The sequence below is a fragment of the Manis pentadactyla genome, chromosome 3 (assembly GCF_030020395.1).
Source record: "Manis pentadactyla isolate mManPen7 chromosome 3, mManPen7.hap1, whole genome shotgun sequence".
In the NCBI taxonomy this organism is placed as follows: Eukaryota; Metazoa; Chordata; class Mammalia; order Pholidota; family Manidae; genus Manis; species Manis pentadactyla.
Window position 1 is genome coordinate 204,202,693 of NC_080021.1, and position 1,153,433 is coordinate 205,356,125.

Genomic DNA, 1,153,433 nt, shown 5'->3' on the forward strand with positions numbered 1-1,153,433 from the left:
GCTTGTTAAAGGTTCTGGGCCCCACCCCAGGGCTTTTGATTCAGTAGTCCTTGGTGTAGGGCCCACGAATTGGCATTTCTAAAAATTTCCCATGTGATGTTAGGGCAGGGGACAATCACAAGACATGGGGCTGGAGAAGAACCCAGGGGCTTCTCAGAGGAGGCAGCACTTGAGATAAGCTTTGAAGAATAAGTAGGGATTTAGAAGAGGGAAGAATGGGTAGTTGGCTGAGTAAACCGTAGGTCTACCTGATTTTAGGACTCTATATAGTCTCTCATTTCCTCTTGCTCCTTCACATGCATAAGGGGGCACGGCATTATACACGTGGTGTCCTTTGATGAGAGTTTGTCTAGGAGGTGAGGTCCCCCACCTATGGCTCCTACCAGGATCCTGTCTAGGCTTTGCATGAAAAGGAGCATGATATCCTTGTGCATACAGACAGAACACATTCCTTTCCAGAATTAAAACCACGTCAAAGTAACACAGACCACATGTAGGAAGGGAAGTGACCAGACATCCCATATTCTCCAATCACTGAAACACAGACACGATGTATCTCCATCCATGCACCTGCACGCACACAGTGCGCACGCGCGCACACACACACACACACACACATTCACACTGTCTGCTGGCACAGGCCAAGGAGGCACAATTCCCAAGGACCAATTTCAAAATCCTTTGGTTGCCAAGGAGCCAAAAAGAGAACTTAGTTTCCAGATATTTGGTGCACCATCCAAGACCTAAACCCAAACCTTGATAGATATTTCCCTTCCACTAGGGGAATGCCTTTCTGTTGAATTGTTACAAATTTTCCCCTGTGTTGATATTTTTTTAATGTTTTTCACAAAGCTCCCTGCCACATGCTTTCATCTCAGACATCTGCAGTTCTCCTGGAACTCACGTTAATGCAGACAAAGCATCAGTTGTTGGAACGCCACTCACCTGTAAGTGTAGGTTGTCTTCAGAGCCAGAGATTTGTAAATAAATTCACTTCTCAAGACTACAGCTACTCAAAGTTTTAACTCCTAAAACCCTTCACTGTAGGTCCTGCCTGCCTTGCTAGATTTACCTTTTGTGACCATCCTTAATACCCCCTAACAACCCCTCAATTTGCACTCCCACCACACTGAACTTCCTTTAGTCCCCTTAACATACCATGTTCTCTTAGTTCTGACCTTTGGATTCAGGCTCTGCACTTTACCAGGAACACACCCTCCCTGGAGTAAGAATAGGTCACTCCTATAAGAAAAATATATTCCGTAGATCTCAGCTTAGGTAAAGGTATTAATAATTATTATTGCAGCTTATACTGATTTCAGGTTTACTATGATACAAAATTAAGTACTTGTAGTCACTTATTTAATAGACATAATAATCCCCTGATATAGATACAATTATGAATATTATCATTTTATAAATAAGGAAATTGATGCAAGAAATTTTAATGAACTTCCCCAAGGTCATATGGGAAGTAAGAGGTAAAATCTGATTTTGAACCCAGGTAGTCTGATTCTGAACACCCCCCACCCTACCCCCCCCAAGCCTAACAATGCCTGATGCTGCTCCTTGAAGCCTTCTCCCAAGCTCCGCCAAGCTGGCAGGCCTGTGAGTCCCCACCAGCCCTGATTTCCTCCAAAACTGTCTTAACCATACTACACTAATTGTTCATTTACTTCCTCCATTCCTAAAAAACACAAATAAGTTGCTTCTTGTTCAAGCTGTCTCCCCTGGCTTATAGTAGGTCTTCTGTGATTGAGGAAGATAAAAATAAATTTGGGTTTAAGTACCTGAGTTAAGTACCACTCATGAAGAAAATATGTACTAATCCTATTAGTGATACAAACTCCAGGCTACAACTAAACCAATTAAAAAAACAAAGTTTTCCAGCACTTTGGTACTGCCTGCTAACACGAAAATCATGTCAATTACCCATCTTTTGCATTTGTTCCTTAAAGTAGGTGTCCCAAAGACTTCCAATTGCTAAGGCTGTCCAATATGAGAGTGATTAGAGAGAGAAAATTTGATTTAAAAAAACGATCAGTCATTCCAACATGGTACCTCTCAATCAACTGTGTTTGGATAACACCATTAAATGTGGCTAGAAGTCTGGCAATTGAGTAGAAAGCTATGTTTAAAATGGTGATGCCAGGTGGGAAATTGGGCAAACAAAAGAACATTTGAGCACCTGAGAAGGGGTTGGTATGACCAAGACCTCAGTCCACCAACCCAGCAGGTCTAGTGAGTTTCATGTGGAAGATGAGTCTCGGCCTTCATAGGCTCAGACATGGGGGGTTTCCAAACCCTCTGCCTCAGGTCAGGAGGGGTTCTACAGTGTGAACTTCCAGGTGGTGGCAAAGACAATGAAGTGGTGTCCTGGCTTGGGCTGCCCTCCCTCTCCTGACACCCCCAGGTTCTGAATGAACGGGTTCCTGGTTACCCATTAGCTCACAGACCTGATGATTCACCAGACCCCTAGGCTTAGACTTCACTGTGTGACCATCATCACCCCGACATGTGACCTCTCCACCAGCACCTGTCTAGGTCAGTCAAGAGTCTGGTTCCATTACTTTCAATTTTCACAGGTTTCCTGGTAAAGCCACACACTTTCCTTCTCTTTCCCACCTGAAGTTAGCCACTCTCCCTTCTCCCTTTCTTCTGCTTTTTGCTTTTCTTCTTTGAGCTTCTCACCCCAATGCAATGGGCCAGCAGTAAACCACAAACTTAAAGAGAACAGATTATCCTGCTACCAGAATGACCCATAAAAGTCCCATTGCACTTATGCTAAGGCCCAGACTCCATCGATGGCCCACGTGGCTCCAAATGATCTGGCCTGGCCCTTTCCAACTCAGCAGCCGCTAGACACATGTGGCTATTTAGCAACCGAAACACAGGCAGTCTGAACTGAGACGTGCTCTAAGTGGACAGTCCACATTGGAATTTAGACTTTGAACCAAGAAAAACATGTAAAATTTCATTAGCAATTGTTTATATTGAAGATATGTTGAGAGAGTAGTTTGGATATTTTGGGTCAAATTAAATATATTATTAAATTTCCTTTCATTCATTCCTTCTTAATGTTTTAAGCATGGCTCCTAGAAAATTTGAAATTCCATGTGACTCACACTGTATTTCTACTGGGCAGACAATTACTTCTTTGGAATATTGTGGTATACGTTCAGCCCTCCAAATTTGGGTTAGGGGCTCTCTCATGACCTCACGGTCCCCTTCTGTTTCCATCCATTCAAAGCCCTTGCCAGGCTGCTGTAATGGACTCTTTCTGCTCCTCTGGACTATAAGCAGCGAGACTAAAGGAATTGCTACTATACATGGCACACAGTAAGTGTTCAATAAATACTTAGGAAGGAAGGAACCTCACTGATTGTACTCTGTTAGTGGCACCCAAAGCCCTACAACAGGGGATCAGCAAACTTCAGTCCATAGCCCAAATCTGTTGCACCATGTTTTTTTGGAAATAGAATTTCATTAGATCACACCTATGCTCATTCATTTATAATATCACCTCTGGGTGCTTTTGTGAAGCAGAAGTGAATAGTTATGACAGAGACCATATGGCCCACAAAGCCTAAAATATTTACTCTATGACTCTTCAAAGAAAACACTTGCTGACCCCTGCCCTATAAGCTAATGTCCAGCACTTCGGGATATGTGGCTGCTTACCTGTCCAGCCTTATCTGATGGTACTACACCGATAATAACCTGTCTCGGGTGTGTTGAACTATTAGCGGTGTTAAGAAAACCTCCCACAAGCATGCTCATCCACCCCATCTCCAGACCACACTGTAGCTCTCAACACTCTGTTATATGTACTATGTAATGATAATTAGATAAGATGTGATAGAATATATAGCCACGTATAAGCCTTTCTCCTGTAAACTGTGAACTGCTCAAGAGCAGGGACAATGCGTTCATTCAACACACGTTCCTTAAGTGCCCCAAATGTGTCATGTACTGTTTCTGGAGCCGGAGGCAGAACGGTTACTGTGCTCACAGCACTTGAAACCAAGTGGGATGGGGTGGTCAGGCCATCTCCCTCAATGTTGCGTACCCCCTGCCCAGCCCGGAGCATGTCTAAGTGAATGAACATCTCCTACCAGAACCACACATTCACCCTTGCGTATTAGTGGCCAAGTGGGATTAGGAGTCAAATCTGTCTCAGTTCCCAGGTGTGACAGGCAGGCAGGTGTGGAACAAGGGCTGAGAACATAGGTCCTGGAGGCAAACCGCTGGGCTTGGCTCCCGGCTCCGCTGCTGGCCCTCTGTGTGATTCTGTGCTCACCACTATCATCATCACCGCTCTTGTTAACACTGCCTAAGGGTGTGATGATGTCAGGGGCCTCATTTGTCAAATGGGGCTGGTGGCTCTGTTCTACCCATGTTACTGGAGGACTCCGGTTTGAGATATCCCAGCAGACCCTGTGAAGTGCCCTCCAGACGTGAGGCACGGGTGATGATTACCTCCCAGATGTGTGGCCCGGACCTGGCTGACACATCTGCAGGAGCAAATATGTGGAGGCCTGGCCTCCAGTCACCTCAACCTCTGCTGCCCCCTTTCGCCTCCTGCTCTAGTCTTCCCTCACAAAGCCCCTTTTCCCACTCGGGGCGGCTCACCAGTTCCAGGGCCGGAGCAAGAGGAATAACATTATCTTGCTCTCTTTCCAGTGTGGAAAAGGAATATTATCTTGCTCTCTTTCCAGTGTGGAAATTCCATCATGTCAGAGCTGCCGCGAGGGTCTGTGATGGCTTCTTGTGGAAAGGGAGAAGGGTGTGGGGAGAGAGGGCATGGGAATCCCTTTCACTGGGCTTTTACTAGCGCCCCTCAATGAAATCTTTCCATCCAGTCACCAAAGAACTCACTGGGTCATGGCTCCTGCATTTTCAAATGCAATTTTTTTTTCTTAAATAGGCCAACAGCAGAAGAATACTTCACTGAATCGAAACGCTCAACCATTGCAATTTTTTTCCCCCAACCATTTTTCCTCTTTGCATTCCCAAACACAACACTGCCTGAATTAGTTCATAAGACGGTTTTGGATTTAAGGCTGAGACTGCTTTATAAGGAGTTCCCAAAAGTAACTCAATGCCATTTCAACACACATCAGGCAGGTGCCAGGCTCCATGGTGAAGGGAGCATGGCAGTGTTGTTGGAGGTCACACAGCCTGTGGGGGACACAGTCACAAAACCCAGAGCTTTCTGACATGCTACAGTAGGACTGATGCAGCCACAGTGCCTGGCACTCAGGGACCCGAGAGCAGGGGACAGGTACCCAGCTTTTGTGATGCCTGACCCCAGTCCAGAACTGAGCCCACACTAAGTCTTCTATGGGAATATCATGAATAAACACACCCTATGCCTGAGAGTTCAAGGAAGGTGTCCCAAAGAAAATGCTCTTGGACCACAGCTGAATATATGAGCCAGTGTTCAAAAGTTGCAAGGGGACAGCGACAGAACTGGACACAAAGAATTTATTGCAAGCATTTGGGAGAACTGGGTCCAGAGGTTTCCACCTGGGAGGGAAGGCTGGGGAACAAGACGTGAAAGAGCTGAAAAGCCAGGCCGTTTCAGGGGCTCAGGAGCAAGAAGAGCTCAAAAATTTCAATCAAGCTCTACAGACAACAAACTCCAACTGCTCCTTTCATGCATCACTGTGCTCAAGATGCAGACCTGGTCCAGGGAGCGAGACATTGGTTGGCACATGCAGGGTTACACGGGGGATCATCTGCAGTGGGAGATTATAATACTTGAAGTTCCACCAAGACCACACTGAATGGGGCAGAGGGGATTCCCACCCTCGCCCTCTAAAAAAACCCTCGGGTGTTGCTGAGAAAGAGTAATTGTTGCTGAACAGTCAAAAAAGACATTACACCTGTCTAGGAGAGTTAGGCAGAAGAAGGAAGATGGCAAAAGTATGCATGTTCATGGAAGCAGGATAAGCAAAGCAAAAGATAGAGGTCTAGAAAAATAAGGAATGGGCAGGGAATTCCATGCAACTTGGCATTACTTGAGGATAAGGCGTGAGATAAAAAGTAACTGAATGGGAGCACAATGTGATATTGCTTGAAGTGGAGGAGGCCACGGAACCCAGTGTTCCCCTTGCCTGGGTCACTGCTGCTTGGAAATGTCTTGTTGTTCTTGCCCAGTGTCAAGGGCTGCAGCGTGTTCTGGGGCTGTCATATCCCCCTGATCCTGGGACAAATAGATTAACCAAGTCCAAATTCCGTTAACCCAATTACAGATGTGCCAAGTGGCCTCTCAGTTTGGCCCATCCCCAACTGGAAGTTGCACTTGAAGACTTAAAAAGAACAAAGACAACAAAATGCTCATCTGTGGCCCATGCCCTGTGCCCCCAGCCAACCATGGAAACCTCTGCTGCCCAATAATCATCCTTTGTTCTATGTTTATTTGTTTGTTTCATTTTCAGCACAAGGCCTAATGTCTTACATAACAGAACATGTGGTTGGGTGTGAGGCTTTCTCCCTGAAGTTAGGTTTTCCTGGAACTAAGTGGTATCAGAGGAATGGACATGTGAAAACTGAAGAAAAGGGGAGCCACCGGCTTTTGTTGAGCACCATTGCCCTATGCCAGGCCCTTTCTTATTTCTTTATAATGTTTTCTCTACAATGTCCAAGTGAGGTTGATAAATCTGGTGATGCCTGTTTTTCTGGTAAGAAAATGGAGTTCCAGGTCTGTAAATTTCCCATGTTTGGGGCAGCTGGGATTGCAACCCAACTTTGCCTGACTCTAAACACCAATACTCATTTCTCAGAATTGCTCTGTCTCTTACCAGTTCTTTCTGAAAAGCTGTTTTGTTCCTTGCCACTGGGACCTGAACTTGAACTTGCTTGAGTCTCAGTTTATACCTCTCTAGTGATGGAAAGCTCACCACCTCACACAAAAAGCGGCCCTTTATGTGGACACAAAACCAGCCTCCCTGGGCAAACACTTCGTCTCCATTCTACTGTCCTGGACACCAGCAAAGTTGTCCTACTATTTCATACCTACTATTATAATATCCGAAGATGAGATTGGGCCCCAGCATATTCTCCATGTAAACTCACAAACTCTCTGTGCTCTGATTGGAAAGATTCTTGGAAGTCATCTAGACCTATGGTTCTTAAACATGGAGTGCATGCAAGTCCCTCTAGGAAACTTGCAAAAGTACAGATTCCCTGGTTTCCCCCATGACTTGCTCACTTAAAATCTCAGAGAGTGGGGCCCATAAATCTGTATTTCCCCCAAGCTCCGAGGTCATTCGGATCTTTCTACCCAATTCCCCAAATGATATTACATTGGAGATTAAGATCCAAAGAGGGGAAGAAATTTGCTCAAGGTCACATAGCCAATTGGACATTTTTTATTTTCTGGTAAGGCAAGGCCAGCCTCGCTGATTCCCACAGGCTGCCCCTCCAAACACATGCCTCTTGCTCTGCCCTGGAAGGCTGTTCCTTGACTGTGGAGTGGCTCAGCTTGCAAGTGAGTAAAGAAACTACGTCACCCCTGATCATAAAACCTAGCAAACCATAACCAGGCTGGTATTTGTACAACAAAACCTCCTGGGCAGGCTGGCCTGACTTGGCACCGGCCTCATTTCCTGAGCAGAGGTAAGGCTTTTTTACCTGCCCCTCCCTACCTGACATCTGGGGCTGCTGAGGGGTCAGGAAGGCACTGGAGATAAAAACCAGGAAATCATCCACTCTTGGTCCTGCTACCTGCATGACTTTAGACAGATGCTTCTTTCTTTCTAGCCCTCGGTCTTCCCATTTCTAAAATGGGAGCATTTGTATAAATGCTCTGACATGGTTATGAGAACAGTGCTGTGGAGTCACTGTGTCTTAAGGTAGAGCTGCATCCCAGCCCCTTGCTGATGGTATGACTCCAGGCACTGTGCCTACCTGCCTTGTGCCCCAGGACCTGTTCTGTAAGAGGGGCTGTTAACAGTGGGGTGTCAGGTGTGAGTGATAGCTAAGTAAGATACTACAACTAATGTGTTTGGCACAGACCCTGGCCATGGAATATGCTCAACAAATGGTAATTATTGCTTTTGTTCTTACTGACATCTGTCATTCTCATCTGCATCTCCAAGAGCCCAGGTGCTCTGACCAAGGAAGAGAGTGCTAGAGCCTTATATTTGAACAGACTTGGCCAATTCCTATACAAACGGTCTGTTCAGCTCCCTAGCGGATCCCCAGCAACCCATGGGTGGACCTCCTGGCATACCACAAAGGGGGTTTCTCAGGGTTCAGAAGAAGAAAGCCCAAAGGCCTGCTCTGGCCTGGAGACCCTAGGTGAACACAAATCCTGCCTCAGTTTCCTCATTTACAAAGTACAAAGCCTGCCCAGGACAGGCTGCATGAGGCGTCGGCCAGCACACACTATCTCAGCATCTACCATATGTTCTGACCTGTCCTGGGTACAGGAGATGTAAAACACGGCCCTTCCAAGGAGTCCAAGTCTGAGGGCAAAACCTAATGGGGTGATGAGTACTCAGCAGGTTAAGTAGAAGGGCCACAAGTATGGGGATTGTGAGAACCAAAAGGAGGAGCACCTACCCTGGATTTGGGGGTTAGGGACAGTGCAACTTTCTGGAATAAGTAGCACTTCTCCTTGGGAGCTTGCTTTGTAAACATCAATGTTCTCTACAAATATATAGGATTGTTTACTCCTGCATTTCCAGTTGTGGGGCCTGAGGGCTTGAGCACTGTGGTGTAGGACAGCTGAGACTTCTTAGTGAAGTTCTAGTCCTGCTAATGTGTTTATTAGAAGACACTGAGGGCAGACTGGGGACATGCTGGCCCAGGGCCCCTCAGGCTGTTGGTGTCAGAGCCGGGTCCGGCATCTGAATGCTTAACTTCCCATTTCAGGCATTCACTGCTTTCAGACCTGACACCTCCTCCCCAGCTTCCTCGACCCTCTTACACATGCACACACACGCACACACGTGCATGCACACATGAGCGCCTGCTTGCCCAGCAGAGCACACCTGTGGCCTCTCACCCTCCCCTGTTGCCAACTCCTGTAAAACAGGAAAACAGAGCAGCTTGGCTTCAGCTGTAATGTGTACAAACACATGGGGAAAAGTTTCCAAAGAGAGACAGACAGTGAGGGCCTTTCAGGGTCTGGCAGTTTTATGGGCAGAGGCCAATTAAAAAGCACACCCCCACACAAAGCCCATGGATTTTGTTTGGCTGGAGCCTCCTCTCCAGGCCCCTCATATGCTGCACTGATGGCACAAATTGGAAGGGATGCTGTTCTCGAGAGATCTTGGGCACTTCTGTGCTCCCCAGGGATCCCCCTCAAACCCCTCATTCTAGACATCAAGCTCAGTTTTGCTGGATGCCAGCTCTGAGCTAGGTCTCCTGCAGGCTCCAGGTGCAGAGAGGATCCTACCCTGCCCATGCCCTTGTGTTGCTCATACTCCTGTGGGGAACAAGGACATTGAGGAAAATGCTGGAATGGAGGCAGGGAGTCCCCACTATAGGACCCCACAGGAGAAAGGCACTAATTCCTTCTAGGAGAGGCAGAAGGAGCTGGTGCAAGTGAAAGACATTTTAGCTGGATCTGCCCAAGCTGGAAGGGCATTCCCAGCAAGGGGAGAAGCACCTACACAAGCTGGGAGGGAAGGTGTGGGGGGCATTTTTTGAGATTTTTCAATGTGGCTGCAGAGCAGAGTGTTGCATATAAGACTGACAACAACCAGCACTTTACAGTACTTATTACATGCCAGGCACTATTCTAAGTGCCTGACATATGTCGACCCATTAAACCCTCACTAAAACCTGATGAGCTGTGGTATTATTTACCCCAATTGGCAGAGGAGAAAGACCAAGGCATGGAGAGGTTGTCATTTGCCCAAGGCTGCTGGAACCTTACAGCCATTGGCTTGTATGACCATGAGCCAGATGGGGGCTGTCTCTAGAGCAGTAGAGTTGGCTGGGGATCCAGGGACCTTAACCCTCTCTAGACTGGCCAAACGGAACCATTCATCCTGCCATCATCGATCTCAAAGGGACACAGTGAAAATAAAAAGGGGGAGAGAGGTGAAAAATGTTTTGTATACCAGTTATCATCTGATAGAATCCCTCACGTCACGGCACATGCATCTTTCCCAGGGTAGTGGGGGCATATGGAGAACCCAAGGCCCACAGAGAGCAACTGGCTTGCTCAAGGCCACTCAGCCACTCTACTGCAGAAGCAAAACTGGGCTGAAGAAAGAGGAAGAGAAGGAAGAAGTGGGGGACGCAGAGGGGGAGAGGAGATGGCAATGAAGAATCCAGGATTCTTTTCATAAGTGCAGTACCTCACTCTTGCATAACATTCTACGCTGGCTCTACATAGCCTCTCACCATGGTTTATATACTTGCATTTGGAAGATATACCAATCCATGCATATTTGTACACAGATCCATGCATAGTTTCCATATAAAGCTAAAAAATATTCTTGGCTCTCTGGTGTTCCAATTACTGTTATCTGCACGATGCAAATCATGCCTCATCCATACACTGTCCTTTGAGCCCATGTGGGCTGATCATTCACTTCATGCCCCTTATTCTGCCCAGAGACCCAACCTCCTGGGTCTCTTAGTTAACAAGTTCTGTTGAGTCAACCTTAATCCCGCTCAGATCCAGCCCCACTATTGCAGTGACCCCAGCTCAGGCATCCTCATCTCTGTCCTCATTTCTCCTTGGAGCTCTTGCTATTGAGTTAAGTTCCACCTTCTCAACCACTTTTCCTTCAGTTAAACTTTTGATACTATTTACAATTTACATGTCTCACAGGGTGCTAGTCATTAATTCCTCCTCTTAATCAGAATTCTCTAGGCCTTTCTCATACAAAGCTTCCCAGTCATCACTCCAAATTCATAGCATTATGCATATTGTCTGTTAGGAGGAAAAAAATGACCCTCCTATATGTAGTACTGAGTACTTTACAGTTACTATCTCATTCAAGCCTCATAATAATCCCATGAGGTAGGACTGCTTTTAACCCCATTTGCTGATGAAGAAACTGAGGTTCAGAAGTCAAATTACTTACCCAAGGTAACAGCTGGTAAATGGCAGCACGTCAGATTCAAAGTGAATCAGGCTCAGACCACAACCCCAGCACACCACAGAGTTCAATTTTCTGCAACTGTTGAGCTAAATTTTTCCTCTGGTTGGGTCAAGACAATGGAAAGCTATAACAATGGGGTGACTGGGTGAAGGCCTGGGACCTAGGGTTCAGGAAAGGATATACGTGAGAGGAATTTAGAACAGGGCTTGGCAGGTGGCCATGCTACAGACTGAATGTGTGTGCCCAACCCCTAAATTCATGTGTTGAAACCTAATCCCCAATGTGATAGTATATGGAGGTGGGGCCTTCGTGAGGTGATTCAGTCATGAGGGTGAAGCCCTTGTGAATGGGATCAGTGCCCTTATGAAAGCGACCCCAGGTGCTCCATCACCCCTTCCACCATGTGAGAACACAGCCAGAAGATAGCTCCCTAGGAACAAGGTCGCTCTCACCAGCCACCGAATCTGCCAATGTCTTCGTCTTGGACTTCCAGCCTCCAGAACTATAAGAGACAAATCTGTGTTGATTATAAGACACCCAGTCTATTGTTTTCCATTATACCATAACTAAGACAGGCAACTGACAAAGACAGGTGAGTACTCAGTGAAAGGAACTATTACTTTTCATCTTCTGGTTGTAAGATGTGTGTTCCTCTCTAAACATACGATCCCTAGGAGGAGAAGGGTTGCCAACACTCTAGGAGGGATTTATTCATCTAAACTCCACCTACATACTTGCAGAAATTCAAATCCAATAGTAACAAAACTTGGTGAAACAGCATCTTTGCACTCATATTTCTGGAAGTTGAAGAGCTCTCTAGGTACTTGAGTTATTTGGAAGAATGTCCTTTGCTTTGTTTCCCCACTGGTATTAGAGTCCTGGGTGGAGGATGGGTTGGGGGCTCCGCATGGAAAGGGGTTGTTGATCTATCTCATCAGCACTCATCAAAATGCAGAAGTAGGCATATTTTTAACTGCTTATATTTTATTGATATTCATGATCTCTCCCTCTCTTCTTTGTAATACGTGTCATCCTCGCATTATGAAATACCTGACCTGCATCCCGCTTCTAGCAGGCTCACTTCTCTGTGCTATTGCCAGGATGTTAAGAACCTACAGTGCTTCACTGTACTCATCACCCTCCCAAGTGACATCCTGGAAGCGGTACAGCTATAGCATTTAAGATGAGACTCTAGTGGCATAATGTCAACCCAAGGCCTCAGGATCCAAACTGGAAAACGACAACAGTTACCCTCTTTGGGGCTTTCTCTGGTTCAACCCCCATCCTGTAGCTGGAACGGTTTTTCCTAAAGAGCAAGTTGACTGTTTCCCTCTTGATGTTCTGCGGGAGCCCCCCGTTACTTCGCAAGTGGTCAAACTTCTTGTCCAAGGCTCTCAACACTCTGCCAGGTCCCCAGCCTTACCTCTTCTATGACCCACTTAGATTCTCATGGAAAGTGCTTTCAGCCCTTGAATGAGTAATGTTTTTCTCTTACTATCTCTGGGCTTTAAATCCCGATGTCCTGTCTGTCTAGATCAAGCCTCAACCTTCCTTGTCTGTCTGCTTGACTCCCCCTCATCCTTGGGGCTTAGGCCTTACTTTCCCAAGGAAGCATTTCTGAACCCCTCCTGTTTGCCTCACGACCCAACAATGGGTACAGAGAAGCTCCATCCTTTCCCTACCACAGCCTGAAATCACCAGATTGCTTCTCTGTAATTCCCAATGGACACCAAGTTCCCTGAGAGCAAGCAGCTTCTCAGTCCTTCACTGCATGCCCATTGCCTGGCATATGGTCGGTAACCAAGAAATACTAGTTGAGTGAACAAACAGAGGTCCCCCAGTGGTAAGAAACACTATCCAAGCAGAAAGAGAGACAATAGGAATTTTTAATGCATGGAAAGTCCCGCAGGGACTCTGGGCAGACCCACAGGTAGCAGGAAGAGGCAGGGGTCCTGCAAACTCGGTAACGTCTGAAAAAAAAAGTCATAAAGACCCAAGCTTCCTCACTGCCACAGTCCTTGGGGCCTCCTTCCTGACGCTGAGGAGGTCCCGTTGTCCCTCCAGAGGGCCCCTCCAGGGGTCCGTGGCAGAAGGAAGCTGCGTGTGGCAGGCGGAAGGAAGAAGAACAAAGGCCGCTTGATCTCCACCTGACAGGTCCTGCCTCGGGACTGACCGCCATCCATAAGAAAACGTTTAAAAAGGGGAGACTTTGCTAGCGTCAAATAATATCTTAGAAAAAAATAAAAGATAGAGAAAAATGGACAATTCCAGTGGTTACAAAGTTCTCTGTTGGCTATCCACAAGAGAAAAGAGTTTGCTTTGGCTCGCTGGCGAGCCTCATCTGCCGGGCCCCTCCTCGGCTGACCCCCAGCCCACCCAGGCCCCAGGGTCCACGTGAGTACTGCTCCCCCTCCCACGGAGGGTCTCTGTGCTCACGGAGGGCGGCGCCCTCCCTCACCGGCCCTTGGACTCCCCATACGTGTTTCGGGCCATGGACACCATCTTCTCCTCGCATGTGATTTTGGTGTCCTTAAGGATGCTGTACCACACCATACCCGCAGGCCGGACTTCCTCACTGCGGCAGAAAAGGTAGGGCACGGTGTCCACACGGCTCTGGATGTGGGCGCTGCGCAGGAGGCCGGAGCAGTGGCTGCTCACCCTCTCTAGCCGTCGTAGGATCAGGTGGGCCTTCCTGAAAGGCAGGAGGAGACGGTGATGGAGGAAGCAAGCTAAGCCTTTGAGAGGTGAATAAACGTCAGTAGACAAACGAGCACTTCTTGTCCCAGCAATTTCCTATCCATTCCTGACCTCAGTATGGCACTTTAAGCACCTATCCCAAAGTCACCTTAGAACCTGTCTTGTTCAATTGTGCAATGTGTAAAACATGAGAGTGGTGTAATCTCTGATCTGGAGAATCCTGGGACTTATATGGTCACCAGCCTTGAGACTCTGACCAAGCAGAGATTATAATAATAATGATCAACAACAACAACTAAAATTTATTGCCACTTTCCGTGTGCTAGACACTGGATAAATACTTTACATACATTCCAAAGCTTTATTTAATCTTCACAACAACACTGTTCTTTCTACTCACATACTTCAAGGGCACAAACTCCAAGTTGTAGAGAAATGACATTACTTGACCAAGGTCAAATATCAAGTTGACCATTGCAGGTGGACATGCAGATGCCGGCCTGAACACCTACCGAGTCCCCCTCCAAATGTCTGCCTTCTTGCTTTTCTAAATGCTCATACTCTTTTCTCAGTCAGGAAATTGGGAAATCGTTCATCAGAGCCTTAATATATATGTCCCCCAATCCAAACTTCGCTGTATCTCATTTTTCTCACCTCTAAAATAGTGAGGGTGGCCTCACATTCCCAAGTTGGCTGGGAGAATAACTATGAGAAATGTCCACAGCAGAGTGAACTCCCGATACATGGCCACTGCTATTACAAAGAATCGCTATGATGATGGCATCAAGGTCATGCTGAACTAGTCTAAGCAAAAGTCACCCGGTCCTGTGAGGATTATCATTAATAACTTATCTAGAGCCCTTTATCCAGCACCAGACAGAGGATCCCTGAGAGATCCGTTGGCTGCCCAGAGAATTAAAGTTGGCAAGAATCATTGACATCCTCGGGTTTCTCATTGGTGATACTACTGGCATCGGATCCAGATAGTTCTTGGTTGCGGGGCCTGTCTTGTAGGAAGTTTAGCAGCCCCCACCCCAGTTATGGCAATACAGTTGTCTCTAGACATTTGCATTCTGGGGGTGCAAAAACTACCCCAACTGAGACAACTGACCTAGTCTGACCTACTCATTAAAGATGTGAAAACTGAGGCTTAGGGAGCGGAATGTGCTCTCCCCAGGACACACCATATGTACACTTCACCATCAAGATGTGTCTCCATGTGGAATCCACTTTCCTCTACAACCTGGTAATTTCAAGATGCCCTGGAATCCTGAGGGGCTAAATGAGAGGTTCTCTCTTGCTGTCCCCTCTGTGCCCCTCCGAGACCCCAGGAGGGAGGGTGCTTTATGACAACACACTCCATAAATGGGAGACTGTGTGAGGCACGTGCGTGGTGGCTAGAAAAGGGCTGGGCTTACATGTGAACATTTTGTGGGCACAATTTATGAGGTGCCTTTCAAAAAGTCCTCTTTGTATAGTTCACCACTTGGGTGGAATATTTCCCAAGGTGCCAAAAATTCATAGCTTCATAATCACACTCAGGTTGCCACTCTGCCCACAGCCCTTTCTCCCCTCTGGCAGGTGCCTCCCCAGAGGAATCCAAGGAGTTCATTTCTCACCCCTCCTTGTTTGAGTTCTTACTCTGTTCCTTAGCAGCTCAGTGTCCTTGGGGAATTTACTTTACGTCTCCAAACCTGTTTCTTCACTTGAAAAATGGGGCTTTTGTGAAGTTAAAGGAGATGAAGTCATTGGTTGTTCATTTATTGAGCATTTATTATATGCAGAGCTGCCCATTCAGTGAGAAAGAAACACAAATGGAAAACTGCAACATAGGTGGCAAGAGCAATGATACAAGGAGGTATGGGAGCTGTGGGAAAATGGAAAGGTGCCTAGGCGAGATTGTAGCTATCCAAGAGGCTTCCCAGTAGAAGGGGCACTTGTTGAGTCTCACAGATGAGTAGGGGTGAGGTAAAGAAGAGGACAAAGGCATGACAATCAAGAGGCGTAGGTGAAGGCACAGAGCCATGGGATTATACACAGAAGTTCTGGGAATGTATGGCTGGAATACAGCAAGCAAGGGGGGACACAGGGAGTGGGGAAACCAGCGAAGTGACAGGAGCCTGGCCACAGGAGCTTAGAAACTGGGGCATTAGTTGTATGGCATAATAGTGCCCCATACGTTCTGGAGCTAACTGCTCAGGTTCAAATCCCTGCTCAATTACCTTCTAGCTCTGTGATATTGAGGGGTTTGCTTAACTGCTTGTGTCTCAGTTTCCTTACCCATACAATGGGAATAATTGTATCTACCACAAAGGGTTGTTTTAAGAATTCTTACAAAAACATTAATGAATCTATAGCAAGCCCTGACTACTGTCAGGAGGGTTGATGGGGAGATTTGCAGGGACTCAAGCAACGGAGGACCAGGAGCAAGACTCGAGTGCTGGAAAACATTTCTGGGGGCCTTGAGAAGAATCGGGTTGGGGGAGGGCAAGACTGGTGGCAAGAAAGCAGGTAGGACACACACCCAGGTGTGAAGTGTTCCCCATCACTGTATGGAGGGGTACGGGTTTGTTTTCTCTGTGATTTTCAAAAGCCACTTACTCTTTTTGTTTCCTTGTTTATAAAAAGGGAGTAACATTTGCTGACCTCGTAGAGTGAGGATTAAGGAAGTTAACACATGTAAAACTTTTAGAACCAAGTGTTTGGTGCACAGTAAGGCCCTGACATGTAGAAAGTGTCACCACCATCACCACCACCACCACCACCACCACCACCACCATTATTTGTGTACTGGTTTCAGCCTTGAGCACCTTTATAAGTCAGTGGCAGGAGACAGACAGACAGGAGTAGTAACAGCATCTAATTTAGGGGCAGAATTCTGGGTTCAAGAACATGCTGGGTGCTATGGGAATACATAAAGCGGACACCTAATCATTAGTTTGGGGGCTCAGAGAAATCCTCCCAGGGGATGTACCATCTGAGCTAGGGCTTCAGTGATGAAACATATTTTTCAGGGAGATGGGGAAGCAGAGGAAATAGCCCATGTAAAATCTGACTGGAGCGATCATAAACCACCAGTTGTTTGAAATGGTCAGTGTAAAGAATGAGTGAGGGGCCACCTTGACAGACATTAGCCCACCCAGGGTCTTCTGAGTCATGAAGCATTTTATTTTGAGGGCAATGGAGAGTGATTTTCTGACTCAGTCACAAAAATAAGCCACATATACAAAATGAGGTTAGAGAAGGCAATTCCTCCAATGCACCCAAATGCTGTGCCTCCAAAGGTCCAGTCATTTCCTCAGAGAACCTTGGAACTTAACTGGACCAAGTTTCCCTTTGTATGATGGGGAAACTGGGGTTTGATGTGAGAAAATAATTTTCCTAAAGAAACACCTTAAGTTAGTAATAAAGGCAAAGCCAGAACCGGGGCTCCTGATTTGTATAGAGCTGAGATGAAACACTTGCCTCTGGAGTTCCAGATTCACAACGAGCTCTGTACTTTCACAGCTGTGTGGATCATGCATTACTAAGTTATTCAATGCCAGTAACTCTTAGTTACCACATCAATGGGAATAACAACAGTGTTTTGAGGAGGACATGATAACCTGGGTGATTTGTTTAGCTCTCAGTAACCTAGCCAAGATACAAAGTAGCATTTTGTAGTAAAAAGGACATAGGCTTTAGAGCCCATTATGGCAAGTCTTGTCTCTATGAGCCTCAGTTTGCTCATTTGTACAATGAGAATAGAGATGCTTATTGTATGGGGCTCTTGTTAGGCTGTAATGACTGCCACAGGCATCCAGCACAGGAGTCTGTACGTAATAGACACTAAACCAACATCAGTTCACTTAACTGTCCCCTCTTCTTTCTCCACCATGCACAGTGCCTCAGCCTCGCAGCTTGAATTTAAGCAACAAAGACAGGGAAACTGAGAAGGTGAAGCCGTGGAGAGAAGGGTTGGAGGTGCTCAAAGACTGGAGGGGAGGAGGGTGAGTGGGAGACCAAAGGCGAGAGTGCTGGGTAATAAATTGCATGCAATGCAGATGCATAAATCAAAAGCCAGGCATGTTCTAAACTTTCCCTGGAGGGGGAAATTGTAGGTCAGAGTGACCACTTTTCTCAAATACCGGAAATGAAATCTTCCTCACTGGAGACAGGACCCAGACTCCCTGGGATAGGAAGCCAGAGGTGAAGGAGGGACCCCACACATTAATTTAGGGTTGCATTAGCAGGCGAGATTGAGACAGGGATGGCTTGTGAAGGAGTCAAGGTCTGGGCTGGGATGCCACTTCTCCGGGAATTATAGAACCTTTGACTGACCATTCTATTCCCAGCACCGTTACCCAATCAGCTGCTGACACAATTATGGGACAGAGACCTAAATTCTAAGGGGGTCTTGGAATGGAGAAAAGGAGGACAGACTGTAAGGAAATGTTCGGGTTGGCCTCTCTCCCTCCTCCCTGCCTCCTTGAGTTGAGCTGAAATGTCTCTGGGTTAGCTAACCTCAAGCTTAATGAGAGTCGAGGGCATGATGTAGTTGCAAAACACTGCAACACAGCCTCCAGAAGTAGAGAGGGCAGATTAAGGGAAGTAATGACTTCATTCATGCTGCCCTGGTCAGGCCACGTCTGGAGAAGGCCAGTCACTTCTGGTAAGAGGGACATATGCAGACTGCAGCCAGCTCATGGTGCTGAAGGGCGTCTCAAAGGCAAATCTTCTAAGGAAGTGCTGAAAGCAGAAATGGCATGCATCCACTGAAGGGGGACTTCAAGCAAATGGATATATTGTTCTAGTAACTGAAGACAAGTCTGGGGAAAAACTGCAAGTCAGGGATGATCACTATAACTGATGAAACACCTACTATGTGCCAGAAGCCTACTCAATGTCATCTTCAACATAATTCTCACAACAATTCTAGAGTTTGTACTTTAGTTCCAGTCCTCAGGTGGTAAAGTGAGTCTCAGGCTGGTCATAAGTTTGGACAGGGTTAACAGAGTGTAAGAACAGCATCTCAGATCTTTGCTACAAGGCACCCCAGTGTTACTGATGAAGACACCCTAAGATTACAGAAGGCAAATTTTGACTCAATATAGCAAAAACTTCCAAAACCTTGAAACTATAGTCCTCTAACGTAGTACGGGTTCCCTTTTACTGGAGATGATCAAACTGACTGTGCTTTAGAAAAGAGTCTATCTAAGTCTGTTTGGGCTGTTATAACAAAATACCACTGAATGGGTAGCTTTAAACAATAGAAAGTTATTTCTCACAGTTCTGAAGGCTGGGAAGTCCAGGATCACGGCACCGGCAGATTCAGTGTGATGGCGGGTGAGGGCCCGTTCCCTGGTTCATAGACGGCACCTCCTCACTGTGTCTTCAGGCGGTAGAAGGGGCAGAGGAGCTCTCTGGGGCCTCTTTAGTGACACGGCTAATCCCATTCATGAGCGCTCCACCCTCATGTCTTAATACCATCTCTTCGGGCATTAGATTTTTCAACCCATGAATTTTGAAGGGATACAAACATTCAGACCATAGCAGGGTCTACCGGTAGTGCAAGTTGGAGTTGATTTTTGTTGCTTTTGTTGGTCTGTTTTTAATCGGAAAGGAGTTATGGGCTTGATGCACAGAGAAATACCATCTGATGGGCATGTGATGACCACTACACAACAATTACCAAATCACTGAGTTCCCGAGATGAGAGAACCACATTCACCGAGGTTCTGTTCACACTTCAAAGTCACGCTGTAGTTTCTTCTCCAGAAAGCCGTCCAGATCTCCCCAGCTACCACAAGTCATGCTTTTCCCTTTGCTGCTGAAGCATTCTATTTCTCCGTTGAGATTCCTATTACATCCTCCCTTGGTTGTGCACCTGTCTTGGGGTATGTGTTATATCCCAAGATGCATTATGGTGGACAAGGCATTGGTTTGACATCAGAAAACAGTATTTTGAATTTGGGCTCTGACACTTATTAGCTGTGTAACCTTGAAGGATTACTTAACTCCACTGATTATCTGTTATTTCATCTTCAAAACTGATTTGCTCAGGAGATGAGATATAAACAACTGGGCACAAATAGGCACTCAACTAATATTTCCCACCTACTTCTTAGACAGTGTATAGTTCCCCTGGTGTCTAGGTCTCGACTATGTGAGAAGTAGGGAATAATAAGGATAAACTGACTTGAACTGAGAAACTTCTCAGTCCTCAGTTTTTGAAAGCCAGAAATCTCTAGCAGAATGAAACGGAGCAAGCACGTTCTGCAGACCTAAGGAAATAAGCAGGAAATTGGGCAAAATGCTTATACAGAGTTGTTTATAATACCGAAGAATTCGGAAGAAACCTAGTTCATCTTTAATAGAGGGAAAAAATTAATGTGTGATGCATTAATGTAATTGCATGGCTAAAGGGACCTTCAGTGAGACAACATATTTACATATGCATCCATGGAAAAGACTTGTACTTGTATTGTTAATACAAGGCAGATAACAGGACATAGCATATATATTTGTTAAACATAGCAGAACTGATGGAAATGGACCTGTGGTTATAAATGTAGACATATCCTAAAGCCTGTATTGGTTTCCCTGTCTACATGCATATCCATGTCGTGTCCACGTCTATATCTAAAGGTATGTGCACACTGTTAAGGATTTTATCTCTGGGTTAGGATTATGTGGTTCTGAGTTTCAGAATTTTCACTTTCTATTTTACATACATCTATATTATTTGGATGTTATAGAATAAGCAAGAATTACTTTGACAACAAAATATAATAAAGGTATTTCCATGTTGAAAACATGTACATACACATATATTTTATAGCTGGCATGAATCTGATGAACCAAACCATGGCTTCCTAATTGGGGTTACTTTCAGAATAAATCCACAACAAATTTAGCCTCAGACCATTCCCACTAACCAGAAAACCAGAAGCTCAGGTACTGACACCTGGATATATATCCTCAACAAGTTAGAAATGTTATTTGTAAGGCAAATAGTGAAAATATTTACATTTTGCTTGATCTCCTCCTTGTTTTTTCATAAGAAACTATGAGACCATCCCAGGAATTCATTCCTAAACTGAGGGTGAAAATGACAGAGTCTCAAGTAACCCAAAATGATTCAGTTTGGAACTGATAGAACTTCAAGATAGTAACCAAACTTGCTTTAGTATCAGTAGGGAAACTGACCCATAGGATACTTGTTCAATGTCATAGTGTATTTAATTTGTGTTTATCCACTTTAAGACATCTTCAATTATAAGGGCTGTTATTGATTTAATAACAGCCTTTCAAGAAAAGAAGAAGTAATAAAACACATAATTTGCCCATCCATTTTGCACAATCCATCCTGAATTCAGAAATGTCAAAATATGCAGGGGAAAAAAATAGTGCCCCCAAGATTAAAGGAATATGGCCCTAGAAGCCTGTTTGTTTTTGTTTCCAATATCCTAGAAATTCTGAGATAATAAAAATGATAGCTAAGGAAGGAGCTAATATAATCTTGAACTGGAAGAATGTACAGTGACATCCCAGGCTTGCTTATTTTCACTAAGGGTTTAGCAACTATGGTTCACTCACAGGATGTGCCAACTATTTTCAGATGCTAAAGGCTTCTTCTCTTGCTGTGTTGAGAAAAATCCCAGGCTGAATCAAGCCTGTGATGATTTCTACAATCTATTAGTAATGTCTGCCATGGAAGCAAGAGGGGCTAATGTCATAAATATAGCATTCCTAGACTAGACAGACCAGTTCCACAAAACAAGATCTCTTTGAGTACTTGTTCTCTCTTCTCTACCATATCATTTTAGCTAAACATAAGTGAGAGGATTGAGAAGTCCAAGAGTGGTCAAGTATGTTCTTACTAGAGTAAATTCTGGGCCCTGGACACCTACGTGCTCACTTTTTCAAGTCTCCTAATAGGAAACGTATGGCTAGGACAGCTGGGTGTCAGCGAGTCTTCTCTGAGCAGCTGTTTGCAGTAACCTGTGGCGGTTGTCGGAACCAGGCTCTGCAGGACACTGGCCTGATAGATTTATTAGGCAGAGGTAAGAGATGCCCTTTTGTCACTAAACTTTACGGGGGTATGTGACCACAGAGCCAGGGGGAAATAGAGAACATTTTGGCGTTTGGTAATTGTAGGCCAAGAGGATCCTTACACAGCTCATCCCACCATATCAGCCCTCAGGGTGCTCCTGAGAAGAGCTCTTATCACCCTAGGCTAAGAAAGGACACACTGGGCCAGAGGTGAAAGGAAACTCATGTTGTGCCTATTCTCTGGTCTCTACAACCTTCAGGGCTTGCTGGTTGCTTGGCCTCCTGGCTGGAAAGAACTCTGAAGTCCAGCCTTTGTATGCTACATATGAGGCCCAGGATGGGGGTGACATTTGCCCAAGGTCACACAGCAAGTGGGTGGCAAAGCTAGGACATGAACGCAAGGCTCCTGATGCAGGGCAATGTCTTGCTCTCTCCTTTACACTTTGATATTCTGAACACTTGCTAATCCTCGAAAGGCATGGCACATTTATCCAAATACCCCTCTATTTGAAACCTTTACCTGGCTTTTTGGGGGAAAGAACAAACTCCTGAACAGGGCTCACCATAGATATCATGATCTGACCTCTGATCAACTCTCTAGCCTTGCTTCTTCCTTATTCCCTCTCACCTTGAACTCTCTGCCCCAGTGAGATTTATCCTTCTTGACTGAAGTATATTCTCTTCCCCAGCCTGCTCTTTTTTTTTTGCAGTGGATGGTCCTGATGAGAACAGCTTCCCCCTTCCACCTGCAGGACTCTGTTCGTCCTTTGATGCTAGGCATCAACTTCATTTCCTTCTCCAGGGATCCTTCCTCGAGCTCCAGGTCTGAGTTAGCTGGACCAGCTATCCACATCCGGAAACCGTGTTACTCCAGTGTGCTTTTGGGACCAGCAACATTAGCATCACCTGAGAGCTTGTTAGAATGCAGAAGCCGAGGCCCATCCCAGACCCCCAAGTTAGTTTGAATTTTAACAAGGCTCCGTGGTTCTCAGGCACAGTAAAGTTTGAGAAGCACTGCTGTAAAACATTCTTCCTGCCTTCCTTTTACAGCATGCTTCTTGTGACATATTTCCTGCAACTGCCTGCTGGCCGGCCTTTTCCTCACTAGGTGTTGGGTCTGCTGCTTTACTCATATGTTTCCAGGTGCAGCACAGAGCCTAGCACATAATAAGCACATTAGATGAATCAATGAATCAACAAGTTAACAAGATGAAGTCTCCTCAAGTTTCTTAATATTTGCAAGGACAATGCATTTTGGGGGGGATGCTTTTTTTGAGCTAGAAAGACCTTAGAGTTTGTGGAATTCATTTGTTTCCAGCTGTGATCTATAGATACCTGATAGCTCAGAGAAACCTGAGACCCTTGAGATTGGGGGGGGGTTTGAAATGGACACCAGCAGAGGGGGCTCCAGGCCACCCACTCTAGCTTCTACTAGAACAACTCTGTAACCCTCTGACCCACACATTCACTCATCTCACTATCTAATTATTCAACAAGTAATTATTTAGCACCTACCTACAAGAGTGAATAGGATATAAACAATGACTAACTATACATAAACTGCAATTGTAATGGGGAAAGGAGGTAGTACAAAAATAAACATATAAGAACTGTAAGACACTAAAACTAGTAGGTATGATGTAGAAAACTAAGGCATGAGAGTGTGATAGAGTGAACAGGTAGGAATTTTAGAGGATTCCCTGGAGAGGTGGCATTATAGTTAAGATCTGGGGTTCTGTGTAAGATTTACTTAAGAAAAACAAAATTACCAATGCTAAAAAGAACCACTGCACAGTGCTTCCTGGTCAATCTATAGATGAAGAAATTGAGGGTCAGAGAGAGCCAGAGCCTAAGCTTCGCAGTGAATTCCTTAATAATGCTAAGATAGATTAGGATGCAGTTGTCTAGATTCCTGCTGTCATGCCGGCGTGGGATGTTGGAAGAGTCTAAGATTCCCCTCCAGAGACTAGAAAGACCAAAGAAGGACGAAGCTGGGTGACATGGGTGGGGGTTGGCAGACAGTGGCTGGTGACTGGTTGGCTAGAGGTTAGCAGGTTATCACAGTCCATTACCAAGTGAGGTGTCCTGCCTCTGTGGGCGGCCAGGCAGCCTTTCCAGAAGATTTATGTGCTGGAGGGTCATAAAAGATCCCAGAAGGTTGTAAAGACAAAGTCAGGAGTGGAGCTCTGGTTTAGATCCCACCCAAACTCCCTGAGCTCTGTGGGAAAGCCCAATAAAGCGAGATGCCTCTCCCTGTCCGCGGGCAAGATGGCGGCCCAGATGACTCACGCAGCATTCATCTGGGGCTCTGTGCTTCTGCTTGTCTGTCTGTCCTCTTTTAGCTTTTATCTAAAGAACCATCCTTTCATGTGAAAGGGAGAAAGTTACAGTCCAGGACCCAGCAGAACAGATAAGACCCGCCCCAGGGAGATCCCTTTTATCCCTTGACCAAGCTCTCATGTGTTCCCTTGAGGGCCTCAAATTCTTGGAGGGCTGAGGGTGACAGCTCAGGGCAGGACCAGCCTCTATGCTAAAATCTTTGCAACTCCAGGAAGCTCATTCAACATCATGGGCCCTCCAGTTCCTATCATCAATAAAACAGGGAGGATACAGGGCATCCAGGGTACAGGGCAAACTGAAAGCTTTTTAAAGCACACAGTGCTGCCAACTCAGTATCTCAGGATGTCATGCATTTCTCTCCAATGCCACTGGTGCTACCTTGCCCCAGAACACCATACTATCCCTTCTGAATTGTTATTACAACAGCCTCTAGGGCCTCACTGCCTCCCTTTGGTTTTGACCTTCCTAGTCCTTACTTCCAACTGCAGTTAGAGGGATCTTTCTCCCTTAAAGAGCTGATAATATCACCCCCCCTGTCAAAAACACTCGAAAAGCTTCCCATTACCCTCGGGAGATAATCTAAACTCTTTAACCCTACTTACAGGGCATTCAGGACTGGCTCCTGCTAGCCTCTCCCTTCTAATCTCTTACCACTCCTGCTGTCACACACTTTGCTGGACTGTAGGGAAATTCTTTAGTTCCTCTACACACAGTGCTCACCAAAGTGTAGAATCAGTTCCCCTGGGGCGGGGGAAAGGGGTTTAGGTGGTACTCAGGGGGATCACAGACCCAGTGTTAAACAACAATAAATCACGCTGGGAAAAGCGGTGAGATTCCCTTTTTTCATTTGCTTCCCCTCCTCCAGATTATTTTAAAAAAAGAAAGTCTGGGTTTGCGACTGTGTCTTTAGTACTTTTCTAACACTTGCTAATCTCCCTTTTTAAAGGGAGAGCTTAGGCTCTGCTATATTGAACAACACTGGTTTCTGTTGCCTTCCATTGTATTTGCACGTTTAGGCTGAATTTTCTGTTAAGGGTAGATGGTGCTCATTTCTTCTTTGCAAAATGATACAGTGTTTTCAAATATATTTTCAATAAGCAATGAATCTAAGAAAGAAATGTCCAAGACATAGAGTGCATATTATATGGTGATATGGTAAATATCACAAAGGTAGCAGGCAAAAGATCACACTTTGACAGGAGAACCCTGTTCTAAAGTAACATTATCTCCTCTGAGCATTTCCAGCCTAATCCCTTTGTCCCAAACCTTCCAATTCTCCTTTCCCTTCACTTGCCTGACCCCTACTCACAGTTTAGATCTCAGAGTCTCGGCTTGCGGGACGCCTTCACGGGGTCACCTAGACCAAATGTCTATGGCTTGCTTCCCCAGACGGCCTATTCTTCACTATCCTGACACTCATTATCCCCATTCTTTGCAACTGCTTGTTTAATTACCTACTATAGTAAGCTATGTGTACGTAGAGACTGCTCCTACCTCCGCGACTGCATGGTCAACAACCGTCTGTAAGAGGTGCTACTAAGTAAGTGCTGAGTAAATGGAAGGATGAATGAATGTTGCTAGGTGCAAGCCACGAAATGCAGTCCCCACTTCATATCCTACTTTACAAAGCTTTAGAAGATAGCGACTGCATCTGAGTTTTGTTGAGCCCTCCATGGCACCTAAAATAGTGCTTTGGCATAGTTACTACTGATGGACAAAAATCATGACTTAGTATATACTGAATTTATGAATGTACTTAGTCATGATTACTAATATACTTTATTCCAGAAAAAATGCAGGTTTCTTGTGGAAGAATGAGAAGAGCTCCAGATTAGGAGCCATGACCCTGTATTATTTGCATCTACAGCCTTGGTTTAGGACACACAGGCCTTCATCTCTAAAACTGAAGTTGGAAGGTGGGCAAGGAGAGTGGCTGATGGAAAGAGCACTGGTGTCTCTCCCTTATCTGACATTCCAGGAGTCCAAGAAGCTAAAATTCCATTCATGCCTCCTGCCCGTTTTCCCATCACTAACTCTGACACGGCTAAGGTAACCACCACCCTTACTGATTTGATAAAGCCCATTTTCACCTTATGGAAGAAAGGGTCCAGTCAAGTCAAGTAGAGGCAAGAAGAATTCACCACTCTACTCATGCTTGCACACCCATACCTGGGCCCCAGTTCATCCTCACTCCTCCAGACAAAGTCGCCAAACTTCTCATAGTGAGAGTTGTAGTGATGCTGGACTCGGAACAGCATTGAGGCTGAGACCTCCATCAGCGTGTTGTAGGCGGTCTGCTGCTCCTTTCCACTTGTGTACCCATTGTACAGATTGTAGATCTTGTCAGCTATTTCTGAAGGGGAAGAAGGGCAGGGCACAGATCACTGGACAGTAAGAAAAGATGAGGATGGAAACATGCCTTGCAATAAGAAAGGCATATTCACACAGAAGTTCACGTGTGTGTCTTCGGGTACAGACAAACTTAACCCTATCTTCCATATGTCATTGACTAGTTGTGTACAGTTTCCTCATCTATCAACTGGAGATAACAAGATCTACTCTGGAGGTACACTGGAAGGACTAAATTAAAAAGCAGATGTAACACACTCAACACAGGGCCTGGCACAAAAGTGAGTGCTCATAGTTTGTAAGCTTAATTATCAACCTATTCTTGGTGCCCCTGATTTAACAGAAAATGCCAAATAAGTGCAGAGGCTTCAATAAACTATCCTGGGTTCATCTCAACAGTCTACTTTATTTCCCCCTGTAATATTCCCAACACATTTCTGGGATCAGGTCTTATAGGTCTCTAGTCAAAAATCTTTCAGAGAAAATCCAGACTATTCTGCTTGCTATTCATGACAATTTCTACTTCTTCAATCACTCCAACCAGCTGATGTAACTTAAATTCATCATGAGCCTCTCTCTTGAATAGAAGACACATTTTTCATGTTTGATGACTGATCAAAATTTATGTATGTTTCCAAGTCATTGCTAACAATGGTTGCCTCTAGGAGAATCTGGGGGACTTGGGCTCAGAATGGGAGGATCACTTACTTTGCAGTATTTTCTACTCTGATGTTTATTTTTCTTATGTTTTTAACCATGTGCATGTGTTATTTTAAAATAATAATAATAAAAAATTACCAGGAAACCATCTCAAACCCCTCACCCTTGACAGTTAATAGCTCACTACCTCCTCTGATCCAGTAGCACACAACACATTTATTATCAAGCCTATTATTGAGCCATTTGCAGAAATCTCTCTCTCTCCCACTAGAACGTGAATTCCTAAAAGGTGAAGAACATGCCTCTTCTGTACTCCTTGTACCAAGGCTCTTCGAAAATATTTGCTGAACTTGAATCAAACCACCAGGACTCCTGAGCTACCATCACATTATTGTCAGTCCTGATGCAGAAACAGTGTTTATACACTGCCCAAGAAATGAGCATATGGTGGATCTGATGGATTGGTTCTATTTTTTCAGGTGCTTTGCCTGATGTTTCCAACTTCATGGGCCAGGAGTAGCAAAAAGGTTGAATCATACATGCTAAGTCAGACTGATAGTCACTGAAGACAGCTGAGGATTCTGAGGCCGCCCCTCAGCTAGATGGGAACGTGAGCTGTGGTCAGCTACTGATATCTGGCGCTGGCCCAGCAGGGTGAAGTGGTCTCCAAGGTGCCACCAAGTGCCAGCTCTGGCATAGACGGAGACGGAAGTCAGTGACTGGCTAAAGGGCAGGCTGTGACCACGGTACTTTGACTCTCCACCCTTCCTTGCTTTTAGTCAGGACATAGACAAATTCTATAAAAGAGGAGCAAATCCTTCCAGTGGCAAAGACATTGCTGGTTAACCTCAATTTCCTTTGTATTCTGATTTGATTGTTTCTCCTGTTCCTTTAGTTCCTTCACTTCTTCCGCCTGCACCAACACACATGTGCGGTGGGAAAGCGGCAGTGGTTAATGACTATTGGGTGCAGAACTTGGAGGAAATGTGCGAGTTACCTGGGAAGTGAAGACATGCATCACCTACCTTCGGCCTTGTTGTCATCCACCAGTGGGCAGGCCGTCCTCAGGGTCACCGTGCTGAGCTCCGAGTGCCTCCCTCGTGTATCCACAGCATACAGAGTGAACCTGGGGCACAGCAAGGAAACAGAGCACCAGGCTGTGACTTCAGAGAAAGCCCTGGATGTTGCATGGAGGAACACAAATCAAAGCACAGGAATAATGGTTAAAATAACTCAGGGATGTTTATGGTGCAGGAGAAATGATTTGGAAGAAGAGTATACAGGATTTATTGGGCACCAACTGCCTGCTGGGCACTTTGCACTTTATCTCTTAACTTGTAAGTAAAGAAGCCTAGAAGGTGAGGGTTATTATGACCTGCATTTCAACAGTGAGGAAACTGAGACTTAGATTATGAGTCTTTCTGTGGTCTCACAGTTACAGGGGACAGAGCAGCCTGAGTCCACAGCTTAAAAAGAGAACCCCAGTGCTATCTTGTATGACTAGATATACTCATTTGCATATTCCTTCCTTCATTCGTTCAACAAATACTTATAAACATTAAGTATATTCCAGGAATTATTTTAGGTGCTAAGATTATGAAGAGGACCAAGAGAGTCAAGGCCCTTACCTGCATAAAGCTAATCAAAAAGTAAAGAAGACATCAGATAATGGTGAATGTGAGAGAGTCTATAACAATAATGTGGAAAAAGACAAATGTGGAGGGGAATGTGGGTACTTCAGGCAGCTTTATCCACAAAGGTCTGCCTGTAGAGAGGTTTGAGCTGAGAAGGAACTAGCTAATGGGAGGAAGACCTGGGGGAAGAACATTCCAGGCAGGAGAGCAAAATGTGCAAAGGCCCAGAGGAAAAAAGGATCCCAGATTGTTGGAGGAATAGGCAGCTGGTGCGGCTGTAGCAAAGTGAGATGAGGTAGAAGATTGGCGTGGACTGAGGGGGCCATGCTGGGAGGTCTGGGAGGTCCTTTAGGCATAAGGCAGGGCCCTGCCTTTCCCTGTTGTCACTTGAGGCTCTACGCTGTACTGGGAGGAGCAGACAACCTGTGTGGCAGTAGAAGTGGAGAACTGGGATACTACAGACCTGATGGATTCTGGTCCCACCTGAGGCTCACAATGTTTTCTGAGCTCAGTCAAGTACTGAGCTAAAGCCCTCTGCTTCTTAAGAAGGCCCTCTGACCTTCACACCTCCAGATTTAAGTTCTGTGGTTTAAATGAAGTCTATGTAGCAGAGAAGACTTTCAAGAGGAGGTGAGCCTTGGAGGCCAGTAACAAACTGAATAGAAGTGTGAGACATCGAGTGTCCTGTCTCGGTCAAGCAGCCTCCTTCAGTAGCCTTCAGAGTAGAGGCAGCAGAGTGGAGGCGGGAGAGGGCTTGCTGGGTCAAGTAGGAGAACTGAGGTCCAGGGCCCCTCTTTCCTTTCCTCCTTCCCCAACCCTTCACCTTAGCTCATGTTATAAAATGGATGTAACACTATGATTGACAAGTTGCAGAATGGTAAGCCTGGATTATCTGCACATATTAGTCACTTAACGAATAGAAGTTGGTTGTACAAAATTAATTACTATGTGCTAAGACCTTAATAGGTGTCACTGAGCTAAAGCAGGTTGACTTTCATTACCACTATTAATTCCCCCAAATGATCCTACAAAGATAGCTACAGTTACTCTCTTTATTTCATACATGAGGCTCAGAGAGACGAAGCAGCTTGCCTAGGACTCCATAGTAATTACTGGGCCTGGCAAGTTAAGCCTAGGTTTGTCTAACTCCAAAGCCCATACATTTAACCCACGAGCTACCGTCTTCTGGCCAAGGGTCTGTGGATATCAACTCTGTACAAATATAATTCCACTAGGTACACTTGACAAACTCCAAGTATGTTGAGATGATGACATCTCCTATGCTTTTCTAATTTTATGAAAACCTGCTAAAATAATCACCTTCATCATCTCCATCTGTCAGTAGAAGAAACTGAAGATAAAAAAAACAAAATTAGGCAATTTGTCCAAAGTCACCGAGTTAGAGAATGAAAGAGCCAAGACTCATACATACTTTGCCTTCCTCTAAAGCCTGTGCTTTGCTCTCAGCTGTCATCTTGTTGCTCCAGCAATACCACTCAGTAGCCTAGAGGGTCTGAACTTGGTAATCTACACAGGCTTGGTACCTCATGACTTCCCAGCTTTCATACCTCATGACCTCACGCCCCAAAGATTGTCTTTACAAAAGGTACCATGGGTCAGAACGTCTTGGTAAACGGGTCACAGTAAGAAGCTAGTATCTTTCTGGAGAAAAGGTCATTTGTTGTCTTTTGTGTGAAAATCTTCTTAAAAACAACTCAGTGTCACTTTTAAAGGACTGAGAAAAGTACTCATGTCATCCCAAGAATGTGTTCCTAGCATATTCCTTGGTATTGATTCTGAGTTTCATTGTAATGAAGACAGTGCATTGGTTCCATCCTGTCTTTTCTTCCCCAGTTGGAATAATAAGCAATTGGAAGTCAGCATTCTTGGTGTGCAAAATAATTCATCAACCAGCTGTGCCAGGCCTGTGTTTACAACGCCATGAACCAAGCTGGCAGCAAGCCCCAGAGCCATATACATTCTGCATTCTTTGCTGCTATGGGACACTGCCACTGGGCCCATGACAGGCACATGGAGATACCTCCTAGCACTACTGTTAGGGTGCTTGGGTGAGGGGCCATGGAGGGATCAAGCCACCCAGAGCCCTTGTGGCATGATGTGAGGAAGCAGAGGGAGCAAGGAGCCTTGTAGCCAGTGGGCATCCATTCAAATCCTGACTCTAGTGCACACTAGCTGTATGGCCTCAGGCTGTACAGAATTTGATCTTTAGTCTCCTCATATGTGAAACAGGAGAAATAAGTCTCCCCTTGCAAAAGTCAGTTCAAGTGCAGGGAGTCCTGCACACTGGCATGGTCATCATCTAATGAGTGCCCATAGGTACTGGGTCCTTTAGATGCATTATTCCAGTCACTCATACTGTATGAGTTGGGTACCAGGGTTGTTTGCATTTTACCAATAAGGGCATTGGTTCCAAAAAAGGTCAACTAATAGACCTGTTATTACAAATCAAGTAAATAGCAACAGGAGACCAGGTCTGCTTGAATCCAAAGATTGTGTCCTTAACCACATTGCACTATACTATCTTATCAAGCCTGTCTCAGCCTTTTATCTTTCATTACTGGCTTGGAGTGCTGGTAAGGGTAAAGGAATGTGGGCCTGTGTCTAAAATACAGGTCTTAAGAGGCCTACACATGGTGTATTTTGGTCTCATTTTCAGACAGTCCATTCATCTGCTTTCTGGGGCTTTTGGCTTCCACCTTTGGTGTGAGAATGACAGCACTGTGAAGTGGGCATTCTCTCTCTCTCCTGTCATATCTCAGCACTGTGAGTGGAGCTCAGTTCTAGCACTGACTGCATCCAGTACTGTTTTGGTCAAGGGAAGCAGTGAGTAACAGAGGAAGGGGCCTGGTCTTGGAGGTGGCCAGGCCTGGGTCCACACTCTGTTCTTCGGCCTTTCTCTGTGACCTCAGTCAAGTCACTTCACCTCTCTGTGCTTATTTCGCCTCTCTGCTTCGAGTATCTGTGAGAGGCAGGCAGCTTCCCACTTCACAGGTTGGTGTGGATGAATGTGAAATATACATGCTATACCAGGTGAGCTGTGACTGGGAAGCCTTGCAGAGGGGCTTGGAAGCAAGATCAGAAAGAACATCCAGGATGTGAGAATAAGCAAGGAGCAGAGTAGGGAGGTAAGGACAGAACGGGGTAGCATTGGGTGAGCACTTCCTACCTAAACAACAGCCCACTTAGGAAGTGGCAGAGGCAGGATGCAACCCTAGCCTGCAGCCCCCAGAGCGGGCCTGCTGCAGCCGGGCTCCCTGGCACTTAACAGTGTTAGGTATATGGTAGGCACTCAGCAAACACCTGAGTAAAGGAACGAACTTGAGCATATCACATCTCATTTTCCAATTTCAATTTCTGCATCAACAAAATGGAGATAATTGCAGAGACAGAACATGGCTGGCTCAAGGATTACATGGCGTGATACATGAGAAGTGGCTTGCAAGTTGCAGATTTTTATAAAAACCATATAAAGAGCAAGGGAACAATTTAAAAAATGCTTTCTTGGAGCAGAAGAGGAGGAGATACATTTCAACTGAGGGAAACTGGAAGGCTGTAGTGACTGAGATATGTGAATGAGCCTCAAAACATGAGGAGTTGGAAAAAATTTTTAACACTGCTTTCCCATTGGCCACTTATGTGCCCATGGTGCTTCTGCTACATTTCCTCCACCAAGGGCTTTGGGGGTCACCCCTCTGCTTAGCCAAGTCAGCATGAATAACAGCATGCTTGGAAGAAATAGTCTCAGGTTTTCAAGTTTAAAAAGCAGGGTAGAATCCTTGCTTTCCCCAGTTGCTGGCTGAGCTGTCTTTGGGAAGTCATTTCATCTCCTCTGAGCCTCACTCTCTGTACCTGTAAAATAGGCTGAAATTATCCATCTCTCACAAGTTGGCTCTCAGAACGCAATGATATATGATTGCAACAGGACTGGTCCAATCACTGCTCAATGAAAGTAGCTTCTATTTGTGTTATTAAAATAACTGAATATGTCAGGGGAGGCCTCAGGATGGAGGCTTCAGGCCACCCTGCCAGAGGGGGCAGACGGGTGGAGAAAGAGGAAGATGTCAACCTCACAGACCTGGGTCAAAAGTCACGAGGCCATGCGCTTTCTGCCTGTCTCAGCTGTAATTGTAGAACTGTTCCAGAGACACATCTGAAAGCTGTTAGGGGAATAGGCAGGGCCTGGAGGGGCTCTTTGTGAGGGGAAGAAAGTGGCGGCCCCTGATGTGGAGAAGGAGGCGAGAAAGAGAAGGAGACTGAGAAGCAGGCACGTGTGCACACCCACACAGCGTGAAAGGCAGGAGGGAGACGGAGGCAGCACAGCCAGGACTCGGTGTTTCTTAGGGGATCAAGAGGGTTGCCAGCTGCCCTCAGCTCAGCTCTTTCACCTTCTCTCTGCCTGTGAAGGCAGGCTGAGATCCACTGGTAATTTGAACTAGAACTGAGCCATCACCAAACTCCATATCCTCATGTGACACGTGGGGAAACTGAGGCTCAGAGAGGAAAGGCACCTGCACAAGGACCCACTAACAATGAGTCTAAAGTAAGGACACTGGCTTTCCTGGCTCCTCCTGCATTGCTCCTCCTGCATTGCTCCTCCTATGCACTATCCTGATTCTTGTACAACTGGTTGTCATAGGCCCAACTGCAGCTATGAGAGACCTTTATCATAAGAGGTGGCTCGGAGGATGAAGCACCATGAGATATTTAAGAACCTGGAGTTCCAGGCTCAAACCCTTGTCATTCCTTCCTTGGACCTTGTTTTTTGGGGGGAAGAACACTGGCCATTGTGGCTGAGAACCTGCATTCTTGTCCCAGTTTTTTCACAGACTGGGCTGTGAGATCTTGGATGACTAAAGCAATATGGTCTTAGTGTACTGGGACTTCAATGTATGGGTTAGTGTCTTGGGGCTGACTACGCAAAAGCAAAGTATTTTTCAATGTTTCTTCATCATCCTTATGACAAAGTCCAAACTCCTTATCATGGGCTCTCAGTGTAATGCCGTGGTGCTCATTTGATTGACAGCACTCTATCACTGAGACTCAATGTCTGGCCACAGATCCAGCCTTGTTTACCGATCTTTGCCTCCTCCTTTGTATTGCAGTAGAATCAAATTCAACTACTGATGGTTCTAGAACATGGATCCCACCACCTTGCCTTTGCACAGGCTGCACCCTCTATCTGGGTCACCCTCCCCCTTCTCCACTTGACCCTTCCCACCTTGCCCTTGGAGCATCAATCAAACCTCATGTCCTCTGGGAAGCCTTTCTCCCTGCAGGGTGTCCTGTCACAGCACATGTTGCATGAATAGGTCAGTGACCACACATTTCTCTCTTGCCCACATGACTATCTGAGTGCCTTCAGGACCAGAATATGGCTCAGCCCATCTCTATGCACCTACATCTGAGGCTCAGACATCTAAGTCACATGGGGCTTAGCAAATACTTTCCAGCAGGAATGACAGTCTGAATGAATGACCTGACTATGACGTGGTAGTTCCCTTGTCTGAAAATCAGCTTCCCCATCTGTAAAATGAACAAAAGGTGATTAGGTTGAAAGGAGATTGGATAACAGAATGGGCAGAAGCATGGCTTTGCCATCAGGCAATTTGCTGCTAAGTTCTGGCTCCCCATTTTTTGCCTGTGTGAGGCCTTGCCTCAATTTACTCACTTTGTAGAATGGGAATCATGACATTAAAACCCATGGCACTGGGTGGTAGAATAAAATGAGATGGGGCACGGAGGTGCTCACCATGCCTCCTGGCATGCGCTAGCACGCTCGAGAGAGAGCTGTGGATATTATCATCAACAGTATTAGTTTTATGCCACTGTCCAAGGCTCAGTCTTGCCCCCACCCCGAGCAAGTTGTCCTAGTGGAAATTAGAGGAGAGTTGGGTGGAGAGGAAGCTGCTGTTGGTCCCATCCAAGGCCCCCAGACCCCCCTCGCAGCAGGGGCGAGAGAATGAAACTGAGAAGTTAATTGGCGGTGAGAGCTTCTCACGGATCTGACAGGGGGTAAGCGCAGGGACAGAGCCCCAGAGGCCGCATCAGTACCAGGTCCCCGAGAGAGCACCGGAGAATGCGTTTGAAGTCTCCAGGCCAACGCCTGCTCTTCCCCGGCCGCCACATGATTTAGGCATTCTGGGGAGGCAAAAGTCTCCTCGCTGATTTGAAGGGAAACAGATGTTTCCAGGCCAGAGGCCCTGGTCTTGTAAAATGCTCCTTCCCCCGACACAGCTTTGGCAAACAACTTCCCGTCAGTTCAAACTGCCCCCTACCCCCATCACTCTCCTCCCTGCTATTCCCAGCACAGTGTGGCAGTCAGGGGTGGTGGGAAAAACACCAAGCCCCGGGCCAGCTCTGGGTCTGAGGAGTTGGATGGCCAGGGGCACTGCACTGCCCTTCTCTGGTCTCAGTCTCCTTGGCTCTGCAATAAACTCTGAGAGGGAGGCTAGATCTGACCTTCTAGGGACTGAGGGTTTTTTTCCTCTGATAGAATTGGTCTGAATTCCAGATCTTCCTCCATTGGAGTCTATGGCAAAGAGCACGGGCTTGCATGTCATACTGCTCTGGGTTTGAATCTAGACTCTATCAGCTCCTGGGCAAGTAGCAACTTAACCACTGGGCCTTGGTTGCCTTATCTGTAAAATGGGGACCAAAGTTCCATCTCAAAGTGGCCTTGTAGGAATTAAATCAGAATCCAATCCCTTCTACCTATATTTTAGTTTTTTTATGATTAAAATAGTACCGTACCTCTTCCCTTGGACAACCTACGATGCACACAATATTCTGGACTCAGAGTAGATGTGAAACAATGTTTGTAATTTCTTGCTGGCAGGGAGAGTGCTAGGCACCTGGCAATCCAAAAACTCAGGTTCTTAATCCAGCTCTGCTTCGGTAGTAGAAAGAGCATTGTTGTTTTTAAAATCACAATGAAGCAGGGTGTGTCATGGTTAGAATAGACTTTGGAGCCTGACTACTGAGTTCAAATGTTGGTTCTACAACCTGCTATCTTCATGACTTTGGGCAAGTTAATTAACCTCTCTGTTCTTCACTGTCTCTTGTCATTAAAGTGTGGATGATAATATTATCTCCTTCAAAGGGTTGTTGGTGAAATAAAGTACTCAAAACCATGCCTGGCATATGGTAAGTGCTAAGTAAGCATTCACTATTATTCAATATGTGTATGTGTTTGAATTACTAATCATTTCTATAACAGTTTTAAAACAAGCCATCCCTAATTCTTTGACATTGGTCCCATTGAGAGGTTGGGGGTGGTTCTATGCCCTTCACCTTGAATGCCAATGGGTTCATAAGTGTTTACTAACAGAGCACAGCAGAAGGGGCACTGTGTGACTTTTGAGTGTGGATCATAAAAGGCCATACAACTTCTGCTTTGGTTGCTGAAACATTCTCACTGGAGCCCTGAGCCTCCATGCAAGACATCTAACTGCCCTGAGACCATCCTGGTGGGAGGAAGCCAGGCCACATGGAGAAGCTACCTCAGGCACCTAGCAGGCCTGGTATTCAGGTCCTCCCAGCCCAGATCCTGGCAGCACAAGGAAAGGAACCTTCAGGTAATTTAGGCCCGAGCACTTGAGTCATCCCCAGCTTTTGAATCCTTGCAGCTGAAGCCTCAGACTTCATAGAGCAAAGACAGCCCAAGTTGAGGTGCCCTTCCTGAATGCCCAACTCACAGAATCCATTAGCATAATGAAACGGTCATTTTAAGCCACTAAATTTTGGGGTCATTTGTTATGTCATCAGTAATAACAACTTCTAAACATCTAGAAAGGGGTCAGCAAACTATGGGCTAAATATGGTCTGCTGTCTGTTTTTATAAATAAAGTTTTAATGGAACATAGCCACACTTATTTTCTTAAAACGTATTTTCTGTGGATGCTTTCACACTAGAGTGGCACAGTTTAGTAACTGCAACTGAGACCATGTAGCCCCCAAAGCCTCAAATATTTACTATCTGAACCTCTAGAGAAAAGTTTGCTGACCCCTGATCTAGAGCTTTGACAGTACTTAACATAATATTGTTTGCTTACATGATTTCATAGGATCCCAGGGTTAGAAATCATTCCTGTTGTACAGACAGGCTCAATGAGTTCAGGTGACTTACTCAAGCTTATGCAGCTCTCCTGACCCCAGGCCTAATGCCACAACTGCCTGCTGGAGATCTGGAACTCCAGTTAGAGTTGAGACACTGAATGAGCAGTGTAGCCCTGGCCAAGTTCTACCATGTTCCACTCTTGGTTTCCCAGCCTGGGAAATGAGGGCATTCAGCAACATGGTGTGAACTGGCTGCCAGAATTCGGATGTCCAAAGTTTTCCTGAGCTGGGTGCTGGGTCCAGGCAAAGTATCTTTTTTCTCCTTTAGACCAGGAGTATCAAAATGAGGTTTGAGAATGAACAGCCTGGAGCTGCTATGGATGCCTGCTCTGTTCCACATGGAGCCCACCTATTCTCCAGCACCAAACACTAACCATTCTTATCTCCCAACTTGGGTTGACAACTCTTGCTTTCTACCAACACAGCTACTTAATTCCAGTACCCAGCATAGAGAGACTATAATGGTATTAAGCACCGAGTCCTGGATCCTATTTTCAAAACAACCCAGTCTGATGACGATTGGGAGGCCCTGCCTGGGACAAAGGTGAGACAGTCTGTGGTTGGACTCCAAACATCAGCACCCTCAGTTTGCACTCCCTTCAATCCCTCCAGCTGTATGAGCGAATCGGGAAAGGAATCAGGGAAGTGGGGAGCCAGCAGAGAGGGCTCTGGGGCAAGACCAAGCCTGGAAACCAGTGTTGGTGCTGAGCTCAGGCAGAGGCACCAACAATCTAGAATCAGAACTGGACATTCCTGCTCTGTGGGCCAAGACCCCACATTCACTGGGACGTGAGCATTACCTAAAAATCATAGTGCGAAGAACACCAGAACTCAGAAATGATTATGCGATTTACATTTAAAATTAAATAAATGTAAGTTGATTTACAATCAAAAGCATGTTGAGCATATTTCCAATACCCAACTGAGGAATGAGTGATTGTCAAGGATACCTCCAGTCTCTGGGAGCCTGCCACCAGTGGCACTCCACTAAGCAGAGGAGACGCGCTCATGGAGAAGAGAGCGTGGTCCTTGTTTTTAAGGAGTTCACAGATGAGCAAGAAATGTGAACAAGAGTGAACAAGCTCACTTCATTAGAAATGTGTTCTTGCCCCTGTTTGCTTTGGGTGTGTCCATTCTTCACAACAGTGCACTAAGCGTTGGATATGCATTCAAAGGCCATCAGATCCCCGTCAGCTGCAACCTGTAGGGACTGTTAACTACCTACAAGAATCCCATTTTCTACAACAACAAAAAAATGGTGACAATCCTTACTGTCCCCATCCAGAAAGCCTTAGAGGAGTGAATGCACCAAGGGATTTTAACACACAAACATTACGCCAATGGTCTGTCTGAGCTCATTCATTTACCTGGCAAGTGTGACCTGACCCCTCTGCCAAGAAAAATTCAGGTTGGCACCCAACTTGGCTAAAGCAGTTGTTCTTACCCATCTTCCTTTTCTTCTTCTCCCTTGTCCCTCCACCTTCCCCCCACCCCCACCCCCTTCTTCTCTTCTTTCAGGGAGAAGACGGCATGATAACACACAGTTGGAGTGACCACAGTTCTCAGTTGGAAGATGTTCATCCTTTAACAGGTTGTTTTAGGGTAAAGCAGACATAGACTAATTTTATGGTTCCAAGTCAAGGAATAAATTGAGTATGAGATGCCTGATCACTCCACTTCCACTCATGTTCCTGGGTCTTTAAAGCAAATTGTGGCCTTTTTCTTAAATCTTCATTATATACCGGACAGCCTCTCTGAAACCCAGACAAAAACAACATTGTTTAAGTGACTTTGGTTATATACATTTTTTTTTCTGGAAAGCATAACTTGGAACCAGGTTTCCTTGAGAGATAGAGGGCATGATTTGTAGGTTTAGCCTAGGTGTTGACTAGCTATGGGGCTTTGGTCAGAAGGTTGGACATCTCTGAGTCTCTGATACCTATCGATAACCCCACAGGGAGGCTGTGAACACCAGATGGTCATTATGGAAGTGAAATTGCCTTAGAGATTCCACATACATATCAGACACAGTGTTGGGGGAGCTTTTACACACTTGTGTTCTGCTCTCTTTACAACTAAGGGTTTTGTATCATTAAGTCCACTTCACAAGGAGACAAGCGAGCCAGAGAAATTTGAATTGGCTTTCCCAAAGCTGCACAGATAGCAGTTAAGTCAGGCCCTGGCCTAAAGCTCCTAACTCAAAGTCCAGTATTGTTTCCAAATAGAATTATTAGATATTCGTCGGTCTCAACTGTGTCTTGAGTCATAGATCAGAGGAGGTTACAGTTTATTAGGAGGATGAACTCCACGTCCCCAACTTTAGACAAAGAAGAGATCTTAGTACAGAAACACCACTGCCCCTCACCCCCTTTCAGCACTGACATGGATCCCCCTCCCACAGCTGACCCTAAAGTCTTTCTCTCCATCCATGAAGCCTTTTGAGACTGTATTTAGCCAAAGCCAAGCTCACAGGAAAGGAGGCCAAGCAGAGGTCACCATCTTGGATCTACTCTTGGACATTAAGTCAGGGCACACTATAGGCAGGACGGCTCTTACCTACTTCAAGCTGAGCTCAGTCTCCACCTGATGGGAGCTGTGCTTTCCTGTAGGCGGAGGGATGGGTGTGGAGAGAAGGCATAAGTCTACACTTGGAATCTGAAGGACTGACTTTGTATCTAGCTCTATTTCCTGATCCTATCATCTCTGAGAGCCTCAGTTCCATATCTGTACACTGGAGTCAGCAATATCTGCCCCCCAAGTTTGTTGTAAGAACAAAATAACATGGAAGATACCTAGAACAGTGGTTGGGAGAGTAAATCTTGCCTTGCTTATCTTGCTTATTCATGATACTCAAGTGAGATAAAGTGGGAACAGTGCTTCCTGAAAATCAAACCCCTGGGCAGAGGCAATCATCTTGGAGGGTATTGTAAGCAATAAGCCCTTGCTTTTCATAAGGTTTGCCAGGAGTTCCAGCTCAGCCACTGAATATTCAGGCAAGTTGCACCACACCACATCTCTGAGCCTCAGTTTCCTCACTGGTTACACAGGAACAATGATACCTGCTCTCAATAGCAGTGTGAGAACTGGAGACAAGGCTCACAGTGAGCTACTGGCTAATCTGGGTCCAAATGCGCTGGCATTGCCCCTGGGCAATAGAGTGCCCTTGGGGGAAATCCTTCCCTGTGGGCCTTGCTTTTTTTTTCCTGTAAAACAAGGGGTCACCAAGTGTCTTCACTGGTGAATTCTACCCAAATGCTAACATCAATCAACACCAATCCTTTACAAACTCTTCCCCATGAAAAGGAGGGGAGAACACTGCCAATGAATTGTATGAAGCTTGTATTACTCTGATACCAAACCAGACAAAGACACCACAAGGAAAGAAAACTACAGTCCAATATCCATTCTAAACACAGACACAACAAAATACTCCTATAAATACAAATCCAGTAATGCATCAGAAGGAGTATACACCATGACCAAGTGGGATTTATCTTGTGAAAGTAAGATTGATTCAGCATATGAAAGTCATTCAATGTAATACATCTTATTATTTAGACTACAGGTCAAAAATTACACGATCAGAGGAGGAGCCAAGATGGCAGCATGAGTAGGGCAGTGGAAATCTCCTCCCAAAACCATATATATTTTTGAAAATACAATAAATACAACTATGCCTAACAGAGAGACCAGAAAATACAGTACAACAGTCAGGCTACATCTACAACTGCAAGAACTCAGCATCTCACAAAGGGGGTAAGATATAAGCCGCAACCCGGCAGGACCCAAGCACTCCCCCCACCCCAGATCACCACCAGGAGGAAAAGAATCAGGGTGGGGAGGGAGTGGAAGCCCAGGACTGCTAGATAACCAGCCATAGTAATCTGCACCAGGAGCACAGACACACATTGCATGGCGCACTGGATATTAGAGAGATGGAAAAGTAAAATCTGTGAGCGGGACCCCGCAGCTGGCTCCCCTGGGACAAAAGAAAAGTGGGTGCTTTTTGAAAGTCTTAAAGGGACAGGGGCCTCACAACTGGAAAAAACCATCCGGGACAAAACCATTCAAGCACCCCTGCCCCCTGGGCAGCAACGCAGCTCTGAAGACCCTCACAGCAATAAGCAGCCTGCCATTCATTCCCCCCAGCTGGCGCGGCCCCACAACAGAGGCAGAACAGCTGGAGACTGGCTCCGCCCACAGCAGCCACCCAGAGTCTCCTCTCAGCACGCAGCAGCCCCGGCCGGACCCAGAGGCTGCTGCCGGTGCACAGCTACCTGGCGCAGGCAGAGGAAGTTGGGGCAGGGCATGAAGGGGTGCCATTCTTGCAGGAGAGCACACCCGGCATGCCTGCCACTCCCTGCAGGGCTCTGGGCTGCCCCGACAGCTGCCCTGCCCATGGCGGCTCAGAGGATTAACCCGGAGACTGCTCTGGGTGTGCGGGTGACTGACACCGGCAGCAGAGAAGGGCAAGGCAACCAGCAAGCAGGAAGGGACTTTGTTCTCCCAGCTGACACACATGCCACCTGCCTAAGACTACCTCTATGACCATGAAAAGGCAGAAGAATCTGGTCCAGTCAAGAATGCCCAGACAACCCCTGAGAGAGGGCCTGGGGAGATAGATATAACCAATCTTCCTGAAAAAGAATTCAAAATAAAGGTCATAACCATGCTGATGGACGTACAGAGAAATATGCAAGAGCTAAGGGATGAAGTCAGGAGGGAGAATACAGAAATGAAACAATCTCTGGAAGCACTTAAGAGCAGACTGGATGAGGTGCAAGAGACTGTCAATGGAATAGAAATCAGAGAACAGGAATATAGAGAAGATGAGACAGAGAGAGATAAAAGGATCTCCAGGAATGAAAGAATATTAAGAGAACTGTGTGATCAATCCAAACAGAACAATATTCACATTATAGGGGTACCAGAAGAAGAAGAGTAAGAAAAAGGGATAGAAAGTGTCTTTGAGGAAATAATTGCTGAAAACTTCCCCAAACTGGGGGAGGAAATAGTCTCTCAGACCATGGAAGCCCACAGATCTCCCAACAGAAGGGACCCAAGGAGGACAACACCAAGACATATAATAATTAAAATGGCAAAGATCAAAGACAAGGACAGAGTAGGAAAGGCAGCCAGAGAGAGAAAAAAGATCACCTACAAAGGAAAACCCACCAGACTATCATCAGACTTCTCAACAGAAACCCTACAGGCCAGAAGAGAATGGCATGATAGATTCAATGCAATGAAACAGAAGGGCCTTGAACCAAGAATACTGTATCCAGCACCATTATCATTTAAATATGAAGAAGGGATTAAACAATTCCCAGACAAGCAAAAGTTGAGGGAATTTGCCTCCCACAAATCACCTCCATATGATATTTTAAAGAGACTGCTCTAAATGGAAGCACTCCTAAGGCAAAATAGATGTCAACAGAGAAAATAAAATCACAGCAAAGAAAGCAGACCAACCAAATACTAACTAAAGGCAAAAAATGAGATCAACTATTTACAAAAGCAGTCAAAGGAAACACAAAAGAGTACAGAATAAACACCTAACATATAAAGAATGGAGGAGGAGGAGTAAGAAGGGAGAGAAATAAAGAATCATCACACTGTGTTTGTAATAGCTTAATAAGTGAGTTAAGTTAGACATTAGATAGTAAAGAAGCTACCCTTGAACCTTTGGTAACCATGAATCTAAAGCCTCCAATGGCAATAAGTACATATCTTTCAATAATCACCCTAAATGTAAATGGCTGAATGCACCAATCAAAAGACACAGAGTAATAGAACAGATAAAAGAGCAAGGCCTGTCTATATGTTGCTTACAAGAGACTCACCTCAAACCCAAAGACATACACAGACTAAAAGTGAAGGGATGGAAAAAGATATTTCATGCAAACAATAGGGAGAAAAAAGCAGGTGTTGTAGTACTTGTATCAGACAGAATAGAACCTCAAAACAAAGAAAGCAACAGGAGATAAAGAAGGACATTACATAATGATAAAGGGCTCAGTCCAACAATAGGATATAACCATTATAAATATATATGCACCCAATACAGGAGGACCGACATATGTGAAACAAATACTACCAGAATTAAAGGAGGAAACAGAATGCAATGCATTTGTTCTAGAAGAATTCAACACACTACTCACTCCAAAGGACAGATCCACCAGACAGAAAATAAGTAAGGACACAGAGGCACTGAACAACACACTAGAACAGGTGGACCTAACAGACATCTACAGAACTCTACACCCAAGAGGAGCAGGATACACATTCTTCTCAAGTGCACATGGAACATTTTCCAGAATAGATCACATACTAGGCCACAAAAAGGGCCTCAGTAAATTCAAAAAGATTGAAATTCTACCAACCAACTTCTCAAACCACAAAGGTATAAAACTAGAAATAAATTGTACAAAGAAAAAAAAGGCTCACAAACACATGGAGGCTTAACAACATGCTCCTAAATAATCAATGGATCAGTGACCACATTAAAATAGAGATCAAGCAATACATGGAGGCAAATGACTACAAAGGCAGAAAGCCCCAACTTCTGTAGGACACAGCAAAGGCAGTTCTAAGAGGAAAGTATATAGCAATTCAGGCATATTTAAAGAAGGAAGAACAATCCCAAATGAATAGTCTAAAGTCACAATTATTGAAACTGGAAAAAGAAGAACAAATGAGGCCCAAAGTCAGCAGAAAGAGGGACATAATGAAGATCAGAGAATAAATAAATAAAATCGAGAAGAATAAAACAATAGAAAAAATCAATGAAACCAAGAGCTGGTTCTTTGAGAAAATAAACAAAATAGATAAGCCCCTAGCCAGACTTAATAAGAGAAAAAGAGAATCTACACACATCAACAGAATCAGAAATGAGAAAGGAAAAATCATGATGGACCCCACAGAAATACGAAGAATTATTAGAGAATACTACAAAAAACTGTATGCTAACAAGCTGGAAAACCTAGAAGAAATGGAAAACTTCCTAGAAAAATACAACCTTCCAAGACTGGCCAAGGAAGAAACAGAAAACCTAAGCAGACCAATTACCAGCAATGAACTTGAATCGGTAATCAAAAAACTACCCAAGAACAAAACCCTCGGGCCAGATGGATTCACTGCTGAATTTTATCAGACATATAGAGAAGACATAATACCCATTCTCCTTAAAGTTTTCCAAAAAATAGAAGAGGAGGGAATACTTCCAAATTCATTCTATGAAGCCAACATCACTCTAATACCAAAATCAGGCAACGACCCCACCAAAAAGAAAATTGCAGACCAATATCCCTGATGAACAATATCCCTGATCAACAAAATATTAGCAAACCGAATTCAAAAATACATCAACAGGATCATAAACCATGATCAAGTCAGATTCATCTCAGGGATGCAAGGATGGTACAACATTCGAAAAAATCCATCAACATCATCCACCACATCAAAAAAAAGAAGTACAAAAAACCCACACGATCATCTCCATAGATGCTTAAAAAGCATTTGACAAAATTCAACATCAATTCATGATAAAAACTCTCAACAAAATGGGTATAGAGGGCAAGTACCTCAACATAATAAAGGCCATATATGGCCAAACCACAGCCAATATCATACTTAACAGTGAGAAGCTGAAAGCTTTTCCTCTAAGATCGGGAACAAGACAGGGATGCCCACTCTCCCCACTGTTATTGAATATAGTACTGGAGGTCCTAGCCACGGCAGTCACACAAAACAAAGAAATACAAGACATCCAGACTGGTAAAGAAGTTAAATCGTCACTATTTGCAGATGACATGATATTGTACATAAAAAACCCTAAAGACTCCACTCCAAAACTACTAGAACTAATATTGGAATTTGGCAAAATTGTAGGATACAAAATTAATACACAGAAATCTGTTAATTTCCTATACACTAACAATGAACTAGCAGAAAGAGAAATCAGGAAAACAATTCCATTCACAATTGTATCAAAAAGAATAAAATACCTAGGAATAAACCTAAAGGAAGTGAAAGACCTATACCCTGAACTATAACGCACCCTTAAGAGAAATTAAAGAGGACGCTAACAAATGGAAACTCCTCCCATGCTCTTGGCTAGGAAGAATTAATATTTTCAAAATGGCCATCCTGCCTAAAGCAATCTACAGATTCAATGCAATCCCTATCAAAATACCAACAGCATTCTTCAAGGAACTGGAACAAATAGTTTTAAAATTCATATGGAACCACAAAATACCCTGAATAGCCAAAGCAATCCTGAAAAGGAAGAATAAAGCAGGGGGGATCTCACTTCCCAACTTCAAGTTCTACTACAAAGCCACAGTAATCAAGATAATTTGGTACTGGCACAAGAACAGAGCCACAAACCAGTGGAACAGAATAGAGAGTCCAGATATTAACCCAAACATATGTGGTCAATTAATACACAATAAATGAGCCATGGATATACAATGGGGAAATGACAGCCTCTTCAACAGCTGGTGTTGGCAAAACTGGACAGCTACGTGTAAGAGAATGAAACTGGATCATTGTCTAACCCCATACACAAAAGTAAATTTGAAATGGATCAAAGACCTGTATGTAAGTCATGAAACCATAAAATTCTTAGAAAAAAACATAGGCAAAAATCTCATGGACATAAACATGTGCAACTTCTTCATGAACATATCTCCCCAGGCAAGGGAAACAAAAGCAAAAATGAACAAGTGGGACTATATCAAGCTGAAAAGCTTCTGTACAGCAAAGGACACCACCAATAGAACAAAAAGACATCCTACAGTATAGGAGAATATATTCATAAATGACAGATCCAATTAAGGGTTGGCATCCAAAATATATAAAGAGCTCACGCACCTCAACAAACAAAATGCAAATAATCCAATTAAAAAATGGGCAGAGGAGCTGAACAGACAGTTCTCCAAAGAAGAAATTCAGATGGCCCACAGACATATGAAAGATGCCCCCCATTGCTAATTATCAGAGAAATGCAAATTAAAACCACAATGAGCTATCACCTCACACCAGTAAGGGTCGCCACCATCCAAAAGACAAACAACAACAAATGTTGGCAAGGTTGTGGAGAAAGGGGAACCCTCCTACGCTGCTGGTGGGAATGTAAATTAGTTCAAGCATCGTGGAAAGCAGTATGGAGGTTCCTCAAAAAACTAAAACCAGAAATACCATTTGACCCAGGAATTGCACTCCTAGGAATTTACCCTAAGAATGCAGCAGCCCAGTTTGAAAAAGATGTATGCACCCCTATGTTTATCGCAGCACTATTTACAATAGCCAAGAAATGGAAGCAACCTAAGTGTCCATCAGTAGATGAATGGATAAAGAAGATGTGGTACACATACACAATGGAATATTATTCAGCCATAAGAACAAAACAAATCCTACCATTTGCAACAACATGGATGGAGCTAGAGGGTATTATGCTCAGTGAAATAAGCCAGGTGGAAAAAGACAAGTATCAGATGATTTCACTCATCTGTGGAGTATAAGAATAAAGAGAAAAAATGAAGGAACAAAACAGCAGCAGACTCACAGAACCCAAGAATGGACTAACAGTTGTCAAAAGGAAAGGGACTGGGGAGGATGGGTGGGAAGGGAGGGACAAGAGGGGAAAAAGGGGCATTACGATTAGCAGACTTAATGTGGGGGATGGGCACGGAGAGGGCTGTACAACACAGAGAAGACAAGTAGTGATTCTATAGCATCTTACTATGCTGATGGACAGTGACTGTAATGGGGTGTGGGGTGTGGGACTTGGTGATAGGGGAGTCTAGTAAATATAATGTTCCTCATGTAATTGTAGATTAATGATACCAAAAAAAAAATTACACAATCAGTTCAATAGACAACAGAAAAATCTTTCACAAAACCCAATACCCTGTTAAATAGAAAACCACAGGCCCAACATGGTGTCACTTCTCCTAGGCCAAGTCACCAAACCAGGGCTTAATAACTAACCAAATTGCAGTTTCAACCTCCCCCAGAAATCTAGTCAGTCAGGAATTTTCTGGTCAGCAGCAGTGAGGTAATCTATCACATGTACACTCTCTGTCCCTCAAAGGAAGGTGACCTTACCCCAAATAGTCTTTTTTTCTGTTTATGGTCTCCCTGTCCTGCCTTTAAAAACCTCTCCCTTCCTGCAGCCCTTTGGAGCATCTCTCTGCTTGCTAGATGGAATGCTGCCTGATTCATGAATTATTTAATAAAGCCAATTAGATCTTCAAATTTACTTGGTTGAATTTTTTTTTTAACATCTCTTTAATTATACTTTCAAAACACTCAATAAACTATGAATAGAAGGGTACTTTCCCAATCTGATAAACGGCATCTAGAAAACACACAGCTATACCATACTTAATGGTAAAGACCGAAAGCTTTCTCCATTAGGTCAGAAACAAGACAAAGATGTCCATTTTCATTATTTCTATTCAACGCTGTACTGAAGGTTCTTAACAGGACAACTAAGCAAGGAAAAGAAATAAAAATCATCTAGATAGTAACTGAAGAAGTTAAACTATCTCTGTTCGCAGATGACATGATCTTGTATATTGTAAAACAGAAGAATTCACAAAAAAAGCTAAAAAAAAAACCCACAAAGTTCAGTAAGTTAAAGATTAATATACAAAAAGTTGCATTTCTATATATTAGCAATGAATAATCAGAGAATGAACTTAAGAAACAATTACATTTACAGTAGCATCGAAAAGAATAAAACACTAAAGAATAAATTTAATGAAAGGAGTGTGAAACATCTACTGAAAACTATACAACCTCATTGAAAGAAATTAAAGACGACCTAAATCAATGGAAAGACATCTAGTGTTCATGGATTGGAAGACTTAATGTTGTTAAGGTGGAAATTTATCTATAGACTCAACACAATTCCTAAAAAAATCACAGCTGATTTTTTTTCCAGAAAATGACAAGCTACTCCTAAAATTCATATGGAAATAATAGGTACCCAGAATAACAAAAATAATTTTGAAAAAGAAAATGAAATTGGAAGGCTCATACATCCCAATTTTACAAGTTACTACAAAATTACAGTAATCAAGGCTTTCTAGTACTGGCATAAGCATAGGTATAGATCAATTAAGTAAAATTGAGGGTCCAGAAATAAACTCAGACATTTATGGTCATTTAATTTTCAACAAGAGTGCTAAGACAATTCAATGAGGGAAGAATCATCTATCAATAGTCTCTCTAGTAGCTGATGTTGGGACAATTGGATGTCCACAGGCAATAGAATGAAACTGGACCCCTATCTCACACCATATAAAAAAATTTCACTAAAAAAAAATCAAAGACCTAAATGTAAAAGTAAAAACTGTAAAACTCTCAGAAAAAAACAAAACAAAACACAGAAAGAAATCTTCATGACCTAAGATTAGGTTATCGTTCCTTAGATATGATACCAAAAGTACAAACAATGAAAGGGAAAAAAATACATAAATTGGACTTCATCGAAATTAAAAACTTCTGTGCTTGAAAGGACATTATCAAGAAAGTGAAAAGACAACCCACAGAATAGGAGGAAAATATTTGAAATCATATGTCTGATAAAGGTCTAATATTCAGAACATCTAAAGAAGTAGTACAACTCAACAATAAAAAGAAAATTCCCCAATTTAAAAATGGGCAGAGAATTTGAATAGACATTTCTCCAGAGAAGATATATAATGACCAAGAAGCATGCAGACATGTTCAACACCACTGGCTATTAGGGAAATGCAAATAAAAACCATAATGAGATACCACTTCTTACCCATTAAGATGGCTATTGTGAAGAGAAAAGAAAGAAATGTTGGTAAGGATGGGAGGAATTGGAATGCTCATATACTGCTGGTGGGAATGTAAATTGGAAAGCAGTTTAGCAGTTCATCTCAAAGTTAAACATACAGTTTACACATGACCCAACAATTCTATGCCTGGGAATATACACAAGAGAACTGAAATCATATGTCCATAGAAAAGCTTGCATACAAATTTTCATAGCTGCATTATTCTTAATAGCCTAAAAGTGGAAAACAACTCAAATATCCATCAACTGATGAATGGATAAACAAAATATTTCATATCCATACAATTGAATATTATTCAACCATAAAAAGGAATGAAGTCCTTATTCACGCTACAATATCCCTGAACCTTGAAAACGTTATGCTAAGTGGAAGAATCAAGACTGAAAAGGCCATATATTGTATGGTTCCATTTATATGAAATGTCTACGACAGGCAAATTCTTAGAGACAGTAAACGTAGATTAGTGGTTGCCAGGGCTGGGAGGCGGGAGCAATATGAATGAATGCTAATGGGCATGGAGTTTCTTGTTCAGATGGTTAAAATGTTCTGGAATTAGTTGTGATGGTTGCACAATTTTATGAATATCCTAAAATCCACTGACTTGCATACTTGAAAAGGGTGAATTTCACAGTACATGAATTAGGTGTCACTAACAAGTTGATAAAAAAGCCAATAAAACCAAGAGTGTCCATCTGAAAGGATTCTGACTCCATTATGGAGACCATGGCAGGAATTTGGGGACTGGGTGTCTTCTATCTGAGCTTCCTGATCTCTGAGTTTGACTAAGCACCTCTTGCCCCAACCCTTATCCCATATCTGCTCATGTGTAAAAATATCATCTCTGCTGCTTCTAGGCTATGTGACACAGGACGAGTCATTTACCTCCTCTGGCCTCTGTTTTCTTGTCAATAACATCAATACCATTCTGCTCTCCTCGCAGGGCAGTTGGGAAGATTCCTCAGTGCAGGTAAGATGCCCTTAGCCAAATTCTTGGCAGATGGTTAACAGCTCAATACAGTTAGAATGACTATTTTTAGTGATCCTCACCTGCATGTTCTATTTCTTTGATGAACAAAAGTCAACAACTGTTTCCAATCCCGTGGGGCTTCTCTGAATCTCTGGCACACTCCCAACAACCTGCACTGGCTGCTCTCTGCCCAGGATGTCCTTTTCCCTGTTTCTTTCCTCACCTCCTTTGAATCTTTAAGCCAATAACCCCTTTTCCATGAGGCTCCCTTTCAAATTTCAACTATATCCTAACTGCTACATTTAGACATATATTAGAATGCCATTTACCCCACTCAATTTTTTCTTCATGTTGAAGATCATGTTGATGATCTTCTAACACATTATATCATTTCCTTGTTGGCTATGCCTATTGATTTTGTTTGTCAACCCCCCTCCCTTGAATATAAAAGTCACAAAAACCAAGGATTTAGTCTGTTTTATCCACTGATCTATCCTGTGTCGAAAACTGCTAGATCACAGGTAGGCCTTCATAAATGTTTGTCAAATAAATGAATATGCATATGTGTGTGTTTAGATATAAATGTCCACGTGTCTGTGCATGTGTGTGTGGTGTGTGTGCATGGACTGGGCATAGAATGTGAGAATCACATGTGCATTGCTCAGGGCAAGGGCGGATCCTTTCCCACACTCAGCACTGGAAAAGCTGGAGGACAAAGTTGCTGGGTAGAGAAGATGGGATTCCAGTTTGCACAAGCTCAAAGAATTAGGAAGGCTGGTCCCTCTGTGGCTGTTGAAACAGCTGTTTGCTCACTTCACAGTATTTCTAGAAACTTTTGTGCATCCATGTGCCTTGGCTGCAGCTATTATAAAAGCAGATGCAGCCCAGAAATCCTGTGCACCAGTGGACATTATGTGAGAAGAGATTAAAAAGACATAAAAACACAGTCCCTGCCCTTCATGGGGCTTCTGATTTACTTCACTAGGCAAGATATACATGTCTCATATATACACATGGTCTTTGCCAGTCATTGGCTGTGAGGTATCCGATTTGCTCCTAACAGCGACCTTAAGTATTAGCTCACATTATCTGTATCTATATTTACAGATGAAGAAACACAGAGTCTCAGAGATGAAATGAGATTCCCGAATCACATGGATAGTCATTTCCAGAGCAGGGTCCAATTCCAGTTGACCCCAAATCTGCGATCTTCATATTACGTGGTACTCCCACCATGAATGAACACTTCAGTCCTAATCCAAAAGGCACTTACAGTCTTTCATGTCCACATGAACCAGCGGTGAATAAGACAGGATAGAAAATTAGACACTGGTAAAACGAGTCAGGTTTTTTGGAAGGGGGTTGGCAAAAACCTTTCTTAGGTGATTGCTGGGAGCTGTCACCCTCACCAGCTGAGGAAGGCCAAAGCAACAGAGGGTAAAGTTAGGTGGTTGCAAGTAGTGACTTAAAGATCAGCTACCCAACCCAGGCTGCCATAAGAAGGATAAAGATGATAAAAGCACATTGGACTTGGACTTGTGACATCTCAGTAAGATTCCCAACAGAGGTGGGAACTGCAGAGAAGGTGAAAACAGTTGCTTGGAAAGCCCTAAGGGAAACTTGGTCTATGTCAGTCCTGAGTTTCTCAAGAAAACTCAGAGCTTTCTCACAGGCTGAGAGATGGTTAGCACCCAGATACAATCTTGTCAAAGAGCTCATTCAACCCATTTGTTTAACAGGAGTCAGAGAGGGCAATCAATGTGTCCCAGGTCACACAGTGAGCTCAAAGCAAATCTAGCATTTGAACCCAGATCCCCTGCCTCCAAGCCAGGATGCCATATAGACACTTAGCACGGTGAGCAGACTCACAGTGAGGACTAAGAACAGTGCTGAGAGTGAGCTGTCCTTCCCAGAGGCATCACCCTGCCTCCGGTGTACATAGCACAAGCTCGAAGTAGGGCCTCAGGGAGCTTTTATATTGGGAAATCTGCTCTGTTTTGATTTTCTTTTTTCCTCCTCTTACTCTGATGTTTGGTGTCTGGGCCACACTGCCCTGTTCTCTGCTTGCCCACAGAGCCCAGCTTACCACTCCTTCCCCTCTGACAGTATGTCTGGTAAGTGAGTGTCAGGCACTACAGTGCTAGATGCCTTATGCCTGTCTTCCCAGGAAACTTGCAAGGGCGGTGCTTCTCCCTTGCCCATGTACAGACTGGAAACAGGCTCCCTGCGGCACTGTGACTCTGGAAAGACACCTGCCTGAGATGTGGCAGAATACAGGACTCAGACCCAGGTCTATGTGTCTCCACCACCAGGGCTGTGAACTCCCTGCCATGCTGCCTTGCTTTGCTCCAGCAAGCAGGGCTGATCACTGCTGTGAACTCAGGCAACCTCACATAGCCTTCGTCTACTATCTCAGGGCCCTCGCTGCCATCGGGCTCCCTTTGTCCCATGAAGATAAGCCTCTGGTCAACTGGACACATCAGCCTTAGAAACCGTGCGCTTCCAGAATAAGGGCAACGGGCTGGCTGGGCACGGTTGGGGCATCCGGCCCTGATAAGACCTCGCCACGCCTGGGCAAGCTCTCAGAGACGTAAGGCTTTGCGTAAGCACAAGATTAGAAGAATACATTATTAAAATACTTATTTATTTTCTTACAGCTATTGACATAAAAAGGAAAAAAAAGAGTTATTCAGGAGAGATAAGACTCAGCGAGACTTTCTGTGCCTTGGTTTTGAATATTTGGTTGTTACAGAAGTTGAATTAATATTAATAATATATAACAAAGGCTGCAAGTGTCAGCTGGAAGCAACTGTAGGTTCAATTTGCTAACATAGGAAATGGGGTTGATGGTGGAAATTAAAAGCGAAAAAGCAAGCAAAGAAATAAACAAAACATAAGCTCATTTTGCTCTTTGGACTAGACTGATAAAAATTTAGGACAGTGATTGTGTCCTAGGAGGGAAGGAGACAGCATCAGACTGGTGTCAGGAAGAAAGAGTCGTCTCTATGTGTCTTTATTTTAGGAGAGAAGAATGAGCTCAGAGTCCTGATATGTATTAATCCTGCACGGCAGGCATGTGGCAGTTTATTGTACCGTCTCCGTACTCTGCATTTTATTTTTGTTTTCATAATGGAAGCAAACAAATGAACACATCCCTGACACCTATCAATTTACACTTTGCAAAGCTCATTACGCAAATAACCTTGAAAGCAAGACAAAGCAGGGTTTTTTGCCCCACGTGTTACATTCAGAGAATTCGATGACTGACTGCAGGGAGGGTGTGGAGGGGGCTTTCTAATCAAGGGCAGACACAGCGTGGCACAGTGATATAGCTGGCACTTAACCAGCTGCTGGTTGAGGGCTCCCTGTGCTGCATTCACCTTGACTTAGAAGACAAAACTGTTCCCTTTTGCAGAAAAATCTCCATGAGGTTTGGATCAGTCCAAGGACTAAGGTGGCACCGAGACACTTAGAACTCCTGCGTCTGCACCGGTCCCCCCATTGTCCCATCATTCCACTTGCCAACAACCAGCCTTGATGTCACTAGCTCAGCAAAGGTTTCCTGAAGCCTGGAGATGAGGCTGGGCCTTCCAGGGAGTCCCCTGCAGTACCCTGTTTCCCATCACACCAGCCCATTCTCTCTGTGACCCTCCTCTCCTGTTCCCTGTTGTGGCTTTGGTTGCTGCACCTGAGTGGGGTTTCCCACCATCCCACCCTCCTCAGAACACTGAGTGTGCATTGAGGCAAGGCAGCACAGTGGTTAAGGATCCTGGGTGTTGGTGATAGAAAGACCTACATGGGGACCATGCTCTGCATTTCACCCCTGTGGGCTTCTATTTCCTCATCTGTGCAATGGAGATGATGAAACTCTGAGGACAACAATTTTTGTTTTTAATTTTTATTTGTTTCCCTTACTCAGTCTTTCTTAACCAGTTTTCTGGAAGCATGGTGCCTGTGTCCATTTAAAAACAATTCTTCCACCTCTAAATGTGATTTGGGTAGAACTGCCCATTTCATGTGTCTGCCTTCTACCAAACAAGTGGAGGCCTCACCCAAGCAAGGCAGCCAGAGTCCTCTCCTGGGGCCTGCAAGACTGGCTGGAAAGGGGCATGTCTCTCTCTTTCTGGGCTGATGGGCATGAAGGACCACCAAAGCCTGTAGCTTCTGGGGTCCATCTCCATCCTTCATAGGGAAAACCCACCTCAGAATGCAGCCAACCTAGAGCGAAGTTGAGACAGAGATAAAGAGTCCATCTTATATCATCTGAACTCCCGGATCCTGCTGGGATGGAAGTCAGCACATCTATTGGGTTTTCCAGTTAGATAAGAGGATAGGTTCCATTCTTTCCATAAGCAACTTGGATCTGAGTTTCTGTCACTTGCATCCAAGAGTCTAGATTCTCAGACACCCCTCTGAAATATCCGTTAGGAAGTTAGTGTGAAGGGTAAGCGCAATAATGTTCAATCACCCATCTGACATAGTACCTGGTTCATTTCTAAGTGCTTAAGCAGTGGTGGGGGCAGATAGCTGTTATCATTAATAGGACTGTAGTGCACCCTTGTCCCAGAAGGTAGACTGCCCCTCTGCTCAGCGCTGCAGCTCAGTCTAGCGACTGGCAAAGAAAACCTCTAGTCAGTGACCTCGTTCAGTTCTCCCACCTGGCTCAGAACTAAATTCCCTGGCTCTGGGAAAGACCCAGACCTGTTTAGATGGGGCTAATTATTTCTTCTTCTGAGTGTCTTAATACCTGGGACCTGAGGCCATGAGTGACACTGTCCTCATCTCTCCATTATTTGCTGTCATCTCCACTGGCATGTGAGCTCTCTGGGAGAAAGAAACCACATCTCACTCTCATTTCAACCCCATCAGCTCCTCACATGGTAGTGGTGCCCTGTTAGAATTTCTTGCTGTTTCGAATACAGATGCGAGCCAGGTACTCTTAAAAATAAAACAATAAAATAATGGGGACTTTTGCCAGCTCACATGGGCTTGCTTGTTTTTGATCTTCCTGAGAACAGTTATTGCCCGTAGGAGGTGCCTGTGCTTGGCAAATGCTTTCTGGTTTTCGCCAGCAATTGCTCCACTCTGGGCCACCCTAAAGGCAAGGGATCGAAGTAGAGTTCTTAACAAGGGTCATCAGGCAAAGTAAGTGCGTACATGCTGACGAGCTGCCTACGGCACACCCCTCACTCTCACCCTGCTCACCTGATGCTGTAGACTGCAACCACCCACCTTTCTTCAAATGCTGGCCTATCCTAGACCTCACTGCTTTTCATCCAGGCCTCGAGAACAGCCTCCTTATTTGCCTCCTACAGTTCTCTCCCACCTCCAACCAATTACCAGTATATTAGCCAGAGTAATATTCCTGAAATACAAATGTGACAATGTCTACTGAGCAACTGGCTTAACACCCTTAGTGGCTCAAGATAAAGTACAATCCTTAGCCTGGCAATAAAGTCCATTCATGATTCGAGTCCCATCAACCTCTTCAGTCTCATCTTTCAAATTTGCCCCAATGCCCTAGGATAACTTGAGTAGGGTTTGTAAATTGTTATGTTGCCTTGTTCTTCAATAACTTGGCACATATGGATTCCCTCTCCCTGGAAACCCATTTTCTCTTCTCTATCTACATCTTACTGATCCTTTTCATCTTTTAAAACTCAACTGAAAAGTTACTCTTTCTGGCAGCTTTCATTGGACTGAGAGGCATTCTCTCCTCTGAGCTCTCACACCAGGGGCCACACTATATCATGAGCTCCATGGCAGTAGGGGGAATGCATTGTTTCCTGGTCCACAGAATGTAGCACAGAACCCTAGAGAGAAGCAGAGACTCCAAAACAAAGTGAATGAATGCTATAGCTAATAGGGAATAGGGAGAGTGACATATCTGAATATTCTCATAGGGAGTAAGAGTGCGCTGGGTAAGTAAACAAAGGTTAGAGGAGGTCATTCCTCTTTTTCCCAACACCCTGTTTTCCCCACCTTTTGGCCATAGCTCATGATCTGTGTGATGTTTTAGAACCAATTCATCAATTTTAATGTGGCTTGTGGCATGGTGGTTTGTATACATACCTGGCTCCTCACAGTAGAATAAGGAGCTCTTTAGGACAGACACTGTCTCATTCCTCTGTGTGTCTCTTATAGGGCTTTGCAGGAGGGAAGTGGTTCAGGGCAGGGTCTCTGAGGTCAGAAAAGACCTGCTTTCAAATTCTGGTACTGTCATTTATTCCCTCAGTGACTGTGCTCAGTTTATTGAGTCTCTCTCAGCCTCCGTAGGAGAAGTATCTGCCTCATAGGATTACAGCTATGATTAAATGTAATATTACATGTATTCATTTACTTATCTAATAACTATTTATTGAGTGCCTTCTGCACGTGTGTGGTTGAGTGTTTGGAGATAAATGAAACAGGTACCATCTGGACCCTCAGAGTCAAGCAAGTCTAATAGGGGACAGACATTAACACACACAGAAATGTGTCATTGCAAAGTTTAAGAATTGCAATAAAGGGAAGGGATAGGGAACGTAACATAGATTGTGGGTCCTGGGGATGCCATTCTGAGGAAGCAACATGTAGGCTGAGAATGGAGGGTGAATAAGAGATATAGCGTGCGCCGAGGCCCTGTGATGTGTGGGAGTGCCTGATCTGCTGTGTGGTAGGCTCGTTAAGTGCGAGTGTGACTTCTGGGGTGGCTGGACTAGTTAATGATTAGGAACTTGGCTCTGGATCCAGCCTGTCTCAATTTAAATCCTGGCTCTACCACTAACTAGTATATGGCTTCAGGCGAATTTCTTAACCTCTCCAGGCTTTGGTTTCCTCGTCTGTGAAATGGTGATAATAAAATGCTGTCCTCATGGGGTTATTGAGATGATTGGATTAGTTAATTTTACAGCCATCACGTCACTGAGTCTTTTATTTTTCCTTTTCTTATTTTTACATGGGGACTATTATGAAAGAGGAGGCCAAGGTCTTGCCTGAAGAAGACATGTCCAGGCTAGGACCTGAAAAATAATAATGGGAAATTATGGGAGGTTGTCCAGTGAAATACTAGGGACTCAGTCTGCCTCTCTGTAAATGGCATAAGCCTTGCTCCAGGGTCAGCACACTTCATGGTGCCAGTGGCACTCCTGAGACCCTTTCAGGGGACTCCCGTTGCCCTGCCATTGCTCATCTAGATTTGGACATTACTGAGATTCCTGGAGGAAAGTGTAACTCTAAGGCAGCATATTGTTACAAAATTCACAGGATTAAAGCAAAAAACCGACCAAAAAAAACCCTCCAGGGATTACCTCTGCGTTTTTAAAAGATGCTCTTGCTGATTTAATATCCATCTAGAAGCCAGCAACATTGCTGTTTATTTATCCTGTAGCTTCTGAGTGTCTTCCTTGACCCTTTGCTCTCTGTTGCAGGCCATAGATACAATTAAGAAAGATCTATTTATGGGCTTAAGTTACTACACATGCCGAAGGGGAGATTTCCGGGGACAGGCCTGTGGTAAGGATGAGAGGAGCTGGATGCAGTCACAGGAGTCAGGCAGGCAGCTCCCCCACCTACTGTCCTCTGCACGAGTGAGACAGCTCCCTGGCCTGCCTTGCTTGTTTGAGTCTGTGAAGGTTTCCCAGAAAGAAATAGTAACTTCTCCTTTTTCTGGCAGGGAGGCCTGATGAAACTCCCTGAAAACAGGGCCTCTCCCTCCCCTTCAGGCTGGCCTCACACAAGCTAATGCAAATGAGTCCTGACCCAGCCAGAGGTCTGAGGGAAGGCTGCCAGCAGCTTTAGAAAAAACATGCAAAGAATGTTATTTCATTTCTGGCATCCTGGGGAAAGAGGGACAGAGAGAGGGAAGCTGGGCAGGAAGAGGGTGGAGGGAGAGAGAATGAATATGAATGCTTACTGCAATAAAACTGAAGCAAAGAGAGAGGATGGGAGGAAATCAGTATGAATGATGGGCCTACTAGGTGCCAGAAACTGACATATAGAGTGACTTTTTAAATATTGCACATACACATTTTTGAAGTAGAATTTATGACTCCCACATTCTGGATGCAGGAAAAGGCTTGGTCTCAATTGTTAGGCAGTTTTTCAAAGGTTACCCAAGTATGAAAAGGTTAGAGTCAGGATTTGAACCCAGATTTTTAAAATTTCAAATGCCATGCTATATCTACTTAATGAGGCAGGCTTATTGGTTGTTCTTTGACAGATTCACAAGGACAGCTATAAGTACAGACACCCCACATCCTAGGCCTCTCTTCACCCACATCCTCCTGTCCATCCCCGACGGCCACTGTTCTGATTCCAGATTCATTATCTCTTACCAGGACTTGCCTAAGAGCCACGCCAAGCTCCAACCCATATTCCACAGAGATCGTTCTAAAACCCAGATGAGGTCTTCCCACTGCTGCTCAGAAGGAATCAACAGTTCCTTAGTCTGCATTACAAGGCCTTGCAAGTCTGGCCTAGCCAACCTCATCTATCATGCATTTCAACTGCCTGAACTGTTCGCTGTTCCTTCTGCTGCCCCTGTGTGTGCCTTCAATTTTGTACCTCCCTGTCTTTATTTCAGCTCTTTCCTCTGCCTGTGCTGCAGTAACTTCCCTCATTCTAAATGGCCAATGCTATCCATTTTCCAGACCCAAGTCAAGTGTACCTCCCCTCCAGGTATACTGGTTGTTAGAGATCACAGCCTCCTGGGAATTCCTATTCCTTTATTATGGGGTGAATCACCCTTTACCCCAGGAAAATTAGCTGCTTACAAGTTTGCCCCAAACATTGGGCAGAGCTCTTTTAATCTGAGACATAGATTTCAAATTTCAGCTGCACCACTGCCTATGAAAGGAATGCCTAAGATTATCCAAGTGTGGCCTCTGGAGCCAGACAGCCTGTGTTACTAGACTCATGGTTGTGCCATTTCCTAATGAGGTGACTTTGAACAAGGCATTTAACCTTTCTTAGTTTCTTTGTAAAGAAAATGGGGATACTATACTACCCACCTTAGATGGTACCATATTGCGGAGGTTCAAAGAGTTCAGTGGACCTTAACACCATCAGTGGTTGGTGCTGAGAACTGGATAACTGGTTGAAGGGGAGAGTGATGGGCAGGCAGGGGCCATGGCACTGTTATGTCCTTGGCTAATCGCTACAGATGAACCTCCATATATTTATATAGAAGGGCTGACTCCGTCCATTCAACTTGCAGTATCTATTGCTGACCTTTGGTATTTACCAAATTAAGTACCCACTAAATGCCAGGTCATATGTTAGGGATTCACAGAGTCCTAAAACATGATTTCTAAAATCTGTCCCGCTCTTGTATCACTGACAATCTTAGTTCTGGATGATCGTGAGAACTGCATTAGGACAGGTTCAAGGAACACTAGCAGAAAAACAAACAAACAAACAAACAAAAACACAAGAGGGAAGGCACCTCCTGTTATGTCAGATATTTGGGGAAAACAATCCCAAATTTAACATATCTCATGTCCAAAGGTCTGCTGGGAACTTGGAGAGAGGACAGAGATGTGAGCGACTTCACGGTGGATGGGGAAATTAGCCAATCCTGAGATCCACTTTATGGGCATCCCTGATGAAGACCTACTGAAGAAACGTCTTGTTTGTATTTGGTATGTACTTGATACTGAGCACCTACTGTGTGCTGGGCATGCTATGCTTGGGAGGGAGCTCTGCATGCACTAAATACTCTGTATTTGCTTCACAACAAAACTCTAATGTAAGAAGTAGGAATACTCTTCTCTTACAGATGTGGAAATCGAGGGCCAAGGCAAACAGGTATGTTGGACAGCCCAGAAAGTGTCTGAGATTTGAATCGACCGTAGGGTGTTCTGACTCCTTATGCCAGGCTGTTAGCCTCTCAGACACTAAAGTGGGTTGGGGGCACATGTACTCTTGGACCGAGGATGAGAGAACAGTAGGTGGGCTCTAGTGTAGAGTCAAGAGCCCTGGTCCAGCCTAGCTCTGACCGAAAGCAGGCCCTGTGACCTCTCTGAGCTTCGGTTTCTCCTATAAAGAGAAAAGGTCTGGTCAGGGATGTCTGAGACCTCAGGCTTTTTCCTGCTGTGATCTGAATGTGAAAGCAGAATGGGGTTGTTGGTACATGGGGGAGTTTGTCCTTGGGGAAAAGGAGAACACAGAAGAAAGAAAGATGCCAGAAATCTGGATTCTGTCTTGCCTTTCAGTTGCTACACATCATTCATGGTGTTCCCCTGCAGTCTGCTAACACCTCTCCAGGATGACCTAAGACTGCTCACAGCAACAGTTCTTTCACAGATGGAGGTGAGACTAGGGGTGGGGGTGCTGGGCAGCCCCTCTGCATGCTGGGACAGGCCCACAGCCGGCACAATGTGAGCAGGGAAGTTAGGGTGCCTGGCTTCTGGCTTGGATCCATTCCTATTTTCAGGAGTTCCTAGAGTCCTAGAAAGTCAGAGAAAGAAGGAACATCTCCATCCAATCTCCTCATCAATCCCTCTCCGAACAAAGAAGAAACTGAAGTTCAGAAAGAGGAAGAAGACCTTTGTTCAAGGCCCCTGATAGATGGTTGGCAAAGCTGGGAACAAAGACGAGTGTGGCTCATCACCCCCCCCCTGGGAGCCCATGCTGAGCTGGCTCTGTGCTCTCCCCTAACAAGGTAACCCTAAGGTAGAAGGTGTGGGTCAAGGCTTGCTGGTAAGAGCTGTGTCAGGACCTCCATGTGCTAATCCTGGCTCTGCTGTGACTATGAAATCTCTGGGTCTCTTGAGGCTTCAGCTTCCCCATCTGTACCCCGAGACAGGAGACCTAGATTAGAGATTCCAAATTAATGACCTGCAGGCTAACTGGGACCAACAAAATTAGTTTATGTGACTGGTTTTAAGTTGGTCACCTGCAACTACTAATTAAGAGATTTCACCTCAACATCTACAGTTATGGCTCAGAAGATTTTTTTCAACATCGGGTCTCCACTCTCACACTGCAGTGGTTAGCTGGAGCTAAGCACTCTCCACTCTGTTCCTAATTTACTGCAGTCCCCACTGCTCCCTATGACACGCATTTGGCTATGCTGACCCGCTGCTGTCGGCAAAGCCTGGCTGAGAGTTCGCCCCCACCTCCCTCAGCTCTGTGCTGCCCTGAGCACTGGGCTCTCATTAGCCCCTCAGAGTCCCACCCTACTGAGGGCCAGCACTGCCATGTTCCCTGATAGGGACCTAAAATCTACTTCCCTCATAGCCTTTCACCCCACCCTGCCCTCTGGGGTTAGAGTGAACGCATCTGTGCCCTCTGACACCCACACTGCTCTACGAAGCGTTGAAGACAGTGGGCCATTCTCCTGTGTCTTCTCTTAGCTTGAATAAATAGTCTGATTACTCAAATGTTCTTCAGGGGCATGACATCTAGGCTTTAGGTTACCTGCTTTCTCTCCTATGGATGCTGTTCAGATGCTTGGCCTTCTTGCAGAGCAACCCTTCCCGGCAGCCATGAAGCCATCCATGCCATTGTCCCTTGTATCCTTCCCACGCTCCTCCTGGGGCCGGCCCTCTGCAGCTCCAGCTCTCCTACCCACTCCTTGCTCCCCACATCCAGCTACACTCGCTGTTGCATCAGCCGTCTCTGCCTCCCAGGCTTCTCTTAATCCGGCCTCTGCCTGAAGCTCTCCTCACCCCTGTATTGGTTTCCTACAGCTGCCGTCATAAATGACCATGAATGTGGTGGCTTAAAACAACAGAAATGGATTCTCTCACAGTTCCGGAGGCCAGAAGGCTGAAATCAAGGTGTCAGCAGGGCCATGTCCTCTCTGAAGGCTCTTGGGAAAACTCCTTCCTTGTCTCCTCTAGCTTCTGATGGCTCCAGACATTCCTTAGCTCATCAGCAAAACTCCAATCTCTGTCTTTACCTTTACAGGGCCTTCTTCTCTCTGTGTGACTTCCTGAGTCCTTTCCTCTTTTTAAAGTGACACTGGTCACTATATTGAATTTAGGGATGAACCTAATCTAGTATGATCTCATTTTGATCCTTAATTAATTACATTGGCAAAGATTCTGTTTCCAAATAAGGTCATATTCTGAGGTTTCAGGAAGATGTGAATTTTGTGGGGTGGCGCTACTCAATCCAGGGCAGCACCCCCTCTCCCTTCCTCAGGAAGACTTCGCAGTAGGTCTGCAAAGCTGAACTGAAGGAGACATGACTGGGTCAGGAGCCCTTCCTTGGTGTTTCCTCGGCCGCTAGGCTTTCCCATCAGTACCTGAAGTGAAGCACCGTGTAACTGCCTGTCCCCTTCTGGTTCCCTACCAGGACCGCGAGCTCTGAGAGAGCAGAGGCCTGCTTTGGCTTGGTTAGTTCCCCATCCCAAGCTCCTGGCTTTGTGTGAGGCTCACTGCAGATGCCCAACAAAGATGTCCTTTTCCTAAGCACTCTGCACTACAGTCAGTTACTGAGAATAGGAAAGGCTGTTTCCTGACATTTCCACACTGAGCTGAGCCCATGCTGTTCCCCTTTGGCCCAGCACGTGCCCCAGGGCACCACTCCCTGGATCCCCACATGTGTGAGGACCCATCCTTCCCCTCCCCCGCACTGAACAGCCTCCCTGATTCTCCACTCAACCCAGCCTATTCTCCACACCATGGTCAGAGCGGTCGCCACAAAACACAGGTTTAAATATAGCCTTCCCTGGCTCCCCATTGCCTTCAGGATAAAGTCCAGCTCCTCTGCCCGCATTCAAGGCCTCGCTTTCCAGCACGACTTCGGCTCCCATCCCTCCACCCTCTGCGAGTTCACACGAGCAGCCTGTACCCTGTCCCTCCAGAACCCTGGCTGGTGTCCCATTCCTGGATGAAATCCTGACGCAGTTTGAGGAAAGAAACAGCCTGCCTGAGAGTCCCCAGCAGGTTTTAGGAGCCTCACAGTCTGTCGGCTGAAAAACAGCTTTATTTTTCCTCTACGAATCTCTCTTGGCTGGGGACACATGGCTGTATATGCTTCTGGCTTGAGGACAGTTCTTCCCCTCTCTGGGGCCCCAACTGTGCACTTCGGAGAGGTCAGCATGACCCGACGCTAGATGGAATTGAGTCTTGAGTTATCCAGTTATCTGCCTCCTTCACCCTACCTCCTGACCCACAGGACAGGGCACCACCTAGCCATGGCGCCCCTGCTGAGCTCTGGGACCCCTGGCCACATCCAACTGGCTTTTTAGCCCAGAGCCATCGAGTAGGCCCAGACCCTTGTATTTAGGCCAGGGTGGGAAGGAAGAGGGGAAAGACACACGATGGAAGAAGAGAGGTCCTGGTACCAAGCAAGACAGAGACTGAGAAGTGATAAGAAAAGGAGGAAGAGATAGGACATACAGATGCAGAGGGATCCGGTAAAGACAAGTGAACATAGACACAAAAAGACAGAGACTGACGGGTAGGAAGTCAGTGACACCGAGAATGAGAGAGAGAGAGGCAGCATTCTTGACCTAGACAGAGAGAGAACAAGAAAGCAAAGCGGAAGGAGGGAAGGGGAGAGACGAAAGAGGAAGTCAGGAATAATAGAGAAACGGACAAAGCCGGGAGGGAAAGGAGAGATGTTAGCAAAACAGGAGAGGATGCAGGGAGAAAGGCAAGAAAGGAAGAGGACGGAAGGCAGGCAGGATGGAAGGAGGTGGGGGGGGGGGGATGAAGAGGCAAAAAAGAAAGACTGCGCAAAGTTCACAGTGGGAAGGAAAAGCCAGTGAGGGGCAGGGTGGGAATTGTCAGGCCCGCCTGGCTTCCTCCCCCGCTGCGTCCTGGATCAGCCTTGGGCTTCAGCGTCAGCTCGCATGGGTGCAGAGGCTGCGGCCCAGGCCCCTGGTCAGTGTGCAAGGCTTGCTCCGTGCCTGTCTCCTTTCTCCTGGGAGCTGAGAGGCCCCTCAGAGGCGAGCCCAGTCGTGTCGAGGACTTGGCTTGGGAGGCCCACTGAACAGACTGGGTCCTGAAACTGAGAGAGGGGACAGTTATCCAGCCCAGGTTGAAGGGAGCTCTTCCGCCGGCCTCAGACTCTTCCCTCGTCAATTGCCAGGGGCTTGAGTCTGTCTCCCCGCCTTTATTATCTCTTAAGATGCACAGGCTTCGAAGTCATGAAACTGTCCTTTGGGATGGCCCCACTCAATCTTTTGTCTAAAGATGCAGAAACAGAGGCCTCCAAAGGGGAAACTCTGTGCCCAAGACTCATAGCTGCCGAGGGCCTGGGGCAAGATGGCCCTCAGGTCTCTCGCCTCCCATTATCTGGGCAAGCACTTTTGGAAGTCAGCCCTGGATAACTCCTGATGACTTCCATGCTGTTTCCAGTAAATTCTGTACTGATTCTTGGCATGAAGAGAGGAAATGAAGAGGGTAGGGTAGGAATGTAAATAAAGGAAAATTTGGGGATTTCATCTAATATATAATTATAATATCCATGGCAGTGTCCCTGGCTGCTTCCGTAACGTGCTGCCCAGGCAGAAGCAGGAGTGACCTGGGGGTTATCCAGAGCACAGCAATGCTTCATCCAAGTCTCCAAGCCCCCTGGGCTTTTCCATCTTTGGGCCTGGAGCCTGGACTTGTTTGCAGCAACATGTGGGAAACAACGAATCAGATAAGAGCTGGTGATCCTGGGCACTGGGAGTCTATCACGAGGAGGATCGGAGGTCTTTGTAGAGACTCATGGTTCAGCTGTTTGTGTGTCCCTGCCAGGACTGCAGAGGCAGGACAAAGCTCAGAGTTCAGTGGCAGCCATGTAGATTTTGGTGTCGAGACTGAAAATCTGTTTTCCATATTGTTTCCAACTTACCTGGGCATGGACATTTGCACAAAAGATCCCTTTAAACAGCTTCGCCTGCCAGACCCCCAGAGTTTCTACACGTCCAACTCTTCTCAGAATCTAGTGTAGTAATTTCAAGTTCAGGTTCTAGAAATAAATTGTCTGAGTTCAAACCTGGGTTTCTCCACTTACTAGCTTGAGCTGTGGTCAAGTTATCTAAACTCTCAGTGCCTTAGTACCCTGATCTATTGGAAAAGAATGATAGTAACTGCCTTACAGAGTTGTTTTGATGATTATTTTAGATAAGATTGATGATAGATACATAGATAGATAAACAGAGAGACAGACATAGAAACCCAGAGATACAGAGAGAGAGATATGGTAGTAGCCCACAGCCTGACACAGAGTAGACGAGTCCTGAATGCTTGAGAAAATGAGTTAGAGGTTGTAAGTGAGCAAAGGAGATAAGTCAGTGTCTGCAGATTTTTGCATGGACTTGGAAATTCATTCTAATTGTTCAACAACTGTTCATTGGATTCTTTACTGGGCATTAAGCACTGTTCTAGGCACCAGGGATATAGGATGAAAAAGGCAGGCACAGACCCTGCTCTAGGCAGCTGACATTCTAGTGAGACAAGACAGACAGCGAACAAGTCAACAGATGCTACATCATTACAACTTTAGCAAGTACTGTGGCTTTGTGTGTGGCAGGTGGGATCTACCATAGAGGATGTGGATGAGGAGGGCCTCTCTAAGGAGATGCCACTTAATCAAGGACCTGAAGGAAAACAAGGAAGCAGTCATGGGCAGAGCTGGGAGAATGTCATTCTGGAGAAAGGGAAGAGTAGAAGCAAACGAAGGAGAAGGAAGGGGCTGGCACCTATAGCAAGTGTGCCTGGGGAGTGATGAGCAACGGGGCCAGTGTCAGAGATGAAGACTTAACTTGGCCCTCACGCAGGAAAGGTGTGGACACAACGGTGCTGACGGTGGCGACCCCAGGCACAAGTGCTTAGGGAACAGTCACAACGGTGGGCACTCATCCTCCCACCCCTCGGGAAGTACTGACAGCTAGATGCTCCCTTGTGCTCTTTACATGTCAGTTCACTGAATCCTCACAATGTTATGGAACTGGTCCTCTTATGATCCCATTTCACAGATGAAAAAACTGAAATTCAGAGAGGTTAAGAAGTTTGTCACAGGCCACACAGTGGGTAGTGTAGGGGCAATGGCAAAGCTCACCTCTGTCTGATTTAAAAATATGTATATGTGGTGGAGGGTGGAAAGGAGAATGTGGATTCACAATGTCTACTGCCTCCTGTTGCCCTTCCCAGTTCTGCTCTCTGCTCTTTGACAAACAGAACGATCACGATTGCCCTCCTTCATGTGCGGACCACCGTGTGAAAAATCCGAAGCACCTTCTCCTCTGCCATCCAGTTTAGTCTTTGCAACAACCTGCAGAGGTATAAATAATTATCTCCATTTTATGGATGAGATGAATTAGCTCCATTTTACAGAGGAGAATGATGAGGTGTGAAGTATATTCCCTGGGGTCTGCAGGCTGCAGACCTGGGCCTGTCTTCCCGTCTGTGTTCTTTCCTTGGAAGTGGACGAGAACAGAGCCATAATGTGGGGTACAGGGGAGGGTGGGCAGAGCCAGTTTGGGTATGGATCTCAGCTCCAGCTCCTCCTGTCATGTGACTTTAGGCCAAAAGTTGGCTCCTTTAAGTCTCAGTTCTCCCATCTGTGAAACAGGAAATGATGATGATGGCATCAGGTCCGCAGGGTTATGGTGAAGATTAAATAAAATAGCACACGTGACATCCTTAGCATGGTTCCTGGCACACAGCAGATGCTCAATAAACCATCATTATCACTACTACTTCCATTATCCGGGAAGAACTGGGGGCGCTGAGAATCAGGACTTTGAGAGGAGTCTCCATCGACACCCAGTAAGCAAGTCTTACAGCACCAAGATTAACCTTTCCATTTCACAGATGAGAACATCAAGGCCAGAGGAGGGGCATGAACTGGCCCCAGGTCTCGCTGGGAGCACGTGTGGGAATGGCTGACTGCTGAGACCTCAGGCTCTTTCTTCCAGTGCTTCTCCTTCTGCAGAACCATGGTGTTCTTTTCCTTCCTCTCCTCCACCTCCACCCACCCCTGCATTCCCCGTCCCCGCCCCTCGCCTCCCTCACCAGTCTCCGGGCCCACCGTGGATGTTGGCACGTGGTTGTAGTACCCAGGCTCCCTGGCATTCCTTTCACAGAGCTGAGGCCAGGGAGGTGAAGGTGGGCCTGAGGCAAGCCTCTGAGTGTGTGGGAATGAGCCCCCCACCCCAGGAATCGGGCCTGGCTGCTGCTGCTTGTTTGCTCAGGACCCTTTGGCAGTCGTCCACGATCAGAGAGAGGTAAGGCAGCCAAGACAAGACAGAGGCTAATTACCTTGGGTTGTAGGAAATTGGGGAGTGGCAATAAGAAGGGTGTCTAGGCCTGTGGCCAGGCATGGGCAGGGACTGCGGATGCCCAGCGTGGCCTGACTCAGCCACTCTGAGTAGTATTCCTGCTCAGGGTCAGCTCCAGGCTCCAGCAACCCAAGGGGATGGGAGCTGCTGCACTGGCAGACCTTTCGGGGACCCCCTCTCTGCTGCTCTTTGTTTGTTTTCATTCAAAGGCAAAACAAATGAAGCAAACAAGGAAATTAAATTTAAACAGGGCTCAAGAGCTGATGTTTCTGTTTTGTTACACCGGGGTGATCTTAGGACACACTGTTGACTTTCACTCCTTCAACTGGTCTCAGCCGTGTGGTGCTGTATAAAATTACATGGATGGAGGGCCTGCCTTCCTAGGTGGGGTAGGGAGAGGAAGTCGGGGTACAGGGGGGTTCAGATTCAGAGGTGGGAACCAAAAGTCAAGAAAGAGGACAGAGAAACTGAGCTACATACACAGAAAAGAGTCGAACAGATTATCAAAGAAAAAGGCAAATAAGGAATGCTTAGCAGAATGGCAGACAGAGAAACACAGCGAACCATGCTGAAAATACTTACATAGAGAAAGACTAAAAGGCAAGGAGAGATGGACAGAGACACAGAGAGGCACGGTAGGGCAAAATGAAAAGTGAGAGAGGCACAGTAGTCGGAAGGGCACAAGCCCAGGAGGAAGAGGAGAAAAAGGATGAGAAGCAATCCCGTGGCAAAAGTCTGCATCCCCAGAACTCTCATCTAATGCACCTTCATTTTGAAAATACTGAAATTGCAGAGAAAGGAAAGAACATGAAAGTTTAACCCAAGAGGTGGGATGTAACCCTGGACTTCCTGCCTGAGAGATTGGTCCCCCACACCTGTGTCACCCGAATCCTCCCACCTCACCTTCTGGCAGCATGGATGGGGGTTTAGTGCCTGACTGTGCTTCATTAAACCTTGGGGGGTCTACACCATGCTCTTTTTTCATCCTATTTCTCCCCAGAGGATCCTGGATGGTCATTCTTTCCAGGGCTAGTAGGATCTCAACCTGCCTCACAGGCTATAGCTCCTCTAGGCTTGTCCCTGGGAGAAAGAGACACTGATAACTGGCAATTGAGTCAAGGAAAATGAAGCAGGAAGAAGAAGAAAGTAACTAACATTTCCTGCAGGCCTCCTAAATACCAGGCCTTCTGGTAGACCGTGTGCATGGAGTTTCTCACTTAACGTTCTTCCCTATAGTGTAATGAGACAGGCACGGTTGCCAGTCTTCTTTTTCCAGAGGAAGAAAGTGTTACATAGGGCAGTGACAAAAGAAAAATTTTCCGCAGTCAGGTTTTGAATATGGGGCAGATCCACGATTTGCACCCAGCTCAGCATGTTCCTAAAGCCTGTGCTCTTTCCATTGCCACACACTGTCTTTTTGGCCCAAGAGGAAGAAAACTAATTTTGGTAAGGCATGAACAAGCAGAAAATGAGAAACTCCAAGAACTGACACTGGAACTATTTTAAAACTTAGACCTTGTCGGTCAGTCTTCAGGAGAGGAGAGCCGCCAATGGGCTATGAGGCTGGTCCAAACAACACCCTGGCTCCTTGTCAGAGCATCCCAGAGCCCAGGGCCACTGACAGAACCGATTTCAAAAGTAAAAATACAGACGTGTTCAGAGTCAGGGATGATAGTGCATTTTCAGCACAGAAGAAGAAAGGATACTCCTACCTCAAGAGAAGGCAAGGAGGTAGTGGGTGCCAGGCAGGGAGGAAAAGAAGAGGCGAGGGGAAATGATGTCACTGCTAAAGGATGTCAGTTGATTTGTCAGCTCTCAGTGTTCATTGCTTTGGGGTTCCATAAAACAGGTCATTGCTCTCTACATAACAGGCCTGTTGGGTTCCAGCCTGGCTAATGCCAAGCCCCCAGTACGTCACCCAGTGACAGAATTGCTAGCTGTGTCTCAATAAATAGGAACCACCTGCCAGGGCTCTTGCCCCTCTCTACTAGATGCTCTCTCTCCCAACAGTTGGAGAATGGAGGGGAGAAGTTGAAATTAATTATTACAACAAGAGCAAGAGTGTTAACAGCTAATACTTCCAATGCGCCTTCTGGGAGCTCACCAGAAGGTGGGGAGCTTTTGTGCATCAGCTCATCAAATCTTCTTGGGGTCCCAGTGGGCTGGGCACTGGTATTATTTGTGTATTCACAGAGGAGGAAATGGAGGCCCAGAAAGTTGAAAAGCTCACTTAATTGACGCAGCTGATAAGTCTGGAGAAGAGATCTGAACTCAGATCTGTCTGCCTCCAGTCTATGCCCTGAAAGAGGGACAGAGAAACCAGAAGCAGTCATCAGGAAATATTTTTAAAACGGTGTTTTCTTCATGTAATCATAGTTTTTAGACTTGGAGAGGACCTTATCGCTCTTAATCTAATCACATACTTGCATTTCATAGATGCAGTGACCCTAAAGCCCAGGGGGTGGGTGTCAGCGCTTAATGATTAAGAGGCTGTAGAGTCATGCTATCAAGATCTAGATCCCAGGTCACCACTTAAGGCCTGAGGCAAATGCTAGGTCTCCCATGAAGTTAGTCCCGATGTCTCACTGGAAGAGAGCTGATAGCCTGTTGTACTCTGGGAATTCCATTCCTACAGCTTTCGCTATTCCCAGTTGATTATATTCTGTATAAAATAAAATATGGGCCTCAACATCTAAGAGGCAGTGGGTGGCAAAGCTGGGGTCAGATGGCCCGATTTCCCGCTTACAGTGATATTCCTGAGGTCGGTGCACAAACTCACTGGGTGTTACCTATGAGTCTGAATATGTCAGATGTTCAAAAGAGCACAGTGGTCCTTAGGAGAGTCGTGGTCTTCTAGAGGAAGTGGGGATGGGATGCATCTTGGAGGTGAGGGAGACTCACAGACTGTGGAGGGACAAATATTTATTGAGTATATACTTAGATACTGTGCTAGGGTGTTTCTTGTTTAATTCTCATGTAACTCGGCAACCTAGGTTTTATTATTTCTGTTTTACTGATACTTACAGAAGTAAAGAAACTTACCTAAGGTCACTTAACTAAAAATATCAAAGCCAGATTTGAATCCATGGTCTGTGACCTTTCATGCCACCAATAGGTTGTAAGTTACTTGAGGGTGGAAACTCCGTCTTAGTCACATTCATACCTGCATTTCCTAGCACAGCCCTGAGACCTAGGAGATCCTCAGAGAACATCTTCTGAATAAGTAAATGAGTTATGAATGAGTAAATATATATATGGGTGAATGAAAGAACTGATGAATAAATAAGTGAATGAATGATGGAGTATAAGTGGATGAATAGATAGGTGGATGAATGAGATGGATGGATGGAAGTATGGATAGAAAGAAGGGATGGGGGATGGTTGAGTAATTGGGTAGATAGATGGATAACTGAAGAATCTTTGAGTGAATGAGTAAAAGAAATAAAAAAACAATGAGCTGAGTAATTGGTGCATAATGTTCACCTTGTTAACTGCTGCAAATTTCTAGGTTGGTAAGGGAGGTGGCCTATAGTTTCGTAATTAGGCTACATGAAGAGAGTTGGTATCAAGAACTCTGTGTTATAGCTTATGATTGTTGCATCCCAATGTGGCCACATTCTTTGAGAGGGCAAACAAAAGAAAAATGAGTGTCTTTTCCCACTGAGATTAATAGATGGAGTTTCAGAATGCTTTCTTTTGCATATCCAGAAGTTTGGATGCAATGGCTGTATTTTATGAAGGAATGATAATGAAACTATTTCTAAGGGACTGGCTGGATCTGTTAATAAAAATTTATATGTATATATATATCACATATATACCTTGTATGTATAGATACTTCAGATGTGCTAAGGTAATATTTTTCAGAGGAGGTATCACAGAATTGAGCAAAGAGCACCAGGCAGGGACTCCTGTCCCAGCCTTCCTTGTTAACTTGCCACTTCATCCATAGGAGAAATGGTTTTGAGTTTCTGGCCCCCCTGGGCCCTTCAGCACTAATCTTGTATGACTGTGACTCACTGTGGCTACACTTCTCCAATAGACACTCCTAAATCTTAGCAACCCAAGGTGCACACACAGGCTAGCCCATAAAACATTTGGCTGGCCTGGACAGATTACTCATGTCTTGCCTCCCAGACTTAAACTTGGCTTGTCTGCTTCACGCTCCCCACGCACCCAGCATGTCTTACTTGTAGAGGCCGTCGGGCTCCAGACACTTGAAGATGACGGAGTAGATACTGACTTCTGGAACCTCTCCATGGCTTCGACCAGCTGCTACACAAGATGTGCCCAGGCCAGAGAGTAAGTCATCAGCAAAGCTCAGGAACTCTCCTGGAGGGAGACAAAGAAAGATGAGCTCCCCTACTCAGGCCTTGGTGAGCAGACATTCTTGCTGTTGTCCAAACCCACCAGATGTCTGGATACCATTATCAGGAGGACTAGTGGACAGAACAAGCACAGGGTATGAAAATGGCACAGATTAGTATCTAGGCCTGCTGACTCTTTAAATGTATGCTTGAATTTTCTCAACTGTTAAGTGGGGGCACTAACACCTACTTTACAAGATTGTAGCAAGGCTCAAATGAGGTAAATTATTGTGTGATAAAAATGCATGAAAAACAACTAGGGGACAATGCTTTCTGTCCAGAATAACACTGTTCTGGCCTTTTAACTGCCATTAACTTCCTCTTGACCTCTTAAGCAAGGAACTTCCTTCTTGGAATTGCATATTCTTGCCTTACATGATGAAGGAGTTGGACTAGGGATGTAAAATAGGTTTCATGTCACATGGTTGCTCTTATGTGCTGGTACTAGATCCACGGAGTGTTCTGTTGAGATGGACAAAGACTTGTTCCATCTAAGTGGGAAAGAGAGTTCCATGACTGATTAGTGATGAAGGTCATGGGCAGGAAGGAACAGTGGAAGAATAAGTACTCTGAACTTCATGATCTCTAAAGTCAATCCAGCCATCGGGTTTTAGGAAGCAGCTGAAGTTCACTGGAAATAGGACGAGCAGGAAGACCAGACAAAATGACTGAACATTTGGAATCTTGGGATCTAGCCTTAGCTCTGTTAAGAATTTGCTAGATAGTTTTGGAGAACTAAATTCCCACCTATGTGCCTTGGTTTTTTCCTATGTAAAGTGAAGGTGCTCAAATCACATGTGCACAAATATTAAGTCATGAGAATAAACATTACAGTACTATTTAAACTAGCAATAATTTAGAATGATTAAATGTTCAATGACATAGAAATAGCAATATCAATTATAATTTAATGTTGCCAAGGAATATTTTCTAACCATTTAAATAATATTGTGGAAGAATATGCAGTTATATGAAAGGATATGCATGACTTAGTAAGTTTAAACACAGGTTACCCTATTACAGAATAATCTAATTTGTGGTGGAAATTTCACAAATATATCTAGTTTTACAAGTATATCTAAGGAGTAGGAAGAAAATATAGCAAATGTGTAATAGTGACTTTATAAGGAAAATGAGATAATGGGTATTTTTCTCTCTTATTTTTGCTTATCTCTATTTTTTAAATTATCTACAATGAATATTTGTTGCTTTTGTAACAAGGGAAAAAAATCAATGAAATTTATTTAAAAATAGATAAAGTAAATGAGCCAGACTAAATAGCCTCTAAATTCCCTTCCAATTCTAAAATTGGATGACTGAGGAGCAAATAGGCAATGAGGTATATTTTATACACAATATGAAATTATATGAGGCTTCCCATCTGTTGTTTCCTTGTTCTCCTTCATGCCTGATACGGAGTGCCTCACACTCTACTCGCTTATATTCTCAGTAATAAACAAGAGGAGGACATTTGTTCAACAATATCCTCTCTATTTGGGATTAAGGACAACTCAGTATAGCAGAACCAGCATAGAACAGTAATGTTGGCCGAGTATCTGAGAAGACTGAGACCCAGAGAAGCCTCATGGCACTTCTCTACCATTCATCGCAAGTGAATCACGTAACACTTGTCTGATCTGAACTGTCTGGATGGTCCCGATGACCTCAGTTCTCTAAGTGCATGTGTCCCTACGGTCCAATACAGCAGAGCTGATGAATAGTGTGTTTTGTTTTCCACTTTTTATAAAGACAACATACACACTTCATAGACTTGATATAGGGATGCCAGAGCAAGTGTCTGAATCGGGTTAATGTCAGTGGCAAGCGAGTCAGTGGCTACTGCCAGACAGACTTGGGACTGAAGTTTCCACCATCTATGCAAGTGCCGTAGCCTCTCAGGGTCTCAGTTTTTCTCTCTGTAGAGAGGGGTCAAGAACTCCTTTATGAGTTTGGAGTCTAGAAAGAAAGGCTGAGTCTAGGAAGAAATTCTTTGTCGAGAACCAGAGGTTCTGCTGCAAAACGACTAGGAATGAAGCCTTGTTAGCACCGTAGGTTTTGGTATCCAGTTCTTCTGTGGGCCTCTGAAGTCAGCTTCCTCCACAGTAAAACCATAAACCAATAATGCATCTCTTCCAATCGGTACCAAAGTGAAGCAATGTATGGGGGAAAATGGAGAAAAGGGGAGAAAACATGCGCGTATTTGCTGGATGCAGCGAGGGCTTTGTTCCTCTTGGCTTCCCAGGATTCCGAGTCTGGCTGCTCACATTTGTTTTCTTTGAACTTGGATCCATGTCTGTCTGCTTTTCAATTTGTTTCCAGATAGCCATTGAAAGAGTTGGCTCTTCATGAGGGAATTCAGTATGCCTGCAGCCTGTATTAATTGACTGTCTTCAAGCCAAAAGATGGTTGACATTTATCTTCAAATGAGCATAGCCTTCCAGATATTTCCATGCATTTCAGAATAATTTAGACCATGGATAAAAGCCCCATAAACACATCAGGTAGGTAAGGTTGGCACAGAGTTCTGAGGTGTATAGTTTAGTTCAGGTGAAGTAATTGGGTAACATGGCCTATATAACTAGTTATATAAAGGACATGAGAAGGATATTTAGTGCCCAGTTCTACTTGGGACTATATATACACGATGACCTTCAAATGAAAAGGATTGAAAAGAAGGAAACCTACATTTAGGACTAACTTTTCTCTTTTCCACTTAATCCTCACAATGTTCAATCCTAATGAGGTAAATGTTAGTGTCTCTGTTGTAAAACTCAGGTTAAGCTCACAAATATAGCAAGAACAGAGCTGAGATTTGAACCCATATCCTAACTCCAAAGCCATACCTTTCCTCTTATACTATGCTGCCTCCTAGAGAAAATTTTAAAGTGATAGTGTTAGAAAGTGAGCTTTCTCAATTATGCTCAATTTGTGATTGAATTTATACCAATCTCTTAGCTCTATGGGTTTGGGGAATAAAACAATAAAAGCAATGGTCCCTGACCTTCTACAGTTTGTAATCTGACAACAGGGAGGTTAGTTTAGGACAAGAACAGATCAGTAAGGTCAATTGTAAGATTGCTTTTCTTGGTACTCTCTTCCAGAAGGTTTAAATGCATCCTAGATGGAGACAGATGACTGAGGTGACCCCTCACTGTCTCTCACCTAATAGAGGTGACTAATAAAAGTCGGGGGGGAACTCTATGCACAAAGTGCAACACATGTACTGTGGTTCTGCAATGCCAAACTCCACACCTGGTGGAGGTACAATTAAGCAGACAGTAATACAATGCAGTGGTTCAGCGTTTGGGCTCTGAATTTACAGTGCCTAGGATTAAATCCTGCACACCCCCACTTACAGCTTGCCTTGGACAGGTTCCTTGACTCTCCACATCTATGTTCTTATATGTGAAATGGGTATAATAATAGTATGTAACTTGCAGTGTTGTGACTATCATATTAAATATTGTGTGTACAGCTTACAAACCAGTTAGCACAATGTCTAGTATACAGTAAGAGCTCAAAAAGTCTATCTTTATTATTATTGTTATTACTGTCATAACAAAGAAGGACCCTTAGAGATTATTTTTTATCCAAATGCTCCTTTTTTGCAGGTGACAAAACTGAAGCCCAGGTGAGGGAAGTGGCATGGCCATGGCCATTGCCATACACAAAGTGGGAAGTAGGCTTGAGGCAAAAACTTGACCTCTTGACCCCTTTAGCTTATGAGAAAATTCGTATCAGCCAGCCGATGAGATAAAACCACGGAGACTTGAAGAGTTCCCAAAGCTGTCTATCCCAGGAGCCCTTGCTCCTCCATTTCTGACCACGAATATGAGCTGTATTTACTGGGCATTTACTATGGGCCTGGCACTGGGCTAGGCACGAGTCCCATCCTGCCATCTTGTTAAGCCTGGGATCTCTGAGAAAGCTGGGAAGCCCAGCAGAGACAGGAGAAGTTCAATAGGTTTCCAATACTCAATACAGTCTAACAGTGGTTTGCAAATTAGAGTACTTGGAAGTCCAGGAGTAAGAAGCAAGGGCGAACGTGGTGGGCGCTGACGTTTATACCCTCTGTACCCACACAGAACTGCAGTCAGGGCAACGCCAGCGTGATCTGTTTTAGGTACGGATGGTCCATGTTTCATTTAGGTTGAAAAAAAAAAAAACCTTTGGCTTAAAATGTGTTTGAATCCTAAATCCCTGGCCTATCCCCTGACAGACATACAGAAGCCCAGGAATGTCGCCCCCCATTCAAGGGTTCACAGCCACTCTGGTGCAGAGTCCAGAATCAAACCGAGCTCTTCGGCCTCTGCGCTGCATGTGCCTTCTGCTAGGACACTCCCCCAGGACCACCTCTGTCCCCTCCTCCATGCGACACTGTCATGGCCACGTGGCAGAACCCTCCCAGCCCCAGGCTGCCGCCGCCGTGCCTGTGCCTGTCCAAGACTCGAACATTCTTTCTCTGTTTTTCTTTCCTTGAAAACAGATAGGGAGTTGGGAGCCGCTGTACAGGAATGTGCCTGTTCCCCATTATGGCTCTTCTGGGGCTGTAACCCGAGTGGGCTCGGCCCAGACCCCCACACATTTCTTTATTCACTCAGTCTCCAGCCCTTGCTCTCATTACAATGTGCAGAAAAGGTCGATCTCGGTTCTGCTGAAGCCTCAGAACCAACACAACAAAGCACAGAACCAACCCAACAGAGCGACTGTTCTGGAGGCCCCTCCCCGACCCGGTTCTCTCCCCCTCCTCTTTCGTCGCCCTCGGTGATCCCCTTCCTCCTCAGGTTCCCTCTACCTCGCTCTCTCCCTCACCCTCTTGCTTCGGATTGAGTCGAGGTCACAGTCAAAGTCGGCCACATGAGCAAATTGGAAACAGGTTGGGAGAAAAGCAGCAGAGAAATTCCAAAATGGAAAGGGCAGGAGCAGCGAGTTATTATTTAGCCCAGGTGGGGAGAAGGGTCCCTGCTCAGGACCCCACACTCTTCAGGAAACACCCAGGGGACTTAGAGGCCCCTCATTCCTGGCCCCTCTCTAACCTGCAGACGCTCCGTGTGGTGGTTTGCGGGGAAGAGCAAGGCTCTGTGTGCCCCCACCTTTTCTTTACTTGGGCAAATGCAGACATGCACTGTGAGACCTTGTCAGGGACCAAGTGCATGGATGAGGACCTCTTACCTGTCTGCTGCAGTTGTTTCATTCCATCCAAAACAGGATGCTGTTTTGAATCTGACAGTCCATTGTGTGATAGTTCTCACTGTCATTACAACAGCAGTATGAGGTAGGGGAAAGAGAGTAAGTCTGGGGCAGATGAGACCTGGTTTTGAAGCCAGGCTCCACCATCTCTGAACTGTATCACCTAGGGATGGATGGTCAAACTTCCAGAGACTGCTTCTTCATCCAGAAAGTAGGTGATCCTCCGAGGACTGGGCTAGAGTGAATGAGACATGCGGTATGCCTGTTCTATGGCTGGTTTACAGTGTCTGCACTTCCCCACCCTTGCTACCTCACCCCCAGCAGGTGTCACTGACTTGTCTGGTGGCAAGATTTTACTGGTGAAAATCAGCCACTCTTAGATACATTACATAATACCTAACTTCCTAGAACCTTCCCTTTTTTTTTTTTTTTTGCAAAAGAAAGTACTTTTAAAAAGAAAGAAGGAAGGCAAGGAGGCAAAGAGGGAAATGAAATGTTTATTTAGCTCTTATTATATGACATCAAAAGTGCAGGATATTTTTACTTATATTGTCTTGATAAGGCATTCAAAACAACCCTGTCTTGATTAATATTCAAAATGAGCTAATGAGTCAGGTTAACTGTGCTTTTACCAATGAGGGGACGGTTCAAGGAAGGGTAAATGACTTGCCTAAAAAGAGCCACCTAGGAGTGGTGGGGTAAAGGCTGGAAGAGGGCAACTGGGATTCAAAGTCTGCGCTTTTCCTAGTACACATCTGCCTACAGACTGTGAGGTGTTTCCTGCGGAAGTGCATTTTGGTCGCCTCTCTGTAACCAGTACCCAGCATAGGGCTGGCCGCGCAGATATTTGTGGAATTCTGTGAAACCAAACTTCGGTGTTTGAAGCTGGATCTACCCCCATCTTTCCAACACCAGCATCAGAAAGAACATGTTTTGGGGGCAGCCAGGCTGCCTCCAACGTGACCTCCTTCAGGCATGTATAGGACCCCATGGTACAGGAGAGAAGGGGCTGCCAAAAAAATAAGCGTTCCAAAAAAGGCAATGGTGGTCTAGCAAGCATCTGCTGAGGGCTCCTATATGTCAGGCACTCTGTGAAGGGACTTCGGGCTCAGCCTCACACCCATCCTCAGGTGGACATTTGTGGGCTTGACCTGCTCTAAACCCATGCATCCTTCTACTAATAGCACCCTAGTTTTACACTGGGAAACCAGTTCTCCTCCAGTTTCAATCTATATGATTTAGGTGGAGCTCAGGTCTCCTGCCTCCGCTAGAGATGGGCATGTGTTCAATGGCCTGATATTCCAATGTCAGAGGCCAAAAAGGGATGAATAAGTGATCCAGGCCCCTCAATCAGACTAACTCCTGGGACAATGACGGAGTCCTGATGACATCAACTGAAGCCCTGGATCATTTGTGTCTGAAGCTAGCTGTACCCTTGGATATTTCAAATAGATGAGTCAGTATTTTCCCTTTGCTACCGAAGTAGTTTCCATTTGGTTTCTGTAACTTGCAAGCGGGAGTCCTACCAGATACAAATCCTATGAGGTAGGTTTTATGATTGCCATTTTACGAATGAAAAAAAAAAGGGTTCACAGGTCTTAAGCAAGATGTCTAAGGCCACACTCCATCTAAACAACAATGCTGGACTTCAAATATAGAAGTGTTGGATTCCAAAACCTGAACCTTTCCCATTATAAAACACTGCCTAGAGTGAGGGATACAAAAATTCTATTATTCAACAAAACACTGAGTATTTCTAAGTCCTGCTTCCTCTAGCCTTGTCTTCTGACCGTATTGCTTGTGCTTCTTCCTCACTCACTCACTCACTCCAGCCTGGCTGGCATTCTTACTCCTCATCTAATACTCCAACATGTTCCTACCACAGGGACTTTGCACCTGTGGTCTCCACAAATCTTTGCATGGCTTACTGCCTCTCATTACCAGATTGCTGCTTAAATGTCACTTCCTCAGAAAGACCTTCTCCAGCTACTCAATCTAACCTAATCACTCTCCTCTCTCCCTTTTTGCTACTCTATTTCTTTTCATAAAATTTATTGATCTCTCTCATATATGGATGAATTACTGTATTGTGAATATCCCACTGTAAGCTCCGCGGAGAAGGAGTTTGTTTACTTAGCACAGTGCCTGTACACAGCAGGTCCTCCATAAATATTTGTCTAGGGAGTGAATATATTTACTGTGTACAGTAAACTGAGCTGATGTCTGGAAACAGAACATGAAGAAGAATGTCTTACTTTGCATTTCCTGGAAAGCAGAGCCTGAGAGAAGGGATTGGGCACAGATGGTTTATTTGGGAGGAGATTCCAAGAAGCAGGCATCGGGTAAAGGAAAGAATGAGATAGGGAAGAGGAAAAGTCAATATAGAGGGGCGGCACCAAGTTTGCTGCCATGGGCGATGGGGTGTTATTTTACAGGGACCTTCTAAGAAGTGAATGGTATGTCTCCCAGAATTGTTTGGCTCAAAGTTGGGGAGCTGGAGAACATATTCCCCGGGTTCTGATGACCACTGGTTGAGAGCATCCCTTGGGAGTGTGAATTTCCCCATACACTTGTTTTGGCTGTGCTCGCCCTGGGCCTAGGAAACCTCATCAGTCTTGCCCAAAGTCACGGGGCAGAAAGTGGAAGCATGTGTTTGAAGTCATTGGCAGCACAAGGTGAGCCTGGGTGTGGACAGAACTGCCGCTACAGCTGCTGCCGAAATAGCCATGGGCCAGACGATTCTGCCTGGTCCCTGAGGTGTCTGCTACAAAAGACCCAATCTCTGCCTCTGAGGAATTTATAGAAAGAGCCACTGCTGTGCCTTCCTCACTGAGGCCTAGGACAGGCCTCCTGTGAGCCCCACTGTTGAAACTGTTCACAAACAGTTTCTGAACACCCACTGGGGACCAGGAAAAGGACTACTTAGAGCAGACACAGTGCTGAGCTGCGTGGGCAAGGCCCCTTTCCTGCCATGCTCACAGCTTAGCAAGGCAGAATTGCAACAGTTGTTGCTTTTATGAGTGACCCACCAAAGAGCCTTGCAACTTATTATCAATAATAATATTAACCTCAGCACTAATATGCACTTGGCTAATAAAGCTTGCCCTTTTCTACAGTCGTACAAGTTAAGGCCATAAGAGCCCTCGTCATCCCCACCGTCTTGAGGACAAATGATGCTAATACATTTGGCTGGAGTGGGTATTGCTAACATGTGTGGGGAGAGCCGGTCTGGAGATGGGACTGCAGAGGATGCAGCAGGTGGAGGGAAAGCCAGGGCCACTCTGCCGTTTTTCTTTAAGGACAACAGTGTGTGTTTACTGCTGTCTCAGCCTCATCCACAGAGGTTTTCTTTTCTTTTTTAAATTGCATGTCTGAATGTTACACTACTGTGAAGTGGAAAGAATCAACTGCACAAAATGTGCTTCTCATCAGTCTCCATTCCTCCAGCACTTCCAGCGTTCTCTGGGCTGAACGCTTCATTCAGCGTCTCCCTCTCTGTGCAGAGGGGCAGAACCCTTATGTGCTGATGGGGGGGGAGCCCTAAAAGCCCATCTGACTACAACTGTGATGAAACAGCACATCATCTGGCAGCGCTGGGGTTATTATTCTCCTTTTGTCAAAAAGAGAAGAGCGGCTCAGAGAGTTAGGGCAAGCTTCCCAACCACACAGCTACTACACGGGGGGCCGAGGACTTGAACCCAGGTTGATCCACTTCCAGAGCCTGTGGTTTCTCCACAACAACATGCACTTCCTCATTGTTCTGTCTCTGTGGGCCTCAGTCTCCTTGCCTTGGAAATGAGGATGTTATTCTGTGTCTGCTCTGCAAGGGAGTCATGAGGAGCAAATTAAATTAAGCCCATAAAATAGATATAAAAGTGCTTTATAATCCACAAGACTTAATGCACATGTCAGGGATTGCTGTTGTGGGGAATCTGCAGAGTGCCAGGTAAGATGATGAAAATGTCAGAGGGGTGCTTCTGGAGTTAGAAGGAGGGAGAGGAGGCCATCCTTTGGGAGGGATGGAGGTATGTCAGTATTCAGCTCTGAGAACATACCATTTGATTACTAAGATGTGAGCTCCGTGAGCTCAGGAGCAGACTGGGGGGCAGTCTGGGGGACACAGTCGCCATTCATTCAGGATCCACTGAACACGTTGGGGAGGGGGGAGGCTGGAGGGGAAAGCAACTAATGACTCAGCCAAGGATTTGTAAACATGTTGAGACAACTCACGCTCAGCCTTTAAGTTTTTGCTCATACTCAGTATCTTTCCAGAAGCTCTCCTTGGCCAGCAATCCATTCAACAGGGGCTTGCAATCCCTCCTCTGGGCTTACAATACCCTGTTTCCCTCAGTGTGGTCTTAGCCCGTTGTCTTGCCGTCACCTACTCAGTGTCTCCCTTCCCTGTGGACTTGGGGTCTTCCAAAAAGGGATCTGGGCTGTCTTATGCGCCATCTCTGTCCTTTGTCTGGGTGTATGGAGTGAGCAAGTCCATGAACGAGCACGGCTTCCTTCTCGACTGGAAGGAGATTCATGAGGGGAGGGGTGGGCTGGGGTTTCCTTGTGCACCGACCTTTGGATTGTGTCAGAAGGAGCAATTCCAGGAGGCCAGCAGATCTTGTGTAAAGGAGCCCTGAACTAGAGTCAGGGGCCATGAGCTGTGTCCTTGCCTCCCTGTGAGACTCACAAACCAGGTTACCTCTCTCTGCTGAAGCAAATGGCCATGATAGAAAGAAAGTGCAGCAAGTACTCTCCTAGCCTCACTTGACTGTACGGAACTCAACCCTCTTTGTTTTCCTCTCTCTTTACCTGTCACGTTGCCTCTTCAGTCTTAGCCTCCCTGGGTTCTCTGTGTGGCTGCCAGACCCCCACGTCCCAGGAATGGGAATGCCCCTCGTTGACATGATTGCTTCTGGATCTCTGCCCAACCCTGGCACTTCTGCCAGCCAAACCCTCTGCTGTACCAGCTCAGCATCCACATTGGCTGCCCTTGACTCTTGTCTCTCTGCCGTGAGGACTGCCTTTCTCTTTCGGCAGCCCTCTCCATCCCTAAAGCCCTTTACAGGCGGGAGTGCACACCCCCATCTCCTCGTCACTCTGTGAGGTGGGCAAGACTAGCTGCAAGTGAACACTCCCATTTTATAGAAGGGAAAACTGAAGCCCAGGAAGAAATGTGTCTGCCGGAAGACACACTGGGGATGAATCAGGCGTTTCCTGACTCCTGATCGAGTGCTTCAGCAGCTGTACCACATGCTCCTGGCTCCTCACCCAGACTGCGAGCCCAGCCACAACGAGTACAGCCTCACAGCCACACCCCAAAGTGCCTACACGCTCCCTGACTGAGCTCTGCACACTTTCGCTGATTTAGACAATTGCATCTACTAAGACATCAGTATGAAATCCCCTCTGGGGAGGGAAACAGCAGAAAAGGCAATATTGTGCTCAGTTCTGGGCTTAAATCCTGGCTTTACTAAATGATTTCTCTAAGCAACTACTTCATCTCTCTAAGTCACATTTTCTTCACCTGTAAAATGAATGTGAAAATGCCTCTACCTCAACGGAGTCAGTGGAATCATACTAAGAACTAATTTAGACAAATGCATGCAAAACACTTAGCACAGTGCCTGGCACATGATAAACATCCAATAGGTGGCAGCTTCACTGTTGTTATTATTTCATAATGAAAAATATCAATTTGTGAAACATTTCATAAGGAATAAATTGGAGAAACTCAACAACCCAGGGAAAGTGCATTTCCTCAGGAGTTTAGCACCTCTTGCTCCTTGAAAACCAGAACTGTCCAAACTATGTGCCAGAGATTAAAAACTGCTGGATGAACAAGCTTCCCTTTTCTAAATATGACCTCAAAGCCTTCGGTAGGCAGAAAGCTGCTTTATCTTCAAAGATAAGGAGGACTCTGTCTTTCTTCTTCCCTCCTAGGGTGGGACCAAGCTTGAAATCCAAATCTGATCAGGACCCTTCAAAAGTAGCCTCTAGAGACCCCATCCCCATCAAGGCACCAGGAAGGACAGAACGGGACCCTGAAGCCATTCCTTCCCCCAGTTACCGCTGGCACAGAAATGCACATGTGCGTGCACACACACACACACACACACACACACACACACACACACACACACACAAATGCACAGCCCCTCCACAGCCCATCCCTGTGCCCAGGCCCCACAGCAGAGAGCATCCAGGAGGGTGGGGAGAGGGCCGGCAAAGATGAGTCAGGTTTCTAGTCGTGCTAGCAACACCATTCCACAGGGCCGAGGTGAATCACTGGGAAGAGGTGGGACCTGAGAGGTGGCACAGACAAGCAGATTTCCACAGGAGCGACAGACAGAGAGAGAAGGAAATAGGAAGAAATAGAGAAAGCCAGTCAGAGAGAGGGCCACAGCCAGGAAATACTCAGGCACAGAGACTGAAGTAGAAGACGCCAAAGGGAGGAAGAGAGAGAGAAACAGAGTCATGCACAGATGGAGAGACAGAGAGCCAGACAGTCAGAGACAGGAGAGATCAAAGCAGAGAAATGGAGACAGGAGACCAAGATTGAGAGAAACAGGGAGGAAGGAAGGAAGGAAGGAAGGAAGAAAGGAAGGAAGGAAGGAAGGAAGGAAGGAAGGAAGGAAGGGAGGGAGGGAGGGAGGGAGGGAGGGAGGAAGGAAGGGAGGGAGGGAGGGAGGGAGGGAGGGAGGGAGGGAGGGAGGAAGGAAGGGAGGGAGGGAGGGAGGGAGGGAGGGAAGGAGGAAAGGAGGGAGGGAGGGAGGGAGGGAAAGAGGGACAGAGGAAGCTATTCAAAAAGAAAGTGATAATATCAAGATAAAAAAGGAAACAGGAGTGGCAGAGGCAGAGAAGGTGTAGAGGGCAAGGGAGCAGGAGGCTGAGATCCGCCCTCTGAGATGAAGCGCAGAGGACGCCGCCTCTTCTGGCTTTTTCGGGCACCGCCTGGCCCTCCCCAGAGGGGCTAGTGCTCCTCCGTGTCCCATTCTCCATGGCCTCACCCAGTGCCCTTCGCAGAGGAGACAGACACAGGACCCAAGGGTAGATTCTTCTCCCTTCCCTCCTTAACTTTCGACCAAAACTCAACCAGCCAAAGACCCTATCTTCCCCACAGCCTGGTTGGAGGAGGGCCTTGGGGTCTCACTGAAACCCACAGGGAGAGGGGACTTGCTGGAGATGCTTGGAGGCCAGAAGGGCCTCCATCAGGGGTGGTCACCGTTGAGCATTTGGCCAGAGCAATTTTAGTGACCTATGGTCCCACCTATCCCAGGGGAAATGACCCTGGAGGTACAGAGGGAGCGTGAGTAGGTGACAGCTATTTTCATTCTAATCTCGTCATCGATCCCTCCCATACTAGTTTGGGATTTTTTCACTGTCTATTAAAATGAGCCCCTTGCTTTCCTATTTATATTAAAATTTTCCTTTAAATAGAGAAGGGAAACAAGTTCTCTCTTCAACCCACAATGAAAACTATAAAAGGGTTTCTAAGCTTGGAAAATTGGGCTGGTCAGTTTTTCCTACTGTTTAATACATGCCTTAGGTTACACTGAATGAGTAAACAAGGTTTATAAGCTTCTAATTCATACCTATCCCTGTGAGTTTATAGCCCTGTGAGTTTTAGAGTATGCGTGTCTCTGTGTGTGTGTGTGTGTGTACATACATATAAAATGCATATATGGCATTTATATATATAGTATATATACATACTATATATGTATATATACACACAAATATATATGTTTACATATACACACCTATACACACATAAATGCACTTGTGTGTATAAGTAATCCCTCCAATTTGTACAGCTCATGAGGATTTACAAAACACTCCCTTTCTCTTGTTTGATCCTCACAATAACACTGGGAGGTAGGCAGGGCAGGATTATCACCCTGGTTTACTTGGATTCCTACGGTTAAGGCAGAGGCTCCAGGGACCCACAGGTCTCTAAGGGGTCACACATCCCCTCTCCAAGTCGCACGGATTGAGTTCATGAGCACAGGTCAGGCAGTGCTCACTTGTGGACCTGCAAGGACCCAAAGCCAAGGGCAGTGTGAAGCATGCCATCTGTCCCAGGGTTTCATTTTATAGTCTGGAAGACTAAGGCACAAGGAGTCGCTGCTTGCCTATATGGTGCCTCTGTGCAAAACAGCAGGGAAAAAAAAATCCCTTCCTTAGACACTTTCTTCCTATGTATCTGAAAATGATCTAACATTCTGATTGATTAAAACAAGAGACACAATCAATGATTAACACTCACATGTGATGTCTACTATTGGAAGGGTGAGCATTTGGATATGGTAGCATTCTGCTCTGTGACACCTGTACCACTGTACATGGCACCCCTGGGAGGGAGCTCAGCCAAAGTCAGGGCAGACAGAACAGGACAGAGGGTAGGGAAGGTCAGATGAGAGAGGGGACAACCTGGACTGCTGGAGCCTATGAAGACCCATGCCACTTCACTTCAACCGTAATGAGAAAAGTGGTAACTGTTTTTTATCAAGCACTTAATCATGCCTGATGTCTACAGTAACCCTTGAGAGTGAGACATACCTCTAACTACTGCTTGCATTTCTCAACTAATAATAATAATAATAACAATAACAATAATAATTATTATTTGAGCATTCACAATCTATTAGGTACTACGCTTAGTATTTCATGCACTTCATCTCATTCCAGTGCTATTTACTCAAATTTACAAATGAAGATACCAGGACTAACGGAAGTGTGATAAGTTGTCCAAGGTCCCCAGCAAACTGTGTGACTGAAATTTGAGTTTTGTGAGGAAAAGGTACAGGTCGGATTCCATCACATTCTCTGAAGAGGAGTGAAATGCTCTATACACTCAATCACTACTGACTTTCCTAGCGCACACGACCCTACATGTATATAGGGGACCAGAATCCAGCAAGGGGAAGTGATTTGCCTGAAGTCACATCACATGAAGTACCAGCCAGGAATGAAAGCTACTCTCTGACTCCTCATTCTGTGTGTTTCCCAGTGTCCCACAATCTACTCATTCCTTTCATCACATTGAGGCTGTCGATGAATGGAGCCACCTGGAGGATGTATTCATGGAGTCTGTGCCCTAGGGACATAGTGGGGGCTCAGGCCCAGCTTTTCCCTGGCACCCAGCTTGTGTCCTTGTCTCTACCTCTCCCTCAATGGCCACCCAATGGATGCAAATGGATATGGAGAGTCATCAGAAATTAAAACCAAAACCAAGATCAAAATCAAAGCCAGGAGTCTGCCACAACAGGCACAGCACTGTCTTTGGACACCAGGAGAACTGGGCTTCCACCTTCAGTATCCTCTTGAGTAAAAGGGAAAAAGTACTCCCACTTTGATGGAATGTTTTAAGGATTTAATGTGATGTAAATGTCTGGCCCAGCACATCTACTATTTCATCATCACGCCCTACCTCCAGGAGCTGAAACATAATTTCTATAGTAGGAGGCATTTTGTTTTGCTCAGTGCTATATCCTCAGCTTCTAGAAGAATATTTGGTGCATAGTAGGTGCTCAGTAAGTGTGTAATGAATGACTCAACTCGTTCCTCAGAAAAACACACCAAGAGACTATAGCCAGGCTGGCATTCTGATTCCTGTCTTACACATGAGTAAACTGAAACTTGGGGAGGTGAAGAAACGTCTCTAAACTTCAGCAGAAAAGTGACAGTGGTGAGACTGGGAAGCTGAGTGGTCAGGCTCAAATCTACTTTTTCTCTCCATCAAGTTGTATTGCCAATAACCATTCTCCTTCACCTCCAAGTATACACTGGGGAGTGGGCAGTATTTGGGAGTCTGTTACTGAAGTGAGAAGCCACAGGAGCTGGAGGCGTTAAGTGTGATTTCTCCATGGGTTCTCCACCCAGACACAGGCCTTTCAGGCAGGCCATCCTGTCAACTGACCAGAGCACGGGTTCCTGGTGGGGGGCAGGCAGCAGAATACCCATGCTCTGGGCCAGCCAGCAGCCAAAAGGAGGAACAGCTTGGGCTCAAGTGGGGAGAATGGCGAAGAGGGCAGCAGAGGTGACTCTCTGAGAGTCACCTCCAGGGATCCAGAGGGAAAGAAACAAGAAGTTCAATTTCCCTTGCAGAGCAATTTCCGCTCTGTGAAGAGGTGATGACTTACTTCATGGCCCCAAGGTTTCCACTTTCCTCCTGGGGATGGCCAAGTCCTGCAGGGGAGGGAGGGACTCACCAGCTCTTGGGTTCTCTGGAGAGGAAAGGCCTTGGCTGGGATTTGGGCTGTGCTCTAAAACTTCCTTTGTGACTCACCTAACCTCACTGGATGTTGGTTTCTTGCTATTAAAAGAATTTTGGGGCTTAATAAACCCACACATATATGGTCAATTAACATATGACACAGGAGACAAGAATATACAGTGGCGAAAAGACAGTCTCTTCAATAAATGGTGTTGGGAAAACTGGACAGCTACATGCAAAAGAATGAAACTGGCTCACTATTACCATACACTAAAGTAAACTCGAAGTGGATTAAAGAACTGAATATAAGACCTGAAACCATAAAGCTCCTAGAAGAAAACACAGACATAGGCAGGGATCTCTTGAACATCATCATGAGTAATTTTTTTCTGGATACATCTTCGCAGGCAAGGGAAACACAAGCAAAAATAAACAAGTGAGACTACGTCATACTAAAAATCTTCTGCACAGCAAAGAACACCATCAACAAAACAAAAATGCAACACACTGCATGAGATAATACATTTGCAAATGATATACTGGATAAGGGGCTAATACCCAAAATATATAAAGAACTCATACAACTCATCACCAGAAAAATCCAAATAAAAAATGGACAGAGGACTTGAATAAACTTTGTTCCAAAGAAGATATGTAGATAGCCAACAGACACATGAGAAGATTCTCAACATCACTAATTATGAGGGAAATGCAACAAAACCACAGTGAGGTATCACCTCACACCACTCAGAATGGCCACTATCCAAAAGACAGGAAATAACAAGTTGTTGGCAAAGATGTGGAGAAAAGGGAACCCTCCGACACCGTTGGTAGGAATGTAAATTGGTCCAGCCACCATGGAAAGCAGTATGGAGGTTCCTCAAAAAACTAAACATAGAAATGTCATATGACCCAGTAATTCCACTTCTGGGAATTTGCCCAAAGAAAACAAAATCACTGATTCAAAAAGATATATGCATGCCTATGTTTATTGGCACATTATACAATAGCAAAAATTTAGAAGCAAAAGTGTCTATCAATAGATGGGTAAAGAAGAATTGGTACATATACAATGGAATATTACTCAGCTATTAAAAAAAAAGAAATCTTGCCATTTGCAACAACATGGATGGATCTAGGGGGGAAATAAATCAGGCAAAGAAAGACAAATACTATATGATCTATATGTGGAATCTATAAAAAAAACAAAACAAATGGACAAACCAGAAATAGACTCTAGACCCTGAGAAGTGACTGGTGATTACCATTGGGAAGGGGTGGTTGTAGGTGGGTGAAATAGGTGAGGGGGATAAAGAGGCACAAAAGCTCAATTATCATATAAATTAATAAAAGGGATGAATATAGAGAATATAGTCAATAATACTGTAATATCTATGTTGATGGATAGTAACTACACTACTTGGGGTGAACATTTAATAATGTAGATAACTGTCAAATTGCTATGTTGTATACTTGAAACCAATATGATATTGTGTAACTACTATACCTCAAAACAAACAAAGAATTCGATTAAAGATCATGTCCAAACTCACACAGACGTTGAACAACAGTGTGGGATCAGAACCAAGAGCTATCCAGGCCCTTAATAATTTGTTCTTTCAAGGGCCAGAGGCAGGGTATTTTCATCTGACACCCTCAGAGTCAGATCCAAGGCCCTTAGCACCCACTGAAGGTAATCTTCTGTTTCTAAGATGGAGAACCAGGCACAGAAAGGCAAGTGACTTGCTTGAGGTCATACAGCCGAATGAAAACAGGGTCTAATTAGAACCAAGCCCCTTCTACTAAACTAAGGAGGAAACAACCATGTCATTGTTAGTCCACATTTCATCACATGGGCCAGATGAGAAGAAGGTGGGCAGCCTGTAGGCCTAAGGGATAAGAATTCCTAGGAAAATTCCTCCGAGCTTCTCTCTGGACAATATTTCCAAGGCCTCCCATCATAGTGGTGCTTAGAGGATATTCAAGATATTTTTGAATGAATGAATGAATGAATGAATGCAAGAATGAATGAACTCCTAGGCCAGAGTCACTACTCTCATCTTATTACTCTTGCCACCTTCCCAGAGTGGCATTGTTATTCACACTTATCTACTTGTCTGATACGTTCTTTTTATCCTGCAAACTCAATCTTCAGGCCCCAGATTAAGGCTTACTCCTATCTGCACCTTCCCATTCCACATTCCTCTTCAGTTCATAGGAACCTTGCTTGTGTATACACCAGGCAGGCTTCATAGCTTTTCTGAGCCCCAGTTTTCTCACCTACAGAATGGGGATGGTCGCAGAGTCTCCAGCGAGCTGCTACGAGGATCCATGGCATCAGGTGAGCTCCATGAGGCCTGCATTCCACTCTTGTTCCATGGGTGGTACTGCCGTGGTCATCATCCTCACATCTCACTCCATTCTACAGCCTGTAGCAGTTTCCATATGCTCCCCTCACCCTTTTAGAGCCCCAGTTCCCTTTGAATGGGTCCTTTGAACAGGGCCTGTGAGGTAAGAGTGTGTATGTGTAGGCTAAAGACCCCTACTGGGAAGCCCTAGCCCTTGAAGGCATCATTGACACCCTTGCCCACATGCATGGCACCTTACAGTTTACAGGCATTTTCCTTTTCTTTCTTGCTTTGATCCTTTTGAGCAGATGATGTCACTTTCATGTTATTAATGAATTAAGGTGAGGATCAGAAAAGGCGGTTGACTTGCCACAGCAGTTAGTGAGAGATAGAGGATTAGTGAGAAGGATCTAGGACCTGGGCCCAGCTCTGCTAACTCCCTATTAAGAGACTTTCTTCAGTATCTCCATATACAACATAAGGGGATAATCAGAGAAGAAAGAAGGAAGGGCTTCCACAGAAGGATGCTCTGGGAAAAGAGCAAAAGGCAAAGTGATGCCCTCTGAGGTTCTGAGCACCCCACCCAGTTCAGCCGCCTCCTGGCCCAACAACCAACTGAACGGAACTGAACTAGATATTCTGTGATATGGTCAGGAAACCATGGAAGGGCCACTGATGGGTAAAAGAGAGTTCTTAACCCTTTGAACTCAGGATTCCTGAGCTCAGGGGCTTCCAGCCTTTTTACCACTAAGATCTCTTTCAGTTATTTTCCCCCAAAGCTATGCAAGATTTGCATACAACATAAAACTGTATTTTATACTAAAAAAATAGGCAAGACAATGTTACAAGAGGACCTGAGCAGGGCAGAGCTCAACCCAGGGCTCAGCCTGGGGCAGTGAGGGTGTGGGGCTCAGCCTCCGCAGCATCATTTCCATCCTGTACCTTTCCTCTCTCTAAATTTTTAAACAAACTCCCTGGTTAGGTGAATTTTGTAAACAGTTCTCATTTGGTTATCAGTGTGAACCTTGATTTCCCCTCTATTTTTCTGATCACGAAACCCTGATTGGGTTAGGGGTCAACCACTGAGAAAACAACAAAGCCTGCATTGCAAGCCAGTGACTGTTTGGAAATGGTTGCCTTAGTGGTGGGCACATGAGCCACATGCAGGGAGTGTGCTGAAGGGCTCCCGAGGAAGGTCTCCTCTGTCTCCTAAGACGGAAACACAAGGGAGTCCATTCCCCCTTCTGAGAATGTCTGAATATAAATGCTTAGAAGGCTTATGGTTACCTCGTGATCAGCCCCCGGCAGCCACCTTGCTACCAGCTAAGGAAGGAAGGACCCAGCGCGCAGCTGGGGGCAGAGGAGGGGCATTGTGGGAAACCAGAGCTGGATCTTGGACACACCACACTGGGGCCATCCTACCTCTGTGCTTCTGGTCACCTGAGATAATTCGTTTCCTTATGTTTATATCAATTTGAGTCAGAGTTCCTGATCCTTGAGGCCAAAAGCCACCCAAGTCCTCCTGGTGGCTCCTCTGTGCAGCCTGCTTTGTGACCCAGGGCGGTTCTCACCAACAGTATTATGACCTCCTGAGTCTAATACTCAGAAATGATTGGTCACAAATAATGAAGGCAAAATATTTAAGAATGTTTGGCCCTTTAGATAATCTGGACCAAGGTACTCAAACTTTATCACGTACCAGAACCACCTAGTGAGAGGTTCTCGTTAAAACACAAATTGCTGGGCCCCCACCCCAGAGTTACTAATTCTGTAAGTCTAGTGGGGCTTGAGAATTTAAATTTCTAACAAGTTTCCAGACATTGCTGTTGCTGCTGGTCTTAAGACCATGTTTTGAGGACAAGTGATTCAGATAATTTCTAATAATGCCCCTCACACTTACTTGCATATCATACAAATATGATTTCTTGGGCAAAAGAAAAAGTTACTGGAACCACAGCTAGTCATCATAGACCTGGAAATATCTAGGGGCATGCGTCTTCCAGGGACTATAGCCTTCATGGGCATCATGGAGAAATAAGGGTTGAAATCCAAGGCTCTGCATGCCTATTTCTTTAAACTCAGTGAGCCTAGCCCATAGGTATAATGACCGAGTGATAAAAGAATGAGGCTATGGCCTTCATCTCCTGCCTGCTCACATATATGTGACATCAAAAAGGTCACTGCCAATCCCCTCACTGTCATCGCTTGGACTTTATTAATTCTTTCCACTTCCATCATCTCATTTAATCTCTGTAACAACACTGTAAAAGAGATCATTATGATTATAAATAGGATGAGGAGGAAGAGGGGGAGAGGAAAAAGAGAAGGAGGTAGATGGCAAGGGGAATGAAAAGGGTGGCCCCCACTGTACAGATGTGGAAACTGAGGCTGAATGATTTGCCCCTGTGATACAGCAAGTAAATTCCTGAGCTAAGACTAAACCCCAGGTCTGTCGGCCATTCAATTCTGTACTCTCTGTATTAAAGCATAATTTGTGGAGAGTTAACACAAATATTAACTCTGGATAAGAAAAATAAATTTCAGGAAACTTAGGGCTATCTCACTTTCCAAAAGAAGGCTAACTTCTTGCTTCTGAAACACGCAGAGCAGACTCAGGCTATTGGGATGGCTTGGTACTTAAACGAGAACACAGTGATCTAGCGTGGGTGACCAGTGCTCTGTGGACGTCCATCTCTTCAACTTTAAAATTCAAGGTCATAATGCCTTCCTTGCAGGACTGTGAAGACTGGCAATATTATATAGAAAGATCCTAACAGTCTTTGGCCCAAAGTGGACCCTAAATAATAGGGGTTTCTTGTGATTTTGATAATGATGATTATTCGGGGAGGTTCTAGGAATGAACACACATGAGGCCATGGGCAAGGAAGAGGCTCAAATGGAATGGCAAGCAAGTGTGACTTTAGTAGACATGGGCACTTCCTGTTTAATCAGGCCTTAGACGCCAGCTTTTCATTTTCTTAAAGTCATAATTTGGTAAACCAAGCAGCTTGCAGGCCTTACTTCACAAATTACTTCTTGACCATTTCAAAACCCTCCCATAACTGCAATCAGCTCTCCATGAGGCAGAGGCAGAGATGATTTCCAGGAAGAAAGCATTGTCTCAGGGGCTGCAGATGCATGGAACATATTTTTTGGCCAGGGCTAGTTGGAATTTTAGCAAGGAAAGAAAGGCCAAATTAAAAAAAAAAAAGTCACATCACTTAGATTCTTTAGATTTGGACTGAGGTCTATCTTACTGTAAAACTCTGCCCATAATGGAGGCTACATCCCAGTGTCATTGACAGGGATGTCTAACATAGGTTGGACATCCTGGTGAAAGGAAAAGTGATTCTTAGTGGGAGAAAAACTGAAGCTCCTATTCTTTAACAGCTTCAGCAAATGTCTGCATTCTTCACCAGAGTAGAAGAAAAAAAATCTTTTCAACTTTTGTTATCATCTTACCTAATAGGTGCTGTGCGAAATATAACTAAATCAACTTGAAGGCAAGTCAGTTGCTGGGGCAGTGCTTTTACTCTTTGAGCCATAGATCTTAACCACCCGGGTAAAAAGGTTTCCACGGGAAAATGTGGTCAGAATTCCCTTCCGTGCTGTGGTGCCAGAAACACCTTTCCCTTGCAGCCTTTCACTGATGTCTGTGGGGCAGCCTGATGTCATGGGAAGAACTCTATATTTACAGCAAGATGACATGAGTTCCAGTTCCAGTTTTCCTGCTCTATTAGTTGAATGACCCTTGGACCCTCTGAGTCTCGGTTTCTTTATCTGTCAAGCAGGTTTGAAAACTCCCACTTCATTGGGGTTTTCTGAGCTTAAAGGAAAATAATGTTTGCAGAATCACTTTGAAAACTATGAAACCCCTGTACAATGTTGAAGAGCTGTTAGTAACTCTCCAGCCTGTTAGGATGTGAGCCCCCCTGTACGACTTCTACATGAAAGCAGGCATTCACTTCTCAGGGCTCCACAGCCAAGGTCCCAGTCCTCTCTGTGCGGGTGAGCCTACTTCTGTCTCTGAGCTGCCCAGGTATCTCTGCTCCAAAAGCTTCAACTTCCAAAACTCACAAGCTCCAAGATAAAGAGAATTAAAAGAAAGCAATGATTGTAACACATGTGGACAGTATGTGGTGCACATTATGCCCTTGCATGGGGCCTGGCTGACAGAGCCTGGGGTGGAGGGTAGGAGGTGTGGTACAGGAGGGAGCACCAAAGTACGGGGGGCAGGTGACTTCCCAGCTTTGGCGGTGGGCTTTCCTCCCTCCTCTATGCTCCTCCAGCCTGAGAGCCCAAGTACCACGAATGGCTTCTGCTCTCTCAGGCCACTATAACATGTTAATAAATCAAGCATCAGGATAAAACCTGTATCCAAAAGCCATTCATTTCATCTCTAACACTGGTTCTTGGGTTTGAGTGACAATTTAGCCCAGAGCAGTAAGCCCCGGATATTTATCACAACGAGCCACCTGAAGTCAACAGCAGTGACAGAGTAAGTGCTCAGAATGCCGATGTGCCAAGGAACCTTCTCACTCCTTTATCCTGCAGCTGCCAGACCTAAGGAAAGCTCTTACCAACCTGGTCCATGTTGAAAGGTCCTTAATTATTCATCACAGGCCTTCAAAGAAGGTCAAAGCTCTTTAGTGTCTCCCTAAACAATACAGTCCTAACCACCATTCCTTCCAGGCCACACTCTGTCCACAAACCATCCCTTCCAGATTCATTCCCAAATGGCTCACAATTCCCTACCTCCGTGCTTTTGCACTGGCTGTTCCCTCAACTTGTAGACCACCTCACCCTAACCCCTTGCCTTTCAGCATCACTTCTCTTATTGAAATCCTGCTCATCTCCAAGGCCCAGCACAAATGCCATCTTCTTCAAAAGTCACTCTAGATTAAAAACCCCTTCTGCAGCCCTCTCCATTCCTCTTCTCTAATCCACAGTTATCTATTATATGGTGCTAATATCATCCACACAAAGGACAAGACATTAGAAAGCTCAGGTTTGCATACATGCTCCAGCATCTCCTACATGCACATGTGCCATGTCATGCGAACCTCTAAGAGCCTCTCTTTCCTTATCTGCAATATGGGGATGATCATAATTATCTGCTTCATGGCATGGGTACAAATAGCGAATGTGACAAGAGCTATGAAATTTGTCCTTGTGATTTTTAGTGTGCCTCCCTAGCAGGTTTTTCAATTCCTGGTGAGTGCAGTCTGATATCTGTATCCCAGAGGCTCAGATCCAATTCTGACCCAGAGCAAATGATTAGAAATGTCTGATGAAAGAATTAAAAAAAAAAAAGAATGACTCAACAAGAGTCAGGAAACAGGACAGAAGATTTCTTTTGACATGAGAAGGACCCCTTCCCCATCAGCTACATTAAGGTTCTCCTGATATGCCTTTTCATAACACCTAACTGCTCCCTTTATGGAACCTATCACAATGTGAGTTGTCCCTATATGTCTGTTTCATTAGTTTGTTTAATTATTTAATTGGTTTCAGCCACATTCGGCAGCCCACCCTCCCCAACGGTGGAGACCATTTCTCTTTTGTCCACTGAATACCCAGCACCTAGGACAGTGCATGACATGCAAGAGCACTAAATATGTATATGTTAAATGAATGAATACATGGGTATTTTTATTTACAAAAGCGGAAAATCATGCCCCGATGAAAGGTGAAGTCAAAGTATAGCCCTTTATTTAGTGTCTATTTATTAATAAAAGCAGACACCTTCTTGCTCCCATACCATCCCCTAGTCTGGGTTAGAGGCACAGTGTTTGTTCCCATTGCCGTGTCCGCTGCCCCCACAGGAAGACCTGCCATGCTGCATTGCATTTGTTCGTATCTTTGTCTGTTTCCTATGAGACCATGACCTCCAAAAGAGAACCACCTTTCTTTGGTCTTTACGTCCCAAGTGCACAGCAGTGGCTGCTGAAACATCATCAGAGGGCACAACTGCAATTGTGAAGTTGTTTGATGTGTGGTTCAACGTCCCTTCGCTTGCTGATGTTTTTCTTTTAATTGGCCTCTCTGTTCACCAAAATTTCTCCATGCTTACACAAGGATGGAACAAACAGAACTGAAATTTTGGCCTCACCATTTCCACTGATAGCTTCCTGTTCATTTGACAATTCTATCCTATTTCTGACCATTGCACATTTTCTCTGTCTTGAACTCACAGACAGCATATGAGATGGAGAGGCCTGTGTGACATGCACGTGTGGTGGGGATGACGGGAGTGCAGATACACAGGAAGCCCTGGGAGGTGAATGACTGAACCTTGATGGAAGGTAACTGCCCTTGAGTTTCCAAAGCCAGAAAACCCAGCAGAGTCTCTTGGGGGAAGAGCCTTAAAGATAACTCAGGCTTTGAAAAGACTGTTACTGCAAATGGGTGAAATCAGAGAACTCCAGTGACCAGTCACAGAATCGGAAGAGCTGGGACAGCAGCCACGCGGGGAAGAGAACAGTAGCATGGGATCAAAAATAAAACGCCAAGTCATAGGTACTGAGGGAGAGTGGCAAGGGTCCAAGCCATAGAAGACCTGAGCCAGGGCAGCTGGGACTGCAAGGATCATCTGTGAGCAGGAGGCACGCTCCGTGTGTGGTTTTGCACAGCTGCCACAGCAGCACTTCTGGGCTGTGACTGTGTTACAGAGGATGGCACCAAGGCTCGGAGAGGCTTAACAGTTTGCCCAGAGTCACACTGCTCCTGAGGAGCCATCTCAGGTTTGGAAACCAGATGTGTAGGCTCCAAATTCACTACTGATACCAGTCTTACAACAATGTCTGCTGGCTGATGCTCAGGCTGCCTCTGGCTGACCTGTCAAGAATAAGCTGGAGCTGTGGTTCCCGGACCTGGATTAGCTTCTACCAAAGAGGAAGGAAAGGAGGGAGGGAGGGGGAGAGAGAGAAAGAAAGGGTGAGAGGGAGTAAGCAAGAGAAAGGGAGGGAAAGAGAGAAAGAAAAGTGAGAGACGAGGGTGGAGGGAAAGAGAGAAAGATAGAAAAGGAGGGAGGGAGGGAGGGGACTCCTGCTCTGGCCCTGGTGTTTCGACTTGTGATTTCTAATGTCCCTTCAAGTTTCTGGGCTGTGTGTCCGAAGTTTGTGGTGCTCAGAGTGAAACCCCTTCATAGAGCCCTAAGGGAAAAAAGTACTAAACGTGCATTCCATGCTTTATTAATTCCAACGTCACACTTTTTTTTGTCTTTTGATATATCTGAAATTGAGATGCGTCCTGCAAGTAACGATGACGTACAAGCACTCTGTCGGCCGGGCAGCAGATGTCACTGCGTGCGCCTGTGTGTATTTGGCTGTCATTCCTCTTGGTACAATTGACTACAGACAACCCTGGACATTTCAAGCCACAAACGGCTTAAGAACCGACTGTGAAAGGAACACGAGTTCCAACTGCGGTCTGACAGCCTTCATGGACAACTGCTGGCCACAGCAGGAAAGGACCAGCACTGAAATTTGCAGGAAAATCCCAGTGATAATAAGGGAAGCTTTTTCTCAGAAATGAAGTTATAAAAATGAGTGATGCACTCACACATGCTGTGACATGGATGGACCTTGAAAACATTATGCTCAGAGACAGAAGGAAGTCACAAAAGACCATGTGTAAGATTCCACTTGGATGAAATATTCAGAATAGGCAAATCCACAGGGACAGAAGAGTATTAGTGCTTGGGTAGCACTGGGTAAAGGAGAAACAGGGCATGGATGCTAATGGCTAACAGAGTTGATTTTGGGGGTGTTGAAAAATGTCCTAAAATCAATCATGGTGACAGTCAGAACTCAGTGAATGTACTAAAAATGATTAAATTCTTTATTTCAAATAGGCAAATTTTTTGGTATGCAAGATATACCTCAAGAATCTTAAAACAAAAACTATAAGGAGAAATAAAACAAAATGTAGCATGACCAAGTCTCTGGTTGGCAAGGAGGAGGATAATTTGTGGAAAACAGCCAGAATTCAATGGCCCTGAGTCAAAAGTGATTCAGAAAAGTTAGAAGCTGAATGAGAAGTTTTATGACTCTGAACATTTCTTTTCCTTTTATACCATAAGACTGATATATTATAAAAATATAATCAGAATAACTGAGCTCTTTCAATAAGTCTAAAAACTTAATTGATAAGAAAGCATTGGGTTCAACTGGCAGCGCTTTTCTTTCTTAATGGCACCTAAAATAAAGCGGCTCTTAAATCCAATGGCATCTCAGCATGATGAAATGTAGTTGTTTGAGTTTCAGCTACTTGAGGCCAGTTTTTTCTAGTCAGTAACTGGCTGTGAAATACTGGATATATTCCTAAGCTTTCATATCTCTATGGTGGATTTCTTCCTAACTATCCTCTTGGCTGTGAACTGTTCTCATTCTAATTTAAATTTCTACTCATGTCAGAGGGGAAATTCACCGTTCGTTAGATCCTGCACCAGATCACAGGCTTGAAAAAGAAGGAAAAGAGGAAAATACCACATCCGCCTGAATTTATCTCATACTGAAAGGGATATGCTGGCAGAGAAAGGGAAAATGATTTCCTGTACTTTTTCCCTTGATAATCTGTACCATTTCATTTCTTCATCCTCTCGGAATCCCAGATCCCCGAGATCTGATGGTGAATGGAATAGCACATTTACAGGGAAACACTGGGCCTGTGGTCAAAATGTGTTCATCACAGCAGCCAACTCTTGGAGGATGGCTGCTTTGGCCCCTGGACGAGTTCTCCTTGGTATATGACTGTCCAGCCTCTAGGTGGCATCCTGATGATCCCTGTGCAGGGCATCAACCAGGACATTGAAGCACTAACCCCAGAGGGAATTCACACAGAGACAGGACTTTCAGAACGAGAAGGGACACAATGGAAGAAAGAATTCTTGTCAGCTCCATGAGAGAAGTGACTTTTTTTTAGTAGATTCGAGAACTATTTTTGTATGCTCCAAATTCACTACTGACCCCACTCTATAACAGACTTCATACAAGATTATTTTCGTCTAAAATGCAAAGGCCCGTGTTTATTTTAACAGTCTTTAAAATAACTGAGAAACTGGAAATACCAAAATGTCCAATACTGGAGCAATAGCAAATAAAATCTGGAATATCCTTTTTATTAAACAGTATACAGACACTAAAATGTTTGCAAAAGGTTTTTGATACTATGAAGAAATGTTTATATTCCACCATGTAATGAAAAAAAAGTAGGAAAAAAATTAAAGTATTATGATTTCCACTATATAAAGAATATGCCTTGACTGGGAAGGAAATGTGCCAAAATTCTGGTCTCAAACTGGTACAGTTCTGAGTGATTTGTCCCCACTGCTATGTTCCCATTCTATAATGAATGTGCAATACCCTTTTCCACCACGAAAATTAATTTGATAGAATCCTAAAAATTTTATTATAAAAAATAAACTATGTTCATTCTAGAACATTTAAGGGAAAAGGAATATATAAATCCTCCAACCTAACATAAAGAAGACAACTTATAAAATGATAGCATTTTGGTATATACACTTACAGCCATTGTTGCTTAACTGCACACATCACACACACACACACACACACACACACACACACACACACACACACACACACAAGATCACAAGTAGTGTGAGTCACTCTGAGGTTTACCCAGCCTGTAACTCTGCTGTCTGAGAACTGTCCTCAACACACAGAGCGTTGGGCTGTTTTAGCCATGGTTTTCCTAAGTAATCCGATCCCTTTAATGATACCTGATTACATCATTAATAAAAACTTAATCCAAGGTATCCCAATCATATTTTTTTTATCCAGGAAATTAACGCTGGTAATACCAAGGTATTAGAAAGATAGGAAGGTGGCCTAAACTCTGGACTGGGGCAGTGATTGTATTCCAAAAGCTGAGGCAACAGGTGATGGGTGTCCGAAAGATTGCAAGACCAGCATCTGTGGTTCCTAATAACTTGCCAGGTCCTGTGTCTTTTTGAGTTACAAGGTTTCCCCCTCAGCCCTCAGTAAAGACACTCACACCTCTGTGGCCAGAAGTGCTATAATTAAGACATCACATATACTATTTTATTTGGCTTTCTTCAATATCAATATTTAATTATTTTCTCTTTTTTTCTTTTATAGTTCACCTTGTGAACATCCTTCCATGACAACCTTTCATGAACAATTTTTCCTACAATAAGTTGTCTTTAGGTACATATCGATAATTGTCTTTAAGAAGATTTTATTAATTTGCATGGTAATCGACAGACTTGTGATATGATTTTTAATGAAACAGAAAGTCTTATAAGATCCACTGTCTCTAAGGGGCCTAATAAATCCTGTCACTTCAGTTGAATAAATTGTTTTAAAATCAGATCAATTCAAGTTGAGATGTTTATTATTTTTTGGTCAAGATCATTGAAAGGGCATCTGAAAAATGTAAGTTCACTGTGAACTTTAAAAATAACTTACAAAAATCTGAACAAAGCCAAATTATATATTCTGGGGAAAACAGATAACATTTTGGAGTTATTAAAGACCAACACCAGTCCCATTCATCAAAGTGTTGTTTTAAGAGTGTTATTTTTGGGATAACCTTGCTGTTCATCTTTTGAATCACCCAGTCCAAAAAAAAAAAAGTCATACAATATCTATGTTGGACAGTAATGTAGCCTTTTTGGAACTATTTTAAATGGAATATTAACTCTACTAAATATTAGCATTCTAGGACCATCTGGCAAGTTTTCTGACAGAAAAGATCTGAAGGAAATGAGGGAGTTCTTCGCACTCATGAGTCTCAGAATGACAGCATAACAGAAGATGGACACTTTGTTTTGTTGACATGATACAATTTTGAAATAGATTGTCATAAAGGAAATAAAGCTTATATGAACATAGGAGTATTAATATGTCTTCAAGATCTTCATTCCAATTTTTTTGGATATATACCCAGACTGGGATTTCTGGTTCATATGGTAAATCTGATTTTAATTTTGAGGAAGCTCCATACTGTTTTCCATGGTGGGTGCACCATTTACATTGCTGACAGTAGCATGTAGGTTCCAATTTTTCTATATCCTCACCAACTTTTGCGCTCTTTTGGCAATAGCCATCCTAACAGGTGTGAGGTGACATCTCATTGTGGTTTTTATTCACAACCGCCAAGATGCACAGATAACCTAAATGCCCATCACCAGATGAAAAGATAAAGAAATTGTGGAATATACATGCAATGGGATAGCATTCAGTCTTAAAAAAGAAGGAAATTTTGCCATATGCGACAGCATGGATGAGACTTGAGGACATTACACAAGGTGAAATAAGTACTCACAGGACAAATACTGCATGATTCCACTTATATGACATCTAAAATTGCCAAACTCATAGAATGAGAGGATAGAACAGTGATTCCCAGGGGTTAGGGGGTAGGGGGAAGTGGGGAGTTGTTAACCAATGGGCCTAATGTTTTAATTTTGTAAGATGAGTATGTTCTAGAGATCTGCTTTACACTGTGTACATATAGTTAACAATGTTGTATTGTACACTTAAAGATTTGCTGAAGGTAGAGCTCATGTTCAGTATTCTTACCACCATGAAATAAAAAGTTTAAAAAAAAGCTTAAAATTGCTTAAAAGTCAGAAGCTTCATAAGGTAGGATAACATACTGCTGTGCCATATCCTGTGATGCTTAGTTGAGCCAGCGATCCCTTTAAAATCACATCTCCTTAAGTCAGGTCTTCATTTTCTTTATCCCCTTTTCCAGCGGCCTCTCTTAAAAAATCATCCTCATTCACAGATGGTCAACATTATGATCAAATTTTGTTTTCCTCTCTTGTGAGTTTAGAGCTGACAGAGGCTCCTCAGCTCCTTGCTTGGACCTGTTGAACTAACTCACACGGGTCCCAGAACTATTTGTGACATCGAGATGATGCTCCTCAGCTTTCTGTTGGTGCCTTCTGCTAAGCCACCGGGCTCACGGACATGCTCTGATGAGGACTTCTAGTTCAGACTTTGTCACTGCCCCTCACAGAGGCAATGTGACCTGGAGTGGATGACTGAACCCTCCAGTATTCTTTCCCCCATGACAACATGACAGGGTATTTCTAACAGAGAGAAGAGGGACCATGTTAGCAACATCAAATTCCCTGCGGGCCCTCTTGCCGACTAAAGGGGTTGCTCTCCAAACTCTCTAAGGGCACTTTACGGCTGACATTCTTGTATTTGATGATAGATCAACCCTGAAACTTGCACTGAGGCAGTCATACTAAGGAATATGCGGTGTCTGGAGAGGAGTAAGCTATCTGCATGAAAAATGAAGTGTCCCCAGACAATTAGGGGGAGGAGACTGGGGGGCAACCCAGAAACCCTTGTGTCTAATCAAGCAACTTATAACAGCATTCCTTCCCCAACCCCTCACCAAAAAAAAAGTTTATCATCACCACTTGTCATTGACAAAGGGCACAGCTATCTTAGACATGATAGTGGTAGGTCCTTCTCTGTAACGATTCACCTTTTCCCCCGTTTTATGGCTAATTTGCTATATTTACACCTCCCAGAAAAAAAGGAAAGGATGACTTGGGCTCCTCTGTAACCCAGATTTGGTGTGCTTTTGACAGTTCTATCACATTTCTGACAGTTACATTTTTCTTCCTGCAATGTTTAGTTGACTCATTTTTAGGGGTATCAGAAGTTCGCACAGAAACACAGTTAAGAGCACACAGACCTTATACTTTTGACACCAAAGTTCACACTTTGGATTAGGTGCTGGGGCCAGGCTTCTAGACCACAGGAGCAAACATAACAGCAGTTTTCCGGGAGCCAAATCAGTGGGAAACACAGCAAAGAAGATGAAGCTGGAGATATTTTTGTGGCTGCCTTAAGGACATAAAAAGTCGTGAAGCATAAAAAGGCCTCAGAGGGATTCCCCCATCTTTCTTCCCAGCTGCAGAAACATTCTCCTAGCTTGTTTTGGAATCTGAGACAGAAGACCCTTGGTGAGAATGCCAACAGCCTGCTCCTGGCCCAGCTACCTGTTGCCTGAATACTGGAGTCAACAGGATGGGCCCTCTCCTCTGCAGCCCCTGGGACAGTTCCTCCCAGCTTCCCAGCGATGTTCTTGGACTGCGCGAGCAGCTCCTGGCCCAGAGTTAGGCCAAGCTCCCAGATGTGCCAGTTGCAGCCAGGGATGCCAGACTTGGCAAAGGGGGCCACCTGCCTGGAGCCAGGCTATACTCAAGAAATCAGAGAGTCTGAGAGGGCTGGCAGTTTGGGTCCGTAGCTGAGGCTAGATGCCAGGGGGTTTCTGTACCTCTTAAACATGGTCTTGTGCAAGTGCCCAAAAGATTTATATAGAAAGTGTTGCTCCCAATATTGGAGAGTCAAGTGTGGATTGGTGTCTTCACATCAGCAGACTTGGGTTTCTCTCTCCACTCCTCTAATGAGAGACTATGTATCTTCAGGCAAATTAATTGACCTCTCTGGGCCTCAATTTCCTCCTCTGTAAATTCAGTGCCTAACTGAGGATATTCTGATTCCTTGTTATACCTTACAGCATTCATTTTTCACACATTTCAAAGCAACAGAATCCACTTCCCAAAAGACCTTACTTGAATATGAAAACAGGGTCATCAGATCATATCTAATACCTCCCCCAAACTATTCCATTGCTTGTTGTCCCCTTAAGTCTAGCCACAGATCTTTTAAGCTCTGAGAAACATATTTGAAAATCATGGTTTAAGTATTTTTATAGACAATGTAAATCTTTCTTAAAATCACATTTCAAAATTGCCAGTTATTAGCAAGAAAAGTATTTTTTATTTTATTTTTATTTTTGCAGAAAATTTTACATGTGCAATTAATTAAAAATTTACAATTTTAATACTTGTCTTTCCAACTTTGGCTAAATTAGGTTACGTGACTTCTTCCCAACAAATACAACCACTCTCAATTTACCACCCTAAGCCCCAGTTGGCTCTCTCCATACCCCGAGATACCTGCCCCCAAATCCAGTAAGTAGCCTGGAAAAGAAATCTACTATTGGAGACTATAGGGCAGAGCCTCTTTTCTTCAAACCCTGGAAGTGTGCTACATAATGGATGCTGCCTTAAAAGTGATGCCTTCAAGATCCAGTTGAAGAGGCACTTGTGTTAAATTTGTCCTGTTCCTTCATTTGATTCATGATTTTTCTTAAGTACATATTAATCATGTCACCACTCTGTTTAAGATTCTTCAATGACTTCTCACTAGAATTCTGTATTCTGAAAGAATTCTTCAAAAGTGAAGGAAAATTAAATACTTTCTCACACAAACAAAATTTGAGGGAATTAGTTGCCTGTAGACCTATCTGCAGAGAATTAAAAGAATTTCTTTAAAAAGAAGGAAATTGTCTTGCTAGTGGGTTTCAGCCCCTGGCAAGTTCACTATGGATTCAGAGTGAAAAAAGAAATGACAGTGTAACATTCTTGGGGCGAAAGAGTTTATCACCCAGCTTGTTCTCTCTGTGGTAGGTGGAGCAGCAAGAAAAGTATTTTTAAGCAAATTCACGTGTACTCAGTGTCAGAACACATTTAACAAACATTTTCCGAATACAGGGTACAAGCCAGGCACTGTGCTAGGCAGTGGGGATGAAGAGATAAATAAGACACGATTCTAACACCAAACAGACCTTTCTGCTGAGTGGCCTTGAGGAGTCACTTGCATCTCTGACTCCCTGTGGCTATATATCTTTGTGAAGTAAAAGTGCTAACAACTTGAGTGCTGATGATTATTGTCATCTGGAATCTCTTCAGTTGCCTTAAGAAGTTGAGTTCGAGAAGAATAGGATATCAGACTAAAGGCCCAGACTCAACCTCCGGTCTCTGGGCCTCTAAATGAGCAGTGTTGTAGACCCTGTGGCTGTAGGGTATGGGAGAAGTCAGTGAGGAGGTAATGATGGGGATGGCTTAGGGATATCAGGGGCAGTGGGGATGTCTGAGCTCTCCACCCAAGGGTGAAGTGCTGAAGACACTATGTCTTAGATCTTGGTGTGAATGGACACCATGGGTAGGGTGTCCAGAGCCTGGCAGAAATTATTCTATTCAATGAAATATATTGTCTAATAGACAATGCTTTCCTGCTATAAGTAACATCCCCGGCTACTTCCAAATGTTTACAGTTTACAGAGCATATTCACTGGTAGTATAATAGTGTATCCTCCTAGCAAGGACTTGGATGTGTAGGAAGGATATTATGTAGGAAGGATCATTTCAGAGATGGAGAAACTGAGTCTGGAGATGTGAATGGACTTATCCAAGGTCACACAACCGACAAATAGCAGAGCAGATATCTCAATGAGTCAAGAGTCCTGAGCCCCACAATTTCTGTTCCAGGTGAGTAATATTTTGAGTTAGAAATAGGCATGGGTCTGAAGTTTGCTGTGAAGATGGAGAGACTTTGAGAGAATTAAAGAAGAAAGGGAGTCAAAAACTATTGAGTATACACCGTCACTAAGACAAGACGCACTTACTACCTTAGGCAACTTTATAGTAGAAGGAGGAAGACCAGCATGCCAAGGGGCACACCATTCCTAGTGTGATGAGTCCTGTGGCAGACATACAGAGAGAGAAGCTTGTGTAATTGCTGTAGCAACCAGTAATTGTTGTTTTATTCCCAACTCTCTGATGAGGAAACTGAGGCTCACAGAGGCTAAGGAACCAGCCTCAACTCATACAGTCAGTATGGGGAAGGGGCTGGAGTTAAACTCCACTCACTCTGATTCCAAAGCCCTTGCTCTTGGGACATCACCCAGCTGCCCTCAGCTTCAGTGACAGCATCTGCAGGCATGCTGGCTGGAGGGGGTAGGAATAATATTATTTCACTTATGTTTTATTTATGTGGTGCTGTGATATTTATCCAGAAGCTTTCATCTGAGAGATGTGAAGTATTTTATAAACAAGCTCTTATTATTACCTCTCTTCCCTTCCACTCCTCCACCTGAGTCCTTGGGAATCAAAGAAGTTGCCAGGATGGCCAAGGTCACAAGTGTGCACAGGTGTATGTGTGATGGTGGTTCCCTGAATGTGGACACAGCTGTGTTTGGTGATAACTCCGATAAGCTTTTATTTTGTGTACCTCTCTGCTATTTACCAACCTCTTCCATGTCCAACTTTCACTTGATCCTCACATCAGTCATGTGAAATAGGCAGAGCAAGCATCAGTTTACAGAGGAGGAACCTGAGGCCCAGAGAGGTCAATTAATTTGCCTAAAGACACATAGCCTCTCATTAGAGGAGTGGAGAGAGAAACCCAAGTCTGCTGATTTATACAAAAGTGGTGCTGCATAGTGGCTAAGAGGCTGAGCTTTGGAATCAGACAGACCTGCGCCTGAGTTCTGCATCTGCTGTGTGCCTTCAGGGCTGTGTGTCTGGATGGTGGACTTCATCTCTCCCATCCTGTTTCTTCATCCTTGGAGTGGGCAAACTAGCCATTCCTGTCACAGTGAGCCGAGAAGGATCCACGTGAGAATTATACACAAAGAACAAAGAAATGATCATAATGCCTGGTACACAGGGAGCTCTCAATGAACACCAGCTCTAACGGAGATCCCAAACCAGATCTCCTTCCGCTAGAACCACTGTCTGGGAGGAAGGAGTGGAGCTTGCATGTGCCTGAGAGGGTCTGCTTAGAGTCAGGTCAAAGTGTGGGGTTTACGTGCAGCTGCCGCCCACGCTGAGGTTCTGAGCCTTCGCTCCCTCCACCCTCGGGCATCAGCCCCTGCATGGGGTGCTTCTTAGGCAGCCTGCTGGCAGCTGTGGGAGGTGTGCAAGTCTCGCACCCACAAGTGTGCCTGCCCACCTGTCTCCCGTCCTCCTGTCTGGCAGCCCCACTTGGCCTGGGAGAAGAGCAGCCAACCTGCGTCCTCAGGTGCTCCCCTCCGCGCTCCTCCACCAGGGGAAGCAGCCAAAGAAAACCAAAGCACTCCGTTTGTTTTCTAAGCTGGAGCCAGGAGCAGTTCCCGTAAGGCATGCCTGGCTTACTGGGGCTGTGTCTGGCCTCACCTCGAAGCCGGGCTCTGGCAGAGTCCGGAGGCCGCTCGCCTGCCTGGCCCCACTGCAGGCTGTGGCATTTGCTTAAGGTGAGTCAAAGTGGAGGCCAAGGGGGCGTAGATGGTGAGAGGCTTGTGGTTCTGGTTCTGTCAGCGCTGACCCACCATGTGACCCTGGAAATGTCCCTTTCCCTGCTCTGGGCCCCCGTGTCTCCACCTTTACTAAAGGGAGGGTCTTCTAAATCAGGAATTCTCCACCTTGCTTGCACAGGAGAATCACCTGGGGAGCTTTAAAAAAACGAATGCCTGAGCACCACCCCCGTACATTCTCACCGAGCTGATCTGGTCTAGGGTCTGGGCAAAACTGAGTTTTAGAAGCTCAGTAGGAGGTTCCAGTAGGCAGCTAGGGTTTAAGTCCATGGCCCTAAATGGAGGGAGTCTCAGAGCCCTGTGAACTCTGTAATTTAATGATTCTATGAGAGAGGAGAGTGGGTAAAAGCAGACAATTCTAGAAGGACAAATCCTGAGGGATCCCTGCCATTCTTAAACCATCATCTCATCAAATTGCCTCACTGGACAGACAGGCCAGTTGAGGCCCAGAGAGAAGGGATGAGTCTAAGGCCTTCTAGTGAGTCACTGGTAGCCTGGTCTAAACTGGGGTCTCCTGAGTCACATTACACATAACAAAATATTGATAATAAAAGGCTTCAAAGGAGGGAGGAGAAGAAGCTGGAAGTAAAGCAGGAAGGAAAGGCAGAGGAGGGCCAACTCAAAAAGGACGAAGAAGAGAAGGAACTTAAAGGAGGGCAAAGGAAGAGAAAGTGAGGTGTGCAGAGGAGGAGGAACAAGAGAGTAGCCATGGTCGGGCCGGGCCGCTAGGAGGGCGCCCAGGGGGTCGGGCAGCTCTGAGACGCACTCGCCTGCACAGCGGATGTTCGGCAAATGCAACCGGGGCGGGCTCTCCAATCCCAGCTGGGGCCCCAGGCCCAGGCTGGAGGCTGCGTGGGGCGGTCTGGCTCACAGCTGCTGCTCACTCCCCTGCTTCTGGCTTCTTGCTCAATCCAGGCAGCAGGAGGGACGGATGCTCTTTGGCAAGGTGATCCCAGCAGAGAGGTCCATGCAACTTTTAGGAAGGGATTCTGCCTAGGGGTGGGGACCAGATGAGCAGGAAGCCCTGTGCTCCTGCCATGCTGAACACCAAGGTGACTCCTAAAAAGGCCTGCCCTTTCCTGCCTCCAGGCCCTTCTTTGATGCCCACCTCCACTGGACCATCCTTTGCTGCAGACACGCTCCCTAGCATGGCATCCAAGCACCCCCCGCAACATCCGGTCCTGTAATATCTTCTTACTCATCATTCCCCTCCATGCTTTTTACTCTACCTGTATGACCAGTTACTTCCCCGAATGGGAGTAGAAATCTCCTCCCCTCTGTACCTTTGCTTATGATGTGCTCGCTCTGTCATCCTGTTGAACCCATAGGCTTCCTTCAAAACCCCACTTAAAAAACATCCCACACGAAATCTCCCTGTCTAATTCCACTCCTCCCAAATGGCCCTCCCAGATCTCCACAGTCAGAAGCATCCTCTCCACCTTCTGTAATTCCACATCAAGTGTCTTGCTCCTCTGCAATACCTAGGACCCTGGGAATCAGACCACAGAAGTGAAGTTCCTCCGTGACTGGATTTATGTCCATACATCGTCTCTGGGCATTGGTGTTGGACCAATCTAGGCTTCAGTCTAGGTCCCACCAGCTACTATGTGTAAGTTTTGAGGCACAGCACCCTTGCTGCAAGATAAGGATGTCAGTTCTTACCCCCTGGAGTAGTTGTGGACATCACCACAGGCAGTGTGGGTGAAGAGGAGGGCAGGGCGGGTGGGGAGGGAAGGAGAGAAGACAAGAATGAAACCTGCAAGGCGACAGCTCCAAGGAGGCTGTTAGGTGCTATTCCCAATGACAGCACTGAGGCTGGCATTTCTGCAGCATCTTTCCGCCCAAGGCCTTGTTCCCTCCTTGGAATAACCCTGAGACATAGGCAGGAGCCCCTGTCCCTCCGTGGAGAAAGACACTACCCAAAGTCGGGACGCTTGGAACACAGCCAAGGCCAGATTAGAATTTGGACCCTCCTGACCTCTAAGATACCTGGCCTTGCTCTGCGGCTCTGCTGCCTGCCAGGAAGAGAAGCATGCTTGACCCCACTGTCAGCAAATGTCAGCGTTTGACCACAGTGGGACTTAACTGTGGGCCTAAAGGAAGGACATGTCAGGGAAACCCTGCCTGCTTGCCTTTCAGGGAAGCCAGGAAGTGGAGTATGCAGAGAAGGGGCATTCCAAGGGCCGCAGAATCCTTTGGGAAAACATTCATTGGATTTCATCATCCCAAGGAGCTTCTCAATCATGGTGACTCTCAAACATTAGTAGACATGGAATCACTTGGGAAGCTTGTGAAAAATAAAGATTCCCAGAAATTCTGATTCAGTAGCTTTGGGGTCGGCTCAGTAATTTGTATTATTAACATGTTCTCCCTGGTGATTCTGATATAAATGGACCACACATTGCAAAACACTTTAGCCCACTGCCTGGCCTAATCTCTCTTTTCCCGGCCCAGCTTACGCCTCCCTCAGAATTGTCTTTTCCTGAGAACAGTGACTAAATCAATGTGTATGTTCCCTCCCCATTCTTCTGCCCCCAGCCACCATCCCCCCTGCTCTGCTCCTCTGGGCCCTAGGCTGGGGGAGACATATCTGATGGGGCAATAGCTCCTAGCATCCTTCTGCTCGAGAAGGCCAGGCCTGCCCATGGGCTGCGGTTCCCTGAAGGCCCCTTTCTTGACTCTCTTGGGACTTAGTTCTATCAGTTACTGTAATTCCTTTCCTCCACATTGCTTCTTCCCCTGTGTTCCTTTCTTTCTGGGCCACTGGCCCCAACAGCCACATAGTCCTGGCTCAATGCCCAGCCTCTATATCCACTCTGCCCATTTAGTCTTTTCTTACAGCAATCCTCGCCAAAACACACACACACACACGCACGCACGCACGCACGCACACATATCCACCACACATGTCCACACACATACATATCCACACAGCATGCATACCACACACATATTCACACTACACACATACACATACAATACATACAGCACTTACATACATCACATGTGCACACATGACACAGCCCCCCCCACATACACACACCACTGCCACCTCCATGGTCCTCTGGTCTCCACCTCTCAGCATCCCTCTCCACCTCCACCCTCACTGCCGTCTCTCTAGTTTAGTCTTCATTTCTCCCTGGAGCGCTGTAGTTCAGTGAAACTGGGGAGCAGAGTGTAAGGGGCAAGAACTCAGGCTGCGGAGCAAGGCGGCAGGAACTTCCAGCCTCAGCTCCTCAGGAACTAGAAGAGCCGTGGAGTCGGGGGGAGTCAGAGAAAGGGAAGATGGTGTCTGGCCAAGTTTGCAGCTCTATCCACAAAGATATGGCCAGCAGATCTTATAATAGCCTGCCATATATACATACACACGCATACATACATATATACATGGGTATACACACACACACATACATATATGTGCGTAAATACACATGCATGCGTATGTCCTTGATTGTAATACATTTCAGAGACACAAACACATCCATGAAGACTTCCTGGTCTCAGCAGTTCCCAGAGGCCGAAGTTGGCCCACAAGATACTCATAACACCAAAGATTCTAAGATTCTTCCCTCATGCAATGTATCAAAATGGGGGTGAGTGAACAAAGCATTTTCTTAGCCAACTTCCTTCTCACCTTTCAGTTAACCTGTCCTCTATAATAGGCATATCATTAGGAAAATAATGTTTTGTTTGTGTCCATTTATTTTCTCTGGGGGTATTTTGTATGTGTGTGTGTGTGCGCGCGCGTGCGCATGTGTGTGTGTGTAAAGCAGTGGGTGCTTGCGTAGCTAAACGTGAATTTAGAAAATTAGTGTTTTTCAAGTTATTAAACAGATAACAAATGGATTTCTCACAAAATCTTCTTATTCCTAACATACTTATTCCTAATATAATAGGAAAACCCAATAGGTAAGGCTAATAGCAGGAGGTGAGTGGGTGCAAGCTCCTGTCTAATTTGCCTTCCTCAGTGGCCAGTTGCTTCAAAGAATCCACCTTGGGTTCTGGTAACGTGGTGTTGGAAGCCACTGATGTCATCTGAACACCTTATTTTGAGGAGGAGAGAGAGAGGGAGACCCGCCGGAGCTCGCGCAGCAGGTTGCGGCAGGACTGGAATGTGGAGCCTTGATTCTCAACTCCTGCACCAGTGTTCCTCCAGCTAAGTGGCTCTGCCATGTGTGCTGGGGCAATAAACCCAACTCAGGGGTCGAAGGAAAGATGGAGAGCCAAGACCTGGTGCCCTGAAACCTGGCATCCCCTGGCACTAGGTCTGGGTTCGGCCCCTCTGGTCCAAGCCACCGTGGGCACAGCAAACGAGCATACCCGACCTCCGGAGGACAGTCAAGGGCTTTCAGTGGGATGCTAGAGTTTCCTTTGGAAATACGTGAAATTACCTGGGTCGTGAAGAGAATGGGAAAGGTTCTGGGGGCAGGGGCAGTAGGGCTGAAAGTGAGAGGCCCGGTGTAGAAAAGACTGAGGCCATGTCAAAGGACGGGTCTGAAGAGACAGAGCTAAGGACTTTCCGGGGCCGGGAGTCTTTAAGAAATGTCTGAGCCTGGCGCAGGCAAACCCTCTCATGAAGGGCAAGTTTTGCCTCCCTCCCTTTGCTTTTTTGTTTCATTTTCCTTTCTTTTTTTAAGTGTTCTGCTGGTTTGAGGAAGATTCTGTCAATCTGCAGACATGCCAGGGAAGATGCCAGAGAGTCTACATTTGATTCTAAAACAAGACTGATCAATAACCAGCCTCTTACCTCACTTCATTTTAGTTCCCAAATTGAAAATAAATAAAAGAGATGCAACTTTAGATACATATAGCATTCATTTCCAAGGAGCCCTCTGTGAGGTAATGAAGTCCAGGGAGCCTTGAGCCAGGGATCAGTGTTTATTTTCCTTCACCTGTCTCTTCTGGATGTCAATTTCCCCCATCTACTACATCACCATTATCCTCAGCAGATATTTACTGAGTTAACAACTATGTATAGGGCCCAGTGGTGAGCCCTGTGAGAAAGCGTATGTGAGAAAAATTGTCTTTTCTCAAAATGCTTGTAAGTATGTCGCTTGAAATGCAGTAGAAGAGTGCTGGCTTTGGAATTAGACTTGAACTCAGGTCAAATTCTATGTGCCCAGACTGGTGAGACTTGGACAAAGTGCTTCAGCTGGATTGCTGCTGTTCCATGCCTGAGGCTGGGATAGCAGCACCTACCCAGCATAGCCCTGTGCACATTGTCGGTATTCAGCAAACATTACAGCCTCTCTTTCTGCTTTTAGAAACTATGGGGAAATTAAACCTGGAGGTGAACTTGTCTCTTGACTCTCTGACCTTGAGCAAAAGTTGAAGCTTAAAAAATTGCCATGGAAGAACAGGATATCAGCCTGCTCCAAAGGGTCTTCTAATAGCCAGACAGCTGGATATATCTAAAGGTGTACGCTGCTCAATAAATGAACGAGTGAGTGATTAAACTATTAATAGTCAAAGTTCAGCATGCTTGTGACTGATTTACTCTCTCATTTTTATAATTTAGCACAAATTACCATGTAACTAAAATAGTCACTTAATAATTTCAATGTACTTCTTAAGTAAGATAGGAAAATACAAAGTGCTAGCTAGAATGCTGAAAACCTAATATCTTAACAATACCACCTTCAGACTTCTGGGGTGGAAAAAAAATGATATAACCTTTTTCTTGATAAACCCTTACCCAGTGAGACCCTACTCCTGAAAGTGAATTGCTCCCTTTAAAGAGGCCGTTTTGGTGTGTGTTTAGTGGGCAGGGAAACCTGCTCTGGAGTCCAGGGTCACAGATTCACTGTGCTACTGGGAGCCAGGCCCTTCCCTGGTAAAAAAGAAAAATACTCTATTAGGTTATGTGGTGTTTATACCACAGTGTGTGATGCATCAAAATTAAATCATTTGTAAAAAGACTTCTAATTTTCATTCTGCCCTTCAAATTCAGTAATGGTGAATGGTTTTGGTTCAGTGCTGATTTGCTCTTGATAATTCTGAAACATGTGCCAACCTCCCTTCTTTAAAAAAGACAGAACAAGGTTCCCACTTTCCAGAACCTTCCAGAAGCAACAGCATCTGTCTAGAATTATATAAAATTGTTTTGTTTTCATTGTATTGATTTTTAGAGTTATTTTCTATTTGTGGCAAGTAATCCTGATTTTCCATTTACGGGTAGTGATATAAATTTCTATTTTGAAATCATTGATTTAACCAACAATAAAATAATAAAAAACGTACGAGTCAATCTGAAGAACACATTAAGTTAATAATATCCCAGATTCGACAAAATAACGAAGGTGATGCTCAAATGCAGCACAGGAGAAGTTGTGCTTGCTAATTTTCCAGTTCCCTTTCTGTGGGGGGAACTCTGAGGTTATCTGTGTTCTTTACACCCTGAAACTGCCAGCCAGGATTCCAAAGGGAATCCAATGAACTTTGGTTTTCACGGGAAGCAAATTTTCATTTCCAGGAAAACTAATTTGTATGAAGTGAAACCTGGATGTTCAGGAGCATGTATTCTCTTCAGCCCATTGCCCATAAAGGAGAAGAGAAGCAGGTCTACAGAGGCCCTGGGAAAAGTATAGAGCCCTTTAACTTTAGAGGCCACAGGAAATGGCCCACAGCTGCCCACAGGCCACCCCAGCAAGAGGCCGAGGCCCTCGGATTTCTCTGAGTTCCCTGGCCTGGGCCTCTCTGCTCCCCAGCCAAGGAGAGCGGCAAGGCCAGCTGCAGAGGCCAGCCCCCCAATGCGCAACTGGAATCTCTGAGCCAAAGCAGTGAGGGCCCTTCTCCCGCACCCTCCTGCACCCCACGCCAGGTTGAACCACAGCAGAGCAGGAGGGTGAAACCAGGACAACCCCAAACTTCAGAGAATGGGTTTAAGTGGGATGGGGTTGGCTTTCTCCTCCCCATTCAGTACACTTCACCTCCCCTCCCTCCCACCCCGTCCCCCGGGCCATCAGAGCTCACCAAGCCCTCTAGCTGAAGCTGACCTCAGGGAAAGCTAGTGGACAGTGCTGTGAAGACACCGGGGAGGAGGAGGTGGCGGTCCCCAGCTCTGGAGGGGCAAGAGAATTTCTTCACGGATTTAACATTCCCTGAATTAAAAATAGGGTCAGCTGAATTTTTCTTCTTTACTTCCCAACCCTGGACCTGACAGCTGAATGACAGGAGCTGCAGGCTGTGGAATGAGGAAAGGTCTCAGAGTGTAGGGGCATAGGGAGGGAGGGGTTATTATTCAGGATGATTAGCATCTCAAGTTGGAGGCTACTAGTTCTGTCAGTATACTGACCCATTCTGTGAATGCATCATAAAGTCACAGCACAACAGTACTAGACTGGGCAGAAAGGATCTACTGCATTCACCCAAGGGATCATCCATTCAGCAATATTGTATTCAATGCCTACCAGGTGTGCGGCTCTGAGCTAGGTAGGGAGATACAATGGAGAAGAGCGCAGATATTCCATCTGCTCTCCAAGTACTTTACGTTCCAGCAGAAAGAATAGAAGAATTGAGCAAATAATTGCTATAAAGTGTGAAGAGAGTTCTTAGGTGAGTGAGCACTTTCCCATTTCATGTCTGCAGGAAGCTGCTGAGAGACTTGGAGAATAGTCTTCATATGCCTGGTCTTGAGTCCCCTCCTTGGTGGCAAGCATGGGGACCTAGAGCCATGGTGTTTCAGTCCCAGGGCTCTGCACGGGTCCCCAGGGGCCTGAGAAGGAGGCTTCAGCCTAGATCCTTAAGCCACCTGCTTTTATTTTGTTTCTTATGTTTTAAAATTGTTGAGCCTTCTAAATTATTTTGAATGAAAGTTTCTGCTCATATTAAAAGGAGGAGGAAAAAAAGAAGGGAAAAAGGAGCTGAGGGAGAAAAGGAGAGAAAGAGAGCGAGCGAGAGAGAACATTCCAGAAATCAAGGAAGAAATCAAGAAGGAAGTTGATAACTAGGTGATCACCAAGATTTCCTCTAGTGCTGGTTTTCTAGGACTGTACTGACACAAATATCCCCAAATTAACCCAGTAATTCTGGGTCACAGTAAGATAAGTATCTATGACCATATTTACATGTTGAAGTAATTTTCTACCCATTTTATCCATTTGTTTTCCTATAAGCACTTAGAAGACTGAAGTCATTAGTGTATATGTACACACACATATGTACATATGCATATTACAGTTGTAGTGTATGCATACTATATATATATATATATATACACACACACACACACACAAATGTGGATGAAGAGAGATGCAAATATGTGCACCACTGGGTCCTACTATCTGTTCAATTCAGTGGCACAGTGGTTGAAAGCAGTGTTTTGAGTCTAAATAACTTCTGTTTCCTGGATCTGTGATTTGGAGAACTGACTTGACCTCTCTCAGTCTTAGTTTCTTTTTCTGTGAAATGGGGAGAATAACATCTAGTCTCTTCTACTACTCATGCAGTATTCACAGATGGGTTAAATAAGAAAGTATAATTACAGCACTCCACATGGTAGGTAGCAAGTAACAGAAGCCCACAAATGATACTTTCTTTCTTTTTCTGCCTTTTCCTAAATGTCTAGACATGGATGGCCAGCACTTTTTTTTCTTTGTGCCTTTCTTGCTCTCAGTTCAGACAGAGGCATCAACACTTGGAAATTGCCCTTAAAGAAACCACAGGTAGGACGGAAGTGAAAGAGCTATAATTTGGAGGATCTTAGGTTGAGTCCCTTCATGTTCCTACATAAATCGTGTAAGCCATGCATGGTCCTCCACTGGAATAGTAGAAAGTATAGATAAGCAAAGAGAAAAAGAAGAATTACCTGCAATAATTCCATTTCAAAATAACCACTGTTGGCATCTCAGTGTGTATTTCCGATACTTTTTTCTAAGTATATATAAACACATGTAATATTTTCTATGTCTCTGAGCAATTATAAACCCTCAGGATAAAAGAGGTATAGTAATACAGACAAATAAAACACTACAACACACACACCTCTCATTTTGTTCTTTGATTCCTTAAACAGCTCTGAACTTGCATTTGCTTCAAGCACCTTCCATGTTCTAAGAGACTGTGATTGAATACACATTGTTGGCATTTTGTTTTTGCCAAAGTCCCTTTGTGGAGGGATAAGCATAGAGATGCAATGATCTTGTCCATCCTACTGTTGATCAGTCTTTCAGCAAATGAGTCCTGAACTCTCTCTCAGAGCCACATCCTATGTGACAGGGACCGAGGTAAAGGGCACTGTATCCACCCTCCCAGGACTCTCAGACTACTATCAGCACACAGCCCCCAGACACTTGGGTCCCAGATTCAGCTGGTGATAGGTAAACCAGCTGGAGACCTTCATCTTAAATAATACAAACAGCAGCAGCAAGGGCAGCTGCCATCTGGGAGGCTTATGACCACAACAGAAACTATTCAGACTCGACATTCACTGCCTCCGGTTCTCTCTGCACCTCTCAGGGGAAATGTGGTCACCCACCCTTTTTACGTGTACTGAAGAGAAAAGCAAAACATGACTTGCCTAAGGTCATGCAGTCAGTGTGAGGTTGAGCCAGAACAAGCCGAGAAAGAGCGCTTACGGAAGGATCGGAGCTCACAGTCACAAGCCAGAGACTTGGCATCACTTTGACCCAGGATGCCCAGTTTACGGCACTGGACCCAAAGAGCCAGGATTATTAGGTCTGAAGAAGTCATACCTGCTTGACTCAGTAGAGCCAAGGGTTCTGATTAGGCTGGACTCTCTCAGACCTCCCAGCTCAGCCTACATCTCAATCTTGAGCCCAGTGCCCCACCTTGGTCCACGCAGACAGGAGGTACCTGACAGATACCAGGTTAGACTCTTTCACAAAGTACCTGGTACGGCAGGACACCGGGAATGAGCCAGGGCTGAGGCCGAGATGTGGCTCCTGATGACATGAGCTTGTCTGAGCTTTAGTTTCACCAAATGTAAAACAGAACTGAGAATCTTACTACATAAGACTGATATGAGGATTGAAGACATTATGTAAAATTGCCTGGCACATGGCAGGTACTTAATAAATGCTCTTTCTTACTCATTTTTTTCATTCATTCAGTACATATGTATTAACTATCTACTAAGAGCCAGTCATTCTTGTAGGCACTTAGAACAGACCAGTCAACAAAAAAAGAAAAATGAACAAACAAAACAAAACAAACAGTAGATCGTTGCTTTTGTGGAGGTGATACGTGGGGAAGAGGAGAAGCAGTTCTCACCCCACCCTCCCTACCTTTTCTCTTGCCGGCCAGTGGCAAAGGAACGTTCCTCCTGTGGAAGGCCCAGGTCCTGTGGGGCTGGAGATCTCCACTCCTCTACCTCAAGTATAAAATGCTGCACTCAGATGTCCCCTTGGGAGCTCCACGCGGGGCCTTTGTTCCAGCGTAAGTCCTTTGCCCTGCCTTTACTCCATCCCACAGACAAATGCAGACAGCTGAGATCTTGGGAATCTCATCGAACCAAATGGACAAGACCATAATTTAGGGAGGACACACTCAACAGACACACACTGAATACACAATACACTTTTATGCTAGACCTGTGCTACTTATGTTGAAAGCCAAAAACAGAGCATGTGCCCAGTTTTTTCACAACTTATTTAGAGGCAAATTCTGATCTGAATTAATTGTGAGCTATGTTTTTTTTCTCTTTTTCTTTAATTCCATTTAACATGCTTGTGTAACTATATGTATGCACAGCTGCAAAGAAGTTTGATTATGGGGGTGCTGTCCAAGAACCTGGTGAGAATGTTACAAAATATATGGTGTACACACCAAATGACCTCTGTAAAAATTCCAGAAACATTCTAACCCAGAAACCCACCACCTCATACCTAGAATTTTGGATAAGGCACTGGGGACTGATAGTACTGTTTCCTCTATTTTACATGTAGGGAAGCTACAGGCAGCCAAGAACCTGCCCAAGGTGACACAGCTAGTAACAGAATCGGGATTGGAGCCTTGGAAGCCTGACTTAAACTGTATGATTGGCCTTTATGCTAGTCTATCTTTCTTACTTCCTCAACTATTTATGTGTGCCAGGCACTTCATAATCCTTTTTTTTTTCATTTAATCCTCCCAACAAACAAGCAGTTTACTACAATTGTTCCTTTTGTTGATAAAGAAACAAGTGCTGACTACATCAAACTGAAAAGCTTTTGCACAGCAAAGGAAACCATCAACAAAACGAAAAGGCGACCTACTAAATGGGAGAAGATATTTGCAAATAATGTATCAGATAAGGGGCTAATATCCAAAACAGATTAAGAACTCATACAACTCAGCACAAAAGAATCAATCCAATTAAAAAATGGGCAGAGAACCTGAACATTTTTCCAAAGAAGACATACAGATGGTCAACAAACACATGAAAAGATGCTCCACATCATTAATCATCAGAGGAATGCAAATCAAAACCACAGTGAGGTATCACCTCACACCAGTTAGAATGGCTAGTATCACAAGGACAAGAAATAACAAGTGCTGGTGAGGACATGGAGAAAAGGGAACCCTTGTGCACTGTTGGTGGGAATGTACATTGACACAGCCACTCTGGAAAACAGTACAGAAGTTTCTTAAAATATTAACAATGAAAATAACATATGATCCAGCAATTACACTTCTAGGCATTTACCTGAAGAAAATGGAAGGACTAATTTGAAAAGATATATGTACTCTGAGGTCTATTACAACATTTTTTATTATAGTTAAGATATGGAAGCAGCCTAAGTGCCCACTGACAGATGAATTAATAAAGAAGATGTGGTATGTATAAACAGTGGAATATTACTCAGCCATAAAAAAGAATGGACTCTTGTCATTCACAACAATATGGATGGACCTAGAAGGTATTACACTAAGTGAAATAAGTCAGACAGAGAAAGACAAATGCCATGATTTCTCTTGCAGATGGAATCTAAAAAAAAGCAGATGAACAAACAACAACAAAAAAGAGAAACAGATTCATAAATATAGAGAACAAACTTGTGGTTGCCAGAAGGGAGGGAGATAGAAGGATTAAAAAAAAAAAGAAGAAAGAAAGAATGAATCCATTGCTGAGATCAACATATTTAAGGTCATGCTGCTTAACTGGACCAGATGCCAGGACTGAAATCTGAATCCAAGTTTGTCTTATTCCAATGCTCTTAATCACAGTACTGTATACCACCACAGCACAGTGTGGTCCCAAATGGGCTACAATTACACGTGACTTACGTCTTTCTTTGGTGTACATACATCCCTCTCTTGCCTCCTTGCATTTTATTGTCCACATAATACTGCAGTGATGTTTGTAAAATAAAATCTGACTATAACACTAACTCATTACCTCATTCATTCATTCACTACATATTTTATTAGGCACCTTCATGCCAGGCATGTCTCTGGTCACCCAGAAGACACTGATAAATAAAAAGAAATCTAGCCCTCTATGGAATGTCAAACTCTTCTCCATATTTTCACTACATTTAAAATAAAATCCAAAAGCTTTAACATTAGACCCAGGTGATCTGAGCCTCCCAACTTTCTTCCCCCTTTCTTCATCTTTCCCCTCATTGTCTCCTCTACTTACAGTACCCATCAGGGAGTTCATCCATCATTCCAGCTTCCAGCCTCAAGTTCTTAGCACATGAGGGTTCTTTTTTCAGGAGTGTCTTTTTATACATTCATTAGTTTTATAATTTAATTAATGTGTTTGTCTCCCACTAAACTGTAAGTGCGATGTAGGCAGGGCTCTGTATTTTTTTGTGGACATATGTATCTCTAATCTCTAGCAAAAGATGGCTTTGGAATCTGGGGGCACTTTTTCAATAAGTGAAGGTATACATACCATGCTAGAGGCACAGTTTTTTCTAATGCTTAACCAAGTAGTGTACTATTATGAGATTTTCTTGTACAACATTTTCAGTTTCTTGGGCATAGTTACCGATTTTTTCTTTTTTCTCCCAGCTTTTTCAATATATTATTTACATAAAACATATATAAGTATAAGGTATACAATGTGATGGTTTGATACATGTATGTATCGTGGAATGATTTCCACAAAAAGATTAGTGAACACCTCCACCTCCTCTCATTAACTACCTTTTGGTGTGTGTGATGATAACATTTAAGATCTACTCCCTTAATCAGCTCTCCAGCAAATAATACAGTATTGGTAGTTACAGTTGCCACACTGAACATTAGATCCCCAGAACTTATTCATCTTACAACTGGATGTTTATACCCTTTGACCAATATCTCCTTATTTCCCCTACCCACCAGCCCCTGGCAACCACCATTCTATTCTCTAATTCTTTTGAGTTCAGCTTTTTTTAGATTCCACATACAAGTGAGAACTACAGTATTTGTCTTTCTCTGACTTGTTTCACTGAGCGGAGTGCCCTCAAGGTCTATCCGTGTTGCTGCAAAAGGCAAGAGTTCCTTCCTTTTTATGGCCGAATAATATTTATACATATCTTTATCCATCCATCCATTGATGGGAACTTCAGTAGTTTTAGAGGCACAGAACTTCAGTATTAATATTTGTACCTGGATGGAAAGCAGAGAAAGATGATAGTAAGAAAGCTTCTCAGAGAAAGTATAAGTCACTTCAACTAGGTATCCTGACTGGTGCCTGACAGGCAAAGGGGCAGGGAAAGCACCAGGGAACAAAGAAGAATGTGTGCACATGCAAGGAAGGTGGAACATAGGATGTCTAGATGAACCTGGGATTGTTTGCAAAAATGAAGCTGAGAAGGTTTGGGAGAAATAAGTCTGGGGACATCACACATGATGAAAACTGATGCGAGAGAGAGAGACAGACTGACTCTTCTGTCTGAGCACAGATCCTGCAAGCCTCCCACCTGGTCCCCTCCCGCCTTACACCTTCTGATCCAAGTGCATCATTATCACCTGTCTATGTCACCTCCCCTCCTAGGCTGGGAAGTTCTTGTAAACAATGGCTATGAGTGCTTCATCTCTAGTTTTCCCAATGCCTGTTATAGGAGGCCTGACAGACGTTCAAGAAATGTTTATTGACTTAAAGTGAATTAAAGTGAAGTAACATAAGTTGAGGCAAAGGCATTTGTATTTTTCTCATCTCGCCTCCACCTTCCTCAAGCTGAGCTGGGTCATCAGGTCCCAGATCAGAATACGTCATTCCAACCTTAGGAGACAAAGGAGACTACCAAAGAGAAAACCAGAAACAGAGAACAACTTTGAGAAAGACTCAGACAAAATGAGGCGGGAGAAACAAAAGACTCCTTGTCAAAATCTGGAGGGGAGTGAAGGCATCCCCCATGAGCCCCAGAGAGCAAAGATAAAGATCCCATCCCTGTGGCTATCAAGTGCATCCGTTATATGCTGCCACTAATTTAATTTTTACGGTGTGAACTGATTTAACAAGCTTTTGTTGTTGCGACTACTTGAGGAGGTAGCTATGGAGGGTAAGAAGGAAAAAGCCATGCCTTCTTCTTCCATAGGCCTGGGTAGCAGGTGTCCCCTTCTTATTCCCTTGGCTCCCTCCCAATTGTCATAACTGTGAATCTTTATATTTCATTAGGGATACCCTACTGGCCAGGAACATGTTATAGTCTTAGGTCATTTCTCCTTCCTGAGCAGCCTTTCTTCTTAGCAGGCAAGCTGGAGGTAGAAACCAAAAGCAAGGTGGCTACTCTGAGCCATGAAGCAAGAGTGATGGAGGTCAGCTGAGGTTAAACCAAAGAACATTCTAAAAATTTGGAGAATCCCAACCAAGTTTCAACCCAGTATTTTTCAGAGTGGGTTACTAAAGATTGCTCTTTTGAGAAAAGGCACAGCATAGTCAAATATACTTTGGAAACATTCCCTAATGATTCCTCTCTTTGATATTCACAATGTCCATTACCATAGTAAAGTCTCTGAGAAGTTGCTGAATAAAGGAACCCACTTAGAGTTGATTAACCAGCAGTATTCCAAATGAATTGATCCCACAATTCTTCTTATGTTCCATAGCTCACTAATTAGAATCCCAGAAGATTAATGTTCTCCTGTGCATCCTGTGGAGTTCAAGTCAAGGAGAGGTGAACCTGACATTGACGATGTGAAGACTTCTTGGGGAATGCAAGGCTTACGTAGGACCTTGAAGGATGAATGAAGTATGAGGGGGCACTGATGAGGCCAAAGTGAGAGGGAAGGTTCCAAAGGCTCATATGTTCCTCTAACAACACATCCGGTAAATGTTCATTCAGTGCCTGCTCTGAGCCAGAGAGTATTCTTGGTGTTGAACACAGAGATGATCAACAGAGACATGAACCTTGATCTCATGGAACCTGGACTCTGCAGTGGGAGTAAAGATTTAAGCAGACTACCATGAGCAATTCCTCATGGATATTTATCTAAATATATTTATCATACCAAAGATAGTTATCCATACCCCAATGGCCAAGCAAAAGGAGCTAGGGCCTGAAGGTTAATTAAGAATGCTCCCAGATGAGTGGCAGGGGAAAAAAAAAATTGAAATAGAGCAGCATGAAGAATGGTTCCCTTGCCAGCCCTCAAACACAATAGGCACTCTCCCATCTCAGGGCCTTTGCACTTGCTCTTCCTTCTACCAGGGACTCTCTTTATCCAGGTCCTTCATCTCCTTCAGGTCTTTCTTCAAATGTTTTCCTTTTCTGACCACCTGATTAAAAATTATGAGTCCCTCCCTTCTTCTGTATCACTTATCAACATATGATAAACTCTTTTTTTTAAACTCTGTCTTCCTCTCCTTCTAGAGAGCTATGTAAGGCTATTCCCAGAGTTATCTAATACTGTGATACCCACCCCCTACTCCAGACTGTTGGCTGTATGAAGACAAGTTTTGTCTCTTTGGTTTATTGCTGTATCCCTAGAACACAGCACCTAATACACAGGGAGCATTCAACAGGTGTCTGTTGAAAGAAAAAGAAAAAAAGAAAGAGAGAGAGAGAGAGAGAGAGAAAGAAAAAAAGAAAGAAGGAAAGAAGGAAGGAAAGAAGGAAAGAATACAAAGTGTGCAGACACCAAAGGGCACAGAAGGGAGGGAGAGAACACTTATTTAGCATAAGTTCTTTGCAAAGTGTGTAGGTGACAGAAATACTATAAGATATAAATACTATATTATATCCACTTTATAATTGAGTAAACAGAAGCTCAGAAAAGTAAAGTGACATACCCAGTGCCACATAGCAAATGAGCAGAGAAACCTGGATTTGAGCCTAGATCGAATTTCCAATAATTAAAGTGGCTTAGGCTTAGTAAACTTTGAGTCACCCCTGGCGGTTCTTTGGGTTCTTGCTCTTCACCTTAATACACTTCTCCCCTGAACTAAATGTGCAGCTTTTGGAGGTGGTCCAGATTGCATGGATCTGGTTGGCTCCTAGTCATGTGACTGACGAATAATGGCACGGCAGCCCTCCGGGCTGGAGATGAGTCAGCTGGCCAGAGCTGGGGCAGAGATCCCATCTCTCCCCACCCCAAACACCTCATTCATTCTGTGATGCCAGGCGCCTGACTGCCCCCATGCCGGGCCTGCTAATAGCTCACCCTATAAACGGGCACGTAGCAAAGTCTACTGCAAGTCCGTCATCACTCAGTCAAGTGGGGCTGTTCTCTGTGCGGGCCACATGATGCATTTGAACTGGCTGTAGTCCTCTTCCTAAGATCATTCAGAAAAACCCTTCACTTCTTGGCTGGGAATCTACAGGCTCACAGTGTTTGTGAGGGGTTTTGAGAGTTTCCTTCCTGTCTCTCAAATTCCCCCACTTTACCTTTCTCTCCTTCCTTTATTAATGTTTTATATATAGTTGCATATTCATCTGATCATTCATTCATTTACTCATGTATTGCTATTGCATTAATTTATAATCTGTATCCATTCACAAAGGCATTCATTGTTCCACTCATTCTTTTAATCAAACCAGGCATTGTAAAGGATATTATGAGAATTAATCTGATCTTGGAGAAATCACGTAACTTCTCCAAGGATGATTCTCTAACTGAAAGAGGTAGAGCTGGGGCCCTTGATGGCACAAAACTTCTATATGGGTCACAACCAAAGGCTGCCTCCAGTTAAATGATTCCTTCAGTTTGAGCTGTGTAAGAAACAACCCCTGCCCCTACAAGATTTCATAGCATAGAAAGGAGCCTTCCAAACTTTTTTTGACTGTGATTCATATAATTTACATCTCATCTAATACACACATACATGTATATATGACTGCATCAAAGCTTTGTGAAATAATACCCTTGTTGCATGCAATATAATCTGATACATTTCTCTTTTTTTTTAATGTTGTCATTATCCAGTAAATTGATTTCATGACCCACTACTAGGTTATAACCTGAAGTTTAGAAGCTAAGGCCTAGAAGATCTAGAGAGAGAGACTTGGTTACAAGTACATATAAAACTGTCTGGTATTCAGACAGCATCATAGACACTCAACTCTCAGAATCCTTCAAATACAGCAGCCATCTGTCTGCTGCTGTGGGCTGCACCTCTAGAATGCCTCTTGATGGGCTTCCCTTCTCTACACTCACTGCTCCCGTCACCTTCTGCCCACATGGACCTAGCTTCCCGGCAGGACTTTCTGCCTCCTTTCTTACCCCTCCAGTCCATCTGTAGCCAGTGATTAGGCTAAAATATGCATACTCCTCACTTATCGGGAGCCTACCAGATAAATAAATGTATCCAATTCCTTAGCTTTGTCTGACCTTGATTCTTTCTCCAGGGTCATTTTTTCACTAATTCTATTCTTGTGCCTTATGCTGAATCCACGTTTAGTTGCTCACTCACAAGTCCTTGAATCTTCCAAGCTTTTTCAAGTCTCTGGGCATTTGCTTTTGAAGAGTTTTCTGTCCGGAAATCCCTTTCCACACAATGCTAGGCTTGTTCAAGGATCATGAAATGATGTATTTTTCTACACAGACTTTACCGGCAGCTCCCACCCCCACCCCACCATCCCGTTACTTTTCACCCTATCCTGAATGTGTCTGTTTACTTGTTAACCTCCCCTGTACAGGTCCACAAAGGTCAAAGACTATGTTTCAAGCCTGTCTTTACACAGTGACCCAGTCAGTAATAGCTTATTGCCCATGGGTTGTGGAAGCAGTAGCCCAGCAGCAGGCCAGTTACATCATCAAATAGTTTAGGTTCAGGTGAGGATCCTGGCCATAGGAACCTTCACTTTGCCCACAGGGAGGTTCAGCAGGGTGCTGGTAAGTGCTTAACCACAGGTTCTGTGGAGGAAAAAAGGCACTTGGCAGCACTGGCTGATATCCATGGTGTAATACTTCCACCACAGCCAGTGTCACACGGCCAATGTGACGTCACTGAACGTGGAGCTGGGAAGAGTTGTGCACAGCTGTCCTCAGGACCCAGGGCAAAACGGCTCCAATACACACCTCTGTGAGGCTGCAAGCCTAGGCTAGGTTTCTGTCTCTGTGCTGGGCACCTTTTGATAGGCCTCCCCAGTTCTGTTCCCTCCTGAGTGCTTGGCTCACAAGGGGCCCTGGGAGTCTCTGTCAGGTCGCTGGACTGACAACTTGTGTGCCTGCATTGTCTCTGTGGGGCCAGGAGGCTGGGGAATCTCACGTTCCTAGAAAGCTAGGTTCTGCTAGGTGGGAATAGTTACTGCTGTGTCCTTACAGAAGGCCTGTGACACCAAAATGGCCTTGGATGGCCTTTCTGGCTGCGACGTGGAAGATGGATTGAGAAAGGGAAGGAAGAAGTCAGCATGCCCAGTAAGAGGTGGCTTAGAGAAGACGGGTAAAGCCTGAATGCTGCACAAAGGAAATCAAGGAAGGAAGGGAGGAGAGGAGGACAGAAGGGGAGGAGGAGGAAGGGAGGGAGGGAATGAGACCACAGTTCCTACTTCCTGAGCCTCTGCTGTCTGACAAGCTCTCTTCTAACCCCTTTCTTATTTCACACCCCTGCCCCTGAATGTCAAGGTGCGAATTCTTGTCTCCATGTTACAGGTGTGGACACCGAACCTCAGAGAGCCTTGCCTTGAATGATAACAATAATGAAAGAAGTAGCAAAAATCATAGCTAGCATTCACTGGGCCTCTACTGTGTACAATACTGCCCAGCAACCTTACGAGGTATTGTTACCATCCCATTTTAAGGATGTGATTGGACTACTAACAAATGGTGGAGCTGAAACTATAGTCCAGGTATTTTATCTCCTAACCATGATCTAAGTATCCTTTTGTATATGGCATTAATAATTTAGATTATGTCCTCAAAGGCGGAAAACTCTCTCTTTCATTTCCACTTCCTGAATAAGGACAGAGGCTAGGAAATGCACAACGTGAAAAGGAATGGTTCTGAGACACATCTTGCAGATGGAAAACCTGGGGAGCCTTCCTACTGGGACAAGGATGCTTGGGACTTCAGCCCAGGACTGTACCAGTGGATCAGCCCATAGTGAACTAACTCATTGCATGGAACGAGTTGTGGAGATGCTTTATACTAACTAGACTAAAGACCAAGAGTAGCTAGGGAGAGAATGAAATATATTTGAGAACAAATGCAGCCACTGACCTCTCTACCCTGGGAATCTGAGTCTGCAGCCAAATCTCGGCAGAATCCCCTTGCTGATGAAGAGACAGATCCCGCCACAAGAAAACAGCATTTGAACACTCTACCAGCCATTCCTCCATTCAATACATAGAGCCTTTGTGGGGAGACTCTGGGCCAGTCATTTCCCCAGCCTGGATCTGGTCCTTCTCAAAGTCCAGGCCCAACTGCCACAAAGCACTTGCACATGGGCAGGGCCTAGCCTGAAATGCACAGCTGATGCCATCTAAGAGGGAACAGGAGCTTAACCAACCCAAGCTAGGTGGATTCAAGCGGTCAAGGGGTAGAGGGTCCCCACCCCAAAGGATCCAACTGGAAGAAAATTAGCGACTGGGTGTCCTGTGAAAGAGCCCCAGGACAGGGAGAATGATGACACTTTTTAGTATTACAAAAGGACTCTTTCTAAACAAGATGAGGCCTTTTTGGACACTGACATCAACTGGTTTACCAACCAAGGAAGACAAGTGATAGGGCCAAGCTTGGTCCAGGGAGCAGTAGGAAGGCAAGCAGAGAAGAGGTCAGGGCCTCTAGGTCTTCATAACAGGCTCTGTGATCTTGAACAAGATACTCTTCTTTTCTGCCTGACTTATCTTCTCTCTAAATTGGAAGGTCACTGCCCTGCTATGTGTCTGGGTTGGTTGAGGAGGCTACAGGCCAGAGCACTTGGGAGTTATTACTAAGAGTCTGTCCTGGTTTGCTTCTCAATGCTGTCATTGGCCAGCTGTGCAGCCCATGGCAAACCACCGCATGTCTCTGAGCTTGGTTTGCTTGTGTGTGAAAATGACAAATATAGTGCCTGCCTTATAGGAGCCCTGTGAACTTTTGATGAGTCAGCATATGCAAAAGGCTTAGTGTAGATCAATATTAAGTACTGGAACAATATTAAATACTTAATAGATAGTTGCTAATATGGTTATCAATCAAAACACATCACTAATAAATTAAGGCATGTCATTGGAGCTCAGCTTTCCTGCCTGTAAAGTGACTAGATGATTCCAAACGTCCCTTCCACCTCTGCTGATAACCCACAACAGACACTTAGTGATACAGAGTAGAAAGACGTTCTCCAGACCATGTGAACTGGAGACCAGAGTTAAGATCTCTTCAATCCACCTATGGGCCCACCAGTTTCCCTGATGTTTCTTCTTTTCTTGACCTGTAGACAACTAGGGAAACCCAAGAAACTCAGATCCATCCTTGACACCGATTCACCCCATGGGCAGTGTGATGAGCCGAGAGTTGAACCTCACCGAGACAGAGAGCAGATCTGGGAACTTTGGCAGGTAGCCTGTCAGTGCACCTGAAGCCAGGCCTAGAAACTGGAGGGCATACGACCTTGGGGAATTCACAGCCCACGGTTTCCTCTTACTGGTGGGAGAGCCCAGAGTACGCCCTCAGGCCGTCTAGCTCGAGTCCCTTTGCCGTGACTGTCTCCCCTTTCTGTTCGCTCTTGCTCAAGAGCTGAAAAGCCAGAGGAAATACTTAATTACTACCATGTAGTGGAAAAGACAGGGGGCTTTGAAGTCTGGATGCTTGATTTGAATCTGGACTTCCTAACTGCTGCCTTGGACAGGTGGCTTCATATTTTAAGCCTTGGTTTCTTCCTCTGTAGCATGGAACTGTTAATCCCTATTTTCCAAAGTTTGTTTTATGAGATTTAACCAAGATAATGTATATGCAGTGCCTAGCACAGTACATGTAGTAGGCTTTTGGTGAACATTCACTGCCCTGGCCCCCTTTTTCCTTATCAATATAAAAAGAAGCAAAATCAATTTATTTACTTAACTCCTTGCCCCCTGTTTAATAAGCTTTGCATTTTATGTTCCTATCCCCATTAGACTGTACAGTTTGGAAGGTGGGTTTTGAGTCTTTAGTTTCTATATCCCACCACCTGGCACTGGTCTGGACTAGAATGGTTGACTGTAAAGGTTTGCTAATCTGAATCTGTTTCACTGGACACCCTGTGATTCCAAGAATGATGTTGTGTTTGCTCAGTTACATAAGAAGCGAGCTTTGCAGAGTCCTTTACCATCCTGACCTGCTCTGTCTGCTCTGAAGGTACAACCTCTCTTAGAATTGCTCGAGCTTTCCCTTTTAATTTTTAAAAAGTATCCTTTAGAAAGGGAGACTGGAATATACCTTGAAAGTTTGAGTAATAGCTTCTTTGCCATACTGCTGCCTGAGGAAAGTCAGACTGCAGACCTGGCAACACACAGACCTGGATTAAAGGGGATGTAGGGGCCGGGGCAGGGCTTCCTGGAGGTGGACTAGAGCTGCAGGGACCCAGGGAGACGGAGCCATGGCTGGTGCCCCGGTCCCCACTGAGAATGAGGCCCTAGCCCTGTTCCAGGCTGGTGGCTCACTCTCCCCGGGGCACCATTGCCTCTGCTGCAGCCACCAAGTCTGTGTGGCCTCCCCAGGGGCACCACCCGAAACCAGCCTGCTCTTTGCCACAGCGACCTGAGCAGAGGGGGGAAGAGGCCGAGCTGAACTCCAGATCTGTCTCCCGCCCCCCCCACCCTGGGTCTGCTCCTCTCTCCACCTTTTTTCCTGTCCTCTTCTCCATCTTTCTCAACCCTCTTTCTCTTCTCTCCCTGCATTTGTAGCCTCCCTTTCTTCTCTCTTACAGGAACATTTACTGAATTTCAAGTGCCTCTGATGCATGTGGGTTTGTGCCCACAGAGTGCGAGGGGATGCCATTTGTGTGTTGTGCGCCTGTTTGTGTTGGGTGCAGCCACATGGCATATGGTCTACAGCATGTGTCTTTACAGCATGTCTGTGGAGCTGGCTGTGTTTATCTTCTGTGCTTCTGTTGCTCTTCTGTGGAATGACTGGGGGGGGTGGCGGGTTGTTGTGTGTGGCGTGCTATCCTCATGCCGTGTGTGCTGTGGGTCCACTGCGTAAGCCTGCATGCTTACCATGCGTGTCTTTGTTAGCTGCCTTTTGCATATTTTACACGGCCTGAATGTCCCTGTGGGATGATGCGTTTACATATGTGTGCGCCCGTCTGCTGTCTTTGTTGTTGGGCAAGATGACGGATGGCGTCACATGTATCTGTGTTTGATGGGTCGCATTCATGCTGTGGTTCTGCATCCTGTGAGATTTTCTAAGGCTCTCTCGGTTGTACGCTGTGTCCATATGGGGCGTATTGCATTTGTTTGTAGGTACAATGTGTTTCCCTGTGTCCCTGTCTCTGTGAAATGTGTCTGTGTTTCCCCTGCCAGCTTTTCCTCCCTTTCGGGTGCCCCAGCCTCCCTCCCTCCCCTCTCCTCCCCAGGCTGTGGCCGTTCTCAGCTGACACCTCCGCTGCTCTGGCAACTGGAAAACAGCCTGGAGAAAGGTCAGCTGGCCACCTTTTCTCCCCGGGCCCTTCTCCGGGGCCGCTGATCCCCAGGCTCCAGTGTTGTGTGGTGTGGGAGCGCCCTCTGTTGGCCGTGTGGACCATGACCGGCCCTCACAGCCCGGGCTCCCTCTTTCCTTTCCAGATCACTCCTGGAACTTCCAGCCTCATTAATGGAGGGCCTTAGAAGGGGGCATGCCCTTATGATTCCTTGTTCAAAGTCAGATGCTTTTAAGAATGGAAGGGGGTAAGGCGGTATTATTAAGTGCACTGGGACAGTAGGTACACACCAGAGGCATCCAAAGAGGATGGTAAGGAAGACTTCCCTGACCACGTACGTACTCAGGTCACAGCCCCACTGAAATGAGTCTGAAAAATGTGTGCTCGCCCTCACTGCTGAAAGTAGCAGCTACTCCCAATTTACATTCCAGCAAGTTGGAATCTCAAACCCACGCTTATCTAATGACTTCATGCTCCGCCAACACCCCCAACAAAGGAATAACTTCCCAAGGCCTCAATTTCCCCTTTCCAGCAGTACCCAAATGTTCCAGTTCCAGAAAAAGGGAGGGGTCGACTGTGGAAGATGAACGCTGGAAAGTTTCTAGTGGATTGAACACAGAAGGTCAAAGGCATGCTTGTGATGCACACAGGACTTGCAATACCCTAGGTATGTGACTTCACCCCCCCCCACACACACCACACGCATGTGCACACACATGGCAGAATTCTCAAACAGCCCTTGTGGCAAATACCCCTGGGGCTTGGGTGGCATGCATATTTACTACTTCTTAACTTACAGAACAAACAGACCTACAGGACATTATTTGATGCAAAAATGTGGATGGATTGTCATTGCATTCCTTCTGGAGGTGATAAAAGAGGATGCTGATAAGCAGCTCCTATAAACTCAGTGTGACAGAATTGCAGGGGGACCCAAGAACCAGCCTGCCCAACTGGTCTAAAGTAGGTTTTTCAGAACATTACCTCTCAGGAGACATGAATAGTTATTTCGAGGTGGGTGGCCAAATAAATTTGAAAAATACAAGGTTGAATAAAGTTAAATAGATCTCTTTCCCACGGGATATCTCAGAGCCTTTAATATGATATGTCTTTTGAATTTCCAAGAAAGAGGGAGAGAGTGCACTCAGTGGTTCTCAAAGTACACTGGATAACAGAATTCTTTTTTCTCTCCCAAAAATTTATGGGAGAAAATTTAACTTTACACGTTGGCAAAAGCAAGTTCCCAAGTAACCTTAAGTCAATTAGTCTTAAATTCCCACTTACTACAAGTTTTTGCTTTTGTTTGTTGCTTTTGTCATTTTTTTATTTGTTTTATCTCTTTGGATCTTGTAATAACCTAGATAGGTAGGTGCTGTGTTATCATGCTAAACTGCAGATCAGAAGTTAAGGAAGATGAGGCGACTTGTCCCAAGTCATGACACCGTTCAGTGACAGAGAGACAACTTGACACTGCGCATGTCTCTAAAACACGTACTTCTGCTTTGCTATCTGCTGCTGAGCATTACTTGACAGAAAGCTTAACATGGGGCCTCTGCACATAAGAGCTGTACCTGGACTTAAAGAGAACCTTTTAAAAACTATGTTACTAAAAATGAATGGATAGAAAGGATGTCTCATTTTGGAGGTAAGAACACTCAATGAGAAGTGGGAAGAAGATCAAGGAAAGCTTCCTGGAGAAGGTGAAATTAAACTCTGCTTGGAAGGATGGAGAAGGTTTTATTTAGATAGAGTGTCAGGGGGCTTTTTAATGTAAAGGGCCAGACAGTAAATATGTTCTGCACGTGAGCCCCACAGCGGCTGTTGCCAGTGCTTGTCATTACCGTCACAGTGTGAAAACAGCTGTATACAATGTGTAAGTGAATGGATATGGTTGTGTTTCCAATAAAACTTTATTTGCAAAATAGGCAACCAGTCCACCCTGAGTCAGGTGGAGGGAAGAGGGGAATGAAGGGATTCTCTGGGCTAGGAGCATCTCTTTCACAATTGCAATCAGCAGTGCACTCCAAGGCCTGCGCCAGGCCCCAGGCCTGCTTTTAACTGTTGCCTTTCTGTCTTCTACTCCAGCCCAAGCCCACCTCAGTTGTGTTCTAAGCCCTGAGGGTGAGCTTACTGCAGCTATGCAAAAAGAACACTGCCCTCATTTGACATAAACTGAACAAAAAGCCTCCCAATCCCAGTGGAAGGTGAAGTGAACCTGGAGTTAGTCCACTGGGAAGGCAGAGAGATAAAACAAACCTAGTTCCCTCTTGGAAAAAGGACTGGTCTTTTCTCCTTCCAGTAGTTCAAGACCAATGCTAACACGCTTGCCTGTTTCTATACACCGGGTGAGGACCCCCTGCCCCCTTTGTGGACAGCCAAGCCAATACGCGGAAGTCCCAGTGTTCATCAAAGGTGGTTTGTCAGAACACCATCATCTCTGTTCTTCTATCTCTAGTAGAGTCCCAGTGCTGCTACCCTTTGCACATTAAACTTCAGTAGTTCTCCACTTGGTATGGGATCAAAATCAAGTGTCCCAGCCTGGCATTCAAGGCACTGTACATCTGACCTCAATCTAAGACTCAAGCCTTATTCTCTTCAGCATCCAATGTGGCTAAACTTTGTTCGTCTCTGTGTTACTGGGTATGATTTGCAAGTTCCAACCTCTAGGCCTTTACCCTTGCACTTGGAATGCCCTCCTTCCTCCCTTCCATCCAAGCCCTGTCTTGCTCTTCAAGGCTCTGCTCTTAATTCCCCCTGCTTGATGAAGACACCCCATTTCCCCCTCCCGATTGCTACAACCTAGAGACTGCTTCCTAGAAGCGGTATCACTTTCCTTGGCTAGGCTTTTCTTTGTTTTCCAAAATGAAAGTAACTTTTTTGTGATTATGAAAACAATACAAATTGCTGTTTAAAAGATCCAAGCATTCTGGAAATTATAATGCAAAAAAAAAAAAAAAGAGAACCTCAGAAGGGTGTTGAAGTCTGAAAAGATGAGAAGGAGTAATATGGCCCAGATTTTCAGGGAATGCACATACTTTGGTGCAGCTGAGTAAGGAGTTTCCTACTTAGGAGTAACAAGAGATAAGGCTGGGTGATGGCAGGGGCCAGAGCATCCCAAATTCTATAGGTTTTATTCAGTGTTGATTTATAGATTGCCAGAGAAAAGCAAGAAAATAGATGCCATGTCTCCTCTGAGTGCCTAGCTTTCCATGTAGTAGGTGATCAATAAGTGTTTGTTAGAGTATTATAAAGTCTGGAGGTCTTAGGCAGAGAAAAGCCCTCTAACTGGATTTCCTCACATTCACATGCAGGGAGGGCCTGGAGTGGGAAAGAGCCTGCAGTACGAAGCCCAGGGGGAATGGCTCCTGCAGATGGTCTTATAAAAGAATTCCTTAATAATTTCCCCCTCAGAACACTGACTGAGTGCTTCCCCATCCACCAGAATGTGCGCTCGGCTCAGCAGGAGCATTTGACTGGGGAAATGCCACAGTGAGCTGCTGAGGGAAAGCAGGGAGACACATGATGGGGAGTGACCCACACACAGGGCAGTCCCCTGGCGCTGGGCTCGGAGAGAAGCTCAGGGCACAGGGGAAGAGAGCGGAAGGGAGGGGAGTACGGGAGCCCCCTCGTCTGCACACTGACCTTCTCAAGCTGGGAAGTATTTCACAGAGCAGTAGAATCATAACGTTTGGAAGCACCCAAAAGGTTACCAAGCTCCAACCCTCTGTTAACAGTCGGGCGCCACTGGGCCCCACCTTGCAGACTCTCAGTTACAGGAAACGACTTCATCCTATGTCCAGGAGGCTGGCACAGAGCAGCATCCAGGAGGCAAGTACAGACAGTGGAAAGAAGGATGGGGACTAATCCCCTAGGAAGCATTAACACATGCCTGGCGCTGACTTGGTATTCTACCTGCATTGTTTCATGGAACCCTTGTGACAACCTCGTGAATGGGGATTAGTATTCCTGTTTTACAGTCAAGGAAATGGGCTCAGGGAGAGTGAGTCATTGGACCTAATTACAAACCTGGCAAGTAGGGAAGCTGGGTTCAGATTCAGGATGGTCAACCACCTGGCCCATGGTATTTTAGCTGAACGGGTTCTAATCAGATCCCCCCAAAAAGGCAAGATGATTTAGGTAACCTCCATGAGGGGCCAGGGTAGGAGAGGACGACCCTACTGGTTGGCATGACTTCAGGGGGAGCGTGGGAGGATGTGAGGCTGGGGCGGGAAGGCAGGAAACGCTTCAGGACAGGATTACGGCACACTGACAAGGGTGGCCCTGCCGGGGCCTCACGTGTTTTTGGTTCTCTGTGTGCCTGTGCCTGCCCCGAGCTCTCCCCTTCTCAAGTCTTAAACAAAAGAGGGAGAGAGTAGGGCTCAGGGGAACAGGAGTGCCCTGGCCTGATCCCATAATCACACAAAGCAGGCCCCACCCTGGATCTGTGACCAAGTCTCCTTTGAAAACCATCAGAAAACTCATGGCACACTCATCCTTGCGTTTAAAGAGCTTTCAACCTTTCAACAACCTTTGTATCCTCTTTGGGCCAGGCACAGGGATACAGAAATGACGACAACAATAGCAAACACTTACCAAGTTCTCTCTATGGGCCAGGAGCCCTGCTAGGTGCTTTGGGTGTATCTTCTCATTTACTCCCAATAACCACCTTGTGAGATGTGCTCACTGCTCCCATTTCCAGCTGAGATACTGAGGCTCTGACTGACTCACCTGAAGTCACACTCGGTGACGGAATTGGGACTTGGAATCAGAACCCAAGCACAGACCCACAGAGACTAACTCACAGCCCAGTGGGAGAAGAAGACACTGGGAAGGGCTGTGTCCTGTGTGAACACGGAGTCTGGGTTTGAAGTGGTGTCCAGGGGTAAGCGATGAGCAGGGAAAGAGGGAGGCCTCACCTGAGAGAAGCGCTCAGGGCACGCCGGGCACTGACCACGGCTAGTTATGCTAGCTATCTCACTTCACTCCTCCTCCAAGCCCGTGGAGAGGAGATTCACATCCCCGTTCTACAGACGAGCAAGGTGGCGCTCGGACAGGTCGAGTCCCGTGACCTGAGTTGTAAGTCCAACAATTAGGGGATTTTTAGGTAAAGCTCCTCAGACAGTCTCAAGCTGAGGTTGGGCTCTGGAGAAAAGGTAGGTATGTGTGCAAGGCATTTCAGCAGAGGGCTTACAATGTGCAGGGGCCAGGGGTAAGGCAGGACCAGGGGAGGGGAGGAGAGACAAGAAGGGGTGAGAAGATTGTGGAGAACCTTATAAACCACACTAAGAAATGAGGACTTTATTCTGCAGGCAAAAGAGAATGATGATGGGTTTTAGAATCCTCCCACTGACTGCAAAGTGAAAATCAGGACAATGTTGGGAAGGGTGGATGAAGACGGATGAGCTAGGAAAACATTACGATGACTCAGGAGAGCAATGAGGAAGACAGGGGCCAGGTCCAAGGGGCAGTGTGCTCAGAGATGACGGCAATATGATAGCTTTATTACTGAGAAACTGAGGCTCAGAAAGATAAGTCCCAGTTACTGCTAGACCTGGGGCTCGCACTCTGGTCTTCTGACCCTGGGGGCTCCTTCTGGAACAGTGTACATCCTTTCTTCTAGAATTCCCTCTCTCGCTCAGTTCTACTATGTAACAGTACATTTTTAGTTCTCCAGATAGGACTTTTATGATTCTCATTTTGAAATTATGAAAAACAATTGTGTCCAAGATCATATACATAGGGGGTACTGGAGTCAGGATTTGAAACCAGTGCCTATGTTTTTCCCACTCTGTCGCGCCAATCCCTGAGACAACACCACTCCTGCTGCTTCTCCACACCTACTTCCTCACTAACATTTCTTTCTTAAGTTGGGGTTTTCAAATTAAAAAAAAAAAGAAAATACCAAGCAAGGAAACACAGTATGCAATTCATTCTTGGATAAAGTTATTTTTGTTCACAGCACTTTCTCCCCGTCAAAAGAATTACAGAAGGTTCAGATCAGCAGAAAAGCAGCCTGGAAATTCCGTGCTTTAACAAGGTCCAAATATGTTTGTATTGTTATTTACTTATTTTTTAGGAAGTAAATTCCACTACTTGGAGAGAGAAGAGGCCAAGAAGTGGTCACATACACAGGTTTTGATTCACTCTCAACAGGGAAGACACCTGGAAAAGCCACAGCCTCTGATTAGTGATCCCCTCCTATGGGTCTGTTAGATCCACTAGCTCATTTTGTGGTCCTGACAATCCCAGCAGAGTGGTACTATTATTCTTATTTTATAAATGGGGTAGCTGATGCCTAGAAAGGTGAAGTCACTTTTCCATTGTCAGCCAGATGCAAATGGAAGGAGCAAAGGTCTGAATACAGGATCCATCTGTCACAAAGGTTTTTCTCTTCCTACCGCAATTTACCACATCCACCTCGATAGTTAATCTAGTTTATCTCCTTCTTTTCCTAAGACTGACTTTATGAGAAGGTATTGGATGCAAGCACTGTCAGGGTATAACACGAGGAGCCGAGCACACTATTCCTCTAAGCTGACAACTTTTTCACCCGCCACCTTGCTGTCTCAAGTTGCAGTGTTAGAATCATCTTTCTGAAGGAGTGGAAAGGGCCCTGGACTGAAACAGTCTAACCCTAGCTCTGTTTGGGTCCATGGGTGAACCATTCCCCCTAAGTGTCACCATCTACAACATGAGGACATTAGAAAGGCAATGAGGGGCCCTTTGTGGTTCCACATTCTAGGATATGAACACCTCAAAGAAGTGGAAGGGGTCACTTCTCAGAGCACAGGTGCACATACAAGGGACAAAAGAGGCAGAGATGGCAGGAGGGGAGAGGGGGCAAAGCAACTGAAACAGGCAGGAGGTCTTTATCAGAGGGAGCTAGAGGGAGCCCTAGGTGACAAGGCTGCACTCTTTAGAGACTCATTTTAGAGTTTCATCCCAGATCAAGGACTCATGGTTCTGGAATGACCATCAGTTGAGTCTTGCTTGGTACCTGGGACAGGGAAAGGTGAGCAGAAGACAGCCTGTGGCTCATCTTCCATTCAGTCTGGATGTCCTGCGAGACTGCGCTGTGTTCTAAATCTGCTCTTTGCTGCAGGACAGCTGCCTTGGTGCTACACGCGGGTCAGACATAATTGCAGAGCCAGTCTGGTCTTCCCTCTCTTTTTTCCTCCTGGTTGCCATTTTCACATGAAAACCATAAAAGATCCCAGAAATGGGAGGTGCACTTAATGGGTTTTTTTGGCACCAAGAAATTAATCTTTCTTAAACCAAGGGGATATTTTTTTTCTTTCCTAAAGATCTTTGGCAAACAGAAGCGAAATTGCTTCCAGACCTCATGAAAGGTATTTTGTGCAAACGAGGTGTGATTTACACTTCCTTTAATTAGTCTGAACCCTGGAAAAATAGAGAAATAATAGAAAACAAGAGCTATGTAGAAAACAAGTCCAAACAGCTCTAAAATAACAGTTTTATAAAAGCATCAGTTGAGGGTGTTAGAAGGAGACCAATAACAAAAAAAAAAAAGGAAAAGAAAAAAAGAAGAAAAAATCCTCCTAATTCAGGGAGTGGAGCAATTACAAGTGAATTGAAGTTTTGTTGGACTCCTTTCCCTGGGGATGGGGGTGGGGAGAAAGTTTGGCAGAAAGGGGCCTTAGTGTTCTCACAGTGAGTTTTACGTTCTGGTTGACCTTCCTTCTGTTCAGCCTTGGTCATTTCTGAGGGCATTTGGGGTCTAGGGAGCCAGAGATTAGGGAGGGAAGGGACAGTTCTGCTTGTAATCATGGACATTTCACCATCCAGTCTGTCTCACAGCTGGGACTCAGTGCAGCATTTTGGAAGGGGCATGGCTTTGGGAATTACAGAACTGCATTCAAGTTTTGGCTCTGCCATTTACCACCACAGTGACTCAGGACAGCTTGAGACTGTGATCTGTTGACCACGCTCTTACTCCCTGAAGCTCTCTTTTCCTGGTTGATTAATCTCTCCTGCAGGTTGCTCCGTAGTCTCTTTTGCAGGCTTAGGCCCTTCTACCTAGAAGTGTCTTGCTGGGGCTGTTTAAGGTCCAATCCCAAACCCACTTCCTCTCCCAGTCAACTGACTTTATCAGGACAGTGCATCCACATGCAATGTCTCACCTTTCACATGATTAGTTCTCCAAGTTCTATTGCCCAGCCATACCTTCTCCCTTGGCTCCTCTGCTGCTCATATCTAACTGCACTGCTACATCTTGATTTGAATATTTCCAAGAACCTCAATACAATATATCCAAGATGGAACTCAGGATCTTCCACCTTAATCAGGTCCACTTTCCAGAGAGGAACATCCCATTTATGCACTTAGTATCCTTAATCCTCATTTGCCTTCACCTTCTATATCTCATGTAACCCTGAGGGCAGGTGATTTTATCTTTGCTCCAACATCCTATGATCTGAGCTGATCTTGCCCCATCTCCATGCACAATGGGGAAGTTGAGTGAGATGGTTTTGGAGCATGACTTTGCTCAGACCTTGTGCAAGGAAGTAGTGGTGATCACTTTCCTTCACCCACTGTCCTTTTCTTATTCTCTTACTCAGCTCACTTATAGTGTATTGCAATCTCTGGGTCCATCCACAGCCTGGGATCAGGAGCTCTCGGAGAAGATGAAGTTTATTGAGACAATACAGGACCTAGCAAGAACAGCCTCTGGTATGAATCTTGTCTTTATCATCACTAATGCCATCCCTTCTGACTATTCATCTCCCTCGGGAAAATAAAGACATAACAACAAAACAATCAGAATACATTTTGGATAAAAAGAATGGAATGGCTGACAAGATGTATTACACACAAGCTAAAAGAACAATTTCATTGGACCTTGAGAGTGTTTAAAAGCCTAGGGCTCCATTCTACATCTAGAATACTGGAATTCTTAAAGCTAGTTTCATTGATAATTGCACTGTCCGTTCACAATGCATAATGAACCAGAGGACCTGGCCTTAAGTCCTGGCTCTGCTTTTAACTCACTGCAGGGCTTGGGATCACCCCTTCCACTCTCCAGGGCTTGATCCTACCATCTGTACAATGAAGGGGTTGTGCTGGGAGATGTACACGGGCTCTGGTAGCTCAAAGTTCTGAGGACTTTTGTTATAAGCTACACACAGAATGAGAAAGTTGTCCAGATAGTCTCCTTTGAGCTTTCCTAGAAAATCATTCATCTTCCCCATGAGAAGAAGAATATAAATATCAATGGCTGAGATTTATTGAGCACCCATTATGCATTACACATGAATGTCCACAGGTAAAGAAATAAACTAAGAGAAGAGGGACAAAGTTGTTCATTGTACCCAGTCGTTGCATGTTATAAGTAAATGTTATGACTGTGATTTCAAATTTCATGCAGACTGATTCCAAGCCTGTGTCGCACATTCTCCATCTATCCAGCCATTACTGTCGTGCCTTTGTTTATCCTTGCACTCATTCATGCTGCAAAGTTCCCAAGTACTTTCTGTGTGCATAAACCTGTGTTAAACACAAGGAAGCATGAGAAAAGAGCCACCAGGAAGCTCACAGATGCGCTAAAAAAATAAGGAACCATAATCATGACATTTAGAAAAGCTATCTTTCTTTCCAAAGTACCGCTCTGATCTTGTTTACAATCCTTCTCAAACAGCTTCCAAGGCTCCCCTTTGCCTACAGGATGAAGTCCAAACAGCTTATCCTGTTTTCTAATCCCTCTGTGATCTGGCTCCTGTCTCATCAGCTCTCAACCGCATTCATTCAACATTTGTTAAGTATTAACCATGTGCCAGACACTGTACTGAGTACTGGAATGCAATGTTGAGTGACAAAGACTTAGGTCCTGCTCTCCTGGAGCTTATAGATATTAACCAAATTATCACATTAATATGGAATTAGACATTCCCCACTAGAAGCAAGGTCCCCATCCCATTAGATGCTTCCAGCCCAGTCAGCCTACAATGATGCGGTTCTCCTTGGACATTCGATGATCCCTTGACTTTTTAATAGTGTGATTTCTCCTACTAATCATGCAGAAAGAACTCCTTCTAAAGAGACAATATTTTTGTGTCTGCAATAAGTTTTTATTTGACATCAAAATAGTTTTTAGCCATGGTTCTTGCTATATCCTGCCAAAGAATTCATGCTCCCCTCCATCGGAGTCACTGTGCCTAAAGTCAACTGCTTATTGTCTATCTCCCCTATTCAACTCTAAATCTCAGAAAGGCAGAGTTCTTGCCTATTCTTGTTCACCAATGAATTCCCAGCACTTAGCCCAGTGCTTGGCACACTGTTGGCATTCAGAACATATGTTGGTTATATTGAATCATCTTTAATCATTCCTAAAACCTTGATTCAAAAGGAGACTGTGGCAGACACAGATTCTTAACTCCTTTTTGTTTTGTTTTGTTTTGTTTCATACGGGGAAACAAAGCCTGAAAAGAGAAGTAACTTCCCAAAGGCTGCAGAGAAAGTTAGTAGCTTAATTTAAGTCAGAACCAAAGAGAACCTGATGTCCAGAACTCCTGCTATACCACACCCATTCATAAACCTGGAGTTTGAAATGGCCTGGAAGATGTGGCCTCAGGGGAGAAAAGAGTACATAACTGGAGACAGACACAATCTCCCAGCCTTTGCTGTGCATGCATTTATCTCAGAGAGAGAGTCACTGAGTGGGCTGCTATTCCAGAGCTGTAGGAGCCCATCTGTGTGTGAAAAACTCCAGCCTGCTCCCACACAAGGCCTCCGACTGAGAAAGATCCAATCACTCCCTTTAACCCAAACTCTCCGAAACACTATTTCCTATTATGTCTCAATAACCAAATTTAACCCACCCGCATCTCAAGATTAGATCTGTGAGCTCACAAAGGCTCAATCACTCAATTAAGAAGAGGGAAAATCTTATCCTTTCCAAACAAAGCGAAATGTGACATAACCCAGTTGCTAGGATTATGTCTCACTCAGGAAGGAGAGGAGCAGGAAGAAAATGGGTGGGTCATTCATTACAGGGAATTTTCCAGGGAAATCTGAGTAGTGTATCCCTCCAAATTTCAATGCTCCCGTCCCCAAAACAATACTGAAGGCAAGTTCCTGGCTTTAGGAGAGCCATGAGGTGACTCCCTCTTTGCCCTGAATCCCTGCATAATCTTCAGGTGCATTCAATTCCTCCCTGGATGACTGGCATGGTATCAATGATGAGCTTTATACCCTGGCCCAGAGAATCCTAGGGGCAAGTGTCAGTCTCAAAAACTGACTTGATTAGGCTAATGCAGAATATGAGAAAATCCCCCTTAATGAATAATCCCATTCCTTCTTGGGCCTTAGTTGCATGGCTCAGCCCTCAGTGACTTCTTCAAATGGATAGATAATACCTTAAGTTCCTCCCACCATATATAGTCTACAGTTCAGCTGTTGGAAGACAATTTGGCATGCAAAAAGGCACAAGGACTCTGAGAGACCTTGTTCAAATCCCCGTTCTGTACTGGACAAGTGGTCTCTCCTGACTGAGCACCGGTTTTCTCTTCTTTAAAAGGAAATAACAATGTGTAGCTCACAGAATTGCTGCAAAGATTTGAAAAAGTATTTCTAATGTCCTTAGCACAGTGTGTGGCATACAGACGCATGTGGTCAATGATAGTGATTGCTCTGAGAAGGTCTTGGACTTCAGCTAATTAATGACTGATTTCAAGAATGAAGCTTTGATGGATAAAATCTTGACCGAGAGTTTGAGTTTAGAAAGGAGCCACGCTCTCAAGTCAAAGATTCTGCTAATTCACCAGCAACTGCTTATCTACCAGAGGCCACTACTTCACAGCTGGTGAAACCTGCTTTCGTAAAATCAACTGGCCATGTTAAGAAGCAATGCAGTTACAGAACACTCAGATCTCAGGACAGTTTTGGAGGGAACCATTCTTTCTGTGGGGAGGGTTACAAAGAGGGTCCCGGTATGGACTCAAGTTTAAACAATCTGGGATAACTGCCTCTGGGGACTGAGCCATGCAATTAATTTGGGGCCACCCATATCATCCTCCCCAGGTTTCAGTTTTCCCACTTTATAGTAGGGATGGTGATAGAGGCATCTCGGAGCTGCTGAAAGGATCAACTGTGATGATCCCAGTACTTGTAGCGTGACTGGTTGGCAACAAGTGCTAGAGCCCTTAGTACTTCTTACCAGCTGTGTGTCCTTGGTTAAAACACTTTTCCTCTTTGAGTCTTCATTTTCATATTTAGAAAATATACTCAAGGAGTTGAAGGACACGCCACATGATGGGACTGCTGTAGGCAATCGATGAGACAGTGTGTGAAAAGGGTTACATTAAGCAGAGGCATCGCTCAAAGGAGATGTTAATGTCTGCACCCCAGCCCTTTTAAAGGAATATTCCAGCATCTCCCTCTTATTATTCTTATCTTAAAGTGACTGTACTTTCATGTAGATAAGAATTTGAAGGTCTCATTTCCATCTCTGCCCTGTGAAAAGGTTACCAGTATTTTTTCTTGTTATTTAGAATGACCTGGGGGGAAATTGGCCAGACTGTTGTCTTAGGTCCAGAGTCTTACTACAAAACTGAATCTCCACCCAGAAACCTGAGTCAACTGGAGAATGAGGCACTGGGCATAAACCATGCCAAAAATATCCACCCTCTGCTTTCCAGGATCCCAAATGACAGTGGTCATTGAAAAACCCATCCCTCTAATCCAGAGGGAAAATTCAGCTCTGCTTAAGATGAATTTAATGCCCAGTATTAGTGTTCAAAACCCAAAAGGGCCTTTCCAAAACTGTGACCTTCTGTTCAAAGACTTGCTTTTGTTTGGTTGTATCTTGTAAAATACTTTAGCAGTAAATTTAGGACTTACAAAATAGCACCAATTGACAGCCTTGGGAACTGAAAGTCTCTGTTTACTCACTGAGCAGAGACAGTGGGGGCGGTAGCAACAGACGAGATGGTGCCTATGCCAGGGTTTCTGGAGCAGAGGTATCTCAGAACACAAAAGTAATGGGTCCTAGAATGGAAATCAGGAGAGGCTTCATGGAGAAGGTAGAGCCAGCCACAACTGCAGGCTCTGGAATGACAAAGGGTTAAAACTGGACACCAGTGGACCTTGCATATCTTCCTTAGCATCTCAGAATATTAGTGTCTTCATCAGTGAAATGGGATGATACACTTTCTACTTCATTATTACTACTGAATATTATTATGCCTAAGGGCTCAATAAATAGTAGTTTTCTTCTCTGACATCTCACACTGATTTTTTTAAATTGAGGAATATTGTTTACGTGCAATAAAATGTATAAGATCTCGAATACATAGTTCATAACCTCAGTGTTTTGAAAAATGGCTGGGTTCTCCATTTTTAATGGATGGCTGACCCATGTCATGGCGACTTAGGCAATGTAAGTGAAAAAAGGTTATCCCTCTGAAATCTAGGAAACACAGACCTACAAGGAAACCTATAAATGAACTGGTACAGCAATTTTCTCTTCTTCTTTCAAGAGGAAGACTGAAGTCTAGAGAACTGATTCGGGGAGGTGTATGTGGCAGAGGTCATATAATTCCGCTGCAAAGGAAGTGATCCCAATAATCAGCAAATACCCATTCAGAGCTCAGTATGTCCCAGGAAGATAACTCTCCCCACTAAACTCTTCACCATCAAATTGAAAGGGGTGCAGCCACAAGGAGCCTTCTCAACCATAGGTTAACATACTGGTTACATTAAGATAGGAGTAATGAAAGAATGTTGAGGGAGAAACAGATTGCATTTGAATATGTATTACTTCTAAAAGTGCCAAGCACATTGAATAGACAGCAGAAACTGTCATTGTTAAATGAACAAATGAATGAGTGTATGATCTGAAGACACCTTCATCATCTTGAGCCACAAATACTTCCTTTAATTTTTGGAATAATTGCTCTCTTAGCTCTACACGTACACATTGCTGAGAAGTGTTCTTTTGAGACTAACCCCTCTCCATGCCAAGGTAGCTGTGCATACTGTGGCTTTGAACTGGATACCCCATTCAAACTTTTTCCTCCCTCATGCTAGATCCCCTACTTGCTGGGATAACCTTAGCCCCTCTATACTTAATAAGGGAAGGTAATCAAGATTTTCTACCATTTATTTTCAACAGTTCCTTGATTTAAAATCAAATTTTCACAGCTGCTCCCCCAAGAGTCACCAATGGTTACCTACTGGCCTTACCTTTATGTATCTAAGAGAGTCCATTCGTAAGATCTTCCTCAAGCAAAAAGCTCAGCGCCAAGCTAACTTGCTACCTATAGTTGTAAAAATTGCTGCCACCTTTTTAAATGGCAGCTTCCCTTGAGAGCAACAGAAATAATGATAATAATAATATAGTACAACTCTAACAATATGAATGAACATTACAGCTGGTGAGCAAAAGAACCCAGACACAACAGGATGCATACTGTACATTTTTCTTTTCTTTTTTTACATATAGCTCGAAAACAGGCACAATTAATTTATGTTAATTAAGGAGTCAGGAGAGTGATTTACCCTGGAGGAAGTATCAATGGGATACCTGAATGGGAGTACAGGGTGGGCTTCTGGTAGGCTGGAAATATCCTGAATCTTGATCGGAGTACTGGTTACAGGGCTGTGTTCACTTTGTGAAAATTCATCAAGATGTACACTTATGATTAGTGTTCTTTGTGTATTAATGTTACACTTCCACAGAAATTCCAAAAACTAAAAAATAAATAAAGGCACCCTGCCAAAAATGAATGAAAGAGGAGGGGATAGTATATGGATTTAATGCCCTAGACGCTTGAAATCATAACATATTTGAGACAGAAAGACCTCAGAAATGATCAGTTTCAACCACCTCATTTCAGAGATAATGAAAATAAGGCCAGAGATGAGAGTCCCAAAATCACACAGGGACTCGGTGTCAGATCAGGTCTCCTGCAATCCAGACCTTCATAATCACTTTCTTTCTTCAGATGATGAAAGGGAGATGTGGATAAAGTCTAAAGATAAGCCATGAATCAGTAATTGAGGTATGAAATTTTTCAGATGCTAGTTAATATCTGCCTTGCAAGTGGCATCAGCCTCTGAAACGAGGCAGATGTAGCCACACAAACGCGTTGCCCATGACACATGGGTTGGAAGATTGAGGCAGGGGAAGGCAGCTTTAAAGAAACAAAAGGAGAGCTTGTCTGCCAGGAATGCAGTGGCAATGAGGGTTCCAAAGAGGTCATCCAGGGAGAGGCTGTGCCTGAACCCTGGAGCGGGCTGGGTACATCTACTGACATTCCAAACATCTGTGCTTTTGCAAGACAGAGAAAAGAGAATCTGCCTCCCTGCCTTGAGGCATGATATATGGGCTTCCCAGGCACTGGGTGTGGGCTGCTGTTGAAGGTATGATGCAGTCTTGATAGATGAAGGCTAAGGAAACTCACTAGGCCATACATTAATAAAAATTATCAAACTGTCCCGGTTGGTGGAATAGAATGCTCACACCATTCTCCACATGGATGTAAAAGGCCGAGAATGTCTGGAGGGAGCTAACCTGCTTTATATCTTTACCTTGATCCCACTTGTCCAAGTCTTGAGCCTCTGTTCTATTGCCAAGACCCTATGTAAGCCAAGACTGGTGGGGCCCACTCTACACTACAACCACCTGTGAAACCTCAGCTGCATTTAGCCATCCTTAACTAAGAATGAGAGGGTGTATTCTAATCACAACTTAGGCCCAGTAGCTGGCACTACCCTGAGCACAAAATGACATGTGCCCATAATTGTTTGTCAGCTAGAAGTGAATTAAACAATATAAGCTGCTATATCAACTTAGCAAACAGAGAAAAGCCCCAGTTATAATCTACATAATCATCAAGGCAGTTGTCCATGCAGCTCATTCCAGTTGAGAAATGTTAAAAGAATCCAGTCTCACTGACATTTGATTTTGCTCTACTGCCTTAGGTTCAGCCAGCTGAGTGTACTCAGTGGATCTCAGTTTCATCACCCCTTGCCTCCTTATGCTGTAGGCCCAACACTCCCCTGAGAGCCTCAGCTGCTGGACAAGAGCCAGATCTGATCCTCCTAAGGTGTGATTCCTCATGTACATGAGGACAGCCCATCTGTGCCCAATGCACGAAACATGGAGACCTGCAGCCCCTGGCCCAGGGTATGACCCAAGAGGCTCGGAGCTTAAGTTTCCCCATGATTTCTGCCTTCAAAATAATATCTAACCCTCCCCACACTCCCAATCAAAAACACACCCATATGATTTTATTTCTTTTTCATTATATATTCCCTCTCCTTTCTTTCATTTAAAATATATATATTTGTAGTTATTCCCCCTTTAGGGATTCTTTGGAAGATATCAAGAGTAGGGATAAAGAGCATGGACTTCTAAGTGAGAAAGAATTGGGTTCAAATCCTAGCTCTGTCACTTAATAAGTATGTGCCCCTTGGCAAGGGACTCTCCCTCTCTGAACCTCAATTTTCCCATCTGTGAAATAAAGATAGCAATAACTACTTTTCAGGATAATTCTGATGATTAAATATAATACAGAAGTACCTAGTATATAAATGCTCAATACACACTGGTTCTCTTCCCCTTCCCTTTAATGAACTTTATACTTCCTATAATACTTACAAAGTCCCCGGTATGGAACAGTTACTTAACAAATGTTACTCTTGCTTCACTCTCGCTTTGGCCTTCTTTATACCTTTCCACTTGTTCACTTGTAGTTTGACCTCCTGCTTTCTTCATTTCTGATGAGAGCATTACATTACCTCTCCCTGTAGGAGGGACATAGTATGGAATGAGACGGTCAAGGTCCTCAATCTCACAGAGCTTACATTCCAGAGCAGGGGAACCAAAAATCAATAGGCTAAAACATAAATAAATAGGATCACTTCTGAGAATGACAAACGATGGGAGGGCAGTGAAACTGGGGGGTATGACAGGAGTGAAAGAGGAGCAACCTTAAATTTAGGTGGTCAGGAAGCCTCTAAGAGAAGACAGTAAGGAAATGAAGAAACCAAATGCTATGGAGGAGCGAACAATGCAAACAGTGGAGGACAGAACACTCTAGAGAGAGGGAAGTAATTGGCTTTGTGTGCCTGAGGATGAGAAAGACAACTAGTGTTGTTACTGGCCTTACACTTTAAGTTAGTCAACAGCTTCCTGAGAGCCAGCTCAAGAATGGAAAGAGTTTGGGTTTTTTTCAACTATAAAGGAAATATCTCTGAAGGAAGGCTATATAAAGGAACTTATTTTTGTGCCTACTAGAATGCATAGCTTCCACATTTTCTGGCCTTTGCAAATGGTATGCTTCTTTCTTAGAGGTTATTCTCCCCAGAAGTCAGACTCAAAGGATGACTGTTGCCCAGTAGTCTGAAACAGTAAGTGGGTAAACCTGAATCCATAAGTATTATACCCAGCTCTTTGGTACTTGGATGGTCAGTGTGGAGGGAAGGAATTATTCCAGGACTCTTGATATGGCTTCTAGGACCTATAGGATTATATTCATGAACTTTGAATAACCTCAGTCAAGTCACTTCTCTTCCTCTGAATCTTATTCCTTATCTATATGATTGAGTGAGAATGTGGGGTAGGTGGAGGCCATTGGGTAGAGGTTTATCTGTGATCACTATGATTCCTTCCAGATTTCCTATGGTTCTAAAAGGCCTTTTGGGATTATGGAGTGAATACTTTCCGGGAATTCTCACGTGTCAGAAAGCTTACCTACATCACTGATGTCAGCTTTGCCTGAGGCTTCTAAATGGGTCAACAGTCTCCAAAGATGAGCTGGAGAGAAGCCTGGCAACTACAGATTACACGGCTATTACAGCAGGGCATGAAATTGCTCTGTTATAAGCCCATCTTCATTGTTGGTTAATAACCAAATTCCCTCTTTTCAGTGTACTCAGCCCTCACCTTTTCCCACTGGGGTAGGTGAGGCCGGATCAGGGCAGGGTAACTGAGTTCTCCCTGGGGCGTTTGGGATTGAGTGAACACTGCTTGATCTCATCTCACACGGCTCCAGGGATGTACCCAGACTCTCTCCCTTGGGAGGCAGGGCAGGATGATTCAGCAAGAGGGCTGTCAACCGCAGGCAGTTTATGAAGACTGGGAATGGCATTGGTGGGCACATCCGAGGCGGTATACTCCAAAGGGCATGTGGTATGGGAATCAATACTGGGCTGGGAACCAGGATATCTTGCCTAAATGCTTGTCTGAATTTACCAGGAGATTGAGGGGAACTTCCTTGCCATCTGGGATTCCATTTCTTCATTAGAATTGAGGGGATTGGCTGAGCTGATTTGTAAGGACCTTGTAAGTATATTTTAGGATTCTAGAAACACGTGACCCAGTGGGCAACTTCTGAGCCTCAATTTCTGCTTCTGTGAAAATGAGATTCACAGTGGTGACTCCATCATAGACTTACTGTGAGGATTAAATGAGTTTACCCCAGCATCCCCCCTTGGTTCATTCAGTGTCTTCCTTTACTGGTTACCCATTAGGCTTCTACTGTAAACCATACTCTGTGCCAGGAGAGGATGAGCAGCAAATGAATACAGTGATGAGCCAGACAGATACCCTGATACCAGAAATCTTGTGGGACACACAGTAAACACTAAAAAATGGAAGCAATTTTAATAAGACATTTCTGTTATTATTCAATGGTCAGCTCAACTTCCCCTGCCCATGTTATGGGCAAACAGCAACAAGGATATTCCAAGACATGGTGAATGTAAAACTCTTAAGGGAAGATGTTCTTTGTTCCTGGTCTAAGTGAGAGATGATGCATTCAAATATCTGCAGTGGTGAAGCAAATGCTACGAATTAATGTGGAGGGTTGGATGTCAGAGAACCTAGAAGAGGGGGACTGTGGCAAACTAGAGCTGACTCACAATCTCAGAAGTGGGCAGCTGATACTCAGCTCTCCTGTCTACTGCTGCCATGTGGAAATGTGAGCCAAAACACAAGAACCTACTCTTTTTTCAGCAGAAGCTGGGAATTCTTATTTTCATGTAAATATCTTCTAGATTTTAAATGATGGCATCTTATTCAAATATTTAAAAAAATAGACACTACATAGACACTGGTTTGCTGCCTCTAGGTTAAGGCCAATTATTGCAGATAAATAAGAGCATCTTATATATTTTCAAAGATGATGTAAGGACAAAGAAAGAGGATGGGTGATTATTGTATATTCTTTATGCACCATACAGTTCACATACATCATATGTAATCCCCTTTGTCCCACAATGCTGAGAACTACTGGCGTTCAGTTCTGAATTTTTTCTTTAATATATTCACATATGGGGAATGTATTTGGGGACACCCTGGGATAGACCAATAAGACTCTAGCAACATGAGGAAGGTATAGGGGCAAGACTCGTGGCAGGGAAGCCTGGTGAAGAAGTTGTATTGGAAGTATCTAGAGAGGCCTTAGTGGGGAAGAAAACAAGGACATATTCAAGGTATAAAGGAGGAGGAACTAAGATTTTTAAAAGTCAGTCAATAATGACTCAGAGGGAAATTCTATTTCCCTCCTACCACTCCATGTCTGATGAAGAAGGAAGCGACCTTACAGCAGTAACCATTCTTATCTCCTCTCTTCACCATCAGGCTGTTTGCTGTCTCTGCTCAGTCACATGTCAGCCATCCCTCCATCCAGGTGGGCAACAGAACTTGAGTCCCACGGACTGGGTCACCTAGTCCACCCCTCAGTGCCACACTGAATCCTTTCTTAAGGCAATGAAGTTCTGTAGAAAGACCACTCAGTCATTTTTCTAGATCTCCAGATCCAGGGGCCTCTTGCCTCTGGCTGGAATTAATTATACTGGCAGTGAGAAAAGGAACAACATGTTGATTAAATAGTCAGGACACCCAAATTCAATTCTGAGCCCCAATCTTTTTAGAACTTTCAACTTCACAAGCCTGATCTTCAACTCCCTCATGTGTAAATAGAGACAATAATTCCCTCCAACTTAGAAGGATTAATTTGTGGATAAAATGAGATAACGGATTCAAAGGTCCTTCAGTTCATCTTCCATAGAGCAGCCAGGGTGACAAAATTTTCACTCTTTAGCATGGCTTAAACAACTTGCCATAATCTCACCCCTTCTATAGTCTCTTCTCTTTTAATTACACCACTCAAAATTTGTACTCCAGCCACACCACCCTTTTATTCCTGAAGGCTTCTGCATGCATTTTATCTCTGTCTGGTATACTCTCCATCGTCATCCACCCCTAACACTTCACTTCCTCTCACTATGTCCTGCTCACACTTGCACTGGCTACCTACGATATGCCTTACATTTTACTAGGCACTGAGGACAGAGTAATGAAAGAGATGAACACAACTCCAACTTGAAGCAGCTAATATTCCAGTAAGAAAGATAAATGCTAATTCCCTCTCCCCCCACGATCAAAATGCATTCACTATAATTGGAATAAGTGCTACCAAGGGAGTATTAAGATGCTAAAAGTTTACATAATCAGTGAGAGGACCTAATATAATCTCAGGATTCAGGTAAGTGACATTTAAGATGAAGCCTGAATGTACAGACCCAAGTGGGAAAGAAAATTGTGGTATCAAGAATAGATGGGAGACTGGAGACAGAGGCAAGAGTAATTATTCATAACTTGTAAGCAAGTCAAAAATGGTTTTCTTCAGGTAGAAGAGTTATGGAAAGCTCCTAAAAGGTTTACATCAGGAGAGTGATACTTATAAATCCGATTATCTATTCAAATATTTACTGAGTGTCTGTGGCATAGCAGGAACTGTGCCAGACACTGGATACGATCAAACGTTGTATTTTGAAGGGTACCTCTGGCTTTATAATTGAGAAGTAAGAGGGATAAAACTGGTTAAAATGAAGACTTTTTAAAAAGTGACTGCAAGAGATGTCAGATGGCTTAAATTAAGCAATGAGAATAGAAAGAAGGGAGAAGAGATTATGTTGTATGTCAATTACATCTCAATCAAGAAGATGAAGGCTGGATTCCGTTTGACTTTATGTTTGGGGGAATGATGGAGTTTCATGGACCTCAGGGAGGATGGATTTAGTCTTGACAAAGTCTGGCTGGAAGGGAGGCACCTACTTACTGTAATTCTACCCTGCCTGGAAGGGTGTTCTGCAGAGTACAGAGGGAAAGGTGACTTTTCTCAGCATCCATGATGGCTACTAAAGTCAAGCATGACAGCACGTGGCAGCAGGGAGGGCGTGACACCTGCAGAACAGTGTTTTCAGCCAGAGCGTGAGCTCTACATGGGGGGCTGGTAGCCTTGAGTATGAGGGGTTGATCAGTGTGATTAATTACTAGGGCCAGAATCTCAAAGAATTGCCTCCCTTCCTCTAGGTAGTCTTTACTCATCATATTGACCTGAGTTAGAAGCTCCTATTCTGTGCTCTTAAAGCATCTGAATTACTTCAACACTCATCATGCAACAGGGAAATTCCTTGCTAAGTCGTGTTTCTCTTCTAGTAGATTGTAAGCTTCATGAGTCCAGGAATCATGCCTGTCTTGTTACTATTCCTGCCCGGTATGTTCTGCAGTGTCTGGACCATAAGAAGAGCCCCATATACATTAATGGGATGGATGAGTGTGCTTTGTGAACTATAAAAACTCTGTGATATAGAGAGCAGGTGGGGTGGCATGGGGGAATGGAGAGAATTAGGTCCCTCCAAGTACCTCATCCCTTTGGACGCCCTTGACTTTAGAAGCCTTTCACTTAAAGAGCAGTTGGAGTGACAGTAACAATTTCTGAGGAACTAATATCAGTTCCAGATGTTTGCAGTCATGGCAGTTTATACCTCAGCCTGTAAAACATATTTCCCTCCGCTACCCCCTCCACTTGAGCTGAGGGGAGGCCCAGTCTCCAGTGACATCACCTCCCTCAAGCAGGTCCAGGGCAGGCAGAAGGCAGGCTGGTGAAGGCCCCTCTAGTTTCTCAGACAAAGAGTATGGCTCAGCCATGGCCCACACTGCTTGAGGAGCTATGAGTAATTTCCACAGTATTTCATAATCAGCTCCAGCGTCCTTGTCCCATCGCAGCCACTGCTGCCACTGGCCTCTCAGCTACCAGCAGAAGTGGGACTGGGCTGTGTCTTGCCTTGAGTTATGCATCTGCACAGCTGCCCCTCTGCACTTGAGAAAGTCTTCAGTCTAAGATCTAAGATGGGATGATGTGACTGGAGGTGTCTTTTCAGTTGTAGATTAGACAAAATGGAAACGGGGAGGGAGAGGATATAGACTAGGGTTGGGATGGAAAGATATCTTCTGCTCCTTCTTGACATTATTCTTGACCCAGATCTAGAGGAATTCAGATGAGCAGCTTATACCTGACCCAACCCAGAGACACAAAGTTAAGGAAAGATAGACAGAAACATAGGCAGAAGGTGATGTAAAGTGAAAAAGACAAAAGAAGAGGCAGAGAGAAAGCGAGAGTCAGAAAAGGAGAGAGAAAGGGAGAAACCGAGAGGACAGTTGAGAGTTGGCGGGAAGGGGGCCTGATGCTGATCAGCTGGGGAGCAGCCCACCAGGCTTCCAGATGCCAGGACCAAAGGGGCACTGACCAGCTCCAGATGTTGCTGCCTCTCGTGAGGCGGTGTGGGGGGATGGTGGAGAGGGCCTCTCTGTGGGGGCCCACAGAGCCAGCTGGCCCTCCAGCCATGAACCAAACAAGCTGAAGCTGGGAATTCCATAGTGAGACAGAAGAGTGTCAGATATTTTAAAGATGAAAAAAACCCAGCAGATGACCAAAGAAAATGCAAGGGGGTGCGATGGGAGATTACGACCAGGGGCGAGACCCTCCCCCTTCTCGCCTTCACTCTGCAGATCTGCACAGTGAAGGAGTTGGACTCGATGCTTAAGACCCTTCCTCTCTGAACTTCTGGGATTATCAGAAGCTGGTATATATGAAAGCAGACAGAGAAGCAACGAATACGAAGGGCTACATTCTTTATAAGGTCGGAGCCCTCCAGCTGCCATCAGGTGCCTAGATACCCCATCCTGCCCAGACACACAGATGCCCAAATCCCCTAATTTCCATCTGCCTCTCGGTTCATTTGCAACAAGAGCATCAGAGTAATATGGACTGGTGGGAAGATGTTTGGACTTGGCAGGGAAAGCAGGTAAAGAAATCAGAGCCCCCATGTTAGCTCTGACTCCACCACTAACTCATCACGTGTGGGACCTCCAGACAAGCCCCTCCCCTTCCCCAGCCTTTTTCTCCAAAAGTCAAACAAGGGATTTAGATTCATTAAATCTGCTTGAGCCTCAGCCCCCTCCTTCCTATTTCCATCCCCCTTTGTCTACCTCTGCCCAAGAGGCTGAAACCCATGCCAATTGCTCTGATGAGGCCACGCGGGAGAAACAGACGTCTGTTTTTAATATCGATGACAGATTAGTGTGTGGGGAATTCAGCCACCCCCCAAAACAAGCCCCGTTTCTGCTCAAAACAACTGGAACAGGAGGCTACTTATGCTTGGCTTTCCCAATAGAATCCCAGAACCAACAGAGCAATGGCTTCTCTGAAGGAAACAAAGACAGTGCCAAACCCAGAGGTGGGGGCTGCATGGGAAGGAGACAGGGAGGGAGAGTGACATTTCAACAGCTAGTTCAAAAGGGTGTCGAACAGATGGCAGTAATAAAGTGTGCGTATGTTTGTGCATGCGTGCGTGTATGAGACAGACACAGACAGAGAACGTGTGTATGCACATATATCTGTGCACGCACGCACGCACGCACACACGTGAACTTGTGAATAAACAAACAATTCCAGCACTGGACTCAGCTGCCAGCAAAAATCCAGAGAGATCAAAGGAGAAAGCCCTCATTTCCCTATTCTGGCCTCACCTGGCCAAATGTGTGAGTAATCCTAGCTCTCTATCCAGACCAAGTCTTAAACTTTATTTTGTTGTTTTCTTCCTAACATTTAATTTCCCATTTCTTTTTTTTTTTTTTCAATTCATGGAAATGAGAAGCAACTAAAATATATTAGTACCAAAGAACTGTGCTGCATTTGACCTCAAAGTAGCTTGTGAAGTAGGCGCTATTTTTTCTCACTCTACAAACAGGGAAACTGAGATCTAGAAAAGATGTTGACCAGCCCTAAACTTCTCAGTGAGAAGAGGTGGGAACTGAAAGCAGAAGCCAAGTTTTCCAAAGCCCATACTATTTTTCATCAGACTTATATCCTCTAAGATAAAACTCAATCAGGTGAGCTAACATCTTCAAATTTGGCCAAGTTCACTTTCCAGATGGTTGAGATGCAGCAGAGGTGGCATGGAGGCAATGAGTTGAGGCTTTTGCTTCAGATATTCATCCCTGATCGTCCACAGCATCAATTGATCATGACACATTTTAGGAGGCCTACTATGTACTCAGCTAGTCTCTAGTACTACATAAGATCACACAACACTCAAGGAGTTAAGGCCAGAGTTGAAAAGTTAGGACATGTATATGTGATTCAATTCGGTGAACATTGAACATCTGTGTATGTCAGGCACTGTAAAGGATCCCAAATCATAAAGATACAGAGTCACTGTCTTCATTCTTTAGAGACAATTGCCTACAGAATAATCTAAGAATTGGATAGTGGGGAGAATGAAAGTCAAGTGTTACAAGAAAGTTTGGAAAAACCTGTAAATATGGAGGCAGATATGTCATTATCTTCAAACTTGTGAATGGCAACCAGAAAAAGTGGCAATATCTATGTGGGTGACCCCAGGCTTTGTAAGTAAAAAAAAAGAAAGTTTTACTCTATCAGAAAAGGAACTTTCAAATCAGAGCACTGGTTCCTGAACAACCAAGAGGAAGAATCTTGGATTTCCATTTCTGCACAAGACAGAAAAACAGGAATTAGATTTATTTCCCTAAATGCTTGAAACATTAAGAATTTTTTTAAGGAAAAAATGGAAATCAGGCAACAAAGAACAGAGATCCTTAAAGATGGAAAACAAATTATGTGACTGCTAAAATTTCCCCAGCTTATTGCCTTTAGAGGGAGTCCAGGTCACTATGCAAAGAGAAAAGTACCTGGAAGATTCCCTAAATTGAGGAGACGGAGTTCTCATTCTGGGGAGACCAAAGTGATTAGAGTTTATAGAATAATGGAGAAGAGAGAGCTGTGCAGAGAGAAAAGTGAAGAGATCTGCAGAGGGTCCCTTTTCAGTATTCAACAGAGCAGTGATTGATGAATGCATGCGAGGAACCTACCAACCCAAGAGGATTAGAAGAACAGAGCCCGCTGTTCATGCAGGGGACAGAAATGGTGCCTGTTCCTACCAGCACACTAAAAAATCTTGTAATTCATCGACCATTGTGTAAAGCACATAGAAGGGACTTGCCTCAGTCATAGGGAATAGTTAGGCCTAAACTAAACTCTGCTCTGGTTCCACCTAACAAATAAGCAAGACCCAAAAGAATCAAACTGTTTCCAAGTAACTTAACTCTGTCCCAAGATAGAGTTCAAAATATTTATAGGAAAACAAAAATATCCAGCACCCAACAAGGCAAAAATTACAATGTTTGGCATTCAATCAAAAATTGCCTGGCATGCAAAGTAGACAGAAAATGCAACCCATAATCAGGAGAGAAATCAATTCATTTAAACTGACATAGAGTTGACGCAGATGTTAGACTTAGCAAACAAGGGCATTATAACAGTTACTATAACTCTATTCTATAAGTCAAAAGACTTAAGATATGCAATATATTAACAAGACCCAAACTGAACTTCTAAAGATAACTACAATTTCTGAGATGAAAAAAGCACTGGATGGGATTATCAATAGATTAGACTGTGCAGAAGGTATTGATAACACAGCATTAGGAACTATCTGAAATGAAACAGAGATGTTTTGTTTTTTTTTTAATGAAAAGAGCATCAGGGTGATGAAGGACAACTTCAAGTGGCCAAATACACATGTCATTAGAGTCACTAAAGAAGAATAAAGATGGGCAGAGAGAAAAACTACCTAAAAAAAATAATGGCCCCATGTTTTCCAAATGTGAAAAGACTGTAAACCCACAGACTCAAGAACCTTGATGAACCTCAAGTACAGTAAATAATAAAACTGATCAAAACCAGTTGTAAAGAGAAAAACTTAGATACAGCCAGAAAGCAAAATGAAGTGCGTATACAGGGGAACAAAGATAGGTATTGAGACAGATTTCTCATTGCAAACATTGCAAGAAAGAAAGAGGAGCAACACCTTTAAATTATTAAAAGAAAAATCTGTCAATACAGAATTATGTACCCTGCAATAATAGTTTATGAAAGCTAAAGCAGAAAGAATTAATCACTAACAGACCTGAATATAAGTAACAGTAACACCCTTCAGGCAGGAAAACAATGACACTATATGAAGGAATGAACAACAACAACAACAACAAAATGGTAACTACATCGGTAAATATATAAAATTACTTTTCTTATTATTTAAATATATTTAAAAGATAATTTACTACTTAAAATGATTAAAGTCATAAAAAGTGTGCTCTCTGAAACAGTGGAATCAAATTTGATAACAGAAAGCTATCTGATAAATCCCCAGTATCTGGAAACTAAGTAACATATTTCTAAGGAATCCATGGGTTAAAGAAGAATACAAAAGGGAAAATTACGAAGTATTTTGGACTGAATGAAAACACAACTTACCAAACTTGGGAAAAGCAATTAAACCAGCAGTTAGGAGAAATACTCATAAGAAAAAGTTCAAATCAACAACCTTAGTCACCACCTTAAAAATTCAGGGAAGAGCAAACTAAATCCAAAGTAAGCCAAAGAAAAAAATAACGAAGACTAGAATAGTAATCAGTGAAGTAGAAAACAACAATGAAAATACATAAAACCAAAACTGATTCTTTGAGAAGAAATATGTTACTTACCCCTCTAGCCAGATGGATCAGAAAAAAAGAGAGATGAGATGAACTACCAATATCAAGAGGATGTAATATCATTATAAGTTCCATAGATATTAAAATAATAAAAGAATACCATGAACAGCTTTTGCCAGTAAGTTTTATAATTTACATGAAACAAATTCCTTGCAACACATAAGCTACCAAAGATCACTCAAGAAGAAATAGATAACCTGAATAACCCTGTATCTATTAAAGATAGTGGTAATTCATCTCATTTCTCTTTTTTTCTGATCCATCTGGCTAGAAGGGTATGTAACATATTTCTTCTCAAAGAATTAGTGTTGGTTTTACATATTTTCATTGTTTTTTTCTACTTCACTGATTACTATTCTGGTCTTTGTTATTTTTTTCTTTGGCTTACTTTGGATTTAGTTTGCTGTTTTCTGAATTTTTAAGGTGACTAAAGTTGTTGATTTGAACTTTTTCTTTTAAAGATATAGGGTGATTCTGTCTATTAAAATTAGTAGCTAAACATTCTTATAAGAAAGTTCTAAGCACAGATTATTTCACTGGCAAATTCTGCCAAATAATTAAGGAAGAAATATTATTAAATCTATCTAAACTCTTTAAGAAATCAGAAAAGGACAAAACATTCTGCAATTTTATGAAGCCAGAATTATTCTGATAGCAAAACAGACAAAAGCATTATAAGAAAGCTAGAGATCAAAATCTCCCATGACCACAGATGCAAAGATTCTAAAATAAAACAAAATTTTAGCACATCAAATCCAATGATAAAAAGATATTGCATTATGACCATATGGGATTTATTTATTTCAGAAATGCAAGCTTGTTTTATCATCTGGAAATCCATTAATGTAATTTACCATATTAATGAACTAAGAAATATAAACTATATGATCATTACAACAGACACAGAAAATTCAACATCCATTTCTAATTAAAACCAAACAAAACAGAAATCTCTCAGCAAACTAGCATTCAGTCTTTCACCATTAAGTATGATGTTACATAAAGAATGAGCACTATGTTGGGAGAAAAATGGATCTGGTTTTCAAGCCTGGTTGTACCATATTGTGGGACTTTTAGGAAAGTCAATACCCCTCTAGGATTCACTTATTTGATCTGTAAAAAAAAGTTGGTAACCATTCAGAGACTGATATTACCAAAATGGCTGCATAGGAATTTCTATTATTTGTTCTCTGCTTCCCCAAAAATCAAATTGAACAACTATCCATGCTCAAATACACCTTCACGAGAACTAAGAGTTCTAGGTGAGAGATTATAGCACCTGGATGATGCAAAATACAAAATAAGAAAAGATTCATTGAGAGGGTAGAAAAGATAGATTCTTCCCATGATCCTTCCCTGAAGCCTGGGTAGGTCAGAGATAATATATTTACAGACCAAGCAGTACAGAGAGAGAAACCCTCCTTGTGGAAGAAGGAGAGGGAAATGGGTGTCTGACTTCACCTTGGCGCCCTAAAGCAGCCCTACCCCAGCACCAGGCCAACTCCCATAGCTGTAGGTGGCTTTTAGCACACTCCTGAGAACCCTGGGCTAACCTCAGCCACGGCTGGTTCCAGGGGCCCAGCAATGCTCAAGTCCCCAGAAGCTGCCATGGCACTAGGCTCCCTGTGGGCTCCCATGAACCCAACCCACTCTGACACCTGCCAACTCCCATGGCTCCAGGTGGCCCCTGTGGCCCAGGCTCCCAATCAGACCCTGTGAAACCAGGCTCCCAGCTAGGCACAGCTTAGGCTGACTACCACAGACCCAGGCTTTTGACCTACCCCAGTACCTGGTTGGCTCCCATGGCTCCAGGCCCCTGACATCCCAACATCAGGCCTGTCCCCATGGCCTTAGCCTCAAGGCAGGCTTCCACAGATGCAGGTTCCAGGCCTGCCTTACAGCCAGACTGGCCCCTACAGACCCAGCCTCTGGGATGGCCCAGCTTCTTGGCCGTGTTAGACATTTAGAACTCAGTGAGAGTGCTCTGAGTTACTACCAAATGTAGCACTCTTAATAGCCTCTTTTCTGATTTCCTACTTGCCTGAATCATTTCCAGATCCTTCTTCCCCAGAATTAAAGACAACTATCTCAGTATATCTCACTAGAAAAGGCAACTCCTTGAATTTCCTTATCTCAGTCTCAGAGATAATATATTCAAAGACCAGGGACTTTAAACATATAACCTGTAGGCCTTCCCAAGTAGAAAAGACCAAAGAGTCTTCTGATTAAATGAATCCTTTCATATATGACTTTGAGGATCCAACTCAAATCAGAAAGTCTTTCCAACTACTATTTGCTATCTTTCCCTGCTGAAAATTATACCCCAAAAAAGTACAGAGGTGTGGGTCCCAGGTGGCAATCACTAAACAGCGAAACCTCCCCATGCCTTCCCAGGTCCGATGACACCAAGTCTCCAAAGGCAGTTAGAAGATCTCAGTTTCCCTCCTCTGTCACACTGTCCCAACAAAATGGCAAGCCACAGTCTGTCTTACCTGTGTAGAGGTCTGTATCTGTGTATTCATCCACTTTCTTGTGCTGCAGAATATAGTCAGAGACCTTGGTGCCAATAGCCGGCTGAACATCCACCCACTCCAAGGAGACCACAGTGCTAGAAGGTTCCACTGTTGGGGACAGCCGCAGCCTAGAGGGGTGACAGGGAAGGTTGTTTGCATGCCAGCCAGCATTTTTTGGGCTCCCAAAGAGGATGCGTGTGCCAGGTTATAAAAAGCAGGACTCAACCCACCACGAACCCCTTGTTTGGACTTAGACAATTTATTGTATCTCTTTCTACTATTTGCTTTTCCATAAAAAGGGGATAAGAAGAACTATCTTTCAGGATCAATGTGGGATTCTGTAAATTAATCTAAGCATGCAATATGTGGTCACAGAAAGCTGATTAGCTTTCCATTTGTTTTAAACCATATTCTCAGTAGTGCTTCACCGTCAGAAAATTGGCAATGCTTTCAAATACAGCAGCTTTCAACCTTCCCGCCATTCTCTTCAAACCCCCAACACATCAGCATATTGACATAGTCAACTCTTTAATATCCTTTTAATATTCTTAAATCAATACTCCCTCACAGAGGGCAGGAGTCCTGGGGAATCCTTTCTATAAAGCAAGAAATAGCAGAATGATTGGAGGTTACAATGGATCCTTGGAGATAGGAAGTGCAATCCCCTCATTTCACAGATGAGAAGAAAATGATTTGCACAAAGTCCCACAGCAAGTTAGGGACAGAACCATAACCCTGCTTGTCCCTAAGTCCAGATTCCTTCTCTTTCCACTAATCATGCCATCCCTTAAGGACTACCCTATAAGTGATTCCTCCCCGCCCCCACCACAGAGGGGTGTTAAAGGGACTCTCATGGACCACACCACTCTCCCTGTTAATCACACTCCTCTCGTCAAGGTGACCTTCCTGCACTCCCTCAAATGGTGATTTTCATGTGTCAGCCTTTCTCACACACTCTTCCTTTTGCCCAACACATGATTGTTACCATTTGTCCCCCGAAATCTACTCTAATTCAGGTCTTTTCAGAGAGGCTTCCCTGATTCCCTCCCTTCCAAGAAAAGCTTTCCTCCATTATTCTCTCCATTAGCCCCTCTTGGTTTTTCTTTCATATTTTTATTATTTAAAGTTTAAGACTGCACCCTATTTCCTGTTCTGGCTTTGACACCTGCCTCCTCATGAAACGGTCAGCTCCCTAAGGACACAAACTGTGCCTGTCTTCTTCAGTGATATAATTCCCCAGTGTGTGACCCACAGCAGGTGTTCAAAAATAATTTGCTGAATAAATGAATAAAATGAAGTTCCTTAGAAAAGGTTCCACACTTTCTTTATCTCAGGAAGCCCTGATGTCCAAAGCAGAAACTGACAAAGCAGGAGTCAGTGCCCAGTGCCCAGTAAACTTTTACCAAATGGATGAGTGAAGGACATCATGATGAACCAAGGGGCATCGTTTAAAAAAGCACATGGTACGATATCAGTGCCAGCCCCTGGGCCAGTGTCTGTTGTCCTGCCAAAGCTCCCTGCTTGCTGGGAGAGAGAGGCAGGCCCCAGAGACTTCACGGATCTGATGAGAAACCCTGGGTACAGAAGCGAGCCATGGTATGGGCTAGCAGGACAGGAGAGTGAGTCCATGAAGGGGGCTGCAAATGGGAGAGGGGCCATACATACGTACACTGGCTGTGGGAGGGGGCTGCAGTTGGGGAGCCCACTGGCATCAAAGGCGTTGAGGTCACACCTGCACCAGTCATCGATCACGTCCCCTTTCCCTGAGCACCAGTAGGAGCTCATCAGAGCGCTCTTGAAGGCCTGGAACACAGCATGACAGAAGAGATGATGATGACAATGGTGGGGACATTGAGAGTGAAGGTCGCAGTGACCGTAATGGTAGCTGTCCCAAGCCTCAGAGCTGCCCTCCCAGGCACAGGACGCCGTCACTTGCCGAAAGCGCTCATATGCTACCACCAGGTTCTCGCATTCTGAGCCGTTCTCTACCCAGCAGCCAGAATGACCATCAAGACGGGATAGTAAAAGCATCCATTCGGAACCTCCTGTGGGCCTGACATTCTACCTATATTAACTTATACCATCTTTACCACTGTACATGATAAATACTATAGTAACTATTCTTATTATTTCCCATTTTACAAATTGGAAAACTGAGGTGCACAGAAGGTAAGTAATATGCCTGAAGTCCATAGTAAGTGATGGAGTTGGGATCTGTTTCAAGGCAGTCTGGCTCCAGACCCTGCTCTCTTCAACACCCTGCTGCTCTGCTCTTGTAGAAGTCTGACCATCTCAACAACATGCTTCCAAACCTTCAGAGGCTCCCCCAGCCCTCAGGATAAAATCTAAACTCTTTGCTCTAGCTCTGAACCACCTCCCCAGTATCACTTCTCCCCACTCTTCTCATTTTCCTCTGCATGCTACCATCCACCCTCATATGCAACCACTAGTATTCCCATCAACAGTGAATCCCGGCTAATGAAAAATGTGCTCCAAATCAGGAGACGGCCAGTTGCTTCTGTAAGGGACTAGATAGTAAATAGTTTTGGCTTTGTGCCCAGGCAGTGTCTGCCACAGTTTAACTCTTCCTTTATAGCATGGAAGGGACATGGATGATACTCTACATGAACATGCATGATTATGTTCTGGTAAGACGTTATTTACAAAGGTAGGCAGCAGGCTAAATTTAGTCTGAGGGCCATAGTTTTCTGCCCTCTTCTCCAAACGATGATCAACATTCTATATAACTGCACTGTGCTTCAATTCAATGAGAATTTTTCTTTTTTTTTCCTCTCTGCTGGACTATTTCCCTCCCTGGTATTTCAATTTACTCTTTTGGTCTCAAATGCAACATTCCTTCCTCTGGGAACCCCACCTTGCCTTTCCTAAGCCTGGAATCATGTGCACCTCTTCTGGATGCTATTAAACACTAGACCACACCTCCCACCACATCCCTTGCCTGTCTCACCTAACACATGCTGATCCCACCCAGGGTAGGCCAGGTCTTGTTCACTTGAGCATTCTCCCAGGACTGAGCACAGTCCTTCAGTCAATATTTACTGAATAAATGAACGGACACTGAAAAACCGACCATTAGGCTCAGGCTGAGGCTCTGATGTACTTTATGCTTCAGTCTCTCCATTTACACTGACATTTCAAGGCACTGGGGATTCAGACTGTGTGACAACTCTTTTTTAAACTTAGGGATTCCAGAGAGTGTTGATCTCTTATTCATTTGCCAGATAAAAGACTCTATGTGCTTTCTTTCCTTTTCTTTCATGTTTTCTACTTTCTATGTACTTTTTAAAAAAAGAAAGATTTCTAGTGCCTATAACCAAGGATACGTGATTACTAGGTATCGTGTTTTTCCACCCTACACTGTCCAAGAGATTCATGCTCGGCATGTTTGTGTAAAGTGGCTCCAGGGTCTGCCTTCTAGCTATGCAGAATACGGATCCCGAAGAAGGTGTGTGTCAAGAATGCTATTGTGTAAGCCTTCCTGCATTTCTCTCAGGGCCTCTGAAGAGGCGGTTCCATTTATTCTTGACATACCTTCTTATCCATATTTTCTCCTAGGGGATGAACAAATTACTAATTTCTCCTGAATTAAAAGTAATAAATAAATAAGTAAATAAAATAAAAAAGAATTACAGTAAATGCTAATGTTCACGAAGCACCTAATCATACAACATGAGGTACTTTAAGGGCATTAAAAATATCCTGGTAACAGTCCAGAGATACAGATATTATGATTCTTATTTACAGGCACAAGAACTAGGAATAAGAGTGGTAAGGCAATTTTTCCAAAGATCACACAGTGAGGAAGTGGTCGAAGCAGAATCCCAATCCAATCTTTTGTGAGCCCCAAGCACAGGTCTTTATTCTGTTTAACAGTGCAGGGCAGAGGGGTTAACCCCAAGCAGGGTTGTTCGATTCACGAAATAAAAATGCAGGATGCTCAGTTAAATTCAAATTTTAGATAAACAACAACTGTTTTGAAAATTATAGGTATATCCCTCTCAGTGTTTGCACATAAAGTATGTTGTCAAGGGTCTGGCGCATAGCAATATCACTGCTCCTGTACGAGTCAAAACCTAAGTTGGGACAAACGTCTGTTCTCCTACCAGGAGCAGAGGGGAGACTCTCATGGGGACAGAAACCAGATGGGACAGCATGAGGTCACTCTGATTGAAAGATCTTTTTCTCCTGCCCTTTGCAAGTTTCTCCTTACTGAAATTAATGTGCACAACTGCTCATGGCTTAGGCTTCTGTAACATCTCCAGCCAGCACTAAGGGCTTAATTACCATAATGGTGAAATCCAAGGCCATGGGTGAAAGTGACACAGATGGTTAAGAGAGTGCCTTGGACTCTAGCAAGGGGAGGAGAGAGAACATCCTGTTTTGTTTGTGTGTGTTTTTGTTTTTGCATGTGCGTATGTGTGTGCACGCACCCGCATGTGTGTGTTTTGTAATCAATAGTCACTTGAGCTTGTGGAAAACAAAACAGGAAGTCTCTCTGGACTTTGTGAGTTTCACCATCCAAGCAACTCTTGGGAAGAAATCCTGCCTGTGCGTCTCCACATCCACTGGCTCTTTCCCAAACCCTCAGGAACAGAATGGGGACTGGTGCAATGGCCAGGCAAACCCTGGATAGAGTACAAACATACCCTGATAAAAAGCTTGCATCAAACAGGGAGCCCTTGAAAAACAGCAGAAGCCAGCATTGTGTCATGGCAGAATCACTCTTGCCTATGTCTTCATCCTTCAACACCCCATTTTTAATGCAGTGAGATCCCAGAGGAGAAGAATCATAGAATGTTCCAGCTTCAAGGGACTCTGTAAACCATCTAATCTAATCCATTGTACAGATGCAAATACAGTGTCTCAGAAAGGCTAGCTGGCTGGTCCAAGGTGATAGAAAAACTTTGTGATGTAACTACTCTATTCCTGCATTTAATCCTAAAATTACCCTTTGAGATGGGTGTCCTCTCTGCATTCACAAATGAGCATGGAGAGGTAGGGACTTGAACTGAAGTCCATCTGAATCCTGGCACCCTTGACTTTCCTGGGTCACAAAGGAACAATAAATGCCAGACTTCATCCAAAACATCCTTTTCAGCTGCTCTGCTTGGATCACGTGTTTCTGTGTTGTGTGCATGTGTGTGTGCGTGTGTGTGTTTGTATTGAGTGTGTGTGTGCTCTCAGAGGGAAATGAAACCTTACACTGGAGGCATTGTTGACTCCTGGCTTTCAAGCGAAGGGATTTAAGAAACAACTCCTGTACTTAATACAAGGGGTAAGGGCTACATTTGCACGGCCATTGGTTTTCATAACAAAGAAGGTTTGCATTTCCACTACTTGTAAATGCTTCCAACTTCTGGCTAATTAGCTAACAAACCAAGCTGGGCAGGAGGAGAAAACAGCCACAAAAATGTTAAGCAATCAAAATAAACTAGGATTTATTCCTGACTCTATTGTTACTTTCCTATTTGAGCTTGCATGGTTCAAATTACTGAGTTATTCCTCACTTTAAGCCTCAATTTCTCCTTCTGTAAAATGAAAATGTGGAAGATACATTTTTGAAGGTTTAATTAAGTTCAATAAACATTCCCTGAACTTTCTGCCACATACCACATGCTGTCTAGATGCTAAGAAAGGAGATGAACAGGACCCAGTTGCTAACTTCAAAGGACTCACAGTTTAATGGTGAAGACACACACAATTACAATTAATGTGGTTCAAATGCTATTAAGTAATACACACAGGAGGCTGTGGGAATACAAAGGAAGGAGCCCTTCCAGCTTTAAAACTTCTGAAAGTGTCTTAGGAATCTTAAACTTTAAGTAAACACTCCGTATTTGATTAAGATGCTTGGGGCCACCTGTACAGAATGTCACTGAGGTCATAAATTTCATACTTTCTACTTACAATGACTGTATTTTTTACACTAAAAATTATACTCAGGGGCTGACATCAAGTCTGTTATTTTTGATATTGAGATGGTTCTGGTCGGTATGACCAAAAAAATACCAAAACCCCTTCCTCAAAGTTTAACTGATTTTATTATCTTCACAGTACTAATAAGATTGGTCTTTTGGTTGTCCTTTTCCAGGCAACTGTCATAGTGTCTGCGAGGGCCTTCGAGCTCCAAGGCACCTTTTCCAGCACAAAGAACATCAAACGTCCCAGCTTTCTAAAACATCACTGTTTATTCCACCCCCTTGCTCAGACCCCTTCAAAAGTTGCACCACCTTCTGGTTAAAGCCTCTTCTTAACCTGACTTCCAAAGCCCTTTGCTGTCCAGGCTGTGACCCTTCTACTGTCTTCCTGTCTTCTCCCTACTGCTCCCACTCTATGACCCAGTATATATCAAGACTGTTGCCATGCTGTGTGCCTTTGGTCTAAAACACCCTTCCCCACTTACTTCCCCTTGCTGAACTCCAGGAAATTTTTGTCCACCAGAGCCCCGCCACACTTACAGCGTTGTGTCTTTACCACTTCCCATTCAATGCACATTTCACATTTCATTGTCATTTGCTTGTTTATCTGTCCTTCTTGCTTATTAGACTGTGAACCCCTCCAGATCAAGATAATACATTTGATTCATCACTGTGTCCCCTGCTCCAAGCAAAAGAGTCAAAACATAGTCAAGTGCCAAAAATATGTGTTAAATTTCATGGATATGTAATGGGATGCTCTGCTAGGGATTAAACTTGTATATTTGCTGTTGTTTTCTTTCCTACCAAAAGAGATTGCAGAAATGCAGTTAGTCACCATAAAGAAACTAAATTTCCTTGAAGCCACTGAGAGTGGGTTGGATGGGGTATGAAGGTAGAATCCCTTTTGGAGATACTTGAGATTATTCCTCAGAGGAGAGTGTGTTGGTAGTTTTTTGCTCAGGAAATGGTTGGGTCTCAAATAAGAAACTCCTAGGTCCTTAGAGAGGGAGGGAGAAAGGGAAATTGTTGACATCCTAGCTTTGTAGAGAGACTAATTCCTGAGCCCATGCTGGCCTCTGGGATAGGACCCACCTGGGCCATCTGCCATTCAGTCATACACCCTCCAGGTGTGACTACAGGAGATGCCCAATACTCATTTCTCTGGTAGTTACAGAAGTTGGAGACCAGGGGCTGGTGCCCCCATTCTCTGGCTAGAATAAGAAATATGGCTATGCCCTGAGAGTGGGGAGATCAACAGGTCATCTTGTTACAAATCAGTGGCTGCAAACTAGGCAGCATGTTAGAACACATTTGGGGAGAGAAGAGGGTAATGTGAGTTGACTTAAGTCTTCTTATACCCAAACAGAGCAGGAGGTCAGGTGTGCTGACTTCAAAATGTGACCCCAGATGTCTTTGACATTCCCTTCCTCATGAAGTGGGATCTGGGTTCTCTCCCCACTGAGTTGGGGCTCTACCTGCTTGCCCAAAAGAAGTACTGCTGCTGTAATTTCTGGGCCCAGACCTGGAGAAACTGGCAGCCTCTCATCATGTCTCTTGGGTGCTCATACTTGGCACCCAGCCATCATGCTGTGAGGAAGCCCAGACCACTTCTAGGCCATGTGTAGGTATTTGAGCCAATGGGCCCAGCTGAGGTCCCAGCCAAAGGCCAGGGTCATACGCTGGACATGAGAGTGTGGACGCCTTCAAGATCACTCCAGCATAGCAACCAGCCTGCTGCAGCGACACAAGAGCCAAGAGAGAACTGCCCAGCTCAGCCCCGTCAACTCCCAGAAACACTGGAGAGAATAATATGATCTGTGTTGTTTTAAGCCACCAATTTGGGGCATTACATAGCAATAAATAACTGAAACAGCAGGTAATTCACTTCCAAACAATCTTTAAGGATTGCTTGGAGGAGGTGGCAACTTGGGAACGGCTGAGCACAGGGAAGTAGAAACCTTGAGCTGCATGCATATCCTGGGGCTAAGACGGCTCGGAAGTGCTTGCATCCACACTCATCATCCCAGATCCGAGGCATTTCAGATCTACAAGAGTCCTGAGAGGTGATACTGGCCCTCATAACTTTGCTGACTAAGAGGGCCAAAGAGGGGGAGAGCTTTGTCCAAGTTTACACCACAAGAATCTGGCAAAAATAACCCAAGTTTTCCATCTCGACTAACATTCACTACAGGAGGCGAGGCGATCTACCCTTGGACTTGGGTTCAAGCCACTAATCTGCTATGCTGTCAGACAGAAAACTAACATAGTAACATTTACTGAAAGTGTGCTAAGCACCTTAATACACATTATCTCATTTAATCTTGTTCATAGGCTTATGAGACAGATTCTATTTTCCTACTCATTGCTCCTATTTTATAGATAAAGACAATGAACTTTGAAGGGTAAAACAGGCTGTTCAAAGCCCCCAGCTAAAAAGTGGTAGAACAAGGTCTTGCATTCAGGTCATTTGACCCTAAAGCCCATTTCTCTCAGTCACTACCATCAGGAGCAATATTCTCACTAACTGGAGGATATCCGTAATAGTGCTTAATATTTTTGAGTGCTTACTACATGCCAAGCACTCTTCTAAATGCTTTACGTGTATTACTCCTCCCAACGACACTAAACAGTTTAGATGAATTAACTCATTTAATTTTTCCAACAACCTGGGAGGCACGTATGATTATTATGTTCCATTTTATATTTGGGACCAAGGTCATAGAGCTAGTAAGTGGCACAGCCAGGATTTGAACCCAGGAAGGCTGGCTCTTTAGCCTATGCTCTGAAATATAAAGGTTCCAAATACATACTCTGATGAAGACAATCCATTTTTTAATGTTACTGACACCCCTCCTACCCTCCACCTTTAGCATATATTGAGATTTTTCACTTTATCAACAGGAATGGACCAATGAAAATGCTGTATGTGATTGGCATTTTTAAGTCAAATGTCAGCAATTTCATATGGTTCAATGTAACAGAAGCCACAGAGTGAATAAAATCCCACAGAAAGAGGATATAGAACATGAAAAGGATAGAGTGCCTAAAATAGGAGTCCCAGAGAACTCTAACGTTTTCTAACTCACTTTCTGTGTGACCTCAGTTAAGTCGTTTATTTACCCTCTCTGGGTCTCAATGTCACCTGTAATTTCTTTGACTTGGACATACAGTTCATGGCATTACTGGTTCTGAACATTCTCTGATTTGTTTCCTGGATTTTTCTTTTTCTCAAAGCTGCTCACCATTTTCCCATGCCTTCTGAAACTTCCTATCCTAGATACACAGCCTGGGATCCTTTATAAGTTCCTGAAAGCAAGCAAAACTCTAGGGACGGTAGAAGAAGTAGTGGTTGGCAGGGGCTCTGGGGAAGGGAGGGATGAACAGGTAGAATGCACAGAATTTTAGGGCAGTGACACTCTTCTGGATGACACTCTCAGAGCAGCTATGGGTCAGTACTCACGGATTAAAACTCACGGAGTGCACACGAGTGAGCCCCCATGTAAACATGGACTCTGGGTGATGCTGTGTGTCAGTACAGGGTTCATCCATTGTAACAGGTGCACAACTGTGGTGCAGGAGGGTGACAGTCAGGAAGACTGCATATGGGGGGGAAAGTAGGTATACAGGAACTCTTTGTACTGTATACTCAATTTTGCAGGTAACCTAAAACTACTTGACAAAGTAAACTGTGGTTGAAAACTCCTGTCAGCTAACATCCTCTCTGTAGAAGAGGTCACATATATGAGGAACATGCCATGAATGGTTTTTCCAGAAAGGGAGGAGTAGATGAAGAGAAGAGGCACCAATTAAGCATTTCCTTTTTCTGCGCCTGCCACTAGGGCATCTGTCTGTTAGCTCCCACATGCCTCTCAGCAACTTGGGGAGGCAGCAACTCTTACTGTCCCCAGTAATCTTTACTGTGGGCTCAGAGAAGTGAAGATAGCAGACCAGGTCTCCCAGCGAGAACAGAGCAGAGCAGAGTGACTCTAACTCCAAATCCCAAGCTTTGCCCTTGACCTCCCTTGCCCTGCCCCTCACTTGCAGTCTCTGAGTCAGATCCCTCCACTCACAAGGCCATGCAGCGAAGAACGCTAACTGGCAAGGACTTGTTTCCTCTATGAGAAATGGTGCAGCTCAATCTAGGGCTCTGTACATCACAGAAATGACACCTAATTTCCCCCGTCAGGATAAACTTCTCTTTTCAAGCCAATCTCCCCTGAATGATGAGAGCCCGACAGAACAGCTTGTTAATCTGGGTGACAGGGGGAAGACATTTAGAGCCAACCAAAGCCCCCTCCTGCCACACTTACTTCTGCTAATGAAAAAATATTAGAGAAATAAATATACAACCCACTGAGACACTCCTGCATGGGGCACTGTCAGCTGTCTGCTTCCCAAGATGTAAGATGATAGGGTTATATGATCCTCGGGCAAGAAGCTGTTTGTCTTGTCAGTTCACCCCATGTTTCAGCTCCCATCTATTTCATGTAGAGGATGAAGTGCTAGGTTTTAATGCATTAAAAATAATGTATTTTTGAGCACATCTACATGCCGTACAAGTATTTAGTGCTTGCCGTGGAGAGGGTCATTTCATTTGCAAAGCAACATCATGAACTGGGTACTTTCATTACTTCCACTATATAGAGGATGAGACTGAAGTCCCAGGGAGTCTGGATTCCTTTTCTATGTTACACAGCCAGCATTTGGTGGAGCAAAATTCAAACTCAAGTTCCTCAAATTCCAAAACCTAATTGTTTTTACCACTCTGAACTAATTTAATTCCCATAATAACCCCATATATTAGGTTTCACTGTCTCCATGCAATCTTTGAAAAAGCTGAAACTTCAAGAAGTTTGGGGCTCATGTGATTAGGTGACTTGAACAATATCACAAATCTAGGATGATTTGGTTAAGAAGCAGACACCAGGCTGATTCCAAAGACTGAATCCTCTTCCCTCCCCCAGCCATTTTTCCTAAATACTGAGGACAGGTAGGGGCTGAGGTGGATGATATCATCTCAGGAGGACACACTATGATGGTTAACCTCATTCTGGTCAGATCCAAGGCCTCACTGGCCAGAACAGCCCTCCGAAGTATGTTTTCAGAGACACAAGTTCAATGGGATATTAAACTTGATTCTGAGTTAAGAAAAAATTGGGGGTGGGGGAAAGATTATCTCAGTGGTCAAATACATTTGGAAAAGACTAGATCAAACAAAACCCTATAGATTGTTCTACATAGAACTTTTCACATGCTTCCCAGAGCTATTCATATACTAACAGTCACTGAGAAGCCCCAAGAAGGTAACACATAAAATGCAGCATTTCCCACAAACATATCTGTCCATGGCTTCTGAGGATCTGGCATGCAGCAGTCTTCTCCAGGCTGCATGAATGTAGATTCCAGGCTGGACACAAAGCCCTCTGCCAGCCAAGAGCTACTCAGGAAAGAGCTCGTCCTAGCTCTGTCAGTAACTGTACTACTTTGGCCAAGTTGGTCTCCCTCTCTGGGACTTGGTTATCTCATCGATAAGGTGAGGGTATTAGATGGTCTTATTCTGGAGCTCGTGACCTTTTGGCAGCACCATGAATGAAAACAGTGTGAGTAGCTCCTACTCATGCTGCTGAATCTTCCCAGGCATCCAGCTCAGGGGCTGTCCTAGCTTCCGACCCATCAGGTGCAGGGCCGCTCTGATGACCTGAGCCACCATGGTTTGCCTCCCTGGCCACACAGATTCTGCCACATCTCACTTAATGGCTGTGAGTCATTTGGATACCTCTGTGCCGATGTCAGTCCCCCCAAATCCCCGCTTCTCCCTGCAGCAACACCTTTCACCAACACCCCTTTATTCTCTGTTTTCCAGCCCTGCTTCCTCCCCTCTAGCCTTTTACATGCTATTTCCCCTCCTTGGAACACTCTTCCCCCATCCCATCATTTCCCCCACTGACTAATCCATCAGTTTCAGCGTGGAGACAACCTCTTGCAGGCAACATTTCCTGACCCCCTTAAACTGGGATAGACCCCTTCTTTTGTAACACATCTTCCCCTATCATAACATTTATTTTATTGAGTTATATTTTATTGTCTATTTCATTGCTTGTGTTTCTACTAATAGACTGTGTACAAATTGAAGTTGGAGCCTCGTCTGCTTTACTACTTAATCCCTAGTGCCTGACATAGCGCAGGGGCTCAGTCATTGATTAGACAATTGGTCTATCATAAATTAATTAATGTTAAGAACCTAATCCTGTTGCATCTCTCTGGACCTTCAGCCCCACTGGCCTTAGATTGGAAGATTTCTCCTCTGGGACCTCAGCATAATTCTGTAAATTCAATAAATCTCTTAACCTCTGCCATGCTCCTATCAGATGCTAACTGGACTCCTGAGACCAGCCCAGGAGTTAAAAACTTTCCACATCCTCCAGTAAAACATGGAAGAGTTTTTTGAGCTTTCTGTATAAGGCATCTTGGATATCAGAAGGGACAAGTGCAGAATTCCTTTGAAGTCCCTTAAATATTTATGCAAATTATATATTCTACTCCACAACAGGCTTGGGTTGATTTTTAAAACAATGGAGTTTTTCCCACAGTGTTTCTCACAGTGTGATCCCTAGACCTCTTGCCTTGTAAATGACTTGAAGCACTTGCTACAAATTCAGATTCCCAGGCAAAACACAAACCCGCTGTCTAGGAATCCTGGGAGAAGTGCTTAACACATTATGACTTTATATACTATTCAGTTCCAGAATCTTTGATCTCTTTATCCTGTGGCTGTGGCATATCATAGTGCACCCGCCTGGGTTAGGGTACTCCAGTTAGAGAATAAAAATCTACAGGATTTCATTTTAAACAGGGGCTTCTGTTTCTTACCAGTAAAAGAGCTCTTTGACTAAGACAAACCTAAATATTCTGTTTCTTAGTCTAGCACAAGGGCCCTTCACACAGCGGGGCACTCTAGCCTCATATCCTGCTGTCCTAGTCTGCCCTGGACCTACGTATCAGCTGCCCTGAACCACCTGTTGTGGACCAGGCAGGCAGCAAACTTCTATGCCACTGTACCTTTGCACGTGGTTTCCCTCAGCCTAGAATGCTTTCTTCCATTCTGCCTTTGATCAAATCACACACTCATTCATTAGGACACAGTGTAACTGCAATCTTTTTTGGAAACCCTTTCTGATTTCCCAGCAGAACTGAAGGCTCCCTTTGCACCTTGGACAAATGCCATCCCACAAGTAAGCATACAATATGGAATTCAAATCTAGATACGGTTAACTCCAAAACCTAGGCCCTCTCAATGGCATCTCACTAAAACTCCTAAAATCCTGAAGTCTGTTTCCCTAGACTATAACTAATAACCAACCTCCTGAATATAAGAAGTAAATATATTTAAATAGATTTACTTTTTATCTATTATCTATCTAAATATACATAAATCTATATCTCAACATAGCTTGAAAAATAAAGTTAGTGAACTATAATATTTTTATAGACTGATTTCTTTGTATATTTTTTCTTTCCACTGGACTTTGAGTTTCTTCCCTTATCTTATCTGAAACTCCTTGCACAAAGCCTGGCCCTAAGTAGGCACTCTGTGAATGTTTGTTGCATGAATAAGTGTTGCATGAATGAGTGGTAAGCTGAGGAATAGAAGACTGAGAGCTCTCTGGATGTCTAATCTATACCATCTTAATAGACCTGCTCGGTCATCAGGACAATAGAATGTGCTCACATTGTTCCAAACTATCTTCAGACCATTTGTCCTGCCTGTCACTGAGCTGATAGCAATTGTGAAAGTGATGAATAGCAGACCAATTATGAGCAATAGGAAACATCAGTTGTAACTCCAGGGAGAAGACACAGCCATATCAGTAGCCTCATCCCTCTAATCATGAGTCATCTTCCCAAGGCATCTTGCCCTGTGACCTTGAACTGCCAAGGGCTTCTTAGTCTTTTACAAATCCAAGTCCTCTGGAGGATGGCTCCTCCTCTCAGCCTGTCTCCTTCAAGGCGTTGCTCCTGGCCCGCTCTGTGCTAGCAGGGAAACCTGGATGAAACTCACACGCTTTTCCTAAGGGAAGCTTTTAGCCAAGGATCCCAGCCACACCCAATAGACAAGACCTGTCTTCTAAGTCCTGCTGTCTTTTGACAGCCACTAACTCTTCTCCCCTGTGGTGAGAACATCTGGAGATGAGAGGTGGGTGGGAAGGTTTCAAGTGGAGACTTGGTCCAAGACTGTGGAGTTTATATAGCTGAATTCTAGCTTAAGTTAATGGTGAGTTCCTGAGCAAAGGACTGCACAATTTCCCTTCTGTGGCCACTGGTGACCTCATTTTTCCAGTACACCCGTTTCCCCTTAGGAGGCATCTGAGCGAGGCGGTCTCTCCAGCTGGTGGGACTTTGATGGTTGGGCCTGTGGGTGGGGGTAGGGAAAGAAAGGTCAGAGGACAGGAGGGGACATGCGTAGTCTAGACCCATCCTGAGCTTATCTGGCCTTTGAAAAGGAGCCTTATAAATTTGGCAGAGGAGGTTATGAAAAGGGGTATTTCTATTAGGTTGTTTGTAGCCACATTTCCATCATGGAAAGTTGGACTCTGAGAAGTCTAGATCCCTTAACCCAGCAAAGGGTATTCCAGATGCTGGAGGGACATCAGAACATGGAGGTTAAAGTAGAGTCTTTGGAACTTAACCCCTGGGATGGAATCTTAGGGTTATCACAAGCCAACTGATAGAAGTGACTTCTTCCTTGTATGCCTCACTTTTCACATGCATAAAATGGGAATCTACTAATACCTATGTGAATGAGGAATATTATAAGGATCATTTATAAAGTGCCTAAAATAAAGCAAGAGCCACGTATATGTCCACACAGGTGCATATATATTTCATAATCAAGTGAACATTGACAAAGCCCTGACGTTGGATATTCTCTAAATGGAAGCAACATAATTTTTATGAATTATTATTTATTTGGAACATGATAGTGTTGTTAAGTTGTTATTTATAACTATTTACAGACAAAAAATGATCCTAGGCTCATCTATGCTCAGAATTATTTTTATTCTTTTTAATATTTTTCTGATGGGGGAAAATATGTCACTAGAACCAACTGCCAAAGACACACTGAGATTATCTTTACCTTTGCCTCCCCTAGTTTCTATGAACTGACAACTCTTTTGGTGTTTTAATCAGTGAATGCCGAGGGTAAAGCAATTACTATTTATTATACACCTACTCTGTGCTGGATGTTTCTACCAAAAGCAAGAACAGTAGCAGAAGAGAGTAGGAGGAAAAGAAAGGAGAGGGAAATTGAAGAAGACAAGGAGAAAAGAAGTGCAACTAATATTGATCAAGTTTTTAATCGTACTAGACATTGCTAAGTGTTCTATATACATAATCTTATCTAACCTAACAACAGCTCTATGAGTTAAATCATCCTTGTATCACCCTTGCTGAGATTCTGAGTAATTAAGTTATGCTCCATATATGTGGTCAAATGAGAATGTAAGCCTAGTCCCATTCTTGTACCTCCTTTTCTTTACATCTGTCATCTTATATAATATCCAGAAACATCCTAGGAAGCACGTCTTCTTATTATCCCCACATTAAAGATAAGAAAGTAGAGCTCAGGTGGGCTATGTCACCTGTGCAGTGCCATTCAACAAGTGAGCATAAAACCTGGAATTCAAATCTCAATTTGGTTAACTCCAAAACTTGGGATGCTCTCAATGACATCTCATTAAAACTCCTAAAATCCCAAAGTCTGTTTACCTAGAATGTAACTAATAGCCTCCTAAACATAAAAAAGTAAGTAAATTTAAGTAGATTTACTTTTTATCTATCATTATCTATCGAAATATACATAAGTATATATCTATACCAACATAGCTACCTATAGGTATATATCTTTATCTATATTTTCTGCAGCCTCATTCAAAATGGATATCTGCACATTTGAGGAACAACACAATGGGAGAAGCAGTATGGAGGGATGGACAGAGCCTCACCAAGTATACTCCCCCAGCCTGAAGCAGCTACCATACTTGTTTTCCTGGTATTCCCTCTGATTTTTTGAAGGGAAGTAATGATATCTAGTACAGATTCAGGTTAGGCACAAGCTAAAGTTGAAGGAGCCAATCCCTAGCTCTTTTAAGAGTAGATTGTTTCTTCTAAAAAACCTGTTGAGAAATCCAGGTTTTAGATGGAGTTAACAGAAGGTCTTTGTTAAATCACCTCCTACCTGTTAGAATGGCTAGTATCAAAAAGATAAGAAATAAGTGTTGGTGAGGATGTGACAAAAAAGAATCCTTGTACACTGTTGGTGGGAATGAAAACTAGTGCAGCTACTATGGAAAACAATGTGGAAGCTCCTCAAACAATTAAAAATAAAACTATATGAGCCAGTTATTCCACTTTCAGGTATTTATTCAAAAAATAAAAATACTAACTAGAAAAGATATATGCACCCCTAGGTTCATTGCAGCATTATTTACAATAGCCAAGATATAGAAACAACCTAAGTTCCCATCAATAGATGAATGGATGAAGAAGATGTGGTATAGATATAAAATGGAATATTATTTAGCCATAAAAAGAATGAAATCTTGCCATTTGAGACAACATGGATGGATCTTGAAGGTGTTATGATAAATGAAATAAGTCAGAGAAAGGCAAATCCTGTATGATCTCACATGTGAAATCTTTAAAAAAAGAAGCTTATAGATACAGACACACATATAGAGCAGACTGGCTGTCGCCAGAGGCAGGGGGTAAGCAACATGGGCAAAGGGGGTCAGAAGGTACAAACTCCAGTTATAAAATAAGTAAATCATGGCAATATAAGGTGCAGCCTGGTGACTATAGCTAATACTACTGAATTGTATATTTGAAAGTTGCTAAGAGGGTAGATCAAAGTTCTCATCACAAGAAAAAAATAACTTTGTGTGGCGACAGATGCTAACCAGACTTACTGTGGTAATCATTTCACAATGTATACAATTATCAAATCATTATGCTATGCACCTGAAACAATATAATGTTATATGTCATTTGTACTTCAAAAAAAAAAGAAGAAGAAGATCTTTGTTGAGTTTTGAGACAAGAACTTCAATTAGATGTTGGAATAGCTTCCAGGGGGCTGAGAGGTGACTAACACATAAGAGCAAAGCAAGAAGTTTTACCATCACAGAAATGTGAAGACAAATATAGTGACAGGAGGGATTCTAGAATCCAAGAAAGGTTACTTGATGAAAGAATAGGCTTGCCCACGTCAAATAGCAGAGGAAGGAGCCAATGATGAGGTAGTGTCTATAGTGTACATGCTGGGGCCACAGGCTCTGGAACCAGACAAATGTGCTTAAATCCTGGTTCCCAAACTACGGGCTTTGTGACATTGATAAGAGATTTTTGCCTTCTGAGCTTCATTTTCCTTTAGCCACTCAAAAGTTATGTTTTGAATACCTACTATGAGCATGACACTAAAGATAGAAGCTATTGTGACCCAGGACAAATATAACAATCTGAAAGCAAGAGACTTGGATTCTACCCTTCATTCTGTAGGCAACTGAAGCAATCTCTGTGTGTTGTGACTTATTTCTTCATAAACCAGACATCATTAAAAAGGACATGTAAATACTGGAGTTCTTTCAGCAGCAAATAATCAGGATGGTTGAAATAAGACTAAGTCTGAGGTAAGAATCAGACTCGTATGATGAAAAACTATTGAAGGAACTGGGAGTGTTTACCGGAAGAGAAGAAAAGTCCAACTGAGACCTAAGATATCTTCAAATACCTGAAAGACTGTCAAAACCAGGAGAGAGGACAAACTTACTGAGCTATTTCTATATGCCAGAATTGTTAACTATCCTACATGGATTATCTTAACTTGCAAATCAGTTCTATAAGGTAGATATTATCAATCCCATTTTACTGATGGGAAAACAGCTTAAACACTTAAGTAACACACCCGAAAGCACAAAGAAATTTTATAGCCAAGCTGATATTTGAACCCTTGTTTTTATGATTCCAAAGCATGTGTTCTGTCTGGTAAATCAACAGATAAGCTTATTTCAGTATAGTGTGGATGTATGGAATTAGAAACAACAAGGATAGCGAATGTAGAGGAAAATACATTGACTCAATAGAGAGAAGGATGTTCTAGCAGTGAGAAAACAGACTGCTTAGGGGTCACTGAGCAAGCTTTTACTGGGAGAAATCAAATACAGGCACTTGCACAGTATGGTAGAAGAGCACCAAGCACTAGACTAGGGTTGGACTAGATGTTAGGATAATCCCTCCCATTTCTGAGTTTGTCTGCTCTTCCTTTCTTATATGCACCGTTTTCATCATAAAATAATGAAATGTAGAGAACAAGAAGAAGGGGCAAGAGGAAGAACAAGAAGGGAAGAGAAGACAAGTAAGAACTTGTCTCTACTGAGCACTTATCATGTACCAGGCAAAAGGCACACATGTTATATGCCCATCTCATTTAACACAATGGCCTCAGAAATTTGGTAGTATTGTTATTAACTCCACATCACATCTGAAATAACTAAGAAGAATCCCTTGCCAAAAGTCACACAGGAGAAAGGAAACAGCCAGGGCTGATGACAGATAATGACCAGCATCCAAGACAAACTCTAAACTACTAGAGTAGAGAGCTCAAGTTGTCTTATTAGATCACATTGGTCTACAGGTCTATCAACACTGGCTGCGATGGATGCCAAAAACTCAAGGCTGGTCAAGCCTGTAGACTGAATTACCAAGTTACAAAAAAATACAGAAGCAGAGGAACACGTTAAATGATACCATGGAAATGCAATGTGCAAAATTCAGGCTGTGGGGAACCCTACTGGAAAAACAGCCCAACTTTCTCAATAAAATATCACAAGGAATAAAAAGAGAGAGGTAGAAGAGGGAACCTATAGATTAAAAGAGACTTACTTCTCAGCCAATCACAATGGTTGGATCTTATTTGAAGAAAGGAACTGGTACCAAAAATATAAGACTATCTGGTAAACATGATCAATGACTGTGTATTTGATGACAAAGGGGAACTGTTCATTTGGAGAGCCTGGTAATGGCATTGAAGCTATTTGTGAGTCCTTCTCTCTTAGAAATATGGACTTCAACATTTACATGTAGACTTGCATAAAGTTTGAGATGAAAGAGCAGGTGTGCAAACTTGGTATGAGTTGATCGTTGTTGAAACTAGAAGGTGAAATGTGCATGGAGGTTCACTATGCTACTCTCTACCATTGTGTATGTTACACTTCTCTCAACTAAATTGGTTTGAGGTTGAGTAGCAGAAGATCCAGGGATTTAACAGTGCTCCCCAAAATGGGAAAAATCTGAAGATGGAGATTAAAAATAAAAGAAACACATGGCCCAAGGAGAAGCCACATTCTTTGAGGGTTTCTTCCTTCCAGGATTTGAATTATGGCCTGGGACTCTCCTGCTCAGAAAAGCTAGGAATGACCAGATGACTCTGGTGAACAGAGCAGGCACTGCACAGACTGTCTGCCTGTGTAAGTGTACAAACTCATGCTGCTTTCAACTGCCTCTGCCTGGTGAATTGTGAGGCACATCTGGAATGACATTTTTCTTCTTAGATTAGAGGGAAATAGAGTTGAGTTGTTTGTGAATTCTCTCTGGGCCCTTAGTATCACTGCTGACTGAAGTTGCCTAATGACCCAAGAAGAGCCCCCTGTGAACAAGGCTTACTCTGCCAGGGATGGGGCTGGCAGCTTGTCTATTCCTGGCTGGGGCAGTCTTTGCGTGACCCTCTCAGATAAATGATGGTTGTGTGATGAATGAGTGGTTGTGGGACAGCTGGGAAAGGGATTCTAGCCCTGACATTCATTAGCCCCGTGGGGCTTCTGAGGGTTGTACCTACCTCTTTTAAGCCTCGGTTTCCTTATCTGTAAAATAAAAATAAACACTGCTACTTTCATAGGCCTATCTAGAGGATTAAGGGAGTCAGTGTATGTGAGAGCACCTTGCAAGCATACCAATGCAAGTTGGTAACATTCATTTCTCACTCATTCATTCATTCATTCATTCATTTGCATGAAAAATGTATTTGTTGAATTTCTACTCTAAGTCAGGTATTATACTAGAAACTACTGTAATGCTGAGCAAAAGTCTGGTCAGACCCTGGTCTCATGGTATTTACCCTCTAATGTACAGAAAAACTTCTGACTCAATATTAGGAAGGGTGTTCCAGAAGTGAGGAAAACAGGACGCTTAGGGATCACTAAGTAAGCTGTTACTAGGACGGTTCAAACACAGGTTCCCTAACACGTGCAGGGTGTGGTGGAAAGGAATCAAGAAGTAGACGAGGGTCGGACTAGAGGCCTGTGAAATGCCTTCCTTCCTGATAGTCACTGCTATCGTAAAACCAAATAATAAAATGTGGAGGAGGAAATATAGACATTGAACAAACAATTATAGAATGTAAAAGTGTAATTAGAAACTGCTAATAATATGATCACATGATAATTGTAATGGAAGAAAGATAAAAAGACTCAAGAAAGCAAGTAAACAAATAAACAAGGAAATCTTATCCAATCTAGAATGTGGCTGATGAGCAGCAGTTAACGCAGTGGAAAGAAGAAAAGGAGGGTAAGATACATTTCAGATAATGGAAACAGTATATGCAAGGCCTCTTTGACATGAATGTGTTTCCACAGACTGAAAGATCACTGTGACTACAACATGGAAAACAAGAAAGTAGGGATACAAGATGAGTTTTAAGAAGTTGGAAGGGCCAGGCCAAGCCGCCCTTTGTAGGCTATGGTAGGTGTACCGGTCCTGATGCTAAGAGCAACTGGAAGGCAATTAAGGGTTTTAGTTGGGAAAGTGATGTGAGTTTTAGTTTTGAAAATATCACTCTGGCTACAAAGAAGAAAACAGATTAAAGGGGGCAAGGGTCATTATTAGCCAATTAGGAGGCTACTGCCATAGTCTAGGCAAGACTTGGACCAAACAGGGTAAAAGCAAATATATTTGAAAAATTCTTAAGAAAAATCTCTAGGATTTCTTAGATTTCAATGGGTTGTAGTTTGAGGGAATGGCTGCAGGCAGGAAAGAAAGAGAGGTGATAAAGGATGTCTAACTGGTTTCAGGATTATAAGAACTAAGAGAGAAAACATTACCAAGAAAAAGGCTAGCTTGTTTAAGGCAAACGAAGTGTCTTCAAGACTTACAAATGAGGAGAAGCCACTCAATTTCCACTGGATGGAGGGAGCCAACCCTGGAATGAATGGGGGTGAATCAGTAGACAGCAGAAATAGTCTGTTTTCAAAAATGTTGGCCAGTAAGTAAAGTGAAGACCCAATAGCTGGAGAAGGTAATATAATGCAGTGAGAGTGTCTTTCGTACACATTAGACCTCCACTGATTACACTTTATTTTAAAAGTTGAAAAAAGTAGGTGGCAGAGGATAGTAAAATGAGAAAAAAGCTCAGGTGCTCAGGTCAAACTCTGGCTCCACAAGTTCCTATCTGTAAGGCCTTGGGGTAAGTACTGTACCTTCTCCAAGCCTCAGTTTTCATGATGGGGAGAAAAAAAAAAGATAATACCACCATGTGGATTGATGAGAGCATTCTGGGAGCTAAGTACATAAAGTGTTTGAGTTGAGCTCCTGGCACTAATTGAAGTGCTCAGTAAATGGTGGTTATTAAAAGCACAAGGGAAAGACACTATGCTATTCTCTTTTTTTTATTACATTCACTAACTGAATTCAATGTCTCATGGGTGTGGGGTGGTGTAAAACAATGCTCTAATCTCTGACATGCCAAAATATTTGCATTTGTTAAGTCTATATGTCTTGTTTATCTTATCGACTCTGGTGGTTTTCTGGTCCCATGAAATTGCTACTTTTTCCAGTTTTGCAAGTAGGCAAGCCAAGCATTAAGTTCCTCTTTTGTAATTGACCATGAGCATGTTGAGTAATATGTGGATTATTTCCCCCTATTTTCTTTGATCTTCCCTCTTGCCAAGGACTGCCTGACAGTCTGGTCCCTGGCCAGTTCACCTCCTCCTCGGAATGCATGGAGATGGAGAGGAAGTGGCCCACAAGAACAGAGAAGATTTAGCCAGATTATAAATACTTGACTTTCTTAATCCCTAAACAAGGAATCCCCTGAAGGAATTTCAGAATGAGAAAGACGTATGAACCATGGTTTTGGGTAGTGGTTCTCAAGCTCACTGTGCATCAGAATCATCCAGGAAGCTTGTGAAAATGAAGATTCCCAACCTTATGCCCCAGGGGAACCCCCCAGAATCAGTAGGAGGAAGCCAGGAACCTTGAGTTTTAACAAATGGTTCCCCCATCTGTATCCCAAGTGAGTCTGATAGATCTCCACACTCCACTAGGCCCTCCTGACCTCATTTAATCTGCTTTACTTTTTCTTCCCTGCTTCACCTTCTAATATACTATATTATTTACTATTCTGATTGTTTGTTTTATGTCTCACACACACACTCCAGTAGAAATTAAGTCTCCAGATGGTCGAAATATATGCATGTTTTGCTCTCTGATGTATCCCAAATGCCCAGAACAGTGCTTGACCCCAAGGAGACCCATAGTAAATAATTGTTAAGATTATTTGAATTGAGCACCCACGCTTCCAGCCATTTCATATATGGACTTCTGCAGTGGAAATCCCAACTAACTGGTCCTCTTATTTTAGTGTTCAAGAACATTTAGAAAATGTGCTGATGCCATGTACCTCTCTTCCAGGAAAAAAAAATTACAAGAATGTATAATTTGGCATACATTTTCTGGGAATAGAGAGCCAAAGACCTTTTAAAATCAGAGATCAGCAGACCCCAAATGAATAACCATTGCCATAAAACTGTCCTTAGTCCCTTTAATTCACCCTTCAACTTTTACTATAGTTATCTGCTTGAAACTCACATCTAGTTATGTCTTTCCTTTGACCCAAAATCTTAAAGGCACCCTACAGCTTACAAGGTGCCCAAATCCCTCAATATAGCCTTTAAAGTTGCCCAGAACTCAGCCTTCTGCGTATCACTTTCCCAGTTTTCTCTGTCCTAGATCTAGCCACCTGTTACAAGAATGACTGATTAAACACATAAGCTTTGGACACAGACATTCTCTATTTGAATTCTGACCCCTCAAGTCCCTAGCTGTGTGTGCTTAAGCTTCTCTAAAGCCTCAGGAGTTTGTTTTTGTTTCTTACTTTATGAATTGGGCATAATAGGGCATGTGTCAAATATGTCAGGGAATAAACCGAATGTATAATACACATAAAACACTGTGAACATGCCAGGCATATAGTTGGCACTCAACAACAGTTGGGTTTTAGTCTTCTGTTCTATGTATCTAACACATAGTATTTGACCTTTTTCTCCCCTTCCATTCCAACAGCCCTTAGTCTAGACTAAGGTTAAAGGACTGGAAGTAAACATTTTTGGCTTTGTGCACCATACCATTTTCTGTGGCTACTACTCAACTCTGCTGTTGACACAGGAAAGCAGCCATAGATGATATATAAGCAAAGGCATGGCTGTGTTTCATAAATTTTATTTATAAAAACAGGCAGGCTGGATCTCATCCATGGACTATAGTTTTCTGACTCTGGCCTGAACTAGCTTTGGAATTTTACGGAACTGGGTTCAAGCTTCTCTGAGCCTCAGTCTCCTCATCCATAACATAGCGATAATAATACTTTCCTCATAAGCTGTTGGGTGATTAAATGACACAGACCATGTAAAGCCCTTGGCACAGTTTCGGCATATAATATACATCTCATAGGTAGTATTATCTTCCTCATCCACAGACTTGTCTCAAGCTGTCCTACTGTCTGCCTGTATCCACCCTTCCTCAACCCAAGAATCTCTTCCAGACTATCCCTCTTAGAGTTTCTTTCTCCCTCTTTTCTAACACTGTTGGAATGTCTTTTGTATTATCTGGAAATAAATCATGCATGAATGTAACATATGCAAGTAATTATAGTTACTTATGTGGCTCTTCTGCCTCCTCCACTAGACTGTGAGCTCCTTGAAGGCACAGTCTGTATCTCAGTCCCTTCCATAACCTCTCTCCTAGCGCACTACCTGGCCCACGCTAAGCGCCCAGTGGGAGGTGATGGTGGTACAGGTACAGGGGTGGTGATGATGGTAGTGGTCATGGCTGTGGCCAAAGTGGGGGTGTCAGTAATGGTGGGGGGTGTGATCTTGGCCGTTAATTTCTTTTCAAAGAGCACTCATTTGGAATTATTTTCTTAGTGTGAGCCAAGAAATGTAAACAGAGCAAACAGGTCTTTCTGGCAGAGGGAGAGAGGGGCTCTGCTGGAAGGTCAGACAACCACAAGACAAAAGTCATACATGGCTCTTCCTGCAGCAGCATGAAAAGATAAAAAAAAATCTCACATTATTGGAAATCAAGGGACCCAAGCAGTAGAAAAGAGTAATTCAGATCTACAAAGCTTTTATAGTCTTCAAAACACCAGCAGTCTCCTAATTTTTCTATGTGAGAGCATTGTGGGGAAAGTTACCACTCCCATTTTACAGATGAGGAGACTGAGTCTCAGTGAGATGAAAGACATTTCTGACGTCAGAAGCCATGCCTGACTACTCTGAATTCAGACTTGTCTATGTCTGACCTACAGCAAGTCATTTCTCATCTCTAGGTTTCAGTTCTATTATTTGTAAAATAAAGAAATTGATCTGTAAAATAAATAGGATATGATTTTAATATCTTTCTCTACTCATAAATGCTACCTTGTTGAGGTAGAGTACAAGGTATACATATCTTTCTCTTCCCAATATTAATTTATGGAGTAAAACTGGTAATATATCTGGATGGGAAATAAATTGCAGATCACAGGATGCCTCTTCTAACCTCAAAATATTTCCTCTCTTTTCAGGGTAAACATTAGATTTGACTGTGTCACAGCACTGGAGGGGACCATGGATAAAATTAGCCTATACATCTCATTATACAAATAAAGAAACAAAAAACAAAACTGTGGAAGTATTAATGTCCAGTGCCCTATAACCATCAATGACAGAACTAATTCAGATTCCAAGTGTTGCAATTCTCTAGTTCTTCCAAAGAAAACTCCGAAACCCAAAATGGAGATGGATTATGCCTACTGTACAAATGGGTAAAAGATAGTCAGTGGCAGAGATGGGATTCATTTCCAGCTCTGTCTGGCTCTTCACCATAACACTATTCTCTCTGCCCCACTTGGAGCCTCCTCTTCTCCACCCAAAGGATAAATCAACAGCCACACAGTCTTGTACATTAAGTACTAGTTGTGCTCAGCCAAGGTCTGTGGCTTTGGGTTGCTGTAAGGATCATTTAACAAGTGGAGGGAGCAGTTTACCTATTAACCAGACTCTCCACCATGAAAACTTTTCCTTCTTTGCTTATCTGAAGTGTAACGAAGGGCTTCTTTCTAGCCAAAGCCGAAAGGCATCATCGTTTCCCATGTGTTCATGGAGACGGAGCTATGGAGACTCCAACCTCAAAGGAGCTGGTGTCCAACAGTTCCCTCAGCGGTCCAGAGCACACCCTGACCCTGGTCCAGAGTCAGAGGCCAGAACTGCCCCACAGACCTCAGGCCAGTCACACTCCCTCTTCAATCCTTCCTGACTGTGCCACACAGCGGGACTCAGGAGTGGGCTTAGCACCTCAAGTAACTCAAGAGTCAGGAGTTCTAACATAGAAGAATGGTCCCTCTATGGTCCCCCTGTGGTATCCCTCACCTACAGAGCATGAATTCTAGCAATGTTTATAAAGTGAGGAAATGCACCTAAAACCCTGCCATTTGTGATCTGCACTTTTGGGTTAACCAATGACCCTGCCCATACAAAATACAGCTCCTACTGTAAAACGTCATGTCTCTAGCACTTTGGGCTCCTGCAAAGTTATTGGGTACTACCTAGAGGAGGACATACCATAGGAAGCATAAAAAAGGAAGGGGCAAGTTTAGACAATCATTATTTTTACCATTATCATAGAAAACATTTGTCCATTATATGCTATGTGCCAGGCACTATGCATTCATTATCTCATTTGATCCCTATAAAGATCACCCTTTATAGATAAAGCAGCTGAGGTTGAGAGAGCTCACTCGGCATCACACGGGATGGGAGACTGAGGCCGGAGAGCAACCCAGTCCGGGTGGAGCCCAGAGCGTGCATTCTGATTCCACTTAGACCAAGTCTCTTCAGGAAACTCAGAAAGAAACTCAGCCTCTCTCTATTTGCTATTTGTTTTTTGTTTTTTTTATTCTTTAGGTGGGAAAAGAAAGGCCCAGAAAGGAAAAGGACTTGCCCAGCCTTGCTACAACTCAGTGTCAGAGCCCAGGCCGAGGCACTTCTGTTTCTTATCCATGTGGCGTCTGACTCTGGCTGCAGAGAAAGGCAGAGAGATGGAGTAGCCAGGGGAAACGAGCTATAGGGGTTTGGAGAGGAGGATGGAAACCAGCTGATGGACACAATGTGAGTGGCTGCTTTCTTTTCACTCCAGCATCATTCAGTGGCCACACTGCCTCCTCCACGATCATTTCCAGACCTACAGTGGGCCAGTGCTACCTACTCCTACCACAGCCTGCTCCTTCGGATATGCCTAGCACACTGCAGCCCTAAGCTGCTGTGAAGCTTTAAAAGGGCCGGTGATGGGGTCTGGAGACAGGGTGAAGAAACTGGAGACTCGGAGGAAACCAGCTCTAATGCCTTTGGGCAGGGATGACTAGGAGAAGAGCTTGCAGCAGAGAAGACAGCACCCCTCCCTGTTGGCCCTCTCCTCTCTGGCACCCCCCACCAGGGACCACATTCCTCACCATCACAGCCTCCATGGCACCACCTGGCCTGGCCCTGTCACCTCTCCTCAGCATTGCCCATGGAACTGCCACTTAATTTCAGCCCCTGCCACACTAGTTCTCACTCATTCCTCAGGAAAATGGGCTACGCTTGCTCATTCTTCCAGCCTTTGGAGGAGCTGGGCCTTCACCTGACATGTGTTCTGTCTCACTCCCCTCCCCGAATCCCAGTCCTTCACATTCACTTTATGCACCAGATCCCCGAGGATTCAATTCAAATGTCACTTCTTCCTCAGGGAAGCCTTCCCTGACTCCACAAGGCTCCCTGTCCCACTTTCAACCCACTGGCCCACTCTTCTCTTAGTACTTTGCACAGTGTGTCATTACTTATTTGTGTGATTTTTTTCCTTAGTATCCATCTTGTCCACAAGTCTGTAAACTCCATAAAGATAAAGACCATGTCCACTTGTCATATTCTTCACTTCTCAGGGCATGAATGGAGCACTTGGCACACAGTAGTTGCCCAGAATTACTTAATGAATGAGTGAATGACTAGCGATTCAAGAGCTCCAGGGCTCCTGAAAGGAGAGCAGTGCCATCTACTGGCGCTTGCACACTCTTGGGCTTCTCCGATAACATCCCAGCACTGGCCTCAGAAAGGCCTCGCTGGATTTCCAAAGAATTAACTATTTTGATGCTGCTGAGGGAAGCTGGCATAGAATGCAGACCTGGGGGAATCTGACTCCTAAGCAGAGAGGAAAAGAACCATCAGTCCTCTTGTTACCACATGTGACAAGAATGCATCACAAGTCCTGTGACTTAGCTAGCATCGTGCCACACGACAGATGAGGAGAGTGTGGCCCGGAAGGACAGTCAGTCCTTGGAGCAAGTTCACAGAGCAGCAAATGGCCTTACTCACCAAGTCCTGGGGAGCTCAGCCCTAAAGAGCTGTCTGTGCTGCTTATGCGTCCCCACTGACATGACACTGGTCGGACCACCCTTGGCATTCCACAGAAGCCACAACAGCCTCTTCACAGGTGTTCTTGCTTCCGTGATTATGCTTCCACAGCGGACTCTCATCCTGAGGCCAGACGTGCAGATATACATATACCTACTTGGATTTTGTTGTTGTTTGTTTGACCTCTGATGCACAGAATTAGGCTATTTGTGGTGCTTGTTCATGTCCCAACTAGCTAACTAACACTAACTAGCTCACTGTTGCCCCAGTCATGTTTGGGCTTTATGTATTCATCCAGTTAGTGTTAGTTAGCTAGTTTTTATGCTTTCATAAACTCCCACAAATTGGCCACCCCAAATGCCAGCTGGGAACTTGATACCTACATGTAACAGATGTTCCCTCATGCCATCCCAGTGCCTCCTCTGACTCCAGATTACCACTTCCTGAATCCTAGGAACATCATTTCCATGATTCCCTTTTTTAAATAGCTTACTGCACCTGTATTTATTCCTAAGAGGTAATGTGTTCGGTATGTTGTGTGTGCCTGTTTTAACAAGTAGGGGGAAGGGTACCTTCTACATAAAATGTATCTTTGGGACTTGTTTTCCTCATTTAGTATTATGCTCATTCATCTCACAGTAACTGTCACTATAGTTCATTCATTTTGTCTAGTGTAGAGTATTCCATCGTACACTTATTTAACTGCTCTCTCACTGATGGTCATCTGGGTTGTTTCCAGAGAGCTCCTATTGCACCCCAAATATAATCCTATCAGCCTCCTGCTAAGCATGTATCTTAAGCATCTCACTGCCATCCAGATAGGGTCCAAACTCCATGGCCCACTTTCCAATACCCTGTATGATCAGGCTCCTTCTGACTCCTCTGGTCTCACCTGTGCTTTCCCTCTACCTACTCATCTAAGTCGTGGGGAATTTCTTTCAGTGTTTGTATAGATCATACCCTTCCCTGCCTCAGGTTGTCTCTCTGACACACTCCCCACATCCTTACTCTCATTCCCTGTCTGTGCTCTGTGAAACCCTACGTGACCGCTCATCACCCTCCACTCAGTACAACAGGATGCAGTGGGAGCATAATCCACAGCATCCTGATGGTCTTGGTCAGGGGTCTAACAGATTATCTTCTTTGGAGGCCCGGGGCTGTCTGGGAGTTGCTGCAGAGGAAAGACTGGGGACCAAGTAGAGATGCTTTATCTACCATCCTCTTCCTAACTGAAGGAGTGGCATCACTATTCCTGGTTTTATGGGTTGGGGTTCCTGAAAGAATGCATCTGGAAAAAGGGTTTTCATGAATACAAGTTTGCAAACCATACATTGAATTATTTATATTGTCCCCCAAAGCCCTGACATGCTGCAATTAAAAATGGTAGATACCGAAAGAGGAAAAAGAGATATAATTTCAAGATTAAGCATGTAGGCTCTGCAGCAGACCAAGTTTGAGCAAATCACTAAACATCTTCAAGGTTCCCTCACTTGTAAAGTGGGCATGACACTAGGGGGAACCATTTTGATAAATAAAAAATGATCAAATGTTAGCAATTTCATATGAACAAAACCAATATTTACAAATAGATCATAGATCTAGAGGGCAGATTAAAGAGGTGATCCAAGTACTGGGGCAGAGACTCTTATACCCACATCTTCTCCTAGGCAAACAGAGAGACACATTTCCTTGTCTCCATTTGCAGATGTGTGCGCCCAATGGTTGAGTTCTAGCCAATGGAATGGAAGCTAAAATGAGATCTGCCACTTTCAGGCTTGGCCCATTTTCACTTCTCCATGTGCCTTCTTCTTCCACAGCAACCGTGCAAGCATCAGGTTGATGCAGCACAAGATGGAACTATCTGGGTCTCTGAATCACTTCTCAGAGTAAAGCCACCCATCAATCAAAAACATTTATTTGGGACTCGGACTCAAGCCATGACATCTATTGTACTGAATTACTGCGATTTGAAGATCTATTGGTTATAGCAACATTTTGTGTACTTAAAACATGGTAAGGTATCAATAAATGCTAGTTGTCACTGTGATGATGATAATGATAACATCCTGATAGACTTCAGGTTCTCAAGAGCAGGAGGTAGGAGGGTTGGCATTTAGATTTGACTTAGTGGTCATGTCAGAGGAGCTCACCTCTTTGGTGCCATTGTCTTGGATGAGGGTGTAAAGCGGTACCACACGGTTGATTTCCAGCAGCACTGGTGTGGGGCTCAGCTGCTCCTTGCCTGGCCGGCGGCAAAGGTGGCAGGTAGAGGGACAGCGGCCTTTCTCTTCACAGCGGATCTCCACACCTGAGATGAGCTGGTCATCCGACAGCATCTGGGCTGTCAGCAGACCTGAGAGGTAGGTGATGAAGGGCATAGACTTGAGTTCCTTCTTGCTGCCCAGCTCTGTGGTCTCTGGAGAGGGAGAGAAAAATTCAGTATTGTTCAAAAGGTCAGATTCTTGAACCGGTAAATTGTCCAATGTGCCAAGGAGGTGGTTATTCCTTTTGCAGTGGAAAGGATAAAAGACAGCAGAGTGGGGTGTTCCTCATGCCTTGGAAAGAGCACTATCCCGAGGATTCAGACACCAGAGTGAGGTCTCGTTTTACTATATACATTAAATAGCCCCTTGCTTTTTTCTGTGCCTCGCTTCCTCCATCCTTAAAGTTGGCAGATTGGACTGGAGGAGCCTCCAAGGATCCCTGCAAGATGTAAATATTCAAGGATAGTTTTCCCAACAGGAAATGTCTCCTGTCTACTGTCAATTTACACAAATTCTATATGTCTTTTAAAAAGTTGCTCCAGTCTTATAGTTTCCATAAAGTCCCACATAATGGGGGAAACAAATTTTGGAGTCAGGTTAATTTCAGTTTAAATCTTAATTCTGCTTGATAATAGCTATGCAACCTTAGGAAACTCTCTTATGTCAAAGAGTCTATAGTGATGAATCCTGTAAAAATGGACCTAATAATTCTAACAGAAATACTTATGAGTGGTAAATAAGATAGAAGGAGGTGGACCTGTCTGGAAAAGCAATTATTCCCCCTTGCTTTCCATGCTCATCTGCATCCTTATTCAAACTTTTTTTCTTGCCTTTTTCTTCATACGCACACTGATTGACTTATGTGTGCTCCATTCTGTATGATCTCTCATGATCCATAAAACTAGCATTTCCTATCTTTCTGCCTTTGCTCACCTGTCCTATTTGTCCCCTCCTCTGCCTCTCTAAATCTTTACCACCCAACAATTCTCCATTCCATTGTGTCCCTCTTCAGGAAGTCTTTCCTCCTTGCTTTAGCCCTTCTCTGAATAAACATGTCTACTTATAAGACTTTATCTTGTTAAGCTCATTTTCTTGTTGCATTTTCTGCTGACCTCTTCAACCATGCAAGCAGCTCTTGAAGATGAGGGGCTGCATCTCCCACTCTGCACCCCTGCCCTTCAGCACCTGGCATGGTGCTAGGGATGCATTTGAGACTTAATTAAAGAACTCTAAATGGTTAGAAAGACATTCATGATCTAGGCTAGAGCTGCCAGAATTCTTCTGAGGAATTCTAGAGATCTCAAGAACCATCTCAGTAGCTGCTTGCAGAGAGCAAGAGGAAAACCAAGCAGACAGACTCTAAACCTGCATCTCAGCTTCATATAGAGCAGTTTCACTTGTACCTTTTTTATTGGCTGGCCTTCTATATAATATTTCATAAGTAGAGGGGCCTAAAACTATGTCCAAAGCTTGAAGAAACAAGGCATTTTGTAACCCAGAAGGTTCCATTGATATCACAGAGCATATGAATGGTGTCCTCAAAGTTGCGCAATGTACTGTCTGAGTAGCAAAACAGGGGATCCCTGTAGTAAGGGGCAGAGCACTGTCTAGACAGCAGCTTCTTCTAAGCCTGATGAAGTCAAGGAAAGCTCCTGCCTCAGTAGAAACAGGATTCCTGAGCAGAAGGCCTGGGAGAAAAAGAAGGGCTGCTTTTTGCTCTTGTGATAGGCTTGCAATGACATGCAGCTGATCTGGAAATGTGCTTGCCAATTCCAAATACAAATAACTGCAGCCTTCATTCATCCCTCTCTGGGCCCTCAAGCCTGGGATCTGGGCTCCACCTTTTCTGTCTGGCTGTCAGCAAATGCTTATGAGCATCAGATCAAAGGCTCTGGGTGAAGAAGACAAGGCGAATTCCAGCTAACCAATCCTTCAGAGGGATTAAAGAAGGGTAGTTACTAAGATAAACAAAACAAAACTGTGAAGAAGGCATTACAGCAGCTGAGGACACTGAGACAGTCTTATATACAGACACATTGAAAGAAGATGAGGATAATTTTTGGAAATGCAGGCCAGAAGGATAGTTTTGGAGAAGGGTGACTTCAAACTTGGGAGAGAAGAACCGTTCAGGGGAGGAAGTCGGGGAGAATCAGAGCTGCAGGGCATTAGGGAGCAGTTAGCCTACACGCTGGCCAAGAGGTCAGTAAACTATGGGTCCATGGGTGAAATGGGTCCCTCTGCCCATTTCATAAATAGTGTTTTATTGGAACACAGCCACCCTCCTTCATTTATGTATCATGTACAGGTACAATGGCAGAACTGAGTAGTTGCAACAAAGATCCAATGGCCCACAAAGCCTAAAATATTTATTATATGATCCTTTACAGAAAAAGTTTGGAAACCTTTATCCTAATTCCATTACAGATGGGGAAACTGAGTCTTAGAGAGAAGATTCACATATAATCACACAGGAAGGTGGCAGTATGATGGATTAGTTGACATGAAAACTTTGGAGTCAATTAGGCCATTGATACACTTGGATAGTGCATTTCCAAGAAGAAAAAAATAGAGTTGGCCATCTTTTCTCTACAAAACATCTTTCAAAAACTATTGAAAAAGTACACTTTCAAAATGCTAATATGGTACAACCCTCCCATTTTAAGCAAGGGGAAATTGTGTCCCAAAGAAGGAAAATTACTTGCTAAGATCACACAGTGACACATAGTTATCCTTTCAGCATAGGACTCGTTCTTCTGTTAACCAATTAATCATTAAACTACTATTTTTATCTCATATTTTAAAACATAATTGTCCTGCCCCTCATAGCACCTTGCCACCTATACATAATTTAGTTGGGAAGGAATGTAACATGGTGATGGGAATAAAAATTCCCTCAATCAAACAAACAAACATTCCTAGCCGTTGGGTTAAAGATACCAGTAGCCATTTAACAATAAAACAAACTATAGATCTTTGCTGGTTGGCTTTCATCCAATAAATGTTTTTTTTCAGTCTATCAGTCCAAAAAGCAGGGTTAAGAGTTCATGGTCTGGGCTGAAAAGTGCACTGCAGTGGCAGTATAGAATCCACACTTGAACTTAATGGCTGGTTTTGCAAAAGGAGGGCAGCTGGGTATCATCTGGCTCAACCCTACCACTTAACAAGTGAGGAGCCCAAGGACCAAATGGAGACTTACTCTAAGTCCCAGGCACGTTTATTAACAATGATTCTTTTCATATCAGTTGTGTCATACCCAAGTTTTGATCTGGATGAGAGTTAAAACAGGGAGGACCATTAGTTGTGCCATTAATTATTCCTCTGTAGACATCACAACTGTGAAAGCTAATTGCTTCTGATCCAGCCTCACTCTGCTGCTCAAGACATCTTTTTGAAAGGCAGACCCTATATTCTTACTCCTGCTTAAAACCCCTCCATGGCATTTCACTGCTCTTGGGAAAAAGACCGAAACCCTTAAGATGGCACATAGATAATGTGGGATCTAGACAGCCCATCTGCCTCTTCATTCTGATCTCTTAACCTTTCCTCCTAATTTTTTAACTTTCAGCTACATTGGCCCTTAGGTCCCTGCATGCATCCTGTGCCTTTTGCTTGTCTTTGCATCTGCTCTTCTCTCTGTGCAGAATGTTTTCCCCATCCCACCTCTGGCCCTGCCTTCTCCTGGCTAACTCCTACTTCCTCTTCAGATCTTAGTTCAAGTACCAGTTGCTCAAAAAAGTCATCCCGGAACTCCATCCCCATACCTCCAATCTATATTAGGGTTGCATGTTAAAGACCCTTGTAGCATCCTGTTCTTTGTATCACCTGGTAATATCTAGAGACTGTAAGCTCCATGAGGACAAAGACACTATTAGGTTTGCTGATTCCCACGTGTACTTTACATAGTATCTGGAATACAGAAGACTTTTGGTAATGTTTTTAATAAATATTTGTTGAATACATATTTATATATCCTGATCATTGTGCTATATTATCAAAGCAGTGATGAGTCTAAGAGCCAAGATTTGAGGATTTCAAGACTTTTTTTTTATTTGATGGCTTGTAATCAAGTGACCGCTTCTTCTCTAAGGAAAATTAGCTCTCTCAATTGAAAGGTTAAGAGATGAATAGCTGATCAATTTGCCAGTTGGTCTGACCTCCTCCAGGTTTTCACAGAGATTCTTGCCATTGAGGGGATGGGAGAGTTCAGTTAAAACAGGCTGCCTTTAACGGGCAAGGATAAAGAGCATTTTTGAAGAGACTTATCCTCTGTTCACATTTCCCATCCCTCTGAACAATGCTTCCAAAATAGGATCATGTCTGGTTTCAAGCCCAATTCAGTCCCAATGACACTACAACCCATTCATTTGAGAACCTGCCAACTGAACTCTCTTTTTTCTCCTCCCAAATTCCCGCTGGGTATTATTTCATTGCCACCAAAAAAAAAAAAGAAGCCTGAGTTGAAGTGACAACTCCTTGTTGGGAGGGCAGCCAGGGCTTTCCGGCAGGAGGTGATGGCACCGCTTGCCCTCAGCCAGAAAACAAAACAAAGGCATCAGACTAAGGGCTTCTGGGAGAGCCAGAGCTGTGCGAATGTTTGTTCAATATTCGGCAGCGGCACAGGGTGCCGCCTCCGAGTCAGATGGGCCTGCTTTGGCAATAGGCTTGCACTTGAAGCATTTAAAGGCTCCACAGGGACCAGAGGGGCTCAAATTAGAAACGTTAAGGGTGGGGGGGGAAGAGGGTGAGACTTTTATATCATAAAGAATGGCCTTTATTACAGCAATGGCCTCCCAGGAATTGCTGAAATGGGAATCATTTCTTAGGCGGAGTTAGTTACTGTCTCCTGTGGAGGAAGGCAATTGCTCTGAGGCCTGACTCCAGGACCCACACCAATATCCTTGACAAAGGGCAAGGAGCCAGCTGAAATGCCATCAGCAGGGCCTGCGCTTGTGCGTTGTGCAATCTGGACTTCTCGGCCGAACAGGCAAGGGCCAGCACCATCAGCGCGCCCTTTATAAATAACAGCACGAACCTGAATCAGAGCTTGTGAGGATGAAGGAGGTTAAGCACTCAGTCAGTGTTGACTGTTAGTGTTTTATTACTGCTGAGGTTGTTATAATTATTATTGCTGTTGTTGTCACAGGACGTTAAGACAGAAATTTCTATCGAGACACCACAACAGAATAGAAGTGAAATCCCAAAGCCAGACCCCCGTATGCAGAATATACAAAGGAGATGAATCCTTAACTAGTTTCATAACTCTTGAAGTCTCAGCCAGAACAAGGAAATAAAACAAGGCCAGAGAGTTAGACAGGAAGGATTTAGAGGAGATTTGTTTTGGAGAGAGCTATTACCTGATGTGTAGAGTTTCCAGCGCCCCAGGCAGGACATGTAGAGCACGCTACCCTCTAATCCCAAGGGGTCTCAAGAGTTCCTCTTGGATTATCTGCTCTGTGTTCTTGGCAACTGGGAAAGTAGTGGACTCAGGTCTTAGTCTACCTTCAAAAGCTCTAGTGGCCTGTGGTGGCAGACCAGGAAGGACCGCACAGGGAATAGCCCCAAATCCCAGGGGTTTTCAGTGGTGAAAAATGCTTATATCCCCTGGGCCGGATATAGGTCACACAGGAGAAAGAGCTGGCTTGCAACTGTGTTGAGTCCCACCCAAGACAAATTCTAACAGCGTCTGAGGGGTCCCCACAGTGAGAATCTCCATGAGGTGGGTGGCCAGAGAAACTGAATGTGGTGGGGGCGGTGGGGGGGGGGGATGATTGGCAGCAGCCAACCAAAGAGAAACTACTCTGTCCTGGGTCCTGGGAGAAGCCCCTAGCAATGGGGATTGCTGAGAAGCCCCTGAAAAACCTCCCAAGAGCCAGGTACAAGGGTGACAGGGCAAGAAGGACCTTCCTAATCCTACCACTCTCCTTCTTTCTGTTTTAACCACGGAGAGACAGGAAGTGCCAGGTGGAGAACAAGCACGAGGCCCAGCCCTGCCCCTCCTCTGGGTGAAGGGGTGTCCCTGGGGAAGGCAAGGAGAGCTGATCTGCAGATTTCAAGATCTGATTAAAATCTTGGGCTGTACATCTTAATTTCTCATTTAAAACTGCATTAGCTGCTTAAAATAGGCCTCTCCATTCTATAAAAGTGATAGGTTAGATGTACCCTGCTAAAATTCTCATCTAGGAGCAGAGGAAGACTATCCCAGTGAATAATTAAAAGGACTGTGGGAACCAACTCACATCTCTACTTTTGAACATACATATATTCATAAACTATATTTTGCTTATTCTCAATTTTTATTCTCAGCTGAACCATTTATATCATCATCGCCATTGTAGCGCTTGTCATGTTTGTAATTTTAGTTACTGTGCTAGTTAAATTAATGTGCCTTCCCAACTAATCTGTGAGCTCCAGGGTGTCAGGGACATGGCCAGTTTTAATGACCATTTTCATCCCCAGCACTGAGTTCACTGATGTAGTACAGACAATTTGCAGGTAAATATCTGAATAAATAAATAGATGAATGTGTGGTCGGACCCTTTTTTCTTTAATCTTTTCCATTCATGGAACTTACCAGATGTCAAACCCATTATCTCAATTTATTACCATCCTCACCCAAAGGCAAAGGTCTTAACCTTCCTTTATTGATCCACAAATAGCAGTTCAGAGAGAGAAATTTTCCCAAGGCCACACCATTAATAACTAGTGCAGCTTTTGTACCTCCTTCCATTGTCCATGTTTTCCATTCCAAAATTTGGAGTGCACTTCTCAACCCTGCACAGTGAGTCACCTCTGGTGCAGGAGTGAGAAGGGCCTTCCCTGTTCCTGTCACCCCCAGACAGCACCACCAGGTTCACCCACCCTTTTACATGGGATAAAGGATTTCATGGATAAAGGTATTTTAAAGGGTCACCTCATCAAAAAATCCCATCAGATATCTCATTCACCACCAAATCATCCTCCAGCTTCTTTCTGGACACTTCCAGTGCTGTAGAACACATTACCTTTCTAGGCTTCCAGTTCTAACTTGGGGCTGCTCTGTTGAACCTACATAGCTTCCCAGGCAGGAACTGCATTTCTCAACCTAAGCATCAGACCCAGAGTTATGCACTTTATTCTGCTGGAAATCTCAAGGCTACCCCCGACTTGGGGGTCATGATAAGACTAATTAACTAACAAGGTGGATGAACTGTGGATCCCAGGAACTGTGCGGCGTCCCTGAGTGGCTTCTGATGAGGTATATACATCTGACTCTACATGTGTGTATGTGTGTGATGGGCATATTTGAAGAATGGAACGGGAAGCAACAATGGAGACGCTAAAAAGAAGACAGGTCTTCAAAACCGCCAAGTCCCAGGAAAGAATCCTAGTGCAGCAACTGATCTCCTAATCTAATCTAATTTGTATCTTCTTTCCTAAATACACAAGTAATAAACCCAATTGCAGAGGGGAAGCTTTGGTTTGATAGAACAGTGACTAGGTTGGGTTCGATTTCCTGCTCTTACATTTCCAGCTGGATGACCTTGGATAAGTCACTTAATCTCTCTGAGCCTCTCTCTTCTCATAGGTAAAATGTCAATAACGTTAATACCCAAATCTTGGCCTATTTGGAGGATCCATGAGAAACAGAACACAATGAGGAATTTACAAATTCTACAGTGTCAAGAGCACCATCAGAGGTCATTTGTTCCAGCCCTTGGCCTTTACCAAGGTGAGAAGTACACTGCAAATTTTGGAAGAGCATCATTCAATTCTTGTATATGTATGGATCTGCATATCTTCCTTTTTAAGCTGCTGGTCTTTAATCACACTGGCAAGAATTTCTTCTGAAACTATATGCTTCCTACCCAGTGGAACACAGTAGATGACAGTAGAATTGACCATTTAAGTCCAAAACTATTGCGTCACACTACCTGATTTCAGATTCTGGACCAAGTCACTTCATCTCCCCAACCTTAGCTTCCTCATTTGTAAAACAAGTATACTGAGTCTCCACTAAACTGCTCTGAACATCAAGTGAGAGATGCAGCCCTGACTGATTTACACCTATGATCTTATGTGGTCCTCACTACCATCCTGAAAAGTAGGGATTGCTGCCCCCTTTTACAGATGAAAGAACTGAGACTCAGAGTGACATAGCATATCCTATAAGAGGACACTTGTTTCAAGTGAAAGCAGTAAATCTCTGAGGAAATTTTAAATCTCTAAGGAAGGTCATTTTCTCCGGGGCAGAGATAGAGACCCCTAGACGCTGCTCTGTAGTGCAGTAGCGGCTAATGTCTTTTCTTTGCTTACAAATTAGAATTGTTTTAATAGATTCTTTTTCTTAACTACTAACATACCCACCAGGTGCTGCTGTGTTATTTGTCCTAAAGAAAGTAAGGGGCAGCATAAAGCATCCTCATGCAGCTCAAGGGCCCTAAAGTGACCTTCCCACAGACTAAAGTGTGCTTAGGCTCCCTCCCCACTTGCAGACTTTTAGCATAGCACCCTTGCCGTTGAGGGAGCAGCCCCAAGCGCCTGCCTTTTGAAATAAGGTGGGCTGTGTCTGTAATAGAAACCTGGGAAAAGACTGTATGTGATCTCCTGCTGCCCTCTAGTGTCTGCTTAAGATGATTGCTCTTGGGAAAAAACTTCTTCCATGTCTAGGAGTGATTACCCTGGGCAAGGCAACTAACTCACTAGGCCCTGAGGACAGCAGGGAACACAGTAAAGGCCTGGCTATGATACAAGGAAGCTGAGGGTAATGCCCCCAGGGCTCTGAAGAAGCATCTGTTTAGAAGTCCTATTCAGTGCCAGGTTTGGAGCTAGGCACTGGGATGAAATGATGAATAATGGTTTGATCTAATCCTAGTGATACCCAAATGCAGAGATTTGATTGGGTGTTTCAGCTAGGAATTAAAAATCAGAGGAGAGGAGAGGGGAAAGACTGGAGATAGGGCAGAGAGAAGAGATAATTGATGGAGCAGGATCCTGATGGAACTAGAAAGAGAGGAACTCCAAGGTAGCTGTGGAAAATGTGGTCTGAGTATCAGACAGATCTGGGTTTGAATATCTGTGCATGTGACCAGGGCCTCTGGGTACAGTTACGCAAGTTGTGTACTGCACTAGGGTGATAAGGCAAGGGGCTAAATAGGGTCTGAATCCAGCCTCTGCCCCACCATGCCTGTGCTCATGGGATTGAATCCAAGCGGAGGAGCACCATTTCCTACTTCATACAAAGGTGACTTATGAGCTAGCTAAGGCCTTGTGTGTAATGATGGGCAAGCTTAAGAGACTTTCTCTCTCAGAACCTCTGCTCTTTAATGTATAAAATAAGCCTAATATCACTCACAATACAGAGTTATTGTTAGAATTTGAGAATACGTATGCCCTGTGACACCCAATAAACTTCAGTTCTTACTGCTACTAGTATTATAATTAACTCATTTTATTTTCAAGATGTGGTAGGATAATCAAAAAACTAAAAGTAGAAATACTATCTGACCCAGTAATCCCACTCCTAGGAATTTACCTGAAGAAAACAAAACTATGATTCAAAAAGATACAGGCACTCCTATGTTTATTACTGTCTGCAAGAGCCAAGATATGGAAGCAACCTAAGTGTCCATCAATAGATGAATGGATCAAGAAGATGTGGTACATATACACAATGGAATATTATTCAGCCATAAAAAGAAAAAAATACTGCCATTTGCAACAACATGGATGGAGCTAGAGGGTATTATGCTCATTGAAATAAGCCTGGTGGAGGAAGACAAGTACCATATGATTTCACTTATTTGTGGAATATAAAATAATGCAAAACAGAAGGAACAGAACAGCATTAGACTCATAGACACTGAGAAATGACTAGTGGTTACTAAGGGGGAGGGTAGTAGGCTGGGGCAGGGGCAGGGGAAGGAGAGGGGGACTGTTGAACCACTGTGATGTACATTTCATTATAATTTTTTTTAATGTGATAGGGTAAGTCCTTGACAAAGGGAGAGGATAGAGAGAAAATTCACATTTCCTGGCTTCTATTCTCCTTCGGCAAACACAAGATATTATGGATCTCAATAACCTTAGTAACAGTGCTTTGGACTAGGAACATTACAGTTTTTACAACCATATCATACAACTGAGGAAACAGGTCCAACAGGTGACAGACTATATCCAAAGGCCATTAGGCAACCAGCTTCTGATTCCAAAGCCCTTTTCCTGCCCAATTGAGTGAAGAAGCATCATTAATAGGCGACCTGCTTTCCATTCCTCCTCTTGCTCAAAACTTATACCCTAGAGGAAGGATTCCACGATTAGATCTTCAGTTCTTTCCTCCTCCTTCCAGTAGCTTCTTAGGTTAGGAGTTGAGGAGGAAATGCCCAGAAGGAATCATTCCTGGACAGGGTTTGTAGAACTGGAGGCCTCTGAGATGCTAATGACCTGCTTTAGACAGAGACTCCCAGATTGGCTTGCTTGGACAGGACCTTGAGGCAGGCCACAAGGCAGACTGGGCCACCCTGGGGCCAGGGGGAGGTTGCCAGGTTCAGACAGGGAGAGGGGTGTGAACCTGGGGTGGGGTCAGATAGAAGCTGTAGTATGAAGAGCTATCAGCAAACAAACTGCCTCCCTCTGCTCTGACCACTTTCCTAGGAGGACACAGTCTTGCTGTCACACCTCTCACCCTTGATTTTCACCAGAATCTTAATAACACACAGGTTGAAAGATCACCTTTAAACATACTGACAGGTAATACTTTTGAAGAACATATTCAAGGTGTCTTACTTCTCCCATTAGGTTTCCTCTGCCCTGCAGCTATGCTGCTAAGGACAGAGAGAGGGCCTAATGAGCCCACCTATCAAAAAATAACATAAAATAAAAACAAAAGGCTAAGACACACAAGAGATTCTCTGTCTTATCACTGAGAAAATCGATAAAGTTAATAATAGCCATGTTTTTACAGGCAGATCTTCCAGGATTTGCTTTGCATGCATTGTCTCATTTGATCTGTGTAAACCCTCACAACAGCAAGAGGTCAGCTTCATTACCGCTTTTTAAAGATGAAGGAATGGAAGCTCATAGAGGTGAAATCAGGCACTGGGGTGAACTGGACTTCCACTTTGACCAGTCTTACCTCTGAGCACTTTTCCACTATCTTAAGCTACCTCCGACCTGTTATACTACTAGTGATTCAGGTCTAGGCAGTTAGAAATTCTAGAAATTGAATGTGTAACTTCGGTTACTTCTGCCCATTACATCATAGTGATTAGGAATAAAACCCTTAAATTAAGAATCTACGGACAGTCAATAGGGAACTGGTTGAAAACTATGGTGCATCCACACAGTGAAGTCCATGTACTTAAAAAGGAGTTAGGACAATTTTTATATATGATATGGAGTAGTCACAAATAAAACAAATGTTTTATTAAATGGAAATAGGAAAGTGCAGAGCAGTGTTTTTACTGCTTTCTTTGTATAAGAAAGGAGTATAAATTCACATACATTTAAGTATAAATGAGATTTATATATACATAATATGTATTATATACATGTATATATACTATACAATATATTATGTATTATGTATATATATACACATATACACATATACATATATGTGTGTGTATATATATATATATATATATATATATACACACAATACACACAGCAGATAGATGACAGCAGATAAATGGTTATAGTTTTTCACTAAGAGACACTGAAACAACCAAAAATTTTTCAGAAAGGTTACCCACAGGGGGAGCAAAGAAATGAGGTCAAATGGACAAGAATAGATACCACAATTTTCTGAGTGTATCTTGTTAGAAAACAAGACCACAAAAAATAATTTTTACATATATATGCATATATATATATGCATATATATGTACACATATGCATTTTTAATCAAAAAATAAAGACAAAAACAATCTACAAATTATAGGCAAACTGAAAAAATAACCCTGACTATATATCAAAGTATTGGCATAACCACCTGGAGAAAATAATTATTTAGAGTGGCTTTAAAATGCAGTATTTTGACTTTACATGTTTGGTGAGAAATATTCCAAATTAGAAATGACCTTCAAATCAATCTTAAACTAGATGTTATGGACTTCCTGCTAGTTATAATATTTGTATTATTATTTGGAAACTATTATGTGTATATGGTGGGTAATAACAAACAATTAAGATTATTGGCATGAGGCAACCAAACCATGCAGAAAGCCAAAGCTGAGAAAAATTCTGTACACTGAAATTTCAACTGGAAATTATATAAACTTGCTTGTTTTTTCTCTTTAAAAAATAAACATTTCATAGCTCTGTCCGCTGAAAAGGCCTAGAAGTAAGAGCACCCTTATAGCAATAAATACCATCGAACCCCAACTCTTGTTTTTAAATATCATTTCCAACTTACAGGGGCTCACACTGGCCTAAGGTTGGACAAATTAAACATCAAAGTGAATAATGACTGCAGTTGATTGAACTAGATCAAATAAATAAATTTCCTACAATTCATAATGTTCCTCAGAACAAAACCAATCAACAAAGCTCATTGGTCACCATTGGGGATGAAGACCAGCTCATTATGTGTAAAATTGATGAGAATCAAGTATTAATCAAGCTTTTATCACATGAACTGGATTTCAAGGTGACCACATTTTTCTTTATAGATAAGTGCAGGAAGAATGCCAGAATTACAAAATTACCATTTTGTAATCTCTAATAAAATAATAGATCTAGACAGCTATTTTCAATGAATCCTAAAACCACTAGGAGAAAGGATTATGGGGAAATTTCTGATCAATGGATCAGACTCATAGCACTTGATCCGCAGAACAATTTTAATATCACTAAAAGTAGTAAACCAGACATTAAGAGCCTTTGATAAGATTCCACAGTAATTACAAGGCACAGCACATATATTTTAGCTGGTGCTCCTTGAGCCCATGTATAGGGGAAAAAATACATCTTTATTTTTAGTATCTTCTAAATGCAATGTAGCATTTCCTTAAATTATGAATGTAGGCAACAAACTATAGCAGTGTAGCTTCTGTAACTTCCAGAACTCTGACACAATCAAATTCACATATATTTCTATCATGTTACAGTTGTTACAAATATTTCTAAAGGTTTACCTTCAACATTATTTAGAAATTATGACAGTTACTAGACTCTCCACCAGAACCTGTCATTAATATAGAAGCACCTATATATATTATAGTTTTTTAAAAGATTATGATTATATCTTGATATAATTTTTCTTGTGTAGTTTCCATGTACTTAATTTTATACATTTAAAAACATTATTCCATTAAAGGGGCCTATAGTCTTCATCTTCCTACAAAAGGGGTCCATGAGACAAAAAAACACCCAAAAAACAAAAGCAAAAAACCAAAGTGATGAATCCCTATGAGAGAGGAACAAGTTAAAAACTATCAAGAAGCAGCAACGAGTGAAATCTGCAAAGCGGGTGCTTCTAAAGAAAAAGTGAGTCAATGTCTTCAACAAACAAGGTCATTGGCAAAATGACAGATGTAACTATTCCAGATTGAAGGAGACTTAGTACAACAGGTAGATAGTTTGATCCTTATTTAAACATTACTATTATAAAAAGATATTTTGAAGCACTTAAGGAAATTTAAATATGAGCTGCTAGATATGATAATGATGTTGAGATTGTTCCGAATACATAATTACCTATTAGAGATCTATACTGAGGTATTTATAGGAGGAATAAGAGGATATCTGGGATTTGCAATAAAAGACTCCAGGAGCAACAGCAAAAACTAAATTAGGGGTGAGGGAGAGCAGCAACTAAATTGGCAAAGTATTGACAATTATCACAGGGTGATGAGCACACAGGGATTTGCTCTGCGGTTTTCTCTCCTTGCAGGTGTACTTTTCTCCAAAGAACACTGAGAAAAGGGCTGCAGGAAGGATTACACAGAATCAGTACAGACAGTTACTTCTGGAGAGTAGAATGATGAGGGATCTTTCACATCTACATTCCATACTGTTTGGATGCCTTCTTCTAAATGCATTTTCACTTGTACTATGTTTAAAAAACAACAATAAATGTTTCCCACTTTTAGAAAAATAAATGAGAATAATGGATAGCAGCGACATGAGAAGAATATGTGGGGCAAGGGGTTGGGGGCTTGGGGAATGGAGACTGTCTCTTTGCTGTCAGCCAGTCTTAGAGATACCAACTGATGCAAAGAGTAATGGTAGCCACCATAAAAGGAAAGCTGGCTGAAATCCTGGAGCCCAGAGGACAGGAAGTCTAGACTGGGGTTGATACATAGGGCTTAGCAGAACTACATCCCGTGGAAATTTTCCAGCGGTCCTTGCTTAGCATTGAGTTGAGTTGAGGACAATGATACTACCCAGGGAATGTTCTCTGAGCCTTCGATGCTACTAACATTTATCAAGCAGCTCCTCCGTCAGTGGGTGATTACTGCTGACCTTTGATTATCTTTACTAGTTCAAACCACTACAGATTGGGTCTGGCCACTGCACATAAACATGTATGATATTAAAATAAAGTTGAAAAATTATGAACAAACTGCTTCAATCTCATCTAAAGAAAATTTAACAAAAAAAAGGACACAGGAACATTTATGTAGCCTTATTTGTGATGGTTAAATGTTCAAAGATGGGCTTGTCAAGTTTGACTCTTATGTAATTCTTAGGTAGCCAGTTTGACAACTATGAAGGCCAGAACAAAAATGATGTCAAACATGTCCCCACATTAATTAAGATATAAAGATATTTTTATTAGAAATAACACTTTTTGGATACCAAAAATGGTCATAAGTATGTATGAATAGATTAAAGGGAAACTTTATAAATGTTTATATTTATATATATATAAAACCAATGTAATGGTTATATTCAAGTGATAGGTAAAGTTAACTCTTTTTAAATGCTCCTTTAGGCTGTAAATTTAAACTGAATTCAAACATTTATTGAGCACTTACCATTTACCAAATATAGGCTAGACTGTGAAACACATAGGGATTGAGTATGGCATATAGAGATTAGAGTAGAAGTTTCATCAAAAAGTAGACTAATGACAGACATATGGATGGATGTCTAGATAGATAAACAGAATAAGAGACTGAGGGAACAAAAAAGAAAAGAAAGGGAGGGAGGAAGGAGAAAAGGAATAGGGAAGAAGAGGTGGGTGGGAGCAATGGAGCATCTAAAATGGCTTACAGTGATCTCACCTCCTGACACTCACTGCTTGATAAAATCTCTTCCACTCGAGTAACTTACTTTTAACCAGCAGAATACGGCAACATTGAGGGGATGTCACTTCTGTGATTAGGTTATAAAAGTTGTGACTTCTGTCTTGCTCACAGAATTTCTCTTGCTGGTTTGATGAAACAAACATCATGGAGTGGCTAGAGTGGCAAGGGACAGTGGGCAGTACCCAGCCAAAAGCCAGCAAGTAACTGAGGTCCCCAGTCTAACAATCTTTAAAGAACTGTATTAGTGATCTTGGAGATAGATCCTTCCCCAAGCAAACCTTCAGATGAGATCACAGCCCTGGCTGATAACAGCATTTCAGCCTTGTGACAGACTGTGAAGGAGAGGATCTAGTTTGGCTGTATCAAATTCCTGACTCACAGAAACTGAAATAAGAAATGTGTGCTGTTTTAAGCCACAAAGTTTGGGGCCGATTTATTATTCAGTGATAGGTTAAGTAATAAAGATAGGCATAATAGATATAATTTTATATTACAATCAAAGTTGTAGCAATTATAAACCTCTAGACTCAGACAAATTTCATTAAGATGCATTAGAATTTTAACTGCTTACATTCTCTCCACTACAATCTATAAGCAATAAATTCCTCTTCCTCCTCAGATTTCAGTTGCTAATAAGGGAAGAAAGGGGGAACATTTTGTAGAGAATAGTAATAACAACAATAATAGTAAAACTATTCATAGAGCACTTAGAAGTCATTTCGCATTTATAGCATTCCTATGGGTAGATAACTACTATTATCACCAGTTTGCAGAAGTAAGAAGTAAAGCACAGAGAGGCTAAGTAAGTTGTCTAAGGTAACATAGCTTCTCAGTTATGAAAAGTTACCAAGCATTACTTCAAATAGTCTTTCTCACCTATTCTCCAAAATAACCTTCCAGGTGAGTGGACCTGGGGTTCTGACAGATGTCTAACTCCAAAGCCTTCACTCTTCCAACCACACAATGATCTTAATATGCACACTTATGTATAATCATAATAAATGCAATAAATGAACATCACTGCATGTTAGGCAACATGCTCATATGTAAGTGCTTAACATCCATTTTCTCATTTTTTTCCCAACAATCCTGTGAATTAGTTGTTTACTGTTATCCCCATTTTAAAGAGAAAGAAACAGAGGTTAAACCAGAAATCTCTGTAAATGGAGAAAATAACACTTAGTTCATAGGGTGATGCTATTACGTGAAATGTGTCCCCCCAAAACATACGTTGAAAGCCTAACCCGGTAGTCAGAATGTGACTTTATTTGGAAATAGGGTTGTAGATGTAGTTAGTTAAGATGAAGTCATACTGCAGTTTTAATTAGAAGATGGAGGTCACACTTAATCTGACTGGCATCCCTATAAGAAGACACAGACACACAGAAAGGGGAATGCCGTGTAAAGGCAAAGACACACAGGGAGAAAACCAGCACAGAAAGATGGAGATGCCGTTATGGTAACACCACCCAAAGAACACCTGGGGACACTGAACACTGGAGAGGCAAGAGAAAAGCCTCCCTTTCACACTTTCGAGAAAGCACAGCCCCCTGGACACCTTGAATTCAGATTTCTAGCCTCCAGAACTGTGAGAATAAATGTCTCTTTATTTTAAGCACCCCCCCCCGTTTGTGATATTTCATCATGACAGCCCTAAGAAATTTGATAAAGGTGGTATCAGTGTTAAGTGAAAAAGAAAAAGTTACATGAAAATGCTGAATAAAGAGTATTTAAAGTGCTCTGCAAAGAGTATTTTAAAAACGTCTCTAGTATGAGGAATGTTAATATGGTGCCAGGGTATGCAAAGCCACAGGATTAAAGTGACTGCATTTTCCAGGGAGTTTATTTTACTCTGAGATTCTGTGGGAAGTGTGGTAATTAATTTAACTGGTAAGTAATTTAAACAAACAAAAACAAACAAAGGCAGTCAAACAAACACAGGTTTTTTTGTTTTAAGAGAAAAGAAAGGGTCTGTTACTGTTTTTTTTTAAGGCATGTTTGCACTATATCTCCAGGCTGTCAGGAGCACCATTAGCCCCTCTCTGTAGTTGGGGAAACATCAGCAAAAAAACTATGGTAAGTCCTGAATGGAGACTTTGGGCTGCTAACTGGTTTACAGCATATGGGCTTCTCATGCCACACCCGGTCTGAGGAAAGTGTCTAATTGAGGTCTCAAGGCTGGGAAGAAACTATTTGACAACTCTCCATCCCCCCCACCTGCCACACAGGGGCTGCTAGAAGTACCCCCAAGCTCCTGCCCAGAGAGCCAAGCTCCTTGCCATTCTGGTGAAATAGGTCACTCTGAGTCTCCCACATGGGAAGCTCAGGGTGGAAGGCAATCCTTGCTCTTCTCTGGCAATGCTGCTCAGAACACGTCATCTGAGAGTCTTTACACTCTGTGGTCATGATGACAACCATGATTTCCCCTGCATTCCTTGATTTCCTAAGCGTCATCATCTCTCCTCCTCTCTTTGAGTCTTAGAAACAAATCTTATCAATAAAATAGGAAGATAGCTGGTGTCACAAATGTGGGTAGTCTTGGATCTTGGATGGTGATTCAGTACTAACCACTTCTCAGGCTGTGACTGTAGGCAAGCTATCTGACCTTAATGAGCGTTGGTTGCCCCTTTTGTAAGATGGAGCTATTGATACCTACCTGAGTCATTGTTGAGGGGATCAACTGTGACATGTGACAATATCTATGGAATGCCTGCTATATTGCTGGTGTTCAAAAAATGGTCCAGTCTTATCTGACTGAGCCCACTGAATTACACTGCAGTTAGAATAACTCTAGGCAGACAGGGAGTGACATTTGCCTAAGGTCACATTTTTGAGTCTGACTCTTACTCAGCAACTCTTATGTGCTGGGCACGGTGCTCACAGATGGGACAACAAACGGGCATTGTCCTTCAGCTCACTGACAAAGATCACAGGGAAGTGGATAATTAAAGTCCAGCCTGGTATTTGTCTTGTGAGAAATCATCAGATTACAAGTCCTGGTACTTGCTGAGCATGCAGCGAGCACCATGGAATTTCCAGGAGCCCAGGAAGGGTGTGAAGAAAGCATACCACCTCACCTGGCCCCGAAAGGTTCTGTTTGCACCCACACACTGCCTGTTTTGAGTAAAACCTGCTCTAGGGGCCTTCAACCCCCAACTCTTGCTTTAGCCCACTCCTGATTCAACCTATTCCTGGCCTTCCAGACAAACCCGGGCTGGCCCTGGACTGCAAGTATACACTTGAGGCCTCAGATAGCCCCAGAGCTCTGTGCCAATCCATGTAACTAGCACCCCCCTGATGCCTGCTCAAAGGATGCCAGAAGTATACCACCCCAGCCTCCTGTTGTCCACCATATTGAAAGTGTTGGGAGCTGGGCCTTCTGGAATGAGCAGTCTAGAGAATATAAGATCTAATTATAATAATAATGATGATGATAAAAAAAGTTACCATTAATTAAGTGCAAACCACTACATATTCATAATCTTGGTTAATCCTCGTAGCAAACCTCATATCCATTTAGAGACAAATAATTGGGCAGAGAAATTTAAAAAGTTTCTTTCATAGAATTGGGTTCCAATCTGGGCTTTATACTTATGAATATGCGGCCTTGCTGTTCAACCACTTGGGCATTAGTTGCTGCTTATTTAATAAGATCATATGAAGGTCAAGTGAACTCTATATATGTGAAGTGTTTAGCTGCAGCCAGACACCAAGTGCACAAAGATGTTAGCTTTGTTCCTTGTTTTATCATCATGCAGGGTCACACACCTAAGTGGGATTTCAAGCCCAAGCCCATCCTGCTTTAAACCATTTCCTGCTCCTAAGTTATGCTATATGGCCACCTGCAAGAGCCAGTAATTGGGCCCACACCATCTAAGGGACCACAGGTCCTTGTCTGCCAGTACTCCAAACCACCTCCCTCCTGGAAGATTCTACCCTTTCCTGGCTCCCCCAAAAGCCGACTTGCTTTTGTGTTTTTTTGCATAGCTTCAGTCAGCAGGGACAGGAGCTGCAGAGATGTTCCCATATCTACTTCTGCTGCTGGCCTCCCAGATGACCAGGTAAAAGACTCCTTCACAAGAGCAAATTTGTTCATCAGAGATACCTGTTTCCAGGACGCGGTGTGTTACTGGGAGAAATATGGGGCCTGAAGAACTATCTTTCTAAGCGAGTCCAAGTTCCCTGCTTGTCCCAGAGTAAAGGTTGAGTTCCTGCAGTTCTCAGATGGGGAAGCTGAGGTTGAGAGGGGCTCTTGGGCGAGGTGCAGCCTTTGTTGAGGACTGCGGGAGGTCACGGTTTAGCGCAGGGATCCGGACACATTGGAATCAGACACGAGTGCTGATTTAGCTGCAGACTCACTCTCTGAGTAAATCTGAGCAGGCCTCCTTCGCCTCAGTTTCTGTACAACGGGCCTCAATTTGTCTGTACAATGGGGACAGAGAGCCAAATCACGTGCTCCCAAAGCCCGCAGTTCTCAGGTAAGTGCTCGGTCCTACCGGGCCGCTGGGCCACGAGCGCCAGCGCTCGCGGGACTCCAAGCCCCAGCATGCCTCGGGGGCGGGGCGCAGTGACGGACAGGCCGTCCTGCAAATTGGCGGTCGCCAGGGGCGCGCTGCAGCGCGTGCGCAGAGAGAGGCGGGCGGGTGGGCTGGCGGACGCCGGACGCGTCGGAGCCGCGGGCGGTCAGGTAAGGGGCGGGATGGAGGGTCGGGGATGAGGGACTGCGGCCGCAGTCGCAGGCCGTGGCTGAGCGGCGGGACGGGGGCTGTGATGGCGTGCAGCGGCTGGCTCACGCCCGAATGGCGGGGTCTGGGGACTGGATCTGAGGGACAGTACGGAGTGGGGGTGGGGCTGTGGGGAGCAGGCTGGGGAGGGATTCGATGCGGTCAGGGGCCCCGAGGAGATGCATTTCCGGGAGGGCAGCGAGGGGCTATGAGAAAATTCGCTGTGTGGCATCTCTGGAGGTATGAGGTAATATGGGGGCCCTGAGGAAAGGGGGTGCAGCATCAGGGGTAATAGGGCGGGATCTGAAGGCCCTGGAGGCACCAGGGGTACAGAATTAAGGAAATAATGAAGGAATGGGAAGCCCCTGATGAGATTTGGGACCCTCAGGAGATTTCAGGAAATCTGGGGGCTCTAGCCATTTAAGGGGCTAAAATCTGAAGTCAGAGGCAGCAGTATTTGGAGCTGTCCTAATTGCGTTTTCTTTATGGGCTCTGGGGAAAATTGAGTTCTTGAAAGCAGTGGGAAGCAGTATCTAATTAGCGAGAAGAGACCTGGTTAAGGCAACACATGACAGGGTGGGTAAAAGAGGAAGAAGCTCTCTCTCACTTACCAACTTCACATCTCCCTGTATGGCCCCGGAAGATGACTGGTTAGCCAGAGACGGGTAAGATTCCTCAAGGGAGGAACAACCTAAGACAGGCACAGTCGCAGGGGGGCCATCAGGTGACAAATTGGGGATCAACAGAGGTGAGGCTTAGAACCTCACCCCTCCTGTTTTGAGAGAAATCTTATGCATCCGTGGATGTTTTGTTGCCCTTGTCTAGCTTGGATTAACACATAGTCTACAGGCACACACCTGATCATCTACATTTGCCCTCTTACAGCACTAAACTATGTCTTCTACCTTTATCTTGCATCTACCTACCACTTCAGCATTTTATTAAAAATAATAATAATAATAATGGAGAAATGTGGGATTCACATATAAATCAAGTATAAAAATCAAATGAATATTCATATTTGACCTGATTGTTTATAGTTCATGATGCGTGATCAAAACCGAAAGTTTCTGTGATGACTGCCCTTGCACTGTTCACCATGTAAGAACTTATTCACTATGTAAGAATTTGTTCACCATGTAAGAACTTGTTCGTTATGCTTCAGAAGATTGGAGACTGTTGAGAATTAGGCTTGGGGTTGATTAATGATTGTGCATTGAGTCCCCTATACAGAATTTTATTGTAGTTAACAACCGTTTGATCAATAAATATGAGAGATGCCCTCTCAAAAAAAAAAAAAGAGGAAGAAGCTGGGTTTGAGGGGGAGCACAGTGCCTGATGGATGGTGGGAGTTGGGGGGCTCAGATTGAGCGAGGGCAGAAATTTGAGGAGTGGAATTGGAATGGTAAACTGGAATGCAAGGATGTAGGATGCAGAGATTTGCAAACAGGTTAAAGGATGTCTGCCAGAGGGATTTGGGGCACGAGTGAAGAATTGGTGAGGATTGCAACACAGAGCCCAAAATGCTGGAGTTCTGTATTGAAAGAGGGTTGGGAACAGGATTTAGGGAGGGTTAAATGGTGGGGTGGAGACATACTAACTGGTCTATAAAATTAAAGGACTTGAGTAGCTCTGTGAACTGGTGGTGTCCTGGGCTGCTAGTGGAATTTTCCTGAAGTCTCTGCATGGATGGGAAGCAAAGGGAGTTCTGGAGACCTGCGGACCCAGAACTAATACATGAGACTGTATATGAATGTATGGGTGTAGCAGAGCTCAGGGGTTCAGCACTAAAGTCAGAAGTCTTCAGAGATCAGGACTGCTGAAAGAACCTGGCATTCCCTCTGAGGGACAGAATGTCCCTCACTGATTAACCAAAGGTCCCTTACAATGAGGCAGCCATGGTAGTACCAGTAACTCCACCCTGAACTGTAGGCCCACTGAAAGTGCTAAGCTTCCAGGGAGAAGAGAGTAGTTAAAGGGGACCTAAGGCTAGAAGCTATACAAGGTCATCTGCCTAAGTTCCTCTTTGCCTGTGCAGTCAGGCCATGGTAGCAAATAGTGTGTGAGACCTCCAGGGGATGAATGGAACATGGTCTCAGGCCTTATTTTCTTCTAAGTAGATTGAATTAATCCTATACAAGGCCATTATGGCTCTAAGAGTCAGTGGCTCTGCAAATAAGCTGTTTGGATTGGGAGAGAGACAGGATTCCTAATGGGGCATGGTTTTGTCCTACGGGGGACATTTGGCAATGTCTGAAGACATTTTTGGTTCTCACAATTGGGGTATGGGGTACTACTGGCCTTCAGTAGGTAGACACCACAGATCAGACAGACATCCTACCGTAAACATCCTACAGTGCACTGAACAGCTCCCACAATAAAGAATATCTGGCTCAAAATGTCAAAGAGTACCAACATTGAGTAACCTTGCTCTAGACTCTGCTATCCTGTATTCAAATCCTGGCTTTTTCTTCCTGACTTTGTGATCTTGAATGAGTTCCTTGACCTCCCTAGTTTTGGCTTTTTATCTGTAAAGTGGGATTAATAACAGGCCTATATCAGAGATAATTGTGAATATTCAGTTAAGTATATCAGAGTGCTCAGTATCTGGTACATAGTAAGTGCTCAGAAGTTAGGAATATAAAATTTTCACGTCTGCTTTCTTAATCCACTTTCACAGTAGTTCTACTACATTGGTTTTGCTATATCCAGTTTTACACATAAGGAAACTAAGGCTTAGGAAGTGACTTGTTTCAGGTTCCATAACTAGGCATTGCAGAGCTCGGCATACATTTCAGATCTCTGTAACCCTGTGTATTCTCTCTTTCCTTGTTTTTTCCTTGCTGGGGCCTTATTGCTCCAAACCCAAATACTTACAGTCTTATTCTCTCAGCCCATTTTCCTCTAAAGAAAGGATTGCCCTATGAATATCCTGGGATAGCAAATTGAAATCTAAATGGAATATGATTAGGTAGGGAGTAGCCCTGGACTTTGTTTTTGATTTGCTTGTTGACCAGGACCAGTGGGTAGATAATAGGAAGAGCTTGAGGTTAGCAGATAGGATGAGGTGCAAGAGACTTGGGGGTGAGGCATTATCCTGAAAAACCACTTCATAGCAGGGACTGAGGCTGAAGTTGCCCTACTCTGGAGAATACCTCCTGTTCTGATTATCTCTTTTGGGCCTCTTTCCCCTAGGACAGAATAATAGCATTTGCATTGTCAGCTTCGGAATGAACTATAGCATTGCTGAAGCCAGTTCAGAAACAGCAGGACTGTGTCATAAGGCAAGACACTTAGCTGCAATATTCACATACCCTTAAGGAAAATATGTAATGGGACTCGAACACAGCCTGGAAATCAGAGCTTGGAGTTCAAAATCCTTCCTCTGTTGCTACTTTACTAGGTGATCTTGGACAAGCACTTGGCCCTTATCAGCCTCAATCTGTTAAAAGTACAAATAGCTACCACTTAACCAGTGCTTCTTATGTGCATTATCTCAGTTAATCCTGTCAATGATCCTGCCCACAATCTAGGTGTTATTCCATATTTTACAGGTTAAAAAAAAACCAAACAACTAATAGGCTAAATGATTTACCAAAGGCTGTATAGCAAATGGCAAAGCAGGGGTGTGAGCCAAGTTCTCTCTGACTTGTAAGTTACGTAGTTTTAACTAGTTTTATTAGAAGGGCTTTTCCAGCATCGAAGAAGACATTTGTGTCTGGAGAATGGCAGGTACTCAAGTTGACAAGGCCTGTGAAGGGGATTGTTGTCCATAACACTGATATGCTGCCTCTGTGATACTCCTGCCATTATGTCCTTATAAAACCATCAGCTCTATAAATCTTTAGGTGCCTTTACTAGCAGCTCCGTCAGACTGCCTAGTGGTAACGGTAGGCCCATCAGCCAGAACACCATAACACATCTTTTGAGCCAGTGTGGTTTTATGGCTGGCAGTTGACACATTGGATTGAATTCACGTCCTACTGCCTGCAGCTGTGAGACCTCAGACAGGTTGCTTTTCGCAGAGCCTTGGTTTCCTTATTTAGAGAGAGGAATGACACATACTTTCCACAGTTACTATGGAATAGGAGGGGATGTATAAAAGGTGCCTGGCATTCAGTAAATGGTAGTCTGTTGAGAGGTAGCAATTATGAGAGGAAGATGATGTCAGGGAACTAAGTGTTGGCTTTGCCAACTCTCACTGACCCTAAGCAGCCCCTGCCAGTCTCCCCCATATTCTCTTCCTCTCCCATACATCTCCTAGCACCTGCTTCCTTATCCTTTAATCAAAATCTCATCATTAAATGAATTTGTATTGAATGCAGAGAAAGGAACTGAGAGGGAGCTGAGTGGGTTGACATGAGTTGGAGGTCCCCTGAGAAAAGACTTGACTTTTCCCTTGTCCTGTATTATTTGAGTCATGTTGACACGTTGGTATTCCTCACATGTTTGTGGAAGACGCAAGGGAAACTTTCTAGGTCCTGTCTTCCTCTGGAGGAAGACAGAGAACAGACAAGTGTGTTCTAGCAAACTCTATGACTGATTTAACTTGCCCTTGATATATTTTAGCTAAAGATTCCTCTCCCCTACAGACATTTCTTTCTGGGTTGTCTTACACATCCCAGACTGGTACAGCTTTGGGATCATGCTTGTGTTTTCTCCGTAAGCCCCTACTTGTTGAGTTTATCTTTGCTGTTTGCAGGTACCTTAAATTTCCTGAGTAATCTAAACTTCAAAATCCTCTCCTAAATACAGGACTGGGTGAATGTCAGGAGGTGACCTCACTAACTTCCTTGAAATCAGTCTTGCTGGCCACTCCCAGAGAGTGGCTACTGGTGGCTTGGGGATGGTTATGCACTTAATCGACACGGCACTCAAATACAAGAGGAATAAATACAGTTTAGAAAGCTCTCAAGAAAAGAAATGTGATAAGCCTTGCAAAAACCCAAAACAGGAGAATGTGTGATGGAAGGAAATGTACTATTTCCTTATTTTCTAGTTTTTAGGTGAAGAGCTCTGTTCATGTCTGGTTTTGCTTAAAATTATATCTCCAGTGTCTCCATGAGGCCTGACTCAGTAGGTGCTCAGTAAAGACTTGTTTAGTTAACTGTTTAAAGTTCTCCAGTTTTGCTTATGGCCTAAGCCCTCAAGGAGCTTAGAGAAGTATAAGAAATAGACACACCTAGAGAAGTTCCCCATGGTGGGGATTCAAACACTGGATGGAGATTCGAAACCTCAGGTCATCTCTGATCCTTTGATTCTGAGTTCAGGTAAAACAATCTCCAGGTAAGGCTCAGAATTTTTATTTTTTGAAATGTGTGTAATGTTATCTTGGGTACAGTCTGCCTATTGAAAAGTGCCACTGCTCCTGCTAAAAACTATTTACTGCACAGTTAATTGCTTGGTACTATACTAAGTGCTTTATACACATAATCTAATCTCTACAACAACCTGTGAGGAAGATACTATTCTAAAGTCCTTTTCTTAGATAAACTGAGAACTGGAGAGGTTAGGTTCCTTGCACAAGCCTGTGTGGTTAAGTGGTGGAGTGGGCCTCAGAAGCCTGAGTCCTGAACCCACTTTCTTGGTCTGTATAATACTGTCCAACCCTCGTTCCTGCCTTTTAGCCCTAGCTCTGCCATGTGATTAATGAGACCTTGATTAGTCTCTACTGATCTCATTTTACTCATCTACATGACCCTTTGGGATCACTGCTAATTCTAGCATTCCATACTTAGTTTTTGCTAGAAGGAGCTGCTGGAACTTACTTTCTGGGCACGAGAGTTGTGGACTCCTTGCCCTTCAGTTTCTAGCATGAGTTCATACTGAGTTTCCACCTGACTCATTTTCAGTATTAACGATAGTCAGATCATTTCAAAGCTGGCCAGTCCTTTCATTAATCTGTATGTGCCTGCATATGCTGTGAAAGGAAAGATTCTCCATCCTTTCAAAATGCAGTTTTTAAATGGAATGGTTTAATACGGGTACTAGTTGTTACTATTATTAATACTATTCCTGATTATTACTAAAACTGTGATAAATAGTAATCTTTCATTGCATACCTACCAGTCTCTAGGCTAAAAACTTTGTATTATGCATTATCCCTAGTTATTACAACTTTTATAAACTAAGAAAACAGGTTTAGTGAAGTTAAAAACTTATTGACTGTCCCACAACTTGTAAACTGTAAATCAAAAGTGCTGATTGGATCACAGTTCTGACTTCAGGATCAATGGGTTTTTGTTTGTTTTCTGCTATGACAGTTACTTATATCACTGACTGGGGAACGCCTGGTGGTGCCAGAACCTGCCAGATCAGGCTAGGGTTTAATTACAGAATTTTACCCAAAGACCTGAGTCTTAGGGCAGCTAGAGCACATACAGCTTAAGAGGTAGATTCTCATCTGGAGCTAAAGAGCTGGGCTGGTATGAGAGTGGATGTGCATTGTTAATCACAAGATCAAAGGAGTGAAGGGGGTGGGTAAACTGAGGTGACATGAGATAAGGGGTCAAGAGTTGGCAGTACAAAGTGCACAACAGGGAACATGTTCAAGGTGTCATGGAGGCAGCCAAAATCATAACTAACATGTTAGGGAGCCATTCTGATTGGTTTCAGACCTTATAGCTGGCAGAAAAAGGGCAGCTCACTTAAAGACTTGGGGTAGAAAGACAATTCCTTTCACCCATCTATTCTTTTCAGCGAGTCACCCATCTATTCTTTTCAGCGAGTTCAAATTGACTTTCCACCTCAATCATTCTCAGTATTAACAGTAATGACCAGATGTATCCTTTCAGAGAAGGGCTGTGTCTGCCTGTCACATAGCTCCATATCAGGTTAAGATTCTGCTGAAAGCAGTTTCCAGGTCATAGAAATGGGGGAGACATGGTTGAGACTTTTTCCAGGTCTGAGGCAATCTCCATGCCTGATGCTTTCCCAGTAGGAATTCTTGTTTTCGTTCCTGGGCAAAGTGTGGCAGCTTTGGGGAAGGTATCTGTGACAATTTCCCCTGCCTCAGAGAGACTAGTGAAATTGCAGACAGTTAAAGATAATTTGGGGTATGGATGTGGGCATAGTTAATTCATTTTTTTTTAAGTGGATGGCTTAGGGAGGCAGGAAGCATTTTAATTGAAGGAGGTGGTATGATTTTCCAGAAAGCTGGGGGAAGAATTTGCTGGTATTTCTACAAGTTGGCAGACTTGTTTAATTAGCTGATCTGCAGTGCCAGCTCTGGGAAGAACAGATGTCCCTGTGAATTGTAAGGTAACATATTCTGGATCCAAACACCAAATGTTATCCTCAGTCTGTTGTCCCAGATGATGGAAGAGAGAACTGAAGCCTCAGTTTAGAATTGAGGTTTGCATGGATTCCTGAGTTGAGGTTTCTATCAGTATTTTTCTATTATTGCCCCCACATCCATGGCATTTAAGAATTCAGTTCATGGTTTCAGATATTCACATGAGACATTATAGGTTCATAATATATTATGATGTGTTATTTTGTTGAGGCATGGATTTGGGTCAAAATGAGTTGCAAGGCTGGTGTGTGGGAGTGAGTCACTTAGCTAATAAATCAATTTAACCCACTCTAGTAGCTAGATCTCCTAACTGTATTATTGTTCTGTATTGTGGAGAAAATTACATGCTATAAGCCAGTATTTCCCATAATATGGACTAGAGAACACTTGTTAATAAGTGTTAAGTGACAGTTTAAAAAAAAAAAGAGCTTAAAATAATGTTCGATTAAACAAAATTAAAGATATCTGTACTTTGGGGTTCATGTTCAAAACCATGTTTGAATTATGTGACCTTGAGCCAGTTTTTCTAAGTCTTAGTTTCCTCATCTGTAAAATAGGATAATAAAAATAGTGCCTACTTCATAGGGTCATTAAGAGGATTAAATGAGATTAAGTATTTGAAGCATCTAGGATGGCAACAAGCACATAGTAGGTACTGAGTATATGCTGTTTCCCCTCCAGTAGAAGGGGTGTGGGATTTCAGGAAGGTGGGGTTGACTTTAGATAAATTGTGCATGTCTGTTATTGAATATTTGTCAAATTTAGATGCCAAACTGAATATGGGGGGTAATCTTTACTGCGTATATGCAATGACTCCCTTCTTCTGTATGCATGAAGAAAGTTGATAACGTTTGCAAAGCTTTCCTCAGCTTGCTACATTGTCCTTAAAACCAAGCTAACATGCCCTCCTCCTCCTCTGTGGTTGACCATCTGCAGATCACGAGACTGTACAGGTGCAGCTGTAGGAATTCCATTTAAGAAGGGCTGAATTTATCCATATGCCTCACCCTGCTAGATCTGTTCATTCTAATTTGGGGCATAAATTGACAATGACATAAGGCCGCAGAGCAGTGAGATCTCTGTGGTTCTATTTTATGAGCATCTGTGGATCAAGGAGGGTGGGAGTATTCAGGTCATATACTTTGTGAAGCAGGGGGTGTTCCAGGCCAAAAATAAACTGTCTTGAAAGGCAATACCATTTTAAAAATCACCTGGGCTTCACTCACTGGCTATCTTAGTTCCACCACTTCCCTACCCTAATCCACTGAGTTTACAAATATTAGTGTTTGTACTTCTGGAATATTGCTAAAATGCATCTTCTTTCCATTTCTACCACCAGCACCCTAGTTCATCCTCCTTTATCTCCCTCTGGCAATTTTGCACTAGCTTTCAAACTAGTTTCTTTTCCTTTCTGTCTACTCCATTCAAGCTTTGATCATACCAGTTCCCTGCTCCAAAATGCACATTGCATCGCTATGCCCATCAAAATGAAGTTCAAAGGACTCATTCTGGCTCTGAAGACTTGTTATAATTATTCCCCAGTTTACCTTTCCAAACCAGTTACACTAATCTCCCTATATTCTCCTACAATTTTAACCTAAGGATGAGATAAAAAACAACAACAAAAATTAAGACTCTTGGTGCTGAGGGCAAATCTTAGCATTGTATACAGTATATGCATTACCTCATTTAATCCCTGAATTAACCTCATGAAGGCAGTATTATTCTCATTTTACAGATGAGGAAACAACCCAGAGCCTATGTAGTCTCTGTTCTTTTTCTAATACTCTGAAGTTTTTGTCTTGTCCTTTGCTTTCTAACCTTTGTGAAGACTCTGCCCTTTGCCTGGTACTCCCTTTCCCCATCTGCACATATCTGTGCATCTTCTAGGACCCTATCAAATGCCAGAAAATTGTTTCCCTTCAAGTTAGAGTGAATACCTCTTAACCTCCAACAAACTCAGTTTATACCTCATTTATGATACTACTTTCTGCCTTGGTTATTATTTACCTACATGTCTTGTCTCCTTTTCTAAAGTCTAAGCGTCTGAAGGGCAGGATTTGTGTCCTGAGAAGCTTAGTGTCTGTCTAGTGTAGTACTTGGTACCTAGTCTTAGATGGGTGAATTGGTGAACAGATAGAGGAGGCTAGATGAATGAAAAATACATGTATTTTCTGACCTAATATTTTGCTGAACACCTAAAGCTTATCATTTAATCAGCATAACCTACTACTCTGTATGATTCCTAGGATCCTCAACATGACATGGTAAACTATATAACACAACAGAAAGCCTCCATGCTTTTGCTCACAGTTTTCTTTCCTTAAAATGCCTTTCCCCATCTACACATATCTGTGCATCTTCTAGGACCATTTCTTGGAAGCCTTCCCCAGTTCTTCTAGGTAGAATCTGTTACTCCATCTACTGGGCTCCTGCAAAAGTTAGTATATGATCCTTTCCTGTACTTAATTTTTCTGTTTTTCTCCTAATATAAATGATGAGTTGTAGACATAAGAAAATACAAAAATCACCACTGACACTTATCAAGCATACTACTTTCCAGCACTATACTAAGTGCATCATGTTCAGCATATTATTTAAGCTTACTCTGCCAGAAACCAGAAAAAGTAGACATCATGATTATTTCAATTTTTTAGATGGGTGTTGGGGACACTGAGCTTTGGGAAGTTTAGGTTACTTCATTAAGATCACACATCAAAGCCTCAGACTCCGGAACCTGAGTCCTTATCCCTTGGGCAGTGTTTTGTCCAGTTTGTTGTGTATCACCCTCAGCTACCAGAGGGTAGACCTCAGTAAATACTTCTTAAATAAGACAGTGACTGAATGAGTGGTGGTAGCTATTTTCTGTTTCTTGAGTGGATTACCTCACATAGGCAATGGAGTAACAGCTGCTTCTTCTCTTCAGGAGGATCTGACCCTCTGGAACATGCACACTAGGCTCTGCAGTTCTGGGCTGTGCCAGTGGATCCTTTAAAGGAAGAGCCATGGCCGCTGCAGCAGCTTCTCACCTGAACCTGGATGCCCTCCGGGAAGTGCTGGAATGCCCTATCTGCATGGAGTCCTTCACAGAGGAGCAGCTGCGGCCCAAGCTCCTGCACTGTGGCCATACCATCTGTCGCCAGTGCCTGGAGAAGCTGCTAGCCAGTAGCATCAATGGTGTCCGCTGTCCCTTCTGCAGCAAGATCACCCGCATAACCAGCCTGACCCAGCTGACAGACAACCTGACGGTGCTGAAGATCATTGACACAGCTGGGCTCAGCGAGGCCGTGGGTCTGCTCATGTGCCGGGCCTGTGGGCGGCGGCTCCCCCGGCAGTTCTGCCGGAGCTGTGGCGTGGTGTTATGTGAGCCCTGCCGGGAGGCGGACCACCAGCCCCCTGGCCACTGCACCCTCCTCGTCAAAGAGGCGGCTGAGGAGCGGCGCCAGGACTTCGGAGAGAAGTTGGCCCGCCTGCGGGAGCTTACGGGGGAGCTGCAGCGGCGGAAGGTGGCCTTGGAAGGCGTGTCCAAGGACCTCCAGGCAAGGTATAAGGCAGTTCTCCAGGAGTACGGGCATGAGGAGCGCCGGGTCCAGGAGGAGCTGGCTCGCTCGCGGAGGTTCTTCACAGGCTCGTTGGCGGAGGTCGAGAAGTCCAATGGTCAGGTGATAGAGGAGCAGAGCTACCTGCTTAACATTGCGGAGGTGCAGGCCGTGTCTCGCTGTGACTACTTCCTGGCCAAGATCAAGCAGGCAGATGTAGCCCTGCTGGAGGAGACAGCTGATGAGGAGGAGCCGGAGCTCACCGCCAGCCTGCCACGGGAGCTGACCCTACAGGACGTGGAGCTCCTTAAGGTCGGCCATGTCGGTCCCCTCCAAATTGGGCAGGCTGTCAAGAAGCCCCGGACGGTCAACGTGGAAGATTCCTGGGACGTGGAGGCTGCAGCCTCAGCTGCCTCTACCTCTGTTACTTTTAGAGAGATGGACCTGAGCCCTGAGGAAGTGGTCGCCAGCCCTAAGGCCTCTCCAGCTAAGCTGCGGGGCTCTGACATGGCTGCCAACATCCAGCAGTGTCTCTTTCTTAAGAAGATGGGGGCCAAAGGCAGCACGCCAGGCATGTTCAACCTTCCTGTCAGTCTCTATGTGACCAGTCAAGGCGAGGTCCTGGTTGCTGACCGTGGCAACTACCGTATACAAGTCTTCACGCGCAAAGGCTTTCTGAAGGAGATCCGTCGCAGCCCCAGTGGCATTGATAGCTTTGTGCTGAGCTTCCTTGGGGCTGATCTGCCCAACCTCACTCCCCTCTCAGTGGCCATGAACTGCCACGGGCTGATTGGAGTGACTGACAGCTATGACAACTCCCTCAAGGTATACACCTTGGATGGCCACTGCGTGGCCTGTCACAGGAGCCAGCTCAGCAAACCCTGGGGCATCACAGCCCTTCCATCTGGCCAGTTCGTGGTGACTGATGTGGAAGGCGGGAAGCTCTGGTGCTTCACCGTTGACCGAGGGGCAGGGGTGGTCAAATACAGCTGCCTCTGTAGTGCCGTGCGGCCCAAGTTTGTCACCTGTGATGCTGAGGGCACTGTCTACTTCACCCAGGGCTTGGGCCTTAATCTGGAGAATCGGCAGAATGAGCACCACCTGGAGGGGGGCTTCTCCATTGGCTCTGTGGGCCCTGATGGGCAGCTGGGTCGCCAGATTAGCCACTTCTTCTCCGAGAACGAGGACTTCCGCTGCATCGCTGGCATGTGTGTGGACGCCCGTGGTGATCTCATCGTGGCCGATAGCAGTCGCAAGGAAATTCTCCACTTCCCTAAGGGTGGGGGCTACAGTGTCCTCATTCGAGAGGGGCTTACCTGTCCAGTGGGCATCGCCCTCACTCCTAAGGGGCAGCTGCTGGTCTTGGACTGTTGGGATCATTGCATCAAGATTTACAGCTATCATCTGAGACGATATTCTACTCCTTAGGGGGTGAGGAGATCAGTTTCTGCTTCTCAGCCAGTTTCTCTTTTCCTTACTCCTTGGTAGTTGGCAGTAGTGTAGCATAGACTTGGCTTATGTCCTCATTGCAGCTGGCTAGTCGTGGAATTTTTGATGCCCTGTCTTTAGTGTTTCTTATTTGCATTATTTCCCCTGCTAAATTTAGAGCCAAGTAGGACACGTGCTGTGGGGTTAGCTGAACTTTGGTTAGAACTTAGGCACTTCCAGGCTTCAGCAGAGAGCCTTCTGCCCCTGTATTTGAAATTTGCCTTTGTTGATTCTCCTCTTTTGACTCTGATAATCCTTGTCCATTATTTCCTTCCTGTTAGAATATTCATCATGTGTGGCACTTTCTCCTCAACTCTGCTGCATTTAGTCTGCATGCTCCAGGGGGATCTCCTCCCCCTCCTGGTGATATTTCAGATATCGTATCCCGGTGGCATGATGTCCCGACCCTGGTCACCTTTACCAGTGTGAAAGCTCATTCATTGCCACCAAAGGAGATAAACAATCCCTTTGAGAGGCATTGCCTCTTGGCTCTAGAGGTTTTGTGCCAGTGACAGAATGGATTGATCCTGGTTGGTTGGTCAAGGACTTTAGCCTAGGATTGCTTGCCTTTGAAAGGACCATATGGATTGGAATTATGCCAACGTGTAGGAAGATGGGAATAAACAAATGAAATGCTAATACAGTCAGTAAACACCCCTGGATAGTCTCTACAGCTCACTGTTTTTCATACTCACTCTCTCCACTGACCTGTGCTAGCAGTTGCCTGTGGAATTGTACCACACAGGCCAAGGCCAGCGAAGTGGAGGGTGGGGAGACAAATCCCATTCATGACTAAAAACAGACTTCCGGGTCTTTACTCTGTTATTTTCCCCAGGTGATTGCATAACATTTGGTTTCAAGATATTTCCATTCCTCTATCAAGTATTAAATAATTGATAACTGTTCTTCATCACTGGTGTTCATCTCTTTTAATTAAACATGGAATTTGGGAGGTCAGGAGAAGGATAAGTTATACCAGGCTGTTTTGCCTCCATATTGGACACTGCATTCTTTGAGAACATGAAGAATTTACCTAGTCAGCCAAAAGCACCATTATATAAAGATAACCCAGATCTTAGAGCCACATGCATGTGTACAGAATCAGCCCCCAAGGTCTAGAGTCACCAACTCTGTTTTAAATTGAGCCTCTTACCATCTGTGTTATCCTTACAGTTACAGTTCAAAAAGGAAGAATCTTTGTGTTTTTAAGAAAACCAGAAGTAGGTGAGCAAATCTGTGACAAGAGTTCCTCAGGTTTTGATGTTTACTAAGCAACATATCTTGCTCTTTAAGAGCGGATGGCAAGCCAAAGAGCTGTTGCTGTGCTTTCGTGGAAATTCTGCTAAGCTGAACTACCTACAAAAAAAAGTCTTTTTTTTTTTCTCAGTGGCATTTTCTTGGCTTCTGTCAAGATAGCTGCCAAAGGATAGGAAAGAAGATAATTGAAGTGATGTCGAACTAGTCCACCTTGTGCTTTTCACCTAGAGAAAGCCCCATGTTCTGATTGTGAAACTGCATCTAATTTTCAAAGACTATAATTGAGAGGAAATTGATCCAATTAAAAGTGCATCACAAATTACTCCCCTCGTTGTTATAGCCACTCTATCTGTGGCAGCAGCTGGCAGCAGGAGATCCGTCTTAGGTGTCAGTGGGGGACTTGCTGAGGCAATACAGAGGCTGAGGCCTTTGGCACACAGTTTGCAGCAATGTGATATTGCCGGCTGGCATGGTGTGCCCAAGGCCAGCAATCCTCCAGCTGCCAGTGCTAGGGGAAGAAAGTGCGATTACTGTTGGCATCAGCATATAGGCCTGCCCCATCCTGAACCATACTCATGCCTTGGCCCTCAAGTACACCAGATTATGTGCTGGCTCAAAATGGAAATGTGTGGTCTGAATGTTTTTGTTTCTTTGATGTGAATAATTTAGGCTGTGCTTAGCACAATGTTCAACTATCTACCATTCTGACTAAATTGCACAGGATAGCCCCAAGAACTATTCTCCTCAATCACAGCAGTTTTTTGTTTTTGAAGCCGCAGTACCCTTATTCAAAGAAAGTCTTACATACAAGCCTACCGTGTAAAAAGGATCAAGGAGAGGGGGGTGAAGATTTAATAATATGGTCAACTGTTGAACCACTGTGTTGTATATTTGAAACCAACATAAGATTGTATATCAGTGATACGTCAATAAAGAAAAAGATCAAGGAACAGCTGCTCTGGTTGAAGGAGGTTTGTGGGCTGGGAGAACAGCCTTTTTGACCTCACCTAACCTCCTATGTACCATTATAAAACTTGTGAATTTGCAGAAGACATTCTGAAAACCACTGAACTACAACACTGCTTATCATCCAGTTCCATCATACTGGCCACATGGTCCTGGGCCAGTCATTTAACCCTTCCTCTTCTGGAGGTGACCTGATGAAAATGGCTCTTGCCTCCAGCCAGGGTATAAGATGTGAGACAACAGATGTGAAAATACCTGGAAAGGTTATTGCATACCCAACAAGTGAGAGTGATCATTGTAGTCTTTTACTGAATGTCTCAAAAGAGTGGAGTGAGGTGGTCCAGCCACTCCCAAACAATGCCTTCCCCTTTTCCTATTTTGCAGGCTCCTATTTCCCAACCAAAATCTTCAAGCATTTCCTCCCCCTAGCCACAAGGCTTCCAATAAATCTGGTCACCTGTTCCTTTTTACTACTTATCTACCTATATCCTGTTTCCATTACCATGTATATCACTGTGTTGCAATTATTTGCACATATACTTGAGTTTTATTAAGGTCTAACTAATCTCTCCCTATGAGCACATAATATGGTGCCTAATTCAGAGTATGTCCTTAGTTATGGCTGTTTTAACTTGATGATAGGCCCAATCTTCCTAACATATCCTTCACATTGGATAAAAAGGTAATCTCAGGCAAGCCCTTTTATAAGGTACCGAAAAAAATGAAAGACAAATGATTTACAGATTGGTTAGCCTGTGCTTTCCTTTATCATTTTGAGTAATTATATAGAACTTAAGGTTTCAGAGCAATGACCCCTTGAATATTTATTGAATACCTACTGTGGGTCAGGCACTATACCAGGTGTTCAGAAGAGAAAACTGTAATGATAAATGACATTAGTATGTCTACTTTCTTATAAATTATTTCACTCTTTCCTATGGGAAGTATTTGAAATCTCATTTTCCATTGCCCTGGACTTCCTCCAAGGCCAGGCATAGGTACTGTCCAAATGATGCTGAGGGTCAAGTCCAGTGTTCACTCCAGCCTGAGACAGCCCATGGGGCATTCCATTATTCCAATCAGTAGGATAAACTTGGCTTGAGTCTTACAGTGTTTTTGTGGGTTAGGCAAGTAATGCTGAAGTAGTTGTCCTTTTATTCCAGCACTAATTAATGGCCTCTTAAAGTGAAGTGTTGCCCTGCTCTCTAGGAGGGAGATGGAAGGCAGAGCTCGGTATGAAACTCGGCTCTGCCTTGCACCTGGCTAGGCTGCTGATTTGCTCTCAAGACGAGCAGCCTCTCAAGGGATCTCAAAACATTATAGATATGAAACAGCAGATGCTTTTTATAAGCAGGGCAATGGTGAGGTAGAAATCTGTTTAGCAAAATAAACACTCATACTCCAGACCTTTGGCCATATCTTGTCAATATCATTCATATTCATGGTGCCCTGGCTAAGCCTGAAGTTAGAGAGGCAGTGCTAGGACTGGCAATGTATTCTAGTGGGAAAGTCAATGGACTTGGTGTGTGCCTGAAGCACAGCTCTGCCTCTTAACTAGCTGTGTGGCCTCAGGTGATCACCGTACCTCTGCCTCAGTTCCCCTATCTTATAAAATAAGGTGGTTAGACTAGGTCACTAAAATCCCTTCTAGCCCTATGATTTTAATTACTTTTTGACCAACTGAAATGGTTGAATTTTCACCCAATGATTTTGCATAATTCTTGTTATAATTGTGCTTACATCAGAGAGTAGTAGAAGGAACCTGCATTTTCTAATCAATCCCCCCTTAACCCAATTGCTTACTGTACCCCAAGTATTCCTCCTCTGGTACAAGGAAGTGTCAATTTATGGTTTAAAGGGCTGCTATGAGAATTAAAAAGGGATAGTATATGTAAAAGTGATGAATTCAGAATATATGACTTCCATTGTTAGAGTGCAAAGGCTTCCTTTCTTTGTCTACTTTTCTTATAAATTATTTCACTCTTTTCCTGTGAGAAGTATTTGAAATCTTGTTTTCCATTGCCCTGGACTTCCTCCAAGGAAGAATGAACTGATGAAGAACCTTGATGAACTGATGAAGAATTTTCAGGTTAATAATACTGGGGGAGATTCCAGACCTGCATTGGTGATGCACCAGCACTGCTCAGCTTTTTAATTAAAAAGCCTATTGGAGCACGGGGAAGGCAGTATAGCACAGAGAAGACAAGTAGTGACTCTATAGCATCTTACTATGCTGATGGACAGTGACTGCAAAGGGGTGTGTGGTGGGGACTTGATAATGTGGGGATCTAGTAACCACAATGTTGCTCATGTGATTGGATATTGATATCCTCCCCCCCAAAAAAAGCCTATTGGAAGAAGAGTGGGATTGTGGGAGGAGCAGAGGCAAAACTCTTTCACAGGAATGTATCCTGTCAGGAAAGCTGCATATAAAACCTAAAGGCTAATTACTTGATGAAAGTAATTAGGATGGCATCTTGACTCTTTTTGAAACGTTAAATGAGTCAAGATTTTATATTTTGTGTGTGTGTGTGTGTGTGTGTGCAGGCATACCTCAGAGATATTGTGGGTTCAGTTCCAGACCACTGCAAGAAAGTGAATATTGCAATAAAGTAAATCAAATCAAGTTTCTAATTTCCCAGCACATAGAAAAGTTATATTTATAATATATTGTAGCCTATTAAGTGTGCAATAGCATTATTTCTAAATATATATAACTTAAATAAAAATATTTTACGCTAAAAAATGCTAACCACCATCTGAGCTTTTAGAAAGTTTAATTACAGATCACAATATCAATATCAACTATAATAATGAAAAAGTTTGAAATATTGCAAGAATTACCAAAATGTGACACAGTGACATAAGGTGAGCAAATAGTATGAGAAAAATAGAGCTGATAGACTTACTCGACACAGCATTGCCACAAACCTTCAATTTGTTAAAAAAAACTCTCTGTGAGGCACAATAAGGTGCATAACATGAGGTATGCCTGTATATATGTATGTGTATGTATATATATATGTATGAGTATATATATATTTTAAACAAACATGGGTGCTTAGCTAGTCCTGTAGATATTTTCTTCCATGTCAACATTAAGTCAAATAATTTTAAAAAATGAAAATAAGCCTAAATCTGTTAGTTGGAGTTAATATAACATATTGTAGTTAAAACTTGGGCTTTGTAAGCATGGAAGCCTGGATTCAGTCCTGGTTTCCCCACTTGGTTCTGTGACTACTGAGTTATTTAGCCTCTCGGCCTCAGTTTCCTCATTAGTAATAAAATTATACTGTTTAGTATGTTATTATGTAGAAAACATGGATGTAAGCTTAGACTTCCAGACATTCCATAAACCTTCAGTAGTGATAAATATTTTTAAATTACAGTAAAATAATATCTGAAGGTTACCCTCATTTTTGTGATTGAAGGATTATGTAAAACCAGTAAGGAAAATGCCTGTTTCCCTCAAAGGAAAATTATTTAGTAACTCACTGAGATTCTTGATTGAAACATGTAGAGTTTGGGTGAGTGTGTGTGAAAATCAAATGCATGTCTTCCCTATATAAATAAAACTAGGGTTTTCTTTTGGTAATTTGCTCAGTTAATCTGGTTATAACCATAATGCCATTGTATATTTTCACAGATTATTAAGATCTTAGATTCCATTCATTCATTTATTCATTCACTCAAACACATCTAAGACATTTACTGTTTTTATTATTAGTGGTAATTATATGAGTAATTAATGCCAGAGGAACCAGTGATGAATTATGCAGCTAGGTAGCTTGTGGTCTGGCTGGACATATAACTTAGGCAAAAGAATAACACAAATATACTCAAGAATAAGATAATGGTGTAAGACAGAAATGGAGTGGCAATTGTTTGAGGCAAGACTATATAGTTGAGAGGATATGGCTGCTGAAGGGCCTTTCAAGTAGAGAGACATCGTGAACAAAGGTACAACATTACAGGGAAGTGTAAGAAGGTATTACCAGCAGGACGGTCAAAACACACAAGATTGGAGGGGTATTAAAGAAATTCAAAGGTCTAATGTGATCCGTTGGTCCATTCCCTTCCTTGTTAAGTAGCAGTACAAGTGGTTCTCTTCTTCCTGACCTAAGTCATATCACTTACTCCTATCAGTAACCGTGGCTCAATGAGGCTTAAATTCTATAGAGATGGTAGGGTGGATTAGCATCTCCTGGAGTGGGGGCTGAGGAAGAGGGAGAAGAAAGACAACGTTGTTTGAAAACACACCCCTCCTCATCCCCAATATTCTAATCAATCTCCTTACTGGGAATCTCTGATGACAATGTTTCAGAAATAAATTTTCTGCTTTTTAAAAATCTTGAAATAATACCAATTTGCTCCCTCTCACAAGCCTAAGATAAATGGGTCTTGCAATCTTGATAGAACTTTGTAATAGAGTTTTACTCCCTTTTTGATGTTTGATGTTGACAGTGTTCAATTCTACCACTCCTCTTTCATCTTCCACCCCATGTCTGAACAAACTGATAAGGAATCTCAAGTACCCCCACCTTTGGTGCCAATGGGGAGTTCAAAACGTACAAGCCGTAGTCCATGCATGGGAACCCTCATCCTGACTCTACCTTCAAGCTGCCGTGAAAGCCGACTTAGTTTTTTCCTGTTCTCTCAAGCCATTTTTGGATCTGCTTGGTCGCTCATGCTGCTCTCTCTAGAAAGTCTCATGTGAGCTATAAACCTTTTCATACCCACTTGTTACATAGGTAGTGCCATCAGTCTCAACATCCCTCCATTAAGGCTAATTAACATAGTTAAATGAGATATGCAAATGATGGAGCAAAAACCCCTCAAAGTCTGTGTTCTTCCCTCCTACTCTGGTGACTATGGCCACGTATGCTTGCTTTTCTCCTCATGAGATGGGGATATTAACTTAATAAGTGCTAGGACTGTTCTTCAATGTCCCATAACATTTTGTGCAAGTTAAAGCTGGCCCAAAATGAGCAGGATGGGCAGACACCCTGAACGAAATAAATGAAATTTATTATTTCATTCAGAAATGTCAAAAACAATACTGAGTATGGCAGGGGAAAAGTAGCTCCCTAAGGAAACAAGGTGCAAAAAGGGAAATTCGTTTTTTTGCTGGGAGGTACTGTCCTCTCCTATGACTTCATTTATCTATGTAATTGGGTCCCAAGCTTGCATTTTTCAGGTCTTACCTTCTTTTTCTTTACTAGACTGGTGTACCAGTTGCCAATTGGTGCGCCAACTGTGGGCTGGTGTATTTGATGAAGATATCCCTTAGAATTCTTAGACTCAGAAATCTTAAACTCAGACCCAGTATTCAAAACTGAACTCAGCTCTCTAATATCAGCTGTTCTTCTTTTGTTCCACTTAAGGAACACTTAGGAGTGGCAGCATTGACTCAGGCACTTCAGCCAGAAACCTTGACACTATTTCTAATCATTTCCTCCACTTCCCACCTCCCACCATTCAATAATAAAGTATTCATCACACTAGCAACTTAGTATTTTTTCCTGTCCATATTCCCTTTTTTTTAATCCTCATGACTACTAAATTTTAAGTAGCTACTATTTTTCTCCTGAAGCATCGCTACAACTTCCCAACTGATCTTCCCAACTCTAATCTAGCATCCCATATACACTTCCTTTTATCCAAAGTCAAGCCCTGTCTCACACCAGCAGAATCAAATTTTAAAATGCAAATGCTAATAATAATGCATAAAATCTTTAAAGGGTCTTCAGTTGTTCCCAGTTAAGGGACAAATTTCTTGACATAGTCCACACATCCAGTAGGATTTGGTTCCCACCTCCCTATCATCCTAGATCTATCTCACCATGCTTCTATCCATCCCTAACAATCTGCCCCATCCACATTTTTTCCCCTATCTTCGGGCCTTTTTTGTACATGTTTTTATTGCTACCTGATACATTTTCATTCCCACCTAGGTTACCTAAATCTTACCTCCTCTAGGTCTTGTGGGGCCCCTTTCTGAACCACCACACCGTTTCAGTCAGGTGTCCATGCCACAATTTGTGTTTCTTTCCTTCTAACATTTACATATTGCATTATGATTTCCTCATTACCTATTGCTCTCCAACACACCAGAATGAGCTCTGAAGGCAAAGCAACATTTAATTTACTGCTGCATCTATAGCACAAAGCACAGTACCCAAAACACAGGCAGTAAAATTGTCACTGGATGAAACCAGGGTAAGGGGGCAGCTTAGTGCATATGTTGATATATATGAACACTTTGGGTCACATTTAGCACCATCTGTTTATGCCACCTGCTGCCCCTCCTACCGGCTGCCTCGCTGACTGTAACTGCAAGAGAAAATGGGATGTGGTTGAAAGGTGGAAGGAACAATTCCCTCACATTCCATTTTCCTTAAAGAATATTTTTTTCAATTATGAAATAATGAAAAGTTGTGTTCTTTCTGGAAATTCTACTCAAACTTCGAATAGGGCAAAGTCACCACTGGAAGAGACGTCTCAAAAAGATACCTTCGATTATATGGTATGTAAACTATGTCTCAAAAAGCTGATACAATAAAAACAAATGAGATACTTTTGGACACACAGTCTCTTGAATAGCCTGTCAACACACTTGCTTGGATGGAGAAAGGAGAAGAGGGAGCTGGTTTGAGTCCTCGTCCTGGCACTAATTTATAGTTCCCTTTGAGTAAATTGTTTATTCTCCATTTCATCCTCTGTATTAATGGATTTATTAAATTAAGGATCTTTCCAGTTATAAATTCCAACAACTGTGGTGCTGCATAAAACCAGGGTAAGGGGGCAGCTTAGTTTGTATTTTTGTATGTAAGAACACAGGGACTTCTTGGACCAAGATCTGTAAAAGGAGTCCTCCACCTCCCTGGACAGCTGTGGAATTGAAGGGACCAGAAGTATAGACCCCAAAGATCCTAAGGAGGAACCCTCGGGGTTCAGGGTTGGGGAGATGAAGACAATCAAGGCCAGCTCCAACCCAGTGGATCAATAGTCAAGTCAATCTCTAAGGCCGGGCTCACAGCCTGAACTCTGACCCATGGCAAAGGTGTTACCAGGAAACAAGAATCTGGAGGCAGTTGCTCGACATCATGAAGGAGGGAATCATGCTGGTTTGTCTGCCTCTTTGATCATTTTTCCTGACCAAGTACTTCTAAGTGTTTCAGTGGAGTAGACAAATGCCTCTCAGAGAGAATATACTCTTGGGAGTGCCCACCATGGTTAAGTAACAGCAAAATGTAAATGGTGAAAGGACTGAAACAGGAAAAGATGGAAGAAAAAGAAGGCAAGGGAGCATACTGGTTAGCAGCTGCGTGCCTTTGGATTATGTGTCTTAGCCCCTGGGTCTCAAGTTGCCCAGGCATAAAGATACTAGTTTTAGAAGGGTGTTGTGAGGATTAACTGAGATCATATATGTGAGGTGCCCAGTGTTCCTCTTGCCATACGGTGGTTCTCCATTACTTGGCATCTGTTCTTACAGGGAGGCTGTCGGGCATGTGGACTCTGAAGTCAGACAGTCCTGGGATAGAGTCCTGCCTTTACCTATTCACAGCCATGTGACCCTAAGCAGATGCTTTCTCATTTGGAAGAGAATACTCTGGACCTCACAAGTTGTTATGGAGACAATGTGAGATCATGTAATTAGTGCATAGTAGGAACTCAATACAACTCAGTTGTTGCTCACGCCTCTGCCGCCCCCTCCACCAATGAACACACACCCCTGCATTCTTCTTGACCACTGTAAGCTTGGTATTGAGCTGTATAAACACCCTCTCCTGTGCCCCACTGCCGGGCTCCAGGCTGTGCTTCCTGATAGCTCTGCCTTCTATTCCCACCTTTGGGCAGGACTGAAATTCACAGGTTGGCAGATCAGCCAGGGAAAAACAGCCATGACTTTATGCTATATCTTAGGCAGCTATAGTCAGGTCTAGAAAGAGGCACACTGTTATATCTTTGTTTTGGAAGACTTAACTGTGTCTCACAATAAATTATAGTAATAATATGTACCATTTCCTGAGCATTTCTTCTATCCCATAATCCCCTTACAAAACATGATTTCATTTAATTTTCATGAAAGTACTGCAAAGCAAGTATAATTACACCCACTTTAAAGGTAAAGAAATCAAAGCTCAGAAAACAAAAATGCCTTTGCCTAAGTCACACATCTGGCAAATCGATCAGACGACCACACAGAGGTTGATATACACATTGTTGACGGTTGAAAGGTATACTGTTGGTAAGGAGCAGACTGATGTGTGTTGAGGTCCTACCATGGGCCAATTAACCATATGATTTCCTATCACCTCCAAAAGGTTCAGATGTTTTTCCAACTATTCCCCTGTCACATCCAAACTCAACTCTTGCTTTCCCTTAATTTCAGGCATTTGGAGATTCATCCTCTCAAGAGTTCTCAATTGTGAACAAGAGGCAATGGCAGTTTCTCTTACTGCTTGGAAGACTGAAGCACAAAGATGGAGGTCTAACAAAGAAGCCAGTGGCATCCCTCAGGAGCACCTGCAGGGACTCAGGCACCACTGCTCTCAGATGGTTGGAGGGAATTTGGCATTCACCTGGCTTTTTCACACACCCGAGTTTGCATCTTGTTCCCTGCAATCCCTGTCTACTCTGCAGGGGCCAAATCCCCACTCACCCTGCAGGGCTCTCAGATAGTTTCTCCTCCAGGGAAATTCCCAGCCCAGTCTAGGTGGTTAGGGGCTCACCTCCCAGCCTCACCTCCTCTACACCCAACCCTACTCCTATCCCCCACCCACACCCACACACACCTTGTTCTTGCCTCCGTCAAAGCATTTATCAAAAGGATCATATTTTCTGTTCACCTGTTAATCTTTCCCATTTGACCATGAGGTCCTCGAGAGCAGGGAGTGTGTTTCACTCATCTTGGCATCCTCAGTACCTGGTAAAGGGCCTGGCCTACAGCAAGGGCTTGAAGCATTACAGGGGAATGATGGAGGAGTAGGAAGGGATGAAGAAGGGCCATGAGAGATGGAGAGGGGAACGTGCCCTTGCGGATGCTTTCTGGGAGTGAGGCTGGGTGCTAGGGTCAGCTGCTGACAAAGCCCTGGGGAAGGCAATAGCTTATAGCTGTGCATCGGTGTTCCCTCCGGACCATTTTGTTCTCACTACAGGGTTGAAGGCAGAGACAAAACAAGGGCCCCATATGCATCTCCAGTGAAAGTACCCGTTCTAAATGCAAGACCACTGAGGAAGAAGGGTCCTGTCAGACAGTTCTGCTCCCTCACTCCATGCCTTCCCTTCCTGGGAGAGGAACTGTGACAGGGGAGCAGGTGTGGCCTGGCCCCTGTCTGAATGGCATCAGAGTAGCTAGTTTACAACAGTGTCAATCTCTTATTGCTTCCCCTAAGTAGAAGGACACTGGGGAAAGTCTCCAGTGCTTCAGATAACGGGTGTGTGTGTGTGTGTGTGTGTGTGTGTGTGTGTGTGTGTATACCTAAGTCTGCCAACCAATGTCTCTATCATCTATGAGTAAGTGTGCAGCTCTGGCAACCAGGAGTCTGAATTTGCTCTGAGTTTCCAAGAAGAGGAAGACCAAAAAATGCCTTCTAGCTGGTTATTAAATTTCCCCCTTAAAAATTGTAGGTTCTAATTGATTGCATAAGCCAACCTCAACTTTTCAATCTGTAGAATGGGAATAACTGGCCTAGATAGGCATGAAAAACACCTTACACAGGTGTTTTCTATTTCTTACTTTCATACCTTCGATAGATATTGCTAAGTGATCCCTGTGTTCTTTCCACCGAGCCTGATCCTAACCCACAATCTCCTTCAATATAGTCTCCCGGGCAGCTGCTGCCTTTTGATCATAACTGGAACATTTAAAGAGAAACTCAGGCCTGGCTGGATGACGGCTAAGGCTTCTTCTAGTTCTGACATTTTAGGGTCTGGCTTCATCTCATGATGTTGCCCCAAAGTTAGGACAGAGAAGGGAGTTGTACAGAGGGGCACCAGTGAGCAAAAGCATTTCCACTCCCACCCAAGCTGAGGGCCTAAACTCCGAATCTTTCCTCAGTTCTTTTAATGGTGGACAAGAAAAACAGAACAGGAGTGCAGATGGCTCCCTTGGGTCTGATGCCTGAATCTTTCTCTGGGGCTGCAATGGTATAGTTGGACAATCAGGGTTTTGGTGATTAAAGCAGCCTGGGTTCAAATCCCTGTTCTGCTAAGCTCCCTTCTGGGAACTGCAGCAGGTCATCTTACCCATCTGAGCCTCATCTCCTCAAGCGTGAAATGCAGATAACAAAGCTTACTTCCCAGGCTTGTTGCAAGGAGTAAATTGGATGAAATAATGAACGTCAAAGCACTTTGCGAGATGCACTGCACTGAGCACATGTGAAGGATTATTATTCTTGGTACGCACTGATAGAAAAAAGACGAGGGTGTTCTGTTCCAGATGGACTCAATCTAAACTGGGGAACAAATGCTTTTTTTGGTAATTTCATCTGGTGGAAACGGCAGTCTCGTGGGCCTACTTGTGTTTAATGAACCACATCCTGTATGGTCTTTTTGCATGGTTCTGAAGAGAAATACGTCGGTTCTCTCCTCTGGTGTGCAGCAGGCTAGAGAGGGTCCAAGCCCATATCTTACCTTCTCTGGCTTCCCTGCTCTCCAAGAAAAAACACTACCCCAGAGCAAGACAGAGCCTACAAATAGCTGCATAGAAGGGTGTGAGGAGAGGGGAAAGGGTATGCAGCCACCTCGCAGTACCACGCTGGGGTCCTGGCACAGACGAAAGTAGCCAGGACCCCTGTTAACAGTTAGTGGGTATGAGGCTCCATATGACTTAACAGCAGAGAGTATGGGGTAGATGGGGCTGACGAGGCTGGCTAGGGATGCATCAGATCTGAAAGGGTCCTGAGACCACAGGGAAGAGTTTGGAAGTTAGCCTCAGGGCAATGGCAAGACACCCGGGAGTTTTCATCCACGGAGTGGTCCAATGGGATCTGTGTTAGAAACAGCCCAGGATGGTTGATTTTATGTGTAAATGTGACTGGGCCATGGGGGTTACAGGTATTCGGTCAAGTATTATTCTGGATGTGTGTGTGAGGGTGCTAGTGACAGTGTGTGGGACAAGACAGTCAGTGTACTAAGGAAAGCAGACTGCCCTCCCTAGGGTGGGCCTGCCTCATCCAGGCAGCTGAAGGCCTGAACGGAACAAAAAGGCTGCCCTTCCTAGAGTAAGGAAGAGCTCCTGCCCATTTGAGCTGCGATGTCAGTCCCTTCCTGCCTCTGGACTCAAATGAAGTATTGGCTCTTCTTGGGTCTCAAGCCTGCCAGCTCTGGAACTGGAACTTAGGCCACCAGCCGTCCTGAGTATCCGGTTTGCTGAGCAGACCTTGGCTTGGAACTTCTCAGCCTCCCTAATCACATGAGCCAGTTCCCACAGTACATCTCTTTATATATACGCGTTTATCAGGACACACACACACACATGCGTGCGCGTATCCAGAGGCATCTATCTATCTATCTATCTATCTATCATCTATCTATCTATCTATCTATCTATCTATCTATCTATCTATCTATCTATCTATCTATCTATCTATCTATCTATCTATCTATCTATATACCCACCCAGCCATCCACCCACCCACCCACCGACCCATCCATCTACCCACCCACCCAGCCAGCCATCCATCCATCCACCCATCCATCCATCCATCTGCCTCTCTGCAGAACCCTGGATGATCCATGTCCTCAGGGCTGCTGTGTGGCTGGATTAACGGGGGACAAGAGTAGATGCAGGAGGGCCAGGTAGGACACAAATGCTGGAGTCCAGGCAAGCCATGGTGGCAGCCCGGGACAGCGAAGCAGTGGTAAGATGAAAGAAGTGGGCAAATTCTAAAGCTCTATGGGAATTAAAATTGATTAAGATGTGAGCTGGTTTGGAAATGGGGGAGTGAGGGAGATGTTGAGGACTCCTAGGTTTCTGGTTCTGCCACTAAACAGATAATGGGGTTTTTACTAGAAAACTGGAAAAGTCTTAGGTTGTGTGGGACAGTTTGGGTAGGCAAGGGAGCTAGCATGAGAGCAAATATCAGAAAAACATGTGGAGGGGGAGTTATTAAGTGGGAGTAATGCTGGTAGCGGCGGTGACAGCCTGGCTGAGATCCCCCCAGAGACAACGGCAGTCCGGGAGAAGGGGCCCATAGGTCCTGTGAACCTACACCGACTGGTCTGGCAAGGAGGCTGGGCCTGCACAGGAGACAAAGGAGCAGGCAGGAAAGGAGGGGGGTAGCCAGGAAGATCTGGTACCATGGAAGCCAACTTACAAAGTATCTCAAGCAGGAAGGGGCTAACTCTGTCAAATGCTAATGAAGGTCAAGCAAAAAAATTGCCCCCAAACCATTAAATCACTAGGGAAGTAAACTGGTACCCAAGTGGGTCTCAGCTCTGAAAAGGACTCCTTTTATCTCTGGTGTCTGTCTTTGAAGCAAGTTTCCTCAGGAAACTGAAGCCCCAGGAGAGTTCTTCGGCTCACATTAGCCTCTTGGCCACACCTGTCCTCACAAACGGAGGTGGCATTTGATTATCTTTTCCTTCTCCTCCTCCTATTTCAACCCGTAGGCTGCCTTTCAAATAGCCAGTCGCTCTTTTAAAGAGTAGTCTAGGAATGTTTCAGCTGACATTCAAAAGTGCATTGTAATTCAAATGGAAATGCAGAAATTCATTCCCTCGGACAGTCTTGGAAAGTTATAATAGAGATAAAACATCTTTTAAAGGTGGCAACAGACATTTATCTTTGGGGACATCTCTATATTATGGACTGTCCCCATCTAAACTCAAGAGCAGTGCAACCTTCACATGGAGAGAGTCCTTTCACCAGAGTCACTGAGTCTCTAAACTGAGAAAGACCTATTAATCGAAGATGTTTTCTCTTGTATACTTTATTTGTCTCTCCATGTCTCCTGTAGTCTGCTTTTGTCTCTCTCTCTGTTTTTCAGTCTCCTCTACCTCCCTCAGTTGATCTCTGTCTCTTTCTCTCATACACACACACATACACATGTACATACACACACACACACAAAATAAACAATTCATTCACATACACATACTCTTCACCTTCCATAGTCACTTTCTCCATGAAAAAGAAGGTAACTGAAAACTCAAGAAATCTATCAGACAGGAAGTTTCTGCATCCATCACTATCCTTCTAGAGAATGACAGGGGGGGATAAAAGCACAGGTCACAGAGCTCTTTGACATTTCCCTAGTGTAGCCCCACAGTTCTCTCATTCCTTTTCCAAGCCTCTCTATCACTGGCCAGTCTACCCCTGTCTTTGGTCTTCAGTCAACTAACAAGGAATGGAGCAAATCAGCAGCCGTATTTCCCCACCCTCCAATATACACATGTGTACACCTACTCACACATACACCCCTAGGGAAATGATTATCTGAGTGGATGGGGCAGCCATGGACGGAGGGGATGGGCTGGGTCAAGATAACAGTTAGGTGCCCAGCTCAGTACTAGATAAGTCCATCCCTGACCTGCCTATTCTACTTTGCATATGGGGAAATTGAAAATTGATCTGAGAGAGTGAGTCATTTTGCCCCAGATTGCACAGCAGGTAAGAGGCAGAGCTGAGGTTTGAACCAGAGTCCATGTGACCACAAAACCTGTGCTTTACCTTCAAATGAGAAAGTCTTTATTCAAAGCAGCAGAGAGCAGCTTAATCATGACATAAGACTCACGTATCAAGGCCACAGCTAGGGAGAGCGTATGACTGTCAAGTCAAAGAGTGAAATGGAACTCTGGTTGGGAGAAAGGGAGCTTTTCTTACACAGGTGTATCAAGAACACAGCAGCATGTAGTCAAAATATTAAACTGGGCAAGGGACTCCAAACTTCATGAGGTGCTGAGGGCCCAGCCTCAGAGCAAGTTGGTGATGGTTAAGGGAACCTGACAGGCTGGACAGCTTCCACACAGATAATGCTAGGCCCTGGGGTGTCCGGGGATGACTTAGGCTACTCTAGTTACCTTCGAAGGCCCTGCTTTCCTCCTCCTGTCAGGTGCCATCTAACTGACCTGCCCAGTGTTCTGGTTGGCTCCAGACTGATAGAATGCCAAGGATACCCACCTGGTGGTAGCAAATGCCACCTCCCCACCTAGATCTTTGTAATCCTTCTTGGCATGCCAAGTGCCCTTTGGGAATTGACATCATTAACTGGGTATGTTATTCTAGCTTTCATTGCCCTGCTGAAGGCAAAACAATACATAGACCACCACTCTTGCTTTCTGCATCCAGAGCAGACATTGCTAATTGATCATGGCTTTCTTCCCCAGTGACCACAATGTCTTCCATTTGGTGGTCTAGACAAGCCACTTCCCAATTGATCAGAACTGGCAGGGTCAAAGAAAGCTACGGGCCATCGTATGATGGCGACTGGGTTCCCTACCATGTGCCAGCCCCCTCCCTCTTTCCAGCTGTCTACCAGTGGATGAAATTCTGCAACAAAAATGATGCAATGTTGGCAGTCTAAGACAGATGGGAAATGAGCAACATGGGGGCGGCACGCACGTCTTACCTGCTGTGGTGCCCCAGCACCTGGCCCAAGGTCTGCACGGAGGAAAGGCTTAGGAAATACCAGTGAACTAAAGACTTAGTAAATGATAAATGTGACTTTTTACCCCTATGGAATGCACACTGAGAGCCCTTAGGGAGATGAGAGGAAAATAAAGCTCTTATGGGAGACATTTTCATTAGGCACATGCACCCCAATTTGGCTTTCCAGTGATTTCCAGTGGCTGCCCCAGATCACACAGAATCATAGCCGGAGCCCCATCACCAATAAACCTGGGAAGGCTGGGGTGTTTGCTTTTAATGCCTGGGGTCACTAGATCTAGGAAGCACTGGGCTCAGGCTGGAGCTCAAATACCGTTTCAGGCACCAGCACAGTGTGTGACCCTGGCAGCCCCTTGCCTTCCCTAAGCTTAGGTCTCCCTTCTCTAAGATGAGGAGTGAGGCCTTCTTGCCTCCTTTGCCTCAAAGGGTAGGTGGGAGGACCCGGGGAAAGCCATCTATAGACCGTAAAGGGCTGGACAAATGTCTGTGGTTGGTACCCATGCCCGGGCTGGTATCTTCTCCCGAACTCCTCTGCCAGCCTCAGCCAGTCGAGGGGAAGCCACTGTCTGGGGCTTGGCTCGGATTTCAGAGAACCCTGGAACCTTCAGCCACCACCCTCGCTGGGTTCTGAGCATGTCTGCAGGTACTGTCCTTTAGCAGTGACAGAGGTGTTTCACAGGGAGAAATAAGAGCTGAGGCCACACGTTAGCAAAAGCTGTGGCCAGGACTAGAATCATTAGCTGATGCCCACAGGTTTTGCTTTATTGTAAACTACCAGTTTTCATGCACTCATTGTAAGTCAAGCATTTTACTTGTATTACCTCACTTCATTCTCTCAAAAGCTATGTGATAGAATCACTACCCTTCATTAAACACACGAGGAAACAGACACTTAGAAGTTGCTTTGCCCAAGGTTACCTGGCAGGGATGTCAGGTGAAGCGACGGGACTGGAAATCCTGTCTGTCCTACTGCAACATTCCTCTACCTCTCCTCTCCCCACAAGCTCTCCCCCCAGGGTGATCAGCCTTCCAGCCCAGATTCATCCTGACCTGGCTCCCACTGGGCCCTTGCTCAGCACAGGCCAAGGACACAGTTGGTGGCTGGGGGAGAGAAGGATCCCCTAGCGTTCCTGGGTCCAGAGTTCTTTCATTCTTCAGGGAACAATTCCCAGCTTCTTGCCCTCCTAAGCCCAACCTTCACTCCCATATTTAAAAAGTAAACCCATAGTGTTTGATGTGCTGTCCAGGTCATAGAAAGATAGGAAGAAACACACCCAGAATGGTTAAATTAGCCTCAGTGTATCCCCATGTGCTTCCTGGGAATGAACACGGATGATGGAAGAGAGAAAAGAACCTTTACAAGAAGCCCGGAGAGCAAAGCTAGCAGGCCAAGTTCACCCAGCAGGTTCAAGGCAAACCTGGCTCTCTGGGACTTGACGAGGCCCTGGCTGCTGTGTCAGCCTTCTTGCTGCCCCCTCCCTCTCTTACTTGCAACAGATGGCATGCATCCACCGTGTAAGGAATGGGGTGTTCTGCAGTGAAAAGGTCCAAGGCCTGGAAGCAGCCAAGAATGGAGACGGGGTGGGATTTGGCACTGCAATAGATTCCCAGGCCCCAAATGCGGATGAGGCAAATGAGTTCAGTGGCCACAGTGAGCAAAGGTTTTTATAAACATAACCTAATTGTATTACTTCAAAGTCCTGAAGCTTATTGCCCTGCTTAATGATGTGTCACATTATTTATAGGGTAGCACGAGGAGACTTCTATTGATTTAATGCACTTCCTTAAAGACCGTCATTGTCACCGCCATAAAACAGAGCTCTTCCCAGACAACTCAATTATGTCCCCTGCGCCTATAAACCACCCGGTGCCCCACACAGCTGTGCACAGGAGGCAGGGAGGGGCGAGTCCACGATCGGGGAAACCACAGGGAGGGTTCTGGAGATGGCAAAGGCAGGTAGGCTGGGCCTCATCTAGGCAGGGCAGAGGGGTGGTTTGGAAAGTCCTCGACGCAGAGTATGGAGCACCCCAGCCCTGTGCTGGCCCTGCCTGAGGTGCTGCGGGGCTGAGCAACCTCCCTCCTCCCTTGGGGCCTTGGTTTTCCCAGGTGCATAATTGGAATGCTGGGCCCAGTGAGACCAGTAAGGTCCCTTTTGGCTCCCACATCCTGTGGTTTTATGAATTATGGTCAATTTGGCTCTTGGAGATAAGGTGGCTGAGTCATGTGAAGGAGGGGCAGGCGTGTGTTTGACGTCAGTCCTCAGCCATTCCATCAATCAAGAGGCTTTCTTTTTAAGTCAATTGATAATAATAATAATGAAAACGGGAAGCAATCCTAACCCTGTTACTCATTAGCTGTGTGTCTATGGACTCTTGACATATCCGAGGCTCATTTTCTCATCCGTGAAATGGGGATATGAACACACGAACCCATTAAAACACATAATGTATGTATACAACATCTCTACCTTTCTCAAAATGCTTTCACATAAACCACTTCCCTTCAGTGTGGGAGGTAGAGGAAAACAGCTGCTTAAGTGCCCATTTCACAAGAAGGGAAAATAGAGGTAGGGGAGGAAGGAATTTCCCAAGTTGAATGGCAGAGCCTGGTTTCCTGCCTCTGGTCTGGGGAATCCCAATTGTGATAATGGCTGCGGATCGCAGAGAAATGGTGACCCTCACTGAGAATAAAAGCCTTTCCACGGGAGGCACATGAAACTGTTGCCTCAGGCATGAGGTGACTGCTCCCCAAGGGCCTGGCGCTCTTCCTGTGTGCTTCCAAGAAGCTGGGAGAGAAGAAGGTGTCCAGAAGACACCACTTCCCCATCCCAACCCTGTTTCAATGTGAGGAAGTTTAAAAGAGGAGCGTGCAGGAGAAGCCAGAGTTCTGGAGCCCAGACCACCACGGCCTTGGTGTCCAGAAACGCCTGAACGAATCCCCAGGAATCATCACATGGGCCCCTCATTCTGTCCCTGGTGGGACTGAAGCCCAGATCGGGCAGCGGCCTGCCTGAAGCCATACCGTTCATCTGTGGTTGGGCCAGGATTTAGCGCCGAGGGAGCCCAGCTGTCTCCCCCGCAGCATTACCTCCACGCCCCACCTGGCCTGCAGCTTAGACAAGGGCTCCCGGCTTACCTTTCTGGTACTGGAGCCACAGCTGCTGCTGGACCTTCTTGCTGGGGAAGTGGATGACGCAGGTGAGCTCGGAGCCGTAGAGCGCCTCTGCGATGTAGTGGGAGCCGTAGTGCTGGAGGAAGGACAGCAGCTCCTCCCGACTGCTCTCCTGGGTCAGGATCTTAAGGACGTTGGTGAAGCCTGGACGGAGGAGGAGCATGCAGCGGAGGTCAGCCCTGGGAGGCGGATGGCCACCAAATTAAGTGGCAGAGGTCTCTCCCAGCCTGGATTTGGTGCCTTATCCCTTACCACGGTGGCAGCACTAGTCCAAATGTGTACAGCCTTCCCTCATTTACCAGGCAAAGGCTGCTCTCTATGGTGGACCCATGAGACAGAGTGACCGAGACAGTCCAGAGAAAGGCCAGAAGCTTGGTGACCTTCATCACGGGGACTTGAAAGTCACAATCATGACACCAAAGCTGATGTCTATTGAGCAACCAATGTGCACCAGGTACACCATTAGATGCCTGGCCCACTTGGTCTAATTGAGCCTTTTTTCAACACTGTAACCCCCATTGTGCAGATGAGCAAGTCAAAGCCCAGAGACTGTGAGTGATTTGCCTTGGGCCTCCACACAGAGGAACCAGGATCCAGCCTGTTTCTGCTCTCACCCCAGAGCATAGGTATGTTCCACTGTACCCAATAGTCCAGGGCTTGGAGCATCCATGGCTGGAGCCCTGGGGCTGCACTGGCCCAGGGTCAGCAGATTCTGTGTCCTGAGACATGATGTGGCTTAGCTTCCCACATTGCCTGCCTTTCTGCCTCTGCCTTCCTAAAATAGTGTTATGCTTTGTCTCCTGACACTGTCAAGAGCCTCATTGCTGCTCTATTACCTTAGTCTTATGTCACCCAGTCCTCAGTGCCTAGTGCAGGGCCTGCTCTGGGATCACTCAGGAACTGCTGCTCTCTCTCTGCCCATCCTCCAATAGCAGGTCGCCACCAAGCTACTCTTCCAGGAGCCTTAAATCCTCTGGGATCCTCCCTGCTGGTGGATAGAGCCCACCAATGATATCTAAGTATTTCAGGGCTTCAAGATCATCTCCCAGGAGCCACCTACACCAGGCTTTACTCCCAGCAAATCAGTTTTCTTACTTCTCCTGAAGGTGACCTCAGGCTTCCACCATCCTTTGTTCATTTACTGATGCCACTGCAACACATGCACACACACCCCCCCCACTGTTGATCCGAAATGGCCTCCCCACTTCCTCCCTAAGCCACACCCATCCTGCAAGGCCCTGGGAAGTCACCCCTCCTCACCCAAGAAGCTTTTGCAGCATCCTGGCCAGGGGCACCTAACTCTTTGCACCTGCAACAGGCCCCACCTTGAAAGGAAAAGCTCTGCCTATTTCTCTGAGTTGGCACCAGCAGCCCTCCCCACCGCCAGCAGGTACACGCTTGGGGGGCACCGTTCCCGGACCATGGCAGACCCACTGACCACTGTTATTGTAAGAACAACTGATTCTGTGCCACATCAGAGTGAAATGTAGGAGAGCAAACTTCTTCCACATTAAAAATGAGCTCCAATTTGCCAACATTTCATTTGCAAGGGGGTTCTCAGGAGCGCCATTATTGATTAATTAAAGCAGATACACCTTTGTAGTTCTAATAGGGACATCACAGCCTGTTCACAAGGGCAGTATGAGGGTGTGAGTGGTGAGGAAAACAGAAGCAGAACTCAAAGAATGGGCTCTTGATTAGAATAACCCCTCTCCATCAACATGTTAACTCATGAACCTGTATAATTAAAGCAGCAGTGTTAATGATGAGACTGTTTCTGTCAAGTCGTAAGTAACAACACCGTGGAGATGCCCTGTGGCTCTTTACTCAGGCAGACAAAACTGCCACTGCTTTGCTTCTGTTCTGCCATTTACTAGCTGTGTAACCTTGGACAAGTTACTTCTCCTCTCTGACCCTCAGTTTCTTTATCTGAAAAAAAAAAAGGGATAAATAATGCTTCCTTACAGAACTGATACAGATCCTAAGATTTAAAACACCATAAAGTGCTTGGATGATGTCAGCAATAATTACTATTTGTACTTCCTAGAGGATGAAGCCCTCCGATTCCCAGGCTGAAAGAGTTCCATGTTGCTCATGAACAAAATGATACTGAAACACAAAAGAGCTGGCAGATAATTAGGAGACACTTGGACACTACCCCATGGCAGCGTTATGGGTAAGAGTCAGGCCAGGCCCTATTTTTCCACATTCCTTATTTTTCAGTTTTCATTTTTTAAAAATTCCATCAGCAAACATGAGCACCAACAATGTGCCAATTCTCTGCCAGTTAGAGAGAATACAGGAACATAGGACACAGGGATAAACAGGACCCAAGCCCTCCCTGCAGTTCTCAGGTCAGTAGAGAGACAGACAGGGCTTAGCATCAGGCAGTTGTAAGTGCTTTGACATATGCAGTTGTTCCCAAGAAATTCCCTGAATTATTCTGACGGGGATGAAGAATGCAGGAGGCATCTCCGAGTATTGCAGGAGGTATTCCCTGGGGAAGGAGATGCAGGCAGAGGGAACAGCATGTGCAAAGTAATGAAGGCATGGAAGAACATGCCCCACTTTGATAACTACAAACTGTCCCCATGACCTGAAGCACAGAGGTCATGCAGATAAAGTGTGGGTGATGTATATGTATGTGTGTTGGAGGGGTGGCTGTTACTGTTGTTCAGGACATGGGTAGGAAAAGAGATTGGCCAGGAGAGGCCAGAGGAACCAGCACCTAGGAAGAACCCAGAAGCCTAAAATACTGAGACCATAAATGTGACTTAGGTGGTTATTGGCCCCCCTCTCCCGTTCATCTTTCCATGGCTGCTCAGACACCCCTTCCTCCGGAAGCCCCTCTGACTCCTCAGCATAGAGCGCCCCCTCTTCTGTGCTCCTGCGGCCCCGTTGTTGCCTTGACCCTACTGCAGTGTGTTTATGTCACCGTCACCCTGCCCATCTGCCCTCCCTGTGGGCTCCTTGACGGTGGGGAGGGCACAGCCTCATCCCTCAGCATCCCCAGTGCCGGCACAGGACCTGGCAGACCCTCTGTGCTTGGGAGCCAATGCTCAGTTACACCAAGGCCTCAGGCTCCCCGGGGGCTGTCCTCACCTGCTGAGAGGGTGATGGTGCTGAGCTTCACACGGTAGAGGTTGCTCCGGACCCGCCACTGCTGCACCATGGGGTAACCCATGGCCTCGTCGTACCTGATGTCTCCTGGGGGAGGGAATAAGCAGGTCATGTGAGCCCAGCATTTAGACGCCTCTCACCACAACCCGCCCTACACCGCTGGGCTCTGGTCAACGGCCACCTCTTCTAAGTAGGCAGAGGCTCAGCCTCCAAGTGCTGACTCTCACTAGGACCCTTGACTTTATCTGGGCCCCACCCCCAGGCCTCTTCCTAGCCTCTGCTCTCAGTCCCATCCCTGCTTTTTCTCTGCCCAACAGCTTGCAAGGTGCCTTTACCCTACAAGCAAGAGTAGAGTCATGGTTCTACCGAACCCTGTTGGCAGCTTATCATGGGCATTAGATGTCCTGGTGCCTCAATTTCCCCACCTGATACTATGGCTAATGCTGATCTTATTTCATAGGTACATTGTGAGTCTCAAGTAAGGTCACAGAAGCAGAAATCCTTTGGTAACCTGGAAATGCTATAAGTAGACTAGGGCCAGCCACCCACAGCCCATCCATCACGAATTGCCTATGACAACAGATGACAACAGTCACAGCAGAGACCAGCTGCAAAGCCTAATGCATTTATTATCTGACCCTTTATGTTTGCTGACCCCTGTGTAGACCATTGTTGCCTAACATCACATAAAATACAAATGCATGTACATAAAAGTTTCCCATTTCAAGCAAGACAGAGAAATACTGGCTAAACAAAACTAGACAAGATTAAAAAAAAATCCTGTATGATTTCTTAGCATCTTAAATAGATTAATTTGCATTTTAAGGCTCCATCAAAGTATTTCCCAAACTTCTTTGAACAAAGAACCTTGTCTTTTACAGAAGGTCCCCTGGAACTCATGTTCCACAGAATGCATTTTAGGAAGTATAAGTAGAGACACAAAATAAAGGAAAAAAAACACAACAAAATGTTAGCAAGAGGTTAACTTTGGGTGGTAGGTGTTTTCTGATTCATGTTCATCTCCATTTTCTAAATTTTCTGCTCTAAGCATGGTAAACTCCTTTTTATAATCAGGAAAAAAAAATACATGAAAAAGAAATGCTAGTCACATCATCAGTCATCATTATTATTGTTGTTATGTATCCTCTGCAAATGACAGGCACATTTTCTATCCTTTTTTCTTGTCCCCTGGTGAGGAGGCACTTAAAGAGATACTTGATACCAAGATTAAAATGAGAATCTCATTGGAACAAATGATTTCTTCCTGGACGTTACTACAGTATTAAAGTTGTCCATTACTGTCAACATTTTTTTTTCCCTCCTTAGCCTTTGCAGCAATAATATAATTTTTTAAGAGGCTCTCACTTTAATGTAAAATATTCATGATCCCCAAATATATGTCTACTGGAGCGTGGTCGTTTGGTCATAAAAAGTCCTCTCTGTTTATCTGCTCAGCCTGTCCTGTCCTTCCTTTGCAGAGGCTGGGGAGAGAAGAACGGGTCGGGAGGAGGCAGTGGACTATGTTTTGAGTCAGAGCGGAAAGACAGTCTGCACGGGAAGGCAGCCTCTGCCGCCATCTATCCATGATCATCCTAATTCAGAGCAGGTGTGGAGGGGTATCAGCAGTTGGGGCCCCTCCCCAAGAGTAGGAGGCAGAACATTTTGATGCAGGCTGTTGAGGTACAGCTCATTAACTTGGTAGCATGACGTCCAAAAGGAAAGGAAAGAATATGGTCTGTTCTGATGCTCAAGACATGGATAAAAACATCTTCTCTACCCCTCATCCCGCCCCCAGTCCTCGCCTGTGGTGGTCTTCACTCCATCCTGCACTTTCCCCATTCCAGGTCCTTCCTGGATCCCACCCTGGTATACAGACTCCTTCAGGAGAAGTCAGCTTCTTGAGGTCAAGGCCATGGTCTGTATTGCCCCTACTCCTACTGAGCCTAGAATGGAGCCTGCACATAGTGGGCTCTTTATAAATACCTATTTGCTGGCTTACTTAGTTGCTTGCATCACATTCCTGATCATAAATGCATCCCTGATTCTTACTCTAGCCATGACCCCCATCTCACCCAGCTCTCTCCTAGATCCCCACCCAAGGATTAGGAGTAAAATGAAATTCTGAGATGGGGGGAGGGATTTTTTTTTGGAAATTAAAGAAACAACATTTAAAAAACTCTTAAGATATAACAATTCCCTTATTGAGATGACTCCAAAGATTTCCCAAACCAAAACAAATAATCCTAACAATTTGTACCGCTAATGCAGAAGCATCCCATGCCAAGCATTTTACATCCACGATCTCCAACTGTCACCACAATCCTGAGGAATAATTGTTATAGCCCGTTTTTTTCAGGAGAAGAAACTGAAGCTCCGAGAAGGAAACTGCCTGAGGACATACAATGATCAGTGACAGACCCAGGTTCCTTTCCACTAAAACACAGCACCTCCCCATGGAATATGGCAATATCTGCTTTGATAGGTAGTGAGCTCCCCATCACTGGGGGAATCCAAGAAAGATGATCACTCAGTGAGGATACTATAGACCTGATCTCATCAGTAAGGAGGATTAGACTAGATGCCCTTGACAGTCCATGTCAACTCTGAAATTCTATGAACTTATGAAAAACGAAAATTAAGGAAGGCATGCCACTTTTCACACACATTTTAAAAAGCATTTTTATATCTGTGTTTTCATTTATCTACATCTGGGCCCCTCTTTGAACTAGGACAGGTCACAAGGTGATGTAGGATAGTGGATACAGCATCAGCTTTGGGGTCAATTCCTGATTCAACTACAGAATAGCCAGGTGGCCCTAGGCTCAATTATTTATTTATCCAGTTTAAAAGGGGGCACAATAATGTCTTTGCAGGGTTACATGGATTGAGACATGCACAGTGCCTGGCCCCCAGGAGACCTGTGACATACGGGGACTCCCCCTGCTGTGCCACTTTGCAGGACAGGCTCATGGAGATTGGAGGGCTTGAGGGAGGCTTCCAAGAGCTCACAAGTGAAAGAGGGGGTGGGAAACCGAAGTCGGCCACGCACCACGCAGCAGGGTCCTCCTAGGGGCCAATTTCTCACTCGGCGAGATGACTCAAGCATCCATCAGGGTGTCCATTCTCCCCAGGGCAGTGTCGTTGAGCTATCCCATTACTGTACCGCAAGGCAGACCCAGGGTCCCTACATGCGGGGAGAGTCCCCAAGAAAAGGGTAGAAGAGGAATAGGGAGAAGAGGAGCCAGAGCAGGAAGGGCATCCTGGGTGAGCGGAAGCCCAGAGCCTCAGGACACTCTGCAGGACAGCTTCTCAGGAGAGGGGACAGGGAGGGTGGGGCCAGGCAGCTGCAGAGGGAGGGAAAAGCGCAGGAGCCCGCAGCACCTGGTTCTCCTTCTGGCAGATGTGCTGTGTGACCTGGAGCTGGTCCCTTCCCTCCTTTGAGTCTAGATTCTGCATCTATGAAACGGGAAAAATAGCCACCCTACAGGGTGGCTCAGCACCCAGGTTCAAAAACAACCTGTGTAACTCAAGTGTTTTCAAGTGACAGAGGCTTCTGGTTGAGGAGGTCTACTGATTTTCCTTTAGAATTGATTTAAAAATAAACCTAGCGAGGTAAGTCAGACACAGAAAGGCAAATACTACATGATCTCCCTTTGATGTGGAATCGAAAAGAGGTGAAGTCATAAAAGCAGAGTAGAATGGGTGGGGGTGTGGGGGACATGGGGGGATGCTGGTCAAAGGATGCAAAGGGGGATCGGATGTAGGGCTTGGTGGGCATAGTTAATAATACTGTACTGTGTACTTCAAATATGCTGAGAGAGTAAATCTGGGCTTGGCTCAGAGTCTGGGGTCTCAGGAAGCCCCTAGTTCCACAGAGCCCACAGCAGGATTGCAAGCAGGTCCCTTTCATGGCCTGTCTCTCATGAAGAAGGTGGCCTGGCAGCACTTGGGTGTGCTGAGGACTGATATGTACCCAGAGACCAGGCGTGTGGCCAGGGAGGCTGGAGAGCGGTCCAGCATGTGCATCTTACCGGTGAGCAGCTGGAGGTCCGGGAGGGGCTCGGAGAGGACCCCCCGGCACTGCTCCTCCACCGGCAGCGGGATCACCAACAGCCCGTCGGCCAGCTGAGGAAAGTCCTTGATGAAGTTGTTCTCCCTGTGGAGAGGAGCAGAGACACTACCGAGTGGAGGAAGTGGAGGCAGCTGGGGGCTGCAGGGCGGGAGGGCAGGGGGCTTGTGGTCAGAAGAGAGACTCTCGATGGGCGGGTGGGTAGCTTTGCTCCGAGGCCTCTGGCTCCCTGAATCCCAGCTCTGAGAATATGGTGCTAATGATAAGCTCTAGAATTTGGCAGGCTAGGGGCCAAATCCTGGCCCACCACTTACTAGCTGCATATCTCGGGCAAGCCACTGGTCCACTCTGAACCTCAGTTTCCTCATCTGTAAAGTGAAATCTCAGAGTAGTTGTAAACATTCAATGGGTTGAAGCTGACAACTGCTTAAGCCACAGTCTCCTGTTCTATAAACTGTATGTTTGGCTGCTAAACATCCTCTTGCATGAGCAGTGACAGTGGTGAGAAGAGTACGAGGGAACTGTGAACAGCATGGAGTACTTGAAGAAAGAAAGAGTACAGAACAAAGAGTACTTGAAGAAACAGAGGACAAGGTTAAGTTGGAGAAAGGGAAGGCTTGAAAGAATGGGTGTGTGTTTCTTAAAGTAGGAGGACCCTAAGAGATATTTTGAATCAGATTCCTTTTATGGATGGGGAAACTGAGGCCTGGAGAAGGGGAGTGACTTGCTCAATGTCAACCACTGGGTTAGATTCACACCCAGGTCTCTCAGCTCCCTGGCTAATGCTTTCTCCTGCCCTAACTTCTGCAGGTACCTCTATCTCTTCCCAGTAGGACCATGCCAGGAAATAGAAGACAGACCTCTGGGTGACCTCAGAGGATGCAACCCTGAACACAGGGAGTCCTAGGGTGGGTAGGGTGGCGATAGTGCATTATAGGGAGGCAGGCTTCAGTCTTCTGGACAATAGACCTGCCTGAAAACAGAGTAGCCTGATAAGACAGGTGGTAAGCTTCCTGTTACTGGGAGCAAACAAGCAGGGAACTTGACAGCTACCTGGCACAGATGGTATCGTGGGCATTTCTGCATTAAAATCTGAATTTTGAGGTCTTTTCATATTCAAAGATGCTCAGAGTTAGAGATACCCATTACAATCTGGAGAGAAGGAAGTGGAGGGGCAGAAGAACAAAGGGAGGAGACATTTATCACTTCATTTGGCCACTTGGAATGGGCAACTTTGAAATAAAAATCAGAACAAAGAAAAAACAAAAATAGGTGGTGCTGAAGTGAAGCCTTTGGGGCCTGGGTCTCAATCAGTTCTAAAGCACCTGCACGAGTGTCCAGGGGCCTGGGTCACCTTCCTGCCTGTACACCATGTCCCCATGCTCCCCACGAGGGCGTCAGCGACGCTCGCCATCGGTTCATTCATGTGGCGAACACCTCCCCCGAGTCTGACCCCTGAGTAGCTCAGAGTCCAGAGGAGGAGACATTAGGCCCACCTTCATCAGCACCAGCATTGGCACCGTCATCTCTGACAAGTCACTGCATCTTTATAATTTGCTAGGATCTGGCTAAGCTCTTCACAGACATTTTATAATGAATCTCCACAGCAACCCCACACGATAGCTTTATTATCTTCAATTCACAGATGAGGAGAAAAGGAGGTTCAGGGTTAAGAGGCAGTAGATAGAATTGGGACTGGACCTCAGGCCTGTTTGATGCAAACCTGGTGAGGTAAGCAGCTGGGCCTCGGACTGCCTGCCAGGCATAGGCGTGCATGACGGTGAGTTTCTAGGTCCACACTTGTGCGTGTAAGAGTGTTATTTTGTGTGCCTGTGTGTGTGTGCCCACCTGGCCTGTGGAGCTGTTCTTGTTTGTGCCTGTGATCGTGGCTTCTGCCTGGGGGTTTGTGGCTGGCCTGTGATTTGTCTGCCAAACTGGGCACGTGCTACAGCCCTGTGAATAGAAAAAGACAGCCTGTCAGGGGCGGTGGCTGTATCCCCAAGTAGCCTGTAACATTTCCCAGGGTCTAAAGGGCCATGTTTCCTCCTGTCTCCCTTGTGAGGCGGCCTCTGGCGATTCAGCTCTTCCCACACAGATACTGCAGGGTGGCGGACTGCCCCCATACCCTAGTTATTCAGCATGCATTGAGCACACACTTGGGATGGAACCCTGAGCTGGGGCTAGGGACCCAGAGACAGACTGGATTTGCCTCTTGTCCTCGAGATCTTCCCAGACTAGCTGGGGAAACGACACATTAGCCACGCAAAACAGTCAGTGGGGCCCACCATCAGGAATTCGGGGTGGGCTGGGTGCTTCTGGGACCCTTCACCCATGAGACCCAAGCACTCATTCTATGGGTGGGAGAGGGCAAGAGTGAGAAGGTGGCTCAGAGCGAGATGGCTCTGAAGGCCCTGCCCTACACATGTCCTAGCTGTGTAACCTGGGCAAGCCCCTCAGACCTCCATCAGACCACCTTAGGGAACTGGAAATAATGATGACACCAGCCCTTCAGCAGTAGGCGACTGCACCAGGCTCTATACTTTACATTAGTCCTCACGCAACCCTAGGACATAGGTGCCGTGAAGACCCTGCTCAGAGGCTGAAGAGCTGAAGCACAATGCAGTTGGAGATCTTGGGTGGTTTGCCCCCAAAGCTCACATTCGTCACCTCTGCTCTGTGACCTGTGCAGGCTGCCAGGATGACGAACCAGAGCACCCACGGGTGTGCTGAGCCCACACAGGCCACGGCCGAGAGAAGGGCCCTGATTGTTCCCATCTGCCCCCTCCACCCCCCTGCCCATGCTCTGCCCTCCAGGTGACCTCACCAATGCCGTGAGATGCCCACCCCCCATCCAGCCAGTAAGGAAACAGGGCTCCCAGAGGTGACGTGGCTTCCTGGGACTTACACACCAGGCGCCTTTGGGAAGAGCAATCTGAAGGCAGACTTACCTTTTTTCACCTTCCCACCCAGGGGTCTCCTTTTCAAATATTCTCTAGCAGTGCGTTTATAATTGCAGAGGAATTGGGCAGAGAGCCACCCTGTCTGTCCCCACATCCCTCTCCTCCAAACCCTCTGCTTTCTGGGTAAGCCAGGATTGACTCTGTGGGCAAATCTGACCCTGAACTGAAGGGACAATGGGGGGGGCAGCACAGTGGGCGACCTCAGCACAGCCAAGGCCTGGCACGACACCCCTTCTCCTTGGAGGAAGGTTCTGCCACCGGGCTTCCAGGAAGCAAGAGGATCTTAAGGATGCACATGAGAAGGGAGACAATGGAGGGCTGGGAGTTCACAGGCCAGTGTGGAGGGGAGGGAGGGACGGAGGCGTGGACCAAGCGGGGAATGAAGAGCAAAGACCTCGGACTGCCCCTCAGGACCGGACCCTCGGCTGCCGCCTGGGGCCTGCCAGGCATCCTGCATGGCCTCTGCCAGCAGAGGGCGCCCAGGACCTTCGCATCAATCAGCTCTCTTGGGAGGAAAATCCCGGGAACAGCAGCCGCTGGGAAAGTTCCGAGGGGCCGAGCATCCCAGAGGGAACCCTGGCAGCTGCTTCAGGATCCACCCACCTGGGAAAGGTGATGGGAGGCTGGAGGGGTGCTGGCTCCGACTCAGTTGTCACAAACCGAATTCAGATTCTCAGAGCTTGTGGGTACATGTGTGTAGTAAACACCACCAGGCAACTAACTAATCCTAATACTAGGAAGACCAGAGGAAGAATGAGTAACATTTATTTATTGATCAGATTCGCTGGCCATCAGCTGTGTTCCAAGTAGTGTGTGTGTCTGTGTGGTTTTAACTGCATGCCAACTCTATGAGACAACTATTATTATTATTCCATTTTGCAGACGAAGAGGTGAATGCTCAGAAAGGTTAAGGAACTTGCCCCACTGAGCTCCACAGTTGTAAGTAGTAGTGCACAAGACCACTGGTAGCTGATCAGGCTCCTGGCTTAATGTCCTGCCCTCAGTAAGCAGACATTCGGTGGACAAGTCTAACGCCGTGCCGTAGGTCACGCGGATCACCTGGGACCAGGCACTTGGGCTGCTCACCCCCAGAGCGGCGTGTGCTGGTGTGCATGTGTCTGTGTGCACAAGTGGCTGTTGTGTTGCAGGTAATGGCAGGACCACTGTTTCCTTAAGCAAACATCTCCCCCCAAATATCTATGACATTGGTTGGCATTATATGGAAACAAGCGATCAAATTTTTCAAATAGTCGATTCTGGGCCCCGGGGACCCAGGGCAACTCTGGGAGTGTGAGGTCTCATTCATCCCACGGACATTTATTAGGGTCTCCCGTGTTCCACAGGCTGTGCTGCCACTGGAGGTACAGCTGCAATCAGAGGAGGTGCTGTAGGTCATGAAGACCGGGAGAGAATGCAAACCTGTATGAAGGTCCGCAAGGCCTTCAAAACCCGGCCCCTGCCTCCCTCTCTTGCCTCATTTTATGAGCCCCTGTCCCGGGGTCCACTTCTCTCCAACTGTACTGACTTTCCCTAAGTTCCTCTTCCGGGGCATCCTTGCCTCCTGCAAGGGGCTCACTGAGGATCTGCCCTCTCTCAGGAAAGCTCTTTCCCCACCCTCACACCTGGCCCACTCCGACTTGTCATTCAGAGCAGACGATATTTCATTGCCTTTGAGAGATCTTCCCAGGATCAGTTCTCCTGCTACACTCTCTCAGGGCATCTTGCTCTTTTTGTCCACAAAGAACTTCCAGTTTCTAACCATAGGTGTGCTCGTGGTGACCTTGTTTGATACCTATATCTCCCACCAGATGGTGAGTCCAGGGGGGACAAGACTGTGCCCGCCCAGCGCAGTGCAAATTGTGTACATTGTGGGCACTCAGTGAACACATGTTAAAGAGGCAGAGGAAGGATACCCAGAAACAAAAGAACTGTGTGTGCAACCTGCATTTTTTGATAGAGTCCTTCCTCATGTTTGTCACAGGGTTCCAGCATGTTTTAGGATCTAAGAGATATTGGAGATTTAAGTCTAAAATGCCAGCTCTTCCTTATGTAAGGGGCTTCAAAACTCTATTATCTTCTTCTGATTTCCTATGGGCCCAGGAACCTGGGCTCCTATGGAGCTCAGACAGGGTCTAGGTCCCCACGAGCTGGTGGTGACCAGATGGGAAAGGTGATCTCTCTAAGTAGGGGCTGGTTATATCTCCCACTCTCGGTGGGCATGTGTGTGCGTTCACACTGGGGTGGAGGTGTGGGGAGCGGGGTGGACTAAGGAATGCCAGCAGCAGACAAGAGGCCCAGTTTAAGAAAAAAAAAAAAACACGTCTTCTTTGAAACCATTTCAATTTTCCCCAGTTAGAATAAATCTTTCCTAACACTTTTCCCTCATGCATCTTGCTTGTGAATAGATTCCAGATGTGGCCTTAGGGACTGGTGGTGGAAAGGGCGTGGGTTCAGAGGTCATACAGACAGGGATCCAAATGCTGGCAGTGTGTCCTTGGGGAGGTCACTTACGTTTTATGAGCCTTCATGACTTCTTCTGTAAAATGGGAATAATGACTTGAACTTCAAGAGGTTTAGAAGAGGGTTTATGTAGAGTTACCTTTAGTACTGGTTCCTTTTCCTGAACCTCACACTAGATTCTGAATGTCTTTGAGAGCCTCAGAGACCCCAGAACAGTGCCTGCTCACAGAACAAACCCCCAAAGCATCCGTTCAAAGGTGTGCAGAGGTGAAGGCAGCCTCGTCCCCCCCACGCCTCCTGTGCATGACCTCTAAGTGATGCAAACGTGCAGAGCGTTTCCACGGAGGGTGCACCTTGTCGGGCTTCCCTCTCATCAGCCACGCTGACAATGACAAGCAAGGGAAGCCGGCTCCTTAGCCACCCTCCCCCACTGGTCCACAGGTCTTCCCTCCCTCCTGCCCCCATTTAAGAGTATGTGTGAGTGTTTTGGATACATGAATACACAGCCACCAGCAGGCAAGAGCCAATCACCCCTCAGTTCTGGGGAAATTAGCATTTAAATTGAGGTATTTCAGGAAAGTAAATCATCCAAGAGCCAGCCAGCACTGCAGCCTTTTCTGAGTGGAGGGAAGGCTCAGAGCCTTGGCCTGCAGGCTGCTGGGTTTGCAGGGGGGGCGGTTCACTCTCTCCGGATCTCCCTCAACTACCCAGAGCTTTCTAGAAGGGAGCCACCAAACTGCCAACACCAGTGGGGACGTCTCTTTTTTAACCAGGCCCCATCCCTTGCCTCCAACTACACTGGGCCTCTCTGCCAAGTGAGAAGTGACTTTGGTTGAGCCATAGTTTCCTCTGTGGTCAGGAGCGAAGAGACCTGGTCCTCCTCTTAGCTCTGTCACTGCCTGCGGGACAGTTTGGGAAGCTGCTCCCTACCTGAAGAACTGGGAGGAGTGGGCAGCTGGTATGTTTGTTTCTCTGAACCCCAGATCGAAAGGCACTGGGCTAGATTTTGTATGCATTTTGTAGGTGCTGGAGTCAGAGGGTCTGGTGATCCTTGAACTGATTCTAATGCTTGTTTACATGGCCCCAGCCCCCCAGGCTCTGGCCTTCATGGGGAGCAGCTGGTCGCTTTGTCCTCCTGTGGTCTGCTTCCTAATTATGGGTCTTCATTTCAGTTTCATTTAAGCTCATGTACTACCAACTTAATCATTCTTTCAGTGAACCTTTCATTCACTCAAGAAATCTTTACTGTTTTGTACCAGACATTGGGGAATTCAATGACAAAATGGGCATTCTCTGTCCTCCAGTGGCCCCCAGCCTGGAAGGAGACACGTGTGCACAAATCCTTCCTACATATGTGTGCAACTGTGTGGCAAGGTGAAGAGCGGTTTTGAAAATGTTAAAATGAAGCATTTTTCACTCCCCATAAATCATACTTGTCGATGGTACCACACCAGCTAAATCAAAGGCATGCATCCCTTAGATAGAAGAGCAGATGCCATCTAGAAAAGAAAGGAGGCCATCACTCAGCTTTGCATCTTAAAGCTGACTGTAGCGTGTTGGGTCAGACAAAAGTTTGGAAAGCCAGCCTATGCTGGAAATGAAGCTTTCCTTATATATCAAAGCCAGGCCTGCCTGACTCAGGTCGCCGTGTCTCATTCTGATATACAAGATGGTGCAGGCTAGGGTCTCAGGCGAGTTCTCACCAGCCGGGAAAAGGAAGGCCAAAACTTTTCTTTCTGCCACTAGTGCTGAGAAGGATGGCTGAGGAGAGAAATCCAGGAGGCCAAGACTTCAGACCCCAGAGCCAACAATCCTCTCTCTGGTCTGGAAGTCAACACCTGCCTCCCCATTCAGCCCAACCTCCAGGATGGTGTCAAAAAACACTTAAGATACTAATAAGGGTTTGGGAAAAATCCCAGGGCAGATGAGCAGGAGCAATGGGGTTGGAGTTTTCTCCTCCAGACCCAGGCACATTCTGGGGAGTCTGTGAACCCCTCTATCCAACAAGCCAACATGGGTTCCTGTGAGAGGGTAGTAGGAGGCTGGCAGAAGTTGGCCTCTGAGCCCTGCACCCCCAGGGCAGAGAAACTAAAGCGGGCAAGACTTCTTGGCATAATCCCCCTGCTCTCATGGAGGCAGGGATGGTGAAGGAGACCTGAGATTAGAACAAGGGGCTTCAGAGTGTGGGGACCCTGTGAGTTTGGACTTTGGCAGTGGATTCTGACAAACAGCCCCTCTCAAAAGACTGCTTAGGACCATGCCTATCACAGGGGATGCCAGTATAAGGGGTCAGAGCCAAGCTCAAACAGGAAATCACATGGTGACAACCAGCCATGATCCAGCAGACCGTGTTTGTACTAAAGTGCTATCAGCACCCACCTGCAGCCTGTGGCCAGGTGGCGGTGGGCAGAGACTGCTGAGTAGGGGACTCACAGGACTGGCTGGCGGGGAGTTCAACCTTGAATGGGCCAATACCCCTAACAAGGATGTTCTGTATCTTTACTGGTGAGTGGAAATACTTTTTTGCTATCAGTGGAATGGAAAGATTGAGGGGAAGATTCTATCAGCTTTAGAAAATTAAGAAGACTGTAGTGTTTTGCATAACTCAGTTGTAGTCAAAAAAGGCTTGAACTCTTATGGTTATAGGTTAGAGTGATAAAGTTTAAGTTTCATAGAGGAGGTTCAGAGATCAAGGAAGTACAGAGGAGGAACACTTAACAGACTGCAGAAGTCAGGAAGGCTTCTTGGAGGAGGTGATTCTTGACTGAATAGGAGGGACTATTCAGGGAGAGAGCAGTGAAGGGGGGTTCAGGTAGGGTCCAGGCAGAAAGGAGAGCATGTGTAAAAGTTCAAAGGTGTGTGTGTGTGTGTGTGTGAGAGAGAGAGAGAGAGAGAGAGGTGGGGAGGGAGGAAGAAGACAGAACACTCACATGGCACATTCGAGAAATTGAAAGAAGCTAAGATTCAAGATGTAAATGCACTGAGTAAAAAGAAAAGATGGGCTGGAGAGAGGCAGGTAGGGAGCAGATCTTACAAGTCTTCAAAGTGGTACTAAGGAATGTGGGCTTTATTCTGAGGGTGAGGAGACCCACGTAAGGTTTTAAGCAGAAGAGTGATACCATCTGACTAGAGATTTAGCAAGACTGCCTGCTAACATGGTGGACGATGGACTGCAAACAGGGAACAAGGCTGGACGGCGGGAGACCAGTTATGAGGCTCTGCAGCAGCCCACACAAGATGTGCTGGAGGAGCCAAATGACAGAACATCAGTCAAGGAGAGGCACAGATTTGGGAGGCACTCCGGAGGCAGCACGGGCTGCTCGGCATCCGCTGCGTGTGGTGGGCAGTGGCAGAGGGCGTCCTGGGGTATGTCCGGCAGTGTTGACTCCATCTCCCCGAGGTGCCCTTACTACTGAGAACCAGAAGCTCCGGACACCTCTCTCCTCCTTGACCAAGGCCAGGGAGCAGCCAGTGCGTTCTGGCCCATCGCAGAAGCCTCCTTTCCACTTCTGCCAGCTGCCAGCCCACCTCAGCCCAGCTGCTATGTGTGAGACCAGATCTTGAGTAAAACCGCAGCATTTCATACAAACTTGGCCACCTCCAGATGGAGGCTCCCAGGGCTGCCTTCCTTCCAGGCTGCTTGAAGGCTCATGGATGCAAAGTCACTTGACGGGCTACCCGGTGGCCCACATATGGGGCCACGCTTATCTCCCCGCTGCTCACAGAGATGATGAGAGAGGAGATGGAGGCATGGCAGAGAAGTGACTTACTTAAAGGCTCCTGGGTTTGCATGGCTTGAACTGGCTACCCATCCATATTCTTGATTTCCAACCCAGAGCTGCTCCCACTTACATAGTCTCAGATGTTAATAAAAGTGACCACTTTTTTGCCTGATTTCTCTAAACTGTGGGCTCCTTCAAAGCAGGGGCTACATCTGTTTCTTCTTTGCAACCCCTTCTGAGCCTTCTTGGGAGTCTCCCAGACAGACCGCATGGTGCCACCTCCTTCAGGAAGTCATCCCTGAGCCCCTTCTTTGGAGCTTCTGTTTCCACAACACTTGACTTTGGCTTTGATCTCAAGATATGCAGCTCTGCCAGGCATAGCTGTCCCTGCATGTGTGTTTCCTGCTCCAGGCTCTGAGCTCCTGGCTGCAGGGATCTAATCAGCTGATTCCCCTCTCAGACCCCCTCATCTACACACCCCAACTGCTGGGTCTGGTGCGAATACAGCACATACCAGCTGCCTGCTCCAGTTTAGGCCGCATCGCCTCTCCCAGGGTCTACCACAACAGCCTGTTACCTGCGCTCTCAGCATTCAGCTTGCCCTGCAATTCATTTACCATCACGCAGCCAGAATGATTTCCTAAAATGACAGTCCTAACTGAAATATATCACTGGCTCCATTTATTACTGTTCTGTGGTTGTGACAAATCACCACAAACTTAGCAGCTTAAAACAACATACAATTGTCACCCTATAGTAGGGTAGGTCAGATGTCTGACATGGGTTTCTGGGCTAAAATCAAGGTGTTGGCAGGGTTGCACACTTTCTGGAGGTTCTACGGGACAACCTTCCCTTGCCTTTTCCAGCTTTCTGAGACTGCCCACATTCCTCAGCTCCAGGCCCCCTTCCACCACCCTTAAAGCTGGTTAAGGCAAGGCAAATTCTTCTTGAATCACAGCACTCAGACTTCCTCTCTTGCCTCCTTTCTCCACTCTAAGGACACTTGGGGATTACACTGGACCTACCTGGGTAACCCAAGATAATCTCTCTATCTCAAGATCAGTTGATTAGTAACCTTATTTGCACTGGCACCCTGAATCCCCCTTTCCCATGCAAGGTAACTTACTTAACAGGGTCCAAGGATTAAAACATGAATGTCTTGGGGGCCACTGTTCTGCCTCTCACGCCCCAGTTTTTGTTGTTTGTTTCCAGGAGAGCTTTGCCGATGCCTCCCCCTTCATTTGGGGGGCTCAATGTCCCTCCTCTGGGTTTCCACAGTACCCATCCTTCCTTACCCTAGCATTTTCACAATGAACTGTTGTTCCTGGCCACTCACTGTCTCCCTCACTGGACCAAGGGCACTTGAGGGCTAGGACCATGCCTGTGTTATTCATTGCTGTGCATCCAGCCCCCACCCAGTGGCTTAAGCCCACACTAGGGGCTCAGTAAGTGCTTATTCAGTGAATGAATGAATGCCTCCTCCCTGAACAGAAATGTCGAGGAGACAATCTGTTCAACTGCTGTACTGCAATCTCCTTCCTGTGGGGCCAGAGTCATCACCTTATTCAACCCCACCTCCCCACTCACCTCAGCCTTTCTTCCCTAGAAATCTAGTATCAGAACAGCAAGCATTATTTTATAAGCTAATATCTAGTGATTTTTGACAAAGTGCTAGAAATTATCCTAAGGACTGGCATGCATCTCATACTCAGAGCAACCCTGTGAGGTAAGTACTATTATTCTATTTTTTTTTAATGCAGGAGCAGAAATATAAAGAGATTAAGTGCACAAAGCTAGTAAGCTGGACTTTGAATAGTCTAACTCCATATTCTTAAAAACTATGCAAAAATATGCTAGTAGTGTTTAATTTTGCCCCTAAATGACATGCTGAAAAGTAAAGGTTGACTCATTGAAGATCCAGTGCTGACTGAATGCACCAGATGAATGCCCACATTAATAATGATAAGTGCCCTTTATTGAAAGCATACTATGTGTTAGGTGCTCCACAGGATTTGTTTCCAACCTTCTTGTTACAGACTGAATGTGTGTACCCTCCCAAAATTCTTAACTTGAAATCTAATCCCAAGTGTGATGGTATGAGGAGATGGGGCCTTTGAGAGGTGCTTGGTCATGAGGGTGGGGCCCTCATGAGTAGGATTAGTGCCTTATAAAAAAGGCCCAGAGAGCTCTTTGTCCTGAGGTGCTATCTATGAACCAGAAAGCAAATCCTGATTCTTACCAGCCACTGACTCAACCAGTGCCTTGATCTTGGACTTCCCTGCCTCCAGAACCTTGAGAAATAAATGTTTGTTCTTTAAGCCACCCAGTATGTGACATTTTGATGTAACAGCCTAGAGAGACTAAGGCCCTTCTAACAATCTTGCAAAGTAGGTATTATTTTTGATAATGGAGTTAAGGAAACTGGGGTTCAGTGACATGAAATCACTTTCCTAGAGTTGCATGCAATTGAATCAGTGCTGTCAGTCAGCTCCATTCTACCATCCATGCTCCAGCCATGCTCACTGCTGTCTTTCTCTCTTCTGCGCCACCCTCAGGCATACACAGGTATGTATACACATGTGCATGCCACACACACATACACATGCATACAGTGTGATGCCTGAGTTATACACTGCACAGGCCTTCATGCTCTAAATGCAAAACCATTTCTACCAGTGGCACCAAACTCACTTAGGCATTCCAGGCATGGCCATTACTAACTCCTGCTCGGGTAATCGCAATCCCTGAAACTGACAGAAACTGCAGGCTAGAGAAACATTATCTTCTCCTCAGCCACTTCACCCTCCATCTCCTTGGCTGTGTGTGTCAGCACTGGGATTCCTGGTCCTGTCGTAACACGGGGAATGTGCTGAGTTGCTGTCACTGGGTCCTCCGAAGCAGCTTCCTGAACTTTTCCTTTAGCTCTCGAGGAAATGAACCAAAGCCCCTGATACCATGACATAAAACTTTCAGCTGGGGATGGAGAAAGTTCAACATCACTAGGTCCAACCTTTGCATTTTTTGCACCAAGCACTATCATTATCTCTGTTTTTCAGATGCTATAAATGAGATTTGAAGAGGAGAATTAGCCTTGCCTCAGATCATGTAGCCTTGATGAGGCTGAATGAGATTCAAGCCCAAAACCTGTTTCCATGCACAAATCTGCAGGGTCTGAGAGAAGATCCCCTGGGCCTCGGTGGCAGCTGAGCCTTGGATGGGGGCACCTGGCTTAGCCTAGACACCTGTCTCCAGCCCCGTCCCTGTACTGCATGCTCCAGTTGGCCTCCTTCAATCCCTAAAGGCTCTCGCTGCTTATTTTATCGCGGTCAAGGGCAGAAGCCAATATACTCGCGCCTTTAAAAATGTTTCAATCCAATGAGGGTCTTCTTATTCAGGTGTTCAAGTCATTCTCTGTTCCCAGGATTCCTTCCCCCCGATACCATCACTCATGTGTTTCAAGGGTCTAGCAGAAGAGCAGACACAGAGTGTGTGCATAAATGCATTTGCCAAATGTGTTCAAAGACTGAGGCTATTGGCTCTCCCTGAACCCCACAGCATGTTCCCACCACGCATCATGCACCCTCAATCCTCCCCTGGGAAGGGAGCCAGTTCTGTGAAGCTGTGTCACTAACTTGCTGTGTGGCCTTAAGCAAGTCGCTTCCCATCTCTGGGGGTCTTTTCAGCCCTGGGGTCATTTCTTTGACTAATACAGGTGTACCCACATGACCCTAGCCCACAGGGCTGAGAAGAAGTTCCCAATATGGAGAGCTCTGCTCCCATGGGGTACTTTGTGTCTTCTTTTCTAGTTTTTTTGGAGGCACACCTGGATTTGCATCCTAGTTTCAACTCCCATCCCCTGTGTGGCTCTGGTTGGACAGAACACTGAACCTTTTCTAGGCCTCTGTTTGCTCATCAGAAAAAATGGGAATGATAATATCCTTGCCCCACATACTTTCTATAAAGACTAAAAGAGCCCATAATGTTCACCGCTTAGCAGAAGGCTTGAGAATAGTAGGCTTCAACAAATGGTAGCTATTGTTGCTGCAGAGAGCACCGCTCTAGCTCAGTTTTTTAAAAAACACTCTCAAAAAGTCTGCCTTGATTAGGAATAAGAAAGATGCATATTTTAAAGCTAGAATGGACCTCAAATTCTTTTCTTCCTTTCCAAGAGCAAACACAGCTTGCCCAAGTCATGTGATAGAACCGAAGTATGATGAGAGTGCAGGACAAGTGGCTACTAATTGTACTAATCTGGAGTTATTTTCTTTATATTGTGGGATGTTTTTTGTGTGCAGGATTTTTTTTTTTTTGCTGATGGATTTGATTCTTTCCTAACTTCATACCCTACTCCTGCCCTCTGTGAGAGTTGTTAATCATAAAGGTACTGCCGCTAGCACCGTATGAGAAACACCTCTCCTCCTACCACAGCATGCACTGAAATTGTTATGGGTATGTCTATTTCCCTCACATTGGGAGCAGAGACTAACTAGGTCTTCTCTCTCCTTCTTCAGCTCCCAACGAAGCCTTAGCTACAGAGAAGACTCTCAAAAATGGTTGTGAAGTTGACCCTCCAATAGGTTGGCCTCCAAATTAAAGGAAAAAGATACTCCAACACTCACAACAGATAGTATAAATTAAAGCCACATTTTAACCAACCACATAACATCAATGCATTTAAAATAACTTCATTCCTGGTAGCAGTTAGAGAGAAAACTTTATCTTTTACGTTAACATTTAAAACCAACCATGAGATGCACTTTAGAATCAGAACACATGGCCTACAGACAGCTGGACTGGGTGTGAGTTTGTGGCTGGGGTCACATCTCTGAAAGTTTCTTCTTCGCGTTTGTCTTTCCTGTTCTCCCTGGGGCACCTTGGAAGTCTTCCCATATAGCCACCTTTAATGAGCTTTGCCAAATGAGAAACCGGCTGCAGTAGAAGAAAATCTAATCGCAATTGCTTTCTTGTTTGCTCACTCCGCTCCTCTTTCTCTCTCTTTTTTTATTAGTCATTAGCAATGGAGAAAGAAAACACCCAAAGGCAATAGAAAGGCAGCATTACTTGCATGTGCTTTCTGCAACGCTGCGCTAATGAGGAGTCCTGACCATCTCTCACATCCCTTCTTTTTCAATTCCAACAGAACTCACATCAGTGGCAGCCAAACCTGAAACCTGGCTGGTGTGGACATTAGCCAGTTTACATCATAACCAAGGTGAAGTGTGCATAATACTGTTACAGGACAATTAGAAATGATTTTTAAGTGCTCCTTAAAACAAATGGATATCAAGACTCAAAAAAGAGACATAGGAAAAGAAAAATCCAATTAATGAATGTCATTTTTGGTCTTTTCAAAATTTGATGACAAAATGCAATTCCATTCAGTTTCTAAGACCCTGGATATAGCTTCCAGACTTGAAAATTACTGATCATGCTGTCATATGCAATCACATGGTCAGGCTGAGCCTCAGTTTGTCTAGAATAACCCTATTCACATGCACTGAGAATGGGTCTTAAACTCCATTTTTTACCAGGTTTGTGATCCTGAGCAAGTTACTTAATTTCAGAAGACTCACTTACTACATTTGTAAAATGAGGATCATAATAGTACATACTTTTATAGACTCAATTATGAAGATCAGAAGGGGAAATGAATATAAACAGCATGATATATATTTAACTATGGTGGTGGTTACCGTTACTATGGTTATTTCCTAGTAAGATTTAAGTTATGTCTCTTTTCCAACTTTGGATAAATCATCATACACCTTACTAAATTTCAGATTCCTCATTTATTATAGGGACTTAATAACAGTACTAATGATTCTAAGTTGTTGTCAAATTAAATGAGGTGATGCACACAGAAGGGCACCTGGCATATCATACCATGTATTTCAGAATGTTAACTACCATTATTATTATTGTCATTGTTCTTATTACTAGGAATGTGATTTGAGTTCTTAAAAAATAACATATAGTTGAAAATCCCAAAGAATCAACAGCAACAGCAAAAAACCTCCTGGAATTAACAAGGGACTGTGGCAAAGTTACAAGATATAAGGTTAATATATGAAAATCAATTTCTTTCCTATATGCCAGAAATGAATAATTGCAATTTGAAATAAAAAAAAACACACCACCATTGACATTGGCATCAAAAAAAAAAAAAAAAAGAGATAGATAAATAATCTAACAAAATGTACAAGATGCATATGAGGAAAACTACAAAACTGTGATAAAAGAAATCAAATATCTAAATCAGAAGAAAGATATTGCATGTTCATGTTCAGTGTTGTTAAATTGTCAGTTCTTCCCAAGTTGATCTAGATTCTATGTAGTATCAACTAAAATCCCATTAAGTTATTTTGTCTAGATCAACAAACTAATTCTAAAGTTTGTATGGAAAGGCTAAAGAGAGCCCCAAAATAGATCCATATAAATCTGGTCAACTAATCTTTGATAAAGGAACAAACATAATTCAAAGGAGAAAGGATAGTCTTCTCAAAAACCAGTACTGAAACAAATAGACATCCATTAAAAACAAAAATGAGACATTCTAGACATAGAGCCTACACTTCTCACAAAAACAGAACCAGAATAAACACCTAAATGTAAAACACAAAATTATAAAACTTATGGAATAAAACATAAGAAAAAATCTTGATGATCTTATATTTGATGATGTGTCTTAAACAACATCAAAGGCACAATCCATTAAAGAAAAAAGAAAGATAAGTTGGGTTTTATTAAAATTAAAAAATTCTGCTTTATGAAAGATACTTCTAAGAAAATGACAAGACAAGGCAGAGACTGAAGGAAAATATTTGTAAAACACATGTCTAATAAAAGACTTGTATCTACACTAAATAGAAAACATTTAAAATTCCACAAAAATAAACCCTACAAAAAGAGAAAATTACAGACCAATACCCCGCTGAGCATAGATGCAAAAATCCTAAACAAAATATTAGCAAACAAAATTAGAAAATACATCAAAAGGATCATCTGTCACAGCCAAAGGATTCATTCAAAGGATGGTACAATATTCATAAATCAATGCGATGCACCACATTTACAAAAGGAATGACAAAAACCATATGATCATCTCAATAGATGCTGAAAAAACATTTGACATACTTCAACATCCATTCTAAAGACTCTCAACAAAGTGGGTACAGAGGGAACATACCTCAAGATAATAAAGGCCATACATGACAAACCCACAGCTAACATACTCAATGGTGAAAAGCTGAAAGCTCATCCTGTAATATCAGGAACAAGACAAGGATGCCCACTCTCACCACTTTTGCTCAACTTAATGGTGGAAGTCCTAGCCATGGCAATCAGACAAGAATAAGATATAAAAGGCATCCAAATCGGTAAGGAAGAAGTAAAATTGTCACTATTTGCAGATGGCATGATACTATAAATAGAAAACCCTAAAGACTCCACCAAAAAATTATTAGAACTAATAAACAGATTCAGTAAGTTGCAGGATACAAAATTAATATACAGAACTGTGTTGCATTCCTATATACCAATAATAAGCTAGCAGAAAGAGAAATCAAGAAAATAATTCCATTTATAACTGTATCAAAAAGAATAAATTACCTAGCAATAAACCCAACCAAGGAGGTGAAAGACCTGTATTCTGAAAACTCCAAGACAATGATGAAAGAAATTGAAGAAGATACAAATAAATGGAAACCTATCCCATGTTCATGGATAGGAAGAATTAATATTGTTAAAACAGTCATCCAGCCCAAAGCAATTTATAGATTCAATGCAATCCCTATCAAAATATCAATGGCATTTTTCAATGAACTAGAGTGAATAATCTTAAAATTTCTACAGAACCACAAAAGACCCCCAATAGCCAAAGCAATCTTGAGAAAGAAGAAAAAAGCTGGGGGTATCATGCTCCCTGATTTCAAGCTATATTACAAAGCTATAGTGATTGAAATTGTATGGTACTGGCACAAAAACAGACCCATACATCAGAATAAAAAATGGAACAGAATAGAGAGCCCAGAAATAAACCCACTGGCATATGGTCAATTAATATATAACAAAGGAGCCATGAATATGAAGTGAGGAAAAGACAGTCTCATCAATAAATGGTGTTTGGAAAACTGGACAGCTACATCCAAGAGAATGAAATCGAATCACTGTCTAACACTATACACAAAAGTAAACTCAAAATGGAGTACAGACCTAATATAAGACATGAAACCATAAAACTCAAAGAAAACATAGGCCGGAATCTCCTGAACATCAGCATGAGTAATTCTTTTCTGGATATGCCTATTTGGGCAAGGGAAACAAAAGCAAAAACAAGTGGAATTATATCAAACTAAAAATCTTCTGCACAACAAAGAAAACCATAAACAGAACAAAAAGGCAACTTACCACACGGGAGAATATATTTGCAAAATGACATATCCAATAAGGGAATAATATCCAAAATTATATAAAGAAATCATATGACTCAACACCACAAAAATAACTCAATTAAAAAATGGGCAGAGGATCTGAATAGACATTTTACTAAAGAAGACATACAGATGACCAGAAAGCACATGAAAAGATGTCCTTCATCACTAATCATCAGGGAATTGCAAATCAATACAACAATGAGATATTACCTCACACTAGTCAGAATGGCTGCTATGAAAAAGACAAGAAAAAACAACTGTTGGTGAGTATATGGAGAAAAGTGAACCATCCTACACCATTGGTGGTCTGGCCATTGTGAAAGCAGCATGGAGATTCCTCAAAAAACTAAAAATAGAACCACCATTTGACTCAGTAATTCCACTTCTGGGTATATACCCAAAGAAAACAAAATCACTGATTTGAAAAGATATATGCCCTCTTATGTTTATGTGTTTACAATAGCCAAGATATGGAAACAACCAAAGTGTCCACCAACAGATGAATGGTTAAAGAAGAAATGGTACATATATATGATGGCATATTCACCCATAAAAAAGAAAGAAATCTTGCCATTTGCAACAACATGAATGGACCTAGAGGGTATTATGCAAAGTGAAATAAGCTGGGCAGAGAAATACTATATTATTACACTTGTATGTGGAAAGTAACAAAATAAAACAAATGAACAAGACAGAACTAGATTCACAGAAACTGCGAAGGGACTGGTGGTTATCACAGTGGGGTAGAGGTGGGTGTGTGAAATAGGTGAAGGGGATAAAGAGGCACAAAATCTCAATCATAATATAAATTAGTCACAAGGATGAAAGAACAATGTAGAGAATATAATCAATAGTTCTGTAACATCTTTCATATTGACAGATAGTAGCTACACTAGTTGGGGGCAGCATTTACAATGTAGTTAGCTACTGAATCATTCTGTTGTATGCTTGAAACCAATATAATATTGTATATCAATGATACTTCAAGATCATTTTAAGAAACCCAACCAGATTCAGAAAGGGGCAAAAGAGCTGAGCAGACACCTCACCACTGATGTACAGATAGGGAAGAGGCATGGCAACAGATGCGCAATACATGCCATCCTGGAACCGTAAACTCTGGAAGGCAGTTCAACTGTTTCTTACAAAGCTAAACATAGTCTTACTGAACAATTCAACAGTTGTGTGCCTTGATATGTACCCAGAGGAATGGAAAACTTACGTCTACACAAAACCTTGCACATGAATGTTTATGTGAGCTTATTCATAGTTGCCAAAATTTGAAAGCACCCCAGTTATCCTTTAATAACTGATTTGAGAAACTGTGGTATATCCATACAATGGGCTAGTTTTCAGCAATAAAAAAATGAACTATCAAGCCACAAAAACACATGGAAGAACTTTAAATGCATATCACTGAGTGAAAGGAGCAGGTCTGAAAAGGATACATACTGTATGATTCCAAATATATGACATTCTGGAGAAGGTAGAGCTATGAAGACAGTGAAAAGATAAGTAGTTACCAGGAATTTAGGCAGAGATGGAGGGCTGCACAGGGCAGCATAGGGATTTTTAGGACAGTGAAATAGCACTGTCCTATCATATTTTGTATGATACTGTAATAGTAGAGACATGACATTATGCACTTGTCAAAACTCTTCAAACTGTACAATATAAAGCTATGGACTTTAGTTAATAATATTGCATCAATACTGGCTCATCAGTTGGAACAAATATACCATGCTAATGCATGACAATAATAAGAGGAGAAACTGTATGGTAGGGGATATTGAGGATAATGGGCACTCTGTACTTTCTCCTGAAATTTTCTGTAAATCCAAAACAATGCTAAAAATTGTCTATTAGTAATCATAATAATATGCACAGGTAAGATAGTTGTATTAAATGTTACTGTTATAGAGTAACAATGGCAAACTGTAATTTTCAGCAAACTATTGCCCTCTAGTCTATCCACTCCCCGCTTATTTCAGTAACGTTTAGCTGGAACACAGCCCCACCCATTTAGTTATATATTGTTTGACTGCTTTCATATTACAATGGCAGAGTTGAGGGGTTGTTCTGGAGCTTGTATGGCCCACAAAGCTGAAAATATTTTCTCTCTGGCTCTTCACAGAAAAAGTTTGCTGATCCCTGTTTAGAGTATAGACTTCTAGGCTGGGAAGTGCATTTAGAAATTGTACAAGTCAATTCCCAATAAATTCTGGGATCCTTACTACTGCGACATCCTAGGAGGAATAGTTTCCTAGTCTAACATCTCCAGCTCGTGTGAACTTCTGCACATCCACCTTGACATGAGAGATCAGCCTCTCTTCTTCCTTTTGCTATTCCTTTGATTCACCAAGCCCACTGATCCCGGTCTAGAAGTAGTAGGTCAGAGTAGAGCTTGGGCGCACACCCACCACTCACAGCCATCATTATGAACCGTTATTCTTGACCTAGTCTCATCCTGCTTCCAAACTTCCTGGTTATTATGCCTACTGTTCCTCCTCCCTGGGCCCCTGGCCCCTGCTTTTGATTTTGGTTACCACCACACCCAGCTATGGCTTTGCCTCCATTTAAACTGAAAAGTACTGTGGTGGGCAAATAATGGCCCTGTAACCTGGAAATATTACCTTATGTCATGGACTGAATTGTGTCTCCCCAAGAAATCCATGTATCAACGTCTTCACATTATCCCCCAGCACCTCAGAATATGTCTGTATTAGAGATAGGACCTTTAAAGAGGTGACAGAATGATAATGGGGTCACTAGGGTGGGCCCTAATCCGATCTGACTGGTGTTCTCAGAAGAGAATTCTGGACATACAGAGACACCAGGGAGGTGAGCAGAAGGCCATCAGAGGACATAGCGAAAAGGTAGCCATCGAACCCAGGGAGACAGGCCCCAGGGAAACCAGCCGGACAACCCCTTGGTCTCAGATTTCCAGCCTCCAGAACTCCGAGAAAATGATTATCTACTGTTTAAGCCACACAGTCTGTGGTATTTTGTGACGGCAGCCCAAGTAGCCTAACACACCTTATATGGCAAAAGGGACTTTTCAGAGAAACAGACCCTAGTCTAACCTCTCCATCCACATCAAACTAAGGAACTCAAAATGGGAGATTATTCTAGATTTTCTAGGTGGGCCGTAAGTATCATCCCACGTGTCCCTAACGTGGGGCAGACGCTAATGTAAAGATGGGAGGAGAGATCGGAGTGGGGGCCACACACCAAGGAAGGCCAGCAGCGGCTGGGAGACACAAACAACAGATTCTCCCCGGAAGCCTCTAGAAGGACGTCCTACTAACACCTTGATTTTAGTCCCATAAGAGTTGGTTTGGACTTATGGCCCCCAGAAGGATGCAAGAATAAACATACAGTGTTTGAACCACTAAGTTTGTGGTAATTCATTACAGCAGCCATATGAAACCAATATGCACCTTATCTCAGATAAATACCGTTTTTGGTTTAGTTTGGTCTCCAGGCCCTCCTCCTCCTCCATGGGCAGCAAACTCTCAAGCAGGGGCCAGACCACCACTTAACCACTGCTCTGTTCAAAGAGCAGCATCTTCATACAACCTACATTTCTAGGAACCCCGAGGAGCCCTGGCTTTGGCTTCAGCCAGGACCACGTTTGAATCCCCTCTGCAAACGCATTTGTCTATACGTGATCTTGGCCATATTACTTTACCCATCTAAACCTCAATTCCCTAATCAAATTATCAACCCTCTAGGGTTGTTGTGAGGATTTTTAATGACACAGGTAAAATGAAGAACACGTTTCCTGGAATAAAGTAGCTTTTTAATGTTCTTGATAAGTAATTGTAAGCATTGCTATCATTAACTGTGTTAAGTTCTCCAATAATTCTGAGTCCACCTGATTTCCTTTTCTCAAAGCCAATAAGGGACTGTGTAAATCATGGTTTGGGGCTTAGCTCTGGCACCAATTTGATTAATTTGTACCAGCTTCTTCCTTTCTCATTCACTGGTATGTCTGGCTATCTCTGAGATGCTTAGAATAAAAAAACCACGGTCATCACTGACACCAGTTCTGCTATATGCCACTTACTGGAGATGGAGTGGCTGAACTTCAGAGAGGCTAAGTGACTGGCCCAAGGCCACACAGCTTATAGGTGACAACACTGGGATTTAAGTCCAGGTTCCAGTGTGCTGCCCACTATGCCACACTGTGCCTCCCCTCCTGGGCCTGCCTTTCCAAATTCTAAACTCAAAAACAGAGTGCTGCCACCGACAGCATCTCCTGAACTGAGTTCTGTGTTTCCTGTCCATAGGCCAGATTCCCTCCTTCTGTCTTTTGGGGACTTCCTTCTCCAGGGCAGCTCCGAGTGAGGAGACAGATGGGAGGACCTCAGGCAGGTGGTGGGAAGCCCTGAGTCTCTGTGCCCTGTCCTGGAGAATGTGGTGACACACCTGACAGTCGTCCCTCCTGGGAAACCAGGAACCCAGCACTTACCCAGAATGCCTTCCTGCCCTGTCAGCACTCCAGACCATATGGCTGATTAGCTAAAATTTACGACCACATCTGGGATGTTGTTTCCCTTGTTGGCATGTGTGAGCTTAATTACTGAAGCCATGGGAAGCTCTGGCCCACCAGGAGTGGGGGGTGGGGGCATGGGAATGGGATGCGTGGGTGGTTGAGGGTCTGAGAAAGGGAGAATGGAAAGAGCATTTGACCAGCTGAGGGTGGGCTTTTTATAATGGCTGCATGGAGGCTGGGACACAATGTCAGCAGTGCCCCATCAGTATGTTGGCAAGCATCCTCAGGGGCCAATCTCCCTGCATGGTAGGACCCAGGCTTCCTTCTCTGGCCATCCATTGTCCTTCAGTCCTAACGTTACTCAGTCACCTTACACGATATGTCTCCCAGCACACGACATTGTCTCCCCAGAACTCAGGTCTGGGCCTATCACATAGAAGGTGTCCAGTAGGAAAGGCCGACCCGTCCACTGAATGAACACACCCTTCCGAGCCTTTGTTTCCTCATCTGTAGAATGAATCATAAAAGTATATTCCACAATTTTGTTAAGATTAAATGAAATAAAATACATACAGCATCTATACAGGCCCTGATGTAAAAAGAATTCAATAATAATTCATTGAATGAATGGACGGCAGAATCAGAGCTACTGAATGCCAGTACTAAAAGGTTAAGAGATCAGAATCTAGTCCAGTCCTCCCACTGTGCCTCAGTTCCTTCATATGTAAAATGGGGACAATAAAATGACATACTTTATAGTTGCTTGAGAATTAAAGGACACAGCATATGTAGATAATTTAGGAGAGTGCCTGGAACACAGTAAGCACTCAATAAACACTCTTGCTGATGTTGTGAATAATAAGGAAATGGAGGAACTTACTGCTCCCAAGGGAGAGTGCCTTGCCCCAAACAACAGCCACATGGGGTACATCCTGGACTGTAACTTGGGGATTTTCCTGGGCAGCACAGGCTGACACCATGCTAGGGGCTCATAGGACATACATAAGCCAGCTCTCAGGGTCGCTGGTGTCATGAGGGAGACGGGCCTCCCTGTTGGGGGACACTTGGACTAAGAAGTCAGAGTCCAGGGGTGCTCTGACCATTGCTGACAGATTTCTTGTCCACTGGGGGCTCTCCACGGACCCCACATATGGGCAGATTGTGCCACTGCCAGGAGAGCAAACAGGTGTGAAATCCAGCTTTGCTCCATTAGTCAAACTGGATGTGCACGCAGGGCTGTGTCTGCCCAGAGAAGCCCCTTTGTGTGATTCATGCACCGGGTTCTACTGGCAGCTATGGCCTAGGTGCTTTCTCTGGGGTCAGTGGACAGCTTGCGGGCAGGAGAACCTGAAGCCTCAGAACACTGGGGTAGTGTTCCTAACAGCAGGCCCAGCGTCTGTCTTACTCATCTCTCTTGCCCTAGAGCCTAGTGCGGAGCCTGGACTAGTGCACACTCAAGCAAATACTTCTTGAATTAATGAACCACTGTATTCTTAATACCCATCATAGACCCTACTGTGTTGTACGACTCAGTGCATGCTGGGTAAATGTGACTGAAATAGTGAGGAGGAGCGTGTGTGATTTCCTAGACTTTTAGCCCTAGGTAGCAATAGGAACTAATTTATGGTGCTCTTTTATAATATATATTATGCTTGACACCATCCAGGCATAATATAAAGAGCTGTATATACATTCTCCCCTCAAATCCCACAACAGCCTTGGAAGGAAGGTACCATGACTGTTTGCAATATACATCTGAGGGTGCTGAGTCTTCATAAGGGATTTGCCTGTGGCCACATGGCTAGGAAGCAATGGTGACATTAGAACTAGCGCCCTATTTAGCCACCATGCTCTTTTCTACTGGGTCGCTGAGTGCCTAGTGAGATATCAGGAATCCTACCACTCCGTCTGTCTGTCCTGCTATTTCCTCTACACACACAGTGCTCACCCTCCCACTTCACTCAGGCCCACTTTACTGTCACCTCCTCCAAGAAGCCTGCTGCGATCACCTTGCATAAAGTAAAACTTTCCAATTCCTTACCCTCCCTAATCTTAATTCATGTCCCTTACTACCACCAGAAACACATGTAGAATTTTCTCCTGGCTGCCTCCACATGACTATCCCTTCCCAGAAGGTTAGGTCCATGAGGGCAAGGACCTTATCTGTCTAGCTAACTGCTGTCGACCCAACACCCAGAACAGTACCTGACACATTAAAGTGCTCAACATGTGTTTATGAGGTGACTGGAAGGATGGCTGGGTGATCTTGGGTCTGTTACTTCAATGTCCATAGAATGTATGGCATTTTCTTTCTCATTCTACAGTTCTGGTTTCTTCATCAGTCAGACAAGATGCAGATACCAGACCTGATACTCCCTGAATGTATGAGAAGGGCTATTGGGATAAGTTTAGGAGCTTGCCAGAATAGAAGATTTTATTATGAAATACGTGGGCACACACACTTTGTGGACACAGGTCTTATTCCCTGTCCAAGTGTAAAAGCCCTGGTTATGGCCAAAGGCCCCCTGCCCTGCCGGCATTGGGACGCACAGTGCAACCTCAAAGCCCCAGCTCTGTCAGGCCCAGGACAAGGGCCCCCACTGATGTAAGTCACTGTAAGGCCGTGTTAAGACTGTTTTGAACAGGGAAGCAGGGGGCAGCTTTCCTGACATCACTATTTAGTGGCAACGTAACACTGGGTAAGTCATTCCAGCTCAGTGGCTTCTTACACAAAACCAAATAATGACACCACCAGTCTTAGAGGACACTTGCTAGAATGGAAGGAGCCAATGATTTTGAAACCAGTTTGTGTGGGATAAAGCTTAACACAGATGTAAATCCCTAACCTTAGGAGGGAAAAGCCGGGCCGGGCCGTTCAGACCTGATTGAGAGGTGGGAGTCATGCGGGGATTTGGAGCAGGGAAGAAAACACGCTAAGAAATCATCTTTATGGAGTGAGTTTGGCAGGTATATAGATCCTGGGCCTCTAAGCTTCCTTTTTCCATTCTAGATTGCGCCTGGGCAAGGAAGAGGGGAGAGAGGTAGAGTCTGCAGACTGGGGGCTCCCCATTCCGTGGGGGCGAAGGGAGTGGGGGTGGTGGGGAACAGGCCCAGTGGCAGGCACCACTAGTGCCACCCTGATTATCTGGGGAAATGCAAATCCGCACTTCCTTCCCCGCTGTAGCTAACAAGATAATGAATATTTTCATCAGCTGCAGAGAATACAAACATCTGTAGGAACACCAAACCTACTCTCAGGGGTGGGGGGAGGAGGGGAGGACGCGGAGGTGGAGAAACGCAGCTCCACAGCAGTTTTAGGGAAGAGGAGATGTGCTGAGATGCTGAAAGGGTGGCTGGGGACCAGGGGCCCTGGTGGTGACTACTGTCCAGGGCACGGTGGGAAATCGATGACCACCCACTGCAACCTCTGTCTGCTGCTCACTCAGAGCTGGTGCACAGTCCTGGGAGGACTTTGCTCATCTCTCATTCATCTGTCTGCCAGGACCTGAATCCATTCCCCCTGCCCATCCACTTAATCTAGACAACAAACATCTACTGAATCCTACTGTGTGCCAGGCATGGACTGAGGCTCTTGGAGCACAAAGGTAAATAAGGTATCCCTTGCCATCAAGAAGCTCATTCATGTATTTATTTAAGAATTAAATGACAATTCACGAAGTGCCTACTGTGTGTTGGGCACTCACAATCTAGCTGGAGAGACAAACATGAGAACTGGCCTATCAAGAGAGGGCTCTGATAGAGAAGACAGAGGAGAAGAGCCACCTCACACTTCTGGAGGAGAGGTGTTCCAGGAAGACTCCTAGAGGAGGTGACAGACCCCTGCTGTAAATCAAGGATGAACTGAGTATTTTAGCTGGAGAATCCCAGAAAGAGGGAACAGCATGTGCAAAGTCAAGGAGGCAAGAGGAACTCCAGAGAACTCAGGGAACCACTGGTTAGAAATGGACAATACCAGGCAAGGTGAGGGCCAGGAGCAGGGACCGAGGTCGCCTGGAAGGTGGGCTTGAACCCAGCTATGTGGAGCCTCCTCCACCGAGCAAAGGAGGCTGGACTTTATCCTGGGCACATGGGGAACTGCTGGCGATTTCGGAGCAGAGGAGTGATGTGATCAGATCTGCATTTTAGGAGGATCACTCTGGCTATAGCATGGAGAACAGATTCAGAAGGAAGAGAGGTAGGTAAGTAAGGGGGCTGTTGAAGATTCCAGTTCGAGGAAACCTGGCTCTTATGCATTATTCAGAAGGGCTTATTCTCTGAGGCTGCCAAATACCTGCACATACAGACATGCGCTTTGCTATTTAGCCGGCTCTGTGACTGCAGAGCATCAGGAACTAGTAATAATACCCCCTTCGTGGAGTTTCAGTGAAGAACAAATGAGATAATGTGTGTCAAAGTGACCTCCAAGGTCTAAGGCATTGTAGAAATATTACTTATCACTTATTTAATTATAGCAGTATTATTGGGTCTAATCATTACTTTGCTGTCTTTCCCTCCCATTACTGATACCCAGAAGCAGAACATGGTACAGAGGTAGAAACTCCAGGTTCCAGCTTTGCCCCTCCTGTCTATGAACTTTGAAAGTCCCCTGAATCTCTATGCTTCAGTTTCTGCAGCTCTGAAATGGGAATAATATTTTTCTCTTTGCCTAGTTTTTTGGGGCTCCCAGGAGGGCTACTCTGGATGGCTGACATTCAAGTGCTCTGAAAAATATAAATCGTTAGCCATCTGAATGGAAAGTGGGCGTGAACTCAGCTCCACTGGACACCTTCACGGCCTCCCTATTTCCAATTAGTGGTTGTCACACTACCAACCACAAGTCAAAGGTAGCTTTCTGCCTGCTTTTCATACAGACCCTGAGCTAAGAATTGTTTTTACATTCTTAAGTGGCTGGAAAACAAATGAAAAAGAGAATAATATTTTGTGTGGCATGTCAAAGTTACGTGAAGTTCAGAACTTGTGCCTATAAATAAGGTTTTATTGAACACTCCCATAGCACACCAGCTGGATGGGTGGAGGGTCGGACCCTCTCGCGTGGAGTCTGTGGCTGCCCTCCCACTGCGCCGGCAGAGCTGGTATTTGTAACAGAGCACATGGCTGCAAAGCTTACGGTATTTACTGTCTGGCCCTTTAGAAAAGGTTTTCTGACCCCTTTTCTAGATATCGACTTCTTTGATTATAACAACCCTGTGAGGTAGGGATTTTTTTTCTTTCTATTTATAGATGAGGAAACTGAGGCTCAGAGATGTTGAATCACTTACCCAAGAAGCACAAAGTGAAAAGTGCCTCAATTCTGTGCCTTTATTTCTAAGTCCATCCCCTTTTTTACCTCATCCTGATTCTCCCATAAGGGGTCAATTTTCCTTCTCTGAAGACACTCAATAATCAGGGGTTCAGTGACTTTCTTCTCTACTAGACTATAAACCAAGTGAGGGTGAAGACTGAGACTGACTTGCTCCCCACTCCACAGTGTCCACCATGGCGCCTGGTACACACTAGGTGCTCGGTTAATCACTGTTCCCACTTCGGACACCCAAGGCTGTGGGCAGCCATTTGACCATATCACTCCCTCCCCCCCACCTAGCATACTTAATCATTGGCCATAACTTTGTACCACATACTCATTTTTTTCCTTTTCCTTTTTGGAAATGAGTGTCAATCTGCCCCCGAATGCAGCAATTTGGAGATCTTCAAGCACCCTCTGTTCACAGCTCCTCGGCAGAAAGCCAGCAGTCAGCGCCTTCTGTGTTTTATTGTGCACAGTTCCTGTGATCAATACTGACCTGCCTCTTCCTCCAGCTGCATGGTGGCTCAGAGTCCCTGAAGGCCACCTTCAAATATCCCAAATTTCTACTTCTTCCAGTAACTCTCATCACTCAGACTTGCTGAAACAAGCAAGAGAATGCCCACTGAGGGAGGCAGAAACACTGCCTGTGTTGTTTGGGGGTGTACAGTCAAGCAAGTGGGCCCAGATTCTCACTGCATCCCAACACAAGCAATGATTTGCTGTGTGACCTAAGGCAAGATCCTTCACCTCTCTTTATTTCAGTTTCCTTACAGGTAGTGAGGTTGCTAAAGCCAGGCTCTTAGGATGTTAGAGAGGGACTGAAGAGGACATGACAGGTGGAGAACGTGCCTAACAGCATCTGGCTCACAGCTGACACTCGGTAACCTGTGCTATATTTCGCTCTTCTACAACATACAAGCACCGTATGAGGCCCTTGGGAGTGGGGACCTGCAGCAGGGTGAGGGAGAGAGACAACCAGATGACTATAGGCATTAGGCAAGGTATGAGGGCTGCAGGGGAGCCCAGAGGATGGGAAACAAGCATGCAACTTTCACTGAGCATCCCTTGGGCTGAATGTGGCTGGGCACATTACTTACAGAACTTCTCAGCCATTCCAGCATTCCTGTTGTCTGAGGGAGTATTCTCTTAACTGCATGGATAAGAAAGCTGACCAGGAAAATTACATGATGGGTTCAAGGACATATGGCAGGTGTGGCAGCCAGTGTGATAATCCACCCAGCTTCCTCTTCAGACAAGGACTTGTCCCAACCCTTGGCATGCTGCTAGTGTGCAGCTTTCAGCTGTCAGCCCCTTCAGGGAATGCCTCAGCCACAGAAAGCCACCTTGTCCACATTCCTGCCCCAGCCCAGGGAGGCATGAATGCTCACTGCAGGGGCATTAAGGCCTAGACAACTTGGCCCAGCTCAGGCCAATGCTGAAGGGCCATTTCAGCCCAGAGCTTCCCAAGGGGTCAGCTGAGCCTGTGGTGAGCCCATTGGGTGGCACCACTTCTCCCTAGTCCTGCTTCCCCATGTGTTAATCCCACAGTCACTCCCTAATAAATATCCTGCTTAGTGAACTCGGGTTCTGCTTCCTTAGCAAACCCAGATTGCAATGACAGCTAGTGAGTGATGGAGCTAACACATGAGCCATCTCTATTTGTTCTCAGAGGTAACCTCTTTCTGTGGGTGGGTCATTCATTCTTTCATTTCTCCAGCTATTCAACTATTTCTAGAATTGGGGTCCCCTTCTTTATTCCTGCCCTCAAGGAGCTTGGAGTACAATGCGCTTACATTTACTGTTTCTGGTATCATTATCTCTCCACCTTTAATTTTTAACTGCCCCCTGTTATTTTAATTTGAAGCAGAGGGCAGTGTAAATTTCAAAATAATCATCATAATCACAGTGGCCTAATGCAGGCATCAATATGATCTTCATTTCCTTTGATAGGCATCCTCTGTACCTTCGTATCTGCATGCATTTGCAAACTTAGCCCCACCCATTCAGCTTCCTCTGCCCTTTCCCCCTCGTTTAGTTCTGTAACAGTGTTCTTTATCTTTGAGAGGCACTGTGTGAAAGGCAGATGCTTTTACAGCATGCTTGCTAATGACGAATTTGAGGACCAAGACAGCATGGGGCTGAATTAGGGTAATTCAGCACAGGAGAGTTCCTTTTGAGTGGAGGCCAAGTTCTACCTGAGAGCACTGTGGGATGTGGCAGAGCAGCCTAATGAACCTTTCCTTGCAGACAAAGCCCCCTTCTCCCAGCCCTGCATTTGTCTTCCAGGATCCCTGCAGTGGAACCTCTAGGTGGCTCCTGGTCCTAAGTCCTGGACCAGCCAACGTCCTGAGGCCATGCCAACACCCCTCCCCACAACAGTGTTGGAATTAAATCAGCACCGCGGACAGCATCAGCTGCATTCCCCGCTGGCTAGCTCAGTACCTTGCTAAGCCATTATTACATCAGGGACTTGAAGTGTAAACTTGACGGACCTTTCTTGAGGCTATGTGGCACTGGGTACCAACAGTTAACTGTGAAACTTCTTGCCTCAGAGGTTTCGCTTCCTGGATTTATCCTGAGGAGATAAGCAATCCAATGTGCACAGCTGGATTTACAAAGATGCTTATCACAACATAGCTTATGATAGTGAAAAGCTGGAAAGTATCTAAATGTCTATCAATAAGGGACTGACTAAATTAATTTTAAGTCTGGATAATGGAATGCTATGTAGGCATTGAAAAACAGAGCTGATCTTCATAAATTAGAGGAGAAAGATCTCTAGAGGATATTTTTTAAGTAAACAGATGAAAAGCATATACTACACTGCCCTTATTACATACATTTTTCAATAATAATGTGACTATAAGCACTGGGGAACACTTGGAAGGAGGTTCACTAATATGTGAACTCAGATAAGACTTCAGGTAATTTTTAACTTCTTATTTTTAAAAACATTGCTTGAATTTTCTACAGAGATATATATATTAGCTTTATAGGGGTGAATAACAAAGGCTGTGTTGCCTTGGGCAAATAATTTCCCCTTTCAATCCTTAGTGAAAAGGGGGCTTGTAGCAACTATAATTAAGACTGCTAAATAGTAAATAAAAAATGTATCTAAGTCACTTAAAGCAGAGCCTAAGACATGGCAAGCCTCAAAAAATGGTTACTACTAACATTTTTTATAAAGAAACAGGGAAAGGCAGACATCCTGGACTTCTTAGGGTTATGACAAAGAGATGTCAGTCCAACTGGACCAAACTCCATCCCTCCTGCTCCCACAGGCACACACTCCCATACACACAGAAATACACCCTCACATGCACAGAAACACACAAGCACACTCACACACACTTCAACACAGATATTCACACTCACACTTCAACACACATAAATACAAAGATTCACATACTCATAGGTAAGAAGACATTTTCCATCCATTTTAAACTCCTGAAATCTAATCTCCTGCCTCCCTTTTTAGCAAAATTCCCCCCTGAAGAGGAGTCACCATACTGACTCCAGTATCTCGCTTCTCATCTCACTCAGCCCATTCCAATTAGCCTTTTGTCCCATTCATTTCACACATCCCACCCTTACTATAGTCACACACACATTCACACTCACACAACTCTTAGGCACACAGAGGCATACACATATACACACAAATGCCCTCACACACACTCATATACAAATACACACAAGCAGTGCACATGGCTGGGCGGCGGAGACCCATGCCTGCAGAACTGACCGGCTGGCACCCGCCCCTCCCTGCCTGCCAGCCCGCTCACGCCCGTGTCCCCGCTGCACAGACTCGGCGGCTCTGTGTTGGCTCCCACAGCATGTCTGCCTGCGAGGAGAGGGAGGGGTGGCTTGGGAGAGGCGAGGGTGATTGCTCGGGTTTAATTAAGCATGATGCCCAGAGACAGGCGTGGAGGATGCACGGTAAGAGACATTCTGCTGAACTCGGGGCCCCTGTTCTCTAGGCGTACGTGGCCTGACAAAACATTGCAAAGCAGAGAAGAGCATTAGGAACGAGGAGCTGACAGCTCCTAATAGCACAGTCACAAGGAGACGCTAGTAAAGAGTTTGTCTGTGAGCTGAGCAGCTCTGGAGACAGAGGCTACGAGACTTCTTCCACAGCATGTGGACAGTGCATGGGCATTTCTTCCAGCGTCTTCTACCCCCCATCACTCTAGAGGGACTTGAGCTCAGAACCCCCTGTGTGAGCAGGGGTCCCTGCAGCCAGCACTGTCAGGTGTGCCCTCTAGAGCCCTCTGAGGGCTGGGGGGTCATGGCACTGTGGAGTCAGCAGTAAAGGAAGGAAGAAAAGGTGGGCAGGAGGGAGGGGGTGCAGAGGGAGGGAGAGGAAGAAAAGCCTCTGTTTGCTGACTGTAGAACCACAGTAAAAGAGAGCTCATTACCTCCATGAACAACCTGCACAAATATTGATGGGTCCCAGTTCTCTAAGACACAAGCTCGTGAACACCTACTTTGTGTCAGACAACGCATCGAAGATGAGAACAAAACAAAACAAAACAAAACAATGACCCTGTCTTCAAGCACTCAGCAGCCTGGTAGGGGAGTCATACAGGTGAAAAGACGATTTCGATGCATCTTAAACTCCTGAAACCGAATCTTCTGTCTCCCTTGTTAGCAAAATTCCTCCTTGAAGATGGGTCCCCGTACTGACTCTTGCCTCTGATCCTCACTCAGCCCATTCCCATCAGCCTTTTGTCCCACTCACCTGGCACATCCCACCCTTACCACAGGTACCGACAGACTCCCATCTGCCAACCCCACCAGTATCTCGTCACCTCAGGTGACCTCTGGGCGGCCTGTGACACAGGTGGCCCGTCTCTCTTCATGAAGAGTGTTCTGGAGACGCCTCCACATCCCAGCCTCTGGTGATTCTGCCTCCTCTTCCTCTCCAGTCACCCTTTCTCTGTCCCCTGGGCTGGCTCCTTCCCTTGTCCTCACCCCTAAATAATCCGTCTCAGTTCTTTTCACTCTCTGTACTCAATCCAGACACCCTCAACTAAAATGACTTTTTAAACATTATCTGCATGCTGGTGACTCCCAAAAGGGTTCATTTCGAACTTAACTCTGAGGTGTATTTGCTTATCTAGGAGGGGCCATACTTGGTGGTTGGGTATAGGGGACTTAAGTTCTGAAGAAAGACCCAGGCTGGGGGTACAGATCTGGAAGATAGCCCGCATGGGGAGCGTGGAGGGACAGGGGCCGGAAGTCTGAGGACGGGGCCACAAGAAGGCCGGGAAGAGTCTCCGGAGGCAAGGAGGGTGCTGTACACAGACGTCAGGGAAGAAGTGCTCAACAGCGAGTGGGCCTAAAGAGGCTGGCATGAGGCGAAAAGTGAAGTGTGTGTACTGGGGGAAGCAGTTTCTGTGGGTGAGAGGTGCAGCAGCAGGGCTGTGGTGGGTGGGGAGCGAGTGGGATGTGAGGAAGCAGAGACCATTTGTGCAGCCTTCTCTTTCTAGAAAGCTGGCTGTGAATGGAAGACATACGGTGCAGCTGAAGGCAACTCAGAGTGTGGGGAGGGGATGAGTGGGGAGAAATGAGCGCATGACATGCTGAGGGGAAGTGTCAAGGGAGAGAGAGACATTTAAGAAAAAGGGGTGGTTACTGATAACACCAGGTCTCTTGAAAGAGTGGAGGGAATGAGATCAGTATCAGGACACATACGAAACATGTCTTCCCCTAAGAGAGGAGCAAGTGTACATGGAGGTATGTGTGCAGGAAGTTGGGAAGGTCTGCCCTGTCTTGCCTGATGGTCTCACAGCTTCTCTTTAAAATTACAGAAGAAAGAGGAAGGTGTGTGGAGGTCATGCTGGAGGCTTAAAGGAGGCTGCGAAGGTTTAGCAAAGCCACTGCCAGGAGGGGGAGCAGGAGAGCAGGAAGAGAACTGCCTACCAGTGCTGAGGACCAGCTGATAATGAGACCTTGGTGGGCAGTGGCGCCAATCTCAGGGCTGCGTGGATGCTGCAAACTCCATGCGGTTGTCCCTGGGCTGGACGGACGGAGCTCACTGGGTTGACTCAGGCCTGGGGATCTATGTAAGGCCTGTGCTTCCCTCCCCTACGGGATACCCATCATAGCAAAGGCAGCTACCGCTTTGTCAAGCGTGGGCTACATGCCAGGTGCCTTACAGACAGTATTTCTAATGCTCACGATGTTGCCACGAAACCACCAAGAATCCCCCCTTTCACCCTGAGGAACTCAAGTCCTGGAGAGGTGATGTAATATTCTCAAGACTTCACAAGCCTGTCTGACTCCCAAACCCAGGCTCTTTCCCTGCCCAAACCTTTGAGACTTGACTTCAGCTCCCACATTCCCCCTGAGTGTTCGCTTCTCTAGGATAAACAACCCCAGGCTTTGAACACTTCCTGCGGGACCTTGTCTCCAGCCCCCTCACTCTCCTGTCTTTCCCTCCAGGTTGTTAGTTTCCTGTTCCCAAATACATGTGTACTCGCATATGTTTTTTTACATGGTGATAATGAGTTCCCTATGGAGAAGTCAAGACTCCTCAGTAAAAAGTTCTTGAGAAGAACTCTCTGCAGGGTTTTCCCCAAGGACACTTCATATCCTTCAATTTAGTTTTCTTCCTAAACCAATTTTCCAACTAACATGCCCTTCAAGGAGCCAAAGGGTACGCAGCCCAGCATTCCATGGCCTTGGCCACCCCTCTCTAGCCCCGTGTTCCAGAAAGACCAAACTATTTGGAGGCTTAGGTGCATTCTTCTCAAGTTTTGTGCTTCCTCATGGGCTGGCCCCTCTGCTTAAAATATCCATTCCTCTCTTCTTCCCTAACAACCACTCCCATTTCAAGATTCAACTCAGGCATCTCTTTTTAAAAACATTCTCAGGCTGCCTGGTCACATCAGGTACCCATTAGTGTTTGTGCCCAATAGTTTTTCTTCCATAACACAGAACAAGCAGAGGACAATGATTAAGCAAGTGGGCTACTGGGCTTATGAGCCAGACAAGCCCTGGCTTAAGCCAATTAACCTCCTGGTGTCTGCATTTTCTCAGCTGGAGAATGGGGAGAGTGGGTACCTACCTCAAAGGGTTGTTGTGAAGAAGAAATAAGCTAATCCATTTAAAGCAGTTGGCATAGTGCTCAGCACATAATAAATGGTAGTCTTTGCTGTAACACTTGTCAAACACCAGTAAATTTAGTTTATTCTCAGGTCTTACCCACCAGCCCACAAGTACTAAGAGGGCATGGATAGCATCTGATCCATGTTTCCATCTCTAGCACCTTGCTTAGCGTCCAGTACACAGTAGAGGCACATGAATAAATGAACAGATGAATCTAAGTTGCCTCAGTGTATAATGTCCTTGTAATCACATTCTCTGAAATTACCTATTACGCTTCTGTATGTTTTGAGAGAAGATGAAAGATAAGATATATCTTCTTCATTTGAAGGGCAGGAGGCCTTGCTAAAAACTGACTGGATGATGGGGAGGTGGGATGAGTGTCAGCCTCCATGCAGCACCATGGACAGCAATAGTGGCTCTATACAACCAAGAGGAAGTCACATCCATTTAGAAGAGGTAAAGACCAGAAGTCAGGCAGCCATGAGTACAGGCAGGCCAAGGAAGATCTAAGTCAGATGGAGAGGTGGGGCTCTGCATCAGGGCTAACATTCCACTGGTACTCATGCATGCAATCTTTCTTATTGTTTATGGCTGACAGTCAAACATTTGGTAGCTCCAGGGTTCATTCTGATTATCTGGTATTCATGCCATTGCATTTACAAAATATATTAAATATTACTCTTTCTCTGGAACATTGGGTTCCCAGCAGGGCTGGAGAAAGTGATGAAGAACACAATTACAGGATTGCAAAAGCAAAGACTAGATTTCGGGTAGCCAACAAGCTAAAAGCAAAGAAGTAGAGTTCAGGTCAGGCAAAGGCCAGTCATCCAGCCGAGTCGATGAATCAGCAATCTGAGACCTGCCATGTGTGCTCCCCCTCAAGATTCCATCAGCCAGAGGTTCACTCTGGATTAAAATGATCAGCCCCATTCCCAGGACTGCTTTCCCCTTCAATCACCAGCTCTCTTCTCCCTGCACCAGAGCCATACGACTCCAGCCAACAGCCTCATGTTGGCTCCAGTCACCAGGACCTGCTTCCAGGCAAAGCCAATTTATGAGCCTCTAGGTCAGAGTGCAGGGGACTTAGCTTCAGGTTGGCACTTGATACTCATGTCTGTTAAGCATGCACCAAGTAATACAGTCGTTATTTCTTTATCAATGTGTCTCTCTCTTGCTAGCCTGAGGCTTTCCTAGAAGCAGTAGTATTAAAAAAGAGAGAGAGAGAAATAAATAAAGGAATGGAAGGGGAAGAAATTAGGCTGGCTTCTGGTTTTATTCTCATTTTAGGAAACAGTTTTGGGTACTGGGCCTCTATCACCTTTTCCTGATACCTGTCTCGATAAGCTATCCAGTGAGCTATGTTCTTTTGATCCTGATGCTTTCTTTCTGGGAGCTAGAACTCTATCCTTAAACTTTTGCCCCATATCTGGGGCATTTAGTCTTTGAAACACACATAGTTCCCACTGCCAAGTTCTGGTCTCCAACTCTGAGCCGACATATACTTGCACTGCCCAAGGGGGCCTGCCTTGGACTTTCCCACCTGCTACAGTAAAGTGGCTTCCTTGCTCAAAGTCTCCTACCAAGGCTTTTCCCCAGAGATCTGTGGATTTGAGGGAGGAAATGCTGTAGCCTTGCGGGCATGTCACAAAGAACAAGGGCCACAGAGAAGATAGTGAACGACTAGGAAGGTAGGTAGGACCATGTCTCCTTCAGCCCGGAGTGCTTCACTTAAAGATAGGACTTGAAGTGTAGGAATAAACTCAGAATTCAGGCGGGGAAGAGGGCAAGAGAAAGCATGCACTGAGTGTATACCATGTGCTGTAAGATTACATATCTCACTTAAGGTCCCCATCATTCCTTGCAGTAGAAGCCACTGCTCCCATTTACAGATGAGAAAACTCAAGTTCAGAGAGGCTCAGAATCTTGCTCAATATCAGCAAGCAAATTAGGGGCAGAGCTCAGAATTGAATCAGCTCTGTCTGGCTGTAAAGCCACTTGTCCTTCCTGCAGAACCAGATCTATAGCCTAGCTGGACAGACTCAGAATACCCCCATGCTTTTAAGACATGCCTTGTCCCCAGACTAGCTCAACGTCCCCAGGGTAACTATTTTGCATATTTTAAGAGTATGGTCACTGACCATCTGCTTGTCTGGCTGCTTCCATGAAGAAGTTGTAGAAGCATGGGCTATTAAAACAATAAGCACATTACTGATCTGCTGGAGCAATGGTTTTCAAATTTCTTTTTTTATAGCAGAATCTGTATTTGGAATTCCCCAAAATGCAACAGAGATGAGGTAAGACTACCCTTCAGCCTGCGCCCCCAACCCCTTCCCCAACCCTGGCAAGGGACTCCTGAGGCTCTTAGGATTATCCCATGCCCCTCCAAGAAATATAGTCTGACCTACCTGGATCCCTCATTTGTGGGTGAAGAGGCTGGGGATCAAAGTCAGGAAGTAGCTCATTCAAGGTTATTCAACAACCTGGAGGCAGAACCGGGACAGGAATCTACATCCCTTGTTTCTAGTGTTCTCTGTTCTATGGAATGGCCAAGTCATACCCTGGGAGTGGAGGAGAAAGTGCTCTAGGATTATGCAAGCAGGCTGTGTGGGAGATGGAAATAGAAACTTCCTTCTGTCAGGGAGCCGTAATCATTACTAATAGTGGCCAACGTTAACTGAGCACCTTTTAGGGTACTAGGCGCGGGGCAAAGAGCTCTGGTTGCATTATTCCATTTGATCCCCTCAGCAGATTATGCCCCCCTCCGTGATGGAGATAAGGAAGCGGAATCCTTATTCCTCGGCACTAGAGGACCCAGCCATTAAACAGACACGGTAAGATCTGATCCCAAGCCATCCCCATCCAGGGCCCGGCTCTTAACCAGTCTGCTGCACCGTCTTCCTGGGGAAGGCTAGACTCGTTCAAATTTACCAACATATTCTTCCTTCCCTCCCCTCCTGCCAGTCTTCCAGCAAACGCTGCGCACGATCAGACATCTCATTTTCCTCACCGTGCCCGCCAACAGGCAGGGCCTCGGGTATAAATGTGCACCCCCCAACCCTGCCTCCGACAAACCCACAGGCGCCGGTACACACGCGCGGAAGCGCACTCATGCATAATGCATGTCGCCGCGGTCCCAAATCCTGCTAAATTGAGATTCAGCCGGCTGTTGGGTCTGGACACCTCAGTGCCTGCGTCATTAGCTGAGCTCTGAAAGCCATCATTACTGCAGTCACTGTGGCTGAGTCACTGAGACCGCGAGCAGGTAATAGAATCACAGGGACACATAATAAAAGGGAATGGAATGGGACTCGGGCCGGAAAGGTGGGCTATCTGTTAGCCGGTTCTGAAGGGTGATATGCAAACAAGGAGCTCCAGGCCCCTGAGACACTGGTTCCGCCAGGTCCCTCTGCAGAGGATAATAAACGGCCCAATTATAACCTCCACACTCTGAGATCTCAAAGAAGAGGTAGAAAACAAAAAATCAATGAAATTAATTTAATGTGGATCTATTCTTTATGTTTGTTTTGCCACAGCAGTTGTATGAGATACCTCTATAGACCTGCTCATCTTTCCTCCACCCACACGAGCAAAGAAAAGTAAATTTAAAAAGCCAGAATTTCAGGCATATTTGTCTCTGACATCTCAAAGAAGGGGGACAGATCAGAGAATATGAGGGCCGGAAGAGGCTTTAAACTCACATCCTTCATAGTATAGAGGAAGATGCAGGGTCTCTACATACCTGTGTGCAGGTTGTGCACTGTACAAGGGTGCCCTGTTGAGGGTTGAATGCAGACTGAAATCTGCCCATGTTGTACTGGACAAACTGATCTTTGCATGGGGTCGCCTCCACCTATATGTAATTAACAGGGAGGGGCCAGAGGTAGATGTAGGTAGTTACAATGAGTAAGGACTCAGAGGTGTGCCTTCTGTGGGGTTCATGATCTGTGTGCTCTTCTGTGTGTCTCCTTCCTAGATACAGTCCCTTCTTTGTAAAGAGAGGGTGTTAGGTAAGGTGCAGGGGAAGGGACTGCTATTAACAAGGCACCAATTTCCGAGCAGGCACAGTGTGGAGAACACAAAGCATTTGTCTCATTTAATCCTTTCAGTAATCCCCCTTGAGGTTTACTTAGTCCCATTTTACAGTCAGGGGAAAAAAGAAAAGCAAAGTCCAAAGAGAGATGGTCACCTGCCCCAGGTCACAAAGCACTTGAGTGGAGAAGCCAGGTTTGCAATCCAAGTGTGTCTCAGCCCTCCCACAACATGCCTCCTCTTTAAGGCTGTTTCCACCTCTCATTTTCTGTGATCCTATATGTAAAATGGCCTTGGGGCTATTGGAGAGTCAGGGGTGGGTGGGGGGATGAGGGAGTATTATTGCTGTCCAAATGAAACCGGGGGTGGGGGGGATGCATCACGTGGCAGGAGGTGATGGGTCTGTGTAGGAAGAGGCAGGAGGTCGGGGAGTGGTGGCAGGGAAACTGACCAAATGCAGAACCGGTCTTCCAAGGAGGTTAATGAGAGGTAATCCTGAAAATCACTGTCCAGTAAGCCTGGTGTCAATATTTAGTAAAATAATTGGACAAATGTGCTCAGAGAAAATCTGCAAGCATTCGAGAGATAATGGAATAGTGAGCGATAAGGAGCACTGGAGGTTCATGCAGAACAAATCATCTTGGACAACTTGATAGCTTTTCCTGACAAAATTACAAAATTAGTGGCTGAAGGAGATGCAGTTAGGTTATGGATCCGAGCTCTAGCAAAATATTGAATAGTGCCACATGTGATGTTCAACTTGCCAAATTAATTCAAATTGCCTCTGATTCAAGCTGTGTTACATGGATTAGTGCTATTACTGAATCTGGTTGAAGTACAGAGCCATCAGGAGCTGACACAAAGTGCTGCACAAAGAACTGGGTCCAGAGACCTTCTCACCCTGATCTGTGGTCTGGAAGGCAGTGCCACAGGGGCCACTGGGGCGTCAGGAGGAAAGGCATATCTTAGAGATGATTCGATATCGCAAGATCCCTATGGGGCAGGTGTCATTACCATCCTCCTCATCATCATAATTTTGCTTATAAAGAACTGAGGGTCAGAGAGGGAGTGGATGACCACATAGGCAGGGAGTGGAGGCTCCTGGGATTCCAAATCCAACATGACCAATTCTGATGACTGGCGTACTTTCCTCTATGCCCAGCAGTTCTCAAACTTTGCATACATTGAAATCACCAGGAACAGGGGTGGGAATGGAGGTTGTTAAGGCACAGGAGGCTGGGCTCACTCCCGGAGTTTCTGATTCAGTAGGTCTGGAGTGGGGCCTGAGAATTTGCATTTCCACCAAGTTCCCAGGTGATGCTGATATGGCTAGTCTGAGGACCTCACTTCAAAAACCATTGCTCTCTATTCCTGTTCTTCTGCAATACTGACGGGCATATGACTCACCCGGAGATCTTGTTCAAATGCAGATTTTGACTCAGTGAATCTTCTAGGAATGGGGGATCCTGCATGTCTAGTAAGCTCCCAGGTGAGGCCCATGCTACTGCATGAAACCACACCTGGAACAGCAAATACTGAAACCATGGTGTTGGGAAATGGAGAGATCTAGAAAGACAGCACCACAATCTAAGACTCTACCCTGGAATCCAACAACATAGAGGCAATAGGTCTTAAAACAGAGAACAATGAGCCGTAGAAAAGACATGATTTGGAAGATCTGAGTTCAAAATGTGGCCATAACTTCCTTTATTGGCTTCATGGTTGGAGGAATTTTTTCAACTTCTTCAGGCAATAGTCTGCCTATTTTCAAAGTAATACTTAGTATTCTTCTTGCAATGATAAGTATTCCTTAACACCAGGACTTTTATGGCTAGTCAATTAAAAAGAAAAAGTCCATAGAGAAAATACCTGAGGACTCAAACGATAGCTGAAGCCATGCCCCATGGCATTGCTCAACATTCCAGTGTGGGGAGCCAGGGATAAAACTGTTCTCAAGTTGGGGTGCTCTCTCCCTGATGACTGACTATCCCTCTTTCTACAGGCGAGTAGAACCCAGAATACCCCTCTTTGTCAAAACTTTCCCTGGACCCACTTATGGTGATGTTATTAGAGTTCTAGAATCACCCCCTTAAGCAAATTTAAAATAAAATATACCTCTCTGCTTTGAATACCTCTATATGTGTATGCAATTTTTTTTTGCCACTTATCTAAAGTCCTTTAGGAGAGCAGAAAAGTCCTACATCTAAACTATTGATTAAGTGAATGCAAACGGAAGGAGTGAGGGCTCCTGCCCAGCCTTCTCTTGAGGCATTTGGGAAACTCAACAGAGAGATCAAAGAGAAATCAGAGTAGACAGGTAGAGTAGGAATGAGATGGCTAATTATTGTTGCGATTGCTATTATTATACACTAAATAAACAGTTACACTTTACATGTGATATTTAAGGACCTTGTAACAAATGGAACTCAACCCCACATGAATTCCCAGCCTCAGTAATTCCTACCAGCCCACCCATACCTCTGTGTGGTTTCCCACCTACTTCTCCTGTTTCCTCTGGCATTTCTTGACCACAGTGCCTAGCACAACAGCAGATTCTAAATAGATTTATTTTTTAATGTTCCTCAAACTCCAAGAAAGATATCACTAATTTTGCTCATCTCCAAGACTCTATTTTCCCCCATTTTCCCAGAGTAACACACATTTCCCCCAAAGCTATATGCCTTTTAAAGCCCTCCTAGGCTACTATCAACTCCAGGATCTTCCCATGCCCACCTAGGTCAATAATTAATTTATTCATTTATTTACCTTTTCATTCAGTCATTTTTTCATTTCCTCAATGACATTCCTGCCCTCAGCCATTTCCTCGTTTATTCCACCACTCACTCATCACTTCACCAATCTATCTGTATGTTCATTGATTAACACATATTCTCACGTATATGCATCCATATATTAATCATATATGAATATACATTCATAACTCTTTCTATATATATTTGCTCACTAAGTACACCATCCCATTTTTCATTCACACCAATTCTCTCATTCATACCTTCATTCATTCACTTACTCATTCATTTAATACCCACAACGCTTACTGGGTGCTCATTGGGTCAAGATCTGCCGTTGACACTGATTTGTAGAAGGCATGAGAAATTCACAAGCCAGTCGAGAAGACAAAGACACGAACATCCAATTGCAACGCTGTGTGGTCAGGGGGAAGCAGAGTAGGGCAGGAAGATGAAAAGACATGTGAGTGATAACTGCAGGCCCACGTGTCCCCAGCACTTTACATGCCTTCTCTAATTTAAATGCTTCCTTCCTTTTAACAGCTGCTAAAACCAAATTTACTCAGTAAATAGACTCAGTTGAGATCTGAGCCCAGGCATTCTCTTTCCACTCCCCAAGCTCCTAACCACTCTGCTCTCTTCACTGGTAATGTTATCCGTGATGACCTTAGTTTAGATGAGCATTTCGAGGGAGTGATATGGGAGAAATCCAATTAGAAAGGTGTGAGAAGTAATTGGAAAGTGAGGAAGTGGAAACTATAAGTTTCTCTCAAGGAGTGTGTCCTTCAGGGGAGGAGAGAGAAAGTCATAACTGAAGAGGAGCTTAGGACCAAGTCCTAGACAGGGCATCAGAAGACGCATGAGTAAGGACAAGCACACGCATCCTCATTGTTGGGTTCTTCCATTCTCTTCCCTTAGTTGTGTTCTTTCCTGTCATCCCCCCACCACAACTGTGAGCTATTTCATTTACTTCTATAAATAACAGGACTTAGCACAGAGCCTGCCGTAACATAGTTGCTTAGTTAATAACTACAGAATGAATGCCAAATGCTCTACAGTGGATTCACACACTGCCCAGATGTGCACTTTGTAGAGAGGAGGGAAGGGTTGGTCTGCTGAGCAGGGCTGCCCACCATGCAGTTAGTGGAACCAGTTGGGACTTGGGAGGCTGGTGATAAAGAGGGGGAGTGACTGTGATAGCCAGAAAAACAGCCAGGTCAAAGTTAATGAGGAAAATGTAGATTCAAACACAGAGTAAAGTTGAATTCATGCATAAGCAGGGGATGGGATCCAAGATGAAGCCTTGAGTAGGCAGGCAGGATTGCCTTAGAGTAGACAGGCCACTGACCATAGAAAACAGACCCAGGGAGCAAATGTCACATGCCTATATTGTTCGAATGTTTGCACACTTTCCTGGTGATCTGCACTGATTAGGAACTCCAGCAGAGAAGACAGTCTTACAGGTGTGCAGAAAATGAAGATTTTAGCTTCAGTGGGATGAGTTTTATTAAGACTGTTACTAGTCTATTGTACAAAAAGCTGATTAGGACTCACTGGGGCTGTCAGAGGTGTTGCACATTTGCTATAATTACATTCCTTCTGGTTTTCTCCATGGGTTTCTTGATGCTGTCTGAGCAGTGGATCAATTAAAGCTATGTAGGGAGGCATAGCTTGTGGCTCACCTGTCATTTGAGTCCAGGGCCATATACCTGCAGTTCATGTCCTACATAATGTGGAAAGGAAGAGAGGGACCTGGCAGGTGGTGAATTGCAGCAGGTGCTTTGATGTGTATTATTTTATATCACAACGGCCACAGGAACCAGAGGATCAGAGACCTCAAGTGGCTTTCACAAGGTCACACAGGTAGTGTGAGGCAGAATCAGCATTCCAACCCCAGTTAGTCTAATGCAAAGTCTACACCCTTTCCAGAGCCCCAGGCTCTCCCCAACAATGGGGCCTCTTTTGTAAGAGGAGGGATTCCTCACTTCAGGCTGGCAACCTAGGATTTGGGGAAAGGAGAAAAGGGGGGGGCAAGAGGAGAAAGGGAGGGGAGAAAATCATTTCATGCCATTTTCAGACTCAAAGATCACTCTCCAGCTGTCAGCTGAGCCCACAATCACTGTGGAGTTTTATTAAGGAGCAGGAATCGTAGAAGAGTGAAGTGACAGATTTAAAATTAACTTGCCAAACTCCCCATCAATATTGTGACAGTCCCCAAGTACCAGTTCAGCGACCCAGTGCACCAACTTGACAATATTAACATAACTTTGTTGGAACAAAAGCTTCCCCTCTATCTTTTCAAGAGAAACTAATTTTGGGGAGAACAGGCATTCTTCTCTTTGTCATTTTTGGTGCCTGTCCCTTTGGGCCAACCCAAGAGTGAATGTTTCATCAACTGCCATTCTTCCTCCATCTCCCAGGGAACTACCACCCACAGAAGGCTGGCAAAATCAGCCAGAGAGGGGCTGCTCCCCTGTAGGAACCTACTGGGTGAATGAAGACCAGGAGAGAGAGACCCCTACATACTGGCCACTTTAGTCTTTGTGTTTGGAACAATATGCTCTCTGCCAACTCCTATCAGCTTACCACAGCCTGTTTGTTCTCTTCTCTCCCTTCACATAAAAACCTTTTTTGTCTGTCTGTTTTCATTTTTCCATTTTTTTATTGAAGTATCATTGACATACAATCTTATATTGGTTTCAAATACACAACACAGCAGTTCAACAGTTACCCGTTTACACCTGATAACCTTTTACACACCCTTCACATCTCAGCTTAGACATTATTCCCTGAGCAGCACCTAAACCCCATATGTCTCCCCCTCTCAAACATGAGGTTTGCTCATAGAGCGCCTGGACTCCCACATGTCACACTGCATAGCTCCGTGATGGAGCTGCACTTAATTAGGCATCTTTCATTACCTATGAGTTCAGTAGGCAGAGTGACTAGGTTAGTTATCATCTAATGAGGTGACTTTAATCTGAGATGAATGCTAAAGTAGACAGGACTCTGGGACAATTGGCATAAGCTAGAACTGTCCCAGTCAAACTGGGATGTGTGGTCATGCTACCAATCAGGGCAGACACTGAGACTGTTTGGCTCTGTTCGTATCTCCATCACTTTGTACAGTGATTACAATTTAGTGGGTTCAGAAAACTTGTTCCATGAATGAATGAAATGGTTTCTTTTCCTTTAGCAAGTCCTAAGGAAGCTCACAGAACCTTTACTGACTTCCTTCCCCCCTTCTCTACTTCCTTGCTCTCTGCAATGTGATTTTGATCATTTATCCACACAGCATCAGTTTCCTTATCCATGAAAATAACAATAAAAAAGAGCCTATCTCTAGTCCTCATACTATTTTTCCTCTGAAATTCTAGTAAAAACCTTAATTATATTTGTGTGATTCTTTATTTAATGTCTACCTTTCTATGGGCATGAAATCTGAGACCATTTTTGATGGCTCATCATTGTAAATCCCCAATCCTAGTAAAGTGTCTCCTCAACTGAGGTCTCAACAAATGGTAGCTGTTATGTTAGAAGTTGATATTTTTTAAGTTTATATAAATTCTGTTCCCCCTTCCTTCCTTTACATTCTTTCTGCCTTCCAATTTATTAGTTATATTCTGGTCACCAAGCCCTGTTTATTTTTGTCACTGGCCAAATAAGCATAGTTTCTCTCTTGAGGGTGAGAAGGGAAAATAAGTAGAATATATTGAGCATCTATCATGGCTCAGTTGATTTAAACACTAGGTATTATTCTCATACCTGAACCATGAGGTAGTTGATACATCCACCTTATACAAGTGAGGACAATGAAATTCAGAGAAGCTGGGTGATTCGACCAAGGTCACACAGCTATAGTAGCAGACGTTGAATTTACTTCCAGGTCTGCCTGGATCCAAAGCTGTGGTTCAATCATTAAATTATGCTCCTACCAGAGCATCTTAGGGGAAACTAATATACAAAGCATTATGACTGAGGGAGGCTCCCAATCTGGGGATGGGCATAAAAGCTTCTATGACCTGCATATCTCATACACTTTATACATAAACAAACAAACAAACAAACAAAAAAGCAACTTCTAACTTACAGCTACCATTTGCCAGGACCTTAGTTGTGTAGAGAGTTTGCTATGACTTGGGGGATTTACAATGACAAACAGTCAAAGACAGTCTCAGGTTTCATGTTTGTACGGAAGGAAGATACTAAATGAAGAATCATATAAATATCAATTTAATTTAGGTTTTCACAAAAATTTCAGAGGAAAAATAGTATGATAATCAGATATTGGATTTTTTTTTTTAGATTGTCATTTTCATGGATGAGGAAACTGATGCTGGGTGGATAAACGATCAAGAGCTCATTGCAGTCATAAAGAACTCATGCAACTCAACACCAAAAAGAAACCCCCACATGATCGAATGAAAATGTGGGAAGAGGATCTGAAGAAACATTTTTCCAAAGCCGACATAGAGATGGTCAACAGGGACATGAAAAGATGCTCAACACCATCAGGAAATGCAAATCAAAACCAAAATGAGACAACACCTCACACCAGTCAGAATGGCTACTATCCAAAAGACAAGAAATGACAAGTGTTGGTGAGGATGTGGAGAAAAAGGAACCCTCCGACACTGCTGGGGGGATTGCAGATTGGTGAAGCCCTAAGGCAAGCAGCGTGGAGCTTTCTCAAAAATCTAAAAATAGAAATACCATATGACCCAGCAATTCCACTTCTGGGAATCTACGTGAAGAAAATGAAATCATTACTTTGAAAGATATATGAACCCCTACACTTGCTGCAGCATTATTTACAATGGCCAATATATAGAAGCAACCAAAGAGTCTATCAGTAGATGAATGGATAAAGAGACATAGTATACATACACAATGGAATATTATTCAGCCATAAAAAAGAAAAGAAATCTCACCTTTTGTGACAGCATAGATGGACCTTGAGGGTATTATACCAAGTGAAATAAGCCAGTCAGAGAAAGATGAACACCATAGGGTTTCACTTATATGTGGAATCCAACAAACAAAACAAATGAACAAACAAAGCAGAGGTAGACTAATAAAAAGAACAAATAGTTGGTTACCATGGGGGTGAAAGAGGAATAGGTGAAACAGGTGAAGGGGAGAAAAAAGTCTGAATTTCAAATTATAAAATAATTTAGTCATAGGGATTGAAGTGTAGCATAGGGAATGTAGACAATATCATTGTTAAATCTTTGTATGATGACAGATAGTAACTACACTTATCATGGTGAGCATTTAATAATGTATATAATTAATGAATCATTAAACTGTTAGTCTGAAACCAGTATGATACTGTATATAAAGTATATTTCAGTTAAAAAAATCTAAAAAATAAAATGGAAATACTTTATTGCTAAAAAAGAAAAATCATCACATTGCAGAGAGCTGGGATTTGAGCTAACATCTACTTGACCTCAAAGCCTATGTTGTTCTTCCTTCCTCCTTTCCTTCTGAACAATTTGATCATAAAACCATTAGCAGAACAGAGTAAATCCCTTGTCACCACTTTCTAAGCTCTGTGACCACAATGTCTTTATGTGCAAAATGGATAAAACATTGTTCATCTCTTAAGTCTGTTGTGAGGCTTGAAGGAGATACAACATTTGAAGGACTTTGCAGAGTGCCTGATCCATTGTTAATATTATTAGGCTGCACTGAATTATTGACTAAGATAATTTGGTGGTCCATCACACACACAGTGCCCTGCGTAGTTAGTTAACTTTTAACGTGGGCATATTTTTATAACATTCTCCCACTCCCCTACTGTCACATCCCTCAAGTCCCTCAGCCAAGCAGAATGTGTGACTGTGTGGTGGAAGAGTGGGGAGGAATGGATATCTGAGTATGAATTTGGAGCCAGATCGCCTACATTCCAGTCCTGGCTCCACCATTTACGAGCTGAATGGCATTGAGAAAAATAGCATCATGTTTCTACACCACACTGTTCTGTTCTAAGAACTGAACTGGTCTAAGCTGGTGAAGTTCCTCCCTGGGTTCAACTTTTACATCCCTGGGAGCTTGTTCTCATTCTCTTTTGCTGGTGTCTATTCTCTCTGACCTATGAGTATGGGAGCTCCTGGGCTCTGGCTTGGACTCTCCTGTTCTCTACTTCCTGGTGAGTTTTTCTCCCCTCTTTTATTTTCAATAATCTATATACTAAATCTAAGATTTGCATTTCAAGTCTGGTCTCTCTTCTGGATTGGGATATACAGCTGGCTTCCTGACATCTCCATGAGGATAGATATTAGACATGACCAGGCGACAGTTACTGGAGCAGAATGATGACAACTGGAGTTGTATTACACTATGTCTACTTTTATAAAGGGCTAGAATTTTCCACAAACAAGTTCATGTGTTAATATGGTCAACCCTGCATTTCTACTTCTATGACCCTCCCTTATGCCTGCTTCTCCATGGTCTTTTCTGTCTCTGCCATTGGCACTTCCATCGATGCAGTTGTTCAGGCCAGAAGCAGGAGCCACCTCTGCCTCCCCACCTCCTCCCCCTCGTCACTAAATCCCCACTAAATCCCGTTGCCCTGCCCTGACAATACAGCCAGGAGACACCCACCTCCTGCCGTGCTGAATCCTATGATCAGGCTCCATCTTCTTTCACCTGAACCACTGCAAAAGCCTTGCGACGGCTCTTTCTGCATCCACCCTTTCCACCAAAATCTCTTCTTCACTCCCCAAATACAGTGGTCTTTTTAAAATTTGAGTGAGATCATAACTCTCTTCTGCTCACATTATGCACTGCTGCCTTTATCTTCTCAGTGTAAAACCAAAGTACTGTACTTGTATGACTCACAGGACGCTACACAACTGCCACACTGCCCCACTCAATATCCACTGCTTTTTAATTTAACCGTGTCTTCTACAACTCATCCCCTTTTTCACTGTATTCCATCCACCTGGGCCCTTTTTGTTCATGAAACATGCCAGTGGTCTGTGAACTTGTTCTCCCCTCTGCCTGGAAGCTTTTCCCTAGATATCTGCAAGGTTTACTATCTTACTGTTGGGTAAGTGGAAGTTTACACCCAGAATTTCCCACCCTATTTGCATATCAATAGGCCATGGAAATGCCACAGCTGGGCCAAGGGGTGAAGAGAAAACAGCCATTCTCTCCTCCTCTCCATTCCTGGTATGTAGTTGGTTTGGTGCTTGCCAGTCACCAGGGACCCACCCATGGAGTTCCTCCTGGAAGGGGTGAAGGGGTGGGAGGCATGAGGGGAGCACGCACGGTGACTGTAGGGGACAGCTGGAGCAAGGGCTGGCTAATGAGACAGAGCGAGCTGTGAGCAATAAGCCCTTTCTCCCAACCTGCACTTTCCCTTATCTTACTTTGGTTTCATCAGAGTCACAGGACACTTGCCCCAGTTGGGGAACCCCCTTACTCCTGGAGCTATGCTCATGTGTTAAGATCTTTGCACATATGTCACCTTATCAAAGAAGTCTTCCCTGCCTACCACACCCTAGCTCTCTTATCCTGCTTTCCTCCACAGTATATACAGTTGACATAGGATATATTTATTTGATTGTCTCCCACACTAGAACGTAAGTCACAAGGGCAGAGTTTTTAGGAGTTTTGCTCACTGCTGTATTCCCAGTATCCTAGAACAGTGAGAGGGGTATAATAGTTACTCAATAAATGTTTTTGATTGAATGAAGACACAGTGGTACATGGTGCTGTAGGTTTCTCAATGATATTGTTACTATTGTTGCTACTATTAGTGCTGGTAACTTTTTCTGGATCTAGACACCTTACATTTCTTATCTTAGGTGTCTCACAGCAACACAACTGAGATTTATTGTACATATAAAGAGATGAGGATGAGAAACATGGAATCACCTGTGTGAGGCCCAACAATTCAAGAGGTCCAAAACCCAGTTCTCCCCACCAACCCAGGGCTCCTACTTTTTCCTTGGTTGCATGGGATTCACCAGTGGTTTCCCTGTATTAGAATGTTCTCTGTGTCATGGTTAAGAAGTTTATCATACTAAGAAGTAGAGAGGTAGGGGGAGGGGAGAGGGATGGAAGGAAACAGGGAAAGGAGTAATACTGTCATTGGATGTCCTTTTACTGATTTTGTTTTTGAGCTTTGTGAATTTAATACCTAGAAAAAAGTAAACCTACCAAACTTTCACAGCAAAGAGGAGTCTAAGGAGACAGACAACTGAAAGTCAGGTGGTAAGGTAACCAAGCTGTTCTTAAAACTCCTACATCTTGATCAAACTTCAGACAGGTTTTCTGACTCTAGGACTTACCTTTCCCTTTCTTAGAGCACTCATTTTAGACAATGTGTTATTGTAAATTCATTCTCCGCCTCTTTAACATGCTAATCTTTTTAAAAGCCCCTTGCCAATTTTACAACCTAGGAATATCTTTCCCAAGGACCTGGGAGCCATCTCTTTGAAATGTAGTCAAGGAAGATAGAAGAGACATACATTTGCAAATTCAGAATAACAGTGTGCTGGACAGATCCCACTGCTCAACCTCCCCTGAAGTCCTCCAGTGCAACTGTCCACGGTAATTTTTGCTTTCACAGTCCTGGCATCAGATGAAATCCTGAATCAGAAAAAAAGAAGCAGTGGGGGAATTTGTCAAAAATAAAGGTAACCTGAATAACTGACTTTATTCAAGGGCATTGCAATAGGGGAGAGAGGTCTGCCCTCAATTGCACTGAAACAAAGGGCAGGATGGGTTTTAAGGCTGGATTGAGCAAGTGGTGGGAAGGTACCAAAGGACTTCAGTTGGAGGCTGAAGAATGGGACATTTTCAGTACACTGAGTTATTCTGTGAATTTATGAATATATTTCTCTGCTATCTTCACTGATGACTACAGTTCAGAGATGGATCACAGGTCCTTGAGAAAGAACAAAGTTAAGAAGATAGACTTAGATAATACCAAAAAGAATTATCTTCTTTTCCCCTTTACACCAGTGTTTGAGACTTGGTCAGCTTGCATCTCCAGAACCTGGCACGTACAAAGTACTGAATGTATACTTATGGGCTGAACACAGGCTGAAGGACAATTTTAATTATTGCAATTGAGTTTAATTTCAAGCTAGGATTCCACCTCCTTTGCAAACACAGCTGCAGGAACCCTATATGGCCTCTAGGTTTATATATTGCCATTGGCTGGGGTCTCACTAACTCCTTAGAAGTAGGCCGGGAATTAATAAACTTGGAGGCATGTAACTTTAGTTCTATGAACTATGAGATGGCAAGGAAAACTAATTTCTTTATCTTGTTCTTCCAACTCAAGAAAATATCCAAAACAACCTGAAGCAACTTCAAGGTCACAGCAAGCACCAGAACCTTAAGGAGAAGAGAGAGATGGCCCACTGATTTGGGGGTTTAAAGTTGTGTCAGAGTGGTAAGGGATACACTGAATTAACCAGGACTGGGCTACCCGAGTACCTGCACCTTCAGCTTCTGGCTTGTGGCTGCTAATTAATTGCCCACTTACTGGGCTCCTCTGAAGATCTTATGAGACATAAAAATAAATGCTAATTTTGGACTCTTAAAAGCCACCTTTAAGGTATTCCACTAGATTATCATTAATAGTAATTATTCAGTAGTGATGTTACATAAAACCCCAGCCACTGCCCTAGGAGTTTTTGTATTAACTCACATCCAATAAACTGTGATCATATCTTTCATTAGAATTGTTACTAAATACATTTCTATTCAGGGCATCTCCCTGAAATGGAAATATTTCCCTAAAATTTAATTTTCTTTCTACACATGCATAGGCTTATTCATGTAAGCTTAGATAGATTTACTTCTTCATTTCTCTGGAAGGAAGACAAAGTAATGCTGGTGAATTTGCATCTCCCATGATCTCAACTGTGCCAGGATGGGCAGTCCAGCACAAATCCCCGAGTCAGTGGTGTCTCACAGATCCTCAGATTCATGTTAGGAAAATATCACTAACATTTGCACATGACTTTACACTTTACAAAGCATTTTAACCTGACTTTTCTCATCACCTCTCCCTCCCCACCATAATTCTCCCAGGAGGTTGGTATTATTATGTTCCCTGATTTAGTAGTGAGCAAACTGAGCTCAGAAAGGTTGTAAGGCTGTGCAGAGTCTTTCAGCCCGTAATGGTCCCACCACTGTGATGCTTAAATAACCCTTTCCGATCCAATGCCCCTCCTTTACCACGGTTTATCCTTACAATCCCGTTTGCTCACCCTCCGCATGATCCACTGGATGGTCGGATCTGCAGAGGCTCTGTGCTCTTATTTGCCTGGAGCACTGTCCCACTGAACTACCTGTTAGTCATGCCCCCCAGGTTTCAGCCAGCATCTCTTTTAGGAAGTCTTCCCTGCTGCTCACCCACACCAAGGTTAGGCCAGTGGTCCGTCTGGGTAAAAGTGGGGACCTGTCTCCTTCCTCTTTTCACCCCCATGCTTAAGACATACATCACAGGTGTGCACCAGAAACATGCTAAATAACAAATGAGAGCAAGTATTAAGGCCAGGACTGGAATCTCTGACCTCAAGTGCAAGCCTTTGGCTTCATCCCATGCTCCTGTAATTAACAAAACAACAGTAACAGTAACAAATGACTTCTGAGGAAGGATTTCTTCAGAGAGTAATATACCAATGTTGCCTTAGCATAATGCAAATTTAGTAAAATTTCAGTGCTGTGGACACCATTAATTAAGGATGCATAATACTTGGCCAGGGGCTGGGCTGGCTTATACCTTTGGAGTGTTTATTTATAAAAGAGATTGCTAAGCACATTAGTACGTTAGCAGTGTAAACAAGATCACCCAGGAAAATGGCAGAAGATACTTAAGAGAACAAACTGCCTGAAGTCATTTTGGAAGCACCCATTATGAACAAACAATCACTGTGCTAATTACAATTGCTCTGCTAATTACAATTACTGTGCTAATTACAATCTATCCTTATCTTTTCCATAGGTTCCCTATGGACTTCTTCTTCTGAGCACTTAGACCAGCCTGAGTTACTGCCTGCATTTGAGTGCAATGAAATTGCAGTTCCTTAAAAATGGTCTCTGCTTCAGAGGGCTCAATGGTTCCGATAGGCTTCCCCCTCCTAGAAAAAGAATGCAGTCAGGGATTTTGAAGCCAGAAAATTAAGAACAAAACCAAAAACTTGAGGGAGGAGCACTGGGAAGAGAAGGAAATGGACCTGGTTGCTTTTGTTGTCTTAGCACCTTTTGCAGTCAAGAGACACACTTTCAGGTTCGTTGGAGAGCATTGAAAATATGCTGTGCATGCTTTGTTTTCCTTTTAAAAAATGACCGTGTTTGGTATATTTAGAAATGTGACCATTGAGAGTAATTTTTTTTAAAGAATTAACAGGTCTATTTTTCTTCTCTTATTATAATTAGGGAGAAAGATTAGAGAGGTCTTAAACAGATTGCAATTCTCTCCTCCTCACACACAAAAATAAAAGGCATCTTTCATGAGGTCTTAATTTTTCTACTTTCTTTTTGTCCCCAGTTAAACTAATGAGTATGGATGGTGTGAGCTTTTTGTCTCAGTGCTTAACAATCATAAAGCTTTAGTCAGGCCCATGTCACCACCCAAATTGGTTTCTCGCTACTTTTCCAGGAGTTTGTCTTCCATCTTTGACCTGGAGCTGACTGCAGCCCAGGTCTTCCCTGGAAAGTACTTTCTGCTGCACCTAATGGCTGCTGAGAGCTGAAACTGCAGCAGGAGCACATAGAGGAGGCTCTGACCTGGGCACCAGGCAGGGCTTTGGGACACGAGTCTGGATAGTTAATGCCTCCCCCACTGGCCCTGATGCTCACAGTGTCTGTACCCATCAGTAAGAGAGCAGACAGATGGATGGATGCACAGAATATACATTATACACTTACACAGCTACATTATGAACTTGGGGCCTGTGGATTAAAGGGCAGGACTGTCTGCCCTGGCTATTGCAAATCCAAAGCACCATCTCTTCACTGGTCACTTTGGAGCACAATTCCTTTGGGACACCAGTCTTCTAGTGCCAGTGGTCTTGGGGCTTGGTTTCTGCTTTCAAACAGGAAAATGAAGGAACAACAGTCCTTCTCCAGTCTCAGGCATAACCCAGGCTCACATCTAACATAAGGTGGATTTAACACCTTGCTCTTCAAAGCTGGCCCTCAGACCCAGAAGCTCATTTGAAATGCAGAGTCTCGGGCCTTTATATGCAGCCCACTGAACCAGAGCCTGTATTTTAGCAGGATCCCTTGGCAATTTGTATGCATATTAGAGTTTGAAAAGCACTGGGGTATTTCATGTGTATTGTGTTCCTGCTATAAACAGACATATGGACACTTCCTACCTTCAGGTAGGGTTTTTGTGTACTATTATTTGCATTGTTGCTCTTTGAGCATCATCCTCTTTGAGACCATATGCACACATGTGTGTACACATTATCTGTGTGCTATATAAAGTGGGGAAGGGGGCAGGCCTTGACTCCTGGCTCTAGCATGTGCCAGCTGTCTGCCCCTAAATGCCATTTCTCATGTCTGAGCTTCAGCCTTCACATGTCAATAGTATGATAGTCAACCTACTCTGCCCACATGTGTCATGGGAGAAACGTCTATCTATGCCTTTCAAAGACAGGTTTTGAAAAGTAAAGAAAAATGATTTTATAATAGCAATCATGGGTAAGAATATTAGCAAATTCACCAGAGGATGTGATGAATTAATAAGAGGGGAAGGGAATCCAGAAAAGGTAGGAGGTGAGCATGACTGACGTGCAGACCAATTACTGGTTAACCTTCATTCTGTTTGACAAACATCTGTTCCTATTGACCAGTAATACTTGTAAACAAATTGTTAAATATTTTTAATATCACCATAGAAGTGGGAGATTAATACCCTTCTGGAACTTTTGGACAAGGGCCCAGGCCTATTATCAAATTCCACAGAGCACACCTGAGCATCTAAATGCCACATTCTTAATCACATGTACCACTGACCCTTGAGCAATGCAGGTTTGAACTGAGTCCACTTACATGCAGACTTTTTTCAATAAATATATTGGATTTTTTTTTTTTTTTAGATTTGTGACAATTTTACAAAAACATTTTCCTTTCTCTAGCTTACTTTATTGTAAGAATATAGTATATAACACATACAAATTATGTGTTAACTTATTGGTAAGGCTTCTGGCCAACAGTAGAATGTTAGTAGTTACCTTTTTGGGGTGTTAAAAGTTATATACATATTTTCAGCTGCACAAGGGGTCAGCACTCTTATGCCTCACATCATTCAAAGGTCAACTGTACTTCACTGAAGGCCAAGAAACAAAGGAGCTACGGATAGGACACAAGTGCTGCAACCCCTCGATGACATTACTTTACCAAAGGCCATAAGAAGGTGGCCCGGGGCTGCAGCACATCCCACACTGACGGCTGAGCTGTCCAGCTCCCACAGACCCTCAGAGCATGAAGGGCTGCCTTTCTTCTGCCACCCTGGGTATTTTAACAAAGCAATATATTCACCAAAACATACATTGGTTAGAGGAGTTTGGGAGGAAGACCATAGCCCTTTGAGGATATTTTGAGGATACAGTTGAAGATCTTGAGGTTCACAGTGGCAAAGAGATTTGTCCAAACCCACACAGCTAGGAAATGTCAGATGTGGGATTTGGACCTCATCTCTTCTCATGGTGACACCCTGACCCCTGTGTTCAGTTCAGTCCCAGCCAGAAATAGGATTAAGTTCCTGCAGAATCATGCCCATAAGGATGGCCTTTTCCCCATGGTTCTTCCTCATTTACTGATTTGGCAGCCCCCACGGCACCTGAGTTCTCCCTGTTGCTGAGAACAGAAATGGAACAAACACCAGTCTCATTTAATCATCACAACACCAACAGGGAGTGGCTATTGCTATTATTATTCCTAATTTAGAGATGAGGAAACTAAGTCTTAATGAAAGTGTGCCCAAAGTCACACAGCTGACAAGTGGCAAGCTAGGACTCAGACTCTAGGGCCTGACATCTTGGACACGAGTCAATACACCAGCCGCCGCCTCCCCCAAATTGCTGATAATGTGAACCACCTGGGAACATGGTGATAGTTCTTCACCTTCCCAGGCTCCGTATCTGGGAAACAGTGACTGGTAGGTCTTGGTGTAGCCTTAGGTGATTTTTCTGATCAGGTGAGTAGGGAACCCCTGGCTATGGGGGTTCATTAGAAAGAGGCTGTATTCTGGGTCAGAAGTCTTCAGTCTTCCTCTGAACTCTGCCCTAAATTTAATTTCAGATTAGGCAACAGAAGTAGGCATTCAGAAAAGGCAGCAGAAACCAAAGGGGCGAATGGCAGCAAGCGGCCGAACAGGAACGGAAACTTGGCTTTTTTGATTCTAGGGGGTATGGTGCATGGGACACACTGACCCTGACTTCTGCAGATGTCCAGAAACCTTGGAAAAATGGAGACACAGAAGATTCTTTTGCAGCCAGCCCAGGAAAAATCACCCCTTAACTCGTGTGATCCAGCTTCCCATTTCTATCCTCAGTCCCCTTCCAAGATCTCGCCAACCGATCCCTCGGAGATGGTAGCATATAGCTGTGTCTCCAAGTGGAGGATTTTGCTAAGAGCTGGAATAGTACTGCACAGAGAGGCTGGGAAGTGGCCTTGAAAATCAGAAGCTAATGCCTCTTCTAAATGGGAATTTCTCCACTGCCAGCCTCCTTTGCTCTATCTTGTTACAATAAGGTCATGGTATAATACCAAATATCCAGGCCTGAGAATGTACAAAAACAGCTTCCAGGCCCAGCTCTGCCTTCATTCTTTACAGAACCCTGACCTTGGTGTTACCATCTGTATAGCGTGGGGGTTGGACTCTGCATCTCCTAGCCTTCAGGGTGGAGACAGTGCAGCCCAGTAGACTGAGGGTTGGAAGCCTGGATTATTCTTTTTTACTGATTATATGATTTTAGATAATCCACTTAAATACAGTGAGCCTCTAGCATCAGCATCTCATCTACAAAATAGGGGAGTGTACAAACTGTTCCGAGGTTCCCTCATCTATAAGATCTATGGTTCTTCGGGAATTGAATGAAGGAGATTGACGAGAACAGAAGGTTTTATTGCAGTTCTCAGAGGTGGAGATGACATAGGAGAATCCTGGGAGGCACCCTGGTAAGTGGGCTTTGTTGCTGGGCCCACGTGCTCCCAGCTTTTAGCTGTACGACTGCTAGGCTAGTTGGGCTGACAGCTCTGTGCCCCCATGTAGTGAACAGGATCTCAGCTTCTCAGCACGTGACAGGAGGGTACATCTCTGCTCCACCCTCTGCAGGGTGCTCTAACCTTGGGACTTAATTTGACCAAAGGAATGTGAGCAGAGGGTCCCCTCCGGGAGGAAACCGTAAGAAACAAGTTTCTTTCCCACTAGTAAGGTGTTCACAGAAGCACATGAAGATGATGCTTCTCTGTCAGCCCAGATTCCCAAATACCAGAATGAGCAGGACGCCTGTGATTCTGAGTGGTGCATGTGCAATGAGCAGCACATACATACCTTCTGGCCAAGCCACTGAGATTTTAAAGCTGTTTTCAAGGCACAAACCTAATGCACTCTGGTTAATACATGTATTTCCCTTTTTATAAAATCAACTTATTAAGGACTATTTTGAAACAGGCATTGAGAAGATTGAATGAGAAATTATATAAAGTATGTAGTACAGGACCTGGCAAATAAAACAAATACACATGTGGTTAAAGAGGGAGAAAAGAGAATGAGGGGGAAGAGAAGGAAGGGAAGGTTCCGGAAGCAGCATGTATAATTTACCATCTTCCAGGAAAAAACTACGGCTTGCGAGGCCACTTAATAAGATCTGACTCAGGACCCTCAGCAGGGGAATAAGTGGGGGCCACTAATGAAAGCTGGATTTCCTCATATCCTTAAAGAAAGTTCTCATGTCTCTCCTGGCGTGGGTTGGTAGCGCCTCATCCTGAAATCCCACATCTTACGCAAAACTGTCCCCTTATGCTATACAATATGCACATCTGATAAGCAGACCAGATTGAAAAGTGGTTTCCTAGCAAATCTCTCATGAGCTCCTCACACTCTTTGTAGGTCATTTTTTAAGGCCTATGAGCAAATGTCGGCTGCTGGCAGAACCGGCTTATTTTTGATGAGGCTTTTGCGAAATCTGCCATTGCAATTCGCTCAGCACCGTACCCAAGCAACTTCTCACTGCAATTTCTGAGACTTCAGGCTCAAAAGTAGTTCTTGACTGATGTTCATCTAAGTCCCTGCAATCTGTAACCAACAACGACCTTTCTTCCTTACAGGACTGAGGTAGGGTGGATGAGGATGGGAGACGGAGGGAAATAAAAGACAAACGAAACATGAAATACCACCAACCATTGGTAAGTCTAGTTCACTCCACCGGTCTTTGCCAATTCCCTCATTGGTCAAGAGTTGAGGGGAGGGGATTTTAATAGTGACCCTGCATGAGCCACTAAGCCCGACATGGTCTAAACCCAGCGGGCTCAGAGCCAGAGAGCTTGGCATCACTTTCTGGGTTTCGGGGCAACTTGGATGTGAGATCTTTGACTCTTCATGTTTCAACAGAACCTGAAAGTTTACCCAAGTATCATGTCCATTCATGCCCACCAGACTCCTAACACAGAGCTCTCTCCAGGCACCACCTAGTCCCTTAAAACAACCCCAGTTCCCTCCTGGGAATGAAAGCCATTGGGAGTTTAGGATGAACTCTGCCCTTCTTTCCTTGTCCCGTTAGGTCTCCCTCCAACCCTTCCACCTGCTACTCCTCCCCGGCTCCCTGACCCCTCACCATCTGTCTCCTGGCTTCTTTAGCCCTTGTTGCTGCCCCACTCCTCCAGTTCTTTCTGTGCTTGTCATTCCCTGCTCTGTCACGTAGACACTCATGGTCTGTCCCTTCTTGGTCCTCCTCCTCCGTGGCCATGATTGCTTTTCTTGAAGCTCCCGCCCTGTCTCTAACCTTCTGTGGGGCTCTCAGAGTGTGTGCCACACTTCATCTTCACACACGGTGGGTGCCTCCTGGCCTTGTCTGGGTCCTAAATATCTCTACGTGCTCATCTCTCAGAGACAGGCTGCAGCCTGCGTGTGACAACTTGAAGAGGTGGCCAGGCATGGGATCAACTTCCTGCGGAATCATGCACTTGGGGGTGGCCTTTGCCTAAGGTCCCTTTTCAGTTATGGAATCAGCATTCCCCTATGAGCCCTGAGTCCCCCCTCTATGCTGACAGCAGGGAGGGAACAGGTGGCTCCTCTCACCACATGCTATCCCAGGCTATCAAGAAGTTACATACGTCCCCTACAGCAGAACCAGAATCCAGGGGGACACCGGTTTGGGAGTCACACACTCTTTCAGCCTCAGAGAAGCCCCATATCACAGTAAGCACTGAGCAAGTTCCATCCTTTGATGGGCTGTTCGTCTTTGGGTACAACAAAGGGTTAGGTCTGAACTGCTTAATCTTTTAAGTGTTGTGTCCTGTTTGGAGACTTGAAATGTGAGGGTCTGTGTAAAGCAGAAATCCAGGCTGCACCTTCAGAGCTGTGAGAGAAGAAATCAGAATGCAGACCTCCCTTCCACCAGCAGCTTCTAGGTGTGGGGATCTGGGAGGGGGCAGGGAGGAGAACAAAGCAGGGTCCTGGAGCTGTCACACAGGGGACACTCAACTAGGAGAGGGTTTGAAATTCCAGGCCAGGAAGTTGTCAGGAAATGAGGCATATGGCAGGATGGCTGGTGGGGTGCCTTCTGGCTACTCTGGGGGACTGGACCGGAGATTACTTGAGGAGGGAGAGAAGGAAAGGGGGGGAGGCGAGAAATGACAACTGCCTTTGATGCTGAAAAATTTGCAGGCCTGCCTTCTGGAGCTTGGAGGACAAAAGAGACGCGGCCTCCCCTCATCTGGGGCTTGGAAAGGGAGACTTGAAAGAGATAAATTTAGACTCAAGTGAGGCCACTGGCTTCCCACGGTGAGAAGTCAACTGTCTTAGCATGTGCTTCCAAGAGGTGATACGGTCTAGGGATGGAAATAGAGTTTAACTGAAGGCAAGGATGAGAGAGCTTAAGTGAAATGGGCCACTCGAACATAATGGCAGTCTGCAGGATTCCCTAAATCTTGAGCCTGTTGTCAAAAGAGAAAGCATGGTGTGTTCACAATACCCACTCTATGAGCACAGCATGGGCAGACACTGGCTATTCGGATATGACTCAAGATTGAAGAGTTGGGAACAATGAACAGTGTCTGAGGCAGAAGGAGGATGCCTGATGGGGCTAAAATTCTGTCTGAGCCAGGAGACTCCCAGACCAGCTTTTAAGGCTCTCCCTTACTGACCCATGTTTTCTTACTGACCACTTTGATGGTTGTGGGAAAGCAAGGTGCTGGGCAATCAGGAGATCTGAGATCATGTGCTTTTAGCCAAGTCCTTTCCCCATGTATAAATGAGATCCTGGGAGTCCATGGAACCCCTGTAGGATCTAGCATCATGCTATCTGATTTGGATCCTTCTTTTTGGACCACACTAATCTTCACACAAGAAAATGGGAGCCAGTACATTTGATCATTTCTCACACGCTAGCCATTCTGTCTCTGCTTGAAACCTTTTCCAATGCTAACAGCCACTCATCTTCCAGGTATTAATTGCTGTGAGAAATCAAACTACATGAAACATGAAAGGTGCCTATTACAGAGGCTGGCATCTGATCGTACAGCCCATTTTAAAGAAGAGGCAGTAAGACTGTGCTTGTCATGGGTGGGGACAGGATTTGGACTGTGTCTATCTGGAGCCTTCCCACTCCTGCTTACCCATATGCCTGGGCTTCTGCACGCTCCTTCCTAGACAGGAAAATGCTGTTATATTCTTCCCAAGAGGCACTGTTCTTTGCTACTTCTTCAAAATCTAGTTCACAAGCCTCATCCTCTTAGAAGCCCTTTTATCATCCCTTCTAATTCCTCTCCAAAGGTTTAACATGGGAACTCTTTAGAAACCATTCACATTCCTTGGACCACTGCTTTGCAAAGTAAATGTTCATATATCTTTTCAATTGTGTGTGTCATCTTGCAAGCTTGTAAATTCCTTTCTTGAAGGCAAGGGAAAATTTCTTAATTTTTTCCTTTTGGATTTCACTCAGAATTATTCTGTTCATCATGATGCTCAAGATAGTTTCATGGACTATTAAAACTACAGAAAGCTGGCATTGTAGAATCTCAACATTGTGTAGTTCATCCAGAGTGTCCTTAAATTTCTCCCAGAGTTCTTCCAACGAAGTAGCATGCAGCTAATACTTGAACATCTGAGTAGTAGGAAGAACCTTTACTGGGAATTAGAAGACTCAATTCTGCCACTGAATTGTAACCCTTGAATCCTCCCTCAACCTTATCCTTAAAGGTTATATCCTTAAAGGCCTATAACTGCTAAATGGCCCTTGTCCATTATAATTCCCAACTATCTCCCACTATCCCTTTTTCTTTCTAAATTGTTCCCAGCATCCTGGTTGAAGCCACCAATACTCTCACATAGCTTCCAAGGTAAACACTTAAATGACTCCCATTCTACACCCTCATGACAATCTACTTCCCACACAGCCACCACGGGGTTGAAAAATACCACGCAGTCCTGACATCCTCCCCTCCTTTAACTACTTAGAGTTCTCTCATTTGCTATTAGAATGACCACTTGGATTGCAAGGTCCTCACGTTTGGCCACTACTTCCTGTGCTGGCTTCACCTCACCCCTCACCATTTTCCCCTTACTACTCAGCTTCAACCGCACCAGACTTCTTCTTTTCCTAAAGACAACTGCATTCATTTCCTCCTCACAACATTTGTCTCTGCTTGAAACCTTTTCCAATGCTAACACCCACTCATCTTTCAGGTTATTACTTAAATAACACTTCGTCTGAAAAGTAGGCCTTAAAGCCTCATTATTGCTTTCTAATCCAATAGACACTCCTCGACCACTCTGCTCCAACTAAATTAGCCCCCACTGTTAATCGCTTTCCTGGAACACAATAGGTTTACCTCATAGTACCCACCACAAATTACATAAGCACATAAGATCAGACATACACATACGCACACACACTATACTTAAGCACCACAGGTCTGGTGCCACTTTTATCTCATTTTCCATTGTATCCCAAGTAACCAGCATGGTGCCTGGAACGTACTAGGTGCTCTAAAAGTATCTTATAACTACAGATGAATGATTTTAGGGAATTCATATTCCATTCTAGTTCTATTGAATGGGAAATGATGAGGTATATTGGATTAGAAAACAAAAAGCAAGGTTTTGTAATCAGCCTAATTTACACCCGAATCTTCACTCTCCCTCTGAACTAGATGGTGACCTTGGGAAAGTAAATTTACCTTTCTGGTGTTAATTTTTTGATTGTAAAATGGGGGCCATTGTGCCTCCAAGGGTTTTAATAAAAATGCTAAAATGGCATTATCCTGGTTCTCTCCCTTCCTAGAAGGGGAATTTGGGGAAAACACTTAATACTTCCATTTCTCCTGTGTTTAAAAGGGATGCTAATAACCCCTGCTGCACAGGGCAATTGTAGAGATGACATAAATTAATGGATGTAAAGTGCTTAGAAGTCCTGACATGTACTCAGTTAATATCAGCATTTGTGGTCGTTACTATTAATATTAAAAATACTTAGTAAAGACTTGATATAGAGTAATTCTTTAATAAAATAATGGTTATTATCACTTCACACAGTCACTACTATTATAAATTAAATGATGGGATGGGGATGATGATGATTATAATGGAGATGTCTTATCAGTTCTGACCTTCATTAGCATGACTTCAAATGGTAGGGAGAATCCTGCCTTGTGATAATATCCTATTATACTTTCACGCAAAATTGTTTACAAATACAGGTTTTTTAGATAATATTTCTTGTATATGGAATAATTTTTCTCACTCTACCATTTTAGGATTCTCCAGATTTTGAGCATGAATAAATCCACCCAGGTCTCTCTTCTCCAGACCAAACAGCCTCAGTGTCCTCAACTCTCCCAGGAAGCCCTTCACAATTAGAGGCATGTCTCATCTTCGTATGATATGGCCAACCCAGTTCCCATTTTGTTCGATCTTATGTGAATGTAGATTCATCTTTTAATTCCTCCCATACCTCTATATTTACTAAAAGGGAAAGGTTAAATTTGGCCATATTTTGAGCAAAAAAAAAAAAAAGGAATTTCTAAATAGTTTTACTGAGTTTTGGGGTGTGTGTGTGTGTGCACGCATGTGTGTGCAGATAGAGAGGGAAAAAGGTGTTTTAAGAATGTTCAGAAAAATGTAAATTTGGTGTATTTTTGGGTGATGGGGATTTTATTTTCTACTTCATTAAATGTCTTTATTTTTGAACAGCCTGAATAGCCTGCATAGAATATTTATTTATTAATAGGCTGATAGATCAATTAAAACATTTTTAAATTCCATTAACTGTACTTATAGGGTAATTCAAGATTGGATTAAAATATGTGGATAAAATTAGAAAAATGGAAGGGCGGGATAAATAAGGGCTAGGTCGTGGGAAAGGAACCTCATGGAATGAACTTGGCTGACTTCTAACGCCTCGTGGATAGGCGTCAATAAGCTTGGGGAGGTGCTGGCCAGTCACACAGGACTGTGGTCCATGGATGCCCATGGCTTCCTCCCGTGCCCAGATCTGGGACAGTAACTCAACCACTGAAGCGCACGTGTCTGCCCCATACCTAAAGGTCATCTGGAAGACCTGGCCTTGGTTCACGTGCTGCGTCCGGTTGTTGTACCCATGTAGCATCTCTCCAAAGAGGGTGTCGTTGAATTTGGATTCGGGTTTGAGGCACTTGGGGCCCTCGCAGACGTCTGAGAGCATGAGGCAGGATTTTCCATCCGGAGCCAGCTTGTACTCCTCCACACAACTGTGTGATAAAACAGAGCCGACAGTTAGCTCCACATGCTGGGTGCCCCCATGGGGGGTGACCTAAAACCAAGGCCTCCTTTGCCTGCAAAACAGGTCAGAGTCTAGGACTGGAGACAGCGATTCTGGCTGGAATCTATCTAGGGCACAGGTGTCTAGAGAGAAGCACATTAATCCTGCAAATTGGTAAATGCAAAGAAAGTCATTTGTGACATTTTGAAGGAAGCGAGGGGAAAACCAGAGTGTGTATCCACACGCAAAGCAAATTTGAAAACTGTTTTCTGTGAACACACAGACTTTAAAAAGCATGACAGACCAATTCACAGGGAATTATCAACAAGTGTCCCAAATCAGAATCTATTCCCACTGTATAGAAGTTTGACCCAGGTTGAAGACTGTAACAAAATCAAGGTTTTTATTGCCCTTGTAGCTTAGAGATGATTGTTTCAGGACTACGGACGGCACACAGACCAGGAACCACTGCTACTATTCAATTAGCAATGTTAGTGGCCTCTGTTGGCCTCTAACTACCCAATCCCGACAGCAGAAGGGCCCTTGACATGCCTTTGAGGCAGGGGCAGGCTCCTCTATGACCAAAGAGGCATCTGAATGGAGTGTGGAAATAATATTTGCAATTTGGGGATATTTGAAATGGGAAGAGAAATTTCTTAGCAAGGCATGAGAGGAGGGGAGGAAGTAGAAGCCTCAGCCCCTGAAAAATCAATCCAGAAACTAGAATCCTTTGAGTATCTACATGTTCGTGGCCCTTTGCTAGGCACTGGGGATGGGTGTTCATAATAAACAAGACACACAAGAAGACAGGCAGAACGACTAAAGACACCGGTACGTCATCTTTGCTCCTTCGGACCTATGTGAACACCAGCAAGTCATTTAACATCTTTGATCTCCAGTTTCCTTGTATGTAAGATGGGTAGACTCTCCTGTCCCACCTTAATACACTAGGCTGTTATGAGGCCTTGTGAAACATAGACCACAAAAACAGGAATTGTAGGGTACTTAAAAAATAATTCAGTAATGGTAGAAATGGCAGCAATGGTGGTGTTTCTACTTAGTAAGCATGTATTACCTGCTGGGCATTTTGTATATTTATTTTCTAACCATCATCATTTCTGCTTTACAGAGAGCAAAACGAGGAGCCAAGAAATAAAGCATTCATGCTGTAAGTTGCAAAGCTGACATTCAAATTAAGGTCTGTTTAGTAACAAAAGCCTCTTTTTCTATTCTTGTCTTCTCCAGATCCCATTGTTTCTGTTTGCATGACATGACCCTAGCTAGGCTGTGCCAGTTGAAATAGTAGCAAGAAGGCAGTCTCTTATTTGCCTTTCCTCCACGGAGCAGAGTGAAAATGTATTGAATCCGACTGCAAAGAGACTCAGGAACTCAAGTGGAAGATGAGAGAGATGGTCTCATCTGTGAGATGGTTTGGGGAGAAAACATTCCCCGGTTGCAGGAAACAGTAGCTGATGCTACAGACATAGAGCCCAAATGAAGGTCAGAAAGCATAAAAGGCAGAGCTGATAAACTTGACCCAAGGTCACTCCGGTGAAAAGCCAGGAATGCTGCACCTATGAAGCAAGCTGTCCTCTTTCCTTGATCTCCTCTAAACACCAGTGTATTGCGTGGACGCGGCTAATGTTTCCATGCTCCTGCCCAGAGTGCAGTGGGAAGTCCTTGGAAGGCCTATCCTGGTGCCTTGGTCAGGTTTACCCCCCCTTCTTTTTGCATCTGTAAATGTAAGTAACTCCCCTTATAAAGCTGCAGTACAGATACAGTGAGCTGTACGGCTGTGCACCAGTATACACTAAGTGCTTGAGGAAGTTTAGTGCCATCCATTTGTCCCTGAAGGTTCCCAACAAATATGAGAAATGGTTTATCAACTAGTTCTCTCTCCACACATGCACACACACCAGTGAACAAATACGCTTTTGTTGTGAATGATTAAACATTATCAAAATCTATAGACTAAAATGTAGAATTGCTTCATTTCCCACTGCACACATATTCTTTCTCCCTTTCCAGTGGTCATCACTGTTAACTAATATGTATTCTTCTAGAGTTGTTTCAAGGTATTTGGGTATACACTTCACACACACACACACACACACACACACACACACATACTATACACAATGTATATCTACACACACACACACATACTATACACAATGTATATCTACACTTTATACATTCCATCCCAGACTGGAATAATGAACATGAAAGATGTGGGGAAATGGGCTCTCTCACTCGTCAGTGATAGAATTGTAAACTGGTAGAGCTTCTACAGACAGCCTTTTAGTAGATCCATCAAAATTTTGAAATTCATAAAACACTGACCCAGCAATTCCTCTTTTAAGAATCTCTTTTATAGAAACACACACAAGTGCAAAGTGATACAAATACAAAGATCTTCATCACGGCACTGCTTGTAATACAGTGTGTGTGTTTGTGTGTATGTATATATATAAAGTGTGCATATTCCATATAACACATATATATGTATATATTATGTGTAGATATATACATATGATTTTTTTCATAATAAACCAATAAACAGAATTATGTTATATTTTGTTGTGAGATAGATAGGTATTTGTACCTAATACTATTTCTTGGAGATCTTTTCAAATCAGTATTCATATAGATCTATCTTTTTAACGGTTATTTGGCATTGCACAGTATAAATGTACCATAATGCTTTTACCTAATCTTTACTGATGGGCATTTTGGTTGTTTATCACCGTTTGTTATTACAAATAGTGCCATAATGAAGATCTCTGTGTATATATCACTATGCACATGTATGTGTTTCTATAAAAGAGATTTGTAAAAGAGGAATTGCTGGGTCACTGTTTTAGGAGTTTAAAAATTCTGATGGATCTACTAGAAGGCGTCTGTACAAGCTCTGCCAGTTTATAACACTAACACTGATGAACAAGTGAGCCTGTTTCCCCACATCTTTCATGTTCATTATTCCAGTCTGCGATGGGAAAAAAAATTACTCATTTTTGCCTCATTTTCCTTTTGCCTGATGGCTGGTGAGGTCTACCACCTTTTCATGTTGCAGTCATGTTTCCGTGTCCTTCTGTAGGTTGTCCATCCATGTGCTTTGGCCATTTTCCTATTACGGCGCTTCATCCCTTATTGGCTTACACAGGCCTTGTATATTTTCTAGATAGTTATCCTTCACATTCCATATATATTGAAATTTTCTTCCAGTCTGAACTTGCATTTCAATCTCACTTTTGATGTCTTATAACCTCTATATTATAGTCCTTTATTGCTTTTGAATTTTGTGCAATGCTTAGGAAGCCACAAAATGATACATTTTTTGCAGATTCTTCTAGTATTTATACAAATTTTTCACCTTTATTTACTCTGTATGGAATTTTATTTTTGCATGGTGGGAGTAGTAACTTATTTTTTTAATGAATGGCTAATACCTAAGAAGTCCATCCTTTCACTGATTTTAAACACTATTTTATCATACACTAAATCCCAAAGCATACCATGCATACATGGTTGGATTTTTTCCCTATTTTATTATCTGTATATTCCTGCAAGATTTCTATACTACTTTAAATTACCATAGCCTTACAGTGTGGTTTGGATACAGTAAAATATAACTAGCTTTCCATTCCAAAATTTCCTCACTATTCTTATTCATTTTTCCTTTCCGATGAATTTTGCAGGTGGTTTGCAAATTCCATGTAAAATCCTAGTGGAATTCTTGGTGGTATGGCATTGAACTTTTAGGTTAAATTGGGGGGTGGGTATTTTTTTCCTTAAGAAATATGTATTGAGAGTTGACTCTGTGCTGGGCACTGCTGCTAACTGGGTATTGACCACACTGGACACGCACTGGAGACTAGAGATCTAAGCTTCCCTTGCAGTTTGGAAGGAGGGACTATGTAACAGGATTCTGAATAATGGAATCTGTGCTGATAGAAGTTATGGCCAGACCCAGCCCTTCTGGTCATCCTGTGTGATCCTCAAGCCCTGTCCTCTTTCAGTGGCAAGTTTGAAGACCACATGTTCCAGCTACACACTGCAGGATGGAAGAGGGCTGCCTCAGTCACAGTGGACTTTCCATGAACAAAAAAGAAACTCATGTGCAAACTTTTGGTTTGTTGTAGCAATGTGGTGTACCTTATCCTAACTGATTGATACTGGATCTTTACAGTTGTGAGTCTTCTAATTCAGAGACATCATTTGCATCTCCACTTATTAAGTGTTCCTTTAAAAACCTTCACTGCACTGAAGTTTTAGATTTTTGGTCATAAAAAATTTGGGTGTCTCTTGTGAGAGCCTATTCATAGGTACTTATACAATGCACATGCTCTAGAGGTTACAAACATGCATTTGGGATCCAGACCACCAGAGTCCAAAACCTGATTCCATCACTTAATGGCTGTGTGACCTTGGGCAAAATGCTTAAGCTCTCTGTACTTCTTTTGCTTATATATAAAGGAGTTCCCACCTCATAGGGCCACTGTGAGGATTAAATGATTTATGTCTGGAATGCAGTGTGTCCAAACATAAAGTGATACCTTCTCTTATTACACTCTTTTCCACATTGGGAATAAGATCATTTTTTCACTTATGTTTCCCCCTTATATTTTTGAATTTATTGCTGATACTGAGGAGAGATATTACTGATTTTTTAAGTTGATTTTTCACCGTACCACATAAAGAGCTTATCAGTTCTAATGTGTCTACCAGATATACGTAGATGGATGAGCATATATTTGCCCAGTTTGGGTATTAGGATTATGCTAGGGTTTTAGAATAAATTAGAAAAACATCCTTTTATTATTTTCTCTGGATCAGTTTACATAAGACAGAGGTTATCTATTTCTTGGTGATTTGGTAGGACCTGCTTATAAATCCCCTGGGTTAGATGTCTTCTTTTCAATTGTATATTTAGCTCTCTTATCATTTTATTTTATGTTGTCTGTGTATTTAGATTTTCTACAGCATCATGATTAAAACTTGGTAATTTATATTTTCTAAGAAAAAATGCATTTTGTTAAGCCTTCCAAATGTATTAGTATAAAGTTGTACACAGGGTTCTCATTAAACTTTTTATCTTCTGTGCTTCTGTGGTTATGTCCCTCACTCACTCCTGATGGGTTTATTTGTGCACGCTCTCTCTCCTTTGACCAGGCTTTTGCATTTTATAGATGAAGCTCCTTTTTTTTTTTTTTCCTATTTCATGTATTTCAATGTTTATTTGTATTAATTCCTTCCCACTGCTTTCTTTGACTTTCTAATTCCTTTTCCTGGCTTCTTGGGTTGAATGCTTCATTTTTTTACTTTCAATCTTTCTTGCTTCTTAATAAATGCTGGGAGGCTTCTGACTACTGCTCTGCTTGTATTCCACAAGTTTGACAGACAGCCTTCCTGTTCCTGTTCCTTTTGAAGAGGTGGTAATTTGCGTTGGTTTTTTTTTTCCTTACCCAACGTTTACTGAGAAGGATGTTTTTATTTTGTCATTCCCAAGCAAACAGAGTCATTCGCTAGCTAGATTGTTGTTCATATCTAATGTTATTGTATTCTAGTCTGAGAATGAGGCATGTGTAATTTCTATTTTGGCAAATTTATTGAGATCCCATGTCCCCTTGCTTAAGGGAGACATAAGGTGTCATGTTCAGATTTTTGGACCTAATTAAACCTGAGTTCAAATAAAAGCTGTGCCACCTACCAGATATATGACCCTAATCAAGTCTATCAACATCCCTAGGTCTTGGTGTCACCATCTACTAAATGGAAGTAATAACAAGGCTCATCACAGAGCTGATGTGAGAATTAGAAATAAAGCATAAAATACTATCTATCACATAGTAGCCAATTAATGCATCATATTGTGATGATTATTAATATTGTGACTATATTATTATTATCTATGATCGCTATTTGATCTATCACCCATTTACACTTTCCAGGAAATATAAATTTATTTCCAGTGGTTCTCAGACACTAGCTGCTGCTGTCTCTCTAGATCCATATTTCTTAAAGCCAACAGAGTTGCTCTTGACCCTTTTCTCCTTTTTTTTAAATTCAAACTACATAATCAGGAACTTCTTCTATATTCATTGGAAACAAAGAGTACACACACACACATACACTTATACATTTATACATGTATAATTATTACACATAAGCTAGATACATACATTCTATACACATTATACACATATACACACATGCACACATTTATGCAAAGGTCAGCCTTGCATTCAAGATTCCATGGTCTAGTCAAATATTTTTTTATATATGATCTGTTCCTACGACAATCTGTAGTAGGTAGAATAATGGTACCCCGAAAATGTCCATGTCTTAATCCCCAGAACCTATAATTCTGTTACCTTACATGGCAAAAGGAACTTTGTAATTGTGATTAAGAATTTTGAGATGGGAAGATTATTCTGGATTATCTGGGTGGGCTCCATGTAATCATAATGGGCCTTAAAAGAGCCTGAGAGGTAGACAAGGGTGTTCAGTGTCAGCAGAAGTCCAACTTTGAAGACCAGCAGAGGAGATGCTGAGAGAGAGGGAGGGAGGGAGAGACAGACAGACAGACACAGAGAGAGACGGAGGAAGAGAGAGAGACGGAGGAAGAGAGAGAGGGAGGGAGAGAGAGACAGACACAGAGAGAGGGAGGGAGACAGACAGACACAGAGAGAGGGAGGGAGAGAGACAGACAGACACAGAGAGGGAGGGAGACAGACAGACATAGAGAGGGAGGGAGTGAGACAGACAGACACAGAGAGGGAGGGAGAGAGACAGACAGACCCAGGGAGGGAGACAGACAGAAAGGCTTTGTTCTGGCCTTGAAGTCTTACAGATGCCTAGATTCTGACTTCCACAATCATAAAAGAATAAATCGGTGTTGTTTTAAGCCACTAGGTTTGTGGTACTTCATTTCAGAAGCATTAGGAAACTAATACCTAACCTTCACAAGGAGGAAATGGTCCCATTTTCAGATAAGAAAACAGGTTTAGAGAAGTTAGGTGACTTGCCTGTGGAGATAAATCTTGTGAACAGTGGTGCTAGGAGTAAACCCAGAAATTCACATTTCAAGGGGTGTGTATAGAGTGTATATGTGAGCATGGATGTGTGTGTGATTTTAGCCATACTACAATTGTAGGTTTAAGGTCATTTTTTTTTGCCTGGGGTAGGAAAGGATTGTGGCTCAGCAGGAGAAGAAGGACAAGGATAAAAGGCCTGGAGTAGCTTAGTAAGACCCTCAGAGATGCAGGAAGTAAAAAAAAAAAGGAACTCATAAAGGCAAATGGTCCTTTGAGTTTTGAAAGATAAGCAACTCTCTCCCCCAAGCCACCTCAGGGCACAGGATGGATGATTTATGCAAAGGTCTGTTTAGTTGTTGGCTTTTTTAAATTTTATATTATTTTTGTACCATGCAACATAATTATACAGCTCCTTTAGAACATTTTGTCGTCTGGGAGATTTTCTTATAGAAATTCTAGTGTGTAGGCTCACAGGAAACCAGCCAAGATCTGCATGAAACTATATTTATATATATGCCAAAATCAAAAACATAAAATAAGTACAAAGATACAAACTGGGCATTATAGCTGAAGGCAACGAATGTGTTACCCTTAACACACCCATCACATTACAGAGAATACTAGACCTAGATGGGACCTGAGAGATTGCGCCATAATCTTATATATGTTTAGCCGAGAGCAGGTTTTGTTTAATCCTTACAGCAATATCGTGAGATGGGGACTTGCATCCCAACATTGCCACTAAGGACCCTGAGGCTTGGCACTTGAAATTCCTTGACCAAGGAACTTGGCGCCTTGGAAAAGCCAGGACCCTGGCTCTGGTCTTCCTGCTCTAAATCTAGTGCTTGTTCTCTTCTGCACAAATGCTTTATTCCAACCTGTGTGCTTTTCAAAGAGGAAACTAGGACCTTATAGAGAAGTGGCATTTACACAAATTCTCAAAGCAGAGTATTTCTTTATTCACATATTCAATTGCTCAGTCATTCATTCATTCCTGAGGGGTTTATGGAATCAATAAAAATACATATTGAAACATATGGACTAGATACCATTGTTTATGACAGGGAAAGGAATCAAATCTGGGAGAAAAAGTAGGAACAAAGAAAAGGTAAGGCTAAGCAGCATTCAAGGAGCTGCACGTCACGTAGGCTTGGACCAACGTCAGGGATGGATCTAAGCATCTCACACCAAGGCAGGTGAGAAGCAGGTGCTCTTTTAGTGGTACTGATCCTGACACCTGTGAGAAATCCCACCCGGGGGTCCATCAGGGCCAGGACCCTCTGCGATCTGGCCTCTAAGGTCAACCAATGAATGCCTCTAACCAATGTCACAGAGGTCTTTCCCATGCAGGCCCTTCAGATGGTCCCACCATTAATCAAAATGAAGGTTACTAAAACTGTTCTCAGGGTGGTTTCCATCTGAAGGTTTCACTAAAGGGAAACATGTAGTATTTCTAGAAAAGCCATTTTGAAAATAATGTACTCAAGGGTATTTTTTAGAAAAGAAGAGAAAGGAAAGAAAGCAGAATTCCATGGGGAACTCTGGGCTAAATAGTATAATAAGGCATCTACTCTAAGACCTTCAACCTTGTAAGGATACTAGCATTTCACTTAATATTAAGAGAAAAAAATTAAAGTCTATCAAACCACTGATAGTAAAGTGCATCCTCATTTTAGAGGTGTTAAAAATGTAGAATATATGAGAATTTTAGTATCAATGAAATCTTATGTGTTTCACTGCTGCAGGATTTGTCAGAGCTTTTACTGTCCCCTTTACTCTGCCTTCACTGTGCACACTGCACTTCAAGAGGAGGTTGCAGGGGGGCAGAATTTCTCTTGTGGGCCTGAACACTGAGCTTCCACTTTTATCTTTGAGCTGCCCAGGGAACTAATGTCCCACAGAACCCACCCTGGAAAGCAACTCTGAATGAATGAATGGACCTCATGTGCTTCCATCAACTGTCCAGGAATATGTCTCATGTCTGAGCTTTGGCACATATTCCAAAGAGCAGACACTTGTAAGGTTGTAATGTTTGACAAGAACCTGGCAAGCTGATGTTCTGTGTCAGCCTTGAGAGGTAAAATCCAAGCCCTTCAGGCAGAAGTCAGAGGGGAGAAAGCTCCCATCCTAGGGCTAAAAACTGGAAATCACAACAAAACAAGTGCCTGAATAAAACCCCCACCCCCGCCCCCTGCAATTAGTTACTGACAAGCACATTTACAATTGCTGTCTCCATTCTCTAGGTCAGTGTTTTCTGCTATTGGAGCTTGGACCATGAAGATAAGCAGCTTCCAGTAAACGATGGATATTAAACACACGTATTTATCTCCTCTTCCTCCTGAAATCACATGAAAGTGGCATTACACTGAGGGGCTAGCAAGGATGATTTAAGGCTGGACATGCTCTTTGAGCCCAGGTTGTTAAATCCATTTTCATTATATTTCAAATGAAAAGACATTTAAATAATTTAAACATACTCAGATTAGAGAAGCCAATATCTCTCAGCGGAGAGAAGCTTGGGATATCTTCTCTCCCAATTTTACCTCCTAACTGCCCATGAGACCCTTCCGGGCCTCAGTTTCCTCCTTGAAATGATCTGGGAAATAATGAAACTTCAAAACTGTTGATGACACTGATCACGATTTCTTACTGGGGAATACATAGAGAACATCTCTCTTAGCAAATGATACCAGTAAAAGGTGTCTAACCCTTGCAAAAAACAGAACACAAAATAAGACCACAAAAAAATGCAACCAACCTTTTGTCAAGTAAGGACACCTACACAATCCACCACGTTTATTTTCTGTTTAGTTTGGTTGCCAAGAAGCACACGGAGCTAAATTTATCTCATGGTGACTAACTCTCCTATTTCAGGCTCCTGAAACCATTTTCTCCCTTTCCCTTTATCTTCTTACAAATGTCTCTGATCAGCCTTACCTCTGTATCATCCATTTGTTTATAGGTTGGGCTATAACTAGTGGATAATACTAAGTTCTCTTGGAAGAGTGTACCATATGCGTTGTAAACACATGCACACAAATGATACAAACCTGGTTGCTAGGTAACTCATCAAGGCTTCCAGGGAGGTAATGCTCTCTTAGCTCTGAGATTCATTCTGAATGCTTCAGCTTAGTTTCCAGTGACCTTCTCCTCCTCTTTCAGATTTACCTGATTCTCTTTACTGTACTGTTACCCACGCTCTGGCAACATCCTTCAGGACCAAGTGAGGCTCAGTCACCAGTCCTCAGTGTCCCCTTTGTCCCTGGTGGGCAAGGACTTGGAGTCAATGCTTCTTTGCATTCTCAGCATCCCAAGAAAGACCAAGCACAGGGGAGGTGCAGCAAATCTCAGGCAGATGAATTCCTATCATGGTTTTGAAGAAGTCCTTGGGGTAAGCAGTGGGGGATGACAATGGGGACACACAGGCGACTAGGAGCCAGTGCCTGATCATGAGGAATTTACAGTGTGATGGGCTTCAGACAGCAAAGCAGGTAAGTCCACAAAGTAATGGGGCCACCACAGAGAGCAGCCCAGGGTGCTGTGTGATCCAGAGGAAGATACTTTCCTCCATTTGGGGGAACTTGGCCTGACTAGGGGCTGACAAGCAGAGCAGCCAGCAAGAGGTCCAGCCTGCAAGAGGCGGCAAGACTTCACTGGGGTCAATCAGAATTCCGGGCTCCCCACAGCTGGCTCTCTCTCTTGTAAGAGGTTCTTGTGGGTAGAAATGGAAAAATACAAGCCAAAATACGACAAGAAAACAAGTCCTTCCTTTGCATGCCCTGACCCCACCTGATAAATGCTGAGCTGATATTTAAGTAGCAGCACTTGAAAGGACGAAGTATTGTTTACACCCAGCCTCAGGGTCACTGCACATCTGTGGGGCTCGGAGAAGGGGACACCACCAGGTCTTGAAGATGAAACAGAGCTGTCTAAGCTAATGTGCCAAGAGCATGTGGGAGAGCAGAGGCGGTACAGGGGAGGAGGAGGGGAGAGGAGAGGAGAGGGAACAATGTGGTGAAAACTCCTGAAGCTGAAGCCAACAGACTCCATTCAGGGACAGGGGAATAACTGAAAATGTAGCTGGAAAGACTGGATGGGGAACAACTTCCTTGGCCACGTTCATTGAGGCACTTCATCTAACATTTACAAATTGAGCGCTATGTCCCAGGCACTGTGATAGACCCTGGAGATAGAATGATAAGCAGGCACACAATTCAGTCATCGAAGTTAAGTGACATGGCGTTCTACCTCTTAGACAAGTTATAACTACCAGTTACTGAGGCCCTAGGTTTGCCAGCCCCTGTGCATGTATAATTTCATGTAATCCTTACAATGGTGCTATGATCACATCAATCCTACATGAACGGAGAGGCTCAGAGAATTTTAGTGACTTGCCCAAGACCATGCGGCTAGAAGTGGCCAGAGGCCAGGAGTGACATCAGATCTGTCTTGATTGAGACTGGAGGCACAAGGCCTGGGTTTGAACCCTGATGCCCCGACCCCATTTACTAGCTGTATGACCTTGCACAAGTCACTGAGCCACTCTTTGCCTGACTTTCCTGATGGTAAGTAGAGATCACAACAGTACCTTCCTTATAGAGTTGTTAGAAGAATTAAACGGGCTAATCTAATCAAAGCACTTAGCACAAGTGAGCACATGTAGGAAGCGCTGAGTACGTATTAGGTGCTATTGCCAACCTGGCTGCAAAAAGGTTTATTAAACCTACGCCTACCCAGGAAATACTTAGGAAGGCCACAAAGCTTTGAGCAAGTTGAGAAGGTCCCCTGGCGTGAGGATTTGTTTTCCTTGCTCATTCAATAGCCTGCCACTTCTTTCAACCAACTTTCACACAAGTACCTGCTAATAGCTTCCATTGTTTTGTTTATAGTGCTTCTAACAAGTGTGGGTAACTTTTCATTTGCATCCTTAATAGCCAATTTTCAAAGCTCCTGACACTGCAGTTGCATGGGTTTTATTTCCTCTTTTTGTGTGTTCTATCAGCCTTTGTATGGGCTGTCTCAACTCACCACACACTCCCGCCCATTCATTCTTACTTAAAACTTTCAGAGGCCTTTCCTGGTGGGAGAGGCCAGCTCTGCCTGTCTCACAGACCAAGAACCAAGAGGTTGAGCATGTCAGGTCACAGAGCAAGGGGGGGAAGGGCACTATTGTCATTACATCATTCACTCAAGTTGTTTTATTTCATACGTACACATAGTGGTAACTCTCCACAGGGCATCATTCCAAAGCACATTACAAATACTAATGTAAATTATGATGTAAATAATGTAATGGATTTCATCCTCGTAACAATTCCATAGAGAGGTATTATTATTATCTCTGTTACAGATGAAGAAACTGAGGCACAGGGAAGTTAAGTACCTCGCTCAAGGTCACACAAGGAGGCAGTGAGCTACATCACTAGCCACGTGACCTTGGGCCCATCGCCTTACCTTAATGGAGTAACAAGCATTAAGTACTTTGCACTCAGCACCACCACCATTAGATTGAGGTAGATATTAAGATTTGAGAGATGAGAAAACTGAAGATCGGGGATCCTGGCAGGCTAGCCCTAGGTCTAAAAGAGACTAAGAAGCAGGGGTAGGGCTAGAGTCCAAGTGTGTCGATCCCACTAGACTGCTGCACTGTGCTATGGATGGAAGGTGGGAACAGTTCCTGTGCCAAAGTCCATTGCTGCTGTCTCTCTGCTGTTATTTGCAACAGAGGACCACCCCCAGCCCTCACCCCAAGTACATCCAGAGAAAAATAACAATGATAAGAACAGAGCTGATTCTGTATTCAAGCCTCAGATTTAAACCCATGCATAATTTATTCAACACTGCCCTGCAGTCACTTAAGCTGAGGAGAAACCACTATAAATTCAGGTCTGCATACGCTAATTTATTTCTTATTTATTTTACTGATGCACATCTAGGGCCTCCAGTGAGTCGCTCCAATACCTGCTCAAAGGCGCCTGCAGCCCCCAGTGTAACTGGGGCTGAGAGGGAGACCCTGAAATAGGCTCCAGAAGGGAAACCAGACTCCTTGGACTAGACCCATGCAGGCAAAATTAATTTTCTGTTAAACTGAGACTCAACACATAAGCAGTCTCCCTCCCCTTTTCATAGTACCTAGGACAGAAGAAGTTGTTAAATGCTTTATTCTGCTTTTCTAAGTAAAACACTCACTATGTGTCCATGACCAACAGTCTTCATGAGCACAGGATGATGTTTGAGTCACATAGTGTCAAAGGATGAGCATATTTTTCAATATGGAGACATCATCAAAAAGGAAGAAAGAAAAAAGGAAAACGTCTGCTGTTTCCGTGAGTGATCCCTGAGAAACACCATGCTAGGTGCTGTACGGAGAGCCGTAGCTCCTACTGCGGTCCCGGTGTGGGAAACAGGGTAGACGGGAATGTCAGGCAGCCTCGTCCACAGATCTCATTTCACAAGTGGCCAGCCTGGGGCCCAGAGAGGGGAAGTGGTTTGACCCAGGCCACTCAGCAAGTTAGTTCCAATGTGCCCCTTCTTTCAGTCTCAGACTAATTTTAAAACCCCTTTCTGTTCTTAGCCTTTGCCTGCATGACTTCCTTTCCACCTCCCCTCTGCAGTTCATTACCCTACAGACAAGAGGCTAAACTCTAAACCTGCACTGCTGAATTCCTGCAGAAACAGAGTTGAAAGCTTGGGCTCAGCCTGTGTTCTTAAGAACCACACCTGCTCGTTTCTGAGGGACACCGTCAGGATGCCTGCTCTTGTCTCCAAACTCCACTGACCAAGGATGCAATCATCAGGAGGGGCGGGAGGCTTCATCAGAAAAACAATCTGACCCGAGGATGTAGCCTGAGCAGGGATTCCACTTACTGTGATTAGTAACCAATTCTGTCTTTTTTCTTCTTCCTCTTCCCAAAACCCAACAGAAGCTCATACTGTTGATTTTAGCCTCTGGGGCTGGAAAAGCAGACAGAGAAAGACCATTTTGCTAAAGGTCAGCTCTGGCCTGGCTGGATTATATCTCCTGATCTTTTCCCTGCATTCCCTGCTGCTGGGAAGGGGCGGCTGGACCTCGAGGGCGGACACTCACCCACAGAACATGAAGATGGCACTGGAGGTGGCGTCATCGGGCAAAGGCAGCGTCTGCTGCAGGCACAGCTGCTCGCAGCCGCCGTTGAAGCCATCAGAGCAGTCGATGCCTTTGGAGTGGTCATAGCAGCCGGAGCCATCCTTCATGGGCCTCAGCTCCTCGGGGCACTGCTCAGAGAGAGAGCAAGGGGCAGTTAGGGCTGAGGAGGTGTGGGTCCCCTCGCGCCCTCTCCTCCCACCTTCTGGACATGGGCAGTGCTGGGTACCACAGAGATGGTTTCCAAGTCTTGTTGGGCCAATTAATAAGAACCTTATTTTACTGATGAACATCTAGGGCCTCCAGTGAGTCGCTCCAACACCTGCTCAAAGGTGCCTGCAGCCCCCAGTGTAACTGGGGCTGAGAGGGAGACCCTGAAATAGGCTCCAGAAGGGAAACCAGACCCCATGGACCAGACCCATGCGGCAAGCCCACCTGTACAATGGGACTTCTGTCAGAACCTTTCTAGGGCACTTGTGAAGATCAAAGGACATGTGTCTGCAGAGTGCTTAGAACACTGCAGCTTTTATGGCAGCCAGACAGCAAACATTAGCTGCTATTAATCTTGACATTGCTGGGCTCATTGTCACCATGTGTTTATATTGACTGTCCAATAGGCTCTGCTGCAATAAAGGTCACTTTGGAGAGCAGTCAGATATATTTTAGAGAACTCCTACCAATACAAGTTTAAATTCCCGTTTTTCCTCTTTTTACATTGTGATCCAGGACAAGTTACTCACCCTCTCTGAGCCTCAGCTTCCTTATCTGTTAGACGTGCACAGCTCCTACCCCTATGGATTTGTTGTGATGCTTTAACTGGACGATGGGAGCTTATCCCATACTCCAGAATCCAGCACACAATTTGGTACTTATCAAATGTGACATTTTTTTCCTTCATGTCTTAAATTGGTCTCTTCTCTGTTCTTGTGCCTGGAGTATTAAGGAGACTCCTGCACACCCACAGCAGGAGCCTACAGAGGCCTCCTTGCCAGTCCCCTGTCCTCTACAGCATCCTCCTCAGGACCAGCAGGGTGCTGTTTCCAAATCCTCACTCCTCAGCTTAAGGAAACACATGCATTTTCAACAATAGCTGCTTGAATCTCCCTTAAGCTGACTGTTAAGGTCCTCTGTGGATGATTTCTGTTCCTCTGCCCAGCCATGTGCATATCCCTCCAGGAACCAAATGGCTGCCCTCCTGTCCCTACAAAACCCCAACAATTCCCATCTCGAGTGACCTCAGCAAAATGCTCTTGTTAGAGCTCTGGCACCTCTTCATGCTCCAGGAATGGAAGATCTTACACTGTAGGGACAACTGGCTATGGAACTTCATTTTCCATCATGTGATGAGGCTGGGCTCATCTTTTCCAGTCCAGCAGATGGAGAAGCAGTTCTAACTCTCCAGTATTCAGGAGAGAAAATGAGGTACTAGGTTTTAATTTCAGTCACCCTGCTGGCATTTCCTGTCCACAAAGATGAACACCCAGGGTTCAGCCCTCCTCATCCGTCACTGGACGTCACTGATTAAAACTGCATTCCCTCCTCCCCCCACCAGCTCCACAGTCCCTTCCCCAGCACATCACCTTGAACGACATCAATAACAAAACACACACACAAAAATTAATTTACAAAACCAAAATAACAAAAAAAGGTCAATCCTCTTGGAAATTGAATTTTGCCTAAGTGGAATTCATAATCACAGCAAATGCATGAGAGAGTTCTTCTAGACATTTGGGACTGGCGCTAGGAAGGGTGACAGAGAAAATAGGTTATAAATGGCCTTTGTCAAGCCACAGAAAGGTTATAAAGCTGGCTACATTTTGTGCTTAAACAGAAAAATCAATTTCCCATGTGAGTGAAGTACTGTACATATTAATACAAGCTCAGAGGAAGCCCCTGCTTGTCTCTGAGCATTCACTGTCAGACAGGAGGGCACCTGGTTACGGGTCGTTTAGGAGACAGGAGCTGGTGTTGGGGGCTGGGCTGTCTGTCTGCAGAGACTCCGGGAGGAGCGCTGGAGAGAACAGCTGATTTCCTACCAGGTAACAGGAGGTATCTGGGCAGGGCATTATCGTGGCTCTTCTCATCCCCCACTGATTCGCTACCACTTTTGTCCTTTAAAAAAAAAAGTAGGTTCTATCAACCAGGCATACGACAGGCACTTCACCTGCTTTTAGTTAGTTAACTGTTATAGCAAACCAATGAGACAGTGTGGTAGGCTGACAGTTGCTCCCAAAGATAGGTCCTGTCCCAAGCCCTGGAACCTCTGTCACCATCCGCAATCAAGTTGTTGCAGGTGTGAATAAACTGCAGTTCTTGAGATGAGACTACCTTGATTATCTGGTAGGTCTAAAGGCAGTCGCGAATGTCCTTATTAGAGAGGCACAGAGGGATTGCACACACAGTGGAGAAAGCTGCATAGAGGCAGAGCAGAGACTGCAGAGATGTGGCCACTACCCAACAAATGTTGGAGCCCCCAGAAGCTGGAAGAGGCAAGGAAGGATCCTCCCCTAGAGCCCTTGGAGGGAGCCTGGCCCTGCTGACGGTTAGCTTGAATTCAGAACTTCAGGCCTCCAACATTTCTGTTATCTTAAGCCACCTGGTTTGTTGCAATTCGGTAAAGCAGCCCCAGGAAACTAATACAGGTAGGTAGCCTCAGTACACCCATTTTACAGAAAAGGAAACTGAGGAAACGGGGCAGAAGCAGGGCTTCTCATGCTTTCTGGCGCTGTAGCTCTTAACTGACTCCTAGGCAAGGGACTTCACTCCCTGCCGCTTGCTGACTGATGGCTTTCCAGTTAGGAAGGCGGAGCCAACAGGGATTTAGAGCTGACCTAACTTCCTTACTTTGCACCTGAGGCCCAGAGAATGGAAGGGCGTCCATCCCCCTAGCCCCTCAGCAGCCCCTCATCCGTGTGGTGCTCTGCCCGGTACACTCACTACCCCATGTGTTCAAGCATCTTCTAGCTGACAACAAACAGATCCCTTAGTCTCTCTCCCCAAGATGACTGACAGATGGGAAACAGGCTCAGAAAGGGGAGGGACTAGATTAACATAACACAGCAAACTAGAACCAAACCTGCATTCGTTCTGTGAACAAGGGGGAGGTGCTCTGAGTAAGTGGAGTGCATTCACCAGTGAGCCCCACATGGTCATTTCTTCACCCAGCATGGACTTCCCGCTCTGAGACCTTGGGGGAGAGGCGGCCCAGGTGAGCCCTAGCATTGCCTTGATTTGAGGTTACTTGCATAGCATATTATTTCAGTTATTTCATTGTTCATCATCTACCTCCCCTACTAAAGCATAAACTTTATAATGGACTTTACTATGGACCCTCATGGCCTGTCCTCAGCTGTATCCCACACCTAGAATAGTTTCTGGCACATAGTAGCTGTTTGCTAGGTTTTGAATGAACCATCTGGGTGCCAGACAGGACGTTTAATGGGACTAAGTGTTAAATGAGGGTTTGAACGCAAACTATACCTTTTATAAGCTGTGTAACCTTTGGTCAGTGATGAAACTTTACCTGTCTTCATATGAGTACTGTGAAGGGTAAACAGTGTGGTATCCAGCATCAGAGATGGTCCCCAACGAGCCCTCCATGGAGTCCCCCGCCCTGTACCAGGGATGACTGGTATGACTAAAAGCAGATGGCAGAACTGCTGCCATATCACTTCCGAGATTAGGCTATAAAAGACTGAAGTCTTCCGTCTGTCTGCCTGTCTGTCTGTCTGTCTCTCACATCACTTCCTCTAGTGAAATCAAGCTGCCAGGTTGTGAGTAGCACTATGGAGAGCCGTATGTGGCAAGAAACAGAACCCGTGGTTAACAGCCAGCAGTGCTGAGACCTGCCAACAGCTCACATGCATGAGCCTGCAAACAGATCCTCTGGCCCCAGTCCAGCCAGTTCAGATGACTGCCGTCCCAGCTGACACCTTGCCTACAACCATGTAGGGGGCCAGAACCACACAACTAAGCCAATCTTGAATTTCTAACCCTTAAATATTGTGTGAGATAATAAATGCTTTCTGTTTTAAGCTGCTCGATTTGGGGATGATTTGTTACACAGCAACAGATAATTCATACAGGGATATACATGTATCAAGTGCTTAGCACAGTGCTCAGCAAATGGTAGCTGCTGTTATGGGTATTTTTAAGGAGCTTAGAATCTAGCTGGAGAGAGAAGCAATATATTTATCTGTCAGGCAGAGAACTCGGTATAGAGTAGACATGAAGAAGCACTGTGTAATGTGAATGGTAAAATAAAAACTCCCCAAATGTGAGTGGTTGGGGAATAATACTGGGGTAGGGAGGCCTCGGTCAGGGATGTCTTCTTAGAAGGAGGAGATGTCGTTGTAGCAAAAAGGAGACATCCTGGTTTCCTGACAAGAGGAAGACCAGAACTCCTGCCCAAGCACTACCGCTCACTTGCCCTGTGATGTTGGGCAAGTCCTTGAGCCCAGTTGGACCTCAGTTTCCTTTCTTTATATGGGGCAGACAGCTTGGAGACAAGAACATGGGGACCGAAGTCATGCCTGCAGGCCAAACAGGCTTTGTGGCCCTGTGCGTCTAGGCAAGTGCTTCACTTCAGGGAGAGTTTCAGGTTCCTCATAAGTGAAATGGGAATTATAGTGTCTCTCTTGAAGGTCTTTCTGGAGACTCTGTAAAACTCATCTCAAGTGCCTGCCTCAGACCTGGCACATAGTAGGCACTCAATAAATGAAGGATAAATGAGCAATTAATGAATGAATGAACTCAACCCCCCAAAAGGAAGCCTAACTGAAATTGCTAGCTTATATTTTCTTTCCCCTCTATAGAAGTCCTTCATTGGACCATTTAACAAATATCTACTGAGCATGAACTTAGTGCTATTCAAATGCACAGGCGCCTTAAATGTAGTAGTAAACTAGACAGACAAGACCCTGCTCTCAATGAGTTTAAGTTCTAGAGAGGAGACAAGTGGTTCACAAGTAAAAAAATAAAGTAAAATGATTATTTCATAGAGTAAACTAGTGTGATGAAGAAAGAAACAAATGAACAGGCATGGATGAATGAGGTGTAAACAGAGCATTTGCGCTAAGTCCTTTAAAGTGGAGTCTCTTGGGGGCATATAAGAGGGAAGAGTTATCCAGGAAGGAATAGCAAGTATGAAAGTCCTGAGGGAGTTACAGTGTTGGCCTGTCCATGGAACAAAGGAGGCCATTGAGGCTGAAGCTCAGCAAGACAGGAGAAGACAAGGTTAGCACAGGCAAGGTGTGAGAGGTAGGCAGTGACCAAATCACTTAAGCTAGGGTTGGCACACTACAGTCTGCAGGACGAATCCAGTCCGAGCCCTGTGTTTTGTTGTTGATGTTTTAAATTTTGAGATAACCATAGGTTCACGTGTAGTTGTAAAAACATAATATAATAGAGCTCTTGTGTATCATTCGACAAGTTTCCTCTAATGTTAACATCTTGGAAAACTGTAGTAAAAATATCATAACCAGGATGTATACATTGCTAATAAAGATACAGAACATTTCCATCGCTACAAAGATTCCTTCTGTTGCCCTTTTAAAGCCACACCCACTTCCCTCTCAACCTGATTCCCTTCCATAAAGCCTGTAAACCACAAATATGTTCTCCATCTCTATATATTATAGAATGTCATTATGGAATTCTTCAGAATACATTATAGAATTCTTGTCATTTTAAGAAAGTAACAAAACTAAAATCATGCAGTAAGTGACCTAAGGATTTTTTTTTCTTCCCATGCAACATAATTTTCATATTCATCCAGGTGGCTGCATGTATCACAGTTTAATTTCTTTTTTATTGCTGAGTAGTATTCCATGTTATGGATGTACCGCAATTTGTTTAACCGTCCACCTTTTGAAGGATGTGTGTTTCCAGTTCTTGGCTATTATGAACAAAGCTGTGATCAACATTTCTGTAAAAGTTTTTGTGTGAACATAACTTTTCATTTCTCTGGAAAAAACATCAGGTAGTACAATTTCTGGATCATATGGCAATTGCGTGCTTAATTTTTTTTTAATTAATTTTTTTTAGGAAGCTGCCAAACTGTTTTCCAGGGTGGTTATACTATTTTAAGTCCCCACCCGCAATGTATGAGTGATTCAGTTCTCCACATCCTCATCAGCATTTGATGTTGTCTATATATATATAGAGACATATGTTGTCTCTATATATATGTACTTACGTTTTTTAAAGCCATCCTATCGGTGCGTAGTAATATCTCAATGTGGTTTTCACTTGCATTTCCCTAATAGTTAATGATGCTGAATATGTTTTGTGTTTATTCTCCATCTGTATATCTTTTTCACTGACATGCTTCTTTTCATGGAATTTGCCCATTTTCTAACTTGTTTGTTTTCTTTTTCTTTTTTTTTACTGTTAAGATTTGAGAATTCTTTATATATTCTAGACACTAGACTTTTGTCAGATTTGTGGTTTGCAAATGTTTTCTCTCCCACTCTATAACTTGTCTTCTCATCTTCTTCAAATGAGCTTTCACAGAGCAAATGTTTTTAATTCTGATGAAATCCAAGTTATCATTTTCTCTTTTATGGATCATACTTTTAGAATCTAAGAAGTCTTTGCCAAGTCCAAATCTGAAAGATTTTTCTCCTGTGCTTTTCTAGAAGTGTTATAGCTTTATGTTTTACAATTAGTTCTGTGATACATTTTGAGTTAATTTCTTTATGAGGCGTGAGACTTACATTGAAGTTTTTTTTTGTTGTTGTTTTTTTGCCTATGAATGTGAAATTGTTTTATCACCTTTGTTGAAAAAGCTCCCTTTCCTTCTTTAAACTGCTTTGCCTCTTTTTAAACAAATAAATTGAGCTTACTTGTATGGGTCATTTCTGGGTTTTCTACTGTGTTCTATATGTCTACATGTCAATGTGTTCATTGATCTATATGTCTGTCCTACTGACATCACATGGCCTTGATTACTGCAGCTATATGAGTCTAGAAATAGGGTAGACTGACTTCTTCCAATGTATTCTTCTTTTCCAAAAGGAGTTTTGCCTATTCTATTTCCTTTGCTCTTCCATACATTTCAGAAAATTCATGTCTATATCTATAAAAAAATCATCAGAGGTTTTAATAGGAATTATATTAAACCTTTATATCAATTGGAAGATAATGGAGTCTTCTAATTCATGGGTTATCTCTTCATTTACAGGTTTTTTAAAGATGTCTTTATCAGTTTTCAGCATACATACCACATACAGGTTATGTTAGATATATAAATATTTCATTAATTTTAGGCATTGCAAATGGCATTGTATTCTTTATTTCAGGGTCTACATGTTCACTGCAGGTATATAAGACTACAATTGATGTCACATATTTTTTTTCTATTCTGAGACCTTTCTGAACTCAGTCATTACTTCTAAGAGTTTTTATGTAAACTCCTTCGGATTTTCTACTTAGACAATCATGTGATCTACCTACCAATAGAGGCAATTTTAGTATTTCCTTTCTCATCTCCATGCTATTTCCTTTTCTTGCCTTATTGTAATGGCCAGAACTGCTAGCACTGTGTTGAATAAGTGTTGTGAGTGAACACCTTTGCCTTGTTCCTGATTTTAGGGAATAACCATTCAGTCTTTCATCATAAATATATTAGCTATAGGTTTTTTTTATTGATGTTCTTTATCAAGTTTGCAGATTTCTTTGCTCTTCTTTTTTTTATCATTAGTGGATGTTGAATTTTGTCAAATGCTTTTCCTGTATCAATTGATATGATCATGGGACTTTCTTCTTTGCTTGTTAATAAACTGATAAATTTTCAATTACTGAACCAATTTTATATCCCTGGAATAAACTCCACTTGGTCATTTGGTCATTGTGAGTTAGTTCTTTTTTTATATTGAATTCTGTTTGCTAGTATTTTGTTAAGGATTTTTGCCACTAAATGAATGGAGCTATTGGTCTGAAGTTTTATGGTTTTTCACTGTTTTTCTGGTTTTGATATCAGAGTAATGCTACTGTCCTAAAGTGAACTGGGAAATATTTCATCATTGATTTTCCAAAAGATATTACAGAATTGGTGTTAATTCTTTTAAAAATTCTTTATATACTTTGTGAAAATATACACAGGCCTAGAAATTTCTTTGGGGGGAGTGTTTGAGTTACAATATCAATCTCCTTAGTAGTTATAGGAATATTCAAATATTTGTTTTATATTGGGTAAGTTGTGGTATTTTGCATTTTTCAAGGAATATGTGTATTGAGTTATCTGTAGCAGTCCTTTATTAATCTTTTTGATGTCTGAAGTGTCTATAGTGGTATCATATAGTTCATTCCTCATATTGGTAACCATGTCTTCTCTCCCTTTTCCTCATTAGCTTTGCTAGATTTTTTTTTCTCAGTTTTCTACTACTCAGTTTTTTTTTTTTTATCAGTTTTTTTGTTTCATTGACTTGTGTCTGTTGTTTTTCTGTTTTGCATTCATTTCCTTTCTTCTGCTTGCTTTGGGTCACTGTGCTTTACTTTTTGTAGGTTCTCAAAGTGGGAGCTTAGATTATTGATTTGAAATATCTTCTTTTCTGATGTCTACACTTATGGCTATAAATTTCCTTCTCATTAAATATAAAAACACAGAAAATTACAAGAAAACATCACTGTGCTGTGTTCCACAAATCTTGATATATATTGTCTTTTTGCTTTTGTCAATTCAGTGTATTTTTATTTCCTTTTGAGACTTCCTCTTTGATCCATGTTATTTAGAAATGTATTGTGACAGTTTTGAAGTATTTGGGGATTTTTCTGTTATTTGTTATTACTTCCTAGCTTGATTCTATTGTGACTGGAGAGCATACTTTGTTGTCTGAATTCTCTAAATTGTTAAGACATTTTTCATGGCCCAGGATATAGTCTATCTTGGTATATCTTCCACAGGCATTTAAAAGAATGTATATTCTGTTGCTGCTGGTTAGCGTGTTCTATAAATGTTACCTAGATCATGTTGGTTGATTATGTTATTGAGTTATTCTATAACATTGGATGGCCTTTTTATTATTAAATGATTCATTATTATATAATTGTCTTTGCTCAAAGGCGTACTTTATCTGATATTAACATAGCTACTCCTGCTTTCATTTGATTTACATATGTCTTTTTTTTAATCTGTTTACTTTCAAACTGCTTAAATCATTATATGTTAAGTGAATTTATTGTTGACAACGTAAGTTAATCTACTCTGCCAATTCCTTTTAACTTGTATTTCTAGTTCATTTACATTTAATGGGATGATATTGTAGAGCTTAAGTCTGATGTTTTATTTTTTTTTCTGATCTTTTCTTTTTGTTTCTGTTTTCTTTTAACTGTCTTCCTGTGGATTAGTTGAACATTTTTTAGAATTTTGATTCATCTGTAGTGTCTTGGAGTAAATTTTTTTATATAGTTTTTTCTGGTTGCTGTAGGTATGCATAACTTATCACAGTCTACTCTGTCATCATTTTACCTGTTTAAGTGATGTATAGAAACCTACCTCCCTTTATGCCCCATTGTCTTCTCCCATCTATAATTTACTTAAATAATCCTCTACATACATTTAGAACAATATCACACAGTGCTATTATTTTTTCTTTAGCCAATTAACATAATATATAAAACTCAAGAGAAGAAGGAAGTTCTATTGCATTTACCCATATTTTTGAGTTGTTCTTTTCTTTCCTCCTAGTGTTCCAAGGTTCTTTCCTTTATCATTTCCTTCCTCTCTGGAGAACGTCCTTTAGCTAGTTCTTGGAGTAAGTCTACCAGCAATAAATTTTCTTAGTTTTCCATCATGTAAGAATGTCTTGATTGACCCCTCATTCCTAAAACATATTTCATTTGAGATAGGAGTTTGGGTTAACAGCTATTTTTCATTCAACATTTGGAAAATGCACCACTTCCTTCTTGTCTCCATGTCTCCTTACAAGAATTCCAACATCATTCAAATTGTGTTTCCCCTATTGATAGGATGCCACAACTCTCTGTGCTTTCAATATTTTTTTCCTTGGAAAAACTAAAACTAGTTTCAGAAATTTGGCTCATGTGTTGATTTGGATTTCTTTGTGTTTATCCTCAAGTTTAGTCATCTTTTTAAATATGTAGATTTAGGCATTTTGCCAAATTTGAAAATTTTTCAGCCACTATTTCTTTGAATACATTTTCATTTTTTAAAATAAATTTCAGTTAGTGCATTCTTCCATTCTATAATTTCCATTTGCTTCTCCTTCATATCTTCTATGTCTTTGCTGAGAGCTTTTAAAATTTGTGCATGTCATTGCTTGCTTAAGCATTTTCATGACAGCTATTTTAATATGCTTGCCATATAATTCTAATATTTTTGTTACCTTGGTGGTGACATTGATTGATTGTCTTTTCTTCATTTGGCTTCAGATCTCTCTGGTTCCTGGTATGACAAGTGATTCTGAATAGAACCCAGACATTTGGGGAATTATATTACTATGTTTTAAGTCTAGATTTTATTTAAACCTTCTGTTTGATCTGGACTCCTCTGAGACTGCTTCAGCAGGTGAAAGGGGAGACATACCTCATTATTGTCAGGGGAGACAGAAAATTGTCAGGGGAGGTTTCCCCACTTGGCCTTTTCTAACACTATCCCATCAGGGAGAAGGGAGGACTGGACGATCAGATTGGTAAGGATGGACGTCTAGCTCCCTACTAGGTCTGTGTTAGCATGGGTAGGGGAGGGGCTGTGTTTTATTCAGTGTTGTTCGGCTAGAGTGGTATTGTTTAAAACTTTTTTTATCTTGCTAGGCCGCCCTTGCCCTGGTATTTTGGCTGAAGACAGCAGCGGGCTTTGGGATTTGGGGTTTTGTTTTCGGTCCTCACCTATTGGCATTTCTGAGTTGCTGGCTCCTTCAGCTTTCGGCTTGGGACAATGAGGCAAAAAGAGAACCCAAAGCACTGGCCATGATATCTTTCCTTGGGTCCCCAAGACCCTTGCTTGTCTGCTTTCCTCCACCTTCTACAGTCTCATGTTTGTTTCATATATTATTTATATAAACCTGCTCCAGGGTTTTTAGTTGCATTCAAAGCTAAGGAGGAATACAGGAAAGATGTCGATTCCCTCACAGCCTGTTTTGCCAAGCTAAGAATGTTTACATTAGTTTTTTTTTAAAGAAAGCATATAAGACCAAACAAAAAAAGATCATGTGTGGCTTGCAAAGCCCACTACATGGTTCTTAGTTACTACAAAAAAGTTGCTGACCCTTGACTTCAGCCATGGGAAGGCATCTTGAGTTTATTCCAAATGCAGCTGGAAGGCACTGGGGGGTGGCTGGCAGAGGAGTGATCTGATTTGCTGCTTTGAAGAGATGACTGAAGTTAGGGAATTCAGTTATTTGTAAGCACTTTCTTAGCACTTATAAGAGGAGCCTTGGGAGGCAGGCTCTGTGGGAATTGGCGGGAGAAAAGGGGCAGGACCGTCGGATAATCATCACATTCCTTGGAGGCCGCCTCCTTTGCCTGAGGTTTTACAGTAAGTGGGTGAGGAACCCAGGTCGGCTGGACTCCAGAGTCTCACAGCTTCCAGTCTGCTCCACGCCAGGTAAAGAAGGAGCCACAGGAAGACCCTGAGCCTTCAGGCCTTTCGGATCTGAGGGAGGGAGGATGAGCCTGGCGGATTCCCAGCGTTCCTACAACCCTCTGGCCCTGCCTCGCGCACCCCAGCCTACGTACGTCCTCCATCCCGTGCCTGCTCTCACTCCTTCCCATCCTGTTTTTATCATCACTGAGCCATTTGTTTCTGTTTGTAATTATGCATTTTAATGTTCATTAATTATGGAATGCAAATTGCTCCCAAGTGCAAAATTTGAAATGAGCTGCTCCACCACCCTACCCCTAAGTCTAGGAGGTGAAAAGTTATTCTGAGAAGAAGGAAACACAACCAATTTACCAAACGGAGTAACGTTTCTTAGGGCTTGAGTGACTCACACAGTAAATAAGCCTGGGGAGTTTCCCAGTGGGGCTGAAGGAAGAGCCCCATCCCTCCCACAGGCCCTGGGGACCATTAGTGTGGCATCTTCATTCTTTTCTACAGCCTTTGGCCTGAGAGGTAGGGTAGGATAATGGAAAGAACTCCAGCTTTGGGGCCAGCTTCCTACTGGTGGACACCTTGAGCTAGCCATCCTTCACTGAGCCTCAGTTTCCCCAGCCGGAAAAAATCACCCTTCCAGTAGGTATAGTGGGAAAATGGGAAGCTCGAGATAAGAAGCCAGATCCTAGCAAGCCCTCAAATAATACATATGACTGGCTCTCCAGAGAGCTGAGTTCCAGTTTTGCCTGGCCTCCATCAGGCAAGCACATCCCACTCTCTCAGTCTGTTTCCTCAACTCTAAAATGATGGAATTGGCCAATAGGAAGTTGGAGAAGTCTTTGAGCTCTGAGCTGCTTATTTTTTTTATTTTTATCAAAGCAACCATGAATTGTGAAAAGGGGGAACTAGCTCTAAAATATTTCAGAAGAAAATGGAGAATTTCCTCTGAACAGACTGGGCATGCTTTAAGGAATCAGAAGGATGCCTCGAAACCTGCCTAACTATGGGCAAAGCCTTGTCTTCCTCCCAGGTCTCAGCAAGTATTCAGTCTCTCTGTCACCACCAGTACAAACGTAATAATAGTACTGTCTCCCCACAATGCACTGCTTCATAAGATCATGGGAAGGATTAAGCGAGACAGTGCAGCAGTGATGAGATCGTCCACGAAGGATAGGTCCTGCACACCATGAGCCACATAGGATCCCGCACCTGTGAGTGAAGTCTGCCCACGCCTGCCTTGTGCCCTTGCTTCTCTGAGCCTCAGTTTCCACATCTCTCCACTGGAGAGTTACTCTTACCTCCCTGGGTTATGAGAGAACCAAACAAAATCACATATCTGACGTGTGCCTGCTGCAATGGCAGGTGCTCAAAAAAAAAATGGAGCTACTGGGAACTCCTTGTTACTTTTTCCCGCATAGGAAATACATTCAGGGAGCAATGCAAGGGGACTGCATGTATGCAGAGGGTAGGCTGAATATGCTACAGGCAGCTTTTGCTCTTCTCAGCAATGCTAAGTCAGGACCCGAATCATCCTGCCCATTTTGCAGACCAGGAAACTAAAGGTCCGAGAGTCCAAGTGACTTGCTTGAGGTCACACAACAAGTGAGAGGCAGACTGTGCCCCCAGTCGAAGGCCCCCGATTGCAAAGGGGTTCTTTCCCTGATCTGCCGGGAGGTGGCCTGTCTGTACTGCCGCAAATGGTTCAGACTGGCTAGGGCTTACAGAGGAACTCTGGGAACTTTGTGGGAAGGTCACTATGATGGGTTATGAGGGGCTCAGAGGGGTTGTTGACAGCATAGTCTTGGATGTACAGATCAGACACAGCATTCTAGGAAGCAAAAAATGGACAGAAGGAAGCAATGAAGGAGATGAAATGGTTATTTCTTGAGCAGCTACCAGGCACTGGACATTTTCCCATATGCTATTTCTTCAAATCCCTACAACAAAATTCAGAGTTACCTCTAGGATATGGCCATTTTACAGGCAAGGTTATCGAGCATCACACAGGCAAAGTAAGGGCTGTGGAGTCTGAGTGGGCCTGTCTCTCCCTGTCCCAGGAGGCCTCTGCAGTACTGCCTGGAATGGGGGTGAGAAGGGAAGGCCAGAGCCCCATCCGCCATACATGTCCCTCCTCAGACTCACTCTGTCAATAAGGCAAGCTGGCCCGTCTATTACTGACGACATTGATTTGGACAGGTGGGCCAGTCAGGAGCCCATAATTACTGGGAGTTTTAATCAACTCATGCCAATTCAGCTGCTGCTCAATTTGGTGCTGACATGGAGGAAACAGGTGGGCATGGATAAAAGGATCGCAGGGACCAACAGTCCCGGATAGCATAGGACTGCAGCCATAGGCACCAGCAGGGACCTCGGACCTGGGAGCGGGGAAGGCAGAGCCTGTCCCTTGGAGGGCTCCCAGACACAGTCCCTGATCTGCCACCTGTCTCTTCTGTCCCTCCACCTGGTCTGGAAGCCACGCAGACAAGAACCCAACAGCACCTGCCCTGGGTGGGGTCCAACTTCAGTGCTTTGGTCCATGCTCTTCCCTCAACCTGGCCTACCCTCCTCCTCCTTAGGAATCCTGTGCATCCTGTAAACTACAGTTCAAATACCCACCTCTGTGGATCCCTTCTTGACCTCTGGAAGCAGAGGGATACTGAGGAGACAGAAAGAAATGAAGTCTAATTCAGACATTGCTACTACCTAGCTGTGTGCCTTTGGGCAAGTTACCATACCTTTCTGATCTTGGTTTCCACATTTTCAAATGATCTTGATAATAAATAACTTGGCAACAGAAAAAATCCTAGGTTTGCTGGGAATGCTTTTGCCATCACAGATAAGGACTCCTTGCATGGAAGTCCCTACTTCCTTTTGATGCCCAGCAAGAATCATTTCTCCTTCTCTCCCATGTTAGTTATTCTTCCAGCACAAACTTTACTCTTCCAGGCAAGACAGTTTGTGGTTCACAGTCTGTCTCCCCAGGAGTCTACAGGCTATTTGAGGAGACAGAGTATAAGACACACAGCTCTCTCTTTTCAGCACCATCCAGTGCCCAGCACAGGGAAGGGGGCATTGTGTGGCCTTTGGAGCCAGGCTGGCCTGGGCTTGAATCCCACCTGGCTTTGCCACTGACTAGCCATTCACTTCATGAACACTTTGAGCTTCAACTTTCTCAATATAAAATGAGCTGAATTACATCTTCTCAGAAGAACTGCTGAGGGGGAAAATTAGACATTTAATGTGCCGAGCATAGTGCCCAGTACACAAAGAAATGACAGTTGTTACGAAGGGTTGCCATTATGAGTATTATCACTTTAATATTCGATGCCTGATAAATATTTTTGGAATTCAATAAAATGTCTGGTTACATTGCTTAGTTTTGGCTTAAGCTCCAGTGAAATACCAACAGGCCATTCTTCCCATATGCCAGCCATCTGTGCAGCATTCAACATGCACCAACTGAAGACATGAGAAAGGAAATTCAAATGTTTTGAGCACCTAGAGTGGGCCAGGCACTGTACCCAGTATTTTCCTTATTCTGCTTTACTGAAGGCCCAGAATTCCATGAATTTGCTATTATTGCAGATTTTGCACAGGGAGAAACAGGCTTGGAGGCCAGAAGTGCTTTTGCCATGCCACTCAAGTTTTCTAGGAGTAGAGTGGGTGTGCAAACACGGTGTGTGTGATTCTGGAGTCACGCTCTGTCTACTGCACCACACCACCCCTTTCCTATGGAGTCACAAAGGAGTAGAAGGCATGGTGGTCCCTGAACACCAGGAGAATCTAGACAAACTGGAGGGACTGGGCAAATCCCAGATGGGGGGCAAGTCATGGATCAAGATGGTTTATGTTAAAAAATCAGGCTGAAATGGCAACAGTGCTCAAATGCATGGTTTGGTTTGCTCGCTCACATGCTCATCACCACCCATCATAGCCATCTGAATCTGTGGCCACCTGTCTTTCCTTGAGAAGCCACTGGGGAGACACAGGTCATGAGCCCTGCTTTGGGCACTTCCCTTCTCTGGCTCTCAGTCTTCCTATAATTCAGTGAGAAAGGTGACAGCTGGTCTCCAAGGGCCTGACAGTTTGGCCACCCTCTAGTTCTCTGCAGGAGGCTAATAGAAATTCCAAGGGAGGTCAGGTGGTAGTTTCCCGGAGTAGGTGGCACCTGAGCTGGGGAACCATGGAGAAGGGTTGCTCATAAAGGGTGGGAGTGGCTTGAGAACACTTTGCAGCTCACCCCGACAGCCTCTTCAAATGGCTGATCATCCCCCTGGTGGCAGTGGTCAAGCCTCCTGCGTTGCTCTGGAGCTCTGCCGGACCCCGTAGGGAGTGGGGGTTCAATTCAGCAAATGCCTATTCACAGCCTCCTTCTTTCCAGGTCATCAAGTTTACAAATCCTTAGCTCCAGCCCTCAAGGAACATCTAGTCGAATGGAGGGAAAATATAAGTAAGAACATTCTTACAGTCCTTGGATTTTTAAAAGCTCCCTGGCTTTGTAAATATGAGCACTGAGGGCTGGGGGAAGGGAGAATGGGAACACTTTCCCAAGAAATTCTGCCAGGAGTCCTGAAGAATGTCTATTCAATGACTGTCTGGTGATGATGATAAATAGCCTCTGTATAGCTCGTTAATAATAATAATAGCTAACACTTAATAGCACTTACCATGTGCCAGGCACTGTTCTAAATGTGTTATGAATATTAACTCATAATATTAACCAGTGTTTGATGGTATAGGTACTACTATTCTCATTTTTCAGAGAAGGAAACTGAGGCCCAGACAGCTTTAGTGGCTTGTCCCAAGGCCACAGGGCAGGTAAGTGGCAGAACTGGGATATCAAATCATGCTGCGCTGCCTTTTATAAAATACGTGCTAAGGTTTCCAAAGTATTCCTCCATGCGTTATATTGTTGCAGCTTTGTGTGCCTGATAGACTCAGATCCTATTGGAAGAAGGGAATCCTGAGCTACAGAGCTATCAGGAGACTTCCCAAGGCCACACACTGTGAGCAGGTAAGGGCTGCAGCTGAGGCTCAGCTCAGGTATGCGCCACTCCAAAGCTGGGCCCTCTGGGCTGATGGCAAGACTGAGCGAAGCAGCCCTGTGCTGCCAAGGTGGGAGCTTTAACCACCTTCCCCTGGGATCAGGCACTTTGTGTTTCAGGGTGCTGGGAGGGAAACGGGCGCTGACTGTGCACTCCCCACATGCCAGACTTTACGCAGCTATGCTATCTTATCCAAACTTTCCAACAACTCACAAAAGGGAATACTATTATTTTCATCACTCATAGGTGGGAAACTGAGGCTTGGAGAGGGAAGATCACTTGCTTTGGGTCAACACTATAGATGCTTAGATTTCTTTTAGTTTTCAGAGGTTCTCTCTGTGAGTGGTACAGAGCAGAGAGAATTTTGACAAAGTATGTATGCTACAGACCTGGGTGCAAGGGGGCCCTGGGGGAAAATGTCTGTCTGACATTATCTGAGCGATTCCTATGGGGCCAGGTCCTATTCTAAGGATGGTAACTGAACACACACTACTTATCATCCCTTCCTCAAAGCAATCCTAGGTGGCAGATACCATTATCATGCCCACTTAACAGATGAGGAATCTGAGGTACAGAGAGGGTTGTTAACTTGCCCAAGGTCCCACAGCCAGTAAGCGGCAGAGCCAGGAAACCCTTTGGCTATGCTTCCTCATACAACAACCACATATGTAAGGTACGTCCTATTATTTTACCCCTTTTTTGATACCAGAAGACTTAGACACCAAGTGGCATAATACAAGGCAACCTGTCCCAAATTCCTTGGTAAATGGCAGAGCCAGGAATAGAAGCCATACAGCCTGGTTCCAAAGAACTCCCTCTTACCTACTATTATGCCTAGTAATGAGACTGAGATCCAGGGGCCAGAGCCAGCCATTAGAACAGGCTGGAGACATGGACTTTTCAATGCCTGCTGGGTGTCACTGGCTGGTTCCCTTTTCCATCCTTTGGAACTAAAAACTCAATTTGCAGCTGGAGGCTGCCTCCTCCTGCTGCACCTTCTCATCGATCACCCGGACTCTGCGTGAGGAATGATTTCATAAGCTCGCTGGCTTTGAAAAGCATGGAGCGGCAGCCATTGAACATATGCTTCTCTGGCTATATATTTATTCAGCGTATGTCGAGTGTAATTTGGGGTGGTTTGCATATTTAATTTTTTTGGTCACAGAGAACAATTTAAGGGAAAGGAAAAAAATAAAAACCTGCCCCTCCATGGAGACAGATGTCATATATGTTGGGCTCTGAGGTTCCCAAGTCCAGTGTTTTGGGAGGGGCGATGGTGGAAAGAAACTCACAAGCACCAAGAATTAAGCACAAACTCTGACCCTCTCACATCCCTGCCACCTACAAGACACTAACTATCCAGCCCCAGAGCAGGGTACTTCCAGCCTTGATTTTCAATGTCATCAACAAGCGTAACAGGGATCTGTGCTTCTAGGAAGCCTCTCCCAGACCAACGCTCTCATCTCTTCCGTCCAGGTTACTGGAACCCCTCAGATTTGAGTTCTGATCCCACCACCATTTATCCCAATCTGAGTGACACTGGGCTTGCCACTTTCCTTCCTGAATTGGCTTCCACACTCACAAAAGGGGGACAGCAGTACCATTTGGCTGAGGTGCTGTGAGGATTCCAAGATGCAAAGTTACGTTTAAAATCAGCTCAAGAGACATTTGTTCTTTCTCTACCCCCACCCCTTGCCTAAAAGGTTTTCCTTTCACTCAGGATAAACTCAGGATGTAACACTTAAAAATATGCCCTAGCAAAAGCCTGCAAGGTTTTAGACCAGCTGGGGGAAAAAATAATTAAGCTTGCTCATATGGGAGCCCAAAATTCAAAGGGCAGGAAGCAGCAGCCTAGTCCAGAGTCTACACCAGAGGGAGTCATTAGGAAAGGAGAAAAGTGTTTTCCTGTGTATGTGGGCAGGATCCGAGGCACCCTTTTTTTGGCTAGGTACATAGACTGACAGCTCCTGCTAGCTAGGACACGGTTCATCACTGAAACTTTGGAGCCTAGCAGAGTACCTGACCATAGCCAGCACTTAGGTGTTGCATTCCGAATGCAGCTAAAATTTGAATGAAACTGTGGACTAGCTGATAACCTATTTTTGCTTCCACCAAAGGAGATCAGTTTTACCCAGCTTAGTGAAATGTTCTCAATGCTGAAAAATCCACTGTGGAAAAGCCGAAGGAAAATAAAATTGTGTCCTATGTGCACATGGATGGGGAAAGTATAAAGAAAAAAATAAAGGACACGATTAGCACAAAAGTCAGGGTAGGGTCGTGACTTCTTCTAGAGGGGAAGAAGGGACTAAAATGGGAAATGGAGGCACAATGGGTGTGATGGGCTTCTGGAATGCAGGCAGTATTCTAATTCTTGACCTGGTTGATGGTTAGATGGGTATCATTTAATTACTATTGATGAAATGGTATATAATATTTTATACATTTTTCTACATCTGTATTATATTTCACAATGACATTGCCAAATATGTAACATGGAGAAAAACTAGTAAAAGAAAATAACAAAATGTTAATGCTGGGTCCTGGAGACAGAATAACAACAGTGGTCTTTTTCTTCCCTCTTCTCTCTATATTCTAAACATTCATATATATCTATATACTAATATTCTAATAGAAAAAAATCAAGTTTTTCATTGACATGCCTCATGATCTAAACAAGGCAGTGGCAAAATCACGGAGGTTGGTTACAACACTCCTGCCTAAAATTCTGCCATATGGAGACCCTGTCTTCTCCCTAAGGTTTACTGTGCAGGACAGAACGGCTCTCTGGGAAAGTGGGGTGGGGAGCACAAGTCCCACTGGCTGTCATATAGGCTGATCTTTAGGGTCTTCCCTCTACGGACCCAAGTACAGCTTTGACTTACGGAGTGTTGAAGGACAGGAGGAGCCCGAGAGAGAATAAATGAAGTTCAAGTTCAACTCTCTGAATTTGTAGAAAGCACAAGGGACTTAGCTAAGAATATACAATAGGAACTATATTAAGAAACCTGGTCATTTTATTGCCTAGGTCTATATTATCCCCATGACAGTAGGCTTCTAAAATGATTTTGCCTTTAAGTTATGGTGAGAAAAATTCTTGAAGATCAGTGAAAGCCAGAAAAAGTTCCCATGTGTGATAATGTGATTTATAATAAGAAATATATGTATTTTGCTTTCATCCTCATTTTTAGACAGTTCCTAAAATCCTTGCAATTTCCTCAATGATAAGAGCAAATAAGGTGTCTTGTTTTTTGTTTGTTTTGTTAACAAAAAACCCCTCTCAAGCATACCTGAGTTAATGTTTATGAGGTGACTTTTAGAAAACATCTAAGGATGGGGAGAGTTGCCAGGGGAACCAACCAAGTGATAAGAACATTGGAACTTCCAGTCCCACCCCTCTGACTTCCACAAAGAGAAGTGAGGCTAGATGTTGAATCAATTGCCAACAGCCAATGATTTAATCATGTATGCTTATGAAGTGAAGCCTCCATAAAAACCCAAAAGGGCAGAGTTCAGAGAGCTTCCAAGTTAGCAAACAGAGGAGGTATGGAGAGGGCATGGAAGCTCTACACCCCTTTCCCAAACCTGGCCCTGTGTACCTCTTTATCTGGTTGTTCAGCTGTGTCTTTTATAATATCCTTTATAATAAACTGGTGAACACAAGTAAATGTTTTTCTGAGGAGGCAGGGAAAAAGATGGCGGCATGAGAAGTGAGGCAGAAATTTCCTCACAAAACCACATATAACACAAAAATACACCAAATAGAGCAACTCGAATACTGCAGAACAGACTGCCTACATCTGGAGAAAAGAGAACACCTCACAGAAAAGGGTAAAGTAGCAAAGCCATAGGCTGGCAGGACCCAAGCTCTGCCCCCACCCCAGCTCACAGACGGGAGGAAGAGAAATGGAGTGGGGAGGGAATAGAAGCCCAGGACTGCTACACACCCAGCCCTGGATATCTGCTCTGGTACACAAACCCACATAACATGGTGCTTTGGAGGTTAGTGGGGTTGGAAAGCAAAGACAGGCAGAATACTCAGAGATGCTGAGATTCCAGCTGCTTGTGGAGAACAGGTAGACATAAGCAGCTGCTCCAGGAAAAAAGAAAGGTGGGCACTTTGAAAGACTTCCCAACAGTGGGAGGGGTGTTAAAGGGGCAAAGATTACACAGAACTTGCTGCTCAGGAGAAAGGACAGGCTGACAAAATTGTCTCGGCACACTCAGCCCAGCAGGTAGGGAACTTTCAGGAGCTTCAGACACTCAATCCCCCTTGGCTGGCAATGTAGCCCTGAGGCCCTCCACAGTAATACGTAGCCTGCCCACACCTTCCTCCCTACAGGCACTGGTCCACACACCTGCTGCCCCCCACCCATTGTGCCAGGACAGCCAGAGGGTGGCCCACCTACCGCAGCTACAGGGACATAACAAAGAGGCTCCTCCCTGCACACTCAGCCCACTGGACCTGGCAGTGGAGGCAGGCACTGAAGCCAGGAAGCAGAAAAGATCAGATCTCTTTCCTCCCAGCAGGTGCCACTGCCAGCATGCCTGCAATCCCCGCCATTGAGGCAGGTGCTGGGCAGCTCCAGGGTAGAGCTTCTGGACACTAGAGAAAACACCCAGATGAACATATAATATGTTACTACTATATTAGTAGTAACATAATAACTACTGCCAACACAAAGTTATTATGCCATAGGAATCAGTGGAAATATGAAACGGCAAAAACATTTTGTACAAATTCAACAGAGAGCAGAAAGAGGGCTAAGTGAAACTGAAATAAACAGTCTTCTTGATGAAGATTTCAAAATAAAAATCACAAACATGCTCAAAGAGCTACAGTAAAATATTCAAGATCTCAGGTTGGACTTCAACAAAGAAATAGAACCTTTGAAAAATACAGTATCTGAAATGAAACGTACAATGGAGGGATTTAAAAGATTAGATGTGGTAGAGGGGATGGTAAATGAAATAGAAATTAGAGAACAGGTAAACAAAGAAGCTGAGACACAGAGAGAAAAATGCATATCTAAGAATGAAAGAATAATAAGAGAACTGTTTGACCAATACAAATGGAACAGTATGTGCATTATAGGGGTATAAAAGAAGAGAGAGAAAAAGGGATAGACTTTGAGAAAATACTTGCTGAAAACTTGCCCAAGTTGGGGAAGGAAATAGTGTCTCAGGTCATGGAAGTGCGCAGATCTCCCAACCCAAGGGACCCTAGGAGGACAACACCAAGACATATAATAAATAAAATGGCAAAGATCAATGACAAGGAGAGAATATTACAAGCAACCAGAGACAGAAAAAATATCACATACAAAGGAAAGCCCATCAGGCTATTAGCAGACTTCTCAGTAGAAACCTTACAGGCCAGAAGGGAGTGGCATGATGTATTTAATGCAATGAAACAGAAGGGATTCTAACCAAGAATACTCTACCTAGAAAGATTAGCATTTTAAGTTTGAAGCAGAGATGAAACAATTTCCAGATAAGCAATAATTGAGGGAATTTACCTCCCACAAACTGTCTCTACAGTGTACTTTAAAGGGAGTGCTCTAGATGGATGTGCTCCTAAAACTAAATAGTTGTCACCAGAGAAAATAAAACCAAAGTAAAGGAAGTAGACCAATTAGTTACTAAGCAAATGCAAAATTAAATAAATTACCCACAAAGTCAGTCAAGGGATACACAAAGAGTACAGAATATGACACCTAACATATAAAGAGTGGAGGAGGAAGACGAACAGAGAGAAAAAAAGAACTTTAGATTGTGTTTGAAATACCATAAAAAGAGAGTTAAGATAGACTGTTCGATATTAAAGAAGCTGCCCTTGAACCTTTGGTAACCACGAATCTAAAGCCTGCAGTGGCAATAAGTACATATCTATCAATAATTATGCTAAATGTAAATGGACTGAATGCACCAGTCAAAAGACATACAGTAACAGAATGGATAAAAAACAAGACCCAACTGTATGCTACCTACAAGAGATTTACTTCAAACCCAAAGACATACACAGACTAAAAGTGAAGGGATGGAAAAAGATATTTCATGCAACTAATAGGGAGAAAAAAGCAGGAGTTGCAGTACTTGTATCAGACAAAATAGACTTCAAAACAAACAAAGTAACAAGACACAAGAAGGAAATTACATAATAATAAAGGGGTCAGTCCAACAAGAGGATATAACCATTATAAGTATCTATGCATCCAACACAGGAGCACCTAAATATGTGAAACAAATGCTAACAGAATTAAAAGGGGAAATACAATGCAATGCATTTATTTTAGGAGACTTCAACACACCTCTCACTCCAAAGGACAGATCAACCAGACAGAAAATAAGCAAAAAGACAGAGGCACTGAACAACACATTAGAATAGATGGACCTAACAGACATCTATAGACTACTCCACCCAAAAGCAGCAGGTTACACATTCTTGTCAAGTGCACATGGAACATTTTCAAGACTAGATCACATATGAGGCTTCAAAAAATATCCTCAGTAAATTCAGAAGGATTGAAATTGTACCAACCAGCTTCTCAGACCACAAAGGTATGAAACTAGAAATAAATTACACAAAGAAAATGAAAAATCCTACAAATACATGGAGGCTTAATAACATGCTACTAAATAATCAATGGATCAATGACCAAATAAAACCAGAGATCAAGCAATATATGGAGACAAATGACAACAACAACTTGACAGCCCCAAACCTGTGGGATGCAGGGAAGGCAGTTCTAAGAGGAAAGTATATTGCAATACAGGATTACCTCAAGAAAGACGAACAATCTGAAATGAACAGTCTAAAGTCACAATTAATGAAACTAGAAAAAGAACAAATGAGGCCCAAAGTCAGCAGAAGGATAAAGTGGGATTTATTCTAGATCATAATAAAGATCAGAGCAGAAATAAATAACATTGAGAAAAATAAAACAATAGAAAGAATCAATGAAACCAGGAGCTGGTTCTACAAGAAAATTAACAAAATGGATAAACCCTAGCCAGATTTATCAAGAAAAAAGGAGAGTGCACACACATAAACAGTATCATAAATGAGAAAGGAAAAATCACTATGGACACCAGTGAAATACAAAGAATTATTAGAGAATACTATGAAAAATTATATGCTCACAAATTGGATAACCTAGAAGGAATGGACAACTTTCTAGAAAAATACAACCTTCCAAGACTGACCCAGGAAGAAACGGAAAATTTGAACAACCCAATTACCAGCAATGAAATTGAATTGGTAATAAAAAATCTACCTAAGAACAAAAGCCCTGGACCAGATGACTTTGCCACTGGATTTTATCAAACATTTAGAGAAAACTTAATACCCATTCTCCTTAAGGTTTTCCAAAAAGTAGAAGAGGAGGGAATACTTCCAAACTCATTCTATGAAGCCAGCCAGCATCACTCTAATACCAAAACCACCCAAAAACACCACAAAAAAGAAAATTACAGACTAATATCCCTGATGATCATAGGTGCAAAAATACCCAACAAAATACTGGCAAACAGAATTCAAATAAAAAAGATAATCCATCATGATAAAGTAGGATTTATTTTAGGGATGCAAGGATGGCACAATATTCAAAAATCCATCAATGCCATACACCACATCAACAAAAAGGACAAAAATCACTTTATCACTTCATCAGATGCTGAAAAAGCATTCGACACAATTCAACATCCACTCATGATAAAAACTCTCAACAAAATGGGTACAGAGGGCAAGTACCTCAACATAATGAAGGCCATATTTGACAAACCCACAGCCAACATCATACTTAATAGTGAAAAGCTGAAAGCTTTTCCTCTAAGATTGGGAATAAGACAAAGATGCCCACTCTCAACACTTTTATTCAACATAGTACTGGAGGTCTTAGCCATGGCAATCAGACAACACCAAGAAATAAAAGACATCCAGATTGGTAAGGAAGGAATTAATCTGTCACTGGTTGCAGATGACATGATATTGTAAATAAAAGACCCTAATGAATCCATCCCCAAACTACTAGAACAACAATTCAGCAAAGTTGCAGGATACAAAATTAATACACAGAAATCTGTTGCATTCCTATACACTAATGATGAACTAGAAGAAAGAGAAATCAGGAAAATTATTCCATTTACAATTGCATCAAAAAGAGCAAAATACCTAGGAATAAACCTAACTTAGGAGATGAAAGACCTATATCCTGAAAACTACAAGACGCTCATGAGAGAAATTAAAGAAGAGACCAATAAATGGAAATACATCTCATGCTCATGGATAGGAAGAATCAGTATTGTCAAAGTGGCCATCGTGCCTAAAGCAATCTACAGATTCAATGCAATCCCTATCAAAATACCAACAGCATTCTTCAATGAAGTAGAAGAAATAGTTCTAAAACTCACATGGAACCACAAAAGTCCCCAAAGCAATCCTGAGAAGAAAGAAAAAAGCTGGGGGGATTACCACCCCCAACTTCAAGATCTATTTCAAAGCCACAGTAATCAAAACAATTTGGTACTGGCACAAGAACAGACCCATAGATCAACAGAACAGAATAGAGAAACTAGATATAAACCTACACATATATGACCAATTAATATATGATAAAGGAGCCATGGACATACAATGGAGAAATGACAGCCTCTTCAACAAATGGTGCTGGCAAAACTGGACAGCTACATATAAGAGAATGAAACTGGATTATTGTCTAACTCCATATGCAAAAGTAAAGTCAAAATTTATCAAAGACCTCAATGTAAGTCATGAAACCATAAAACTCATAGAAGAAAACTTAGGCAAAAATCTCTTGAATATAAACAGGACCAACTGCTTTCTGAGCACATTTCCTTTGGCAAAGGAACAAAAGCAAAAATGAACTAATGGGACTACATCAAACTAAAAAGCTTCTGTACAGCAAAGGACACCATCAGCAGAATGAAATGCATCCTACAGTATGGGAAAATATATTCATAAACAACTTATTTTGGTTAACATCCAAAATATATAAAGAGCTCACATGCCTCAACACCCAAATAAACAAATAACCTGACTTAAAAATTGGTGGAGCAACTGAACAGACATTTCTCCAAAGAAGAAATACAGATTTTCATGTGCCAACAGGCACATGAAAAGGTGCTCCTCATCCCTAATCATCAGGGTAATGCAAATTAAAACCACAATGAGATATCACCTCACACCAGGTAGGATGGCCAACATCCAAAAGACAAGAAACAACAAATGCTGGCAAGGATGTGGAGAAAGGGGAACCCTACTACACTGTTGGTGGGAAAGTTAATTAGTTCAACTATTGTGGAAAGCAATATGGAGCTACCTCAAAAAGCTAAAAATAGAAATACCATTTGACCCAGTCATTCCATTCCTAGGAATTTACCTGAAGACAAGATCATAGATTCAAAAAGACATATGCTCCCTATGTTTATCACAGCATTATTTACAATAGCCAAGATATGGAAGCAACCTAAATGTCCATCAGTAGATGAATGGATAAAGGTGTGGTACATATACACAATGGAATATTATTCAGCCATAAGAAGAAAACAAATCCTACCATTTGCAACAACATAGATGGAGCTAGAGGGTATAATGCTCAGTGAAATAAGCCAGGTGGAAAAAGACAAGTACCAAATGATTTCATTCATTTGTGGAGTATAACAATGAAGCAAAACTGAAGGAACAAAATAGCAGCAGACTCACAGACTCCAAGAAGAGACTAGTGGTTACCAAAGGGAAAGAGGGGGAAGGTGGGTGGGTAGGGAGGGAGGGAGAAGGGGATTAAGGGGCATTATAATTCATACTCACAGTATAGGTGGGTCATGGGGCAGGCAGTACAGCATGGAGAAGATAAGTAATGACTCTGTAGCACTTTACTACACTGACAGACAGTGACTGCCATGGGGTGGGGAGGACTTAATAATATAGGTGAATGTTGAAACCACAATGTTGCTCATGTGAAACCTCCATAGATTGTGTAATGATACCTTAATTAAAAATAAAATAAATAAAAATTAAATTAAATTAAAAAGAGTGTTTCTGAGCTCTGTGAGCCACTCTAGCAAATAAATCAAACCCAAGAAGAGGATCATGGAAACCTCCAATCTACAGACTGTCAGTCAGAAGCACAGTTGATAACCTGGACTTGCAATTGACATCTGAAGTTGGTGGGGGTGTGTGGGATGTGTGGTGTGCAGTTTTGTAGTCTTTTCTGGATTGTAGGACACATACAATGTAGGATTGTATCCACTGACAACAGGGGAATTGCTTGGTAGTGCTGTAAAACATGTGCTGGACCTTCTTTCCTAGCTCATCAAATGCCTCTGATTCCGACAGAAACTGGCTCTGGGAAGAGAGGTTATGGAACTGATCCAGCTCGGGTCTGGCTATGCACGCTGGGCTCAGTCAACAGTTTCATAAGGTGCAAGGATCATTCGCAGGTTACAGACAAGATAACCAGCAGTTTGGCCACAGTCACACAACTTCCCAGTGATGGGGTGGGATCTGAACCCACCCTGGATCACAGTCAAGTCTGCCCTTCCCACTGGAGCCGAATTCTGATTAACCAGCCCACCTCCCTACAAATGTATAGAACTCTATTCAGGTCCATTTTCCCAGGGAAGAGAAAGGCTAGTGAGGGTTTTAGGAAACCTTCTCACTGCTGCTTCCTCATGGCTAAAAGGTTTCACAGTCTCTGGTGATGGGAGACCAGGTTTTGTTTTGTTTTTTTCCTGTGTTGCAAACTAACTCTTTACCATCCCTGGACAACTTTCTATAGTCTCCAAGAATATCTGTACTGGTAGGTGGACACTTATTTAAGGTGGGATTCAGGAGAAGCTGGAGAACACAGGGAAAAGAATAACTTTTCAAATTAATAATAACAACAATGATATTTATCATCCACTTATCCCTAAGACCCATGATAAAATGTAAAAGAATGGTCAAAAAAGATAAAACAATACCACAAGATATGGAAAGAAGAGTCCTGAACTGGTCTGAATCAGGATACAGGGGTCAAGCCAAGCACAGTTCCTATACTTTTTGGCCCCAATTTGCTCATCTTTATTTTCTGGCATAAGGAAGAAGGTTTACATATGTTTAAGATTAAGTTAGAGAGACAGCTGTCTTAAAAAGAAAAAGAAAAAAAAACAAAAAATGAAATGCTCTTTGAAAAGTATGTATAAAGATACATAGCTCTGACATAGAAAGTTATCCTAAAGAAACACAACTATGTGCCTTTTATATTCCATTTTTAGGCTTATATATATAAATTCTTATATTTAAATACACAGAGGGATAAAATGTATGGGCGGATATATATAGACCAAAGTGTGGCACAATTATCTTTAAAGTAAATGAAAGATGAAGAAAGAGGACCTTTCTTTTTCTTTATACAGTTTAACAGTGTTGGAATTTATTTCACTTTCCAATGGGCATAAGCTACTTAAAAAATCTTAATAAAGAGATTGAAGAATGAATGGGGGAAAATACCTTGGAAATGCAACCACTGTATTACTGTAATTAAGATGAACACAATTACTCCAGGTTTTCATTTCAGAGATAAGAAAAATAAGATATCTAATTATCCAGCAGCTATGGAGTCCTTCACAGGCACTCAGCACAGCTACTAAGCACTTTGCAGTCCCTGCCTCTGACCCCCTCATGTCCTCAAGGAGGCAACAGCCCCGCCGTCTCATTTCTGGTTATCCGCGCAGCTCCTCTGCGCTGAACCCTCTCCCACATGCAGCCTGCACACTTCACTGGGCTTGACCCCCTAAGGTCCTTTTATTTTCTCACTCCGCTCCTTAAGGACCCGTTCCGCCCAACAACCAAGCCTAGCCTTGTACTGTGTCCTGACAGACAGTCAGCACCCTAAAACAGGGAGAGTCCAGAAAACCAGAGACAGTGTTGCTCCTTTTTATTTTCATCTGTCCTACACCTTCACCCCAATCACGGAGCACTCATGCAAGAGAACTGTCCTTACAGACTGCTGGTCATCCACTCTGGAAAATATATTCTATTCAAAACACGGACAGAGACATCTGTGCATGGAGCAACATTGTTTATAACAGATTGAAACAGGAAACACTCAAAATGTCCAACAATAAGATTAGGAAATGACAGGATATTGCCCTCCAGGGAATTTTTAGGCAACTACTGCAAATGATGTTGATGAAGCATTTGCCCCAGTTAAGGATGAGGGTTCTGGCATTAGGATTAGGCTGTTTGGCTTCAATTCTCTGCTCTAGAACCTAGAAGCTGTGCAAACCCGAGTGAGTTACTTAAGTGCTCCCTGCCTCAGTTTCCCCGTCTGCAAAGAAAGGAGTAATAATGAGACCCACGTTAGAGGTGGTGGCACATTGCAGGAACTCAGACAACCAGCATCTCTGCATGAAACATTAGATAATGACAATAACGACCATGTTTCCTGCCTACTTAGGGCCAGGCATGGGCCCAGTGCACACTATCTCAGTCCTAATAGTAGCTTTGCCAGGTATTATCTCCATTTTACTCAACATGAATCCAAGACTCATCAGAGGCCATAAGGAATCTGTCCCAAGGTCACACTGCTTGTGAGTTACAGAGTGAGTTTTTGGCCCAGATTTCTCTGGTGCCAGGAACTGTGCTCTTAAGCACTATAGTGACCTCCTGAAGGCAAGGATGATGGGGTAGGGGGTAAATGCATTCTCTCAGAGGAGCACCTTTCCAAAGCCAAAAAGGTTTTTGAGACAGGTGCATGAAACCCACAATGAAAATGTGAACACTCACTCCAGAGATGCCTACCAAAGGGAGGCAAAAGGGTGATCTTCCCCTTGTATGCAGGCGCATCTCGGAAATATTGTGGGCCTGGTTCCAGACCATGGCAATAACATAAATGTTGCAATAAAGCAAAAATCAAATGAACTTTTTGGTTTCCCAGTGCATATAAAAGTTATGTTTACTCTACACTGCAGGCTATTATGTGTGCAATAGCACTATGTCTCAAAAAACAATGTGCATATCTTAATTAAGCATTCATTGCTAAAATACACTAGCCTTCATCTGAGCTTTTGGCACATCATAATGACTAATCGCAGATCACCATAACAAATACAATAATGAAAAAGTTTGAAACAAGATACCCCCAAGTGTAATACAGAGATAGGAAGTAAGCAAATGCTGTTGGGGAAATGGCACCAACAGACTTGATTGATGCAGCGCTGCCACAAACCTTCAATATGTTAAAAAATGCAACATCTGCAAAGCTCAGTAAAGTGAAGCACAATAAAACAAGGTGTACATGTATGTGCTTTCCCACCAATCAAAGAGTGAAGCCCCACCCCGTGCCTCCCTTCCTGCCCTCAGGCCTGCACAGTGCAAGAACCACGGCCTTCTGAGAACACGTGTCAGGAGGTCACAGATTTCTAGAACTGAAAGGAAATTTAGCAATTGATGGGCTCCTCCCCAGGCTCTTCCTAAGCTCCCTCTCCAGGTTCCAGTGCGCCCAGGTGGCCGCTGCACATCCTGACACGAGTTATTCCACACCTGCAGCCAGTAGGGTGCAGAACCAGGACTATGGCTCCTTCTCCCTGCCCCCCTCCGAATCCAAGGGTAAAACCCACCATTTTGGAAGGGCGGGGGCTGCTCCCTGACTTTAACGGATAATGACTTCCACACACTAAAACCAGCTTCCCAGAAATACCATCAGAGCCAGCAACTCCAGGTCCCAAATAAATAAAATTAGGGTAAAAAAATAGCTTCAAATGTCAGGGGAAGAATAAAATATTTAATGTCATAAAAGGGTGCAGAGGCTTTATGAGAATGCCACACATTATAATCTTGGAAGCCCCGTATCACACCCCAGCCCCCACCTAGAAGGGTGGAGGGCTCTACTGGAAGTTCACAGAGGACAGGTTCACAGAGCTCCCAACTGGGGGGCAATTCCCTTCCTTTCCAGTCCCCAAAGTTTGCGCCTGCGTGAAGCACAGTCCAGAGGCACAGTTCCAACTCCCTGTTTTTCTGACTATCCTACGTCTTTGCCAATGGTCCTTCTCTATCAGGTGCAGATCTTACAGATGTGCAGGGTGCAAGCAGGAACCCTGGACATTGAGGGAGGGGGGAGAGAAAGCAGTGTCTCCTGCCTTTGTACTCCCTGACATCAAGAACATTTGCTTTACCCCTGGTGAACCATCCTTAGCCTCTGGAAGTTGCCATCGGATCGGTTAAGTGAATGTGTTTTCACATTAGATAGACCTGGGTCTAAATTTCTGTTCTGCCTTTATCTGGCTGGTTGGACTTGGGCAAGTTTCTCATGCTTTCTAAACCCATTTCCTCACGGATCAAATAGAAATAATCACAGAATAATCATGCTCCCTCATAAGGTAGCTGTGAGGATTTAATGTGGTGATAAACTGTAAGCATATATCCCAGGGTCTGGCACATAACCAGCCTTCATAAACTCCTGTTATGTATCTCTATCAGTAATACTAGTATTGATACTATTGATAGTACTAATTTGTTTATCAACAGCATCAGCTAAGTAATGATTCCAGTAGTAACATCAGTAACTAATATTACTAAGGAAGCTGCATACAGAGAATTCTCTGTCTATGGACCTATTCCATCAGAGGTTACTTTGAAGAGGACACCACACTGGAGACGCTCAACCCTTTAAGTACGGTTTCCCATCCTGAGACTCTGAGTTTCCAGAAAGATGCTTCGCCCCCTGAATTTGCATATTCCTAAAAAGATTTTAGAAGAAAAATGTGGCAAGCATCGTTCCTCCTATTTTGGACTCTGGCACAACCTATCCTGGTTGTACCGTGAGCCCATCACGCCCTTTGTTGCTGATCTGCAGTGAAGGACTAAGCCTCGAGAGTGGATATTTGGGGAGGAGAACCCCCTCCCAGGACCAGAACCCCTGCAAGGCTCCCCCCCTGCTCCAGCCGCTCAGGAGGGCAGGACACCATGCAGACAGGGCCGGGCTTCCCCTAGCCAGCAGGGCCCGGGCCGTGCTCCAAAGTGATTTCTCACTCTGCTGGTTCTCTTCATGTGTCTTCCCTTCTCTTCTTAAGTTTTGTTCCCTTTAAGCACAGTCCAGTTGAGTCATTAAAGGAAGAAAGGATGAGGAATGCAGAGAAGATGCCTCTCTCTCCCTAACTGAACCAGGTTCCAGTTTTTGGCTCCTTCTCAGTGGTGCCACAGAGGTTTCTGGCCTATATAATCAATGAAAATTCCTATCTTTATTCACCTTGACTTTTCAGAAGGCAGCATGTTTTTGCCACCTCTCAGCATCTCAGGGCAATCAGAGATTTTATAGTTGCTCCTAATAGCAGGAAGGCCAGATGGCTTTTTAGGTCAAAATGGAAAAGAAAAAGGAGAAGAAGAATGTGGCTGCGTGGCTTGTAGAGGGTGGAGCAGAGTGGGACTGGCTTGGAATTTGCAAATTCGGAGGCAGTGCCGGCAACTGGCACTAGATACACCTTCTAAAAGATACTGTCATCCACAGCATACAGGGAGTGTGCAAATGGCTGCTCCTTCCCCACTGCTAACTTTGTATGAAGGCCCTCAACTGCCTAGCACTGCCCCTCCTGTCCCTGTCTCCATGCTGCTTCACATGCCCTCATTTCCTGCTAGTTTCATCTCCCCTGTGTGCAAAGTGGAGATAACCATACAACCTAGCTCATAGGATGACTGTGAGAATTAATTTGGTTAACATGAGTGAAGTACTGAGACTCATGCTTGGCACAGTCACTCTATGCATGGCTGCCTAGCTTTTCTGTTTTGTAAAACGTATATAAGAATACCCATCTAGGGGGATAGTTATGCGCATTAACTGCCATGAACGTAAGTGAACCGGCACACGGCACATGCTTAGTGAGGGTCCATTCTCTCCTGCACCATGTCTCTTCTCTCCAAGGTGCACATCAGTACTTTAGATATTTCTGGGCAGAGACAAAGAAGTGTTCAAGGCCACACTGCAGCCCTGCTAAACCCATTTCCTCTTCTGAATTAGGTTATAGAACAAGGTGGGACTCATGTTCCTGTATCCCGCATTTTGTTCCCATGCTGGAAACAGCAGTATCGCTACATAAATCTTTGGGCCTCTACTGTGGCGAAGCTGATGCTGTAAGGCCGTTACTGTACACAAAGGTGTGACTGGGAGGAAGGAGTCTTGGGATCAAATCTTGATTCTAGCTCTGCCTCCCTGCATGAATTTGAGCAATCTATGTATCTTTCCAGGCCTTTGTGTTTCTGTCTATATAATGGGAGAAGTGCTGGATTGGTTAGATTTTCAGAGTCCCTTCCTGCTCTGGTAGCCCTTGTCTGTGAGTCCATCCTGTAGGTAAATGGGTAGATCAAGGTTGGCCAGACATTCTTTGTTATTCCTCTGGACAGGTGAAATCCAGTTCTCACCCCTTGAATCTGCACTGATGTCAATGACATGCTTAACAAATGGAATATGGTAGAAATGATGTTCGGGGACTCCTGAGGTTTAGTGCTAAGCAGCCTTGCAGCTTCTGCCTATGCCCTTGGAACACTTGATCTCGGGTTGTTCCCTTTGCAAACCCAGCCTTCACGGACTGAAAAACCCAAGTCACATGGAAAGGCCAGGGGCAAATGCTCTGGTTGATACCCCAGCTGAGTTCCGGCAGAGCCAAGATAAACTACAGGCTGTTCCAGCCCCAGCACCAGACAGGTTAAGTGAAGGGGTCCCCTTGGAAGCAAATCTTCTAGCCCCCGACACCCACCTGTTGTGGGTCAGAGACAATTAACCCAGCTGGGTCCTTCCCATATTCCTGAACCTCAAAGTTGTGAGCAAAACAAAACAGTTGTTTTAAGGCCCTGAGTTCTGGGGTGGTTTGTTATGCAGTAACAGATAATAATTGGAACAGCGAAGAGGATCTGTGACCTGACACTGCAAAAGCGCTGAGGAGGATGGATTTTGATCACAGGATTGTCCGGGGTTGAGTCCATCAAAAGGCCCCCTTCCTGAGCTGGGAAAGCAGGGATAACGCGAAGGAAGAGCATGAGCGGAATGCTTCAGGGTGCAGCAGCTGCTCAGAGATGGCGCAAATATGCTCCACACAAGATCATGATTAAGTGCTTACAGTTTTCTTTGGTTTTGTCCTCTATCTTGATTAACATTTTTCAGTGTTTATACTGCCACACAGAATAAACAGAGCCATAGTTTACTTTTCAAACTGCACCTTCCTGACATCATTACTCTTGTCAGATTTGTACCATACCTAATAGATAACAATTTTTTACTCTTTAGCACACTGAAGGGGAACACAAGGTTCCCTCCCTTTCCTGACGCTTCATTCAATGTTACTTTCCCCGTCCCTGGTCACAGGTGAGGGTATCCCAGGAAGTAACTGAACATCAAAATAACAGGATAAATCGCTGTCAAATACTGTCCGGATCACCCTCCCTCTACACATTATTGTTCATTCTGTATCAGTTTTCTATTCTGCTGTTGCAACAAATTACCATGAACTTGGCGGCTTAAAATCATCCATTTGTTGTCTTACAGTCTGTGGGTTAGAGGTCCAACAAAGGTCTCACTGGGCTGAATTCAAGGTGCTGGCAGGTTCCGTTCCCTTCTGACAGCTCGAGGGGGGAATTCATTTCCTTGCCTTTTCGACTTCTAGAGACTTTCTTAGCTTGTCATTTCCTCCCGCCATGTGCAAAGCTAGCTAGTTGCACCCCTGAGCTCCTCTGCTGGCTCCCTCTTCCACATCCAAGGACTCTGTGATTATATTGGGCTCACCCTGATGACTCGGGACAATCTTCCTTTTTAAAAGTCACCTTATTAGCAACCTTAATTCCACATGTGAATTTAGTTCCCCCTTTGAACCTAAGGTAACACACCCTCAGGTTCCAGGCATCAGGTCGTGGACACCCTTGTGGACTGACCATGCTGCCCTACCACACGCCCTACGATCCTCCCCAGTTTGGGCAGCTGTCAACTCGAGGACCACATGACCCCAGGGGAAGACTGCACAGCAGAACCAGAAGGCCAAGCAAAATGAGCCTTCTTCATTGTTCTTTCTTTTTTTTTTTTTTTTTGGAGAGGAGAGGTTAGAAATTGAAGCCTAAATAGAAGGTAAAATAATAATAAAAGAATGGAAGCATCTGTGATCTGTTAGGGGATTGCCAGTCCTCCTTCCACACTTCCAGGAAAGATCATTTGAGTCTGGGGAAGAGGGATCTTGGAAATCAAACAGGATGTCCTTAAAAGAGACCCGTGCTCTCTTCCCACCAGACCCGTTACTTGGGATGGTCGAAGAGGATGGGGCTGGAGCAAGTCAGATGCGTTTGAGGGATCTGAAGGCAAGGAGGGTCTCTGCCTCATTTGCCAGAGGGCATGTGGCGTCGGCAAGCATGGCTGAGTGCTCTGCCTTGGCATGAAAGCAGCCAGCTACAAATGATTCATGGTCTGCCTAGATCCGATCCTCATGCCCTCGGGTGGTGCAGAAGAGCTGTTAGACGTCCCTCATGCCCTCACTGGGGTGGCAAAGCTATGTGACAGGCAGACCCAACTGTCTTCAAATGACTTCAAGGTGGATGAAGCCAACATGGCAGCAGAAGCCAGGATAGACCACACACTTATAAATCATGTGGGAACTGAGAGGTCCTGGAATATACCAGAAAGGAAAGAGAGTGATGGACAGATGAAATAGCAGGTGCTAGAATTAATAGGTAATGATTCCCCCATGCCTTAGGCAGACATTAGCCCCCTTGAACTTAGATGTTCAGAAACAGGCCAGGAACAGAAAACCTGAACTGACCAGAATCAAGTTTCCATTACCAGTGGGTGGAGTATAACAGAAATGAAACTCATTTACAGAAACACAGAAAATCAAATATGCTGTGGTGCTGAATTTTTGTGGCCCTAAATATCATATCTATTACATAAAAAGTCAATAACTGTGGTTTCATCATTCACACACTAAAGGACACTTTGTAAGTCCCAAATCATTTCCAGTTATGTTGACTCTTCAAAAAACTTACGAGATCAAGAGCTATTGCTCCATTTTGAAAGGTTAAGAAACCGAGGCCACTGAGGCCAATGTTGACTCAAAAACTCACCAGTGACCAAGTCAGAGCTTAGCCCGATTCACTCAGACCAGACTAAGAGCCTTCTTTCCAAGGTGCTGGGCTGCCACATCCTCTCGGCTCCTTTGGAGAGCAAACCAAAGTGGGTCTCGCATGAAGAACACGATTAAGGCATGTTCTTGGGCCTCCATCCTGCCCCCTTGTGGTGAGACCTTGGAATATCACCCTGCTTCCCGTATAATGAGGGAACCTACTTCAGCTTTGTTGTGAAGGTGAGTTATTATTGGACGTAGACATGCCTTAAGAACTCTAAAATGTTCTAAAAATGCAAGGTATTATTATTATTTTTTTTGCCAGATAGAGCTTTTTAGAAGAGGGGTTCTAAGAAAAAGTTTCTCTTTGCAGGCATGATGTGGAATCTACACAGAAATGGGTGAGATATTAAATTTCAGTGTAGAAGTGGGTATTACCCTGTCTATACTGAAGGCACGGAGGAGAGTTTAAGTCCGTCAAGCCCTGAAGTTGTAGCTTTCACATTAGATCCTTAATCTGGAAAGAAAAGTTCTTGACAACCTCATCAGTTGAAATTTTCTCTTCACCTCCAGGGAATGAATGCTCTTTCTCTTTTCATTTTCCTAGTTTACTTTAACAAGAGGAGAAAAAGAGATGATTCCTGCCTAGACACACACACACACACACACACACACACACACACACACACACACACACACACACACACACACACACCTTCTGCTTTCTGAGGTTTCATTCTCTGGAACTTCTGTCGTCAAGGGCAAGGAGCTTAATTAGTTCAGGAAAGAGAACAGATAGAAAAGTGAATAGAGACAACTTAATCCTTTCAGAAATGCCAGCCACATGTTTTGGAGGCCACACAGATGCTCTGGGACGTCCTTTTGAGTTGTTTGGCCACTGAGCTCTAGGACTTGGGGGAATCTTCTTCTCCGTCCCTGAGCCTCAGTGTTATAATATGCAGAATGAAGGGTGGTGTTGCGACACTCTGAAACAAACAGCTGCTGATGCACACCCACCTAGTATCTACAACTTCTTTTCCTGTTGCAAGCACCCTATTTTTCTTTGAGAGTCTATGCCTTGTGCCAACTCATTAGCAGGAATTTTAGGAGCAGCTGCTACCTGGCCCAAGCCCCAGGTATGACTGGTGCTGGGACGAGCCTAGTCCTTCCTCCTGACCACTGTGATCAGTACAGAGATGGGCATGAGAGCCAAGTAGGACCAATGAGATGGAATCCTGTGACTTTATTTGGAGGAACTAGAAAGAGATGTTCTTGTCCTGCAGGACTCACTAAGTGGGGACAGTGTGGTGGGCCAGAGCATGGCATGCTTTTCTTAGAAAAGCAGAACTAAGAAGAGAGGGATCGCAATGACACTGTTTGAGTCCCTCAATCCTATTGTGACTAGACTTCCATTTGAGCCAATATATTTCTTCTTTTTGCCTAAACCAGTCTGAGTTGAGGTTCTGTCACTTACAATCCTAAGAACTCTAATCAATAAAATCTCTAATTGCCCAACCACCTCTGAAGATATATTGATATTTCAGTCTAAAACACAACTTCATTGCATTACCTCATTCTCTAAAGCTTCCTTTTTGTACTGGTCTCCTGGCAAACTAAGAGCCAATTATGTATTCTCCTTCCTTTGGTCTCTTTCAGAGAGCCTAGCCCAGAGCAGGAATTCCCATCCCAGACCTCTTTGCCCCTCCCTCTCTCCCTTCCTCCCTTCCTTATTTACTGAGATGGGTACTAATGGGGTGCTGAGTTAAATCAATAGATGCTCTGGGTTCTCCCTCAGCTTACTGGGTGAGATCACCCTGAAAAAAGTCAGTTTGTGTTATCAATCATCACAGGGGACAGATGTGAGTACAGGAAAACATGAGCATGATCCTTTGAAGATCATGGTACTTCTGCAAATGGGGGATGGGAAAGGCTTCTTAAAGGAAATGAGTCTGGAAAGAGGGCCACTTATTTGCTACATGGGCTTGGGGAGCAATCCATGCTGGCAAAAGAATGGTGGGAATAAAGTCTCTGAGGCATTAAACAGGTAAGTGTGTTCAGAGAACTACATCTAATTCACCCCACTGGCTACACTGTAGAGTGAAGTTAAGTGATGGACACATTAGAAAGGGCCACATCAAGAAGGCACTGAATACCAGACCAAGGGGTTCAGCCGATAGGGCAATGTTTCCCACATGTGCTTCCAAGACATTACTGACCCCCACACACATATACACACTCATTAAATGGTTACAAATTCAGGTCTCTGGGACCCAATGCCCTCTACAGAATCAAAGTTACTGGTGTGGAACACCAGATTTTAAACAAGCACCCTAGGTCATTCCTATAAAACAAATCATCCAGTTTGTGACCATTTTCTACAGGCAACAAAGATCTCCACATTATCTTCTGTGTCCTTATCCCACAAGATATGCTAAAGCTCCATGCAAACAAGGCCACCATCTCCTATCCATGCCTTTGCCTGGACAGAAGAGCTTGCCATCCACACTCTTTTCCCCATCAGTTAACTCATCTTTTGAGGTAAGTTCCAACACCAAATTTCCCAGAAAGCCTACAAACTTCAGGTCTCAGCAGAAACTTTCTCTGCTGGACATGGTGCTGGCATGCTCCCCGCTGCGTTCACAGAGCTAAGGCATGTCCTATCTCACACCCAAGTGCACCGTAAGTTTCCTGAGGTCAGGAGCTCCCAAGGACCTATTATCTATTGGGCACTAAAGAGTTAAGACCTCATCTCATTCGTCCAACAATTCCATGAGATAGGTTTAATTATTCTACTTTACAGATGAGGAAATCAAGGCAGCCTGGGGTGCCAGAGGCCACAGAGGCAGGAGCTATGAGCAGTGTGATCCCCTTTGGCCACGTCTCCTATACAGGGAGGGGCCTCCAGCAAGGAGCTGTGCATCACTCACCACACATCCCGAGGAGTCCACCTGGCGGTCAGACACACACTTGAAGTTTCTCGTGCAGCCCCCATTGTTCCGAGAGCAGTCGCGGACTGGCCCAAAGGAGGACAGCAGGTCATTGATGGTTTCAAAGTATGTGGACAGCATCGCTTCTTCCCTTTGAAAGAAAGGGCATGGTTAAACCCCAGGGACATATGTATCATTAGGATTTAAACAATTTAAATACGCATCCATTATGCTTGACATCATTATGTTTATAATCAAGAATATGATATAAGCACATATTTAAAATGAAAAGAAGAAAAAAATTCAATAGGTCTGTCACGATATGACATGATGTATATCTACCTACGATAAAGGGGAATGTACTTGGAACTTTGTTCCCTTTATTTCATTAATCCTTATAATTTTGGAAGGTAGGCATGAGATTTCCATTTTACCAGTAAATGAACTATGGCTCAGAATGGAGAAGTGTCCTGCTGAAGGCCATCAAGTTTGTACTGTGGAAGAATTGAAGTTTCTGTCCAAGTTCCATCAGAGTCCAAAGAGAAAGATCTTCCCGTTACACAATTCTGAACTTGAAATGGTATGTTTCTACAGATTCCAGACCTCTCCATAGCAACTCTGCAAAATGGGCACACTGCTATCATTCTGACTTTGTGGATATAAATTGAAACTCTAAAGGGTGTGGGATTTGCCCAAGTTACACAGCCTACAGACTGCAGAACCAATACACACACACACAGAACAGTCTGACTCTTGTGCCCTAGAATTTAACATCTCAGACTACTGCATGCAAGTCACACCATCAAGATCAGCAGCAACAGCTGTCAGAAAGGCCACGGGATTCTAGGCCAATACATCGCATCTCCCAAATGAGGCTCCTGACAGATAAGCCTGGACTAGATATCATGATCCATGGATCTGCTAAGATTCTATTTGATGAGAGGTATAGACAGAAGTTTTGAGATGCTGTTTTCTGGAGAAAGGGCTCCAAATAAGGAATATCAGCAATGGAACCTCTATGATGCCCACAATTGCTGAAGATACTAAAGTGGCACCAAGGCGGTGATAAGGGGCACCACATTCTTCCATGATAGATGACTCAGAGAACAGAAAACTGTGAAAGAAGGACTTTTCCTGGATATTCACTTGGCACAGGAAGTGGCCAGTAAACACAACTGGTCATGTCTCTGTACCATCCTTTATCCCTTCTCCATTCTTTCCATCCTCTGGCTTGCAGCTCCAGATAGATAAGTCTGCTAGCTTATTTCCTTTCTCCACGCTTACCTGCTCTGTTCCACCTTTTATACTCACGGCTAGTGAACTTGGTAAAATCCCAGCTCTGACAGACACCCCAGTGATCAATAGGTCTCCATTCTTTAGGGAAGAAAATCTAATTTAGTTTTTCCTTGGCATTCAAGGTCCTTCATAATCGTTTCCTACCTACCCGCCTACCTATCTGTACTCTGTCTTCATATCCTCTATCTGCTGGTCACAGGCCCCTTCTCATTCCCTAAACAGGCCATCTGAAGTCAGGTTCCCTGAAAAAAGGCTCTGAAACAGAGAGTTGCATATGGCAGGCTTATGGAGGAGCCCTTTTGGGGGACATTCGTAGGAAGTGAGTAAGCTAGGACTGGGCAAGGGAGAGGCTGACTTCCAGTGTGATTAATGCCATGTGGCTCTGAAGCCTCAGTCGGTCCTGAGGGGAGCTCTGGAGCTGGCATAGCCCTTTAGGGATGCCCTGAATGGAGGCAAGGGGTCCAGTCCTCTGTGCCACACATCAGCCTGCCACTGGCCAAGGGCTGCCATCTGGAAGGGGGCTTCACTCGATGAGACGGTTGTTTGTGGCTGGAGGCAATGCCCAGTGAAGGACACAGCCGTGTGCCATCAGGCACTATCTGGGAGATGGGTAGGTCAGCCTTGGAGAGGGGATACTAGTCTGACCCTCATCTCTCTGAATCTTTGTCCTGCTCTTCTATCTGGGATGCTCCTCTCTACCTTTTCTCCCTGACAAAATGCCGAGAATCCTTCAGAACTATTCAAATTCATTCATTCTTCATCCATCCATTCCTTCATATATTGCACCTGCTTAGTGAGTGCTTCCTATGTACCAGGCACTATTTTAGGTCCTATGGATGCAGCAGTGACACTGGGCAGTCCTTACCTCCCAAGAATGGATTATGACTCCTTTGTGAAACCTCTCTACTTCCCCCAAACAGAAATAATTCCTTTACCCTTCGAGTTCATTGTGTAAATCTGTTATCTTATTGATCTTAATCATTAGCTCTTCAGTTCCCCAGAGAGTTTTTGAGGGAAGGGCTCAAAACTTACACACCTCTTTCTAGCCTCCAGCACAGGGTTTGGTAAGAACTTGTGCAAGTAAATATTTTCAAAAGGAAACAAAGAAAACACCAGAAGGCCTGGGTGAAGTCTCCATCAATGAGTAGTTTTATCAAAAGTCTCTCCAACAGTCCACTCCCCTGCCCACCCCGGCCTCCGGGTTCCCACCGCAAATCCTTCAGGCTCACAGCTATAGTATGGGGACAAATGAGAAGATGCAAGGAGGTGCCGGATTATCCCTGACTTCCTAACTTTGTACACGTGAGATAAGGGTGACAGGTGGACAGGGGAAGAGAATTAACAGTTACTAGGCTGAAAGCTCTGGGCGGTTTGCCACTTTTGAATCATGAAAGGAGCGAGAATCCTGGGAAGAGATTAAGGCTATTAAAATATTAATATCCTTAGCAGGAGGAGGAGAAGGAAGCGAGAGGATGAGAAAAAGACAGAGGAAGAGATCATCTGAGAAAGCATGAGAGCAAGAAAAGAGATAAACATGTACAGAAAACACTAGAAAGAAAGAAGAGAAACTGAGAGGCAAAAACACGGAAGATAGATGAATGGGTGGATGAATGGATGGGTGGACAGACAGAGACAGACGCATAGATATGGATGGACAGATGGGCAAATAGAGAAAGACGCAGAGGAGAGTTACTTGGAAATTAAAAGAGAGGAAGTTGGAGGCCAAGAAAGCGTAAGGAATGAGGCAAAATGAAGAACAAGATTAGGAGAAAAAGAGAGAAACAGGAGCAGGAAACGCAGAAATTCACAAAGGAAAACACATCAAGGTAACAGAACGAATGTATACAGAGGAGAGGGGGAGAGAGCGACGGGGAAGGGATAGATTCAGAAAGAGAATGCAAGTGAAGAAAAAGACTGTGTGAGTGGACGGGAGACAGGCGAGCCGAGACGAGAAACAAAGGGAGAGAAGAGAAAAACAAGCAAAACCTGTCACCCTCCCGCGGGGCCTGGAGACAGCTCCGGCTGTACAAATAAGCAGGCTGCTAGCTTTTAAGAGGATTGATTCAGCATAAACACCAGTTACATGAAGGAACGTTATTTAAAACACAGGGGCTGTAACTGAGTCTGGAGTGACTGTCAGGCTGGGAAAATGAGTCTCGTCGCAAGGCAGAGAAGGGGCTCCAGGCAGGTGCTGGCATTTTCTTCACTCAGGTCTCAGTCCGTCATCCCAGGGGCTGGGCCCAGGATTCGGGGTCTGCTGGAGCTTAGAGCTGCCCCAATAGCAGGGGCAGAGGGAGCAAGGGAAGAGCAACTGGGGGTGGAGGTGCACTGGGGTGACAGGGAGATCCCGGTGGGAGCCCCAGCTTCTCCAGGAATCGCCATCAGCACCACCACCATCACCGTATAGGAGGCCCGGAGCACCCGCTCTGCACAGAGAACTGCGCCGGCTTCCTTTCCTGTGCTGTCTCCTCTGACTGTCACCATAGCCCTGGTGAGGTGTATATACACGTTTACTCGTATTGAACAAGTGGAGAAACTGGGTCGTGGGGAGTTACGTCGCTTGTCCTGGTTCGCTCGGGTCTGAAGCTGTGAGGCCAGGGCGGCATGCAAGTGCACCTGACGTCCGGCCCTGAGCGTCTCCATGCCATGTTTCTCATTCCCAACTTGCTTTGCGCCCCAGAGCAAGTCAGAGATCTCCTAACAGCAAAGCCGGGAGAAATCTGTACCCGGCCGCTCTGTATCTTAGAGGAAGAACCGGAGGGGCGGAGACTGTGCGCCCTTTGCAAACCTCCAGCGCGGCCTCCTGCCCATGCGCACGCCACACAGCCTCACCCGCGCTGGCATAAACGGGGGGACATGCGGTGCCTTGATTGCCTGGTGACGCTATAACAAGCAGCACACAATGGGGGACGTGAAACAGCGGACACTTACGCTGTCCCGGTTCTGGAGGATGGAAGTCCCAGTCACGGTGTCAGCAGGGCCAGCCTGCCTCTGTAGGCCCTGGGGGACAATCCGCCCTTGCCTCCTCAGAGCTTCCCGCGGCTCTCGGCAGTCCTTGGCTCTCCTTGGCTTGTAGCTCCTCACTCTAGTCTCGGCCTCCATGGGCACATGGCTCTGTTCCTTGTGTCTGTCTGCCTGTCTTTTTTACAATGACACCATTCACTGGATTTGGCACCAATCCTAATCTGTTCTCACCTTACCTTAATTACATTGGCAAAGACCCTATATCTACACAAGGTTATATTCTGAGGTTCTGGGTAGTCGTGAATCTTGGGGGGACACTCGAGCCACTACTCCTGGCTCAGAGGGGTGTCCTCAAGCTCACACAGGACAGAGCCAGGACTAGAACACCCTGTTCCCTGGCTCTTCCTTCAGTGCTCCTAACTCCACACCAGCTCTTCCAACTCCAGGCACTGCAGGTCACACTGCGGTATTCACAAGGCCTGTAAAGTCTTAGAAAAAGGACCATAATAAAGCCACTTCTCCTTCATCTGAGAGAAAAGACCACCATTAGTTAAGTACCTAACACACCTCAGGCAGAACAGGGGTTGGCAAACTTTTCTATATAGGAATCAAAGAAAATGTCTTAGGCTTTGTAAACCAGTCTCTGTCCCAATGACTCAATTCTGCTTTTATAGTGCACAAGCAGCCATAGAGAATATGCAATGATAATATGCCAAATGCAATTAATGAGCATGGCTATGTTTCAATCAAACTGTATTTACAGTAAGACACTGCAGGCTACACGGCTATTTCCTGTTTTACATGGGAAAACCCTGCAAGTCGGTGTTGGATTTAGGATATGCACCCAGGTCTGTCCAACTCCAGAACCCACATTCTTCTTCCTACATGAAATTTCTTCTGAACCTCAGTATTCCCATCTGTAAAATGAGAATAGCACATGTAGGATTTTTGTGAGAATGTAATAACATGATGCATATAAACGTGTTTTCTAAACTCTACAACTCAATGTGAATCTATTCTTTGTTTATTCATTCAGCAAACAGTTGTGTGCCTACTGCATGCCAGTTGCGAACTGATATTCTTATGTCTTTCCTTTGTCTTTGTTTCTGTACCTACTAAGTCCAGATGCTGTCCAAGATGTTTTCCATGTACCTTTCCAGCTCTGGCATCCTTCTTCTTTTTTTTTTTTCTTCCTGATAATATTGGTTTCAAAACTGAGTCAGCCATACCCCACCAGGCTGAGTGTGGCAGTCATCCCCTCCCCACTTGACTGCTCAAGCGTAGATGCATCACCTGGGGTCTACTGGCTGACACAGCTGAGCCCCATACAGGGTGAGCATTAGGCAGGGCAGCTGGGAACAGATGCTGATGTGGCCCACTGTTAATAAACACCAGGAAAGGTCTGTGTTACTCATAAAGAGGTGTGAATGGATGACTCAGGGCCCAGGCAGTGACAAGCCCCCCATAGGTACAGACTAATCATTCTCTGATAACAGGCAGCCTTGTTTCCTGAGCTCCAAGGGAGGGAGGGACCAAGGACAGCTGCTTGATGGGGATCACGCTGTCCCCCTGCCTTGGAATTTAGGGAGTCTTGGCCCCCAGCAGCATGAGCAGCAATGTAGAATAGTGGATATGAGACAGGTTGGTCTCCCAGCTCCACTCACTAGAAGGTGGCCTTGTGAAAATCCCTTAAACTCTGAGCCTCCATTTTCTTATTGAAAAATGAGGATGTTAATACCTTAGCTGACAGAGTTAGCATGTGAAATAAATTAGATAATATATGTAAAATGTCCCTTACACAGGAAGTACCCAATAACTGGTAGCCATTGGTACCATCTGAGTATCCCTCACATTTGCAAGAACTGTGACTTGAGGATGTAAGAGAAGGAGAGGAGGACCTCATGTTGTCCCTTTACTCATTTAATCGTTTTCTTTGTTGCCTAACTATTTCTTTTGGGTTATGGGCTGGTTTCTGGGAGGCATAGGAATAGATGTGGCAAAGTGTGTGCTAGGCAGGCAGAAAAACAAATAAAAAGTTAGCATAGCTATATAACTGGGACCCTCGGACCATAAAGAAGAGCACCCCTCCCTCAAGTCAGATCTTGGAAATGGAGAGCCCACAGGAATTAACCAAATGAAGGAGGGTGGTACGGGACAAGAGTATTCTAGGCAGAGGAAACAGAATTATCTTAAGGCCTCAAAGTAGGTGAGGGTATACCCTGATTGGAGGAACTTCAGTCAATGCAAGGAGACAGGAGTGCTGAGCAAAGGTGGAGAGTGGCCAAGGACAGGCAGCACGGGCTGCCAGGAGGCAAGCTAGACAAGGTTTTGCGTGCTAGGCCTGAGTGATTCTGGACTTCACGCTGCAAACTATGGGTGGCCACTAAACTGTTCTAAAAGTAGACCCTGCTTTGATGTAGATGGATGACATAGATTAGTATTTTATAAAAATCATGATGGCAATAAAAACAACAATAATAGTTAAAGCTTATTGATCATAATATGCTTGAAATGTTTCAAGCATTACATGTATCAATGTACTTAATCCTCATAAAAACACAATGATATAAAACATATGACCATCTTTTATAGAAGCAGAGCATTCTATAGAGGAAACTGAGGCACCATGTGGAGGATTAAGGCTGTTTTGAGACCAGCTGAAGATAATGTAGGTAGTGTTAGGAGAGTGGTGGGCATGTGGCACCTGCTTTATCAAGATGAGTTGGTAGAAGGCTTCCAGGCAGGGGTGAGTGGGCACAAGCCACAGGGCGGCAGATTTGGGCTTTTCTAAAGTCAGAGTGATTGAGCAATGGGGACACCATCCCCCCAGGTCCCGCTGGGGGCCACAGAAGAGATGCACACTGAGGAGGGATGGCCATTTTCTGGGATCATAGTAGAGGAGAATCAAGCCTCCCAGGAGGGCTGTAAATACCATGGTGATAGTGACACTGGCTGATACTACTGAGAATTTAAGATGTGTGAACTTGGACTTAATGTGGATTATCTCATTAATGTTTGCCATAGCCCTATGAGACAGTGCCATTCTTACCCCCATTTTGTTGGTTAAAAAAGAAATGCACACACGACAGGCAGGGCCTGGTGCTTCTGAGGGGCTTGCCCCATGTCAGGCAGTCATAGCAGAGCCAGGGTCTCTGCTCCAGTGTGTCTGGCTCCCATCCCGACAGGATCCTGCCTACTTCCTTAAGATGCCCTCCCACGCGGGGAGTCTGGGACTGATGTCGCAGCTGACAGTTACCATTTCCCCTCCTCCGGCAATTATGGTGTGCACTAATTTAGGTCAAGAACACATACCGCTGTGCAGAGTGGTCTCACAGCTTCCTGTGACTGTCTGTGTCTTTGAGTAGCTTGCAAGCTTCCTGTGTGTTGAGGTTCCGCCTCCCTCACTTTCCCCAGAGTGTTGGGTGTACTGCAGCTGTTCACTGAATAAGCAAAGGCAGAAGGAAGAAGAGGAGGGACAAATGAGGCCCACCAGCTGTGAGGCCTTGGGGACAAAAGGAAAATGACTGTGAGTGTCTGTTGCCCTTCTGTGAAATGGGGACAATACTATTCAGCTCACAGGGCTGTGGCCAGGAGCCATGAGATAAAAGATGAAAAATGCCCTCATCATCACCAGACCCAAACAAGGGCCTCCATAAGGGGCTGCTGTTAATTTGGAAATGCATTTGTTCATTTCACAAATATTTACCCAGCACTCACAGCGGGGGCTGGAGGTTGGGTATACATGAAGAGCAAAACAGACAGGGGCTTTGTTCTCCTGGACTTACAGTCCCGCTAGTGGAACACAGTTGCCGGTCTCTATATCCCTGTCTCCATGTCTACGGCTACCCCTGGATCTACAATCACAAACTATGGAACGGGGGCCTGTGACAGCACGGGGCAGAGGGGCCAATCTAATCTAGGGAGTTGGGCATCAGGGTTGGGGGAACAGATTTTCCTGCAGAGTGTCAGGCCCTGAAGCACACCAGCCAGTGGCCTGGGGACATTCTGTCCCACCTGGCTTTCCCCAGGAGTGACCAGAGAATGTGTGGACAACCCCCCTCCCTTCCCAACATACACACCATGACTGTGGAATCCATCTGATCTCTGAGGCCATTATTCCTTGGCAAAAAACCATCACCTCCTCCCTGTTCTTGTTCTGATTGCTCAGAGAAATTCTCCTCCTCACCCACCCCCCTTCTCCTGACCCTTGGAAATCCACCATCATATTAAAAATGAAACATTATAAAAAAAAAAAGGTTCAGTGACAAAAGCGGAGGCCTGAGGATTATTTATTCATGAAATACCCACACAGAGTCATTGAGACATTGAGAGGTCCTCACAGCTCTCACTTCAGAGAGCAGCTCATTAGGATGGGCTCCAGAGGTGGGAGGGCCCGGGGCTCTCGGGAGCAGCTGCTCAGAAAGCCCAGCTGGGAGTGTGCCTGCTGCCCAGGGAGGTGGGGGACCCTGGGGATGTGGGATGGCAGGGGGTGCTGTCTGAAGCCGGGAGGGGCCACCATCCCATGGCCAACGTGGCTGGGACCCCGAGCAGGAGGAGTGCCCGCTGGAGACCCCGGGGGTGAGATGGGGGTCCAGCTCGGCCTCGCTCTGCTGTATGTCCCCAGATGACCCTCTACCCTCCCTGGGCTACAGGTTCTGCACTTACACAATGATACTGGCTCAGATTTCTAACATTATGTGGCTTCCCAAGAAAAAAAAGGTAGAAATGAAAGAATGGGGGGTGGGGAGGATATCTACTGTTTTCAATGTTTTGCATTTAAGGAAATCAAGAGACTTATACAATCATCAGGCAAATCAGACATAATCATGCTACCGTGAAGCCGTTTTTGGCTTAAACCCAGGCCCTGCCACTTATTAGCTCAGAAAACTTGAACAATTCATTCAGCCTCTCTGAGCCTCAGTTTTCCTCATGCATAAATCACGGACAATAATATCTGAGTCATAGGTCACCATGAGGATTACATGAGGCAATAAAAGTTCCATGAATGCAGGGGCTCTGATATGCTCACTACAGTCTGGTCCCTGGAACGTAGCACAGGCGCCTAGATTTTTACTGGACTGATGAACAAATGAACAAATGAGTAACTGAATAAATGCAAAATGATGTGAACCGCCCCACAGATACACTAGCTTTTATTGTTCTGGTTGTAGTTACTAACAGAAGTCTGCTTTCATTAACTCTAAAAAGTACTCAAGCATGGAGAACAGAGGTTCTAAACTTGGTGCCCAAGACCCCTCTGTCAGTTGCAGAAGCCAATGGGCCACATTTTAAAATGCGTAAAATCAAATGCAAAATGTATTACCAAAGAAACCACTTCCAAAACATTTTTTTAAAAGCCAACTGTAATATAATATTACATATGCTTCTTCATTGACACATTAAAAGGTCTAGTAACAGAGGGAATAATGACCACACGTTGGAACTGGTGATGAGCATAAACTACATTTTAAGACATCTGCAACAAATGGAAGAGGATATAAAACTACGTGTGATTTCTATTAGGAACAGAATCACAGGTGCTGTTAGCATACCTGTGTCTGTAACAGAAGGAAAGGCTAAATTTCAATGTGAGGTTGGCACAAGTAAAAATGTGTTACTCTGTGTGTTATTTCATGGACCTCCAGCATGGACCCCAAGATGAGAGTCTCTTACTGGGCTGACACTTGTGGGGAGAAAGCTTCTCCCTGCATATCTGTGGGTCTGGGAATAAAACCAGAATCTTGGGTGTAGATAAGAAGAGACAGGAAATTAAAACTCCACTACGATCAAAACCAAATCATTCCTACTTGGAGGGGCACATGCAGTGTAGTGAAAGAAAAACAGCCTTTGGCTTCAGAAAACAATTTTTGAAAAGCTCTCATGGCTGTGCCCTCACACAAGTGACCTCCATCTGAGCTACTGTTGTTTTCATCAGCAAATGCATCCTTGCTAAGTCTCCTCATGGGGTGGCTGGGAGACTGGGTGAAATAAATGAGGCAGAGTAGCTTTATGCAAAGATGCAAATGCTAGCCTTTCTCTGTCTTCAGTCTGTTCCTTCTAGGGTGATGCAAGTTTATTGCAGCCGTCCATGCTTATAGGGCTGCCCAGTGTACTGTGGTGGGGATACATTTCCGTATTGCTTCACACCTACTGGGTACCAGGACATCTGCTAGATACGCAGCCCTCAGAGGTGCCCAGATAAAGCTCCACCCTCAAGAAGTACACAGGCTAGGGCCAGAGGCAATAAGATATAATATGAAGCAGAGGGAACACTTATAGCACAGATACATCAATAAACACGAGGTCCCCAAAAGGGAGCAATGGATTCTTCCTGGGCTGGTCGGTAAAGACCTGGAGGTGGTAGCGATACATCGGGTCTTGAAGGAAGATGAGGACAGTGAGGGGAAGGAAGATGGGTAGGGAAGGAAGAGGAAAGGAGGAGAAAGGCAGGACAGGTGTTAGAGGATGGCACAAAGAGAGTCACTAAAATGTGGAGGGGAAGAGGAGGTCAGTGCTGGGGAGATAGGCAGATAGCCCATGATTAAAGGAGAGGGACAGGCAGGGGACAAAGAAGTAAAGGAGGCTCTGGTGAATGTGTCTTCTAGACGACTTTCTTGTGCAATCTCAGAAGGCAGATCAGTACCCCATTTTACAGATAGAAAACCGAGGTTCAGTGTATGAAGCCATGTACACCCCCCTGATACCTTAAAAGTAGAGCCGTCACAGGAATCTGACTGTGCTCTAAAGTCCACATTCTCCCCAGGAGGGTGGCACTAAATGCCATGTGTAGAAGACTGTGCTCCTGGGAATTTCACCCCAAGTCAGAATCAGGAACCAAAAAGCTTTAGAACAGGACTTTGGCTGTCAGGGAAAGTGCTGCTTTTTCCCTGGCCTTGAACATTCTCTCTCTCCCTTCTGGGCTCCTGGCAGTTGCAGCCACCAGCCTGTAGGGGGCGCCTAGGCAAGAGTGAACACAGAGATGTGCAGTCACAGTAGTGACTCTTGCCTGCCCTCCACACAGCTGTCACCCTACAGCCTGGCTGACTTGGGCCCAAAGAGCTTCTCTCCTGGCCACTTCACCCCACCCTGCCAGTAGTTTCTGCGCCTGGCTCCCAGCCAGGCTGGCTGGCCTCTGCCACTGCTGGCAGGAGGTTCCCAGGGCCAGCCCAGGGGTGGGGGTGAGCCAGTTCCCGCCTCCCTCCCAGGGTACAGGCCAACGGCCTGTAGTGAATCCTACAGCACAGACTTGCTGGCTATTGCCGGGACAGGGAAATGCATCTCTGGGAAGTGTTTGGAGTACTGGAGACAGGCAGCAATTTCGTCTTCCAACCTCACAAGCTTCTCCTTAGCCAGGGCACGTCAGACACTCTGCTGACAAATCCCGTTGTCTCTGAAGGCTTAATTCATTCATCCCACCCAAATTACTCATGCTCTCTGGGGCCTCCCTGAATGCTGAGCATGCTTTTAATTACTAATAACAGAGTGATAGCCAAGGCACTGGGTTCTCTACCTGCACTGTCGCCTGCAATCCTCCCAGCAGCCCTGTAAGAGCGGCATTTGCAGCCCCACTCTAGAGATGCAGAAACTGAGCCCGACGGAGGTGCAGAGGTTTGCTTCAGGTCACAGAACTCATCAGTTTCAAACTCAGCCCTAGCTTACTTCAAAGCTGGAGGCATTTTTAACTTCCATGCCTTCCTACCACCGATTGCAACCATTTCAGGAACTGTTTAACGGTCCTCCTCCTCCATGAGCAACCCGCCGGGCGGCCCAGATCTTGGCCTGGAGAAGGGGCTGGTGGATATTTGGGCAGGAAATGAAGGAGGAAGGCAAGCGGGGCTTCAGGAGAGATAGGACGGGAGAAGCAGCGGCAGGTTTTATTTTCCCCACTGGCCTGTGACTTCCCGCAGGCAGGACTCTGCCCCTGCAGGGCCTGGTACAGTGACATTTAATAGGGAGGTGGCACAGTTTTACTTGAATGTTTAAATGAATGGATGGATGTGTAAACAAACAACATGAGAATTCATTGAGGGAAAGAGAAAAGAATGGAGCCGCTGGCCCCTTTCCCTAGTAAATTGGTCTCTAAATAAATCTGAGCTTTCACGAGCCCAAGGCCCCCTACTCTTCATGCCTGCCCTGGCGGGAATCCAGCACCACAATTGTGGGGAGAGGAGAAAATACAAACAAAGATTAATGTGAAACTCTCTGCCTTCTACGACTGCTTGAAATGGGGAGTTGTTCAGAGGGTATACAGTTACAGTCACATAATAGTGAGTTCTAGAGAGCTGCTGCACAACATATGGGCCTGGTGTTCACAAAACGGTATCATTGGATTAAAAATTTTGTTTAGAAGGTAAATCTCGGGTCAAGTATTCTTGTCACAAACAAGCCAAAAACAAACAGAGGGGCAGGAGGAAACTTCTGGAAGTGATGGGTAAGTTTATTAACTTGATGGTGGTATATACCTATGTCCAAAGTGATCACATTGTATACATTAAATATGTGCAGTACTTGCAGTATATCAGTTCAACTTCAACACAGCCAGTAATCCTTAAAATACAAAGAAACATCTTGGAATCCCAAGCCACTGAAAAGGTCATGGTGTTCCCCAGACTTCCCGTTTAGAGGAACAGTGCACCAGTCTGGAAGCTCTCTCCCTGCATGTGTCCTTTCAAGTGGCTTCCACGTACTTCCCCGCCTGCCTTTGATTACCTCCTGACCCTGTAGATGGCCACAGCCCTGTGCTCTCTGGTATTCTGGACATGGCCAGGTTCCATGTGGTGGGCAGGGGTGCAGGGAGAGGTTCAGCAGAGCCCAGGAAGGGAGTGGCAGGTGTGCAGTAACAGGGACACTCTCAGAATGAGACACTCCCCTGTGATCCCCAAATGCTGCCTGAGCAAACTGGCAGGGCATCAGACTACTGAGGAGAGTACTGGAGAGTCTAAAGCCTCGGGTTTCAATTTGGTTTCTGACACTCATGTGATTATGGGCAAGTCCCTGCTACTCTCTGGGCCTCAGTTTCCACATCTGTGAAGTGAGGGCTGGACTGAAGGCTCCCTCAGATTTCTTTCATTGTGAACTGCTTTCAAAAGTCCGGAGAGCTCCCTGAGTGAGGAAGGTCAGGGACTGTCATGCCCCAATGCCCTGTAGAGCCTGGGGGAAAGTGTCCTAATTCCCTAGGCTGATGGGAGACTCCTGCTGCCTTGGAACCAGGGGCTAGAAGGTTCTGAGGTGTGCAGGAAGTAGAGGCCTCCTTCCCACAGCTCGGCTGGCTCCAGCCCTGCCCCCATGCTCATTCTGCATTCAAGCCATACTTGTTGAGCACTGTGTAGCAGGCACCCTCCAATACATATGGAGATGTGCAAGGGTGGCCCTGGTCCCCTAAGACGTCCATTTCAGTGGACAGGTACTGCAGACATACACAGACATGGCCTAACGGCAGAAGTGCCTGTGAGGGGCTGCCGCATTAGTGTGAACAAGCCCAGAACTCCTTGTTTTAATAATCCCTCACATACGTGCAGTGTGGCATCCTTATCAAAGTGGTGTCACATCACACATTCAGCTGTCGCAGTTGTTCCTGGTCTTGTTAACTCCATTTTACAGATAAACAAACTGAGTCCCGGACGTGTAGAATGGCTACCTCAAAATTAGATCCCCCGATTCTTTGGGCAGCATCCATGGTCTACAGTGATCAAGGGAGCCTTCCTGGAGGAGAGAAGTTTTGAGGGCAGTTGAAGGGTGAAAAGAATGCATCCAGGGCAGTGTGTATGGGGAGCGGAGGGGTCCACATGTTAGCAGAGGGACAGGAACCCTGTGGAATGGAATTCTATTCCATAATGTAGGGAAATCTGTTCTATAATATGGGCATAGGGAGGAGTTAAATTCCAAGTGGTGTTAGAATAAAGAAGGAAATATGAAAGATACAGGCTGGGGACATCAGAAAGCATTCAGCATCCCAGGGAGAGGCAGCTGAGTTGAAATCCCAGCTCTGTCTGGAACCTCACTAACTGACTTCCAGAGAGCCACTCTGTCTCTTTGGCCTCGGCTTCCTTATTTGTCAAATGCAGGTTTTAGGACCTACCTCTCCGGACAGACAGGAATACAAAATAAGACAGGCCACCTAAGTATCCCACACATTGGCCAGCACAGAGCGAGAGTCCAGCCAGTGTTAAATTCCCTTTTACTGCACTTCTCAGTCAGCACCTGGGACAGCTGCTGTCTTTGCATGGTGGTGACAGGTAGAAGAAAATGCAATTTCCCAAGAGACTCCAGCTTATATAGAACCCAACACACTCTACATGTCTATAAAAAATTACTTTATAATGTGGAAATTCCAGTCTGGAAAAGGCTGTGTCCATTCTATCAGCTACTTTCAAAAAAAAAGTTTAGTAGTGGATAGTGAATCATGGTAATTAAACACTGGTTAATTCATTTGCTGAACAAGAATTATTTCTGCTTTGAAGCATCAGGGTTATCTGTAGCACAGTTTAATAAATGGGGTTTTTATGTAGTGAAAATCACTGGGTAATTTCTCATTGATCATCAATAATTATAAGACTGTTAGGTATTCAAAGCCTGAAAGGATGGTTCCTAATTTCTTTAGGAACAAAATAACTATCCATCCATCTGCCCATCAATCCATACATCCATTTGCCTATTAATTCCATTTATTCATCTATCTATATATCCATCCACCTTTCATTCCATTTATCCATCCATCTACCCATCTAGCCACCTACTTATCATTCCACTTATCCATCCATCTACTGATCCATCCATCCATCTATCTACCCACCTATCATTCCATTTATTCATCCATTATAAAGATACTTACTGAACACCTGCTATGCCTATCCCTCTGCTATGAACAGTCAGAAATAAGACAAGAGTAAACCAGGGTCTCTACCCCCAGGCAAGTCAACAATCTTGAAGAGCAGAAAAGACATGGAAGGTCAGAAAGGGAGGCAGTTTATTTTAATCTGGGATTATGGGAGTGGGTGGGAATTGGGTGAGTGGATCAAGAAAGACTTTGATCTCCCTGTATCTTTGGAATTTTGAGCTGTGTATATTTATATGTTTATTCAAAAATAAATATTTCATTTAAAAAAAGCAAGTGATGGTACTAGAGAAATAAAAAGAGAGGTAAAAGGAAGACGAAATTATGGACTGAAAATAAGTCATTACAGTTGAGCTTGTGTCATAAGTGGTAAGGCAAAAAGCAAAGAGAAAGAAGACTGGATTGAAAGAATGTGAGGTTGAAGAAATGAAAACCGTAAGTTCAATTATTCTCCCAAAGCTAGTCTTAATTTTCATTTATTTGATAAGAAGGTAGTTTTCACAAATCAAGCTGGCAAGTATTTTGGCAAATGATAATTCTCAGTACTAACAAAGTACAATGAAATGATTTTTTTCTATTCTACTTCTGCAGGTATAAATAGCCAAAATTTATGGAAAGCAACTTGGCAAAACATATCAAAACTCCTGAAGTGTTCATACAGTTTGAGCTGGTGATCAAAGTAGTATATTTTAAAGGGAAAAAGAGAAATGCAGGTAAAGATACATGCACAAACATGTTCATCACAATACCATTCATAATGGGATTAAAGGTGGGACTGATCTAGATATCCAACCGTGACAAAATGGTAATGAACATTATGGTTCATTCATACAATAAGACACTATGTGATAATTACAAATCATTATTTCCAGGTATAGCTAATTGTATGGAAAATTTCAATAACATATCAAAAAAGCAATTAAAAATTACACATACACAGATACACATGCATATATAATAGGGAATAGAAACTTCAAGGAAGAGGTGGCATTTCCTTCAACTGGATGTGTGGCAATGGGGCTGAGACTATGGAGCAGACAGTCCCTGGGGTTTTTTTTCCTACAATATCTTTTCCAGAGGTTCTAGGTTTGGTTCTGGATTTTGCCAACAGAAGAGCCAGATGAAGATTCAGGGGTTTTGGAGAAGGATGTTGGGAGAGAATATGGCATTTTAGGCAATCCTGACCAGGAGGGGTGACTGTCTTCTGCCTTTGCAGAGAGATCAGCAGAGGGCAGGAGGCAAGGGAGGCGCCTCCAGCATGGCCCTGTGTCTATCTGGAAGAGCATGGAGCAAGTAGGAGGAAACAAAACAGAAGAAGAAAATGTGCTTCCGGGCTCACATTAATAGATTGCTCGGTAAATTCAAACTCAGGCAGGCAGGCAGGCAGGCAGGCAGGCAGGCAGGCAATCAGGCAGGCAGGCAGGTAGGTAAGCAGGCAGGCAGGTAGGCAGGGAAGCAGGCAGGCAGGCAGGCAGGTAGGCAGGCAATCAAGCTTTATGTAGAAGCCTGTGTCTTACAAATCCAGGACCTTCGTTTGGGGACTGGCACTGCCTGGATGCCATGGGGTACAGAAGAAAGTCATTGGCTTGGAATCTACAGAAGTAGGTTCAAGTCCCTAGCTCAGCTATAATGTGAGAGATCTTGGACAGTTGCTTCTATTCCCTGAGCCTCAATTGCCCTATTTTCAATGGGTTTTTTTTTTCATGCATTTGCAAGCATGTTCTTTCTTCCATTCATTCATTCATCCATTCATTCCACAAGTGTCTACTGAGTACCTATTACTATCTTTAATGCTAGTTTAGGCTTATACAGGAAAGTAAGGAAAACTGGTTCTTCTTTACGTCAATGAAAGATGGGATGGGCTATCTGCGGAACTGTACAGCAAGGATGGGTCGCTGTGGATTCCTTAGTTCTGGGCTTAGCCCCTTGTCTCCACCTCTTAAGGATCTGGGCAGACCTGCAGCAACAGCCAGCAGAGTCTCGTCCTGGCTGCAGACGGCTGTCCGAGAGATTCACAGCAGAGGAGGAGATGCAATTACCTGCCCACAGGCCTGCTCTGCCCTCTTGTTCTAGAAGAGGCCGCTGTTGGGACTGCTGGGGGGTTGGAAAAGACAGTGTGGGGGAGGAAGCAGATGGAGACAGTGCTTATGAGCCAATCACACTATGAAGTAGTCAAATGCAGACTATGACAAACAGTATGGGAGAACTGACCTCTTCTGCAAATTTAGTTCCTTTTCCTATGGGGGAAATAAGTGGACATTTCAGAAATATCTAAAGATACTTACTGATCAGCTATAACATGCCAGGCATTGTTCTGCATGCCACAAAGGAGGCGGTGTATAAAAAGTGTCCCTTTTCTCATGGTGTTTATATTCTAGTGGGGGCTCAAGCATCAGACAAATGACAAAATGTTAAGGAGTTAAATGGACTAAGTGTTAAATGGTGGGTGGTGGGGGGCAGTTATTGTGGCAGGAGGGGGGCAAGGAGTGCTGGGGTGAACTGAGGGGTCCTGTGTTGGTTTTGTAAGGTGGTCAGGGAGGCTTGTAGGGTTATTGAGATAATCCAATGGGATAATGAATGCAGAATGATTAACACAGCATCTGGCCAGAGCAAATGCTCAATAATTTGTTGCTGTTGTTATTGTTAATTATGTTTTATGTTCCTTATTTAAATATGGGGACATTCACACCTATTTTGTAATGTTACTTATGAGTAGATTAAATGTGGAAATATAATACAAAATACATTTACATGACAAATACAACAAAGCAATTCTTGAGAGCCTGCTATGTTCCAGGGGAAACAGGCATAAACAAACATACAAACAGATGGTAAAATGTCAGAGTGATAACAAAGGGAAAAAAGGCAGACCCTGAGATAGAGATTCCTGCGGGAGAGGCTGTGTAGGTTTGGAGTACGGGTGAGAAAAGGACCACTGGAGGCCTGAAGAGATGTGATCAGTAGCAGGAAGTGTTGCAGAGAATCAGTCTGGGGAAAGCATGTTATAAGTAGCAAGAACAGCAGGTGCAAAGGCCCAGAGGTGGGACAGGGCTGACTCTGCAAGGAGCAGCAAGGGCCAGATAGTGGAGCATCATGGAAGTGACAGTAAGGACTTTGGGTTCTACTATAGGTATAAAGAACAGGTACTGGACAGTTTTGAGCAAAGACTGCAATGATCTGATATGCAGTTTTAAAGGATTACTCTGACCACTCCATACCGGTAACATTATATATCATCTTATTCATCCTGATGTATCATGAGGTCAGAGGTAATACATGCAAAGTGCCTGACATGCATTCTAAAATAAATATATTCATCACTTGCGTACTATGTGTAGGCTGCTGGGTACAGAAGTGTAGACAGAGACAAACACTACTTTTTGCCCTACAGGGATTTTCTGATGGTTTTAGAGGCTCAGTGTAGATACTCAATAAATTATTATCACTTGATATGAATAACATAACATAACATTCACATTTTTATCTCTCTTGCCCCAAAAGTGACAGTGTTAAAAAGCTACCAGAAGCTCATTCCTGAGGAAAAGGAAGCAGCAGAGGGGAAAAAGAGAAAAGAATTGGAAGAAATAATATAATACAAGAGCAAGGATATACCTCTTTTGTCATTGTCACCACATCTCTGAATATGTTATGGCCTTCCACTTGTGACTACCTGACGGACTCCTATTCATTTCCTAGAGCCCAGCTCACTTATCCCCTCCTCCATGAGGCCAGAAGCCCTCCAGCCATCACACCACTTAGGCTGAGTTGCTGTCACGTGCCTGTCCGTCTTCCTGGATCCTGGATGCATCTCTTCCAAGGCACATGGCAGGGCACATGTGTACGTTTTCCGTTCAGGACTGACTCTTCTCATGGTTTTGTGTTTTCTCAGTGATCAGCACAGAGCCTGACACGTGTCCATTAAATGTTTGAAGAAGACAGGAAGGGAGGAAGAGAGGAAGGGAAAGAGGGAAGGAATCCAAGTCTTCCCTCCTCTTTTTCCAGGTAATACTAAAGCTCATTTCAACCAGCAAGTGCTGAGTTTATTGATCAACATTTCTGAGGTATTGAACTCAGTTTCTATTGACAGAAATAACTACCAAGCAGCCTGGGGGAGAGAGAAATGTGCTGATAGCTAGGCAACTCACAGCCCTGGCACTGGAGTGCCTGTCTATGCCAAGGAGGACAATCATTAATTTCCTGATCCTCCACAGTTACTTTTCTTGGGTTGACTGACAAGTTCATTTTGGGGATTCATCAGGCCCTTTATAAATAAACTCCCTTCCTATTCCATGTTTCTAACTGCACCTGCCACTCAGATGATTGGCTGCCTGGGCCTCACATAAACATTTCCAATTGCCAGCAATAGCTCAACACGGTCGTTAAAGGAAATCTTTGGGTTTCTGTATGATATAATCAAGAGAACCCACCTCCCCTGGCATCTCAGGCATCTCAATTCCAGGCACAGAACTAAAGATTTCATTCATTGCCCGCCACCTCTGTGCTGCCCTTTAAATAAATAATACTCAAGCATTTCTATAGAAGAGTTTGTTGGCATGGGGAATTGAAAATAAATCCTCAGCAGAAGCTGTGTGAATCTGAGTAAGTCACTTAACCCCTCTGGGCTTCAGTTCTCTTGCCTGAAAAAGGGGGCTACCTTGTGAATGGCATTGTTGGTAAAGAAGACACGAGGTAACAGAGGTGAACTTGTTAAAGCTCTGTAGAGTGGAAGGAAACTGGTAATAGCATCTCACTAAGTATCAAAATGAGTGTCATGACTGCCAATTCCATTTTACAGACAAGCAAACACTGCCTTCTACATGGAAGGTGAACTGTTTCTGGCCGGTGAGAGGTGGAGGTATAATGTGAATCCACCTCTGCCTGGGGCAGCAGCTCACAGAAAGATGATTTTATCATTAATCTTTATCAGCAATTTTACTCCTGCATCTGGTCTAATATTCTATTTGCTGCCAGGGGCCTCAAGATTAGCATAGGAAGGATTCAGCTCTCTGTTAGCCTTCACATTGTTAAAAAAAGAGATAACAGGCCCAAAATGGAGTCACATGTGCTAAACCCAAGTCACCAAACCAAAACTTAATATCTAACCTAACTGCAGGCTCAGGCTCCCTCAGGAATGTAATCTTAACTGGTCAGTATGGAATTGATGATCAGCATCAGTGAGGTAATCTACCTAATAGCCCCTCTGTCCCCCAAAGGAAGGTGACCTTGCCCAAAATAATCTTTATTTTCATCTTCATTTCTGACTTCCTTCTGCCTTTAAAAACATTTCTTTCTCTGCAGCTAGATGGGATGCTCCCTGGTTCATGAATTGTTAAATAAAAGCAATCAGATCTTCAGATTTACTCAGTTGAATTTTGTTTTTTTAATAACATAAACAAAGCACTTCCAGTCCATCTAGAAATGATTCTGCATGCTCTGAGTCATCAAAGCAAATCTTAGAACCCAAATGCCTGGCATTGACGTATCTAAGGTATTCATTGCTCAGTTTTGCTAACAGTAGCCAGAGGTACCTTGACATTTGTATTAGAATATAATTCCTCTTAAAGACGTTTATATTTTGAAAGGGTTTTGAGCTATAACTATTAACTTGGGCAAGAAAATGTCTCCATTAAAAGACAATGTGCTATAGGTGACGGAGCTTTGGGGCTGAAGCACAAGACATTTTGCTTTCATTTACTCAGAGATGTTTATAGAATACCTTTGGTCCATGGTATTCAGTGGCCGTGACCCCGTCGCCTCTTCCATTAGAGCAGGGCAGATGAACGCTAATCTGATAACGCTGCTTCCTGTGCGTCAAATGGGGAGTGTGGCACATGAAACGTGTGCTGCCTTACCCCGATCCCTGTGAGTTAGCAACTGTGTTGCTTACCTTCATCGTACAGAGCTGGTAACTGAAGCTAAGTGAAGCGTAGGGACTGGCCCAGTGGCCCCAGCAGGCACGTTGGAGGATCTAAGATTTGAATTCGGGCTGTGGGGAGCCAGATGGTGTCATTTAATTGACAGGTGGGCTCTCGGCCATGAGGTGATGTTACTATCGTTGGGTGATGGTGAGATGGAGATCCATTGTAATCTTTTTTCTTTTATATATTTTTGATATTGTATCTTAGGTATGTTTGACATTTTATATACATTATGTATATGTGTGTGTTTATTTATTTATTTTTAAAGTACAGGCCCTCTTGAGCCAGACAGCCTAAGGGTCTTAATTGCAAAGCGGGGGTTCACAATGCCACCACCATCGACACGGGGTTGCTGTGAGGATAAAATGAATTAATACAGACAAAGCATTTAGAACTGGCTGCTGTACGTCTTCAAGGCCTGTTAGCTATTATTTATTTTAACAGCTAAGATGAAAAAGCCTGAGCTCAATATCTAACGGGCCTTCCCCACTGTTCCTGAATATAAGGTCACCCACCCACCATCTTCCTGAGAAGACTTTAAGAGTTGTTTGATCTGTCTGAATACATAAACTTTGCTTAAAAATGTAAAGGGATCAGTCATAGATCCACTTCAAGCATTTCATTTATTGCTCTACTAATAGTCATACCTACTTAAAATCATGTATCGCTCGCAATAAAACACATGTATAAATTCTGCTCTTGCTCACGCTTTTGTTTAAAACCACTTTATCCCAACTCTTCACCTATAATTTCTGATCTAGTCTAAGGTATCTTCTTCTCAAGCAGTTGCTGCTTAAAACACATGAGTTGAGGAACTATCCTTCATGTGTGAGAAAGCCGTGCCCACGGGGACAGGCTTTTTCAGACCGGTCGCTTTGCAGAGTAAATGCTGTCCTTAGGCACCGACACTTCACGGGCCTGAGAGTGTACGATTTGTTAACGGGCAAAGGGGAGGAGGCTGGCTGTACAGGTGGGGTGGCTGGAAGCCCTGAGAGGGAGTGGGGAAAAGCAAAGGAGAGAAGAGGCTGGCGCTAAAAATGCCAGTCCTGTACCTGCTCCGCATGCGCCGCACCGTATCTGCTCACCCACTTTTACTTTGTTTTTTTTAGAGAAGTCCTACATTGCCGCCAAGGTACTTAGACAACACTGAAAAGTGAGAAGAGAAACAAATGCATGGATCCCGCTGTCCGGAGAGCGCTACGGCTGTTTTGCTCTCTTTGATCCAAGCAGGAGTGCTGGGCCCCCAGAGAGTCTCATGGCTCAGATGTCACCTGCTCAATGTCACTGGATGACCGCTTAATATTGGAGTCACCAGATTCAACAAATAAAAATATAGGACACCCAGTTAAATTTGAATTCCAGATAAACAGCAAACACTTTTTTAATACAAACAAGTCCTATATCTTCCGATTATTCATTGTTTGCCGGGCATTCGCACCTCTCACTCGCAGCTCCGGGTGGCACCAGACAGGGATCCTTTCTTGCTCTCTCCCTCCCGGGAGATCCTGAGGGAGAGCCTCCGCCAGCTGGCCGGGCTCACGTGCAGGCCAGAGGGGGATCTCAGTGCACAAACAGCCCTTTACCTGCCAGGTTCTAGAAAGAAAACACGTGGGCCTCTATCTGCCCCAGCCCTGACGCTAAACTGGGCTGCATTCTCCATCCTTCAAAGGGAGGGGTAGGTAGGGACGCAGGTGAATGAGAATTGGTATTTGAAAGTGATCAAAAGACCTGTAAATAACTCTTAAAAAAATACAATGACTCCTTCACAATTAAAAAAGAAAAGGAAAAGCCCAATGGTGGCAATCACATAATAATAGGAGCCAGGTGCCCTGTTGTGCGTTTCGCTGGCATTACCTGTAATTCTGAAACAATCCTAAATCCTTAGGTTTCGGGCAAGTTAAAACCGAAGTTCTAAGAGAGCAGGTAATTTACCCAAGGTCTCAGTTAATCAGGGGTGGGGGTGGGGGCAGGGAGGGGACTGGGATTACAGCCCAAGGTTTGTTTGACAGGAAAACTCCCTGGGCAAGTACGGACTTGAGACTACTCAGCAGTCGCTAGGATGTGAAAGCGACTGGCTTTTCAGAAGTGTTCCTGGTCGTGTTATTTATTTATTGTAAGGGCATTTTACCTCCCTGTGCATTTATGAAAGTGACCCTGCATGAAGGAGCGTATGGGCAGAGCTCCTGGAGATCTAGCACATTCTAAAAAGCAAACTTCATTCGTTCACTCTCTTCTTAAAGCAGCGGGATGGGGGGAGGTCAGTTATGGCTGGGCCCTGGAAGGCTTTCTGGAGTCTGTGGTATCCTATCGAGGCCTTAGTAACCCAGACAGTTTCTACAGAATCAAATTCTTCCGAACAGGATGGCAAATGAAGACTATATTGATTTTCTGCTTAGGTCAATAAATAAGAAAAATTGACCAGAAGAGCTAATACTGATCAGGGTGAACCAAACATCAACATTTACTAAGAGCAGAGGGAGGAGAAACATATATATCAGAAAAATGGAGATGCCAATAAGAGTATCAGGGCAGCTGTTTGGTTTCCAGTTAAAGTCTCTGCTTAAGGATTAATATTTTAGTCAGGCCTTTACAGAAAAAAAAAAAAAGACAGTGGAATTAAGTTATTACAATAAAACTTCATTTAGTCAGACTTATTGCTGGGAAGACCAATTGATTTCCTTTTTTTTAAAAGAATGCCATTGACTCAAATGCACAGATATTATTCAGCAGAAAGAGCACTGCACTGAGAGTCAGAAGACCTGGTCACTGGCCTGTGACTTGTTAAGAGCACAATATTATATATTATTCATTTTTTTGTATCCTTTTTGCCTAGCCCAGACCCTGGCAGACAGATGGAGTCTTTAACTGAACTCTGTAAAGAACATATCTTGATCAAGGATTTAAGTACAGGTAGTTGATCTGGTAGGTGATCCCCAGAGGCAGGTGAGGGATGGGGGAATGAGGCAAGGAAGAGAAGAAAGTCAACAAGGGTATGCTGGTGAGTGGGCCACCATGGGGCTGGGTCACAGGGGCTCAGGCTTGCGGGAGAGACAGGATAGGAGGCAGCCAGGATCTTTCCACCAAGGAGCAAGGAACGTGGGATAATTTCCCACCAGATTTGTTTGAGGGTTGGACCACATGTGGTCCAATTTTTTTCTGTTTTTTTTTTTTTAACCCGAAGGGAGAAAGATTCAGGTGCAACCCACTACAGAAGCTGCAGGTGACCGCCTGCCAAAGGCCATGCAGAGATAGAATGGACACAGGCAAGCAGTAATGCTGGTCAAGGGAATGTAAGAAGGAATTCTGGGCACCGTGGCCACGGTCAAGTCCCTTCACCTCATGGGGCATGAGAATCTAACTCTAAAGACTGAGGTTTGGTTCTTTATATTCCCTCCAAGACTGAGTGTCAGTAACTCTGAAAACCAGATGGTCAAACAAAGAACGGAGGTTTAGAAGCCCTTCAGGAAACTGCTTCGCACACGGATAAAAACGATCTATAATGAGCATTCCACTTGTTAGCTTTTAAGTGTGATCACTTCAAGTGCTTGCACATACACACAGAGATATGTATGTGCAAGATGATCACTGACACAGTTTGTAAAGGCGGAAACTTGGAAACAACCTAACCCCCTTCCATCAGGGTGCAACTGTATAAAATTAGTATATTCATATGTTCTCCTGCACTTAAAAGGAATGAACTGAATCTATATGTGTCGACATGGGTAGAGCTCAAAAAAGTGTTTCTTAAGGAAAAAGCAAGATGCAGAATGTTATATATAGTATGACACCATTTAAGATAACATGCACACATTATAGCTTTCCTGCGGGTAGGTTACATATATGGAAAAGTATTTTTAAAGAACTGAAAAGTGGCAACACAAACTCATTTAAAGTTATTTTGGAAAGATGTGGAAAGATTAAAAAGCACATTTATATGAGTGATTACTTTCAGGGAGGGGAAAATAGGGACGGGAGAAGGATAGGACTAGCAGTGATGAATGTAGGTGCGATAGTTGGAGTGCTTTTAGCTTTATTGGTATTTTTCTAATTTTTAAGAACAAAACTGATTCACGCATTTATTTGTAAGTATACTCAAAACAAATAAGAGATGTCTAGTACACAGCCTGATATCAAAGACTAAATGGTAACATGGAAAGAGCTCAGAAAATGTTATCAGACCTAGTAATGGCTTCTCTGCTAAGACAGCCTGACTCCCCAGTTTCAAAATACACACGAGATACTGACTTCACAAAGCTGAGCACCCATAAAGTGACCTGTAGTGTCTTCTGTCTGGGGCATAATTCACATTCATCTACCATTCGTCCTGTTTTCTTGCTGTGTTTCTTAAACAAAAACCATTCCTTTATTGAGTTGAAAGGTGAGATTTCTGCCTAATCTCTGCGGAATGAAGAAGGTAATTTAATGGACTCAGAACTAAGGAGGTTTTTAATGTTTTCTTAAGTGTCTTAGTGTCGGTCAGCTTTGGAACTGAGCAAGGTTTCAGCTGAACCTGAACGTGCCCTTTTGCCTCTCTGTGTGAGTGCTGGTGACTACCGAGGAGGGGCCACTCCAGGGTGACACCACCAGGGGGTGGCCTCCAAGTCGAAGGGTCCCTTGACGGCTCTGAGGTAGGGCTGCTGGGGTCAAGTCCAACAGGAGACACTGTCAAGGCTGAGGAGTGTGTTTGACAATATCTAAGTTCTTCGGACCTTGTGCTTTGATTAGACTAGTCCTCCACCTGGAATTGTTTTCTCCCCCAGTGTTCACAGGCTGACGTGCTATTTTTCTTAACGTCATTTTCTCCATGCAGCCTTCATTGATCCCACCCCAAAGCAATGATCATGGTGATGACGACGATGATTAACAGCTAGTATTTATAAGGAGCAACATTATTTACCAGGGACCATGCTTCGTTCCATCTAATCCTCACATGGCCACCCTGAGAACTAACCATCGATATTTCCATTTTATGGATGAAGAAAGCAAGGCTCAGTGGGTGTGGAGAGGCTTGACTGGGGGAGAGGGTTGTGGTTTCCCAGAGGCTCTGCTTTTTGGAGGCCTCTCCCCCTTACCGTGATCACGGCTTCTTGGGGTCTGTGGTTTCTGTGTTATAGAAAGAGAAATCATTTTCAAAGATTTTCCTGGTTGTGGGCTTTACTCCTTGGGCTTAACCCTCAGACACAGGCGGTTTAAAGGTTAGAGCACAAGTCAGAAAAATAGAACCCTATGAAATGATCTGAAGTAAGATCCATTCTTAATGGCAGGAGACTGACCATGGACAAGGCAGGAGGCTCACCACTCACTCAAACTAGTCCAACCAAATGTATAAGGAGGGAGCCAGGACTTCTAGTCACCAGGAGCCTCCAGCACTTTCCAGAACAGTTTGCATCCGAAGGTCCCTTGGGGCATTTCCTCTGTCTGTCTGGGTGAATTCTCTTGTTGGAAAGGTCTCTAAGCAGGTCCTCCTCCTTTCTCGAAGCCCCTCTCTCCTTCTTTCTGTTGTCCCTGCGCCCCTACACCTCCCTTTGGTCCTGGGCTCCACAGGAAGTACGTGGGGAGAGACAGTTTGCTTTGTGAAGGAGCCAGGAGCCTGCTCTGTTCTTCAGGATTTCTTGGTCTTAGGTTTTGCTCCAGGCTTGCCAGGGGGATAAAACTAATTACCACATTAAAGATTTTTTTTTGGACTGGATTTTTTGAAAACCAAGAGAGAAATGTGAAGAAATTTGCCCAAGGTCAAACACAGTGGCATTAGCAGCAATTTGAAGCAAGTTTGAATACAAAGCCCTCTTTTAGCTATGGACTGCGTGTGTGTGACGGCCATTATTGATGTACTTGAACCACACTGAGAGCAGGACCCAACTTGGATTCATCTGTGTATCTTCCAGCATGCTTAGTTAGCATCATACCAGGCATAGGGTTAAGTGCCAGTAAAGGGTCGTGGGACAAACAGAAGCGCCAGGGACAGCCTTGGTGTGCTGACCCCTAAGCTTGCCGTAACGTGGCATCTCAGTGCAGACAGCGATGTGGAGGGGGAGGCGTTATCCTAGCAATGGGCAGCATCTGCAGGTCCTCAAAGGCAAGGAGACTGCATGCAAGGCCCCAGAAAGGCCAGAGCAGCTGCCCCAAATGGGTTGGGACAGGTGCCTCCATATTGCATGGATAACACACATGGCTGCATTAATCCCCTCCTGGGAAGAAGGTCATTGAAGACAGGCCTTTCTCAAATTGTTCTAAGGACATATGCTGGTGAAAAAATTTCCTGGAGTAGAATATATCTGAGAAATGCTGTGCTGAACTAAGTGAAGCAAAGTCTTCTACTTCAGGACTTTGTAGAGCAAGTGCACTTCATAAATATTCAAAAGGGAAAAAATGAAGGTAGCATTTTCCCCATTTATGTACCCATAGAAACTGCAGTCCCAGAGGACTGCACAGGGCTACCATTCCACAGGAAATGGATAGGGTGCTTAAAGCGCAAGTCAGGGGGTGGGGGTGAAATAGTCCAAGGAAATTATCTAAAAGTAAGAACCACTTCTCAAAGAGGGCCCAGGGTGAGCCAAGACAAGAAGCCTACCTTCTTCCCTCTGTGAAGACTAGCCAGTTTCACAGGATGATCAGAGGGCATTGCTGGACACCTGTCCTTCTCATTTTAAGCTCTAAGGAGATCAGAACTTCAAAATGCTTCCTGAATCCAAACCCTTCTCCCCACCTCCACTGCCACCACCCTGATCCAAGCCCTCGTGGTCGCTTACCTGCGTTGCTACAATATCCTCCTGCCTGCTCTCTTCACTTCTACCCTTGCTCCCCTACAACCTATTCTTAACAAGGCAGCCATAGTATTGCTTTTGAAACTTAGGTTAGATCACGTTTCTCTTTTCTTCAGAGCCCTCCAATAGCTCCCTGTTTCAGCATAAAAGCTAAAGCCCTTCTATGATCTATTGAATCACCTACTTGTTCTTTGATATTAGCTCTTACTACTCTCCCCTCTCCCCTTCTCAGGGACACTAATCTCATCATTCTTCAAACACCCCCAGGCATTTGGTGCCTCAGGACCTTTGCACAGGTGGTTCTTTTTTCTTAGAATGCTCTTTTCCCAGATAAACACATGCTCATTCTCTCTTTTTCAATTTTTTGCTCAAGTGCCATTTTGGGAACCCCCTGATTATCCTATTTAAAATTGCTGCTCTTGCCCAGCCTTAGTACTCCAGGCTCTCTTACCCTTTTTTTCCCCTAATAGTACTTATCACCTCTGGTTTACTACATAATTTAATTATTTACCATATTATTATCTGTCTTCCCCTCCAGAATATAAGCTCCATGATGGCAGTTTTTTTTTTTTTATTTCTTAGCATCTAGAGTGGTGCCTAGCCCATAGCAGGTATTTACGATAGGTTGTATGGTTGTATTTTCCAAAGATAAACCACAACAATATCCCCCATGCCACATGCACTTCTTACAATGTGATCTTGGTACTCCTCCCACTGGGTGTTAGGAACCCTGTCGCTTTTCCTTGAAACTGGATTTTTGCATACAGCTGGTTCAATAAATAGAGTACAGTGGAAGTGATCCTCGGTGACTTCTAAGGCTAGGTCATAAAAATGCCATGCACACCCACCCTTTGCTCTTGGAGCCTGGCCACCATACTGTGTGAGGGCCCGAGCAGTCCATGGAGAAGCGTGGTTAGGAGGTGACTGTGGCCCTCAGCCTGCAGCCCCTCCTGAGCTTCCAGTTGGCAGCTAGAACCAGCTCGCCCACTATTTAGATCTGCCACCTTGAAAGCTGACCTTCTAGCCTCAGGTGACCCACTCTAACAGCCTTGAATTGAGAAGCAACATTCCTAGGGCCAGTTGTAGACCTATGAACAAACCTAATGACTAGGAAAATGGTGTTGCCTCCGTCAGACTGCCCAGCCTAACTCTGGAGTCAGGGCTTTTTAAATCAATTCCTGTAGGCAGGTCTGATGTTAGGGTGCTGGTGGGGGAGGCTCAGACTTGGAAACATCCCCACCCCGGGGCTAAGCCCACCTCCTCCTCCTTCTGAATGGGACAGATTCCCTGCCTGGGCCTCAGGTTCCTTGGGGGAAGGATTAAATGAGATGACACAGTGAAAGAGCTCAGGCCAGGGGTGGCATGTGACAGCCACAGATTGAAGTTCGGTGTTCTTCTCCTTTCACGCAGAGGTCTGGAGCCCAAAGGAAACACGTCTGCAATGCCCTCCTTACCTGTGTGTCCAGGCAGGCACCGTGCAGCTGCGCTCACAGAGGACGAGTACAGCTGGGGTCAAGAGGCGACTGGCACTTGCCTCCAGATCTTTGCCAAGAACACCGTTCTCCCTCCCCCCACTCCGCTTTTGGCGTCACTATGCCTGCTGGTTGTTTGAGTCTCAGATTAAGTCTTACTTGCATCTAGAAGCCTCCCCTGGTGCTCCCATGATTGGGACTTCTGCTCTGTGACCCAGGGTGCCCGACCGGCTACCATCCTGATCAGCATCACTCTGGAATGTGAGTCCCCTCCATCCCCATGTGCCTGCATGTCGAAAGGATAGGGGCTGGGATTCTCTCGTATTTGGTGCAGCTCCAGGGCACACCACAGGGCCTGGCATAGGGTAGATGTGATAACTCTGGTAAATGGGTGTCCCTAGGACACAGGAGCATGAAGGGTTAAGGCTGTAGGAAGCTCCTGTGTTGCAGGGCAGGCATTCCCATAAGGCCACATGCTGTTTTTTTCTTAGGACCCAGATAGCCTGAGGTATATAGTCCTGAGATGACAGGTGGGATTGTAGGACTCCACTCGGAGTCCAGTCAGGCTGTTCATCTTCTAGAGGGCATACTGTATCGTGGTGAATACCTCACCCGGGAGCCAGACTGCCCGCTTTCCAGTCTTGACTATGCCACTTACTAGCTGTGGGACCTCCAGCAATTCAATTAAGCCCCCTGGGCTCCAGTTTCCTCACCTGTGAAATGGGAATCCTATCCCAGAGGGTTGGCATTGCAGAGTTTAAGTGCATTAATATGTGCAAAGCACTACAATGGTGTTTGGCATAATTTGAGGGCTACGAAAGTGTCTATTATTCATCTGCCTATTGGACAGGATCTGTATCTGTTTTGTACAGCAGAAAGGCCTGGGCCACTTCCATTTCTAAAAAATTCATATGACAAACGGGATTATAAAAATAAACTCAGGATTAAGGTTGGTGACTAACATCTTTCCACCCCCAGGGTTACTGTATGCTCCAGAACTTTCGTCTGGTGGTAATGGCAAAGCTCTGCATTTACAGTCTGTGATGGTGAGGCCCAGGCCAACTGCCTTCCGCCGCCCCACCCCCAATCCTCCCCGCAAGCCTTTGGAAGTCCCCTCTGTAGTCCTGTCTTTGGCAGAGAGAAAGGGACAAGGCCCAGCCTTCCAGAGCTCTCTCCGCCTGGGGGCCTCATGCCACTGCCACCTTCTTTGGAGTCTCGGCTATTTTGGGAAGTGGAAAAGAGTACCCAGGGAGCTAATCTTGGGCTTCACTTTGGGGAGCAGGGCGCTGGGGGTGGACGGGGGAGGCAGATTTTCCTGTACAGAAGAGCGCGTGTTCCTTTTGAAAAGCCCTAGCGGAAATAAATGTACAACGTATTGTAGGCTACGAGGAGCCACCAGCAGGAGTTGGTGTGATACAAAAGGGGCATTTGTAATGGCACAAAACACTTAGCACTTTACCAAGACATGCGCAGGATATAAAAAGAGACAAAGGGCTTGAGGAATCTGCCAGGAAGGTGACGTGCCCTGAATGCAGGCCAGCCCTACACTCTACCAAACACACAGCCTTTATGCTCTCAAAGATGCCACCGGCAACTCTGGCATGGAGGGAAGCGTCTGAATGAAGGCGGTGTGAAAGGCCAGGTGTGCCCTCCCCACGCAGGCACTGCCTTTGTCTCCCTCAGCAGACAGGCCTGCCCTCAACATTCCCAGGGCCCAGGGCAAGAGCACAGACAGAAACCCAGGTATAATAAGACTAGGCGTGAACAAGTTGTATGGTAAAATAATAAGACTTTAGATAGTCTTGTATCCTCCTAAATTGACAAGTATACTTTCATGACAACCGGAAGGCAAGCCTCAAATTGAGCTCTCTTGGATGGCCTTGGAAGAGCAAGGTGGCCTCAGGATGGCCCCCCCAACGTTCACGGTGACCAATGCAACCAGAGGCATGGGGAGCCTGAGACTGAGTCCCCAGATGTTTTTAGCTGTAAGAGCCTTGGGATCACATGTCCTCATGTGGAGACAGGTAGGAAATGCTTTCTGCCCTTGAACCTGGGCTTGTCTCTCTAGAGGTTTCTATCACCCTTTCGGATTTCCACTCCCGCCCTTCACAGCCACACAGAAGAAGCAGATCTCTGTTCTCTCTTCTTACCCAAGCCTTGGATTTCTGCCAAAGTCCAGGAGAAACCTCCTATGTGCCAGGTGCTGCCCTGGAGACTGGCGGTAACCAGGGCAGGGGGCACTGACTCTGCCCCTATAGAGCTCACAGGTTAATAGGGGACACGGAGTAGCCAGGCCCACGTGAGCTCACTAAATAACACACAGGGTAGGGCTCAAAGTGGCTGATGTGTCAAGCAGACACATCTGGGGAACAAGTCCTGGACAATGAGACCAGATGAACCTTTTTGTTCAATGTTGGAAAAAAGAATAGCAGCAGACCCTTCAATTCAAAATGACTTTATGTAGGAGGATCTGGACACAGGAGACTTGAAGAAAGCAGAACCTCTTTCTTGGGTTGAAGCAGGGTGGGGCCGGACACTGAACTCCAGACACTCCCCTCCCTTCTCTCTCCCATGGGGAGCCAGGGGTCTGGGCAGCCCTATTTTTAATCCTGTTACTCTGGTGCAACCTCTTATTTAGAGGGAGAATGATTTGCTCACATGCCCATCACCCCCTGCACGCTGTCAGCCTCTAGGAAGTGCAGCCTGGACCTTGTTCTTTTTTGTACCCTGGAGTCTGGCACATGGGGGCTGCTGAGAGGGTGTGAGTTGAAATGAATTAAAGGAGAGATGCCAGCTCAGAATCAGAATGTGGAGGGACTTACGTGAGGTCATTCAGTTAGTAGGATGCCTAAAGTCTTTTTTAGAAAAACAAGTAAAAATACGGGTGTGAAGCCTAGGAGACAGAAACCAGGGAGAAAAAAGGATCAGTAGGAAGCTAAAATATCTTGAAGTGAGTGCCTTACGTTATTATTACATTAATAAGTGTGATAAATATATATGAACTTTAAAAATTCCTGTTTGGGGAAACAAAAGCAAAAATGAACAAGTGGGACTATATCCCTTCCGTACAGCAAAGGACAGCATCAAGAGAACAAAAAGGTACCCTACAGTATGGGAGAATATATTCATAAATGACAGATCTGATAAAGGGTTGACATCCAAAATATATAAAGAGTTCACACATCTCAACAAATAAAAAGCAAATAATCCAATTAAAAAATGGGCAGAGGCGTTGAACAGACAGTTCTCCAAAGAAATTCAGATGGCCAACAGACACATGAAAAGATGCTCCACATCGCTTGTCCTCAGAGAAATGCAAATTAAAACCACAATGAGATATCACCTCACACCAGTAAGGATGGCTACCATCCAAAAGACAAACAACAACAAATGTTGGTGAGGTTGTGGAGAAAGGGGAACCCTCCCACACTGCTGGTGGGAATGTAAATTAGATCAACCACTGTGGAAAGCAGTATGGAAGTTCATCAAAATGCTCAAAATAGAAATACCATTTGACCCAGGAATTGCACTCCTAGGAATTTACCCTAAGAATGCAGCAGCCCAGTTTGAAAAAGACAGATGCACCCCTATGTTTATCACAGCACTATTTACAATAGCCAAGAAATGGAAGCAACCTAAGTGTCCATCAGCAGATGAATGGATAAAGAAGATGTGGTACATATACACAATGGAATATTATCCAGACATAAGAAGAAAACAAACCCTACCATTTGCAACAACATGGATGGAGCTGGAGGGTATTATGTTCAGTGAAATAAGCCAGGAGGAGAAAGACAAGTACCAAATGATTTCACTCATATGTGGAATATAAGAACAAAGAAAAACTGAAGGAACAAAACAGCAGCAGAATCACAGAACCCAAGAATGGACTAACAGTTACCAAAGGGAAAGGGACTAGGGAGGATGGGTGGGAAGGGAGGGATAGGGTGGGGAAAAAGAAAGGGGGCATTATGATCAGCATGTATAATGTGGGGGGAGGCACGGGGAGGGCTACGCAACACAGAGAAGACAAGTAGTGATTTTACAGCATCTTACTACACTGATGGGCAGTGACTGTAATGGGATATGTGGGGGGTACTTGGTGATGGGGGGAGCCTAGTAAACATAATGTTCTTCATGTAATTGTAGATTAATGATAACAACAAAAAAAATTCCTGTTTGGTATTTTTCTGTTTTCTCTATTAGCATTTCTCCATTAATCCTCATATAATAACAATGGCTAACATTACTGAGCCACTATTATGTAGTCTTAATAAGAGCATTGCTTGCATTTTCTCATCAGAATCTCTCAGCTAGGACTATGATTTGCTTTACACAAATGAGAACCTTGAGAACTCAGAGCAGTTAAGAGGTTGTCCAAGATCACTCAGCCATGACGTGGTGAAATGCACACTGGAACCCTCAGTATGTTATTCACTGATTATTTACCAAGAGTAGGTGACAGATTCAGTAGTTTGGAGGAGCAGTTCCTTTCCCTTGGCCTGTGGGCCCGGAGCTGGATCATGTATTTCTTTCACTGCAGCTCAGACACTTGAGGTTGGGCTACCTGGGCTCCAGGTTCTGCTTGGGATCAAGACACCTCAGTCTTCAGTCCAGGTCCTGAAGGGGTCCAGAGAATGAGCTGCAGCCCCACAGAAAGGTCTCTGAGCAAGCTCAGACCAAGGGAAATCTGCCAACCACTGTTCTGGAGTATGCTGCAGCTTTGTCTGGAAAAGCAGACCAGCCTTCATGGGCTCTCCCATCGGTGTTAAGCACGGCTAAACAGGGGCCATATTTCACCCGAGAAGTGGCTGCATTTCAGGAGCACAGTGTGATTAAGAAAGACGGATGGCGGGTAATATCCGTTACCAACACCTGTACTGTGCACAGGAATCTGTTTGGCAGAAAGGGGCTATGTAAGAGCAAGATTATTATCACTTGAACTAGAAAACAAAATGTGGTGGAGGGGGTGAAGAATGGGAGTGGGGGGTGGTGACCCTGAGGTGCAGAAGTTAAGGCACTGCAGGAAAGTGCTGCCCTGCAGAAGCTGGTGCCTGGAACCACAAGCCAGGTTCGCAAGCTCAGCTCTGCCGCTAACCTACTGAGAAGGCTGGGTGAGTCGTCCCTTGCGGATCTCAGGCTCCCCTCTTAAAAAGCTGACAGCCTGTGAAGGTCCTGTGTTGCTCAGGCACCCGGAGCTGCAGGAGGCACTGTTTGGAGGCAACCACACCCAACGAAAAGATGAGATGAGCCTCTGAGGATGCCCAGAACTGAGTATTTAGCCAACTGTTGATGGGGTCAGCTCCCCCCACCCCTTTTTGAGAGGCAGGGTCCTCTGGCCACGGACCCTCCAAACGGAAGCATAAAGGCATGCAGGCTGAGACATGGGGGATGCTGGAAAGGACACAGGTCATGGGGCTGGGTTGACCTTTGTCTCAGTGCACCTATAGGTTAATCCATTTGGAGTCGACACTTTCAGGAAGGGAAAGAATGATGAAAAGACCCAGGATGAGACAAACCCAGACTTTGGGCCTAAATACAGCAGGGCAAGGATGCCTGCTCTGCCATATGTCTGCTCTGTAAAGCCAGGCAGGTTGCCATTCTTTCCTGAGCTGGCCTTCTTCCTTATCTATGAAATGGAGAAAGGGCCACCACAGAGAGCTATTCTGAGTACCTAAGGGGAATGATGATTTATAAATTCTTGGCACAGAGCCTGGCATACAACTGACTCAATCCATAGAGACCATCAACTACATACTTCTCATCACCAAAATCATCCGCATCCTCGCCACCATCGGTGCCACCTGCAGACTGGACGAGCAAACGCTCTCTCGTTTCCTCTTGGTGGTTTGATCTCTCTCAGGGCTCTCACAGAGCAGCACAGCCCTGTTCCCTGCAGCCGTGGAGGGGAGCTGGGATCACCAAGCATAAACTAAACAGAGGAAGCGGGAAAATGTTATCTCCAGGCTGAGAACCAGCATGTGGGGCACATCCTTCTCGCTCATTCAAAGTGGCCCCTGTTTATCGTTTTAGGGGCTGGGTACGCAGAACTGAATACAATGTAAATATATAATGCCTAATACTACAGTGCTATATCTATGATACATTAATAACAAATGCATGTATGAAGTGGATTCAAGAGACCTGGATGAACTGATAAAACCAGCTACTTAAAATCTGGGAGACGTGTATTCCTTGAAGAGGGAACAGTAGGACAAAGGCCCTGAAGCAGCGATGAGCCTGGAGTTCTAGGAGGACCTCACACAGGCCAGGACAGAGGCGAGTGAGGGAGGGGATGGTAGGAAATGGTAGAGGCAGGCAAGGGCCAGATCAGAAATGGTCTAGTTGGTGGAGAGGATGTTGTGTTCACCCTAAGTGCGCTGGACCAGCCATTGGGGGTAGCCTTTGGGCACGGCATGACATGGTCTGATTTTTATTTTAAATGACCATCCTAGCTGTTGTGTGAAGAATGCACTTGGTGGGGATGAGGAAGAGGGGAAACTGAGAGCAGCCTTGAGACCAGTGCATCTCCCACGTGAGGGATGATGCTGGCTTGAGTTAGGAGGTCAGCGGAGGGTGCTGAGCATTGAATAATGGATATATTTTCCAGGTGGAGCAGGCAGGACTTGCTGACAGTTTGGATGTGGATATGAGCAGGCAGAACTAGTCAAGGAAAACTCCCAGTGTTTTGCCCTCAGTAATAGGGTGCATGTTAGTGCCTTTTTCAGGGTGGGACAGACAGTGGGAGGAGCGGGTGGGAGGAGTAATGAGTTTGGTTTCAGACATGCAATGTTTGAGATGCCCATTAGCCATTCAAACAGGGGCATTTATGAAGCCCAGGCTGGAACTCTTTGGCATTTAAAACCGTGGCACTGAGTGAAAAAGCTGCAGGAGTGAGAGGTCGGAGCACAGTGCCGGGGCACCCTCTAACACTTAGATGTTGGGAAGGAGGGAGGATCCAGAAGAGGACAGTGAGCCCCTGGGACGTAGGCAGTGAATGAGGAGCCAGTACTGTCTTAGGAGACAAGAAAAGAGGTTTCTGGCAGAAAGGAGTGACCAGGTTTGTTACAGAAGATAAAGGTCCAGGGGTGGAGACTGGGAGTTGGCCATTGGAACTGGGCAACATGGAGGTCATGGGGGACTCTGACAATGAGATTTTAGCCTGTCATTAGGAGGGAGGGAGTGGTGAGCCTGGTGGAAATGGAGTCAAGAGCAGGAAGGGGAGGGCCTGGTGCTGGTGAATAAGCTAACTCTTTGGAGGGGTTATATTATAAAGGGAGGGCAGAGAATTAGAATGGATGCAAGTTCATTTAGAGGGGTCAAGGAGAGCATTTTGCATTGCCTTGCAAGATGAGAGGTCTTAAAACATGACCCAGGAGAAGGGAGAAATTGCAGGAGCAAAGTCTTTAATGGGGGAAAGGGAGTCTGGCGCTTGCATGCAGTGCAGGGACAGTCCAAAGTTTGTGGGGCCTGAGCTGATGGAATTTGGAGAGACTTCTTTGAGAAAAATAGCTCAAAGCCATTCATTCATTATTAGATATGGAATTTAATACTTACTTAGTATGAAAAAAGAAATCATAATGAATAAACAGCACTTTAAACATGCATGCATCTTTCTTCTGAGATTTCGTTAGGCTAGGAATTCTCAGCCTCTGCAAGATTGACATTTTGGGCCAGATAATTCTTTGCTGTAGGGGTGTGTCCTGTGGAATGCAATGTGGTCTGCAGAATCCCAGTAGTTGCTGGTAGCATCCATCCCTCAAATTGTGACAACCAAAATGTCTTTAGACATCGCCTACCACCACCTTACATGTTTTGCGTGATTTCCCTGAAATGCTAACATACAAATGTTCTCGAACATTTCCAATCCCCATCTCAAACACTCTATGATCCCCAGAAACCTCTGGGACTGACAGGGGCCAGGCAAATGAAGATCTCTGAAGTTTAGGCTTCTTTGGCTTCCGATAAATCCACATCTGCTCCAGTTGAGGGCTTGCACACACATTAGAGGAGGGAGCACACTCATCATAGAAGAAGGCAAGGCAGAGTGGAGGATATGGATACCAGTGAGCTAACAGACCTCAATCTTCTCATTACTTGGATTTTCTCAGGGCAATAAAAAGAAAGACACCATTAAGAGAGGATGGCAGGAGGCTATGTTGAGTTTTGCAGGGAGGGAGGGAGGGAAGGAATGACATAGTCATTCCGTAGAGTAGGAGAGGAAGTGGACTAGGATTCCTATGAGCCTCAAAATGAGGTACAGAGAGAGACCAGTTCCAGTAACTTGAGGGTAGCACAGGAGCCTTATAAAACAGTGCACATCTCCTCTATGGAGCAATCTGCCCTCTAATAGACATTCAAGCAGCAATGGCAGGTCAAACCAAGTCATCCTACTAGTCCTTCCTGTCCTGGGATTCCATGATTTTTTACAGCAAAACAACCTAATGCCCTAGAATATAGCATGCTGAATTACTCCATGGCACCTTCACTCTTAAGAGTAAGATCAGTCCTGTAAAATAATGGCTGTGATGGCTGAGGGCATTGGCCCTGGGTGGGGGGTTTCCATGCTTCATTGTATTTCATATCACATCAAAAGAAGAGAATTTAAGAAAGTCCCTTATCCACTGTCACACAGGTGGTAGAAAGGGCATAACTCAAATTGAGGAACATTCTACAAAATGCCTCGCCAGCATTCCTCATTATTGCCAAGGTCAGGAAAACCAAGAAAACACTGAGAAACCATCACAGACCAGAGGGGACTGAGGGGACATGAGAGCTAAATGCAAGGCCATATTTTGGATTGATTCTGGAACAGCATGGGGCTATCACTGGGAACACTGATGAGATTCCCATCAAGTCCGCAGTTTAGTTAATAGTAATGCAGGGAATGTTGGGTTCTAGCTGTGACAAACGTTTCAGGGTAAGGTAAGATGCTAACATCAGAGGAAAGTGGGCGAGGTGCAAACGGAAACTCTCTGTATTGTCTTTGCCATGTTTCTGTGGATCCGAAATTAGTTCAAAACAAAAATTTATCTACAAACAACACTAACAGCGGAAATAGCAGTGCCAGCAACAATAAAAATGATGTGACTAACTCCCTGGCATTCGAACTCTAGGCACTTGGCTTCTGTGTTCAAGGCACTGGGATCTGCAGATCATCACCCTGCATTCACTGGGATGTGTCTAAGGCCTCCACTTCCTGTTTTTCTCATCCTCATGTGTCCTCCAGCTGAGAGGCAGCCTGTGCAGTGGCAAGAGAGCTGGCTTTGAATCCAGCAAACTCTGGTTCAACCTTGGCTTCCCTATTGACTAACCGTGAGTCTGGAGAGAAATCACTTTCGGGCTCAAACCTTTCGTTTCCCGCATCTGTAAAATGCAACTGATAACCTCTCCCTTTCCTTGGCTTCCTGTGAGCCTACAAATGGAAGCAGAGAAAAGCAGAGCCTCTAGCACATAGTAGGTACTCAGTACATACGGGGTCAGCCTTCTTTCTTCTTAATAGCTAAGAACCGAGAGCAGACTGGGCCTCTTTCTTACTGAAAAGAACTTTTCATGTTTAATTTATAGGCTGGTTTAGGTAGTTGGATTTTAAATAATTCATAGCCTTGCTGTTAATATTTGTAGTTGTTGAATTCCTCTAATAAAACATTTAGGGATTTCTTCCCTCCCTGAAGTATATTTTGCCCAGAGAATGATTTGTTTTCTGAAATCTAGGACTTGGCTGCCCTTTCTTTATTTTCTTTTCTGCGTCTGATCCTGACGATGGCTGCGGCAGGGGTGAGGGCTGCCAGCTTGGGTTTTGCTTGGTAGGTATGCATGTGCCAATAGAGACATCAGTTTGCCTGTGGCTGAGGCTTGAGAGGGGGGTTCACTTGTTGGGCTCTGCACAGCAGTTATAAACATTGACTTCCTTACTAGAGCTGGGTTAGAACTCAGGTCGGCCATTTCCTTGCTGTGTGAGCTCATACAGGTAACCTGACCTTCCTGAGCCTTTACTTCCTATGCACAGAAATGAGAATGATAACATTCTCAGTTTGCTTTCCCTGATATGCTTCCGGATCCTTAAGTTCTGCCAATATCTAAGGAATCTGCTTTATCTAGTCTCTCCTAGACCCAGTCCCTACTTTGTGCATTTGGTGTGGCAAACAGACTCCCCCTTTACTCTATTTTCTGCTCAGTTTGGTTTGGGCCCTTTCCACAGAACCCCAGGCTCTTTCTTGGACAAAACACTTTTTAGACACCACCTCTGTCATTTCTTAGTAGCCTTGGTCTTGGCGGAATGAGAGGGATGAACTGGGCATGCTGTGGCATTTTCTTGGAGGTGGTTTTGGCTCCGTCTCGTAGATGTAGGAAGAGTCTGAACTCCAAGGTAAGCTTCACAGGTGCCAACTGTATTGTTCAAAGAATATACTCCCTTTTATAGCACTTATATTTCATTCTCTACTGCCAGAATGGAGACACACGCTGGGTTTCTGCATTTGTAATTGGGGAATAGCAGATGGGAGAGATGCAGTTGGAAGTAAGACTGCTGTTAAAATAATCTATACTGCTCGTAACTCTTGGGTGTGTGCGAGAAGGTGAGGGTAGCCACGTGGACCAAATTCCCTTGTATCCATTCCTCACAGAAATTGGGGGAGGGGGTGCCTCGCCTTGGAAGAGCTGAAAATTCTCTCATGGCATGGCTCCATGGTGCATCTCTCTAGCTCCAGGGCCCCAAAGGCAAGAAAAGGAACAGATTGGTAGAGAGTGTCTCCTTAGGTAAAGAGTGGGGTGGGCCTTCTGGATGGGGAGTACAGCACAGGCAAAGGTGTGGAGGCTGCAGAATATGGAGTGTTTTCAATCAGCTGTGAGCAGAGCAGCCCGGGGGTGGGGGACAGAGTCCTTTGTAAGGAAGGTATACAGGAAATCGCTGGAAGACCTTGGCCACGGTGATGAGGTTCCCGAATGCCAAGAAAGCGGCTCACTGAGAGTTGCTGTGATGTAGCAGAGGGAGCCCTGGACGGTCAGGAGGTCCCATTCAGGCAGTTACACTATGTGAACATGAGAAACACCCTTCTCTGTCCCGGGACTTGGTTCTTCATCTATAAAGTGGGAATAAAGTGTATGATCCAAGCAAATCTTCTGTAGCTTTAAGGACATGATCTCTGAACTTTGGCAGAATACACCTAATTCCTGAATCTTTTTTCTCTTCTGGCCATGCAGGTAAAATTTAAACTAAGCTTATCCTAGTCCCTATTGTTTGATTAAACATAATAATGATAATAACCATAACAGTGAAATAAGTAAAATAATATAGCTGCCCTTTACTCAGAGCCCACTTTGCTCCAGGCACTGGACAGTGCTTTGTCAGCATATCTCAATCCCGATCGTCATCAGTGCACCGTCATGCGGAGACCGTCACCCCTTTTGCATCTGAGGCTCAGGGAGGTAACTGGATTTGCTGGTGTCACCCAGAGCTGAGTGGCAGGGCCAAGAGTCATGCTTGCCTTTGGCACCTGTCCTCTTCTTGCTGGTTCTAATGCCACAGCAATAGTGGCACCTTAAGGCTGAGAGGACTTCGGAGATACTCAGTGTTCACTGGATGATTTAGTCCTTTCCACTGTCCTTCAAGGTAGATCCTGTGATCCCCATTTTATAGATGAGTAAATTAAGGTTCTGGGAGGAGAAATTACCAGCCCAAAGTCATAAAACCAGCCTGTGACAGCTGGGCTTTGGCCTCCAGTCTGCCTGGTATCCAAGCTCTGGCTGCTGCCTTGGGATGTTTCTGTGCTCAGATTCACAGAGGGGGAGACCAGGATGAGGGGCAGCCCCATGGCTCTTCCTCCAGAGTATGGGACGTGCTTCACTAACTGTTTTCTCAAGGATGCTTCATTTCACCAAGCGTCCAGACTGCCCTTTCCCGCCCTGCAGAGCATTCTATGCACAGACACATCAATGCCATTGCCACTGGGTGAATATCTGGGCTGACATCTTCATCTGTAGCAGCAGCCTTAGACTTTCCAGAAGGCCAAAGAGTTTCTGTGGTTGTGACCAGCCTTCTCCTTGGGGAAAAGTCTTTAGACCAACAGACTATCAAATCAACAAAAGCTTTAGAAGTTGATTTTTTCACCATTTGCTCATCAGAGGACCACTTTATTTCTGTACTTTGGGGTTTCATACTGTTGCTTCCCCAACAGTGATGATCCACCATCAGGGAAAAGGGCTGGCAAAGCCCTCTGGACATCACTTTGGGGAATCTGTGGTTGGAAAGCCAGGAGGGAGGAAGGGAAATTGACTGTGTGGCTGCTTTATACAAATTAGCTCAAAAATGTCAAATCACAGCCCTGCAAGGTAGATACTGAATTATCATCTCATTTTGCAAATGAGGAAAAGTGGTAAGATAAGTGGTAAGGGATGGGAGGAAGATTTGAATCTAGGTCTTTAGTTTTTTCTAATATCAAGCCTTGTACTCTTTTTGGCTATATCATGTACCTTCCTATACGAGGAAAAATTAGATTTGGCTCTCTTCTCTCTCACTGCCTTCTTCACCTTTCTCAACTGATTCAAGATTTTTCAACACTTTAGGAAATGTCATTATTCTATCCATTTGAGTAGCAAAGGTGCTAATTTCTTTAAGGAGATTTTTTTTTTTTCTCAAGTGATGAGGAATTCTTGCAGGCTCCTTTGGACTACAAAGACCCCCAGGGACATGGTTCTTGCTACCAAGTCTTTGCACATGCTATTCCCTCTGTCTGAAATGCTTTTCCCTTGCCCCTTTCACTCTTTAACTCTGCTTGTCCTTTAGATCTCATATTAATCATGACATTCTCAGAGAAGCTACCCTGACCCCCCTTGAGGTCACCCCAAAACACATATACATATCCCAGTTAACTCTCATAGCATTATATTACTTTACTTTCTGGCAGGCACATAGCTCAAGTTTGCAAGTATTTATCAATTTGGAGTTGTTGGATTCATGCCAGCTGCTCCCACTACATCATAAGCTCTAAGAAGGGCAGGGACCATATCTACTTGATCATGACTGAGTCCTCAGTTCCAAGCACATAGTAGATGCTCAATCAGTATTTACTGAATGGATGTATAAATGCATTAAAGCACAGGATGCCTATATGTCTAGGTCTGGAGAAAACAGAATTTCCTAATTTGTGCTCTAAGGAGGCATAACTTTCTTTTTGGAGCTTGTTAGAAATGCAGAATCTCAGGCTCCACTCAAACCTTCAACATCAGAATTTGCATTTTCACAAGGTCCCCAGATAATTCTTGTGCATCATAAGGACTGACTTCTCAGCACTTCAAAGGGACAGGGAAGGTGGGAGGTAAAAGAGTGAGGTGACCAAGTTAATTAGCCAGCTAATTGGTTAACCAATTAATTCAGTAGAATTATTCAAGAACAAGCTATGTACCTAGCACTGTCAGACCCTGGGACATCTGGTGTGAGCACTGTAGCTATGGTGCGTGCCCCATACCTGCTTAGATGGGAGAGGCGTTCAGAGCTACTGCAGTAGAGGGAGGAGGTGCTCATCAGCCTAGGGGGCAGGAAGGGCTTCCTGCAGGTGGTGGCTGGGAGTGATGGGCAGAGAGGTTCACCCTCAAACTCAAGGGAACTTCCTGTCACATGTCAACAGGCTGAGTCTGTAGATGGGTCAGGATATTGTTGTGATAATCAGGTTAGAAATGCAAGCAGATCTATGTTCCCCCTCTCCAGCTCTCTTCTGCATGCAGATGCTTTTCTGCAACCCCCCACCACCACTAAAATACCCTGTGAATCAAATAATGGTTAAATCCCATGGTCAAAGCCTCCCTTGCTCTTTTCTCATTTGCATCCTTCCTCCAAAAGTCAATCATCTACCTTCTTATCTTCCTCTTCCATCCCCTTCTACCACTTCCCTTCATAGCTTTCCTCTGGCATATTCATTACAGGTGCTATTACGCAACTATAAGAAATGAGGTTTACAAAGACTCTGTAATAACATGGAACACGCCTATGTTATAACAGGAAGTGGGTGCAAAATCTTATGGACATATGATTGCACTATAACAACAATAAAAACACTATGCATAGTAACACAAACAAAATAACAAAGCAAAACTCCAGAAGGTATCAACCAATATTTATCTTTTCATGTTAAAATACATTCACTGAAAATTTCTCTGTTTTCCTTTTTTTTTTATGATGGGGGATTTCTTTTATAAATGGCAAAATAAATACCAAAAATTTTAAACTGCTGATATTTATTTCCTGTGTCATTTTGGGCAAGTTTGTTAATATCCCTGAGCCTTGGTTTTCTCACCTCTAAAATGGCACCAAGATTTGTGCTTCCCATTTTCCCACATGGGCTGCTTTGAGATAGTGTCAGTTAAGTGCTTGGCACGGAGCCTTGAATGAGTGTAAAAGTTAAGCTCTTGCAATTATTATCATTGTCAGTGACCAGTTACCAACTGAACTGTTCAGTGCAACTTTAGATCAAAGAACAGAACACATTTGATGTGGTAGGGATGGAGGTTGGAGACAGGAGGTCACTATGTAGAAGCCCTGAACTTTGAACTAATCTTGCTCCTAACTGGCTATGTGACCTTGCTAAGTCTCTTCCCACCTCTGGGATTTTGTTTCCTCAAATGCTGAAGAGGAACATAGCTTCCACCGTCAACAGCACTTCCTGTCACGTGGTTAAAAGATAGTATCGCAGTTTCCCTGGAATTCACACTATGAATGCTTTAATAGTCCTAAAAAGTTCTACTGGACCTATACTATGACCTCTTGCAAATGTCCCTTAGCTAACTTGCCCAAAATGACACAGGAATAAATAGCAAACTTGCCCAAAATGACACAGGAAATAAATACCCATGAATAAAGGTCTGTTTTTGTATGGGGAGGTCTCATACTTGCTTCCTAAGAGCAACAAGACCAAAAAGCAATTCTGGAAGTTTCTTAGATTGTGTCAATTGTTTTGTTTTGTTTTGTTTTTAAAATGCCATTTTGATGCTAGCAACTGGAGTGTGGTGGTCTCCAGTCTGTGGCTGGGTTGCACACCGTTTCTTGCTCTTTGTAATTCAGTTCTTAAAATTCCCAAGTCTTTTTTCAAATACTGACTCCCGTCCCTCCCAACAGTGTGCAATATTGGCAGAAGGGTGGATTAACAGTTCTCGAAAGTGGCTTTGAGCTCCCCTAGTCTCCTCCTCCCCAGAACGGCAGCAGTTTCCACAAATGAAGGACCTTTTTCCTCAGCATGTGGCTCCATCTCAGAAGCAGCTCCTGTCCCCCCAGCCAATATGCCAGGCACAGAGGAACCAGGACAGCTGGCTCTGCTCTACATGGAAGCTCTAAATTATTTTAACAGCATAAGAGCCAGAGTTGTTCTCCAGCTCCTGTAAGAGGCAATGTTAACGGTGACTAATTTAAAGGGGATAACATGGATGAGGCACCCTGACAGATAAAAAGAGAGGGAAGAATGGGAACAACCAACTTTTAAGATCCCTTACGAAGTCCTGGGTCCACATCCCTTCTGTCTTTTGCAAGCCATCTTCAGCCTGTGATACCCTCTTGCCTTCATAGCTTAAATGAAGATGTTTTATCATGACTTAGGTGCTGTGTTGCACTGTTGACCATGCATTGCCACATTTCACCCTCAACTACAGTGTCTCGTGTGTGTGGGGGTTATGTTTTTTTCACTGTTGTATCTCCACTTTCTAGACCAATGCTAATGAACGACGACTCTCTGAGGTCACTAGAACTACTACCTCCACTTCAACAATGAGTAACCTGGAGTTTCTGGTCATTGTTACTTGCCTGGGGTCATGCAGCTCATTGGGACTGGGTCCAAGATTCTGGTCTCTCTGACCTCAAAGCTGACCTTACTTTAGATCCTGTGATGGTGGATAATGCCCACCCTTCTCTATTTCCTATTCAAGCCTCCTTCCTTTTTTATATTGCTGCTTCAGCAACACCTCCTTCTAGAAGTCTTCCTTGATTACTTCTTCAGAAGGCGATGTCATTCCTATAGGACATAACCTGCAGGAATGACATAACCCATAGCCTGCCTGTCCTTTGCCAAGTCCAAAGGTACCTTCCCAGAAGGTCCCTTAATATCTACTCTGAGCCGTGCCCAAGTCCACTTGGAATTGTTATTGTTTGCAAAGTGGATGCCCATAACAAATTACAAGCTTCTTAAGGAAGTCTCTGTATCTGACTCATGCTGTGTATTGCCAGAATGCCTGAGTCGCAGTGGGTTTTTGATCAATAAATGTTCAATAATGACTGGAATCAGAGCTTCTGGGAGGAATTTGGCAGTGCCTATCAAAATTTAAAGTAACTTCCCTTTTACTACATAATCCTGCTTCAAGAGACTTAAAAACAATCAAACACAGCTATAAAAATACAGACATGAAGCTGTTTATTGTAGCATTTTTACAATACTAAAACAAAATATGATACCTTCCAGGCCCACTATTGGATTGTGATCCATCTGTACTATGGGATGTTAATCAGCTATGAGAAAGAATATTGTAGATTTGTGTGACTTGACATGGAGGCTTCATTAAACTTTCGTATTAAGTAGAGAAAGCGAGTTGCAGAAAAATACACAGTGTGATCCCATTTGGATTACAATTTACCTCTGAAAACACATGGCAACTGTTCTGGAAGTCTGTACAAGCGGCTCCGTGGTGGGTGCTTTTGTGGTGGGCTGTCAGTTTGGTGAGTGAAGATTTCTGTTTTACTGAAAATGCTCTTTTAAAAAGTTGGTGCATTAAAACAACAGAGTCACAGGACCTGAAGAGCGGCAGACGCAGTGTAGGAAAAGGCTGGGCTCATTGGGCAGTCAGCCTCTGCCCGAGCTGGGGTGGCACCCTTCCTGTATATTCCTCACTTACACCTCACAAGTCCTAAGAGAGAAGCATCAGCAATGCTGCTTTACAGACGGGGACATTCAAGTTCACATTCAAATGCAGCGGGCTTGCCTCCTTCGAGAGTACAGCACTAAGATTCTAAGCAGAGTCCGCTCTGTGGATGAAAACCTGGAGGCCTGGGAGGGCTCCTCCAGCTTCACGTCAGCAGGCAGCCGCTCCCTCTGGCCTGCTTCTCATATCCAGCGGCCATCACCTCCACCAGGCAGTCCCTTCTCTGTAGGTCAGGGGCTTTGCTCTCTACTCCTTGGCCTCCACATTGGCCAATCACTTTTTTACAATAACACATTCACTCCTAGAGGGTCCAAGTCAGCACTTACGTGGCTTCTCTGGACCCTGTTGTCTTTAGAGGGAGTCTTTCTGGCAGAATCAGATCCTGACTGGGTAAGCAGCGCCCTCTACATTTTCTGAGAAGAGGGGAGCGGCGGGAAGGACCTGTGGAAACTGTCCTGTGATCAGACCCAGTGTTCGTGGGTCAGGCTGGCAGAGCTGCCCACCAGCTTTCAACCCTGGGGAGGGTAACCGCCTCAGGTGCCTGGCGGGTCTGCTGTGGGGGTGGGGACACCTCAAAAGCAGACAGAGGGTGGGAGCCAAGAATTCAAAGTAGAATCCATAAGTCTTGGACCTGGGTGGGAATCTTAGCAGTGGTGATTTAGTCCAGCTTCTGACCCAGGGAGAGCTCTCCCTGGGGCGTACTGCCAGGGTGCCAGGGAGCGCACCGCCCTCACCACCTCCCAAGGGAGCATGCCTTGCTCAGAGCACGTCCCACTAGGAGCAAACATGGGGGTGACCGAACCTGTCTCCCCTTCAGTTCATCCCATGGCATAGAGAGTGGGATTCAGAGTCGAGACACTGAAAGCTTCACCCCTGACAAGGAGGGCTTGGGACAAGTTACTCAAGGTATGCAGGAGCCTTAGAATCGAATTCCTTGTATCGAAGATAGAAAAAATGAGGTCCTGAGAGTGGATATTTTATTATAATTCAAGTATCTTGACCCTCAGTTCAAAAAATACACTTATATTCACTTCCTCAGCTAAAAAAACAAAGCCATCGTTTCCTTAGCCCCTTACCAAAATATTAGACATTTCTTTTTAAGTATATTTTGCTCACAACTATGGCTCCTGCTTAACCACCACCACGACCACCACCACCATCTCCACCATCATCACGGTCTTCATCTCATCACCATGGCAACAGTGATTCTGCACTGAGCGTCTACTATGTGCTAGGCATTCTGTTATGTGTTTTGCATTAGAAGCTGCTTCTTAAGAACCTTGTAGGCGAGGTGAGGAACCTCCCAGTAAGAAGAAGAATGCCCATCTCTCCTGACAATCATCTTTCAAGTAGTTTTTTAATGAAGCAGAAGGTGGGCTTATTCCTGTCAGATCTCATCACCTGGGACTTGTAGTCTCAGAGCAATAGAAAGTCAGGTTGCTTTTCCTCTGCCTAAAAGGAAATGCAGGTGTCCGTGTGTGCACCCAAACACACACATACTCACACTGGCTCCCTGACACACACGCAGATTAAAGGGAACTCAGGACTGGCTCCAGGAACTGCCCTCTCCTTTGGAATTACCTGCAGTCCCTCAGCCCTTCTTCCGGTTTTCTCAGACCCAAACCTGGTTTTGCTCCTCCTTTTTTTGTTTTCTGTACATAGCGTAGGCCATGATTAATGATAAAGGAAGACCAAGCTTCCTGGTGCCCAGGCTGGATCAGCTATACCTCTCTTTCTTGGCACTCCTTGCTTTTCTCCCTCCATACACAAGGACACACATGCACACACCTATGGATGTGCACACTTAGACATGAGCATACGTGTTCTAGAGTGTCCGATGTCCCCTCGTTGCCCACGGAGCCAAGCTGAAATGCCCTAGCCTAAGAATGAGGTCCTGGATGGTTAAGTCCCATTCTTCCTTCTAAAACTCATTTTCTCCATTCTCTGTCACACTCTATCCAAAGTGGCCTGCTGTCCTTTGTCCCCTGGCTGGAATGCCACCCCTTGTCCCATCACCTAGTTCAAATACCACAACATCCAGGAAACTGACAATGATGTTCCTCCCGTGAATGATTTCTCTCTCCTCAGAGGTCTTCAGATCATTTTCAAAAATTGCATCAAAACATGCATTGATCCCCAAAAATGTATGCAGGTGCCTGAACTCTTACCACCCACCCACCAGCTCAGAGATTCCTTTTGGCGCACTCTCCTCTCTGGCACATCCTGTAGCGTTGGCAGCTCTGTCTGTCTGCTCCCTCAGTCACTCTTGCTGCTGCTTTCTGTTCCCTTAGTGTCATCAGGTCTCATTTCAAGTTTACACATAAAAGAAGTATAGGTAGTTTGGCATCACTATTATTTTTCACTGGTGTTGTAAGAAATGTTGGGCCAGCATTTTCTGTCTGGCCATGTGGATAATAATAAGTTAAATAATACATTTGCATACTGAGCTCTAGGGACTGCCCTTAGGGCTTTATATGTATTGATTTATTTAACTATTTCACAGACCCAGTGAGCTGGGTTCCCTTTTTTTTAAAATTCCCATTTTAAAGACGAGAAAACCAAGGCTTGGAGACCTTAACTTCCTCACGCAAGGTCACCCACGGAATAACAGAACTGGGATTTGAACCCAGGAGTGGCTGACTTTAACACCCAGGCTCTTTAATCAGAGAATTACTCTGAGATATTCAGTTAGTTTTATGCAGTTTACTATTTAAGATAGAGAGACACATGAGACCACTCTGTAGAAATAAAAGCAAAAACAGGATTTGTAGGGCAGCAGGAAGAAAGGAGAATGGTTTGATCAGGCAGTCTAAAAACAATGAATAGTGATTTCTGCATTCTGTGTAAGCCAGTTGGAATAGAGCAAAGAGGTCACTTTGAACAGTCCATCCTTGAGCAGGCTCAGCAGGAGTACCAAAGACTCTGATTTTCATTGTTTGTGGCCAGCTCAGAAAACCTTGAACGTTTAGTTGAGGAGTGTAGTTGGCAGAGCGTCTCTTTCTCCTTCCACCAGCACCTCCGCTTTCCTTGGGCCAAGTTTCCACCACTTCCCTCATCAGAACCTCTCTTTAGGGTGCAAGGCTTCTTATCTCCCCAAAGATCGATTTCTACTGTTAAGGGGGATAATGCATGTGGAGACCTTAGCACGCGAACCTGTCACATGGTCATGGAGCCATAAATGCAGAGCCGTGTTAAGCCTCACAATCATGGGGTTTCTTATTCTTTTTCTATTTATTTTTACTAACGGGAAACGGGTAGGTTTTGTTTCTCTGGCTTCCTCTGGCATACAGATTCCTTCTCCAGCCAGCTCCGGTAACTCACTTGTATAACAATACATTCATGAGTATTCATAGAGCACACTGCTTTAGATTGATCGGCTCCGTCTATTAGAATTGTCTTGGCTCCAGTGAATCTATAGTTAGGACAGCAATCTGCACCAGAGACCCCTCCCTGTGACACCTGTGGGCTCCCAAGGAGCAGTGCCTGGGCTCTATTCAGGGTTAACCCCTTTGTCTACCTGAGTGCTACCTCCTTCTGTGAACATAAGCACCTCAGGGTGGGGGTCTTTCCTGAAGCAACTTTGCTTTCATGTAGCCCCTAACTGAGGATCACTGTGGCAAGTGCCTAGTGTGTGTTCTTGGAATAAATGAACGCTGGAAAACAGCACTGTACCGTCCTGCTGCTCCATACAACCAGCTGTCAGGGCTGACAGCCCCTGTGGTGTGTTTTCCTTCCCTGGGAAGCCACAATTTAGCTTTGGCCACAGACCCTTTCACGCTTGTGCTACAACCCTCTGTATCTCCCTCCTCCTTGCTTTCAACTTGCTGTTGTTGAGCGTTTGCCGTGGCACCCCACAGCACACCTCAGCTCCCTGCCCGTCATCATCCCTGACCTCCCAACCATCTCTCTCTTCCAAGTCATGCAAAAACAGCTCCTGTTTCCTGAGTACCTACTATGCGGCAGATGCTTTACAAGCAAAACCTCACTGGATCCTCACAATAGCACAAGAAGTAGGTCTATTACTACCTGTTTCTCAGATGAGAAAACTGAGGCTCAGAGAGGGGTCTTTACAAGTCAAGGAGAAATAGCTGAAATGCAAGCTCAGCTGTGCCTAATGCCAGAGTCCAGCAGTTTAGCAATTACAACATACCCTATCTTCCTATAGAAACGTGCATGGTTCACTTTTTCAGATACTCAAGGGAATTTCATGTACAAATTTAATTACTCATGGGCAGTCTCACACCCATGAACCTGCATTCACCCACAAGCCTCCGTGGCAGCAGCCCTTCCTCCTCTAACCTTCTACATACTCCCAGGTTCTGCAGCAGATTCTCAAGCCTCCCTTGTACAGGGCAGAAAGCTGGGCAATGCTCAGGATGACAACTGTATATGACATAAATCATACTCGCTATGAGTTTACAAAGGAACAGGGAAATAAGGGGAAAAAGAATGGAAAAAAAGAAAAAGAAAATTATATTCAAAGAGTAGACCGTTCAAATAATCCTTGAGAGACAAAGACTTGTGGAGATGCAAAGCAAGGTGCTGGGAAGGGTAAAAAGCCAGCATTTACTGTAAGCCTGCTGCTGCATTAAGTGCAAGAACAACAGTGGTGGCCATTTTAAAGCACCTATGACCCACTATGGGCTTTTCCTACATCTTCCCTCATCCTTACAGGTCAGCAGAGGAGGGATTCTTATCTCGACTTTACAAACCAAGCAACTGAGGTAGAGAGAAATGGAACAAGTTACCTAAGGGCACACAGCCACGAAGTGGCGGAACCAAAATTAGAATCCAAGTCTGTCTGGGTGCAAAGGCTGTATTCCTGCTGCTAGACCCACTGCCTGCCTCACGTGAGACTCCCCCCCTTCGAGCTGGATCTGCCACATTATCCTCACTTGCAGGTAAAAAGGGAAGGACAGAACCTCAGCATTGGAAGGGACCTGGAAACTAGCATGGGAGTGCGAGGGTTTGTGCAGATGAGATTTGAGCTGGACCTGGAAGGGCTGATAGGGTTTAGTGCACAGACACAGGGAAGGCATTCTTGAGATAAGGGTCTTCAAGAGCACAGCTGCAGAGGCATGGCAGGAGGCATGCACAGGACAAAAGAAAAAGCCCCCGGTGTCTGTGGCTGCTGGCGGGGGTTATGGCCAGAATCCTGCCCAGCTAGGATTCTTGACCTTGGCAGACCATTTGCTCTGAATTGGGGGTGTTGACACTGTGGAGCTGGTTGCAGGAAGTAAACCCTGAGAAGCCCTGAGACTATTTAAGGATGACCCTGAGAAAAAAACAAGCCCACTTGCTCCAATCTTTAGGCACACTGTTCCCCAGACACTGCCTCTGTACAGTCTTAGAGTGTTTTATAGGGATCCCTCTCAAAACTAGGGGAAAGTTCACAGCACCTTCCGGAGACGAAATGGTACTTGTTCCCTACCATCTAATCTGAACAGCCCTTTGCTGACTAATTGAATTACTCTGGCCCACAAACTGATAGACAGCTGCTAAAAATGGTTATTGCATTATTAATTCGCTCCAGCAATTTCACATTAAACCTATACTGTTAATAATTTTTCCCCTTCTATTTCTTCCCTCTTAATTAGACTATTTAAAACTTTGAAGGAATAGTCTTCCCATGCTAAATGGAGGCATCGGGCAAATTACATTTTTGATTGAATACTTCTCTGATAGGCCAGCAAATGAGACTGTTGAGTTGTTAATTATTGTCAGAGTTCCGCACGATGCCTGCTAATGAGGCAGTCAATCTTAGCTGTCAGTCCCTGAATATTAATGGAGGCCAATGGGATGTACTGGGAAGGATGCTTGCTGGGGGTCCAGGGGCTCCAGTTCACTGGCTGTACATGGAAGATGGGAGGCTTCCTGTTGCTAGAGCTAACGGGAACTTATGATGAGTACAGAAAGGGGTGGGCAGTGATACACAAGGACAGCTTCATGGCAGTAGGTGGGCACCACTCGGTGGCCCAGTTGGTTGATCTTCAGCATTTATCACTGCTAGCCTGGCCTTGGACCACTCACCACCAGGGCTGTGTGTCTGGAGTTTTTTTGGGGAGCTGCCAAGTATGAGAAAATGGCTATTGAGAAGTCAGAAGAAGGTATACATCTTAAGACGGCTGATCTGGGCTCAGAATGGCCCAGCTTCAGCCTAGGATGCTGGCTGATGTCTTGGGATTTAGCCTTGATGTCAGAACTGACCATGCTGTGGGTCAAGAGAGTTGTTAGGTTTCTCCAGCAAGACTGGGGGTGACAAAGAGGGGAGGTTGGGCATCAGAGAACCCTAGATTCAGTCTGGGACAAAATAAAAGCTCAGGAGAAGGACAGAGAAGGGAGAGAAACTGGATTTGATACAATAAATATTTACTAAGCACTCTGTATGCATGATAAAGACATAAGTTCCTGTGCAAACTCTCAGGGCAGACATTTTTGGAGAATCATCCCTGACCTTTACTTCTGTTTCTCCATACCCCCCACCTCCTCTCCATTAGACTGTTTCCTGAGGCTTCGATTCTCCTTCACCAGTGCTTCAAGAATTCATTTTCTTCTACACGCCCATTTCTCTCTCCCTAGCCCATTGCTGGCTGGGTTACTAATTATTACTGGATCTTCACTCTCCCACCCTCCCCTCTGTGACCTCTTCGACCTCCTCTCCTACTACTTGCCCCAGTTTACTCTGTTCCTTAAACACACCAGCCAGGCTTCCTGCCTCCACTCTGAGCTTTAGTTCCACCTCCTCTGAAGCAGAGCAGCAAGCTGCTGTGACAGATCTGGCCAAGTACCCGGTCAGTGTGTGCTGGGTTCCAGCTCTTGAGCCACGTCATGCCAGCTGATGTGTCTTTACTCTTGGGTCCATCTGCCAATCCCTCTGATCTTTTTGCTTTATGAGGATGTGGATATGGGCAGCAGGTAAGGACGCGGAGGTTGGCATGGCAAAGCTACAACATCGTGGCAACAGTGGGGAATCCATCCCTAAAGCAGAGATTTCCTGCCCATCTCATGGGAGAAGGTATGAAGGCAGGTTCCAAACCTGGGAGGGGCAGTGGGCAACAGATTTGTGAATTCATACAGGTTTTAAGGCTAATTTCTAGTTTTAGTTTGCAACTTTGTGGGGGAATGTAATTAATGAAATGAATGGATTTTAACTTCTGAAGATAATCTTGCCACCTTGCTAACTGGACAACTGATGCCACAAATGCTTATTGACAGCTTGCAAGTACTAGACCTTATAGCCATGCTAATAAGCTTGGCTTTGACATCAAGGTCAATGGGAAGCTGTTGTAGGGTTTAAGCAGTGGAATGACACTTCTTATAGGTGAAATCTGAAGCGGGATGCTGGGTGTGCAACAGTAAAGTAGATACAGGCAATGCTGTCTTAGAGTCCTGTGGAAAGGTGGGGACACACCGCCAAGAATCTGATACACTGTAAGGACAGACTGAGGGTGGGTCCTAGTGGTGGCTTTTTTCTTCTTCTATAGTAGGAGACATTTTAGTTTGGTTTCTGGCTCCCCAGAATCAACATCACATTTCCTGATGGTCTTTGCAGCTGGGTGTGGCCATGAGATTACTTTGTAGCTAACAGGATAGACATGGAGGTAAATTGTAGCAGCTCCAGGGCTCCCCCTTGGGAGACAGCTGCTTATACATTCCGCAGCTCTTCCCCCTGCCTCCATCCTACGGCTCCAGTGTAGAGCAATTGCTATATCTTGGTGCACACCAGTGACAGCTGGATCTTAGAGATGGAGGGACAGAAAGCTGGTGGCAGCCTGCATGTCTAAGCACTCCTGGAGTAACGGGCTCTCACTCCAGCCCTGGATACCTCTGAACTTTTCACCCAAGAGACAAACACACCTCCACCTCATGTAGAAGCAGGTTTTATTTTGGGTTTCTGTAATTGCAGACTAGCTACATCCTTAGAGTTACAGGTACTAATAGAGGGGGGAAGGGAACTTTTATGGACATTCAGAGAAACAGGAACTAATTCCAGCTCCTTTAAAACAAATTGCCTACACTTCCTCTGAGCCTCCATCCTAGTTTCTTTTCACTACCTGCACTCCGCTCCTCCCTGCTCAATGCCGCAAATGATAGGTAAGACTGGCTCTCGGAGACCTCAGGATGGCTTTCTTTATGCTCTCTTGCCTCTTCTCTGGCCCACTTCAAGCTGACAGGGTGGAACCAGAGCAAAGGGGGGCATGAGGCAGACCCTTCCTGCAGAGAAGTCCAGCGATTCTGTCTCATGCATGAGACAGGCAGGCCAAGACAAGTTTAGATTAGAAACTAGAGCACTTAAGTGATTAAATCAGAACATTCATTTCACAAGTTGGGAGGGAACCTGGATGAAAACAGAACCTACCAAACAGGAGATGGCAACCCTTTTGGAGCTATTATCAATAAAGATTGTTTCTGAATTTTAATAAGAAAAAAAATAGGCCAAGCAAAATCCACCATTGACTAAAACACCTCCCTTGAAATGCAATAAGTAGAACATACTGATTATGTTAGAATCCATATGAATTGGTGCAAGATATTAGACAGAGCAACAAATAATACTGATAGGATGATACGGGTGGTCGGTTGGGCTGTGCTGGGCTGCAGTCTTCTAGCTAAATAACATCTTCAGGCAGAGATAGCACTCAACAATATTAACAATGGTTACGTGGAGGGCACCACCAATTGACCAATGTGCATACGGTGGGATCCTGGGGTCCTCTGTTGCAACAAGCATTAGTCCTTTGTTTTCTAGATCAAAGGGGCATCTGGGGAGTCCTAGCAGAGGACCTGGGATGGCCAGGGGCACTTAGTGGCTCAGGAAGCAGCTATTTGAGAACTGGTCCCGATGCACTTCAATATTTTAGCAGCCATAACATTGTCCTATTGTACAGCTGCTGGATATCAGTCCCATCTCCACAAATGAGAGGCTACTGCTTTGAAGATGTGCCTTGCCGTCCTGCATCAAAGTAGTCCTGTTTCTTGTTTAAACAGCGTCAGAGGTGCCACTGTTCTGCGAGTTTGGGTCCAAACCCCCTAAAGGGCCCTAGAATAGCCATCAAGAGTGACACCAGCTGCAGCTAATGCGCACAAAATACTTGGCAATTAACAGAGCTGAGTGTGCCATTCAGACAACCTTATAAAGATGGCAATACCCCCAAGTAAGTTCGGTGCGTAATGAAGTTAGTCAGGCTGGTAAACACCTAAGTGATGGCCTTGTAAAGAAAAAATGGCTTTTGAAATCACTTAGCTCCATAGGCTGAGGCATGGCACAGACAAATGATGGCTGTTCCATTATTCTCTGGTGACATTTATATGCACCCCCGTATATGGTGGCTGTTGGGAAAATAGGCTTAGTTTTCTAGAGTCAGGCTGTTATGCATGCATATCCTAGCTGTTTTCCTGTTCTAACTGTGCAAAGTTGGGCAAGTTACTTAAATTCTCTGAGCTTTTCATTTTTGCATCTGTAAAAAGGTTAGGGGAATAATACTCACCTTGCTAGGTTGTTATTAAGAATAATTACAAAAGAAGCCAATTAGTGGTGATTCCCTTAGAAATATTCATGTTCGCGCTGGTTGAATATATACTTCTAGGTGTCACACTTTAAATAAAACAATATATATTGGACTGAATTCCCAGAAGGACATCCCACTATTCAATACATTGGGGGATTAAGACTGAAAGAGCCCTGAGTTCAAGAGCACGGGTTTTAGAGTTTCATATATCTGAATTTGAGACCAGTCCCTGCTATTTTACAATAGCTGTGTGATCTTGGGCAAGTAATTAAACCTCTCTGAGCCTCATCGTCTTATCTTTAACACAGGAATCATTCTGCTGAGCTCAGAGGATTGTTGTGAGAACTCAGTGACCTAATGGGTGGGCCAAACACATGGAAGACACCCAGTAAGTGTGAGCTTTTGAAGAGATTTATATTATTCAAGAAGCACGTTCCTTCTTAGATCACAATTGGACTTTGGAAATGATCCAGGAAAAGAATAAGGCTTCTAGTCCAATGGTCTAAAGCATTAGTATTGCTGTTTGGCAGAACAGAATTCAAATTCCATTTCTACCCGTTATGGGCTATGGGATCAGGCAACTCACCTTACCTCTCTCAGTTTCCTCATCCACAAGATAAGGAAACAACCTGTCCTCTGTTTGGAGGCATACATGCTCTACCTTGTTTTGAGCATTAATTAGTTTATGTGTTCCTTTAACACTCATTTGTGCTTACCATGTTCCAGGTGTTGTCCTGACACTCTCCAGCGGTAGCTCATTAAATTTAATCTTCATTGCAACCCTTCCAGATAAGCACTATTATTATTCCCATTTGACAGATGAGAAAACTGAATGAGCGATGTTGAGTAATTTGCCCAAGAACACATGGTTAGTGAATGGCAGACCTGGGATTTGATCCCAGTATATTCTGGCTTTGCGATTGTGGTCTTAAGCCATGGGGCAACTACCGTCACCACTGCTTTGCCCACCACGATTGGCACTACTACCACACCACGTTCATCATACATGGCTTCGTTTTATCCTGCAACAATGCTATGGGGTGAGTTAAGTGACGTGCTGAAGGCCACTGAGTAGGCAGGGGCAAGTGCTGCACTTGATTTTGATCCCTCTGGTGGTCCCAAAGCCCCTGCCCTTAGGCACCTCATTAAGCTGTTGAAGCTGGGAATATGCCCACCGTATCACCAGGTGCATATGACACTCTCCAAAGGCATTTTTCTTTTCCAGGAATCTTCAAGCTATTAATGGTTGGGTTTTCTAACAGTCCAGGAGCACATCAGTATCAATCTTTTCCCCCTGTCTAGTTTGAAGGGTGAATCTGGTGGCTTCCAATAACAAATGAACTTACACATATATCGCTTTGCTCTCATTTAGTAGGGCTCTGCTCAAGACCTGGCACCTTATGTCTTGAATGATCAGCAAAGATGGGTGGTCAAACCCTGCCTGTGTCCTTAGGCCTGGACAAATTAATTGCTGGATGTGAGAACACATTCTTAAGACTTTAGGGACCTTGAACATAAAAGGCGTGAAAGACCCATCATTGTTTGGATTCTGTGTATAATTTCTAAGCTGGTTTAATATTATAAACACAGGCTAGTATCTCACAGGAGAATGTGGGTGCAGCCAACTCTAAGACCACGACCTTGCCTTCCTCTGTATCCACCTTCCATATTGAGATGAAATAATGGTCCTAGAATGGAAATCCAGTAATTGTCTGTCCTACTTAAAATTCTTTTATGGCTTCCAGTTGCCCTCAGGCAAAAAGATCCCTGAATATAACCTACCAAGCTCCTCATCGTTGGTCCCTGACCAGTCACTCTCTTCCTACTTTCTCCCCTGGACCAACCACTCTCTTCCTACTTCCTTCCCTGGATCAACCAATCTCTTCCTACTTCCTTCCCGCATCCTCCCTCATTCCCTTCCATCAACCTTTACTCTCATTAAGCAGCACAACTTGCATCTCCCTGAATACACTAGGTATTGTTTCCCCCTTGGTCTTCCATCTCCATCCCTTCTTTCAGATCTCAGCTGGGACTCTACTCTTTTCTGAGAAGCCAGCCTGGGCAGTTCAAATGTGTCCATTCCCTAATCCCTCTTATTTCTTGGCACTATCTAGTATCTCTCCTGTAAGTCCAGGGATGGACATAGTCTTTCACCACCTGGCTCAGAGTCTCACACAGTGGATGGGTTCTCCATAAATGCTTATCGGTTGAATGAGTGAATGAATGAACATTTCCAAGGACTAACAACTACCTTACTTTTTGGAGTATGGGTAGAAAGAAACACAGCTAAAGTTTAGGATAACATAAAGGTACAAATGGAGTCCTAGTTGATCCTGGTACTAGACTGAGATCATTTTATAAATACTTGTTACCTTTTACTGAATTGTCAAGCAATGTGCTCTACTCAGCTGCCAAGATGTCTTTTTTGCCTGCTAGAAGTTCCCAGTCCAATGGGGGAGACAGATAAACCAAACTGAAGCTCCCAAAACATGTATCAGCTGGTTGAGGACTTACCCTGTGCCAGGCTTTTTTCACATATCATTTGTAATTTTCTCTGTAACCTCTGAGCTCATTGTTACAGATGAGGAAACTGAAGTTCAGTTTTTCCCTTTGCCTAATCATACCATGCAGCAATATAAATATGAACTGACACTCCTTAACAACTGCATTCTTTTTACTATACTATCTTCCCAACTCACACTCCACTGTGCCATTAATACATTGGACTATCACTTAGTACATCTGCTGTCTTTTTCCTGCATATACCTCAGTGCAGTCTGACAAAGCACTGTTTATGATGCAGACAAGGACACTATTACAATCCTCAACTGACAGATAAGAGAGTTCAGACCCTGGGAGGCTAGGTTGACAAGCGCCCAGGTCACACAGTAATGCAAATGAAACAGAATCTAGGTTTCTTGCTGGGGGGGCCTTTTTGTTGTCACTTTACAAATAAACCCTCTAAAGTCATGCCTCTTTTGTAACTCCAGACATGTAATTCCTTTTGCCCACAAGAAATGCTGACATTTCTTATTCAGAGCAGATGGATGGCACTGTCCTAGCCCTGGATGGTGGCAGTTCTGCGGGCCCCTGGGCTCCTCAACAACCCACCCTGTCTCTGAGCAACACTTACATTATGTCCGCTTTCCGGCCTTTAATCCATTGCTCCCCTTTTGGAGAATAAGTGAAAGGGCCCTCGAGACCACAGCCAGCACGTGGGCCCAAACCACATTCTGAAGACAGCACGTCATCTGAGCCTCAGTATGGTATCTCAATATTATTTTCTTCAGATTGATAGCAATTCATCATTTAAAGTACACAGGGGAGGTAATTCCGGAGGAGAATTGATCATCTCTCTGAGATATTTCTTGCTATTAAAAAAAAAAAAAAGAATATTCCCAGAAAGGGACTCCGGCTGTCCCTCACTGTTTCTCGAGGCTTGGTTTCCTTAATTCACCTCCACAAGCATTTACTTTCTTTACTCTGTGCCCAGCTGTGTTAGGATTTGAAGGAACAAAGATAAACACAATCTGGGTTCTTCCCATTAGGGTACCCACTCTGTTACAAAAAAAGATGGGTGAAGAGGCAGCTCTAACTCAGAAAGATTCTATGTCACAAGGGTAAATGGGTTAGGGGGTTGCTGGTGGGCCAGTCATGGGTTCAAATCCCAGTTCTGCTCCTTAACTAGAATCACATCCTTGGACCTATAATTTAATATCACAGGGTCTTGATTTTCTCATCCGGTAGAATGAACACAATGACAGTACCAACACGAATGTTCTATTTAAGGATGCCAGGAGATGACATAGAGCAAATCCTGTGTAGTAGCCAGCACATAGTAAATACTTTATAAAAATGACTTTCATTACTATTTTCCAGCTCTTCTGGCATCCACAGGACCGTCTGCCCCTTGAGGACAGGGATTATGTGCTTTTCTTCCTTGTAACTCCCCCATCTCTCTCATATCTAGCAAAGGGCTTATCACACAGTGGACTCTCAGTTTTTTTTTTAATTAACTGAGTGCATTTTACACATATAGACAGAAATGAAATTATCCATGTCATTCTTCTGACTTTATTTTTCAAATTGACTAAATGAAAAAAAAAACTCTGTAGTGAAAGCCTATTGCACGTGGGCCCTGTGCTGAGTGCCAGAGACAGAGAGACAAATAAAATGCAGTTGCTGGTCTCATAAAGCTTATGGCTCCAAAGTGCCACAGTGAAGAGAAATGAAAGGAAAAATCGCATCCAGTCTTTGCAATGACTTTTCCCAATGGGTCACTGTAGCACATAGAAGAAAACTAAGGCTGCCGTCTGGGATCCAGAAGCCTCGGTTATAGCACGTTGTTTAGCACTGTATTTGACCCCTTTGGTCTCTTAGAACTTTTAAGTCCCTTTATTGGGAATTACAATAATCTGGGACACTGGGATTCTGGACTGACTCTTTAATTTACTCTTTTTTGAAGGCTTATTCTGGAATAATTTTAGAGAAGAATTGCAAAGATATTACAGAGAATTTCTGTACCCCTTTCACCCAGCTCCCGTAATACTTACATCTTATATAACCACGTGTATTAGGGTTCTCTAGAGAAACAGAACTAGCAGGAGACTATGCATACATAATAAATTTATTACAGAGAATGGGCTCACATGATTACGGAGGCTGGCAAGTCTAAAATCTGCACACCAAGAGCTCATTTTGAATTCTAAGGGCAGCAGGCTGCTTTAGAACCAGGAAGAGCTGACATCTCTGTTCAAAGGCCTTCGAGAAGGTGAATTCCCTCTTACCCAGGGGAGGGTCAGCCTTTTCTTCTATTCAGTTCTATACAGATTCAATGCGCCTCACCACACTAGGGAAGGCACTCTGTTTTCCTTAGAGTCCCATCCTTGGGGTTCTACCGATTTAAATGCTGATCTCAGGTGCAAAAATCTCCTCAGAAACACCCAGATTAATGTTTGACATCCTTTGAGAATCCCATGGCCCAGTCAAGTTGAGACATAAAATTAACCAGCATGTACCACAGTACATTTATCAAAGCTAAGAAATTAACATTGAAACAATACTATTAACAAACTAGAGACTTTATTTGGATGCCGACTGCCTTTTCACTAGAATGCCTGTACACATACAAATGCCATCAGGGCCAGGCACCCAAGTTGGGACTGTTGGCTATACAGCACCAAAACAGAGCAAGATATTCAGCCACACGGCATGAGCAGAGGAGTAGAAGCAACACCGGCCCAGTAGACAAAATACTTACATTCCAGTCCTGGCCGTGCTGCAGAAGGCTCTGGGTCTTTGTGCAAATTGAAGCACCTTTCTGACTCTTCATTAAAAAGAAAAAATCTAACCAGATAAACTGAAAAAGTCCCATCTATCTTTAAAAGTCTAAAGAAATTTAAGGAGGACACACACACACACACACTCTGATTCAATGTGTTCCTGCTGCTCAGAGGCAGTGGAATGTGCCAACTTGGAATAAGACGACTACTGCTCAGGTCCTCAGTTCTCCATGCTGGGAAGGTGGGTCTAAGTCTTGGCCCTCTCAGTTCACCTTGAACTCCTCTGAACTCATGTCTCTAAACTTCTACAGCTGGGCCTCCTGTCTGATATGCTCCTCTTAAACTCCAGACCTTCCAACCTCCCTTTGGGGTCTGTGGCTTCTCATCCTCTCTGACAGTTTTCATGACTTGGTCCTTTATCCTAGACCTCTTAAGTACTAGAGCCAGACAGCCCTCTGGGGTCCAGGATACCGGCCCTCCCTGCCTCCACCTTCAAACTGCTTATCCCATCATTTTTATGTTAGGAATATGTGCCTGCAATGAATGTTCCTGCCTTTCTGGCACAAGCTGAGACACTGATTTACTGCTCAGATGCATATGTGTACACACAAACACACACACTCTGCCTGTCGGGGACAGCTTGTGAAGGCTTCCCTGAGCAGGTCTCCATTCCGTACTGAAGAAGCTAGCCAGAGACAAGTGGTGTGAGATTTAGCAAACATTCTCTAGATATCGCACAGGGAGAAGAAAATGGAAATGATAAAAGGCCAAATTCAGTCTAACACAAAGCAAAAAGGTTCAAGGAACAGCCAGGTAGCATTAGCTCAGAGGCAATGAGACTGGGTGGCTGATGCACTTGACCTGTAATTGCCAAATGGCCATAACGACTCAAAGCCTTTTTATTCATAACAGTCCTGTTCATCATCCCATTCCCATACCCTCTCCTGAATGGATCTATACTACATGAATGTCAGCCCACTTCCACAGCATTCTAAAAGCCAGACTTATAGTTCATGATGTGCTTGGGTTGTTTACCCATCTTAAATCTCTATCTACCATGTGCCAGGTCCTTCTGTCAGTACGTATGAACTGGGGAAAAATGGTTAATCAGCCACGGCCCTAAACATTGAGGAGCTCACAGATGAGAGGGAATGGTGAGTGGAAAAAGTGTGTAATACATTATGCCTAATGCTGAGAGGGAAGGGGTCAGCGATCAGGACTCATGAGATGCCCGTGGGTACAGACTGCAGAGGTTACAGTCCACACTTTCAAGGGTTAAGGCTCTGTGTAAAGAGAGACAGATGCTCATTCTTGATGCCACCACCTTCATTTCTGGCCTAACCTCCATGACTGGACCCCCGAACGGCCTGCTCCCATAAATACATCTATGGTTCAACCATACTGCTAGAGATGCCAGATTCAAATGTTCTAAAATTGGATTTGGGTGATTTTATACAACTCAGTAAACTTAAAATAGGTGAGTGTTATGGTATGTAAATCATATCTCAAAAAGTTCTTTAAAAAAAGGGCAGACTCATCTCCTGCATACACTCACAGTTGTGCAGCTCAAGATCGCCAATGATTCCCTAATTTCTTAAAGATAATACCCATACCTTTGGCCTGAAATTTAAAGCCCTGTAAGCAGAAAGGCTTAGCTGTGTACAGTATCTTTTGCTTCTAATGGACTGGCCTCCCACATGGCCTGCATGTTTCATTTCATTCCAGCACATTCCTTTTCTTTCCATCCTACTTCATTCCATGTCATCTCATCCCACAAAATGTTGTTGGTTTTGATTTAAGTGCTTCTTTTGCCAATGCATAGCTTTATCACTGGTGTTGAGGATAAATCAATGAAGAAAAAGGTTTGCCCGCAAAGAATTTATAGGTTCACCTGCTCACTGCAGAGACCGATATGTAAAAAGGACAAACAGAACCATAATAGTCAATACTTACGTAGTGCTTACTCTGTACCAGGCACTGTTCTCAGTGCATTCCCACGTAGGAGCTCATCCAGTTTTTAAAAACTAGCCTATGGGGGTGGGGGTTGTTCTATTATTTCCATTTTATAAAGGAAGAAATGAAGGCACAAAAGAGTTAAGCAAAATGCTCAAGGTCACAGAGCTAGTAGGTGGAGGAGCCCGAATGCAAGCCCAGACATCCTGGCTCCTGAGTTCAGACTCCTAACTTTCATGCTACAGACACACACAGATCAGAGGTAGAAAGGTTCCCTGAGGAAGACACTTCTCAGTCAGTTTTGGGAGAGGATGGGTCACCTGTCCTATAGACACGCGGTGGGGGAGACTGAATGAAGAGCAGTGCAAAGATATGATGGCACTGTAGTGGAGTGTATGTGGGATCCATCAACACCTTGAAGTGCCTGGAATGGAGAAGGCGGGCACCGTGCTGGACGGAGATGGGACTGGACTGCATCAGGCTGAGGTGCTGTATCACTTAGGATGCCTTTGCCTTAGAGAAGTAGGAAAGCAAGACTGAGATTGGCTTAAACCACACAGACACGGATGGTTGCTTATATTAGAGTCTAGAGAGATGGGGGATTTCAGAGCTGTTCAATTCAGTAGCTCAATTATGTTATCAAGGACGCAGGTTTTCCATCTGTCCACTCTGGGATGCTCAGAGTTGGCTTATCTCTCAGGATGATTTGCTTCATGGTCTCAAGAATACAAAACATTTTCAGGCTTCCTGGCCAGTCGCGACAAAGTCCAGAATCAGAAAGCAATCATCACTTACGGTGTCTCCTTCTTAAGCTCAAGGGGACGTTTTTTAGAAGATCCCCCATATCTCAGTGGTCGGAACTAAGGTTCACATACCAACCCTCACCAATTCCTGGTAAGGAGAATTCACTGTACCGGGTTAGACAAATCATGATTTAGCTCTTACAAAGGGATGGGGCTCCCCTCTCCCTGAGCCTCAGGGTTTGGTAAGCAAAGAAAGGGGGACTTAATATCAAGTAGGCAGCTAGTGTTGGACAGAAAAGCTCAGAAAGTGACGGCTGGTGGGCTTGGGGGAGAACACAGCACTCAGAGTCAGTGCAGAACCAAACTGATGTCCACAAGCAATCTTTCAACCTTACTTCCACTGCTCCCTACCACCCTAGCCTGCATTCATTCCTCCTTCCCTCCCTCCCTCTCTTCCTACCTTGGTCCCACTTTCTTTCTATTGGACACAAATCTATGGAGGTTTGTAATTTGTGCAATATTATTCTTATTCTTAGTGCTGAAATCACAATCCTGAGCAGCACACACCACAGTTCTTGCATTTTATATGACCATGAACCTTTGTCTCCCTTCAACTCATCCCATCCCACCTCTTCCCGCATGAAGGCTTTTATGAACACCCTACTCCCCACCCACCTCCACCCCATTGATGTCTCTCTTCTATCATGACTTTTCACCATCCCTGAGGCTACATGCCAGTTCATGTGGAACCTAGTGGGAGAAAATGGCAAGATGTCTTGGGGGAGATTCTGTGGACATTAAAAGCATCTCAGAACTAGATAGTTTATTCTTCTTCCTCACCCCCCTCCAACACACAGCAACCTAAACCCCTCTCCCCTTCTTTCATGCTGTTTTAAAATTCTCTGGTAATGATTATTGGCTCTGTGTAGCCAAAGGGAAAAATTAATAAATTCTTCAGCCACACAACTTTCTTGGAATCAAATAATGTTCCTCAATTGTTAGCATTGGAATGAAGGAGGAAGACAATAAAACAGAAACAGCAGCGTGGCTGTGGGGGCTGGAGCCTGGCTGCTCTGGTAGTGGTGCGCACTAAGACCAGGGAGCCGAGCCTCTGAGAAAGGGAGGCTCCTGTCCTCTAGTGGTCTTGAGGTGGGAAGGCTGTGGGGCAGAAAGAGGGGAGGGTACACGAGAGCAGTGAGTGATCCAGGACCCCAGCAGGCCGGAGGACTAACGTGCCACCTTTATCTGTGAAGGCTTTCCCCACCCCCAAGCCCCGACCTCCATACTTGGAATTGGGAACACAGGCTTCAGCTTAGCTTGAACAATCAGCCATACATATGCATTTGGCCCAAAATGACACTGCCTTTAAATTTCAAGATGAGAAAAAGTGGGGCACAGTTCTGCAGCATGAATTAAGCCAAGGCAGGATATGGGGAAAAGGAGTGGAGTGATGCCTCTCCAGTAGGTGTAGAATAACTATTGCTCTTTCTTTGAGGGAGACAATCTGATAGGTATCTTGGAAGGCAGTAGGTAAACTCTAGAGGATTCTCTGGAATTGGACAATTCTGGGCTTGATTCACTGAACCACTATCTGCCATATGTGTGGTATCAGGAAGTCATTTAAGTTCTGGGGGACTTAGTTTCTCACAGTGTGAAATGGGATTCATATTCTCTGCGCATTCTGCCTCTATGGGCGTTTTGAGGAACAAATGGGATAATAAACGCGCAGGTCTCATAGAGACATTTGAGTTAGGTTGATGAGGTTGTTATTTCTTCTGGGAAGATACTTCTGGCTTCCCAAAGGGACCACATAGCAGATCTCATTGAGCAATTAACGTGTAAACAACTTTTGATTTTCCATTCCAATGGCTTTCTCCCTGTCTTCTCTGCCTCTGTGTATCCATCCCATCTCTCTAGACTCTTCTAAAAGAAGGGAGGGAGGTGAGATAGGCTGCATGTTTTTATTACTCTTGATGATATCCAGAAAGAGATTCCTTTGATCCAAATTTGGAGAGCAGAGAAACAGACTCATCCTCAAATAATACTTGGTTTCAGGCATTATTTTTTTATTCCGGTCAGACCAAGGAATCTTTTCCTATGAACCACTGCAGAGTAAGTTGCTGACCAGACTCCCCATTACTCTGTAATACCTTAAGCAGTATTTTCTACAAGCAGGAAAAAAGTCTCATGCACAATAACAACAGAATCATCAAAATCAGGAAATGAACACTGGTGCATTACAATTATAGAAAGCTCAAATCCCATTCAAGTTTTGCCAAATGTCCCAAGATATCCTTTAGGGAAAAGGTCCAAGTCAGAATCATGCACCATCTTTATTTGTCATGCCTTTTAGCCTTTTTCAATCTCGAATATTTCATCAGTTCTTTCTTATTTTTCATGATCTTGAAGCTTTTGAATATCATCCCCTTTCAATTTGGGGTTGTCTGATCTTTCTTCATGATCAGATTCAGGCAAATGCATCTTTGGAAAAGAATATCACAGCAGTCATGTTTCTTTGTCCAGGCAGCCTATCAGGTGGCACATATTTTGATTTGTCCCATTTATGGCGATGTTCTTTTTACACATTCGATTGAAGTATTGTCAGCCAGTCTTGTCCACCAAAGTAACCCTTTATCCCTCTGTAATCAGTAAGTCTTTTGTGGGGAGGTACTTTGAAACTAAATCTCATTCCTCATCAAACATTCAATGTATATTAGTGATTTCCTATTTTATTGACAGGGTTATATGTTACCATAATTATTTATCTTGATGCTCAAGTCACACAAATTTGACCGGTAGTGTTAGGCAGGAAATAGATATGAGTGGGTAGAGGGATAATAGGCCAGAAAAGCCCACTAAAAGGGACTCAAAGAGTTAACCAGATAAAACCAGAGAGCCAGAAGGGACTCAGAGTTAATCAGTTAATTACTTGAAGTTCAAAGGCTAGGAGTGACTTGGAATGTTCGGATATTCCCCAGATAAAGTATCTGAGCACAGCTGGTGTCTTCACTCTATCAGTTAGATCGTATCATTGTAAAATCTACTTAGCCTGCAAAAAGGCCCAGTTTATCCTTTAACTTAACCTATATGCTGTTTTTTCCTCTTCCTCCAGCCCCTAATCAAGTAACTTTGCAACCAGGGCAGAAAACAGACCTCGGAAGTATAAATAAACCTATCTGGAGAAAGAATGCTGAAGTCCCAAACCAACATAGTTAGCTAAGTAACCCCATTCTTGAGACAAAACTCCAAAGGAATTATGGATCATCTGTACACATCATGCCTTCTGCTGACCCTAACCCAAAAAAGCCCTATAAAACCCCAGATCCCAAACCCTTAAGCACACCCCCTCCCTGAGGTCACTCTCTCCGTCCTACTTCAGATAAGTAGGGAGGGGCTATTGAGAGCTTTGACTGGGGCTTGCAAGTTCCCATCACCTGGATGACCTGGATGGAACCGAAGCTATACGATCATGCTCCTTAGTATCCTGTGTGAAAAATCTCTTTTCTTTGCCTTCGGGAAGGTCTCAGAACATAATCTCACTCCATCCAGTGCTCTGCAGCTCCAACTCCTGGGGTTGTAGGGATTTAGTTCTCATGCTGAGCAGATTTAAGCAGACACTGGAGGCTAGGTGATACTGGCATTAGGAGTTGGCAGGATTATGCCTATACCGAGCAGCATTTCAATGAACTTCTCTTTCCTCTGTGTTTTTCCTTCCTCTATGCTGTATTCACATAAACCTGCCTTTGTCTACCTTGACTTTGGCCTGCTTCTCCCTTGGAGTGTATTCAAATAAAACCTTAACTCTGCTTCACTACTGTCTCTGCCCTCTAATTCTTTGTTGCAGCAGAGACAAGAACTGAGGAAAATTAACTCAACTCCCCCAACAGTAGAAATTTCTTCAAGCTGGCTCCTGTGTCCTTTAACATGCCCTCATCTTTCTGATACAAGATGTTTTGTTTTCTTTGTCCCAGCCCTAGAACTAGCCATTTCTCTACATAGCCCAGAACCCTTTTAATGGAAGTGGTATTTAGAAGCCAAGATCTGGATACTAGGTATGCTCATTACTGTTGTGTGTTTGTGTGTTGTTTAGGGGCAGGGAGGCACGGGGTGGACAGTGGTTGTTGCTTTGCGGCCCTACACCTTCAGTAGACAGAATTTTGCTGAGGGGTGTGTGTGTGTGTGTGTGTGTGTGTGTGTGTGTGTGCATGTGCATGTGTGTGAAAGACTAGGGGATATTTTGGTTTACTTTGGTGTTGTCACAACCTTAGCACCTTTCAAAATTTATTCTGTAAACCGTTAATACTCTGTGGAAATAAAAGAGATCCAATGTCAACTGAATCTGGCAGACACCAGACTTCTCTGAGGCTTGAATATGCCCCTGGGCTTGGTGGCCATCCCCTCAGTCTATGGAGTATGTGGCATCTGTTTATGATATGTCAACCCCAGTGCTAGAATCATTTGCTGCTGCTGATATAAACCAATATTAAAAAAAAAAGTTTTACTTGAGTTTTCTGCAACATATTTATCATCACTGTTTAAAAATATACTAGAGAATTACTGATTCTCTCTGTCTCCGTCTCCCTCACAGAACCCTGCTTCATGGAATGCTGAGGTCTCCTTCTCTTCTGGCTAGGGGCGGGAAACAAGATGATGCGCTGAGACTGGGCAGGGGCTGGAGCCTGGCTGCAGGGGCAAGCCATGCCCAATTCTGGAATGTCTTAATGCCCAAGTGGGCCAGGCAAGGAGGAGGAACAGCTTCTTGGTGGATACAGTGAGGGTTTGAGGGATTATACCTTTATTACTTAGTGGTTAAAGGCACAGACTTGGGAATCACATAGATCTGTGTTTGAATCTTGGCTTGCCCTGTGAGGAGGATGTGTGACTTCAGGTACAATAATAGTATCTATCTTATTAGATGTGGCAGCTGCATGAAATACCCTTAGCTCATTGCCTGGCATATGGTAGATGCTCAATAATTGGCATTTCTGTTTTTGGTTGTGGTTGTTATTTCAGCATCAGTTGACAGTTTGGATGGTCTCTGAGGGAGGTCCATAAAAGAATACACAAGGCAATCCGGAATGAAGGAGATAGCTCCAGAAGAAGGGCCCACCATTGGCACCAATGGTATTTGAAGCTATTTGATTCACCGTTAGGGAGGGGGCCTCCTGTGGATTGTAAGATGTTCAGCGGCATCCCTGGCCTCCACCCACCAGATGCCCTAGCACCTCTCAGCTGTGGCCACCAAAACTGTTTCCAGACATTGGCAGATATCCCAGGAGGCAGGGGAAGGAGGCAAAAATTGTCCGTTTAAGAACCATTAAGCTATAGGAAGCTATTTTCTAGTGAGTTGAGAAGTGGCTAAGAAATGACAAAAATAAACTATTCATTCAAAAAATCTGGCTATTGAGATTGACAGAGAGAGAGAGGTAAGTGGAGAGCTGAAGGAGGAGCATGGTTAAGAGAGGATCCAGATTGTTATTTTAAATTATCATTACTTATTAATAAGAGGCATGGCTGAACATGTTTAAATCCTGAAAAATAAATGGCCAGTATGGGAAGAGAAGTTAAAGAGCATCATGAGCAGTTGTTTTCATTCGGTAAGCATGCCTTTCCTCCTTAGCCTGGTAACAACACCCAGTTCTCTTTTCTTTTGTTTTCCTTTGTTTTTGGGAACTACCTCTTTCTCCCCTCACGTGGCCATGGGGGGAGGGAGGACGAGGTAGGCACCTTGCCATCCTGGCCACGGCATATGCTAGACTCGACCAGTTGTAGCATCTGATCCCTTTTAGCAGTCTTTGTGCCAATGAAGGGCAATGTACCTGGCCAGGGTGACACAAATCTTTCCCTGAGATTTCTCACAACACACAGAGGCAAAGAGATGCTCTCTGTTTCCACTGTGCCCTCTTCCAGATGTAAGAATGCTTCTTGAGCTCCTGGTACCCATGCCCCTTAATTTATGGAGAACATGGAAATAATGTGGTCAACACAGAGACAGGAGCTGAGATAAGGGGACGGGAAGCATGCCAGCTCTCCCTGCCATCTGTAATCATCTGGATTCTATTGCAAAGATAAAGGAGAGGGGGGGTGTAATCAAGAGCACAGGTCCTTCAATACACTGGAGTGTGTGGGATCCAGAACCCAGCTGGAAGAATTTGCTTTAGACAGGAGAGGGCCATATCCTGGTGAGCACTAGGAGACGGGTAGAATAGATAAAGCCCCGTTGTTTATCTGATGGCCAGAAGTTCAGGGAGGTACCAATGATTTGGCCAGTATGGATGTGTTAGTATGCAGGTCAGCACCAGCAGGTTACTAATGATTTCACTTTCCTCTCTTCCACTCAAGAAAGATCCAAGTGAGGGCTACTATTTTACTTACAACTTTGAATCTAATACACTCCAAAAAATCCCTCTAAGGGAGGAAATATTTTTGAACTTAAGTAATATGACTACTACTACTATTGTATTTCTTGCAACTGATCTAAACTCTGGGTTGAGGCCCTGCAGTTTCAAATATTACACACCAGAGAAATTTGAGTAATTTGATTATTTTTAGTGTTATAGATCTTGCAACTTACCCAAAAACTTTTTAGGACAAAACTGTGGGTTATGCTATTATAGTTAGGAGCTACTGCATTGACTGAAATAACAAGAAGATGAAAACTTTCATTAATTGTCTATAATGGCATGTTCTATTTTTAACTGCCTTTTAGTTTATTCTTAATGCTGTTGGGCATTTGACAGAACCTCAGAGTTGTATGACATAGGCCAATCGCCACCATCATTGAATAGAGGACATACATGGTGTATGTGTGACTATTTATTCTAGACCTGATGTAGACATCACTAATTGATTCTGGCTTTCTTTCTTATTGAGCATACACATAGCATCATAATCCTTCTCAACACTGTGCTCCAGAGAGTACCAGACTGGCCTGGAAGACACAACTCATTTGCTATTGGAGATTGGCTTAAAAGCCCTTGAGTTTTGTTGCTATTCATTTCCTGGTAAAGAAGAAATGGGTGGACAGGCTAAGAAGGGCCCTGGAGCAGCCTTGAGCATCCGCCACTCTATTTCAGCATCCTTGTCCTCCCATTAAGAAGAGATGAGAAATGATGAGAGGCACACGGTGTGGGGCCCTGTGCTTTTATCTCTGGTGATGACATGGGCTGTGTGACATGCAGGGTAATAAATTGCCCTCATCGCAAAAACAAATAAGCTGTGGTCGGTGATGCAATGATCAATTTGCTCCATCACGTTAAGATGCCCATTCATCATCCACACCTGCTGTCAGGAGCCCAGGGCTGCTAGTATTGGCCTCAGGCCTCTGCCCCAGCCAGCAGAGCAATAGCCTTTGGAGCTGCCTCCCCAAGGCTCAAGGCTGCTTTTGATTACAACCTCCGCTGAAGGATACGATTCCTGCTCAGCCACCAGTGACTCTGGAAAGAGGACATCTGTGCTGGCCATGAAGGTGCAGCCGAAGGACACGAGGGGGGCCCCTGGACAAGGACCCAGATGGCCTGTTCCATGTCCCAGTGTGACAGTGGGCCAGCCCCATGCCATCTCTGTGCCCCAGCTTCTCTGGGCTAGAAAGAAGGGATGGAAGTGTCTATTTCTCAGATCTCCTTCATCTCTGGCCCAATAGGCCCTGCACAAATATCTGTTACTGGAATGCCAGTTTGTGATTTTAACTCCCCCATTTGCTGAGGCAAGTAACACTTATTAACTACTGATTGTTTGGCATCAGTGAGTAGGTTCATTGACTTTTCACAGTTAAGAAGAAGGTATAATTACCATGTTTTTATACTGATGAGGAAACTGAGGTCTAGGAAGGTTAAGTGAGGTACCCAAGACCACAGAGAGGTTGCATTAGAGTCATATTTGAGTCCAAATCTGCATGACTCCAAAACCCTTGTTCTTCCTACTAGGAATTGTTCTGGCTAGAAAGCAGGCCATTAAGATATGCTAACCAAGCCAATTTCCTGATAGTCCTGTGGATACCATGTGATGGTAAGGGCCCAATGCCTACTTGGAAGAAGGCAGGGGCCCAGAAGAGCCTGGGGTGAGGCACTGATTATTGCATCTCCCCATTTCCCATTGGAATTTTCAAGCCCTAGTTAGAAATCAAGTTATGGATCCAGGTGGTTGGCCACCTCTCAACATTCTTGAGAGGCTTTTCAGTGTCCTCAAGGGCCGCTGCTGCCATTGGGACATTTCTTTTTCTTAACAAAAATATCTGGTGCCCTGTGTTGAGCATGTCCTGAGTGCCAGGCCCTGTGCTCATTCTCAGCACTGTGAGGTTGACCCTAGATCACTGAGGCTTCATAACCACCTGACAAGGTTAGTTGTTCCCAGTTTTCAAGCTCAGAGAAGATAAGGCGATCGTCCACGGCCATGCAGCTCATTAATGGCAGAGGCATCACCAAGTATGTTGGATATTTCCAGCAATTCTGATAGAGTGGAATGGGCCATGACAGGTGCTCAGAGTCGGAGACCTTTGCGCTAACCCACATTCTTGACTTGCCCACAGTGTGAGCTTGGATGGGTCACATTTCCTCCCTGTGTGTGATGGAGGCTCTGCTGCAGGTGGAAAAAGCACAGGCTTTGGATCTGATGAGCAGGAGTCTGAACCCCTTTCTGCTCTATAATCTGACGGGTGTGGTCTTAGGCGAGTTGTTTTCTGAGACTTGTATTTTCTTCTATAAAATGGGTCAGTGTTACATATCACATGGGCTTGATATGAGGGTTACAAACATTGCCCTTTTTTTTTCAGTCTCCTCTGTACCAGACACTATTGCTGTGGATATATGGTAAGCAAGAAAGAAACCATCCCTGCTAGTGCAGGATTTTGGATTTACAGTTTCACTGGAAACCTAAAAAAGAAATCATAGCCAACTGGGATACACACTATGATGGGGATGGACAAAGGCCTCTTTCCCAGAAGGTTGATCTAGAACTTGTCAACCGTAGCTGTACATTAGTACCCACTGGAGGCTTTTAAAAAATGCTGCTGCCTGAGTGTTACCTGGACTAAATGAATCAGAATTCCTGAAAGCAGGGCCTTCAGTATTTACTTTTTCTAAACTTCTTGCATTAACATAATAGCAGAGTTATAGAACAATTTAAGAATAAGTACAAAGTCTTACCACTTCTATTTAACATTGCACTGGGGGCTTTAGTCAGCAAGGCTTCAAGATACAAGGTCAATGAGCAAAAATCAATTGAATTTCCATTTGCTAGCAATGAACAATTCAAAAATGAAATTAAGATGATTCCATTTTCCATAGCATCAAAAAGAATAAAGTATTTAGAAATAGATTTAACCAAAGAAATGTAAGACCTGTACAATGAAAACTAAAAGAATGCTGACAGAAATTAAAGAAGATGTAAATAAATGGAAAGATGTCCTATGTTCATGGATTAACATATTTCATATTGTTAAGATGGCAATACTCCCCAAAATGATCTGCAGATTCTATGCAGTCCCTGTCAGAGCCCAGTTGAATTTGTTTAATTTGATGTTCATCCTAGGATTCATATGAAAATACAAGAAACCTAAAATAGTCAAGACAATCTTGAAAAAGAAGAACAAAGTAGGAGGACTCACATAACCCAGTTTTTCTTCTGTTTTCTATGCCCTTTGTCTCTCTCTCTGTATACATATAGGTATGCGCAAATGTGTGTGGTGTGTGTGTGTTTGCACGGCTACACATTTTTCTGAATTGTTTGAGAGTAAGTGAAAGACAGAATGTCCTTTTATCCTAAATACTTCAGTGTGCAGGTATTAGAAACTGGGAGTGGAAGATGGGGGCAGATGTTCTGTGTTCAAAATAGGCCTGGAGACAAGCAAGCACACAAAATACCAATGCCAGGGGGGCCAGGCACAGAGAGGATCATAGGATGTAGCCTGGAGGTGCAGGCAGGGACATGCAAGGAGTTTAGACTTCCTATAAGGTCAAGGACAGACCTGTAGAATGGGTGCAATCAGGGGAATGACCTAACCAGACTTTTGTGTCGGGAAAAAATCTCTCTTTGACTACCATGTGGGGCACTGATTTGAGAGTGTTAGGACTAAAGGTAGGAAGTGCAGTGCGGAATGCAGCAGTTTGAGAGCTACTTACCTACCTATGTCTACAGAGAGGAAATGGTGACCTGGGCAACAGAGTAGGGATCACTGAACACAGCAGCCCTGAGACACAGTAGTACTTGTGTGAGGCTGAGTGAGACAAAGGGGGATGTCAGATGCTGTGGACACACATGGAGAAAGGCTCCTACACTAAGGTGGTGGGATCCAAGAAAGCTTCTTGGAGGTGGTGGCATATTGCCGAGCCCTGCTGGAGGGGTAAAAGCAGGAAGATGAAGGGGCAGGTGATACCTGTGTGCCAGGCAGGAGGAGCGAGAAGCATGGGGAAAAACAAAGCACTCTAGAGGGCTGGAGCTTCCAGGAGGTGCTGTGGGGACATGACTGGAGAGAGAAGCAGAACTGGATCCCCAAGGGCTGTGTGTCTCCCTGAGAAGTGTGGGCTTATCTTCTTGACAACAAACAAGGGGACTGGTAGAAGGGTAAAAAATAGGCTTTTAAACTCGAGGAAGCCATTCCAGCTGCATGCAGAGGATGGTTTGGATTAAGGAGGTAGAAGAAAACCTAAAAGGCCTCGTTTGCCAACGTTTTGGGGGGCGAAGTGTCTGCATGGATTGGTGCTCAACACCTGGGAGCTGACATCATAACTCACAGTTCAGGCAGGAGGCCAGGCAGACCCATCGGGATCTTTTGCAGGCTCTTACTGGGGTCTTTTCTGCAAATCTTCAGGAGGAGAGGTTAAAAGAGGAAGGTGCTTTTCCACCCAGAAGAGAGGTGGGTAACAACCTGTTGGCTGGGGATGGAGAGAGGAAAGAAAAAGCAAGGGCCTTGCTCCAGTGCAGGGGGAAGACAAAGGGGAAGAGAGTTCTGGAGACTACCACCTTTCTGTGGAATACTGGTCTCTCCGTTAGGGCCCTGCACAGGCCTGCTGGGCGGGAGCAGCGCTTTTGTGCAAGTGCTGGCTGTGTGCCGTTGCCATGGCGATGGGGCCAGAAGTCACGTCTGCTGCTGCTGCTCAGAGGCTCTGTGATTTACGCCTGCCAGGCTGGGATTGTAAACTTTTTTTTAACGTTTGAAATCTGTCAGAGCCGGGGAAGGCTGGTATCTCTGGCTCACTTTGGAGGAACAGGTTGCTGTCAGGGCCTCTGCTCACCCCATGGCCCGGGTGCTGGATGTGGGAGCAGGCCCGCGCTGGCCAGCCCAGCTCTGCAGAGCCCCCTTCCAAAGGCCTGAGGCTGGTGCTCACTCCAGAGGCCGGGACATACCTTGTTCCTGAGACCAGTTCTTCCTCCTTTCTTTTTGGGGCTAAGTCTATGCATGCTTTTCTCTTCATGCCTCAGCTTCCAGTTTAATAATCTGAGCTATACCCCAACATCTTTAGAAATGGGTCCCTAGAAGGGTCCGATGGAATGAACACAAATTTGAAATCATGTCTCCTGAGCCTCAATGTTCTCATCTGTTCAGTGGGTCTAATATAACTCCCAAGGTCAGGCTGCCCCACCTTGGCACTACTGAAATCTGGGTTTGGATATTGTTGGCATTGGGGTCAGATAATCCCTCCCTGGAGGTTGCTTAACACTATCCCTGCCTCCACCCACTAGAGGCCAAGGGCACCTGCCCAGTTGTGGCCACCAAAACTATTCCCAGACATTGCCAGCCGCCCCCTGGGAGCAGTCATCCCTTCAAAGCCCAAGTTACAGATGAGGGAAGTGAGCTTCTCCCTTTTGACCTCTCCTACTTCACCTTTCACGGGAACCAAAATCTTTCCCTGAAGACCAGGCCCTGCTGGGATGTATGGAAACGTGTGCTTTCCTGCTGACGTTGTGCCTTCAGATGTTGTGCTCATGCCCACTGGACTAGACACCCTGGCAGCTGGTTCACCCACCCCCCTGCACTGGCACGGTCCGTGTGCTAATCCAGATCCAGGCCAGGTGCCCTCTCAGGCTGTTTCATTGCAGGGTGGTTGCCCCAGCTTTGTACACAGGAGGATGTTTGCAGGGCTGAAGGAGGCCCTGGAGGGCAGGAGGGGAGAGAGACACTATGGAGCCATACTCTCTGTTCCAGGAATTCTGATTCTGGACATGGGATGTCTTTGAGGTGTCTGGCAGGGCTTGCTAGGACTGACTGGGATGGCCAAGCATGCTTCCCCTGCTTCCCCTTAAACCATCTCCCACTTTCTTATTATTTCTTTTCTCTGTTTTTCTTTTATGGTGGTTATACACACACACACACACACACACAAGATGAGATTATCCAAATCACAGAGGGGATGATGGAATCAAGATATTTGTTGAGCATGTGTGTGTGTGTGCATGTATACATATACAATATAAAATTCACTATTCACTATCTTAACCATTTTTAAAAGCCCTTCCCAAAAATTGTATGTGTACTTTGAAAGAGGCCACTGGGAACCAAATCCCTTTCTCTGATGTTTGGTTTAACTTGTGCAGCCTCTGAGCCTCGGTGGGCTAACATGCTATTACTTGAAATGGGTCTCAAGCAATGTTGGTCTTTAGCCTGCACCTGGTTCACTAGTTTTGGGAAGATTGCTGTGTTCAGCTTTTATTTCCTAAAATTCATGACTTTCGTTAACATATTAATGTGCTTGGGAAAGCTGCTACCATGGAAATCAGTGTAGCAATTTCATTTACCATAGTATTACTCAAACCTTTCGAATTGCAGAGCCCTCTTTTTTAAATTTTGTTACATTTACTAACTTCAAATTATTGGTGTTTCTTGGAGCCACCCTGAGATAGTGTGAGTTCCTGTAATACAATACAGGCAACACTGTGAGGCAGGAAGTTTTGATAGGGCTGCTGCTTGATGCTACGGATATTTACATGTAAGGGGTTAGGTGCTGCTCAGACATGGCACCGAGATATTTGTTGAGCATTTTACTAGCAACATCAAAATATCCTCATGACTCTGCCAACATAACCACACAAAACTGGGTCCTCAAAATGCTCTGTATCCACTCTCTGAGTCATGTATTGTGCCTAGAACTGGGAATGTAAAGATGGTTAAGATTCAGTCCTCAACCTCCAGGAACACATAGATGACCAGGTGGGAGCAGAGTGCAGGGACTCATCAACAATGAACGCTAATGAGAGGCAATATGCTGTTGCATAATTAAGGAAGAGAGATTCTCACAGCATAAGCAAAGCAACAGGGGGCTATGATCCTGGTGGGTGGAAGGAGGGATTGTTCCAGAAGGGCTGCTTAGAGGAGGTAACACTTCTGCAAGGCTGTGATGGAGAAGTAGTGTGCTAGGTACATAGGGGACTGCATGAGTGTTAGGACCTTCAGGCAGAGGGGCAGCACTGGAAAAGGCATGGGGACAGGAAGGTGTATGACATTTTGAGGGGATGGCAAACGTGGACATGGTGGGAAATGAGACCACAGGGGGGATGATGGCCAGATTCGGAAAGGCTCATTTGTATGAGGTGAAATGGCTTGGATGCTTTTTCTGAGTCTCTGTGGGATGGAGTAAGGGGGCCCTGAGTGGGTTCAGCAGGACCCAGGCATGGTCCAGTCTGTGTGGACGTGGGATGGGGCATGTGCATGGAAGTGTGCTGGGGACTGAAGCAGTGAGAATCTTAGGAAGGGTCTGAGCCTGGAGCGTCAGAGGAGATGGAGAGGCCTGGGCGCCTTGAGGATATCTGGAGGGTAGGACAGAAAGGCCTGGAGTTTCTGTTGAATCTCTTCCATGTGCTCCTCACCACCCAAGTGGCCATCCTTACCCTGCTTCATGCTTCAGGAAGCTGATGGGAATGGACCTCTTCAGTGGGTGCTTTTGCTGGGTTTCTGTTGCGTCAGCCAACGGGTGGGTGGGTGGGTGGAGGGGGCATCAGCAGAAGGCTAACAGGAGGCAGCTGAATGAGACTGGGGCATTTATTCCCCTGGCTTGTTCCCTATCTGTCCCTTGACCTACCTGCTCCTGGATGCCAGGTGGTACTCTCTATGGAATCCTGCCTCCGTGCTCTGCTGGAGGACTCACCCTCACCCGGACCCCCTGACACTAGCCACAGTATGCTGCAAAGGCCTTGTTGCTTTTCTAGAACTTCCCCCCAACTTTGTGAACAGCCCCTTTTTAAGCCTCTCCCAGCCTGAGCAGGCCAGCTGCTTCCTGCTGGGACCTTCTTTGAAACTGGTTTCCTTGGTCAGTGAGAGGGAAAGGGGAAACCTAATATCCAGATTAATTCATTCTTCAGTGAAATATCCAAATTGCCTTTCTGACTACACTGCATTGCTCTGCATGTTGGGTCTAAGGGGGATTGCTACTTATCTGGCAGAAAAAGATATACCAAGGGAAATGGGAGGTCCTATCAGCCCCGGTGAGTGGGTCTTAGAAGAAAAATGATTGCTCAGTTTAGCTTATCTTGGGGACCACTGTCCCTGAGCTGCTGCTTGCAAAGTCTAAAGCCTGGGCTGTTGTGGTGAGACCAGCATGAGGATTTCTAAGGAAATTGTTGTGAGACAATGGCAGGCAACACGGCAGGAGGCTGTGAGATTCCTTTAGGCAGAGACAGTGGATTCTACCAACTTAGAACCATCCTTGTGATGCACGGCAAGGGGGATGGAAAACACGACTCCATAGGTCACTTCCAGTTTGTAGGCTTATAATTGTTTAAACATGCCTTTGGAACCCTAAGATGCAGTTCAAGGCCACTGCAATGTGGGTGTTTTGTTTATAGTTTAGAGCGTTCCATTTTTAACATAAGTGACAATGATAGTGCCAGACAGTATCGAGGAAGCACCTATATGGAGGCCTCAACTCTGCCTCAAGCCAGAAATTTATTTCAGGAAACTTGTTGGCACCAAGATGAGATTATCCAAATATATTCCCTGAGATAGGAGATAGATGGATAAAAACAGATACATGGGGTATCCAAGTTAGCTCCATCTCTAATTCATCCTAATATCTCCATCCATATGATAATATTTCCCCTGCGTCTCAGCAATCAAAAATCTCTTTTCATTTCACAAGGCTACACAATCATCAAGTCATCAGATGAAAAATTGGAAGGACCTTCTAAGTACCACCAAGTTCAGCCGTGTCAAATACCTGACCCTTCTGTCACAACTGCCGTCTGGTACCCAAGGCAGGCATCATGAGTTGATCGGGACACTTTTCCCAACTGAGTCTGGCCCAGAACATCAGCAATCTTCCCAGTGTAACATGCTAGGCAGCCCCACCCCATTTATCTGAGTTGGCACGTGAGATGTCTGGTATCTGCCATCTCTGATTTAGTCTAACTTCTAACATAGGTGGATAAACAGAGCCCGGGAGGATTTTGAAGACATAGGTTGGAGAAGATGTTTAGCCTCCCCCCCACCCCAACTTCCTTCCATGGCTGTATCTGTACTTTGTGATCTGCCTTGTAATCACAGATGACTAATCTGGAGGTGAGCTTGTAACCCATGCCGAGCCAATAAGATTCCTTCCCTAGGATTGTTCGAACTGCAGCTCAAGGAAGATAGTGTTCCCTGTTTGGTGGTAAGAGCACAGAAGTGTTGGTGAGTCATGATTTCCCCGACCTCTGCCACAGGGTGGAAGTGGGAACGTAGCAGCTGTGCACTAGGAGAAAAGGAAACCATCAGAATGATGCCGAGGAAAGACAGGCACCTAATGCCATAGAATTTCATCAACTCCCTCATCCTGTGGCTAAGCTGATCTCACCCTCCCCGGGGAACCCTTCCAATGTAGTTGTCATTCAGCTAATTGAGTTAGGTTTCTGTCTCCTGAAACCAAAACCATCCCAACTAATAAAGAGCAGAAAGGGCTTCCATGCAGCACAGTGGCTTGATGGATACTGTGGAATCTTGAGATAGGAAGCTTTGCATCCAAATTCCAACTTGTCTTCTCACCAGTTGTGTTGCTCAAAGTCTTAGAATGTCAGCTTCCTCACCTGTGGCTGAAAACAGCATCACCCTCAGCAGATGACTGTAAGGATCACATATGGGAAGCTATGTGGAAGGCCCCTTGCCTACTTGGGCACATCCAAAATGCCACTTATTGCTGTCTGTAGTGTGGAGTCAGGACACAAACACAGGTGTCCTGACCCCAGACTGGCATGCTTACCACAAAATCATAGTTTCATGTCTCTCTGTACCTTCTCTTTTCTCTCTCTCTTTTCATCTAAAGGCCATTTGAACATCAAAAGTCTCATATGAAAAGTGTTTCACTTCTAATGCTGATATAACAAGTCGTTTCTCAGTTTCACTGTATCTGCAAAGTCTTCTATAATTCAACATCAAATATTTATTATTACGTTTATTAAAGTTTTAATAATTTAGCATCTCCTACATGTAAGAAAGAGGCTTAGCTAACTGGTTCCTCTTTATCCAACCTGGGTCACTTCAATATTTATATTCAAAAGTCTCCATTTGAGTTTCATTTAGCAGAGACTGTGTTGTGGGCCCTCTGCCTGAGCCAACAAGTTAGTCTTTGCCACTAGGGAGGCTGTAGCACACACTAACAGAAATCTGGTGCTGAATGGTGTTTGAAGAGATTTACAGAGCCTGGGCAGAAACTCATCCTAATAGACTTCACTTTTATTATGATTGCTAAAACCAAAATGGGGGTATATATGTCTTCAGGCTTACGGGCTGACTGACAGGCAGCAGGGATGTGAAGAGATGTGGGTGCAGACTAGATCCATTTGGTAGGGAGTGCACAGGCCTGTATAGTAACATTTCTCAGAGGGGCTTCATTCTCCCAAAAGAAGAGAAGGATATATGGTACAGGGCAAATGCTAATGCCCAAATTCAGGACCGTCTGTGAATGAATGCTGGACAGACTCCCTGGTGCCCCACAGTCTGCCTCTTCCCCACTAGCATGGAAGGGACTTGCATATACACTCAATGGACTAAATGGTCAACAAACATAAAGACGGAAAATACAGTGAACCTAACCCTCAATCTTATAGACAATCCCCCTGCATCAACAATAGCCAACATTCACTGAGCTCTCACCAAACAGCTGGAGTTCAAATCTTGTTTCTGCCACTTGCTACCATAATATGTTGGGCAAGTAAATTAAAAAATTTTGTAAACTAATAACTGGATTCAGCAAAGTTTCAGGATTAATACAAAATTAATACACAGAAAACTGTTGCGCATTCCTATATACTAACAACAAACCAGCAGAAAGAGAAATCAGGAAAATGATTCCACTTACAATTGCATCAAAACAAATAAAATACCTAGGAATAAACCTAACCAAGGAGGTGAAAGACCTCTACTCTGAAAACTATAAAATATTCATGAGAGAAATTAATGAAAACACAAATAAAGGAAATCTAATCTATCCCATGCTCAGGATAGGAAGAATTAATATCATCAAAATGGCCATCCTGCCAAAACAACTTACAGATTCAATGCACTCACTATCAAAATACCGATGGCATTTTTTAATGAACTGATCAAATAGTCCTAAAATTCATATGGAAGTACAGAAGACCCTGAATAAGCCACAGGAATCCTGAGAAAGAAGAAACGCATGGGTATTATACCTGACTTTAGCTATACCAAAAAGCTATGGTAATCACAACAGTATGGTACTGACATAAGAACAGATTCATAGATCAATGGAACAGAATACAGAGTCCAGATGTGAACCCAGATGTCTCCTGACACATATGTAGTCAATTCATATATGATAAAGGAACCATGAATATACCATGGAGAAAAGACAGCCTCTCCAGTAAATGATGTTGGGAAAACTGGACAGCTACATGCAAGCAAATGAAACTGGATTACTATATAACTCCATACACAAAAGTAAACTCGAAATGGATTAAAGACCAAAATGTAAGAAATGAAACCATAATACTTATAGAAGAAAAAGCTTAGGAAAGCTTGTAAGGAAACTGAGGCTCAGAAAGTTTAAGTAATTTGCCCAAGGTCAGCTAGTGAGTAATGGAGCTGGGATTTGAACTTGGGCAATTTGGCTCCAGAATCCTCACCATTCCCTTTGCCCAATCGTCTTCTGAGTTTTAAGTAGATAAGTAGGTGCCTTTGGGAAAGGAACATATGTGTGAGTAACTGGTGAAGAAGGGGAAGGCAGGGGAAGCATGATGGGGTTGAGATTCTATATAATAAGGGCCAAAGAAGACAACCTGTCTCATCCTCCCTACTAGGATGTACTTCTAGGTTGCCTGCCACAAGTACACACACACACTACACTACACACACACACACACAGTAAGATAGTAAGATCTGCTGAGGTTGTGGGGAAAGGCAGGAAGTCTGAGTTTTACTCACCTTGAATAGGAAGGAAGCATCTAGAGTTATTAAATGATACAGAGCCTGCCATCGAGGGATTCCCCCAGAGGCTGCCCGAGGCTTCCCATGCCGACGCCCTGTGTAATGCATCATCTTCTTCCTGAGCCTCTCTCCTGCCTGGCTCCTGTACCCTGATGTCCTTCTCTCTCGCCCTCCCTTACCTCTGCCACTGGAGCTGAAAGTGATCAAGAGGAAGGACACACAGGTCATTGCTGTGCCATGCACTCCATCTTTTACCACCTAGCCCACGGCGTTGAATGGCTACTTCCTTACTTTTAGTACAGTGCCTACTAAAACTTCTAAAACATCCCACTCCTTGAACACCAATTACATGTAAGGTGCTGCGCTAGTTATTCTATAGTTACTCAATCCTAACAACCATCTGAGGGACACACAATGATCTCTATCTTCTATTTGAAAGCTGGGCCTTGGAGAAGACAAGTTACTTGACCCACAAAGTTCAGGTCATAAACTGGTGCCAAGATTCATATGCCAAGGTCTGTGGGATTTTTGCCTATACTCTTAGTCTTATTCCTTCCTTTTCTGGGCTTTATATTTCTAGAGCCAGCACAGCATCTGTCCCACAAGCAAGTGCCGAGACGGCTTCTGATGGGGCTTCCACCTTGAGACGGACGGGCCTCGTTTGCAGATGACCCTGTATCTGACTGCAGGTACTGCCCGGCAAAGCCAGATTCTGGTATCTGGAGCGTCTGCACTGGAGTGCCTGCTGGGGACCCTTGACACAGTGAAAACACTATCCTCAAGTGCCTTCAGAGTCCTTGCTGTCCAGGTGGCCCACAGCTGAGCGAAGGAGGGGAGGAGGGAGAAAATAGCCCACACTTTCTGTTCCCTCTTCTCACTGCACCCTCTGCCGCATGCCCCTTGGCACTACACTCCAGACACATCAAACCGAACTCCCCTCATCAGGCAGGCCACTTCAAGACTCATGCCTTGTCCATAGAAACAACACCTGTGGCCCTTTTTTTCTTGTCTGATATCCATTTGCTGCCTGTCCTGTGTTTCCCCCAGGGGGAGCTATCCTACCTGAAATCTCAATCCACATGGCAAAGGTACCCCCACCTTTGCGGGCTTCAGGGGTGACTCGGTGACCCAAGTCTGGCTCATCAGAGCATTTTGTGCCTTCAGAGATTGATCTGGGATGTGGGCGAATGTCCCCAAACAGGCCAAGCCCAGGCATCACAGCCTGGAGATGAGAAGCATGGAGTCAGGGGTCAGGTTCTCAGGATTCAAATCCTAGCTCTGCACTTACTGGCTGTGTGACCTTGGGCAACTTATATGCCTGCTTTGCGCCTCTGCTTCCTTATGCATTGAATGAGGCAAATAATGGGTGATGATTAAATGAGATCATTTCAGTAAAGCACTTGGAGAGCTTTTCTCTTACAAGGGTACTTGTGATGATACTCTGGGCCCCTCCAGATAATCCACGATAATCAACCAATCTTAAGATTCTTAATTTAATCACATCGGCAAAGATCCCATTTTCCAAATAAGGTAACATTTACAGGTTCTAGGAATTGGGAGCTGATCCCTTTGGGGGTCATTATCAGTCTACAACAGACGGGGACCCAGTATTTACCTTTCTAACAGATTTTCAGGTGTGCTGATGCTGCTGGCTGAGGGGCCACACTTTGAGAACCAGTGACCTAGTGACTCCCTGCTGATACCTCTAAATATGGCTCAGAGGTTCTCTCCTCTGTAAGGCCTTCCTTTCCATCCCCCAATGAGTTTATTCGCCTCTTCCCTCATGTCCTGTCTCTGCCTTGAACTTTCCCTCTATCTTCTTCAGTGGCCACAGAATATCATATCTTTGTTTGTAATTTTATTTCTTTGAAAGCACTGAAATCTTTGTCTTAACATATCGCCATTATATATCTCTGTTACTTAGCTTGGCACATAGTAGGTGTTCAATAAATTCTTAGTGCTTGGAATTGGAAGGCCAAAAGAACAAGGAACCATTCCTAATTCTACTCTGAACTAATTCAATGTGAAAAATGTCACCAAGTGAGCCATGCTAGCTTGCAACCTGATATCCCATTATTCTTTCAAAATTGTGCAGGAATTAACAGTATTTTGCCATTTCATTTTCATTGATTTGAGATCATAGAAAAATCACTGAGGGGTTCTAAAAGCTGGGCTTTGTGGATGATTATTATTCCAACTATAATAGCTGTTCTCATATCTCTCTCATGAGAAGAACCAGCTCCAGGTGAAATTGTGAAGAAAGCCCAGTGTGTAGCAGGAAGTGTTGTTTGCCATGCTTGTTTCTCCACAAGCATCTTTTTATTTCATCTCTCGAGTCAGTGTCTTGTTTTACGTTCCTTGCTAGAATGGGGTTCCTGAAAGCAGAGGTGGGCCTTATTCATCTCTGTATACCTAAGCTCCCTGGCACAGTGCCTGGCACACAGGAGGGGCCCAGCTAAGGTTTCAGAATTGAAAGGGATCCGTATGCGGTTTAATCAGAGCTCTCAGTCTTCCACCTTCATAGCCGACATCATTAGTGGCTCGAATGCTAAAAATCTCATTCTAGCAGCTTCCTGCTGGGGCAGGTGGAAAATGGGAGCTGTCAGAAGAGAGAAGTCTCTTCTTTGGCCCTTCAACCTCAAGACTTGAAAGCCTTCCCTCCCACCTTAGATTTCACGTAGCCAAAACTTATCCACAATTCAAGGTTAATTGCTAATGTCCTCTCTCTTGCAAATACTTCCCTACCTTCTTTGCTTAGGAATTTTTGTTTTCCAGTGCTACAAGGCACTTTATGTATACTGCACATGTGCTCCCTTATTCTGCAAATATTTCTTGGTACATAAAGTCACTAGATCTAGCACAGTGTACCAGACTTTTAAATTCATATGTCTTCTCCAAAACCCACAACAAAGGGATTAATGTGAGTGGCCAATACTCTGATTGTCTGTCAAGACTCCATTGATTTTTAGATGCATCACAGATTGAATGCAGCCTTTCAGCAAAAGACAAAGAATTAAAAAGAGAAAGAGAACAAAAACACACTACCCTGTACTATAACGACCAACAGAAACACTAATGCTTCTGGACAATTCACCACGTGCCAAGCTCAGGGCCTCACGGTGCATCACATCACTTAATTCTCACCATACCCCCACCTGGCAGGCTGCTATCCACATGATTCACAAGGAGAAACACAGCTACAGAAAAGCCTATGCAGTAAACAAGTGGTGGAGCTGAGATGTGAACTCAGGCAACTCAGTTGGGCTCCATAGCCTATGCTTTAAAAAAAAAAAAAAGAACTACTTCATATAATAAACTTCATGTTTAATCAAAATATAGCATACACAGAGAAACATGTGTAAATCATATCTGTACAGCTTAAGGAAATTTTACAGATTGAGGACACCAATATAACCACCACCCAGATTGAGAAATGTGGTATGATGAGCACCACATAACCCTGCCGTGCTTCCCCTGAGCCACTGTCCTGTCCATCACCCAGAGGGAATTTCTATCCTCTCTACTAACATCATATACTAGTTTTTACTGTTTCTGATTGTTATAGAAACATATATATGCTTTTGCGTCTTTTATGTCTTACATAATTCAAGATTCTACTTGTGAGATTCATTAATGGTCATGTGTATGGTTGATGGGTTCATTAATATTCATCATGAATAGTATTCCATTGTCAGATTATCCTATAACATGTTTATTTACTTTGTTATTGTTGATGCCATTTGTGGATTTTCCCCCAGCTTTTTGGAAGTGCAAATAAATGCTATACTAGAATAACGAATGCTTTGTTAGCAGTACATTTATTACTAGGAGTGTTATTGATGAGTTAAACAATATGTGGACATTCAACCTTAATAGACACTGCCCAATAAGTTTACATAGTGATCATAATAATTTATAAGCCTACTATTAAGGTACACGAATTCCAGTTTTTCTATATCCTCACCAACAGTTGTCATCATCAGTTGTTTTAAATTTAGCCACCCAAGTGGGTAGAGCCTGTACTGCTAAATTACTCTGCCTTCCATAGTGTGAGATTCCATATTTTCCTAATTATCTGTCAGAGACTAAAAACAATAAAAAAAATTCAACTGGGAAAGCACCTTACATTTTGTCACCAATTCTACTGGAATGCTAATCTTTTTGCTTCTGACTCTGCTTCTCCTTGCAGTCTCTCCTCTGATTTCTCTGCTGCGACTCTATGGCCTATTATTGGCTGTCTATAATTATGATCTATTATTAATTAATTTCTAACATTGCATGGGATTGGAACTTATTAATTATTTAAACACTCACGATGCACTTGCCTAGCAATGTCATGTCAAACAAAGTTTATTAGTGCAGCTTGGAAAATTCAACCTACATAGCACAGATCCTTTTGAATGCTGATGACTGCAGTCTTTCATCCCTCTTGCAGTGAAACCAATCCACACGTGTGCACTAAGATGAAGACAAGTCTTAAGCATGTGTCTGCCATTGTTCCAAGCCCAGAGTAAGGGCCTGTGGGCAACCCAAACAGGATAATAATTTAGTGCCCTAATCAAACCAATAATCTTCAAATATCTGTACAACTTTTCTTTAAAGCAGAGGTTTATGGGGAAAGGGCTGAGAAAAGGACCCACAGCTGTAGAAAATCATTCCATTTCTCACCCTGAGCACCTCTGCTCTGGGCGTACCTGGGTGCAAGCACTCTCTCTACAGAACTGGGTACAGCATCTTAGCAGGAGCTCAGAAGTATCTAACTGTAATTGGCTCATGCCCCTAGGAGATCTCACCCCTTTCAACTTACTGTAGTATTCTTTCCAACTACATACAGTATTCTCCCTGAAGTGAATGCTAGTACTTATGCTTTTCTCAATTTTTTTTTACATTTCCAAAGACATTTTACAGTCCCTGTAGGACAGTATTCTGGGTCCCTCTGTGGCTGGCTTGTTATTTAATGTAATTCAGATTAGATCAGAAAGGCAACTGAGTCATCCTGTGGATTGCAGTCATTCTGAGCAGCATGATACAGTACACAACCTTCCCAACTCTGACTTCCCCACAATCACCATTTTCTACTTCAACTCTACTGCAGTGAGAATTCACCTAAAATTGGTATAATGTAATGCTGAGAGCATGTTATGTACCAGTGTTTACATATCTTATGTTATTTAATCATTACAATAACTCTTGGGAGGTGCCTCAGTGAAATAGTTAAGGACATGGGGTCTGGAGCTGAAGAAATCATGGGTTGAAGCTCAGCTTCATCACATACTAGAAAAAGCACTTCCTTTTTAATCTTTAAAATGAAAATAATATTTAATCCTTAAGATTTTAATCTTTAAAATCATCACCTTCTGGGTTGATGTAGGGATATAATGAGGTTATCTTAGTAAAGTGTTTGGCACGTAGGATGTGATCAATGGATATGAGTTATTATTATTATCATACTCTGTGAGGAAGACACTGTCATTATTCCCATTTTACAAAGAAATGAAAGGTTAGCCAGTTGAATTTGCCCAGGATCAAACAGCCCATACATAGTAGAGATGGGATTCGAACCCAGATCTGTTCAACTCCAGAGTGGGTGTTACTATGAGCCAGCCTGACACCTGTAACTTCACTGAAATCACTAATTTAATGTCAACAGTACAAAACTCTAAGGAAAGCTACCAAAGCCCTCTGCTTTCTGCTGATTTCAGTAAGGTCATTTGGTGTGTATGAGAATAGTCCTTCAACCAGATTGTCTTTGCACCATCTTTAAATTACGTAATGCAGAGAAACCTTAGCACATGTTTTACTAAAGGCTACTTCAAATCTACCAAAAATGGAAATGATGGCAGTCTGCTATGAATTAATCTGTGTGTGTATGGAACCATCTTAGTTCTTAGCAATTACCACTTTATTTCCTTTTAAAACTACCGTTCTGGGGAAACATTAACATCCTGAAAAATCATGTTAGTTTCATTCCTCCATGAAAAGTTGAGAAGGTGAGAATAAACACACCAAAAATCAGGAGAGCTGGGTTCTAGGAGCTTCCAGTCAAGGTGCCAGGGATATACTGATTAAGCATTAATTCAGAATGGCCCTAAGCCAGCTACGCAGTGGTAGAATAATAGTCACCGAGAGTAGGAGGAAGGGGCATGACTACAAATGCCAGTCCAGAAGTCAGAATGCTGCGTGTAAGCCAGTTCCAAAAGTAAAATCATGTTTGGTGACATTTAAATTTCTAGAATGCTTCCCTTAATCAAATTGGGAGGGGGGAAAAAGCAGCCTCTGCTAAAAAACTCCAGGTCAGTGCTAGGATCAGATCTAAGACTACAGGTTTAATTAAATCAACAAACATTCAGTAGCTGTTGAATATGTACTGGGAACTGGGTCTTAAAAAGCTAAGTAAGTTATTTTCTTTGACCTTGAGAGACTTGCCACATAATGGGCCAGAATGATACCTAAGCAACTAATTAGAACACAGTAGAGTAAGTCTATGATGAAGTTAACTACAAGGTGCAAAATGTATAAGATGTAGTCTCCATCCTTTCATGAGTAAAAGACAAGTAAATTTGACTTGTATATTTAGAACCTATGGATTAGCCCAAAGTCTGTTCCCAGTACCAGAGTCACAACAGAAAGCATCTCATTCTCCAATCTGTCACCTTCATGACTCGCCAATACACTATTAAGTAATGGTCTTTCATAATGAATGATCTCAGGATGAGCCAGATAGAGGGTTATCCTCTATTATGTTTTCTATAAACCCAAAAGTAGTGTAATCATGCTGAAATAGAAGGCACTGAGGCCCACCAATGGAGGACACTTTTAGGAGTGTAGAGCATGGCATATTTGACGATTACTTTATACCATCTACAAGGCAGCTGCCTACTTCAACAGCGTGAAGAGCACTTCTTCGCAGAAGTTCTCAAGATTCTGAAGCAGTGGGGCTTCCAGTTCTCCAAGAGCTACTTGGTATAAACTACTGGAGATGCCTTCCCTACCTGACATCTGCAGGGTCTTCCGTGACGAGGACGTCTGTCTTGCAGCTGGCCAGGGGGTTGATGGACAGCTCCACGGGCGGAACCACGAAGCTTTTGCTGACAGGAAGCCAGAGGCCTTGGCCCAAGCTGAAAGTAGACCTGCAATGTAAGAGTTTCCATTGGGGATCTCCCTGAGAAGCAGAGAGAAAACAGAAAAAAGGGGCCCCTCTTCTATCCCTCCTAGGAACCTTTACTACTTCCCCACCTAATTGAGTCCCCTGCATTTTTTGTGTCCAAGACACAGTTTTGGCCAACTTTGCTCGGACTTGGGTGGCCATTTCTTAAATCTGTGAGTCATTTAGTCTATGCATTGCTTTGTATTGTCAGTTTTCTTTTCCTGAGTCCAGGTCCTAACTCCTGGTACACTGTGAGGACAGTTTAAATCTTTAACTGCTTTCCCAAGCAGTCCCAACAGCCAGCTGGAGTTCCATAAGCAACTGCGAAGTCAGCGTGTGTAGTCTGCACAAAGGTCAAGACCACGGACTCTCAATCAGTTTGAACCCAAATCTCATTCCCAGTTCTGCCACTTAGTTTGCTGTAGGTCTTTATCAGCTTGAGTATTGAAGTTTCACACAGGATTTCATGGAGATGGCAGGAAAAGGGTCTATGGTTACAGAATATTTTTAAACTGCTGGACTAGATAATCAGTAATGTCTTCTTCAGTTTAAGTATCTGAATCTGTAGGTCTAGGTGCCAGATAAATGGGAATTAGATTCCCATAGCAACGTGGGCCATGATGATACATTTCCTGCCAGTGGGAGTTACTCTGTCCTCACTGCTGCCTAGAGGCTCACGGGCTCCACCATTAAGGATGCATGACTACGCCTTTCTGTCAAACCCTTCTCCATTCCCTAGCACCATGCCCTAGCAGGATTGCCGACCCACCTGAGAATCTTTTCAGGGGCTTGCTCCCCCGTCACCAGGTCATAGCCCCTCTCAAGGGTAGTGTAAGGCCAAGGTCTGTAGGAAGAAGAGAGGGGAAAGAAAAGGAGATATGAGATTGCATTAGTCAGAAGCAGGTGGGATTCCTTTGTGGACACTGCTTAAGAGGAGCTTTACAGATAACCAGCTTCCATGGATGTAATTACTGAGTAAGACTATTCACATTGTAAAAGACTGTCTCCGTTTCACAGACAGACACAGCACTTTAAAATCTACTTGTCTGCTTTGGACTTTATGGACAAAAACCTGGTTCTCTTCACCAGCACATGTAAGTAAGTGTTCATCGACTACTTAAGAGTTTGAGAGGGTAAGTTACACTTCAGCCTGTGTTCTCTCGAATATTCACCAATGATGTACCTTTAATACCAACATGTGATTCAGTGGGACACAGGATTTACTTCCCACCACGTTTTGCAGGAATACAGCTGTTGCAGAGAAAAAGTCCTCTTTGTGGAGCTGTTTGGGGCCTCCCGTAAGAAAACCAGTCACTGCCTCTGCCCCAGTGTCCTTTGCCACTCACCCTTCGCTCTGTCCCCAGTCACTGCGCACACACAGGTGTCTGTGAACCGGGTCAGGGGCATAGCCTTCATGACAGCTGCACTCTCCTGTAAGAAAAAGGGGAAAAGGGTCCTGTAAACATTGCCTGTCCCAAACCAGCTTCTCCCTTGGTTCCCTTGTTTTCATAGAAAATAAAGTGAACCGCCTAGTTTTAGAAAAGGCCCGTGGGAAGAGGTTGTTCTGGTCAACCTGCCACTGTGATTGTTAAAGAGTTTTTTCATTTGATCCTTCACTCTTATTCACTCAACAAGCCCTGACCACATTCCCTGCCAGTCTCTCTGCTGAGCACTGGGGATGCAGAGGGCAAAGGTGAGACCCAGACACTGACAGGCTCACAGTTTCATGAGGGAGACAGGAAGTGACTAGGTAGCTACAAGTGGAGGCCCTGTTTTGAATATTTAAATTGTGATAAGGTACATTTGCACTGGAAGTATAATCAGACAATGGGATTTTCTCCACCTGAAAGAACAATTCACATTCATCCATAAGCCCCAAATCAAAGGCCACTTCCTCCAAGATACTTTGATTTCATCCTTTGGGAGAATTTGTTTTCACCTAACATTTCCAGATTTTATTTTGCTTTGTTGTTGTCTGTGTTAATTGGTGCTCCCCCCTCTCTCTTCCCATCCACTCCTTTCCCTTCTCATTCCATTCCCGTCCATCTACCTACCATCCATCCATTCATCTATCCATCCATGTGCCCATGCATCATTTTTTCTCTGTCCAAATCTTATGCCTGGTGGCATGAATGTTTGCTAGAACCCACCACTGACTTGAGTATATTCTCCCTTTGGTCAAGTGCCTTTTGGGTGGCCACCACATATCTCCTTTCCTGATCTTTAGATCACATGTCTCAAATCTTCAGAGTTCAGAAACCTGGCAGGGTTTTCAGAAGCTTTCTGTCCTACCCTCTGGCTTTCTTCAGCCCTGCTCCTTAATTATTGGTTTTCCCTAAGGTGTATTTGTGGAATGTTCACAGATGATTTACCAAAAATAGATTCCATAAGTTAAATTTTTGGGAAACAGAATACTGTTCGTGAGAGAGTGGTGTGTAATTCCTCATGGGAAAGACAGGCATGCAGTCTTCCCCAAACGTATTTCACTTTGGGAGGCTTGCTGGGTTAGTGTTCTGTACAACACTCCTTGGGAAGTGCTAGGAGGATCTGCCCTGGCTTACGCCCTGCCTAGAACAGGGTAGATGCCCAACCCAGTGGGCTGAACAAGTAATTATCTGTGATAGTTCATACATTCCAGACGATTGCTGTCAGGCTGTCTTTTTTTCCCTCATCTTCTGCTGATCACACTCACACACTCTTTCAGATGAACCTGAAATTCTTCACTTCTGCAATGATTCTGATTGGCCTGACCCCAAAGTTTCCAAATCGTATTTCTCAAAAATGTACAGTTTGGTAGGGAAGACGTAGAGGCTTTGCCAGCTTTTAGATTTTAACTTTCCTTAAAACTATATTCGCATCTTTTTATTAATGAAAAAGGAAGGCTAAATACTCAGATGTTACAGGTGAGAATTTAGGACACTGGAGAGCATCATCCCATTAACCCCAGTTGCCAGGTAAACTTATTTTAGGCAGGCCCCATTCACAATAAAAACAAAATAAAAAACAAAAAAGCCCATCTCCTGTCATCTTTTGTTCACCACGGAGGATAACAGAACTGAGTCAAGGTGCAAATGATAAGCTCCTGTTCTTTATAACTCCTGTCTCCTGAATCAGGATTTTTTCAACCTTTTGCTACCAAAACATCACTCCTGATTTCAGGATGTTGGTGTTCCTCAAACAACCTTATTGTTTTCACTGATTCACTATAAATGTTAACGCACTTGACCTTATACAAAGCACTTTCAGGGTTAAAGAAAACACTCCAGCTTGGTTTATACATTATAATGCTGCTGAAATCTTTGTACCTCCAGCATTAGCAAGTATCTGGCGAACAGCCTGGGCTTAATAAATAAATGGTGGTTGAACTAAAATGGTAATAAGACAGAACAGGGAGGGGAGAAAGGGTCAGAGAGATGGTATTAAAAATATTCAGAGTTAAGACTGCTGAAAGACAGGAGAGAGAGGTCTACTTTCCCCTCCTCTGGGCACCTGGTAAATAGGAGGGGCTGCCTGCAGGCAGGAGTGCATTCTGTCAATCTTCTGTCCAACAGCACGCCTGGGGTTTCCCACCAAACATGTGTGCTGCAAGTATGTGCAACTTAATGGACCAATGGTTGCCAGAGGTAAGGAAAATGGAGGCAAAGGGCTTAGATCCTTGAAATTTGGGTGAGAATAATTTATCAAAGGGAGGGAGCAGTAGGAATCACTAATAATGTGTTAAAATGCAATAGCCCCTTCATGAAATATTCACTATTTTGAAACATGTCTAATATTAAATATTAAAAGTCCTGGGATTTGTCCTCGAGATTCCCAGGACTGATTTATGATCTGCCACAAACCACAGGCCTCATGATTCATAATGGGAGAAGTTATATGGTTGCCTCTGGTTACCTCTGGCAAAGCGACAGCAAGTCTTGGGGGAGTGGCCAAGGCCGGTCGGGGAAGGGACAGTGGAGGTTTCTGTCTCTCCTAACAATGACCCTGCAGGGCGGGACACAGGCCAGTGTTCCTCCTTTCCTTCCTTTTGGGAAAATTAGGGGGAATGAGAAATCTTTAGGGAGAAAGGATGCTCCTATCTTTTTCTCTTTCTTTCTTGTGGTGTGTGCTTACTAGGCAAATTTCTGCCCCAGAACGGATCATTAATTACTGATGCTCATTATACAACAAATATGTATTTTTGCAAACGAGAGGCATCCACCCTGGAGGCACCCATATGGCTGCCTGGAGAACAGGAAGTAAGGCAGAGGGAAAGTATGAAGGCTGGGCTCCACCCTCACTTTCTCTCTCTAGGTGTGTGTCCTTGGGGAAGTTACTTCATCTTTTGCCGTCTCAGTCTTCTCACCAATAGAATGGGAGTGATGGTAATGCCACTCCCATGGAGCTGTTGTAGGAATACTTTGAAGGAGTGAAGGGTAAAGTGCATGGCTCAGGCAGACAAGGACTGAGATGCTCAATGAATGAACTTCCTCTCTCCCTTTCATTCCCAGATGGCCACTAGGTTCTGGTATATGCTGACATACTAACTCTACATCCACTGTTTAAGTAATTTTCTCCTTCTTGGGCCTTAGTTTCCCCATCTGCAAAATGGAAAGCTGGAGTTGATGTTCATCAGTTCTGAGTGCCGGTGAGTATCCGTCATTGGCATTGCCCTTCCAAATCCCTAACCTTGGTTTTCTGGACACCATTTATTTCAGTCTTAGTGGTGATTACTCTTAGCAGTTGGGCAGGTTTCTTCAGCAGGAGTTCCATCAATGCCGAGGCTATTGGCTTTATTGACTTCTATTTCCCATTTTGCTGGCTCAGCTAACTCTCTACTATTTCAACCAACATTTCCTCTTTGCAAGCTGTAAGCCTGTGTCAGCCAGAGCTGAGGGTTAACCCCTTCCCCGGGTGAGTCCTTTCCTCAATTCTGCCTCTGCATACCCAGGGCAGCCAGGCTGTCAGAGAACAACTCCCCAGCAACACAGGCTCACATGGTTCCCAGGGGCTGATGGTGAAAGCACAAGCCCCCATGGCCCTGGCCTCATACAGATGCTCCTTGAAGGGACTGCACCCATCTTGTTCACCACGATACCCAGCCCCTGCTACATGGTCTGGTACATAAAAAAAGGAGGATATATAGTTCACAATTGTAATGCCTATACCAATTAGATAGGGAAACAATTTTTTTGTTTGTCTGTTTTCCCCCACTAAACTGGGAGTTTCTGGATTGCAGAAACCTTTTCTTAATTATTCCCATACACTAGTAATTAACATAGTGCCTCATAAACGGTAGGCAACTCATTTGTTGAATGAATGAATGAATTAGTGATTGCATAAATATAATTCTCATAAATTCAGGCTGAGTTCATTTATAGTAATGACGGTTCTGCTGAAGACTGGGAGAAACTTTCTTACATCCATGACAGGTTTTTGCCAAGGAAATGGAAAGTGTAAACACAAGTGCTGATGGAATGTCTAAAATAGAATTCTATTTTACATCAGAGCAGGAAAAGCTCTTAAAGATCATCTAGTTCAAATCTTCCCACCACTTTTTTTCAAAAAGGGAAACATAAACTTAGAGAATAAAGACCTTTGGCCAAATCACTACACCAGCCTCTGGGCCAGTCAGGAGTAGAAACCAGGACTTTTGGCTACTACTTCAGCATCCTTTCCACTTCACTAATGATCCCAATATTTCAATACACCAAGCACCATTTTCTAGAAACCTGTGCTTCCCTGTGTATTCCTCTAATAGTTCTGAGTGTCCTATAATGAGAATGTATTACATTTGCAAACACATTTTTTTAAACATAATGAATTTGAAATATCCTTCACAGACTTAAAACATACATTTATATGTGATTGATAATGCAGACCTTGAAAAGGAGTTTAATCTCTTCATTAAAGTGGTTCCCATAAGGGAATTCAATTAAGCAGATTGTCATCAAGTTAGTTACTAGAACTCCGCATTATCAGCTATAGATGAGTTTCATTGGTTTAAAAATATTTACCCTTTATGTCTTTTAGGTCTCATTTATGGAGTTCTCATTTTATGTTACATGTGTTTTCACTTCATAAACTCTTGGGTAAAAACAAAAGAATCCCTCAATTCTGAACAATCTGAGCCTATCTTGTGTGGGGCTCTCCTAAACCACTTCAAAGTGGACAGCGCTTCCACATTAATCATGCAAGGCTGGTGGGCTGTTGAAACAGTTCGGCAGTGAGCCTGGCAATCATCTTGTTTGGGATTCAAATCTTGGATCTGCCATTTAGAATTTGTAAAAACTCGATCAAGTTGCTTCACCTCTCTGAGTTTGTTTCCTGATTTGTAATGAGACTGACATCATTGATCTTCTGGAAAGATCAGTGATGTATCTGAAAAGTCCTCAACACAGTCTTTGGCACATTTCTTCTTGCAGAAAACATCACGGCTGTTTGGCATTTTGTTATTATTGTTCCAGGACAGAAGGGGTCAATTTAGCATCTTGTTTTAGTGGAAAGAAAAAGCATCTAGCGATTTCTAGATGAAGGATGGTCTCAATTTCAAGATATGCCCTTTGCAAAGCTAAAGGGACTCCCAATTCTTTATCTGTAAATTCAGGGTAGTTGGCTTGAATGGAATAATCACCACAGCTGGTTCCCATGTACCCAGAACCAGCAGCACGTCTTGCTTTTGTCTATGGTGCTGCCTACTGAAGGACACTCAGGTCTAGACAAGGGCATCAGCCAGAGGGTGCTGTCTCTTCTGTCCCCGCAGCTCAGAGGAACTCATCACCTGCCCATGCGTGTGCTGGATAAGTGCAAAGCCTTCTTCCCAAGCCTGCCCAGCTGTCTGGCTCCCCTGCTCCCTCCTTGTCATCGTCCTGTGATTCCATTTTCACTTGCTTCCATCTCAGTCATCACTTATCCTCACAGGCTAGGGACACTGGCTGCTGTTCACTTTCCTATTTACTCTTCTTGTCACCGTGGCTTGGAAAGACATCTCCCTGGGGCCTGAGAGCATTTAAAGTGCGTGGCATTCTTCCCTGGACTGACTCAGACCCTGTGGGCCACCCTCTGGGCGTCTTCACTTCTGTGTCACTGCAGCCCAGCTCAGGCCCAGGCACCTGGTTGGGGAGGCATGGGCTGGGCACAACCTTACTGGGGGCCAGCTCTGTGCTAGGAGAGGTAGAAGACAGTGACATGTCATTGCTTACCACACTGTGACTAGTACCAGGAGGAAGATCCTGGTGTCCTCATCTCAGTGATGTATCTGAAAAGTCCTCAACACAGTCTTTGGCACATTGGCACATTTCTTCTTGCAGAAAACATCATAGCTGTTTGGCATTTTGTTATTATTGGAAGCTCAGATTGGACTAGTCAGTCACCCAAGGTCATAGAGTCAGGTCTTTGAAACTTCCACTCACATTGAAATAAAATGATGTGGCTGTTTGTTAAACAGCATTAGTGTAACACAAGCTGTCAAAGCACCTCACACCTATATGAATAATGGTGCTGCCTTCTTCCCAAATCCGGAACTGTAGAAAAATCTCTGACTAGACTCTATTTTTACCCTCAACATTTCAAATGATACCCGAGTCCCATGGATTCTACCTCCTTGCTTTCACTCAGACCCATCTGTTACCCCTGCGGCTGCCCTGGTGCAGGCACTGCACACTATTGATCTGTCTTGCGTTCTCAGAAAGGCACCAAATTTCCATGTGCACTGTTGAAAAAGTCTTATCACTGATGACCTGCTTTCAGTGTCCTCCCTTCCATCAATCTGACTGATGGATGGTTATCTTTTCAAAGAACAGCTGCACCCGTGGCTTCTCTCCAGTCCTCTCCACGGTGTCCAGTTGCTTCCATGACAGCCTTCACATACCCGAGTCTAATGTTCCAAGCCCTTCATGACTGCTCCCCACCCAACCTTCCCAACCTTGTGAATCACTCTTCCTCCCTTGTACCTTTGCTGCTCTAACTTCCTCTGGGTTTACTGGTAAGAACAGAGCCACCTGAGACCTACCTGCTGACTACCCACCCTGATCCCACTCCTTGAGCACAGCAGGGTCTGAGACCTGGAGAGGAGTGTGTTCAACAGGGGAGAGACCAGGGGTTGGGAGGGAGGAGGAGGAGAAGGGAGAAGTAAGTGGTAAAATGATCCTTCTGTAAAGCAATGGGATCGTGTGGGCAGTTTGGGTGGTAGGCAGTGTCAGCAGGGAATGCATTTCACAGCGCTGAGCCCTCTGCCCTCTGCGCAAATCACTCTACTTTTCTAGGCCTCCCCGCTCCCGTCTGTATAATGAGTAGTTAATACTCAGAGATCCCCAAATACCCTTCCAAACCTTGTTCAAATGCCAGTCCTCGATTCTTTCTCTAAATGCTCTGGTCTTGTCTCTTGAGGTCAGCATTTCCCTAGGAATTGTGCAGAAGGCAGGGCAGATGTGGGAGCTGGGAGAATACAGGCTCAGGAGGCAGAGAAACATGACTGGAGGGACGCGACATGAGGATGTCCTCTGGGCCTCCATGAAGTGAGAAAGACTTCATTAGAAGTCTGCTTGGCCGCATGGGCTGTGGGACCTGGGGCACATCCCCACCCTCCCAGGGTCTCACTTTTTCTCTCCAGTGAGGAGGTCAGTCTCAGTGACAGTTAAGCAACTTCTTGTTAGCCTCTCTGATGCCCCGTTTTTCCATACAGAGTTGGAGTGAGACTTCTCAGTCTTGTTCTTCCCAAAGCTTTTCAGGCAAAGTTGGATGCCTGCATTTTAGCTGCCAGCCCCTCATTGCCATCCATCACCATGCCTCTGAGAGAAAGAAAAAAATTAGAGGCTGAAAGGTTCTGGTGGCACAGGCTGGTGACTGGGTCTCATGGAGATCAGAGACCTTAATCAAGGCTACATGGGGATTAACTGGCCCTGGCTCAGCTCCTGTGGGCAGCCCACGTGGAATGGCCCGGGCTCTGAAGGACTGCCAGCCAGGCTACACTAGGGCCCCAGCTTCAGGGTCTCAGCCAGGACAGGCCCTCCCCAGCACTGCATTCCCTCTCTTCCTAGCCTTCTCCATCCCTGAGTGTACCACACACACAATTAGCTACAAATCTGTGTCCAGGAGAAGAGCACGTGGGTAAGAGACTCCCTTAAAATTATGGCTGATTGAGGCTAGAAGCCAGTGAAGAAATCTAACAGCCTGGGACTGCTACAGATGTAGGATTCAATAACTAGGAAGGCTCTTGTCCCCGCTGACCGAGAAGGGACTCCAAACACAGATGCACAGAGCTGGGTTTCACTCCAGAGCTTGTATCATTCAAGCTTCTGAGATCAACCCAGGAGCGGGTGGGGGCCAAGGTCACTGCCTGGTGAAAGGGACAGAGCCCTGGTCTGGGAATCAAAGGGACCTGAGGCTGAACCCTCAGTCTGCCACTTATGACCTGAGCAGCCTGGATACATCACGGTGCTTCTCTGGGTCTCAGTTCCCTCATCAGAAAATGGACACCTTAAACAATTTAGACAATTGTCACAAGGACTGGTGGGAACATACTAAAAGCAATTACCACCTCACCAGACATGGAGGCAGCCTTCAGTAAGTGGAAGCTGTCGTCGTCGTCACCATTATTACTATTACTGCCAGCACGGCTGTCATCGCCAACACTGTTGTCCAGGCTGGGCTCCCTGAGGCCACATGGCCTTCCTGGCTTGGTACCCTTGTCCCGCTTGGCTGCAACTCCTTTCCAGGGCTCCCGGCTATGCTAGTTCCTCCCCACGTAGCTCTTGCCCCATTTCTGGGCCAGACTAACTGATCGTTTTTCTTTCTCTCTCGAGTTCCTCTGTGGCCAGCATGGTGCAGGTGGGGCACAGAGATGAATCCATCCAATCATCTGTCTTCAAGAAGCTGATAAGCCAGTGGGGGTTCCAAGAAGAAAATACGTAATGGACACGATGTGTGATCTGGGCTGAAGAGAGAAGTGTGCGCCACAGGAACCAGAGGAAAGAGCCTCAAACCCTGCCCCAAGGTCAGGGGCACACCAGTGAAGAGGGGAAGTACTATTAATAAGAGGGAATGCTGAGATTTCTAATTGCCAGGTGGTGTTGGAAGTTCTTTATTGCTATTGACTCATATGACCCTCACAATGAGTTCAGGAAGTAAGTCCTATTTTCAACCCCATCTTACAGATGAGGAGACTGAGGCCCAGAGGGATTAAGTACCTTGCTTGCCTAAGGTCACAAAGCTTAGAGTGCCAGAGCCAGGATGGGAGTCTAGCCAGCCTGGCTCCAGAGATAGGGCTGTAGCCCCAGCTGGACAGCCTGTCTCTCAGGTAAAGTAAGAACCTCCAGACAGGGGAACAGATGGGCACTAAGGGAGGTCACAGCGCAAACGGTAAATATGCTGGACCAGCAGAGCCAGAGGGCTTAGCAGGCACTAAGGAGCCCACTCTTGTTCTACAGGTATGGGGAACAGCCCCAGGAGACCCCCATGTCCTCTCTACAAACACAGTCATTCAAAGGCTGAATGCAACCATGGTGCCCAGAAAGGCAGTCTGAAGCAGAGAAGACAGGTGGTGGGGCCAGAACAGGGTTTGAACTCTGCATTTGCCACCCAATGGCTCCATGACTTTGCACAATTTCTTGTCTCTGGACAACTTAGTTTCCTCAGTTCTACAGTGAGGTTGATCAGCCTGCCTCAAGAATGCTCTACCCCCGGACTGGGCTCCATCAACATGGCCTGCTGTTGTGATGGTTATTATTAGGGACCTGGCTGCCTCAGTGTTCTTACCTGACCATAGTTCTTATCCTGGAACCCTCAGTTATAAATTGGGAAAAGGGAAAGGCTAAGAGATGCTGATGGATCTTGTTAAGCAAGCTGTAAAGTCTGATCCACATTTTCACCTCTCATCCACCCAACTGCTCTATGAAGCAGGTGCCAATGTCCTGATTGTGCAGATGAGGAAACTGAAACCCGCAGGAGTGAAAAGTCCTGTCCACACAGCGAGAAAGCCAACAGGGTCAGGATTCAAACTCTGCTCTTCTTGACTCTGGAGTCAGAGCCCCTATACCACGCAAGATGAAGGAGTTCAGTGTGACCAGAGTCTCACTCAAAATGACCCACCGTGATGGCTCTACCTGGCCACCTAGCACACCTCTGTGGGAATTGCCAGGGATGCAGATGAGATCAGGCTATGTGGCTGCCAACGCCAGGGGCCCCGGCAGCTCCACTTCCCCACCAGCCGCTGGCTGGCCTTGCCCAGGTCCCTTCACCTCTCTGAGCCTTTATTCTTCTCCCCGAGATGATGGGGAACATAAGCCCTGTCCTCTCAGGGGGGCAATGAGGATAAAATATATGCTTATTCCACTCAGAACACACGATCATTCATAATGCAGTTGTTCCCTGCTTGCACAAAACCTGAACAGCATAGAGAAATATACAAAGTAAATTAAGCAGAGCAGAATTATTCATTTTGCAAAAGAGTTCTCTGCTCCACAAGAGATGCATTTGTGTTTTCTTTTTCCTCAAGCATCAGCTATCTTTGTGAGTTTAAAATCAAGTTTCATTTATAAAATTAAAGCAAAAAGACTAATGATTTTCCAGATGTTTGCTGAGTACAATGGGCCACATGGATGTGTCCTGCCCACACCATCCACACCATCGAGCGGGGGGTTCTAGGCACACAAAGAGACCTTTGCCTTTGTCTGGTTGGGAATTGGGAGAAAATGAGAGAAGCTGTGGAGAGCATGTGACATCTGCACTCTGTGCCAGAAGGGTCCCTTCCTCAGAGTGACCTCAGCCTCAGCTAGAGGCAGATGGCCAGGGTCACAGCTAGCTTCCCAGGGAAACTGGAGCTGCATTTGCGCTTCCTTCCATCTGGGACATTATATACCGCTTTACATAGTGTGTATGTTCAGCCGAGCCCAGCTAGGTTTCACCTTGCTAGTCTCATGTCTGATTATATCCATCTCCGTGTTCTTGTCCCTTCAACCCCCACTGCTCCTCCTTGTCTCTGTTTCATGGTCCCTCAGCCCCAATCTCTGTCTCTCTGTGAATTTCTCAGTCTTTGTGTTTCAGTCACTGCCTCAGTTTCTCTCTTTGGGTTCTGCTTGTCTTCGCTTTCTGTGTGTGCTCTACATTTCTTACTGTCTGTGTGTCCATCTCTATGCCTCCCTTTCCTTAGAGCATCTGCCGCGAACCAGAACGTGAGTTTGAGTCAGAGGCCCAGGGCCTGCCTTCACTTCCTCACCCACAAAGAGACAAGAAGGACAGTCTCTTCTTAAAGGGGTAATGTGAAGACTGCATCAGAGAGGACTGGCAGGACAGGTCATGGTTCCTGGAGCAAAGAATGGCTTCCCTTCTGGGTTAATTCCATACCCCTCTGCTCTTCTTGCTCCATCATGTTCCTTATTTCCTTTCCCTCTTCTCTCTTCCCTTCCCATCCATCCTGCTCTCCATGCCCCCGTCTGAGGTGCATGCCACAGCCCTCCCCCACCCCCGACTTTCTAGCAGTGATTTAATTGCAGAACGTCTAGGTTCCCATTACTAAGACACACATTCTTTTATAAAACACTTTTACGGTACATTTGCTTGTATATGATGGAGAATCATCATGAATCATTAAAATTAAGCAACATGTGTCCAAGTGGCTTGCACCAGCCTTCACTAGGGAGTCGGGCCTTGCTGCTCTGTCCCTTTTTGGCCATTTGAGAGACTGCAGCCCATTCACGCCATACAGGGTAAGGCCACCTGGCCTAGCCTATTTGCATGGAGCAATTTAAATTCCTGGATGCTCTGTCCTGAGGGCTAGTGTTGGTATGACCAGCACAAAATCCATATACCTCCCCACCCCATCCAGTGAAATTTTAACTTAGAGACCACTTGATACTGTGACCAAAAGGCTGGGACAGACAGATACATACAAACACATGCAACATACACACACACACCCCTCCTATTCAGAGACCTGTAATCATCCACATTGAAATGAAAGCTGCCTTCACTCAAGAGAGAGGAGAAGGGACGGTGTGCTGCAGTGGGTTGTCCCTGTATTTGGTATCAGAAAACTAGAAAAAACTAGTGCTATCGCTAAGTGCTGTGTTTTCAATGGTTTTGTGGAAGCCCCTTCTGCTCAGAAATCTGTCATCAAGCCTGCCATTCCATCGTGATTAAGTCTTTTTGCGGGTTAAGCATTGTCAACACTAGGGGTTCATTTTATCCCTGATTCAATAATTCCCATTTGTTGAACACATGCATTTGCCATATAATGTAGCAGGTACTTCGCACAAATTGCAATTGTCAAAATCACCTACAAAGGTGAATACCTTTTCCTCTGATGAGAAAGAGCAAGAAATTGAGGCTTGGGGAAAATGAAACAATTTGCTCAAAACCACACCAATAGTTAGATTGTAACCCAAGTCTATCTGACTTCAGTGCTTCGACTCTCTCCATTTTGCTGTGACTGCCTCTCTAAAAACACAGCAGAGCCCACCAGGAAGGCAGCTCGATCATGAGCAACCGGAGGACGTTGGCAGCGTCTCTTCTGCCTCCCTCCCTGGTGATGGACTCATTCTTGGGGCTCAGTCGATGTTTGTGAAAGAAAGACATTAACGACAAAGATTATGGGGAACCTGCCATGCCTCCAACGTCCTGCCCTGAAACACATATTTGCATGAATGAGTGGATTTGATTATAAGCCTGGAAGGCAAGTTTGAAAGCCCTCTCGGATGTGGACGCCGCCTTTCCACATTGTAAAAGACTCCTGAAGACACTAGTTCGGGCTGCAGTGGGGGAGTTTACATTCCAAGGATGAAATAGCCTGACAGCTTCAGCTGTTCTTAAAAGGTAGAGAAATCAAGCATCAGCAAGGGAGTCAGGAGACCTCCGCTCTGCCACTAAATAACTTCCTGAGGGACACGGACCCTGCCTGAACTTCCACCTCGCCAGCTGTTGAAGGAGGAGGACGGACTGGATGGTCTGCATGGTCCTTCCCCAGCCCTGGACCTCTTTGCCCTTTGACCCTCCCCACCTGCCCATGCAGGAGAGTCTTCAAAGGCTTCTCAGGAGGAGGGTTGGAGGCCGTGTCGTGAATTAATACTGGTCGTTTCCCAAGTTTAAGGGGACACTGAGGGTTATGCAAGTTCAGGCCTGATGCTGAAGAATGAGTACCTCCTTAGACTTTGTGCCTGAGGATCTTTACCTGCCTCGTATTAGCGCCGGTGCCACTGGGCACAGTGCTCAGCAAAGCTACTCAGCCCATCCTCGCATCACATGTTTGTGTCCCTGTCTCCCTTCTCCTCTCACCGTAGGTCACTGGTGTCTGTTACGGGCTGAATGTTTTTTGTCCCCCTACATTTATATGTCGAAGCCCTAACCCCTAATGGGATGGTATTTGGGGGTGGGACCCATGGGAGGTCATGTGGCTGTGGGAGTGGGACCTCATGACAGGATCAGTGGTCTTAGAGGAGGTGGAGGGGAGAGAGACCACACTCCCTCTCTGTACACACACACCAAGGAAAGGCCCTGTGGGGACACAGGGAGGAGTTGAGAAGTTGGCCAACAAGCCAGGAACCAACTCAGTGGTATCTCGAAGCTGGACTTCCCAGTTTCAAGCAGTGCGAGAAATAAGTTCTTGTTGCTTAAGCCACCCAGTCTATGATAATTTGTCATGACAGCCCAAGCAGACCGGACAGGATCCTCCTCTCTGTGGTCCTTTCTTTAGGGACAGTGTGAAAGCAGTCCTGGAGTTTATCTGTAAGTAGGGGACATAGCACCTGGATTCTTCATTTCTGATGTCAAAGTACAAAACCAACTCATCTGACAGAAGGCTCCAAGGGGCAGAGATGGAAACTTCCGTTGCTCACTCTCCCCAGTACTGGGCACAATGCCGGGCACATGATTGGTGCTCACCAAATAACTGCAATGAAGGAAATGCAGTATCTGGATCCTAATCACTTCTCCCCTCCCCCACAGCGACGGCCCTGGCCCAAGCCACCGTCATCCCTGGCCTGGATTATCACAGTAGTCTGTTAAGTGGCCTTCTTGCTACCACTCCTGTCTCTGTTCTTTTATATTTTTTCTCAATAGAGTGGTCAGAGTGATCCTCTTAAAATAGAAGTTAGATGACAGCAGTCCTTAGCTCAGAATTCTGCTGCAGCCTCAGGTTTCCCAGTGACTATAAAAGTTATATTTACACGATACAATAGGCTCTTACATGTGCAATAGCATTAGGTCTTAAAAAAAGCCAATGTATATAACTTAATTAAAAAGTACTTTATTGCTAAAAAAAATGCTAACCGTTACCTGAGCTTTCAGTGAGTCATAATCACTGACTGCAAATCACCGTAACAGCAATAATAAAAAAGTTTAAAATATTGCAAGATATACCAAAATGTGACACAGAGATAGGAAATACGCAAATGTGGTTGGAAAAATGGCACCAATAGACTTGCTTAACACAGGGTTGCCACACACCCTCCATTTATAAAAATATACAATATCTAAAAAGCACAATTAAGCCAAGGGCAATAAAATGAGGTATGCTTGTAGTAGGACATATAGCATTTTTAGAGACCCCAATGTATTTTCATTTTAAACTATTGAACACAGTTAAATATAGCCTCTAATTTAAGTGCCAATAGGTAGTATTTTTGATGATGAAATCTAGTCTTAAATGCTGAGAGTTCTCCTACTTTTTGGTACCTTTGCCCCAGAGATAATAATCAGAGATACCATAAGTCACCTTCCTATATGCAGTGTTATGAGACTTCAGATTTCTCACAACCTCTTTCTTTTAAGTTCAGAAGCACAGGTTGCCATGGATTTTCAGTGGGGCTGGCAAGTTCCCAATAAGGAAAAGTTCTCACGGTCTCTTTTGTAGCCCATTCTAACCTTCCTGTCCTTCCTAGTTCAAACAGTCAGTCCTGTTGCTTGCTGTTGTGGACTCTCTGAAATTTTATGACCTCCTCTTTGACACAGATTGTCTCTTTTCACAGGACCGCAACCCTCTTCTACAACATAACATTTTATGACACATTTAAATCAACTACAGTGAGACTCCCAAACAGAGATATAAAACAGTTTCCCTGCAACTCATAAATGCTGTCACCGTTTCACCTCTCAATTCTGCATTTTTCCCTTGTCCCCAGTCAAATTGGGCCCTTTCATTTTTTCAAGTCAACTTATTCTTTAAATTCTTTGTCCAAAGGACTCATGTCTGCCTCTGAGAATTTTCTGCAAATACCTATCAAAGAGCAAATGCTGGAATGCCTCTCGTCTCAGTGCTAAACAAATGCCTCGCATATTGACTCCTTAACACAGTAGTTTGACACTCAGTCTGGGTCCAAATCCCAGCTGTGATACTTAGTAAATACATGACCTTATGAATGCCAAGCAACTACATTAAGACACAGGTTCTTGTATGGCAGATGGAGGCAACAAGAACTACATAGGGGTGTTATGAAGACTAAGATAGTTATATGAAATCACAACATGATGTCTGATGCTCAACAAGTGCACAATAAATTACAGATGCTGTTGTTACTCCAGTATTCATGTACCTCTTCATGTCTCACCAAAACTCCACCATATCTCTCTTAATGGCAAGGTACAGATGGTCATTGTCCAACACCCCATCTGCTATATCTACAGAGTGAATCTCCATCAAATTGATCAATCTGATGAAATAAATCATCTTCTATTATTAACACTCCTTTCATGGAATTTAAGCAGAAAAACTTTGGTTTGTTTTTTTGTTGTTGTTTGAACAGCTTTTGTTGGGAATGATTTTGAAATGTTTGATTCCATTATCTTGCATGTCTGAATAATAAGGCAGGGGGTTTATTAACTGACAACCCATTTAAATAAGTTTTGTTTAATTCAGGTTTTCTAGTAAAGTTCAGGACCAAGGAATGGTAAGGTAGAGAACATTATGGATTCTGAAGGTCAGAATGAATCACTTCATGGAGGACTGATTTTTCCAGTTGAGGTCCATTGGAGTACCAGCATAGTTGTACATAGGCTAATCCTAAACAGATAAAGGATAGAACTTGCTTTATTTGATTTCAGGAAAGACGAGTGGCACCCAGCTCAAGGAAAAAGGAGAATCTGAGAAAAGAGTTACCTGTTTTATATAAAAGTCTTTCACAAAAACACACTTACCCAAAATACTATTGTCAGGACCCTAAGGACTCTCCATCATCCTGACACCAGAAAACTTGTTACTCTGTCTCTCTCTCTCTCTCTCATTCATTCATTCATTCATTCATTCAAGAAATGATGTGTTAATGCAGGAACTGTTTCAGTTCCTTAGACTCAGCAATAAACAAGATGAGCAAAGGCCAAGTCTTTCGAAACTTAGGCACTCATACACAAATCTCTCCTCTCTGGTCTGCCAGAAGGCTGACTCTCTCAGATAAATTTCAGTTTATTTAATGGCACATCTCACCTATTCACTATCCAACTTAAACTCTACATATCTGCTGCATCACCTAGAAACACTCCCCCCATGTTATAATCTCCTTCAACACAGGGACGTTTTCCATCTGAATTCTTGGACTTTATAACTTCATGAAGTCCTTGTGTCCCTTTTAACATTAATAACACACAGTTGAGCAAACAATGGAAACAATCTATAAGCATTAGAAATAGTTATCACAATATAAGACATATATAAGATAGAGCTATACATGCTGTATTCTCATTTCATATCCAAATGCAAATGAAAAATGGCTGCTGAAGACATGAAAATAAACTGGATATGATAGCAAACATGACTGAAGTTCATACCAATTTGAAAAGAAAATTCAATCTTCTCTAAACGCCATTTACAAATTGTTTCAATCATATTTATGCTCCAAGTTATTAGTGCTTAAAAGGTCATAGAAACATGAATTTGGGCTGGAAAATATCTTAGGAATTATTCAGGGTTGCAATTCGTGTCTTGACACTACCTTATTGGCTGACGCTGGGCAACCTGCTTAGCCTCAGTGGCCCTCAGTCTCCTCATTAGATAAAACTAGATGATCGCTAGGGCCCTTCAGTGAATAAAAGTATGGTTTCACTGACCTCTTTGTTGAAGAAAAGGAATATGAAGTTCACTGTGTGCGGCATACCAAATGGCAAATCTGTGGCAAGCTGGCACTAGGATTGAAAGCCTGTCACTTTTTTCATTGCACAAGTTTAAAAGTCACACAAGTACTAAAAGAAAGGCCAGCAGATAGGAATTCCCAGGTTACAGTAAGTTTCCCTATTAGGTGGCCAGTTCCTATTGAGCAGGAACTATATTTTATTTTCTTCTCACAGACTCTAACACAGTTGTGTACTGCTGGATTAAAGGTGTCTCATTTACTAAATTAATTGAAATATTTATTGAATTAGGTGAAGGTACTAGTGACGGCATGACTGATTGTAAGAATAACAGTAGATGCTATGTGTTGAGTGCCCACTATATATTAGTTACTACTAATTACATTCAATGTCATGTTTTTCATCTCATTCTCACAACCTTACAAAACAGGAATTATTCTCCTTATTTTTACATACATCAGAAGTGAATCTTCACTATGTAAAATGACTTGCCCAATGCCCTATGACCAGTAAGCAGAGAAGCAAGGATTTGAATCTGGTTCTGACTCCAAATGATATTCTACTTTAACTCCGGTTCACTAAATGCTTGAATGAGTAAATAGATGAATGAATGAGTGATTAAAGGAACTAGTGTTCTGCTGTTACTCACTTCACGTAGTTTGAGGCCATATTGTCAAAGATTATGTATATGTAATTTAGCATGACACCACACATGAGCAGAACTTTAATAAAGCTCTTTTACATGAAGATATACTTATGATGATATTCTTCAGAGTCGAAGCCTGATCATTTGGCCTGTTTGATGCTACACTTTATGGGACTATAGCTAGCAGTCCTTGAATGTTCACTTTCTATCTTTAGAGAGATGAAAAGTTATGGCAGTCTATTCTGGGAAGAAACAATGCCATCCTCTGGCAACATTTCCAAGCCTTGTCTAAGTCTTCACGGAGGCCCTTGGTCCTGGATTGATTTGTTCTCATCCCGTCTACTGTTAGGATGGTACATGTTTCATGATGGGCTTTCCAAAGGAAATAAGCCATGATTTGTAACACTGACCATTTTGTTGGTATAAATACCCTCACGTAGCCAATTTCCAAGCAATTTATGCCATCTAACTGAACAAACAGTTGGGAAGATATGAAAACAATCAACTCTCATGAGTTCATACAAGCCAGCTCCAGCACATCACAGGTCCAGTTCCATAATCAACCATGTGGGTGGTACTAATTGTTGAAATCCCTGGAAAAATACTCCTGATCTGGGCTGTGGGCACACAGCCAGGAGTACATGGCCAGGTCATCTATGCAACATGGAAATTCTATATTCTTCAGCAGCACTAATCTCCCCATTATCTTCCTCCTTCCTGATCCGTTGGGAGAAATCACCTTCTCACTGATACATCCAATAAAGCTTTAAAGCATGATGAACAACACTTGGACTCCAAGACTTTGCTCAGTCCCGCAGACCCCACCAACAGAAAGAAGGATTTATTTAAGGGAGACTATGCCACTTTTGACAGGTCTAAGACCTGAATATGTACAGGGTTTGGGGGTTTAGTCTTTCCATGGCTCCCCCCAAAATCAAATTCCTAATGGAAGGCAAAAGAGGGGAGGCGCCATTCTTTCCTTGTATACTTAGATGTACCCCAAAGAAACCGGACAGATGTGAAGGGCAGTTCTCCTTTTTCAGTGGGCAGCATTGTCTTACTAAACCGCTTGGGATTCTCAGATTCTTCAGATCCTTACCTTTCTATGGGTTCTCCTCATCTTACCTTTCCAACTCCATCCCTGCCACTCCCCTACGTCTCTTCCTTACATACACCATGTTCTCCATATGCAGCTCCACTACACTGCTCGCTGGCTCCTGGCATCATTCTCAACTTTCTTCATCTTTACTTCAATCATGAAGATCCCTCTGCAAAAGCACCTTCCCACTCTTCCTCCCTACCGATTCTACAAGGCTCAGCTAAAAGGTCATCCTTTCCATGACGTATCTCCTGAAAAGCCCCATCTAGAATACATTTCTCCCCTTTCTCCAGGCATTAGTACTTTGTTGATGTCTATGCTAGATTTTTTCCACACTGTGTCTTTTAGAATAGCTATATATGAACATATTATTTTTATCTCTGTGAAAATGTGAAATCTATGAAGGCAGGAACATTGTCCAATTTGTCTGTGGTTTCCCGTAATATGTAACAGATAAGGCTTACAAGTCGTGGAATTAAGAAAATCTTTGTTGAATTGAGTCTAACAAGTTGAAATAAATTTTGCAAAGTGGATCTGAGTCAAGCCCCATGAAAATACATTCAGGGATCTCGTGTTCCCGTTTCTACTGCCTACCTGTAGACACTCTCATCCATTTATGCCTTGAGTGACTTGTAGGAGGAAGGTGCTTTGCTGGGCACTGAGGGGGAAGAATATAGTCTGTGGCTTTAGGGAGCTAACATTTTAGCTGGACAGACAAGTTGCCAAACAATAAGTCAGGTTTTAATCAAATTTTTAGTCAACACAAAACTCTTGATGATACTGTAGAAGTCATTCATTCTAAGAGGAAATGAGGTAATTAAGTGAATAGGATTTTGGAAAGTAGACAATTAAAGGATGGAAGATATTTCAGGAAGAGGGAGGAGCCTGAACTCTAGTCAGAAGGCAAACCTTTGCGTGGAGTGTTTGGGGGAACTGCTGCGAGCAGGAGCAGCCTGGAGAATGCAAATGGGGATGCTCTTGGAGGGGTGGCCGAGTGGGAGTGGAAGGCTAGGGTCCCGCCTGGTCTGGCTACTGGACAATTCTTGGCAATCCAATTTCTCTAGAGCTAGAAAATATTTAATCTAAATTCATATGGAAGTGGACATGGAGGAACAAATTAAAAATTGGCAGGTCAAATTATTTCAAGGAGGATGGGGAGAGAATCTCTTTCCTTGCTCCCTCCTTTCAATTTCTGTGCATTAATTATACATCAGCATCATGCTAAGTTTTAAAGATGCAGACATGAACAAGACACATGCTTAGAATCCCCCTTACCCCAGCCCCTAACAATGTTTATAGCCTGGTGAAAGATCCAGACAAGGGCTGCACAGGGCCCAAAACTGTGACGTAGGGAAGCTCAGAGGCTATGAGCACAGAGGACCCCTCAGTTGAGTGATGGCTGGAGATGGCGAGTCAGCAATGTCTCTAGGAGGATGTTTGGGCTGAATGAAATGGAAATAGGGAGACCCTGGTGTCCCATTAAAAGGAGGATAAAGGCATTTTAAGGAGGAAGAAACAGCCCAGGGAAGGATTAGACATGAGAGGGCATGGTGCCTCCAGGGAACGCAAGTATCTGTGCCTAGAGCCCATGGTGTGTGGTAACAGAGGCAGAAAAAGACATGGAAGAAGTGAGCACAGTTTTGTCAGACTACATAAGTTAACACATATGGCAGGTGGACCTTTCACTGTTTGTACAGAACAGGAGAGGACTATTTGAGAGGAAGGGAGCTTAGAGCCTTGTGGCACCTAGGGTAGTCCTGGAGTCAGAAGCATCAGCAATAGCTGGCAGTTTTAGAAACGCAGAATCTCAGGCTTCCCTGGAGACCTACTAAGGCTTGAGAAGCACTGGTTAGGAGCACAGGCTTCTCAGTCTGAATTCTGGCTCTGCAACTGCCATCCTCACCTTTCTTCTCTGGGCATTAATATCGCCAGCGGCCCAGCAAAGAAAGTCAGCGCGGTGGATTCTACTAAAATTTTCAGCTCTAATGAGTGTGTGTAGGGGTGAGAAATTCCAGGGGATTTTGGTAGGAGAGCTGATCGTTTTCAAAACTGGCTCACACATGTCTGCTCCCGGGATGACCCACTGTTTGGATTTATGCCCTCAAGCCTGCAGCTAATGGAAAAGATAGTCAGAAACCATGAACTTGCAGCTGAAGACAGGTCATCTGGTAAACCAGCGGTCAGACCCTCAGGCACTCACCACTCTCCCTAGCTGGAGCTTCCTACAGGGAGGCATAGAAGGGGGTTGCTTCTGTTCCCTCCCACCAATAATGTTGCCTCTTATTTAAGGAAAGAGGAGAGGAAAAAAGGAGAACCTATAGGACCAGATTCAGAGGCACATAATCCCACAAGGGCTCCCCTGGCTGTTGGGTGAGGATAATCCATAATGTGCGTGCATGTGTGTGTGTGTGTGCGTGTGTTGCAGGTAAAAGGGTGTTGCTTAGGCAGACAGTGCCCTAAACCCTAAATGTTGCAATTAAGAGAAGGAAGGTTCATCTGTCTGGTCAAGTGGTACACAGGAGCTGTACTGCATTTTCCAAACAGCTTCCCCAGCCGGCCTGCGTAAAGGTGGCAAATATGTCTCTGACCAGGCTGCCAATTCAAAGATAAGAAGGAATGGTGGCTAGAAAGCCAGATCCTTGCCTGGCTCTGCAGAGACACAGGGGTTAGCCTGGAGAGGCTTCTCCTTACTCCTGAACTGCCTGAGGAAGGAGTGGAAGAGAACTTGGAAAGAGGGAGCACACCCCTGACCTGGACCATGGAGACCCCTCAGCTCTGCGCATCTGTGCAATGAGTTTTCCAGGCCAGACTCATGTTCATGGAGAGAGGGATGAAGTTATAAAGAATATGTCCCAATGTAAAATGTAGGGAAGGGCACAGATCAGGGGCAGGAAGAACTGGGGTTCTCGTACCAGCTTCATTTCTAACTGGCTCTGTGACCTTGGCAAATCTCTTCTTCTCCCTAATGCTACTTCCCTATGTGTGTGTATTAGTCACTACCATTAACTCATACCAACACCCAGGAATAAGATATTGTCCATTTACTAAGCATTTATGGTAAGTAAGGTGGTGCCTCCTGGGTTTAGATATCATCTATATGCTATAGATTTACAAATTTTTATCTGCAGCTAAGACCTCTTCTTTAAATTTGACATTTGGTTCCCAATGCCTATTTTCCATCTCTACCTGATGTTGAGTAGTCCTCTAGAACTTATATCCTGCTCATCTCAACCCTGACCCGCCTATACCTTCCTCCCACTCAGTAGATGATTAGTCTATTCATCTGCTTGTTCAGACTGAACAATTTGGGACCTTTGATTCCTCTTTATTGTTCACCTTCCATACCCAATAGCAAGTTCTGTCAAATCTACACTTTAAATATACCCAGAATTTGACCATTTCTCACCATCTTCCTCCCTTACCCCTGGGGTCCAAGCCAACTCTTGCCTGCATTAGAATAAAAGTGTCCTTGACTGACCTGGGCCCATTTGCCACACAGCGGGGGGAGTGTCCCAGTTAAAATGTAGGTCAGACCATGTCGCTCCTTTGCTTAGAATCCTCCCAAGACTTCCCAACTCGCTCAGAATAAAACCCGAAGTCCTCATCATCTGTACCATGTCCTGTAACACCCCCAACCACCCAACCTTCTGCTTTCCAAGTGAGCCTCCTACTCCTCCCACCTCCTCCCACCTCCCACTGCCCTCAACCACACTGTATCCCTGCCCGCGCTGAACCAACAGCAAGTTCTGGCATTCCTGCCGCAAAGTGGGGCCCTGTGGTTACGTCTGCCTAGGATGCTTTTCTCCCACACAGAGTGTGGCTTCCCCCACCTGCATCCTGAGGTGCCTGCTCAAAGGTCACCTTCTCAGAGAAGCTTTCTCTGCATCTCTCTATGAAATAACAGCTCCACTCCCACTGCAGCTTAGCCTTCCATGTGCTCTGTGCTCTCCCCTGTTCATATCACCTGACGGAGTGTATCTATGGGCCTGTTGGCCTACTGCAGGGCTGCCCAGAACTTCCAGCAACGATGCTCATGGTCTACATCTGGGTTGTCCGAGAGGTAGGCATGAGTCACACATAGCTATAGAGCACCTGAATTATGGGACCAGGGAAATGAATATTATGTTTATTTAATTTTAATCAATTCAAGTGTAAATACTCACATGTGGCTAGTGGCCACCTTGTTAGTGCAGATTTAATGTTTTCCTAGGATAGAAGCTTACTTAGGGCAGAGATGTTGCCTATTTTGTTCACTGCTGTATCCTCGATGCCTAGAAAAGTGCCTGGCTACTCAGTAAATATCTGCTGAATGAATGAATAAATGACTATCCTAGGAGCTTTCCATGCATTATCTCATTTAATCCTATCAGTAGGCTTGCAAGTTAGATGCTATTTCTTTGGCTCTCAGAGAGAGGAAGCATGTTGGTAAAAAAGACCCAGTGAGTTTATACTCTGTGATCAACATCTCCCCGTTTCAGATGAATAAGTTCTGGGGATCACATATAGCATGGTGAACAGTTGACAATTACAGTATTATACACAGATTTGGAAGTTGCTAAGAGAGTAGATCTCAGATATCATCATCACACATATATACACACACAAAATAAGTATGTGAGGTGATGGAGGTCTAAATAAACCTTATTGGAGTAATCACTTTGTACTATATGTGTGTATTAAAACATCACATTGTACACCTTAAACTCACACAAAGTTATCTATCAACTATATACCAATAAAGCTGGAAAAATGATCACAAACACCCAGCTAGTGAGAGGTAGATAGGAAGTGAGCTCACAGGTGTCTGATAACATTCAGACACTTGGCTTTGCTGAATTTGGACAGGATGCTGTCTGTGGTCCTTTCTAACTCTGAGATTCTGTGGTTTTATGAGGATTTTCTCCCTTATCAGGCAATGGCAACATGTAGTTTAACCACCAATGAGACTGATGGACCTTTACACAAAGCCCCTTGTCAATCACTCAGAAGCCATAAGTCTTCAGGTACAGATTGCAGACCATCTTTCAACCCCAATCCTCCCACTTCTGCCCAGCCCTGCCCCAATGGCTCACCAGTTTCTGGGTCACAGAGCTGCTCACAGGCATCTGTTGTCCTCTGTCCACAGAGGTCCCTCACCCACGGGGAGGTGGCGTTGATCTGGTAATACAGGGACAGCTTGGCCGGGTTTAACCAGTCGGAGATGTCCAGGTAGCTTCCTTCACTCACCACAAAGCTGCTCCCTGTAGGCAAACAGAAAGAAAGACAGCTACTTTCTCTCCAATTTCAGGGTACAGATGTGACTCACTGATGATGTTGCAGGCCAGGAACATGGACAGGTGCATAAAAGCCATCAACTGACCCCAGTCCCCTGTCTTCACTTGTCTATCCACATTTACAGGGCATTTGCCATGTGTCAGTCATGGTATCAGCAGCCAGTAGAGACAGCGGGAAATCAGACACAAGGGATAGGTTAGCCTAGGGGTTAAGAGGCCCTTAAGCCTGAGAGCAAGTTGGGCTCAAATCCTGGACCTGCCCTTACCAGCCATTGACTTTGGACAAGCCCCTCAATTTCTCTGGCCCCCGATTACATCATCTATAAATAGGAATATCAATGGAACCTACCTCACTGTTGTGAAAATGAAATAAACGAATGCAGAAAAACTGCTTAGCCAGTGCATGACCTGTCTTATTTAGTGAAATATTAAATAATACAATATAAAAGAAAAAAACAGCTGATGTCGCTGTCACCCAGGCATCTGCCCGGAACAGGGTAATTCCCACGGGGCCCCGAGTGGCTGGGTTCTATCGATGGGAGAAACCGCCTGAGTGTGAGGAAAGTAGCATCCTGGCCTAACTCATTTTTTTGTTTTTGTTTTTGTTTTACTTCTATTAGAGGGAGATTCAAAGAAATCTCTAGCCCTGCTAAGGAAAAAAACATCACTTGTACGTTGGAAAATGCTGTAATGCTGGGAAGCAGTAGGGGGAGACGGCATCTGGGGTGAATGAGGCCCTGCAGCTTCTATCAAAATGGAGCCGCTGAGACCCAGCTCTAGCCAGCTCTGCCCAGTGGGTCTAGAGGCCAGTGGTGTAAGAACTTCAGGAGAAGCTGAAAATTCAGAATTTGACTGTAATCAACCAATTTGGAAATCATGGCTTGCATTTGTTCTTGAAAGCTTGTGTAGGTCAAACAAAAGACCCAAGCTTTGCAATCTATGCTCTAAAACCCTCCTCTTTACACACACACACACACACACACACACACACACACACCCCTACATACACACATACATACATGGATTACATATGTAAACATACACATTTTTTGGGGAGACAAGAAACGGAAGTCCATTCAGGGTGGGGACATATGGATATAAATTGTTAGTGTACAGATGTAACAATATAGCCAAGGTAAAATTGCACAGAGGAAAGAAAAAAAGAGTTTAAATAGGATCAGGCTCCACAAAGCTGGACCAGGCAAGTGGTTCTAGATTTATGGAAGATCTAGAGATCTCAGTAGCAGGAGATCTTAAATTGCCTCAAAATGAACATGACTTGACCTCTCCACATTTGCTCTTCTCTATTTTACTATCAACCAACAAAATCTTTCTATGTATGCAGTTTACATTTTCCAAGAGAGACGCAGTTAATAGGCATCACATGGGTTTGATGGCAATTCTCTGCCAGGTCACATCGGACATGCTGGCTGCCCAGTGGCTGGGCTCCTCTTGGCTCTGGTGCCCAGCTCTGATCCAAGGGGCCACGGCCAGGGACGCAGGACCCCATCAGTCTTATGGGGCTGCTCTGGTGGGGTCTAAGATTCCCTGAAAAGGGTAAGGGCATAAGCAGGCAATACTCTCCAACTCACACAAATGTTATGATTTATATCGTCTTATAGAACGAGTTCCTAAGTTAAAGCACAGTGGACGATGTCATTTTGGGGGAGGATGAAAAAAGAGTCTGTATGAAAAGCACATGGAGTAGATAGCATCAGGCTTCAGGCTCAGAGATAAGGAAATGACCACATTTGAAGTTGGCCTTAAAATCCTTGGCAGCTAAAGCCAAAGAGAAGTCTGATGGATTCCATATTTCAAATTTCTGGCAAGGGAAGATATGCAAATCTGTCTGCAAAGCCATATTTCCCCCCCTGGAACTAAGCCCGAGCAGAAACACATCACGTGGGTCCTTGTGCAAGGCACCGAGCACCAGTTATCAACTACAGATTTTTCTTTTAAAAAGCACAGTCATGCTGTTTAAAAGGATAAATCTTGTATTTATTCTCACTAAAGACTGAGGGATAGATATTGAATTGTGTCCCAGGGCTGAGTTTGGCTAATTCCACTCCTTTAAGAAAGCTGCACAGTGCAGTGATAAAGAGAACAGAGTCAGCAAGACACGTATTCTGATCTTCACTCTGCTGCTTACGAGGTCTGTAAACATGGACAAGAAAACACATCTTCAGTCCTCTCATTTGAAAAATGTGGATACAGACTGCTCCTTCAAAGAGTTAATATAAAAATTAAATAAGGCAACGGATTGTCTTAAGTCAGGTTCACCAGAAATCAGACTCAAAGGCAGAGACAGGCATGCAGGAGGTTTTTTGGGGTGTTGGTGTTCTCTTCTAGGGGTTGACAAAGTGGGCTTGGGCAAAGGGGAAAGCTGACTCACCCTGCAGTTGCAGGAAAGCCGTCAGCAGGTGTCATAAGAAGCTCTGGAGATGTTGGTCCTTCAGAGTTGTCCCACATCAAGACAAGGGTGTCTGGTCTTTTTACCCTGCATTAACCAGTCATAGGCTGTGGGCTCTCCCCAGGGAAGGGACTGTACATTTGGGGTGAAGTAGTCCTTTTCAGTGGAAGACATTTCTCCAAGACAGACTCGGAGAGAGTAGTCAACCACCAACATTCCCGGCAGCTGGGGAATGAGTACCTACACTCTAGTGAGAAATCAGGATGCAGCATTACCACGTCCACTACAGTACGTGAAGTCCCTGGCACACCGTGAAATCTCAACTAACAGGACCTATTTTGACTACTATTCAGATTTCTTATAAACATGGATGCTCTGAATGCAATACTGGTTAACAGATTATCTTTCAAACATAAGTCTCATTGGAAAGGACTGGCTCAAAGGACGGTTATCCTCAACGTCTTAAAAAAGATACCTTTGTAAGGTTCGCTGCTGGTACAACGGCAGAAGGGAGATGCTGTCTTCTGAATGCCCTGTCTGTTCCAGCCCCCAGGACGAATGTGTGATAACAACCTGCTTACTTAACCCTTGTAAGTACCTTGCAGGATAGGCACTTCCCCCATTTTACAAAAAGACAACATGAGGTTCAGAGGGAAACTCATTTAGCCAAGTTTACACAATTAGGAAGTAGCCAAAGTGGAAACTGAACCCAGATTTTCCATCATCCAATGCTGGGACCTGCCCCTTGTTGCAGGCTGTCTTGGGAATCGGGCCTTGGGTTGACAGCAGGCAGAGCTGGTCCCTCCACGCCTCCGGCAGTCCTTCATTCCCCTTCAGTGTGTGTCCCCTGGTGTTGGAGACCTTTTGTTTTCTCTGATAGACTGTGAGTTCATACAGGGAGGAGGTCGTGACTCATCCATTAGTCCTTATCAATCCAGCTCTCAGTCAAATGCCTGGCATGTGCTAGGGGCTTTGTGAATGTCTGTTAATGAGTTAACGGCATCAACATTCCAGGCTTGACTCAAGGGAAGTTCAGCCCACTTTGTCATGGGATGATGAAGCAGGAATGCCTCCACATCAATCTCCACTTGTGTTTTCTTTTATTCTGGGAGAGCCAGAATATATGGTGAGCCCTGCAGAGGCCCCCCAGTTCCAAACTAAAACTTGAACTCCACTCTCATGGCTTCTGAGTTCTCCTTCACCCTATGGGTGTGTGATGTGGGTCATTAACATAGAGATGCTAGAGGGACTCCGTGTGAAGGGACAAGGACATGTGGCAGGGAGATGCCACCTCAGAGAGTAAAGAGAAGTAACCATGCAAAATGGAATCACCAAGACTTAATCCCAGTATTCATTTAGACAACATTTATTAAACCCCTTCTTGTGTAACAAATAGAGATAGAAAATGAGAAGAGACATGAGACAGTTATAGACTTTGAAGGTCCAACGTGAGCACAGATAGATCCAGGGCAATCTAGGTGTTGTAAGAGGTGCCTGAAAGAGATGGGCATTGTCCTTGGATATGAACGGAAGAAAAAAGAAGGTTTAGAGAGGAATCACTGAAGAGTTGACTTTTAAGCTAGACCTTGACTAATGCAAAAGAGAACAAGGCACCAGGCAGAAGTTGAAGTGGCATTTGCCCCCGGAGGCTCCCCTTCAGACCTAGCTCATATTCCTCTTAATCTCTTTAATTCTTACAAGATCCCATAGGAAAGGAATAGAAATGCATTAGTCCATGTGTCTATATATCTCTATTTGTCTGAAGGACCCTTGTTTTATTTTCTTTGTTTTGGATCAAAAGTACCCACCCCCACCTATTTCTGGATGTTCTGAATTTCCTCTTTGTGTTCAAATCAATCTCCCCAGACAGCAGTGGCTTTAAAATGAATCTTTGCAAAAATCTCAACGTCAAAATGTCATGTTTCCTTATTTTTTTAAATATACATATATATATGTTTTTTTTTTTCTCCCACCGGCTTGTGGGGATATACATCATCTAATTAGCCAAATGGATTTTCGGTTCAGCCCAATCGTTTCCTTATCTAGCATCTGAAGCTCAGCATTGCTCAGGGGACTGCATGGGCACGGAGGTCCTCATTAACTCTGATCTTCAATTACCTTGATTATAAGCCTGCTTCCATAATTGTGCAGCATAGATCAGGGGTGAGCTGCAGAACTCAGGCCACTCTAAGAGTGGTCTCTGAAAAGCCAGAGGCATATCAGCCCCTAAAGAGATAGAAAGCTACAGATGAGAACTAAAAATACCACGGAAGGAGGTATCACCAGACAAAATGGCCTGGAGAGTCAGACGGCTGCTGCAAAGCCCTCTCATTATACCTCCGATCATGAGACAGACCTCTAAGAACCATGGACTGAAGATTTCAAAAGAAGGCTCTGGTCACAGTGCTGAGTGGGGGAGCAATGAAAGACTGCGTGGCTGAAAGAGGGTCTTCATAAACAAAGCTCAGGGGAATGTTTTAGCTAAAAATATTCAGCTCTCTTTTTTCCTCTCTCTTTGGGTACGAAATAATTAAAGGTTTCCCTCCTTCTGTTACATCATGTACGTTCATGATGATCCCAGCTCTTGGGCCTGGGGGAAATGTCTTTCTGGCGCACAGGATGAGAAACCATCAGTTGATGTGAAGCATACACAAGGAGCTTATCTATCGTCAGCCCAAGAGGCCCAAGCAGAATGCACCCACTCCTAACCCTCTGCCTCATCCACAGAGCCCCCCATCAGGCTTGAATACAGGTCACTCGCTGCCCCTGACTGAGAGCCACTTGAGGAGTGAGCGACCCGACGGCAAACGTGAGGGTGAAAACGACAGTCCGGGGGTTTGTGAAGCGGGAGCTCTCAGTCTCTGAAGGCAGCAACTCTGTAGGGTCACAGGGGCGGGAGGGGGGTTTCTCCTACAACTGTCTCCGAGACAGTGATCAGCCCCTTGTCTCTGTGCTTTCAGCTCCTGATCTCCTTCTTCCAGCTCTTCTCCTCTGCCATTTTCTTGTCTTTTTCCTGGATCAGTTTCAACCTATGCCGCTGTGCTGTCTCTATCTGTTAGGGGCTGATGTGCTGAACTCACGTTGAAGTACTAGCTCCCCATACCTCAGAATGAGAGTGTGTTTGGAGATGTGGTCCTTGAAGATGCCATTATGGTGAAATGAAGTCATCAGGGCGGGCCTGGTCCAACAGGACGGGTGTTCTTATAAGCAGAGGAGGTGAGGACGCAGACGCATGTGCAGGGAGGACCGCACGAAGACCCAGGGAGAAGTGGGCCGTCGACAAACCAAGGAGAGAAGTCCTGGAAGAAACCAATGCTGCCCACCCCTTGATCTTGGATTTCAGCCCCCAGAACTGTGACACAATAAATTTCTTTTGTTGAAGCCGCCCAGTCTGTGGCACTTTGTTATGGCAGCCCTAGCAAACCAATACACTACCTCTGTCTTCCTTGACACCAGTTACCTCTGCCATCTGCTCCATTTAGTAACTTTTATTTTGTGTCACAGATCCACGTGGACCACGTCTCAGAATAAAGTTCTCAACTGTATAAAACATAATGCATAATATCACAAAGAAAACCAGTAAGTGACATTCAGTTCTCTCCATGGACCCCTTGGGAGGTTGTGGAGCCCAAAATAAAAACCCTGGTCTAAGCTAAGCTATTTCATCCATTCCACAGATGCCCAGTCTGCTGCCTGCCCTGGTTCCAAACACGTCCAACATCCCTGATGGACAGAGGGACTGGCAGGAAGATTATAATGAATATGCAACCTTGATAAAGTATGTGAATAATGTGCAAATGGCGAAGAGAAGAAGAAAACTAAGAAACCACTGAGAAGTTCCAATGGTTATTTTAAAGAAAAACAATCTTTCTTTTTGTTCATTATACAAAAATACTCTTTTTTAAAGTTCTGAAGAAGATAGAAACTTGGATAAGATTGCAATCTTCTTGGAACCATTATGCAACAGATCAGAATTTTATGATATTAAGTTGCATATTTAATTTTAAAGAGTGTTGCAAATCTTTGAGCTTCTCTAGTCCAGGGTTCTCAACTCTTTTGTTTTCATTATCACCTGCTAAGGAAACTTTTTAGACATTTTTTTCACTAATCACTCCCTACCCTTGAAATTAGAATACCATAGCTATATTGCATATCTCTTTACGTACTATGCTTTTGACATACATGAGAAGAGTAAGATTACTTGTACCCTCTCATCCCAAGAATCGATTTTCATATCTTTGGAAGTATTACCGTCCTCATTGAGAATGGATGTTCTAATTAGAGATAAACTGAGGATTAAGGAAATAAAGGGATGTGCCCAAGATTCCCACTGGGATTGGCAAAGTATCTTCAACTAGAACCTGACTGCTTCATAACTCCCAGTCTCTTAGCGCCGCGAGCAGGTCAGAGTCAGAGAAGTGAACTGACTCTCCCAAGGCAACAAAGCTAGAACGTGTTAAGGGCCCAGAACCCAAGTGCTGTGGCTGCTGGCTCAGGGTTTGTCCCAGCACTTCATCCTGACAATCAAGAACCAATCCTGTTGAGCCATATGTTATCACAAGGCTAGAGCTCCCTCACTGGGAGGCTAAAATGGCAATAACCTTGAGAGATCCATGCCACGGAAGAACTCATTATTAAATAACCCTAAAAAGGAAGCATGGAGATGGACAGCCCACCAGTGTTTTGAGTGTTCTATGTTAGAAAAATATTTATTTCCAATTAGAGCTGTATCAAAGCTTGGCTTCCTCTCCCCCAAGTGGAGGTTTCCTTGAAGTGCCAGACGCACATTTGCTCCAGGCAATTGTTGTGTTTCTACAGTTTTCTGTCTTCCCTACCTCAAATGGTGATCAAAGCTGGCTGAAACAGATTGCCATAAAATTCCACATGCTTTTATGCATCCCTGGTCTTGCTTCAAAGTTGAGTTAGGGGTGGGTGAACAAAAGGGGTTTGAAGTATTGAAATGTCAAAAAAAATTATTTTTTCTCCCCAGAGATATAACAATTTGGTACCAAGCTAGGCAGCAGGGAAAAGAACAAAGTCATGAAATGCTTCATGCTTTTCTTTGAGTTATTTAATTTTTTAAGGAAGAATTGTGATTAAAGTTTAAAGGCAGCCATTTATGTTATTTTTTTAATAAAGTGTCATTGATATACAATCTTACGAAGGTTTGGCTATTAACTTTTGATTTTAAAATTCATTTGTTTGTTTTTTCTTTTTTTAACTTCTTTATGTGTGCATTGGAAATTTCTGCATCAATTCCAATGTCAATGTTGGATTTCTTTTTGATCTAGATCAGTGCTTCTTGAATAAACATGGTGGACAGTTGCTTCCAAAACTCAAAGGTCTGTTAGCTCTGACTTCTATCAGTAGTCACCCCATATCCATGGGGAAATGTATTCAAAGACTATCAGCAAAGGCCTGAAACCACAGATGGTACCCAACCTCACATAGTCTACATTTTTTTCCTATACATGCATGCCTATGATAAAGTTTAATTTATTAATTAGGCATAGTAGATGATCAACAATAACTAATAACAAAATAGGACAACCATAAGACACTATAGTAAAAGTTGTGTAACTGTGGTCTTTCTCTCAAAATATCTTATACCATATTCACCATATTCACCCTTCTGTTAATGATGATGATGTGAGATGATGAAATGCCTACATGATGAGATGAAGTAGGTGAATGACAGACACTGCGACGTAGTGTGAGGCTGTTACTGACCTTCTCACAGCACGCGACAGGGAGGATCACCTGCATCCAGAGGGTGGCTGACCACAGGTAATGAAACCAAAGGGAAGGGGGATCTGCTGCATTGAAAATCTTTCCTCTCTCTCTCAGCTGCCCAAGTGGGACATAAACTGAGAAGGGGGGCAAAGGGCTGGACTACAGAGCCAAACAGCATGGATTAGACCCTAGCCTAGCTCCTGGGTAGCTGTGTATCCCTGGAACAAATCCATCTTGGTAAGTGTCCTTCAATTCCTTATCTGTACAATGGGAATACTTCACAGAGATTCTATGACTGCTAAATAAAAACCCATTTAAATTGCCTAAGTACAGGACTGTGCCTGGCTAGGGCCTCTGTGTTGTACTCTTCCAGGGCACAAAATGTACAGAGCAAACAATGCATTCTATATATAACTGTACGTCTATTCATAGAGATCATAGATAATTTTGTATATTTCCTATGTGTATATACAATTGGGCAATTGTGTGTTTATGTATATATGCATACATGTGTGTACATACACATAAGCATAGGTAATTCTATGAATAACTGTATCCTATGTGGATGGTGCTCCCTGGTGTACAACATGGTAGTCCTGCCTGGGACACAGACAATAGGAGCCTCCCTCCCACACACCCAGGTGTGCCCATCCCTGGTCTCCCGACTCCTGGCTTATCCCAGCATCTCCATCTCCCCTGACTTTCACTATATCCTGGGTGAGTTGAGTAGGGCAGGAACGAGGGATACTACTTAAAAAGATGTGTTGCAGGAGTGAGCTAACATTGTAGAAGCCCTAGAAGAATGCCTGGCACATATCAGGTCCAATAAATTCATAATGAAAAGACACATTATGTGGCTAAGACATGACTGGTTGACTGAATTAACAAATGAATGTGTGTGCCATGTGACCTTCAGCTCCACTGGCTTAACTATGTCCCCTGTCTCATTGCCCCTTCTATGGGTCCATCCTTTTCTATGAAATACGCTTCTATTTGCCTTTCCTGAGGAATCTGCACAAATGCCAGGGGTTGTTTGGCAAAGACAGCTCACAACTGTGAGCACTAAGAATAAACCATATTAGCAATTCCTCCCAGATCAGTTTCATCACTGCACTGTGGGTTCAATGCCAACAGACTAAATTAGGCCCAGGAACCTGCCTGCTTTGTGTCTCTCACTGTCAACGTCTGGGTCTCCAGCCTTCTGTTCTCTTCTCTTTTGTCTACAAATGATTCACTGGGAAAAGCACAGACCTTCGGACTGGTAAACCTGGATTCAAAAAGTGCCCTTACCACTTATTATTCGAATGACCTTGAGAACTGCTTACTGTCTCTTTTCTCAGCTTCCTTGTCCAAAAGAGGATGAACAATACTCACTGTGCAGTATTTGCATATTGGATGTGACTGTGTGCATTTACTGGATGTACAAAACAAATGGAGATTTTTACTACTGCCACTATTATTAACGTTACTGCTCCTAGAGAGAACTCTGGAGGGAAGGTGTGACTTTTATCCCCATTTTACAGGCAAGGAAATGAAGCTGAAGGTGCTTAACGGTATATGTCTTAATTTGCACAGCTAGGAAGTTGGTGATTCCACATTAGAACTCAGTCTGCCTGTCTCTGAGTCTAGAGCTCTATCTGTGACACCAGCCGGCATCTCATTCCTTTCACTTCAGGGAAATTCCGTCCACACTACTAAGATTTATGTGTGTATGTGTGTGTGTATGGCTTCTGTCAATATTTGTCTCTGGTTATTTCTCTAAGTACTAAGTATCATTTCTCTAAGTACTAAGCTTCTCAGGGTGGTGGCTGAAACATAAATCAGGCCATGTTGGAGCATGTGTGTGTGAGAGTGAGAGAGAAATGGCAGGGGAAAGGTGACACAATATTGTAATTCACTACTTAATATCTCCAGAGACATGCCATACATCCTCATGACATTCCCAGAAGATATTTTCTGGAAACTGGACAATAATTCAAATTAACGCTAAGCCTAAATCTAATTGTTTTATGATGCTACAAAGGACTCCATGGGGCAAAGGTTCCAAAAATCAGAGGTTTCAACAGTTATGTTGATGGAACAGATTTCACTGTCTGGCACAGATGAGAACAGTTGCCTAAATATATAGTATTGGTACGTAGAGCAACATTATAAAGCAGCAGCACAGTTGAGCTACCCTGTAGCATTCACAGCATTTAGCCCTTAACCAGCCAACCCCTACTATGGACCCTGGGGAAGGTAAGGAGAGAAAAATTTTTTATCTGAAGGCCAAATGAAGGTATCCAAGCTCAAACAGGATACAGGATTGCTGAGATCCACATTTCTGGTCTATGATGCATGAAGGACAAATTATTTCATTCTGTCCCAGAGGGAGTTGGTGGGGCTTAAGGGAGCCAGGCTCTGGAGCCAGAGAGGACTGGTTGGAACCCCAGCCCTGCCACTTACCAGCTGATGGACTGTATAACCTTTATGAACCTTGGGGGGTCCTCTTCTATAAGATGAGGACAATGATTCCTATGCAGTTATTCTTTCTATAAAATCGGGGCAATTCATATATCACTGTGCGTAAGGGCACCTTGAGCTGTCCATTGAGGAGGAAAGCAAGTTAGCCACAGGTCTGAAAGAAACAAATAGCAATTCAGGGTGTGTGTGTGTGTGTGTGTGTGTGTGTGTGTGCGCGCACGTGCTTGTGTGTGTGTGTGTGCACTTGTTTGTGTAGGCATAGCACAAATTCTGGAAGGACATACACCAGAAGAGTCATCGACAGACTAGGACTAGGATCATGAAAGACAGCCTAGGAAATAATTACTTTGTTCACTCCTGTGCTGCTTTACTAAAAGAGTATTGTTGCCATTCTCACTCTACTACCAGCACTGCTAGTGATCTACCAGCTACTGCAGAGGCTTGCAGAGGACTGACGGGTAGAATATTTATGAAGGTACAGTACTGAGTCAAACATAGTAGGTGACCACGTGGGCTTGCCATTTCTTTCTTCGTCCTATAAGCTAAGGAACACACTCTTCCTCCCTTGGGGTAGGAGGGGCACTGGGGGAAGAAAGGCAGCAACTGACTACAGGGTGTCACTCCTTCCTCCCACGCATGTCCTTCCCAGTCACCGTTTGCCTTTGCTCAGGTTGTGCCCGAATCCTGGAGCTTCCTCCTCATCGTACCTGCCCTCCCAGGCCTGGACAAAGGCAAAGTCTCCCTCCCTCCTCTCCCCTGTCCATCCCTCTCACCTGGAAGACACCTGTCCTTCAGCCCCCAAGGGCCTGGCATATGAACCTCTCTCCTTACAGCAGCGTCACGACTGACACGTTGGGGTTCAGCCCATGCCTACCAAGCCCCCTCCCCATGTAGCAGGGTCTGGGGCATGCTGATGTTCTACCTACCTCACAAGACAGTGAGCTTTCTGAGACAATCCACGTCTAACTCGTCTTCAGATCACTGTTTCTCAGCACAGTGTTTGGCACTTCACAGGTAATCAGGAAATATTCTGAGTGGATGGATGGATGACGTGACAAGTGGTGCTTTCAGCCACTTGGAAAATCCTGCCTTACATGTTATCAAGTGGAAATGAAAGAAGTAAACTACCCAGTTCTCTCCCTACATTCTTCCATGGTGCTTCAAATTCACCTGAAACTCACTCTTGAGCCTTAGCAATGGGCAATTTTTTTCTTAGTGTTCAAGACACTGCACAACACCTTTACATCCAATAACTCACTTGATCCTCACAGCAAGAGATATTAGAGGTTCTGGAATCAGCCAGATTTTGTTCAGCAGCTGGATGAGCTTGGAGAAATGTTATTACCCTAGTTGGGACCAGTGTTCTTATTTGAAAAAAAAAATGAGGAAAAAAACAGTAACTACCTTTAGAGTTATTGCCAGGAAGATGTAGGTTCATGACTGTACAGATTTTTAGATTGGTTGGCATTCAATCATACTCTACTCTGTGTATATGCATGTATGCTTTATGGACTTATTATCATTCCAGGTCACAAATGAAGATGTGGAAGTGGGTAAAGAAGTTTCGTGCCCGGGATGATTTGACTGCAAACCTGAAACTAGAGGCAAGGTGTCCAGACTCCAGGTATTGTGCTTCATCTACTGTGACTTGACTTCTCAGCAGGCCAGTTATTGTGTTTAAGTCTTAATGCATTTATTTGTACAGTCAACAAATGTTTGTTGTGCACCATACATACGCCAGGCCCGGTAGAACTGTGTATTCAGCAAGGAACAAAAAAGACACAGCACTATTGCACCTGACCACAGAGAGCACACAATGTTGCATAGGAGATGGGTATTACGAAGTAAATGCACACCAACACTTACATGACAATGAATAAGGAGGAAGAGTGCGGGGGAGGAGACCGGCTGCTGGGGATATTCAGCGGTAGGGGTGTGTGTTTGGGTAGAGAAGGGAGGATGACGTTTACCAGTGAAATAATGTTCCTACCAAAGAAAGTAAGCTATGTGACATTTCTGAGACAGAAAATTGGTTGGGTCTATTCTCAGTTGGAACTAACAGTATAGCAAATGACTCCAGCTAAACCAGGGGATACAGAGGACATTTGGTATATATTTATGCTTTTGCTTTCAAACTTAATTGTCCTTTCTGGGGTGCTAAGTATCTGAAAAAGCACAGAATGAAAGCCCATCATATAGCTTCACCATTTACACAACAGGAATGGGCATTAGCAGAAACTACATGGAAGACTAAGCATAAACTAACAGAATTTCACTTTTGCAAAGAACTAGTCAATTTTCTCTATTTTTTGGTTGTTAAATTCACTTAGATGATGAGGTCCTTCTGTTTCCTTATAGGAAACGAGTCTAGTGCCATGTGTAAGAGCAGAAATATGGAGTCAGGTGGTCAGCATTCATGTTCTGACCCTATCACAAATTAACTAAGTGATATGGATCCAGCTAAATGGGTCTTCGTTTCTCAGCTATAAAACTGTAGATAATAATCTCTTAGGAACGTGGGAGGTAACATATGTAAATTAAATGCCTGTTGTTTCAAATTACTTCTAATGTAAGTGAGGTAATATATATAAAGTACTTAAAACAATGCCTGGCATATAATAAATGCTTAATAAGCATTAGCTATTCTTATACTATTTCTACCTATATATATTTGATTATCCTCTTGTGAAATACAAGGAAATGTTGCCTTGTTCAAATATAGTTCGGCAGAAATAAACACAAAAACCAATACTCCTGCTTAAACAACACACTTAGGTTTGGATATAACAGTGTAAACAAAGGCCCATAGTGTGACTCATTTCTATTTCCTTAATTGCCTGCTCTCGCTCTGGACCTCGGCCAGGAGTCAGTCTTCAGCCATGCCGTGGATACATACGTATCAGCCTGTGTATGGGCATAAACAAGAACACACAGCTCCTGTTACTTCTGAGGGCTGCAAAGAAATGACATTAAAAGTGAGTGATTTGAAACAACTGAAATTTAATTAAAAACAGAATTAAAAGTTGTTCCAAGCCTGGTGCTTCCGCCAGCAAGACTAAGAGGAAATTAGTAAGTGGTACTGATAGCTGGATCCAATTCACAAGCCTCTGTGAAGAGACAGGCAGAGGAAAGAAGATGCATCCTCTTTAGAGGAAACAATTAAAGATCACTTCTGAGAAATAATCATGAACAGGATCCCAGGGCAAGAAGGAATATTATTGCTGGAGTGTTTCTTTTTGACTTTCTCATTTCCATTATGGGAACGTACCCTGAGATTCCCCAAGCAGCATCTTCTACGGCAACAGACAAGGACACTGATTTTGAAACCCAGACTTAAATGTGTGGGAAGTGGGGCAAACTCCTTTAAAAAAATTATTTTCATCCCCTGCCTGAAACTGCGCTTTACCAATTCCTTTATCCCTTGAAATGTCAAATACTCAGGTTGCTTAGTACAATTCCAATTCCCTTCAAATATGGGCCTCAAATAATGAGCCATCAAGTGTCAGCTGGGCATCGGGGACTGGAAGCCAGGATGATGAAATGAGCTGGTTTCTGGGGTGTCATCATGATGGAGTCAGAGTGGGCAGCGGGGCTGTGTCTGGGAAGGAGCAGAGAGGCAGGTGCAAGAGAGAAGAGGTCAGACTGCCCACAGTTCTCAGGGAAGCATGGAGACAAGCAGAGGAAAAGAAGCCAAACTATGTCAGGAACCAGGAAGAACCTCAGGAAATGAACTGAAGGCAATAAATGAGGGGGTGAGGGAGAAGTCATCAGAACTAGAATGCTGAAACATAAGGAGTGTTAACTGGCCAGAAGTGGGTTGGCCCAGCTTAACTTAAACACATGAAGCTGGGGCAGACAGCAAAGCCACGGGGCCAAGCACTGTTCCTCAGAGCTCTGCTCTGCTGAACATCAGTTTGCTTGCCCATGGAGAGGCGATGCGGATGCCTGCCCCAACAGATGACCCGGTTCCTGCTCACCTCTGCAACCCTACCTCACCCTGTCCCCCCAAACCATGCAGATCAATTCCATGCCTCTCTGTCAGTCAAGCAGCTTTGAATTTGCTGTTTCCTCTGCCTGGAACACACTTTCTTCCCTTGCACCCTTCATGTCTCAGTTTAAATACCACCTCCTCAGAGAGGTCTTCTCTCACCATCATATCTGAGCATGACCTCCCAACTCAATTCAATTTAACTATTTTACACCATTTTAATTATTTTTCACAGCAGCTCTCACTGACTTCTGCCACAGCATATTTCGTTATTTTGCTAATTTGCTTTGGTGTCTGTCTCCTGCTGGGAAGGCAAGCATTATGAAGGCAGGGGCCTTCATAATGTCTTTTTCAGAACTGATAAGAAACTGCTTCAAGATACATAAGGAACACGGAGCCAATATTTGTTTAATGAGTGAATAAGTTCTGTAAAGATTAAATAAGGCATGGTAGTAAAACACCTAGCACGCTGCCTGCCACATCAGAGGTGCATGATGACTTTTAGCTGATATTTTCATAATTATCTAACATCAAAATGATTTGGACTGATAGTGGAGGGCTCCATATGCCAGTCTGCTGTCGCCAGTCTGCTGTCCTCAGACTGTGGAGCATTTGATATGCCGTAAGTACATGCTTGTTGTATAGACAGAATTACTGGGGGCATGAGGATGGAGAGAGGGTGGGATGAGGGCTGACACAGCAGGTGGGTCAGGGAGAGGGGCAAAGCTGTGTACAGCTCTATTTTGCACAAACCAGTGTTATCCAATCCTCGAACAAATTCTTTGAGGTGGATGACAGATCTGTCCAAGCTCAACTGATTCTTAATGCTCAACTCGACCTGTTATTTCTCTAAGATCTAAGACCTTTGAGATCTACAATAATGAGAATAATCTTCATCTTCCATTCTATCCCTAATGCAGCTTTGGAAATAATGCAGCTCATGATTCCTGGGATGGAGATTTGTATTAAAAGGACCACCTCATTGTCAGATCATATGACCTAATTTTGGATTTCAAAATAAAATTGCAATAGGGATCATAATCACAGTGACAATATAAAGTGTGTCAGAGCGGTGTTTTCAAGTCGTTTTTTATGTCCTGAACGGGGACTGGATCTAAATATACTAGGCCCCAGTGCTCCACTGGATACCGTGACAAAATCTGGAGGCTAAAAAGGCACAAAAGAGAATCTGCCTGAAAGTATTCTGTGGGTTAGGCAGGAGATAAGCAGACAGACAGGTACAATAGAGCATCGTCAGAATTGCAAGCAATATGAAACAGGGGACTCTGGGGGCACAGAGCAGGGGCCCTGCCTCCTCTGCAAAGTCAAGGTAGTCAGGTCTGGGCTGAATGTTGAAGCCCCAGAAGGTGGCAGATAGGTGAAGATGAGGGAAATGAGAATTTGGGCAAAAGCACAGGAGAGTTTGTAAAGGAACAAAAAGGATCTGGACCTTCAGGAAACCACCATTCTGTTTTGCTGGAATTCAAACGAGGTGGGGAATGGCAAAGATGGGGCTGTAAATAGTTCACAGCTCTTACGTTCTACTGTTCAGAAAACTGGCAAGCTCGTACTTTGCAACATGCCCACATTGTACCCTCTCCTCTGTATCCACATGAGGTGGCAGAGCTGCCATTTTTAATTGATGCCATATTTCAAACACCAGCTCTGATTCTTGGCCCCCCCCCTGGGTCTCCCTCCAGGCCTCTGCCTCAATGGCAGGTCCCACACCCTCGGCGCTGATGCTGCACTGGAGCCTTTACCAGAAACAGCCTCCCCGGAGCCTTCAAGCTCACAGGTCATGTCAGCCCCTGTGCAGGGGCTGGGGCTGGGGCTGGACCATCTTCTCCATCCTCAGCCCGGGGCCCGAATACTGCAGTAAGACATCTCCTCAAATACTATTCAAAGGATTCAAACCTTCAGGAGAGCAGCCTTCAGAGAAAGGGCAAATTAACTTTGCTCACAGGGCACCGTGACATCTCTTACTAGTAATCCTTACCCAGGAAGGATTTGCAAAGCCCTAATATTGTGTATTCTTTGAAGTTGCTTGCCTTTCTTTTCCCACTTTTTTTCTACAAACATAATGCAGAGGTGGGCATCTGACTCTTGATCTCACAGAGCAAAGCTGATGCGCGAGCAGAATAATAGTGATAGTCCTTGAGTGTCCATACTTTGGGCCAGGCTCTTGCATTTCACAACCATTACATTTCCACAGTCTGGCTGATGCAGGCATATTAGCATCCCTGTGTTCCAGAAGATGAAGCGGTGCCATGGGAAAGGTGGAGTTCGGATGTGAACCCACATACTGTGCCCTGGGTGTTCCATGCTTCTAATCACCACACAAAGTGCTTGAATTCTGCTGTCTGGGGTCACCAACTTCCAAGACACCCCAAGAGGTAAACACTGAGCTGTCTTTAACTCCTTCCCCATCTCTGCTCCTCCTTGCCATTAGTTACTACATTTCCTTGGTTCTAGCTGTACAGGAACTCCCTTTTATAGATTCTTACTTCCAATACCTCATTCAGACATGATCAAAAAGACCAAATGTAATGGCCCCAGTAGGTTCCTTGCCTTGGTCCTCAGATCCACCTTCTGCACTGTAGTCAGTCAATCTACAAATCTTGACTGAACACCGACTATGTACTAGAGATTTCACAGGAACCAGACAGCTACACTCTTTGCCCTTACAGGGCCTAAAGTATCATTCGCAGGGGCTACTGAGCATTGACTCTATGCATCACACTTGCTAAGTGCTTCATATAGTCCTTCAACTGCCCTCGAGGTGGTTTACTGTTACCACCCCATTTCACAGATGAGCAGAGGCTTAATAACAAACAACTAGCTCCACGCTGCACAGCTAGGAAATACCAGAGCCAGATATTAAGCCCAGGGAGTGTGATTCTACAGCCCAGACTTGAAACCAAATTAGACATCGAATAAGCAATTGTAAATGTGTTGAGTGCAAAAAAGAACAGTGGAGGACCATTTTGCAGGAAAACTGAACTCAAACTAGGAGGATAATCATGCCAATCAAAACTAATATGACTGAGTGCTCCCTGCCTGTCAACCATTCTGCTAAATAGTTGACAGATACCATCTCATTTAATTTTCCTAGGAGAATGATATTAGTATTACTATGCCCATTCTACGTGCCAGATGGGTCAAGTAACATTTGTAACATCAAACATCTATTAATTCATAGAGTCAGCATTTGGACCCAGAGGTGTCTGACTTTACAGCCTGAACTCTTAACTACCATCTTGCATTGTGGACCCCGACACCCCCTTGTTTAAAATCCTTCAGTGATTCTGTGATAAAAACCCAACACAGAGAGACCCTGCTCTTCCATCTGTTCCTGGCAGTACCACCCATGGCCCTTGGAGCCCCAGAGGCTCTGATGCTTTGTGCTCCAAAAGACCTTTGCTCAGCCTGCCCGCTTTGCCTCGCAGGCTGTCTTTGTCCTCACCCTCTCCCAGCATCTCCGACAGAACACACACTCTGTCCCAGTCCCTGGCCAGGCAGCTTCCTCCACTGGGAAAAATCCTCTTGGTCCCTAAAGCTGTACCCCGACCTGCCCAGGGGAACACACTCCAGGTTTCTCCAGCAACCTTGCTCACTCCCGTCTACGTGCCCTCTGTGGTCCAGATTATGATTTGTCTTCTATTGTAGTCTTTTGCTCTGTAACTACCCTGTCACATTAAATAACGTGTGCATTCCCTTTGAAAGCATGATTAGCATGTACTGAGCACCTGTTATGGGATATTTGCATATCACTCTCTACTGTATCCTTATTACCACCCTGTGAAGTAGGAACTAAAGGCTTTTCTTGCATAGGTGGTGACATTGATGGTGCAAATAGGTGAAGTGACTCATCTAAGATCTACAGTTAGTGAGTGGGAAAGTACAGATTTGAACCTGAGATTTCCTGATTCTAAAACTCATGTTCTTTCCCTTACTTCACCTTCCTTTAGTGCTGACTGTGTCTGAATCTGTTCTAGAATGGGAGGCCTGGCCCAGACCAGCTTCTCTGCAAGTGTCAGCTGCATGTGTTAATGTATGGATTCACAGATAAAGCCCAAATGGGAATCAGGGCTAAAACACAAGATGGAATGCACTGAAGGTTCAGGGGCGGTCCAGGCTCTGAGGGGGCTTCCCTCTGAGGGTCAGATGCCCAGGCCTTTAGCAAAGGTTCAGAAAACTGCCAACAGCTGCCCCAAAGTTCGAGGCTGTGCAGCTGCAGATATATTTGGCTTGGATAATCCAGAGGGCCTGCCGGGGAGGAAAGCCAAACAGGGAGAGGCTCTGCCGGGCACCAGGGCCCTGGGTTGGGGGTGGGGGAGGCAGAGAGGCAGGAGGGATGGGTAGATTTTAATTATTCCTCCCATCTCATCATCTCCCCTCTAAATAGGATGCATCCTCCCCCTCCCGTGGTCGTGCTGGCACCCGAGATGTTCCAGGTCCCTCAGTAGCTGAAGCTGGGAGCTAGAGATGGAGAAGCACCTTTCCCACGGCGGCCCAGCTCCCCTCTGCTTCTTTTCTCACCCGGCAGCCCGGGGAGCCTGCAGTCCCTGCACCAGCTTGGCTGTGATCCTGCTAAGCCTTCTTCAAATGGCAACTTGCGAACTGTGAAAGGTTTCTCAGCTGCCTCTGCTCCCAAGATCCTTGCTCGGGGGGCTCCCTGGCTCCAGACTGGGCCAAATAAGAGTCAGAAGAGAGAGGACTGGGGATTATAAGGGGATGGTTCCCCAAAGGCTCTGGAGGTCATGCACCTTACAGGAGGGGTAAGGGGGGACTTTGAATCCCAGTATTTCTCATTCTATTTTTGGAATGTTAGGTGCAAGGAGGAATTTTAAGTACCATCTTGTTCCCTTCCACATTTTACAATGAAGAAACCAAGGCCTGGGAAGTAGAGATTTGCTCAAAGCCACAGCGAATTTATGGCAGAGCTAGAATCCGATCTTGGTCACTTAATTCTCTGTCTCCCACATTCTACAGCTGCTAATTTGAAATGATTTCTGCTCAACCCCTGTGTTGCACTGAGGTGGTCACATAAACTCGCTGGGTTTTAGTTCTCTTAAGTTTAAAGTGGGGCTAATGCCTGGATCTCCTTCATGACGTAAAAGAATTAAAATGAAGCAATACTTTGCAGGGCACTTAGCAGAGGGCCAGGCCCTTAGCCATGCTCTCTGCAAATGTTACCAATTATTAGTGTAGCTATTATCGCGAACACTGGGAGGCTGGACCACTGCGGTCTACAGGAATGGAGCAGAAAGGGCAGGTGCCTCTCTGGGGAGCCTGCTGCCCTCCATCACCCACTTCCTGGGAAACATCAATGGCTCTAAGACCCAGCTCAGGTGGCACCCACTCAAGGCCTCCTCCCCTTAGCACCACTCCCCATCTCCAGCTGGGGACACTTGGCTGCCCTTCTCCTCTGTCCCCACAGCACCCAGTGGGATCCCCACCGATGACTCCTGCCACACTCATATTTCATCTACTTGGTGTTTCTCACTACCACCAACCAGGGAAGGCCAGACATTGTGTTTTACCCATCTCTGCATCCCTGACATCTGCGCATGCCACAGAGAAAGAGATGTACACTCTTTGTTGACCACAAAAGGGGAGGGAGGGAGGAAAGGAGGAATGAAGGGAAGACAGAAAACCAGCATTATATATGAATAAGGGAGTGGTGTTATTAATAAATTTTTAACTATTTAATTTCTTCCTGCTGGCTAAGCTAAGACTCCTTCAAATTGTACCTCCTACTTACTTGGCCATACCCAACAGGACCTCTTTCCAACTCTTTTACTGTCTCTGTAAATAATAAAGCTATAAACAAACAGAAAGGGAAAAGCAGAATGCTATCATCAGGCCTCCTTTCACAGTTGGCCTAAGTTGCCACACTCATCAGCCCACTAACCCTCACTGGAGGCAACGCTGATGATTAACATTGCTTCTGGACGAGGAAACTGAGGCTCAGGCAGGTGAACTGATATCCCCAAGGTAAAAAAAAAATAGGAGGCAGAAGCCTGGGAGCAGAACTCATATCTCCTGGGTCATAAATCAATGCACTTAACTTTTGTGCCACGTTACCTTCTCTCTCCCAGCCCTGCACTGCTGCCCCAACCCTACATCTCTTTGCAAACACCAAGCCAATAAGAATGGGCCAGCGAAAGCTCCATCCCATCAAAGCTCCTATCCATCCCTCACAGGCAAAAAGTCAAAGTGGTCTTCTGCTCACTGTGGCAAAATGAAATTATTAATGAGAAGAAATTAAATTAAATTTAATTAAATGTCTCTATCCCTTGCAACCTCCCTCTGCCCCCAGTTCTTAGGAAGGTATTTTTAGACTCCATCTGCTATCAGAACACAGAAATTAGTCTCCAATTTTGAACATCAAACTCAGTTATCCCTTTTGTTAAGAAGGGAAATTAGTAACGATTCATCCTGGTCTGGAGCCAGGCTAACGTCTTAGTACAGAGGGCCATTAAGCATCCCAGCCCAACTGGCTGCTGTGATATCTGTAAAAGCTTGAACATGCTCAGCTGCTCACAGTGGTTTTCCAGCCTTTGGTCTGCCGCAAGCCCCTTACCACTTTGCCCAGGGGATCGGTTACTATCTAAGGAAGGGATGGCTTGGATAGTTTTTTTTTCCCTTCCATGATTTTGAAGATCTAGACTTCCCTAATAGAGAGGTTTGAGGGAAAAAAAAAATCAGATTCTCCTCTAGGGGGTTATCCACAGCTACCAGCCATCAGCTCCAGGCCACTGCTAAGCAGGTTTCCCATGAAGTAACAAGAAAAGGAGGAAGGGAAAAAAAGTTTTCAGTTTATAATTATATTATCAGTTTCATTATAGATCTCATTTTAATTCTGACTGAAATCTAGCCTTACCTTCTCCCTGCTCTCTTTCACATATAGTTATTAAATCTGGGTTGGAGTTCAACCTATTCCTCCTGAGTTAGCATATTAATATGGTTTATTGGTATTTCATTGCCACCTCCTCCCCCACCCCTTCGGTGTTCTGAATCTTGGCTCCATTTATATTTTCCCCTCTTCCTGGGCTCCAGGATAAAGCTTGTTTCATTTTAGTGTTGTGGGGTGAGTTTGATTGGAGTTTCTTATCTTTGGGGATAGGAACTAAAACCATGGGGAGTGAAGTCAATCACACAAGAGAAGACAGTCTCAGATTTCTTGCACTGTCATTTCCCAGGATATATCTTCTTAGAGCATCTGGGCCCACCCGCCTGCTCTCCCTTCCTTCATTCATTTCACAGACACAATTCACTATACCGTCTACTGAGTCAGAGCCTCCATTGGGCCTCACAGTACATTAGGGCATGAAAAAGCTGTGGCCTTTGACCTTGAGGTAATTTAAGTTTAGTTATTGAAATCAGTTTTCTTTTTCATTCAAGGAATGCTTTTTTGGGGGGACACAAACTGTTATGGGCAGTATCCTAGGTGCTGAATATAATGTGTAAAACAAATATAACCAATATAATCTTTATCTTCTGGCACTTACAACCTAGGAGCCCAACATTAACTAGACAAGAATATAATCACAAATTGAAATAAGTGTAATCAAGGAATAGAGCAGGGCTTGAGGGGAATGCTTAGAAAGGGACCTAACAGTGGCTGTGACATGAAGAAGGGAGGTCCCTCACGGTGGAGTCAATGAAATCAGTCCTGAAGAGGTGAGGAGAAATTTTCAGGCAGTCAGAACAAAATGTTCCCTCAGGCAGGAGGCAGCCAAGGATATTTAAGGAACCAGAAAACCAGTGCAGAGAAAGTGGGGTAAGGTAAGGCAAGTAGAAGGCCAGGCAGCCTATTGGTCTTAACAGCACTGTGTGCACAAAGGACTTCAGGACGAAAAAGGCAGAGGCCATAATGTAGAGCACTTTTATACCTGAACCTGTTCCAATGTGCTCAAAGTCTGAAATCAACACTAAATATTTTAAAACATAGCCCCAGATGATGCCAGAAAGGAGGATGTCCAAGAAACTACTTTTTTTTATGCAGTTGTTTGGCAGTTTGTGGTCAGGTACTCAATCACTCCCAGGTACTCAAATCACTGCAGAACAGCTCTGAACTCAATTAAGAAACTCATTCCTCATTAAAGACACAAAGATTCAACATTAGCTCACTCTCCCTCATTGAAAGGCATGAAATAGGGGTGGAAACACATAAACACAGACCGACATTCACTGTATACAATTTTGCATTCAAAAGCAGCTACACGTTTAGCATACTAATGAATGAAGCCATCCTAATGACTAACATTTCCACTTGATCATTTCATAGGCTGGTATGGAGCCCTCCGATCCCAAATTCCTCAGCCATCGGGAAAGTGAAGTTTTGAATACAATCTTATCCCAACCTAAAAGACGATGCTAACAATTTAAATTGACCTTAACCGATAGATATTTTGACATTGGTATTTTGGTGCAATGGGCATATCAACATAAAAATTAAAAACCACAGGTTTTTTCTTTTCTTTTTTTTTTGTGTGTGTGTATTTAGCCAAGTAAAGTATTCAAGACACACCACTCATTGGGTCTCACTCTACCTCTGAGTAAAGGTTGGGTGACACTAAGGGAAGAGGTAGTAAAAAATAAACATTCTGAAAATTCTAAAAAGTTAAGTGTTTTTAAAATTTATATTCTGATAACATGGCTCTGAATCAAAATATCACATAACCAAGCCAAGAACATCCATTCACTTTTCTTCTATGGCTTCATAGAAATGTGGCCATCCATTCTCAGGAAATTCTCTATGATGGAGAACTCATTACCTTGCAATGACCCCCTTCCAATATTAAAAAAAAAATTACCACAACTACCAACATTTACAGGATTTATGGAGCCATTACTAGGTCTCAGGTACTGAGCTAAAAGCTTTATGGGCATTATTTCATTTAGTCTTCACAATAATTCTATGAAATAAGTACTGCTAGTATCCCCAACTTTACAGATAATGAGCCTGGAGCTTAGAATGTGAAGACATTTTCAGACTGGGGCTCAATCTTCTCCCATCTCTGACAACCCTCATCACCCATATAGCTCTAATTTTGCTTCCTGGAGACTTCTGGAACAAGCCTACTCCCTTTTCAAGACAAATTACAATTGTAATGGTCATTTTTGTGGAAGCATGAGTCATGGAAAGCCCTTGGGTTGGGAGTCTACAGGAGTCCTGTAGACCTGGGCTTTTATACCTTGCTTTACTTGAGTATGTTAATCTGGGCAAATCATTTAACATCTCTGAGACCTACTTTCCCTGTATGCAAAATGAGGCTACTAAATCTTACCTCACAGAGAACTGAATGAGTAACTCCATATAAAGTGTTTTTGAATATCACTATATTTATAACAGACATGCTTAAGTTCACTTTTGTCTAGGTTCCCACAACCTTTCTTAGCAGAGTGATTTTCCTCCATTCTTTCCTGAAGAGGTCATTAAGCATCTACAATGTTTTTACAGTCTCTTGACTGGAAATCTTCTCTTTTGCATTAATCACTCACTCTCTCAAAGCACATCACCCAGTACAAAACAACAGAAAACTCTAGGTAGTGTGCTATCTGTGTACACATTATAATGGAACTATGTCACCCACTGAATTTAGACAGCTTATTCCTTAAAAGTTGCCTCTTCTCATGGGACAGAATATTGGGTGGGAATATCCTAACTTACACTGGGAGCCTCAAGGGAAGCACAAGTAAACATCTTAAATAGGATGAGCTTTTAATATTAACCATAACCAATTCACTAATAATGCTACCTGTGGCCATTTGGATGAAGCCCAAATCCATGTGATCAGAGATACTTGTTATAAAATTCAAAGTGGACCATTAACATTATATTCAATGTTATGTGCAACCACTGGAGTTGTACCATGAGGCACCTCCATTAATATGACATTGACAAACTCAAGGAATGAAGAAACAAAAGCCTTTTATCTGGGCTCCAAGGGTTCTCAAAGAGTTACTACATCTGTTAGAGGGAAGGAAAGTAATACTTACAGGTATTGATGTGGCTCTCAAACTTCTGTTTAAAGGATCACCTTCAGTTCTCATTAAGAATATTAATACTTGGGTTCCACTCCTAGAGAATGTGGTTCACTAGTCCTAGGGATCATCAGCCCAGATGACCCAAATACAGATGACTTATAGGCCACAGCTTAAAAAGCAGTGCTAAATTTGGTAAGTTTAGACACAGACCCAGTTCATCTCCTCACTCTGTGCTGAGCAGGGCAAAATGCCACTAGCGGCCTTGAGAAGGCCCAGACAAAGGAAGGGTGGTGTTTGCCAAGGGCTTGGATGGCGGCTGTGTCAGTATTAATTGCTCTTGCCACTGGGCTCTGGACAAGTGCTATATTGTGCTGACCTAGCGTCATGCATAACTATGCTGCAACACAAGTGCAGAATTCAGTTTCTTCTTGAAGACCAAGTCCATTACTCAGCCCCTCCAATACTTCAGCACCATGGACAGCCCAACACGTAAGGCTCGTTTTGCTTACTAGGAAAGGGCTGGCAGCTAGGTAGCTTAAGGTTCACGGGGGGAAAGTGAGAAAGGTGAAAGCTGGCTTGACCATGGTCCTTGGACAACCTTGTCTCAGTGGAGCCCCTCCCAATAGACGAGAACTACTTTCATCCTGAATGGCTTCTATGACGTTTATACATGCAAAAAAAAAAAAATCAGTGAATTGTACATTTGTAATCTGTTCTTTGCTGTATTTATATTTATCTCAATATATTTATAGATATTAATGCCAAGTGGTAATAAGGGTTCAGGAAAATAGAAACCATCATCACTTCTCCTCTTAACTCACTGCATAACATTCTCATATCTCCAGATATCAGAGCTAGAAACTCCAGTAGTCCAATCCATACAAACTGTTCTTTGTTATATCTGTTCCACCCCCATAGAAAACTGGATTCTACTTCTATTCAAGTCCTAGTTTCTTTACCTGTCAAATGGTGACCATAAAGATCACTTTGGAGAGCTTCTGGGGAAATGCAGTGAGCAATGCACATAGATTAACCATCCCCAGGAGGCACTGGAATAATGCTGCAGAAGGTCTGTTTGTCTAGTATTAGCCCCAGAAGAATCCAACTAGAATCCACTGGGTTCTATTACAATCTATAAGAATAGAGGGATCTCATTTATTTAGTTTTCTTAAAAATTCTTGACCTCCATGTCCCAGCTTCTGATATATTTCTTTATGGAACATTTTAGGAATAAGAGTAATAACAGCTGCTATTTATTGAGCAATCACTACATATTAGATACTCTATTCCATGTATATTATGACACTCGACCTTTCCAAATTCCCAGTTTTATAGATGAGAAGAATGAGACTCAAGGAGCTTAACACACCTTTTTATATTTACAGCAACTAAGCAATGGAACTGAGATTTGAGCCCAAACATATCTCATTTCAAAGGATGCATTCCTAGTCAAGATATTATAGCACATAGGGGAGGAGGTTCCATTGTGCCTCAAGACTGAGACACTTTTAGTCTAGGTCTTTCTAGTGTTTTCTGCCATGTTTGCTCCATCACATCTCTAGTGCTTGTACACTCCCTGGTTATTTCCAATTTGCTTTGAACTCGGCATTATCTGCCTTAGTTTTCCGTGACTTGGTCTCCCCTTTCTGCTTAGAGACATAGAAGACTCCCATAGAACTTTCATGACTCTGCTTTAATTCAGGCTCTCTTCATTCTCTCAACACATATTTATTGAGTATCCACCCTGGGCCAGGCAGTGTGCTTGTCACCAGGGATACAATACCTCTCCCAGAAGACACAGCTCCTGCCTTCACAGAAATTCCAGTCTAGAGGCAGAAACAGGCAAGTCTACAAGCAATCTAAAGTTTTAAGTTCATGATAGGGGTCAAAATAAGGACCACCAAGAAGGAGCACCTTTTAATTCACCATATTTTTTACCATCTTTCCAAGCCATCACAATAGTTTTGCAATTTTCCTGGGTGATCCCTTGATTTTGGTGTTCCTCAGCTACATGTTATCTGAAAAATCTGATAAACATGAAATTGTAGGCTTCACAGTAAGCCTACAAGATAGGCATTATTATGATTCCCATTTTACAGATGCAGGGACAGAGACTCAGAGAGGTAAGTCACTCACTAGGCTAAGAAGTGACAGCTAACAAAATAAGTATTTGGATTCATGTTGATGTTATTCTGTACCTCTTAGCTATCAAATTATTTACCAGGGTCATAGGCAATTACTTAGCCTCTTAGAAGCTTCATTTCTACATGTATGAAAATAAATATTTAAAATATGAATGTCTCTAAGGCCCAACATTTCAGTTAATGAATAGTGACAGGTGAGGATAAAATACAGTCGTATGATTTCAATGGTGGTCAAAATTTTCCCTATTGGTTTTTCTGACCTCATTGTCCCTCATTCTTACTTTCCCATGCCAATATTCCAGCCACACCCAGGTTCTGGTAATTCTTCCAATCCCAAATTCCACGAGCTTATATGACCAGCTGTGCCTGTAAATTTGTCCCATCTGCCTCCTTCCACTAACCCCCCGCCATCTCACACTCACATCTTTGTGTTATGTGCACATACGACTTGATCGGGATGAACCATAAATCTTGTGCTTAAGTCAGAAAATCAACTGAATGTATATAAAATGAGAAATACTGAACTTATTTGCAGTTTAAGTGAAAAATAAGTAGGAGCTAGTTCACTATGGTGAAGTGGGAGCAATCACAAGATGCATTAATAGAAATTCGGGTGTTTCAGATAAAGGAGGTGAAAGTTCCACTTTAGACGGTACATACTAAAGGGTGCAATGCTAATCTCTGAACATTGTAACTTAGAAATTGGAGATAAAATTGAGTCATGTAGGGATAAGGCTGTCAAATATAGAGTAAGAACATTTAATATATATCCAATTAGGAAAAGATTAAAAAATAATGGTACTAATTTGGTGCTAGATGTCAGATGGATAGTTACCTCTTGGGAGGGTACAAACTGAAGGCATGGGGAATGTTTTATGGTTTGATTTGGATGTACTCATATAAAAATCCATTAAGATACATACTTAATATGCCTTCTTTATAGTCACCTTCAATGTATTTAAAAATAGTAGTGACAAATGTTTGGACAAATGTTTGGGGAAGCAGCACCAGCATATTCTTTTTTTTTTTAAGGTATGATTGATAGACACTCTTATGAAGGTTTCGCATGGACAAACAATGTAGTTACTACATTTACCCATATTATCAAGTCCCCACCCCTACCCCAATGCAGTCACTGTCCATCAGTGTAGTAAGATGCCACAGATCCACTATGTGCCTTCTCTGACCAGCACATTCTTCAGGAGTATGAAACTAGAACAACTTCCTGGAGGACAGTTCAACAACAGATATTAAGCACCTTAATCAGTTTCCTGGATGATGCTTTGAGAATGATTATAGTGACTATAGCATCTCATTAATTCAAATTAATTGGGTGACAAGTAAATGGTAGGATAGAACCTATTTGTAAAGTATGTTTACAGGGAATGGGAAATGAGTATTCTCCAGGACATTCAGGAAATTCCAACAAAGCTCATGTAATCTTCTCTGCCATATTTCTTAATTAGCAAATATTACTTTGGTAGGGGGATATTTTTAGTTAGGGATGGGATCCATAAGCACAAAAGAAACAGTAGGTTCTCTTAAATAGCTCAATCTTTCTGCACTCATGTTTGAATTCTTCCTTTAACAAACCTTACCCTTGTCCATGGAACAAAAGCAGTTCTTAGTTGCATTCAAATAATCAAGGTTTCTAAGTGATAAAGGTCTTTTCCAGGGCCATTGGGTGCTCTGTGGGGTTTATTGTTTTTATTTTTGTTTTTGTAATATGATTCTGAGGTTGGACCATGCATTTGACCAGACAAGTTGCAAAGTGCCAAGTAGGTGTGGAGCATCTCTGATGCTCAGCTCTTACCGTCTGCAATGAAGTGCTCAGGCACGTGCAGAGTCACCTTCACAGTGAGCGGACAGGACATCTGACTGCCACATACCATGGCCAGGATGCATGAGCTCACGGCAATTAGCATCAGGGCTGTCTTGTTCACTGGGCTTTTCAGCAAACCTAATAACAAAACCACACACAAAGGCACATAAGTCCACGAGATGAGGAAATGGGGAGAGCATGGAATGTGGGGGTCCTCTTATTTTCCAAAAACGGAAGCTGGAAAAAGAAACCCTATTTTCCAATCTCTGTGCCTACAATAACAAATGACATCTCAGTGGCCCCTTGTTGGGTCTGGGTTTAACTCTCTGCAAAAGGGGCTTATTATCCCTTTTGGTACAGATGAAAAAAACAAACTTCCTGAAAATTGTGGCAATTCGCCCTCCTCCCCTCCCAATTAGGCTGGTCGTTGTTGATCATAATTAGATGATAATTAAACTCTCCCCTTGCTTTAGAAGTGAGTGAGGAGTCACCATGTCTTTTGAATTCATAGGGCCCAGGAGAATGCACATGGAGTTTGGAGTTTCACAATCCTGGGTTCACATTTGGGCTTTAGCCCTAGTGACTGTGTGACCTGTTCATTCTCTGAACTTCAGTTTCTTTATGCGTCTGATAAAGATGCTAAGAAACAGTTCACAGGTTGTTGTGATGATTGTGCAGCACAGTGAACATATGTCTGTCCTCTAGAAGGGTTTCACTGACTCTTAGTAGCTGATCAATTCAAATTAATTTCACAATTATTTACTGAACACCTGCTATGTGAGACACACATAGAGAAGATGAAGAATGGCTGTTGCTCTTCAGGAACTTACAGGCTAGGGAGGAAAGCAGGTTTATCCACAGCCACTTAGAATCCAAAGTAAGGTGTGTTAAGAGCAAGTAGAGTGGGCATAGGATGGAGGGGGGAGTTTTACCTGGGAAAACTAAAGACAATTTCATGGGTACAGTAGAATGAGTAGATTGATCTGTGTGGCAAGGAAAGGACTGGGCTAACAAAGAAATTCTATGAATTGTGTCCTAAGCCTCTACTGTGTCCCATTCTTTAGGCTTTGCTATTCTCATCTACTTTCAAGGTTTGGATTACCATTTTTAGAGCACTGTCTCCCAATTTCTGTTATCCACTAGGCTTTTCTTCTGAGCAAACCTTTACGCCCAAATCTCCTGAACATCTCTTTATGGATGTCCCATGGTCACGATAAAAACAACACATTCAAAACTAGACACATTATCTTCTCCTTAAAGCCTTCTCCTCCACTTTTTCCTGGGTCCCCAGCTTATTGAAAGCACCACCATTTAAACTGGCCAGAAACTTAGCTGTCCTCTTTCAGCCTTCTGTCTTTCTCCTTTACAACATCTAAGCAGCCACGCAGTCTTATTTATTCTCCATCCTTAGCAGTTTTCCCTCTTTCCCCTCATCTCTTCTATTGTCTGTCTGCTTGTGGGATGAGGGTGTTATGGGCACATCTTCCCATCTCACTCCCTGCTGGACCCCCTTAAGCTCTTTCACATCTGTCCACAGGATGTGATCCATGCCTACCGGTCTGGCACCAGAGGCCCTTCGTGGTGGTCTCCACACTCACACCTCCTACTGCTCTCCTACCTGGCTCAGATGCTGGCAGGGCTGCCTTAGTGCTGTGCTGCCACAGTCAACATCCTTCACCATGTTAATATTAGCATATGTGTTATTTCTTTTGCATAGATATGCACTCGTTTCCTTGTCCTCCATCACTTACTGAGATTAATCATAAATTTAAATTCCTATTCCTCTCAGCAGATAAACTTCCTATATTTGCTGTCTCTCCAAAATATCTTATTCAAACACTAGGGTATAGTAACTTGGTAAGATGGTAAGCTGTTTGAGGGCACGTGCACATCTTCTGCTCACCATTGTACCCCAGTACCTAGCATAGTGACTGGAACATGCTAGAATCTCAGCAAATCCATCATAACTTCTAGGGATGATAGTAACAATATTAGTAACCAGACACAGGTGCTGATCAGTCAAAAAACATGTCAACCATAAACAACAGACATTGCCAGACTGGTAGCTCCTAATGGAACAGGAGTACTTACAACAGTGTACTTTGGGATTTTTAGTATGGATATCTAGTTTTCTTGACACTGAGCTTCTTGATGGAAAAGATAGCATCACCACCACCTTTATGTCTCTCATGCCAAGCTCATTGCCTAGAACCTAGAAGCTGCTTAAGAATAGTAGGGTCCCTGTCTTTATTGCCAGTCCTAGGACAAGGTATAGCTTATGGGAGAGATTGTTCATATAGCTGTGGTCGTTACAGTTGTTGAATATTTGTTAAATGGAAAAGCAGATCAAATTAAAAGATGTTTCTGGTGTCAGGATATGGAAAACCCCTAGACCTAAAATGACTACAGAATAAAAAGGAACAACTTTTATCTCTCATCTGTGAGCCAAAAGTTCTTTTAAACTCTGATAATATGAACAGGTTAGTAACTAAACAGCATAGGCACACTACCACTGATGCTTTGTATTAGAAAGGATATGGACTAGGGATTAGTGGCTTGATTTAGGTCTTTCCTAAGAAGGTCAACATTTTGCCCCAAGTTTAGATACTTAACAAAACCCCAAAATAATATTTGGCAGCAGCCTTGAGTTTCCCATTCAGATTCTATGGAGTCTGTTCTGAGGGGAAGAACGTGTAAGGATGTGCCCAGCGTGAACAAATTCTTGGGAAGGTGGACAGGAGGGTGAGATGGGAAAGGCAGTTAGAGGCTCCTGGCTTTGAGGAGGTGGATGCCCTGGATGGACAGCGGCACCCTGTGGGTCTCTGAGCAGGTCTCCCACAGACCTGACCAATACATATATGTGAGCAACAGAAACAGACGTGCACAAGACATTTATTTCATTAATTAATCAACTACAGAAATACCTCCTGGGCTCCACAGGGCTGATTTCTGGTTGGGGGGTGGGACTGCTTACACTGTCTCCCAGGAATCATGCTGGGCTAACTGCATCTCTATGTCATTTAAACCTTCATAGTATTCGGGGTCTTTAAAAGTCAATGAGGCAGGGGGTGAAGTCACATTAGCTTACCGTCCCTCAGTTTTCTTATCCGGAAAATAGGAATACAATGATTTATCCTTCAAGAGCATGGTAAGAACTAAATGAGACAGCAGATGTCAAATGCCTAGCATAGTTTTTTTAGCACATGGTAGACACTTGGTAAATGATCATTTCCAAGCCAGATATCAGTATTTATCTCATCACTGACAGCAGAACCAGGATATATTTACCTCTTTGTTCAGCACAGTATCAGAATATTAGGAATTGTTCTTTACAGAAACTGGAAACAAGAAGTGGATAGTAAGGGAGAGCTATAAGAACAGGGAGAGTGGAAGGGAAAATGGGAATGTCCTGGGACAGCCATGTATTCAGAGAATGCTGAAGCCTCATTGCGGCCTATGAAGTCCAGAAAGAAGAAAGCACACAGATCAAGCGTGCACGCAGGTTAGATGTGTGTGGAGCAGCTCATGGGGCTTGGGGAGTTCCTGTGGCATCTGCACCTGCCAGCAGCTTCACAGGGGGACTCAGACAAAGGTGACTTCTTCAGAGTTTCTGGCCCAAGGAACTGATCATTGGCACTTAACCGTGAGTAGGGGCTGTTGACAGTGGCGAGGTAGAAGCGATCTATCCCATAACACCCACCCCTCCTCATCCAGGCTCTGTACTACCCTGCAGGAAGCAGAGACCAGGAAGAAAAACCTCATTTGCTGAGTGTTAACTATGTTCCAGATACAATGCCTAGCACTTACTTATCCTTCTAACCATCCATCCATCCATCAATCCATCCATTCATCACGTCATCCACCCATCCGATCAGTTTTTATTGAACATCAGCTTTTTCCCCCACACTGGTCTAACACAGGGGAAAAGACAGTGAACAAAACAGCCAATGTTCTTGAGGCTTACATTTTAGTGGAGGAGAATTATTTCATTCAGTCCTTACAGGAAACTGTTGCCAGTCGTCCCCATTTTACAGGGGGCAGAGCAACTCAATGGCTTGTCTAAATTCATGCAACCTCTATGTGGCAGAGGCAGGATGAGAGCCAGTTTTTGCCATACTCTCCCCCACGTCATACTACCATCCACTTTTCCCATGTTCAAATACTGGCTCAACCACAGAATCTCCATGTGACACTTGCCAATTGATGCAACCCTAATAAGACAAAATGTTTCCATCTGAAAAATGAGGACAGTAGTCTTCTTTCAGAGCTGACATGGGGATGAAGTAAGATAATGCATGAAATTGACAAAAAACACACACACACAACAACTGAATAAATGATAGTTTTAGATCATAACATGAGCATCCTCATCTGGCTAGGGTCATGGTTACCCCTGGTTCACATCCCAGGTTGGAGTTCCTTCCCCATCACTTTTGCAAGGGAGCAAGCTGTGCTGTAGGAATAGAATTTCACCAGGGCATGTTGATTGTTGGAAAAGAGAAAGTTAACACTCTAATTCCCTTTCCATTGCCCCTCCCTCTCCCCTGCAAGTCCTCTCCTGGCAGCGGAGAACATGGCGTAAAACGCCTTGCTTGAGAAATTCAACCGGAAATAACTTGGCATTGTTGATTCACACGCTGCTTATAATTTGGGGTTTGATTGCTTCTGGGTTTGGAAATGTCAGGTTGAGAAAAGAAAATCAAATTTAAGTTAAATTTGGAGTTGAATCAATCACATTATACAATGAAGAAAACAGATCTAACCCCATCAGACCACTGTGTGTGGAAAACTTAGAGCCGCTAGACGCCCACTGATTCTTCCCTCCTTATATCTTCAGGGGACAAGAGACTTGGTCCAAAGCTGAAAAGTCATTTACTTCCTGTAAATGGCCCATAGGGTTGGGGGCAGAGACAGAGATTCTAGGAACCCAGGACATTAGGATGGAAGAGCCCCAAAGGTAGAAAGGCCACTAAGAATAAGGGGAAGAGGCTGGGTTTGGGGTTTAAACATAGAGACTAAATCCAAATTCTTCCATTTAATAGCTGTCTAAGTTTTGGCAAGTTAGCCACAGTCTCAGAGACTCAGTGTTCTGATTTATAAAATGGCGATGTGATCCCTACGCAGTAGCTGTGAGGATCCAGTGAGAGATCGTAATCACAACACTAGGCACACATACTGAGGGAGCTACATGCCCTTGGTATCTCTCTTTTCATCTCATTTTCTCAAAACCCCACTGCCCAACTCATGACATCTACATGGACATCAGCAGGACATGTGGTACTTTGGCTCCACCTGGAATTCTGGCTTTTACACTTAGCCACTTTGTGACTCACGGACAAGTCACTTTACTTCTGTAAGCCTCAAGGTCCTTTTATGGGAATGAGTTCATTCAATAGGTAGCTAGTCAATGTGCACCCACTATATGCCAGACCCCATATTTTGTCATCTCCTATTTCCAGTGTCTGTAAGTGTGTTGGAATATATTAGGTGCTGCATAAACATCTGTTGAATGAATGAGTGAATGAATGCTTGACGTCATTCCCCATTCTACCAAGAGGTGTCAGTGTTGGTATATCACTACTGGTTCTTTTTTAGTCCTTTGTACTCATTTACTGTCTTCAGCAAGGATTGGTGCCCGTCTGGGCAGATATGCAAAAAGCCCTTGAGGGGCTGCTGATCCTCCTTCATATCGGGGTGACCACTGCAGCCTGCTGGCATGCCCCATTAACCACTCTGAGTGCCTCGTGGGGTTCCTGCTGCATCCGAGCTCCAGCACCACTGTGCTTCTCTGCATATTTCTGGAAATTAAAATTGAGACACATCCTCTGACAATGCAAGTGTCACACTAGAGGCAGGAGGAAAGAGTACTAGAAATTGGGGCTTTCCAAGAACTCTAGAGAAGGTGTCCTCCCGCCATCCTTAGCTGCTTCCCATCTGGATTCTGCTTACGCTGCTCCAGGGCAGTGTGTCAATGCAGAGCGGCCTTTCTGCTGGCCTGCGCACCTGGGGCTGAGTCTCTCCTCCTCGCTTCTCTCTCTCTCTGCCATGAACTAGTTTCTTGTGTTCGCTGGTTCTCTGAATGCTGAAATCCGTAGTATCCTTGAAATAATTTGTAATGTTCCCAATCTCCCATCTTCCCTAGGATTTTCCTTTATAATATCTGTGCACTTAACTCTTATGAAGCAGCAATTCAACTCTCAGACAGTTGTGTTTAACAGCCTTAGAATCTCACTCTTTGAGCCAACTTCTGCTACGCAAGTCAAAGAGGATGATGCATCTAATACCTCCTCTTCAGGGCGGTTATTTAGTTAGTTAAAGATAACAATTAGGTTGCCTTAAGCCTTCTTTCCTCCAAACCAAATACTGCTAGCTTTGTTTCTCTAAAGTCATATTTTGAGTCTCTTTATTATACTTTGTATAGATTTCGCTGTTTACAATGGCTTTCTAAGCTAAGATTATCATTATCACCACTAACATTTATAAGAACACTTATTTTCTAGACAATAAAACTACACATTTTAATGTAGTATCTCATTTGATCTTCACAAGATGCTATTAGCACTCACATTTTACACGTGAAGAAACGGAGGCCACCATTTGCCAAAGGTCATGCTGCTCAAAGGTTTTAGGGCTGAAATGAAAACCATCTGGCTTCAGAGCTCAAGTTTTTAACCATTACCCTCTACAAGTCCTCTATCAATGTAGATGTGGCCTGAGCAGAGAGGGCTCAACTCTTAAGGGCCAAGTCGCTTAGAGACCTCAGGTTAGCCAGCAGACCCATAGTGGCCTCATCACCCCACCCCACCTGCTGTTGAGGGCAGGTTTTCAAAGAACCCTTCCAGATCACCAGGGGGGATTTTACAAGGAGGGCATATATGAGAAGGGAAAGCACGATGGCTCTTTCTCTCCTTCCTGAGACCCAGAAACTACTGCATGGCCTCAATCAGTTCAGTGTGCTACCTGGGGTCAGACCATTGTGTCAAAGGCTGCTGGGGACCCCTTCTGGCTAGCTCTGCTTCATGCATAAGTAGAGTTTCTATAGTGCAGGCTTGAACTGAGATACCCTGCTGAACAAGAAGCTATTGGCAAAGGCACGGAATGGGACTACAGACAGCTGGATATTTAGATTTATGGCAGTTGCCAGTGACTGTGCCTGGAAGTGTGAAGGTAACTTCAAGGGGATGACGGTGGAGATGGAGACAATGGTGTTGGTGATGAAGATGGCACAGACAGGACCCTATTTTCCCAGTTACTAGTTTACAAATGATTCCCAAATACCTCCTCTACTTTCTACCAGAACCCTATGCAATAGACGTTCCTACTTTCTCCTGCATACATACGAGGAACAGAGACTTCACAGTGACCTCCTGTTCAGTCACCAGAGGAGCAACCAGGCCTGGGAGCCACATCTCTGGACCTACAGACCGGTGTTCTTTCCATGACCCCATATCCAGATCTCACTAACAAGGTCAGAAGGTAGAATTAGAATCTTCACCCCCTATCCCCAGGTCCACTGACCATACAAGTGTATCCAAATGCCCCGAAAGCCAGTATAGTATCTCCTACAAAACAAAATATATCTTGGGAAAAACAAAATTTCCATTTTCAAAAAAATCCTGGAGCATGCTACATTCTATATTCACCTCTTAAGGTATTAGCATATGTATCTGGTATTAAAATCTCTGAAAAGGCCTGCATTAAATTCCCTTTAGCAGAATTTAACCTAATGTCCCCCCGAAGTATTAATATGGTACAGAACCATTATTCTATAGAACAAAGTAGGGGAAATAATGAGCTAGTTTAATAATTTATACAAAGGTTGCTGCTAGTAATATCAGCAGTTTCCAATAATTAACTGTTGCCCCTATGCCAGGCACTGTGTTAAAGATTCTATGGACGTTTGCCTTTTTAAACTTTTCAACAGCCTTGCGAGGCAGAGATTACGACGTCTATTGTAAAATGGGAAACCCAACACTTAACCAGTGGCAGGTTACAGAGGAGTTTCACACAGTCAGTCTTGTCTGACTCCAAGAAAATGGAGTTTTACACTAACCCCAAAAGACATGTGTACACCTATGTTCTGCATTACTTACGATAGCCAACACATGGAAACATAAGTGTTCATTGGTGGATAAAGGAATTAAAAAAGCTGTAATAGAGAGATATACAGAAGGACACACACACACAATGGAATATTACTCAGCCTTAAACATCTGGGAAATCCTTCCATTTGAGACAACATGGATGAGACATGAAGGCACACTGCTAAGTGAAATAGGCCAGACAAAGACAAATGTTCTATGATCTCCCTTATATGTAGAATCTGAAAGCAAAACTCACCGAGAAAGAGATCACATTGGTGGTTACCAGAGATGGGGGTAGGGAGAGGAGGCGTTGGATGGTAGTGGTCAAAAAATAAAAACTCCCAGTTTTATGGTACATAAGTACTAGGCATGTAATGTAGAACACAATGACTAGAGCTAACATTGGTATATGATATATATGAAAGCTACTAAGAGAGTAAATCCTAGGAATTCTCACTACAAGGAAATAAGTTCCTTTCTCGATTTTGCTCTTCATTGTACCTGCATGAGATGATGGATGCTAACTAAACTTACTGCAGCAGTCATGTCATAAAATAGTAAGTCAGATCATTATGCTGTGTACCTAAAACTTATATAGTGATGTATGTCAATTATATCTCAACTGGGAAAAAAAAAAAAACTTTCAGAGACACAGGAAGATACATGCAAGGAAGGAAAACAGCCAAGCACATGGAGGCAGGCAGTTCAGAAGGTTCAAGACTATCCATCTGATTTCTAGAAGGCTGATGGGATGCATCAGGGAAGGAGAAAGGATATTGTGCTCCAGAGATGAAACTGCAGGGTGCAGATGAGAGACCTTGAAGATGATTCAAAAGAGCTCAAGTTCTAGAAAGGCACAGAAATAAATGGGAAAGAGGGAAGCAGGAAAGGTAGCCCCTGCATTTCAGGTTCACGGGTAGTCATCAGCTGTACTGTTTTACAGATAAAAACGTTACTAAGATACAGGTGCTCGATCCCTGTGTTTGCCCTGGAGAGAGTAGGCTGTTTAGCTCTGTCACCATGGTAAGGCCACACCACTGAGGGAGAGGGGAGGGGTAAAGAAGAGCTGGGGACAAGTAGTGGTACAAAGGGGAAGAGCAGCCACAGGTTTCCATGGCCACCAAGGAAGACCAGGGCCAATCATCAACCATCTTCATGAAAGGCATATCTCTAGCTGCTTTTTCTCAGAGCCGGCCGAACAAGCCACTGTTTTGATCTCCTAGAAGATGTCAGCGGATTTTGGCCCAAGGTTTGTGTAAGGAGGAAAGGAATAATGTTTACCGTGCATTAAATTTTTACTAGATCTGCTATGGTGTCCTTTACCTACAGAATCTCTTTCATTCCATATGTCTGCTGTAAACTCTAGGCAGTGCTGCTGCCTACTGGAATCTGATACTGGATTCTACATAATCTGATGCCTACATTATCTGATTCTGGAAGAAATGGAAACTTGGAGAGTTATTTGACTTTCCCAAAGGCTCATAACTAGTAAAGGGCAGAAGTGGAATAGGAACCAGACCTACTGAGCACCAAACTCAATGTTTCTTTTACTGCATCACCAGCCTTTAAAGGAAAGGGGCTTCATCAAATCTGTGCCCCTTCCTCCTCATCTCTTTCTCTTGATTCTCAGACTACGCCTGAGGACTAATGGGAAGTGAGGTCTTGCCTGATGGTTCATAAACCCTCTACTGCTATTAGCACTGCCTGTCCCTTTCCTTGTGTTGGGCCGCACGCACTCCCCAAACCTCCCTACTTTTTTCCACATGTTCAAGGTAGACTTTCTTTTCAAGACCATAGAATTTCCATTCCTTCTAAGTCTGCCCTAACCAGCACAACTCACAGGAACTGAATACTCCTCTCAGCCACTGTCACATGTGTCACCTGTTCTAGTTTGAATCACAGAATCTAAGAATTACAGGGAATTAAAAGGGCTTTGACTCTAACATATTACACAATACAGTTCCCTACAATGCTCCCACCCGTGGTCATACATCCTGTGTTTGAGAATCACCTAAACTGGGAGCTTTTAGCTCCAAAGAAAACCCATTTCATTTATGATGATGATGATAACCTGTTTTTGGAGCACTTTCTATGTGTGACATGCTGTGCTAAATATTGTACAGATATTACCTTACTCAATCAATGATACAGTTTTGTTAGCTCCATATTTTACAAATAAAACAGCAGTCGAACCCAGGGCTAGAAGGCTACAAGGCTACTGAGCAGCAAAGCCAGGATTCAAATCCAAATCCAGATGCAAAGCTCATAACGTGTGCTACGTAGTGTCCCTTCACTGTTAACCTTCAGTATGAGGTCTAGGACAATGTGAAATGAAAATCTAGCCCTAGAGCTGTAACCAGCTGAATATGTTCTCGCCCTCAAGAGTTCCACAAACTGGTCTCCATCCCCCCTCTTCAAGGCAGCCATTTGGTTTTGAAGTTGAAAGACAGGTTTCCCAACATTCTCTTGTTCCAAATCCATTTTAAGTCATTTGACTCCCATATGCAGGAAAAATCATGGAGCCAGGAAAGCAGAGCTGGAGGAGTCCTTTTAGATGAGTTAGGCCAATCAATCATGCTAAACGTTAGGGGAAGGATGCGAGAACAGCACTGCCCAAGGTCACATTGCCCAGGGCCAGCCATGGATGCCATCTGTCCCGTCTGTCCCAGCTTCCACACAATGTTTCTCTGTTTACCACGTGGGACCGCTGTCATCTTTTCCTACCTTAACCAGTATTTCCAGATACTCCCATGAAACAACCTCAACAGACTGGTGCAAAGTATAAAGCACAGTATATTGAGGTAATGGGAAGAATATGGACTTTGGAGGTAGAGAAACTTGGGTTCACACCTCAGCTCTATTAGTTTCTGGTTGACCTTCAGGGAAGCTCATTATCCTAATCTGTAAAATGTGAATGACACCTACTTCATGAGGTCATTAGAAAGATTAAATAGGGAAATACACACTGCAGAGTAGGTATTCAATGAATAGTAGCTTTGCTCACATCATCATCATTAAATATAAGACCAATAAATGTAGAGACTGACTTTTGCATCCAGGAAACTATTTGCATAAATTCAGGATAGGTCAGAAGTGGGAGGAAGAGTAGAAGGATGCTGAGTTTCCACAAAGAAGGTTCAAGCACATTCAGGGTACCAACTACATGCTAAGCCTCGAGTGGGACCTTTACATCCATTATTTAGTCTGTTCCTCACAATAGCCCTTGATTGCTGTTTTATGGATCAGGAAAGTATTGCTCAGGGAGAATTGGTTCATCAAGGTGACACATCTTCTAAGCTGAGGTAGTGTGACTCAGGTCTGTGTGATGCTCTGAACAGGACACAGACAAGAGGTCCATCTTCTGAAAAGAGTAACCAGGGTTGTACTGGAGATTGTCAGAAAAGAACACCAAATGAAGGGTTTTGGACATTTAACCTTGAAACAAAAAAGACTCAAGCAGAGGGGCGTTTTGATGGGGAAGTCACAGAAGACACCTAAACTTAGAGAAAAAGGGAATGGAGAAAGATATTCCATATGATCAGCCACTGTGAACCAAGGAGTTGGTCTAGGCACTTGACAGCATTATTTCACTTAGCTCTTAAAACAGCCCTCTGACTTAAGTACCATGATCTCCATTTTATAAGTGAGAAAAATGAAGCTCTGAGAGATCAGACACTTGCCCTAAGCTGGAGAAGCAATCAGAGGTAGAGCTGGGATTCAACCCAGGTCTGCTTAACCCCAGAAGCAACCATGCTCCCCTCATCCCAAGGCTTGTTTGCCATCAGTCTCCTGCAGGTCTAAGAGACCAGGGGAGCTTTGGCCTGAGGATTTAAAATGAAGGGTCTTGCTCTGCACCCAAACTTCATCCTTGTGAAAGAGGGCACTGGGGCCCAGCAGGGGACAGAGAACTCTGTCCTTTCCTGGGTATAGGAGTTTGACAACTGAGCACCTGAGACTTTTTAAAGTAAACACCCCTGTCTCTAGCTCTTTAAGTAGGGTTTTTTTTTTCCCCCTGGCTTTCCAATCCATTGCCTTGTCTTCAGACCACTAACATTTCAGCAAAAGCACACTTGCATTGTGTTTAAACAGCCATCTGGAGATAAACAGTTTTGCCTTTAGACCTTTGAGAAGAGAATAGTACAAAAGAGGAGAAAAGAAGGGGAAAAAAAAGAGAGGAAAAAATGTTCCCACAAAATATTTCTGCCCCAACACATTTCCATTAGGAGGCCTCTGTCCATTTCAGGCTGGGATTCTGGGCCTGAACCTCTCAAGCCTGCTATTTTCACATGCCATCTCCAAAAGAACAAAAGGGGTCAAACCCAAGGGACATGCTAGACCCACCTTAGGTCTTGTCCTTCAGTGGTAAGCAAGCGCCTGGAAGCTGTGTGAAGAGCTCTGTTCTGGGAGACTAGAGACCAAGCTTGAATACCAGTTCTGCCATGATTGACTGCAACCCTCAGCAAGTCCCTCCCCTCTGTGTACATCTGTCTCCCATCTCTAACAGGAGGAAATCCATTCATTCAAATCAATAAGTATTTCTTGAGGGCCCCACTCTGCACTGTGCTCTGTGCTCTGAGCTGGGGGTACAGATATCAGAGCCATCAACGGTCTCAGTGTCCAGTGGGGTAGCAGGCTCCTGAGCACAGAATGTAATGCCAGGGGACTGCCGTGGTGAGAGAGGTCAGTGCAGAGGAGGGGACCCCTCACACAGACTTGGGCATCGGAGAACCATTCCTGAATGCTGAGGCTTCTACCATGAGAGCTGGTCATGTGGAAAAACAGGACATGTGGTCTAGGAAAAGGGTGAAAGGGCCTCTATGCATAAACTGGAGTGGCAGGAGCAACAGGTGTCTGTAGTCCAATGTTGGCAGAAGAGGCCAGAGAGGTGGGGGCGGGGAGGGAGTGGCTCAAAGAGTGAGGGTATGCACTGCAAGGAGAGTGGACTGTATGCCCTATGGTGTCTCTAGCCCTTTCAGGCCAGCCCTCCGGGCACAGTGCAAATCTGAAACACATCTTCATGCATTCACTCTGTCCATAAAGATGTGTAAGTGTCTACCAGTTGCCAGACACTGTATAGGGTACTGGGTGTACTGCAGGACTGCATAATCCTAAGGAGTGGGGTCCGGAGACCTTGTGACAAGGGATGAGGTGGAGGATAGCACCTCTGGAATGGAAGACAAGGAGAGGCACTTGAGTTAGAGGCAGGAGTCTTATCTGCAAGGACAATCTGTAAGAACAGCAGAGGCTGCATATACCAGAGGAGGCTGAAGGACATCTTGGGTAGAAATTAAGAAACTGAGGCTTGGTGACACATCTTTCTTCAAGTCTACGGACGTGAACAAACATAAGTCACCTGAAATAAAAGAGAGATCTGGTTTGGAGAAAAGGAAGGAAGGCAGGGGGATGAAGGAAGGCAGCTTCTAAAGTGGCCCCAAGTGGTCCTCACCTTGGTGTAATCCCCACCCCTACTGACTAGCAAAAGTTGGGGAAGCCATTTCCAAGACTAGGGTACAAGAGACTGTGACTTCCGTGTTCTCTCTAGGCTCTTCTCACGTTCCTGATAGGGTGAAGCCAGATGTCAAGTTGTGAGCTGCCTAGAGAGAGTCTCAGGTGACTAGGGACGGAGGGTGGCCTCTGGCTGATAGCCCTTGTTGAACTGAATCCTGTCAACAGCCACCGGAGGGATTTGGGAGCAGACACTCGCCCCAGGCAAGCCTTAGGAAGGGACAACAGCCCTGGCTGCCACCTTCACTGAGGTCTCCCGCTGGAGGACCTCTCATGGGGTGCTTGGGTCCCTGACTGACACAACAGTTTGTCCATGTACTAAATAAATAAATGGTTTTTGATTTAGTAAGTGAGATTATACATGTTTGTTATTTTAACCCGCTAATTTGGGGATAATTTGTTGCACAGCAGATGATACTGGGACCTACTTAAATGAATTACAAGTGAGGCTGGAAAGTTCTTATCCCTAATAGGGGACTCAGGGAACTTCAAGCTTAAAAGAGACCTATCTGCATTTAAAAAAGGGTCCCTGAACACTTGGTATGTGCTACACCCTGGGCAAATGACATGACGTGCCAAGGAGCCAGGCAGAGACAACCCTGGCAGGACAACAGGCAGGCAGGCGAGGTCAGGAGGAGACAGCATTACTCTACCCCAGGATACCTGCTAGGTGGTTTCACTGAAGACAGCATAACCCGGTGGAGGCTGAGAGGAAGGGGCCACCAAAGTGTGCTTGACAAAATCAGGGCCGGCTGTACAGAAGTGCTTTTTATCTCTGTAAAGGCATCTCTCTGTCTCTCTGGAAGATACTGTGTTCACACCTCAATCCCAGAAGTTGGTGAAAGGAAAGGCTTGGGAGCTCTGCAATCAGACAAATTGAGCTTGAAACCCAGCTCAGTAATTTCATGACACTGTGAACTTGGGAAACCAATGAAAAGGAAGAGCTAAGAACATACCTTTTAGATTCCCACAGTGCTGGGACCAAGCCCATTACTAGCTGGAGATGCTGGTCCCAGCAATCTGATCTTTCTAAGTCTCAGTGTTGCCAAAAATAATGAAAATACCTACTTCACAAAATTACTGGAGCTAAACCAAGAATTGTTTTTAGCATTTGTGGCTTGCAATAAAAGAGTATGAATAATTGTTAGCTTATGTCACTGGGAAAGGCACTTAAGTTCTTTATGCATGTAAAGCCCTCAACACATTGCTTGATATATACTGAGCACTCAGGGGCTGTTAACTGCTATCCCTGCTACCATCAGCAGAGACCCTGGACCCAGTACATTGTCATGGTTCCTCCTAGACTAAGGGATGGTCAGCAATGACACACCCAAGTCACACACAGCCTTGTGTATTTATAAAACAATGCTCTTTCTCCCCGGCTCCCCCTCCAGCCCCTCCAAGGGCACCTGGCTCCTTGTGCTGGGGCGGAAGGACACAGATTCTTTCTGCAGGAGGAGCTGTATGGAGGCATTACTCAGTTGTATGGCAAAGACACCGTAGCAGCAGTTCCCCAAGTACCCGTAACCCATACCTGGAGCTCCCTGTAGGTGCTGTTAAATTTATGGGACAGCAATAATAGTAACAACATTAGAGTGCATTTATTTATAAAATACCCACACCTGAACAGCCCGAAGAGCTGAAAGAGAAGCCCTCCTAAATTTTATAGAAACCCAGGTATCTATGTGAGGATGGGAATATATGTGTAAGTGTGTAAGAATTGAGACTAGATGTAGGTAAGCTTAGAGTGCAAGTAACAATGTCCACGGGAATCATAACTATGAATCTCTTCTTCCATTTCAATCATCAGTCGGGACTAGCGTGAGCAATGCTGCTTTCCTCCTTGGCTTTCCAGCGGCAGCAGCTCAGAGAGTGCAACACACCATCGCAGAAAGTCAGCAGAGTTCAAATCCCCAGATGTACCAGTTTCTGGCTGTGTGACCTTGGGATGGTCATTTCTATTTTTATAATATCAGGTTCCTCAAATGATAAAACAGGCATGATAATACATTGGCTCTACTTAAAGTCTAGCATGGGAGCTGGGGCCTCCTTCCCCTTTTCTCCCCTCTCCCTTCATTTTTCAAACTACACAGGACAAGATAGATCCAAAATTTATTATTTTTATAGCCTAATCTCCCAGTTGACTATTTACAAAGCTTCTGGTAAAATCCTATAACCAGGGGGAGAGGAATGGAGAACCTGCCACTTCCCCCAGGTGGCTCCACCTTCCTCAAGGGCATGGGACCTGCTTTATTTTCTCCAGCACTGGACCTGGTACTGAGTAGTAGCTAAATTAATATTTGGTCAATGGATACATGAATGAACAGATTCCCAAACTAATCACTTATTTCAGAGAGAAGGAAAAAACTTCATGGAATTTTCCCGAGGGGGCATAATAAAATCTAGTCATTACCTTCTTGGTGAAGAGCATGAGGTGAGGATGAGTTTGGGCTGAGGTATAGCTCTGTCTCACAAGAAAAAGTCATAATAGCTTGGTATATCACTTTACCATGGTTAAGTACTTGCCCCTGTGCTGACTCCTAGATTAAGTGCTTTATATAGAATTATCCTACCTAATAATTAGAACACCCTATGAGGGAGTTACTGCTACTACACCCATTTTACAGAGGAGGACATTTAATTCCAGCTGAACACAACTGCCAACCTAAGGTCACAGAGGTGATAAAATTTGATCCAAAGATGGTGGACACCAGATTGCAGCCTCCAAAGCTCTCTGGCACACTGCCCCCCAGGTGACTGCCTCCTGACCCCTGAGAGGAGACCTCACAACCCAATGGAGCTAACTTGCCAACACCGCCAGGCACAGGGAACCAAGGCAGAAACACGTCACCCTCACCCCAAGAACCTTTCAGTCTGGAGCAGGTGGAGGTTTATGGATGTGACTGTCATCTGCACTCTGACCCATGCTAGGCTGGGCAAGCCCATGGCAGGGTGAGAGCATATACCAGAAGGCCCTCCTTCAGAAAGGGCCAGGGAAGCCCAGGCATGATGCTGGGAAGGAAGGTGTTCCAAAAGGCAGGATGGATGCTCCAGGGAGGAACGCAGTGGGAAAGGTGAGACGAGGCTGGAGAGCTGGGCAGCGGCACACAAGGCCTTGAGGGCCAAGTTAAGGAGTTTGCTCTTTACCAGAAGATAGCAGGGGAGCCACTGAAGGGCACTGAGAACAAGGGTGGCTGGATGAAGTTACGTGTTATCATGCTCAGTTTGACTGCTGAGGGAGAAGGGCACCCCCACAATTCTAGGGAGGAGACTCACAAGGTTGTATGACTGGATGGAGGTCAGGACTGGATGGAGGTGGAAATACACTGGGGATAGAGGAAAGTCATCAAATGCAAGGTGCATTTGGAGGTAGAGTTGCTGGCTCGTGATGGATTAGATCTTCTGGGGAGGGGAATGGGAAGAGGCCAATAGTGTTTCAACATCTATTCCCAAACTCTACTCCCAGGCAGCATTTCGTCAAGATGGCATCTCACTGGTGTAGAGAAGTGCAGATAAGCACACAGAATCTCCTAGTAAGAGGATGCTGCATCCTTCTTAATTCAGGGCTGAAGGAAGTATTTCTCACCTTCATCTCCAGTTTTTGACTATTTATTTATCAATTATTTATTTGTTCTTTAATCAACCAATATATACTGAGTTTTTGCATTCCTTGTATGGGCCAAACTGCTAGGCACTGGAAATACAGAGAAAGAAAAGATAGCAGACCAAGATGTACATCGCTGGTTCATTAGAGGGACTGAAGCAAAGGCATGCTGGAATTGGCCCCAACTGTCTCACAAGAGTTAACTGCTAGATATTCAGGGATGTTGCCTAATGGTTTCAAACCTAGTGGCTTGAAATTGACATCGGAGGAGCATTTACATCATGGAAACTGGCAAATGCTACAAATACAGCTCTCTTGATGTCTTTTTCTTCAGACACCCAGCTTGCCAGCAGACCACTGGGTTGGATCAGATTGCTTCTGATCCAGTCTGATCCAGTCTGATGGGGCTGACAGTCTGATGGCTGTTCTTCCAAATTCAGAGAAGTTAGATATATGTGCAGAACTTTTGTCACTGTCACAAAATACATGCTGATTCTTCTTTTAAGAACTCTTAAGAATTTCAGGGCCAGGTCATGGACTTTGGAGTCAGACAGACCTGGGTTTCGCTCAGTGATGTTACAGATCAGGCAGCTTACTTACCTATTCCGATCTTCATACCACTGCCATTAAAATAGAGGTACTGTCTATATCCTCTGAGGTGTGTTTAGTCCTTTAAATAGTGCCTGGTGCTTAAGTAAGCACTCAATGAATGACACACATTATTATTGCCTTTTTCCTATTGTTTTCTAGTCTACACTCTCTCCTCATTTCACTCTTGAATATCCTTAGTAGCATCCAACCTTCACTTACATACTTCCTAGAACAGGGATCTCATATAATTCTCACTGCAACCCATTCTATCTCTAGTCAGCTGTGGGTACAACAAGGATTTTTTCTTAACCAGAACAGAGTATAATTTCTACCAATAGTCTTTAGTTATTCAATAATGTGCTGTGCAAATATTTGCTTGACACACACAGTAAATTATTCAAGTTGCATCAAGGTCATAGACCAAAACAATCAATGCCGCAACATAAATCTTCTCTACTGAGGAACTTGTAACGGGAGACTGCTGGCTCTGGAGCTAGAAGACCTGGGTTTAAATTCCAGCTGGATATTTATTAGCTGTGTGACTTTGGGCACTTTATGTAACGTCTCTCTGCCTTAATGTCCTCATTTGTATATTTGTATTCTGTAGGTTTTTGCCAAAGATAAAATTAGCATGTCCCCCATGCTTAGAATAGTGTTTCATATAAGCTGAAAATGCCTCCTCATCCAGAGGAGGCAACACTGTTTCCGCGTGTCCCTGCCATGCTCTGTGGTAACTGCTAGGGACATAAAATGAATAAGAAGACATGAGCCATGTATGACAACGTACATGAACGGCAGATGCCAATTTTAAAAGGAACAAGCTGAGGCTAAGGATGCCAAACTATTTGCCCAAAAGATGTTAAGTGTTCCATGCATGGATAAGAGTCATCAGGGCCCAACACAGAAGGTCACAGCAGCTCACCAACAGAGCCTCCCTATCTCCTCAACCTGCAAAGTGAGGAACAATAGCCGCACGGAAGGTGACTGTGGGCATTACGTGAAATAGCAAACATAAGGTTTCTGATGCAGGGTCTGGAGCATGGCTGGTGTTTGACAAGTTATTGGCTTGAGAATAAATAAAGGCAACTTCTCTTGAGTCCCCAGGGAACCTGAGTGTGGCAGTTTGGGATTAGACCAGCCCACTTTCATGCCGATGACCTTCCTCTGCACCCTCCCCTTTGCAAAGCATTGATGTTTGCTTACATAAATTCAGCTCCATTCTAATTCAATGTTTTCTTCTTTTCTTTATGGAAAGATAAGCCAACCCCCCCACCCCCAAATCTGCTTTGCCAATTTGGAGTTTAATTCTTTCAAACATTTACATAGGCTCATCAAGGAGAGGTCACCTGTCTATTTTTAGGAGGTTATCTTTGCACACAGATTATCTAAACGTGTCTAAAGTGTCCAGCTTGAGCCCTTGACATGTGGGAGTCAAGTAGGTAAACCCTAAAGTGAGTGGGAAGCTGTAAATCATGTATTCCAAATGTGCATTATGTGAATCGTTGTATAAATTATTAATGCCAGTCCAGGCTGTGGCTTGTTTACATTCTCCAAACAAGGAAATAAATATTGTCATCCTTGAACTTTCAGTGGGAGACTGAAGAAGGAGAGAAGGCCCCCAATTCAGTTCTCAGAAGCCTTTCTTTTTCCCTGGGCAAGGAGAGAAGAAAGAAGAAAGGAGGGAAGGAAACATTTGGAAACCTACTGTGTGCCACATAATATGTTTCTTTACCACGCTGTTTTGCTTAAGCCTCATTCCATCACTATCAGTCCTTCTACAGGTCAAGACAAGGTGCTGAGGGAAGCTGTGTTAGTTGCCCAAGGCCATGTGGCAGGTCAGTGGCAGAGCTGGGACTTTAAGCCAGGTGTGAGTTTGAAGGATGAGCCTTCCCCTGTGCAGCACACGGAACTCCGCACAGCAAGGAGCGTAACTCCATCTGCAGCCGACACCAGCAGGACTGGTCCCACAGGGAGGCTGTGAGTGGTCCGGCCTGCCCCCAACACCATGCCCATGGATTTAACAAGGTATCATTCACCCCTGCCTGATCCAGTCGCATTCAGGACCATCTTCTCACTTTGGATGAGAGACATCTGCTTTTACACCACTCAGCAAGGCCAAGCCCCTGAATGGGGCCTTTCTTCCAAAAGCACCTTCACCTTATTGAGCAAACACAGGCTCGCTTGTTCCCTGGCTCAAAATTCTCCATGGGACTTGCTAAAAATACAGTGTTCTGGCTCCTGCATGAGACTTACTGACTGAGAACCTCTGAGAGAGGGGCCCAGACATCTGATTTTTAAATGTTTCCCCCCCCAGAATTGTTAATCATTGTTCTGGCAGATGGAAAATCAGAGAAGGGCCATTTAAAAACTACACAGAGATGAGCTATACCTTCAGTGGCATCTGTGTTCAAGTCCCAAGCCATGCCCTTGGGTGCTCATGGCTACTGATGCTGTCAGATAAATGGTGATGGTGGGGTGGCGTTAAAGTGCCGGGCATGCAAGGGCATGCTCTCCCAGCACACTGAATAGAAATATATAAGATGTATTTCTCTAAAATTAACTTTACAAAGGATATTTATGTGTAGTGAATGTAATACTCTTCATGTATCTCATACATAACAGGTTAATTAGGCTTGTAGATAAGACTGAAAACTTAACCCTTATTCATAATTCTGTCAATCTTTGGGAATAATATGGATCCAGAAAACTCTTGAGAAGCTAGCCTTGGCTTCAAACCACCACTTCTCCTGTTACCACAATTCATGCACACCAGGGTAGAGGTTAAACAGAATGCTGTGTACAACCTCAGAAGCTAACCATCCTTGTTGCATTCTCTTACTTCAAGTGCATTCGAGACCAAGTACAATACTTATGGAATAGCCTTGAAACCCAACCACATTAGTTTATGCAGATTTTTGTGACACACTTGCTGTGTCAGGCATAGTTCTGATTCAAATATATCACATGGTAAAGTGCCAAACAGGGCTATTCTTAGGAATAACCAGTTTATAACCGCTTCACCCTTAGGGTACATTTCTTCAGGTTAAAGAACCATCTGGCCCTTATTTGGGTGCCTGTTGAACATCTTGATAATACTGTAATGATTTTGATCCACCAGGAGGTAAGTCAACCTTTGTGAGCTTGCCTGGGAACTTTGCTCCTGTGTATGTTTGCTTTTATGAGAAAGCACGGTCTGCATGCCCAAAGATCTTAAAAACAAATTGCTGGCCACCCAGTGGGCTCCTAAGGGTTATAGCAAAAACTTAGTCGGGGTGTTGTGAGCCACAGGACCGCAGGAGCTGGATAAAGGCAGTGCTAGCTGAGAGCTATAAATAGCATGCCAAGTGACCCTAACAAGCTCTTCTATCCACTGGGGCTGTTCCACCAACTTTCTCTTTCAGATACATGAAAGCAGCTGAAAGGACTGTTTTCCCGAGAGCTTTTTGGCTGCCCTGAGCATGTCAAGGGACTTTGCTGTTTCTAATTATCTCCCTTTATGTTCAGGCTGAGACTTGTTAATACAATAAACTGGCGTTTCCAGGGCGCACTTACAACGCAGAAACATCTCAAGGTGTTTTACAAGCAGAAGATCATGTTAAATCAAATCAAATACCAATTAAAGATTAACAACAGTGTTAGAGAGCTGTTATCACAGTCCAGCCAGGGCCACTGGGACGGCCGCTGTTTCCTCCAAGCTGCTGTGGTCCAGCTCCTGTCCATATTGCTATTTTGGGATATTAATGGGCAAAAGAGTCTTTGCCTGAGTGCCAAGATGCCAGGATATCAACATTGGAAACATGCTAATGATCATCCCAGTCGAGCCCTGCTGTTTCAAATGGGTAAACTGAGGTCTAGAAAGAAGGGGTGACCCATCATTACCCAGCATGGATATTCCAAGCTCCTTCAGATGTTCCCAAGAGCCCCTAGCATTGTCATAGGACCCCATATGGCTGCTTTCCAACAGCTGTGAACCTTTTTTCTGCTTTCGACTTGCAGTTCGTTGAAGTATAGCTCCCAAAAGATATGTCCTTCTGGAACCCCAGATTGGGCTCTTATTTGGAAAAAGGGTCTTTGCAGAGGTATTTAAGTTCAGGGTTGCAAGATGAGATCATCCTTGAGGCTCTAAATCCAAGGACTTGGGTTTTTATAAGATAAGGACAAAAAGGACATCTGAGACATTTAGAGGGGAGAGGGTGTGAAGATGGAGCATGATACCAGAGTGAGACACTACAAAGTAAGAAATACCAAGGCAGCCAGAAACTAGGAGAAGCATGAAACGGATCCTCCTTCAGAGCTTCTGGAAGAACGCCGCTCTGCCAAACCCTTGATTTCAGACGTGTGACCTCCAGAACTGTGAGAGGATATATTTGTGTGGTTTTAAGTCACCGAGTTTGAGGTAATTTGTTAGAGCGACCACAGGAAACCAGTACTCGCCTCCTTCTGGACAGCCCTTCCTCACCTCGTTCATATAGTGAGAACCTACTACTCTTTTAAGACTCCATTTCAATACTGCCTCCAGGCTGTGATGAGCCTTCTTGGCTGAGCCCCCAACTAGAATTAATCCCAACTTCCTTGGTGTCCCTACATGTATATACCCACAAAGTTCATCTCATCGTCTGTTATTTTAATTAGCTGTCTCTGTCCCATAACAGATTCTGTGTTAATCTAGAGCATAGAACACGTCTGGTTCAGTTTTGGGCCCCAGAACCAATCACACCCACACAAGTGTTTAGAACATTTCTGTAGAATTAATGTGAGCATAAATGAATAACTTAATCCTTGTTCTCTTTCTTCCTTTCCAATTATAGAAACTCATCCCCACTGTACCTCCATGCCCATCTAATAGCCTCTCCCCTAACTTGAGATCTATTAAAATATAAATTTAGAGATTTTTTAAGCCCAATGTATGGCAATATAATGTCAAAAAGGCATGCATTAGTTTTGGGGCCAAGCAAGCCTAGGTGTATGCCCTATCTATCACTTTCTAGAAGGTAACTTAAGCTCTCTGAACTTCAGAGACCTCATCTTTAAAATGTAGGTAAAATATTAAATGAGTTAATGCATGTAATCTGAATAGCTCCTTTCAGATGCACCATCATGCCCATTTTACAGATTAAGAACTTGAATCTAAGAGAAGTAAATTGTTCAGAGTTGTATAGGCAATAAATGCCGTAGAGGGACTTGAACTTAGGACTATTCAAGTTCATGCTCTTCAACAATACATTATACAGAATCCCAGGGCTTGCAACCACCCCAAGATCCCCCAAATCCCTTTGCAGATTGATCAACTTTTTTCCATTGTTTCCAAGAATGAAGCCTCCCCAGAATAGTGCGCCATCTTGAATTTATGTTGTTCCGTGTTCAGGCTCCTTGGGAGGCCTCTAAATCCGTATCTAATATAGTCTCTTCAGTCTCAGCTGGTTTGAAGCACTGTGAATCGTAATGCTGGGAGGATGAAAACAAATGCCTTCTGCCCAAACTATCATCTTTCAATTACAGATCATTCTCTCCACTTGGAAGTGCTTTCCTTTGGAGGCACACATCCTGCAGTCTGGCACTGGGTGGAACTGAGAAGTAAGAGCGGGAACATGGGCAGAAGAGCAACGAGACGGGGAGAGGGGAAGAAGACAACGGGATCATCAGTTTTAACAGGAGCTTAGAGCTCATCTAGTTCAAGACCCTGGTAGCACAGTTCCCGGGGCCCAGTTCTCACTGATCTATGGCTGGCATCCAAGGAGCTGGAAGGCTCCTAGATGTGTGGAATATGTGATGCAAATATAGTCCAACCTGTTTTTTTTTTTTTTTAAGGGTGGGTGAAACTAAGGTACAAGGCAATGGCTTCACCAACCACTCAGCAAGATGATGGCAGAACCAGGCACTCTGACTTCTAATCCAGGCTCTGCAGCACACAGAGGTCAGCTATCTACATAAAAAATGGATGCTTGGACAAAGGGTGTTCTGCAGGGAAGGAGGAACAGAGTTAAGATTGAAAGGGAACGTGAGAGAAAGAAGGAACAACAGATGGAAGCAGAACAAGATGACGTCTACAAAGGAGAATAGAGATGGGACATGAAAATAGGGGCAGAAAAGATATGAGAAAACAGAGAAAGCCAAAAGGCAATACAGTGCAGCAAGAGCTCTAAGAGGTGGAGCGCAGAAATCAAAATATGGAGTTGGGTAAGTGTTCAGTCCCTCTCCGATGCTCTAATGCATCCTCAAAGCCCCTGCTCCTTAGCCAGGTTCCCAGCCTTGTGTTGCCTCTCCGACCACCAACCCAGGCCAGCTTTGCAGGAGTGCCTTCCACCTGGACTGTCTTTTTCACCCGATCCTGTAAGATGTCCTTCTCTTCAGCAAATTCTCCCCTCCCATCTTCCTGCTGTTCACCTATTCCAGACAGGGTTAGAAGGCTCTCCTCGGGATTTCCATGATATGCCACAAACCCCCATCGCATCATTGATCACGATGGACTTTCAATCTCTGTTTTAATGTCACCATTCTTCCCCCCAGGAGGCTGTAAATCTCCCAGGACCAGGAACTAGGCTTGGGTCATCTCTCTCCAGCCCCTACTGTATGGTAAGCCACGCATTGCCCTCTCCCTGCAGGACCCCGTGACAGCGTGAATGACGTCGGACCAACCTTCCTCCTGAGGAGTGAAGCATTATGCCTACAACCACTGGGGGGCGCTTGTGGGTAACTCCGGCAACAGACCCGGGGCTGGGGCAGGGAGAGAGGGAGGCAAGAGGAGCGATCCTCTCTACCAAACACCTCCGCAAAACGGAGAGGCAAGAGTAATTCAGAAAGGGAGAGACCCTCCAGACTTCAGCTGAGGCTGAGAATGGGACAAAGTCTACCCTGGAAGATTAAAGACCAAAGCGAAGTCAGAAGAATTGGACCCTAGTCTGCGTAACTGATTAGCTCCGTGGCCTGGGGAAGTCACTCACCACCCACCACGGAAGGCGACAGTTCACATCAAGCACACGAGCCCAGGCAATAACCATTATTATCACTGGCCCTCAACCTCCAGGAACAGCAGGACGAATGAGCAATAAAGCATTCTGATCTATTAGGAAAAACAGACCTTCACAACACAAGGAGGGAGGTTTTCTGGGCTTCTTATTCCAATTGGCAACATTTATTGCATACCTCCCACATTAAACATGATTTCAGACAGTAGGAATACAGGTATGATCAAGGCGCCGCCCCTGGTCTCCAGCTCCCTAGGGGAGCACGGAGACACTCAGAACTGACGGTGATTTTAGAAAAGAGACAAGGACTTGATAATAAAAGAGATACAGGTACCATGCCATAGTGACATTTTGTCTGGAGGGGTCAGGGCAAGCTTTCGGAAGGTGGCACCCTGGGTTCCAACCAGACGTGGAAGTGCAGACGGTCTGGTTTCTGCAGACAGAGCGGGACTGACACGGTGCTGCAGGCTGAGGGAGCAGCTCCACGAGGCCCCAGGAGGGGGAGATGTCGGTGAGTGTTTGAACAGATGACAGAATGGAAGGGAGGGCTAAGAGGCAGCCTGGCTAATATCCACTGCAGGTCACAGCAGCCGTCGGTGGAAACGGCTGCTGCTCGAGGGCCACGGCAGCAGCTGCCCTTTCCATTTCACAAGTGAAGAACATGAAATAGAGGGGTTAAGTAACATGTCCAAGGTGGGTAGACAGGAAAGTCTCGATCTATGTCCAGGTCTGTGCATCCCCAGAGGCATGTTCTCCAATGCTACAAGACCCCTCACCCAGTGTCAGGTGAGAAGTAGAATTTATCACGGAGGCCAAGCGGGGGACATCAAACATATAAGAGGGGATGACACACACTCTAACAAATGCTTCCAGAACATGACTTTGGATCCCCTGTCCCCCATCAGCCTTGGGTGACTCCTACCTTCCTATTCCTAATGAAGCCCCTTCTGGGCTGAGCAGGGGCGGACACGGTCCATTTGCAGCAGTGCCCATCTCCCAGAAGAGCGCGGGATGGACCCAGGCCCTCTGATAAGAGCTCCAACCCTCCCTCTGCCCCAGGGAGTGATTTATCAGAGCAGCCTGTGATCCAAGGCTGGCAGCCCTGGCTGGGGTTTTTAATTAGCTGAGAGAGGGAAGAGTCAAGCCCTCTGAAATGAAAAGAAAGGGAGACACCAAGAAGGCTCATAAATCCAGAACCAAGGACCCACTGACTCGGGTCTGGCAGTGGTGGCAGCACGGCAGCACCCTTCATGGTCTCCCTTGCTTTGTGGTCCAGATACTGCAGAGAGAGAAGGGGAGTCTACACCACCTTTTGCACAGGAATCCCTGGGATGCGCCTTTTTCTAGTGTGGCTATGTGACCGGAAGTCAGAGCACCTCATTTCTAGTTCTGCCTCTACTGCCGAGGTGCTGTGCAATTAGAGGCAAAACCACAGCACAAAAGCTTGCAGCTTTGGAGTTAAAAACGAGATCCAATCTCTGTTCTATGAGCCTTACTAAAACTGCCATGTGGCCAAGTTGCTTTCCTGCTCTGTGCTCAGTTTCTTCACCTAAAAAACCAGGACAAGACCTTGTCTTGCAAGGATTAAATGAGATTGCACAAGTGAAGTGCTTAACCCATAATGGGCCTTCAAGAAATAACAGCTATTTTTAAACTTCTTTCCTCCCTCTGGGCCTCAGTTTCCCCATATGTAAAATGCAAAGTTGTGCCACATGATTTATAACAGGTTTTCAGCACTGACTTCTTTTGGGTATTTTAAGCTGGATACAAGAAAATATGGGTATAGGCAGAAATTATATTATTTCTACACCCAAATATGGAGGGGAGGGAGCTCACTTAGGAAGAATATTGGAAATTTATCATTTGCACTGGTCTAGAAGGCAGGGCTGGGCTAAGGAAATCTTGAGGAAGGCATATTTCTGAGTCAGAACTATTGGCTGCCTCAATACTGAGTGAGCTCTTCATCTCTGGACGAATGCAAGAAAAAGCTGAACAACAGTCTGGGCTGATGTTTGGAAAGATAAACATTGGAGAGGGGACCAGAGTTTTTCCTTTAAGGTCCTTACCAGTGCTGAAACATCATGGAATAATGCTTAGGGCTGTTATTAACTCCTGATACAGTTTCTCTTTAACTCATAACTCAGCGAGGTAGGGAGTATTACATGCCCACCTTAAAGACAGGAAATGCAGAGAGTTAAGTTTCTTGCTCAAGGTTGCACCCAGACAGAAGGAGGCAGATGAAGGACAGGAGCTCCAGTGAATCTAACTCTTGAGCCCCTCTCTCTGTGTCACACAGCCAGCCTCCCAGCTCTGATTCTTCACCTGCTGGCAGAGCCCCAGCCTGGCTCCTATTGATCACAGCTGTCCCTTCCTTCCTCCCCAAGCCCCTGTCTCTGTCCCCGCCTGCTTCTCCACATGTATTTACGCTGGGCTGCCAGGTAACAAACGGCTCGTTACCATGCAGAAGGCGACAGCCGGGCGATTAGTGAAATTTGTTACCCATGCATCTCCGAACAAAATTAAATTAAAAGTGCTGCTTTGCTGTCAAGATAAGGGCCAAGCTGCTGAGATAATTTTTCACTCTCAAACACTCAATTACCACAGTGAGGTTGGATCAGATACAATCAAAGGGGGAAAAAAGAAGAAAAAGGAAGAAAAAAAAAATAGAGAGAGAGAAGCAGGACCTCCAGGAACAGATGTAAGAGTTGTTATCACTCTCTCTGGCCAGGGATGTTAAAGAGACTGTTGCCATGGCAATGGGGCTGGACCACGTGAGGCAGGTAGGTGGGTGTGGCTTGTGACTACATCCTGCAATAAAGGAGATGCTCTGTATCCCCACTGCTCCTGCCTTAGGCCAGATGGTATCATTTTTCATCTGAGTTATTGCCAATAGCCTCCTACCTGGTCTCCCTCACCCCACTTTTGTCCCCCTCCAGCCAGCTTCCACAAAAGCTGGCATGACCTATCACCATACCCATCTGAAAACATCACTTCTCTGTTGAAATCCTTTGATGGCTTCTCATGGTCATTCGTGATAAAGTCCAAATCACTTAGGCAATGTCACCTCTAGCGCTACGTTCCTCAAACTGTATTTCAATGAAAAGAACTAGACCTATCCCTCCCCCCCTTCCCAACTGGAATTATTTTGAGGGCTTATAGTAGGCCAGGCATTCTGCTCAGTAACACCCTATTCACAGTCTCCTCGGTCAGGAATAATCTCCTCCCTTCTTCCCTTCAACAATACTATCTATTTTTTCGAAGCTCAGACTAGGTATTTCCATGCCAGTGTGCCTACTATGATTCCCCTAAGCTGGTCAGGTCATTTTGTGCCAGCCCAAAATTCATATCTACTTTGTCTCACAGCCCTTTTCACATCCTAACTGCCCATTTGATTGTCTCCCCTGACCAGAGTGGGCTTAACTGACTGCTGTATTACCAGAGCCCACCTAGCACATTTCCACTAGGCATACTGTGGACTGAAATTACCTTGGACTTAAATGACAGGACACCTGCTGGAGATCTCTTCTGGAGACTGGAGCAGCCGCCCCCCTCCTTGTTTCTGCTTCTCCATCATTTTTTCTTTAGGTGTCTGTTTCAAAATTTTCTCCTCTGGGGAGCCATATGGATACTATGTATCTCAGAGCCTTCACTTCAAACCTCCTCAACCATTAATGTATGGCTTATCTACATTATCTTACTTTTGTTAAAAAAAAAAGTGTACCTTGCAACTGCAATCCCAGAATTGCAGAGTCAAGAAGGGCATCATTGGAATTATAAATTATTTTGCTAGAGATAAATTGAGATTTTGATTGATCTGGTCTTCTCCATTATTTCTTATTCCCTCTACTCACTTGAAAATGCTTTGAGGGCAGGGACCACCAACCTTACACATCTTTGGTGTAATTCCCTAAGACAGTGATTCTCAACCATGGCTGTACCTGGAGAACTATTATAAGAAATCAGAGCTGCCCAGGTTCCATCCCAAACCTATTAGATCAAACTCTGGGTTGAGGTCCAACAATAAGTACTGTTTTCTAAGCCTAAATGTATGTCCTGTGTACACAGGGTTGGGACCCATGCTAAAAGTGAAAAGTAATTTTTACTCAAAGCATCACTCAAGGACAGAGTACAAGGAGATCATTACCTTGTTCCAGGACCCTTTCCACTTGGATATTTAGTTTTGATTCTTCTTCAGCCTCTTTCTTTTACTTTTTTCTCCCATTAGCAAAGAGGAAATACCTTCATGCCTCCAGGGATCCCAAGGCCAGACACAAAATGGTTTGAGTGACTAATGAAGGAGGGATGGACAATGTTTTTCAATTTAAAGATACAATAGACCTTTGAGATCATCTGACATAAATATTAAGATACAGTCTCTTGCTGTATGAAATGAAGTGGCTGGACATAACGCCTCCATTCATTCATCACTTACCACCTGCCAGGAACTATGCTAAGTGCTTTACTTGTATTATTTCATTTCAACCTCAAAACCACTCTTAAAGGTTTTGAGTATGAAGTGAGAAGTACTGAGAATGCATTACACAGCTGAGGAATATGGGAGCTAGGGGGTCAAAGTGAGCTTCCCAAGACCACTTGGCCAGGACTTATAAGTATCTGTGTTTGGCTCCAAAGACCATTAATTAAACCTGCACATGGGGCTACCTCCAGCAAATCCACTCACTTCAAATTCCATTTGGGGACAGGCAAGGTACAAATGACAAACAGAAGGACAAACACAGACATTCATAAAATACTGTGATTCACCCACAGACTTTTTTAAGTGAATTGTTCTGGTTGTCCTCAAAAGTAATCATCATGGTTTGTAAATTCCACCCTTCTGTAAAAAACCATTCTTCACAATTATGTGGCTGCATAGTATTCCATCAAGTTGATGCATTATGATTTACTTAACCATCCCCCTGTGGTTGGACATTTAGGCTCTTTCTAATTTTTCTATAGTACAGATAATGCTACAATGAGTACCTTCAGGTTTAGAGCATCGTGAAAAATGGGTAATGTCATAGAAAATAGATGGTCATGATATGATGTTGAGTAAAAAAAAAAGTGCAAATGTGTATGCTGATTACAGTTACAATGATAGGAAAGAATATATATGTAAATGAGGATGTGAGGAAAACGAACTGAGCTCTCTGGTCAAGGAGGTTACTCTTTGTTTCTATTTCCTATTTTTCTCTAGTAGTATTGGTGCATGATTTTACAATAGCGAGAAACAGATAAACCAATAAACATGCCATCCCCAATAGTGTTGCAACGTCTCAGTTCTCTGGACATCCTTGGAGTAGAGAGAGAGCTTAGAAGTCAGTGGCCTTCACTTTTTACACATACAGTAACCAGAGAAGGATCTTCTTAAAGACTGGAACTATGTATTATTAACCCGATTCCCAAGAAAGCCATACAGTTACTGGAATCTATGATATGGGTTAAATGAATAAAAGCATGGAATTTCAGAGCTGCAAGAAGCCTCAGATATAATTTATTGAAACACTACCTTCCCGCTGAATAGATGGAGAGCCAAAGGGACTTGCCCAATGTGCCCCAGCATTGGAGTACAAGACACAGAGTTGACCCCACTTTTTCTAAAGTCGACTATAGTTAGAAGAGGAACTGTACTACCTGAACAGTTCAGTTACCTGTGCTCTACCATGGTCTGGAAGCAGACGATCTTCCTGACAAAGCATCAGAAGATCAATAGTAGCCTCACTATGTCACGATGCCTACATCATTCCCCTCACTTCATCTCATCGCATAGGCCCTTCATCATCTCACATCATCACACTGGGAGCCCTGAAGGAAAGTCCTTTGCACAAAAAGCCCAGCACAGAATGGGTCTGACTCCATGACTTGGGGCACTGCAGATTATCATGTATGTTGAGTTAGTTGCAGATCTTCCCTGAATCCCTATGTCCTCTAAGCTGTTCTCATAATGACTGTGTCCAAGCTGCGGCATCTACTTCCTTCCCATGGGGCTCCAGGTGGTTTGGTTGCACCTGAGATGCTGAGAGGACATCTTCAACCCCAAATCCATGCTGAGAGGAACACCCTTAGCCTCTTCAGTTTCCATTCTACACCCCTTCCTAAGATTAAGTAGCCTTTGCTATCCATGGACGATACAATTCAGACCTGCAGTGGATGCCTGAAACCCTGCAGAGGACTGAGTCCTATATATACTATGTTTTTCCTGTGTATACATACCTATGATAAAGTTTAATTTATAAGCTAGGCACAAAAGATTGACAATAATAATAATAAAATAGAATAATTATAACACAATACTATAATAAAAGTCACATGAATGCATTCTCTCTCTCCCTCTCAAAATACCTTATTGTGCTATACTCACCTTTCTGGGGATGATGTGAGATGATAAAAAGCTAACATAATGAGCTGAAGTGAGGTGAGTGATGTAGGATCATGACATACGTGAGGCTACTACTGACCTTCGGATGGTACATCGGAAGGAGGATCATCTGCTTCTAGGCCACCGTTGACCACAGGTGACCAAAACCGTGGAACTGAAACCATGGAGAAGGGGGAAAGGGGGCTCTGTATTCTCCTCTTCTCAGGCCTTCACTTACCACCCAGTGGGGGGTGCAAATCCTAAAATCCAAGATTCCCACTCCCTGTACACACTCTGGAAATTCCCTTCCTCTTGAATGTGGGCAGGACTGTGCATAGGACGGGCTATTACTTGTGATTAAGTTACAGTATCTGACAAAGGTGAAGGGGTTTTTCTGCTGTAATTAAGGTCCCAAGTCAGTTGCCTGAGTCCATCATGAAGGAGTCTACCCTGGATGGGTCTGGCCAAATCAGATGAACCCTTAAAAGAGACAGGGTCTTAAAGGCAGAGAAGTACAGGCGATAGTCTCCTGCTGGCCTTGAAGGAGGCCACAGCCATGTAACCCCCGGCTATGGAGGGCATCATACCCAAGGGTCTGTGAGTGGCTGTGAGAACTGGGCGTGGTCCCCAGCTCACAGCAGCAGGAAATGAATTCTGCCAACAACCACGTGCTCCTGGATGACAGCCCCAAGTCTCAGTCGAGAATGAAGCCCAGTCAACATCCTGGTTTCAGACTCCGGGCGGAGAACCCAGTTATGACACAACTGGACTTTTGCTCATCTAACTACCGTGAGGTAATAAATGGCTGCTGTTTGGGGCTGCCAAGTGTGTGGCAATTCATTATGCAAAAACATGAAGTTAACTCACAGCCACAGAGCGCTGAGCCCTGCTGTATTTGCCCAGTCAGACCTCCCCTGGGCTCAGCTCTGGGGAGCAGAGCCTCCATATGCTCCTACAGGCACCTCGAAGGCAGCAGCTCTGAAGTGGACCTTTGCTTTCTCTCCGGAAGGTCTGCTGCACCTCCCTTCCCTGGGGTCATGATGTTCTCCAGCTCTGAGGCCAGAATCGAAAGGCCATCTTCGGCCATCTTCACTGGTCACCTTCTTGGAGCCAATCAGCCACTCGGTTCTCATGGTATTTTAACATGTCCCTGAGAGCCATCCCCTCCCATGTGCTCCCAGAGTCTCCTCTTCTGCCTCAACAACCTCCTAACTGGGCTCCCTCCTCTCGTTTGCCCTCCTTCCAATTCCTCCTCCTCTGTGGAGCCAGTGCTCTTCTTAAAAACAGAAGCAGGACAATGGACTTCTCTTCAAAAACTCCTGGACTCCCCATTTCCCATAGGCTGAAGGACAAGCCTTCTCTTGCTCACATGGAGATGTGTTTGTTTAGCACCTGGCCACGGCCCATTCATCCTGCAGATAGAAGCTTCAAATGCTCCTTCCTCAAAGATGCCTGCTGTGACTTCCTCCATTTTTATCAGTTCCCCATCTTTCTTCAGAGGCACATGTCACAGTTTGAAATGATCTGTTCATTTATGTCATTTATGTGTGTATTTGTGAAGTACTCTCTCCCTTTTCTCACTGGCAAAACTAAGATTCACAAGGGCAGTCACACCACTGATGTGTTTAACTCTCATACATGGTCCTTAACATAGAGTCTCAACAGAATTAGATATTTAGTAAACATTAGTTGATGAAATGAGTGAATACATGAATGAATTTGGCATTCAAAGTTTTTCCTGATCTGGGTCAATTCATTCTTCCCACTATCTCATAGAACTACTATGAGCATAGTCTATTTTTTTTCCCCCACTATCTCCCTTCATGTACTTGATTCTCTACTGACAACGTAATTCTGATTAGCCATCACATAAATCCTATAAAGTGGGATTGTCACCTCCATTTCTGAAAGCAGAAAATCAAGGCCTGGAGAGTAACCTAACTTGCCCAAGATCACCCAAACTGTGGGCCAGGACTAAATAAATTCTCGCAGACAAGCATCTCACAACACGCTTGACACACGGCAGGCAATCGTGACCGGCAGTTTCATCCGGGAAGAGCTTTGCAGGGTAAGAGAATCCTGGGCATCGCACAGGAGGGTGAAGAAAGGGGATGACAGAGCGTTCACGCTTGGGGCAGGAGGCAGAGAGTCTCAATCTCTCAGTGTAAGGAAAAGCGGGGACAATCCTGCTGAGCCTAGTTGGAAAACAACAAAGTGAGAGAGACTGATGATTCCGTCTCGCTGGTATAAGCAACTCAAAACGATGTGTTCGCTTTGTTGCCTTTGGTCTCCCATTTGGTTCTTGACAGCCGACTCCCTCCCTTCAACGCTGGGCTGGGCTGTCAGGTGCTGAGCCAGTTGGCATCGCAGAGGAAGATAACTGAGAGCGACTGAAACAGTATTTCGGCGACCATCGTGGGCTTGGGGAGGGAGTTTCTGAGGTTGCCTGGCTCCCTCACTGCCTTCAAGGAACTGGCGCTTGGCTAAGACTGCTCAATGTTTCCGTGGGTTGGGGAGAGGTGGTCTGGGAGGGGCCTTTAGGAGTAACAAGAACAAGAAAACACCAATGTCTCTTTCCTCTGAGGTTTGAGGGAATGGGGAATGGTAAGGAAAGAGACATCAAACAGGAGCCTTTTTAGCCTGTAACAATTTCTGAATACATAATTTTCTCTGCTCTAATATCTCATTAAATAGGGCCAAATGCAGATATAGATCAAAGCTTGGTTTCTGCATTTTACTGTTCTTTCCATAAGAGAAATACAAAATCCCAGTCCCATCTCCCTATGAGGGAAACTAGAATCTTTCCAGAAAGCCTACATGCACCTCTGGGACCTTCTGAGGAAGATATCCACCTACTGCAGATCACAAACAGTGAGCCACCAGGGCAGATGTTATGATAAGAGGAAATACTGAAATCTGCAAGATACTCCTAGGGGCCAATAATGCAATGAGGAGAGATTTTGGAGTCAAGCCATATCAGGTTCAAGCCTCAGTCCTGCAACATACTGATCCTATGACCTTGGAGGAGTTACTCTGCCCAGTTTCATCTTTTTACATATTGAGACAAGGACAATAAGTGATCATATAGGAAGATTAGTGAGCATGCAATGGGCCTGGAGCAAAAATGACGCTCAATAAATGGGCACTCTAAGTTGTTATTTCTCTTAATCACTGTCATTCAAGTGCCTGGTTGGGAAGGGGAGGGGGTACAGTTGATGTGAGTCCAAAGCCAGAGTAAGAACAGCAATGTGCTGTTAGCTAACATGTAAAGGAAGGTGTAGAGTGGTTTCCTTAACTCTGCCTGAATGTTAGAATCTGGAAAGGATTTTATACCAATACCTGAACCCTTGGCTAGTCACTCCCAGGTAACGGATCTGAGATAAGTTTGGAATTGGTGTTTTTAAAAAGGTTCCCAAGTGTAGACTTAGACACTGAGAAGTGACTGCTGGTTACCATTGGGGAGGGGTTTTGATCGGTAGGTGGGGTGTGTGAGGGGGATAAAACAATATAAGTTGGTCATGGGGATGGAAGTGCAGCATGGTGAATATAATCAATGGTTCTGTGACATCTTTCTATGTTGATAGATAGGAACTGCACTAGTTGGGGTGAGGATTTAATGCTAGGTGTAACTGTTGAATCACTGTGTTGCATACTTGAAACCAATACAACATTGTATATCAAAACCATACCTATATACATATATACATAGCTTCCCAAGTGATTCTGAGGTTCAGTGAGGGCAGAACTATCTTGCTCTGATGGCCCTTCTTAAGCACACAGCTCAGAACACCTGCCCTGCTGTCGGCTCCGAACTGAGGCTCATCATTCCCTTAAGTGGGTTGCACTGTAGTATCCAATCTCCTGCTCAGGCCCTAAATATCCAGCCTCTCCAGCCGACATTGTCTTCTATTCCTGAAAATAAACCTTCTGCCTAGAGCCTCGGACTTCACGGTTTGCTCCATCCCTTTCTCATGCATTGCCCCCTTAGGAACCATTCTGGAATGCTCAAACTCTTTCTAGAAAATGGTCCTTGTGCCCTAGCCTGTGGCAAAACCCTTACTTCTTACGGACTTACACTTATGGCAAACACTTAACAATGGGCTCTCTGCGGAGTCAGAGGAAGCCGCCATTGCCCTGTTTGCCCATCTCCATGGTATGAATACTTCCACCATGGCTGATTACCAGCTGCCAAAGTGACGTCACTCATGGCATAGTTGGGAGTGAACAGCACGACCGGCTCTCACGAACTCATGTGGGTTGGCTCTAGCCCAGCACTGGAAGTTTTCCTTGTCGTATGTTTTCCTCCCCACCAAATGCCAGAACCCCCACCGCTGGTGGTGCCCTGGCAGGGCCGGTCCACATGGATGCTGCTGGTGTCCGTCACACTGAATGAACCTCTAAGTGCCTGAGCTGCTTCTGATTCCCCTATTGCTGGTTCTAGCTTCTCCCTGGTGCGGTTACAGAATTGAGATCAGAAAGTTCTTAGGGATCTGATCAGGTTTTCTGCACCAGCCCAGACAGGGGTATCTACCTCCTGTCTTGTTAGTAAATACCTCGTTCCAGGAATGACGGAAGGCACTTTGCACGTGACATGCATTATCTCACTCCCACAATGGTCTGCCCAGACTTTGAAACCAAACAGCTTCAATTCAAATCCCAGCTCCCCTTACCTTCTGGTGCAGTCTCAGGTAAGTGATCTTTCTAAGTCTCAGTTTCCTTATCTTCAAAGGAAGATGAAAATAATCCCTTCTCATGGTGCTGTTTAGAAGCATATGAGATGATCCATACAAAGAGCACAGGCCAGTGTTCAGAGAATTCAATGAACCGAATGCGGTTTCTGCTGCTCCTTTCCCCTTTCTCCCTCCTGGTTGTCTGTGTTTCTATCATAGACTCTAAGAAAGGGGTGGCTGAGAGGAACGTAGAGAGCATCAAGTTTTGCCTGTTTCACAGACAGGAAACTGAGGCCCAAAGACTCACTCAAGTGCCATAAACCAAACACACGTCTGGGATAGGGGCCCAAGTCTTGGGCCTTCCAGTCGTTTCATGACACTGTCTTGCTTGATCCCTCCTCCCTATCTCTGTCTTCCTCCTTCCCTCATAAGTGCCTGCTGCTCCCCACCCTCCGTTCCCCAGATTTCCACCCATGTTAACCTACATCTTCTCTGGGCCCACATCATGCCCCAGGATATGTGATAAGCCCACCACTGAGGGTGCTGGGGCCCCGGCTGGCCCTTTGTTTTGGGCTGTAGTCACGCTGCCCACAGTAGGAGTCCCTGTTGGGTAGGGAGGAGCAGACCAGCCAGGCCAAGGAGTCCTGAGAGGAAAGGGTACCCTGGAGCACTGTTTCTCTGTCCTGAATCCTCCCCATAAGGGCCACCTGTCCCACATGCCTGGCACCATGCCTCCTCCACCGCCCTAGCTTTGGGCGACTCTTTCCAGGTCACTCTAGCTACAAAGGCTTAGAGATTATTACATTCCAACCAATCTGTCATCAGTGTTTACTCTTTTCTGAGTGGCTGGTCCTAGAGGTGTGCCACGCAGGCTGGCAGAAGGCAGCCTGCCCATGTGCCCCTTAAAGAGGTTATCCTTAGGCAAGGAACAAGAATGGCGAAGGGAAGGCCATGTCACAATGACCCCGAGGGGCAAGGCCCACCAAATTCATGCTCTTACTGAAAACGTCCACTTTTCTTCTAGAAGTACAACCAACTTGCAGACCAGCACACTGGGAAAAGGCCATGGAGCCACGCCCGGCCAGGCAGGGATTCGCTGTGCTTAGCTGGTCACCATTTAGAGAACACTGACTGCATGGCTGGCCACTCAGCTAAGCACGCCCTTGGTAGACACTACCCCCTTTAATCCTCACACCAGGATGAAGGAATAGTAGAAGGGCTAATACTAGAGCGATCCTGCTTTGCCCAGGAGAAGCTGAGGCTCAGAGAAGGAAAGTGCCTTTCCCGAAGCAACACAGCTGGGAAAGAGCAGAGCAAGGATTTGGACTCTGTCTGCTGATTCTGAATTCTATAATCAACCTAGAAGGGCTATTGTTTACTTAATGTGTCAGCCCAGAAAGAATTTCAAACCTATGGAAAAGCTGCAAAGAAAAGGAGAGAACAAAGATCATCCACTATATCCTTTGCCCAGATTCACCTTGTCAACATTTTGCCCCCTTTGGTTTGCCATTTGAAAAGGGGACATTTTAACTTGGGGGAAATGTTTCCTTTCTCTGGTCTTGGCTTCTATGTGCATAAAATGGAAGGTTGGATGGGTTACCATCGGGATTGAAAAAAACACCACCATGGTTTGATGAGGAATGATGGATAAAGGTGGGGTGGGTACCCCAGTGGTCAAGGCGTGGCTCCTGCTTATTTCTCCAGCCCATCTGCCATTATTTCTGAAGCCACAGACTCAGGCTCTCCCCAGATTCTGGCATCTCCCTGTGCCCAACCCCAGTGCACACGTGCCCTCTGCCCTCAGACTTGGCAGGAGCAGCTCCATCCGTACATAGTTGTCACCCATCCCATCCCATTTCCCGGAGTCTCTGCTCCCTCTCGGCACCCTCGGCTCGTATTTCAAAATGGTCTCCGGCCCTCAATCCCCAAAGGCCTCCTTTTCAGCAGATGTGGCTTGAACTTGCCCTCACCTGCCTTTTTTTCTCAGAAACATGATTAAACTTTGTGTGTCTGTGTGTTTGGCAGGGGAGAATCAAAAAGAAAAAAGAATTCACGCATCCATGCCAATGAGCACAAAGTTTTGCTTACAATTCAAGAGTTCTCCTCACTACAGAAAATCTCAGCTTAAGAATTGCCAGGTTAAACCAGCAACCACAACAAAGAAATAAGCAAAACCGGAGGGTATTCGTGTCCTGGTTCTCTCTGCTGGGGAACTAATTAGTGAAGCCTATAGGAAAGTGCACGGGATCGGGAATAAGAAGACTTGGGTTTCTGGATCTGGCTGGGCAGCCAGCAGATGAAAAGAGCCAGGCCTAGAGAGGGAGAGAGACTCGCCCCAGGCTGCAGAGCCGCCAGCGCAGAGCTGGGCTGGGCACCCCTGCTGCTGCTTGCTCGGCGGGGGTCATCCTGCAGCTGCGGCCACTCCTTTCCTTCTAAGCGCTGCGCCTGGGGCTGGAAGCGCCAGGCTGCTTGTCTCATCTGGACCCAGTTATACACTAGCTTGTCCTGACCAGCGCCGCTTCTGTGTGTGAGCTGAATGACCCCCGAGGGTTATGACCACCTTCAGGCTGGGGCCCAGGTCCCATTTCACATACTGCCCAGCATCACGCTAGCAAGGCGGTTTATTCCCTAAATACAGGTTAGATGAGAATGGGCTTCAGACTTGATGGCAAGAGGCATAAATTATCCCTGGCAGACTGGAACCCTGTGGCCCCATGAGGGCCCATGCTTGCCAAGGGTCACTGAGTTAGTGCTGGGGGTTCAGGCTTCACTACGCATCTCCCAGCTCTGGGTCCAGTGTCCTCTGCTATACGTACTGTCATCCCTGGTGAACAAAGGTGAAATCCTGCCCAGTCAGAACCTCACATCCAGCTACTTCACTAGTTCGTTCTGTGGCACACTGTCAGAACGGGCAAATCCCAAACAAGTGATGGACTGGATGGTCATTTACTTGACCAAACTCAGGACTCTTGGCACGTCAGAGACTCCTTTAGGCAGGAGGTGGTGTGCGCCGTGAGATCGGATTCATTCCACAAAGCATTGTGGGATTTTGCTCCCATTTCCGGGACCGGTCCTACAGGTGAGGGCCACCTTCATGGTGTGGGTGGTGTAGGGCAGGGACCAGCAAACGGTGAGCTGCAGGTGAAACCCGGATCTGCACCTGTCTTTGGAAATCAAGTTCCATTAGGGCACATTTACGTTTGCTCACTCACGTGCTGTCTATGGCAACTTCCAAGCTACCGTGGCAGAGCTGGGTGATTCCAATAGCGCCTGTGTAACCTGCACAGCCAGAAATGTTTACTATCGGACAGTCCCAGGAAGAGGTCACTGACTCTTGATTTAGGAAATCCCACCAGACACACACATCTTGTTCTCTCACTCTGTTTCCTACTTCTCTGCTGTTCGCCACATTGTTTACTACCATTTTTTGTTTAGGGGGGTCTACCTGGCCGTACCAGACACCTTTGAATAACAATCCCATTTCCCTTAAAAAGACTCTAAGGCTCCGGGCAGCGAGAGTTGAGTCTCAGACTATACCATAAATCTCTTTACCAGTGACTGTACTGCCAAAAATGAGATATTTAGCTGATTAGGTTTGGGGTTCAGAATGTTTTCAAGGGAAGAAGAGTTTCAGTAGGAAAGAATGAAATTTCTTGAGCATCTTTGGGTGAGTTCTGGAACTTTCCATTCCTAGACTTGCTCACTCTGTCATGTATGTATCAACAGCTAGGTATGTTTGGTACGGAGGGATGGTACAGAGGTTAAAGGTCTATCCACAGCCACACACAGGGGATGAAGTGAAGTCTGGATTCATAGCCTGGTCTGGCTGAATCTAATACCACTTCTACTTATTTCATGGGACTTGCTAAGGGCAGAGAACAACCTGTTCCTAAGGTAGGAAAAACCTGTTAGATATCTCCTTTCTCCTTGCATTCCATGTCCTCTCTCTGATGCATTGCCATCAGCCCAGGGTGTATCCTTTCTGCAAGGGAACCTCCTGGACATGTTACAGCCCTTCATATTGGTGTACACTCCCACCGCGTTCAAAGAACTTGGGCAGAGTGGGTTTTCAACATCGGTATTGAGGCCCTCCCCGACCCTCCAGCATGACCTTCCCTGGTGGCCTTGGAGAGGAAGAATGGGCAGGGCTGGGGCCTCAGTTCTGTTCACCAGAAGCAGGAAGGGAGTACAGACTCTTCCCAACAAGCAGGAGTAGAGTGAGGGAAAATGAGAAGGGACAGCTAACAAAGCAGTTATAACAGTCCAGACACCGGGCCTGGAATTTCTTTCATTCATTCATTAGCCATTCATCCATTCAACAATATTAACCCAGTGCCTTGTACAGACCCATCTCTGTGTCTGGTGCTGGGGACGGAAAGCTGGGCACAAAGGACAATGTGCCTGTCCTCATGAAGCCCCCAGTTCAGCAGAGGGTGCAAACATTGCCAGGAGAACATATTGGTGAATGTAAAATCAGAGTGGTGACAAAGCCTACAGAGGGAGCAGGACGTGGGAGCTGGGATGCCATGAAGCAGGAAATTAGGTGTGGGATGGCTTAGCTGCAGACCTGCTGTGTAAGTGGAGATGTCAGAGGGAGTGGGAGGGAGTCCAAGGGCAGGGGAGCGCGTTCCAGGAGAGACTTAAGCAAAGGTTCTGGCAGGACTGGTGTGGGGGTGCTGGCGGAGACTCCAGGGTGGCAGGAGCACCCAGCCCTGGGAAGCTAGACTGGCAGGTGCTGGAAGTTCAGATTCCATTCTAATTATAAAAGGAAGGACTGAAAGCCTCTAAGCAGAGAAACAACATCATCTCTGTTGGCATTTTTCAAAAGAGTTCTCAGCTTCAGCGCTGAGAATGGGTTGGCATACGGTAAGTGAGACCACTGAGAAGGTGATTTTAGCTACTTCTAAGCAAATGAGGTAGGTGGCAGGGACAAGGTGGTGGTGATGGAGGCAGGGAGAGCTTGTCTCTGGGAGCTGCGGTTATGAAGGACATGTTCACGCTCCCATTTGATCCTCACAGTTGCCTTTGGGAGGGAGGTATTGTCACTCCACTAAGAAACAAGGATATTGAGACTCTTGGCTCATGGTATGTAGGTGACAGCAACAGGGCCATGCCTGGGCCCACGCTATGCTCCAGTTTCAACTCCTTCAGGAAGCCCTCCTGCATTGCTCGCACGTTCCTGCATGTCCCTCTGCTCTTAAAGCTGGGACAGTCTGAACTGCCCAGTAATATCTGGCTGTACTTTGTCCTCCAATGCCTTCTAACATTTCCCTGGACCACTCAGCCCCATGCAGGCCCCTCAGCAAGACCTTCACTAGTGTTTGCTGACTTGCCCTTGAGTCTGTCTTTCAACCTCTCCCTGTCAAGTGGGAAAGTGAGGCTCCGACTGGAGGTGACTTGGCCAAGGTCATCCAGAAGATGGGTGGCAAATGTGGGAACAGAAACCACTGCTCCTGTCACCATCAGGTAACAGAGTCCCAACTTCCTTCTGGGCTCCTCAAAGACAGCAGCAGCTGGATGCCTTGATCCAAGCCCACATGCCCCTAGATTTGGGGAACACAGCCCAGATCCTGTTTTCAGATGGAGTTAAAAGGGTTGTGGTGAATTCATATGGATTCCAGTTGCTATGAAATGACTGTTTGCAGTCAATACGGGGATCAAAATACCACCTTTCTTGGTATTTTGTCTCTTTCTTCCCCCACCTCACTGCACTGTGCCTTCCCCTGTGCAATGGGACCTGCTGACTCACAGCATCTGCTAAAGAAGAGCTGGGATGGTGGTGGCAGAGGTCAGGGAGAGGGTTGGGGCAAAGGGGGAGCAGGCAGGCTCAGCAGTGAAGGCACAGACGGGATGACAGACACCACTGGCATGTCAGGGCAGATGATCTGTCCAGAAAGAGAACCCAGAAAGGGGACAGGCATCAGGCATGGGGGAGGCAGCACAATGCAAATGCAGTGGAAGTCAGGTGCATTTCAAGAGCAGAGAAGTCTTACAAATACGCAGAAGCCACCACAGATCAGACTCTCCCAGGTTTCAGATAAGAAAACCAGGCCTGGGTAAGTGGCATGACCGAGGTCACACAGCATGTTGGCAGCAGATCTGAGATTCGTCCACAGACTTGGTCCAGGACTTCTTCCTCAGCAGCTTAGCTCCACCATGATTTGTCCTCTCCCTCCTTTACCTTCAGTTCTGTGCTTTACCACTATCAACTAATTTTAATCCTTAGACCAACCCCTGGAGCTTTAATTTTACTATCCTCATTTTCATAATAGGAAACTGGTGCACAGAGAGGTTAAGGTTCATGTTCAAACTGGCACCGCTGGTGAGGTGGGGGGGCCAGGATGAAATGCAGGTAGCCGCTCTAGGACCTCCGGCTCTTTAATACTCTGTTCCTTTATGCCTTCACCCCAGGGCCTCCCAAAGCTCCCCCAGGCCCTGTTTTGCACTGTGCATTTTTCCCACAAGGGCAGTGAGCCCTGATGGTGCCCCAACTCTGTGACAGTGTAAAAGAAACAGCGAAGCAGGCTCACGGCCCTTCCCTGGCAGGCCTTGGTATATGCAGCAACCGGGGCCTTGGGCTCTCAGTTCCTCTGAATGAAGCAGAGGCTTTGCCCGGACCAAGTTCACTCAACCAGCCGGAGTAGCAGTGCCAACGATGTTAGCAACATAGACCACAGCGGCAGGGGTGTTTCCCTGTGATCTGCAAAAGGCAGGGTGATGCACTCAGGGAATCTCAACTGGCAGCTCCTTCCCTAATCAATTCCCTTTCTTCTTGTATTCTTTTTCCTTAGTGTTTGTCACCATCAAATGCATTTTGATAGGAGACAAGCTCCATGAGGGTAAAGCTTGTAAACACTGTTGTTTGGTTTGTCTCCAGTGCCTAGCATGGTGTCAGATGCACAGTTGGTTAACAGATATTTGAGGTATGTATGGGAGGGAGGGATGGAGGGAGGGATGGAGGGAGGGAGAGAGGGGGCATTCGTTAGGGAATAAAGGAGACAAGAGCAGAGAGTGGTGGGAAAAGGGGAGGAGAAGCAGAGACAATAAGAAGAAAGAGCAGAGTGGGAACAAGGAACAGAACAAAAGTAGAGGAATGAAGAGAAGGAAGCAGTGACAGATGAGGGAGGGAAGACCAGAGGAAGGAGGGCAGAAAAGGGGAAAAAATAACTTGAAATTTAACAAGCTAGCCAGCAAGCACATCACCCCAGGATGAGAGGAAGAGAGAGAGAGGTGGTAGGGGGAGGGCCTCCCCATCGGTGGGCAGTAAGTGGAGGAGAGAGGTGATGGCAGCGCCCTTGGCACTGAGCTGGCCAGAGGGTCCAGGAAGGAAGGTGCACGTGGGGGTGCATCCCAGCCCTGGCATCTCACTGTCCTCGAAACACAGCCTGGCATTTGCTACTGCATGGAAGCACTGGCCGAATCATTTATCTTGAATACTGCCACTTGCTTTTGCTTTTCTTTATTAAGTTTAACTCTGATTTACAAGGGGTGTACTCAGTGACTGATGCTTCTCCAATTTACTGTCAACATCCCATTCCTGCAGAGGAGACCCACCAACTGCTCCAGATGGAATTCTGGCTGCTGTACTGGGAGAGGGTAGAAGACAGGTCAATAATTATCCATCGCCAACTTCTAAATCTCCGGCGCTGCAGGCACCAGAAAACCAAGCCCTGGGGCGGAGTGACAGGCAGGACCAATTATTCTACTGCAGAGGCCACCGAACCCTCCCAAGAGCTGTGTCAGGAGAGGCACTCCCTACATGGGGCCTTTTCAGTGCAAGCACCAGAGGGAGGTGAGGAAAACAACAGAACTGAACTGACCTCAGGAACACCTATGTTATTTGTTCTTTGTATATACCGGGAGCCAGATTGCTTTTATACAACTTAACCAAAATTCATCTTCAAATCTATGAGGCAATTACAAGGCCCACCTTACAGATGACATAAGTGATGTATAAGGAAGGCAGGTAACTCGCCTAAGAACAAAAGGAGCCCAGAGAAGCTGTAATCTATGCTCTCTCAGTGTCCTTCTGGTGTGGGTGGAATGCAGGCAAAATTGTTTTCTGAGAAAGATTCTATGATTAGCTGTCTTAATGTTTAGCAGAGGACCCTTGCTTCCTGCTGGGGGCTGGTCTAAGCCCTTGGATCTGTCCTTCATCACTAGCATGGAGTCATGTTGGCACTCCATGCTTTCTTGCAAGAATGCAATCTTGAACTTGCTGCATTCTCAGTCTCATAAAACACTCAGGGATAAGGAATTACATTCACAGGTGATTGCCTGAAATACGCTCTACTGTCCCTTCCAAGCACATTTAATCAGCAGAGAACTGCGGAACTCAGCCACAAGGCTTAGTCCTTTAGGGAGTCCTGGTTTAACATTTGGACATCGCCTGACACTGCGTGGTATTGGGAGAAACAGTTAGTCATTGACCCTGATTTCATCTGTTCAAGCCACTGTTGAGAGAGTCACAAGGAGTTCTACTCATAGGAACCAACTGGAGAACTTCCTGGTCTGGCGTCAGGTAAGCAGGGTGTCCTGCAAAAACGCTTGGTTCTGTCACATAGACCCTGTGTGTTTTACTGCTGAGCATGATTCTTTTTGCACCTTGATGGCTAAATCTCTGAGTGATATTGTCAACTCCTAACTGCTCAACACAGTAGGACACAGATTACCCTGTATCGACTTACCTGCGTTTGAATAATTTCCTTATTCCTATTTCCCTGTCAATATGACTCACTTCCTTTTATGTGCTGGATTTTTTAAAAACTGCATTCACTTATAAAAAAAAAATTGCCCCTAAATCCTTTGAAGAGTGAGTCAGGACTGAAAGTAAGTAAAGAGTGGAGGAGGACAAGACGCAGTGACTACCGCCAGTCTAGTTATGGTACTGGAAGCCATGCTCCCTGTTAGCTGGATGGGGGCCACCCTAAAGATTTCGGGCTTGTCACTGAGCTCCCAGATGTTCCTCCTACCAGCTCTCATTCTGGAACCTTCCCAGGGACTCCGTTACCTTTGCTGCGGCGGCTGCGGTACTGTTCTGTGTAGAACGTCAGCTGCGTTTCGTCGTCTGCCTCTGAACCTGAAGTCCCCTTGGTTCTCCCAAAGCTGATTCCTCCTGAGAAGAAGCACAACCCATCAGTCACTGCAGGCCTTCAGAAGCTTGTTAACGCCCTCATCCATCCCAAAGATCAGCAACCCCATTCCAGCCTTCTTTCCATAAATCCCAAGCGAGCCAGGAGCTGGCATGATTTATGGAAGGCGTTCAGGCTCTGCAGTGAGGCGGATCTGGTCTCTGACCATGGCTTGGCAGCCCCTGGGCTCTGTGACCTTGAGGAGAGGCCTCACCTTTCCCAGCCTTGGGTTCTTTCCTTCTAAATAGGGACAGTAATGGCTAACCTTGTGGGGTTCCTTTGAAGATTAAAGGAGATAACATATGTAAAATACCTGGACATGGTGGGAACCAAATAATTGACAGCTATATTGCTGCTACCTCTAAGAAAACACTCCAGGCAACTTAATTTCACAGGCGTTTCAGTCAAGTGCTTATTAAATGCCAGGCCCAGAGCCAGATGCTAGAGCTACAGACAGACACCACACGGTCCTCGCCAGCCAGTGGCTCGTGAGCCAGTCAGGGAGACAAGCGGGACCCTAAGGTGCCTTTGACCTAACTTATGGCTCTTTTTCCCCACACAGTGAGACGCTGGGAATGGGGGGCGGGGAGATCAATCCCTCCCAGCAAGGAGGATCTGGAAAGGCTTCATGGAGGAAGGAAGACTTAAGTCAGAGCTGCAATGGCATATGGGGCTTCAGTGGTAGAAATGGAGCTCCAAGGGGAGGTAAGAGCTAGAACATCCCTGGGGATGGGGAGCGAGGAGAGGCGAGGGAGGGGGTGCAGTGAGGGGAGTGCTGGCTGGAAGGATAGCTGGGGCCGCCCAGTGAAAGTCCTGAAGTGCCTCTCTGAGGATGAGGGCTAACTAGGTGTCATGGAAGGTACCGGAGTATGAGACTGGGTTCATCAGCTGCACATACCAGGAACGACAAGACTGTGGCATGCAGGCCTCAGAATGGGTGCCAGCAAGGGCGAGCAGCTAGGAGGTTCAGCGATCAACCAGGTGACAGGAGATGAGGGTCTGGGTGGGGCAGGGCCATGAGGATAGCGGGGACAAGATGGGCACACAGGGCTTCAGAGCCGAACTCAGAATCATGTGCAGGGAAAAGGGAAAAATAAAATGCACAGGATGTGAAAAGAGAGGGATTAAAGGATTAATAAATTCCTTATCATTGAGAGGCAGCACCAAGGACAGAGCTTCAGAGCATGTTGGGGGCCCAGGGTGTGCACAGAAGGGGGACTTTGGTTTGGAAAACTATGTAGTGTCTGGAGCTTCAAAGACCTACATCAGTAAACTACCTGTGGGAGGCGACGCAAGGGTCTGGTCAAAGCAGCCGTCCTGGATGGAGAAGTGTCACTGAAAAACAAGCACAGAAGGAGACTATTGTCCCTATAAATGTTTTGTAGCTTTTCAATCAAGCTAGGATGCCCACTCTGCAGATGAAGCAACCCAGCTTCACAAAAGGAATGTGATTTGCTAAAGATGAGTGAAGTCAGACTTGGTGTGACTTGATGGCCAAGCTCAAATTTTTAACCACTTGCGACACTGCCTCTCAGTTTAGGGCTCTGTCAAATGGAAGGGTGAATACCTGCCCTCCCCCTTCCTTGAGACACTACATTGTAATAGATGGGAGAGTACAAAGGACTGTCTGATCTTTGTCCTCAAAGGTACCTTCAGCCATGGTCTGTCCCTGTGCCTTAGAGCAAACCTCCCCAATCCCCAGCAATGAAGGTAGGACCTGGAGACAGCAGGACACGCCAGATTCTCCCAGCGGCAATTACCCCACTTAAAGGCTCTCCTTTGAAACAGAGCTGGCTGAGGCCTCATCGAGAGGAAAGAGCAGAGATCTCCAGAGGCCAACAGAACTCTTTAAATTGCTATTAAATTATTTTATTGTTACAGAAAAAGGAAAGAAGGAACGGAGGAGGGAGGGGGGGAAGGGGGATTTTGTTCATCTACACATAGTTCTTGGCCAAGCGGTAAATGAAGGATCTGAAAAAATAGTTGCCTTATGTACAGGAAGCATCTGTCTTATTTCCTGCTGTGTTTCTGGCAGCAGAGAAAAAGGGAGAGGTGTACCCCTGTCAGGAGTCTACCCCAGACCCTTCCCACGTGCCTTTTAATGCCATCCCAGTGCTTTTAAGTGCTCCAGCTCAATCCACTCTCCCTCTTTCTCATGGTGAACATGGAAGACAGGATTTGTTTGCTATTGGAACAGTCCAGTGGGGGTGCCAGGCAATTCAAACACTGTAAGAAAAGCTACCTGTCTCACAGTACTGTCCGCCAGGCACTGTTCTTAGCCCTTTACACACAATGACTTGTTTAAACCCTACAACAACCCTAGGAAGTATGTTACTACTTTTATTCCCATTTTAATGGATGAGGCACAAGGAAACTAAGCAATTTTCCCAGAGTCACACAGCTTGTTAAGTAGTAGAACCACACAATTCAAATCCAGACAGTGGCTGCAGAGTCTGTTCCCTTAGTCTCTCTTCTGGTGTACATCATGTACAAGTAAATACCTCACTACTGTCCACAGCCATTCCTGTAAGGAAGGCATTAGGAGCCTCGCTTTACAGATGAATACACCACATCTCGGCGAGGTGACGGGAGGTAGTAAGTGAGGGAACCGCGACTGAAATCAGGTCTGCTTACCTGCAAAGCCTGACTCATCACTAAAATAACCCAGGAAAGTGCGAGTGCGTGAGAGTGGGCGAGTGCGCATGCACATGCAAGGGTGTGCAGAAGTACAACAGAGGCAGAAGCTTGACGATTTGACCTCTGAGGATTTGCAGGTCCGTTATTTGCTCCCAACGCCAGGCACATTTTCCACTCCTCACTGCTCCTCCCCCAAACCTCTGCAATTGCGTACTTGGGTAGGAACTCTAATCAAGCTTCCCTAGATCCTAACGACGCCTCCACCATTCCGCATGTCCAAGCACACCGAGAACGTGCCCCTGGCTACCATGAGGGCTTCTCCAGTTCCTCTCCATTCGCACACCTCTGACCCTCACCTCCCTCCTGTGAGAACTAAGCTACCATTTTCAGAGTAGAAACGGAGGCTCAGAGATGCTTCTACACCAACCTGCACAATAGAAATAAAATGCAAGACACATATGCCATTTTAAATGTTCTACTAACTAGCACATGAAAAATATAACAATAAACAGGTGAAATTAATTTTAAAATATACTGTAACCCAATATATTCAAAATATTGTTGCTTTAACATGTAATTAACATAAAATAACTATTGGTAAATATTTTACATATTTTATGCTCACAGCAGATCTCAGTACAGACTAGCCACATGTCAAATGCCCAATAGCACATCTCCAGAGACTAGCTTGCCTTGCAGTCATCACCATAGTGGAAAGTACAATTCTAGAGGTAACTGACTTACACAACTATTACTAAGCGTAATTAAGGGTCAGGATCTGAGCATAGGAGAGAGATGAATAAGCCATAGGCCCCACCCACGAAGGTGTTGAATATATATATTTTTAATGTGATGGATGAAAAATGGTGCAGCTCAGATTCTATTAAAAGACAATAGCCATTATCTCTGCCCTCAGGCACTTAGAGTCTCGTAATTTCCTACAGTGGTGTCATCCATGTACCATGAGAGGTAATACACTTCTTTAGAAAGAAACTAGTATTGGGAGTCGGACATGAATCTAATCCTAGGTCTGACTTATGAACTATGCTGGCTTGGGCAAGGCACCTAATCTCTCTGAATTCATCTTTAAAAGGGGGACAGTAACTCTCAGCTTGTGTGGTCATTATTGAGAAAATGATACAGCATATGTAAATAGCAGAAAGTCCAAAGGAGTGAGGGTGAGGACATGTTCCTCATTTATTCAATGCTTGCCTGAGTTTAATACAAGACAAGGACATGCCACTGGGCGGAAGTGGTGACTTTCTGCCTTCTGCAACGTCCTAGGAAGATGGCAGCCACCCAAGGCATATGGCCTCTGAGTGCCCATATAACCTGAACGTGCCACAGGCTAATTACAGAGTGACTTGGAGATGATTCAGATGGATGGAAAAGAGCCCCTTTGCTAGCATTTTAATAGGAAATGGGTGATTTAGTGAACTAAAGTACAACCATTAATTACACAGGGCCGCTCGAGTATTTCCATTTAGGGGCTAAAGGAAAGTGAGAATGGTCAGAGACTGGCAAGAGAGGAGAGGGACTAGCCGCTCCTTTGATCTTACTTCGTGGGCCTCAGGTTCTTCTGGTCCTGAATGGTCTGGGATGGAGCCACGAAGAGACGAAACAGGCACATACCCTAGTATGCTCAGCACTGCTCTGGGCAGTTTGTATGTAATGCCCATGTACATTTCACAAGCATCTGACAGGTGAGAATCATCCCAGTTTTACTGAAGGCAAACCAACCTTCAGAATCTCACTGTTGCTTGTACAAGAACACACAAATTACAAATGGTAAAGCCCCCAAACTTGAACTTGGCTTTTGTCTGATTCAAAAACCCTCTGTTCTCATGAAAAGATGAGACACTGGTTATTGGGAAAATACAAATCAAAGCCACACCACAATGAGATGCCACATCATATCCACCAGCGTGGGCATAATCAAAACAATGAGAAATAACAAGTGCTGGAGAGGACATAGAGAAATTGGAACCCTCATACATTGCTGGTGGGAATGCAAAATGGTGCAGCCACTGTGGAAAATAGTTTAGAAGTTCCTCAAGAAGTTACACACAAAATTACTACATGAGCCAGCAATTCTGCCCTTAGGCATAACCCAAATAATTGAAGATGCAGTATTCAAATAAATACTTGTATAGGAATGTTCACAGCAGCACTACTTATAAGAGCCAAAAGACAGAAATAACCCAAATGCATATCAACTGATGAATGAATAAACAAATGTGCTATGTCCATCCAGTGGAATATTATTCGGCTATAAAAAAGGAAGGTTGGCACATGCTACAGTGTGAATAAACCTTGTAAACATTCCACTGAATGAAAGAAGCCAGACATAAAAGGTCATATATTATACAATTCTTTTTATATAAAACAGCATAATAAATAAGACTTTGGAGACAGAAAGCACGGTTGTCAGGGCTCAGGCAGAGGAAGGAGTGGAATATGGAGTGATTGTTAATGAGTATGGGTGTGATGGAAGTGTCTTGGAAACTAGATAGACGCATGCAATGGCTGTACAACTTTGTGAATATGTGAATGGCATTATACATTTTAAATAGTTAATGTTTGATTTTATTTTACATGTTAGTTATCTTAATAAATAAAATGTTTTTAAAAAACAGAGACCCTCAGTTCTCTTCATAAAGTCACAAGACCAATGACAGAACTGTAGAATGGTGGGGATCTGAGACCCATGAGAGATGCAGGAGAAGGAAAGTTGGGACACAGAGAGGAGACCTACAGGGTCATTGAAAGGGACCAAGCTCAGGCATGCTGAGTCCTGACCCAGTATCTGTGGATGCAGAAGGTGACCATCAGTCTGCCCTGGACCCAGTGTTCACCTCAATAATTATAACAACACTCACTCATTTGTTCATTCATGCAACAGCTTTGACTAAGTGTCTACTCTACGAAACACTGTTCTAGGCAGACCAAACTTCCTGACTTCCAAGGGCTTACTTTCCTGTGAAGAAGCAGTTAAGATATTCTAAGCAGGATGCTCCATCCTCTACATGGGAGTGATCTCAGTTTTGCTCATAAATAGACAGATATTCAGGGGTGTTGAGAAGCTTTTCCTAAGATGACCCAGATACTTGGTGGCCAATGAGGGACCTGACCCCAGGTTTGCACTGGGGCAAACTAGGGGGTCCAAACAGCTTGAAAGTCCTATTAGGGCAAAGTCTGAAGCAGGCGTTAGGATGCACGGTCTCTCCTGGACCTCGAGAATTAACTCACTGCTCTGCTTTGCAAGTCCGTCTTCTCTGATGGGGCTGCCCTGTCCACAGGCCTGCTCTGCCAGGCTCTGGTAGGCCTATCCTCCACACGCCAGCTCACACGCTCTCGGTATCATGATGGATGGTGGTGACATGTTAAATTATTCAGGCTCCATGTCTTCCTCGAGCCGATGACAGCGATATTGCATTTTTAGATTGCCCAGAACTGCGCCAGATAGAGAAATATGTAGCTTAAGAATGCAAAAACCCATCTGACCCCGAACTGTCCAGGGAATACAAATGATGCCAGTCATGGGAAGAGGAAAAAAGCAGCTAAAACTTCCCACACCCCCTAAACCACACAACTCACAATTGCTCTGAGCCCCAGGGCTAAATGACAGAGGCTCATGCATATCTACCACTTGGAGATGCTCTGACCACAACTGCTACCTGTCATCGGGCACCACTGTAAGCTGGGAACTTTACCCAGGGGTGACTTCACATACTGCTATTCCTCCAAGTGTGCAGACAGGCTGAGAGAGATGGAGCTCCTTATCTGTAGTCACAGAGCTGGGAAGCAGCAACACCTGGATTCAAACCCTGGTTTACCTAATCCGCCAGGAAAGAAGACTCCGCAGCATTCGTGTTAAATTTTTTAAATTGATCTTTATGGTTAAAATAATCTTTATGGGAGAATATCATTAAACATGACAGTTTATAATTTTAGGAAAAAAGTGGAAATGACCTAGAGGCCCATTTAGAGGGGACTGATTTTTAAAAAGTGACTTATCTCTAAAATAGGCTTTCATAGTCTATGCAGTGACATAAATCTATATTTACTGCCATGCAAACCTCTCCATGATGTATTGCTGACTGAAAAGGTACCCAAGGAAGAATGCAAAGAGAGATTCCACGTGTGGAAATGTATACATGCTTGCTGATACTTGGTGTGAATTCAACTAAATGTGTAATAAAAATATGTTTTAATTTAAAAATAAATTAGGAGAAAGTAAAAGTCATTTTCTGAGATGTTTATCATCTGGGACTAGGAACTAAGTTTTGAGAAAGCATACTGCAAACTAAATGTAAAGCTATCTTATTCTGTTTTAAAAATACACACTCATAAATTATGTAAATGTATGCATATACAACACAAACACATAAAAATATTGAAAGAAATATATTAAGGTGCTCTAGTGGTTATTCTCTGGATAGTAAGATTTGGGGTATTTAAAATCTTTTGTCCTACTGTTGCTTATCTGCATTTTATATTTTTCTTCCAATGAACATCTAATGCTTGGTAATAAGAGACACTTAATAAAATTCTGTTTCATTTTTTATAAAAATAGATTGTCTTTATTGTTGAAGTTTAAGTCCATTCCTCACGTGACATTTAGTGTAATGTGGCCATCCCAGAGGTTATCATCCCCCATCCAAAAAGGGAGATACCTTAATTTATCCTCAAATTTTGGCACAAAGAACTACCTGTGGAGGAGAAGCACTTCAACTGAATTTAACTCGGTGTCTCATGCAAGTAGCTTTGTCTTCTGGAATATCCCATTGCTCCCTGTTGGAAGCCATGTTTTCCAAAGATGGCCATAAAAAAAATCTCCCATCTAGTCTCTTCTGCAATGGGACCTTTGCCACTTACAAACAAAGGTGAGACTGATTTCCCTCCCCTTGAATCTGGGCTGCCTTAGGGATGTGTTTTTAATAAAGAAGCAGCACAGGGAGTGTTTCTGCAAAACCTCTAGGGTCAAAAAAGGTGATGCAGCTTCTGTCTGACTCTCTTGTAACTGACTCCAGAAGTTCACTCCTTTTTGGAAGCCTGCCATTGCCCCATGGGAAGTCTTAGCCACATGGAGAGGACAATGTAAGTGGTCCAGTCCGGCAGTCCCAGCTGACACCTGCTTTCAAGATATCCCAGTCCAGGTGGCAAAAATGTGAGAGAAGCTTCTGGTTGAAGCTCAGTCATCTGAGTCTCCCAGAGATATCTGAATACTTTTAGTTGAGTCTCAGTCATTGTGGAGCAACCTGACTTCCCTTTATTGCTTATGAATTCTTGACTCCTAGACTGTTGCTGTCTTAAGACACTAAAATCGGGGTGGCATATTATGCAGCAGTACATGACCATACTACTCTCCTTGCCTAGACCTACAGAAATATCTACACAGCTCCAATCTGTCACCATGTGGAAGCCTGTGCAATGGAAAGATGAACTAGAAGTTCAGAGACCCACATCCTAAGTCTGCCCCGTTAATACACTGTATGACTGAAAAAGGCATTAACATCTAACAAATATGACATAATGCTTAATTCCTTTACTTTCTTCCCACCGATAGCGACTCATTTGATCCTCCCAATAGTTGGATGAGATTGGTTATTTTTATCCTCATTTGAAAGATAAGGTGATCGAGGATCAGAGACGCTACAAATGACTTGCTCAAAGTCACACAGAACATAAACGGCAGAGCAGAGACTAGATACAGTGGCAAATCCAGAAGGTACAATGGAGAAAGAGAGCATATTTGGGTTGTGAGCCTGGCCAAAAACCAGGTTCCCTGCAACTTCCACCCTCTAGATTCAGTCCAGCCTTTTGGAATCAGGCTTAGGCTGACCCCTGACCCCATACGATGGCCCTTCAGCTATCTGAAGTTTGCTCATGTGCCCATTTATAATCTTTACATCCAGGCTAAGTATTCCAATTAATACCTTCAGCCATTCCTTTAATCATCATTCTTTATAAAAGTTATGATTTTGGGGATTACAAAGTCAATGCATGTTTATTGTAGAAATAAGAAAAGAAAGAAAGCACAAAGAAGAAAATAATAATAAAGTCAAATACTGTCACTCCCAACTGACTTCCCTTATTTGTAGTTTTTAACTATGCATTTATATGGATGTAATTTTACAACTGGATTTTATTGCCTTGTAATGTGAGTACAGCTTGCAAGTTTTATTTAAAAATATTGAAGCATATATCGATTCATTTATGTCAGAAATACTTATTAGTCTCCAACTATATGCCTAGTACTTTTGCTACTATATAAATTAAATGTATCACATAATGTGCACACGCATACATATACATCTATACCTAGATTTATATGTAAATCAATATCTTCATCTATCTGCCAAAATACATATACCTATACCTCTATTCACCAATGTATTAAGTGATTTTCTCTGAATACCATATTTTCTTCTTTTTGCTTACCCTTTTTTTCCTTTTGTTTGAAAATGAACTGAGATCATGTGTGGAATTAAAATAAAGCTAAATAAAGTGTCATACACTTTATCCCATATCATTTAGTATTGACTCCAATATCTATTCATGCCTGCAATATGTGCCACTGTATCAATGCATCACCACTTAATCAGTTTCCTATTGTTTAAATTTTGTATTGTTTCAAATTTTCACTATAATATTGCACATGTTCCTAAAGATGAATCTTTCTGCATATTCCTGTGCAACCATGTATAGGATTTTCCTGAGAGTAAAATGATAAGTTGCTGGGTCAAAAGGCATTAACATATTTAAAATTTTTGATCCATACTGTCAAAATGTCCTCCTGATAAGGTGGGCCAATTTGATTCTTATCAGCTATATATAGGAGTGATTATTTCACTACATCCTCTGTAATACTGGATATTACATCATTGTTTCCTAATCTTTGTGATTTGACATGCATCTCATATTCCAAATTAATTTTGTCAGATTCTTTACAACATACTCTAGCTTGCTTAAGTCCTTCTTGAGTTTTGATGTCCACAACTAAGCATCAAAATCCAGGTGTGGTATGATCTATACAGAGCAAAAATGGACTATCACCCACCTTGTCTGAACACACGATTTGTAAGAATGCGGCCCAGGATTGCTTCTGCTTTACTGGCAGCTGACTTGTATTCAATAATCCCTTAGTTCTTTGTTCACATGCCCTGCAAATAAATCTGGTCTTTCCCATCATGTATTTGTAGAATTGATTTTTCCAAACCAAATAAAGAACATTTTGCACCACTAAATTGTTTCTGTATAATTCAGGCCTTTCTCCTGGTGTCTCAAGATATATTTTGGCCCTAATCTTGTGATCTCATGTTTTCACTATTCTCTGACTACATGCTCTCCATAAATTAAATAAATACGAAGAGAAGCAGGAGGTAAGGAAGGGAACAAATTGTTACTGAGTATCTACAACATGTCAAGCCCTAGAGCAAAGAACATGCATGTTAAAATCACAGAGTACATGTGAGAGTATAATTAAAAAATATCTTTGTTTTAAGTATTCAGAAATTGATGTTTGCAGGGATTACTGTCTTGGGCAGGGCCACACAGCCAGTATGGAGAAGGGAATGATTGGGAAGTCTAACTGTACTCTTTGCTGTTCTCACTATTCTACACCAGATCTTTCAAGGCAAGGATGTCAGTGGTAAAGTGAATAGATGGAGAATACATCTTGATAGCTCCTGGCTTCAGAACTCTCTTCAGATTGGCATCCGTGTCTTAATGAAAGCTTTTTGGGGCCATGCAACAGAATAAAACCAAACCATTTGACTATACTATCAAGCACTTTACAATTTCCTCCTGAAAAAAAAAGAAATATTACCTATTCAATGCATATATATGAAGAGCCTGTAATGAGCCAGGAAGTGGATATGCACCTGCGGGTGAAATAAAACAATACTGCTGACCATCACAGAGCTTGCACTTCGCTGGGAAGACAGAATATTCAGATAAACACATGTAAAGATGAATACACCTGCGAGAAGCTTTGTCAAAGGTCTTGCTGATGTTCATATATCCTGTGTCTGTCACTCTCTCATCTCCCTGTGTAACAAACCTACCCAAAGTAGAAACACACCTTGCCTGGTGTGACTTACTTTTGATGAATCCATGATGGCTTCTAGTACTTCCAACTTCTCCTCCCAAAATCCCCCTCTGCTAATCTGACCAACTGAGCTTACCTGTTTTTGAGAATCAAAAGTAAAAGTTTTAAAAGTATTTCACCACCTATTTGAAAGTAGGGAAAGATTTGTCCTTCTTCAGAATTTTGGAAGTTTCTCTACCTAAATTGATTCTCCAAGAGTATCACTAACTCTGTGATTCTGAAAACATATCTTCAAATCATTTTAGACCTGGAAAGGTAATTTGCTTAGGTCTGGAGACTGAACTTGAGGCAAATAGTTTAAATACTTAGTACCTCCTCTGTATGTTAGCACTCCATCCCTTATGACACACCTTTATTCTCCCTTTCCTAGTTTTCTAATTATTTCTTGATACAAGTGACAGATCTGAGAGATTCAGAATGAATTTAGTTTTATACTTTCACTTGGTAATAAGGTTTCAGCTGTTCCATGCAATGGGACAATCATTTTCTTGTTTTTATTGTTTCGAAAGCAATGTTAAAAACTTGTTTTATTTTTGTTTGTTTTCTTTCAATTTTTCCCACCATGCACTGACAAATGTGAAGGCTCATCTCTTCTGGGAATATTTTCTTAAGTTTGGACTAATCAGTTTTACATTTCTGGCCTTTTTACCATCTTTCAGTCTCCTGTGCAAAAATACCTTCTCTCTCTATGCTTCTCAAATTCCTCCTTTATTATAACTCTGTTTGACTATTTGTTCAGAATTTCATTTCTCAGAGGCTTTCTCTCTGTCACACATGTATTTCATTTTAGAGTCTCAGGTCACAGAACCAGAAAAATCTATCCTCTGGCATTAAAATATTATGTGTATATGTGTTCATAAATCCTTGGTTATAATTTTTCATCTTTTGAAATAGAAATGTTATTTCTTGGTTTAATAATATCCAGTGCTGGCAAGGGTTTTATGAAATGATCATCTTCCTAAATTGTTGCAAGCAGTGCAAATTTGTACAGTCCTTTTGGGAAGTAATTTGGCAATACAAAAAGAGCCTTAAAAAATATCCATCCCTTTGACCCACTTCTGGGAATTCACCCTAAGAAGACCACCCTAAATATAGGAGAGGCTTTATGCAGCATTATACTCTTTGCAATGTTGTTTGTAAGTATAGAAAATAGAAAATAACCTTAATGGTCAACTTGAGGATAATGGGTAATTTTTGGAACAGTAAATGTGCCTTGATGATGGTAACATATTATAGACAGTACCTGAGTCCAATACTAATTTTAAGAAAGGGCATAAAAAACACAATTTCTGTATTATAAAATTATTTCTATTGAATATAATGGAAGTTCTGTTTATGGTTTGGAAGAGTATTAACAGATTTACCCTCCTACAGATAACAATACATTTTGGACAAAATACAAAAAGAAAACAAAACACTGCCCAAGGACTCTGGAAAGTCAATTTTAGCAGGTTTGTTTTAGGAAGGAGTTGAAATTCAGAGAATATATACAGCATGGGGTGAATTTCCCATGTTTTAAGCTTTCTCCTGAGGGAAGGTCACAGTTTCAGTACGGTTCAGGGCAACTGAAACATGCAGAAAAAGTCTGCTGTCCTTCTGGACTGAAGACCTAGGGGGTGGATCCCAGATCAATCAATGGCACCAGAGAGTGAGGGAGGAATTCAGGAAAGGAAAGATCCAGAGAAGGGTCTCATAAGCTGTGTGCAATCTATGCATGTGCCTCAGCTGACCTCTGAAGCATACATGTGTAAGGCAGACTCCAACTGATTCAGCTAAAGAAAAAAACAAAACAAAACAGATTTGAGCTGTGCACACCACAGGTAAGACAGTGGGAGCTGAACCAAGGTAACCGCCTGCACAAACAAAACATCAGTATTCTTTGGAGAAACAGAATCCAAGAATGTTAACAATGAATTCGTAATTTCTAGAATTCAATCCAGAATTATTCAACGTACGGTGAACTACAAAAGTTTCACCCATTCCCAAGGGAAAAGACAATTGGCAAAGGCCAACCTAACATGATCCGGATGGACAAGGCCTTTAACACAACTGTTGGAATGGTGCTCAGTAGGGGGAAGAAGAAGAAAATCATAATGAGTAAAACATGTAAAAATTGTTAGCAGGAAAATTATTCACCTACAGATATGCATACAGCAAAGGAAGATTTCAGAACTGAAAAATGAAACAGATACATGAAATTTAAAAAAATCACTGGATGGGCTTAATAGAATGGGAATAACAGAGAAGTAATCATTAGCCTTGAAGATAGATTAATAGACAGTTGCTAATCTGAAGAAGAGAAGAAAGATTGAAAAAATATTAAACAGTGCCTAAGAGATCCATGGGACAACATTCTATAAATATAGAATGGAGTTGCAGAAGGCAAGGAGAGAGAACAGAATAAAAAAATAAAAATTAAAGAAATAATGGTTGATATTTACCAAATTTAGTGAAAGTTATATGCTAGCAAATTCATAAAGCTCAGGAAACACCTAACAGGATAAACATAAGAGGGAAAAAAAGCCTATGTTTGTAGTCAAGCGCTGAAAATGAGACACAGAAACATCCTTGTTCTAGCCATTCCAGTATGGCAAGAAAAAGCAAGTTAGCAAGCATAAAGATAAGAAAGGAAAGAATAAAATTACATTTGTTTTCAGAGGACATGATTATTTAGAAAAGGAGTCACAAGGAATCTACAAAACACCATGAGAATAAATGAATTCAGCATGATTGAAAAAGGAAAGGTTCAAAGACAAAAGTTAATTATATTTACATATATAGGCAGAACACAACTGGAAAACAAAATTTCAAAAACAATTCCATTCACAACAGCACAAAAAACTCTAAATTTCTTGGTTAAGTTTAACAAAAGGCGTGCAAGATCTTTTCAATGAAAACAACAGAGAATTGAAAGAAATTAAAGGAAACCTAAGCAAAAGGAGAAATATACCACATTTGTGGAATGCAAGATTCACTATTATTAAGATGTCATTACATCCCAAATTTATATATAGGTTAAATGCAATCCTACTGATAATCCCAGCAGGCATTAATTTTTTATTTTGGTAGAAATTGACAAGGTGATTCACAGAAGTGCCAATAACCTAGAAGAGCCAATCCATTTTAAAATAGAACAAAATTGAAGGACTTTTATTACGTGGTTTGAAGATTTATAATAAAACTATAATAACCAAGATAGTGTATTATTCACTACAGGATAGGCATATAAATGAAACAAAAAAGAGAGTCCAGAAGGATATACAACTGATTTTTCAAAGTTGCCAAAAGAAACTCTCTTTGGTAAAAAGTGCTAGAACAACTGGAGAGCCATATGCTAAAAGAAAGGAACGTAGGCCCTTAGTTCATGCCATATACACCTACGAACTCAGAATGGATCATAGAACTAAAGGTAAATGCCACAACTATAAACCTAGTAGAGAACAGTAGAAAAATCTTTGTGATCTGGGGACAGGTAAACATCTTAGACAGGGAATCAAATGCAAGAAGTATAAAAGAAAAAAACATATACTTATAAAAATGAAAAAGTTTTGCTTTTCAGAAGATACCACTAAGACAAGTAAATGCAAGCAGAGATTAGGAGAAGATGTCTGTAATACAGTAGTCTCTCCCTACCAATGGGGGCTGCATTCCAAGATCCCCAGTGGATGTCTGAAACCACAGACAGTACTGAACTTTTTACAGACTGTTTTTCCTGTGCATACATACCTAGGATAAAGTTTAACTTGTAAGTTAGGCTCCATATATAGCAATAACTAATAATAAAGTAGAACAATTAAAACAATATTTTGTATTAAACATCATGGGAATGGGCTCTCACTCTCAGAATAGCTTGATGTACTGTACTCAGCCTTCTTGTGATTGATGTGAGATGATGAAATGCCTATGTGATGATGACGTAGGCCTAAGGCTCCTACTGACCTTCTGATGCTACGTCAGAAGGAGGATCATCTGCTTCCATGGTGACTGACTGGGGAAACTGAAACCATGGCAAGCAAAACTGAGGATAAGGGGGGCTAACTTGTAACCAGAATACACAGCAGCTCCTTACAGTTCTATAATAAGAAGATAAAAAATGCAGCTTAAAATCTGGCAAATTATTTGAAGAAATACATTGGCAAACAAACCAAAAAAATAGGTACATGCAGTAAGCACATGCAAAGATGTTCAACCTCTTCAGTCATCAGAAAAATGCAAATTAAACCACAATGAGATACCACTATACAACCATTAGAATGGCTAGGCTTTTTTTTTTTTTTAATCAGCCTTACGATTTTCAAAAAGGCTTTAGAGCAAGTGAAAGGCTCCCACACTGATGAAAATGTGCATTGTACACCTACTTCAGAAAAAAAACCTTTCTCAAAAAATTAAGCCTTCAACCATATGACCCAGATATTCCATCCCTACTTATTTATGAAACAGAAATGAAAACATATGTCCACACAAGGACTTGTGTGTGAATGTTAGTAGCAGCTTTATTCACAATAGCAAAAAACTGCAATTAAGCAAATGTTGATTAACAGGTGAATAGATAAACCAAGTGCATCCATATAATGGTATACTGTCCAGCAGTAAAAAGGAACCCTAATATACACAGCAATAGGTGAATCTCAAAGTCAATGAGTGAAAAATAACAGCCACAAAGAACACATACTGTATGATTCCATTTATATAATTCTAGAAAAGGCAAATCCAATCTATAGTGACAAAAAGCCACTCTGTGGTTGCCTGATGTGGGTAGAAAGAAGGATGCATTACAAAAAGGTCACAGGGACTTTTGTGGGTGATGGAAATGTTCACTGGTGTACACAGCTCCCAAAACTCATGGAATTGTATACCCTAAATAGATGTAGTTTATTGTATATAAAATATACCTTAATAAAATTGGTTTTTAAATTGCATATAGAAAAATATAAATCAAGCTTAGCAAGAAAGTAGAGAATAACTTCAATGTTGGTAGTATTTGGATGATGGAAATACAGATGATAGATGGAAGTTTTTATTTTTATGGCTGTATTTTTAGGAATTTTACAAACATTCTTTAATGAGCATGAATCATTTTAAATAAAAAAATTAACCAGTCTATAACATTTATTAGATTAAATCCAGCATCCTGTCCTTGGTTAAGTGTGTAACTAAGGTATGCATTTTTGTCTGACATATTGTTTCCAAATGATACTCTTAATGGTCAGATTTAATGGTAGAGAGGTTGGTAATCCCAGAGGGGTAAGAATACTCCCTTCTCTTATACATTTCAGGTACGAAATTGGAACAGAGAGAATTCAATAATTTACCATAAATTGTGTTTGTAATGGACTAATTCTTCCTGCAGCTATCTGGAGAACTGAGGCCCTCATGTATACACTGCATTTCCTCCGAATTGTTTTGTGTATTCGAAATTCATTATAGAGAAAAATCCATCAAGGAGTAGCAAAAAAATGGTTGGATTTGGAGTCAGGATACCTGAATTTGAGTCTTGGTTCTTTCATTCTGATTAATTCTGTGTTCCTGTGGTGGTTTTAAACATAGCTCCAAAATTCTTTAATGTATGTCCCACTGAGAGGTGGGATCCCCTATCCTTGAATCTGGGTGGGCATGTTATTGCTGTGACTAAAAAAGCTTGGAAGAGGTGAGGCTCTGTCTTCAAAGGCTCAATCAACAAAGGCCACACAGTTTCACCTGGCTGTCCTGGGAGGGCTGCACTGAGAGAAGCCAGTTGCCATCCAAGAATCCTTGGCCTCCCAGAGAGGGCCCTGTTGGAGAGTCCACTTGCAGAAGCACCTGTCAACAGCTCCCACTGAGCTCCTAGCCCCAAACTAGCATCAGCTGCCATCCATGCGGGCAGGACATTTTGGACTTCCAGCCGGTTGGGTCTTCAGATGACTACAGCCCCACCTGGGGTTTGGCCGTGACCACGTCAGAGACTCCAAGCAAGAACTGCCCAGCTGAGCCCTTCCCAGATTCCTGACTCACAAAACCGTGGGTCAGATAAAATGCTTATTGTTTTAATTTATTAGGCAACAATAATAACTATAACAGTGATCTCAGGTGAGTCCTAGGACTCTTTCAACTCTTCAGTCTTAACCCCTCTAATGGGATATGGTCTGCTCTTTAGTACTGTTGCAAGGCTTAAAAGGGTCTTGTGAGCCTTGGAGTACTGAGAAAATACAGTTTTATTTCATTCACTTACTTATATGTTTACTCAACACATTTACTGAATACCTAGCATGTGCAGTAGGCTAGGGGTATAACTGATAATAGGATACAGTCCCTCAAGGAACCCAGATTCAGATGGAGGAAGTGGTTCAAGAAACAATGTGATGGAGTCAAGTGTGGAAAGGCCAACACATAGGTCAATGTAGGAACTATGGAAGCCGTTGTAGGGACTTGCTCCTCCTACCCTGGAGGGTAGAAGAGAGAATGGGCAGGACTGCAAATTAGAATTGTGGATGTGGGTGGGGAGGATCATTGCAGAGGAGAAACAGAGCATTTGGCTTTGCTCTGCAGTGAATTGAAACTAACAAAGAATATGGGCTTCTGTACAGAGGGAAGGGGTCTCCTGTGACTTGCATGAGTCTTGGTGAAAACAGACGCTTTCGAGGCATGACAGAGGCACTATAGTGTCTGTCCTACAGCATCTTTTTGGACACACAAGAATAAAAAACTAAATAGGCAAACACATAGACACAACTAACTGCTCCCTTGAATAATCTTTGTCACTTTGGACATGCAGAGCAGGGGACAAGGCTATAGTATGGGATTTCATCTGGAGCTTCTCATTCTGCTCAATGCAAGGATAGAGAATGGTGATACTGGGACACACAGTGGAGGCTTGCCTCCAAAACCTTTGCAGAGCCCCTCTTTCCAAGGTAGGCTCCCATGGCCTAACGCCTGTCCTGTGGCCACTAGAGGTATTCCTTGACTGTCAGAGGACCACGATCTTTTTTACAAAGTATATGTGTGTCCATATGTTTGGGGGATCAGGGAGTAGAACCTAGGCATCAGCAAAAAATAAATAAAAGAGCAATTCCTTTCATTTAAGTATATTCATTTAAAAACTCCGTGATGTAAGCAGAATAAGCAGAAGGTCATATAGCTGATGTGTATGTAAGTCCACGGGTCTAGGAGATGACAGTAAAAAAAATGCTGATCTTGGTTCTCTACAGCCAGGGCTCTCCCCTGTACTCCCTGTGGACAATATGATAATTTAACATTAAAAATGGTGACTGGTCTGTAACTAGATTCATGGTGGTAATCATTTTACAGTATACACTATCAAATCATACTGTACACCTGAACCTTACACAATATTATAAAATGTCATATACCAGTTTTACCTCAATAAAAAGGAATGGTGACTAATGGTGATAGAAGTGAGGTTTTCATAGCAATCAAGGCATTGGATGAGGAAGAGAGAGAAGGGGGTGCTATTTGGAATGAGAAACCTCAGTTTCCCCTTCATTAGGAAAAGTTCCTTATTCTTTGTGCTGCGCACGTGAAGGGCTTTCTAAAAATGCCAAGTTTAATTAGCTCAGATGCAGCTGAAATGAACTAAATTCAATTTGCTATTTGCACTCTGTCTTTTCTCCTTTGCAGCCGTTTAGGGTTTTAAGCACCTCAGGGAAAGGAGGGAAAGTTAGAAAAAAACTGGGGTAGGGGGGTGGGGGGAGAAAGAAAATAAAAGAAAGCAGTTTGAATACCCAGAGTTGTACCAATAGGCTGTTTGGGAAACGGTGGGGAACTTCGCTGGGAGGTGGGAAGCATGCCTCATGCCGCCTCAAAATGCGGACGGGGGATTTTCCCTCCTTCCTTGTGCCTGGCACGCAGTGGGCACGGACATGTGTTGGCCAGAGGAACGGAGCACGGGGTGGAGAGGTTCTCACCGGCAGCACCCATCATGGGGTGCAGCAGATGCTTTGAAGAGATGCTCCCCAATTCACCTGTTTGCTGGCAGATTGGCCTGTTCATCTCAAACAGAAATACCCTACCATGCGCGGAGGGCCTGCTTCTCCCTTCAGCCTCGCTCCCACTCCCCCTCAGCCCTGCCACATTCCCTGCAATAGAAAACAGCATCTTTTCAAAGCAGATGCCGTCCTGCATCTTCCTTTAGATGGGGCAAGCCCAGGGTGGCCTCTGTGTCCCCTTGGGTGTCAGATCCCACCTAAAGGCTCCTGCATCTTATGACAACAGGGCAGAAGGGAGGTGAAACCCCCTTTTCAAAAATGCTGTTATGTAAAACACACTGCATTTCCAGCTTCTCCCACGTCCTGCAAAAGCAAACGCACCATGTAATTTCATAGTCATTCAAAGAGGGATGCGCTGGCAAGTCATACAGACTCAACAACTCATACTTAGGATACCTGGGTCCTCATCCTGGTTCTATCCAAGTTGCCACGTGGCTTCACGTAAATCATTTAACTTCCCTGTTTCCTTATAAGAAAAATAATGTTATCTTCCTTATGTATTTGGCAAAGCTACTATTCAGTTCAGATGAGAAACTATCACGTGGCCAAGTCAGAATTCTTGATAGTCCCTCCTAAATGTGCTACTCTGCCAGGTTCCCCATCCCAGTAAAAATGATCTCGTACTCAGGCCGAAGTGTGGCAGGCATCACTGGTCCGTCTCCTTCTCTCCCAGAGAACAGCCAGTACAACCTTATTTCTTTCTGCCCTCCCCACTCACAATGCATCTTTCACCAGGGTCTTTTTGCAGGTCATTGAACACGTTAACCTTGTACTTGCCTTGAAGTCATGACATTGCTCTTTCCTTGCCTGGAATGTCCTTGCCCCACTTTGGGCAGATCTCTACATAAATGCCACCTCCTCAGAGAAGCCTTCCCTGACTTCCCTACCTAGGATACACCCTTCTTCCACTTCCCCACACTCTATTCCATGCTTCATTTTTCTTCATTACATGTATCACTATCTGAGATGATGCTACATCTGCCCCTCTCTTCCACCAGAATAGAACCACCAGGAAACTGAGCTCTCTCTCCCTCTTTCCACCACCATACTCTATCCTTAGTTGAGGGCCTGGAATATCGTAGGCACTCCATCAGTATTTGTGGAATGAATGAATAGATAATGCATGTAAAAACATGTGAAAAAGTGAAGAGCTTCAGCTGATGGGAAAAGTACCCATTATCAGCTCTTCCTGCCCGCTCCCAAGAAGAGAGAATTCAGACGTAGGTTTGGAGATCTCTCACAAAAATACTGACGTTTCAGGAGAACTCAGCTATTGGGTTGTGTGAGGAGCTCCTTGAAGGAATGAAGGAAATGAATTTCATTTTGCTAGGCACAGTGTGTTATTTCCCAAATCACTCCATATTTCCCAGGGAATGGCTTTGGGCTTAGGGAATGTTCACGCAAGGCCAGGGGCAGCCATGCAGGAAGGCCTCATGCAGGCCAGAAGGGCTTGTTTCTGAGGAGAAAAGGTGGACCAGGATGTGGCCACCAGGGCCCCTGCCCCCTCCACCACCTCCCCAGCTTACCCCCTCATCCACCACTTCCAGAATTTTTCACTCCACATTTAATAATAAAGCAACCCTCCCAAGTGCTGGAAAGAACATGTGACAGGGGACAGATCTGAGCTTAGATTCCTCCTCGCTGTGCAACTTTGAGAAAATTACTTAACCTTTTTGCCTCTCTTTAAATTACATTTTTATTTATTTATTCGTAATATGAAAAACAGGGACACTGATTCCTGCCTCACCAGCTCTTCTCTGAGATAATGTGTGAGTGACACAAATGGAGGGATCCCACTGTGACGTGTCTGTTACCCTCAATTTCCCAGGAGGTGATGGAGCATGGCTTAAGAAGCTGTCCCGTGGGCAGGTCTCCCCAGGTGGAGGTGAGCAGAGGAACAGCCGTGGAAAGCGAAAATGTAGTTCCCTAACACTGCATAGCTGTTACTTCACATGAAAGGAAATGATTTGTCTTCAGAGATTATGTAATTGTGAAGCTTTGAACAATTACAAAATATTTTGGCTCCTATTCGGTATGAGGGAGGGATGCAAAATCCAGAAATAGAGGAAAGTGGTGGCTCATAGGAAAAAGTTTATCATATCTGTTTGTGAACGATTGAAACCTCCACCTTCCCACACACATTCTGAACACTTGCAGCAAAATGAGTCATCGTGTTAGGATGGCAGGTATTTGCTAAGCCTCTACCATGTGCTCTTTCTAGACCTGAACCCACTGCTAGAAGAAGAGGTTGGTACCCGTGAGGAAGACGGCAGTACCACAGCAAGTGGGTAAAGGAAGCCCCCCAAGCGTTCCTCCAGGGCTTCCTCAGAGGGACTTAGGGCCATTTATCCAGGTGACCATACACTCTGGTAAGAGGAATATTCAGATTTTTCAAAGACAGCTGAATATAAATCGATATTGATACAAAGGGACCCAAGGCATTCTTAGAGTGGGAGATATATCAGCTGCCAGGTAGCAAGCCGCGTGTCGTCCTTACCTAGGTCTGTTTCACAGTGAATGATCATTTCCCCAGTCCCCAAATGTATAATTTACATGGATTAATGTAATAGCTGGCAGAACCCTCTTCCCATTGTTTCCTTGATCTTGATGATAAACTATCAAAGGGGGCAAAGCAAGTAGAAGCATTCCAGCCCCCGAGCCAAGAGGGGAAACTAAAGCCGGTGCCTCATCCTGAGGTTAATGGGTAGGATAAGTAAAACTCTTAAAGACCTTCAAGATGCAGGGATAGTGTCTCCATCACATCTCCATTTAATTCACCAACGTGGTCCCTTAAAAATCCAGCTGGGTCAGGAGGATGGCAGTGAGCTCCCCCAAACCCAAACGAATTGTTGGCTCAGTTGCACCTGCTGTATGTAGTGTCTGTGCTGTAGCCAGTCACAGAGCCACAGATGCGGCCACTGATCTTGAAAATAAGTCTTTTTCTATCCCTATCTAGAAGGAGGATCAGAAGCAGTTTCCATTCGCATGGGGTAGGCACCACTACATTTACAGTCTTTCCCCAGGGCTATGCAATTGCCCTACCCTCTGTCATAACAGAAGGAACATAGGCCACCTGGACATTTTGCAGACTGTCACAATGGTCCACTATGTCAATGCATTGTGCTAACCAGACTAGATGAACAAGAAAGGTAAAGTACACTCAAGAGCTTGGTAAGGTGTATGTGTTCCAGAAGGTATGAGATAATGCCTACGAAGCATCGAGGGCTCACCCCGTCAGTGAAGATGTTAGGTTTCTGTGGTCTGTGACATGCCATGCATCTCTTCCAAAATAAATGAGAAATCCATGCATCTTATGCTTCTCACCTCCAGGAAGGAAGCAGAATGCACAGTAGGCCTGAAGACAGCATATTAAACACTTGGGGATATTGTCCTGACTCATTTCTCAGTGGCATGGAAAGCTGCCAGCTCTGAGTGGATTACAGAGTAGGAAGAGGCTCTGTAGCAGGTCAGGCTGTGGTGCACCAACCCTGTCATTTGCACCATATGATCCACTGGACCCTGTAATATAAGTCATCGGTGATAATAAATGCAGTGCTGAGTTTATGGCAAATGCCAATTACAAGACTTATAATGTAAATCTCTCCAAGCTTCTGGAATAAGGCCATGCCGTCTGCAACAGAGATCCTTGCATTTGCAGGGTTAAAGTTCCTGGTATGCTACTGGGTACTATCAAGAGACCAGGAGGCCACAGCTACCTATTATGAGCTGGAGTCTAAATCTACCAAGTCATGTGAGAGAGATGACATAAGACGGAAGTGGCACATCCAGGATTAGACCCAAGCAAGGTCAGAGGGCTCAAGTAAACCACACAAGTAGATGGCCCAGATCCCAGGTCCACCGCAGAGAGGCAGGGTCTGAGAATTTGAATCTCTATTAAATTCTCAAAGGATGCACATGCTTCCTGTTTAGAAACCACCTTTTGGGAGTCCCTGCCCCAAAGCAATGGGGACTCAGAGGCCCACCTTACAGGCCCCACTCTAGGTTCCAAGACCCTTTGTTCTAGCCAGCTTCAGTGATATAGTAGTTGTAGTTGAGAGCCTTGATTTTGGGAATCCACTGACCTGGATTCAAATCCAGACCCTGCCACTGACCTGCTATGAGACCTGGGGCAAGTGGGCCTAGCCTTGAGAGCCTCAATGTTCTCATCTGTAAACTGGGAGTCATAATAATATCAGCCTTCCAGGGATAGTGTGAAGTTTTAATTAGAAACATTGAAAAAACGGGCATGGTGCTTGACACACAGTAAGCCCTTGGTAAGGATTCAATGACAAGAGGCAATGCTAGTGTTTTGTAAACTGTAAAGTGCTCACCAAATATTACAGACTGCATTCTACCAGCACCTAGTCATTTGTCTTGAAGCTTTCATCTTCAAGGATATAAAGAAGTGATGACATTAGGAAGATATCAAAGAAAAGAGACTCTGTACTGGGGCTGTAACACTTCTCCCCACCTTCCCCACTCTACCTCTCCTCAACCTTCTTCTCCAAAGTCCCAGATCTTGTTTACATCTGGATTTGTTTACACCTGGGAAAGCTTCACGCTCTTCTTATTTACCTGCAGTGCCCAAGGAGGGTGAGTGGCCACATGCTTTCCTCCTGCCTCTGTAACATGCCTGTGTTTTTGTAAGCTGATATAACCACAGCGGCTAGCACAATGCCTGACACGTAACACTAACACAGACAATATTTGTTAAATTGAATTCAACCGATGAAAACCAAGGGCAGGACTGTGGCACACTGCTGCCTCTCAGTCACTTGTGTGCCCTTGGGTCAACTACTCCTCTCATCAAGGCCTCGGTTTCTCATTTGTCAAAAGGGAGATTCCTTAGGCCTCTTCCAACTTAAAGCTGTAGCTGTGGTGCAGTGGACAAGAGATCTGTCCTGGGCGTCAGCGAGCCAGGCTGGGAGCTCAGATCTGCCACCAGCTCACAGTGGAGACATTACTTCCCCTCTATGGGCCTCGGTTTTCTCATCCGTATTATGGGACGATTTCTAAGTATCCATCTCTCTGAATTCACAGTCCTGAATTTCTAGAACATTTTATTTTAGGCCTCTTTGGGCTTTAAGGTCAAGGCCTTTAAGCAGTGTTGACGTGATGGAGAAAGAGTGTGTCTCCTTTATTCTGATGTAGCCACATTTTACTGGTGGCTTCTTAGATCTTACTGGATGAAATCTCCCATAACAACACACAGTAATAATGATCATTAATATTGCATGTAATCATTAAAATAAGCAGTATTGCATTACTCTCAATTCAGACGGTATCTTTGAGCTGAGAGTCTGCTGATGCTTTAGCAAGGCAAATGAAGGCCAAGAGGGGTTGCCATTTGAGCCACTCAAATCTTCCCTTTTGCATTTTCAAACCTAAAGGGATCTGGCCTAAGATAGAAAGGACAGCATTGGATCTGGCTTTCAAGGCTGTGGCTTCAATGCCAGATTCTTTTGCTTTTTAGCTGTGTGTCTGTGAGCAAGTGAGTCAACCTCTCTGAACATCAGTCCCTTCATCTGTGAATGCTTCTCTGTTCACCTTATAGGGTTGTTGCAAAGATCACGTAAATTAATGGATGCAAAAAAGTAAACTGTTAAGCTCTCTGCAAACACAAGGCATCATGATTATGGTTAATAAAAAGCAAATGGCACATGAATATTTCACAAGCATGAACGGGAACAGATTATTTGTGAAGTATTCCCATCCAATGGGGTTTTATAAATACACATTTCCTCTCCTTCTAATAATCTCTTCCCAAATCTTCTCTTCAAACTCCCGTTGTCTCCCCAGTCACTTCCTCTTAATATCTGCTCTCTTGCATAGCTATTTATTACTGAGCTCTGAGTTACATTTGGGGAAAGACAGGTGGTTAGAAAAATATACACATGTATATTTTGTTTACAGACATAAACAAAATGAAGTGAGGACACGTCAATTCTAAGCTATTAAAAATACACACCTTCCTTGTAGGTCTATTGGAGCTGTTCATATTAGTGATAGTTTGAAATTGGATTTAAAAACCCTCTTCCCATAAGGGGCCTCAAATCCATTCACGTGTGGCATGAATGTGGAGAGGGAAGAAATGAAGCAGGCTCACATGCATTTTTTTTCCTGTTAAAAAAAAAAGTACAAGTTTTACAAAGCCTTTTGGAGTCTCTCTTGGCTAAAGAGGAAATCCTTTTGCCATTAACTGCTCCTGCAGAGAGAGCTCACTAGCAGCAAGATCATGATGAGGGTAAGCATTAATTAAATCTAACTGCGAGAGAATAATTATGTACACATATCAGTCAGGGCAAGTTGTCACTATCCAGTAACAAAGTTGGATACAAACTCCATCAGCAGAACTGTCAGGCGGCTGTTAAAAGGATATAAATGTGTCCCAAAAGGATCATTTCATTTAGGGGGGGGAAAATTGGATTGCAAAGGATTAATGAGGCAAACGGTTTGTGTTTTCAATTGGATGTAAAATGCAAACCAAGTAGGTTGTGATATCATCATTTAACCTTAATGCTTAGCTACATTTGGATTTCTAACATGTGGTGGGGACAATTAGACCTAGTATACCAAACCAACATTTTCCATTAGGCAGTGAGATTAAAGGTTACAATTTTTTTAAGTTAAATTGCCCAAAAGTTTACAACAAAATCATAAAATCTAATTTACACAGATGGCATATTCTTAAAAAAAATTTAGGCAAGAAAATGAATCCAAATCCCATCAGGATAATTAAGGGATTTAGGAAAGGGTACTTTTTTGTGGCTGCCTTTATTTCTGCCAAATTTCAGCTTAACTTTGGAGGCCTGAGTGTATGCATACCTCACAGAGGTGATGTCAAGTGAGTCTTGGAGGCAGGCACTGCAAATAGGCTCAGCTGTAATGTAGGAGAAGGGTCAGCTGTGTTGAAAACAGCTCTATGGTTACATCCAGGCTTTACCACTGGCTGGCCATGTGAGTTTCAGCAATGTACTTCATGTCTCTGAAAAATATTTCTTTTACAAAGTAGTTATACAAGGTTGGTTACAATAATACATTTTAAAGCACCTAGAACAATGACTGGCACAAGATAGGTGGCCAATTACTGCTGTTGTTTCCTATCAGATAGTAGCAAAGTAGGATGTAGAATAAAACCACAACCACAGGATATGGTTCTCCTGGACTACTTGGCTTAGGGGAGTCAGAGGTAGTGATGGTGTCCAGCTAAGGCAAGAGATAGGAAACCTGACTTGTCTCACTACAGGCTGGGTGGACAATTACAATGGTCAACACCAAGATCATTTACTCCAGTGCACCTAGAACAATTTGTAAGTGATATCTCCTCGCTTGTCTGATTGCCCACCTTTTCCCTCCTCTGTAACTTGAGTAGGGACCACGTGTTTCTGGTTTTACAATGCTATCTCAGGACCTAGAATGGTGTCTCACACTTGGTAGGCACTCAGTTGAAAGAACGAATGAAAGTAAGTTTGGAAGCCCTGGCAGGGACAGAGCAGGAGGGACTAGAATCTGGGAAATGGGTGTCAGCAGCTGCCACACTAGAGAACAGTGAGGAAGAGACTCATTCTATGGCAGAGATGATGCCATAAGGATGATCTGACTCATCTGGCTATGATGGGGCCACAGAAGCTGGTCTTTGTCAGAATGAGGCCAGAGAGTATATCAACGACCCTCACCATTCTGGGATGCTGTAATTATCAGGGAAACTACGGAGTCTTGAATTCTCAAGATCTTGCCAAGCCATTTCCATTTGGTAGTACCTGGAAACAGAATGAATTCTTCAAGACCCTTCCCCATCTTGGAATCTAGGAAGGTTGCTACTGATATCACTGAATTACATAGAAGGGGATGACACCGACCCTTCTGGGCCACCAAGGTAACCAGGCTGACACAGACAGAGGAGGAGATTGGCCATTACAGCTATGCCCCAGAACCTCGCCTTCACACCAGACCATACACAGGGCCTTTCTATTTCCAGAAAATATCTTGAAAAAGTGGCTTATTGTATGGCCTGAAGGAGAAACATAAGGACTATGGGACTGAAACAAAATACTATTACTTTGTCTTGACAGTGACCATTTTTCTGTAAGTGCCTTTTAACCACAACCTGATGTATACACTCTCCCTGCAATGGCAGCAAAACCAAAATAAAATCTGTGCACAAAGATTGGCCTCCTTACTCCCACCTAACTGAAAGAAATATCTTTCAGAGGGATAACAATTAAACACTGCAAAAAGTCATCAGTGAAAACAACGTGAAATTTCAGGAGGTTGGGCCAAGGCCAGAAAAATTAGGTCATAAGATGTCAAGACCTATAAAGAGAATTTCTCACTTCTTACAAAAAAAATCTTTAATTCTTGGAGGCAGAATTTTATATATATGTCCATTTGATTATATTTGTAATAGTGTAGCTCAATTCCTCTATATTATTATTAGATCAAGTTTGCCTACTTGATCTAAGAGTTCTGTAAAAAGGCTCCCACTTTGATTACATATTAATCAATTTGTCATTGTACTTCTCTCAATTTTTTCTGTATTTTGAAGCTGTGTTGTTTCTGTAAGTATAGATTTCATTTGTCTTCTGGTGAACTATTCCTCTTACAATTAATGATCTTCTTTATTCCTAAGAATTTTTTGTTTCTCATTGTAAAGTTTATTTTGCCACATATTTCTAGGTCTCCCCAAGCTTTTATTTGATTAGCATTTGCCTAGTATATATTTTGCCTTTCTCTTCATTGTCAAATTTCGTGTGTCTTTATGTTTTAGGAAGATCTCTGGTAAATAGCCTATGATTTTACTTAATACAATCTATCTCAATTTTATTATGCAAATCACATTTATTACCAAATATATTAATTTTAACTGTATTAATATTGATTGTATAATTATAATATGATATATTACATATTAAAATACTAACTATATATTAATATAATAAGTATTTGACATGTTATTAAATTATATTTAATTACATTTATTATAATGCAAATTATAATCATTTATAGTGATTACTGACGGTTTGGGCTTATTTCTACAATGTTACATTTCATGTTTTCCTCGCTCCTTTTTCTTTACTTTTCTCCCACCTAACCGTCCTGCCTACCTGAGCAGCTTCTAAACTTAAAGCCTGAGCTTTTCATTCCTCCTCATTCCTTACAACTGAGGGGTTTCCTTTCTTGATCTTCGAGATGAATTTGCATTTAAAAATATATATATACTTTATCCAACATGTGGAACAAGAAGGCGGCCTGTATCAGCTTTGTTCACCATGCTGTTGAAAATTCACTACACTCTTTCCCAGTTTTCTTTTACACAAGGAATAGGAGCTTTTGTTAAAAACAATGATCGATTTTAAAGACCTTATTTTAGAACTATATTTTAGGACTTGAACTCCCCACCCCTACATACTGAAGCCCACTATGTAAATAAAGAGGAGGAGCCTGCTGAGAGAGCCCTACGGACGCAGCAACGTTCTCCCCCAGACTCCCTGAGCGCCTATTTGGAGCCCAGCTTGAAAACTCCGGCTGATGGCTCCTGTGCTACCCCACACCCTCAGAGGGTGTAACCATGTCTGCCTTAAATACAGGACTCAAAGCCTTCGCATTCTAATCTCCTAAGTGGCTTACCCACTGGATTACAGTTGAATTAGAAAAAAGCACAAGCTGCCAGCTTCTAACTACGTGTTTTATCCAAATTCTCCAACCGTCAATCCTGGTGTAGGTAATATGGCCTACATGATTTTACACGTTCAAATGGCAAGAAAAGAGGACAATTTTGCAAGGAGGGGACTTGGAATTCCATTCCTGGGTTGCTTATTCCTCCGTGTGTCATGGATGATGTGTCCCCATCCATTATTGTCCCCATCTACAAGTAGGTTGTATCAGATGACCTTGAAGTCCATTTCTATCTCTGGTGGACTAATTGAATGAGTTTTACTCCCCCATTGTGTGCCTAGGATCCTGGGGCAACAATGACGCTGAGACTTTTGAATTTGCCTAAAGCCCCCAGCAATTAGATAGCCATGGTGGTTAGGTCTAGGATTCTCTGAGTCCAAATCTGGGAAATTCCTGTATACTGTGGTTGCAGGCCAAATCTGGCCCACTGCCTGGTTTTGCATGGCCTAGGAGCTAAAAACAGTTTTTACATTTTTAAGTGGTTAAAACAAATCAAAGAACAATATGTCCAGATCTGAAAATTATAAGAAATTCACATTTTAGTATTCATAGATAAATCCCATTCTTCTCATTGGTAGAACTCTATTACCAAAAAACATCATACTTTGTTATTATTATTTTTTAATTTTGTCAGTAAAAAATTTGTGGAGAATGTTCTCTCATTGCACAAGTGCCTACATTCTACCCTTAAGTTTGCCTCTTGGTCAGCAATGCCTAAAATACTTATTATTGAGCCCTTTCCTGAAACATTTTCCTGATCCTGTAATGGACCGTAGGCCTTGGCAAAGACGGAGCCAGGATCCAAATCTACTGCGCTTCCTGGTTCGGCCACTGTGGAAAACAATAGAAAACAAAATTGCTAATTTGAAAAGATATATGCTCAACATTTGTGTATTACAGCATTATTTATAATAGCAAAAACATGGAAGCAATCTAAGTGCCCATCAATAGATGAAACAAATAAAAAGAAACAGATCAACAAACAGACAACAGTCTACTGGTTACCATAGGGAGGGGCGTGATGGGATGGGTCACATAAGTGAAGTGGATAAAGAGATACAAACTACAAATTACAAAATAAGCTAGTCAGAGAAAGCACAACATAGAGAATATAACTGATAATTCTGTAAGATCTTGGTATGGCAACGGGATATCTTATCATGGCAAGCATCTAGTAATGTATACAATTATCAAGTCACCATGTTGTACATCTGAAACCAATATAATATTGTATATCAACTTTATTCCAATAAAAAACGACAATAACTAATCTGCTGCCCTTCCACACGCCACACAAGCCAGGTGTACATAACCATGGCTTGAGATCCAAACCTCTTTAGCACTGTTAAAATGAGGAAAGTTAACAGAGGTTCAAAAAAAAGAATTAGAATCTGGATCTGGTCCTCCCTATACAACTCTATAGAAGCTCTTTCACATATTTGAGCCTCAGTTTCTCCATCAGCAAATTGGGAACAATTATGTTTACCTCATTGGGTTGTGAGGATCAGCCCAGGCTTTACCATAAAATAGGGCTTAATATATATCAATACTTGTAGGTTACAAAAATCATCCCAATATTTTGCCCCTTCCACCTTCAAGAATTCTTTGTTTCCACCCCTTGAATCTGAGAAGGCTTGGAGCTTGCTTTGAGCAATAGAATGAATAGGAAGGGTGATGTATTCCTTCCACGGTTAGGCCTCAAACGGCTTTGCAGCTCCTATTCTTGCTTTGTTTGGGACCATCTGCCATTTGAACCAGCCTAGGAGAGCTGGTCGACCGCAAGTACCTGCCAAGCTCAGCTGAGCCTGCCCCACCAAAACCAGAACTGCTCAGCTGAACCCAGTCCAATCGCTTGATTTAAATCCAAGAGCCAAATAAATGGTTGCTGTTTTAAGTCACAAAGTTTCAGTGTATTTTATTATGCCACAACTCTAACTGACATAGGACTGCGCCATTCTGAAGAAAGAGATACCCTAGAGGAGTTGTGACCATGGGTGCCACCAGAACCTGGTTTAGAGCTTTCTGCTAAGGCCACTTGTGATTGCCTCTCCACTCCACCCAGACAGCCAGAATTGACTGAGAGCCCCCTGGCATATTTCACATGGACAAGGAAAAGCGCCTGGAGGAGACATACACTTTTAGGGATGCAAACTTGTCTGAAAGATACATCAGAAAAGATTTATGGCAGCAACTGTGTGCTCTGACTACAGATCAGCTCTCCCACACCTCAGTCCAACACAACTGATGAATTGTTGGGCTGCTGGTGGCACTGGCCCTGGCAGCCCCTCTTGGGAGGGTCCTGAGGTCAAGAAAAGGAAACCCAGAGGCCCAGGGAGAAGGCTCTTGGGTCAAATATGTATGTTATTGCCTGTCTTTGAAGGTGCCGATGTTCTGATTGCAGGATGCAGCTAGTCTACAGAGTACTTTAAAGGAGCATGTCCATAAGCATTCTAGCACATTCTCTCAGCAGGCCTGGGAAATTAGAATGGCAGGTATTATATCATACCTCCAGGTACTGGGGATGGAATCCTAAAAAGATTAAGCAGTTCCCTGAGGACCTACTGCACTTAAGAGCCAGGGTTTGAACCAGAGTTTTCTAACTCTATATTCTGGACTTTTCAATAGACAACAGTGCTTCCCAAACAGATTTATAATCAAAGACCATCTGAATTGAAAGAGTCCTGTGGAAATTATCTAGCCCATCACCTTTGCTTTCCAAATTAACAACAACAAAGATTTATTAGGTACTTACTAGGTTCAGTATAGCCTGCTGAGCACTTAACATACATTGATCCTCCCAGCCTCCCTATGAGGTGGCCCATTATATGATTTATAAATAAGGTAAAGGTGATTTAGCACAATAAGTCATTTCCCAAAAGAGAGCGAGTCAGAGGCAGAACTGGAATATGAAGCCACGTCCACAAAATTCCAGAATCTGAGTTTGTTTCCACAAAGCCACATGGCTTTTCTGCATGGGGACATTGAGGCCTGGAAAGTTGAAGGTCTTGTCCAAGATCATGTAGCACATTTGATTAATTCTCCATTAATTCATCAAGTGTTAATTGAGCATCTGCTATTTGTTGGGAACTAGGCTAGTCAATGGGGGCATAGGCATGACCTGGACATGGTCACTGCACTTGAGGAGATTAATTACTGGAGAACAGAAGTGGCCATAAATTACTCTAATAAAAGGTAATAAATGACAAATATCACACGGAAGATAGAGAAAGGGTTATCAAAGCTTCTAGCTCCTTTATCCTCCCTGATAGATAAACCCCAGTGTGCTCTTTTATTGTGGGACACTCTCCTCAGAATATATGCACATGTAAATACAGATATATTTTCTGTTTATTAGTAACTGGCTATGAATTATTCACTTAGAGTAAAATATTCAAAAACATTAATGGCTTTAAATAATGCACCTTATTGGGCTGTTGCTATGCTTAAATATTGAACAGGCAGCCACAGGATCAGTCTTTATTCTTTGGTTTCTGTCTTTGTTCCCCCAGCCTGCTGCCCCCTTAGCAGCCTTCCTTTCCTATCAAGGTCGCTGCCCCTTTTACTGAAGGACGTTTAGAAACTGCATAATCAAACTGCAGTTCAACTTGAAATCATGAGATAGTTACAGGGACAGAAAGACTGGCCAGACCCGAGGTACCTGGAGTCTAGTGCTAAGCCTATGATGAAATTGTTATTCTTCTCTCCACCTCTGTACCATTTCTTCTACTTGATCCACTCTACCCCAATCACCATATGCCAAATGCTTGCTCTTCCTTCAAAATACTATCTTAAAGCCACTTTCTTTGTGAAGTCTTTTCATATTCCCAAATGAAAGTCATACATACTCCCTTCAAGTTCCTGGGGACATAACACCGGCTCCCTGGGACCAGAGAATCTGAAGGGGGATGTCCTTGACTCTTGTTAGCTCAGAGAAAGATGGTCCACCTTCCAGAAACTTGGAGCTCCTGAACCCTCACAGCACCACTGATGATACAAAAACACTTGCCAGTGCAAGAGAAGCTACAACCACTTCCTTCCAGTATCTAGACGAGGCTGGTACAATCTCACAGTTTGAAGATCTTAGCCAGGTTGGCTATGACTAAAATGCAAGTCATCTGGGAACTGAAATGTGAACTTTGGCCTCTGAATTCACAGTTCCACAATCTGTGGGCTGGGTAAACTTGGGCAAGTCACTTAACCTGTCTAAACTTGAATTTCTTCTTTTGTAGAATGTGGGCAATTATAGTCCTAATCTCATAGGATATGTGGAGTCTTTTAATGATAATAGTGATGAGCACACCACTCAGAACATAATAAGTGCTCAAAAGATACTAGTTGTACCACATCTTATTAACCCTTTGTTATTCTAGGAGGCTCCCAATTATCTTCATTTATCCATCCATCCATACATCATCTATTCATATATTCTCGCATTTTGCCAATTGCTATTCTATGCCAGTTCTATGTTACGCATTGGGACTGCACAGAGAGACATAAAGCACTGTCCTTTCCATCATGGGACTGTCAGAGGTGAGGAGGGAGACGGATGTGTCCACATGTATTTACGACAGAGGGTGATAAGATCTGTGACAAAAAGCAGCAGGAAGCTGCCAGACAAAGGAGTGGCTCACTCAGCCCAGGTTAGGACTGAGGGTCGGCTGGGAGTTGGGGTTTCACAGAGAAGACTTTGAAACAGAGAAACGAGTAGCAATTTTCTGCTTGGAGCAGAGAGAGGGGAGAAGAGGAGGGTCTTTTAGGCAGAGCATGGTCAGTACACAGACTTGGTAAGCACAGCATGTTGGGGGAAGGGAAAATGGCCAGTGTGCTAGAGGTCACAGAATACACTGTCTTGGAGCTGGAAGGTAGCCAGAGGTGGGCTGGAGTTCAGGCTAGGAAAGAGTCTCATGTAGCAACTTTCAACCCTATTAAACAGTGTATATACCCTTCATCCTATAGATTCTTGCTTCTCAAATTGGGTAAATGTATCCCTAATGATTAATGATAAAAAATAGAAGTAATAATAAAAAGTAATGATAAGAATAGTAAATAATTAAATAATAGGATATATATGTACACTGCACACCTCTGTCGGGCTCTGTGCTCAGGGTTTTACAGACATTATGTAATTGGTCCTATGGAAACCCTTTGGAGATGGTACCATTATCATCCTAGTATAATCAGTATAAGCCTGGTTCTTCTTCCTGGGGCATCAATATTACCTAAAGACTTGAGAAAATGTTAAATAACTTAACTGACAAATAATATAACTGAAAATAAAATAAGCATGCATGTACAATGAAACAGAATGTCACAGATTTTTTTTTTTTCTCCTAATGGAACCTGGAAATTGAGGTGTATGTCTTCTGAGCACAGCTGCAGACCCTTTGGGGGTTGTTGTTGATTTTCATCTGCCTTTAGGAAGATTCAGTGCAAAAGAGTGAGAAGCCCCCAGTGAAAGTGACAGAGTATCAGGAAAGTGTTCTCTGTGGGAGAGTAACATGGCCAGATTTAGTGTGTTTTCAAAAGATCAGTCTAGCTGCCGGGGTGGAAGATGAATTTGTGAATGAAGAGGCCGCTGCAGGAAGTCAGAGGTGGTGGTCTGTAGAGGAGGGCATGGGTCTGTGGGCCTCTCAGAGCCCAAGGAGCAGGACCCTGATGACAGCAGCCATTATTAGCTACTCTTTATTGATGGTCAACTAAGTGTCAGGCACTGGGCTAAGCATCTTGCAGGTATTGTCTCCCAAACCAATATGGTTTTGGTATTATTAACACTATTTTACGGATGAGAAAACAGGCTAAAAATAGTTTCTTCACTTGCATAAGATGATTCAGTTAGCCAATGGTGTTTATTTCAAATACAAAATTCCCCTTTTAAAGACCACTACCGGAACTTCATGAAGCCCAGGAGGTTCTTCCTCACATCCCTGCTTTATCTGAATGCCAACCCATTCACCCTTCACTGCTGTGGGCAGCGGAGAGTTCAGCTGCTTCACACAACCCTGCTGCAGACATGAGGGCAGCGATCCAGCCCTCTACTGTCTTCCTCTGCCACCAAGGACCATGCGCTTCAGCATCCGTAGGCCTCTAAGGAGGAAGCCATAGCTAAAAAAACACATTGGAACTGCTTTTACCTATGTGCTCAATTCCAGGACACCAGTTCTGTGCCACCCATTTGATCTGCTGCAACCCACCAGGCACCATGGGCTGGGCACAGAGCCTACTGAAGCAGAGAGACGCCATGTGCTCCCACTTGGGGCCAGAAGACCCTTGGTCACCTTAGTAGCATGGAAGACTGAGGCTTGGGACCATCACGAATGGGGTCTGTGATGGTCAGTCCATACATGCTATAAAAGCCCTTCCCACATTGTGTTTCGATGGTTGTTTATGTCCGTCAATATGTAAATGTCCCTGGGGGAGAAACAGAATCTGTGGTCAAGTTGGTTTCACAGTCACTGAGCTAAACAAAGTGGCTTTCTGTACTGCAGGACTTCCCAGGGTCTTTTAATAGTCTTAGATGTGTTTGGGAATTTCCAAGAGGAAGAGGGAGTGTGCACAATTTCTAAACTTCTATTGACCACAAGCCTCTCTTGTCGGAGGAAATCCTGAGGACCTCTGATGGTAGGTGTGTGTGTTGGGAAAGAGGGCTGGCATGTATTTTGAAAACTGCTTTAACAGCAACCACTTGAGCACATTTAACATGCTATCCATCAGAGTCTATCTCTGGGAAAAGTGGATTCCCTGGAGGTCTGTACCAGGAAGCTTTGGTTTATCCTGGGTCCCCCTTACACCATCAATGTGATAGTTGTTACAAAAGTGAGCCAGTTTCCAGAGATCTTTGAGGTGAATACACTCATTTATTCAACAAATATTTATTAAACGCTCTCTATGTACTAGGTTTATGAATATGAAACATTTTAGAGAGACAGATAGCAAACAGGCAAATGCATACAAATACTTTTAGACCATAATATTATGGAAGAAGTAAAAAAGGGTTGTATAACAGACAGTAGAAGCCTGGGGATGGAAAAGAGTAAAACGTTAGGTGGGGTAGTCATGGAAGACAGTCCAGGAGCTAACATTTGAGCTGAGAACTGAAAGGTGTGGAGGGGCCTGGCCAGGAGTGCAGCTGGGAGGTTAGAAGAGACATGGCAAGGAGAAGGGACAGAGAGCTCTCAGATCCTAGAGTGGGAGCCATGTGCTGTGTTCATGCAACACAAAGAAATTCGGTGTGGCTGGTGCACAAGGAAATGCCAAGCAAGTGAAGAGGGCAGGAGGTAGATCCAGAGAGAACAGGGTCTATAAGCCACAGCAAGCAGTTTGGATTGTATTCCAAGGATAGCAAATGACTTTCAGCAGAAAAGTGACCTTATCTGGTTTATGTTTCTAAAAAAGATTACTCCAGCTGCTTTGGGGAGACTGAATCTCTAGGAGGGTATAGTTGCAAGTAGGAGGTGAGAGGTGACAATAGCCATTAAATAAAGTGGTGACAAATAAGAGAGGACAGATTTAAGATACATTTAGGGGGAAAATGAATTTCTTTATCTTGGTAGAACCACTAACTCTCTTAGGCTCCATCTAACTTGTAAAATGAAATAACCTGATATCCAATCATAGTAGAGGGCAAACAGATTTTCATTAATAATCTAGTTTTGAAGTTCTAAGAGGGGGAAACAGGCAGATTCCAAAGTGAAGACTAAGTTTTATGCCGAAAACTGTGTTCCATGTGGCACTGTTTATAATGATGAACTATCAGAAACAGCCCAGATGCCTAACAGTAGGGGCCTTATCAAGAGTTATGGCACATCAAAAAGAATTTGGGGGTGAAGAATTCAGTGACATAAAAATGTCTGAGATGACACTAAGGAAATGAATTCAGATTGGCAGTGAAGTTGGGGGGAGGTTTTAGACTTGGAGTCCAGTGTATTTATGGGGTCTGTATACGTAGGGAGGATGTAGGAGGGGAATTCTTGGTAAATGTAGAGGAATAAAGATGACTAGGGTAAGGCTGAGTGAAACTGTAAGTGACTCTGAATGCCCCACCCAGAAGAAATACCTGATTGCATTTATTCAGTTCCTAATACACATCAGCTGAGGCATTCCAAGGTAGTCTGTATTCATCATCTCATCAACACCTCACAGCAATTCTCTGGGAGAGGGATTGGCACCCCCAGGTACAGAAGAGGAAACTGAGACTCAAAGACATCTACTGACTCTTCCAAAGCCATGCAAGTTGCAACGGACTGGGCTGGGATGAGTCCCCAGACACTGTTGACCACAAAGCCACTGTTTTTTCTTATCACTATACAACAGTGAATCTGGGGTTTGCCGTGGGAATTCCATGACCCACTTCTGCCTCAATTCATGACCTCATCCAAATGTGCAGATGTTGGCTTTTCACAAGATTCAGAAATCATTCCCAGGATTAAGACCTAGACACTCAATAAATAACAAGTGTCTATCATGTGCACAGGCACTGATGTAGGCCCAGAAGAGTAAAGACAATTCAAATAATAAGACAATCCCCACCTTCAAAGAACTCTCTGTCTAGCTAAGGAGGTAGAAAAGAGCAAATTCTATGACACAAAAGTGAAATCAGTGCTTAGCACATATGTAAAGATGCGGGGGCATTCGCACATGGGAGGATTCAGAGTGATTTGTGGCTGTGAAAATCGGTGACATCTTCAAGGAAACGTGCCATGCAAGTTCAGCTTGGAAGACAGATAGGACTTCACTAGTACAGAGCACAGAGGTTTAGCTAGAAGTGTTTGGAACTCAGATTGCTTAGTTTTTCATGACTGTACTGCTTACTAAGGTGTCGCTTTGGCAGGGTTTAGAGATGATTATTCTCTAAAATGGGGATTATGATACCTTCTTCATAGGGCTGCTGAGAATCAAATGAGATAAGGTGTACATAGCATTTAGCCCTCTGCCTGAATAAGTAGGTGTTAATAAATGACAACGATTATTCATAGGGTCCAGTTGGAGATTTAGGGCAAGGGAAACAGCATGAAAAAGAACATCGAAGCAGAACACAGGGATTTAGAAGGGACAGCATAGAGAGATGAGAGCTCTGTGATGACCTTGAATGTCATCTTCAAGCCCGACCATATCTGAAGGTACTGGATGACACTGAAGCTATGGGAGAAGAGGAGGGACATAATCAGAACCGAGTCAAGAGACTGTTGAGTGGGCTGGAGACTGTTGAGTGGACAGAAAGAAAAGAGACCCGATTTGGGAATCAGGCAATGATAATAGTGCTTGTCTCATATACAAAGTCACACAGATGATCAGGGAAGAAAGAGGTGATGATGATGATGCAGAGGAAAGAGGAAGAGGAGGATGAGGAGAAGGAGGGGAAGATCTACTTTATGATGCATGCTGGGCTGGGCACCGTGCTAAGGCATTTTAACAACCTTGTGAGATAGGAGTGGGTTGGAGGAGCAGAGGGTCCTGCCCAGCATGGTTAGGTGACATGGTTAGTTAACAGCAGGACCACAATTTAGATCCTGTTCTGTGTAATGTGCAATGCTACTACTCTTGACCACTGTATTATTCAGGCTATTCAAGGATGACCCAAACCTTGGTCTGGAGTCCCAGCCTGAGTCTACCTCTCCATGAGCATGTTCTGCCCCTCTTCCTCTCTCCAAAATGACACCAGCTCCAATTTAAAGAGTACCCACTGTGCTCAGATCCTGTGCTAGGCACTTCCCACCAATCATTGCTAATCTTCTCAACCACTCTAAACCATGATCCATTCCCATTCTCTGAGCCGGGGCTCAGAGGTTAGCTCTACACCCAGAGCACATGTCTGCTGTCTTCAAGGCCTCAGCTGTCATGACTTATCAGGCAAACAGTGGCACGAGTTTTGTGGGTGCAGAGAAGCAAGGGAAGAGGGCACAGCTCTTCCTCGTATCTTCAGAACCTGGGGACAGCCTGCTGATGTCCTGGCAAGAGGTGCTGGGTGGGCCTACCTCGAGACTTGCTCCTCCGCCTCCGCTTCCCTGCCGAGGTGCTGCGCGGGGCTGGCTGCAGCTGACCGATCTCGATGGGCGTGTTAGCGCGGAAACTCTCCTTGAACTTCTGCATCAGGGATTCCACTGTCTCCTGCGCCGCCTCAGCTGCTGCTACAGGGTGAGCAATGGGGCTGAGGTTAGGACTTGGCTAATCCCCAGCCCCTAGAGGACTGGGCCTGGCCACTCTGAGTCCCTGGGCCTCCTTCCCTGACCCATAGAGGACACAGAAGCCACAGGTGCCAGTACACATGGATCTGCTGGCTTACTCAGTTATTCATCTCCTACTATGTACCAGGCACTGCTCAAAGTCCTTGAGATATGGGGAAAAGTTAGACACAAACCATAAATCATGGAATTCATAACTTGGTAGGCCACATCCTCAGGCATTTCCAGCACTGTGTAATATTTCTGCAATAGGAGAGTACAGTGTACCAGAGGAGCAAGAAGGTCATCTCATCCACCCTGGAGGAGGCAATGTCTACCTTGAGACCTTAAGGAAGAAAAGGAATTAGCAAAGAAGGGCAGATCAAGGTAGAGTTATTAAAAGATTTGGGGGTAATGCCCTGGGTAGGAGGAGAGGCCTAGGCAAAGATCTGAAACCAGTAAGTGTGTGGTACTTGAGCAACTGAAGAGAGTGTGGTGCGGCCATGATGGAGCCTGCAAAGAGAGGATGCTGGGGAGGTGGGATCACCTTGTAAGCCACACTGAGGAGTCTAGATTGTATGACAATGACAAAACCTAATCATTGAAAGCTTTTAAACAGAACACTGGCATGTTCAAAGTAAGACCCTTTGATGACAATTACTAACTAGAGTATGGAGAACATAATTAGAGGCTCGGACAGCGGCTTCTACAACTGCCAGCCAGAGGAATGGTGGCTTGAACTGCACAGCAGTATGAGGGCCAAACAACATTTTAGGAGATCAAACTTCAGGACAGTGATATGAACATCACTTAGTACACTATCTCTGTTTCACTGAAGGCAAATAGAAGCCCCCACCCCACCACCACCCCAGATAAGGCACATGACTTGCTCCAAGCTAGCAAGTAGCAAAATCAAACCTTCTATCTCCTAGTCCAACTACTGTGTCAGTCTTCTCCCATGATTTGTTAGAGCCACATTTCCACAAAATTTCAAAACTGGCACTGGTGGAAAGTTTCAGAGAATGGGCACAGCAGGGTCAGATGGGCAAAGAGGAAAAGGTGGGAGATGAAAAAAAGGCAAGAACTCTTGAGAAAGGAAGAGAAAGCTAACATAAAAGGCAAGAAGAGGAAACAAGAAAGAAGAAAAGGAGATTGGCTAAATGGCCCCAGTGGCTTTGTTCTGAGAAATTCCCAAAGACAGCCTCAACTTTCAAATCTTCAAACTAAGAAAGGAAATGTCTTCAGTCTGAGCTACCTGCTGTCTAAAGATAAGACACAGGATGTGCCAAAGATTCCTGTTTCTTTGAAGGGGTTTCACCAGACTGGACAATAAGGCTTCTGAATGTCCCAACATCAATTTCTAAGGAGCTCCTATATTTCCAGGAAAGGTTATCAGCTTCGACAGATGTGTCTGCAGGGTAGCTCATACCTGGAGGGCTGGTCTGGGCATTAGGCTCTGGGTGAGAAATCCCCTCTTTGGGGATATAGGAGCTATGTTTGCTAAAGAAAAAACAATTGTCAATACAAATGAACCATGTGATAGCATAACTTCCTCACTGCCTGTCTTGCTCTCTCTCTCCCCAGATATCTCTGTGAGGTCTACTTAGAGGTGAACCAAGAAGATAATCCCAAATATGGGTCCCTCCCTCCAAGCCTGTGATGCAGAGCCCTCCAGCAAGATGCTACAGTCCAGTTCTGAGATGCACTGTTATGCCCAATCTTGATGCTTTAAACACAGAGAGTGATTTTCCCAAAATTCTAAATGTTGGCCTCTTATTGTGGCCAAGTCCAGAGTAAGCCATCATCTGGAATCTTCCAAGGATTCCATACTGGTCTGTTTGCCACCATCCATGCATTCATTAATCTCCCTATTCATTCATTCAACAGCATTTTCAGAAAAAAATATAATTTACATGTGATGAGTACAGGAGGAGTGAGTTACTCTGCTTGGGCCATCATAACAAAAATCATGGACTGGGTAACAAACAACAGATACGTATTTTCTCACAATTTTGGAGGCTGGAAGTCTGAGATTAGGGTGCCTGCATGGTTGGTCCTAGTGACTACCTTCCTTTTGGCTTGCAGACAGCTGCTTTATCGCCATGTCCTAAAGGCTGTCTTTGCATGGTGGCACTGGGAATGAGGGAGGGTGTGCAGACCTCTTCCTCTTCTTCTGAGGTCACAGTCCTATCATATTTTCCCACCTTTATGATCTCATTTAATTTTAATTACCTCCTAGTGATCCTATCTCTAAATACAGTCAGCTGGGGATTGAGTTATGCCTCAAGATTCCTATGTTGAAGCTCTAACCCCCAAAGTGACTGTATTTGGATAGGGCTTTTAGTAGGTAATTCAGGTTAAATGAGGTCATAAGGGTGAGGTCCTAAACTAATAGGACTGGTGCCTTTATAAGAAGAGGAAGAGAGATCTCCCTCCCTTTCTGCACACCCACTGAGAAAAACCATGTGAGCACACAGTGAGGAGGCAGCCATCAGTAATCCAGAACCCGACCATATGGGCACCCTGACCTTGGACCTGTGGGACAATAAATTGCTGTTGTTAAGCCCTCGGTCTATGATTTTTTCTTATGGCAGCCCAAGAAGACTACAGAGTCACCCTGAAGGCTTCAGCAGACAGATCTGTGAGGGACACAAAATGCACTCCATTACCATGTTCAGGGGTGGAAAAGCCCAAACTCCATGATGCTCACCAATATTAATGAAGTGATTGACAGATATATGTAAAGACGTGAAAATGATATATACAGGGAAAGAGAGGTGAAAGGTGATACAAGATGCTCTATTGGAGAAATATCATCTGGTTTATGGAAATCATGGGAACTTGCTTCCAGGAAGTGAGCAGTGTGAAGGCCTGAAAAGAGTATGATTCATCAGAAGGAAGGGGTGGTAGGGATGCCCGGAAGCCAAAGAGGCAGGGGAGAAATCTAAACAAAGACCCCTTGGGGAGAACAGATATGAGAGGGGCCACTGCAGTCAATGGCTGGTGGGCCTGAAACACTGAAATCAAGTGGGATGCGCTCATGCTGGAGAGGAATGAAGTCCTGATCCTAACAGTAGCCCTAGCCAGCCCTCGTCCTAACCCTCTGGGCTTTGTAAATGATGGTTTTAGATAGGAGAGTGACTTGGTCAGATTCTCATCTAGGGAAGATGGCTCTGGCAGCAGAGAGCAGACTTCATTGGAGAAGGACAGAAACAGAAGAGAAAAGACCCACCAGGAAGGCGGGGCCATGGCGCAGAAGTCCGCGTCTGAGATGCTGCTGGCCTGGAGAGAGAGGGTGGCTGACAGGCAGAGGAGGAGGAGCAGAGAGGGCAGAGGCAGAGCAGGAGCAGAGATGGAGAAGCGGGCAAACTTGAGGTATTTTGTAGGTACAATGCCCTGAGAATGTGCTGAGTGACTGGCAAAGGTGGGGACAGGAGTGGGAGGTATGGAGGATGACTCCTGGTCTGCATCCATAGCGACGTAACAACGGCACCTCTTGGGAAGATGGGGAACGTGACCCAGAGGACTGACCCAGAGCGACTGTGACCCAGATATCGAAGCTCGGTGTCTTCTGGACGCCTAAGTGGAGGTGCTGAGTAGACAGGCGGTTATGTGGGTCCTATACTCCCAAGAGTGAGCTGGAGACTCTATACACGCATTCCTTGGAAAACACAGAGAGGGACTGCATGTAGTGTTTAGGAACGTGAGCTCCTGGCCCACTGCAGGCAACAGAACGCACTTTCTTTCCTGATCGGCACTGGCTGTTCTCGTAGCACCCCACACCCACCCGCCCTGCCCCCACGTTCACTCTGCCCCACCCTATGTCCTGCAGGCAGACCCTTTCTGGGCAGCTCCTGTTATCTAGCGCCAGTTGGGTTTGCCCTGTGGGAGGCTCTGGCAGGACAGAGGAGGAGAGAACTGGGGGCATGTCTTCGTGCTCCTTTCCTGTTTCTGCACCATGTATCTGATAGAGTCTGGGACTCTCAACAATTACAGCTTCTGCCAGGGTACCAGTTTCCACAGATCCAGTTTCCACAGGCTCCAGAAAAATAAACAATTTTTTTCCTCTCCCTGACCGTGCAGCTCCAGGGGTTCATAATGGCTTCCTCTTATTTCTTGCCCCTGGTTCCTCAGTACCCCCATGCCGATTCTCTTCACTCTGCCTACACCTCTATAAATAGTCCCTTCATTGATTTCTCCTAAAAATCCCATTTGAGGGTGACTTCTTTGTCTAGCTGGAACCTTGACTGACATGCCATCCCTTTTTGCTGTGGCTCTGACATTCAGCGATTCTTAAAGATCAGCCTCTGCCCATCCTGTTATTTCTGCATGTAGATTTGACTGGCTGGGATGAGAGGAAGAGTCACAGGGACGGAAGGTTTGCTCCCCTGAGCTACGTGGGTTTCTAATACCGACTGTAGCAAATCCCATCCATCTGTTTGGCCGCTCTTGCCTTAGCAGCCATGCCAAGAGCCCAGACAGACTTAGAGGAGGACATGCTCGTGCGAGCCCCTCTGTGGCCTAGTTCTTCCTGGTGCACACCACTCCCTCCTGCCCCGTCCCTCCTGATCCCGTTGGGTGGCTCCATCAATATCAATATATCAAGTTGCCCAAACAAGCCACATTACCTCCTGGTACCTACTGAGCTCTGCCTCCCCAGAGCAGCAAAATGCTCAACCGTCGCCTGGATGAATGCAACAGATGGTGCTTGATCTGAGCATTATGCAGGCCCAGGAACGGGAGGGAGAGGAGCGGGAAGCCGCCTCTTCCAAAGTGCGTAAGAGCGACTGTCGAGTTTAATGGGAATGAACCACGGGGGCCTGAGAAGAGGACTCCTGGTACCCAAGCCAAGATAAAGAGAGAGGAGAAGGGAGGAAAGGGGAGGAGGGGAAAAGGAGAGAAAACAAGGATGGGAAAGAAAACTGTGCTCAGTAATAAAGCACAGGGGCTGAAAAGGAGGAGGCAAAGGAGAGTGGAAAAGAGAGGAGACAGTGGGAAATAATAAAAGGTGAACAGGAAGGAGAGGAGAGGAGACAGAGAAGGCAAGAGACGGGAGGGAGAAGGTGGAAAAGGGGGCAGACCCGGAGTGCCTCTGCAAAGGCATCGGGGGTGTGCTGGTTTCCGGAGGGCAGGCAAGCTTCAGTGACCCTCGGCCCTGCAGAGCAGACGCTGCCTACCATCTGCCCTGGTGCTCAGCTACCGACACTCAAACTCTCCCCTGCCGACCTCTCCCCCACACAGCCTGGGTCGCTCCACCACTGAAACTCGTACAGGTTTGTGTTCAAGGTCCTATGTCCTCTTTTAATTTTTCGAGACTCACCCAGGCCACACAGGGGGAAAACTCTCAGTTCTTGAGGACCAACTCTTCTCTGGCAAGGAGGCTGGCATTTCTTTATGTTTTCTCATGCATTCCTCCTGACAACCTGGAAAGGTAACTATCACTAGCTGCTCTTTAGGAACAAGGAAACCAAGGCTCCGAGGAGTTCCGTGATCCCCAAGGATCACACGGCTTAGAAATGGCAGAACTGGGATCTGGACCCAGGTGAGGGAGACTCTCATGACCCCGTTCCACCCGACACACACTCCTGCTGGCTTGCCCGGTGGATGAAAATGGATATCCCAGTCCTGGAGCTGGCATGTGGCTTCTTCAGGCCCGTGAAGTCACTCTGACAGCCCAGCCCCTCCAGGCAGTGAGCCCCAGGCAGTTCAGCCCAGCTGGAGCCAGGGTGTCACCTCATCCAGAGACAGAGCAGCAATGCCGGGGGAGCCTTGCTCAGCGCTGATGGTCAAGACTGCCCAGTCTGCAGATCTTGGCTCAGTCCATGCTCCATTGTATCAGCTCCATCTCATTACAGAACTGTGCTCAGAGAGCCAAGCCACAGGTGGGCCTTACTTGGCCATACTGCCTGGTGCAAGTGGAAAAACCCACTCGGGTCCAAGGTCAGCTCAGCCTTCGTGTGACCCGGAGTCACTCCCTTTTCTTTTAACCCTTAGTTTCCTCCTCTGCAAATGTCTGCAGGGTTGTTGAGAGGATTGAATGTAATTATGATTACAAATTGTATAACAGGGCTTCTAGAATACACTAAGTGCTCAAGCAAGAGCAGTTCTTATTAAGTTTCCTACCACTCTTTGGTTTCATGATTAGTCAAGTCACTCATTCACTCACTCATTCAAAGTCATTCATTTTCAAAGTCATCTATATTACAAAATACCCACTTTGGAAATTATTATGGAGAGCATACAGTTGCCCTTCTCTTCAAATGTGAAAACAGAGGTACCAAGAGACAAAGTCATGGTAAAAGTCAGCAGCAGACCAAGGCCCGGCACTCAGGTCTCCCATTCCCACTCCTCTTTGCTGCTTCCCCAAATTCTAGCATAACTTTAACCTCAGATCTTGTGATATTTATGGACCAACTTGTTTGGGCCATGGTACCCAGATATGTCATCAAACAGTATTCTAGATGTTTCTGTGAAGGTATTTTTTAGAAAAGACTAATATGTAAATTAGTAGACCTTGAGCAAGGCAGATAACCCTCAGTAATGTGGGTAGATTTCATCCAATTAGTTGAAGGCCTTAACAGGAAAAAGACTGACCTCCCTCAAGGAAAAAGAATTTGCCAGCAGACCATTTTCAGATTCAAGCTACAACATTAATTCTCCCCCAGATCTCTAGCCTACCAGTCTACCCTGAAGATTCGGGGCTTGTCAGCTTCCAGAATCATGTGTCAATTCCTTGAAAAAGTAAATCAATCAATCTCTAGATAGAGACAGAGATAGAGATAATACGATGTATATAATCAGTAGGTGATATAGACAGCTCCAATTGGTTCTCTCTTTGGAGACAACTGACTGATACAGAACTCAGTTTGCATCCCCAGACTTTGGACCAGGCAAACTCAAATGCCAGGACGGTAAGGAAGGGAATAAGAGAAGATGCCCAGCCCTAAAGTACACCTCAGTTGGGAAGGTCTTGTTACAAATGCAAAGAACCTTCAAATTTGGAAGTTGTGAAAGTCCAATCACTAAACACAACATTCCATCTCATATAGGAGTCACCTCTTTATGAAAAGGGGGGGAAAAAAGTAAGAAAGAAAATAGTCAATATTCCTTAGCCAGATGAGAATATTCCAGTAGTAGAACACATTTAAAACCCAGGTACTCATTTTAAAAATGGCCACCTCTTCCTAAACCTCAAGGATAAAATGTTGATGGATAGAATTTTCTCACTTTTTCATTTTTTCTCCCACACATTTTCTTAAGCCTTGGGTGTCTGGCCCAGCTTCAAGCGAGTACCCGCAGACAAGACAAATGAACAAATAACAACAAATATAAATGGGAAAACTTGGGAATAGCCTTTTCTCTTAGAGATGGGCTTGGACCTGCCAGTTAATACTGCAGACTTGTAGGGTGGTCATAATTTCTGCTGGAGAATTGCATGGAGTTTGAGTGACAGAATTAAATTTAGTGATACTTTCTCTGCTCTGTTAAAAACACAAAACCTCCTAGGTTCCCTGGAGCTGGCTCCACAGTCCCCAGCCAGAACACAGACGGCACCTAAGATTCTTTCCAGCCCCATGGCCCTGCAGTTCTCAGTGTAAATGAAGTGTTTTTCCAATACCATGAATGCAATAAGCACAAGAACTGCACTCCAAAGCATGCAAAGCCCTTTGACTTCTTCCAATTCTGTTATCTTAACAACCTCCCACTTTTTAAAGCCCAGAAGCGGAAAGGAGATTTCCAAAACTTGGGTTGCCATTGATATAACAGGCCAGTAAGTCCTATTCAGGGAAATAAGGGTCAAATAACTAGGGGTGACATGGTCAAAGACTTCCTGGCCACTTGATTACCATCTTGGGAGCAAGGCATGCCTACAGAAAGGCTTTGCAATGAGCTGCAGCTTGAAATGTTAGCCGTTTCTTACCAGCACCGAGATGTGGGCAAATCACTTAACCACTCAGAGTCTCAGCTTCCCCAAGTATTAAAATGGGGTTTGCAATTCCAAATTCTTGGAGCAATTTTTTTATTAAATGAGATGCTAAAATGCTTATCACAGCACCTAATGCAGAGTAGGTATTTTTAAAATGGGACTTATTGTTACTGCCCAAAACATCTGAAAACATCAGTCATAACAATTTAGATCTTCTGTCCAACACAGGGGGTCATAGGCATGCCCGGAACCCAGTGGAACTCCAGTTACTAGTCAGATTCCTCTCCTAGATTCATTTCTTGGTGAACTGTACAGGGAGGCTATGCATGTAACTCAGCACTCCCTGGGACTGAACTATCTGTATTCTACAGTTGGGATTCCTCAGCCAACAAAATCACTGGGTGCTATACCCAGAGGTGGGTCCCGGGAACACAGTGATGAACTGAACACTGCCCTTCTTTAAAACTAGACACTGTTAGTAGAAAGGACAGGTAAAGATAATGAAAACAGAGTGTGCTCAATGCCCATGTAAAGAAGGAAGTATGACAAGACAACTAAGGACATGCCTTCTAATTTCTTTTGTGAGTGGAAAGGCTATAGGACGTTCCCAGAGGAGATGCCAACTCCTTTGAGCTTAAAGAATGTAGAACCAGGCAAAGAGGACGCTATGAAGGGTAGTGTCAGGAAACGACAGGGGCAAGAATTGTACAGAAAATCCCACATAGTTTGCTTATTAGAGCTTAAAGTGAGACATGACTTTATCACCCTGAAAATCCATCTCTGGAGCAGCAGGAAGGGCTGGCTCTTTCTGCCATTCCTATATCCTCTTCTAAACCCTACTTGAAAAAGTCCACCTATTCTGAGAGCCCAGCCCTACAGCCCCACTATGCTTTCCCAAGCCTGTTATTGTTATCTCAGACACGCCACGTTTAGCAAGTGCATGCAGCATAGGAATTAACAGGCTTGGGTTGATACCTCTGTCCTATCCCTCATTTATCATGTGACTTTGGGTATGCTTCTTAACTTCGCTAAGCCTCAGCTCCTCATCTGCAAAACCTGGAGCATAAATCGCCCTCAATAGTTGTTAGGTTTGTTGGGTCTTTTGGTTAAAATCCAGTGCAATGATATGTTCAATGTGCTTAGCACAGTACCCAAAATGGAATAAGCACCCAACAAATTATAGTCTTGATTATCATTATTGTTGGCCAGCTTAAGTGGATAGACTTGCAGAGGGCTCTGCACTGGGTCAAAGCTTAATACATGCACTTCTTTTCTGGGTAACTCATTGCTCTGGACTAAGATCTGTGGATTCTAACTCCCTGTTGTCCTCGAGTGTGTAAATTTGACTATCATCCCTGGTACCTGTAACATTCAGGGATTCTGTCTCTAGTCTGCTTCAGCCAATCCCCATCAGGGTTACACCTTGGTTCTAGCCATCAGCTGGCTCCTGGATATGGCTGCAACATTAATCCTGGAAACAGGGCTTCTGCTCCCAGCCCTCTGCTGACTCTCATACCTTCCTCTGACATGCTCATCAAGCCAGTGCTTTGATTTCTAAGAGATCATCAGGTCACGAATTTTAGTTACAGTATGGCAAACACTTGATGTTTGCTGATAAAGAAGTAACTCCATCATCACAAGACAGAGGAGGTTGTTTTCTGGTAGCTGGTTAGCAGAGATGAGAGAAGCCTATTCTCTAATCCCTGCTCCTTTCCTCCCCAGAAATTCAACCTCTTCTTGGCCTTATTTCTTCTGCAAGAGCTGGCTTGGACTTCGCTGACTGATCTGTTAACTGAAGTTCACTTAAATATACCATTCCAATTTGCCAAACACCTCACACATAATCATAACAGCAAGAATAACAACATTTAGCATTTATAGGGTGATTATAATGTGACAGGTATTATTTTAAGGCAAACACTACCATGATTTACTGTAATTCTCATCATGACCAGGGTACATGGATTTATTAGTCTCATTCCTTCACCCTTCTCCACACCCACACCCTTGTGATAGCCCCATTGTGGATGGAATGAACTTCAATACCTCTGGATTTGTGCTTTGCTGTGTGACTTGCTCTGGCCAGTGGTATGTGAATGGAAGTCAGCACATATCAGCAATGAGCATAGGCTTCAAGAGGCATCACATAGCCCTGCTCACACATTTACACCTGCCACCACAATGAGGAGGCCCTGTCCCAGCTAGCCTGCAGGTCCAGGGAGGATGAGCGGCAGACACATGGTGGACTCACAGCTCTGTGGCATGAAGCAGAGTCCCTCTACCCCTGCAGCCTAGGGCACAGACTCAGCCACACCAGATGAGGAGAAAACCCCCCTAAGATAAGCATAATACTCCATCCAGTTCTCAGACATGTGACCAGCCAATGTTCATCACTGGATGCTGCTGAGATTTTTGTAGTCACTTGTTACACAGCATTGTTGTGGCAATGACTGACTGATACACAACCTGTCAAGATCCATATTATTTCCATCTTACAAAGGGGTGGGTGAGGCACAGGATGAATTAATTTTTCAAGGGTCATGTAGCCAATAAATAGCAGAGGTAGACACATATCTTCAAATACTACTCCAGGGTTTGTTTTGGGGTGGGGCCCATAAACATGCCTTAATGAACTGACTTCCACACTGGAGTGGATGTAAAGAACCCCTCCCTGCCAGCTTCCCTTTAGGCCACGTAATTTTTTTATGAGGATAATCCCAGAAATAACAACCATGTGAAACTGAGGTGTCCCTCTTCAGTGGCATAAACACTATTAACACATCCACTCAGAGCTTCAAGGTTGGGCTATGCTTGCTGAATGAAGAAATATTTCAAGATGTATATGAACAGGCACTGAATGAGGCGAATGAAGAATGTACAATGTGACATAGTCCATTACTAATCCATGCTATGGTTGGGGAGGGAGCTAGCTAGAAAGCAGAATATGGAATTTGTACAACTCTCACTATTTCCACTGGCAGATTATCCACCTATCTTCCTTTTAAACTAAGAGTAAATCTTCCCAGTGCAAAAGGGTGGTTATAAATTTAAACACATTTAAGCCAACTATAGCAAATGGCAGGGATTTTGGAGTGAAATGAATGCAGCTGCATTATAAGCATGTCCTATTTCTCAATATTAAACTCTTAAAAATAGACTGGCTAAGTATATAGACAATAATGGATTGAGGCTGAGTTGGCGTTACTATAAAGGCTTGGGATTTCCCATTTAATGACTTATAATTTCAATTTCCCATTTCTACATGACAGTTAGAGCAGGCTTGCTTTATTATTTGTAATTACATGTCACCGCCACACAAAAATAAGCGGAAAGCTAGAGCACAACACCAGAGGGAGGGGACAGCAGAGAACGCTGACATGAAAATTCAGCAGATCTAGAGGAAGAGCTTCCATTCCAGCCCAACTGCTGTGTGACTTCGGACACCTCACCAAGCCTCTCTGAGCCTTAAGAGACAAAATTTCTATGAGATGTTAAAGTATTTGATAAACTGGGTCACTATACAGTTTGCAGTATTGCACTTGACTATTATTAGTAAAGGCTGAGGTTGTCGGTTCTGCTCTTTACATCCTTAGTTAGGCAGTGTACATACAAAGAGGCAACACAAAAAAAATGGTGAAAACACAGTACAAAATTTTTTTATTATTACACTGAGGTTCATATCCCAATCTACCTGGCAGCATCTGCTCACCCTTGGGTACAATGACGCTGTCTCTCTGAGCTGGTTGTTCTTTATTTACTACATGGAGATGAGATGAGGATGCCTACAAGAATGATTTAAATAATCACACTAGTACTTAAACCATATTTGTTGACTTAGTGAGCATTTACCCTAAGCTAGGCACCATCACCTCATATTCCACTCACCACAATCCTGGGAATTGGGTGACATTAGTATCCCCATACAGGGACAGAGTTTGCCCCGGAACCCAAGCTGGTCTGACTCCTGTCATCTTAAGCCCTGCTGAAATGACACATGTGGGAGGAAGAAGAAAGAAGGATGTGGACAGAGCAGAAAAGGGATCAGCTGTGGGACGCTGGGGCTGCCCCAAGCATCTCTGGGGACCGCCATACCTATGTGAATATGAGGTCACATATGCATCTCAGTAATTAGCTTTATTCCGCTGCTAGATAATCCTGAATTATGCTTTCCTTTTTTAATCTTGGTTAAAACTGGCTGAGTATTATGGATACCTCCTTTTTTCTCCATCCTTTTCCCAGGGAGCAGCCAAAAAAAACTGAGTTAAGCCTGTAGAGAGGACTGGAAATCATGTCTTTAGTGGAGCAGAACAAATTCCTCCTCTGATATTTTTTGGTGAAATAATAGAGATCCATTTGCACATAGAGCCTGCATGCATGGGCAGGAAGGGTCTTGAGGAATGCTCTCATTTTGTGAGACGTGCACATAAGGTAGGGAAATGTGATAAAAGAAAGAGGATGTGAGAGACCCTCCAAACCATGCTTATCTAGGAGCAACGCCAGAGATTCTTAAAGGCCCCGCAGGAGGCACAGGCTGCAGCCACTGCTCCCACAAGGAGGATTCCAGGGATTCAGCCACACGGGCTCTCCCTCTGAGTGCCTACCTCCTCTTCCTCACCACTGGCTCTTCCCGGTCACCTCCTGATTTAAACCTCCAGAAGCTGGTCTCTGCATGCCTTGATTAGACAGGAGTGTCCAACTAGATTTTAGTTTTTTGGAGTTCTTGCCAATAATGTAAACTTTATAAACATACATTCAGTTGGGTGGTCTTCCCTCCTCTCCTCACTTTTGTCATTTTTATTCAATGATTTGGGCATCAGAGAACTCAATTCGAGTTAACAGTCAGGTGACCACTGAGAAAGTTACATATATTCTTAACATAAAGTCTTAGACCCAAGAAGCAGACAGCACCACGGTGCACTGCTCAGGCCACACCTAGAGGACTGTGTGGAGACCTAGTGTCACATCGAGAATATCACTAGCAAACTAGAGCTGGACCAGATACGAAAAGCTACTTGGATATGAACGCTTACAGTGGTATCATGAGCAACAATAAGACACTGTGAGGGAGTAAAAGTAAGCTGCCCTCAATCATCTGAAGGGCTGTTGTACTAGCACTACTTATAAAACTGATGTTTAACATCCTTACTATTGTAGTTATGCCCATGCATGATGGTACATGCGTTATATATTTGTAATTACAAGAACTAATTTTTTTAAAGTGTTTACACTGGGCCAGACACCTGCCAAAGGGCTTTGCAGATTTAATGCCATGTACCTCTCACTGATGCTATGAAGAAAACTCTATTTATATCTCCCTTTTACACATAGAAACTCTGGCCCTTGGAAGGAATCAGCAAGAGATGTCATATTCCAAAAATAGCATAGAAGAGTTTCTATGGTGGAATAAAAGACAGGTCAGCAAATGATAACCCCAAAAGTCCACTATTGTGTGAATTAAAAAATTGAAGTTCTAATTGTTTAAATTCTAAGTGCCCTTCAATATTTATAAAGGAAGAAAAAAATTGAATTTGAATTGTCTTCTTAGCAGAAACCTAAAGAGATTCATCTTGCTTTCCTATGTATGCGATTGGGAAGACACCATTCCCCACTTCTTTTCTTCATTCCCCCAACACACACAAAGACACAAACCCTCTTGTCCAGGCATCTGGGCTCAGAAACAATGGGCTTACTGTCTGGTTCTAGGCAGAAGAAAACTGAGATATAACAGCGAGTCATTGGCTGTGCAGCAAATTGGCAGGTCTCCGCCTGTTTGTACTAAGTTATAATAAATGATGCCTGAGAAAGGAAGAAGTTGACAAGAGGGAAGCCCACAACCTCCCACCTGCTTCTTTTCATGGCCATATTATCTACCTCCTGAGCTACATCTGAACATAGAGGAGGAAAGTGGAGGGGGAGACATGCACATTTCTATCAATTAGAGACTGGAATGAAAATAAAACACATGGATCCAAATCAGTAGGGAAACTGCTAGAAGCCAAGCATCCAGGTGGTGTTTCAGGGTCAGTTTCCAAAAGAGCCTGATGATGCCATGAATTATACCCAGATGAAGTTAAATTTCAGCTAGACCGAGTCGGGCCAGATATCAAAAAGAACTCTTTGATTTACTGGTGACTCTAACACTAACACACTAACACACACACACACACACACACACACGACAAAAGGAGGATATAGAGTTCCATATCCAGAAAGCCAAGGGGAAAAAGATGTCTACCTGCCTGGTTGACTTTAACATTCACCTGGGCCTACAGAAACACTGATGTTAGGTGAGGTATATTAAAGGAAGGCTGAGAGTTTGTCTAGGCAGCAAATGGGTAGATATAGACATGGACATGGATATAGACATGGATATGGATATGGATACAGATATAAAGATGCAGATACACAGACACAGTTGGAACAATGACAAGTCATTTGGGAAGGCTGGAGTTCAGTGTTCCTGGATGGATGCTGTCCGGAGGAGGCAGTAAAGAGGTTGACCAGATCATAAAGGGACTCAAACATCAAGCTGTGTAACAGGGAAGATTATACATACATATATTACAAGATAGGTACACATATTGGAAGATTTTGATCAGAAGAGTGGCACTACCAGAGATGTACTTATGAAAGATCAATGTGAGTGTCAGTGTGAAAGAGGATCTTAGGGTAAGAATGGATAATGATAACAATGATAAAAAGAGCTGAAACGCACTGAGCCACTCAGCATGTGCCAGTAACTATGCTAAGCATTTAAGCTGAATTTTCCAATTTATTACCTACAACAACTATATGAAGTAAGCACTTCAATAAATTGCTTTTTTGTTCAAGGAGAATTTAAGTTTAGAATTCAAACTGCGTCCAGAGCCCCAATACTAATTATTGGTGGAGTCAACATAATAACCCAAATCCAATTTTAGTCACTATGCATTTTTCAAGAGCCTGTGCAAGTCTAAACAAAAGAAGATACCGATCTTGACTCCAGCAGAGTCAAAAGACATAGGAAACAAAATACATATTTGAGGAAATATATATATTCCAGCGTTAGAATGGACAAGAAAAACAGAATTTAGGTCTAAATTAGAGGAGATAAGAGAAGTCAAGGGCGCACCCTGGTTTTCTGCCTTGAAATGGCATATTATTTGAGTTAACTACACCTCAGTAGATCCAAAAGTTGCTTGAATATTCCTCTTTTCATTTATAAAAGGATGACTTGTCAGGGAAGCTTTCCTTACCATGATCAGCTTGCCTACAAAACTTAATCAAAACGTTCATTACCAAAATTCAAAAGTCACGGCATGAAGACATGTCTTCATGTTACCATCAACTTCAGGGAGTTGAGTGGCAGCAGAGGGGAGCACCAGGCAGCCAGCCAAGGAGGGCATCGGTGATGAGCAGGGGGGCTTCCGGAACATGGAACTTGAAACTTAACACAGCTCACGCCAATAAATGCTTACACTTATTTGCTCAATGAGCTTATCACAAATACCTCTGTGGCTCTGACATAAGGCCCCTCCTTGAACTCTCACTGCTCTTCCTGGACACCAGACACACTGCCTGATTTTACCTTCATTGTTTTCCCATCTTCAGCAAAGTCTGAGTCCTTCCTCTCACCCTGTCCTTCTGGATGTGTCTGACCTTCCCTATCTCATCTTCTCACCAATCACAGCCCTCATTCATTTCCAAGCTAACTGTCTCCACCGATGTGTGCAAACCAACCATTTATGGGAAATGCCAAGGAATGTTAATTTCATTTGAAATTGGGTAATTGCAAAAAGCGTGTCCGTTTTTTTTTTTATTATGAAGAATGAGTAAGTATTGTATTAAGAGTGTCATTTTCAATTACAACCATAGTTGCAGGCCTGGCATCCCCTAACTGTGGGTTATTTTTCATGGACCATTTTTCTGAACAGTTTTCTTTTTAAATCTCCCCCCCCATTCCCTTCCTCACATCATTGTAATTAAGATAATGTGGCATAATTATAAACACATATTGGAAGCTCAAATGCCAGCACGGATGGACTATCCAACTAGTGCCTACATGCTTATTGAAATTTCTCAAGCAAAACAGAAAAAATATTGGACTCATTACTGAGGGGGAGAGAATAAACATTAGTGACGTCAGCAAGGAACAGGCCAGAGCAGCCCAGAAAACATGACCAGGGTCCCTGTCTAGGAGGCAACCAGGAAGCATGCTCAAAGCTTTCGGGTGCTGAGAAAAATTTACTGAGCATCTACCATATTCCAGGCACTTTACATGCATCATCCAAGTTCCTCTTCAAGGCAAATCCATGAAGTTTATTTTTTATCATCATTTTACAGATGAAGAAACTGAGCATCTAAGAAGTTAAGGAAGTTGGCCAAAGTGAAAAGTAGAATGGGCAAGCTGAGATTAAGGCTTGATTCTAATATTAGCTAGTTACTGCCATTAAGAACCACTCCAAAAAAATTTTTTTTCCATTCACAATGCATTCATTCATGTGACTGTGGGTCAAGCAGGGGTCAGATTGTTCAGACTGGCTTTGCTTGCTGCAAGCAGCAGGTCGATTTCAGCACTTCACGGGTCTCTCATCCTCTTTGGACCAGCAGGCTCTCTGGGGCATATTCCCACTGAGATGTGAGAAGCACAAGAAGGAAACTCCGCTTTACAAGCACATTCCAGGCTTTTGCCTGTGTCATACTTGTTAACATCTCAGTGGTCAAAGTCAGTCAGATGGCTGAGCCCAGTATCAGTGGGACAGGAAAGCTCTGCTCACAGTGGCAGATGAAGAGTGAGTAGTTGCTGAACAATAATCTAACCTATCCCACCTACATATCTTTCAAGTTTCCACTATGTCATGAAAATCTACTTAGGGTCTAAGTTCCTAGACTGTAGGAGGTCAGGTCAGTGCGACCATTGGTGACACAGGGTGGTGATGAGTTATGTGACTGGAGTGCTTCTCATCTGTATGAATGATGATAATACTGGCCCAGATTCCTAAGAAGGCTGACTGAGATGATTGTAACAGAGTTTTAAAAAGTGGAATCCTTCTTGGTATGCTCATGTTCTGCCACCTTGTTCTGATTTCACTATAATATCACTTCTGAAATCCTATCATACGTGTGCTTTGTATGTTATATGCTTTTCCGAATGTAAGTTAAATAAATTAAATGCCATTATCTATTTCATTAACTAGTCTATCACCAGCATCTAGAGTATCAACTAGAATATAGTAGGCATGCAATAAAGACTTTTAACAAATGAAATGCAAAGTATGTGAAGTCCAGCTTATAAATACTCTGTACAAGCAACACAAAAGCTCAGCCCATACCAGTCTAGGTAATGTCTTGGGCTCTGGAGAGGGGACAAGGTTTTTTGAGAGGTACAGTGAAATAAGGATGTAGCAATGGTGGTTTGACACTGTTACTACAAATAATGGAAATTATAAAGAATATGTATTTTTTAAAATTGCTGGACTTGGAATAAAAAATATCAATGATTCAGTTCTGTATTTTTCCAGCTGTGCAACTTTGGTGTTCTCTTAAGCTGTGCAATTCTCTGATCTGGTCTATATGATTGGTTTAAGTATATAGATTTTGCCAAAATATCTCAAGTCTCTGAGATAATCTATTGAAGTGTTTGGCACAAAATAACAGGATGCTGCTGCTGATGGTGGTGAGTGTTCTCTTAGCACGTAGTTTTTCTCGGGAAAAGGCATATAAAAATAGCTCTTGTAAAAGCAGTCAGAATTAAACCTCAATAGGTACAGCAAAAAGCTGGGGGTTAAAAGTCGCAGAAAGCTTCAAGGAGCAAAAGGCTTTTGAACTGACCCTTAAGGACCATGTAAGACTTATACATGGGGAGATGGGAGATCAAAACCCCGAAAAGGACAAACAAAACAAAAAATTCACAGAAGGAAAAAAGGCATAGGTAACAGTTACCACTGTCCAAACAAGCTTCACACTTCTTTTATCATTTTTTGGTTTATCTAAGAATCAGAGGCTCAAAAGACGAAGCATAATTTAACTTTGCAACCGGATGGGAAATGGAACTTGTACCTGAGACCCCAAAGTGACACATATTAGACATCAAAATGAGTTTGGAGAATATAGATCACCCAGTAGATCCTGCGAGAAGTGGGTAGAACTTTTAGTGAACTATTAAAACCTTCAGTCCCATTTGTCAAATGATGAGTGACTTTTGAAGAAAGGATACACAGGGTATTTCTTGGGAAATAACCTTACTGGGAGCCCCACCTCCTTTCTGGGGAAGGGAATGATGGCGTCAGAAGGCCCTCATCAGGCCTACTGAGAAGGGCTTTCACAAGACTATGCAGACAGCTGCGTGTGGGGTCCCTGCCAGTGAGGCGGCATCCAGCTCCCACCAGGGAAATGGAAAGAGCAGAGATGGACTGGCTAGCTGCTCTGGTAAGAGCACAGCAGAGATGCCTGTGTGGGGATCAGCCTGCACTCTCAGAGTGTTCATGGTCCAGGCAGGATGATGGGCCAGAGAAAACCAGCATGGGGACAAAGTACAGAATAGTCCATCTAAGTGTGGGCTTAAATCCTGGCCCATCCACATTCTAGCTGTGAGATTCTGGGCAAGTTGCTTTAGCTCTCTAAGGCTCAGTTTCTTTATCTGTAAAACAGAGATAATCATTCTAAAACAGGGCATTGTGATGACTGAATGAGTAAATACAGGGAAACATTTAGCATATTGTAAGTGCCACACAAGTGTTGACCACCACAATTACATTAAGCTCTGAGAAAGAGGGCTGCCCAGAGGGGTAAACAGACTTCACCAGGGGTAAGCTGGAGAAATTTCTCCAGTCACAGAATGAGTGAATAAACAGGGAAATGGGGATGTATCCAACCTCGTTAAAGGACCTCAGAGGAGGATCTTTAGGATGGGAGTTGGTATCTGAGATCATGAAATGCCTTCAGACAAAGAGCCTGCTAGAATTCTACCAGGCCCACTGCAGTTGAAGTCAAGTTATGACAATGCCAATCAAGTTGGACCTTTCATGACCCTCTTATGTTCCCTCCTTCAAAAGAAATAGAAACAATAGCTGAAAAGTAGGAGGGAGGTAAGTGAGAAAGAGAGAGCCAGCAAGTTTCACCCACCTCCCTCAGCATCAGAGATAACTAGAGCCCTAGCTGGGTCAGAAGGGAGCCTCACCTTTTAATGGAGATGAAAGGGTTGGTTATTATATGACACTGGGCATCTCTGAACTGAGACTGTGTTCTGCTACATTAAGTAAATGTCAGACTTTGCATTATCCAAAGCTCATCAGAAAAGTCATTCTGTTTCTATACACAGGTAGAGGAGAAACTAACATTAATCAACAAACATAAAGTGGAAATAGGACACAGACTTAAAGATGCTTTGCGACTGTATCCTTTGGGCCATTCTGAGACAACATACTAGATTACAACTTTCTGATACTGTTTTTTGTTACTTTTACATGAATACAACTTTTTGTTACTATTACATGAATACAACTTCTCCCATTCCAACTAGGGCTTTCTTTTGTTCTGACTTAATAGAATCATCACAACATATCCAGACAAAAATTACTTAGTAGGGAGTGACAGAATTTGACTTCAGTTTCTATCTCCCAAATCATGAGCCAGTCTCCATACCATGATTCAATCAAAATGTACAATTTATGGTTCTAAATAATGCATTTTTTTCCCTTTAGCTCACACTTGAATTGACCATTAAGTCTTTTTCCCATTGGATGAGGTACTTTTTCTATATGTTCCCATCTTACTATTAGGGCTTCTTGCTCTTGTGACACTTATACTTGCAATAATATATGATTTCTACCTTTCCTAAACTGAAAATAAGTTCCACATTGGCAAAGACCATACTTGCATAACTTTCTTCTATTTCTCCAGTATTTCTCCATTGTATGGTGCCTGGCACAGAATATGTCAGGTATATGAATAAACTGATGGTTAATTAACAGGGACTCATCTCTCACTGAGTTTCAAAGCAAGGATCTTTGTGGGTTTAAGTGATTTTTTTTTTATTTTCAAACAACTGGTTTAATACACAAAGTGTTGCCTTAAAATATATTCTTAACTAAACTATTACTTCCATTAGTTTATAAAATCAGTTTTAGAAGCACTGCCTTTTAGAAGTACATGAAACATTCCAAACCATCGTTTACATGTGGCAAACCTGAGCCCCAGAGAGTGGGGATGCCATCAGAGTCGACCTCTTAGCCCAGGGCTCTTTCTGCAGCACCGAGCTGGCTGAAGAACCCTTTGACCCTGCATAACTGACTGTTTCTGTGGATTAACACTCCAGGATGTCACCTGGGGAGACTGTCACTGGGTGTAAATGAAAAGTGAACAGAAGCCTGGAGGAAGCCTACACTCTGGCATTAATAAACACATGGCAGAATCCCAGCCTAATGTTGCGCGAAGTCTGGGGAAAGATCAATAACCATCAAGACAAAACAGATCTTCAGCATCTTGGTCTCCTTAGACCCCTGTGCCAACTGCCTCTAGGCAGTCAGTGGGCCCTGAGTTGTGTTATTCATGGCTGGATCAGAGGCTGTTAGGGAAACCCCTTTATGAGGCATGGGTCTGAGCTGAAGCAGGCAGGGGCCTTCAAGCATAAGATAGAGGTCCCTGACTTTGCCATAGGGTGTCAGGCTTTGGTGAAATTTCCCTGGCACATGCCTCACCCCTCTTGCATTAATTCTGCTGAGAGTCTCTCCCTTCTTCCATTGGATATCTGATTCTTAGCAGGTATGCAGGAAGATGAATGGTGATCAGGCCGAGGTTGACTCTGTGCATTCCTACAATCATCCATGAGTTAAATAACTTCTTCTTATGGGCATTTAACCAATGAACAAACTTCTGTTCAGGAAAGTTAACTAACGTTACAGGGCTAGCACAGAGTAGAGGAAGTGCTGGAGGTCACAGTCTGACATCAGAAGCCATGCTGACAATCACTAAGCTTCACAGCTCCCCGACTCACCTGGCAGTCACACAACAGGTTGCAGAAACCCTGGCCTCCTCCTCCAAAGGCTCCCTCATGCTGCCCTGTCCATGCCCCAGCCCTCCCGCCATCTGCATTCACACTCATGAAGAGGGTGTATGTAATTTGCTGAACACTTACCACACATCTTTTATGATTTAGTATATTACACACAACGCTTTGCTTCAGCCTCTGCACAGCTGGTATTGTTACCCCTGCCTCACAGAGGAGCAAATGGAGGCTCAGGAAGGTGGAGTAAGACAGCTTCACCAGCAGGAGGAAAAGCTAAGAATCTGAATGGAAGACCTGAGCTCCTTCCTGGGTGGCCCAGTATAGCTCTGCCTGGCTGTCCCAGTTCAGAGATTCCCTCACCACTCACCTGCCACTCCTCCTTCCGCGTTCCTCTCTCCCTGCATGCAGAACTACATAGCGTGAATGTTTGATGGTTACTCATATTAATAAACTACTTGTGTCATGAGATCGTAGATTTCTGAAAGGGCCACATATTTCTGCTCTTTATTCCCCATGCACCCTAAGCACAGCACCCCCTCACTACAGATGTTTGAAATTCCAGTGGCAGGCATAAGATATTATCCCTTTTCTCAATACTAAATTCCGTTGCGAGTTGTTGAACAAGTCACTTCATGCTTCTTAAACTCTACTCTCCACCAAAATTATAATGCCACCTCCCCATAAAACTGGGTGGAAGTTGGGGGAGGGGGCGGAAGATGGCGGCGTGAGTAGAGCAGCGGAAATCTCCTCCCAAAACAACATATATCTATGAAAATATAACAAAGACAACCCTTCCTAGAATAAAGACCAGAGGACACAGGACAATATCCAGACCACATCCGCACCTGAGAGAACCCAGCGACTCGCGAAGGGGGTAAGACACAAGCCCCGGCCCCGCGGGAGCCGAGCGCCCCTCCCCCCAGCTCCCGGCGGGAGAAGAGCAGGCAGAGCGGGAGGGAGACGGAGCCCAGGGCTGCCGAGCACCCAGCCCCAGCCATCCGGGCCAGAGTGCAGGGCCCTCGATACTGGGAAAACAGGGCAGCAAGAACAGTGAGCAGGCACTGGAGGCTGGGCGACAGAGGACATAAGAAAAGCGCGCGACCATTTTTTTTTTGTTGCTTTTTTGCTGCTTTGTTTCGGCGAGCGCTTTTTGGAAGTCTTAAAGGGACAGGGACCCCAATATTAGGGAAACAGGGCAGAAAGACCGGTGAGCAGAGGCCTGAGGCTGGCACCGGAGAATAAAGAAAAACGAACGACCACCTTTTTTTTTTTAATTAAAAAAATTTTTTCTTCTTGTTTTTTTTTGTGGTCGTTGTTTTGTTTTGGCGGGTGCTTTTTGGAAGTCTTAAAGGGGCAGGGCGGGTCACTTAATCCAGAGGTAGGGAATCCGGGGATCTCTGGGCACCCTAACCCCTGGGCTGCAGGGAGCAGGGAGGCCCCTTACGGAGATAAATAGCCTCCCAGCAGCTCCTGCTCCAACGCGACTCCACCATTTTGGAGCAGCTGCCCGAGCCAGGCCACGCCCACAGCAACAGCGGAGATTAACTCCATAGCAGCCCGGCAGGAAGCAGAAACCCTGTCTGCGCTCAGCTGCGCAACACAAGCCACTAGAGGCCGCTGTTCTCCCAGGAGAGGAGGGCCACAAACCAACAAGAAGGGAAGTCCTTCCAGCCGTCACTCGTCCCAGCTCTGCAGACTATTCCTATCACCATGAAAAGGCAAAGCTACAGGCAGACAAAGATCACAGAGACAACACCAGAGAAGGAGACAGACCTAACCAGTCTTCCTGAAAAAGAATTCAAAATAAGAATCATAAACATGCTGACAGAGATGCAGAGAAATACGCAAGAGAAATGGGATGAAGTCCGGAAGGAGATCACAGATGCCAGAAAGGAGATCGCAGAAATGAAACAAACTCTGGAAGGGTTTATAAGCAGAATGGATAGAATGCAAGAGGCCATTGATGGAATTGAAACCAGAGAACAGGAACGCATAGAAGCTGACATAGAGAGAGACAAAAGGATCTCCAGGAATGAAACAATATTAAGAGAACTGTGTGACCAATCTAAAAGGAACAATATCCGTATTATAGGGGTCCCAGAAGAAGAAGAGAGAGGCAAAGAGATGGAAAGTATCTTAGAAGAAATAATTGCTGAAAACTTCCCCACACTGGGGGAGGAAGTAATCAAACAGACCACGGAAATACACAGAACCCCCAACAGAAAGGATCCAAGAAGGGCAACACCAAGACACATAATAATTAAAATGGCAAAGATCAAGGACAAGGAAAGAGTGTTAAAGGCAGCTAGAGAGAAAAAGGTCACCTATAAAGGGAAACCCATCAGGCTAACGTCAGATTTCTCAACAGAAACCCTACAGGCCAGAAGAGAATGGCATGATATATTTAATACAATGAAACAGAAGGGCCTTGAACCAAGGATACTGTATCCAGCACGACTATCATTCAAATATGATGGTGGGATTAAACAATTCCCAGACAAACAAAAGCTGAGGGAATTTGCTTTCCACAAACCACCTCTACAGAACATCTTACAGGGACTGCTCTAGATGGGAGCACTCCTAGAAAGAGCACAGCACAAAACACCCAACATATGAAGAATCGAGGAGGAGGAACAAGAAGGGAGAGAAGAAAAGAATCTCCAGACAGTGTATATAACAGCTCAATAAGCGAGCTAAGTTAGGCAGTAAGATACTAAAGAGGCTAACCTTGAACCTTTGGTAACCACGAATTTAAAGCCTGCAATGGCAATAAGTACATATCTTTCAATAGTCACCCTAAATGTTAATGGGTTGAATGCACCAATCAAAAGACACAGAGTAACAGAATGGATAAAAAAGCAAGACCCATCTATATGCTGCTTACAAGAAACTCACCTCAAACCCAAAGACATGTACAGACTAAAAGTCAAGGGATGGAAAAACATATTTCAAGCAAACAACAGTGAGAAGAAAGCAGGGGTTGCAGTACTAATATCAGACAAAATAGACTTCAAAACAAAGAAAGTAACAAGAGATAAAGAAGGACACTACATAATGATAAAGGGCTCAGTCAAACAAGAGGATATAACCATTCTAAATATATATGCACACAACACAGGAGCACCAGCATATGTGAAACAAATACTAACAGAACTAAAGGGGGATATAGACTGCAATGCATTCATTCTAGGAGACTTCAACACACCACTCACCCCAAAGGATAGATCCACTGGGCAGAAAATAAGTAAGGACACGGAAGCACTGAACAACACAGTAGAGCAGATGGACCTAATAGACATCTATAGAACTCTACATCCAAAAGCAGTGGGATATACATTCTTCTCAAGTGCACATGGAACATTCTCCAGAATAGACCACATACTAGGCCACAAAAAGAGCCTCAGAAAATTCCAAAAGATTGAAATCCTACCAACCAACTTTTCAGACCACAAAGGCATAAAACTAGAAATAAACTGTACAAAGAAAGCAAAGAGGCTCACGAACACATGGAGGCTTAACAACACGCTCCTAAATAATCAATGGATCAATGACCAAATCAAAATGGAGATCCAGCAATATATGGAAACAAATGACAACAACAACACTAAGCCCCAACTTCTGTGGGACACAGCAAAAGCAGTCTTAAGAGGAAAGTATATAGCAATCCAAGCATATTTAAAAAAGGAAGAGCAATCCCAAATGAATGGTCTAATGTCACAATTATCGAAATTGGAAAAAGAAGAACAGATGAGGCCTAAGGTCAGCAGAAGGAGGGACATAATAAAGATCAGAGAAGAAATAAATAAAATTGAGAAGAATAAAACAATAGCAAAAATCAATGAAACCAAGAGCTGGTTCTTCGAGAAAATAAACAAAATAGATAAGCCTCTAGCCAGACTTATTAAGAAGAAAAGAGAGTCTACACAAATCAACAGTATCAGAAACGAGAAAGGAAAAATCACGACGGACCCCACGGAAATGCAAAGAATTATTGGAGAATACTATGAAAACCTATATGCTAACAAGCTGGGAAACCTAGGAGAAATGGACAACTTCCTAGAAAAATATAACCTTCCAAGATTGACCCAGGAAGAAACAGAAAATCTAAACAGACCAATTACCAGCAACGAAATTGAAGAGGTAATCAAAAAACTACCAAAGAACAAAACCCCCGGGCGAGATGGATTTACCTCGGAATTTTATCAGACATACAGGGAAGACATAATACCCATTCTCCTTAAAGTTTTCCAAAAAATAGAGGAGGAGGGGATACTCCCAAACTCATTCTATGAAGCTAACATCACCCTAATACCAAAACCAGGCAAAGACCCCACCAAAAAAGAAAACTACAGACCAATATCCCTGATGAACGTAGATGCAAAAATACTCAACAAAATATTAGCAAACCGAATTCAAAAATACATCAAAAGGATCATACACCATGACCAAGTGGGATTCATTCCAGGGATGCAAGGATGGTACAACATTCGAAAGTCCATCAACATCATCCACCACATCAACAAAAAGAAAGACAAAAACCACATGATCATCTCCATAGATGCTGAAAAAGCATTTGACAAAGTTCAACATCCATTCATGTTAAAAACTCTCAGCAAAATGGGAATAGAGGGCAAGTACCTCAACATAATAAAGGCCATCTATGATAAACCCACAGCCAACATTATATTGAACAGCGAGAAGCTGAAAGCATTTCCTCTGAGATCGGGAACTAGACAGGGATGCCCACTCTCTCCACTGTTATTTAACATAGTACTGGAGGTCCTAGCCACGGCAATCAGACAAAATAAAGAAATACAAGGAATCCAGATTGGTAAAGAAGAAGTTAAACTGTCCCTATTTGCAGATGACATGATACTGTACATAAAAAACCCTAAAGACTCCACCCCAAAACTACTAGAACTGATATCGGAATACAGCAAAGTTGCAGGATACAAAATCAACACACAGAAATCTGTGGCTTTCCTATATACTAACAATGAACCAACAGAGAGAGAAATCAGGAAAACAACTCCATTCACAATTGCATCAAAAAAAATAAAATACCTAGGAATAAACCTAACCAAAGAAGTGAAAGACTTATACTCTGAAAACTACAAGTCACTCTTAAGAGAAATTAAAGGGGACACTAACAGATGGAAACTCATCCCATGCTCGTGGCTAGGAAGAATTAATATCGTTAAAATGGCCATCCTGCCCAAAGCAATATACAGATTTGATGCAATCCCTATGAAACTACCAGCAACATTCTTCAATGAACTGGAACAAATAATTCAAAAATTCATATGGAAACACCAAAGACCCCGAATAGCCAAAGCAATCCTGAGAAAGAAGAATAAAGTAGGGGGGATCTCACTCCCCAACTTCAAGCTCTACTATAAAGCCATAGTAATCAAGACAATTTGGTACTGGCACAAGAGCAGAGCCACAGACCAATGGAACAGACTAGAGAATCCAGACATTAACCCAGACATATATGGTCAATTAATATTTGATAAAGGAGCCATGGACATACAATGGCGAAATGACAGTCTCTTCAACAGGTGGTGCTGGCAAAACTGGACAGCTACATGTAGGAGAATGAAACTGGACCATTGTCTAACCCCATATACAAAAGTAAACTCAAAATGGATCAAAGACCTGAATGTAAGCCATGAAACCATTAAACTCTTGGAAGAAAACATAGGCGAAAACCTCTTAGACATAAACATGAGTGACCTCTTCTTGAACATATCTCCCCGGGCAAGGAAAACAACAGCAAAAATGAGTAAGTGGGACTATATTAAGCTGAAAAGCTTCTGTACAGCAAAAGACACCATCAATAGAACAAGAAGGATCCCTACAGTATGGGAGAATATATTTGAAAATGACACATCCGATAAAGGCTTGACGTCCAGAATATATAAGGAGCTCTCATGCCTCAACAAACAAAAAACAAATAACCCAATTAAAAAATGGGCAGAGGAACTGAACAGACAGTTCTCCAAAAAAGAAATACAGATGGCCAACAGACACATGAAAAGATGCTCCACATCGCTAATTATCAGAGAAATGCAAATTAAAACTACAATGAGGTATCACCTCACACCAGTAAGGATGGCTGCCATCCAAAAGACAAACAACAACAAATGTTGGCGAGGCTGTGGAGAAAGGGGAACCCTCCTACACTGCTGGTGGGAATGTAAGTTAGTTCAACCATTGTGGAAAGCAGTATGGAGGTACATCAAAATGCTCAAAACAGACTTACCGTTTGACCCAGGAATTCCACTCCTAGGAATTTACCCTAAGAATGCAGCAATCAAGTTTGAGAAAGACAGATGCACCCCTATGTTTATTGCAGCACTATTTACAATAGCCAAGAATTGGAAGCAACCTAAATGTCCATCAATAGATGAATGGATAAAGAAGATGTGGTACATATACACAATGGAATACTACTCAGCTATAAGAAAAGGGCAAATCCAATCATTTGCAGCAACATGGATGGAGCTGGAGGGTATTATGCTCAGTGAAACAAGCCAAGCGGAGAAAGAGAAATACCAAATGATTTCACTTATCTGTGGAATATAAGAACAAAGGAAAAACTGAAGGAACAAAACAGCAGCAGAATCACAGAACTCAAGAATGGACTAACAGGTACCAAAGGGAAAGGGACTGGGGAGGATGGGTGGGTAGGGAGGGATAAGGGGGGGAGAAGTAGGGGGGTATTAAGATTAACATGCATGGGGGGGTAGGAGAAAAGGGAGGGCTGTACAACACAGAGAAGGCAAGTAGTGATTCTACAACATTTTGCTATGCTGATGGACAGTGACTCTAAAGGGGTTTATAGGGGAGACCTGGTATAGGGGAGAGCCTAGTAAACATAATATTCGTCATGTAAGTGTAGATTAGTGATAGCAAAAAAAAAAAAAAAAAAAAAAAGGGCAGTTCCTGTGTGGTAACCTCCAACGAGTTCTACACAAGGGTATAAAGGGCATATAAAAGTGTAGGCAAAGGGTCTGTTTGTGTTTATACAGAGGATCAAAGCCTAATTGGGCTACCCCGAAAATGAACTAAGATACGATATGAAAAAGACCTTCCAACATCTGCACCCTCTGGAAGACTCATGCCAGAAGATGATCATCAAAAAACCCCAACAAAGATCCACGCACTGCTACAGCTGTAGATGCACTCATCCCACCAGTTCCTGGACCTGCCATGGGAATGAGGAAGGAGATATCTAAGCTGGCCTGTGCATACAGTAAAACAACAAAATTGGACTGGATCTATACTGTTGGAACTCAACCAAGAATTTGGAGAAGTGCAAATTGTAGCGCTCCAAAGTCTTACAACTACAGACTATTTATTGTTAAAAGAACATAAGGGATGTGAACATTCCCCAGGAATGGATTGTTTTAATTTGTCTGATTTCTCTCAGACTGTTCAAGTTCATTTGGACAATATCCACCATATCATAGATAAGTTTTCACAAATGCCTAAGGTGCCTAACTGGTTTTCTTGGTTTCACTGCAGATGGCTGGTAATTACAGGTATGCTTTGGTTACGTAACTGTACTCCTATTATGTTAATGTGCGTGCACAATTTACTTAGTAGTTTAAAAACTATACATGCTGAAGTTACTCTACAAGAAGATATGTCAAAGAAATAATCAATCTTCCCATGTTTTCTGCCACCTGCTACTTCTATAGCTTTTCTTCTTCCTTCCTAATTACAACCCTTAAATAGAATTCGTGCCTCATATCAAATTTACCGAGTATCATAATTCTTCCAAGTGGTAAAGATACCTCAAGACAAATGCTGGGCATAGAAGCCACAGGGCATAAATATGCAAAGAAGTAAAAAGCTAACTTTTTCAAACAATAAGGCTTCTCTCTCACTTACCAACTTCACATTTCCCTGTATGGCCCCGGAAGATGACTGGTTAGCCAGAGACGGGTAAGATTCCTCAAGGGAGGAACAACCTAAGACAGGCACAGTCGCAGGGGGGCCATCAGGTGAGAAATTGGGGATCAACAGAGGTGAGGCTTAGAACCTCACCCCCCCGTTCTGAGAGAAATCTTCTGCATACGTGGATGTTTTATTGCCCTGGTCTAGCTTGGATTAACACATAGTCTACAGGCACACACCTGATCATCTACATGTGCTCTCTTACAACACTAAACTATGTTTTCTACCTTTATCTTGTATCTACCTACCACTTCAGCATTTTATTAAAAATAATAATAATAAAGAGAGAAATGTGGTATCCACATATAAATCAAGTATAAAAACCAAATGAGTATTCATATTTGAACTGACTGTTTATAGTTCATAATGCATGAGCAAAACCGAAAGTTTCTGTGATGGCTGCCCTTGTACTGTTCACTATGTAACTTACTCATTATGTAAGAATTTGTTCTACATGTAAAAACTTGTTTGTTATGCCTCAGAAGATTGGAGACTGACAAAAATTAGGCTTGGGGTGGAATAATGATTGTGCATTGAGCATTGACTCCCCTATACAGAATTTTATTGTCGTTAACAACCATTTGATCAATAAATATGAGAGATGCCCTCACAAAAAAAAAAAAAAAAAAGGACAGACTTCCAATGGTAAAATAAATTAGTAACCGGGATGTAATGTATAGCATAAGGAATATAGTCAAGATATTGTAACAGCCTGGTAGGGTGATAGCTGGAACCTAGAATTATGTATATAAATGTTCTACCACTGTGTTGTACACTTGAAACTCATGTAATGTAATACTGTGTGTCAACTACCCTTCAATAAAAAATAATTATTAATAAAAAAAAAAAAAAAAAAAAAAACTGGGTGGAAGTTGAAATGAGAAACTAGATATAAAATATCTAGTATAAAGCCTAACACAAAATAAGTGTCCAGTAATAAAAAACAAAATCTATTATCACAGGAACATTTGTAGTTGAAGCAAAACCTTTATTATATAAGATTTCTAAACCTCTATAATATAATCATGAGTAAAATGTATCTCTTTAGCACATGTAACAACAGTTTGTAACTTGCTTAACTAAATGGTTACCCAATACCAATGGGTCTGATCAATACAATATGGTGCTGATGTCAAATATGTACCTACCACTCTATAGCTTTAGAGTGTGTTCATTTAATAACAGTGGGACGGAAAGAGACAGAGACAAAGATGCAGATATGGAATCTGAAGGGTCAAGTCATGAGGCAGAGCCCAGAACAATACAGAGCTCTTTCTATTACCCAGCAAATCTGCCGTCTTAGTTCCACTGTCTCTCTCCCCTCCAACCATCCTCCCCATTACAATCAATTTGATTTGACAAAAACGCAAATTGCATCTTTTGATTCACCAGCTCAAAAAATGTTAATGGCTTTCTTAGGCCACTGCCCTTGGGACAAAGTCAAATGCTGGCATATGGTGCATAAGGAAAGCCTTTTATGGCCTGGTCCTTCACAGCTGCCTCACCACTTGCTACCATCCATTCCTTTGTGATCCACCCTCAGCCAAACCAAACTTCTTGCAGCATCTTCCCATCTCCCACCTTCCCCCCCGGCTACGGGTTACTGTCCTGGAGATCTCAAATCAGCTCCCAGACACTCAGAAAAAAACCTCACTGACTCTCTGGACTAGGTGGGTCTCCCTGTTAAATGGCCCACACCCTCACTTCATTCTCCTCTCTTAATCCATGCTTTTTGTTCAATTGCTTCTTTGCCACAGATTGCAAAATACCCTAGAATCCAAGAAGGTAGACCATGTCTGAGAGCCCAGCCTGCTTCCTGGCACAGAAAATGATGATTCTTGACTCTTTCTTTCTCTCTGCCTTGGTTTTCTCAAGGGCCAAATGATGTTGAAAACATGTATTCTTTCTGCCACTAGGTTGGTGGGAAGACTAAAGGACACATACAAGAGAGTGATGCTAACACTTCTAGTTACAGTCTGCATAGCACATATTTTTATAGTTATTTTTTTTTAACTAGGAAAGATGACCTAAAAAGGTGAAACTAAAATGAAGCAAAATATAACTGGGTATTTTGAGAGGTAAGCTTGACAAATAGAGAAAGGTACCATCAGTTATGTCTTAAAAGTCCAAAAACTTCATGACAATATACTACTATATCTATTCCTCTATCTATCTATCTATCTATCTATCTATCTATCTATCTATCTATCTATCTATCTATCTATCTTTCTATATTGTGTTCATCAGGTTTTTTTTTAATTGAGAACCTCTTAATTGCTAAATTCTTGTGAGCCTGAGAAACGAAACCCATACAGTTCTGAGTCATCTAAATTTAAATCATTAAAACAATATTTAGCAATTACATTTAATGTCCAGGAGATTTTAGAGTGACTTAAATAAAATCCCCCAAACCCCCGTGTTGATCTTCCTTCATTTTAACCACCTTCCCAAATACAATGCCATGCTAGGGCAAGGAGCAAGGCCCCAAATCAGATTAGAGTAGATGCTGAAACTAATGTGGAGGCATGAACTCATAAATGAAGAAATGACTTCCTGGGAGTTTGAAAATTTGGGTAAAAATACTACTGTCTCTCTTTGAACCTGAATGTGGTAGAAAAGACAGGCTGTGAGTCAGAAAATCTTCCATTCAGTAAATATTAAGCACCTACTATATACATGGAGAACATTGACCTATACTTAACGAGATTTGTATTATCGAAAAAGACACAGACATTGACCCAGATAACTTCATGAGTGGCATGTGCTGCACAGGAGGCTCTGTAAGCAAGTAACAGGGAAATCAGATGCTATCTGGGAGGTTAGCAAACTTTCTCCTGAGGGAAGAATAGTTGGGTGGTCATCTGACTCTGCCTGTATCCTAAAAACAATGGTGCTTAGACATGAGAGGGATAAGAACTTATCTACATTTTAGAAATATTATCTAAGTGCCTCTGAGGAGAAAGTATCTCAGGTGGTGGGCATTATGGTGGGGGGGAAGACCACAAACAGTGACCTCAAACCAACTTGGCTTCTTGGAGACTCGGTTTCCTCACCACTAAAATAGAGGTCGCAATCCTTCAGCCTCTGTTGCAAAGAGGCTGGGGGTAGCTAAGAGGGCAGTGGGGTGGGGGTGGCTAACAGGATGGTGGGAGGAGCTAAAATGATAGTGGGAGGAGCTCTGGGAACGATGAGGGCGCTCTGAAAGTGCTGGTGTACGAACACTTCACAACCTAAAAATGCTGTGCATGTTAGAGTAACAGGAGAACATCTCCTTTTTCAGTATCATCATTTCCATAAGCAAGGCTTATGCTCAGTCCCTCAAGGCCATCCTGAAGAAGTATGGAGGTCCTTAACTTACACGTGGAGGTGAGAGTTCAACATCCTTGAGAATTTAATTAATGGAGGAGTTCTTCCCCTAGAAAAATAGTTAGTGCAAGACAATTGTCTTCAATTCCCACTGGTTTCCAGGTACACCTACCATGAAGTCCATCCACAGACACCAGTCTAGAAACTTTGGGACTAGAAGAAGCATTTGACCATCACAGGAGGACCTTCCTAACTCGTCAGACCAGAACCCATAATAAAATATGCATTTATGTTGCTACCCATCGAACAAATATTGCATGAAGCAACAGTAACATGATATACTATAATGTTTGCTATTCTCTCTTACTCTACTGTTTTCTATTTTATCTTGTTACAGTTTTTTAAAATGTTTTTATATGCTGACTATGACTCAGCAAATTGAACCAACTTGGAGTTTGAAAAGCACTGATTAAAGAAAGACAGGCATACTTTGGAATTCTGCCTGCCCATTAATTGCTGGTGTGACCTTGGACAATACACACCCTCGCTGATCCTTAATTTCCCCAGCTGTGAAATGGGGACAATAACACCTGCTTTAAGAGTTGAGAGAATTAAGTAATACTGTGGGAAATCACTACACAGACTTCCTGGCACCGAACAGGTATTCAATAAATGGTAGTGATTATAAATAGAGGCTGCTGATGGGGGAATGAGAGCACAGCTAAATCTCTCTTGCCTGAGGAGGGAAAAAAAGAAAAAAAAATCTCATTCATTTTTTTACCCCAGAGTGGGGTGGAGGAAGGGGGTCTTTCTGTCTTCTAAATGTCGCTATTTGCTGTGAGGAGGGGAACTAGGTCCAAATGCCTCTGTTTGTTCTGACAGGATATATAAATAAGTAAAATGTTTCATCAAACATTTATAGTTGTGTGTGAGTCAAAAAAGAATAAAGGCACGTGAGCTTGGGGTTTATTTATAGTGACTCCCTGCCTCCCCTTCCCACAATTTCACAGCTTAGCTTTCATTTGCTTGTGATTGTTCTTGGATGAACTTTGCTTCCAAGCAGAAGGTATGAATATTAAAACACAGACCAGAAAAAAACAGCCCATGCTGTTTCCCCAAACAATGACAGGATGGCGCAGTGGAAGGGGGCCACCAGAAAGGAGGGCACAGAACCGCCAGCATGTGCTGTCCCACACAGCCAGCCCTTGGCAAACTCATTTCAACAGACGTTCTGTGGGCACCTATTGTGTGCCACTTTGGGGCTGCGCCAGCCGTTACTGGGGTGGGTATGTACAGGTCAATTAGACAGCTCCTAACTCATCTCCCAGGGAAGAGAGGGAGCTCCCAGCCAAGGATGGGGGAGGACCGGAAACGCCAACCTACCAGAGAGGGGGCATGGGGCTCTGCATGAAGTGTGTTGGGAATGGCAAAACAGAAGGAATCCCCCTTAGAATCCTGGGATGGGGAGAGAACAACTGTGGGATCAGGCCATGTCAGGGTCTGATCCCTGCTCCAGGACACTCTGGTTCTGTGATCACGGGTACGTCACACTCATCCCATTTGCAACAGGCGTGATAATACCTCACAGGCAAAGGTCATTGTGAGAACTGCTAGACATACCGTAAACATTCAATAGTAACTATTTAATAGTAGTAATATGGGCACATATTTAGCACATAGTAGGTACAAAATAAATAATACTTCTCTTCTTCCCTTCCTTTGCTTCTAGTATTAATTTGATTCCAAGCTGTACCCACCTCCCGGCCACTCCAACTGCAACATGCTTGCAGATTACTGGTATATTCCCTTCGCTGGTGAGCTTATCCTCTTTTCCTGACCCCACACTCCATCTGCTTCACAATTCGTCCATTCATTTATTTACTGAGCACTTGATATTGACTAACAGTGATTGAGCACCTGCTATGTGACAACACTGGGGCAGACCCTTGGGATTCAAAGAAGTAGAAAAACAAAATACTTTCATGACTCGTCCCACAGGGGAAAGACACAAGAAGGAAAACAGAGGCTGGGTTCAGATGTCGCTAACACGAAAGAGAAAGGCCAGGAAGAGGGACAAGAATTGCTGGGGAAAAGGGGCTGCCATTTCAAACCAGGAGGCCTTGGGGGAGGCGCGGGGAGAAAGGAACATTTGTACAGAAACCTGAGGCAGCCACTATGCAGCCAGGTGGTGTGTAAGGGAAGAGAATCCCAGCAGAGAACAGCAGGCAAAATAAAATGCCTTGAGCTGAGAGCCCGCTTGGCCTCAGACAACCTCTCACTGCGGCTTTCTGGAGGGAAGGAGGCAATGGAGTGATCGGATTCTCAGAAGCAGCCCTGCTTATCTCACACGCTAATACAGGTAACCCATACCGTACCAGGTGACGTTTATCAGTACCCGCGTTAGATTCCACAAACACATTTACAATGAGGCAGAAGCCTGGCCGAATGCTCTACTCCTAGTTCCACATGAGTAAGGAGGGTGGCACTGGGTCTGGCTCAGCGAGGTCAGCGAGCGCAGTGTCACCATTCTCAGGCCCTGGACTCCGCAAGGGCCCCAGCTCTCGGCACCGTCCAAGGACAGACTTTGGAATCATGTCTGACAGTGTCAGAGTCCTACAGAGGAGCTCAAAGCAAAATCAGAAAAAGCAGAAAAAGAGAAAGAAGAAATGGGGAAGAGAAATAGTCATTTTAGCCAATCAATATAAATGCTCACAAGTATGTGATGTTTGCCAGAGTACAAGTGAGAGGGTGAATGTCACATACAAAGAGTAAAGACTCTAGGGGAAACCTGCCTGCCTGGGTTCCTGGTCTAGCTGTGTTTCTTGGGAAAGGGTGCTTAACCTCTCCGTGCACAAATTTCTCCACCTATAAAATGGAAATAATAATAGCACTTATCTCAAAGGACTTATGTTAGGGTAAAATAAATGATAATAAAAGTTAGTGTTTTGTAGAGTGGATATACACACTGTGGTTAATTCATATAATGGGACACTACACAGTAATAAACAAGAATGGATTACAGGCATCTGTAACAACAAAGATGCATCTCGATGGTATCTAGAGTAAAAAGAGGTCACAAACAAAAGAAAACACTTTGCAGGATCCCATGCACACAAACAATAGGAGCAACCAACAGGTGGCAAAAGTCCAAATACTGTTTACTTTTGAGATGTGGGTATTGTCTAGGAAGGTGTAAGAAGGAAAATTTGGGGGTGCCAGAAGCATTCCATCATAAGGCTGCCCACTAAAACTTTCTGTGATGACAAAGTTGTTCATATTCTGTGTTACAGAATACATGAGGCACTGAAAATACAAAAAAAAATCCACATATGACTACTGAGTATTTAAAATGTGGCTCGTGTGACCAGGGACTGGATGCTTAATTTTAATAGATTTACATTTAAATAGCCACTTGTGGCTAGTGGCGACTGTAGGGGGAGGCACAGATCTAAATCTCAGCCTAGATGATGGCAACATCAGTGTATGCATATATTAAAAAATATATCAAGGGTATATACTTAAAATTTGTGCTATTTAAACACTTTACTGTGCACATGTTATCCTTCAAAAATTAGCCAGGATGAGCATTTTACATACTTTATCTAATATGTTCCTCACAAACTGAAGACAATGTAGAAATGTCAGTCTTTATTGCGTCCATTCCTGCAATGGCTAAACTGAGGCTCAGAGAAATAGTCATGATTTGTGAAGGGTCACACAGAGCTTGTAAATGACATGGTTGGCTGCAAATCCATCCAAGCCTCTTCTCACAAATAGGAAAAAGGATCATAAAATGACCAAATTCAACAGTTCATTCATTCAATTCATATTTTGTGACCACCTGCTAAGTGTAAGGCACTGTTCTGGATGCTCGCAATGGAGCACTGGACAAAGAGGGGTAAAGACTCATCTGTCATGGAGCTGACATTAGACAGCTTGACTGCCTCACATTCTGGCCACCGTACAGAGAGCCCTTTACCTGAAGTAACTTGTATGAAGTCAGACTCAACTAAGTGCCATCAGGTAGCTATTTTCTGTCAGGTGATCCTAAATTTGAATCCTGACTCTTTTCTGAGCTGACTAGCCTACTTGTTTTCCTGAGCCCTAGCTCTTTCATTTATAAAATAAGGTGTGAAAGAACATCTATTAGAAAAATACCAGCTAAAAAAAGGCAAAAGGCATTATTAGTAATAAAGGTATTTGCTACTTAATAGTAAAATCAATTCTACCAGAAAAAATTAAAGATCCAAAATTTTATTCACTTAGCAATGTAGTCCTAAAAAAATGCCAGAAATAAGTAAAGTTGACCAGTCTAGGTTTTGAATGGAAGATTTTTAGCGTCTCCATTTCAGAAATAACAACAACCAAAAAATCAAGCAGAAAAATCTAGACATAGAAATTTTGGTCAAAAAAAATCTTAACAGGTAGGATCTAATGGCTACACATGAAATCTTTTGTCTGATAATTAGAAAATACATGAGGTTTCTCAAACACACAGGAATAATTTGCAAAAAGTAGCCACATTCCAGGGCACAAAGCAAGCCTCAGCAAATAACTAAGAATGGTAACCAGACAACACTCTCTGGTAAAGTACAATAAAATTAGTGTAAGAAAAAACCTTAAAAATGTATATTTAGAACTTTAAGTAAAAATGTTTAATATAATTGTTCAAAGAAGAAACAAAGATATTTGGAAAATATGTAGAATTAAATGACAACATTTAATTAAATTAAATGTTCAACCATATTAGAACACATTATCTAGAGGTAAAGTAATACTTGGAAGACAGTTAAGCATTTAATGAAAATATTAGCTAAGGAGAAAGGCTGAAAATAAATGAGCCAGACTTTTAATTCAAGGATTTTGGAAAAGCACAATAGTAATAATAATAAAGGATGAAGAGAGAAGGAAATAAGATAGCAGAAATTAAAGATATAGAAAAGACAGACCACAGAGTACCAACAAACCATGACCTGATTTTAAAAATACGAATAAAAGATACAACACCAGCAAGATTGACAGAAGAGGCCCAAATAAACCCATATCTCAAATTAAAATTAGGATATGATTATAGATATGGTGGAGGTTGGGATACACACACACACACACACACACACACACACACACACACACATGCACACATACTCATACAGACATGCAAACTGGGCACAAATACATATACACACACAAATGCATATATAATACTATTTGCTAAATATTTAACATATAATACTGAAAACAAAAGATTATGTCCTTAAATGGGACAGCTTAGACAAGAATCAGTGATTCTAAGGAAACGTATCCAATACCAAAACTAATTTAAGAAGAAACAGACAACTGAAATAGACAAATAACTCAATTAGTAGACAGAATTTACCATCTAACAAACAGACAAACAAAAATATCAGCCCGAAAGATTTAAGCATAAATTCTAACAAATGTTATGAGATACTCCCTCCATCTCACATAGTAACTATACATACAATAGTTATACATAACAGCATGACAGTATAACAGAAAAGGCTGTTTAGCCTCATGTTTTATGGAGCTAGGATAATGTTGATACTGAAACTTGTCAAAGATGTTAGAAAATGTAAGGATGTTTTCTGAACACAATCAGTTTGTAGGAGAAAACATGATCATCTCACTTGATTCAGAAAGTATTTAATAAAATGTAACCCCCAGTCATGATTTTAAAAATTCTTAATATACTAGGAATAGAAATTTCTTTACTATAAAAAGCTTTCTAACTTTTAGTATTTGGCTATCTATAGAAAACCTACAGAAACATAACACACAATGGTAAAGTTTTAGTATTCTTCCCTTTAAAATCAGGAACAAAAAATGTCATCATTTTTATTCATCACTGAGTGGAAGGCCCTGACTATATGTGTGAAAGGACAAGAGACAAAAAAATATAAGATATACAAACTTGCAAAATGACTATTAATGACAAGTTATATGTTTTTTCACATGGAAATTAAGGAGCATCTAGAGGCAAAAAGTAATAATATAATGAATATTTTCTGGATTCAAGATCAATGAAAAACTAGTATTTCTATACACACAAAAAAATTAAGGAATGTAATAAAAATGAAAAAAAATTGCAATGGTTACAGAAGTGGTGATTCTCCTAGATGTTAGATATAATAAAAGGGGTGTGATATGTATATAGATGAAAAATGTAAGCCCTATTCAAAGACTTAAAAGAAGGCCTAAATAAAGAGATATATTATTTCATGGGTAGGAGGTTTGATTTCATGAATTTTGTAAATTAATCTGTGAATTCAGTGCAATCCCAATCCCAATCATGGCAGGGCTCTTCCTGAAAGAGAAGGAATTCATCTTAAAATTCACAAGGAAGAGTAAAAATAAAAGAATAGCTAAGACACTTCAATAAGAACAATGAGGAGTTCTGCCCTTGCCTGATACCAAGACATTATAAAACCATAATAATTAAAAACAGCAAGTTGCTAGAATGGAAATCAATACACAGCCCAGTGGGGCAGGGAAGAACTCAGAAACTGACCTCCACTCACAGAGGGACTTGTTATGTGACCGTGGTGTCATACATCAGTGCACTAAAGACGGACTCTTCAGAGAACGGACAGAACTGGCTATCCATGCAAAACCATAAAGCTAATTAGATCTGTAAATAATACCATAAACAAAATCATGGCTAAAGATATAAATGTGACAAGCCAAATCTTAAGAATTTAGAAGGAAATACAGGAGCAGCATTAAGACATGAGGTTAGTGAAATACTTCCATAATTCACAAGAAGTATAAACTGGACATGAAAAAAAAATGTTTGCAGCATGAAAATTAAAATCCTTGGGAAATGACTCTATTAACAAAATTAAAATATTAGTCTTAGATTGGAAAGAGGTATTTTCAAATGACAAAGGGCTACTTATTTTCAAAATCTGATTAGGATCAATATGTATAAAGCACTTCTAGCAATCAGCAAAAGAAAAACAACCTGTTAGGAAAATGTGCAATGGAGGTAATCATGAAGTTGACAGAAGAAAAATGAATATAAGAAAAGATGTTTAACCTCATTAGTCATCCCTGACATGCAAATTAAATTAGCATTGAAGTTAAAATTTTAAATCCTACAGATGGGCCAAATGTAAATCGCTTGATGATGAGTGTTCCTGAGAATTTTGGAAAGTGGTAATTTTTATACAATGCTGGTACGACTGTGATGAAATATAAAATTTTAAAGCATGGAGGACAGTTCTAGATATGAGGATGAATATTATAAATCAAGTGAAAGTATAAACATTCAAATAGGAGGCAAACACAGACTTCAGGGTGGTGAGGAATGGAATGAGCAGGGGAGACAACTTAGCTGTGTAATTTAATACTTATTAAAAATATTTGATGTATACCACAAGAGATTTCTATTTGTTCTAATTCAATAGTAAGAAAAAAATATACATACACACGTATACATACATATTACTACATTTACTTTATTGTATAGTTGCAGTCGTTCGTAATTTAAAACACATTTTAGGGGGAGGTATAAAAAGGATGCAATTCAAGAGAAAGAACCACAGATACAAGGCTATAAAAATGAAGGCAAGGAAAAACACAGTATTTGAAATTGACACATCAAGTCCAGTATACGTCCAAGTTTCAGCTTCAAAATATACTCAAAGCATCCGAGCAGACAGCACACAGAGGGAGAACTGGATATAAGATTCAGAAGTCCATAAAATTAAAATAGCCATCTCACCAGAGGACACAGTAATCTAGGTTCTGATTCCTGAGGGTGATGTTTGTATTTGGTAATTAGTAATTAAACAATATTCTCAACCAGCCCTTCTCAGAAACTTAAGAGGACTGCATCAAGGTCTGATACAAACAGTACCTGTGCAGGCCAAGGAACTGTTCTAAACAGTGTGACCTTTATAACTTATTTACTACCTCCAACTAGCTTTATTTTATTACTGCCATTTCATGCATAAACAAATTGAGAGGAAAGGAGGTTAATAGCTTATTTGAGTTATACAGCTATGACACAGAAAAGCCTGGAATAGAACTTGGTCTGGCTCTCCATTAGCCTGCATGAATGTTACTATAGCAAAACCAGTCACATAAAAGTAATCTCGTGACCTCAAAGTAAAGTGGTCTGTGTGTGCGGGCGTCTGAATGTCTGACTTTTCCAGCAGTGATGTTTTTGGAGCAGCTAAAGCAGTGCTTCTTACTCTTGCCTACACCTGGGACTTTCTGGTGCGGTGACAAGGCGACAGATCCTCTCGCCAAGAAATGGAAGATACCCCCAATTTCGCAAATGATTTCTGGGGAAAACTCAAATGTCTGAGCCCTACATTAAAAACTCCCTACTCTAGAGAGGAATAAACACACTGTATATTCTCTGTCACTGAACCGTGGATATAAATTCTCACCCCTGGGTATCCTTGGTTTGGGAGGATTGCACATGTAAGGAACACAGAGCACACAGTACATACCAGGTGTGTTTACAGCGGAGATGACTGTTAACCAATTCGTGCAGCCTTCTCCTAACTGCTCTGCCAGCTACCATGCTTGTTCTCTATCCTCCCCTCAGCAATACGCATCTGTGCTCACGGCTCCTTTGCACCACACCCTCCGATGCTGCATATCAGACCTAGAACAATATCCCAGCTCCCCCTCCTGACATCCAAGGCCAGGTGGGATCTGGCCCCACATCAGGTTTCCAATCTCATTGCCTACAGCTCTCCCCTTTTCTCACTCTGTTCCATCCCTACTGTGCCCCTGGTTGGAACCCATCTCAGAGCCTTGAGAGTCATTCTTTCTGATTGGCCATCTTCTTGAGTCACCCCATCTCTTCTCTGCTTACTCCCCCATCCATCATCCACTTAGCACTGCCCAGCACCAAAGCTTCTAGGAATGGGGTCCTGTGATTAATGTCTCTCCCTCTACTGTCCCAATGTCAGCTCCATGAGGACAAGGATGTGCCTATTTTGATCATTGCTCTGTCCCCACCATTTGAAATGTCCCTGGTACATAGTAGGTGTTCAATGAGTGTCAGTGAACAGAGGGAAGGAGGGAGGAAATGAGTTGGTTTTTATGATGATAATTCCTGGACAGTGTGTTAGACATGCCTGTGGGCCCCACCTTGACAGCATCATGGGATAAACTGACTGCATTCCCTGCACTTAAGGACAAGAAAACAGGTGGGCTCCATACTAGGGGACACCATAGAAGACAAGCAGCAGTGATTTCCCCAATGCCTCTCAGGAACTTCTCAGAGGAGGCAAAGAGGTGATGACACTTATGTCCTGGAATGCATGAAATCCATCAGGGCAAGGTTCTGGGGTGCCTGCTGCAGGACAAGAGGGGAATCCAAGGACCCGTCCAACCTGGCACCAGACCCCTCACACTCAGATCTAATTAACAAGGCCCCAGAGAAGGAGCAGGCAGGGGAATCAAAGCACCAAGAACAGGCAAACAACATCTGTAGTGGGAGATGGCTGGGCCCAGCTGGGCTGCGTGGGGTGGCACTGGCCCTAATTAAGTTATTAGACATATACACCACTGCAGGCTACTCCTGGGCCTGCCACCCACAGACAGGGTTGGCTTTGCGGGGGCTGATGTCCTAGGAAAGACTGTGCTGCCACCAGTCCTCTAGGGGGTCCTCCCTTCCCTCCATCCTCCTTTATTCTTTTGTAAATGTGGTAGACAAGACGGATATTCCCCAGCAAAAGTGGTAACAGATCATCTACAGGTGCATCACCTTTACAGCCTTTACAGCCTACATTCTACACCAGTAGCTCATTTCTCTTGTTTATTCCACCAATATGTATTGAAGACTTACTATTAGGCCAGGATATATTGTAAGTGCTGGGACACAGCGTGTTTGAACAGATTTGAAATTCTCTTAAAACGTATTTTCTATTTTAGGTTGGGCAACAGCACATATGCATAAACGCATGTGTGTGTGTGTGTGTGTGTGTGTATGTGCAAAAACTATATTTTATATCTATAAAATTTATAGATATTGACATTTTAATTTATACTGATTATACTAAATATGTATAATTAGCTGGAGATAAGTGAGCCAGCATATTACCATTTCCATCTCCCATAGGATGAAAGAGAATCTCTGAGAGGTAAAGTGGCCTAATAGTATGAGATGTCACCCTAATAAGAGACCCCATTGTTTGCAGTGATAGGAAAGAGATGATCTGGCCTGTCTGCCCCTCTAGTCTGCTGTCCCTGTGCATGTCCCCTCGCCCCAGCCATTCTGGACTTCTTGCACTTCCTAGGATGTGCCATTGTCCGTCACGAGCCTCAGGGCCTTTGCACATCCCCTCCGGCTCCTGGGTTAACTAACAAACTTCTTATCTTCAAAATCACCCCCAGAAGGAAGCCTTGCCCAGGATCCTCAGCAAAATTAAATGCTACTGCCTATGTGCTTTTAGAAAAGCCTATTCATATCCATTATCTCAGCACCTTCCAGCAATAATTCATGGACTGCTCTCTATGCACCAAACACTGTTTCAACACCTTATTCTATCCCATATTCCTATTTAATCTTCACAGTGATTTTCAATCTGGGTATGCTCATATATCTGTTTCAGAGACAGGGAAACTGAGACAAGGAGAAGCTAAATAACTTACCCCAGTTTAAAGAGCCGGTACACATCAGAGCTAAGACTGTACCCTGGCCACGCTCTCCAATATATGTCATACTGCTGTGATCACCTGTTTACTAGCACACACTGCAAACTAGTCCAAGATGTTAATCCCCCCAGTACCTCAGCACCTGACACAGTGACTCGAGTCTCTGATTGGAGTGTGCACTCTGTAGATGGCTGCTGAAAGAATGAGACACTTTTCCCTTGCTGTTTTTGTTTTCATAGCATGCTAGATAGCAGGATATGCAGTGGCTACTAAACACAGACTCTGGGGCAAGGCAGGCAGAGAGACACAGGTCCCATTCCCAACTCTATCACAGTGTCCAGATTGAAACAGTTAACCTCTGAGTCCCATTACTCCTGGTCTGTAAAATGGGGCTCATGATGATACCATGTAGGATGATCATGAGGATTGGGTAAATGCATAAAAAGTGCACAGCACAGCACCTGGAACTCAGTAATAGCAGGCGCTCAATAGGAATATGTTACGGTGGCCATTACCATTCAGTGTATTCCTTCTCTTGCTGGTTCCTCTCTCTCCCTCTCCCCCATCCCTCCCCTTAATCAAGAAGCATGCCCTCTCAGCAAGACTCATTTGGGGTCTGTGAAGGCTGGGAGGGGAGCACGGCTGCTCTGGCCCACTAAGCTCAGCGCCTTCCTTCCGTGCTCCACACTGCCACCTTCCAGCTGTGAAATAAGAGTCCCTGCTCTACTGGGCCCTGGAGCGGTCAGGGGGCTGCCAATTTCACAGCTCATGAGGTTGCTGTTCCCCCCTGATTAATGGGGTGCCAGCAGCCATGGGCAGGTCCTTGACACCAGTCACATGGGGCTCTCTCCCTACCAGCACATGCTTCCTGGGGAGCAGAGAGCAGGTCAACCTCATGCATATTTATGCAGGGAGAGAAATGATTTTGTACAGCATGCCTTCCAAAAAAATAAATAAGATTTCACCCAAGTTCTGTGCATTTCCCTCTGTGAGGTCAGCATGCTTTGGGGAAGAAAACCACACGCACACACACAGACACGTACACACATACACAAACACACCTGTGAAAACCTGAAAACACTTGATACTGCTGATCTGAGCAAAGCGTTCTGATGCCAAGGATGACCTAGAGGACACAGGAGATATTAAACCCTGGAGCATGCACAGGGCTCTTCTGAAATTAATCCAGTTCTATCCCCTATCCCTAGGGGAATTAGAACGGATAAAGTCCGAACTCAGCTGGGTTGTCTGTTATGCATATGCACACGGGGCGTGCCCCACCACCTTCTAAGTTACTGCTCTCCATCTATACCCTCCGTCAGTTCAGACAGAGATGCCATCTATTTCCTGTGAAAGGAACCAGGATCCGCTTCCATGGTAGTGTCCCTCGTGGGGCTGGAGAAGCTTTCGTCTCAGGCAAACCCCAAGCCCTCATCCCAGATACATGCCGCTGGAAAGCCACTTCGCCTAGCCATGCCTCAGGCTCCCCATCTATGCAGAAAAGAACACACTGGCCTAGTCCCCTTCACTGTGTTTTAATCACACCGGCCTCTGGGTCACTGAAGAGGCCAAGCTTTTTCTTTGCAAAAGTCACTTCCTGTTCTTCAGCCCTATATTTGGTTAAATAATATGCATCATTCTGACTTGAGCTCAAATCTTCCTTCCTCAGAAAGGCCTTCTTGAACAGCCAAACTGAAGCCAAGTACCTCTCTCCTCCCTCAGAGAACTCAGGACGCTTCCTTCCCAGCAGCTGTGTGTTTAAGCCCTAATTACATGGTAGCTGGGTTCCAGTGGCAAGGGTGCCTTCCCGCAGGGGGCTGACGTGCCTGAGGGGAGGGGTCATTTGGGTCCTTCCACTGCTCTGTTCTAGTGAGCACTTGGGAAATGAGTGAATGAATCAACTGCAGAGGAGTCGTGAGAATTAAATGAAGTGGCATATAAAGCACCTTATCTATTTGCACAGGACTGTCACCACAGTATGATAACATTAGAGCATTTTCCTTACAAAAAATACTTCCTTATGCCCTGTGACATGTCTTAACTCATTTAGGCGGACAACAACTAGGAAACTAGGAAACACACCCTCTGAGTCTGCCCGATTCCGAGATGAGGATAGTGAGAGACAGGGGCATTTGCTCATTTGCCCAAGGTTATACACAGCTAGTAAGTATCAGGTGTCAGAAAATAGCAGGAGTTAACCCAGACAGCCTGCCTCAACAGCCCACCTGCCCAACTGCTATGCTTAGTTCCATCCCTGCACCTTCCCTCTGGTATCCTCCTCGGCCTTAAATGCCCTGCTTGAAGGCTCTCTCTCCTGTGAAGTCTGGCCTGATTTGCCAGCCCTGCTCTCTTGCTTCTCTCCCCAAACCCATGCCTAGACAACTGGGGTTACAAAATGCAGCCCTTGAGATCAGAATAGTCTTTAGCACCCTCCGGCCCTCTACCGGAGGAGGCAAGCCTCATTTGCTCACAACCTAAGCAAAGATTCCTGCTTTCACAGGGGAGTTTTCCTACAGGGCAGAAATTGCTTTCTCCTCCAGGGTCCTGCAGGACAGTGCTCAGACCCCTGGGCCAGACCAACCCCCAGAAGTACCCTCCCCACCTAGAACATCAGTGTCACCTTCCTCCTGAGACCCCGACAAGCTGAGAGCTGATTAAGGGTGTAGAGTTCTCACAGTGCACCTGACCCTGCACAGTCAAAATGAGGCCCAGAGAGGAGGTGGACTCAAGCTGCTGAAGACAGAGCCACTTCTGTGCCCTCCCCATTGTCCCCTGCTGCTTTCTCTTCCCCAAAGGAGAATCACAGGTACAACAGGCAGCCACTGCCAAGGATACAGCCGGATGAGACGGAGCTGGGCTGAGCCAACGCAGGCAGCCTGTCTGTCCACGGCACAAGGCTGTTTCCCAGCGTGAGGAACAGCGCCAATGAGGCGGCACTTAACATAATTATAATGAAGTGGACGCATCTGGTCTCTGAAGGCTTCATTCACTAGGGAGACGATGAGGAAGTGATGTTTCTCTTTGCTGACCTCCTTGGGATACTTACAAAACAGTCCTGGAGCCAGCAGACTATCAAGAGAGGTCTGAGACTGGCTCTGCTACCTATTAGCCCGGTTCAAATGCCAGTTACTGGCGCCTTCTTTCCCTTCTGCATCATTTCTGCACAAGAAGGCATGAGGAGATAAGGGTTTGCATGAGAGAAAGTCTTCCTGGTCTTATTTTTCTAAAAGCCTCTCCCTGACTACACATACACCATTAGTCATGCCTGCTAGGTATACAGCACTGGGTTCTGGACCAACTGCCACTGGCCCCATGCTATATGAATAGTTGGCCCCGGAACCACACAGGTTTGAACTGTGTGGGCCCACTTATACGTGGATTTTTTAAAGTAAATATATTGGAAATTTTTTTGGAGATTTGTGCAATTAAAAAAAATTCTTTTCTCTAGTTTTATTGTAAGAATATAGGTTGTTTATATTGTCAGTAAGGTTTTCAGTCAACAATAGGCTTATTCATCGTTAAGTTTTGGGGGAGTCAAAAGTTATATGTGTATTTTCAACTATGCAGGGGTTCAGTGCCCCTAACTCCCATGTTGTTCCAGGGTCAGCTGCATATCCACAGCCCTGGAATTCTCATAACATGGGAAGAAACTGAAAAATGTAGTTTAGACTTGCAGGGGTCCAAGCTGCTCATTAGACAGATGGGAAGACTGAGAATCAGGAAAAGGAAATGGCTGTCCCAAGACCATTAATGTGTATGGCAGATGGCCCCTACACCAGGCCATTTATATACTGTTGTATTTTATTCTCAAGACAACTTCAGGAGTCCAACACGATTATTAAACCTTTTTCACAGTGCCATGTGGGGACAGGATTTACATCCACAAATGCCCCCTTCCAAACCCATCATCTATTCCTGGCCATTTGTCAGAAAGCCCTTCCATTATGGTGTCACCATGGTTTATAGACTAGGGTGTCTTGGAGCTTTTTTGTAACTTAAGAGTTGGTTACATCTCACCCTCTGTTGCATGCACTGAGTGGGGTGCAAGATAGTGAAAGGAATCCTGTGGCACGTGCTTTAGTAAAATAAAGAGCCATTTAGAAAAATAATCCATCACTCTCTGATTTATCTCTTTGCTAAGCTAAGCTATTCACAAACTAAGTTCTTTGGAAGTAAGACACACCAGCCCTCCTCTGAGCAGATGGATTCCCCACTGTTCTGGGCAAGATATGCTGCTTTGAGGGTCTGCCATCCCCACAGATGCCTGTGGTAGTGAAAAGGAGCTGCAAGTGGTTCAAAGCCCACAGGGTGTTCTGAGGCTCCACCAAGCTGGCCAAGCTGATGCGACCAGAGCTCCATATGTGAGCAGAGGCGGAGAGCCTCCGATTGGTTCGTGGATGGTGACGTGGCCTAGAGTGAGGATCTACCCATCAGGACATTCAATATTGGATATGACAAATTCTCTCCTGGGGTGTTTGACTAGGAAACACAAGAAGATGGAGACAGAAAGAGCATCTCTTATGAGGACTGGAGAGGAGCCAGGAGCAGAAGCTGTGAAGCAGTAGAAGCCACAGGCATGCACAGGTTGGGAGATGAAGAGAGGTCAGTTCTAGCTGGAGGCAGAGGAGGAGCAGAGAAACAAAATGGATTCCTGAGTTTACCAGAGCTACGTGAGGCAGACGCAACGTGCCAGTTCCTGTTCTGTCACAACAACGGCCTTCGACTATTTTCTGATCCTCCCTGGTCCCTATGTTCACCAACAGTAAATGCAGCAGGGTATTGGTGAGACACCAGCTTTTAAGGCTCACCCAGACCAGGTACAAATCCTGGCTTTGGCATAAAGCGGGTGCACAGAACAGGGAAGTTACCTGAGCTCTCCTGGCAATGGCAGCCTTCTCTGAAAAAGGGGGCAATCACTGGCACTGCCCACACCAACCCTTGCTTTTGAGGATTAACTATGTTAATCTTTACTGAGGGCTGATCGTGGAGCTTAATCTGTGCATGCCAATATTTCTCCTATTGCAACTAAAAGTAAACTTCGTCAGTTAAACCAAACAGCCGGTTCTTTGATACCCAAATAGGCTGAATGAAAACACTCACTGTCAGTCATCCATGGATTCATTTACTCATTCAATGTGTCCATTCATTCAAGAAGTTATTTATTTGTTGTTTGCTCTATGCCAGGCAACGTTCTAAGCAACAAGCATACAACACTGAACAGACATAACACCTGGGGGTAGGGGAGACAGACAACAGATACACAAATATGTACAATGGGTCAAATTGTGACAGAGGCTATGAAGAAAAAGGGAGTAAAGGAGAGCAGAGGGCATGGTGTGCGTGCACATGATCGTGTACATTGTCCTACTTTATGCGGGGTGGTCAGGGAGGATCTAGATGACAACATGACATTGGAGGAAAGCCCTGAGAGGACTGAAGGAATAAGATATGCAGACACAGGACAAAGAGCTGTCCATGGAGAAATACCAGTGATGCATCTGGTTCAGAGGCAGCTCCCTCCAAACAGATATGTATAGATGATGGTGAAAGAAATAATAATGTAGCAATAACATTACATCCCATGTTATACAGTGCATTAGTTTGCAAAAAGAAGTCACCTCCATAATTTTTGGGTTCCCCCACAGTCTTGTGAAGCAGTTATCTCCATTTTACCCTTTGACAACTAAAGCTTGGAACAGGGTTTCTCAACCTTGGGACTATTGACATTTTGAACTGGGTAATTCTTTACTAAGAGGAGCTGGCCTACACATTGTGGGGTGTCTACCATCCACCCACAAGATACCAGTAGCATTCTGGACTTTTTTCCCACTCATGGCAAATAAAAATGTCTCCAGACATTGTCTAATGTGCCTGGTAAGGGGGTGGAGGTGACAAAGTCACCCCTGCTTGAGAACTACTAGCTTAGAGAAATGAAGTGACTAGTTCAAGATTTCAAAATTAGTGAGCAGAGAAGGTTAGAATGAATTAACCCAGATCTCCTAGTAAAGAGAGGTTAAGACCATCACCCTTTCCAAAGTGTGCACTTTTCCAAAGTCAGCCTGATGGGGGGTGCCATGTAGCAAATGGGGGGCAGAGCATTGGGGAAGCATGTGGTGGAGAGGAACGGCAGGGCAGTTGTCTCCATTTTGTTGATCACTGGTCTCTACTCAGGTATGGAACAGCCAAGTCAAGGGAGAAAGATGCCCAGCTCCCATTCTCATGTCATTGCAGAATTTCCAGGAACTTAGTGGCCAAGAACCCTTTAGAAACTAGAATCCTCCCCTCCCGGGGATGTTAACCACCTACAACAGAATGGCTCCTGGCCAAGCTACAGGGGTGCTTTTGTGTTCAGTATTCACTCCAAGATAGGAAACATGCACGGAAGAGAGTAAACAACCAGCCTAATGTACCATCCCTTTAAAATGCAGAGAGGAAAGGGCACACAATGACTGTCTGACTTGTTAATAATGCCCAGGAGCAGTGACTCCACGGGCTACTGACTGTAAGGGCAGCCACACATTAAGGACCACGGAGGATCCAGGTACCTGGTGGGGATCATCTGTTCATATGCGGGTCAGGGGCCTCTCTCTCCATGTTCAGCGGGTAAGCTGAGTGCCTGAGTGTCTGTGGGTGCTGTTCCCCCAGGAGCCTGGAGCCTCCGCGATCGCCCTCAAGGCTCATTCTGCTTTCATAATCCTGGTGTCTCTGCCGTCCGGTACCTGAGACAGTGGGGACAAAGGTCCAGACATCCTTATTCTTTCAGACAGGAGACCACCTTCTGAGCAATGCCTTACAGAGGAGACAAAAAAAGAGGGCCCTGGGCCATAAAGAAAGAAAACAACTGCTCAACGGTGTGGGGGGGATGCAGTGGGCAGACAAGCTCAGCACAGCTGCTGCCCATGCAGCTCTCCTCTTGGGAGCAAAGAGAACCTTCTCATCAGGGATTCATTCATTCATTTTATACACATATAGTAATCTCATACAACATGTCAGGACCAAGGTCTACATCTGGGATTTAGATAGGAAAAAAAAAAACACCCCTTCAGAAATGAAGTGGTAGAAATGTTAAAATGACATTGGCTGGAAAGTTAGACTGTCTGTATTAGAGCCCCCCCACAACCCCCACACACATTCTCTCAATTAACCTGCTTCGGAAACTCAGGTAGCCCCCTTCTCCTCTCTGTGCCTGTTCGCTGAGTACAACAGGCATTTCAGACAAACTAACAGCTTCTGTTAACTGAAGTCAGAGTGCTGTGCTGAGTATTTTTCATAGAGATTCTCCTTTAATTCTCCAGGAATCTGGCCGAAAGCAATCCCATTTTAGAAGTGAGAAGACTGAGTCCCAGCAGTGTGAGCTGACTTGCTTGTTTTCTCACTTGGTGAATTGTAGGAGTGTCTGGTTTGAAAGCTGGGCTTCTTAACTTTATATTCTGCCATTGAAATTCTCAAAGGTCTCTTGGTCTCTGATCTGCTGCTGGCCTTTCTAGCTGGAAACATAAAAACTCAAGGAGTTGGAGAGAAGAGAGAATGGAGTCCTGACCTGCCACCAAACAGAGCATCTCTTCTCCTTGTACCAATGAGGAGCGGACATACATGTCTTCTAGAAGGTCCTAGAGATCCTAATGCCCTCCCACCTTGAAACAAAATAGGAGACAAATTTCTCACTCCTGTGGCCTTCCCTTTTCCCACAGCTCAGCCCATAAGGTTCAATGTATCCTTCTTTGTAAGAACTTTTGAGTTCAAGAGCCTCCAGGGGCCTGGGAGGATCTAGGTGAAGGACGTGGGTCAGAACTGTCCATGTGGAAATGGGGGGAGAAGCCCTTGGAAGGGTGGTGCTCCCACGAAGCTCCTGCCAAGTACTGGGAGACCTAGGTCCTCAGGACCTCTACTAATCAAGGGAAGTACAAATGTGGACTGTGATGTTAAATATTTTCAGTTGTAAACATTGACAACTTAATCGAAAAAGTAAAACATACTCTTTATGCAGACAAAACAAAAACATATCTGAGAGCTGAATTCCACCCATGAGATTCCTGAGTAGATCTCTGTCCTGGGGTCCTAACCCTGTATCCTTCATTCTGAATGTTACCACGTAAGTCCCTCCTTCTCATTTTGGCCCCAGTTGCTCACCACCTTTGTAAGAGATTTGTTCCCCATTTTCCACTGACTTCTCATCTCATGCACAGCAGAAGCCAATATCCTTACCTCCCAGGTTTTATATGACCTTCTTTTCAATGTCTCTGGGACCCCATTTATTCTCTTGCTCTTTTCCTCATGCTTTGCACACTACCTCATTCCTTGAACACTCCCAGCACACTGATGCCACAGGGTGCTAGCTCCTAAAAAATTCTTCCCTCAAATATCTGAATGGATTACTTCCTCATCTACTACATATTTGTCCTCAGATGTCATCTCATCGGTGAGGCCTTTCCTGGGGGTCCTAGTTCCCTTCTTTGTTTTATTTCTCCTTCATTTCAATAATCATGATTTAATATTATATTTAGCCCTATAGGGAAAATGGAAGTTCCTATGGCCAGGATCCTCACCTGACCCTAATCTACTTGATGATGCAATTGGCCTGCTAGGCTAATGCTTACACACATTGGCAATAAGCCAGTATTGTCTGTGTTGCTATATAAAGCACTCCACCCAGTGCTTAGGGCAGAGCAGAGGCTGGAGGTGAAGGCTGAGACTCGAGTGGAGGCAGAGGCTGGAGCCAAGAAGAGACAGGGATGGAGCCGGACTTGCTGGGTGCAGATGTGACTCCAGCACTTGACCTGCCACCATGAGAATAAAGCTTGGTATAAACCCTTTTACCCTCACCAACTTTCTGTTACCATATTTTGCTCTCAGCAAATTCAGAGTGAACTTGCCTGGAGCTGGGAACAACCTCTGGCCCCGAGCTACAAGCCCTGAAATGCTTGTTGCTGATAACCACAAAAGAGTAGAGGAAAAAAATTGGCAGCAACTGAAGTTCCCATCAATTAACTGTGAGATAATCATAAGATTGAATGATAAATGTGTTGAAATGTTATCATCAATATTTAAGTAAAACATAAGATGTAAAATAATACATTTTCAACTTTCAGTATGTAAAAGGGAAAAGAAAAATCAGGAAAACTGTGGCTATTTGATGAGGGGTTTTTAAAAATGGCTAATTTATGCTTTATTTTTTTAAGTTTTCTACAGTGAGTACACATAACTTTAATAATTAGAAAACATAGGAAAAGTAAACATTGGTCATACTTGTGGGTAAAGATGGCGACTTATTCATTCCCCAGTGTGGACGAGGATATGGAAGCCAGAAGCAGGCTGAAACCCTGTGGGAGACAGTGAGGCTGAGCTGCCTACATGATTTTTGTAACAGTCCGGGCCCCAGTGGGTGATTTCCAGCCATTTCAAGGGAAGCCAGGACAGGAGGTGCGAAGTCCCCTGACTGCTGGGAAATTGCTCCAGCTCTGATCAATCAGGGAACAGTTCCTTCTGCCCCTGACATTTATCAAACCTCCTTCACCCTCATCTGTCAGTGTGCACTGGGGCTGCCTCCCCGGGCACAGTCTAATCAAGTCAGAGTGCCCCAGGGTCCCTGAGACAAACAGAAGGAGCCTCTGAGGGAGAAGGGAGAAAGGGGGGCAGGGAGACAGGGAGAGGACTGTGAAGAAGGAGGAACGAAGAGCAAATGTTCAGAGAACACTCGTTTGTTTTGCTATCGTGGCAATTAATGCTGGGAAGTGACATTTTAAGGGGCTCTGGTGACAGCTTTGGTGACATTCCTGTTTGTGATTCCATGACAAATCTCTGTCTGTATCTTATTTTGCAGAGTGTGGAGACAGCTCAGAGGATGGCTGTCTGGGGATGCTGAGCTCCTGCCTGTTAGAGGCATTGCTCCTTCTTGCCTTGCAGAGCCTGGGTATGTAGGCACGGGGCCAGTGTCCAGGAAGGAAGGGACTTAAAAATCAAAGCAGAACAAGCTCTGCTGTAGAGTCAGGGTCTGGTCCTTTCCGGCAGATATGCCCTCTTTGTTTTCTAAGAAGTCCTAAGAAGAAAATGGAATGAAAACAGATTGAGTTCCATTTTTACAACCTGAGAATTAGAAGGGATCACTTCTAATTGTGTCTAATCTCCAGCTCTATTAACACCACTCTTGACAAATGGTTACCTAGATTGGTTTAAATACTTCCAAAGATGAGGCATTTATGATCTTCAGGACTAGGTGGGGGGCAATGTAGATGTAACAAGTCATAACATTCAAAGCATATTCAGGACCCTGCAGGGATATATACCGCATGGCAAATGAAGAGTGTTGAACTCAAGAGATGTGGCCTGAAGTCCAGCTTCACCACTAAACTTGCTTTGTTATGGGGGTGAGTGATTTATGTTCTCTGAGGTTCAGTAACAGAGATCAAATAATGTTTATGAAGCCATTCTAAAAATGTTAAAGGACTATATAAAAGAGAACAGTTATCACTGTTTTATACCCCACTAAACTGAGTTTCTAGGAAACTCTATTTCCCATTTTGCTTTGTATCTTCTGCAGGAAACACAGCGTCTTGCACATAGTAGGTAGTCAGTAAATGTCTGGTAAATAAGTGAATTGACAGAAGCCTGGTAGTGAGAACCAAAATGAAGGTGTAAGGACTCAAGTGTCAGCCCATCTGTTTCCGCAGACCATTGATGAAGGAGCAGGGGAGACAGAAGGCATGCCGAACCGCCTCTGGGTCATTTTACAGTGCACACTCCAAAGATGGCTTTGAATAAGGAGAAGGGAGAGGCAATTCGGTAAAACGAAGCCAGGGCAGTTTGGTGTAAGGAAGTCATATCCAAACTCTTCTTCTCATTATGCTGGACAACCCATCTTTCAAAACTCATCTTACATGGAACTCCAATGTGTGAACCAGTTAAAAGCAGTTATTAGGGAGGAAGAAATTTCCTCTACCTCCTGAAGTTGTTCTAGCTGGTCTAAGAGTCAAAGTTACATGAGACAGATTAACAGGATAAAAGACAAAACGAAGTTTAATTACCTATTTATAGGACTTCTCACACATGAGATTCCAAAGACAATCAGGAAAAATGAGGTACACGTGTCATCCTAAACCTTTAAGAGGAAGGGGGTCGGGGTCTGAGACTTCAAAGAAAAAGGGAAACAATTCACAGGAATATAGAAGAGTAAATGTTTGGTAAACAAATGTTTACAGAAACAATGGGACACAGGACTTTTAATAAATCTTCTCCCATTCCTCCTTGTCTACCACCCCTAAGTTATATTATAAATATACATAAATTCTTTTTATGCAGTTGGGGGCAGGGAGTGTCAAAGTTTCTTTGTCTTTTGGGTTTTGATTGTTTTCAGCTCTGAAATAGTCTGCGTGCCAAAGTGGCACATCTTGGGGCTTCCTGCCCTCGGGCCTACACAGTCCTGCTCTGGTTAAAGCCAGTCTGCCCATTCTGCCTTCCTCTTGCCCCCAGGTAGCCCTCGCAACAACACCGTCAAATGGGAGCTGATGCTAGGAAAGTGAGTTTCTCCAGCCTCTTGAGAACCACCATCTGGGGCTCCAGGACAGCTGGGAAGGCAGAGGTATTGAGTCGTGGCTTCAAGGACGAGTAGGGTTTCCCAGGCAGAGAGCACAGAGGTGGAACTTTTGGGAAGGTAGGGGTGGGAGAGAGCATGTCCTAAGGAAAGAGAGGGAGGAGATACAAAGGGTCCTTTGGGAGAACCAGTTGAGCAGTTTGAAGAGCAAGTATAGAGATGATGGGACCAGTGGGCTACAGTGTTGGGTGAAAGACTCTAATGGGTTAGCCACAAGGACAGGAGGAGTTAGACTTAAAGCCCTCATATGGGCAATGACATCTCACATTTCCTGTACCTCCGTCAAAACCTCACCTTGAGTCCCCTGAACTATCTCCTGCAGATCTCCTAGGAAGGAACACCTCCAGGAAGAGATCACAGATCCAGTGATCAGGGATCTGTCCCCTTGTGGGTCTCCCAGCACAATGCAGCCTCTCTGAGGCTTGAGAAGTCTTTGAGCTTTAGGTCACCATGAACTCAGAAGCTGTGCAATCAATTCAGGGTTCATACAAGCATTAAAAAGATGACATAAAAAGAATAGAAAACATCAGAGCATGCCATATGTAATAAAGATAAGTATTCTTGTGCAAAACTTATTTTGGAGACATGCACACACATATTCCCATACATGTATGTGCCCAGAGTCCAAAATATATTTCTCACTGTGGATGGTATTCAACATTTTTGGTACACCTTGCTCTAAAGGACTTACTCCCATCTCTTCTTACCTTTCTTGCTCAAATAAATTGACAGAATTAATGCACGTTGTGCTAACCTTACAACATTCTTGGGTTTGGGAATCAGACAAAGCTGCATTCAAATTCTGACTCCACTACTTTTAGATACATAGCTTTGAGATGATCTCTAAATTTTGATAATGATAATTTCTTATGAGATGGATGGGGAGATCTAAGTTTGAATACTAAGCTTTGAAATACTAAATAAGTTTTTTGAAAATACCAAGTCAGTTTTGTCCAGTTCAGAACAAAGGTTAGTAAGGAGTCCATGCCGAGCTTACCAGCCTGTGGAAAGGCACTGTGACATCTGTAGATCCTTTCATCAATTCATCCATTCCTTCATCTACTGATCCCATACCTATCATATGTCAGGTACTCTATTAGGCCCAGAACAAACTAAAGAGACCTGATGCACCATCTCCTGGAACTCTGAGTCTAGTGAGAGGATTAAAATATTTAATAAATAAATCCAAATAATAAAAAATACTATCATAAAAACAAACAGGAGAGTTGATAGAAGACACAGAGCTGAGAAGAACTCACATAGAGGAAAAAAATTTTGTCTGATAAAATGGGATTTAAGCTAAGACTAGAATGATGAGAAGGACTCAGGCACAACAGACAGGTGAGGGAAAGAGAAGGATTTTTCCAGGCAAAGAGAGTCATGGCATATGCAAAGGGCCTGTGGTAGAAACATCGCATGTCTAAAGAACAGAGGAGGAGGTACTGTGACTTGAGCATAAAAGGTGAGGGCCAACAGCAGTGAGAACTCTGGAAAAACTTTAAGCTTGGACTGGCTACAACCAAAGGGACATAAAAGAATGGCTGCTGTGTGGAGAATGGGTGAGGAGGGTGGGCATGGAAGCAGGAAGGTATCTGAGGACGAGGTGCTCTGGGGATGCCAGGCAGAGGGGCGTGGCATAAAGAGGGGATAGATGGGCAAGGATGAAGGTGGTGAAAACACAGGCTGGAGCCTCTGCAAAGAAATCTGAACACTAAGGTAAGGCATTAAATTTTGTCCAGTTCAGAAAAAAAGGTTATTAAGGACTTGGTGCTGAGGTTACCAGCCTGTGGACAAAGGAGCTCTGAAATTTTGGGAAGTGCTACACAAGGAGGACATTTACATGGTATTCACAGGGGTGTCAGAAGGGTGAGTTAATAAACAGGTTCTCAGTTCTCTGTCACCCTAGAGTTCTCTATCGACAACAAACATGAGGTCCCTGGGCCCCTGGGAACCACTCAAAACACTCCAAAAATGGGGTTTTCCTGTTGCAAAATCCCTTCTGCCAATATGGGAGCTCAGAAATACTGTGTAACAGCTCCTGTCTTGGAGAACAGGTGTTAATTTCCTATTTTTCTTCCCAGATTTGTGGGCAAAGCAAGCTCACAGTGGCTAGTTGCCCCTGGGATTGCAAAGCTGGGTGCGTGCCCAAGGATCATGGAAGTCAGGGAATTGCAGTGGGCTCCCATCCCAGCTCTGCCCCATGCCACCATGGCTCTTGTGCTAGGGTTTTAACCTGGCTCAGCCACATTTCAGCTGTGTGACCTTGGATAAGTTACTTAAACACTGTTGGCTTCAGTCTCCTGCTCCACAGAGTAGGGACAATATTAGCACACGACTCATAGAGTATTGTGAGGTGTGACTTAATTCATGGGAAGTCCTCAGAACAGTGGTTATAACTGTTTTATATAACTTATATATAACTAAGTAAAGGTTAACTGTCATCAGGAGCAGTCATACTGGTTTCCTAGCCACCCTCCCATAGGCCTTCCACTCAGGGCTAATTACACATGGCTCCTGGGATAATGAACAGGATGGCAGCTGGGTTCCTACAGGGACTCTATCAAAGGCCTCCTCTCCATCCTCCCAGTAAGGGGCCCGGTCACTCTGAGACTGTCTGGCCTGTGATCCTGAGCAACAATCAGGTTTAGCCTGCTGGCCCCATAGGGGAGTGACTGCGACCCCTTCCCATCTCTCACTGGGGCTCCTGCTGGCATTTGATGCCATTTCTCTTCTCTTCTTCCACCCTAAGCCTTGAACTGAAATAGGAGAGCAAAACAAACAAATGTAAAAAAAGAGCTTTTATTCTGCATCACTTCACCAAAAGAATCATTTCTCAGGGTAACAGTGAGGACTGATTTTGGACAAACAAAAGAATTGGAACCAACGTTAATTGGAAAAAAAAAAACAAAAGAGAAATTGCACATATAAAATGATGGCAACTACATAAAGATCAGAAGGGTTCGTGATAATATATGACTCCTCAATGTGCTGGGGCTGTGGTTGTTTATGCAGATTTGTATGAGGGAGTATATGCAGCCCCCCTTAAGAGTATGAAACAAGTTTAAAAAATGAATAAACATAGCCACACTTACCAAATTACATATGTGTAATTACTAATTACACATGTGTAATGATCACCCTCTAACACACTCATCACCCTCTGCTTTTAAGCATCTATCTTACAGAAACAACCTCACACTTAGCAAGAATGTGTATGTGTGTGTGTGTGTAAGTGTGTATGTACAAGATGCTTATTGATTCCTCAAAATGCCAGTATGAACAGGAGATAATGTCAACAACAGGAGGTAGTAAATATTGGTGTACCTGGTAGGTTCACATTATGGGATCCTATACAGCTTTCAAAATGAGTAAGATAGGTGTGCATGGTGACATGGAAAGATGCCTTTCATACAATGTTTAGTAAACTATTAAACTGCTGCAAAATGACATATTTGGCTGAGATGGTCCCATTAGTGTATATCTGAGTGTAAATATATATATGTATATATAAATAATCTGAGTACCAAATACATGTACATGTGTATGCATATAATTTATATGTATGTATGTAACTTAAATGTATAACACATACATACATTTTATATATATATATATATATATATATATAATATGGATATAAATATATATCCATACATGTGTATGTCAGAAAATGCTAGAGTATAAAATCAAACTATTATCTTATCAAGGATTAGTTTTTGGGTCCTGTCAGCTAGATAAGATAGAAAGACAAGGGTAAGACTTTCAGTTATTGCTTTATATAACTCAGCCTGCCTGCCTGCCTGCCTCTCTCTCTCTTTCCCTTGTCTTACAAAGAGCATGCAATTTTTCACAATAATAAAACAAAATTAAGAAAACCCAATATTCATTCTGACATCCCCTACCCTATCCCTGGATAAAGGGATAAATTCATCATTTTAATTTCCTTGAGCTTTCATGCATAATATTCAGGGAAAGGAAACATAAATTCAGGATGGACAAGGAGAATTGGAAGTAATTGTATCAAGTTTCTGTTATGTACCAAACACAGTGACGAGCATTCACATGTTGGCATGACTACCTTCTCAGCAACCTGCCGAGGCGTAGCAGCAGTGATATTCAAAACACCTGAGCATTTCTAAGACACTCACAGGAAAGACAGGATGCCAGCTTTCACACTGGAGTAGTGTTCTAAAACTACCTTTTCCTAGACAGTAGGGACTTCAGCAGGGTGCCTGGGGAGGGGCTGGGCCTGCCAGGCAGCAGAGGGTGTTGGGTGGGCTCAGGCAGCAAGCTACGTCCCAACTGGCACAGAAGTTCAGTATTTGACAAAGGGCATAAAACTAACATTTTATATCCACTATACTTCAGGAAGTAAAAATCAAAACAAAACAAAACAAAACAACAGAGAGAGGGTCAGCAACATGGGTGTGCATCAGCTGAATGTCAGACGTTCTCAGTTCAACGATCTTGGAGTCCGGGAACCCAAACATTTGTTGCTTGGTAATGAAACTTTCTCTCTCTGTGCTCCAGATTGCCCCCTCTATTATTTGCAGATCCACACTGAAAAAAAGAGGCTGACAGAGCTCAAGTGTGATAGAGCGGTTTGAATTTACAGGTCAATCCTAAGTGTGAAATGTGCAGGATGGATCAGCCCTTAGTGCTGCAATTTCAAAGGGTTATGGGATTACTTTTATATGGACTCCCCAGGCTCTAAGTACCTGTTCGCTCCTGACAAAACTCATGGCTATTCCCGGGTCACCCCATGAAAGAGTTATCTCACTGTCCTAAATAGACTCCCCTCCCTGGGTTTCTAAGCTTGACAAACATTTCTCCTTTTACTCAGCCCTTAACGAAGCCCTTAAGAAGTCCAATTTGCCCACTGAGCATCGTGGAAAGGTGGGTCTGAGAGGAAGGGCCCGGAAGTAGAAGAGAAGGAAGTAGACTCTAAGCTCCAGGGCTGCGCTAAGCAGTGAGGGTTCCTCTCAGCTCACAAAAAGGAGTGAGTCAGTGTCAAAACTGGGATCTCCAGGCCAAAACTCCATCCCATCATTATCGCCAGCCTCACAAAGACAATGAGGAGAAAAAAGCAGAATGGTACCTTTGTAGTGTTTATCTAAAGGACAATAGCCAAATTCCATCTACAAACAACGTGGAGCTACAGACACTTGATAAACACAAAATGAACACATCCCGTGCTGTGTCCAAATAATCGACTGGCCTCCAATAGAACAAAAGTAATGGGGTCTTTGCAAACAAGTGAGCAGTTTTCATAATCATGAAGTACAGTATGAGCCAGCAAAGTTGCACAAAGCCACCATGATCTCTGGCTGCATCGACAGAAGCATTAACAACTGGGAAAGTAAGGTCAAAGTCCCAACTCTGCTCAGCAAGGGGAGTGGACAGTCAGTTCTGGCGCCACACTACAGGACATGAAAAGGTAGAATCGCCATCTAAAGGACAGTGCCAGGATGGTGAAATGTCTAAAAAACATGTCACATAAATCTAGTGAAAGAAAATGGACTGTTTATTTAGGTTGATTTCTAGAAGGTACGGAGGAACCTGTTTTTTTTCTGTAGTCAGATTTCTCAAGAGCCACCTTGGAGGAGCAAGATCAGGTTGACTTTCTTTGTGGACACAGAGGGCCAGGGAAACAGATTTCAACTCAGTGTAAGGAAAAGCCTCCTGAGAGTAGTGTCTAGAAAGGGTACAAGCTTCCCCCTGTGTAGTTAGACAGGAGACCCTGGAGAGATACTGGACTACATGGCTTCTGATGCTCCTCAAAACTCCAATCAGGAACACTGACACTCTCGTTTCTCCCACCACTATTTTAGAACCAGAAAAGGTAAACTCTGCGAACCCCGCAGAGAGGTGGCCCCGAAACCCGAAGTGGCTTAGCCCAGAAGATGCCGTCTGTGTCCCCAAATACCCAGGCTCTGCGCCTCCCCGCAGCTCCCAGAACGCCTCCCAGAAGGTGGTGGGCACCAAACAGGACTCACCTTTCTTCTCGAAGTCCCCTTTCTCTTCCCCTGGTCGGCCCAGACTGTCCAGGGCGTGGGTCACCTGGCTGCCGAACTCGTCCTCGCGGGAGACGTGGTTGGCGCGCCGGGGCGGGTCCTCCTCCTCCTCGCAGTCGTAGTCATCCAGGATGGGGGTCTCCCGGATGGGCACGCCGATGACGGAGCCGTGGGCCTGCCGCCGCGAGGAGCGGAAGCCTTCCCGGGCCTGCGGCCCCAGCAGCACCGACGGGATGTAGTGGATCTCGTGGGTGGCCTCCGTGCTCGCGCTCTTCTGCGGGACGCGGCGCCGCTTCTGCCAGCGCCTCTGGGCGAACAGCGCCACCGTGAGACCCAACAGCATCAGCAGCAGTGCGATGAGGCCGCCCTGGAGCAGAGGGACAAGGACAAGGACAAGCGAATGGGCCCCTGCTCTGGGGGCCACGGGCGGCTTCCCAGTCACCACTCAGTGCAGACCCCAGGTGCGCCTCCTAAAGCCTCCAAGCCACCCGCCATGGCTTTGAGACACGCTGTTTTCAAACCTGGCTTTCTCACCAACAAACTGTGTGACCTTTGGAAATCTGTTTGACTTCTCTGGGCCTTGCTTTTCACATGACAAGGGTGAGTAAGAATCCCTGCCCTTCCTCCTTCATAAGGTTTCCATGAGTTGCAAAGGAGACGGACAATGGTCATGCCAGAGCAGCGCAGCCTGCTAAATGTTGGGAAGAGCCAGGGCTGTGGCTTCACACAGGCAAGCATCTGAATCTCTACTTTGCCTCCCACCGGCTGAGTGGCCCCAGGACATTTGCTCACACTCTCTTGGTCCCATTTCCTAATCTCTAGAATGAGTTCCACTGAAGGATCAGGAGATATATTTGCAGCAGGTTAGAAGAAAGACTAAGACAGCATAATTAAGTCAAGTATAATTTCTGCATAGTCTACATTTTCTTCATTGTCAGAAACATTCATCTTTTAATGTCTGATTCCCAAAAAGGAGCCTGGGACAAAGTAGTTGTCTCATAAATATTTGTTGAATGAATGAATGAAAATATGCACCTTTCTGAGGTTCCTTTATTCATAAGTTTAAGGTAACCTGAAGTTTATTTTTCTTCAGGACGTCCAGCTGGTAAATATTTGATTGAGCCATACCTTAAACTGCAACAGGCTAAAATGCTTGTGAACGCATCTTAACATGAGCCATGAGATCATGAATAACCCTGCTCTGTGAGTTCTGCAAGAGCAGGAGTATTTGTAGAATATGTCTGTGTCCTGCCGAGGGTTTGAGGTGGAAGGTCCGCATTCTCCTTGCCTCCCTTTATTTACTCTGCAGCAGAAACATCTCCCAAGAACCGGGGTAGGCCCCCCTCAGTTACCTTGCCTCATGACGCTTTGGGCTTTATGTCTGGGAGCCTAGAGGCCACTTTGTTGAGTCCCTGCTGTGAACTCCCGAGAGTTGGGAAGGATCACCCTTGCTGTACCGGGCAGAGGGGTGAGGAAATCAAGAGGCTCAGAAAGTCAGATGGTGGGCAGCAGAGCAAGAGCTGAGCCTTATTCTTTGTGTGTTTGCTTGGTTTTATTCTTTACCTCTAACACCTATATTCTTTCAATCACCACCATGTGGTTGATTGCTCTTCCTTGACCATGATCTCATTCAAGGCAAGGACAACTTCTGATAATTACTCGTATAACATCTAACGAAAATGATAGATGGATACATTATCCTGGCGCAAGGGTGGGGGTGACTGCTGTTAAGGATACCTGTTTAGCCCAAGAGGAACGTTATTTACCAAAATGCTCTTGCTACCCTGCTAAGGGTATTGGGAAACCACTGAGTTCTTTTTTGCAAGGCCCTCAGCTTCCTCGGCTAGAATTCATCACCTCTGTGCAGGGAGGGGTTGGGTAGGTGAGCTAGGAGGTGGCCAGGTACACAGGTATGGCTGAGGAAGGTTTCTTTGGATATCAGAACTTAAGACCAGTATACTAACCAAAGAAAGCTTTAAGTATATGTATTTATCTATATGTGTATGCACATGTGTGTGATCTGTCAAGTATGTGTAACACGGCTATGTGGGTATAGTTGATCACCTCTGGAGCTCCACCAAGACATGACAGATCCTTTTTCCCTCCATAGAACAAACATTAGTGATAGCACTGTGCCTAGAAATCATCTGTAACATGGTTATTACTTGTGGGCTTCTTACATCAGAGATCAGAAAGGAAGGAGACAGAGGGAGGGAGGGAGGACTTAGAAGGAAAGAGATCAGAGGAAAGGTGGGTGAAGAGAGGAAGCAGGCAGGAAGAGCACTAACCCTTGATAAAACCACAGCAGGCCCTTCCTTACTGTATGACTTCATGTTACTCTATTTCATTACAAACTTCAAGGCAACCCTGTGTGACAGAGAACATAGGTTCTGTTCCGTAAATGAAATGAGGAACAGGTGGTTCAGTGGGATTAAGTAAACTGCTTGAAGTCACATGGGTTTTGGTCCAACGGTGCAAAGGATGTGGAGAGAGGAGACTGGAAACCAGCTGCTCATTATACAGCCACTGGCTACTTGATACAGGGTTTCTCAGAGCGAACAGAGGAGAGGAAACATGGGAAAGAGGGTGAAAGCACGTGAAGACAGAGGGAATTCCGAGAAGGAGAACGGAAAACGTTCCTTTCAAATCCAGGTTTCAGTGGGCACATCTTGAGGCTGACTCTTCAAAGCAGCTTTTAACTTGGTCCACTGATGACCTTGCAAAGTCTGCCTGCCGGACCCAGCCCTCTGTCTTCTCATGCTCTCACTTGCTGTGCGGGTCAGAGGCCCTGCCTGGTCCCCAGCCCCTTCTCACCTTGATAATGGGTGTTTGACACTCATATGAACATGGCATATCACCCAAACCAAGACCAGCCTCAACAGAGAACTCTTGTGCAACTGCCACCCCACCTTCCTGGCCCCACTGCCTCCCAACCCGCCCTGGTCACCGCTACCCACCCCCCATCTTCAGTCAGCTCACAAACCCACACTGGGTGCTCCTGGAAGGCAGGAAGACCCCTCTTTTGCCTCCAGAGCCCTCCAGCAGTTAGCAGCTAAGAGCTAGCTTTAGAGTGATGCAGGTTTAGTCCAGGGTGTAATACTTACAGGCTGTGCCACCTTGAATAGGTCACTTTATCTTTCAGAGCCTTGATTTTGTCATTGGTTAAATAAGGGCAGTATTCACAGTGTTATGTTACTGGGTCATTGTGAGGCTAAATACAATGTGTGTCTTTAGTGCAGTGTGGGGCACATGGTAACCACTCAGGTTGTTATCTGTTGCTAATGCCAACAGCATTCAGCAGGTGTATATTTAATGCTCCATGAATACATAAAGGAATGAAGGGATGGATGATTTCTCCTCCTGGCCCTGAATGCCTGTTCTGCAAAACTTGTCTTGAGTCCCCAAATCCTGCTCAATCTGGACCAAACACTTCAGAAATGCTCTGTCATTTACCATTACAACCGTGCATGCCAGGCATCACTGTCCTAGGTTAAGTGAGGAAACTGAGGCAGAGAGACAAGGGGTCCGTTACCCAAGGCAGGGCACCTGGGATTCAAACTACAGCATGGCTGCCCAGTCAGTCTGGCGTGGAAGAGGACAGCAGCCTCAAAGGCCTAATTAGCCACTGCCTAGCCTTGTGTCTGCCTCCTCACATTACCTAGGCAATTTCAGGTGATAGCCCAGTACAGGAAACTTCCAGAAGGTGGAGCAGAGGCACACCACCCACTCCCTTGCCCTACTCTGATGGGGACTGAGCTTCAGATTCCCTTTAGCTTAATGATCCACTGATTCTCTAGCCACAGGCATTAGCATCTGATATGAGCCCAAGCAGGTGGGTCTGGCCCTCCTGTTGGGGTACAGGCTCCCCATTTGCCTTGGCCTCTGTTCCCCCAGCCTCAGCTGAGCCACCAACCATGTGGCTTCTAATATAGATTGAAATTTAATTGTGAAAACTTGGCCAAGTGAGAATTCCAGAATTAGAGGGGTTACTATGCCACTGACCTTACTGAAACAGATGTCCCCGGGCAGGGCTCTGAAAGGGTTCAGAGCACCTCACTCAAAACACGGCAGCAGCTTGGATTATTTATATTATTTATTATTTATGTTACAAGCATCCGTCCAACATGCTCTATGTTCCCAGAGCCTGAAAAGGTAGTGGAGTACAAGAAATTGGGGACAGGCTCTGAGCATGCAGGAAAAATGATCCTGGATTCAAGTTTACTCACTGAGTCACTTCAAATTATCCAGGTTCACCTTGAAACCCTCAGCTGACTCATCTGTTAATTGAACTTGGAGATACTGGGAAGGGCACAGTATGTAAGGGCAAAGACTAGGGGTCAGAAAGAGTTCTTTAAAATCTCATGCCACCATGTATAAGCTAGGCCATCTTGAATAAAGGACTCAATCTCTGAATCGCAATTTTCTGACCCCATAAAATTGGCTTAAAAACCATACTTATAGAAGGAGGTAACATGAGCCCATGGATGTGGGGTGCTGCACTTGGTGCCTGGCATGTGGTAAACCTGTGATAAACAGATTCATGGTATCCCCCCAAGGTTGTTGTGAAATCAAATTTGAGCTCTGCTGTGATAGCCCTTACATACTGAGGGGTGCTGTGCACAAGCAAAGGAGCTGAAAAGAACCTTCGGCCACCTCTGTTCTGGTGGGACATTTCGCGCAAAGAAGCGAGATGAGTAACAGAGTCAAGGAGAAGCTAAAACCTGCATGCCCAGGACGCCGTACTATCCATACACACAGAGCTGCACTCACGCTGGTTTATGGGCTTCCTTCACCAGGGCAAGCAGACGGAAGGCAGAAGCCATTGCTGGAAAAGTGAGCAGGCCCAGAGCATCCTGCCACTGAGGCTACACACCAGGAGAAATCACAAGCTGTGGAGAGAACACTGCAGGGCCAGAGGGGAGCCCAAGAGGGAGAAGAGGACATAGAGAAAGGCTGAGACCTTTTAGAAAGCAAGTTATGAAGAGGCCAAGGTAGAGGGGTGGAAAGCTGAGGCCCTGCTGGTCTCAGGCATGACCAGATGCCAAACTGGAGTTGGACTGTGTTTACTCTTGGGCAGCCCAGGACAAACAGGTTAGAGAAGTGGCAGCGATTTCTAGAAATAAAAATGCCAGTGTGTTAGTTAGGGGTTGGTTTTTGTAAGACTGCAAGCAGTACAGGTCTTGGGGTGGTTAGTTCTATCTTGTTCTTAGAGGTCTAAGGATTTCACTAAGCCACCAGGCAGAATGGAGGAAAGAGATGGTAGAAGGAAGGTGCATCCACATCTCACATGGAACCTTCCCTTACCAGGAGTCCCCCCAGAGCAGCATCAGCTCACTCCTCCTGTTCTATTACTGACAGTGAGTCTCAGATCGCCCAATAGAGTCAGACAAGGGTGAGAGTGGGCGATGCTGAGGGCAGATCAGCGTCATGTGGAAACTGGACTTATCGGGGAGTATATGGACCATATGCCTGCTTCTTGTTGGCTGTGTGACCAGCTGGCTGATAGTTTACCTCCTTGGACTGCAACAGGCTCAGCTATAAATTTTGCTGATTTTCCTAATGTGAAAAGTCATGCTAAGGATTAAACAAGACAATAAAAGGTCTGGCACCACAAAAGTCTACAAATGCCCGCCTCATTGCTTCAGCCTCTCTATTCCTATTTCCTAAACCAAATCATTCCACAGTCCTCCCCCTTGCTTAAGACCCTTTCCTGGCCCCCAAGGACCCACAGAATAATGTCCAGATGTCCAGCCTGGCCCCCAAGGGTGCCAGCTTCCTTCTCATGCCCCAGCATCCTGTGAGTCCTACCTGGGACCCTGTCCTGGAGCCACACTGGGAGATTAGCATTTTCCCAAGTGTGATGCTCTGAGGTCTTCCATGCCGGCTGCTCCCTCAGCCCAGAGCCTTACTCACTCCCTGTAGTGGTTTGACTGATGACCCCCAGGACCCTCAGAATGCGATCTTATTTGAAAATAGGGTCTTTGCAGTTGTCATTGGTTAATATGAGGTCATACTGGATTGGGTGGGCTCTAAATCCCATGACTGGCATCCTTCTAAAAAGAGACACACAGAGAGACAGAGAAAGACCACGTGAAGATGGAGTCAGACTAGAACACTGCAAGCTCAGGAGCACCCAGGATTCCTAGCAACCATCAGAAGCTACTGGGAGACATGGGACAGATTTTCCCTCAGAGCCCCCAGAATGAAAAAACCCTGCTGACATCTTGATCTGGGGCTCCTGGCCTGAACTGTGAGCTAATACATTTCTTTTGTTTTACGGCCCCTCCCCCCACAACCCCAGTTTATGGTAATTTGTAATTGTAGCCCTGGGAAACCAATATACTCCTCCTTATCTGCCCATCTCGACTCACCCAGCCATCTCAGCTTGGAGAGCATGTCCTCAACTGGCTGTGCTGCTACAATACAGTCATCTGGTTGACCATTTTCCCACTCTAGGTCCTGAGCTGCCATTTACCTTTACCAGTTACCCAGCCTAAGATGTAGTGGTTGGCCCAGAGAAGGTGTTTAGTAAACAGGTAGAAGCCTAAATCTTGACAGGAGATGCGAGAAGAATTTAAATCTTACAGACCCCGTAGCAGCTTTGACCCCAGCATCCACAGAGCGCCGGATCAAACCTCACACATTCCCTCTTCGCTATTCTGCCTGTATCCCAAAGCGAGGGCCTCCAGCTGGTTTGCTTACATATACAATATCAAACACTAAAAAATATGTAGAGATGAAAAATAAAAGATGCCCCCAAACTACCCCACTGAAAAAGCCTTCTGAAAAGTCACACTTAGAACTCCAGTCAGCCTGGCTTCCTTTTAATCTTTTCTTCATGTTAAAATATCCAGGCATGGGAGAAGGAGCCAGAGACAGGAAAGAAAGGGGTAATGTGAGGAATGCTTTATTTGACAATGTGTCGTTAGGAAACTGATTATTTCTGTCTCTGGCCTTTTTAATATTCCCTCACAATGGCCAAGCTGCAAGGGGATTTGGTATTCTAAGACTGGATTTATAATACTCTGTTCAGCAGTGATAAGAACATGGGCCTTTAATCCTCAGAGCTGTGAACATGCATATTCTCCCAAGTAATGTCCTTCTCTTCTCGTCACTTGTGTCTGGTCTCGACAGCCAGCCCCAGAATGGCTGAAGACTGACGATCCACTGGGTATTCTCTTGGCCATTTGCCGAGTGACAAAGCAAGAAAAGGGCTCCAAGTTCTCTGGGAATTCTCCATTCAGGCCTCAGTCTATATTTAGGCTGCAGAGATTACTAGAATATTGTCCAGACCCTTGGTGTTACACATAAGGAAACTGAAGTTCAGGGAGAATGGATGTGACCAAATTCACACAACACCCTAAACTAGTACTAGAAGAAGAACATGCAGCCAGTACCCCCACAAACTGCTGAAAAAGCATGTGAATCCTGATAGTGTGGTCTACAAAACAGCTCCCACCACCTTCCCTTTCTGTCTATGACTGCACTAGGTCCCAATCGCCGTGCCTTTCATGGTGATCATTTTAATGCACTCTGGCTGATCTCCCAGGCTCTGTTCCCCCTGCCCTATTTTCAATCCATCTTCCCTACCACAGCCCAGGCACAGCTGGAAACAGAGTCCCTCCCTCCACACCAAGCCAGAAAGTCCTGTGATTCGGCAGTTCAAGTTCTTGTCAACCAGGCCCCCATCTTTGTGGGTAACCTCATCTCAAATACATGCTTTTGTGTAGTTGTTGTTGATGTGTGTGTGTGTCTGTGTGTATATATATATTTTTACTGAAGTATAGTTAATATATAGTCAAAATATATGCTTTTGAGGTATCTTTCTCAAAATATATGCTTCATCCATCCATGCAATCAACCCTACCAAGCGCTTACTATGGAGGAAGAGCAGTGATGTGTGTCTGACTATGTGGAAACTTTCCATGTTTCTAGAGAATGTCCTGAGATTTCTGCCCAAGCCATATCCTCTGCCGGGAATGCTGCCTTCGCTGTTATTCCTCACCCCCACATCTGCATGTCCAAATACCACCCAGATTTCAAGGCTAACTTCAATGCAATCTCTGCGGTAAACTTTTCTAGGATATGCCCCCTCCAGTTCAGCCAGAAGGAACCTCTTGATCCTCTGAATTCTCACAACATTTCATCTTAACACTCACTTAAGGAGCTCTAGCTTTTTCTACCTTGTATCAGAGTTTGATGCTTATAATTATCACACCCCTTGCACAGATGAAAGAGTGAGGGCTCAGAAGATAAACTTGCTTGAGAAGACCCAAGAAGGTGCAAAATATAGGATAAGGCCTCCAAGCCAAGAGACTTTCCAGTAAACTGCAGGCTCACTCTCTCAGGGGCTGGATTTGTCCACGGGACCTCAAGGGAGATTAAGATGATAGCACAGGTGAGAATCATATTGCAGGAGGCATGCTCATGCTTTAGGTATACAGGATCCAGAGATTTCTTTTTTTAAAGCAACAAGGTGGAAAGATCACATTGAATGGATGAGATGGGGAGTCTGGAAACAGAGGGACCCCTGCGGTAGCTGTTAACCACCTTCTAGGACAGCATTTCTCAACTGGTGGCAATTTTGCTGCCCACCCGCAACCCAGGAGACACTTGATAATGGAGATATTTTTGGCTGTCATGACTGGGGAGAGGATGCTACTGGCATTTAGAGGGTAGAGGCCAGAGAATCTATGTGCAACCCCATGCATGGGACAGCCACATATGACAAAGAATTATCTTGCCCCAAAGGGCAATAGTGCAAGACTGAGGAAGTCCTGGTCTAAGAAAGAGGTGATGAGACCCAAAATTAGGCCATAGTGGCTTAGCAGATGGGGTAGAAATAAGACACACTCCACAGGCTGGGAAGACTTGGTGTTTGAGTGGCAGGAAAGGGGGAGAAGGAAGGTACCAACAATGTCATTGAGGTGAAGATTCTGTCATTGGATGAGAGGGGACTCTATCTAATGCTAATTTTTTTATGGGTAAGCTCCCAGGAGGTTATAAAAGATCCCAGTACATAATTAAATGAAGAGGTAAGTTTACTAGTGTGAATAATTAGGGGAAGATAAATTTACAACAGATAAGGATTTGCTTATATATGCATGTATGTATATATTTGTACATATAAAAAGACTCAAACCACTTTTATATGTCTTTAGTTAGCTACATTTATCTATAGTTATCTCTTTGCCTCTAGACAGATATAGGGTGACCTATTTAAGGAAGTCCCATTATAGTAAATGAAGCATTTTTCTTTTAAACTAATCATCTACTTATAATACAGACACTAGTTTATTTCCCAAGATAATGCCAAGGAAATAAAGTAAAAACGTAGCAATTCTCGGGAATATATTCATTCCCCACCCAGTTCAACCTTTCTCAATCATCTCTAGAGCATATCAGAATGGGGCCCAAATCCTGGGAGATCATTCTGAACCCTGTGCAAATTAATCGGGGGGAAAACTATCGAACACTGGGACACCAGCGCTTGCCCATGAGTCAGAACAACACGGACTGTAGTGACGGTTCTACTACCTGTCCGCTGAGTGTCTTTGGGCTTCTCACTTGTACTTCCTCAGTTTTTTCTTCTGTAAATTGGGTTATTAACATCTACCTGAGTGGGTTTGGGGAGGATTAGGTGAGACTGCATTATAGAACACATTTAGCACAGTGGCTTGCAAATAGTGGGTCTCAGGAAATATTAGCATCCTTATTGATCTAAAGCCTCAGACCCTGAAAATAGATCCAAGGTAGTGATAAAGCCACCAATTCCCATCCACTACAATATGAGTCTCTGTACAGCTTTCCAACCGCATTCCCATCATCACACCTGCTTTGCTACAGGTTCTAAGCAATGTGGCCTTGACCATTCTGCCCTTCCCTTCTCTGGGGTGAATAGGTGAAACTGGATGGTTTCTAACAATCATTCCAATTCCAATATTCTAGCTTAGAAAGGCAAAGGCAAACATGAAAGCATTTCTGAACAGATGAAACATACATATTTTTATGACATCCTGCCTCCTATTACAACTACAGATGCATGCGCCACACCACACCACTTAAATGTCCCATGTAACTCACACCATCTCATGCATCTGTGCTTTTGCTCATGCTGCTCACTCTGCTGGAAATACCTTCCCCAACTTGTTTGTCTAGTCCTTTAATCCTCAGCTTTTAGGTCATGAGATCTCAACAAGCCTTTCTGAAACCTGCTATCTCTAGCTGCGTTAAATACCACCTTCTGGGCCCCTCAGTGACTCATGCTCTGTCTGCCAAATACCCTCCCACCACTCTGAGTGGCCCTGGAGGCCGTCCTTAATCAAGTCTGTGCACCAAAGACATCAAGCAGTCCTCATTATGCATTCGTTGCATCTCTGCGGTGGGAGGCAGTGAAGGGAATTGCCCGGTTTTATTTATTTCTGAATGAAGTTGAATGGTCCAAGGTACATAGTAGATCCTCAATTACTGGTTGAAGAATTAATAAATGAATCCATTATAAATGCCTCTCTGAGGACAGGGAGCTGAAATATATCTACATCTGTTTGGCAAGTCTCCATCTGCATGTGAGAGAGGGCTGAAGATAATTCACATGAGCCATTTAGCACAAATCAGTATCATCCTCTCTTTCCTCAGGTGGCCTCTCAAGTTCTGTCGGAAATCCCACTCTGAAGGATGGATGAATAGACAGGATGGGAGACAACATTTTTGAGAGGATTGATTTTCTTCCTATTCGAGTCATGAAGATGAGCAGATGAACCCAGATGGTCAGGGAGGAGCCTTGCACTCATGTATTGGTTTATTCATTCCCCAGGTTAAAGGTGTGCCTACAAGAAAGCCAGCTTAAGTTCAGGTTTACTGTGCCACTCACCAGCAGTTTAACCTTGGGAAATTCTCTCTGTGAGATTTAGTTTTCACAACTCTAACATGGGAATAATCCATTCACCAAAAAGGGTTGTTGTGAGGATAAGAAGATGTATGTAAAATATGTCACACAGCCCTTTGCCTATAGAAAACATGCAATACACAGGAGGCACTGGCTTGTCACCGTTCTTATTGTTACATCCCATCCCTGTGCAAATCTCCTGCCTGGGCTCAGGAGCACACAGATACAGCCTTGAAGAACATGCAGTTGGTTTGGGGAAATAGATAAGTAAGCAGATAACTACTGTAATGCACAGTTCAATAAGCTCTATGCCAGAGGGAAACATAGCAAGAAGTAGAGTTTCTTATAGCTTCTAAATGCAAAACACAGAGGATATGGGAATAAGGATTTCCCTACAATTCCAATTACAGCCAAGTTCAAAGGTGGGTGAGCGGGCTGGCTCATTCAAGCAAGTATATGTTCACCCAAACTGTGACAGAAAGAGTGGACAACCAGCTAAGCAGCATGACGGTTGGGGTGCAGGCTCTGGAGCTGATGGCCCTGGGCTCGAGTACCTGCACCACCATGGACCAGATGTGCAGCCTTGGGTGGGGTCACTGCATTTTTCTGAGCCTTGGCTTTATCATTGGAAAAGTTGAATAGTCTTCAATGAATGACACTATTGAGGAATTAAATGAGTGAATGAATGAATGAACAAAAAGGATCCCAAACAGTGTCGAGAACACAGCCAATGGTCAATAAATGGTAGCTTAACAAATTTCAGCAGAAGAAAAACACAGCGAGAAAGATATGGGAAAACTTGCAACCTAATCTTGGTCCTGCTCTTTTATAAACTGAAGAGGTTTGCAGGATGCTCACGGGTCCTCATGTCTGTGTTTCAGCAAGCTGACCAGAGCAGCCCATTGAGCGAGTCATTCCTAGTTTAACAGATGAGGAAAACGAGGCCCCAGATGTGGCTGCGCCCAAGGTTGCGGAGCCCATGAGAGGCAGGGTGCGCCGTTGGTCTCAGAGTCCAGAGTCTCTGCTGCAGGCTGCCATAGTCATCCTGGGATTCACAAGTTTGTTCCAAGAGCTGGCAGCATACAGAGCTGTGTTCTTTGTTCAGGGCATTATTCTCTGTGCTGCAGACTCATGGGCCCCACGCAGAAATCCTTAATACTCTACCAACTTCAAACGACTGTACCAGCAACTCAGCCTGGTGAGGTGAGAAGGAGGGCTAAGACTCAAGAAGCTGGGGGCCATGGAAAGCCTAGTTACTACTTCATTCACCCGAAATAACTTTCAGACAAGCAGGGCACTTCCAAAGTGAGCTGGTTTCTTACAAATCATGGGTCAGGGAAGGATGTTTGTAGAGGGGGGCGGATCGGTACCAAGACACAGCCTCACCAGTGATGTCCCTCTGCACCCTGGATAGTGATCCTTACCCCATCTCCATCAGAGGGTCCCTATCTCCTTTCCTTGCTCTGTTACAGTATTTGCTCCTCCCTGCCATTCTATCATACATAGGTTAACTTTGCTCTGGCTCTCATGGAATAGGATATCCACAAGGCAGGATGTTTGCTGTGTTTATTACTCTATTATTAACAAAACAACTCGGTGCTTTGTTGATGCTTACTAAGTCATTTTTGAATGGATGGATGGATAAGTGAGTGGATAGACAGGTATCTCCCCAAATTGCCTGGTAGTCCTTAAAAGGCAAGGGCTGGTCTGAATCATTTTTGAGCCCTGCTCTGAGGCTAGAAAGCTAGAAGATATTTACTGAATTTAAATAAAAAAGAAAAAGTCTCACTGTTAGTCCCCTCTTGGGGCTGGGGTAGGGTTTATAGGTATAGTGAGGAAATTAGGAGGGAAATAACGTCAGGTGACTTCTCTGTACTGTTGGAGCAAAGGGGAAATGTTGGCCTGAATCCCAAGCTTGTCTCCTCATTTATTTACTTGTATATATTCAGGAGACACTGAACCAGAAAGCAAATGGGTGAGAGGATGTCTGACCCAACTATTCATGCACAATTTGCAACAGAAAGCAAATGGATGGCTGTATGTATTTCTGTTCCTATTCCTATATCTGGATGGAAATAATGGGACTTTAAACAAAAATGGGACATCATTACATCACTCAAAGAACGCCGGACTTGGGTTCAAATCCCTGGCTGTCACCTACTAGCTGTACAGCCCTAGGCTAGCCACTTTGCCTTTCTGAGTCTCAGTTTCTCCAGCTTAAAAAAGAGCAAGATAAACAGGTGCCATTTCTTCTTTATACAAGGACCCCACTGAGAACCATGTTCATGAAAGGAGTATATGGTGCAAAGTGACTTTACTGATATGTATCAGTCCTTAGTAAAAGAAGTGCTGGAGAAAGAGGGAAGGAACCAAGCATCGGCAGTGGTGCCTGGGGCCTAGAGAGCAGGAAGTCACAAAAAGCGCACTGCCCATCCAGAGGCTTCCCAGTGTTCCCAGTGCCTCCATGTCCACCCGGCAAGTGATTTCAAAACCTATTACAAATCACACCACAGGGGTCTGCCATTTCCTAGCACTGGCAACGGAGCTGCCAAATGTCTTGAAGGCATGTTGTGATGGCCTTGGGATCTTCCCTACTGGGCCTGATCAAGAAAACCCCAGGAAGGTTAGTTACTGAGGGCAGACAGTCAAGCACAAGATGCCAAGCTAAAAGAAGGGAAAAGAGAGAGGACTCAACTGGAGGCCGGTGTGTGCAATGACAGGAGCAGGAAGCAACAGCTGCTTAGTGTTCCGGCTGCGCCTGCCAGGGCTGATCTGCTAGGATTCACCCTTTCCTCTTCACCTTCCTGCTCCACGTCTCCTGAGTCTTTAGAAACATGGAATTCCTCCTTTGCTGCATACTTCAAGTTAGCAGAGAGAGCTGCCCAGTTGAATACTACCTCACTTTGGCAAACCTTTCCACCTCTGGGATATCCTCCACCCTAGCCAACTGGGGGCACAGGCTGCAGGGGGAGCTGGTAGACCTCAGTGCTTGCTTTCCTCCTTCAGGAAACACCCCAAGGGCAACACTGATAACCTCCCCCGCCCCCACCATGAGTACCCAACACCTTGAAATCAGTTCCAAGACCTTGCCAGCAAAATCTGGGCTGCCCCAAGGAGGCTCTCCAGGCCCTGTTTCCCTTCTCTCCCTGTGTCTATATCCTTCCAAGGCTCGCCCACAGACCCAATCCCAGCTGGATTTACAAGACTGTACTGTGTCCTTAGCTCAAGTCCAGGGTGGAGGACAGGGACCCAAAGCCCCATCACATGATAGTCTAAAAGGGTCAGTGATAAGTCCCCTAGGACAGCCCCTCCAAGGGGCTACGAGAGCTTGAGGCTGGAAGGATGAGGTCTGGGAGAGCCCAGAGCTGTCTAAACTGCAGAACGATTAGATGCAGTTGAACTTAATCCCACAGCTGCTGGATGAAAGGCCCATGTCACAGAGCCACCCCCTTCCCATGTTGGTGAGGGGCCTGGGCTCACTCACGAGCAAGCTGCCTGGGTTCCTGGCCCCATTGGAACCCTATGCATTTTGAACCAACAAGAATGTCCTAGAAAAGTAGGTGGAGTGGGATAGGCATTGCCCCAGAGAAAGCCTATTTCTGAATCTCATCTCCATTCCGGGCCTCCAAGGATACTGGCTGTGTTCATTTCCTAGGTCTCATAACAATGCCAAGCCCACCATAAACTGGGTGGCTTACAACAACATAAATTTAATTGTGCATAGCTTGGAAGATGAGAAGTCTGAAATCCAGATGTCAGCAGGGCCACTCTCCCCTGCCAGGGCTCTGGGGAGGAATCCCTCCGTGCTTCCTCCAGTATCTGGTAGCTCCTGAATTCCTTGTCCTGTGGAAGCATCACTCCAATCTCTGCTTCAGTGTTCACATCACCCTTTGGCCCTGTGTGGTTTTGGGTCTTCCTTTCTTAGTGGGCACCAGTCACTGGCTTTAGGTCCCACCCTAAGTCTCAGATTACCCAAGGATCTCAAGATGAAGTCAATACATGTTTAAAGACCCTATCTCCATGTAAGGTTCCACTGAAGGTCCAGATGGATACTATTCAGCCAATGAGGGGAAGGATATCCATCCTAGGGAAAGGATGCTGTTATTCAGATCCAAGAGCCCCTGGGATAACCCATGCTAGGTGAACCAAGAAAATGAAGCCAGGAAAGAAAAGGACTAAGAAAGGGTGGCATTAAGACCTCCTTTCCTATGCCTACATGGCTATGCTGAGGCAGAGGAAACAAACCCAGCCAGCACTGTGGGAGACAGCATCTGGACGATGAGGAGAAATTAGAGGGAAATAGCTTTGGACTAAAGAACCACAAAAAGTCCTATCACAGCAAACTCAACTCAGCCTTCAGGACATAGGCTATGTTTCTGCTTCTTGACTCTCCCAAACAGAGCTGACCATCCCCATTCCCACAGCCTGTAGTGTGACCCAACAACACTGCTATGGTCTGCATGCTCATGCTCCCCCAAAATGTGTATGTTCAAACCTAATGCCTAAGGTGATAGCATTAGGAAGTGGGGCCTGTCAGAGGTAATTCCGCCATGAGGGTATAACCCTCATGAATGGGATCAATGCCCATATAAAAAAGGCTGCAGAGAGTTGGCTTACCCTTCTACCACATCAGGATACAATGAGAAGTCTACAGTCCCAAAGAGAGCCCTCGCCTGACCATGTAGGAACCTTGATCTCAATTTCCAGTCTCCAGAACCATGATAACCAAACTCTTGTTTGTAAGCCTCTGAGCCTAGGCTATTTTGTTACAGCAGCCCGAACAGATTCAGGTAAACATGTATGTATCCCAAACCTGCCTGAACATAAGAATCCCCTAGGGATGCTCATTAAAAATACTTGCTTCTGGGCGTTAGCCAGCCCTGCAGAATCAACTGCAGGGGAGGGGAGCTTGCCACCAGGTCGGCTTGGCAGAGCTGACCTAGTGGCAGACACACTGGTTGATGTGGAGCAGAAGAGTATTCAAATTCCACCTAACACCTCAGAGCTCCCGAGCACAGGCAGCTCACTGGATTCTCTGTACCGTTTCCCCCATTTGTGATGTAGCATCGACTTCAGGATTCCATGAGCTCGTGCACTCAGCAAAGGGACAAAAACATGGAAATTCTCAGTGCTGGAGAGCCCTGGTGAGCCCTGGCATGGTCATCCATAATGGCCTCTACGCCCTTCTTTGGCATTCCTTTACCTACAGATGTGTCTTCCCTGATTAACTTTTTTTTCCTCCTTATTTATATGTCACAAGTTTGCTTGTTGGTGTCGAGGGTCAAGGCAGGTTGCTGCCCCAAACTTTGCCAATCTGGCATATTATGTTGAAGTAACGTTAGTGGAGAGACAGCTGGTGCAGGATGGATACTCGGACCCTCCTGTCTCCCTGTAAGATGGAAACAAAATCTCCCAGGTGAAAGGTGCCCTGCCTGCCAGGAGGCAAAGAGATAGCCCTACCGCCGAGAGATGGAGAATTCAGGGCCGACGAGGCCGTATGAACTAGCTTTGCTGAGTTCTGCACTAATGAGTACCCAAACCCAAGCTTCCCTGTCTTGTCAGTGCTTCACAAATTTATTGCTTCTTCATCGAAAGGTATGTAAACAGTCTGCTTCGGTCACTTCTTGGGTCTCATACTTTTGGGTCCCCATACATATGAAATTCAATTTGTTTTCTCCTGTTAATCTACCTTGTACCAGTTTAATTATTAGACCAGCTGCAAGAACCGAAAGGGGTTCTATTGCAGGGGAATCTTCCCCTCCCTAGCACTGGTTAAAGCTTAGAGTCTCAAGCCACCAAATCTGAATCTAAATACTAGGACTGCTCTTCTAGCTGGGCAGCCTTGGACAAGTTACTTACTCTATATCTAGAAATTAGGAGTGACAGACAAATCTACCTCATATGGTTGGGCTGATAAAACATAATAATCAATATATGGGTTTGAATTGATTTAAAACCCAAAATGGGAGAGGAGTGAATTTTGGGGGGGTTCTTGGGGAGTGGAAGGGGAATGGAGCTCCTTGTCCCTGGAGAAGTCCAGTAGCCAACAGTTTAGGAAGAGAGTGGAAAGGGGAAGAGGATGGAAAGGGGGGAAGGGAAGAGAGGAGGCTGAGGAGGAAGAGAGGGCAAAGGGACTCTTTGTCAAGGACCCCAGCAGGGTTCTACCCAAGTCCTCAGCCCCTCTGTTTTCTCCATCCAGACCCCAAGGCTGCCCAGTGGGACCAGATGTCAGAGGGCCACTAAGTGGCACTCCTTCCCTTTATCATCACCTGCCTTTAAAAGCCCCCCAGTCTGGGAAACAGCAGAGAAAAGGAGTTAGGAGTACTTTGGAATCAGACAGAATCGGAGTAAAATTCTTGCCCTGCCACTTTCTTGAGACTATAATAAAGTTACAAAAGCCACCCAGGTAAGTGTTGTTACAAAAGTAGCAAGAAAAGGTAAATGCCTGCTATCAGAGCCTCTAGGAACCTCATTTTACTCATCTATACAATGGACATCCTGACAGTCCTATTACTGTAATAGTACCTATCATATTTAGTGCAGCTTTAAGAAGATGGGGCCTTAAGCACTCTGAAAGGTGTTTGGAGGAAGTGTTTCTCCCCAGGCATTTGGTTTTGATCAGGATGAATTCCCTCAAACACTCCCCGTCTCCTGCCCCATTCCTGTGCTCCTCCTTCCAGCGTAGCCTTTTTCTCCTGGATGGCGGGTTGGGAGCGAGGAGTCGGGCTTCCACAGCTCTGTCCTTCCCTCTCTTCCTTTCATTTTGGGAGCCAGATACCCTGCAGAAGCAGCCTGCCCGTCTGCCCCTCTGCCCCTCCCGTTTCATGGGGGCAAATTCCCACGTGGGAAGGCACCAGGCACCCGGTACTTACCCTGGGTGGGGAAGTACCCATTTTCTGCTATGCCTGCCAAACTAACCTTTCTGAATAATAAAGACAAGATGTTAAGCCCCACCTGCTTTACTCCTTTTCATTAATTTTGCAAGTCTTTCTGAATTCAGGTGTAGAAAATACGGGGCTTCTGCAAAACTAATCCCCACTACCTACCCCATAGGACCATTTGCTGAGAATATTTTGTCAGTAATGTCCCATTCACCAGCACCCTATTGTCTCTTTCCTTTGTAGGGAACTTCTTTTTTTTTTTCTTTTTTGCTTTTGCTCTCTGAAAGCTTTTACATTTCCCCACACTTCATCCACAGCCTTCTGAAATTGCACCGCAGTGCAAGTAGGTGTGGGCTTTCCTCTCTCTTTTTGCTCCTCATTCATCATGCATGGTACTTGGTGGGCCCTTTCAATCCCAACATTTTCTCCTTTCTTCTACACCAGGATGGGTTCTGGCATCATTTCCTTTCTCCCGTGGTCTGTGCCTAGTTTCTGGAGCCCCCCTCCCTGTGCTGTCAACAAGGGAGTGTTCTGGGGGGTTGGCCTGGGTCTCAGGCATAGAGCCTCCCTGCATACAGGGCTTCCTGTCCTTCTGAGAAGCAGAGCAGGCTGGCAATGCAACTCCTGAAGAAATCAGGCCTGGGAAGGGCTGCTACTCGGGCAAGACACCCTAAAACACTGGATCTTTACTCAGAAGCAGAATATTGTGGAAAATCACTGGACCTAAACCAGTATCAGCCTCCGTGGAAACCAGGGGCTTGGACCTTAATCCTCTTCGTGAGATTTTGGGCAAGTCACTCAAAATGCCATAGCCTCCTTTCCCTCACTAGTCAAGCGGCAACAGTGACTGACCTTACCTAACTCCCAGCGTGGTTGGGAGAATAGAATGAGGTGACGTGGGTGAAAAGGCTTTGGAAACTTTTGAGTGCTATTTACATATGAGTGTGTGCGTGTGCGCCCACAAAAAATTAAAGAAGACTCTCAAAACAATCCCTCCATTATAGGTAAAGACTGAAAGCTGAACACATTTCTGCTTGCCCTTCAGGATCCAGCTGAAATGTTCCTGCTACTATGTATTTAATTCAGCACCTGAAATGATTGCTTGAATGTAGAGCCTTGCTTTAAAAAGCAGAGAAGAGGATGCATTTAGACAAGCGAACTGCACTCCGGCAGAATGGCTCTGACTGTGAGGGGTGGGCACTGAGAGTGACCAAAAAAGGCGGCAGTTTCACATCTTCCATCCCATTTTCCCTCTGGATTATAGATGTTCATTGAATGTAAGGATAAGGAAAACAACCTGACTTCCTAAATTTATCTGTTTCTGTACATCTTGTCATAAAACACATATATAGGTTAATTCGTGCAAATTAAATGTGTATAGGAACAGACTCCATGTTATTAAATGCTGCTTGTAGGTCTTATGAACTGCAGATCCCTATAAGACTTTATTTGGACCAACGACTCCCTGCTAAAAATGTCAACGGATCATACCTCTGTAACAGAGGGTGTCTTTGCAGTGTATGGTATACAAGTGCTCTGCAGCAGGAAGGGGGACTAGTGGGGAAGGTGGGAGCTATGCAGCTGGGCAGAGGGCAAAAGGCAGAGTTAACACTTCTCTCTGCAGACCAGAGGAGGCGCCATGGTGCCCAGCTGCTACATCCTGGATACAAAGGGAGCCTAGGGCAGGGAGAGATGGTGTCTGGGCTGGAAGGTGAGACTAATCACACAGTAGAGACAATACAGATGGGACAGGCGTCCTGACCACGGCTCCGAGACCTTGAGTTTTCTATCTCCTCCACACCAATCTGGTGCCCACTATTGCCTCCTGAGCAGGCCATGTGGCTCACACTATGCTCGTACCATGCTCGGCAGGGGCTAGAAGGAAATCCAGTGGGCGTGGATACACTCGTCTTTCTAAACTAAAAGCTCACTTTCCCAATGTCAGAAATGAAAGAAAGGAACCTAGAGATCTTAAGGTTAGCCAACACTGTAATCATTATTATTGCATGTGAACACTTCCCTTTAACTAAAATCTTAATTGGACATCCATTTCTGATAAACAACAACTCTTCCAGTTCAAGTGGAAATTGGGTATCTGAAATTTCTAGGGCTCGATGGAGCAGAAATAGAAAAAAATTGCTCTTTCATTTTGCAGAGGCATGTCAAGACATTCACTGGCATTGACAAATGTATCATCTAACTTAGTCAATCTCCTCAGGAAATCTGGAAGGTTGATATTAATATACCCAATTTGCAGATAAGAAAACTCAAAGAGGTTAAGCCATTTGCTCCATGTCACAAAACTGATCTGCACAGAGCCATCCTTAGAACCCAGATCTGTAAGACTCGGTAGAAAATCTGAGAGAATGTCTTCTAGCAAAATTCTCTCCCATCTAAAAGTGTGTTACTGTAACTATAAGCAAATACTCTAAAGCAAACAGTGTCAGCACTTAGACTTGAAAGGCTTTCCCTGCAGTAGCGCCTCGTTGGTACAGCTCTGCATTACCCGGAGGGCCCAGTGTGAGATGAGCGAGGCAAAATTTAAAGAGGTGCCAATATAAATAATATTCTAAAGGAATATATTTTTAAATCAAAATTAATGCATTCCTGAGTTTTTTGGCAACCCTTTAAATCCTGCGTCCAAAGGGAGTGAGGCGCTCACGTCCTTACTCCAGCCCTGGCCCTGCAGAGCACAGACCTGTGAAATAGGGAGGAAATGTATTTTTGTACCAATTTTACAGGTGAGTAAAATGAGTCACAGAACATTAAATAACATTTCTAGGGAACTAAAGGCAGGTCCTTCTGACTCCAGGTCTTGAACTTGTCTTAGTCCAGCCGTGGGTCTATTAGCCCTGGGAATCCAGTAGGTGTGACGGGACTGGGGGTGGAGCTCAGTCCCATTACACACACCAGAAAACTGAGGCCCAGAGGAGCCGAATGAGTTGATCCAAGAACCCACGGCTACTGAGCGGTAGAGCTCAGCAATCAACTCAATTCTGATAGGATGCCACATCCCACACTGCCTTGCATCATTACCAAAATGTGAAAATGCCTAGAACGTGTCCCAGTAACACATGGACGTGTGGAGTGGCTGAGTGAGTCCGCCCACAGCCACGGTCCGGGAGCAATGGTACTGGGCTCTGGGCTCGCTCCCACTCTGAGGAGTCCCCAGGCCTTCAGTGCTGGGCTGCAGGGAGCTGGAGACAGGCTGGCCGCAGGCGAGCAGTAGAAGAAATTACAGGTTGGAGAGCTGTTCAAAAAAACTCATGAGCCCAGGAGAGGGAGCTCAGGTCAGGACGTGGGACTGGGTGCTGTGCCATGTGAGTCTCATTCTGTCCTAGACTGACAGTCGGTGAGGCAGGGGTGTTATGCAGTCACTGCGATGCATCTTCACAGCCTGAGACAATGCCTAAGGGCTCTGAGATACGGATGGAAGCAGTTAAGGGCTCGAAAATGGATGGAAGGAGGGCAGACACAGATTCAGCAGAACATGGGGAGCCCTGGCTCTTGTGTCTGACTTCCAGCATTTCCATGCAAGGGGCACTCTCTCTGTGCCTCACTGTCCTCACCTGCGAAGTGAATACTTGTACCTCACAGTGGTGTTGTGAGAGTGAGGTGAGTTAATATATGTCAAGCCCTGGGTACAGTGTCTGGCACCTAGTAAGTGCTACATAAATGGTTGCTATTATTAAACAAAGGAACGATAAGGAAAGTTAGCTCAGAAATGCAAACAAAATAGAGATGGTTTGTATCTTTTTTTGTGTCTGACATTGGTGCAAGCCCAGTTGCTAGCCACGGACTATGGAATGACAGCAATGCCTGGAACCACAGAGGGAGTGACACAACCATTTGCCTGGCACCTTCTACCCACCAGTTCCTGCCTTGCCCATTTTACCTACATTATTTTACTTAAGCCTTACAAATTTGTGAAGTAGGCTCTATTATTATCCCCTTTTCACAGATTAAGACAATGAGCCTCTGAGAGATTAGGTAATTGACTCAAGGTCATTAAGAGAAGGGCTGAGCGACAAAGTCAAATATCTCTGAAGGTCAATTTCCACCGCTCCGCTATGCCATACCCCACCTCACTCTGCGTCTCTGAGGGACCACGCACCCATCTGGAATGGAAGCAGTCAGAGAGGAGATGCAGGCACCAGGGGCCTCCTCCCTCTAACACCTATTGAGTACAGGCTAGCCCATCTCCCTAGAGACACACACTTGTGTTTCCCAAGGAGCCTGGGGTGGGGGCTGCCACCGGCCATGGCACATCTCACAGGGCTACAATTACAATCCCATTCCATAAAAGGAGGGGGAGAGGGTATTTTATTAAAGACACTCCCTCCCTCATCCAGTACACAGGTGAACCTGTGGCAGCTCCGTCAGAAGCCCCGCCAGCCTCCAGGTCCCTTGACCCAAACATGTGCGTCTGGCTGTGGAACAGGGTCTGGGCCCCCTCTGCAGGCAGTCACTAAGGGACAGGGGGATGGCTGAGACGCAGGTGACCAAGACAGAATTCAAGCCCTGGTGGGCTGACTCTGGGAGGTTTATGAGTGACAGCGGTCAAGTCCTCACCCCTCTCCGAGCCTCAGTTCTTCATCTATAAAAGGGGATTGCAGCAGACAGTCTGCCAAGGGGCCTCCCCGCCTGAACGTCTAGGAACTGATTAAGCGACAGCCAGTATCTCTGGCTGTGGCCCAACTTGTGGTGGAATCTCATCCTCGGCACCCTTCAGTGACAAAAACCTCATTCCTTCCTGGTGGTGTAGCATTCTGGAAGGAATTTTAGACGACTGACTAGCTATGTGACTGAAGAGTGAATTTCTTCTTTGATTCTGAGTTTAGCCATTAGAGAAACAGGGAGGGATGCTGGTGCCCACCTCCGAGGGCTGCTGTGAAGATGAGCTAATGTGAGTAAAGTTCCCAGCACCCAGTGGCAACTCAAACACAGTGGCTATTATTCTCTAAGTCACCAAGATGCCATTCTCCCAAAAATAAGAAAAATGAGGGGGGGCGGGGAAGGATGCAGACACTAAACTTTCTCCAGTCTTTCCAAGCTGTAAGATGTTCCACACACTCAAGGACAAATCAAGGCAGGGAATGTTTTTGTAGAACCTTAGATGTATCAGTTATCAATGTGCAAAACTGAGGCCCAGAGGCTTTATCTGCTTGCCCAGGGTCATATCGCGAAGCGGCAGCAGATTCAGGGCTCCTGAGCCCCAAGCTCGTCACGTCTCCACTTGTCAGCCGAGAGGGGCTTCGCCATCCTTAGCTGATGACATCGCCAGAGGCAAAATGCAGCCCCAGCCCCGAAGGCCAGGGCCACCACTGTTTCCTACGCTTCTCCGAAAAGCCAGGAGAAGGAGAAGTGGTCCCTCCTCCCAGGAGACTACAAGTAGGAGAGGGACAGCGGGAGGCGTTAGTGACACCCATCCACACGTTTCTCCAGGGTGGTGTTTCCTCGCTCCTTGGTTCCCCCTGTCTCTGGAAAAGGTCCAGTGAGACAGACAGATGTTGGCAACATCTGGGCTACTGTTGCCTGGGCAGCAAGTGGCTTCAGGCTGCGGCTGGAGGAAAGAAGCTGTTGGCAGTAGGAAGGATAATAAGGAGCTCACATCTGCACAGCGCTCTCTTCTGTTTCAAGAGACAGCCCCACCCCAACTCACCCCATTCGTTAGCCCCAGTGAGGGATGCAGAGGACCCCTGTCTGAAGGCCAGGTAGAACCACTCTAATTTCTTAAAAGGCAACACTGAGACTCACAGGGGTTAAGCTTCCTACCACAAAACACAGAGCTGAGGAGTGCCGCAACCCAAACACAGTTATGTGACCCTTAGATGCACGCCCATTCTATTTGCTAGGCTCAGGCATGGGCTGTGAGTACAAAGATGAATGCAGCCCTGATTCTAGTCCTAAAATGTTTGATGTGTGCTTATTAGGTGCCAGACATAATATCACATGGTTGGCATGCTTACCATATCAACCCTCTCAACATTATGAAATAAATATTGTGTTCAGCCCCTTTTTCTGGATGCAGAAGTTGAGACTCAGTGACCTGTCTGCAGTCAGTCACTGTGGTGACTAAAATGGATGACCAGTGAGGTGGAGGTCCAGGACTCAGTGGAAAGAACTGGGACATTGGGTTCCAGGCCCTGCCATCCTCCACAAAGTCCATGATGCTCTTGGTAAGTGGCAGAGCTGGGATCTGAATTTCAAAGTCAGTCCTCTGTAGGTGTGACTGTGTGTGACAGTGAAAGAGGACTGAGAAGGTTTCAAGGAGAAACTGAGATGTAAGAAGCAGGATTGTGCCTGGATAAGGAAAGGAATGTTCCAGGCGGAAGCAATAGCTGCCCTGGCTCACGGTTGGCATGTTCCCAGAGCCTGAGGTTGATATGGCTGGAACAGGGGGAGGGAGAGGGGAAAGAGATGAGGCTGGGGTCGTAACATGAAGCCCAGTAGCAGAGGGCCAGGAGTCCAGGCAGGGAGAATGATTCGGTGCAGGTTTTGTAAATTCAGAGCAGATGTGGAGCTGCCCTGAGATAAACCTTCTTGCAGGCTTGACCTTCAGTCTGCGTCTGTCTTCAGCTATGTGTGCCAGTTCTCGCTCTAGGATCTCTGAAAGTGTTTCTACAGCCTATTGAAGTTCAATTCCCATTTTTCAAATGGAGGTCTAAAGCCCAGAAAAGGAAGGGTTTTACCAAACTCACTCACAGCACATCAGGGGCCTGGCTGAGGGTCCAACCCAGGCTTTCTGCCTCCCATACGGACACCTTTCCGCACTCCACGCCGGGTTCTCTCAGCCCTTGTTTCCTGCACATCACAAGGCTTGAGCATAAGGCTCACATTCACGCCCTGACTGAGTCCTGGTTAGCATCCTCCTTTCCATCTGAGCCTTTCTGGGCTGCCCCTTTGTCCATGTAAAAGAGCCACTCAAGTTGAGGGGGAGAAAAGGACAATTCTCTCTATGCCAGCTGCTCTTTCCAAGCCTAAGGCCATTCAAAGCCAGTGGGACTGTCAGCTCTGACATGAACTGAGTCCAATAAACAAAACGCCACTGAGGTGAATTTGTCCTTTTGATGCTTTTCAGAGTTGACACACTAGCTCCTCAGAGTCAGTGTGACTCACGAGTTCTTTCAAATGCATTAGTTTGGGTATGTTTTCAGCCAGAAGAAACTCTGACAACTGCACTCCTATAAGCCAGGAGTGCTTTCTCAATGTTTCATTCTAGCTGCAGGTCATCTTGACATTTGTAGCACTCCAAGCAGCAAGTATTTTATAAAGAAAGGGCCCAGACATAAATGTCTACAGAGGACATAAATGGGGAACTGAGCAGGATGTAACAGGAATGGACGATAGGGTGCAGTAGGGACTGTGGCAAACTAGAACACATGTGATCTTTCTAACAGAGTACGTGCTACTGAAATCCAGCCGATTGTTGCCATCCAGGAATGTGGATCCACCGTGGATAATGAAAATTGCCTTCTCTTTCTCTCTCTCTCTCATACACACACACACAGTATTTCCATTAGAAACCTTATTTTCCAATTTTTGGCAACCAATTTTTTTTTTCACTGGGTGGTCCATCTGAAACACATCCGTGGCCTAGATATGGTCCTGGGCTCCCAGTTTATAAACTCTGTTCTACAGGGTCCAATTAGTTTCATTTAACTTGGAGATAACTTTGACATTAACATTATTATAAATCCTCTTAAAGAGTGTTTCCCATTTGGAATGGTTCCTCTGGACATAGCCAACATCCTCCTGAGCATTCCTATAGATTGCTAGACTGAAAATTGGCAAGTTTCCACCCAGAGGATATAACCTATAAATATATCTCAAACCTCCATTACTTTTACACTCTGCTGGTGGATATAATTGAGTTTCTCTCTGTACCAAATGAGCTCTGCGTTCCTAGTACTTGATGTACTTACTAGAGGAAAGTCAGGAGGAGCCTGGAAAAGCAAAAATAACATGGAAATGGAACAGGGATATGTGGGCTCGAGGTATCATTAACGTTTATCGCCTCTTGTTAGAAGAGAAAAGCGTAAGTAATGTTATCATCTCAACCTCTGCGTAATAAATGTTTTATGGTACCCTGCCCAGTTACATGCATACAGGTGGCCTGGAGACACGATGAGGGCTCAGTCGCAGCTAGGAATCTGTCCTCAAAAGAAGGAAACTTGGCCTAAGGATGAGTGGAGGTGATAAGAAGGAGAGAGGGAAACATGCTCTCCTAGGGACATGACAAAAAGACTTCCCTAAGGGAGTCCCTTAATGCATCTCACCGGGTCCCTGTTGGTTTGTGGAACCAGCCAAGCAAGGTGGGGGCTGCTCAGAGAAAAGCTGCTTTCAGAATCCAAAAAGGAACTTAGTTCTGTGTGTTCCCTTCTGTGTGGCTCTGCAGAGGGAGGACACCAACTCTGCGCTCCTCGTTTGCTGGCTGACTCATTCCTTCTTTAACTCATTCATTCTATACACACTGACTGATCTGTTATCAACATCATCATTGCCACAATCAATACTGTCATTTATTTAGCCTTCCGTTTTTCAGGGACTTGGCATTTGCATAGGTCATTCCCTTGGAGTATTATAGGAAGTGTACAAAGAAAGTATTGCTATTACCTTTTCCTGATAAGGAAACCAGGGTTCAGCAAGGTCATATGATACGGTCAATGTCACACATCTAAAAAGGGGCAGAGTTTGGGTAGGAAATCAGGTAGTCTGACCTGATCCCTCCCAGCTTATCGATTTCTCACTACAAAATATTACCTTAATAATAGTATGGCATTTGTTCTGTTAGAAAGTAACTGATTCTCATAACTGACAGTAGAAACCATTATTCTCATTTTCCAGAAATGAGACTGAGTATCAGATAAGTTAAATGATTTGCCAGAGACCACACAACCATTACAAGGGACTCAAGCACAGATCTTCTCACTTGAAACCCAGAATTCTTTAAAATAGGCTATGATGCCCACCTGCATGGTTCCTTCAGTAATGACAATCATGAATAATCCTGGAAATTATCAGCGGTTGCTGCCTCACTATGTGCCAGAAGCCCTAGAAGGCACTTGAATAAAGAATACTCATTTAATCATCATAACCATCCTATTAAGTCAGTGTGACTATTATCGTAATAAAGAAACTGGGCTCAAAAAATGAAACAAGGCTCACCCAAGCTACACACCTAGCAAACAGCAGAGCCAGCATGTACACCAGGGTTCTTAACTCTTCTCATGATGTCCCAGGAAGACCTTGTGAGGGATGCTGAAGCTCAGTCAGACCCAGACACCCTACCAAAGATGTCAAAGCGCATGCCCAGTATGCATCCTCCTTTCCTTCCTGAGTAACAGACACTGATGTTATTTAAATCTGAGTCAGGTGACTAGGTTCAAAGAGGTGGGTCTCATATTCCTTTTTTCCCCCTTCGTGCTGCTTGGGACTCAAATACAGTGGCTGACTTTCCGGCAGGCACCTCAGTCCATGAGGATGGATGCCATTTGTTAGGATGGCAGGGAAAGAAAAGGAGGTAGGAAGCAGGGAAGGCAGGAAGGAGGGAAGAAGAGAGGGAGGGAAAGAAGGAAGGAACAGCTAAAGAGACATTGTGGAATAACTGTGCCAGCCCTGGCTATCTTATTGCCAGACTTGTTTTATAGGACAGAAAAACACTATTTTGGCTTTCTTGTTATATGCAGTCAGACCTAAAGCTAATTAATACAGATCTGCCCTCAACTAGCTCATAATCCTGTAGAGAAGATGGATATGCAGCAAACAGATAACCATGGTACAAGAAGGTGGCTACAGCCCTGAGCAGAGGTGAGAAAAGGGCTCCATTCATTCTTCTGTGGCCTCCACTGTAATGGCCCTGGACAGCAAAACCCATGGGCCAGGGCGTGCTCTCCGTGTAATGGCAATGGATAAGCTGTCCATTCTGAAAGGCGATCGCATCCATTTCAATTAGATGTGCCCAGTGCTAGGATTGTAACCAATGAATCGTGCCCATCTGAAGGCTGATTAGTGGGAATATTTAGGTGAATGGATAATAGCGGGCTAATAAGCCTACTATCTGAATACTGCCGCATGTCTGTTTTTGACACAATATTGTGGATGTATTTGCAGCATCTGTGACTAATCTTCAGGTGGCAGGACGCCCAGTAGTGGCAAAGGGATGTGGCTCAGGGGCACCGGGTCTGGGCAGCTGAAGCCTGCTCGGGCTAGTCCTCCACTCCTGGGTTTGGACCCAGGAGGCCCAGGCTCTTCCAATTACCCTGATGCTTCCTGAAAGGTGGAGACCCACAGTGCAGTCAAGGAAGTGGACTTGGGCTGGGAAGCAGGAGGTCTCGGCCGTGGCGTCTGATCCACCCTCAATTCAGAGGGTGACTCAGGCAAGTCCCATCCTCTGCATGGCTTTCAACCTTTTTTTTTTAAATTGAGTTAAGAACACTTAACACAAGATCTACCCTCTCAACAAAAATTTAAGTGTACAGCGCAGTATTAACTGCAGGCACTATATTATATAGAGCTCTAGAATGTAGTCACCTTGCATAACTGAAACTTTATACCCCCGAAATAATAACTTTTCATTGCCCTCTCCCACCAGCCACCAGCCATCAGCCACCAGAATTCTGTGCTCTGCTCCAGTGAATTTGACTATTTTAGATACTGCATATAAGTAGAATCAAGCAGTATTTGTTTTTCTGTATCTGGCTTATTTCACTTAACCTAATGTGCTCAAGTTTCATCCATGCTGTCACAGATGGCAGGATTTCCTTCCTTTTTTAAGGCTGAATAATATTCCCTTGCATACATATGCATATGTACCACCATATATGTGTACATGTGTATATATATTTTTTCCATCCATTCATCCATCAATGGACACTTAAGTTAATTCCATATATTGGCTATTATGAACAGTGCTACAATAATCTTGAACCAGTCTCATTCTGCCTGCTGGTGTTTACGCACAGTCTCCCTGCCTAGCACATGTTCCCACCACTCTGCCTAATTCACTGCTACTTCTTTGGATCTCTGCTTCCTTCTGGAAACCTTCTCCAGCCATCACTGCTTGCCTAGGGCTCCCTGTGCTACACGATCATGTGCTTCAGGTGTCTTGATAAACACTGTACTCTATTATAACTATTATTCACTAGTCTACCTCCCCCCGTTCAACTCTAAGCTCCATGCTGACAGAGACTATGTCTGGTTGCTCAGTTATGTCCTTGTGTCTGGCATAGTGCATGGACAGAGGAGGCAAAAGAAATATGTGTTTGCTAAAGCCTCTGCCCATTCCACTGACTTGACTAGGAGGCAAATGGAATCTGAGATTGAAAAAAAAAAACAACAATCACTTTGCAAATGTCTACATAAATATACAAATGTGAGGAATTAGGAGTAATGAAAAAGTCCTTGAAGGTATAGAAGGAAAGCATTTCAATTCTTCCAAGAGCTTCACACTTGCTCAATGTGTCACCAATAATTACCTTAGCTTTTCCTTCCCTTGTTCATTGTAATTAAGACATAGTGTCTTTGGGAGGGGAGAAAACAAGGTCCGGAGTAGCAGATATCATGCAGGGGACAAGTCATGGCACCACTGCTCACTGGTTCTGTGGCCCTGGTTACATCACGCAGACTCTTTGATCAGCATCCTCCTCTGTAGATTGGAATGAAAATCACTATTGAGCTCATAGGTTATTGTGAGAACCAAACAGAGTTAATGTGGGTAAAATGGCTCGTAATCTGTAAAATGCTATGAAAGTGTCACTTCAATAGCTTCCTGCTGGTGTCTCTCCCGAACAGACAGCGGATATTAGAACTCAGATTTCCAATTTCTAAATCATGGTGAAGACGACAGAGATAAAAGAGTGTGTGGGAGGGCATCTGATGCATTTCTTCACTGCATCTTTATTGAGCATCTAACAAGGGGATAAGGCATAAGTAAAGCATCCCCCTCCCTCCAAGACCTTCCGGACTGGTGGCTGGGGGCGAGGTGAGTAGACAGATGAAGAAACAATGACCATACAACACGGTTCACTGCAGAGCTGCGAGCTGATGGAATGCAGGGATGGTGGGCACTGGCCACAGAGCAATTGTTTCGGCCTGAACCTGAAGGGATTTCTGAAATAGGTGAATGTGTGTGGATTCTATCTTGTCATGGATTTTGAACTGGGAAATGACCAGGTCACTTCTCGTCCAAAAGAACATTCTGGAAATGGGCAAAACATTAAATGCACTGATTAGAGAGACCATGACAGGAATCTACTCAGAATTCTGGAGAGAAAAATAGGAAAAGAAAAATTGTAACAGAATGGGAGAGAAAAATAAGGGAGAATCAGAAAGGAATATTAATTGAAAATGTGAAGAAAGTCTAATAGGAAACTTGTAAAGATAAAGACAGAAAAAGCAAGGATTAATGGCTTTCCTCCTTATCTTAAGGCCTTCCAAGGCCCTTCACTACCTACACCATTCTTCACTCAGGCTGCATTCCTGACTGTAGGACAGAAACCTGTCCAAACAGACTTCCTGTTACTGATGAACGCATGAAGAGCAGAGAGAAAGCACAGATGTGGATTCTGATCCCAGGTACTGGTCTACCCCCAGTGAGTGAGGTAGGGGAGTTACTTAACCTCTCTGATCTGCAGTACCTACAATGCAGAATGGTGGAAGGGCCAAAGGGAAGAATATGTAAAAGACACCTACTACAGTTCCTAGGACGGAGGGGTACTTCCACGTCCTTACCCTGCACCCACCCCTTTGCCTGACTCCTCACCCACAGCCAGCAAACAATACTGAGCACTCGCTACGCACCCGCATGGGGAATGGATGCCTCGATGGGCATGTTTGAGGAGCTTGCCATGTCTCGCTGGGCACTCAAGGCTGCCAAGAAATAGCAGGGATAAGGAATTCCTATGACCTGAGGCCAAGAACAGGGAGGAGACAGGGGCCCTGCCCAGGGCCTGGTCTTTGGGCTAGCCCCAGCCCCTCTGTCCTGGTCACAGCCATGCCCTGTAACTGGTCTGTGATTAGCGGCTGCTCCTGTGGCACAGAAGAGCCTCTTCCCAAAGCTGACCGAGGCAGGTAGAGCCCTGCTGTGTAGTCTTGTTCCCAAAGCTTGGCAGCCACTGAAAGGCTCCTCCCTCCAGTCCCATCATCTGGTCCTAGACAAAAAAACAGCAAATCTATTTTGTGTTCTTTTGCAAAAAATTAATTGCCTATGGGAATCTAAGGAAAATGACTTTACCCTTTCAATTTCCCCACAGTCAAAATGAGGAAATTCTCTCCAATCCTGACTGCATAAGGGGCCATTATTAGGATCACATGAGAATATAAATGAAAGACTATATCCCATCAGAGAAACACAATACTTTTGGCAAGACTACTTTTTAACCAGAGTCACAAAACATATATATTTTTTATGTTTTTGCTGCCAACGTTTTTGAGGTCATCCTAACTTTGGATCTAAAATTAAAATACCTGCTGGAGTCTGCCCAAGTTCAAGCTTCATGAGAACAGGGACTCTGTCTTGAATATCCTTGTACCTAGGACATGCCTAATATTTAGTAGATACTCAACAATATATGAATACATGGACAGATGGATGAAAAGGAGCATATTTTAACTTTAAATACTTAAATATTTAAAATACTATTATGAAATGAATATACATATTATATATATATATATATATATATACACACACATATATACATATAAACACACACACACACACACCTCACAACTGGACAGGATGTCAAATACAAGGTAATTAGACTCTACGGTTTGTCACAGGGAAGCTGAGGTAACAGGATGAAGAGTCCCAGGGCAGCAGTGATTATGTGGCATAGCCATGCAACTCTGCTGTTCAGGGACACACGCCCTGGGATGGAGGGTCCCTGGCGGGTCCTTCCTCTGCCTCTACAACTAATGTAGGTTTTTGGGAAAAGTATTCCACCCTGTCCCTCAGTTTTCTCATTTATAAACATATGTTGGCCCAAGAGTGAGATATCTGTAGTGAAATAATTTTTCCACTATGTGGTGTCTTCTTATTCTCTTTCCTTGGAGAGTTTCAAGTTCAGATGAAGAGCAGAACTAGTTTCTTCTCTCTTAAGCTCCCTGAATTCTTACCCCCACCTTTTTAAACCTGTTTTGATGAGAAAAAAGATAAGCAACCTTGAAGGCAAAATAAGTAACATTCAAGGTCTTGGGTGTGGGATAACTTGTCCTAGATGCAATGCTGGAGTCCATCTGGGCTTCTGCTATATACTGAATGAGAAAATGAGGAAATGAGTGCATTCGCCCAGGGTGGCATCTCTTTCCTCATAGCAGGGCTACAGTTACAGGCCAGCAGCTGCCCACACCTCTAAGGGCCTGGCCCTCCAGTCTGGCAGAGCTGCCCTACTGGAAACAAAGCCTGATTTCTGACTGTGGAGGAGAGGGAGAAGGCAGCATCATCCTCTTTTCCTAGACATCTCAGGCACCTGGCACGAGGCCCTGGCTGCAGCGGGCACTCACAAGACCCAGCCCATGAGCCTGGCTATTAATAGCAACAACTCCCTTAGTCAAATGAGGAATGGCTTATGAAGCCCTTTAACATATACAGTCTCATTTATTCTTCTCAGGATCTCCTGACCAATGAATGGCCTCATTAGTCTCTGCATTCCACAGAGAAGGAAAATGAAGCTCAAAGGGGCTCAGGTGTATTTCAGTAAATAACACCATTTTGTGCCAGGCTCTGGAATACACCCAGGAGGGTGAGATGCCTCTGATTTCACAATGTGCCTCCTGGTCCCCTCCCTGTGTCCAGGAAGATGGGCACCTTGCCCGCACAGAGTAGTGTTATGGTAGCAGTAAATTTGAGATGGTCTGTCCACACTTCGCATGGTTATAAGGTTCAGACAGCGAGGATGAAAGCCAGGCTGGCTTCTTGGAGAAGCTGGGGCTTAAACTGAGTTGTACACAATTAGTAATAGCTGCTCTGGCTTAAGCAGAGTCAAATGAAAAGAGGAGTGAAGGATCCAGGTAGAGAGAACTGCATGAGCAAAGGCCTTCTTGCTAAAACATCGTGGGGCATCTTAGATGCCACAGGAAATTCACGATGTCTAGCCCAGACATAAAACGTGAGGTTGGGAGTGGCAAAGGATGGTGGGGTTGCCTGCTCTGGATCACAGTGGTGCTCAGAAGTGAGGCCAAGGAGCTAGGGCTTAATCCATAAGGCAATGAGAGCCAGCTGAACATTCTGAGCAGGGAGGAGACATGAACAGATGTGTGTTCAGCGACTGGTCTGGCCTCAGCACTTGTCCGGTGATCTTGAACATCAACAAAATAAGGTCTGTCCTGATTGTACATTTTTAGAAGCAGAGTGTGTTTAGTTTCTGCAGCATTCATGTAAGAGATCAAAAAGCAGAAAGGTGGCATGTAGTACAAACCTCAAACAGGCCATGCCCTGAAGGTAAAAGGCATGTGAGATATGGCATCAATCTGCACGTAAATTCAGGGACAGCAACACCCACATGCCTCTTTGAACCACTTGCTGCCGGGTCTCCCCATCCCGGCACCCTGACTGGCTGCATCGCTGCTGACAGTGTGACCTTGGGCACGGCTCTTCCCTCTCCAGGCCTCAATTTCCGCATCTGTGCAATGAGCGTATTGAGCCAAAGCTTTCTGTGGTTGCACCTACCTCTGCCATGTGACTGAGTCTTACTTTCCAATAAGCTTTCCAGTAAGTATTTACAACATCCATTCTCATGGTCAACATCTGTTAAGTCACATTTGTGACAGAAAGCAAGAATATAACTTCCCAAGTTATGGCCTGATAACCCATAACTCATAACCCACCCTGTCAAGCTCTTCAAGTAGCTACATAGAGAGAAGGGAAAAAGGCAGTAAGACCCTGAATAGGTAAAAAAGGAAAACAGGGAAATAAAGGGCATGTGGGAAGTCTGCTCTCCCAGCCTTAAATCACAGAGAATGCCGGCAGCTTCTCCGTGTTCCTTCTGCTGAACTTCACATCCCTCCCTACAGCCTCTTCTCTTTCTTTCCTCACCTGAGTACTTGAAATCGAAGATTTTCACAATGATTCACCTTTTACAGATAGTCCGAACTGGAAAGCCGGTTAAGATCATTTTGACCAGAGGTGCTCAGACTTCATTTTGTGCCACAACCCTTTGTTCAAATGACATTTTATATTCAAATTTCAGCATACAAAACCTATAAAAGGAGTTTCTATAAGAGTGAGGGTGCTCGTTGTTCCTGTCCTCACCCTGCACTACCTGCCCTCTTGGATGCACGCACGCATGCGCGCACACACACACACACATTTATTTTTAAAGATGGACAGACTGACACCCAGACTGAGCAGAGCACTTGCTCAGGCGGCATGGCTAGGAGGAGACAGAACAGGAATCTGGTCTCTGGGCTCCCAAGCCAACATGTATGCCACTGTCTTATGTGTTTCTCGGCCGCAGCCTGGGACCTCAGCCTCAAGGGCCCTCGAGGTGACATTCTCCCCAGAGAACGCCGCCACCTCCTCACCTTTCTCCCTTTCTTTGGAGAATCAACTCACTAGCCACCCACACGCAGTGCCAGCTCTGCTTTTGGGAAGCAGGTACCTCAGCCTCCCCTGATCTGGCAGACATACTCCTGGAGCCCTGGGCTTCCCATGGGCTGCTGCATTCACAAGGACTACAGTCTAGGGGGAACCAGAGGCTTCCTCGGAAATGATGCCACCCCATCACACACTCACACACACACACACACACACACACAAGTCTTTAGTGTGGCATATATATAGGGAGGACCTGTCAAAACCTGCAGTGAACTAAGAGTCAGAACACTGGGTCTGCGTGCTGGTCCCATTCTTTTCAACCTGGTTGATCTTGTGTGACACAAGTTTATCTGCCTCCTGAGGTCTTCCCACCCTACCATCGGCTGCCTCTCAAGTTCATTCTGAAGATCACAGGAGATAAGGCAGACAGAAGGATTGACAGCCTGTTAAGTACTTCATACATTTAAGGAATGCTTTTATTTGGTAAAATTTTCGTCATTTTTCTCTTAGGCAGGACATTTTCATTGATTTCAGTTAATATTTAACAAGTATTTCCATTAACTTATGAATGGGTACTTTTTGAAAAAGACTTCTATTCATTCTTTGATCAAGACCTCTAATCAACCCATGAGACTGAGCTTTGTAAGGCCCTCAGGGCCTATGACACATAGTAGGTGAGCAACACTCAGGGAGCCCCTACTATGTGCTGAACACTGTCTCTGACAGCCTCACAAAGCTCAGAGTCTCATGAGAGGCACAAACGCTAGGAAGTATCTGTGGGCAGTGCTAGGAATGGAAGAAAGAGAGGGGGATGGAAGCACACAGCCTAGACTTGGGGTGGAGGGTCACCAAAGGCTTCCAGGAGGAAGTGATGTCTAGGCTAGTATCTGAAGGCTGAGCTGGAGTGATCCAGGCAAAGGGAGTGGGGTGGAAGTGAGATGAAGAGAAGCAGAGGCCCGTCCACATGGCCAGACAGAAGGAGGAAAAGGCTGTAGTGGTTCAGTGCGGCTGGGCCAGGCAGCAAGTCCAGGGATGCGGGGTGGGGCTGGATCAGGAATAAGCAGGTGTCAGAGCATAAAAGGCTCTGTAAATAAAGCTAAGAAGTCAGAACTATCACAGCATGCTTATCTTACAGAAGAGAAAGTGAAAATAACAGACATGAAATGACTGGCCCAAGGTCACAATTGGAAATCAATGAAGGCAGAATGTCAACCCAGGTTGATCCATCTGCTAGGAACTCCACTCCCCCCAGATGTCTGCACGGCTTCTTACGCTCTCGCCTCATTCACAACTCCAAGCAAATGCAGCTTTCTCAGAGACGTGCTTCCTGGTCACCTTATTTAAAAATAGAGGCACATTCTCTAGCCCATTACCCTACTTCATTTTTCCTCATGGCACTTATTACAGTCTGACAATATTAATTTGTGTATTCATGCATTATCTTCTTCTCTGACAAAAACATAAGCTCCATGAAGATAAGGATTTGATCTGTTCATGGTGGACACCTGGTGCTCCTAACAGTATCTGGCACATGGAAGGAATTCGATAAATGTTGAATTAATGAATGAATTTCAATCTATCTAAACCCCTGACACTTGATGCTATGTTACACTCCTATGACTGACTGACTGAGGGAGAGCCTTTGACCTTTTCATTACTATTGGTAAGACAGATTGGTCATACTGAGTCAGCAGTGTGGAGAATGAATCCGAAAAAGGCAAATCTGGTGGCCTGGATAACAGTGAAGAGGAAATTATACTATTCCTTGCCAGGGAAGATGATAGTCTGGATCAGGGAGTAAAAAGCAGGATGTAGAGGAAAGGCCCCCAAAGAACCTGAAGCCTCAGGCATACTGCCCTCCTAAGACTTGGGAGCTCTGTAAGAGGTCAGAGAAGGACAGACAAGAGTCCATGAGGGCAGAGCTTTTCCTTTTCTGAAGATTATACATGCACGTGGCCAGAATAGTTCTCAAATTAAAATATCCCGGAACAGTCTCTGATAAAATTACACCCTCTATGCGCTGGAGGAGAGGTGCCTTTGGAGAAAGAGAAAGGTTTCTGCATTGCCTAGAGATGCTGGGGATGAATGCTTCCGTCACACGGGAGTTACGGCCAGGCGCACTTGATGGTCAGAGGTGGGGAGGGGGCAGAATTCACTGAGGGGACAGGGCCTGATACCTGAACACTAGCTAGCTGCCCCTCTGGACAGCACTTCTAGCCTCTGCACATAATGCCCATCTGTGGCCAAGACTGGAGAGGCAGAATTAAAAGGTGGAGGTTTGCAGTCCAACAAAGCCTGGAAAAGAAATTAAGAAGCTGCAGCAAAAACCTAATTCAATTGCACTCACTCACTTGTTCATTCATTCAGTAAATCAATCCATGACAGAGTCATTCAACCAATGCTTGTGGAACCCTTCTAAGTATGAGACACTGTACGACTATGAGGACAGAACAAGATGTAGGACAGATCTAGTTTCTGTGCACATGGTGTGAATAGCCCCCCATTTCCTGACTATATTCTTTGCACAAGGCCATTAAAAAAATCAAATTATCATTATGTTTTAGAGTGTTTTATATTTGCTTGGGACTAGACATGTCTTGTACCACTTAATCGGCAACTCTGTGAGGTAATTATCATCACTCTCATTTGTCAGAACAGGAAGCTGAGGTTCAGAGAGGTTTAGCGATTTGCCAGAGACAAAGCAGTCTGTAATCTGGGAGCACAGATTTAAGACCATGTCAGGGTTTTTGCCCAAGCTCTTCCCTGGTCCTGTGCAGCCTCATGACTTTGCAGAAGGCAGGCTCTGATGCCAGACAGCCCTGGAGTGAATCCTGGTGTCACACAATATGCCCTGAAGCATTTAGGTCCCCAGCACTCAGTAAGTGAGATTCTCTGTCCTTGTTGTTGTTACTAATAGGCAAGCTACTTACTTCATCCTTGAATCACAGCGTCCTCCTCTGTGAAATAGGAACGTGCATGCATCAGAGTTTTGATGAGGATTACAAAAATGTAAAGAGATGGTAGATACTGTGTCTAGGTTGCTACCTGGCACACTGGGCATTCAACGATAGCAGAGTCAGGGCCCTTAACCACAGCTGCCAGGCACTCTTGCAGCCCTAGAGGGCAATCACGGGCCTGGACATAGAAGGGGCCCTTTGATAAGGATGTTTTACTCCCCAGGCCTGGCATGATTGGTTCAGAGGGCCAAGGAAATCTCCCAGATCCATTCTGCCATGCCTAGTTTTCTCTTCAGCAGTGGGGAGGGGACAAGAGGGGAGGGTGGAAGGAGGTGCTGGATCATGAGGCCAGGAAATAGCACTGCCCTCTGGAATGCCCTATGTAATCAGAGCTTCAGGCTTGGGGCCATTCCTAAAGACCTTTCTGTGGCCACTATCAAGGGTGTCTCCCTCTTCTGAAAGACTCCCATGGGCTAGAGAAAGAGCTGGTATGCAGGAATCCAGCAACTACAGTCCAGCTGGGCATTGCCCCCAAAGAGGGAAGTGGGCCATATTTCGTGAGAGTCTGCAGCCTCGGCCTCCCTCATTGCCTGCATTGCCCGTTTCCATTCTCATCACATTTCTAAAATGAGCAGGGACTGCCTACTCCATTTAGCAAAAGGAAATGGAAGCTCGAGAAGTCCAGACATCACTGCCTTTCTCTGTCCCTCTGTCCAGGCAATATTTGATGTCCAACACAGCAGTGATAAGGGAGAAATCAGGGCGCAAAGAGGAGGAGAGTGGATCTGTGATGACCCTCAAATCCCCTGCTTCCCTCCTGTCCTAGTATAAGGCTGAACTCAGCTTGGGGACAACTGACCTGGGAAATCCAGCTGCCTGATCTGCTCCTGTGCCTTCTGTTTGGTAGCTTATCCAGCCATATACTCAGAGGTGCACATTTGCATAAACCATCTGCTTCAGGAAGCCTCTCTGGGTCTGAACAGTCATGGCCCAGCGACAGCAGCCTCTGAAGTGCTTAGCGAGCATGGAACTCTTGAACCTGACAGGGGACGGGGGAGGCATACAATGCCAGCTCTGCTTCTCTTGTGATTTGCTTCCTTCGGTGAATCACTTTGTCCCTCAGAGCCTCGGAGTTCCCCATCTGTCAGATGGGGGCATTGGCAGCTACCTGCAATGGACAGTATGAAGAATGCATGACAAGAGGAATTAAAGCATCTAGTAAGTATCAGGTAAGGTAGTGACTGAGGAGGTGGGGCAACAATGATGAAAGCTACTGTTTATTGAGCATATTACATGCCAGACCCCACTGTAAACCTTTGAGTCATGATTGATATCCTTACATAGCACTCACTGTCATTATCTTGCTGCATCCCCACACATCTAGTACATACTTCAACTTCATGTGTTTGTATGGACCACTGCAACAAAGCTCAGTGTTTCCTCAGCCATTTGATGTGAGCAACAGTTCCTGAGCACCTATGAAGGGCCAGGCCTGGGCTTTGGGGGTGAGGAGACCTAGGTGGGAATCACTTACAGTTCCTGGTCCTTTAGTTTTGCATCAACTTAAGCAATAAAAAAAAAAGGCCATGTTGACTACCAAAATAGAAAGTAGTGGCATTAATGCATTTCTCATAGGAGCCCATAATAAATACACACAGGTGTGCACATGTGTGTATGCACATGCAACTGACATAAAAGTTTCACACAAAGAAATACTTGCCTTACTACAATGGATGTATGCCAAAATGTAATGCTCTCTTCTAGTGCATTCTGTTCCATTCCATTCTATCCTTTTATATTCGAGTCTGTCACCTTCTATCATTTTCTATTCTATCCCATTCTATTCTGGATCTATTTTGTTCCTTCCCATTGCATTCTGTTCTATTATTTTCTGCTCTATTCCATTCTAATTTTTTATATTCTCTTCCATTTCTCTTAAAAATATATGCTGCAAGTCACTCAATATTTCACAACCCATTAAATGGTTGTGACCTACTCATATAAAGAAGCTGTTTTACAGTTATTTATAGCTGAGAAAACTCTCTTGAGATTAAATCCCAGATAACAGTAGAATCTTCATAATTATTAAACAAATAATTGGAGTTACTCTGGCTGAAGAGGGTGGGGCCCACAATTGACTGGCCACCTCCACCTTTCTAGACACATAGGAATAGTTGAGGACTATTTAGGGCTGGGATTTGTTATAAAGAGCCCCCTCCAGGCTTTCAGAGAAAGTTTGGGAGGGAGATAATATACATTTTTAATTATTTGCATATATCTTATCAATGCCTACTGTGTGCCAAGCCTAGTGGAAGGACTGGGAATATAACAGGAAACAAGATGATTCTTATCACCATTGAGATTACATCAAATGCCCACCATGTACTAAAGCAGGTTATAGACAGCATCCCACTAAACTTGCACTGTTCCCTTGAGAGACTGGTGGTGTTGTACCCCATTTTACAGATGAAGAGACAAGCTCAGAAGTAGCCCATGGTCACACAGTGATACATATTAGAGCTGGTATTTCATTTGGGATTGTTTTAGCTAGAAAAATTTGAGAAAGAGTTCAGAAGAGGTGGTTTCTGTGATGAATCTATCGGCAGAGGTGAATGGAAGCCTTTCTCCTGCCCCTTAAAAAAACAGAAGAGTGTGAGCAACATACAGGAAGAAAGCTGGAGCTGCAGGGCATATCTGGAAAACACAGAGAAGCCAAATTTGGCTGGAGAACAATGCAGGAGAGAGAATTTCCATGGTACTCGAAGGTACACAGCAGGGGGAGGGGTGGAAGAAGGAGCTTCCGGCTCCCTCTACAGCTGTGTCTGTCGGGGGCCCTCTAGGGCGAGTCCTACACTGAAAGGCAGGGTTGACAGGCCTCTGGCAGAGATTAAGCTTCAACCTGCGTGTGGGAAGGACACAGTCTATGGCAGGAAAAAGTTACTTCTTTGGAGCACACATCTAGAGATAGTCATCTTCCCAAGGAAAAAGGAAATTGGTCTGAATTTAAATGAGTCCACAAAATAAAATCCCATGTGGATCACTAACAAACCATTGCCTCACCCTCAATTTCATTTGATGCTCGCACCCGGCCTGTGAGGTAAGCAGGCAGAGATGATCGTTTTTCCATTTGGTGATGGGAAATAGAGACTCGGGTGTCAAGACACAAGGTTTGTGGTAGCCTCACCCAGCCCTGTGCCTCCTCTTCCCACGCCTTCCAGGAAACCCACGTGCATTTCCTTGTGCAGAGGCCTCTGCAAAAGTGAGGCAGCACAGATTCCTAGAATCCCGAGGCATCTGCTGCTGATACAAACCTCAGAAATGCCCCTGTTCCCAGGAGGGCATTAGATGGATGTCCATCTATATAACTTCAGCACCAAGAATCCCTCTTGGAGAGATTCAGACACATCTCCCATCCCCTTTAGTGGGCCTGGTCTCAGCCCAATCCCGAATGAAGAAATTGACTTCCATCTATGTGAATATGAGCCTCTCCGAGGGAGGGGAGTTGGGAATGGGTAAGTTAGGATAAAGGGACCTATGATTTGAGTTCCACTATGTGTCATGCACGTTGGATTACTCATTCAATCATGAAACCTTTTCATTGGCTAGGTGCTGAGATTCCCGTCTTAAAGGTACAGCCACTGAGCCTTACAGAGTTTAAAAGACTTGGCAAGGTCATACAACTGATAAGTGGAAAAGGCATGTGTTCACAAAGCCCAAGTTCATCTCACCATATTAGGATGTCCCTTGATTTTTAGATAGAATGATGAGAAATCTAGACTGTGCTAAACTAGCATTAAAAATGAGAAGCAGAGGAGGAGGAGGAGGAAGGAAAGAAGATCCAAGAAGGAAAACAGAAATGATTAGCACTCTTTCTCCTGTTGCTTCCACCATCCCACCACTACTACTGTAACTCAGACCCTCTCACTTTCTAAATTAATTTCACATTCAGCATCACATGGGATCATCACAAAAGTGCTGTGAAGGAGAGGACACATGCCACTTTCTCTGCATTTAAGAGATGAAGAGACTGACGTTCAGAGAGGCTGAATAGTTGTTGCAGGATAGTCAGTTACAAACCTGGAATGGTACCCAATTCAAAAAAGGTTAGCATAAAAAAAAGAGGGGGGAGACTTTGAATGGTATTCCTTGAAACGGTTTTACAGTGTCACTCATGGTAAGAAAACATTTTCTTTCCAGCTTTAAGATATAATTGACAAATAATATTGTGTAAATTTAAGAACCCTTGAACACTGTTGGTGGAAATGTAAATTAGTACAGCTGCTATGGAAAATGTTATGAAGGTTCCTCAAAAAATTACAAACAGAACTACCATACGATCCAGCAATCCCACTTCTGGGTATATATCCAAAGGAAATAAAATCACTCTCTCAAAGAGATATCTGTATTCTCATGCTCACTGCAGCATTATTCACAATTGCTGAGACACAGAAGAAAACATGTTTCCGTGAAACCCAGTTCACATGCTCACATATACAAACATCAAAATTTCAGGAGCACAGCTTGTCCTGACTTTCTACAACCCGTTCTGATATTATCCACTCTATTCCATTCCCCATTCCATCCCATTTTGTTATAGGAAATACTGGTCCTGTCTCATTCAATGGATTTAGTATCTTACTAATGGGTCAAATGCAGGATTTGGGGAAAGAAACATCGACTTGCAGGGCATGAAATCATGAGAAGCAGCTCAAAGGATCCAAAGGACTCCAACATGGAAGGAAAAAAAAAAAAAGACTCATGCTTTACCTAGAGAAAGCAGAAAACTACAACCAAAGAGTGAAAAGCTGTATGACAGAGAAAGCAGAAAACTACAACCAAAGAGTGAAAAGCTGTATGACACAAATTTTAGGTCAACATGAAGAAGCCTTTCCAAAGAGGCAAACTGCCCCAAAATAGAAAGATGGCCTCGGGAAGCAGTGAGCTCCCTGGCAGTAGGGGCACCATGTGAGCTGAAGCTCAAGGGCTACTTGACAGGGATGCTGTGGATGGTGAAGGTGACCTCTACATTTCTTTCTAGGCCAGAAACATCATTTAATGTCTTTTTTCCTCATCTTTCTCCCCGTGACAGTGGCCATCACAGGGACTTTTGGCTTTGATGTCAGAGTCAGAGGACACAGAGGAAAAATAGAGATGCTGAATTTTGGTTCCCCTGGCAAACTGGGGCATGCAGCTCTCTCCATCCTCAGAAAGTAGGGGAAAAGAGGAGTCCAATAGCAGTCTAGGGGAAGAAGCAAGTTAAAAAAGTGTACGGACAATCCGAGAAAAGGAGAGACTGGTTTTAGTCCCTGTCCTGTTGTGATGGTGGGGCACAGGGCCAGCTTCATTTCCCCAGCTATGCCATGGGGGGAACAGCTGAATTACATATCCAAAGACTATTTGAGGTCTCAGGTTCTAGGCGTTCCTGTGTCCTCCTTATTCCAGGGTTCCCTTGTCACTGCTCTCGATGCCAGTTCTGCAACTGAGGAACGTAAAAGAGGGAGCAGTGGATAACTCAGCCCTGCCTTTGGAGAGAAGAAGGAAGGGACAATTGCAGCCCATTCCCATGGCCTTGTGCTGACTTAGAGTCTCATCCCATCAAACGTGTGGGTCGTGGAGTTCAATTCATTAATTTTGGGTGGGGGGGGAGGCTGACAGGCCTGGTGCTGACATGAATAATGATGGATCACCAGGAGAGGGCCCAGCAAAATCTGCAGCTTAATCAGACCCAGAGAGTCTCCTCGGGTATTAATGTAGGCCAAGTGCTTTCCAGCCAATCAGACCCAATTTCAATTTAATGTTGCAAATTGTTACCACGTGGCTCAGCCTCTCAAGGCACAACTCAGGCTCAAACTGGGTTACTGATTTGTTCCCTCTTCCTGCTCATTTGGGGGCATCTGCGTGGTCATTGTGTTTCAGCCTGCAACAGGGGAGGTGGCTAGACTGTAGCGGCAAGAATTAACACAGAGCCAATGCAGAGCCCAGAGCGGGCATTCCTCCTCCACCACTTTGTACTCTTGTTTCTAAAGCGCATTCTTTGCTTGCTTATGAAGACCTGTTATTTCCCCGCAGCCTGCAGGATCAAACGTAAGTCTTTGCTATCAGACTGCTCTAGCCTCATCACCTGCCATGCTTCCACAAGCAACCTATGCCTCAGTGACAACAAATCACTCCCACTCCCAAAAATGGGCTGTGCCCTCACATCCTGAGGCCACGGCATGTCTGCACGGGCTTGTCTCGGCCTGCAATGCTTTTTATTTGTTCTCCTCTGTTCTCCAACTCACGAATATTATCATCCTTTAATTCAGATGACACTGGCCACAGAAAAAGGCACATACCACACTAGCAGATCCTTGAGGGACAGGAATTATTTACTTCACTTATCGGCCCAGAGGAGATATTCAAGAAAAGTAGAATGAGTGAATGTAAAATGAAGAAAATAAAAGTAGCTCCTACACAGATATTAGAATAATAATAATAAAGGACACTTCCCTTTTCAGCCCGTCCACCTTCCCAGTGCCCTTTGGAGCCCTCCTTGGGTGTAATTATCACTGCAGTCTTTTGTCCTCCAAAAGTCTCCTCTCAGCTGCTCTGTGCTTCACTTCTCTGAAGCTGTTTCCTCATATGTGAAATGTATGTAACAAAGGGCCAGAAGACTGGGGGTATTGAAAGCATCCACCATTCATCCCTGTTTTCAGTATATATGTCAGATGCAAATTATTGAGACAGGAAATGTATAAGTGACTCTCCGAGGATGATGTGCAGAGGGATGCTCAATCAGAGCTTCCTAAATCTAGCACCCATCCTCTCTACTTCCTGCCCTTCTTCCTGCCTTCCATCCTTCCTCCTCATACCAGTCCCTCTCATCTTCCTTTTTCCCCAAAGTATGATTTTGGAATTCTTGCGGCCTTAGGGGAAGGGGGATTAGGTACAGCCTAACTTTATTCCTGGGGACCATGACACAACCTTCCACAGGGCCAGGAGTGCAGAGCAGTGGGATGGCAGGGATTCTGTTCTTGTACACACTGACTGGGCTTTGAGCTCCTTTGAGCAGCTACCATGTGAGCCAAGGGTGAGAAGGACATTAGTAAGGGAACTGAGAACTCTCGCTCTTCTTTTGAGGACCAATCATTGGAAGCACATCCATCAACCCACTCTACCTCCTAATAAACAAATGCCAGGACTGAGGGAAGATCTGAAACTATGTGGTTTCAGCTCCAAACCTCGTTTCTTAGTAACATACTTTATATCCTTTAATACTGAAACTAATTCCCCTCAAACTTGTCAGAAACCATAAATGTGTAAGGGATGCACACCCTACTTATTGTCAGGAAAACATCCCTGTTGTTGAGAAGAACTGGAAGGTCAGGATTTGTGATTTTCTGAAGTGGTCTTTAAGTTTAGTCACCAAAGTGGGGGAGCTGAAAGGTCTGGGGAGTGACACCATACAGGGGGCAAAAAAAAGAAATGTCACAGCTCTCCACCATGAATTAACTGTATGACGTTGGGTCATCCATTTCTCTCTGAGTCTTAGTTTTTTAGTGTGTGAAACTAACCTAGCTTAATTCAACAAAAAATACTGGGCACCCATGATATGCCTCCTAGATATGGAGCTAGACAAAGAGGCAGATAGCATATAGCTTGAATTGACTAGGAAGATTGAATTTGAAAGTATTCCATATGTTACAAACTGTGCTACAGAAATAGTTTGTATCACTTTTGACTTTTTGTGTATGTATGTATGCATGTAGGTATGTATTACTCCAGTAAGTGGAAAAGTGGGGAAAATTATGATTAGTAAGTTTCTCTGAACCAAATTTAGCAAGTGTCTAGTATGAATGAAATGTTATTCTAGGCACTGCAGACATAGTGAAATATTTAACCAAGTCTCTGCTTTCATCAAAGTTCTAGTAATAATAAAGTCACATTTGAGATGGAAAGAAGGAACCCTAGGCTTTTTCGCTGAGTTACGGAGTCATAATCAGAGGTGGGCCTTTGGTCACAAATAAAAACCAAAACAAGTTGAGGCTGCGTTCTTCAGCAGAAATTGTGCCGAGCAGTTTTGCCTGTGAGCTTGTTCAGCACCAGGGACAGCACCCCGCCCCGCCCCACTCCACCCCCAACTAGTAGATAGGCTTTAAGCATTGCTGGGGCAGGTTATCCGCTCATCCTGATCTGGGCTTAAAAGAATTTACAGAGCCTCAGAGCTTATGCAGAATGTACACAGGACCTGATTCCCTGTTCATAGCTATTCCTGAACTGAGAGTTTTCTATAGTGGCAAAGGTTTCCCCAATAAGTGCCCAGCCAAGCTTTCTGCTTAAACACTGTGGACTCAGAAAAAAATTAAAACCACATCACTTCTCCTAAAATGTCTCCCATGACTCCTGATTCTTACCTCTACCCTGCATTTCTTCTACCATCTGTAGCCCTAAAGTGTGCATTTGACTGGAAAGGTATCGCTAAAGGCACCTGTGGTGGAGTGAAATTGTTTAGGATTTCATGGTTCCATCCAATTTCCACTAGCAGCAGGCAAGGAAGGGAAAAAATTCAATAATGGGCAGCCCCATAGTTCTTGCTTTTCTTGAAGCAAAGTTTGGAAAGAAAGGTTTTGCTGTTCCTCTAAGGAACTTTGATCCTTTGGAATTATTTTGCTGAATATTTTCATGGAATCTTTTAGTGTATCTCCATAAAAATATCCTTCTCAGGTGAGGAAGATAGCATTCTTTATTTCTTAAAAAAATCTTAAGTCAACACTTTTTTTGATCAGTATTATCCTAGCCGTCGAACCTTTTGCTTAAACACTTTGAATTTTATAAAGAGTGAAAAAAAAATAATATTGTATCATTTCTCTTAAAATGCCTCCGGTGACTCTTACTAGTTGATCTATCATATAGGAAATAGGGAACCACATAAACAAGATAGTAAAACTGTACCTACGCAATCCCAGGGCCTCATTTAGGAATAGAGAATAGAATGTATATCACTAGATGTGATCAGCGATATGCTTTCTCTGCAGTTGGGCATAACCATAGGGATATGATCTTCAAATATCAGAATATAAAAAAGAATCCTTAAAATGACTAATTTCATCCCATACCTAATAATGAATATCCCACCCCACACTGTGGTTGATTTTTTTAAAACCTCCTTAGCATTTCTCCCCTCTTCTTTTGTAACAAGGTCCTAGTTTTCCTTTGAGAGATTAAGTGATACCCCCTTCAATTCTCTCAGGTCTATGTGGTCTGGCTCTGATTTACTAGAGTCTGCGTCCAGGAGTGGCCACTTGACCCAGGGTTAACCAGTAAGAGCATCACAGTGACTAGTTTGGGATTTATGGTAGGCAGAATAATGCCCTAAAGATGCTCATGTCTTTATGACTGGAACCTGTGAAAATGTTAGATTACATAGTAAGGGGGAAATGAGGTTGCAGATGGAATTAAGGCTGCTCATCAGCTGATTGTCTGATGGGTAGATTGTCCTTGATTACACAGATGGGCCCAATACAAACACAAGAGTCCTTATAAATGAACGAGAGAAGCAGCAGAGGAGGTTACAGTGATAGGGTGTGAGAGAAGAACTTGACTTAATTTTGTTGGCTTTGTAGATGGAAGAAGAGGTCCAAAAGTCAAGGAATGCGCAAAGGGGGAAAGGGCAAGGAAAGAGATTCTCCCCAGAACCTCTAATCCAATTCAGTCCTGCCACCAACACTGATTGAAACCCAGGGGAACCTGTTGCATCTATGAACTACAGAACCGTAAGATGAGATATTTGTACTGTTTTAAGTCACCAAGTTCACAGTAATTTGTCACAGCATCAGTAGAAAACTAACATAGGGATGGGCACATGAGCAAGTGATAGTTTGCACGGGCGCTTCAGTTAAAAACAGAGAGCACCTTCTTTTCCTTCCTGGCAATGTTGAAGCACCAGATAATCTAATGACTTGGAGAGAGTTTGCCAGAAAATGAAACCTACCCAGAGGAAGCCAGAATCAAGGACTAGAGACACATTCCTGACCACTTGGTGAGGACATTTTGGTCTTAACCATTCCTGTACTAAAGGTGGCCCTTAGATACTTCAGTTCCTTAAAGAATTAAAGATCTCAGTTGTCCTTAGGCAGTTTGAGTTGGATTTTTATCACTTGCAAAAAAAAAAAAATCCTAACACAGGCGTGGTGGAGAAAACACCACCTCTTGAAATATCCTATTCCAATTCTGGATCCTTTTGCTATTGTGCCTTTTTTAAAACAGAGCTAGAATGGGCTGTCATGTGTCTTCTCCCCATTGCTTGGGTCCTAAGGCCACAAAGGACAAATTTAACTCCCACTTACCATTGAGAGAGATTTAGGATTTGAAATCATAATCCGCACCAAGATCTGCAAGTCTTCTCTTCTCCAGGCTAAATCCTCCCAGGTATTGTAGAGTTGTGGTAATACAGTTTTGAACACTTTCACAAGCCTATGGTTGATCTTCCCTGGACACACTCAATTCTGATCATGCTTTTCTTTTTTAAGGATACTACTACAAGTAAGCACAATGTTCCAAGAAATGACTAGCCAGATCAAACTATCCCTGCTCCAGGTGTGACACATATTAATGAAATCTAAATTGAAAAAAAGTTTTGCTGAACACTGTTACTTCACTCAGCTTACCATCCAATAAAATCTATATGTGTTTTTCCTAGGTGCCACTCAATCATTTCTCTGCCCCTGCCTCTACATTCACCCAGTTCTTATGAATAATGTTTTGAAGTGCATAGAGGACTTTGGAGTAATACCTCCTGAATTTCATCATGCAGAGAAGCAGGTAATGAGTAAAAGGCAGGATTTCAATTCAGACAAGCCTGGATTCAAATCCGGACTTCACCACTAACAGCCATGTGACCTTGGGAAACGACATAAACTCTCTCAAACTTAGTTCCCTCATGATAAAATAATAATAGTACCTTCCTCATAGGACTGTTGTAGAAATAAGCAAGATAATGTGTGGCAAGTGCTGGCAGAATGCCTGGCATGCACTAAGCTCTCAAAAAAAGGTACCTAATATTCTATTCAGTCAGAAAAAAATAGGTCAGAGCTCTCAAGCTCAGGACTGTCCTCTTCCACATGTGCAAACGGAAAAGTTAGTACAGGGAAAGGGACAAAGAAAGATGAGGAGGGGAAAGAGGATGTACAGCCAGCCTTCCCCATCTTCTGGGCTTATACTAAAGTCAAAGACGAGCACTCCTGGGAAGCAGGATATCCAAGCTTCTCCACCCTGACGTGTTGGACCTAACAGTTCATTTTGAAAACAAAACCTCATAGCCAAGAAGCATACACATTTCCTTTAAACAAATTAAATGAATTCCTGAAAGTCATCCATATAAGGGATAAATGAAGGTGTTCGGAAGTTGAGACCTCAGAACAAAAACTCTGGGAAGGGCTCTGGCAACATCTCAGCTAACCTCTCCCCTTACAAGTAAGGAATGCAAGCCCAGAGGATGACAGTGTTTTGCTGTTTCAATCAGTCAATCTGTTGCAGAGCCAAATGGAAATAAAGGTTTTTTTTTCTCCCCCTTTTCTGGGCCCAAACTTCCTGGTCAAAGCAGCCATAAAAGAAGCATCTTTTTCCAGAAGAAATTCAAAAACCAAGGATTTGAGCATATGTGGTTATTTTGGAGTGACTGGAAGAAACCCTGGTAGGGGAGTGGGAAAAATGTGGCAGGGAAGGGAAGAAAGCCCATAAAGGATGCTTTATCAAGCCAGATACCAGGGTGAGCAAGAGGAGCTTTATCCTGCTGGGGTGGCAAGGGCAGTAGGGTAGGTATTTACCATCCCCAACAATCAACAGTGAAGGGCTGCTGTTAAAGAGCCACTGATTTCAGGGCACTCTAGCCTTTCTCGAGGATGGGCAGAGGGGATACTAAGCTGCCAGAGAGCCTCTAGCCAGTCACATTTGCTGGCAGCTAGGCCAGCATTTCTGGAAAGGGTTAGTGCTAAGGGTATTTGAGCTGGATGCCAAGCGTCTACTACAAAGTTTAAATGATAATGAGACAGACTCCCTGAATGGAGCTAAAGCTACAAGCAGCAGACCAACCCACCCACTAACCAGTTAAGAAACTGTTAATACTGTGTTGCTATTCCAAGATGATAAAGATGTTCAAGTGCTTGATCACTCATTGATGAAAGTAGCCACATCCCTAATACAATAATTCCTCAGACTCAGAAATAATTCCAGGCAAAATGGAAGGGAAGACCCCCAGTATTTTAGTGAGTAAGGAATTTCCTAAGATCCTTAGGTTCCTGTATGCTCATTGCTGTCTAGAACCCTTCCTATTAAACTCAATTCTTCAAGGACCATGTCAAAGGACACCTCTTCCATGAGATTTGCTCCAAGGGCCAAATGAGCTGTTCTGACATACTTAACTCCCAGTGATCCACATCAGATACCCCCAAGATGTGCCAGGCAGGCATGGACAGTTTATATACATTCCCACACTTCCTCCTCTCTGAGCTTCAAGTAAGCCATGTGTTATTACTGAAATCTTATGGAACCTCACCAAGGATTTAAGTTGCTGTAAGTGACTGTTCAAAGCTACAATATAAGCTAAGGATGGGCTTGTAACCCCCTCCCTCCCTAAATGCAATGGGACCCAGTAGTAATCATACATGCAAAGCAAAAAGGAAGCACGCACACACAGAAACATAGACACTATCAGGTTAAGAGACGTATCTTTACCTGGCCTCCTCAATTAGATGTATTTTAAGAAGAAATTTGGGAGCAAATAGACAGATTAGGTATTATTGCATTGCTCCACACTGACCTTTTCCTAGCAGAGTTAAAAGAGCCTCCCTCAGCCTCAGAGTGTGACTGTTACTTAGGTGCCATGGTGATGCCAATTAGATCGCCCTTGGGTTAGGAGGAGGTCAGCACAGCTGGTGAGGACAGTGCAGCCCCTCCCTCCCCAACACCTACCCTGAGCAGGTCTACTGCCTAGAGAAATGCTGGCTCTAATAAGTGGGCAACTCTTTTCTCCTTCCTTTTCTTTTTCCTTTATATTTTTGTTTCACTTTAAAATCCCTTTTCTCCACTACAGTAATGAATCACTGCAAGCAAGATCCACTGATGAATGCTAAAATTAGTGGGGAAAACATTACGGAGAAACAGGATATTTGCAGAGTTTCAAAGTGTCTCTCCCAAATATTTATTAATTACTGTGGTGGTTTTAACAAATATCCACACATTCTTTAATACACCTCCCTGCAGGAGGTAGATCTTAATTCCCCTCTCCTATGTGTACTGGACTTCTAACTTGCTCCTAATAATAAAGAATATAGAGAGAAAAACAGGAACTTCAGAGTGGGGGGAAAAACCCAGCAGAAAGCCCCTGAAACGGGTTGAAGAAGGTAACCATGGCCTGTGCTAAGTCCTAGTGGCATAATGTACCTCCTGATGCGATATGATGAGAAGGGCAATTTGCTTTTGTGCTCTTCTTCCTCCAACTCTATATATAATCCCAATCTAATTATAACAAAGCATCAGGCCATCCAAAATTGAGGGACCTCCAGCAAAATAACTGACAAATACTCTTAAAAAATATCAAGGTGAAAAGTAGGGAAAGCCTGCGTAGGAAGAGATTAAGGAGACAGGACAGGAAAGGACATCAGCAGGAAAATGGGGGAAATGGGAATGAAGTGCCTAGTTAACAAAGTCACATCAATGTTAATGTCTCAGTTTTGACAAATGGACCCTAGTCAAGAAAGATGTTGACATTAGGGAAGCTGGCTGGAGGGTGTATGGGAATTCTCTGTACTTTCTTTGCCATTCTTCTGTAAATCTAAAGTTATTTCAAGATAGAAAGTTAAACACAAAAACAAACAATCCCTTCTCTCAATGGTGTTGCAGAAGGCCTTGGACAGGAGAGCAGAGAGCTGCTCCTGGCTTCAGTTTGCTCACTGACTCCAGCCTTGAGTAAGAGCTACCCTGAGGGCAAAGTCCCTCCATCTGTCCCTCAGTGGGGGGTGCAGGTTGGTGTAGTCGTTTTCAAGCCATGGTCACTAGGATATAACTTTGGCTGTTTGGAGTGAACAACTACAAAAAAAAAAAAAAAAAATCCTGCCTGTCCACCCACACACACTGACCCCAACTGCTCCAAACTTCCAGCCGGAATAGATCTGCTTTGCTCTGTAACACATTAGTGGTCGGCATAACATTCCAGTTGATGGAAGGTCTCTGGTGTAAAATTCTGAAAATTACTGGAATAGATCATTTATAAGCTTCCCTTCTAAACGGAAATCATCCTCCCCCAGAAGTCTTCCCTGAATTAACTAAAAATGACTTAGACACTCCCTTGCCTGTCTCCTCTGAGCTTTCCGTGGGTAGAAGCCACGTCTGTTTACCTGTGTTGATCAGTCTCCAGCTCTTGTGGGATGGGTCAGAGTCGTCAAAACCAGATGAACTGCTGTTGAATAGGATGGTCGGAATCTAATCCCGCTTGAAAAATGAGTCAGTGTAGAACACACTGCCAAGACTTCCTGACTAAGAGACAGAAGTGGTCCATTACTGACTGATGCCCAAATGCATGCCATGTTTTAAGACCTAGATGAGTATTCCCTTCCTCCAGGACCTTCCCTTGGTCCTTCCAGCTGGAAGGGTCCTCTTCCTCCTCTGACACAGTGCTGCCTTGTCTTCTCCGATACTTGACTCAAGACCTCCACCCAAAGACATGAGATCCTTCATCTTGGAACCTCCTGCATTGCTTAACACAGTGCCTTCTGCATATCAGATGGTCCATGAAAGCTGGAGAAGTTAATAAACAAGCTCCAGGCCTCCTTGTTCCAAAGGGCTCAAAACAAAACTCCAAAAGATCTAGGTTTGAATCCCAGCTCTGCCAGTTCCTACAGTGTGGCCTTAGACAAGTTGTTTCATTTCTCTGGGGCATCAACTTCAAGTCCACCTCTGGTCAGAGCTATTGATAAACCCTATAGACCAGATCACACAATTCCAGGGCTCTGATACTCACCACACAGCAGCTGGGTGTTAAAGAAATGTTAGCTGAATAACTAAATTGTAGCCTCTCTGGGTTTCCATTTATCTATAAAATAACAATACAAATTCCTACCTGGCGTTGCTGGGGTGAGATTAAATAGCAGAGCAAAGTGGTGTATTCAGCACGCGGCCTGGTGCATGGCAATTGCTCAATAAATGTTTGTTTCTCTTCCAGTCTTTTCCCATCAGGTATTCTCTCCAATGAGGGGCCTAACTTAAGTATTTCTCCCAGCCATGTGCTTCATTACAGACACCAAATTAAGAATCCAAGGTGCTTACATTTGAGAAAAAGCAAAAGATGCTAGACCACGGAGCGCGTGCGACTTGGGGTGTAATGTATTCACAGCAGCTCTGCTAAGAAAACATCCAGGCCCCCAGTCGAGAGACTAACACAGCTTCATTAGCATAACAGGTGTCTTTGCTACAAGAATGATACTTTAAAGACAAATCCCCCCAATGCATTCCCCAAACACAGGCATGCATATTTAATTACACTTAATGCCATCTTTTTCCTCTAGCTCTGTGCTTGGAGGGGACACATCACTCTACAAAGTTGGGAAGATTTTTATAGAAATGGCTGGAATCCAAACTGCTTCTTAGCTCCAGTGCCCAAAGGAAAAATGTCAACACTGGTGCTTCAGAGAAGGAGCCATGGGCTTTCTTAGTTTGCCTGGAGAACAGACAGCTGAGAGAGCAAAGCATGGGTTGGGAAAGAGCAGAACACACTTGAGACCCACGCGAGCTGAGGTTCATGGTGTGCAAGGCTCTGGGCTGATCTTCACCACAGATTATTTTCAATATGCAGAACAAACAAAATGGTGTTAAGTATATAAATCACTCTAATTTTTATAGAAGGAAACTGATTTAAGAGGATTTCAGTGATTTTTTTCCAAGGTCACATTGATAATGATTGAGGAACTTGAGTTTAAGTCAGGCTTGTCTGGCCACAAGCCCATGTTTTTTCCTCCTTATCCCCTGACTTTCATTTAAGTGGACACATGTTCTGTGACATGCATTGCACCACCAGTCTCACAGATATCATCCCACTGAATCCTTATCCCATTCAGTAATATTTTTCCTCTTTTACGGAAGAGAAGACCAAGCCTCAATTAATTAACCTGCTCAAAGTCAGTAGGATAAAATAGGAATTTGGGATTTAAACCCAAACTTACCCATCTTTTATCCTTAATGTTACATTAACTTGCTGTGTGTGTTTGAACAAGTTCCCCTTATTGGGCACTGGTTTTCTCATCGTATAAAGTAGGGTCTTATAAGCAGAAAGCTTATAGTTTCCTTGTGGCTCTGATATGTTATGATTTTATGTGCTCTTCCTTATTTGCCACTTCAGGGCATCCCTAACCTTTTAATTAACCCCAGGGGATGCTGGGATATTAGATAAAAGTAGGTTTGGCTTTACCATTAAGTCACTGTGTACTCTTGGACATGATAAACCTTTCTAAGCTTCAACTAGGGCTAATAATAATAGCTACAATCCTAAATACTCAAGGATGGTTTTGAAGAAAATGCAAAAGTAGATATTTGAACATTGTCTTAAAACTGTCAAGCACTGTTATTAGCTACTATTACTATTAACTAGCACTATTACGTTTATTGCTAAGGTGAAAGGCATTCTCTGAGCGTGATCAACTTCTAAATCAACACAGAGTTGATTCATGAAAGCATTAAGGGACTTTGTTGGCCCCCACAGGAGAAACTCTGTTTTAAAAGATTTGCTCTTTGAAATTCCTCACTCAGCTTTTAACAGATCCTTTCAATGGATACTCAGATCATTTTATCAGGAAAGTGAGGAGTTTCTACTGTAGTGCAGAAGCTAAAGGCATAGACCTCAGACTCTCACAACCCAGAGTTCAAGCCTGAGCTCCATCACTTCTAACAAAGATCCTCCAAGCCTTGGTTTTATCACATGTGAAAGGCAGTTACCAATAGCCTCTTCACAGGATGGTTGTGGAGATTAGAAAAGGTAACAGGGTGGACATTAAGCACTCACTGTTCCTGGCTCATAAAGGCTCAGAAGACCATGCTACCCTTAAGACCAAACTTTACTGAGATGCACACTGCAGCAGCCAGAGGGTGGGGCCACACACGTGGGCACAATGGGCCACGTACGCTCAGATGTTCCTCTTCAAGGCCCATGCAAAACGCATTTGTTTAAAATCCTTCTGCTTTTTATAACTTCCAGAGATAGAAATCTGCATGGGCAGCGGCTCTTTGCCACTCCTAATGAACTCCTAAATAAAGACTGCTCTGGCGGCAGCAGTTTATGAAGCCAAGTGACCTCCTGGTGCAGAAATGATGACACAGAGCCTGTTGCTGCTTCACAATCTTATTTCTCACTTTGCACCCCTCGGTCAGGCCAGCCATGTCTTCACCTTCTGAGGAGCAGGAGATGGCCCCCAGGGTGGCTCTGAGACCCCAGCTGTCCCCTCCCACGGCTGCTGGTCTTCCTGCACCATGGGCTGGGACCAGAAAACCAGCAGCTTGGCCTTTGGTTTACCTGAGAGATTCCCAGGGTGGTGTTCGGAGGCTGCCAGTGATGACGATCAGTTGTCAGGAACTGGACGTCATTAAGTGGCAGGCACCATCCTGGGCATTCTACCTGGGTTATCTCACTTCATTCAGCCCAGTCTTGTGAGATGTGAGTTACTGTCCTGAGTTTAAAGTCCAGGAAACAGGATATTGCAGCTATGAAGAGAGGTTTAATAACTCTATAGCTGCCATGTACGGAGCATTTCCTGCAGGTGAGGCACTAAGTCCTTCCCCATGTCACCTCATTGAGGCCTCACCCCACTGCTGTGAAGCTCTGGCAGAATGCACGCCTTCCTGCAGCCCACAGAGGTAGTAAGTGGAGAAACAGAACTTTCAACAAGGCAGGGGCCCCTCCTGTGAGTCAGCCCTTTCTCCAGTCTCACGGTTCTTATTCAAGATGCTCATGCAGAGAGCATGGGCTGCAGACTCAAAATCCAGGTCTGTGTGATCCTGCATAGTCTGTTTTCTCATCCATCAAATGGGCATATTCTTACACATCTCATCTGGGAATAACCATGAACAGGCAGAATCTTGTGACATTTAATGAAGTAGTGTGTGACAAAGACCGTGCCGGCATAGAAAAGGCAGTCAGTTATTGCAAAAAAAAAAAAAATTAAGTGGAAGACGTTAACAGATCCTCTCCCTGGAATCTGTCAAACATGCACCCGGTGCTATGCTATCATGAAAACTCTAACAACCGTAACTGTAACACATGACGGGCTCCTCCAGTTTTCATCTCCCAGTCCATCCAGCTAACAGTTCACCGAGCTGCCGCTACGTGCCAGGATCCCCATCTTCTAAAAATCTGTCCTCTGCTCTTTCTTCATTTTCCATCCTGCCCCCTTTCCGCTCTGTGGTCACCTCCTTCCTCCTTCTGCTTACCCCCCTTGACCCAGGAACAAGTGCAGAGGAAAAGAAGAAGGTGATTCTAGCTTCCCGCAGCCACCGTGGGGTCCGGGAGGCACTGACCACAGTGCCCAGCTGTGTTAGTCGGCTGGGGCCCTCCTAACAGAATCCCACACACCAGGGGCTTACACAACAGACACTTGTTTCCTCACAGTTCTGGAGGCTGAAGTCCAAGATGAAGGAGCCAGCAGGGCTGGTCCCTGGTGCGCCCCACCTCCTGACCGGCAGGCAGCCGCCTTCACATTGTGCCCGCGTGTGGCTGCTCCATTACGTACGTGGGTCCCAGGTGTTCCTCCCTCTTATAAAGACACCAGTTCTCCTGGATTAGGGCCTCACTCTTGTGTCTTCATTTAACTTAATTACCTTCCTCCAAGCCCTATCTCCAAACACAGTCACAATGAGGGTTTGGGCCTCAAAATGAAAATGGTTAGGGAGGATGGCACAATTAAGTCCATGAAACCTATTATTGTGAATCTCATAACAAAGGGCAGACAGAGTGCCCAACCCAGATTTCACCCTGAGCCTTTAATGACCTGTCCACAGGACTTGAGGCAGGCGCCCACCAATGGCCCCACCCACCCACTTCTGGCAGGGACTTCTTTTTCCGGCACAGGCCAGCTGTGTGCCTCTAAGCAAGCCCCTTAACTGACGCTCACCCGGCTCTGCTATGAAAGGATGTTAATAAGAACACTGACGTAACATATTGTTGGGAGGTTTTAATGAGATGTTAAATGGGAATACGGTCTGTTGATGTTGGTGCAACAGTATTTAAACTTTAAGAATAGGTATACTTTATTGAGGCATTTCTATTTGTCAGATACCAATCTTGCACTTAACATGGATGCTTCCCTTCCTGGCTATGATTTTATTGCAGGAGGTACCATTGTTACACCCATTTTACATGTGAGGCAATCAAGGCTCAGAGAGGGCAAGTAGCTAGCCCAAGATCACAGTTAGCAAAACGTTGACAGATCCAGGTCCAGCTGATTCTCCTCTCCCCTCAGCCCTGCTGCTGTAATTACTACAATGGTGGCAGATCTGCCCTGAAGGTGAGCGTCCTTTACCTGAGATCATCCGCAATGAAGGGAGTTGGGAGCCACCCCACATCTTCCCCTAGAAGGCCTCTGGTGCCTCTGTGAAACATCTAAACAAAGCCCCTGGCACAGTCACTGACATATTTCACTCTTTATTAAGGAAGATCAAGACAGGGCAGGTCTCTAGATGCCTCATTAGGGGGCTATCAGGATACAAAAGGACTGTAATAAAACAGGAACTGAAGAGGGTATCCACAGGGAAAGCCCAGACCACTCTTGCTTATGCCCCTGCAGGATATTAGAGGAGGAAAGGAGGGCTGGGGACATGGAGGGACAAGGACAGGAGCAGCCGAAATGGGGTTGCTAAGTAAGAGTAGGAGCATCATGGTCTGCAAGACAAATGCAGGGTCTAGATCCCAGCTCAGCCTCTTCCTTGCTGTGGGACCTTGGGCAAGGCCACTTTCCTGGATAAATACCTCAACATTGCAGTCAGTAAGATGGAGACACAAGGCCTCCCTGGCAGGGTTTTGTGAGCATTCAATCATTTAAAAAGTTAGTGGGTGGAGGCTGTGACTTCCCGACTGCTGGTCTCAACAAGCTGTGGTTAGTGACTCTCCACCTTTGCTATGTGCAGACACAGTGGCCAGTGGTGTTCGCCACAGCACAGATGCTCCAGATCCCCACACTTCAGATCTGGTGGACTTGAGGCAAGGCCCAGGAAACTGCCTTTTAAACACAAACCCAAGGGGATTCTTATGCGGGAGAGAGATCTTGCTCCACATCTGTTAACATACCTGCAGTAAATAGTAGATTTCATATTAAGCAATTTAGAAAAATCTAAATGCAACTGCATCAGAATCAAGACACTTGGTTTCCAGTCTTAGGTTGCTTATGTTGGATGAAATGCTTATCATCCATGGACCATTCTAAAGAAGTGTTTTAAGAATTAAGTAAAATAATGCTCATACAACTCCAGCCTATTCCCTGGCATGTGGTAAGTGCCAGTATTATTCCTATGACAAATTCATTCTCATCTAGTCCTACAAAGGAACGTGTATAACCCCACGACTATGGGAACTCAGGAATGGAAACAGGAGCACACAAAAAAACATGTTCTACCTTAATTCCAACCTCACATTTTGTTTAATCGAGCCATTTACAGGGGGGCAAAAATAATTGGTGGTTTTAAATGCTTTGGTACAAGCAGGCGCTGCAATAATGATAAATCAGCTCCAACATATGCCCAGCTCCTCCAAGTGACAGATGACAAACAGAAGCAGGACAAGGTCCTCTATCGCAGGCGGAATCATTGAGTTAATGGAAGAATTATTGCTTCTGAAATCCACTCCAGTCCCATTGAGGGGAACGTTCCAATTTATCAAAGCCAAATGAACATTAATTGCAGCAGTCTGGTAAGTTTTCCAGCCGCTATGACCTTCATTGAATTTTAATCCAAAACAGATAAGATTTCCTTCCACACAAGAGGAAACAACACAATTAGCCCGAAATGACAGCTGGATTACGAAGCAGACATGCACAAACAGCACACACACATTCACACTCACACACTCCCCCACGGTGAAAATATTGATTCTGCCTGACTTAAAATTCAGCACAAAGGAGGTAGACAGAGAAAAGGTAAGTAAATACAATCACGCATATGCATAAACCTCCCCCTCACTTCATTCAGGAGAGAAATTTCAGAGGCGGAAGCCAAGATGGAGAAGGTGGCAGGCGGTAATGGAGACAGAATTTCTGTTAACTGCTGTAATTAATGTTATGTCTCATTGGGGAGAGATTAGGAGAAAACAGAGAGGGAAGGAAGAAAAAACAAGTATTATTTTGCTATTAAAGACGCCCTTGAGCTGGGGAACATTAGCAGCAGAAGTTTGAATTGGGTAATTGTTCCAGTGTGTTGGTGGGCGTGCAGACAGGATGAGTACCGCAATGGAGTGAAATATGGTCGTGCTGAACCTACAGGTTTATGGTCCCCATAGCATGCAGAGAGAGGCATTCTGCTGAGTGATAGCTGGGGAAGGGTTAGGAAGTGTGGTTCAGTGGGGTGCACGCACACGCTCACACACACACACCTCATCTTGAGATCTAGATGGGAAGGCAGCTCTGTCTTCCTTCCACAGTCCAGGGTCAGGCCTGTCTCAACAACACACAGAGGTGAGTAATTACTTGATTATGGAGATGAGCTCCTAAAAGGTCTTCACTCATTCTTGGCTGCATAAGAAAAGAAATACTGTAGAGAGATCACCTGGAATCAGAAACCTAAGTTTCATTCTGGGCTCAGGCACTGTCTATGAGATCTTAGACAATAGCTGTCTTAATTTCCTAGGCCTTAATTTTATCATTTGTGAAATCAGAAACATAACAGCAGTGATATTAATGACATTTGAGGACACAGCATTTGTGTGGTTTTCATGTTTCCTGATGTTAATTCCATGAGATAGAAAGTAGTATTATCACCATTCTTATGGAGGAAACTGAGGCAGAGATGTAACCTGACCAATGTCACACTGTAAGTTAAGTGGTGGGGCCAGGATTCTAAATTGATACTCCTCTTTTCTCTATAATTCTTTTGTTTTGAAATAGTTATAGACTCACAAGTTACATAGTACAGAGGGTTCTGCCAAAGTGAACACCTCACAAAACAGAATGATCACTACCAGGGGGAGAATAAAAACCAGGACATAATAACATAACTAAACCACAGACCTTATTCAAATTTCCCCAGGTTTTCCACTAATGTTTTCTTCTTCTTGTCCAGGATCCCCCACAGCTGTTCATTTTCCTGTCTCCCTTGTCTTCTCTGATCTGTGACAATCCCTGTCTTCCTTGTCTTTCATGATCTTGATGCTGTTGAAGGGTGCTGGGCTGTTTTCTTGCAGAATTCCCTCACTTCGGGTTTGTCTGATGCTATCTTTTCATTAGAATGCGGTTACCGGCTTTTGGCAAGTATGCCGCAGAATCGGCATTGCGTCCTCTGAGCCTCCTCTCAGGGGATTCTTGGTGTGGATGTGTCTTATTCCTGGTGATGTTAGCCTTGAGCACTTGGTTCAAGTGATGTAGAGGCTGAATGATGGACCCCAAAAAGATATGTCCATCTCCTAACCCCAAAGCCCAGGAATGTGACTGCATCTGGAAAACAAGGGTCTATGCAATTGTAATAAAGTGAAAGAGCTTGCAAGGAGACCATCCTGAATTATCCAGGTGAGTCCTAAATCCAGTGGCACATGTCCTTATGAGATACAAGCAGGTAAGAGGACACAGAGGAGAAGGGGATATGAAGACAAAGGCACAAATTAGAGTTATGCCACCACAAGCCAGGGAGCGCCCGGAGTCGCCATAAACGGGAGGAGGTGAGGAATGGATTACCTCTGGGACTGCAGATCACAGCCCTACTGAGAGCTTAATTCTCCAAAACTGTAAGAGAATACATTTGTGTCGTTTTAAGACCTAGACAACTAAAACAAGTAGTATCCAGCGGATTCTTCCCTGAAAAGTCCCCATTTTCCTTTTGTAATTAATATCTTAGGAGGTGACACCGGTAGACTCTGCAAATAGCCTGTTGCTTCTCAAAGTTTCACCCATTAATTTTAGCATAGATCGGTGGGTCTTGTCAACAGTAATTATTACAGTGGCGACTGTCTAATGGTGATTTTCTATTTCCCTCTTTCCCTGTACATTTATTAATTGGGATTCTACTGTAAGGAGGAGCTATCTCCTCTATCCTGTTTATTTATTTAGTCCATTATTTGTATCGGTATTTTAGAGTTGATATTCTTAGTAACTCCTGCCCAACTTAGCTCAAAGAATGTTTGTGAAGGCCAAGCATGATGGTGAATTGGGAGCGAGTATTTTAAAATGCAGAAGGAAAAGGGACCTGCTCTGAACATTGTTCTATGACATTTCACATGTCTTTATTTCTCCCCTCAGCTGCAGGAATGAGGGATCCACAGTTTCACTGAAAATTCAGGAGAAAGTAAGAAACAGAAGTTCAGGAACGTGCCTAAGGACAAACAGCAATAAGGGAAAGAGTCACGATTTGAACCCACATCTGTCTGTCTCCAGACCCACGTTATTTCCACCAAGAGGGGAGGTGGGAGATCCAAAGCTAAGCTCACCTCCCATTTTTACTGTGGGCCAACTCAGGGCACATGGAAGGGGAGCAAGCAGCTGGAATTCCCCACCACACACGCGCACACACCACACTCATTCATTCCGTGTTGCCGGAATATCATGCAAAAGCCCCAGGTTCTTGAAGGAAAAGTAAAATTTGCAACAAGAAGCTGGAGCAGAGGGATGGAAAACGGCCTCCGAGGGGACATTCCCCTTGACTCTTCTGCCAACCTGTCTGGTTTCTCCCCACTTTGTTCTCCCCTCCCCCTTCTCTTCTCCAACACTGGGCATTGTGCCCTATCCACCTTCCCCTCTGCTGCCTCTTCTCAGACCCACAGTGCCTGGCCCCACCCTTGTCTCTGCTGGGTGCAGGCTGCCTATCTGCTCCTAACTCCCTGCCCAACGTCCTCCTCACTTGTGTGGTTCTACTACTCTTTCCTGCTCACATCTCTGTTTTTCTTTCCCTGTTTACTTCCTTCTGGTGGCTTCCTTCCTCCATTTTTTAAAATCCTGTTTCCTCTTTCCCTACCTCTGCTTTTATTGCTAAATCCTTTCCTGTCTATTCCTGACAATTTCCCTGTGTTTTTCCACCGCTCTCTCATTGTCCCTGGTTCTCATTTTTTTCTCAATTTCCTTTATATCTCTCTGTCTCTGGTAGTTTCTATATACCTAGTATAGAACAGTAGCTCAATAAATACTGGTGGATATCTATTTTTCCTGTCTGCGTTTCTCTTTGTCTCCCTGTCTCACATAATGCAGATGTTTTTAATCTTGTATACATTTTCGTCCTGCATTTCTTTGGCCAGAGGACCAAAGGAACAGCCTTCAGGCCCCCTTCCTGTGGTGCCCACTGCTATCTCCAGGAAGCCTTTGTTGACGTTTTCCATCTGGACTTGACTGTTGGTAGAAAAGAATGAGGCAGGAATGGTGGACAACCATTTTCTGGCCTCATATTCTCCACCTGTAAAATGAAGTTGGCACATAGTCTATTGCTGTTTGTAATTGTCCACATGTCCATTCTCTGTCCTGGGTACAGGATTGTGTGCCCCTGCCCGTGGCTTTGGGCTTGGCCACATGATGTATTTTAGCCCCATAGAATGTGAAAAAACCCATATCTGAGGATTAACTTTAAGAAATATTCTGGATGTCTGCCAGTTCTTTTGCTCATTTCCTCTGCCACAAGAAAAAAAAACCCACAAATATCTCAGACTGGGGCATCACTTCGGCCAAAGTTCCAGAAATGGGAGACACACAGAGCTCAGCCACAGCCACCACAGCTGCCAGCATGAACCGGTAGGAGAAGTGAGTTGGTCAGTCGCTGAGGTTCAGAGCGACGGGTCTGTAGCTAAATAAGCGGAAGCTTGCTCTTCTACAGGAATTGGAGTCGGCAAAGTCTAAAGTGCTCTCAGCTCCAGCACTCCCACCGTATTTTATAGTTCCCTTGCATTTGGGAAAAATCCAGCCAAATGCTCTCTTGTGCATTATCTCAGTTATGATTACAATTTTATTTCTACTTTGTAAGTGACCAGACAGGGAGCTCAGAGAGGGAAAGACATATCCCAATCTCCGTAGCTGCAGTGAGGTGAGTTTGAACTTAGGGCCCTTGAATCCTACCCTTTGCCACATCCCTGTGTTGTGGAATACAAGCCACGTTTCCTTTAGCAGAAGCCATGGCTTGTTCTCCTAGTTTTCCCATCAGTGTGGCTTGAACCCTGCAGGCATTTAGTGAATCCTTGTTGTTGAGGAAAGTCAAGGTTGAGCTACAAGTTCGTGTGATATTTTTTTTAATTAAAAAATGTATTCATGATTTAAAAAGCTCTGCTTTCTGGAAAAAAAGAAAAGAAGAGAAGTAAATGGGATTCATGTAGTATGGCCCACTTACATAAAAATGTACTTGGGATATTTTATTGCCAAACTTCATCATGTCTTGCAACTGATAAAAGCCTGATGATCTCAGTTTTCAGATGGGTATCTTTGGGCTAAGATCCGGGACCTACAAAGATCATGGAACACATGAGTGACAGGAAGGGGACACCTGAGTACCAGGCCATGGCTTTTTGTGCTCTGTGTATCACATGGTTTTTGTACCACTAGACTTTTGCTGCCTTCCCTTCTAAAATAATATGTCTTAGGATGTCTCCCCCACTCATCTGTCTTCTGTCTGCAAGGCTGTTGGGACCTGCAGTCTGTAATGGCTTGGCTTCTCTGGTCCTGGTTTTCCTGGGCATCCTTCAAAAATATCATAATAGGACTTACTATTATCAGTTAAATCGTGTCCCCCACAAAAAAACATGTCAGGGCTTCTAATCCCCAGTATTTCAGAATGGGGCCTTATCCGGAGATTGGGTCTTAAAAGAGGTAATCAAGTTACAATTATTAGGGTGGGTCCCAAACCAATATAACTGGCGTCCTCATAAAGAGCAGAAAATGTGGGCACCGAGTCAGACATGCACAGAGACTGCCATGTGAAGACTGGAGGTACGCTGTCAGAAGCCAAGGAGAGCCCAGCAGCCAGGGGAGAGGTCTCGGGCAGAGCTTTCCCTGGCACCTTCAGAAAGAGAAGACCCCTGCCATCCCCCTGCTCTCAGACCTCCAGCCTCCAGAACTGTGGGACGGGAATTTCTGTTGGCTACCTCGCTCGGTTTGCGGTGCTTCATCCCGGCTGCTGCAGGGAACTCGCATATTAATGATTAGCAGAGTCCTAACGGTTATGCGGATCTGCTACATGTCAGGCTCTAGCGTACGTGCAGCTGTCCCCCCAACGGCACCCGAGGCAGATACTTCCAACCTCAGCCCATGGCAGAGGAGGCAGTGGAAGCAGAGGGAAGAGACATGCCCGGTCACAGGGCCAGTCAGTCGGTTAGGGGCCTAGGAGATGAAATTTGGGGACCCCAGCTCACAGTTCCTGCACATTACATTCTCCGCACCTACATTTTCTCAGAAGTAGAACAGAAGTAATTACGATAATCTGTTGAACTAGGATTATTGTAAGAATTAAATGAGTTAAATACATGTCAATTACTATGACATATATAACATATAACATTAAAACAAATCCTTACTAGCATTCTTATTTTAAGATTCATCCCTGGCTTGACTATTTTCTCCTAACTTTTCTAGTTAGTTATTGTTTCTCTTAACATGTAATCCCCACAGGTATGAACACAGTATTTCAAATCTCACCTAGACCCTTCAAAACTAGCTGTTCAGAAAACTACTCTTTCATTAATACAACTTAAAATGTAGGACCACTTTTAGTAGTCAGATCTCAAAAGGCTGACTCATTCTTAGCTTGGGGTTGATTTTTTTAAAAGCTTTCCATTTTCTTTTTTTCTTGCAGATAGGATTTGCATTGTTAAGTTTAGTAAGCAAGTAAACCATTGCATGATTGAGTGATTAAAGCAGCGAACTATGGAATACATGATACTCTGTGAATGAATAAATGCAATGGTTAGGGAAATGATCTAAAGCCATTTTCACAGAAAGTTTTAAAATGTATTATGCCCATATTATACAGATCCTTTAAACAAAGCTGTTGAGAATGGTAATAATAATTTCTTAGATTTATGTGGCGCTTTATAATCCTCAAAGTATTTTTCTATATGTGATTATGACATAGAATCATAGATCTTCTATGTTTGAAGGAATTACAATAATCATCTAATTTAACTATTATTTCTCTCAAAATCCTGAAGAATAGGGCTTCTAGTCTTTGCTTGCATACCCCAGAAACAGGGAACTCACTGTCCCCCAACTCAGTCCACTCCATTGCCTTGTAGCTCAAACATGTAGAAGGGTTTGTCTTGCTGTGGACAGGAATGTTGGTCCCTTGTCACCCCCTTCCTTGGGGCCCACTGGTGTAAATCTGTAGCATTTTCTGTGGGATGGTCCTTTGAAAAGAAACATGTTCTCAAAGGTCTTCTTTTCTTCCACATCACACCAAACATTTCCTTTCATCCCCTTTCTTAAAACACTGTCACCAAAATCTGTCACTAAGCTAACATTTTAATAACAGCTCCCACTTGTGAACACTTACTGAATGTCAGCCACTGCACCATGCAGAATCATGCCCAAGAGCACAGGCTCTCAATTCACACAGGCTGGAGTCGGGCTCTCAGCTTGGCGCTCATCGGCGGTGTGAACTTGAGCAAGTTGTAAAACCTAAGCGACTCCAGGTTCCTCCTCTGTACATGAGATAGGTACTATAAACCAGAACAGTTAAATGAAATCATATGTGTGCTGTGCTTAGAGTATGCTTGGCATACAGACAGCCCTCCACAGTGGTTGCCATTATCTTCATGGTGCAGGGGACTGGTATGCATAGCTTCATTCATTACTTGGAAAAACTTGAAGAGTTGGGAAATATTACCCAGTTTTACAGATGATGATATTGATTTGGCTAAGGTCATAAAGCTAGCAACAGAGAGACTGTTCAACCTTGGAGTTGACTTCCAAGTCATAACCCCCCTTAATAGACCCATAGACTCCACATCAAGAGGAAGTCTGTTTGAATTTGCCCATAATGCCTTATCATTTAAGCAGCAACTGATGCAGTGGCGAAATGGTGGTCCACTATACGGATTGTGGACAGAGGTTCTGGATCAGCCAATATGGAGTGAAATATTGGTCTTATCATTTAACCTTTGTGAGCGCATGTCACACTGACAGCTATTGATTTTATTAACATCTCAAGTTCCTCATCTATGAAATACTAGTATACACCTTTAGATTTGTAGTCAGGACTAAATGTAATAATGCATGTGAAACAATTTCTGGGATACTACCTGACATATAATAAATAATAAATGTCAGGTTTGATGATTAGTTTTCTAGGTCTGATAGCAAAATAGTAGCAAAAATAAGACTAAACCCATGCCTTCTTGCTCCTAGAGTCCTGTAAATATTGCCGCCGACTGTAATACTAATATCCACTGTTACTGCGTATCCACAGTGCCCCAGGCTGGGTATTAGTTACTATTTACATATTTCTTCCCTTCTTCCCTATAACCTCTGAGACAGGTATGATAGGTTTTGTTTCATAGATAAAGAAACAGGTTCAGAGAGGTGAAGGGACTTGCTCTGAGTAAAACTGCGTGGAAACAGGAAGCAAGAGAGACTGGATTCCAAGCAAACCTCTTCTCTCTTGTCTGCATCACACCACCTGTGTGACTGAGGCAGGCACAGGACTGCTCAGAGTAGCAGAAGCTGGGGCAGCAGACTAGACAAGATGACCCTCCACTCCCTTTTTCTGGCCCAGGGTTCACGGAGTACCTCTTTGTTGCATGACCCTGGGGATAGTAACAGTCAGATGACGCAGCCTTCTGGGACAAAGTTGATGTTCAACTCAGGATTTAACAAGCCCGAAGAACATGCGAGTTCCACTCCATGAGCCATGGATTGTTACCGCTTCCAGTGGCTGAGATGGAGCTGGCTGCCCTGCATGGGGGCACAGGATGTTTGTCCTGAGAAAAGCAGATGGAGAACATCGACCCTGGCTTCCAGATTTCTTTGGCAGTTGACTGGATCATTTGGATCTTCACCAAAGATGAAAACAATGTGAAATTTGACAGTGAGAGCCGTGGTGTCGTGAGCAACCATGGGACGTGACTTCAGATACCTGGGAAAAGCCTGATCCCAGCATTGCTTTCTCATTAGCCTTGTAGCCTTAGGCGAGTCAGTTAAACTCACTGCGTCTCAGATTTCTCATCTGTGAAATGGGAAGACAGATCCCAGCCACTGCTAATGACATTTTGAATGACTGCTTGTGGGGGAAGGGGAAGCAAACACTCTTTTTTGCTCTTGGTAATCGTTTGTGGCCACAGTGGCAAGGAAAGACGCTGAGCTGAGCTACAGAGGCTTGTCCTTCAGGTCAACCTCGCCAACTGGCTGGGGAATCCTGGACAACTTTCAGCCTGTATTTGGACCTCAGTTTATCCATTTATGAAATGAAAGGGTATAGTCTATCAGCATATCTTAAACTTTTCAACTGAAGTGCCCCTACAAATGAAAGCTAATGGTCTTAGGTGCCATGTTCTTCTGATACGTGGTATACCTACGCAGTAAGTATTAGTATGAACCCTCATTTATTTGACTGAAGCAAGGCACAGAGGAATTAAATACTTTGTCCAAGATCACCCAGCATGGTAGGTGGCACAGGGGGACTTTCCACGCAGGCACTCGGGTTCCAGGCTATGCTTATGACCTCCCCATCAATGGCCCTCTAGACAGAGGGCAATGTTCTCTGAGGTTCACCGCAGCTGGAGAAGCAGGGCTGCCATCATGAACACTTTGAGGTTCAAAATTTCCTGAACTTGACTGTTTCCTGGGGGTAAGGTGAAGACTGGAAAGATCCAGGCTTTGGAGCCCTACAGGGGGAAAAGACCCTAAAGGGGCAGGACCACACAGTGGTAGCTTTGGGCCACTTTTGCCGTGGACAGGGAGGGTGTGGAGTGTGCCTACTCTGCCAGCCACATCCTTAATTATAGGGGTTTTCAGATTCATCTGGATCTTAGTAAATTCTGTCTCGGCTGAATTCCCCAGGCAGCGGAGAAAGGTGAGGATGACCTACCATCCTTGGGGAGAGAGTCTGACGTAGTGGGATTAACCCTGAACCTGGAGGCAGAGAAAGCCCACCCAGGACTCATTTATAATTGAGATAATGCTGTCTAGGTTACTGGGGTATGGTAAGGATGCATTTAAGTCAATGCCGTGCTGAAACACAGAAAATGCTTAATAAATACTAGTCAGAACCAAGTCTGACTCTCAAACATTCAAAGAAGAGCAGTCAAGCCCCCTCAAACCTTTCAAATGGCAGATGGTGCCCCCTGCCCCTTGAGGAATTAAGCAAGTACCCTGAGACGGTGCTTACAAACTTGCACCACGAAGTGAGCACGCAGGCCCCCACTTGGCTTCGCATGTGGCTGCACCAGTCGCCATATATTTATATGGGAAAAGTCTACCATGCTCATTCCGTGAATAACACAAAGGCCTTGATTTGTTCCTCCATGTGATGAGCATGTGTTTGGTCCAAAATTAACACTGCTGTCTGGCTCGGGTGTGTCTGTGTGTGTGTGTTTTTCCAAAAAGAGAAAACTTCCAAGCTCTTAGTCAGCTCTGATCAGAATGTCTAATGTGCAGTGGTAGTTGAAGGGGAAACAGGAGAGCAGAGATCAAAAGCAAAGATCTTCTCCCTCGTTGACTCTCAATAAATGTTGACTATTGAATGGAAGGAAGACATGAAAGGGTGGGTGGTAGCCCTTTACTGAGTGGCCTTATGCCAACCACTTCACCTCTCTGAGCCATACCTTTCTTACACATTAGTTGAAAGTAACATTTCCTACCCTCATGCACCTGGCAGATCTATTCTAAAGAGAAAAGAAGAAAATAAGGTAAACAAACATGGCCTGAGGAAAAAGAAGCCCTATGGGGATGTCAGTAGCAGCTATCATCTGATCTCCTCTCAAGCCAATTAGATTCTGTACATTCTGCAAACTGAGCTTGTTTCTTTTCCCCTGTCTACCATGCGAAGTTACTAAGCACAGCTTTTTAAAGAAACCATTACTGTGAGCTTACATACACTTTAGACTAACATTTAAATGACTAACATTTAGTCAAAGTGAGTTCAGCTGCCTACTCCGAGGATGCAGCAGACTCAAGGAATTCCAAATCACGTGGCCAAGAGATGGAAGGCCACCGCACTCTGTGCCCATAACTTCACCGCTAATAGGGAGGTGATATGTCTGACTTCATGCATTATTGGCAAGAATGCAATGACATAATGTCCATAAATGGGCCCAGCAGAGTGCCTGATACATGGGAGATAATCAATAAATTCTTTCACTGAGAGAAACAGAGTGTAGATGACAGGTCAGGCTTTGTAGCCAGACACACTTGGGTTCAAATGCCCAGAGGAGCGCCATCTATTACTAGCTGCGTGTCCTTGGGTAAGGTGCCTCTCTAACTCAGCACTCACAACTATACTGTGAGGGTAACTTGGGCTTCCGTGTGTGGCTCTGGCCACAGCCAGCCCAGCTGCAAGGGCCACCGTGCACTGTCAATACTGCAGGGGGTGTTCTGAGGGTTGAAACACCTGTACATCAAGGACACTTGGGAAAGGGCAGCCCTATTGCTGTTCTGTTCTAATTTTGTTCAGTCACTCTTGGAAAGGCCAGTGCATTCTGGAGCAGTGAACCTCAGCCCTCAGCAAAGCAGACCAACCACGTGACAGACGTTAAACAGCTATTCCCAGCGATGTCGGTCAAAAGGCCAAAGAGTTGGAGACCCTTTATTTTCTTTTCCAAAGTATAATTAGTTTGTCACAGCTGACAGATGATGGATGTGGGTGCATCAGTTCATGTGACCCCACGGACTACATCTGACCTTCTGTCTATCATTCTAACCTCTTGCACTTGGCCAGTTCTTTCCCTTCCTCTGCTAGCAATTCTCTTTCTCCCTCCATAATCTCCCCTTCTTGACCTCCCACCCCTGGGGGCCCGTATGGTGTTCCCACTCACTCACCATCACAGAAATGTGGAGTATGTGCATCTGCTCCTCTACAATCTCCGAGGGCTCCTGGAGTGTGGGGGTGGTGGCCCGGGCCAGCTGCCCAGCACTGCTCATGGAGACGTGGAAGTACAAGGTGCCATTCTCCAGCCACTGCTGTCTCCAGTGCACCAGCGAGATGTCCGCCGCCGTGCCAGACATCTCTGCAAGACAAGACCCAAGGAGCTGGGTGAGCTGCATGCCTGGCCTGGGTGCTCCAGGGAGGGAAGGAACCACACACATTCAGCAGCTCAGAAGGCACCTTCTTTGTACCAGGATGCCTTCCCCTACACCACACCTACGAGCCAGAGATCATCACTTCCATTTAGAGACAGGTACACTGTGGCCAAGATTCTCCCCAAGCAACAGAGTGACAGAGGCAGGACTTAAACCCAGATCTATCTGGGGCCCAATTGTATATCACCATGGGATGTAAGGCAATTCATTCTACTCCCACAGTAGAATCACACTAGGCAAGAGGTGGCAGTGCCTACATTCTTTGGAGGCCATGAAACTGGAAGAAGGTGAAGAGAGGACATGTACATCTATGAGAAGAGTGGGCATTCAGAGTAGGAATTCCTCAGACACTGAGATGAAGCGCCCATGGCACAACTGCAGAACCTCAAAGCTGGGAAGACCGTGAGAACACCCGGCCCACGAGGTGCCTGGGGATCATCCTTTATAAGAAGGGGGTTCTACAAAGGGGTTGTTCTGAACCTATTCCTCCTGCTCTGGTCAGAGCAGCTCCATTGTTTCCTAGTGTGCATACTGCTCTCCCAAGCGAAGGAATGTTGGCACAAAGTTTCCATGGCTCAAAAATACTTGGAAAGCCACTGCCCCATCCTGATGTTCTCATATAAACAAAGGGAAGGAGGGTTTTCTAGCAAGATGCAAAGTCACCTGACTCAAAGTTCTTAACTCTAGCCTCTGTGCTGTTTTTCCCTCTGCAGATACTTAAAAAAGATTATCATTTTCATAGTACTTTCATTCAACATGATCATAGCAACACAGTCTCTTATTAACTAAGAAGCGTGATAGCATCAGCTACCAAAACTGTCCTTCCACTGGGATCATATGCTCTTTCCACACTGCTAGCTACTAAATGATTGTGTCCCTGGAAATGTCCCAGAAGAATAAGGACTATCAGTGTGTCTTGTGAAGAAAGGGGAATAATCAGGTCTTCAATGAGGGAGAGCTGTGATAGGAGACAGGCAACCCATCAGTGGACAAGTAGCCTTAATGCCTGAGGTCTGCAACTTTGGACCCTCTTCCCAAGACACAGAGCTGATTTAGAGGCAGTATTTTGAGAGTCCCCAAAGACCTCATGTACACATGTGTGCATGCACACACACACATACACACACACACACATGCACACACATGCTTGACAAGGATTGTTAGGATTGATAGAAATCTCACCCAGTCAGCTCTCCCTGTGCCCCGCTGCAGCCCCCATCACATCTGGTGACGATGAATGACAAAGGATCACCCTGAAGTGATGATATTTGCTCACCAAATTCTACTGAATTATTCTTGTATCATCCATTCCCAATAGATTTTAACTCCTTGAGGTTTCCAATCAACAGTCCTTAGGGGAAGAGAGCATCTGGCATTTGATAAGTGCTATTAAAAAGTCAGGTATTAATATTTATTATCATTATTATTAGTAATAGGGACAGGATCTAATTTGCCTCTCAGCTGCTCTGAGAAAATCCTTGAGACATCCTTGACTGCTTGCTTTCCCTCCCACTCCTCATCTAGTCCATGAGGAAATCCTTTAAAAGCCACCCAAAAAATGCATCCCTTCCCAGCTTCTCTACTGCAATCGCCTCGGCCCAGGCACCACCCTCTCTTGCCTGACTCACTGGAAGGGCTTCTGAATGTGACTCTCTTCTGCCACCCTTGCCTCGTCTCTCCATTCTCAACCAGAAGCCAGAGGAACCGGGCCGCATCCTAAGTTAGCTCACACCGCTCCTCGGCGCTAAACCCTCAACTGCTTCCTGCCTCATTCCAAGTAAAAGACAGAGTGGCCAGAACAATGTAAGTTATTAATCCAAATGGAAGCTTGCTCGGGTTTCCCTCGCTGCCCCAAGAATCGATCAGGGCTGGAGAGAATCGCAGCGTTCATCGGCTCTTGGAACGTGGGCCCCAAAGGACCCCAAGAGCTCACTCTGGAAAAGTAGGGGAGGAGGTTGGCTGGGTGCCCGGGCTGGGAAGCACGTCTCTACCCCACAATTCCTCCCTCCCTGATGACCCTGCCTCCCAGCCTCAGCACCCGCGGCCTTGGCAGCAGCTTCTCTGGCAGCCAGACAGCTGGGCCAAGGCAAGGGGAAGACATTAGGGCACATGGCCTTGCTCAATACCTGGCTTATTTTTCTCTCAGTGCCTCGAAGTCCAGAACCCGAGGGCCAGGAAACCCAGGGCTGCAGGCTGCCTCTGGAAATAGCTGTCTCTCATTCAGCAGCTCCAGAAGGGAGACCCATGGGCCTCCAGCTGGGCAGACACTTACTGTGCTGAGAGTCCCTGGAATGGCACCAGAAAGCCCCCAGGAAGCACAGATGATACAGACAGAGGCAGAGCAAGCAGAGGGAGGCTCGCTGAAGTCTGCGCTCCTTCCTCGAGCTCTCCCCAGCCAGGGCCTGAAATCTCACCACAAAGACGCTTATCCTCCCCACATTTGGATTAGAGAAAGAGGGTCGCAGAGAGTCAGTCACCCTTGCCTAAGGTCACTGGTGAATTTGGACCCAGCCGGACCCAGTGGATTTCCAGTTCGCACAATTCTTACTGTGCCTGCTGATCTTACAACATTTCCTTTTCCTTGACTAAATTAGTGTGTGAACCAAAACCAGACGGAGCTCTTTGTTTGCTCCAGCGATGACTGCCCAGGCAGCGGACAGCAGACGCTCAATGATAATAAGTGTGTGAAACACAGTAAATATTGAATCACAGAGAACAGCTCTGGACTCACTCTATTACAAAGAAGGGAGATGGCCTTTGGGGTGGGGAGGAGGGGCAAGAGACCTCAAAGTGAAAACTGCCTTTGCAGAAGCAGGCCCTGGTCATTCGTTTGCTCATTCCTTCATTTATTCATGGATTTGTTTGTTCATTCAACACACATTACTGAGGACCTCAACCGCAGGCAGTTTAGTAGCTCAGAATATGGAGTGTTATGAGACATAGCATTGCCTTCAGGAAGCTCCCAGTCCTTTAACAGCAGAAATTCTTCCACACCCCCTCTCCCACCTCACTGCCCATAATGCACCCACTCCCCATTTACTGTGGCCCAGAATGCTGTGCTCTATCCTGACCCACCTACTCCCATCATCCCCACATCATGCACTCCAGCCCTGCAGGACTCACAACTGTTCCTCAAACTGACCAGGCTTTCTCTTTTCTCAGGGCATAAGTACTTTCTGTCCAGTCTCTCTAGCACTCTCTTCCCAGAGCTTGCCAGCTGGTGGGTGGGCCTGGCGGCTGAGGGTCTCAGGGCAGTGAAGCTGCATCTATGAGCAGGAGTGCGGCAGTATGTTAGGTTGGAAGTGCTGTTCAGACTCGGGGTTAAGGGCTTTGAATGCTTGGTGATAGAGCATGCTGTATTAGGCATGCAGTAGTGCATCGGTGGAGTACACTTGCTCAGAAAGCCAGTTCCTATGTCCATTAAAATCAGGCCACAGAAATAGCACATAACCAAGGCCAGCTCTTGAGAGTCCCTGCTGACTGATTTTCCAGTTGCATTTTCCCTTTTCTCTTCCCCTAGTCCTTCCATATAAACATTTCATTGAAGTCTTCAAGTCAAATTACAATCAAACTTAAAGCAAAAAGGGGACTAAACGCATTTGGTCGGGAACCAAGACGATTCCCATAAAGGCAGATTATGCTGACATGATGAATATAAAATGAAACAGCAGATATTAAAGTGGGGGAAGTGGTGTGCCGTGCCTTCCGGCGGTAGGCCGCCTCCGTGCCTGCCTCTCTCCCCACTGAGGAGTCTGGGTTTGTACTGGAATCATAAAGAAACACAGCGATTGTCTTTCCACCTTTCGCTGTTCTCCCCCTACGGCTGCAGCTCGTGAAATATTCAACAGACTCAAATCCCCTCAACCGCCACGCTAAAGCCAAGCTGGAAGATCAGCCTTCATCAGCGATTCCAGGTAGACCGCCAGCCTGCCTCGGCAGGCACATAGGCCTTTCAGCCTCCTGGAAAAGAAATAAAAATTCCCGAAGGCGTGTTGTGCTTTTAATTGGCTTGTTCTTCCTAATCTATGGCACTCATTGTATTTTTATTTAATTCCTGAAGGTCATTATGAAAATAAGCAGCACTTCTGATCACCAACCATCTTGGTAACATCTCCCAAGTGGCTAACTAACCCGTCTTCTGATTCCACGGCTCCAGCTGACCCTCCGGCAGATTATTTGCAGAAGGCCAGAGAGGATTTCTGATGAGTTTGCAAATGGTCTTTGCCTCACTGGGGGGAAGGCAGCAGACATTGTATGAGATGAACTCACTGCCTGGACAGAGCTGGGAAAGACAGTGACATCGACTTGCACCACCCTTGACATTAGCTCTCCCAGCATTTGTGGGTGGCCAGCTCTGTGCACCCAGTTCTGCCGAGCCTGGGAAACACATCTCAGACTCGAGCCCTCATTTTCATCTTTACAGTGGTTGCCTTAATATAAACTTTGATCGTATCCCTTGAGAATACTTCAAATGGCTTTGTGCCAGTCAGGGTCTCATCAGAACAAAGAAGACACACTCAGTAAGGCAACTGAGAAGTGTTCAACGATGGGAACATTTACAAAGGTTTTGGAAGTCTATTAGGGTTCTCCAGAGAAACAGAACCAAGAGGACCCTACACATACATAGTAAGGGACTTACTGTGAGGGATTGGCTCACATGATTATGGCAGCTGAGAAGTCCCACAACCTGTCCGAGGCTCAGGAAAGCCAGAAGTGTAATCCCGTTCCAAACACGAAGGCCTGAGAACGAGGAGAGCCAATGGTATTAAGTCCCAGTCTGGGTCCAAAGGCCCAGGAGTCAGGAGTGCTGATAACCAGGGGTGGGAGAAGATGGGTATCCCACCTCAAGCTGAGAGCAAATTTGCCCTTCCTCTACCTTTTCTACTCAGGCCCTCAGTGGATTGGATGATTCTAACCTGCACTGATGAAGGACTTTCTCCTTTACTTGGTCTACCAATTCAAATGCTACTCTCTTCCAGAACAGCCTCACAGACATATCTGGAAATAATGTTTTACCAGCTTTCCAGACATTCCTTAGCCCAGCCAAATGGACATAAAATTGATCACAGGTAGGATTAAGGCAAACCAAGGGCAAAGTACCTTTAGGGGAGTGACAGCTCCTTGCTCCTTGCTCCTTGCTGTCACCACCCTAGGCCTAAAGAGATAAAGGATGAGGACTTATAAAAGCCTGAAAGAGGCAAGGTTGTAGAAAAGGGCTGCCAGACAGGAGCTCTAGCCTTCAATAGAATAACCCAGCTACTGACAAGGCATGGCCCAGCATGGAGGTAACAATTTTGGGGTAATAAATGCTCCAATACCACTCCTTCTACCTGCTAATCCCTTGAAAGTATTTTGCATGGGTCAATTCCACCCCACGCTCGAGGGCAGAGCAAATCATACAGATCAGATTTGTGGGCACACAGCAAGGAGGAAAAGGGTGTATCTCAAAGGTCAGTGGAGACTAGAAGACCCCAGCTGGTTATCACTACCTCTGTGGTTCCTCCTTCCAACCATCCTTCTAGAGGCTACCAGAATTAAATTTCTACCTTATAAATAGCACCACATCACTCCTTTGCTCACAACGTTTCAATGGCTCCTGATTATCCTCAGGATAAAAACCTAATTTCATGAGTGTGGCACTTGCATTTCCCATCTCCCCCAACCCCTTCCCCCTTTTTACTCATTCCTCGCGTGGATATGTTGATCTGACCAAATACATAATCTCCCACGTATGCTATGCTATTTTCTAATTCAATATCTTTAAGATGCTTTTTCAGAGTCTGAAACATCCTTCCCGACTCAACTCCATCCCCTGCTCTGAAAAACTTCCATGACCCCTTTGGGAGGTAGGTACTCTTTTATGATTCCATAAAGAGGAAATACTGAATGCTGCATAAGATCGCAGACTCTGAAGACTAACTGCTTGAATTTAAATCCCAGCTCTTCTGTGTTCAAGCTAATGTGTCTTTGGACAAATTTTCTAGCTTCTTTGTGCCTCAGTTTCCCCATCTACCAAATGTGGATAATAACAATAGCGCCTGCCTCATCAGGTTACTGTGAGCATTAAATGAGATAAAACTAAGTAGTTTTTGGATTCATTTTGATCCTCAAGGAGCATTCCACAGTTAGCCTTGTTACACATTACTTCATATACTCTGTTATAACATCATATTGGTCTTTGGTATTTACCTAGGTTAAAATCATTTGTTTGTACAGCTGACCTCTTTCACTGGACTCTAGTTCAAGGACACGTCAGAGGCATTTGTGTGCCCAAGGGCCCGACACAGTAGCCAAATGCAGAGTAGAGGGCTCTGTAACCATTTGGTGAGTTGAATTGAGCTGTCCCCATATCCGAATTTAAATGGACATCCCCAGGTGACAGGGAGAAAAGATGGCAACTCAGGACATCAACGATGGCTTGAAACCTGCAACAACTTTCCCAAAATTCATTTACTAGCTCAAGTTTAGGCACCCTGAAGAATGCAGATGAAGAGAAAGAATTTTAACTTTCAAGGACCTGGCATTTCTCATGGAAAGAGAAAGGAAGTTTAGAAAATAGACAATCTTACAATTCTGTTTAGATATAAGTACATGTATATACGGCTGGAAAGAAATACATCAAGAATAAATGGGATCAGAGGTGATTTTTTAATCATATTCTGATTCATTTTTCTCTACATGTTCTACACTGAATATGTATTACCTCTGCATCAGCTAGATGCAAATTCATGCTCACTTTAAAGATTCATTTAGTCAACGAACATTTCTGAGGTCTGGCATTGAGGGACTCTATCCTCGGGATCTCAGCCCAAGAACAGAGAAAAAACATGCTGTAAACAGCTATAAATCCAAGTAGGAAGCTCAGCAGAGAGATGGATTCTGGCTGAATCTAGAAAGTCTTCATGGAGGATTCTTAAAAGGATGGACAAGACTTCAACAAGTGTCCACGGGGCAGAGGGCATTTCAGATGGAGGAGTGGGGCAAAAGGCAAGAAGGCAGAAGGGTTGCAAATGTGCAAAGAGGCACATGGGAGATGCCAGGAGAAAATACAGAGGCATCATTGCTGGGGAAACAGAGAGTGACTGGTACAGCAAGTCTGTAGAGCGGGAGGTAAAAAGGGGGCTGCCATTTCTTCCCTATGGACTATATCCCAGCAGATTCATAAATACCTGGCCCCACATGGGATTCCTTCGTACAATCAGACCAAACCCTAGTTCAGAGGCTAGTGAAGATCTCCAGATCCATTAATTAAAGTGACAGAATAAATGGCTAGATGATGGATGGGTAGATGGATGGATGGATGGATGGACAGATGGATGGATATGTGCCAGTCTTCCTGACCTAATTAAAAATCACATAGGGTTTGGGAAAGGACACTGAATTTAGAGTCAGAAGCTAGATTTGTGTGATGCCTCGGCACCGACTGGCTGGTTTACCTGAGGACAAATCAGAAAACCTCCATGATTTTCTTTCTTTGTAAAATGTGTTTGGGGAGGGAGGGTCACCATATTTCATCACCACTTACATCACATCTAAAGTAGAATTAAGAGAAAATAAGGTCATTCCCAACAATGTGCTAAGAAATCTGCAAAGCCCTTTCAGGACTAAAAGCAAATATAATCATAAATATTTACAACTGGCTAAAACGGGCCAGGCACAGTGCTAGGTCCTGGGGACAGATTAGATGAAGAGATAAATTTGATTACTGTTCTCACAGACCTTTGCTTCTAGTCTGGATTTTCCTGTTCCCATCAAGCTGAACATCAGTTGCATTTCCCCTTGCTGCCCCGTCTTCCATTTAACCATTCACTCATTCACAGCAGAAGACAGTCTGTCTAGGTAACTGCTATCCTCAGGGCTTAGCATGCAGTAGGTGCCCAGTAAACACGTGTTGAATAAATGCATTGCTCAACACACATTTCATGAGTTCCCTGAACTCAAGAAAATCACCATCTAAGAGAGCAGAAAAGGAAGATCAGTGCAGGAGACAATTGTGGAACTGGCCAGGAAAGCACACACACACAAGGTGTTAGGGGAACATGCATAAGGGGTGAATTAACGCTCCTCATTTCTCAGGGGCTCAGACAAGGCAAGCAGGCAGAGTCTATAATCTGGACTTCTGATAAGTCTAAGAGGTCCTGATATCAGGATAAATGCCTGCAGGACAGCATTACTATCTTGGGTGCTGGGTTTGGGAGGATGTCTTGGGGAACAGAAGGTGGAGAAACGCTGGGGCATGGGTGGAGGAGGCTGTGACACAGCCAGGCCCCCAGCAGCCCCCTGTTGGAATCAGACATCCCAGGAGTGCCACAGATCCCCTCCATGCCCCCTCCATCAGTGGTCCTCCCCGCCTTTACCATCCATCTGCCCTTTTCCACCTTCTTCGGGAACTGCCTCTTTCACACAAAACTGGTTTCCCCCAGCCACTGGGCAGAGATAAATAATACTGCTATACCCAGTTAAATAAAGGAGGGGAGGAGAAGAATTAAGAGATATTGGCAAGGGAGAAAAGCACATCCTTTCAGATTCTATTTTGAAATAGATGGATAGTTGATGGAATTGGTTCTCATGACTGCTAGTAACTCTCCCCTGAGCCATTTACTTTCTTCCTTGCTGCTGTTTTTCTCTGTTCTTTTTTTTGTCATCTTATTTTTTCTTGGTTTTTCTGTGTTGTGCTGTTTCTTCTCTTTTCTTTAATGCAGCCAGACAAAAAGCATTTGTTCCCCTCCCCATCCACACACTGCAAACTGATGCAGGGAGATGGACTAAGTGTCACCAACACCTACCTGGTGCTTTCATTCATTGTCTTGATGTCTGCATCAATGCACAAGGGCGATAGAAGAATACCCATTGTTTAACCGAGATAATGTGAGGCCCCAGCAGGTGGCTGGACTTTCCCCAAATTTCCCATCTAGTAAGTAGCAGATCATGAAATCCAGCTCTGGTTTCCCGACTCCAAATTCAGGGTTCTGGGCACTGTCTTAACTGGGCTGCCAAAAGGAGTTTGCACATTTGAATGAAAAGACTGTGGGATCAAATCCCCACTGGGGGTGTGATATAAGTACCAGGACAGGCATCCTCCTGGGTCACTTAGATGCTTCATCCATGTGTTCCATCATGATGAAGTCCTCTGCTAGGGTTGTGTTGCCATGCATCCTCTCTTTCTAAGATGCAAATCTCTCCTGGGGAAGTATTCTGTATTAAGATGAGTGAGTTTTTAAGACCATTTTGTTCCTTCCTCTTATTCACTGCATGGCCTTTAGTAAGTCAAGTTTCTCTCTCTAAGCTTCACTTACCTCATATGGAAAATGGGAATCACAACAGCAATCTCTTAGGATTGCTGTGACAATGAAGCAGGATGGTGTTTGAGGTAGCCAGCATTTAGCACACACCCATTCCTGTCAGCTGTCTGTCTCCCCATCACTCCTTCTGTCTTGCCACTATCAAGGCAAGAAGAATCCATTGGAGGATGATACAGTACCAAATATAGAGAAAAAGAAGGCAGAAACTGCAGCGATAAAACTTCCTGTTTCACCTGGGCGGAGTCTCTAAGACCCTCTCTCTGATCCCCAGTGTTCCTCTCAACCCCTTTTTAAGCCATCCCAATTGACGATGACCTCAACTCATGGAAAATCACAACAGAAAATAAGTGTAAAGGGATGGACATCAATGATCTAATCCACCAGTTTACTGACTGGGAAAATGAGGAAGAGAGAGGGGTAGCAACTTGCCCTAAGTCACACAGCCTTCTAATCCAATGCTCTTCAAAGATGACAGGAGGGCCAAGACAAGGATTTACAGGGGGGTGGCCAGGCCAGACATGACAGGCAGACCCTCCTAACTCCTAACTGGTTCAGTAGCAGGGGAGAGGGTGTAGACTTCCCTCACAACTCCAGGCCTCCCTCAGTGCCTCCTGAAGACGCTGCCAAGATGATCCCTCAGGCCTCTGGGGTTGAGTCTGACTCAACAATCCCCAAGCCCCTCACCTCAACCCAGGGAGTTCACATCTGAGTGCCACACCCTTGAATTTAGACCTGAGAGGTCATAAGATGTGATGAGTCAGGAGACCATGGTACCACACAGTGTTGTGGGTGAGGGAGGAAAAATGAAATCTGGAAGACCAGTGACCCAACAGAGAAGAAGAGAGTGAGCACACCCGCCACAGGCTCCACCAGCTGTATGCGGCCAGGTGGGGGACGTGGCCTTGGAGGAACCCCTGTACATGACAGATTCATCCTGGCATCAGGCACTGGCATGCACCACAGCCTCTGTACTCCAAGCCACAGTGCCTGGCCACAAGCAACACCTAGGCCTCCCAGTCTTCATGCATGCTGTCCCCCCTGCCTAGAAAGCCTTCATCATCTCTTCTGCACACAAACACTACCCACCCTTCAAACCCAGCTGAAGGACCCTTCTGAAGAGCCCTGCCCCAAATGCCCTCTCCCTCTTCAGAGCTCCAAACTCCTCCACCAGGTTTGAACTCCCTTCCCTGGTTCACTTACCTTACCCATCCATAATCTTCATTTCCTTTGCTAAATCATGAGGTTCTTCTGGGCCAGGAATTGCTATTATCTCCTCAGTCCCTCTCTTAGTAGCTTGGCAGGTTTTGCAATAGCAGGTGCTTGATAAATCTGAACTGATCCAATTTAAAAAGGTGCCCTTTTCTGACTTCACAGATGGGAATGCTGAGGCTCAGTGGGTGGAAAAGGTACTAAGAGAGATTGAAAACCAGAAGTGGGAGAAACTAGGTGAAGGTCTCTTAGACTACGAGTATATGGGCCCACCTGTCTCCCATCCCTCTGCAGAATCCCCTGCAGCATCTATCAGAATAGCACCAATCTGGATCAAATGACACTTGACAAATTCAACTCATGACAAGTAAGCATCCTGTGTGCTGCTCTGCTCTGCTGTGCTTGTGTCCTCCCCTCCCTGCTGCCGGGCCTTTAGAAGTGTGCTCCATGCTCTTGTCCACACTGTTCTCTCTCCCTGGGCTCATCTTCTCACTCTTTCACCAGCTAACTATTCATCTCCAGGGCCCAGCTGTAAGTAGGTTATCTAAACAGCCAACAGTTCCCCTCTGTGCACCTGCACAGTGTGCTGCACACTACAGATCCCCCTCAAGAGCTGAGGCTATTCCTCCTCCCCTTGGATCAGAGTTGGCTGCATGATTTCCTCTGGCCAAACAGACAATGTCCAAAATGATAGAAGCAGGAACTTGGAAAGTGTTCATGTACCATGTCTTGCTCTCTCTTGACACCTTTGAAAACCCTAAAACTGCCACATGAAGAAGCCTGGCCGAAATTGATGGATGATGAGAGAAACACAGCCCATTTGCCCATGTCACCTCAGACAAAGCCCGCTGCTAACCCCTAGATGTGTGACAGCCATCCTGGCTCATCAGCTCCCATCAAGGTTGCCGGTAGACCATAGACACAGGAGAAAGATCCACCAAGACCACCAGAAGAACTGCCCAGCTAAGCTCAGCCTAAATTACCAGTCCACATCATTATGAGCTAAAAAGTTGCTTTACACCACCGAGTCTTGGGTTGGTGGGGGTGGGGGGATCTGTTATGCAGCAATACCTAAGGACTCAGATGGCTCCTCCTTCGGGATGCCTCTCCCCCCCAGGCTGGGTTGGGGCTCTGGGCTCCCTTTTGCTGCTGTGTGTATCACACTATATTGTAATCATTGCTTTAGTTGTTTCACACCTCACCTACCCTCTGCTCCCCAAGTCTCCAAACTTAAAATAAAGGCCTGGTTTCCCTTCCTGCCTATTAACTCCCTAATACCTAGCTCAGAGAGGTTACTCAGTGGGCATGTATAGAATGGAACAAATGGGTACTGAAAATTTCCCTGAGGCAGAATCCTACCGTATTCCCCTCAGCCTGCCTCCTTCTAATCAAAATCTCCAGGGCCCTGATTTGAAAGAGTGAGTGGATATTGATTGGCTCTAACTGCACGGCTTTAGGAACATCATCTGTCTCTATATTCTTTAAATAGGCCCCGTGCCTGTTAGGTGTGTTCACAGCGGCCTTGATTGTAATTCAGCCTCTACACCATCACCCTTATTTAGAAGGCTTACCAGGGCACAGGGCCCCAGGCCAGCGGCAGATGATTACAGGACCCTTTTGACTTGCAATTCCACACCATTCAGTCCAGTTTAGACCCACCACAGATGGTGCCCTGTGGCAGGAAAGGGACAATGAGAAGATCTCGGGCTCCAGGCCAGGAGGAGGGAAGGAACCTCTTGATTGTCTGACAGCATCAGAGGAGGAGAAAAAGGCTCAGGCTGGCCAGCGTCTCTCCCGACCAGGACAGTGAGCGCCCGAGTGAGGGCCGGTCAAGCCCTTCTCCAACAGAGTCAAGCACAGGGACTCCGGACACCACTTCTGGACTCCTCTTCATTTGACTTAAATGCCAGACTGCCCCGTGAGATGACAGAATGTTGCCGGGCTAGCAGTCAGGAAAGACGATTCCGCTCTGGTCTTGGCTGCTTGGCCCTAGATGAGGTGTTTTCACCTCTGGACCTCAGTCTTCCCACCTGTCCAATTAGAGGACTGATCCCTCCCCTGGCTTTTCACTAAGTCATTAGAAGAAGTAAAGGGAGAAATTCAAGAGAAGGTACTCTGGATAAAATGTTCTCTGTGAAAAGGTCATCATTATGGTTAATACTGATCCACCTGATGGAAGATGTCTAGAAAACTAAAACCAAGTGGCTCAATGGGAAATGCTAAAATCCTCTCCCATTGCTTAACATGCCATCTCCTTAATGCAACAAAGGGTCAGGGCTCAGTCTCTGGAGCCAATCACCTCTGAGGCCGGTCCCACCTCTGCCATGATATTTATTCATTGAGGAACCTTGAAGAAGTCACCAAACTTCTCAAGGTATCACTTTCCTCACATAACCTGGGGAGTAGAACATCAGAATAATCACTGGAGTATCAGTGCCAGGAAGGCAGGGACGGGGCTGCATCTCAGTGCCTAGAACAGTGCCTGGCATGATGCAGCCACTTGATCTAAAATGACGGAATGACTGACACTTGTTAAGTGCTTACTGTATGCAAGGCTCTGTTCCCAGCTGTGGGCATGTGTATCTCATTTCACCCTCCTGACATCCCTCTGACTTGTGGATAATAATAAATCCACGTGTATGCACTGTTGAGATGTGTCAGCATTTGCTCAATACGACTTGCAACGGAGCATGCTCCTCCTCCTACGTGCTACACAAACACATCACTTTTACTCCAGGTAGTAGGGACGTTTGGGATTGCTTGTTCTGAAGCACTGGGGCCTCTCTTTGGTTGTAAATTTCTAGAGAACAGAAGTCACTTCTTTCCAGTGACCTCCCAAGGGCACTGTGGTTACAACCCAGAATATCATCAAGATATGGGATTAGGAATCATGCTGAGTTGTCACCCCTTCCCCGCCCTCACCCCACCTTGCCAGCTCCGCTTGCAGAACCGTAGAAGCTAAACTTAGACTAAGTCAGCTCAGCAAACATTGCCGGGGAGCCTTCACTGCAGCAGGCCTTTCGCTGGAGCTTTTAGGCATCACTTCCCTGAATCCCCACTTTTCATTTAGAGTCAAGAAAATTGAAACTCAGAGAGTTGGCCCAGATTACATAGCAAACCAGGGACTGTACCATTGAGAATCCAGCCTCTTGACTTCAAGGACAGTGGCTTGAGGACCCTTGGACTCTACCTGCCAGATTCTGAGTAGCCTCCTGGCTCTGCCATTGGCTTGCTGTGTCACCAGGAGAAAGACGCTTCTCTCTCTGAACCTCACTTTTCCCATCCATAGAATGGGAGCAGTCAGTCCATCCTCACAGGCTGTTCAGAGGACTGACGGGAGAACATCGTTGGTGGGAAAGGTCCCGAGGCTTTATGCTCCATCTTAGTGGGCACTGTCATGCCATCAGAGATCACAGAGGACAAGGCCTTCCTCTCCAGCTTCCATGGGGAGTCCCACCCCGGTGTTAGTGCCATCACATGATCACACACACGGAGACTGGGTAGTGAGGGACCCACCCTCACGGCGTCCCATGCACTCACCCCAGGCACTTCCGTTGTGATTTTCCTTTTCTGAGTATTTTTCTTTCATGACCACTTGGTGGTTTAAGTCTTACTATCATTACCACCACCCTGGTGTCTATCCACAGTGAGACGTGAAATATACTAGAAGGAACCATGTTGCCAGAATGCCCTGGTCATAGGTAGGTGTGCCCATCACAGAGGACACCAGACAATTTGGGAGTGGAGACCAAGTTAGATAAATCATCTCTGTATAATATATAAGGAGATCAGGCCAGAGGAGTCACAGGTACATAAGAAATCAAGTTTGTATAACTTAAAAATCCCTGCAGAGATACCCAGCCAGGTGAATACAGATGTTTATATCTCCGTGCTCCTAAAGCAACATGTGCCCACAGACACATGCTCCTTCTCATGTGTCTGCCATATGCCAGGAAAGCACCCCCTTGTACACACAATGCCATGTGTTCCCATGCAGCCATTTTCACAGTGACATGCCTGGGGATGCAGAGACATGTGTCACATGTGAACTCATGTGCATGTTCTGCAGAACTGGACATCCATGCACCCTGACACACATAAACAGGCATCTGTATGAACATACATATACCCATGGTGGACACTTTGACAGCACAGCAGAGCCACAGGCATATGTAGAGCTCTCACACATGCACATTCTCACAGCGTGTCCACCTGGCTCACTCCATTTGCATACTGCTGTGCATGCTCTATTTGCATGTTCAAGCTCACGTGTGTATATGTGCACTGATGTCTTTACACCACCTTCACAGGCAGAAGTCCACCTATGTGTTCAGTCATGCACATGCCTGGAGATACAGGCACATTTAATCTAAGGACATATCCAAGCCCTCGTTTATGTCCTCGCATACACAGACACATAACTGACATCAGGAAATGCTCCTCCAAGCCCAGGAATATCTCTGGCTCTGTTACCTAAGAGACCTTGTTTTACTCTCCAGGAGAAAGAGCAAATTCTCTCCCAAGCAGTCCCTGAAAGCTATTTCCTCTTGGCTCCTGTGACTGACAGGCCATCGTGGAGCAGAACAGTCTCTGTTCCTTGGTTGTCCATCCACTTAATCCTTTCTGATTTTGTTATGGGAAAAAAACTCCACCAATTGCTATTTCATTCCCTCAGCCTGATGTCCTTGAAAGAAATAGACTGACATGAGGCAGAAATCGGCCCACCGACATTGGCCCCCCAATGCCAGGCCCCAGGCTGCTCTGGTGACATTCCCATGGGGCTCTGACTTCCAAGTTCTGTCAGGAAGTCTGGCTGGGAAGCCAATGCTGGAGCCGCGGATAATGGGAACAGGGGAACCCAGAAGCAGAAATAACGCATTGATCCTCCTTGTGCTCTTCGTGCAGCCACACAGCATGCTGGGCATGTCACACACCGCAGTTCATCTGATACTCTGTACACTCCCAAGGGAGCTGTACGTAAGCCCATTTCAAAGAGAAACAAACTGGGATTCCCAGAAGGGAAGGCACTTGCCTGAGGTGCAGACTGCAGCTGATGAGGAGCAGGAGTGGGGATCTGAACTCAGGCCGGCTAACCCCGGAAGCACTTGCTGAGTTGGCCAGCCCTGTGTTACTGCCCAGCCCTGGAATCTTCCTTTTGTCAGGTGCACTTTCTCGTTAAGTGCAGTTTTATTCCACTGGATGGGACCCAGCGCACCACTGGGGCACTTTCCCAACCTGCTGCGGGAGCAGGGAACTGGATCAAGAACAAGGGAGGAAAGAAAGTTTTGGGGCCACAGGAGGGAGGACAATGGGTCAGTGCCCCAAAGAGGGGGAGGAAGAGAAATGGGGAAGAAAGGAAACACCTTCAAGAGGTGAGAGAATCCATCGTTCTTTTCTTTTAACGGCTTGTGCCGAGCCTTCTCTGTGCTGGGCCTGTAAAAGACATGGGTAGTGCTGAGGGGACAGGGCAGGATTTTCATCCCGGAAATGCGCAGATGAGTGGGGCTGATGTCATTTTACAGATCACATTAAAGCCTGATCAGATGTTTTAAAAATATTTGCCCAATTATTTTCCAAATCAGTGAAGAAAGAGAGGTGCAAAATGACTTCCAACACACCCTGTCCCCTGAGATAAATCTGCTCACAATAACAAGCATTAATTATCCATAAGCTGTTGACACTTTTCCTATAAAACCCTCACAACTACTTTTCAACAGTTATATCTGTTATATATTCATGTATATATGTGCATGTATTATATGCAAAAATATATGCATATATATATATATATATATATATATATATACACACACACACATGTACATACATATTTGGCTCAGAGAAATGAAGATGCTAACTGGAGACTCCACAGAGTTTCAGCAGCAGAGGCAGCATTCAGAGCCTTTCAGCCTAACTCTGGGGTCCTCACCCCATTCCCCTGACTACCTACATCAACTACCTACGGTGGCTGAGGAACTCCCACAATGCTGCTGATTTAGCATAGGGCAGCGCAGGGTGACCCCGAGAGATCAGTCCGGAGACAGCAAAACGAAGGCTGGATGAGGTGAAATGGCTTGGCTGAGGTCACCAGACAATAAATGTCTGGATGGGGAATAGGCCTGCCCTTCTGATCCCAAGATTAACACTCTTTTCCAAATGAGTTTTGTGGCAGGCTACGCATTTTCAAGATGTAGAATCCTCGTCATGAGGTCACTGGTCCGCAGTGCAAGAAAGCACATATGGGAATGGACATCCCTCCATCCAGGGATGGCAGGATTGGCAACTTTTACAGATGAGCCAGGGGAGGCCCAGAGAAAGGAAGGGATTTGCCTAAGCAGAAACGGAGCAGCCCTATCAAACAAAACCCGGGATTCTTTCCCATAGAATCTACTCTGAGCTGCCCTGGGCCAGTGTGGGTAGAGGGTGAGAAGACACGTCCTGCAGCCAGGCAGACCAGAGGCTCCAGAGGTATCACGTGGTACCTCTGAGACTTTTGACCAGGGCTGGGGGCACAGTGTCATGACTTATGAGGTCACACAGGGCCTAGTGCCTGGAAGGCCACCATACTTAGTTTGAGGCTCTGCTCTCACCATCTTACAAGTCTCCATTTTTGAACAAGCGCTCCAACATTTTCATTTTGCACTGGGCCCTGAAAATTATGCAGCTGGTCCGGTCTTTGACCCTTCCCCTTTGTAAGCCTCACTTTCCTTGTCTTTGAATGAGGTCACTATGGTGCTCACTTGACGGGGTGTGTAGCTGATGTAGTCAGCGCCTTGCCCACATCTTTCTCAGTGCTCATCTTTCTGCTATAGGCCAGGAGAGCTTTCTCCAGGAGGCACCTGTATTCTGCTCAAGGCTTTCTTAACCCTGGAGCAGGGCAGGCCCAGAAATACCTGGGAGTTTTACTGCCCTCCGCCCATTTCCCCCCATCCCTCAACCAGTAGCCCTTAGCCAATGGCAGATGGGAGGTGTAGGATAAATACCCCAACTTTGGATGGTCCTTGGCATGTTCTATACTGTCCCCCAGAGTCCCTCAGTAGGACTGCGCTCCAGTTCCCCAGTATAGCCCCCTGCACAGCTAAACACCTTTAATTGCCTCCCTTTCCGGCCCTGCCTCACGTGCCCTACTGGGAGTTCCTGGGACACCTCCCAAATACATTATCTCCTTGACCCGGGGTCTGCTCAGGGAGAACCCAACTTAATACAGAGCTGCTGTGAGCTTAACTGAGATAATGCATGTAAAATGCTTCCTACAGCATCAGGCATAGACACAAGCTCTCAATAAATAGTAGACGTCCCAAAACAAGCAAAAAAAAAGCTACTTTACAAGAAGACATGCGGAAGACAACAGAATGTTTATAATTGATTCCTAAATTTGTCTTCCTAATGAAATCATCTCTGGCAGAACCTGCTCTAGAACCAGTCAGAAATGATTTTCAGGACCCACTTCCCACCTGAGGTGGATGCCAGTCATTCTGGATCCCAGGACCCAACCCCCAGTAAAAGCTCCTGGAATTACCATCCATTTCCTTCCTGGCCTTAGCAGGGAAATGCAAACCCACCCAGAATCTCAGAGCCTGGAGACAGGATACCTTGTCTGTCCCTCTGTTTTACAGATGCAGCAACTGGGGGACAGACATGTGCCCTAAAACACTAATGTGTGAAGGGCAAGTTCAGAAGGACTCAGGGAGCTTGACACCTAGTCTCCTAACAAACTTCATTATTTAACGTATTAATTCTTACTAATTGCCCAATGTAGACACACATACAAACTAAAAAGTTGGCTCCACAGATGTAAGGATTTCTGACTGTTTTGTTCATTGCTGTGTCCCCAAGGAGCCCAATGCAGTGCCTGGCACATGTTAAGCACTCATTATATTTATTAAATGAACATATACTCTTCTTCTTCAGCCTCTATTGAAGGTCTGCTTGGTCGGCCTTGGGGAGAACAGCAATGCCAAGGGGCCTCAGGGCCTGCACCATCATGACCAGGGTGACACAGCTGAGGTGGGGGTTCTGAAGCCGGACCACCAAGGGTGAACCCTAGCCCCACCACATAGCCTTGGGCAAGTTACTAAGCCTCAGTCTCCCCATCTTTAAATAGGGCAACTGACAACATTTATCAAGGGGAGTACAGTATATCCTACACCCACCTCAGAGTAGGCACTCAGCACAGAGTAGCTGTTATTAAGATGAAAAGAAAAGCCTTCTGCCCCTAAGGCTTCTCTCTTGCTGCTAATATACTAAGAGAAATTTCCCAAAGTGTGAGAAAATGCGCTAATGCTGGTATGGAAGATGACTGCCCCCCGTCCACTTTCATCAAATTAATGAACAGAAAATAACGTGAGAAAGTCTTCTTGCCAGTGTCTTTCAGCCCTTTTGCTGACCTCAAGGAGACAGCATCAGAGAGCTGCTACAGGGTCTTTAAGGAGCCAGAGAGAGCAGGCCTCGGGCTCAGATCCCCCAGTGGGCGAGGACACCGTGGCACTGTTTGCTTTCATTGTACTTGTTTTGACAGTGGCCTTCTGATTTTAGCAAGTGATGCTAGTTTTCCATTTATCATCACGAAATTAAAGTTTCCGTTTATAATACATATATTACTTTAGAAAAAGGAGATGGGAAGTAAAAAATGAGAATGCAGATATGGCCCAAAGGATGACGACGTCCCTGGAATGACACAGGTCTGGGAATTCTGGTCTAGTCTGCGGCTCATAAGCCCCCTAGGACAGGGGGCAGGGTTCCAGGGCTTCAGACCCAGCCCTGCCATTCACTTGCACTCTGTTCCCTTCTCTGGGCCTCAGCCCTCCTATCTCTAAGATGAAGGGATCAGAGGTCCAAGTCTTTTGAAAATGTTTGAAATGTGTTGAATCTCCTTTCAAGATTCAAATAATGAATTTGAACAACCAGTGGAAAATGCCTCAAGGCCATAGGCTGCCCAGCCTTTCTCCACCATGTCTCACTCTCAGATGAAAGTTTGCAAACTCCAAAGACTTGCTGGCACCCATTTGTTTATTAACACAGTTTCACGTTGTATGTCACTTCCCCTCTCCCTGCCTGCCCAACTCCTGACAAAGGAAATAAAGCCAGTAATCGAGAACCCATGTTTAGAAACCTCCCTCATTATAGCACCCAGGGTGTTCACACATAGCAGTGGGTGCCACTTTGAATCCCTCGCACCCCTCTCTGTCTGCACTGAGGTCCCCTGCACGGTGTTCAGAGACAAGTATATTGGGGAGGCCACATTTGTGGCTAACGCATTTCCCAGGAAAAGGAAAAGTGGGCTCTGTTGCTGTGGGTAAAATTGTACCATTTCTAGAGTATCTCCCGTCCCCTGCTTTAGTGCATTTGCATATCCTCAGGGGTGGAGAGAAGTTCATCTCCATGTCAACGGGTAATTACCTGGGCAACCGAGGGCGTGTCTGAACCTGAGAGTTTAAGGGGAGGGGCTGGCTTGCTTGCTTGCTTCCTCCTGAGCAGGGGAGAGAGAGACGGCGCTGGACTGCAATTTGTAAGCAATAAACGGGTTTTAAATTTTATTTCTCCCTTTGACTGATTTCGGTTTTTAGAGGTATTTTGCCCAGGGAGTTCCTCTTACAGGTGCTGACCTGGTTCTTCAGTTTAGATTGTCTATGTACTGAGCTCTGGCTGCAAGATAGCCTGGCATCTCGGAAGGCCAGAGAGACTGGGGGAGTCAGACAAGGTTTCCTCTGGCACAGCGGGGCCTCGTGTTGGTGGGGTGCACACTCACCTCATGCAGGGCCCCAGAATGGCACAGGAGAGTGCGACCCAGGAAGCATGCACAGGACACATGCAGCACAGAGGAGGCAGATGGACTCGGCCTTAGGGGGCAGCCATGGGAAGTGTCCGGGGCAGACCGTGTCTCCGGGCAGTCATGAAGAGGAGACAGATGAAGGCGAAGCTGGGAAAAGTGTCTTGGCCACAAAATTGCAGAACCCATTGTAGAAGATACTTGACTCACTGTGGGTGTCTGGTGCACCACTGACTTCGGGTGGCCTTGTAATGTCACCAGGCCTCATTGAGACAGAGCCTCCAGCACTGCTAAGCCCCGGCTGTTGGATACTCAGAATGGACTCGCATGTAGGACACATGGAAAAGTGACACATGTGGAAAAATGGCAAAGGGTACATAGAGCCTTAAAACCCACACCCATCGAGACCTTGTCTCAACCTGCTGTTTTCTCTAAATCTTTTTTCCTTTTGTGTTTGACACGTCCCTGCTTCCTGAACTTTCCTTCCCGAAAATCCGTCCTTTTCAGGAACAAAACAAAAACACTATGTATCACTTCTCTAACAGGCAGAGGCTTTTAACAGATTTCTAATGCACTGCTAGACGGTGCCTCAAGGCTTAAATCCCCAAGGACACCTCGCTAAAGAGCATAGAGAACCTGTAGTTATTGGGGCTTTGAATTTTATTGTTTTTATAAAACACTGCTAAGAATGTGTCTGTTTCACTCTCAGGCAGACACAGACAGAGTTAGTCTACCCACCCCTATTCTACATGTTTAAGTGAAGCGACATAGAGATGGAAGTGTAATTCATTCTGAACAAACAGCATCCCAGGAGGACCTGGGTCTGCATTACTAATGAGGATAGAGGGTTCAGAGAATGGGTGTCAGTGGCCAAACCTGAAGGATCATTCCATCTCCCAAAATCTAGCTCCGATTTCTGTGGCCAAGATCTGAATCTAGCCCCCCCTTACAATCCCCGAGCCAGGGCCCCATGGCTGCAGGGTTGTCCTCTTAGCTGCCTGGGTATTTCTGTCCATTCCCTAGACATCTCTAACCTGAGTAGGGTTATTTAATGACAAATTCTCTTAGGCACTTTCTCTGTCAGTCACAAAAACCTGCTTTTGCTGTGTTCTGTCCCTTGACATTTTATGAGTATTGGCTCAAATTCCTGAAGATTAACATTTCACCCAAGATTGTCCCCTGAGGTCATCTGTACCAGAAAAGTAAACTCTTGGGAAGTATTTCCCAATAGAAGGAACTAGGAATGATATTAAATTGAGATACTGTGGCAGGTCCATGAGAGAAGCATTTCTCTGCAGAGTACCTTTTGTCTGGCCTCTTCAAAACACATCCATGACACTAATACCAAATGCTCTGATATACCCTCATGTTTTCCATCAAAATCCCCTGTATTTAGAACCACTAGCCTTGCAGAACCAGAAGTGATTACAACTCCCTAAATGACCCAAGGCATTTAAAAATGTTTTATAAACTTTAAAATATTTTACAAGGTAGTTTTCTCCCCTTTCCTGTATTTCAAGGAATAAGCACATTATGTTTAAGAAGTCCTTACAGAATCCTCAGCAGTGAAACTGTCGTGTTTCCAGTTTTCTTTAAGAATTACAACCCAGAGACACTGTGTGTGTACTTGGATGAGTTGTTAAGACTGGGAAGGGGCACTGCTTTGCCGACTTCCCCCAGTTGCCAACCTTGTGCCCATGATGGGCAAATGGCAAGCCCATGGCTCTGAAGCCAGCCTGGTTGTGGTCCTTCCGAGACATGTGAACTTGGCCAAATCCCTCGAACTCTGTAAACCTCAGATTCCTCATCTCTACAAAGCAGGGATCACGGCACCTGCCTGGCCAGTGCTGTTGTCACTGGGGCTCAGTCTGGCACAGCACATCTCAGCAAGTATCTGTTCCCTCATCTTTCTTCAAAACTTTGCACACTTGTTTCTTTGAACCCATGAGCAGAACTTTTCATTCTGTTAACTGTCAGTTCCTGAAATTCAGCCCAGCATAGGCTGGGCCAGTTCTCCTCAACTCTGATGCGTCATATTTTGCCTGGAGCACTTCTTTATTTGAATTTCCCACTTCCTAACAAGATCTGAACACAGACGAACTTCAGCCAGGCCTGCAGGTACAGGCCATCCTGACTCCACCCAAAGTCGTGGGCAGATGGTAATCATAACAGGTAACGTCTGTGCGCCTAGCACTCCTCATGATCTAGATGAACTATCTGCTGTCAACTGCACATAACACGAGGAGGTAGATATTCATATCAACCCTGCAGTGCCAATGAAAAAAAGTGAAGTGCTCAAAGATTTGATAATGAATCACAAATTGCACAGCTCAGACTCAAACGCTCCACTTTCTGGCTCTCCAGGCTGTGGCATTCACCATCGCACTGTCACAGTGTCCCCTGACTGTGGCTTCTGGACTCGGGTAGCATGGGGAAGCATGCTGGCTCCAACTCAGATTTCTTGAGTACCTCCAGGTAAGCCAGTTCCTCTCTCTGGGCTCAGGCATCTCACCCATAAACAGGATAAGTAAACATTAAACCTAACTTGTAGGAAGTATTGAGAATTCAAAGAGAGAGAGAGGGACAGAAAGAGAGAAAGAAAAAGGTATAATGGGCTCGCCCTCCATGGCAGCATCTTCACTCTCACCCTCACAAGAGCCTCTTGGGGGCAGAGGGAGGAGAGGCACTGGACAGGCCCTGCTGTGATTCATGCACCATGATTCCTGGGCCACAGAACTCTAAGAGGTCAAGAAGGGGCCTGGTACCCAGGCCAGGAAGGATAAAGGATGATCTCTCCCTGCTCACATCCCCTCTGGCTGAGGACAACACTCCCCAGGGTCTGTGTCTTTGACCCCAAGAATAGCTGAACTCTACCTAAAGTCTGAACACTGCTGGGTGGCCACCTTTGAGTTTCCTTTGGGGAGAGTAAGTCACAGAGCAGTGCGTGCAGGCAGGCAGCTTCCTGAAAGCCAGACTGCTGGTGGGAACCTGGTGCAAGGTGGACCCAGGCCTGGGGATCCCTTTGCCCTGGGGGGTCCAGGGAGGTCAGAAGCTGTCCCAGGGTCCATGAAGATGGAGTGGGGGGTGGAGGTGAATGGAGAGCAGGAGGGTTCACTCTTTGGGTCTATGTGGGCCTCAGGAACATAAGTGGAGGGTCCTACAGCTCTGCTTATGCGCCCCTGTTTCCCTCCCCTCTTTGCTGGTTCCTTCTTTTGCCCTGTGTCTCTTCCCCTTCCCCTCTTTTTTTGCTTCTCTGTCACCTCTCTCTCTTCTCTCTCTCTCTCTCTCTCTCTCTCTCTCTCTCTCTCTCTCTCTCTCTCTCTCACACACACACACACACACACACAGAATCCCATCTTCCTAAGAACGCTGAAATGAGACAAATGGGGGCCTTTTAGGTTGTCAAAATAGCCTTGCACCCCTAGATGGGATTGCAGAGCCTCAGGAAGCTTCCCTGCATCTCTGTTCCATACACACCCCTCCTGCCACACAAGGTCAATGGTCGCCGTGGACCCAGCAGGTTCTGCTCAGCTAGTTTTCACTGCTGAGCCAGGAGAGCCTGGCAAACACCAGGCACTCAGTAAAGACCTGATGAAGGAACAAATTAATGACTGTAAGTTCTTGACCCCATTTTATAGGTGGGGAAACTGAGGTTCCCAAGCAGTTGTCTCCCACCCAAGATCACATTGTAAGGTGATAACAGAGCCAAGATTTTAACACATCTCCTGACACTTGGCTCATTTCTTATTCTCCATACTCTCAGGAGTGTCAATCCCAGGCCTCTCACTTAAGGCACTGGAAGTGCCCCGGGAGCCTGCACTCCCACCCACTGCCAGGCATTAACACCAGGCAGACACCAACCCCCCACCTTGGGAGAACTGATGGGGGATTCCCCAGAGAGCAAGGTCCCAGTTAAAGGAGCAGCCCTTTTGACCCCCGCACAGCCAGGGCCCCTGACATGCTGTGAAGGCAGGCCAAGAACCAGCCCTTATCTGTCCGCTCCAATGAGGGGCTGTGACCCAGGGCAGAGAGTAGGAAAGGCTGGGCATGGGTAGGGCTATTGAACCGCTGGTCAGCGGTAGTGGGAGATCAGCAAGGCACCAGATCCACAGTGGCCAAGAATACACCCGTTTTCCTTTGGGGTCCTGTTGGAGCCACAGCAGAATGCAGGCAGAAGAGAAATGCACTACTTCCAAGTTTCACAATGTTCACGGGTGAGCAACATGGCACAGAGGTAAAGGTGTGGTCTCTGGGGCCAGCCTAATTGGGCTCAAATGTCACCTTTACCACTCACTGACTTACATGCTTCTCAAAAGTTGTTCATGGTCTCACTGCCTCAGTTTTCTCATCTGTAAAATGGGGATACTAATAATGCCTCTATTCCTGAATTCTGTGAGGATTAGGTATGTTATGAAAGGCAACACACAACTTTGCCTGGCAGAAAAAACTACCTTTTATAAATCTTATCTATTATTATTATCATTGTGCGTCTGAATAGAACATACAACACAGGCTGTAGCAATCTTACAGTTTAGGTTATTCCAAACTCCCCAGGTCCCCACTCAGAGTTTGGTCCATCTTGGATTGTCCTTCTTCCTGGCAGAAAAAGGAAGACAGACACTGGGAGGGTCATGAGACACTGAAGGGCCCGCGAGGACTGCTCTTTATTCCAAGAATCCAACGTCAGGACTGATCTAGTTGGGTTTGTGCTGTCTGCGGACTGAGTCACCCCTCTTCTGTCTGCGTAGCTTGGGGCCCTCTCGAACAGGTCCAGGTATGTATGAGCTAACACAGCCCCCCAACATGATGTTGGAGGGGCTTTATAAGGACATACTTAAAGCCCTCATTTTGTGGCAGAAAGCAGAGCCCCCCCCCCAGGGAGGAAGAAGGATGCCCACATCACCCGGCAGGTGCCCAAGTAGGTGATGACCTCCGTCTGGTGTTTCAGCCATTCACCACGGCTTCTCCCATATGGTGCTACCCTGCATGAGGCCTGGGGTTGCAGAGGTTCCGAAACCTTATTGTTATAAAGCACTTTGTGAAAATAAAGTACTCCAGAAGGACCAAGCCTGGCGCTGGTTCTGCCGATCCTCCAAGGGGAGCGGACTCAACTAGTCACTGAGGAGGCAAATTAAGGCACATTTGTTTTATACGGGGCACCACTTAGAAAATTGCTTTGTCTAAAGGCTCCTGGGAAAAATTCCTTCTCTTCCAAAGGGTGAGCCTTTTGCTCCAAGAGAACCATTTATTCTGATAAGATCGAAGTAATCATTAAGGGCCGTGCCCCTCTCTGGACATGCTTTTTTATTAAATACATAACGAGATCCCATAATGGGTTGTTATATGCAGATCTACAGTCACACCTTCTATGTGACAGTCTAATACTCAATGAGATTTCACCTACATGTTTTTCCAGTGCCTTCTGTCAGCAGCACAGTGAGACAATGAGCATAGTAGGAAAAAAATTAATAAAACCTGATTTCTACCACTTTATAATTGTAAGACCTCAGACAAGTTACTTTGCTTGACTGTTCTGTAAAGTGGGAGTAATAAATTCATCGCAGTCTACCTCACAAGTAATGAGGATTCTGAGTTCATTCCCTACCAGTGGTCCTCATTTCACACATCAGGACACTGAGGCCAAGAGAGTGGGGCACGGAGATAGAAATGCTCAAGGCCCACACGACATTTAGGGGGAGTCCTACGTAGGCTGCCCCATGAGCTCTGCACTGTATTATGGGTTTGAAATAATAACGTTGAAATTGATACATTGAAAGCCAACTCAAACGTAGGAGTTGTTTCAATAGGCCTTTGATCCTCTTGTGTTATCCACAAAATGGAGACAATTAAAATATCTACTTCACAGGGCATCAGGGAAGTCAGACTGAACAGGGAAGTCAGCTGGCTTCATCAGCGGTGAAGAGACATGCCGATGTAAGAGATCGCCAAGGGTTACTTCCCAGTTTCACTGCAAGGCAATAGGCAATGTGGACCCCTGGGATGCTTGTTGAAATGGCACATCCCCAGGGCCCACTGGACTCTAACAGGAATCTGGCAGGAGCCCAGGCATCTGCATTTTAATCAGCCGCTGACTGGTATGACTTTATGCCCAAGTTTGAGAATCATCACACATGACTGCTTTATACGCCTCTCAGAAGAGAAAATGAAAAGACCTTATCACAAGCCAGGCCCCTTCCAAGTAGGATCCTATTTACTTCTTAGAGCCAACCTGTCAGGAAACAGGCTTAGAAAAGTCATTTGCCCGGCATCACAGAGCTAGGCAGTGGTAGCTCTGGGCTCCACACCCCTTGAAGGTCTAACTCCATGCTAAGTCCGTGCTCACTCCATATTGCCACTCGGTCCCTTCCTCCGGAATAGAACCAACCCCTTCTGCTTCCTTCCAAGGCCGTCTGAGGGGCAGAACCTCCCTGTGTTCCCAGACTCCGGACAGCTCTGGCAGATGGACTATGATCACCCCTCTCATAGCTCTTCACTTTTTACCTATAGTCAAGAAGTCAGAGGGTCCCCTCCCCTACTCCAGGCTCCCCATAACTGCCACCACCCATACCTCATCTTGCAGCACAGACAATCTGAACCTCATCTCTTCTTTGCATCCCTGCCTGGGACAGACACAACAGCAGGAATCAAAGAAAGCCTTTGGAAATTAAAATGTGAGGCATGCGGGGCAATCTTGGGCTGATGGGCAGCCTGGTTCCAGCTCAGGGTTTGCTCAGGCACCTTCTAGATGCACACAAAGGCACAGCTCCTCTGCCGCTCTGTCAAGTAGGAACATGCACTGTGCTCTGTCACTCTCCTTCATTAATGTTGTCCCATACAGAACAAAACTGAAGTTCAAGCCTCGCTGGGAAGAGGGACACAGCCACTTCAACCCATGGGAGGGGGACCTGCCTGGCAATAGTTCCCTGGAAGTTAGTACAGATTCTGTGGCTTTGGGCAGGTGCATCCCCTCTCTGGGCCTCAGTTTTCTCACCTGTGAAATGGGATGATAGCAGCCAAACCATGAAGTCCAGCACTTCATACAGTGTCTGGCATTCAGTGGGTGCTCAGTGAATATTTGTAGACCAAACGCAGAAACTGATGAGACCTGGAGAAAATTAGGCAGCGACATGCCTAGACCAGTATCAGGTCAAGAACTGATGCTCAACAAAATATATGTGCCTCTGGGGAAACCGCTCATATGTCTCTGGCTGCAGGGATCAGTTCAGATCACAGAGCCCTACGTGGCCTTCCCAGTTCTCCAAACAATCCAGTTCCAGAACCTTACAGGCCCCTCTCCAAGGCTGTGTGTACTACTCCTGCGGTTCTTGGTTCTTGCTAAACAACTGAAAAGCCTGCTGAAATGATTCAGGCTAAGGTGTAAATGGCTTCTAGTGACTCATTCAGAGGGATGGAACCAAGTCATAAACCCCATCTGCATTTCATTCATGAATATTCAATTACATGAAGGGAGTGGTCAGCACCATGACAACAGAAGAGAATCCTCGGGACAGGAGTGAGAGATGAGTCTTTGACTAAAATCAAATCAAACAAGTAACCACCTTTCTGACTGGCCAGGTTCTGATGGTCTAGAGCAGGGTTTCTTAAACCTCGGAACTATGAGCCTTTTGGACCTGATAATTCTTTGTTGTAGGAATTTTCCTGCACATTGTAGGGTACTGGGCAGCATCCCTGGCCTCTACCTACTAGATGCCAGTAAAGAGTATCTCCTCCTCCACCAGTTGTGACAATCAAAAATATCTCCCAACGTGGCCAAACAATCCCTAAGCAATACTGCCTCCCATTGAGAACCACTGTTCTAGAGTGAAAATAAATATTTGCTAACCTGATAATGCAGAACTGATCAATCCCTGGTTCTTGAACACACCATGGTATCTTTTACTAGCCAGCTCTGCTCATTCTGTTCCTTCCATCTGGAATCTTCTCTCCCCCTGACCCACTGCCCCCTCACTGCCTGGCAAACCTCCACTGCTCCTCAACTCAAGGGTCACTTCCTCTTCAAAATTTTCCAGGATCCCCTAAACCTGGGATGGAAGAGATGCCTCCTATATAGGAAAGCAAGTTGTGTTACACTCTGTCACATTGTGATTATTCCTCTGCATCTGTGAACTAAACCTTGAATTCTTTGAGGGCAGGGTCTCTGCCTTATTCTTAGTTCCTAGTTCCTAAGACCATGGCCTCAGCCTGAATAAATAAATGCATGAACAGAACACTAACACTCGGGAATTGCCTGCTACGTGTCAGGCCCACCACGCATCCTACACCCCAGCTCATCCTGTCACTGAGCACGTTGCATCGTAGGCTGTTACTACCACATGTTTCTAGAAACTGACTCCCAGAGGGCAGAGATATGCCATCCAGCGTCACAAAGGCAGCAGATGGCACCACTTGCCGTGTGAGCTGAAGTCTGGGTGGCTCCCACTCTGCCAGTCTGACCTTCTGTTTCTCCACTTGCGTGCTCACTTGCTCTGCAGAGCCCTCTGGCTTCAGCCCTTGGGCCCCAAGGGGTCCTCACTGTTTCTCTCACCGGGCTTCCCATCCCTCCTTGTTGACTCTGGGCCGTACAGCAGCAGGAAGATGCTGGCATGTGCGCCCAGCCCCCAGCACAGGCACAGGTAGGGCTCCAGCTAAGCAGACGGGTTTCTCCCTGCAGCAGCATGGACCTAAGCAGAGGATTCTGGGCACTTTCAAACAGCTCTCCCATCTCTGGCGGTGTTATTAGACTCCTCCAACCTGCCCAGTCATGGGGGCCTTCGGGGGACTGGAGTAGAAACAATGATTCCCTGCATCAGCCCCTTCTGGAGTCAAGACCAGAATTTAATGAAAATAAGAAAAAAACAAAGGTATTCCAGTTCCTCCTCTCTGCAGACCTTTTTTTAAATTTAGTTTTAACGGGGTTGTTGGACTGACAGTCCTGAGGGCTGAAGTTTATCCATTCCCATAATAGGTCTGGTGCAGACACAGAGTGAGCCATTTTTATGTGCATGTATTAGCAGGCACACACACACACACACACACACACACACAGCTTGAAAAGAATGATTTCCTTCACAAAAACAAAATAATCAGCTGCACTAAACTGATCTGGACACAGTCTGTCCGCCCCACCTCTGACTCTTGAAGCCACATTCTCAAATGTAAACTGACATTCCGCAATCAATTAAGACCTTCCCTCTGGCCATCCACCGACACCACCATTCGATCCTACCTGCTTTCATTCAACGCCTGGAATTGACCTCAGCTCTGGCCCCTCCCAGACAGTCTCTTCAGGGAACACGGGCCTTCTTCACTTCCAAAATGTTTTATGGCTTTGCCAATCTGCAGACTCCCCGGCAGCTCCAGGTGAGGGTCCTCCGTGCAAACTACTACCCTATCTCCTGCTTTCGTCCTGAACTGCCAGCCTTGCAGTCACAAAAAGAGACTGTGAGGGGTTGAGGAAGAGTCCACGACACAAAGAAACCTTTGGTCTTAGAAGTCAATGTGCTCTCAGTGGGAAACATGTCCAGGATCAACTCTCACCTGAACATGCATTATTTCCCTCATATGAAAAGCATAAAGCAAACATTCTAATTGTTTCCTTTCTTCATGTACGCTTTTGCTTTTCATCCTCATTGTAGGCAGGCAGATATTATAACACACACTTTGTAGATGAGGAACTAGAGATTCTGAGTAAAACTAAGTTCAATCTACTTGTATTTATTTCAAGTCTTGTAATCAATCAACAAATATTTGGTGCCTAACTATCAGCTGGATACCATGCTCGATTCAGGTGACACATGAGAAACAAGACAGACATGGCCATGTGCCCTCCTAAATTGGGAGAAACGTGTGCCAAGCAGCCCATATGTTGCCCAGCACCATGTGAAAGGCATCTATCTGATGGGGAAAGCGCAGCATGGCTGTGGGAGCTGAAGAAGGAGGCCCAACCCAGCCGTGGTCTTGCAGGCTCACTGGAGGACACGACGTCTATGTTGAGAGCTACAGGATGAGTGGAGTTCCATCCAAAAGGAGGAGAGGTGCATCCAGCAAGAAATAATGAATATGGATCCTTCAAAAAAAACTGGAAAAAAACCCCAGCATGGCTAAGACATAGATTTCAGGAGACAGGGACTGGTTATAGCAAGTGATGAGGCCGGAGAGGTGGGCTGGGGATTGCCTCATGCCAGGCCTTGCTGGCCATGCTTAGGATTTGGAATTTCCCCTGATACCCATGGAAAGCCATGGCGGAGATTTAAGCAGCTTCAGAGGAGACAGGAAGTGCAGGCCAGCTCTCTGCCTACTCTACCTCCAAAAGGACGAGTTGGGATCTGAAGGCAGTTGGAGCGCAGGGGGAGTGGTGCTGAGGATAACTGCTGCTGGGGTAGGTCTTGTCCTGCAGCTACAGCTTGAGAGGCAGGGATGGGTTGGGCATCCTGAGAAATAATGTGTCCAGGACACCAATATTTTGTTTCCAGAGCATTAAACTTGAGAGGACAGGAGGTAGATGTTGCTGCAGCAGGTGGTTGGTGAGAGACCACGGCATCATCCAGGTACCTTATTTAACAATCAAACAGGCAGACAGAAGATGCCATCTGAAGTATAGATGCTTGGCTGGGATCCCTAAGGGAGAGGCCAGTGACAGGCCAGACGCCTGCAGGTCCAGAAGAGCCTGGCCTGCCCGTCCAGACGCACAAGACTGTCCCGGATTATCCACATGAGGATGTCTGGGCCAGAACGCAGGGGCTCACCTCTCACCTCTGGCCCCACAGCCGGCGCCAGCCAGCATGGCCTTCTACCCATCTCCTCCAACTCCATGAGCTCTCCAGGAAACTTTTCTGATGTTCATGAGAGCCGCCGGCCCTACCAGTCCTGAGTCTGAGCTGGGCTGACCTACCCTGATCACATGACCAAGAGGCTGGGCACTTGGGCCCAGAAGCCCACGTTCCTTCCTGGATTTGCAGCGTCCCCCTCCCGGATCCCTTTCTCACCAGCCTCCTTAACAATGAAGAGTGTCTCATCAATTCCCCTACTAATTCCCCGCTGTATGCCCTCCTGGAGACTGATAAGGGAGTAATTAGGGGGGACATGCAGGCATTACAGGAAGAGGACAATGTCGCTGTTGTCTAGATAAAGGCTGTCTCCCACCACCCCCTTCTCTGACAAATGACTGAGCAGGCCCTGGGGACTTCCAGAGATAGAGAAGCTGGAGGGGAGGGAGGGAAACGGACTGAAGGAGGGGTACCACTGCCCATTTCAGAGCTGTAGGGGCCCTGCACCATCACCTACTGCAGGAGTCCCAACCCCAGAGCCTTTGGACACCAGGCAGGTAGTGAAACGAAATGAGTGGAGTAGAAAAGATGAAAGAAAATCAGCAGCCCACACCTGGTGATAAATGGCAAAATGACACTGGGCCGTAGGCCGTAGGGAGTTACTGGGAGGGAGGGATGGGGAGTCCACATCCCTTGCAGAAGAGACAACCCAGCTGAGCCCCATCACACACTGCCATGCAGGAAGGAAGCCCAGTTTGAGCAGCTTTGCTAATTTTTCCAGAGAGGCTGGAAATACAGCTGTTGTGTGGAATTTCTCAATTATATTATCTTTTTTTTCGTTTTGAAGAATCTATCCATTTTTTTTTTTTAAGCAAAATATCTTGCCAGCCAAGCACTGTGATATCTGGTGCTGGTTGTGGCCTGGGGCAGCCAGTCTGAGATGCTAATTTTAGGCCAATGCTGCCTTTATAGACATGGAAACTAAATGGTAAACAGGCATGCAGAGTTAAAGAGGGCCTTGCCCAAGGTCGTGGAAGAAGTTAATGGCAGAACCAAGACTCAAATAAGCTTTACTCCCCACCCGCCCGCCCTTCCCAATACTAAAAACGGGAGGCTGATCACAGACCAGAGGAATAAAACTGGCTTGTAAATAATACCAATGAGTGCAAGTAGAGATATCAAATTACACAAAGAAAATTCTGCAGTGCGAAACAAAGCAGCCCTTTCCAGGTAGGGGTTGTGGGGGAAGAAGGAAGGGTAGACAAAAGACTTCATATAGAAGGGACTCAACCATATGTTGCTTCCATATAAGCATCTCGGAGCATCAACTTTTATATGAGGAAATTGAGATTGGGGATATAGGCACAATCTCAACCCTTCAAGCAGCAGTTCACTGGAGCGGTGGAGGCGGACCCATAAATCAATCAGGGTGATACAAAGTCTCTTCAAAAAACTGGACTGAGTCCAAAAAAGGGGTGTTGGATCTACACAGAAGTGATGATGGCAACAAGGTTCTCAAAGACAAGATGACCCTGAGGATGGAGTCTGAAGGGTAAACATTTTACCAGTAGGTAGGGTGGTGGGTGTAAGTTAAACTCTCACAGGTACAGAGAATTGGAACATTTGAGACCTAATGGAGGGCCTGGATTCCAGGCAGTGGGAACACTGAAGCAATAGTCCCAAGATGGAAACGCATGGCAGCATATGCAGCTGGGAAATGGGGATCATTTTAGCTACAGTGTATGTGCAAGAAGGCGGCCCTGCATGGCAGGGGTGAGGAGGCGAGTGGAGCCCACATCTGACAAGGCTGAATGTGCCAAGCCAAGTCTGTGGATGTTAGCTAGGAGACAGGCAGCTGCTCTAAGCCTGCGAGCCAGGAACGGAGGCGGGGACACTATCAGTATTGTGTCTGGGAAAGTTTCACCTCACAGTATGGATACAGGGAACTGGAAGACAAAAACCTGATGCAGAAGCTCCTTGGGAGGTTGCTAAGCACTCACTTATCCTCGTTTAATTTGTTGAACAACTACTATATTCCAGGCCTGATGCTAGAAGCTGGGAATCCAGGGATGAGGAAAGCAATTGTTCACTACATGTACTGCACATGTAGCATGAACCACGCACATGCTAAGAGCAAGGTTTCGGTTTCATTCATTTTAGCCAAGCACAGAGCTTAACATATAGTAAGCGCTCAATAACTGTTCACCCCACCTTACTAAACAGGCCCAAAGGGTAGTAAGCTGAAGGACTGAGCTTGAGTAATTCCAGCAGAGCTTGGAGGCGTGAATTAGAGAGGAGACGCATGGTGGGATGAAAGACCTCTGATTCAGAGATCAGGATTCTGGGTTCGCCATCTGTCTTTGTATGATTGTCATAGAACCCTGAACAACTCCCTTTCGCAGCGTGGAGGTCAGTTTCCACATCTGCAAAATCAGGGAGCTCAGGATTATTCCAAGGGTCTGTGTCTCGAAGGTCATACAAAAATAAAAACATGACAAAATGGGGGTAGGAAAACAGTATAAAATGTGAAGAATCTGTGAGGCTGGAAAAATAGAGTGCCAAGAAGAGGCAGGGGAGAGAAGCCAGGTTTTGAAACCTTTGGAGCCCCTCAGAGCCACGGAGCTGGACATCTGTCAACTTCTGGAGTCACACCTCTCTACCTCGACCTGCCCCGGCAAAGACCTCAGGCTGAGCGGCCGTTGCTGTTTCCCGTTACTTGCATTATTATAATTACTGAGTCCGCTGGTGTTCTCCAGGTATTCCATACACTGTGGGAAAGCACTTTCCCAGTGACTGTTAATTAATCCCTCACCACCCCTGTGCATGGCAGAGACTGCTAAGAGGCCTCATTTTTCATCCAAGAGAAATGGGCACAGAAAGGGGCTGAAGGGTCACTCAGGCTGAGGCTGATTCAGGACTTTAAGTTGGGGCCTTTCTCCAGCCATCTGTCACCAGCCCCAGGGTGGACCCAGCCAGAGATGCAGAGTGACTGAGCTAAGCAACAAGCTATGGCAAGAAGAAATGGGGAGGCGTGGCTGCCTCAAGGACAGGAAAAGAAAAGTGGATGCCTTCTGTAGGCTAAAAGCGAAAGGAGGGAAAATTGAAGACTTGAATACCATCCCGAGGAGTATGGACTTTATGGGAGATTCGGAAAAGGTAAGGGTGACCTCCTGCTGTAGGAACAAAGGAAGGTGACCTCTTGTAAGAGGGCTCACCTCTAGTGGGAGGATCAGGAAACGGGGACAACTGGTAGGAAAAACCCTGGGAGGTGACCTCCAGCTAGAGGAGCAGAGGAGGGTGACTCCCAGCTGGAGGATCGGGTGGGTGACCTTCTACAGGGCAGCAGGGAAGACTTACAGGAAGAGGAGGTATTGAGCTGATTGCCCTTAAAGAACTGCAGTCCAAAACGACAGCAGACACAGAAAGCTACCGTCACAGCTCTGAGCAAGAGGCAGCTGCCGTGCCTTCTTCACGCTGAACAGTCTATTTGTCCAACTCACTGCTTTCATCTTTTAATATGTATTCAGTGTCCCTGTCGCTGGTCAGTGAGGGTGAATTAGGACTGGATTTTGAAAGAAGGCAGAGAGGAGAAGAACCACCAAGAAAGCAGGAGAAGAAACCCTGTTGTTCTTAATCAGCCAAGGAACAAAGGAGGGGGGCATGGAGGGAAGGTGAAAGAGGGGCCTTATGCATGTCCTTCTCCAAGACCACTTGGCAAGAGGGGCGAGTTCTCAGGACCCCATATAAAGTGGCTGAGCTCAGTTGCTGCTGGGGTCATAAATGCAGCGTGCAGAAAAGCCAGGAGATCACAATGCTAATAGCTGCCGTTTATTGTTTACTGTATTCCAGGGATGGGGCTTGACGCTAAAATAATGGACCTGATGACCATTTTGAAACACGCGTTGTCCTGGAGTGTGCGTTCCCAGGAGAGTGTGGGCTTGGCACATCCACACACTATCCCTCTCCATTATCAAACTGCCCCAAGATGTGTCAACTGTTGTCATTCCTATTTCTAGGCAAAGAAACTGGGACTCAGAGGGGCTAGTGGCTTCCCCCAGGTCAGCAGCAGCTGGCTGAGCACGGACTCACGTCCAGGTCTTTGTAACACACAGTCCTTGCTCTTCACCGCTATGCCCCCATTTTCAGGCTCACTTTTCTATACGGCCAGCTTCCCCATTACCAAGGAAATAAGCTGATGTGGCTGGAAATAAGCTGATGTGGCTGGAGTCCCTGAAGGAGAGCCCACCCAAGGGAGCCTGGCTTCTCCCATTACCCCCTCCCACTAGATTGCTCCAGCCAGCTCCGGAGAGGGAATGATTCTGAGGCCTAAAGGCAGCCAAGAACTCTTGCTCATTTTTATACACTCTGCCTAAGGCTTCAGGAAACACAACTAGCAGGGTAAGAAATAAGCCCAGCTGAGACACAGAGGAAGAGAGCTTAGCCAAATGTCAGGGATGAATGGAAACACAGAGGAGGGCTTTTCACCCCAAGCCCTGCTGCAAAGCACCTCCAGGTAGGTTCCTGCAGGGCTCCCCAAGGCTGGGTGAGAGATTCGGATGCAGAAAACAGAAGGAAAGAGAGAGAGGCAGGAAGCCCTGGACTCCAGGCAGGAAAGGAGCCAGTAGCTCATGCTCCCCCATTCTGACTTCGACGCTTCAGCCTGTCTTGTGGTGCAAGAACCTGCCTCTGTCCCAAATTACCTTCTCTCTGCCCACTGCTCACAGCTTCTTCTGTGTCGACCTCCATGACTACAAGGGAGGAGAGGGAACATAGCAGAGATGGCTCCACCCCACCGACAGCACAGTCTCCCCCTTCAGCAGTAACAGAATCCTCTAAGTAGAACTGGGACATTTCCACCTTCCTTTGGAACTAGTTGTGATTATGAAATTGAGTCCTGGTTAATGGGATATAGATGGAAGCCAGCTCAACTTGCAGAGAAGTCCTGAAATGAAGGGGACATGCCCTTCTCCTGAACATTTCTCCTAGCTAGAATTTGGACATGATGGATATACTGCCAGGACAGCATGTTGGTCTATAAGGTGAACTTGGGAATGCAGGACATGCACAGGGCAATGAGACCAGAGGAGGCCAGGTCCCTGACACATTGTCCCACAGCACAGAACATCTACGAGAGGAGCAAACACCTATCTTGCATAAGCCATAGGATTGTTACATTTTCTGTCACTCACAGCTGAGTCAGTTCTCATACAGGGGGAAGGCATTAGATCGTGGAAACCCAAAATGCCTTGACTGCAGGAGTCTCATTTCCTGTCATGTGTTCACCCCTAAAACAGTGTAGTTCAATAGAAAGAACAAGGGCTTTGGAGACCAATAAGAATTCCAATAGGTTTCTGCACTTGCTAGACAGCTTGAACTTACTGAGCCTCAGTGTTCTCATCCATTAATTGGGGCTCTGAAGATTAAATGAGGGAAGCTGTACCCCCACAGAGCAAGGCCTGTGTCTATTGTGTTTACTGATATATCTACTCAGCAGTGATTGCAAAAAGTAATTGGTACATAGTACATGCTCGATAAAGAACTGATGAATAATGGACAGTGTGCAGCAAGCACCTGGCCCATGTGGGTACCCTTGGAATATCATTAATTACCAACACAGTCCTGATATACCTGTCCCTTTGGAACTTTTGAAGATTACACCTGACACCTAGTGAAGATGGAGAGAAAAAAAAAAAGCACAACTAGGTCTGTGAGTTCAACTTCTGGGTTTTACTGCTAAACATTTAGAGGGATCTCCTTGTCCTTTAAAAGCCAGAAAGCAGAAAGATAGTCACTTTCCTCTCCCTCCTGTCTTTCTAGTCCCTCTCTTCTCAACCCTCATTCATGCTCCACTGAATTTTCACACAAATCCTAAGATGCTAACTTTTTCTCCTACTTCACTGGGCAGGCCCCTCAGCTTCTGTCTGAAAAGCACAGAACCCCCAGAGCTAGAATATAGGGCCCCTGGGTGGTCAGCTCGCCACCATCAAGAAGACTCTAGACTTAATACAAAGGAGAAGGAAGGAAAAGCCTGAACTCTTTTTGTTGTTTGAGAATCTATCTTGTCTCGTAATGATGGTCAACAACTACTTATCAGATATTTGCTCTAGGGGAGGCTCCAGGCTCCATGTCTTACCAGGCTTTCTGTTTACCCTCACAACAAGCCCACTATATGCAGGTTGGCCTATTCAGCTGGTAGAAAAATGGAGAAAATGGAGGTTCAGGGGACTCAAGCTACCTGCTCAAGGCAAGAGCTGATGCCTGCCCACCCTCTTACCTGTATAGCAATGTTTATAACAGAATCTTTCACAACAATCAAAATGTCCACCAAATGATAAATGAGCAACGCCCAAACAACGATGGATGTCGCACACCCAGACAGTGGCGTATCAGATGGTCTTAAAAAGGAATGACTTACGTACACGTGCTACCACCTGGATGAACCTTGAAAACATGATGCTAAGTGAAAGAAGCCAGTCATAAAATATTACAGATTGTATGATTCCTTTTTATATGAAATGTCCAGGAAGTAGATTAGTGACAGCTTCAAGGAGGTGATAGCTGGAGGGTATGGGGTTCTTTTTGAGGTAATAAGATGTTCTAAGACTGACTGGGGAGGGTTACACACGTACGTGCCTATACAAACATCCATTGACTAGTACACTTTAAATGGATGAAATATACAGTAGGGAATTGTATCTCAATAAATTTGTTTAAAAAAAAAAGCTGATATGTGAACCCACATCTGGAAGACTCCCAACTCTTGTTTATTCCAGCTTGTCACCTGGCCCTGGGCATGGACCACCTCACTGAATTCTCAGGATGGTTCTGTGAGGTGTGGATGACTGTTCTCATTTCATAAATGAGGAAACTGAGGGCCAGAGAGGAAAATTAATGTGCCCCCTTTCCAGGAAAACTTAATTTACAGAGAAGAAAACTGAATTTTTCAACATCTCTATATTGGAGGTGCCTACCTGTGTTCATTGTAAACAGAAAACATGGGAGCCAGAACAGACCCTAAAATTGTCTAATCCCGTGCTTTTCAAATTGTGCTCCCAGCGCCATACCCTAAAGATGCCCATGGACGTGCTCAGGAGCCACTGCAGGGTGATTGGGAGGTTCAATTAGAGCAGTTTTTAAACTCTACTTTAAATGCTGCACTTCCACATAAAACTTTAATAGAAAATACTGCTAAGATAGTTTGGAAGCCACTGATCTTGTCTGACTTGCCCATTTTAAACGTAAGATAATTTAAACAGGCGAGCAAAAGGGCCTCTGTGAGTCACATGGGGGGCTAATATCAGTGCTGGGCAGGGGGCCAGTTTTCTCCCCCATCCATATACACATTCCTCTTAGTCCAGATTAATGGCCCTGATGCCAGAAAACAAAGCCGGAGAACCTGGTTCTGTTCACCAGCTCATGTTCCCAACCAGAGGTCAGCAAACTTTTCCTATAAAGGGCCAGACGGCCGATATTTTTGGCTTTGCAGGCCATATAGTATCTTTATCAATTAACTTGGCCATTGGAGTGGGAACATAGCCATAGATGACACACCACAAAGGGGTGTGGCTGCGTTCCAGTAAAGCAGGTGGGGGGCCAGAGTTTGCTGATGCCTGCCTCAGATAGATCCCTTGCTGTCAGTCACCCCTCTGCCCAGGGAGGGAAGGGACCTCCTCAGTGCCTTTGCTCGAATTGCCCAGGGGGCAGTGTGGGGACGTGAGGGTAAGTCATCCATCCCTTTGAGATTTTTTTCTTTTTGTATTTGCATCTGGGGACAATGTTCACCCTCGGGGATTTTGCAAGGCTGATATGACAGGTGTAAATCAGGGCTTCCTTTGATAGTGGGGAGAATAACGGTGGCCAACAAGGACAGCCCCACTCCCCACCTGCATCGCCCATCATTTTGCCCTCACCTGTCTGGCCCCCATTACTCACCGTGCTCCAGCCACAGGGGCCTCCTTGCTAACTTCATTTTATACCCCAAGTTTGTCCCAGCTTCTGCAGCTTTATACTCACCACATTTCCTGGACTGCTTTTCCCCAGACCTTTCTTAGGTCATTCTTCCCATTCTCCTAGTCTCAGCTCGACTGCCACCTCAGGCAGAATTTTCCTAATGACATTCTAGAACAGCAGCCCCATGCCAGGCCCCCAGGCACTCGATGGTGTGATTGCTTTATTTTCTTCAGAGCCTTCACTGCTAGCCTAGGTTTCACCACTCATGTATTTATTTGCTGTTTATTATCTGTTTCTCTCTAAGCATAGGATCTCAGAGGTTCTTTCTGGTCCCCTAGAATCAAGAATGGAGGCTGGAACCTAGTAGGCACTCAGTAAATATCTGTTGAAGGAAAAATGAAGAAATGATGATCCCCGAATTGCTATAATTTCCTGAATTATGTTCTATCTTAAGCTCCCATGTTTGAGAAGTACTAGCCTTGAACACATTCCTAATGCCCCCATGGTAGGAAGTCAGTCTAATGATGTATCCCCCAGTTAGGCACAAATTTACCTGGAGCATTGAGATCTTCTATTTGGAATGATCTGGGTCTCTAGTGACATTGATTGCCAAGAGCTGGCACTACCTCCAGATTCTCGAAAGGTCATTTCATTAATCTCCATGTTAAAGCAGGCCTGCAAGGGTCCCTTAACTCCATCTCTACTTACAGTCTGCTGATGGGAAAACTGAGGCTCCGAGGACTTTCTCAAAGCCTCGTTCTTTACTGAATGGGGAAGCCGTTAATTCCATCAAGTTATAAAATTCCAATTGAAAAATCTAACTTAAAAAATCACTCCATCTAAGAATTCAGGTGGAGAATTCCGAAGAGAGAAAAAGAGACTTCCGGAAGCCCGGGAGCGCAGCAGTGGCAGAATCCAGCCTAGAACCCCTGTGTCATCTGCACCCAGAGTTGGAATCTCACCAGCCCCCTTCATGTTGCTCTTTGAAGAGAAACAGAAAAGAAAGAAAAGGAAAAGAAATTATTCCAGGCACACATTTAGCAATGCTCATAAATCCTGGCAATATTAACAACACATGACAGCTTCGTTGAACAAATTGGCAGCCAGTGTAGGCAGCTTAAGGAGACAGGAGGTCTGGAAAGGAAAAAAAAAAAAAAGGCCACCAGGCACAGAGAAATCTTCCCAGTCTGCTCTTTTCTGAGTCTGTCTATAAAACAAGGGCTCAGACAGGAGACGCCGGGGTATGACAACAGTTTGAAGGAGGTGCATGCATGGCCTGTGGGCGAGGAAGTGTGTGTGTGTGTGAGTGCACGCGCACACGTGTGCACAGTCACGCACAGCTCCCAAGAGACTGTATGGGGAATAATCCATTCGTAAGATGTCACTCATCTTTTATACAAATTAACCTCCACCCCCTGCATGCCAGGTAATTGCTCTTTGTTGCCTTGACATTCAGCTGGGGGGATCTCAAAAGAATTACAGAAAGTTCTTCAAGAGGTGAAAAGGGGAAGTCAGGGCTCCAGGGGACTGGAACCCAGGGCAGCGGGCACCTGCTGCACTGTGTCCCAGGGGGACAAAGGGGTAGAGCTTGCCTTAGTCCTTATCGATGCCTCTCTGGAGCAGTAAGCCCACCTCAGTCACCAGAGCCTAGCAAGGAATAACAATATCTTATACTTACTCGGGCCCGGTCTGTGTCAGTGCCTTGCAAGCAGCATACCAATGCAGTGCCCTCCAAGTCCCAGGCAGTCTCTACCTTCTACCAAGTGCCTGACCTAACCCAGGAGGTTCAATTCTTTACCTTCCAGCCAAATGGCCTCAGGTAGTAAAGGGCCTTCCCTATCCCTTCTTCCACTACCCAGAGGGCCCCCACCCCTTTGCTCTCTACACAGCTCAGTTCCATGTCAGTCTGTGCCTTCAGAGGGGCCACACCATGTCACTCTCCCACACTGGAAGCTTAAGCATTGTCAAGAGTTTTGTCATAAAAGGTGAATTTAAAAAGAAATGCAAAACACTCTTAGCTACGCCCTCAAAAGTAAGGCCCTTCCCGTTTTCCCCCTTAGCTGCATATCTGTTTGCTGTCACAGTTTGTCTGAATAAATAAGCCATCTAACATTATTTTGGGAAAGAGAAGCAATATAAATAAATAAATACATAAATAAGAATAAATAATGCTAACACTGAATTAATCAAGAGGGGTTTTTAAATACGTAGATGCAAATCACATTTAATGTGAAGGACCCAAGGAATGACACACACATCCCTACTGCTCCTCAGCTGATGCAACAAATTACCATGAAAAGGGGAGAGGAGGTCCCCATTTTACATAAGCGTCCACAGAGACCAGTGGGGAAAGGCAGTCATTTGGTAAATGGTTAATTCAAGGAATTAAAATAATTTAGTTGCAGAGCAATGATCTGTGACTTCTGGGTTCCAGATCACAAAATTCCTGTGCACTAGGACCTCCCCCAACCCAACAGTCTTTGAGAAAGTAGAACACAGAGCAGTGAAGAGAGAGGTCATTTTCATTTTTTTATTGCACACCGTCTATTGCAGAAGACCACGGGGTCATGCCTGCCACTACACTGGGTATTTAAGCATTATTTCATTCAAGTCTCCTAACGTCACCATGAAGTAAAAGTAGTAAGCCCGTTTTTGAGACGAGGATATTGAGGATTAGAGAAAGAAAGTGATTTTCAGGAGGTAAAATAGCTTTTAAATATAGTTTCATTTTTCTAACTCCAATATGTATAATTTTTGCTATTGAGATGCCCTCTTCATGATGCAGATATCAGGTCATGAGGCACCCAACACAGTAAATGATCTGTGACGAAAAAAAGGAGGGGACTCTTCTGCAAATAACCAGCAAGTAGAGACGCTGTTTTAAGTGAAGACACTATGTAGGCACCCCGAGTTAGCTCACAGACCGGGGGAGAAGCTGAAGGACACACACCTAACCTACTATCCCAGGCATGGGGCAGTGGACAGTGGCCTGAGCAGATGCTCATGATCTTGGGCAGCCCATCTAATGGGAATAATAAATTGGCTCATCTTCCTCATGCAACTGAAAACGTTACCAAAAGGCCATATTGCACGGATTTATCTGACTCTAATTCTGTTCTTATTCATATGAAAACAATAAAACAAATAGGGAATGAAGATCTATCTCTACCGTTTAAATGTAATTTTGCAGTATCTATAACTTCACAATCCTTTCGGAACATCCTCACATCCTCACAGACCACCTGGGGAGCATAGGAGGATTAGGAAAGATTCCTGTTTTGCAAATGGAGAAGCAAGGCTATCAGTCCTCTATGCAATATTTGACTATTTTTAAAAAGTTATTTCCTATTCAAAATTACCCTCTAGGACATCTAATATCCTGAGCAATATCCAGGCTCAACATGATCTTAATGGATGTGTCCCCCCAATTTCTTCACCACCCAAGTAAACCATGCACACTTAGCCTCTATTCCTTTTTAATCTGTACCTAAGAACTCCCTCTTTTAAGCATACAAGCACTCTCAACCCTATAGCTCTTCTCCATGTATCTGTTCATCCATCCATTCGTTCATCCAGCCACCCATCCGTGAATCTTTCCAAAAACTTTTTTCAGATGGCCTATCTTGTGCTGGGCACACAGAAGACAGGGTCCTTGCCCTAAAGGGAAAAGCAACTAACTGGAAAAACAGTTGATATTCACATACTCTGAGACGTAGATGACAGTGATAAATGCTAAGAAAGACAAAGCCTTGTCCCTGTACAGTGCAGAACAAAGGAAAGGGGGGAGATCAGCGTAGAGCTCATGACAGAGGGGTGCTCTCATTTACTGCACATGCAAGATGTGCAGGCACGATAGTAGATACTTTTTGTTTATCATTTGCTTACTTTTAACAATGAGATAAATGAATTAGAAGAGGTAATACAGGGGAAGGAGTTTCTGCTCAGCCCCCATCACCACCACTAATCTACCGAGCTTCAGCTCTTAAATGGCTTCATGTGGAGGATGAAAATGATCACTTTCAAGCTGGGTCTCGAAACAGCACACCCACCCATGGAACTCTCTTTTCTACCTCTCCTGACCTCACAGATGGGCAGGTAAATGCCGCCACCCAGCTTTGGTCACACTCTCTCACGGGTCTTGTGAGCTGATGCAGCAATCTGGGGGACAGTCGGACCCCACGGTCTAGACTGGCTGGAGGCAAGGCTGGAGGGTTTGGAGACTGTACCTGGGCAGCTGCTTATGCTGATGGCTTCATCCCAGCCTTCCCCCAAGTTCTGCAAAGTGCCTCTCGAGGCGATCTTGGGTTCCCAGGAGAAAAAGAGCTAAGGGTTTGAGGACTACGTCGGGTCTGTGTATTGTGGAGGCAGGAAGAGGCAACTAGACCTTCTACAAGAGGCCCACTGGGACTGGGGGACACACACACACACGATCTGTCACTGCCACATTTCCAGTGTCATCAGAGCAGTAGAGAAACACCATGCTTTTTCCTGGAGAAACTTTTTATCTCTTAAGAAGCAAGAACCCAACAGCTTGCCTGAGACCCATTTTTCATACAATTCATGTCAGGCCTCCCATGTTTCCTAATGAAATCTGACATTAAGAGAGAAAAATGGATACATTAATATTGAGTTCATTAGTAAATAGATGACCCAAATGTTTGGGGTGAGGGAGGAGGAAGGTGAAGGAAGAGGAGAAAGGGTGAGAGAAGCACACCTACCCACTCAGCTATTCCTGCGAGAGCCTCTCCAAGGACCACATGCTGATCAAATATTTATGGATTTTAATGCACTAATCTGTTAGGTCTGGAAATATTTCCTTTTACCACAATTCTGAAAAAGAGAAAGAGAGAAAAAAAAACAACCCACCTGATATTGTAGTTTTATACTGTGATGGGGAATTGAGGCTGTTGAGGAAAAGGCAGAGTCCAGAGAGAAACCTGTGCTCCCTGGACAGGCAGCACAAACAAGTATCCCCACAAGGAGAGGAGGGGAGAGGTGGCCCAGTCGGGGGAGAGATTAGGCTGGCAGGAAGAGCGGTTGTGGAAGAAAAACTGCCTTTGTGGACCCTGCCAAGTCCTTCCTCCCCCTCTAAAGAATCAGGCAGTTGCCCCATGGTCACCAGCCTCTGCCATGCTAAGCCCTGCAGGGGCAGTGAAGCCGGAAGAGCAGCAGCCGAAAAGTCTGGCTTTGCCCCTTCCTCAGAGTCTAGGACTGAGCCATCGTCACTTCCTGCCTCGGTAAGGAGATGCTGCTGGTAGGCGCAGCCTGTCTGGCAGAATCACTGCCACCGAGGCCAAGTAAGGTCATAGGCAGGGAAGCTCTTAAGATAAATTGTACAGTGCCATAAAGGGCACACGGTGGCTGTTCCTACAAGACACCCAGTCCCTTTCTGTCTATGTGACGAGACGGACGTGAAAAAGCAAGGAGACCAGGACTCCAGTCCCAGCTCCACCAACCACTGCATTGGCCCTTGGACAAGTCTGTTCATCCCCCTGAGCTTCAGCTTACCCGTTAGCAACACGGCCAGGCTGGACCCCTGCTCAATAGCCTCTCACGGCCTCTGAACAGCCTCCCACCTACCTCAGCCTGGAGGAGATTTCAAAAGGAGGTGGCTGTTACGGTGCTGGCTCTCTGGAGACCCCTGGTTTTCCTTGATTAAGGCTGAAGCAGACAGAGCTACAGAGGAGAGGGTGGTCTCCCTGCACTACTGTGGTTCTCACATTTTGTGAGACGGGACAATGCTGGGTCTCTGAAAGTCCCTGAGTGAGGAAATCTCATGTCATGCTCTGAGGAGAAAACTTAATAAAAGCGAGGACAGAAAGAAAGAAGGAAATAGTCCAGGTGGAAATGGACCCCAGAGAGTAGATGTTTGTGAGTCAAATAGTTTATTTTCTGGTAGCTGCATTTCACTCTGCCACGGGGCCTTTATTCACTGAGACAGGAATGACCCGCCAAAACACTTCTACACACAAGAGATGAGATACACAGACAGATGGTGAGAGACAGAGACAGACACAGCCTCTGTGCTATAGGAAGAAACTTTCCTGTTCTTCGTGAGCAGGAGGCTAAGAAAACAAAAAGAGGACGGAAATGGAAGGGGAAAAAAAAGTAAAGTAGGAAACAATCAGGCAAAAGACAATGTCACGTCCTGAGCAAGGTCTTTGTATTCCAAACGGCAGTAACATCTCCTTAAATGACAAGGCGAATCCTTTCCAGTGGGCCTTTTTATGTGAGCCTTTTGCCACCCAATTTATTAGCAGACAGAGAAATGCATGAAAAGAGGGCATAGAGTAGAGAGGAGAATACAAAGCAGGAACCCAAAATGCATCTTGCTCCCTGGCTCTTCTAATGTGACTCACTAGCTTTATTGTGACAAAGCGAGAGGTCTCTGAGGAGTTCATCTCACGTCCCATCCATTCCTAGAGTCATGTGAGACCCTGCCTTGTTTCTGCAAAATCTCAGCACACACTGTGTGCCACATACACTCGATTCCATTAGACATAATAGAACAAGATTGCCCCAGAAGTTGTTTTCAATTGCTTGAGTGCATCCTTCATTTAGGGAAACAAGAATATATGAGTTCTTTGACTCAGGTTGAAGTGTGGCCCCCAAGTTTGCATATAGCGAAAGCCGTGGCTATTTTCTTATGGACAGCTAGCTGGAGACCTGGTCAAATATTTATCGCTCCCCATAGGTTGAAGAGATAGCATTTTGCATCTCCACTTCACGCTGTATATTACAAAGCAGCACACAGCTATTCATTAACTATTGTTAACCAAACATGGGTCCCTGAATGGTCCACAACCCACAAAGGCACTGCCACTCTGAGAACATGACAATCAGGTTCAGAGACGGAAGAACACAGAAGCTAAAGTGCCAGACTGTCAGGAGCTGGAATCCCCCATGCTTCCACCTCTAGATGCTTGACTGTTGGCTCGGCACTTAGACCTGCTAAAACTCAGTTTTACTGGGTAAGAAAAGAAATAAAAATGATACACGTTTATTAGAATAATTTGATTTAATGTGGCAACGTCAATGAGAAATCTCGTGGAAAGTGTATAGAACTTGGGAAAGGCTAGTAACAGTGAGTTGGAGATTTCCAAAGAGTCCTGCCTCTGAACCACCCCCTTTATGTGAAATTTTATCAGCTTAGAGCAGGGTTCAGGGCCAGGAAGAGGAGCCCAGAGACATCAAATTTAACTCCTAGTTCTGTCACTAATTTTCTAGATCATTTGTCTCTCCTGGCTGGTTCCCTGTTTCCTTACCTATAAACATGAGGTGGTAGACTTGAATTGTGATTTAGCAATTTTCAGACTGTGTTTTTAGAACATAATAGTTTCTTCAAACACGGATTTATATAGAAATAGGATATGCATACCAAATGAAGGTAGGTATGAAATGGGCATGGAAATCAGGAGCCCTATTTAGACCTGAGCCCCTGACCACCTTTGGTAGCATATCCTCTATATTACCCCTGGGCTTAAAGGAATATACAGTGAGAAAAATGCCGCTCTCAATGATGTTGAGGTCTTGCTGATGATTTTCTGAAGACCACGGAGAAGCAGCATGGGGATTTCAGGAGCTTGGTTGGTAGGACAGCTCTTTCCGGACTTCACCTTCCTACCAGCACACTTGCTCTTAAACCTCAGCACAGGAAACCGAGGCAGGGAGAGCCCATGGGTGCTGCAATACTTCAAAGAACAACGGGCAGCTAAAAGGAGTCATTTCCACTGTCCTTTCACTCCCACACATGGACAGGGAATCTCCTAAGGGGCCTCCTTGTGCTGGGCTAGAAATGCATGCAAATACTATTATGGATTGTATCTGTTTCCTATAGCTCCTGTCACAAAGTACCACAGAACCAACAGAAATATATTCTCTCACATTTCTGGAGGCCAAAAGTCCAATATCAGTTTCACTGGGCCAAAATGAAGGGGCCAAGAGGGCCACCTCTCTCTGGAGGTCTAGGGGAGAAGCGGTTCATGGCCTCTTCTAGCTTCTGGCGGCTGCCAACACTCCTGGGCGTAGGACCCTATCACTCCAATCTCTGTCTCTCTGATCATACTGCCCCTCCCCTTCCATCTAAAGTCAAATCCCCTGCCTTCCTCTTATCAAGATGCTTTTAGGGTCCGTTGGGATCATAGAAGATAAGCAAGATAATCTCCCCCCATTTAGAGATCATTAACTTAATCAATCTACAAAGACCTTTCTTCCATTTAAGGCAAACATAAGGTAACACTCCTGGGTTCCGGGGACTGGGATGTGGCTATCTTGCAGAGGACAGGAGGTGGGGAGCATTATTCAACCCACCCACCCCACTGCAGTTCCAAATTCATCACTACAGTGCAAACTTTAAGGATGTAGACAAATATACCTGATAACCCCCATGCAAGGTCTTTAAACTCTACAAACATTAAAGAGAAATCTCGAGGGCCCCTTTGTCACTTTACTCATCTGCTCCTTTTGTTAGAACGACACTCAGATCTCATTCCAAATTCACTTGTACACGGCCTACTCACCCTTAAGAATCGGTCTGAAACTAAATCATCCAGGAGGCTTTCTCAGATCTGCCCAGGGCCTGAACTCACTTGTCCCTGGGAAAGACTCACAGAAAACACTAGCTGACAGTCATGATGTCACCAGCACATGCAACAACAGGTGACATTTGTGCAGTAGTCACTGCGACTCAGGCATTGTGTTCATGCTTTACATGAGGAATGTCACTGCGTCCTCACTAATATTGCATGAGGTAGACCCTTTTATCTGCATCCTGATTTACAGATGAGAATGCTGAGACTTGGGGAGATCAAGTAACCTGTGCAAGATTGCTCAGTGAGCAAGAGGTGGAAAGAGCATTCCAGCCTCATCCACATGTATGGCTTCAGGATCCCAGCTCAATGTCTCTACTTTTATTCTGCTGCTCATTACCTTCCTTCCAAGTGCATTCTGCCCTGCCTGCATTAATTAGTTCTACACAGACTTTATCTTCCCTCCTAGAATGTGCCTTTCTTAAAGGCTGAGCTAGTGTTTTCTGCAGTTTTGTATCCTTCCAGCACCTGGTCTAATCCTTGTTTCCATGAATAAATGAATGACTTAAGAATAAACAAGAAAAGGAAGAAGAGATAAGCTAAAGTACAGGAGATGAAGGGAGGCATAGAGGATGGAGAAAGAAGAAAACAGAAGAGAAGAGGGAAAGAGAAGGAATCAAACCCTAGAACTACTCAAAACACCACCCAAAGCATCTCCTTTTTAGATGTTATGCCAAAATTCCTGAAGCAGGAAAAGCAACTCCCAAGGTGGCCCCCATCATTAGTTCCAAGAGACAGACAAACAGACAGAGGGAGGGAGGGGAAAAAAAAGAGAGAAAGAGAAAGATCTCCAGCACAGCATGCCTGAACAAAGAAGCTAGCAAAACTACACAACCATCTATACAGATGTGTGAAGGAAAAATCCATCCCCAAAAGCAAAATTAGGAGAAAATTAAGCCCTACACCATGGCACAGCTAATAAGATTTTCAAGCCCTCTCCATTCAAAAGTGAGTCCTGCAGGCAGCCTGCAGAGCCAGGACCTGAGCCGAGGCTGATGAAAGCGCAGGCAGCATGGAGCTACGCTGAGCCATAGTAAGGCCAGAAGCCCAGAGACCCTCCCCAGCTTCATTCATCCCCGGGATCCTAGGGTCCCAAAAGCAAGGGGACTGTGTCAACTCCCAGCACCACAAACATTTGAGAAGATATCTAGATTCTGGAAGACAGGGGTGATCAGGGGTACCAGTGTTAATCTGCGTGCACACACACCTCGCATTCCCACACCCCCTGGAGTGGCATGCGATCAGACTGCACAGCTTTCTGTACAGGAAGCTGTGTCTCCTTGCAATTTCCCCTACTCCTTGATGATTTATGTTGTTTTCATTTCTTCATCCCTGGGCCTGAAGCTAAGGAAAGAGGAAAAGAATGAACACAGGTTTCAACTCTAGACCTCAGAGTAATGAAAAGGGTGAGGCAGAGGAGTGACAGGGAGGGAGAGAGCCTGGCGGAGGTGCAGTGTGCAATACTGATGCAAGCACTGCCCTCCCGTTGCTCATTTCTCCTAAGGACCCTGATGTATTTTTCATCCAAACATAAATTAGATTTTTCCCCTCCAGATGTGGATAGCAATGCTGACACCTGCAGCCTGCACAAGAGCAGGGGGCTTTTGTCTCCCTGCGTCATGGACAGACTGTGGCTGCATGAAGAGACCCAGGACCCTAAGAGAGCCAGGGTTAGAGGTGGAGGGCCCATGGGAATAAAAGAGACTGCCCCAGTGTTTTCCCTTGGAGCTGTGTCTTCTGCAGTATGAAGAAGCCCAGGAAGTCACTGTCAGGAGCCAAGCCTGTGGCCTATTGACTTCTGGCCTGCAAGGCTTGCTCTTGAGGCTTACTCCCCGTTTTTGTTTTTAATTATTAGTTTTTTAACATTCATTATTTGTTTCCTGCAACCAGTATATGCTGACTACCTAACATGTGTCAGACTTTCACTAGGTCCTGGGTGTTCAGTGGAGAATAAAAAGATAAAATGCTTGCCTTTATGGATTTGCAACATAAGAAGTGAGCAGACATAAACAAATCTGAATTACAGCCACAACTGCCACTTGAGAGCTCTCATTGTACCTCTCACAGTTCTAAGTGCTTAAGACGTAGTAAATCATTTTATCTTCACAAAATCCATAGATGATAGATGAGGAAATTATGACTCAGAGAGGCTAAGGATTTGCCTAAGGTCACCCAGCTGGTAGGTGGCAGAGCTGGATTTTCAAACCCAGGCAGTCTGGTCCTTCCCCCCAAATCAAAATAAGGCAAAATAAAAACAAATGCATGGTTATAATTGGTGCCAAGTGCCACAGAGGAACAAAATGGGAGGTGCAGTGACAAGGATAACCGATGGGAGGACTCTACTGGACAGGATGGTCAGGGAGGGCTTCTCAGAGGAGGTGGCATTTAAACTGGAGGCGGTGACAGATGAGACTCAGCCAGACATGCGAAAAGCAAGAGAAAAGAGAAAAGATTGTTTCAAGACAAAGGCATCCCTCCTTGGTCCATTTTCTTTTATCTCCCAACCTCAGTCTTTCCTTCTCACCCACACCATCACCATCATCCATGATTCTGTAGTTTTCTCTCTCTCCTCTTGCTATTCCCACTACTGAGTTCCCTCCATCCATTGTTCAGGTCTCCCTATGGTTCCCATTATGGGTTATATTTTAACCCTCATTTTTCAGTTAAGTAAACAGGGGGGCAGGGGAAGGGAAGGAGGAATGGCGGTGATGACACCAGGCTTGTCTCATCTAATCCCCTGTGGAGGCTCAGTGGCCTTATGAAATTTACCCAAAATTGCATGGCCCACTGTCTTGCCTGAGGGTTTCAGCCTGGGGCTAGGTCACGATGGATTCGGTGAGACTGAGAAATGACAACAGAACATTCTTGGGGTAAAAGGGCTTATACCTGGCTTTATTCCTCTGGCAATAGGTGGAGCACCAGAATCACATCTGCATCCAGCAGTCTGCAGGTCCATGATCCACCTCTGTCTCTGCCTTTGCCCAGAGCACTAGGCGGAGCTCTTTATATAGAGACTCAGTCAATAATAGCTTATTGCCTATGGGTGTGGAAGCAGTAGCCTAGCAGTAGGCCAGTGACATCATCAAGTTGTTTAGGGTCAGGGGAGAATCCTGGCCATGGTAATTCCATTTTCCCCAAACCCATGTAACTTTTTTTCAGCCAAGACTAAACTCATGTGCACAGACATTTAGTCTAGTGCAGCATGCTATTCCACCAAGGTTTTGATTACTTTCCAGAACAGATTTGCAGATATCAAATCAAGGTGAGGTACAAAAGACTAGGAAACAGAGCATGACCCATACACCATTCATTAATTTCTCAAGTAGCACTTAGATATGCTCATCCCAAGTCCTGAACTTGACCACCTATGAGACAGCATTTATCCAACCAACCAACCAAACTCCTAACACACTCACCTGTGCTCACTCTCTAGAATCCTATCACCTTGGTGCAGGAAGGGTTTCCCAATCCTTTCATTTTGCAGACAAAGAAACTGAGACCAAGCCAAGAACAGAAGTTAGGTCTACTGATAAATCATTCAGCAGAAATAAGCAATTAAATATGGGAGAAAAATCACTCTGCTCTAATGCATGAAAGAGTAACAAAGGTACCTGAGACTTTCTCTGTCTCCTTCTCCTGCCAGGGGTGTGGATGAATCTTCCCTGAGCCATCTCTATTTTCTCAAGGTCTTGTACATAATACACAGGAATTGAAATCACACAGACTCAGGTTCAAATCCTATCAGTGATGATATTAACCAGTTTACTTAATTGCTCTGAGCTTAACTTTTATTGTCTGTAAAATGTTTAAGGTTGTTAAGAGGAATACGTGGGAATGCATGCAAAGAAATGAACATAATGCTGATAAAAAAATCGGTGCTCAATACGTGTACACTGGCTTCGACTCTCCAGGAAAATGGAATGTGAGGTAACTGACCGAAGTCAGGTACAGTGAATTATCATGAACTCAGTCAGAGCTTACTAGCATACCACCAGCCTACAACCTGAAGGGCACCCAGCTGCTTCAGTGGTATGTGTGAGCCTAGGCAGGGTGCGCTGGTTTATCTGATGCCCACAACATCCAAGAAGACTGGAGTGAAAACTGTAGAAAGCATAATGGAGGTGAGGCCAAGGAGAAAAGGCATATGCAACATTTCTCCAGAATCATTAAGGGGTTGACAGTCGGGAAGCACCGTCTATAATGACTCACAAGGCTTCATGGAGAGGTGAGTATTTTAGTGAGACGCTTTAGAAATTAGCACATAAATGCATTATACTGATAGCTCCCATGGAGACAGCTCTCCATAATGGCAGAAGCATTTCTTGGTTCAGTGTCTCATGTGTTCTCACCAATGCCCTGGGAGGTTCTCTGTCATTCAGCCATTGGCTCTCCACCGAGCATATTGTGTGCTAGGCACTCCTTACATTCTCCCAACATCCTCATGGCTAGCTCCAATCATTCAACCCCTCAGATAAAAAAGAGAAAACATGGTTCAGAGAGGTTAATAATTTGCTAGAATCACACAGCTCATCAGTAAGGTCTTCTGCTTCTTCTAATGCTATTTCCTCTTCCCATTATACTCAACTCTCTAGAAAATATGTAACAATAAATAAAAAGCGAGAAGACAGTGGCTTTAACTACACAAAGACTGAAGCAGGCTCTCGAGGGCAAAGAAGGTGTGAATTGCTAAAAGGGAACAAAAAGGTGCATGGACCTCAGGCCTCCTGGGCAAAGCCCTCAGCACCAAATATGAGGGCACATGTGCTAAAGGCCCAGGGACCAAGGTGTTACATGTCCAGCTTTCTGAAGGCTAAACTGGCATATTAATTTAGATTCCAAAGCCCTGTACATGCTGCTTAGCTGGAAACGAAAAAATGCTAATCAGAGAATCTATTACCAGATCAGAAGATTACACTTAACTTACATTCTCATTATTTTTAATGTTTTCAACCAACACTGCACCAAGGTTAAAATCAAAGAGGAGTATAATCTATTTATAAGTAAGTGGGTAGGTAATCGGGGAGGCCTGCTCAGCCTGGGCCTGGGAGATCAGGCCAACCCTGCTCCCAGTGGGGAGGGGATTAAGCAAATTGGCCAAAAGCAAAATCAAACAGGGACTCAAGGCAGTTTTCCAGGTATCTCAACCTAAAATTTACCACTCAGAAGAAGCAGGACAGCTGAGGACTGTCTTGCCAGTGGGTTTCAGCCCCGGACAAGTTCACTATGGTTTCAATGTGACCAAAGAAATGACAGTAGAACATTCTTCGGGTGAAAGGCTAATAACCAACTTTATTCCCACAGTGGCAGGTCAGTCACTAGAATCCTGTCCACTCAGAGTGAGTTTGCACACAGCAAGCCCATCTCTGCCTCTGGGCCTCTCTGCCCGTGCAGCTGTCTCTGTCCTTGGTGCTGCCATGACTCCAGTCTCATCTCTGCTCTCCTGCAGCCTCACAGCCATGCCACCGTGTCACACAAAGCACTGGGCACAGCTCTTCACATAGAGTCAGTAACAATGTATTACCCACACCTATGTAGTGAGCTAGCCAGCCAAGGCCAGGTGAGAATACTGGCCACAGGAAACTTCACTTTATCCACAAGGACAAAAACAAAATATTGGCAATTGGCTGTATCAGCATCTCAACTCTATAGATTCCTATTTCAATGTGTCACTCTTAGACTGCATAGGCACCATCAAGGAGGTGCTGGTAGTGTTGGCAACGTGTTTCTCAAAATGAGTTCCATGGAACCCTATATTCATAAGACAATAATAGGAAATTGGGTACTCTATGGTCAAAGAAATTTAGGAAATGTTCAGATAAGCAAAGAAAAATGGGTCTATTTACTGTATAGCTGCTCAAAAATAAAAGTCTGTTTACTTAATATGCTGATTTAAAGTGCTACTCTCTAACATGTTTGTATATATGTGTGTTTGTGTGTGTAGGCAGTCAGTTGTCCATGCTTATTCTGGATCAAAGCTTGAAAACATCTGGTTTACATTGTTCCAGCTTTACTGTGGGAAAAAGAGGTAAGGCAAGACATCGAAGCTTTTATTTTACAAGTGCCAAACACTTTGAGTAAAGCCAAGGGCTTCACTGCTGTGATATTAGCTCGCAGTATTTCATTAATAACTGATCTCTTAATTCATGTTTTATGGTCCTGTCAGCGCACAGAGGCATTTGTCTCTGCCCAAAAGGAAAGTGTGTGTCGCTTCTAATCGTGGGCCTCCCCTCCCTCTGTCCCATTAACTTGGAAAAGAAGAATTGCTGGAAAAGGTGGACGAAAGTCAAAACAATTGAGTTGTCTCTTTATGGATTTATCGAGTGGCAACTGGTGCCATAGAGAGAGCTCGGCGGGGGCAGTGAAGCATGCCGGGAAGCCCATTGATCATCAGGCACCTGGGTCAAAGAGGATTTTATCTTCTGTCCTCAAATCCAAGTGGCAAGTCTGAGCATAGATCTAGCAGCTGGGAGGCTGAGGGGGCTGGCAGAGACCAAGCCCACCCCACCCCACGCCCTTCAGAGGAGAGGTCTCCAGGGTCTCCTGCCTCGGTGGGGTAAAGAAGCCCTATTTGGGAGAACTTAAGTTTGAGTCAAACTTATTACTGAGAATCTATTGTGGACTAGATTCTAAGGCACAGGCAAATTAGATGTGGCCCCTGTCTCAGGAGTCCACTGTTTAGTGGCGGGAGTACAGACAAGCGACTGTGCAGAAGTCAGAAAAACACGGAAAGGGAATAGCTCCTTGACTCTTAGGGGGCTAGGAAGGCTCTAAAAAAGAGATGGTCACTCTGCCCTCCAGGAGGTGGAGCTTAATCCCCTCTCCTTCAGGATAGACTGGACTTTGTGACTTGCTTCTGGTAAGCAGACTAAAGAAGGGAAAAACAGGAACTTTGCAGTGGAGAAATCTGGTAGACACCACCTTACCCGCATGAGCTGGGTTAACATGGGGTGGCTGTCGTTCACTCCTGATACGGCAGGATGACCGGCACAGTTCACCTCTGTGGTGCTTCCCCAGACCCCTGGAACCTCAGTCTCATCAAGGGAAAACAGTGCACACGCTCCAGCTGAGGAGCACTCCTCAGGTGACTTGACCAGTACTTTTCACAAATCTTAAGATAATAATAATGGGAGGGAAGGAAGGAGGGAGGGAGGGAAGAAGGGACATGGGAGGGAGGGAAGTGTCACATGGCAGAGAAAACCAAGGAGACACGATGACTACCTGAAACATGGCTTGGGTCCTGGGGCAGCAAGAAGGCGCACTGGTGGCAACTGGATGAAATATAAAGCCTGCAGTTAATTCAGTGATGTACAAATGTTGATTTCTTATTTTTGACAAACCTACCATGTTAATGTAAGATGTTAACACTGGGGAATCTGGGTAAAGAGTATACAGAAAGTTTCTGTACTATCTGCCAATTTTCTATACATCTAAAACAGTCTAAGGAGAAAACCTGAGAGATTTATTACTCTTGTAAAGCAGTTTGAAGGAGAAGAAAGTGAAAATCATAGAAACGGATGAATGAGAGAGAATGTGGTTGGAGCACTTTGTGTGCTTGATATGGTGGGAGAGCCTGCTAGGGAGTGAGGAATGAGGCTGGGAAACAGGGACAATAGCATAAAGAATCTTCTAGGTTAGGTAAGAACGTGAGTGAATCAATGAAGGATTAGAACAGAAAAAGCCTGTCAAATACGAACAAAATGTCTAGAAGCCAAATGGGTTAGCAAAGACAGCCAGCCAGTTATGTTTAGTACTGAAGCAGCAAAGTGGGGAAAACAAACACAATCATAATTACGGAATCCTCTGTGGGTCCTGCTTGGACAGGACTTCTATGCTGAGTGGCAGACAGGAGAAAGTGCAGCTGATTTCCATGCTTTTGACTTGAAAGCGTGAAGGTCACAGAGGTGGGAGCCTGTCTGTTCCGCTTGCACACCAGTGTCTATCGTGCTACTCTCTTTAACAGAAAAAAGCAACAGAATTTTGGAGAAGATGGGCAACTGGGTACACCTGAGAATTGGAGTCACAAAAAACTAGATGGCAAGTCTATTGCTAGATATAAAAAGGTAGTAGGAATTGTGGGAATAGATGATGGCCATCCCAACTCAAAAACTTTAATATGTACCCGGTGTCTCCAGAGTGAAGGTCAAACATCTAAGCCAGGTGCTTAAAACCTATTGCATGCACAATAAATTACCTGTATATCTCACTTCCCACATTGCTGCTTTATAACACAGGTATCCCACCCCCAACATCCTTAAAAAAAAAGGAAACAAAACCTGAATTACCAATTCCTGTGCCTTTGTGTAAGCTATTCTTTCAGACTGAGCTGCACTGCCTGGGGCCAAAATCCTACATGATCCTGTAACAGTTCACGCACGTCACTGTCTCCACAGACAGTGTAAACCATTCCTTCCTTCAAGTTGATGCAACCGAGCTTCCTCATGCGTTTCCTATAGGACTTGTCCATGTTACTGTGTTTTTGCTTAGCTGGAGAGCTGGGAGTATAGTTTATCAATCTCTCTGTTTCCACTGCCCCTAGCACACAGCTGTCCAGGTAAAGAGTGTTGGTTGACTGCCCAGTACTCATTCCCTCCCAAAATCTTCCTCATCTAGTTCTCCCTTCAACGGATGAAGCAGCTCACTTTCCCAAACTCCACTGCATATAGAAGTGGCCATGTGACTCAGTTTTTACTAATGAGTCATGAGGTGCAATCTTTGGAGGCACTTCTGGGAAAGAATTTTCTAATGAAGGGAAAAGCTCACAAGAAGAGCTCTGTTCTTGACCTGACCTGCCCTCCCTTCATCCCTGCTGTAGATGCTGGGTTAGTTTGTGAATCTTGGGGTGCTATAGCCACCTTGGAACCCCAAGGAGAAGGTCAAGACAACCAAAGAGATGGCAACTCAAGGCACTGATATTTGGAACTGCAAAGTCACTCCAAACTTTTTGTCACATGAGATAATTAAATGTCCTCAATATCTAAGCCTCTAGGATATAAGTAAAAGTATCCTAAGTAAGCCATTGCTTAATATCTTTTTAATTGAATTGAATGTGGTGATTTCCTATCATTTGAGTCCATTTGAGGAGGAAAACCAGGCCCTCTCAATGTACCTCCATTGGAGAGAAACAGTCCTTTGGAACCCAGAGTCTATGCCTCCAGCCCTGGACTGGAGAGAATATGGGGTCTGACCTCTGAAAACAATTACTCTCTCATGTGAATTTCTAATCTGGCCCAAGGAATGTTATTTGAGGCCAAGTCATAATCTCCTTATGACTTCATCTACCTTTAAATGTCAAGTGCTGATTTTCGCCACACTTCCCCTGAGAGGAATTATTAGTTTAATGAGGAACATGGGCTGTCATCTGCATCCCAGGACTTGTGACACTTGAGAGGTATTATCTCCACTAACCTGGAACCTCCCATACATTAAACACACAGAGGTCAAATAAAATATTCTCCTCACATTTTACAGTCCAAGAATCAGAGCTGAGTGAGCTAATAGGCCTGGAGAGACTCAACAATTGGCAAACAGTTGTTGCGTTTCTAATGCACAGGCAGCCAGGCACCACAAGCATGGTAAATAGAGATGGACAGAAAGTGGGAGGAAAATTAACAATTGCTGAACTGGAAACTTTATTCCAAATACTTTATCTTTGGTGTGTCTTCTAGTCCTTACAATAATTCTAGGATTTAAGGATTCTTATGCCCATTTAACTGAAATGAAGTTCAGGGAAATTTAGTAGATTACTCATAATTTTATCAGTAAGCTAAAAAGATGGAAAGAATCCAAATGTCCATCAACAGATGAAGGGATAAAAAAATGTGGTATATCCATACAATGGAATATCATTCAGTCATAAAAAGGAATGAAATTCTCATCCATGCTACATCACGGATAAAGGTTAAAGACACTATGCGACATTTAAAAAGCCAAACAAAAAAGGACAGATATTTAGTGCTTTTACTTGTATGAAACATCCAGAATAATCAATTCACAGAGACATAAGGTAGATGAAGAGTACCAAGGGTATAAGAACAAAGAAAAAAACTGAAGGAACAAAACAGCAGCAGACTCACAGAACCCAAGAATGGACTAACAGTTACCAAAGGGAAAGATACTGGGGAGGATGGGTGGGAAGGGAGGGACAAGGGGGGGAAAGGGGGCATTACGATTAGCACACATAATGTGGGGGGGGCACAGGGAGGGCTGTACAACACAGAGAAGACAAGTAGTGATTCTATAGCATCTTACTACGCTGATGGACAGTGACTGTAATGGGGTATGTGGGGGGGACTTGATGATGGGGGGAGTCTAGTAACCATAATGTTGCTCATGTAATTGTAGATTAATGATACAAAGAAAAAAAGAATCGTATATGTACCCATAAAAAAGAAAAAAAAAGAATACCAGGGGTCTCTCTCCTCTCCCTGTGTGTGTGTGTGTGTGTGTATGTGTATGTTTGTAATAGGAGTTATTGCTCAATGGCTAGAGTTTCTCTTTGGAGTGATGAAAGGTTTTAGAAATAGAGAGTGGTGATGGTTGTACAACACTGTGAATGTAATCAATGCCACTGAATCATACACTGAAAAATGGATAAAATATCAAGTTTTATGGTTTACACATGTATATGTATATATAATATATCCCCCACACAAAAAAGTCACATCACTGATGTTTTGATAGCAACTTAAAACCCATCTCTGACTCTAAAGCCTATAATCTTTCTAGCAAACTATGAAGAGGTAAAGAGGTCCTCAAAGATTTAGCCCCACATTGTCTAAGAGCACTTTCTGCAATGATGGAAATGTTCTGCACCTGCATTGTCCAATACAGTGGCCACCAACCATTTATGGCTATTGAGCACTTGAAAGGTGGCTAATGTGCCTGAAATTTTGATTTTATTTAATTTTGATTAATTTAAATTTAAACAACAGCTACTTGCTGGATTGCACAGTTCAACAGTTCAAGTGAATCATAGATGCCTAAAGAGACATTATAACAAAATGGTGACACCCTGGAAACTGGGGGAAAAAAAAATCTTTCAGGTTAAGATTTGATTATTAAAAAAGATACGGACCCAAAGCTCCAAAGATTGGCCACACAGCCTCCCACGTGTCTCCTTGATTTTGGGTCACCGCTACCCCCAATTCATCCATCAGGAAAAGCAGCCTTGATAATGGCAGACCGAACCCTGTCATATGCTTTCTGAGAATGCCATGAAATAAAAACCTTAAATGCATACACTAAGAGAAAGAGGCTAGTCTGAAAAGACTACATACTATATGATTCCAATTATATGACATTCTAAAAAAAAGGCAAAGCTATGGAGATAGGAAAAAAGATCGGTGGTTTCTGGGGGTTGGAAGGGAGGGAGGGATAACCAGGTGAAACACAGAGGACTTTTAGGGTAGTGAAACTATTTTGTATGAATGATCATGGTGGACACATGTCGCACGGTTGCCAAAACCCAAGAAATGCATACCACCAAAAATGAGCCCTAACGTAAACTATGGACTCTGGGTGACAATGACCTATCAGTGTAGGTTTGTCAGTTGCAAATGTACCAAATGTATAGGATATTGATAGCAGGGGAGCCCAGGGTTGGGGGCAGAGGGCCTATGGAACTCTACTTTCTGCTTGATTTTGCTGCCAGCCTATACTTGCTCTAAACAATAAAGTGACAAAACAAAAAACAAAAGGTAAAACACTGTTCAGACTCACATCATATGGCACATGAGATCCCTCAACATCTGGCTCCTGCCTCTCCTCTAGGCCCCTTCTCATTGCTCCCCCTGCCCCACTCATGCCATGTGCCAGCTTCCTAAACGTGCCAGTGGTTTCTCACCACAGACCCTGCATATGCAACTGCTCCTTCTGAGTGGAGTGCACCTCACTGCCTATAGGAACTGCTTGGTGGACTCCCTCATCTTTTAAAAACCTGAATTCCCCTCTTTGAATACTTTACTGAGCCATGAAAACTGAGTTAACTGCTCCCTCCTTTGAGCGCTGATGCACTGAATAAATATCACAGTGCTTTTGTTACAGATCTGTCTTCCCTAACAATTTCTGGGTTGCTCCAGGGTAGGTCTTATTCCTCCCCACCAGATGGTGAGTGATCTGGCCCCAGGCAATCTCCTAAGGCCCTGCCTGTCAATCCTCCCTCCCTCCAGCCACACAACCTTCTCACCATCCTAGAACACACATGCACAAGGCCCGCACAAAGTCTCACTGCCGCAGGCCCTCGAACCTCTATTCCCCTTCCCAAGGCCCAACCCCTAGCTAACCCACTCATCCTTCAGCTCAAATGCCACCTCCTGGGAAGCCCTCCCTGGTTCCCAGGCTAATATAAATGCCCCAGTTATAAGTTCTCAAAATACTCAAGGCTTTTCCCTTCAAGACATTTACTAAAAATGTTTCTAAATAACTATTTATGAAAGCATTTGTTTAACGTTTGTCTCCTCCTTTTGGCTTTACGCTCCTTGTCCTATTCTCTTTTTCCTCATAGTTTTATCCATGGTTCCTGCCACATCTGAAGTTCCCAGTACATATTTGAATAAATGGATTAATTGCTCTGTCCTTAGGGTCCAGGTGGGTGCTTAATAATTATTTGTAATTTTTCTGTATTTCTTTTCTCTCCAGGGCCTAGGACAGTTCCTGGCACAGGAAGAGTGATCAGCAAATTGTATATCTGTTGAATGAATGAGAAATTCAGATATCCTTGCATAAATGAACCATTCCACTTTTTCATGGTACAAACTATTTAGCACCACACACAGGGTTCCAGAAAGAAGAGGCTGCTCAAGTGTGTACAAAAATAATGCTTATGAGTAGGATGACAACAGTTCTTTTCATTTACCACATATTTGTCAAGCATATTCTCTTGCCTTATTCCTTCAGTCATATTACATATTGGGTAATACAAACTAGATATGCCCACTTCTAGATATGGGCAATGGAGTTCAGAGAGAGGGAAGCTAGCCTGCCACGTGTGACATAGTGAGTGAGGGGTCAACCAGATGCCAGGCTGCCTGCCTTCCATGACAGGCACAGGGTGAAATCTGAAGCTGGGAAGCTGCCAGGACAGAGAAGCAAAACAAGCCCTCAGGATTCCTGGGCCAGGGCCGGCTGGGGAGAGACAGAATGGACCCTGATTACAATCTGAGGGGGATGCTTGCACTGAAAGAGAGCTGATTGGGTTGTGCTGGGATGCCAGAGTCTGTGGGCAATCAAACACCCTCTGGCTACCTCTGAGCAGCTGGCATTGGAAATCTGGAGGTAGACGCTGGTCTGCTGCCAGGGGGCAGGCTGGGAGAACTGGGAGCAGCTCAACTTTAGGATACAGATAGAGACAGATGACAGACTTGTCCATTCATAGCACTGCAATGAAAAATGCTTCCCGAAAGAACCCAGAGAAGGGGACAGAGGAGTAATGGGAATAAACCTTTATAATTGTAGAAAGTGCAAATGCTCTCAAAACATTATAACATATTCTCATCAGATTCTCTCCCAAACTCTACTGAAATCAGCGTCATACTCCCATTTTATAGATGCACACATCTAGCTTGGTAGGGGAAATGTCATGCTCACAGGTTAAGGGATCAAGTTAGAGCTGAGATGAGAATTCCAAGTCCATCTGAGGCTCTCTAAGCACGCGAGTCCCCAACATAAAGCCAAAATCTCCAAGTACTGAGAAGGGTTAGGTTTTCCCAGGAGGATGATCATGGATCTGCATTCTCCTTGCACACTTACTATGTGCCAGTAGGTCGCTCTCTGGGCCATCACATATAACCTGTGGGTTGAGAGCATCCCAGAAACTGAGCGATGTGCTGGGAGGTGAAATCACTATTTTAAAGGAGGTGAAGAGAACAGAAGAAGGGAAGGAGGTCCTTCTCCATATCATCTGGTGGAAGATAAAAGACTGAACAGGAAGCATGTTCTGGTGGGGTGGACCTACCCATCAGGCGCTGCGCCAGGGCCCACAGTACATTTTAGGGGCCAGTGCAAATGTTTAAATTCCTCCAAAAACCAGAAGCAAAAATAATTTTATGTTTAGGTCAAAGATCTCGGTACATATTATTAATATCATCGTTATATAACCACAGTTTTAAAATATTTTTCAAGAAATAATAATGAAATATATATGTATTTTTTGTGTTATGGAGGAATAGCCCTCAAAGGCAAAGTGGCTTAGGCCCTCAAAAGTTATAAAGTCACCCTGTATGCTGGCTTTGTTGTTCTATAACCTTGGCCGTTGAGTGTGGAGTTAAAATGAGCTCCTGAGGATCAGCGGAACTGAGGAAGTATGTTTTCAGCTATGTTCTGATGACTTCTTACATGGGATCATCATTGGGCTAAGGTTCTGAGCATCACCAAGAGATCTGGAAATAAGCTCCTGGCTGTGTGTGGGCATTTCCCCTTTGGCTATGCCCAGCAGGGAAGGCTAAAGTTACCTTTGGCTTTATTGTTTCTCCTTCTCGGGAATCACACTTACTTTGGGTCCTTGAGAACTCAGGGTTCTGTGGAGACTGGAATCCATATCTAATATTTCATTGAGCATGTCTCAAACCCTGCCTATTCTAGCTACAGTCTTTCATTTTGCTTTTTAAGAGTGAAAATCTACAAATGTTGCTTTCCTGGCATTGCTGAGAGGACTTCCTTGTGGGATGGACAGAGATCTTAAACGGCCATGAGAGGCCATAGACAATCGTTACAATTTGGTCTGACATTTTTAGGACATGGCAAGGCACTTCCCATTTAGTGCCTCAGTTTCCCATACCTGCTAAAGGAGTTACTGGCATATGTGAATTGGAAGAACCCTTTAATATTGAACATATAGGTTACTGTGGATGTCCTATCACACATCCCCTTACAGTAAAATCAGTGTCATAATGAGGATCTATCATGTTCTGGTGTTTAAGAAGTGTCTAGTTAGCCCACAAGCCTGGACATGCCTATTAGTTTCTGCACAGGCAGTACCATTTGTAAGAATTTTCAGAGGCAAGGTAAAGGTCAGACAGCTTAGGTAATACATACATACATGCACACACATGTGTACATACACACACATACACACACACACAGAGCTGACCTTGGACAATGCCACAACTGGAGGGGTGGGGGCCGGGCTATATCCTCTGCTTGAGTCATCACATTTAAATACCTCAGCCCTGGAATTGCCATCTCTTCTTCTGGGCATGGCAGCTGAATGAGAAATCCCATTTCCCTTCCAATTGTTTGAACAGGAAAGGGGCCAACGCTAAACTGGGGGCACCTGTCTTTACATCACCCTGGGCACCATGTCTGATCACAAACTTGCCGACCACCAGCCTCTGGTGGCACTGGCATGGAGAGTGGAAACTGCCATGTAATTTATGACAGGCAGTGCCTGGAAGTGACTTTCTCAGCATCTGTCTCTCGTGGTCCCAAGAGCAAGGACATGAAGGAAGCTCACGGGATTGCTGGAGAAACGTGATGTCTTCCAGTTGCAGCCAACAGGTGAATGGTCTCCCCACATGCTCCTCACGCTGATCCTCTTCCTGTCCTCCCTCATCCTGCCATGCCTCCCCAGACCCCCGCCATTGAAGTTCTACCCCGCTTTCAAAACCTCCCTGCATAAATTCCACCTTTTTCCAAAAAACCTACCCACCCCAACTTACCTCCCACTACCCACTCCTGGGATGTCCATGTCTATCACCTATGAACTGAGGGGAAGTTAAACATGGTTTGCATTTGGACCAAATATAATGACTCTATGAGTAAACCCTGCTTGGACCCTGATGTGTCTCAGAGCCCTTTTTTCCTGTACAACACAAAGCACTGATTCAGTAAAAAACACTGGCTAATGTAAGAGGCTCAATCTTGTGTTCTAAACCCCATGGTTATCTTTCCACCTCTGCCCTTTCCTAATGCTGTGCCCTTGGGCAAGTCCTTTCACACCTCTGAGCCTCAGATTCCTTATCTGTAAAGTGGGGAGAAAGTGCTTCAGCCTTAATGGATTATTCTGAGGATTAAAGAAAGCAAATAAATGATTGTAGGAGGTTCTATGCAATACAAATGCAAGAAATGATTATTAATATCACTCCCATAAGAATAACTAGTGTGTTAAGGAAAGTAACAAATTTGATATTCCTCATATTTTTGGCTCAAGAAAGGCAAACACTCTCTTCAAGAGCTATCTGATGCATACCGGGAGAAGGGTCTAGTCATTCAACTCTGAATTAAAAGGTATCACTAAGCATCTTCTGTGTAGCCCATCTAGGTTCCAGCAATAGCAGGAATGCATGAAAATACCTTCGTCTCTTAGCTTTGTTGAACAGATGATTCTCAAAAGCCACGGGTCCCTGGCTGGAGCCGTGGAAGTCTTCTGGTGAGCAGCCAGCACGGTGTCACTGTGTAGTCAGCATTTGTGAAGCCACTGCATGACGTTCGGCAGGAACTTCCAGTACGACAATGCAGGCTAGCTTCTCTAGTGACTGTGTAAGTTGAAGGAAGAATATGGGAATTTAGATCCTCAGCCATCAGAGGCATGGAAAAGGAGTGAAGTCAGCAATCACAGACCCAGTTCTGACCCGGCCATTCTGTCTTCGTGTAAGCCTCTATATAACACTTTACTCCTCTGAGCCTCAGTTTCCCTAAAAGTCGAGGAGAGCTGCAATGACTATGTACACCAAGAACAGCTTGACAAAAGAGAAAATATGGAGGCAGGAGTTAAGATGTCAAATAATGGTGGACAGTAGCCTTTCTCAGAACAGAAATGAAAAAGAGCAAGTGGGTGCAAACCGACTGGCTCTGACTGATGGCTAAACGTGAAGTCGCAGAAATGAATAAACGTCTTACTGACTCTGACTCTCAGCGTGTGTGGGTAGCTATCCAGCACTCAGAGATCCCTGGATGATACTCTGAGGTTTCACTCCTTCATGTATCTGTCAAACATCTACTGAGTATGTCTGGCCCTGTGCTAAGCATACTTACTAGAAGAAACCAAAATAAACAAGATAGACAGCCACAATCCCTGCTCTCACAGAGCTCACAGTCTAGTGGTTAAGACAGACAATTAAATAGGTAATAAGGACAAAGTGAAATGTAGAAATCAGGAAAGAGTCCAGGAATATCCAACAGGGTGTGTCTGACCTAGCTGGTAGTCAGAGAGGGCCTCCCATTTGAAACATTATAAATGTAGAATTTAAGGATGAATAGAAAGTGGACAGGCAATGAAGAGTGGAAACTATACCAGAGAAAGGAAAGACAACGCATGATGGAGACATGAAGGTAAGTGAACCATAATTCCTGCCCTCACGGTGCTACAGTCTAAAGGATCGAGACTTGAGCAAACAGGCATTCCAATATTGTGCTGAATGAACTGTGAGACAATCGGAATTGGATGAGGTTCTTTCCACTCTCATGGCTTTGTTTCCACAGTGGGTGTGTGCAGGGGACACAGGAACCAAGCAGCCAACCTGATCTCAAGGCTTGGCTTTACGGATGCCCTCCACGTAGCCACAGACAAGTCCCTTCTCCTCTCTGGCCTCACTCTCCCCATCTGTAAAGTGAGGAAGTTATAGTAGGTAATCGGGTATACACCTTCTACTCTGAAAAGTCTAAGCTCCAGAATGACTTAGCATTGTTCAGGATTTGTTCTTTACTTCTAATAGAATCACAGGGTTTTTTTTTTCCTTCCATATTATGCCCCTTTCTGTGGAATATGGATGACATTATTTATTTCTTATATCCTCAGGACTTAAATCCCTGAATTATTCTAAATCATGCTCAGGCCTGACATCACATATAAATTCTCAGTCCCAGGGGGAGGGAGATAAATGGGGGCTGCCAGTCCTATGACCTCCGTCAGGGGATCGGCTCCAACACTCTCCCCAAGGAAAATGTTGTACCAAGTCAGGCTGGAGTGGGGAGGGAGCCAGAAAGAGAAGAAAAGAAAGACATATAAAGCCTGGTATCTGTGAAGACAAAAGCAGCAACTTCCCTCTGGATGCACCTCAGACACCCCCAGCAGATTAATTTGGGGTCTTTGCTTTTTATTCTCAGAAGGAAAGGAGATTTAGCCTGAGTGGGGGACAGCCAGGCATAGCCCAGAACCTTGTAGAGCTGAGTTGGAGCTCTGCCCCCATGAGAGTCTGTGTGACCTGGGGCCAGTCATCTGTCCCTGAGACTTAGTGTCCTCAGCTACACAGTGAGGATGCTGTCATCTCCTCCAGGAATTGCTGAAAGGATAAAACAAAACTGTATATGTGGAAATGCTGAAACAGGCGTGGGGCACATAAAGTATTTAATAAAGAGTAGTTGACGCTAAACCAGGGCAGGGGCTCTGTGGAAAGCGGGCAGGAAACATCCGTGGTTGTCAGCTCCCTGGTGCCAGGCCCCTCGTGTGGGGGTGTTCCCCAGCCCCCAGACAGGGAAAGGACAGCTCAGTCTAGTGTAAGGCATATGGGCAATAGCATCTCACCATGTTGGGTGTAAATTTTAGAATCCACCCATCTTTACAACTCTATTAACCTCTCTGAGCCCCAGGTTCCTCGTGTGTAAAAAGTAGTGCCTACTTAAGGTTGTTCCGAGGATTTAAAAAAGATACTCCATATCAAGTGTTGAGGGCAGCACCTGGTGCGTGATGTGTGCACAGTCAGTCACGGCTAGCAGAGCTTCATGGTCACTGAGGTTTCTGTTAGATCTCCACCTGCTGGTTTTCATCCATGTGCTCTGTCCCACCCCCAAGCCGTTTTCTGCGGTGCCCTTTGCCCCAGGGGGCTGACTGACCTCTACAGACTTAATCACCCAGCTCCTTTGGCTTTCTGTTTCCAGCTGGGCTCTGCCCAGGGGAGGTGCTGACAAGAGATTCGTGGGCGGCAGGGGAGAGAAGTCAGGGTGTTCGTCATCCTCCCTCCCTCCCTGATGAGTTATGATCTCCACAGTGGGTGGGGGTGCCCTTTGGCGGGTCCTTGCAAGGAGGCCCTGCTTCCTGGCATCTCTGCTCCTTCTCCTGGCCCCTTCCAGGTGGCAGGAGCTTCCCCCTTGCAGTGAGAAGTCTGGCTCCCCATTGTTTTGGTATCTGGATGCAGAGAGCCTTCAGGCCTCACCCTTCCCTCTTGCCTCTATGCCCCATACTGTGCAAGCTGAGAAGCAAGCCTGGATGCTCCCTTCTCTGGATGCTGGCTGGAGATTCCAACCACAGGAGCCCCCGCCTGCATGTGGGAACTGCCACCCAGCCCCAGCCCCACTCGGGAACCACAGTAAAAACCTAGGCTCGTCTCTTGTACTGGCTTTCTCAGGCCATCTTGGATCTGCTTGAGAGGCCTGCTCTGCTCACCCCAAAGATTTGAATTAGGTGAATAATCCGCCCTCTACTGTTACCTTCTCTGGTATGTTCAGAAGGGAGCCATCTACTTCCTGCCAGGACTCGGACTGATACAGGACTGAAGGTCCATGAACATGTTCATTTATCAAGCATCTGTGAATTACCTACTTGCACAAATTACACTGTGTCTGAGGGGACTGGGGAGTGGAAGGCAGTATTCCAGTATGAGAAATAAAACAATTACTTTATACACATTATCTATTTCATTCTTCCAACAGCCCAGCAAAATTGGCATTGCTAGTCCCGTTATATAAGTAAACCACAGTGTGGAGGAGATTAAGGAAAATGTTCAAGGTAACACAGCTTGTTAATGGCAAAGGGGAGGCAAGAATCTAGGACTGAGTCTACTCCCATCCTCCTCTCTGTGAAGACGAGGCACAAGGAACTGCCATATGCGGCAGAACACTGTGTGAGACGCACACAGCGCGTGCTGTGGAAGACCTGCAGACAGAGAGGCTGCTTCTGGTTGAGCTGAAGGCCTCTGCAGAGGGCTAGCCTGAACCACAAGACCCGAAGCACGGATAGGGTTTGAACATACGGATATGAGGGGGCACAGAATGGGAACAGGGCTACATGAAGAGGATCTGTTTGTGCTGGGTACATCACATGAAGATGTGGGACAGATAGGTTGAATCTTGGCCTTAAAGACATGGCATGTCATCAGCCATCAGGTCTTACTTAAGGAAGCCATGCCTCATCCACAGTCCTGAATATACATTTCCCCTAACCCCCAAGGATTGTGTAGTATATATTGGTTTTTCATGGATCTGTTTCCCCATCTACAAAATGTAGGCTGTTTTGTTTTATATCCACTTGCTTAAACATGGATTTGATCCATTAGTAGCATTAGAGTAATGGATCCTAAGAGTTAATACTTGTAACTCAATTCACAGTGACTTGTATCTCATCCACCCACTACCACTAGCCTATAAACCATGTGATTGAAGACATAACCTGCATGTTTCCCCTTTAAGCCTCCATAGCACCTAATGCAGGGTAGGACTCCAATAAATATTTTCAGAAGAGTAAATGAATGCAGTCCAGCCTCCTCCGCTAACTTGTACAATCAGGGACCAGCGAGGTAATGTCTTGCCCAAAGACACCGTGCTGATTAATGGCTACCTCAGGGCATCAACTCCATAAAAGACCATTCTTAGAACTCATCCCTAAGGGCTTGTTTTGCAGACCATGGGCCACCGTTTGCTGACTCCCATATGGTATCACAGATTGAAATTAAAACAAGAAATGGGCCAGGTGGGTCTTTCTTTCTGTGAGTAGAGAAAAATATGAGCCTTTCGAACATGCCTGAAATTCTCTGAAAAATTTAATCAAGTACGAAATAAAAGGCAGGCATGATTTACTTAGTTTTTCCAAACATTGTTGATGAGGTACCTCATGAAAGACTGCAGAGAAAGATAAACAACTGGGGGGATCAGGTATAAAATGCAGTTGCAGAACAGGAGGCAGTTAAGCCTCAGGAAACAGAGGTCTGGTAGCTTCAAAGAAGAAAAGCTGCTGGTTGATTAAGCCCCCACAAAGCACAGCCTTACAGAAGCATCTGGGCTCCAACCTGGGTGACGAGGTATATCAGGAACTCTGAGCCTCCACACTGCTTCACCAAGAACCCTACAAAGAGGTACAACAAGTAAGAAAATGGGCATGGCTGTAACCCCACCACACCCCATCAGAGCATCTGTCAGCTAACTTTAGCTAGACTATGCTTCAGGAACAACTCCCAAACCTCAGGAGGCTGAAGGGATACTGGTGTATGTTTCGTTCATGCTGTCTGTTCATCCCAGCTTGCAAGGGGCCTCCTTTCATTATATTCTCAATGACCCGGAAGGGGCTGCCACCATCTGAAACATTGCTGATCTCCATTGGGAGATTAAGCGGGAGGGAAACAGAGTTCTGGAGGGTCTTCCCCTGACAGGTTAACGCTCTGGCCCACTTCCACTCGCAACGTAGTTATTTGAGCCATCCTACCATAAGTAGGCCAGAAAGTGCAAACGTACCATGGACCCAGAAAGGAGAGGAATCAGAAATATTGAACAAAACAGTACTATCAGCATAGCCAACAGACCTTCCCAGGAAAGCCTGCCGTGCTCTGATGATGCGGGGAGGCTAGTAAGCCTCCGAGTTTAGCAAAGCCGGAGGCAGCTTGGATTCATCCGTGGGAAGGCACTAGCCTGGGAGTTTGTAGGTAACCCCGGCAGGCCACTCCCCTTCCTGCTGCATGCAGGGAATGTTCTACGAGCTCCTTCCCAGCTCTTTCCAAGCACGGATTCGCCTTGGCAGAATGTGACAAGTTAACACGGCATTCTGTTTGCTCTGTGCTCCTGGCACGTTATATAACTTAGCCCCTTCTTCAGTTAGTCAAGCCCTCTGCTCATGTCCCCTGGTAAAGTCCTTGAGGGCAGAGGCCTTGCAAAACCTAGCACAGTTGCAAAACCTAGCACAGTTCTTTACATTCTGGAGGTATTCACTGCATGTTCCTTTAATAAAAGAACAGATTGAATTCTCTGAAAACGATGAATTCCAGGACTGAGCCTAGCCAACTCTATGGATATACCAATGAATACATACACTGATCATAACTGATAAGGTCAGTGATCAGCTGATGAATATCTATAAGAAATATTAATAATAAAAAATAACATATTGAGCATTTGCCAGTTTACAGATCCTTTTCACCTCTATTCTCTCTCTTGAGGCCCTCATTAACCTTGAGGAAGCAGAGCAGAGATTGTCACCCCCATTTTGAAGATGAGGAAGTTGAGGTCCAAAGAGGTGATGGGACTTCCCCAAGGTCACACCGCTAGTCAAGGTAGAGCTGGATTAAAAGTGGAGGCCTGTTCACCCCTTGCCCATGATCTTCCCTTAAGAACTCTTATCCTCTGACTCCTCCCATAACACAGGAATAATCCCTTATTGCACTATGTTGACCCCATTTTTCCCTGCATCTGGCAGCTTAGACCCCTGAGCCATCCACGTGACCTGCCTGTTGTCTGAGCTCCCCGTACCCACTGCAGCCGACCTCACTGACTCCCCAGCTTTCTGTGAGCACCTGCTCTGAACCACAAATAACATCGACTTCATCTTTTTCAGTGAATTCTTTAATTAGTGAGGACATTTTCGGAGTAAAAAGGAGGCTCAGTCTCACATGGACCTCTCTGCCTCTCCAATTTGTGTGCTGTGTTATAGCAACAACAATAAACACAAACTGTGATAAAATCACGCTACACTAGTCTGAAGCTCCTCTCAGCAAGTTCCTGTCACCGTGCTTTGGATGAGGCAGACCCGCCCACTGACTCTACTTCATGAAGATGAAGAGCACGGGGTCTACAGATGGAGTGACGTTTCCAGGCAGTGTGATGACCAGTTAAGAGCACAAATCATGAGAGTCAGCCAGACCTGGGATCTTGAGTGGCTCCACCACTTAGGAGCTCTGTGACCTTCTGCTACTCACGAATACTACTCTAAGTCTCAAATTAGTTTTCTAAAGTAAGGATGTTCCTGACCCTATTAGGGTTCTTGTAAAGATGAATGAGAGAACGTGTATGAAGCTCTTGCAGAGGGACCTGCTCCTGATAAGCACTGAGCATAAACTACTTCCCTCACGTCTGCCTCCCCTCTTGGTGGGAAGCCCCATAAGGCGGAGGTCCTCTCTGCTTACTCACGGCTGATTCTTCCAAAGTCTCCCCAGTGCCTCGGCTGTGGTCAAGGCTTCACACAGTCTTCTAATTATTCTGAGACTTGACTGAGACAGCATAGATATCTAACTTATCTATAAAATCACTGAGGCTCTTGCTTCTCAGACATACTGAACTTGGCTTGCTCTCTCTCAGTGTTATTTTTAGGTTCACTTAGAATCACAGAAACCTTGAGGAAAGAGGGACTTTAAGGCAGCCCCCATCCATTTGCCAGAGTCATCTCTGCAGTGCCCTAATTTCCATATGATATGAGTTTGTACAATATTCCCCTATACAGGGTGCAGTCTGTGCTCTTTTAACAATTTCCACTTGGAATTCTTCACTTTCTCACCTGTGAAACACAATAGTAACCCCAGGTCTCAACCTGACCACAAGAAAAGTGGGGGTGACTCCAAACATGACTCCCCTGTAGCTAAAAATCTGGAAGTGGGCATGGCTTAAGCAGCAACTGGGGGTCAGGGGTTCACCAAAGAAGCATAATATTTATGCAATAATTCTTCACCAAACTTGGAAAAGTATAATAATTGACAAGAATAGGTTCAAGAGATTTAGAATTCCTTATCAAATAGGTGCTCTGGGAAACACACCATAAGCATATGTGTGTGCCACACACAGACACACACACACACACACACACACACACACACACACATTCAGTTTTGAACCTCACACTCAATACAATCTAAAGAAGGTATCCATTGAAAGAAAAACAGAGCCATAAGGGTTTTTTGCCAAAAACCTGCTGAAGTAGGTAATGTATTAAATAATGACCTCTTCTCATGTGTTCAGGAAATACAGGTGCAGTGATGAAACCGCCACAGGGGATGCTCACCCATGTTTTCGTGATGTAGCCTGTCCCTTATACTAAAGTTTTCACAGTAAACTAATTCCATGTGTTTTGGGAGGGTAAAAATATAACCATATCTTTTGTCTCCCTTAACTTTCCCAATGTATGTGACATAAGTGTTTGAAATCATCCCTGGGTCAAGGGCGCAAGTAGGTGGGAGACATCCTACCTCATATTGAAAGGTAAAGATAAACAGCATTCTTTTGTCTGTACTAAACTGTAGAACTGCTTTGGTTTCCCAGGAACTGGAATAATGATTGCCACGTGCTATTTAAGAGTTCTGATCTGAAAAACTTGTATATAAAAATAACATACATTTTAACATGTTCGTTTATAAATATAAAATCCCATTATCATGAAGCCACAGTTGGCCAAGTCTCCAACGATTACTGTGCCTTTAACACAGTAGGAAGGATAATCATTTGCAGGCTGAAGAAATGCCCTAAACCTTGACTGCAGGTGTTGGCACAGAATCGTGCTGCCTGAACTTAGGTCAAGTAAAATGGGGCAAATCTATGTACATCATCCCTGACTTCAGGGAAACTGAAGCGTTGTTAATGAAGACCAAAAATCTTTACCACAAACACGAGATAACAGTTGCCAACAGAAGTACAGGCCAGCCTGGCTTCGTGAATTCTCTACGTACTCTTGCCTGCCATGGCTGTTTGTTAATACTGGAAGACTGCTATTCAAACCTAAAGTTCTTTTTGTTAATAATATTATTTCCTTTTTCTAGGCACCAGTGATCCTGACTGCTCATGGAATCTCCAGGGAAATGAGTCTCTATGTAACGTGATTATAATGATTCATTATATTTGTGCAGGGTTTTGCAGCTTAGAAAGCACTTTCCCATCCATTATTAATATTATCATTATTAATAATAATCGCTACCATTTATTGTGTGCTTTTTAGGGGCCCGACACTGTTCACTGAAGAGTAAACACAGTATCTGTAATCTTCCCAATAACCCTGCAAGAGGTTTTTAACACCCGTGCTATATGGAAGGAAACCAAGACCCCTAGAGGTCAAAAACATGACTAGGATGACACAGCTCTTAAGTGGTAGAAATGGGACTAAAATACCTCCCTGCCTGACCCCAAGATCAAGACCATTTTCACTCTGTAGCATTTCCTGTGACCTTAAAATTACCTGTTTCCTATCTATTAACTGTCAGGTTTTTAGATGAAACGCTCTTTGAAGGCAAGAAACACGTCCTGTTCAGCATCGTAACACCATTACTCAGCACCATACTTGGAACAGTACAGGCCTTTGGTAAATATTTGCTAAGAGAATGAATGAACAAATGAGTTAAGCAAGTGAATTAGTACATCTCTTCCGAGGCAAGGAGATTACTTGGCATCATTTTCTGTTAACAAACAGGCATACAGAGACTCTCAGAGGAAAGCAACTTCCCTAAGGGCACACAGCTGTTAAGTGCTGCAACAAGACCCATCCTAAGCCCTCTGACCCTTGGTCTGATGGGCTATCCACAGATGTGGGCTGCTTCCGTATTGCATCCAGCATGCACATGTGTTGTCATGGCACAGACCAGCCCTAAACCCAAGTATACTGCTCGGCTCCCTCCACATGCCCACGCTTCTATCAGCCCAAGTTGGAAGCCCATGAATGTGAGTATCAATGTGGAGGCATCTGATTGGGGGTGGGTAAGGCTGGGGATGGTAGTAGATGGGGAACTGACAATTCAGGCAGCCAAATTCAATTTGAGGGAATTTGGTTCAGTGCTTTCCACTGACAACACTCTAAGAAAAAATATAATTCCCAGGACTAAAGAAGGAAAGAAGGAAAAAGAAACAACCTTTCATCGTGTGCAGTCAGTGCAAAGCAAACCCAATCACACTCTTTTCCCAGGCCCAGCGATGCCTCAGTGAACACCAAAGGCCCAGGGCCTCTGAGCTGTGGCCAGTCCTGGGGTGGCAGCAGGAGAGCCAAGAATCCGGAGGAGAAATAGCAGATGCATGAAAGGTTACCCCTGCTCCAGGCCACCTTCGATCATCCAGAGGAACATTTACAGCTTAGGAAACACTTTGCCTAATTTAGCCATCTGATGTTCACAAAAACCTTCCTAAATAGGTAAACTTTTAATTGCTATTTTAAAATGAGAAACTGGATGGGGTAATTAAGTAATGTGCTCAATATCAGATAAGTGGCTGGGATTTGAACCCCAGCCACTTTAACCCACAGGTTGAACTTTTAAACTCTGTATTATCTATCCCCTTCAACCCAAGCGAGAGTGGAAACTAAATCCAGCTGGACATTCTACATGCAAAACTGGGGTTTTTCTATTCCAATTCAAGCTCATCCCAACATAGGAATTCAAAGGGTCTATATATTTTTAAATATGGCAATATCATTCCCTGCCTCGCCTCCCTCATCCAAGCAAAACTTGAACAAAAATAGCAATGCTTTAAATTCCCTTAGTGCTGTTCCTGTAAAAGTGTCCTCTCACCTGCTGATGCTGAGCTGGGGACAATGTTTCCAAAGAAGCCAGATTGGGAGGCAGTGAGGCACAGTGGTTACAAATGTGAACTCAGGAGCCAGATGATGAGAATTAGAATCCCTGCTTCACCCCTGACAGCTGCATGACCTTGAGCTAGACTTGCAACCTCCTTGTGCCCCAGTTTCTTGATCTATAAACTCAGCAGAACATTTACACCTTGCCTCATGGGGTTGTTGTGAGGATTCATCAGATAATACTGGAAGCACTTAGACAGGGTCTGGAAGATGGAAGCATTTCCTAAAATTCTGTTATTATCATTGCTAGATTTCAAAGCACTGCTGGACCATAAGATGCTAAGTGGGGGAGGCCCTTGCAGAGCCACTGAGTCTGATTTTCTTACTCTACAGAAGAGAAGCTCAGAAACAGGAAGCCCCCCACCCGAACCCCTGACCTTCCAGCACTGACACTGCAACCCTCAGAGAGCCAGTGACACCCACCTGTGTCCAGACAGGGGTCATTTGCTGCATTTGCACTCATTTATCCAAGTGTCTCATATTCCCAAAGGACTGTTCATCACAAAAGAGCTTCCCTGCTCTCATTTGGGAGCGGTGGTGGGCTGGCTTGGCTGAGCAGGGTTTTCAGGGAATCCTTAGTGCAGCATTGCAAAGCTACTGAAACTTCCAATGTCTTGTTGAACATCCTTGATTCAGAAGCTGCACAAGGCCAGACTGCAGTCCCCAGGGCCAGTGCGGGCACATTAACTTCCAACCAATGCAGTGACCCAAGGGCTGATTCCGTCCTTGGTGAATTAGCTGAATGCCCGGCTTTTCCTCTTTTTCAGATGCCCCCTGGTCATTTCATGCCTCATTGACTCTTTTCCCCCAGAGGGTGAGGAGGGAAGGGGACAGCCTCTGAGTTGCTGATCAAATGCTGGCACTAGTTAGCAAGTCTTACCAATGCTTCCCGTTCAGTGGCTTCCCAATCTGCAAACATGGCACCTGTTCATCTGGACATCTGACAGTTATGGAGCATTCCCACAGTCACAAACAAGGACCCTGGATTTGGAGGCTAAACATCCTGATGCTGCCACTTAATAGCTATGTGAATTTAGGCAACTCACTTCATCCGAATAGGCTGAATAACGTCATCTCTCTGAGTCTCAGTCTCTCTGTCCCATGTAAACTGGGAAGAATAACAGTAACTAATTCAAAAAGTTGCAAGACTTACATGAGATGATAAATGCAAAACAATACAGCACAATGCCTGTCACATGCCAGGTATTGAAGAAATTTTATCCATCATTAAAAATAAGTTTTAGAAATCCATTCTGGCTAATGTGAGCTCTAAATCCTGAGTTTTTGCAGCTCACCACCTCTTTCCTGCTGACCCCTGGCTGATGTTGGCTGCCTGGAGGAACACTTTGCAAATTCACCAAGCAAATTGCCCCTGTTCCTATTTGTAAGCACACTAGAAGGAAGAAGCATAAAATGAAAACTTGAATGTGGAGACACATTCCACGCGAATCCCATGGTTCTAACATTTCTAAGTTGTAGCATTACACCTGGTACATCCCTGAATTTCTCTGAAACTCAGGTTCCTCATTTTTCCTTCAAGGATGATGGTATTTCCTGATCTGCCACCTCAAAGTGAGAGTGGGAAAGGTGGTATACACATTTCTGCTGCTCTTACAAGCATTACTATTACTATTGTTAGAGGAGGAGCATATTCGTAATTATTTAATGGTTAGTATGAGCCATGAATTTTAAATATTTACCTAGTTTTATGTCCAAACTGAAAACTTAGTGTTAATCACTCCGTTTTACAGATTCAGAAATTATGTCTTATAAAGAAACCAATTAAAACCTCCCTTCTATAGCTTTCTCTGATGCCCACCTGCTCCAACTTGAGTTTTGGCTTGTGTTCCCTTAGCTGCTAATGTGACTTTAACATTTTATTATTTGTTATTTGAGCACATGTTTATCTGTGTGAGGTGCTCAAATCAAGGACAGAGTTATTTTCATTTCTTGCACCCCGATATCTCCCATGGTGCCTTGCATTTAACAGGAGTTGTTACGTTATTGTCCATTGCAGTAAAATACCATCAGGTCAGATTAAGGGATACAAACCAATGAAATGTGCTCTTACAGAATTAGGAGCATCTGCTCAGAAAGACCTCTTTAGAAGGGGAGATGTGATTACAGAGAAGCTGAGAATATCAAGAGTTCTTAGAAGGAATCCAGGTGGGAAATCAGACAGCAAACTGGAACGTATTCCTGCCTTTCTAATGAGGGAGAAAGGAAATTAATGATGACTAAGGTGGCAAAGATCCTGAACCCATCTTTGATAACCTATCTTTTGCCAGTAACAGAAAAAAAAAAAAAAAGGAAAGGAAAGAAATGTGGACAATTAGGGAGTAATGAAGATCTCACAGAAACAACTATGACAGAAAGCAGTTAAGGGAATACTTAGCAATTGAGGGGAAAACACAAATCAGCAGGTTGGACAGCATGTATCCTAAGGTGTTCCAGAGAAGAGCTAATACAGTTACTGAAGCACTTGCAATTATTTCTGAACAGTCATGGTGGAGCAGCATCAGGCTATATACTTAAATTTCGTAAAACATCAAATGTCATATTGATCTTTTAGACAGAAGGGAAAAATACGTGAAGTAGAAGCTTTAAGAACTGAGAGGGGAAATAACTTCCAGCTGCTATGTGACAGGCATTTACAGATAGATGCATTCAATCATCCACTCGCAAGCCAGGCCTGGATTCTTCCCGTTTTCCAGATCAGGAAGTTGAACTCAAGACGAGGGAAGCAAATTGTCCAAGGACAACCGCTAATCATTGTCGGAGCTGGGATTCAACCCCAGTCTCTGCCTCATGCTGGCAGGGCCTGTGTCTTCCCATTTTTATTGCTCTTCCACAACAAGGATTAACAAATTGGACACAACCCAGGAAAACAAAAAGAATTATGAGACTGCAAAAGGCCGGGGTTATAAAAACAGCACCGATCACAGCCTGCAAACATGAAAGCTTTTCAATAGAATTACAAAGACAGTGGATGAAAAGATCACAAGATGACTTAATCTGGGCCACAATAACTCAAAAACATTTCTCGCGAAATTAATTCAAATGGACTGGGAGAGGCTGAATAACGGCAAGGCACAAAAATTAGCTCAAAGGCAGTAAACAAAGAATAATGATGGAAATAATTCAAATATGAGAGAAGGCACTGAGTCTGCCAGAGCTCAAAGCCTCTGACAATACCATTTTATGAGTCCTCCCAGCTAGTTAGTAATGTGCAGGACAGAGCTAAGGTACTGGGTGAAGGACAGCGTTGCGGAATGAAGCCCCATTTTGAGGTCTGGGGTTAATGGAAGAAGGCTGAGATAAGGGCTAGTTTCCTTTCTCACCATTAGCACCTATGGGCATTGCATAAAGGAGGGAAGAGGCAGGCTGAACCGAAGCCATCACAAATACCAAACACCATCAACACAGAACTAGAGACCCACTTGGCTGGGTCCTGCCTAGCCACTGTGGTCTCCATCCTGCCCTTTCTCATTGACCAGCGGGCCAATCTTGAGGACCAAATTTTCCTCCTGATGAACCTCCCTGATACCCAGTCCTTACCTAGACTATCTTCTAAGGTCTGGGGTTCACTCTGGTAATAGGGGACCAAACTCCCTATCGTAGTTCCCTTTATGCAACAAACATCTCCATGCACAACTATGTACCATACCCTGTGTGAGGTCATAGGACAGGGAGATGGACAAGACAGGAGTCTCTGCCCTCCCTCTGGAAGCTCAGGCTAGAGGGGACTTCTGGAGCCAGGGTTGTCACAGGGTCCCCACCTAACCTTGCTTGAATTTATGTTCAGAAGATTCATAGATGTCTAGGTTTACTGTCTAGGGTCACAGAGTTAACAGAGCTGGAATTCAAAACTCTGCCTCTCTAAAAGCCCATGTTTTGTCCCCTCTACTACAGAAGCTTATCAAGGCCACAAACAATAGTTCATGGCTATAGGTCAAGGAAAATAATAACTTTCATGATTGAGCATCTATTTAGTGCCAGACATGTGACTTAGCCCACGATCTCCTGTGATCTTCACTAACTGTATTAAAGAGTCATTGTTTGCCCCATATTGCACATGAGGAAAGAGGCTCGAAGATGCATGAGGTCACACACAGCTTGGAAGTACAGGAGCAGAGATTCAAGCTCAAATCCGTCTGCTTGGCAGACTTTAAGAAGCTCACCATTTAGCAAGGGTGTATATTAGTTTCTTATTGCCAGTGTAACAAGTTTCCACAAACATAGTGACATAAAATAAGACAGATTTATCATCTTATAGTTCTAGAGGTCAGAAGTCTGAGATAGATCTCATTGAGCCAAAATCAAGATGCCAGCAGGGCTGAATTCCTTTCTGGAGGCTCTAGGGAAGAATCTATTTCCTTGCCTTTTCTGACTTGCATAGCTGCATTCCTTGGCCCCTGGCCCCTTCCTCCCTGTTTAAAGCTGGCAGCATAGCATCTTTGAGTCCCTCTGAGCCTCTTCAACATCTTCTCTGACTCTAATGCTAGTGCCTCCTTCTTAAAAGGACCCATGCAGATAATGCAGGATAATCTTTCCAATCCAGAGTCCTTAACTTAATCACATCTGTGATGTTCCTTTTGTCATATGCTACAGCTTATTCACAAGTTAGGAAATTAGGATATCTTGCATGGGGGGTGGGGGGTCATTACTCAGCCAACCGCAGGATACCAGAAGCTTATTTAACTGTAGTGCAACTAAATAATAAGCTTATTATCTTAAAGAAGACACCAAGGTTCACAGAGGTAAGGTGAGTCTTTTGGGACATGTATGCAGTGGCAAGGAGGAAATCTAAACCCAAACTGGCCTAACTTCGAACTCCACTTTCACCCAACATCATAGCATACACTCTCCAGGAAAATGTCCTAGACAGATAAACCACGTGGCACATTCAAATGAATAAGCAGACAAATCCAAATGAATAATCATGGGGAAGATTTCAGCACAGACTCAGTGAATCTCTCTGGGTTGGTGGGAAATGGTTGTGGATGATCTGATTCTTGAGTTTTAAAAAATATCAATATATATATGTTTGGGGGATAGTTGAATGCTGATGAAGTGTGGCTACAGGTCATAAAAACCTCTTCTCAGCAGCCAGGCACAGTGGAAGAAAAAAACTGTGGGCAACAAAGTTAGACAGACACTGACTCAACTCCCACATCTTCTGACATGCACCATAAGCAGTTTTTGTCACTTCTCTGGGCTCAGTTTCCTCACTGGAAGATAGAGACAACAGTGTCTTCTTAGGATGAGCTAGTGAGGTCATACCTGTGTGCTGCCAAGCATTGCATCCAGCACACAGTAGGGGCTCAATAAATGCGGGCATTTTTATTGTCTTTCCTTCTCTATCCTGACTCAGGTTTAAGACTAGGAAACAAAGACATCTTGGCTTCATTTGAAGGAAGAGCACTAGCCGTACACCTACTCTGTAAAAAACCTCATCCATTCCCACCTCTTGCCTGCGTGCAAGGCTTGGCTGAACGCTTAGTGACAGAGGCAAACAAAGGAGGGAAAACAGGCAGGTGGGAGGAAAACAGTCCTCCATCAGACCAAGAGAATAAATGCAATGCAGCATGCAGGGCATTTGGTGCCGGGCCCCTGTCAGAAATGGGCCAGGGAGCTGTAGAGGCCTTCTGAACGCCTCAGGACCAGGCCGATCTCCAAGAGAGGCCAGGTGCCACAGCCCCTGTTAGTCACTGTCTCCCAGCCCCTGGTGATTCACTGGGACCTTCTCAGGAAACCCACAGCTCTGTGCTAGGCAGTAGGTTCTTCAGGCCACCTCCCCATTCTAGAAAACCTTTTCTAAAACCCTGTTTTGGAAGCCATGCAAGCACTGACCTGCAGGAAACCAGACACAGAAGGCATTCCATACAGGACCCATTCACCTATAAACAGAATCACAAATGGCTGGCAGAAGGTGGTTCAAACGGTGATGGGCAGCATCCCAGAATCCTCCATCCCTACCTCGAAAATTCCACCTGGGCTCTCTCTGCATATAAATTTGTATAGCTATTTGGGAGAGCAATTCAGCAATAGCTATGCAAGTTGAAGAATGCCCATATTCTTTCCCCTGGTAATATTACCGCTAGGCATCTAACCTACAGAAATGCTCATACACAATAGAAAGTTACATGCAAAAAAGTTCACTGTAGCATGCTTTTAATAATGAAAGCTTAGAAACAACATTAATGTCCATCAATAGGAAAATGGGTTGGGTAAATTATAGTACATCCATACTACAGAATAAGGTCATTAGAAATAATGAGGTAGATCCAAATGTTCTGATATTGAAAGATTTCCCATCATTTTTAAAGGAAAAACACACACATGCAAGTCTCAGAATAATAGAGCAATGGTCCTGCATGTGGGGGAAAATGCAGATGCATATTTGGATTTATATATATATGTGGATGTAAAGGAAGAGAAAAATAATTGGGATGGATATACACCAACCAGCTCACAGTGATTATCTGGGGGTGGGGCGTGAGATGAGGGAGAGCAAGGGCAGACTGCCACTTATCACTCCATGTGATTTTATTTCATTTACATTTTTTCCAAAAGAATGGCTTTACATGTTATTTATGCAATTTAGAAAAGTATAAGGTAAAAAATGAAACCCATTTCTACAGATGATGAGAACAGGAAAAGGCTGGAGCAGGCGGGTTAAGTCCCTCGTTCCTCAGATGGAGAGAGCAGGCAGACACAGAGGGGAGTTGGCCCTAAGCTCCTGGTACCCCGTCCAGAGCTGTTTCCACTGCCCTGGAAGTCTGGAGTCCTTGAGTATCCATGTTGCAAAGGCAAATTCCCAGGAGATAGCAGAACTTAATTAGCAGAACCCCCGGGGCCAGCATGCTGTGGCAGTGTGGTCAGGTCACTATTTCTGCCACTGTCTGGCCTAGGGCTTCAACCAAGTCACTTTTCCCACTAAGCCTCTGATTTCTTTTCTGTAACACGGAGACACCACCACCTTTCTCATGGAGATATATAAGCCTCAAATTGTAATTCTCCTCCCTCCTTTCTAAGACATCCTCATTCTCTGTCCTTCTTTTTAAAGAGCAATGCCACTCCTGGAAAAGAGGAGAGATAACTGGGTTAAATGTGCCCCACAGCTAGGGGTTCAAATTTCTGTTCCACTCCAGACCTACCTGGTAGCCTTTGAGAAGGTCTGGAAACATTCTCTGCACATTCTCCACTCCCCAGTTTTCTGAATGTCTTTGGGTCCTTCCTACTTATCAGGAGGAAAAATATATATATCCTTGGGTTGCAATGCTGTCATCAGGAACAAAGGATTCAATGTGCTCCCCCACCTCTGGAGTCTGGAACCAGGGGCTTGTCTGCAGAGGAAGGGGCATGTGAAGCAAGATGCCCCTTGGAAGGAAAAAGGAGCCCAGAGTTCTTCTGAAGCTGGCACGAAGAAGAGTTGGTCTACTGCCTCCCACTGATGCAAGGAGAACTAGCCCCCAGTTCATGCAGAGGAGGGAGCCTTGGCAAGGAGAGGAGATGGTGATTGGCTAGCTCCAAGAATATCTCCCTGACCAGCCTGCAGTAGATGCCTGGTAGGTAGCATTAATCCTTCCAGTTAAGTGTTTGAAGGCCTCTGTTAGCATATAAATGTTTCTCTTGGGAGGAATAATAAAATTTAATCCAAGTGAACAAACATTTACTGACAGTTGCTTTAAACCAGGCACTTGCAAGGTGCAGTGGGAAGTCCAAAGATGAATACAATACTTCCCTGTCCTTCAGGAGCTTATAGCTCATTAGGACAAGTGGGATGTGTGCCAAGCCACTTAAAGCAAGGGAGAAATTTCAAAAATAAGGTAAAAGAGAGAGGAAGTTCCATAATTGTTCTCTTCTCTGTATATTTCATCAGGAGTTCAACTATATGTGTATCACCCTGAGGGTCTTCCAGCAAAATGGTTCAAAATTGTGCACTTTACTTGGAATAGCGTAGGTAGCCATGGATGTTTTCTGAGTGTCATGATATTTTAAAAAGGTATTTTACAAAGATCAGTCTGACAGTTTTGTGGATGATAGGTAAAAATGGACAAGGCTAGAGGCCAAGAAAAAAAGATGAAAAGCCAACATAAAAGATTCTAGAGAGTATAAAACAACAGGTTGTGAGAGTGTATGGCAGGAGAATGTAGGCTCTGGAGAAGATGAAGGGATCCATTCATATGTTTACTTAACAAGTTTTTTTTGAGCACTCACTGTGTTCTAGGCACTGGGCTGGAATCTCAAAATGCAATAGTAGAGTTCTAACGTCCCTGAGCATAGAGTTGACTGTGGAGGGTATATAGTAATCTAACATCATACAGATAATTATATAATTCAAAAAGTATGACATGTACTTTGGAGGAAAAGGTCATAGGATGCTAGGAAAAAATAATGAGATCTGTTCTAGGGGATGAAGCCCCTGGGGATGTCTTCCTTGAGGGAGTGATATTTTATTTGGAGCTAATGGATAAGCAACAATGAACTAAATGAAAGAGATACCACTTCACCCCACTTTGATGGCTAAAATAGAAAAGGCAAACAAGTCTTGGTAAGAATGCAGAGAGCTTAGAATGCTGATACGAATGTAAAATGGTGTGGCAGTTTGGAAAACCATTTGTCAGTTCCTCAGGAATTTAAACACAGAGGTTCCACAGCACCCAGTAATTCCACTCGTAGGTATATACCCAATAGAAAGCAGAACATATGTCCACACAAAAATGTACACACCAGTGTTTCTAGGGGCATTACTCATAATGGCCAAAAAATAGATGGAAGCCAGCCAGATGTCCATCAGCTGATGAACAGATAGATAAAAAAGTGGTATATCCACACAATGGGAGATTATTCAGCAATAAAAAGGAATAGAATATTGATATGTGGTACAATAAGGATGAACTTTGAAAAGATTACTCTAAATGAAAGAAGCTGGTCATAAAAGATTCCATTTACATGAACTGTCCAGCATAAGTAACTTCATAGAGACAGAAATCAGATTAGTGGTTGGGGGACAAGAGAGTGGAGGGTGACCACTAATGGGTTACAGGCTTTTTTTTAGGGTTGATGAGATGTTCTGGAAATAGATAACAGTGATTGTTACATGAGTTTGTGATTATACTAAAAACCACTGAATTGTACACTTTCCTCAAGAGGTGAATTTTGTGGCATGTGAATTATATCTCAATAAAAAAAATAAAACAAAAGACTAAATGAGGTAAAGAGGGTAAAAATAAGAATAGTATTCTGGTCAAAGGGAAGAAAATACATAAATGACCAGGGGAGTGGAGGTGTGGTTCTGCAGTTCCTAGGGAGAACTGAGGTCAAGGTCAATGTGGCTGAAGCACTGGGAGGAAGGGAGTGTGATGTGCCTAAGACTAGAAGTGTAGGCAGGGGTAGACCATGGGTGCTCTTTAGGCCACATTAAACAGCTTGGTCTTTATTCTTAGAATAATGGAATATTGGTGAGGGACTCAAGGAGGGTACAGAGGTGACCAGTTGCACAGGTCAAGGAAGAGAAGATGTCAAGTCAGAGAGGATGATGGGAGAGGGGACGTGTGCATGGGAAGAACAGGCTTTGACTTTGATGTTTTGAGAGTGGATGACTAGGAGGATTCTAAGTTCACCAACCAGGAGGAATAGCAGGTTTGGCCAAGCAGAACAAGTTTGTTCTTCAGAAATGTTTAGTTAGCACCCACCATGTACCAGGGGCTGAACAAGGCAATTTATCTCTGTAGGTCTTTTAATATTCCCAAGAAACCAATGAGCTAGATCTTCTTATTGTCCCACTGTTTAGGGAGGGAAACAGGCTCAGAGGGGCTAGGTAACCTGCCCTATTACACGGAGGTGGTAAGTTGCGACACAGGGAATCATACCCAGGTTTGTCCAATGCCAAAGTTCTGTTCGTCTTTGCTCTGCACTGTGATGCTTTTAGACCAGGGATGGCAAATGACTTTCAACACATACCCAACTCTGATCTATTAGCAGCAACTGCCTGGAGCACTGGGTTGAGACAGATTCTGAGAGTGAGCCTAGGCCCAGCAGGAAAATAGGCCATGATTGATGGGGAATGCAAGCCAATGAGCGCACAAAGAGACGGCGGTGGAGAAAGCACATGGAACTTGACATTCCTGCTCCAGCAGTTCAAAGGAGAAAGACGCACATCTAACAGAAGGGTTAAAATAGCCACTTGTGAACTACAGATACACGTAATACAAGAACCTCAGAAACATTGTACCTAGCGAACATGTCAGAAACAAGAGTGCCTACTGTACCAAGGGCCGAGAAACATTTTCAGTGAAGGGTCAGATAATGAACAGAAATGTTAAGCTTGGGCGGTCTGTCAACTCTGCCATCATAGCATGGAAGCAGCCATAGACACTACATAACCCAAAGAGCATGGCTGTGTGCCAATAAAATTATTTATGAACACTGAAATTGGAATTTCATATACTTTTTATGTGTCATGAAACATCACTCTTCTTTTGATTTTCTTTCCAGCTATTTCAAAATGTAAAAACCATTCTCCACTGACAAGTCATATAGAAAGAGATGATGGGTTTTATTTGACCCACAGGCCATAGTTTTCTGTCCCCTGTACTGTATGGATCCATTTATAAGGAGGTCAAGAGTAGACAAACTGAATTAATATCAATACATACTAGCCCAGTGGTTACCTATGGGTGGATGAGTGTTTATTGGGGGGTTGGAGGGGGTAGCCCCAGAACTTTCTGGAGTGATAGAAATGGTCTTAGTTACATGGATGTATACATTTGTCAAAACTCATTGAAAAATACACTTATGAGCTGTGCATTTCACTGTATGTAAATTTAACCTCAATTTAACACTGTTGCTTTGAAACCTGAGTTGGGAGGGCGGGGGCGGGGGTTGGCCACCTAGAGGAAGTATCATCAGAGTGAACCTTGAAGAATGAATTCAGCCTCCAAGATGGGGAAGGGGAGCAGGGTTAAGATTCAATCAGGACTCAAATACTAATAGAAAATGGGAAACAACTCTATTGGGCAAGAAGTAATGGAAGTATACACATGACCACATGCTTTGTTTTCCAAAAGCTCCAGCTTAGAAATAATTGCCTTGAACAATAATTGGGGTGTGCAGTCTGGGAGCTGATACAAGTGGAGCTAGGTGCAATTTGGGGAGATTTGTTACGCTTAGCTCCCTTCTATCAATTCCAGCGGCTCAGCTGTTCCTGACCTGTTGCTTGGCATATTGTGAAAGTGGCTTTTATTTACTGCACTTTCATTAAAAGATGAAATCCACGAACAGGAGCTCACAGGCCAGAAAATCACCATTTATGTCTCTACTTATCTACCATCCTCGGCCAAGAAGCTCGTCTCCTTGGCGCCTGGGATCTGGCCTCAGCCGCCAGCCTCAGGGTGGCCTGGGAATATCAGCAGAGAAGCCCAAATCTGGGTAGTGATATTGGGCTGTCAGGCGAGGCTGGTCTGGGTTTAGAAGATGAGCAGACAGCATGGACACAGGGATTATGCTGGGTTGCAAGAAAATGGATGAATGCAGAGTCAGGTGTTACCCAGAACTCAGGATGCCCTGGAGAGTCTGGAGATGGAGTGGGGTGGTTGGCTGGAGGAAGTACTGGAAAAGGCTAGTGGTTCAAAGGCCAAAGTGAACCCCAAATAAACAGCCTGAGCAAATCACTGGTCCTTTTTCAGCACAACACACACCTGAGTCTAACCAAGTCAGAAAATCTCTGCTCCAACGTCAGTTCCGCTGCTACGTAAATGACTGGAAATGTGGTACTAGCATCTCCGAGCCACACTTTCCCATCTGTGTCGAGGGAAGAGCAAAGCAAGTGATCTATTTCATCGTTACACTTATGTCAATCCAACTCTGCCTCTCCCACTGACTTGAGTTCAAGGGTAACTTTAAGCAAGTCATTTCCTCTGGGCCTGAGGCTCCACATGGCACACTGGGAGGGCTGAACATGAAAATTTCTAAAGACCCTTCAGAGTTAGAGTTCTCCGCTCTTGTCCACTTAGAAGACCCAGGGAACTTACCTCGTGGCTCTTGCCAGTTTGCTCCTTGGCTTGTAACTGAGTGCACGTCATCCTTCCTGTCCCCACCTTGCCTAGCCTGAGGGCTCCTGATGGGTACTGATGCCAGAATTCTTAGCAAAGAGAACAGATGGACAGAAGAAGAGGTGGAGGGGTGGATGGGGGATGGCTGATGCATTAATCAGTGTTAAGAGGACAAGATGAATAAATGGATGAAAAGGAATTTGGAGATATTGGAGAACAGAAAAATGGGAGGAAAGATATCTACCGTCAATACCTCAACACCCCCTTGACAGCCATCGTCCATTTTCAGTATACTGAATGTCCACTAGAACAAATTGCAGTATATTTATTCTCATAATTTCTGAAGCTTTCTGAAGCCCTTACTTTAGGAGTGATACCACAGCATTCCTTTTATTTCAGAGTAAGCACATGAATTATAAGAAAACACCATGTCTAATTAACATGCTAACTGTGAAAAGAATGTTAGGGAATATGTGATCCTTTAACCTATTGGGAAGCATAACTCAGAACCAGGAAACTATGGAGTGTAAAAAATACAAGAATTCTTTTCAATGTTTAATGTTTTTAGATTATGTGGTCCAGACAATAAGCATTAAATACAAAGTTTTAGGCAGACAGAAATCTGTGTGAATGGGGAGTGCAGGCGGGATGGGGAGACTAGATAGAAAAAGGTCTTTCAGAGAAGTGCTTTGGAAGATAGGAAAAAGGGATGGGTAGGGAGTTGGGGTATACTGACAACTACTTGATAAAGACCAAGGGGGTGGGGGTGTCCTGGTTGGTTGGGGGGCGGCTCAATGAAGGAAGTGTCAACCAAGAATGCATAAATCTCTACCCTAGCAAAGACGGAGGGAGGCAGAGAAAGAAGAGAGAGAGAATTGCAGAGGTGATGAAGAAGGATCGAGAAGCAAAAGGACAGAAAAATAGAAAGAAAGAGAGAACAGAGATGGAGGTAGGCCATTCTCTTCATCCAGGAGTTTTAGTCCTTGATTGGAAAGGGCTGACACTGAGGCTGAATGCCCCGATGCAGCAGGGAATGGCATGGCGGCTTTGGGGCCAGTCCCAGCTGACAGGGCCAGGGTTGCTAATGCATGAAGGGGGCAGGGATGCCTTGCCCAGAGTGTCCAGTGCTTGGGCAAGTGGGGCACCTGGAACCCTGTCTCTTTTTCCACTGCCAGCTCTAAGTTGCTAAGGTTACCTTCTCAACTGCCTAATTAGAGAAGCTCTCATTCTTTGACAAAGATCAAGAGAAAGGGGGAAAAAATGAAAGTAGATATTTCATACTCTTACACAAGTAGAAAATAATAAAGCTGGTTCTCCAATCATAGGAACTCTGCCTGCAGTCAAAAGACTGGGCCTTTATCAACGCCACCCTCTGTGGCTAGCTGGGAGAGAGCTGGAAATGAGCAGCTATTCCCCGTTAACAGGATGCTGCTGACAGACTCCAGCAAGGCTCCATGGGGTGGAAAAATGGGGATTTGTACCCATTTCACTGTCATGACCTGGCAAACCTCCGTGGCATGGAAACATGGGCCCCTTCCTGGCCAGCAGGGCTAGACTCAGCTGATGCAGGTTTTGCGCCATATCAGGACCCACCATTTGGGGGTCAATACTCCTGGGACCAGGAGGAGCAGGAGCTGCCTTCTGTGTGTCTGCACTCTGGCAGCAGGCGGCACGCCACTCAGAGATGCTACAGTGCAATTCCTCAGTCTCCTTGAGTACCACCAGTCCAGGAGCATCCTGGATTGTGGAATCTACATGTTCCGCATACCTCCTTAACTGAACCCCACCTTATTTTCCTCCTTCTACACCTACACACATCATCCTTCTCTAACCAAGACTACTTTCTCCCTAGAGGAAAGAAGGATGACACTTTGTGTCATGTGCAAGGAAGCCCATTTTCACTAATTACATTACTGTCTGCAAGAACAGGGGAAGCAGAGGAGCACAGGACTGGGAGGCAAAATCTCGGGCTTTCAACCTGGCATGACCACCAACTCACTGTGTGACCCTGCTCAGGTCCCTTGACCTCTCTGAGCTCCACAGTCCCTTGGGGGTAGTTTGGGGATTAAATGGGAAACAGAAAAACTCTCCTGTCCCCTCAAAAATGAGCAACTCCTTTTTGATCAATAGGATCTATATCCTATTCAAAAATGCATCCCAGCCCCCAGGAGAGGACCTGGTGTACAGAAATAGTTCAATAGAAGTAGCTCACTGAACTGAATCAACACTTTGAGAACTGTACGATGCTATTTATTTTTCCATCCCCAAAACATTTTTGCACCTAATAAAGACATGATCCCTGCCTACGCTGAGCTTACAGTATAGTGGGGATAACCATCAAAAAGAAATGTATAATGAAAACCGGTGATTAAGTGTTACTAATGACAGGAAATAAGATATATAAAACAGGAAGACCAGCCCTCACCTGAGAAGTAAAGGAAGGCTTCTCTAAAGGAATGAGGGTAATTTGAGATCTGAAAAATTAGCAGGAGTTAGGCAAAAAGCAAAGGTGGAGGCAAGACCTTTCTAGGCAAAGGAAACAGCCTGAACAAATGCCGGAGGCAGAAGGGGATCCTTCCCTTGGAGGAATTGAAAGAAGCTCAGCAGAGATGGAAAAGCAGAGAACAATGGAGAACAGCAGGATATGAGGCTGCAGATGTAAACAGGGCTGGAACCTGGAGGTCCACACACTTTGTGATTTCCCTATGGCAAAGCCTTCCTGGTCTGAGATGCTAAGTCCTGTCCCTTCATGTGCACAGCAGGCCACATAAAACCCATTACCTTTACCAGGCAAGTCAGTGGCTCTTCAGCCCTGTAACTCCTTCTGTGAATCACTCTCTCCTCTACGTGTCTTTAGGGAACCCTTGACTTCAGACACTTTTTTTTGCTGCAAAGGCCAGAGCTGTAAAGGCCCTGGAGATCATATGCCCAGTAGTACCTAAATGTACTTCATGGAGCTCTAGGTTCTAAATAGATTATTTCAAGGACCAAGTCAAGAAGAGGGCAGAGCAGATCTGTAGGGCAGGCCGGGGGACCCCTCACCACCATCTCAGCCAGAGCAATTCAGTTTTCCCCCGGCTTTCACAGTGGGCTTTACTTACAGTGGGCTGCCCAAGATTCCATTTGAAGGAGAGCCTCTGATCTTAAAAGAGGATTTGGAATGCCACTAACCTCTTACAGGCAGTAAATACTGTGGGCCCCAATGAGGACGTGTGTTTCTCCTGGTACAAGCCTCCAGACTCACCTTTCAAACCAGATCCCTCCCTCCATCCATGTGCAGCCTGGAGGGAATGCCAGGTGACCTCCTCTTCCCAAGATGTAAATATGACACCACTTTGAGCCAAAGAATGCTTTGGGAGAAAAGGATGGACAAAGTCTCTACAAATCTGTATGTATGGATGGCTTGCCCAGGGTCAGAAATCAGAGCTCGTCAATCACTGCCTCAGGCTGTCTGGGCTGGTGACTGTGTGCAGCTCCATGTTAACTGGGTCCTTAATCCCTAGTCTTCTTTCTGCCTTGTTTTCCCAGCTTGTTTTCCTCAGTTTCTTGGGAAAAAAAATATAGTCACCTCTCTTCCTCTGGATATTCTCCAAGAGAATTCACAGGCTATCCTGCCCTCAGGGTCCTTCACCATAAATCTGACATCAGTCACTCTTCATTGGCCATAAAATAATTTATTGAATGTGCAGAATAACAAGTAGAGCTACTATGCCAGGAGGTGGAACTCAAGTGAAACAAAAACAAAATAAATCCTTAACTGCTTCCCTACTTTGCTACCCCAGTATGTGTGCATCTCTCTCTCTCACCCAAGCCAGGATCAAAAGAATCTTTTACAATTTTCCCTGCTTCAGAAAGCACCTGTGAATATCCTGTTTCTACATCACTCTTCCCTTTGCTCACAATCTAAAGGCAATTTAATTTCCTATATGAAAGAAGCAGCAGAGGGCACTGGCACTGGAGGGCGAGGGGGGCGCTCTGGGTTTTTCCTCTTGCGGCTTGCTCATGGACTACAGAGCTGCCAACTACAGTAGCAGAAGTTGCTCCCAAGGCACTTGAAGGAGAAGGGAACACATGAGCCTAATTGTATTATGCAGTTCGACCAGGCAATCACTAACTTTACTGAGAAAGAAAATGGAAATGACAGAGACACATTAACTCATCCATTCCCTAATTTAAATTCAGGACTCAGGCTACCAGCTGGAGGGTAAAGGGAACAGAGGGGTATGCTCATGGGTCATTAAGGAAATTATTTTTCTGGGTTCTGTAGCCCCCTCTAGAAGCGGAAGGGGGCTGTGTACATACAACATCGTACCTAGCTCCAGCCATCCACCCCTTTCCCCATGGTCTCCACTGATTTGGATTTATGGGGGTAAGAGGAAGGGATCTATCAAACTGTAGGACCTATCTACTCATTTGTTAATTATTTCAGTAAATATTTGCTCAGTGCGAATTATGAAGCAAATGCTTTGAGAAGTACAGTGTTGAACACAGTCCCTGTCTTCAAAAAGTCCATAGTCTAGAGGAGCCAACGGACAATAAACGTGGACAATCAGATACCCAGGTGCAAATTAGATTGAAGAAGTCAAGGAGGGCTTCAGTGGGGCCTTTAGCAAGCCAGAGAAAAACAGCATGGATGAAGATGCAGGTGGACAGGACCCACTCTGGGCAGCAGCCTGCAAACCCCAGCTCCATGTTAGAACCCCCAGTTCAGCCGGAGAAGAAGATTGAAAACAAAACAGAACAGTACTGCTTAGCTGTTCAGATTTAATTGGCCTAAGGTAAAGCCCAGGCCCTGACTTTTTTTTTTAATTAATATGCTTTTTTTAAGAGCAGTTTTAGATTTATAGAAATATTAATGGGAAATTACAGAGAATTACCATATATTTCCTACACACACACACACACACACACACACACACACACACACACACACACACACAGTTTACCCTATTCATTTACCTCTTGTATAAGTACAGCGTATTTGCTACAACTGATGAGCCAAAATAAATACATTATCATTAATTAAAGTTCATAGTTTACATCAGGGTTCACTCTTTGTGGTGTGCATCCTATGGGTTTTGACAAATGATAATAATGTGTATTCACCATTACTGTATCACACAGAATAGTTTCACTCTGGTAAAAATCCCAGGTTCCATCTCTTTGTCTCCTTCTCCTTTCCCTCAAACCTCTAACAACTGATCTTTTTCTTGTCTCCTCAGTGTTGCCTTTTCCAGAATGTCACATATTTGGAATCATGCTGTATGTGGCCTTTTCAGATTGGCATCTTTCACTTAGCAATATGATTTTAAGTTTCCTCTATGTCTTTCTGTGGCTTGATAGCTCATTTCTTTTTACCACTGTATAATATTCCATTGACTGGATGTACCACAGTGTATTTTTACATTTATCTATTGACAGTATGTATGTTGGTTGTTTCCAAGTTTAGCTGCTGTAAACATGCATGTGGGGGTTTTTGCATAGAAACAAGTTTTCAACTCATTTGAATAAATACCAAGGAATGTGATTGCTGCATCTTACAGTAAGAATGTGCTTAGCTTTGTAAGAAACTGCCCAATTGTCTGACTCTCAGTTAAACTGATATAATTGGCCTACAGTAGAGTCCAGATCCTGGTATTTTCAAAAGCTTCCCAACTATTCTAATGCGCAACTAAGGTTGAATATCTTGTAGGCCTTGGTTAGGGACCGTGTATTTCATTATAAGCACAACAGGAAGCCATTGTGAATGTAGGCAGAGAAGAGGTGTGATTTGATGCACAAGCTTATAAAGTCATTCTGGCAGTGGGAAGAATGGTTTGGGAAGGGCTGGGCGACCAGTAAGAGCAACAGTGAATCTGAGAGACCTGTTGAGAAGTCTACTGAATTACAGATTAGAGAGGAGATCATTTGTACCAGGATAGAGATGGAAAGAAATAGATGGATTCAAAAGATAAGGAGGAAAATTAATAAACTTGGGGTATAGGTTACATATTGAAATGGATGAAAACAAACAAAGAAATCCAAAGATTACAAAAGATGCTTCTAATCCTGCTCCAGAAGCAAATTTAAGTCCACCCTGCAGATAAGCCAAAAGGTTGCAAGCCTGTTTTCATTTGTCTCCCCCCACCCCCTCCTCCCAATCCTCTTATTCCTCTTCTTCTTCTAGTTCATCTCCTTCTTCTGTTGCTTTGTTTTGAAACAAGAAATCCTCTTAACTCAGGACCATGATAAAGTACTACCAAACCTTTGCAAGTTAATTGGGCATATGTGCTTAAGGTCAAATCCAAAAGGGTACGTGATATTTTGGAATAAGGTACCTTGGTTCAGATGCCTTTCATTGTCAGTTATAGCTAAGGGTTGAAATTTTAGAAGGGATGATCTCTTACGGAGGTTTATCATTCTTGCAACTTTTCTTCTGAAACTTTCCAGCAGATGTTCCTAATGCCCCGAAGAAAAAAAGCTTTAAAAAAGAGCTGGTGATGAACAGTGCAAGAGCAGCAGGTGGGGGTTCTGAGGAAGAGGAGCCCACCAGAGGCGCAGAAAAAGAGCTTTGAATATTTAGCAAAAATGGAGTATGGCAACCAGATCCTTTTTACCGGCTGCTCTCAAAAACCCACCTCATGCTGAAAATCAAGGTTACAGCCAAATCTGTACAAAAAGGACCGAGTGGTCTTTAAGGCCTCTCCAGTCATTCAGGACTTCTGGAATCACATTTGACAAGAGAGGCAGGCCAAGGAGGCAGCCGCTTCAGGAGACCCAGGCACCAGGGGCACAGGGCTGCACCCTGCACCGCCCCACCCACCTGAGCTCTCTCACCCCGAACAGCACACCGGGATCTCGGGATGCCAGGATCTGCCCAGAGGCAGCAGCTCTGCGCTGTGCATGCGGGCATGCTGGTCAACAGGGGCCCGGGGCTGGGTTCTCCAGCCAGGCAGGGCCGGAGGGAGTGACATGCTCAGGGACTCTACAGGGAACGCAAGGCTGTGGGAGAAGAGCCAGAGAAGATGGACAGGAGTACACGGCGAGGTAGGGAGAGACAAGAAAAAAGACACTAAGAGTAAAGAGAAAGTGAGAACGAAGAGGAAACTGAGGAAAAGAAAAGCATGAGACAAGGATGTGAGAGGAGGCAGAGCCTCTTGCATTCCGTTCCCATCTCATCACTCAAGGCAGAGTTTCCAGGAGTTCTCTCTCGAAGAATCACTCATAAATCTTCCATGAAGCAACCACGGAGCTCAAACCTGTGCATTCATGTCAGACAGCTTCCCCCTGGGCAAATCCCCACGCACTTGTCTCCCCGGAATGAGAACTCCTGGGGCTCCCCTTCCTGCTCTGGGCAGGAGATTAAGACGGGAAGAAAAGGCGTGGCTGAGAAATGACCCATCAGAGGCCCAGAGTTCTCACCAGTAGGTGTCCTTCATGGATTACTGTGAGATATTCTGGCCTAAAAAATGTACAGCTGAAAGCTTATGAAGCACTACTTTTAGCAGACCCTGGAATGTTCTAAAAGTAAATTGCTATAAATTTCCTTCTTGAAACTGGGTATCTTTGAGGTTCGTGGTTACCCAGTCTTTACTTGAAGGTCAGTTCTACCAACACATACTGACACCTACTCAGTAATAGGACGTGTATGAGGAATAGGGTCCAGAAAAGACAGGACTCCACCCTTCCCCTCAAGGATCTCAGAGCCAGTGCTGACAGAACTGTCTGCAACGGTGCACATGTCTGCACCTCTGCTGTTCAATGTGGTTCCCACTAGCCACATAGCTATTATTTAAATTATGAAGTAAAATTAAGTGGAAAAAAGTAAAAGTAGAGTCCCTCAGCTATGCTAATCACACTTCAAATGCTCGATAGCCACATGTGACTAGTGGCTACTGTACTGGGCTAGGCTGGTAGAGGAAGAGATAGGACATGGACATACATATTTTAATATAAAGGAAGTGGTCTACAAGGGGTTATCAATAGTTTTCTGAATAGTTTTTCAAACCTGAATTAGAGAAGGAAGAAAAGAGGAAGAAACAATAAGGACGGAAGTTTCCATAAGGAAAGTAGCTTACGAAAGATAGATGGATTCCACCAGCAGAAATGGAGGGGGAGAAGGTCATCCATGAGAGAGGATACAGCATGTCTAAAGTCATAGACATGAGCAGGTAGAGCTTGTTTTCTGGGAGTACTTCAAAAAAAAGAAAACGTAACAAGTCTGGCTGCATTGTAGGCAGAGGAATAGTAAGAGAGAAGGAAAACTAAAGGCGGGTAGAGTCCTCGGGTGGGAGGCTCTGATCCAAGGAGTTTGGCATTAATCTTGTAAGCAGTGGGAAGTCACTGAGGATCCCAAGCGAGGGAGAAATGATCTTTGCGGTGCATCTTTCAGGCAGCATAATGCACCTCTATTGGAAGGAAGCAACCGGAGCAGTATTGCAAAAGACTGGGAGGGAGATGACATAATAGGAGGAAGGCTGAGACAGACCAGAAAAGAGTGGCTGCTATTGGATTACAGTACATTCAACAGACAGACAGCGGGGTGGGGGGGGTGCTTATTTTTGCCCCAAATAAGGATAGCATCTGTAAGTCTAACTATGATTGTGGAAGGCAGGTCCCTGAAGTCATTTGTTGAGCCAAGGTCTTTGCAGAGGAAGACTCATCCAAGAAAGGCGAGCTTTTTCACAATCATTTGCCAGCCCACTAATCTATACCATGGGATCCCTTCCCCCAAAGCCACCCCCACTGTGTCCCCTTATAAGCCATCAAGGAGAGTTGACAGAAAAAAGGAAGCAAAGAAAAGAGGAAAATGAGATGGCGAGAAGAGGTATTTAAAAGACATGCGCTGGGAAAATCAAAACAATTCCGCCATTCCTGCTGGAGATTTTATGGGGTGAGACGTCCCCAAAATGGGTTCTGAATTATACTCTGCACCTTATAAAGCACAGGAACTGTTGCCAGCCTGCTCATACACACTGTCCTCTCATTTACCTGTCCAACCCTCCCGACGGGTAGGCAGGCTGGGAGACCCAGGCCTGTGCAGGCCACTCAGCGGAGGCAAGAGAACCCAGGACTGGGCCGACTGAAGTCTGCATTCAGAAGCAGCCCCAACTCCTTGACTTTAGGTAAGTATTGGCCTTTGGACCATGGTTGTCCTCTGTGCAGTGAGACAACAGGTCTGGAGAAGTCTGAGGGTCCTGAGAGTTCAAAATTTGGATGGCCTGGAGAGTTGGCATGGAGATAGATGGAGTTATAGAGAACTGCTATAAAACTTGCACGTGTATGGGACAGCCAGTGTGGTGAAGGCACGGGACTTGCTCGACATCCCTCATAAGGGACAGAAAGATCAGGCATAGTTAAAAATGGGAAAAAAAAGATATTTGATAAAGTTTAATTATTTAAAAAGATATTGAAGAACTACTCCTGAGCCAAGAAATATTTGGAATAACGTTGAGAAAGTCGATATGATATGGAAATTGAACTGCAGCTCTACCTAGCTCTGCGTCCCATGCTAGGTCACTTCACTATTTGAAACACAGTTTCCTCATATATGAAACAGGAAAAGGGTTGGGTACAGCCTTGACAATGTAATGTACAGCATAGGGAATAGAGTGAATAATATTGTAATAACTTTGTATAGTGACAGATAGTAACTAGACTATGGAGGGTAATTTCATAATAGAAATGAAAATAGCAAATCATTAGGACAGCACATCCAAAACTAACATATTACATGTCAATTATAAATAAAATTTTTAAGTGGCCACCCTAATGGAAAAGGACATTATTGACAATTGCTGTGGAGTCCCAGAAGGGGCCATGACTTGTGTTCCTGACTGACCTGTAGGACTCAGTTTCCCCCTTTTTATTTTCAAAAGCATAGATTCTAATTTTATTGAGATAAAATTGATATATAATATTGGGTACATTTAACATGTACAATGTGTTGATTTGACACACTTACATACTATAAAATGACCACCCTAGCATTTGCTAACACCTCCATCATATCACATAACCACCATTTCATTTTTTTGGTGAGGACATTTAAGATCTACTCTCTTAATTACTTTCAAGTACATAATACAATATTGTCAACTATAGTCACCCAGCTGTTCACTGGCTCCCTAGAATTTATTCATCTTATAACTAGAAGTTTGCACCCTTTGACCAACACCTCCCATTTCCCCCCACCTCCCAGTAGCCACCATTCTATTCTGTTTCTGAGTTTGGCTTTTTAAGATTCCACATACAGGATCCTATATTATCTGTCTTTCTCTGTCTGATTTATTTCACTGAGCATAATTCCCTCAAGGTCCATCCACATTGCTATAAATGGCAGGATTTCCTTTTTTCTCATGGCTGATAAATATCCCATCGTATGTATATACCACATCTTTTTTCACTCATCCATTGACTGACACAGGCTTGGTCTGGTATCTTGGCTATTGTGAATAATACTGCAGTGAACATGGGAGTTCAAATATCTCTTTGAGATCTTGTTTTCATTTCCTTGGGAAATAAACCCAGAAGTGGCATTGCTGAATCATATGGTATTTCTACTTTTAATTTTTTAAGGACCTTCTATACTGTTTTCCATTGTGGCTATAACAATTTACATCCCATCAATGATGTACATGGGTTCCCTTTTCCTCTTCTTTAAATCAGAGTTTTTGGCTATCTAAAGGCTAAGCTAGTGATGCTGCTATCTAACGGCTCAACCACTAAAATGTGTGATGAAATGCCTCTGTCAACCAGAAATATGTATAGATGTCAAAAGCTTTTAGCTGGCATTCCCTCCACTGACCACCAGCTTAACCAGTATTCTCCATTATTCTGTAAAATATCCTGAGGCTCACACCAGTAAGGCACAGTTTCAGCATGCTTGGGACCTTGCTATCAGTTGAGACGCATTTTCACAGAGAGCCAGTTTGTTTCCCAAACCTGTTTAAGCCTGTGTGTTTCTTATCATTCTAAAATTTAATGAAGTATTGGGCACATTAAAAATTCATGAACATCAAAAGAAAGGGGTTTCTATTAGAATTAAGTTGATTTTACTATAAAAATAAAGAAAGTCACTTAAATATTGCTATTGAGTTAGGTCAGGTGTGACAACTATAAAAATTTAGAAAGGAATCATAAAATTCAAGAAGGATTACTTGGCAAGCATATTGAAGTTCTCAGCCCCCTTTAATGAAACCAACATTGGAGATCATAGTCAGTGCATGATGAGCATAGTTTATGCAAGAAAGATGGCATGGAACTCTGATCAGCTGACCCAGACTCAAAGAAGAGGCCCTGGGTCTACATCAAATAATTGGCAAACATATACACCTTTATGTATTTTAAGTGAACATGAAATATTTAAGGTGCATCATTATTTTTTTATGATTCCCTGCTTTAATAGACTTTTTTCTATTAACTGACCAACTGCCAATCCACATGGTTTCCTAAATGAGGGTTTCTAAAGTAAGCAACTCAACCTAAATCCAGGTAGTCCTCTCCTGAATAGTTTGACGCAAGTGAGAAAGAAGTTTAAGGAAGAGGAGAGCTGCTTTATCAATCATGCCCAATACCACTCCAGAAAGAGACACCCACCCACCCCCAGCTCACTGTGATCATCGCTCCCTTTCTGGCTCTTTTCCTTACTAGGCTCAGTTTCTTCTTTCAGTTCTCCAGGGAGAAGAATCATCATATTCTCTCTCTCTCACAGGTATCTGTATGTATGTATGTATATATGTATGTATGTGTATATGATATATATGTGCATATAACATATATACACATTTGTATATACATTTTATACATTCATTACATATACATATATATGTACACACAGACACACACACACACACACACATACATACATACATGCAAGCATAATAAACATATACAAGTAGGGGTCAGTGAAGAGGAGGATTCCCTGCCAGAAGCCAGGAGGAAATCTGGAGGTAGGTTCTGGAGCCTGGCCATGCTTGCAGGAACACTGTAAAGCTGGCTTAATATTGCATATAATATGGTCAGTGAGCTTTCTCCAATCATGACTCCTCCATAAAATATTATGTCGGGAACATTAACCATCTTCTTTCCAATGTACTACATCGAGGATGATGTGATGGTCTAGGCATAGTACTGCTCCTGTAGAAGCTCTTTTTTTAAGCTTCAGACTCTTGTTCAGATTAAACTGCAGCTCCAATGTTACAGAGGAAAGTGGAGTCTCTTTAGCTGAAGCCCAGAGAGACTCAGTCTATCATGGAACCCTGTTTGAAAAGCCAGTGCCCTCACAAAAGGTTGACTTCATTAATATCCCTAAACTACTTACAAGAAACTTGCAGACTGACCTTGGACAAGTCACTTCCTTCCTGTTGCATCACCAAAGGTGGCTTTTCAGACACATATTTATTCCACATTCCATATTCCACAAGGATCCTGCCAAACTCTTCGTCATGATCACTTCCAGGAAATGAGATGGTGCTTTTTGCTTTCTAATAATCCTGAATTGTTTGAATTTGTTACAACAAGCTTGTATTCCTTATGCTACAATTTAGATTTAGGGTTAAAATTCAATAAGCTTGCATGTGCTAGCTTCTGGAGTTACAGATATTAAAGCGACATGATGTTTGACTTAGGAAGCTTACAGAGTAGCGCGAGAGACAAACAATTAAACAATCACAATATTTCCATGAAAACACGGACTGTAGTCAATATACAAAGTGCTTGGGAGATAACTAACTGTTCTTGGAAGAGTTAGGAAAGCCGTCTTGGAAGCAGTGCAAGTACATACAAGTTAGATCTTGAAAAATGGGGAGTAGCTATGAAGCAAGAAAGATATTTTTGAATGCATATACTAGAGGAAACCTGACAATTAAGTGAGCAAAATTCAAATTTTAAACCAACATCTTTTTGTCTCAGTGGTTGGACTAGATAAATGTGTTTCTGAAGTGTTGTATGAGGGATAAATTTAGGTAGCATGTGAATATATATACGTATATAACAAATATATATGACTATTGAAGTAAATACTGACATATATCTATATATATTTACTTCAGTGGTTACATACTTTTACAGGCTATCTTCTATTTATAGCAAGTTATTCTGGTGTTCCATTCATGACAGTGATATAAAGATAACTTTTAAAAATAAATACAGCTTATCCCATTGATAATGCAATCTCGTGCAACTGACTTATCTCTCTGAATGACCATGTCTTCATCCGTAATACGGAGATGACTCGAAATACCCATGAGCAGTTTTTTTTTTAAATCACAAAGTAGAAATGGTATTACCCCAACAGACTGTGAACAACCTGCATTTCTGTGCCCCCAGGACCTCAGCACAGGGCCGTGGATGGGAGAACCACTGAATAATAACAAAATGGGCTTAGCCCCAGGTGAGGGAAGGTTGAGGTGAACCAGGGATTTTAGGAGAACTGGTTTAATCTAGGGAATGAGAACAGAATTCACCTCCCAAGCAAACCCCAGTTGATGGCATGGACCTATGAGGGCATTGCATTGAGAAGGGACCTGAAGATGTGACTAAACTGCTGATTTGCAATGTCTGAGTACATGTATTTTCCATTTATTCATTCCTTCATTCAACAAATATTTATTGAGTTGCCACCTATGATGGGCACAGCTCTAGACACCTGGAAGTCCAGTAGCAGGCAAGATGGAAATTTTCTCCTCTCTCAAGAATTACCCTAAGCAGCCCCAGCTTCCTGGCTCTGACAATGTGCACTTAATCTTATCTGAGGTCACAAGAGGAACTGTCATTTAACTGAGGTCATATAGCAAGTGAATGGCAGAAACAGGACTAGAATCCATGATGTGCCTCCCAATCTGGCACAGTTTGGTATGTAGCAGATTTGAGAAGGCCGTTTGGTTTTCTAAGGTTTGCAGCTGCCTTTTCTCAGCCACCAGCCTTCCCACCAGCTGTCCCTTTGGGGAGAGGGCTGGCGTTCTGCTCCCTGGCTAGGAGCAGGGAGGCAAGTGACAGGGGCAGTTGTGGGGAGAGGGTAATTCCCTCGAGGCCTCTGCAGCTTAGAGAGGTGATTTAGAAAGGCCAGCGGAATAGAGTGGAGAGCAAAGACAGATGGGTGGGAGGGACCAAAGGAGTTCTGCTACTGGCGGACAGCTAATTGGCTACTTTGGATGGTCAGATTCTCCAGTCTTCCTCCCTGGGGGAGGCTAGAGAGAAAGTAATTGAAGAAGGTTCCCTGACAAATCAGTATGAGACTGGACTCAAAAATTTGAGTTGCACCTGGGTTTGGAGCTGAGGGTTTGATCTTCAGAGGGCCCAGAGAGGATGCAGAGTGGATGGAAGGAAGGGAGGGAGCCTGCTTATCCTGCCTGCTGAGCTTCCAGACTCAGAAGCTGCTAGATGGGACCCTTCTCTCCCTGGGGTCCTGCTGAGCTGTGGGGGCTGAGCAGAACCTCACAAATCAGGTTTAATCTCATCACATCAGAAATGGGGAAAACCCAGGACATGAAAGGGACTGACCACAGACACTCAGCAGAACTGGGACCAATCCCCAGGACTCCTTGCACCTGGTCAGGGCCACCAGGTTATCCTGCCACCTAGTTCCATGAGGTCTTTACTCACAGGATTACTTTGAATTGCTCTGAATTCCTTCCAACCACAAAGAAAGTGGGGAGGGGGCAGGGCCCAAGGATTGAAGTACAGGCCTATTTGTTTCTGCTTATGTAACAAAGGCAGAGGTAGCTGCCTCTATTTGCTGAGTGGCAGGCCCTGCTCTCCAAGCCCTGCAAACTTCAGCTCTTAGAATCCTCATTGCAAGATCCCAATAAACAACACGACAACCTGATGAGGGGAGTATCCTCTAAGGGAGGTGTTCGCAAATGATCACCCCTATTCCCACCCGTGTTCATTCATTTGGTCTGGAAATATCCACTCAGCACCTACTGTGTGTTGTGCTTGGCACTAGTTCAGAGAGGCAAAGATGGAAAAGACACATGCCCTACCTTCAAGGAGCTGTCGGATAAAGGTCCTTAAAATAAGGGAAATGGTAAGCTATGGGAGAGGGCGAACCAGGGCGCTGCTCTGGCCAGGGAAGACTCCTCGGAGGAGGTGACAGTGGAATTTTGTGAGCAAGGGAGAAAATGAAAGATGGACTCAGAGAGAAGGGCAAGATTTTAAGGATTTTTCTAGACTCTGAAAAGGAACTCGGATTTTATCTTAAGAGCAATGAGAAACAAAGATTTTAAACAGGAGCATGGCAAAATCTATTTGCTTTTTAGAAAAGATGACTGTCGCTTCTGTATACAGCAGGTTTGGCAAACTTTTTCTGTAAAAGGACAGTTCATAAATATTTTAAGCTTCGCCAGCCAGATGCTCATTGTCACTACTCTTCAGCTCTGCTGTTACAAAGCGAAAGCCACCACAGACAGTACAGGCGTGAGTGTATGAATGTGACTGTGCTCCAATAAATCATTATGTAGACACTGACACTTGAATTTCATATAATTGTCACACATCATGAAATAGTGTTCTTTTGATTTTTTCTTTTATCTTTTCAATGATTTAGACACGTAAATAGGATTACAGGCTGTACAAGAGCAGGCAGCGAGCTGGACTCAGCCACATGCTGCATGTGGTATGGTATAAAGGAAGGATAGGGATGGAGGGCCGCGGGAAGACTACTTAGGATATTGATATAATAGCGCAAGTGAGAAAGGATGGTGGCTTGGATGAAGGGAGTGACAATAGGAAATTATGAGAAGTGAATAATTTTGAGAAGTAAAACCACAGGGTTGGCTGATTGAAAGAATGAGAGAGGCAAGGGAAAGGAAATATCAAAAATGACTCCTTCACTTGAATAACTGGGTGAATGGTAGTCTGATTTCCTAAGGTGGATGAGGTGTGAGGAGCAAATCACGTGGTGTGCGGGGCAAATCACTCACCGAGTGGTGTGTGGTCCCTGACAGGACAGAGGGAGACACCGGCTCCCTGTGGAGTGACAGATAAAACACAGGACGCCCAGTTAAATTTGAGTGTCTGATAATCAGAGAGTAATTTCTAGTGTGATTATATTCCAAATATTGTATGGGACACAGTTATGCTAAGCATGTATTCATTGTCTGAAATTTAAGTTTAACTGGGCATCCTGTCTTTTATTTTTTGCATTTATTTTTATTCATGAAACATGGCAACCCTACCAGGGTGATATGAGCATTCAGGGAAAAAACAAACTGTCTAAGCCTTGGAGGAGAAAGAGAAGGTTCCTCAGAGGAGGTATAACTGAGCTAAGGCTAGGAGTTGGCCAGGTGACTCAGGGATAGAAGAGCAGAGACACCACTTCCAGTTCCTTTCTGGGGTCAGGTGAGGGGAATATGCCTGGTGCCCTCAGAAATCTGCAAGTTTTCAGTAAGGCTAGAGCCTCGGGTGTGACCGGGAATGTCAGGGGGCCAGGCTGAAGAGGTACACAGGGGCCACTTCATGCAGGTGCTACAGGCACACACCAAGGAGCTGGTATGCTTGTTCAGTTAGATTTCCAGGCCCTCCCCGAGAGCCTCAGCAGGCCTGCAAGTGAGAACCTGGGTTCTAAGGTGATTCTAATGAGAAGCTAACTTTAGGGAGAACTAGGATCAATACAGCTTGGTAACTGGGAGCTTTCCCACCTACAAATCCCAGGAGGCTAGGCAGTTGTAACTAGCTCTGCAGTCTGGGAAAGAGTGACTGAGATAATCCAACCACAGGCAGCAGAGAATGAGGGTGCACCTTCCTGGGGGGACTCCTGGCAATGGGGCTCTGTCCATTTGAGGAAAGTAGGAGGTCCAGAATGCCTGTCCAATGACCAGCCTGGCTCCCAAATAGTCACTCTGCGTCTGGCACCTGGTTCCCATCCTTCTCTGGGCTAAGTGCAAGCAGACCAGGCGTCTCCCCGCCTTTCCTTGCCGCCCCGCCTCCTTCCCTCCTCCGCCCACAGCCACCACTGAAATGATTCCCCCAAATGCAGCTATTACTGTGACTGGAAATCTCTTTACTGCTGATTCTGCTAATGGAAATGTTCCTTCCCTTTTCGGCTGCTTGCAAAGCCACTCGTGACTTCCCTGGGTGCCTGAGAGCAAGGCTTTGTCAGCCAGCCACCAGAAGGGAGAAGATTCTGTGCCGGCTGCCTCCCCCAGCACCCACCTGCCTGAGACTCAGCCTCTGAGAACTTCTCTGTTCAAACTGTCCTCAGACAACCCCGGAATTCCCCGCTTCCCCTGCTCCTAGAGAAGGAGCAGAGATCAATGGTCAATTTCATCCTTTTTTTGCCTTGCTGGAGGGGGGAGGGGGGTTGGAGGGGAAGGTATAAGCATGCTGGAGTGGAAAGGGGGGAAAGAGAAAGGGAATTTGCATTCATTATTTATTCATATCTCCACCTCCTTCCAAAAAAAGGATTCCAGGTGGCTAAGAGGCATGGAGCTCAAACTGTGCCAGACTCACACTATGCTCACACTAGCTCCATAAATCATATGGCTTAGTGTGAGTAAAACTTGAGCACGGCGCTGGGCACTGACTAAAATTTGTTTTGGAGGGATCTCTAAAGATAATGATCATAGCACCTCAAGAGAGGCAATTATGCTATCTTCACTTTCCTGATGGAGAAATAGAGGCTCAGAGAGGTGGCATACAGAAGTCTACAGTTAGGAAGTAGTGCATCCAGGATTCGGTCGTAGAGCTTTCAGTCTTCAGAGCTGGTACCCGTTCCACCCCACACACTGCCTCTCAGTCAGAGGAGCTGCACTAGAAACTGGATTTTGCTGCGGACTAGCTGCGGAACTTTGGAAAATGTACTTCTCTTTGCTAGGTAAGTGAGAAGTAGGGCTGAATCTCAAAGGCATTATTTTACCCAGTTCTAATATTCTAGAAGTATACACTATTTATTTGGATTTTTACAGCATTATAATGTGCATAAACATCACATATTATTACATATGTGTCTCATGTGTATAGATTACACAGTACAAATTCCCTTTCCAAGGTTGGGAACCTAAAAACTGCACAATGCTTCTAAGAAGCACTAGGTGGACAAAACTCAACTCAACGTGGGGTGGCAAGGAGGAATGACCATTAGTGCCTCTAGTCAAATACGAGCTGTATTTCAGAGAGCAGACGTCCTGGCAATTTCTAGAAAGGGCATGTAGAGCTTCTCTAAGTTCACGGCAGGACCAGGTAACAAGTCTCCTGGTATGACACTCCGCCTAGCACACGGTGGGAATTCCCTAAGCACTGACAGAGAGAAAAGTGAAGAGAGAAGGAGGGAGAAAGAAGCAGTGAAAGAGAGCCGAGAAGGCACAGACAGGTAGGAATTTGCGAGCAGAGTAGTCCAGGGTAATGTGTAGCATCTAGAGAAAATGAAGCACGTCCTCATGCTCTCCGGGCAAACCAGCATGAAGCAGCAGGGCCTGGGGAGATGCTGAGTCAGCCCCTGGCAGCACAGAAACAAGGTATTCAGTCCCTCAGGCCCGGGAGGCTGTCATGCTTGAAGTTCCTATATAGGAAACATTTGCAACTTCTTGCTAATGAGAAGAGGAAGAGATAAAAAGTAAAAGAGGTCCCAAAGAGATGAAAACTCAAGAACACTCCTGGTGCTGTGCAGTGCAGACCAGGTCTGCAACCAGGCAGACCTGGGTGTGGACCCAGCTCAGCCCTACAATAGCTGTGTGATCTTGGGTATGTTCCTTAACTCCTCTGAACCTCAGTGCTCACCTCTAACATGGGATGAGTCCCAGCTGTCCCAGCTGTCTCTTTCAGCACTGTAGAAAGGATGATATGAGATGACAGATGTAGCCACATCTGGGGCACAGTAAATGCTCACTAAATGTTTTCTCAATGCTAGAATGACATGCCATACCTCATGCCAGAATGACAGTTTGGACCACCAGCTCCTCCCACCCCTGTGGTCCAGCTGCCCTTCCCTCAAGTGGGAGGGAGACACATCAGACTAGGAGCCAGCAGACTGGGATCTAGCTCCTGTTCCACCACTGACTTGCTACAGTGGCCTCAACTTCCCCATCTTTCTATAGAAGGGTTTTGTACCAATAATGTTCTAAATTCTTACCATTTAGAACGTTTGGTGATCCCAGAACCATGGTGATTCATTTCCCCCCAAACAGTCCATGCCTCTCTGTGCGCCCTGATGCAAAGCTTCTAATCCCTTATGGGACTTCCATAATTCTCAAGGGAAGGTCTTCCTTGAACTCAACACTCTTTCCTCTAATCAAACTGGCCTCATTACTCATCCTATAGTACCCCAGAATAATAAGGAGCTAGAGAAGGTAGAGGAAATAGCTATGGGATTTCAGAAGAGGGAGGACTTTATGGAAGAGGTGGCATTCCACCTCCACCTTAACTGACGAATGGAATTTTAAGACTTCTCCGGTTTTGCCCAGTACGGATTCTGGGGATGAGACATTGCACACCCAGGGTTCTAGCCATCGAAGATCTGCTGAACACCCAGGATGTGCCAAGCACAGACTAAATCTGCAGACTTAGAGATGAAGGGGGTATGTCCTCTGCTCACTGGCAAGTAGCTCAAGACAAAGAAACACGGATGTGTACGTTTTGCCATCCTTTTCCTCTACTGCCTCTCACCTGAAGAGATTCCTATAGCCTTCCTGCCTCCATCTTTGCTCCCCTACTCAGAGCTGCCTGAGTAACTCTTTGGAATATGTATGGCCCTCTGTGAGTCCCCGTTTCCTCTGCCGGCCTGCCCGCCCCCCTTCTCACTCTACTGCAGCCATGCCGGTCTTCTTGCTGCCACTGAGCATTCCAGGTGTCCTCCAGCCAGGTCTTGGTTTGAATGGTTTTCTGCCCAGAATGGTCTCTCTTAGATGTCTGTTTGGCTGCCTCCTTCACTGCCTTCAAGTCTTGGTTCTAATTCTATTTTCTTAATAAGTTCATCTCCCTCTACCCAATTCAGTATTAAAACAGATAACCCACTTCAAAAAAATTCTGTTTTATGTTTTTCCTTTTATTTTTTCACAGAACTTATCATCTTCTTACATACTACATTAATTTCTTTTTTTTATGCGTGTTGTTATCATTCTCTCCCCACCACTCTCTTTCTCTCTCTCCCCCCCAACCCCACTCCCTCACTTGTTCTACAATGTACCCTAAGCACCTAGACCAGTGCATAGCACATAGTAGGTGCTCGATAGTTCTTAAGGGACTAGAATGTTATAGCAGTCTTTATATTGACAGTGGTCCCAAGGCCCAGAGTGTTCAATTCCAGTGTGAAGACGTCAGGAGAGCCTTCAAAGATAAGCTGACATCTGAATTCAGTCTTGAAGGGTTAAGAAGGAATTTTCCCAGGGCGTGGTAGGGCAGAACTACAGAACAAGAAGGAAGGGTTCTTAGCATAGGACAGTTAGGCAGAGTCTGATCATGGACCTTGTGCCGCAATAAAGAGCTTTAACTTCACACTAAGAGCTATGGGGAACCAGTGAAGTGCTTTAGGAGAGGATAGCCCTGATCAGATTTGAGCTTTTAATGAAATCACCCTGTCTACAAGTATAGACGATGGATTAGAGAGGATAAGACTAGAGGCAGATAGACCAGTGAGTTTACCGCTGAAATCGTAGTTGAAAGAAGTGCTGAGCCTGCTAGGCGCTGTGACAGTGTAGAAGGAGACACAGTCTTGCAGGTTAAAAACCCTAACACTGTACAACATACAACAGACTTGTCAATTTTTGACACACAGACTAGACTGCTTGTATGTTCTAGCGAGCCAGCAACGAAGCTACCAATGTTTCAGTCCTGAATCTCCCACTGTGCAGTCACCACCCACCCCACTTTCCAATCCAAAGGGAATTATTTATAGGGGCTGTTGTCCGAAAGAATGACAGACAGCAGCAAAGAGCCAGGCAAGGAGAGCACGGGCGATGGAGAATAGAGCAAGTCCTGCCAAGCGCTGCTGCCCGCCTCCTTCTGGGGCAGAAAGGATGCAGGCTCTGCTGGCAGGAAAGGAAAAACAGCTCTCTTTCGCTAATGTTAATCTTCTGTTGCCACTAGCTGGTCAGTATGAGAACTTGGGAAAGTAGTAGCTCTGAAAAAGAAGCATCCTGTAACGCTGCTCCACCTCAAGGTTAAAAATGACTCCTTTCTTTTCCTGGAAAAGAGCAGGCTGCTTCTGCTCACCCCCAAAAACAGCTAATGTGAAAGCAACGAGGCTTTCTCCCCACTCAGAACAAAACCCATCCGCTCAGGTTCTCCAGAGAAATTGGAGCCAACCAGCTGGGGACTTGGGCAGAAGAACAAATTCAATTTCCCTAGGGATATTTTTCTCCTTAGGTTTTTGTTTTTAAGGGTCTTTTCATTTGTTTGTTTGTTTTCCCTTTTTCAGGGAGAGGAGGAGAAAGTGGTCCATTATGTGATATTCAACCAACTTGCAGACACTGAAATGTGTTTAAACCCAGAGCCATGACTTGGAGGTACAATGTGATAGAAAGAAGCACGGAGTGGGATTCAAGACCCCTGGCTTTAGTTTGAACTGCTGGTTCTTAAGTAGGCTTCTTCCCTTGTCTGGGCCTTCATGTTACCATATAAAAGGGAAGGCATGGATTCAATGCACAGCATTCACGGTCTCAGCCAGGGCTTTCATGACTTCACCCAAAAAAGTCATTACCACCCTCCATCCTTCTCTCCCCACAGTACACGTGCTCACACTGGCCTATGGCAGCCAAGGCCTAGTTTACCACAAAGCAAACTGAGAAGCAGGAGGCTTTGTCTGCCAGAGGCTTTGTCAAACCTACTGCTGAATTTGCTGTAAATTACAATTACAGAAAGATCTTGCAGGCTGAGGGCCCAGTTCAGGAAAATGATCAAACCCTGGGTCAGACCAAAGCTTACAGAGCCGTGCTGTCTTGGCTGATGTCACTGACCCCAGAAACAACAAACCCGGTTGACCTTGACTGAATGTGAGCCTCTCTGACACAGCTGAGAACCCTCCTCTCTCCCTCCCCGTTACCTTCTTAGTAACAGAGTACTTTTTGAGGGCAGACAATACATCTCTCTCTGCCCTGATTATTAAGTAGATTTCCTCAGATTTCTGATGGAGTGAGGGAAGTGAGTGGAAAGGGGAGAAAGATTCAGATCAGAGACCACTGAACACCCCCCACCCCGTGACCCTTACTTACAAGATCCCAGAAACCTGGACCATCACAGCAGGATGGGACCTTGAAGTCTGAGTGTTTCTGGAATACTTCATTTAGTGATAAGGTACCTGGTGTTCAATGAGGAAATAACATTTTTTAAAACCTAGCTTTGTTTGAAGGCATCAAATTCATCATCTTATCCACCCTAGAATCTCTCTCTCTCACCCATACAGAGGAAAAGCATCCTGAAATTGACTTCAAAGAAAATTCTGTAGTCAGAAATCCCTTCAGAAGACCCAGATTACTACTATTTGTATCTGTTTTTTTCTCCTCCTTCTTAATAACTGGCATCAACCTTCAGAATCAAACCAGGAACCAAAAACGGCAGATAGCCTCAACATCTCCCAGGGGGCGGGTCCTTTCTCCAAATTCCTGCTAAATAGTGGTATAGTCTCTGCTAAAGGCTAGCCAAGAGATCAAAACAATCAAAGATGACTCTATGGTAGGAGGAAGGGGGAATTGCTATTCAGTTGGTATACAGTTTCAGTTTTTCAAGATGGTTAAGTTCTAGAGATTGACTGTACAACATTGTGTCTATAGTTAACAATACTAAATAGCATACATAAACATTTTTAGCAGGGTAGATCTGAAGTGGATCCTATCATCATTAGGGTCAGAATGCCAGGTGTGGGAGAGCACCCTGGGACACAGCCTCCTGTGGGGTTGAACTGTATCCCTTAGTATTTGTACCCTTTGAACAAGACAGAAAAAAGAACTTTCTTCACTTCCTATTGACATTTGAAGGAAGCTCCCCCAGCCCACTGTGGACTGTTCTTTCCGGCTAAACTTCCAGCTTCAAGCAACACTTCTGACCTGGTCCCTGGTTCCTCACTCCTTCAAGAGGCTTTTCTTTTTTGATACCCACTTTTGTCTGTATTTTAAGAAATCTTTGCAGACTTGACCAAGTTAGCATTTTGACCTGCCTCTGTCTTCCACCTAGACCAATCATCGTCATGCACAAAGCATCCTTTGGGGACAGACCTTCAGGACACTGCCAGATCTACTCATGTGGGTGCATTTAAAGACTTACTACCAGATGATTTCTCCTTCTTCACAGCCCTCCCCCAAACACAGAGCACACTCCTCACCCATGTGATTAATGACAAGGCAAATTAGTAGGAAATACTGACAGTGAGTGGTCACTCAATTTTATCTCTTTTTCCCCCTTTTGCCAAACCGAGGCTGGTGGTAAACAGTCCAGACTGGCCACTATGAAGTACAGGAAGAAGGGTGCCATTTCCCCACCTGTGGGCATGAAAGCTAAATCCACTAGCAGACACTGGGGCTGCCTAGGGGCAGATGAGGACTGGGTGATTTGTGGGTTCACCTCAGAAGCCCTGCCCTGGAAGTTGCTCCTATTCAAATTATTTCTTTTCACTTGCTCCTTCCCAACACTCCCGTGTTACTGGCAAAGGAAAGGAGAGAGTGAGAAGCAAGGGGAGCTAGTCAGAGTAACAGAGCACATCAGGGCACTTCAAGTTCATAGAATCTTCACACAGAAGGATTATTTTAGGGCTCATCCACCCACTCATATTACAGTACAAAAAACTGAAACTCTGGGGATAAATGGTTTGTTCAAGATCACAGTGGGCCACAGCTCAGATCTCCAGATCCCCACCAACAGTACATTCCCACGCTGTACCAAAGCCCCCAACTTCTCCTCCAGCCCACCTTCCAAGGCCTCCTGAGCTTTTTACCTACCCAGGAAGTGTGCCCAGCCTTCTCTGAGTCTATAGAGATGTCATCCCTCCCTGATGTTTCAGAACATGTCATCTCCATCACTCATTGGCACCATTAGATACAATGCTTGACACTCCGTGAGTCATGGCACTTTGAGCTGGCAGGGTCATTGGAGGTCATTTAAGTCAGGCTTCATGTTCAAACTCTCATATTTCTGTGCATCAATGTAGCTGAAGTTCCTGTGAGAAAGGTTCCTATCATGTTGACGATAGTTATTATTTCTCTCCAGGACCCTGAACCATACCCTACATAAATGTAACCAGCCCCTCCACGCAGATTTGGCTCAGGTGCCTACTTAGCATTTACCAAGAATGCAGGTGTCTAGTAGAATGAGATTCCAGTTCCAGGTCTTCCATTTATTCACAGTGTGATCTTGGACTAGGTATTTGACCTAAGAATGCTTCCTAATTCATAAAATGGGAATAACACCAGTGCCCATTCCATGTATTTTACGTGAATTCACAATAAAGGCAAGTGTAAAGCTCTTAGCACCACATTAAGGATTCAATTAACTATTTGCTATTCCTTGAGCACGTTCAAGGAAATTCACTATGTCAGTGCCACTGACATAATCAGATTCTAAAGATGAGGCCCTGAGATAGAAATCTGGAGGGCACTTCACCTCCGAGGGATCTCAGGATACATAAAGCAGGCTGGGGCATGATGGGGAGAGAAGAAAAACGAAGAGGAAAAGGCCTGAAGAAAAGACTCCTAAACCTGAGCGTTACCAATAACAGAGCCAATAACTCAAATAAGAGAGGCAAAATGGAGGGAGGCAGGGCCAGGTATGGAGGGAGCTTTGGTGAGTGGTGATGGTAGGCAGTGTTTGCAAAGTAGACGTAAGGTCCCCTAGCTGACCTTTGAGTAAAATGGGAATTCTACTTTTTATTGTTTGTTCACCCCCTTCAGCGCAACAACATTTTACCACCACCAACCCTGGGCCCACAGTCCAAAGCGAAGCCCGAGGGCTTTGGCAGATACCACCCCCCCCTAGTGGTGGCTCCATGCACCCCACTGTTGGTGGGATTTGGCATTTGCCATCAACAAATCCCCTGAAGTGGTGAGCTAGTAGGAAAGTCTCCCAATGCACAGGAGACAAACAGTAGGCAAGGATGTTTCAAAGGTCTGGGATGGGATGATGGAATCGGGTTGCCTCTGGACCCTGCCTGGGACAGATATGGCCATAAATGACTCATAGTTCCCCACCCTCCAAACCTTCATTTCCAGCCAGCCTGGCCCTCCCAGAGCTCTTTGTGCACTCCGTGTTTACATGCAAACAGCGGAAGACCAACACAAATAAAAAGCCCACGTCTCCCTACACAGCTCCTGCTATACTCGGCCATATGGTGACTACCTCGCTAGCCAAATCCCCCCGCGGGAGCGCCTTGAGCTGCCAGTCCAGGGCCCTGGGGGGAGGAGGAGGAGGCGGGAACACAATTCCCCACATGCATCCAAAGGACTCAGAGCTGCCAAGAAGGACAGCACCCTGCCACTCCACGGCAGGCAGTCCCCAGCCTACAGGCTCTGCCGCGTGCGTCAGAGGAGGCAGGTGGCTCCAAGCAGAGGGCGCCAGGAGACTCTCTAGCTGAAGCACCGTTCCTGGAGGATTTGAGACTTACAGCTCCTCACTCAGCTTGCCCTGGGCTCCCAGGCACCCATTACTTCTTGAAAGCCGAGGTCTAAAAAGGCAGAGATCGTCAGCTCCAGGAATTCAGGGGCAACTTCCATACCTAGCTGCACCGCACTGGTTCCTCCACATCCTTGGGGAATTCAAATGCTCTGGGGTCCTCCTTCCAAGTCATGCCATACCCAAAAACGTCCCTTTTCACTGCAACAGCCCTTTAAGGGGAGTCCCACTTCCAACCTCTCAGGACATCCCGGAGTAGAGAGACTGAAGGGTCAGACTGGAAGGGGTGAAGGGACACCCTCCGAGTCTCAGGAAGGACCCTTCCCTGCCGGGTTGCAGGTACAAGTTAGACATGAGCCCAAGGTTAGTTTTTGGCCCTAGGAACTCCATTTTCACCCTCATCCCCTTCCTTGGAAATGCGCAGGCCCACAGGTGCACGTGGGAAGGGCTACTGGTGTGTGCATGTGTGTCCGCGCGCGTGCATGTTTCTGTGTGTATGTGTGTGTCTGTGTGTGTGTAGTACGCCAGACGCGCCGCCACGGGAAGTCCCCTGGGAACCTGCAGGGCGCTCTCCCTTCACGCCTCCCAGAAAGCTCAGCATACTCAGGTTACAGCCAGCTGGGGAGAGCCCAGGGGCCAGAAACCCGAAGCTCAAGCTCAGCCCAGGAGTGGGCCTGGCACTCGCTCAAATCTCCAGAGGCAGCCAGCATGAAAGGGAAGGTTGGTGGTGTTGGGGGACGGGCGGAGAGTCACAAAAACACATTTAAAAAATATTATGGCTTCCAGCACGGAGGAGTCTAGTCCAGTGATTGCTCCTTGGGGCTTCTCGGGCAAGCAAAGAGTTAACCTCAGGGGTCCAAGCGGGGATCCCGAGGTGCTGACCGCAAAGGCCCATCACCCTCGCGGTGCCCGAGCCGAGCCGCATCCGGGGAAGGCACGATCCGCGAAAGACGAGCGCGGGAGTCTCCGTCAAGCCCCCCGCGCCTCCCAGCCGCTGTCGTTGGCCAGACTCCGACAACCAATCGCGCCCCGCGCCCCCAGGAGGGGAGGGGAGAGCGGGCGATCGGCGAGCGCGGGAGAGCTAAGGGGGAAACAACATTTTTGTAAACGCTCTCCGAGATAATTAAACTATCAATTACCCGGGTGGGAAATCAGCCGCGCCTCCCACAGCTCCCCCGAAGGGCCGGCTCCTCCGGGACTGGCGCTGGGAACCACCGGGCAGCAAGCTGCGGGCCAACTTTCTGATTAACTTTTCCGTCTTGAGCCCCCACCACTACCCTTTTTCTCTCTTGTCGTTAAGTTAATATTATTAGACCAGCGAGGCAACTACGACGACAAAACTGCTCTCGGCTGGGAGGGGGGGTGGAAAGCGAATGCGACAACGGAAGTGGAGGGAGACTCGGATAATCACTCATCCTCCCCAGCCCCACTTCGCAGACGGCCGGAACTGAGGGCCAGGGAGCGGAAGGGACTTGGCCAAGGTCACGCAATCTATAGGGAAACCGAGTTTACGCGCGCCGGGCGTTTCTACACGGAGCGTCTGCGCGCTGAAAATCTCTCTGCAAGAGCAAAGCCCCCAACTCGGAGGCGAGAGCGAGGGGACGGTAACCGCGGGCGGCCAGCGGCCCTGCCCAGAGGGGAGCGGAGGGCGGCTGGACAGGACCCGGCCTCGGAGCGGGGCGCTGCCTGGGCCCCCAGCTCGAGCACACCCTGCCCTCTGGGTTCCGCGGCGCCGGGGACGGACCGGCTGCCCTGAGAGACGGAGGGACGGGTCCCCGCCGGGGGAGTGCCGGCACGCCCCCGGGCTCCCGCCGCGCGCTCTCCGGGACCTCCGCCCCTTCTCCCTTCCGACCACCTGTACACCCTCCGGGCCTCGCGGGTGCCCTCTCCCAACCCCGCTCGAGGCTGCCCGGGGCAGGGATCCCCAGGGCGCCCCCGCCCGTCTGGCTTCACTCAGCGGCGCCCGGTGCCCCGGGATCCGCGGGTGCCTGCTCCCAGCCTTACCCAGGGTGAAGAAGGGCAGCTCGGTGTTGTCCAGGTCGTCCTGCACCGCGATGCGCCCCGGCAGCTCGTTACGCACAAAGAGCAGGAGGCGCGTCTCGGCGGCGGTGCCCGCGGAGCCCGCGGAGCCCGGGGACGCGGCGGCGGCGGCGGCGGCTCCCGCCCCGGTCCCAGTCCCGGCCCCGGCGCGGGCGCCGCTCCAGCCGATGTCGCTCTCCCGCAGCGCGGGCAGCGTGGACACCGTGACGGTCTTGAGCCGGCACGGGCTGTCGGGCTCCTGCGAGGCGGCGGCGGTGGCGCCGGCCAGCAGCGGCCGCGGCGACAGCAGGCACAGGAACAGCAGCAGCGGCGGCGGCGCCGGGTGGAAGCCGCGCCTCAGCCGCTCCCGGAGCCTCGAGCTGGGGCCGGGGCCGGGGCCGCGCCGGGCGCCCGCGGCGGCCATGGCAGGAGGGGCTGCGGGGCTGCGAGCGGCGGCGGCGGCGCGGCGACGGAGGAGGAAGAGCAGGCGGCGGCGGCGGCGGACGCCGAGGCGAACCGGGGCGCCCGAGCGAAGAGCCGCGGGAGCCGCTCTCCGGCAGCCCCCGGCTCCGGGCTCCGCCTCCTGATCGGCCTGGACCGCCCCCCCGCGCCGCCTCCCGGGGCCCGGCCGCCCGCTCCCTTCTCTGGCTCCCCCCGCAGACCCCGAGCGTTTCGGAGGCTCCGCCCGGCCTCGTGCAAATCCCCGTCGCCCCTCTCCTTTCCCAGGATCCCACAATGCCGCCCTCCCAATGTTCTTTAGCCACACTACCCCTCTCCAAATTCCTAACACTTAGGGACCCCTCGCGACTCCCCAGCCCCCCAGGTTCAACCCGGCTCGCCCAGCTTCACCCCACCCCTGGCTCAACCCACCGGCTGCACCTGGGGGCGCGCCTTAGCCCAGCCTTACTCCAGGCTCCGCCTTCTCGGGGGTAGGGGGCGCCTCTGGATGGTCAAGACTTAACTTTATCAGCCCAGAAGCCCAATGACAAGTGCGGTACCCTATTCTAGTCCCTGAAATAATTCCTTGTGGCCTCACAGCCCCTCCCCGCTCATTTGCCCACAACTCACTCATTTATTCTCTCACCTCCAAGACCCCATCCTGCACCCAGGCCTCTGCGATTGCACTTAATGCTAATGGAAGAACGGTTCTGAGCCCCACTTTCTAGCCACCCTCCCCCCAAAAAACTGACTCAGGCCAGGATGCTCCGGTCCCCTAGCTGCCGTCTGCACGCCAGCCCACTCATGCATTTTTTTTTTTCCTTTGGATCCCAACTCCTTGCTTGGAGCAGATCTGCTTGGCTGCTCCTGCTCTTTGTGTGAAATTCCTGAAAAGGGTGCGAGGTAGGGACCTACTATTCTGTCTGCTTCTGGCTCCCGCGGGCTCCTACATCCTCTCCCCATTCCCACAGGAGGGGTCTGTTCACCAGTTCTTCACCCCCACTCCTTCTTCCCCTGGTTTCAAACTGAGCCGTCGACCTAGGGGCTCGGACACGCGGCCGCCTTTGGCTTTGGGCTGACTGTCTGACCCACATACCTCGGATCCTCTGGGGAGCCATCACTTCTGCAAGGATCCAGTGCTCGATGACCCCTGTTCTCCACACCCATCCTTTTCTTCTTTTCTCTCTCTTTCATCTCCACTCATTTCATTCTTCCTCATCTTGACTTTAATCTCACAAATGCTTCCTTCCTATAATTTGTGAGCCATTTCCCATCTCTCTGTATTGCTTGCCTACTCTGCACCTTCTGGGTCATCTCTGTACATTAACTTCTCTTCTTAGCTCTTCTCTCTTCTGCCTCTTTTTTTCCCCTTTCTATCTTTAACCTTTCACATGACCTGCCTTTTTCCACCCTTTCCCATCACATTTTATTTACTTTTTTATGACTTAGGATAAAGGCAGAGGACTGAAAAGAAGGAACAATCAAACTCTGTTTCATGACCTTGGACTTAATCATACAGTTTAAGGTCTCTGCCTTACACATACACACTCTACCATACAGTGCAAGGTCTCTACCCTAAACATACTTAATCAGCATGAAGCATTCTCCAAGTGCTAGACATATACCTATGTTAGCTCTTATACACAACCATAATCCAATGAGACAGGTATTATGGTTCCCATTTCCCAGATGAAAAAACTGAGATCAAGAGGTCAGGGAAGTGAAGGGACTTCCCAAAGTCACAAAGCTAATGAGCAGAAGAGCTGAGACCCGAACCCCAGGCTCCAAAGCCTTGGCTGTTTCCATTAAATCACACTGTCCTCAGTGACCTTGGAAAGCCCAGCTGTCAAAGTTGTCAGGAAAGGTGCATCTGAAGGAGTGCATCTGGGTCTGTGTCAGCTCTGAGGTGTGTAAGGTATGCTCCTCCTGTCTCAGTGTACTAATCTGTGAACCCAAGGGGGAGGAGAGTGGAAACTGGCCTTTCAAGTCATCTGATTCTAAATCGTCTCCTGCCTCTCTAACTGGTGCCTGCTCCAGTTCATTTACTCCTCCAAAATATGTCGTTCTGCCTCCCTCAGTCTCTCCTTTGTACCCTTACAATCCGCCACTATTCTCTGCAATGGGGCTTTCTGATTCTCTATGCCCCTTTCTTCAAATATGCTGACAAAGTCCATTTATAGAAGTGCACACCAGGAAAAAAGGACTCCCTTATGTAAGGCAGAGTCTGTGCAAGTCCTTCATGGACCTCTGGTACAAAGGCCTGTCAAATGTGACCAAAACTTTCATTCATTCATTCACCCCCAAATATCCATGTACTCCTAGCAGGTATTATACAGGGATGCAAAGATGGATAAACACAGGGCTTATAATCATGGGGGTGGGGGAAAGCGGTGAGGACAGAAATATCTCAGATATGATGCAGGCAGACAGGCATGCGCTACTTTCATGAGAGGCTTTGAAACTTATGCTTGGAGAAATCAAAGAAAACTTCCCAGAGGAGGTGGCACTGGAGTTGAGCCATGAAGGATTTAGCATGGAGGTGGACATACCAAGTTAAAGCTGGCTTTTGGTATTCTTTGCAACTCGCTCAGTGTCTAAATGAATCCCTTTCCTACACCAGAGGGTGTTTCACTCTCTGTGGCATAGCCCACCTCTCATGAAGAGGCTAAAATTTCCAGATTCTTTCTCAGTTTCCGGGGCAGCTCAGACTTGGGCACATGACTCAGAATTCACCAATGAGATTTGCTTTCCCCAGCTGCTGGTAAGGAAGCTGCAATCAGGAAGAACCCACTTAGGGACCAAAGTGGCAACAATTGGGGCAGTTACATTCAGGTTTTACTGCTAGTGGAAATGGCTCTAACGACGGTGCTCAGAGCCTGGTGTCACTGGCGTCAAGCATATGAATTGCCCTATTTATGCCCGACTGCAGCTGCAACAATAATGTCCCAATCAGCCCGTTCTGTGCTGGGATTTGGAGTAGTGCTCTAGACTTCATGGACTGTGAGCCTAGATCCCATGCCCTCTTGGAGATGCTACGTAATCTAACATTACTGAATTATCTTCCTGCTTAAATTATCCAGATTTGGTATCTGTTGCCTGCAACTAAGATACCTGACTGAGGATACAAAAGGTAGAAACAAATGGAGGGCAGGGGGGGCAAAGCTGATGACTGGAAACGGGAGACGTTCAGTGAGGAAGGGAGGGAGGGTTTGAAGTCAATAAAGAAAAGGCAAGCAAGGAATTAGCTGGTCATTTTGAGGAGGACCAGCTTCATGTAGTAGGCACTGTCCAATCTGGAATGACCACAAGAAAAGAACTCATATTTCTGAATGCCAACTCTAAGACTTAAAAACTTTATGTAATATATCAATGAATGACAATAACAATTCCTGCATTCTGGTGGGTCTGGGGCTTCAGAAACAATTATGCAAAGTACTTAACATAGTATGTGCTCAACAAATTATAACTGCTGCTTTAATGTGTGATCCCAGTAAAATCTGCAGCAAGGCTTGTTATACCCATGTGACAGATGTGGAATGTGAGGCTCAGGGAGGCAAAGAAATTCGACCTTGTTCATGCAGTCGGTAGAACACAACCTGCCTGAGTCCTAAATCATTGCTTTCTCTGCCCCAGCACGGCCTGCCCCAAGCCTTCCCCACCTGTTCCCAGTATGCTGACTTCCCTGCTTATACACCAATATCCTAGTTTGTGGCCAGTGGCACCACTCCTGTCCCCTCAGCTTCTCTCTTCCTTTCTACTTTCTTCTTCACTCAGTTCTATTTCATTATTGACTTAATTAGTTATATTTCATTATTGATGTAAATTATTCTCCTCTAGGGTCCCTTCTGCCTCTGTCTCTGACTCCACTGATCTGGAATTCTTTTTCATTCTAACTCGTCAATCCTTCCAGCCAGTGCTTACTCTTGCTTCACCATTCATATTTCATATTTGCCTTTATAAGTAGTTTTGTAACAGATTTTCCCTCTTTCTTCCCCCACCCCTTCCTCCATATTCTATTATGATTTTTTTTTACAAATTCTTTCCATTTATACCATGTAACTGAAAGCAGCCTAGGATAGTTGGAAAAGCAAAGCTTGGAGAGGCTGACCAACTTTGATTTAGGTCTCCTCTTTGCAATTTACCTACTGGTCAAGTCACTTAATAATGCCCCTATTAGACCCTTCATTTTTCAATTGTGAAATGGGGAAAGTAATACCCACTTCTCAGGGTCATGATGGGGACTAAATGAGATAATACATGTGAAAATGTCTAGCCCATGTTAGGTTCTCATTAATGTTATAAGTAAATCCAAAGGTCTCCTGATACCTAACTCACTGCTTTCCTCTCATCTCATGTAACCAGATCCCCTCCACCGCCATTCGGTTGCAGCCATGTTATCTCCTTTCTAGTCCTAGAATGTTCCAAGTTCTTGCTGCCCCAGTATTTTCACAGCAGCTCTTCCTTCTACCTGGCTAGGTTTCCCTCCAGCCTTCACCTTGCTGTCTTCCACTAACTTACAAGTCTTAGCTAATAAAGTACTTTTCCTAAGGTAGCTAACCACCCAGTCTAAGCTAGCCCCTCTCTGTCTTCCATGTAATATCCTTTCAAATCTCCACATATATTTTTAATTGCATTCATTACATACTTTAATAACTGTCCACCTACTAGTGTATTTTATTGATATGTCTTCTGCAGTAGACTGGGAGCTCCAAGAGATCAAAGACCACATGTGTCTTGGATACTACTGTGTTAACGTGAGCTAGTGCTCAGATTAGCATGGGCTACAAACACAAATGAAGTATTTTGTCAGTGAATGCCAGCATATTTATTGGCTCGTAACTCTAAGGCAGGTATCAAAGCAGCCACTAGGATAATCCTACAATAAAGAAAAAAGATCATCTTTTTGGTTTTCTACAATGAATGCATAATCCTTCCTCTGTCCACCTGTCCCTCCCTTTGCCCTTTCCTTCTTTCTTCCTTTTTGCCCCCATTTTCTCCCTCCCCAGATTTCTGTGATTCAAGTCTTCTTTTTTTTTTTTTTTTTTTTACTTAAAAAAAAGAAAGAACAGTCTTTCTTTAAGCCTCAAGATGATCTCTACAACACAAGCTCCAGTTCAGGAGTTCAGGGGAAGAGCTTGCTATCTCCTGCTCCATCTCCACTCTATCTAAGCTCAGTCTTCCATCAATCCTCTAGGAACCCACAAGTCTCCACCATTTGCTTTCTCTTGCTCCAATCATAGCCCTCTCTGTAAATCACGTTGTGCTTTGAATCCTGCCTCACTCCCTGTGGCATGTTGCCTCCATTCACCATTCAGTATATTGTTACCTTCCCTTGGCTTCAGCTATCTTCCCGCAGATGGTCCCTTGTCTCAGCTCAGCGAACCCCTCAGCCTCTCGAAGCATTCAGAGTCCAGCTCCATCAGTCGGTATAGGATCAATAACAAGATTAAGGCTAATCTTGTAGCATTTCCTTTTATGGTTCATGTGCCAAAAATAAATCACTGTAAATATGTTTATTACTGCTATCTGTTTGAATCAGAATCCACTGTTTAATGTAAACTCAAATTCTTCATGCCACCACTTACTACTCAACTAATCTCTAGAAATTTACAACCTCTCTGACCCTTAATTTCCTTTCCTTTAAGTGGGGTAACGGGAAGGTTGAAGGAGCCAGCAGGTATACATGGAAGCAACCATGCTCTCTGGCACACAGTAGGTCCTCAGTGATAGTAGCTTGCTTCTGCTTCCAAATACTTGTTTATTTATTCATCCTTCCGTTACCTCTCTGTCTCTTTGCTTTCATCCCCCATTTCTCATTTCCATTTCAGAACATTTCCACTATATCTCATTTAGAGCAAACTTTTATCATTGTCTCTAACTTCTCTTTCGTGAAAAATGAAAGAATATTTTAATCACCATTGTCTTTCTTCATTTCCACTTGCATCTGTTTGACTGATTTCTGCTTCAACCCAGTACTTCTCTGACTCTTTCCCTTAACAATTCTCAAATTTATTATCTTTTTTCTCCAGCTCATACCTCTCACTACCTCCCACTTTCCCTGCCCTGGTCCTCTAAATCAATCTCTTCTTGTTCAGTGATTTACTGCAGTGATTTCATACCCTCCGTACACCATCTAGTCAAAATTCTCACAATACTCCTTGAAAGTCTTTCTTTCCTCATTCATCCTTTTGCATTTTCTTTCTCAAGTCCACTCATCTTTAATTCATCCCCATCATCCATTTGCTTGTACCCAAATCTCTGTGCCTCTTTGCCTACTTAATCATTTAACCTATCCGTGCTTTCTTCCTCCTCATTAACTCTTTTGTCATTTTCCATCATTAACAATATTAATGGGTGATGGTCCTTTGGTTCCTTTTTTCTTACAAATCTTACTACTTGTGTATTTTCAGGATCCTCTTTTTGGGGCTCATTGGTTCTTCTGGTTTGCAATCTTTTCTCTCTGGGATGCTGCTCTAAAACAAAAAAAAAAGAATCCTTGCAGTATCTGCTCTATATTTATTCAAGCTGGACTGCTAACCTGGTGCATTAGAATGTGTATTACTAATGAAAAGTACAAGCTTTATTCTCTGCTATAGAACACTAGGTCATTTTCCTTTTCTGCAGCACATTATTTTTACTATTATATTTTGAAGTGGTGAAGGTGATGACAGCATGAGTGACTATTTCTACAACATTTTCTGGATGCCTACTATGAGTTAGGCATGAAACATATTTTTCTCTTACATAATTCTTACAAACACCTGTGAAGTTGGAATATTTAATCCCTGCTCTACATGGGAAGAATTGGGAACATACAGAAAATGCACAGCCTGAAGCTGGGCAATTTATATCTAATAAAGTCCTGCCAACTTCTCTAGATAGAAATTCAGAAATTCAAAACTGGCCCCTGCACGTGGAGGGCAAGCAGAGACGGAAGGAAGGGGCAGCGGTTGCAGCTTGGTGGGTGGCAGGTTTCATAAGGAAGGGAGCTTACATTCAAGGCTTGTCTTAAGCAGCCACAAAATGAGTAGGTCTCCACACTGTCCACCAGAATCTTAAAAATGTATATATATAGATGCCTTCATGGGCTTCAGTCACGTATACAGTCCAGATGGTCTCAACAACACATTACTCTCTAAAGTTGTGTCCTTGAAATTGTTTCAGCTATGGGAACAGTGGGTGAAATGTATATTTCAAGGACAGGGGACAGCGTGAGGAGCCTCTGATTGCTGGAGTCCAGCACACAGGTCAACAAGCAGTGACATCCTCTGGGTGATCTCCTCCAACAAGGCGGTATAGTGTAAGGGTTGAGTTTCCATACTGCTGTGACAGGGATGACGACAAACACTTGGCAGAGTGTCTTCCCGGCTAAGTTTACAGTTACGATGAGGGCAGAAATCCTGTCAATCTTGTTCCTTGATATGTTAGGGCATCAATGATTATGTTGAATGAATGAATGAATGAATGAATGTATGTTTAAAAGCACAGTCTCTTGCATAAGACAACACTGGTTTTGAATTTCAGCTCTGCCATTTAATACCTGTGTGACCTTGAACTTGGGAGGGAAAGAGCAGATGCCTTCTCACAAATCTTTATATTTGTTGATGCATGCTGCTGAATACATGTTGTTTTTAATTTTGAAGGAACATTATTTGGCAACCTTCAGAGCCAGGTAAACCAGGGTTCAAATCCCAGCTCTTCTAATTACTAGCTTTGGTGGGTGCCTTGGGCAAATTATTTATCTCTTCAAGTATCACTTCAACTATAAGATGAGAATGGTACAATCTCTCTACTGTACTCAAGGGCAAGTGCTTGTTTGATTTGTAACCTAGAGCAAACCCCAAGACTACCTGCTTTCAAGTCCCTGCACATGTTACCACACCAAGGAGCGCACTACCCTGACTCCCAACCCCATGGCCTCCTTTCACTGTTTCTACCACTATCCTAAGGAGCTTTATGTAAATGTAACTCTCAGGGCCTTGCTCAGAGGTATCTCAGGGAGGCAGAGGACATCCCCCACTCCTGACCTACTTATCAACCTATATTTGATGACTATGGTATGATAAGCTGCAGACTCAGCAAGGCTGGGAGGCTGCAGGCTCCCTGTCTCCTGGAGGTCCAGCTGCTCTCCATCTCATTCTAGAGAGGCTTCCAGGGCAATCTACTGGAAGCCCCTCTCCCCAGCTCTGGGCACAAAATATAATATATATGTAATTTGGGTTTATTTGTTTTTAACTGAGGCTCATCTACAGAAGAAAGGAAAAAAAATTAACCTCAAAGAGCTTTTTCTTCCTACCTTCCTCCCTTCCTCCCTCCCTCCTTTTCTCCTTATCATTTCTCCTTCTTGGAATACTATGCTCCAGGAATGGGGATACAGAGACGAACAAGATGGAAACGGCCCCTGTACTCATGGAGCCCACAGTCTAGTCAAGAGATCACAACAAACAATCAAAGATGACTCGATGGGAGGAGGGAAGGGGAGTTGCTATTCAGCTGGTATACAGTTTCAGTTATGCAAGATGGTTAAGTTCTAGAGATCTACTGCACAACATTGTGTCTACAGTTATTAATACTGAATTATATACATAAAAATTTGTTAGCAGGGTAGATCTCACATTAACAATTCTTACCATAATAAAAAGACAGAATATATGGTTGAAAGTTTTTAAATGTTCTGTGATGGAAAAGAACATGAGTCTATGAAGTAGAATAGCTAGATAGAGAGTGATTGATATTTGAGGACAATTAATTGGAAACAAGAAGGGATGAGTAGGAGTTGGTATGGCAAGGGGGATCCTGGGGAATTCCAGGCAGAGGGGGCAGCAAATACAAAAACCCTGAAAGAACTTGGCAAATTCTAGGAGCCAAACATCTGAAGTCCTATGGCTGGAGAGGGGACACGGAAGACTAGAAAGGGATGAAATGAGTCTTGGAAAGTTAGCACGGCCTAAATCATTCAGGTCTACATAGGTCATGGTAAGGAGTATGGATTTAATTCTAATTTAAATGGAAAGCCATGGGCAATTTTATGTAAGAGGATGGCATAGTCAGATACACATTTTTAAAATGCTACTTTGGCTTTAGGTAGAGAATGGATTTGAGTAGTGCAAGAGCGGATAACAGGAGACCAGCATGGAGTCTATCACAGCAAAGGTGTAAACCTCTGCAGAATGCAGACTTCCCCATTACAATCTCTCCACAACATGAGGTCCTATCGTTTGCACACACCGAAAGTGGAGAATTCATCATTGATATTGAAAACTGGTTCTATCTTTGGTTGGCTCTGACCAATAGAATGTACTGATTTCATTTTCCCCTGCTGAATCTACCACTTATTGATTCAAACTCTATCATTTTGGGGAAGCTATGCGGGAGAAGTTTCATGAAAATTCTCCAAGCATCTGAAGGCATCTGTGTTCCTCCCTTTACAGGAATCACTGGCTCTTTTGGCTGCCTCCTCTAGTCTCTGCCTGCACATCAGACTAACAACAATGACTAACAACTTCCACCTACACTGAGTGTTTCTACATTCATCAACAGAACACTTGACTTCTACAACCTTGGGAGCCAGTAGGACAGGAATTTTTAGCTTTATTTGTGAGTGACAAGAATAAAACTCAATGTTGTGATTTACCCAAAACTGGTAAGATAACAAGTTGTTAGAACTGGGTGCTGAATCAAGTCCTACAACTCCTCATCCAGCATTCTGTTCCTGTTAGAGTGAGCAGCATAGATGGAGGATAAACTGATGGGTTCTGATCCCTGATTGTCTACGTTCAAATCCTGACTCTGATACTTGCTGTGTGACCTTGGGAAAGTTACTTAAACTCTCTGAACTTTGGTTTCTTCATCTACAAACAAAAAATACCTACCTCATGGAGTTAGATGTGGATTAAATGGGCAAAAAGATTAAAACCATGAAGCATGGTATAAATCCTGTATTTATAATCAATAATTATACAATCAATAAATGTTAGCTACTACAGCATCCTAGACCTTCTTGGTCAAAAACAACAGTGGTGAAATAAAAGTTGCTGTGTGTTTAGTATAAGGTATCTTGGTTTAGAATATTAACACTACCATCATGTCATGGATAAAATATTTAATGAGTGACTTGATTCTTCATCTCTAAAATGGGCACAATCTTACCTATCTCACAAGGTTGTTGGGAGAGTCAATTTTACAAATAGTAAGAGAAATCACCTAGCACCAAGAACTATGTACTCATCAAATGTTAATCTCCCTCATCTCTTTGATATAATATCATTCCCTCCAGGAAGACTTCTCTGATGCCCCAGGCTGGGTTAGGCACCTTCCTTTTTTTGCCCTTGGCACCTTGCACCTGCTTGGAACACTGATGACACTGAATTAAAAGCATCTACTCCTCTGTCTTTACCTTTAGACTGGAGTTGCTTGATGTTCCAGGTACTGTTCTAAGCACTTTGCAAATGGTAATGCATTTAATCTTCACGCGAACTCTAGGAAGGAGATGTATTACCATTATCTTTGTGCCAATTAAGAAACTGAAGCCAGGGAGGTCAAATCACATGGCCCAGGTGGCACTGCTGACAAAGAAGAGGCTCTCACCTGTCCCTTCTTTTTGTTTGGGGCTCAGGGCTGATGTCCTCCCTGGAAACAGGACTTCCATGACTCCCTCCTCGAAAGGGCTCACCCATTCACTGTAATTTCCATGGTGACATTATTTCCAAGGTGACGGGATGGGAAAGCAGGAAGAAACTGCACAGGGGAGAGATATACTGCAGTCATGGCATTAAGCCTGAGGTTTGAGATAGCCACGAAGATTCACTGGGAAAAAATAATACTTGGAAAAAGTGTAATGTCTAGTATTTATCACCTTGGTCTACTGGTAGTTCATTCTCTCTGACATCTATGGAGATTCCTAGGAGCTAATATACTAACTCATACCTTGCCAATGCACTGTGCACTTTGTTGCTGTTATTAACTTTAATTCTCACCTGTTATTCTCCAATTTTGTTGCCCTGGGTCTTCTGTAACCCATTAGCAGAGTATTTTAGTTCCCAATCTTTCTGATCCACTCTTTCACTATTTTTTCTTCCTATAACTTATGTTTTCATCAAAATAAATGTCTTTGCTATTCCCTGAACACACTCCAAACTCCGTTAGCCCATCTAGATTACTTTTTCCCTAAGTAGTGCTCTATATGCATATACAGCTGCCATCGTTCAGGGCCATTTCTGATTCTATTCATATCCTTTACATGTAGTAATTTTTCCCTTTATATGTCCTTATTCCTTGTGTAACATCTATAACATGTAATATTTTTATCTACTTACCATATGCTATGTGTATTTAAGGCTTTGATGCTATAGATTTTGGTCCAACAAATATTCATTCCCTTCCTCCTCTCACTCGGAGTAGAGAGACTTGCCCAGAACCCACTGATGTTGAACTTGCCATGTGATTTGCACTGGCTAATTAGATACTGGTGGTCATGCTGTGAGCCGATGCTGTGGTAGTGGGGCTGCCTCTGTGTACTTCTGGCATTGCCATGAGAGGGTATGCCTGGTTTAGCCCACTGGTCCAAGGAGGGTGACAGATATGAGAACAAACCTAAACCTACCCACAGTTTAGAGACAAGCCTAGCCAAGCTAGCCTAAAGCAGCAGACTCCCCCAGACAACATTCAGATGTCTGACTGAGAAGAAATGATGGCTATTTGAAGCCATTGAGTTTTAGAGTGGTTTTATTATGCAACATTATTGTGGTAATAACTGACTGATGCTAAATCTCAACTCCTTTCCTATACTCTGAGTTTTTTGAAGCTAGGAACAGTCTGATTCACCTTTTCTTCCTCATGCAAACTTCGAAGGCACAATCCTAATATGTATTTTTGAGCAAATGAATGGATGAATAAATGAATAATGGAAGACCTCTAGAGAGAGATTCAAAATCAAGGGAGCTAAAGTACTCATTAGTTCAACAAGAATTTACTGAATCCTTATTTTGTGTCAGGCATTGTTACTGTTAGAGAAACAATATTTAGTGCTAAACAAACCAGACTTGGCTTCTGGATGCTGTTCGGTGGCTTGGGAAAGCTTGAGCACTGGGGATTCATGATGCAGTCAACGTGCAAACTCTGATTATCCTTGAATCACATGCAAGGGCACCAAAATAATCAGAGAAGTGATAATGGATAGAAAAGAGTAGAAGATCCCTCTCTTACTGCTGATTCCCATTATCTCAAGTTAAGAGCAAATCCCCAGAGAGATGGGAGGGATTTGCATCCATTTGAAGAAAATGAGTAGTAGAGGCTGACCTGAGGGGTAAAATTGAAATCTAAAGGCAGAGGTATTGGTGGGTCATTTTCAGATTGCTGAATGACACCTCTGTCTCTTCCCACTATTGTGGAGAGGCTGTCAGCATGCTGAGCCTAAATGCCGTTATTATCTGTAAATCAAAAACCTGGATCCATGACAGACTGACCTCAGTGCCCTCTGCTGAGAACTTTTCCTGATTATTAAGCATTTCTGTCACACACTCCTGCCTACCGCACCTACTCAACTCCAAAGCTTTGGCTGAGGTAGCTTGTGGCTCATGACTTCCATTTCACAACAGAAGGAGCTCCAGGAATGAGGAGCAGAGCTGAAATTCCTAAATCTTGGAGGCCATCAACAGAGCCAAGACTGAAGTCCAGCTTCCCTTGTCTTGGATGCCAGCCACTGGGGAGAAAAGTCATCCAGCATGTGCTTCAGTATCCCCCGAGGTTCTGTGTTTGTGTCTATGTTTTGAAAGAGCAGGTGGCAAGGATGAATGGACTGTTAGAGAGAAACAGCAACTTTTGCACCGCTTGAGGGATGGTACTGCAAAAGGAAATAGATGGCTCTTTCCAAAACTAACACCTTTCAGCTAGAAAGAATAAGGGACTTTTTACTCCCTTCAATGAGTGACACATTGATGTGCTAGCAGACTCCAATGGGGACAGCAGCCACAAGAAAATAAACTTTTAGGTCAAGTAGACAACTATCAACAGAGATCTATTTTCTAATCGCTGTGCAGTTTAAATGTGATAATGCATGTGCAGCATTTGGTTCTTTACTTTGCATATGTCAACAGTGACAATATAATAATAGTAACATTTATTGAGTACCTACAATATGCCAGGCAGTATGCTAAATCCTGTGAAGGTCTCATCTCAATCAGCCCTTCTAATAAATCAAAGAGACAAGAACTCTAGGTATTGCCATATGAGGAAACTAAATCTCAGAAAAGCAAAGTCCCTCATCCAGAGTTACACAGCCAGGAAATGATAGTGCCAGGATTTGAACCCACACAGTCTTGCTCTGGAGTTTCTGGTTATAACCATTACTCCAAATCCCCCTCATGATCAAGATTATGACATAGAGTAAGTGAAAGTTAACATCATCACCATCATCATTCTGTTCTTTATCATAATCAAAATTATGAGGTGGCGTAAAAAGAAAAGTCACTGCACAAGGGTAGTTTTCTGGAATGTTGCTACCAAAAGAAACTGTTAATTGAAAAGTAAGGATGCAAGCTAAAATGTGGCTTTTGGGGCCAAATCATTACAGACAGGTAAAGAAGAGAAAGGTCTTTTACGTCCAAAATATTTGGTTCCAACTTCACCATACAGTAACCTAGGCAATGTCCCCCCTGAGCCATTTGCAAACTTGATTATAACATGGCCTGATCCTTCACCTCTCCAGTGTCTGTAACCTTTGCCAAATTGTCTTTGCAGTTCCTCTTACCAAAGAGGCAGAACCTATTTCCCCACCCCTTGAATCAGGGCCTGGCGGTATGACTTGTTTTTACCAATAGAACGAGGCTGCAGTGATGGCGTGCCAGTTTTGAGCCTTGTGTATTTCTACCTTCTGTCTTATGCAGTCACTAGGAGAAGCACATGCCTGGGCTAGCCAGTTGGTCTCAGAAGGATGACAGATATGTGGAGCAGAGACTTCCCTGCTAAGGTGCAGCAAGCAAACTCAGCTTAGAGCTGAATCCCAGCTGACTCACAGACCCATCCATGAGCCTCACCCAGAGAGCGGACCAACCAACCCACTGACCTGTAAGCTCTAACAACATAGAACTGTTGTTTCATGTCACTAAGTTTGGGGGTAGTTTGTTGAGCAATAACAGGTAACTTGTACAGAGAATGATGATGTATATAATATACTCAGTATCTGCATCTAACAGCTATTGAATAAAGAGTGGTTCCCTTTCAAACCTCTTTAACTAATCAGAAAAGTCTCAGTTCTTGCCAATGAAAGTCCCCAAATCATGCTAAGATCGCAGGTGGAGGGAGACAGCTCAGGGATACCATGTATGCTTATACTTTGGCTCCTGGGGGTGGGGGGAAGTCAAGTGACAGAAACCCCAGGAACGTCCCGCACCAGAAGCAATGAGCTCCACCATCAACAGCCAGATGGCCTAACAGCCTCAGAGCAAGTTTTCCTAGAATAATTATTTCTGTTGCCACAGTCGGTTATTTCTATGTCAAAGGCAGTTCCTCTCTTCACTCCTGATTTTCCATTTCTCTAGAAATGACAGTATCTGATTTAGCTCTTGGAAGAGCGCAGGGATTTTAGGAAGGAAGGAGGCATGGGGTAGAAAGGCAAGGGAGGAAAGGAACAAAACGCCTCACCAAAACAGGCTTTACACATGTAAAGTGCTAATGAAATTCAAAATAACAATAATTAAGCTTCCAAGGCCAAAGGCTCACATTTCTCACCATGAATATTCATCTCCATGTTATCTTTTGAAGGAATAAAAATTGGGTGAAACAGCAATGTGTGTAGGGTTTTTTTTTTTTAAATCTTCTTCTATTCTATTTTTACCTGGACCAAAGTAGGCCCTTGGCTTGATATTGTCTGTATTCTAATATTCTTTGTAGCTGTGGTTCCTGTCTCACAGCTGTGATTCCTGCCTCGCTGGGTGGCCACACACAGACATCTTAAGCAGAAGATGCTTAAACCGTCAATAAAGTGTAAGTTAAAAAGAACTGGGGGCAAAAAAGCTGACGCTATTCTCTTTGCGGCAGCTGAATGGTCACGGGTGGAATACCACTTTGACTTGGCACTTGGCAACCAGGAATCTGGACGAGGGGATGCAGAGCATCTTTTGTTACCTGGCGTAGAAGGTTAGGCGGGTATGCTGAGCTATCGATGGAGAGGTGCAACTTGCTGTCTGTAGTGGTCTGCAGCTGGCTTCCAGGTCCAGAAGAAGTCCTTGCAGCAGCTGTCATTACAGTGTGCTGTAAGTGCATACACACTGTGTCAGTCGGCGAAGGTGGCCATCACATAGCACCACAGGGTGGGGGGCTTAAACAACAGAAACGTATCTTCTCACACAGTTCCAGAGACTGGAAGTCTAAGATCAAAGCGCCAGACAGATTGTTGTCTGGTGAGAGCTCTGTCCTTATGTGTAGATGGCTGCCTACTCTCTGTATGTTCACATGGCCTTTCCTTGATGTGTTCATGTGGGAAGGGGAAGAGAAAGGGGAAGCAAGAGAGAGATCTCTTCTTCTTCTTATAAACCACCAATCCTATTGGATTGGATAAGGGCCATGCCCTCGTGACCTCACTTAACTTTAATTACTTCCTAAAGCCTGTCTCCAACTACCATCACATGGGAGCTCAGAGCTTCAATATATAAGTTTTGGAGGTCACAGTTCAGTCCACAGCATACAGTGTGACCAGCTTTCTCTGCAGGCACTCACAAAGGTAGCTGGTTCCCACTGTCACCAACAAGGAAAAAAATTACTCATATTACCCGGTTATGATGTAATCACTGGCTTGTATTTCAAGGAAGAGAATCAGAATGTCAGTACTGATAACACCACTCCTGAGGGGTGGAGACAGGGGGATTTGGGGTGGAGGACGTGGAGGAGTGAGGCAGGAATCACATGCTTCAGCAGAATCCCGTGGGGACAACTAGCCCAGGAGCTGTGAGCCAGAGGGCTTCCTTCCCCAGGTCTCTGAAAAGCAGCCAGATTTGCCTAAGTCAGCAATCAGGCAGAGAGCCCCAGAGACAGAGGAAGGACCCTGGGGACCGGCTGAGTGCTGGTGTGCCCTGGGCAGAGGCGCCACAGCCAGCAGGCTAATGGGGTGGGCATGGGAGAGGATGCATAATACACGGTGAATGCTGACAACATGAAGATTTCCCAAAAAATTGCTCTCACCATGTCACCCACAGCTTTGCTGACACACCTTCAGCTTTTTGGTGCCTTTATAATATGGGCCTGACGTTCTTAACTTGGCATTCATGACTCTACCTGCTGTGGTTTCAACAAAATATTCCAGTTTTTTGAGAGGATAGTCATAGCACACATTTAGGCTGTGCTTTTTTGAGACAGCCGCTATTCTGAGTCTTCTATGCATATAAACTCAAGGCCAACAAAAAAAAAACTGAGAAAGCAGAGGTTACTATCCTCATTTGATAGATGAAAAACACGGGGCTCATGGAAATTAAGTGGCCCAGCCAAGGTCACAGAGCTAGTTAACAGTTAAGCTGGAATTCAAACCCAGGACATCTAACTCCGGAGCCCATGCTCATAATTGCATTTACAGGATACGTTTTCTTCTTGTACTTTATATGGCAGAATCTCTGGCCTTCTCTCAAACATGTCCTGCGTTCTCTGTGTCCGAGGTGTTCCACCTCATCTTGTTCTCTACAGATTCCAACTCTGGTGAATATTTAGGACCAAATTCAAGGGGCACCTCCTCTGTGAAAATGTTCACGGTCTCCATGCTGGAGGTGGTATCTCCCAGATCATATCCCACGGAGCATTTTATCTCTTCTTCTCTTGTGGTGATTGCCATTTGGGGACTGAAAGAAAATTAATATGACCGGAGTATAGCATGTCAAATAATACTCAGACAGGATGCATCAAAGCTCTGCGGCACCCTGTGATCTCCACACGGGCATGGGACAGGTATGACAGCATGCCTCACAATCCCTACAATAGGGCACTTAGTTGTATCTGGTGAGATGAGATCCAGAGGAAAGTAACAAAAAAACAGAAACAGTGAATTGAATAGGTAGAAATCTATTTTTCTCTCTCATAAAGCAAGTCTGAAAGTAGACAGTGAAGAACTGTTCTAGTAGTTCCACTGCCATCAGGGACCCAGTTTGCTTCCACCTTTCTGCTTCTTAATCCCTAAGGTATAGCTCTGATTATGGTCCAGAATGGCTGCTTGAGTTCCATCCATCATATGCATGATCTAAGTAGTAAGACGGAGAAAGAGAAGACTTTGTGGAAGTGCCAACACAACACTCGGCTTAGACCTCAGGGGCCAGAATTCGCTGCAAAGCAGCTGAAGTTGTCTTTTTTAGTCATTCGGAGGTATGGCCTTTCAGGTAAAAGTGAGAATTATGCTATTAAGGAAAAAGGGATAAGGTAAGTTTTGGAAGCAACCAGTGATCTTGTCATCATAGGTCCTCAGTAAATATTCAAATCAGTAACTATTTCTTGAAACCTACTCTGTGCCCACCCCTGTGTGAAACACTAAGGATACAGAATTCAACAAGAAAGCGAAGATGCCTGCTTGCTTTGAATTTATACTTTAGGTGGGAAGATGAATAAAACATTACTTAGAAAAATTTTTGTGCTGGGGGCTACAGTAGGGTGGGGGTACAGAGTGCTACAGGAGCCCCCCATGGTAGAATGAATGGATGACTTGTCTTTAAGAAAAAACAAGCCCTTTTGTGTTCTACGCTACGAGGCCTAGGTGAGCCAGGGAACACACAGGGAGCCTGAGGGAACGTAGGCTCGTAGGTTCTTTCCTCCATATGCCGAATGGGCCTGGCCCACTTGTTATTTCGGACAAATTACTTAACATCTCCAAAATTTAGTCTCTTCAGTCTGTAAAATAAAACGATATTGATTCTTTCAAGAGTTTGTGGGAGAGCTAACATGGCCGAAGGGCAGGTGCTGAACAAATACGGGCTCTTTCCTTGGACGCAGCCATTACCGCCTGGCACACCCTCTTCCCCTCTGGCCTCCACCCTCTAAACGCAAGGCCCAGCCCTTCAGCTTAGACACCAGTCAGTTCTGGATGAAGCTGAGATTGAGTTTGATTTTTTTTTTCCCTTGAGTTGATATAAAGGAGTCTGTTCCTTAATTACTAGTCATTGCTCTTCACACCCCAAAACCGGTAACCCACTCAGCCCATCAAAGCACGCCCTTTGAATTCTGGACTAGACAGGGAACAGAAAGTATCTGCCAAAAGGCATCTTTTCTTTCAGAGATAAAAGCAACTTGAAATGCATGTAAGTCCTGCACCGTTGTTAATTAATCAGGATTTGCTTTAAAAGCTTAAACGTCTTTGATGCAGAAAGCTCAGGGAACCGGAACCTTTTTTTCTGTTCTGGAGAGGGAGATGGGTGGGCATGGCAGCCCAAAGGGGTGTGTGTGGGGTAGGAAGCAGATGACCAGTCTGTTGCCTTCCAGGACAGATGTAACGGGTGTGGAGGGCACAGGTTCCAAGGTGAGAAGACCACCAGGTTCATGCAGGGCCCACCCATTCATTAAAAGAAAACAGACTCCAAGCTACCAAGGCTGCTGACGCAGCTGTCTTCCTAAGGTTCCTTCCTTCAGTAGGAGTTTACAGGAGGAACTTCCATTCATTCATGCAACATTTGATTAGTGGCCTTCTACCACATGCCAGGTTGAGGATGGAGTAGCGAATAAGACACAGTCCCTCTATTTTCTGAAGAGTGTAGCACAGTGGTTCTCAAATGGGGGATGCTTTTGTCTTCTGGGGCGGGCGCATGTGGCAATATCTGGAGGCATACTTGGTTGTCCTAACTGGGAGAAATAATACTGGTATCTAGTGGGTGAAGGTCAGGCATGCTGCTAGACATCATACCTTGCACAGGACAGCCCCACAACAGTTATCCAGCCCAAAATATCAGTGCTGGGGCTGAGACACAGGGAGAGATGAACATTCCCACAGGCCCTTTCAATAAAGCATAGTAAGTGTCATGTTCTAGCAGGGGCAGTCAGCGAGCACCAGGGAATGCCTCCCTGCAGAAGTGGTATATAAGCTGAGACTTTACAGATGAGTGTGAGTGGAGGGTGTGCGCAGGGCTGGGTGGGGCAAGCAGAGGGAATGAGGGCTCAAAAGCAGGAGAGCCAGGAGGGAACAGTGAGAAGGGACAGGGGCAGAGGTGAGGCTGGCAGGCTAACAGGGGTTGGGACTTGTGAACTGTGTTAACAATAGGGTTTTGTCTGAAGATTAATGCAGAATTGCTGAAGGACCGTAAACCAAAAAGTGACCTAATATAGATTTGTTATAGAAAATTACATAGCTAGACCCTGTCCCAGGTACTTGGAAAGAGACACAAAATTGTGCCTTACAGTCTGAGAGATAATAAATGAACTTAAATGAGATCAGAAAGCTATGATACAAATGACGTGGCAGAGAAGACTGGAGACAAGGTCAGGGGACATCAGTCCTGTCTGAGGCAGCCTGGGCCGCTGTAACAGAGCACCTTAGACTTGAGGGCTTAAACAACAAAGATTCATCACTCGCAGCTCTGGAGGCCGAGAAGTCCAAGAATGAGGTGCCCACAGACTCAGTGTCTGGGAAGGTCCCTCTTTTTGGTTTGCAGACGGCTGCCTTCTTGCTTGTCCTCATGTGTTGGGGAGAGACAGACAGAACCTGCTCTCTTCATTCCCCTATCAGGACACAAAACTCCTCACTGGGGGCTCCACACCCATGACCTCATCCAAGCCCAAGTACTGCCCCAAAGCCCCATCTCCAAACGTCATCACACTGGGGATTAGGGCTTCACCATATGAACTTTGAGGACACAAAACATCCATTACATAACAAGTCCCTTTGGGATCAACAGAAAGAAGGGATTCGAGTGTTGGAGCAAGTTGGGGAGGTTATTGAACAGACTACGGGGAAGGAGTTGGAGCTGAAGTTGCAGCTAGAGTGGCAGAGCTTAGCATCGGATGTGCAGGTGCCCAGTGTAAGGTGAAGCTGGGAATGGAGAGAGAAGCAGAGCAGTTGGCTCTCGCTTGCTGTTTACCTTTGTCCAGAATGAATGCCTTTCAAGGTCTTAAATGCAACACATTCTCTGTTGCTTCCCAATGTGCTACTTGGAATATTCTGCCTTCTTTTCCTTCCCAACCATACTTTGACCTGATGAACACTTTACCAGACTGCAGGTCTCAGATTGAACATTACCTTTTCTGGAAATTTCTCCATGGTTGCTTCAGTCTGATGACTGGAACCATTTAATTGTCTATTGCCCAATTAGATGATAACCTTCATGAGGGCATGAATTGCTGTCCATTACTGTACCTCTCATTACTTAGCACAATCCTAGAAAAGAGCAAGGTCTTGCTAACCATTTATTGGCTTGACTTGAAGGTAAGCGAGAAGAAAACAAACACAGTGGAATCTAATCTGAGGAATGGCTCAGGGTCAGGATCAGAGTTTCAGAACTGAGGCTGCAAACTCAGAGGGGGTGGTAATCCTATTTATTTGGTGTTCACTGAATGCTGTGGGATTGGCATTGGTGCTTAAAGTTCAGGGTTATACCTATAAAGTGAGACAGGTGCACAGATTTGGGAGAAATTTTTTTCCGAGGAGAGAGGAGCACTGGAAAATGATGTAGATAAAGTGGTAGGTCAGCTCGGCCTTGGTGGACAGACAGCTTGATGCTACTTCTGCACGGCTCTGTTCTCTCTGCTGGGGCCTATGTTGATCTGCCAAATTCTCCTCTACACACCATGGGCTCTGTCAGAGCACAGGTGTGGCTTAATGCGCAGTGTCACCTAGGTTACATCCCACAGAGGACACCTATTATGCGCTGTTACAGGCTGGGATCTCCAGCACATGCATTCAAAGCACAAAATACTCACATCATATTCATCATGGCCTACATTATGTATTCATGATCATGAATAGTGTGTGTGCGTGTATGTGTGTGTGTATATCCATAAAAACATGCATTTCGTTCAGAGGCTTAACTTTTCAAAGAACTTCTGCAACTAGAACCTGATTTCTTCTGCATAGCAATAATATGAAGTTGGTGAGGAAGACATTGTAAGATTACATTACAGTACAGATGAGGAAGCAGGGGCCCAGAGAAGTGAAGTGACTTGCCCAAGACCACACAGCTATTGTTATGCAGCTGAGGATGGGACCCACGCCTCTTAGTTGCCAGTTAATCAAACCCTTCCATTCCATTATAGGTGAACTTCAGATTGTGAGCAAATAGGTTAAATGTGTGCAGGAAAACAACTGCCATTAACTCAACCTACTATGGAATATTTGTGGAGACTCAAAATATGATCATTGGATATGTGAATGATGTTTAATTAAGGAGTTGGAACTTCCGATTGACCAAAGAAATTAATTTCTTCAATTATAAAATTGGGCTCTTGTGTTTAAGTAATATGCATTATGGCAAATTTTGGAAATAAATGAATAACTGGTAATAATATGAACTTATATTCATCTGAAGTTAAAAGCACTGGGTTTCATATTCAGCCTATATTGATACTGAAGTAAATCACTAAGGATCAAAATCCTTCAGGGAAACTGTTTCTTCCCTAAATTTGAACATAAGTCCAAATAACAGAAGGTTAATTTTGAGATAGTCTGGCTAGTTGTAAAACATATACATATACAATTATAACTAGTTACACTAATATATAAAGTCCTCATAAACACTTTCAACTTGAAACAAATATATTCCCTTTGTTTCTTTTCCCATATCCTTCTCAACACTGTTTATTTTTTTCATTTTTCTTCCTTTCTCTCACCTGTTTCTAAGAATGTTTTCTCTCTGTGAAGGTTTACATAATAAAGCTAATGATAATTCAGACTCACTAATTCTGAAGAAGAAAGAAATAAAGATGTGTTGAATTAGGCACAAATTCATTTATATGATCTGCAGCTTTTCAGTGTTGTATTTTCAAGCATTTGTATAAAGAAGCACATTTTCGTGGTGTTCCCATTGTCTTTATCTTTCATTCTTGTTCCTTTATGCATGCACATGCACATGCACACACACACACACACGCCTGCAGAGACAGAGGCTATTCCTATGCAAACTTTACCTAAACAGTGTTCTCCCACAGAAAAATCACTTCCTTCCAAGGAAACAAATACCTTTGCCACATGCCACAAGGCTGGAGTGGGCGGGAGGACTCTTCATCCAGAAATACTCACCTGCCTGTCAATCACTTAGCACTGTAGCAAGGAAAGCTTCTCTGAATGCCAAGCAGTTAGGAGAGCTGTCCACACTGGACACTGGCACAAGGCCCTTTCCTCTAGGTGACTTGAGTGGCCAACTCCAAGATGATCTGAAGGACCCTGTGTCAGGAGACAGATCTGATTAGTGGTAGTAGTCCTTCAAAAGGACTTCCATCATCTGCCTGAAGAGCAAAGCATGCGTGGGCTTCCCAGAGCTAAAGATAAAACTAAGCAGAAGCATCGGACAGATGAATTATGGCTTGGGGATTCCGTGGATGGCCTTTTATCCCTCCCATATTACTCGAGGGGAGAAAGATCACACACAACATACTGGTAGATCACAAGTATATGAGTGTTGATAATGTGCTTCCCCTATTGCACAAAGGAAGAAAACACACAAATGGGTTAATTAGCTGCTATGCAGAATTTAATTAGAGCATCTTTGTTCACTAAGCTTTAGCCAGAATCTCAATTATCAATTGCTATTTCCAGGATTTTTGAGCATGGATGCAAAGTTTCAGCTGGAGCTCCCCATTTGAAGCTTAGGGGTATCAGCTATCTTACATGTGGCAGTGGCAGTCAATTTCAATACAAAATTTTGATCACTTTGAAGTTGTCCAATTATCACCAGGAACAATGACTCATTTCAGCACTCAGAGGCATTTCCCCCCATATGTGTGTGATGATAAGTAGGTTTTCTAAGGGTCCAGACTGGAGCCACAGCTGGGAACTTGGTGACATTTTTTCCCATAAAATGAAGCAGTAAGTGACCTGGATCATGTAATTCCTCATTTCATGCTCACAACATTCCTCTAAGGTAAGTAATATTATTATTGTTGCTGTTGTGATCAGCATTTGCTAGATAAAGAAGTCAGTCACAGAGAGGTTAAGGGATTTTTCCAGAGACCTGGACCCAGGTGGTCTCGATCCCAGGTCTGGACCTTAACCATCACGCTCCTGTGTCTCTCAGTAATGGGACAGCCTCTGGCTGCACGAGCTCCATGTCAATTCTCCTGGAATCATCAACTGAAACACACCATTTCTTTTACAGAAACAATGTCATTTAGACACATTTGATTCCAAATGACAGCAATCAGACCCTTAACTTACACAGACAGTGAAATTTATGACGAGGGGAGGGGGTGGCTCTCGAAGAACCAGGGCAGGACTGCAGCTGGACCTGAGAAGCAAGGGGTCCAGCAGCTTGAACGGCATCTGGACTCCCTCATGCTCATGTCCTTATTTCTGCCATCACCTGCGTCTGCTCTCTCCTTCATTCTGTCTGTCTGCAGACTGGCATCCTGCAAGTCCCTGGTCCCACAGAGAAGTGCATGGCCGCAGATTCTGAGCTTTATTGTTCACATGCTTGAATTTAAGGAAAGACTTGTCTAATGCGTGCCCCTAATATTCCCATAAAGCCCCAGATGGCAGCGATCACCATCACTGCTTCCGCGGAGGCCCTTGCGGTGGGTAACTATCGGTTTCTGTGTCTTACACTTGGATCAGCTCCTTCTCCTCCTGCTACTCACATGCCTGAAGTAGGAGCAGCTGTGATTCAAAGTAAAAGCGTTACGACGGTCCCCAGTCCTCACTGGGCCAGTATGGAGCTTCCCTCACGGTTTCAAATCTGTACCTGCTTTCGAGAACCTGATACTTAGAACAGCATCAGGAAGTAGACAAGGTGGTTACTGTTATTACTAATCTTTTTTTTTTTTTTTAACAGATGAAGAAACAGCAGCTCTGACAGATGATAATTCTTACCTAATTTTGCACTACTATCAAGCGGCCAAGTTCTTTGTCAATGACTGCACAACTAAATCAAAATTCAAAATTTGGCTTTTAGTCCTGGTCTACCCTACACAGCGGATTCCACAGGCAGTGCACCTGATTGGAGGATTAGGAGCCAGCTTCTGGGCTCGCCACAAAATATTGCTCTGCTCTCCTAAGAGGTCTGAAGCACACAGTTTTTTTGGGCCCAGCCTTCAGAATTTAACCTTTTTCCTAGAATCATTCCTTTTTTGGCACTGAGCACATTCAATTTTATTATTTCCTACTTAGCTCTTTGTGTCCCCTGCCAACTGTTGGTTCTGAAAAAGTGGCCAACGTTGTAGAGGTCAAAGCTACCGAACGTTCAGCTTTCTCACACCGAAGTCATGGGTTTCTTTGCTCCTCCCCTACCTTCTCTTAAGAGAGTTGCCTCCACTCACCAGCTCATCAATCACTCTCACCGGTTAATACATACAGGCACCCACCTCTCAGAGCTTCACACTGAGCTAGGCACGGCTCTCTGCAGGGGCTCATGAAACACATTTCCAGGAAAATTAGAACAGATCTCTGGGGTGAATGGTGTCCTACAAATCATGAGCATGTAGTTAACCAGCTGTACAGCATCTCTCACTCTAAGGCACAAAAAGTTGGCAATCATTTTGAATTTAAAACAAGAGACTCCAGTTGCACAGAAAAGAGAGCATCTTGATCACTTCGGAGAAAAACACTGACATGAGGCCACTCCGTGAAGATGTTGCATCAGTGTCCCTAGATACCTGTGCGGGTGCTGACTCTTGCAGTAGCCAGCCTCCAAGGTGGCCCCCAGTGAGCCTCGTCACCTGGTGTTCACGTCATTGCATAGACCCCTTCCAATAGGAATAGGGCTAACCTGTGTAACCAATAGGATATGATAGAAATAACACAGTGTGACTTCTGAAGCTAAGTCCTAAGAGATAGTGGGGCTTCGATCTAGTCTTTCTTGGACTACTTGCTCATGGGAAAGTCTGCTGTCATGTCATGAAGATACTCAAAAAGCCCATGAAAAAATTCAGATGGGGTGGAACTGAGGTCTCCTGGAAAAAACTAGCATCAACTTGCAAGCATGTAAGTGAGATACTTTGGATGGGGATCCTCTAGCCCCAGTCGAGCTTTCAGATGACTGGAGTCTTAGCTGACATCCCAACTGCAACCACATGAGAGATTTTGAGCTAGAACTGCTTAGCTAAGTTGTTACCAAATTCCCGACCCACAGAAACTATGAGATGATAAATGTTCATTATTTTTTTTAATGATTTAAATTTGGGGGCAATTTGTCATGCAGCAATAGAGGGCTAATACAGCTTTAACATCCTGCTCTGCCCACATCCCATCTAAGAGAAGCTACCTTGACACAGTCCTTAAAGAATGAGCACAACGGTGCTGTGTGCCTGGTGCCCACCTTACTCGGACTAGCAGATGATGACAGGCAGCCAGGCATAGAAACAACTGGAATCCGCATTTGGGAGTTTGGATTTGGGTAACTGAAAGACTGAGTAGGTAACTGGTGGACACTGCTTCTGGGAAAGGAATAGAGAGCTGGGGGCTGTGTCAGCTACCCTGAGCCAGGGACAAGCAGAAAGCAGAGGAGGATGCTTTTGACTGAGGGAGAAGAACAAGAGGCAGGAGAGAAACAGGGAGGAGAAACAAAACCACACACCAATGAGAAAGTAGCTTTAGGTCTGAGTGGCCTCTCAGTGCCTTTTCTCAGGGGACTTGAAGCCAACTCTGCATTGTCAGGTCTCAGCCCCACTGGTTTAAACCAATCTAAGATGCAAAGGCACCTAAAGGGTTCTTATGCAAAGGCACCTTCAAAAAGCATTAGATGACCACCTTTCTGGATGCTGGGGCATTTACTTAGAAGGAAAGGCTCTGGACTCAAGGTCTTAGGAGTGATGATCCATAGAGGAAATAACATATTTCCTTTGCCATCTCTTCATTTTAAAGGCAAAGACATGACTTAGAGAAGGGGTTTGCATACAGCCCTCTTGTGCTTTTAAGAGATAATGCTCTTTCTCTCCCCTGTACTAAATAGGGATGTAGCTAGGAAAACTGTCTTCTGTAAATGTCTGTTCACTTTTTTTCTACTAAGCCCAGGCTTACGAACAGAAGAGACTCACACAGCTTTGGAACCGTGATTTTTCCCCTCTGGATCCCATGACTTGGCCATGATGGATAACTGGAGCAGCAGGTTCTAGGGGAGAGGTCACATCCCTGCCTTGCTTATTGGTATGAACCCTGTCTCAGGGAGAGGACACTCCCTTGAGGGGCCCTGAATCGGCTTGCACGTTAATTTGGCATTGAGACTGAGCCCTCTATGTGCGAGGGAGGTCTGGTTAGGAGCTCTTACTGTTTCCATAAAGCAGCAATGCTAAATGCTCAGATTATGCTCCAGCTTCCTCCTCCTGGGAGGCCTCACAAAAAGGAACCTTTACATGTGAAATGTGTTGAGAGCTCCCTTTGCTTTTCATTGCGAGAGAATGTAATAATAGACAGTATATTGGCACCTGAAAACATGAGGTGCGTGAGGTACTCAAGGCCAGCAGATTAGGAGGTGTCGGCGGGGATGGGCACTGCTGAGGACGTCTGTGTGCAGGATGTGCGTGATATGAGCTCTACCTTGCACAGGCCAAGAGGTGTGGGGTGGGCCCTGCAGACCAGAGGCAGGGGAATGCGGCTCTTGTGCTGATTTCCAAAGGGAGTCGATGATGTTTCCAACATGAATACAAAGTGACGTCTTCTGCAAGGAATATTTCATGCTTTTATCAACAGCCCACATCAGTGTGATTTTATGGGAGAAATTCTCCATAATGGTGAGGGATCTCTATTTACAGGGAATTTTTAAGTGAGCTGCAGTGATTTGCTTTCAATAAAAGAAGAAACAGAACATCAGAGACACTTCCAGGGACGGTCTTGGAATGTGGAACCATCATCTTTGTCAGTCTCTCTGGAAAACACTGGCTACCTTGTTTCAGCTTCTGCTTTGCTGAAACACGATTTTAGGGGTTTGGCCCTGCTCACCTCTCCAGCCTCATCTCTGACCATTCCCCATTCCAAGTCTACTCCAGCTACACTGAACTAGTGCAGTTCCCCATCTCCAAGCTTATGCACCTGTTATTCTGTCTGTGTTTGAACCCTCTTCCAGACCTGTCTTTACTTAGCTGACTTCCTTCCTTGTTTCAGAGCTCAGGTGAGCTATCAATACCTCTGCCAAGCTTTTTATGTTCCCTTCCACTTTCCATCACCCCCCAGTGGAGATCTGCAATGGATAAGTGTCTGGCATTTCTGGTTACCCAGCAGCTTTTGAGCTCACACACATCCTTCCTTCCTCTGGTCGGGCAACGTCCTGCCTGACTCCAGTTTGACCGATTGCAGCTCCGGCCCAGACTAGCAGGCACACTCAAGTCAGACCTTGAGAAGAAAGTCAGGGAAATGAGGAAGGAGACACCCACACACTCTCTTCCTGGGGGAAGTTGCTATTAGAAGCGCCTGGCATTCAGGCCATAGGAGTTACAAGTTCGGGTGTCCAGCACCAGGGCCAGAGTATATGCTGTCATCTTTGGTCACAGGGCAAGCCGTGTGCGGTTTGCTGGCCATCCCTACACTACGGTTTGGGTGTTGTGTGGTGTCTAGGCCTGGCTCCCTGTGAGCCACCTTTAACCCATTCCTTTCATCAATTCTTTTTCTGCTTAGATTACCTGAAAGTGTTTTTCTTGCCCGTCAGCGCTGACTGAGATGGTACTCCATCCTCTGTGCCCCACCAGACACCTGAACTCCCCCTCACTCCACCTTAGCTCTTCCATCTGGTTATCTATCTTCCTATTTATCCCACCAATTTCCTGAGGGCTGGGGGCCAGGTATACCTTCTTCCTAGCTCTTACTGTGACACCTAGTGAAATAAATATTTACTGATTAAATAAACACACAAATGAAGATTTTTTTTCCTGCGTGTCTTTTACCCTTCTCTGATTCAGGAGGACCTTTGTTGGTGGCACTTTCCCCTGGAATGTGTGAGCCCCAGAGCACATGTCTATGGGTGTCAGGGCATCCCAGAAGAGCTGGATGGGATCAGAATGGGGGTAGACAGGAACCCAGAAGAGCCAGAAATGAAACAGAAGCACTTGGACCTAAAGTAATAGACATGCTCATTGCCAAGCAAGTGTAACATCAAGGATTTCTGTTGGATTCAAGAGATGAGGGCAAGTTCATGGACAGAGATAGGGACACTAGGGACAGGAGCGGAGGACAGGCTTAGGAGTGCCATGTCAGGTGGGAGGGAGAGCGGGCAGGGCTCACCTGCTGACGACGGGGCTGGGCAGAGGGAAAGCATCTGTGCAACGCTCTTCAGGTAGAAGATCTGGCATGGGCCAGGAAGGGAGAGAAAGCTGGTGGGGCTGGTGGTAGTGATGGTCCAAAGCTATTGAAAGCAAGGCTTAGAGAGGTACAGTGACTAGCCTATGGCTCCACAGCAGTAAGTAGCAGACAAGAGATATGAACTCAGGTATGCTTGATTCCAGAGCCTCGCCCTTGAACACTAGGTTATAATGACTTGAGGTCGTATCTCAGCTGAGCAAACAAGTGTTAGTTTTCTTACCCCTTTTGAAATTCAAGAAGCCAAATGAAGATCTAGGAGTGAGGAAAGAAAAGAGACTTGTCTGGATGACAGGGACAGTGAAGGACAGAGCAGGAACTGGACTCCAGATGTCTCAGCTCATCCCAGATGGCCACCTTGCTTTGGGAGAACAATCCAGGAAGGTGAGACTGGCCCAAGGAGCTGTGGGAGGAGGAAGGGGATACCAGCAACTGGCTGTCTAGGGGAGCCAAACATCAGTGCTCAGATAAAATGATTTCTGCACAGTTTGCAAGACTGGCTAATGAGTGCCTCGTGAGCCTTGGTGAGCGGCTGCCGTCCGAAGCCGCCGAAGCCTGTAGAGTCTTGCTCCCCACTCACCTGACATACCCAGACGTTACACGCTTCGAGGGGAAAACACTTCTGATCTGCATTGGCTCCAGTCCCAAAAACCTGAGATTTATGGGCAGGCCCGCTGGGGGAGAGCTGATACCTTATTTCAGCTGTTTCCCCATGGGGCCCATCCCCACTTTTCTTGTCTCCCAGATGACAGATAAAAGGACCTTGGATGTATGGAATCTTGAACCTGGTCATGTCTCCTAAAATCCCCTAAAGTAAGGACTTAATTGGCCTTCACAACTATCTGGGGCATTATGAAAAACACGTATTTCCAGTCCCATTTAAGCCCCCAGAGGCTGGGGTGTTAGCAGTGTCCAGTAGCACCTTGAGGATGCTGACGATTGACTAGGTGGAGGAATCACTGATCTAATCCAACAGAATGGTAGTCACATGTTAGAGACAGGAAAGGCAGAAGCACAGCAGGGCAGGGGGCAGGCAGCAGAGAACCTGGTAGAAGTCTAAACTCTGCCATAAGGTTGCTGTGCAGCTTAGGGGAAGTCCCTGGACCTTGCTGAACTCCGGTTGTCTCATATTTTAAAAAGAGACATAGTAACAGAACTCGCTTCATAGCACCGTTGTAAGACACGAGTTTAAAGTTCTTAGCTCATTGCCTGGCAAAGTATATGTTTCCTCTTACCAACTAGTAGTCGGGGAGCAGACAAATGAAATAATTATAATCTAGTAGGATAAATAATTTCAATCATTGTCATTGTTGCTCGCATTTCTTAATTTTTTAAATGAACTTCAAGACTGCTCACCATTCCTTCCTTTGGATCCTGCTAGAGGATGTCAGTCCCCAGACCACAAGATGATCCCCCCACAGGTGCAGGGAGATGAACTCGCTGTGACATGCTCTCCTTGTGTTCTCTGACTTTTCTTCTCCCACCAGGCCAGCCTGCAAAGACCTAAACAGACCCCACAATGGCCTGATTTGCCATCAAAGTCCCTGTGGAGTACAGAGTCTGAGCAAATAGTCCCTCCCCACAGTCCAGGGTCACAAGCAGCAAGGCCTGGGTAATCCCCAGGGACATTGCCCCAAGGCCTGGCCCCAGGGCTTCTACTGCTCAAACTCCTTGGGCCCCCTCCGAAGACACCAAATGCAGTGTGCTTGCCAGTGGGAGTATATGGCCCCGAATGTATTTGCATATCTGCATATGAATGTAGGTACACTTTCTATGTGCACATGTGTGTACACATATTTGCAGGCATAAACCAGACAAATCTACCACACTGAGATTGGGTGGAAAGAAAAGGTGCTGAGGTTTACACATCTTCTATGGTGATAGGCATATAATAGGTGTTTTAATAGATGAAGATAGAAGGAGTGAATAAATGACCAAAAGCAAGAGAGTCTCAAATAGAAGCCAAGGGAAATGCTATAAATCAAAAGTCAGGGGTTGATAAATTCAGGGCCCTGAAAATATGTTTACCTTCGTTTGAGGTGGCTTAATTTCAAAAGTCCTACAGATTTTACAGTTAGACAGACTTGGCTGAGAATCCTAGCATAAGCAACTTAGACTCTCTAACCAGCTCCTTCTTTGTAATCAGGGTGTCAGTTTCTAGTTGATAAGATTGTGCTGAAGATTAAATACCATATGTGTGTTCAGTCCAAGCACACTGCCCGTTGCAGGAGAATTTAATAAGCCTTTCCTCCCTCCCTCTCTCTCCCTCCTCTCCTTCCTTCCCTCTTTCCTGCCTTCCTCTTATATTCCTTCCTGCGGATACAGTGATGTATTACCTTTCAAAGTGCTTTACTAGACATGTCGGCAGAGCCGCCCAGGGCTGGGATGGCATGTTGGAAGGTCAGCTTGGAGACAAGAGACTATTCTAGACAGGTCCTAGCATTCTTTCCAAACTTCAAGCCCTGTTAGGAGTTCACTGCTACAACTAACTTCCTTTGTAAGAGCCAGTGTAGTGCAGCAAAAAGAATAAGCAAACCAGACTTGGTGTGAGATTCCATCCAGGTCCTGCCATTACAGTAGACTAGTGACCTTGGGTTGATCCCTTCCCCTTCCTGGTTCTCAATTATCCTGTCAGATGAAGGGACTGAGCCAGATGAGGGTCCTTAGAACTCTACAACGCTACCTGAGAATATAAATATTTTGGGTGCTGGAGCAGGGTGAAGCAGAGTGGCCAGCATTCAGGGGCCAGGGTGCCAAACAGGGACAGAATTTACACAAGGTCCTATGCAATCACCTCAGGCCACCTATGGCGATGATGGGGTAGACAGCTGGGGGCTGCTGGCACAGACCTTAAGTACTGGGGCAGTTTGGGAGTCACAGTCTACTGGAAAGGTTCTCCAGATGTGAGGCATTACAATACCCTTCAGGAATGCCCCTCTTATCAGGAAGAAACAACAATTGTGATAACAGTGACCACCACAGTTTACCAGCAGTCACTCAATTCCAGGGTCTGCACTAGGTGTTCTCCATGTGACATCTGGCATGTTTGTCATAGAACATGGGGTCAATGCTACTAATATGATTCCCATTTTACAGATTGTAATTGACCTGCAAGGTGAATGGCAAGGTGGGGTGTGAGCCAAGACCATCTGACTGCACAGCTGGCGCTCTTGCTAGCCACACCCAGCATCTCTGTGTGTTGTTACAACCCAGCAGTCACTGGCCCAACCACTAGAGCTACCGCAAGGACTACAGGCACTGACGACATGCTACCTTCTATGCAGACACTTCACACTTTTCCAAAATGCCTTTCCACTCATCCTCCCCATGGCTTCTCAACACCATCCCCAAAAGAATCTGTAATGGGATTAATCCTGTTCTGCAGATTGAGATAGTAAGGCTCTGGGAATTTGCTTCTTGCATCACACCAGGACGCTTGGCTCCAACGGTAGCCCTTCTCTTTCAGTGTGATGTTGAAATCTGCTTGGAGTGAAGTGTGATCGCACCTCTGGCAGAGGGTAAACTGAGGCACAGAACAGTTCAGCTGTTTGCCACATTTCTTACAGGGAGTTGTGAGTACACTGGGTGCAGAGACTGGCTTTCCTGACCGTGGTCCTCTCTGCTGCATCTGTCCTGCACTGTATGCTTGCTGGAAGGTTCCCTGCTGTCATTTCAGACACGAGAGCAGCCCTTGGATAGATTGGAATTTCTAACCCACATGCCTCTCAGTTCAGCACTCAGCAGACAGAGCTCAGATGTCATTAATCACTGTTCTGTTTTCACAAGTGCGGTCAACCCCCGTCCCAAGCAAAGGCAGACACCCTGGGGCCAGAAGCTCTAGACACAGAAACTGGAGCATGCACCTCAGCACCAGACAAGAAGGAAGGGCTGAGGTTACTGCAGTGTCAGAAGGACTGCGAAATCTTCAGCGCTCCTGTGGGGAAAGAGCTTTGCTTAGAGACCTGCCAGACAACCAGAACTCAGCCTCCAGGAGCAACTCACCCAGAATTAAATCCTGATGCCCTCTGTTGGTGTTTTCCAGTAATGGTAAAATTTTGGAGCTTTGGAAAGGAAGCAACACTCTGTAGGACACACACAAACCCCATATTCACACACAAGTTCACATGCACCGCATTTTTACTCTCAAGAGTCTGCAGAATAGAATCCTAGACAGTCAGACTTGCGGGGACTTTATAAACATGTGAGTCTGGTCCTTTACTTTTTGCAAATGAGGAAATAGAGGCTGTCAGAGGGAAAGTCACTTTCCCGAGTCAAAAGATGATACCCATTCTAATGACATAGCACACTGAGCAGTTACTACGTGGTGGCAGTGTGCCAAGATCTTTACAGTCCCATGCCATCTACTCCACCGCATCCTTACAAAGTATTCTCTTGAATTTATGGAGGAGGAAAAGGAGTTGCAGGCAAGTTACAAAACGTACCCTAAGTTAGTAAACCTACCACTCAGCAGGTCTCGGATGCTAATGCCGGCAGATTTGGCTCCAGAATCCATGCTGCCTCCCACTTAGAGACTCAACTTTGAACTTGGATCTCCCAACCCTCAAGCTTGTGACCTTTATATGAATGTGTACAAAAATTACATATTCAGTCTTTCCCAATCCACGTGGAGACACAACAAACTGATTTTAGCCTCATATCCTGGATAACACTGTGTAATACATTTGTTCCAATAAATAACATCCTATTTTCCACCTGTGTTTAGAACAAGTGAAAGATAGATACAAAGGCCAAAAGAAAAAACAAACATGCTCTTACTGTTTTTACTGTTAAAACTTTTGAATTATGTGGCTTTGGACTGTTACCCAGGTACGCTTGCCAGTACTTTCATCCTTGGAAAAGTCAAACTCACCTGCCTAGTCACTGCTTCAGAGCCTCCACTCCAGACAGAGAACCTTCCCAACTAAGCACATGGCAAAGAGGAGCTAAGAAAGCACCTTCCTTACAGGCAGGCAGACCTGAAGAAACAAACGAAAATACATTAGGCTTTGCACACCCATTTCTTTCAGCAGAATCCACCAATCAGATGTCACTTATCCTCCCTTGGGGGTCATTGAGATGCCAGGAATATTATGCTCCCGCAAGATCCTCACATGGAAACCTGAGAAGCCAAGCACACGTGTTGCCACCTAACGTTGTCATTTCTGGAGTCCACTAATTGAGGACATACAGTTCTTTTCAGGCTTTGCCACATAAGTGAAAGCTGCACCCTGGAGTACACAGAGTGATTACACTCCTTAAGAGAGCAATTTTCAAACACTGTGCTTTAACTAGCATGTTACACGCTACTCACCTATGAATATTTTTGTATTTCCATCAGCATGTCCCTGTAGGGACTTGAATTGAATTCTAAAACATGCACTTCTGGAGTTTAGACTGGCCTTTCCTTAATTAGTACAAATGACAGGTCTGGCTCCATGTAGATGAGTTATACAGTCAACTCACGTGAGCTGCATCACAGCATGAAGGACAGTTTTCATTACACACCCAACTTTCACCTGCTTGAAATTCTCTGAAAAGCCTCCTTTTGGGTGGTAACTTGTCAGACCCATTTCTTGTCATAAGTTGGAGGAAAATCAATCCCACTATTTGGGAGTTGGACTCAATCTGAAAGTGATAGGCTTGCCACATTTAATTATTTCACACTCCACTCACCAAGCCATGAAAGTGTCAATTTCTCCTGAGGGGTAATGGGACCAGGGAAGAAAATGCCGCCCAAGTGTGGGAAAACAATAAGTTATGGTTAACAACAAGAGCAACCTTTAGAAGTTAAAAATAAACAAAAAGTTTCCCCAGTAAAGAACCAGAGGGGTGATGGAAACCATAGGTTTGCAGATTGATTTTCTAGTTTTTCTCATAAAAAAATAGAATTCCAGAAAATATGTATAGAAAGGGACCTTAGAGGTTATCAAATCCAAATGCTTTAATTAATTGATACAGAGACTCAGGTATCTCTGACATTCACCAACAATAACAAAAACAACTATGATTTATTCTGCATTGATTATGTGTCAGTCACTTTCCAAGATCACTCAGTCAATGGGAGAACATAGGCCAGAAACTAGGCTTTCCAATTGCTACTATTTTTATACTAAATATTAAAGTAAAAAATATTTTATACTAAATGTTTAATATCTAATGCTAAATATTAAATATTACAGGAAAACCTGATAATTTTGAATCTTTGTTCCCCTTAAATACAAGTACAAAGAATATGTTCAAATGACATTATTTGTTTAACCCTGGCAGAGACCCCAGCTTTGAAATCGCCCTGTCTTGCCAGTGGGTTTCAGCCCTGGACAAGTTCACTATGGATTCAATGTGACCAGAGAAATGACAGTAGAAAATGTTCTTGGGGTGAAAGGGTTATACCCAGCTTTATTTCCATGGAGGCAGGTCAGTCACTAGAATCCTGTCCACTCAGAGCGAGTCTGCAGGCAGCAAGCCGGTCTCTGCCTCTGGGCCTCTCTACCCATGCAGACATCTCAGTCTCTGTCCTCGTCTCTGCTCTCCTGCAGCTGCACCACTGTGTCGCCCAGAGCACCAGGCAGAGCTCTTTATATAGCGTCAATAATGATGTATTGCCAACACATGTGTAGTGAGCCAGCCAACCAGCACCAGGTGAGAATTCTGGCCACGGGAACCTTCACTTTATCCACACTCCCACAGAATCAGGACTGATAGATCCACTTTTTTAAAAGGATGAATATTGAAAATAGGACGTTAATGACATGGTATAATGTCTTTGCTCCTGTAAGGCTATGGCATGAATAAAAACATATCCAAGCCTTCTTATTTTCAACAGTTGGGGTGATGAAGGAGCGAGGTAAGATTCTTAAACTACAAGTTCTAAGGTCATGAAAAGTGATGATTTGTTCTCAGTTGCTAGATGCAGGAGACAAGAAAGCAAGAGTTAGATCAAAGAGATCTTTTCTACACAAGATAAGGAATTAATGTGAAGTGTGTGTCCACATTGCAATCTGCAATTTCCCCCAACTTGAGAGGATGGAAAGGTAGAAAAGGATGGCATTTAAGGAAGCTGATTTAGGCAGAGCTGGCTTTGCCTCTCTCCTCTTCGTACTCACTGTGTGACTCTGGCAAGTACCCCAACCTTTTAAAAAAATTTAGATATATATATGTGATGAAGCTATAGCTAGCTAGCTACATAACATAAAATTTGTCATTTTAACTATTTTTAAGTGTACAACTCATTGGCATTAATTACCTTCACAGTGCAATGCCATCATCATTGCTATCTATTTCCAAAACATTTCTCTTACCACAAACAGAAACCCTCTACACATTAAAGAATAACCCCTTGTTCATCCCACCCCTGGCCCCTGGTAACCTCTAAGCTACTTTCTGTCTCTGTGATTTGCCTTATTCCACATAACTGAAATCTTACAATATTTGTCCTTTTGTGTCTGACTTATGTACATTCCAAGGACAGCTTCCCATTGCCCAGGTCCTGCTCGTGGGTCAGTCAGCGATCATATCCTCACAACTACTTCCTCTAATAATGCTGCAATGAACAGTGGTACACAAGCATCTGTTTGAGTCCCTGTTTACAAATGTTTTGGCAATGTACCTGGAAAGTGGAATTGTGGGTCATATAGTAATTCTATATTTAGCTCTTTGAGGAACCACCAGACTGTTTTCCACAACAGCTGCACCATTTTGCATTCCCATCAGCAAAGTACAGTGTTCTAATTTGGCCACATCCTTGCCAATACTTATTTTCTGTGTTTTAACTTTTTTTTATAATAGTCATCCCAGTAGGTGTGAAGTTGCATCTCATAGTGATTTTGATTTGCATTTCCTTAATGAAGTAACTCAACCTCTAATTCTAGATCACCATGTGTAAAATGGAGTGATGCTTATCTTGTAGGCTTTCTGTGTAGAATAAATAAGGTTGCATTATCTGAAACATAGTAAAATCCAGTAAAGGTTGAATGGTGGCGTTGATGGAAATATGATGATGCCTTTGTTCATCCAAACTGTTCCCACATTTTGGAATAGCCTCTCTTCTCACATTTGCAGGTTCTGAAATTATATCCAGCCTCCTGCCTGTTCATATGGGAATAAGGAAATACACACTTAAAGTTACAGGTGTGTTACTGGGGTCCACGTTCACTGGCAAGAACCTAAGGAAGCGCCAACCTTGGCCAGTATTTACTCCTCCTCATCTTTATTTACCAGAAGTGTGAAGAACTTTCAGCCCTCTAACAGCTTTCATTTTAAATGTTTATTAAACAGGGACACTTGTTGAGAAACATCCCCCTCCTTCTTTTCTTAGAACATTTTACTTTGTCTCCTAGATGATTTATAGGATTTAGGTATTTTTACTCTATTTCTGCTCTATTGAGGCAAAATATGAACAAGAACCAGATGGATACCATTTGCAGCAAGATGGTAGGAAATATCACAGAACTTCTCGTGGGTGTTTTAAATTGCGAGATGCCAGGAGTCAAAGGAGAAGAGAACTTTCTGGACCAGACCTTTGAGTACAAACATCTCTGAACTGGAGGCTGTGGTTCTTTAAGGTCTTGCCTCTCTGCCTTTTGTGAACTTTCCCTCACTGCTTGAATTAATTAACAAGGGAATGAGTTAATATATTTGAAGCATTTAGATCAGCATCTATTACAGGTTAGGAGGCGAAAGTGTCCATTTTTGTAATGATGACTGAGGAGTTCACCATGGGTTGTTATGGTGTTGGGATTATTGAAACGAGATGGGTAACAAATGATACAACAAAGGAACAGTTCTTTAATAATCAATACAGTGGGATAACATTTTGAGTTACTAACATGTTCCTATATTGTCTTACATACTCTGGCTGTCCCCAGGAACCAGAAACAGGGACATGCCACTTCCACACTCTCAGGGAAGCATTATTTGCAGAGCATATGCAGCAACAAACTCAGTTCTTGGACTCTTGAGTTTCATGGTGAGATTTGGGAACCTAGCACTCTGACAATAGTTAAGAAGAAAGGATTTTGATTCAGGATTTTGCACATTAAAAATAAAAGACCCATGATTTGCATGGTGGGTAAATGCTGCATTAGTTGCTGCCATGAAGCCACAATAGGGTCACATAATCACCTGTGATTCTGGGAAGACTGGCTTTAGCCAAAGCTGCAAAGGAAAGCTGAAATCTTTCTCCTAGTCACACCTTCATGGGAACTCGGGTCAACTCTGGCTTGGAGAATTCACCAATCAGTTTGGGGTATAAGTGATATCTTCTGCCCCAGACTTCCTAGTAATTTGCTTGAACCTTCCTTAGAGTACTTAATCATTTCATTCATTTTGCTATATTAATTTGCACACATGATTTACCTCTCTTCTTAATCTTTAGGATCCTGGAAAACAGGAACTATATAGCTTATAAGTGTTAAAATAGTAGGCCTGAAATTTCACTGTGTGGATAAATCACTTGGGGTGCTAATTAAAATACCAATAGCTGATCTCTACCTACAGAGATTCAGATGCAGTAGACCTCTGATGGGACCTGGGAATCTGTTTTAGAAGCAATTATCTCAGGTAATCCTAACAGAAGTCGAAAGACCACTTTAGAGAAACATTTCTTTGTGACATTGAAAATTATGTCTTGCACACAGAATGTATGCAGTAAATAAGTGCTGAATTAATACAAGAGTAGACTAAGTAAGGGGTTTGCGACATCAAGAATTATTCTTTTTGGTGAGTTTTATATCTGAAGAGATTCTTAGGAATGAGTTAGGAAGGAAATAAAATGTGGTTGATTGAGTTTCTCCCACTCAGTCAAATTCCTTGAGTGCCTGGAACTTTTTAAATAATCCTGCCAGATCATTTATACAAGGGGAAACTGAGGCTTATAGAATCAGTCTTCTGCTCAAAGTCAAGGAGCTTTTAAGTGGCAGAACCAGGCTTCACATACTGGTTGGTCTTATTTTAAATTCCATGCTCTTTTAATTCATCCACAATTAATAGGGTCTAGGGCTCAGACATCAGGGTCCAGAAAGAACCTCACTCAGTGGTACTGAGAAAAGCATTTAGCTTCTGTGTGTCTTAATTTACTACTTGCAAAATAAGGGCAAAGATACCTAATTAAGTAGGGTGTATTAAGAGAAATTAATCAGTGTAGATTTGGAATGAGAGGTAAAAATGTAAAAGCTGCATCTAATCATGCCATCATTATTACCAACAATAATAACATCATCAACATTGGATTCATAATTTAATCCATGAAGCATTGCCCCATCATCTCTGATTATTATTATTGATAATTAATAAGGATAAGACATGAGGTTAATGAGGTTTCTTTGTGGTTTTAAATCTTTACTGGGTAGGAGGAGAGGAAAACTAACTCTTATATCAAATGTTGCTGGATTTGGATTTGTTGTCTATTTTTGTGTTTCTTTATCCTTCCCTTAAAATTCCCTGAGGCTCACTTGAGATAATGGAGTAAACGAGTCAGTCTGTAAAAAGGCCTTTTAAAACCCACAGTGGCGGATGCTATGACACGTGATAGTTGAGACAGTTGCTCATCAGGGAAGTATTGGTTCAACCCAAAACTTGGTTAATTTTCTGAAATTCAGGGGGAAGGCTTGAGAGGAAGATAACCCCTTATAATTCTCTCCTAGGAATTAGGAAACCTCAGAGAGAACTCCACTATTGACCAGTCTGTGAGTTTAGCGAAGTCATGGCACCTCTACGATCTGTTCTGCAAAGCAGGGGTGATAGCCTTTCTTCAGCTTGCAAAGCTGTTTTGAGGATCAAATGATGTGATGTGTAAGTAGATCCTGTTGGTCATTAGCTCAGTTTCCAGGGAGGGTCAGAAAAAGAAAGCAAAGAAGTTGAGTCCTAGATATGCATACAAATTGCATACTTTATTAGTAGACACATTAGTGAGTTATAAAGGCGGAGGAAGGATCTGAGTCTGATGTTTGGAACTTGGTGCTCCAGGGTGATGTCCATACTGCTGGGAAGTCAGGACACCATCATCTGGGGTTGAGGTCTGCTACATGGGAACATATGAGGTGCTCAGCAGACCCCCATCTCAGCGCAGCAGAGAAGCGGGTACACTGGTAACTTGCTTACAGGAAGTTTGTAATTGAATATATTTCCTAAACCTAATGTAACCAGAAAAGTGGCCTGACTTTTTCCTTTTTATCAATGCTAACTCAGCATCTACACAATACAGTGCCAAATAACATTTCGGATAGTTAGAGAAATAGTTCTATTATTAGAAACTTGTAGTGTAAATGCAAAATTGGCTACAATTTCTCACCCTTGCCCATAACCACACCCTTTGCAATACAACTTGGCTGCCCCTTCATAAAGCAATAGGGTCTGGTCCCCTATCCCTTGAATGTGTCCTTGTGACTTACACTGGCTGAGAAAATATGATGGAAGTGAAATGCAGTGGTCCTAAGTTTTGCCTAATGAGGTACTTTTGCTCACTATCTTTGGGAACCCAACCATTGGGCACATCAAAGACACCAGCTAACCTTTTAGAGGATCAGACCCCTTAATTAAGGAGCACCCACTTGAAGCCACCCAAGAGCTATTTATAGTCAGCAGAGTTGGCTAACACAGCTACCAGTAGGTGCATAAGAAAGGCTAAGATTAGAAGAACAACTCTGTTGATACACAAACTCAAGAGCAATAATAATGTGTGTTATTTTAGGCCATTAAATTTGGAGTGGTTGTTAGGCAGCAGTTGCTAACTCATACATACAATGGAAGTCTTCACGTATAACATTTCTTTTTGTGACTTTATGGAAGAAAGCAAGCAAAGGGAAAAAAAATACTAACCCAGCATGAATTTACCAGAAACCAGATTTGTCCAATCTCTAATTGTAGTTTTTAAAAAATATTAATTGTGACACAATATCTAATTGCAGTTTTATTGTCTGGAGTAGAAAAGAGCTTGACCACCTGTAGAGTTAAATGTAAGAGGTCATGAAATGATCTGTTTGTTTATGTCATTGATTTATTTAAAAACAAAAATAAAACACCTTTTTTGAGCACCTGCTCTGTTTCATAAGTGTTGCTAGGTGCTAGGGCATAAAGCCAATTAAGGCATGTCTTACATTTCATCTTTAGTGAATTACTCTTTAGAATCTGCTTTCAAATATCCCCAGAATTAGATCATTTTAAGCTGATCATAATGACCAATACAGATGAAATTCTCTGTGTGTTTTCACTTAACTCTCTTCCCCTCATTGGTGGTCAATTTTCTCTTTTGAAAAACAGAAGATCTGGGCCAAATTCTCTTCCATCGACTGTTTGATGTGAGTAGGTTCCTCATTTTTGTTTCCAGATAGTATATGACTGATACAATGGCTTAAGGGAGTCCAGTGACTTAACTCAGAGCAATGACATTCTAACGCTGAAATTCTTGGACACTGAATTTCAGTTTCAACATGTAAACAGCTTGGAAGGAAAGTAATCACTTCAGTCCTAACAAGAAAAAGCTCAACAAACTGACAGGCAGTGGCTTTCCTCGGACCCACTAGAGAACTGAGGCGGCAGGTTCTGAAATCAGAGAGACAGTTTCACTAGAAAAACACAGCTAGAGCTCCTGCAAAACCTGCTGGACTGAACACTGGCAGGAGCACCATACTGATGATTTTAAAGAACTGCTGGTGGCTGAGTGTGGATTAGAAAGAGAGTGAAAAATGCCTGGGGATCTCAAACTTTGGGGACCCCCTGCACTTTCATGGGCTTTACTGCCAGGAACCCCACCATTTTCTCATTTTAGAAATCTGAGAAGAACCCTTGTGTCTCTGGCAAGCGGATGGAAAGGGATAAGTAGTAAACATCACGAAATACTCCATAACAAAGGCTGACACTCCAGGTAAGATCCTTAACCCAAATGGTGGAAGGGGGACAACATTCCTAATACTCCAGCCCTTTTAGAGTTTCTGTTTCACCGAAGGGGAGGAGGGAAAAGGCATCATTTATAATCAAGGAAATTGAGAATGCTTCAGCCAGGGAAGGGAATAAGAGGCAGGTGGAAAAGAAATGTTATAGCACTGGGAAGATAGCTGTGAAGGTCACAGCCCTAAACCTTCATCTCACTAAAACACAGATTTAATAAGAAGATTCTAGAATGCTCCTGTTGCATGCTGAGTAGTGGCATACCACTACAAAGATATCCACATCCTAATCCCCAGAGCCTGTGACATGTTACCTTATATGGTAGAAAAATTTTTTTTTCAGATATGATTAAGTTAAATAATCTTGAGATGGGGAGATTATCCTGGGTTTTCTCAGTGTTTCTTAAATTTAATCACAAGGATCCTTATAAGAGGGAAGCAAGAAGATCAAAGGGGGAAATAGGAGATATGATGAGAGATGAACGGGTTGGAGTGATTCAAGGAAAGGGTGATCAGCCAGGAAATGCATGGAGCCTCCAGAAATTAGAGGTCAGGTGATGGATTCTCTCTCAGAGCCTGCTGACACCTGTACTTTAGCCCAGTGACATGGATTTCAAATATCTGACCTCCAGAACTGTAAGAGAACACATGCATGTTGTTTTAAGCCACCAAGTCTGTATTAATTCATTACAGCAGTATTAAGAAACGAATACAGCTTCCCCTCCCCTACTCCTTACCATCCCACCAACAGGGTTATAGTATAATGAGACAGTGAATTACAACGGAAACAGCTACAAGACAAAGATTCTCTTTGAATACAAAAGTAGGACTTAGGAAGCCCTGATTCAAGAGGGGAGACAAAAGCAAGGGCACTACAGGAATTTGAAGCCTCTGGAACTTCAAGGTACACTAAACTGAAACCCAGCCTAAATCCTAGCCAGATTACTATAAATCCTCCCACTAGGGCCTATTTATTCCAGTTCTTGTTACCTGATAGAACATGTCGCCTTTCAAAAAAATTACAAGACGTGACAAAAGGTAATGAAAAACATAATCTGATGTGACAAAGCAAGCATCAGAATATACTCAGATATGACAGAGATGTCTGAACCATCAGACACGGAATTTAAAATAATTATAATTTATATGTTGAGGGCTCTAATGGAAAGGCTGTGCAACATACACCAATAATGGATAATGTAACTAGAGAAATGGGAACTAGAGAAAGAAGAATTTAAGCCTAAAACAAGCAGGAGAAAAAGAAATAAAAATTAGAGCAGAAATCAATGAAACTAAAAACAGAAAATAGAGAATACACAAGACTCAAATCTGATTCTTTGCAATGATCAGTAAATTGATAAAATTCTAGCCAGGTTAAACAATAAAAACAGAGAGGAAGCATAGTCTACTAATATCAGAAATGAAGGAGGGGTCATTATATTGATCTTATGAACATGAAAAGGAGAATAAAGGAATATTATGAAAAAGTTTATGAACAAAATTTGATAACTTAGATGAAATGGATCAATTCCTTAAAAAACAAAAAGTACCAAAACTCACACAAAGAGAAATATATAATCTAAATGTCCCTGTATCTATTTGAAAATTGAATTAATAATGAGCAGCCTTCTAAAAAAGGAAAACACCATTCCCAGATGGTTTCACTGGTAAATTCTATCAAATATTCTAGGAATAAGTAATATCAATTCTTTACAACCTCTTTAGGAAAAAGAAGATGGGGTGCAGGGGAGAAGAAACATTTCAAACAAACTCTCTAAGGCCAGAATTATACTGAAGCTAGATAAGGACATTATAAGAAAAGATAACTGCAGAGGTCATGCATGTAAAAATTCCCAACCAAATATCATCAAATAAATTCTAATATTATATGCTATGATGCAATGGGATTATAAGGCTGGGATATAATGGCATGATATATGGCTAGTTCAATATTTGAAATCAATGTGATCAACCATATAAATAGACTAAAGAAGAAAAATCATGCGATCATAACAACTGACACCAAACCAAAAACATCATTTAAATAATCCAACACCCATTCATTAGATTAGATTTGGAGGGGAATTTTCTCAACTTGATAAAGGACAGCTGCAAAATTCCTATAGCCACATCATACTTAATGATGAGAGATAGGGCATTTCCTTAAAACTAGAAACAAGGCAAAAAATGTTCTCTCACCACTTCAGTTCAACATCACAATAGAAGGCCCACCTAATACAATCAGGAAAGAAAGAACCATAAAAAGTATACAGCTTGCAAAGAAAGAAATGAGACAGATGACATGACCACCTATGTAGAAAATCCCAGATTCAATAAAAATATTAAGTTAGAAAACCTCCAGGACCTAGTAAGTGATGATAGAAAGGTTTCAGGATACAAGAATAGTATACAAAATTAATTGCTTTTCTGTATACCAGTAAAGAATCTGACTTTACATTCACATTTATGATAGCACTCACAAAATAAAATATTAAATATAAATATTAAATATAAATCTAATGAAATATGTTATAGTATTCATATGTGGAAACTACAGAAAACTTATGAGATAAATGAAAGGGCTTAAATAAATGGAGAGATATTTCATACTCACAGACTAGAAGATTCAGCATGGTAAGATGTCAGTTTTTTCCCAACTCAATGTACAGATGCAATGCAATCACAATCCAAATCCCTGCAGAGAATTCTGTAGATATTGCAAACCTCATGCTCAAGTTTATATAGAAAGGCAAAAGACCAAGAATGACCACAGCGTGCTGAAGAAGAACAAAGTTGGAAGACTCTACTATCTGACTTCAAGTCTTATTATAAACCTGCTGTAATCAAGACAAGTTGGTACTGGTAGAAGAAAATAGATACATACAGCCACAGAACAGAAAAAAAACCAAAATGAACCCACACAAATAAAGTCAATTCATCTTGGACACAAATGAAAAAGCAATTTAATAAAGAGAGGATAGTTTTTTCAGTTGTGGTGAGGATTTAATAATGGGGTAACTGGTGAACCACTGTGTTGTATACTTGAAACTAATATAAGATTGTATATCAAATGTACTTCAAAAAATAGAAGTAAAAATGAGAAAAAAGTGAATAGTCTTTTCAAAAAGTGATGCTGGACCAAATGGACATCCATAAGTAAAAGAAAAATCCACGGAGAGGGGGAGTTCAAGATGGTGGTGTGAGTAGTACAGCAGAAATTTCCTCCCAAAACTATATATATTTTGAAAATACAGCAAATACAACTATTCTTAAAAGAGAGACCAGAAGATACAGTACAACAGCCAGGCTACATCTACATCTGTGGGAACTCAGCATCCCATGAAAAGGGTAAGATACAAAGCTGTGACCCAGCGGGACCCGAGCACTCCCCCCACCCCAGCTCACCAGTGGAAGGGAAAGAATCAGAGTGGGGAGGGAGTGGAAGCCCAGGACTGCTAAATAACCAGCCCTAGTAATCTGCACCAGGAGCACAGACACACATCGCATGGTGTACTGGATATTAGAGAAACGGAAAAGTAAAATCTGCAATGGAGACTGTGAGTGGGTCCCCACAGCTGGCTCCCCTGGGACAAAAGAAAAGCAGGAACTTCAAAAGTCTTAAAGGGACAAGGGTTTAACAGGTGGACAAAATTGTCCCAGCACACTCAGCCTAGCAGTCTGGAATCTTAAGGAACTTCAGGCACCCTAACCCCCTGGGTGGCAATGCAGCTCCGAAGGTCCTCATGGCAATAAGCAGCCTGCCGTTCATTACCCCCCTGCTGGCACTGCAAGCAGACCAGCTGACCTGCCACTGCTGTGGACCAGCCAGGGAGCAGCCCCACCCATAGCAACCACACAGTCTTCTCCCAGTATGCAGCTAACCAGACCAGACCCAGAGGCTGCTGCCTATGTGCAGCTGCTGGGCACAGGCAGAGGAAGCCGGCACAAGGTCCGGAAGGCACAAAGGGGTGCTGTTCTCACAGGAGAATATACCTGGCACATCTGCAACCCCCCTGCAGTGCCCTAGGGTATCCTGAGGACCGCCCCACCAATGGCAGATCAGGAGACTAACCCAGAGACTGCTTCCTGTGTGCCAGTAACTGACATAGGCAGCGGAGAAGGGCAAGATGACCAGCAAACAGGAAGGGACTTTGTCCTCCTAGCTGACACATGTGCCATTTGCCAGTGATCACTTCCATCATCATGAAAAGACAGGTGAATCTGGTCCAGTCCAAAATCACTCAAACAATGCCAGAGAGAGGGCCTGGTGAGACAGATATAACCAATCTTCCTGAAAAAGAATTCAAAATAAAAGTCATAACCATGCTGATGGACCTGCAGAGAAATAAGCAAGAGCTAAGGGATGAAGTCCGGAGGGAAATAACACAAATGAAACAGTTGATAGAAGGACTTAAGAGCAGACTGCATGAGGTGCAAGAGACTGTTAATGGAATAGAAATCAGAGAACAGGGATACAGAGAAGCTGAGGCAGAGAGAGATAAAAGGATCTCTAGGAATGAAAAAATATTAAGAGAACTGTGTGACCAATCCAAATGGAACAATATTTGCATAAGAGGGGTACCAGAAGAAGAGAGAGAAAAAGGGATAGAAAGTGTCTTTGAAGAAATAACTGCTGAAAACTTCCCCAAGCTGGAGAAGGAAATAGTCTCTCAGACCATGGAAGCCCACAGATCTCCCAACACAAGGGACCCAAGGAGGACAACACCAAGACATATAATAATTAAAATGGCAAAGATAAAAGACAAGGATAGGGTATTAAAGGCAGCCAGAGAGAGAAAAAAGGTCACCTACAAAGGAAAACCCATCAGGCTATCATCAGACTTCTCAACAGAAAACTTACAGGCCAGAAGAGAATGGCATGATATATTCAATGCAATGAAACAGAAGGGCCTTGAACCAAGAATACTGTATTTAAATTTGAAGGAGGGATTAAACAATTCCCAGATAAGCAAAAGTTAAGGGAATTTGCCTCCCACAAACCACCTCTACAGGATATTTTAAAGGGACTGCTCTAGATGGAAGCACTCCTAAGGCTAAATAGATGTCACCAGAGAAAATAAAATCACAGCAAAGAAAGCAGACCAACCAAATACTAACTAAAAGCAAAAAGTAAAATCAGCTATCCACAAAAGAAATCAAGAGAAACCCAAAAGAGTACAGAATAAAACACCTAATAAAAAAAGAAGGGAGGAGGAAGAATAAGAAGGGAGAGAAATAAAGAATCATCAGACTGTGTTTATAATAGCATAATAAGTGAGTTAAATTTAGATGGTTAGATAGTAAAGAAGCTACCCTTGAACTTTTGGTAACCACAAATCCAAAGCCTGCAATGGCAATAAGTACATATCTATCGATAATCACCCTAAATGTAAATGGACTGAATGCACCAATCAAAAGACACAGAGTAAAAAGATGGATAAAAAAGCAAGACCCATCTACATGCTGCTTACAAGAGACTCACCTCGCACCCAAAGACATACACAGACTAAAAGTGAAGGGATGGAAAAAGATATTTCATGCAAACAATAGAGAGAAAAAAGCAGGTGTTGCAGTACTTGTATCAGACAAAATAGACTTCAAAACAAAGAAAGTAACAAGAGATAAAGAAGAACATTACATAATGATAAAGGGTTCAGTTCAACAAGAGGATATAACCATTGTAAATATTTATGCACCCAACACAGGAGAACTGACATATGTGAAACAAATACTAACAGAATTAAAGGAGGAAATAGAATGTAATGCATTCGTTTTAGGAGACTTCAACACACGACTCACCCCAAAGGACAGATCAACCAGACAGAAAATAAGTAGGGACACAGAGGCACTGAATAACACTAGAACAGATGACCTAACAGACATCTATAGAACTCTACACCCCAAAGCAGCAGTATATACATTCTTCTCAAGTGCACATGGAACATTTTCCAGAATAGACCACATAGTAGGCCACAAAAAGAGCCTCAGTAAATTCAAAAAGATTGAAATTGTACCAACGAACTTCTCAGATCACAAAGGTATAAAACTAGAAATAAATTGTACAAAGAAAACAAAAAGCCTTACAAGCACATGGAGGCTTAACAACGTGCTCCTAAATGACCAATGGATCAATGACCAAATTAAAACAGAGACTGAACAATATATGGAGACAAATGAAAAAAACAGCACAAAGCCCCAACTTCTGTGTGATGCAGCGAATGCACTTCTAAGAGGAAAGTATATAGCAATCCAGGCCAATTTAAAGAAGGAAGAACAATCCCAAATGAAGAGTCTAACTCAGAATTAATGAAACTACAAAAAGAAGAACAAAGGAGGCCCAATGTCAATAGAAGGAGGGACATCATAAAGATCAGAGAAGAAATAAATAAAATTGAGAAGAATAAAACAACAGAAAAAAATCAATGAAAGAGCTGTTTCACTGAGAAAATAAACAAAACAGTTAACCCCCTAGCCAGAGTTATTAAAGGAAAAAGAGAATCTACACACATGAACAGAATCAGAAATGAAAAAGGAAAAATCATGATGGACACCACAGAAATACAAAGAATTATTAGAGAATACTATGAAAATCTATATGCTAACAAGCTGGACAACTTTCTAGAAAAGTACAACCTTCCAAGACCGACCAAGGATGAAACAGAAAATCTAAACACACCAATTACCAGGAACAAAATTGAATTAGTAATCAAAAACTACCCAAGAACAAAATCCCCGGGCCAGATGGATTCACCACTGAATTTTATCAGACATTTAGAGAAGACATAATACCCATTCTCCTTTAAACTTTCCAGAAAATAGAAGAGGAGCAAATACTTCCAAACTCATTCTATGAAGCCAGCATCACTGTAATACCAAACCCAGACAAAGACACCACAAAAAAGAAAATTACAGACCAATATCCCTGATGAACATAGATGGAAAAGTAATCAACAAAATATTAGCAAACCGAATTCAAAAATACATCAAGAGGATCATACACCATGATCAAGTGGGATTCATCTCAGGGATGCAAGGATGGTATAACATTTGAAAATCTGTCAACATCATCCAACAAATCAATAAAAAGAAGGGCAAAAACCATAGATGCTGAAAAAGCATTTGAAAAAATTCAACATCCATTCATGATAAAAACTCTCAACAAAATGGGTAAAAAGAGCAAGTACCTCAACATAATTATGGCCATATATGACAAACCCACAGCCAACATCATACTTAACAGTGAGAAGCTGACAGCTTTTCACCTATGATCGGGAACATGTCAGGGATGCCCACTCTCCCCACTTTTATTCAACATAGTACTGGAGGTCCTAGCCACAGCAATCAGACAAAACAAAGAAATAAAGGGCATCAAGATTGGTAAGAAAGAAGTCAAACTGTCACTATTTGCAGATGACATGATATTGTACATAAAAAACCCTAAAGATTCCACTCTAAAACTACTAGAACTAATATCTGAATTTAGAAAAGTATCAGGATACAAAATTAATACACAGAAATCTGTGGCTTTCCTATACACTAATGATGAACTAGCAGAAAGAGAAATCAGGAAAACATTTCCATTAACAATTGATTTAAAAAGAATAAAATACTTAGGAATAAACCTAACCAAGGAAGTAAAAGACCTATACCCTGAAAACTACAAGACACTCTTAAGAGAAATTAAAAAGGACAGCAACAAATGGAAACTCATCCCCATGCTCTTGGACAGGAAGAATTAATATTGTCAAAATGGCCATCTTGCCTAAAGCAATATACAGATTCAATGCAATCCCTATCAAAATACCAACAGCATTCTTCAATGAACTGAAACAAATAGTTCTAAAATTCATATGGAACCACAAAAGACCCTGAATAGCCAAAGCAATCATGAGAAGGAAGAATAAAGCAGGGGGGATCTTGCTTCCCAACTTCAAGCTCTACTACAAAGCCACTGTAATCAAGACAATTTGGTGCTGGCATAAGAACAGACCCACAGACCAGTGGAACAGAATACAGAGTCCAGATATTAACCCAAGCATATATGGTTATTTAATATATGATAAAGGAGCCATGGATATACAATGGGGAAATGACAGCCTCTTCAACAGCTGGTGTTGGCAAAACTGGACAGCTACATGTAAGAGAATGAAACTGGATCATTGTCTAACCCCATACACAAAAGTAAATTCCAAATGGATCAAAGACCTGAATGTAAGTCATGAAACCATAAAACTCTTAGAAAAAAACATAGGCAAAAATCTCTTGGACATAAACATGAGCAACTTCTTCATGAACATATCTACCTGGGCAAGGGAAACAAAAGCAAAAATGAACAAGTGGGACTATATCAAGCTGAAAAGCTTCTGTACATCAAAGGACACCATCAATATAACAAAAAGGTACCCTACAGTATGGGAGAATATATTCATAAATGACAGATCCGATAAAGGGTTGACATCCAAAACATATAAAGAGCTCATGCACCTCAACAAACAGAAAGTAAATAATCCAATTAAAAAATGGGCTGAGGATCTGAACAGACACTTCTCCAAAGAAGAAATTCAGATGGCCAACAGGCACATGAAAAGATGCTCCACATCGCTAATTATCAGAGAAATGCAAATTAAAACCACAATGAGATATCACCTCACACCAGTTAGGATGGCTACCATTCAAAAGACAAATAGCAACAAATGTCGGCGAGGATGTGGAGAAAGGCGAACCCTCCTACACTGCTGGTGGGAATGTAAATTAGTTCAACCATTGTGGACAGCAGTATGGAGGTTCCTCAAAATGCTCAAAATAGCAATACCATTTGACCCAGGAATTCCACTTCTAGGAATTTACCCTAAGAATGCAGCAGCCCAGTTTGAAAAAGACATATGCACCCCTATGTTTATCGCAGCACTATTTACAATAGCCAAGAAATGGAAGCAACCTAAGTGTCCATCAGTAGATGAATGGATAAAGAAGAGGTGGTACATATACACAATGGAATATTATTCAGCCGTAAGAAGAAAACAAATCCTACTATTTGCAACAACATGAATGGAGCTAGAGGGTATTATGCTCAGTGAAATAAGCCAGGTGGAGAAAGACAAGTATCAAATGATTTCGCTCATATGTGGAGTTTAAGAATGAAGAAAAAAAACTGAAGGAACAGAACAGCAGCAGAATCACAGAACCCAAGAATGGACTAACAGTTACCAAAGGGAAAGGGACTGGGGAGGGTGGGTGGGAAGTGAGGCATAAGAGGGAAAAGGAGCATCATGATAAGCACGCATAATGTGTGTGGGGGCACAGGGAAGGCAGTACAACACAGAGAAGACAAGTAGTGATTCTAAAGCATCTTACTATGTTGATGGACAGTGACTGTAATGGGGTATGTGGTGGGGACTTGATAATAGGGGGAGCCTAGTAACCATAATGTTGCTCATGTAATTGTACATTAATGATACCAAAATAAAAAAAAGAGAAAAAAATCCATGAACCTAGGTAGAAACCCTACACAAAAATTAACTCAAAATGTGTCGTACACCTAAATTTAAACATATAATTAAAGAAATTCTGAAAATGAGAGAACATCTACATGACCTTGGATTTGAAGATGAGTTTTTAGATATAATAGCAAAAGAATGATCCATTGGAAAAAATTTGGTAAGTTGAATTTTATTAAAATTAAAAACTTTTCCTCTGTGTAAGTCATCCTTAAGAGAACAAAAAGACAAATCACAGCCTGGGAGGAAATATTTGCAAAACACATATCTGAACTTGTATCCAAAATATACAAAGAACTCTCAAAAATGGAACAAAAGAAAACAAACAAACCAATTTAAAAATAGGAAGAAGATCTGAACAAGCCTCACCAAAGAAGATATACAGATGGCATGTAAACATGTGAAAAGATGCTCAACATTATGTATCATCAGGGAAATGCAAATTAAAGCAACAAGACACTACTACATACCTATTAGAATGGCTACAATCCAAAAAGCTGGTAATTCCAATTGCTGGCAAGTACGCTGAGCAACAAGAACTCTTTTCCATTGTTGGTAGGAATGCAAAATAATACAACTACTTTAGAAGACAGTTTGTCAGTTTTTTACATAGCTAAGTGTAGTGTTATCATACGCTTCAGCAATCTTGCTCCTAGGTATTTACCCAACTGATTGGGAAACTTATGCCACACTGTAACTAGCATGTGAATATTTATAGCAGCTTTATTGATAATTGCCAAAAAACTGATAGCAACCAAGATATCCTTCAGTATGTGAATGCATAAACAAATTATGATACATCTGTGTGTGGAATACTATTCAGCAATAAAAGGGAATGTGCTTCCCAGCTATTCAAAGACATGGATGGATCTTAAATTGATACTGCTAAGCAAAGGAAGCCAGCAAAAAAAGGCTACATATGGTATGTTCCCATGTATACGATATTCTGAAAAGGCAAATCTATAGAAACGATAAGCTTACATGGCTGCCAGCGATTTGAATTAAGAGGAAGACAAATCAGCAGAGCACAGGCCATATTTTAGGACAGTAAAACTGTCCATATGACACTCAAATGGTGGATATATGGCCTTAGGTGTCTGTCGAAATACATAGAACTTTACACATAAAGAGTGAACCTTAATGTTTATGAACATAAAAATAATTTAGGAGTTCAGAGAATCCCAGGGTGAAAAGCACATGTCACAACATAATCTACCTGTATTACAAATACATGGAATAATCTCACTAAAGGGAGTGGGTAAAAATGCCCTGACCTAGGAAAGCTTGGAAATGAGTGGAGGCCACACGACTAACGGCAATAGGAACTGTATAGACACTCTGCACTGCACTTAGAAAGCTGCATTTCATGGAGGTAAAAGTTAATAATTCTGAAAACCACGACTGGAACTGAAAAATTAAGTAAATGTTGACAGATAGTAGGAGACAGGTTTTTCGCTGTTGGAGGGGGATATTATATACAAGCAAGGAAAGGCCAGAATGATCCATTTGGTGATGGATTAGAGTTGATGACATCAGGATAACTCATGTTTTGCTTAACAGAGCTACAGGATAATTACATATAGATGTATTTATATAAATAGATTCATTCATAGATATGCTATATACATGGGTTAGGACATACACATACATTTCCTTGCTGTGTCAGCTAAGGGGCTTAAAGTAAGATGTCCCTGTCATGGAGAGCATATAGAGCATGGATAGTGCCTGTAAATTGGTTTCTAATGCCATTCTCCAGTAAAAGTAACTGGAATTTCTCGGGGAAAAGTTGGATTTGAAGGCTGAGACAGGGAATACAGAAGGTGAAGCTGGGCCAACTCATAGTGCCAGAAATAAACACACACATACACACACACACACACACACACACACACACACACACACACACACGCGTGCGGTAATGGTAATGTGTCAAAGGGACACAGGAACCAATTGTAAGAGCTCTCAATGGTCCATGCTAAAACAATTCAAGCAATGTAAGAACTTTCATGTAGTATTGGCTTATAATCTAAATTATAAAATAAATATACACGAGACCACACTGATTTGAATAAGTGATCAGGTAGATAAATAAATGGGGGAATGTAGACAAATCTCCTGCAGAAGAATTCCAAATAACTTTTGTGTCTACTCTGTCCCCAAGTGTCCCCTGTTCCTTAAATGTGAGCTATGCAAAATGACTTCTTTACAAAGACTGGAGTATGAAAAGGGGGAAAAAAGGAGCAGCTGTACAGTGGAGAAACCTGGAAAACACTACTTTAGCCACGTGACCAAGAGGAACATTATCAGTGATAAGTTGTATTGATATCATGTACCCTTGACATGAGGTGATACAATGGCATTTCATCTCTTTGATCTTCCTCCCCTAAACCCATACCCCCAGTCTAATTTTGAGAAAAAAAGAATTGGAAAAATCCCAATTGAGGGATGTCCATGAAATACCTGAATTGTATTCCTAAAAACTGTCCAGGTAGTCAAAAACAATGAAAGTCTAGGAAATATCTCAGTGAAGAGGAGCCTAAGGAAACTGAATGAATAAATGTAATGTGGGAACCTGACACAGGAGAAGGATATTGGGTAAAAACTAAGGAAATCTGGATACCATGTAGATGTCACTTAATCATAATATATTAATATTAGTTCATTAATTGTGACATGCTAACCAAGATATTAAGCAGAGGGCAACGTGAGTGCAGGTTTTATGGGAAATCTGTACCGTCTTCATCATTTTTCTGTAAACCTAAAAGCATTCTAAAAATTTTGATATTAAAAAATACTGGGCACTGCAGCAAGCTGGGTGAGAAGAATATTTCTAGGTAGAAAAGGAAGACAAGTAAATCCATATAGTGTGTGGATACTGGGCGTTAGTGCTAGACAGGCCTGGGTTCCAAGGTCGATCCTGCTACGTTCTGGATGTGTGCTGGTAAGCATCTAATTTAACCTCTGTTTCCTCGCATGTTAACTGGGATTATGCAATGATTGCAGTTGCTTTATATAAGGTGTACGGCACATGTGCCATGTAACTGTAGCTGTGCCTGGTAGTGCCAGTCTCTGTGGCTGTCCATGCTGTTCATCAACATTCTCTGAGCAGATCTCTATGGTGTATTTGGATGACAACTGCATTACGAAAGGCCTTCCTTATATTCAACACAAATCCAGCCTGCTGTCATTCAAACATGTCCCCTCTTGAGGAGGCAGAAAGCAGATGCTCTCCTTTCCCTACAAAGACACTGACTATTTAGTCAGATTTTTTCTGCAGACTAAGGGCTTCTTCCCTATATTTTGTGTTTGTGTAGACTGACCTTGTATTACTGCAATTGAAGGGGACTTGAGACTGGCATGTTTATTATGCATGTTATAAATAACTGCTCAATATTTTCCCTTTTACAAAAACAACAGATATTCCTTATGGAAAATGGGTAAAATGCTAATAGTTAAAGAGAATTAAAAACCACATAAATGTCAATGGTCATAAAGTTTTATGCCTTTAAAAACTAACGTACATCTTACAAACATGTAATTGTGTTTGTGTCCCTAAATATTGTCACACAAATAACTTTTCATTGCTGTATAGAATTCTACGTATAAGGACTGTGCCATCGTTTATGAGTCCAATTGCCTGTTTTGAGATGTTCACAGAAATTTCTTTTATTTGCTTTTTTGACATTATGAATAGTTTGGTGATGAACTTCCTGCAGTTAAATTTTTATGTATGTTTTTATTTATGACCTTGGGGTGGCATATTGCCATGTTGTTTGGGAGCTGGTTAGCTTCATGAGGATTCTAAAACCAGTAATGTTCTTAGACCAGAGCAAATGTAAGAGGGAGGGGTGGGAAGTAAGGGGGCTCGGAACTAACATGTGGGTAATTCAGTATAAAATGAAAGAAAACAAAGCTTGTATATATGCTTGGTTGGACTTTGGGGGTCAGTATCTACACGTCTGCTTGTTCCAGTTGCAGAGATTCCAACTACTATGCCCTGTGTAGCTAGACACACTTGGGTATGAATCTCAGTCATGTCACCCACTAGCAGAATGACTCATCATATTCATCCATGAAATGGGGGTAGTCCTGTGAGAACTGAAAGAATATATGTAAAGTCCCCAGCACCTAATACAGGCTCAATAAACAGTGGATTGGCTGCATCGGAGGGATGCTTACATTTTTCCACAGCCTACCTACAGCGAGGCATTTCGTTTTTCCCCTCCATGTTGGGCAATGTGTAATATCTGGGCAATATTTTCCTTCTGAGAAAAGCAAAGGGACATTTTTTTCCCTCTTATTCTCTCTGCATCCTCAGCCCCAGGCCCTTCTGAGACTCCTAAGACTACAAAGTCACTTCCATTATAATCAGGACTAGAAGAATATCTGTCCCTGACAAACAGGGCTTTAATTCTTCAGGGGCCCCCTGATACCCGGGTGTCCAAAATGCTTTATCTGGCATTTTCTTAGCCAATGCATGAGTAAGGAAAAAGAGGCAACATGCTATGTGAGGTATAAATCTAGTATGCCCTAGAAAATTCCATTCCTGCTTTCTGCTCTTGTTTCTTTTGGAGATACCGATTTCCCAACAGCCTAAAAATTAAATCAGAAGGGACCTAAAGAAAAGAACATAAGCTGGGTAACGAGGCATACATATCAGGATTCTATTCAACGGCTCTGCTGCTTCCTAGCTTTGGGCTCTTGGGTGAGGTAATTGATCTCTCTGAGCCTCAGTTTCCTCATGTGCACACTGAGGATGACAGCTTGCTGGCAGTAATTTCATGACTGATGTGAAATGCAGAGCATAGTCCTGGTGGATAGAAGCCTGTCTCCATTTATTGGTTCTCTTATTCATGGCTAAATTTCCTTAGTATACCTCTATTAAAGTCACCCTAGGAGAGAGAGAATATTCGTCAGTATATCCCTCCATTGTGCCTTCCAGAGGGCTTTGGTTATACTAGCTGCCTACATACCTGCCTCACTGGACTTACTTTCACCCAACTAGGCTTGGCCATTTATCCACTCACTCAGCTGTGCCAGAAATTATGCCAAAATGAACAAGACGTTCTCTGCCCTCAGGGAGCTCATACCTTAGAGTGGAGACAGACAAGGAAACACGCAATCATAAGTCAGCGACAAAGGATTCCTGTTATGGCAGAGGAATGTGTGAGGGCTCGGCTAGTCATTTAGCTGGGACCCTTACCAACTGCTGAGGACTGTGTCTTCAGAGCCATTTGATGAGCCAGTACGAATTCGGCTGATACAAGTTAGATTATTTAATCTTTGCAACAACCCTGAAAATGCATATTTCTATTTTACAAATATGGAACCCAAGACTCAAAGAGCCTGAGTTACCCAAGATCACCCAGAAGTGTGGCGACCCAACAAAACCCAAGGGCACCTGGCTCCAAAGCTCATGACCTTTCCCCTGTCCCATGCCCTTCCTTCAAGACTGAGAATATATCCTTCATTGCGGGAGTCCAGGCACCTTGTCAGGATAGCGGCTGCCTAGTTACAGGAAGCCCTGTAGTGTGTGTCTCAGCTTCCTTTTAACCCCACCCCCTTCTTTTTTCTTGCTGAAGTTCTTGTTTTTCTGTGGATATGCTGGGATTTGGAGAAAGCAGGGAGTGAGCTTTGCTCCCGCTGCCCAGCCCCAGATGTGGGCTGCAGAGGCCTCAGCCACCTCCCAGTCACGATTCTCTCTTTCAGGGACAGAGTTACGGCCCCCGGGAGAGGCCTGTTCCACCAGAGGAGTCAGTTACTAATGAGCTTCATGCTGCTTCTCCGCCCCTAGCCACAAGCCTTTCTCCACCCCCAGATCTCCTAAGTCACCTTCATGTGGCAGCTGGAGACTGGTGGGAGTGCGTGTGTGTGTGTGTGTGTGTGTGTGCTTGGCCCAGAAGCTGAAGGATGCCGCTTGCTCCCGTGCATCCACTGGGTGTGAGCCAGCCGCGGAGGAGAGGGGTTCTGCCTCTGGTACCGCTCCAAGGGCGCACCAGCCTGGCCTCAGTACCTCAGGCCTTTGGCTCCCTCCCTTCTGGGGAAAAGCCAGTTTCCCTGAAGCCTACCAAGCTCTGGTCTTTCTCTGCCAGAATCCCAGGACCCCTGTGCTGAGTCTGTTCCTCCTGCGTGACAGGATTACATGATACCATATGGATTCAAATTGGGAATATCAATATCATTAATTGCTACCATTTATTGGGAACTTGCTACATGCAAGATACTCTTAATATGCCTTATCTGGATTACTTCATATGCCATTCACCAAAACCCATGAGGTTGATAAAATTATTATCTCTGTTCTGCACATGTAGAAATTATGGCTCAGAGAGGTTAAGTAACTTGTCCATCTTCTTACTATTGAAAATGATAGATGCAGGATTCTACTCCAGCAGCCTCACTACAGAGCATGTTCCCTTAACTGCCAATATATGGGAGAGGAGCTAATGTTTGAGCACCTACTGGGTGCCAGGCATTGAGCTAAGCTCTGTACATGGGTTATTTTAGTGGTTCCTCCCTTCCAGCCTAGGAGGTAGGTATTATTATTATCCCTATTTCACAGATGAGGACACTGAGATTCTGAGAGGCGAAGAGATTTTCTAGTTCACACAGTGAGAAAGTGGCAGATCTGGGATTAAAGTCTCAGGCAGCCTGACTCCTGGTCCACACTCCTAGGCACCATGCTGTCATCTGTACGGGGTCAAATGGTGTCTCCCCAAAGCTCATGTCCTCCTGGAACCTCGGGTGTGACCTCATTTGGAAACAGGGTCTTTGCAGATGCAATCTGGTTAAGATGAGAGCATCCTGGATTAGTTAAACCCAGAAGCCAATGACTGCTGCCTTTATACACAAGAGAAAGGATAGAAGATTCAGACACAAAAACAGACACACACGGAAGGAAGATGGTGATGTGGAGATGGGCAGCAATGAGTGATGTCGCTACCAGCCAAGGACTGCCGGAAACCACTGCATGCCAGAAAGAGGCAAGGAAGGATGCGATCCTAGGGCCTTGGGAGGGAGTAGGGCCCTGCTGACAACTGGATTTCAGACCTGCGGTGCCCAGACCTATGAGCGAATACATTTCTGTTATTTTAAGCCACCAAGGGTGGCAGCCCTAGGAAACTAATACACCATCTGAGTGCCACCTTATCTCCTTGAAAACAGGAGACTGGGCCCTGTGTTCCCTTGGAGTTCTTTTTGGCTCCCAGAAGTATGACTTTATGATTCTTAAGTCAATCAAAGGAGGGTTCTGGAGCTCCTGTGGTGACTGATCTGGGGGGCCACGACCACCAGTGGGGTCTACAGCGTGGATCCCTCCCCCTCCTTCATCATTATGTGGCATTTTCTGGAGCAGGGGAAATGGGCCTGTGGTTTCTAAAAGGGTGGCTTTGGGTGAATCAGTTAACCTCTTAGCCTCAATGTTCAAATCTATAAAATGGAAGTAATTATATTCTTGAAATCGTGAGGACTTCATATGGTAGGGGATATAGTGCCTGGCACAGAAAGAGCAGAGTCTATGTGTTAGTCCCCTACCCCCACTTCAGGAAGTTTCTTTGAAGGTAGTGGCATTCTCATAAGGACGTTTCCAACAGGAGAGAGGCCGAGAATGAGGGTGTAGAATGAGGGGTCCAGGTCTGCTGCAATGGGTCTTATGGGGATATTTGTACAGTAGACCTTTGCTGGGGGTTAGGCAGGATTCAGCAGGTCAGGTAAACAAAACATTTTCTGACCCTCTTCCATGTCCTGGGCTTCGGGCTACGTGCCCTGGCAGGGGAGGAAGCCCGCAGAAGCTGAGTGCCAGACGGGTTTCTCGCTCTGCCGTGGAGTTGAGCTGTACCTTTCTATATTTAGATTCTGTCTCTGTCGAGCAAGAAGACTTGTTTGACAGGGCTCTGGTTTTTCATCTCTGAAAAGCCACTCATCCATAGAGCCTGGGGTTCAGGGGAGTGGGAAGGGGGAGGAAATCTGGCCTCTCTCCCCCACTCTGAACAGATGGGAGCAGAACAGGGGCTTTCCACATCCCCAGCCAAGATGCCTGGGGCTTGGCACTTGTCCCAGGACACAGACAATGGGGTCTGATGGCAGCTTCTCAGGCTTGGCTCTCCCGGGGCAGAAGGCTTCTCCTGGGGATGGCAAAGCCATTTCTTTAGACTCAGAAAAGGGATTTGGGACGAGGGAAGAGGGGACTGCGCTGAGGCAACTCCTGATGGCTTACCCGAGAAAACTAGGACATAGCTTGCAGGATCCCAGCCCAGCGGCCCTGCCATCTGACCCTTCTGTCTCTACCACTGTCTAGGTAGACAGAGGCAGAAATGGCCTAGGGACATTGATCTGCTGGGTGTTGAAAGAGAGAATGGTGCTCAGGGTGAGAGGTGGAGGGAAGGGGGCTTAACAGTTAGGGCCTGAGGTTTCTTTCTCAGGCAGGATTTAGATGGAATGGGTACAAACAGTTGGCTTCTGAACACAATTAAAATAGAAAAGATTCAGCATTATGTAGGGGAAGGGAATCTATCTGCCCATAAATCTTAGACAGCAACCTGAAAAATGAAAGAATCAGGTCCTGAAGAGTCTTTCAGAGGTGGCGGAGTCCAGACTCTTGCCTTCAGAAAGATGAATTTCAAAACCACCCAGGGAGGACGGCTGAACGATAACCCTTCCATTCATCTCCTGTGGATCCTTGTATTGCAGTCCAAGCCACTTGCATGCCCCATACGTCCTCAGATTCCTCACTTCTTAAGTGGATGAATTACCTTGTTCTTTATCAAAATTAAGTCCATATGGTGCAATTTTCCTCTACTTAGTTCCTCTCTCTCTGAAAATGTGTTGATCTTCAACCCAGCAGATTGCAAGTTCTCAGGGGAAGGTGCCCTGTCTTATTCCTTGTCTGTGTCCCCATCACCTGGCATAAAAGGTAGAGGGAGGGAGAGAGAGGAAAAGGGAGGTGGAGATAGGTAGGGGGAGAGAGAGAAAGATGGAGAGGGAGAGATTTTGAGAGAAATGCAACAGGGAATTAGACATACAGAAGGAAAACTAGAGACAGAACGTTGAGCATATAAAATCCCTGTTGTGTGCTAAGCACCATGCTAGGTATATCAGATGCATTTTTGGAAGAGGGGTCCCTTCACTGTGTTTTCTGTTCAAATTATGAAGGGCAATAAATTCTGGTTGGTAGGTTGATATCTGCCAAGCAACTCAGATATGAACACAGATAAAACCAAAGTTTTCCCCCTTCCCTGTTCACCACCCAACCACATTGTAATAGTTGTTAGCTTTTGTCCTGCCTGACTTTTCCATATTCTTGTATAAATACAGACATATTTTTCTTCTATTTATTTACAAAAAGAAATATCCCACTATACTAACTTACTCTGCATTTTGCCTTTTCACTAACAATATATCACAGACTTCCTTTCTGCCAATACACATAGATCTAACTCATTCCTTTAATAACTAAACAACTCCTCACAGGATAGATGCATATAAATTATTCTACTTGTGATGGGCATTTATGTTGTTTCCAGACTCTGGTTTATGTAATGATAAAGCATTTTCTAATAAAGATCTTTGGCTATCTATTCATGTATACTGTTGTTTTTATTTCTGTAAGTGGATTCTTCCAATTGGGATTGCTATGGTAAAGGCAAACAGTTTTTACATTTTATTAGATCCTTCCAGCTTAATTTCTAAAAATGTTATAGCAATTTATATTCTCACTGGCAATATGACAGTTATTTTTTTTCCTACCTCTTGTCAGCAACTAGATGGAATCAGCCTTTAACTTTTGTACGTTGGATGGGCAAAAATTTTATTTCATTGTTGTTTTGATTTGTATTTATCTAACTAGGGGAGCCTAATTCTACTTTAGGCTTTTATTGGCCATCACAGTTTTTGCCTTCTCCTATTGGGATGTTCCAATTTCTCTTCCTACTGTGATGTTCTACTTTTTCTTGTCAATTTGTTAGGGATTTTTGTATACCGTGCATAGTATGCATATACAATTTAATTTAATCTTTTGAATGATGGTTCCTAAAAAGTCTCAAGGTACCTAGGGGGCCACAGAATTTAGAGGGGCACTAAGAGGTGTTTACCACTTCAGAGACAAACTCAGTGATATTTAACATTTGCCAAATACCCTGGAAACGCTATGATGAGGGAGTTCAAAATCTTAAGAATGGAGCACACTACGATCTTTCAATGGCGTCGTACGTTGTGATGCTGAGTTTTAGAAGATTGTTCTAATAAAAAAGCAAGGATCAGTGTGGAATAGGAAGTGGAGATTGCAGTGTTTAGTCTGATTTTGAATTTTGAGAAGTTGTTCAGTGTTCACAGCCCCATACATACCAACTGTGATTGTCTTTATTTAAGAATGAAATGATAACATTATCTTTCTTTCAAATTATGTGCATCAAGTGATAGGACATACATACTTATTAAACTGTTTGAACCCAACTACTTGAAAAATGTAACTGTTGGGTATTTCTTTTGGGCTAGGTGCCCTGTGAAAAATTACTGAGACACCAAAGAATCTGTGATTGAATCAGGTAAATTTGGGAATCTCTGCTTTGGAAATATCCAGTGAGTTTGATGATGACGTCTCTGTTTTGCATCTTTTTCGCAGATGCAGAAACTAAGGCTTTGCATTCATTTATTATTATATCATTATTACATAATTAATAAGAGGGATTAATTGATTTATTCAAGATCGGAGAGCTACAAACTGGCAGAATCAGGATTTGAACCCAAGTCTGCCTTGTTCATACCCTGTGATTTTTCCCACTCCAGAAATCTGATAGATTGATTCATTGATCCAAATGGTTAATGTACCTGGAGTTTCAGAGAGAGGTGACCCTTCTTTCTGAAGTGTAATCCTCCAATACTGTCTTCAGTTGCACCACTGGTTACTCCTTCTCTCCTCTATATCTTTGATCTCTGCCTCTCCACTGATACCTTCCGCAGCCCATGAAAACCCTCAGTTCTTATCCGAAAACAAGTGGAAGAAAAAGTCCCTTGTCCTTGATAATCCTTTAAGCCATTTTGACCACAAACTCCTCCATAGTTTGCTGTTATCTGCCCTTCCTCACTTGTCGTATGACTCCACCACTCACGGTAATCCAGCGTCCTGCACTCTGCTGAGCACGGTATTCACCAGGGCTACCAAATCATCAGAGTTCAAGGGTTCTGCCTCCAGGGTCTTTCCACAACTCCAGGCCCCTGCTAGTTTCCAGCTGCCTTAGAAGCATCCCTGACAGAATGAAGTTTTAAAGGATGATCAGTATAAATCAGTTTTGCCTACTGCCTCTGAACTCCACGTGCCCCAACTACAAATCCTCCTCCTTGTCCACCTCCCACTCTTTCCACTCTTCTGCTTTTTAGCAGAAGCACAGGGATTTTAAATCTATCCAGATCTAGGTTGAATAACCCCTTATGCGACTGTGAGCAAGTCATTTTACCTCTGAGCCTATTTGTTCATTTGTAAAAGGACATATATACATATATATATAGCTGCTGGAAGGATTAAATGAGAGATTTCACAGAAAGCATCTCACATAGGACTTGGCACTTAGGTTAGAAACATGAAGATAGCGTAGGTGTTAATGTACCAGCATCAGCTTTGTTATCATCACCATCAGCATCAGCATCAGATTCAGCATCAGTATCATCACCATCACCACTACCATCGCCATCATTATCATAACTGTCATCATCACCACAATCACTGCCATCACCACCATCACCATCACCATCATCACCATCCCCATCACCATCAGATTCAGCATCAGTATCATCACCATCATCACTACCATCGCCACCATCATCACCACTGTCATCATCACCACAATCACTGCCATCACCATCATCTTCCCCACAATAGATATGTTCCTCTTTTTCCTGTTGGAAGAAAATAGCTTTAGTGGAAAGAGCACTGGGTTTGGAGTCAGAAAGACCTACATTCAAAACCCAACCATAGATGTACTCTGACTTTGAGCAAATGACTTTATCCCTCTGAGCCTCCAAACCCTACTGCCCAGAAGGGGATCTGTGTGATTTATCCGTAGTGGACTGTCCAATGAAACAGGAGGTGAGAAGGCTCCAGTTAATTTATAGTCAGTGTTGGCTACTTTATAACTTCCTTATTATTTTAGCTTATGGTTTATTATTGTGTCCACAGGGCTACCCTCCCCACAGCAGGAGAAAAGTTCAAAGTCATCTTTGACACCCAGACTCCCCAACTACCCCACAGCCAAGGCCCAGCATCCACCTTTCAGTTCTAATCTTGCTTGTGCTGGTCAGAGACACAGACTGGATCAAGGGGTACTTTCTCCCTTTTGCATTTATCCGAGACTCACAATTCATATTTAACCCTCAGCAGAGCAAGAGATTTAGCCCCACGGGTGCTGTCCCAGCATCTTTTCCAAGCACCATATGCTGTCTGCTTGCCTGATAAGGTTTTCTAACAAGGTGAGTATACTCTCTGAGTATCTCTGTATCTTAATGGAAAATTCTCCTCCAACTTCTCAGACACTTTATCTGTGATTAAATATTAACATTCCTGACCAGCATATTTTTCATCGGAAAGTGTGAGATACTACAAGATCCTCTCATGTTGTGTATTCATGTGACTTCCTGCAGCTGTGCCAGATTGGGAAGCTGATTGGAAATACAAAGGACATTAAAAAGAGAGGAAAGGACAGATGATGCTTGGTGGGTAGGGAAGGAGAAAGAATGCAGACAGACCCCGGGATGATGGCAGGGGCTGGCTTGGAACTGCTCTGATTGGCAGATACCTCATAATGTTCCAAGACATCCCCTCTACAGCTAATGTGCCCCCCAAGATTTATTTATATGACTCACAAAACAGGGGGAGCAAAATGCAACTGTCAGGAAGATATTATAACCAGAACCTATTTTTAATGCAAAATCTTTAGCTCACCAACTTATCCATCTCCAGAAAAAGGTTTCCCTGTCCAAACCCTTTGCATCAGAACTCTGTGAAATGTATGGGGAAGAGGAAGAAGTTTGCTTTAACCGATAGCATTCACTGTTTTTTACGGTGCTATTTGTCTAAGTGACAAAGCCAGAAGGCAAACCTATACTTCTTTCTGACTTTTTATTGCTTTTCATCCCAGTGGGAACCAGCAGACAGAGAGAGAGAGAGAAAAAAATCTTTTGAATGGTGAAATGTGCTTAGGATTTTTTTCAGAAGGAAGGAGGTAAAAAAAATGACCAACAAATACCATTTGAGTTTGTTACAGTCTGGAGAAAAATGTTGTTGAAGCCTGGCTTCTGCAAATTCCCTGAGACTTTGTGGATCCAGCCAGAGCTGAAGGGTAAAAGTGATACACAAGGAAGAAGCTACTGTGATGTGCATTTTGGCTCAGTATAACAGAGTTCAGCACGCAGAACTGTCTACAGAGTGAGTCACTATTCAAGGTGGTGAGGTCCCCGTCACCAGAGGTACTCAAGTATATGTCACTTCGTGGAGATGTGGAGAGAATTCAAACATTGGAGAACAGGCCAAGTGGATGGCCTCTGAAGGCCTTTCTAGGCCTTAGAGTCTATGCTTCTCTAAGGTCAGCTGCAAGAAGAAAAAAGAGTGACTGGGGCTTTGGCACTAAAAGTACAGGAATTTTCTTACCTCCCTTTGATCCAAATAGAACTGAGTTTTGATCACTTGAGTGAGTGAGAGGATATATGTCCCATTTTATAATAGGAGGGACTAATCATATTAACATTAGCAACAACCACACTGATAACAGTTAATTTATAGTCAGTGTTGGCTATGAACCAAGCATTGTCTTAAGCGCTTTCTAAGCATGATCTATTTCACTCCTCAGAATAACCCTGTAAGAGAAAAGCTGTAATTATTTCTCTTAATTTAGAGTTGAGGGAACTGAGATTCAGAGAAGTTGTGTAAGGTGACTAGAACCTCCTTTGTCGATGGATAAATTGTAGCCTGGAGGGTTAAATGATTTCCCCAGAGCCTCATGCATGATCAGAAAGGACAAGGGCATTTGGAGCTAGAAGCTTAGGATCCTTACGTTTCAAGGATCAGTAGGTGTCCATTATTGTACTGCCTCATTTCATTTCACAACAACCATGAGACAGAGATATTTTTACCTCCCTTTTATTAATGAGGAAAATAAAGATCAGAAAGGTTAAGTAACTTGCCCAATATTGCACAGCAAGGTAGTGTAAGTTTTATATTTTCAGTTTGTACAAAGAGACCTTCTATACTTTAACCAGATCTCAGGAAAGTAACTTAATATCTTTCAGCTTTGGTTTTCTCATTTGAAAAAAGTGACATTATAAATATCCTTGGCTTTTCAATTGTCCAGGGTGTTTAAAACTCCTGATAATGCAGATTGAAGTACATTGTGAATTAAGTGTGAGTCCCTGATTACGGCAAGGGCTGGGTCTCCTGACTATGAACTCCGGGGATCTGCCTACTTGTCATTGGATTTTTTTTTTGTCCCTCAAAGCAGCAGCTGGAGGTTCTGAAGGTGGATCTGTGCTCTTTAAGTGGCAAGGCCTTGGTGGGTGGTGGCTCTGCACCTGCCAGCAGGTGAGGGTAGGTGCTGGCTTCCCCGACTGGCATCATACTTGATGGGTCTCAGGAAGCAGAGAGGCCAGAGGGAAATGCCCTGTGAGTGAGCCTGACATAATGAGATGAGCCTCCCAACTCATTATCTGGGTTCTCTCTCCCACAAGTAACAAAATCCTTTTGGCCTCATTTACACCTGCTCATTATCTGTGGCAAAGCTGCTCTGCCTGGAAGTTACTTCTGCTTTGGGCTTTCGCTCTTGAACATCTTCTGTGGGTTGACAGACTGGAGGACAGAATCAGATTAGATTGCTCGGGTACCTAAAGTCATGCCTTTCTTCCACTCTACAATTCCTAAAATTATTCCCTAATAAATTCCATGTTGGACAAGTCTTTGTTTTCTCTAAATGTGGAACATATGGAGGGAAAAGCCAAATGCTTGAGGTTTTCTAAGCACTTGCAATGTTCTACAGCAAACAGAGCTCTTGAGCCAGGAGAAGATCTAGCATTTGCCTCCTGCCTGTACCATGAGATCTTGGCGAAGTCATGTTCATGCAACAATCCCCCACCTACCAAGGAGGTGGCGATGCAGGAAGTGCATGCCAGAGGGAAGCACTGGGTACTGGTGTGCCCGGAGCAGGCATTCTGGAGTGAAGAAGCACAGGCCGTGGAGGCTTCCTGCAGGAGGTATGATGAAATGAAACATGAGAGATAACTTAAAAGTCAACAGTTAAATAGGTGGAAGAAGGGCATTCTGCCAAGGGAAGAGTTCATTCCAGAAGGGCACAGAAGTACAATGAGAAGGCCCGGTCCATTCAGGGACCAAAAACCACTAGGGGTGGGGAACATAAGGTGGATCTGTAGGGATGGTGAGGTCAGCTCATGGAGCTGCTTGTGTGCTAACGGAAGAGTGTGCCTTTATCCTAAGCACGGGGGAGACACCAGAAAATGCTAATCTCTCAGAGGGGGAGAAGGGAGGCATACTAACAAGACCAGTTTGGTTGCATTTTGAAGGGCAGATGGAAGGGGGCAGTAGAGGTTAGACCAGCTTGAATACTAATTCTAAATCCAGCAGAGGATAAAGGAGGCATCATCTAACGTAGGAGCGGTGAAGAACGGAACAACTTCAGGTTACACATTGCTTCTTTGAGATCCACCTCCCTTGTCTACAAGATGCGGGGACCTCTGTGATAGCAGTCCTTCATCATTCCACTAAGCTCTGCTTCTCTGATTTCTCTTTCCACGGACCCCAAATGTTTCAAGAGGTTATAGCTATTGCATTACATTTATTAAGGGATAATTAGTTTTCCAATAAGTACGAATTTTAGTTGATATAATTCCCAACAAAAGCAATTAAAGTCTGATCTTACTGGGGAAATATATGATTCCCGTTAGCATTTTTGAAATATTGAGAAGAGTTCATGGGGTGCCATTCTATCTTCGGGATTCTTCTTGCCAGGAGTGTGAAGCAGAGAGTTTGGGAACCACTGGATATGTTCACCTCTGAAATTTTATGAGTCCAGGAATTAACCCTCTGGAACTAGTATTTGGTAAGTTGTAAATCACTTTGTGTGAAAGACTGTTATACCTCATTATGATTATGTAGATTCTCCCAAAATATTACACTTCGGACACATGAGGTAGCAAGCCAGGAGCTACAAGCATTTGCCATATGAGAAACCAGGGGCTCAAACAGGTTGAATGATTGGTTTTAAAATATCAGCAAATTAGCAAAAAGAGCAGCAATTGCTCCTCCTGTTTGACTTTTGTGGACATCTGCTGGTTTTACAGCATGCTTGAAGTCACCTTCTCCCCACTTCCGACATGCCCACTTAGTGGGGAGAGATTCATTCTTGCAACCAAGGCAGCAAGGAATCAGAGTGGTGCCAATGGGAACCTCGAAGGGTCCTTGTGGCAATGCGTCAGCAGAGCTGCCCCCAGTGCTGAGGAAGAGGATGTATCACCCTGAGCCCCAGGCTGCAGGGAAGGGCAGAGACAGCGAGGACTTAGGGAGCTGCCAGCCGAACACAGTCACGGACCATTAGAGAAAGGCTTTCCAAGGGCACTCAGTTCAGCACCTAAGTTGGAGAGGACTGCAGACGAGGTGAGGAACCAGCAGAGAGCCTGAGTGAAATGAAAGCCCTGTACTGATCTGAAATGGCTATGCAAGGGACAGACAGAGTCTGAGTTTAAATATCAAGGTGTGTCTAACAACAACATATTTTAAGTAGAAAAAGCGCAGGCTAATAGGTCTAGTATGATGCCATTTATATATTAAAGAGATAGCCATGGTTTCAGCTACGTTATCTATGAATTAGGGGTAAAAAGAGGACTTAGAGTGTTACCGTGGAGATCAGATGAGTTGATGCACGTGTTTAGAACCATGCCTGGCACCTAGTATGTACCATGGAGATTTTTACCTCACATTTATTACCATATCTAAACTTTCATATGCCTGTGAGTGAATAGGGTAAATCTGAAAGAGGGAAGAGTGGTTAACTGTGAAGGGCAAGTGGGATAGGAATGTGGAAGGAGGCCCCTCTTTTGCCATAATTATTTGTATATTTTTATTTTGTACTCTTGTAATTATTTTTTTTCATGTGAGACAGTATTCTTGAATACATATTAATAAACAAAGGTGGCTTATTTGAAATTCTGATAACATTGCCCAGCATTCTGTAAATCCAAAGCCAACCCATGAAATATTTTCACTTACGTGTTTATTCATTCATCCTTCATTCAGCTAAGGATGCATGCCTCATTTGTGTTAGGTATTCTTTTAGGTTCTTGAGATAAAGCAATAAACCAAACAGTGAAAGGTGGAGACACAATGAATAAACAAGTGAAACATTTGCTACTTGTAGGTGGAGGTATGTTCATTGCTATCCATTGTTAGCCAACAGTGGATATGCTCTCCGGGGGAAAAAATGAAGCCAGAAGGTCATAGGAGGGACCAGCAGGGAGGAATGCTGTGACTTTAAGTGGGGTGGACAGGAAGGGCTCTCTGGAGGGGGCACCTGAGTAAAGGCTGCAAGTGTGGCAGGAAGCCATGCAGCTATGTGGGGCAAAAGCATTGCAGGCATTCTCTCTTTATGCATTGCAATCAGTGATCCTCACCACAACCCTGGGAGGTAGGTGTTATTAACATCCTCATTTACAGATGGGGAAACTGAGTCTCAGAGAGGGGAGACTGCCTGTCTAGTAAGTGGTAGAACTGGGGCTCAGCCTGGTGCTCTTCCTACTGTCCTAGTGGCTCTGTTTTCCCTGGATCTATCCTCAGAAGATTTGTAGCTGAGCTTGGAGCGGTTTAGGGCAGCTGTGCACCTGCCCAAGAGCTGGGGCTTCGGTGGGGTGAGTCCTTTGGTACCACGTTGCCTTCTCTGGCAATATGAAAAGATGACACAGCATTCTTTCCTCTCCCTCCTTCTTTGTTTTTCTTTCTGGCATCTCTTGCCCTGAGCCTAGGGAGGACACAGAGGTGCAGGCAGAACATAGCAACTCATTTCAAGCCTTCCCACCAGGCTCCGTCTCTCAAATCTTGGGTCTCCTAGTGTCCCCTGGGCACATAGATACATGAACGGGCGGTAGCATTGTCATGTGGAAAAGCATAGGATTTGGAGACAAAAGACCCAGCATCTTGCCATCTCTATGAACACTGCCAACCCTCTCTGAGCCTCAATTTCCAATTTTAGATATCCAGATGGACCAATACATGTTCCATTTGTTTGCAGTACACACAAAGGCTTAAGGTGTGGACAATAAACAGAGCAAGAACAATTGAAACGAGAGTTCATTTAGGGATCCACATGCTCAGAAAACAGTGCCACTTTATTTTCTAAGACAAAATACAACAATGTATGGTAAGAGAGAAGACAATAAATATTTCATTATCTAGAAGCAAAACTCAATAATGTGTTGCAGATACATCATCCCAGGCCCACGCCACTTCCCTCATTCCGGACACCACCCATTATTCCTGGGGTTAATTCACAGCTCTAGCCTTCTCTCATTCAGTGATGTGCAGCCACACAACAGCCAGAATGAGGTTCATAAAATACTGATCTAGACATGCTGCTCTCTTGCTGAAAACCATTCCAGGGCTCCCTATGGCCCTCAAAATAATTTTCGGACTTTCCAACATGACTCAAAAAGCTCTTGACGATTAGGTCCCTGCCAACATGTTCAGACGTCTTCTATCATCACTATTCTTCCCCATTTTTTGCCACCCACAACTAGCAACTCCCGAGCTGCTTGCAGTTTCCCTCATGCACCGTGCTCTTTCTCATCCCGTGGATTTTCCCACAGGCCATTGTTTTTGCTTAGAAACTGCCTGCCTTCCCACTCCCCTCCTACACTGCTTCACCTCTCCTGTTTGTCCAGGATCGGGACTGTCACCTTGGATCAGAATCGTCCTTGTCAGTATCTCCAATTAGATAAGCTCTGTGAGTAGAGGGGGAATGTGTGTCTGCTTCACTTTTTAATACCCAGAACTAACCACAGTTTCTAACCTAGAGGAGATATCAGTAAAAATTGAAAATGAACATAAATAGCAACCATTTATTGAATTATTTCTGCATAGCAGACACTGTGCTAAGTACTTGACACACTTAACATATAATTGTCAAAATAAGGGCACTGATCCTTCAGAAGGGACCCCGTCCAGGTTGTTGGAGCAAGGATCTGGCTGTTCTGCTGGACCTGGGATTAATTCTTTAGTAGCTGCATTGTCTGTCTGTCCTGTGCATCCCAGGGGAGGAGGTGGGGCTGTCCAGGTGTGTGTGTGTGTGTGTGTGTGTGCAGCTGTTGTTTACCAAAAGGAATGGGTTTATTTAAAAATATATTGTAGCCAACATAACTACATGTAGGGTGACCATATAATTTATTGTCCAAACTGGGACAGTTGGAATTAAAAGAAGGCATTGTTAATTACTAAATCAGTGATTTCAAGTGAAATTTGTAATGTATCAGAATCACTTTGGAGGGCTTGTTAAAACACAAATTGATGAGCTCTACTTCAAAATTTCTGATTCAGTAGATCTGGGAAGGTACATGGAAGTGTGTATTTATGGCAAGTCACCAAGTGATTATAAAAGAGAGGGAGTAGAGGGGTAGAAGGGAAAGAGAGAGAGAGAAAAGAAACAAAGAAAAGCAACTACAAAGTCAAGGAAAAAAATGAAGTGATCCAATTTCTCTGTTTTACTTTAAAAAGAGTTTCCTGACTTAATTTTTCTAGCTATAAAGCAGTTATTACAATGCACTTCTTGTAGAAGAAGGTAGTATAGTTCAATAATTCTCTAATTTTATTTCCTGCTAAACTAGTTTCAAGGTGTGACAATAAGTGATTCCTGAGGGAAAACAAAAGCTTCTATGGGCCAGATAACATTTCTAGCTTAAAGGTGCTGAGAAGGTCTGTATGAGGAAATTTACATAACTGAAAATCCCATTTTATTTGTTCTGTGAACCCTTTTAAAATTCTTTCCCTAGAACACACTTATTCTCATTGCATAAAACTAGGATTCCCTGACACCCAGTTTGGATAATGATTATAGAAGTGAAAAAGATTTGTAAAATGTAAGTAGCCATTTAGACCACAAAAATACTAACATTTGTGTGGTGTTTTTATAGTTTGCTACACACTTTAAAACACACAGGATAGTTTGGTTATTTCATAAACCTGGGAACCTGAAATGAAAACACATATGGATATGAAAACCAAGACTCAAGAGAAATTGTCCAAGATCACCCCAAGAAGAAATGGCAGTAGCTGGATTTGAAGTTAGGTTTTCTGACTCCTTGACACCAGGCGGGATGCAGGAAGAAGCAAGAAGCTGGAAAATTTGAGTCAATACATCAGACAAAGAGGATGTGTGTGTCCATTTTTGTGGTAGTCAAGAGCACCTTGAGAAAACAAGTCCCATCATAGCAGAACATATGCCAAGAGAAGTTATAAGCTGTTCACCTCATATTAGCAGGTTAATGAGAAGCGGGAAAATCGGACTGTTCTCACTCAAGGCTCTGTGAGGACTAGAAAGCATGTCCAGGCTAAATGATGTTTGAACAATATTCTGTAATTAGTTGGCAAATAGATGCTGACACTTCTTTTAACTGCCTGGAACACTGCGCCTCCATCCTGCTCGAGCCAAGCACGGGGTCCCAGCTGCCATCACAACTTGGAGACTTCTGTTGTCTCTCTTGTCATTTCTCATCAGGTCTTGAGGACACCTGATCGCACCATGCGAGAGCTCAGGATGCCACAGTAACCCTATATAGTCACTCAGGTGCTGCGGCGCACACTCCGCCATCTGGATACATGCCATTGGGCCCCCCCTTTCTTGGGGAAGGAAGAGATGGGACAGAAAAGAGGGATAAAAAGGAATATTGCAAAAGGAGGGAGAAACAGATCAATACTGTGAGTGCCTCCTTCATGTGTTCTAGACGATTACATCCAGTTGGACCGTCCAGTATTATTCTGTCTCCCCCACTTTAGAGATGAGGAAATGGGAGCACACAGGGAAGGGAAGGGAGTGGTCAGCGGTCTCACAGTGAGCCAGAGGCGGAAAGAAGGCTAAGCTGGAACCTCAGGCTCCTTGTACAACTTTCTTTCAACTGCACAGAACTTTCATTCAAATTACTTATGTCAACACTATTTAAACTGTATTCTCCATAAACTTAAGATTTTCAAGAAAAGTTAGAAAAAAAAGAGAATAGAAGAAGAGACAGGGTGGCCTCCTCCTTAAAGGAAATCTGAAAACAACCACTCCAGAAGAATTCACAGAAAAATCACTCTCCAAGTTTGAACAGACCTGGATTAGGATAGCCTTGTGTGATGAGATATATACATGGAGAGAATACACTGGCATTCAGAGTCCGTGATGGAAAAGTAAGGCCTTTCATTTACCCATCCAGTAAGGCCTTGCTCAGCATATGGAGCATATAGCAGTGGACAAAATAGACAAGATTCTGCCCCCGGAGGGCTCAGCATCTGTATAACTGACACTATGCTCCCTGATTCTGCCACAAATAATCCCATAAAGGATGGAGCGATTTGTAATACTGCAAAGGGCTCCTGCGCCTCTTATCTCGATGGAGACACTCAGCAGATCCCCTGGAGGCAGAGGGAGGAGACATGTGCTCACTTCCTGAAAGGAGCTTGTGGCCTGTGAGCAGAAGGAGGCAGAACTAAGGCCTCTGACTCTTACTGGGATATGATGTCTGACCCATATAAACCCGGAGCCCAGCGCAGTTTCATATATTTGACTGAATGGTGTGTGAACACCAGTGATGACAATGACGATTAATACCTTGTGTCAAGGTTCTGCAGAGAAATAGAACTGATTTTGCAGGTGAAAAAGAAAGGAACTTGCATAAGTGAAGCTGCGTATTAGAGTCGCAGTGTTGCACCCACCATGTCACATGGGAAGGACCTAGAGGTTAATGCGTACACAGGGGTTCTGGGGAGACTTCCTGGAGGAGGCAATACCTAAGTTCAGATTCAGATTGATGGATTTGGCATGAGAGAGAAAAGGGTATCCCTGGCAGAGGTAATAGCTTTTCAAAGTGAAGAGATGGTATAAGTGTAGAGAGAGAACCACAGAATGGAGGAGTTAGATGGCTTAGATCATGAAAAACCTGAACAGAACAGTTCCTGAGAACTGGTGGAAGGTTTCAATTGGGACTAACATGATTTTCCTTAGTTGCAAACACAATTGTGAGATTTTACAAATCTAGTGCATATAGTATTTCACGTCATAGATTCTGACAGCTACATACCTGTATCAAAGCCTGCAGTACCAATTCCTTTGACTAATCGTTACCTCCACCCAAAGCACAGGCAGGAAAGGATCACAGCTGGAGCACATTCATGCCTCAGTCATTTGGGACAAATAGGACAACACCCTTCTTTTGCAGGTGAGGGGTCAGGTCCAGAGAGGACAAGGGACCTAAGAACATCATTGAGATAGATGATAGTGGGGAGTTTGCTCCCTTCCTAGGAGTTATGTGGCAATATCTGGAGATATTTTCATTTGCCACTACTAGGAAAAAGCTATTGGCATCTGAGGGGTAGAGGTCAAGGGTGCTGCTAAGCTTCCTGCAATGCATAGGACAGGTAGCCACAACAAAGAATTATTCAGCTCAAAACATCCATCGTGCTGAGGCCGAGAAACCTTGCTTACTCCATGCCTAGATGCAGCTCTTCCTCGATGTGGCCCTTGGAAACCATCTGGTCTCCTTCCAGCTGAGTAAATCAAGCTGCAGTGAAGATGAGTGACATCTCCAAATTCACGGAGTGGACAGTGGGACGGAGACTACTGCCATGGCTTCATTAACTTCCAGTTCAGCCCTTACATCTGTTAGCAGCCTCTTATGAACCTGAGCACGAGTCAGGTGTGTGGACAGTGCCTGATGGGGGAAAGAACAAAGATGCTCTCCCCTAGACGGCCACAGGAAGTTGCCCTGACCAAAGTGGTACAGTAGTGGCTCATGCTCCAAATTCAAGGGAAGGCCCTCATGGGGCAAGCAGATTCGGTCATCACACAAGAACTCGGCAGCTATCTGTGGGATGCCTGTTCTTGTTCAGGCCCTGTGCTCAGCACTGAGGATTCAGCAATGAACAAGACATTGTTCCTGCTCTTACAGCCCATACATAGGCAATACCCCACCCCACAGCCCCCACACTACTCAGACTTAAAGGATTCAACGCTTGTGCATCTAGGCTCTGCACTCAAATGAACTGATTTCATACACTTCTTCACCACATACTAGCTGGTGGAGCTTAGGCAAGTAACCTAACCTCTCTAAACTCCAGTTTTCTCATCTGTAAAATGGCAACAGCTCCTCCCTTATAGGCCTGTTTTGAGCACTGAATGAGGCAGTCAACGTAGAGCATTCATCACGGTGCTGGGAACAGCAAGTGGAAGAGCAGCGCGGTAGTCGCTAGAGACAGGAGCCCGAGTTCTTGCTGTGCTTCTCCCCCTCTCAGCTAAGTGATCTTCAGCTAAGTGACTCTCCATTTCTGGGTCTCAGAACAATGAGGAGACTGGACTCCCTCTTTTGTTGTGAATGCTGTCCTCTGTTTCTTAACTAAGAGGCCCATAGGTCCAGTCCTGCCCTTCTCTTCTGGAACCTGGCCATCCCTTCTGCCCTGGGCCAAGGTCCTGTCCTCCAGGCCCCCATGTCATCCACAACACATGGGAATGGCTGGCGATGGCAGATGTGATGGTGATGCTGTGGTTTCAGGTAGGCCAGCTTCCAGGGCTGCCCACTGGCTGTCCCTAGCTGCTGGGAATGCATATCAGTGCAAGCCTGCAGGGATCGTGAACAAAGCCATCAGGGGGAAGACGGTGGTGTTTTTATTTTTAACAAAATGACTCATTCCCCCTCTGGCTGTGAGTTGTCGAAGGCTCAGGAAGGAAGCAGGAAATGTAAGAAATGCAAGTCCAGGACACTTTCGCCCCATTGGGAGCCAACAGCAGGGCATGCCACTCACTTTTGCTCAGCTTAATAGGTCCCAGTAAGAGGTGTTTAAGCCAAAGAGGCTGTCTCAGGGCTGAGGCTTTAAGAGCAGGGGAAAGGGCAGTCACATAGCCAGTGACAGTGGCAGAATTAGAATTCTGGCTAGGGGTGGAGAAAGGCCCTGATAGAAGCTTAATGTGAGGCGTGACCAGGGACTGGGCTGAGGGCTTTCTGCAACTTATTTTCCAGGTGTTGGCTTAAATCAGGAGCTTTGCAATAGTGTTATGTGGACTCACAGGGGTTCCCCTGGAGTGCTTCACCTGGAGTGCCTGTCTTACCTCTGTTTCACATATTAGAATCTCAAGAGTTAACATAATTACTGTGTCTTCATATTATGTGCCAGGCTTTGCACTAAACACTCAATAGGTGTGAAGTCATCGAGCTTCATAACGACCTTATGAAATGTTTACAATTACCATTGCTATTTTACACTGTATAAAATGGAGGCTAAAGTCAGGGTAAACCATTTGCCTGAGTCACAAGGCTAATAGATAGCTTTGCCAGAACTGGAAATCAGACCTGTCTGTTTGCAAAGCCCATTTTCTTAACCACATTGCTACATGGCCTCCCATGCTGGGTTTCCACATACACTTTCATTTTCAAAAAGTGTTCCATGGTTATTTTAAGAGGAATAAAATAAAAGTTTGAAAGTGACTGATTAGATGTTCTGAGATACCTCCTAGCTCCAAATTTCCAACTTTCATCATTTACAGAAAGAAGAAAGCACAGCCCTTGTTATAAAGGTTGATAGTGGGAGACAATGGACAGCCCTTGGGATAATAATAGTAGCTAATATTTGAGCCTTTAATAGGCCAGGTGATGCTCTAAATCCTTCGTACACATTAACTCACTTAATCCTTGCACCAACCCTCTGCAGTAGGTGGTGTTATTATTCCCATTTCCAGATAAGGAAACAGTCCCACAAGGTTATAACACATTGAAGGTCACACAAACACAAGGCAACAGGCCGGTTTCCAGAGCCTATGATCTTCACTGCTGTGCTCTACTGAGATGACTTAGTCTGGGAGAAAACCACTTTCCTTAATATCAGCATTTATTTTTTAACATCACACCAATGCAAATTTATGTAAATAGACATGCAGATCAGCTGCTCCTCTGGCACTGGTGCCAGCTTCCCATCAGGGATGTTGATGCAACAAAATTTGACCATTGTTGCTGATCTGAGCTATCACAGTGGTAGACATATCAATAATTCCCCACATTGCTCAGGCTTGGAAGAAATAACGCACATTATATAGCTATGTGCCTATGCATGCTGTAATTTTGCATTATCTTTCTTAGGGATATTTTTCCAACTGTGGATGGTGGTATCTATTGAAAATGAGAAAACATCTAGAGCTGCATTTTCATACTGATTGCTGCGTTTAGGTCTTGCTGCAATCCTGCAAAGAAGGTAAAACCTTTGAGAGGCGGAAGACAGGGTGAGGGGCTTCCTCGGGATGTCCGGAAGTTGTCAGCTTGGTTTGTCATCCTATGACTCCTACCCGCTTCCCCGCTGATTTTCCCTAACACTGTAGTACTGCTTTCTTGGATGCAGGAAAGCTAGGGTCCAGTGTGTCTTACAGGAAGAAAGGGAGAGGGAGCTGCATCACCTGTCCCGTTGGCCATGGACATATGCATTCACAGTAGAATACCAGTAGCCGAATAAAGCAGAGAGAAACTAGGATTCACTGAGTAACTACTACACCTGCCAGTGTGCCCTGGGCTTTGGACAGGATGACTATGTCATTTATCATCCAAAGAATGAAAGGGGGTGCTGTTAAGAATTATGCCAGGACCACGGGTATAAACTGAGACCATCCTGGGAAGACTGAGCTGTATGGTCACGCTTGCTGAAGCAGTATTATCCATTTCATAGTCACCATAGCCCCCAAATGCAGGTGACTTTCTCTGTTCTGAATCTCGGAAGGGTGAAGCACACTCACGGCTGCGTAGCAAATGCATGACAGGGCTGTCTTTCTGATTCCAAATCCCTGGGTCAAGGCTGACATCAAAACGGGGACTCCTGACACTAGCCACACAAGAGCTGACTATAGAGGTTGCTGTGTTGTCAAACCTTGTCTTCTCCCCACCATATATTCTCAGCCATCGTCCTTGACCATCAGAGCTCGGGTGGGGAGTGATGACTGCACTGCTCCAGCAGAGGGCACTGTTGCCATGCCGGCCAAGGCCAAGGGCTACAGGAAACAAGACAGGCCCCAGCTAAGCAAGTCCCGTGGCCTGTGCAGTGTCCCTAAAACAGCCAGCTACCAGCCAGCTGCTTCTCTGGCTCTCATTCCCTTAATGCTCACCGTGGATAAACCCGTTGTCCCCCTCACCTGTCTACTGGCTCCCAAGATACAACACATGAACAATTCAAGAGCTCTGTAACACGTGGGGTGGAAAGAGACCCAGGGAGAGTTTCCAGTTTGGAAGCAGGAACTGTTGCCATTTTCTTGTTTGCTCAGAATTATTCCAGAGCTGGGAGCATTGTGGACATATGTGTTACCACTTAATCGTTCATAAGAAATTCTTTCATGGGGGAGCTGAATTCTGGACCAAAACTCTGAAGGCTGCATTTTTCTTCCAGAAAGAGTTAGGAGTTTCAAGGCTGCAGGTTAGGTATTGGTGAGAGTAACAAAATGGCCCATGGATAAAGAAATATCCGAATTTGATGAGAAAAAGTTAAACCTCAAAGGGTCACCTACTAAGTTTGTTTTTTCTTCCCTTGGCCTCTCATTCAGAGTGAGATTCATTTGTAGTTTTTGTCTGTAACTAACAATTCAATGTTTGCTCTTTTAAAAGAAACCTGTTTTACAGGGGTTGTGAAACAAAGCAGAAAATGATGAGGAGGAAAAAAATAACAATTCAAATGGAAAAAGGAGAAAGAAAAAAAAACCCTTTTAACAATTTCTCTCATCTAAAGTGGATGGGACAGCATTTTTATATTAGGTTCAGCATTTTGTCAGGAGGGGATGAAAATGCCCTGTGATCCTCAGACGAAGAATTGCAGGAGATTTTATACCCTCCTGCCGGCGTAGATCTTAATCAACCAGAAAACATCAAAATGACAAACAAACAGAAGACAGCTTTGCTCTCTGAGGTTCATTAGCTCGGGCCAAGGTTGAGAAGACAGGCGGGAAATAGGTGAGCTCAGAAGTCACTTTGTGGATTATTCTCCCTTCCCCACTCCAGGCCTGTTCTTCCTCCAGTAACCAGCTGCCTTTCGTGATTGTTTCCTGGAGCTTGTACTTCTCAGAGTCAGTGGTGAGAGGACTTGAGGCTGATGGGGCAGGTGGGGAGGAGGAAGGGGCTCCCTGGTGTGCTGGCTCTTGCAGAACCCAAAGTTATTTGCCTCTGCTTTCAAGGACGTTTTCCAGCATGATGAGAATATCCTCATGATGCCAAGCCCCATATCCTCATCCTCCTGCCCAGCCCAGCTCCTCTCTGTCTGCTCCCGTGTCATGTTCACAGGCAGTGCCACCTCCTGGACACCTGATTAGAAACCTCAGACACACATATTCTTCCTTCTCTTTGTATGACCAGTTTCAAGTCCTATCAAAACATCTCCCAAATCTCCCTTTGTCTCTGTGTCTCTCTTACATATCTCCTCTTCTTGCGTAGCTCCAGGTCTGGCCCTCAGTAGCTTTCCCCTTAACTTCTTAGCTGTTCCCCCTGCCTGTCTATGCATGACAGCCAAAGTAAACCTCCTTAAACCCATCTCTGATGGTATGATTTCTCTCTAAAATCCTTCAGCTCACTATTGCCTACAGGAACAAGTCCCAAATCCTTAGCTGGGCATTCAAGGTCCTTCATGGTCTCGCCTTCTCTTGCCTTCCAGGCTGCTATTAGTATCCTGTCTCTCTGTAGTCCTTGTAAGCCAGCCCTGCAGAGCTCCCCCCACCCCCACTGTGTTTTCTCATCTCATGCATATACTCATACGGTTCTCTTGACCCAGCTGATCCTGCCCAAATTCTCTACTTGTCACGTTTCATCTTAAAGGCCACCTTCTCCTGAACAATATGCTTCCTACTCCCCCATATCTCTGCCCCAAATGCAAGCAAATCTTCTCTGCTTGTGAATTTTCACATTGCTTTAATTGCAATATGTATTTTTTAGTTAACCTAATACTTAGCCTTTTTATGCTCATGATTTTTTCTCCCCTCTTAAGTGTTCATTCCATGAAGATGGGGAATCATCTTCATTCCACACATAGTTTAATGCAGTGCTTTTGGTACAATAGATTTTAAATGAGAGTTTGTTGAACACATTAGTAAGTACTTATAAGAACCCATAAACAAAGGATTGAATCAAACTTACATGGATGCATGGCTGATGCATAAATGACTTTGTGCATGGATGAATTAATGAATTCCTATACTTATGCATTCAAATATATCTTGGGAGTTTACAATGCAAATGAATCCAGGAATAGATGAATGCTTACATGCATAAATGAATAAAAACATGCATATATAAATCTATGAATGAATGGTTGGATGGCTGGATTCCTGATTCTTAGGAATGTCTCTCAAAGAAAAATTGGCTAAGTTACTCTTATATACTGCTGTTGTACTGTACTTCCACAAATATTTCATAAGTACAAGTTGAGTTTTAGTAATTAAGAGCCTTAACTATGTTCATATCTTTAACCAAACAAATCCAATTTCTTCTCTTACTCGCCCTTTAGATAAGACTGGTCCACATTTGTATCATATCATTGAAACTGGGCAAAAACAATAAAATGAATTCCAGGCAGTTTACTCTACATCTTGACTGGACTTCCTATTCAACTCTCAGATCTTCATTCTTTCTTGATTCTAGCACCTACTAGTTTCATTGAGGGTGGCTTCCAACCCCTCCATGGCGAGACATCCCACAGGAGAATAATATTATTATTAGATTTGTACTGAAGTGATTTGGCTGTTTCTCTGGGCAGGCAGTGAACAATCCATTCTTAAGTGTTCCCGGAAGGATGACATCTTTACCTCTCTGTATCACATAGTGGCCAAAGTGTATGCGTTGACTTTAATCCACAATAGAGATTATCTGCTCTCTAAATCCCTGTTAGAGGATTTGATTGTGAATCGAATGAAAGCCAGCACTTCTCAGAAGCTCGGTGAAGGTATCTGATGTTTGATAGAGAAAGTCTAATAGACATGCTAACTATCCATTTATCTCTAGTCTCCACTGGAAAGGAAATGCCTGAGTCACATTCTCTCAGGCCATGGCAGAAATGCGTTCCCTGAGTTACGACTTAATATTTTGCTCTTTGCCTTTATGGAGGTCTGGAAGGGAAACTGCGCAGAAGAGAAAAGCATGTCTGTGATTTTACAAAACCGTGATTGAAGATTGGATCCACTATTTAACTCAATGGACTTCAAAGTATTTATATTATAGAAAGAGTCCTAAAATTAAATAATGGGCCATACCATGAAGCTAAGTAAGGAGCATGTGGGCTGTGTTCTACCATGATGTATATGCCCCAGTGAATGGATGTGGCAGAGTCAAGGATTGATGTGGGCCGTATCTGACATAAGAAATACCACAGTGTGAGATTCAGGGCCTGGGACCAGGCCTGGGTCACAAGGTATTTACAGGATAGAATGGGAACTCAGAGACCATTAATGCTGATTTGCCTGTTTACCTGGCTAATCAACAGGTACCAGGGGTGAGAGTCTAGAGAGCATTCTAGAATAGAGGTCACAAAACTACTGACCATGGGCTGGCTGCCTGTTTTCTAAATAAACACAGTGGAACATTACTGGAACATAACTGCATTCGTTTGTATAGGAAGGGTCTATGGCTGTGTTCACACTGTAATGACAGAGTTGAGTAGTTGCTACAGAGAACGTATGGTCTGAAAAGTCTAAAATATTTACTATGTGGTCCTAGAAAAGGGACATGAGCTAGAATCCAAAGTTTGTACATGTTTAAAAGTTCCTGCACCACTTGAGATGCAGTATTCTTAACTGTACAATAGGATTAGAAATTCTGTATTATACATTCTTGCAAGATCGAATAAGAAAACGTTGTTGTAAATAATTAGCATGGTAGTTATTAACCAAGAGCAATCATGAGTAAGACACCATGCCAGTTCTGAGCGAAGCATAGGGCCCAGGACTGGTAACATGTACTCTGGGGCCAGGCACAGACATGAGTCCTTCTGAACAAAATCAGTGCTTCACTTTATCAGCAGGAAAGCCATGCTCAGAAGAATTTTCCTCAAAAGCTATGGCCAAGAGGAAGACCACTTTCCTGCCAGAAAGAAAAGAGGGGCAATTGAGCATTTTGTCAGTTCTTCTGGTTGCACAGGAACTAGATAGAGATAATCTCAGGTGGGAAGAGCTTAGTGCATTTCTTCCAGGGCCTCATATGTCAGGTATGATTTTAATTTCAGATAATGTCCAAACTAGGTAAGAATCCCACTGGCAGTGTGAACAAATCTGGTGTTGCCTGTGTCTACGGCCGGCACCTCCTCCCTCTCATACCCCAGCTCTAAGCTAGGGGAGACCCCCTTGAGATGAAGGGGTGTTCAGCCTTGCTTTGCCCCATTGTTTCCTGAAGCTGGATTCACTAATGCAAATCGCTATCTGACACCCAAGTTTGCTCCAGTCCCTGAGTTACACTGTTCCTGATATGTCTTCATGGCCAGTGCCTAGCACCAGTACGTCAAATGCACTTAGGCTGCTCAAACGGACCTGATCCATCAAACAACATAAATGCCGAGGACAGAACCACACCACATGACACATCGCTGATGAAATTTAATTCAAATTGAGTTGAACAAAATCGGGTTTGGATCTTGCTGGGGAGGATGAGGATGAGGAGGAGATAGCAGGAGTTGGGGTGGTTGTGGAATCTACAATTAAGAGATCAGAGTGAAGTTTTGCAAAATTGAAATGTATTACCAAGAAATTGAATAAATGTTCATAGCCTAGCCTGCTGCTCACACACCTCAGTGGCTCTCAACTGAGGTGGCTATGTACATAAGGAAATATTCTTATGGGGGAGAAAGCTCTTCTCTGTTAATGGCTGAACCTATACCCAATAACCCTCAACGATGAGCTCCAGTAAAAGCCCACTTGCAGCAGGAGGCTTAGGAATTGAAGCTGGTCTACTTAGCCCCCTTCCTTAAACTTGAGGTGGCTGAGTCTGCAGAGGAGATTAGAGCAGAAGTTATTCCTCCAGTCGTAGACACACATGAAATGGGGTAGACATGCAGACTTGGCCTATCTTTCTCCAAGGAGGAAAATGCACTCAGAGGCACTTACCCAAGGAAGCAGGAAGTAACTCTGAACATGAACATCACCAAGTCAACATCCTCGGGGATGACTGATCATATTGACTGCTAAAGAGGCTGGCAGAGACGGAAGCATAAGCTATGGTAGAAAGTATCCTCTTCCTAAAATTTATCAAGATAGAACACTTTACTAAGCTTTTTACAAACATATTTTTCCCTTCAATTCTCACAACAATCCTAGGAGATAAGTGAAATCATTTTCCAGGTGAGGAAATAGGTTCACAGGAATCAAATGACTTGTCCAAAGTCATGCAATTAATAAATGGCTGAGCTAAATCTCAAACTTATGTTCCAAAAGCCCATCTCTTTCTAGTACACCCTAGCTACTCAAAATGTGATCCATGAACTAGATATTCAGCATCACCTGGAAGTCTGGAACCACTGCAGGAGTGCACGTATCTCAGACCCACTCCAGACCTACTAAATCTGAATATGTATTTTAACAAGGTCTCCAGGTGATCTGTGTGTGCACTGAAGTTACAGAACCGTGATATACAACACTGCCTACTCCTGCCATTGCTCTTTTTCCAGAAAATAAGACCATTCCCTGGATTTCATGCATAGAAATCTGACCTGGATTTGGAAACCCCCAAGGAACTGGGCTCATTCTGCCTGCTGGATTGGAAGGAAACCAACAGCCTGCCAGACCTGCCTGAGTTTCACTCTGAATTGACTGGGCAGTTACCCATCCTGGAGCCAGTGTCTCCAGTTCCTAGCCCATATTCCTTTGCTATCATTGAACCAGAGGCCATGGAATCCCAGTAGATGTTGGGCAGGTTTTGTCCAACCATCCCAATGTGTGGCCACCCTGGACCATCAGAGAGGAAAGAATCTATTATAGTTCCCTTTGAAGGAAAAAGAATATACAGATGTGTATGTGAAATCCTGTGGAAATGAAGTCCCACAATAATCTAAAAAAAAAAGAGTTAGTTGTGAATTTAGAGCCAGTTATTTTCCTTTTTCATTTTTTTAAAATCCATAATGTTCCAAGATACTGTGATTCATGCATAAGAGAGATTTGAAATGAAAGATACATTCGTTGACACTAATGCTCAGGCACTTGATAACTATTCCTTTACTACAGCCTCAAAATCACATTCTGAGCATAGGGGCATTCTCCCCATTTTACAGAAGAAGCAATAGGCTGAGTTTCTTGTCATACCACCAAAGCCAGTTTTCAAATGTAGGTTGGCACCATTCCCCAGACGCATCGGTTTTAGATGAATGGTAGGTAACATGTTAGGGGAGAAAGATGACTTGAATTCAATAAGACATAGGGTCCTAAATTGAGCATCTGATTTGAATATTTGAGGTGGGGGAAATTAATGAATTTAACTGGTAGGTATTTAATTTTTTTAAAAAAAGAATCATGTTTATACTAAGAAGTAGAAAGCAAATGTTGAAATTTTGAATGAATTTAAGACAGAAGGAAGAATTGATAAAAATGTTAAGATTATGGATGGATAACTCTTTGATTATGTCCTGAAACCCTGGGATAGGCTTTTACTGTTTTTTCTGTTGTTAACAATAGTAACAGCTGCCAAAGTAGCCAAACAACAAGTGGTAACAGCCTCAAAACTACTGTATTAGTAATCTATTGCTGCATAACAAATATCCCCAAACTCAGTGGCTTAAAACAATGCACATTTATTACGTCACAGTTTCTGTGGGTCAGGAATCAGGACATGGCTTGATGGGTTCTGTGCTTCAGTCTCACACAGGCTGTGATCATGTTCTTGGCTGCGGCTGTAGTACTATTTCAAGGTTTGACTGGGGAAGGATCTCTTTCTGAGATTACTCAGTAGTTGTTGATAGGATTCAATTCTTCACAGGCTGCTGGATGGAAGGTCTCAGTTCCTCACTGGCTTTTGCCTTGAAGCTGCCCTCATTTCCTTACTGCATGGACCTCTCCAATATGGTCGCTGGTTTCATCTATGTATGTAACGTAAGAAGGCAAGAAAGGGATCCAGAAAGATGGAGATCACAGCTTTTCATAACCTAATGACAGAGCTGACATTCTAGCTTAGCTCCTGTATTCTGTTTGCTAGATGCCAGTCACCAGGGGAGGGGATTGCCTAAGGACTTGACTATCTGGAAACAGGGACCATTTGAGAGACATCCATTATAACTACTATTCACTGGATGTCTCTGCTGTGCCTGGAATTCTGCCAATCACCTTATTTACATTACCTCTTTGAATATTTACATTTTTTAGTTTAAGTGTGGATTATAATAGCTCTACTCTTTTTTTACAGAACTGAGAAACATGAATTGAATCAACTTGTCCAGGGTTATGTAGTGTCAAGGTCAAAAGGAAAATCATGATTTGTGTGATACTAAAGCCCATGTCCTTAAATGAACCTTTTAAAAATGTTATTTCCTCTCATGGGGTCTTTGCAGGCAGCAAGGACCAGAGGCTACATTTCCAGGCAAATCCTTGGAACTTAGAGGTCTAAATATCCAGGGGACTTGATACAGGGAGACAGACAGTCGTTAGAGAAACATTTTAGTAAGGAAATGAAGGGGGCATCTATTTACATGAATTACTGTTCACAGGAATTACTTTTCGCTGAGGAACAAGGGAGGAGACTCTAGGGAGGGACGAAGAGATCAGAAAAATGACAAAGGATGGAAGGGTCACTCTCCATCTTCCCATGATGGACTTTGTTCAGATAACTCTAAGCTGGGAACTAGGCCTAAAAACTGAAGAAATAATATTTGAGCAAGATTTTAAAAGTCTCTGAACATAAGCAGGACCACTCTGGGAGCCATGAGGTGGAGAGAAGCCCAGAATTGGTAGGTCACAGGGATGGGGACCAGAGGACTCAGTTCACTGGCTGCCCGTTCAGAAGTGTGCTGGGCTTCAGCTCAGTTTGATTGACTGGCTCTACAGCGTCATCAACACCCTGACTTATTTGCTCAGCCTACTACAACGGTGACTTCATTCTAGAGCTGGCCCCCTTTCTCGGTCATAAATCAACTATCAGAATGTCCAGGACTACATACATGCCTCCTCGCCCATGTCTGAGACTTTCTCTGAAAAGTATAGGCAGCCTTGTCCAGAAACACTACGAACTTCTCCTTATTTCTTGCTGGCCTGAACTTTGTCTTACGCTCATATAGCAACCATAGCCATAGTGTGAGATCAGGCTGATTAGCTAGAATGAGATGCAGGCCTTATTAGATCCATAAGTATAAAAAAAAAATCAATCCCTTTTAACCTAGTTTGAATTTACCATCTGCTTTTCTGTGGGGTGTAACAGAACCTGACTATTATTGAACATCCACCCATCGAGAATGAAAGTTCTCTCACCTCATATGCAAATTTCCACTCCTAGACCTTCTCATATGTGGACACAGGAGTCAAAGACAAGATTTGTTGAAAAGAATACTGAACATGGAATTAATATACTTCTGTTTCAGCCATTCTTCACTAAGTGATTGTGGGCATTCTTCAACTCATTCAACATATGTGAACAGTCTAATCAGGAGCCATGCACTGGGCTAGGCTCTATGGGAACAAAGAGAACAAGACAGACATGCATCTTGCCCTCATGGAGTTTCCAGTGGGGGACACAAACAATAAACAGTTTCATTATAGGCTAAATATTACATTTGAGAAAATGTAGATGGTTATGGGAGCATAAAAGGGGGGCATGTAATGCAACTTTCAGGGAAAAACATGTGTCAACTGATATTGGAAGGATGATTTAACATTAGACAGTCCAACGGGTGGAGGTGCTAGAGGGGAGAGTTTCACAGAAGGGAGTCAGTTAACATCTCCGGGCCTCAGTTTACCTTTCTGTACTATGGTCATAGCAGGTTATGCAAAGTGAACTTGAAGGTTCTCCCTTTTATAAGATTCTAGGAATCTGTGTTCTGGGATAGTGGCACAGAGAGGTGTTATGAGGAGATCTATTACCCTGACATCCTGGACATATGCTGGCAATTAAAGACCAGTGATCTGGTCTCTACTTCCAACTGGTATGGACATGGAAAGAGCCATAGGAAGAAGTTTGCAAAAAGAGTAAGAGTTCAAAGAAGTTTTGAATAAAACGTATGTATTTTTGTAGAGGGAGGGAGGAGTGGAGGTGCTTTATGATTTTGGTGGTAGGCAGTATTATGACTAACTGGTCTAAAAAAGGAAGAATGTAAGAATTATAGCTTTATGTCTGTTTCTTGGCATCTCCATTGGTCCTGCCCTAAGAGAGATCAGAAGTTACTTCACTTCCCTGCACCACACAAAGTTCTGCGTGTCTATGAATGTTACCTGGAAAAACATATTTTGAGATCAAATAAGTGGGAAGAGTCAATGTAAAACATAGTTGAGTAGGCTTTTTAGTGAAGGACTTCTCAGAGCGTATGAACCAGGAGTTTCCCAAAGAGGGGGTTAGTATTATGCATCTTCAAACATTGGCCCACAGAGCCCTGTGTTCAGATCATCACTTACAACCAGTGTTCTGTAAAACTGACTTTGGGAAATGCTCACCCAAAAGCGCTGCCTACCCCTACTGCACTAAGAGCTTTAGGAGTGGTGTTTCTTAAGGTGTAGATTTTCCGTAATTGGGATTATTTATGTGGGTGTGGAATGTCTGATTCCCCCGCTTTGATGTAAATGTCTTGCCCTTCGCAATAGAGATGTTTAACTTCAATGCCCCCTAAGTAGGTGCTGAAAACTTTTGTGAATGAATGAACCAATGCATGGTAAAAGTCAGGAGGTTTAGATCTTAGTTCCATCTTTGTGGCTAACTTGGGATATGGCTTTGGGAAAATCATTTCTTCTTCTTGGCCTCAGTCTACTTATTTTTGTATCAGAAGGGAATGAAATAATCTCTGAGAGTCCTTTGAGCTCAAAGATGCTATGATCTAAGTTCTTGTCTCTTTCAGATGTTCATAGTAATTCCACACTTTCCCTATAAACAGGATATTAAACACCTTGGAAGAGGTGAGAGAGCATGTTATTGGCAATAAATGAAATAGGGTCTACAAAACCCTTGGCACAGTATAGTCCCACACACCTAGTAAATACTCAGGAAGTAGCAGCCCTTTCAGATCTTGTGCTGGCCCCCTAAATTTAACTGAATATGCCCAAGCTTCTGATCTTTGAAAGCTCCACAGGACAAAACACATACAAGAAACTTGATTAATATGTCAGTTGAATGCATGAATATCTTTTGATAATATAAAGACCAAGTCAGACAAATGTCACTAATCAAAATTTCCCCCAATAGTACAAAGTGCAGTTCCAAATTCCAAGCCCATATTGTCCTTTTCCCTATGTTTATATGTATCATGGCTTAAACTCCCCAAAAGTAACTAAACACATGACCCTGCCCCAAGCTGTCCATAAGGATTGTGGGGTCCAGATCAAGTGAAATTTTTCTCTCGAAATATTGAAATATAATATTCTCTTGAATCTCTTGAAAAAAATATAAACTGATTGAATTAATCTAGATGTTAGCAGATTAAGATGGAAATGAAAGACATCCCTGGAGGAAAAAAGAATTGGATAGAATGGGCAGAGCAGAACAGAATGCTGAAGAGAAGTGACAAAGAGGCACATGAAACCAGGGAAAGTCAATACCTTGGTGCTGATGGTGGGAGGGGCCGTTACAGACTGATTGTGGCTACAAAGAAGACTACATTATTTCAAATTAGTCAAGAGAAAAATAGGATACTAGACACCAGGATATCTTAAAAGCAATATTTTCAGTGGGCATCCGTTAAAAATAAAACCACATAGTAGAGCATGCTTCATTGTGGTGGAAAGACTGAGGACAGTACGATCTAATGGGCAGGAAACAGCCTGTGTTGATGTCAACATAGCTCAGGCCACTTCACAGCCACAGGATGGCGTGGGTTTTAATGGACAATGGGTTTTAATGGACAATGACAACCTCATCACAGCAGTCTAAGTGATAGTGAGCAGGACTTTTTCCCCCAGATGGGTTTGGCTGATAGCATATTTTAAGCATTAACTTGAATTTACGCAAACATATATATATATTTCATGTTGATTTAAAAAGCAATTTTAAGAGAACCAAATTACAGAAATATAATTGCTCCAAACAGCAAGTCCAAGACATTTCTTGTAATTATCTACTGCTTTTTCTTGCTTGTTCTCTTCCCTTCTGACCTCTACACACTACTTCTTTAAGTCTTTGGGCATGTGCTTCTTAATGTGGAACTCTATGTGGATTTAGGGGGTTAGGAAACTCCCTGAAATTTCATTAAATTCCTTGCACAGGAGTAAATGTCTGTGTTTGTTTTCTTCTGGAGAGAGTGTCTCCTATTCACAAAGGAATGTATAAAAGCATGCATTCCTATACCACACCAATGTTAAGAATCATTATGTTCATTGGAAGGAACAATGTATGTGAAAAGAGCCATAGGTTTTAAGAGTAAGAAAGATTTAAGTTCTAAATTTCTTGAACAAATAAATAAACATCTCTACTCCTTAGGCTTCTTCTTTTAAAAATGAGATAATATTTGCCTTGCAAGTTGATTATTAAATCAGCTACATAAGCCAAAGAAATGTTTTAGAGCATCTAATTCAGTATCTAGCATAGAGCAGACATTCAGAAAGTGATAGCTGACATTATCATTATGCTTATTCTTGAAAATACTATTTCCAGCAGAAAAGGACAAAGCTATGTCCCCTGATTGCCCTTCAAAAGGTTCTGTTTTCCACAGACTCTGCTCTTCTTTTATCTACACAGCCATCCACTTAGCTACCCATCACCCATAAATGCATCTGGCCACTCCTGTATTTCTATTCTGCTCGGCTACTTTGTTGAAAAGGCCTTCAATTTTCTATATCTCCATTTAGTCAGCTAGCTTAACCTATACCATTTATGACAAAGAAAAACAAGATCAGGTTTATTAAAAAAAAAATCTTCTTTGATCTTTAATCATGGCTGAAGATAATTCAATCTGGTTTTCATTATTATAGTGGTCTCGAGCCAGCAGCTGCAACCCGTGACTCAGACACATGCCTGCCCTGTATTATTACAATAAGACCAACACCATAGAATGATCTTCCCCCACTTTCTTGATGAGATCATCACAAGAATTAATGTGCTGTGGTTTTTTTTTCATTACTTCTTTATTGTATGAAACATGGACTAAATCAAGCCTCTGGCCAGATGGTTTCATCCATAATGTTGAGAAGCAGGGAAACTCAACCATTGAGCTCAACAGGTGAAAGGTACGTGAAATGTTCAGCAGAATGTTTTGACGTGTGTTCACAAAGAGAGACAGTGTGCTCCATTTAAAGTTTTCTCCTTAGTCGAAGCTGTTCTGTGCCCTCTGTTCTAGTTGATGGCTTTTCTATCCTCAGTAGTGTGGTGGTCCAAACTTCATGTTAATAATGGTTAAATGTTGGCGCATTATTAAATGATGTTTGGCTAGGAGACACGGAATATCTGGATCCTGCTTGACACTATTTTCCTTTTCCTCACAAGACTCCCAAAGGCAATAAACACAGAAACAATGACAAAAAAAATGAGGAATCAAACTTTGATTTTATTTTAGGCAGGGCCTATGCCAGAAACCCAAATTTGATCTCTTTGTTAGACTGGACTGAAACCAAGGGCTAAATAGGGGATGCAGGAGAAGGAAAGGAGATTATTTCTCCCATTATGCCCAAATCTAAATCTTAACTTTAGACCAGTGGCTTTTAACCTTAGCTGTACATTAGAATCACCTGGGGAGCTTTTAAAACACTGCTGCCTGGGTCCTACCCCAAATATTGTTTATTTAATTGGCTTGAGAATTGAGATGTTAAAAAATTATCCAAGTGATTCTCATGGGCAGCCCAGGTTGAGAGTCATAATTTTCAGCTTAGCTGTCTGACACTGAAGTGGTCATTTCCTAGAACAAGTACTTAGACTTTAACGTGCATAGAGGCCACCTGGGATCTTGGTAAAAGGCATACTCTGATTTAGTAATGTGGAGTGAGACTTGAGAATCTACGTTTCTGCAAGCTCCCCGATGTTACTGCTGGTTCCTGGGCCCTGCTTTGAGGACTGTGTTCCCAGAGTTTTTGACATGAAAGAGAGAACAAAGTTGCAAGTTTGATCAGCTAACTTATTGATCTGGCTGCAGTGAGAGGGAAGGATAGAATACAGCATGACAATTTTGTGCATAACTCAGCGGCCCTACCCTGGGGTACATTTTCCCTATTTCTGCCCTGAAATCTTATCTAAACAGATTAATAACTCTTTTTTTTTTAAGAAAGGTGACATGGGAAAAAGAATGGTATAGAAACATCCCTTCCCAACAATGTCTTCAGGGGTGATAAAAGGGATGGTATGAACTTTATCCTTGGCTGTTTACTCTTTTTCCATATTCTAATCAATCCATTGCCAACTTCTGTGTTCTTCCTCTAAAATATTACTACTTTCATCTCCATTTCAGTTATAACTACTTCATTGTAGTATCTGATCACCTAAAGTAGTCTTTCTGACTCTAGTTTCTCCCCTGCCGATTTTATTTTTTTAACATGCCCATGTTAGATCAAATGTTCTTAGAAGATGACTCTGGTTATTTATCTAATCTTATACAAAATAAAATATAAATTCCTTAGCCTGTCTTATAAGCCCAAGTCACTGTATCCCCAAACAGACTGTGTCCCAGCCCCTCCAGATTTGCCATTTTATGAATATATTATACATGATTCCATTCATTCACTCACACGTACACACATATATTCAAGAAACATTGCATCAGACTTACAAAGAATTGCAACACAGTATGATATTATCTTAGAGTATCAGGGAAGTCGTCATAGAGGAGGTAATATTTGAAGTGAGTCTTCCAGGAGAATAGTTTTTCAGGGAGATCAATCCATTTTGAGTCCAAGAGACAGCAAATACAAGCTTATAGAGTCATGAGACAAAGGGCATCATGTTCAAAAAAAGGTACAAGTATACTGCAGTGTAGTTTTAGGAGACTAGGGTAGATTAAAAACATATAGTGAATGAGCTACGGACTCAGGCCGAGAGATTATGGAGCCCCAAGACATTTTGTTGGCAGCAGGGAGTCTAGAAGGATTTTATGCTAGTAGAGTTATATTGAGATGTAGGCTTGCCCACCTTTTGGCATTTGCTTCTGTTGTTCCTCCTGCCCGGAATACTCTTTTCCCTCCATTGTGCCTGACGAAGGTCTACTCATTCATGGTTAGTTGAAATCAGCTCTCCCTACTCGAGAAAAATCAATCTTTCTTTCTGCCCTTTGGATTCAAATTATTCAGGGGACATGAATCTCTTTGCCTAGATTTTAAGATATTTAAACAGCAAATATTATGTTTTATTAATCTTTGAATCTCTTTACTCTTCAATACCTAGGCTTTCTCCTGGCACATGTTATAGCTGTTCAATAAATAGTTGTTGAATTAAATTAAACAGGATAGGAAAAGCCATGCCATCAATTGTGGCATAAGCATTCACCATCTCCACTCTTTTTATATTTCACTTGAGTCCTGATCAAAGAGTATTTACTGACAAAACCACATATTCACTCCCGTACTGTCTCCACAGAGACTTCCGTGAAGAGCAAAGGATTGGGAGTTAAAAGGCCTCTTGCATCAGGGCCAGACTGATGGCTCAATTTCTCCTGTCGGAGTTTCAAGTCCAGACGCTGAGCACCACCCCAAGGCACAGCTGGGGCTCCTCATGCCAGGCTGAGATGAAGGAACAAAAAGATAGAAACAGCACCAGTCATTCCACCTGCGTTTGCTACCAACTCTGCAGGAAACGATAGCTCTCTCTCAGGCCATTCATCGGCTCCAAGTGCACAGAGCATAATACTAGTAGCTGCCATTTCTAGGGTGCTCAGTACAATCCAGACACTGTGATAAGCATGGCCTATAAAGTTCTGTGCACAGTATTTACAATAATCTTACAAGGTAGACAGAGTAATTCCCTTTTCACAGATAGGGAGACTGAGTCAGGGAATGGTCAAATAACAAACCTAAAGTCATTCAGATGGTACTTGGTGAGTGATGTAATTAGGAATTAAATCCTGGCTTTCTGACTACAAGCCCAGGTATTTAACAATTCTATCGTACTGTCTCAAGGAATTAAAAAGGATGCTCTGAAAGTCAAGGAATGTGCTGACAGGTGTAGGGAGGGCAAGAAGAACTTTATGCCAACTAGGAGTCTTTAAGTCTATGCCCATATTATGATCAGCTCCCTTTGATGCAACAGCAGTGGGAAACATAGGAGCATTTGAAAATGTTCCTATTGATTGGAAGTGAATAATTATTACTTTCTCTATATTACAGATTCACTATCAGAAAGTAATAGCAGAAATGTAAGCAAGATTAATGGCCATGTTTCATTATTTTTAATGCAAACTATTGATTTTAAAGTGGTGTAAGGTATGGCAGTTTATTACAATAAAACAATAAAAAAGACCATATGAAATAATTGAGAATAATCTTTTCCCTTTTTGCTGCATCTATGGAACATAATGTGTTGTGCATGTAAAGGCATTTATGGCAAGCTCTGCCCAGCGATGGCAGCTTAAGTACTCTATAAAGAAGCACTTTGGAACCAGAGTATTATAAATAATCGACAATAAAGCTGGTAAATGGGCCTTTAATTTGATTCCATTATGTCACAGGATCGCAAAGACCAAGGTGGACCAGCATCAAAAAATACTAACTGCTGAGAGGAATACAAAGGTAAGAACACCAGATGGCCTCAAGATGGCCTTCCTACCTGGGGAATTTCCAGGAAAGCACTGGGTCACTGGCATCTGGGTATGGAATAGTATCTTCCCTAGGAGCCAGTGCCTCCACAGTCAACAGCACCTTACTCCCTTCACAGGAGTCTTCTAAGGTTCTTCCTCACTAGGCATTGTTTCTCCTACTATCTCCTCTATTTCCATTCACTTTGCCCACTTTCACAGTTAACAGAAGACACATTCAGAAGTGATTTCCCTCTGGAGTCATTGTGTTGATTGGGGTCACAGAGTCTGCCAGAATAATATATGGCTTCATTGCCAGAAATAGTCCATAAAGGATGAAGGTGGTGATAGGCCAACTGTACATGTTGGGCTAATCAGATCACACCTAGAGCAGTGAATACAGACCTACACCAACCTCTAAAAGGAGGGTGATATCGGACACACTGGAGATAAGGGTGATGAGGAGATGGAAGGTGGAATCATGGCAAAAGGAGAGTAGTGGCTAGACCTGTGTTTGTTGAAACTAGAGGAGATTCAGGGAAATGTAAGGACTGTCAGCTAATATCTGGAGGGCTGACATGTGTGGGAGGCTTTAGCTTGTTCTGTGGAACCCTAGAAGAGAGATATTTGGTGTCAGCCAGCCCTGGGGTTGGATTCTATCTGTCCATGTACAGTTGCATGACCCTATGCAAGTGACTGAAATTTGCTAGGACTTAATTCCTTTGTACAACAGAGATAATGATGACACTTAACACGTATCCCACAGGGATCAGAGGAGGGTGGACTAAGTGAGACAAAAAAGATCAAGTGCTTACCTGAGTAGTTGGTACAAAGTAAGCACTCAATTAACACGATCTTTAAAAATGAACACTGACAATCACAAATGCAAAACTCGAAGGAGATGGCACCCCTTTTGAGGAGCTGGAGCAGACATATTTGACACCAAAATTGGGGTCATGGGGTCCTTGAACTGACTCCATAAAAATACCCACAGCTTCCAGGAGATATACATTGAGTATGGGTTGGGAAAGTGAGACAATCTTATCCTTTAAAAGCACAGTGGATTGAAATGGTGAAAGGCTAATTCAATCCAACTTTGGAGGCAACCATGAGACGAGGAGCAAAACCACGAGGAGGAATAAATAGGGGAACAAAGACAAAGTCAGAAGGATAAGAATGAGTGTGGACAGTGGGTTCTCCGACTGCTCATCGCTAGGTGGCCCACTTTGGTGGCCTCTGCACACTGGGCAGGATCGTTGGATTGTAATGGTCTTGGGTTTATAGTAGGCACCAAAAATAGATTCCAAGTGGTTATGAGAATGAAATTCCTAATTAGGAGGCAATATAGTATAATGGCTTTATGCAAGGAAGTTGCATACTAGTTAAGAGCATAGGCTCCGGAGACAGACTAGGTGGATTCTAGTCCTGACCACTCCAGATAGACCTGCCTAACCTCTCTTTGCCTCCACTTCCTTATTTGAAAAATGGGGATAATAATGAAACCCACTTCTTTAAGGTATTTATTTAAGGTTTTAATGAAATCATGCATGTAATGATAGTAGTTATTGCAGTTAAAATTACCCAAAGATGGCACGGATTTCCATTCACATGAGTCTAGGGTCAGAGGCAAAAATAGATGTACTTTGATTAGTTCCACCACTCATATTTCTGAGCAGCAAAGCATGCCCATTTCCCTGGGGTGAGAGACTATCTATTGTCTGTTTCACCACTCACAGGAGAAAGCACATTGTTTAAAATCCTTTGTTTGTTGTTAAATGCCAGGGATATCTGGGGATAAAGTTCAAATATAAGCACATGGTCCCAAAGGAACCATTTGGAGGAAGCAGTCCCTTCCTGGGATATGTATGTGTGCTGATCACAGAGGAAGCTGGAACAACTGAGGGCACTTTTAACCCCTGATCCTGGTGGAGCTTTGAATCATCTCTTTCTGGACTCTCATCCTCTTCCCTGACTCATGGAGATATTGACAATGGAAATGGGTTGTGTTCTTTGCAACTTGGATCCTTTCCCTTCTTTCTTCCCAAGAAAACCTATTAGATCCCATATCCTTTAAGGTCATCCAAGAGGTTGTTTTCTTTTCCCCTTCTTGCTCATCTCGTACTTCTCTCAAGTCCTTTAGTTTTGTAGAATGCCACAAACTCAGGAATCGAGTCAGGCTAGTAGAGTTTGGTATTTCACAAAGATGCAAGCCTGTACCCTTTACTTTGTCTCCAAATCCTCAGGCTCCCTACCCAAGTCACCACTCAAAAGAAACTATCCTACTTAAACTGACTATAAACACTTTGGGGGTAAAAGCCACTTCTACTTCTTTTTATTTCTTATAATCTCTAGCACAAGTTACCCTGGATATGTAGCATTTCTTCTCTGGATCACAATTTTCATTTGTTGAGGGGTGATAGGAGTTCCCTGAGCAGATTAAGACATTGTGTGGTAGACAGCGACTGTTATCTGAACAGTATCTCTCCTTACTCCTTTACCAAAGTTCTGCCAGGATCAGGGGTTAAAGTCAATAATTTCCAACTCCTCTTTACTCTCCCTGCCTCCCTTGCAGCTAAGGATGGCTTGTCACACAGATATGGCTAATGAGACATAAAGGGAACATACCTGAGTGGGGCTTCTAGGAGAGCTCTGTTTTCCTGATGAAAGGGACCATCTCTCTTTCCTTTTTCCTGCACTGAAGGGTGACTTGCAGGCCCTGGTATTGCTAAGGCTCCAAACTGATGTTAGCCAACACCTTGATACTCACAATATGAGAAACATAAGCCTCTGTTTATTTAAGCTATTTTCAGCCAGGGTTTTATTTATTTGCAGCCAAAAATATCCCTAACCAATATGGGGGACTGGATTTTAAGCAGAGGAAACCAACTAAGTAGGAATGAAAGGTATGAAAGTGGTTAGGGGCTACGGGGAATAGAGGCTGTTAGGGGATAGTGTTATGGAACCGGCAGGGGCAGGACAGAGATGAAAGCATACAGGGAAGTTGGGCCAATTTGTAAAGAAAGACTCCACAGCAGGTGTTCTCCTAGCTGCTCAGGGAATCCCCTGGAGAGCTTTTACAAACTCTGGCATCTCCTCATGCGATTCAAAGTGCCTTGATTTGGGGTAAGGAGAAAGCATCCATTATTTTTAAGAGCACCCTAGCATTGAACACGGGGGCTGAGAACTACCACCTTATAAAGTATTACATGGCCAGGCCCATGCCTACCTGTCTACCTTCACTTCCCTCCCTTGAGCAGTAACCTCCAGGCACACTGTCCTTGAGCACGTCATGCAGTTTCTCATTTCAAGGCTTTACCTAACTGTCACTCCCCCAGACTCCAGAGACCTCCCTTGATCTCCTCATACCAACCTAAGTTGGATATACTATCTTATTCTTTCTTAGAGTCGCCTTTGTTTCCTAAGTAGATAGTTTGAAGCTATATATTTGCCTTTGTGCTGTTTATTTACTTGTCCTCTATCATCAGAGCACAGGCCATTGCCTGTCTTAATCACTGCCCTATCTCCCAAGTACCTTGCATGGCACACCTAGCATATGTTGGGTGCTAAACAATTATTTGTAAAGTAAGTCAATAAAAAAGAAGAAAAAGGCCCTCTGTCCCAGACTCAGCTGAATAAGGGCAATTTCTGCAGTCACCAGTTATGTTAGTGTTTTATCAGAGTGCCCCAGTGGGCCAAGAGAGTGAGTAGAGGGACACGGGGATGGGACATGAGTCAGAAGATGACTGCAGCCTCACAGGAGAGAGGTGGGGAGAGAAGTCTGGACAGCACACACACTTGTTCAGCTCTGCATATGCAGTGTCCAGCTCTGTGCTGGCACCAGACAACCCAGAGGGAAGGATGGAGTTCTGACTGTGTGGGGATCTGAGGGGCTATTTGTACAGAGCAGATTTCAGCAGAGCCACAGCTGTATTTTTGAAAAGAGGAGAGGATGCAGAAGGTGCACAGCGAGTTATGGTAGATTCACTGTGCCAACCTCACAGCAACTTTTGCAGACATTAAGGGTTTCCTGAGAATCCCCAGCTAGTGCATGTAGTTGAGGACAGCAGGTTAAGGCAGCTGGTGGCATTTTGTTTTCTTTCTTTGTTAGTAAAGGGAGAATTTAAATGACTCTAACCTTTGATGATCTGGCAATTGTAAAAATCAACTTAACCAAAGTTCAGGTGGTGTCAGATGTGGAGACACCCTTTCTGAGCAGCTCATCTTCCCAGACCTTTCTCTGTCAAATGTCAAAGCCCAAATGAGCTTGTTTGGAAGGCAAATTACATGCTGCAAGCAGTCATTTCCCGTAGCTGGCAACTTTTATTCTGAATAATTAAATAATGCTGCAACAAGAATGCTCTGGTCCGCAAACCTAAACATAAGGGTATATATATTTTTTAATGTCCTTATAGTCCCTGAACATTGGGGAAGTTCAGGTTTAGAACCAGACTTCAGTAATCATCTACCCAGAATTAATCATTATTTAAGGACTGAAATCTGTTCAATGTAAGGGCTGAGTTAGAGCACAGTTTTAATGGGACAAGAGGAAAGAAATTCTTTATGGAAGGGGAAGGGGGGTAAGGGTTAGGTATTGAGAGGGATTAAATGAATGGGTGGAGCTTGGTCTCGACCAAAGGAAATGGTTTCTGGAAAGACATAGTCTGCTTCATGCTCAGCCTCATCTTCCTCATCAGTATCGGCAAAAGAAAGCCTTCACATTTATGTCACAGTTTAATATTTCTAAAGCACAAAAGTATGTAAGCAGAGCAGGTCTTATTACCATCATTTAACATAAGGGAAAGCTGAGGCTCAGAGAAATCAAGTAGTATATTGGGTAATCCAGCTAGTAGGTGGTGAAGGCCAGTGGGTGGGCTCAGTGATACCCAAACCTGACAGATACTGTGAGGTAAGAAAGGCAGTAAAGACTGCAGGCCTTGGGGGAGTAGGGAGTAAGCATATGTTCAGACTCACCAAAATGTTTGCATTGAACATGTAACAAGTTCTGTGTATTTTAACTATACCTTGATAAAGCTGGCGGAAAAGAAATGAGCTGTGAATGTGGCTGTGTGGCCCTCAGCAGGTCCATCTATACCAACTCTTCCCAAAGCTGCTTCTTGATTCAGTCGCTCAACTTCCTCACCTGGACGGCTCCGGCAGCCTGTCCACTGCTCATCCAGCCTCAGGCTGAAGCTTATCCCTACCCACCCACTGCCATTCAAGGAGAATAATAATTCTAAGGCAGGTACTTGATTAAGATCAAATCATGTTCTTCTATAGCTATCTGTCATCCCATAGTCAAACCCTAAGCCCCAAGCCTACTCACAAAGTAGAGATCTGAAACTATCTACTTCTTAACCTTGCACCTCCCAACCCCTTTTAATTCTGGGAATCCTAAATTCTAGCTGTACAATGAGTTGCAATAGGTAAAATGCTTAGACTGTCTGGCATGGGTTACATGTGACGGAAGTGTTAGTGAATTTCTGTTGATATTATTACTGCTCTTATGGCGTTACCAGCACTCTCACTGGACTAGTCATGATTTCCCAGTGAACATCATGTTCTCAGTCTCCAGGGAAATGTACATGTCCGTCCTTCATCTGGATAACTACAAGATTGCTGAGAAACCGAGCTCTGGGGCTACTGTCTCTGGAAAAACTTCCTTAATGTCATTGGCTGAAAGCACTGCCTCTAGTAGTCATCTGTACTTCCAATATAGTTGCATTTGCATGTCATACTGAAATTCTGTTATTTTTCTGCCCCCCACTACCCATGCTCTTTTCCTTACCAACAAGGACTTGTACTTTTTCTCTGTAACCACAGTACTTAGCATGGTGCTTGGCACACAATGCATTCTCGGCACCTGTCTGTTAGATCTACGAAATGGCTGAGGTAAAATGAGCATCTCTAGATGCCTATCCTTGAAGTGCTATGTTTCGGGATTCTAAATATTGTGTAAATGGCCTTCATTCTCTGTTCTTTTTTTGGGAAACATTAACTGAGCACAAGCTGGTTATTTATTCTCAATGTTTAGCCTCCATCTTTCATACCGGTTAGTAAGCACATGTAACAAATGCTCCTGGCCCTGATCTTGTGGCTCCCTGGGAACGAGGACAGGCAGCCTGGGTGGCAGGGGGAAGCGACGGAGACAGAGTGGCACTAAAGAATCCCCACAGAGCCATTCCAGTTGATTAGGCTCTGAGTGTGAGGCAGAACTACATGTGCAGAAAAGGAAAGAGCCGGCAGTGCTGCAGCGCACACACACACACACACACACACACGGGAACAGAAGCATGCTCACACCTTCACACACATGCAGTCACACACACTCACTCATGCACACCTTCACACACACAAACACACCATACTTTAAAAGTCTGCCCAGTTTCTGCTTTCCAACATCCATTTCAGGAATAGTTTTTGAACCTATTCTGGGTAGCAGCCGCTGAGTTAAGAACCAGTAGTAAGGACACCAGGAACCCAGTCCTCTCAGAGCCTGCAGCCCTACAGGGGAACAAACAGCCAACCTGAAAGAAGTAGATGAATCCAGAGGTAACTGCTAAGCTCACAAGGACGGTGAAGATGCTGCAATGGTAAAGCGGCGCTCATCTGCTGCGTGCATCCTAGGGACCAGGCCCTGTGCTGAGCATTAACCTTCCCAGTGATTGTATGAAGTATATGTCATTATCTTGGTTATGTAGATGAAGAAACTGAGGCTCAGAGGAGTCACGTAGCCTGATGAAGTTCCACTGTGACCCAAATCATGTATATTCTCTCAAAAACCAAGCTTAGAGCAGATGGGAGTGAACAGAAAGAAAAGAGGATGCAGAGGAAGGGGGTTAGGGGAGAATGAGGACATCTTTCTTCCAGAAGTTTAGCAAGTTAGAGAATGCTAGGAAACCAGAGGTGTCCTTAAGTCCTGTGGGCAAAGGTGTGTCTGGGGCATCTGTGCTAATGCCTGCTACTGTGCCGAACGTCAGGGGTGGGGGTGTGTGTGTGACACAACTGTCCAAGAACCAGCCATGTAGAGAAAAGGCCTGGGATCAGGCATGTGGAGGTGCTGGCGTTGCCATGCCAGCAACAGTGGCACATGGAGAGACTGGCAGCAGCAGCACCAGGGAGGAGCGGTTACTGGGCCGGCAGAGAATCTGCATCACGGTCAAGGGCGTGCCTTGGAAAACACACCCACTATTGCCGGCGCTCTGACTTACATACCAATAATTACAATCCTCAGTTTTCATGGAAGCTCTCATTTTATTTTTCAGATGGGGGAGCCCAGAAGGGTCAGAGACTTGTCCGGAGTCTGACCCTAAGTTAATGGCAGAAAATGAGAGCACAGCCCATTGTGTTCTTTCTCTCTTCCCCTGGAGGAGGAGGGCTTGCTTCTGCCCGTGTCCTGGCCTGGCACAGCCAAGAGTCTCTGCGGCTCCCCGGGGCTTGGCCCACAATTGCTCTTTCTCCTGTTTGCTCTGTTTTTGGCGCTTTCGCTATGCCTGCTTGCTGGCAGGTGCAGAGGCCTTCAGAGAGCCTGCTGGTCACACCTGCTCAGGCTTTACCTGAGAGATGGGCCATGGAGCTCCTGCCCCAGCAGCGCTCCCTGGAGTGGGCCCCTGGCCAAAGCAGGTGTCAGCTCCGCACTGAGAAGGACTAGCCTGCAGGGCCCTGACAGGCCCTGGACATTCTCCCCTTTTCTATGTTCATCCTCTCCTACCTTTTTGGCACACCAGGAAGTCTCTGGTGAGAGAATCCAGCTCTGGGCCAGTGATGTTTTACTCAGACTATACTTTTGGAAATGACATATTCCTTAAAAATTGTATGATGGTCAAAAGTATAGGAATTAAACTATAAACTACCACGTTGTGGGGGAGGGTCCTTCTTCAAATAGCTAAAAAATAAATAAAATTCATATTTGCCTCTAAATTTAGAACAAAATCTTATATATTTTTAATAATTTATACTTGTTCTTTAATTTTGATTTTCCTTCATAATTAATTATAAAGCCAATTGGATTAAGGGGCAATTAAAGCCAGAAGTTAATTAAACAACAATCAGAACCACGCAACAACCGGGTAAAAGACTTGCTACACGACAGGATATATTTTTAAATTCTCATTACAAATCCAGGATAAACGTAACATTGTTCTAAATTTTCAGATGAGAAAACTAACCCACTAACATACCAAACCGTGCAATTGTAAGAGGCAGAACTGGAATTTGAATCTAGATCATTCAGCTTCTGAGGCTGTTCTTTGCCATCGTCATTTTTGGGAGCATCCCCATCATCTGACAGCTACCCACAAGCTGCTGGGCCCACTCCCAGGGCCTCTGATTCAGGTCTGAAGCGGGGCTGGATGATCAGTATTTCAAACAAGTTTCCAGAGGATGTTGATGTTGCTGGTCAGGAAACCCTCCTTTGAACCACTACCTTACAGTGTCTTTAAATAACACCTTTCATGATTATGTAATTTAATCCTCACACAACATACAAAAAAGGAATTTTATTTTAATCCCCCATTTTATGCCTAAGGCCATCCAGTCAGTAAGCAATGGAGTCTACATTCAAAGCAGCACGCGTTCAGAGCCCGCGCACATGCCGGAGCGATGTGCTGGAGTGATTGCCACCTCTTCCTTGATTGCATCAAACTTATTATATCTCTGCTTTTGCTCCAGGTAACAGCACTTGCATTTTTCCATTTTCCATTCACAATTATAAGTCCGTAAGGTCAAAACGCAATAAAAAAGGCAATCCCTTGGACAAACACCCTGCTCTACAGAGGACATGGAAAGCTGCCCTCTCCGAACGGCTGGCTGGCAGGTAGTGCCACTAGGTGGTAACTCAAAACGCTGAATGATCAGCAGAGGCACAGAAGTCTGAATTCTGGTTTTTCTACTCTGGAGTCAAGTTAGAAAACCATGGCAGTAGAAGATTGCTTCCACACTTCTGAACCTGGTTCCTCCTAAGTCCTGGGCATCGGTTAGACTACCACACTGTCTATGTGAGAGACTTGGCGACCGTGTCCAAAAGGCTAGCACTTACAGCCCGCCCACATGAGGTCCAGCCCGACGTCTCTCTGCAGGCGCGGACCCACTTTTCTTATTCCACATATCAGCTCGACTCAATGAAAGGAAAGAAAACGTGGAAACACACTAACAGTTGCTAAGTACTACATCTGCTGTTTATCAGGAACCCTAGGTTAGCTGGTTGAAAATGACTAGGCAAAGCATTTCTTTTTTTTTTTGCTCCAGGGAAGAAAAGAAGTTGTTTTGAAGTTATTTATGTTTGTTTTGTTGATGAAGATCAGAGAAGAGGGAATTTTAAATTTTCATTTAGTCCTTTATTTGGCCATGACAGAGAATCCGCGTTTTGCAATCTCTCAGGCTTGGATTAAATGAGATCAAATGAGATCATGCTTAGTAAACTGTAAAGTGTAGTGCCAGAGGGTGAGATTATTATAATGAAACACAGTGGAGTGAAATGGTCAATTTTCTACCTTTGAAGACAGACAAATTGAACTTTAAATGCCAGTTATGCTAATAGTGGTATCATTTTGGAATGAAAATTAACCTCTCTGAGACTTCGGGTTTTTTTTTTTAACTGTAAAATGTAAATTACAATCTTATTTTGTGAATGTAATTGTGGAGTTGAATTAGGAAATAAAATATGGCCAAGAAGGTACTATAATTGGATATTATTTTTGGGTAATACTGGTTTGGGACATTTTATTTAAAGGTCAAAATGTACAGAAAAATAAATAACTAGGATACATAGACCAAAATGCTTAAAGATGGATAAAATTTTGCAAAACCATTTTTGTTTTGCACTGAAATTATATGTGAAAAATTATGAGTATGCTAATGGTTTTTTGCAAATCTGGCCTTAGCTAAAATTTTAAATAATTCATAAAGTAAGAAATTTCCTATCATTATCAAAAGTGTGGTTCTGAAGACATCAGAAAGATTTAAAGTTGTGTCTCTGGGTCAGACAAAGGGCTTCTCAGAGCCTTAAGGGCATTTTTCCCACAACAGCTTAACGAACAATACACGGCCAAAGTAAAGCAGAGGAAAGCCACAAGAATGGTAGCTGCTGCTTCTGTAGAATGAACTGGACATTTGATTCTATATTTCTACACTAATATGTAGAAAGCCCATAAAGCTTTTAAGGGAGTTGTATCAACAATGGACCACCAGCTTGCATGAAAAGGAACTGAGATTACTTATGCTTCTACTATAAACACACACCTTCCCATAGGCAAGAAATAGGCTAAGAAATTTACTTAGCTATAAACAAGGACCATTTCTTATAAAATAGTAAGAAATCTCAGAAGGTAGAGTCAAGTTCCTCCAGGGCCGAGTGATGAGCTAAAGATAGTAATGAACTAGGGAGCACTCCCAGGGAATAGATCCAGGCCTGTTCAAAGACCATTACAGGATTTCCCACTAGGAAAAAGTAGAGTTTTCCTGTGAAATTGTTCTTAAGCTGAAATTGTCCAAAGCAAAGACATAATGGCCATTAATTTTTATGGAAAATTTTTTAGCATTCCCAGACCCAACAGCTAACCTTTCAGTCTTTTCTGATCCCTTAGGACACATCTTGCTAACAGACGCACAAAAGAAGTGCATATACAGCACAGGTGCTCACAGAGTTCAAGGCTCTGGTGGCTTGATGGCGAGATGCTGAGTGTGGTTCCTGGGGAAGGAGTAAAGCTTGGTGGGGCCACTCTCCCTACCTGGGTGCACACTGCCTCTATAATGACTTGCTGCAAAACAAACGCTGGACACTATTTTGTTTTCATCTTTTGTCATGGAAGTGAAAATTTCTGGATTTCTTTCAGTTAGTGTAAGCAGGTACTAATACAAGTCTTTTGCAAAAGCAAAATGGTGTAACGCAAACTTTGGAAAAGCGGGGACACCTGAGCCTGCCCCATAAATTAGCAGGGACCTAATGGCATTTACCGACCATTGTGATAGCCCCTGTGCTTCCATTTCCTCTGCCTCTTTGGTGGGATTGCTCTTTGTGGCTATCCCGTCTCTACCTTACCGTGTATGCTGGATCAGTGGCAGGAGAGTTTGCCTTTTTAGGGCACAGGTTTTTGGATCAAATAGAATGAGACACAAGATGTATCTGAGGAGCCTCAGCCACATCTGGACCTGATTTAAATAATTAGAGTTTAGAACTAGAGTCTGGTCCCATAATAACTTTGGTCAGTGGCCCTCCAAAAGCTTCAGTAGACAATAAAGGGAAAAGCCAGCCATTTCGGGAGGAGAGGATCTCAGTGGACACTCTGGCAATACCGCCGAAGCAAATGGTGAATCTACTCATGTCTTGTTGCAGTGAAACATCAGGTATGTAGCTCCTTTGAGACTATCCTTCCCCTTAGTGAAAGTGCCTAGATGCTTGAGGGTCTGCCACGGCAAGCTTCTGAGGGCTGCTCTCCAACAGTTTTTAGAGCAATGCATTTCTAAGATAGTCATATACTTCCCTGATTCCTGAAATAGTGAATCCAGAGCATTTACTTTGTGTTTTCCTACCTCTGAGCCTTGCTCGTGTCTTCCCTCTCCTAGAACAATCCACTGGATCTCTACCTATGACAATCCCCCACCCACCAGAAGCAACTGAAATACCACTTCTTTCATGGAGAATTTCTTGATTCTTTCTCTCCAACTAATTTAATAATAATATATGATTATCATGATAATAGCTATCAGTTATTAGGCAGTCGCTATGCACTAATTATTTTACCTAAATTATATTAATTTCTATAATAGTGAGGTAACTGTTATTCTATTATTATTTTATCCACAAAGATGACTTAGAAAGCTACAGAATTTTGCAAATGAGGAAACAGTTTGAGGGATTTACTGAACCTCCAAAGTGATAAACCAAATGTCACCTGTAAGTCAGAGAGTCAGGGATAGTTCCCAGATTGCACTGCCCTGCCCCTCAATCAGACTGTTTTCCATTCCGAATGTAAATATCTGCCCAACCAAAAAGAAAACACAACGGTCTTTTTTCTTTTCCTCTCCCTCCTTGGATATTTCTCCACTCTATACTTAGCTCATCTTGTGAGGCTTGTAATGTAAAGATTTAAATAGCCAGACTGGCTGGGTTCAATGCTGAGTCTCTCTCTTACCAGATTAGATTTTGGGCAAATCACTCAACATCTCTACACTTAAGTTCTTACCAGTGAAATAGGGACAAGAATAAACTCCCTGTAGTAAATGTATCAATTCATGCAAGAAAATTAGAACAGTGCTTGGCACATAGTAAGAATTCTATAAATGTTAGCTATTATTGTCTTACTCTTTTCCCTTCCCTGTTTCGCTCTCTCCACTGCTCTCTTCTTTCCCCATGTTTTGAGGTTTTAAAAAATAACAATTTGGCCTGGATTGATGAAGCTGAAAAGTAAATAAATAGCAGGTGCAGGCAGAAAACAGATGGAATTCACTCTGGGTTTCCTTTCCCGTTAGCTTTGGACAGGTTTGCTGTTTGCATAACATGTTCTCTGCCTTCTTCCAAACACCCCCTTATGGGTCTGTGTTTGTTATTTAATTCACAAGTTCCTCCCACTTCCCTTTCTTCCATCTCATCATCCTTCCTCTCAATATTAATAATAGTTGTCATTTGTGGAATACTTACTATGGGTCAGTCACCCTCATTAGTCTCTCTTATATAATACTCAGATGATCCCTAAGATATATACATTATTATTTCCTTTTCACAGATGGGAAATTGAGATTCTATAGAGATTATCATTCAAATATCTGCTTGTGATTATATAATATTTATGGGGCATTAAAAAATAAAGCCGGCTCCAGTTGTTCGGAGAAATTTTGACTTCAGATATTCTCTCTTGTAGAAAATAGAGAAAATGCAATGCCACTTTTCACTGTAGGTATGTATTTTAACAAAAGTTGTAACTGAGTTCAAAAGGTAACTTTTAGAAAACAGGATCCAGGCTGAAGAATTTTGATTTACTGGAAATACCATCCTCAGTAAGGAAAAAAGAGTTGGATCAGTTGTAGTGAGATGCTCTCTCCTTTACCTGGTCTTAGGAGGAGAAAATGTCAATGTGCAATGAGCCCCTCACCTGTAATATAAGGGTCAGAGGGAGAAGGCCACCCAGGGAGCTGGCCTGGCCCAAGGACAGAGCAGAGATGAGGTCACATGGCTCGAGCTCTGGCTGTGCACTGGGGCTGTGGCCTCTGGCACTGCAGGCATCCTGCCATTGCGGTGTCCCTAAGACAACCCTATTCCTCAGGTCTCCCCAGGACAAAAATATTGAGATATCCTCCAATCATTTCTGCTGACCAAGTTGCTTTGATTTCTTATAGGTTCTCTGTTTCCTCACTGACAGTTGCATGTGGCTTTGAAAACTCTGTTGTTAGCTCCAGGCCTGAGTGTAAAAGTATCCGTCAGCTTTTATCTAGGTTATGCTGGATAGCAAAGAGCCTCAAAATCTAATCAACACATACTTCATTCTTACATTTCTTGAGAGTTTTGGGTCAACGACTGCTCTGTTAGCTGAGCTGGATTCCACATGTCTTCTCATTCTACAGCCCAGGCTGAAGGAGAAGCCACTATCTGGGACATGCTGTTGGCAGGCGCCCAGAACAAGAGGACCTAGCCAGCCATGCAAGCAGATTGGAAGCATCTGCCCATGTGAGACTAGCATCACGTCTGCTCCTATCACACAGGTCAGGATATGTCACATGGCAAAGCCTCACGGAAATGGGGCAGGGAAGCATGGCAAGGGTGGGGAGGGAACAAACGATACACAACAATAAGGGACACTGGGCCTGCCATTTCGAGAGCCCATCATCATGTGCATACAGCTTGCGTTATAGTGAAGATTCTTAACAGACCTTCCCATTCATTTAGGACAGCCTAGACTGTGGGTTGGTTTTCCTGGATTATGTGTCTATCAATGAGCCAATTAGCAGTGGCCAGGAAAATGGGATTCAATAGCATTATACAAAGGGAGAAACAAGGGCCGTGGCCAGTAGCAAGTTATTTAGGAAGGATGCATGGGAAAAGCATGCAAATTCACTGAACCTGTGTTAAATGAATGTTTTCCTCATCATTACCTTCACTTTGACCACCTCTCTACCATTGCTACCATCAGCATCATCTTTATTACCTCGATGGCTTTACCACTGCCATCCTCTTTATTGTTCATCACTACTTTTCATCTTCATCATCGGCACCACTGTCGGCATCACCTTTTCCCACGGCATGATAGCGTACACTGTGGTAGTCTCTCCAACATCCATTTTTGCTCTTCGTCACTACCTAGTAGCCACGGAATTTGAGAACGAATTAAAGCTCATGCAAGCGGATTGGAAGCATCTGCCCATGTGAGACTAGCATCATGGCTCATGCTTGCATGGCTTCCAATCTGCTTGCAGCTCAAGGAGTTGGTTGAGTAACTTCCCCAAGATCTAATAGGATCTAATAGCCTCAAAGTTATTTCAGTCAGCCAACAAACATAATGGTACTGTGATGATAGCTGTTAAACTCTATTATATTTATTGGTTCAGAATGGATAAGTGATCTAAGTTGGCCCAATGAGACAGAGTCAGGTTCTGTACTCTGTGGGTCAGTCAGAAAAAAAAGATGAATTGTCTCTCACTGGGCAGGTATCAGCAAATATGTAGCCCAGGAGGTGGCTGGAAACCACCTCGTGGCTACAAAAGAAACCAGTCTTAAGAGGAAACCTGTATTGAAGTAGAAAGAGGAGACAGAAAAACACTTGGTGTTTTTCTTGGTGACATTGTTGTTCTACTGGATGGATCCTTTCCTGAAGCTTGTCCTGCCCACATTTTATATAGTTGATGTGACAAATTTCCTTTATTGCCTAAGACTGATTTTCTTTTTTACTATAAAAAGCACCAAAAAATTATATAATCAAACAAATGACCTCCACTAACTTCATCAACACCAGTGTGACTAATTCTACAACTGCTATCATTTCTGTGACTGCCTCCACAACATCCATCTCTGGGAGTCCTTAGTTGAAGATCAACTTGCAGATATGAAGGAAAGAAGTAAAGAAACATGGTGAAGTACAGAAATGTATTTTTTGTTAATATTTTTGGCATTTGAAAGAAAAAAAATCCTGTGTTCCCTGCATCTTTCATATCAGTAAACCTGCTGGTTCTAAAAGCAATCTTGGCCAAGCTTACTGCATTTTATGTTTCAGAACTAATAAGGTGATTTTATATGTAAAAAAATATCTAAAAATACTCAGTACTGAAGGCATAGGGAGGAAGGAGGAGTGGATAGTGCACTGGGTCAGTTTTCTTCTTGCCTATGATCGAGAAGCCTGCTTTTTAAGAATGCCAGCCACTAACTTAAGTGTGACCTTGGGCAAGTTCTTTTCCCTCTCTGGACTTCAGTGTCTTTACCTCTAAATGGAGAGGGTTAGTATGGGTTTTCACTATGGAGCCTGAGATTCCAAGGTGGATTTCAGATTTTCTGACAAGTGGGGCAATGTATTTTAAAAGACTCAGTATTTCTGGACAAGTCATACATATAAGTTTAGTAGCTTCTACGTTTTTAAAAACAGAAGTAGAATTGTAGACTGTCAGAGTTGGAAAGAGCCATTGAGATCACCCGATCCAACCGGCTTACATAGGAGATAAGGAAACCAGGGTCCAGAAAGGCTAAGTGGCTTATCCAAGGGCACCCAGGTAACTTCATGGTGATGCCCCTTGCCCACTCTTTATGACCTTAATTTTATCTGATTTTCTTGAAGTAATCTTCCCCTGTCCTCCCTGCTAAATTAAGTATTTCCCAGGGGTAGGTTATTTTTTATTTCCTTCCTCACAAAGCAAATGAATCACAAGACCATGCATTTTACCTAAAATGGGACTGTTACTTATTCTTCAGCCTCCAGGCCTCTTAGCCTGACAATCAAGACAATCTGAATAAACGAACCTCAGTGGGAAGCAAAGTTATTTCAACTACTCCCCTGCCTCCCTAATACTTTCCCTTAAGCATTCCAGAGGAGTTGGTTGGGTGACTTTTTAACCCTTCAAGACTTCAGTTGGAAACACATTTGTCATCTGAGCCTGTACCCCGACTGTCTAGGAAATGTTAGGGAAAACTAAGGGAGCGTTTCCTAAAGTCATCTGCATTTGTGTGCCCCCTTATGTGTCTCAAATTTGCCTTCCACTTCTGGACACACTTGTCAGGTAATCATTGATAATGCATATAAATGATTATTTGATTGTTTTACTGTAAAACTGACTGTTCTGCCAGTTAATAACCTATTAGCTTTCCCTGACCAAAGTGAGGAGGGGCGGTTCTTCCAAGACCCTTGCTGATATCCAGATGATGAGGATCCAAAGGGAGATTATATTTTGCAATTAGAAGGAGTAATGAAAATGGGGACCATTTGAAATTGGCTCCCTGGAGTCCCTCCTTTGGACTGAGATCTCTGATGGAGGTTGTCATTTTATTCTGCTTTGAGTAACCTGTAGGGGTCACAGTAAGATCACACACAACATCCTACATGCTCCTTGAGAGGAAAGAAAAAAATAATCTATGATATATTTTCTGAGAAACTACTTCAGGTTCTCTGCAAGGAACTAGAGACCCATCTCTTTCTCAATCTCCTCTCTTAAACTTAAAGCTAACAGACCAAGCTGAATATGGATGACCTTGCTTCTCTGTGACCTTCTTTACCTCTTCTCCTCGTTCAGATGCAAGTAAGGGCATAGCTGCGGAACATGAGTCTCACAGAAGGCCCTTCCTGGAAGCCAGCATGTTAGGAGAGCAGCTGTGGCGTCAGGGACTGAGAGTCAGGAGACCTGGGTACGAGCCCTGATCCTGCCACTTACTGGTTTTATCCCTTTATCACTCAGTGTCTTTTATCTCTGACGTAGGATATATCTATGAGTATATATATCCCAGGTGAGAGGTGAGTGTTGACTGTTATAAATGATATAGGTAAGATGTGTGGCCCATAGTTGGTGTTCAACAAATAGTATCTGCTGTTCTTATTATTTTAATAGACACCAGGTTGGGAGAAAATATTGTTTAAGACTATTTAACTCCTCAGAAAATTCCAAAAGAGTGAAATCCTACCAACCAACTTTTCAGACCACAAAGGCATAAAACTAGAAATAAACTGTACAAAGAAAGCAAAGAGGCTCACAAACACATGGAGGCTTAACACGCTCCTAAATAATCAATGGATCAATGACCAAATCAAAATGGAGATCCAGCAATATATGGAAACAAATGACAACAACAACACTAAGCCCCAACTTCTGTGGGACGCAGCAAAAGCAGTCTTAAGAGGAAAGTATATAGCAATCCAAGCATATTTAAAAAAGGAAGAACAATCCCAAATGAATGGTCTAATGTCACAATTATCGAAATTGGAAAAAGAAGAACAGAGAGGCCTAAGGTCAGCAGAAGGAGGGACATAATAAAGATCAGAGAAGAAATAAATAAAATTGAGAAGAATAAAACAATAGCAAAAATCTATGAAACCAAGAGCTGGTTCTTCGAGAAAATAAACAAAATAGATAAGCCTCTAGCCAGACTTATTAAGAGGAAAAGAGAGTCAACACAAATCAACAGTATCAGAAACGAGAAAGGAAAAATCACGACGGACCCCACAGAAATACAAAGAATTATTAGAGAATACTATGAAAACCTATATGCTAACAAGCTGGGAAACCTAGAAGAAATGGACAACTTCCTAGAAAAATACAACCTTCCAAGACTGACCCAGAGAGAAACAGAAAATCTAAACAGACCAATTACCAGCAACGAAATTGAAGCGGTAATCAAAAAACTACCAAAGAACAAAACCCCCGGGCCAGATGGATTTACCTCAGAATTTTATCAGACATACAGGGAAGACATAATACCCATTCTCCTTAAAGTTTTCCAAAAAATAGAGGAGGAGGGGATACTCCCAAACTCATTCTATGAAGCTAACATTACCCTAATACCAAAACCAGGCAAAGAACCCACCAAAAAAGAAAACTACAGACCAATATCCCTGATGAACGTAGATGCAAAAATACTCAACAAAATATTAGCAAACCGAATTCAAAAATACATCAAAAGGATCATACACCATGACCAAGTGGGATACATCCCAGGGATGCAAGGATGGTGCAACATTCGAAAGTCCATCAACATCATCCACCACATCAACAAAAAGAAAGACAAAAACCACATGATCATCTCCATAGATGCTGAAAAAGCATTTGACAAAGTTCAACATCCATTCATGATAAAAACTCTCAGCAAAATGGGAATAGAGGGCAAGTACCTCAACATAATAAAGGCCATCTATGAGAAACCCACAGCCAACATTATATTGAACAGCGAGAAGCTGAAAGCATTTCCTCTGAGATCGGGAACTAGACAGGGATGCCCACTCTCCCCACTGTTATTGAACATAGTACTGGAGGTCCTAGCCACGGCAATCAGACAAAACAAAAACATACAAGGAATCCAGATTGGTAAAGAAGAAGTTAAACTGTCACTATTTGCAGATGACATGATACTGTACATAAAAAACCCTAAAGACTCCACCCCAAAACTACTAGAACTGATATCAGAATACAGCAAAGTTGCAGGATACAAAATCAACACACAGAAATCTGTGGCTTTCCTATACACGAAAAATGAACCAACAGAAAGAGAAATCAGGAAAGCAACTCCATTCACAATTGCATTAAAAAAAAAAAAAACCTAGGAATAAACCTAACCAAAGAAGTGAAAGACTTATACTCTGAAAACTACAAGTCACTTTTAAGAGAAATTAAAGGGGACACTAACAGATGGAAACTCATCCCATGCTCGTGGCTAGGAAGAATTAATATCATCAAAATGGCCGTCCTGCCCAAAGCAATACACAGATTTGATGCAATCCCTATGAAACTACCAGCAACATTCTTCAATGAACTAGAACAAATAATTCAAAAATTCATATGGAAACACCAAAAACCCCGAATAGCCAAAGCAATCCTGAGAAAGAAGAATAAAGTAGGGGGGATCTCACTCCCCAACTTCAAGCTCTACTATAAAGCCATAGTAATCAAGACAATTTGGTACTGGCACAAGAGCAGAGCCACAGACCAATGGAACAGACTAGAGAATCCAGACATTAACCCAGACATATATGGTCAATTAATATTTGATAAAGGAGCCATGGACATACAATGGCGAAATGACAGTCTCTTCAACAGATGGTGCTGGCAAAACTGGACAGCTACATGTAGGAGAATGAAACTGGACCATTGTCTAACCCCATATACAAAAGTAAACTCAAAATGGATCAAAGACCTGAATGTAAGTCATGAAACCATTAAACTCTTGGAAGAAAACATAGGCAAAAACCTCTTAGACATAAACATGAGTGACTCTTCTTGAACATATCTCCCCGGGCAAGGAAAACAACAGCAAAAATGAACAAGTGGGACTATATTAAGCTGAAAAATTTCTGTACAGCAAAAGACACCATCAATAGAACAAAAAGGAACCCTACAGTATGGGAGAATATATTTGAAAATGACACATCCAATAAAGGCTTGACGTGCAGAATATATAAAGAGCTCACATGCCTCAACAAACAAAAAACAAATAACCCAATTAAAAAAATGGGCAGAGGAACTGAACAGACAGTTCTCCAAAAAAGAAATACAGATGGCCAACAGACACATGAAAAGATGCTCCACATTGCTAATTATCAGAGAAATGCAAATTAAAACTACAATGAGGTATCACCTCACACCAGTAAGGATGGCTGCCATCCAAAAGACAGAGAACAACAAATGTTGGCGAGGCTGTGGAGAAAGGGGAACCCTCCTACACTGCTGGTGGGAATGTAGATTAGTTCAACCATTGTGGAAAGCAGTATGGAGGTACATCAAAATGCTCAAAACAGACCTACCATTTGACCCAGGAATTGCACTCCTAGGAATTTACCCTAAGAATGCAGCAATCAAGTATGAGAAAGATCAGTGCACCCCTATGTTTATCGCAGCACTATTTACAATAACCAAGAATTGGAAGCAACCTAAATGTCCATCGATAGATGAATGGATAAAGAAGATGTGGTACATATACACAATGGAATACTACTCAGCCATAAGAAAAGGGCAAATCCAACCATTTGCAGCAACATGGATGGAGCTGGAGGGTATTATGCTCAGTGAAACAAGCCAAGCAGAGAAAGAGAAATACCAGATGATTTCACTTATCTGTGGAATATAAGAACAAAGGAAAAACTGAAGGAACAAAACAGCAGCAGAATCACAGAACTCAAGAATGGACTAAAATGTACCAAAGGGAAAGGGACTGGGGAGGATGGGTGGGTAGGGAGGGATAAGGGGGGGGAGAAGTAGGGGGGTATTAAGATTAGCATGCATGGGGGGGGTAGGAGAAAAGGGAGGGCTGTACAACACAGAGAAGGCAAGTAGTGATTCTACAACATTTTGCTATGCTGATGGACAGTGACTGTAAAGGGGTTTATAGGGGGGACCTGGTATAGGGGAGAGCCTAGTAAACATAATATTTGTCATGTAAGTGCAGATTAGTGATACTTAAAAAAAAAAAAAGGGCAGTTCCTGTGTGGTAACCTCCAGTGAGTTCTACACAAGAGTATAAAGGGCATATAAAAGTGTAGGCAAAGGGTCTGTTTGTGTTTATACAGAGGACCAAAGCCTAATTGGGCTACCCCAAAAATGAACTAAGATATGATATGAAAAAGAACTTCCAACATCAGCACTCTCTGGAAGACTCATCCCAGAAGATGATCATCAAAAAACCCCAACAAAGATCCACGCACTGCTACAGCTGTAGATGCACTCATCCCACCCGTTCCTGGACTTGCCATGGGAATGAGGAAGCAGATATCTAAGCTGGCCTGTGCATACAGTAAAACAACAAATTTGACTGGATCTATACTGTTGGAACTCAATCAAGAATTAGGAGAAGTGCAAATTGTAGCACTCCAAAATCTTACAACTACAGACTATTTACTGTTAAAAGAACATAAGGGATGTGAACATTCCCCAGGAATGGGTTGTTTTAATTTGTCTGATTTCTCTCAGACTGTTCAAGTTCAGTTGGACAATATCCACCATATCATAGATAAGTTTTCACAAATGCCTAAGGTGCCTAACTGGTTTTCTTGGTTTCACTGGAGATGGCTGGTAATTACAGGTATGCTTTGGTTACATAACTGTACTCCTATTATGTTAATGTGTGTGCACAATTTAGGTAGTAGCTTAAAACCTATACATGCTGAAGTTAATCTACAAGAAGATATGTCAAAGAAATAATCAATCTTCCCATGTTTTCTTCCATCTGCTACTTCTATAGCTTTTCTTCTTCCTTCCTAATTACAACCTTTAAATAGAATTCGTGCCTCATATCAAATTTACCGAGTATCATAATTCTTCCAAGTGGTAAAGATACCTCAGGACAAATGCTGGGCATAGAAACTACAGGGCATAAATATGCAAAGAAATAAAAAGCTAACCATTTCAAACAATAAGGCTTCTCTCTCACTTACCAACTTTACATTTCCCTGTATGGCCCCAGAAGATGACTGGTTAGCCAGAGACGGGCAAGATTCCTCAAGGGAGGAACAACCTAAGACAGGCACAGTCGCAGGGGGGTCATCAGGTGAGAAATTGGGGATCAGCAGAGGTGAGGCTTAGAACCTCACCCCCCCGTTCTGAGAGAAATCTTCTGCATACGTGGATGTTTTATTGCCCTTGTCTAGCTTGGATTAACACATAGTCTACAGGCACACACCTGATCATCTACATTTGCTCTCTTACAACACTAAACTATGTTTTCTCCTTTATCTTGTATCTACCTACCACTTCAGCATTTTATTAAAAATAATAATAATAAAGAGAGAAATGTGGTATCCACATATAAATCAAGTATAAAAATCAAATGAGTATTCATATTTGAACTGACTGTTTATAGTTCATAATGCATGAGCAAAACCGAAGGTTTCTGTGATGGCTGCCCTTGTACTGTTCACCATGTAAGAACTTATTCACTATGTAAGAATTTGTTCTCCATGTAAGAACTTGTTTGTTATGCCTCAGAAGATTGGAGACTGATGAAAATTAGGCTTGGGGTGGATTAATGATTGTGCATTGAGCATTGACTCCCGTATACAGAATTTTATTGTTGTTAACAACCATTTGATCAATAAATATGAGAGATGCCCTCACAAAAAAAAAGTATACACTTCCAATGGTAAAATAATAAGTAACCGTGACGTAGTGAATATAGTCAAGATATTGTAACAGCTTGGTATGGTGATAGCTGGTACCTAGAATTGTCATGTATATAAATGTTGAATCACTATGTTGTACACCTGAAACTAATGTAATGTAATACCGTGTGTCAACTACCCTTCAATAAAAAAATAATTATCTACAAAAAAAAAAAAAAAAGACTTTTTAACTCAAGATTGGCATTTGCCAAACAAACTGTAGGATACACAGAAACGCCACTGATTCTATATATCAGCTCAAGAGGCAGATTCCATAGAAGCCTAAGCATGAGCTCCATGTGATTCTGATGCAGGTGGTTCAGGGTCCACACTTTGGGTAAAATGTTATGAAGAGGAAAATGAGCAACAAGCAAATATTTGTTGATGCACTGATTGACTCATCGGGGACACTAGCTCTCACCTGCAGAGAAGACTGAAAGTAGGCATCATTTTATCCCTGTAGTAATCAGGAAATCTCTCCATATGTCTAATTGCATCCTTGCCTACAAAACCAAAGCCTGTTCCTCTTAGTAAAAATGAGGACAAGTGATCAGCAGTCCTATAATAAAAACACTTCAGGTATTTGCAGAGAGCAGTCATGTCATCCTTTAGTCATCTCATGTTTTCACAAGACAGTTCTTTTACTTGCTGTAATTTCAAGTCACTACTAAGACTCAATAAATGACCTCTAGTGAATAAAGTTCTGATAAAACAGGAGTAAGGATCAAAGAATATCAAAGAATATGGGACTTCAGAAATTTTCTAACATATATTTCTCATTTGAAAGATGAGCAAATTAAGACCTAGAGGTCACATCACCCATCGGTGACAGGATAGGAAGTTAGACTGCTGGTTTCCTACATTCTGTGTCAGTATTGTTATTGCCACATGGCATGGATTCTAATTCATTTTAAGCCGACAAACACCTACCCTTTTCCTAGGCATAGTGCCAGGCACTGTTGGAAATGGGGAGGTGCATTTCCGTCCCTGCATTGAAGAAGATCACTGTCCGGAGGAGAAAACATAAAGCTAATAATTGGCAAACAACTCAACAATTGTGTAGTAGGCTTTAGTGTCCCTATTCCACTAAAGTGGAAATTGAGGACCAGAGTGGTTGAGTAACTTGCCCAAGATCTAATAGTATCTGAAAAAACAATAAATATGATCTCTTAATTTATTTAATCAGCAAATGTTTATGGCAGACTTACTTAGGTTTATGTGCCAGTCCTGTGCTAGACATTGGTTATATAATGATGGAGGGGGCCTCTACCATGCTAGCATAGTAAGTCAAGCCTGGAGCACAAGGTCTGGAGATCTTTTCCTCCCTATCCATCTTTAAGCAAAGATCACCTTGGCTTGCAGTCTTCCTGGGAATTTCAAAAGGGAAATAAAGCAAAGATTCTTTCTTACATAACAAAAGTGAAGACATAATCCATAGAAAGTCAAATCAATCTTTTGTTACTCTCAGGAAGCTCAACTGCTGAGGACCCCAAAGATGGATGGCCCATCTTGAGGCTGTAATTAAATTTGCCACAATTATGTTCCCATCAGTCAAATGCTGGGGTGATGAAAGAAGGAGACACATCCTGGTTGCCCCACTGGCGTTAAATGTTGAATTATCTTAAAGTTGATAGTTCCCTAGATTCCTTGACCTTTAAATGCCGAACACTACATGCCTGTTGAATCTTAATCAATTTATTTTTTTCAACTGGAAATGTCAGACTTCTGTGTAGAATTACTCGGCGCTGCTGATGTGACAAAGACTCAAAGTTCAGTGTCTGAAGTCATGCAACAGCAGAGGCACCAGCATGCATCAGGAGACGTAATTTACAGGCGGCCAAATAAGGAAGTGAGAAAACATATATTTTTCATTATCTTTCATTTAGAGGTTCTGGGACCTGAATTTATTTTGTCTCAGCATGAATAAAACTAGCTAGGATTGCTAATGACATGGACCACGTCACTAAGAAAGCAGAAGAGGGGAGGTGGTTTCTTATTTATAAAGTGCCTACAAAGTGTCTGAAAATGTAGTGTCATTTAAATCCTCACTCAAACTTGTGATATGGTAAACAAGTTATGATTCCTATGTTATGGAGGATGAAATTGAGGAAAATAGTTACTGTAAGCCTTGTGACAGGGCACTGTTTAAACTGTGGGTTTGCTGACTCCAAAAAACTCATGTTCTTGCCATTCCACCAGCTGCCCGGCACCGAGTCAATGTCCCTTAACCCATTTCCTAGAATGAGAGTCAGTATGTAAATTTGTGTAAGCTGAGCAACTGGCTTGTTCCCGTCACCCAATTTCCATCTGCTCTTGGCTTAACTGTCTCAGAGACTTTGCATTTGTGTGTTTTTATATTCAGATAAATAACTTCTATAGTATTTGTCTTCTGTGAAGAAACAAAATTATGTCGAGCAGGTTCTCTACCCTGTGGTCATCAAATTGACCACCAGGAAAGTGTCTGGCACACAGTAGGTGCTCAATAAATGTTTCCTGAATTTGTCTCTCTTTTTTTTTTTATTGTCTCTGTTTTGCTCTCTCCCTCTTTTTCTTTCTCTCTTTCCTCATATATATCCTAGCATTTAGCTCAAGGTTAAGAAAATGCCAAACCAATCTTAGAAATTCATGGGTCTCCCCTTTCACTGATCCACTGCTGTCTCCTTGGCTGGCTAAATAAAGCTAACATTTAAGTCACAGAACAGGCCCCTGAGGTAATATGGAGAAGTGGGACTTCACTAATCACTGACTAGTTTTACCTTTCATAAAAGGCTGTGGGGGCAAGCCCACAAGTCCAGAGGCCCACATCCCTCCCCGATGCCCACTTTCTGTCTAGAGAACTATCCGTCAGGCAGGCTCAGCAGACTGTACATTCATGGGCAGGAGTGGACTTGCCCAGGGCTGTCACTGCATCCCATCTCCATCTCCCCACAGAAGGAGGTGCTAAAAGCTTATTCAAGCAGCTAACAGCAGACAGGCTCAGAACCCAGAGCTGACTTTTCCATCAACTGGTCCCCTGGGTGGCTGAGCAGATAACATAAACGTGTACACTGGCCCAAGAGAATTAGCGTAGATGTTCTCCGGGAAAGAGGCAGCTATTACTTAGCTACAGCAGATTGTGCACAGAGGAGAAGAAGGCCCAGGGCTGCTATAGCTTCCATATTTTCAAAAGGATTCTGATATCAAATAAATATGTGAAGTCTGTCAATCTTAATGTTTCACACGTTCTAAAATTAGGTGTGTGGCTGTGGAAATCTCTCTTCTTTAGTCCTGCAATTCCCTGTAAGTCTGTTTTCTGGTCCTTGGATTTTCTTCATGCTGTCCCCTCTAACCTAGAGTTCACGGCCCTTTGTCCCCATCCGTCCACACTCTAAGGTGACATTTCTTCCACAGAGGATCTCCCCAGCTGTAACTGAGCTTTCTTTCCTATGAGCTCCCATGAACATGTTTCCTGGAATTCAATCAAATACGATACTTTATAGACTTTTGAATTCCTTGGATCTTACCTAATTTTCATTCCCCCTTCTTATATCATCTAATACTCAATAACTATCTGTTGAAATACAAATTGAGTGAAAATGAATAAATGAATGAATGAATGAATGAACTAATAAGCAAATGAGAGTGTGGTAGGATAGCGCATGGGTCTTGGAGACAAGCTTTGGTCTTTGGGTTCAAATTCTAGATCTGCTACTTATTAACCTTGTGATCTTGGAAACCCTACTCTAGTTGCCTGTAAAAGAAAGGAAAAGAAGTCTATATTGCAAGGTTGTAGTGATAATTAATGAAAATGAGGTTCAGAGCCGGGACCTTTGTTTTTATTTCTCCTATTGCAGTGTTGTTTAAACACTGGTTGATCATAAGACTCCCTGAGCCATTTGTTGTTAATCATCCTGATTCCAGGGTCCACACAAGGCTAATTGAATCAACACCTGCAGGGAAAGAGCCTAGGGATGCGCATCCTTCTAACTAGGAGAACTTGGAAAACAAAGCACACTTATTGTTTCGATTTCTGTATCTCCTAGAGCAGCCTTTTGAATATCTCAAGGTATCTCAACCTGTTGTGGTTACCCTTAGTGCTAATATTTAAATAAAAATCAAACAAATCCTCATTCTTTTCCTTAGTCTGATTATTTCCTAAGTCTCATTCTTTTTACCTCTGTCCCAGGTAAAAACAGGCATTGAGGATTTAACATAGGAGTCTTTACTTTGAAAGTTATTTTTTAAATGCTATTTCCTAATTTCTTAGGATCCCATTAAAACTTTAGCAGCATAAGGGCAGGGATTTTATCTGTTTTGTTTTTTGCTGTATCACCAGAGCTTAGAATAGTGCCCTAAACATAGGTGCTCAATAAATGTTTTCTGAATTAGGATCAGATAACTCAGTTCACAGCACATACGCTTCAAGAATAGGTTCACAGTTTGGATATCAAATGGTTCCTCAACTTCAACTCTCACTCCTAAACAGGAGTTGTACCATGCAAAGGACATTTCACTTCCCAGCTCAAAACCCCAAGAGTTGAAACTTTAAAAGGACAGTTGATGGTTCTATTGTCTCCTATGTTCTCATTAGCCACTTCATGCTCTGGTCTGCCTGAGCACATGCCTTCAGGACGTACAGGACCAAGAGATGGATGAAATGTTGGAATGTAAGTATTAGTGTGGCCATTCATTGTGGCAGACGCTGAGGAAAGTTCCTGATGAAAAACAGGTATGCAATCCTGAATTTGTCTTTGTTAAGTCTATATGATAAGTAGACAAAGAGATGACTTATTTACTCTACTGGTCAGAACCAAAACCCAATGATTATAAACTGGGAAAATAAAAAACATTTTGTGTTGAATATATGTGTGTGTTTATATAATCCAGGACAACAATAATGTGATAATCAGGAATTATAATTATCGTTATAATTAAATGAGGAATTATCTATAATTTTACAATGTCATCAAAAAGAATTAAGTATACAGTGAAAGTCAAATGTCCTTTGCCAAAGGAAGAGGAGGCAAGATAAGGATTAGCTACTGGTGGCCAAGATATAAAAAGTCATAAATAAATAATAAAATAACATATAAATGGACTAATACATAACTAATAAATAACATGAGCAAATATTTCAGGATTGGGAAATACTAAATATATAACTGAATGGTATCATAGGGAAAGATAATTTAGAATTTCGTAGTTATTTGAAATCAAATAACTTCAATTAATTTTCCCTGTTCCAGTATGATTTTTTTGGTAGAATGAATTTATTTTTCTATTTTTTTTCCTCCTCTCTTTTAATAGAATCATACACCTGGGCCCCTTTTCCATGTGGCTTTGATGTGCCTCCATGAGAGTAGGTGGAGTATATATCATCTCCACCACAACCCTAGGTCTACTCACTTTGGGCTTGGCCATCTGGCTTACTTTGGCTAATGATAGGGCAGCAGATGTGCCAGGGAGAGAGGCTTTGAATATGCTTGATTGGTCTGTGTTGGTCTCTTGCGTTTGTGCCACCCACCATGAGAAGACCATGCCCTGGATAGCCTCTCGGCTCAGAATGATTCACCTGTGTTATGCACAACACACAGTGGGTGGCAGAGCATCCCCGCAACCCGCTTTGCAAGCAACCCATAAACTAGTGAGTGAGTCAGGATCATAAATGATTTTGCTATAAAACCACCAAAATTTTATGTAACATCATCACAGCAATATATTGCTACTATAGTCCTCAAAACCTGTTGCTTTTGGTGATGACTATGATTGTTCAAGGAGACATCCACTTCACCTGAATTGCTCCAGCCCCTTGCATTCATGGAACTTGGACTGTAGGAAGCAATGTGTTCACAACATCTCGGGTAGAACCTCATGGAGCTCTTTGTGACAGACTGGGTGGTATGTATACAGACACCAAGAGCCATGAACTTTTTATCTTAATCATACTTGGTTTGACCTTGAACACAAACTTTAAATTAAAGTAGGGCCATATGACATTTTTCAATTATGGAAGAAATCTTTATTGGTAAGGAAAGGCTAGATTATATTCCAGTTATAACAAACACAAAATCTCAGTGGGTTAGCAAAACTTAGGTATATTTCTCACTCATGCAAAGTCCATGTCACTCTCCAGACCAAATATCCTCAGTGATACAGGCCAATGGAGGCTCCACCATACTAAAGCTCTGCCATCTGGAACATTCGGCCTCCATGGTCAATGTGGCAGATAAAGGATGTGCAAAAGTGTCTTATATTGGCCTTTAAATATTTATTCTCAGAGATGACACAGCACTTCCTCTCACAACCCACTGACCAGAATCAGACACATGGTCCTATCTGACTAACTATAAGGCACTAAGGAAATGTAAAGTCATCCTGTGCCTGGAAAGACAGTGGAACCAGATGCAGGTAGGTTCTGGAAATGTCAACCACAAAGTCATTTTGTTCTATTTCATTAAATGGAGAAGGTATTTGGTGGGTTGTCAATGTGCCAATGATAATTACTGTGTCAGACATGATCCATGACAAACTTTATCTGATTGGTGTGTGAACACAATTCCTAAAAAGTATCCTGGAGTATACCTAGTGACATATGTATTTAATGTGAGTACCCCTATTAACCTGAAAGAATATTCAGTGGTGCTGTGAGTGGTGGAAGCCTCTAATAAATTACTTTCTGTACCTAGGTCTGGGGTAATGAGCCTGTCTGATATAATTGGAGTCTCATGTGGAGAAGTGCATGACCTTACGAGCCCTTTTGGGAGTAGAACTGTGAAGGATATGAGGTAAAAGGACAGAGCATTTTAAGTTTCCCCATAGACCTAAATGGCTTTGGGGTAGATGAAACCTCTGAATTGCTCTGAAGCCATCCAAGTACTAAAAATTCCATACAACAGATAGCTGTGTTAAACTGAAATAAGACACCATGTAGACATGCAGGACTCCTGGGGGAAACAAGCGACTCTGTTCTAGAGGTCATGGCTGCCAGGAGTGGGGGCTGGTCACGGGAATTTGTAAGCATGGCTCACAGCGCATGATCCAGGCAACGTATACCTGCTATGTAATGAGCTAGACTCTCCAATAAGACATCAGTGCTCACAGTACTGAAATTGTGAATTGGGCAAGATAACCACGGGGGTAATAAAACTATTTTATAGGCTTATAAAAATAGAAAGCAGTGTTTCAAAATGAGTCATGTTCTATAATTTGTAGGTCCATATAGGAAGAAAAATTGGTAATGGTTATGGAGTTAATATGAGAGAACTAGATGAAACCCATACCTTTATGTCTTGGGTCTGCTTGTATTTATAACATCTCTGTTGGGTATACATTGTAAGATCCGCCTAGGAAGCAACGTTGTCCACACATGACTCCCAGAAGTACCATTTCACTTTTGTTCTTCCAAGCAATTGTGTTCAATTTGTAACTACCTCCAAACATCCATACCTCCTGAGTTTAAACTGCTGGATCACAAAATTCCATTTTTCCAGCTCCTAGAGTCCTAGAGACCTGTTCGTTGCAATTTCTATAAAACTATCTGTTTTTACTCTAAGGAACAGTGGTGATTAGTGGTGTTTCTACTACTGGATTGAGAAACTGTGTGTATCTGGGTAAATGAAGTGATAGATGCTTCTTTTAGTGCTCTTGGGAAGGGTACTGTCTTCAAGGATATAGAATCCCTAACTTAGCACTTCTTTATTAGCTGAGGGTAAATGGTGTTCCTCAGGAGTCTATAATATTTGGGTCAAATTTTTTTAGGGCTAGGAGTATCATTCTTGAACACAACATTCTGGGGGTGATTTAGAACTTACCTCATTCTTATGTCATCTTATATGAAGTTGAATACATATGAACCCAACACTATAAACACACACACATACACACATAAATATATGCATAATATACACACAGACACACACATACACACACATTGATTGTTGTTACTTTAGTGGCCCTACCATTCCATGAAATACCCATTTCCTTGTCAAATTTACCATGGATTCTGGCCAAATGCAAAGATTTCTATGTTTTGAAGAGTACAACATTCCAAGTACTAAGAAAAACTGATAAAAGGTGTTAGAAACTCTTGGAAAATGCTTCCCTGAAATCCTACGCATTTTGGCCATTTTCATGACTACAATCATTCTTTCATCTGGGAAGATGAGAATGGACTTGATATATTATTCCCTGGAGAACACAAGAAACAAGGTGTGAGCCCTTCAGATCTCAAGGAGATTTGCTATAAATTACCATAAAAATAGAGAATAAATATTGAGATATTCTGCAGTCTTTTTGTCTGACATCATGATATGATAAATGTTTCATGCTTATTACATTGTCTAACTCTTAAGAGTAAATAGAGAAATTTGACCTACTTTTCAATATTTTTGCTAGAGAAAAGATGAGGGAGCACCACAGGCAAAAGGAAAAGTTGTAAGTAGATATTACTACTTTTAGATATTCTGATAATAAGGGAGAGAGGCAAGTGTCCTCTGTCTTCTAAAACATCCACTTGCTGCCTTATAAAAAGAGTCAAGTACACTTTTGCTGAGCCCTAGAATACTAGCATTGCCCCTAGTGTTCATGGAGTTTTTCCATTTCCTCCTGGACACATTCTGCTCTTATTCCTTGCATTTAAATTATGTATCTCATTCCCATCTTACCTCTTGAAGATGTTCCTTTCTATCATTAAATCATGGGGTTCAGACACTTTCCTTGAAGTACTCAGTAGACACTCACAAAGAGAGTTGAGGTCCTGATGGAACTTAAATCACAGCATTGGTAACCTAAAACTGAAAGTGACAAAATAAAATGTTTTAATTTGTGGGGCTCATAGCCTCCTTCTTCACTTTCATTTCTTTCTTTCTGATGTTTTCTCCCCAGTGGAGAAGAGAGAGGTGTTGTTTATCCATCTCTCCCAAACCAAAATATATACTCTGTAAATTTAACCATTCCAGGTCATCAGAATCCCTTGGCCATTATATCACCTGATGTTTATGGTTGGTTTTCTCTTCCTCAGACCCAAGCACCCTAGGTCTTCCTTCCCTCCCAAGATCTATCCCATCTCCAAGAGTGCGTGCTTGTGCACATACATGTACATGCGCACACATCTCTTCTCCTTACCTGATAATTAATTCTAATTCTTTTCATCTGTTTTTCTTGGATTTACCCAGGAAACTCAAAATCCCTCCCATTTGTTTTTAAATGTTTTTTGTGTGGTAAAATACACATCAAATATCATTTTAACCTTTCATATGTGCATATAGCTCAGTGACATTAAATACATTCACAATGTTGGCTAACTGCCAACATTATCTATACCCAAAACTTTTCCATCATTCTCAACAAATACTCTGTACCCAGTAAACAATAACACCTCCTTCCCCCAACCCTGGTGACCTTTATTCCACTTTCTGTCTCTGTGAATTTGCCTATTTTAAGTACCTCATGTAAGTGAAATCATACAATATTCATCTGTCTGTGTCCATCTTTATCTCACTATGCACACGACTTTGAAGGCCCACCCATGTTTTAGCATACATCAACATTTCATTCCATTTCTTATATTCAACAATATTTCACTGTATTTATTTACCACATTTTGTTCATCTATTTATCTGTTCATGAGCACCAGAGCTCTTTCTACCTTTTGGTTACTGTGAATACTGATGCAATGAAAATCAATGTACAAATATCTGTTTGAGATTTTTAAATCTGTGTTAGCTCTTAAGGTTAGGTCTTTAACTATTTTGAGTTAATTTGTGTATATATGTAAAGTTAGAATTCAACTTCATTTTTTTGCATGTGGTTGTCTGGTTGAAAAGAAAAGATTGTCCCCAGCACATCCACTTTATATTGTTAGTAGAAGTAAATAAAGAATCTATCCATTTTCCTTAGAGAGACAGGATCAGGCTATCCTAGAAGTAGCTTCAGACGGTCATGACTTTTTGAGTGGGGATGACCCGCTGTAAGTTCCATGAAGAAAGGAACTGTTTCTGTCAAGGTCACTACTGTAACCTCAGCTTCTAGAATCCTGCCTGGTATATCTGAGGCTCTCAAATATTTGCTAGAAAAAAGGAATGAATAAATCATCTATCCTTTGTATTCTAAAAGGGTAAGGAGAATGTGAAGATTCGGTTAGCTAGTCATGAAGTTTAAGTTTCTGCTGACACTGGGTAATGGAGATATTTCTGGGGAAACTGGGCCTCCCTAAATCTCCTCAAAGACCCTAGAATGTACCATCATGTAGCATAATGACCATATCTACTGGTTTCTATGGCTCTTTCCATCAGAGGATGTATCTATGAAGGCAGCAACCATTCTCTGTGCTCCCACCTGAAGGTCTGGGCCTGCACTCATCCCTTGGCTCAGGATACGCTTTTCATGTCCCAAACACAGTCACCCATACCCCCCGCATACAAAACTGAGTGTACACACAACACAGACATGCACACAGGTACTTTGCCTAGCTAACTGCTTGTCATTTTGAGTATCTCAGCTCAATATCACTTCCTCACCAATAGCTTCTCTGTCCCTACTCCAGCTAGGTCAGTCCACTGGTTAGATTACTCTTACCACACCCCACACATATCAATATAGGCAACTGTGTACTAGTGATGTTATTTGATAAATGTTCCTTTTCCCAGACTGGTATAAGCCTATTACACAGCTATGTACTTACTAGGGTCTCAAAAATTTCCCAGTGAACAACCAAGAGGAGACACCTCAAATATGGTAACTGTCATTCTCCTGAGTGAATCATTAAGTAGATCTAAAGCTGACACTAAAACAGTGAGTTGAACTGGTAGGCAAAACCACAGGGCAACAGTCATGCACACAATGATGACAACAACTCAAGAGAAAAGCTTTTCACCAGGTGCTTGCCTTAGTCATCACAAGTGCCATTCACATTTGAAAATGAGTTTGGCTGAGGACTATTGTTTTTCTCCTTGCTCTGCTCCAGGCTGTGTGCTGAGACACCAGCTCTCAGTGGAAGAACAACGTGCTCCAGTTCTGCCTGGTCTTGGTTTACCTCAAGCTCACACATGCCTGCCTGTTGTTAAAGGGAAAGACATTAGTAACAAGAACAGAAGCAAGAGAGTTGAGAGACCTTGCTCATTTTGTGAAACAGAACATTTGGAGGGGATTTTCAAAAGGCAAATGAGCACAGCAAAGATCTCTGAAGCACTGGTAGGGACCCTCTCCTCAGGAGTGGCGGAGCAGGCAGCCCCTCAGTCCCCTGCTTCCTAGGTGGGTAATGTGGGAGAGAGAACAGCTCTGTCCACTGTGGCCCAAGAGGCCATAAGACAGAGTTTCCAGAGGACAGAGTCAGAAAGAGGACTCCAAACAGTCTGACCCATCCTGTTCCAGGATGGCAGCTGGAGATGTGCAATCAGATGCAGTTGAGCCCAGAGTCCCCAACTCAGGTCCCTGACACTGGGTGGGCACAATCTAGTAGGCTGGGGCAACTGGGAGCAGGTTAACAGAACACTAGAAGGTGATGAACGAGTAAGTTACTCATAAATAGAAGGTGGTGATAATCAGGCCAAAGGTTATGTTGGGATAGACATTCAGTCTCTCTAATGATGCCTATGAAATCCCTTCCTGCCACTAGACACGCTTTGCTCTTCCATGGTCTTCCAGCAAACTCTTCTCCAATTTCAGCCCACATGCTTTTTCCTTCTTATCCTGCTTCAGCATCACAACGCCCCTGAACAGTCTTCCTTATTATAAGAGAATGCATGTGTGGAGTGGAGTAAAAAAAAGTGACAAATTAAAAAATGTTGTGATGGTTATGGGAGAGGAAAGGATTAGGGACATTGTGGGGACTTCTATCTCATCACTCAGCATACGCTCTAAGAAAGAGTCACATTTTAAAGGGATGTGGAGGGGGCTTCTTCCATTTCCACCAATTTTTATTTGCAAAAATTTCTAACCCTCAGAGAACCCGAAACAATAACATAATGAATACATGTATACCTTTCATTTAGATTCACAATTGCTAGCCTTTTGCCACATTTGCTTTATCTGCATATACATGTACACACACACACACACAGCCTTTTTGTTTTAAATTTTTTGACAGTAACTTGCAGGCATTGTAATATTTCAACCCTAAATACTGTAGAATATATCTATAGAGCACAAGGACTTTGTCTTAACAGAACTATGCTACTGTTATCACACCCAAGACATGTAACACTGATGCGGCAATGGCTTAACGTGTCATCCATATTCAAATTACACCAAGTGCTCCCCAAATATACTTCATAGCTCTCTGAAAGAAAATCCAGGCTTCGACTAGGGTCTGTCATTGCATTTGGTTTTAGGTTTCCTTATTGTCCTTTTTATGCAAAACCCTACTCCTTTATTCATGTATATATGTATGTTTGTTTGTTTACTTTTATTCATGAGCAATTTTTTGAAAGTCCAGGCTAGCTGTCTTGCAGAATTTACCCAAATTTTGGATTTTTCTGTTTCTTTTTATGAACAGATTCAAGTTAAACATTTTTGGCAAGATATTGTATAATTGACTTAGAGTCACATCAGGAGGCACAGAATGCCAGTTTATCCCATTATTGTTGCTAAATTTGCTCATTTGGTTAAGGTGGTAGCCACTGGGGTGTCTCCATTACAAACAATCACTTTCCTTAATTAAGGAGTGATCTGTGGGATGACAGTTTGAAAGCCCACGAACATTCTGTTTTTCAAAAACTTTTAACCCAGTGGTTTAAACTTCTGTTGTTGAACCTTCATTGAACCAGTTATTTACTGATGATTACTAAATGGTGACCTTCTATTCTATCATTTCAATGATATGTATTAGCATTTTTCTGTAAAGAACTCTCCCTTTTCTTTCAAGGGGAGAGGTATAGATTGTATCTTTTAAGACCCAAAAGTGCATAGAAATAAAGAGCACACCCTGCTTAAAATGCTCCACATGTGGTTAGATGCTTTCCTTTATGGCTGGTGTTCTTTGATGTACATGTCTCAAGCTCTCCAAGATCTTTGGATGCTCCAACATCACAGATGCCTCCTTCTTCCTGGCTCTCTGAGCAGGAAAAATCACCTATATTGCATGAGGAATTTAGATAATCTACCCAGGACTCAAAAGTATAGCAACACTCTTGTAAACTGTGCACATGTAATTCCTCTTTAGGGATGAGGCTAACCCAGCAGGGACCAGTCTGTGGTGGAAGTAGGCTGAGAGATATCAAGGTCAGGATAGGGACAGTTGTAGTCAGGGAGATGCATTAAGTATTGTCAAGTCCATAAAAGTCTAACTCCCTGGAGTAGAGACTGAGTAGGGCCAGAGGAAGAAAGGGGAATGAGCATGAGATGAAGGTCCCAATGTATGTCGGAGACAGGTGGGGAAGGGGGGCACTGGGGCTCCCTTATCTACTTCAGAACCCTTTGAACTTACTGTGGACTTAACGCACATCCAGCTTCCCTCTTCCCTCACACTGCCGTGTGAGCCCAGACTGGGCTAACTGAGTCCAACGCCTGATGGGGGCACCGTGGCTGTCTACGACGACACTCCTGCATCTCCACCTCCTCACCTGGTCTCTGCAGCTCGTTTCCACAGAGATGCAGTCGTATCCAGTGTCAGCAACAAGGCTGGCATGTACTCTCTTCACCTCTACCTGGCAAGGAATTCCCTGTAGAGATTAGAACAGGGGGAAGTGAGTGCATGTGTGTGGGTGTGGGGCATGGTGGCAGAGAGCAGAGGGTAGAGACAAGTGTGTTTAAATCAGCAGAACAATCAGTAATAGGTAGGAGCAATTTTGAGATTAAGGCGTTGGGTTGTATTTTATTTTATTTTTGATAAAAAGAAACGATCTCTCTCTGATGAGGAAGTCGTGCTGCACTATTGTTGTAATCTCACCTCCAGTCACAGAGTTTCGCACTGTTTCATTTCTGACCCACTTTCTTCATCTCCTTCCCTTGTTTCCTTCAAGAGCAGTTCCAGCTCCCAGCCCCAGCCAGTACCTTGCTTAAATTGCTTTAATCTCCAAATGCTTCTTATATTGATTTTAAACACTTAAGCTGCCAATCAACTCCTCTCTTTGTGCCACAGCCTAGGGCAGAGAGATTTAAACAACAAACAAATAAGGCTGGGGCTAGGAAGTTGGTTAGAATTTCCAAATGAATGTCAGCAGTTACCAACAGCGCCTCTTCACCTTCCTTCCATGGAGGTGCAAGATTATTATGCAGTGTTTTAAGCCCCTCTTTGTAATATTAATAATAGCCAGGCTTTAATGAACAGTTGCTCTGTGCCAGAACAGAGCACTGAATTCTGTATTCACATTGACTCATTTAATCCTCACAACAATCATATGTGGTAAATACTGCTATTATTCTCTTTTAACAGAAGAGGAAACCAAGGCACAGAAAGGTTAAATGACACAACTATGGTCACACAACTAGTAAATGGCAGAACACGATACTAAAGGCAGTCTGGCTGCGAATGAGTAGTCAGAAAGCTATAAGGACTCCCTTGCCTCGTTACAAAGCCTCCACCAGGCTGTGTGAAACAGGAATGCTACCTTCCAAGAACAGGAAGGGAGAGTGGTTAAAATGGGTGAAAGTTAAATACCTTTTAATTCAATAAATATGCATGAAGCTCTGATTATGTACAGGCACTGAGCTTGACCTTGAAGTTACAGAGATAATGAAGATGCTGTTACAAGTCCCAGAGGCCTCAAAATCGAATGACTCTAATCCAGATAAACAGTCCACTGGAGAAGATGGAGGTTTGGGAGGAAGCAAGGGCAGGCAAGTGATCAAACAGTTCTTCATCCTTCAAGTTATGACTCAAACCTCACTTCTTCCAGGAAGTCTTCCCTAACCACCTCCAGCTGTTTCCCTCTTGTCCTACCACTTCCTGTTGAACATGACAACAATAGGATCACTTGGTTGTCTCTCTCACTAGATTAGGAGCCTTCACACCACAGGCTGCTTCTATAATGTTTTGCAGGAAGACAGTCACCATCATTTGCTTACAAATTGTCGATGACCGCTCTTGAGCTACAGCCGCAGAGTTAACGATTGCATCAGAGACTGGCCTGTCAAGCCTATTGTATTTACTATCCGACTCTTTTCAGCAAACATTTTCTGACCCCTATGTGGACGAAGAGCCCCCCCTTTTAGGGCAGGGAGCTTGCCCTTCATAGTGAGCACTGCAGGAGGAGGCTAGTCTGGGTCTGCAATCCCTGCAGCAGAGCTATGTAAGCTTGGCCTGGGGTAGATTCTTAGAATGAAGATTTCCGCTGTGCAGAGAGTAGTAGGGGCGCTGAAACTCCTGCCTACTCCTCTGTTTCCTGACTCACTGCCCCGCCCACCACTGACACAGCAAAGGGCTAGGTCAGTTAGTAACCAACCCAGGTCTGCTGAAACTCACACACGTAAGGAAGAGAAAATTGGGGGAAGGCATAAAGCATGAAGTGGAGATAAAGGGAAAATAGACCATGCAGGGGATGATTTGCCACTTTAATTTTCCTAAGGGGTGACATTACTTCTGTGACAGGTAGGTTATTTTGGTTCTTCATTAGGACTCTTATTAATTATGGTGTTGGCTATATCTAACTGCACCCGCTGTGTTAGGTATCGTAAAGTGGTGTGTATAATGTCACATCTATCTTGGGAAAGACTGAACGGGAGCTGGCATGAGGGTGGACAAGCAACAGATTGGATGGCGAGTGGAAATTACCTGCACAATTTCCATCCTCTGAGCTGGTAACAAGCCCAGTGTGTTTGAATGAGTATTCTACCTAAGCAATTGCTGGCAAGAGGGTCATCAGTCTTGAAAGAGAATGTTTCTGCCCGAATTGCAGCACACCATGAAGGAGCTCAGCAGGTCCGGGCACTGTGGCACCTGGGCTGGCAGTTTTCCCATGAGTGGTATATGGGAAACAGTGCAGTTTTCAGAGGGCTAGCTGCAACCTGCAGAGAGGCCTAGGAGTCAGGAGGGAGACATAAACTTGTTGAAAAGGGTGACCCACAATCCGTAGTTTATATGCCTAAGACCTTGCCCGAGTGAGGCAGGCTGAGCTTTTTGTTGTTCTCAAAAATCTTGCTATGTTGGGTTGCATTTCAAGTCTTAAATCAAAAGACCCTAAATGCTGTCCGCGCTTATAGTCTTCCTTCCTTGGGGGACAGCTGAGAATCTCATTTCTTATTTCCCCTCTTATACACGGGGGGTCATTAGAGCTTAGGATTTAAAGGGATGTTAAAAATGAAGTTCTATCACTTAACTATTAAAATTCAATTTGGGAGCTCTTACAACTGGTAGTGCTCAGGCTTTGCCTGAACACCTCCTTTCTTGAAGAACTCAGACCCTCTGCAAGCACCCTGTAGTATCTTGAGCCAATTTAACTATCAGAAAGCTGTACAGTCCACTTCACATTTTACCAGTAGCTGTGTTCTTGAGGTTGCAGAATGGGCCCAGCCTTTCTACCACTACCACCCATATCGTGAATATTCTCTTCTCTAGGTTATGCTATCCCTTTTCCTTCTGCTTTCCCCATAGACATGTTTTTGTTTGTACTCATAACTTCGATAGACCTTTTCTATAACATGCCTCGACCTGTCTTTAGCCTTCTTTTAGGTTGTTATTCAGAATGAATGCGGTGATGGAAAGTCCTTTCCTTCTGCTAAATGTTCTTCTCTCATGAAGCAGAAAACATTGAGCAAGGATGACTCTAAAGTGTCTAAATAATCAGCTTTCAAAGAGAATCCCTCACACCTTTTCATAAGCTTAAGTACAAAGACAGGGAAACATTTAAGGAGCGGTGTTAGGCTTTGAGGATCCCCACACCTGATTTCAGGAACTCTCAACCAGTCACTGGAACATGGAGTTTTCTGGTTTAGATTAAAAGTTAAGCTTTTGTGGTGGGCGTTCCTTTTCTTGGATTTGGAAAAATACGTTCATTAATTTTGAAATTATTTTTTTCTAAGAGACTGTTCTGGAATCTAATAAAAGTCACCTGAATGGTTGTTAGCCAAACAACCCAGACCAACTACTCACCTCTGAACTAACTCCTTGGTGACTACAGTGCTTTGAAAAGGCAGAGCTAAATTTATGAGTTAAACCAGCAAACTTGTGTTTTCTTTTTCTCTTCTCATGATGTTGGCAAGAGGTTTTACTTTCATAGCTGTTCAAGTGAATCCCAAGCCATTTTATGGACAAAAGATGTGGCATTTTGCTTGGGCCATAGCTTTTTCAAAACAACCAAGCTGAAGGATGTCAGCAACGGAAGAATCCAAGAAATCATAAAGTCCAGGCTCTCACTTCATGGGTGGGAAGGTGAAGGGCAGCTACAGCTGATTGTGGGATGGAGTTGGAACAGGTCCATGGCTTCCTCAGAGTCAACTTTTGCTAAGATTGAAGGGTCTCACTAACATTCTTGTTTACTTTTACAGGATAATAACATCAGAAATGCAATCATGAGAAATGTGACGATTTCAGTACTGTTTCTATTTCCTTTCCTTTTTCCTTGGCTTTTGTATAAAATTCTTGAAAATGTCAATCTGTCTCAGCTACCCTGGGGGGAAATAAGGAAGGGGGAGTTATCCAACATTGAAGTGGAATGTTAGGAAGATGGCACTGTATACGAGTAGCCTGTGATGAGTAGCCAGAGAGACGGGCCATGCAAAGCCATCTGCAAGAGGCACAGCCTGTACCATTGTATTCCAAAGCCCCAGCATATGATGGTCAGGGAGCCTTGCAGAAACTGTAGCCAGTTCCAAACTGCTCCAAATGTTCATACAAACATTTATTTTTAAAATGCTGTATGAACTGTAGGTTATACTCCATAATATTATAATCCATAAACTCTAAGATGCATATATTGTAAGACACAGTATTTTATCACTGAGAAAGAAAAAGTGTTGCAAATTAAACTGTGACACAGCATCAATGGTAAGAAGTGTTCTAATTTCAAACGTGTTCAAACATGAATGACTGAGGATCAATGACATATTGAATATTTGTCTGTATTTAATATAAAAACTTATAAAGTTTTATACAATATGAAAATTTCCCCCATCCCTCCAATCTTTAAGCTTGCTTCAAAAAGATGTGCCATGTTTCTCCTCTGGCTTTGTGTACCCACTGGTGCATCACCACAAATAACCCAGAAGTACTCACATTCCCATTTAAGAAACATTAATTATACCATTTCCTGGAGTCAGTGGAACAAAGCGCCTTTGGGATGATAAAGGGAGGAGCTGTGAATCTTTTGCATTTAAAACCCTACAAACCCAAGAAAACTATAAACATCTATTCAAACAAAAAACTTGCACATGAATGTTTATAGCAGCATTATTCATGATAGCCAAAAAATGGAAACGAACCAAATGTCCATCTATTAATGAATGGATAAACAAAATGTGATAAACACATAGAATATTAGTCTTCCATGGAAAGGAGTGAAGCATCATGTTATAACAAGGATGAACCTTGGAAACATTATGCTAAGTTAAACAGGCCAGTCACAAAAGCCATATGAGTCCATTTATGTGAAATGTTCAGAATAGGTAAATCTATACAGATAAAAAGATTATAGGTTACCAAGGGGCTAAGTGAGTGAGGGAATAGGGAGGGACTTTAATGAATATAAGGTTTGGTTTTGGGTTGATAAACTGTAATTAGTAGTAACAGTTGCACAACATTGTAATAAACTAAAAGACACTGATGCATACACTTCAAAATGGTTAATACAGTGAATTTTATCTCAATAAAATAGGTAAAAAAAAAACCCTACATTATTAAATTACCTGGATATATAATAACGGGGTCATGGTTAGGTATGAACATTACTTGCATGTTCAATTATTTTAAAACATGCTAATTCCAAAGGCACTTTTAAAGTCTAATAGTGAAAACAATAAATGGAGTGACATGAATTATTGATTTATTTAAAATGTTTATAAACTGTCCCACATAGGAAATGAAACATTTTACCTTCTCTCTTTATAATGAGATGGCAACTTGTTAAATCATGAAAACATCCCAAATCCAAGTGCCACTTAAACTTTGAAGCCACAGATAAATTTAATGGGAAAATAAACCAGGATAAAAATTTTTTTAATTTAAAAAAAAAGGTTTTTTTACCAATAAAATAGGGGGAAAAAAAATTCCCTGCCTCCCTGCTCCCACCCATTAAAAGTAGAAGCAACTTCCTTGAAAATAGGACTGGGAGGATGTTTTAGCTCAGCCCTGCTCTTGTTCCCAAGAGCGACCCCTGAGGTCCTACAGAGCTCTAGAACTCGGGGGAGCCAGTTTGAAGCCCTCCAACACAAACTCTCCTCACAAAGCAGCCTCCCCCTCCCTGGTATACCGCAAGGCCCCAGTCACCTTCTCCCAGGAGCAGGCCCATCTACTCCTCCAACACACGACCCATCTTCCCTCTCCAGCACTTCCAAGTACTCCAGATTCAAACTGCTCTCTCCCTGGCACCAAGCTCCTCACACATTCAGGAGCCAAGTTTTCATACACCCACATCTACCATGAAAGGCCGGCTACGGGAACACCAGAGAAGCAGCATGTTCTTCTGGAAAGATTACTTCCAAACCTTGAATCCTCTTTGGAGCAAAGCACATGCTCGTCAACAGGGACAGTATGCACTTGTGTGTAACGTGTGTGGTGTGCTCAGCCCCAGGTGCTCCTTGGGCCAGAAGTGTCCAGTTGAGCCTGCCCCAAGCCCAGCATATTTGGAGAGTTGATCTCAGCAGACCTATTTATTGACTGCATGTTCTGACTTAGCTTTTGCGTGCAGTGACTTACTCTCCGTGCATACCGTGCTTTCCTGGCTGACACAGCGTCATTGTCTCCTCTGACCTGGTTTTACCTGTTACTCATGACTTCAGGCACTTTCTGTAGCTTCTCCTTGTAGTAACCACCTCCAGTGGCTCTGGGGAGCAGCCTAGATAGAGGCTGCCTGCACCTCCAGGCTCCACCTGTACTAACCCACCAAGAAGGAACCCACCTGTTTTCCATGCCTTTCCTTAGGCTATTTTTTTCTTTCTTTCTACTTGATAGAGCCTTCCCTCCTCTTCTGCCTAATTCACTCATGTTTTAAGACTTAGCTCAGATCCAGCAAATGAAGGCCTGGGCATATATGGATAGATTCATCACACCTCTCATTTTACAAACATTAAAACGTTAGATAAAATATAATGAAAAGTAAATAATGCATAGACAGTCTTAAAGCATCAAGAGGGAAATCCACAATACTAGCATTGAAGAAGGACTGGAATTGGAGCTGTAAATATAGACCAAGCCCTAACTCACAGGTGTAAGGAAAGGTTATATAAATGAAGAAGGGCTTTGCTCACCTGGGTGAAATGAAGCCCTGAGCAAAGACAGGAGCCTTAAATAGGCTCCTCACCATTAACCCTCCATTCCCAGGGCCAACAGTGGAAATCTTGGGAGAAGTCAGAATCCTTGGCCAAAGCCAAATATATTTGTACAGTTAAAATAAACATGATCTTTGGAGTGTTAAGACTGCAACATGAAAAAACTAATCTCTAACTCATAGGATGCTTCCATAAGACAAAATACAAGGGACTCATATGATATGTACCCCTACTGAGATGACTTGTTGGTGGAAATTATGCACCACCAAGAAAAGCCACAATGAAAGAGCATGTGTAGCAAGTGGAGGAATTCATGCTGAATGAACTGGACAATTGGACAATCTTGAAGAGATTTTTTAAATTAGTCTATTTAAAGTGGTAAAATGAGATAAATGAAGTTAATATACATCAGTCAAGAACAAAAGAATACAGAAAAATAACAGGTAGATTTTTACCAAAAAGTATTAACCAGAAATTCTAGAAATTAATCTATTTGTAGACATTAAAAACTTGATGGATGGATAATGCAGGAGACTGGAAGAGAATTAGTGAACAGGAATACAGCTTAGAGGAAATTTCCCAAAATGCAGTTCACATAAATAAGGAGAGGAAAGATAAAATTAGACCCAGAGGATAGACTAAGAATATTCAGCATGCATCTAATAGAAATGTAAATCTAGAGGAAAGTGATATTCACCGATAAATACTAAATTTTTTCTAGTTTTATTTTTATTGTGGTAAAAAGCTCCTAACATAAAATTTACTATCTTAGCCACTTTTAGGTATACAGTTCAATGGTGTTATGTATATTCAAAGTGTTGTGAAACAGATCTCCAGAACTTTTACATTTATAAATCTGAAATTTTATGCCCATTAAACAACCCCTGGTAATTACCATTCTACTTTCTGCTTACATACTTCACATAAAATGAATCATACAATATTGGCCCAGTTTTAAAAACAGATCAGATCAACATATAGGATCCTAGATAACTAAAAATGCCTCTATACCCTAGCTATTTTATACCAATATGTGACACATTATCAAAGATAAATTCCTAAATGCTACAAAAATGAAAAAAGAGAGAGAGATTACCAACAAAGAGATAACTATTAGCCTGGCAACTGTCGACCTAGCATTCTATACCCAGCTTTATCTATCATTTGGAAGCAAGGTTAACATGAAGACACTTTCAGACAGAAAAAAGACTCAAGTAATTTGTCTACTCACTAGCCTCTCCTAAAGAACTATTAAAGTATGAACCACAATAAAAAGCAAACTGAACCTAAATAGAAGGTGTAAGATGCAGGAAGCAATCTTGAGTAAACATTATTAAGCATACCATACATACATTAAATAAATATAAACTTTAAATATATACATACATATGTGTGTATACACATACATTTACTAATAATGGAAGGGTTTTTAAAAGGTGGAAATAAAATACTTGCCAATTTTAGGGGATATAGGGAAAGGGATTTCATACCTAGAGGGCTCCATGTGCCTCATAATATTCATGTAGGAAACAGAATTGTTCATTAACTTTAAACTGTGTTAAATATAGCATGCATGTTTGAAATTGAAGAGTAACTTCTAAATTAATCCAAATAGAATGCGTAAGTTCCAGTTTGAAAAAAGGAAATAAAGATAAGATTTTCAATATAATAAAAGCCAGGAAAGGATGCAGAAAGCCAAGGGAAAGCACAGTCATTGAATGCTACCTGGCAGTGGGAATCTGTATACGTTCCCAAGGGTACATCACACAAATTAAATATTCAGAGAAAAAGAGAAAGCAGCAAAGTTTATGTATGCTGCTAACATATGAACCTCTTACAACACATGAAATCATGTTTGTTATTCATGTACATGCACAAACCAAAAATATGATTGTGAAGAGCTAACACCATCAACAAAGTAGGAGTTGCCTCTGGAGATGAAACAAAGAGTATAGATTTTAAAAGGCCCACAAAGAAGTTTCCTACCATATTGGTAACCTTTAATTCTGTGTAAGTTTTGAAGCATCTATGAAAAAATGTTGATGTTAGTTTAATCCAGGTGGGGAGGTTTACTATATTGTATTATTCTTGTGCATTTCTATAGATTTGAAATATTTCACTACAAAAAGATTCAGCAGACAATGCCCCTGTCCCAGGGAACCCTCCCAGACCCTCTGTCTCTAGACATCTGACCCTCTTCCCCATGCTCTTATAGCTCCATGCACTTATCCTATCAAATGATGGCCTAGGTGGTGTTTTCCAGAAGCAGAGCCTGAGATACGGATTTGGGACCATGTGATTTACAGAGGGAGAGTTTTCAATAAAACCTGTAAGAGGGGTGCTGAAGTAGGGTAAGAAAGGAGAAAGAGCCGAACATCGGTGTGGTCTAAGACAGCCTAGCCTTGGCCTGATCCACAGGAACAGGACTCTGGAGCAAAACCAGACCATAGGGTTGTGTCCTCTCAAGGTACTGCTTTTATACTGCAGTATCCATCTGGCTGTGGGCCACTCACTGGTGGAGATGGGTGGCTCCAGGCAGCCAAGGGAAGTTCTCTCAAGGAGGAGGTTAGGGCAGCCATGAACCATAGTAGCCAATACTCACAACAGGTAGAGCTCAGTGCACTACCCTGTACACGGCATCTGGGTGAGGCACCAACAGCCTCTCCCACACCTATGTCATCCCTATATGCTCACATTCTTCTTCTCTACCTTTCCAGATTGCGAGCTCCTGGAACCAAGGGCCAGGTCCCACTCAGTATTCTGGCCTCCAGGCAGAGCATGATGACTGCATAGAGTGGACTCTAAAACACATTTAATGAACTGAAATGAATCTGAAGAAAATGATCTGGCAATGCTAAATGGGGAATGTCAATGGGAAAAAGGCCAAAAGTCTGTTCTTGCTTCTGCATTCCTGAGCCCATTGGTGGAGTGCTGACCTGTCAATTTCCTGATAAAGATACGTACATGTGCGCATCTGTTCAGCAAGCATTTATTCAACACCTACCGTGTGCCAGCCCTGGAGATTAAAAGCTGTATGTATTATGTTTATGTCCTCAGGAGGTTACCTTATAGTCCAATGAGTTGTCAATTTACATTCTTAGAAGGCCTGGCTTCTAGGGTCTGTGGGAGATACCATTCTGAATAACTGATGTTGCCTGCTCATAAGACCTTACAATTCAGAAAGGGAAATAGAAATGCACATAAAACATCCATCATATAAGCCTTTATAAGTAAAATAACTTGAGTTCAACTATGAGATATATTTTCAATATGATATATAATTCATTCATTCAATTATTCATTTATTCATTTTTCCTTTGAGCAAATATTTAACCAGGGCCTATTGTGTATGAAACACTGAGAAGCCTGGGTGTAGACTGTTGAATAAGACAACATGGCTCACAAATTTACAGATTACAGACTAGTAGGAAAGACAAACATTCTAGAGTCACTCATAACTAAATATATAATGGGAAGCCACAGTAAGTTATGAATGAGGAAGACCGAGTTCTATGAAGCACGGTAGTGGAAGGGACTCTGATCTGGCTTCAGGAGTTATGAAAAGCATCTCAAACAAATTGACTTTTTTCTTTGTTATGAATAAAGAATGAGGACAAGCAAATAAAGAGTGAGTAGAAGAGTATTCCAGATGTAAGGGAGAGAATCACAAAGTTTCTGTTGCCGGCTGGCACTTAGCACTGGAGGAGCGTGAGTTGGAGAACAGCTGGAGTAAAGTCACAGGGGTCAGATCATGCATTCCTCTGCAGGCCTCCTTAAGATACTTGAATTTCATTCCAAATATAAGAGCCCACCAAAAGATTTAAGCAGAGGGGTAGAATGATGTAGAGGGTAAAAGATTATTAGAGTGAAGAACGGACTGGAGGTGAAAAAGGACGGCTGTGAGGAGGAAAGATGAACAGCTATGCAACCGCGAGATGATAGCAACGTAAAGCAGGTGTGAAAGACTCAATACAGAGGTTGAGGTTTGGATGGACAGAGCTGGGAGACGGACTGGATATGAGGGCTGAAGAAAGGGAAGACACAAGAATGAGTCCAGATTTTGGACTTTAGCAACTGGGTAGATGAGAGGACTATTAGCTGAGATGTAGAAGAATGGAGTAGAGGTTAATATTGACTGAGTACTTAGGAAGACCTCTAGGGGTAGGTAATATCTGGACCTGAGTTATAGAGGAGAACATTAAAAAATAAATATAGGGTGAGGGGGGTTGTTCTAGGCAGACAGAACAATATGAGCAAAAGCCTGGGGATGACTGCATGGTTCAGAGAATGGCAGCAAAAGAGTACAGCATTGGGTGTGCAAAGTGACAGTGTGGGAACCTTGTTAAGATTGATAAATTAAATAGACATGGGGAGTCAATGTCTTTTAAATTAATCTGTATAAAAAGATAATCTCTGGACTATTTTAGGCAGTAAAATAACATGTTCAGTCTTGTTTTGTTTTTTTTTGTTTTTTTAGAAAGAAAGTTCCATAATTTCTGGAGCTCTGTAAGGAGAAAAAATAGTTGGTGTTGGAGAAAGAGACATTTTGGGAAAATTGAAATATATGCAATCTTTTTTTAGCATCTCTAACAGATTAGTTTAAGAATATGAGCATGCATTATGTATAATTTGGGTTGTTTTTCAAAAGGATCATGTTTCATGTTTGTTATATATAGAGCTGCTAAGGCTTGGACAACTCTTGGAATAGATTTTATTTTCCCACTAGGGTAGAGCTGGGGGTGTGGTGGCTATCCATCGGTCAACGATATTGCCTTGTCAAATTTTGTCATTTTCAAACTGAATTTTCCTCTCTCTTATAATTCAAAAAAGGAAGACTGGTTTTGTGTTTCTTTCTCTTTTTTTGGATGGTCTGCTCTATGGCCCACTGAAGTATTCTTCAGACCAAAAATCAGAAGAAAGAAAAATATGACTGGGAAATTATGAGACAACGTATACTGTTCACAGAGTGGGATTATAAAAAGGAATTATACAAGTAATGTTCCTATTTATGTTTTCTGGTACTTTATACATTTTTAAAAATTTAAAGCAGTGTCCTTGCCCAAGAGTCAGTAAACTTTTTCTGTGAAGTCCCAGATATAATATATATTTAGGCTTTGTGGACTCTGTGGTCTCCGTTGCAAATATTCAACTCTGTCTTGTAGAGCAAAGGCAGCATAGATGATAAGCAGGTGGTCATGGCTGTGCTCCAATAAACTTTATTTACAAAAGCAGGTGCTGAGGCATATTTGTTGACCTTTGCCCCAAACCCCCAATTCTGATAATATCACAAGGATATTTTGAGGGGCTACTTACCATGTTTGCCTTTATCTGCTACTCTTATGCCTAAATTGTTACTGACAGAGGTTGCTTGGTTTAATCTACTTATACACAGTGAAGCTCGTACCCCAAAAATGAGCGCTGTGGGTGATAGATAGCCCTTGGTTTTAAACAAAGTCATGAAAATCTGTTTCCAAAATTTGAAGCCGTTTTTTGTGTCCTCCACTTTTGATTTATCTTGAGTTGAGGCTGTTAAACGCTCTGTTTGATGACAAATAAAATTTGTCTCTTGGATAATATCCTCGCTCACCCTAACAGAGTGGGGAAGACAGGCAGCAGGGGGAAGGAAAGGGAAATGAGAACCATGATGCTGAGCTGAGGATGAAGAGGACGACGCACTGCATTTTCTGTTTTGTTTTGTTTTTGCCTGCAACTCATGGGCTCGGCTCTGCGCCAAGATGCTGCAAACGCTGTGTAGTTCCTCCAACAACCCTGTAAAGCAGGTGACGATTACCATTTAAATATTGGCTAGAACACTTTTAGATCGGGTTTCTCCACAAGCAGACACTGGCACAAGGATGTGAATGCCAACAATCTGGGAGGCAATCCCGCAAAACAAGGTTAGGGAGTGGACCAGAGACAAGAGAGGAGAAAAGCCAAAGTTGATTCCTTCTTGAGGAGGCAACTGCCACTCGGAACCTCTGGGAATCCTTTTGGAGACCGTGTGGATCACTCCATACAACTCTCCCGGAGGATCAAGGAAGCCAGGGTACCTGACCACCAGCTCCCACCCCTGGTTGGCAGGTGGCTCCTGGGGTCACAGACCTCAGCTCTTCCATATTGTCCCACAGGTGGGTGGATATCATCCCTGAAGCCAGAGAAAGTGTTCAGGGAGTGACAAACAGATGCTCCAGGTAGGAAACTGTCAGTACAGGAATTGTCCACTGACCCTTCAGATGACCTCTGTCATGGACAAAAGGAATATGGGTGGGGCACCAACAATATTTGCTGCAGACACTAAAGGCAATGTTGCTAATGTGATACTATTTTTCCTGACTCCCACCCACTACTTATTCCTCTTTTGTCCCCACTAAAAACTAAACTCTGAAATTATCAGTCCTAGAGCTAAAGGGGAGGTGGGGTCCAATCTCCAGGAAGGGGATTCAACTAATAACCCCTCTAATTTTTCCAAGAACTCTCTTCCCGGTATGTCAGGAACCTACTCTCGACGTGAAGACTCCAGTTTGCATTCACTCTGGCCTGATACAATTTTAGTGGGGAAGAAATCAAAGCAACAGAGTCACAACCCACTAAATCATCCCCAGCCTGTCCTTCACCTGCATAGAATACAGATGCAGGATTTAACAGATAGTCAACATCCACAGATTGTGTGGTTCACAAGTTTGGAGATGGCTGTTTTAGCAGCAACGGGGGAATGTTCTTTGTTTCAAACCTTAAAGGCATATATCCAGGTATGGAGAAAAAAAAAATGTTTAGAAAAATACATTAAATGCTTTACAAGTGTTAGCTCGTATCATGGTCATAGATTTAAAAAAATCAAATAACTGATTAGTTTGTAACATATCCTTCCCTCCCCTGCTTTAGGATCTGACTTCCTGAGTTGGAATTAGCAAGAGACTGATTTAATGATAGTGCGAGGGCTAACATACGGGAAGGCGGGAGGCTTTGTTTCTGTGTTCCTCCAGAGGGCAGATCCTGCATTATGGGAGGGAGGGCTCCCAGAAGTGACTGGACTCCATATGAGGAAGAACTTCCTGGCAGTACAGTCTAATTCTGAAGCTGCTCTGCCTTCTGAAGGGGCAAGCTCCCCACCACGGGAGCTGCGTTTGGTACAGCCGAGCCACGGCGTCGGGTGAAGGCAAGAAAGGGATTCATCCTGCAGCTTCCTTCAAACAACCGTCTCTGGAGTCTGATAACCTGGGTTCAATCTTGGCTCGGTTGCTGATTTCCACTCGGAGTTTTTAGTTCTCTAATCTAGAAAATGGGGATAATGATAACATATTTGCACAGGTTTATTCAGTGAATCTCCTAAGATCATGTAGGCAAAGTGCTTAGCACAGTGTCTAGCCATCACAAAATTGATATTGTTGTTTGTTGTTATTAAGGAGCTCACAGCAAGGTAGGGCTCTGCATAGCAATTCTCTTGGCAAACGTATACTGAATGCTGTCTTCATCTGAGGCTTAAACAGGACGCGAAAGTACAGAAATGGGTGCACTGGGTTCTTTCCCACAAGGAGCTCCCAGCATGCATGTGCCCGTGTACAGGGATCTCCTAAGGATTAATGAGTCCAGGAAGACCTGCTGGCTGGGGTCTCAGGGAATGACACCTGGCTGAGGCCCAGCAGCTCTGCTTGTGAGAGGGCTGGTCTTACAGGCGATGCACGCAGGTAAGTCCCATGGCCTGTGCCACTCCTGGAGGGGTAACAAGCAGGCAAGTGAACTCCAAAGGGTTATGGGAAATCAGACAGACGAGTAACAAGTATTTATCTAAAAATTAAAATGACTGGTAAAACTAGCCTCATGGGGAGAAAGTAGCCTCAAAAAGTCAGTCTGTCAGTACATGCAGGGGTTAGCTTGTCCTAGCCCCATGAAGAGTAATTGAGAAAAAAAGGAGTTGCAAAGAACTGCAACTTGTTGAGCATTTATTGAATGTCAAGAAATGCCCTAGATATGTCATATGCATTGAAGTATTTAATCAGTCCAGTGGTCTTGTGATATAGGAACTACTACATTAATGTATTACCATTAGAAAAGAAATGGAAACTTGAAGATAACCCACCTGGAGTCACAAGGCACACAGGTGGGGAGACTTCCAGACTAGCCATTTATCCAAGAAAGAAAGATTGTTGGAGAAACATCCATCTGCTAGCCATTTTCCCTAAGACAGAATGGTCCTGACTGTGGCCCCTGGGCACTGCGGGGACAGCTGAGCGTTCTGGACCTGAGATCTGCTGCCGACTTGTTTTTGCCATCTGCGCTTGCCTGTTATAACCTGGAACACCTCTCTGCAAAGATGCTTTGAGATGAATAATATGAGATGGGGAACAAGGCAAGAGGACAGAGTGGCACAGCCATGGATGTGTAGGAGTCTGTAGAGCACAGTTCTGGGTGGTGACACTCATAATGGTGTATGAAATGGATATTCTCCTGTGACAGTCTGTGAGGGTGGGATGATCACAAGGGAGACCTCTTCTCTGAAAGCGGTAGCTGGCTGGATTGGCCCAGGTAAAATAGTCCAAAATTTATAGGTTCAAATTCTATGTGACTTCTTTGCTGTGTGATCTTGGACAAGTCACTTAACCTCTCTTGTTTTCAACTTCCTTTTAGGTATCAAGGTCTACTTCATAGGATTGATATAAATATTAAATGAGTTAATAATGCAAAGTGTTGGACGTTAAGTCAAATATTTCAGAATATTAATATCTGACTCTCTGTATGACTTTGGATTTATTCTTCTACCTGTTCTGACTGAGGTTCATTCAGAGCAAAAAAAATGGGCGTGAACTCAGCTTCTTTCTGGACTTGGCAGCAGAGTAGAGGTAGGAATAGTTACCTCTGCCAATCCCAGCTAGGTCTAACCTTGTGGAAAATCACACAAACAGAATCGTATTCCAAATCCCCACAGGAAGGAGCATGTGTAGGGGTCACTCTTGCTCTGCTAACTATTGGCTTTCTTTCCTGGATATTTAAAAATATATATTTCACCAGTAAAACAAAGCCCACTGGTACCCAAGAGAAAAGTAGAAAACAGAAGGAGGCGTCCACACTCCTCTCCTTCAGGACTGACGCTTACCCAGGCCTCCTGATGAGGGAGCCGTCTCAGTATGGGAAGGCTCGCAGCTGCAGCAATAGCGATCCCCAGGCCCTCAGAATGCCCCAGCCCCAGCCTGGTAAGCACAGACCACCCCAAAGACAGGTCTGGGCACTGGCAGAAGGAAAGGATATTGTAGTTGTATGATAGAGTTTCTCTGTGACGTCAAATGGTTCTAAATGCACTAACTGAAATGTGATATCTGCTCAGAACTTCCACAGCTCTACCCCACTATGCCCCCGTCCCCTCCAAAAAAAAGCTAAGCAAAAAATGATCTAACCAATATAGAATCAATGTCTGCCAGCAAACAGACTTTAGGGAAACCGTCCAGACCAGGTGGGGATGACCACTCCCCTCTTTGCTTCACACATCTGGGTCTTGGACAAATGACTGTGTCCTTGTTCTGTTTCTTTCACTCTCACATGAGGACAATGCTTGAAAGATCATCGTGAGCAGAGACACTTTCCACTAACTTATGAATCAATACGTACGTGTTAGGCATTGCTCCCAACAGACTGGCTCTGGCTGACTCAGCTCAAAGCCGCAATCTCGGTGGAAAGGATTACTGGTTTAGCTTGGGTGAGATGGGCACTGCTCGACCTGCTGTCTCTGACTGAAGAGGCAGGTTTATATCAGAGCGTGGTAACTCCAGTGGGAATCACATGGAGGGAGTGAGGAGAAAATGTAATTCCTGGGACAAACGGAGAGTGCTGTTACGAGAATGAGAGAAGAGTGGCTGGTGCTTAAAACGAGAGTCATTCATGACACCAGGTTCCAAAGAAATCTGACCTTCTTCGCTGCCTCCTGAAGGAGGTTGGACGGGTCATCCTGTCTCCACGTTGGGAAGAGGAAACATGCCACAGAGACTGGAGTCCTGCCCAAGGTTACACAGGTTATAAAAGGCTGACTAAGACAGGTGACCAGGTTTCACATTGAAATCTTATGACACTATTCTCTATTTTTTGTTCATTTATCCATGTTAATGGGATATTTATTATATTCTAGTAGCTGCTGTCCTCCAAAAGGATTCTTTCTTCAAATAATTTTGGAAAAGCCAACCTATTATCTTTTGGAAATTCTTAAGTATTTAATATTATTAGAAAGAAACAAAGCTTTTGAAGCATAGCATTTATTAAAATGTCTTCAACCACTGAACTTGCTTTCTCCTGTATGAAATGCAAATCTAAATGTCTTTTAGTTATTCTTTATTCATTCAAAAATTATATATCAAATATGTACTATAAGATATAATGGAAAGAATGAGGAGCTGAAATCTGAAACATCTGGTTTCAATCCAACCTCTGCTAGGTGATCTTAGGCAAATCACCTATTATCTGTACACTGGGTTCCTATTTCATTATCTGTAAAATGAGGAGAGCTAGACTAAATGAAGGTGAAGCCTGTTCCTGCTCTGCTGGTCAGTAATTGTATTTCCATTCCCCCAATGCTGTAAATGTTACAGACTAGAAGAAATATAGTTGATTTGAAGAACTTACATTTCATTTGTTAAAGAAGAACACACACACACACACACACACACGACCCAAGATCATAAATGTGTGACTATACAGTTCTAATTATATGCAACCTTGCTCATCTCAAGGTGAGAGTAAGGATAATATGGTTTGGTTGTTCTGTGAGGAGCACAGTGGCAACAGAAAGGTTACATGATTTCCCCAAGGTCATACGATGTTTAATTGCAATTGTTATTGCCAGCCATGTCTGCAGTTTGGGATCTTTACATGTTAACCCATCCTTAGAATAGAATTTGTAGAATTTATGCTATTTGGAAAAGTGAAACATGGACAAGAACTAGTATTTGCATGACTCTTTGAAAAGAGCCTTTCCTGAACATACTTCAACTAATCTGCACAATCTAATGCATACATTGTTATGATCAATACCTTTGAAAAGATTAAAAAGCTGTGCTGCACAGCATTTAAACAACCTGTCCTACATGTACTAAGGAGCAGGGCTGCTTCCGTCCAACTCTATAGCTATCTGTTTCCATTATTCTGCCCTCACTGGCCTAGTAAAATCATTGTATTTCTAGACCTGGAGGTCAAACAGAGATGACCTGTATTTCAAATTCCAGTATTTCAAAATAGAATGAGAAGAAAGGTACCATACCCATTCCCTTTCCTCTCATAATGTGAATATTTGCATTTCCAATTTTGTTTTGGCAGTTGGGACAATTGAGGTAGTTAGAGAATAAAGGGTATTAAAGGGATAGCCCATCCTAGTAATTAGCAACTCACTCACTTGACATTTGCTCCCTGATGGCAGGACATAAAATGTACAAACACCTTAGCTACCACCCTTAGTTTCCTGGAAAATGGTTCTCGTAAAGATAACTGTGAAACAGTTTGACACAGGAGAGAGCATACTCAGAAGCCCCAAATCCCCAATTCCTACAACTTGAAGGTTAAGGACTTTAGGTTGATTTACTTCTTTGAACCCCAATTTCCTAATCTGTGAAAAAGGAGTAATTCTGCTATTTTAATAACCAACTGCTATTGTAAAGATCAAACAAAATAACACTTGCATGTTCATTTTAATCTTTCATGAGAGATGCACAGGGGAGGAAATACTGCTTTGAGGATGAATATTATATGAACAGTGTTCAAGGAAAGTGTTTGTACAAGAGCTCAAATTTTGTTATAACTAAATAAAGAAAGCATTGTTCCTGGAAGTCAAATACCAAAGTACAGACATAGCTTTCTTCTACAGAATCCTTTTTTGTTATTGTAATTTTTTTTGAAGTGGAATTTGATCCATATTCAAGAAAGAATGTAGTTAGATGTTAGAGTCAGGATGTACAAAAGACAATAGAGAGTAAAGGAGAGAGGGGAAATATTGAATAAATCAGGATTGTATAGATCAGTCTCCAGGTGAATCAAATCCCTCCCACAGAAGCTTCCATGCCCACATCTGGGTAAACACATGTTGTCAGGGGTCAAAGTCATGTTTTTTCCCTACCTTGTGTGGTGTCTGTCAGTCACAGCTTCTAAGCTCTAACACTAAGGGAGATTTCGTGGTGCGTCAGCATCTGCAAGCACGGTTACAGCAGGGTTCAGTGGGCATTCACCAACTGGGGCGAGATGCCAAATCCTGCCCATGGAAAGAATGCTGGTGTTTTGCCCAGTGCTTGAGTTTTATCACCTTTGATATTCCAAGGAGAGGATGCCATCCAACTTTGGTATTTTGTAAGGTAGCACACATGGAAAGGGGGTCAGACTTAGGTTTGTCTGAAGAGGTGGCCTTGGGCAAGTCACTGCACTTCCCTGAAAATGCTTCCCTTCTTTACACAAATAACCCTCCCCTCCTTGTCTCAAAGAGTTGTTGTAAAAATTACAAAGGTTAAAATGTAGAAGAGATCAGTCATTAGCAACCAGAGATTGCTAAGGTCACCAGCACATCAGCGGCAGAGCCCATATTTGAAATTAGACACTTGGGCGGTCAGTTCAGAGCACCTTTCACTATTTGTTGCAGGGGTCAGTTTGAACCAAGCAGAAGTCTCAGAATCTGTATTTCTGTCAAAATGGTAGAGTTAGATATATTCTGAGAATCCCTTCTATGCCGACCAGATAATTGGAACTAAAATGCTCTATGGTAAATAGACTGCTTAAATTTGAGAGTAAGATGCCAACCCCACAAAGGGAAGCAGAAAAATGCAAGCTTCCAACTGCCACGACAGATCTTCATAACGCCGCACACTTAGGATGGAGGCAGTGCAGAGACAGGACCACAGCCTTCAATCTACAAGTTCACAAAGCTCCTACTGGCTTATTTCCCACATCCAAAGAGCTTCTCTATTGTGGCTTCTCGGACTCTCTCTGTTGAAAGAACACAGTTCTTTTTTCCCTATTTCATCATGAGGCCTTCTTTTCTTACTTTTTTCAGTCAAATACTATTAAAATGAATAGAAATGAAATAAAAAGTAGACATAAAATACAAGCCCATTTATTTTTTTGTGTTAGATTCAGCAGAAATAAAATTGCTTTGATAAATTTATATAAAAGTTTCTAGAGCTTTTCTCTAAATGTCTATACTTGTCTTACTGTAGACAGTTTATAAACAGTTTGTGGATCAGCACCAGTCTGTGAACTTCCCTTTGAACAGTACCAACTCTATATTACTGCAGAAGGAGCCCCCAGCCAACATTCTGGACTGCGAACCCTGCAGGAACAGGTATGGACAAATACAGATCATTAACATGCATGACTTACATATGTTATGTTTATTGTCTGTTTCCTCCTTCTGGAATGTAAGCTATATCTAGGGAGTGATGCGTGCATGTGTGTGTGTGTGTGTGTGTGTGTGTGTTTTCAGATTCCCTTCTTTTACTGACATATAGCTGACATGCAATATTATATTAGTTTTAGATGCACAACTTAGTGATCTGACAGTTATATATACACTATGAAATGCTCACCATGATCAGTGTAGTTGCCACCTGTCACCATATAAAGTTGTTATAATATTAATGACTATATTCCCTATGCAAAGTTGTTATAATATTAATGACTATATTCCCTATGCTGTGTTTTTCATCCCTGTGACTCACTTATCTTATAATTGGAAGTTTGTACCTTTTTATCCCTTTTGCCTATTTTGCCCATTGCCACACCTATGGCAGTTCACCAGTTTGCTCTCTGTATTTATAAGTCTGTTTCTGTTTTGTTTGTTTGTTTTGCTTTTTAGATTCCACATATAAGTAAAATAATATAGTATTTGTCTTTCTCTGACTTACTTCACTTAACATAATACCCTCTAGGTCCATCCATGTGGTCATAAATGGCAAGATTTCCACCTTTTTATGGCTGAGTAATATTCCATTGTCTATATGTATGACATCATCATTATCTAGTCACCTATCAGTGGACACTTACGTTGCTTCCATATATTAGCTATTGTAAATTATGCTGCAATAAACATAGGGGTGCATATATCTTTTTGAATTAATGTTTTTGTGTTCTTTAAGTAAATACCCAGAAGAGGACCTGAATAGACATTTTTCCAAAGAAGATATAGTGATTTTTTTTGTGTGTGTTTTGTATACTAGATGTCCCCAGACGTAGAAATGGGACTAGTACATCATAGTCCCTACTCAAAGTAGTCCCTACTCACATTTATATTTCCATATAAATGTGTGGATGGTACAGGGTTGAATGAGAAGAGGAACAGGGAGAAAAATAAACATCAGAAAACACACACACACACTTTCCTATATGAGGAAAATTAATACTAAGAAAATTAACCAACAAAGCAATAATCAAAACATGAATCAAATTAAGTCTGCAAAATGTTTGACAATGATTCATAATATGAATATGTAGCTTTACCACAGAGGAAAAAAATACTTGAATCACGTCAGAAATTAAGAAACAAGCAAAAAAAATGAAACTGGGGAATGTGGACATAAAAAAGAACCAATTAGAAATTTTGAAAGTGGGCACATTTAAGCAGAAAACATAAAAAATGGAATAAACCCTAGTTAAAAAACAATAAAAATTATGATTTGGAATGGAATAATAAGAACGTTACCCAGAATTCTGCAAGAAAGAAACAACTAAGTCAGAAACAGACAGAGGTGTCAAGGATGGCTTGAGAAGCTCCAACTTAGGCCCTATCAGAGTTCCACAAGATTTAATGAAAGAAAAGGGAGGGGAAATATTTGCAAAGGTAATTACCAGCCTTTTACAGAATTAAAGAAACACAAGTTCCAAAGATAGAATATCCACAGAGAAGAATAAATTATACCAAATTTGAAAGGTTCAATTCTACTCATTGAAAGAGTAGAAGAACTAAGGCAAAAAATACAATCTTAGAAACCACTGGAGATAAAAGACAGAGTGGCCACAGAGTAATAGAACTGAGTCTGAAAAGAACCCCCTTGGCAATGATGATACCCAAAGATCAAATGGTAATATATCAGTGTATTGACAGAAAGCATATATCAATCCAGAATTTTATACTGAGTTAAACTTGAGTCAAGTTTGCATTTTTTAGAAGGCAAAGATTAAGAGATTAAAAAGGAGATGCTAACCCAGAGTGAATATGTGTGATATAAGACACAAGAGTAAAAGTTTAAAAAAGAAAATAATAGAAAAATCTATGTGAGCATAGAAATGGAGAAACTATCAGTACATTTAAATAACTTTGACTACACAACTAATAGTTATATTTGTGGGAAAAATACAAGACAAACTCTAAAGAATTATTACCATGATGGAAGCTGGAGTTCAGTGGTACATAGATTCTATTTACTGTTTTGAGATGTTTGCTATGTTCAGGAAAATATTTAAAAATTCTGAATACTTTTAGTTATATCTAAAAATGTATAAGTTTTACACATGTGAAAAAAAACACTGCTAAAAATCAGAGGGGAATAACATGTATAGAAAATACATCAATCCTAGCAGAATCAAAAAATAAAAAGGTAGCAATAAGCCTATCTATAATCACTCTGAGTGTAAATGAATTAATTTTGCTATTATAAGATTTATTGTCTGAATGGATTTTTGAAAATCCAGTTATAATGTTCCTTAAAAGAGAACCACTTAAAACAAAATCACAGAATAAGTTTGAAAAGTAAATGATATATTATGCAAGTACTAACACAATGAAACATAATGAGGCAATATACCAGCAAAATGAAATCCAAGGCAAAAATATTACTAGAGATAAGGAAGAACATTACTTAGTTGTAAAATAAAAAATTACTATGCAAACAAAATTTAAAGATATCGATGCACATAACAACATATCCTCAAAATATAAAAGCAGAGCTGGTGTCATTTTTTGAAGAACTAGCAAATATCCTATCATTAGCAGATTTAAAAAAATCTTTATCAGAAACTGATAAATGGAGCAGACAAAAATAATGAACAGAATTAACAAGATTTGTTATATATCTGTGTATTTTTATATTTTTATGCCGGTCACAAAAATTGGAATATAATTTTTCTAAAATACACAAAGTATACTTATATATAACATATTTATCTATCCACCAACCTACCAAACTGCCTACCTACCTATCTACCCAGTTACACATTTATCCATGTTTATGACATATGTGGTCATAAAGAAGCTACCAAATATTTCAATGAATTAATATTGAAGATGCCTTTTCTTTCTGCAATGCAAATAATTTAGACATTGACATTAAAAGCGTAGAGGTGGACTGTTACTTTATATTTGATAAGTGAGATAAGTAAGAGAAATATGTACTTTGAGCAGTGGTTCTCTTACTGACTGGACATTGGAATCATCCAGAAGGACTCTCACAGATACTGATACCTGGATCTCACCTCCAGCGATTCTGATGAAACTGGTTTCTGGCATGTGTAACCTGGGATTCTAATGTGTAGTCAAAGCTGAGCACCACTGACTTAGATCTGGCACTATTTCTGTCCTATGTTAGGAGCCTTTAAACATGGTATTGCAAAGACAAATGCTTTCATGTCTTTTCACTGAAAGCCAAGTGTCTGGTGATGTAATCACTGCCACAGCTGTCAGAGTGCCTTCAATCAGAGTGACCAAATTCCTGCATCTGTCCCTCATTTCCTTGGTTTGCTATCAAGCACACATCTTAATTGACCCTTACACAGAAAGCATCTGACTATGAGCTTCTGTGGTTTCCCTGTGTGCAGGTGTCTAAGTCAATCACTTTTCCTATCTCCTCATGGGAAAGAAAGTAACAGACACACTGAAGCATCTTTTCCTTGGTCTAATTGGAAGGCCAAATGTGACAGATATGAAGTTCTGCCTGAAGAGGTGTGAAATTCAAATGTTCGGGAGTTGGCCAAAAGCAAAGATGGATGCCTGAGATTTTCAGTAATGGACTTCTATATGGTTTGATAAATTGCAAGTAATAATGTATAATGTATGAATATGTGGGCTTTGAAATTATACATATTGGGAACAAGTCCCAGCTCAGTTAATTATGAGCTATGTGACCTTGGGCCCATTACTAATTTGTAAAATGTGTGACATTTCAATGAGATAATGCAGCTAAAGTGCTCAGCTCAGTGCCTGACACATAGTAAGTGTGTGGTACATGGTATCCATTATTATTGTTATTGTTGTTATTATTCAGTCATTTTCCAAAGATACATACCACAAGAGCTATACTGGATGTCAGTTTTTGAAAGCTAATGTATCTTTCTTACATTAGAGTGGTGATAGGATGGGTCGGGAGCAATGAGATATGACTTAGAATGGGAAAAATATAAAAATGTAAGTTCAGAGAGAGAGAGACTCTCACATGGAAATACCTCAGTAACACCATTTCCAGGTTTCTATGGACAATGCTCTCCCTTAAGAGTCACTCCAAAGGGCAGGGCACTGTAAAGGTTCAGGGTAGGTGGTGCTTTAGATGATACTTTATTCATGGCATTACCCAAACCAAGGGAACAGAAAAACATTTAATGGCCCAGCACACTGAGGCAGAAAGCTGTACATCATATCACCTACTCCCTGGAATTTACATCTCCCTTCCCCAAGAAAATGCAGACAGACACCCATGCACTCTGCTACTGCTTCCTCTAACATAGTGACCTAGATTCAGAGATGTCATGATTTACATATTTTAATGTGGGCCTAACATGTTACTCTCTCTTCTGGTAATCCATTCACTTCTGAGACCCCATTTTAAGCCTCCCTTCCTACTTTGTTGTATTCAAAGTTTTCTTTTTCCTTATTCAAAAATACCCAGGACATATTATTTTCCTCTGTTTCGCATGAAGCTTGCCTTTCAGGCAGTAACGCCTTTTCATTATGCAACAAGTATCTGTTGAGCGCCTACTATGTACTCTGTGCTATGTGTTAGGGATGTGGGAAGCAAGACAGAGTCCCTGGTCTCAAGAAGAACATGGACTCATGGAAGAAGAGGTTGTGATAGGAACGCAGAGAACAGTAGCACAACCCAGACCCGAGGCAAGGAAGGCTTCCTGGGAGTAGGTAAGTCTAACTTTGAGCTGGAGGATAGGTAAGAGGTAGGTGGAAAGGTAAAGAGGAGGTGGAAGAGTATTCCGAGTGGAAATAACAGGGCTTCAGAGGTCTAGAGAGAAGGTAATCAAGTCAGTTGTCCGGCAGAAGGCATTCTATGAACACCATTTGATGCAAAGGTAAGGAATTTAGGTCTTACCCTGAAGATAATGAATCACTGTTAGCACTGTGCTGTCCAGTCAGATAGCCACTAGAGTCATGTGACTACTGAGCATTTGCACTGTGGCAAGTCCTAATTGAGATGTGCTGAAACTGTAAAATATACACTGGATCTCAAAGACTCCGTACTAGGAAATAATATAAAATATCTCTTTAATAACTATTATATTAAATACATGTTCAAATGAGATTTTTGAAATATTGAGTTAAATAAAACTATTATTAACATTAATTTTACTTGTTCATTTTTACCATTTAAAGTGTGGATAGAAAAATTAAAATTTTATATGTGATTTGCATTATGGCTTGCATTGTATTTCTACTGAGCATGCTTCATTAAAGGCTTTCAAAACAGAACATGTGACCATATTTAACGATATTTTTCAGAGATAAATATTTCCTTAATATGATAAATATTCTGCTTAATGAAGAGAGACACTGAACACTAAAAGCACTTCAATTAAAGTTAGAAACAAAGAACTCACTGTCAACAAAGACAATGAAAACACAATGACAACAATAATCCACAAGTATTAATCAGTTTTTGCAGAAGGTGCTAGACAGTGCTGAGAAAGAGACAGAATCAGGTATAAACACTGGGAATGAATATGTAAAATTCTCAGTGTTGCAGATAATATTCTTGGAAAACCAAAGAGAATAAAGTGAAAACTATTACAAATAACCAGAGAATTCAATAAAGTGGATGAGAACAATGTTAATACACTGAAATCAATAACTTTCATAATACAAATAACACAGAACAGTTAGAAAGTATAATGGAAGAAAATACTCAATTTAATAGAGCCACAAATTAGAAATGCCAAAGATCTACATGAAGGAAAGTTGTGAGTAGTTAATGATGACTTGGGGAAGTGGGAAGACCTACCATGTTCTTGGATAGGAAAACTCGGGATTTTTAAATTAAAGTTTTTATCTTAAAGTAATTGTAAATTCATGTATTGTAAGAAATAATACAGAAAGATCCCAGGGATGTTTTACCCACTTTCCTCCAATGATATCTTGCAAAACAGGATGTTGACATTCACAGTCAGGGCACTTAGCATTTCCATCAACACAAGAGAGGGTCTCTCTCATGTTGTCCTTCTATAATACCACATTCATTCCCATTCTTTCTCTTTCCTTCTGCAGTTCTTGGTGACCACTAATCTGTTCTCCATTTTTACGATTTTATCACTACAAAAAATTTACATAAATGGACTCATATAGTGTATAGCCATTTGGGATGGGATTTTGCACTCATCATAATTACCTGGAGAGACTTAATCCAGAGATGTGTGTATCGGTAGTTTATTCCTTTTATTGCTGAGTTGCATTTCATGGTACAGATAGATGTACTATAGTTTGTTTAACCATTCATTCACTGATGGGCAACTTAGTTGCTCCCAGTTTGGGGCTATTATGAATAAAGTTGCTATGAACTTTTGTTTACAGATTTTTGTGTGATCATAAATTTTCATTTCCCTGGGATAAATGACCAGCAGTTCAATTCTGGATCCTTTCATAACTGTATGTTTAATTTTTAAAGAAACTGTAAAAATATTTCTACAGTGATTGTGCCATTTTATATTCCCACCAGGAGTGTATGAATGACTCAGTGTCTTCCTATTAGTACCAGCACTGGATGTCACTAATTTTTGTTTTAGACATTCTGGTAGGTGTGTAGAGATATTACATTGTCATTTCAATTTGTAATTTTTTGATGGCTAATGATGTTGACATTTTTTTCATGGGCTTGGCTTATTTGGCATATGCATATTGTATTTGGTAAACTATCTGTTCATGCCTTTTGCCCATTTTGTAAATGGATTTTTTTTCTGTTGAGTTATGACAGTTATTCATATATTCTATAAATTTGTTCTTTGTTGAATATGTGGCTTACAAATATTTCCACTCAGTTTATAGTTTCTCTTTTCATCCTTGTAACAGGGTCTTTTGTGGAAAACACTCTTAAATGTTGATGAAGGCCAATTGCTAAATTGACAAATTAATGATTCTTTTTCCTTTTCTTTTTATGGATTGTACTTTTAGTATCACATTGAAGAACTTTTCACTTAGTGCTAAGTGTTCCACGAATTTTAAAGCTTTTTTATTAGATGCCTACACATTTGTGTAAGAACTCCTAGCTTAGGCTCAGATCCCAGAGATACTCTCCTATGTTTTTCTGAAAGTTTTATAGTTTTACATTTCACATGTAAGTCTGTGATCTACTTTAAGTTAAATTTTTAAAAGATGTGTAGTTGAGATCAAGGTTCTTGTCCTTTTAAAATTTTTTCCCTGCTATGTATGTTAATTGCTCTCACACCATTTGTTGAAACAGCTATCCTTCCTCCACGGAATTGTTCTAGCACCTTTGTTAAAAATAACTTGGCCATACTTGTGTGCATTTATGTCTTGCTTCTTTGTTCTGTTTCATTTATCAGTGTGTCTATTTCTCCACCAATATTATACAATTGTAATTACTGTGGCTATATAATAAATTTTGAAATCTGATAGAATGATTCCTTTCATGTTACTCTTCTTTCTTTCAAAGTTACTTTAAGTAGTGTAAATCCTTTGTTCTTTCATATACATTTCAAAATAATTTTGTCTATATGTCTTGCTGAGATTTTGATAGGAATTCTGTTTAACTTATATATCAATTTTGAGAGAATTGACATTTTTGCTATATTGAGTCTCCCAATCCATGAACATGGTGACTTAGCTAAATAATCTATCATTTTTTTTTTACATTATTGTTTTATAATTATCAGTACATAAGTCTTGTACATATTTTGTTAGATTTAAACTTAAGCATTTTGGGTTTTTTTAGTATTTGTGAATGGTATTGCATTTTTAACTTTGATGTCCATGCATTCAATGCTAGTATAAGAAAATAGGATTGTATTTTTTATGGTTATCTTTTATTCTGTGAGCTTGCTGAACATTCATTTACTAGTTCTAGTATTTTTGTTGCTGTTGTTGATACCTTGAGTTTTCTATATAGCCAAGCATGTCATCTGTGAGTAAGGATGGTTTTGTTTCTTCCTTTCCAATGTATGACTTTTATTTCATTTTCTTGCCTTATTACACTGTTTAAGGCACTTAAAAGAACTGCTTTTATTACACTGTTATCTATTACACTAGGAACTTCCAGTATTATGTTGAATGGGAGAGGTGAGAGTGCACATCCTTGCCTTCTTCCAGATGTTAGGGGGAAATCATCTTTCAATTATATATAATGTTATAACTTTTGTTTTATATTTTTCAGATATTTTTACCATATTGAAGAAGTCCCCTTCTGTTCCTCTTTTTCTGACAGTTTTGTTATAATGAGTGGACATTAAATTTTGTCAAATGTTTTTTTGTATCAATTGATATAATCACATGATTTTTCTTCATTAGCTAGTTAATATGGAAAATTACTTTGGTTGATTTTGAACATTAAACCAGTCTTGTTTCTCAGGAATAAATTCCAATTGGTCATGTTATATAATTCCTTTTATATATTGCTGAATATAAGGAATAAACTACCGATACACACATCTCTGCTTTGCTAAAAAATTTTATATTTCTTTATATTTATATTTATGAGGGAAAGTAACCTATAGCAAGCATACACACACACACACACACACACACACACACACACACTGTCTGGGTTTGGTATCAGTGTAATAATAGCTTCATAAAATGAATTTTAATGTATTCTCCCTCTCGTATTTTTGAGAGACACTGTGTAGATTTGGTGTTAATTTTTTGAACAGATTTAAACTTAAGTATTGTGTTTGTTTTAGTATTTTTTAGTATTTAGTATTTTTTAGTAGAATGCTTCAGTGAAAGCATCTGGATCTGAATATTTATTTTGGGGAAATTTTATTTATGAATTTAGTTTCTTTAATAATTTAAGTCTATTCAAATTGTCTTTTTCATATTAGGTGAAACATGGTTGTCTGCACTTTTTAAGCACTTGGTCCACTTCATCTAGTTGTCAAGTTTATATGTGCAGAGCTGTTTACAGTATTCTCTTATCCATTTGATGTTGTCCAGAATCTGTAATGATATCCCCATTTCATTTATGACATTGGTAATTTGTGTCTTTATCATTATTTTTGTCTATCTTGCTAGAAGTTTGTCAATTCCATTGATCTTTTTAAAGAATCAGCTTTTTCTTTCATTTATTTTTCTCAATTGTTTTCATTTTCAGTTTCATTAATTTCTGTTCTTTATGATTTCTTTCCTTCTACTTGCTGTTGCTCTCATTTTCCTGTGTTCTTGAGGTGGGAGCTTAGATGATTTATTTAAGACTTTCTCTCTTCTGTAATATAAGCATTTAGAGCCAGGAATTCCACTGTAATTGCTACTTTATCTTCCACAAATATTGATATGCTATATTTTTTTATTTCATTTTTGAATTCCATTGTGATTTTCCATTTGGCCAATGAATTATTTAGAAGTGTGTTGTTTAGTTTTCAAGTATTTGGAAGTAGTCTTATTATCTTTTTGTTATTGATCTTTATTTTTATTTTGTTGTGAAGAGAATGCATTCCAGGTGATTTCAACTCTTTTAAATTTGCTGAGGTTTGTTTTATGTCTAAAGATAAGGTCTATCTTGCTGTGTTTCATGTGTACTTGAAAAAAATGTGTACTTTGATGTTGGATATAGTGTTCTACAAATTTCAATTACATTCTGCTTTTGATGGTATTGGTAAATTATCCTTTATCCTTGCTGATTTTTTGACTAGTTGTTCTATAGATTGTTATAAAATGGGTGTTGCGGTCTCCAACTAAAATTGTAAATTTGTGTATTTATCCTTTCAGTTCTATCAATTTTTGCTTTATGTATTTTGAAACTCTGTTGTTTGATCCACACATATTTGGGGTTGATATGTTCTTGGTAGATTGATCTTTTATAATTGCAAAATCTCTCTCTCTGTTTTGGTAATTTTCTATGCTCTGGAGTCTATGTGTCTGATATTAATATAGCCATTCCTGCATTCTCTTGGCTACTGTTTGCAATATGTATATTTTTTCATTCTACTTTTAACCTACATGCATCACCATATTTGAGGTGAGTTTCTTATAGACAGCACATGGATGATACACATTTTGAAATCCACTCTGCCAATCTGTCTGTTTTAATTGGTGTATACAGACTATTGAACTTTCATATAATGACATATATTGTGTTTTAAGTCTTCCATTTGATTTTTTTTGTTTTCTGTTTATCTCTGTTTTGGATCCTCTTTTGTTTTTCCTTCTTTCCTATAGGCTATTTGACATTTTAGAGTTCCATTTAGATCTAACCATGGTGTTTTTGAGTGTACCCCTCTTTTTAGTGGTTGCTCTAGGTATTATTTTTCATTATTTCTTTTACTTCAGCACTTGAAAAATATTGTGCCACTTCTGTCTCGCCATCATAGTCTCTGACAAGAACACTGCTGTAATTCAGATTGTTGCCCACCCCGACCATAGTTAAGGTGCTATTTCTCTCGCTCTTTTGAGCATTTCTATATTTTTTCCCAGAAATATATTATTATTATTTTTTAGGTTTGACTATAATGTTTCATTGTGTGGATTTATTTTGATTTATCCTTTTGGGGGTTTGCTCAGCTATTCGAATCTGTGGAGAGACTAATTAAAACTATCAAGACAATAGTTTCCACTTTGCAGAGTATCTGAAATACAAAAATCTGACTATAAATTTGTTGATCAGGATGTGAGGAAATAGGCAATCTTATATATTGCTGGTAGGATTTGGCAAGAACTCTGTGGGGGACAACTTGAAAGTAAACATTTAAATTATAAATGCACTTGCTCATTAATAACAATTCATATCTGGTAATTTATTCTCTATAGATAGTTAAATGCATGCAAAATAATGAATAAAAATTATTACACTATTGTTTATAAAAGCAAAGAATTGAATACAACCTCTATGTCCATCGAGAGCTGACTTGCTTATAATAGATGACTTGCATATTATGGAATACTATGAAGTCATAAAAAAGCCCTGAAAAATCTTTTCTGATACAGGTATGAGATTATCTATAGGTCATATTGACTATGGAGAGTGAGAAACAGTACAAATCATGTGCTGTTATTTGTGTAAAAAGAGGAAAAGGAACATCTATATGAATTTGCTTGTACAGGAATAAAATTCTCCTGGAGGGCATACACAGAAAACAGAGAACATAGTTCACCTTTGGTGGGGAGAACTGGAGGGTGGAGAATAAATCCTTTTGTACTTTGAGCTATGCATACGTTTCACTTATTAAAAAAACACGTTTCAGAATCCTTAGCCAAAATGCACCATATGTTAGAATTCCCATAAAAAACATGTCGGTCATGGTGAAAAGTAAGTCTTACAAGAGCAGTAGAGAGAGGGAACAGAGTATGGTCAAACACAGGGATTAAGATATTTTGATAAGAGAAATTGAAAAGAAATGATATGTAATAAGAGTAATATTGTAAAGCGCTTATGTATTCAGGCACTGTGTCAGGCAAACTAAGATGCATTTACCAATTTGATTGCTTGCCAGCTAGAAGACCGCAGACTAGTTCCTTCACTTTTCTGAGTTTCAGTTTCTGTATGTATGAAATGGTGATAATAAAACCAACCCCATGCAGTGAGGAGTGATGAAATCATTTGGTACCTGCATACTCTATACAGTGTGTGACACAAAGGAGGCAATCAATAAAGGAAAGTTAATATTCTTTTTTTCTGGTATTTATAACAATATTATACACTCATCTAAAATCTTACTTTATAAAAAAAATAAGATACTATAAAATTATAAAAGCTATTCTGTAAGTTTGGCCTTAACTTAAAATATTATGAGCACTTTCCATGTCAGGGCATTGGACATTACCCCAATTTTCAAAATGGCTAAGTACTGATCCTTTGTGTGCAAGTACTATGATTTATGTCATTATTCCCCCATACAGGGACATTTAGATTCTTTCTGATACTCTATTCTTACAAATAAGGCTGAGTTAAACCTTAGACCTATATATTTTTTTGCATTTATTCTGTAAGATATTTTCCTATATTATATTATTATTATTTCTATTTAAGCGGTCAGCAAGTTTAGTTAATAAGTGAATTTCCTCTTACAAATGCAGCAAAGCTTAAAGAACTCTTTGCCTTTCATTTCAAGATGGGTCCACTGGAAGGTATTCCTCTGTAGCACTACAGGATGAAAATCACCAGTGTGACCCCAGTGGAGAGTTCCCTGGTCCCTGCAATTTCTCTAATCACTCTCTTCAGCCTGATGGATGCTGAAGGAGATAGATGCCTGTTGGCTGGGTGATTTCTACAGAGCTATAATGGTAGATCATTTTTAAGTGAACAAAACTCAAGCAGCACATTCTGGTAATGAGGTGGGGAATAGAGTAATGAGAGGAGTTCAGGGTATGAAAACATCATGAAGAAGGAAACTGCTTTTGAGCAGAGTGAGTAGGAGAGTGATTAAGAGGCAATGTTGGGAATTAAATAATTCCAGGCACAGCAGAAAAAACGTGGACCCACAGAGTTTTGATGGGCTTTCAGAGGCCATCTAGTCTTTTCCCTCCTTCTAGGTAAAACTGCAGACTATCAGAGTAGGAAGGAGTCTAGAGACCCTGGGATCTGTGCCAATCAAGAGGAGTCTGCGTGACCCAAAGATAGAGTCTCAGGGATTCAGGAAGCCTATGAACCTTTTATTTGGAGGAGCTTTAATTGGACAGAACAAACCAAACAAGCAAAGACACAGCAGAATAGTATAGCAAACAACCATCTAGTCAGCTATGCAGAATTAGCCAATATTCAGATTTGGGGTTTTTGCCTTACACTTAAGAAATAAAGCATTACAGGTAAAATTGAAGACCCTACCTCTCATAGCTCCCTCTCTTTTCATCTCACCAAAATGTTATGTGTGTGTGTGTGTATGTGTAGTCAGGAAAAGCAGCTGTCATATGTTCGTCCTTTTCTTGCATGCCCATGGTGCCATTATATTGTGGTGGAGTCTATTCATTCCCCTTTGAATCTGGGCTTGTGACCTTTATTGACCAATAGAATGCAGCAGATGTAATATTTTGGGGCTTTTGATTCCAGTCCTTAAGAAGTCGCAAAGCTTCTGAGTCTTCCTTCTGCAAAAACAGCTGTCATGTAAGAAGGCCAACTACCCTGAGATTACTATGTACAGAGGAAACCCAAAACTATTCATGTGAAAAGGTCATGGGGATGAACACTGAGGTTCCAGATATGTGAGTGAATTCTTCTTGGAACTTCTAGCCTAATCCATCTGCCAACTGAGCTCAGCTGAGTGAGAGACTGCATCCACCGCCACCTGCAGCAAAAGAGCCATCCAGCTGAGCCAGGCGAGACAACAGAATTGTGAAGAAAAACATGCATGTTATTATTTTAAATGGCTAAGTTTCAGGGTGCTCTTCTATGCACCAACAGATATATGAAATATGCATATATGCTTATACCAATAAAATATTAATAGTTTGCATAACAATAGCTACTTCCACTAATGGCCAAATAAATCTCTATCAGACTGGCCCTTCCATGAATAAAGATCAACAATGACAAAATATTAACTACTTCAAAACAATGAAGTGACCCAAAGTAGGCATATCCTGGAGGGGGAGTTGACCCTTGGAGGAAAAATGAGGTCCTTATTTTTATAGCTTATCTTAGCATGATGGCAGTCCCCAGCCCGCAACATAAAGGACAGTTAAAACTCTGGTAGAATGCCCACAGCCTTTCTGGCTTCAAAAACACAGGTTATAGTTTGGAGCAATCATATTTGCTCATCAATGAGAAGCAGATCTTAGAACAGTGCCAGAGGCCGAGAGCCCATATTCTGTATGTAAACTCTTCCCAAATCTCTGGTTGACACCTGAATTACTCGTGCATACAGTAGGGGTTAAATAAGCTGGCTACAGCTAAAAGAAGTGAATTTTGAGCTACTGTCCAAGAGACAGAGTTTTCATTTTGTGCTCAACCATGTTACCTTCCATTAAAGCAAATAAACAAAACTCCTCTTCTCTTTGAAGGAGTACAACAGAACCTACCATCTCTATAACATAGCCTTTCACTGCCCAGGAGATGACCATAGATGACTTGATACGTGGAGGAAGAGGAGCCTGAGAGACATCCCCAGGGAACAGTGACTACGCCAACCACAGAAACTAACACTTAGTGAATGCTTTCTATGTTCTGGGCTAGATGCGATATACTCTCACATGTCTTATCTGAATCCTCATAGCAATTCTAATACAACCACTTTATCAGTCAACATTGAGTCAAAAAGGCAGAAGATGGTTTAGGTATTTCCTGCAGTTACTTCAAGAGCCTGCTAAAGCCAAAGAACCTTTGCCTGCTGTCACCAGCATCACTGCCACTGTAGGAATTCACCTTCATCGGCTGCTACTACTGAGGGTGTCGTCAAAAGAAGGATGACCCTTCTTTTCTTCGGCCCTATAATCTTGCAGAAGCACTTTTTGTGCATAGAAACTACATTGGAAAACTACTGGTAAAGAGGTACAGGAAATACAGTTTCTAATTTTCTAGGCCTTGTCATACTGGAGAGAAGTTAGAAAGGCAGGGATAGTGTAAATATGAACAGACACTATTCAGCATAATTGCCATCATTATTTTATAATTGAAGGAACAGAAACACAGAATTTTAAGGAGCTTGCCCAAGATCACACATCTAGGAAATGACGGTTAGTATTTGAACTCAGAAAGCTTAACTGAGGATGTTGTGGTCTCAATTGTATGCACATTTACCTTGTTTTTAGTTATTTTCAATCATAAACAAAGTCCCAGAGAATACATTTGTCTTTGAATCTACATGTTAATTATCATTTTGATATAATCTGAAAGTAATTAATGTTAACATTCTTTAGATTTTCTAAATTATGACATTATAACGACCACCTAATTTCAAAGCCCATATTTGTATTTGTTTTTCATAATTATGTCAATGCCAGATTATGATGCCAAGTGACAGCATTTCACTTTCAATGTGTTGGTAAGCAAGTATGACAGCGTGTAGCTTGCACGTCCTAACGTCAAAATGACAATATTTGTTCTGCATCTGCCATTATATTCAGTAATAGTTTAACATTTGTAATAACAAAATTACCCTTTCTCAGCACTGGGTTGTAATCAGGAGATATATTCATGGACTAAGAAATTAATTAATTGACTTAGTTGATAAATTAAGAATTTAATTTAACATCATGAAAATGATTCAGTGAAGGGGAGTGTCACACTATCCTAAATGTGGCAGGCTCATGAGAAAACTGTACTGCTGAAGACTTCATAATAAATGATACATTTGAGAGCCAAATGATCTCATGACAAACTATAGGGACAAAGAGTCTTTTGCAGTTTGAACAAAGAAAAGTGGTGGGGAAATTGAGTCATCAGAAGGCACACAATGATGGTATTCCTAAAACAAAACAAAACAATAAAATGTGTGCCTTGGCACTTGCTGCCATATTTAAGTTGTGAGCAAAACCACAACATAGATCTCTATTTTGTACAAATCATTTAACGTGAATTTAGCAATAAATTTGTGACTAAAAGCATTATGAAGGACCCATGTATATATAAGTAAATAAATGTATATAAATACACACACACACACATTTAGTAATGTATTGTAAGGTATTAGTACTGAGATTGACTCTGCTTTAGTAACTGATAGATTACAAAATTTTAGTTTTCAACCCAATAAATATTTATTTCTCAGTAACATAACAGCCCAAGTTGGGAGTTTTGCTTGAGAGGTGGCTCATATCATAATTCAGTCAGTCTTCTGTTTGGAACTCTGTTATTCCCTGGTCTCCTCAACATCATCATGTACATCCAGCCAAAAGAAGAAAAGAACTTAGAAGCTTAATGGATCAGTATAGACGTAAAACAGACCACATGCTTTGGAGATCAAACCCAATGTGCAGATTTGTTTGCCTAAAAAATATAAAAGGACAGAGTTGTGGATTGTCAGAGCAACTGGAAATTAAAAGGGGGAAAATGAAGGAAAAGGGGGAGTCACAGAAAAAGGCATTCTAAAATTTGAGTATAAGCTCCCCTCAAATCCTTGGGTGACTCCTGCACTGTGCATCAATGGCATGAGAATCCAAGCAGTCTGCAGGCAAAGCAGCAACTGGAAATCCTAAATTTCTGAGTAGAAATTTCAGCTGTTCCCTATCCTCATGGGAAGCAGAGTTTTGGGTTCAAGTCAGGTTACATACGAGGAAACTGGTAAACAACTTGGGCTTTCAGAGACGAGGAAGAAAATGACAGGTCTCAGGATTAAGGGATTTGTTATAGAACTCAGGAGAAAACTAGAATAGATCACTTTTCCAAGGTCCAAATCTAAGCTTCCAAGATCCACTTGATCTGCTACTAATTTAATGGCCACAACAAAATTCAACACTCTGTAGAGGAAGATAACAGCATCCAAAATTTCCACAATTTATCACCCACAATATCTGGTCTATAATAAAATAATTATTAGACATACATTAAACCTAACAAATGGGATCTGTAGTAGTCAGGAGAAGTATCATTCAATAGAAACAGACACACAATCAAGAATCAAAATACTGGAATTAGGAGATAAAGACTTGAAAGATAAATGTGTTAAGGAACTTTCAGGAAAATTTAAATATAATTGATGAAAAGTTGTGAAATTTTACGAAAAATATTAAAACTTGGACAACAAAACAAATGAATATTCTGAAACTGAATAAAAAAATTAAAGTCTGTTACCTGAAATTAAAAAAAAACTCATTGGATATGATTAGAGTAGATTGAAAAAGAAATACAGAGCCTCAGTGACCTGTGATACAATATCGGGTGACTAGCATATGTTAACTGGAATCCCAGAAGGAGAAGAGAAGAAAAAATAAAGCAGAAACATATGTGAAGAAAGATTGGTAAAAAAAATCATTCCACATTTAATCAGGAATAGAAACTCATAGATTCAGGAATATCAGAAAACTCCAAGCAGGAAAAATATTTAAAAATTCACATGTAAGCATATGATAGATTACTAATCACCAGAGATTAAAAGATTCTGAAAAATTTTTAATAGCAGGAAGAAAAAAAATTCATGTCACATTTATGAAATGTTGGCTGAATTCTTGCCAGAAATAAGGGAAAATAGAAATCAGTGTAATGACATTTTTAATATGCTGAGGAAAGAATAACCAAAATAGCTGTTAACTAGAAGTATTTATCCAATAAAAATTTCATTTTAAAATTGAAGTTGAAATAAATACATTTTCAGACAAATAAGAGATAAAACATGTTTTCAACTCCAAAAAATACCAAAGGAATTTATTTTGGCAGAATGGAAATTTTAACAGGTGAAAATTCATATGTACAGTAAGTAATGAAGAGCATTACAAATGTCCAATATGTGGGTAAATGCATATTAAAAAGTCTTTATTTTTTTCTTAATTATTCAGAAGTCAATTGACTAAAGCAAAAATCTTAATATTTGGGGTTTATATCATATAAGGAAGTAAAAAATATACAACAGATGAATGGGAGGGAGTACATATGGAATTATACTATAGTAACTAGTAAAATAATTTTTTTTAAAGTACAGATTTTAAAAATTGATAGAAGGGGATTCTACTAGGACATGATTAACACCAAAGAATAGTGGAAACAGTGACACAGAAACAGAGGACAGGCGTTTAATAGGAAACAAATGACACGATGTTTGGTTTAAACCCAATCATATTAATAATTAAACTAAATGTAAATGGAGTAAAGATTTTGATTAAAATGGGGACATTTTCCAGACTGGATTTTTTTAAAAAAGTTCTTCTGTTTACAAGAGTCATACTTTATTAAGACACAGAGAAGGTAACAGGATAGCAAAAGATCTACTACAAAAACTCAAAACCAAGGAAAACTGGAGTTTCTGTACTGATACCAAACAAGGCAGATTTCAAGACAAGAATTACTGCCAGAGATACAGAGGGATATTTCAAATGATAAAAAAGAGTCAGTTCCCCAAGAGGGTAAGATGATCTACATGTTGTCTCCTTCATACGGGAATTTCAGATACATTGAAACGTCTATAAGTAGAAATAGGACCAAAGTTATATTTTCAACTTCTATCCCTGCAAAGGTGTTAACACTATACCTTTTACCCCAAAGGGCAAATTATCAGATCTGATAATACTGAAGTTCTCTTTGGTATTCTCTAGAATACTGTTCTTTGTTTTTGGAATTAAAAAATGCCCTTTTATTTTAACGTTTTTCCTTCTATTAGCTTAGTTTTGTCCTTATTTACTATTAAAAACAATTGTGCATTTCTAGGTTTTATAGACAAAAGAGTAACAGTATGCACTGGTTCAGTATGCCAATATTCCAGAGCTAAAACATTCAGACCAGCACAAAGCTTCCACAGTGCGTTGTGGCAGCTATACAAGGACAGATCTGTAGTGAAGGGCAAAACTAAAGTCTGCAAGCAGGTAAAAGTAGGTGAGAAAAATGACAGCTATGTAGTCAAAATCACCTAGGTGTGTGCTTAATACTTTACACACATCACATACCTAATCCCTGCAATATCCTGTAAGGCAAGTATCATTATGCTTTGTTTAGCACTGAGGAAACTTCCCAAGATCACATAGCTTGTAGTTAGCAGAGATGAGCTGCAAATCCCGTTTTCTATGACTCTAAATCTGTATTTCTACATCACCAGGCCAACTTCTGCCAGTGATGAGTGATAAGACCTATACTAAGGAAGGTGGAGGAAAAATAATACAGCTGTGCCATATTTTGGAGCATAAGGGATTGGTCAGATCTGATCATTCAATGAGGAAGGCAAGGAAAAAAAGGTGGAAAAGGCAGAGGAAGGAGAAAAGAGGGATCAAACATGTTTCCAAATAAAACCCCGGTCCTAGATTGTAGCCTTACTTTTCTACGCACTCCCTGGGTTGCCCCAGATAGGACTCTTTCCCTTCCTAAGACTTGTATTTCCCATCCACAAAATGAGGGAAACAGAGGGACAAATCTTAAAGATAGCTTCCAGGTCAAAACGTCCATCCTGCTCAGAACAGGCTGCCAATTTCCCCGGGCCAGGCACAGAGGCCAAAAAGGCACAGCAAGACCTCGTGGAATCTGTATCCGCAGGAGAAAGCAAGGTGGAGAGACCACCCCGGGCCAAGCTCTTTAACAGTTGTTTCATTAATCACAGTTTGTGTTTCAAATCCAAAGACAATCTGTCCAATTAACATTAAAGCTCTGGCAGCCATGTGGGGGGGAACCTTTAGGAAAAGGCAATTTGACGCAATTGCTAATAATGCTCACATTTAGGAAAGTGAGCTCCCAAACAACTTTCTCCTGGTGACGGCTTGAGCCCCGTCCAAAGCTGGAGCACAGGCTTCAGGCCTCCACAGTCTGGCCCCTTCTCTCCACCCAGCCTCGCTGTCCGGGATGCCCGTTGCATGCCACATGTCTTAGCTCAGTCTTGCAGAGCACGCCACTGCCATTCGTACCTTCATACCCTCATCCATTTGAACCCACAGCCCACACACCTTCCCAATTTTTTTGTGGCCTAGTCTAAGCTCTTCATATTACATTCCCAGTAATACTTATTTTAACAAACAATTCTTGAGGTGTGTTGAGACTTGGGTTTGAATCTCACTTCAATCCATTTTTTAAGTGGAGCATGTTTTGTATTTTTATTTGCAAGTCATACATATACACAGATAAAAACATTCAAATAGTATAAAGGGTTATACTGTGAAACCTAAATTTCTCTTTCTCTTTAACTTCTAGGTTCCTTCTTGAATGTCATCTCAGTTATTTTCCTCAAAGATGCCTATACAAGAACATAAATAAATAAAGGTTTCCCCATACACAAATATAGTATGCATTAGTCACACTATTTTATCCCTGGCTGAACAGTGTATCTTGGAAATTGTTCCATATCAGTAGACACAGAATTTACCAGTCTTTATAATCTTAGGTACATCAGTTGATCTTCCTGAGCATCAGTGCTCGTATAGGTGAAGCAGGACAATAAAATGACCGAAGTCTAACCTTCGGCTGCCTGCCCCAGGTACACACCTGCTCCGTGGCTACACGGGCCGAGGATGCTGTACTGTAATTGTCTGTTAGTACTTTGTGCAATGCTGGCAACCAATTCCTGATACTTGTGGAGTGAATGACTGAACATAAACACTGGGCTGGTGGGCTGGTTATGTCTTTGTGTCAAACTGGGCAAAGGGAGGCCGGGAGAGCTGGTGAAACATTATTTCTAGGTGTGCCTGTGAGGGTGTTCAGGAAGAGATGAACATTTGAATTGGTAGACTTGGCAAATAAGGTTGCCTTCAGCAATGTGGGAGGGCATCATCCAATCCACTGAGGGCCTGAATAGAACAAAAAGAGACAGGGCAAGTTTGCTCTGTCTGCTTGAGCTGGGGCATCTGTGTTCTCCTGCCCTCAGACATCAGAACTCCTGGTTCTTGCGTCGTCAGACTTGGACTGGGACTTACACCATGGGCTCCCCTAGTCCCTGTGCCTTTGGACTGGGACTGAATTATACCGCTGGCTTTCAGGTTCTCCAGTTTGCAGACAGCAGATCATGGGATTTCCTGGCTTCCATAACCACGTGGGCCAATTCTTATAATAAATAGTCTCCTCATAAATATCTATGGATCTATCATCTGCCTGCCTACCATTGTTTCTGTTTCTCTAGAGGACTCTAATAAGGCGGTCACATGAGATCACAGCATCGAGAAGAGTACCCGCCAGGTAGAAGGTGTGCAATATGACATTCTGCTTTCCATTCCTCTGAAATTCCAAAGCACACATGGGCAAAACTGTGGCGCAGAGTACTGACTGTACCCTGCCTTATTCACCAACCCGTGGGCCTGTGTCCATGTGTGCCCCATCCTAGCCATGATCTCCTGACCTCCTGACATACTGGAGGCACTGAGAGGTAAGACTGTTTAGAACAAGCTCTGAGGAAAATGATAGAGTTAGTAAAGCTGTCTTTCCTTCACCCACCACTTTCCTAAGGATTTTGCTGAATGGGCAAAGCATTAGCCTTAGCGAGGAGCCTTAGGAAGGCCCCAGTTGTGCCAATTACATGAAACAATCCCGTGACTTTTCTCAGCCTGTTGTCACTCACCTGCGTCATAGGAATAAGTGATTGTTCCTGGGTAGGATTATTGTGAAGCCTAAATCAGACGATGCATAGGACAGTACTTTAAACTTAAAGTGGCTTTGATGGTGACATTATTGAGGGGATACTGCATTTGATCTTGACATAATCGACCCTCTGTTTTGACAGTCTTGCTTGTCTAACTTCTAACATATCCCCCAAAGAGGGACCAAGCAGCCGAAATTCTAGGCAGATAGTAAAAATAGAGATTCATGCAGAATTGCGATGTGGTTTCTGTGATCTGCCCATTCATAACAATACCTCCTTTAGGGACGTGGTGAACAGGAGACCCGTGGGGCAGAAACAGGCAAGGATCATAGTCTTAGAGATAATCTTAAACACCCCAGAGAGAGTGACTGAAGGTCATGTGAATCCTTACTTCTCTAAGGAGTCTAAAATACTGATGGAGGAGAGGAGAGAAACCCTGTCCTAGAAATACTCTTAAGGACAAACTTTTAGTTCCTGGCCTTGGTGGATAAAGACAACCTCTCTTGCAAGTGCTGGTTTATTCCAGTGAGAAACGGGAGGTTGGGGAGGGGAGGAAGCCTTGAAACTGCCTAGGTATCCAGGACTCACACAAGACACCCTACGTGCGGAATCCGAAGCTGATGACCCATTTTCTACCCTGGGCAGGAACCGTTCGGGGGTTGTTGGGGAAGGCGCGAGTCTTCGAGAACCACGCATGAAGTAAGGAGAGACCAACACGGAAGCCTCAGGCACTGCTGTGACCTTTCCCAGAAGCTGGCCTTCTTGGAGGGCCGGGCATCTCCTGGCTTACAGGTGATTACAGATGCATCCGGCCGCCCAGCAGGTGGAGATATCTGGGGAGGGTTCCTCCCTCGCCCCCCGCCCTTGCTCCTCCTGAGGCCTGGCTCTCCTTGGGGGCTCTTGTCGTTTTTTACTTCGGTTCTTGCTGGCCCTGGAGGGGCAGCATGAAATGGGTATAATGTTGATTCTTTTCTCTTCACCCCAGGGAATAATTGACACACCATTAGGACAAGGGAGTGAAAGGAAATGAAGGGGTCATTAGACAGTGGGAGAGGAGGGGACGACCTTTAAAACAATCCTTTCTGGGTGACTCCTGAGCAATCCAAGCCTGCAATTTCCATGAATGTGCAGGCTCTTCACATAAGTCCCCTAATGACAGTGTGGGTGATGGATGGTAGACAGGGCAGTTGAAGCTTAAAATATATGCCAAGGAGATATTAAAAGCCATATAACTACCTAGGAGTGGGGAAAATAGGCAGGAGAGCAGAGGAGATGGAATAGAGATTCTGCCTCTTGTCTGTTCAGATGCTGGGGATCATTTTTCGTTCATTATTCCATTGTTCTGCATACCATCATACTGATCCTTCGTAATGCTTTCACTGTCTCTCCACTTCCTCTCTGTTTCCAAAGTCACCATGCTAGCTTAGACCTTAATTACCTTTCTCCTTGACAATTACAGTAATAGACTCCCTGCCCCCAGGCTCTGCCGCTTCCAGTCTACCCTGGAGATGTCACCAGATTGAACTTCCTAAAATATCACTTTGCACATGTCATTTTCCTGCTTAAAAACTTCAACAACTCTCCATTGTCTGCAAAGTAAAGGCTAAAAATCTTAGTCTGGAAATCAGTGCTGCCAAAACCTGAGACATTCTGTGTCCACTGTGAAGGCTGTGTGATCAGATCTTACTCATCTTGCTGCCCCCAATACTGATATGTAAGCTCCATGTGGGAAAATAGGATTTACTCTTCATTGCTGAGCCATAATAAGCATGATAATTGTTGACTGAAGACATTAATTACCTCACGGATATGTGTGGCATACGGCAGGTGCCCATAAGACTTTGTCAAAGGAAATGATATAAGAAGACAGGCAGGGAAGGAAGATGATGCTGTATTAGAACAGGCCCAGATCGTAGGTGGATGGCAGCTACAGTTAGCGGCCTCTGGCATCAGACCAGCTCAGTGAAAACCTGAGAGGAGGAGTTAGAGAGATGGATGCGGCAGAAGCTTAAGGTCACCTGAAGTTCAGACCAGATATGGGGGGTGGACGAAGGCCAGAGAGGAAGACTGAGCAAGCTGAGAGGCCACCGGCAGGCACCGTTTGGGAGGACCAGCGGTGGAAGCCAAGCCGTAATGGGAGACCTGGGGCCCAGGTAGGAGGACCAGGAGTCATGAGCCAGATAAGTGAGTGAGTGAGGAGCCAGGGACTCAGAGCTTGCACATCAACCAGGATGTGCTGACTGAGTTTTAATAGCAATCTGAATAGTTTGTTTTCTACAGGGAGCACTTCACTTTTGCATATCATGAAGGTCTCTGAAACTTGGATGAGAGCTGAACACCCATTTGTCAGAAAAATAAATAAACCCGTATGATTTCGCACACAACTGGGTTGAGAAATTTTCCTGAAGCCAATCCCTAGGTTAAGAAAATCTGTGTTGAGACAATGTAAATACCCCACATTTGTATTTTCTCACCTACTAACTTGAGGGTTTTTATCATCCGTAATACACTGAATCCCTGCAGGTCTCTGAAATTATTCTGAGAGTAACAAATTATTCTGATTTGGAGGAAACTGAATCTCATTGAGAAATTATGCCTTGCCCAAGAAGTAAGTGGCAATATATTTAGGGCTGAAGTTGGGTATTTTGGTCTCAAGTTGAGTGTTTTTTTTCCTATTATAGATCCACCAAACAAGGCATGTTGACATTTCTGCATGAACCAGAAAGTGTTTTTGCAAGTATCAACTGAGTACCTGCTATGGATCAGACACTGTACTAGGCATTTGGGGGCACATCAGGGAACAAAGCCTGGCCAACATTTCTGCTCCCTTGGAGGTCCAGACCTAAACTGAGGTGAGTGTGTTCCAGCCTGAAAGCCTTGGATTGGAACATGTTCTGGTTATAAAGTGTTGATTCTGGTGTTTCATGCTTAACGAAAAACTATAATCTAGTCAGCATTTCCCTAAGTACTAGTTATTGTCAAAGGTAGGTTTTATGGCAGCTGACATCAAGCATTCCTCATCCTCCATCACTAGCTAATCATGGACTCCACTCATTTTCATTTCCATTTTTGTTCTTCTCTTTAAAAATGTTGCAGTCTCTCTCTTCCCCATCTTGCAGAAAGGAAAAAAGGCTAAAAATCTTAGTCTGGAAATCAGTGCTGCCACATTTAACTTGTGATTGTTCAGAAAAGGACTAATGAAACCCAGACTGAGAGTTGAGAAACCCAGCGCCCTAGCAGTCCCAGACCAGCTCTCTCATTTGTGGTGTTCCTGTCTTTTCCTTGACCTCAGTTTCCTCACCTGTAAAGCAAGCCTGGATGTTTCTGTGCTCCTCCTCTGTCCTAACGTGCTAAGAGGCTACAGATGCCTGAGATCTTTAAGCCTGTCAGAGAGAAAACCTTTAATTGCAAGGTGGTGAGACATTGATGGTGGGAGAAAATTTGTTCCACAATTAGTAGCTGCCCTCCTTGGCTCTAGGACCCAAACAATTCTTAGCTGAGTGGGTGATAGGAAGCAGAAAAGTGACAGGGAGGATAAAAGCTTGTTTTTTTTTTTAATCAGAAGAGGAGCAGGACAGATTAGTGGGCAGGAGCTATGAGCATAGACTGCCGGGCTGTATTTCCTTCTGAAAAGGTCATTGCCCTGCCAAGCCAGGGACAACCCAGTGGCCTTTAAAAACCAGACAGCCACAGAGACTGCCACCAAGCTCAAGAGTGTGGGGCAAATTCCGATCTCTGGTTTGTCAGAGCTAACGGGCACCTGACTGCATTGGTGCAGTTCCCCTCTTCTGTTTTGAGGTCCAGAGGGTGTGCAGGAGAGGTGACATGTCCATCTGGTCACAGAGCTTGCAGTCAGCAGACCCCTGACTAGCTAAAGCCCAGGAACTTCCCAATGTTGCTTAAAGCAAACTTCCTTGTTCTGCTTATTGCTGCCTTTAATAAAACCATTATTTTTTTTCCATCTGCTACTTGCCTAGCATCTCAGAATAAATAATATGTGGTAATAACAGTTGCCCCTTCTTGACAGCATGGAATCTGACAATTAAAAATTGAAGGTGTGACTCATTAAACCTCTTGGTATGTTTTTAAGGACTTATTTTGTAAATGATTAAGTGTTTATAATGAGAGTTGACAAAACTATATATTTGGTTTGAATTTTCAATTTAAATACACTCTCCTCTATTCATCTTTTTCCCATGTTCTCCACCTGGCCCGAATTCTTTCTGCAATGAAAATATTAAAAGCCGGTCTTCCTGTTTGTGTCTCAAACATCTCATTAGGTTCTCACAACATAACTGCCCACTCCCTGTAAAATGCCTTGCCCTCCTGGATGGATTTTTACCCCCCTCTCCCATCCTTGCACTTGCCAACCCTACCCTGATCTACTGAACTATCATTAATGGTTAAAGCAACCCGGGCAGGCCAGCTTACCTTTGTGCCTCGAAAGCAAAGTGACCCTGGGAAAATTATTTAACCTCTCTGCCCCAGTTTGGCAGAAAATGGAGACAGAGATGATTCTTAACTTAGGTTATTGTAGGGCTAAATAAAAAATGATACTTACTGTGTCCTCAACACCTATCCTCTGTCAAAGCATGGGCTTTACACATCTCATGTAATTCACTTATCATAATTGTTCTTATTACTACTTCCATTTAGCAGCTGAAGAAACAGGGTCAGAGAAGCCCCAGAATCTCCTGGGTGGCAGAGCATTTGCATAACCATAACCAAGTCTGTCCAACTCAAAGAGCCATGATCCCTTTTCCAGCATGCCACATGAATTCAGATAGCATTGGTTCTCAAATTGGGTATTTTGTGCCCCCCACAAGCCTCCCAACCAGATGACATTTGGTAATGTCTGGAGACAATTTTGGTTTCACAACTGGGAAGACGAACTGTTGGCATCTGGTGGGTAGAGGCCAGGCATGCTGCTAAGCATCTCACAGTGAGGAGGGCGGTACCCCACAGCAAGGAATTATCCCACCCAAAATATCAATAGTGCCAAGACTGAGAAACCCTGATGTGTCATATTCTGTTGTAGGAATTTACTATACTTCATTCTGCCAGAGGGACATAATATGGCACATGCAAAGGGTCAAGTACATAGGAAACATTCAATAAATGCCAACTGTCATTATTATTATTGCTATTCTAGACCTATCTCACATTTTGCTTCTCGTCTTTTGAGGCCATCCCTGATACCTGGTAGGCAGAAGTAACATTTCCCTTATCTTTTTCAATAACCTTTGCTTTCTTTCATATTTGATACTAATTATTATAGTTATCTATGTATATCCTTCGTCTTCTTTAATAAGTTGCCAGGTTCCCAAGGGAAATGGTTTTATTTATTTTTGTTTCTATCTCCCATGTATTTAGTACAGTGCTTGGCCCATTTTGCTGAATTTGAGAAACTGAACAATTTTCTAAGGAAAGGTGGGCAGGGACTATTAAGGCGACTTTATAGCTGAGGAAACAGGCTCAGAGTGCCCACATTATTCAAAGCTGCATGATTTACAGGTGACAGAGCCCGTACCAGATCTCACCTCAGGGTCCTGCATTAGCTTGTTTAGCTGCTATTATGTAATCAGTTGCAAACCACCAGAACGGTAGCCCATTCTTTTAGAGAGATTCAAAAAGCAAAAATGATAAGGAAAAGAGTTCCAATGGGCATCTGACCTGGAGATGTCTATTGTGGGGTCCACAAAATATAGCCAGAGAGAGAGTACCATGATTATCAATCCACTGTAGAAAGCTCATGGCAGGGAGTCCAGGCACCTGCACATGAGGCCCAAATTTGAATTAGCTAGTTGTGCAGTACTAGAAAAGCTCCGGCACCTCTTTGCTCCTAACTTTCCTCATCTGTCAAGTAGGGACACAGTGCCCATCTAGCTAGCCTACAGGTTGCTCTGCGGAAATGTATGTCCAGGACAGTCAATCCTCATTATTCACAGTGGTTATGTTCTGTAAAATCGCTGCAAACACTAAATTGACAAAGAACCATTACTCCTAAGGGACATTCAGGGTGAGGTTACTGTGTGCCTCTGATCACATTTTCATCAGCAATCAATATATAAACTTATTTTATGTGTGTTTCTTTTAAAGACACCTTATTTAATATATAATGTTGATTCATGAACATGGAAATCATGGCCAACGGAACTTGAATTCACGCCTGAACAAAGCTTACCTAACACACCTATTTTCTCTGTAAGGCACATTAGAGCATTCTTGAGCTGAGGAACACTGGGCAGCATTCTGGCCCTCTGTGTGGGTGCCATTTCAAACAGTGAAACCACCAACACAAAGCATAAAAATGTGACAAATGTGGCACCAAGCACCACAAAAAGGACACTTGCAGTACGAGAGCTGGAATAAGAAGGCAGAGCACCACCTTGTTCAACCTCAGCTGGGAATATACACGTCAGAATAAAATTTTCGCCATTGTGCACACATCTGGGAATGACCCAGACAGCACATGACTTTTGATTTGGGGTTACAAATAAATCTGTGCAAGTAGGAAAATTCACAAATATGTGATTCCACACCAGTGAAGATTGACAGTAAGTTTTAAGAATGTTGGTGCTAATAAGGAAACAATGACAGACAATTCACAAGAGAAAACTTTTTCAAATAGCCAGTGAATACATGAAAAGGTGTTCAACATCACTACTTACCAAGGAAATGAAAATTTTAAAAGGGCAATACCAATGCACATCCACCAACATGGCCAAAATGTAAAAGACTGATGATATTAAGTGTTGGCAAAGATGTAAAATATGAGAATTCTAGGTACTGCTGATGGGTGTGCTCAGCGGGTACAACCACTTTGAAACCTACTTGGTGGAACACATGGAAGTGGCACACGTGCCAAGCTTATGGCCCTCTATTCCTCTCCTAGGTAGGCACTCCATAAAAAAGTATACGCGTGTTTACCAAGTGATGTGTATATAAGGGAGTTACCTCTGGTCACCTAAGAACAGAAAGAAACTAAATGTCCATCTTGTCGAATGAAAAAAAAAATGGCTAAATTCACAACAGAATATGATGCATCTGTACAAATAAAAACACTGCGGCCATCCTCAGTAACACCAATGAGTCTATTCTCATAAACGTAATTTTGAGCCAAAGAAGCTAGACCTGAATAAGCATATTTATGCTGTATAATTCCATTTATATAAAATTTGAAAACAGCTAGCAGCTATCTATAGTGTTACAACTGGAGAGAGTGTTTACTCTGGGGCAGCAAGTGACTGGAATGGGCATGAGGCTACTTCAAGAGGGCTGGTGACATTCTGTCCCTTGATCTAGCGCAATCTTAATTTCCAACATTTAATGAACTACACACTTAAGAGTTGTGCACTTTTCTACATATACTTTATACTTCAATACAATTTTAGAAATATATTTTTTTAAGAGGAGGTAGAGACAAAGCAGTTAATGAACACCTTCTGTGTCAAACATTTTGCTCAGTGCCTCATTTCATCCTTGGAATAATCCTATGTGTTTTTGTAGTTTGCCTAATCATAAAAATCCCTAATGACACTTGTTGAAATTAGAAAATTGCCAGATCTATTCCAGGTCTAATGTATTTATTATCTCCAGGGAAAGGTCCTGGGCATCAGCTGTTGAAATAGATGACTTGATGATCAGCCAACTTTGACATATATTGACTGGTGTGCATATTGAGGAGTAAGATTTAATGCAGTATCTAATACATAACAAACTTAACAAATGGTAGCTTTTTCTTATTTTTAGGTAAAGTTGCCTCCATTTTATAGATGAAGGATTGAGATGCAGAGGGGGGAAATGACTTACCTAAGGTCACATCTGGAAACACATTCTATGTGAGTTATCTCTCTTTATACTAATAACCCCACAGAGGAACAGATTCCATGTGTGCTCTTCTTACCCAGGAGCAAACTAGACTGCAAATCAGGGAAGTTAAGTAACTCATCCAGGGACATTTTGCCAGGAAGTGGTTGAGCCAGGTCAGTCTAACTCATGGAACTCTGATCAGTTCACTTCTCACTGGTCTGCCATAGGTTAGGAAAAGCAGAAAAAAGCAAATGCAGGGGCAAAGCAGGCAGACTTAATTATTTTTACATGGCATGTGCTTGGTCTTTAACGTACAGTCTCTTTTCCGCTCAGCAATTCCCCTCTGAGTAATCAGGGCAGGCTGCATACTTCCCAGTTCCATCTTTAAATAGAACATAGGGGCAGGAAGGGTGTTAGGGGGACACTGGATTGATAGGATCTTGCCCAGGATAGTTGTAATCTGTGCATTTACCCTCACAATCAATACCCCATTTGGACTGCTGTCATTACCAGCTGGGGGAAATCAGAAGCCAAAAGGTAGCCCCACTGTAGCTTTGGGAAACTCCTCTAGTCTTTGCAGAAGGTAGTTGAAACAGAGCTTCCTCTTGGCCAGATAACATCTCTGGGCATCAAGAGGGTGGCTGGAATCTACTTTGCAATGTCAAATGTCCTTAGCATTGGTTTATCATTATTACCAAAAAGCAAGAATATTTCTGCCTCAGGCTAGAGTGCAGAGGGTGATTTCTTTCCCCTTTTGCTCAAAGAGTAGAGCAGTCTTTAAGCTCGTTGTCTACTACTTTTCTAGTTCACTGTCATTGGTTAAAAATTAGGACCATATTTTATTAGTGGGCAGGGTCTTCACACCTTAAAGAAAAGAAACACTGACCTACATTTTTTCACTTCCTGTGCTTACATGTCATCCATTTCCACTAATCTATGCTCATCTACTTGAAAGGACCAGGACTTTCTGCTTGAGGAGGAGGCCTAAAATCACCACTCTTGTATTTTGCTTTTTTTGGAGCTCTGGACACAGGATGCACAGAATTGGCCACCCTAACCCTAGAGACTACGTGACAGTGTTCTCTCTCTTGTCTGTCTTACTCACTTTTTCCTGTGACACTGGTGAATGTGATTTTGGCTTAGTTTTGGAAACATTGCAAAGGCAAGATCCTGACCTTGAATAAAGCTTCAATGGGCAAGAGGTAGAAACCCCCACTTAAGACTACTGTATAAGGTAAAGTCTCCAGTTCAGCTTTTATTAAGAAAGTCATAATGGGTTTTTTAGCTTGCTTAGTGCTTATGTGCATACAATTCCCTGGCCAGAGAAAGGACCCTCTGCTATCTACCCATATTTAGCATCATCACAGTCATCTCAGTTTCATCACTGTCACCATAATTATCTTTATTCTCAACATTAGATGGTCTTGACCGCCACTGACTGATATTCTACCATGGTGGCAGCTTGGTATATTTAGTGGTCCCCAGAGGCACAGACCTCGCTGTCATTCAGAGATGATTGACATGGCCCAGCCCCACCCCACCTTCCTGCTGGAGGAGCCTTCAGGATGCAGACCTAATCATGTTTACTTACAGTTCTGGATGAAACAAGAGATGACAAAGAGCTCTCAGTGTTTACGCACTCCCTCTTTCCCTGGGGGGTTCTGAATAGATGGAGGTGCCGAGCATTCAGCTGGGGAAGCAGAAAACCCACGACACTTGGTGTTGGGAAAACCAACTGTGGAGATTTTTTTACATTCTGGTTTTGATCAAATATTACAGTTTTGCTCCAAGCAATTTTGCTTCTAATCATTTAACTCGCATGTGGTGGCGAAAGGTACATTAATCGATCATGTTTTAGATTCATTGACATTCAGCCCAAACATTCTGGCCTTGTAAGAACAGTCCAATTTCCCAATGCCTGCAGGCAGTTGCTAAGCTGTTGCTCTGTGCTTCAGAGGGGAAGTTTCTTTTTGTGGAAGAGAGAGAAAGTCCTAAATCAAGAGGATGGAGAGCAGGGGGAAAAAGTGAAGGAGGAGGAGGGAAGGGGGAAGACGACAAGGAGAAAAGAGCTAAAAACCCTTCCAACATGGGAGAGGGGGCATCCGGCTGAGGGACGAAGGGAGAAATGGAACCAGGCCATCTCCTAATTGAGAGACAGGATGGTAGGAAAAACAAAACACTGGCTTTGGAATGAGACAGACTGAGATCTGAGACCTGGCCACTAATCTTCTGTGTCACTTTGGACAAAGTTCCTCACTTCTCACTTTTCCTGGAGATAAAATGGGGATAAAATCCTGATTATTTGAAGGCTGCCCTATGGATTATAGGAAATGTACCTAATACAGGTGCTAGCACATTGCTTGACTTTCAGTAAAAGACAACTACTAGTACTCCTAAATTCCAGATATTGAACAAAAACAAGGATACAAAGGTAAATAGGACACACACTTGGCTCTCTACATGTCCAATATATAGTAACTGAGATGCAGTGTTACCTGGTTACTATAATAAGGCAGGACAATCATAAATCAATGTTTGATTACAACATCACAATTATTCCTGTCCTCCAAGTAGAAAGCAGGAGGTCATCTCAACTCTTCTCCATCTCTCTAACCCCCACATCTGACTGTTTACTGAGTCTTACCACATCCATTGCTTAAGTATTTCTCAAACCAAAACCTCTTATTTCTATGTGTGTTCTTACGGCCGTTGCCTTAGTTCTGGACCTAATTATCTCTATCCCAGGCTATCACGGTTATTCCTAACTTATCTCCTCTAATCTTTCTTCACTTTAATTTGTTTTCCAAACGAGTTATCTTTTTGAAATAGCTCAAATTCTAACCAATGTTTGATTATCCTAAGTCATCTACTAAACAGGGTTTTATTGTTCCTCTTGGTAATCAGGATGGTCAACATTTGGGTTCTAAGCATCCCCTTGTATCGATTGTTCTTGAGTGGCAATAATTTTGCTCCCTAAGAGAGTTTCAATTGTCGTGACTTGGAAGGGGGGTATGCTACTGATATTTAGGGAGTAGAGGCCAAGGTAGCTGCTTGATATTCTGCAATGCACAGGACCACCACCCACAACACAGTCATGCAGCCCATAAGGTCAACAGTGCCAAACTGAGAAAACGTTTACAACTGAGGTAATCAGAGCGAGGCTGGAAACAGAAAGCCTAAGCCTTCGCTCACTATTGCTAGTAAATAGATGGGAAAAAGCAGGATGGATGACTGTAGGAAAAGCGGATAGGTTCAACAAAGAGTGTACCCTTCTTTTATATAATTGGCTGCACAGTAGGAAATGAGCATGACTGGTACAGGAACTGGCTGCACTGGACAGCTGGGCCCAGAATAGCCTTCAGGAGAACACGGGTGCAATGCACATGGAAGGAGACAGTCTGAGGAAGGAGAAGGAGGCTGCGTTTTCTCTAGGGCACCTCCACATTTCTTTCTGTTAAGAAAGTACATGGAGTAAACAGGATAATCATCTCTCCCAGAGGTAGGAACAGACATTCGCAATGAGTAAATGCAAAAGTACGTAAGCCCATTTCTGGAACTGCACATTTTTAGCATCAAGCTATAAGATCAAGTTAATTCAAGGAACAGAAATTCAACAATAAAAATGATGATAATACTAACAATTATGATAGTGTTTTAGATTAATATATCACCTTTAACCTGAAGAGTTTGATGAAATAAAGGAATCTGAATTAAGTTTCTATAGTGATATGAAAAATTGTGTGATAAAACTTTGAGTGATGCTATTTTCGGATAAAATAAAACTCCCTAAAGTTCCAGATGCAAGGCAGTGGAAAGTTTTTTTTTTTTTTTCCCAATAAGCCACCGAATGTGAGATAATTTGAAAGGAGAATTTAATGATAAGATTTATGCAATGAAGATACCGAGAAGGTCAAACACACACCTTTGCTGTATGTGAATGAGCAGAGCTCAATTTCTTAGGCTGCTGTGGCTGATTTGTACTTGCATTAGGACCTCTATGAGGTGACATGCATAATTAATCACTAATATTATTATTAATATCTCTTAATATAGAAGATGCATCATTGTGTATCTAAATTGCACCCTGCCTCAGATGTTACCTAATTAAAAAACTGAGACCAACAGTCACAGAGAAATATTAATGGCATGCAATTTAGTTTTAATCTAGTTCACAAAGAGATCTCAAAAATAATTGTATGTTTTGCCATGAGACATACCTGTTATGCAAAAACCATTTCAGGACCAATTTCTTTGCTTCTCAGATCAAATGAATGTCTATTCCGTATTAACTTGATCTCAGGTTGTCAATAAGACCATTAGAGAACATTCTGCTTTGGAGACTGAGAAGAAAAAGTAAAGACACAGTGTAAATTACAGGGTGAAATGCAGAATTTATTTTTAACCTCATGGAGGATTGGACTTTAATGAGACACCACTTTAGGTCTGAAATGGAAGGTTTGCAGCAATAAAAAAAAAAAGAAAGAGAAAAGTTGAATGTGCTTACTAACCCAATCTTGTTTTTACAAGATGTTTTCTACATGACTATAGTTTACATTTGGGTAACACTGAGCAGTTTATATGTGGAGCACCTATATACGGGTTATTTCACTTGATAAGTTAACTGCAATCTAGCCAACAGGCAAGGCAGAAGTTACCATCCCCGTTTTACAGATTAGGGAACAAATCATTTAGAAAAGACACGTGATTTCCTCAAACTCAGACAGTAAAATCCCCTGTCCCTACAGCCATCTAAAATAGGATTTTTTTTTTCCCTAAGTAACTTTTATAGTCACTTCTAAACTTGCTGGATTTTATTTTTAAATAATATGCTTAAAAAGCATTTTATATAAGCAAAGTATTGTGTGGTTTATATATTATTTCTGAATCTGTGGTCTCACTTGATCCTCACAGCAGTCCTCCTAGAAAAGTACTATTACCTCTAACTTAAAGAAGACGTTGAAGCTCAAAATCTTTAAGGGATTTGCCCAAGATTACAGGGCTGAAACTCAAGTCCATGTGTTTGGGGCCCATATTCAATGTAAGGGTCTATTATTCTTAGTCTGAAAAGTAGCTGAATGTCAGTGGATACCAGATTCCTAGGACCATCTGACTTTCAATAAGACACTTGGAACTCCAGCGACTGTAAACAACCAGAGAGATGAATTTGTCACATAGACATTCCGGGTTCTGCCAGAAGAAGGACTTCATTTTGGCTAGGTTCCTTGTCCTTAAACCTTAGGATGAGGGCAACTACTGACTGCTTTGGATAGTCATGTGGAAAAGCTGACCGATCTGATTCTACCATCCACATGGAGAGAAATACAAATAAAGCAAACATGCAAAAACAAACGTCCAGTAAACCTCTTTTTCTGAGAGATTGGAGCATAGGGGAGGCTATAAAGAAGTCATTTATCATTTTAAAGGTGGCTGTGTCCCTTTAAATGCAATCCGTAATGACTTATGACTCCAGCGACCCTTCTTGATTACTGCCTGTTGCCATTCATTATCACCATGGAAACAGCACTGTTGCCAGCTGTGTGCTTGGTGGTGGGGTGGAGGCGGAGCTGTTGACTGGGGACAAGAGGCTAGTACATGTGGGACTCTGGATTTGCAGGAGGTTTTTTTTGACTTTTATTTTTTTAAGAGGACAGAAATTGTGGGGACATGGCTCCTTCCGTCCCACATCAAGCCCCTAGGTGGGGTGTAATCCAGAGGGGGACACCAGAGCAGATGGTCTCAGCGCCCCTGTGTCTCTCTGGGAAGAAGATGAGATGAGATCGGATGATAATCCACCAGGCGGCAGAAGGCAGGAGGAAGGGGCAAACTGCGTGCCAATGTCATTAACGCAATTTGTCACGGAGACTGCGAGCCAGTCTTCTCAGCCGCCTCGTTCCTAAGCCTTGAGTGTATTACATCTCTGAGAGTGATCTGCAGAATCCTTGCAGCCTCCCCCATACCGGACTCAGGCTTAATTTCATCCCCGTCTTCCTGCTAATTTGGTTATCTGTCCCTCTCCGCACTGATTCTTGTATGTGGCCCTTAGCCCGTTACACCTGCCTGCTTCCTCCCACCTCCCCTTTCCTACCTAAAGAATGATCCTAGCAAGATAGACAGAGCAAGGGGAGGAGACAGGATCCACCCCAACCTCCTCCTGGTATAGGCAAGAACACTGACATCCAAAGTGGTTGCAGGAGCTCCATAAAGCCACTCAGAGGTCTCTGGGCAGACTCGGTGTACCCAGGTCTCCGAAGTCCCAGGCCGGGGCTTCTCTCACACACAGTGTTGCTCTTACATATTTTCTCCTTGCTTCTTGGGCTAACTCTCTGCCACACAGAAGTGTAGTCAAACCTCAGCTCTCTAGGCCAATTATTATTTAGTGCAGACAGAGTAATCCTGGCTTTCACAGAGTGCTTCTCTCTGCATAACTTGGTTTGCTCCAGGACATTAGAGGACTCATTCTCAGGAGACACTCAAGAGGGAGGGAGCAGGGCCAGGATGGCTGAGTCATCTTTCTACTTTATTTAAAGTGAGCATGAAAGTCCCAGGACAGGGAAAGGCTCAAAATGGGTTCTAAAAAAGTGCTAGAAAAATCAGAACACCATCATCACTCGGCATTGCTGAATTCTGCTTGGGCTGCAGGCTCCTGGGGGAAGGAGAGACACCATCTCTGGGTCGCTGCAAAAATGTTGCACACAACCATTATTTGGTTACCGAAGGGAAATTTTGTACATACAACATTACATTTGACTTCCAAGATATCTGGAGAATGCCCACCACAGATGTCCAGTGTTAAGACAGAGGCAGGCGGGTAAAGTAAAAAGTGGCACAGAACTTGGAGACTGTTGGTCTGGGCAGCTCTGCAGCTGAGCTCGCAATGAAGCTGTGATTAAACCCCGTCCCCTCCTGGTCCGCTGTATCTTTGTGATATCAGGTTGTGGGCCGTGGTTATCCCTAGAAGACCTTTACTAGCTTCAGCCTAGTAGTAATAACAATAGCAGAGGCAGAAACTGTTACCTTTTATTTAGGCCTACTGTGTACCTAGGGTTTTTGCAAGCATCACTATCCCATTGATGCTTATAACTTCTCACATAGGTAGGTGTTGTTATCCCAAGTTAGAAATTAGGAGATGGACTAAGAGAGATTAAGGAACTTGCCTCGAGCTATTACACACTAAACAGCAGAGCTAGGATTTGTGCCCAGGTCTCTAAAGGCCAACACTACTTTTCCAAGTGACCACATCTTTGAACATTCTATGATTTTGCTATCCTGACTCCTCAGAAGCCACATATCCATTTATACAATGGGTATTTAATGAGTGCCCCATATATGCCAAATTATTTCCTTGTAACATTTTTATTTCAAATTTACACAAAGGAATGAATGCTTTTACTACCTCTTTTGAAGGTAATTCTCTCTCTTGATGGAATTTTTGACATTAATATAGATGTTACAGCTTTTGTTTGATTAGTATATCTTTCCCCATCCTTTTATTTGTAACCTACTGTGTCTTTATACTTAAAGCATGTTTCTTGTAGATAGTGTAGAGTTGGGTCTTGCTATTTTATCAATTTTTGACAATCTCTACCTCTCAAGTAGAATATTGAGATGATTTATATTTCATATTATTAATAATACAACCTGGTTTAAGTCTACAACTTGCTATTTGCTTAGTACTTATCCCATCTGTTCTTTGTGCCCTTTTTCCTCTTTTCTGATTCCCTCTGATCATTTTCCATGATTTTGTCTTGTGTCTTTTGTTGGCTGATTATATGAGGCTTTTGCTTTGTTATTTTAATGGTTGTTTTAGGGTTTACACTATAACTTATACATAGTTTACCTTCAAATGACATTATGCCACTTCATGAATAGTACAAGTATAACCTTACAATAGTATGCTTTCATTTCTCTTTCTGGACCTTTGTTCTTTTTTTTTTTCTCATATTTTACTTCTCCTTATATCATAAACCCAAAAATACATAATTATTTTACTTAAAATGGTCAATGATGTTTTTTTAAAAATATGAAGACTTCTTTAGAGCAGTTATAGGTTCACAGCAAAGATGAGAGGAAGAAACTATAGGAAACCTTCTAAGGAGCTGGGGATACAGCTATAAACAGAAAAGACAAAAACCCCTCTCCTTCTGCAGTTCACCGTCTGTTTTATGTACGTGCGGGAGAGTAATCAGATAAATATGCACGTGACATTATGGAGGTCAATGCTCTGAAGCACACACATAGAATGGTGGGATAAAGGTAGTGCAGGTGGCTTCCCTGAGCAGATGACATCTAGGCTGAGACCTGAAACATGAGAATGAATCAGCCATTCAAAGAACTGGGGGAGAAAGATGTCAGGAAGGGAAGAACAAGGACAGAGTCCTGAGGAGGGAGAGAGCTGGGCATGTTTGAGGGAGAGCAAGTAGACAAGGGGAAAGGAGTCCGAGGGAGCAGAGAGGAGGGTGAGCAGTGATCTCATCGGGAGGGTAGACAGCAGCCAGGTGAGCAGACCTTGGAGGTGTTGCAAAGTCATGGGGCTCCACTCTAAGAGGGAGGAATCATCAAAGAATCTAAACATATATAACCAAGATGCATACATGTGAATATATAATCTCTGGACTATAAAGGTGAAATAATTTTAATTCCTCTTACAGTTACCCAACTCTACTCTGCAGAAGTCTCATGAACCACATCTTGTCTGGTTCCTTCACTTCTCAACCACTTCCAGGTATTAGGACACTCTAGATATTATATTTAATTCTTAGTCCCAGCTGCTTTAATAGTGACCTCAAGCTCTCTAAGATTTTCATCTTCTCACCTCCCCAGTCCAGACCAGACCTATCCAAGATTCTAGTGCAGAAGTCAGTGAAGCTTTTCTGTAAAGGGACAAATAGTAAATATTTTAGGCTCTGTAGGCCATATGTGTTCGCTCACAACCATTCCACTCGGCAGTTACAGTGTGAAAGCAGCCGCAGACAATACATAAACGAATGAGTGCGGCTCTCTTCCAATAATACTTTATTTATACACACTGAAATTTGAATTTCATATAGTTTTCAGATGTCGTGAAATTTTATTCTTATTTTTATTTTTTCTAACGTGGCTTATGAGTCAAATGGAAACAGGCAGGCTGTGGTCCACAGGCCATAGTTTTCAGATGCTCGCTCTGCTGATTTGGAGTTACAGGAGGTATATGGGATATGCAGCCCACTTTTAAAACAATTTACCACTATTCTATTTTTATAGTCTCCTGTCTGCTGGGCAGGGCCAAGGGAAACAGAAGTGGTCGATGTGCCAGCCCATTGTCAGGTTGCCGTGTTCTTGCTTTTGGATGGCACCACTCATCAGGCTAACACCGATTGGGAGTAGCAGAAACTGTCGATATCCATCCATATGTCCTCGGCCCATATATTTTTCACGTAAGTTGGCTGAAATCCAACTGCCAGTACCTGTATCGCTTTGCTTGAGGTATTTTTTTGGCAGGCAGAGCCTACTCTTCCTATGCATTAGTAGATTGGAAGTGTTGGGGAATTAATATTCATCAAGAGCAGCCCTCAAGCAATGACTGACAGGAGGGGGTTGATAAAACCCCCTGCTCAGTCTCTGGATAACCCTGAGGCATGTGTTCCTTATTGGCCCAGCAGGATTTAGCTACAGTTGTCCTCAGTGGTAACTTGCGTGATAACTTCCTCACTCCCTTACAGATGTTTTGTCTGTCACCTCCCTAATAGACTGCTTGAACTTGAATCCTCACCTCAAGGTCTGGCTCTAGGGGAACCCGAACCAGGATAATGGACATTCAGACCTCCTGTGCCAGCCAGTGTCCAATGCAGGCCCCCCTTTTGGGACACACAGTGGGAGCTTTGGAGATCTCCATGGGGTCTATCTCTGAATGTTTAGAAGTAATGTCTTCAAATATCTGCAATTTATCACAGAGAGGAAGGATTTGACTGAAACTCATGTGGTTCTAGAGGACAAAATTAGGATCATCAAATAAGCATTACAGAGGATATACTCAGGTAAAGGGGAGAGATTTCATAGTCATAGTTACCATGAATTAACTCGGTCTACCCCATGAGTCAGTGAGTTCCTAATCAAAGGATATATCCACATCAAATTGGGAGAACAGCTTCTTGATAGGGATGTTAAAGATTGCCCAGTCAACTGACTGAGGTTAAACTGGCATATGCTTTAAGGTTCCATCACACTCTTGCATTCTTTTATCTTGGAACTAAATATAGAAATCCAGAAGCATTGGGAAAGGCAAATAAGACCAAAGGTCAAGAACTGATGCATCACAGAAAAGAAGCTTTATGCATATTGTGACAACAGAGTTTAGGAAATTGTTCCTTATCTAAAACCTCATAACTCGTTTCACAAGGTAGTTCCCCAAGGATCCTGAAATGGTTGGTGCGGAGAACAGTAACTCAGTGCATTAAGATGCCTCTTCATACCTGAAGAGAAATTTATCCAGAGTTGGACAACCATATTCTCCTGCAGGAAGAATTACAGCACCATTATCTTGCCTTCCAGGGTCTCTTTCTCTCCTTCTTCTCAGAGAAAACTGTGGGCAAAAAGTAAAATAAGTATTTTACTGTTCTCAAAATCAGGCCAATACTTATTGGGGTAGTTCTCTAGTTGTCACCACCAACTGCAAACCCTGTACATGTTACAAATCTTAGCACCCCACGCAGAGAACAGTGTGACTTGGGCACTTGGTCAGCAGGTCTTTCCCATTCCCTAGAATATGGGATTTAAAAAATTTATGTGGAAACTGGAGAGGGTGCTGTAGAGTAAAAGTTGACCAGGAAGTACCAGGAAAAGAATGAATCTTTTAGAGTCTTGAAGAATGGAGTTAAAGACATTTCAGAGAACGTCAAAGCTGAATCTTGCGCTTCAGTGTTACAGGAAGGAAGAGAATAGCACCTAAGCCATGGTGCTGGCTGACCAGAGTCCACGTCTCAATTCTGTCCCTTTTTCACTGAGCTACAAACAATAGGCAAGTCGGCTCCCTTCCCTGAGTTTCAATATTTTTCATCTGTGAAATAAAGGGATAGGACCACTAATTGCAAGTTCTCTTCAGCTTTGAAATTGTGTGACTTACAGCTACATTTATTATTATCCTTTTCCAAAGTATTTTCCTGTACATGCACTCAATAATGTGAGATGAATACACATGATAAATATATACACATCTATGTATGTATGTATATATATATATATATATATATATATACATATATGCAGATACAATAGGTGTATGGGTGTAAGAGGGGATAATGAAGAGCACTGAAAGAAATAAGCATCCAAAGAACAGATAACCTGAAAAGCTTGATGGCAAGTGACAGACAACCGAGTGAGTGCAGGGACGATAAAGAGTCACTGCTGATGGAGCATGAGGTGAGGAACCAGGGGAGGCTGCAGAGAGGGTAGAAACATCAGCTTGTGAAAGAATTAAAAACAATGGTAAGGATGTTGGAGTTTATTATGCAGAGGAATGACATGATCTTAATTTGTACCTATTGGTGGATGAATGGAAAGAGACCAGACTGGAAATTGGGAGAGAAAGAGAGAGGCTATGACAGCCATCCAGGGAGACAAGGTGAGAATCAGAACACAGGAATGAAAGTGGGGATGGAGAGAAGAGGGCTGTATTAGTTCCTGTGGCCACTGTGACCAATGACAGTGGTGAGAGTTCTGAAGGACAGAGGTTTGAGATCAAGGTGTTGGCAGGGCCATGCTGCCCACAGTGTTCCTTGGGGAAAATCCGTTCCTTGCCTCTTCTAGCTTCTGGTGGCTGTTGGCATTCCTTGGTGCTCCTCGGCTTCAGTTGCATCACTCCAATCTCTGCTTCTGCCTTCACATCACCTTCTCTTCTGTGTGTTTTAAATCTTCCTCTGCCTTTCTCTTATAAGGATACTCGTTATGGCACTTAGAATTCACTGTACTATCTAGAATTACCTCCTCCTCTCAATATCCTTAACTTAACCACATTTGCAAATACCCTTTTTCCAAGTAAGGTAACACTGACAGGCTCCAGGGATATGTGGATGTACCTTTGGGGGCACCATTCAGCTCACTCCCATGACAGATAAAGGAAACATACAAGATAGAAAAATTGCAAGATTGAGAGGGATCAAGGGAAAAGAGTGAAGTCTAACATACAAAGTTCTAGCTTGGATAACTGGGTGAGCAGTGTTACAAAAAAGGGGCATATTTGGAAGCTGTGATGATGAGTCTTACTTTGGACCTAATGAACTTGAGTGGTTCTTAGTAATCTAAGGGAAGACAAATGATCCCAAAGTTAAAAAAAGGGGTCGGATAGAAAACATTCAGTTGGGGAGCTACCATCCATAAATCATCCTGGGAGCTAGTGAGACAACTTGGAGCAAATGTGCAGTAACATGAATAGCAGAGGTCAGTGATATAACACAATGGAACACCAACTTGTAAGAAACAAGAAAGCTTAAGGAAGCATAACAGAGACTTAAATAGAGAAAAATCGTCACATATGAAATGGAAAGACCAGGTAAGTACATAGCCATGAATGCCAAAGGAAAATAACGTATCAAGACCTAAATACGCCAAAATGTAAAATTCAACTGGCTCCTAATAATAGCTGACATTTCCTGACTATAGGATCTTTTGCTAAGCTCTCTACAAGCATTCTGGAATCCTCACCACTGTCCTGTAACATTGTGTCTATAATTCTACTTACAGACAGGAACTGAAGGCTATAGAAGAGTTTTTGGTGCAAGGTCACACAGCTGGTCAGGGGCAGAACTCAGATTCAAACACAGGTCTGCCTGACTTGAGAATAGATGATGCTGGGCAATCTGTATCCCATCTCCCTTGTGAAGAGTGTTTGGAGAGTGTGCAGAAGAGGGAGGGAGAAGGACATGATTAGAGCAAGGGCTCACTGGTTCCCCTGAGACAGGCTGATAAAGGAAAGACAGAGGTTTAATGGTTAATAGACAGTAAGTATAGTTCAAATTATTTTTTAAAGGATATATGCAACAACCTGAGTATGTTTATAATAGAAGGGAAAGGATCCTAAAAAGAAAAGGTTAAGTATTAAAAGAAAAGGTATTATTATAAAAAGCAAATATTATTGATTGATTACTTTAAGGGTAAGGTAACCCCCTTAAGGAGTTCAAATTCACAGGAGGTTGTACATGCTCGTAAATCTGAGTTTTCTCAACCAGAAAATATGGACAATAAATCCACCACTTACAGGAGAGTTGTGAAGATCAAATTAAATAATGTCCTGGGAGCACTTTGTAAACTGTTAATTACCATACTTATTATTGGTTTGTTATCCGTAAAAGGATATCCAGAGGAAATGGGTTGGTTAGTAAGACCACAAAGTAGTTGGAAGATAACTATTCATGTGGGTGACTAAGTTCTCCAAGCTGCAGTTGACAAGAGATAAATGGAGACTGAGGGGATCTTGAATCATAGAAGCTGTGTTTCTTGGGAAACTAAGTGGAGTTGCATTCTTTCTGCCTTTGCCTATTTTCTGACAGAAGACAAATCCAATTCAGGGAAGTTCCAGTTGAGGACAGAAGGGGCAGTATCAGTTTTCATGTACACACTAACGGGAAGAAAGGTTGGACTGAGTGTGCTGGTAAATGTTTAACAAGGGACTTCCCAGGTTATGTAACATTTCCTGATGTCCCGGGAAAACTACCTTCCTCATGCCAACTTCAATCTACCAGTGCAAGTGGAGTTAGGAGAGGTGTACGGAATCAGCCTAGTGGGCCAGCATGAGCAGCCTCCAGCACTTGCTGCGAAGGACACTTGTGAAAGTGACTATTTTGACTCCCATTTTCAGAGATGGAAACAGCCTTAGCAGAATGGAATACCTTACCTAATCTTATGTACCTAGGCCAGGAGGGAGAAAGGTGGTTAGGAAATGTAGTTGCACATGCAAAACACTATGTGGCATACTTGGTTTCTACTCTTGATTCAAGTGTTGAGGTTCCAAATGCTGTGTTCATTTTGTAGATGTTACAGCAACGATTAGGCACCTCTGATTATTTCTACTCCCCTTCCTAGGAGACATAACCAGAGGCTTCTGTTTCTAATACTGTTGACGTCTAAGAGTACCTAAAGGATTTATAAAACACTTCTTCCCAGACCAGGCTTTGGAATTAAGGCAGACAGAGTTCAAAATACATCAAGTTGATATTAATAAAATGGTTTGTGCTGCAAGGAACTAGCCTTTCTAGTGCTGAATCCCAGGGTTAGACAGACTTACACATCTAGTGACAGACTATGTTAGGCCAAGACAAGCCTTTCTTCACTGAAACTAGGGCATTGAAAACTGAGAGGAGCATGCCCCCTCTGAAAGCTGCTCATTTACAAGCAGGAGAGAAGGTTGCTTATGTCTGCGTTTCCAAACTCAGCAGATAGGTTACTCCATGTCCCCTTGTATGAGGATCAACCCCAATCCCTCTCAAACACTTCCAAAAACTATTAAGAAGAGGGAAATTCATTCTAGGAGACCAGTATTACTGTGACACCAAAGCCAGACAAAAACACCACAAAAAAAGAAAATGAGACCTCTATCCTGTACGAAAATAGATGCAAAATCCTCAACAAAAAGCTAGTGATTGAATGCCACAGTATATATACACACTATAAACAAGTGGGATTAGTCTCAGGAATGTAAAGTTGATTCAACATATGAAAAGCAATCTGTTTAATACACATAGTACTAGATTAATTGGGGAAAAAATTTCCACATAATCATCTCAAACAACACAGAAGAAAACTATGACAAAATCCAATATTCTTTCCTGATAATAACACTGAACAAACTAAGGGGAAAAAATGACCTTAAGAATGCGAATGGAGATTCCCTCACACGAAAGGAAACATTAAGAATGGGGAAAAAGTCTCCTCCCGCACCCCACACCAAAAATGTGAATTTTGTCAATTGCCTTAATTTTCTGACACTTGCTTGGAAAGAACCATTTGACTGACATGGAAGTTATTATTGCTGGCAGAAATAGAGAGAAAATTTCTGAAGCAGACCCGGGTAGATTGCATTGCATAATACAATTACATGAGTGGTGGCTTTAATTTTGAATTGCTATTTATTAGCTATATGATCTTTGGGATCCTAAGCTTTGTGAGTTCAGTTTCTTCATCTATAAATGATTACAGTAATTCTTACTTCCCAAGGTTGTTACAGAAGCAGGGTTCACAAGTGTGAAGAGTCTGGCATGGTGTCAGGCTCAGATTAGGGATCTCCAAAGATAATTTTACTAGTATTCATAGTTGTGGGGAGCAGGGCAGTAGGACGGGAGGGGGAGTCAAGTTAGTCAAGAGGACACTCACCTAAGACGTAGCTCTGGATACATGCTAGGGAAATTAAATCACTATCTTGAAAAGATACTTGCATCTCACGTTCATTGCAACATTGTTCACAATAGCCAAGAGAAGGAAACAATCAAATGTCAACTGAGGGATGAATGGATAAAGAAAATATGAGATATATAATGGAATATTATTCAGCCATAAAAAAGAAGGAAGTCCTGCCATTTGGGACAACACTGATGAAACTAAAGGGCATGATACTAAGTGAAATAAGTCAGACAGAGAAAGACAAATACTATATAGTCTCACTTATAGATGGACACTAACAAAGCCAAACTCATAGAAACAGAGAACAGAATGGTGGCTGCTGGGGGATAGGGCATAGGGGAAATAGGGAGATGCTGGTGAAAAGGTAAGAACTTTCAGTTACAAGACAGGTTCTGGGCATCTAATGTGCAGCACAGAGGCTATAGTGAACAATACTGTATAGTATACTGGAATGTTGCTAAGAGAGTAGATATTAAATGTTCTCACCACCACAAAAAAATAGTGTAATATGTGAGGCAAAGGATGTGTTAACTAATTTTATCATGATGTTCATTTAGCAATATATATACATGTATCAAGTCATCACATTGCACACCTTACACTTACACAATGGCATTCTGATTACATTTTAATAAAGCTGGGAAAGAAAAGAAAAATGGAGCATGACAGCACTCAGAAGAGAAGAAAGAACCAGAAGCTCTCAGTTTATTCCATGACAGCTTGTGCAATCCTGGGCGTCATGAATCTGATGCTGGGGGCTTTCACCTCACTCATCTGTAAAATGGAACAGGTGAGTTACACGATCTTCGGGATCTCTTTTAACTCTAAAATTCAGTGACTCTACAAAGTGGAGAAGGCACAAAAAGGAGATGAGAGAATTCCACCTGCAACCTTTTGAGTATAATTGTAGACCTTGTTTGAATGCAAGCTCCAATTTATTTCCACCAAAGGTAACAAGAGGAAAGAACACCAACATATCAGCACACCCCTTCTTGGCTCTAAAAGGCTTCCAGATTGCATCTAATTTTAAACTACTTTCTGGAGGCCAAAGAGGTGCCGGTGGACAGCTTGACGATAAATCTTTCAGCACACATAACTCGTCTCCTCATCTCGGTGTGAGGAACGTGAGCACTTCAAGCTTCCTCCTCCAGAGTTGTCAATCTGGCACCTGTCACCAGCATCGGATTCATTATAAAAATATTTAATTCTTCCAAGATGAACTGGCAGAACATCCAAAGAGAAGGAATAAATGGCACAGGGGAGATGGAAAAGGCTGGTTATAGGGAGGGCTTTTGCTGGGCTCAGTATGCAACAAACAATTTTAGAGGGAAACCAAATCCAGCGGTTTTCTTTATCATCAATATAACCAGCACCATTTTGGCCAGATTCAGCAGGATCTATTAATAACCCATTAACTGTTTTTGCCTCACCATTGCCTAAAATTGTCTCCTGTGGGAATCCTTATCTCCACTAATTCTTGGTAGCCCCACACATTCAAAGTCATAATTAAGGAGCTGGTTGTCTTACAGACCTGTTCCACTTCCAAGATTTCAAACTTAGGAGACCCTTTTACTAATCACAGCCTTAAAAAACCTCCATAGCTTCCCACACCTATAGGATAATGTTCAAAGCCTTTACCTTCAAACATTAATTGTCATTTGCCTTCAACCTATTTTCCCTGTATCAAGACATCATTCCATCACTCTGAACTAATCATGACTCCTGGCTTTATGTTGACCTTGTTCTGGAATGTTCTTTCTTAATAGCTCTACTTCAGAGTTTCTCGCCCTTATGACTAATAACATTTGGGGCCAGAGAAGTCTCTGCTGTGGGAGCTGTTCACACACTGCATGATGTTTTGCAGCATTGCTAATACACGCCAAGTCACAACAAACCAAAACGTCCCCTGGAGGGTAAAAATGCCTGTTTGACGGCCACTGCTCTACTTGAAAAACTTCTCATTAGCCTTCACTCTCTAGTTCAAATGTTACCTATTCTGTAGAGCCTTTCTACCTTCTTTAGGGAAACCAACTCATTTCCTCCCCCGACTTTACTGTAACTTTGGTAGGCATGCTATGCTATAGTTGTTTCTATAGCACTTGTCTCCTCAACTAGATTGAGTTTCTCTAAGGCAGGCACCTTCTCTTATCCATCACTGTATTCTCATCTAGCATAGTATCTGGAACTAGAACTATAGTTAGTGATCAAAATCTGACAGTTTATCTGATATTTATATCAGTCCTGTGAGGGAAAGAGGAAATACTTTGAGCAAATACTATTTTTTTTAATTAGGTAGATTATTTTTCCACTGAGAAAATGCACTTCCCATTGCAAGTGACAGTCATGTAGCTTAAGTGGCCTGGAAAAAACAAGACATGTTCATATGCTCAGTGTAAAAAACAAAATCCAGATTTGGATTTCAGGTGTAGTTGGACCCGGGTAAACAGACCCTTGGCAGAAACAGTGCATAATTACTACAGATTAGGTGTCCAGAAACATGAGTATAGGAGATAAAGAAATTTCAGTGTATTAGCCCAAAACACAGAATCAGGCAGGTTTTGAGGGTGAGAGAAAATGATGACATGGATTTCATTCAAGTTTGCCTTAACCTCTGTTCTCCTAACACTTCTGTTAGTAGAGAAAATGGTGTATTTGAGATAAGAACTCAGGTGATGAGTGTGGATCCCTATTATTTCTATTATATCTCATAGAATTATACTCAAGGCTCATTGACTTTCACATCCTATGTAAAATTTGATATTTTCCAGGTCAAAGGAACCTAGAGCTGTGTAATTTTACAGTCTTAGCTATATCTATTCCCAAGAATGACTTAATTTAGTCAATAATTCTGCTATTCATTGATCCCTATCACTCAGACTTAATGTCTGGGTTCAATGCCTTGAACCACTCTGTGCCAGTGAGGAGTCATTCATTTTTGTTTGACTGACTGATAAGGCCAGAAATTTTTAGTTTACATCCTCTAAGTTTTTTTTTCACCCCCTGAGGGAAAGTCTAGACATAGACTACACAACAGAGTTGAAACCAGACCTCTTGATGCATGAATAATGAGTTTCCTTTATCAATATGGCATAAATTAAAACATGGTAAACTTCACAGCAAGGGAATACCGTAGATGGGTCAGGTAGGTGAATTCCCCAGGACACAGATCAGATGAGGGTTTTCCAGGTAACTAAAAAGAACTTTAATTTGGAGATACCATACAAGACAGCTCTTTCTTGGAACAAGACTTTCCAAAAAGCCATAATATATATCCCTGAGCTGAGATAACCATATAAAGTAGAAATATCCGGACTTGAAGTGTGATAACTTGGAAATTATCTATCTTAGCAGGACATGAGTCAAGTCACAGAATCACAGAATATCAGAGATAGAAGAGATTTTAACCATAAATTGCAAGCCTTTTATTTGTGATGGTGTGAATATTGGTCTAGAGAGACAACATGTCTGGGCTGAAACTACAGAGTGGCAGAATCAGGATTAGAATCAAGAACAAAGATGTCTTGACACTGCGCTTGCATACCAGGAGTTCCTTTGATTCTCAATATGTTCCTGCTGTATACTATTACTATCATTATTTCGATTTTAGAACCACACCATCTGTATCCGAAACGGCTAAACCAGCATCCTTTAGTAAATACCAGGGTTGAAATTATGATGCTAGAATGGGTCTCCCTGCTTTCCAGTACTGTCTATGAAATAAGAGCTGAAGATTAAAGGGGTCTCCCTGCTCGAGGACTGGTCATCGCCGCCTCTGCCTAGTGAGCTCTTCCTCAGAACACACCCCATGTACCAGAGCGGGCTGGCGTGAAAGCAGACGCCTGCAAGGGCTGAGGCAGGTGTGCTCTGAAGGAGGAGCCTGCAGGGAGGCGAGGGATGATCAGATAACAAGGGTAACAGCGTGAATTCAAATGTGCTCAGCCTTTTAGACACATCATCACATTTAATTATCACAATCATCCTTTGATTAGATTTTGTCTTGCTTTACAAATGAAGGAATTGAGGCTCAGAGAAACGGCGTGCTCAGTTCAAGTTCACTCAGTCATTAAGCGGAGATGAGAACCTGTGCCTGCGTGGCGCCCCATCCGCCCTCTCCCCATGCTTCATCTGGGCTGCTGTGCTGAGAGAAACAGAGCAGCAACAGACAAAACCTGATTGATTTTCCTACGAAAATTAAGATTAAACTTGGGTGGTTCCCGGGCCACCTGTTCAACATGTCATCTGCCTTGAGCCTCAGTATCCTCGTCCACATGAAGCTGAAATCAAACCAAAGCCCTGTCCAGAGCACAAACCTCATCTTTCTTCTCTGGACTCAGTTTGTTTCTGCCAAAAGGAATGAAAGAGATTCCTCATCTCTATCCCAGTCAGGTACTAGGGGCTTGCCCTCTCTCATTTTCCAGAAATAGAAGCCTACTAATGGTTCCTTGACTTTTTAAAGTTACATATTTTACTGGAGTTTTAGGGAAGGTATGGGGAATATTCTTTTTTTTATCTAAAAATAAGAGTTGGCTGATTGCTGAATTACGGCGTTTATAGCGTGTTGGGGAGAAGAAATGGTTTAGGAATGAACTATATCTGGGTCCAATTACTGGAACTGCTTTTCACTAGTTCTGTTACTACAGGCAGAATCTTCAACCATTCTGAGCTTTGCTCTGTCTTCTCATCTCAAAAAGAAAAGGGTAATAGTGACTTACTCATTGATTAATAATAATGATACACACACCCAATAATAACAAGATGGAATGTTGTCTTGAAGATTAAATGATACATAATAGTTGTATATTTAGTACTGACTCATGGTAGTATGTCTTCAAAAAATAAATATATATGTTATGTATAAGTATGTAAATACATGTTTATATATAAGACATATAAATCATCTGTAAAGAGGGTAATATTCTCTAGTGAGATTACAGAAATGATCAAATGAGATATATAGGAAAGCACCTAGTATAATGCTATTGGGGGTTCAATGTATACAAATTGGCAGATGTTAAGAAAAAGTCAATTCAATGTATATAGCTCTGCTTTGTGTGACTCCTTTTCCCTAATCTGTATCCCACCCCTGCATGACCACATTCCTAGAATTATTTGCAGGAGGGAAGCATTCATACTAGGTTCCCATGCATCTGAAACTCAATCATAGAGCTGGAGACGAGCGTAAATGCAGCGGTTCTCTACGGAATAATGAGAGACGTGCACTCGTCTGATCATCACAGTGTTGTTCCAGTATTACTATGTCATTGAAGCCCACAATCTACCAGCAGAGAACTGTAAATTAACTTGTGAAATATCTACACAATTAAATCTTATACAGCCAATGGAAAGCATCTTATGTAGAATGTTTGACAAACTTGTCTGATCATAGGAGTCTTCTCTTGGCATGATTTATAAAAGCATAGGCCTCACTCTAGACTTACCCTAGAAGTAAAATCTCCATGAGAAGAGACTGGAAACATGTATTTTTATCAGGTGTCCCAGGTGATTTTCATGATTAGGCAAATCTATGACATTTTGTTACAGAAAATGTATTTTTTTTAATGTTGAGAAAAAAACGTCAAACAACTAGTACCATTCTTTAACAGTTTTACAAAAAAATAATGGTTAAAAAGAAACAGAAGCACTTTCCGGCTATTGAGATTTTTTATTCAGTGTTAAGAGCATGCTATTTAGTGTCAAAAGACTTGGTTTAAATCTCAGAACTGCTATTTACTAGCTGTATATCTCTAGGCAAGTACTGAACCCTACTATGCCTTAGTGTCCTCATCTTTAAAATGGGGAAAATAAAAGTACATTGTATGTGTTATTTTGAGGATGGAATAATATAATCAATATAGTTTATTGTTAATATGCTTATGGAAGAAATAAGATGATACAGAATTAGTCTCTCACCGCTACTCACTAGATAAATGTAGGAAACAACTATTTGCAGAAACCAGACAGCAAGCAGCTGAGATACAACCCATCTACTGCACTGAGGGCTGTCATCTCCAGCCTACATCCTGGCAACAGTCTTCTAAGCTGTCTCAAGCTCTACTATTAACTGTGTACGATGTGGCCAGAATGACCTTCCAACGTCAGTTCCGCATGTACATTTGTCAGTGGCTCTCTACTACTGGCAATCAGACTCGGCCTTCCGAGGATATTTTTTCAGTCTCTTGTCTCCAACCAATGTGCTGACCTCCCCCTTCGGCTGGGCGAGGACTGGAACTGCATGTCAGTCTCTGCTCTCTCCCTGGGATGACCTTAACACAATGACTGACTGGCTGAATGTTTGCATGTCTGTCCTGCCTTCCCTTCTGTAGCTGGACCTGGTGATCATCCCTGATCATAATACTGGCTGTTATCCCCAGCTCCCATGGCTGGATCTATGTCCAGTAGGTATCAGTAAATGTTGCCACAACTGAGGGTCCTCTGGGCCTGTTTCCCTGGGTGAAGCATGGCTCCTTGACCTGTGGCAAAGTGACCTCGTATCATCTCTTGCCAAAGTCATGGAGGAAAATACCCCTAAAGCTCACTTGCCCACCATGAGCCTTTAGGTTCTAACCTGGGAATCCTGCCTCCACATTTCTCTGTAACTCACTGGTCAAGATGTTAAGACTGATGTGCACTTAACCCAACATATGATGAAATCTGTTCTACTGTAAGCTCCAAGCAACACTCAACCTCTGGAGGCTTAGTCTGAGACACGCACAAACTGTTCAAACTGTTTAATTTCTTACAGTTTTATCTTCAACAGATAGATGGGGAGAGTCAGCTTCAACTGACTCTCTCATCAATAAGGGAACACCAAAACAGATACTAAGAGCAGAAACAGACATACCAAAAAAAGAGTTATAGAATGGAGGGTGGTGTCCCCTTAAAGATGACAATCCCCAAGAGACACTTAAAAGTGTGACAGAAAGTCCCTAAGAAGCAAAAAGAGTCACTGATAAGACATGAGAAGTCACAACAGCTTATGACTGGTCCTAAGAGGTTTTGGCAAGCTCCCGAGAGATGTCAGGCTCCAGAAGATTCCAAAAGGTGGTGATTGATCAAAAGTTAAGAGCAGAATATCACCAGACCTGGAGACACAGAGCTAGGTGGAGAGGGCCTGAAAGTGACTGGCACGAGAGATCGTAAAAAGCCCTGAGTTACGGATTCACAGGTAGTAACAGGGAAGATCAGAGATGGTCTCACATGAAGGTCCTGTTTAAATCTACCTCAGCATCTCCCCATTTCCCGTAAGAAAAACAACCAAGCACTTGGCCATGACCCTCAAAATCTGCCTCTTATTTATAATTCCAGCCTCTTCTTATTTTTGTTCTCTCATATTTCTATGTAGAGAGTAGCTAGAGCCCTCTCAGCCCAATGCCTCAGAATATTGCACTCCTCTCATTCAGAAATCTATTCTACTCCTCTCATCCTTCAGTTGGGTAATTCTCACTCACCTGTCAGGGCTCAGCTTCTGGGCCACCTTCTTTTGGAAGCCTTCCCTGACCCCTCCAGTCTGAGCCAGGCGCCTTCCCCCACCTGCATGTTCCATTACCACCTGTGGGAGAGGCAGTGAAGGCTGACAAGTTCTATGAGACGGTGCCAGCACCCAAAGGTCCTGAAAAGTAGGTACCTCCTGGGGAAGCGACAAGCGGAGGTAGAGGGTGGTAGGAGGTCGGGAGCAGTGAGAGGTGGGAGAGTCTAGGAGGAACCATGTGAGGATGGAAGAACCTTTGAGAAGAGGTTGGAGGCAACAACACGAGGAGAAGCACACCTGACCAGAGAGGAGGGCAAGTGCAGAGAGGTGCTATCAAAGCCACATCCCCAGGGGAGTGGAGCAGGGCACGTCTGCCATTGACAAGCTGGGCACTCCTCAGAGTGTGTTGGTGTGTGTTGTGTGTGTGTGTGTGTGTGTGTGTGTGTAAAGGGTGGAGAAAGCATCTTAAGATTTATAGAAAGTACCTATATCATTACTTCAAAACCCCAAGTCCTTAACCTTGCTTCTTCAGCCTGGCTGGAGTCCTTTCCCACACCCAAGAGGGAGTGTGTGTGGACCTTGGCATACTGGCCCCAGAGCACCGAACCTGCATGGTCCTTACAGCCTGGAATCCCAGAGAGGAGAAAGCACCTTTGTGGGTGATTCTGAGAAAGTCCCAGGGGGTGCTCTCACTAGCTCAGCTTGGCTCATACGCTTATCTTTGAACCAACCACCATGGCCAGGATGAGAGGAGCAAGGGTGGGTCTCCAACTGGCGTGGCCTGGACTATGGTGCGCCCTCTGGGGTCTGATGGGGGAAGAGGTTCGGCTCCCAGGTCCAAGTAACATGTCCAACATTACACAATAGACCTTGTTCACAATCTTTGCACCACTATTTTCTTGTGGCTTTTGGGTGCTTCCAGACTGTCCAGCAGAGAATTTAGAACCTTAAAATTAAGTCAGAAAGAGCCTTGGGTGGCTCTGAAAAAGACCCAGGTTAGTATAAACCAATAACTAATAAATGCTCTCACCTGTGCATCTTAGGCACTAATGAACAGTCATGTTGGTCTGTCCATTCCTTCAGGGTCTGGGTGAGTTTAATTTTTATTAATTTTGTTTTTTTTCCCATCATTCTCCTCGCTTTCAGAGCCAGGAAAATCACAGGCAAGTAGCCAAGTGCCCGAACAGCCTTAGGGAGACCTGCTGATTAAAGGGAGATTTTTAGGTCTCTCAGCAGGATTTGGCCACCTGGAGGCTGGGTGACCTTGGGCCAGTTCCTTAATCTCCCTGGGTTTCCCTGCCCACTGCTTTTGAAGACGTACTAATCTATTTTGCCTCTCCCTGCATGTAGAGTTGGAACTAGAGAAATCTTAGGTGGCAGGAAGCCTGGTTGTATGCCAGATGGATGATTTGTGTACTTTTAAATGGTTGCTTTTTTCACCTATACTCACCTAGTGCCCTGACTCTCTCCTGCTGTCCTTGGGTAATGAGCTGCCAATTTTGGGCTCATGAAAAACTTACTGAAATAAACTCTCCCCAGGCTTATATGTGGGAGGGGGTAAAAGGGTAGGAGAAAGCAGGTAAAAACAGGAAAAAAGAGAAATGCGACAAAGTCTCTGGAAAATACAAAAGCTTCATTTCTGGCTGCAGGTTCAACCCTGGCACCAACAAGAGAGTTGGTTTATATATTTACTGTCCAGAACTCCCAGGAAAATGTTACTGCGATTGGATTGAGTTGCCTTCTCTGTTCATTCTCTGCTCAAAGAGCCAAATTAACAGATAAGACCAACATGAGGGAGCATCAGCAATCTTTCTGGATATATTCTACAACTTAATAATTTATTACTAGATAACTGAAAACAATTTAGGTTTAAAAACGCAAAATGTTAGTGGCTACCTAAAAGAGAGCATAAGTAATTCATTCAACACATGTTTACCGAGCAACCAGATGACGTCTGTCACTCATTTAGTGAATGCATAGATATGGAGTGCCCCCTGCAATGCCCCTCTTCTAGGCACTGTGTCCCCCTGGGGACATAATGATGTGCAAAACAAAGACCGTGTCATCCCTCCTGGTGCCTGAATTTTAGTGGAAGGAAATAAACATAAACATGAACAGGCAAATGCACAGGATGATTTCAGAGGGTGGTAAGCGACCTGGTTTAGACGTGGGGGCCGGCTGATAACTCCCCCAGGAGAAGTTTGAAGTGAGAGTCAAAAGCTAAGGCGCACTGAGCGGCCCAGAGGAAGAGCTGGGTAAGTGGAATCAAAAACTAATAAGTAATCTCACTTTCCAGTCTGTCTCTGTCATTAAAAACATATTCTCTCCTGGCCTGTCTATCTCTCCAGAGCCTGGTGAATTTGCTTTTTATTAACTTTTTCTTTCATATCTAGACTCTCATTTCAGAGCGGGATCAGCATCTCGCGGGCTTTGTGAAAGTTTGGGGCACAGCTTTCCAGGCAGGGGTAGTGGCAAAGGGGCAGGTGCACAGGCCTCCGACAGAAGGAAGTCTACCCTGGGGCAGAGGGCAGGCTCGCCGTGTGCGGCTGAGGATGACGCTGGAGACTGACAAGGGGCCTGGGGCTGCTGTGTGCTCACTGACGGCGCGACAGCCGAGTGGGGGCCTCTTGCCTTAGGAAGCTCTGGTCTCGGAGGAGAGATAGGCACTTGGGCAGATGCTGCTGCTGCAGTGGGATGATTCAAAATACGCTGAATGCATCCTTGAGAACACACAAAAGTAGGGTGCACCATCGGGTAACTGGGCACTGGGGAGAACCAAACATTAGCACGATACCTGGGTAGAGAGTGTGAATCGTGGGGTAGCATAGAGGTAGGAGTGATGAAATCTGTCTAGTGGGATGAACAACAGAGCTGTAACAGAGATGACATTTCTACTTCTTCCTAATGAATTAAGCAGGATTATGCCAATTGGGTGGGGAAGGGTGGACCTTTCAAGCAGATAGGACAATGCGAATGAAGACCCAGAGTTATAAAAAGTCAGGACATTAAGGGAAAAGTGACCAGAAAGCTCTTTTCATAGGATTAAATGAGTAGAGAATGGCTGGAGGTAAGTCTGGAAGAACCAGCTGAGGTTGCTCTGTACTAGGCTTCTTTCTACTTTGATTCTGGACCTTATTTGAAGGCCTCACTGAGGAATATGAGGGCACCCACTGTGCTGTGGAAGGACCACTCTGATGGCTCTGTGGAGGCCACATTCAGTGGGATCATGACAGGGAAGGGAAACCCATTTAGAAGAGCAGGGCAGTAGCTCAAAACAGGTAAGGGGACCATGAACTTGGACATAGCAATGGAAACTTCAGGAACAGACAGAATGCAGAAAATGTCATCTGGTCTAAATGCTACAGGTCGATAACCAGAGACACTATCATTTCCAGTGAGCAAGACCAGTGACAAGACAATTATCTTCTAGACTGAATGGTTTCTGCTCCTCACAGGTGTCCAGGCTTATGGGTATATGATACCCAAATGGGACTACTTCCCACATCGTAGATGAATCATAGTCTCAGACCAGACCATGGTTGAATCCTTGAATCAAAATGCATGGCCAGCTTTAAGTAACAGTGTATCTTTTTTAGGATTGGGTTCTTTATTTCTGTTTGCTGAGGTCAGTGCTAACTGGGACCATCACACGTGTGTGTGTTGTTTTATGGTCTGTAAAATACTTCCATGACCATTTCCTCAACCATCAGAAGAATCTGGAGAGGTAAGGACAGGGAGAACAATCATGTTCATTTCATAAACAATGAAATCACAGCTCCAAGAGAATAGTAAGAGATTTGGATAAAACTATACAAGCACTTCGTGGGAGAGCATTCGAACCCAGATCCCAGAGCATTAGCATTATGCAGGCTGTTAAATTACAGTAGAGACTGAATGTGATTCCTGATGGACAGAGAGGCACGCATTTTGTATTGCATCCTTTTCTTCTTCTTCTGGCAGACATCACAAACCCAGCTCAACACTCTGTCCCACTGAACTTGGGCTCAGCCTAAGTCAATCTAAACACACTGCTCCAGGCAGCCACTAGCAATTAATTGGGATTAGCTTTAAAGTAAAACATATTTCCCAACCTGGATCACATGATCTTTCAAGTCCATCCCAGCTTTAAGTTCTGTGATTTTTATATTTAATGGTGGTGATTCTAGGAACTTAATTTAACCCAATTAAAATTCACTGGGAGCCTGTGGTATTCATCCTATGACTAAAATGTGTTTTCTAGAGTTTTGTGCTCGCAGTTGGGTGGAGGCAATAGGCAGATACACAGTCACTGAATGGAAGTCTATTTTAGATGCATAACCAAGCGTTATGGGAGAACAGAAGAGGCAGAAGTTAATGTTCGTACAGGGGATAAAGATGGTTCTAGATAAAGACAAACCTCGGATCCCTGTGGATAACATAGCATCTGAGCAGAGCTTCAATTAGAGGGAGCGAAGGAGACATTTTGAACACTGACAACCTCCTGAGAAATGGCATCAAAGCATAGAGAGACTTGGGTGTGGTAGATTGGAAACTTCCTGAAGGCTGAGTGTAGACTTCTATTCTGGATCCCATAGTGAATGGACAGATGCTACACAGGAGTGCAAGCATGAATTGATTGAATAACCTTTTAAAACTCCCACAGCAAAAAAGGAAATAATGTGCATTCTTTGGAAGCAATTGAAAGGGACAGTGGAGAAATGTTTTGGGTGTCAGAAAATTTGAGTTCTAGTTCTGATCCAAACTGCAACCTTGATAAGTCATCCTCCCAAGATCTCGGGTTCAAAGGTTAGAAAACAAGTCTCATTTTAAGGGCCAACTCTGGTGAATCTGGAGCAGTGGGTTGACGAGATACTTCAAGACACAAGTGGCTTTGTGAATCAACAAGGGCTCCATGGGTGGGAGCTGGGGGCATGGCAACACCAGTGCCATACCTTTGTCATCCCCAGATGCATCCATCTCCAACATCTCTATGAAATCTATGCACCTATGATTTCTTAGCACAACCTCTGTGCTATAGCTGAACCCCACAAGACAGCGAGGCAATGAAATGAGGTAATTAATTCGGTTTCAATAGGAAAAGCAGCATGTACAGCATTGGCAAGAAGGAAGGAAAACTCCTGGCTACTGTTTTCATTTTGAGATGCATTTTGAACAAATTCTTGTCTCAGTTCCTGGCCATGAGCCATGGTAAAATCAGTTCCTTCTGGCCTATTACAAATTAAATAATCATAACTCTATTCATCAGGAAAACATACACAGAAGGGATGCAGAAGCCAGCAATTAGTATTAAAGCTTTGAGCCTTTCATTGACTAACTCCAAGGATCTCATGGTGACCATTTCACTTGAGACCATGAATATCCAAGCTCCTGGCTCTGTGCTTCCAGAGTAATGATTCTTCAAGTGGTTGCTTTGGGAGTAGATGTCTGCACAGCCTCATTCCTGGTTTATACTAGAATGTCCGGTAGTATCTGAGGAAGGAAGAGTGCCAGTAGGTCATTGTACTGAAAAACTTATTAAGCCCCTATAAGGTGCCTGAGCCACGGCCAGGCATAGAAAGAGGTCTCCCTGCTTTCTGTGCATCTATGAAATTAAGAGGTTGGGCTGGACTATGTCTAACAATCTATGAAATAGAGTGTGGCCAGCCACAGAATTCTGCTCGAGTTTCTGATCACAGGAGTATGGTGATTTTTCAAGTGGTACCCATGTGGATTACAGCGTGAGAGCGCCTTCTGAAGTCAGTCTGCGAGTCCATGGCTAGTGTTGCCACTGGTTATTCAGTGCTCAGGTCTGCCTTGTAATGCTTTCCCTGTGCTGTCTTCACTGCATCTCAAACACTATTCTCCCCTTTTATCTACAGCCAGCTTCTTTTGGCTGGTAATGTGATTTCTGCCCTCTAAGAAGCTTTTTCTGAAAAGTCTACCACAGCCTATATTTAATGTCACCAGATCTTGGTACCTTTTTTTTTGCAGGCTGCTTGTGTCGGGAGATAAGAAATCTAAGTGTGAGTTCTGAATGGAGCAGTGTGATGTTGAATGCACACATTTACTCTGTGGCCCCTTGCTTTTTTTATTGCAATTTATTTTTTTTCCATCTAATATTTTCTTCTAGATATTTATAGAGTGCCTAATCTGTGTAACCAGGCCCTGAGCCTTGGATAATGGGGCAAGACTGATACTATGGTGCATCTTGTCTCTCTTTGTGCATTCAAAGTTCCACTGGTTTGTTATAGGTTTGTTTAGACCCACCCATCATCTCTCTGAATGGGACCTTAATGGTTAGTTTCATTCAATCGTCTCTGTGTAGCTGTGAAAACTAAGGCTGAGAGAGGGAAGTGATATGTCTAAGGACATATAGCTTCTACTGTATAGGGAAAATCTTGTTCTATTTCCCAGTACAGGCCTTTGATATATCCCCTGCAATGCTCAGCACTACACTGGGAAGGGCAGTGAAGGGGTCAGCAGGTAAGTAAATGTCAGGTAGCTAAGGAATTAGTCATTTATTTGCAGTTTTTCTCCTCCCTTCAATTTGAATTTAAAGGCTTCCTACTATTTGCAAAGTGTGAAAAATACATGGTCACTGCCATCTGCCAGTTCATCTCCTGGTTGGTGAGAGAGAGACACACACATTGAATTTCTAGATAGTTTAGAATTTTGGTAAGCACTGCAATCACAATAAATGAAATGAAACATGTTTGAAGGCTGGAGAGGTTTATTATGCTTGGAAACTGAGCAAGTTTCTTACAGCAGGGTCTCGTACTTAGAGCTGACGTGGAGGAAAGGCATTCCATGAAGACGCCTCTCTGGATGAAAGGTGTGAAAAACGCATCCAAGTATCTTTTGCAGAGTGTACCAGCAGTCCTTACAGCAACAAGAAGGCACCCCATTTCATGATCTATTGGAGATCAGCTTACTGGTCTGAACTCCACATTGTGGACTCGTTCAGGCATTGCTGGTTTTTGCAGGCAAAGTGGCTGCAGGGCCAGTGTGGGCCACATGATGGCAGTGCAGGGCCACAAAAGGGTTGAGCAAGCTCTGCGCACTCTGGGTTGGTTTATAGAAAGACACCAAGAGAGAAGGGCCCCCCCAGACCAGAGGCTAAAGTGGCTGCGATGAGCTTCTGGGAGAGGACAGTAGCCTTCAATGCTGGCTAGACAGGACTGTCATTGTAAATCTCTGCTCTGTTTGGAATCTCTAGAGACCATTTAGATGTTTTTTGAGGTGCAGACTGTGTAGAAAGAATCCCCTTTGAATTACACCCATTTTAAAAATAAGAGGACTTCTAATGCCTCCCCCCAGCTTCCCCACAGGTTTTTCTCCTCTGTGGTGACTGTGTCTGTAGAGGTTGAGGTGCAATCGCTCGTTGCCACTTGAGGTGAAGTAAATGAGAGGTGATGGTGGAAAATGGAATAAATACGTGTTGCCAGAGTCCCTAAGAATATACAGTGAGGGGAAGGGCACAGTCCCCAAGCCTTTCCATTCAGCTTGCCTTTCTCGGGTCACTTCCTCAGTGTCTGACTCATCTGTGGAATCCATGAGGGGAGTGTGTGTGTGAGACTGTGTTTGTGAGATTGTGTGTGCAATTGTGAGTGTAACTGTGTGTGCCTGTGACTGTGCATGTGTGTAGTGGAGGCAATAACAATAAAGGTGGTCCTTTATTAGCATGGGCCATGGTCAAGGTCACTTTTGGCTGTGTGGGGTATGGGGCAGAGAAAAGGGAAGAGAATAGCGGAGAGGCAGAACAAATTCCCACAAGATTCCTAGAGTTTGGGAAATGCTATGATTGGGATCTCTGGCAAAAAGTTTCAAATGAGATTTTCTTATCCCTTTTTTCTCTGACTCCTTCATTTCCACCCCTAGTCCCCATGTTCTTTCGGCGTTTGACTTGCTTTTTCTGTGTCTTAATAGCCGCCCCACCAGCCTCAGCTACTGTGAGTTTCAATCCTCCTTCCTGCTACTCTGGAATAGAAACTTGGTGGAGGAGAGAGAAGGTTTAGGGTCAGCATCTGCATCCTCCCAAGAAGAGAAAGAGAAGCCTGCCTGCGGAAGGTTCCTTGCTTCCGTGTGCACGTTGCTGGTGTGGGTGGGGAGCGGTGAGGACCAGATCAGACCTGAATCAAGAAGGTGCCACTCAGGGGGCGGCCTGCCTTACTGCTTCTGAGAGACACAAGCACAAAGACCAGGAGGTGGGAGTGGGGAAGCCAGTGAGATGGGAGGGGGGGTATCTGTGTGCACAAATGTGGCTTTTCTTTATCTTAAAAAAAGGCAGAAACTCTCAGTTTTAAGTCACAATCAATTTCCAGAAATCATTTATTTCTCAACATTACCAGTCAAGTACCCCATTTCTTTCTGCTTTTAGATTTGGAGTGAAATTGATTTGTGTTTTTAATTTTAAAGAAATGTCCCTCTGGCTTGGAAATTCTGGGCACAGGTTTTCTCTCCTCTCTTTCTTCTCCAGTCTCTCTCCTCTCGACTTCTTATCAGCACCAGGGAGGGTCCCCGGAGTCGAGCCAAGGTAATCATTTTAATTTGCTTTTTTCTTTACACTATTGGTGATACAGTATAAGAAACATTGTTTTTCTAGAAGTGGATATCTGTAAAGACCATTTTCAAAGAGATACAAGTAAGAGCGGCTATGTGAGTGGGATTCTAGAGAGAATGTGTTTTTTTTTTTTATTATCATTATTTACTAACCTTTTATTCAGGGACTGTGATGGAAGATCGACAAAACAACCCTCATCCCATAATCAATTATGGCTGGAAGACAATAAATAGCTATTCAATGTTTCTTTCATGTTCTGGGAAAGAAGGATGCATCGACTATCTTTAAAGCTGGGGGCCTTTACACACACCCTGGATGGGCCATCATAATTGGCTTCTTTAATCCAATCATTTCTGCAAGCTTGGCTCTCATGAAGATAACAATAATGATGATAGAAACAATATCTTACTTTGGTGTTAGCTGCTAGGTTTATGAAACAATGGCATATGCATTGTGAAACTGAATTCTCTTGACTGTCCCGTGAAATAGTTATTATTGCCCCCATTTTACCAATGAGCCAACTGAGGCTCAGAGAGTCTGAACTTGAAACCGTATTCCTGCCGCTACGTCCATGGAGAACAGAGGGCATATTCTCTTGCCACAGTTGTAAAGACTGAGGCCAACTGAGATGGAACACACACAACCAGGAATGAGTTGAGATGGATACAAAGTACCTGGCACTTCTAAATTGAGCAGACTCAGAGTGGGAGGTTCTTTTTTTTTTAATTGTAGTAAGACCATTTAACACAAATCTACCCTCTTAAATTGTTAACTACAGGAACAGGGGTGTACAACAGATCTCTAGAACTCAATTCATCTTATGTAGCTGATACTCTGTACCCACTGAATAGCAACTGCACTTTTCTCCCCTACAAACTACCATTCTAATCTCCACTTCCATGAGTTGGATTATTTTACCTCGTGTAATTAGAATCATATAGCATTTGTCCTTCTGTGCTGGCTTATTTCATCTAGCATAATGTCTTCAAGGTCCATCCATATTGTCACATGTTGCAGAATTTCCTTCCTTTATTAAGGACTCAAACAATTTAAAAGAGAACAAACGTATGATCCAGAAACCCAACTCCCAGGTATTTATCTAAAATAACTGAAATCAGGGTTTTGAAGGGATATCTGTACTCCCATGACCATTGCAGCATTACCACAATATGGAAATAAACTAAATATCCACTGACAGATGAATGGATAAAGGAAATGTGGTATATATATACATGGACTATTACGCAGCCTTAAACAATAAACAGAATTCCTTTTAAAGCGCAGCTTCTTTCAAATTCTGACTCTACGCATATGAAGTTAGAGGGCTTGGACATATTCACTGAGTTCTCTCAACCTTAGTTTCCTTGTCCATAAAATGGGAGTAATAGTGTGTGTCTCCTAAAAAATTAAATGAAATGATGCATGTAAAATGTCTAATATGTATTCAATATCTGCTAGTTGCTATTATGCCAGCTAGTACCTATATGGACCAACAATTCCTAGGCCTTCTTTAAGTCATTATCAGACACAAGTGAGAGAGAGACTGTACATTGATCTGTTGAGCCTAGCAAATTCCCTCAAAATGTATCAGCTTAAAACAACAATTCTCCCAGTTTGGGTAGATCAGCATTTCAGGAGACGCTCACTAGAGTGGTTCTGACAGGGTCTCCCAGGAGGTTGCAGTCAGGACGTTGGCCTGGGCTGATGGCATGTAAAGGTTTGCCTGGAGCTGGAGGCTCTGATTGCAGGACAGCTCAACTGCAGGTTGATGGTGACTGCTGCAGGAGGCCATGTGGATTTCTCCACAGTGCTGCTTGCACTTCCTTACAATATGGTGAGGTGGCTGCCTTCCCCTAGACGTGGCAACCCAGTGGCCCACAAGATCCCAGTGGAGGCTGCCACAGAGCCCCTTCCTATAGACTCAGGAGTAGCATCTTTGTACCAGGAAGTGTTTGGGGAAGACCTCAGCCCTTCTAATTAGGTGCTTGTGATGAAACAGCTGTTGGCAAACAACCCCTCAGAAACCAGGGGGTCAACTTCAGCAAGTGCTTCACTGCCTGGCAGAAAAGGGGTGAAGCCAGCAGAAACTTCACAGATTGACACAGTGAGGCCCAGAGAGTCTGAGTGATTTGCCAGCCTACCAATTTCTAACCTGCCTTCCTTCTGCATCTTACCCTGGGGGCCTGGACAGACAAATTTCTATAGCCCAACCTGCCACAAAAGAATAATTCAGCTCCTATCTTCCAAGGCAGAGGTTCCCTGCATCAGCAGGTGCTAGGAACCATTAGGAGTATTTGCTGAACTTGAAGATTCCAGGTTGCCAGGCTGGAAATCTGTGTTTTTAATAATCATCCCTGTTGATTCTTAATACTAAGTTTGGGAAGGCCTAAGGTACTTTAGTCAAGAGCTGATGGAATTAGGCAATCTGAGCCCCTCTTCCTATCACACCATGTGTGCACTGAAATCGGTGTGGACCTTTGGACTCAGCCTTTGCTAGCTAGCCTTGTGCATCCTCCACTTTCTGGCTTCTCTGTGTCTCATCTTGCATATGTGCATTTCTGGAGTAATACTGCTCCCCTCCACTGCCAACACCAAATTAACAACCCATGAAAACGCACATAAAATGTGGGTGTGATTTGTCTGTTTGGACAGGCAGGGGGTTCCCTGGATGTTTGGAGATAATTTTTTGGTTAAATTGTGTATCTTTTCCTTTCACGTTTGGAAAAACAAATTGGCTTCTTTACAGTGGCCTCTTCTCTCGTTCCTCATTTCCCGCTGTGGAGACAAATCTCCCTTTCTTTCAAAGTCCCCAAATCACACATAATCAATCTGTTTAAAAACCAACACTTTCAGCCCAAACATTGCATAAAGGAAAGAAGTGAGGGGGAATATCCTTTGTCTAACCACAGAATATTTCCCTAGATTTTCACTGTTCAAAACTGACTTATTGACTGTGAAAAGGAGCACGTCCATTCTGCAGAAAAAAACGTGCGGTTTGGTTCTGGCCCACCCCTTCTATGCTCTTATAGTTACTGAGTCCCTACTGTGTGTGCTTTTGTAAAGAAAGTAAGCGTAACACTGATATGAATTCAGCCTTCATGTAACCTAAGTGGGGCAGAGGAAAAGGGACACAATTTCAGCACATGGTGGAATGTGAACAGGGTCTTAGGAGAAATAAACATGAGGTGTTAGGGAAGCTTCCAGAACAGGAGAACATTCCAGACAACAGTAAAGAAGGCACAGGGTATAGAAGTTAAGGGCGTGATGCTCTGGGGCCGTATCCTAGGGTTCAAATCCCAGCTCCCTCTCATGTTAGCTTCTTGATACGGGGCAAGTCCACTGCCCTCTCTGGACCTGTGCTGCCTCATCTGTAACAGGGGGATAATAATAGCCTTCATCTTAGAGATGATAGGATAATTCAATGAATTGATGTAAATAAAGCAACTCATCAGTGTCTGGTATGTAGCAAGGACTCCAAAATTGTTAGAAATGTTAGCTATTCTTGAGCTAAGCCTTGATGGATGCGTGACAATTGGCAAGTACAGATGGAGGCGAACAGGGAGATCATTCTGGATTAAGACAATAATAAGAGAAACATCAAAAACTGGGGGAACTGCCTTTAGCTGAAGAAAAGGGTGAGTAGGGAATGGCAGAAGATCAGGTGAAGGATGCATTGAGATCACATCTCCCTCTTCCTGATGGCTGGATCACTCCGCCAATGACACTCACATAGGAAAATGGTCATTGTAGAGTTCTGGTGGGGAGTACATGGTGGTCAGAACAATTATTTCAACTTTTGGGAAGAAATGGTTATGCTAAGATAGTGGTGACATATTGTTCTCTTTCACTTTGCTAAATATTTCATCTCAACAACTGTCTCTGGTATAATTCCCTCCAGCTTGCCAACAAAAAAAGTCCACAGCTACAAGGCATGGTAACTTTTACCCCAGCAGCTTACCGACAGTCTTTAACAAGATTTTACAAGATTTAGATTTGGCAAAGTATTTGCCTTGTTTGAAGGCCAACTAATTCTTTCTCCATCCTCTCTTTTTGCTACAAAGAAATGATCTCTTCCTAATGGAACAGGTCATATACAGTGATAGTTTATCATGACCACCTTTTTTCCCCAAATCAAGTACAGTCCTTCTCATGCAAATGGGCAAGGATCTCAGCCTCTAGAGGAAGAATTTCTCAAGGATCCCCTAGTCCAGTTGCGCCCTTTTAAACTTCAGGAATTTCCTTTTGAGATTCAAGGCATGCAAGTTTGAGAAGAGAGTAAACAGTGAGAACCACAGAGAGCAAGGAACATTCTGTCTAGGGAAGGGCAGAGAAGCAATGCCTGGTGGGATGAGGGGTCAGGAAAAAAGAAACCAGGGAAACAAATATTTATGATAAAGCTGTTTAGGGTAGATTGCTGCAGAACAAGAAATACTGACACTACTCCATCTCCAAAGAAAAACCTAAAGTCTTAAAAAGGAAAAAAAAATAATCAAGTGATATTGGATGTGATTGAATACATGCAGGTAAGACACAGCAGGGCCCAGGCCCTGCATGGGCAAGAGGGCAGGTCTACATTTAATGTCAAAAACAGCGGCTTCTTTCATACAAACCACAGCCCTAGGAGGAGGGGTAGTAGGGTCTCTCCCTTCACCCCTCTCCCCGATGAGGCAATGGGATTCGAGGGGTGAAGGGACTTGCTTCTGATCACATAGCTGGTAAATGACAAAGCCAGGGCCCTATTTTTGGATGGGGGGGATGATAAAATCTGTGCCAGGGGGTCTACATAGCCCTTATTTTCTGATACAGGGGCTCTGCCTCACCCATCCCTGTATCCTCTAAGCTGAGCGTAAACCCAGCACAGAGTAGATCCCATTCTTGTTTATTGAGTGAATGCTTCAAGGACCCCTTGTCTCCAGCTGGAGGAGGGGTGGTTTAATGGGAAGGCAACTACTTAGGTAGCACTGACTCTGGTTGTGGAGTAATGGGGACATCGATGCTTTAGAGAGTACATGATGCTAAGTAAATCTCATGAGGGACTGGATCCTCTCTGAGAAACTGGCAGTGGCTTTCACAAGCAATTGGAGGGGGCTGTGGTCACAGGGTCCAACCATTTGCTTTTAAAGCTATTTACGAGCGATGGTGTGCATGTGGTGTAGGTTGCCAGACCCTCTGATATCCTGGCCCAGAATAGAATAAGTCATGACTCTACCTTCCAAGGAACAGGCTGGCCTCACAAGCTGTGCACCTAATTATACTAATAATCTGTATAAATTAGCATTTGCTAGTGATAAATATCACACGCCGAGCCTTAAATAATACATTAGACTTAATTGAATAAATGCATATATTATGGTTTTCTAATGCATATTTGCCATAATGAGTTATCTTTCATGCACAAACAAACAGCAATTCTGATTAATCAGGTGGAGTAATTGTGCTATTAAAACTCCAGGTTCCCTGAGAAAGGTCTCAGTTTTGGTCAGGTGACAAAAATATATATATATTTTCCTTGATTATTTTGGATAAATTTCCTGTCTTTGGGAATCCCCCTGTCTTTGAACCCCTAGGTTTTTGCAATGATATTGAGATCTCTACTCATTTCCCACTCCCAGAATTGGGATTCAAGCCTCAAACCTACTATTTACTAACTGTGATCTTGGACAAGTCATTTGAATTCTGCAGTTGTCCCTATCGGTTCAGAGGGGGAATTACAGCACTCCTCTTAAGAATTTGAAAGAATTCGATTTGTTGCATGTAAAGCATCTCACCCAGTGGCAAGCACATAGAATGTACTTGGGAAATGCAAGCTATTATCATTATGAAACATTAAATAACTTGCCATCTATCATCTCATTCAATCATGATGAGAAAAATGTAAAGGAGGCAGAGCAGATACTATTGTGGCCAATTTTAAAAATGAAAGAAACTATCCCCAGAATTAAATGATGAGTTTGTTTAACCATTCAAGAATATTTAATAGTGATCCCTTTTTTATTTATCCATTTGTCACAATGCCAAGAGTTGGAGATACAAAGATAAAACGCCCTGGCCCCCTTTTTCCTGGGTGAACCTACGGGGGAATGTAGGGGTGAAGAGACGATACTGAGAAATCACCGATATGTATAGTGTTGCCACAATGAAAGTATACAAAATGCATTGACAGAATCCAGTAGCACCCAAGCCATTCTCTAAAAGCCAAGGAGTTCTCAAAGAGATGATCAGAGGTAAGTGGGATGAGGAAGAGGAAGAGATTGATGGGAGCTTTGGGATCGTGGGATGCTTTCCAGGGAGAGGGAACCGGCGTCTCAGAGAGCCGGACATGGGGAAACAAGTGAAGCTTAAGGAATTACAAGAAAGTCAGTGTACTAGTGTTCACTCTCTGAGGTACTGGCACTTGGGTTAGTTACAGGGTCTGTCTTCTTGGGACTTTCCTCTGAACTGTAGGATGTTTAGCCACACCCCAATCTCTATTCACTAGATGCCAATCACATCTCCCTGTTCTCCACCACTTGTGACAATGAAAAGTGTCTCACACATTGCCAGACGTCCCTCTGGGGCAAAAACCTCCCATGGCTGAGAACCACAGATCTAGAAGGTAGGCTGCAAGGGAAAGAGTTATGAAAGGTGAGGCTGAAGTGGCAGCCAGGTCATGGCAAGATCCTTCTGCCATACTAAGAAAATTCCTATTTTTCTTTTAGGTGGTTGGGAACAATCTTGTTATGAAGTCGTGGGGCAGGGTGCAGTAGTCCTTCTATCATAACTTACATAGAATGCACATTTTCTCACTTTTCTTTCCCAGCCTGTGATTCATTAACAACAACAGTTCAGGTTGTACTACCTCCTGTCCCCACAGCTGACACAGGACCTCTTCTCCCCTCTCCTGTTAAATGGTTTTGTTTTGAATCCCTGGAAATTTCTCCCATACATTCATGAACACATTTTCTACAGCCTCCACTGCTCCATCAGGGACTGTTGCTGTGCTGGACAGAATTCCACACAGAAGGCCAATGAGTCATCACTGGGACAATACGCACCAAACCATGTCCTTCACGGGCCAGTCCCAGAGCCTCATAGCAAGCAACACGGTCCAGTCCCCCAAACACACTCTCAGTACAAATTCATTTTCTTTACTTCCAAATCCTCAAACATAAGGTAGCAATGCCATGCACAGACCACATCCACACTCATAAAACCACTCCCTCTCCTTCTAGCCACATCCCTTACACCCATCAGTTTTCTGGCACCATTCACTTGAAACAAATCACACACACACACCCCAATCACAAGAGAACCCCTCCATCCCTTCTCTGTGGAGCTTGGCTTTGTGCTATCGGAGGAAACTCCTCCAGCTGCAGCGCATGGGCCTCTTGTCCTTCTTTCCTGCCTCCGTTGGTCTCTGTGGTTCTTTCTCTATTTTTTGTATCATAAAAACCTATGGAACCAATAAAGCAATTACAGAACAGTCCTTGGAGGGCAAGAGACAAACCGGGGGGCAAAGCCAGAAACCCCCCGGCTGTCAACCAGAAGGGCAAGGCTAAGAATTTTGGCACCGTCCCAAAGACGTTGCAGTCCACACGACTGGCACTTGTCACTAATTGACCAACGCTGCACTGGGGCTGCCACTACTTCACCAGTCCCTGCTGTGTCTTTTCTTTTCCACACTAGATGGTTTTCTTGGGAGAGTATTTCTGCACCTCTGTCCACCAGGCACCATAATTCTCATATTGTTCTCAAGTTTCCTACAGGTGATTGCCGATGACCTGCCAAGTGTCACTATCCTTTGACACTTGAACCATTACAGAGCAAAAGAGCCTCATCAGCTTGAGGTTGCAGGGGATGTTTAACTCCCCTTCCACCTTTATGTTACATTTGGTACAGGGGTCCTACAGTAGTGCAGACTATTCTTTCCTGCTTAAAATAATTTGCTGAATAGAGCCTATATTGCTTATTTACAGCACTCACACATTCCATTTGGCTGGTTTAGCAACAGATAAGAAATAACCATGGTACTGTAACTAACCCATTCTTCCCTCTGATGACTAGATCTGGTTCACGGGTCAGCTGACTCGGCAACCTTCTCCTCCCCTAGGATGTGCATACGCACTGCCCCGTGTTTGCCCACCAGCACCAGCCCGTGCTGTGGACAGTGCTTCTCAGTACTTAGCTTACAGCTGGGCTACCTGTTTGCCAAACATTTTCAAATGACTGATCTCTACTTTTGGCTGCAGCCTACTTGCAAGTGAGTATTTCCAGAGAAATATATTCCCTGATCCTCATTTTTATGTATGTATTTCTATCAGTTTGTATGTTTTTCCTGTAAGCCACCTCAAACCCTTTGTAGGATGAGGTAGACAATAAATAGAAACCTAAATCTATGCATTAGATGAGTCCATGAAGTGAATATGGAGAACAGATAAGAACCATGTGCAAATGAGTAAATGCTTAGCTACTGAAAGGGAAAAAAAAGGGAGCTTCAGTTAAGGAACACATAACCTCTAATCAAGTGTAAAAGTATAAAAAACTTACAATGGTGAACATGCATGGGGCTGTTCTTGTTGATCTGGCACTCTCAGAAAATGAGGGATTCCAACTTAAGTAACCTTTTTTTCAAAAGCTGAGGCTTATTCTTTTTCAGAGAACACACTTTCTTCCCCTTTTAATAATTTTGTGGAAATTTTTCCAAATAGAAGATTACGAACTTTCTGAAATCAGCAGAGACTGACAAAATTCATTTTCTCTTTGTGCATACTTGAAAGCGGCATCGCGATCATCCGCTCTGGCGCTGTATCCCGCCACAGTACTGCCGCGGCGTCGTCGTGTTTTGGTATCTTGCGGTAGCTTCTATATATTGAGTGTTTACAGTGTACCTGGCACTATGCTTAATGATCATGATCTCACTGCATCCTCACAAGGGACATCCTACTGAGCACGCAGTTTTGGCCCTTTCACAAATAGCTCCATTTATGTCATTTCTTAAAGTCTTGTGACTGCAATTTATAATTTTTTTTTTGTCTCCTTGCCTATTGTCTGGAAATCACCTCTTACCCAGCTTCAAATCTTCTGCTTCGATTCTTCTACATGTTAGGAGACCTGGAAACACACTTCATAGGATTATGTATCAAGAAAGTCAGTGTCTAAAAACAAGTTTCATGGTTTGGCTGGATTAAAATGGACACATCTCCTCACATCCTACAGTCACTGGAGAGGCCCGAGGGGCCAGGTTGAATGAAAGCGGAGTCCATAGCCAGCCATTTCTTTTATTTACAGAGTTGAACTTGCTTGACTTCTATTCACTATCCCCTGAATGCACAAACTTTAAATTATTGTGAGGAAAAAATGCTCTTGTTTTATATTTGTTGGTACTGACATTTGATGGGAAGGTAGTAACTACTTACTAGAATTTAATATGTCTGAGCATTTAATCTTTTACATATTAATTTTAGATTTTCAACCACATGTAACTCTATTCACATATCATTTCTTTCAACTTACTGTGATGGCTGAAAAAGGTTTCTAAGAACTGTTTGTACTTCTGGGTATATCTAAGTGACAGACTTGATAGAATTTTCTTTAAACCTTATGACAACAACTTAGTCATGGCCTAATATGAGTTGTTTATTGGGCTTATTAGGGATTATATCTGAAAATTAGACTTGTTGCATTTACAATGTGTGAATGAGAAGCAAAATGTTACTGTTACTTAATATCTATTAGGATCTGCTTGAATGGCATGTGTTATGTGCATATGGCTAATAGGTTAGGATGTTGAGTATTTGGTTTCAGAATCTTTTTCACAGTTTTACAGTTCTTTCTAGATTGGCAGACACCATAGTGAACACAAGAGAAAGAACTAAAAAAATATTTTTTATATAGGCCTTACATTTGGGGATGACATAAGAACATTCACAGTATAAGACTATATGGAATGTTTATGCATAAGAGCATATGACTATATGGCTTAGATGTTGGAACTCGAGTCATTCATCTTTTCTCATTTGGACCTTACCTGAGGATCTTTCCTCAGTAAACCATAATCCAAAAAAAAAAAAATAACACGATATTAAAAACAAAGGTCACTTTCCGGAGTTGCAGCTCATCTTACACTGTAGGGGACAGCAGACAGCATGAAATAGAAATAACAAAAGATTGGGTGGCGGGTCTAGCTCTATCACCTACCAACTTCATGGTTTCTAGCAAAGGACTTTCAATTTTATCTCTATGTTGAAGAGGGTGGTGATGGAGAGTCGTTGGAATGGCCCCCTCTGAGGATCGTTGGAAGAGCTACATAAAATAATTTGTATCTGAGAAAGATATTTTGGGAACTCCGATGTGCCATATGTGCTTTTTCTAAGTATCATCTAGGATTTTTCCCCAAGATTTAAACTTTTACATCAGCATGCATGTGACAGTTAAGGTGTGAGTCACTGAATGGAATAAGGGTCACCAGTGGAATTTAATGAACCATCACTTGGAATTTTGTGAACCTTTAATGGGGCCTGTTTGAATCTGTCTGTTTTGTATTATGTATTTCCCTGAAGTAGAGCACCTACAAACACAATGATCCACTCGTCATAAGGGAAAAGGCTTTGTTCTTGCTTCCCCTCTCTAAACAGAGCCAATTTAGGCAGTCACCTAGGCAAGCTAGAAGAGATTTTTCATTTTGGTCCTGTCTACCACTGGCCTACATCACTATTTGCAGAGGATCTCAGGATCCTTCTTCTGTCTCCCTGAGTGGAAATATCACTCTGCACAGGGAGCACATTCTTCAGGGGGGAAGAAGAACTCGCATATTCAGCATGCTTGCTGTGTACAGTGACATGGCATGCTCCATCACCGTCAGTCCTCCAGCTGACCTTGGGAAGAAGGGAGTACCATCCTAGACCATGGCAGAGGGAACTGATGCTTCCGGATTATTTCCTTCAATTCGTACTGATGGTAATGGACAGACATGGACCTAAACTTCTCTCTCTGACATCTGAGTAGTGCTGGCTTCACGAGTCCAGGAGCCTTGCAGAATGTGAGGAGGCAGGTAGAACCTGCCTCATGTTTAGGAAGGGCCAGAGGATTTCACTGAAGGAATCATGAGGTACGTATATTTTTCTGTCATTTTGTACACTTGAGAAAATCAGAACACTTTTTTGAACCTGTTTCCCCCACCTTTGCCTATCTCCCCTGCTTGTTGAGGATCAAATGAAATAATGAAGGCAGAAGCACTTTGGTGGGCTGTCAAGGGCTGTATAAAAGAAAGAAATCAATATTTTTTTTAAGACCTTACCACATTTTGTTCGATATTTAAGAGGGTACAGGTGAGAATATCACTAAGCTGCTCCTTCCAGAAAGCAACATTTTCTCCTCACCCAGTGGACTGGCAGAGAACTAGCTTCTGTGTTCTTGGCAATGACAGGGACCAGTGGGATCTCAGTTAAAGGGGCCACCCATCAATCAGACTTATGTTGGATTCACAGTATAATACAGCTTTAAGATGGCACACCTGCTCCTTTTGCTTAGGTTCCTTGTTTATTAATTTCATAATCTGGGCTGGAAACTCTGGGGTGTCTCTTATATTTTCTTTAGGGGGCTACTATAGAGATGACAAAAGATGGGATGGTTTAGCATGGAAGCATTTTAATCCTCAAGTTTATTAGAATCATATGTTAGATTGGAAGGAATGTTAGAACTGCAAGGAAGAACATGCAGATCAACTAGTCATTGCTTCGCTTATTTATTTAATTCCAAACATTATTAAGAACTTCCATATGCTAATGATCAGAGAAGAAAATGAAATAGCAGAGTTCCTTCAAAGGCTCAAAGTCTGGGGGTATATTGTACATTTAATTAATTCCATAAAATTGCTTATTAAATACCACATAATTGTTAGTGGCCAGATCAGAGAAAACCTAGATCACTCTAATCCAGAAAAGTTTGTACATAGCCTTCTCCTCACTAACTCCTTGCAGATATTTGAATATACTCTCCTAAGATTTGGATTCATTAGCATTTCAGAGCAGGATGTACAGTCGCATCTCAGCATTGTACTTCATGGCTTGTTGAATGTGTGAGTTTTGTGTGTACATTTTGGCAGACAGGGTAGAGATGATATCCTGGTGTGGAGTCAGCCTCATGAGCCTCTACACATGCAAATATGAGGAGTAGGGCAGTTATTTAATTTTGCAAAGCTCTATTTACCTTCTCCATAAATGGGAGTGTCAGCACTTAACTTATAAGGAATTGGGAGGAAGATATAAGGAAAAAAATTACGTAAAATTGCTAGTATGGTATCTGGCACAAAGTAAGGGTTCAAAATCCTAGTTGTCATGACAACCACACATGTATAAATGTCTCTGTAGCAGCTTGGAAAGAGGTCTGGCCTCATGGAGATTCTGAGGACAGGTTTATCTGTTTGGTCTTGAGAAAGACACTTGTTTCTACAAGTCTCTTGTTACTTTATCTTCATAATGAAAATAATAGCTATCCTTTGGAGCTAGTGAGGGGATTTTCATTTATTTATACATTTATTTCATGTGTCTATGTCAAGCCCCTATTATGCACTAGGAAATGTTCCAGCTATTGGAGAATCAACAGTGAATAAGGGTGACAGAACACATGTAAAGTGCATGGCAGGTAGTAGGAACTTAATAAATGTAATCTAACCTAATGTTACTAATAATTATAGCAGATCAGCTATTAGCCATTCATTCAAACTTTGTTGCAATTATAATTAGCATTGTTATTCAAAATTACCATTTCCCCCAGTAGATATTTATCTCCTTGTGCATATATTAAAATCAGATTTTAATATACTGACAGTCTGAACAGTCCCTTGCAGGTTACAGAGACCACTGGGACTAAACATTTGAATTATCATATATTTCATCTTCCATGGGGCCTTGCATTTGACCTCAACTCTGGCCTCTGAATTTCCATTTAATAAGAAGCTGAGTGGAAAAGCAGACCTTCACCCCTTGAAATCCCTGTACTTTTACCTGTGTTTACAAAAATGATAATTCCTTGCAATGAACTTGCTCCTCTCACTGACTTCTCAAACTATATTTGAGGGATCAACAATAATAATTTGGTTCTAAGCTCGACTCCCTTGATTTAAATGATCACACCAGCAACTGTAGTTTCATTTCCTTCCCAAGTCCATCTGCTCCCAGCGTATTAGGTCTGTGTAATAGGTCTTGAGAGAGACATCATTGTGCACTAAGGTGATATACTGCTTGGGCAGGAGAGGGCTGTCCCAGTAGTTCATAAATGCCAGGTTTCCTAGCTGAGTGCTGGAGCAACCCACAGACCTGACGTATCCCAGTGTGGGGCTGGCCTGGAGGTCACGAGGTGTGAACACTGGTTTGCTGACCTCTAGTCTAGGTGCCACCATACAGAACACCCTGATTTGGGCCTGATTTATCTACTCGGTTCAGCTAAGGACAAGGCCCTAAGTTTAGGCCATTTCCCCCAGGCTCACACATCAAAGTCCAATTGACCCACATAAGCAAGTACATCCAAGCCAGTGGTTTTCAAATCAGGGTTCGGGGGAAAGTAACTATGAATCAGCTTGGGTGGAGGTGAGGGGAGACAGTTCTATAGGCTCTAAATTACTCTCTGCTATTTTAGGCAAAACAGCTCTGCTTATATTTGTTTCAGATTTCACCTCTGAAAAATTTCATTTTTAAAAAGTATTATTGAGGCCATTTCTTTACTTTTGGTAACAGCACTTTAGGGTAACTGCTCTAGCTCTTCTCCCTTCTTAATTCTTCCCTCTGCCTCTTAAACAGGGTGATCTTGGCGACCTCCCCGCAGCTGTTTGTTGTGTTTGGTGCCTCATCCAGGCCAGCTCGAGCGAGGTATCCCTTGCTCCTTCATCTTTGTCAGTGCCCTTCTAAGCCACTGCTTTCACATACAGCGTAATCCAGGGCTTTAAAATTTTTAAAGTGCATATAACTCAATCGCTTATTTCATTAAAATGCAGATTCTGGTGGAGGAGATCCAGAGTGAGACCCAAGGTTCTGCGTTTCTCACAAGCTCCCTGGTGATGCTGATGTGGCTGGTATGGGGGCTCTGAGCAGGCAGGTCCTAAGCGATCATGCTGTGTTTGGTGCGTGAACATGGCCTCAAGACAAATCTCTCCTTACTCCATCACTGATCGAATTGCAGCTCCAATGTGGAAATGCTGGAGCTGCTGCTCCTTCATACTCTGCTGCCTGCAGTAGGCCCTTCCCTACTCACCCCAACCCAGGCCCGCAGCTGCTCAAAGTGGGAGGAAATAGCAGTACTTGGATTCTCTCTGTCAAAGCTGCAAGTGGAGGCAGCAATCTTCTTGAGCATCTGTTCTGTGACAGACACTGCGTTAGACACTCAACATACAAGGTCACAACTAGTATTCAACTTTTCTGTGAGCCTCTTGTTTAGTAGTCATTTCACATTGGAGGAAACTGAAGCAATAGAGCTTGTACTACAAAAAGCAATGACAGTCATCCCTAATTGTTTTTAATGACTGCTATCTGGCTTCTAATTTTTTAAAATATATATTTCCTCATGCATTCCTGTGAGTCTCCTGGAACATGTAGCTGGTTTATGGAGTTTGGGGAGTGTTCTCTCAGAAAGCACCGGGCTAGACATTGTAGGTTCTTTGCGTGGATCCCTGAAGTATATATGGATGGAGGAGGCATGCTCTGTGAATCCCTGAAATTTTGTGTAATAATTGCATGTATGTGTAAATGTGCATTTTCTGGAAAAAAGTCCATAGATTTCATCAGATTTTCAAAGATGTCATGACCTCCAGAGCTTAAGCAGCAATGAAATCCTTTCTCAGTGTTTAAGGTCTGAGATTCCATACGGGATATTTTGTTCTCTTCATGGCTCTTAATGTAGTATTATGAAAATGTCATTATTCTGCCCTCCTTACATCCCTGGGGCTTAGAAATATGCTTCTGGATGAGTCAGGAGAGGCTTCTTGGAGGAGGCGGGCATTACATCTAAAAGTCTTTTAGTCACACTTAGTGGGTAATGAGGGCAGAAAGGGTTTCATACATATGAGGTTAGACTAGAGTGTTCTGTTCTTCAGATACAGAAGAAGAAAACAAATGGCCTGGTGAGATGATTTAAGATTTGCCATGCTTACAAAGAGTGTCTTTTGCAAAAATATCTTAGGGGAACAATATCCTAGAATGACTTAGTAAATCAACTTTATGAAACTTCCATCATGTACTCTTTTTCTTCCCATCAGCACCTTCATCCAATTAGTTGTTGCAGCCTATGGATCCTCTGACTGTCTCACTTACATGGTTTCAATATTCAACTAACTGGGTCCCGTCCTCCTACTTTGCCTAACTCAAATCCGTCCCACACACTGTTGTTAGATCTGATTTTCTAAAAATCTTTGTGCCAGTCCCCTTCTCAGCATTCTGAGACTATATTATTTCAAGACTATTAAAGCACTTTGAAAATAGTAATATGCCTCCTAGAATTATAAACTGTAGTTATGTCTTCCTATTAGAAGAAATTAGAGGTATCTGCTCATTTCAAGCACATTCACAACAACTAATTAAACCATAAAGTACACCAAATGCCATCTACCAGCTTTGAAATGTGATGGAAGATGATGATGATGAAATTAACAGCCAAACTTCTTGAGTTCTTACCATTTTCCAGGACTGTTTTTGCCATTTCACATCTATGAACTAACTTCCTCTGGCCAAGAACCTTGCATAGTAATATTAATGTTATTCTCACTTACATGTGAAGAAACTGAGACACTAAAAGGTTAAGAAACTTGTCTAACACCTCATAGCTAATAAGGGCTGAAGAGAGATCCACAGGTAATCTGGATCTAGTGTTGCAAGAACAGCATTGAAAGAAAATATGAAAATGATAACATTACATATGTAAAGTCATTTTAAAGCTGTCTTTTACATTTCTAATTAAGTATGCTTTAAGTCTCTTTCTTTGGTAAAGGATTATCAGCAGAAATTATTTATGTCTATCGGCCATTGTTAGAGACTTTGGAAACTCATAAACAGAACCTGGGGTAAAAACTTGAAGGGAAAATATAAATTTACTGAAGGTAACTGAACAAGACTGGGAGAGGAAGTGGGGATGGTGAGCAATAGGGAAAATCAGCAGGCTTACAGACGTAGAAGAATGTATTAGGTGGCCATTGCTACAATAATGCTGCGTAACAAACTACCGCCCAAATCTCAGTGGTTTGCAACGAACATTTATTTTTCCCTCAGAGGTCTGCAAGTCAACTGAGATACTCTGATTCAAGCTATGAGTTAGTTCAGGTTGGCTCCTGACATGGCAGGACTAAGTTTGAGGAGCAGTGCCTACAAGGGTCTGATTTCCTCCTGGTGCAATGCTGGAGTGCAAGCAACCAAGTTAAACAACACAAACTCATGCAAAGACTCTGGCTGTTATGGTGCGCTTTATATTCACCACATTTCATTGGCCAAGCAAGTCTCATGGCCAAGCCCCAAGTCACCACAGTGGAGAAGTATAGTCTGCCTTCAATGAATAATAACAGAGTTTGGAAGGGAAGGAAAATCATGATCCAGTATTACAATCTACCAAAGAGAGATAACATGAGGTTGAAGGAACTAAACTCTACATAGTGAAAGGCAATATGACTGTCCATACCGGAAGGGGTAAGAAAAATCTTAATAGGAAAGAATTATTAAACTTGATGGACAAATACATTGCCACTGAGTAGTAGTCTTAGTCCAGTAGTCTTATTTATAGCTTTTTGAAAGATAGACATGTATTTGAGATGTCAAAAGAGGAAATTTTCAATAGGACATTTCCAAGTTGAGTTGGTGTAACTCAAGCTGTCCATACATTTTTATTTCTACTTTGCAATGTTACTATGTATAAAGTCCTCAAAACTCGTGCCTGAAAGACAGTAACACTGTAGGTTCACTGTGATGATGATGGCAATGACGATACAAATGATGGTGATGACAGAATTGTGGGATATTTCTGTACTTTGTGTATTTCCTTTATCCTGCTTTAACTCAACAATAGGTTCTGTAAGATATCCCCAAATGCTTACATTCTAATACAGAAATTTCTTTGGTTGCAGGTCTCATGACCAAGAAACAAAAAGCAGTAACTTTTGGTAATGCTAAACATTTTGAGTAACATAATTTTGTCTAAAGCATTAAGAGTGAATTACAAAGAGGTTTGGAGGATTAATGAGAAATGTTTGTTTATCTTCCACTTACATTGTTTTAACTGTCAGACATGGAGAGCATTTAAAGGGAAAAAAGGAGAGAAATTTGGCTCTTAAAATGTTGGAAAAGATACAGCCAAAAATGGTCCAATCTGGGAAGAGTGCTCTGTGTGCAGCTGCAGAACAGAAAATCCCTTAATTAATTTATTCAAGCATACATTAAAATGTATGCAAACCTTGAAAATAATCGAATCAAATAGCCAGTGTTCCAAACTAATTAGTCAAATGTCTTTCCCCACAGAGCAATGAAACAGAACACATTCTTTAACAAAACCAAGAAGCAAAGGGCAAGGTCCTAACAGCATCAGGGGAAAAATAAATCCTGGAATGGTAGAGGGTCTAGTCATCTTGATCCTCTTTCTTTTTGGAATACTAAAGGAGAACTTTTTGGAAAGAGAAAATCCTTCCAATCCTCTGTCCTCACAGGTTTGGGATGAAAGCTGACATGTTCTGTTCTGATGAATGTGCCTAGCCAGAAAAGAGTCTCAGAATCTTGGAATGTCTGCACTGACAGCCCTTGAAGACTGCCCTGAGAACGCGAGAGATTGTGTCACTTTCTCAGGTTCACAGTTAGTGACAGAGCAGGGGCAAATGACCCACGTGTTTTTATTGGAAGTCCAGCATTCAGTTCTGGACTGGCTTTAATATAGTTTCCTGCCAACTGCTCTTTGAGAAAAGTCACTTTAATGCTTTCATTTCTCTTGTCACAAAATGGAGGGACTAGGTCAGTGGCTTTGCCAAGGATATCCCTTCCACTCAGTTACTCAGATCCACCTCTTTTGAGGCATTCCCCATAGAGAAATGTTTCTTCTCCCTTTATGTCCCCTTCTAATGTATTTTGTTTAAAGCTTTGCCAACCAAAGAAATCAAGGAAAATTTGGGGGAGGAAAACTTTTGAGGATTCTGCATATAGTACATATTTCTTATTGGTCTCTATTCCATTCAAGAATGGTTATTTTTCTGGAAGAAAAGTGTTGGTGAAATTTCTCAGGTAAGTAAGCTTTCAAAGGCATCATATTTAGGAAGATTGAGCTATGTTCAACCTGCAGACAATTATTCAACACATGCTTTCTGGTACATGAATCAGTAGATTGATGTTTTTGCATCTCAGAAATTCTTAATTTCGATTGTTGGCAAATATTCAACATTTATTTCTCTTAATTTTTACTATTAAACCTTTTGAACCAACTTTCCTCCCATCTCTCATCCACTGTGCTCATTACCTGAAGACAGACAATTGAAGAAATCAGTGTTAATCAGTCTTTCAATTAAACTAGAAAAGTCCTGAGCTATTTTCTTGTCTCATCTTCACAGGAGGACATTGAAACAGAGCAGTTAAGTGACTTACTCAAGACTTCCATGAATAATTTCTGTTTGCAAGTTTCTATCTTCAACCTCTCCCTGTTTTTTTCAATACCACAAAACCCAAAACCCTTAGTCCTCCCTCCTTCTTCCTTCAAGGACTTAAGAGAGTTTCATTATTAATCATTTATGTATTATCTCTACACTGCCTGCCTCTTTATTAATCAACTCCATGGAATGCATTGCTATTAATCATCAAATGTGTGTCTGAATATTACCGGTAATTATCTTTGAATGTTTGTTACCTGTCAGTTTAATTATTTGTTTTCCCCCAGGAGTACAGACTGATTTAGGTCCCTGACACCGGTGTGTGTGTGTGTGTGTGTGTGTGTGTGTGTGTGTGTGTGTGTTATGATTAGGCCCAATTACCATTGCATGAAGCAAAACTATTATCTAAAATACATATTCCTAACCCTCGGTCACCTATTTAACCACTACTTCTTGCTGAATGTGAAAACAGAAAGTCACGTATGATCTAGGTCCTCTTTCATTTAATCTTGTATCTTCTACAATAATTCTCTGAAGTCCTCTAAGAACTATAATTGATTTTACTTCTCCAAGAGTAAATACTGTACTGACCTAGAGGGTTTTTTTAAAAGAATTCTTTTGGTGCTTGGGGGAATTGGAAAAGAATGAGACCAAAATATGTAATCGATACTTGTCCACCCTTCTTAGGGTAACTATACAACAGGAGGCTCTATGCCCTCACTTTGGTGGGGGGTAGAAAGATAATTTGTGTGGCTTAAGGGCATTTAACTCTGCAAAGTGTGCTCAAAGTGTGCCTAGAGCAGAAGAAAAATTAAATAGTCTTGTCTAAGGAGGGCACATCCCTGTGGGAGCAGAGTCCTGCCATCAAGGAACATACAGAGCCCTATTTTTGAAGAAAAAAGAGGGGATGAAAAGAAACTAACATTTGTAGAATGTCTACACTTACCAGTTTATTTCATCCTCCCAATGATAGCTCTTATGTTAGGTCCCTTTAACTCAGAGAATTTTCCCCAGGCACTCAGAGGGTAAGTAACAGAGTTGGAATTTAAACCATGATCTGCCTGAGTCCAAAATCCATACCTTTGCTGCTACACCATGCTGCCTCAAGATAAAACGTGTGCATAAATGAGATAACACAGGAGTGTACAAATTAGGAGAAACATAATGTACCTCTTAAACTCAGAAGAAGGGTCCAGATACTTCTTGTTGGGTTGTCCAGAGAAAGCTTTATAGAGACGTTTGAACTGAAAAATTGTGTAGAATGAAAAGGCCTAACTGACTCCAGTGTGGGCCCTTGGAAGCTCACTCCTCTCCAAAGTCTTAAGAACCCAGAAAGGTCTCAATACTCCATTGGACTTCATGAACTCCATGGTCCATTTTAGTACTGAAAGCTTTGAAACACAAAGCCATAGGCTTCTGTGAAGATGAGCTGTCTTTCTGTTAGCTAAGCATTGACTGAAGAAAGTGTGCTGTTAAAACACACACACACACATGCACACACAATTATTTAATCTACTTATTCTAGGAAGATATCTTATTCTCACTCCTAAAGACTTCTACTATTGAATATTTGAAAGGGATTTAGCTTCCAAGATACCTCTATAATTTATTAGTCAATATTGATTTATTGGGTACATCCTCTCTATACTCAGCACTGTCCTACCTACTTTGGGATTTGCAGAGATGAACTTTGGGAGATACAAGACATCACCCCATTTATCAAGGATCTTATATTTGCTTTAAGATAAAACAACTGTAGCTTACATTTATTGACTGTACTATGTGCCTGGAACTACTACTACTTTAATTGTACTTCTAGATTTGTTATCACACTTAATTGGTTCAATTGAAAAGATTCAAATAGAATAGAAGTTTGATTCTCCCTCAGGTCATGGTACTAGGCAGATGAGTCAGTTGGTGGGCTTATTTTGAATACTTCCAGTCAATGACTGTGAAAGCACATTCTAAATTGTAAAATGCTGTATGGACTTAAGGGAAGTGTTGGGAATTTCATGTAGGGTAGCTGGGTGATTTGGGGAGCAGATTCAGGTTGGTCAAGACCTGTTGACTAAAACCGGATAGCAGACTGCAGAGTTTGGATAAGGAATCCCTATTTGTTTTGGGGACAATTAAGTCTCTGAAAGACCAAATGATCTATGTGTTCAAGGTCAAATTGCAAATGGGTTAGGGAAGCATTCGAGTATTCAGACTCCGGATCTGGTGCCCTTTCCTCCCCTAATACCAAATATACATCCAGGCTAAGAGGAAGCTAAACAGAGTGCAGTTGGGTAGCTGGACAACTCAGTTATGGGTCAACATCTTTATTTGCTCTAGCCCCACCAATAATACCCAGAGAAGAAGATTAGGGGCATGGACAACTCGAATTTGTAATTTGAAGAAAAGAAAAATGAAAATGATATTTTACATGTCTAGGACACCTACTGTGTGCCAGGCATTATACTAGATGCTTTGCACATTATTTTTTTCATGTCATCCTTTTGACAACTGCATATGGAAACTGCTTTTATCTCCATTGTCTGGATGGAGATGGAGTGGTGGTCCAAAGTTACACAGTCAGTGAATCGTGAAGTAAAGGTTCAAATTCAAATCTGCCTGTATCCAAAATGTGTTCCATTCCCATTCTACCACTATGCTTTCATTAAGTGAAATAACCATGCTACATGAGTTGTTCTCCAGTCTTAACCATTTATTATTCCCCAATTTAACCATAACCATATATACAAGGGGTAAGAAATGATTTTTAACTGTTTGGGGAGGCATTATTTTCAGGGAAAAATTACAACTTTCTTCCCTTCTCCTTAGAGGTATGTTTTTCCTTCAATAGATGATGTCCCATAACTTCAGAGCAGAGAAGAAACTCTAGACAAAATTGTTTTTCAAAGGTCAGATTTTTGATATGATGAATCCATATCCTTCATACCTTCTTAGGAGGTATCTTCTCCTCTTGATGTCAGTGGGATGCTGTTATCTTATTGGCATTTGGCAGAGATAGCTGCTGGCAACTGTTAAAAAGTCTGGCCTAATTTGGACAATTCCTAATGCAAATCCAGGAGTGATTCATTCTGTGATCTGGGAGAAGTTCAGTGTGCCTCAATTTCCATTATATAGTTAGATATTGAAATTTAAATCCTCCATGGAGAAATTGGATACCTTTCATTGTATTATTTATTATCATTTATATGTTTGTATTTGGAGCTGATAATATCTGAAAAAAATGTGCTTAAATGAAGATTATGTTTTAGGTAGTCAAGGAACTAAACCCCCTTCCTCCCAGAATTATCCAGTTCACCTTATTTTCTTCCCTTCTTGTTCTTATGTTGACTACTTAATTGAGATGTTAAGGTCCCGCACAACTCTGAGTGGCAATTTTAAAGCAGATTTCTCTATAGACTTGGGAGCTGGTAGCAGCTGTGAGATGAGGCTGATCCAATTATCTAGGCTGAAAACTCTGGGGAGAAAAGATTTTCCAAATTGTAATGTTATGTCCAGCGTGCTCTCTTTGTTAAAAAATAAGCATTTCTAAGGTATAGGCTGTTTGTTCAGGTTGGTTGTGTAATTGAGGGAGAAGGGAAATGTCCTTCTGAAGCTGAAGTGTAGTGTAGTAGCATCTTATAGCTATAGTCACCTTCTCTTTTTATTATTTTCATTTAATTAAAAAAATGGTTTTGCTCTTAAATTTAAAATTACCTGTGAATGTGTTCACATTTCAACTTTTTTAATCATAGGCCTCTCTGTGTAGCTTACCAGAAACTCTAAGGAGGAATAAAATCGAGAATACCTCTTTCCTTTGCAGATGAAGTAATTGAAGTAGAGGTGTACGGGCCTCGCTAAAGATCGTTAGCGAGTTCTAGTGACAGAGCCGTGAGGTAGAGAATCCTGGTTTCCTTCTCCTGTCTCTGTTCCATTCCCCACAAGGTTACTGTTCTTCTTGCCCACTGGCCACGATGATTGGCATTATCTTTAGGATGTTAACTTTGATAGAACAATTGCCTACCTTTTAATTCCACTTATGGCATGACAGTGAGAGGAGCTCCATAGATAAATTCCCCATAAAAAAACAATGAAAATCATTAAAAAAAATTAAATTCAGAGTGTCTTGAAATGGTCCAAAGGGCATATAGTGAATGAAGATACATTTATTTAAGAAAGACTCCTAAAACTTGGGAGGAACAGTGAGAATGTATAGTATCTAAATCTAGACTCACTCACTCCCCATTCCTAGCTCAGTGAGACGGTAACTGGACTCTAGCTGGATGCTGTCAAGAACACAGGACTCCATCTCTTTCTGGCTCCCAGTTGAGGGGCCATCTTCAAGGGGAAGCAGAACGTTAGAATATTCCATCCCCCTCAGCTACCTGTTGTGAGGCTAAGTTATATGTGAGTGCAGCTGAGTGCTGACTGCTCTCTTCTCCTGCTCAGTCCCACTAACGGGATGGAGGCTCTACCTTGGGCTTGTACTGATGAGAATACTGAGAGGTCAGTCTCTCATGTCCCAGCTTATAAGGCAATGGTTCAATGCTGTGAGTGGCAAGCCAAGAAGACTGGACACTACTGCTGCCCCCATCCACTGAGCACTCAGCTCCTAAAGTGGAGGATGTCACTTATAGAGAAGTATGGCATTTTCCAAAACCCCAGCTTCAGTCTTGGCTCAGAGATATTGCCTAGAGGAAGAAGCAGGCCTTAGATAGTTCATGATCTCTTTCAAAATGAACCGACTTCATTCACAAGAGTGTAGAGAATTTCAAGCTGAAGAGCTCTCAGAAGCAGTAGCGGTTGTGATTAGTGGCAGTTGGAAAGGCATTGGTAGATTCACTAGTGATTTAGGCTAAACTGTAGACCAGAGAATTAGAAAACTGAGCCACATGAAAATTCTAGAGTTGAAAAGTATAATAACAGAAGTGAAACAATCACTGAATTGTTGGGTGGAATGGAAGACTTGTAACTGACAAGATGACAATATTCCTCAAATTGATCTACAATCTAATCGCTATCAGTGTCCTAGCTTGCTTCTTTGTAGAATGGACAAGATAAAACTTGCATGGAATTTTAAGAGACTCAGAGCTAAAAACAACCTGCAAAAGAACAAAGTTGGAGGACTGGCATTTCTTGATTTCAAAATGTACTCCAAAGCAATAGTAATCAAAACAGTGTGGTAGTGGCATATTGATAGACATATAACTTAATAAGATAATAAATTGCAAATTCAGAGATAAGCCCATGTGGCTATGGTCAACTGATTTTCAACAAGGATGCCAAGACCTTTCAATGGGGAAGAATTACTATTTTCAACAAATAATGGTTGAAAAACTGGATAGCCATGTGCAAAAGATCCTTACCTCATACCGTATAAAAAAGTTAACTTAAAAAGAGATCAGAGACCTAAATTTAAGAGCTAAAACTATAAAATTCTTATGAGAAAACTTAGTGATAAATCCTCATGACTCACATTTGAAAGTGGATTATCAGACATGATATTGAGCATGATCAACAAAAGAAACAATAGATAATTTAGACTTCAAAACTTAAAACATTTGTGCTTCAAAGGACACTACCAAGAAAGTAAATGCAACCCATAGAAGAAGAGAAAATATTTTCAAATAATGTATCTGATAAGACTAGTATCCAAAATACATATAGAACACTTATACGTGAATAATAAAAAGACAAACCAATTAAAACACTGACAAATAATAGATATTTCCCCAAATAAGATATATAAATGGCCAAAAAGCAATTGAAAAGATTCCTGACACTATTTGTCATCAGGGAAATGCAAATCAAAACCACAGTGAGATATCACTTCACACTCACTAGGATAGATACAATGAAAAAGACAATAACAATTGTCAGAAAGGATGTACACACATTTAAGCCTTCATACACTGCTGGCAAGAATGCAAAATTTTCACTTTGACTTACACTTTGAAAGTCTGTAAATTCCTCCAAATTATTAAAAATAGGGTTACCATGTCACTCTGTAATTCTACTCTTAGGTGTATACCTAAGAGAAATTAAAACATGGCCACACAAACACTTGTTCAGAGGTGGAGCCAAGATGGCGGCATGAGCAGGACAGTGGGAATCTCCTCCCAAAAACATATATATTTTTGAAAATACAACAAATACAACTATCCCTAAAAGAGAGACCAGAAGACATAGGACAACAGCCAGACCACATCCACACATGCGAGAACCCAGCACCTGGTGAAAGGGGTAAGATACAAGCCGCAGCCCAGCAGGACACGAAGCCCCTCACCCCAGCTCCTGGCGAGAGGAGAGGAGTCGGAGCGGAAGGAAGAGGAAGCCCAGGACTGCTGAACACCCAGCCCCAGCCATCCGCACCAGAGCGCAGACACAGTGCATGCGTGGGGTGCCAGAAACTAGGGAAGCAGGACAGTAAGACCTGTGAGCGGGTCCCATAGCCGGTGCCCCTGGGACAAAGAAAAGCGAGTGCTTTTTGAAAGTCTTAAAGGGACAGGGACCCCACAGCTGCACGGAAGCATCCTGGGTCACAGTCCAGCAGCTGGAAATTCCAGGGAACTCTGGGCGCACTAAACCCCTGGGCAACAGCTCTGAGACCCCTCACGGAGGTAAACAGCCAAACAGCCCCCCGTCCATTACCCCTCCGGGGCCCCGCCACAGCAGAGCAGCAGCCTGAGGCTGGCCACGCCCACTGCAAGGGAGCTTCCTCCATACCGGGCGGGCAAGATACAGAGACCCAGTCTACACGCAATTGCCCAACACAAGCCACTAGGGGTCGCAGTTGTCCCAGTAAAGAAAGGCCAGGAGCCAAGTGGAAAGAGTCTTGGCTCTCCCAGCTGACAGACGAGTCAATAGCTCACAACTGAATCTATTAACATAAAAGGCAAAAAAAATTTGATCCAGACAAGACTAACCCAGACATCTTCGATATCTTCTACATCTTCCCCTGAGAAGGAACCTGGGGAGATAGATTTAACCAGTCTTCCTGAAAAAGAATCCAAAACAAAAGTCATAACCATGCTGATGGACTTGCAGAGAAATATGCAAGAACTAAGGAGGGAGAATACAGAAATAAAACAATCTCTGGAAGGACTTCAAAGCAGAATGGATGAGATGCAAGAGACCATTAATGGACTAGAAAACAGAGAACAGGAACGCAGAGAAGCTGATGCAGAGAGAGATAAAAGGATCTCCAGGAAAGAAAGAATTTTAAGAGAACTGTGTGACCAATCAAAATTGAACAATATATGCATTATAGGGGTACCAGAAGAAGAAGAAGAAGAGAGAAAAAGGGATAGAAAGTGTCTTTGAAAAAATAATTGATGAAACCTTCCCCAAACTAGGGGAGGAAAAGTCCTCTCAGACAACAGAGGCACACAGAACTCCCATGACAAGGGATCAAAGGAGGACAACACCAAGACACATAATAATTAAAATGGCAAAGATCAAAGACAAGGACAAAGTATTAAAGGCAGCCAGAGAGACAAAAAAGGTCACCTACAAAGGAAAACCCATCAGGCTGTCATCAGACTTCTCAACAGAAACTTTACAGGCCAGAAGAGAATGGCATGATATACTTAATGCAATGAAACAGAAGGGCCTCGAACTAAGAATACTGTATCCAGCACGATTATCATTTAAATATGAAGGAGGGATTAAGCAATTCCCAGACAAGCAAAAGTTGAGGGAATTTGCCTCCCACAAACCACCTCTATAGGGCATCTTACAGGGACTGCTCTAGATGGGAGCACTCCTAAAAAGAGCACAGAACAAAACACCCAACATATGAAGAAGGGAGGAGAAGGAATAAGAAGGGAGAGAAATAAAGAATCATCAGACCGTGTTTATAATAGCTCAATAAGTGAGTTAAGTTAGACAGTAAGATAGTAAAGCAGCTAACCTTGAACCTTTGGTAATCACAAACTTAAAGCCTGAAATGGCAATAAGTACATACCTTTCAATAATCACTGTAAATGTAAATGGACTTAATGCACCAGTCAAAAGACACAGAGTAATAGAATGGATAAAAAAGCAAGACCCATCTATATGCTGCTTACAAGAGACTCACCTCAAGCCCAAAGACATGCACAGACTTAAAGTCAAGGGATGGAAAAACATATTTCAGGCAAACAACAGAGAGAAAAAAGCAGGTGTTGCAATACTAGTATCAGACAAAATAGACTTCAAAATAAAGAAGGTAGCAAAAGATAAAGAAGGACATTACATAATGATAAAGGGCTCAGTACAACAAGAGGATATAACCATTATAAATATATACACACCCAACACAGGAGCACCAGTATATGTGAAATAAAATACTAACAGAATTAAAGGAAGAAATAGAATGCAATGCATTCATTTTGGGAGACTTCAACACACCACTCACTCCAAAGGACAGATCCACCAGACAGAAAATAAGTAAGGACACAGAGGCACTGAACAACACACTAGAACAGATGGACCTAATAGACATCTACAGAACTCTACATCCAAAAGCAACAGGATACACATTCTTCTCAAGTGCACATGGAACATTCTCCAGAATAGATCACATACTAGGACACAAAAAGAGCCTCAGTAAATTCCAAAAGAGTGAAATCCTACCAACCAACTTTTCAGACCACAAAGGCATAAAACTAGAAATAAATTGTACGGAGAAAGCAAAAAGCCTCACAAACACATGGAGGCTTACAACATGCTCCTAAATAATCAATGGATCAATGACCAAATTAAAATGGAGATCCAGCAATATATGGAAACAACAACAACAACACAAAGCCCCAACTACAGTAGGATACAGAAAAAGCAGTTTTAAGAGGAAAGTATATAGCAATCCAGACATATTTAAAGAAAGAAGAACAAGCCCAAATGAACGGTCTAATGTCATCATTATCGAAATTGGAAAAACAAGAACAAATGAGGCCTAAGGTCAGCAGAAGGAGAGACATAATAAAGATCAGAGAAGAAATAAATAAAATTGAGAAGAATAAAACAATAGCAAAAATCTATGAAACCAAGAGCTGGTTCTTCAAGAAAATAAAGAAAATAGATAAGCCTCTAGCCAGACTTATTAAGAGGAAAAGAGAGTCAACACACATCAACAGAATCAGAAATGAGAAAGGAAAAATCACGACGGACACCACAGAAATACAAAGAATTATTAGAGACTACGATGAAAACCTATATGCCAACAAGCTGAAAAACCTAGGAGAAATGGACAACTTCCTAGAAAAATACAACCTTCCAAGACTGACCCAGAAAGAAACAGAAAATTTGAGCAGACCAATTACCAGCAATGAAATAGAAGCAGTAATCAAAGAACTACCAAAGAATAAAATCCCCGGGTCAGATGGATTTATCTCGGAATTTTATCAGACATACAGAGAAGACATAATACCCATTCTCCTTAAAGTTTTCCAAAAAATAGAATAGGAGGGAATACTCCCAAACTCATTCTATGAAGCCAACATCACCCTAATACCAAAACCAGGCAAAGAACCCACCAAATAAGAAAACTACAGACCAATATCCCTGATGAACATAGATGCAAAAATGCTCAACAAAATATTAGCAAACCGAATTCAAAAATACATCAAAAGGATCATACACCATGACCAAGTGGGATTCATCCCAGGGATGCAAGGATGGTACCACATTCAAAAATCCATCAACATCATCCACCACATCAACAAAAAGAAAGACAAAAACCACATGATCATCTCCATAGATGCTGAAAAACCATTCGATAAAATTCAACATCCATTCATGATAAAAACTCTCAACAAAATGGGCATAGAGGGCAAGTACCTCAACATAATAAAGGCCATCTATGATAAACCCACAGTCAACATCATACTGAACAGTGAGAAGCTGAAAGCTTTTCCTCTGAGATCGGGAACAAGACAGGGATGCCCACTCTCCCCACTGTTATTCAACATAGTACTGGAGGTCCTAGCCACAGCAATCAGACAAAACAAAGAAATACAAGGAATCCAGATTGGTAAAGAAGAAGTTAAACTGTCACTATTTGCAGATAACATGACATTGTACATAAAAAACCCTAAAGACTCCACTCTGAAACTACTAGAGCTAATATCGGAATTCAGCAAAGTTGAAGGATACAAAATTAACACACAGAAATCTGTGGCTTTCCTATATACTAACAATATACTAATAGCAAGAGAAATCAGGAAGACAATTCCAATCACAATAGCATCAAAAAGAACAAAATACCTAGGAATAAACCTAACCAAGGAAGTGAAAAGACCTATACCCTGAAAACTATAAGACACTCAAGAGAAATTAAAGAGGTTACTAACAAATGGAAACTCATCCCATGCTCCTGGCTAGGAAGAATTAATATCATCAAAATGGCCATCCTGCCCAAAGCAATATACAAATTCGATGCAATCCCTATCAAACTACCAACAGCATTCTTCAGTGAACTGGAACAAATAGTTCAAAAACTCATATGGAAACACCAAAGATCCCGAATAGCTAAAGCAATCCTGAGAAGGAAGAATAAAGTCGGGAGGATCTCACTCCCCAACTTCAAGCTCTACTACAAAGCCACAGTAATCAAGACAATTTGGTACTGGCACAAGAACAGAGCCACAGACCAATGGAACAGAATAGAGACTCCAGACATTAACCCAAACATATATGGCCAATTAATATATGAAGAAGGAGCCATGGACATACAATGGGGAAATGACAGTCTCTTCAACAGATGGTGCTGGCAAAACTGGACAGCTACATGTAAGAGAATGAAACTGGATCACTGTCTAACCCCATACACAAAAGTAAATTTGAAATGGATCAAAGACTTGAACGTAAGTCATGAAACCATAAAACTCTTAGAAAAAAACATAGGCAAAAATCTCTTAGACATAAACATGAGTGACCTTTTCTTGAACATATCTCCCCTGGCAAGGGAAACAAAAGCAAAAATGAACAAATGGGACTATATTAAGCTGAAAAGCTTCTGTACAGCAAAGGACACCATCAACAGAACAAAAAGGCATCCTACAGTATAGGAGAATATATTCATAAATGACAGATCCGATAAAGGGTTGACATCCAAAATATATAAACAGCTCACACACCTCAACAAACAAAAAGCAAATAATTCAATTTAAAAATGGGCAGAGGAGCTGAATAGACAGTTCTCTAAAGAAGAAATTCAGATGGCCAACAGACACATGAAAAGATGTTCCACATCGCCTGTCATCAGAGAAATGCAAATTAAAACCACAATGAGATATCATCTCACACCAGTAAGGATGGCTACCATCCAAGAGGCAAACAACAACAAATGTTGGCGAGGTTGTGGAGAAAGAAGAACCTCCTACACTGCTGGTGGGAATGTAAATTAGTTCAACCATTGTGGAAAGCAGTATGGAGGTTCCTCAAAATGCTCAAAATAGAAATACCATTTGACCCAGGAATTCCACTTCTAGGAATTTACTCCAAGAATGCAGCACTCCAGTTTGAAAAACACAGATGCACCCCTATGTTTATCACTGCACTATTTACAATAGCCAAGATATGGAAGCAACCTAAATGTCCATCAGTAGATGAATGGATAAAGAAGATATGGTACATATACACAATGGAATATTATTCAGCTATAAGAAAAAAAACAGATCCTACCATTTGCAACAACATGGATGGAGCTAAAGGGTATTATGCTCAGTGAAATAAGCCAGGCGGAGAAAGACAAGTACCAAATGATTTCACTCATATGTGGAGTATAAGAACAAAAGAAAACTGAAGGAACAAAACAGCAGCAGAAGCACAGAACCCAAGAATGGACTAACAGTTACCAAAGAGAAATGGACTGGGGAGGACGGGTGGGAAGGGATGGATAAGGGCGGGAAAAAAAGAAAGAGGGCATTACGATTAGCATGTATAGTGTGTAGGGGGGGCACGGGGAGGGCTGTGCAACCCAAAGAAGACAAGTAGTGATTTTACAGCATCTTACTATGTTGATGGTCAGTGACTATGAACAGGTATGTGGGGGGACTTGGTGAAGGGGGGAACCTAGTAAACATAATGTCCTTCATGTAATTGTAGATTAATGATACCAAAATAAAATTAATTTAAAAAAACTTGTTCATAAAAGTTTATACCAATATTATTCATAACAGTAAAAAGATAGAAACAAACTAAATGTTTATCAACTAATGAATGAATAAATAAATTGTGGTATATCTATACAATAGAGTTTTATTCAGTCATAAAAAGAATGAAGTGCTGATACATACAATATAGATGAACCATGAAAACTATGCTATGTGAAAGAAGCCAGTCACAAAATATTATATGGTTTAATTTATATTAAATTCCCAGATTAGGTAATTCCATGGAGACAGAAAGTAGATTAGTGGTTCCTTACAGCTTGGGCAATGGACATGGGATAGGACAGTGATCGCTAAAGGGTCCAAGGGTTTCTCTTTGTGGTGATGAAAAGGTTATAAAATCGATGGTGGTGATAGTTCAACATCTTTGTGAATATACTAGAAAACATTGAATTATATGCTTTAAAAGAGCAAATTGCATGATAAGTCTCATTACAGTTGTTTAGGGCCCTAGGGAGGGACATTCAGTGATATTTGTCAAAGCTACTTCCTGACACATGAACATCAGTTAATGATGCAAGGGTGATGATGATAAGAATCACACTGATTTGTTGTATTACAAATTTCTAAAACACTTTACCTGTCCTTCTTTGTCTTTCTTCCCCAGGGTATTCTGTGATGGTTCTCCCTTTCTTCCATGTTGAAGGATTTCCCCATTGTCTACTTGTATTTGGTTTATTTATTTGATGGCATAGTGCAATTATGTAGCTGGCATTAGAAAATAAATCTGACTTTAAGTTCCAGCTCCACGAGATTTAATTCTGTGAAGTAGTGCATTTGTATAACTAAGTTTCAGTTTTACAGAGAGAAAAATACAATCACTCATGGAAACAAGAGCTTCCCTTTTTAGAAACTTGACTCCAGAAAAGAGACAAATGGTGGCAATCAACTGGCAGAGAAAAAGGATGATTACTAAAATGCAAGTCAATGTTCAACATGTTACTTCACTTTTCCATACATTTACTTCTCAGTGTATTCCATCTTTGTATCTTTATTCAGAACAGGAGAAGAGATAGTGGCATGAGAAATGAGGCAGAGACATCCTCCCCAAACCACATATAACATGAAAATACAGCAAATACAATTAATCCTCAAAGAATGACCCAAAGACTGCAGATGAACCATGAAAACTATGCTATGTGAAATAAGCCAGTCACAATATATTATATGGTTTCATTTATATTAGTGTAATTATGTAGCTGGCATTGATTTCACCAGACTGCCCACATCTGGGAAAAAGAGAAGAACTCACAGAAGAGAGTAAAGAAGCAAAGCTGAGATCCAGCAGGACAGAAGCTCTCCCTCAATCCCAGCTCACAGGAGGGTGGAAGAGAAGTAGAGCTAAGAGGTAGTAGAAGCTCAGGATTTCTAAACACCAGCCCTGGAGATCTGCTCTGGGAGCATGAACCCACATTACATGGTGCTCTGGAGATTAGTGGGGTTGGAAAGCAAAGACAGGCAGAATACTCAGAGAGACTGAGATTCCAGCAGCTTGTGGAGAATAGGTACCCACAACTGGCCATTCTGGGGCAAAAGAAAGGGGTCACTTTGAAAGACTTCCCAACAGTAGGAGAGATGCTAAAGGGGAAAAGATTACACAGGGCTTACTGCTCAGGAGAAAGAAGAGGTTGACAAAATTGTGACAGGGCACTAAGCCCAGCAGGCTGGGAACTTTTGGGAACTTCAGGTGCTCCATCCCCCTGGCTGGCAATGCAGCCCCAAGGCCTCCCACTGCAATACACAGCCTGCCACTCATTCCTCCTAGCTGGCATCAGCTTGCAAACCTGCTGCCCCTGCCACTGCACCAGGTCAGCCAGAGGTGGCCCCACCTACAGCAGCTACAGGGGTGTAATGCAGAGGCTCCTGCCTGCATGCTTGACCCACTTGCCCTGGCAGTGGAGGCAGGCCCTGCAGCTGGGAAGCAGGAAAGAGCTCTTTCCTCCCAGCAGGCACCAGTGCTGGTTGCCTGTGACCCCTGCCATCACTCCAGGTGCTGAGCAGCTCCAGAGAGTAGAGCTTCTGGGTACAAGTGGGCACTGACTACACAAAGTTATTATTCCATATTATTCATTACAAATATGAAATTTCAAAAGAACCTGGTACAAACTAAAATCCTACAAACACAAGAAGGAGGGCAAAGTGAAACTGAAATCACCAATCTTCCTGATAAATCCTGATAAAGATTTAAAAATAAAACAGTAAACATGCTCATGCAGCTACAGAAAAATATTCAAGAACTCAGGGAGGAAGTCAAGAAAGAGATAGAAACTTTGAAAAATACAGTATCCAAAATGAAACATACAATGCAGGGATTTAAAAGCAGTTTTGATGAGGTAGAGGAGACACAAATGAAATAGAAATTAGAGAACAGGGAAATGAAGAAGCTGAAACACAGAAAGAAAAAAGGATCTCTAGGAATGGCAGAATAATAAGTGGAACCAATCTAAGTGGAACAATACTTATATTATACAGGTACCAGAGGAAGAAGAGAGAAAAAGGGGTAGAAAGTTTCTTTGAGGAAATAATTGCTGAAAACTTCCCCAGTCTGGGAGAGGAAATAGTCTCTCAGGTCATAGAAGTGTGGAGATCTTCCAACACAAGGGACCCTAGGAAGACAACACCAAGACATATAATAATTAAAATGGCAAACATCAAGGACAAGGAGAGAGTATTAAAAGCAGCCAAAGACAGAAAAAAGATCAGGTACAAAGGAAACCCCATCAGGCTATTAGCAGACTTCTCAGCAGGAACATTACAGGTCAGAAGGAACTAGCATGATATATTTAATGCAATGAAACAGAAGGGCCTCCAACCAAGAATACCGCACCCAGCAAGATTATCATTTAAATTTGAAGCAGGGATTAAACAATTTCCAGATAAGCAAAAGTTGAGGGACTTACCTCTCACAAACCATCTCTATAGCATATTTTAAAGGGACTGCTATACATGGAAGTGCTTCTAAGGCTAAATAACTGTTACAAGAGAAAATAAAACCACAGTAAAGGAAGTAGACCAATTAATTACTAAGCAAATGCAAAATTAAATAAACTATACCCAAAGTCATTCAAGGGATACATAAAGAGTACAGAATATGACACCTAATATATAAAGAGTGGAGGAGAAAGAAGAAGGGAGAAATGAAAAAAAGAACCTTCAGATTATGTTTGAAATAGCATAATAAGCAAGTTAACTTAGACTGTTAGATAGTAAAGAAGCTGCCCTTGAACCTATGGTAACCATGAATCTAAAGCCTGCAATGGCAATAAGTACTTATCTATTGATAATCACCTTAAATGTAAATGGAGTGAATATACCAATCAAAAGACATAGAGTCACTGAATGGATAAAAATCAAGACCCATTTATTTTCTGCCTACATGAGACTCACTTCAAACCCAAAGACATACACAGACTAAAAGTGAAGGCATAGAAAAAGATAATTCATGCAAAAAATTAGGAGAAAAAGGAGGAGTTGCAGTACTTGTATCAAACAAAATAGATTTCAAAACAAAGACAGACATTACATAATGATAAAGGGGCCAGTCCAACAAGAGGATATAACCATTGTAAATATCTATGCATCCAACATAGGAGCACCTAATTATGTGAAACAAATACAGAATTAAAGCGGGAAATAGAATGCAATGCACTCATTTTAGGAGACTTCAACATACCACTCACTCCAAATGACAGATCAACCAGACAGAAAATAAGTAAAGACACAGAGGCACTGAACAACACATTAGAACAGATGACCTAACAGACATCTACAGAATACTCCACCCAAAAGCAACAGAACACATATTCTTCTCAAGTGCACATGGAACATTTTACAGAATAGATCACATACTAGGCCACAAAAAGAGCCTCAGTAAATTCAGAAGGATTGAAATTGTGCCAAACAGCTTCTCAGACCATAAAGGAATGAAACTAGAACTAAAGTATGCAAAGAAAACAAAAAAGCACACAAACACATAGAGTATTAACAATATGCTCATAAATAATCAATGGATCAATGACCAAATAAAAACAGAGATCAAGCAATAGATGTAGACAAATGAAAACAACAACTCACCACACCAAAACTTGTGCGATGCAGTGAATGCGATTCTAAGAGGAAAGTATATTGCAATACAGGCTTATGTCAAGGAAGAAGAACAATCCCAAATAAGCAGTCTAAACTCACAATTAATGAAACTAGAAAAAGAAGAACAAATGAGGCCAAAAGTCAGTAGAAGGAGGGACATAATAAAGTTCAGAGCAGTAATAAATAAAATTGAGAAGAATAAAACAATAGAAAGAATCAATGAAACCAGGAGGTGGTTCTTTGAGAAAATAAACAAAGTATATAAACCCCTAGCCAGACTTATCAAGAGAAAAAGAGAGTCTACACAAATAAAAAGAATCTGAAATGAGAAAGGAAAAAAATCACTATGGACACTAAAGAAATATAAAGAATTATTAGAGAATATTATGAAAAATTATATGTTAACAGACTAGATAACCAAGAAGAAATGAACAACTTTCTAGAAATACACAATCTTCCAAGATGGACCCAGGAAGAAACAAAAAATCTAAACAGACAAATTACCAGCAGTGAATGGATTGGTAACCAAAAAACTACCCAAGAACAAAATCCCTGAACCAGATGGCTTCACCACTGTATTTTATCAAACATTTAGAGAAGACCTAATACCCATCTGCCTGAAAGTGTTCCAAAAAGTAGAAAAGGAGGAAATACTTCCAAACTCATTCTGTGAGGCCAGTATTCCTCTGATACCAAAACCAAGCAAAGACACCACAAAAAGAGAAAATTACAGACAAATATCCCTGATGAACATAGATGCAAAAATAATCAACAAAACATTAGCAAACTGAATCAAAAAGATCACACATCATGATCAATTTGGATTTATTCCAGGGATGCAAGGATGGTACAATATTAGAAAATCCATCATCATCATACACCACATCAACAAAAAGGAGAAAAATCACATGATAATCTACACAGATGCTGAAAAAGCATTTTATAAAATTCAACATCCATTCATGATAAAAACTCTGAAGAAAACATATACAGAGGGCAAGTACCTCAGCATAAAAAGGCCATATATGACAAACCCACAGCCAACATCATACTTAATGGCAAAAAGCTGAAAGTTTTTCCTCTAAGATCAGAACAAGACAAGGATGCCCACTTTTATTCAGCATAGTACTGGAGGTCCTAGCCACAGCAATCAGACAACACAAAGAAATAGAAGCTATCCAGATTGATAAGTAAGAAGTTAAACCATCCCTGTTTGCATTGACATGATATTGCACATAAAAAACCCTGAAGAATACACCCCAAAACTACCAGAACTAATAACTGAATTTAGCAATATTGCAGGATTTGAAATTAATACACAGAAATCTGTTGCATTCCTATATCCTAACTAGAGAAATCATGGAAACTATTCCATTTACAATCACATCAAAAAGTATAAAATATCTAGGAATAAACCTAGCCAAGGACATGAGAGACCCATACCCTGAAAACTACAAGACACCCATGGAAGAAATGAAAGAAGACACCAATAAGTGGAAATGCATCCCATGCTCATGGATAGGAAGAATTAATATTGTCAAAATGGTCATCCTGCCTAAAGCAATCTACAGATTCAGTGCAATCCCTACCAAAATACCAACAACATTCTTCAATGAACTAGAACAAATAGCTCTAAAATTCAATGGAACCACAAAAGATCCCAAATAGCCAAAGCAATCCTGAGAAGGAAGAATAAGGCTGGAGGGATCACACTCCCCAACTTCAAGCTCTACTACAAAGCCACAGTAATCAAAACAATTTGGTAGTGGCACAAGAACAGACCCACAGATCAATGGAATAGAATAAAGAGCCCAGATATAAACCCAAGAATATATGGCCAATTAATATACAGTAAAGGAGCCATGGAGATACAACAACTGGTGTTGCAAAAACTGAACAGCCACATGTAAGGGAATGAAACTGGATTATTTTCTAATTCCATACATAAAAGTAAACTCAAAATGGATCAAAGACCTGAATGTAAGTCATAAAATTATAAAACTCTTAAAAGAAAACAGCAAAAATCTCTTGAATGTAAACATGAGCAACATTTTCCTGAACATACCTCCTGGGGCAAGGGAAACAAACACAAAAATGAGCAAATGGTACTACATCAAACTAAAACCTTCTGTACAACAAAGGACACCATCAGTAGACCAAAAAGGCATCCTACAGTATGGGAGAATATATTCATAAATGATATGTCTGATAAAGTGTTAATATCCAAATTATATAAAGAACTCACATGCCTCAACACCCAAAAAGCAAATAACCTGATCAAAAAATGGGTGGACGGGGCGGAGCCAACATGGCGGCGTGAGTAGGACAGTGGGAATCTCCTCCCAAAAACATACATACTTTTGAAAATACAACAAACACAACTAGCCCTAAAAGAGAGACCAGAAGACGCAAGACAGTGGCCAGACTGCAGCTACACCAGCGAGAACCCAGCGACTGGTGAAAGGGGTAAGATACAAGCCCCGGCCCCGCGGGACCCGAGCGCCCCTCCCCCCAGCTCCCGGCGGGAGAACAATAGGCAGAGCGGGAGGGAGACGGAGCCCAGGACTGCCGAACACCCAGCCCCAGCCATCCGGGCCAGAGCGCAGACACAGTGCATGGGCAGAGGGCCCTCGATACTGGGGGAACAGGGAGTAAGACCTCTGAGCAGGTGCCGAAGCTGATGCCCCTGTGACAAAGAAAAGCCGGGGCTTTTTGAAAGTCTTAAAGGGACAGGGACTTAACAGCTTGACAGAAACAACCCAGGTCACAGTACAGCAGCTGGAAATTACAGGGAAAACCGGGCGCACTAACCCCCTGGGCAACAGCTCTGAGACCCCTCACGGAGGCAAACAGTCAAGCAGCCCCCCCATCCATCACCCCACCGGGGGCTGCGAAAGCAGAGAAGCAGCCTGAGACAAACTCCTCCCACAGAAAGGGAAATTTCTCCCTTCCGGCCAGGCAAGACACAAAGACCCACTCTACACGCAATCACCCAACACAAGCCACTAGGGGTCGCAGTTGTCCCAGTAAAGAAAGGCCAGTAGCAAGTGAAAATTTTGGCCCTCCCAGCTGACAGTCAATAGCACCTGTCAACATGAAAAGGCAAAAAAATATGATCCAGACAAGACTAACCCAGACAGCTTCGGCATCTGCTACATCTTCCCCTGAGAAGGAATCTGGGGAGATAGATTTAGCCAGTCTTCCTGAAAAAGAATTCAAAACAAAAGTCATAACCATGCTGATGGACTTGCAGAGAAATATGCAAGAACTAAGGAAGGAGAATACAGAAATAAAACAAACTCTGGAAGGACTTCAAAACAGAATGGACGAGATGCAAGAGACCATTAATGGACTAGAAAACAGAGAACAGGAACGCAGAGAAGCTGATGCAGAGAGAGATAAAAGGATCTGCAGGAATGAAAGAATTTTAAGAGAGCTGAGTGACCAAACGAAAAGGAACAATATAAGAATTATAGGTATTCCAGAAGAAGTAGAGAGAGAAAAGGGGATAGAAAATGTCTTTGAAGAAATAATTGCTGAAAACTTCCCCAAACTAGGGGAAGAAATGGCTTCTCAGACCACAGAGGTACACAGAACTCCCATGACAAGGGATCCAAGGAAGGCAACACCAAGATATATAATAAATAAAATGGCAAAGATCAAAGACAAGGACAAATTACTAAAGGCAGCCAGAGAGAAAAAAAAGGTTACCTACAAAGGAAAACACATCAGGCTATCATCAGACTTCTCAACAGAAACCCTACAGGCCAGAAGAGAATGGCATGATATACTTAATGCAATGAAACAGAAGGGCCTCGAACCAAGACTACTGTATCCAGCATGAATATCATTTAAATATGAAGGAGGGATTAAACAATTCCCAGACAAGCAAAAGTTGAGGGAATTTGCCTCCCACAAACCACCTCTACAGGGCATCCTACAGGGACTGCTCTAGATGGGAGCACTCCTAAAAAGAGCACACAACAAAACACCCAACATATGAAGAAGGGAGGAGGAGGAATAAGAAGGGAGAGAAATAAAGAATCATCAGACTGTATCTATAATAGCTCAACAAGCAAGTTAAGTTAGACAGTAAGATAGTAAAGAAGCTAACCCTAAACCTTTGGTAACCACAAACTTAAAGCCTGCAATGGCAATAAATTCATACCTTTCAATAATCACCCTAAATGTAAATGGACTGAATGCACCAATCAAAAGACACAGAGTAATAGAATGGATAAAAAAGCAAGATCCATCCATATGCTGCTTACAAGACACTCACCTCAAACCCAAAGACGCGCACAGACTTAAAGTCAAGGAATGGAAAAAGATATTTCAAGCAAACAACAGAGAGAAGAAAGCAGGTGTTGCAATTCTGGTATCAGACAAAACAGACTTCAAAATAAAGAAAGTAACAAAAGACAAAGAAGGACATTACATAATGATAAAGGGCTCAGTCCATCAAGAGGATATAACCATTATAAATATATATGCACCCAATACAGGAGCACCAACATACCTGAAACAAATATTAACAGAACTAAAGGAGGAAATAGAATGCAATGCATTCATTCTGGGAGACTTCAACACACCACTCACTCCAAAGGACAGATCCACCAGACAGAAAATAAGTAAGGACACAGAGGCACTGAACAACACACTAGAACAGATGGACCTAATAGACATCTACAGAACTCTACATCCAAAAGCAACAGGACACACATTCTTCTCAAGTGCACATGGAACATTCTCCAGAATAGACCACATACTAGGACACAAAAAGAGCCTCAGTAAATTCCAAAAGATTGAAACCCTACCAACCAACTTTTCAGACCACAAAGGCATTAAACTAGAAATAAACTGTTCAAAGAAAGCAAAAAGGCTCACAAACACATGGAGGCTAAACAACACGCTCCTAAATAATCAATGGATCAATGACCAAATCAAAATGGAGATCCAGCAATATATGGAAACAAATGACAACAACAACACTAAGCCCCAACTTCTGTGGGACACAGCAAAAGCAGTTTTAAGAGGAAAGTATATAGCAATCCAAGCATATTAAAAAAAGGAAGAGCAATCCCAAATGAATGGTCTAATGTCACAATTATCGAAATTGGAAAAAGAAGAACAAATGAGGCCTAAGGTCAGCAGAAGGAGGGACATAATAAAGATCAGAGAAGAAATAAATAAAATTGAGAAGAATAAAACAATAGCAAAAATCTATGAAACCAAGAGCTGGTTCTTCGAGAAAATAAACAAAATAGATAAGCCTCTAGCCAGACTTATTAAGAGGAAAAGAGATTCAACACAAATCAACAGTATCAGAAACGAGAAAGGAAAAATCATGACAGACCCCGCAGAAATACAAAGAATTATTAGAGACTACTATGAAAACCTATATGCTAACAAGCTGGGAAACCTAGGAGAAATGGACAACTTCCTAGAAAAATACAACCTTCCAAGACTGACCCAAAAAGAAACAGAAAATCTAAACAGACCAATTACCAGCAACGAAATTGAAGCGGTAATCAAAAAACTACCAAAGAACAAAACCCCCGGGCCAGATGGATTTACCTCGGAATTTTATCAGACATACAGGGAAGACATAATACCCATTCTCCTCAAAGTTTTCCAAGAAATAGAAGAGGAGGGGATACTCCCAAACTCATTCTATGAAGCTAACGTCACCCTAATACCAAAACCAGGCAAACACACCACCAAAAAAGAAAACTACAGACCAATATCCCTGATGAACGTAGATGCAAAAATACTCAACAAAATTTTAGCAAACCGAATTCAAAAATACATCAAAACCATCGTACACCATGACCAAGTGGGATTCATCCCAGGGATGCAAGGATGGCACAACATTCGAAAGTCCATCAACATCATCCAACACATCAACAAAAAGAAAGACAAAAACCACATGATCATCTCCATAGATGCTGAAAAAGCATTTGACAAAGTTCAACATCCATTCATGATAAAAACTCTCAGCAAAATGGGAATAGAGGGCAAGTACCTCAACATAATGAAGGCCATTTATGATAAACCCACAGCCAACATTACATTGAACAGCGAGAAGCTGAAAGCTTTTCCTCTGAGATCGGGAACTAGACAGGGATGCCCACTCTCCCCACTGTTATTTAACATAGTACTGGAGGTCCTAGCCACGGCAATCAGACAAAACAAAAAAAACACAAGGAATCCAGATTGGTAAAGAAGAAGTTAAACTGTCACTATTTGCAGATGACATGATACTGTACATAAAAAACCCTAAAGACTCCACCCCAAAACTACTAGAACTGATATCGGAATACAGCAAAGTTGCAGGATATAAAATCAACACACAGAAATCTGTGGCTTTCCTATATACTAACAATGAACCAAAAGAAAGAGAAATCAGGAAAACAACTCCATTCACAATTGCATCAAAAAAATTAAAATACCTAGGCATAAACCTAACCAAAGAAGTGAAAGACTTATACTCTGAAAACTACAAGTCACTCTTAAGAGAAATTAAAGGGGACACTAACAGATGGAAAGGCATCCCATGCTCATGGCTAGGAAGAATTAATATCGTCAAAATGGCCATCCTGCCCAAAGCAATATACAGATTTGATGCAATCTCTATCAAACTACCAGCAACATTCTTCAATGAACTGGAACAAATAATTCAAAAATTCATATGGAACCACCAAAGACCCCGAAAAGCCAAAGCAATCCTGAGAAAGAAGAATAAAGTAGGGGGGATCTCACTCCCCAACTTCAAGGTCTACTATAAAGCCATAGTAACCAAGACAATTTGGTACTGGCACAAGAACAGAGCCACAGACCAATGGAACAGACTAGAGAATCCAGACATTAACCCAGACATATATGGTCAATTAATATTTGATAAAGGAGCCATGGACATACAATGGCGAAATGACAGTCTCTTCAACAGATGGTGCTGGCAAAACTGGACAGCTACATGTAGGAGAATGAAACTGGACCATTGTCTAACCCCATATAAAAAAGTAAACTCAAAATGGATCAAAGACCTGAATGTAAGTCACGAAACCATTAAACTCTTGGAAGAAAACATAGGCAAAAACCTCTTAGACATAAACATGAGTGACCTCTTCTTGAACATATCTCCCCGGGCAAGGAAAACAACAGCAAAAATGAACAAGTGGGACTATATTAAGCTGAAAAGCTTCTGTACAGCAAAAGACACCATCAATAGAACAAAAAGGAACCCTACAGTATGGGCGAGTATATTTGAAAATGATACATCTGATAAAGGCTTGACGTCCAGAATATATAAAGAGCTCACATGCCTCAACAAACAAAAAACAAATAACCCAATTAAAAAATGGGCAAAGGAACTGAACAGACGGTTCTCCAAAAAAGAAATACAGATGGCCAACAGACACATGAAAAGATGCTCCACATCGCTAATTATCAGAGAAATGCAAATTAAAACTACAATGAGGTATCACCTCACACCAGTAAGGATGGCTGCCATCCAAAAGACAAACAACAATAAATGCTGGCGAGGCTGTGGAGAAAGGGGAACCCTCCTACACTGCTGGTGGGAATGTAAACTTGTTCAACCATTGTGGAAAGCAGTATGGAGCTACATCAAAATGCTCAAAACAGACATACCATTTGACCCAGGAATTGCACTCCTAGGAATTTACCCTAAGAATGCAGCAATCAAGTATGAGAAAGACCAATGTACCCCTATGTTTATCACAGCACTATTTACAATAGCCAAGAATTGGAAGCAACCTAAATGTCCATCGGTAGATGAATGGATAAAGAAGATGTGGTACATATACACAATGGAATACTACTCAGCCATAAGAAAAGGGCAAATCCAACCATTTGCAGCAACATGGATGGAGCTGGAGGGTATTATGCTCAGTGAAACAAGCCAAGCAGAGAAAGAGAAATACCAAATGATTTCACTCATCTGTGGAATATAAGAACAAAGGAAAAACTGAAGGAACAAAACAGCAACAGAATCACAGAACTCAAGAATGGACTAACATGTACCAAAGGGAAAGGGACTGGGGAGGATGGGTGGGTAGGGAGGGATAAGGGGGGGCAGAAAAAGAGGGGTATTAAGATTAGAATCCATAGCGGGGTGGGAGAAAGGGGAGGGCTGTACAACACAGAGAAGACAAGTAGTGATTCTACAACAGTTTGCTACGCTGATGGACAGTGACTGTAAAGGAGTATATAGGGGGGACCTGGTATAGGGGAGAGCCTAGTAAACAAAGTATTCATCATGTAAGTGTAGATTAATGATTAAAAAAAAAAAAGCAGTTCCTATGTGGTGACCTCCAATGAGTTCTACACAATGATATAAAGGGCATATAAAAGTGTAGGCAAAGGGTCTGTTTGTGTTTATACAGAGGATCAAAGCCTAATTTGGCTACCCCGAAAATGAACTAAGATACGATATGAAAAAGAACTTCCAACATCAGCACTCTCGGGAAGACTCATGACAGAAGATGATCAGCAAAAAAAAAACTCCAACAAAGATCCACGCACTGCTACAGCTGTAGATGCACTCATCCCACCAGTTCCTGGACTTGCCATGGGAATGATGAAGGAGATATCTAAGCTGGCCTGTGCATACAGGAAAACAACAAATTGGACTGGATCTATACTGTTGGAACTCAACCAAGAATAAGGAGAAGTGCAAATTGTAGCACTCCAAAATCTTACAACCACAGACTATTTATTGTTAAAAGAACATATGGGATATGAACAGTCCCCAGGAATGGGTTATTCTAATTTATCTGAATTCTCTCAGACTGTTTAAGTTCAGTTGGACAATATCCACCATATCATAGATAAGTTTTCACAAATGCCTAAGGTGCCTAACTGGTTTTCTTGGTTTCACTGGAGATGGCTGGTAATTACAAGTATGCTTTGATTATGTAACTATACTCTTTTTATGTTAATGTGTGTGCGCAATTTAATTAGTAGTTTAAAACCTATCCATGCTGAAGTTACTCTACAAGAAGATATGTCAAAGAAATAATCAATCTTCCCAGGTTTTCTTCTGCGTGCTACTTCTATAGCTTTTCTTCTTCCTACCTAATCACAACCTTTAAATAGAACTCGTGCCACATGTCGAATTTACCGAGTATCATAATTCTTCCAAGTGGTAAAGACACCTCAAGACAAATGCTGGGCATAGAAGCCACAGGGCATAAATATGCAAAGAAGTAAAAAGCTAACCTTTTCAAACAATAAGGCTTCTCTCTCACTTACCAACTTAACATTTCCCTGTATGGCCCCGGAAGATGACTGGTTAGCCAGAGACGGGTAAGATTCCTCAAGGGAGGAACAACCTAAGACAGGCACAGTCACAGGGGGCCATCTGGTGAGAAAATGGGGAGCAGCAGAGGTGAGGCTTAGAACCTCCCCCCTCATGTTCTGAGAGAAATCTTCTGCATACATGGATGTTTATTGCCCTCGTCTAGCTCGGATTAACACATAGTCTACAGGCACACACCTGATCATCTACATTTGCTCTCTTACAACACTAAACTCTGTTTTCTACCTTTATCTCGTATTTACCTACCACTTCGGCATTTTATTAAAAATAATAATAATAGAGAAATGTGGTATCCACATATAAATCAAGTATAAAAATCAAATGAATATTCATATTTGAACTGACTGTTTATAGTTCATAATGCATGAACAAAACCGAAAGCTTCTGTGATGACTGCCCTTGCACTGTTTACCATGTAACTTATTCACTATGTAAGAATTTGTACTTCATGTAAGAATTTGTTCGTTATGCATCAGAAGATTGGAGACTGACGAAAATTAGGCTTGGGGTGGATTAATGATTGTGCATTGAGTATTGACCCCCCTATACAGAAATTTATTGTTGTTAACAACTATTTGATCGATAAATATGAGAGATGCCCTCACACACACACAATATATATATATATATATATAAACACACTTCCAATTGTAAAATAAATAAGTAACCGGGATGTAATGTATAGCATAAGGAATATAGTCAAAATATTGTAACAACTTGGTATGGTGATAGCTGGTACCTAGAATTATCATGTATATAAATGTTGAATCACTGTGTTGTACACCTGAAACTAATGTAATGTAATACTGTGTGTCAACTACCCTTCAATAAAAATAAAAAATAAAAATAAATAAAAAATGGGTGGAGGATCTGAACAAACACTTCTCCAAAGAAAAAATTCAGATGGCCAACAGACACATGAAAAGATGTTCCACATCACTAATCATCAGATAAATGCAAATTAAAACCACAATGAGATATCATCTCACACCAGTTGGGATGGCCAACATCCAAAAGACAAGGAACAACAAATGCTGGTGAGGATGTGGAGAAAGGGGAACCCCCCTACACTGCTGGTAGGAACGTAAATTAGTTCAACCATTGTGGAAAGCAGTATGGAGGTTCCTCAAAAAGCTCAAAATAGAAATACCATTTGACCCAGGAATTCCACTTCTAGGAATTTACCCTAAGAATGCAGCAGCCCAGTTTGAAAAAGACAGATGAACCCCTATGTTTATCGCAGCACTATTTACAATAGCCAAGATATGGAAGCAACCTAAGTGTCCATCAGTAGATGAATGGATAAAGAAGATATGGTACATATACACAATGGAATATTATTCAGCCATTAGAAGAAAACAAATCCTACCATTTGCAACAACATAGATAGAGCTAGAGGGAATTATGCTCAGTGAAATAAGCCAGGCAGAGAAAGACAAGTACCAAATGATTTCACTCATATGTGGAGTATAAGAACAAAGAAAAAACTGAAGGAACAAAACAGCAGCAGAATCACAGAACCCAAGAATGGACTAACAGTTACCAAAGGGAAAGGGACTGGGGAGGATGGGTGGGTAGGGAGAGATGGTGGGGGGAAGAAAGGGGCCATGAAGATAAGCATGAATAATGTGGGGGGAGGCACAGGGAGGACTGTGCAACACAGAGAAGACAAGTAGTGATTCTACAGCATCTTACTATGCTGATGGACAGTGACTGTAATGGGGTTTGTTGTGGGGACTTGGTGAAGGGGGGAGTCTAGTAAACATAATGTCCCTCATGTAATTATAGAAACTCAAAATAAAATACCATTTGACCCATGAATTCCACTCCTAGGAATGTACTCAAAGAAAACAAGATCCCTGATTTAAAAAGATATATGCACCCCTATGTTTATCACAACACTACTTACAATAGCCAAGATATGGAAGCATCCTAAGCATCCATCAGTAGATGAATGGATAAAGAAGACGTGGTACATATACACAATGGACTATTACTCAGCCATAAGAAGAAAACAAATCCTACCATTTGCAACAACATGGAAGGAGCTAGAGGGTATTATGCTCAGTGAAATAAGCCAGGTGGAAAAAGACAAATACTAAACGATTTTACTCATTTGTAGAGTATGACAACAAAGCAAAACTGAAGGAACCAAACAGCAGCAGACTCACAGACTCCAGGAAGGGACTAGTGGTTACTAAAGGGAAAGAGTTGGGAAGGGTGGGTGGGGAGGGAGGGAGAAGGGGATTAAGGGGTATTATAATTAACACAATATAGGTAGGTCATGGGGGAGGCAGCCCAGCATGTAGAAGACAAGTAATGACTCTATAGCATCTTACTACACTGATAGACAGTGACTGCAATGAGGTGTGGGGGGCGACTTGATAAAATGGGTGAATGTTGAAATCCCAATTCTCTTCATGTGAAACCTTCATAAGACTGTATATCAATGATACCTTAATAAAAAAAAAGAGAGACAAATGTTGATGCATATCCAAACCACTACCAATTGGCCTAGTCAACCTTTCTGGATAGGTACTCCATTCAGATAGTATTCTTTGTCTGTGCAATAACGATGGTCTTGGTAGTGAACTGGGGTGAGAAACACACACTATGACCCAAAATTTTCAGAGATAGGTCCTGTATTATTTACTTTCCTATGTGTGCTCATTCTTTCTCTTTGATTCCTTACAGTTGACTCCCCATTTTTCCTCTGTACGTACTTCTTTTCAGGTCTTTTAATCTTGTTTAAAAAATTAGCTTCCATGCTTTGACAACAGAACTGTTCTCTCTACTTGTCATCTCATTGTTTTAACTGCCTAACAGAACGCCCCTGTCTCCATGGGGCTGATTTGTCCCCATGTAGGGTTTATGTGCGCATGACCTAAATCTACAGGTGTGACCTGGTTAGGCTGACTTAAAGTCACCTTTCTATTGGATCGACCATTGTTCAAGTTCACAGATTGAATCTCTACCTCTAACAGTTTACTTCCCGCTGATCCCAAGTAGGACTAGAGCTATTTCTCTGCACTCTACCCTCACCAAGATCAAGAAAACTAAAACAGTTTTTAACATGGATGCTCTATTATAACTCATTTTCCCACATGAAGGACAGGGCAATTTAAAATGCAGAACTTTGACCCTATCAGTGCCTCCTGTGTAAAGAGAGATGGAAGGTGAGCTTAAAGATGCTATAGATCAGCATTGAGCAATCTGCAACCATATGCTGCTCCTCAGCTTTGCCATATGGCTCTGAGTCTAATTTCAAACTCACTTTTCAGCACATTTAAAAACGAGTTAAATGGGAATGAGGGACCTCAATGGAAACCACCTACCAAGAGTAGAAGAGAGATTTTAAGATGGCAAATCCTGTAGCAGGTGTTTTCCAGCTGGACTGGGACAGAGGCAGAAGCAAAGGCTTGTGGTTGCTGGAAATGAAGCCAATGCCTAATGAAAGGTCCCAAGGTAGCTGGGCCTATGGGCTACATTGTGCAGCCCTGACTGGAGTCCCAGAAGCACATTAGTAGAGAGAAAGGGAGCGAGTATTCACCTCAGTTATTAGAGAATGATGATTTTTTTTCTTTTAGTTGCATTATTTTTGAGTTTCACATTGTGCTTTACTGTAGCATCAAGTTATTTTATTTTGTTATGTTATGGATAGTTTTCCAATCTTTACATTTTGAGATTTATTCTGCTATCAAGTCTGTTCATTTATCCTTCCTCCCACTTTCCCTCCCTTCTTTCCTTCTATTAGTTGAGTTTTACTACAGAAAAAAGTGCTATGTAGACTACATATACGTGCAAAGTAAGGCTCGTGTCCTGGGGGAGTTACTGGTTTGGGGAGGATATGAGCTATGACAAAATGCCTTTCAATACAGGTAAGTATGCATAAGGTCCAGGTCAATATTGCTTAAGAAATTCAGAAGAAAGCTAGGTTATTCTGACCTATTATGTGTGTGTGTGTGTGTGTTGCTGGGAGTAGGGGGTGCTGAAGAAGTAACCCAAGAACTATGTGGAGATCATCTTGGAGCTGAGCAGGAAGCTTGAAAGACAAGTTTTTTTCCCCAAACAGCCTGAGTCACCAGCCCCTTTTCACACTGAATTTCAGTAGCCCTGGTTAAGGTGACACATGCTCCTTTAGTGAAGGGAACAGATTGTGGTAATTAAGTTCCAACATCAAAGTAATAGGAGCTCCATCAGCCAATTACTTTGCATCTTCTTGAGTCATGTGAAACTCTTACTAACTAAAAGATGCAAAACATTAGAAAATCAACCAAGAATAAGTGGACTGTGATAGGAAAGGTACATTGGGTGTTTCTCTTCCACATGCAGTAAGAACTCTGTATCAAGTATTAACATAAATGAAAATAATATTTCTTAAAAGTTATTATGGTCATAACCTACATAATCCCATTTTCTCCTTACAAGAATCATTCCATGGAGGAAACCAAGACTTTTTGAAGTTAAGTGGTTGAAATCATACAACTAGGAAGAGATGAAGTATTAGAAGCAAAAACCCCAATAGAATACATAGCCCATGCATTTCAGTTATTTCATGGCAAGTCATTGAGATTATTCCTTCTTCTGAGTCATTCAGAAGACATTCGATGTATATTTACTCTGAGCAGTTCCCTGGGCAGAGCTCTAGAAGAATCAAAGGCATGGTCCCTTTGGCGTGGCTCAAGAGGGCAGAGTTTTAATAGAAACATATTTATGTTTAGTATTCAAAACATATTTTTATGTTATCCTAAGCACAGTCTCCTTCCACAATGTCACATCAAATCTTTTATTTTCTCTCTCTCTTTATCTTTCTGTTCCCTGGAATTTCAACCTTCTAAGACCAAGGTATTGGGGAAGATTTTTCTTTGTTGCTTTTTTCCTTACTTTGACTCAAAGCAGTAAAGGAGGCAAGTACTTATATTAGCATAAATTATAAAATAATTGGTTGAAAAGAGTTTCACTTAACCATGCAAGTGGTTATCCTTTTGGTTTATTTTTACTTTAGTTTTCTTCCCCACTTGGTGGTCATTACACTAGGGTCTCTTTGTCCCATGCTCCTCTCCTGAGATTATGTAGAATTCCCTTTCTTTTAGACAATTAACGACACCAAGGCAAGATGGGAAAATCTCATTTTGAGATTTGTAGCTAACTCATGTTGAGATTTGTAGCTAACAGAATGCCTGGGCTTTGGAAGGCATAGAAGAGATAAAGACCAAGTGTCTACAGAGGTGGAGGAGGGAGCATGTGAGGAAAGGGGTTTGGGAATGACACCTTCTGCAGTGAAAGGGATAGCTCAAAAGCAGGGCTCTCACAGAGGCTAGAGATAAAGCTGGGGACCTGCACAGGATCCATGAGATAAGTTAATTTCACTAGGAATGTTGCTCTGAATCTTGTACCACTTTCTTTATGCTGTATGGATTGAACTGTATCTTTTGAGCCTCAAGTAAAGCATTCACTGGACACTTTTCTGTGCTCCACATGCGTTTTCCCATTTGCATATTTATTCTTCATTTTTCCATGTGATCATCTCCAGATTCCTGGATTCTTCTAGTGTGGGAGAAAAGAGAAAAGCAGAACTAGCTGTGGAATCAACCAGCTAGTTGACAAATACTACTCATGTCCTTACCCTTTTCTTTCTAAAGATATGTGCCCTAGGTTACACAAGCATGTGCTGTCCACAGTGATGTGTTACTGTGACCAGCTAGTGTAGCACAGGATTGCATCATGTACCAGCTCAAAGTATGTTGACATAGATTGTCTTCTAGAAAAAAGGGCATTCCTTTGCGGTTTCTCCTTCCTCTTTTGCAAGAGAAGCTGCAAAGAAGAGGAGAAATCTGACCAGCAATCAAGGGAAGGACTGATTATATATACTCATTCTTTGACTCAATCAGTGTTTACTGAGCATTTATTATGTACCTGGTGCTGACCAGGCATTGAGACTACAGCTATGAATGTAACAGACATAATGTGCCCTCTCTTGGGTCTTAGTAGCCTGTGTTCAAAATAAAAATTACACCAATTGCTATTATCACCCAAAGTGATTACCATAATCATTGATGCAACTAACATGCATTGAATTGGGTATCAGGCCTTGTGATATGCCCAGGGTGTAGATAGAAGAACCAGATTTGATGGCTATCAAGGATCTGAAAGCCTAGTGAGAGAGACAATTATCCCTCTTGAGCATGACGGATGGTTGCTGTGGGAGTACTGAGGAGAGAGTGACAAGCCTGCCTGGGGAGGTTGGGGAGGGTATCATGAAGATACAAAGTCTTCAATTTACCATAGCCTCTGATGCCCTGAGTGGTCTGGACCGCCACGGGTGCCTCTCCATATGGACTTCCTTATTAGTCCTGGCAATTGCCTGTCTGTAGAGCTTTGCAAATGGCTTATCCCTCTAACTCAGGGTTTTGTAACATTGGCACTGTTGATGTTGGAATTGGGGACCTATCCTGAGTATTGTGGAATGTTTAACATCATCCTTGGCTGGACTCATCCTTTACTTTCTAGATGCCAGTAACATTAATTGCTCCCAAGTCAAAACAACCAAATATGCCTTGACACATTGCCAGCCATCCACGAGGGACAACACTGCCCCCAGCTGAGAACCACTACTCTAACTGGAATGTTCTCACAGATAACTGCACAGCTAGCAACTACTTCAAGAATTTGCTTAAATTTTACATTCTCAATAAGGCCCATACTGACTACCTTATTTAAAACCTCAATACCTCTTACCATTCTTCATCCCCCTTACTCTCTCTTAATTTTTCACTCACAGACCTTAGCATCTTCTAACACACTATATAATGTACTTACTTATAATAACTGTTGGCTCTCTTCTCATTATAACAAAAGTCTATGTGAGCAGGGTGTCTATTTGTTCACTGTGGTGTCCTTAGTACCTGGAACAGTGCCTGGCAAATGTTAGGCACTTAGTACCTATTTGGTGAATGAATGAAGGAGTGAATGACAGTCAACATTTGTGTAGAGCTGTAACATTTACAGGTATAGATCCCCATACATTATCACATTTAACCCTCAAATAATAATGATGCCACAGTGTTATTTCCATTATATAGTAAAGGAACTCAGTGATGTTAAAGATGAGTCACTTACCAGGAAATGACAATGCCAGGAAGTAATTCAGATAACTAAATATTTTAAACTATAGTCCTTTCCACATTACAACAGGCTTTTCCAGGGTCTGAATGGACAAGCAGAAATTCACTGGTCAATTTGGTGAGTAGGGAGACAGAATAAAGAGGAGAGAGTCTCTTGGCCACAGCGACCCAGCCTCTACCTTAGTTCATCACTTAAAGAAACAAAGGATTTTCCTACTCCAGGAAAAGGCATGGTGTTTACTTCAACAAGTGTTTTCATCTTAATCTACTTGCTATGGCTCAATGCTTCTCTGTGTTGCTTAACCTGGGGCACATGTGTCCCTGGGGAATATTAGGAAGTAGAAAAATATAAGAAAAACACCAGAGAAAGATGGCGGCTTGAGAGGTGAGACAGAGGCTTCCTCCTAAAATCGCACATAATATGAAAGTATAATTAATACAACTAATCCTGAGAGAGCAACAGGAAAGAGGGCTGCGCCAGACTGCACACACCTGGAGAAAAGAGCAGACCTCATGGAACAGGAAAATGGACCAAAGCTGTGTCCTGGAGGGACCCGAGCCCTTCCCCCACCCAGCTCACCAGTGGGAGGAAGAGAAACTGAGCAGGGAGGGAATGGAGGCTTGGGATTGCTGAATACCTAGCTCTGGGAGCACAAACGTACATTTCACGGTGCTTTCATGATACTCACGTGATTACAGGATTGGAAAGCTAACAGAGGAAGAAATCCTGGAGAGACTGAGATTCCAGCTGCTTGTGGAAAGCAGGGATCCATATCCGGCTGCTCTGGGACAAAAGCTTATACCTGTGGGCTCAGCCCACTGGTTCAGGCAGTGGACACAGGCAGAGCAGCCAGGAAGCAGGAAACAGCTCTTTCCTCCCCCCAGGCACCAATCCCACTTGCCTGCAACCCTCGACATTGCCTCAGGGGCTGAGCAGATCCAGGGAGTAGAGCTTCTGGACACTAGAGGGCGCCATACACAAATATGAAATGCCAAAGGAATCTGGTATAGAGTAAAATTAATATAACCCCGGAGAAAGATGATATGGACTTCATGACTCTTCCTGAAAGGGAGTTCAAAATAAAAATCATTAACATGCTAATGGAGGTACAGGAAGATATTCAAGAACTCAGGAATGAATTCCAGTCGGAGATCCAATCGCTGAAGAGCACAATGGAGGGAATTAAAAGCAGGTTGGATATGGTGGAGGAGACGATAAATGAAATAGAAACTAGAGAAGAGGAATACAAAGAAGCTGAGGCACAGAGAGAAAAAAGGATCTCTAAGAATGAAAGAATACTGAGAGAACTGTGTGACCAATCTAAATGGACCAATATTCACATTATAGGGGTACCAGAAGAAGATGAAGAGAGAGAAAGGGATAGAAAGTGTCTTTGAGGAGGTAATTGCTGAGAACTTCCCCAATCTGGGGAAGGAGATAGTTTCTCAGGCCATGGAGATCCACAGATCTCCCAACATAAGGGACCCAAGGAAGACAACACCTATACACATAGTAATTAAAATGGCAAAGATCAAGGATAAGGACAGATTGTTAAAAGCAGCCAGAGAGAGAAATAAGATCACATACGAAGGAAATCCCATCAGGCTAACATCAGACTTCTCAGCAGAAACATTACAGGCCAGAAGGGAGTGACATGATGTATTTAATTCAATGAAGCAGAAGGGCCTGGACCAAGATTACTTTATCCAGCAAGATTATCATTTAAATTTGAAGGAGGGATTAAACAATTTCCAGATAAGCAAAAGCTGAGGGAATTTACCTCCCACAAACCATCTCTACAGTCTATTTTGGAGGGACTGCTATAGATGGAAGTATTCCTAGGGTTGAATAGCTGTCACCAGAGGTAATAAAACCACAGTAAAGAAAGTAGAACAACTAATTACTAAGCAAATGCAAAATTAAATTAACTATCCCCAAAGTCAATCAAGGGATAGACAAAGAGTACAGAATATGATAATTAATATATAAAGAATGGAGGAGGAAGAAGAAGGAGGAGAAAAATAAAAGAACCTTGAGATTATGTTTGCAATAGCATATTAACTGAGTTAAGTTAGACTCTTAGATAGTAAGGAAGTTAACCTTGAACCTTTGGTAACCACGAATCTAAAGTCTGCAATGGCGATAAGTACATACCTATTGATAATCAACCTAAATGTAAATGGACTGAATGCACCAATCAAAAGACATAGAGTCACTGAATGGATAAAAAAACAAGACCCATCTATATGTTGCCTACAAGAGACTCACTTTAAGACCAAAGACATAAACAGACCAAAAGTGAAGGGATGGAAAAAGATATTTCATGCAACTAATAGAGAGAAAAAAGCAGGTGTTGCAGTACTTGTATCAGACAAAATAGACTTCAAAACAAAAAAAGTAACAAGAGACAAAGAAGGATATTACATAATGATAAAGGGGTCAATCCAACGAGAAGCTATAAACATTATAAATATCTATGCTCCCAACACAGGAGCACCTACATATGTGAAACAAATACTAACTGAATTAAAAGGGGAAATAGAATGCAATGCATTCATTTTAGGAGATTTCAACACTCCACTCACTCTGAAGGACAGATCCACCAGACAGAAAATAACTAAGGACACAGAGGCACTGAACAACACATTAGAACAGATGGACCTAACAGACATCTACAGAACTCTACACCCAAAAGCAACAGAATACACATTCTTCTCAAGTGCACATGGAACAGTTTCAAGAATAGATCATATACCAGGCCACAAAAAGAGCCTCAGTAAATTAAAAAAGTTTGAAATTGTACCAATCAGTTTCACAGACCACAAATGTATGAAGCTAGAAATAAACTATGCAAGGAAAATGAAAAATCCCACAAACACATGGAGGCTTCACAACATGCTCCTAAATAACCAATGGATCAATGACCAAATAAAAACAGACATCAAGCAATATATGGAGACAAATGACAACAATAATTCAACACCGCCAAATCTGTGGGACGCAGCCAAGGCAGTGCTAAGAGGAGAGTATATTGTAATAAAGGCCTACCTCAGGAAAGAAGAACAATCCCATATAAGCAGTCTAAACTCACAATTAATGAAACTAGAAAAAGAAGAACAAATGAGGCCCAAAGTCAGTAGAAGGAGGGACATAATAAAGATTAGAGCAGAAATAAATAAAATTGAGAAGAATAAAACAATAAAAAGAATCAATGAAAGCAAGAGCTGGTTCTTTGAGAAAATAAACAAAATAGATAACCCCCTAGCCAGACTTATCAAGAAAAAAAGAGAGTCTACACACATAAACAGAATCAGAAATGAGAAAGGAAAAATCACTACAGACATCACAGAAATACAAAGAATTATGAGAGAATACTATGAAAAATTATATGCTAACAAACTGGATAACCTAGAAGTAATGGACAACTTTCTAGAAAAATACAACTTTCCAAGGCTGACCAAGGAAGAAACAGAGAATCTGAACAGACCAATTACCAGCAACGAAATTGAACTGGTAATCAAAAAACTACCTAAGAACAAAACACCTGGACCAGATGGCTTCACCGCTGAATGTTATCAAACATTTAGTGAAGACATAATACCCATCCTCCTTAAAGTTTTCCAAAGAGTAGAAGAAGAGGGAATACTTCCAAACTCATTCTATGAGGCCAACATCACTCAAATACCAAAACCAGGCAAGACCCCACCAAAAAAGAAAATTACAGACCAATATCCCTGATGAACACAGATGCAAAAATACTCAACAAAATATTAGCAAACTGAATTCAAATATACATCAAAAAGATCATCCATCATGATCAAGTAGGATATATGCCAGGGATGCAAGGATGGTACAACATTCGAAAATCCATCAAAATCATCCACCACATAAACAAAAAGGACAAAAACCACATGATCATCTCCATAGATGCTGAAAAAGGATTTGACAAAATTCAACATCCATTCATGATAAAAACTCTCAACAAAATGGGTATACAGGGCAAGTACCTTAACATAATAAAGGCCATATATGACAAACCCACAGCCAACATCATACTTAACAGCGAGAAGCTGAAAGCTTTTCCTTTAAGATTGGGAACAAGACAAGGATGCCCACTTACCCCACTTCTATTCAACATAGTACTGGAGGTCCTAACCATGGCAATCAGACAATACAAAGAAATAAAAGGCATCCAGATTGGCAAGGAAGAAGTTAAACTATCCCTGTGTGCAGATGACATGATATTATACATAAAAAACCCTAAAGAATCCACTCAAAACTACTAGATGTAATATCTGAATTCAGCAACGTTGAAGGATACAAAATTAATACACGGAAATCTGTGGCATTCCTATACTCCAACAATGAACTAGCAGAGAGAGAAATCAGGAAAACAACTCCATTCACAGTTGCATCAAAAAGAATAAAATACCTAGGAATAAACCTAACCAAGGAAGTGAGAGACCTATACCCTGAAAACTATAAGACACTCTTAAGAGAAATTAAAGAAGATACCAATAAATGGAAACACATCCCATGCTCATGGATAGGAAGAATTAATACTGTCAAAATGACCATCCTGCCTAAAGCAATCTATAGATTCAATGCAATTCCTATCAATATACCAACAGTATTTTTCAAAGAACTAGAGAAAATTGTCCTAAAATTCATATGGAACCACAAAAGACCTTGAATAGCCAAAGCAATTCTGAGAAGGAAGAATAAAGCTGGGGGGCATTACACTCTCCAACTTCAAGCTCTACTACAAAGCCACAGTAATCAAGACAATTTGGTACTGGCACAAGAACAGACCCATAGACCAATGGAACAGACTTGAGAGCCCTGCTATAAATCCAACCATATATGGTCAATTAATATATGATAAAGGAGCCATGGATATACAATGGAGAACTGACAACCTCTTCAACAGCTCTTGTTGGCAAAACTGGACAACTACTGAATTTTATCAAACATTTAGTTTAGAATGAAACTGGATTATTGTTTAACCCCATACACAAGAGTAAACTCAAAATGGATCAAAGACTTGAATGTAAGTCATGGAACCATAAAACTCTTAGAAGACAACATAGGCAAACATCTCCTGAATATAAGCATGAGCAACATCTTCCTGAATGCATCTCCTCGGGCAAGGAAAACAAAAGCAAAAATGAACTCATGGGATTACATCAAACTAAAATGTTTCTGTACAGCAAAGGACACCATGAACAGAACAAAAACGCATCCTACAGAATGGGAGAATATATTTGTAAATGACATATCCGACAAGGGGTTAACATCCATAATATATAAAGAACTTACACACCTCAACACCCAAAAAGCAAATAACCCGATTAACAAGTGGGCAGAGGATGTGAAGAAACAGTTCTCCAAAAAAGAAATTCAGATGGCCAACAGACACATGAAAAGATGCTCCACATCACTAATTATCAGGGAAATGCAAATTAAAACCACAATGAGGTATCACCTCACACCAGTAACGATGGCCAGCATTGAAAAGACTAAGAACAACAAATGCTGGTGAGGATGTGGAGAAAGGGGAACCCTCCTACACTAGGGAATTTAAGCTAGTTCAACCATTGTGGAAAGCAATATGGAGGTTCCTCAAAAAACTAAAAATAGAAAAACTATTTGACCCGGGAATCCCACTCCTTGAAATTTACTCAAAGAATACATCTTCTCAGATTCAAAGAGACATATATACCCCTATGCTTATCACAGCACTTTTTACAATAGCCAAGATATGGAAACAACCTAAGTGTCCATCAGTAGATGAATGGATAAAGAAGATGTGGTACATATACACAATGGGATACTATTCAGCCATAAGAAAGAAACAAATTCTACCATTTGCAACAACATGGATGGAGCTGGAAGACATTATGCTCAGTAAAATAAGCCAGGTAGAGAAAGACAAATGCCAAATTATTTCCCTCATTTGTGGAGTATAACAATGAAGCAAACCTGAAGGAACAAAATGGCAGCAGACTCAGAGACTCCAAGAATGAACTAGTGGTTACCAAAGGGGAAGGAAGGGTGTGGGAGGGCAAGTGGGGAGGGAGGGAGATGGGGATTGAGGAGTATTATGTTTAGTACACATGGTGTGGGGGATCACGGGGAGAACAGTGTTGCACAGACAAGGCACATAGTGGATCTGTGGCATCTTACTACACTGATGGACAGTGACTGCACTGGGGTATGGGTGGGGGCTTGATAATATGGGTAAATGTAGTAACCACATTATTTTTTCATGTGAAACCTTCATAAAAGTGTATATCAATCATACCTTAATAAAAAAATATACACATATATTTTTTTAAAAAAAGGAAAAGCACCAGAGTAATCACTGAAAAACTTGTAAGACATGCAACATTCCTCAGTATGGAAGGATGACAAATACTCTGAAATACCAGCTACACATTAGAGACAAATTCAGAAATATTGCTCATTGATTCATTTATCAACTACTTACTAAGTACCCACCATGCAGTCAATATACGTGAATATTGCATAAAGCCTCTATCATTATGGAGTTTAATTTTACTGGTAGGGGGAGAAAATACAGAGGTGGGAAATTCAAAGTATTTTTTAAAAATAACACAGGAAATGTAGTAGACATTTCAGGCCTGGGTGGAGTAAGCCCTACTTAGGCTGTTTGCGTTTATAAACCCTGTGGGGATGCACTCCCTCACTCCTGGTACTAGAGGGATTTGGAAGAAAATATCGCGATGTACTTAATGTTAGTACTTAATGTTAGGACTGAGCCCTAGAGACAAGAACTGGGTGACCTGGAGTCAGCAGAATACGCTCTACGCTTCTGTTTAAAAGTAGCATTTTCTGTAATATAGGTGACAAGAATATTGGTCCAAGGCATGCTAATGGATACAGGAGTAGTATTGGGCATCCAAGGATAAAAGAGAGTAGCCTGGGTCAAAGAGGTCAGGTAACATAGAGCATTCTATTTCCTTTTTAGATGCAAATACACATCAGTCTAGCGCATGTTCTAAAAAGTCCTTAGAAAAACACATCTCTTTATTCTCTGTTTAGCCATTTGTCTCCCTTATTTACTTGAACACAGCCTGTGCTTTTCTGTCCTTAGTGACAAACTGAACTTCGCTGGATTGAAGACACCCCCGATGTAAGATGTACCATTACTTTATTTGCCACTAAGAAAGAAAAAACAAACTCTGCCAATTATAATTGTAATAGATTGTTAATTATGAGACACATTCTGATTTGAGAGGTGCTAATAAGTGAAAATAATCTGAAACTTAGAATTGCTGGATAGAATCAGATTTGGTTCTTAGATATGCCAAACTAAGGGGGATTTCTCCTCCCAGCCAATATATATTGTGATTGTCCACTCCTATTCTTTTATTTTAATTACCATGAAACAGATATGACAGGATGCTAAGGTTGTGGCATAGATAACCCACTGATCAAGAAAGATTTGTATTCCCTTTCCATAGCATAGAATTGGTATTGTGAAGTGGTACCCACCAGTGACTGTGTGTGTGTGTGTGTGTGTGTGTGTGTGTGTGTGTGTGTGTGTGTGTGTGTGAGAGAGAGAGTTTTGGGTAAGTCTAGGAGGCTTGAAGCTTAGGAGACAAGTCCTTGCAATTGTGTGTGGTCCTGGGTCAAGTCCTGGCCAATGGAGTGAGAGCAGAGAGTGCATGTCACTTCTGAGCAGAAGTATTTAAGTATCTGTGTCTTCCCATTTTGTTGTTGTTGTTGTTGTTTTATTCTACAGCAAACTTAGAGGCTGCATGTTGAATATGGTGCCATAATGCAATACAATGAGTCTGGATCCAAGAATTGTTCTTGGAGTACCTCCAGTCAGGAATATCCTCACTGAGCATTTCATGAGGAAGAAATAAACTTTTATTGTGTTGAGTCACTGAGATTTGTAGGTTCACATAGTGATTAGTCTAACCTAACACAGGTCAGTTCTGTTTTCTTTATTCTTATGAATATACAATACCTGCCAAATACTATCAAACACTTCTCCCAGAACTCTGGGGAAGATGCGCTTCCTCCATTGAGTGAGTGATGATGGATCCTGAGCTGACCTTGCTCCAAATGGAGTGGAAAACTGAGTTGCTCCCCATGTCCCTGGCCAAGTCTCTATCCCTATGCCCAGGGTATAATTATTACTGTATTGCATGGAAATTACAGCCCAGGATGATAACTAATCACTACTGTCTTACTTCATTGTAACAGTGCAGTGGTAGTTCCATCCACATAAGCAAATAAAATTTGATGACAAAGAGATTTGTTTCTCCTTTGTATTTGATAGATGGCCTGTCTTCTGAAGAGGCACACAGAACTGAGCCACCTTTGATTAAGGTCAGTAGATGCTAGGGTGTTAATCCCATAAAAAGAAAGCATTTTTACAAGGCACTATCATGAATTCTCTAGTCATAGATAAGAAAATTTTCCAGGAAGACTTCTATAAAACACATATTAACATCTCATGAAACATATTTGGGGAGAGCTTCTTGAACCTTTATCTTAGTCTTCATTTTACCCAGCAAGGGGTTTTCTCTTCAGTGATGAGAAGAAAGAGGATTTGCACCATTACATGTATATCACTCTATTCAATTAAGTGCTATTTTCTAGTAATGGGATGTAGTTGCATCTCACCTGAAATAACACATTTGTTTCTCCTTCTTAGGAGGTGGACATAGACCAAGAGAAATGGGATATAAGCAATGCACAGCCTCAAAATATTATTAATAAGGTGTGAGGTAATTTAATTTGCATTTCAGGATGAAGGATGGATTAGAAGAGTTGAGGCACTGGAAGAGGTGAGTCTGGTCTCTGGAAGACTGGTTAACTGTATTGCACTAATCTAGGCCAAGATTTATGTTCACTTGTAACACTAATAGAAATGAAGGCTGACATTTTAGAATTATTTTATAGATAAAATCTCTAGGGCATGGTAGAATGTTTTATTTTAAAATGTAGGTTTTATTACTCAGGTGTGGTGAGGCCAACAGATCAGATCATTGCCATTGCAAAGGGAGTTTCTTACTCACAGTTCCCAGCAGGAGGAGGCCCCACACCATGCACGGCCACATGTGTCCTTCCGTCAGTAGACAGGAGCAAGCGGAAGGCCTGGGCAGGAACCTTTACTGTGGTTTCTGTGGGAAAGGCAAGGAAAGGATCAGGCTCAGAATCTGCTAGTTTGAACAATTTCAGGAGTCAGTAGGGTATAGGTGCTTTCTCAGGTTTCTGGTGCCTGGCCCTGTGATGATTAAGGCAGAAGAATATTGACTCCTCAAGTATAAAACCCAGACATAGGAAATGGTTCAGAGTATGGGCTTTGAACTGGTTAGTGTGTCTATGAAAGGTATACTCCAGGGAAAATCATTTGCTATCTCTAAGAATTGGCTAGCCCCATGAGGGACAGTCTATCCCCAGCCACAGAGCCCCAACTTCAAGAGCAACAAGAATGTCAAAAATAAAAAATAGAATTAATGCACATTTGATGAGGGAAATGGAGAATTCATAGAGATTTCCATAGACTAACTATGTGGAAAGTGAAGTGCTATTCACTTTCCAGGGAACTAGCCTTTATTGTGGCATCTACTCCGTGCCAGATACTACTGTAAGGCCTTTACATAATCGCAATTAATCCTCAAAGTAAAGCTTTGACAGGGGTCTATTTTTAGCTTAATTTTACAACGGTGTTGAGGACGTCTGTGAGAGTTGGTGCTTAGTCCCCTGTGACATGCTCCCTCACAGCTTGATTTTAGAGATGTTGCATTTGGGGTGCCTGCAAGACATCTTGGTAGAATCTTCTAGGGCACAAAACCCATAATATCCCCATTTTAAACTACGATCTTAGTTATCAGAAACTTACATTGTTCTTGCTACATCCCAGATACTGTCCTAAAAGCTTGATAAATGCCACCTTATTTAATCCCAACACAATACTTCAAGATTATTATCTCACACTATGTCCATTTTATTCATACTTTAATCATAATAGTCATAATAGTAGCAATTTATATAATATACTTACTGGTACACTTGCACTAGACTAGGTGTTTTATGTAAAATTAACTTAATTCAATCATAAAAGACAAATATGATTATCTGAATTTTAAAGGCCAGAAAACTAAGGCCTTAGTATCATTTGACTGCTATCACATGGCTTTATTTTGATCAGTTTCATAAATGTGAGCTTCTGTTTTGATTTGAACTATTTTCCCATTTTACAGACCACGAATTAAGGCTCAGTTGTTCAAATGACTTGACCAATGTCACAAAGTCATACATCACCCACCCTGCATTGGAATTTCAGTATATTTGATTCTTCATACCAATCTTTCCCCAATATCCCTAAGTTTTTCAACTGTTTCAAGGGAGCTTTATTTTCAATTTGTTTCATGAATATGAGTTTCTTCTTCACAAGATTTCACAAGATCGGACAGTGCTGTACACTGAATCATGTCTCCCTCCCCAAACGTCAACCTGTCAGATTCATATGTAGAAGTCCTAATGTGACTGTATTTTGAAATTGGGCCTTTAAAAGGGTAATGAGGTAAAATGAGGTGATATGGGTGGGCTCTAATCCAATATGACTGGTGTCCTTATAAGAAGGGGAAATTAGGACACAGACATACACAGGAGGCCAGTGTGAAGGCACAGGGAGATGTCCATAACAGCCATGGAGAGAGCCTGGGAAGAAATCAATCCTGTTGACACCCTGCTTTCAGGCTTTCAGCCTCCAGAACTTCACGAGGAAATAAATTTTTATCGTTTGAGTCACCTAGTCTGGGATACTTTGTTATGGTAACCGTAGGAAGTTAATATAGACAGTAAGTTTCCATCACTAAAACAGAATGGGAAAATCACCACACCATCCTAGAGAGTTACACAGCCTGTTTGACCAGTCTTATTATTTCCCTAAGTTCATGAACCCTCAGGTCAGGTGACTTCCTGGGATAAAAGCCAGCTTTCTCTTGCTGTTACTTCATCCATTGGACTGCAGACATTTCCGTCTTCTTCAAACTTCCCCTCCTATGACAGGGGAGATAAACATTAGAGAAACAAAAGTCCAGAATGCTAACGTTGCCACTCTCACTTCCTCTTGCACCTTAACCCAGAACTGCTTTGAATACAGTAATTGCCCTGAGGCACTGGGCCAGGGAGAGAAGACAGCAGTGCCTCAGCAGTAGGCACTCACAGCCGATCATGTTTTCACAGGGCCACTTCTGCTCACAGAAAATGCTGGGATGATGCCTCCCACCCGCCTGGCTGGGACTCTGATCCCAGCCATGGCCTTCCTCTCCTGCCTGCGACCTGAGAGCTGGGACCCTTGCATACAGGTATGTGGTTGGGTCAGTTCACCTCCTGTAAGATTTGCCTTGTTTCTGAAAAACTGCTCTCTTCCAAGTACTTCGCACTGTGGGCCTCAGTAAGTTTTCTTTGCAAAATGGAGTTAAAATTGCCTTAAGGACTTGAGAAGCCACAGAAACTAAATAAGTCATGGTTACAGGTACTAACAAGCAGCCCATGGAGTTGTGTCCCATTTAGGACTTTAAGTGCTAACAGGGGCTTTAGGTCACATAGACCTGCTTAAAATCACTGTTCTTTAACCTCTGAGCTGTGTGTCCTTGAAAAAGTTACTAAATCTCTCTGAGACTACTTTTTATATCTATAAAAACATCATAATACCTCCTTCAATACAGAGTTGTAAGGCGGCTGCTTCTTGTGATTCCTTTCTGCTGGTGGTTTGTACACTTAGCTTTAAGCATTCTCTTTGCCTCTTTCAATTCAGGAAAAGTTTTGTTTTGTTTTGTTTGGTCTCTTAATAGAACTTTCCAGTTGCATTTCAGAAATCTAAATCTAGTCACAGGTCTGTTCAAAGGAGGAAAAGAAAAGAGTTGGGAAAAAAAAGTACAGAAAATAAAGAGGGAGAGAGACAAAAGAAGAAAAACAGAAATATAAATTATCAACTAATACAATGTCTTTTTTTTCCTTGTGAAATATCAACCCACTGCTTTGTAATCTCATTCAAGATAGAAATATTCTGGTTTTCCCCAGCATGGATTTCACATTGTTTGGGAAGCCTAGAGTAGAATCAAACATCCAAGAGAATGCTCTGGGATTTAGGGTCAGAAACTCAGGAAAAGCATATCCAGCCAGTTCTGAAATTGAGGGCACGGGGGAAATTCTGTAGTTCAATTTATAACTGAGCTGAATGTATCTCCAAGTCTCCCCAACCCTGATCCCCAGCCCCCAGCCTTACTCCTAGTCCTCCTCTGATCCACCTGCGATTGGGTTCATGGGGGTAGATCTTCTGATCAAGGTCACACTGGATAAAATCACCCCTCGTTTGGCTCCTCCCTTTCTCTCCACACCCCATATACTCATCCTCCAAAGCCTGTGTAGCCCTGCCGGTCCCCTCAGTGCCACCCTAGGGCAAGTCCTCTTGGCAAGTGACTGGTCTCCTAACTCCACGGACCCCTTCCTTGAATTTACTGTGCACATTTTTGTTTGTTGTTTATTAGTTGTTTTTCCTGAGGCTCAGTTCTAACAAATTATCCTTGTTAAAAAACAAAATTCATCCAAGTAAATGTGAAGATCTAATTGGCTTTATTAAATAATTCATGAATTGGGCAGCATCCCCTCTAGCAACTAGAGAGATGCTCCAAGGAATTGTACAGAATGGAAGGTTTTTATAGATAGGAAGGTGGGGAAAAGTTATTAGCAAAAGAATAAAAGGGACTGTTTCAGGCAAGATCACTTTCTGTAGGGGGGAAAGCAAGGGATCTTATAATGCAGATTACCTTTTCTTCTTTCAAGGAAGATAGAGAAAGTTCAAGGGATAGATTATCTTTTCAGTGATGCTGAACAGAAAATTCCTAACTGACTACATTTCTGGGAAAGGCTGAACCTGCAATTATATTTAGGTATTAGCCCTGGTCCGGACTTGGCCCAACAGAGTTGACACCATGTTGGACCTGTGCATTTCTCTTTAAGATCCTCCTTAAAACCTTTTAATAACATTTTATTATAATTAGGATAGTTTGCTACCACAGGACCTTTGCACTGGCTATTTCCTCTAGCTACAATCCTTTTCCCCTAGATGAGTGCTACCCAAAGGCAGTATCACGGGGATTGCATGATATTATTTAAATTTAAATAATACATTTAACTAATGCATTTAACTAAATAAAATTAATTTTTAACTAAATTTAAATGTAGTTTAAAATTCTGTGGTAGACACATTAAAAAGTAAGAAACAGGTGAATTTAATTTTAATAACACTTTTATTTAACCCAGTATATTCAAAATATTATTTCAAAATGTAATATATACTATACTATTAAGATATCTTACATTCTTTCTTTGGTATTCTTTGTAATTTAGTATATATATGTTCATTTAACATACATCTCAAAATGTAATATATACTATACTATTAAGATATCTTACATTCTTTCTTTGGTATTCTTTGTAATTTAGTATATATATGTTCATTTAACATACATCTCAGTTATGACTGCCCCCATTTCTTGTGCTCATTAGCCATCTGTGGCTAATGGCTACCATGTTGGACAGTGCAGACCCAGATATTTTCACGACTTAATATAATCCCTTACATTATTCACATCTCTGCTTAAATGTCACCTCCTCTGGGAAGTCTTCCTTGATTGCCTCTTGTATGCCTCTCCATTTCCCATATTTGCTTCTAATCTCCTATGCTGTCTTTATATTTTTATAGCACACCACTCTACATTTGTTCATTGTTTGTCTTTCTCTATGAAATGGAATCTGTAAAAAGACAAGATCATTGCTGGCTTTACTTATCTCTATAACTCACTGTTTCATGCCAGTCTTACCTATCAATAACCAATGTTGTGACTGGACTGATCCTTGTATTTGTGAATGCAAGATGCCCTTCCGCAATAGTCATCAGGAAATTTTGAAAAAATAAAGGTTTATCACTGACAGGGCCAGGCAATTACACAGCACAGGTAAGGCCCCACAGCAAGGTGATGGGGAGAGTAAGCATGGAGGGCCCTGAGGTTCTGCTTCTACTGGGTTCGAGGGTGGGGCCTAGGGTTTTGGGGGCTCATCCTTTGTTGGTGAATTTAAAACAGAAGAGTAGGAATTAAAGAGTGGAAAGGGAAGAAAAAAAATAGTGGCCTAAATAGCCAGTTTTTTAAATCAACCTAGGTCCAAAACAAAGGAGCCTCACAGTGGGGGAAGTGGCCAGGCTCTTTATCTTGGTGTGCCTGGCAGTGTGTTTATTCAAGACAGCCCTCTTTGAAGTAGATACCTCCACAATCTAAGCTTAAAATGGGCACTTGCATTACAAAAAAAAAAGCCAGCTGTCAGAGTTTATACCATTGCCAGTGCCTAGCATACAGAAGTTGCTCAATTTATATGTGTTAAATGATTAAAAGTATTGCCATAGGACAAAATAAAAGGCCCTCCTAGTCTGGCTCTGGCTCCCCCTCTGGCTTGGGTTTGACCATTCTCTCCAGGTACCAACTGAACGGAATTAGTTTTCCATCCCTTCTTGTTTACACTGTTTTCTCCCTCTTTGCTCTTCCCACGTATTAATATATTACTCATTCTTCAAGACCCACCTTGAAATCTCTTTCTCAGAAGCTTTCTATGATCCCTGGATCCAGAACTGATCTCTAATTTTCTGAAATAGGAACTGTTTTCCAAGGCTGGTGTATGTTCCTTTCTGGTAGTGTGAGTTCGGCTTCTGTCTTATCCCTTCCTCTGGGAGCTCATCAAAGTGTGGAGTTGCATCATATTGGTGTCTGTATTGTCCACATTTAGCAGAAAGATGCCTAGACTTTGGACTTAAACAAACCTTCACTCATCAGTTATTCATTCATTTATTCAACAAATACTAAGCATTAACCATTTATCAGGCACCATTCTAAGTGCTGGAGATATAACAGAGCAAAACTCTGCAAACTTACCATTTAGGGATGGAAATGAACAGTACGTATGGAACAATCCCACAGACAACATAATTATAGATGGTGATACATCTGCGGAGGAGGATGGAAGAGGGTAGGGAAGAATGCCTGGTAAGGAAACCAGCCTCTACTAGACAGTACAGTCTGTGAGGCTCCTGTGACAGACAGCATTTGAGGAGACGTGAAAATGAAGTGAACAGCTGTACATATGACCTGTGAAACTTTATGCGTGTTGCCTCATCTCTCTGACTTCTTCTTCTTTAAAAAACTTTATGTGAAGATTAATGTATATACCATAAAGGAAATATGCCACCATATAGTAAGGGATTAACAAGAGCAGATAATAATAAATGTTAACATTTACTGATCATTTATACTGTAAAAGGCTTTGAGATAATCTCTTTAAATGGCTTCTTCATTTAATCCGTTTAACAGATGCTATTGGTTTTTAACAGAAAACCCAAATTAGCTGGTTTAAGCAAGGAACTTTTTTTGAAGAAACCAGAGAATTCAGGAATTAAATGGGAGGTTATTGAACAAGGTTTGCAAAGAATTTGGGAAAGACTGATAGAAACCAGCATAGGAACCAAGGGAGCAAAAAGCACTTGACCTTATTTACTGGGTTCCACCACTGGAGTTCATGCACTCCAGAGATTTTTTTCTCCCCATTTCTGTATCACCTGCTCAAAGGTAAGTGAGTCAAGGGAGAGAACGCAATTGGAAGAAATCAGGCTATGATTAAGGGAGGTCTGGATACTGTGCCTGGTAGTCTCCCCAAGGCTGTATACAGTGGGGGTGTATTTAGGGAAAAGAAAGCTTTTCCTCAAATCACACAGAAGAGTTGGGGCAAGACCCAGAGCTTTTGTACTCCAGAGCCTCACCTCTTTGCCACTTGACTCCATTGCTTCTTGCTAAATGCTGCCATTGTGATACTAGTGGTGAGAATATGGCGTGGATAGTAGGTACCCTTCCCTTCCTAATTTAGAGCAAAGCATTTTATAAGTATAAAGGGAGTGGATAAATGGACGGATGGATGGATGAAAGATTGGCTGGGCACTGTGCTTGCACTAGAGGTCTCTCAGGCTCTGGCCCAGGGAGGGGAGTTGAGAGGGCAGGCCACTGAGATGCCTTCATCTAATGTACCATCATTGCAGGTGGTTCCTAACATTACTTACCAATGCATGGAGTTGAATTTCTACAAAATCCCTGACAACATTCCCAGATCAACCAAGGAACTGGACCTGAGCTTTAACCCCCTGAGGCATTTAGGCAGCCATAGCTTCTCCAGCTTCCCAGAACTGCAGGTGCTGGATTTATCCAGGTAACAATGAGCTTTTACACACTGCATAAGGTGACATGTTCTTTGTTCTATTATTTCATTCTTAACTCAGAAAGCCTGGTTGGCGGAGTTTCATCTTCACTCACTTATTCATTGCTTGGCATATAAACCTGGTCAAGCCACCTCCCCTCTCCAGGTCTATTTCCTTATCTGTGAAATGAACATTTGGATGAGATATTTTCTAAAGATAATTCCTTCTTTGGATTTTCATTTAATTCAGGGGAGAAAACTGGCTCAAACTCTTTCATCAGCAATTATTTACTTACTACAACATATACTTACCATATGTTGTACACTCTGCTAGGAAACAAGAGTATATGGATATATAACATACAACCCCATGTACTAAGGAGGACATATGCACTTGGAAGAATCAGTACGTTAAAATCTTGAGCATGGTGCTGGGCACATAGTAAGCATTCAATAAATGTTGCTTGATTCTGATTTTGGATTTTGAAGCTGAGATAAAGATGGTAACATTGTAACAGGAGGTGATATATTATGTGTACACAAGAGGTAATACATTGTATTGTTCAGAAGAGGGGCCTTCTCTGCAGTGGATAATCAAGACAAGATTTCATTTGAGTGGGATTCAAATAATGTCTAGAATATTGAAAGTAGCATAGAGGGTAGGGAATTAGGAAGGTACAAGTAACACAAGGAGAAAGATGGCAAGATTGAAGGTAAATACCTGCTGGGAGAAGGAACAGTGAGTATGATTTTCTTTTCTGATGGAGGGAAGTATATCATTTACTGGGATAAGTGATTATCATTATTTTGGGGTCGGGTACTGAATCCTAAAATTATTTTCATCATTAGGGCCTTATTTAAAAATGTACTAGATAATGGACTATATTCTCTATAAAAGTTTTTGGAAAATGAAGAAATGTTATGTGTATGTATGTATGTATGTATATATATATATATATATATATATATATGGCTTTTTATTATGGAAATTCTTATTAAAGACTAAGAGCATAATATAAAAATCCATTTAGAACAGGTATTTCTGTAGACAAGTGAGCATCTGATGTTTAGAGTCTAAATTGGATATAGATAAAACGTAATAAAAGGGACATTTTAAAGAGTGAGAGAGAGCACAGAACCCTGCGGGGGTCAAGAGACCTGAGCAAGGTCCTCCTCCAACATTTATAGCTATGTGGTGTGAGACAGTCACTACCTACCTGGGTCTCAGTCTTCACATTTGTGAAATGGAAATGACAAATCTTAACCCACAGGGATAAATGTGAAAATGAATGTTAACTTGCTATGTATATTAAAAACTTTATAAGTATAAAATATTATTATTATTATTATTATTATGGCATTTCACTGGTTGTAAAGTTTAGTTTTCTGAGTAAGAATTTTGTGAAGAACTATATTGAGTTAGATAGACAAACCTCCCCCATTTTTAAACAAGTAGTTTCTCAACAAACAATGTCCCTTATAATTCATCTTCAAACCCCCACATACCCAAGGAACTTCCCTCAGAGACCTTAAATATGTGCTTAGAGAGAAGCCATCTCCCCATCCGGCTAGCCAGCAGGAGATTCTGGATTAGGACAAGAACAATCAATAGCACAACAGATACTCTGTGCCTCAACTGGTCAGTTCTCTGTGGATGCCCGTCATAGACCAGGCAGCCTTTGTCCCTGCTATGGAAACCTACTGATACACAGTAGGTTTCTTTTTATAGGTGAGCAAACTGAGATTTGGAGAGCTTAAGTGACTTATCTATGTTCACATAGCTTGTTAGCAGTAGAACAGAGACTCATGTACACGTCTCCTGCTTCCAAGTTAAACGTTCTCTTCATCTTAATAGTCTGCTTATCTAAAGTGATGACCCCTCTTTGATGAGACAGAACATAGCAAAACCCTTCCAGTGATATATACAGTGATGCATAAGGACTATGGGCTGTAAAATCATGTAACTGAAAGTAACTTGAGGAATAATCAAGTTTAGCTATCTCAGGTAGCAATAATAACTAAGGCCAAGAGGAAAGGCAGTTCCCAAGATCATGGTATGAAAGGAAAGCAGAGGCACCAGAACCCAGGTGTCTTGTCCGCCTTCTCAGTGTTCTTTCCACTGTACCCACCCCCTTCTATCCAGTTACCAGTCAATACCAAAAATTGGACCAAATGCTTTCATTACCCATGACTCTCCTGAGGGGATATAGCCAGTGGGGAACACTGCAAATGCAACTCAAGTTGGATTAGGAAAGGACTCATTTGCAAAGCATAACTGGTCTGCACTCACAATGCTAGCAAGAGTTTTCCATTGGCTAGATGAGAGCCTTGTGTCTGGGACACTTCGGTGAACACTGTATACAGCATGGCTTCCATTTCCCTTGGGTGAAATTCAAAACGCTTTATATCTGGTCTGTAAGCCTCTGCCTTGCTTACAGCCTTTTTTCTCTACAACCTCATCTCACACCTCTTCTCTTCCCTCTCTGTAATCTGGATACAGAAGCTGTTTTCTTACGGTTCCTCCATGTATTGTGGTTGCTGCCTATCTTAGGTCTTTTGTATCCACTGTTCTTTCCACTTCTTTTTCTTGTTAATTCCTACCCATCTTTCAGATTTAAACCTAAGTGCTATCAGAGAAGCCTGCTTTGATCCCCCTTTCCTAGGTCCATTTCTTTGATATAAACTCTCTCAGCACATTTTCCTTTTCTTCTACAAAACTCACTCCTATCACCTGCTCCTACCATTTACCTGTGATAATTACAACTTCCAAATATCTAGCTATCATATTTGGAGAACTACTTTGCATAAACATTGAAGTTGTCTGTGACACTTAATGTGTAATTTTTACATCTTTGAAATTGATGTTCACCAGCCACTTATCATACCTAACAACTTAACTGTACCATCTGTACCAATAAGACATATAATCACAATTAGGTGGCTGGAAATGGCTAATGTTGATCCAAGGACATCACGTACTGTGTCAGCCATACAGTCTTCATGTATGATTGATCTTTAACTGATTTCCTTCTGAGAGATACGCTGCCTCTGCTTACATGTCCCTAGTGTGACAGAGTTTGTCGCTGTGGCCAGTATGCTAGCACTGTTTCTGAGGGGCTTATTTGTGTATGCCATCATCTGCCCTGCTGGAGGTCTTTTTGCCTATGCAAAAAAAAAAAATCATACAGCATGTCGTGTGTGAGAGAGCTAGATGCCTGGGATTGTTATTCTGTTTTTGGGTTTTTATTCAGCAGAAATATAATCTGTATCTCTTTTCTCTGTAGGTGTGAAATTCAGATGATTGAAGATGATGCATATCAGGGCCTAGAGCACCTCTCCACCTTGATATTAACGGGAAACCCTATCCAGAGGTTGGCCCTCAGAGCCTTTTCAGGACTATCAAGTTTACAAACACTGGTGGCCGTGGAGACAAACATTGTATCTCTAGAGGACTTCCCCATTGGACATCTCAGAACTCTGAAGGAGCTTAATGTGGCTCACAATCTTATCCATTCTTTCAAGTTACCTGAGTATTTTTCTAACCTGCCCCACCTGAAGGACTTGGACCTTTCTGATAACAAGATCCAAAATATTTACCTTAAAGACTTGCAGGTGCTACATCAAATGCCCCTACACAAACTCTCTTTAGACTTGTCCCTGAATCCTCTAGACTTTATCCAACCAGGTGCCTTTAGAGAAATTAAACTCCGTGAACTGACTTTGAGAAGTAATTTTCACAGTACAGATGTAATGAAAACTTGTATTCAAGGTCTGGTTGGTTTAACAACCAATCGGTTGGTTCTGGGAGAATTTAGAAATGAAAGGAATGTGGAAAAGTTTGATAAATCTGTCCTGGAGGGGCTGTGCAATTTGACCATTGAAAAATTCCAGATAGCATACTTCAATTACTTCTCAGTTGATACTTCTGACTTATTTAATTGTTTGGCAAATGTTTCTACAATTTCTCTGGCGCATCTGAATTCAAACCAACTAGAAGGCCCTTGGAAAGGTTTCAGATGTCAATACTTAGAACTGGTTAAATGTAAATTTGAACAATTTCCTATACTGGAGCTCGACTCTCTCACAACGTTTGTTTTCACTGCCAACAAAGGGATGAACACTTTTACTGAACTTAAGCTACCAAGGCTTGAGTTTCTAGATCTCAGTAGAAATGGCTTAAATTTCAAGGGTTGCTGTTCTGAGGCTGATTTTGGGACAACCAGTCTCAAGTATTTGGATCTGAGCTTCAATTATGTTATTACCATGCATTCAAACTTCATGGGCTTAGAGCGGCTGGAATATCTGGATCTGCAGCATTCCAATCTGAAACAGGCCAATGACTTTTCAATATTTCTATCACTCAAAAACCTCCGTTACCTTGATATTTCTTATACGCAAACCCGAATTGTCTTCCATGGCATCTTTGATGGCTTGGTCAGCCTCGAAGTCTTGAAAATGGCTGGCAATTCTTTTCAGAACAACATCCTTCCAAATATTTTCTCAGATCTGACTAACCTGACCACACTGGACCTCTCTAAGTGTCAACTGGAAGAGGTGTCCCAGATGGCATTTGACTCACTCTCTAGACTTCAGTTGCTAAATATGAGTCACAACAACCTCTTGTCATTGGATATACTTATTTATAAACCTCTCCACTCCCTCCAGATTCTGGACTGCAGCTTCAACCGTATAGTAGCCTCCAGGGTGCAAGAACCACAGCATTTTCCAAGTAGTCTAGCTTCCTTAAATCTTAGTTGGAATGACTTTGCTTGTGTTTGTGAACACCAGGGTTTCCTGCAGTGGGTCAAGGACCAGAGGCAGCTCTTGGTGGAAGTTGAACAACTGGTGTGTGCAAAGCCTTTAGATATGCAGGATGTACCTTTGCTGAGTTTTAGGAGTACCACCTGTCAGATAAGCAAGACTATCATTAGTGTGTCAGTTCTCACTGTACTCATACTGTGTGTGGCAGTAGTTTTAGTCTATAAATTCTATTTCCACCTGATGCTTCTTGCTGGCTGCAAAAAGTATGGCAGAGGTGAAAGCACCTATGATGCCTTTGTTATCTACTCAAGCCTGGATGAAGACTGGGTGAGGAATGAATTAGTAAAGAACTTGGAGGAAGGAGTGCCCCCTTTCCAGCTTTGCCTTCACTACAGAGACTTTATTCCTGGTGTGGCCATCGCTGCCAACATCATCCAGGAAGGTTTCCACAAAAGCCGGAAGGTTATTGTCGTGGTGTCCCAGCACTTCATCCAGAGCCGATGGTGCATCTTTGAGTATGAGATTGCCCAGACCTGGCAGTTCCTGGGCAGTCACGCTGGCATCATCTTCATCGTCCTGCAGAAGCTGGAGAAGTCCCTGCTCCGGCAGCAGGTAGAGCTGTATCGCCTCCTCAGCAGGAACACTTACCTTGAGTGGGACGACAGTGTCCTGGGGCAGCACATCTTCTGGAGACGGCTCAGAAAAGCCTTGCTGGATGGGAAGCCATGGAGTCCAGAAGGAACAGCAGATGCAGAGAGCAGCCAGCCCAAAGCAACAACCTCCAGCTGAGGAGGAAAAACTCCTCAAGTGCTTCTTGCCCAGCTAGACCCAATACTTGTTCAGTTAACAAGTATTAAATGCTGCAACCTATTAGCCATTGTGCTAAAAGCAGGTGATTCAGTGGTGTATAAAATACACAGCACTACTAATCTCATGGAGTTTACAGTGCACAGGGATAAATATCATGCTAAAATACAGAACCTCTAGGTGGTGCTTCAACCAACTCAGCTAAGGAGTCTATGACAGGAAAAATCAGCTCAACTCTTACACCATCAAATTAAATTAGAACTAAGAGACTGAGCCCCAGTGAGATCAGAAAAAGACCTAGTTCTTCAGCTGAGTCTTTTGAATGGAAACTACTTCGTGTTCCATGTTTCAGCCATCTCAAAACAAAGTGGTTTTGGTAGCTGCAGCTAAGCTGGGTCTTTGCTCACTTTTTTCTTTTCTGTTGAATCCTGTTTAAATTCTACTTGATGGCTCAGGAGACTCCGGATTCAGATCCCAGCTCCCCTTTAAGTCAGTTTCCTTACTGGTTAAAAATCCCATAACTAATACCTAAGGAAACCAGATTAACACGTATTCACAAACATCCTGCTCATTTCTTAGCATGTTCTATTTATTAACTAATAGTCCCTGATACATTTTCATTTTTATAGATCCAGTTCTCATTTTTCATGTCTTCCCTATGACTCTTGTCATAAATAAATCTGGTAGAGATACTCTGGAAATATCCACATTTAACCACTATCTTTCAGGCAAATATGTAAAATGTACTCTGTCACTTTGTCACTTGATGTCATTCTAAAGTTATTACGTACTAAGTTAGGACTGTCATGAAAGTAGCATTAAAATAATTTGGTTCAAAGTGGCACTTACTGTAATAGAGGGGAACAATTCAAAATTCCTGGTCTCATAATGAGCAATTAAAATTAGAGGCAGGGCAAGTGGGATGACCTCAGGAGGTCAGCTCTTCTTGATGATCTCAGAGACCTGTGGGCTAATATAGCTGGCGTGAGCACACGACAAGATCTGCAGCAAAGGTTTCTACTGCCGCAAATGAGTATTGTTTGATGCAACACAATCTTTCAAGGGGTTGTGAAATGGTTCAAGGTGGGGAGCATGTGTTGCTGCTTCCTGTTGCTTTCATTTCATGACCCCCTTTTGTGAAGAGTAGATGTTATCACTGAGAAAATAATGTCCCTGAGGTTAATGTGAGTCACATGAAGGGGAAATCTTAGAAAAGCATGATCACCCAGGTTCCCCAGAATGGTGCATTCAAAGAAAGAGCAATGAGAATATGTGGGAAATGGGACTGTCAAAAACTGGAAATATGGGCATGGTTGGGAATGTGATTGTGACTGAGTATTTCAGAATGTATTTTGATTGGAGCATGCTTGGAATCACTGATCACACCTGGGTGTGCTTATAGGTCTTATGAGCTAGTGAAAGGGGGTGTATGTATTTGTGCACATGCTTCTGCATCTGTGTACATGCAGTAACATGTGTGTCTATGTGATCATGTCTGCATGGAAGAGAATGTGATTAAACTTCAAGGGGAATATGTGCATTTGATGTGGATGTCTACAGCAGCAGACAGGTTTTCTTCTGAGATAGGTTCTCTTCTCCTGTCTTTGTATGGGATTGCTTATATACAAATGTCTGCTTTAAATTCTGAGTGTACATGAAGGCATGTGCTTCAGGCTGTATGTGAGTACACCTGTGTTGATATTTGAGCATGCATTCTTCATGTGTGTATTAGTTCAAGCAAATATACAAGACTCCAAAGAGGAAAATCAAAATACAACTGGACTGTTTCTTGTAAACCAGTCTGACACTGGTCTCCTTTCCATCAATCCCTTCTCCAAGATGAGAATTCTGAAAATTGCAGGTGAGGTAGACAAGAAAGGAAAAAATGGTATGACAGAGACAAAGGTAGGAAAGAGGAAAGTCAGGCCTAGGTAGGGTTCTTTGCAGACAAATTATTTGGATTAAAGAGATGAAGGGTGGAATAGAAAGACGTTAATACTGATTAGAATGAAATTAAATTTGTTTAACACCTTACAACTTGGAACATATTCACACAATTATGGCCATATTTGAATCTCTTATTATCCAGGTGAAGTAGCAGAATTTGTTTGCCCATTTTACTGACATGAAACTTGACATTCAAAGAGGTAAATGTATTGCCAGTAGGCCACAGTGTAAATGAGTGGCAGGGCCTTGACTGGGGCCTCCAGTCTTCTGGGCAGCTCACTTTCCAATACCCTCTATTGCTTCATGCTTTAAGTTGGCAAAACAAGAAGTGAAACTCCTGTAGTTCTCTGTGCGGTTGACACTTGTCAAGGGTTTTTCACTGAAACCATGAATCATTAGGCAAATACATATGCATATATACATTATATATACCCATTGATGTATTTATAACACATTTCTTTCCATTAAGTTCATAAGGGAGATTCAAAGTATACATGGACAATAAGGGTAATGTGAACTAGAACTAGAGAATCTGTACAAAGAACAAAGAGAGGAAAGAAAGACAGTAAGAATAAGCTTTAGCCTAGTGTTTTCCTGTCCTAACTCCAGAAAGACACACCCCTCTCCAGAGTTTTGGATAATCTGGATTTTGGAGAGTACCAAAATTCACATTCACCACTGATCATGTGTGCATCGGGCCCCAATTCTCTTAGATGCTAGCTAACTCAAATGTAAAAAGAGGATAGACTATTACCCTGTAAAGCTGTTGTAAGTATTAGAAATAATTTATACTCAGTACAAGGGCACTGTTTATATGGGTATAATCCTCTGGGACTTTATAAAGCAGGCACAGGGAGAAGTATTCAGTGGTCTTCTCAATAACATCATTTCAGCAATTGCTGTTTTCCCAGCCTGTGGGGCCACAGGAGGACTGTAACTATAATTAGACAGTTTCTTTCTGACTCGGCCTCCACCCACAGGACTGTCAGAACCCCAGCCTCCTTCTGGACTCCATATAACTTTCTAGAAATCACCAGCAGGTTCCTGAGGGTCTTATGTGACCTCAGAAGAGTCCTTACAAATATGACTGAGAGCCTTAGGAGGGCAGAGAACATGTCTGCTCATCCTCTGCTTCCCCAGCCCTGAGCCTGATGGCCCACCCACAGCAAACATCATCTGTTTAACTGAAGAATTGGTGAGTGGACAAAGAACCGTCCCTACAGTGGATGTCCTCTGTGCCTCCTAGTCCAGGCGCCCAACTCCCAGACCACAGTCCCCTGCTGCCCATGTAGTTCCTGGGTCCACACACCTCCACAGCTGCCTCCTGTTCTGTTGTTTCCGTGGATGCTCTCGACCACTTCCTCTGCTCTGCTCCTCAACTCCAAGTATTCCAAAAGGTATTTTGCAGAAGCAGGGAAGAGGACTTCTTTTATCATAGTTAACCTTAATGGCTATTTTTAGATCCTTGTCTACTGTTTTACATATGCTCTCTGATTTAAATTCCCACACCAGGCCTATGAGATGGGCCCTAGAAATACCAGCATTATTTATTACCCATTAGGAAACAAAGGCTCTGAGACCGTAAGTCACCTATCCAAAGTCACACAGCTAGTAAATGGCAGAGTTTGCATTTAAACCCAGTCTGTCTGGTATTCAAAGCCAATTATGCTAGATGTTTTCTCTAATGCCTTCCTATTTCTCAAAGAGATTTGAATACTACCACTCTTTAACATTCTTTTCTCTTTTCTATGGCCAGGGCTCAACACTAGAGCTCAGATATGAAGGTAGAACCCAAGGATGGGTGTTGGGCTGAAGGATGCACTGGATAAAAAACTTTAGGCAGTCCTTTAAATCAACAGTTTCCTCCCACAATGATGGAACGAGCCTTTTCCATTTCAACTCTCTTTTCTGAAGGAGCAAATTCTTTACCATGAGGCTCCCAGGACTTTCATGCAATAAGGTCTGTCCAAATGGCCTTCCAGGGAGGCCAAGCTGTATCTGTTTTTATAGCAATACTCACCATCCATCCTTCAACTCAGTGATCCTTTCTGCCACATGGTTTTAAATAAGGCTCTTCTTTCAATGTCTTCATTAAATGGCAAGAATGTGTCACTGGAATCTTGCTCTAGCTGATAATAGTCTGAATTCGTCAACTTTAGCAGTGCACCCTGATAACAATATTTAAGTTGGACTGTCCAGAGGACGACATAGCAAGAGCCTTGGGCTGAGTTTCCTACTGGCATCATGATTCTCCCTCCTTTAGCTTGACTAAATGAGAGAACACAAGTTAACTCAAAGTTCCAGACTTTGAATTTCAGCCTAGCACCACAGAATGCTGATAATCTATTTTTCACATGAAGAATATAGATACTATAAAAATCAGGAGTGAACAGAAAGTTTGGCTTGTATCTTTTCCCATGGAATAGTCTAGCCATTGTTACTAAATGTAGGAGGTACAGGTAAAAAAGAATCCTACATGGACTTCTATGTGTAGCTGCTAGTCTAGCAGGTGCACAGAGTAGACTTGGATTTAATCCTGGTTCTGCCACAACTTCACAATTTAATTTTGAACAATTTCTTAATCTAATTTTTGTTTGCTTTCTTGATTAGCTAGAGTAAGTCTCTCCTATGCTACAGAGCTACTATAAATATGAAAACAGAGAGTAGAAGGGAGACACAGAATGACTCTAAATTTATCTGCTTGAAAGGGCTATTTTAAGAAAAGGAAATATCCCAAATCTGGGAGGAAGTTGATATAGAAACCTGGAATCTCTCTGAGGCAGGCGGTCTCAGACTCATAGTCAAACTCAGTAATTCAATTCTCAGGGAAGGAGAATGGAAAGAGAAGGCAGGGTCCGGGCTCTGAAACACACACTGAAGTACAGATGCTGCCACTAACGTTTACAAAGAGGCTAAAGCCATACCCTGTTCACTTACAGTGGAGCAGAATCCTGGACAGTGAGCTGCCTGGGAGGGTGGAAACCGCAGTCTGGTCAGGCTCTCCATTTCCTTGTGTGACCATGGGAAAGTCATTCAAGTGCCTTGAGGCTCAGATTTCAATGCGTAAAATGGGGGTAATAATACCTTTTTGGCAGACCTCACTAGGCTATGAGGATAATGCTGATAAAAATAACAATAGTGTCCCTTAATTGACCAATCATTTTGTGCAAGGGCGGCTTTATACATGTTACCTCATTTTCTTTGTCACATCAATGAATTAGGAAGACACTAATTATTTCCAATTTTCAGATGAGAAGAATGACACTTGGAGACATTCTATAATGTGTCTAACATCGCCTGCTAATAAATGGCAGCTCTAAGGTTATAATGTAAGTCCACTTCTTCATAGCCAGAACTACTGAACACTGTATTATGCCAGGTGCACTCTCCTGTCACAGAAATGCACAACACCTATCTTACCCTCATATTTTTAATTAACATTAACCAGTAATAGTGTTACTTCTTGATATAACTATCATAGCCGTAAGAGCCTGGGAAAAAGTAAGTCAAGGATACATGTCATTAAAGATTTTTAACAATGGATACATCAGGCCCACTCACTGAGAGCCTTCCTGTAAACAACATGCTTAGGCTGCTGCATTATCTCTTGGGTATCACAGACCTGTGATGGAACATTGAGGTTATGGGGAAGTTCCGAAAGCTAAGGACTTTCCAGATGGCTGGAATAAGATCACACACTCTGGGTTCCATTGTGGAGATCACTGAGCTTTTCAACTCAAAGTGAAACCTGTGGACTCAGTGGTTGATCAAAAAGAAGCGAATACACTGGGCACCACGTGTGCTCATCCAAGCACTGCCTCTACCCTGTGAGTTAGGTGTCACTCTCTGCAAGTGAACAATGAGGAAATGGATGCCCAGAGAGAAGGAGTAACTTGCCCCCAGTCACACAGCTTGTATGTATTAATGATAACTAACATTTGGTAAGCTTTTGGTATATGGCTGAGATTATTCTCATCTGCATATCAAATCATTTGAGAAAATGATCCTACTGGGCAAGTGTTGGTAGCTTGGCCATTTCTCATATAAAGAAACTGAGGTGCAAAAGTCAACTGTCCAGTTGGAAAGAGCAGAAATAAGGTGAGAACCTAAGTTGGCCTGATTCCTAGGGCTACCTTCTTCCCACCATGTCACAGCTGCTGTGGCGCCCTGGGCGAGTAAATCAGGGGTAGTCAGAGGAGGAACTGAAGAATGATTTAGACAAGGTCAGAAGCTCCCACGCCACCTAGAAATTGAAAGTTTAAAAAGCAGTGTCTGCTACTCTCCTTGATTTCTACAGAAATAGAGATGATACCTCCCCGTGACAGTGCTAAGTGACAATTCTGAGTGTAAATGTGCTTTTTGGCACAAACTGTCCTGTCCTAATAGCCTTCGTTATAATTATAAAATAATGGGTTTCTGAAAGCCTGCAAGCAGTCTGGGAATGGCAATAAGGGTTTTAGAAATGACACGTTGTTTATGCGAGAAGTGTTTTGTTGAAAATTAAGCCCATGTTTACGAGAAAGGATTGTGTTGTATGCTCTTAAGAAACTCTCACTATGTAATTAAATCAAAACCAGTCAGTTGCCAATTTGAGCTCTTGTCTTATGCTAACAACACTCTCATTTCCATGAGCCAAACAAGACAGGACTGACCTAAAATAACTCAGCCCAGTTTTCATCCACAACTCCCCAGAACCTGTCTCTCTCCAGGGCCCAGCTGTGAGATGCAATCGCATGGTCCATCTTCCTCCTGGGACTCACTTGTACCTCTAGACTTCTTGAAGGACTTCCCACCTCCACAGAAAGGCCTAAACACTCTTTCTGCTTAAGGGATTTCTGGGGAGGCACTATATGGAAATAGGGAGTTAAAAAAAAAAAAAAGGATAATGTGGAAAAGCTTTGGTGACTCACAAAATTCCAGAGAAGCTGTCTCTGACCTCATTTCTTAGGTGGGGAACAGAAGTTGCTCTCCAAAGGTTAGAAAGTCTTCTCTGTTCCAGGATCCTGAAGTAAGATTAAGCTTCTTACTCTAACATGTTTTCTTGTGTTTCTAGGTCACTCTTTCATCTCTTCTATGTCTTTTAGTCTCTTCACTTAAAGTAAGTCTGTTTCCACCAAGGACTTCAGGTAGCTTACAATTGAGACAGTATCAATGTAACTATTAAAAATGGAAATAATATCTCAAGATGACAAGGCTTACCACCTCTAGCTTTTTAAAAAGTGTTTGGCCAGAGAAGACAAGTAGTGATTCTATAGCATCTTTACTATGCTCATGAACAGTGACTGGAAAGGGGTATGTGGTGGGGACTTGATAATGGGGGGAAATCTAGTAACCACAATGTTGCTCATGTAAGTGTATATTAATGATACCAAAATAAAAAAAAGAAAGAAAAATAAAATAAAATAAAATAAAAAGTGCTTGGCTTAAGAATCCCTGAGGACTTTAATCATATATTTCTATCTATGTTTCTAAATAGGTTAATGATCTTTATTGTTTGAAATTCTGATGTAGCATCAGAGATTAGGCCAAAAGAATCTGTATCTTGAAATAGTCCCCAGGTGATTTTAATGGGAATGACAGCTAATACAAAAAGTAGAGGCTAATAGCCTATGTTTAATATGGTTACTGGTTTTGTCCTTGAGATTTATTGCTAAGATCCATAAGAACCAAGGCAAGGTCAACAGGATGGAATATGTGGCCCTTCCTCATTAAAGGAAAGAAGACACCCTATTGGTCTTTCTTTTACACTATCTACTTGATTCTTCTCAATCACACCAGATCAGATTCAATGGGATATTAGTGCTGGACTATTCTGACCTTACAGTATCCATTTAGACATCATGACCCAGGCAATTAATTAATTCCCCTAGTTCTTTCTAATGTATTACCAGTTTTCCTTCTTCATACTCCAGGACAGCTGAGACCTGGCATAAACTTATATCAGAACTGTCTACCCTGAACTCTCTGAGGTATCTGCTGCTAATTTTTCCATTCCAAAATAAATCAAAATAAAGCTTGTCAGCTCCAGTTTTGCAAACTGACTATTCAGCTTGCCATTAACAACCAAGAGTCCAAAAATGATTTTCTCTGCTAACGCCAGGATTTCCTGTGCAAAGACTTGCTGGGCCATTGACAGTCTTCCCAAGAGCCTCTTTTTCAATATTGTTTGGAGGAAAAGGGTCAGTGAGCATTCAGCAGCTTTGGCCTTTGAGACCCTGAAACCTCCGGAGGAGTCTACTGCTCCCCAGTGGGGAGGACCTGCTGTAGAAACTTCCTGCTTGTAAAGAGCACTTGTGAAATTAACGGCAGGGTGGGAATTCCTGGCTAGAGCTGTTCAGTGCACTGCTGGGTCCTGCTGAGTCCTGTTGACACGTCATCTTTGGTTGGATTATCTGTAGTCTCAGTGTCTCGTCCAGGTCTGAGAACTGAGCACCACAGGAGCAGGGTCCTATTTTTGTCATTACAGGAATCTAAGCTGCTGAGATCAGGTAATTGAGCAGAAGCAGTGGTAGTATAGCAGCTTCTTTCTGGACGCTTCTCTCACCTGCAAAGTGGGACACGTGGGCTGGATCAGCATATTTCCAAGTGTGGTATATTGGTAAACGAGGTAAATTTATGTAGTCAAAAGATGAGTGTGATGATATGTCATTAAAAGATGATAAATGAGGTGAATTCATGTAGTTAAAAGATGAGTGTGTTATTTTTAATAATTATTTATATGCATTTCATGGTTATTTTCTATTTATGATAGGTTTTGTGTATAGTAAGGAATATGATCCCTTAAAAAAACATTCTTAAGTTTACAAGGTGGGCTTTTCGAGGGAAAACAAAAACAAAACAGAGAACAAAGGGAATAATACAAGAGGCATGCAGATATGGGAAAAAATGGAAAGTGCCATGATAAAGATTGCCAGTTAGGAAGCAACGGACCAGATGGCTGCTGAGGAGCCAGCCAGCTCCCTGACATCCTGGTGTGTGCCCCCCTCCGGGGCCATTTCCTTATCTATAATATGCAGGGGTTGGAGCAAATGTCCTTTTCAGCAATTCTATTCTCTGATTAGAGGTACAACTCCATCACACAGATGTTCCAGCACCCTTAAGATGTGGTTCCAGCATTTTGAAACTCATGATACTGTATGAAAATAGGAGACTCAGTAATTAAGTAGTGGTTTATTCATGGCTTATAATTTTCCCTATTCTCTCTCATTTCTGGAAAAGGTTCAGCTATCAACTGAGTTGAGTGGTAGGTGACACACTATGGATGCAGAAGGTAAGACAGCTGGGTGGTGAACCGGTCCCACCACTATCCATTTAACAAGCAACTTTGATCTCTTTGTCCCTTTGTCTCTGTTTCTTTGTCCATGGGGTGAGTGCTTTATGGAGTCACTTCTATGACAGCTGTGAGGATCAAATGGAACAGAGGACTCAAGAAAATTTAGGGAAGTGCTACATAAACGGGAGAGGTTAGTATCACACTAGACTGAAAACTCCTTGAAGACAGGGCTCCTCTTCTGTCCAATTATATGGTGTCAAGAACACCTCCCATCTTGCCTACCCATTTAAAAACCTTTTAAATTAATCCATGTGACATTTTCATAATACTCTTGTATATTTTAGCAATATGTTACTTAGCTATTTTGAATTATCTTAAGGAGAAAGCCACAGTTCATCTAAATCTAAGCCCTTTCTTGCACTATAATGCCTGCAATTATCCCTTTCCTTCCCCACACTTGACCTTTGAAGTGATCTCCTGAAGAGTCAGCGTCAGAGGCACGGTCCAACCCACGGTGCTCCTCACCATCTGTGACTTCTTGCCAATTAAGAGTAAACACGCTGCATAAATTTCACAATTGGTGATTGGTAATAGCAGAGACCTCTGGTTTCACATCCCTTCTCTTTCCTAAAATGTCATCCACAATGATCCCCTCTATCGCTGTGGGGCTGCTATCACCCCTCAGCTATATGCCACTACAAAAAGGCCATGAAGATGTACGCAGGGGCCAGCCTGCCAGACCTCCCAGGCATATCCCGTCTCAAAGATCGAGGTCAGACAGCCTCCCTCCTGAGCATCTTCCTCTAAGTCATTCTTCCTCCTTTGCCTGCTTCAGGCCGTGGCTTTGCCCTTCACTTATTTCTAGCTCCCAAAACAGTTTCGAAGAAAGCTCATCCAATCATCTGGGGTTCAATTCTGGTGCCATTCTAAGTTGTCTGAATGTCACCACAATCTTCCTTTCTTTGCACCTGCTTGTTGGGTGCACAGTTGATTCTCACCTAGGAAGTCTTGTCTCCCTCTCTGCCTTGAACTCTCTACTCCACCTTCCTCATTGTTGGTGTTATTTCTTTTTTTGCTCTTTCCTTTCCTTATCTGTGAACTCCATTAACTGCTCCTGCACATGGCAATGCCTATTGCAATCCCCAAAGAATGTGTCTTTTCTTCTTCTAATATATTGGAAAGAACACAAGCCTGGGAATCAGAAGGATCTGTGTTTTGATGCTCTTAAGTCTTACAGTAGCTGCCTTGTTTGCTTCAGCTGTAAATGAGGATACCAATACCCACCTCTCAGATTCATCGGCAGCTTAATTAGGGGAAGGGGAGCTCTCACTTTCCTTTTTTCCCTTGAAAGTCTTCTTGATTTTACTCATCCTTCCATCTAACATTTATGGACATAAAGCTGTTGTTATTAGCACACTGAAAGACACACAAGGTTGCAGAGATAAATAACAAAGACACGTGCCTAAACTTGTGGAGTTCAGATTTAATTTGGCAAAGGATATGTGTCAACAAGTCATTAGCACACACACACAAACTGTTATGCCAACATGGGTGGTGGTGGGTTTGTCTTCTGCCTAGAAGCAGTAGGGGAAAGGCTTTGTAGTGGAGGTGCTATTTGAGCTGGAAATTTTAAAAGAAAAATTTTCGGGTAGACCAATGGTGGAGAATGAGGATGAGGAATTCTCAGACAAAGAAATAGCACGAATGTAAAAGATTTAAGTCTGGGAAACAGCAAGTAGAAGAGCATGGCTATAGCACAGAGTGGAAGAAAGAATAGTAGAAACACTTAACTGTGTAGATGCTAATAGTTTATTGGCATCAGTTGACCCTGGTAAAGTCACTTATCAGGACTGTGTCTCAATTTGCTCATCTTTCATTTAAGGATAATACACTGAGTTAATACAAGTAAAGTACAAGGCACTTAGGAATCACTAAGAAAAAAGAAGGTGTGCACATGTGCTTTTGTTGAGGGGTGGGGAAAATACAATTAGAATGAAAGCCCAGATAATTTTGTAGCATGAAATTCACAGGACCTGTGGTGCCTTGGACTTAGGGGGTCCAACCTTCCATCCTGGTGCTGCTACAAACTTGCTGTGTGATACTGGGGAAGTTATAACACAGACTTGAGGTAATTTAACTTATGATTTCTTTTGCTTTAAAAGCCTTCTGGGAATTGGGGTGATGCCACCCTTTATTCTAAGAAACAGGAAGATACTCTGGAATGTTACATAATCAGGCAAGGAGAATCACTCGTTGTGAAGGGACTGTCACTGGCTGTAAAATTTTTGCCAGTTGCATAACAGGGTTATGTAATTTCTTCTTCCCCTGTTTTTATGCAAAAGAGTCAAAGATTCATGACATGGCAGTTTGCTTCCCTGGAGTAGGCACTCCAGTTAAACAGAATCTATCACCTAGAAATTGGCAGCTATGGAACCAGTAACCAGTGAACATTCACTGAATGCAAAGTTTAATGCCAGATGGTGAAAAGACCCAAAGAGAAGAGGCAACTGCCTCCTGCCACTGAGAAGATGCCATTTGAGAGGTAGAGAGAATGAGAAACACCAGAAAAAAATAAATTTTCCAAAGAACCCTATAAACAGGGCATATTAGTACGGCAGACTCAGGCCTGGTCTCTCTCAGGGAGCTTCCTGGTTCTGCCTAACGTCATGGGGTCAGTGAGAGGCATGCCTGGATTCGAGCCAGATCTGCCTGGTCCCAGCACACATTGCTGTATGGTGCTGATGGCAGCACTACCAAAATGGCATGAACACTATTCTACTGCTACTGACGATAACAGGAAAGGGCAGAGGTGGATGACACAGGGTGGGAAATGCATGGGAGGTTAACAGAGCTGTTCTATTGAATATGTTTTATGTTTGGGGCTTCTCATTAAGGGTTTAGCTGTCGTGGTCCTAATTTGTGTGTGTGTGTGTGGTCATTTTAGAAGTTTTTGCTCAACATCTTATGCAGGAATTTCTCCTGCTACCATAAAAAAAAAAGCAGACTAATAAAAAAAATTAAGTAATTCCATTTATACCAAATAAAGCAATCTTTGTGCAGTCACCATGTGGCTGGCACTGTGCTGGTTGTTTTACGTGTATCAGCCCATTTAATGTTCCTGACAATTCCATGAGATGGGATCCTCAGCCTCATCGGTTGGCAGAGAAGGAAACTGGTGGCTAGGGTGATTGCTCCAAATCACTTTGCTAGTACTTTACAGCGAGGAGGATGTGAGACTGGAATCGATGTGTGCCAGCTTTGAAAGGCTGGGCTCTTGAATCCTGCTCCCAAGCATCTCTTAGATGTAATTGTTCAGATGATGCTCAAACTCCAGTGATGGGGCTGATCACACCCCCAAGTGTCTCATGTCATTGTTTGACAGCTCTGATAGTAGATATATAGAAAGGAAGATTTAAATGGACCCCAAATTGGCCTCCCTAGGCATCAGTGTTGGACCATCTGTCTCACCTGTGAGATGGAAGGAGCCCTGAGAGCTATTCCTTTACAGGTGAAGTAAAGGCTTGTCCAGGAGGGAGGCTGGAGCCACACCCTGCCCTGTGCTCATCAGGAGTTCCTGGCTGACCTGGAGCAGAGAACTGTTGTCCTGGGGTAGAGACACCATTCTGGGAGAAGCCTCCTGCAAAGACTTTTCATTTTTCTAGGTTGGCTGTTTGACCCTCCAGAGGCCTCCGACTGAGCTCTCTGGGAGGTAGTAAGTGCTAAGTAAATGCACACAGAGGTTACCACCTCTGTGACCTTCATGAGGAATGTAATCTGTCGGTGTTGTTCACCCGTTTCTCCCCAGTGTACTGAGGTACTTAATGTAACCTGTTTATATGAAATGCAGTGATACATCTAAAACACTCAGCACAGTGTCAGGCACATGGTTCCTGCATGGTCACACATGTGGTCAGCTTCAGTAACTAGCTGCTGAGCGAATGTTGAATGGGGCATCAGGAGGCAGTAGAATGCAGTTCTTACAGTCAGGGAAACTGGAAGAGGCAACAGAGAGCCCCTATCTGGTAGCCTATGTCCCCCATGGCCTAGAGTCAGAGTAGACATAATTCCAGAGTCACGTGTCCAGTCATTTAGAAACCTTGACTGAGCTCATGTAACCTCCTGGTCCAGAAAGGGGGTGGTGTAAAAACCCCAAACTAAGCATGAGCTCCACATCAGGAGGATCAAGGTCACACAGAGTAGACAGGGAAAAGCAGTGTGATGGCATGTTCCTAGAAGTGTATGTAAAGTACTACAGGTCATCAGGCAGCCAGCTGATAATTAGGGCTTGCATTTGAGGAGAACACCCTCCATGCCCAGCATTCTTCAAAGTACTTGATGTGAATTAACTCATGTATTCCTCACTCAAACTTATATAAAATAGTAAACTAAAGTACAGAGCAGCTAATAACTCAGTCCTAGATATTTGCAAATCCAGAAGTCACAGATAAGTGACTTGAACTAGTCTGGTGCTAGACTCTAGCTCTTACCATGCTTCTGTATACCACTAGGAGATAGAATAGAATACAGTACAATTTGGGAAACATTTTCTGAACACCTGCACAGCTCTGTTCCAGCTAGGGGTGAAAACAAAGAAAAAAAAAAGCACTATTCTTAATGTGTTGGAGCTGCAGATTTAGTTGAGAGACACTAAGGTGTGAACCTGTGATTACACTGTAGTATACACACTACAAATGAAAGGAAGACTAGTGATTAAGAGCACAGGGTTTGGTGAGAGACAGACCTAAATATCAGACTAACTACACACAAGCTGTGTGACCTAGGGAAGGTTAATCAACTCCTCTGTTCCTAAGTTTCATCATCCTACCTGGTAAAATGAGGATAATGCAGATATTTGCTTCAGGGAATCACAATGGGATAAAACAAGTGGATATAATGAATAAAAAATGATTGCCACATTGTCATATAGCAAGGCTTCAATAGGTGGTACCTATTATTACAATTATTTTCAATAATAAAAGTAGGGTGAGAGGAAGAGAGGAGACAGAAAAGCAGCAGATCCTGAAGGAGTTCGACATGTCTTAAGGCACTGGAAATGGTGAAGCATTTTGCTCTAGAAGGGACAGGTTCCCAAATGAGTCATAGCTCTGTCACTCAGGAGTTGGTGTGTTGGATGCATCCAGAGAAATACTGGAGCCCAAAGACAAAACATAGGAGATGGAGGCTATATCCTCAGTTACTTTGCTGAATGTCAGAGGGATTCCTGATCTTGTGACAGAAGGAACTAAAAGATCAGGAGATCCAGTAACCCTGGCCCCTATTTGCTCCATCCCACAAAAGCATGGAGTGGCCTTCTCCCAGAAAACACCCTTTTTTTTTTGTGGAAGAAGGTAGCAGCAGTGATGTCTCTAGGGGTCTGACCCAGCAATGTGGTCCCACTCATTCATCTCAGTAGCTCAAGCACCAGACAGATACAGAACCGTGGGGACAACAGGCAGAAGGTAATTTAATTTGAGCAAAGTCCCAAGTGGAAGAGATGAGAGGCTCTTGTGAATGTAAATGCCTAACATGTGCAGCATTTTTTTTATTTTTTATTATTGTATCCCCTAGCAAAGGCTCAATCTCATCATGTCTCCAGTGGCATTTGGCCAAACATCAGAAAGCAAAAAGAGATGCAATCTAGGCCAGTGATTATGAAAGGAAAGAAACCTTCCTGGAAAAGAAAAAAAAAATGAAACAAAACAATAAATACAGGTCTCTTTAGTCCCTTGTAGGGCTGAAAAGAGGAGGGTGGGATTACTGGTAATTCCCATGCTTTCATTCACTGCCTATGCACTGAAAAATCATTCTCTCCTAGATCCCCTAAACCCAATGCTGAGTATGTTAGCCAGAGGACCGTGGAACAAGCCTGCTTAGGTTGTGATAAGAACCGTTGCGTGCTCCTGTGTGTGTGTGTATCTGCTTTTCTCCCCCTCCTCGTTTCTACCTACCTGTTCTCTTTGCTTCCTCTGCAGATGACTGCTCTGTCACCTTTCCTTTGTTTTCTGGGGTTTGAGCACATGCCTCAAAGTTCCTGAGAATTAGAGATAGGCCAGCCTGGTTGGAATCCTGGTTTTTACCACTTCCTGCATGGGTGGCTTCCTTATGCTCAGTTTGTTCCCATGCAAGGTTAGGATAAGGATGCTTACCTTCTCAAGTAAGATAACAGAGGTAGAATGGGGGCATGGAATAGGGGCTTCATAAATGCGGATCCCGCACTCAATGACTGCATGGCCCCTATCACTCTCCTGGCCTTCTCTCTGTCCTGTGTTTGGGCATCTCCCTGTGCACAAAGCCCTGCAGGGGAGACCCCTTGCTGCCGGCATTCTTCCCTTCAATCCATTCACTACATCATCCCATGAGTGACAGAGCTGACACTCCTTTCTGATCGTCCCTTCCTATAATAAGGAGCCTTGCCATTTTCCAACACCCAGTTGCCTTCTCCTCAAAACCTTCCTATCCTTCAAGGTTCAGCTACAACTCCATTTCTTCTGCTCTGGCTGGAATACATCCCACTGTTTGCTGTACACTGAACTCCAGTAGGATTCCTGGCCTGTAAGTTTCCCTTGGATATTTCCCAAGCACTCCTAAGATGCTGGTTTACCCTCTACATAGAATCTATTTGACTCTGAGAGATGAAACTAAGATGATTCATGGATAATATAGGGGGAGAGACAGATGTGGATTCAGCCCGAGCCAGAGTTCTTATGGGAGCCAAAGCTAACCAAAATAAGTTTCCCTTATAATAAGAAGTCACTGATGAAGTAATCAGTGACTTCATAAACAGTACTCAGCTGTGATTGTCAGTGGCCGTGCAGGGTCTGATGCAAGAGAAACATCCAGGTTGGGACTGGGCCTGCGGTTAGATAGGAAATAACCTTAGCTTTGGTTTACAGATCCAGAGCTGATGCATAACTCAGTGGTCACCAAAGCTGGCTGATAACCAAAATCTCCTGGGGAGATGGTACTTTGGAAAAGAGAGAGATTCATGGGCACCAACCTCTAAGGACTCAATGAGACGTTTCTGAGTTTGGGACAGGAAGCATATCTTTTTTAAAGCTATGTGGGTGATTCTGATTATCAAGCAGATTCGAGAAGCACTGATAGAACCCATTCACCTTATTCCATAGGAGGGAAACACAACTTGATAATGCACTGTCAGTGTTTGCCTGCTCTCAGAGGAGTTCAAGCATCTCCTATGTGCTGTGGTCAATTATTCCAACATTTGAAGGATTAATTTCAGCTCGTACCTTAGAATGATCACTAAAGATAACATTGTTTCCTCTAAGTCTTACTGTGTATATTCTTGCTTACACATATGAAATACCGATTTTCCAGGCCCAGTTACTGGTTCAGTACAAGTACAGTTGTGCAAGCAGCAGTTAGTACTGATCTCCGTGTCCCAGGCACTGTATGAATCACTTGACTTGCATCGCTTCAAGTAGTCCTATTGACTTCCTCTAAGGCACACTGTTATCATCCTCATTTTGCAGGTGAAATTGTAACAGAGAAGTTAATTAACTGGCCTAAGTTCCCATGGCTAGTAAGTGGCAAAGCCAGAATTTAAACCCTGAGGCATTTATTTCAGAAGCTGCTCTCACAAATAGTACCACAGCGCTTCAGAATTTTTAAAAATGTAGCTTCAAAGGTCATATGAGCCACTTCCCAAAGCTTTGCTTTTCCCTAAGATAGTTAAAATCTTCTTCCAAATAAACCTGTTTTACTTTTTCAATAAAATCTTTTTGTTTTTACAAATATATCTTTGTGTGTGTTTTTTGGGGGGAAAGGCAACTTCATTAAAAAAATTTTCTTTGTCCTTTCCTATTATATAACAGATCATACATCTTCCACACAGATGGGGAATATCCAGTGGTGTGCTGGTAAATGTTGAGCAGCCAGCTCTGCAGGGCCAGGGAAGGGACCTTGATACTGTCTGCTGATTTCTGTGGTGTAAATATTTCATCATGGCTGACTTCAAGATAGCAACATGATGGTATCATGTAGTTCTCGGTAGACATATAATCAGAAATTATAGCATTTTTTTCCTCCAACTTCTAAAATATCTATTCTTACTCACACATAAAACACCTAAATTTTCTGGCTCCAATTTCTGACTAGGCAAAATTGTGGAAACCAATCTTTATGGATTGATCTCTGTGTTCCAGGAACTATGCAAATCACCTGATATAGTTCAATGTCATGATTGTTTGCATTTTAACATCAAAAAGTATATTAAATAGAATTTCCAAACTTGTGTTGATTTTTCTCTAGGGCCCAGCATATAACTCACCTGTGCTAATGGGGGCAGGTTGAAATATGGGGAAAGGGTATCTCTGGATACAGGCACACCTCAATTCTAGTCCTAGCTCTGGCACTACTAGAGGCATGACCTTAGTCAAGACATGTAATGTCTACTGGATCTGGAATAGATGGATAAATATGCTGACAACATAGGGGTGTCAGAAAAATAAAATGATAGGCCATATGTAAAATACTGGACACATTACAGATGATCAATATTGTTAACTGCTGATCCTTGTTCCTCTCATGCATCATTTATATTTCCTCAATCCACACTGCTCTCTTTCTTATGCTCAAATCATTTCCACTCATTCTTCACTCAGAGCCCACATGCTTTGTTTCCTATGTGTATTATATGCCCCCTACTCTGGGTTGTGATTTCTCTGTATTCGTGTGATTCTATTTTCATCCTCCAAGACTTCCTCTCCAAGCCTCTTAGCTTCTCCCCTTTGTGTTACTCTCTTTTCCTCAAGCACTGACTTCCTCAGCCATGCACTTCTCCTTCTGCCGGCATGTGTGCCCCAGCACCGCTGGGACCTTTAGTCTCATCTCTTTGTTTTTTCTTCTAATTTCTCACAAAACCCCTCCCCACTCCTCCTCTGTAGATTTCAGACAAAGCCATCTCTATGATGTGTATTCTGTTTGCTTCTTTATACTTCACTGTCCTCTTTATTTCTTACATCTCGTATATCCCTTGCTCCTGCCAACCTTTCCTCCAACTCCCAAGTGCTTCCTCTGTCTCAACATGAAATCCACTGTCTTTATTTTTCCCATTGCTTCCCAAAGGACCTATGAATCCATCCGTCAGCCTATTATCTGTCTTTCCCTTTCATTTTCCCCTGAAACTCCTCTAGCTGAGTAGTTTTCCCTTTCAAGATGCAAAGGACTCAGGGGCGATTTGCACTGATATATGCTTCACATCGTAAGGATAACACTTGGTTTTGGGGCTGAATAGCTGGAGTCTTGTCACTAACTTGTGTCGGGGGGGCAGCTCCTGTTTCTACACTGAAATTTCTTTCATAAATCCCTGCACAGAATGACAGTTTAGATAGTGGAAAGAGCATAGAACTGGACCTTATTTTCGATTCAGCTTGTCACAGCCATGAGATCCTGAGCAAAGGAATTTGCCTCTCTAGGCCTCCCTCTCTTTGCAAAGAAAATGGGAAGCAGCTCAGCATGGGGTCCAAGAATAAGGCTGTGGAGCTGGGCAGATGGTGCTCAAGTCCTGGTTCATCTTACTAGCTATGCAGTCTTAGGTTACCCACTTCCTCACGATGACAAGCATTTCTTCATCTACGAATCTCAGAAGTGAAGACAGGGTTTAATAAGCTCATGTGCATAAAATATTTAACCCATTGCCTAGGCTACTGTTAAGTACTCAGTACCAGCGTTTTTTATTATTGGGATACATCTGCCTTTCTCAGGAGTGTCCTTTCACTTGATTCCTGAAGAATCTTCTATGACTTTTTTTGCATCTTTTGCAAAGCCTTCTCCAATCTTCCCATTGATCTAATGATAGCCTGTCATTCCCCGATGTCTGTGCCAGAGGACTTTGTCCAAGCTGTTTGTAGGTCTAATCAACTTATTTTGTAGCTGTCAGTTTACTTACAGGCATATTTTACATGTTGTTCTAGACTGTGAGCTTCTTGAGAGCTACAACATGTCCTTTTCTCTCAGTTTCTTAACACCAGATACAATGCCTAACAAATAGCAGGTGCTCAATACATATTTATTAATAACTACAAGAATGGATGGGGATGAGTGGTAGGAGTGCCTTGTAAGTCTGTGATGAATGAAAACTTTAAGACAAAGACCTAGTTTCAATAATTAGGCTATAAGGCTGAGACATATGCATGGGCCATCCAGGCAGCAACCTCAGTGTGTAGAACCAGGTCAGACTTGGCCCAACAGATAGACTGATTTGTTGCTGACGTCCTGAGCTGCTGATCTAGGACCTTTCACATTTCTTTATGCTAGGCACAAGGCTTGTTCAGAGCTGTGGAGGATGTTAGAGCATGCATACAGGGGTTAAATGGCCCCAGCCTAGAAGATAGGAGTAATACAGGGCAGGAAGACAAGCAAGCCAAGAGAGTAATCGGGTTTACTTGACTCTCTTTAGTACTAATTCCAAGACAATTGGGAGTTTTGACACCTTATCATCATTCTTTTATTTCTTTATACTTGTATTTATTTTCTTGAACTTGGGAAAATGACACAGGGGAAAAAAACTAAAATATAATGGGATCTCTTTTTAAACGAAATGAAGCAAAATTACAATGCCTCCCCACAGCCCCATTCTTGGCTGACATTTTTGTGATGAATAAGACACATTTTTGTGCTGTATTTCTGGGAGCATGATTTAATCTATGTACCAGAATGGTTCAACTATTCACTTAATAAGATAACTACTGAACACAAAGTCTGATGTATGCACTTTGTGACGTATCAAGTGATGGCTTAGAAGATAGTCCTGAATTCAAGTCTGTGACTCCATCCCTTATTAGCCCTATAATCCAAGACAAGACCAGTGGACTTCCTGAGTCTCAATTTCTGCACCTCAGAAATAGGCAGGCTATGGGTTGCCTTCTCTCTAACCCTTCTCACAGAGTTACTGTAAAGACCAAGTGAAATCATATATTAAAGAACTCTGAACACTGAAACGTGCTCAGAAATTATAAAGAATGGCATGAAGCATTTGGATGTTTTTCCCATCAAATATCATGAGCTTCACCCCAAGAAAATTTATATATACCAAGTGTGGGATATCAAAATGGAAGCTGGCAAAATGAACCCTAAGGTGATCCCCCAAGTTCTGGCTTTGTTACAAATTAGCTGTATGATTTAGTCAGTTCACCTCCCTGGTCTGGGCCTTGTAAAACGAGGGGGCCAGAGAGAGGAGCTCTAAAGACCCTTGCAGGTCTGACGGTGTTCTTCTTGATGCCATGGCAATGCCTGCCATCTGCCTGACCTTGGTAGTAAGTCAGGCCTACGGCTCTGCTCACCTGGGCAGATGACAGGCTGTGACTGAGCTCTGTAGGCCTAGCAGCACAGCTGGTGGGTGGGGACTCAGGAAGGCAGAGCAGTCCCAAGGTCAATGCCCAAGGAGACCCGCACGACTTCCAGGCCCTTCCTTCACGACTTCCGGGCCCTTCCTTTTGCCTTCATGGCTTCTTCATGGGTCCCTTCCTTCACTAAAAAAAAAAAAAAGTATATTTTGTGACTGTATTGGTATAAGGATGAATTATATATTTTTTCTTTTGATATAAAAAGAGTAAACGTTTCAGTAGTCCTATAAAATTGTCATGGACCCTAGGCACTATTCCTACTGTCTCTAAGGGATATGTAGGTCCCTGCTCTGTAGGTTCCCTTAAAAGTGGTGGTTTTCCTCAAAGAATATTTTACTCAAAGACCATGCAGATTGCCAGCCAACTGACAGACTTCCTCCTAGAGCAGGGTTTTCTCGACCTTGGCATTACTGGCATTTGCACTAGATGATTCTTTGCCGTGGTGTCCTGTGCATTGTAGGGTGTTTTAGCCCATCCCTGCCCTCTACCCACTAGATGCTAGCAGCATACTCGTCCTGGTTGTGACAACTAAAAATATCCCCAGACATTGCCAAGCACCCCCTTTACAGCAAAAATGACCCCTAGCTGAGAACTGCAGTTCTAGAAATTCTCTTCAGATGAAATTCTTCCTTCTGCCCACAGATCATGAGCTTCACAGGCGATGGCATCCCATAAAGTCCAGACATGGACCTACAGGCTTTCTCTGATCTTGCCCCGAGTACCCATCTGACTTTGTTTCCTACTGTTCCTCCTGTGTCCCACGTGGCTCCAGCCTCAGGGTCCTTGTGTCTTGGATCTGCCGGACAAACTGCCTTACAGCTTTTGAAATGGTTCTGCCGTCTTCCTGGAACACACTTCCTTGGTAACTCTCTTAACTTCTTCACTTCTTTCTTTAAACATTACCTCCACAATAAGGCCAATTCTATCTTATGAAATGGCAACCCTATTCCTTGGCATTCTTTCCCCTTCTCTGTCTCTGTCTCTTTGTCTCTCTCTACATATATTTTCTATACCTCATCATCTTCTAATATATTATTGAATTATTTGTTATATTTAACATTTATTGTCTTTGTCCCCCAGCTGAATATAAACTCCATGAGGGCAGGAATCTTTGCTTTGCCTGTTTTGTTCATCCCACAACAACTACATAATATGTGTTTGATAAATACACATTGGATTGAACTGAAAAAAACTGAAGTAGCCCCGTGTCTTTGAACATGGCTACCAGGAACTCCTTTCTTCCTCTGACCCCAAACTCACATGTCTGCGTCTCCCTTGCTGCATGACCATCCCTTGACAGTGGAGCTGTGTGCCTCTTTCTCAAACATTCCCACTGTCCCCAGCCATGTTTCTGGTCACTTGTGTCCCTCTGTTCCCCTTTAGTCCCTGGGCTGCCATGCAAGATTCCCAAAACTCTGCATGCTTTGGATTTTGAAACAGCAATTCTCCCCTTTATACAGCCAGTCTATCCATGAAAAGAAATGATTTTTAAAAGAGACTTGAAAAAAGCCAAACCTTGCCATCCCTGTGAGCACCAACAATGACCAAGGGAACAGAGAAACTGCTTTCAAACTTCATGTCAGGAATTATTTACCATAGAAGCTACTGAAAAGAAGGGCCAAGCTATGGGGTTATTATGTCCTCCTCACAAAGCTGGCTGGGGAGAGGCAGCCAAGGAGTCACTGCACCCGGGGCTGGCATGTGGGGACACCAGGAGCCCACGCCTTGCCAGAGAGACGGCCCTCGCTGACCCAGTTTCAGCACAACATCGCCTGACGCAGCACTGCAATCCACAACTTTAATAACTTGGTGACATACAAAGCAGCTTTGATGCAAAGTGGAGCTGACAGAGCAGCTGAGGGAAGGCTCTTCTCACTGAGCTGTGTGGGGAATCCAGGCAAGGTGACTGCAACCTTCGCAGTCCAGCCGGCAGTCCGAGCCTGCTCTTGCAAACAAGGAAGGCTGGTTCGTTTTCCCGGCGGGCAGACAGAGGAGTAGCTGACAGTGTGTGGAAACAACCTAGGGCTGGTTGATACACTCCATCTCTTCTGCTTTCATTCCTGCTCCTCATCATCCCTGTTGCCCCTACCTACATTCAGGTCTTCATAACCTGGGCTATTGTAACAGCTGCAAAACATTCTTGGGGCTTTCGCCCTCCTTTTGTTCACAGCCAATAGAGTGATCTTAAAACAGCATATCAATGATGGTGTCACTTTTCACATAGCACCCGTCCAAAGTTCCCCATTCCTGCAGAAAAATTGTTAACGCAAAACATAGTGTTCTGTGCTCAGTCTGTGAGCTATGTTTTTTGTTCTACTCCGTCCTACATATGTCTCATCACTTCTTGCCACCACCGATGCATCATCCCCCAAATCTATTTTTCTCTTCACAATTTATTGAATGTATACCATACTTTTCACTCCTTAATGTCCTGATGTATACAGACAATGTCCCCTTGAATGCTCCCTGTGCTGGGTGACTCACTACCTCATGTGACAACCTTTGGTAATATTGAACAGCTTTAAAGTTCTGTAAGTTTTTTCTCATGAAAAACAAACTCTATGCCATAACTTAAATATATTGCCCCTGTGTCTGCTTTCTGGGGTCCCACAGAATATCTTCTTTCCCAGGACTTCTTTCTGAGAAATGAACTCAGTGAAACACATCTTTTGAGCTTCTTGTCTGTGCCAAAGTTCCAGGGTCTTTTGCCCACTGTTCACAAGCTAAGCTTACATCCATCCCAACCTCCTCCATCTCACCTTTCTGCCCCTTCTTCATACATTCAAGACTCCCCTTAGAGTCAACAGAGGAACCTTATACACTGTGCATTTAAAGATAATAACAATTAGCAGTAATAATAATTAGCAACTGTTCTTGACATATGGAAATGGATGTTTTGATCTAAATTGTGCAAGTTGAATTTATTCATTCTAGTATTTATTCATCTAATCAATATACATACATATATATGTTTCTACTGAGTAACAAGGGTACACAAAGTAAAACATAGTACCTGTCTTCCTATGTGTTGTGGTCTAGAGGGCAAGGGAGGGGGCAGAAATCATGCAAGCCACAATTACAGATCAGTGTAGTCAAAACTACAATGAGGGCTATGGGAGCCCTGAAAAGGGGCCCCTACCCCAGTAAGGGGAACTGAAGGGAGGCAAAGGGATTGAGAAAAGCACCATTGAGAATTTGCTGTCTACACTGAGACTTGGAGGATAACAGGTGTCTGACAAGTGAAAGGTGTGAACAAGGACATTCTAGATGTCTTGAACAGCAAGAGCAAAGGCAGAGCTAAGACAGCATGGAGTATTCAGTGACCTCGAAGGTTCTCATGATTCCTTAACTGGGCAGCATATATTAAGAGGTTGATTTCTGCATCCAGACTGAAGTTCCAATGGAGTTTCAGGAGAGAGAGATTACTGGGGCTTGAAATTGTCAGGTCAATCTCCCTGGAGGTGGAGGGTCCTGAGGTGGACCCACAAGGAAGAACACATTATGGATAGTGGAGAGGAGGGGAGATAGATATCTATATGTAAATATGACCGCACATATACATCTGCTTTATATGCATTTAAACCTTCAATTGACTTTCATTTGCCTTCCACTTTGGTTTCCATGGTAACCCTGGCCACTTATATTTCTTTTAACCTCCTTTTCATTGTTTCAGGATGAGGTGAGCTGCATGAGGGTTAAACAGTCAGAGGAAGAGAGAAGATTTTAAAGCAAATATTTGGAATTTTTTTTTAAGAAAACTGCCAACTTTGCAATTTAATGCAAACTGTCTCTGGTATATTTGCCCTGAAGGATGCTGTAGGGAGAAACAGGAGCCAGAATCCTTTTCCTCCCCTCCTCCCTGACTTCTATTATTACCGTGCACTTACTGCTAATACAGCATCTAAACTTGCAATCTCGGTAACTATGGCGATAAAATGGGTGAGATTCCCTTCCATTATGACTTGAATTGTTAGGACTTTGCAAAGAGCACGTGCATTTGCACAGAGGAAGGGGACAATGCACTCTGGGGAAAATAGTTATTTCAGCTCCGTGTGGGGAGTTGGGGACCGTCATCTATGAGCACACATTCACATGGAGCATTATTGCCATACCTGTGTCAGAGTGTGCAGCCACCATACCTGGGGGTTATAGTGCATACCCAAATCTTGCAAAATTCCCTTGGGTACAGCCAGTAGAGCCAGGAGGCCAGGGCTGCACTGAGCTTAAAAGAAATGGCGGTTGAGGGGCAAAATAAGAGGGTATAATCCAGGGGCCAGCAAACTTTCTCTCTAAAGGACCAAATAATAAGTATTTCAGGCTTCATGGGCCATACTCTCCTGGTTGCAACTATTCAACTCTGCCTTTGCAGCTCAAAAGCAGCCACTGACAAAATGTAAAGGAACAGACAGGTGCATTCCAATTCCATTTTATTTATGGGCACTGAAATCTGAATTTTGAGTACTTTTTACAAGTCGTGAAAGAGTATTCTTCTTTTGATCTTTTTTTTCCAACCACTTAAAATGTAAGTTTTAAAGGCTCTATAGAAACAGGTGGTGAGCTGTATTTGTCCTATAGGCCATAATTTGCAACTCCTCATTTAACTTAATCCACAATGTATTCCATACTGGTGGATTCTGTTATTACTCTTACCTGTTCTATTTTATCAGGATTACTACATGTAGAAGTAAATACTACTACTATTATTGGCAATGATTTTTATCACTGACTACATGTCAAGCACAATAGTAAGTACTATATCATTAAAACCCACTTAAGAGTTGAGAAAAACAAGACCCAGAGATTGAGTTGCTTAAGGGCATGTAGTTGACATTCAAATCCAGGGTCTATCTGGCCTTTAGAGACACAGTATGGCTTTTTTTCTCAGAGACGTATCAGCCATGCAACCTGGGAGTTTCTGTGTTTGGCAGGTTCTGTCACATCCTCCTCTTTAAGGGCTAGACATTAAATCTAACAGAAGCACACCAGTGGGAACAGAGCCTGGGAACTTTCAAGAGCCATGTCACAGCCAATAATCTAATATCCATAAGAATTCATTGGGAATGGCCTTATACACTTCACTCTCCAGCCTCCTGACAATTCCTATGTTCCTAATCTCTGATTTGCCCTTTGCCTTGACATGTAACCTCATACACACATTCACCATCTCCTGGCCCTGGCTATATCCCAGGAAGAGTCCTTAGCATTCTGGGTAGCCTCCATCTACCTCGCGTTCGCTGGCCTGTCTTGGGGCTGACAACTTAGCTCCATGGCCCCATAGACTTCCTTAACTGGCTGGCTATTTTCAACTCCCCTAACCCCATCACCTCCAAGTCCTTTGTGGTGTGATTCTGGGAACTTGGGAAGTTCAGCAGGGAGAGACGAATGATCCAGTGCCCCTAGGGGAAGGTCATTGTCTCCTATTCTCCAAGGAGGCAAGGGATTTTAATTATTCAGGACAGTCCTAGAAGGACGAACTAGGGGAAGAAAAAATTGTAACAGAATTGATAGAATGGTGGATTTCTCTCTTACAGATCTTATTCTAGGTTGCTAAATACACCTACTGCCACTGGCAGCTTGATGTGATTGAGAGACGACTGAGCTGGGCCTACGGTTCTGGACTCAGGGCTGTAGTCTCTTCAAAGGAGTTGGGCCCAACTGTCTTATCCCTTCCTTCCAGCTGGAACAGAGTGACGACAACTTGGGGGTATGTAAAGTTTGGCAACAGCTGGCCTTGTTTTTCTTGGCAGGTCGTGCCACCTTGGGAAAACCAAGTCCCCTTCTCTGGGCCTTATTTTCCCACCTGTGCCGTGTGAGGAGCAAACCTCTCCAGCTCCAGAGACCACCAATTACAGTGTTTTCTGCTCTGCTTCCAAGGAACAGACACATCTGTTTTTTGGGTCCATTACTTTGCACACTTTAAAGGGACCTTTTTTCCCCTCCTTTTCAGTCCCGAGGAAATTATTGCAGCTCCTTCTTTGGAAATAACATTAGCCAAATCCTGTGCTAAGCAAATGCATTCTGCTTTTCCCTATCTGCTTTCCCTTTTTCTCATTTGTCAGCAAAGAAACCTCCCAGCTATTAATCAAACTCCTGGCTGTGGATAGCTTTAATTGCAGAAACCACTCCTGGATGAGGGATGCTCAACTTTTCCAAAGAAAGCCGGCTGCCTAGTGCAGAAGATAAACAATTAATTATCTGCTCCTCCTGTCCCCAACAGAGATGCAGATGAACTAACGATATCGCTGCTGGCACCACATCCTCCCTTCCAAAGGTAGAGGAAAGCTAATGCAAACTCAGACAGCATTCATAAAAGTAGTAAAACAGAACTTAAGCTATAAGGCTCTGGTGGAACCAAAGTTTTGCCCCTCTCTGGCATCTTTAGCTTAAGATGGATACTGACAAGCTCTAGAACTTACTGAGGAGTGATTGGGGTTATTGACATGGCTGAAAATCATATTCTCTGAAGAAAGATCTAGTGTCCTAGAGATACTGGATTTGCAGGAGAAATAATTCAGGTGGGGGAAGGGAGGGATACAACTTAAAAAAAAAATAGCCAGGGGGGGGCGGAGCCAAGATGGCGGTATGAGTAGAGCAGCGGAAATCTCCTCCCAAAACCACATATATCTATGAAAATATAACAAAGACAACCCTTCCTAGAATAAAGACCAGAGGACACAGGACAACATCCAGACCACATCCACACCTGCGAGAACCCAGTGCCTCGTAAAGGGGCTAAGATACAAGCCCCGGCCCCGCGGGACCCGAGCGCCCCTCCCCCCAGCTCCCGGCAGGAGAAGAGCAGGCAGAGCGGGAGGGAGACGGAGCCCAGGACTGCAGAACACCCAGCCCCCGCCATCCGGGCCACAGCGCAGACACAGTACGTGCCCAGGGGGCCCTGGATTCTAGGGAAACAGGGCAGCAAAAACGGTGAGCGGGTACCGGAGGTCTGGCTCCGGAGGACATAAGAAAAGCGAGCGGCCATTTTTTTGTTGTTGTTGTTGTTGTTTTGTTTTGGCGAGCGCTTTTTGGAAGTCTTAAAGGGATAGGGACCACAATACAAGGGAAACAGGGCGGCAAACCGGTGAGCAGATGCCTGAGGCTGGCGCCGGAGAATAAAGAAAAATGAGCGGCCATTTTTTATTTATTTATTTTTTTAATTAAAAAAAAATTTTTTTTTTTTCTTTTCTGGTCGTTGTTTTGTTTTGGCGGGTGCTTTTTGGAAGTCTTAAAGGGGCAGGGCGGGTCACTTAATCCAGAGGTAGGGAATCTGGGGGTCTCTGGGCACCCTAACCCCTGGGCTGCAGGGAGCAGGCAGGCCCCTTACGGAGATAAATAGCCTCCCAGCAGCTCCTGCTCCAACGCGACTCCACCATTTTGGAGTAGCTGCCCGAGCCAGGCCACGCCCACAGCAACAGCGGAGATTAACTCCATAGCAGCCGGGCAGGAAGCACAAACCCTGTCTGCGCGCAGCTGCCCAGCACAAGCCACTAGAGGTCGCTGTTCTCCCAGGAGAGGAGGGCCACAAACCAACAAGAAAGGAAGTCCTTCCAGCCGTCACTCGTCCCAGTTCTGCAGACTATTCCTATCACCATGAAAAGGCAAAGCTACAGGCAGACAAAGATCACAGAGACAACACCAGAGAAGAGACAGACCTAACCAGTCTTCCTGAAAAAGAATTCAAAATAAGAATCATAAACATGCTGACAGAGATGCAGAGAAATACGCAAGAGAAATGGGATGAAGTCCGGAGGGAGATCACAGATGCCAGAAAGGAGATCGCAGAAATGAAACAAACTCTGGAAGGGTTTATAAGCAGAATGGATAGGATGCAAGAGGCCATTGATGGAATTGAAACCAGAGAACAGGAACGCATAGAAGCTGACATAGAGAGAGATAAAAGGATCTCCAGGAATGAAACAATGTTAAGAGAACTGTGTGACCAATCCAAAAGGAACAATATCCGTATTATAGGGGTTCCAGAAGAAGAAGACAGAGGAAAAGGGATGGAAAGTATCTTGGAAGAAATAATTGCTGAAAACTTCCCCAAACTGGGGGAGGAAATAATCGAACAGACCACGGAAATACACAGAACCCCCAACAGAAAGGATCCAAGAAGGGCAACACCAAGACACATAATAATTAAAATGGCAAAGATCAAGGACAAGGAAAGAGTTTTAAAGGCAGCTAGAGAGAAAAAGGTCACCTATAAAGGAAAACCCATCAGGCTAACGTCAGACTTCTCAACAGAAACCCTACAGGCCAGAAGACAATGGCATGATATATTTAATGCAATGAAACAAAAGGGCCTTGAACCAAGGATACTGTATCCAGCACGACTATCATTCAAATATGACGGCGGGATTAAACAATTCCCAGACAAGCAAAAGCTGAGGGAATTTGCTTCCCACAAACCACTTCTACAGAACATCTTACAGGGACTGCTCTAGATGGGAGCACTCCTAGAAAGAGCACAGAACAAAACACCCAACATATGAAGAATGGAGGAGGAGTAATAAGAAGGGAGAGAATAAAAGAATCTCCAGACAGTGTATATAGCAGCTCAATAAGCGAGCTAAGCTAGGCAGTAAGATACTAAAGAGGCTAACCTTGAACCTTTGGTAACCACGAATTTAAAGCCTGTAATGGCAATAAGTACATATTTTTCAATAGTGACCCTAAATGTAAATGGACTGAATGCACCAATCAAAAGACACAGAGTAATAGAATGGATAAAAAAGCAAGACCCATCTATATGCTGCTTACAAGAAACTCACCTCAAACCCAAAGACATGTACAGACTAAAAGTTAAGGGATAGAAAAACATATTTCAGGCAAACAACAGCGAGAAGAAAGCAGGGGTTGCAGTACTAATATCAGACAAAATAGACTTCAAAACAAAGAAAGTAACAAGAGATAAAGAAGGACACTAAATAATAATAAAGGGCTCAGTCCAACAAGAGGGTATAACCATTCTAAATATATATGCACCCAACACAGGAGCACCAGCATATGTGAAACAAATACTAACAGAACTAAAGGAGGAAATAGATCTGCCCAAAGGATAGATCCACCGGGCAGAAAATAAGGAAGGACACGGAAGCACTGAACAACACAGTAGAGCAGATGGACCTAATAGACATCTATAGAACTCTACATCCAAAAGCAACAGGATACACATTCTTCTCAAGTGCACATGGAACATTCTTCAGAATAGACCACATACTAGCCCACAAAAAGAGCCTCAGCAAAACCCAAAATATTGAAATTCTACCAACCAACTTTTCAGACCACAAAGGTATAAAACTAGAAATAAATTCTACAAAGAAAACAAAAAGTCGCACAAACACATGGAGGCTTAACAACATGCTCCTAAGTAATCAATGGATCAATGAACAAATTAAAATAGAGATCAGGGAATATATAGAAACAAATGACAACAATAACACAAAGCCCCAACTTCTGTGGGATGCAGTGAAAGCAGTCTTAAGAGGAAAGTATATAGCGATCCAGGCACACTTGAAGAAGCAAGAACAATCCCAAATGAATAGTCTAACATCACAATTATCAAAATTGGAAAAAGAAGAACAAATGAGGCCTAAAGTCAGCAGAAGGAGGGACATAATAAAGATCAGAGAAGAAATAAACAAAATTGAAAAGAATAAAACAATAGCAAAAATCAATGAAACCAAGAGCTGGTTCTTTGAGAAAATAAGCAAAATAGATAAGCCTCTAGCCAAACTTATTAAGAGAAAAAGAGAATCAACACAAATCAACAGAATCACAAATGAGAACGGAAAAATCACGACAGACTCCACAGAAATACAAAGAATTATTAAAGACTACTATGAAAACCTATATGCCAACAAGCTGGAAAACCTAGAAGAAATGGACAACTTCCTAGAAATATACAACCTTCCAAGACTGACCAAGGAAGAAACACAAAAGTTAAACAAACCAATTATGAGCAAAGAAATTGAAATGGTAATCAAAAATCTACCCAAGAACAAAACCCCTGGGCCGGACGGATTTACCTTGGAATTTTATCAGACACACAGAGAAGACATAATACCCATTCTCCTTAAAGTTTTCCAAAAAATAGAAGAGGAGGGAATACTCCCAAACTCATTCTATGAAGCCAACATCACTCTAATACCAAAACCAGGCAAAGACCCCGACAAAAAAGAAAATTACAGACCAATATCCCTGATGAATGTAGATGCAAAAATACGCAATAAAATATTAGCAAACCGAATACAAAAGTATATCAAAAGGATCATACACCATGACCAAGTGGGATTCATCCCAGGGATGCAAGGATGGTACAACATTCGAAAATCCATGAACATCATCCACCACATCAACAAAAAGAAGGACAAAAACTACATGATCATCTCCATAGATGCTGAAAAAGCATTTGACAAAGTTCAACATCCATTCATGATAAAAACTCTCAGCAAAATGGGAATACAGGGCAAGTACCTCAACATAATAAAGGCCATCTATGAAAAACCCACAGCCAACATTATATTGAACAGCGAGAAGCTGAAAGCTTTTCCTCTGAGGTCGGGAACTACACAGGGATGCCCACTCTCCCCACTGCTATTTAACATAGTACTGGAGGTCCTAGCCACGGCAATCAGACAAAACAAAGAAATACAAGGAATCCAGATTGGTAAAGAAGAAGTTAAACTGTCACTATTCGCAGATGACATGATATTGAACATAAAAAACCCTAAAGAGTCCACCCCAAAACTACTAGAACTGATATTGGAATACAGCAAAGTTGCAGGATACAAAATCAACACACAGAAATCTGTAGCTTTCCTATACACTAACAATGAACCAATAGAAAGAGAAATCAGGAAAACAATTCCATTCATAATTGCATTAAAAAGAATAAAATACCTAGGAATAAATCTAACCAAAGAAGTGAATGACCTATACTCTGAAAACTACAAGTCAGTCTTAAGATAAATTAAAGGGGACACTAACAAATGGAAATTCATCCCATGCTTGTGGCTAGGAAGAATTAATATCATCAAAATGGCCATCCTGCCCAAAGCAATATACAGATTTGATGCAATCCCTATCAAATTACCAGCAACATTCTTCAATGAACTGGAACAAATAATTCAAAAATTCATATGGAAACACCAAAGACCCCGAATAGCCAAAGCAATCCTGAGAAAGAAGAATAAAGTAGGGGGATCTCACTCCCCAATTTCAAGCTCTACTATAAAGCCTTAGTAATCAAGACAGTTTGGTACTGGCACAAGAACAGTGCCACAGACCAGTGGAACAGACTAGAGACTCCAGACATTAACCCAAACATATATGGTCAATTAATATTTGATAAAGGAGCCATGGACATACAATGACGAAATGACATCTCTTCAACAGATGGTGCTGGCAAAACTGGACAGCTACATGTAGAAGAATGAAACTGGACCACTGTCTAACCCCATATACAAAAGTAAATTCAAAATGGATCAAAGAACTGAATGTAAGCCATGAAACCATTAAACTCGTGGAAAAAAACATAGGCAAAAACCTCCTAGACATAAACATGAGCGACCTCTTCTTGAACATATCTCCCCGGGCAAGGAAAACAACAGCAAAAATGAACAAGTGGGACTATATTAAGCTGAAAAGCTTCTGTACAGCAAAGGACACCATCAATAGAACAAAAAGGAACCCTACAGTATGGGAGAATATATTTGAAAATGACACATCCGATAAAGGCTTGACGTCCAAAATATATAAAGAGCTCACACGCCTCAACAAACAAAAGTCAAATAATCCAATTAAAAAATGGGCAGAGGAACTGAACAAACAGTTCTCCAAAAAAGAAATACAGATGGCCAACAGACACATAAAAAGATGCTCCACATCGCTAATTATCAGAGAAATGCAAATTAAAACTACAATGAGGTATCACCTCACACCAGTAAGGATGGCCGCCATCCAAAAGACAAACAACAACAAATGTTGATGAGGCTGTGGAGAAAGGGGAACCCTCCTACACTGCTGGTGGGAATGTAAACTAGTTCAACCATTGTGGAAAGCAGTATGGAGGTACATCAAAATGCTCAAAACAGACTTACCATTTGACCCAGGAACTCCACTCCTAGGAATTTACCCTAAGAATGCAGCAATCAAGTTTGAGAAAGACCAATGCACCCCTATGTTTATCGCAGCACTATTTACAATAGCCAAGAATTGGAAGCAACCTAAATGTCCATCGGTAGATGAATGGATAAAGAAGATGTGGTACATATACACAATGGAATACTACTCAGCCATAAGAAGAGGGCAAATCCTACCATTTGCAGCAACATGGATGGAGCTGGAGGGTATTATGCTTAGTGAAATAAGCCAAGCAGAGAAAGAGAAATACCAAATGATTTCACTCATCTGTGGAGTATAAGAACAAAGGAAAAACTGAAGGAACAAAACAGCAGCAGAATCACAGAACCCAAGAATGCACTAACAGGTACCAAAGGGAAAGGGACTGGGGAGGATGGATGGGTAGGGAGGGATAAGTGGGGGGGTAGGAATAAGGGGGGTATTAAGATAAGCAGGCATTGGGGGGTGAAAGGGGACGGCTGTACAACACAGAGAAGACAAGTAGTGATTCTACAGCATTTAGCTATGCTGATGGACAGTGACTCTAAAGGGGTTTATAGGGGGGACCTGGTATAGGGGAGAGCCTAGTAAACATAATATTCTTCATGTAAGTGTAGATTAAAGATAACAAAAAATAAATAAAATAAAAAGAAAGAAAGAAAACGGGGATTACTCCATGATAGGATAAAACTAACTGTAAATCAATGATTAATGCATGCTTTAAATATCTTTAACTTTGATCACTTAAAGGGTGTCAGATGATCAGCTATGGAGGTACGCTTTTCTGTTAATATTCCTTTCTCTTGAAAAATAAAAAAAGCAGTTCCTGTGTGGTGACCTCCAATGAGTTCTACACAATGGTATAAGGGGCAGATCAAAGTGTGGGCAAAGGGTCTGTTTGTGTTTATACAGAGGATCAAAGCCTAATTTGGCTACCCAGAAAATGAACTAAGATGTGATATGAAGAACTTCCAACATCAGCACTCTCTGGAAGACTCATGCCAGAAGAAGATCATCAAAAAACCCCAACAAAGATCCACGCGCTGCTACAGCTGTAGATGCACTCATCCCACCAGTTCCTGGACTTGCCATGGGAATGAGGAAGGAGATATCTAAGCTGGCCTGTGCATACAGTAAAACAACACATTTGACTGGATCTACACTGTTGGAACTCAACCAAGAATTAGCAGAAGTGCAAGTTGTAGTGCTCCAAAATCTTACAACTACAGACTATCTACTGTTAAAAAAACATATGGAATGTGAACAGTTCCCAGGAATGGGTTGTTTTAATTTGTCTGATTTCTCTCAGACTGTTCAAGTACAGTTGGACAATATCCATCATATCATAGATAAATTTTCACAAATGCCTAAGGTGCCTAACTGGTTTTCTTGGTTTCACTGGAGATGGCTGGTAATTACAGGTATGCTTTGGTTATGTAACTATACTCCTATTATGTTAATATGTGTGACCAATTTAATTAGTAGTTTAAAACCTACACATGCTTAAATTACTCTACAAGAAGATATATCAAAGAAATAATCAATCTTCCCATGTTTTCTTCCGCCTGCTACCTTTATAGCTTTTCTTCTTCCTTCCTAATTACAACCCTTAAATAGAATTCGTGCCTCATATCAAATTTACCGAGTATCATAATTCCTCCAAGTGCTAAAGATACCTCAAGACAAATGCTGGGCATAGAAACCACAGGGCATAAATCTGCAAAGAAGTAGAAAGCTAACCTTTTCAAACAATATGGCTTTTCTCTCACTTACCAACTTTACATCTCCCTGTATGGCCCCGGAAGATGACTGGTTAGCCAGAGACGGGTAAGATTCCTCAAGGGAGGAACAACCTAAGACAGGCACAGTCACAGGGGGCCATCAGGTGAGAAAATGGGGATCAACAGAGGTGAGGCTTAGAACCTCTCCCCCCGTTTTGAGAGAAATCTTCTGCATCCGTGGATGTTTTATTGCCCTTGTATAGCTTGGATTAACACATAGTCTACAGGCACACACCTGATCATCTACATTTGCTCTCTTACAACACTAAACTAAGTTTTCTACCTTTATCTTACATCTACCTACCACTTCAGCATTTTATTAAAAATAATAATAATAATAATAAAGGGAGAAATGTGGGATCCACATATAAATCAAGTATAAAAATCAAATGAATATTCATATTTGACCTGATTGTTTATAGTTCATAATGCGTGAGCAAAACCAAAAGTTTCTGTGATGACTGCCCTTGCAATGTTCACCATGTAAGAACTTATTCACTATGTAAGAACTTGTTCGTTATACTTTAGAAATTGGGGACTGTTGAGAATTAGGCTTGGGGTTGATTAATGATTGTGCATTGAGTCCCCTATACAGAAATTTATTGTTGTTAACAACCATTTGATCAATAAATATAAGATATGCCCTCTCAAAAAAAAAAATAAGAGAAGGGGGGAAAATTTAGTGAGAACGTTTACTCTATAGAACTGGGTAATCGTTATACGAGTGTATACACATGTCAAAATTCATCGAGTTGTACACTGAGATTTGTGCTTTTTATTGTATGTACCTCAATTTTTAAAAAGTAGAAAAAAAAAAGCTAAATAAATGTTATCTTGGCTATGAGCAAGAACAAAAATAATAAACTTGTTATAAAAAAAAAATAGCCAGGATAAGAGAGGTCAGACTAAATTTGTACATTCCAGTAGACAGACTAGAATTGTGGGTGTGATTCACAGTTTCATATAGGAGAAATCCTTGGGACTTGGAACTGTGTGCATATATGGAAAAGGGTGGCCTCAAAGGTAGTCGGTCTTGTCCTGTCGGTTTTCAAGAATCACTGAGGATGCCCTAAGGCAATCTTTGCATTGGATGGGAGGTTAATTAAATCATCTTGCACACCCACCCACTTTGGGTCTTATTTTAATAATACCTTTGGTTTACTTCAATGTTTTCAGTTTTATAGACAACATAGAAGGAATAGGTGGGGCAAGGAGAACTGAGCCCAAGAATAGTCTGTTTGAAGTGAAGACTTGCATTGGAAAGCTCTGAGAGCTAAAAATAGAGCTTTTTTAAAATCTTCAATTGCTGCATTCATATGATAAATATGGTGTTTTCTTTGGAACTTGGTGCTAAGAACTATGTTGTTTTTCTCTGCATCCCCAATACCTAGCAGATGCTCAGCACAGGAGAAGTGTTCAAGACATGTGTGAAAACCTTTTGATTGGAGCAAATTTAAACTTGCACTTCTGGTATGAGTTCTGGGAGACAATATTGTATAGTTATGAAAAGAATGAACCTGAGTTAGGCTGACCTGGGTCTAGAGCTTACTTCCCTGTCTACTAGATGAGTGAACATGAGCAGGTGGCACAAACTCTCAGTGCCTCAATATCCTCATCTGTAAAAAAATCCACAACCATATACCTCATGGCACTATCATAAAGACTGAATGAGATTATAAATGCAAAATGCTTGACAAAAGTAATAGACATTTATTAAGCACTTAAAACATGCCAAGATCTGTTCTATGCATTTTACACATATTATTTAAGATTCATAATAGTCCTCTTGTTGAAGATGATACTAAGGCACAGAGAAGTTAAATGATATGTCCAAGGTCACGCAGTGTGGATGGAGTCTAGCACCAAGATTCTGTGCCAGTGCTCTCGACTGCATGTTGGCCTGTGATTCATAAGCATCCACCATCATTTGTATGTTGTTATCACTCCAGGTTTTTTCCCAGTAAAGGCTAGTGTCCCTTCTTTGTTCTCCTTTCTACCTCTGCTACATGTGTGCGTACATATTGCATCTCTACTGCACAATTTCCAGAACACTGAGACCTTGTTTTCTTATGACATTTTCCACAGACCTGCATGGCCTTTGCTCTTAGCAGCTGCCATCTACCCATTGGTTATCTGCATTAAGGCGCCAATCTCTTTAGAATACTGGATTGGAATCCTACCTCAGCCAGCTCTTTCCTGATTTCATTTGTTTATTTAATCATCCATTTAATTATTTACTTGCAGGTAGAATGGTAGGTCGAAAAACAGAGGCCGGTTTGAATCCAGGCCTTCTCACTGCAGGCTGTTCACTCGGGTGAATTATCCAACCTCTCTGCGCTTTGGTTTCCTGTCTGTGATGGGGGCAAAGTAAAACCCGTACCTGAAGTCTCATCAGTAACAGTGGGGAAGTGACAGAGAACCTTCTCTGGAGGTAGATAACTTTCACATTTACTTGTCAATCTGCAAAAC

At 43.6% G+C, this 1,153,433-nt stretch overlaps 3 protein-coding genes and 1 long non-coding RNA gene across 9 annotated transcripts; 2 read left to right on the forward strand and 2 right to left on the reverse strand.

Annotated features, from left to right (window-relative positions):
* Positions 1-12,943: 12,943 nt before the first annotated feature.
* ASTN2 (astrotactin 2) lies at positions 12,944-834,409 on the reverse strand. 5 transcript variants are annotated; one of them, XM_057498978.1, is made up of 24 exons: positions 833,834-834,409; positions 719,965-720,152; positions 650,534-650,918; positions 589,944-590,096; positions 551,445-551,549; positions 506,649-506,795; positions 477,901-478,068; positions 454,403-454,487; positions 453,826-453,900; positions 452,902-453,027; positions 363,930-364,080; positions 325,276-325,442; positions 310,952-311,140; positions 249,787-249,891; positions 247,901-248,025; positions 243,852-243,956; positions 240,714-240,893; positions 188,352-188,617; positions 160,180-160,313; positions 158,490-158,638; positions 71,123-71,264; positions 28,178-28,278; positions 26,313-26,496; positions 12,944-13,764 (listed from the first exon to the last, which is right to left on the reverse strand). In XM_057498978.1, exons 1-24 carry the CDS (start codon positions 834,270-834,272, stop codon positions 13,527-13,529), a joined length of 4,107 nt encoding a protein of 1,368 aa, XP_057354961.1. In that variant the 5' UTR covers positions 834,273-834,409; the 3' UTR covers positions 12,944-13,526. The 5 variants fall into 5 exon arrangements, with proteins under 5 accessions (XP_057354961.1, XP_036771405.2, XP_036771408.2 ...); XM_036915510.2 differs by having other exon boundaries at positions 452,902-453,039; XM_036915513.2 differs by lacking the exon at positions 249,787-249,891.
* TRIM32 (tripartite motif containing 32) lies at positions 208,319-221,650 on the forward strand. Its single transcript, XM_036915514.2, has 2 exons — positions 208,319-208,382; positions 218,640-221,650. The coding sequence occupies exon 2, from the start codon at positions 218,719-218,721 to the stop codon at positions 220,678-220,680; it is 1,962 nt and encodes a 653-aa protein (XP_036771409.2). The 5' UTR covers positions 208,319-208,382; positions 218,640-218,718; the 3' UTR covers positions 220,681-221,650.
* Positions 834,410-850,717: 16,308 nt separating the features above from the next.
* On the reverse strand, positions 850,718-958,213 carry LOC130683032 (uncharacterized). Its single transcript, XR_008996612.1, has 4 exons — positions 958,008-958,213; positions 867,544-867,649; positions 856,476-856,619; positions 850,718-851,109 (listed from the first exon to the last, which is right to left on the reverse strand). It is a non-coding gene; the product is annotated as an uncharacterized LOC130683032 (long non-coding RNA).
* A 147,475-nt stretch (positions 958,214-1,105,688) lies between these two features.
* Positions 1,105,689-1,117,312, forward strand: TLR4 (toll like receptor 4). 2 transcript variants are annotated; one of them, XM_036915505.2, is made up of 3 exons: positions 1,105,689-1,105,976; positions 1,110,752-1,110,918; positions 1,114,191-1,117,312. In XM_036915505.2, the coding sequence occupies exons 1-3, from the start codon at positions 1,105,884-1,105,886 to the stop codon at positions 1,116,454-1,116,456; spliced, it is 2,526 nt and encodes an 841-aa protein (XP_036771400.2). In that variant the 5' UTR covers positions 1,105,689-1,105,883; the 3' UTR covers positions 1,116,457-1,117,312. The 2 variants fall into 2 exon arrangements, with proteins under 2 accessions (XP_036771400.2, XP_036771401.2); XM_036915506.2 differs by lacking the exon at positions 1,110,752-1,110,918.
* The last annotated feature ends 36,121 nt before the right edge of the window (positions 1,117,313-1,153,433 follow it).

Bases quoted from the DNA above. Each gene is read 5' to 3' on its own strand.
- TLR4 (XM_036915505.2), top strand. From the start codon at position 1,105,884: ATGATGCCTCCCACCCGCCTGGCTGGGACTCTGATCCCAGCCATGGCC. The intron at 1,105,977-1,110,751 runs GTATGTGGTTGG...CCATCATTGCAG, and splicing joins GCTGGGACCCTTGCATACAG to GTGGTTCCTAACATTACTTA. The intron at 1,110,919-1,114,190 runs GTAACAATGAGC...TTTTCTCTGTAG, and splicing joins CAGGTGCTGGATTTATCCAG to GTGTGAAATTCAGATGATTG.
- TRIM32 (XM_036915514.2), top strand. From the start codon at position 218,719: ATGGCCGCTGCAGCAGCTTCTCACCTGAACCTGGATGCCCTCCGGGAA.
- ASTN2 (XM_036915510.2), bottom strand. From the start codon at position 834,272: ATGGCCGCCGCGGGCGCCCGGCGCGGCCCCGGCCCCGGCCCCAGCTCG. The intron at 364,081-452,901 runs GTAGGGAAGGCA...TTTCTTTCAAAG, and splicing joins GAAGACCCTGCAGATGTCAG to GGAAGAAGCGATGCTGTCCA. The intron at 240,894-243,851 runs GTGAGGACAGCC...TCCTCCGTCCAG, and splicing joins CACCATCACCCTCTCAGCAG to GCTTCACCAACGTCCTTAAG.